At 39.5% G+C, this 1,114,563-nt stretch overlaps 4 protein-coding genes, 2 long non-coding RNA genes, 1 other non-coding gene and 2 pseudogenes across 11 annotated transcripts; 2 read left to right on the forward strand and 7 right to left on the reverse strand.

The window, feature by feature from the left end:
• Window positions 1–124,983: 124,983 nt before the first annotated feature.
• GNAQ (G protein subunit alpha q) lies at window positions 124,984–448,454 on the forward strand. The gene is made up of 7 exons (XM_007969549.3): window positions 124,984–125,124; window positions 242,665–242,849; window positions 348,333–348,487; window positions 366,082–366,210; window positions 369,147–369,276; window positions 436,030–436,183; window positions 443,206–448,454. Exons 1-7 carry the CDS (start codon window positions 124,989–124,991, stop codon window positions 443,394–443,396), a joined length of 1,080 nt encoding a protein of 359 aa, XP_007967740.1. The 5' UTR covers window positions 124,984–124,988; the 3' UTR covers window positions 443,397–448,454.
• LOC140712913 (uncharacterized) lies at window positions 422,555–493,547 on the reverse strand. 2 transcript variants are annotated; one of them, XR_012094747.1, is made up of 3 exons: window positions 493,433–493,547; window positions 489,244–489,376; window positions 422,555–422,801 (listed from the first exon to the last, which is right to left on the reverse strand). It is a non-coding gene; the product is annotated as an uncharacterized lncRNA (long non-coding RNA). The 2 variants fall into 2 exon arrangements; XR_012094748.1 differs by lacking the exon at window positions 422,555–422,801 and adding an exon at window positions 484,774–485,515.
• A 12,990-nt stretch (window positions 493,548–506,537) lies between these two features.
• On the forward strand, window positions 506,538–727,561 carry GNA14 (G protein subunit alpha 14). Its single transcript, XM_007969546.3, has 7 exons — window positions 506,538–508,271; window positions 626,845–627,029; window positions 716,440–716,594; window positions 719,508–719,636; window positions 721,887–722,016; window positions 724,915–725,068; window positions 726,479–727,561. The coding sequence occupies exons 1-7, from the start codon at window positions 508,148–508,150 to the stop codon at window positions 726,667–726,669; spliced, it is 1,068 nt and encodes a 355-aa protein (XP_007967737.2). The 5' UTR covers window positions 506,538–508,147; the 3' UTR covers window positions 726,670–727,561.
• LOC119624379 (nuclear transport factor 2 pseudogene) lies at window positions 573,671–574,356 on the reverse strand (annotated as a pseudogene).
• Window positions 629,636–703,322, reverse strand: LOC119624380 (uncharacterized). The gene is made up of 5 exons (XR_005240459.2): window positions 703,208–703,322; window positions 692,664–692,878; window positions 638,866–638,967; window positions 638,345–638,422; window positions 629,636–629,899 (listed from the first exon to the last, which is right to left on the reverse strand). It is a non-coding gene; the product is annotated as an uncharacterized lncRNA (long non-coding RNA).
• A 5,630-nt stretch (window positions 727,562–733,191) lies between the features above and the next one.
• On the reverse strand, window positions 733,192–972,120 carry VPS13A (vacuolar protein sorting 13 homolog A). 4 transcript variants are annotated; one of them, XM_073021502.1, is made up of 72 exons: window positions 971,793–972,119; window positions 946,938–946,981; window positions 945,525–945,567; window positions 941,530–941,625; window positions 940,868–940,969; window positions 937,414–937,523; window positions 936,245–936,304; window positions 934,109–934,168; window positions 933,826–933,906; window positions 932,748–932,805; window positions 927,040–927,167; window positions 926,738–926,844; window positions 925,764–925,935; window positions 920,818–920,880; window positions 920,212–920,344; window positions 919,326–919,420; window positions 918,540–918,682; window positions 905,092–905,281; window positions 904,897–905,011; window positions 895,867–896,003; window positions 893,041–893,173; window positions 890,916–891,033; window positions 883,331–883,469; window positions 870,722–870,806; window positions 868,118–868,272; window positions 867,524–867,680; window positions 863,842–863,921; window positions 862,161–862,220; window positions 861,805–861,958; window positions 860,652–860,768; window positions 860,469–860,572; window positions 850,670–850,837; window positions 848,312–848,616; window positions 840,633–840,780; window positions 837,015–837,168; window positions 832,002–832,129; window positions 831,452–831,621; window positions 830,662–830,879; window positions 829,738–829,970; window positions 828,476–828,568; window positions 827,630–827,986; window positions 826,577–826,678; window positions 824,983–825,141; window positions 824,559–824,814; window positions 823,084–823,244; window positions 814,160–814,263; window positions 809,058–809,340; window positions 806,716–807,111; window positions 806,348–806,452; window positions 806,076–806,222; window positions 801,810–801,938; window positions 800,913–801,046; window positions 794,335–794,464; window positions 792,120–792,352; window positions 788,909–789,062; window positions 787,957–788,103; window positions 787,355–787,436; window positions 786,406–786,475; window positions 785,172–785,277; window positions 780,205–780,318; window positions 778,855–779,000; window positions 777,601–777,682; window positions 776,329–776,442; window positions 775,414–775,489; window positions 775,163–775,326; window positions 774,810–774,855; window positions 774,580–774,703; window positions 766,216–766,327; window positions 746,011–746,096; window positions 743,003–743,126; window positions 741,417–741,491; window positions 733,192–734,594 (listed from the first exon to the last, which is right to left on the reverse strand). In XM_073021502.1, exons 1-72 carry the CDS (start codon window positions 971,890–971,892, stop codon window positions 734,544–734,546), a joined length of 9,525 nt encoding a protein of 3,174 aa, XP_072877603.1. In that variant the 5' UTR covers window positions 971,893–972,119; the 3' UTR covers window positions 733,192–734,543. The 4 variants fall into 4 exon arrangements, with proteins under 4 accessions (XP_072877603.1, XP_072877604.1, XP_072877605.1 ...); XM_073021503.1 differs by lacking the exon at window positions 941,530–941,625 and having other exon boundaries at window positions 971,793–972,120; XM_073021504.1 differs by lacking the exons at window positions 733,192–734,594; window positions 741,417–741,491; window positions 743,003–743,126; window positions 746,011–746,096 and adding an exon at window positions 763,125–763,705 and having other exon boundaries at window positions 971,793–972,120.
• A 72,777-nt stretch (window positions 972,121–1,044,897) lies between these two features.
• Window positions 1,044,898–1,045,003, reverse strand: LOC119622982 (U6 spliceosomal RNA). Its single transcript, XR_005239496.1, has one exon. It is a non-coding gene; the product is annotated as a U6 spliceosomal RNA (small nuclear RNA).
• Window positions 1,045,004–1,090,112: 45,109 nt separating this feature from the next.
• On the reverse strand, window positions 1,090,113–1,090,374 carry LOC103219619 (ATP synthase subunit f, mitochondrial pseudogene; annotated as a pseudogene).
• An 18,528-nt stretch (window positions 1,090,375–1,108,902) lies between these two features.
• Window positions 1,108,903–1,110,201, reverse strand: FOXB2 (forkhead box B2). The gene has a single exon (XM_037997582.2). The coding sequence runs from the start codon at window positions 1,110,199–1,110,201 to the stop codon at window positions 1,108,903–1,108,905; it is 1,299 nt and encodes a 432-aa protein (XP_037853510.1).
• Window positions 1,110,202–1,114,563: the final 4,362 nt, after the last annotated feature.

Here is a 1,114,563-nt window from a genome sequence, read left to right on the forward strand (position 1 = left end):
AATCACTTTCTTTCAGTATGTTTGACACTTAGAAACATTAACATGTTCATGCCATTTAGCATACTATTATTTAGGGCACCAGTAATGGCTAAATGCTTCTCTGGGTAACACTTACTCCCAGGGAGATTCTTGAGAAGAACGGAATTCATTATGTTCACTGATGCTGTGATATTAGGAATCAACAGAGAAACAGAGCAATCACAGGGAGATACACAAGCTGGAGAAGGACAAGGACACAGGCCACATAATACAATAGAAAATATGCTCTGCTTGCTGGGGCTGGAGACCTGTACTGTAGACCCAGCTGTGCCATTAGTTGTCTAACTCTCTATGCTGTCGTCTTCCCATTCAAGAACAAGGAGCTTGTCTTAGATTGTGTCTTTTTAGGTAACGTTTCTCTAATTCGTAGGCTCCTTGGGAGTGATTGTGGGAGATGTACGTTGGTACGTTAGAAGTACTAATGAAGATGGGGCACTAATCTCAGGCCTGGTGAAACCAGAACAGCTTTGCCTATCTTTGTTTTTTTTGTTTTGTTTTGTTTGAGATGGAGTCTCATTCTGTCACCCAGGCTGAAGTGCAGTGGCTCGATCTTGGCTCACTGCAACGTGCACCTCCTGAGTTCAAGTGATTCTTCTGCCTCAGCCTCCCAAGTAGCTGGGATTACAGGTGCCCACCACAATACCCAGCTAATTTTTGTGTTTTCAGTAGAGACGGGGTTTCACAATGTTGACCAGCCTGGTCTCGAACTCCTGACCTTAAGTGATCCGCGCCCTGCTTGGCCTCCCAAAGTGTTGGGATTACAGGCGTGAGCCACCATGTCTGGACTTTTGTTTTTTATATTAGTGTTCTATGTAACATTTGGTATGAAATAAAGTTTGAAAACCCCTACACCAGATTATTTACTTGCTCTCAAGCAGTCCTCAAAATTCTGTGGTTTTAAGTACAGATGGAAGATGTCACCGTGGACTTTCTTTAATGTACAGTCTTTACTTTGTCAACAGGAATGTTTCCCAAAGTACATTCTTTGGAACTCTGTTTGATGTTAATAGGAAAAAAGGGAGGGGCGGCTACGATGTAGACAAATATGTCTCATAAAGTTTTCATTGCAGGACTTCTCAGTCCAATGTGACGGGATCCCTTAAGCGCTTTTCCCCACATTTCTTTGTACTTTATCTTTTTGATCTGATTCCCACTGAACTCCACCTTCCCACACTTTTCCACTATGATCCCAGGAAGCTGGAAGTTAGGACTTCTACTTGTGAATTTGGATGCTGGACGGGGGACCACAATTCAGTCCATGCCAGGGGTCATTTGTTACTGGGACATAGCCTAGTGTCTCCTCATATATCATCTACCTGCTTGCAGACACCAATATTTGGAAATTACCTTTGACTTCTTTCACCCTTCACACAAATATATTAGCAAGTCTCGTAATATGTATCTTTTGAAGATCTCTATAAAATGTTCAGTATCTTCATTCTCACAGTAGTTAGCTGAAGCCATCCACAAGGAGCAGTCCTACATACTCAATGATGTTTCCCATGCCTCCAGTCGAATCAGGCTCTTTCTCCCAGAAGAGAGAGCTGGGAAACAAGGATGCTAGGTAGCCCCAAGTGGGCGTGTGCAGTTGAACATGATGTGATGAAGAGGAAGCTGTGAGCTGTGTGCAGGTGGCACAGAGAAACATGTTTAGGGAAAGAGAGAAAAAAGCAGACACAATGAGAAGGGAGAACAAACCATGTGCAGGTTGGGAGAGGGGGAATGTAGCTGTCTCTGTGCCTGGTAACTTTCCTGGTCCAGATTGCCTTTTTAATTTTCTTCTTCTTCTTTTTTTTTTTTGACGGAGTCTTACTCTGTCACACAGGCTGGAGGGCTGGAGTGCAGTGGTGCAATCTCAGCTCACTGCAACTTCCGCCTCCCGGGTTCAAGGGATTCTCCTGCCTCAGCCTCCGGAGTAGTTGGTACTACAGGCACCCACCTCCATGCCCAGCTAATTTTCATATTTTTAGTAGAGACGGGGTTTCACCGTGTTGGCCAGCCTGGTCTCAAACTCCTGACCTCAAGGGATCCCCCCGCCTTAGCCTCCCAAAGTGCTGGGATTAGAGGAGTGAGCCACTGCAGCCAGCCCAACTCCAGATGTTAATCCCTGGCTGTACTTCTTCCCTTGCCTCCATGTTTCTGTCCTAGTTTCGCTCCTGACAGCCCTCTTCCTCCTTTGTGGCATTCTCTAGTTCCACTTCTACTTTGCTAAGCAGTGTGCCAGTGCTGAGGGAAGCAAGACTCTTCCTTGCAAATCCTTCAGAGTCAGAATTCCATCCCACCATAACAGTATTTCTAGGGTCCATCACGAGTATATGTATTGTCAAGGAATTTTATGAAAATTTTCCAAAACTATATTCCGTGAAAAACAGAAATTTCCAAAACTTGAAAGCAGCATTTCTTTCTTGCTACTTAGTATAGGATGCACTGTGTCCCCACAAAAGAGATATGTCTAAGTTCGAATCCCCAGGACCTCAGAATGTGACCTTATTTGGAAGTAGGGTTGTTGCAGATGTAACTAGTTAAGATGAGGTCATATTGGAGTAGGGTGGGCCTTTATACCAACATGGCCATGTGAAAACTACTTGAGGACATGCAGGGAGATGGAGGCGAAAACTGGAGTGATTCATCTACAAGCTAAGGAAGGCCAAGGATTGATGGCAAACAGCAGAAGCCAGGAGAGGCAAGGAAGTTTTCTCCCCTAGAGACATCAGAGAGAATACAGCCTTGCCACCACCTTGAATTCAGACTTCTAACCTTCAGAACTGTGAGAGAATAAATCTGTGTAGCTTTCAGCCACCTATGTTTTGGGACTTTGTTCCAGCAGCCCTAGGACACTAATACCCCAGTGTTCTGGAGGTCCAGGGCTGGGAGATGCCATTCTCTCCTCACTTGAAGGATACGGAGTCCTCCCTGGGCCCTGCCACTCACCATGCAAAGACCAAGGCAAAAAAGATGAGAGTGCAGGCAGGTGGGGGGAGGGCAGGCAGCTCCTCCTCCCTCCTGATCCACAGCAGACGTCTTCCACTTCTAAGACGGAAATGAGGGACTTCGGTGGTCCATCCAAACCTCTAACTCCACCTTGCTTCTCTCTTCTCTTCTCCCTGACCCAAGTGTCAATACCCACTGCCACAGCCTTCTGTGTCTAAGTTTTTAAATAAAATTAATTAAAGGAGGTTTGAGAACATCACACTCATCAGTATATGATATGGAAGTACAACCACTTAAGATAATGGAGAAGTAGCTGATGGATTTGGGCCCAGTGGCTGAAAGCCATTTATTCATCCCAGGCCATGGGCCCCTTAACATCTCTCAGAGTTGTCTCCTAGGCAGCCTCCCTCTCCTTGCTCTTTCCCCGCAGTCCTGGACTGCCACCCTTCTTGGTTTACTAGCTGCACTCAGTGTGTCTTAGAAAGCCACTTTCTTTTCCCTGCAGAAACCAAACTGTGAATACACTGAGTCAATAAATGTCCTTTTCTGGCCGGGTGTGGTGGCTCACGCCTATAATCCCAGCAGTTTGGGAGGCCGAGGTGGGCAGGTCACCTGAGGTCAGGAGTTTGACACCAGCCTGGCCAACATGACAAAACCCTGTCTCTACTAAACATACAAAAAATTAGCCAGGAGTGGTGGCAGGTGCTTGTAATCCCAGTTACTCAGGAGGCTGAGGCAGGAAAATCACTTGAACCTGGAAGGCAGAGGCTGCAATGAGCCGAGATCACGCCACTGCACTCCAGCCTGGGGAATAGAGCAAGACTCTGTCTCTAAATAAATAAATAAATACATAAATGTCCTTTTCTCTGGGAACTTCCAGATCCCTGGTGAACACCTGCTCCCTTGAGTATTGAGAACAGATTTGAAAAGAGTGAGGAAAGAAAAACAAAAAAATAGTGCATCAAGTATAAGCCTGATTACTTCTCCAAAACTGGCTGGACAGATTCCAAGTCAGATCACCGGGGTAGGGTTTTCAGGTGTGCTAACAGGCTGCGGCTCCTCTGACTATGTCAATAGAAGAACTTCAGGATTCCAACAGCCACCTGGCAACACCAGTGTTTTCTCTGGAGTAATCTGATCCTGCCATAACATAAGTAAGTAGCAACAAAAACTAAAGCCAATGCAGATACAAAGACTCTGGAAGGAGACAGGGCAAAATGTTAACTATTGTTTTCTCTAAGAAGTAGAACTAAGAAGGAGTTTTGCTTCTTTTGTTTGTAAAACTTTCTGAATTGTATGACTTTTTTCTTTTTCTTTTCTTTCTTTTTTTTTTTTTTTAACAATAATAGGTTTCTATTTTAAGTCAGACAAATAAAGGGGTCTCAAATTTGTAAGGCAACCACTGTCACCCAACTCAATGTAGAGAATGGGTAATATGATGATTTAGCTTAACCAGAAAGAAAATTTCTTGATTAGCTGGTAAATAAAAACAAAATAGAAAAGTGGGCATTGATCTGCCCATTTTACTAGCGTTGATTATTAGATTGCTGTGTTCATTACAAGGCTGTACACTATAAGCTTATCATGGGTATACTGAAAAGTTTCTATGGTTCAAGGTGCAGAACATATGACTAAAATGGCTTAAATCATAGAGGTTTATTCTCACATAACCAGAATGTGCAGGTAAGGAGCACTAGCTTCAGCTTCTCTGCTATTCTTTTGGCCTTTCCTGATGGCCTCAAGCTCCCCATCTTGCTGGGGACCCTGCTGGGGCACACGTCTGCCCTCCTGCAGGGTGCCCAGTCCTCAGCACACTCCTTGTTAGGAGTCTGTGTAAACATTGGGTCCCTCCACATCACGCAGTTGTGGGAAGGAGGCTCCCTCTGCCTGGGCGTGGTCTGGACTGTTGTCCTCTGACTTTTGTAGATACCTGGATAATGTGGTCAATGTGACGAGCTGATGGGTGCAGCAAACCAACATGGCACATGTATACATATGTAACAAATCTGCACATTGTGCACTTGTACCCTAGAACAACTACTGTGGTTGTTCCAAGCCTTATGCTTTTGTCAGGGAAAAAAGCAAGAAGAAGGGGAGGGCTTCTACGTTATTGAAGAAGAAAATCGTTCCTAGAAGCTTTCCTAGCGCATTCCTCTCAGTTCTCATTGGCCAGAATTGGGTCACTTGCCCATTCTCTGACAGCAAGGGATGCTGGGAAACAATATCTGGCATCTTCCATCTGTGGTAAAAAGCAGTCTCTTCCCACTAAGGGGCATCATGAGCACGAAGAGCAGAGAACTTGGAGGAGGGAATCCAGAGATAAATATACCCACAAGTATTAAGTCCTTTATAAAATCTTTTATAAGCATCTGAAATGTCTTAGCCTGAGTAAAAGAAAACTAAAGATCAGATTAATAACATGCTTCAACAGTACGACATTTTTATATCATAGTTATCTGCCCACTATCATATGCAAAGGATGATTCTTAATGCTTTGAAAAAACATGAAAGTGTGATAAGGGAAGGAAAAATACCTACTACGTGCTTACCCTAAGTCAGGCACTGTCGCAGGTGATTTAAATATTTTATTTCAATGACTCCTTTAAAGGAGCTACTGGATTTATTTTATAGATGAGGAAATGGAAGCCTCAGGAAACTAGAGCATTTTTGCCACGTTCCCTTCCTGGGACTTTACACCTCCTACCAATTCTACAACTAGCAAGACCTCTTCTAGGAAAAAACGCAACCAGATTACACAGGTATACATAGAATATGACTAAGTAAAACTGTGAGTTTATGCATTGATAAAAGATAGTGGAGGTAAATATGAATGATCTCAAAGCTGGTTAGGCTTTGATTATTCTCCCTTTAAATTTTTTTAATCCAGGCTGGGCATGGTGACTTCAGGACTGTAATCCCAGCACTTTGGGAGGCTGAGGCAGGTGAATCACTTGGAGTCAAGAGTTCGAGACCAGCCTGGCCAACATGGTGAAACCCTGTCTCTACTAAAAATAGAAACAAACAAAAAATCAGCCAGGCATCATGGCACCTGTAATCCCAGCTACTTGGGAGGCTGAGGCAGGAGAATCACTTGAACCCAGAAAGCAGAGGTTGCAGTGAACCAAGATCACACCACTGCACTCCAGACTGGGTGACAGAGTGAGACTCCATCTCATAAATAAATAAATAAATATTCTTAATCTTAATGATGTTTTAAGAACTTGTTTGGAGGTTCTAGCAAGGGAGTACAGCTACTCCCTTGACAGAAGCTATACCCTTGACAGTAGTACCTAGACAGTACAGCTATACCCTTAACAGAAGAATGGTCCTCCTCCATAGAGGATCAAAGCCCTAATCAATCCCAGGGCTGTGGTTGGGATGCAGCTGGAGCAGTAGAAATGGGACACCCACCTAGCTAGCCAGATCAGCTGAATCAACCCTGGCAATCAATGAGGTGACGGATGTCACAACCAGATTGCCCTCACATCCCTTAATGGTGTTTTGAAAGTTGAAAGAACTTTTGGAAGTTTTTGTGTAGGTCCAAGCTAAGTTGTAAAAGCACTGGAATACTATGCAGCCATAAAAAAGATGAGTTCATGTCCTTTGCAGGGACGTGGATGAAGCTGGAAACCATCATTCTCGGCAAACTATCACAAGTACAGAAAACCAAACACTGCATGTTCTCACTCATAGGTGGGAATTGAACAATGAGAACGCAGGGCAGGGAACATCACATACCAGGGCCTGTCAGGAGGTGGGGGCTGGGGGAGGGATAGCATTAGGAGAAATACCTAATGTAAATGACGAGTTGATGGGTGCAGCAAACCAACATGGCACATGTATACCTATGTATCAAACCTGCACATTGTGCACTTATACCCTAGAACTTAAAGTATAATAATTTTTTTAAAAAAGACATAAAAGCACTGTGCTTGGCTAACTTGAATAGTTCATTTCCATATTTATGTTGTTTCAATGATTTAAAAATAGGAGTTGTTACCTTATATACATTATGTTCTTATATTCATTAGCATATAATACATCCCATTATTAATACTTTAGTTTGTTTGATGAACAGTTTAAATATATACTTTTTGCCCAGATAAGTAAAATACAGTTGTTTAAAAGGTTGAAGTATGTTATTTTTCCTCTTAAAAATGTATTCATGTAAATTATAGAAACTTTTGCAATTAGAAAGAAAAAAAACATCCATTTCTTACATGATATGAAGATACTGAATTTATCCAGAATTTTATTTTTAGTTTTTTATAAAAGACTGTTTACTTTTTTAATAAAATAAAACATCTATAATGTTTATAAAAACAGCCATCTACTCCCTACACTTCTACTTCCCAATTTTTGTTCCCCAGGTGCAATTCTTCTAAATTTAACTTTTTGTCTTCTATTTTAAAAGAAAGGTTAGATATTATCTGTTGACTTTCTCCTATGGAAGACAAAAGTTCACACTTTTGTTTCTTTCCTGCTCCTTGCCTCCCAAATATGCACTTCTCCTCCCTCAATTATCCCAACAGAATTATATCACAGCTCAATATGTATATTCCATATGTATATTATGATTGTGCAAATAATATTCACAACTAAGCCATGAAATTAACTTTGATTACATTTTCTTTATTGTACAACTTTTGTATTACACAGTGTAAATATTTTCCTTGATTTTCTGCTTGCTTCATGTTCTGTGTTATCATTAAAAATTTATTCTTAAATTATCTGAAAGAAGCATAATCTAAATTTAATTAATTACAGCAGGAAAATCTATCCACTTCTTTTCCTTTACTCTTTTCTTTTCCTTATTTTGTTGTTTTTGGAGTCACTCTTCCTGAAGCCCTTTGTCCTCCACCTCCAATCTAGACTCTCTGGTCTCCTTTCAATCGATATTTGGGACGGGTATAAAATTCTAGGTCGAAAAGTCACTTTTCCTTAGAATTTTGAAGACAGAGTTTTATTGTTTTCTGGCTGCCTTCTAATTCCCATTTGTATGTATGAACCTGATTTTTCTCTCTGAAAGCTTTTAGAATTGTAGTTCTACCCCTGATAATCTAAAACTTTGTGATGCTATCTTTTGATGTGGAACATATTTTTCATCTATTATTCTGGGCACCCCCCAGTTTGTCCTTTCACTCTGAATTTCTGTCCTTCAATTCTGGAAATTCTTATTTGGATAATTCCTTAATAATTTTCTCCTCTTTACTTTCTCTTTTCTCTCTTTCTAGAATGTCTGTTAGATGTCGAATGTCCTGTCTGATCTTCTAATTTTCTTATCTTTTCTCTTCATTTCTGTCTCATTGTCTTTCTGTCCTAATTTCTAGAAGATATCCTCACTTTTTCTGCAGCCATTCTATTGACTTTTACATATCAGCTATTATATCTTTAAATTCAGTACAGCAACCTGACCCCCTTTTGAATGTAATAACTTTTCTCCTATCTCTGAGGATGTTAATGATTTGGAGTCTTCTGGTTTTGGAATTGACTGCTTTTGGTATTTCTTTTTATTCCCATTTGAACTGGTCTCTATGCTTAATTGCAGGGGTTGTTGTCAAATGGCTGGTGATTCTTGGTTTTCCAAACATGTTAATATGCGAAGGTCTCAAAAGCTGACTGGAAGCTCTTTGTGAAAGTGGGTGATGGGCTTTCCTAGAAGACAGCATGACTATTCTGTGAGGGAATCTCCACTTGTCAATATCTTAGGCCTTTTTTCATTAGCCAGAATAGAGAGGAATTCAGCCTTCAGTCTTAAAAAAGTATATGATCTGACAAGCTGTGTTCTTAGAGATAAGTAGAAGAAAATAGAACAGGAGTGATCTTTCAGTCACTTAATAGCTCTCTTTTTCTACTATGACCCATTCGATAAATTATCTGAATACCTTGACTTCCTCTAGTTTAACTTTCTTCTCAATAAATCTTGTCTTTTACTAGGGATTGTCTCCTGACTGTGAAGGTAGCAAGGATACATAAAGGGTCTAAATGTTTTTAAAACAGACTTTTAAGCAATTCTGAACCTCTGCCATCAAAGATGATCAGCTTTATCAATTCCTCAGCCTTTATAGAGTGTGGAGGCATGAACTGGCCTCCTTATTTCTCCCTTATTTCCTCAGCTTTCTCTGGTTTTACAATTCAGTTACCCTTGTGTATCTGCTTTCCAGAATCTAAAATTTAAATGAAGTCTCTCATCTTCTAGCATCTCTAACCACATTTTCTTTGACATCTTGTTTATTGTTGGTTTGTTTTTAAACAACTATTTTATTGTTATTTGAGTCTGGTTTCAAGAGGCAGCAGGAAAATGCTCACATTCAGTTTATAATATTTAACCAGAAATCTCATCCAATATTCCATATGCTTTTGAGTTTGGTTTACACAGTTTTAATCATATTGAGGAATACAATTTAGTATCCTGCTTTTAAAATGTATCATTTATCATAAGCATTTCCCAAGATAATGTGTCAATACTTTTTGAATGCTAGGATGACATAGGATATTTATAAAATTCCTTCTTATTTCAAGTATATAGCTAGTCTAGTCTCTAATAAGCCACTGTGTTCTCTCTCTCTCTGGGAGTGTGTGTGTGTGTGTGTATGTGTGTGTGTGTGTATGTTACATATGCACAATGGTGTGAGTAATGCTACCAAATCATTTGAATATGGCCACTGAGTTACAGAATATCAAATAATAATCTCCCATCTGTCGTATAGTATCATGGAAATAATGTTCATGTTCCCTGAAGAGGGAGAAATGAATTTCAGTTCATTAAGCATTAGGGAAAAAAGTGATCGCTTATCTAAGAAAAAAACCTCACACTCAGTAATTAAAAGCAACCATGAACTTGCCCTTAATGATACGGGAGTGGTGAAACCTACTAATTTCACTACTTTGCTCAAATACATGGAGAACTTTCCATACATTGAAAATATTTCTGAGTTTGAGCAAAAAAAAAAAATCGAAAGACAGACTAAAGGTCCTGTTTGGCTTTTAAAATATCCAAATTAGCACACAGGATGTTTAAATATCAGTATCAATTATGTGTGTGTGGCAAGAGGTGTAAAGGTTTCTGGTCTTAGGCTCTTTTGTAAAAAAAACTCTGTATTTTTGTACCCACTTTAGTTTTCTGCTCTGACTGCTTTCTGTGCACCAATCTTCCAATCGGCCTGTTAGCATTTGGTCCTTTCACATTTGATATATAGGACACACACAACCAGATACTTTTTAATGCAGATGTACACATTCCTTTTCTATAAACGTTATATACATTCCCAGGAGTCAATATGTGTCTGATATAAAATTATGGTCATGGAACATCTAATGCAGCTTTCAAATCATTAAGACTCACAAAATTCTAATCAACAATAGAAGCATGGGCCCTGTTTATATTTACCAGATGCCTGAAAACAACTGCTTCCACTCCTGTTTTCCTCCATTTACATGAACAAACCATCTTTCCTAAAGCCGGAGACTTTTTCCTCCTAATCAAAGAGGTGATGGCTGTTGGCAGTGTTGCCTGTATTTTGCTGCCTTACACTTGCCACGTAATGTAATAAAGGGCAAGGGTTCTGAGGAAAATAACAGACAATCTTTATTCAACTGTGTCTTCAATGATGACACATTGCTATCTAGAAAGAGCTTTATTCCATACTAAAGCTATTTACATATGTCTGTTCCATCAGTAAACATCAGTAAAATGAATTCAGAAGTCATTTGGATGAAATTAAACAAAGACACAAATAGGGTGAATATTATAAGAGAATATATTTTACAAACTGCCTCAAAAATGCTTCCTTCATGCAGATTACAAAATTGGACTAGAGTCAAGATATAAAAAGGATGGGGAGCTTCTCGCCAAGTAGACACATGTCTGCTCAATGTCCCATTCTTCTAAAAACAGAGCACTGGCAAATTCTGCCTTGATGATCACTTTCTTTCAAAGTGGGCTGTGGAAGAAATGAGGGGAAAGACTAACTTGGACCTAATTCTTAAGAACAAGGAAAAAATTATCATGAAGTAGGATGATAGAATTCTGAGTACTATCAATGTGAAGAGTATCAGGATGAAGGACGGGAAAGCTGAGAAATAATCATGCATATCCCTTAAGACTATAAGAAAGTAGTTTAAAAAGACAGAAAAAGCCGGGCGCGGTGGCTCACGCCTGTAATCCCAGCACTTTGGGAGGCCAAGACGGGCGGATCACGAGGTCAGGAGATCGAGACCATCCTGGCTAACATGGTGAAACCCCGTCTCTACTAAAAATACAAAAAATTAGCCAGGTGCGGTGGTGGGCGCCTGTAGTACCAGCTACACAGGAGGCTGAGGCAGGAGAATGGCGTGAACCCGGGAGGCAGAGCTTGCAGTGAGCTGAGATTGCGCCACTGCACTCCAGCCTGGGCGACAGAGCGAGACTCTGTCTCAAAAAAAAAAAAAAAAAAAAAGACAGAAAAAAAGATAATCAAATGCCCAGGGAATAAGGGATTCTATAAATAATTTTTTTACTGTCGAATCTGGAATGTTTTTAATGCTAAAGAAAGTTCTTAAATATACTTGATGGTATAGAAAGCCAACTGTGAGTTTATACTTTAAAAGAATATGTAGAGAAGTTATTTCCCTTATAATGCTTGAATTCCAGGAAGGTGAGACATAGATTAGTACACAATTGCAACAGTCACACTTCTTACGTTAGGAGTTTTCACTAGTTATTAAAATATCCTCCTCATTTTTTTTTCCAGCCATGAGGCACTAAGAGTCTGCAGTTAACCTCTCACCACAAAAAACTAGAAAGATGAATGAAATTTAGGAAATACCTATATTCAGACATTCAACAAAAGTAGCAATGAATTTTGATTCCTGAAAAAAGAGAAATAAAAGAAGTGAACCCTACCACTGCCTAGATTTTTTTTGTTGTTTCTTTTTCGTTTTTGAGACAGAGCCTCACTCCGTCCCACCCCCCCGCCCCCGGCTGGAGTGGGCGACGATCTCAGCTCACTGCAAGCTCCACCTCCCGGGTTCATGCCATTCTCCCGCCTCAGCCTCCTGAGTAGCTGGGACTACAGGCAGCCGCCACCGCACCTGGCTAATTTTTTGTATTTTTAGTAGAGATGGGGTTTCACCATGTTAGCCAGGATGGTCTCGATCTCCTGACCTCGTGATCCGCCCGTCTTGGCCTCCCAAAGTGCTGGGATTAATGTATCTCTTCTTCAGAAAAGTATCTGTTCATGTCCTTTGCCCACTTTTTAATGGGGTTGTTTATTTTTTCTTGTAAATTTGTTTAAGGTCCTTACAGATGCTGGATATTAGACCTTTGTGAGATGCATAGTTTGCAAATATTTTCTCCCATTCTGTACATTGTCTGTTTGCTCTATTAATAGTCTCTTTTGCTGTGCAGAAGCTCTTAAGTCTAATTAGATCCCATTTGTCAATTTTTGCTTTAGTTGCAATTGCTTTTGGCATTTTCATCATGAAATCTTTGCCCATTCCTATGTACAGAATAGTATTGTCTAGCTTGTCTTCCAGGGTTTTTATCATTTTGGTGTTGTATTTAAGTCTTTAATCCATCTTGAGTTGATTTTTGTATATAGTTAAGGAAGGGGTCCAGTTTCAATCTTCTGCATATGGCTAGCCAGTTATCCCAGCACCATTTATTGAATAGGGAGGTGTTTTTTTCCCCACAATGCTTGTTTTTATCAGCTTTGTTGAAGATCAGATGGTCATAGGTGTGCAGCATTAGTTCTGGCCTCTAAGTTCCATTGGTCTGTATGACTGTTTTTGTACCAGTACCATGCCATTTTGCTTACTGTAGCCCTGTAGTAAGTTTGAAATCAGGTAACATGATGGGCCCAACTTTGTTCTTTTTGCTTAGGATTGCCTTGGCTATTCAGGCTCCTTGTTTGGCTCCATATGAATTTTTAAATGTTTTTGTTTTCTAGTTCTGTGAAGAATGTCACTGGTAATTTGAGAGGAATAGCATTGAATCTATAAATTGCTTTGGGCAATGTGGCCTTTTTAATGATATTGATTGTTCCTATCCGTGAGCATAGAGTGTTTTTCCATTTCTTTGTGATATCCCTGACTTCACTGAACAGTGCTTTGTAATTCTCATTGTAGAGGTCTTTCACCTTCCTGATTAGCTGTAATCCTAGGTATTTTATTCTTTTTGTGGCAATTGTGAATGGGATTGTGTTCCAGATTTGGCTCTCAGCTTGGCTGTTGTGGATGTATGGAAAGGTTATGACTTTTGTACATTGATTTTGTATCCTGAAACCTTGCTGAAGTTGTTTATCACCTGAAGAAGCTTTTGGGCTGAGACTATGGGGTTTTCTAGATATATAATCATGTTGTCCACAAACAGGGATAGTTTAAGAAAAAAATTTTAAATGAACCAAAACTTATGAGTTTCACAAGGCCAATATATGAAAATCAATATTATTTCAATATAAGATCAATGAGCAATTAGAAATTGAAATTTCTTTAAAGATAGCATTAACTATAGCACACAAAAATGAACTACTTAAAGTTAAATGTAATAAAATATGTTAAAACCTGTATAAAATTGATTCTTTGAAAAGATCAATGAAATAAATATCTAGCCAGACTGATCAAAAAGAGAGAAAGCACAATTTTTCAGTATTACAGATGAAAAAGGAGACATCACTACAGGTGCTAATTACCTTAAAATTATAATAAGGGAATATTATGAGTACCTTTATACCAATAAATTTAAAATGACAAAAAAATTACTAAATTAAGAGACCTAAGGAAAAGGAGAGATATACTATGTTCATGAATCAGAAGACTCAGTATTATTAAGATGCCAATTTTCCCTAAAGTGATCAATAGATTCTCTCCAAACACAATAAAAACAACAGTACAATTTTTGGTAGGGATATTAAGCTGGATCTAAATCTTATATGGAAACACAAGAAACAGAATAAGCAAAACGATTTTGAAAAAGAACAAAGTTGGAGATATATTACCTGGCTTAAGGCTTACTGTAAAGCTTCAGTAACCAAGATAATGTGGTATTGGCATAAGGATAGACATTTGTATATGTCTAAATATTTATATATCTATCTATATCTATACATCTTCACAGAACAAAATACATACATATCTATCAATCAATGTCTATCTACCTACCTACCTACCTATCTGTCTACCTAGTTATCTATCTATCTAACTATACATAGAACAGAATAGAAACTCCAGAAATAGACCTCAACAATTGATTTTTGGGGGGATAAATGTTCTAAGGTAATTCAATGGGAAAAGTATAGTTTTTCAACAAGTGGTAATAATAATTGGGCCCAAAAAATGAGCTTCAACCCTTATCCTCACACCATATGCCAAAAATAATTCCATATAGATCATAGAGCTAAATGTTAGAACTAAAATTATAAATATAGGCTGGGTGCAGTGGCTCATGCCTGTAATCCCAGCAATTTCGGAGCCCAAAGCAGGTGGATCACTTGAGGCCAGGAGTTTGAGACCAGCCTGGCCAACATGGTGAAACCCTGCCTCTACTAAAAAATACAAAAATTAGTGGGGTGTGGTGGTGTATGCCTGTAATCCCAGCTACTCAGGAGGCTGAGGCATGAGAATCACTTGAACCCAGGAAGCAAAGGTTACAATGAGCCACGATCATGCCACTGCACTACAGCCTGAGTGACAGAGCAAGACTCTGTGTCAAAAAAATAAATAAATAAAATAAAATTATAAATATTCTTGAATAAACTACAGAGGGAGATTTTGTGATTTGGGGCTTTTTTGGTAGGACACAAAAAGCATAAACTTTAGAAGAAAAAATGGATAAGTTGGACTTTTAAATGTTTGCTTCTCAAAAGACTCTGTTAAATACATGGAAAGACATACCACAAACAGGCATGAAATCTTTACAAAACATATATGTGATAAAGAATCTGTATCCAGAAGTATGCAGGACTCTTACTATTCAATAATAAGAAGAAACTAGTTCAATTTTTTTTAATGTGCAGAAGATTTGAACATACACCTCACAAATAGTAAATGAAAAGACACTCAGTTTCTTCAGTTATTAGAGAAATAGCAACTAAAACCATAATGAAATACCATTACCTATTCATTATAATGACTAATTTTTTTTTTTTGAGACGTAATGTGGGGAAATGAAAGCTATCAGACTATTACTGTGTCTATACAGAAAGAAGTAGACATAAGAGACTCCATTTTGTTCTGTATTTGAGATGCTGTTAATCTGCAACCCTACCCCCAACCGTGTCCTTGCAAGAGACATGTGCTGTGGTGACTCAAGGTTTAATGGATTTTGGGCTGTGCAGGATGTGCTTTGTTAAACAAGTGCTTGAAGGCAGCTTGCTGGTTAAAAGTCATCATCATTCTCTTAATCTCAAGTACCCAGGGTCACATACACTGCAGAAGTTCGCAGGGACCTCTGCCTAGGAAAGCTAGGTATTGTCCAAGGTTTCTCCTCATGTGATAGTCTGAAATATGGCCTCATGGGAAGTGAAAGACCTGATCGTCCCCCAGCCTGACACCCGTGAAGGGTCTGTGCTGAGGAGGACTAGTGTAAGAGAAAAGAAGGCCTCTTGGCAGTTGAGATAGAGAAAAGCATCTGTCTCCTGCCTGTCCCTGGGCAATGGAACATCTCAGTGTAAAAACCCGATTGTATGTTCTATTTACTGAGAAAGGAGAAAACTGCCTTAGGGCTGAAGGTGGGACGTGCTAGCGGCAATGCTGCTCTTTATGCACTAAAAGGGTTTATGGAGATGTTTGCATATGCATATCAAGACACAGCACTTTTCCTTAAACTTATTCATGTCACAGAGATCTGTATTCATGTCTTACTGCTGACCTTCTCCCTATGATGATCCTATTATCCTGCCACTTCCCTTTTTCTAAGATGGTAAAGATAATGATCAATAAATACTGAGGGAACTCAGAGATGGTGCCGGCACGGGTCCTCTGTATGCTGAGCGCTGGTCCCCTGGGCCCACTTTTTCTTTCTCTATACTTTGTCTCTGTGTCTCATTTCTTTTCTCATGTCTCTTGTTCCACCTAATGAGAAACGCCCACAGGTGTGGAGGGGCAGGTCACCCCTTCAGACAGTATGAGATTACATCATGCTACTCAGAATGGTGTGCAATTTAAAGTTGTTTCTTTCTGGAATTTTCCATTTATTTTTGAACTGCAGTTGACTATGGTTAACTGAAACCAAGAAAGTGAGACCAGGGAGAAGGGGAACTACTGCACAGAATTTTAAAAAATATTATGTACCAGTGTTACTTTGATTAAAAAGAAAAAAGTAAGCAGCTGAGGCAGCTTTAACTAGTCAATTGACATTTCATCATCTCCTCTTCCTTATCTGTAAAATAGGAATGTTATCTTATAGTATTTTTGTAATTGCCAAATAAGCCAGTATGTAAAGCACTTTATAAATGATAAAGCTAAATCCAAGAGATATAAAAATGTGAACAGAGAACCACGTTGCTGTTTTAGTTATACTAAAAACACAGACAGGCACTACTGAGTCCTAACCCAACACAAGTCATATGTAACACACACATACACACACCACATTCACAGCTGAAAACTAGGATGTTTTGGTTCATTAAAAATTGTGGGTAAATAGCAGTAACAATGTTAATCATTTATGAATTACAGATTTTGAAGGAATTAGAAGTACCCACCACTGAAGCCATCCTGAGCATGATCTTTAGCCCCTTTTTAGAGGCTTTAGCTCCCTTTTTGGGAGCCGCTGTTTTCTGCCAAAGACACGGGGGAGCCCTCACACCTGCCCTGTGCAGTGGGGCAGGACCAGGCTCCTGTGTCCTCACTCAGGTTTGCTCCCCCTGTCCCCACTGCTGTATGATCTGGGGGCCACCCTGTACCCGTGGTCTCTGGTCTGCCTCCCATGGCGTGGGGGTGGGGCTCGAGACCACAACACTTCCTCCTTGCTCCCTCTCCTGGCAGCAGGGAAGGACTTTGCCTGACAACACCCAGCTTTATGTAAATATTCTGCAGTTGTTACTTAGGAAGCCTGGGGAGGGCAGGGGCGCCCCGTGGCTTCCAGACTCTGTCTGTGCCCAGTGTATTATAAAGCCTTGGAGGAGATGCCCGGCCGTGGGATGCTGTTCGAAGATGGAATAAACGTTTTCTCATTCAAAAAAAAAAAAAAAAGAACAAACAAAAAGATGAATTTTATGTTTTGTAAGTTATACCCAATAAAGCTGATTAAAATTTCTAAAAATATTCTGTTCATTTCTACCTGTTACTCCCTCACATTCTGTAGTAGTTATTAGTGCTGTTCATCAAAGATTCCCAGCTCCCACTTTCCAAGCACATAATGGGTTTGTACTTCTTGGTTCTCTTCTGATTGGATGGGGCCATGTAACTAATTAGGGCCATTGAGTTGTGAGGGGAATAATATCACTTCCCTATGGGAAAGCTTATATGACCATACAACAAGTTCCAGGACCCTCCCTCTCCCTAGGCCAACAACCAGCAATTTTGAGATTATGGCTGCTCTATCAGCATGGGCTTTGATAGACTCCAAAGACAAAGTTTCCTTCTGAGCTAAATAGATATGGAACATGAATAGGAAATAAATTCTTATTGTTTGAAGCCACTGAGATTTTAGGATTGTTTGATGCCACTGTATAATTTTTCTTTTCCAGGATGATAAAGAAGATGGTACCCAGAATTGCTGGGGGTGCCATTTAAAGAATTATATACAAGTGTACATATGTAGATAGATACTACTTATATACATGCTTAGGAGAGGCAAGGAATTTTTTTCCAGTATGGGAGAACGCTTTCCAGATTTATGTGAGGGGGAAATATACGTTTAACTGTTACCTAAGATAACTTGGAAGGTAGATTTGTGTTCTGAATTAGTTCATAGGCCTGGGGAAGAGGTTGAGAAACAGCACTTGTTAATTATTATTATTATTATTATTATTATTATTGTTATAATTATTATTTTTATTTGAGATGGAGTTTCACTCTTGTCGCCCAGGCTAGAGTGCAATGGTGTGATCTTGGCTCACTGCAACCTCCGCTTCCCAGGTTCAAGCAATTCTCTTGCCTCAGCCTCACCAGCAGCTGGGATGACAGGTGCCTGCCATATTAATTATTATTAAATTAATTTGAGAAAACATTAAAATAAAGGCAAGAGTTAAGTTTATTAGAAGAATAAAAGAGAATAGAGAGAGTTCAGAAATTCAGGGACTCGCAGATTTTGAAAAACTAACTCTTTCTCATCTGCAATTGGTGAAAGAAGAAAGCGGGAAGACCTTTGGGTGAAAGTCCAAACAAAAATTTGACACCTCAGTTTTTTTTAACTGAACAATAAGGCTCAGGAAAAAGATAATGAAAGCATGACTTTCCCACCGGAGCCTGACAGACTCATGTACCCACAAGCAAACTGAGAGAGTTACGAGAATGAGAAAGCCTAGGAATATCGCAAAGGTAACATGCGTATCTAGAAAATAACTTGAGTGTGGCTACTGGCACGTTGGTGTTGATAGGAGTCAAAAAGATAAATAGTTTGCTACACTTTTGGAAGCATCAGGAAGCAACAATTTGGGGAGGGACTTGTTCTTCACATAGAGGGCACATGGAACAGTGATGTAGTAGACACTTTGGAGTATGTCTGTTAGGGCAGTTCTATCATATGGCCACACATTTTTTGACCCTGTTTTTATCTGTGCTTGTTACTGCTTCGACCAATAAAGCACAGCAGAAGTGACACTATGTTCCTTGTTCACCGGAATACTCATTTTTAGAGCCCCGAGCTGCCGTGTAAGAGGTCCATCTTACCTGAAGAAGCCCAAGTCAAGGGGAGGCTACTCATCTAGCTGTTAGGTCGACAGTGCCATCTAAACACATCCTGCAGCCATTTCAGCCCAAGCATAGAATATATGAGTGAAGAAGCCATCTCAGAAGTGAATCCTCCAACCCAGCTCTTTATCAGCACCCCGCCATGCCATCCATCCCAGTCCATCCCAGCTGAGACCCAGACATCATGGAGCAGAGAAAAGACTGGCACACAGTGCTCTTTCTGGACTTCCGACCTACAGAAACCATGAGCAGAGTGAAATTTTGTATTTTACACCATTTGTTGAAGTGATTTGTTAGGTAACAATAGATGTTATGGGCTGAAAAGTGTGTCCCTTAAATTTATATGTTGAAGCCCCTAGTACCTCTGACTGTAACTGTATTTGGAGATAGGGCCTCTATAGAGGTAATTAAGTTAAAATGAGGCCATTTGGGTGGGCCCTAATCCAATTTGACTGGTGTCCTTATAAGAAGGAAAGAGATTAGGGTGCGCAGAGAGGCACCAGAGATGAGTGAATACAGAAGAAAGAGCATGTGAGGACACATTGAGAAGGCTCCCATCTGCACGCCAAGGAAAGAGGCCTCAGATGAAACCAAACCTGCCAATGCTTTGATCTTGGACTTTCATATAGTTGGATATTTATCACCTCCAAATTACATTTTGAAGTTTGATGCCCAGTCAGCCAGCATACCTTGTACTTGACTTATACTTGTAATCCCAGCACTTTGGGAAGCCAAGGCGGGAGGATTGCTTGAGGCCAGGAGTTTGAGACCAGAGTGAGCAGCATGGCAAGATACCATCTTTAGAGAAAAATTTAAAAATTAGCTGGTCATGGTGCCATGCACTTGTAGTCCTAGCTACTTGGGAGGCTAAGGTGGGAGGATGCTTGATGCCAGGAGCTCAAGACTTCAGTGAGCTACGATTGCACCACCACACTCTAGCCCATGTGACAGAGCAACACCCTGTCTCAAAAAATAAAAAGAAAGAAATTCAGCCAGGTGCAGTGGCTCACGCCTGTAATCCTAACACTTTAGGAGGCTGAGGCAGGTGGATCAGTTGAAGTCAGGAGGAGTTCAAGTCTAGCCTGACGAATATGGTGAAACCCCATCTCTACTAAAAACACAGAAATTAGCCAGTCACAATGGCATGCACCTGTAATCCCAGCTACCTGGGAGGCTGAGACACCAGAATCACTTGAACCCAAGAGGCAGAGGTTGCAGTGAACTGAGATCGTGCACCACTGCACTTCAGACTGGGCAACAGAGCGAGACTCTATCTCAAAAGGAAACAAAATTTATCCTCAATATTGGAGGTCATGACGAATGGCTTGGTGCCGTTCTTGTGGGATGGAGTCCTTATTCTTAGTTCCTGTAAGAGATGGCTACTAGAAGGAGCCTGGCATCTCCTTCTCTCGTTCCCTCCCTTGCTTCCTTCCTCTTACCATGTGATGTCGGCTCCCCTTCACCTTCTGCCGTGAGTGGAAACTCCCTGAGGCCCTCACCAGAAGCAGATGCTGGCAACATGCTTCCCGTACAGCCTGCGGAACCATGAGTCAAATAAATTCATTTTCTTTGTAAATCATCCAGCCTAAGGTATTCCTTTAGAGCAACACAAAAAGACTAAGACAGACTTCTAGCTTCCAAACTGTGAAAAACAAATTTCTGATGTTTAAGTCACTCAGTCTGTGATACTTTGTTATGGCAGCCCTAGCAAACTAACATATACAGATAAATGGAACCACTGCCAAGCTCAAGAAAAATATTTTCTCCCCCATTTCCAGCCAACTCTGCCAAAAACACAGAGACTCCCGTATCCTTTCTTTTTAAAACTGTGACCTTCATCCTTAACATTTACTTAAAATCTAGGCTTGGGCTCATTACTAAAGCCTAAAGAATGGGATCCTCTCAGATGGAAATTGGTTTTAGGATTCAGAGAGAACTAGGGAATTTCCTCACTGTGGGCCCAGGAGTGGAAAAATCGGAGGTGAGCTCACGGAGCAGACGCTAAGGAATAAGCAGGTAAAACTGGGCAAGTTCTGTAAGATTTTTCCATTTTCTAATCTAGAAGAACTTTTTTGAGGGGCAGCTATATTCAGTCTCTTCTGAGAGATAGCGGAGCGTCCTTATTGTAAACTCTCAATCTTGATTAAGTTAGCTCAAGTTGGTTTCTATGACTTGCAGTAAGGAAATCCTAAATAATCCAAGTGCCAGTTTGGGCCTAATAACTGTGGACATCCTTGGGATGGAGGCCTGGACAGAAGCATGTGAGGGGACCCCTATTCCCAGCTTTCAACTCACCCCTAACATGCCCAGAAATGACTGGAGAGACCTTTGGGGAGGTCAAGAGGTCTTACATGAGCACTTGGGCAAGATGGGTCAGACAAATTTCAGTTATTACGGTAAATGTGACCTTATCCTCACAGCCTTCAGAGGCCTGAGGAAATTTGAGTTACAGAGAGATAGATGAAAAAAATTGCAGAAATCTGTGACAATAGTGCCAGGCAGACCAAAACCCAGAATGAACTGTGGTGTCCAAAAAGTGCTGAAGAAAAAAAAGTCACTTCAGGAAGAAACACAAGGCAAATTGAATCCTCTGGCAGTGTACTATGAAATGGCTGACCACAACGAAAAATCAATCAATCAATCAAAAAGTTTTTCAGGAAGAAGCTTCATGAGCCAAAAAGGAAGGCCTCTGATCCAGCTGCTAATAGGAGAGGAAAAGGAAGCAGACCACAATTATTCTTTGGCAAGCCTGACCTAAGGCTGGTCAGGCTACAGCAGGCCCAGACTCCACAATGGATTGGTTCTGTGATGGGATGAGGAGAAGGAGAAATGCTGGAAAGCCTGGCTTGCAGAGAATCCGGGAGGTCAATACACTAGTCAGCAACTCAGTCCTAGCCAATGACTCAGAAGCTTCTTGTCCCTATGCAGTGACACATTATATCCTGATAGAGAAGCAAACATGTCCTGATAGGCACATATACCCTGATAAAGAGCTACATATTTCCTGATATCAACAACACATATGGTAAATTTAATGATCATCCCTGAATACTCACATCCTAGAGAGGACAATATTTTTCTGCACCACTGATTCCAGGCCAATCCATGAGATTAGCTCTGGCCAATGAAGTGTAAGCAGAAGTGGCATGCATCATTTACAGACAGTCACTTTTAGACCTGGTGTGTGATTTGCTATTTCTCCCTTTTCTCAACCACGAGACTGGTAGTGTTCTAGATAGAGGCCTATCCATCAGCCTGTGTCCCAGGGTGAAAGGAATATGAGCAGAGCTGCAATGATTTATAATAATCACAAAATGTAATGAGAAATAAATCTTTGTTACAAGGCATTGCAATTTGGGGGATTATTTGTTACTGAAGCATAACCTTGTGTATTAGTCCACTTTCACACTGCTATAAAGATACTACCTGAGACTGGATAATGTACAAGTAAGAGAGGTTTAATTGACTCACAGTTCCTCATGGCTGGGGAGACCTCAGAAAACTTAAAATCATGGCAGAAGGCAAAGGAGAAGCAACTACCTTCTTCACAAGGCAGCAGGAGGAGAGAGAGTACAGGGGAAATGCCAGACACTTATCAAACAACCAGATCTCATGAGAACTCACTCACTATCATAAGAACAGCATGGAGGAAACTGTCCCCATGATCCAATCACCTCCCACCAGGTCCCTCCCTCAACATGTGGGGATTAAAATTCAAGATGAGATTTGGTTGGGAACACAGTCCAACCATATCACCTAGCCTCTCCTGGCTCTTACAACCTGCAAAATCAATAGCATAGCACGGTGATGAGAATAGAGCATTTCTCATTACCAAGAGGAATCTGCAGGCTTCAGGGGATGGCAGGAAAAGTGTATTACAGGAAGTACTGGGGCAGCCCATCAGAAGTTCAGGAGTAAGATACACGTGAGAATTTGTTTGTAAAAGCACAGCATCAGAAATCCCCTGAATAGCAAATATATTATTTATTTTTACTCCAACTGGAAAAATAATGGGCTGATGAAGTCGAATAAAACAGAGGTTATATTGTATTGCCGAAAAGGATTTTGTTTGTTTTGCTTTGTTTTTTAGCTAGGTTTCAGGCCAAAAGGAGATAAAGATTAACCTTACTTAATTGAGGAAGAAGATAAATGGTGACAGATTGTGAGAAACAAACTCACCCGTTTAAAACCAAAGAATGGACTCAGAGACCCAGAGAACAGTGAAAGTAAGACTTTTAATGACAGTTTTGCAAGACTGGGTGTTTGATGGGCAGGCACACCCAGCACAGTTTTTTTGTTTTTGTTTTTGTTTTTGTTTTTTTGAGGTGGAGTCACCCTGTTTGGCCAGGCTGGAGTGCAGTGGCATGATCTCCACTCACTGCAAGCTCCGCCTCCCGGGTTCACGCCATTCTCCTGCCTCAGCCTCCCGAGTAGCTGGGACTACAGGCGCCCGCCAGCACGCCCGGCTAATTTTTTTGTATTTTTAGTAGAGACGGGGTTTCACCGTGTTAGCCGGAATGGTCTCGATCTCCTGACCTCATGATCCGCCGGCCTCGGCCTCCCAAAGTGCTGAGATTACAGGCCTGAGCCACCGCGCCCGGCCCAGCACAGTTTTAACAAGCACTTTATCCCCTAGTGCGCAAGTCCCTCCCCCAGTGCCTTATAGGCTGAGTACTATGGGGTCACAATCCTCCCGGACGTTGCCTATTGATTGTTGGGTAGGGGCTTTAGGTATTTTCTTTAGGGTTGTCTTGCTGCATTTTGTTGCAGCCCACAATGCATTGTGATCCTAGTTAGCTCAGGGGCTCTTTAAGTGTTTGACTTACGACCTAAGTAGCTGGGCAGGCTGATAAGAACAGAAGAAGTGAGCTATTTTGCAGGTTAGTAAACTTTTATCTTAGACTAAACTTTTTTGGTTTGGGTGACAGCAACCAAGGTGGGGGCTGGGAGCTGACAAGCAGGCATTGGCTAGCCGAGCAGGGGCCTAGTATATCTTGTTTCTTCTATAGTTTGCTGACTTAAATTGATTTAAGGCACTTTGTCTTGGAAATGGACCACTGTATGCATTGTTTCCTTCACAGATGCACCCACAATCCCTATAACTACTCTTGGTTTTGGATATAGTCCTTTGGATGTAGGACTCAGGATATGGTACTCTGCTGATGGCCCAGGCCATAGTCCATTGGGTGTGACTCCTTTTCACATACAGTTTCTGTCTCCATTATCAAAAAGCCAGTTCTGGTTCCCTATTTATTTTTCTATTCTTCACAGCAGACTTACCTTGCTTTAGGCAGCTCCCTTTCTGGGGACAGGAAATGTGTCCCTGAACCTTTGCTTGGGGGCAAGATCCCAATTTCCCTGGGTCCAAATGTCCCTTTGCTGTCTAGCTGCCTCCTGGATTCTGATGTCCCATATCTGGCTTACTGCCCACTTGTGAAGACACCAGTACCATCTTGGAATCTTCTGTCTTCCATCTCCTTGCTGGCCCTTTGCCTGGAATGAAACAGAAATGGTTGGTATCCTAGGTCACCATTCTTTCCTTGCTAACCTGAGACTCTGTATTTGTCTCAACAGTCAATCTCCTCTGTGTTGCTCCTACCCAGTAGTAACTCTTGTTTCCAGCTCTTCTCTACCACTATGAAGCTGTGCTTGTCACAAATCAGAATGACAGCTGATCTAAATTAATGGGAGACTCAATCTTTAAAATGACCTCAACTCGTTTTCATAAGTTATCTAAACCAATAGAAAAGACAAGACTCCAACAGGAAAGTTTACCTTTTTTTTTTTTTTAAGAGATGAGGTCTCACTATGTTGCCCAGGCTGGGCTCTAACTCCTGGGTAGAAGTGGTCCTCCCACCTCAGCCTCCCCAGTAACTGAAACTACAGGCTTGAGCCACCACATCCAGCAATGAGGAAGGTTTTGTAGGCACACTCAAAAGTGGAATGCCATGACTCCACGATGGGGAAGATCCGGCCTATCTGTTGTTCATAAGAAATGGGCCTGAGGTATAATCAGATTGACCACAGGAACCAGTTGCGTAGCTGCCAAAAAGCTTTCCAAAGAAAACAGGAATTCATCTATCTTTAAAATATTTTTGCCTATGTCTGGAGAAGGCTGTAGGCTCTTACTTATGAGGTTGAGGTTGGTCAGAATGGCTCGATTAAAACATTGAGACCAGTCATGGTGGCTCATGCCTGTAATCCTAGCACCTTGGGAGGCCGAGGCACCAGATTGCCTGAGCCCAGGAGTTTGAGACCAGCCTGGGCAACATAGTGAAGCCCGGTCTCTACTAAAAATACAAAAAATTAGCTGGGCATGGTGGTGCACGCCTGTACTCCCAGCTACTCAGAAGGTATGAGAATCGCTTGAATCCAGGAGGCAGAGGTTGCAGTAAGCCGAGATTGCACCACTGAACTCCAGCCAGGGCAACAGAGTGAGACCCTGTCTCCAAAAAACAGAAATAAAAAATAAACATTAACTTGAGCAATGCCATAAAATTCACACAAAGTTGGAGGAACTATTCTAGATTAAAGAGTCATGAAAAACAAATGCAAATGTGAGATCCTTTATTTGATTCTAGATTTAAAAAATAGCAGAAAGCATTATTTGCATAATATAAAAATTGTATATGGTCTGTACCTTATATATTAGTAAGTGTATTAAATTACTGTTAATCTTCTTAAGTGAGATAATGATATTGTGGTTTTGAAGACAATGTCCTTGTTCTTAGAAGACACACACTGATGTGATTTAGCATGAAATGGCATGATGTTAGCAATTAACTTTCAAATGATTCAGCAAACATTTTATATATGTATCTTATATATGTATAAAATCTAGGTGAAGGGTATATAGGTGCTCATTGTACTAGCCTTCACATTTTTGGCAGGTTTGCAAATTTTAAAGGGAAAATTTTATCTTGAGAAACCGTTAAAAGAAGAGATAATTTTTGCTTAAAGAAATGAAGAATGAAAGAAGTTAAGATTGCTCTGTTTAATTATGTGAGGAACTGCATCAGAAAAAAAGGGATGGGATTTCAGAATGTCTCCAGAGAGCAGAGGTAGCATCTAGGCACGGGAGAAACCAGAAAGTAGATTTCGGCTTAAAAGAAAGAAAACGATGTAATAAGATTCTTGCTCCTTGGCTACAGCCAGGCACTCTAGTAGCAGAAGAGAAGACATAATTTTAAAGTGAGAATGTGTTTGTCGCTAAATATGATCTTTGCGTTTTTATTACCCAAGAATGACCAGAAAAATCATGGGAGCTGCCTGATAATTAAGGGAATGATTTCCCCACTGAATAAGTTAAAGAAGCAGTGAATATTTGATATGGTTTGGTTGTGTCCCCACCCAAATCTCATCTTGGATTGTAATCCCCATAATCCCCATGTGTCAAGGGAGGGACCTGGTAGGAGGTGATTGGATCATGGGGACTGCTTCCCCCATGCTGTTCTTGTGAAATTGAGTGAGTTCTCACAAGATCCGATGGTTTTATAAGGGGCTCTTCCCCCTTTGCTTTCTCTTCTTTCTCCTGCTGCCATGTAAGACATACCTTGCTTCCCCTTCACCATCCACCATGACTGAAAGTTTCCTGAGGCTTCCCCAGCCGTGCAAAACTGTGAGTCAGTTAAACTTCTTTGGTTTATAAATTACCCAGTCTCAGGTGAAAGTGTAAAAATGAACTAATACAATATTCTAAAAAATATTCTTGAGTAGAGCTTGTTCAAAATACTGAAAGCTTTTGTTCATAATTTAATTATTATATACTACATTAACTGATTTTCAAATGTTAAGACAACATTGCATTTATGGGATAAATGCACTTAATCATGATGTATAATCACTTTTATATGTTGCTGAGACTCATTTTCTAATATTTTGCTAAGAATTTTTCCACTATATGCGTGAGAGATATTGATCTATTGCTTTGTTTTTTTGTCTTTATATACATATCACTTTTTGAGTTGGAAACAATATTATATATATGCACCTTGAGATCAGGAATACAACAGTAAATACCATAGACCTGGTTCCTACCCTCAAGAAGTTTACAGTCTTTTGGGGAAAGTCAGAAATAACAAAAGAAAATAAGTGTATGTATTTGTACATTTGCAATTACAGTTGTGATAATACTATAAAAGAAATAAATGATGTTATATGATTTTTAAAGTAATGGAACCAAGTAGCGAGGGGTAGGGGGACTTTCTTAAAGGGATGATAAAGAAGATCTCCCCAAAGAAAACTAAAGAATGGGTCAGCTCGGGCCAGGCATGGAGGCTCACACCTATAATCCCAGCACTTTGGGAGGCTGAGGCGGTGGAACACTTGAGGTCAGGAGTTCAAGACCAGCCTGGCCAACATGGCAAAACCCCATCTCTACTAAACATACAAAAAATTAGCCAGATGAGGTAGTGGGTGCCTGTAATCTCAGCTACTTGGAAGGCTGAGGCAGGAGAATTGCTTGAACCCAGGAGGCAAAGGTTGCAGTGAGCTAAGATCACACTACTGCCCTCCAGCCTGAGCGACAGAGTGAGACGCTGTCAAAAAAAAAAAAAAAAAAAGAATGGGTCAGCTGGAAAAGGAAAAGGAAGTAGGGTGTGAAGTGTTTCCAACAGAGGTAACAAAAGGTACAAAGGCCCCAGGCAGGAAAAACCTTGCAAATTAGAGAAACTGAAAAAGATGTGTTTAGACCTTAAGACAGCTAGAGAAGGAAAGACAGACAGCTCAGGAAGGACATTCTAGGCCACAAAGGATTTTATATTTTATTCTAAGTGTTATGGGAATCCATCAGTGAGTTCAGAACAGGAACGAGGTTGGCAGAGTAGGTTTAATTACTTTGATCTTGCAGATTATGTTACTGAGTCTTAGAGAGGTTGACTCATTCAGGATCATAGAGTAAGTGGCTGAAAACAAAAATAATTCAACTCCTAATGCAACACTCCTTGGACTATTATATTTTGATTATTGTTCTTTTTTCTTTTTTTTTTTTGACAGAGTCTCGCTCTGTCGCCCAGGCTGGAGTGCAGTGGTGAGATCTCAGCATGCTGCAAGCTCCGCCTCCCGGGTTCAGGTCGTTCTCCTGCCTCAGCCTCCCGAGTAGCTGGGTCTACAGGCGCCCGCCACCACGCCCGGCTAAATTTTTTTGTATTTTTAGTAGAGACGGGGTTTCACCATGTTAGCCAGGATGGTCTCGATCTCCTGACCTCGTGATCCTCCCACCTTGGCCTCCCAAAGTGCTGGGATTACAGGCGTGAGCCACCGCGCCTGGCCTGATTATTGGTCTTAATGATGACCTCCACTTGATGCTGGGGACTCAAACTTGAATTTGTCATATCTGCCACTTGTGAGCCATTTGCTTAAAAGGCCCACATAGAGGGGAGCCTGAAAGCTGGTTACAGTGAGCCTTGGCATCGTCTGTAGATTTCACTTATCCATTCTGCCCCCAGAATACAGAACTAAGCACTTTTCAGGAAAAGATATAGATGGATGAAGGAGATGATCTTTATAAAAATTAATAATGAAATACAATTTTTCCTTTAATGGTGAAATCAACTTAAGGTTTATTTTCCAAAATGGTAATCCAGCACCAACACAGGAAGATAGAATTTTGAGTATTGTAGGTATAAGTGTATTAAGGGCTGTGTGAGTTTATGGGGACTGGCAGGGGCAAGACTTGGGAAGATGAGCTATTTTTCAGACCTAAACATTAAAAAGCTCTTTATTGAGGGCACAACAAGAGAAAACTGGATTTTACACTTCGGACATTTAAACTTTGTCAAATACCACAGGAATGCTATGAGGGACCTGGAAGGAAGGCACCATGGTGGCATTATAAGAAAAGTGGTGATTTGCTTGCTGGGAGGCTACAGCTTTCTCAGGAGACTGCAGGTGAAAAGCTACTGGACCAAAGGTCAGAAAACCAGGGGTCCGAGTAACCCTTCCACCAACCAAATGTGTCACCTCGGGCGAGTTTTCTGGTCTTGGCTTTCTCATTTGTAAAGCCAGAGTTTCAAAACAGTAGGTCTTTAAAGATTTTTTCAGGTCTAACATACTACAATTTAGAACTTAGAATTCAGTTTTCTAGCCTGTATATTCAAACCATACTGTCAAGTCTAATTTTTTTTTTTTTTTTTTTTTTTTTTTGAGACAGTGTCTTGCTCTGTCACCCAGGCTGGAGTGCCGTGGCGCGATCTTGGCTCACTGCAAGCTCCGCCTCCTGGGTTCACGCCATTCTCCTGCCTCAGCCTCCCAAGTTGCTGGTACTACAGGCATGCGCCACCACGTAATTTTTTGTATTTTTTTTTTTTTTTTTTTGAAACGGAGTCTGGCTCTGTCGCCCAGGCTGGAGGGCATTGGCCGGATCGCAGCTCACTGCAAGCTCCGCCTCCCGGGTTTACGCCATTCTCCTGCCTCAGCCTCCCGAATAGCTGGGACTACAGGCGTCCGCCACCTCGCCCGGCTAGTTTTTTGTATTTTTTTTTTTTTAGTAGAGACGGGGTTTCACCGTGTTAGCCAGGATGGTCTTGATCTCCTGACGTCGTGATCCGCCCGTCTCGGCCTCCCAAAGTGCTGGGATTACAGGCTTGAGCCACCGCACCCGGCCAATTTTTTGTATTTTTAGTAGAAACGGGGTTTCACCATGTTAGCCAAGATGGTCTTGATCTCCTGACCTCGTGATCTGCCCACCTCCGCCTCCCAAAGTGCTGGGATTACAGGCATGAGCCACCGCGCCTGACCTGTCAAGTCTAATTTTTCAAACAATAGAAGAATTTAATAATTATCTAGTGATTTTGAACATAACTAGCTAACCCAAATAAATGATGGCAAAATGATTGATTGAATGTTTCAGACTGCCACTAATGCTTGCTCAAGTCCTGGTATTACTTTGGCTAAATAGTAAGTTTCAACTCAATTCAACCCCAAATCTTCAATGTTATCCTTTTTTTCTTCTTCTTCTTGCAAGGTCATCCCAACTTCTATAACTATTTCATTTGTAGAGAATACAAATGGAATTGGAAATATCTGTGCGAATTTAAAAATAGAAGTGGCACTTTGGTTTCCTTTATTTTCACATTATTTAAGACACAAATATTTACTGCAACCCATTCCAAAACACACAAAACATACGTCTATATACACACACATTGACCAACACCTAGATCTCTTCATATTTAGTAAAACTTAACCTGTTCAGTGGTCATTAAAAGATTTCAGAGCCAGAGACATGAATGATTAATGATTGGCCAAGAGGGGATATTCGACTGAGAGGTTGAAAGGCCCTACTTTATATTCTATAAGGTATTGAATTTTGCCCTGAGCAAAATGAAAGTGCTAACTGAAGAAGTCAAATGGTTTCCTGGATGGAAAGGTAACTTCCTATCCTGTCTCCTATGTCACTGTGTAGGTTCTTAGAGGCCAAATGAGATGGCACATTGACAAACATTGAGACTGATCTGACCAAAAGTGACTTAACAGATTTTTCAAATATCATACACACTTAAGCCCAAATAAGGGAAGCCTGCCCGCTACTATTTGCTGGAAATTCTTGTATAAGTAGTTCAGTGTGGCTTTTATTCTTTGATGCTTCTAAGGGTTTTTCTGGCACTTGAGGAGTTACCTACCCATTCATCTGTCAAAACTGTAAGAGGAACATTATCCAAGAGAGTGTTCACATGTCTGAATAAATGCAGCAACATAAAACAAGTGAAAAATGGCTCAGTCCTAAATGTCCTAAGCATTCTGGGAAGTGTGTGTACATTTTAAAACTGATTGCTTTTTTAATTTTCTGTGTATCATGTTCATGGCTTTTTAAAAAATTTACTGATTTTCTTGATGAAGAGTTTAGCAAATGCAGAAATTGAATCTTACTTTCCAAATGCTTTGATTGCTTCTAATTGCCTTTAGTTTTTTTATGTGTGTTAGTTTAATACCACAGAAAGCTTTAGAATCATTAGCTCTAGAAACATAAGCCTGCCACTTAATCACACAATAAGTGAATCACTGGCATCCAGGCTGACCAGAGAGCCAGACCTGGAGCTGTCTGTTCTAAGGCTCAACTGGGAGATTCACCTGTCTTAGCCTGCTCAAATCACCTCTTGTCTTCGTGGAAATTTTCAGAATGCCCTCAGAGCTATAAATTTCCAACATGGTATAGAAATTCATTAGCCTACCACAACTGACTATTCTAGAGAGTGGAAGAAGCTTTTAGTTATATTCATTTTCTGAAACAAAAAGAACTCTTAACGGCCTCATGTCTATCTATCTCCTCTCCTTTGCTACCCTACCCAAGAGCAGCAATGGTATAATACGAAGATAGCCCCCAAAATTACATGTACCAAAGATTGTGAATTGGTCTCTTCTTAAGAGCACAAACCTCAAAATTAGACCTGCATTCAAATCCAGCCTCCCCACTTTTAGTTGTGGGCCCTAGGAAAAGTTGTTGACTCTCTATTAGCCTCAGTTTCTTCATCTACGTAATGGAGGAAATAATATCCACTTCAAGAGGTTGGTATAAGAATCAGATAAGATAATATATAAAAAACAAACAGCTCCTGGCAGGGACTAAGTGCTTATTTATTTATTTATTTTTGTCTTTCGAGACAGGATCTCGTTCTTTTGCCCAGGCTGGAGTTCAGTGGCATGATCACAGCTCACTGCAGCCTTGACTTCCTGAGCTCAAGCCATCCTCCCACTTCAGTCTCCCTAGTAGCTAGGACTACAGGCATGCATTACCATGCCCAGATAATTTTTGTATTTTTTGTAAAGACGGGGTTTCTCCACATTGCCCAGGCTTATCTTGAATTCCTGAGCTCAAGCAATCTGCCACCTCAGCCTCCCAAAGTCCTGGGATTATAGGCATGAGCCACTGCGCCCGGCCATAAATGCTTCTTTAATGGGAACTATTAATGTTGTTGATGTTGTTGCTGTGGTTGTTGCTAAGTTCTATCTGCGAATTATTCTACACTCCCAACAATCAACGGAAGTCTTTGAATCTTATCAGTGGAAAGGAGTTGAAAAATCTTATCCCCCCAATCCACTTAATTTACAGATCAAGAAACTCATGTTTCTGTAAAATATTCAAGAGGCCACACACTTGTCCAAGGTCACATAGAATGACCTGCAGGATGGCAAAGTCTCTTGATTTCCACACCACAGTTTATTCTGCATGCAGTGCTCATGTATGATACTTTGATTGTTCTTTGGTACATGCAGTATTATTTCTCCTACTTTCATATCTTTCTGATCACTTACAGTTTTAGTTCCAGCTTGCTATTATGTGGAATCTTAGACCAATATATGCATCTGAAAAAATTTGAAAACAGTGCAAAATAATTAGAAGGCAGAAAACCTAATCAGAAGAGAAACATTTTGAAAATAGTGTGTAAACAGTGCAAAATAATTTAGAATACCTATCCAAAGAACTGTTATAGGAGAATAACGACTTTGTTATGAATAATGATAAACAATTTTCTTTTAGATTTTCTAAAGAAATATTTCCAGGAAAAATGGTGTCAGATGCAAAGTCTAATATACATTCTCCATACATGTATCTTTGTATATATTACCAAAAAAACCCTATTTTTAAAGTTTCGTTTTTCTTCTAAATGTTTCAACTAAACAAGAATGAAGGTTTTGGAGAGAGGAAGGAAGAGAAAGGGATCTAGTGTTATTTTTCTCCTGCTACAGGAGGGAATTTACCAAGAGATAGAAAATAGATGACTTATTATTGGATTCTGGCTAAATAGTTCTCATTGCTGGAAGGACTTCCACTGAAGCCCAAAGCAGAAGAGGGAATTAAGTAAGTGATTCTTGCTTAAGCTGAATCTCAAGTATCTTGCTGGTAGCTAGAACATTAAAGAGGGAGTCGAGGAGAAGCTATGACTCCACGCTCCTCTCTTGTGCTAGCACTGGCTCAACTTTGTTCTCTTTGGCTGGCAGCCTCCTGCCCTCAGTGCCTCTAACCCACCCCTGCCCTGGGAGAAGGGGCATTGCCAAGGATCTCTTTTAGCCTATAGGTGCCCCCTAGGAAACCTTACTGGACACATGACAACAGTCATAATACCGCTATGGTTCCTGGATTCTATTAAGAAAGATTCCTTTTATTCTTATTCATACAGCAAAATGTGCTTGTCATAAATAATATAAATAATGTGAAACATGTTACAGAGAGTAGAAAACTAAGTACTCTTTGGCCACAGTACTTAATTTTTGCTTTTTTTCACTTGACATATGTCTTGGAACCCTGTTCCATAGTCAATAGAAACCTACCTCATTTTTAAAATAATTTTTTTCAGTACTGTATTACTTTCAATATAGTATTCCGTAATATAAATGTGCAATAATTCATTTAGTCATTTCCTGATTGAGACAAATTTCTGTTCCATTCTTATTTTTCTTTACTAAAAATAAAGCTGCAATGACCATCCATGTTTATTTACTTTACAAACATGTGTGAATATTTAAAATTCTTAGAAATGGAATTTAAGGACTTGAAGGATATGCTTATTTTAAATTTAGATAGATATTTCTAAATTATTATTTTAAAAAGCTTGTACTGATTTACACTCTTAGAAGCTGTGTGTGAAACTGCCCATTTCCACCTGATAATACTGGTAGCAATCTATTGGATTTTTAATGAACTGATTAGTTGGCAATAAAGCGTATATCACTGTTTATTTTGCATTTGAAATTAAGCATCTTTTCATATTTTATTTCTTAATTTTTTGTGAGTTGTCTCTTCGTTTCTTATGCTAATTTTATATTTTTATATCTTTTCATGATAATTTTAGGTGCCTTTAGTATATTTTGTATATTATATTTGGTTTCCTATATATTACAAAGACTTTCACGGTGACCTTTTATTTTGGTGTCTTTTTTCATGCAGATCTTTTCATTTTTTTGGCATGAAATCTGTTGGTCTTTTATCAGTGGCCCCTGGAATTTGTGTCTTTCTTAGGACAGCCTTTATCAACCCCCAACATTATAAAAACTGATGTGCAATATCTTACTCTGGTTCCTTTCTGCTGTGTTTTTTTCTTTTTAATTTGATGTTTAGAATTTAATTCATTTGGATTTTTGCATATGATATGATATATGTATCTATTTTTTTTTTTCAGTATCTACAAAGTTCTCAATATTTTGTGTGGGTTTTTTACTGCTGTTGTTTGAGACACAGTCTCACTCTGTCGCCCGGGCTAGAGTGCAGCCACATGATCATGGCTCACTTCAGCCTAGACCTCTCAGGTTTAAGCGATCCTCCCCTCTCAGCCTCTCAAGTAGCTGGGATTACAGGTGCGAGCCACCACACCCAGCTAATTTTGGATTTTTTGTAGAGATAGGGTTTCCCTGTCTCTATATTGCCCCAGGCTGGTCTGGAACTTTTGGGCTCAGGCGATCCACCCACCTCAGCTCAAAGTGCTGGGATTACAGGCATGAACCAACATGCCTGGTCTCAGTATGGTTTTTGAACCGTCTGTCCTTTCCATGCTAAGTTGAAATGCTATCTTTTTATATTCTGAGTGTTCGTTTATGCATAGCTTTGTTCCTGAATTGCTTTTTTGGTTCCATTTGTCCATGTCTTTATGCTGAGCCAATAAAATATTGTTTAATTAATAAAACTGTATATTTTGATAACTGAAAAGTCAGGTTTTCCCTTGTTTTTCTTTTCTTTTTGTAAATTTGGTTGCTTGTTCTGAGGTATTCTCCCTTTTGAACTCTAAAATCAGCTTTTCAAATTCTATAACTCTCCTGGTTAAGATTTTTATTAGGATTGCGTTGAATTTATGGATTAATTTGAAAAGGTGACATCTTAGGAATATTCAGTCTTTCATCTGGAAACATATGTAGCTTTCTGCCTTTTCAGGTCTTCTTTTATGTCTTTGATAAGATTTTATAGTTTTCTTCATGCAGACCTTGCACAGTTCTAGGAGATTGTTTTTTAAGTCTCTATTGCCATTGGGAATGAGATCTGTAGAATTTATTTTTCTGAAGAGAAAGGGATAAAAGAAGAAAAAGAAAGCAGGAGTTGAAAGAATATGATAGAGAAGAAAAGAGAAAGAAAAATCAAAAGGGGAAGATGGAATGGTACAAAAAAGGAAAGAGGAGAAAATTTTATTTTTATCGAGTATCTATTATGTGACACACACTGTGTTAGAGGTGTTCACGTGCATCATCTTGTGTGTACTTTCAACCAGCTGGCTTGTTTGACAAAACTGAAGTTTAGAAAGATCAGCAAGGGATTATGGAACAGGAAATGGAAAGAGAACAGGTTTGGAATGAGACCTGGGAACGGATCCCAGATTCTGCTCTCACCAGCTGTGTGATCTTGCTCCCTTTACCTAATTACATTCCACATTTGTAAAACTTGGATAATAGCTGCTGAGGTGACTGTGAGGACCAAGTGAAACAGTGTATCTAAAGTGCCTGCTGTGTAAGGAACTCACCATAAATGCTGGTTCCCACCCATCAATCATCTCTTCTGACCCCGTGGCCTTTCTGCCCCTTGCACCAGCCTGCCATGGAAATCCAAGTCTGCCCAGGACAACATGGAGCCTTAATATAAATGTGCTATGAGATGTTGATTCCATGAGTGCGTAACACCCAGGAACACATACCAGCAGTTCTTAAGAAACACAATAGGAAAGACAGTTGTTACGAGTTGTGATTTGATTTGAAAAAAAGTCACATAAGCCTGAAAAAAATAAATCACCCATTACAAAAGGAGGCATTGTTGAAGTGTGGATCCTTATTTGAGCCTAAATCCCCAGTGAGAAACACCCTCTATTTCTACTCAAACAATAGTTTCTTGTTTGGGAGACAATGCTGGCTGCATAGTCCTGGAAAGCATCAAATCCCCATGGCAATGGCAATGGTCTCTCCTGCAACACTGAAACAGTGTCTGGAGGAGCAACTGCACCACCTGGCCAGGACCTCAGCCATTGGACAGAGGCTCCAGTCTCAGCCTGAGCTGCAGGAAAACAGAACTGGCCCAGACATCTTGGCTGCACCTTATATTTGCTGCAGGGATCTGACCATCCAGAAGAGTTGTGCTCATGAAATGGGAGCATGAAGTAGAAAGAAAGATAAAAATAAGACATAACTGAAATGCCCCACATGAATGTTCTCTTGGAAGCATGTACATTTGTTCCCAACACCTCTTGATCATGAAGACAATTCATGAGCCAGCCTGGATTTAAATCCTCCCCCTCTGCAGCTGGAGGCTCTTGAGGAAATTTATTCACCTCTCCGAACCTCATTTACTTCATCTGAAAAATGGGGTTAATAACACAAACTGCAGAGAATTGCTGTGAGAATTAAATCATACAAATATAAAAATGCGCTCTATAAAACCAAGAATTGTTCTTGCCTCATATAGGGAATTGCATTCAGAGCCTATGAATGTCTTCAGTGCTTCTGAGTTTCACTTTTCAGGGAGAAATTTGATTTCTTTAGTAGCCAAATGTCATATGATCCTAGGACTAGTAAATGATGTATGTGATAAAATGTTTTTAATTTTTTTAAAAGAAGTGAACTCTCTTAAATACTGAGCCTGGTTTCCATACGTGACTTGTAATCTGATATTGACCCATTGGATCTATATTCAAATTGTATCCCGAACCTAATCACTTCTCACCACCCCTTCTGCTACCACCTGGTCATATCAAAACCATTATCATATTTTTCCTGGATTATTGAAAGTAGTCCCCTAACTGATTTCCTTACTTATTCTCTTGCCAGATACATATTTTGAGCAATGGCAGTATCCTTGGAATAAATGTATCATCTCCCCAGAGGAGAGCCTTGGTCATCATTGATTATTTATCTATTCAACAAATATTTATGGAGCCTTAACCAGATGCCAGCACTGTTCAGGCTCTGGAAAAAAATACAGCAGGAATCTCAACAGGCACATTGTGGAGCCTTATGGAGCATACGTTCCTGAAGGGCGCAATGACCAATACACAGACAAACAAGAAAAGCATACTCTGTGCCAGATGGTGATGGGTGATGTAGAGGAAAATAATGCGGAGTAAAGGGAGGAGAGGAGCACAGGCACAGTGGGTGGGAAGTAGGGACTGTCATTTTGAGTATAGTAGCTGGAGAAAGCCCCCTGTAACAAGCTAACATTTGAGTAGAGACCAGAAGGAGAGGAGGGAGTGAGCCCTGTGGTCAGGTGGGAGGAGGGAGAGGGGAAGATGTTGTAGACAGAGGAAACAGCAGGTGCAAAGGCCCGGAGGCAAAACAAAGGGGCCGGAATGGCTGAGGCACAGTGAGTGAAGGGAGAATAGAGAGAAAGGGGCTTACACAAATGGGAAAGGGATCACGGTGGGCCCTGCAGGCCATCACAAAGACTCAGGATCTTACTGAAATGAGTTGGTAAAGGCACTGGAAAATTTTGAGGGGAGAAATGACCATGATCTGATTGACTTTTTAAAAGAACTATTTGGCCACTCTATAGAACAGAGGTTCTCAGACTTGAGCATGCATCGGAATCATATTGGGGGTCTTATTACAACACAGATTGCTGGACCCCAGAGTTTCTGATAGACTAGGTCAGGAGTGGTCTAGGAGAATTTGCATTTCTAGCAAGTTCCCGGATGATGCTGATGCTGCTGGTCTGGTGCCACCCTGTAAAGACCACTGGTATAGATAATCATTTGTAAGGGGCAATTGTAGAAGCAGGGAAACCACTTAGGGGGCTATTTGAGATAAACCAGATGATGATGGCTTTGATCGACCAAGTGGTAGCAGAGGAGGTGGTGAGAAGTGACTGGATTCGGAATACAATTTAAATATAGAGCCAATGAGATTTGCCAAATGATCAAATGTGGGGCATTATGAGACAAAGAAATGAATCAAGAATTCTAGATTATGCAACTAGATGAATAGAATTGCCATTTAGTGAGATAGGCAAGAAAGATGGTTGGGGTGTGGAGGAAGAATTTAGGAGTTTAGTTTGGGAAATGTTAAATTTGTTATGCCTGTTAAAGATACCCAAATGGAGGTGTCAAGTAAGCCTTTGTTTAAAGGAGTCTGGAATTCAGGGGAGAGTCCTGGTCTGGAGATAGAAATCCAGAGATCGTCAGCATACAGATGGTACCAGAAAGCCTGAGCTCATCTCTGGAGGGAATGAAGGTAGAGAAAATGTTCAAGACTGAACTCTACGGCAATCCAATGGTTAGAAGTCCGGGTGATGAAAGGAACCAGTAATGAGAGAGAAGTGGCCAGAAAAGTTAGAGGAAATCCTGGACAATGTGGTGCCCTGGATGTCAAGGGAAGCAAGTATTTCAACAAGTTCAGGCTTCTTTGCTACAAAGTCATCTTGGCATAACAATTACCACCAAGAATCCACTGTGAAGGAGGCACTACTGGCTGTGATAAGCTATGCTAGATTTTGACCTTATGAAGAAACAATTCCAACCAGAAAAGACGGTCACTAAGAGATTTATTTTCTTTTTCTTATATATTTTTGAGCTGATTTTATTTTGGCAACCAAAAAATACAGCATTGACCCAATTTAATCACTGAAATAGACTGGATTCTTTTCTTTCACCTTCAAGTGTTCTGTGTAATTGACATTTTTCCTTGAAGCTAATACTCCAATTCTGAGAGATGGAGCTATAAATCTGAGTGGTTATATTTGTGGTCAGACTGCTGGGAATTTGTATGGGTAAATTTGATAAATGCTTCCAGAGGTACAGTGCAGGCACTGTTTTTCCTACCCTTCTCCTTTTATTCTCTGACAGTGGTTCTTGGAATTCTCTGTTTATTCACCAGTAAGAACAAATTAATATTTCAAATTGATCATTCATTATCTCTGTGCAATCTGGTCTTTAATTTCTTACTTTTTCTAAACAGGTTAGGAGCAGCCATGCCTGTAATGGCTGGGGAAGACTAGAGGTAGAGCCTGGATGGGATTTGGGGTTGGTGAAAATAGGTGGGAAGAACAGGATCTGGATTTCTTTTGGAAGCCTGAAGCTTTGGGAGCAATCTACTATCAGCGTTGAGACAGGTTCTGCCATCTATCCATGTTGGTTGGTCTAGCCAAGTAGAGGACATGAAGAATACATGGCCCAGAGCCCCATGCTGCTCATCCCAATGAGATACAACTATAAGCACATCAGCTTTGCTCTCCACACTGAGGCCCCAGCGTTCTCACCACAAAGAACTGTCAGGCTTGCTTCTTGTGAAAAATACAATTGCTGGAAACTCAAGATGCACAAAGCAGGACCATTTATTGCATCTCTTATCAAGGCATATCTGATGACAAGTCAGCCTTACTCAGCAAAATCTCATTACAGAAAATTCATCTCACACAATTTTACACTCCTTCATTTTGTGAGTTACAACTTCAGGGGACTCATCTTTAAATTTAAGTAGTATATAAAAACATACACCACAGACCATGTATTGCTTCTCACTGTAAGGAAAATACCACTTGTTAAGTCAGCTTTATTTCCCCCAAGTAAATTAGGTAAATAAGACAATGCCCAAGTCTGTGCATTGCAACTCTGCAGGTGATACAACTGCTGGGGACTTGACTTCAGAAGAAGTGGATGAGGACAGCACGTTGCTGTATGCTATTTCTCTGGGGAACTGTAGGTGCTGGTATTCAGCACTGCTGCATGTAGAAGCTGCGCAAGCACAGGCTTCATGGAGCTATAGTTTGCTTCTCTATAAGGAGAAAACAACTGTTTGTTATTCAGGTTTTCTTCTCAAATGAGTTATTGAAATACTTACGGCTTGACATGTAATCTCTCCATGTCTTGTTCGTTCAACAGGCAATTCTTTTATGTGTCAGACACTAATCTATGTATTTGGAATATGTTACAGAAACAAAGATACAAAAATTCTTGCTGCCTTGGAGTTCACGTTGGGGGAGAAAAAGTAATTAAAAATGTAATAAATAGTTAAATTATATAACATATTGGAAAGCCATAAAACACCATGGGGAAAGTGAAGTGTGATAAGAAGTTTGGAAGTACAGAGAGAGCAACAGGTTGCAATTTGAAGTAGAGGAGACAGAGTAGCTTCATTGAGAGGGCGACTTTCAAGAAAAGATTCGTAGGAGGTGAAGTAGTAAGCTAGGTGGATTTCTTGGGGAAAATGCTCCAGGCAGGTGAAAGAGCCAGGGCAGAAACAAGTTAGGCACGTGTTAAGAAGAGCATGGAGACCAGTAGAGCTAGAGTGGAGTGAATGAGGGAGAGAATAACAGGAGTTGAGGTCAGAGAGGTGATGGGGCCCTGCTTGTAGAGGGCCTTGCTGGCCATCTGAGGAACTTGGCATTTAGTTTGAGTGAAATGGGAAGCCTTGGAAAGATTTTAGGCAGAGAGATGATATGATCTGAGTTACATTTTAAGAAGATCATTCTGGTTTCTATGTTAGAAATAGTCTCTTGGAACACAAGTTTGGCAGCAAAAAGACCAAAAGGAGGTGGTAGCAATACTCCAGGTGAGAGAGGGTGATGACTTAACCCAGGGTGGGAGTGGAGGCTAGTGGTATGAGTGAGAGGGAGGTCAACAATGACACCAAGGATTTTTAGTATGAGCAATTCGGAGCTTCTATCATCTGAAGTGGGAAAAGCCTCTAATAGAGTAGATTTGTGGGAGAAGATGAGAACCCCACTTTTGGACATGTTAAGTTTAAGGGGTCTCGGAGAAATCTCAGTGGGCATATCAAGTAGGCAACTACATATATGAGTCAGAGATTCAGGAGAGATGTTTGTTACAATATAAAAAATTGGAGTTCACTGGCATATTGACAAAGGAGTTTATTAAGAAAGTGAGTACAGGGAAAAAAGAAAACCAAGGACTGATTCTTGGGGCAATCCCAATGAACTGATCTGGGAGAAGAGGGAACTACAATGAAGACCAAGAAGGAAGAATCAGTGAGATATGAGATAAATAAGAAAGAGTGTGATGTCTTGGGAGCCAAGTAAAAAAAAAAATGTATTAAGGAAGAGGGTAATCAGCCATGCCACTGGATTTGCAGATATATATCCTCCTCTATAAAATTTAGGTCCCATGTTATTTGGATATTGGGGTACCCTGTTTAAATAATTTCCAATTAAAAGCTTTTTATTCATTAAAAAAAAAAATGAAGGCTGGGCACAGTGCCTCACACCTGTAATCCCAGCACTTTGCGAGGCAGAGGAGGGCAGATCACCTGAGGTCAGGCGTTCTAGACCAGCCTGGTCAACATGGTGAAATCCCATCTCTACTGAAAATACAAAATTAGCCGGGCATGGTGGTGGGCACCTGTAATCCCAGCTACTCGGCAGGCTGAGTGAGGCAGGACAATCGCTTGAACCTGGAAGGTGGAGATTGCAGTGAGCCAAGATTGTGTCACAGCACTCCAGCCTGGGCAACAAGAGGGAAACCCCGTCTCAAAAATAAAAATAAAGTAAAATAAAATGCAGGTAATGATAGTGTCTGCCTGATAGGCTTAAATAAGATACTGTATGTGAATTGCCAACCACAATACCTAATGCTAGTATGGGCTAAACTATACTATTTATTATTTTTATTCCTAACATCTCTGAGAAATCACTTATCACTATAAAGCTGTTCACTTGCCAAGCTAGCCCCAAGAGGGCGCTCAAAGCCTTTCCTTCTTCCCCATTACTTTTCTTAACAAAAGAGGACTCAAATTTAGATGTAGGACAAAATGGACTCTCATTGGCAACTGAACAGTTTTGCAGCAAAGACTGGAAAACCCAATGCAGCAAGTGGCAAACTTCAGTGTGGATAAGAGTTACTCGAGGAGCTTGTTAAAATGCAAGTCCACGGCAGGCCCAACAGATCAAATAAATTGGAAGGGAACTTGTTTTCCCACCCCGGATGATTCAAATATATGTATTCTCCTGATGCTCTAGTATGGGGTGGGGGGTAGGGGTGGTAAAAATAATAACCAGCCTGGAGTAAAACTTCTCTTCCTCTTTTCTTCTTGGGATCTTGAAATGAGTTTTGCTCCTCCTTTTTTTCCTCTCTTCCATGTAGGCAGTGAGGTAAGCCATCCCTGGTGCTTCCTTGGACTGGGAGGTCCCAGCAGGACCAAGATGTTTCTACAAAAAGCATACATGGAGAGGGCGGCTTGGGCTAGCTTTTAGTTTGTCGCCATCAGAGGACACAAAGTGATGCCTGCCAGTCCACATCTGGCCCCCAGATCTGTTTTATTTGACTTGAACAGAATTGGCCCATCTTTAATAAAACTTGAATTTGTTTACAACATTTAAAACTCAGGAGATTTCACATAGAAACCCAGATTTCCTGCTTCTCTGGAACAATAAGAAGATGTGAAACCTGGCCCTGTGTTCCTACATGGCAAAGCTGCTTCCTTTAGATGGCCCTGGACTCTGGAATCTGCTGCCATCCCCTTCATTCCTTATTGTTCTCCCCAAAGTCAGGTGTCGGTTACTATTTATCATCATACGTACACTCCTATTTTCCTTAAAGTTGGAGAAAAAGAAACATTTCTTTAGCAAATGAGGATATAACAAGAGGAGCTAGTGTTTTCAGAAATAAATTTTCTTAGACCAGACTCCTTCTCTTGTTTATGTTATTGGCCTGGCTTCTCTAGGCATTTAAGTTTGCTATCTCAAGTCTAGCTCTTAATCCAGAGTTGAAAAGGTGTCCTTATATTAAAGAATGATGTGGAATACTACAAGAGTAAAAAGGAGCAGAACTAGTAATGCACACCAAAATTAATGAATTCCAAAAGTTAGGCTGAGCAAAAGAAGTCAGACACAAAAGCATAATACTATATAATTCCATTTAGATGAAAAATTCTAGAAAAGTTGAAACTAAGCTATAGGAACAGAAAGCAGAGCAATGGTTTCCTAGGACAGAGGTTGGCTGCAAAGGGCATGAGAAAAAGTTTCTGGAATGATGGAAGTGCTCTATCACCTAATGGTAGTGGGGCTTATACACAGAGATATCTATTTGTTAAATCTTATCAATGTGCATTTTATATTATATTATTTTATTTTTTTTTAGATAGTTTCTCTCCTGTTGCCCAGGCTGGAGTGCAATGGCCCGATCTCAGCTCACTGCAACCTCCGCCTCCTGGGTTCAAGCAATTCTCCTGCCTCAGCCTCCCAAGTAGCTGGGATTACAGGCATGTGCCACCATACCCAGCTAATTTTGTATTTTTAGTAGAGATGGGGTTTCTCCATGTTGGTCGGGCTGATCTTGAACTCCTGACCTCAGGTAATCCGCCCACCTTGGCCTCCCAAAGTGCTGGGATTACAGGCATGAGCCACCGCGCCCAGCCTGATGTACATTTTAAATAAATGTTTTTCTTGCATGCCCATTATACCTAATAAAGTTGATTTTTTTGTTACCTGATAGAATTGCCCAAGGAAAGAGATGAAATAAAGTGGGCCCTTGCCTAGGGCTCTTTTTTGCATATCGCTGTCCGGAATTTACTATAATAGGTGGCAGGACATGATTCAGAATTTCAAGATTCATAGGCATCGTGACCAATATTTATGTCTCCTGGGGATGTAAATAACATTTGGCAGAAGGCAGCTGACCCAGTTGAGAGTTGAGTTGGTAGAGGAGGTATGGATTGTGGCACAGGTTCCCCGGAGGCTTTAAACCGCTGGAAGACCTGCTATGCAGCCTCCTTCCGAGTGAAGAGAGCCTCCCGGTGGCCCTGGAAGAGGAGCTAGTAAGCTGGATGAGGTGCTGGCAGAAATGTGGGGGCTTTTCTTTGTTCCCTTCTTTCCTTCCTCCTACTCCTTCTTTGATAAACTCACACTCCGGAACCTCAATCCACAAAGGCATCTTTTATTCGTAGTGGGCGACATTCCTTGTTGAGAGCAAAATCCGGTCTGGGCAACCCTGGACATCCTCCTGGAGCACCAGGGCAGGCTCACCTCCAAATACACAGGGCTTTGGGGTGTAAGCTTTTGGCTTGGTTGTATCTGACATTGCAGGCAAATGCCCCATCTTTCCTCCTTTCTTAGTCAGGATTGAGAAACTGACTTGCACTGTAAAAAATGCAAAGCAATAGAATTTTTATGGTTGACTTGGCCAACTTACAAGAACCTGACAGAGCTCTCAGTAAATTCAGAACTGAAGAACTCATTACGTGGGAGTATTAACAGATGCTATGGGTACCCCACCCATATTCTCTTGCCCTTACCACTTCCTCTTAAGCTGTTTGCTTTTCTTTGCCTGCATTTCTTTGCCTGAGGGTTTTCCAATGTGGTTGTACCATTGTGCATTCCCACCAACAATATCTGAGAGTTCCAGTTGCCCCTCTTCTTCAACAGCACTTGATATTATTGTCAGGTTCTTTTTTAAAGTTATTCTAGTAAGTGTAGCATTGTCTCATCATGGTTTTAATTTGCATTTCCATAATGACTAATGATGTTGAGCACCTTCTATGTTTATTGGCTACCAATATATCTCCTCTAGTGAAGTATCTGTTCAAAACTTTGCTATTTAAAAAAAAAAAAAAAACCTTGGTCTTTTTTCTTGAGTTTCGATAGTTCTTCAAGTTTTCTGGCTTCAAGTTTGTTGTCAGATGAGTGATTTACAAGTATTTTCTCTCGTCTGTGGCTTTTCCTTTTCTTTTTCTTTTTTGCATTTTCTTTTTTTTTCTTTTTCTTTTTTTTTTTTTGAGACAGGGTCTCACTCTCCCAGGCTGAAGTGCAGTGGCTCAGTCTCGGCTCACTGCAACCTCCACCTCCCAGGTTCAAATGATTCTCCTGCCTCAGCCTCCTGAGTAGCTGGGACTACAGGCACATGCCACCACACTCAGCTAATTTTTGTATTTTTAGTAAAGATAGTGTTTTGCCATGTTGCCCAAGCTGGTATCAAGCTCCTGAGCTCAAGTAATGCACCTGCCTCAGCCTCCCAGGGTGCTGGAATTACAGGTGGGAGCTACCATGCCTGGCCCATCATTTTGTAACATCTTTCATAGAGCAAAAGTTTTGCATTTTGATGAAGTTCAACTTATTGATTGTTTTTCTTTTATGGCTGTGCTTTAGGTATCAGATCTGAAACTATTTGCCTAATCTGAGCTGACATCCAGAATCAACACCTGTTTCTGATTCATTTTGAGTTAATTTTTGTATATGGTGTGAGAAATGAATCAAAATTCATTTATTTGCCTAATTCTTCCAGTTATTTCTTGATTATATATTTCATGTAAGGTCTTTTTCCACCATTACTCCATTTGTTTCTCCTTTCTTTGCTCCCCAGGCATAACCAGTCTCAAGAATTTTATGCATATCCTTCTGATGCAGCTTTTACATATTTGGGTATAAATATGTGTCACTAAATACATATAACATAGTATTTATTTTTACGTGTTTTAAGCTCTATTCATCTTGATACACATAGATCTAGTTTATTCCTTTTAACTGCCATATAATATTGCATCATATGAGTGTACCACTTCCATCTCTTTATTGATGGACATTAAGGTAGAATCCATTTTTCACGAGTACAAACGCTGCTACAATAATCATCCTTGTGCATGTTCCTTGTGCTCATGTAAGAGTTTGTCTAGGATATATAATGGAAATTCAGTGGCTAAGTGCTAGGGTGTGGGTTTTTACTAAAACAGCTGAACCAACTGACAATCCTACAGCACAGTATGATTTATAGTTCCACAGCTTCACCAGATCACAAGACTCTGAAATCACTGCCAATACAATAGGTATGAAATAGGTTTTTTAAGAAACTGGCATTCATCTGATTACTAGTGAGATCAAGCATCCTTTTAAGTGTTTATTGTTCATTTCTGAATTGGCCTTTTCTGTAAGTTTCTTTCTCATGTAAGCTTTTAATTTTGATAGATATTTCTCAATATTTTCCATGTAGAACTTTGTATATCTTGTTTAAAAAATACTTTTCTACTCTGAGCTCATAAACATTTTCTCATTTTTTCCATATATACTTTTTCAGTTGAGTAATTGCCCCCAAAGTTGTCTACTGAGATAAATCTTCATACAGTGAAATACACAAACCTTAATTACAAAGTTTCGTCAGTTTTGACAAATATATACTTGTATAATCCATACCTCACTCAAAATATAGAACATTTCCATCACTCTAGAAATTTTCCTTGTGTCCCCTCCCAGTAACCCCATTCTCTGAAACCACAACTGTTCTGATATTTTTTTAACGTATTTGCCTATTCCAGAAATTAATGTGTAGAATCATACAATATGTACTATTTTGGGTCTGGTCCGGCTTTTTTCACTCAATGCAATAGTTTTGAGATGTATTCATATTGATGCATGTATCAGTATTTTATTCTTTATTGCTAAGTTGTTCCATTGTATAGATGTATTAGTTTGTCCTGCTGATGGACATTTGGGCTGATTCCAGTTTGAGGCTGTTATGAATAAATTTACTATGAACATTCCCATACAAGGTTTCTTGTGGACTTAGTTTTTTTCTTCCCTTAGATAAATATTTAGGAGTGAAATTGCTTGGTAGCCACTTGCATTTTAAGTTCACAGGTAACGGTCACTGGGCAAATGGCTTTGACTGATAGCACTTGGTAAATAAAAACCAAGAAGTTTTCCTCTTTTTTTCTCTTCATTTTTTTCTGCCTATTCCCATTTCAGTCTCCCTCCCCTCCAAGGCCAACAGCTATAACAGCAATGTGATTCTAGATTATAAGACATTTATTGGAGTCTGGGAACACTACTTCAACTTGGAAAACACTGTTTTATAAGGCAACAGTTTTCAAAGTTTTGCAAAGGGAGTGAAACCTGTTTTCCAAATGAAATCTTCTAAGGAGCCCCAATATTTAAAAAATGCTTTGTAAATACGGGGCTACTTTAGTTTTGGGGGGATGCCACTCTGCTTGTACCTACCATACCATCCTTGTTAAGCAACTCCTTAATTTCTATAGAACATATTTTGAAACATTTGATCTAAAGAAATTCATACTTAGGCTGTGGCTAATTTTGTGTTGTCTGAATTTTATGGGTGTGGGTTGTTGTGATATTTTATGTGTTCAGTTGATACTGTGAACGTTTAGAAAAGTGACATACGTGAGAGACTTAAAATTGGAATTCTCTAACTCTGGAGATTCTGAAAGAGCTACTTGTTTCTAATGGAAGGTTCCCTTGGCTACAGCTGCTCAAATAAGAGAATTTGGTGTTTAAGTGGGACTCCTCTGGATTTTGTAAAACTTTAAATTTTCTATGATAAAGAGAAATGGAATCGTCAATGAGATGTATGTGTGGGTGTGTTACTGAGTTATCTTAATACCGTAACATCATACTCATGAAGACAATATATTATTTTGCTGTAAAACCTAATCAAGTAATTTTTTTGTTATGCTTAGTAGATGGGAAAGAGACTGGAAGGGCTCCTTTGTTTAGTGCATAACATGACTTGAAGTCCTTAATGTGACTTGAAGTGAATCACATTCGAGAGCATATTTCAGATACATTAAAGCATCGTTCACACATGGATTTGATAGCCTGAGTTGTCCAAGTCGCCGGTCTCAGATAAACAAGAAGACTGATGGTACAGGTTAAAAAAAGCTGTTCTCTTTTGACATTCAGCTGATATTCCTTTGTGAGGTAGTAGCAACCATGTTAACTCTGGTTGGTCTACAGTGCAGCTGGGTTAGTCCAGGAAAGATCAAAATAGAAGGGAATATTAGCGCCACATGCAAACCCCTAGGGAGCACTGAAAGTTTTATATCTTCCCTCACCACCTCATTATCCCCTCTAGGGGTGGATATAGGTCAAGGACAAAATATAGGTGGATATAGGTCAAGGATAAAATGGACACCAAGGATGAATTTAAGTCACTGTACTAGGGAACAGAGTTCTAGTGGGAGGAGAACAGGGATTATAAATAAAATAGAAGTGAGGCAAACACACTCTTGGACCTCTTTGGGAGTGTTTTACCTTAGAACTCATAAAGATACATGGTCCTTAAGCTCCTTTTTATGCTTGAAAAGAAGTGCCCCACCTTTGAAACATGGTCTGCCTATGCTCCCACTTGGCTCCCATTCAGTTCAGCTTTTTGCCTAGGGTTTGTCCTTTTCTGTTTGTCTTATTCCTTGTTCCTGCTCTTTGCTCACTTACCTTGATTTCCCTGACATTCCTCTACATTCTTGACGACTCAAGTTTGGGTTCACTCTTCTGAGCCTCTCCTTTCCTTGTCAACTCAGGAAGCAGCTTCAATTCTACTTTGTTCCCCTCTCCCTGACCTCAGACACTGGCATTAATGCACCTGCATAAATGCCTCGCTTGCCTGACTCTTCTTGATTTAGACACCAATAGGGACTTCAAATTCCATGAATACTTGTAGCAAATTTTGAAAAGTAAGCACTGTCATTGCCCTTAAAGGATTACAATAAAATACCAAAATAAAAGATTGAGTGTGACATCAGCAAAATCATGTAAAGCAATTCTTTTTTTTTTTTTTTTTCCTTTTTCATAAAACCCTGCTCTAGAACATGTAAAGCAATTCTTATTCAGGGTAAATCTAACCTGGTTCACTAATCCTACAGTTATCTGAATTCATTTATTGCCTTGGACTCATAAGATAGCTAAAATTAATTAAATACTTAAGTAAACTGGCATTGTGGTAGCATTTATTAGAAAAAAAAATTTGATCTGTAATTTCAACACATAAAAAAAGTTAAATTAGAGTTATAGCTGTATAGCAGAAAGGATTCTTTGAAAACACTTTTAAGGAAAAAGTAATTCTCAAATTTAGATTTAAATCAACAGAGGATGTGTATCAGCATTCAATTATTAATTTAATGAAATGACAAATATAATATTATTTGGGTTTTGTGGGGGTTTTTTGTTTGTTTGTTTGTTTGTTTGTTATTGTTTTTGGTAGGGACAAGGTCTCACTATGTTGCCCAGGCTGATCTTGAACTCCTGGCCTCAAGTGATCTCACCTCGGCCTCCCAAAGTATTGGGATTACAGGCATGAGCCACCACATCTGGCAGATAATATTATTTGTGATTATTATTGTGGGATCAAAAAAATTTATCAAATTCATCTAGCCCTTAGATGAGTCTCTTAGCCCTTACAACAGACGTTGGTAATTACATGACACATTTTGTCAAATTGAAGCTTGAACACAGGTTCTCCTCCTAAAACCAAGAAAATTAGAGCTACTAATATGGTCTGTGATGATTATTTACACAACTAGGTGCAATGAAATGAGAGAAAACCATTTGGAACTAAATTTACCAATATTTTTCGAGATGCCATCTAGCAAGTTATACTTCTCCTCCCCTTTTAGTTTCACCTAAATTAACATGCATTCTGAATTTTCAATAAAATGTCTTCTAACGATTTTCTGTAGGCCCAACTAAATAATGATAACTAACTCCAAATATGTTATTTAAGGTGCAATATAGACTGGGTGCAATGGTTCTCACCTGTAATCCTAGCATTTTGGGAGGCCGAGGTAGGCAGATCACTTAAGGCCAGGAGTTTGAGACCAGCCTGGTTAACATGCTGAAACCCTGTCTCCACTAAAGATACAAAAATTAGCCTGGTATGGTGGTGCATGCCTGTAATCCCAGCTACATGGGTGGCTGAGGCACAAGAATCAAGTGAGGTGGGAGAATCACTTGAACCAGTAGCCGGAGGTTGCAGTGAGCTTGAGAATGTACCACTGCACTCCAGCCTGGGCAATAGAGCACAGACGCTGTCTCAAAAGAAAAAAAAAAAAAGGTGCAATATATTTGCTCCCAGGATACTACTAGAAGATCAGAGAGTTGAATCACAGCCTTGTGTCTAGTTCCTGAACTGTTTCAAGTCAAAAGAATTCTAGCAGCCTATCAACCCAGTTTCAACTGGTTTGTACCAGGTTATCTCTGAAAAATCTCTTCTTTATTCAGTTCTTGTTCAAAAAGACTCCTAAATAATGATTCAAGCTCAGTTTGAGGAGGAATACCATGACCATCTGGACTGGTTTTCCGTTCAAACCCTCATTTAATTTCATCTTCTCCCTCACATGCTGCAGGACCTTTATTAGCTAACCAAATAGACTTTAAGCTGTTGAACAAACATGAGGTTTCAAGTATCATAAAAGGTAAATCAAGTGCTTGAAACCAGAGCGTTCAATAATTTTTGCAAGCACACATTAGAAACAACAATGCGCTTGCTTGTTTTTCTTTCCCATGTATTTTTTTCATGAACTGTCTGTTTCACCATTCATAGAAATTTGCTTATCAACTTTGATTCTAGTTAGAACAATTTGTCTAAAATTTGTCTAATCTTTTTACATCTGCAGTGTTAACCACCCCTATTTTTCTTATAGTTCAAACATTATAAAAGATACTAGCATGTATTATCTAATTTCCTGATCTTTCTCATTGTGACATCCTGTAATAATTGCAAAATCATAGCTAAATACCAATATTTTGATGCCATTTATTGCTTTACAGTTTGTTAATTTGGTGGTACAAAAAACATTTCCAAAAAAATGTATCTACCTACAAAGTTAAAGAGCAGTCACAGGAGTGTAGAATTTTAAAGTAAGACAAGACTTTACAAAGAGCATTGAGTCCAACATCCGCATTTTACAGATGAGAAAAATGAACAGAAATTGTAAATGACTGGTTCAAGATCTTTCAATGGTCTTCAAAATATTCTTTATTGTATCCAAGAAAGTTGTAGCAGCATCTCAACATAGCCCAGCTCACTCCTTAGTTTCAGCATCTCCCCATGCCTAAGATTTAATCCATCGTTAGATCTTACTTATTTCACCTATTGATATCTCCCAAATCTGTCTCTTTTTTCCATTTTCAACATCACTATTATATTTTAGGTCATCATTGGCTTCAAGATAACGTCTACACTGCTTACCTTAGTAGGAGCCTTTTGTGGGCTTAACCCTGTCAATCTCTCAACTTTTATGTCTTCACCTCCCTCTTTCATTCTATACCCCCAAAAATGATTAACTACTTACAGTTATTTGAGTAGGCCATACTCTTTCTCATTTTAGTTCCTTGTACTTGTTTTTTCAACATACAGTTGCTTCATCATCTTCTTTCATCCGTTTATGGTTTTGGTCTTAGCTGAGATATATCTAACCTTCAACCTATTCTCATTTGAGGCCCTTTTTATGTATTCTCATGACACCCGTATTTTTCCCTCTTACAGTATTCAGGACAGTGTATTGTAATGATCAGGTAGCTTATCAGATCTACATTTAGACAAGGACAGATTATATCTCGTGAGTTGTTATGCCTTCAGAATCTAACCTAACCAAAAACAAGTAGATATTCAATAAAGAATAATAGCAACCACATCAATAATAATAGCTAATTTTTATTATTTATTTCCTGTGTAAGACACTGTAGGAAACTTGCTACCTGCATTATCAGTACTGCTTTCATGATGGTTAATTTTATGTGTATAGTTGGCTGAGCCATGGTGCCCATATATTTGGTCAAACACATCTGAATGTTGCTGGAAGGTATTTTTTAGATGAGATTAACATTTAAATCAGTAGACTTTGAGGAACAAATGTGAATTGGCCTCTTGGCCTCACCTACAGTTGAAGGTCTTAGGAAAAAGATTGATCTACCCCTAGGTAGAACTGCAACATCCAGTTCTTCCATGAGTCTCCAGCCAGCTGGACTACCCTGTAGAGCTTGGACTTTCCCAACCCCATGATCATGAGAGTGAATGCCCTAATATAAATCTCTCTCTGTCTCTCTCTGCCTCTCTCTATGTCCTCTCTCTCTCTTTCTCTTTTCATGTGTATATATACACACACTACATATATACATTCTTTTGATTCTCTAGAGAAATCTAATATACATTTCCATAGCCCTGTGATGAAGATAATATTATTGTTTTCATTTAGAAATGAGAAAACAGAGCCACAAATAGGTCAATAATTTAACTTTCCAAGATCATTTATCTAGTGTGTGGAGAAACCAAGACTTGAATCAAAGTCTATTTGATCATAAAATTAATGATCTTATCTACAGTATGCTAGGAATAAATGAATTATTAAATGAATGAATCAAATGCTAAATGATACTGGCTAATTACTCATGTCAACTTCATAAGTAGTTAAAAGTAATATTTCTAATTACTGTAATGATTCACAATCTTCTATCTGAAATATATCAACAAAAAATCATCTAGTCACTCAATCTGTTGTTTTACTGATGAGAAAACTGAGGCACACTGTTGCTATCCAGTTAGTGAGTTTCTTGAGAGTTATAAATTACAGGTCTCTTGAGGGTCAATACTAGAATCTTTCTATTAGATCAACACGACCTCTTGCATAACAACATTTGGTCATCAACTCCAATTTTCTATGAGAAATCGATGATGTAAGCAGATGTTTCTGGAGCAGGATCCTGGGGCCACCGTGCTGCTAGAAATCCAGGGAGCACTATTTCTTCTCTTCTCTCCAAAAATGACCAAACCAGAGATCTAATACATGAGAATTCCAACATAGCCAAGGCATCCCTCAAACCACAGTATAGTTTAACATCTGGGGCAAAACAATGGCATAAAGAGGAAGAAGCTTCACAATACAAAATTGGACTCACTGAATTCTTCACCCACAGTTGATAGCTTCCCTTGTTCATTTTCCGCAGACCTTAGAACAGAACTCTAAAAATTTATCCATCACAAAGGCTTTTCATCTTTTGTTGACCATTAGTGTAATGGTGCTTAATGGTGCCTGTGACATTCTCAGTCTTCACAAAATATACACTCAGTGAATATTTATTCAACAAATGCCTATTCGGAAATGATGATTGAGCCTATTTGGCTGATGGAGGTTTCAATATAGCAGGTAGTTTCACTTTGACTCCCCAAACATGTTTTTTCTCTCACAGCCATCAACATGAGTGCCTTAAAGCTGCCCAAATATTAAGGAGAACTCATGAAGATATGCCAGGAGGGGCATCTTCTCTGCCTTCTAGAAAAACACATTGCGATATTTTCTTCCTTGATTATTCATTACAGTGCTCTTTTCTATAGTATAATGAGATCTCTGGCCTTGTGTTTGAGAGATAATGTAAGTGTGGTGGGAACAATGAGATGCAGTTACGAGAAGGGGAAAACTGATAGCAGTTTGAACTCTGGGGAGAGAAACAGGAACTATCTCAGGGGAAATTTTATCTTTCCTTTAGAAAGATGCTTCCATGTTTCTGTTGGTGGTGAAAGAGACTAGCAGGGATGGAGATATTGCATAAAGAGGAGGCTCAATTCCTCTCCATGATAAGATAATAGTGAAATCCAGATGGGTCCCTGGTACTTTGAGAGAAATAATTGGGACAAAGGCTTACAGCAGAAATGATAGGTTCCCAGCCTGAGTAACATGGCAAAAGCCCGTCTCTATGAAAAAATACAAAAATTAGCCAGGTGTGGTGGTGCCTACCTGTAGTCCTAGCTACTCCGGAGGCTGAGGTGGGAGGAATGCTTGAGCCCAGGAGGTCAAGGTTGCAGTGAACCATGATTGTGCCACTGCACTCCAGCCTGGGCGACAGAGCAAGACCCTGTCTCCAAAAAAAAAAAGAAAAGAAAAGAAAAAAAAAGGAAAGAAAAGAAAAATAGAAAGAGAAAGAAAGAAGAAATGATAGTTCCCAACACATAGCCAACATAGCAGTTGACAGAGCTATGAAAAGTGGCAGCTTGAAAGAGATTCTCTCTGTCAGAGAAGGGCAAGGATTTTAAGACCAGTGATGTCCACTCTCCACTGTTGGTTGTTTCTTATCCTGAGGTATAATTCATCTCCATTATCCCTACCCTTAATAAAACCTGAAGCACACAGAGTATTGTGATAGTTGTGCTTCAGGGCCTGATGGAGAGGGAATGAAAGAACGTGGAAACACAGAGCTGCCCAGAAGCAAGCAGAGGGCATGAAGGGGAGGCCAGAACATCCTCTCAGAAGGCAATGTGAGTGCATCACCCTGATAATCACTCTCCAGAATTCACAGGAGGTGTGGGACATTTCACCATTACCCAGGAGAGCTCAAGTATAAATAAGGGTTACTCAAGCTGCCTAGAGACCTTGAGGACTTTCTATCTAGATAACACAAAGTATCAGTTGAGATGGCTGTATTAGTTCATTCTCACACTGCTATAAAGACATACCTGAGACTGGGTAATTTATGGAGAAAACAGGTTTAACTGACTCACAGTTCCACAGGCTGTACAGGAGGCATGGCTGGGGAGGCCTCAGGAAACTTACAATCAGGGCAGAAGGCAAAGGGGAAGTAGGCATGGCAAGAGCAAGAGAGAGAGAGAAAGTGAAGGGGGAGGTGCTGCACAACTTTCTTTTCTTTCTTTCTTTTTTTTTTTTTTTTGAGATGGAGTCACGCACTGTCACCTGAGCTGGAGTTCAATGGCAGGATCTCGGCTCACTGCAACCTCCACCTCCCAGGTTCAAGTAATTCTCCTGCCTTAGCCTCCCAGGTAGCTGGGATTACAGGTGCCCGCCACCACACCCAGCTAATTTATTGTATTTTTAGTAGAGATGGAGTTTCATTGTGTTGGCCAGGCTGGTCTCAAACTCCTGACCTCGTGATCTGCCCACCGTGGCCTCCCAAAGTGCTGGAATTACAGGCATGAGCCACCACGCCCAGCCACACCTTTCAAACCACCAGATCTCATGATAACTCTACCTTGACAACAGAAAGGGGGAACTCCACCCCCATGATTCAATCACCTCCCACCAAGCCCTTCCATCAACACAGAGAATTCTGATTCAACATGAGATTCGGGGTGGGGACACAGAGACAAATTGTATCAACGACTATTGCAATTTAAGGCAGAATTCTGGGTAATTGTTTACTTGTCTCACTCCACAGCAGTGAAAAAAAAATCCTTCCACTGAGAAATAGAGAAACAGGCGGAGACTCGCAGAGAGAGACAGCTAGGGAGAGAGAATATTCCCTCTTGGGGAGCTTGGGTGTCTCTCTTGCCATAGGAGAAACAGGGATTCCTTTCTGCCCATGGCCCTCACTTTCTACTTAATAACAAGAAAACTTCTCATCTTTCTCTCCTATAAGAGAATGATAATACCTAAGTGCAAGATTGTTGAAAGAATTAGAGCTAAAATACTTTTCATAATGTTTGGTACAAATAGATACTCAATGAGTGCTATCTAATGTATTTTCTAGTACCATTTCTAAATAAAATAAGAAAAAATAGCAGTCTGGCCTTCTGAGCATGAAGAGAGCTGAAGGAATAAGGAAAAAATCTTTCTTTGCTTGTTTCTGGAACCTCTTTTTGTCCTTTGGAACAATTAAGGAAAATAACAAAGAAAGGGACGGGGTGGAGGGGAGGCACTCTAGAGTGTTAGGTATAGTGAGTTTAGATTCTAGTTTCCAGGAGTTGCTGTGAAATACTTCTGCCCTGGGTTCACACCATCAGTCTCATATTCACTAGGCCAGATCATCTCAGTTTACATAGGCATTATTCTTTTGTATTTCTGCTCTACTTCTCTCCTTGTTGGGGTTGTAATGCTGGCCAACATTTTCAATTAGCTTGAACAGCTATTAAAACTCATCCATTAAAATTCACTTCCCCACAGAGCTAAAGAGTAATTTTCTGCATAAGCCTCTTAGGGTTGTTACAAGGATCAAATTAAAGAAAGTGTGAAGAAGCCTTGTGCAGGCTGTTCTGAGAGGGCAGAGAAGTAGAACATGACCTTTAGAATCAGAACTCCTTTATTCAAAGCCTTCTGATTGCTTCCTTTGTAGTCTATTCCTTGATTTTCTTGCTTAAAAAAATAATGATAACTACCATTTATTGGATGGCTTCCATCCCATTGATTAAATTCTGATGATGCTATGTGGGTCAGATATATCATTTGGCACTCACACTCTTCCTAAGAAGTATGGTTCTAATATTTTTTAGGTTTACAAATGAAGAACTGATGGTCAGAGAGTTTAGATAACACTTAAAATCACATAGCTATTGATACAACCATGAGTCCAACTTTGATTTAGTTGGACTTCAAAAAGTCATGCTGCTTAGTCTGCTGTTGTAAAGACCAAGTGAAATAATGTATGTGAAAGGCCATTTTAACCTGCAAAACTTTATGGCCTTGCTAGCAATTTTTATTCTAGTTGAAAAAGCTTATCCTCAAGTGAAACAAGGTATTCGGAATCAGCCCTGCATAGGCAGAAGGAAGAAAGAAAATTCAAACTAAATGGTCCTGTGCCTTAAGTTAGTTTATATAAAAAACAGAAGAACTCTGTCTTGCTGTAAGCAGGTACACTTTTTAAAAGTCATAGATTCATTATTATCCCATTGAATGAATATTCACTGTGCTGCACACTGTATGAGATAGTGTAGGAAATGAGATCTAGTTAGGAGACAGGACAAGCAAATATGAAAAAACACAGGGATCTGCAAAACAAAGCAAATTTTCATAACACAATGCTAAGGCACACACAGTGAGGCCAACTTTGGAGGATTAATAACGATGTCTTATGGAAAATTCTGGAAGGTTTTGAACAAGGAAGGCTCAGTGTGGGAAACTGTGGACATGGCATTGGGCACACAAAATGGCCCATGTCCCAACACCGGGAAGATGAAGGGATGGAAGAAGGGAGCTGATATATAAGAGCAGCTAGGATGAGTTAAACATTGTAATGTTTGCTTTATTTGTGTTGTCTCATATATTTTTCATGACCACCCAGGAGGCAAATGTGTTCATTAATTCATCCATTTTCCTAACAATTATTTATTAATGTCTATTATATGCCAGGATTTGTGTGAAGTATCAAAATATATAAGATGGATAAGAAACAACTTCAAGAAACAGCAAATCTAAACACATAAGATTTATTTTGATATCTCCATTTTGATTTTCTCCATTTCCAACGAGGAAATTGAGGCTCAGGGAAGTTATATAATTTGCCCAAGTTCACCCAATACTGTAAATTATTGCCCGAACTAGGATTAGAACTGATGCTCACATCTTCATTTTCATGAACTTAATGTGAACAAGAACTTATGCCATGGTAAAAGGTGAGGTGCCTGCCACTTGCTTAATGGAGTGAAGTGTGAGGATTCAGCAACACTTGGTGGTGGTAAAACAAGTATTCCTTCCTTATTCTCAATAATTGTGCTCTGAAAGGTTACATAATGGAGAAGATATTTTTAAAAGTCTACTTGGTAACCTCAAGTACAACCTGGAAATATTGCTTTGATATCATGGATCAAGTGAGTTAATATCACCAGACATCTGTTGTTTAAAATAAGGAAAGCATTCGGTTTCTGTTTCTGAGAGAGGATCTAGAACGATATGGCTTTAGATTGACTAGACTCAGAGTAGTTTCCTGAATGGAATGAAAAACTTGTGATCATGGGCTCTGTGGTGAAACGAATTCTACTGAATGCAAGTGACAGAAACTCATTTCAAAATACATTAAGCAAAAAATGAAAGGTTATTTGCACACATACTGGGACATTAGAGGTGAATCCAGGGACTCAAGTGATGTTCTCAGGACTATTTTTCTTCTCTTCTCTAGTTGGCCTTCATTTCTCAATCTAATTTTTATGCAGCAGGATTTCTCTAGAGTGGGGAAACTGGCTGCCAGCTTTCCCAGGTTTTCATCATCACAGCTCTATATCCACATATCAAATCTCAGGAAAGAACACTGATTGGCTATGCTAGGATCATATGCTTTCCCTTGGACCAATCACTATTATCCAAGCAATGTAGCACCATGGTTGATCAGGCCTGGACATCATGCCCACCACTGTAACCATTGGTGATTGAGAGCCTCACCAAAATTTCATGGAGATCTTGTCCCAAAGAAGGAAAAGATGGGAAGGAAAATGAACAAAACAAAACAAAAACAATCTATAATAAAATCTCTTTTCAAAATACTATGGCCTTTGAGGCCGGGCACTGTGGCTCACACCTGTAATCCCAGTGCTTTGGGAGGTCGAGGCGGGCGGACCATGAAGTCAGGAGATCTAGACCGTCCTGGCGAACACAGTGAAACCCCGTCTCTACTAAAAATACAAAAATTAACTGGACATGGTGGCGTGCGCCTGTACTCCCAGTTACTCGGGAAGCTGAGGCAGGAGACTCACTTGAACCTGGGAGGCAGAGGTTGCAGTGAGCTGAGATCGGCCACTGCACTCCAGCCTGGAGGCAGAGTGAGACTCCATCTCAAAAAAACAAACAAACAGGCCGGGCACGGGGGCTCACGCCTGTAATCCCAGCACTTTGGGAGGCCGAGACGGGCGGATCATGAGGTCAGGAGATCGAGACCATCCCGGCTAACACGGTGAAACCCCGTCTCTACTAAAAATACAAAAATTAGCCGGGCTTGGTGGCGGGCGCCTGTAGTCCCAGCTACTCGGGAGGCTGAGGCAGGAGAATGGCGTGAACCTGGGAGGTGGAGCTTACAGTGAGCCGGGATCCGGCCACTGAACTCCAGCCTGGGCGACAGAGCGAGACTCCGTCTCAAAAACAAACAAACAAAAAACGATGGCCTTTGAAAGTTTGATTTAGCTAAAAGTGAGAGAAAGACTTCGGTGACTTAAGATTTGCTGATTTTTAAAAATTTTGTAATGTTTATGAACTGTAGGAGGGAAACGGCTATACAACTCAGGAGCACTATTCACATGATCTACAATGAGTTATGTGTTGACTAACACGTGATTTGTGTCCCCTGAAGTTACGCAGTGTGATGGATCTGAACTAGAACAAAGTGATTAGAAATGGGTCCAATTGAGGTTTGAATCTTTGTTTAGCTGATTGCATATACATATAAACTAAACATGCTATTTGTAGCTTTAGTGCATTTGACTGGTTGTTGACAACAGTGTTTACATCCTGAGAGAGCAGAAGAGCAAATTGTTGCATAAATTGCTGTCAAGTCTGACTTAATCTAGCAGCCGAGTTATTTATTGACTATAAAAAATCTTGCTATTTCCATCTGGCTGTCTGCTTGATGAAACATACTTCCAAATAAAATGTACGCAGAGGAAAATCCCTTTTGTTCCACCTAAAAAACATCATTGGCTTCTAGAACATAAATACTACGCTCACGTGTAAACCTGCTCCAAGGGATACATCTGAAGATGGTTATTTAATAGCTTTAGCTTTAGAAGAACAATTAGGGTGGCCAATAGTTTTCAATATTTCAAGCACAACTCTTTTAAATAGGCATCAATCTCAAAGCAATGTAGAAACTACCCATTTTCTTGAATTTTGTCTCAATCAATGCTGTTTAAAGTATTTTTAAAAATAAATTTCATAGAATATGAATTAAGTCTTAAGTCAAATGATTTGCAGGGCATGAAGGACTTTTATGCATTTAATAATTTGCTAAGATGAGACTATGATTTACTTGGTAAAAAAAATTATAGCCCACGCATCATTGGGTTACCATTCACAAGTTATTATTGACTGTGTTAGGATAGTATTTCACAGAAGAAAAATGTCATGACTTTCACAGTAAAGTAAGCATTACAGTAAGAATGACAATTTGTTCATGAAAACTAGTAGCAGAATTGAAAGGGCCTCTGGGGCAATTGAGTTTCTCCCCAAATTTGTTGAATGAACAGCTGCCATTATTCTTCAGGGCTTTCTCAACAGGTGGCTGTCAGATCTAGGTCTGCATGCTATTTCTGACAGCATTTCTTCAACATCAGCCAGCATCAGGCCCCATTATCTTTAAATCTTTATAAACTTTCTTTCCTTCATCTTCAAAATTTCTTGTATTAGTTCATAGTCTTTCTTGCTTTTACAGGAAAATTCCAGATATCTCTTTTTCCATATCAAATTGGATCTGTTGATAACATATAGCATGTATATATTTAGAATGTCATCTTCCCCTTGCAGACTTTCAGTAAATATTTTATTGTCAAGGTTTGCCCACAGTTACACCTATCCAAATCTGATTAATCGACTTGCTGAATGGTACGTACTATGAAAACTTGGTCCTGAATGTTGAGTCTTTAGAAAAAATTGTCTAGTTATTTGCCCATTCATTGACCCCTGCATTCTCTCACACACATTCAGAAACTGGCACACAAACTGCATACACAGTTTCTAGAGGCTTGGAGGAAGCATCAGTTAGAGCCTGCTCCCCAGAGCTGCCTTATGTTGTGATGTAGATGCACATCAAGTTTAGAATCAAGAATGTTCGAGCTGAAAGTAGCCAATGGAAAACTGAGGTCCAGACCTGTTACTGTGATGTGCCTGAGCCACAGTCACGTTGAGTGAAATACGGTGCACCTCACCTTCTAGGTTAGTGCTTTGTCTTTGTGCTCCCCTTGTTTTCCTATGTGAATTTGATCTTGAAAGTGTGAAATAAGCCTAAATCAACCCTCCTCTGTAAAATAGACAAGGTGAATTCAAGATTACTGTGGCTCAGCTCTTAAATTCTGTCATTTAATGATCAACATTTCTGTGAAGTAAATAATTACTCCTTAATGCATATTCTTCTTCTTCTTCTTCTTTTTTTTTTTTTTTTGAGATGGAATCTTGCTCTGTTGCCAGGCTGGAGTAAAGTGATGTGATCTCAGCTCACTGTAACCTCCACTTTCTGGGTTCAAGCTATTCTCCTGCTTCAGCCTCCCAAGTAGCTGGGCACTACAGGCATGCTCCACCACACCTGGCTAATTTTTGTATTTTTACTAGAGAGGGGTTTTCACTATGTTGGTCAGGATGGTCTCGATCTCCTGACCTCGTGATCCGCCCGCCTTGGCCTCCCAAAGTGCTGGGATTACAGACGTGAGCCATGTATTCTTTTTTAAAAAATAGAATTGTAGTTTAGAACATCTTTCAATGTACTTAAGTTTTGCAAAGATAGTATGGAGTTCTCATACACCCCACACCCAATTTATTCTATTACTAACATCTTTTCCTGTGGTATATTTGTCACAATTAAGAAGTCAATGTTGATATATTATTATTAATTTTATCTTATTTTGTAACATTATAGTTTGGATTTACATTAAGGGAGATGTGCTATCATTTTTGAAGGGACTGCATAATCTTATCTGATATGTTAAATGAAAATTATCAGCAAGTCATTATTATTTAACATTATTCTTCATATTTCTGACCTTGTGTCCTTTTTTCCAATGTACAAAGCTTTCATCTATTTGTTAATCAAATATTTATGTTGTGTTTACTGTGCATCAGACACTGTTGTAGGTCCTCTATAAACAGTAAGCATTTAATCCTCATAACATACCTACATATTATTATCATCCTCAATTTGCAGATGGGAAACTGATGCTCAGAGAAGTAACTTGCTCAAGGTCACACAATGCAATCTAGCTCCAGAGTCATGTTCTTCATCTCATATGTGCTCCTATGCTTCTTCTCTAGGGGACAGAATCCAGCCTTACCTTGTTTATTTCTATAACCCTTTGCCAACTCCTGCACCATAACTTGCAAGTGGTATGGTAGATGTATTACTCCACTCAAGCTGCTGAAACAGAATGCCACACACTGGGTAGCTTACACAATGGAAATGTACTTTCTCACAGTCTTAGAGGCTGGAAGTCCAAAATCAAGGTGCCAGCAGGGCTTGTTTCTGGGAAGACCATTTTTCCTGGCTTGGAGATGGCTGCCTCCTCTCCATGTCGTTACAGGGCCTTTCCTCTGTGCATGATGACTCCTGATATCTCTTCCTGTTCCTGTAAAAATGCCAGTCCAAGGCTGGGTGCAGTGGCTGACGCCTGTAATCCCAGGACTTTGGGAGGCCGAGGCTGGCAAATCACAAGGTCAGGAGTTTGAGACCAGCCTGGCCAACATAGTGAAACTCCATCTCTACTAAAAATACAAAAATTAGCTGGGCATGGTGGCACATGCCTGTAGTTCCAGCTACTTGGGAGGCTGAGACAGGAGAATCGCTTGAACCCAGGAGGCAGAGGTTGTGGTGAGCCGAGGTCACGCCACTGCACTCCAGCCTGGTCAACAGAGCAAGACTCCATCTCAAAAAAAAAAAGAAAGAAAGAAAAAAGAAAAGAAAAACAAAAGACAGTCCTTTTGAAATAGGACCCTACACTTGAGCTCTCATTCAACCTTAATTACCTCTTTAAAGGCCCTATCTCCAAACAGTCACACTGAGGGTTAGGGTTTAGGGCTTTAACATGGATTTTGGAGGTGGGAGATGGGGGTTGGAACATAATTCAGTCCATAAAAATAGGCAATCACAAATGTCTGCTAAATTGAATTTACATTTTGAAGCAATGCACCCAATATCCAGTAAAGCAGGCAGTTTTTGTTGTTGTTTTAGTTTCTTTTGAGACAGCATCTCACTCTGTCACCCAGAGTGAGGCACTTATCACTATGCCCAGCTAATTGTTGTTTCTTTTTTGTAGAAACAAGGTCTCCTTATGTTGCCCAGGCTAGTCTTGAATTCCTGGGCTTAAATTGTCCTCCCACTTCAGCCTTCCAAACTGCTGTGATTACAGGCATGAGCCACTGTGCCCAGCTAGTTGTTTTTGTTTTTAATCACCTCAGATGCATATTTGCAATAATATTACAGTTATATCCCAAGTCTTTTATTCTGCACACCATCATCTTCATAGTTTATCTCTTACTCTTCCCAAGTCATTTCCAATAAACAGGACATTTGCTATTGAAATTATTGTTACAACCATGTGCATTTGTAATATTTTTCCCCATAAGCTTTTATAAAAACATCATAGTGAGATCAAGGCAGTTAATTTATCATTATATAAAAAAAAATTGCTGGGTGCAGTGACTCATGCCTGTACTCCCAGCACTTTGGGAAGCCAAGGCAAGTGGATCACCTGAGGTTGGGAGTTCAAGACCAGCCTGACCAATATGGTGAAACCCACTGTCTACTAAAAATACAAAAATTAGCTGGGCTGTGGTGGTGCCACCTGTTATCCCAGCTACTTAGGAGGCTGAGGTGGGAGAATCACTTGGACCTGGGAGGCAAAGGTTGCAGTGAGCCGAGATCACGCCACTGCACTCCAGCCTGGGCAACAAGAGCTAAACTCTGTCTCAAAAAACAACAACAACGACAACAACAACAACAACAAAAATCATTATACTGTCATTTAAAGCAATTCACTTTTGTATTTTAGATGCTAACTGATGATTTATTTACTTATTATCTTTAGGAGCCATCTTTACGTTTCAAAGGTAGTGAATTGCAAACAACTCAGATAATACAGAAAAATGTAAAATATGTCATCCTTCCTCATTGTCTCCATCCCATCCTTACCAAATTTTCTCCCCTATTTTAACCACTATTAACAATTAGGTGGCATTCTTCCAGATTTTTCTATGCATGCTAGATAGATAGATAGATACATACATACATACATACATACATATAGTTTTATTTTTAATCTTTTTTAAATGGTCATACTACACTTGTTGCTCTATCATTTATTAATCAATGATACGTCAAAGCAGTGGTCCCTGTCATCACGTAAAGATCTGTAGAGCAGGTTATCTGAACCAGCCCTAAGCACATGTCTGTGGATTCTATTGACCACACATTCTTTTCCAAACTAGAACGTCAGGATCTGTAAGGGAGGTAAAAAACTCTTAGAGATTAAGGTCCCTACAGACTTAAAATCAAATTTGTTGCTTTATCCTGCTCCCCAACACCTCTTCCAAATTTTTCATGTATTTGATTATTTGTGGCTCATGTATATATGTGTGTATTTAAGTTTCACTTGCTTCACAAATGATTGTTATGAAGCTTGTTCTCACTTATCATGGAGAGCAGACTAATTCCAGCTTCCAGAGCAATTCCACCTTCCGCACTGTGTACTGCCACAGAAGGAGGTGCAATACGGAGCAATAGGAACCAAAAAGCATTTAATTATCACAACAATATACCTCTTAATTTGACTGCTGCACAGCTGTCAAAGAAATTGCCTAGAAAAATAGGAAACAAATTTAGCGTAGATAGAAAGCTGAAAGGCATGAACAGATCAGGGCATCTCTTTTCTGCTTAACAACAAGACAATGAGTCATTAGCGGCAATAACCAGCCAGTTCTCTCTTTTTCCCCGCCTGATGCTCACAAACCCCCTTTCTTGTGGAAATGCAGATGCAAGGCAAATTCACGGAAGAGGAACTGATGAATGGAAATGAAAGTGGCAGCCTCCAAAAAGCAGAATACTGCCATCAACTTTGGAGTAGATGGTTATGGATTAGCAAATTGTATAGCTTATTAAATTCTATGAATCTACTCCAAGGTGGTGATATCAAGCCATCCACACTCTTTTGAATGATTCTTCCGCTCTGCCAGGGGTGTATTGTGCTCTTAGACCTTGTGTTTTCTTCTACTGCAGTTCCTCTTCCCCTGTAAGTTTTCACAAAGTTCAACATTCTGCTGGAGTCTGTGTGCTTCAACTCCGCTCCATCTGATGGAGGTATCTCTGTTTTCCAGATTCAGAGCAAAGTTACCTACACCAATCACTTGCCAAGTATGTAAGCATTTTTTGACATATATAGTTGTCTTGTAATGGGATTTAAATTTTACCAGTTTTACTTAATTCCCTAACTATGAAATGAACTTTCTTAAGGCTTTGCACTGTGTGTTTTAGAAACTTCTGACAGTTTCCAGCGGGCTTCCTTGAGGACCAGCTCAAAAAGTATATTTTCTGTGAAGACTTGCTCAAGCAGTATGGTGAGATTCATGGCTTCCCATTTCACCAGTGTGAGCTTGAACAGTCCTTCTGAAGTAGGAAATGAGAAATAATTGCATTTTTCTTAAATGCTTAAAGATGTCAAGGTTTTGTTTTGTTTTTTTTTTTTAGCTTTTTTTTTTTTTTTTTTTTTTTGAGACGGAGTCTCGCTCTGTCGCCCAGGCTGGAGTGCAGTGGCCGGATCTCAGCTCACTGCAAGCTCCGCTTCCCAGGTTCCCGTCATTCTCCTGCCTCAGCCTCCCGAATAGCTGGGACTACAGGCGCCCGCCACCTCACCCGGCTAGTTTTTTGTATTTTTTAGTAGAGACGGGGTTTCACCGTGTTAGCCAGGATGGTCTCGATCTCCTGACCTCGTGATCCGCCCGCCTCGGCCTCCCAAAGTGCTGGGATTACAGGCTTGAGCCACTGCGCCCGGCCCCGATGTCAAGGTTTAAAGTTGGCAAAGTAGAATGATTCTTGGCCGCCATTGAAGGCTAACACCTAGTGAAAGCATGTAGTAAATGACACATTCTGATTTAATGGACAACTAGTCAATGAAACACACAGACTTGCAGACTCGGAAGCGGGAGATAAAGATAGAACCAACGTGTTCCATTAGTGCACAGGTGGCATCCACTAAAAGAAGATCCTGCTGTTTATCTTAGGACCATGTTTCCATGAACAGCAGTCCACTTACAATTAGACACCGTAATAGTGTTGGGCCGTATCTCAGCTAATGCGATAGAATTTTCTCCAGTTTTGATCCCTTCCTATTTCTTCATGGTACATAAATATATGAGCTTAGAAATGTCCCCCCACACACATACTTGCATGCTTACACAAATACACATATATATTCTAAATGGTCATCCTGTAACTTAATCAAATTGAGATTGAGTTTCTAAAATAATACCACCTTTCTCCTTTCAAAGCATATTTGTTCAACCACTAAGTACGGTAAGTCATTTTCTCCCGTTGTTTGACAATTTACCTTGTCTGATTACATAATTTCAATGATTTTCTTTTATCTCTGAAAATATGAACAATTTTATAGCTTTTTAATATGCAGCTTTCATGTAGAGTAATTCTGTGTATATCATAGGCACACTAAGATAAAAGAAAGCATCCTAGATCATTCACCCTCTAAATCATGGTTTTGTTTTGTTTTATTTTGTTTTGAGATGGAGTCTAGCTCTGTTGCTCAATCTGGAGTGCAGTGGTGCAATCTCAGCTCACTGCAACCTCTGCCTCCTGGATTCAAGCAATTCTCCTGTCTCAGCCTCCCATGTAGCTGAGACTACAGGCACATGCCACCACGCCCGGCTAATTTTTGTATTTGTAGTAGAGACGGGGTTTCTCCATGTTAGCCAGGCTGGTCTCGAACTCCTGACCTCAGGTGATACACCTGCCTCGGCCTCCCAAAGTGCTAGGATTACAGGTGTTAGCCACGGCGCCCAGCATTACATCATGTTTTTTAATACTTCTTGTTTAAAACAAATCACAAAGAAAACCAAGTGTCCCTCCTCTGAGAGCATACTGCTGAATTACACTTACTGAATTATAGTTCACAGGATTTAGTAGACCCTCAGTATTCAAGAACATTAATATTTGTGGTTCTAAATACTTACAAGCTTTGGGAGGCCGAGGCGGGTGGGTCACCTGGGGTCAGGAGTTCAAGAGCAGCCTGGTCAACCTGGTGAAATCCCGTCTCTACCAAAAATACAAAAATTAGCTGCACATGGTGGCTCACACCTATAATCCCAGCTTCTCAGGAGCCTGAGGCAGGAGGATCACTTGAACCTGGGAGACAGAGGTTGCAGTGAGCCCAGATGGCACCATTGTACTCTAGCCTGGGTGACAGAGTGAGAATCCATCTCAAACAAACAAACAAAAACTTACAAACAACCCTGAACCCTGAAAGTCTGTGACCTGTAACTATTTATCATTTTATCTAACACACAATTTTGACTTTTGAGAGTGATGAGCCTGGCATCCAGAATCAAATTATGTAGGTAATCAGTGAGATTAACCAATGCTCGACACTGTTGTTTCCACATGACCTCATGGTTTTCTACTTACTACAATTGCCCTATGTGATTATTCCTTTCAAGTAGGTGTCTTAGTTCATTCTGGCTGCTATAAAAAAAAAATGCCATAGACTCATAGCGTATAAACAACAGAAATTTATTTCTTACAGTTCTAGAGGCTAAGAAGTCTAACATCAAGGTGGTGGCAGACTCAGTGTCTGGTGAGGGCCCTCTTCCTGGTTCATAGATGGGCCACGTTTTTGCCGTGTTCTTATATAGTGGAAGGGGCAAGGGCTCTCTCTGGTGTCTCTTTTGTAAGGGCACTAATCCCATTCATGAGGGCTCTACTTTTCATGTAATCACTTCCCAAAGACCTCATCTCCTAATACCATCCCACCGGGGATTAGGCTTTAACATGTGACTTTAGGGGAACACAAACATTCAATCTAGAGCAGTGGAGTAATAATACTTCCAAAGTCTAGGACATCTTAAATTCCAAGGCGCTCTTATTTCTCTTGTTACTGGAAGGTAAGTTCCTTTAATGTAAACGTATTAGGCTTTAGCACGATGGTAACCCCTGGTGCTTAGCACACTGCCTGGAATATACGTGTTAGAAAACTAACCTCAGCCTCCAAAGACACACAGTGGTGCTCACATGCACATTTGTGCACACATACACTCCCACATAATCCATATATAATAGAACCATGATTTCAAAGTAAACTGCTCTTTTGGAATCTATGTGCCTCTGCTTATTCCATTAGGATGGACTATTGAGAATTGATTTAACATTGCCAGGTATGATTATTTGCATTGCTCAGCATATTGTTATAAGGCAGTGGTTCTCAAACATGGCTGTATGTTGGCGCTACCTAGGAAGTTTTATAAAAATCATGTTTAGGCTATACCCCAGATCAAATAGTCAACTTCTCTGGGGACAGGACCCAGACATTAGTATTTTTAATGCTTTCCAGGTGATTCCAATATGCTGCCAACATTGATCACTGCTACAGTAGAGATTCTTTCATAACAAGTGGAAAGAAACGTAAAGGCAACATCTGGTGTGCTGGAAAGAATGCTGAAGAGAAGTTGGATCTAAGCTCCAACTCTACTTACAAGCTGCACGACATTAGGCAGTGATCCAGCTGCCTGCTCCAGTGTAAAAACTACCCCCCAAATCAGTAAAGTAAAACAACCACCATCTCATTATGCTCAGAAATCCCATGGTTGGGAATTTAAATAGTTCACTGTAGGCATGGCTTGTCTCTGCTCCAGAATATCTAAGGTCTTGGTTGGGAAAACATAAATAGCTGGGACTGGAATCATCTAGAGGCTTCTTCACTTACTTGCTGGCTACCTGGGCTGGGACTCAACTGGGGCTTTATACTGGTTCTTCAATGGCTTGGGCTTCCTTATGGCATGGCAGCCTCAGGATAACTGGACTTCGTACATGGCAGCTCAGGGTTTCAAAAATGAGTACTATTTCTTTCTTTCCTTCCTTCCTTCTTTCTTTCCTTCCTTCCTTCCTCCCTCCCTCCCTCCCTCCCTCTCTTTCTTTCCTTCTTTCTCTCTTTTTCCCTTCTCTCTCTCTCTCTTTCATTTTTTATTTTTTTGACAAGGTCTTGCTCTGTCACCCAAGCACAGTCATGGCTCACTGCAACATCAACCTCCCAGGCTCAAGTGATCCCCTCCTCTCAGCCTCCTGAGAAGCGGGGATCACAGGCGCACACCACCACACCGAGGTAATTTTTTTGTTAGTCTTATTTTTTGTAGAGATGAGGTCTCATTACATTGCCCAGGCTGGTCTCAAACTCCTGCACTCAAACAATCCTCCTGCCTTGGCCTCCCAAAGTGCTGGGATTACAGGCAAAAGCCAATATGCCCAGGCCACAAGTGAGTATTTCAATCAAGGTAGAAGCTGAATGGCCTCCTACAACTCAGCCTTGGAAGTCACATAGCATCACTTCCAGGATAACCTATTGATGAAAGTAATAAAATGCCTACCCAGATGCAAATAAAGGGGACATAGAACTCACTCCTGGATGGCAAGAGTGTCAAAGAATTTTTGGCCATGTTTTAATATTTCCACAGATAGTTTACACTCTGCCTCAGTTTATCTCTGGTATTCGTTATCTATTGCTGCAGAACAAATTGCCACAAATTTACACATTTGTTAGATGTTTATTAAACAATACACACTTATTATCGTGTAGTGTCTTTGGGTCATGAATCTAGGCAGGACTTAGATGGCTTCTGTACTTCAGGGTCTCCCACAAGCTGTAATCAAGTATTTGGCTGGGCTGTAGTCATCTCAAGGTTTCACTGGCAAAGGATCCACTTCTACGCTCACATGGTTCATGAGGACCTCCCCAACACGGTAGCTTGCTTCCTGCAAGAATGCAAGCTGAGAAGCAATGAAGAGAATCTGCTTCTAAGACAGAAAGCACAGTCTTTTCTAATCTAATCATCAAAGGGACATGCAATCACCTTTCCTATATTCTTTTCATTAGGTATAAGTCCCTAGGTCCAGCCCACACTCAAGGGGACATAATTACACAAGGACATAAATGCCAAACAGTGGGCATCCCTGGGGGGACAATCTGAGAAGCTGACATGCCAAACCCCTCTATAAAATGCAATATTAACCCTGGGCCTGCCCAACTCACGGGGTTTTTCTGGGAATCCAGTAAGCTGGTATGTTTGACAGTGCTTTTCAGCACGTGTGTCACTATAGAAAAGTGAGTATTTTTCAACAGAGAATAGATTGTGACTGTCTCACGTCAGCCTTTCATCAGAGGGGGAGGGAGTCTCTCAGTGTGAACTGGCACATTCAAAGAGTGGGAAGGGGATTTAAGTTCTGTTTTAATCAGTGATTTCTGTGTGATTTTCTTTTTACTTATAGCTACCTAACATTGTTCTATTAAAGAATATGACCTCTTATCCCCAGGAGAAATGGAATTTATTTTTTATTAAAAGCATTTACTAATGCTAAGATCCATCATATCTTGTACATTTCCAAAGCAAACTTAGCAAAAGGTCAATGTAAATGTTCCTATGAATCAAATTCTAACATGTTCACATCCTATAAAGGCCGATCTGGAGATAAAATGCTGAGAAATTCTTGTTTTAAAAAGTGCTCCTTTCTAGTTCTTAAGCTAGAGAGAATTTCTGAGGTCCAGAAAATATTGACTAGTATGTTTATGTGTGGATACCTATTTTTAAAAGGTAAATAAATGCTTCATTTTTTTTTTTACTCAATAGCTCTATTTGCAGATGTCAAATGCCATTAATAAAATGTTATGCAGTATGAAAACTGAAGCCTTAAAAGTCAATCTTTAAATTTTTTTTTTTTTTTTTTGAGATGGAGTCTTATTCTGTTGCCCAGGGTGGAATGCAGCGGCACGATCTCGGCTCACTACAACCTCCGCCTCTCAGATTCAACAGATTCTTCTGCCTCAGCCTCCCAAATAGCTGGCATTACAGGCATGCGCTACCATGCCCCACTAATTTTTGTATTTTTAGTAGAGATGGGGTTTCACCATATTGACCAGGCTGGTCTTGAACTCCTCACCTCAGGTGATCCGCCCACCTCGGCCTCCAAAAGGGCTGGGATTACAAGCGTGAGCCACCATGCCTGGCCTAAAAAAATTTTTAAGTGAAAATCAGAGATGATAAGGTATAAAAACAAAGTTCTGCATTAAGATATACCACATGATTCTAGTATTTTACAAAAAGTAGATTTAACTTCTATCTATACATAGGCAAGATAGACACCAAAATGCTAAAAGTGATTATCTCTAAATACTATAATAAGGTGTTGGAATATTTTTATTTTATTCTTTTTGTCTTTTTGTGACTTTTCTACAAGAAACACTTTTATTTTTAAAGACACAGAAAAACTGTAAAAAATTAAATGGAAAAGAATCTATATGTTTCCAATTCTAAAGTAATCATGTCTGGTCAGAGCAGTACGGTTACAGAATGATGCAGTTTCCCCCATGGTGATGGAAAGAGGAGTAGGCTTTAGGCCCAGGCCACTCCTGCCCTCCAGAAGGCCTGGGGGACCCTGGCTGTAGCCTTGGGATGCTTCTCAGCACTGGTTAGAGCCCTGTGCAGGCAAACCAGAGCTAATAAGACTGAAAAATACCACCCCCGTCCATTTTTTGATTCTGATTTGGAAGTAGACTTCTGAAAGCACTACCACGGAAAGAACTACCTCTTGAGCCACTTCTGGTTAATACTTAAAACTCTGAGTTGCATTCATTTCAAACATCTCTGAAGTTGAAAACGGGTAAGATAGGTTTACTCCGGGTGGCTGCTGTTCCTTCTCTAGTATCTATAGGGATAAGGTGATTTGTTTCACATCTACTCCCAAATCAGGCCACAGCAAAGCCTAGCCCCCTCTTAAGGTTACTCCTTGCTACTGTATGGTAACTGCCTTGCTAATTTTGTTTCCCCAAAGGACAGCTCTAGATTTGAGAGGTGAGAGAGCAGAATGTGTCTGCTTCATAGAACAGGATCAACTGTCTCTCAACACCAATGAGCTGTTCCCCGCCACAGATATCTCTCCCAGGCCATGACTCTCCACCAGGTTAGTCATTCTCCTCTTTCTTCCCAGCTGCCCTGTTCTTCCCACAACCCCCAAACGTCTATTTATTGTTTCATATAAAGCAGTGTCACCCCCAACTACCTCACTGCCCTAGCAGCACCCCCGAGTCCAAATTGGTTTTCAGGCCCACATTTGCACATTCGAAAGCATTGTAACATACCAAGAGTCACTTGCTCTCTGTCCCCATCCTTAGCCGTACAAAGAACCCGGAATAGCTTTGAAATTAGTGGGGCATCCTTTTACTTAATTCACTTTGGGTTTTTGTTGGCTTGTTTGTTTTAATTTTCTCTGAGATTTTTTTCACCCCGATAATGTATATACCTGCACACAGACCTCCCATCCCATCCTGACAAAGAATAGATCCCAGTGGTGAGTTTTCTCATCACTGTATAAGCTTTGCTTTCTTTCCATTGCATGAGGTCTTTCTGATGTGACTAATAAGTCAAAAACCTTTAAATAATAATAATTACAACAAATATTTTTTGAGCATTTACAATGTGCTAGGAATTGTGCTAATCCTGAAAATGACCCTAGAGGTTAGACATTACTACTTTGGGTTTCCAGATGAGGAAAATGAGAACAGAGAAGTCAATGGACTTTCTAAACCACAGAGATTCAGTAAGAAAACTTGAATCCTGGATTGTCTAACTTCAAAGCCATCACTCTTCTATGACATCAAATTTAATTAGAAAGCAATTATGGGATTGAGGGTCCAAATTGAATTCCTTTCTTCCTTCCAACCACATCTTACTGAGAAGATGTGAACCTTCTCCCTAAACCTCTCTACAGCTAATTAAACATGTAGAACTCCACTCTTGGTGCGTAAAAGATTATCCTATGGTTTCAGTCACCAGCATGAACCCTGTACCACATCAATTAATTACCATGAGATCCTGCTCAGCATAGCCGTGTGGAATCCTGGGTTAAACTCTAGAGCTAGTTTCAAGATGATTCCTTCAGGGATAATACCTTAGGATACTCAATTAAGCCACTTGCACCTTGAGTTCCTCATCTGTAAAGCCAGGTTTCCGGATAATGTCTAAGAACCCTAGTTGGTCTTGATTTTGTGCATTTCATTTGCGTAATAAGTAGTTATTCATTCTGTTTCCCAAGGTCATTGTTGTGAGAGAATTCTGTGTATCCCTGGGGGTACTTCGCAAGAAAGACTTCGCAAGAAAGAAATACTTTCCATTTAAAACCCAACAGGATGATATTGAGTGGTCCCCTTCCAATGGGACGGACAATAAAGAAAACAAGGAGCTTAGGCACTGTTCACAACAGTTAAAATACTAAATGTGTTAGATTGAACTATATTATATTGCTGATAGTCATTTTTTATTTACAAAAGTAGCAATTTCATACAGCTCAACCTAATAGTGAGATAATCATATCAACAATGATAATCATAATAGCTTATGTTTGCTAAGGGCTTACCATGTTCTAGACTGTGCTGGGAGGCTGAATTCCAGCAAGCCTGAAATCGCTGTGACTTGTATTACTGAAATAGGAAATACACTTGCACAATGCTAATGCCTGCCCCAGGCATGAGTTGTTTTTTTGTTTTTTGTAACTATGGGTCTGAGGAATTTGGGGGCTGGCTTGTCAGCATTGTTTATTGCCAATAATGAGATAGATTATTTGCATCTAATCTTGGTGAGATACCCACCCCACCATGCTCACCACCACTGTAATACACTGATTTGCATTTCTCTGATGACCAGTGATGATGAGCATTTTTTCATATGTCTGCTGGCTGCATAAATGTCTTCTTTTGAGAAGCGTCTGTTCATATCCTTTGCCCACTCTTTGATAGGATTGTTTGAATTTTTCTTGGAAATTTGTTTAAGTTCTTTATAGATTCTGGATACTAGCCCTTTGTCAGTCCATTTTCACACTGCTATAAAGACATACCCAGGACTGAGTAATTTATTTAATTAATTATTTATTTATTTTTATTATACTTTAAGTTCTAGGGTACATATGCACAATGTGCAAGTTTGTTGCATATGTATACACGTGTCATGTTGGTTTGCTGCGCCCATTAACTCATCATTTACATTAGGTATTTCTCCTAACACTATCCCTCCCCCAGCCTCCCACCCCATGACAGGCCAGAGTATGTGATGTTCTCTGCCCTGTGTCCAAGTGTTTTCATTGTTCAACTCACACCTATGAGTGAGAACACAAGGTGTTTGGTTTTCTGTCCTCGCGATAGTTTGCAGAGAATGATTGTTTTCAGCTTCATCCATGTTCCCACAAAGGACATGAGCTCATCCTTTTTATGGCTGCATAGTATTCCATGGTATATATGTGCCACATTTTCTTAATCCCGTCTGTCATTGATAGACATTTGGGTTGGTTCCGAGTCTTTGCTATTGTGAATAGTGCCACAGTAAACATACATGTGCATGTGTCCTTATAGTAGCATGATTTATAATCCTTTGGGTACATACCCAGTAATGGGATCGCTGGGTCAAATGGTATTTCTAGTTCTAGATCCTTGAGGAATCACCACACTGTCTTCCACAATGGTTGAACTAGTTTACAGTACCACCAAGAGTGTAAAAGCATTCCTATTTTTCCACATCCTCTCCAGCATCTGTTGTTTCCTGACTTTTTAATGATCGCCATTCTAACTGGTGTGAGATGGTACCTCATTGTGGTTTTGATTTGCATTTCTCTGATGACCAGTGATGATGAGCATTTTTTCATGCATCTGTTGGCTGCATAAATGTCTTCTTTTGAGAAGTGTCTGTTCATATCTTTTGCCCACTTTTTGATGGGGTCTTTTGATTTTTTCTGGTAAATTTGTTTAAGTTCTTTGTAGATTCTGGATATTAGCCCTTTGTCAGATGGGTAGATTGTAAAAATTTTCTCCCATTCTGTAGGCTCCCTGTTCACTCTGATGGCAGCTTCTTTTGCTGTGCAGTAGCTCTTTAGTTTAATTAGATCCCATTTGTCTATTTTGGCTTTTGTTGCCATTGCTTTTGGTGTTTTAGTCCTGAAGTCCTTGCCCATGCCTATGTCCTGAATGGTATTGCCTAGGTTTTCTTCTAGGATTTTTATGGGTTTAGGTCTAACATTTAAGTTTTTAATCCATCTTGAATTAATTTTTGTATAAAGTGTAAGGAAGGGATCCAGTTTCAGCTTTCTACATATGGCTAGCCAGTTTTCCCAGCACCATTTATTAAATAAGGAATCATTTCCCCATTTCTTGCTTTTGGCAGGTTTGTCAAAGATCAGATGGTTGTAGATGTGTGGTGTTATTTCTGAGGCCTCTGCTCTGTTCCATTGGTCTATATCTCTGTTTTGGTACTAGTACCATGCTGTTTTGGTTACTGTAGCCTTGTAGTATAGTTTGAAGTCAGTCAGGTAGTGTGATGTCTCCAGCTTTGTTCTTTTTGCTTAGGATTGTCTTGGCAATGCAGGCTCTTTTTTGATTCCATATGAAATATAAAGTAGTTTTTTCCAATTCTGTGAAGAGAGTCATTGGTAGCTTGATGGGGATGGCATTGAATCTATAAATTACCTTGAGCAGTATGGCCATTTTCATGATATTGATTCTTCCTATCCATGAGCATGGAATGTTCTTCCATTTGTTTGTGTCTTCTTTCATTTCATAGAGCAGTGGTTTGTAGTTCACCTTGAAGAGGTCCTTCGCATCCCTTGTAAGTTGAATTCCTAGGTATTTTATTCTCTTTGTAGCAATTGTGAATGGGAGTTCACTCATGATTTGGCTCTCTGTTTGTCTGTTATTGGTGTATAGGAATGCCTGTGATTTTTGCACATTGATTTTATCCTGAGACTTTGATGAAGTTGCTTATCAGCTTAAGGAGATTTTGGGCTGAAACAATGGGGTTCTCTAAGTATACAATCATGTCATCTGCAAACAGGTACAATTTGACTTCTTTTTTTCCTAATTGAATACCCTTTATTTCTTTCTCTTGCCTGATTGCCCTGGTCAGAACTTCCAACACTATGCTGAATAGGAGTGGAGAGAGAGGGCATCCCTGTCTTGTGCCAGTTTTCAAACGGAATGCTTCCAGTTTTTGCCCATTCAGTGTGATAATGGCTGTGGATTTGTCATCAATAGCTCTTAATATTTTGAGATACATTCCATCAATACCTAGTTTATTGGGAGTTTTTAGCATGAAGGGCTGTTGAATTTTGTCAAAGGCCTTTTTTGTGTCTATTGAGACAATCAGGTGGTTTTTGTCATTGGTTCTGTTTATGTGACGGATTATGTTTATTGATTTGCATATGTTGAACCAGCCTTGCATCCCAGGGTTGAAGCTGACTTGATCTTGGTGAATAAACTTTTTGATGTACTGCTGGATTCGTTTGCCAGTATTTTATTGACGATTTTTGCATCGATGTTCATCAGGGATATTGGCCTAAAATTCTCTTTTTTTGTGTGTGTCTCTGCCAGGCTTTAGTATCAGGATGATGTTGGCCTCATAAAATGAGTTAGGGAGGATTCCCTCTTTTTCTATTGATTGGAATAGTTCCAAAAGGAATGGAACCAGCTCCTTTTTGTACCTCTGGTAGAGTTTGGCTGTGAATTCGTCTGGTTCTGGACATTTTTGGTTGGTAGGCTATTAATTATTGCCTCAATTTCAGAGCCTGTTATTGGTCTACTCAGAGATTCAACTTCTTCCTTTTTTAGTCTTGGGAGGGTGTATGTGTCCAGGAATTTATCCATTTCTTCTAGACTTTCTAGGTTATTTGCATAGAGGTGTTTATAGTATTCTCTGATGGTAGTTTGTATTTCTGTGGGATCAGTGGTGATATCCTCTTTATCATATATTATTGCGTCAGTTTGATTCCTCTGTCTTTTCTTCTTTGTTAGTCTCACTATCTGTCTATCAATTTTGTTGATCTTTTCAAAAAACCAGCTCCTGGATTCACTGATTTTTTTGAACGGTTTTTTGTGTCTCTATCTCCTTCAGTTCTGCTTTGATATTAGTTATTTCTTGCCTTCTGCTGGCTTTTGAATGTGTTTGCTTTTGCTTCTCTAGTTCTTTTAATTGTGATGTTAGGGTGTCGATTTTAGATCTTTCTTGCTTTCTCTTGTGGGCATTTAGTGCTATAAATTTCCCTCTACACACTTCTATAAATGTGTCCCAGAGATTCTGATATGTTGTGTCTTGGTTCTCATTGGTTTCAAAAAACATCTTTATTTCTGCCTTCATTTCGTTATTTACCCAGTAGTCATTCAGGAGCAGGTTGTTCAGTTTCCATTTATCTGTGCAGTTTTGAGTGAGTTTCTTAATCCTGAGTTCTAATTTGATTGCACTGTGGTCTGAGAGACAGTTTGTTGTGATTTCTGTTCTTTTACATTTGCTGAGGAGTGCTTTACTTCCAACTATGTGGTCAATTTTGGAATAAGTGTGATGTGGTGCTGAGAAGAATATATATTCTGTTGATTTGGGGTGGAGAGTTCTGTAGATGTCTATTAGGTCTGCTTGATGCAGAGCTGAGTTCAAGTCCTGGAAATCCTTGTTAACCCTTTGTCCCGTTGATTTGTCTAATATTGACAGTGGGGTCTTAAAGTCTGCCATTATTGGCCGGGCGCGGTGGCTCAAGCCTGTAATCCCAGCACTTTGGGAGGCCGAGACGGGTGGATCACGAAGTCAGGAGATTGAGACCATCCTGGCTAACACGGTGAGACCCCGTCTCTACCAAAAAATACAAAAAAAACTAGCCAGGCGTGGTGGTGGGCGCCTGTAGTCCCAGCTACTCAGAAGGCTGAGGCAGGAGAATGGCGTGGACCAGGGAGGCGGAGCTTGCAGTGAGCTGAGATCTGGCCACTGCACTCCAGCCTGGGCTACAGAGCGAGACTCCGTCTCAAAAAAAAAAAAAAAAGTCTGCCATTATTATTGTGTGGGGGTCTAGGTCTCTTTGTAGGTCTCTAAGGACTTGCTTTATGAATCTCGGTGCTCCTGTACTGGGTGCATATATATTTAGGATAGTTAGCTCTTCTCGTTGAATTGATCCCTTTACCATTATGTAATGGCCTTCTTCGTCTCTTTTGATCTTTGTTGGTTTAAAGTCTGTTTTATCAGAGACCAGGATTGCAACCCCTGCTTTTTTTTGTTTTCCATTTGCTTGGTAGATCTTCCTCCATCCCTTTATTTTGAGCCTATGTGTGTCTCTGCATGTGAGATGAGTCTCCTGAATACAGCACACTGATGGGTCTTGACTCTTTATCCAACTTACCATCTGTGTCATTTAATTGGGGCATTTAGCCCATTTACATTAAAGGTTAATATTGTTATGTGTGAATTTGATCCTGTCATTATGATATTAGCTGGTTATTTTGCCCATTAATTGATGCAGTTTCTTCATAGTGTCAAAGGTCTTTAAAATTTGGCATGTTTTTGCAGTGACTGGTACCGGTTGTTCCTTTCCATGTTTAGTGCTTCCTTCAGGAGCTCTTGTAAGGCAGGCCTCATGGTGACAAAATCTCTCAGGATTTGCTTGTCTGTAAGGGATTTTATTTCTCCTTCACTTATGAAGGTTAGTTTGGCTGCATATGAGATTCTGGGTTGAAAAGTCTTTTCTTTAAGAAAGTTGAATATTGGCCCCCACTCTCTTCTGGCTTGTAGGGTTTCTGCTGAGAGATCTGCTGTTAGTCTGATGGGCTTCCCTTTGTGGGTAACCTGACCTTTCTCTCTGGCTGCTCTTAACAGTTTTTCCTTCTTTTCAACCTTCGTGAATTTGACAATTATGTGTCTTGGAGTTGCTCTTCTCGAGGAGTATCTTTGTGGTGTTCTCTGTATTTCCTGAATTTGAATGTTGGCCTGCATTGCTATGTTGGGGAAGTTCTCCTGGATAATGTCCTGAAGAGTGTTTTCCAGCTTGGTTCCGTTCTCCCCATCACTTTCAGGTACACCAGTCAGATGTAGATTTGGTCTTTCATATAGTCCCAAATTTCTTGGAGGCTTCGTTCATTTCTTTTTACTCTTTTTTCTCTCAACTTCTCACTTCATTTCATTAATTTGATCTTCAATCATTGATACCCTTTCTTCCACTTGATCGAATTGGCTACTGAAGCTTGTTCATGTGTCACGTAGTTCTCATGCCGTGGTTTTCTGCTCCATCAGGTCATTTAAGGTCTTCTCTATACTGTTTATTCTAGTTAGCCATTCATCTATCCTTTTTTCAAGGTTTTTAGCTTCCTTGCAATGGGTTTGAACATCCTCCTTTAGCTTGGAGAAGTTTGTTATTACTGATCTTCTAAAGCCTACTTCTGTCAATTCGTCAAACTCATTCTCCGTCCAGTTTTGTTCCATTGCTGGCGAGGAGGTGTGATCCTTTGGAGGAGAAGGGGCTTTCTGGATTTTAGAATTTTCAGCTTTTCTGCTCTGGTTTCTCCCCATCTTTGTGGTTTTATCTACCTTTGGTCTTCGATGATGGTGACCTACAGATGGGGTTTTGGTGTAGATATCCTTTTTGTTGATGTTGATGCTATTCCTTTTGGTGTGTTAGTTTTCCTTCTAACAGGTCCCTCAGCTGCAGATCTGTTGGAGTTTGCTGGAGGTCCACTCCAGACCCTGTTTGCCTGGGTATCACCAGCAGAGGCTGCAGAACAGCAAATATTGCAGAACAGCAAATATTGCTGACTGATCCTTCCTCTGGAAGCTTCGTCTCAGAGGGGCACCCAGTTGTATGAGGTATCGGTCGGCGCCTACTGGGAGATGTCTCCAGTTAGGCTACATGGGGGTCAGGGACCCACTTGAGAGGGCAGACTGTCCATTCTCAGAGCTCAAACACTGTGCTGGGAGAACCACTGCTCTCTTCAGACCTGTCAGACAGTGACGTTTAAGTCTGCAGAAGTTTCTGTTGCCTTTTGTTCAGCTATGCCCTGCCCACTGAGGTGGAGTCTATACAGGCAGTAGGCCTTGCTGAGCTGTGGTGGGTTCTGCCCAGTTCGAGCTTCCCAGCTGGTTTTTTTTTTTTTTTTTTTTTTTTTTTTAGTAGAGATGGTTTTGTTTTTTTGACCTACTCAAACCTTTTTTTTTTTTTTTTTTTTTTTTTTTTTTTTTTTTTTTTTTTTTTTAGTAGAGACGGGGTTTTGCCATGTTGGTCAGGCTGGTCTTGAACTCCTGACCTCGAGTGATCCACCTGCCTTGGCCTCCCAACATGCTGGGATTACAGGCGTGAGCCACTGCACCCAGCCATATATGCAATTTTTATAAGTCGTTTTTTGAAAAAGGAATTCCCCAGTGAGATTCCACATCAGTTGGCCATAGTGCAACCTGATACATAGTCTGCCTTTTTTTTTTTTTTTTTTTTGGCTTCATTCCCTTAACTGTCTCACTTTCACACTCCCTTACTGATGGATCCTGGAATCACCTCAAACAGACTACCTGAACTCACATCCCATGACAGCACTTTTTCTGGGAGAGAAAAAACCTAAAATAGAAAACTAAAGGAACAAAATGCTCCCGCCAATGGGTGTAGCAAAACGTGTCTAAGGCACCGGCCTAGAGAAGGGATGCTTAGCAAAATTTTGCTTACAAGTTTGAAAAATATACTCAGCACTAAATAGATGCTCCCACAACTGACGTGGCTGCCTGTTGCAGCCAGTAGTCCTCTATTTTGCAGCCACATCAGTTGCCTTGGATTATGTCATCTGTGGTGATAGAGGCTGCAGCCATTAGGTTACGCTGTCCATGTGGCTTAACTAATGTAAAGGGATCCAAATCCCAGGCCATTGCTGTCTGGCTAAATTTTTGTTTTTGATCAAAAATTGTTCTGAAACAAAAGACAAAGACCAGCAAAGGAAATAAGATTACAAACAGTTATGTGGTTTTTTGTGACAGGAAGAGGGCAAAAGAAAAGTGTCTTTGAAAGGAAGATTCAAAGCATGATTCATATCTCTAAGCTAAGTAGATGATGCAGCTCCTCGCAAATGCTTTCCATTTAGGACAACTCCACGAATGTTTGCTGAGTGAGTGAATGAATGGATGAGGGAATGTGTGAATTCATAAATAAGTGAATGGATGTTTGTTCTGCCAAAGAATCTCTCTTATTGCCCATTCCTGGAAGATGAAGGGAGGAGGAAAGAGCATGGTTACCTTCACAGTTAAAGTCATGTAGGAGGCTTTATGATGTACCTCAGGGCAGGGTAGAGTTGAAAGCTCTCTCTCATCTTGATAAGGCCAGGGTCGATGTTCACAGAGTATAGAACCAAACTTCTGAGAATAAAAAAAAAAATGTTGAAAATGTAAACCTGACTCGACATGGGAACAAGTTGTAAGAAAACCTTGAGTAATGAGCAGTGCATGACTTCAGATGTTCTAGAGGAAACTTTATGGACTTCTGGGCAGTGAAGAGCTGTAACTGGAGAAATAATCTTTTTGATCCTCTGATGCTACCCGTAGAGAAACCGGCCTCACAGATTACACTTAAAATAGTTTTCATCTCCCAACCTAAACTATTTCTCCCCACTTTTCCTCCCTCCCTGCTTCCCACCCAGCTTCCTTCTTTCCCTCCCTACTTCCTTCCACCTTTTGTTGCAGTTCCCCTCTTACCATCCGCCCTCCTTTCTTCCTTCCTTCCTGCAAATAGTTAAATTACAGTTAAGAAAAGTGGCTGTTGACTTAAGTGAGATGTCAAAAGAAGAAGAAACCGTGCTTTAGAGGGGAGCAGTAGAACAGGAAAGAACAATTTATAGAAAAGTCATTTGAGGGGATCATCAAATAAAAGTTCTAAAGGGAGGACCGAGGAAGGGAATTGCAGAAGGAAGTTCTGAGTGTGCAAAGGAATGGAGGAGCTGTCCAGGCACAGGCTGCTCCACGTGGTGAGAGTAAACAATGAGTGTGGGTAGGTGCAGAGGATGATGTCAGAGAGTTGACAGGAGCCAGATTTTAAAAAGGCTCACACCTAACACCATCATTAGCTGTTCCCAAATGTGAACAACTCCTGATCCACTCCCCACCAAATTCCCTTGTAAGTGTGCAAACACATGGACTGGCACACCCTTGTTTCCATATGACCGATACAAATTCATATACTATTCCTGATGTCAGGGCATCTTGGAGTTTGCCATCTATGGTGACTGAGGCTGTAGCCATTAGGTGATGCTGTCCATGTAGCTTAACTAATGTAAAGGGATCCATATCCCAGACTATGATCCAGCAATGCCCCTCGGGTCAGATGTTTATATGTCGGGGAGGAAGGGCCGTAGAATGTCTCTCCATTGGGGTGGGGTTGGCCTTTTGATCCATCTATTGTCCCTTGTAATTTCTGGTAATGACATCAAAGATCAGCAGCTCAGTCAATGGAAGGATTTTATACAGGAATTTGATGTAATCAGATTTGCATTCTAGACAGAAAATTTAAGACAGTTGAGAGAACAGCAACTTTAGTTTAATTTACGCTCAGACTTTAGAACTAAATCCCCTTGTAATATGTGACTTCTTAAATCCTTACAACCACAACAAGAAAGAAAAAAATCTCCTGGCACGTATTAAAGGTACAGAGGTTTAATATTAAGGAAACCAAATAAACACTTTGGAACGCCCCGCCCATTTGCCATCAACACACGAGAATCAATAGTCATCTTAAAGCTGGCCTGGCATGACCACTCGGACATATGGACTTTCTTTTCTTCCTGCTTTGATGTTAGCTCAGCGGTTCTCAAACTTTCATGTTTAGATTGTATATGCAAAACCATATATGCGGTGCTAGATGGGAAATGTTTGAGTCATTTTGACTCTTTGAGACCTTTGCATTATATACTCTCTAGCCTCTCCCCTAAGTTTAAGTTTCTCATCTCTAGTCTTGAGCAATGGTCCAGGAAAGAGATAAGAAGAGCAGAACTCAAAGCAATGGCTGCAGGAATGTGAAAAACATCTATTCAGGAAACTGGAGCTTTGCTTCCTAACTCTGTCTCCTGCTCTCTAGTTTCATCAGTCCCACTTCTTGCTTTTGACCTACATTCCCTGTGCCTTCACTCTGCCCCACACTTTCTAGCTGTTGGGTTAGATAATGAGCCCTGATGTGGATACACATTCATTTTTCTGTCCCTTCTCTCTGTGGAAACCCGATGCCTATGGCAAATTCCTGACCTCAGTGGGTTGACTCATCTGACACAGATTAAACTAAACTGGAATGGATCTCCCATAATAAGTATAATCTTTGAAAAATTTCTTTTCCAATTTCCTCATTGATGAGCTGGGCATAATAATAATAGAGACTTCGTGGCTGTCAAAGGATTAAACTGGATGATGAAAAGTAACATTTTTGGCATACTAACCAGATAGTAGGTTCTCAATACATCTTAGCTATTTCTTCTATCCTAATGTCTAGGAGTTTTTACAGAATAATATACTTATTATTTTTTATTTAAAATTTTTGTAGATACATACTAGTCACACTGCACTTATCTTTAAGTTTATGCAGAAGAGTAATATTTTCAGATAGTGAATATAGATACACTTATGTTGACTTCTGCCTTGATATTCTGCCAAAATTTGCTCTTTGGCTCTGGTTTCAATCTTTGTCTTTGGAAAGCTGAAAAGCTGATTGCTCTTTTCACTCTTGTTCCTCATTTTTTTAAACTTGTCAATGACCAATGATCATATATTCAGGTACTTCACCATCACACATAACCAGCATAACAACTTCAGTTATTCCAATAAGACCTGCCACTCAGATTTTTTTTTGTGACTATGTAAATATTTTCTTTCATTCAACATGTAACTTAAAGTGAAAAGGACCCTTATGTGCTTTATATATTGGAATTTTATTAGTTGAAATAAATGCATATTTATTACAGTAAGTTAACATGCTATGAGAATTAAAGACAACTGTTAAAGCTACTAAAATTATGTACCAAAGTACAAAACAATTTTTAAATACTTAGATGAACAGGAATATAGACTGATACTTAAGAATATTAAGAGAGGAAAATAGCTGGAAACATTCAAGAAGAGTATCACACTTTTTGAGCCAATATATCTTATAAAAATTTAAATAATAAAGAGTATAATATTCAAGATTAGATTAGACCATAATTCAACATGTGATTCTTGTTTGAATCTGAACCAATGCCTTTGAGATTATCATGGAATTTTAATATAAACTTAGTGTAACATAGCATTAAATATCATTGTTAATTCTGCAAAATTGTTTGATATACTTTCATTTATATCTTTACAGAAAATAACCTTAAGTTATTACATTCTTAAATTCTTAAGAATTGGATGTAATCCAATCCATTTTCATTTGGGCCATGAATATATACAGGGAGATTCTTGCTTATGAATTCATCTCATCTTACAGGGGAAACTAAAAGTAGAATACTGACTTTACACTTCAACATTTCACAGATAAGAACATTTTAAAATTATATATAATTACACCCATGATGAGCCAACTTTAATTCCAGAGGTAATAAAGAATATAAAGAAGAAGGCCGGGCATGGTGGTTCACACCTGTAATCCCAGCACACTGGGAGGCCGAGGCAGGTGGACCACCTGAGGTCATGAGTTAGAGACTAGCCTGGCCAACATGGTGAAACCCCATCTCTACTAAAAATACAAAGCCGGATGTGGTGGCAGGCGCCTATAATCCCAGCTACTCAGGAGGCTGAGGCAGGCGAATCACTTGAACCCAGGAGGTGGAGGTTGCAGAGAGCCAAGATTGTGCCATTGCACTCCAGCCTGGGCAACAAGAGTGAAACTCCATCTCAAAAAACAAAAAAGAATATTAAGAAGAGAAGAAATCAGCAGAGAAAATGTCTATTTACAGATCCCACACAGTGAATGGCACTACCTAGTATTGTGTAGTGTATAACCTGTGCAACTGTATATGGTGGTCATATATGTTCAGAGTCAAAAATGCAGACTAGTGACAGGCTGGCAGTGCTGAGAAACTTTCATGCCTACACTGTAATGTCAAACATTTTGATTACTAAGATTGTTTAAAACAAAATTTTCATAATAATGACTTTTAAGTTAATATTTTTGGATTTATTTTTAGAGGCCAGAGGTTCATCCTGAACTATGATTGCTGTCCTCAGCAGAATATCTATTTCACCCCATGGCCATTTGGCAATTAGCCAAAATGTGTATTCAGCATACCTCTAACAACATGAGGATTTATTTTCTGTATTCTTTTTCTTGTTACCATGATGATAATCATACTTCATCTTAATGCAATACTTATGTGCAAAAATGTGATTCTTTATTTTTCTCCAATCAAACTGAGCCCAGCTCATATGAGCTTTGATTACTTCTAATAGAAGAAAAGGTAAACTGACCAGTTCAAAGCAAACACAACTTCTTCTAGGTTAAAATTTCAGCTTCTTCCAAGAAAGTAATTAGTCCAGTTGCAGGCTTCTACACTCTTGCCTCTTCTTTTCTTCCTAGGAAAGATCTGAGATCTAGAGTACCATTTGGCAATGCTCAGGATTAGCCAATTGTCAACACTAGGACTCAGGGTTGCCCGGTCATCTCACATAATGAGAGAAGGTGGTGATCTAGAATTTTATATAAAAATGCTTACAGCTGGGTGTGGTGGCTCACGTCTGTAATCTCAGCACTTTGGGAGGCTGAGGCGGGTAGATCACCTGAAGTCAGGAGTTTGAGACCAGCCTGACCAATATGGTGAAACCCTGTCTCTGCTAAAAATACAAAAATTAGCCAGGCACTGTGGCGGGTGCCTGTAGTCCCAGCTATTCGAGGGGCTGAGACAGGAGAACTGCTTGAACCTGGGAGGCAGAGGTTGCAGTGAGCTGAGATCGTGCCTTTGCCCTGCAGCCTGGGCAACAGAGCGAGACTCCATCTCAAACAAAACAAAACTTGCATTTGTAATTCTGGATCAGTTTCTGCTCCAGCTCTGTGTCGGGAGGCTGGCTTTTAGGGATGGCATCAATGGACTTCTTTGCCTCCTGCTTTCCTGTTGGGCTCCTCCTGTGGGAGTCATCAGTCATGAGTCATGCAAAGGTAGAGGACACTGAAGCAGGACCCTCTCTGCAAGGCTTTGGGTTGGACTGGGCTGGCCATGACTGTCTCCTCTATCATAGTCTTCTGTCCAAAGCCCTTCTAGACATGGGGGTTGTGATTACTCTTGGCAGTTACAAGCACCAAAGCGTTTTTGCCATACTTTGCTGTCTTCTCTTAACTCTGTTCATACCTTTAGGAAGAGCTTGTTTGAGAGTGTCATCTGTTTCCTACCAAAACCCAGACTGATTCACAGACTACTTAATATTTTCTTTTTTTTTTCTCACTCTATGGGTCAAATAACACATAAAAAACTGGGTGGGCCAAGTAAAACCATGTCTATAGATCAGATTTAGCCCATGGATTATAAATGTTTTATTTAGAGCACCTCCTAAGGTGCTTTAAAAATTAATTTAAAAATTGCCTTAAAAATTAATCTGAATTCAGTCAGAATGTACATCCACCTTCCAGTTTAGGGGAAATAAGAGAGAGAGAGGAACAAGTTAAGTGACATCTGGAATATGGGACATTGCTCTACAGAGCAAACGACTCCACTTCTCCAACAAACCCAGGACATGGGAAAAGGAAAGTTGGGCAAGAATAAAATATAGAATAAAAGACATTTCAGCGACAAAACTACCAAAATCAGCATGTGATTCTTGTTTGAATCTGAACCAATGCCTTTGAGATTATCATGGAATTTTAATATAAACTTAGTATAACATAACATTAAATATTATTGCTAATTCTTCAACTTACTTACCAATTAGAAATACTTAATAAAGAACCAGCTAGAGATGTGTGATGAAGAATGTGAAATGCCTGATGTATGCTGTGACCTTTAAAATACCCCAGCAAGAATAATAGATGAAAAAGTAGGCGCAGGATAAATGAAAGAAGAATGGCAGAATTGTGACAATTGTTGAAGTGAGGTAATGATACATGAGGGGTTATCATTTTCTTCTCCCTACTGTTCTGAGTGTTTGAAAAATTTCAAAATAAAATGTTTTTGGAAATGGAAACAAAGATTTATTTGTTTGTACTCAAGCAAAATTCCGCTAGAGAACAATGTCATAATCCACACTCTGTTCCAGCTTTCACTCTTCATAAGAAAGGTCCCTGTGTGCCCCACAGCTCAGGGAAACCTATTCTCCTTCCGTGCAGCTTCCATTCAAGATTTGCTCCCTCAGTTCTGATGTCCCATATCATATTCTTTTGTTTGCTACCTTGCTTTCACTTCTCTGCCCAACTCACTGAACTGACCTTTCTCTCTGTCTGGCTTGATTCTGGGCTTATCCCTAGATATTGGGTCTTCCTACACCTTGACCTCTACTATTTGGGGCAGGAGTTGGAAAATACCATTTAACCTAAAAGGCTATCAAGTTAGCAGGAGGCCATCAAGTCTTTTCTTTCTGGGATGATGGAGACTTCCCCATCGATTTTTATGACACATTCATTTTCTTGTATTAGCGTGCAAAAATCAGTATCATCTTCATTTTATAATTGGAGAAATGAGAAATATAGCAAAAAAAAAAATAAAAAGCTTGACTGAAGACAACAAATAAATCTTTGGAAATGTTGATGTAAGTCAAGATGCTTTAACCATCAGGCATTATTTATAATCTGATTTTAAAAATCAGTAAAAGCCAAGATCTACTCCTTAAGGGCACTGCCCAGTAAAATTTAAAGCTGCACAGTTTTATACACACACATGATACACACATACACATGCATGCACACACAGATGCATGCGTGCACACACCCACCCACACACACACACACACACACACACACATGTCTTTTACCCTCCCTTCTAGTTCAAGTAGCCTTTTTAAGGATATATATTTTACTCTTTGAAATATACCATTTTAAAATTATCTATACAAAAGTCATGTTATTCATAAAATATTATTTCTACAAAGGCAACCTGATATGGTTTGGCTCTGTGTTCCCACCCAAATCTCATGTCAAATTGTAAACCTCAATGTTGGGGGAGGAACCTGGTGGGAGGTGATTGGATCATGGGAGCAAATTTCCCCCTCACTGTTCTCATGATAGTTCTCACAAGATCTATTCTTTGAAAGTGTGTAGAACTTCCCCTCCCACTCCTGACTGCTGGCCATGTGAAGATGTGCCTGCTTCCTTTTTGCCTTCTGCCATGATTGTAAGTTTCCTGGGGCCTCCCCAAAAGTGGAAGCCTGTACAGCTCTCAAAACTGTGAGTCGATTTAATCTATTTTCTTTATAGATTACTAAGTCTCAGGTAGTTCTTTATAGCAATGTAAGAATGAACTAGTACAGAAAATTGGTACCCAGAGAGTGGGGTATTGCTATAAAGATACCCGAAAATCTGGAAGCAGCTTTGGAACTGGGTAATGGACAGAGGTTGGAACAGTTTGGAGGGCTCAGAGGAAGACAGGAAGATAAGAGAAAGTTTTGAACTTCCTAGAGACTTGTTGAATGTTTGTGACCATTGACCCAAAATATCTGACATGGGTCTCAGTCAATTTAGAAGGTTTATTTTGCCAAAGTTAAGGATGCTCCTGTGACACAGCCTCAGGAGGTCCTGATGACATGTGTCCAATGTTGTCAGAGCACAGCTTGGTTTTATACATTTTAGGGAGACATGAAACATTCATCAATATATGTAAGATATGCATTAGTTTGGGCCAGAAAGGCAGGACAACTCGAAGTGGGGAGGGGGGTTTCAGGACATAGGTAGATAAGAGACAAACAGTTGCATTGTTTTGAGATTCTGATTAGCCTTTCCAAAAGAAGCAATCAGATATGCATTTATCTCAGTGATCAGAGAGATGACTTTAAATAGAATGGGAGGCAGGTTTGCCCTAAGCAGTTCCCAGCTTGACTTTTGCATTTAGCTTAGTGATTTTGGGGTCCCAAGATTTATTCGCCTTTCACATGACCAAAATGCTGATAGTGATATGGACAGTGAAGTCCAGGCTGAGGAGGTCTCAGACGGAGATGAGGAACTTAATAGGAACTGGAATGAAGGTCACTCTTTACTATGCTTTAACAAAGAGACTGACTGCATTGTGCCCCTACTCTAGAGATCTCTGGAACTTTGAACTTGAGATGATTTAGGGTATCTGGCAGAAGAAATTTCTAAGTAGCAAAGCATTCAAGATGTGGCCTGGCTCCTTCTAACATGTAAGCTCATGCGTGTTCAAAGAGATTATCCAAAACTGGAACTTATCTTTAAAAGGGAAGGAGAGCATAAAAGTTTGGAAAATTTGCAGCCTGACCATGTGGTAGAAAAGAAAAATCCATTTTCTGGGGAGGAATTCAAGCCAGCTGCAGAAATTTGCATAAGTAAAGAGGAGCTGAATGTTAATAGCCACGACAATGGGGAAAATGCCTCCAAGGCATTTCAGAGAACTTTGTGGCAGTCCCTCCCATTACAGGCCTGGAGGCTTAGGAGGGATGAATGGTTTTGTGCATCAGGTCCAGGGCCCTGCTGCTCTGTACAGCCTTGGGACATGTGGCTATAAAGGGCCAAGGTATAGCTCAAGCTATGGCTTCAGAGGGTGCAAGTCCCAGGCCTTGGTGGCTTCCATGTGGTGTTAAGCCTGTGGGCGGAGGGCAAGAGTTGAAGCTCAGTGGCCTCTGCCTAGATTTCAGAGCAAGTATGGAAATGCCCTGATGTCCAAGCAGAAGTCTGCTTCAGGGGCAGAGCCCTTTTGGAAAACCTCTGCTAGGGCAGTATCAAGGGGGCATGTAGGGGACTATGCTCTCTGGATTTAGCCATGCTTTGCCACATTACTATATTGGATGACACTCTACAAAAGTCATTTGACTTGGGTCAGAAGAATTCAAGCTTTGGTTTTGCTGATTAGCAAATATGAAATACCCATGCCTATGATATGACCTTGGGCATGTTCTTTGACCAATTTTTCTTAGTTTCTACGTCTATAAAATGCAAGTATAATATAATATGTCCAACATTTAGTTAAAACACAAAAGGTGTTTGGCACTTTGGAAATACTCTCCTGTGTAACTCTCAGCTATTATTATATATCTATGAGTTAGTCTTTTATTTGAATCTCACTTTTCATCATGGCAATGAAGACAACACCTCCTTTACTTGTTAAGAACTAAATGAAATAACACATAGGAAAGTATGCCATAAACTATATTTGCTCTGAAAATGTGGGTTATCATTTTGATCACATGCCAAGATTCATGCCCAAACCTGTCTTTGACAGTATTTTCTGCTCTGAGGAAAGAGAGATAGAGAAATTGAGAAGGAGGATTTTTTAACCAAACACTCAAAACACCTTTTGTAAACCAAGCCTAAAAAATGACCAGCCATGTTGTCTCTTAAATGATAAGTGTTTCTAAAGCAATGCCTTGCTGGAAGATACATATATATACATGCATACAAGGGAGATGTGGACTGGTTTTGGTGGGGAAGGGTTGAGTTGGTCTGTCTGAGTCAAAGAGTTTACAGAGGAAGTAAGTGAGCCCATTGATAACATCAACATGTGCTTTGAATGTGTACATTAAACATGACTCTTTCAATTGCAAGTGGCACGAGCCTACCTAGCTCAAATTGGCTTCAACAACAGAAATTTTTATTGGCTTATGTAACTGAAAAAGGCTAGGGTTAGCTTATCTGTAAGCATGACTAAATCAATAGAGAATAGTTTCCCCGAGGAAAATCAGCAATCTGGGCACCAGAAGATTGATGAACAAACACTGGGGAACCAAAGCAATATATGTCCATGACAATAAGAATTCCAGAAATGGTTTAGAATAAGAACAGTGGAACTCCTACTCTATCAGTATATTTAGTGGACACACTAATATTTAAGTCTTGAAGCCCTATCAAAGTTCTCATGAGGACATAGATTCCATGATGATATCATTGGGACAACTTTTATTTTAGAAGACACAAATATTCTCAGGATAATAAGTACAAATTGCCTAGTACAAGACTTGGTGCATCATTATATAATAGTATATTTTCTTCCTTTATCACCCTCTTCTATGCTCACTGGAAACAGATTTGCTTTAATAAAAAAAAAATGTCAAAGACAATACTTTTGGTTACAAGCATCAGAAAACCAACATGGCTAAAGATAATTGTGCCACAGCTCGCAATAATTTTCATCTCCTCAACTCAAGAGGCCAATTCAGTTCTGAAATGGAAATTTCAGCCCCAATTCCAAATGACCAGGAAAGCCTCCGACTGGCTCTGTATGTACAGAAGCTAACAACAATCCACCAAGCAGTGATGGCCAGGGAGACTGGGTCACATGCTATGAAAATGACACACATGCACACCTTTAGGCCTCTAAGTGGAAAAGAGCAGATATATTCAGAGAAGTGGAAATCATTGTGAGAGGGAAACACATGCAAAAGTGTCTGTGGGAGACTATTTTTAAATGCTAATGAGAGACTCCTCTAATGAGACCCTGTCCCTTTAATACTTCGGACATATCAATGGATTCAAAACAGGGACTGGCAAGGATACCATCAGCATTTCTCCTCCATTTAGCTACGGAAATCTTCAGGCTGTGAATTGGCCTAGGAGAGTTAGCAATCTGCCATATCCAGGAAGGCAGCCAATTCACTGGTCAAAGGCAACTGAATGCCAAAGAGTCAGAGAGACAACATGGCAAGAGAAAACATAGCGTTGTATCCAGGGGACCTGTAAATACTCCATCTGCTGTACACAGGAACTCTTTTACTGCAGTGACCAATCTTATAAACTAGAAATAGATGACAAATAACCTCTTTTTTACTGAGTAAAGGGCAAAATAATATAAAAACAAATGGAAAAGAAAAGCGAATCCCCTCCTTTCCTAAGTCCTAGCTTTTAAAAATTGAATTCTTTGTTTTAGAATAGTTTTAGATGGATGAAGCTGGAAACCACCATTCTCAGCAAACTAACACAAGAACGGAAAATTAAACACTGCATGTTCTCACTCATAAGTAGGAGTTGAACAATGAGAACACATGGACACGGGGAGAGGAACATCACATACTGGGGCCTGTTGCGGGATGCGGGACTAGGGGAGGGATAGCATTAGGAAAAATACCTAATGTAGGTGACAGGTTGATGGGTGCAGCAAACCACTATAGCACGTGTATACCTATGTAACAAAACTTCACATTCTGCACATGTACCCCAGAATTTAAAGTATAATAAAAAAAATTTTAACTTCAAAAATAAAAAAGAATCATTTAAATGTACAGAAAAATTGAAAAATAATAGATAATTTTCATGTACTCTGTATCCAGTTTCTCTTATTTTTAATGTCTTACATTAGGATGCTATGTACTGAATGAAGTCCATATTTTATTCACATTTCCTTAGTTTTTACTTCATGTTATTTGTCTTAGAATCCCACCAAGGATACCACATTACATTTACTTGTCACATTTTCTTAAGGTTTCCAAGACTGACAGTTTTTCCAACTTTCCTTATTTTTGATAACTTTGACAGTCTTGAGAAGTTCTGGTGACAGATGATGTAGGATGTCTCTTTTGTGGTTTGTCTGATGTTTTTCTCATGGTTAAGATGAGGTTAGGGTTTGGGAGAGGAACACCACAGAGGTAATGTACCATTCTTATCACATCATATCAAGAGTTCATACTATCAACATGGCTTATCACTCATGATATGAAACTTGCTTATGTGGCTGAAGTAGTGTCTGTCAGGTGTCTCTACTGTAAAGTTACTCTTTTTGCCTCTTTTTTCTTCACTTTTTGGGAGGATGTCTCTCTGTGCAGCCTGTACTAAAGGGATGGAGAATTAAGCTATCCTTTCTTGAAGGGGCAGTATCTACATAAATTATTGGGAATTCTTCTGTACAAGAGATTTAATTATTCTCCTTATTTGTTTATTCATTCATTCAAACATTTATTTTGATGAGTATGGCTTCCTGGGTATTTATTTTATAGTCTGGGTTGGATTGTGTCATAATCCAACACTACCTTATTTATTTTGTTGGACAAATTGTTCCAGCCTTGGCTATTGGGAGTTCTTTCAGTTGGCTTCTATGTTCCTTTGACATACCCCATCATTTTGGTATTGTTTTTGGCACTTTGTTACTTTCTGGCCCTGCAAGATGCTCCAGGCTTATCTTGTGTATTCTCTGCCCCAGCCCAAAATCAGTAATTTCTCCAAGGAGCCCTGATTATTGGAAAATGGTATTAGAAACCACGACCTGGGTGGTAGATGTGCTGGTTGCTATTGGGGTGTTATTTCTAGGCCCTTCAAGTGAACAGAGCTTGAAAATATGTATGTTTGTCCTAACTTGTGTATATACACATATCTGTAGTTACTTCTATATTTAGCCATCTGTATGTTATACTAAGCTAAATGTGAGTTCATGCTGATGTCTTCAACTCTAATTCAATACCATATGGTTTATGCTAGCCTCCTCTGTGTGACATGCCTAGCTACCACTATTTATTATTCATTTACTTATTGTTTAATCCCAAGTTCACATTTGCAAATTAAAAATAAATAAATATACACTCAGATGGGAGATGAATATTGGCCCAAATAGGCCTCAGAAAAGTCTGTCCTGAGGAAGGAAGTTTATTTGTTCTCATTCTTACTGCTTAATCTGAAATATTCACAGTTCTTTTTTTTTTTTTTTTTTGAGATGGAGTCTCACTCTGTCACCCAGGCTGGAGTGGCATGATCTCATCTCACTGCAACCTCCGCCTCCTGGGTTCAAGTGATTCTCCTGCCTCAGCCTCCCAAGTAGCTGGGATTACAGGCATGTGCCACCATGCCCAGCTGATTTTTGTATTTTTAGTAGAGATGGGGTTTCACCGTGTTAGTCAGGCTGGTCCTGAACTCCTGACCTCAGGTGATCTGCCTGCCTCGGCCTCCCAAAGTGCTAGGATTACAGGCATGTGTGACGGCACCTAGCCAGAAATTTTCATAATTCTTGACCTTCCAAAATGTGTTGTGGAAACAAATGCTTAATCAGAGGGCAACTGGTTATCTGATGACACTCTTAGTTTTTAACTGGAATAGAGTTGAAATTGAGCATATTTACTTCTTTTTGTTTTGTTTTGTTTGTTACTGTTGTTGTTCTGAGACAGGGTCTTGCTCTGTCACCCAGGCTGGAGTGCAGTGGTGTGATCATGGCTCAGTGCAGCCTCAATCCTGGATTCAAGCAATCCCTCCCACCTCAGCCTTCTGAATAGCTGATACTACAGACACGCACCACCACACCCAGCTAATTTTTGTATTTTGTATTTTGTATTTTTATTTTTGGTAGAGATGGAGTTTCGCCATGTTGTCCATGGTGGTCTTGAACTCCCGGGATCAAGTGATCCACCTGTCTCAGCCTCACAAATTGCTGGGATTACAGGCATGAGCCACTGTGAACAGCTCATATTTACTTCTAATTGGACCTTACAGGGCAGCCAGGAAATCAGTAAATGTGCATTCTAGAGATATCTTGGTCACTACTTACATGACTATGATAGTCACTTTACCTGCCTAGGCCTTAGTTTTTGCATCTGTAATTCATTCACTTAACAGACATTTATTAGGTGACTATTCTTAGTCATTAACTGTGTAAGAAGCTCTGCAGAGAAATGTAATGGAAGGCCCAGTAACGTGGCACTCAAAAGGTTTAAGCTAGGAAATTGCCGTTTTAATCTTGTTAGCAAAAATATTGAAAAAGTAATGTCCCGCGAACTCAGCAATTTCACTTCAAAGTATCTGCCCTAGAGAAGCTCTTCAGGGACGTCCACTGCAGAATTGGTTGTAAGAGAAAAAAAAATTAAAACAATGTAATTATTTATTTTTAAAGTACCAGATAAACAGGCGTTTAATTGTGCAGTAGAATACTATACAAGAGGTAAAATGAATGAAATATATAGATATATATGAACATGGCTATATCTTAAAAACATAAAGTTGAAAGGAAAAAGCCATTTTCAGAACAATACATACAGCATAATGCTATTTCTGTAAATGATAAAACACATAGAACACCACTATAGGTGGTTTATGAAATAATTCATTTGTCATAAAAGTATAAAACTCTGGATAGGGAGATTACAGATCAAGTCCAGCTCAGTGGTTACCTCTGGGGAGAGAGGAGAATGAATTCAGGAAAGAGAACAGAGGGATTCTCACTAGCTGTGTAAAAAGGTATATATTAAAAAGAGTAAAGTTCAGAATAATAGAGAATTAGATGTTGATAGCTGTTACTTCTGGGTTGTGCACGTACATGTATATTTAGTGCTGTTCTCTACACTTTATTCATTTGCTATGTTGAAATATTATTTTCCAAAAAGTATCATACAGTTTGCTTCAAGAAATGGGAATTCAAGTCACCATGGAGACGATTTTTTGTGAACATCTGAAGTCAGCCGTGAAGATCATCTCATTGTCCCTTCATCTCAAGAAGTGACCATTTTCTGCAACCTGTTTGGCTCCTCTCTCTGGACTCTCCTATCTGCTCCCTCTTCCTCAAGAGCTAAAAACAAATTTCCCTTCCTTTTTCTTTTTTTTTTTCTTTATCATACTTTAAGTTCTAGAGTACATGTGCACAATATGCAGGTTTGTTACGTAGGTATACATGTGCCATGTCGGTTTGCTGCACCCATCAACTTGTCATTTACATTAGGTACTTCTCCTAATACTATCCCTCCCCCAGCCCCCCACCCCTTGACAGGCCCAGGTGTGTGATGTTCCCCACCCTGTGTCCACGTGTTCTCATAGTTCAACTCCCACCTATGAGTGAGAACGTGCCGTGTTTGGTTTTCTGTCCTTGTGATAGTTTGCTGAAAATGATGGTTTCCAGCTTCATCCATGTCCCTACAAAGTACATGAACTCATCCTTTTTTATGACTGCATAGTATTCCATGGTGTATATGTGCCACATTTTCTTAATCTTGTCTATCACTGATGGACATTTGGGTTGGTTCCAAGTCTTTGCTATTGCGAATAGTGCCACAATAAACATACGTGTGCATGTGTCTTTATAGTAGCATGATTTATAATCCTTTGGGTACATACTCAGTAATGGGATTGCTGGGTCAAATTTCTAGTTCTAACTCCTTGAGGAATTGCCACACTATCTTCCACAATGGTTGAACTAATTTACACTCCCACCAACAGTGTAAAAGCGTTCCTATTTCTCCACATCCTCACCAGCATCTGTTGTTTCCTGACTTTTTAATGATCATCATTCTAACTGGCGTGAGATGGTATCTCATTGTGGTTTTGATTTGCATTTCTCTGATTACCAGGGATAATGAGCATTTTTTTCATGTGTCTGTTGGCTGCATAAATGTCTTCTTTTGAGAAGTATCTGTTCATATACTTTGCCCACTTTTTGATGGTGTTGTTTGTTTTTTTCTTATAACTTTGTTTAAGTTCTTTGTAGATTCTGGATATTAGCCCTTTGTCAGATGGATAGATTGAAAAAATTTTCTCCCATTCTGTAGGCTGCCTGTTCACTCTCATGATAGTTTCTTTTGCTGTGCAGAAGCTCTTTAGTTTAATTAGATCCCATTTGTCTATTTTGGCTTTCGTTGCCATTGCTTTTGGTGCTTTAGTCATGAAGTCTTTGACCATACCTATGTCCTGAATGGTATTGCCTAGGTTTTCTTCTAGGGTTTTTATGGGTTTAGGTTGTACATTTAAGTCTTTAATCCATCTTGAGTTAATTTTTGTATAAAGTGTAAGGAAGGGATCCAGTTTCAGCTTTCTGCATATGGCTAGCCAGCTTTCCCAGCACCATTTATTAAATAGGGAATCCTTTCCCCATTTCTTGTTTTTGTCAGATTTGTCAAAGATCAGATGGTTATGGATGTGTGGTGTTATTTCTGAGGCCTCTGTTCTGTTCCATTGTCTATATCTCTGTTTTGGCATCAGTACCATGCTGTTTTGGTTACTGTAGTCTTGTAGTATAAGTATAGTTTGAAGTTAGGTAGCGTGATGCCTTCAGCTTTGTTTTTGTACTTAGGTTTGTCTTGGCAATGCAGGTTCTTTTTTGGTTCCATATGAAATTTAAATTAGTTTTTTCCAATTTTGTGAAGAAAGTCATTGGTAGCTTGTTGAGGATGGCATTGAATCTATAAATTGCCATGGGCAGTATGGCCATTTTCATGATATTGATTCTTCCTTTCCATGAGCATGGAATATTTTTCCATTTGTTTGTGTCCTCTCTTATTTCCTTGAACAGTGGTTGGTAGTTGTCTTTGAAGAGGTCCTTCACATCCCTTGTAAGTTGAATTCCTAGGTATTTTATTCTCTTTGTAGCAATTGTGAATGGGACTTTACTCATGATTTGGCTCTCTGTGTGTTATTGGTGTATAGGAATGCTTGATTTTTACACACTGATTTTGTATCCTGAGACTTTGCTGAAGTTGCTTATCAGCTTAAGGAGATTTTGGGCTGAAACGATGGGGTTCTCTAAATATACAATCATGCCATCTGCAAACAGGGACAATTTGACTTCTCTTTTTTCTAATTTAATACCCTTTATTTCTTTCTCTTGCCTGATTGCCCTGGTCAGAACTTCCAACACTATGTTGAATAGGAGTGGGGAGAGGGTATCCTTGTCTCGTGCCAATTTTCAAAGGTAATGCTTCCAGTTTTTGCCCATTCAGTATGATATTGGCAGTATGTTTGTCATCAATAGCTCTTAATATTTTGAGATACATTCCGTCAATACCTAGTTTATTGAGAGTTTTTAGCATGAAAGCGCTGTTGAATTTTGTCATGGGCCTGTTCTGCATCTATTGTGATAATCATGTGGTTTTTGTCATTGGTTCTGTTTATGTGATGGATTATGTTTATTGATTTGTGTATGTTGAATGAACCTTGCATCCGAGGGATAAAGCTGACTTGATCTTGGTGGATAAGCTTTTTGATGTGCTGGGGGATTTGGTTTGCCAATATTTTATTGAGGATTTTTGCATCAATGTTCATCAGGGATATTGGTCTAAAATTCTCTTTTTCTGTTGTGTGTCTGCCAGGCTTTGGTGTCAGGATGATGCCAGTTTCATAAAATGAGTTAGGGAGGATTTCCTCTTTTTCAATTGATTGGAATAGTTTCAGACAGAATGGTACCAGATCCTCCTTGTACTTCTGGTAGAATTCAGCTGTGAATCTCTCTGGTCTTGGACTTTTTTGATTGGTAGGCTATTAATTATTTCCTCATTTTCAGAACCTGTTATTTTTCTATTCAGAGATTCAACTTCTTCCTGGTTTCGTCTTGAGGGGGTGTATGTGTCCAGGAATGTATCCATTTCTTTTAGATTTTCTAGTTTATTTCCGTAGAGGTGTTTATAATATTCTCTTACGGTAGTTTGTATTTCTGTGGAATTGGTGGTGATATCTCCTTTATCATTTTTTATTGCATCTATGTGATTCTTCTCTCTTTTCTTCTTTATTAGTCTTGCTAGCAGTCTATCAATTTTGCTGATCTTTTCAAAAAAACAACTCCTGGATTCATTGATTTTTTGAAGGGTTTTTTGTGTCTCTATTTCCTTCAGTTCTGCTCTGATCTTAGTTATTTCTTGCCTTCTGCTAGCTTCTGGATTTGTTTGCTCTTGATTCTCTAGTTCTTTTAATTGTGATGTTACGGTGTCGATTTTAGATCTTTCCTGCTTTTTCTTGTGGGCATTTAGTGTTATAAAATTCCCTCTACACACTGCATTAAATGTGTCCCAGAGATTCTGGTACATTGGAGCTTTGTTCTCATTGGTTTCAAAGAACATCTTTATTTCTGCCTTCATTTCATTATTTACCCAGTAGTCAGTCATTCAGGAGCAAGTTGTTCAGTTTCCATGTAGTTGTGCAGTTTTGAGTGATTTTCTTTATCCAGAGTTCTAATTTGATTGTACTGTGGTCTGAGAGACAGTTTGTTGTGATTTCTGTTATTCTACATTTGCTGATGAGTGTTTTACTTCCAATTATGTAGTCAATTTTGGAATCAGTGTGATGTGGTGCTGAGAACAATGTATATTCTGTTGATTTGGGGTGGAGAGTTCTGTAGATGTCTGTTAGGTCTGCTTGGTGCAGAGCTGAGTTCAAGTCCTGGAAATCCTTGTTAACTCTTTGTCCCGTTGATCTGTCTAATATTGACAGTGGGGTCTTAAAGTCTGCCATTATTATTGTGTGGGGGTCTAGGTCTCTTTGTAGGTCTCTAAGGACTTGCTTTATGAATCTGGGTGCTCCTGTATTGGTTGCATATATATTTAGGATAGTTAGCTCTTCTCGTTGAATTGATCCCTTTACCATTGTGTAATGGCCTTCTTTGTCTCTTTTGATCTTTGTTGGTTTAAAGTCTGTTTTATCAGACACCAGGATTGCAACCCCTGCTTTTTTTTGTTTTCCATTTGCTTGGTAGATCTTCCTCCATCCCTTTATTTTGAGCCTATGTGTGTCTCTGCATGTGAGATGAGTCTCCTGAATACAGCACACTGATGGGTCTTGACTCTTTATCCAACTTACCATCTGTATCATTTAACTGGGGCATTTAGCCCATTTACATTAAAGGTTAATATTGTTATGTGTGAATTTGATCCTGTCATTATGATATTAGCTGGTTATTTTGCCCATTAATTGATGCAGTTTCTTCATAGTGTCAAAGGTTTTTACAATTTGGCATGTTTTTGCAGTGGCTGGTAGTGGTTGTTCCTTTCCATATTTAAGTGCTTCCTTCAGGAACTCTTGTGAGACACACCTGGTGGTGACAGAATCTCTCTGCATTTGCTTGTCTGTAAGGGATTTTATTTCTCCTTCACTTATGAAGCTTAGTTTGGCTGGATATGAGATTCTGGGTAGAAAATTCTTTTCTTTAAAATGTTACATATTGTCTCCCACTCTCTTCTGGCTTGTAGGGTTTCTGCCAAGAGATCTGCTGTTAGTCTGATGGGCTTCCCTTTGTAGGTAACTCGACCTTTCTCTCTGGCTGCCCTTAACATTTTTTCCTTCATTTCAATCTTGGTGAATCTGACAATTATGTGCCTTGGGGTTGCTCCACTCAAGGAGTATCTTTGTGGTGTTCTCTGTATTTCCTGAATTTGCACATTGGCCTGCCTTGCTAGATTGGGAAGTTCTCCTAGATAATATCCTGAAGAGTGTTTTCTAACTTGGTTCCATTCTCCCCATCACTTTCAGGTACACCAATCAGACGTAGATTTGGTCTTCTCACATAGCCCCACATTTCTTGAAGACTTTGTTCATTTCTTTTCACTCTTTTTTCTCTTCCCTTGTCTGCTCACTTTATTTCATTAATTTGATCTTCAATCACTGATATTCTTTCTTCCACTTGACCAAATCAGCTACTGAAGCTTGTGCTTGTGTCATGAAGTTCTCTTGCTATGGTTTTCAGCTCCATCAGGTTAGTTAAGGTATTCTCTACACTGTTTATTCTAGTTAGCCATTTGTGTATCTTTTTTTCAAGGTTTTTAGCTTCCTTGCGATGTGTTAGAACATGCTCCTTGAGCTTGGAGAAGTTATTACTGACCTTCTGAAGCCTACTTCTGTCAACTCATCAAGCTCATTCTCCATCCTGTTTTGTTCCATTGTTGGTGAGGAGCTGCAATCCTTTGGAAGAGAAGAAGCTCTCTGGTGTTTGGAATTTTTTCACTTTTCTGCTCTGGTTTCTCCCCATCTTTGTGGTTTTTATCTACCTTTGGTCTTTGATGTTGGTGACCTACAGATGGGGTTTTGGTGTGGATGTCCTTTTTGTTGATGTTGATGCTATTCCTGTTTGTCAGCTTTCCTTCTAACAGGCCCCTCAGGTGCAAGTCTGTTGGAGTTTGCTGGAGGTCCACTCCAGACCCTGTTTTCCTGGGTGTCACCAGTGGAGGCTACAGAAGAGCAAATATTGCAGAACAGCAAATATTGCTGCTGATCCTTCCTCTGGAAGTTTTGTCCCAGAGAGGCACCCACCTTTATCCGGTGTCTGTTGACCCCTACTGGGAGATGTCTCCCAGTCAGGCTACATGGTGGTAAGGGACACACTTGAGGAGGCAGTCTGTCTGTTCTCAGAGCTCGAACGCCATGCTGGGAGAACCACTGCTCTCTTCAGAGCTGTCAGACAGGGACGTTTAAGTCTGCAGAAGTTTCTGCTGCCTTTTGTTCAGCTATGCCCTGCCCACTGAGGTGGAGTCTATAGAGGCATTAGGCCTTGCTGAGCTGTGGTGGGCTCCACCCAGTTCGAGCTTCCTGGCCACTTTGTTTACCTACTGAAGCCTCAGCAATGGCAGACCCCCTTCCCCACCAGGCTACAGCCTCGCAGGTCGATCTCAGACTGCTGCACTAGCAGTGACCAAGGTTCTGTGTGTATGGGACCTGCCAAGCCAGGTATGGGAGGGAATTCCCTGGTCTGCCAGTTGCTAAGACTATGGGAAAAGTGCTGTATTTGAGTGAAAGTGTACCATTTCTCCAGATACAGTCTGTCACGGCTTCCCTTGGCTAGGAAAGGGAAATCCCCTGACCCCTGGTGCTTCCTGGGTGAGGTGATGCCCCACCCTCCTTGGCTTACCCTCCACGGGCTGTGCCCACTGTCCAACCAGTCGGAGATGAACCAGGTACCTCAGTTGGAAATGCAGATATCACCTGTCTTCTGCGTTGATCTCGATGGGAGCTGCAGACCGGAGCTGTTCCTATCTGGCCATCTTCTCTCTCCCTTTTTCATGCCCTGCAGTTCAGCCATCTCCTGTGTACCCTTGACTCCAGCTCTCAGTGTCTCACCATTAACCCAACAGACTTCCATCAGATTTTTTCCATGACAATTTCCTCCTATGAGGAATTTTCGTCCAAATTGTGAAATAATAAAAATTTTACCAGCTTTGCATTTGCATAAGAAAATTCATCAGAAGGAGCACTTTTTAATATGTAGGTGTGCATACAGTCACTGCTCAGGGAGAAGGAAATATCCAGAACTGTTCTGCCATAGCAAGTGCCCCAGGTGGCAGCTCATAGAGGGAGCCGTGGTAGCCATGATGAGGCACTACCCAGTCCTTCTTCAAGGAAAGACTTGCTGCTCAGCTTCTGAGAGTACTGTTGCCAGTGTTCTGCTGTCAGCTTCTTCAAAGACTGCATCAGCTGCAAAAAGCCACCTCACCCAAGGTCACACCCTTTCTGAGGCAGCTCTCACCCACCAACTGATAATGGCAAGTGTATAAAGGCCTGGTCACTTGGCCGAATGTGGAACATTACTTACGACCCATTTTATCTCTAGAGCTCCCATGAAGACTGCTGAGACTGTTGTCAGGCTGGCATTTTAGTTTCACCTTTTTCCCACACCCAATCCTGCTTCCTTATCTCCTATCCACAAGTGTTGATCCCAAGGGAACTCTAATAAGCATCTTGCACACAAGACTTCATCAGGTACCTTCCTCTCTTTCCTCCATACTCACTAGTTATAGAGTGTATTGGTCAGCTATTGCTCCACTAGTGTTGAATAACAAACAACTCCAAACATCTCAGTGGCATATAACAACAGACATTTATTGACTGTCATCAGTCTGGAGATCAATTTGCCTTTGCTGGGATTGTTGATCTTGATTGGGTTTAGCTGGACTTGGTTCCAGGACACCATTCAGTTTCAAGTCTACTCCACTGATCTTTCATTCTAAAAGCTAACCTAAAGGAGTAACAGCTACTTAGGACATGTCCTTCTTGTGAATGGATGGCAGAGCTGTTGGAGGAGTCATAAGACATCAGCTCAGGCTGGGCGTGGTGACTCACACCTGTAATCCCAGCACTTTGGGAGGCCAAGCCAGGAGGATCACTTGACGTCAGGAGTCACAGACTAGCCTGGCCAACATGGCAAAATCTCATCTCAACTGAAAATACAAAAATTGGCCAGGCATGGTGGCATGTGCCTGTAGTCCCAGCTACTTGGGAGACTGAGTCAGGAGAATCACTTGAACCCGGGAGGCAGAGATTGCAGTGACCTGTGGCACTACACTCCAGCCTGGGCAACAGAGAAAGACTCTAAAAACAAAACAAAACAAAACAAAACAAAAACCTCAGCTCAGAGCTGAAACTGTCACTACTATTATTTTTGTTCCATTGGCCAAAACAAGTATGGCCAAGCTCACCATCCTTAAGGATGGGCAGGTATACTCCACACTTAGCAAAGGAAGGCAGGAACAAACGACTGTGAGCAAAGAATGCTGTCTACCACAAGGAACCTGAGAGATGGGCAGATTTTCCTAAAACCAAGGAGCTTTCTGGGAAAAGAGGGGTTGCGAGTCAGGCTTCTTTACTTGGAAGATTCAGAATTACTAAAGCACTATTGGAATGAACTGGGATGGTCCTAACGAAGGCCAGGTGAAAGAAGGGGCAAAAAGTCTCCTTATATAAAAGACCATAAGAATAGAAATAGATGAGATTAGTGGAAGCTAATTCTATGTACACATTTGGCCACTACTAGAACACTTCCTGAACATCTTGGGGGAAATGATTCTTTCTATGTGTATAAACTGTCCCTAAAGTAGCTTTCACATCGGGAGTCCCAGCCCATCTTCTGCATCCCAGCACCTGTGGAGAACCAGGCAAGGCTAGTATGATTAATGGTGATGTGGGTATCTTGTACCCTCGGTGACACCACTAGGCAATGAAAAGACCCACAGAGATCTGGCTGATTTTCCCTTTCTACTTTTTGAGGCAATAGTAAGCTAAATTGACCCCTTAGCATAGTAAGCACCACAATCCTAGAGTCTTTGGCCTTAGCATGAAGGACTTGGGGAGCAAAGACATGCTTGCAAAACAAGAGAGTTTCCTTCTCAGAGGGGTTACAGTGTAAAGAGTATAAATTATTTTGCATGACAAGTACAAAGAAGCAAGTCATATTGATTAGGTTAAAATAAATAAGACATTTTCCCTACCCTCTAGAATTTTAGAGTCTTTATAGAAAATAAGAGTGCAAGTATATACATTTAGCATCTCTTCCAGCTCTACGATTCTATAATCTTAAGATATGCTGCATATTCTCTGTATGATACTTGTTTAGCAGGCCAAATGTGCGACGGAGTGCCAAATTTAACAAGCTGTTTCATGCCAATGTCAGCACTCCCTATAGGATAAAAGATTTGAGTATCTACTGATCTAAAACATCAACTACCTGATTGCAACATCCAATAGCAAGCTGGAAGACTTGCCAACTTCTATGAGAAAGTACCTGACATTTCAAAATGTATAGCTCTGGGCAAGGCTGAATCCAAGGTCTGACATCTAATGGGATTAATTGCTCTTATGACAGTAGACGAGTCCCTGTTTTACTCTATTGACTGAATTAGTATTTTAACACCAGAAAAAGAGATGTGTGAAAACAAAGGCAATATTATTATCAGTCCTCTGCTTCTTGGCATTGTCAAGGCTCTGTCAGTCCCTCAGTCATTTGGGAGCACAGCAGTGAATTCACTACAATCTCCATCCATGTCAAAAGTGGGCCCACGAGCTACTGTGTTTGCTCTACAGAAAGGTCTGACTTTCCATTACTTTGATTACTTGATTCCTCTCTAGGTCCTCTGAGGGGACTTGGGTCTTAGGCTTAAGTCCATGCCATTTGCTTGGTCCCCAGCTCTGTCCAGCTTCCTTTCTTCAAAAGTTAGCTCCAACTGTCATAGTTCCCGGTGATGAATAATATTCTGCTGAAATTCAGAAGCTTTGTAGCCCATGTATCTTTGAGTAATAGTGCTGCCAGGATGCCCCTTCTGTAATATTCTTCTACTACCTGAGCAGATCCCTTGGAGGGAGAAAGTCTGAATCAATACTGAATTAGCCACATCACTCTTGACTCTTCTATCCAATAATAGGGGCCAATAGTATGAATAGCAGAGTCCTTCCTAGTCCCGGGGCCAATACTGAAGTCCCAACATGCTTCCAAGCAGACCCATTCAAGTTGGGAAAACCACATCTGTGTGTGTCTTCACAGAGAATAATAAATATACTCGTGTTAAATAAATACAATGCCATTGGCATCTTATTTTTTCTTTTTCCTAATGCTGTGTTAGCATCAGAAATGGCAGACCTCTTAAGATTTATGCATGTGACTGTTTTTGCCCCTGGATTCTACTGAAACATTTATTAGAATCTTGAGAAGTTAGATTCCCAAATTGCATATGGATTATTTATTAGGATGGTGAAATTAATCAAAATGTAAAAATGATGAGACTTGGGACTCTTACTGAATCAGTGATCAAATTACTGTTACATAATATGAAAATTATCTGCTTGAAAATTTCTAGAGGTTGCTGTCAGGCACTTCATGCAGCATGAAGAAACCACGGGGTAATTGTGGAAATGAACATTTCAAAAGCAGAACTGTGGCTGGGAACAATGACCTTTGTTTTGGTTAATAAATATATTTTTTCAAGATAATATTTTAATCTATTTTTTCTGTGTTTTAAAAATGAGCCAATAGCTGGGCACAGTGGCTCACACCTGTAATCCCAGCACTTCGGGAGGCCGAGGTGGGTGGATCACTTGAGGTCGGGAGTTCGAGACCGGTCTGGCCAACATGGTGAAACCCCGCTTCTACTAAAAATACAATAATTAGCTGGGCGTGGTGGTGGGCGCCTGTAGTCCTAGCTACTCGGGAGGCTGAGGCAGGAGAATCGCTTGAACCCAGGAGATGGAAGTTGCAGTGAGCCAAGATTGCAGCCACTGCACTCTAGACTGGGTGACAGAGCAAGACTCTGTCTAAAAAAAAAAAAAAGAAAGAAAAAAGCTAACATTGATATAGTATTATTAACTAAAGTCAATGGCTTACATTAGGGCTCATTCTTTGTATTGCACATTTTGTGGGTTTTGACAAATGTATAATGACATGTTTCTCCATCCTTACAGTATCATACAGAAAATTACATTAACCTAAAAATACCCTGTGCTCCACATATTCATCCCTCCCTTCCTCCCCTGAACCCCTGGCAGCCACTGATCTTTTTACTATCTCCATGGTGCTGACTTTTCTGGAACGCCATATACTTGGAATCATATAGTATGTAGCCTTTCAGGTTGGCTTCTTTCACTTAATAATATGCATTTAAATTTCCTTCATGTCTTTTCATGGCTTCATAGCTCATTTCTTCTTAGTGCTGAATAATATTCTATTGTCTGGAGGTACCAGAGTTTGTTTATCCATTCACCTGCCGAAGGACATCTTGCTCACTTCCAAGTTCTGGCAGTTATGAACAAGGCTGCTATAAACATTCATGTGCAGGTTTGTGTGTGTACGTAACTTCTCAACTCACTTGGATAAATACCAACAAGAGCAATTGCTGGATCATATAGTAAGACTATTGTTAGTTTTGTAAGAAACTGCCAAGCTGTCTTCCAAAGTGACTGGACCATTTTGCGTTCCCACCAGCAATGATTTAGTTTCTATTACTCCACATCCTCGCCAGCATTTGGCGTTGTCAGCATTCTGGATTTTGGCCATTCTAATAGGTGTGTAGCATCTCATTGTTTTATTGTGCGTTTTTCTGATGACATAGGATGTGGAGCTTCATTTCATATGCTTGTTTGCATCTATATATCTTCTTTGGTTCTGTTCAGATCTTTTGCCCAGAGTTCTCTTTTTGCTTATTCTTAAGAGTTCTTTATATATTTTTGGATACCAGTCCTTTATCAGATATGTGTTTTGTAAATGTTTTCTCTCAATTTGTGGTTTGTCTTTTCTTTCTCTCTTTTTTTTTTTGAGACGAAGTCTTGCCCTGTCTCCCAGGCTGGGGTGCAGTGGCGTGATCCCAGCTCACTCAGCCTCTGCCTCCTGGGTTCAAATGATTCTCATGTCTCAGCCTCCCAAGTAGATAGGATTACAGATGTGTGCCACCATGCCCAGCTAATTTTTTTTGTATTTTTAGTAGAGATGGGGTTTCACCATATGGGCCAGGCTGGTCTCAAACTCCCAACCTCAGTTGATTCACCTGCCTTGGCCTCCCAAATGCTGGGATTACAGGCTTAAGCCACTGTGCCTGGCCCGTGGTTTGTCTTTTCATCTCTCAACAGTGTCTTCTTCAGAGCAGAAGTTTTTAATTTTAGTGAAGTCCGACTTTTTCTTTCATGGACCACACTTTTGGTTTTGTATCTAAAAAATAATTGCCAAACCCAATGAGGTCACTTAGATTTTCTAATAAATGTCTTTTTATTGTGATAAAATATACATGAATGGTTACCATTTTAACCATTTTTAAATGTACAGTTCCATGGCATTGAGTGCGCTCACCTTACTGTGCATCTAATAAATGTTGGAGTTTTTTGTTTGTTTGTTTTTGTTTTTTGAGATGGAGTCTCGCTCTGTCACCCATGCTGGAGTGCAGTGGCACGATCTTGGCTCACTGCAACTTCTGCCTCCTGGGTTCAAGCGATTCTCTGCCTCAGCCTCCTAAGTAGCTGGGACTATAGGCATGTGCCCAGCAAATTTTTTGTATTTTTAGTAGAGACAGGTTTCACCGTGTTAGCCAGGATGGTCTCAATCTCCTGACCTCGTGATCCGCCTGCCTCGGCCTCCCAAAGTGCTGGGGTTAAAGGCGTGAGCCACCGTGCCTGGCCAAATGTATTTTTAAAAATTTATTTGGCGGAAGGGGCAGGTGTGGTGGCTCACACCTGGAATCCCAGCACTTTGGGAGGCCAAGATGGGGGGATCACCTGAGGTCAGGAGTTCGAGACCAGCCTGGCCAAAATGGCCAAATCCTGTCTCTACTAAAAATACAAAAATTAACTGGGTGTGGTGGCGTGCGCCTGTAATCCCAGCTACTTGGGAGCCTGAGGCAGAATTGTTTGAACCCATGAGGCAGAGGTTGCAGTGAGCCTAGATCGCACCACTGCACATCAGCCTGGGTGACAGAGTGGGACTCCATCTCAAAAAAAAAAAAAAAAAAATATATATATATATATATATATATGGGTATTTTTCAAATTTCAAAAGTAAAATGGTTTTATTTTGAACAAAAAATACAGATGAGCAAAAAATATAAAGTAAAAATTAGCCACAATCCCCCTCCTGAGAAATACAGCTGCTGATATTTGATGCACAGCCATCTAAGCACATGTACGTACTCCTATTATGTATATGTGTATATGCAAATTTTTAGAATATAATTAGGATCATCCTTTCACATCGTTTGATACCTACTTTTTTATTTAACAAAGAATTTTATCTGACATTACTTTTTCCACTATCATTAGGTATTTTTTATCTGGCATGATAATTCATGGTTACTTCATATTCCATCGTATGGATATGGTATAATGTATTTAGCTAATTCTTTAATATTTGACTCCTGGGTTGTTTCCATATTTTGTGTAATCTGTTTTAATTGTGATAAACACTCCACAAATAAATATTTGTTCACATCCTGTTTATATCCTTCAGATAAATTTCTAGAAATGTCATTGGTAGGTCAATGGATATGTGTATTTTTCAGGCTTTATTTTTCTGTTGCCAAATTTCTCTCCAGAAAAGGAATGCCAATTTATAAGATAAGATCATGCCCATTTCTTCATACTATCACTAATACTTGACAATTAATTTAAAAAGAAAAATAAATCTCCACCAAAGAATATGAATTAATACAGTTTGTAAGATGAGAATAGGAGGGCAGGGGGTTATATCCAGGAACCGGGAGATCAAAATTAAAATAATCATCTTCTAAAAGCACCAAAAAAAATGGAAGAAATTAAAAACCTCAGTTGAAAATATGCGAAATAAGAACTATCCCCTTTAAATAAGAAGGTATTTTTAAGGAAAGCCTTACTGCATCAGTCTTTTAAATGTACTCAATTTTAAATTTCTTGGCTATAATTAGCCCATATTTTAAAATCTCCAATGTTTTAAGCTGTATCTTTTTCGACAAAGCACTGAGCCATTAAAATACAGAGCCATGGGAAATGTTAGTGCCTTTTGAGCTTGTTGATGCTCCTAACTACAACTACATTCTCAATGAATTGGGCATAAGAGTGTGACACAAAACAAGATTTCATTGTCTCCAATTTTGCAACAATTACTATGAGATGGTTGTATCATCATTTTCAGTCCCTGCTTGAGAAGAAATGATGCCACAATTGTTTTTCTAGTATGAACAATATTTGTTACATGAAGATAGAATGTCAGCAAAGTAAATTATAAAGTATAAGACTTTCTACTTTTGGTCAAATTAACTGAATTGACCATTGATAAGTAGAAAAAGGCCTCTGAGGGCATTTTTTTCCCCCCCCTTTTAAAGACTTCCTAAGATTTGCAAGAAATTCATCACAAAGTTTTTCTGGAAATACATTTGTATTTCTTCAAATTTTTAATAAATGTCAAATATTTTATTTTTATCATACACATCTTCTTTTGAAAGAATAAAATTTATAACAGTTCTTGTAGCTGAGCAAGAAAGGGAATTAAATGTTTTAAAGAACAAAGTACATTTCTAGGGCTCTTCATTTTCTCACACTTTGTTAAAATATGCAAACACTTATTACTTGGCTCACAGTTATTTAAATGATCCCATGCAGACAGAAATTGAACCACATACTTACTCCGGTCAAGCAGTTCACCACAATCTATTCAAGAAATAAGTGAAGTGTTGACCATGAAGCCTGTTTTCATAACCCTAACCTTTTGCAAATCAGTTAAGAAGCCTGACTTGTAGACTGTATACTGTTAATTAGCCAAAATATATCCCATGTTGGAGAATGTTTCTAGCTCATACTTTCTGCTGGCACTGACATGACATTTGCATGGTGCTATAGTAAAATAAATAATTCCTGCAGAATTTACTTTCTTCTTTCCCTCCCCTCTCTTTAGATTGGATGAACTACATCTAAGTTAGAAATCTCTTCATTTAGAAAAGCTTATTATGGAGAGAAAAGCCACACACTTCTTTCCTGTTAACATGCATGTGAAACCAGCATTTTTCTGAAACTTCCTAAGATCCTCCAAATTTGAACTATGTTTAAAATAAATGTCTTGGTAAGTGAGCACTTACTTTCTCTTGTCATTTTGCTGGTATGACTGCATCATTGCTGAAGGTCAGGAGCTGCACCCTGCACAGTCCCAGGAGCACAGCAGATGCCCTACAAATACTTAGGCATTATAAAGTGCCCAAGAAGCCCCTCCAGAAACTAACACTCTGTCATTTTGTCCACCAGGAGGAGATGACAGGGTGGCTTTTTACTTACCTTACTTAAAACTAAATTTCCCAAATTCATCTGAGATAAACATGCCTTTTGATATCATTCAGCTGTTTGACATTATTACGTATTTGAATGCACGCAGATGCTTTTATCCCCCCAGGAGAGCTAAATTATAATAACTGCTTGGGGAGTGTCAGTTTGCCAACAAGTATCTAAAAGCATGAATTTGAAGAAGAGTACGAATTTGAAGAAAAGTACAAATTTGAAGAGAGGTAAGATGACCACCCTAACAGCCAGGGCATGCTTAGAATTCCTTGGATTCAGTCATGAGCTTAAGGTGCCACTGCTGTGGAGCTTATGTAACGACACCATCCCACAGAATCAGCCCTGTCACGTCCATGCTCCTCCTTCTCAAGCTCTCAGTTGGAACAGGACTGCTAGTCTGCTGAAGATTAAGCCCCATCAGAATTCCCAGAGAAATAGAAACTTGGACTCCAGGTGAAGTTATAGTTAAATGCCTTGAATTTTCTCCCCTTGACAGCATCTCCTCTTTAGAATTTAGCATTTGTCATTACCTGGTAGCCACTGCTAATGCTCATGGAAATTCTCATTTCTCCTGTTTCCAGTCACATGGTCCACTGAAGTTAAGCATGGCCATGTGACTTGCTTTGGCCAAGGAAATATGAGCAGAAGTGAATGCATCCCTTCCAACTACAGCATTTAAGTGTCGGTGCTGCACTGTCCAGTTCTCTCTTTGCCCCCTGCCTCAACTATAGATGATGTAGATCATTAACCTGGGATTCCAGGGTGAGGACAATGTGGTTTGGAACCCTCCTGTGACATGCAGTGACCAGGTGGTAGACGAAGAAGTATAATTTTGTTGTAAGCCATTTAGATTTCAGGGTTATTTATTACCGCAGCATAGCCTAACCCAATCTAACTGACATGCCTCCCCCTAACTGGGATTTGTACTCCAGATCATTTCTTCATTTACGTGAGCCCCAGGTCAGCACTTTTTCTTATTCCATAAGAGTGGGCCCAGGCCTGAACCTGTTTCTTTGCTTCCTTGTCTAACTCTAGCCACTTCCTGTTTGTACAGGCTGGCTCCCTGCTTCTGAACTCTAGTCTGAGCTAACCCTATGGACGATCTTACGTGTAATTCCTGTCTATCTATTCCCTCCAGAGTACTCATTCTGGATTCCACCCAGCCAGCTCCTTCCATATTCTAGAGCAATGCTACCTTTATTTATGCTCCTGTTCCCTCCCATAGCCCTGTATGGTCACAGCTCCTGCTATGCCTGGGGGATGCTGAATCTGATCATAGCTGTGCCTTTATGCTCAGTCATGCAGCTGGAACGGCTCCTGCAATGCACACCTAGTGTCCTTTAGTGGTTGTAGGTCTGGGCCTTGGCTTCCTCTGCTGTTTGCCCTGTGCTACCAGGTGGCATTTCTTCCAGAGTAAACACCGTAAGCGTGGCAGTGGCCAGGCGGAAGGAGAAGACCAACACAGCAGGCTGTGGCAGATGGTAAGAATCAAGGAGTTTGTTTAAGATGAAGAAACAGGACTATCTCCTCTATTTTGGTAAATTTCCAGTTTTGAAATAAGTCTATAAAAGTATTCTTTGTTATGATGAGAATCCCCTGTCCTACTCATTACAGTTCTGACTGGAATATCAATTCAGGGATGCTCACAAAGATTTAAGACAAGGGGCTGGGTGCAGTGGCTCACACCTGTAATATCAACACTTTGGAAGACTGAGCCAAAAGGTTGACTTCAGCCCAGGTGTTTGAAGCCACCTGGGCAACATAGTGAACCCCCACCTCTACAAAAACTAAAAATAAAAAATCTAGCTAGGCATGGCATATTCCTATAGTCCCAGCTACTCTGGAGGCTGAGGTGGGAGGATAGCCTGAGCCCAGGAGGCCAAGGCTACAGTGAACTGTAATTGAGCCACTGCACTCCAGCCTGTGTGAGGGAGCAAGACCCTGTTTCAAAAAAAAAAAGATTTTAGACAAAGGATATCTGTGATAGTGTGTACTACTTATAATAGTGAGAAGAGGAAGGGCATGGCGACTCACACCTGTAATCCCAGCACTTTGGGAGGCTGAGGCGGGTGGACCACCTGAGGTCGGGAGTTTGAGACCAACCTCACCAACATGATGAAACCTTGTCTCTAATAAAAATACAAAATTAGCCAGGCATGGTGGTGAATGCCTGTAATCCCGGCTACTTGGGAGGCTGAGGCAGGAGAATCGCTTGAACCTGGGAGGTGGAGGTTGCGGTGAGCCAAGATCATGCCATTGCACTCCAGCCTGGGCAACAAGCATGAAACTCCGTCTCAAAAAAAAAAAAAAAAAAAGTGAGAAGAATAAGTCAATGCGCACCAAAGGGAGAAAGGTGAATATAGATTATTAAATGCTCATACGATGAAATAACATCATGTTATAAAATATGGGTAAGAAAAAAACATGTTAGATTACTAAGTAAAAAGAGCAGAAATTCAAAATATGTATTTAATTATATTTTTAAAAATTCATGTTTACTTTGTAAGCATAAAACAAGAATAAGATAGACAAGTGATATATATAGCAAAATACTGACCATGGTGGTCTTCAGCGTATTTCATTTCCTCCTTAATATTTTTTGTATTTCCCAAATTTTGTATAATTAGCATGTGCCATTTCTAATCAGAAAATCCTGTTATGCAATATGATAGGAAACATGGTATTTACTTTGGATATGGTCTCCACTATTATGCTGAGACTTACTCCCCATCTGCCCTTCCTTTACAATCAAGTATCATCAGATATTCTAACAGGTTCCTTTCCTTTTGTGTGTGTGTGTGTGTGTGTGTGTGTGTGTGTTCCACTTTTCACAAGAAAATTTTAAAAAATTACTATATACTAACAATTACCATACAGAATAAAATATGGAGAGTTCCAGAAATGTTTTTCTGGGGTTGAATTTTGTATCCTGGAAGCAATATCAATACTTTTGAAACTTCATGTTTTGTTTTTTTTTTTTTTTTTTTAAACTCACCTATAAGTAAAGCTTTGGAACAATACATCCATTTGGGGTTTGGTACTTTTTTAGCCCAGAAATGTCTTTATTTGGAGAAAAAACAAAAGGTGAGGACCAGGCATGGTGGCTTATGACTGTAATCCCAGAACTTTGGGAGTCAGAGGCAGGTGGATCACTTGAGGTCAGGAGTTTGACACCAGCCTGGCCAACATGGTGAAGCCCTGTCTCTACTAAAAATACAAAAAGTAGCCGGGCATGGTGGCGCATACCTGTAGTCTCAGCTACTCAGGAGGCTGAGGCTGGAGAACCCCGAATCCCTTGAACCCAGGAGGTGGAGGTTGCAGTGAGCCGAGATTGCACCATTGCATACCAGCCTGGGCAACAGAGTGAGATTTCGTCTCAAAAAAAAAAAAAAAAAAAAGTATAAATGTTTAATATTGAAGAAATCTGAAGTCTTTGGAAACTTGTTTTAAGTCAATCCAGAACTGGTACTTACTAAGCTGACCGTGCTTGGAAAGGGAAGAAAAGAATCGTCAGGCACAGGTCCTTCTGCCAGCTTCCTCCAAACAGCACATGGGGCCATTTGGTGCCCAGTGCAGGTATGGCCCGTCTCCAGCTCCCAGGACCAATTCAGGACTGGCTGACTCTAGTCCTGTTTTCTGGGGATCAGCATCAGATTCATTGTGATGAATCTCAACTCTGAGGTAGTGCACCAGATTTGGCCCCTACCTGTGAGTTCTATTCTGCTAACCTGCCTTGTGGCCAACTTTTTTTTTTCTTTGAGACAGAGTCTCACTCTGTTGCCTAGGCTGGAGTGCAGTGGCGTGATCTCAGCTTAATGCAAGTTCTGCCTCCTCGGTTCATGCTATTCTCCTGCTTCAGCCTCCCAAGTAGCTGGGACAACAGGTGCCTGCCACCACGCCTGGCTAATTTTTTGTATTTTTAGTAGAGATGTGGTTTCACCATGTTAACCAGGATGGTCTCGATCTCCTGACCTCCTGATCCACCTGCCTTGGACTCTCAAAGTGCTGGGATTATAGGTGTTAGCCACCACGCCCGACCATGCTCAACTTTCTTGATACTGACTTGAGTCCTTCCGATCACAGACTTCTTCCTCTGAATAAAACGACTTCATACATGCATGAATAAAAAGAATGAATGGGGTTATTGGAGCTGTAAGCTCATATGGTTGTAATCCTTACACACTGTGTAATACTGAACTGCTATGGGCAGAATCTAGAGCAGGTTCTATCTTGTCAGGCCTCAGTGGGCAAAGTAGCATGATCCTCGACTCCTGGTGAACTCTCTCCCATTATCTTGATACTAAGTCTACTGGGTCCTAGTAATCCCATAGTTAGGTCAAGGAGTTTGAGGTTCCTTTGCAAAGAAATGTCTATTTTAGTCTAAGTTGACAGATGTGGCCTAAGAATAAATAACATTAAATCATTTGAATATGCTGCATTGGGAAGACACAAGTTATTTCCATTTTACCAATATTCAGCCTTCTATATAGTCAGGGCACCAACCTCCTGCAGATCAATCTGACATTGAGGTATTTCTCACGGAGAAGAGAAGAGAATGATCCTGGAATCCTCAGATAACCTTTCTCTTTCTACTCTTGCCTTGAAGAAGTTTAGAATCTGTAGTCCTGGAATTGCAGTTAGTGGAATTGGCAGCCTTGCACCTACCCCTGTAGAAAGATGTACACTGAAATAAATACCTTTGGCACCATGACATGGCTTAGATGGCATTTCAGAGCTAACAACAGGCATCTCAGCAATCTGCCATCTCATTGACATTCCACCACATGCCTCAAAATTCTTCAGGCAGGCCCTACTAAAAAATCTTGCAAGGCATGTACTTCAGGTAAATTCTAACCATAATTTAGGTGCATTTGAGTGATTCCAGATTTTCAGATATTCATCACTTGGCAGGACAAAGAGTCCAAAAGAAATAGTGTGTGATGACTTTTAAAAGACTTGAACAATGAATGGTCAGGAAGAGTTCTCAGGAAATTGCTTTACTCTTACTTAATCCAGCTCTTAGTTTTTAAAATTAATTCAAATGTACTATATTTGATGATTTCCCCTATAAGTACAGTAGTAGCAAATGCACAGCATGTAACCTGTGACATAACAAGATAGATATTAAAAAGGACTCTATATCTTCCTGGGGAGCAATTTTTCCCCCAAGTAATTGGTAACATCCTTTTCTTGATCTCTGCAAAATGTCACCATTGAGATCTAATCTTCATGAAGCCGAGCACTTTTCTTGAATTCCCTGTGAATGAATGAAAGGGAAGGTTTAGCCAGTAGAATTTTTATTTGCTTTGGGCAAACTACATTCCTAGATGCAAAGAGTTAGAAGGGTATATGGGGCATGTGCAGAATAAAGTTTTGGAAATGCCTATAGAACAAGATCAAGGTTTTCCTAAACTATAGAGTCTGGTGGATTTGCGTTAAAAGAAAACCTGGAATATTTTGGATTGTAGTGTCAAGCAGACTTTTCACTGAATTATGGGTTTCATTAGAACTCCCCAAAGTAAAGAGCAGCTCATTCTTTAGACTTCCAGCTTTTAAAAACTCAGCTTTAGACATATGGTTTACAATTTAGTTATAATAAAATCCTAGTTAACAATGATTTGTAGATAGACACATAGATTTATAAAAGTCTCTGAAATTATTAAAGCCTCAGAGTAGTTTATAATGATGGAAAAACCTCCCAAAATTAGTTAGAAAAAAATCACAAGAATTTTGACACAAACCTATTCATAATTTTACAATCAGTACTTGTGTTTTAGCAAAAATGGGGGAATGAGACTTTTTACATGTTGCTGATGGGTATAAATTGCTACCAACTTTCTGGAGAAAAATTGGCACTATATATCAAAAACTTTAAAAAAGTACATGTTCTTTGGCCCAATAATTCTACTCTGTGGAATTTATTTTAGGGACATGAAGATACACACACAGATTGATATACAAGTATTGTTCATTGCAGCATCATTCATAATGAAAAAGAACTGAAACAACATAAATGTCTAACAAGACAGTATTGTTTGAACAGATTATTATAAATTCAAGCAATGGAACACCAAGCAGGCACTAAAATAATCTTGGAAACATATTTAATAAATAAAAAAATCACGGGAAGAACAAAGGACTAAATGCATAAATATTTATTATAGAAGTAATACTCGAAACAAATATCTATCAATAATGGACTGGTTGGGGCCCGAAGTTTGAGGCTTGAGCCCAGGGGTTCGAGACTACAGTGAGTTACAGTTGTGCCACTGCACTCCAGCCTAGGAAAAAGAGCAAGACCTTGTCTTAATAATAATAATAATGGACTGCTTAAGAAATTGTGGGGAATCTGTAATAGAATGCTATGCAGTGTCAAAAAGAAAGAGTATATGATAGGGACCCATCTCTGATACATTGTGAGTAGAACAGTAAATTACAGAATAGGTTGTATAGTATGCAACCATTTGTGTAATGAAAATATACATTTATGTCCATCTATGCACAGGAATTTCTGGAAGTCTGCCAAAGAAACTAGTCACACTGGCTGCCTCTGGGGAAGTGAGAGGTGGGTTGGGGGTGGGAGGGAGACTTACTTCTTGTGTAAAATTGAAAAAAAAAATTGAAGAAAATGATGCAGGGGGAAAAGCACATAAAAAATGTCTCAAGGTCTAATGGGACAGCAGGTGACGAAGGAGAGCTAGCTTGGTTCTAGTGAGCACTGAGCCTAGTACTGGCCTAGTCCTAAACAGGACTGCCTTTACTTCCCTGTCTGAATGTGTAATTATGGCTACATCATCCACTTACTGGCTGAGGCTTGCACATGTAATTAGTTTTATTGCTGTAACTCAGTTGTTCTCAATCTTGCTTGCATATTGGAATACCTGGAGGCATAAAAAAATATAAAAACATACCAAGCTCCACCCCAGACCAATTAAATCCAAGTATCTGGGGTAAGAATCTGGCATCCAGTATGGTTTAAAGGTTCCCCAGGTGATACTAATGTGCAGCCAGGGGTCAGAATCATTGTTTTAATCTGGGGCCTTGATTTGATTGAAAATGCAAATACTCCTACAAGGGCACTGTAATTTACTATCAGTAAGTTATGGACTTCCTGAGAATAGGTAAAAGGTTAAGTGAACACTGATCCTTTCAAAAAGATGAACACAAATGTTGAGGTCAGGAAAGGTGGAGACCAAGGCAGGGGAATTAGGAAAAGAAAATTCAGAGTGAGATAAGCCATGTCCTAGTCCTGCGTCTGGCACTTCTTTTTATTTTTAATTTTTTCGAGACAAGGTCTCACTCTGTCACCCAGGCTGGAGTGTAGTGGTGTGATCTCAGCTCCCTGCAGCCTTGACCTCTCAAGTTCAAGCAATCCTCTCACCTCAGCCTCCCGAGGAGTTGGGACTACAGGCACACGCCACCATGCCTGGCTGATCCAAAATTTTTTTTTTTTTTTTTTTTTTTTTTTTTTTTTTTTTTTTTTTTTTTTTTTGTAGAGGAGAGGTCTCACTATGTTTCCCAGGCTGATCTCAAACTCCTGGGCTTAAGGGATCCTCCCACCTCAGCCTCCCAAAGTGCTGAGATTACAGGTGTGAGCCACCACACCCAGCCTCTGTCACTTCTTGGCTGCACGGCCTAGATCAATTTATAGACCCTCTCAGTGTGATCCTCTGTGGCAACTGTATCAGTGCAGAGGTTTTGAAAATGGCCTCAGAGGCAGGAGAATGGCGTAAACCCGGGAGGCGGAGCTTGTAGTGAGCCGAGTTCGTGCCACTGCACTCCAGCCTGGGCGACAGAGCAAAGACTCCGTCTCAAAAAAAAAAAAAAAAAAGAAAATGGCCTCAGAGAAGAGGAAAGAGGAAAGACGCGGGGATTCCATGTCACCTTTACCCTTTTATAGACTGGCTTTTCAGTACACTTTACTTTTAATAAATGATTGCCAGATTTAAAAAAATTCCTAAATCACATAGCCTCTGATGTCTCTTTAATCTAAGATCTTTGCTTCTAAATGGAAGCCAAATAGTGAGCAAAATGTAATGCTTTCTGTATTTTTCTCATCATTTTGAGTGTTGGAGAGACTATGGAAACTTCTACTGCTTTCATTTGGACAACCAATGGCTTTTCAACCAAGTTCTTTTGTTCTAGTTCCATAGGCAGCAATAATATATATTTTTAAGCGGTAAAGAATAAATAGCCCCCCCACTGCTCATTCCTTTCCTAGAGTGAGAAGTTCTCCAGTTTGTAGGCCAACTCATGCATAACTTCTATACCAGAGCTGGGACCGGGTGTGGCATTTGCCTTGGGTGCAAAATATAAGTGGCATCAAAAATCTCAGTAATCAGGATAGGTAATATTTTAATGTAATACTTTAAAAATCTATGTTAATGCAAAAACCCCATGATAAACACATAATCAATATTTTATTTATTTGTCTTTTTGAGACAGGGTCTCTACCTGCCCAGGCTGGAGGCGGGATCTCGGCTGTCTGCAACCTCTGCCTCCTAGGCTCAAGCAATCCTACTGCCTCAGGCTCCAGAGTAGCTGGGACTACAGACATGTGCCACTACGCCTGACTAATTTTTAAATTTTCTGTAGAGACAGGGTTTCACTATGTTTCCCAGGCTGGTCTTGAACTCCTAGGCTCACATGATCCACCCACCTCAGCCTCCCAACATGCGGGGATTACAGGTGTGAACCACTGTGCCCAGCCCAACATTTTAAATAGAGACAAGATCACTAACAGTTCTGTGCCGTAACAGACAAAGCCTAAGCTAACCGACCAACCAACCAACCAAACAAAAAATCTTCACTCATCTCATCTTCTTCCAGACCCGATTCCATATTGTCCAATGCACTCACCTCAAAGCTAACATTTAGGAATTTGTGTAAGAATGTATAGCTGGAAAACATTAACAAGTTTGGAAGAACTATTCGGAAATTTTGTGGCTCAAATAGATTTTGGTAGGCCGAAGAGACAGAAAAAGAGAAGAGAAAAAATAAAGCAATAGAGAACACTTTGGTATCGAAATTTGTGGTTAGGAGAAGATATTTTATATGTATCTAAAATTTAAAAGCGATTACCTTTTTTAACATCTTGATAAAATTCAGAATGGGAGGTTGAAAAATTTAGAAGGATAATAACAAACTGAAAAATTCATATTAAGACCATTTCAATCATTGAGAAGGCAGAACAGACACTTTAATTACTTATGTGTTTTCCATCAGCACGTGCTGTGTTTCTTTAATTTATCACACACTGAGCAATTAACAACTCTGACTATATATCTTGTCAAGATCTTCAATGTAAAACCTGCATGTGGTCTGAAATGAATTGGTGATAGGAATATCAACTTTCCTACAAAGATGATTTAGGTGGAATTAATATAGGCTTTCATCTGGGTTTTGAACAAAAATATTGCTTCCCAACTTTCTGAATACTCTAGCGATGGCTAATTTTCCTTGGTGAACTCATTGGAGGCAAGATTTTGAAGCACAGGGTGGAAGAACATTTTACAGAAGGAGCCAAGATTTGGTGCACACCATCTGGCTAAGGAAAAAAAAAAAAAAAAAAAAAAGAGAGACACTGTCACGTGGCCAACATGTGGCTTCTTTTACTGGACGATCTAATTTTCATTCATTTAACAAATGTTTATTAAGGCCAGGCACGGTGGCTCAAGCCTGTAATCCCAGCACTTTGGGAGGCCGAGACGGGCGGATCACGAGGTCAGGAGATCGAGACCATCCTGGCTAACACGGTGAAACCCCGTCTCTACTACAAAATACAAAAAAACTAGCCGGGCAAGGTGGCGGGTGCCTGTAGTCCCAGGTACTCGGGAGGCTGAGGCAGGAGAATGGCGTAAACCTGGGAGGCGGAGCTTGCAGTGAGCTGAGATCCGGCCACTGCACTCCAGCCTGGGCGACAGCGCGAGACTCCGTCTCAAAAAAAAAAAAAAAAAGCAAAACAAATGTTTATTAAGCATCTATTATACTCCTGGCATTGTTCTAGGTGCTGGATTCAGGAGTGAACAAAACAGACAAAAATCTTAGCCTTATTGAGCTTTACATGAGAAATCATCAAAAGGAGATGAACGTAATGGGATAAATGATTATTTGATTTAGAAACATACAACAAAAACTGAGAAATAAATCAATTGCCTTGATCAACCTGACATGAGTAATGCCCAAATCCAGTCCTCTTCCAGCTCACTGTTTTAGGTCAGAGGCCCACTTCCAATGTCCACAGGTATGGCATGTTACTAAAAGCAGAGTGTAAATTGATCTAAGTGGTGCTGAAATGGGAAGTAAATTAGGCTGGTGGGAAGCACTGTCATTGGAATACAAGCCTGGGCTTGCTAGATCATGACCAATAACTTCAGATTTTTATGTGAATCTCTTGACATTTTTGTGCTGGCAACTAATTTAAAAACATCAATAGTACCACTGAATCAAAAACAACACTTCTGCAGGCTAAAGACCATGAGTTTACACTCTTGGTCTTAGGTTTGAGTTCAGCAAAGCCAGAAAGTCTTCAAGGATGGGGGCGTCCAATTTGTAGTAAGTGCAGGGCAGTTAAGAAAACTCCTAAACTAGGCGGAGCTTGCAGTGAGCTGAGATCCGGCCACTGCACTCCAGCCCGGGCGACAGAGCGAGACTCCGTCTCAAAAAAAAAAAAAAAAAAAAAAAGAAAACTCCTAAACTAGCTAAATCATCCTTGATCTGCTGGGTCCCAAATAGATGTTTTTTAAATTTTTAAATAAAAAGAGTCCCACTGTCATCCAGCCTGGAGTGCACTGGCACGATCTTGGCTCACTATAGGCTCTGCCTCCCGGGTTCAAGCTATTCTCCCACCTCAGCCTCCTGAGTAGCTGGGATTACAGGTGTACACCACCACACCTGGCTAATTTTTGTATTTTTAGTAGAGACAGGGTTTCACCATGCTGGCCAGACTGGTCTCAAACTTCTGATCTCAAGTGATCAGCCTGCCTTGGCCTCCCAAAGTGTTGGGATTACAGGTGTGAGCCACCACACCCGGCCCCAAATAGATTTAGATCATGATTTTGGGTGACCTGACATCTTACTATCTGATTTTAGTACATATTCATTCATTTGTTTATTCATTCATCAAACATTAGCTTCTCTGGCTGAAACACTATTCTACTCAACTTAAAATGAGCTCCCATCTGACAAGCCTCTTAGAGTCTTCCAGTCTACTGGGACTTTGGTGGCCCTTCAAACTGTAAAGTACAGTGCTTCCCTTGATATTGCTAACCCTGGATAAGCACAAGATAGATATATTTGATTGGAATAAGAGTATTACCCGGGTGCATTTTCTGAGCTTGGTAAAGGAAAGATGTCACTGAGGTACTATGCTTCATTTAGATTCTAGAATATCTGCTACATGACTTGTAATGTGGATATTTTCTCTTTTAGAAGATGCTTCATCCTAGTTTTTCATCTTCAACAAGTTGGCCCTGCTTTTCTTTCCACTGGACAGTTCCACTTAAGAATCTCAGTTTTTCTGCTGTTATAAGAATGTTCCTGTAGGTGGTGCCATTTGCAGCTCTCAGCGTCTCCCTGTGTCGGCTTCTCTTTCTTTCCCAGGAGCAAATCCACTTTATTACTTGGCCAGACAGCTCTTTCCCAGCTCTTGTAGGGTCTACAATGCTCTTCAGGCTGATTTCTAAATGGTCTTCTGGGTGACCAGCGTGTGTCTCCTCATACTTTGGGTTAATTTGAATGGCAGCTTAGGGAACTGCTTCTCTTGAACTCTGCTAGCAATCCATTTTCCGTACTGTATGTTAGCAACGGGTGCTTCTCATTTTGTATTGTTTATTCTTTGAAGCGCATGGCCCGTCTCACCAAATAGATTATAAAGCCTTTAAGGGCTTTGTATGCCTCAGGCATCTGGCATAATACACTGCCTGGGACAGGCAGTCTGCAAGTGTGTGTTTGTTGACGATGTAGGTGGTAGCATTCTTTTGTTTATTCATTATTTACTGAGTAGCTGTTCTAGGCTAGGCTCTCTTTCTGGTGCCTTGCAAACAGTTATGAAAAACAAGGTCCCTGCTCTCAAGAAGCTCCTAATTCAGAGGGGGAGAGGGCAGAGAGAAAGAGAACACTAGAGAATGACAGTGATATGGCGCATAGGAAGCAGCCATGCTAAGTGACTGGGAACAAGAGAGGTACTGTATATTGCCTGTGTCTGATTACCTCTATGGGCCTTTCCTTCCCCAGGAGATCCTTTTAGAAGACCACGGCCTTTTCATTCTTTGACTGCAGAACCACTCCTTAAGACTAAACTATGCCTTTTACTGTTTTTCTTTTCCAGTCCCCAAAGGACAGGGTGATACGATCGTGGGGTTGGAGATCCATCTCAGGATACCATAGAAAAGGTGACAGTCTTCCTATTTTTCTCTGAAGTTCAATGTTCCTTGGGTATTGCAATTTGCTTTTCAGCTCATTAGTCCTTGAATTCTCAAAATGGTTTATCATCTTACTGTCTGTGTGAGGTGACTCGGAATTGCTGATTTACTTTAAGGTGATGTAGGTACCTATTTATTGAAAACCTTTTCATTCTTTAACATGCATCTCAATGCCCCTTTTCCTGCCATATCTTTTCCAGTTCTCCCCTTCCTTTTTATACCTTTATATTGTTACTTCTACCCCAAATTTTATACAAATTGATTTTAGTCTTTCATTATAGCTGCTTAGAGCCTCATTATAAGACTATAAGCCTATGGAGGGTAAGGACTGTATTTTATTCATTTTAGTATCACTCTTATCCTGCACCTTCACCTGTTATTTACACATAGTAGGCAATGAATAAATGCTTGTTGACTGAATGAACTGGGATTTTGTTACGTGATCCCTGTTTAGTTGCTTGTTTTAGAGTATGTGCTTGTAGAACATGGTCAACTATCAGTTGTTTCTGCATGGGTTCTATTTGTTTGACTTAGTCTCTAGGAATATTTGCTTGGCAAATGCTCTCCAGATAATATGAAAAGGTTTTTGGATAGATCTGGGCTCAGACTTCGGATTTCTTTTCCTGTTTCCTTCTTGACACCCATATATGGCTTTATCACTGTAGCATGCTGGTTTTTCTTACTTCCTGATTTCTCCCCAGTGTTTGAAACATTCTCCTATTGATTCATTGTATCCATTCAAGTATCTAAGTGCCAGGGAGTGTTCCTGATGTTGGAGGGAAACAGGGGGGACAAAACAGACTCTGTATCTACAGCCTGCTGAAACAGGCAAGTTCATCAAATAATAGGACAATTCAGTAAAAACAGATTACCTGATAGCCTGATGACTCATTTTAAAAGACATTTTTGAAAGTCTCAGAGGATCCTTGGGTAGGAAACCAGACACTTGAAGCTTTCTGTCACTTGGTTTTTCATTGTTTTGGGTCTCTCTAAAGCTCATATATAGACATATATTAGGAAGATGCAAACTTAAAATTTTTTCTCCTGAAGCTACTATTTTTGCACACTGAATTTCAATCTTTAATTTCTTTAGTCACTTGATTTTAAATTTTAATTTCATTGCAAGTCTAGCTGTTCTTTGTAGGCATTCACATACAAGGGTTGAGGTTTGCCCTCTCTGCTCTCCAGGCCAAGGTGAAATTTAATTATTTTCTAGGTTTTAAAGAGAGAACCTAAAAGGTACATTTTGTATCTTGACTTGCTTGATTTAAATTCTGGTTTAGAGTGTGTGTATTTGTGTGAAAGGGTGGAGTAATGGCAAATGAAAGAAAGAAGGAAGTTACACACCTGTTGTCTAAGAACCCTATATGAATTCTTGATCTGTAGCAAAAGCAAAGTCATGACCATACCTTACACTCTGGATCAGCAGGTTGCACCAGGGACACTTCAGAGAACACATGAAACGTGAAAAAGCAGTTCTCGTCATAAAAGACAATTTTCTTTGAAGATCTCAGGTTCCTTTAAGGCAGGAAGCAGTATGAGTTTCACCTCCTGGACCTGATTGAACGAGATTATTTTCGTGTGCTATTTATCAGCAGACGATCACAATGAAATATGCACACGACACTTAACTGCCTCAATCAAATATTGCAAACCAAAAAAACTAGAATGCCACTTTGCTGGGGTCACCTTAGTTTCTCTTCTATTTCATTGTTTCCTTTCCGTTTATTTCATATTATTTAACATTTTCCCATAAGTCATCCATAATTCAATCTCAGTCTAGAAGGGTAAATTCGATTACTCGGCGGTTAAACATTGTGTGCCTTGTCAGAAACAAGAGAACTTGTGAAACAAAAACAAAAACAACTTAAAAAAACAGAAACAACCAACAACCACCCAAAAAACAAAGGCATGAAAAGTTGGAACCTATCGGGAGGCTGCTGGAAACTTGGGCAGCTTCCTTTCTCTGCTCAGGATTTAGATTTCTATCTCTCGTTACTTTGCGGACAGCTTCGCCTGTGAATCTCCCCCTGTGCCTCCGGGCACCGGTGCCAATTCCTTCCCTTCCCCAGTTGCCCCCCACAGTATAGAGGATCTTATTTTCTAAGACTGCACCGGGGTCAGAGGTGACATGAGAGTTTCTAACCGAATGGCGTTTTTAGAAATAGGAACGGGAAACACAGAAGCGGCTGAGGAGCGTCCCCGCGGAGCACACAGGCACAGCGCGGGAGCCGCGGACGCCAGCGCCGGCGCCGCAGGGAGCGCGTGCGGGGCTCCGCGGGGCCGCCTCCCGCGACTTCAGCAGGGGCCGCGGCCGCGCTCCCGGGCCGGTGGGCTGAGGCAGGCAGAGACCGCCATTTTCCCGCCTCACCACGCCCGGCCGGACGGCAGCCGCAGGTCGGCGGCGGTCCTAGCACGCAGCGGCGGCCGCCGGCTCGGGCTGCACGTCGGCGGCCGGGGGCGGCTGTGACCGCGGCGTCCGCGGGCTCTGCCGAGGGTGCGGGAGCAGTGGGCGTCCGCAGAGCCCGAGAGAGCCGGCCCAGCCCGGGAGCCGCGCGGGCGAGGCGAGAGCCGCACTGGGAGGCGCGCCGCGGCGGCCGCGAGCCCAGGAAAGCCTTCCAGGAGGGGCCGGGCGGCACCGCCTCCCGGCTCCCCTCCTCCCGCGCCCGTCCCCTCCGCCTCCTCCCCTCCTCCTTTCGCCGCCGCCTCCTCCCTCCCGGATCTGTGCTCCAGTTCAGAGAAAGAAGAAAATGTGTGTGTGTGGCGAGGGGGAGGGCGCGCACTGAGCAGCCGCTCCGCGCCTGGCAATCGGGGCAGGGGGTGGGCGTCTGGCGGGGGCGGAGGCGGAGGCGGAGGCGGAGGAGCGCGCGGTTGCGGGGCGGGCCGGGAACCGGGTCTGCGCGCGAGCCGGGCGGTGGGCGCGGACAGGGCCGAAGGCGCCCGGGAGCCGTGTCAGGCGGCGGCGAGGAGCGGGCGCGCCGGGCGCGGGGAGCCGTCGGCGGCCGCTCGCTGCGGGGACACCCCGGTGGATGAGCTCTCGCCGCCAGGCGCACGGCGTAGGGGAGCCTCGCAGGCGGCGGCGGCGGCGGCTCGGGGGGCGAGGCGGGCCGCCCGTTCCCGGGGAAGGAGGCGCGGGCGTCTGAGCGAGGCCGGGCGCGGCGGCCTTCTCTCACGCGCCCCCCGAGCCAGCGCCCGCCTCCCGCGCCCGCCTCGCTTCTCCCGTCGGCCCAGGCCATCCGCTCCCACCGCGCCCCCGGCCCACCTGGTGGCTCCGGCCCTGGCCGCTGCCCCCGCGGCGGTTCCCGGAGCTCGTCCCGGCCGCGCGCCCGGGCGGCGGGGGCTCGGCGGCCACCGCTGCCTCGGGGGAGCGAGGGCGGGAGGGTGTGTGTGCGCGCTGTGAGCAGGGGGTGCCGGCGGGGCTACAGCGGAGGCACTTTGGAAGAATGACTCTGGAGTCCATCATGGCGTGCTGCCTGAGCGAGGAGGCCAAGGAAGCCCGGCGGATCAACGACGAGATCGAGCGGCAGCTCCGCAGGGACAAGCGGGACGCCCGCCGGGAGCTCAAGCTGCTGCTGCTCGGTGAGTACCGCCCGGGGCCCCACCGGGCCTCTGCGCCCCCAGCCCACCATCCTTGGCCCTGCGGGACAACTGCCCTCGGCGTCCCCCGCCCCCCGGCGCCCGCGGCTAGCCCCTACCCTCCCGGGCGCGCCCCCGGCCACTGCCTTCACCCGCGCGGGCGCGCGGGCGCGTTACACACACACACACACACACACACACACACCCAGATACACACACGCAGCAGAGGGGTCGCGGCTGCCCTGCCGGGTGTCTCGGCTTTTTTCTTTTTGGGTCCCTGAGGGCTGTGCCTTATCTACTGTGCATCTGCTAAATGGCAGATCACTCCGGCCAGAGGCGCGGGGGTGGAAAGGTGGGCAGAGGGGTTGAACTTCCAGTGTCGTGGCCGCGGCACCCCATGGGGTGGTGGCGCGGGGAGCTGTGTGTGTGGCCCAGCGGGTGGCGAGCGGAGCCGGGGCACGTTGGGGGATGGCCTGCGGTGGGGTGGCCGGTGTGCATCCATTATCAGTGCCCTCTGGGGTCAGGAGGGAATGGGGGAACGGTGGGCAGACTCGCAACTGGATTCCCGGAGCACTGATGATGAGGAAGCCAAGTGGTTGGCCCTCCAAGGAAAGGGCCTGTGTATTGGGGGCGGGGCGGGAGGGCGAGCCCAAATGTGTCACACAAGTGCTGTTCTCTAGCCACCAGACCATCGAAAGGAGGGAGCCTAGAAGAGTTTCTTGGCTAGTGGATGGTGACAGGCGTGATTCTCGTCTGCACCATTCCTTATAGATAAAGATGAGGGTAGGGGAGCGTTGTGCTGTGTGGTTGTTGACAGCGACCGGTATCTTTTGTTTAATGAGGCAACCCAGATGTAGGCCTGAATTCACAATAGTTACTGCCGAAAACCAGTGCAGGCTCTCAGTTACTCTCTTGGCAACAAATAGAAACCTTTTGTTTAAAACAGGTAGCATTTTAATATCTTTGGAATCTGGGCTAGAAGGAAAACGGGAAGCATACAGGAAAAATTTTCCTCTAGTCTTGAAAAAAAATTCTGCTTTAGCTCTAAGTTAGCAAGAAAATGCCATTTCTCAAATAGAAATTTATTGATGATTATCTCAGAGAGGATGTTCAGAATCAAGCGATCAGGATTCACATACAAGCCACAGTGACAGAACCCTGAGCTATTGTGGTAGGAAGAGCAAACAGCTTTGCAGTAACAGGCCTGAAAAATGTCTTGTGTTCTGGATATTTGCATGTATAATAAATGTGTTTCTCAAACATTTCTGTAAGAAAAGAATATTGTACTGTCAGTTGGTGTTTGAGAAGCATGCATTTTCTTTCTTATCTTGAGCATTCCATTTGCTGGCTCAAGGAACCAATTGCCTTTGGGAATGAACTGCTTATGTACTGGATCATTTACAAGCAGGAACAAAATATACTGATCACACACATAGTTAGTAATAGTTAATTCACATGACATGCTTTATGTCTTCATTTTGAAACTCAGATAAATGGGCACATGTTTGTAAAGAACTGAAGGCAAAACACTGGATGAAAGAGGTGGGCTTAGGGGAATGAAGCCAGGGAGGAGGCAACCTGCAGTTGGAAAGTAAAGATATATTTTTTTTAATTCTCATTTTGAGCTACTTCTAATGGTTGAAAACAGGCAGTTGAATGTTTTCTGAGTTCCCAAGATTGAGAAGAAAATAAAGAACAAGAGAAATATGTAGAGTGTTTAAGTGCATGATTAAGGGGAAAAGCACGTATTTTAGAGAGACTTGTTTTAAGAAATGTTTTTTTTCTTCTGTTGCCCTGTTGACAGTCTTTGTTTCTGTTTAACTGTGAACTGGGCAGTTGAGGTCTTTCCAGCCAACCCTGTTTGCCTGAAAAGTGACAGCTCCGAGTTTCCCAGCAGCTAAGAGTTGAAGCCCAGGGAACCGGTTTGTCAATGGGCCTGGGTTTGAATGTTTAAGGGAAATACACTTACATGGATGCTTAATTCCATACTGTGTGTTTAAATAACACTGTGCTTTTAAAAATGAACTTGGAGATAATTTTCTGAGAAAAAGCGCAAACCAATTTTACTGCTAAAGTGGTGGGAGTGTGGAGAACTTTTTTTCCCTCTTATTAGCGGAACATCATGCAAGTATTGTTACTGCTTCATGTTCTTGGTATGTTGCCTTTGCAACATAAATACCACAATACACAATCTATATAGTAATATACGCTAAATGTGGATTTGTGCGTGCATGTGTGTGTATGAGTGTGATTTCAGGAGTTTTTGAATCCAGGACGGTTGATTTCAACAAGGAGATATTAGGGAGGGATTTCATTTGAGGAATTCCTGATTTGCTGCTTTGATGAGTAGACTGAATGTTCTGGTTCCTTCTGTCATTTAAATAAAACCTGTCCAGAGGAGATTATAGAATGTATCCATTCACAGTTTAAAGATCTACTAATATTTTTAACCAGTTTATGGAGGAATAACTGTATTTTGAAATGAAATTCAGTATAAAATTGTTTTCAAAGTAAATTTTAGTTCAAGACTTGATGCCATTTTGATGGAAAAGGATTTGTTTGACAGGGATAAAAGTGGGTACCCTTGCATTTGCTCATATAATTATTTACTTTTGTATATTAATAATATGGAGACATTTAAAAAGGCAAGTAGTAGGTACCTGACTAGATGAAAGTATGGCAGTAAAATTTGGGCTATTTTGATTTATATTTGACAACTGTGCTAATCTTCCAAATTTATTCCATATGCTTATATATGTTTTTATTTTAACTTTAGAAACATGAACCCTGAAATCTACCACTATAAGAATATTACATTAAATTTTGAATTATTTTCTTGTTGTCTTTTAACTTACTCATTCTTTGAATTCATTTATATTAGTGTTTATTTTGACACTCAAAACTTAGTCTTTGCATTCAATGTAGACACACAAGAGCATACTTCATTTTTACTTGGTTAATGTTTTTGTGTATTTTGTAGGTGTAAAGCACATATTTCCTTTAATTGATGAATTTTCATGAATATTCACTAAATATTTCTATTGGTGGTACGTAGATAACCTCATTTAATGTAATTTGTCTGTAAGTCTGTGTAATACAAATGGCCTTGAATGCCTGCTTCATGTTACATATAGTTATCCTGAAATTTTTTTCAGTTCCTAGAAGAAACATTTTTTTCCTATTAACCTGTTCTTATTTTACATGTTTTTGAAGTCTTTTACTCTTTTACTCTTTAGATCTTAATTATCAAATAGGAAGATTTAGCAAACCCCCTTTAATTGATTGAATTATCGCTATTGAAACAGGCAAAGTTTAGGCCAGTCTTTTTTTTTTTTTAGTTTTGCTCTTCTTGCCCAGGCAGGAGTGCAATGGCGTGACCTCAGCTCACTGCAACTTCTGCCTCCCAGGTACAAGCGATTCTCCTGTCTCAGCCTCCCAAGTAGCTTGGATTACAGGCATGCGCCACCACGCCTTGCTATTTGTTTTTATATTTACTAGAGCTGGGGTTTTACCATGTTAGGCTGGTCGCGATAGGCCAGTCTTAAATGGAAGACCTTAAATGCTCTTGGAATTCTGAACTGAATTTTACATATGAGCATAGATTTTCTTCTTCTTGTACACTGCAGACATATATGAGAGTATGGGTTGTGTCTGTTTTACTCACTATTAAATCCCAGCCGCAAGCACAATATCTAACTCGTAGAATGCTCTCAATAAATATTGGCTGAGTAAATGAATTTATTTATTACCATCCTGCTGGAAATTGGAACAGACAATAATGAATACATGTATAGAAACATAGGAATATATAGTGTTTTTATCTGTGGCAGATATAATCAGGATCTTAAAGAAATTGTGCGTAACTCTTTGAGCCAATTGATTATAAATGCATTCCAGGATAGGAAGTGTTAATGTAAGATGTTGCATCACACATTAAATCAGTGTATTACAGTTCTGTACTGGATGCATTTGAGAATGGTAACAGTCATGCTTAAAGCATGAAAGTTTAAAGAAAAGAAAAGCCATTCTGTATTTTTATTACTTTTTATCGTGTAGAGGCTAGTTTAGCCCTCTCATCTTTTTACCATACAGTTTTCTCCATGGTACAGGGCTCAGTGAAGTTTTAATATTCTGTAGATCACAGGTGATGCCTAAATGAGTGTTTGTGATTGACCTATACAATAACATGAGCAAAGCCACCATAATTAAATACAGAATTTCAGGAATTGCAGTTAAAACATTTTAATATGAAGGATATGCATTTGTACTGAAAGCTGTACAGTTTTAGACCAAGAAAGGGCTTGGAAGGCTGGAAATGCTGTAGCGAATTTAAACTGTATGGGGAGTTAATTTCTAAACATATGGAAAAGAGCACGCTTTCCACTACCCCTCAGTAAAGTTCACTGGAGTGGGTGTGTTGATTGCCTGGATTAACCTAGAGGTCAGTGCCATCTGGGATGGTGACTTAGAACCGTTGAATGAAAGCCTTGGTCTAAGTAGCCTCAATAACAACAGCTCCCTAGAAATAGCAAAATAATGGTGTTTATGAGACTGCTTTAAGGACTAACAGGTTTTATTTTTTGCTACTCTTTTAGTTTCCAAGTGTTGAATATGTTTCTGAATGTCAGGATTTATTTGGATACAGTTCCCTTTTTTTGTTGTTGTTGAAATAAAGTACTTATAGTTTATATCAGAAGAGCAAAGTGGGAATATCCTCCATAAAAATCAAAACTGTGCTCTGACTGTGTAACAAAGCCTTCAGAGTAAGATTTTTGCATTGAGCTATGTAGCTTCATTGTCTGGATCTCCATATAATGTCCCATCCTGTACCCCTATATGCTATTTCTTCATATGGCAAATCTGGCACCAATTAAAACCCTGCTGAACAGTGAAAATATTGCAGGTTTATCTTTTCACATATTTTAAAGTAAGTTTAGAAAGGAGAACCAGAAGACTAATTCAGTAGCTATTTTGTTTAATACAAATACATTTGATATAATCTTTCATTAAAAAAGAAAACCAACTCAGCTCTACTTTAGGAGAAATGGCTTATGTTCAATTTTCAGAAGTGCCTATTGAAAACAGTTATGATTTTTATTACAGATGAATTTTTTAGGACCTGAAACAGCCTTTGCAGTTGTGAGGCTGCGTGCTATGCTAAACTTAGCAGAAAAAAGGAACAGATTTTTCTTTATGATCCAGGCAAACTTACACTTGAAAAGAAATTAACAAGATTTTCTAAGAAAGGTTTTTATTCCAGCATTCACATTAATTTTTCTTTAAGGGGAGTTATTCGTTCCGTTAATATTAGTGGAAATGTTGATTGGATGTTGTAGAGGGAAAATAGGGAGCTCAAAGGGTACATTTTGGAAGAGAGAGAAGCCATTTTATAAGGAGGTCAGGATTGCTTTCTCCCTGAGAAGGTGGAGGGAATCTGTTTCCTCTGTATTGGGTTGAGGAAAATACAAGTGTGTGAAGCAACAAATTTAAAAGTCGAATTTCCTGGTTGGAGCGGGAGGCAGTCACATTTTTCAAAGGAAAACTTTTATAATGCCTTTTAAGTCATGTTAAGGTCTCTGTAGACTTAATCCTAGGGAAGTGTGAAATAGCACTAGAAGGTAAAATGTGCGATTGTTGGTAATTAAATCTGTGGCAATAGCTGACTACAGTAAACCGTGAACGTTTACTCTTGTTCTGCCAAATGGAGTAACATTAAAGAAAGAGCTCCCCTCAGACCCAAACACAATTTTGTGTGAATAGCTGTTACTAATAAAATTATAGGAAGTTATTCAACAAGCACCTTTGATTTGTTACATTACCGCTATGTAAAAATCTGTCTGATTTCTCATCTAACATGTAGTAAAAAGGACCTAGGCATACTGACGAAATTAGTTAACACATCCTAGGTGGTCATCAATGTAGGCTTTACAAACAAAAATAAATGTCCATATTGTGGTGCCGAGAATCCCAAATTGGATTCACTATGCAGCTGTGTTGTTAACGTTTATACATAGCCATAATCAGTGCAGAATATTTTGTTAAAAACCTTTATGGTTAATTTTAAGGAACAAAATTAGTATTATTTAAAAATCAAATTATGAAGATGTCTCATATCCATTTATTCAACATACACTGTCAGTTATTAAAAAATATTTCTTCAAATTTTTTTTTTTTTTTTACTAGGCATAACTTGAGAAGGAACAGTTTCATGACAGAATGCTAGTCAAAGAAACAAATATGAGCACCTAGTATGTGCCAAATAATGTGCTGCATGAAATGCTCCTTATGTTTTATTTGCCAACAGGAAAGGCTAAGCACTTTGCACAGTTCTTGTTTGGTAGCTGATGTCCTCATACTGACATGCCCTTCTGCCTTTTATCCTTCCTGGCTTTGGCTTTTCTATTGGCATACACAGAAAGAGACAGAATAATCTGAAGGCCATTGTAGGAGCTTCCTGGGGATCACAGGACTGGGGAATGCGGATGATCTTGAGAATCTGAACTCTGTCCTTTGGAACGTATCATTTTTTGCCTTTATGCATGAGAAACTGCTTATGACCACTTACCTTGTGTTTCTAAGTGGATTGGAAGCTCCATGAAAGCAAAGATCCTTGTTCTTGTATCTTTATCTCAGTTGCTGATGATTCTTTTATCAGTAACTAGGGATGTGTGTGGGAAACTGGATTCCAAAACGAATGGAGGGTAATCAGAGGAAGTGAATTTAAATTCCCTGCTTTCTTCTAATAGGCATCATCCATATGTTCTCCATTTTCCACTCCTCTTTGCTGTTTTGTGGGCCACTGGGGGCACAGTAAAAGGAATTCTGTTTTAAAGATGGAATAGTTTTTGTCTTCTTGCCTGCCTCTCATTTGTTCTCTAGGGACAATGTTTCAGTTGAACATTCTCAGTGTTTCCAGTTAAAAGCCAATAGCAATTGATCCAGCTGTTCCAATGGAAAGCTGTTACACACACAAGTGCTTTGAAATCTGACAATCCGTGCACCTAATTTTATTACAGGATTAATCATGGATTGTGAACTATATGTCTGCTTTAGAAATAAAGTAGTTGTTTTCAAGGAAGTGTGTAATGGATTGTGGTGCCGTTGGGAATGAAAATGTTACTAATGCCATTATATTGTGTGTGTGTGTGTGTGTGTGTGTACACACAATAATTGACCCACAAATTAAAGAAAAAGAGATCTAGCCAGACTTCTTGACTCTGTTACCAGAAGCGAACAGTGATGTTTAGAAACATAGTTATATGTATTTCTGGGAGAGAGCCTCATGTTTTTTCCCTTTGGAAAACTAAAATCATGAATTAATTGTGCTTTCCAAGAATCTGACTTTTTTTTTTTTTAATCAGCATCGTTTCTAAAAAATAGAAATAGAATTTTTGTTTCTTTTATGTTGAAAGTTTTTTTTTCATTTTTATTGTTTCTTTTCTACATTTTCTTTTACTGTAGGGGCAACAGGGTGATTGGTGACATCTACCAGCATGTATTTACTGGTAACTGCAGGCATCTAGTTGCTTCTAAAGAGGAATGCTTCTGTGATTTACCGACTTTTCAGTCTACCAGTGATTTCTGTAGCCCCCCTACCCATCCCTTCCGTGTGAATACCATCCACCCATTTAATTCCTCATCAGATCTTTCTTAAATAAATGCTAAAGAGATTCCTCAGATTCTCTGACTTGCACATTTCCTTATGATTTAGAGAACTTCCAAGTTGGTGCTTCTGTGAGACATCATGTGGCTGTGAGCTGGTGAGAGGGGAAGTTGGGTGCTTTAATACATTTCAAAGGAAGGAATTTGTGAATGTGTGTTTAGGAGATGATTAACTTTCTTTTGCAATACTTACTCTGGTCTGCAAAGCAAAAATAAATTGTTACTGAACACAATGTAAAATTCTCCTTCCTTTTCCAGAGGGCAGGGACTTGAGATTGGTTCATGATTACCAGCAGAGAGTTAGTGAGCCCGTGCTGGATAATCTGTCACAGGCCAGGGGGTTTCAGAATTGGATGCAGTGCCTATGCTGGAAGAGGGGAGAAGGTGCCGTAGGCATGTGTAGGCATCTTTCTCATTTAATGATTTGAAAATCCTTTTCTCATATTTTTCTGATTATATTTCCATACAGGTAGTTAAGGGTGATGGCAGTAGCAGTGGCCTTTACTTTCGTTATTCCCAGTCAGCCTGAGCACATTTTTGGGATGGGTTTGTTTTGATATTTTCTTGCCATGTGAATTGATATTTAGGACCTGCGCTTTGCAGAATGCCTTCATTATAGTATGCGTTCTTTCTGCAGATGGCAAATGCAATTTTCCCCTTGTCCTAGAGAGATGACCCATTTCCTGTGACTTGTTCTAATAATACAAGATGACTTTAATTCTTGTTCAGTTTGCCTTTAAAAGATTGCCAGGTTTAACTCTCTTGTCTCCGTAACTCTTGTGATACATTTTTGAGCATTGGTAAGTCGTGCAATAATTTAAAAATGATGGCAGACTGGTTTTGTGAAAGTTTTTTATGTTTAATTTTTGGCTAAATAAGCACCTTTTATGGCTGTGCATTTTGGATTTGTTACATATATCTTTTCTAAAATCTGTGACTGAAAGTGGGGTGAAGTATTCCTACCCTGCTTACGGAATCTTTTTTTCCCACAGAACTAACCTCAGGGTATTTTGATCATTTGCTTTTTCTGTAGAAACCTGTAGAATGAAGAGATTTCACCAGATGATCTCTAAGGACCATTTGAACTTTGAAGCTTTTTCTCCTTCTGCTTTGCAGCTTTGGCGTCTCGGCCAATTTCTGCCCAAACTCACCCTTGGAGGAGGGATCTGAGCTTGCTGCCGTCTCCAGCGGTGATGGGCTCTACCAGGAGGCGTTGCCAGGTCTGGTGGCTCCTTCGGACTGGCCTGGCTCTTCTCTTTGCCCTCTGTAATAACTCCGAGTGCCCTGCAGTGGGGAGCACTTTGACAGGGGCCTGTGAATGAAGCCTTAGTGAGTCTGTCCAGAGCTCCCCTGGTGCCGCCTGGCATGCTGCTGATAGTTGCAGTGTCTTCACAAGAACTGGTATCAGAAACCTCCTGTCATATCAGCATGGGTCTCTTGCTTCCTGCAGGAAGGGCGACATCCTGGGAGGCACAGAGGTGGAGCCCGAGAGACGCAGTGTTCCATCGCTGCTCGGCTCAGGACTGGGTCTTTTCTTCCGTATCCTCAAGCAGCTTCCTTTGACTTACTACTGCTTTTTGTTTGTTTTTTTCCTTCATTGGTCATTAAGCATTGCTTCTCTTTAGTGTATGTGTGACAGAAGCCAAGCACAACATTGCTTTTCCTTTGCCTACAAATAATCTTGTTGCCCAAGCCCATCTCTGCCATTTTCAGTGACAGCTGGTTGGCCAGTGAGCCTGAGCGCTGGGAATGCCCAGTAGGGCACATCTAGAGGGCTGCTTTATATTTGGAGCTAGCAGGTCTCTTTTCTAGGGCTTTCTAGGAAAGATTTAGAATTAAACATTGGATGGATCTTGTGTGTTCATTTCTTTTTCCATCCCTGTGCCCTTATTTTCTTGGGGCTTTCATTAAAACCAGAAAAAAAGATAATGGTAGAAACATCTATAGCATGCATACAAAGAAGTAAAAGATTTTTATAATTTTTTGTTTTAAAATATATCTAATGCTATGGCCTCTGAGCCTTCCTCCGTTGACATGACTATGATCAGAGAAACTTTAAGAAATCAGCTTTGCCAGGTGTGGTGGTTCACGCGTGTAATCCCAGCACTTTGGGAAGCCAAGGCAGTGAGATCGCTTGAGCCCGAGAGTTCAAGACCAGCCTCGGCAACATGGTGAGACCTGGTCTCTACCAAAAATACAAAAATTAGCAGGGCGTGGGTGCTTATGCCTGTGTTCCTAGTTACTTAGGAGTCCGGGTGGTCAAGGCTGCGGTGAGCTATGATCGTGCCACTGCACTCCAGCTTAGGTAACAGAGTGAGACCTTGTCTAAAAAAAAAAAAAAGAGGCAGATTTCTGTGTCCCTCATTTGCATTCTGGACAAAGACTCTGTGGCCAAAGAAAGAGCAGCTGGACTCTCATGCTAGTTCTGGAGAAACTGTCAGAAAAGCTTAATTCCACTGGAGGTGCCAAGCAGGCAATTGGCATTCCTAGGCCCACTTTACTTCTGGCCGAGGGCCTTCTCCTCATCATCTTACCAGCGTTGGGCTTCCTTACCTTGATCTCACATTAGCAGTTGAATGGGGGCCAGGGAAAAGGACAGGCGTAGATAGGATATAGTAATAGGGAGTCCCATGGGGCTTGGAAGGGCAGAGGGTGTTGTTGCCATAGGGGTAGCACTGTTGTGTCTTTGCTGGGCTCTGGAGAGGAGAGAAGAGCAAAGGAGAGGTGCCTCATGCCTTGGATTGATGTTCTCAATCAGGGAGAGCCAGACCAATGCTGCCTCTTCTGGCCGCCTCCACCATCCTACCACGTGTTTTCATCCTCATGGTCAAATCCACTGTGCCCTTCCTCACCCAGATGGTGGGTTGGGAGATGAGCAAGTAAGTGTAGAAGCCTTGGTGGGATGGGAGTGGTTTGTGTTGCATTTACTCGTTCCTGTCCTTTTGTTCCCAGAGGTGGTTAAATAGGTAAGTGTAGAACTCTCAGTAAGCTGTGTCCTGAGAAAAACCGGTGACAGAGTATAAAGAAAATTTGCAACGTGTTTCCTCCATGGTTTTTTTTTTTTTTTTTTTTTTTTTTCTGTCAACTGTTTCAGGTGATAGAAATGCATCTATTACTGTTCTGAGAACTCTGCTAATCCTGTGATGGGTTATGAGATGTCTCTTGAGACATCTTTGCACAGGAAATCTGCTTTTGCTTGACTTGCATCTCCTATAGTAAAATAGCTTTCAGTTGCCCATGGCAATAAATAAATAAGCAATATCATGAGAGATTCTTGCCAGGTAGATTCATGCAAAGTGGAGGCATATAATGTAGAAATAACACCTTTTAGCTGAGAAAAGGCATTTATCAATTGAATGTATACTCTTGTGTCTTGTTCATATTCTGGGCCATTACATCAAAGCCTAAGAGTAGACTTTTTCCCTAGGATTTTTAAAGGTTCCTAAAGTCAGTCAGTCTGTCTGTCTGTCTGTCTGTCTTCCTTCCTTCCTTCCTTCCTTCCTTTCCTTTCTTTCTTTCCTTTCCTTTCTTTCCCTTCCTTCCTTCCTTCCTTCCTTCCTTCCTTCCTTCCTTCCTTCCTTCCTTCCTTTCCTTCTCTCTCTATCTCTTTCTTTCTTTCTCTTTCCTTTCTTTTCTTTCTTTTCTTTCTTTTCTTTTCTTTCTTTTCTTTCTTTTCTTTCTTTCTTGTTGGAGTCTTACTCTGTCACCCAGGCTGGAGTGCAGTGGCGTGATCTCGGCTCACTGCACCCTCCGCCTCCCAGGTTCAAGTGATTCTCCTTCCTCAGCCTCTCAAGTAGCTGGGATTACAGGCGCCCGCCACCATGCCTGGCTAGTTTTTTGTATTTTTAGTAGAGACGGGATTTCACCGTGTTGGTCAGGCTGGTCTTGAACTCCTGACCTCAGGTGATCCACCCGTCTTGGCCTCCCAAAGTGTTGGGATTACAGGCGTGAGCGCCGTGTCTAGCCTAAAGATTCCTAAAGTCTCTTTCTAATTATGGCTGATATTCAAAATGAAGCTGCATATATTTTAGACAATTTGAATAATTTTTTATAATTTGAGAGAAAAACTCGGTAATGCAGAAACAAAAGGTACTTGAAATGGAACTTTATATTTTTATTTGTCAATTACTTCCTAATGGTCCAAGAATTAATGAATTGCCAAGTACTATCTCCTTTTGGAGTCAAGTTTGGCTCTGACATGGAGTATGGAGGTGGAAGGTTCTTGCTGTCTTCAAGGGCTAATGAATGGGTATCCTCAGAACATTCTACTTTCTTCTATTTTGCCGTGGGTTACCATCTAAGATGTTATCCAAATCACGTTAGAAACAATTACAAATTTTGGGCACATACCACTTCTTGTAGTGATGAGTCCCATGCATTTTCTCATCTTATATGGGAGAAAATACCTGTATGTTGCTTTATCATTTTCAGAGAAACAGTTTGTGTTTCCTTATCCAATACATCTTGGTAAAGAGTGGCATTGTAATGGAGGAAATTATAGGACTTCATCAATATTTCGTTAGGGAAATCCTGATTCCAAGTATATTTTCATCAAAATCACTAGCTCTGTCCTTTGAGAAACGTATTTTCTGTAGGACGTTCTACTCTAGGCCATGCTTCTTAGGGGAACAGAGTCTTCTGTAGTAGGTGGGAAGATGTTTCTAAACCCCTGGAGTCTACCTGTGAATTGCTACTCAAATTATAGTGTATCCATCTCAGAATTAATTAAGGTGTTGTTCATCCCTAGTCCTTAATTGTGGGTTGACACAATGATTTCTATTAAAAATATTCTTTATGTTTTATACTACAATGTATCTTGAAGCAGTATGCTATGGCCTGAATTTACGTTGTCTTTTATTCTCTTTTTGGAATGAAATAAGAGCACCTGAGATACTGTCCTTTGGTGGTTTGGTTGTTTGTTAAAATAGTAAAAAAAAAAAAGTTTAGTAAGGAGAAAAACTATTGTGCTTAATAGACAGTCCAAGTTTGAGTCGAGAAGAAATGTTTATTTTCTTCCACTTAAGAATTTTCTGGCCGGGCGCGGTGGCTCAAGCCTGTAATCCCAGCACTTTGGGAGGCCGAGACGGGCGGATCACGAGGTCAGGAGATCGAGACCATCCTGGCTAACACGGTGAAACCCTGTCTCTACTAAAAAATACAAAAAAAATAGCCGGGCGAGATGGCGGGCGCCTGTAGTCCCAGCTACTCGGGAGGCTGAGGCAGGAGAATGGCGTAAACCCGGGAGGCGGAGCTTGCAGTGAGCTGAGATCCGGCCACTGCACTCCAGCCTGGGCGACAGAGCAAGACTCCGTCTCAAAAAAAAAAAAAAAAAAAAGAATTTTCTGACGTTCTTAAGAAATACATTATGTTGTTTTCATGCTAGTCTTTGAAAGAATGACAACCCACATTCTGTTATTTAATTACATTTTTTATAGCCTGTTTTTCAGTGATTTTGAAATTTTACAAGTAATGCAAATTTTTTGCACAAAATTTAATAAAGCATTTAAAAATGTATTCATAAATTTATCAAAAATATACCAGTCTAACCTAAGAACCGTGCTCTCTTTTTGCACATTCCTTTACAGTCTGTTTTGTTTTTCTGTTTTTTTTTACATAGATGTGATCAATTTAACATTAGGTTGTAAGCATTTTTTATGTGGCTATGTAGACTTCATATTAGCATTTGAAAGGACTGTATAAGATTCTTTTGAGAGGATATGTATTGTTTACTCTTTTTTTTTTTTGTACATTTAGGTTTCTCCCAATGATTTCGTTTTAAAAATAATGCTGGGATGAAGTTCTTGGTGGAGATAGCTTTTTAAAACATGCACACAGACAATTTTGTTAGAATAGATTCATAGAAATGTTATTTCTAGGTCTGAGGATATGAAAAATTTTACAACCTTGGTTATACATACCCAAAACATGTTCTGAAATGATTGTATGCAGTTTGCAGCATCATGAACAATATTATTAGAATACCAGTAAGTTAGTAGGCAAAAATGGTACATAGGTCTAAACTTTGCATTGATTTGATCATTTCCCTGTATGTTTGTTTCTAGTTGAATTGCTTCTTTTGTGAATTGTTTCTTCATTTCCTTTGCCTGTTTTTGAGATCCAGACCTAGAAATGAAATTAGCCTTTTGTCATTTTTATTGCCAAAAACGTAACGCCAGTCTGTTGTTTTTCCTTTTCTTTGTTTTGTATTATTTGATACAGAAGTTTTTAATTACTATAAGCCAAAACTGTTGATCTTTTGCTATTCTGTTTTAAAATAAAAATCATGATCTGCTTTAGATATTCCATGAAAGCTAGATTTACTGCCATTGTTATGGGCAAAACTAGGTTGAATGTAGTGTGTTATACATCACTGATGTATGGTTCTTTTTCTTTCAAAATGAAGATGGAATGTACATATAAGTTTCAGTGTCACAGATGACACAGCGTAAGCTGTTCTATGTGTAATAGGATTTTTTTCGTTCAGTAATACGTAGAATGTCTTGCCATGTTAATATAAATATTTTGGATCATATTTACGGCTTTTTAGTGTTTCCATGCATTTTGAATCATACAGTGGTGTGATGCAGTAGTTTATACCTGCTCACAAAAGCCAGTTTTGAACATTTTTCTGTCTCAACTCTACATTTAGTGAACGAACTTTGGTAGCTTAAAATCAGACAGGGTGCTAGGGTTTACACCACAGAAATTGGCAGATAGAGATTAGGGCTTACTCCTATCTCTGGAAGAACTCATTGTTAAATACCAGCACACTGCTGTTTATACCTGATACCTTTTAATGAATATTTACTTTGATTCTATTAAGAAAATGTTATTATCAGTGCTACAGTGAACATTGTTGGGTATTTTTGCACGCTTGTATGATTCTTTTCATGCACATTTTTTAGAGTTTGATTATCAGCTGTTTTGGTCCATAACATAACATAATGTAACATAACACAACACATAACAGTTTTAGCTGTCATTGGATTATGTCAATTTAATGGGTAAAAAAAAAAGACATCTCATGTTTATTTGCATTTTATTGAATCAATATTCATTTTACAGTTTTTATTTTCTAAACTGTGTACAAAATATACTAACAAAATTACAAAATATGCCTACAAAAATAATTAACAGATGCCTCAACTTATCATTTGAATTAGATTTTCTGTCACTTTTAGCTTTCACTTTATTTCTATATTTCTTTTTTTTTTTTTTTTTTTTTTTGAGACTGAGTCTTGCTCTGCTGCCCAGGCTGGAATGCAGTGGCACGATTTCGGCTCACCGCAACCTCCGCCTCCCAGGTTGAAGCGATTCTTCTGCCTCAGCCCTCCTGAGTAGCGGGGACTACAGGCATCCGCCACCATGCCTGGCTAATTTTTTGTATTTTTAGTAGAGAGGGGGTTTTACTGTGTTAGCCAAGATGGTCTCAATCTCCTGGCCTCATGATCCACCCACCTCGGCCTCCCAGAGTGCTGGGATTACAGGTGTGAACCACTGTGCCCGGCCTAATTTATGTATTTCTAAAAATTTGATGGTTTTCTTTATGGAAGGATGGAGTGCCCTAGGACAAATGTCCCCAAGGGGGAAAAAAACAGAACTGATAAGATTAGATGGTAGATTTGGCTATATGCAGAATTGTTCTGAAGCACAACAGTTTTAAATGGTGATGAAGTCTAGTTTATCTACTTGGTAAACCTTGCTTCTGTTTTTTGGTCTCATATGGAAGAAACCATTGGAAAAATCCAAGGTCACAAAAATTTACCTCTCTTTTCTACTAAGAGTTTTGTAGTTTTAGGTCTTACACTTTGAGTTGATTTTTGTATATGGTGTGATGTAAGGTTTCAACATAATCCTTTGCGTGTGAATATCCAGTTGTCCTAGCACCATTTGTTGAAACAAACGTATTATTTTCTCATTGAGTTGTCTTGGCATTCTTGTTGTTAATTAATTTTTCTTATCTTTATTACTTTTTTCTTGCAGTTTTTCTGGGTTTATTTTTTACTTTTTCTTGAATTAAAATTCTTAGATTTTTTTTTTTTTTTTTCGAGACGGAGTCTCGCTCTGTCACCTAGGCTGGAGTGCAGTGTTGCTATCTCAGCTTACTGCAAGCTCTGCCTCCCGGTTCACACCATTCTCCTGCCTCAGCCTCCCGAGTAGCTGGGACTACAGGAGCCTGCCACCAAGCCCGGCTAATTTTTTATATTTTTAGTAGAGACTGGGTTTCACCGTGTTAGCCAGGATGGTCTCGATCTCCTGACCTCATGATCCACCCGCCTCGGCCTCCCAAAGTGCTGGGATTATAGGCGTGAGCCACCGCAGCCGGCCAATTCTTAGATTATTTAAAAAAATACTTTCTCAATTTGAATTAGTAATGTTTAAGGCTTTGTGTTTTTTTTCTTGTCCCTGTGTAGCATTCTTATCCTTTTACAGATAATCTAAAATTACAATTTTTATTTTTATTTTTGAACTAGGATTGTTTAATATATTTTAAATTTTTCAAGTGGTTGTGTTTTTTTTTCAACCTTTGTTATTTATTCTGAGGTCATTTTGGTAGAATGTGGTCTGTACTGTTTTTACTTTTTGAAATTTATTGTAGTCTAATACATATAGTCAATTTTTGTTTCATGGGTACATAAAATGCATACGTGTGTATGTCTTAAAACCATAAATATATGTGTATTATATAATTTTATTACTTAGATTTGCTGCTAATCTCCTTTATATTGTGTGTGAATCTGCCGAGTACTGAGAATTCTGCAGAAGTCTTCCATGACTCTGGTGTTTGTGGCATTTTCTCCTATTTCCATAAATTTTGCTCTATGTAAGTACAGTTACGTGTTGCTTAACAATGGGAATAGCTTCTGAGAAATTTGTGGCCAGGTGATGTTGTTATTGTGTGAGCCCTGTAGAGTGTACTTACACAAATCTAAATTGTATAGCCTACAACACACATATAGGCTGTGTGGTAAAGCCTATTGCTCCTAGACTGCAAACCTGTAAAGCATGTTATCGTACTGAACACTGCGGGCTTTTGTAGCACAGTGGTAAGTATTTGTGTATCCAAACATATCTTAACATAGAAAAGGTTCAGTAATAAAAGATAAAATATGGTATACATAGATTGCACTTACCATGAATGGAGCTTGCCGGCTGGAAATTACTCTGGGTGTCAGTGAGTGGTGAGTGTATGTGAGGGTCTAGGACATGACTGTACACTTTTGTGCAACTGGCAGCTCGGTAGGTTTGTTGCACAAGCATTACCACAAACATGTGAGTAATGTGTTGTATGATAGCTACGATGTCACTAGGTGATAGGAATTTTTCAGCTCCATTATAATCTTGTGGGACCACAGTTATTAATGTGGTCTGTTATTGACTGAAACATTGTTATGTGGTGTATGACTGTACTCTTATGAGGAACATAAAAAATATCGATGAGAATTAAAAGTTTGTCGTGACCACATTACCTTTTATATAAGTTAATGCTATTATATCTTGCACTCAGCATCGTTGAGTATTATTATTTTTCTTTTGTTTGCATTTACTTGATGTATGTCTCTCATTTATTTTCAACTATTCTTTGTTTTTGCTACCCTCAAAAGTTTTTTTTTTTATTGAGACTGAATTTGGTTCCGTTGCCCAGGCTGGAGTGCAGTGGTGTGATCTCGGCTCACTACAATCTCCACTTCCTGGGTTCAAGCAGTTCTCCTGCCTCAGCCTCCTAAGTAGCTGGGATTATAGGCGTGCGCCACCACGCCCAACTAATTTTTGTATTTTTAGTAGAAGCAGGGTTTCACCATGTTGGCCAGACTGGTCTTGTGATCTGCCTGCCTCGGCCTCCCAAAGTGTTGGGATTACAAGAGTGAGCCACCACGCCCGGCCTGAAGTTTTTGTTTTTTTAGACCTCAGCCCGAGTGAGTCTTTTCCTAAAATAGTTGAGTTTATTCTTCTTACACTTGATGTATGATGAATATGGTTAGGGTTTATTGGCATCTGATTTCTGTTTTCTGATTCTTTCTTGATTTCTTGCAGCTACCCCTATTCCTCTTTCTCCGTTGTTTCCTTTTCTCTTTCTCCTTTGGGATTTGTATTGGGTTTGTTGTGCTTTCCACACTGATAATTTGAAAGGTATGTACTCTGCTTTTAATTTTACTCTTGGTAGCCTATATAACTTTCAGTAGTTATATTCAATTTACGTTTCTCAGTTTATCATCTTCAGAGACCAGATGGTATTATATGTCCCTCCCCTGCATGGGAGGGAAATATTTTTTACCTGTACCGGGGATCATCAGCAAACTTTAAGGGTTAGATAGTAAATATTTTTGGCTTTTGGGCTGTACGGCCTCTATTAGAACTACTCAACTCTGCCACAAACAGTTTGTTAATAAATGAATATGGCTATATTCAAATGCAATTTTTTTTACAAAAACAGACGGAAGCTGGATGTGGCATTCTGGCAGGTATTTGCCAACCTCTGATTACTCCATTTCCCATTTTTTCTGGTATTTTATTTTCATGTATTAACTTTTTTGTTTCTGTCTGTTATAGACAAATTAGCAATACCAGACTTAGAATGGTTCTCTGCATCTTCATGGTTAGTAATAGCATCAACACATTTTATTTTATATATTCCTTTAACAGTCTTCTCAGAGGCAACATTGGATATATCAGATGATAAAAGTCTTGTAAGAAAAACATAAAATTGTCAGTGGCTAAGGGTATCTTTCTGAAGTCTAGGATTTATTGATGGTTATTAAAAGGCTAAACATAAAATTGAAATTACCTTAATTTGAATATAATATGGATATTTGTGTCAGATGGAAGGAGAGGTGTTTATGGTGTTCAGATCACTTCCACATTCATTGCTCTAATTTACATTTCCTTTATTCTGTTCTTCCTCCTGATTACAGATTCCTAACTATTCACCTACATCTGCCCTCTTAATCCTGCAGTAATTTGCTCTTCTTTCCACTTACGCCCTCTTTCTTCACTCTTTGTTCATCTTTGCTAGCATCAAGTTAACATTTGATCTTGCAGCCAATGCGATCTTTAATGTTTTGAAAGTGATTCTGTAGTAGTCTCAAATTTCATACCTAGAGTTTATTTATTTTCACACTTTCTAAAACTCTTAATCCTTTGATTTCATATTGAATATCTGGGATGATCACAGGGAATCATAATTAAACCTAAGGAACCTCATTTAAGTATATTGTTATTTATCGCTTTTTTATTCTGTTTTCTTTCAGAAATTGTGTACATATATGTATATATATATATTTGTGTCTGCAATTAAGGTGCATATTTAGCATTAGTTCTGTCTTTAAATGCTTATCAGCAAATATTTCTTCTCTCAATTTAATTATATACTTTTATTTATTTTTATTCATCTATGAGTTGGCTAGATTATACCTTCAGATAGGTTTTTAAATGATGGGTCCATGGGTGATATATTTCCAGAATTCTTGGGTATTTGAAAATTCCTTTCTGAGGCCAGGTGAGGTGGCTTACACCTGTAATCCCAGCACTTTGGGAGGCCGAAGCAGGTGGATTACGAGGTCAGGAGTACCAACCTGGCCAACATGGTGAAACTCCGTCTCTACTAAAGATACAAAAAAATTAGCCAGGTTTGATGGTGTGCATCTGTAATCCCAGCTACTTGGGAGGCCGAGGCAGGAGAATCACTTGAACTCGGGAGGCGGAGGTTACAGTGAGCTGAGATCGCACCATTGCACTCCGGCCTGGGTGACAGGGTGAGACTCTGTCTCAAAAAAACAGAAAATGCCTTTCTGTGGCATGCATATATTAATAACAACTTGCATGGGTATAGAATTCTTGGATTAGATCTCTTTTTTACCTACTGTGCTTTCCCTGTAGTAGATTTTTCTCTGTTGTTTCTCAGCAGATAGATTTGATAAGTCTCTGGCCAGCCTGAATATTTTTTCTTTGTGATTTGCTTTTTAAAAAATTTGGTTGTTTCTTTGTTTCCATAACATGAAAGCTTAACAACTGCTCCACGTCATGCTTCAGTGTTTTATAGTTTTTGTTATTTATCTTGAAGCACTGAACCCACTCCATCTCTATAATATTCTTTCATTTCAAGGATCTTCCTCATTTTATCATTGAATATATTTTTTTATATTCCACAGGAATTGCTTTTCTTCTTTAGGTACACCAATCATTCATAATTGAATTTTTGTTGTTTCTCTGCCAAAGCTGTCAGCTTCCCTCTAATTGCTGTATCTCTCCATTATTTGTATGGTTTGCCCAAATCTTGTGTCTGCAATGCTGATTTGGCACTGTTTGGAATATAAATGTCAAGTGCCAGTAAGTAGGTATCAAATGAATGAAGTACCTGCTGTATCTTTGATGCTTCAGATTCATTTTTAAGTTCTGCAGTATTGTTGTTTTTTCTCCTTACTTCCTTTCTTAGCTCTGACAATTTTTGTTTCACCTTATTTTCTAGAATGCCCTATTTCAGCAATGCACATTTTGTTACATTTTGTTGATATAGTGCAAAGCAATTATAGTCCATTTTTTTCTTCTGTTTTCTAGAGTAAACCTTTCAAAGCGTTCTCTTCGTTTTTCTTTTGCATGTCCTTCACCTTGTCTTCATTTGTGCTTAGGAATGCTCCAAATTTTGTCTGGCCCTAGTATTTGTCCAAAAATAGGGTGGGTGGAATCTCATTGACTTCCTTCCCTATTTGTCTTGGGTCTGTTTGTATCTTTCCCTTAGCACTTGAGCCAGAGGACTGGAAGATGATGGTATATATTCTATTTTTAGCTGTTCAGTTGTCTGAGTAGAGTGGTAGGGAGGGCTCTCTGGCAGTGGCTACTATGAACTTTGCTTCATCTCACAACTGATTCTGTTTGTTCCTTCTCTTTTGAGTGAGCCAGCCACTTTGATGAGAAGTCATTCAGAATGGAGCCTTGGTGTTTTGGGGATTTTTTTTGCTGTGCATCTATAGGGTCTTTTTCTCTGCGTTTCTAGACAGCTTTACAAAGTAGTCTTGCTTTTGGCCCTCACCTTTTCCCGTAAATAAGTCAGGTCAGAGGGGAAAACAGATCTGTTGGCTACGTTGTTCCTCTTTAGCCCCTTCATGGCTAGAATAGGTTGGAATGTGAGTTCTAATGAGACATTACTTGTTCCTTGAAGTTGGGGGACATAGGGAGTCTTTGAGAACCTTTGCCACTTATTTCCCTCAACACTGTACTGTTTTTACAAGCAGAAGAGCTCTGTGTGGACTCCCAGCCGCTTCTGTTTGGTCCATTTGTATTACTTCTGGTTGATAGGTCCGTTGCTATTGTTAATGTAGATGAGGTTTTTCCTTCTACTTTTTTTTTTTTCTTTTTGTTCATCTTGAGGGGTAGAAAGGAAGTTTCTGTTTTTAGAGGGCTGCCATCTTTCCAGGAAGAGTGCTTTATGAGTCTTGATGACTGTAATTAACACATGTGAAGTCTTTCATAGAGAGTTATAATTATAGAATCTCAGTTAAGAATGTGCTTTAAAGTCCAAGCATGCACCCCATACTTGAGAGGCTTCTGCAACATCCCCAATTTGTCATTAAGTCTGTTCCCTTCTATATTCAATGATGAGAACATTACCCCCCAATTAATTCTATCTTCAGTTATCTGTGTTTATTAGAAATCTTTCATTGAGCTGAAATCTGTGGGTTCTGTTCCTGGGGAACACGGAGAGACTGGAACCCACTAGAACACATCTTTTTCTCCCAGTAATTGAAGTTGGTCTCATGACACCCTTGGGGATAGCTTTTTTCCTTTTATGAACCATCATGAGTTCTTGCCATCATTTCTCATAAAGCAGGAATAAAATCTTGTTCCTTAATATCCTGATTGTTCTCATCTTTTAAAAATTACCTATAATGAAACCCAACACTTGATGTGTGCCTTGATGAAGTCAGAGTAGATATTTGTCTTTCCTCCCTGAGATTCGTGTGACTCTAGAAATCTTTGTCTTTTTGTCTAAATAAATAATCCCAAGAATTACAGCAATTTTTGTGCAAAAGGCACTCAATAACTTTCTCTACCAGTACCAGTTCATGTTTGTTTCATTTTTCTTGATACAGCATTGCACTGCTAGTCCTGTTTTTGATCTGTGGTCATCTGTGATGTGTACATAGTCTTCTGCATTTTTCCTTTTCCCTTTATCATGTATTTGCATGGAATTGTTTTCAATTCTGAGAGTTCTTATTCCTATTGAATTTCGTACTAATTCTGTGGGAACATCCTTCCAAGATCAGATTCATTTAAACTTTATTCTCAATTTCTAGCATTTGTAATTCTACCCAGTTCATTCTCTAAAGGAAAGCAGAGGGAGCTATTACAATAAGATTCGTAGTTACATCGGGGAAAAACAAGTATTTTTGTTAATACTGTCAGTAAAGATACGGAAGTTTTTAGGTTTCAAGACAGATTGCCATAGTCTGTCATTCCGTATCAATCTCCAGTTGATTCCAAGGCTTTGTTTGTTACTTTGTTGTTTACTTACTTAATGGGCATGAAGCCAACAATAGGCTACCCACATTTGACTTTACCACTTAACTTGTCTTGGTATAAAAGCGAATAGAGAAATCAAGAGAGAGGGACATCTGCTCTTCCTTGACTGTGGCACAGCCTCCTGTTGTGGGAGGAAATCAGATTGGCCTTCTGGAGTGGGCTTCTTACATGTCACAGCTGTGGTGGTAGTGGTGGTGGTGGCAGGTGAAGGGGTGGCACCCTTGGCAGTGCATATTGTTGGTGAACTGTTTTGGTCTCTCCTGATAACCTGAAGTTTAGGTTGCCAGCCAGTTGATAATAGCCATTATTGTTAAGGAGGGAAGAAGTATTTTCTTTTTCCTTGTTCTCTGTGAATATTAATTTCCATGTAGAAGAAAAAGAATATGTAGGAAAAGCGAACTTCGTTTGGTGCCTATTTACTTTACAGCCAAATAGATTTAATCTCCCTTTATCCTCCTCCTAAGGCAAGTGGTTCTTAAAGAGAGAAAGCCAGCTTAGAAATCTGTGTACTTTATTTGACAGTATGCCCACATTTTTAGCAATAACATTAGCTAGTGTCAATGTTTAAATTTCTCCTTTAAGAAGTTCAATAGTTGGCTGGGCGCAGTGGCTCACACCTGTAATCCCAAAACTTTGGGAAGCCGAGGCGGGCGAGTCATGAGGTCAGGAAATCTAGACCATCTTGGCTAACACTGAAACACTGTCTTTACTAAAAATACAAAAAATTAGCCGGGTGTTGTGGCACACACCTGTAGTCCCAGCTTCTCGGGAGGCTGAGGCAGGAGAATCGCTTCAACCTGGGAGGCGGAGGTTGCGGTGAGCCGAAATCATGCCACTGCATTCCAGCCTGGGCAGCAGAGCAAGACTCAGTCTCAAAAAAAAAAAAAAAAAAAAAAAAAAAAAATTCAATAGCTAAGTGAAAGTTGTGTTATTCAGTGTATATGTATTATTATTTAACAAAATTGAGAAGGGATCTTGCCCTCCCTCCTTTTACCCCATTCCCTTGCCCCCATCTCTTAATTGAGTCTGACCTGAGCCCATGTGGCTGGCCACCACAGGTGGAAGGCCCTTCTTCACAGCAGATGTATGATGATTCCTGGACAGTGGTCAGGATATTGCTTTTTTGTGGAACTTTTAACAGAAAAGGTGCCTGGGTGAAGGTTTGACCATGTCCCCTTTACAGGGACCATCTTTCCCCCACCTGTGTAGATGTACATGAGTCTTCCGAAGGCTCAAACAACACACCTGAGTGTCGTTGAGTCTCACCTTGTTGTGAGTGTTGCTTGTAAACAGTGTTGTCACTAAATTTATTTCTTCTTTAATTTGGTAATTTACCAGAATATCTTCTTTTCTAGCCTCAATGATTATTATAGCTTATTGAAATGCCTGAAGTCATTTTTGTTTTCTTCTCTCTCGCTCATGAGAATTATTCCAAAAAAAATTTTGGCCTTCACACCAGTGTTTAAAAATTGTTCTGTACCTTGGTTTATAGTGGGGGTACACCGTCTTAAATCTAGTTATGGTTAACAAGATTTATATTCTTTTCTGGAGAGTTCAGTCTTGGAAGCCAAACCTGAGTTTTGAAAATGTGCTGACTGCATGTGGATAAATTATTGCCCTGTTCCCAGATGTCTGGGATCTCACAAGATGGGGATTGGATGGAGAAGTATCCCTGATTTGTCAAAGTGCTAGTTTAAGAGAGCTGCCTTTGTTGTAAGTGTGATGCTTGTGTAATTTCAATGATCAAGATTCCCTTTGAGAAAAAATGTGGTTGTACTGACATTTACTTTGAGCAAATGAAGCATAATTCATATCTGTTGAAATTGAAATTAATAATGCATGGCTATGGCTATGTGAGTACTTTTTTCAACCTTCTTTGTATGTTCTTGCATATAAATTTTTAGAACCCGTGGTAAATCAGATGGTGTAGAGGCTGTTTGATTTTTTTTTTCCTTCCTTGTTTTCTAGGGGGTGACTTGCTCGAGCAAGGGAATGCAGTGAATAAGTTTATCAGCATTAGAATCTGTGTTTATGAAGTTATATCACATTAAAAATTAAATATTTTAGTCAAGGTTTTTAAGTGTCCTTTGCAAAAAAAAAAAAAAAAAAAAAAAGCTTTTAGATTGCTCTTTACTTGTTCTTTCCCAGCTGAAAAGGAAAGATAAGGGACAAATATTAGTATCAACTCTTTTATTTGCATACGTTTTCTCTAATGGTTGTTCCTTGCCTTTTAGTCCTTGTGTGATGAATACGTTAGAGGCAAATGTTACCTATCTTGAAACCATAAAGACTTAGTTTCTGTACTACTGCTTTTTAGCTACAAGTGCAGTCTGACTTCTGAATGTAGAACCAGTCATCAGAATAGCCCTGGATTGCACAGCAGGAAGAATCTGCATTGGCTAAGTACTCTGGTGAAGCTGAACAATTCCAGGTTGCAAAGAGTACTTGGCTTGTCTCTCATTTTCATGAGGACTAACATCACACACAATACTAAACTTCACTAGAAAAGAAGTGAAATATACCCCTGACAGGCCAAGAAATGCATCCAGTAACCTCATGTGATCTTTTACCCCATCAAGCCAAGGCCATATCTCTGAGGTTAAGAAAATTGTGCATTACATTGCAAAATCTTGTATTTGTGAGTTAGAAGTCTCAAACCCGACTTTGTTACATTTAGACAGTTCTAAGTTAGCACACATATGTAAATGACTCAATTTTCATCATAACTTTGCAGTAAATTTCCAAAAGGCATATTTCAGGAGACCTTAAGATAAGCATTGTTTCTGAAAGTATGATCAAATAAAGGAAAGGAAGGAACAAACACTATCCTAGTTTGAATGATGCTTGGAAATGTTTTAGTCCTGGGATTTCAGATGATTTAGTAGTACCAATTAGGCATATGCTGAGAATGGGGGAAAGCAACAGTAGGTTTACTTCTTATTGCCTTGTCGAGTATTTTTCTGTAGGATTTTTTTGGTGTGTGTTTACAAAACAATGTTTTTGGTTGGTTCTGTGTCTCAGTTGAAGACAGTCCTACTGAACTGAGATCTTATGGGTCAGGGGGCAGTATATTTCCTTTTTATTGACATAATTGCAGCCAGATAGAAATAGGTAATTATATTTCTTATCACACACATAATGGATTTGTTTCATATTGTGTTATTCTCTGAAATTAACTGACAGATTAGAACAGATTGTATGTATATTTCACATACCCAACCTGTACTAACTCCCTCAGATTCCTATTTATGACAGTTTACTTCTGGGAATTAGCTATAGCATTGAAATCAATAGCATGATTAAAACTCAAGGTCCGGGAATCCATTTATGACCCTGTACAGGAAAGAGTTAACATAGTAAGCCTGCATGCAATAACTTCCCTGGAAGACATTTCATGTTTATTGTCACAACTGGTTGTTGGCAGCATTAAGTGTGACCCTACTTGGAGAGGACTCATGGAAGCTTGTGTCTGTTTTCTTCCAGACTTCACCCCATATCCTTTTCCGTTTGCTGATTTTGCTTTCTTGTAATACATTGTAGCCATGATACCAGTATATACTGAGACTGGTGAGTCTTCAAGTGGATTACTGAGCCTGGGGGAGTGGTCTTGGGGACGCCTAACACATGCCCATCAAGTGCTGAAGGCCTCCACTTGGTTAAGGTGGAGTGCTCTGGGCTAGAGTATTGGCACTGCAGCCTTGACCCATGGACTGCTGCACCAAGTTTGTTTGGAGGAGCACATGGGATGGTGTTGGTAAAAGCTCCTTGAAAACACCACATCACTATCCAGATGCACAGTGATATGATTATTATTTTGCTTCTTCCATGATATGTTTTGGTAACGGCTGTGAGTAAGACATTATTATGCACATATAGAACACTCAGTTGTTTACCCTTCGGTTAGTATTGGGCCTCCTCCTTCACATGAGGCCCAAACTCCCACTTCCCCAGACAATGGGGAGCACTCTAGACACTAATTCCCCACCCGTCCTACATTTTTCATGTTGCTCTCAGGTTACTTTTCTTAACCTACGTTAATTACAGTTGACTGGGTACAGTGGCACATGCCTGTAATCCCAGCATTTTGGGAGGCCGAGGCGGGCAGATTGCTTGAGCCCAGGAGTTCAAGACCAGCCTGGGCAACATGAAGAACCCCATCTCTACAAAAAATACAAAAATTAGCTGGGTGTGGTGGTGCACACCTGTTGTCCCAGCTATGTGGGATGTGGGAGGATCGCTTGAGCCTGTGAGGTGAAGGCTGCAGTGAGTCATGATCACTCCACTGCACTCCAGCCTGGGTGATAGAGCAAGAGCCTGTCTCAGAAAAAGAGAAAAATTGTGGTTTTGTCATCCGTCCAAACCATTAATTACTTTGCGTTCGTTGTGAAATAAAGGCCAGATATCTTTATCTGTCAGTCAAGTTTGTTTGATCCTACCCTGCCTTCTAGCCTTATTTCTTACTGCTTGCCTTCAGGTATTTGACACTTTGGCTAAACTAAGGCACTAACCCTTTTCCTTCCCCTCCTCACATATTTGTTGCTTTCCTCTCTTCTTTCCCACCCCTAGGATGCTTTTTCCTCCATCGCTCCCTGTGCAAATCCTACCATGTTTCAAAACCCATGTTAAATGGTGCCTCTTTCTCATTGTCTTTTCTGATCCCTCTAGTGGTCAAAGTTTCTGTTGACTCCTATGACGTTTTATGTTTGTTTATGTCCGAGTTTTTTTGATATGTGCAGGAGGTGTTGGTGTGCAAGTGGAGAAGTGAGATAACTAAGGGAAGGCAGCCAATAAAGGTGCATTATTAAACCGTAGACTGTTGGAGGTCAAGCCTGGGGAGAAGCTCTGGGAGATGATGTCATGCAGGACTTCTCAAACTTCCATGTTCATGAGAATCTAATGCAGGTTCAGACTCAGGTCTGGGGTGAGACCTGAGAGTCTGAATTTCTCGTGAGCACCTGGTGATAATGTTGCTGTTGGCATGGGTCCAGAGACCCCGCTTTGGGGAACGGTGATGCTATAAAGTCCCACCTGAAGGGTAAGGTAGCTGGAGCATTTAACTTAATTATTATTATTATTATTTTTTTTGAGACAGAATCTTACTCTGTCACCCAGGCTGGAGTGCAGTGGCTCAGTCATAGCCAACCGGAGTATTTGTATACCAACCTTGGATAGTCGTTAGTTGGGGGACTCTTTGGGTGCTGTCAATTCCTGCCACCTTTGGCTTCTCAGGTGGCCATCCCAACCTTGGAGAAAAGTCCTCAGGCACAGAGGTGCAGATATCTGTAGTTGGAGGTCAGCTTTGGGTGGTTTGGGCAAATTCAGCCCCATCTTGTAATTGTGATGGTTTATAGACATTTGTTCCTCCGTAGCAATCTATCAGATCCCTGAAGGCAGGATATGTAATTTGTCTTGTGTCGTAATAGCATTTAGCACATATTATGCTTTTTTTCTGTTTGCTCAGTGAGTGAGTTGATTGTTGGTGCTTTCCACTTTGGCAAAGTGTTACAAGTGCAGCTTATGGTACGGTTCAGACTCCAGCTTTTTTTTTTTTTTTTTGGAGACAGTCTTGCTCTACAGCCCAGACTGGGGTGCAGTGACGCTATCTAGGCTGACTGCAACCTCTGCGTCCCCGGTTCAAGTGATTCTCATGCCTCAGCCTCCCCAGTAGCTGGGATTACAGGCGTGCATTACCACACCCGGTTGATTTTTTGTATTTTTAGTAAAGAAGGGGTTTTGCCATATTGCCCAGGCTGGTCTTGAACTCCAGGTCTCAAGTGATCTGCCCGCCTCGGCCTCTCAAAATGCTGGGATTACAGGTGTGAGCCGCTGTGTCCGGCCGTAGCTTGTCATTGTTAGTCTCAGTGTCCAAGATAAAGATTCTACAACACAAAAGCCTTCTTCCTGGTTCGTCATCTCTAAAGGTATCAGTGGCCTTGTCCTCACTGGTCAGTGCTAACAGGTACAAGAGAGAAGAATACCATGGAAGAAAGCAAAAATTAACCCTTCAAGGACTTCTGGGTTCTGTTTATTTTTAAGGTGAAGATAGAGAATATGACTCAAGAGAAAGAATTCTGGTGAGAAACTTTGGGGATAGCTAGTGCTCTCTCTTCGAATTTTCCCTCTTGAAGGCACTTTTCATTCCTTGAGGGATTTCTGTTCTTTCTTTTTTCTTTTTGGATGTATTCCTTTATATTTGGATGGATTTCCCATACTATAGACACAAATTCGATTTTCTAATTATAAGGCTAAAACAAATCTTTTAACTTGGTTGCTGAATTTCCTCTACCTTATCAAAGCTCTTTTTATTTTGAATACCCTTCTCCAAATTTTATTTTTTCTTTGACTCATAAAATCTAGTGTTTTAAAAATTTCTTACATGGAGCTTTCCTTTGATGTTTTATATGAAATAACTACTATGTATTTATTTGAGACCTCCTGTGTATCTAGTTCTGTACTAGGTGCTTTGATAGACTGAAAGGAAATGTGACGTTTTCTACCGGCCCTCAAAGAATTAGTCATTTAGGTGGGGAGAAAAGGTAGTTGATATGATGATAGAAAACCAATTGTAAGTGTTAAGGGATATCCAATGACAGTTGGATGTCTTTGAATTTTTTTCCATTCAGTCCTAATTTCATGTATTCCTTCATGCTGTCATACTGTATAAGTTGTGGGTTCAGATCCTAGTTGAAAAGATGTAGGCCCTGTCAGATGTAGAAACTTACCTGCGGGTAAGATTGTGGGTCAGTGTGGTTAGGGAGTATCACAGAGAATGTACAGTTTTCTAGGTCATCCTTTGAAAAGTCAGCTGACTTAGAAAAGGCCACGCGGAGATCAAGGACCTTGTAGCCATTGTTCGGCTCTGTACCCAAGGGCTGGTTTGGTGTACGGAGGGGCCCTGAAGTTAGTGGGAGGGGCCACTGTCTGCTAGGAAAACCAGCAACCAGATGAGAATTCTTGATTCTTTTTCAGCGTATCTTTCTAGTGGTTGTGTGTCTCAGTGTGTGGGTGTGTTCTTCTCTTTGTGTCTGTAAATATTTTAAATATTAATTTCACAATCCTATTGACTTTGACTCCTTTCAATCTTTGACAACTGGTGTAATCTCTGTACATAGATTCTTTCTGTGAGGTGGCTTAGGGGAGTAGATGATAAGGGGGTTATTTCTCAATTAGTTCACTTGGGGAGGAAATGTGTCTTCCTCTGATTAATTCACATCACTTAACTGAATAATACGTGGAATGGTTGACTGCTAATGTCAAAGGAATGTAAAGAAAAAAGTGCACATCACAGAAAAATGGTATGAAGTTTCTTCATTAATGGCCTTATATTGGCAAATCTTTATCTTCTGGATGAATTTACAACCCTTTTACTTTATGATGCCCTTTCACAAGTGTGACTTCATTTGAAATAGAAAATTGTGATGAAATAAGCATATAGTCCTCATCTAAAGTGACCTGGAGAGGTTGTATGAGCTTGTGTAGTAGAATCCTTCTAGTTGAAATCTTAGTCCTATTACTTATCAATCTTGGAATGTTGGTTAAATTTAAGGCCTTGAAACATAGCTTCTTTATTTGTAAACTAAGGAAAAATAATATCTTCTTTTATGGGTTGTAAAAAATAAGACAGTGAGGCTGAACTCAAGAGAGGGTCTCAGTAAACATTCCTTCTCCTCCGGTCTAAGATTCCAAGTACTAGAATCTGAGGCCAGAGGAAATCGGTGTTTAACTCAGTCCATGACTTCTTTAAAAAAAAAAAAAGTACCAAGAGGTATGAAAATTAAAAGTAACATTTATTTTTATAATTCTGACTGAGAGTATCTTGTGATCATTGGTAGAATCTCTACTTATTAAATGCATTCTAGTGATCCACCATTTGGGGATATATCTTGGTGCTGTAGCCAAACTTAAGAGGCACTACTTTCTATTTCTTTTTTTTTTTTTTTTTTTTTTTTTGAGACGGAGTCTCGCTCTGTCACCCAGGCTGGAGTGTGCAGTGGCGCAATCTCAGCTTACTACAGCCTCTGCCTCCCAGGTTCAAGCAATCCTCCCACCTCAGCCTCCTGAGTAGCTAGGATTACAGGCATGCACTACCACACCTGGCCTTTTTTTTTTTTTTTTTGTATTTTTGGTAGAGATGGGGTTTCACCATGTTGGCCAGGATGGTCTCTAACTCCTGACCTCAAGTGATCTGCCTGCCTCGACCTCCCAAAGTGCTAGGATTTACAGGCATGTGCCACGGTACCCGGCCTTTCTATTTCTTACCAAAACCCAAGGCCCTTAGTTCCTTGTTTTATAGAAATTGTTGTCAAGACAGAAATGCCTTTGTTTAATTTATTTGCTGTTTTCTGTGAGATTTGTGAGTGCTGCTCTGATACCTAGCTAGTCACAAGGTTACTGCAAAGTTATGTTTTTGATTTTTAATCTTGTGTTTATTGTGATTGGTTAGTGCGTTTTTTCTGATTGGAAGGTGTGTACTGTTTGGTTATGAAATATTTTGAATCTCACTGGGTATTACATACTTTTAAATATGTTTTTTCTTTGAGGGTTTTTGGATGTGCCTTTTAAGAGAGAAGGTTATTTTAGTAAGTTCTACCAAATTAAAAGATGAGTGTAAGAGTTTGCTAGTATCCTGTTTATGGCTGAATCTGAGCAAGCGTTTACAGTTATTTTCTAAAATAATCTTGAGTTAACGTTAATGGAACTATGTATTATCAGTCCCACACTGAAAAGCTAATTATCGGTATGTAATCTTAGCAGACTTATTATGCTTGTTGGTGTAATCCATGTCAGCAAGGTGACACATTATAATTATGTATTCATTTTCCGCTTACTTTTCTCATCTTCTGCATGTATCATCAGACAAGCTTTCTTTATTACAGATGTGGTTATTTTAGGGGCAACCACTTTCACTTGAATTGACATAAAAACCATCCCTCATCTCTGGGCCACATGGTCTTTCCTGAGACATAAATGTGATGTAGTATCTGCCACATAATCTTTCTTAATGATATGTGTGTAGACCCCCGAATTCGCTCCTTTTGTTTCTGTGTCTGAACTGTTAGGTCATCAGCCTGCTTACCAGAGGACTGACGTGTTTCTTCAGGTTCTGCCGGCATAACATTTGGGGCCTATTTTTCACCGCTCTACATTTGATTTCCCTAAAGTTTTCAATTCAGGAAAAAAAATTTGAATTTTTGATGCTAATTACCCTCTTTTTAATTCTATCATTTGTAATTTAAGATGGTATATTAGATTTTGGACATTTATAGTTTATGTTCTCTAATATTTGAAACTTTATTAGATGGTTTTCTGTAACAAGTGTCTCATGCAAGTACATTTCTCTTTTAATGTGTGGTTTTAGTACTTTCTGAGCATATTAACTTTGTATTTTCTTAAGTTATGACCTAAACTGATGAGAAATTAACCTGTTTTGGCTCAGAGAAGCCTGCTCACTAAATGTTACCCTAAATTAGAGCTTTAATATTTTTTCCTGCTAGGGTACTAGCACTGTTATAGGAAGTTATTCTTTCCTCGTTTTTATTGGCCTCCAGGTTTCCAAATTTGGTGATTTTTGGCAGGGTAATATATGAAATTTGATTTTAGTGTTGGCTTAGAGCTTCAGTAAGAACAAATCATTTCTTTGTCAATCCTGTTCATCCATATATCGTCAGCTCCTAGCACAGTCCTAGGCCCAGCATAGATGGTCAGTAAATGTTTGTTGAAATAAGTAGCTTCCCAGAGGCTTGCTTGAATCTTTCCCTTGTTCAGTCACCTGGGAAGAGAATGAGATCTTTATACTGATTTTATCTTAGGAGGCCTAATTCCTTAATTCTTGTGCAGATCGGTATTATGTAATTTTTCCACTATTAGATAACATTTTCTGTGACAGCTGACTCCTTTGGGTGAATGAATTTCTCTATCAGATGTTGAAGTACTGAGTTTGGGTTTAGAAAAATGCAGAAACATTTGTCCATCAAGCCTAAAGAGATTGTTTAGCACGAGAGAGGGGAAGTATTTAAATCATAAAAATTTGCTTTCTATTTCAGATTCTTCTTAGCCCTCCAGGCTGGCCGTAACTTGCTGGATGGAGTAAATTCTTTTGTTAGATGACTAGAAGTGAATCGTATAAGCCAAAATTATTTTGCATGCTGATTCTGTTTGCATTTTATAAGAGAGGATAATTCTAAACTTTTATGGGTAATCTATAGTTGTGCCAGATTGACTCTCTATTACAAATTCAACTTTTTCTTTAAGTCTTTTTTTTGTTTGTTTGTTTTTGAGACAGAGTTTCGCTCTTGTCGCCCTGGCTGGAGTGCAGTGGCATGATCTCGGCTCACTGCAGCCTCCGCCTCCTGGGTTCAAGTGATTCTCCTGCCTCAGCCTCCTGAAGTAGCTGGGATCGTAGGTGCCCGCCACCGCACCTGGCTAATTTTTTTGTAGTTTTAATAGAGATGGGGTTTCACCATGTTGGTCAGGCTGGTCTTGAACTCCTGACCTCAGGTGATCCACCCGCCTTGGTTTCCAAAGTGCTAGGATTATAGGCATGAACCACCGTTCCCGGCCCTTTAAGTCTTATTGCAGTGGTTATTAAATACAGTTGGTAAATATGTTTGTCTTTGGTTTCACATAGTATAAAAAAAACACTAATAGTTTTATTCATCAGTAATTCTGTGAACCTCATTAATATTTTGGTTTATTTTATCTTATGTAGTGTGTACTTTCTGTTCATAGATATTGAAGCAATGGGAAATAATTTCTAAGTAACTGCATTCATTAGGTAATTTGAAGACTTATTGATAATGGAAGTGGTATATGTGTACCTTTTATAAAATCAGATTCAACTGTTTGCAGTGACAATCCAGATGTGAAGTAAAATGGAACATGGAAAACAGGGATGTTGTTACCTTTTTCTTGCATAAGAACTGGAGCATAGATTTAGGAAGAATCAAGGAGTGCTGTTCAGCATTAGGCAATGGTTTATGCAGTTCCTGTTTTGGGTATTTCGTAGAAACCAAATTCTCACTTCAAATCTGTTTGAAAAAGTAGGTATCATGTAAATTATATTTAAAAAAATACTGCAGACAAAAAAGGCAGTATGAGAGATGCTGTTGCCCTATCTCTCCTCATTTGTTGTCTGCTCTCGCCAGTGAACTGTGAGTGTATCCTGCTCAGTTAGTGGGAACGCCTGAGGCGAATTTCAACAGGAAGCCGAGAAGCTTGACCCTGCCCTTCCTGCACATGGGCATTGGAGGGCTTGGTGCTCTGGTCCTGGACCCTCGCCAGCGTGTGTGTGTGTGTGTGTGTGTGTGTGTGTGTGTGTGTGTGTGTATGTGAGAAGTGGGGAAGAAAGGAGGAGGAGAGAGAGCAGTTGATGGATTGATTCTGCTGGCTGTTGTCAGTGCCTTCAGTTAAGGAAATACAGCAGTTCGTTCTTTCCGCCAGCTTCTTGGCCCAAGGCACCTGATGTGGCTCATCCTCTTTCTGATGAAGTCACTAACCATATTTATTAGTAGTGTAATGATCATTTACATGAAACTCTGCAAACTCTCTTGAGATGCCCTTTGGGACGAGACACAGTGGTGCCTAGGGACTGCCCTTGCCCGCTGGGTGCCCGTGATTAATGGCTTGGAACGATTACACTGCGAATCTGGGTCTCCAGGGAGGATCTAGGCCAGTTCCAGCCTTGAGCTGCAGACTCCTCCTTCAGGTCCTACTTTTATTGATGTGGCAGAGCAGCCTCCTGCTTGGGGCCCTTGTACAGAGAATCAGGCTGGCGTGGCTCTTGACCACAGGAAGGGGATCCTTTTCTGAGCACCTCACCTGACTTACCTGTACCTGTACCTGACTTTACTTGCACCTGTACCTTACCTGCTAAGGTGTAGATGCCAAGCCCTGATGGGGAAAAAGCACAGCAGCATCAGGTAGAAAGCAAGAGGCAATTGGAGACAGAAAATTCGATGGCAGAGGAAGTTGGAGCTGGAGGTCACAGAGCAGCAGTTAAGCCCTGAAGAATCTCTGGAGATATGAGAGTGGGTGGGAGGGCAGGCATGCTGATTGAATGTAGGAGGGGGCCCAAGGCCTTCTAATTGACATTTTATAGAAAAGGGTGACTGTACAATATGGAGGCCTTGAGGATACTCATACAAGTTACCTCCGTGTTACTGTTAACATGCTTGCTGGGGCAGCTCATAAATTATATTTTAGGATGAAAGAAGCATGATGGCTAAAGCTATGGGCGCATGCATCACCTAACCTGGGTTTGAATCTTGACTTCAACGTTGTCGTCTCTGTAATAAAAGATAAAAGTCACTTTCCAAGCTCAGCTGCCTTATCTGTAACATGGGAGGTAAATCACAGTGATTGTTACAAAGAATAAATGAGGTAATACATATTGAATATTTTGCACAGGGCCTAGGGGTAGTAAATACTCAGTAAAAGCTAGCGGTTGTTGATCTTTAATGCTATGTATGTCTGACTAATGTCCATAGAAGGGAAGAACCAGTAACAATTGTGGCAGACACTGCTTATTTGCTAGTTTAATGAGATCAGAACAGTGTGGACTTCAGCCTGGATCTTGTGGAATATAAGGGTTGCAAAATTAAATTTTGTGTGTGTAAGCAAAGAAAAAGACATCTTAAAATCTTAATTTATCTGACCCTTGCATTGTTTTTTTTCTTTTTTTTTTGAGACGGAGTCTCGCTCTGTTGCCCGGGCTGGAATGCAGTGACATGATCTCGGCTCACTGCAAGCTCCACCTCCCGGGTGCAAATGATTCTTCTGCCTCAGCCTCCTGAGTAGCTGGGATTACAGGAATGTGCCACTATGCCCGGCTAATTTCTGTATTTTTAGTAGAGATAGGGTTTCACCATGTTGATCAGGCTGGTCTCGAACTCCTGACCTTGTGATCCACCCGCCTCGGCCTCCCAAAGTGCTGGGATTACAGGCGTAAGCCGCCGCACCTGGCCAATTGCATATTTTTGATAACTGACAATACCTGTGCTTGTCATCAAGTTTGTTGTGAAAACCAGTGCATTTTTGCTTATAGTACACTCCCATCAAGTTGTAAACTTATCAAAAAATGAAGTTAAATAAAATAAAGCTCTAAGGCACCTCTAGCCCCAGTTAGTTCAAGATAAGTAGGTAGAAAGTGGTTCTGGGAAGAGCAAAGCATTTTTAGGTGCATGTTGAGGAGCTCTCATGTCCTACCTCCCAAGTTCTGCAGCCTCCCAAGCCCTGTGTACTCTGCTCCTCTGAATGGTGCCATTTTATATGGGTTCCTGATTCTGTGGTGATAGAGGAATTGCTAGATGTGCATAAGGGGACACCCCTCCTTTATAAGTAAGTTCTTTCTATACACAGTGTTTCTATATGCAAATAGAATGTATGGCAAAGACTTGGCTTCGTATATTCCTTAGTTTTTTTACTTCCAGGGAATTTAATTTATCAAATTGTATCTTCTAAATGAAAACAAATTTTCATTCTGTGAAACCGAAGTGTCTAATGAATTCTAAAAATGAAAATTCTCTGTAGCCTGACAAGTTTAGGCATTTATATAAGAATGTTATGTTGGACCAGGCGTCGTCATGCTTGTAATCCCAGCACCTTGGGAGGCTGAGATGGGAAGATGCTTGAGCCAGGAGTTTGAGACCAGCCTGGGCAAGAAAGTGAGACCCCATCTCTACAAAAAGTTTAAAAAAATTAGCTGAGTAGGTAGCTCCCGGCTACTTGGCAGGTTAAGGTGGAAGGATCACTTGAGTCCAGGAGTTTGAGGCTGCGGTGAGCCGTGATCCCACCACTGCACTCAAGCCTGGGCAACAGGATACCCTGTCTGGAAGAAAAAAAAAAAAATGTTAATGCTTCTGCCCTCACCCTCTCACCTTAATTTTCTACCGTGAATTGCTGAAGATTTTTTTTGATGCCTTTCCTCAGCCTCTTCCCTCACCTCTATCCCCAGTTGTACCAATCGTAATTTTTGGTCATTAATACTGTTTGTATTGTAAAAATTAAGAGAAGTACTGTAAGACAGTGGTTAAGAGTGTGGACCCTAGAGTCATAGAACCAGAGTTTGAATGTGAGTTTGCCGTTTAATAGCTGTAGCATCTTTGAGGCTTCAAGGCTTCTCTTTGCCCCAATTTCTTCATCTGTAAATGGGGGTATTATTATTAATAGTGCTATCTCATATAGTCATATATGTAGAGTACGTAGAGTACTTAGAATTTGTTTGGCACATGGTAAGGATTATGTAAATGTTCTATTTTAGAGCATTGTAATAGGGTAATATGAGCTGCTATAACACACATACCCCATATATCAGTGACTTAATTCACTAGATTATTTCTCACTTTGTAAAGTGTAAAAGTGATGTTCTCGACAGGTGGGTACTTACCAACCCAAGTGACACTTTTTACTATTAAGATGTTACAATATCTACCTAGAAAGTGGAGAAATTTAAGATAATTTGAGCTAATCCTAGCATTAGTCATATGTGGCCCATATTTAGGCCAAGAACAAAAAAGCTGCTCATAAAGATTTATAATATAGGAATGTTTTGATTTTTCAAGTAGAGGTTTAGGCTTTATAGGAGGTAACTAAAAAATTATTTTTAACGGGGCAAATGAAGTAAAAGTAAGCTCAGATACAGCAGAAACATAGAAGTAACTCAGGCTAGATAGGAAGGGAAAATTGGTTCATGTTAAGCACAGGGAGAAAGAAGACCTTTGAGTGTGGAGCATTGTTAGTGATTGAGGTGGATCATAAGTGAATACAGCAGTAGGAGTTGATGAAAATTAATATGGCCGCCGGAAACCAGTAACACACCATGAAATGGATGAATCTGAGATACTAGTAACCCAGTAGGAAGGATGGATGAAGTGTTCCACAAAGTTCTGAAGGAATAGTAACAGATTCCTAAAGCAAATAGAATGATAGGGCTAATTAAAGAACATTCACATATTCCTGGTGTTAAGAAATAACTATAGATATATCTTGTTTGTTTAGAACACATGTGGCTAGATGAGGTGACTCACGCTTGTTATCCCAGCACTTTGGGAGGCCAAGGTGGGAGAATCACTTGAGCCCGGGAGTTAGAGACCAGCCTGGGCAACATAGTGACACCCCATCTCCACAAAACATTTTAAAAGAATTAGCTTGGCAAAAAAAATTAGCCAGGCATGGTGATGTGCACCTGTAGTCCCAGCTACTCTGGAGGCTGAAGATGGGAGGATCACTTGAGCCTAGGAGATTGCAGCTGCAGTGAGCTGTGATCATGCCACTACACTCCAGCCTGGGCAACAGAGTAAGACCTTGTCTCAAAAACAGACAAACAAAAAACCAAAAACCCCTCAATATATTTCGGTTTACAGAAAATTATGAAATGGTTTTTCATTTCTTAAGGATTTTACTGTAGATTTTTTTATACCTCACTAGTTAAAACATGATTTTATTACCTATTTTAGCTCTATATAAATCATTTCAAAATGATATTTTACAGTTATATGTTCATGTATCTAAAGTAGTCTTGAAATGTCATTTTTTAAATTTTTCCTTTTGTAAGGTTTCAAGCACTATTGTGAGTACCTTTATAATAAATTATAAATTATTTTCCCCCGAGATGGAGTCTTGCTCTGTTGCCCAGGCTGGAGTGCAGTGGCCTGATCTTGGCTTGTTGCAACCTCTGCCTCCTGGGTTTAAGCGTTCTCCTGCCTCAGCCTCCAGAGTAACTGGGGTTACAGGTGCGTGTCACCACACCTGGCTAATTTTTTTTGTATTTTTGGTAGAGATAGGGTTTCACCTTTGTTGGCCAGGCTGGTCTCGAACTTCTGACCTCGTGATCTGTCCGCCTTGGCCTCCCAAAGTGTTGGGATTATAGGCATGAGCCACCACGCCTGGCCTATCTGCACTTTTATATTCTTTTTTCTTCTTAAATTAATACACATAAATCAACAGTGTGTTTATATTCCATTTGTTTGCTTTGCTTTACTTATACTGAAGACAAATGCTAAAATATCTGATAGAGTCTCTATGTATTATGTATCAACTGTTAATATTTTCTGACAGCTAATTAAAAAATTGAATACCAAAGCATATTTCTCCATTAAAGAGAAGGCATACCATAAATTTTGTGGTTTAGACCTTTAGAGCCTATTTAGAGCTGAATGAAGTTGACTTGCATTGAATTTAATTAGTTTCAAATCCAAAACAAAGGCACTGTGTTTTATGTATAAGGTTGCCATTAAGATAGCCAGGTATTTTAGCTAACAATATTGGAATGTGTTTTGTAGAGGATAGGGAATGTTTTGATATTAGAATAGAAAAATAGTAAAAATGAATTCCTCCTAATATCTATATTTTTCCTTTTTTTTTGATTTTTGTTTTTTGAGATGGAGTCTCGCTCCTGTTGCACAGGCTGGAGAATAGTGGCTTGATCTCGGCTGACTGCAACCTCCACCTCCCGTATTCAAACGACTCTCCTTCCTCAGTGTCCTGAGTAGCTGGGATTACAGGCATGTGCCACCACGCCTGGCTAACTTTTGTATTTTTAGTAGAGAAGGGGTTTCGCCGTGTTGGCCAGGCTGGTCTCAAACTCTTGACTTCAGGTGATCCACCTGCCCTCAGCCTCCCAAAGTGCAAGGATTACAGGCGTGAGCCACCGTGCCCGGACATCTTTCCTCTTTTGTTTCAAATCTGCTAGCTTTTCAGAAATTATGTAGAAAAAATAAGTTATTTCATACCCTTTTTAGAGGTTACTTGGATCAAGAATGTTCTGTCTTTATTTTTGAGGAAATTTTTTTTTTTTTTTTTTTACATTTTTGGTCCTTTCGAGAGATCCTTGTCCTTCTGTCTCTCAAAAAGTCCAAGAAGCTTTAAAAATTTAAAAAAAATTTCCGTATTTTGTGTTCCTTCTTTTCAGAATAAAAATCACCATTATAACACTTGGTGACCTTAATCTTTTCAGTCCACGGTTAACTTGCAAGTGATGTAAATGTCAAAAGTTGAATCAAAACTTTTCTGTTACGGAAATTAAGGTAATTGGCTAGCCAATTTTAAATGTTTCTTGCATGGTTCCACTTACAGGGAAATTATAGAAAAATGTGAAGAGAGAGGTAAACCAAGAGGGAACACTCTGAAACACTGCCGGTGGGAAGGTAAACTAGTACAACCACTGTGGAAAACAGTATGGAGATTTCTTAGAGAACTAAAAGTAGAACTACCATTCGATCCAGCAATCCCACTACTGGGTGTCTACCCAAAGGAAAAGAAGTCACTGTATGAAAAAGATGCATGCACATGCATGCTTATAGCCACACAATTTGCAATTGCAAAAATATGGAACCAGCCTTAATGTCCATTAGCTAGCAAGTAGATAAAGAAAATGTGGCATATATACACCATGGGATACTACTCAGCCATAAAATGGAACAAAGTAACAGCCTTTGCAGTAACTTGGATGGAGCTGGAGGCCATTATTCTAAGTGAAGTAACTCAGGAATGGAAAACTATCATATGTTCTCACTTTTAAGTGAGAACTAAGCTGTGAGGATGCAGAGGTATAAAAATTATGTAATGAACTTAGGGGGCTTGGAGGGAAGCATAGGAGGGGGGTGAGGGATAAAAGACTGGGTACAGTATATACTACTTGGGTGATGGATGGACCAAAATCTCAGAAAGCACCTCTGAACAACTTAACTACATCACCAAAAACCACCTGTAGCCCCAAAACTATTGAAATTAAAAAAAGATTTTTAAGAAGGAAGGAGGGGAATACTGAAAGGAGTTGAAAAGGGAATGAGCAGGGCTGTGGAGATGTGGAGGTAGAATATTAGAAAAGACAATCTCGTAGTCTTCCTGTTTCCTGGTGTGGGTTAGCATACTGGTTCTAATTAAGGATTGTGGTATTGTTGAAATGTGACTAATGTTAGGGCTTTTCTGGTATTTGTGGCCATTCCACGGTGGTTTCTATCTCTTAAGTACATTCTGTGTGCTAAGGTGAAGAACATCACTGAAAGGACACTAATAAAGCAGAAATAGGTCAACTGATAGTGCTGGATCAGTTTAGTTTGAAGTTACCACACGAGCCATCTGAACATCTAAATTCCTTTTAAACCCACCTGCTTTGCTTTGAAGGGTTCTCTGAGTGAACAAATGATATGTCAGTTGTCAATGGCAAATATGCTCAAACTGGTGTAGAAGCAGTTTTGTCACTAAGGTTTATTGTTTCACTTTGTGCACCTTGTGTCATGGATACTTGAAACTTGAAAGCAATTGCTGTAGTTGGAATATATAAGTTGCCTTGAAATCCGAAATTAATGTGACTCTATTAAATACATTTCGAAGAAATTTTATTTGGCATTGAGATAAGTGACTCCAGTAGAGAGTCAACACAGAGTTACACAAGGAATGCATTCTTAGGTCATGTGCATCTGAGAGAGCAGGCAAATAAACATCTCCTTGTGTGCTGAGAGGGAGAAACTGCTGTTTATTGGCTTACCATAACTACACTCAACTTTTATGAAACCATTTATAGGAAAGCAGTCTAATAAAATGGTTAGGCCAAATTTTCGATTCCAACACTCTTTTTTTATACTTAAGCTATTGTCTCTGATAACATTAGATTCACATACATGTCTGCTTGTATATATACACACATACACGTACATATATTCAAATTTGCACACATATCCACCCCAAAGGGTTCTTGAGATACTAATGGAGGGTAAAGTGTGAAAAGCCTGGAGCCTTTTGACAAGAACTCTGGAAAAGGCTTAAAAGAGGTTGGATGTAGTGGCTCAGGCCTATAATCCCAGCACTTGGAGAGGTTGAGGCGTGAGGATCACTTGAGCCGAGGAGTTCAAGACTTACTCCAGCCAATATAGTGAGACCTGTCTCTACCAAAAAAAAAAAAAAAAAAAAAATTAAAAATTAACGGCCCATGATGGCATGCTCATTTCGTGGCCCAGCTACTTAGGAGGCTAAGGCAGGAAGATTGAACCCAGGAGTTCAAGGCTGCTATTGTTGTGCCACTGCACTCCAGCCTGGGTGATATGAGAGCATGTCTCTAAAAAATTAAAGAAAGAAATAAAATAAAGATCAATTTTTAACAAGAATTCTCCAATTCCATGAAGCACTGAATACTTACAGAATGAAAGCACAGCTCAGAGGTTGCAATAAATCTTTCCAGCCTTCTTATTATCAGAGTACTATGGGCTTATGTAGTCATGGAGTTTTCTTTAGCTTTTGTAAATAACTACAAAACCAGAGTAGATGTAAGTTTAATAAAAATGAAGTCATTAGTTTTTAAAAATCTCAGACTTTACTCAGTTCATTTATGAAATTTAAAAGTGATTTTTCAGAAGGGAATATGTATTACACTTATGATCAAACGAAGTAAATAAGAGGGGAAAGGTTATCTGTTTATTCATTTGTGCAAATGTGATGTCATTTATCAAAATAAATTTTCAACTGTAATACTGGATTAAAAGAAATTAATAATCATCTATGAAACAGTGTTTCAACAGGCTGCTGGTAGCAGAAACACCAGATTCTAATTGGTTTCAGCAAGAAGGAAATGTATTCCTTCATGTAAGGAGCAGTCCAGTGATAGGGAAGGCTCCAGCTCAGGGCCCTGGCCCTCTTTGGGATTCTGTTGCCTTAGGCCCTTAGCAAGCCCGCCACAGGGCTTCCAGCTTCGTAGCCGTATGCAGTCAGACTAGAGACAAAAAGGTCTCTCTCTTGCAGTGTTTCCTTCTTGGAAGCAAGGAAAACTTCCCCAAAGCCCTTCTAACAGGCTGCCAATATCACATGGCCACCTCCAATATCAGTTCTTCCCTGAGTCTCACAGTCAGAACTGCCCTAGGCTCAGCTCAGTCACTAGGGGATTTGGACTTGCAGTGATGGTTCAATTTAGGATTCAACATTCAAGTCTGAACTGAGGGCAGGGACGCCATCCTTTGATATACGTGAGGGGATGGGTGCCTAACTGATTTGGGCCTTTGCTGGCGAGTGTTTAATGGAGACAGGATGTTGGGTAGGCAGCCAGAGGTATTTGCTTTTATAAACAGAAAATGATGGATGAGAATGGATTTTTGAAAAGAATAGGAAACATGTCTATCAAATAAAATATTTGGTTTTCAAGATTTTTAAAAAACATTTGATTTCTGTAAAGACAATGTTGCTAATAAGAACTAAAGAGAATTTTACTAAAAAAATGTTTTGTTAACAGAGAATTTATTTAGAAAAATACAGTAGTTATCCAGGAATTCTTGTGTAATCTCTGGCATAGGGCTTGAATTGAACAGCGTTTTATCTTTATCACTAGGAGTATTGGAGTTCTAAGTCCACAGCTGACACTCATCTCTGATCTTCTTAGGAGTTACTGCCATCCTTACTAAATCTTATGAAGTAATAGTCTGATGAAATATGAGTATTTAGACTTGCATTAGCTTTCAAAAAAGTCCCCAGTATTTGAAGAGGGTATTTCCTGTGGTTGGTTTGGCAATTGAGATTAGTAAATGAGGAAGATGCTACTGTCTTCATTGACCTTTTATAACATGTGTTTGACAAAAGCCTTGAGTCTTCTATAATAACAACAATGGTAATAGCCATTCTTTGTCACTTGCATACTCTGCCAGGCCCTATGCTTAATGGGTAGTATGTTAATCATATTTATTTATTTTAAAGGGAAGACATAATGTGTACCATGCTTCCCATCCCATAAGTGGTGCATGATGAGATTTGGAACCAGATCTGTCTGCCCCTGAATCCTGTTTTCGATATACTTCTTCAAAAGAAGAAAGATGAGAAAGCAGCAATTATGTGCTTCATTGATGGAAGATAACAGATCAAATGCTTTGGCAGATTAATCAACCTAATCCCATATCCCTTTAGGTTGCAGTGTAGGACCCAACCTATACTATTTCCAGTGTAGCAAGTACTAGAGGAAGTTCTGTTGTTCAGCCATTTTCCTGGTATTCTTTCTGCAGCAGTCAGTTATCCTGCTAAAGCATAAAGCAACTATGTTATTCTTCTGTGGAGAACCTTGGATCTCTCTCTGAGTTGAAGCTAAAATTGTAGAGGGCCTGCTGGCCCTGTACTTTCTCTTGCTGTTTCCTTCCATTCTCTGACATCATCTCCTTCTACTCTTCTCTTTATTGACTCCACTCTTTGCTCTGTCCTTGCTGTTCCTTGAATCTACTAACCTCTTTTTTTGTCTCAGGGACTTTGACCTTGAGGTGCGACTGTCTGGATTGCTTTCCCCACCAGGAATCAGCATGGCTCATTCCGGCCTCTCTTTTCAGCCTTGACTTAAGTTGTCTCAGTGAGGACTTCCTGACCACAACAGCATCCCTCACTCATGGGATACTCTAACTTCTTACTTCTTCTTTTCTTCCTAGATGTTTTTTAGTATTTTCTTTCTTTTTTAGAGATGGGGGTCTCACTGTGCTGCCCACGCTGGACTTGAATGCCTGGGCTTAAGTGATCCTCCTGCCTCAGCCACCCAAATAGCTGGGATTGCAGGTGGATGCTACTGTGCCCAACTGGTTTCCATATTTTATATACTGTACATTTATTTTCCTAATACTAGAAGCTCCCTGAGAGATTTTGTCTATATTGTGTATTGCCAGATCCTAAGTACCTAGAACGGGACCTGGTACGACGTTGCTTAGTAAATATTGCTGACCGGATGAATGAGTGAATGACTCATGCATAGATTAGAACTCTGGCTGTGATCAAGCAGGTGGACTGCCGAGAGATATTCACAAGGACATAGTGTTACTTAATTGCAAAACTGCTTAGATGCTTCTATTAGATTAGTGGTGTCCAGTCCTTTTCTGTCATCAAAAGAGTGAATCAGAGTGTCTGGTTTTATTCAGCCTGTGTTACTCTGATATGCCTCAAAACATGGGAATTATATATAATTCTCAACTGCAAGGGTTTTTTTTTTTTGGTCTAACTGACTCCTACCATTTCAGAAGTCCTTGAAAGCAAGCACCCAGAGGCTTTCATGTGCCAACGACTCTGCAGACCCAAAGAGATACTTGAGATAATATTGACACTTTAATAGTCTGCATGGTGCTGCTTGCAGATGATAAGCCTACATGCCATAAAGCAGAACTTCATATGGAATTAGTATTGTTTTTGCTTTCCCAACAGCATGATGACAGGCAAAGAAAAGAAAACGAAGGAAGAACAAGCGGTCCTCACGTGCCAGACCAGACTGAAGGTGCATGTAGTGATGGTAGTAACCAGTTTGCACCTTTAAGATCTTGGATTAATTCCATCCCTTAGGAACCATGTCCTTCGTATGTATGATATGCAGGTGCTGTGCTAGGCATTATCAATAGAATGATAAATGAAAGAATAAAATCTTTATCATCACGGAGCTTCCAAACAAGTAGAGAACAGTTACTAATACACTCATATGTAAATATTTTAAAAACCCTTATCAAAACTCTGAAGAAAAGGTTTAAAAAGAAAAGAAAAGAAAAGAAAAAAAAAAAAAGGGCCAGGTGCCGTGGCTCACTCTTGTAATCCCAGCACTTTGGGAGGCCAAAGTGAGAAGATTGTTTGAGCCCTGGAGTTCGAGACCAGCCTGGGCAACATAGTGAGACCCTCATCTCTACAGAAATAAAAAAAGCTGGACGTGTTGATGCACACCTGTAGTCCCAGCTACTTGGGAGGCTGAGGAGGAAGGATCATTTGAGCCCAGTATGTCGAGGCTACAGTGAGCTGTGATTGCGCCACTGCACTCTAGCCTAGGTGACAGAATGAGACCTTGTCTCAAAACAAAGAAACAAACAAAAACTCAACAGGCACTGTGAGAAAGAATGATGATAGGAGGAGCCAGGGTAGACATCTCTTAGAAACTGACACTTAAGGTTTGAGCTTTGATTACATTTGAGGGTTGCTGCTTTTATAGAGATTATTTTGTTGTTTCATTAGCAGCAGTCACAGTTAACCTCAAACGTCAAATCCAAATCTCTGGACCAGGGTGCACAATAATGTGAAACTCAGTAAGATTCAAAGGTTACTTAGAAAGAGAATGGCTGTTTCTGTTAGGTTAATAGTGTTGCTTAGAGCAACATGATTCTGTTGGATGGGAAATCTGTATGTAAACAGCAGGTATGAGTCGGATATCTTGCAGCAGCTATGTGGCAAGGCAAAGGTGGTGGTGGCTATAATCTGCATGGCTGAAGAATAAGCAAATATTGATGTGGGACTTTAAACTATGGCAATGCTAGGAAATTCTAGGAAGAAGCAGCAGCAGTAGAGGTGGATTGTACTTTCTAGTTTGGGTATCTTTCTGACTGCTTCAAATATTAAGGCTGTATACAGTCAAACTGTCCAGAAAAAGGAAAAGAAAAGTCTTTGTGTCAAGAAGATCAAGGTTCATTTAAATTTGAATGACAGCTAGTTTAAAAAAATCATACTTAGGCCAGTTGCGGTGGCTCATGCCTGTAATCCCAGCACTTTGGGAGCCGAAGTGGTTGGATCACCTAGGGTCAGGAGTTGGAGATCAGCCTGACCAACACGGTGAAACCCTGTCTCTACTAAAAATCCAAAAAATTAGCTGGGCGTGGTGGTGCATGCCTGTAATCCCAGCTACTCAGGAGGCTGAGGCAGGAGAATCGCTTGAACCCGGGAGGCGGAGAGGTTGCAGTGAGCCGAGATCACGACACTGCACTCCAGCCTGAGCCACAGAGCGAGACTCTGTCTCAAAAAAAAAAAAAAAAAAAAAAAAAAAAAAAATTGTACTAATCTAAAAACACACAATCAGTTACTGTATTTTAAGCTGTGAAGCTTAACACCTTGTACTTTGTTAGGGTATGTAATATTTAAATGACATACAACTTTATCCTCTACTTGGGGAACACGAATTTCTGCAACAGTGACTGCTCACAATTAATGTCTTCAGTCTCTTCCTTTATATGATGTGATGTGGATCCCCGTAAGAGGAAAAACAAAACAAAACAAAACAAAACTCCACAAACTCTTTTGTTTGTTTGTTTGTTTTTCTGAGATGGAGTCTTTCTCTGTCACCCAGGCTGGAGTGCAGTGGTGCGATCTAGGCTCACTGCAAGCTCCGCCTCCCGAGTTCACGCCATTCTTTTGCCTCAGCCTCCCATCCTGTAGCTGGGACTACAGGCAGCCGCCACCATGCCCGGCTAATTTTTTGTATTTTTAGTAGAGATGGGGTTTCACCGTGTTAGCCAGGATGGTCTCGATCTCCTGACCTCGTGATCTGCCCGCCTCGGCCTCCCAAAGTACTGGGATTGCAGGCATGAGCTACCACCGCCCCTGGCCCACAAACTCTTTTGAAAACCACGTAGGAGGAACTTGTGTGTGGAGGAACTAGTGTGTGTCCATGCCATAGAATTGCCATTTCCTTGCCATAGTATTGGAATCCTCAAATAGTAGTCCATTTTGATTTTGTAATTCTCTGCTTTTCTCCTCTCAGCTCTTAAATACCTGAATAGATGTTGGAGGATTGCTCCATTCTTCACTCGGGAGCCTGGTCCCTTTGTCAATGATAATAAGCGAATCAGGGAGTTTCTCTCTCTGGCTCTGCTCTGTGCATTGTAAAGCAGAGTTTCTCAAAATGTGGAATGAACCCCTGCATTAGAGCACCTGCACTGAATTGCTGGGGACACTTCTCTTAAAACTGCAGGTTTCTGGTTGTATAATGTTTTATGAAGGGAATTTTTACAAAGATAATGTTTAAAAAAGATCCTTCAAGACAATAAGGAGCTATTTGTTTGTACAAGAGTTCTACAGAAACCAAAAATTATGTGAATCCATACTTTTGGGAATTTTATCTTTTCCAAGGACTTTGTTAATTATTTCATCAACTCTAAGGCAGTTAAGAATAAACACAGTTAAACAGGTACTTCAGGCTGAACGTGGTGGCTCACGCCTGTAATCCCAGCACTTTGGGACGCTGAATTGCGTGAGTCCAGGAGTTCAAGACTAGCCTGGGCAACATGGCAAGACCCCACCTCTACAAAGAATACCAAAAATTAGCCACGTGGTAGTACATGCCAGTAGTCCCAACTACTCAGGAGGCTGAGGTGGGAGGATCACTTGAGCCCAGGAGGTCGAGGTTGCAGTGAGCCGAGATCATGCTACCGCACTCCAGCCTGGGTGACAGTGAGACCCTGTCTCAAAAAGAAAAAATAGCAAAAAAATCTCGAAAAGCTATATACTTCAACTAAAATTCAAAAACTTTCTGCTTCTGCCCTACCTGCCTAGATGACCAACTTCATCTTAGGTGAAATTTTTTTTTTTGTTTTGGTCTCCAAAATTCTACTTGCATATGCAGCAGAAATCCAGGATGACTTTTGAGGAGAGAGAGAGAGTCTTTGAATAAAAGCACAGAGTGTTAGAACTTTTATTTCTATATCCCTCAGTTCTGAGCAAAATGCCCGCACGGTGGGATCTCAGTAAATCTTCCTGTCTCTTGGAGTGGACTTCCTTTAGGATACAGCAAGTTCTGACTGTAACTTCCTAGGAGAGAGTCCTCCCCACTAAAAGAGTGGAATAGAGTCAGTGGTCATTTCAGTCACTAAATTCTCTGGCTGGTCATGCCAAAGCCAACACTAGATCTGCTAGTGATGCTGATTTTAAGTGCACAGGTCGCTGTTACTTTGCTGTGTTTCCATAAAATGCCAGAAAATGAGCTGCTCAGCCAAACCCTGTGCCGCACAGTAAGGGGAACCTTGAAAGAAAGAAGCAAAAGGCACATACACCAACTATGAGGAATAAGGCAAATGGCTCTTTGAAGAGGCTCAAGGCCATACTAGTCCTCTCGGTCCCAGAGGAGTCATCTCCCAGCAGGGTGAGAACCAAAAGGTTGGTGAGATACTAAGGCTACCCATGGAGGAATTTGGGAGGGAATAAACAGCTACATCCAAACAAGTCCTTTAGAAGATTTTTAGCAGCAAGAGCTGGCTACTAGTAGGCCAGCCCTCTCTTAGCTAAAATGATGCAGTTGCTTTCTGTGAAAGTATGATTTTGATGTTCAGCACTCCACAGATACGTACTATGTAAATGTTATCGCCGTGCATGAGTTCATGCTGTTGCATAGAACGGGCTGGCAAGTGAGAAAGTGCCAGTTTCTATGTAGGCAGTCTTTCCACAGTCACTCCAGCGCTGTGTACCCCAGGACAGCAGAATTCTGGGTAGTGTAATTAATTGACGAATTCAAGTGTTGTTACATTATATAGGGGCCAGTTAGAGACCCATGTAGGTATTTTCTCTGTTATGCTTCTTCTAAAAAGATTTTTATCTTGTTAATACTTACTGGTTTTGACTTAAAAAGAAAAAAAAAAACCATAGAATCAAAAGTTGGATACAGGTAGAGGATTCATTAATGAGAATGCATCTTTCACTACTGTGCAATGAATATTTGATGGCATTTTTATTCCCCCGGAATGTTCAGGTGCTGTAAATACTTCTGAAAAAGCTTTTCAGTGAGTTCACATTACGTGTCAGAATAGGCTAATGTTTGTTTGTATCATAATTCTAAGATAGGACTGTGGTCTCCCCGTCCCCCATGTTGTATGTCTGTCTCTCTCTCATAATCTGACAACCCCGGTGGAAAGGTGTAGAGAGATTCTCTGTGTGGAAAATTCCTACGAGGTTTCAGGAGCCCATAACACTATTCCCCTAATTGACTGGTCTTTAACTTGCCATTCTTAGGTGAGAGGATTCAATTAAAAAAAAAAATTTTTTTTTTTTTTTTAATTTTGCCAACATCAGTGATCAAGTGTTTCTCTCATTTGTTTTGAACTGTGTGTCAGGAGTGGAATGTGAGCCCACACCTCCCTACAAAGACCAGAATCATTTCTTTTTTATGAAACTGAGAATAGTGATACTGCTTTGCCAAAAATGAAAGACTTTCTGTAAGCACATAGACAAACATGATGACTGGGTATGAAATGCTTACCAGTAATGGTGATCACAGGTTGTATAATCTTTCTGTGCTAAGAGTTAGCAGTAGGTTGGCTAGTCATTGGCCTGGGATGGCTTGGTGTGACCCAACTTCCAGGTAAGAACCTGAATCAGATATCAAGAGACTTTTCTACCTCAGGAACCTAAACACAGAACAGAGCGCCCTCCTCAAATCTGTCAAGTCAGTTAATTGTTAAATTCATAATTCCTCAGTTCGTAATCACTCTTATGGATGGTTAGGCAGTTAACTAGCCATATGGAAATGATAAGGAATTCCAATCAAGGTAAAATTGAGCAGCAGAGTGAAAATGCAGCAGCTTTCTGGTTTTTATTCTATACGAGAAAATGAGTTCTGGAGCTGCGAAGAACACCTGGTTATTCAGTTCTTGAGACATGCCTAATAGCTTTTCCCTGAGGCTAGGGACAGGAGAAATAATCATGGAATTTGAGAGAAAGGAGATTTGAGATAAGGTTGTCAAAAGGGATGAGTATTTTAAAGCCACCTCAGCCCACTGGACTTTTGGTTGCATACAAAACAGAATATACAGCCTGAGAGTTGACAGCCAGCTATGAACTTCCTGATTCACAGTGAATGTTATTTTTTGCCTCTGCGTGCACCTCCCTCGCTCTGATTTGCCCTGCCATGCTGTGGCCATCCACACCTTCTGCATGACTGGACTTTGCCTTCGGTGTCTTCAGATGGCCTATAGGGCACAGCCTCTTGCAAAGGAAGTGCTCAGAAGGTATACTTAGAAATGAATTTCCTAAACAGTTGAAAGTATCCTTCATAAGCAAAAGGACTGATTATATTTTTTCCTCTCTTTTTTTTGATGATTAAAAGCATTTTAAATACTATTTTTTTTTTTGGTCCCAATTGATTAAAGGAAATACTATCTATGGCAGAATATTGGCAGTGAGTAGAAATACAAAGCAGGCTTAATATTGACCTTATGGAGAGACAGGGAAAGGCCAATGAAATAATGAAAGTAAAGGCTTACATAATGTTGTATACTAATGTAATTAAATAAATGTGGAAAAATTCATGTATTTAAATGGGGGGTCTAAATCTAACACCTCACCACTCACTTTCTAATAGAAGCTATTTTTGTAAGTGTGTAGGAGTCTGGCAATATCCTTTTGGATAGAAATCGTTGTAGGTTTAAATCACTGATATAGCATGGATTAAGCAGATGAAAGCAATGAAGGAAGAGACTGTTTAGATTCCAGAGAATAAAATTCATAGAACTGTGAGAGGCGGAGCTTGAAATACTGCCACAGTTTTGAAGTTGTTTTAGTGACATCATGTGTCTATGCATGATTCTTACATATGTATCAAAGTGTGGGAGTATTCATCTTCCAGAAGTCTAGAATTCATGATTTTGCAATCTAGGCTATCAAGTGATTCATATACAAAGCCTTTCTTTTTTCCTGAACTGTTGAATTTGGATAAATTGTGAATTGTGGGTTTTTTTAAACTAGTAAAGTGCTATCTTTTGGAATTGCTTCTTAATTGTTTATGGTAAGGCATGAGGCTTGTTGCATGTTGCTTGTCAAAATAACTTGATATGATAAGGTACAGTTCAGAATTGTAATAAAAGAAGGGGCTATTTTTAATATCCCAGAGCGTTTAATTATAAAATAATTTTGTAGTAACGTGATCTTTGACCAAATTTCTGTCTATCATTGTAGATCTTCATTTTGTGTATTTTCTTTAGTTTTATGACAAGAATAATAATACTTGTCCCCCTCCCTGTATTTTCTTAGGACCTGAATAAGTATTACAGCTTGATGCTCAGTCCTCACTTATTATGGCTAATTTGAGAGACACTTGATACTGAAATGTGAAATCTGGTATTATTCAGCACTGGTTTATGAGCACCAGGGACTATGCTTTTTGCTGTATACACATCATGGTTTGCCTTCATAGTACCCCTGCAGGGGAGCTGGTATTGTGCCTGTTGTACAGGTTAAGAAACAAAGGTTCAACTTCAGTAACTCTTTCAAGGCTTGAAGTCACATCACAAAGAGAGTAGTTTATCCAGGATTTGAATTCAGCATTCTCTTACCCCACAGCCACTGCTCTTTCTGTTGAGGAGCATTTTTTCTTTTGTAACTTTGTGTATTTTCATAAATTATCTCTAGGAACAAGCAGCTTTCTCTCTTCTAGATGTTATGGCCTATTTTCTGTCTCATAACATGGCCAAGTACATAATTTGAGACTGTGTTTTTTATTGTTTGTCTTACGTTGTTTTTCAGCAAATAAACATTAACCAAAATCAGGTAGCCAAGATGCCAAATCATGTAGCAAACCTACACATAGGGGGAACAAAGAAAAACTGAACATGCTAAGTGAGCCATCTTTTCACCGAGCATCTTAATTGTAAGGCATATGTTGCATGTTGCTTGTGAAAATATCTTAGTATCATAAGATTCAGTTCAGAATTGTAATCAAAGAAGGGGCTACTTTTTAATCTTCGAGAGAGTTCAGTTTCCGCCCTTGGGCATGCACCTTGGGGCTTTGGGATCTCAGAGGTTCTTTTTATTAGCTTAACTGTTTAGCTCAATAACTGTTCCCTTGTGCTTTCCTAGTAATGGGCACTTCCCTACTAGAAAGGGATGAACTCCAGATAGTATTCAGGTCATATGAGTGTAGTTTTGATTGAAAAAAACAAGAACAACATGTTCATAAATATTGGCCATGACAGGTAGATATCAAATAGTGGTTTCATCTATTTATTTTAATTTTAATTTTTTAAATTTTTTTTTTTTTTTTTGAGACAGAGTCTCGCTCTTGTTGCCCAGGCTGGAGTGCAATGGCGTGATCTCGGCTCACTGCAACCTCTACCTCCTGTGTTCAAGCGATTCTCCTATAATCAAGTGATTACTCCCAGCCTCAGGCTCTTGAGTGGCCGGGATTACAGCCCCCTGCCACCATACCTGGTTAATTTTTGGATTTTTAGTAGAGACAGGGTTTCACCACGATGGCCAGGCTGGTCTCGAACTTCTGACCTCAGGTGATCTGCCCACCTCGGCCTCCCAAAGCTCTGGGATTACAGGCGTGAGCCACCACTCCCAGCCGAGTTTTTATTTTTAAGATAGAGTCTCACTCTGTCACTCAGGCTGTAGTGCAGTGGCACAATCTAGGCTCACTGCAACCTCTGCCTCCCAGGTTCAAGTGATTCTCATGACTCAGTCTCCTGAGTAGCTGGGATTACAGGCCTGTGCCAGGACGCCCAGCTGATTTTTGTGTTTTTAGTAGACATGTGGTTTTACCATGTTGTCCAGGCTGGTCTTGAACTCCTGACCTCAATTGATCCGCTCACCTCGCCTCCCAAAGTGCTGGGATTATAGGCATGAGCCACTGCACCTGGCCCATTTTTTTTAAAAGTAAAAAAGCAAATTAAAGTGTGGTAAAGTTTTGAACATTTAGTGGAGTGTAAGAAAAGAGAACCCATTTGACTCTTTGAGGTTCACTGATAGAGGGTTCTGTTTCCTTTTCTAGGAGCTGAGCATTGCTCTTGGTTTTGTGGGAGGTAATATTTACAGTTATACCGTTGTGGATGTAGCTAAATAGTTTATTGGTTAATCCCCACACAAGACAGGAAAGATGTAATTATAACTACAGAGAGAAAACAATCACCAAGGTTTTAAAATCTAGCAATGTGAAGGGAGTGGAAGAGCAGACAGAAGCCTGAGACTAGAAGGCAGGAAAAGTGGCAGGAGAGAGAGGGACCTTGGTACTCATATTCCTCTCTTACATGGTGGGATGTAGAGAAATACCGTGTAATGCTGCTGAAACAGGAAACAGAGCTAACCAATTGAAGAACTAAAAATAGTATAATCAAGAAAAGTAGAGACAAAATAAAAGTGAAGTAAGTGTGAATGAGTTAGATATGGGGAACGCAGTAAGTCCAGTAGATACTGTTGAGGTTGACAAATCAAGGATAGAGGCCTATCATTTAGGTAAGCTGATCACCATAGAAGGACTGTAAAAGCAATAATGGAAGGGAGTGGAAATGGGGAATATGGGCTCAGAGACACTTTCCACTTTTTACCGTGGTTCTGTTTAGGACAACTTATCTGCATGTCTATTACTTTTCATATAATTTAAGAAAAAGGAAGAATTTCAGCAAATTGTAGATGTACAGTGTCAGGAATAATTTTCCATGCATACTTGTGACATTACTGTTATTACTAGGGTACCAGGGATTGCTATTGCCACTGGTGGAGGGTTCTGGTTTCCAAAGAATCAGGACAAGGGTTAAGTTGGGGCAAGGTGAGAGTAACTACACCCATGATCCCATTCAAGTATTCAACTGGTTTCATGGTTGGATCCTGATGAAAATATGGCAGAAGTCTTTAGATACAAGAAACATAAAGGAAAGAACCCCACTAGCCTTCTTCAAACGTGCACAGTGAACCGGTTCCTCCTATCAGGGGCTGCTGGGGAAGCCCAGCACCCTGGCTAATGCTCCAGGGCTGCAGGACCCTGCTTCCTGTTCTGGGATGCCGTGGCCATTCTGGAGAGTGCATGTCTGCGTTGCCTTTGTTTTCTCTGGTCTGAGGAGTGGCTGAGCTTCAGGGCACTGACTTCCTCCCAGGAACTTCCTGAAAGAGGAAATTTCGACTTTGCTGTATGAACACTGAATGCCTGTGGGTTGAAACAATGGCAGCTGCCGTTTTTTTCAAGAGGGAGCTCAGTTTTGTTTTGACCTTGGAAAGTGTGGATAGTTGTGTTCATGGCGCCTCCAGGTGGGCGGTCAAGGAAGAGAATCTTGGGGTAGGAGCCTTTGGAGAATGAAGACTTGAGTTTTCGATTTTTGCTTTTGGCCTTAATCTGTGTTGTGGTGGAGACAGCAGTACTGAGATGGGGTTAGGGTGGGGAATGGAGTGTGAGAAGGGCCAGGGAAGGAGCTAACTAGAGAGTGAGTGCCAATAGCTGAAGGAAGCACTCTGCCTTAGGAGGCTTTATAAATAGATGCCTTTATCCAGTGTGTCTCGTTTTGCCTCTCTCAGGCCTAATTTCTAAATAATCCCATTTTTCAAGATAAAGGAGATAAAAAGGGGTACTCTGAGATTCTCCCAGCAGGTGTGAAATCCTGCCTAATAATTGTAGCTGCAGATTTCTCTATCAGGAATTGATTTGCTGTTAATGTAGTCTAGTGCTTGCAAAGTCATATGCCTTTGGGATTCAGGCAGGTGGTTTTAAACGAGTGACACTGGGTGGGACCTCTGGCCAACTAAAACCTTACGGCTCATTGAAGCTGTTGTTCAGCTTTGAATGTTGCCATGTATGGAGAGCAGGTTTTTAGGGTGGCCAGAGCTTCCAGTTTTTCCAGATAAATAATCTGCTTTTTATGTGAAATCTCTTGGATTTTAAATGTTGCCAACTAATTGAAAAGCTTAAAAACTATTGTCTAGAATTAAAAAACAAGCCTGGGCCGGCCACGGTGGCTCACACCTGTAATCCCAGCACTTTGGGAGACCGAGGTGGGTGGATCACGAGGTCAGGAGTTCGAGACCAGTCTGGCCAATATGATGACACCCCATCTCTACTAAAAATACAAAAATTAGCCAGTGTGGTGGTGTGTGCCTGTAATGGCAGCTACTTGGGAGGCTGAGGCAGGAGAATCACTTGAACCTGGAAGGCGGAGGTTGCAGTGAGCTGAGATCGTGCCACTGCACTCCAGCCTGGGCGATAGAGCGAGATTCTGTCTCAAAACAAAACAAAACAAAAAAGAAAACTCCATTTATTTTGGGTGGATAGTTTCTGGCTGCCAATTTTTACCACTGGTTAGGACTCTTTAACACCTGACCCCAACTGTTCTTCAGCCTTGATTGTTGAAAATGAGCTGAACATTTACTGGGCACTTTGTGTTCTACCTTTTTCTGAAAGCATTTAAAGATGCTTTGTTAAATATAAACTAATACATTAAAATTAGAAGCAGGTGGAAGACAAAAAGTTAAAACAACTGCAGGATAGTAAATGGAATCAGAATGAAATGATATATACACATAATGTCAGCGAACCTCAAACTGGGCATGGAGCTTGCTAGCAATTGGCATAACACAGAAGCCTCATCAGTTATACCACTTGTAGTATCTTTAAAACAAACTGTTTAACAGTGACACAGCTCTTCCTGATGCCAGGATCAGAAGGACACCTGTCAGAAGGGTCTTCAAAAGAACACACTGAATCCTATGACTCTTACTACAGTGAGAGCTTTATAGGATTGTTCTTCCTGTTGCTCTCCATTAAAAGGCTGATAGTGGGGCTGGGGGCAGTGGCTCACACCTGTAATCCCAGCACTTTGGGAGGCTGAGGCGGGCGGATCACGAGGTCAAGAGATCGACTATCCTGGCCAACATGGTGAAACCCCGTCTCTACTGAAAATACAGAAGTTAGTTGGGCGTGGTGGCGGGTGCTTGTAATCCCAACTACTCGGGAAGCTGAGACAGGAGAATTGCTTGAACCTGGGAGGCCGAGGTTGCAGTGAGCTGAGATCGCGCCACTGCCCTCCAGCCTGCTGACGGAGCGAGACCTCGTCTCAAAAAAAAAAAAAAAAAGGCTGATAACAGTAAAAGTGCAGTCTGGGAAATGAGATACTAGCAGTAGGACCTTTGGTAAGTTGCCCTATTTTTCTAAACCTGATTCCTTATCTGTGTAATGAAGATAATTATATTAATATAAAGCAACTACTCTCAAAGGACCGTTGTGAGGCTTAACTGGTACAGTTTGAATAAAGCACTTATTGCAGTTCTTGGTATCCAGTAAGCATTCTGTAAAAGTTGGCTGTGGTGAGTTAGAGAATTGCTAGCAGTGAGAGCTTATTTGTCAGAATGATTTAAATGTGACTGTCCAAGATTTATTTACGGCACTTAAATGTTTTCGTTTGCCACAATGCAATTTTTTATTCCACTTAATCTCTGGTCACCAAGAAAGTGTTGAGTTACTTATGTACAGAAGATTTTGCAAGGCTCTAGGGGATGGGCCCTGCAGGAAACTAGGTAAAGACACAATACAAGACAGGGAGCACCAAGGGCCATCTGAGCAAGACTGAGTCGATCCATTGAGGGGTTGTCACAGTGGGCTGATACCAAACTAAGACTTCACAGTGATCCACTTTATTATTTGGCAGGTAGAATTTTATAGTTTGAATCATTCCAAACACTGTACAGGAATATTTCAGGCTATGCAACAAAGTAAAATGAGGATTTACCTGAGTATTTTTTATGAATCATTATAGGAGCGAGGTGAACAGCAACAATTAGTCATGCTTTGCAATTTGTATTAATTAAACCTGAGAACGTGGGGTAGTTAGGTTGAGCCATCCTTTGCATATTTTTTCATTACAGAGAGTCTTCTCAGCTGGCCTTGGGGCATACAGAGAGATGGAGATCTGCGTAAGCAGGTACAACACTAGGCAGCCTTGCATCCTGGGTGTTGAAAATGCAGGCCATTATCCTCCACTCTGACCTCCAGGATGTTAGGTGGCCTTTCTGTGCCTCAATTTTATTATCTGTAAATTGGGTGTGATTATACTAGTGCTTAGTACATAAGGAGTGCTACAAAGATTACATGAGTGTCTTTAAAGTCCTTACAACAGTATCTCACACATAGTAAGCATGGCATATGTTAGTTACTATCATTAGTCCCTCTTGGAGCAATGTATATTAAAATTTTAAAGACAGCTCTCTGGTCAGGATTGGACATGCAGTCTGTAGTTTCAGAACAGAATGCAGCTGACTGTGTACATGGGGATAACTTGATGATGCTCTGGATCTCATTAGCTCATGGCTGTGGAATGGATGGGGGCATCTGGAGGGTCCCTGTTTCAGACCCAGAAATTGAAAGCTCAGCCCCAGCCTCAGCTCCAGCTCACTTGCTCTGTTGATATATGGCGAGTTCTTCAGTGTCTTAAAGTTTCTTTGTGCTTATAAAACAGGCTTAACCCTTCCATTCTTGGTGTGTGCTAAATTTTCATAAGAAATTCAGGAATATAATGGTTGGATGAATGAGTTATATTTTAAAGATTCTGTTAAAAATTAAAGGAGATGCAAATGTAACAACTAAATATTATTGCTTTGACTTCTAGGTTTTTGTAGGAATCTAAATATATGGTACTCACCATATGAGAAAATTAAGTTTTGCCTTATTATATAATAACACAATAAGGTCTTTAATTGTTCAATTAGAAAAAAATTTCCTGGAAATCTTTAAGATTGAGCATGAAGACCCAGAAAATGACTTCATTGCCCCCTGTGTTGAGTCTCACTCTGTTGCCCAGGCTGGAGTACAGTGGCACAGTCTCAGCTCACTGCAGCCTCTGCCTCCTATATCCAAGTGATTCTCTTGCCTCAGCCTCCCAGGTGGCTGGGATCATAGGCACACACTACCATGCCTGGCTAAATTTTGTATTTTTAGTAGAGGCAGGGTTTCATCATGTTGGCCAGGCTGGTCTTGAACTCCTGACTGCAAGTGATCTGCCTGCCTTGGCCTCCTAAAGTGCTGGGATTACAGGTGTGAGCCACCGCACCTGGCCATTGCTCCCTATTTCTATGTTTTCCTCAAAGAATTGACTTGAATCTCAGTGTGGTTGTGAACTCTTCCTAATCAGTTTCTGCTCCTTGTGCTGACAGCATTTTCCATACACGCTAGACCTGCTTTTTTGGGAGAGTTGCTCTGAAGTGAGTGGTTCACAGAGGTGAGGGCATACACCGGCTGCGTGTAAAAATATGCCCCTGCCCTTACTGCTGCACATGAAGGGACAGGGATTGGGGAGCCTTGCAGTAGAGCCAGGTGCTCAGCCTACTTGTGTCTAAAAGATGTGGGGCTGATGCCGTGAGTTCCGTTTAGGAGTAGTTCATTTCATGTTCTCCTTAAAGGATAATCCTTGGCCATTCTCACACATTTATTCTTCACGTAATGTTAAGAATCATTTGTTAACCTCCAAAAAAACCCATTGGTTTTGAATGTGATTGCAATAAACATATAGATTAATTTTGGGGAAATTTATACTTAAAGTCCAGTAATGTGGTATGTCTTGCTTTTTTTTTTTTTTTTTTCTTTTTAAATGCCTTCTTTTACCTCAGTAAAGGAATTATTATTATTATTTTTTTGAAATGGAGTCTCGCTGTTGTCTCCTGGGCTGGAGTGCAATGGTGCAATCTCTGCTCACTGCAAACTCCACCACCCAGATTCCAGCAATTGTCCTGCCTCAACCTCTTCAGTAGCTGAGATTACAGGTGCCCACCACCATGCCTGGCTAATTTTTGTATTTTTAGTAGAGATGGGGTTTCACCATGTTGGCCAGGCTGGTCTCAAACTCTTGACCTCAGGTGATCCACCTGCCTCGGCCTCCCAAAGTGCTGTGATTACAGGCGTGAACCACCGTGCCTGGCCAGTAAATGAAATATTGTCCTTTTATTTATATGGGTCCTACATTTCCTGTTAAATTTATTCCTAGACATTTTATATTTTGTTTTTGATTGCTGTAGTGAATAGACTGTTCTCAAATTGTATCTTGTAACTAGTATTTACTTATTATAGAAAAACTGTTGGTTTTCTTACATTTATTAGTGGGCTTATGAAGCCCATTTACTGAATTGCCTCAAAATGGAACTGATGTTACCTGCATGTTTTGTGAACAAAGGAAAAAAAAAACAGTATGAGAAACATATATTTTAATTTCATTCTCTGTTAGACTCTAAAGTGCATCCTGGGTCCCTCTTTTTTTTCATTTTTGTGTCCCTAGTACTTGCTTCAGGATTTGCCATGGTGCATGCACAATTAATATTTGTAGAATATTTGTTAACTTTCTTAATTCCATAATAGCTTTTTCTCTTGGCTTTTTTAGAGAAAAGCAATTATATCATTCCCCAATACTAATGATTTTGTTTTCTTTCTAGTATTTTTTTCATTTTGTTATTAGTTTGGCTAGAACTTTCCGTGTAATATTCAGTGATAGTCACTGTAGTAGACATCCTTATTCAGTCCTGAATTTAATGGGAATAACTTTAATGTTTTACTCTTTAATGTTTAGTGTTTACAACTTGTTTCTCCATATCTTCTAGTATTTTCTTCAATTGCTAGAAAAATCCCTGTTATTCTAGTAATCTGTTACTGAATTTAATTTCTGTTTTTCTTATGATTTTGTTTGTACTCACGTTTTCTTTATTATTTTTTGTTTATGCTAGCCTGATAAAGTGAATTTAAAAATTTTCCATTTTTTTTCAAAGAGTATAGATCATGTAGGAATTATCTGGATGGTCCTTGAAGGTTTGGCAGAACTTACCTATAAAACTGGCATGACTGGCAGCCTTTTATTTATTCTTCCTTCTTTCTTACTATTTAGTGCTGTATAAGTATTATAGGAAGAAAATTTAGAATGTGGCGGATGACTAGTAAGTAGACAGATTACCTGAATTTTGACTCACCTATGAAAAGCACTTACGAACATTTTGGTTTACATCCTTCTAAGCATTTTCCCCATTCATGAATACACATAAATATATATATATATAAATTACATAGGTTGTCTTAAAGAATGTTGTTCTATGTTATGTGTTATTTTATAACATTTTGAACATCTTTCTACATCAGTTAAAATAAGTCTACATCATTTTTATGGGCTGCATAGTATTTCATTACATAAATATATAATGTATTTAGGTAGTTTTCTCTTAATGAATATTTTGTTTCCAGTTTGCTTTACTACATAAAAACTTGAGTGATTGTTTTTATTTAGGCATTTTTTGCTTAATTTATCTGATTTTCTTATGGCATAGTGCTACAAATATAATTACTGGATCAAAAGGTAACGAATATTTTAAAGTACATTTGGCAAATTGCCTTCCAGAAATGTTACATTTACAGGTATCAGTTACAGGGTATCAAGGTATCATTTACCTTTAACTGTCACTGAAAGATTTCTAAAAGAAAATTATCTGATGATAATTTGACATGTGATTGCAGCGGGGCTCATTTTCCTGACTGGGATGGGTGAGGAAAACCTGGAGTATTGCAGGCACTGATATTCACCGAGTTAGTCTAAGTACATTGCACTTAGGCAGGTTTCAGAGGCTTATGGACTGGTTGCCAGTTTCCACACTCTTTTCCCTTTTGTCTGAATAAGGGCTAAGAACCCACATTTATTGTGTCTCTGTTGCCACCCTCCCTGCTCCGAGAATGCCAGAAGGAAAAGCCAAAACTTTGGAGTAACACTTTAAAAATTCTAGGTTGGGTATCCCTTATCTGAAATGCTTGGGAACAAAAGTGGTTAGGATTTTGAATTTTAGATTTTGGAAAATTTCTTTATGTACTTACCAATTGAACATGTGTAACCTGAAAATCTGAAATCCAAAAGGCTCCACTGAAGATTTCCGTTGAGCATCATGTGGGTGCCCAAAAAGTTTTGGATTTCTGAGCATTTTGGATTTTATGTTCAAACTATTTTTTTTTAATCAAAATAAAATGTGTTACATGTGAAAAAAAGTTCAAGGAGTACAAAGGCAAAACAGAGATGGAAAATTTCAACCCCAGTTTCTAGAAACAAACTACCATTTGCAATTTGTTATCTACCATTCCAGGCCTAGGTGGCTGGTTGCTTTTGTTGGCTGGCTGCTTTCTCTTCAGGAGCATCAATTGGGGAAGTGTCATTTTATCTTTGTATCTATGTTGCCATTGACAGCAGGGGAACTAACAGGGACTGAAAAAAAAGGCTTTGCTTACTTTATTGTATTTAATTTCATAACATTTCTCCTACTAACATGCTATTTTACATTTGGAGAAATGGGAAAGAGTTTAAATAGCTTATGTAAGGTGGATAGATAATAAGTGGCACAGTTGGAATTTGAACCTAGTTTGTTTTCATGATACTTGTTCCACTATCAGGAGCCTCGTTTGCCTAAACTTGTGCTAATATGGTAACCACTAGGCACATGTAGTAGTTTAAATTTAAAGCAACTAAAATTAAATAAAAATTAAAAATTCAGTTCCTCAATTGCACTGCATTTCAAATGCCCAATAGATACATGTGACTAGTTACTATTAAATAACATAGATAAAGACCAGATAGATAAAGAACATTTGCATTATTTGGAAAGTTCTATTTGACAAAGATGGATTCACTAAAATCTGAAAAACACGGATATGATAAAAATCATGGCTCTTTTTAAAAATTTAAGCTCTATGCTAGCACATTTAGGAGATCTGTATGTTCTAGATTTAGAAAGATAGTTCTGAAAAACCTACTTGTTCTAGAAATGGGCAAACCTGCTAGGTCCAAAATTTGTTTAATTTTTAAATTTTTCCACACATTTTCTTTTATTCAATATTCTTTATATTTGAAGTGGATTTCTTGTAGAGAGCATATAGTTGGCCCTTGTTTTTTGATCTATCTGATAATTTGTCTTTTAATTGGTTTATTCAGCCCATTGATGTTCAGAGTGATTTTTTATATAATTGGATTACTAGCTTCATATTTGTTACTAGTTTCTATTTGTTGTGCTTGTTTTCTTCCTTTTTTTTTTTTCCACTGTTTTTCTGGCTATTATGATTTTAATTGAACAGCTTATCTGCCATTTTCTCTATTAGCATATTATATTTCTTTTATTTTTTTTTATTATATTTTAAGGTCTGGGTTACATGCGCAGAATGTACAATTTTGTTACATAGGTATATACGTGCCATGGTGGTTTGCTGCACCCATCAACCCATTGTCTATATTAGATATTTCTCCTAATGTTATCTCTCCCCTAGCCCCCTACACCCCACAGACCCCAGTGTGTGATGTTCCCCACCCTGTGTCCATGTGTTCTCATTGTTCAACTCCCACTTAGGAGTGAGAACATGGGGTGTTTGGTTTTCTGATCTGGTGATAGTTTGCTGAGAATGATGGTTTCCAGCTTCATCCATGTCCCTGCAAAGGGCATGAATTCATCCTTTTTTATGGCTGCATAGTATTATTCCATGGTGTACATGTGCCACATTTCCTTAATCCAGCCTATCATTGATGAACATTTGGGTTGATTCTAAGTCTTTGCTATTGTGAATAGTACCACAGTAAACATATGTGTGCATGTGTCTTTATCGTAGAATGATTTATAATCCTTTGGGAATATGCCCAGTAATGGGATTGCTGGGTCAAATGGTGTTTCTACTTCTAGATCCTTGGAGGAATCACCACACTATCTTCCACAATGGTTGACCTAATTTATACTCCCACCAATGGCGTAAAAGCGTTCCTATTTTTCCACAGCCTCTCCAGCATCTGTTGTTTCCTGACTTTTTAATGATCATCATTCTAACTGGCGTGAGATGGTATCTCATCGTGGTGTTGATTTGCATTTCTCTAATGACCAGTGATGAGCATTTATTAATGTGTCTTGTTGGCTGCATAAATGTCTTCTTTTGACAAGTGTCTGTTCATATACTTTGCCCACTTTTTGTTGGGGTTGTTTGCTTTTTTCTTGTAAGTTTGTTTAAGTTCTTTGTAGATTCTAGATATTAGCCCTTTGTCAGATGGATAGATAGCAAAATTTTTCTCACATTCTTTAGGTTGCCTGTTCACTCTGATGATAGTTTCTTTTGCTGTGCAGGAGCTCTTTAGTTTAATTAGATCCCATTTGTCAATTTTGGCTTTTGATGTCATTGCTTTTGGTGTTTTAGACATGAAGTCTTTGTCCATGCCTATGTCCTGAATGGTATTTCCCAGGTTTTCGTCTAGGATTTTTATGGTCCCGGGTCTTACGTTTAAGTCTTTAATCCATCTTGAGTTGATTTTTGTATAAGGTGTAAGGAAGGGGTCCAGTTTCAGTTTTCTGCATATGGCTAGCCAGTTTTCCCAACACCATTTATTAAATAGGGAATCTTTTCCCTATTGCTTCTCTGTGTAAGGTTTGTCAAAGATCAGATGGTGGTAGATGTGTGGTGGTGTTTCTGAGGCCTCTGTTCTGTTCCATTGGTCTATATATCTGATTTGGTACCAGTACCATGCTGTTTTGGTCACTGTAACCTTGTAGTGTAGTTTGAAGTCAGGGAGTGTGATGCCTCCAGCTTTGTTCTTCTGGCCCAGGATTGTCTTGGCTATGTGAGCTCTTTTTTGGTTCCATATGAAGTTTAAAGTACTTTTTTCCTGTTCTGTGAAGAAAGTCATTGGTAGCTTGATGGGAATAGCATTGAGTCTATAAATTACTTTGGGCAGTATGGCCATTTTCATGAGATTGATTCTTCCTATCCATGAGCATGGAATGTTCTTCCATTTGTTTGTGTCCTCTCTTATTTCCTTGAGCAGTGGTTTGTAGTTTTCCTTGAAGAGGTCTTTCACATCCTTTGTAAGTTGTATTACTAGGTATTTTATTCACTTAGTAGCAGTTGTGAATGGGAGTTCACTCATGATTTGACTGTCTGTCATTGTTGTATAGGAATGCTTGTTATTTTTGCACATTGATTTTGTATCCTGAGACTTTGCTGAAGTTGCTTATCAGCTTAAGGACATTTGGGGCTGAGATGATGGGGTTTTCTAAATGTACGATCATGTCATCTGCAAACAGAGACAATTTGACTTCCTCTTTTCCCTATTTGAATACCCTTTATTTCTTTCTCTTGCCTGATTGCCCTGGTCAGAACTTCCAAGACTGTGTTGAATAGGAGTGGTGAGAGAGGGCATTCTTGTCTTGTGCCGGTTTTCAAAGGGAATGCTTCCAGTTTTTGCCCATTCAGTATGATATTGGTGGTGGGTCTGTCATAAACAGCTCTTATTATTTTGAGATACGTTCCATCGATACCTAATTTATTGACAGTTTTTAGCATGAAACGCTGTTGAATTTCGTTGAAGGCTTTTTCTGCATCTATTGAGATAATCATGTGGTTTTTGTTGTTGGTTTTGTTTATGTGATGGATTACGTTCATTGATTTGTGTATGTTGAACCAGCCTTGCATCCCAGGGATGAAGCTGGTTTAATTGTGGTGGATAAGCTTTTTGATGTGCTGTTGGATTTGGTTTGCCAGTATTTTATTGAGGATTTTTGCGTCGATGTTCATCAGGGATATTGGCCTAAAATTCTCTCTTTTGTTGTGTCTCTGCCAGGCTTTGGTATCAGGATGATGCCGGCCTCATAAAATGAGTTCAGGAGGATTTCCTCTTTTTCTATTGATTGAAACAGTTTCAGAAGGAATGGTACCAGTTCCTCTTTGTACCTCTGGTAGAATTCGGCTGTGAATCCATCTAGTCCTGGACTGTTGTTGGTTGGTATGCTGTTAATTATTGCCTCAATTTCAGAACCTGTTATTGGTCTATTCAGAGATTCAACTTCTTCCTGGTTTAGTCTTGGGAGGGTGTATGTGTCCAGGAATTTATCCATTTCTTTTCAACTTTCTAGTTTATTTGTGTAGAGGGGATTATAGTATTCTCTGATGGTAGTTTGTATTTCTGTGGGATTGGTGGCGATATCCCGTTTACCATTTTTTATTGCATCTATTTGATTCTTCTGTCTTTTCTTCATTAGTCTTGCTAATGGTCTGTCAATTTTGTTGAAAAACCAGCTCCTGGATTCATTGATTTTTTTTTTTTTGAAGGGTTTTTTGTGTCTCTATCTCCTTCAGTTCTGCTCTGATCTTAATTATTTCTTGTCTTCTGCTAGCTTCTGAATTTGCTCTTGATTCTCTAGTTCTTTTAATGGTGATGTTACAGTGTCGATTTTAGATCTTTCCTGCTTTCTCTTGTGGGCATTTAGTGCTATAAATTTCCCTCTACACACTGCATTAAATGTGTCCCAGAGATTCTGGTACATTCGGGCTTTGTTCTCATTGGTTTAAAAGAACATCTTTATTTCTGCCTTTATTTTGTTATTTACCCAGTAGTCATTCAGGATCAGGTTGTTCAGTTTCTATGTAGTTGTGCGGTTTTGAGTGAGTTTCTTCATCCTGAGTTCTAATTTGATTGTACTGTGGTCTGAGAGACAGTTTGTTGTGATTTCTGTTCTTTTACATTTGCTGAGGAGTGTTTTACTTCCAATCATGTTGTCATTTTAGAATAAGTGTGATGTGGTGCTGAGAAGAATGTATATTCTGTTGATTTGGAATGGAGAGTTCTGTAGATGTCTATTACGTCCACTTGGGCCAGAGCTGAGTTCAAGTCCTGGATATCCTTGTTAATTTTCTGTCTCGTTGATCTGTTTATTACTGGCAGTGAGGTGTTAAAGTCTCTATTATTGTGTGGGAGTCTAAGTCTCTTTGTATGTCTCTAAGAACTTGCTTTATGAATCTGGGTGCTCCTGTATTGGGTGCATATATATTTAGGATAATTAGCTCTTCTTGTTGAATTGATCCCTTTATCATTATGTGATGGCTTTCTTTTTCTCTTTTGATCTTTGTTGGCTATTTTATCAGAGACCAGGATTGCAACCCCTGCTTTTTTTTTGCTTTCCATTTGCTTGGTAGATCTTCCCCCATCCCTTTATTTTGAGCCTATATGTGTCTTTGCATGTGAGGCGGGTCTCCTGAATACAGCAAACTGATGTGTCTTGACTCTTTATCCAGTTTGCCAGTCTGTGTCTTTTAATTGGGGCATTTAGCTCATTTACATTTAAGGTTAATATTGTTTTATGTGAATTTGATTCTGTCATTATGATGCTTGCTGGTTATTTTGCCCATTAATTGATGCAGTTTCTTCATAGCGTCAATGGTCTTTACAATTTGGCATGTTTTTTGCAGTGCCTGGTACCGGTTGTTCCTTTCCATGTTTAGTGCTTCCTTCAGGAGCTCCTGTAAGGCAGTCCTGGTGGTGACAAAATCTCTCAGCATTTGCTTGTCTATAAAGGATTTTATTTCTCCTTCACTTATGAAGCTTAGTTTGGCTGGATATGAGATTCTGGGTTGAAAACTCTTTCCTTTAAGAATATTGAATATTGGCCCCCACTCTCTTGTGGCTTGTAGGGTTTCTGCTGAGAGATCTGCTGTTAGTCTCATGGGCTTCCCTTTGTGGGTAACCCAACCTTTCTCTCTCACTGCTCTTAACATTTTTTCTTTCATTTCAATCTTGGTGAATCTGACAATTATGTGTCTTTTGGTTGCTCTTCTCGAGGAGTATCTTTGTAGTGTTCTCTGTATTTCTTGAATTTGAATGTTGACCTACCTTGTTAGGTTGAAGAAGTTCTCCTGGATAATATCCTGAAGAGTGTTTTCTAACTTGGTTCCATTCTCCCCGTCACTTTCAGGTACACCAATCAAACGTAGATTTGGTCTTCTGACATAGTCTCATATTTCTTGAAAGCTTTGTCTGTTTCTTTTTACTCTGTTTTCTCGACTCTTGTCTGCTCACTTTATGTCATTAATTTATCTTCAATCACTGATACACTTTCTTCTGCTTGATCGAATCAGTTGTTGAAGCTTGTGTATGCTTCATAAAGTTCTCATACTATGGTTTTCAGCTCCATCAGGTCATTTAAGGTCTTCTCTACACTGATTATTCTAGTTAGCCATTTGTCTAACCTTTTCTTCAAGGTTTTTAGATTCCTTGCGATGGGTTTGAACACGCTCCTTTAGCTCGGAGAAGTTTGTTATTACCGACTTTCTGAATCCTGCTTCTGTCAACACGTCAAACTCGTTCTCCGTCCAATTTTATTCCCTCGCTGGCGAGTAGTTGTATTCCTTTGGAGGAGAAGAGGCGTTCTGGTTTTTGGAATTTTCAGCCTTTCTGCTCTGGTTTCTCCCTGTCTTTGTGGTTTTTGTCTCCCTTTGGTCTTTGATGTTGGTGACCTTCGGATGGGGTTTTGGTGTGGATGTGCTTTTTGTTGATGTTGATGCTGTTCCTGTCTGTTTGTTAGTTTTCCTTGTAACAGACCGGCCCCTCAGCTCTAGGTCTGTTGGAGTTTGCTGGAGGTCCACTCCAGACCCTGTTTGCCTGGGTATCAGCAGCAGAGGCTGCAGAACAGCAAATATTGCTGCCTGATCCTTCCTCTGGAAGCTTCGTCCCAGAGGGGCACCCTCCTGTATGAGGTGTCAGTCGGCCCCTACTGGGTGGTGTCTCCCAGTCAGGATACCCGGGTGTTAGGGACCCACTTGAGGAGGCAGTTTGTTTATTCTTGGAGCTTGAACGCCCTGCTGGGAGAACCACTACTCTCTTAAGAGCTGTCAGGCAGAGAGATTTAAGTCTAGAGAAACTGTCTGCTGCCTTTTGTTCATATGTCCTGCCCCCAGAGATGGAATCTAGAGAGGCAGTAGGTCTTGCTGAGCTGCGGTGGGCTCCACCCAGTTTGAGCTTCTCTGTTGCTTTGTTTATATTGTGAGCATAGAACCGCCTACTGAAGCCTCAACAATGGCGGACGCCCCTCCCCCCACCAACTTCAGAGTCCCAGGTTGATCTCAAGGCTCTATGGGCCTGGGACCTGCAGAGCCAGGCATGGGAGGGAATCTCTTGGTCTGCCAGTTGCGAAGACCATGGGAAAAGCTCAGTGTTTGAGCAAGAGTGTATCGCTCCTCCAGGTACAGTCACTCATGGCTTCCCTGGGCTAGGAAAGAGAAATCCCCTGACCCCTTTGCTTCCTGGGTGAGGCAATGCCCTGCCCTGCTTTGGCTTGCCCTCTGTGTGCTGCATCCACTGTCCAACTAGTCTCAGTGAGATGAACTAGGTACCTCAGTTGGAAATGCAGAAATCACCCATCTTCTGCGTCGATCTCACTGGGAGCTGTCAACTGGAGCTGTTCCTATTTGGCCACCTTGGAAGTGACCCCTTGGTCCAAAATTTAAAGTGAATTAATTATTGATCACCTGTTTTTATCCCAGTGGGATTGGGATACAGATGTTTTAAGGAACATGTTCACTGGAAAGTTTGGACAAATCTGTAAGTGGGACATCCAGAGCAAGAATGTCCCCTTTTATCTTTTTTTTTCCCTGAAAAAAGTGAAGGTGATATATATTAATATTCTCCCTACTGTATGTATATGGCCTCTTAACCAAGTGTTAATGTATGTTTTTAAAGGTAATGTTTTAAGGGTGAATTGACACAATGGGAAGACTGCCTCTGCCTTCAACCCCAGGTTTTGATTATAGCCCACACTACTGCCTTTGAAAAGCCCTAAGTGCCTCTCTTCCTGACGTGTGTGTGCAGTTGGACTGTTGGGTAACTTTTGATAACACTGAATCAAGTTGGGGAAGAAAACTTGTGTCCAGGGCTGATGTGATGCAGGTTTGCAACGTAGAACTGAGCATGAGCATGGGGCAGAGTAGAGAGGAGGAGTTTGTGACTCAGTCAGCTTTTTTTTTTTTTTTTTTTGTGGAGACAAAGTCTCGCTCTGTCGTCCAGGCTGGAGTGCAGTGGCATAAATCTGGGCTCACTGCAACCTCCGTCTCCCGGATTCAAGTGATTCTCCTGTCTCAGCCTCCCGAGTAGCTGGAATTACAGGCATGTGCCACCACACCTGGCTAATTTTTGTATTTTTGGTAGAGACAGGGTTTTACCATGTTGGCCAGGTTGGTCTCAAACTCCTGACCTCAGGTGATCTGCCTGCCTCGGCCTTCCAAAGTGCTGGGATTACAGGTGTGAGCCATCACCTTCATAGCAAGGTTCAGATCTTTGGCTTATGAAGTTGCTCATGAAGAATTTGGTGGTGAGTTAGAGAAATGGGTACTGGTCTCTGTGTCTACGGAATGCATGCCTGAGACTAAGAAAACACTTTGCTCCTTTTGCCTTACATTTAGTAGTCATGTATTACATGCCTGATGAATATATGAATCTGATGCCTTTACATATTTAAAGAAGGAACTGCCCCCAATTTCCTGAAAAATCCATAGTGTTGAACTGTTGATGCGGCTAGAAAGTAACCTGGGTTGTTTTCCAGTGCTCTTCAAACTACTGAAAATTTTGCTGTGCAATATTTAAAACTGTTAGTGCTATTAGTAAAATGCATAGTATGTACTAATATATATATAACATACATTAGTATAATCTATATTATATATAGATTAGTGTAATCCCTCTTCCATCATCTGCATTTTATGACTTTTTGTTTCTAAGTTGGCCTTAATTGTATTCTTCCATGTCAGGAAATGTTAAATTGGCTGTCGCATCAGGCTAATTGTATAGGGAGGCAAGATGTTGGGCAGTAAACAAGATAATTCCTGAGTTTAAATTGGAAACGTTGATGATTGCATTAACTTTCAGTCCAGCAAAAATTCTTAAATTGATGCTTTAGGGTGCTGGATGGTAATTCGGGTGTGTTAGAAAATTGCAGGGAATCACAGGAATGTGAAATCATTAAGAAAACCACAGTTGTATTTACCACCTGCCAGGTGGCAAGGCTAGAGGGAGAACTGGGGTGTTGAATAAGACTGAATGGGCTGCTTGGCTGCGTTATGAAGGAGTTACTGTATCTCCCTGGGTTAGAAATAACAGACCCAGGGGTGCATGCAGACCAAGGGCAAACCTCAAAGAGTAAATATACTTTAATTTCTTCAGGGAGAAAGTGAAGTCCTACTATGATTGGTTGAAAATATTTTTATCTGGACTAAGCTCTTGGCTCTGCCATCACACATCACTAGGGAGAGGAGCACTGTCCATTAAGGTGCCCTCACCTGGGTGCATTTGCTGGTGGCATCACTTCCCCCAGACTCTCTGGGAGCAGAATCAGCTTGCCACAGGAGGTGATTTCCCATAAAATCCCCATACTTAGGGATTACTTTGCCAGTGAACGCTGGCTTTGGTATTCTCTCTGAGTTCCTCTTTAAGAGCCCCGGCATAATTGTGTCTCTGTTTTGGCAAATGACACTATCTTGCCTTTGGTTTGGTACACTTACGAAAATTAATTTGGAATGAAATGTAATTGAAGGCCATTTACATCTGATGGCCAGATCTATTAGAACAGAGCAGTGTTGTGGATTGAGAAATGGAAAGCATTTGAGATAGTGTCTGGGAAATACTTTCAATGCATAGAATGTCACCCTTGTCTAATAGCCTAATTTAAATTACTTTTTTGCTTTGCTATTGCATTAGGTTGTTCTAGGTAAACTGTAGTTCAAGAGGAAGGAAACTGATGGTAAATAAACACTTAGGCATCCTGATACATCTATTATCATTTGTATAAGAATTGGAAAACACTTTAATGAAATTTGTAGTTTTTGATTCCTCTGATGAAAAAAGAGGACTATAATTCACCTTTTGAATTTATTGGTTCATTTAGCCTGTAGGGATTTAATTTCATCTGAAGTGGTCCTAAAATATTTTATTCTAAGCAGACAACATCCTTGGTGTTTTTATTTCTGCCTTTCTACAGTTTCAGTTCTTTATCTTTAAAAACAAATTTGAGATATAATTTACATAACATAAAATTTACCATTTTAAGTATACTCAGTGATTTAAATATACTAATCACTGAATTATAAAGTGATTGTAATATATACAGTTCAGTGGACAGTATACTCGCAGTGTTGTGCAACCATTACCACCATCTAATTGCAGAATATTCCTATCATCCCAAAGGGAAACCTAAACAGTTTATTTTCTTTGTTTATTATTATTGTTTTTTTAGATGGAGTTTCATTCTTGTTGCCCAGGCTGGAGTGCAATGGTGCGATCTTGGTTCACTGCAACCTCCGCCTCCCAAGTTCAAGCGATTCTCCTGCCTCAGCCTCCCAAGTAACTGGGATTACAGGCATGTGCCACCATGCCCAGCTAATTTTATATTTTTAGTAGAGATGGGGTTTCACCATGTTGGCCAGGCTGGTTTCAAACTCCTGACCTCAGGTGATCCACCTGCCTCGGCCTCCCAAAATGCTGGGATTACAGGTGAGAGCTACCGCGTCCAGCGGACCTGAACATTTTAACAGTCACTCCCCATTCTTCCTTCCCCCACCCCTGATAACAACTAATCTACCTAATATGCCTATAGATTTGCTAGTTTTGGACTTCTCAAATAAATGGAATCATACAATATGTGGCATTTTGTGGCTGGCTTCCTTGAGTTACCATGATATTTTTAAGGTTATCCATGTTGTAGCATGTTTCAGTACTTGAATTCCTTTTGTTGGTCTTCCAGTGGCTAAGGAGGGAAAACTGAGCATGAGAAGAGGGCACTTTGAGCACAGAGAAAGCTGGACCCAAAATCTACCAACAAGAGCAGAACCTAAATCTTGATGGAGAGTGGCTGATTCTAGGCACAGCAGGTGGCAGAAGCCTAATGGTTGTGCAGGTGATTTTATAATGTTAAAAGCATGGAGTGACCACGGTTGGATCTGACCTTGGGAACTGAATCTTTTCCTCCATGTGAGAGCTGTTGTCAGCCCACCAGGGGTATAAATGTACCTGGGACAGGGCAGCTTTCCATTCTGCAATAGTGCATGATATCCTTTTCCTGAGATGCGTTCAGGGTTAAAGAAGATAGTTCACCTACACGTTAGATTTCTCATGAAGATAAAAAGTCCAAGTTTTGAAAAGCAGAAGGAGTTCTAAAAAGAAGTGAAAAACAGAAAGCCATGGGGAGAGTGATGAAATGAGTTTCTGAGAAAGACTGTGAAGAGGGGGTCAAAGCGGCAGCTCATGGGCTGCCCGAACCTAGGCCAACAAAAGACCTGGGGCAAGAATTGATGTTGACAGTGGCAGAGGCAGTGGACCTGGTGGGCAGCACAGAGGAAAAGGAAAAGGCCTTTGGCTTGCTGAGAAAGCTTTTCCAGACACTGAACAAGAGCATGGTTTGTTGGAGAATGGAGGGGTCCACAGTCCATGTCCTGTGCCTAGGATTAGTATTTCATTTCAAGAAGCAATTTGGTAGTCATAGACTGAATATTATTATTTTACACACATTCATTACCTCTTTCCCCTCATGAGTATCTTAGCATTGAATTTCCTGACTTTATGATGAATAAACTTTGTTTTAGTGTTTATTAATGCCCTGTTTACTTTCCCCTGGGTGAAGTTTTGGCTAGTAATAAGATTCTGTGTCTCTGCTGTAGTGAGGCATTGCTGTAGTAAGCCAGATCTAAGAAAAATGAATTTTGTTCCTTTGGGGAAGCATAATTACCTTAAAAAAGTTTAAAGTGTGGTTTTCAACTTAGTAAAATCCTGTTATAAAGAAAAACGTATATAGCAAAAATTTTGCTTGTAGGTAATACGATCCTAGTAAAATAGAATTTAGATTGTCCCTTATAGTTTGTTGTAATAACATTTTGTAATAGTTTTTTTGCAATGTAATTGATGCACAGTAAGTGGCACATATTTAATATGTAGAATTTGATGTTTTGTCACTTATATGTGTCTATGAAATCATCACCACCATGAAGGTAACGAATATATTCATCAAACCTGAAGGTTGCCTGTGCTTGTTTGTTATCCTCCCTCCCACTTATCTCCCCCTCCGAACACTGATCTGATTCCTGTCACTGCAGACTAATTTGTATTTAAGTTTTACACCTAAGGGACCATACAGTATGTCCACTTTGGCCTGCCTTTTTCCACTCAGTCAAGTTATTTTTAGATTCATTTATGTTATTGCATGTCAATAGTTTGCTCCTTTTTGCTGAGACATATTTTGTTGTATGGATGTACTACATTTTCTTCATTCATCTACTGATGGTGACTTGGATTGTTTCCAGTTTTAGGCTACAACAAATAAAGCTGCTGTAAACATTCATGCATAGGTCATTGATAGATACGTGCCTTTTTTTCCTCCGAGTAAATCCAAGGACTGGAATGGCTGGAACACATGGTAGGGATATGTTTTACTTTTTAAGAAACTGCCAAGCTGTTTTCCAAAGTGATTTTTAATATTGTACAGTGTATGAGAGTTCCATATCCTTGCTAGCACTTGGTATAGTCAGTCTTTTAAAAAAAATTTGCCATTTTAAATGGGTGTGAAGTATCTAATTGTGGTTTTAATTTGCCTAATGACTGATGTTGAGTAATTTCTCATGTGCTTTGCCATCTGTATAACTTTTTTGATTAAGTGTGAAAACTTTTACTGATTTGTTTTCCTTTGGATTACTTGATTTCTTATTTTTTTCCATATTAATATTTTCTGGATACCTGTCTATATGTATGCTTTGCACGTATTTTCTCCTTGTCTGTGGTTTGTCTTTTTATTCTTCTTTCAGTGTCTTTTGACAAGCAGCTTTTAATTTTGATGAAATCCAATTTTGGTGTTAAATTGATGGATAGCAGAGTATGATGGGCTGGTGGTTGTAGCTGATTTTAATAGTATGGGAAGTTGAATGATTTTTGAGGGTGAGGAGACAGGGTTGATTCATGAAGATTCTGTGGGTGGGGGTGCTTTATATAATTATGGGTGTTGATCGGTGGTAGTTGCTGGTTGAGCATTGTTTATTGGTGTTTATGTTGTGATTGAAATTACTCAGGGTAACAGGTAAGATAATTAAGAGTAAAGTAAGGGGGCCGGGCGCGGTGACTCAAGCCTGTAATCCCAGCACTTTGGGAGGCTGAGACGGGCGGATCACGAGGTCAGGAGATCGAGACCATCCTGGCTAACACGGTGAAACCCCATCTCTACCAAAAAAGACAAAAAACTTAGCCGGGCGTGCTGGCGGGCGCTTGTAGTCCCAGCTACTCGGGAGGCTGAGGCCAGAGAATGGCGTGAACCCGGGAGGCGGAGGTTGCAGTGAGCTGAGATCTGGCCACTGTACTCCAGCCTGGGCGACAGAGTGAGACTCTGTCTCAAAAAAAAAAAAAAATAAATAAAAATAAAAAAGAGTAAAGTAAAAAAAGGGTGGAATAAAAAAAGAAGACATAAAATTTAATTAGGCCTTTTTGAGTAGTTATAGTAATGGAGGCTGTGATCTGGGTTTGTGAAATTATTAGGTCTAATAGAAGTGATACTAGGTTTTGGCTTGTGGATAGACTTGAGTGAGGGGTTGTACAGTGTATTGTAATTGAGTAAAAGCCCAGTATATTAGAGAAGTTGAATATTTGTAATGGGTATTTTATCTTAAGATTATTAGTTATAAAAATGAGTTCTGTATTTTTAAATACAGGTGTCTGGTACTTATTTCCCTCTAAGTACAATGTCAGTGGTATTTCACACTTAATATGTTGTTTTCATTGTTACTTAGTTTCTAATACTTTCTAATTTCTCTTTTGATTTTTTTCTTACGTGTTACTTAGAAGTGGTTTTTCTTGTTGTTTTTGTTTGTGTTATTTTTAGTTTGCAGATATTTGGAGATTTTTCTAGATATCTTTCTGTTACTCATTTCTAATTCCATTGTAGTCTGAGACTATATTTTATATGACTCTTCTAAAATTTATTGAGACTGGTTTTATAGCCCAGAATATAGTTTATCTTGATAAATGCTTCGTGTGCACTTGAAAATAACGTTTTTCATTCTTGTTGGGAAAGCAGCCTATGTCAGTTTGGTGAAGTGGTTAACAGGGTTGTTAAAGTGCTCTATATCTTTGATGCATTTCTCTCTACTTGGTCTATTGCTTTTCTTTCTACTTGACCTATTAAGTATTGAGAAAGGGGTATTAAAATCTCTGAGTATGATTGTAAACTTGTCTGTTTCTCTCTGCAGTTCTATCGTCGTTTGCTTGTTATATTTTGAAGCTTTGTTATTGGATACATAAACATTTAGGATTGTTACGTCCTTTTGATAAGTTAACCAGTTTATCATTATGAAATGATTGTTTTTATTTCTGGTAATATTATTTGCCTTAAAATCTACTGTGTTATTAATATGAGATGACTTCAGAAATTTTGTGGAAATGTTGGTTAAAAGATAAAAAGTATTAACTTTATTTCCCAACATAAGCCCCATCAAGTTCGAAACACTTTTGTAAGCAATGATATTAGCCATGTAGTCCATCCCTAAAGAACTGAGGGTCCTGATGATTTAACCATGTCAAGGCAGTCTTTTTTATATTATTAACTGTAGAAAAATGGGTGCCTTTTAAATATTTTTTTTAAGATTAGAAAACGGAAATAAGTCAGAAGAAGCCAAATCAGGACCATAAAGTGGATGCCTAATAATTTTCTGTAAAAATTCTCACAGAATTGTCCTTTTTTTGATGAGAGGGAACAAGTAGGAACATTGTTGTGGTGAAGCTTTCCCAGGCATTTTGCTGTTAAACTTTTGACTAACTTTCTCAAACCACTCTCATAATAAGCAGGTGTTGGTGTTCTTTGGCCCTTCAGAAAGTCAGTGAGCAAAATGCCTTCAGTGTCCCCAAAACCTTTTGTCATGACCTTTGCTCTTGACCCTTCTGCTGCATTTGCTTTGACTTCCACCTGTTGGTAGCCATTGCTTTGATTGTGCTTTTTTTTCAGGATTGTACTGGTAAAGCCATGTTTCATTTCTTGTTATTCAAAGAAATGCTTCAGGCTCTTGATTCTACTTGTTTAAAATTTCCACGGAAAGCTCCACTCTTGACTGTAGCCGACCTGGGCACCCACTGAGTGACAAGTTTGCTAAACTTTAATTTTTCAGTCAGAATTATGTAAGTTGAACCAATCGAGATTTCTGTGGTGGTGACTGTTTCTACTGTTAATTGTCAGTGCTTTTCATTTAGGGCAAGATTAATTTTTTCCCACAGATTGATGTGGATGGTCTGCTGTTGTGGGCCTTATCTTCAGCATCATTTCATCCCTTCTTAAAATGAGCTATATCCACTTATAAACTGCTGATTTCTTTGGGGCATTGTCCTCATAAACTTTTCATAAAGCATCAGTGATTTCACCATTCTTCCACGTGAGTTTCACTATAAACTTGGCCTTTGTTCTTGCTTCAATTTTAGCAGAATTCATGTTGCTCTGATAGTGGAATTTTTCAAACCAGTATCTTATTCTTCTTAGTGCCTCAAACTAGATCCTGTTCAGATATGTTATAACAAGTCTGTATGAGTTTATTTTTGGTACAAACATTTTTGAAATCCATGCATAGTTTTTTCATAATACACATTTTCCATGCACTTTTTTTTTTTTTTTTGAGATGAAGTTTTGCTATTGTTGCCCAGGCTGGAGTGCAATGGCGTGATCTTGGCTCACTGCAATCTCTGCCTCCCAGGTTCAAGTGATTCTCTTGCCTCAGCCTCCCAAGTAGCTGGGATTACAGGTACCCGCCACCACACCCGGCTAACTTTTTGTATTTTTTAGTAGAGATGGGATTTCACAATATTGACAGGGCTGACCTCACACTCCTGACCTCAAGTGATCCGCCTGCCTCGGCCTCCCAAAGTTCTGGGATTACAGGTGTGAGTTTCTGTGCCTGGCCTTCCATGCACTTTTTGAAGACCTCTTGTATATATCCACTATAATTTTCTTCTGATTAGTGTTAGCATGGTGTATCTTTTCCCATGCTTTTATTTTTAAGCCATTTTTATTTTCATATTGAAAGTTTGTTTTGTAAGCAGTAAATAGTTGTGTCTTTCCATGTAAAGTGTCTTTTTCTTTCTGGCTGCTTTTAGGATTTTCTCTCTGTTACTGGTTTTCAGCAGGATGATTATGAACTGCCTCGTGTGATTTTCTTTGTTTCTTCTGCTTGATGTTTGTTGAGGGTCTTAGATCGGTAGTGTTATAACTTTCATTTGATTTGGAAGATTTTCAGATATTGTTCCTTCAAATATTTTTCATTTTACATTCCTGCCTTTCTCTCTTCTCCTTCTAGTACTCAAATTCCAAGTGTATTAGATAACTTGATTTTGTTCCACACTGAGACTGCTCTTTTTTTTTTAATCTTTTTTTCCCGTTGTGCTTAATTTTTGATAATTTCTATTTCTGTGTCATCAGGTTCACATATGTTTTCTTTTCAGTCTCATCTGCTCTTATTTCCATCTGTTGTGTCTTTCATTTTAGATATTGTATTTTTAATTGCCAGAAGTTCATTTGGGACTTTAAAAATATGTTCCTTTCTCTTTTCATCATGTTTATGTTTTCCTCTACATTCTTGAGGTGGTGGAACTTAATTAGTACTGCTTTTTAAAAAACATCCTTGTCTTCTGGGTCTAAATTTATTGAGTTTTCTTGGAGTTACGGGTCACCTTTTCCTGTTTCTTTATTTGCCTGATAGTTTTAGATAAGATACCAGGCATTGTGAATCTTACGTTGTTGATTGCTGGATATTTTGGATTCCTTTGAAAAGTGGTGGACTTTTTTCTGTCATGCAGCTAATTTACTTGGGATCACCTCAATAATTTTTAGTCTTGCTTTTAGGCTTTGTTAGGGTAAGTTTAGAGCAGCCTCTCTTCTATAGTTACTTAAACTTCACTGTTATGTTGATACCCTTATGAAAACTCACTGCTTCCTTCTTTGTGGTACACATGAACCTGTGTGAACCTTTGGAATTGTTCAGACTGTGTGTTCCTGTGTTTCTTTCTCAAGTCCCTTGGAGATTAACCCCACTCACATGTAGATCGTTATTATTGAGTTTCATGTTCAAGGGCACCCTTCTGCACATCTCAAGAGCTTTCTCTCTGTTCAGCTCTCTCCTTTCCAGCATTCTGTCATGCACATTTTAGGCTTCTAAGCCTTTCTCAATTCTGATCTCTGTTTTTTCAACCCAGTGAGAGCACTGGGTTCTTTTTGGGGTCCTCCTTGCCATGTTGTTGTGTGGAAACTGAAGCCGCGTGGTTATGTGGAGGCAGTCCTAGGATTTACCTTGTTTGTATGCCTGTGCTCCCTGTTGTCCAGTGTGTTAAAACAATTGTGTATTTATTTGATTTCCTGGGCTTTTCCCCCCATTTTGTAAGTGAATGAGTATAAATTCAAAGTCTGATAATATTCATTAGGTTCTAGAAGCATCTACTTTTGTTATTTTAATTTTAAATATAAAAGTGTTGCCAGACATTACTTTTAAAGGGAAGAGTAAATGGTTAGAATTTGAACTGTTCTGTTTGTTGGAATCCAAACTATGTGTTTCAAATATTGAAATGTATTAAGGATATGTCATACAGGGAGTGATCTCATATATCATTTATGAAATGGTTGCTTGTACAAAGTGATTTCCAGGCCCCCTGTGCTCGTTAGTATTTTATTTAAAAGATAGCCATGAAAAATACAGGAAAGGATGTAAACTCTTAAGTGTCTGATTTTTCTGTTTATTCTAGTGCTAGTGAATAGATCATTTTTTTAAGGTTAAAGTGATATTTTAGATTATTTGTGGTCTTAATTTAGCTAGTTTTTCCCATCTTTTATAAATGATATTTTGTCTTGACCATATTTTCTTATTTTCTGTATTCTCCATGATCCGGCATTTGGGGCTTTACTAATCCTGAAGACTCTGCCCTCTCTGGGCTAGCTAATTCCTAGTTAACAAGTGACTCCCTGCAGTGCGCCTTTCCTATGCAAACCAATCAGTCCAGAGCACACACCCACTAACCACCTCCTTTAACTCTCAGAGATTGACCTGGGATCTCTATTCTGTAATATCACTCCAGGGCCAGGGGTAACAGGGCAACTAAGGACAATCCCTACATACCATAGTCCACTGATAATATTCAAATTAGCCAGTTCTAATTCTGTGTACCTCGCTTTGCCTGTTTCTTTCTGAAAAAACTACAATAAAGGCCCTGATCCATGCCTTCCTCTCACTTCCTCTGCCTCCTGACCCCTTCTGGTGTCATGACCAGCCAATATCAGTCCTTTTGTCAATTTCTTACTTTCTGAGGTGGCTGGAAGAGAAGGAAATAAAGATAGTAGAAAAAATGCAATACAAAAATAAAATACAATAAATAAAAGAAAGATGAGCAGGATGATTCCAGTGAGCATAGAATTAAAGCTTCCTTACCCCTAGTAACAAAACTAAAGCTATACTTGTTCTCTTGGTTAAAGAAAATTATATGAATAAAAAAGAAAATAAATGGTATTGAGTGAAAAGGCAAGGAATCCATTTATTATCTACTGTCATCCTGCTTTCAGAGGGTAGAGATGACATAGCAGGTCCAACTTAGCTTCCACGATTTGGATTTTACAATCCAAGGGGCTGAGGCATGGGTGGAACATGCAGGATTCCTAGAATTGTGGTGCCACCTTTTTGAGGGCCCTGAATCTTGACATCCTTAGTTTCAAAGATTTTGCTGTAGAAAAACCGATTAGCATATAGATTTGCAGCAGTTGTTTGGCAAGGAGACTCTTCTGATTTTTTTTTATACTTTACTTTGAATAATGGTAAAATATTAAATATTGTGCAAGGTAGGAAGAGAAAAACTCAATGATTTTTAGCAATTAAAGAGATAAAAATAATTGAAGGAATAAAACAGTGAGTGAACGAAATATACTGTGCTATAATGTTTTGATAAAAATATTCAAAACTGACTTGTGTTATTTCCTCAAAAACATACTTTCATGCAGATTGAAATTTGCAAATGATAGTTTAGAAAATTTATCTACAGAACTATTTCTATAAAATCCTGACTTGCAATGGCAGTCTGTTTTTATTTAAAGATTTATTTGTATTTTATGGAGATTTAGAATATCACACATTTACTACTTATAAATTTCACATTATCTCTAAGTATGAAGGATGAACTGAAACATATAAAAATGAAAGTTATATATGGAAAATAGGATAAAACAGTTGATTGCAAACTAATGATTCTTTGGATTAGAATACACCAGAAGAAAAGAAAATATTTTATCACAGACTGAAAGTTGGGATATGTAAATGAAGCAAGAGACTTCAGAATGACAGGACAATGTGAGTAGAACAGAAAAACTTTACAATTAATTATTTTAGGGAGAAATGGGTTCTCTTTAATGCGTGAAGAATCACCTGGAAGCTTACTAAATATTGAACTCTGGGGCCCTCTCCCTGCGTGATTCTGATGGAGATGTTTATACACCACACCTTTCAAATGGACCACACCTTTGAAGAACAGTGATATTGAGGCTTATATGCACAATAAAATGCTCATTTCTTTCTTTATGTCCTTTTCAATGAATTGTCTTAGTACTAAGTATTATACTAGTATCAGTTTGGAGTACCTCTGAGTTGGGAAAAGGGGAAAATCATGAAAGAATTGAGGAGTTTGCCAAGAGTTGCAAACTGCTAGTTTTGGGGTTGAAATCATTCTGCAAATGTATTTTGTTTTGCATAGCTGGTGGTCCCCCCTCCTCCATTGCATTTGCTTGGCCACAGTCCATACTACTCCCTGTTACCCTGCACTGCACCCATAGCTTCATGGATTTCCTTCACCTGCCTGGTTGTCAATGGTATTAAATTGTGGCTGACCGTAGAGGACCTCAGTGACAGACATCTTGGCAAGGAAATGATGGCCCAGTTAAAATAATATGTTCCTAACCTTAGCAAATAATTTAACCTAAACTGGTTTCTTGAAAAATATTTGTCAGTTTTATGTATAACCATTCTTACATTCTGTCAATTTTCTGACTTTCAAAGGAAGTCCTAAATTTTCCCGTTAGTGAATAGGACAGAGCAATTCACGATATCGAAGAATATGAAAGTCATTTATTGTTATTTTAGCAGTGCATTTCATGGCTGGCAGCTATAGATGTACTTTTCTTGTTACATTTTTTTTTTCCTTTTCTGGTCAGTTGTTAAAACTAATCTTTATTCTGTTTGTATTAGCAGTAGGATACAGTGGAGACACAGCCCATAACTGATCATGGAAAAAGTACAGCTATATGTAGAGTTTTAAGTTCTAGTCCTTGAAGGGATTTTGAGAAATAATGAAAAATAGAAAGCAAAGCCAGCATTTACAGATAATTTACGTCATTCCAGACACCAAACTGAACACAGTATTTGTGTTTTAACCCTCCCAACAGATTTATCAGTTAATAGCTACTCTACTATTCCTGTAGATGAGGAAACTAATGCTCAGAAATGTTAAGTAATTTGTCCACATTGCCTTTGTAAAGGCAAAATTTGTACTTTAAGAAACATTTGTAAAGGTGACCATAGACGAATAATACAGTATTTGATCTTGTAAGAAAAATGCCTGCCTGCCATTTAAAATATGGGTTATCTTTAGTTGCCACACTATGTAAGTTGCCAGGAGATGGACATATCACATAGGCCAGCAGAAATTGTAGCAGGACGAGCTGCAGACAAAACTCCTCAGACACTGAGTTAAAGATGGAAGGGGTTTATTTGGTCGGGGGCATTGGCGATTAGTAGCGAGAAGCACACGTGCCTAAACATGTCCTGCCCTCTCGCTTTCTGACTGGACTTTGCCCCTGCACTTCCACAGTTCCCTCCCTCCAGCAGGTGCAGAATGGCCTGTTCCTCCTTCATCCTATGATGCTAGTGGCCTTCGTCCTATGATGCTAAATAAGATGGGCTCCCTTTTGCCTGTAGCCTCCTCTTTCCTTCCTTCTTCAGCTTGCAGATATATCTGACCTTTCTTTCACTCAAATTACTCATGAAATCCCATTGCCTCTGTGAATCTGACCTAGTTGGAAAAAACAAGCAAATTCCCCTTGCTTTTCTCCTGCTGTCAGAGTGTTCACTTCTCATCAGTTGCTTGTCATGCAAAGGTGATTCTGTGCCTTCCTTTGTGTAGTGCAAAGTTACATGATGAATGCCTCCAGGGACTGGGCAAGCAAGGGCTGTAACTGATGTGGATATTATTATTAAGGGTTTGTTTTTGTTTTTGTTTTTTTTTGAGACTGAGTCTTGCACTGTTGCCTGGGCTGGAGTGCAATGGCGCAATCTCGGCTCACTGCAACCTTCACCTCTCGGGTTCATGCAATTCTCCTGTCTCAGCCTCCTGAGTAGCTGGGATTACAGGCACACACCACCACACCTGGCTAATTTTTTGTGTTTTTAGTAGAACTTCTGACTTTGTGACTGCCGGCCTTGGCTTCCCCAAGTGCTGGGATTACAGCCGTGAGCCACCACACCCAGCCTACTATTAAGTTTTTACATTGCCAGCATTTATTTCTATCATTCTGTTCCCAGCTGTACTCTTAAATGAGACTACTTTATTAGTTATCCTAAGTACTGCTTCAGAATATTCTTACATGGTCCCTTTGCTTGTCCATCTGGGTCACCTAGACACATTACTATTTCAAACCCCAAATAAATGATGCTTCCTTGAATTTGGCTTTTTGTATCATTCAGGTGTTACAGAACTGTCTCACCTGCTGTCTTTAAGGAAAGAGACAGTGTGTCCCTGGAGCCCCGCAGTGCACAGGAAGGGCTCTCATTCAATGTTGAGCACATATTGCATATGCAGAGGAAATGGTCCCCTCCACCTCCATGCCCCTACAGTTAGTTTACTCAAGTTCTCTTCCTTTAGCTGAGTTGGGAGCAGGTGTTTTCCCTCCTCCCGCTTCCTGGGGCTCTGAACTCACCATTGAGGAGAGGCTATATATTAGAATTTGTAATACTGAGAAGAGACTCCATGACTGAGGCAGTGCTAATCCAAGAGGGTTGCATTGTCTGCCCCGGGATTCATGTTCCTTCCCTTAGGATATATGGCTTTGAAAGTGAGGGGTTCTATACTAAAAGGGTAATACTAGTGTTCTGGATTTGGAAGCCATTTTCCCAGCTCTTCCTGCATTCCAAGGACATGAAAAAGGAAGCTGGGCATTTGTAGTGAGTAACAGGATCGTTACAGGGTCATAACAAGATAGCTAGGAATCTTAAATTTGTACAAATAATCAAGAATTGTTTTTCTAGTGGTTCCCTTCAAATTCCCCCTCTTTAGGGCCTGTACATTTTGGCTTCAATTTTGGGGTCTAATTAGTGTAAGATGAAATGATACTGGATTTCTATGTAAAATAGTAGTATTACCTAACTTGATAAGGTTCTAGGGAGGGTTATATTAATTAACATATATAAAACACTTTGGAATAAGTCCTGGTAAATAGAAAGTGCTCAGTACACATATTATTGCTATTACTATTTAATAACAGATAATATTTCTTTAAAAAACTTAATAAATCAAACATGTTTCAGATGTAGGATTTGATTTATTATGTATGTGCCCTATTCATAGACCCACTAAGATAACCAAGAAATTGCCGTGGCAGGAATTGCCATCGGAAGAGAAACATCACCTCTTGGTCTTGAATGGAAATAAGTGATTCCTGTCATCAGTGTGTCAAACAGCTTTATGTGATAATGATTTTGAACAGACCTAATGCAAGAAGTCTGCTGAATATTTAGTTAGTTACTACTAGAGAGCACTTTAAGTCCTATAAATCTAAAGGTTTAGAGTTAATGTTCCTGTAAAGCTAAAGGTTTATAATAGCTATAAAAAGAGTTTAGATTAATTCATAAAATTAATCTACTAAGTGATTTGAAGTAGGCAAATTAAATACTTATTTTGATCTTTTCATATTTATACTAGTCAAATTTTAATGAATTGATTTGAGCTTTTTGAGAATTACTGAACAAAATTCTTGGTTTACCAAATTTTGCATTAATAGAACTCTTAATGTTACTATCACTGAAATTTGTTTTGCATAGGAGTAGAAACCAAGTATAGCATTATGTATAAAAAGTGCTTAAATGCAGTTATATAACTTTCTTATTTTCTTTCATGATTTCAGTAAGGAGTAAAGATTCTTGGCCGGGCACAGTGGCTCACACCTGTAATCCCAGCACTTCGGGAGGCCAAGGCAAGTGGATCACAGGGTCAGGAGTTCAAAACCAGCCTGGCCAAGATAGTGAAACCCCTTCTCTACTAAAAATACAAAAATTAGCTGGGCATGGTGGTGTGAGCCTGTACTTCCAGCTACTAGGGAGGCTGAGGCAGGAGAATTGCTTGAACCTGGGCGGTAGAGGTTGCAGTGAGCCAAGATAGTGCTACTGCACTCCGGCCTGGGTGACAGAGTGAGACTGTATCTCAAAAAATATATAAATAAATAAAAATAAAAGAAAGAAAAAAAAAAAAGATTCTTGAAAGTCTCCCCACTCCCACTTATCTTGGAGCAACTACTGTGGAGTTCGAACATTCTTAGCTTTGCCAAAGTAAAGCATGTCATACCTGCATCTTAAACTACTTCAGGCTTATGATCTGGCCAGCTATTATTTGATGGTTATGCAGGAGAGGCCTGGTTTAACAGAAATCATGCAGTGGGCAGGAACAAATTTAATGAAAATTGAACATGTTACCCCGAGTGCTAATATGGCATTTTCTCTGGTCACCACTATTGCCTTCCTCAGAAGGTTTCTGTTATTGTATTGGTGGTTAACACAGCAATGACTGGTGACGTTTTGTCAGCTTAATAGCACCTTTGCAAGATTCAAGAGACCCTTGTGCCAGGCCATTAGCCAGCTCCGAGGATGTAGTCTGATCTCTTAATAGCTCTGTGCCTTAGCTTATGTCTTTAATAAATGAGGAATTCAGGTAGAGGAACTTGAAGGCCTTTTGCAGCTCTGGAATCTCAATTTTGTGTCATTAAACTCTAACATTCTTTGAAATATAGCATGCTTTGTTGAGTGCTGATCTGAATTAATTAGGATTTGATGTTAAACTGGCCAGGAAATTCTGAGGCATGGAGGAGGTGACACAGAGGGTGTGCCCAACAGCATGATTCTTTGTATCATTCTCCTGTTTTATCAAGCATCAAGATGCTTCTGAAACACAAATCTAAAAATTGTAGTGCTCCTAGTTCTTCTCTTCCTTAAGCCCTACTATGGTGGCGCTGTGCCTAGGTTGACAATGTACTAGCACACCTTCCTTTGCTTTGACACTTACTATGTGAAAGGAAGATGACTTTCCCTTAACAGGAATTCTCTGACACCATTTGGCACATGGTTGAGCTGAACAAATTGGGAAGGAAAAATAGTCCAAAATATTCCAGAGAGCATAGTAATCTTGTTACAGTGCCTCTTGCAGTGAAGCGCAGCTGAATGCTGTGTACGTGATGCCATTACTTACTTCCCGGTATCAAATGTGAGCAAAGGGTGAAATTGGACTTTTCAGGATCACATGATAAATGGAGATGATAAGGAAGTGAAACAGTTTTCATGGTGGAGTTTCAAAGACATCTTAAACCTTTTTCTGGAAGAAAATACAATGTTTTTATGCCGCTTGGTAAAGTGGGATACAAAATATTTGTGACTTGATTTTTTAATTTGATAGGAATAGATAATTAAATATTTGGTCAATGAAGGAAGATAACAGTGTTGGGGATGATAAATTCTAGGGGCCAAATTGTCTGTGCTGCAGCATGCTGGCAGGAGGCTGGGTCACCTGTGCAGAGTTCTTTGTAATTATTACTTGGTTCTCTTTGCCAACCAGCTGTATTTGATTTACTTCCTTAGTTTTGATAGCCACAACATTTATGATCTGTTCAAATGCTGGCAGATTAAATACCACAAGAGGATTACTTGACAAAGCAGTCACACAGATGAAGTATCTGTTCATATTTTGTTTTTGTGTTAAGAAAGAAGGCCTGCCACTAGGTTTGGGTGTGCAGGGATTCATTGCCTGGTGTGCATGTTGGGAGACCTTCGCTGGGCCCTTGAAGCCATTTCTAATTCCAGCTCATCCCTTTCACATGTGTATACGGCAGGGCTTGCCTTCATTAGATTTTGTTCTGGGAAAGGTCCAAGAGGAAAACACACCTCTCCTCCATGCAATTTTGTAATCCAGTTTACACCAATGTTTGGATATTGACTTAAAGACACTGAATGATTTTCAAAGCATACAAATCATTTTCTTTATTTCATAAACATGAAAATAACATAAACACCCAGAGATGATTTTGTTGAGAGACATGAACTAATTAGGGGTTCTTGCACTTAAATGCACTTTCATATCATCTCAAGAACTTGTGTAAATAGACCTGTTCCTACATCTCCTGGGATGGGCTGTGCTGAGGTCACCTTTCAGATAGGCTGGGTGTAACTCCCAGACCAGCAGCTTAGGAGCACTTGGCCTTACCTAACCTCTTGGGACCTCTGTTTCTCCACGTCCAAATTGTTAGCAACGATTTCCAGCTGGTAGGCTTCACAGAGATGCTGTACTTGGAACTGAACACAACATGATAATTTATTGGATTGTATTATTTTATCCATAATGCAGCTTGAAAACAAGTTTTCTGTGTTTATTAAAACCTCTGTATAGTGAATTAACAACAACAATTGCTGATGGTTTATAGGATTCTCAAAAACATACCTAATATTTGTCTACTTTCTTTTCTGGAAGTGTTTTTCATGTTTTCCCAGTTTCATTCTTGTCTTTTGATATGAGTCACTAGCATGAAACCTGATATTTTGTTTTATTGTTTATTAATGGGCTTCTTAGACATTTACCAATGAATAATTAAACAATACAAGGAGTGAAAGAGATGTTGGGTTTAGTAGTCAACTGACGCTTTCTGATTTATCATGGTAAACTGAATTTGGAAGATGGTGGATAAACACCTAATGACTATTTTGCATTGAAATTTAATAACGAGTAACTTTATGAAAGCTAAAACTTAACTTTTTTCTGCAATTCTTATTTTTTCTTCATTTCTTAACTGTTCTAAGGCAATCATTTGAAAACAAAATGTAATAAACTTAAGAATATAGTTTGGAATAACAGCATAGTTGGATACTGCTAACATATTTAATTACTTTTTTATTATTTGTGTGTCATAAATATTTTTGTTATAGAATGACCAAAAGTTGGAAGTTAGAAGTGACAACTTCTTGTAAAACAAGTATTCTTTGTACTGTTTTTATATTAATTTTGAATTTGACATACGCAGGGAAAAGTTTTGAAAGTACAATGAAAAAGGTTTCTTCCGTTTCTTCTCTTTTGTAGAACTGTTGGGTCATACTCCACTCCAGTGTGACTTTAGAACAACAACAACAAAAACGTTATTTTAAATATAAAAACTGAGTATATTTCCTGCTTTGAGTCAACCCACCTTTGAGCATATTTTCTCACTTTGTTAAGTGGGTTAGAGAAATAGAAAATACAGATACTGCCTAAACCTCAATTTCAGGCTTCCCAGGAAATGTTTTTTAACAACAGGGAATTGAATATGAGTTTTGTCTTTTTGCCCACTCATGATTATCCTACTGGTCATCAGAATGCCTTTCGGCTGAAGCTAGATGGAATGAGTGTAAGGAGCAGACATTCCCTATAGTTGAAGGCCTGAGATTCGTGGGAATGAATGCTGTGTGCCTTGTCCTAGGTCTGTAGACCTGCTTTGCGTCACATGCACTAATCCTAGGGACAGAGTGAATGTTGAATAAGCTTATTTAGGAAAATTTGAAATGTGAACTTTGAGATCATTCACATCTCTTGGATCTGATAACTCATTGAGATGACCCCCTTCACCACCTTCCCACAAATGGAACAGAGAGAATCATAAGGTTAGGTGGTAGAAAGGCCTTGGAGCTCATCTATGCAGCCTCTCCTCCTTAAAGTAACCCCTTCTCTGGTGTTCAGATTGAGGGACCTATTCCAACCATGGACTGAGAACAAATCAGACTTTACAAAAAGAAGTTGACCATATAGATGATTACATTTTTAGGTACACAGCTAAGTAAATAAACTATAAAGTTGACTAATTTGCCTTGTAAAAGCAAACCAAATAAGTAAATAAACTATAAAGCTTGACTGATTTTCACAAATACCCGTGAAGGTGTTTGTGAAAGATGAGTCCAAACATGTCTTTAGCAATGGCCAGTTTAATAAAATAAGTGAATGGGCTGGATGAAGTGGCTCATGCCTGTAATCCCAGCACTTTGGGAGGCCAAGGTGGGCAGATCCCTTGAGGCCAGGAGTTCAAGACCACCCTGGCCAATATGGAGAAACCCCGTCTCTACTGAAAATACAAAAATTAGCTGGGCATGGTAGCGTGAGCCTGTAATTCCAGCCAGCTACTAGGGAGGGTGAGGCAGGAGAATCACTTGAACCCAGGAGGCAGAGGTTGCAGTGAGCCGAGATCAAGCCACTGCACTCCAGCCTGGGTGACAGAGTAAGACTCTGTCTCAAAAACAAACAAACAAAAAAACACTTGACTGTGTTTAGTATTCATATTTTATAAATGTGCCCTAAACAAAGTATACTGGGGTGAAGATACAGGATGTACATCTTGGCCTCATAGTGTTTTTAATCTTAAGAATGTAGCTTTTTTTAAATTAAAAAGTTATTTTATAAGCTTTTAAAATATATTATAGATGTTTGCAATGACAATATAGTATTTTTAGCAGGTCCCCAGTATTATGTTTTATAGATGTATTCTTATTTATTATATCAAGGCCCTATGTATTGATTGATTTAGGTGTTTCCGGTTTCTACCTATAACTTTTTACCCCGTTTTTCCCCCAGTCATGAGAACATTGTAGTGATTATCCTTGTACCTATGTTTTTTATACTAATTAACTGGTTTCTTTCGTAAAAAGTGTTTAGTGAAAAACAAATGCTGTACATGCTCATTAAAATTCAGATGGCACAGAACTGTATGAAATGAGAAGTGAAACTTCCTTCCCTTTCCCCATTTCCTCCCTAGAGATAACTACCTGTAAACATTTTCTTGTTCATCAGTACAGATTTTTTTTTTTTTTAATCATACATGAGAAAGCAGATATTGGAACTTCAGTAGATGGGCAATAAGGTGCAGAAACGGGTGTGGGAAAGTAGCTGTATGCTGAATGGGGAAGACTTGCGGGAGCAAACGGCTGCTGGTGTGTGTGGAGTTCAAGGATGGGACAAAAATGTGTTATAACGTGTTTTCCTGCATCAGGTAGTGACAGCCATGTAGTGTGGAGGCACAGAAGCAAATCAGGGAAGAATCAGCACTGAGAAGTGAGCAAGCTTAATAACGTACTGCAGCTAGAAAATGAGTTACTTCCCCCAAATGGGAAATTCTCTTTGTAAGGAATTGAGAATTTGGTGATGAGTTTAGAGCTGACCAGCCCATGGATATGAGCTTAATGGAATCATTTCCAGTTGCCTCCAGAGAAGCAGAGTTTCAGGAAGGGAACCTGGTAAGAACATGATAGTAAGTAGTTTACCCCGGATATGGTAAGTTTTTTGATAAGAGAAGAGTCAGGGTAAAGTTCATCTGTAAGACATAAAGTACAGGAAGAGAGAATGGAGCTGGAGGAGCGGGGGCATTATGTGAGGGTTGTTTTACACCAGATGGGGCAAGACGTGGCCACGTGAATCTGGAATCTTTTTTGAAGATAGCTTCTTCCAAGAATTCAAGACAAAAACCAGATTGCAGGAAATTCGAGGGGAAATTGGAGAGTAGGATTCTGAACCAAGGTGGAGCTTTCATTGAGTTGGAATATGAGTAAAGATATGGAAAATATGGAAAAGTTTCCTGCCCACGAGGAGAATGCGCGTGTGAATCTCTCATGTTTCCCTTTAAAAATAAAATGAAGCTCCCAGCTCTGGTAGACCTGGTGTTAGCCCTACGTCTTTTCCTGCAGACAGAGCAATAGGTCTTTCCCTTCCCCTAGCTCACCTATGCCAATTTTCCAGAGCTGTTGGGGCTAGGGCTGAGATACTGGTTGTGGCTCTGCCCCAGCTGCCGCTGTTCCCTCGTGGCTGCAACCAAGGGCTTTAGGACTTGCGTGACTAGTACTGCTGCTCACTCGTGGTGGGGACCATGCTAACCAAGTTCATCTCTGCTGGGAGCCCTCTCTAAGCCCCAGGAGCATTCCTAAGCCCCTCTCTCCCAAGAGATTCAGAATTTGAATTCTTCTTTGGTTCCCATTGTGGGATACTGCTGTGACAGTCTGTCTCACCCCTCAGTGGCCTCTGAACCTTGTGTTCCCACCACACTCATTTCTGCCCCTGAGGACTGAAGTTCCATCCTTTAACTTGCCTCTGCACCAGGACTGAGCTGTCTTTGCTTCTGGCCTCATGGTGTGTGGCTGTTGCTCTATGGCCTGGTGGTGTCCTGGGTTCACATACCAGTTTTGCCAGTTAGTATTTCTTTGGGTTCAGGCCAGGTATTTAACCTCTTAGTGTCAGTTTCCTCATTTTCTATTTTAATAATAGAATTTTCTGTCATAAGAAGAAGCTGCTTCAGTAAATGCAAGGGAATTGATTGAACACAGGCCTCGAGGTGTGTGTGAGATCCTCTTGGGGGAAATCCTGGGGTCCCTGAAAGGAGTTACAGTCTTGTGAGAGAAGTGGGCTGTGTGTATCAAGACATTGTGGGCAGAGGAATCAACATCAAGTTCTAATGTGACTCCCAAATGGAAAGTATCTAGGGGCAGCTGCTTCACACGGAGCTGTTGGTTCTTGGTCAGGTGTTTGCCTGTTCATGTCCTGAGGGTCCAGGTTCAGTGGCTGTAGGAATATTCATTTTAAAAGGGTAATAAATCTCCTAAACAATGCTAGGGAGTCTTCCCAGGCTGCAGAATCAGGAAAATAAAGTTTACCTTACAGGGTTATTTATAGGACGAATGGCATGATTTGGGCCTGACAAATAATGGATGTTCGGTCAACAGTAGTGGTCGTTCTTTCTGCTGTGCTCTGCCCACTTCTTAGGACTCTGTGTTAATTCTTGCATGCACAGGCCTAGGCTGCCCTCCTGGCTGGACCCCACAGTCATCGGCCCCCACTCTGTGTCCTCCTTCATCCATGTCCTCCTCCATCCCTACCTCTAGGTCCCCCACCTTCTGAGTAGTCCTGTGTCAGGCCTCGGTCTCCCTTTCTTTGCTGGAAAAGGGTAAAAGGCCATCTCTGGCTGATGAGTGCCAGCAGTTTGTGTCCTGTGTTGGGATAATGAGCCTGCAGTCCAGTGAGGTTTCTGCAAGGAGCAAGGTTTGGATGCAATTCTTCATCGGTTTAAAATGGCTATAATTTTAAATATTATCTGTCTTTTACTACAGTTAGGTCCTCTGAGGATTTAAAATAGGTACTAGTTTGTTAATTGTTCATACTGTCTTATAAACATGTTAATTTATTCACAAATAACATTATTTTATTCAAAAACTTTATGCTGTTTTGAATTGTTCCTTTGTATGATAGGTGCAGGAGATATTCAGAAATAAATATTAGTAACAGTAGTTAACACCTGTCTAGCACTTTCTCGTGCCGCATATTCTTCTAGCTAACTTCACACATGTTCATTCATTTAATCCTCAAGAACCACCCTATGAAGTAGGTGCTCCTATTTTCTCCTTTTTATGGGTGGTGGGAAAAGAGGCCCAGAGATTTTAAGGAAGTTACTCTAAGTCACACAGCTGTTAAGTAGCTGGGCTGTGAACAGAGGCCTTATGGCTCTGACACCTGTGCTCTGAGACCCGGCTACTTCCGTGGCGCCGAAGTGTTGGCATCACCTGGCCCCTGGTTAGACATGCAGAATCTGACGCTCCATCCCAGAACTGCGGAATCAGAATGTGTGTTTTAATAATGTTCCCAGGAGATTCGAATGCACAGTCAAGCTTCAGAAGCACTGCTCTAAACCACTCTGCCTACTTACTGTCTCTCCGCCATGGGAATTTCATTGTCGTGGGGGAAATAAGGAGGCATGTATGGGTAATAGCTGCCCTTCTGACATTTTGGTGAAACAGATTGAACACCAGTTGAGTGCTTTAGACATTTCAGATTCCTTCCCAGATAGCCTCGTGTCACACACTTTGGTTTCTTGTACCCACACATGCATACACAGCCAGTCACACATGGCTTTTGTGAAGTTTAGTGAATTTAGAGACAACATGGGATGGCACTGGGCATAGGGCAGAGTCATGCTTGTGGTGTTTTGAAAACTTGTCCTCTCTTCCTTTTAGGTTGGGGCCCTCCCCACAGCCTGTGCCCCTGGGAAGTACAGCCCAGCCCAGGGCTCACTGCTTGCCTCTTCGTGGAAATAGCTTGGATAGGCTGGTCCTCGCCCTTCCCCCTCGTTCCAGTAAATAAATGTCTTTCTCATTACATAAGTAATTATAATCCAAATGTAATCACATAATAGACATAGAAGGAGCAGCCAGCCTGCCTCTGGGGAGTTGGCCAACTTAAAGGACAAGAATGAGGGAGGTTTTGCCCGGCAGAGAAGGATATTTGGGGAAAGGGAAGTAAAAAACCTGAAGGTCTGAAAGAACATAGCTTGTTACTTGGGAGAGTTGGTCGTAGCCCGGAGATGACAGATGAGGCTTTATTGTAAATGGCTTTATTTGCCATAATAAGTTACAGCATTTATTTTGCGGCAGTCACTGCTAAGGGCTCTACCTGTATTTTTTGCAAACAAACCCTGTGAGCTAGGCATCATTATCCTCATTTTGCAGATGAAGAAAAGAAAGTGACAGGTTCCTTAACTTGCTCAAAGCTACCTAGCTAGTAGTAGTACCTGAATCTGAGACCCTGGGCTTTAACTCAGGTGTTACTGTTGATCAGTATAGCAACTGCTGTAAGGCATCATAAATATACTGTTACTGTGTAAAACAAAGACTGCCATTAACAACAATGCGGAGAAGGTTTTATTTTATTTTATTTTTGTTTTATTCTGCATTGCCTATTTGAAGAGACTGGTTTTTCCAGCTGTCAGTGGTGGAGCATATGACTGCTGGGTCATCCGCCCAGGCTTTGCACATTGGTTTGCAGGCTGCAGGCACTGACTGACTAGTTCTAAGATGTAAGTGCCTTTGATGGAGTTTCCTCTGCCTAGGTGTTTTTGGGGTTTTTGGAAATGTGGAATCTTAAGAGGATGAAAACACATTATTTATAGAGCTGGAAAATGTTCTGTTTATTCTCAATCCTTTATTGACATAGTGGTTACTCTGCTGTTTTGGTTGGCGGTGTGATTCTATCTTAGTTTCAGCAAAAATTTCTTTTGTCAACAGGTAGATTACTAATAAGGATATTTTACTCACCATGAAATTCCTAGGAACCTTTTTTCTGGACACATCAGACTTCACAAAATATTTCTGTTTTCTTTAGTTCCTATTGCTTCTCTCTTCTTGCAGTATCAGCTAGCAGCATGGTTGTTGTTCTGTAGGTAGTGATGTTACCACCTCACCATTTGGTCCTCTCTCCTCTGCATCAGTTAACTTCCCATCTAATATTTGGTTCTGTGAACTATTCCAGGAATGATTATCAAGCCCTCGTCCTCCACTTAAAGTAGCAAGGCATGCTAGCATTTTCTGTTTAGGACTGAAGAAATGCCTGCAATTCAGGAAGTGTGGCAACCTTATAAGTAGTGGGAAAGTTAGAGGATGTAAACGTGGGTGATTCGCATAACTTCAGTAGACCTCAGTTTCCTCATTTATAAACAAGAAGGCAGTCAAGAGCCTTTAGATGAGGCCTTTAAGTGTGCCTTGGATGAGGTGTAAAGTTCATGTTCTTAGGGATCTTCACCACTAGTACTTGGCTGCGTTTAATAGGTCTTAACACTTCTGTAAATTTAACTGTATTATCCCTTTGCCCATTTACAATTTATTAATAGCTTTAATGAATTGTGAATGACAGTTTAATTAGATCATCCATGTATAATTAGGGCAACCGGGTTTTTTTCCCCTAAGAGGTGTATTTTTCATCCGTGAGTATGTAGCTTACCTCTAACCTAGGTAATTAAGCGTTTTAAGGCGTTTTCCAAAATAAGAAGGCTTTTTATGTTTTCCTAATAAACACTTTATTGAAAAGACACATGCATAAAATATGAAGGGCAGTTTTGGCCTAGGTTTTGCATGTAATCATAACCCAGACAGACACAACCTGAGGCAATACATTTAGTTTAGTGGTAACAAAGCAGTGTGGAATTTAAGAAATCAATCTCTCTCTCTCTCTCTCTCTCTCTCTCTCTCTCATGTGCGCGCGCTTTTTTTTTTTTTTTCTTAAACTACTTGTTTTCTTGCTTTTTGACTAAAGCAACTTTACAGATACTTCATATCTGTTTCAAGTGCTAAATTTTCGAAGCTGGCAAATAGATTTTTAAAGTGTTATCTCTTTTGTGAAGGTGCCACATTAAACACATAAAGAAGAACATCAGCCTTATCTGATGGATGATCCCCAATTAATAGCCCAAGAACCAATTTGTATTTGGCTTTGTGATGTGTTTTTCTACTTACATTTGAGTATGGGTGTGCCTGATATTCTCGGAATTTACAGTACTTCAAACAAATAAGGAAGTTGCACTGTGAAGACAGACTCAAAAGGAACTGGAAAGCTGACAGATAGACCTTTGTGCTTCCCCAGCCGACTTGCTAAGTTCTCTGGGGTGGACTGAGACCCGTGGTGTTCTGGGATGGGACAACCCACATTAGCAGAGTGGCTCTCCCTTGTTTCCTTTGCTCTCTGGATTTATACCCTTCCAGAACTAGATGTTTCATAAAGTATTTAGACTCTGAATACCTGAATTATTCAGATCTTCTTGTCACTCCAGTCACAAACAGGTAATTATGGAATCACAGCTGCTTTAAAAAGGCAGTATGTCATCTTGTGTTCATTGAGTATTTGTACTTCACACAGTTAATTTCACACTGGACAAGCTAAGTTAGTGTCAAAGTGGCAGACCAGATTTGTCTTGCGTTACAATGAGTGACAGAGGTTGGAGCAATGCCTCAGTGGAAGAGATGGCGGTTCAGAGTTATGCGAGGGGCGCCATGAACTTCCACCTGCTCCCAAACATATTTTCTAATGGGCCTGACCAGAGGGGCCTCCGAGGTTGTTGAATGCTAAGTTTGGTGGAGGAGGGAATAGGAATGGTTTGGTTTCTGGTCTAAAGAGGATATATGGGGTGAGGTGGCTTGATGGTGCGTGGATGATTGAGTGTTTTAAACGAATGGTTTAAGTGACAACCTGCATCTTGTATACACAGCTTCATGAAACAGGCTCTTGTTGGTTGGTTGATAGAGCCAGATGATCTGTTATGGCTGAAGATTTGTGAGCCCCATTGGAATAATTCTAAAATGCTTTTATTATAGTTTTTGATTATGAAAGTAATTTATTTTCAAAATGTACCAAATTTTTAAAATACAGAAAAGATTTAAGAAAAAAAGTACTAGTATTGCCATTAGCTAGATATCCTGTTGTTAACATTATATATGTATTCTGAATGAATCGGTAGATTTTGAACAGGTATCATTCATTCATACTGCCTACCTGTTTTCTCCTCTAATATATGAGGAACATATTTTCTCACTATTAAGTGTTCTTCTCAAGCAGTATTCTGGTAGTTGCCTAACACCATATGGGACAATTTTAAAGAAGTTAGTCACTGGCCATGCACTGTGGCTCAAGCCTGTAATCCCAGCACCTTGGGGCGCTGAGGTGGATGGATCACTTGAGGTAGGGAGTTGGAGACCAGCCTGGCCATCATGGCAAAACCACATCTCTACTAAAAATACAAAAATTATCCAGGTATAGTGGTGTGTGCCTGTAATACCAGCTACTCTTGGGAGGCTGAGGCAGGAGAATTGCTTGAACCTGGGAGGCAGAGGTTGCAGTGATACAAGATCATGCCACTGCACTCCAGCCTGGGCAACAGAGCAAGACTTCGTCTCAAAAAAAAAAAAAAAAAAAGTTACTTCCAGGATAAAAGTACTTTATTTTTTTTTTCAATTTGCATGGTAGAGGAAATCAAACTTTAATTAAGGGTGGTCTCACATGAATGTGCATACTAGAGATTTATATCATTATAGAAAGAGAAGACACTTTTGAGTTTTTCCAGTCTGACTCTGTTGTAAATATGGGAGAATTGTGACCCATATTATTCCTGGACTACTGAAAGTCAGAACATTTTAATTGCAGAAAAGGGACTAACATTCCCAATGTTCTTACCCGTGTCATGTTATATTTGAGAAATCTGATATAACATATTTTTCCTTTTCTCAAGACACGTTGAACATGTCAGTATATACTGTAGTTAATATCTCTTAAGTTTCTTTTGTGGTTTGTAGCTTGGCTTTAAATTGATCTTGAGGCTCAAATTTGGCTCATGAACCAAAACCCCTGAGGGGAGCCCTTCCCTTGGTTCCCTGGGTTAGAATAATCTTCAAATCTATGTTGACCTGAGAGCTTTTGAGGTCAGAAATGGGTTCTGCAATGCCCAGTATCTGCCATGTGAAGTTATTAGTCTTATGTGCTAACTGGGACTAGTGGAACTTCTAAAAATAGTATTTTTTTTTTTCACGGATTTTGTTTCTATCCATTAAGAAGTCATCACTCCCAACCCATTTGATGATAAGTGAAACCCAGAAAGGTAAATTCACTCATTTACAGTCACATAACCAGTTGGTTAGTTATTGGATCCAAGTGCAGCAGATTTGTAAGGATTGGAAAGATTGCTTAAAATTTAATTTAATAAACGCTTGTTAGAAATTTGTAAAATACAGACAAAAAGATCATATAACTTGTAGTTTTACAAGCCAGACACAGCTATTGATCACATTTTGGTAGATTTCAAGTGTCTTTATTTTTAAAAGTTTTCTACGCACAGATATTTGAAGGGGTGCAATTGAGATAATTATGTGTTACCCTTTTTTCTTTGAGCCTCTACTGTGTTTAGGGTCCTGAGGTCAAGGACTATGAGGAATATATGTAGTGGGGGTTGATTGATTTTCTACTTTTTGGTGAGTTCCCCAGTAAATCCACGGTGAGTGCCCTATTTTTTGTTTCCATTGATTAGGACAGGGGTTACTAACGTAAAGGCTGTGGTTTTCATCCGGCACGCCAGTTCTGTTTCTGCTCTGTGCAGCCAGCCATTTTGCAAGTATATCACAGTGCTTACAAAGCAGAGTGATGGATGGATCACTGCAGAATTAAGAAAAACAACTCAACCCAAAACATATTCTGTTAATGGCTCACTAGTAAAATCATTCCATTATATAATATTCAAATTCCTTTATATAATACTTGACCACTCTCTGACATTTTCTTATATATTTTATCTCAGTTTTATCGTCACAAGGTTGGTCTTAGAGGAATTCCAAGTACAGCCCCAAACCACCTCACCTTAGACATCTTCTGACTTAAAGAACATGCTCTTTTAACTCTATTACCAGTTTTGTTACATCTTTGACATAAAGTTCTTGTAAGGGGATATAATTTTTTTTTCCAGTTTCTTAGCAACTGTTTTATTTTTACAAAATATACCATTTTAATTTGTTAAATTGGGAAAATATAAGTTAGCAATAGGAAACAGAGAAGTTATTCATCCTACCATCCAGAGATAATCACTTTCAACACATATAAATTTTTCTACCCTACCTCTTTCTATATATTTTGTGTTTGTGTGTTTGTATGTGTATATGTATGTGTGTATGTAAGTGCACATTTTCGAGAACTAGTATAAGGTTTACGTATGAATCCGCAGTCCACTCTTTCCATTTGGCAATATATTATCCACAGTTTTATTTAGTTAAATGTAATAAAACACTTTTTATTTAGTTAAATGTAATAAAACGTTATTTCTCATAGTTGCATATTCTCCCATCATATGAATGGACTACATTTATGTTCCCCATTCCTTATTGTTGAATGTTTAGGTTTTGATTTTTTGATATTTTTAATCAACTATGAATACACGTCCTATAGCTAATATTTGCAACATACATGAGCATTTCCTTGGGGAAAGTTGCTAAGAGTGGAACCACTGGAGCAGAAATGTATACAGTATTTTAAGATATGGTAGCTATTGGCCGGGCACAGTGGCTCACGCCTGTAATCCCAGCATTTTGGGAGGCCGAGGCGGGTGGACGAGGTCAGGAGATGGAGACCATCCTGGCTAACACGGTGAAACCCCATCTCTACTAAAAATACAGAAAATTAGCCAGGCGTGGTGGTGGGCACCTGTAGTCCCAGCTACTCAGGAGGCTGAGGCAGGAGAGTGGCATGAACCTGGGAGGTAGAGCTTGCAGTGAGCCAAGATTGTGCCACTGCACTCCAGCCTGGGCGACAGAGCGAGACTCCGTCTCAAAAAAAAAAAAAAAAAAAAAAAAAAAAAAAAAAGATATAGTAGCTATTGTTGAGTTTTTGCAGAAAGCTTTGTGGCTGTTTGTATTTCTCACATTGGTGTATAGAATTCCAGTTTTGCCTTAGATTTCTAAATCCTGAATATGAGCATTTAAAAGCATCTTTGCCAGTTTACTACTTGAAAAATATTATGTCATCGCCATTTGAATTTGTTAATTCTTTTAATACTTGTGAGGCTAAATTATTTTTCAGTTGTTACTTTTTTTCCACTTGCCCTTTTCTTTATTGGGAGATTAAAAAAAATATGACTTGCAAATTTTAAAATACATTTCACTATTAACTCTTCGTACTATTTTACAGATATTTTCTCCCAGTGCATTAGATCCTTTTTAAAATTTAATTTAATTTTTCTGTTTTAAGAGATGGGGTCTCTGTCACTCAGGCTGGAGTGCAGTGGTGTGATCTCTGCTCACTGCATCCTTGACCTCCCAGGCTCAAGTGATCCTCTCCCCTCAGCCGTCCAAGAAGCTAGGACGCCCACCATGCCCAGCTAATTTTTGTATTTTTTTGTAGAGATGGAGCTTTGCCGTGTTGCCCAAGCTGGTCTCAAACTCCTGAGCTTAGGCAATCTGCTCGCTTTGGCCTCCCAAAAGTGCTGGCACTATAGGTGTGAGCCACTGTGCCCAACCTATGTCCTATTTTTAAAGGATTGTTTGTTATGGGAGTTCATACACTTTTTATAATCTGTAATATGCATTGTAAGGGATATTAGGACTATGTACTCCTGCTAATATTCAGATTTTTTTCCATGCCCTATATTCTTCACCTTTATAACTTCTCTTCAGCTTTTTAAATGCTCTTTTACAACCTTCTTCTATTCTAGAATACTTTTAATAGGATCATATGTATGTCCCAGTTTGCCTAGGACTATTGTGGTTTACACATATTGTCCTAGTATAATTTTTAATAGTACCCCTTTTACTCTTAGAGATTATCCTTTTAGGATGATAAATTATATGGTCACCCTAATCATTAAGTGTCAGGACATCAGCGAGTACATAACTGTGAGGTAATTCAATCAGAATCACTTTCTTGGATTTGGTTAAAAAGGGGAGGGTGCAGAAATCAGGTTTGGCACACAGTCTTGTATTCTTAATATGCAAAAGAGTTCAATGGCCATGTTTCAAAACACGCAACATTTTATGATTATAAAATATTCTCTCTATGGCATTGTCTGTTTGATTCTTACTAATTCTTGGACAGAATAATTACTTACTCTAAAATTAGGTTGAAATCAAAGTTCCAGAATGAGTTTTTTCACCCAATTGATTATCTGTTATGGCTATTGACTTGTGGTTTGTATTTTTTCTATTTTTTTCTTCGCTTTCTGTATTACTCATTTCTGGAGATGAGTTGGGAGAAAAAAGGGGGGAACTTACTTAGTATTTTAGAATTATTCATGCTTCTCAAGGTGGTGAAATTTATGAGTTTATAGTCAGCAATAGGTTGGGACATCAACTGTACTCTTCAATTTTTAATAAATTAGTTTTCAATAAGGTGACTAAAATATTCCTAGTGAGTTTTGAGTAAACATATTTAGTTCTTCATGATGCAGTATCAGAATTTTCGTATCAAACTGAAGGCACACGACTCATGCCTAGCCGTTGCATGTATTAACAGAATTTGGAAATTTACTTCTGGCCCAGTGGAGGCTCTGAGGTAGAGTTTCATGGCCATTGCCATAAAAAACTTGTAAATGTGTGTCTTTATTCAACATTTCTAGAACCTTCCTTGCCCCTTATTCCATATCCTTAGGAAGGTCATGGGGACACACCTGATATAGGAGAACAGTGGGAAAAAGGTGACACTGGAAGGTGGGATAAACTTGATTTTGTACCCATGTCTCTCCCAGGTCAGCCTGGGCAGACCCTCACCCACAGAGAACCCTCAAAGCTGCCCTCTCCTCCTTCATGCAGCCATTTGCTACATTGCAGAGGAGCAGGGGGCCCTCTCAGTCCCATCTGTCGAGTTCCACTGGTCCTCCCACCAGATCTGAAACCTTGCATCAACCAGTATCCAGATGATTTTGTTTCCTGCTTTGAATATTCAGCTGTGCATACTTAGCAGCATTTCCCTTCCAATGCCACAGGAAGAAACTTTCCAGAATTGAGATTCTAGCCTCTACGACCTGGAAATGCATTAGACAACGTAACACAGCTAAAAGTGGCCTATCAACTTCACCCTTCACCAGTTTTCCTTCTGGACCCCCCGGTGGTGCTAAAGGCGCTCCCATTTTCTTGGACTCCTGGGTTCAAGCCATGCTTCTTTCTTGGTCTCCTCTTTCTCTCACTGCGGCACAGACTACAGCCACAACCTGCCTGTTCTATCTTTTCAATATTAAGTCCTTCCTTCTTGCCAATTTTCACCACACAATTTCAGGCTCTTACCTCCTATGTGGGCCTTGCAGTAACTTTCTTTGGTCCCATTTCTTTGTTGTGTTTCTTCCCTGTAAAATTGAACTCTGTTCGTGCCATGCCACTGTCTTCTTCATGAGTCCTATGATGAAGTTCCTACCTGCTCAGAACTTTTCAATAGCATCTCATAGGCTATTGGATCAGATCCAAACTCTGTCATGTGTTACACAGAAAAAGAACAAAGCAGTTACATCAGAGCCCCCATATAAATATATATAGTTGGCCTTCTGAATCCATGGGCTGTGTGGATTCAACCAACCTCAGATGCAAAATACTTAAAAATAAGTAACAATAAAAAATAACATAAGTAACAATACAGTATAACAACTATTCACATAGCATTTACATTGCATTAGGTATTGTAAGTAATGTAGAGATCATTTAATGTATACAGGAGGATGTGTGTAGTTTGTATGCAGACGCTATACCATTTTATGTATGGGGCTTAAGCATCTGCAGATTTTGGTATCCATGGCAGGTGTGAGGTTTGTCCTGGAACCAATCCCCTTGATACCAAGGGACAACTGTACTTGAAAGCCAGAACAAGAAGGAATGCATTTAGCAGCAAGCTTTTCTATCTCTTTTTAAATTTTATGTATTTATTTATTTTTGAGACAGAGTTTCACTCTTGTTGCCCAGGCTGGAGTGCAGTGGCGTGATCTCAGCTCACCGCAACCTCCACCCCCCAGGTTTAAGGGATTCTCCTGCCTTAGCCACCCGAGTAGCTGGGATTACAGGCATACGCCACCACGCCTGGCTAATTTTGTAATTTTAGTAGAGATAGGGTTTCACCACGTTGGTCAGACTGATCTCAAACTCCCGACCTCTGGTGATCCACCTGCCTCGGCCTCCGAAAGTGCTAATTACAGGCGTGAGCCACTGCGCCCAGCCAAGCTTTTCTATCTAAGTAGTGTGATGTTTTGAGTACTTAGGTATTTGACAACTCCTTAAAAGTCTCATTACCCAAATGAAAATGTTCTAAAATGGCTTGTGGTGATGCTTGCACACATCTGTATATATACTAAAAATCATTGAACTCCACACTTTATTTTATTTTAATTTATTTTTGAGATGTAGTCTCTCTCTGTCTCCCAGGCTGGGATGCAGTGGCGCAATCTTGGCTCACAGCAACCTCCTCATCCTGGGTTCAAGCGATTCTCCTGCCTCAGCCTCCCAAGTAGCTGGGATTACAGGCATGCACCATCATGCCCAGCTAATTTTTGTATTTTTGGTAGAGACGGGATTTCAGCACATTGGCCAGGCTGGTCTGGAACTCCTGACCTCAAGTGATCTGCCCGCTTCAGCCTCCCAAAGTGCTAGGATTATAGGTGTGAGCCACCACGTCCAGCCAGAACTCTACATTTTAAATGGCTGAGTTGTAGGGTATATATGTGATATCAGTAAAGCTGTTATTTAGAAAAAAGTTAATTACCTGTACTTTATAAAATTCCTGTGGCACCTGTTATAGTACAAAACAAGCAATAAGTAATGACTTAATTGTCTCAGCAGTAATATTTATTAAGAAGAATATGTGGAAAAGAAAGAAGAATACTTCATCGTTGGAAATTTTCCCACCTCTATATTCTCAACTCTAGTTTGTGGAAGATCTAGAATATTGTAGCAGTCATTTCATTTAGTATGTAGTGTATTGACAGGCTCTAAAAAAAGAGTTGATAGTTAGTATACTTGGGAAAGCCTAAGTACACAACAGGACAAGAAAGGAATCATTCTAGGGTCAGCATTAGGCTGCAGCTTTTGGTTTTTGAAGCCCTGCCCCAACTCGTGTGTGGGTGTGAGTACGGGGGTATGGGTGTGATTTCACAAACTCCTGGAAATATCACCCAACTTAGTGATGCCTAGTGATTCAATATTTTCTTTTTTTGATTTGTTAAAGTGTTTTGCATTTAGTTGGTTTAATTTCTGTTAACTTCCTTATTGGTTCAAGTAAGCAGGTATAGTCTGTGAGCCACTGTTTTCATTAGATGCCTTAGTGACTTCTTTATCTTTTCTATGATGAAACATTTCAGGAGAAAGGTTGCATATAAGACAACTGGTTTCTGATTGTTTTTGAAAAAACAGAAACCATGTTTATTATGCTTCCTCCAATGTTATTTTTATGTATTATTGGGTCAGTGTATTAAAAATAATGTCAGAGTATATACTGCTATAATTCAGACAGCGTTTGTCGGGTCATGAGGCCTAAAACAAGAACTATTCCAAGAGCCATACATTATATTTTGGATTATGATGCCTCTTCCCCTTTAACTCCAGTTTTTGTTTCTTGGATCACTTCCATGGGTTGTGGAGCAAGAGGAGAGGCTCAGTTTAAATTAAGAGGCTAATTGGTTTCACTTCCTCATTTTTCAGGCAAATGGTAGGAAGTCATCATACATGCAGGCTTTACTAAACTTTAATAAAATGCACCATTGTACTTTCTTTAATTTTACTTCCTCAAGCAGTAATTCTGGTTGTAAGAGTGTCCTTTCTTCTTTCCTGCCTGCTTGTTATACATTTCAAGGTGTGATACTTCCGAGCAAAGAGATCCTTTCCTTTGCAGGAAGAAGGCATATTTCCATGTGCAATTTATTTAACAGTAAGGAAACCTGCATTTATTTATTTTAGGCTCAGGTTGACTATTGCTATTTCTGAAGAAATTGAAGGGGAAAGATGGGAAGAGAGACTCTTGCTCTGTTACTATTTTGTTGCGTATCTGTTCCTGTCACTGGATTGAATACTGGAGGAACATATGGCCTTCAGGTGAAATAAATTAGAGGACAAAATTTAATGAAACAGATAAAGTGTACCTTTTTTAACTGACTGGTGAGATTGTCTTGACATCAAAATTGGTGGTGCCAGATGTTGCACCTCTCTTTTGGACAGCACATGTGAACACACAAGAAGCATCATTGGAGTGCTTTGGAGTAATTACAACCTAAAAGAACAGGGACATTTCATGTACCTATCTTTGAAGCCCTCTGAGCATTCACTACCAAGGGGCAACTTCTTATCTCCAATGGCAGATGTTTCGGCTTTTTACAAAAGCTGAATCTTAAAAATTTTTTTGTTTTAGGAGAAGTGAGAACCCAAATGATTTCCTAATGCATCTCTTTATGACGTAGTTGGAGTCTGCCAAGTAGCCATTTGGAAATGATTACTTTCAAGAGTCCTTGCTGAGTGGTTTAATGCCAATAATGAGACCCCCAGCAGGTACTGTGGTTTTTGATCAACATCAACATTTCCCCCCAAGAGAGAATTTTAAACTTTAAAATGTGAACAATGCACAGGTTTGGCTTGTTTGTACATGTGTGTTTTAATCATGTTCTTTTTCTTCCTTTAAGAAAAGGGAAATATTTCTTTGAGTATAATTTTCCTTTTATTTATTTATTTATTTATTTATTTTTTTTTTGAGACAGTGTCTCACTCTGTCGTCCAGGTTGGAGTGCAGTGGTACGATCTTAGCTCACTGCAACCTCTGCCTCCCAGGTTCGAGTGATTCTCCTGCCTCAGCCTCCCGAGTAGCTGGCACGACACACCCATGCCACCATGCCTGGCTAATTTTTGTATTTTTAGTAGAGACGCGGTTTCACCATGTTGGTCAGGCTGGTCTTGAACTCCTGCCCTCATGATCCACCTGCCTTGGCCTCCCAAAGTGCTAGGATTACAGGTGTGAGCCACCGCGCCCAGCCCTCATTTTCTTTTTAACTGACTGTTAGATGCCACATGAACAGTGGACTTCTAAAAGTCCTTAAAGGTCAGTAACTGCTCTGCATGTGCAGATTCAGTAGCTTTTGTTTTGTTTTCCATGATACTTTCTGTCTTCCAGATCCTTTTGTGGTTTTATGTGTATTAGGCACACTTGGAACATATATAAGTCCTTCTTAGTATTCTCAATGTCATTATTCGAAATTACTGGGATAATATTAGCCCAGAAAGCATGCCATGTTCTGCACTCTGAAAATCTGCGTATTTTTTGAGACTTCACAGATCATTGCTTCTCTTAACTGGGGCAGTACTTGGCTGGCTCCCTCTAGCACCTTAATTCCCCTACCTCGAAAGACAATTATTTTTAGAGGCTCAGAGTGAAGAGGCACGTGAGTAAAAGAAAAAAAAATCTTGACATATTAACCTTGAAAGAAGACTACTGTAGTTTTTAGTCAACTTATTTGGATTATTATTTGAACATACACTAAATATGAGGTGATATTCTTGTGAGAGATTTAATAGTTTTTAATGCTGTATAACAATATACAGAGAGGGAAAATGATCATAAAATCCAACACTGGAGAGAACCCTTGAGGTTATCCAGGCCAATTTGCTCATCCTCAGCTCTCATTGGCCAAGTGGCTATGTGCGGATCCTTGTCTCCTGAGGGCAGGGCTGGGGGGGCCCCTGACTTCAGCTGGTGTTCTTTCTGTGCCACACCTCTGCCTGTAGCTGATCTCTTGATGAATATGCAATAAGGTGGAAAATGGCATTTCAAATCCATCTTAGGCCTTTTCCTCTGTTATAAACGAAATTCATTGATCTCTTTTGAGGAGGGCCACATGAGCCGTTCTATCCTGAGGAAGTATTTGCGGGGTTAATAAGGACTTCAGAGTGCTTTTCAAAAGTGAGTCTCATAATTTCCCAGCCACTGCATTTTTAAAGTGTGCAGTTTATCTTTATGTGTGACCTAGCAATCTGGATTGCATGTGTCATATTTATTATTATCTGCAAAAAAAATGTTAAATTCTGTCGGTGGTGTATTAAGTTTGAAGGGTTCTTGCTGCTTAAAATCTGTTATTAGTATGACTTTATATTTTTATATCTTCCTGCTTCCCAAATAATGTACAGTGAAGTCCCAGTTTTCTCTAAAAGAAGTGTGCATGTAGCAATGGTGCCACTTTTTTTTTTGAGGCAAGGTCATCCTCTGTCACGCAGGAGTGCAGTGGTGCAATCTCAGGTCACTGCAACCTCTGCCTCCTGGGCTCAGGTGATCCTCCCACCTCAGCCTCCCGAGTATCTGGGACCACAGGCGTGCACCACCCCGTCTGGCTAGTTTTTGTATTTTTAGTAGAGATGGGTTTTCATCATGGGCTGATCTCAAACAATTCACCCACCTTGGCTTCTCAAATTGCTGGGATTATAGGCATGAGCCACCGCTCCCGGCCAGATGGTGCCACTTTTTAAATATGTGTGTGTGTGTGTGTGTGTGTGTGTGTGTGTAACTTTAGAGACCAACAAGTTTCTTACCTTTTCTTTAGCTAAGGAGATTTATCTCATAGGAAGTGAAATTGCAACCCAGGTTTTGCAGCCTACTCTGACTCACACATTAGCAGATGTTCAGTCACGTCTGTGTCCTTGCCTTTGAGGCCCAGAGAATGTAGGACACAAATCGCATCCTCTGTTTCATCCTACGTGGGTAGCCTCCATGTCGATGCAGTGAATCTTCTAGGTGTGCAAGAGTGCTTTTTATTGGGATGAATACACATTTCAAACTTAACGTCCTCTCTTTGCAAACCCCTTTCCTCCTCAGGCTTCTCTAAGAAGCTAGTGGCTCCATCCATCAAGCCAGAAATCAACGAGTTCTCCCTATGCCGTCGCCTCCCTTTTTCACTTCATCCATCTCCAAACTATCCCTCCCCTTGTCAGCCCCACACACACTTTTTTTAGGATTATTTTTGTTTGTTTGGTTTGTTGGAATACCCTATTAACTTGTTCTTAACAGTCATCCATTCTTTACTTAGCATAAATCAAGGCCTGTTACTTCCCTGGTTCATACTTTCCAAAGCTGTCCAGTGCACTTAGAATAAAATCCAACTTGTTTCGTGAAATATAATGCTCCAGGTGACTTGGCTGTTGCTTCTGTAGCCTGTGCTCCCACCTTGCCTCCTACCTCTTTGCCATCCAGCTGTTACACCACAACCACACTGACCCTCTTGTTGTACCTGCAACATGCCAGCTAAATATGTTCCCACCTCAGCCTCCAGATCAGCTGGTTAACTGCTTGAAATGCTGTTTCCTTCTAATTTTCTTGTTGCTGGTTCTTGAACATTAGCTTTAATGTACCTTCTTAAGAGGGTCTCTCAAAGCAGCCGTCAGGTCACTCTGTATTTCATTGTCGTTTAATTCTTTAATGCATAGCAGCCATCTCCATTAGATACTTTATTATTCATCTATCAGTGAATCATCTGCTCACACTTGCGTATTACCTTTGTGACAGTAATGACTGTGTCTGTCCTATATCTTTGATACTGGAAGAATGTCTGATATGCAGTCTATATCCAATAAAATTAAGAATAAACAAGCTAAAAAATCTCCAAACACTGAATTAACTGAAATGCTGGTGATGGTTATCTCAGTTATTTTGAGAATGGAGAATTTGAGTCAGGGCTGAGACTAGGTAAGGTGAATAAAAGCTCTTGCCACTGGATCAAAACCAAAGGCAGCTTCTCAGGTGCCGATATGGTGCAACACAGTACTGTTAATGATCCTGTCTTTATTTTGTTCTTTGTGGATTTGGGGTATTAATTTTGACTTTTAAAAATATTGCATTAAAATATTATTTCTCTTGACTACTGAGGTTTTGTTGTCCCCCCACCCAACCCTGCCCTATAGCCTTTTATCAGACTATTCTCTCATTTTTGCACTTGACCTTGCATTGTAAATTATAGCTAACATTTATTATCTATTTCTTACCAGGCACTGCTTTACTTGGATTAACTAATTGAAAACTCAGAGCAGAGCTGTGAACTAGGTGGTGGTATTTGCAGACAAGGAAACAGGCTTAGAGAGGACAGGTAATTTACCCAAGTCCACAGGGCTATTAAGAGGAGGAACTGGAGTAGGTAGCGTATGCGTAACATGTAAGTAGGAATAGATGTATAAAGTGGAAGAGAGTATTTAACATCCTGGGATATTTTCACTACTGTTCTTGAGAGTTCTTTTTTTGTGTGTACGTGTTGGAGTCTCGCTCTGTCACCCAGGCTGGAGTGCAGTAGCGCGATCTCAGCTCACTGCACACTCTGCCTCCTGGGCTCACGCCATTCTCCTGCCTCAGCCTCCTGAGTAGCTGGGCCCACAGGTGCCTGCCACCATGCCTGGCTAACTTTTTGTATTTTTAGTAGAAACGACGGGGTTTCACTGTGTTAGCCAGGATGGTCTCGATCTCCTGACCTCATGATCTGCCTGCCCCAGTCTCCCCAAGTGCTGGGATTACAGGCGTGAGCCACCGCGCCCAGCCAGAGTTTTTTAAATAAATTGGCAGTGAGCAAAAATCTAATGCTTAGGGATGGAAATGCGAACCTGCTGGTTGTGTAAGGAAGAGAAGGAGGGAACAGAATGAATGTCATTGAGATGCTTGTAGGACAGTGGTCCCCTATCATTTTGGTACCAGAGACCAGTTTTGTGGGCAATTTTTCTAGGGATGGGGGTCGGGCTCGGGGGTTGGTTTTGGAATGAAACTGTACCACCTCAAATCATCAGGCATTAAATTCTCATAAGGAACGTGTAACCTAGATCCTTCGCACGCACAGTTCACAGTAGGGTTTGTGCTCCTATGAGAATCTAATGCACAGGAGGCATAGCTCAGGCAGTAGTGCTCACTTTCCTGCCGCTCACTTGCTCTGCGACCCGGTTCCTAACAGGCTGGTGACCGGTGCTGGTCTGTGGCTCTGGGGGTTGGGACTGCTGCTTTGGGATACTCAATATGCTTCATATATTTTTTTTGATCACCATTTAGAAGCACATTAGAGGATATGAAAAAAAATTCCTGTTGAGGCCAGACACTCCTGAGACCATGTGACCTTAAAGTATGTAATGACTTTGAGAAAAAGTTTTTTAGTAAAAAAAAAATCACTGCATACCACACATCAAAATATGTGTGTTTATTTTGTTAATTGTAAAAGGTAAAACCTTGAAAGCTAGAATAAAATATATATGTTTGAGCCCTTTTTAAGACATAAATGAAAGAAATCACTAAAGGAAAGCTTAGATGAATGACTGTAATCATTTCTTTCATAGTGCAAATTTATGCATCAGTTTTGTCAACAATGAAAATAAAATGACAAATTGGGGAAATATTTGTAAATGAGCATTAATTTTGTGTTTAAAAACTACATTGTTTTAAAAAACGAATAGGAAAAACAGCAAGTCCTGAAATGAAAAGGGCAAGTTCATAGAAGACACAAAAATGAACAAGAAAAGTATGACGCATGTTTCTTCTCAAAAGTAAAGATGTAAGTTAAATTTAGTTCTGTCTCTCAGATTTGTAGGAGTTAAAAAATACAGTATTTTCAAAAGTGGGATGGGGGATGGGTCTGTGCTTGTGTCAGCTGGTACAGTTACAGGACTGCCAGATCCTTCACAAAGATTACATCCTTGGGCTAATACATTTCTATGATACTCTCCTAAGGAAGTAGAGGTTGAGGCAGAGATTTTTGTTTAGGGATGTTTATCAGAGCATTATTCACAAAAGCAAAAAGTTAGAAACGCTCAAAATGTGTTATGACGGGGTAATTTTTAAATTATCACTCATCTTTATGATTTTTTTTTCCAGATAATTATTAACCATTTCTGAAGAATAATTAGTATCAGAGAATAATTGTCACAGTATGTTAAGTGAAAAATAACAAAGTACTGTTGCAGGTTTAAAAAAAATTGTTTTTTTGTAACAGGGTCTTGCTTTGTCACCCGGGTTGGAGTGCAGTGACTGCTTACTGCAGCTTTCGCTGCTTGGGTTCAAGCGATTCTCCCACCTCAACCTCCCAAAGAGACTACAGGCGCACATCACCACACCGGGCTAATTTTTTTTTGTATTTTTAGTAAAGACAGGGTTTCACCATGTTGCCCAGGCTGGTCTTGAACACCTGACCTCAAATGTTCCACCTGCCTCGGCGTCTCACAGTGCTGGGATTATAGGCATGAGCCACCACGCCCAGCCTGTTGCAGTTTTATTTTAGAACTAGAACAGGAATAAGTACATTTACCTAGAGAAAAAAAAAAAGACTGGAAAGAAATACATCAAAATGTTCAAATTTTAAAATAATATTCTACAACAAATATTTGTAAGTTTTATTAATAGGAAAAATGTTTAGTGTATGAGGACACAAGATCAGGAGCTCTGGACAGATAAGAGACCTTGGTAGGTTCCAGTCTTATCTTCTCCCTCATTAGCTGTCAACCAGCAGAATCTGTGAATGAGTCAGTTCCCTCTATAAAATCAGTGGGTTCAGGGCTTCTCAAACCTTTTGTCCAAGATACATCCAGAGGCAGAGCAAGTGAACGTGTACTCTTAGGGGGAAAGAATGGGAATAAGTTGAGCAGATTGGCTCAAAGTAACTTGCTGAACAAGTTTTAGCGTGAAAATTCATGTAAACTTCCTGTTCTCCAAATTATACTGATGCTAGTTTTAAAAAATTTAAAACTTGAGCTATGTATATACCATAATTTACCATTTTATTTTTATTTATTAGAGACAGAGTCTCACTCTTGCCCAGGATGAAGTGCAGTGGTGCAATCTCAGCTCACTGCAACGTCCACCTCCCTGGTTCAAGCGATTCTCCTGCCTCAACCTCCCGAGTAGCTGAGATTATAGGCGCCTCACCACGTCTGGCTAATTTTTGTATTTTTAGTAGAGACGGGGTTTCACCATGTGTGCCAGGCTGGTCTTGAACTCCTGACCTCAAGTGATCCGCCCACCTCAGCCTCCCAAAGTGCTGGGATTACAGGCGTGAGCTACTGCGCCGGGCCTAAAATTTACCATTTTAAATGTACAAATTTATGTTTTTTAGTATATTCAGGAAGTTCTGCAATCAAGTGATGTTAGTTTTTAATACACAAATGTTTACTACGGGCATTCCAAGAAAATGCTCTCGTACCTTTGAGTAACCTTGGATGATCAGGTGACTCTTCTGGGAGGATTTTACCACATTGAGAAGTCCAGGACTACATGACCTTCTAATACATTCAGTAAATGAATTTTCAATGTATTTTGCCTATCTTTTCCTTTGAAACAACTTAACTGGATTAGTTATTATTAATAGTCCTGGTTACTACTAAATTAATGTCCAGTTTCCACTTGTAGTTGGTTATAGTAAATTCAGTTCTGTTCTGTGTTACATTTTAAAAATTGTCTCGGATCTTCTGCAAGACCATGCTGGGGACAAATGGTTAACTGTATTCAACTCTTGCCCTCAACAGACAGTCTTTAAAAGATGGGAAGTTATGGCGACTTTAGTCTTAGAGCTGCTGTGTTTCAAATGCAGGTTTTTAATCTAAGTTGAGGAAAATGTGCAGAAAACAGAATACACATATTTTAAAGTAGATATAGCCTGGAATGTGGACAACACATGGATTGAGTTTTGACTCAGTGATATTGAATACTTTTTTTTTTTTAAATTTATTTATTATTATTAAACTTTAAGTTGTAGGGTACATGTGCACAACGTGCAGGTTTGCTACATATGCATACTTGTGCCATGTTGGTGTGCTGCACCCATCAACTCGTCATTTACATCAGGTATAACTCCCAATGCAATCCCTCCCCCCTCCCCCCTCCCCATGATAGGCCCCGGTGTGTGATGTTCCCCTTCCCGAGTCCAAGTGATCTCATTGTTCAGTTCCCGCCTATGAGTGAGAACATGCGGTGTTTGGTTTTCTGTTCTTGTGATAGTTTGCTAACAATGATGGTTTCCAGCTGCATCCATGTCCCTACAAAGGACACAAACTCATCCTTTTTTATGGTTGCATAGTATTCCATGGTGTATATGTGCCACATTTTCTTAATCCAATCTGTCACTGATGGACATTTGGGTTGATTCCAAGTCTTTGCTATTGTGAATAGTGCTGCAATAAACATACGTGTGCATGTGTCTTTATAGCAGCATAATTTATAATCCTTTGGGTATATACCCAGTAATGGGATGGCTGGGTCATATGGTACATCTAGTTCTAGATCCTTGAGGAATCGCCATACTGTTTTCCATAATGGTTGAACTAGTTTACAATCCCACCAACAGTGTAAAAGTGTTCCTATTTCTCCACATCCTCTCCAGCACCTGTTGTTTCCTGACTTTTGAATGATCGCCATTCTAACTGGTGTGAGATGGTATCTCATTAGAAGACATTCATACAGCCAACAGACACATGAAAAAATGCTCATCATCACTGGCCATCAGAGATATTGAATACTTTTATCTTTGCAGATGTGGATTGATGGTGTGCTTATTGGTAGAAAATTTCTCCTTGAAATTTCTAGTTCTGCTTTATCCGAGTGTATGTGAAAGTAGCCCAAGTTCAGATGAGGTGGTGCTGAGATTTCATGTTTCAAAATGTTAGCTTAAACCAGTGGACCTGAAGTACAGTTACTCTGTAATTCAGCTCTGTGAGTCTTGGGTTTTGTTCTTGGCTGTTGTTTATCTGGGTACTGGCCAGTTAAGAGAGTGGGGCGGGGGCATTTGTCCTGAGCTTCCCATTCATTAAGGTTTTCAGATTAGACTTCTGATAGTTTGACAGTATATCCAGATACAGTCATGAAAGGCCCTGGCAGTGTGAAATAAATACATTCATTGTATAACTTTAAATGCCACCATTTTGGTAACTGTTCTGGCATAACAGAGGCCCTTGGAAAAAAAAAGTAGAAGTGCTACAGGCTTCCCTCAGTCTGTGAGAGGCCCTGGTAAGGTGTGTTTTCTGCCCCCACCCCCTTTTTTTTTTCTTCAGAATAAAGATGATAAACCATGTAGACCCTTGAAGTTCCTGGTAGTATTCAGTGATTAAGTTTTCAGGGCCCTTGTATGGAAATGGGCACCAGCATCCTTCAGAGCAGTGGCAGTAATAACTGACATGTTTTAAGCATTGAGCAATGCTTCTGCATATGTGGTTTGGCCTTGGCAGCTCTTTTGTGAACATAATAGCCCAAGCTTGAAGCCAGTTCAAGTGAGAGAAAGAACCAATGAGTCCGTGCTTTCAACAATAAATGCTAATTTATTACCGTTAAGAAGGTAACATGTAATTGGATTTAAGATGGTGATTTTTGATTACATTTGCAGACTACATCATGCAAATAGGCAAAATAATCAGTGTTAATTACATATGGTTTATGTGAATCAGACACATAGAGTAAATACAGATATGTGGCAGAACTTGTATGTGGGAATCCTATTGTGCTGAAAAGATCTTGGCGGGGGGTGGGGGGGGATAAAAAAAAGGCCTAAAGTGGAAGCATCAGATTGTGTGAGAGGGTGTGTGCCTAATGTGATGTATTCTTTTTTTTTTTTTGAGACGGAGTCTTGCTCTGTCGCCCAGGCTGGAGTGCAGTGGCTCAATCTCCACTCACTGCAAGCTCTGCCTCCCGGGTTCACGCCATTCTCCTGCCTCAACCTCCCATGTAGCTGGGACTACAGGCGCCCGCCACCACACCCAGCTGGTTTTTGTATTTTTAGTAGAGACAGAGTTTCACCGTGTTAGCCAGGATGGTCTTGATCTCCTGACCTCGTGATCCGCCCATCTCGGCCTCCCAAAGTGCTGGGATTACAGGCGTGAGCCATGGTACCTGGCCCTAATGTGATGTATTCTAACAGCTTACAAAGTGATACAGTGTATCACAGTATATTGAGTTTGTGTTTGATGTTCGTTCTGATGGAAGGAGATGTGAAATGAACTGGGGATTGCTGTCTGTGCTTTATCCTGATCTGGCAAGTAGGGAAGAAAAATTAGTATTCCTTACAGCCAATTATGCACACTGGATGAAGTGGCCTTTTTCATAGCATGGTTCTTAAATAGTCTTATTTCTGGGTAATCTCATTTCTGGGTATTTAGATGAGCTGGGATAAGGAAAGGCAGAGTACTTGCCTGAAGGTACAAATAACTTTTATGGGGATATTTTCAAGTCATATTTATATAGACCATTGAAAGAAAGAGCAGGATTTTTCCTGGGACTCACACCCTTGTGTGTGTTCATTTGCTTGTTAAAGTTATTAAATAACTTGATTGGGGATATATTTAAACTAGCAAAAATGAGATCCTTATCCCTCCTCCAGACTTTTTATGTAAGGACTTGTCGCTAGATTTTATAGTACCAGTGGTCTTGGAAACAGAGTCATATTTCTTTAGATTGGTCAGAGTTATTTGTGCTTTTCATTGCTCTATTCTGTGGAAAGACATTAGTCATCACTGCATTCTTGAAATAATCTACTAGTAGAAAAGTCTGCTTTTTTTCATTCAGAGATAGAGAATTGTGAAGTCTCTTATACTTTTCCTTTTCATGTGGCCTTAGGAAACAACATAATTTTATGTAATTTGGGAACAGCTGTTTTTTTATTATACCAAAATTTTTCATACTAATCAGGACTAGATTGTTAAAATGTCCATTTCAAACTCAGAGTATTGTATAATTCTATAAAAATAGGAGAATGACACATGAAATTTGGCTTACACATTTGTTAAGAATAATTCATTTATCTGTCATAGAACTGTATAGAACAAAGAAGCTGAGATTTTTTTCTTTGTTGATGTTTTAGTCCATATGCATTTGGCCTTCCCTATTTGTGGGTTCCATATCCATGGATTCAACCAATATTGGATAGAAAATATTGTATAAAAACCATAAAAACAATACAACAGTAAAAATAATACAAATGACAATACAGTGTGACAGCTATTTACATAGCATTTACATTGTATTAGGTATTACAATTTAGAGATATTTTAAAGTATATGAGGGATGTGTATAGGTTATATGCAAATATTATACCATTTTATATCAGGGACTTGAGCACCCTTGGGTTTTGGTGTCCAAAGAGGGGAATCCTGGAACCAGTCCCTCGTGGATATCAATGTGTAACTGTGCTTTTTGCCTGAATTCTGTTCTAGTGCCAAATAATACCTTAATTTCCTACTTGTATTACTCTACCTACAATATGTGCATCATGCAGATTTTTCTTACGCGAAGGTTTGCCTTCACTTTGAATTCACAACATTTGTATAATAAAATCAAAGTGTGAACGTTAAGTTCTTGAGTGAAATTTACCTGGAACTTAGGGCTGGTCAATTGGAAGATGGCACCGAGATTCAAAATGGGTTCCTTTAATTGAAATAATATTCAGAAATTGGAAATTAGCTTAAAGGGAGAAAAAAATGGGCTTAGTCAAAGCCCGGATGAGATATTTTTAAATTGTGGGCAATAGAAGTGAATTATCCTGGATTTAGGATCGTTGTGAAAATCATGCCCAGTCCTGTTTCTTTATCGTGATTGGCTTCCAGAAGTGTGTCATAAGAATGAGTTACTGAATAGAAAACACTTTGTAAATAAAAGATTTATAGAGAACAGGACAGAGGAGAAAGAGAGGATGGCCTCCATTCCCTTGTATTCCTTGTCCTTCATCTGATTGGTATTTGTACTAGTCAGAGTTCCAGAAGGAAGCGGATGGCACACTCCAGTGTGGGGATTGAGGAGTGGAGTAGGTGTAAGTAACTTGTATGAGCTGGTGCAGTTACCTGGGGCCAAGCAATAGCTGGACAAGGCAGCAGCTGGTGGAACCCAGAGAGAGCAGCGGTATGGAGAGGGCCACCCAGCAGGAGCTGGAACCTCTTGAAGTCAACATAGCACACCTGTGCTTACTGCAGAGCGGAAGCTAGGAGAATAAATGCCCTTTCCTTTTTCTCCTGCTCTCTGGTTTCCTATTGGCTAAACCCAAGCAGAAGGCAGAGTATAACAAAGCTGTTGAAATCCCTATTGGTCAGCCTCCTGGGGGTACCCAGCAAGATGAGATGGTGGAGAAAGGATCCCTGGGTGTATTTCTGGCAACAGGAAGATATCTTAGGGTTGATTGTTTGATTGTTTTTTCTTTTCTTTTAATTTCTCCTAATTCACTTATCAGTCACATGTTTGGCCCCTACTTGGAGTCTACATTAGTGTGATATTCAGTGTGTGCACAGTGCCCAGGGACTTGGTGACTAGATCCAAAGAAGTGCCAAATGTTGACTGCTCTTGCCCAAAGTGATTTCAATTAAACACATACCAGTGTGCTTATACTTCATGTGATACTTTCTCTTTTTTTGTGGGGGTAGGGTAGTTACAAGTATATGCAGGTGACCAGGAGAAAAAGGGTCCTGTTGCCTGATATTAACCTCACAAATCAGGATTTCTTCTGTTTTTATTGTGAATTAATGGTTGTTTACACTTAGGCCCTCAGAGCAAGCCTTTGGCTGTGGGATCATGATAATAAAGAAGCAATCTATGGGAGAGTAAATATACTAGTTTCTGCAAATCATTGGTTGATAATGAGAAACAATTTTGTAGCTTCATTTCTACTAGAGAGATGGTAGGTTTCAGCCACTTTATGCTTTTGTCCACTATTCATGGTTGGAATTATAAAATACTCATTTTAAACTTTCTGAATTAATCCTGTTAAATTGGGGTGATCGCATTCACATTACAGCTGTTAATTTATATTTCTACGAGTTCCAGATCACTTTACTAAAAGTCATAGGGAAATTATTATAAAGGAATCAGCCACTGCAGGACTCTATGGCTGGAAATACCTTTCATTGTAACTGTGTGAGGGCCATGTATTTACCAAGACATCTGCAGTCATTTCAGAGGCTTCTATGAAAACTGTAATACTTAATTGAAACTTTGTGATTGTTTATAAAGATAGTAATGAAATCCAACCATCAGAAAAACAAAGTGAGTTTAGGACAGATGGGGTATTACTAGCTTTTATTTTTTTCTCCCTCCTTCCTTCCTTCCTTCTCTCTCTTCCTTCTTTCCTTCCTTTCTCTTTCTCTTCCTTTCCTTCCCTTTCTTTCTTTGTTTTTCTCAGCTTTGTAGTGAGGAAATGGCATTAAGGACCCTGGTGATAATGGCCATTCTGTGTTTCATTCTGTTATTCCGTCTTTAATATCCAAATTGGCACTTTTATTTTCTTCGTATTTTTGGGGTAAGATAAAGACAGTTACTGTTTTGGAGATCTCAAGGAAATTTGAGAGGGAGTGAGAAACAGGCCCTGAGAAAGGACACATGAAAATGACCACTTACATTTAGAAAAATGAAGTTTTTAGATTTGGATTCATTGTAGAAGAAATATGCTGTCATTTTGTGAAGTGATTCCATTTTTCTGTCTTGTCTTCTTCCCAGCGACATGCATAGCTCTGTTAGGGATTACCTTCAGGCTTATGGTAACAGAAAAGTAATATTGAAGATGTGAAAAAAGAGATAGCACAGAAGGAAAAAAAGCTAATCACAATAAATTTCTATATAATGTTACTAGTCAAGAATGGGGAGAGGGAAGAAGAACCACCGTTGCTTTCCTAAATTAGGTGATTTCTTGGAATAACTCAGTCAACCAGCCCCCTACCAGAAATAAACTCAGGGGATATGTGGTATCTAGAAAAATGATTCTTCTTCTTGCCTTACCAGGATACTGTGTTCTTATGCCTCATTTTAATATTGGAGAAAATGGGCTGGGTGTTGGGAGGCAAGGCTGGTGCACCCCTTGAGGCTAGGAGTTCACAGGCAGCCCAGTCAACGTAGTGAGAACCTGTCTCTACAGAAATTAAAAAAAAAAAAAAAAAAAAAAAATTAGCTGGGCATGGTAGTGCATGCTTGTAGTTCCATCTACTTGGGAGGCTGAGGTGGGAGGATCAAGAGACTGAGATGCAATTTCTTTATCTTAGGAGTTCAAGGCTGCAGTAAGCTATGATCACACCACTGCGTTCCAGCCTGCGTTACAGAGCAAGACCCTGTGTCTAAAAAAAATAAAACAAAATAGGGAATGTGTCTCGAAATTTTTAGACCTTTTTTTTCTTATCTCTGTCTGAATACCTTTTGTGTAAGTGCACTGTCATTTCCAGATTCAAATCCTGGCTAATCAACCCAGTGTCCTGGAAGCGTTTCACATATTCTCCAGGGAATAGAGCTTTATCAGGTTTTACCACGTTCAAAAGATGCTGTTGTCATTGTTTCTTGCAAGATACATGGTTACAAATGACTATCAAAATTCAGTGCTGAGTGGTTTCCAAAGAGATGACAGGTTTGGGTTTTTTGTTGTTGTTGTTGGAGGTGATCTGCCTTTGAAATATACTCTCTCCCTCTAATTTTGCTGAATGTTCACCATAGGTAGCGTTTCCAATTCTAGAATTGCTCCTCTCAGCAGGCCATCTGGGGATGCTAAATCCAAGGCATGGTATTTGGTTTAGTTATCTGAGAGACTGAGATGGCGCTGTGGTCTGATGAGCTGCTATTGTTCCTCTTTCAGGGACAGGAGAGAGTGGCAAGAGTACGTTTATCAAGCAGATGAGAATCATCCATGGGTCAGGATACTCTGATGAAGATAAAAGGGGCTTCACCAAGCTGGTGTATCAGAACATCTTCACGGCCATGCAGGCCATGATCAGAGCCATGGACACACTCAAGATCCCGTACAAGTATGAGCACAATAAGGTAGGTGCGACTCTTCATCGGAGCAGTCGGCTGAATGGTCCAGGTGTTCACAATAGTGTGACAACACGAGTAGCGTCTTCACATGTCTGGAGTGCATAGGGGGATTTGGAAATAACATTTTCCATCCCATCATAAATGAGACTTCTAATAGATAATAAGTTTTTGATAAATGTCTTTTTCTTAAACCTCTAGAGTTACACCTATAAAAAACAGATTTTTATTTTTAGTGATATCAATGAAAGGCATATTTGGATGTTCAGCAATAAATATTTTCAAGTTTAAAATTTGGGGAAGCACATTGTGTTAAGGAGACAGTTTGTTAAGTATCATAAATTGGCCAAAGTCAGGGATTTCAAAGAGGTGGTGGTGGCCTTGCTTTTTAACAAATTGAAAAAAGAATGAAAACAACTTAAAACCATTCAGTCTGGTTTAATTTTGAATTTTGTGATTTTCTTTCAGTAGTACCACAGGCTTCATTTGATTTCAAAATAGGCCCATCGATCACTTCCAATAACCTTTCCAACACATTTCCCTGCCATTGTGTTAAAGTAACAGAAACTTCTAAAACCACTTGAAAAAGGATTGGGGGAAAAACCCCTCAAAGTTTAGCTTTTTAGAAAATAAGCACACTTCCAGTATCCTCTAGCATTATTTCTTGGTTGAAGTAAAATACCATCCCCCTTCTCCCCAACATGAAAATAAATGCTATAATTGCTCATCCTCTAAATATTAAAGAGATGTAATACCAAACAAGATTGGTATATCTGAGGGTTGCCCATGTTTGAATTTATGCTGCAGTTGTCCTGCATAAAGCTTGTAGGCAGGACCCGGACCTGCACCCAGGGTATGACTGACTGTGCTGAGGCCCCCAGCCCGAGGGAAGGGATATCTATTTGGAATTTGTTAGAAATGTCTTTGTTGTCTTCAGAAGTCTTCGTTGCCTTCCTGTTAATCAATACATCCCCCATAGGTGCAGTCTTTGCTCCTCAGGGATTTTAGGTATGCTGATCCTGTAAGTAAGCCTTGCCTTTTGTTGATAAAACCCTGCATTTATACCTGTAATTATTTTAGAGCCTTCAATAAGAAATTTTCATTCTCTCAGTACTTCTGATAAATCTACTGTGAAGGATGTTTCCATGTACCAGATAAGTAGGCAATAGCAAGAAGTTGGGATGTCCAGTGGGACTCATAGATTTAACTCACAAAATGAACCCACAGCTAAAATAAGGCAATTCTGTATACCTTTGCCTCTGTTACCATCCAAAGGCTTCTATAATAAAATACCAAATCATCTGAAAATCAGTCATTTGTTTTTCGTAGATGGTTCCTTGAAATTAACACTGGTTTCTTACCTAACTGATACTTTCATACCTGATTTTCCAGTGGCAACAGGAATCTTTCCACAAATAGCAAAGAGACCTACCACAAATAATTCCTCCTGCTTTTATTTTCAAGAGTGAAAAAGAACTGGGCAAGTTTTTGAGCCCAGGAACATGGTAATTGAGCCAGCATGGATACATCTAAGTAGTCTGAATTTGAGAGAATCAGGGTTCTCCCTGCCCCAAGAAAATCTCAGTGGTTTTTGAAATCGTTAGCATGCTTGTTTCCTTGTAGTTGTAATTGTGTGTATTTTGTTTGTTGTTTATTTTTTTAATATCAGCGAGTTTTCCAGTTTACAGTCAGTTGGTAATACGATGATCTGATGAATTCTGCCTGACTTACCATATGTGTGCTATTGTTTTTTATATACACACACCATAGTGCCAGTTTACACACTAAAATATAATCTCCCTGAATTTTATCCCCCAAAATCTTATTTCTTAGATGTTCCAGAAGATTCCTTCAGGACCTTGCCCTGTTGGTAGATTTTCATATGAAGATCATTTATTATACAGTCATGTAGATGTTAAAGATGGGGTGGAATTTATGCCTTATTCACGTAACACATTGAAGAATATTTAACACTGTGTGTTATTTGAACTTTTCATGTCAAATTTTTTTTTTTTTTGGAGACGGAGTCTTGCTTTGTCATCAGGCTGGAGTGCAGTGGCGCGATCTCAGCTCACTGCAACCTCTGCCTCTCAGGTTCAGGTGATTCTCCTGCCTCAGCTTCCCAAGTAGCTGGGACTGCAGGCGTGCACCACCACACCCAGCTAATTTTTGTATTTTTTGTAGAAACGGGGTTTCACCATGTTGACCAGGATGGTCTTGATCTCTTGACCTCGTGATCTGCCCGCCTCGGCCTCCCAAAGTGTTGGGATTGCAGGCATGAGCCACCGCGCCTGGCCTCATGTCAGTTCTAATTGAGTAGACATTACTGTGTTGAATACTATTCAGTTATAAATTGACATCATAAAAAGTTACAATATATGAGTTTTCCTCAGATACCATAATTATCCTCATAAATCCTCCTACATATCATGACTTTAGTGTGTGATGACTTCCCAATTCCCCATGTTTAACCCCCTTTCATTCATGATACAAATGACTTCCACGTTTGTTTCTTTTTCTCTATATCATATACATGTTCTAAAGTGTCACTCTCCCCTTGCTTCACCCATTAACTTTCTGAACTCTGCCCACTCCTTGCCTTTGTTTATGCTTGTTAAGGACATCATGTCTACTCCTTCCTGTTCAGCATAGCGACCTCTTCTTCCTAGAGTTCTGTAATCACCTGCCAACCCCTCATAGTGCTAAGTAATCCTACCCTTCTTTAGCATATCCATAGTGAAGTGTTTGTAATTGCCTAGCTTGTGTTGATTATGGTGACTTGGGTGTTGATCTTATTTTCATCACTAGATTCTGAGCTCCTTGAAAGTCAGTCTTCATCAGTTCCATCTTTGCATTCTTCATTGCCCCTGGCGTTATATCTTGTACATAGTAGGTGCTCAAAAAATACTTCTTTTTGAATAGGTAAATTATTTGTGGCCAGGTATGGTGACTCACGCCTGTAATCCTAGCACTTTTGGAGGCTAAGGCGGGCGGATCACCTGAGGTCAGGAGTTTGAGACCAGCCTGGCTAATATGGTAACCCTATCTCTACTAAAAGCACAAAAATTAGCCAGGCGTTTTGGCACATGCCTGTAATCCCAGCTGCTTGGGAGGCTGAGGCAGGAGAATTGCTTGAACCCTGGAGGCAGAGGTTGCAGTGAGCTGAGATCATGCCACTACACTGCAGCCTGGGCAACAGAGCAAGACTCCATCTCAAAAAAAAAAAAAAATTATTTGTGAGCTTAACAATTGAGAGTCTCCTCGTCTGCCCCAAAGTTGTCGAAATGATTATTCAAATCAACAAATAACTCTTGACATCTGTATGCATAAGGGAGTAAATGCTGTATACTGTCAGGGATGCAGAAAAGTTCCATCAGGGCTGGACAGAAATTTACAATCCAGAAAAGAAGAAGGGCAGATCTGAGGGAGGGGCACATTGGGGAGAAGGAATGGCTATAGTAAATGATCAGAAGGGCTTTGCATGTGATGTAGATATCTGCCAATTTAGCTTGAGTGGAATTCTTATAGGGGAGGACTAGAAAATGGTTTAGGATGTTTCATGAACGATTTTGCATCTGGGCTAAATTTGGCTTTTATTTTCTGTGTTTATTATCTTAATAATAATATTTTATGTTTTGGTTAGAATTTTCTGTAGAAATTTCTGGTTACAAAGGCATATTATAATTTATAAATAGTCTAAGGAATTTGGTGTATATTTGATTAACAGTTACATGGAGGTATCACATTCTGATTTATATTATTGTGACGCTAAAGATATAAAATAAATAACTATTTTGGAAATTTGGCTTTAAAACAACCATTTGATTTTTTTAGTAAAGCTTCTCTGCACCCACCATCACGTTGGCCATAATCTATAGTAGCATAAATGAAGATACTTTCTAACATTGTCCAGCATAACTTTGTACTTGGCTTTTGAGCTCCTGTATTTTATAAAGCAAAACATGGCCTATACGTTATATGAGCTCTTCTGAACTGGGGAAGTGTTCAGTTTTGTTTGCTGTGAAATTGGTTCTGAATTCAGGAATGCCACCCCAGAGTAACTGAGGTTTCGTTTGCTGCTGCTTCCTTGTTATTGCTTGAACCGATAGTCCTGCCTGGGTAGCTGGCCGGAAGGTGCTGTGGTCAGGGGGAGTCCAATCCACAGTCTCTGGACAAAATGGTGTGACATTGCATGCCCTTTGTCAACAGATTGCAGAATTAGTAAGGAGCTTGTAATTGCACACTTTACCAAAAGAAATATGAATTCTTCCCCGAGTGTGTATTGGTTGTCCTGTTCTTGTGCTTTTTTTTTTTTTTTTTTTTTTGCCAAACAAGTACTGTTTATAGGTGAGCTGCTTGGACTCAGCCCAGGTGAGAGAAGACATACGTCTTAGGACTTCTGAGTAGTCTGTGAACTAGGGCTTTTTTATTCCTAAATATTATTTTGCATTTTCCCTGAACACAAATATTGATAACTAGTGATAAAAAGGGATTAAGTATTTGTCACTCAGTCAAATCAAAAGCCATATTTAAGGCTCCATTAGGTGCAGGGCATTTGACTGTGAGATAACTGTCATTTCTTAGTTTCCAAAAGAATTTTTATCCCTGTGATTTTATGGCTTCCTTTTTTTTTTTTTTTTTTAAAGTTTATTATTTGAAAACTTTTACTTTAGGTTCAGGGGCACATGTGCAGGTTTGTTAAATAGGTAAACTTGGGTCACGGGGGTTTGTTGTACAGAATATTTTGTTACCCAGGTACTAAGTCTAGTACCCAATAGTTATTTTTCTTCTTCCCCACAACCGCCTTCCACCCTCTTTATACCGATGTGCTTTTCTGATGAATGTTTGCTTTGGTATTGAAATCAGCTCTTAATTAAAAAGGAAGGACATAAAGTGCCTGTGTTTATATGGCTAAGGAACTGTTTTGAGTTACAGCTGAGGGAGTGGATCGCAGGGTTTGGAATCCCTGATTTTTTACTGTCTGCACCTGGCAGTTGGGATGCTTCCTGTGTTGCCTGTTATTAGTTATTTCACATTTGTTTACCTTATTTTCTCAATCAGATTGAAAATTATCTTACAGTAAGCAAGCTTCTTCCTTTATAATTCTTTATCTCCTCCATAACATGCCAGACATGTTGTAGAAGCTTTTGTTTATTGACTGAATTACTCCAGATAGCGGATCATAGTATCCTTTGATAGTTGGCTTATAATCTCTGTGAACTGTGAAATAAGGGTGGTATTGTGGCAATTTGAAAGTATTGATAGGCCATTGCTCCCTTTGCCAGTCCTGGGAAGAGAAAAGAATCTGATACAATGCTTCTTCATGTAGTGAATTTTAAGACAGTTGTCCAGGAGAACTCAGCCTCACCTTCGGTGAATGTTGAGTGAACAGTTGCACCTTTTTTTTCATAAACCAGTTTTTCCTTTTAGACTTGAAAGTCCTGATAACCAGGGCTCGTTTAGCACCTCAGCTGCAGCTGTCTCTGACTAAATAGCCAGGCGTTTTGAGGCCTGACACCTGTGTTTCCCTTTCGCCTAGCATGGAGGGGATATGAGACGATGTATTGCTACAGTGCCTTTTGTCCTCTCTTGAGCAATTCTGAGAAAGAACTTGTCACAGGAAAGTACCTCGTTAAACACATTTGGCACTTTCTGAATTTTCTGTACTTCTTGAATAATCCAATGTCCCAGAAGCCATTTTTCATTTTTCTGAAGAAAAATGTAGCCAAGATTCTGGAGAACTTGCCAACTTATTGTTGCCCTTGATCAAGTAATAAAACATTAGTACTTTGTTCAACATGAGTGAATTTTCTTAGCTTACAAAATGCCAATAGGCTGATTTCATTTTAATATTTCCCGTCTATGTAATAGATACATAATAGAGGCAGAATTAATAAATACATATTCTTATCTACCCCTCTGAAGAGCTATATCAGTTAAGGTTCTCTGCTTGCAAGCAACAGAAACCAACACTGGCTAACTTAAGTAGAAAATGAATTTATCTGAAAATGGACTCACTGGGAGAAAGGAGTAGAAGCTGAAGGATGGGCTCTTAGAAACTAGGGCAGGCTCAGGGAACTCATCTGTGAAATGGATGAATTCTGACCATTTCCAATCTTCTGTCACCCACCCAAGATTCAGATTTCTGGGAAAAAGTGCCGATTTGGAGCAGCCTGGATTCTGTGCTAACTCTTTAAACAGGGGAAGGCTCAACAATATGATTGACAGTCCCTGAGGGAAATACCGGTACAGTTGGTGGAAGAAGGGGAATGATGGTGGCACAAATTACAGATCTTCACTGCGAAAATACAGAGCTTGAAAAATCAAATGGCACATGAATTCTTCATAGAAGCAAGCCCTCTGATTTTACTTAGCATTTGCTAAGTCTTTGCTAAAATAAATACTCTGGAGTGGAAAGAAGTAAAGGGGTTAGTGACTTAGTTATATACGAAGTAGCTAGCTGAATTTGACCCTAAGGATTGAATATAATAACCTTGGGATTATTCCATTTCCCCCTCAGCCTCAGTTGTTTTAACTCTCTAAGCCTTGAATTTCTCCATCTGTAGAATGGGACAAATAATAATAGGATTATTTTAAGGGTTAAATAGATAATGTATGTGAAAATGTCTCATAAATGATTTTTGAAAGTTTGGAAGTTATAAAAGGAATTGTCATTGCGTAGAGAATGAATACTACTAACCTTCCATCTTTTTAAAGAATAAAACAAAAAAACAATGTGACCAGATTTAGGAGGTATTTAAGGAAAACCTCAGAGTCACTTCAGAGTGACAGTCATTGAAATGGGATACCAAAAGAGGTACAGAAATCTCCTTTTCTGACTGTGTTCAAAATAGAATGTATTTTTAACATGTGAATTTCTTTAAAGCACTTTTGCTAAAATAAAGCTAGGAATGTAGTAGACAACCTCTAAAATTCTTCTCAACACTGTTTTTCTTCATGTTGATTTTCTAATTCTAAATCTCTAAAAAAGAGATGAAGCTGTTATTAAAATTATTTTCTTATATTTTGAAGCTTCTGCCTTTCTTGAACTTTGTCCCTTCTGTAGCACCTATGAAAAATTTTTAAAAAGACAATAAACAACAGATTTGCTTTGACAATGGTTTCCAGCCCAATAGAGATTTTTTCTTTGTATCTAAATCCCATATGTGATTGCGTGATTGCAATGATTACATCTACGTTGATTTTTTTTTTTAAGTGTTCAAAAGTTCAATATCAGATTTTTTTTTTCAGTGTTTCAACATTCAATATCAGATGAAGGTTTTTGTGGGTGACAGTGATTTTAATTGGATTGTTGGCCACAGGGTACCAAAACAGCCTGTGCTTTTTCATAGGGAAACTTTCTACTCCTGCTTCTGTGTATCTTTGAGAGTTTTCTCATCTTTTTTTTGTTTTTGGAGACGGAATTTCGCTCTTGTTGTGCAGGCTGGAGTGCAATGGCGTGATCCTGGCTCACTGCAACCTCCACCTCCTGGGTTCAAGCGATTCTCCTGCCTCAGCCTCCCAAGTAGCTGGGATTACAGGCATGTGCCACCACGCCTGTCTAATTTTTGTATTTTTGGTAGAGACGGGGTTTCTCCATGTTGGTCAGGCTGATCTCGAGCTCCCGACTTCAGGTGATCCGCCCGCCTCAGCCTCCCAAAGTGCTGGGATTACAGGGGTGAGCCACTGCGCCCGGCCTCTTGGCTTTTTAGTAGTCTAAAGGAATCTATGGACTTTTCATGGCCAATTTGATGAGTCAGCCACCTCTTTTTCTAAGATTGGTTTACTGCTTTCTCCCTTCTCTCCAGGACTCTTGGGAGTTGAATCACCGTGGAGTCTCTGGTAACTATATCAACTTTCAAAATCCCTTTCAATAATTTCTTTTCTCTTTTAGTATCTTGCAGATACTTCCTAGCCACATTTTCTTCTCCTCCTTTATCTTTGCAGTTCTTCATTCATTTTATACCCATGATGGCCATGTAAAAATAGCAGATGAATATGAGATTTTTAAAATTATTTGTTTTCTTGGCTAAAGTTAATCCCTAATCCCAAAGCATGCCATATTGCCTATCTAGGATGTACATCTAAGTTCATTTTCATCAGAGGAGGACTCTGAAACAAAAGAAGACTTCAGCAGTAGACTGAGACTGATTTTTTAAAATTTTTTGATGATAAAAAGATTTCAGAAAAATACAGAAGAGTTGCACACATCATCAGTATTGAGTCTCGTGTGTTTTTCCATTGTCAATACATGTGTATCTAGATTTTTTGATCTGGATCAATATAACCATAACCTCAGAAGACTCTTCACGCTCCCTTCCAGTCAATACTCCCCAGTTCCGAAGGATGACCACTATCCTGACTTCTAGTAACATAGATTAGTTTTGTTAGTGTTTGATCTTGGTATGAATAGAGGCATACGAAATATATATTCCTTTGTCTCTGGTTTATTTTACTCAATATTGTGTTTGTGGAATTCACCCACTTTGTTAACTTGTAATTCCTTTATTCTCGTTGCTATGTAATAGCAATGCCTCACAGAACTTTCTATGGTGATTAAAATGCTTTCTGTCTCTTCTGTCCAATACAGTAGCCACTAGCTACATGTGACTATTGAGATGTGAAATGTGCCTAGTATAACTGAGGAACTGAATTTTTACTTTTATTTAATCTTATTAATTTACATTTAAATTTACATGTGACCAGCAGATACTGTACTGGACAGTACAGTTGTATGACATTTCATTTTATAAATATACTATAATTTATATATATATATATATGTAATTATATCCTATTATAAATTTGGGCATTTCTGGCTGATAAAAATACTGCAAATATAAACATTCCTGTAGCTGTCTTTGGTGAACATAAGTATGCATTTCTTTGGAGTATGTATCTAGCATTTGGAATTCCTGAGTCAGAAAGTATGCATATAATCAGTTTTAGTACGTAGATACTGCCAAAGAGTTTTCCAGGGTGATTGTACCAGTTTACATTCCCACAAACTGTGAGAGTTCTAGTTGCTCCACATCCTTGACAACAGCATTTGATATTATTCTTTTTGTTTTAGATATTCTCATGGCTGGTATTACTAGTTTTGGTTTGTTTTTGAGACTGGGTGTCAGCTATGTTGCCCAGGCTGGTCGAGAACTCCTGGACTCAAGCAGTCCTCCCACCACAGCTGGGATTACAGGGGTGTACCACCTCACCCAGTAGTCTTTTTAATTTAGCTATTCTGATGACTGGATAGTGGTATCACATTGTTGTTTGAATTTGCATTTCTTTGATAACTAAGTGTCCTGAGCACTATTTTTTAATATGTTGACTATTTGGTTATCTCTTATAAAATTAATTTTTTACCCTTTTTCCATTGGCTTGTCTGATTTCTCATCATTGTTTTGTAGGAGTTTCTTTTATATTAAGGACATACATCTTTGTTGAGTAAATGGATTACAAATGTCTGTTTTGTAGCTTTTTATTTTCTTAATGGTTCTTTAAGTGAAAGTTCTCAATGGTAAGATTGCCCAGTTTATAATTTTTTCCTCTTCTAATAATTACTTTTTTGTGTCCTTTTAAAGTAATCTTTGCCTACTTAAGGTCATGTAGATAATTCGCTGGATTTTCTTCTAAGTTCTTTATTGTTTTACATTCTACATTTTACATTCAGATCTAAAATCCATTTCAGGTGGATTATAGAGTATGGTATGAGGTAAAGGTCAAGTTTTTGTGTTTTTTATCTGGATATCTAACCCAATTCATTTATTGAAATGACCAACCTTTACCCACGGCAATACGGTGTCACCTTTGTCACAAATCAAGTGAATGTATATGTATGAGTTTGTTTCTGGACTCTCCATTCTGTTCCATTGGTCTATTTTGTATATCTTTGTGCCACTACTCTATTAATGTGCTCTATTAATGACTAAGCCTTGCAATGTTTTAATATTGGGCAGCAGTAGAAGTCATTCAGCATTGTTTTCCTTCTTTGTGATTGCACAAGAGCTGAATTTATTCCTGTGTACTTTTAAGGAAGAGCTTTTTTTTTTACTGGCAGGTAGATTTCCTAGGGTTAATCCAAATGTATTCATTGTTCTCTCTAATGCAAACATCTTCCTTTTTCTTGAGGCCTCAGTTTATTTCCTTATCCAGACTGTGTTAGCTGCATAGCTCAGTAAAAGGACTTTTATTTCTCCTAGTTTGATAATATGGTTTTCTTTCTTAGATCAGTGTCCTTATTTATGAAGGGTGATGGTGGCTTCATTATTATTCAGTGATGTTCTTTCTCACTTTAAATACTTCCTCTAACAAGAGTTGGATCTGGACACTGAGTGCAATGGAGTTCTACAAATTCCCCTTCCACTAATCACTTTTTGGGCCAGCGTGGCTCTACAGCACCAGATTTTGCATCAGAATCCCTTCAAGTTTCCTATCTACACCATCTGTAGCATTTAGATTGAAAAGGCTTACCTGGGTTTTCTTTTTTTGTATTTTGTGATCTCAAGCTATTGGAAGTAGACCAATTCGTGTGGCTCAGTGTGAGTGCTAAAATTACATTAGAAGGTAATGAAAACTGATTTTGCCGTTTTATTTGCTATAGTATTTTAATCCTGGTATGTAAAATTGTTATTCGTTTGTGCCTAATGCTGATAATGGGAAGCAGCTCACTGTGGTAAGAGTAGGGGCATTAAGCACAGGTGCAACTGTAAACATATGTATCCACATACACACGTGTGTACACACACTCATGAATGCCAGCAGTGACCTTTGGACACTACATTGTATATATATCTAGGAATAAAATTGATGGAAGTCCAGCGTTATCTGTAAATTGTACACATGCAATGACTGTCTTTGCATAATGTTCCCCCAGCTTATGCTTGGTGGCTTATCTGCATTGTTATTCATCTCATCTCAAAGTAACCTAGCTCAGCTTGTCTTCAGTTCATTCACAGCTTCCACATCCACAGCTCAGTTCATCTTTAGCTAATCCACATCGTTTAAAATTGGATGAAAGGAAGAGAATTAATACTTGAGGGCAGAGATTGGGCCTTAATTACTTAAACCTAGTTCAGTATTTGACATATGGTTCTACTCTGTTGGATGAATTAATGAGTGAACGTTTGTTGACTGTGATGGGTTTTGTGTACTTTGTGGTATACACACAAGAACACAACTACTGGAGTCACACACGACTTGGTTTGAAACATACTCTACAACAAAACCATTGCGTGGTATTAAGAAAATTAACGTCTCTGAATTCCAGTTTTCGTATCTGTAAAATAGTGGTGATTCTAATGCCTGTTTCATAATGTGTTTTGAGAATTACATAGTCTGGAAAAGTTGAAAGTGTTGTCCATTGTTAAATGGAGATGATGTTCTTTAGTCATTCGACAAATGTTTGCTAAGTACCTCCTATGTTGTAGTCAAGAGAAACTGATATGGCTGATTTAAAAAAAAAAAAAAAAAGCACTCTAAGGAACATTACTGATCAGTCCAAACACATGAGAGAACTCTGTGTTAGCAGTCTGCCTCTAAACTGCTCTCAGCTGCTTAGGCTAACCTGCGCAGAATGACCAGGAATTGACAGCCACCATATAAAACACACGTGGCATAGTTTAACGCATTTTAGTAGGAAGTTGTGAAGCTGGTCATTTGGCTGTTCTTGGTTAACTCCTGGCAAAGCATCAGATGAGTACTTTTCTTGTTCTTTTAAACCAAATAATGTATTGTTTTCCCTTGTTAATTTTAAAACAATGCATCTATTTTCAATTAGAGAGGCAGAATATATTTGTTGGAGCCAAGGAAAGTGAATGCCTGAATGGAGGTCGAGGGAGGGTGTGAGAAATGCTGGGGCATTTCCTTCTCATTTTTACGCCACTGGAGAAGTCATCTCAGTGGTGCACTTAGTTTTTGCTATTGTAGAAAATTAGGGTAGTGCTTACTTAATATTTAGTGAAGCAATAGTTTCCTTCATTTTAATAACATGTATCAAAACTTAAAACTCTTGTTGCTTCTCAGAAATTGTAGTCTTATTCTCTATTATATTACTTTACCCTAAATTACTTAAACCTGCTATGCAATTATGTTTTTAAATAGTATGTTGTTAACCTACTCATGATTTTCATTAGTACAAGCGTGTATATCCAAACATGAATATCAGCAATAAATGCACTTTAAAAAGTGACTTTTTATGTCATTTCGTGTTATATTATGCTTTTCCTTTCAAGAGAGGAAAAAAAAGCTCTTCATTAATAGCTGCAGTTACTCATTTTGGCTATTCCCATATAAATTTATGCTTTTACTACCTTTATTTTCCTGATTTTATGTTTCTTAAAGTGAATTTAAGAAGATACCTTTAAGTTATTGCTACCACTTTGTAAGATGTATATGCAGTTTTTTTTTGTTTTTGTTTTTTTTTACTGTCTTGTGTTATTTGTTAAAACTGAAATGTAACAGAGAGGACTGGCATATATCAAGAAATGTGATATCCCCGATGAGATGAGCAGTAGTATTAGATTGTCTGGTAGGTTATCTGCTTCTGTCAATGTGCACACTTCCTTTGTGGTTTAAAAAAAAAAAAAAAAGTATAACGGTTTTGAACTAAAAAGAAGACTGTACTGCGTGTTGTCGACATTGGCCTCTCTGTGAGGTGGTGAAAATTCCTTAAAGACAGTGCTTCTGTGGAAAGAGTTCATCTAATTAGGTGATTGTGTATGCATTCTCAAAAGCACTAGCCTAGTCTTTGGTCTCTTGACCGTCTTTAAGCCATTTTACTACCAGGCAGCTGGTGGATTGCAACAGGATGAGATTGTATAGCTGTTTGATCGTATTAATGGAACACTGCAGTCAACGTACCTCACTAAAGTTAGGGATTAAAATACTTCCAGATTCACTTGTCTTTTAGTTGACCTTGATCCTTGGCATAAAATAATCAATACCATATGCTTTGTGGGTGGCCTGCATCAGTGTTGTGCAGTTTTTTGCCAGCCATGGAGGAGAATGGTGGCCCAGAGGAAGGGGTGCCTTTTTCTCTTGACAGCACTCTCTTTTTGCTAGACTGTATATACAGAAAGTGGAGAGGTGGGTACATTATTCTAATATGCATAGAAGTGCCATATACTCCAGTGACAGCTTTGGGTCTTCCTAACTGAATGTGAGGTTGAGAACAGTGATTTTGTGTTCTAGAGTAGTTCTTATCGAACTTGAATATGTGTAAAAGTCATATGAGGCTCTCGTTAAAATGTCTCTTTATATTTCAGCGGATCTGGGTTGGGCCTGAGAGTCTGCTCTCCTCACAAGCGGCCCGAAGTAGTGGCCTCTTGGAAATAACTGACTCTCTGCCACCAGAGGCAATATGAAATCAGTAGGCTACCTTTTATAGAGAAGATACCAGAAATTATACTTCAATAGGATTTTGGCCATGAGATATTCAGCAATTTATTTAAACTCTCTATGCTATGCCTTCCTTGTAGGAAATGTGAGGAGATAATAGTATTCACTTTGTATGGTTAGTGGGAGCGTTAATGGCAATATATAGTTGCAAAACTTTTGGGACAGTAACATCAACATAGTCAGTGTCTACTAAATGGTTGTTGAATTCTTCCTGGAAAGTGCTAGGTCAAGAGAAATGTGTATCTGTTTGGGGAAAGTGCACAATATTTGAGAAGAAATTGCTTATTGTTTGAAGACATAGAAGAAGCTATGATCCAAGAATGAGACTTGGGTTCCCATGATCAGGTGCAGCAGTGGTTTCTTGGGAGCAGCAGCTGGCCTCTGGTCGGATTTAAGGCATCAGAATGTAGATGAAACTAGGGGCCCTTCTGAAGGGGTTCGTGGATTTCTGTCACTGCTGAGATAAAGGAGTCTTCACTTTTCTCTAACAGTCGAAGTGTCTTGTTCTCTTGACTTGAGGGTGTTTGTAGGGTAAGGAAGGAGGCAGACAGTCGAATAACGAAAAAGGCAAAGGGACAGAAGAAAAAGGGAGAGAAATAACTTTAGCCAACCACTTCTGGGCCTTTTTTATTTAATGTGCTTCAAAATGTGAGGTAGGTAGTAGTGTTCTAATTCTACAGATGAAAAATGTTTAAAATACATGCCCCAAATAACTCAATTTGTAAGTGTATGGGATTGGATTAAGCCCAGCCCAGAATTAGGCTTAATTCCCTAAAGGCAGCTCATATACTTGACTCCATAAACACCTTTGGCACCTAGGACACATGTATTTAATTTTCTTGTGCAAAAGAGTAAATGGAGTTACCTGTGGCTACTCCAGCTGTCTTTCCACCACTTCAGCCAGCTAAAGTTACTGCTGTGTCCCCAGGACCTAGCAAAGGGCCTGACCCACAGTTGGGCTCAGTAAATACTATGGAATTAATGAGTCCGTATTTAATCAGAGAGCTGTTCACATGATACCACTACTATTATGGATCTTTTAAACTTTTAACTCTGATAACCACCTATTTGATTTCCGCTTCTTGACTGTACACCCTTTTTACTTGTTCTTTATGTTTTTTATTAATCCACACACTTCATATCTACTTAAATAATTTTTAAAATCCCACTAAGTATTTTTTCATTTCTCTTCGAGCCAGAGGAAGTGTAAGACGTGTACTTTGCTTATGGGGACTTGCAGTCTCACTGGAGAGGCAAGATACTTAACAAAATTATTTAGTTCTTTAATGTGCAGTCAAGGCAGAGTTTCTATAGGAAAGCTCATATATTCTTTCTTTCTTTCCTTATTTCCCTTTCTTTGCCCCCCTTCCTGCTATTCTGGATTGTTGCATGTAGTGATGCATCTGGCAGCGCTGGGGGTTTGTCCATTTTCTGACCATTTCCCACAACGGTATCTTTGTCAGGAGCCAGGGAAGGCATCTTAATTACTGCTGCAGTCTTGGGATAATGAAATGCACAACTCTATGAAAAACTTGGTCACAAATCAAGAAAGTGATTGGAAAGCTTATGCAGCAGAAAAATAACTTGCCCATGAATTATTAAACACCTCTGGTATGAGAACATAGCTGTAATACTTGAAATTAAGAAGCTTGTTTCCGTAAATACTAGACCCTTTTTCTTTTTTCTCACATAGAAAAACATTTTTATAAATATAAAGATAAATGTGTTCATTGTGAAAATTCAGATAACATAGAAAAGCAAAAGAAAGTAAAAATCACTTGTAATCTCACTGTGTGAGAAAGTCACTGGATTTTATGGTATATTCACATACTGAGATTTAACTGCACGTATAAATGTAGGTTCACTATCCCTTATCTAAAACTTCTTGGGACAGTTTTCTTAGATTGTAGAAAGATAATGTGAGAAAACCCCCACTGAGGTTTGGAGTTGTACTATGTAATCAAATACATTAACATTTCAGCAGCAAAGTATGTTAATCTTTGCAATTAGTGGAACAAATGAAGATTGTAAATAGCTTTGCAGCAAGTCACATTTCCCATAAAGTAATTACAAAAAGTCTTTTCAGTTCTTGGAAATTTGGGGATTTCAGCTAATAAGTAAGGGAGTATGGACTTATATACAAAATATTGACTTTTTTGTATCAAGTATGTATCACGAGTACTTTTTTCTGACTTGTTTTCTCACTTATGCCATAATGAACATCATTGCAGGATAAACTGCTGGTAATGGAATTGCTGGGTCAGAACATACACACATTTTTGAGGCTTTTGATAAAGATTATGACATTGCCATCCAGAAAGATCATACCAAATTACAGTGTGGGATCTGAACTTGCCTGTTTTTACCACATCTTTACCAACTCAATTTTATTAGTGTTTTAGGTGTTTCCAATCTAATTGGTGAAAGTGATACTTGAATCTACATTTTTGAATACTGATGATGTACTTCATTTCATAAATGTTTGGCTGTAAAATTTCCTCTAGATTCATTCCAGAGATTAAGATACTTTCAAATCATCAAAATGGGGCTATTATCTTAGGTTGTTTTGGAGATGCTAATTACATGTCAGGTAATAGCAATTGCATTGGTTATTTTATCTAGAAATTCATTTATTTTAACTTTAAGTTCCAGGATACATGTGCAGAAAGTGCAGGTTTGTTACACAGGTATACATGTGCCATGGCGGTTTGCTGCACCAGTCAGCCTATCATCTAGGTTTTAAGCCCTGCATGCATTACGTATTTGTCCTAATGCTCTTCCTCCCCCGATAGCTCCCAGTATGTGATGTTCCCCTTCCTGTGTCCGTGTGTTCTCATTGTTCAACTCCCACTTATGAGTGAGAACATGTGGTGTTTGGTTTTCTGTTCTTGTGTTAGTTTGCTGAGAATGATGGCTTCCAGCTTAGAAAGTAAGTTTTGATGAAGAGCAAATGTTTCCGTAAGTGCCGGCAATCCTGAAAGACTCTTCCAAGAATCATTTGGACAGAATTTTTCTGAATATGAAAGCAGTGTTTAATGGCATTGACAGCTAAAGGCTTCAGCTTGAATTATCTCCAAGTGTATGATCAACTTTTAGGTGAGAATAAGCAAGTTTATACCTCATGTTCCTGTGCAGTTATCTCATGCAGTTTTCTGACAATGTAAAAATATTACAGTCCCTACTCCATGCTTTAAAAGAGAAATTTTGAAGTTTTATTCTTTCATTTTGTAGAGTCTGAAAAGTTTTCCCCTAAGCCTGAATCTGTGGTAAGCTTTGGAATCACCTGGGGTGCTTAATTATCATGCAGACACCTGAGCCCAACCACCAGAGACTCTAATCCAGTAAACCTTAGACAGTCTTTTGAGAAAGGTAGCTCAGCTCTGATTTTAATCAGATTATTAGAACAATAGTAATACTCATAGGAGTGGTTTTATAGTTGTAAAAACAGGAATTGTTACTGTAATAGCAGTACTAATAATTGTAAAAATTTCTATTAGTGGTAATATTATGAATCTTTTAAGTATATCTGATAACTCAGTGATGTTCATATTACTATCCATGTTCAATGAATGAGCAACTTTCGGATTCATCTTTCTTAACATCTAACTTAATTTCATTTCTTGGTAATAGAGAATGAGTACTTGAAATAAGGGCCATTCTTAACTTTTGAACACAGAGAAAACTTTTATCACAAAAAGGCATTTTGGGAGGGAGAAATTAATTTTCTTTAGTTGAACAATAGACTATTACAGACAAACCAGAAATTTTCTTACTGCCATTATGTCACTTTTGTATAATTTATTATATTTTGTATTTCCTTCCTCTGTGTGTGTGTGTGTGTGTGTGTGTGTGTGTTTCTTCGTGTGTCTTCTTTTAAAATGATCCTGTATAGAATCTAGCTGTTTTAAGCATTGTTCTGACCAATTTATACAAAAAATAACAGCTGCATCATTTTCAAACATGTTGATGTGGTTCAGCATTCTGGAGTCAAAGAAACTGAAAAGAATGTTAGGCTACACCAGCTTTAATTTCGATCAGCCCAGAAGACCTGCTAATGATTTTATGTAAGCACTGATTATTTTGTGAACCTTATTCTTAAAACATAAGCAGGTGTGAACTTCTGTTAACTCCACTGCCCATATCTCTTTTGTTCTAGAAATTGATTATTTACAGTCTCCACAGTCAGCTTTTTGCTAAAGTAAAAGTGTAAGTATCCCAAAATGTTGTACAAGAGAGCAGGCTTATCATCCAAGTAGAAGCAGGATAGATCATTAATCTTCCACACACTTGCTCCAGCACGTGTTCAGCCTACCAGGCCACAGGGCTGGGCTGTATCTAAGATCAGCAAGTCTGATCCAGCTTGCCAGAAAGCCAGATTATCCAAGGTGATATGGAAATTCCAAAAGGCATCCCATCACGTCCTTATAAGGGCATTTACATTTTGCCTAATTTGAGAGTGATTTCATAAGATTTTTTTGTGTGTTTTGTTTTAGAGTTCCCCTAAAATATGGAAGGTAGCCTGGCTGTCAGGCATGAGGAAACAGAGGCGTGGATTTTAGGTGACCTCCCAGAAGTCACACACAACCCTGGAGTGGCAGTTAGAAAACTGGGAGTTCACTTTTGAGCATTTTCTTTCTCTCCATTAAAAATAAGGTGTGTATATATGTGTGTTTGTGTGTGTGTGTGTATATATATATTATATATATATATAATTAATTATATATATTAATTATGATAAACACACACACACACACTTGTGCTTTAACGAAAGGTTTGGGCTAGAAATGCTAGTGTCAGAAATTATTTTGCTTTTCACCTTTTTTAATCCCAGCTTCCTACAAGAGTGTCACTTGCCTGCCTATCAACCAGATAGAGCCTGCCTGAAAGAGTCACCTTTAGCCCCTGGGGAAAGGAAGGGAATTATCATTTAGTGAGAATTTCACCCTTGCTGGGCTGTCCGTTCCCCCTGAGATGTTGTAGGATCTTCCTTTAAACACTTAAACATTTTCCATTTTCCTCCTTACAGTCCCTGCTGCTATTCTCTCCCTTCCATAAGTGAGGAAACTGAGGCTTTGTGAGGTGAAATACAATTCAGGTTGCAGAGTGAGGATGAGACATCTCTAGCGTCCAACACCCAGGCTGCCTTCCCTAGGGAATAGCTTCCATCAGGCAGCTGGGCATTCAGGTCCATCCTTGCAGCATGAGTCTGTGACCAAGTCCACTTAATGGAGTGGGACCTGGGGCTCCTCAAACTTTAATCTTGTGTATCTGGTCTACTTCTCCTCCACAAGTTCTGATCCTGCCATTCTGGGCTGACTTCTCTTCTAATGACCTGTGTTGCTCATGAGATCTTCCCACCCCTGTCCTGATTAGCTGAGATACCAGGCACTCCTTCCAGGCTTTGCTCACCTCTTCATCTAACAGACCATTGGCACCTGCTTGGAGATTGATGACAACTACAAATTTTACTTACTCCTAAGGTTATAAGTTGCCTGTGATACTAAGACCCGGCCCAAATTGCAAAATTATTAAAGCAGAAACTCCAACTTGCATGTTGAAGGAATAAGTGAAGTGAAAGAAAGCTGTGAAATAGGCTAACTCAGTTACCCTGGCTTATGGTTAAGGAAGCTGCACCAGCTGATTGGGAAGCAGTTGCACACTCTCTAGGACCATTAATGTCATACTTGGGTGAAGTTTTGCAGTCTCCATTCAAATTTATCCTGTTTTGTCCAAAAACAAATTGGCGTTCATTTTTCTAACTTGGGTTAGGTTTTGTAAACCCTGTTCTGAAGACTAAGATCAGAACTCATTATCCATAACAGTTTGTGGATTCCTGATTTTATGAAAACCATCTTGATCTTTCTTCCTTTATTATTTTTAGCATTCTTGTTTTCCTTTTTAGTATTTTAAAACTAAACATTTTAGCTGATATTCCATGTCAAACCAAGTATCTCATCTTGTGATGTTGTAATCTGTTAAGACATTCCTCTCAACTTTGTAAGCAAGGCTTTTATTATGTAAGTCAGCAACAAAGGTGGGATTTTAGATTAAGGAGGATGCTAGTGCTAATTGCCAAAGTAATCATATTGAAAAGCATTCTTGTTGAAACTTAGACATATACCACAAGTATGAGAAAATGATATTCTTCATCAGATGAAATATTTGGAAATTAATTATGATGATAACAAATGAAAAGCAAATAAAATACTCCTTACAAATATATTTTTACAAATTTATATCTTGTTTAAGGTGTAAGAACATTCTGAAAGTGTCATTTTGCATCATCCAGTGAGTTTTAATGTAATGCTAGGAGGTGGAGGTATTGGTAACCCTATTTATGATAAATATAAATTCAGAAGAGTTAGGTAACTTGTTATGGTCTGAATGTGTGTCCCATCAAAATTGGTATGTTGAGATCCTAACCCCTAAGGTGATGGTATTGGGAGGGAGGGCCTTTGGGAGGTGATTCAGTCATGAAGGTGGAGCCCTCAGGAATGGGATTAGTCGTCCTACAAAACAGGCCCAAGGAAGCTTGTTCCCTCCTACCCAGTGAGGGCACAGCAAGAAGCTGCCATCAGTTGATTAGGAAACTGGCTCTCAGCAGATGCTGAGTGTGCCTGTGCCTTGATCATGAACTTCCCAGCCTCCAGGACTGAGAGAAATAAATGTTTGTTGTTTATTAGCCACACAGTTTATGGAATTTTAAAATAGCAACCCAGAAGGACTGAGACTGTAACTAGACTGAAACTGTAGAAGTATAGGATGGTAGTGTTCACACCACGATTTCTGGGAGCTGTGTGAGGAGTGCAGAGGTGAGTGAGGTTCTATGCCCCCAAGGTATGTGCCATTTTGTGAGGGACACAGACACTTACAAGACACTTAGAAGACATTGAGGGAGCCTAAAAGGAAGAGTAGCTCCAGCTCTGCCTAAGGAGGAAGAGGCAGGATGGCTCTGCCAGGTGATGATATCTGTACTGCTCTTGAAGGTGGAAGGGTTTGGACAGATGAATGGGAGCAGAGTGAAGGCAGAGAGTAAGAAAGTACAGGAACAGTCCCAGGAAAGTTGAGTAATTTAGGGACTAAATACACCAGATGGGCCAGGTTTTGTGGTGAGAGATAAGGCTGTAAAGGTGTAGTAGGGGAACTGGATTGTAAAGAGCCTCCAGTTCCACATCCTGGAGGTTGATTCTTACCACTGTGGGGGCTGCCCAAGAGCCATTGGGCAGGAAAAGGAGGCGATGGGAGTTTGTGTTTTTGGAATACAGGTGGCATGAGAGTGTGACAGTGTGGTACTACTATCTGGTACTACCCAGGTGGTACGAGGGTGTGGTACTGTCTGGAAGCAAGATCCTGACCAGGACTGAGGAGCTGGAGTGAAAGGATGGACATGCAGGAGAAATGGCAGCTTGAGGATTCAAATAAGTGCTTTTATTTTGGTTTGCTTGTTTGGTTCTTTAACTTAAGTAGAGAACCGAGTGTGTTTTGTTGGTCAGTGGAAATTTGCTGGTAAAGAGGGAAACTATTTGACAGTATACAAACAATATAAAATATTAAGATCTGGAGAAGCAGGACGTTCATTGCTTTGAAACTGTTGGGAGCAAGCAGAGAATTGGTGAAGTTTAAAGTTTTGAGAAGAAGGCAGCTTTTAACAGTGCTAGTCAATTTTGTCTGAACTGGTAGGGTCTTCTGCCAAGAAAGAGGAGTAAGTGGAGTATGGGAGTAAGGATTGTGGGAAAACATGAAGGAAAAAACTGCCTGGAGAAGCCAGGTGTTGTGGCACACACCTGTAATCCCAATACTTTGTGAAGCTGAGGCAGGAGGATAGTTTGATCCTAGAATTTGGAGTCCAGCCTGGGCAACATAGCAAGACCCCATCTCCACTGCATGGCGTGTAGATAATTGGGAATTAGTGAAAGGGAGTGAACCTGAGATGAATAAAAGAATTGACTGTGTATCCAGTATCTAACCACAGGTAGATATTATCAGCCTGCCCTACTGGCTAGTGAGATTCTATATAGTTATCCCACAGTTTTCCATGATAATGGAGAACATGTATAACATGAATAATTAAAATCTCCAGATGAGCTCTAAATCTCGTTTTAGCAATAAGCTTCTATTGCAATAAAATATCTTAGTGTCTCCTGATGGAGTGCCAGAAGGACCTTTTTTGACTGTGTTATTCGTACATGTGGTTCTGTTAGAATGTGCAATACCTCTGGCCTCCACATTCTGAATTTCCTACTTATTGAAACTTAGACATATACCACAAGTATGAGACATACACCACAAGTGTGAGAACAGCTCAGCAGTCTTAGATATCTCAAAGACCCCAGGATTACTGATTGACTTAGTAAATAACTGTGTCGGGCCAAGGAAGCCTGATTGAGTCAAGAAATAGCTTTGAGTACTTTGTTAACTTGGTGAACAGTTGGACTCTGGAAGGACTGAGTACATTCCAGAGTGGACAGGTTGGCACCAGGTAACAAAATGTAAAGGGCATATTCTCTTTCAGGTAGCAGTTCCACCCTGAAGAATTTGCTCTGCTAGAATGCAGGCTTTGAGGCTGCAGGGATCATGTCTTTGTTCTTGCTGCATTAGCAGCACCTAGCACAGTTCTGTACGTTTGATATGTGCTTAATACATATTTGTTAAATATGTGATTGAAACACTCATAAAAGTGCAGAGATGCCATTCTCTACCCGGGTTCTCTGAGGTGCAGCCAGATGGTCTTTTGCCTCTGACCTCTGCTGTCTTTCCTCCTGCACTGCCTTTGCCCAGGCCACCGACCTCTTCATTCTTCCAGGTTCTTTTATGAGATACTTTCATATGATTATATTCCTTTTTTTTCCTAGTCATGTTGTCCATTTTTTTATTATATTTTTGTTAATGTGATTCTTTAAATAATGCCTGTCTCTCTCATTAAGTGTGGGATAGTATCCACTCACTCTTATATCCCTAGAACAGTGCCTGGTAAAAAGCAGAGTACACACACAAACACACACACACATGCACACACACATTAGTGAATGAGACCGGGCTCGGTAGCTCACACCTGTAGTCCCAGCACTTTGGGAGGCTGAGGCAGGTGGATCGCTTGAGGCCAGGAGTTTGAGACCAACCTTGCCAAGATGGTGAAACCCCATCTCTACTAAAAATAAAAAAAATTGGCCAGGTGTGGTGGTGCATGCCTGTAATCCTAGCTGCTTGGGAGGCTGAGGCGGGAGAATAGCTTGAACCTGGGAGGTGGAGGCTGCAGTGAGCCCAGATTGCACTACAACACTCCAGCCTGGGGGACAGAGCAAGATCTTGTCTCAAAATCAGAAAACAAAACAATTAAACAGGTAAGTGAGATTTGGTACAGCATTGTTTATAATAGTGAAAATTTGGAAACGAGCCAAATGTCTATCAATAAAGAAGTAAATTATAGTACAGCTACTCTTTGGAATTCTTTTCAGCTGAAATAAACAATGAAGTAGAACTATATGTCCTAATCTAGAAAGTAATGCATGATATATTAGGTCTTTTATAAAGCACGTTGCAAACTATCAGGTATAGTGTAATCCTGTTTTAATAACATATGCAAGAAAGAAACAACCTCAAAATGTATATGTTGTAAAAAATACTAGATGGATATAATAAACTCTTAATAGCAGTTTATTTCTGGGTTGTAGAATCAAGGATCAGTTTTTATTTTGTTTCCCATTTGTTTGGAAAAAAACTCACTTTTTCCTGCTATAAATTGTATTCTCTACTCTTTTCACTTGTTCTTCCATCTATCTGTCCATCCATCCATCCATCCATCCATTTATTCATTCGTTCTTCATTCATTCCAGATATTTAAGGAGCACCCATGTGCCATGCATTGTGCTAAGCAGTACATCTATAACTAACAGATAGGTTACTCTTGAATTGCCAGCCTGCTAGCTGGGGTACAAGCAAGTCCATAGCCAATTTATAATACAGTGCAGTAAGTGTTACGGTAGGAGAAACTATAGCATACTCTGAACAGGTGATAGCCTAGAGGGGAGGGACAGAGAGGCTCCTTAGGACTTATTATTATTATTATTTTAGCTAAAGATGATATTTATTGAGTGTTTACTCTGTCAAAGCTTTGGGTTGATTTAAGCCCAGTCACTTTCACCCAAGAGCCCAAAAGCTGTTGGAGAGGGATGATGGCAAGCTGATAATGTATTATGCCTTTTATTAGCATTAAGTAACAGTAATGCACAGCATGTGGGATAATGACTTCAGATTGTAGAGGAAGAGGGAGAAAAGCCTGGATTATCCAGTGACAGAACAGTTGCCCTCTTGGTAATTAAGAATGGTTCTATTGTTTCTACAGATATTACTTGTCCATAGACTAAGGGTATGTGATCATTCTGGATAAATTTTATCATCCCACTTTCTTGGCCCTTCTTACAATTCACTTTGTTTTAAATGAAGTATTTCTTGCATTGCTTTTTTTTTCCTTCAGGGAAAGTCTTTTAAAAGTTAGTGAACAAAAGTTCACTAACTTTTGTTGTTATTGATAATAGTAATTTCTAAACTAAAATAATGGGTTTGAATGACTGACGTGGGGGAACAGGGAGTGGGGCAGGGGAAGCCCCAGCGCCTTCCAGCCTCACATTGTGGCCCCTGGCCATCTTGGCACTTGCAGCAGCTGCTCAGATCCTGAGTGGCCTCCCTTCTCTCAAACATACGGTTTTTTGATGTTTCAGTTTGTAGACTATAAACCAGGGGCATAAGAAGGAGACAGTCTTAATGAGAATCTTAGGCGACACCCCCACCCGAAGTTTTGCCCAGGTCCTACTGTGGAGGCTTATCAGCCTGTGGCAGGAACCCAGTGCTGAAGGGCAAGCCGGGCGAGGGCAGGCCAGGGAGAAGCTGCATCCTATGAAAGCAGAGGCCATTCCAGCATTGTGCTGCCCCGGTGGCTTCACTGTGAGATTAAATTGAATTTGCCATTCGAAGTTGGCCAACTCTCACGTTTTTTTCTATAGCCCCGACAGTCCTTGCTGGTTACAAAAAGCCCTGGCTCCCTCACCGTGCTCTCAGCAAAGATTTAATAGCTGTGCTGTGCTGCAGCGAGGTTTCATGTTACTAAGACTTCATTATTATTACAAAACATTCAATAGAGCTTCATCATAAATCATTTTAAAACCCCTGACAAAGAAGATGAGCTGAGCACATTCTGTGATCCAGGAAACTGATTTTCCCCTGCATCATAGTCGTCTGTTAGCCTACTAATTCCCCAAACTCCATAATTAACAGTGGGCAGCTCTCTTCTGCAGAGAATTATCCTGGTTTGGCACGGGTGCCTCCTTTGTAATGGGGCAAAGGGGTGGGTTGGCAGGGTTCCTACCAGTTTCTCAAATAGGACTTACGTGTGTTTCCCATTATAATTAAGTATCATTGTAATAACAGACATGGTTAGTCCTTAGTAGTGTAGATAACTTCTGGAGGACAAAACACAGCTGCCCATACAATGTGTCATATGTTGTGATTTTCCTCTTTTATGACGAATAGTAAAGGAACAGAAATAAGTATTTGAAGCTAGAAGGTGTCAGCTTGATCCACTACGTTCTGATGTGCATAGTAAATAATTAGGGGCATGAAATGAAGAAAAATGTTTGCAAAATTGAGCTAGTGCCTTCATTGAGCTAATGGCTTGATAAAAAGGGGAAGTTGAGGAGGAGCTGTTCTGTATTAAAATCTAGAAGAGACAAAATGTTGTTAGTGCATGTCCTTTGTATCCTGATTTGAGCAAAGAAACAAGAAAAAAGAAAAGAAAGATAATTTTTAGGTAATCGGTGAAATTTGAATATGGACCAGGCTTGATACCAATAAATTATTCTTTCGTTTGTTAGGCGTGACAGTGGCATTGTGGTGGTTTAAGAAAATGTCTTTCTATTGTATTGTTCATATTAAAGCAGGTAGGGATGAGGGACAGCTTTACAACAAATAGGACTTCCTCTGAAATACTTCAGCAAAACAGTTTTAAAACGTAGAATAAGTGAAGCAAATAGTGTAGTATGGTAAAATCTTAGTGATTTTTGAAAGGTTTTTGGGAGTTTATTTTATAATTCTCCAAACTTTGATGTATGTTTGAAATTATTCCTGGTGAGTGTTTTAAAGTGACCGAGTTCTAGAAGGAAATAGCTACTGAAGTTTGTTAAGTAATTCACAAGTGTTCCAGTTTTGCTTCTTTTGTTGTAAATTTCTACTTTTAAAAATGGAAATCATGTATTAACTAGATAAGTGCTAGTAAACTGCCCCCCTCCCCACAAGATTTGAAAGAAAATCTGTGATTAGGTTTATATCCAGCATGTCTTCTACCACTTTGTAACTAAACGCAAAATTTTAGGTATTTTCTAATTTAGGAATTGTATTAGTCCATTTTCATGCTGCTGATAAAGACGACATACCCGAGACTGGGCTATTTACAAAAGAAAGAGCTTTTGTTGGACTCAGTTCCACATGGCTGGGGAGGCCTCACAATTATGGTGGAAGGCAAGGAGTAGCAAGTCCTATCTTTCGTGGATGGCGGCAGGCAAAGAGAACTTGTGCAGAGCAACTCCCGTTTTTTAAAACGGTCGGATCTCATGAGACCCATTCACTATAATGAGAACAGCACTGGAAAGATCCACCCTCATACTTCAGTCATCTCCCACCAGGTCCCTCCTGCAACACATGGGAATTATGGGAGCTACAAGATGAGATTTGGTTGGGACACCAAGCCAAACCATATCAGGAATGTTCTGTTTGCGTTTTCCAGTCTGTTTCTTGTCATCTCTCACAAGGAGGAAGAGAGGGTATCAAGAGCTGTACTCCAACTTAAAGGCCATGTTGGACTCTTCTGAGGGCCTCAAACCCTGCAGACCAAGAGGAGGTTCTCTCTAGGGTGGCTCCACCTCCCTCCTCAGCTGTAAGGCTTTCTCTAACCATCTGTGTAATTAGAGTCAGTTCCCTCAATTAGCAGCAGGATAGTACAGAGCCTAACACTGCAGTCAGAGTCCCTTCACCAAGACTGGATCTCAGCACCACCACTGACTAGCTGTGATCTTGGGCAGATCACTTCCATTCTGTGTGCTTCATATTCTCCTCTATTAAAGGGAAATGATGAAAATAAATAGGTAAGTCACAGGGTGGGTATTAAATGAACTAATACCTGTGAAGCAATGACTAGAGTGCCTTGCACAGAGTTGATGTTTGCTGCCATTCTTTTTTTTTTGAGATGGAGTCTCGCCCTGTCACCCAGGATGGAGTGCAGTGGCGTGGTCTTGGTTCACTGCAAACTCTGCCTCCCGGGTTCGTACCATTCTCCTGCCTCAGCCTCCCAAGTAGCTGGGGCTACAGGCGCCCGCCACCACGCCTGGCTAATTTCTTTTTTATTTTTATTTATTTATTTATTTATTTTTAGTAGAGACGGGGTTTCACTATGTTAGCCAGGATGGTCTCAATCTCCTGACCTCGTGATCTGCCTGCCTTGGCCTCCCAAAGTGCTGAGATTACAGGCGTGAGCGCCTGGCCGCTGCCATTCTTTTTTTAGTTGATTGTTATTTTACTTAAGAAAAAATATTCTATTGAGGTATAATTAACATTCTTCTTAAGTTTATTATATAAATAAACACTTCTGGAAAATAATGCTCTTGGTCAATGAAAACAATAATAGTTATTTATTCTCACCATCTTATCACAAGCAAATCCATTAAAAAATACTCTATTAAAGGCTGGGGGCAGTGGGTCACGCTTGTAATCCCAGCACTTTGGGAGGCTGAGGCGAATGGATCACAAGGTCAAGGGATCGAGACCACCCTGGCCAACATGGTGAAACCCTGCCTCTACTAAAAATACAAAAATTAGCTGGGCATGGTGACGCGCACCTGTAGTTCCAGCTTCTCAGGAGACTGAGGCAGGAGAATTCGTTGAACCTAGGAGGCAGATGTTGCAGTGAGCCTAGATCGCGCCACTGCACTCCAGCCTGGCGGCAGAGCAAGACCTTGTCTCCAAAAATATATGTATATATATTTTTCTATTAAATATATGTATATAATATATATTCTATTAAAACAGTGTATTATTAGCAATACTGCTTCTTTTATGACTTAAAACCTTTTAAAATTTAATTAGGAATACTGTAATACCCTTATCTGTGTAGTACAGATAACAGAGAAATAGCATGAAAGACGTGGCATTCTGGAAAGAAGAGTTTACAAACCAGACATCTCGATTGGAATGCTAGCTTTTTTGTTACTTATTTGCCATGTGAGATAATTTCTCTAGGCCACATTTTCCTCACCTCTAAAATGGGGGACACTGGAAGAGCCCTAAAGTCCTCAAGCAGTGCCTGGTATGCCGGAGCCGTTCTGAAAACATATCAGAGAAAATGTATTTCAAGAGTTCAGCATGGTGTCCACAGGTGAGAGTGGGGAGGAAAAAGGTGTCAGACAAGACTGGGGCTCCTGCGGGGAGTGCAGACTTCACCTCTGATGGATGCTGAGGCTGTGCCCTCTAATGGCTTAGTTGCAAGGACTTGATTTCCTTGAATTCTTCTTAAGGTGCCAAATAGACAAAAATCCATAAATTTACTTAAAGCTTGTACTTTAAGTACTTGTATGACCTACTGGTTCATCTGTTTTCCTTACAACTGAGCTTTTCTTCATTGTTACCAGAAAGGGGTCCCCATCCAGACCCCAAGAGAGGGTTCTTGGAGCTCGAGCAAGAAGGAATTCAGAGTGAGTCCACAGAATAAAGAGAAAGCAAATTTATTAAGAAAGTAAAGGCATAAAGAATGGCTACTCCATAGGCAGAGCAGCAGCACGGGCTGCTCATCTGAGTATGCTTATAGTTATTTCTTGATTCTATGCTAAACAAGGGGTGGATTGTTTATGAGTTTTCTGGGAAAGGGGTGGGCAATTCCCAGAACTGAGGGCTTCTCCCCTTTTCAGACCATATAAGTTAACTTCTGGACGTTGCCATGGCATCTGTAAACTGTCATGATGCTGGTGGGAATGTCTTTTAGCATGTTAATGTATGATAATTGAGCAATGAGGATGATCAGAGCTCACTTTCATGGACATCGTAGTTTTGGTGGGTTTTGGCTGGCTTCTTTACCACAACCTGCTTTATCAACAAGGTCTTTATGACCTATATCTCGTGCTGACCTACTATCTCATCCTGTGACTTAGAATGTCTAATCTGGGAATGCAGCCCAGTAGGTCTCAGCCTCATTTTACCCAGCGACTTCAAGATGGAGTCGCTCTGGTTTGAAACCCTGTGGCATCATGACCCTGCTGGAGCTTTCCAAGCCTAGTAGATTATCCATAAAGTGGGCAGTTTACCCTTAGATAATTAGGTAATGGATGGAACAATAAAACCCTTTGACATTTTGATAGAGTTATCTTATCTACTACGTTCAAATATGCATATATTCCACCTATTCTTTTTTAATTTTATTCCTATTCAAGTGGTGAAGGAAAAACTTTGAGGAGCCTCTTGTTTACAAAACATGACAAGGGACTTTCTTTCTTTTCAAAGTATGTATTATTTACTAGTTTCCAAAAAGGACCATTCAGTGTTTTTAATCTCACAGATTCTTATCTATGCCCTATAAATGAAGCTTTATTCCAGTGAGAATGAGTAGCATATGTTTGATTTCCACATCATTTATGCCACAGAATAAAGCCCAGGTCATGTTAATATTCAATAATGCTCTTCAGCTTCTATTTTTAACAAAACATTACTAATGACTATTGTTAAAGATCACTCGCAGCACCGAGGGCTTCACTTTTCTGAATGGACTGTTTTTATGAAATTCACTCTTGTAAGATAGAACTTTATTTATATATTCTGAACACTGTCCATGAAAGTGGGCATTGACCTGGAATAAACCAGTGTGCATGTGATAGAAATCAGTATTGAACCTATGAGAAATCCAAGACAGTGTCCTTCTTTGTGTTTATTTTGTGTTTGATGATCAGTTGCAGTGGTTGTGGGCGGAGCTGGGAGCCTACTTAATGCATTTACATGGCATAGGGAGTGATAGGAAGTACATGTGAAGGGGAAAGAGCTGCAGAGGAGTGAGGAGGGTGGGTTCCACATTAGGGCTGGAAAGCCTCATGAAGGCAAAAGCAGGGGAGAGAGGCCTGAGTATGACAGATAATGTTTCAGAAGAGCTCAGTGAACTCAAAATCCATATGCTAGGCTAGAGTTAAGAATCCCTAGATGCCATAGAAGGACAGCTGAAACTAGAACCTAGTATGTTTTAAAATAATAATATAATTTGCTGCTCAAGACCTATTAGCAAACAAACAAAAAACCTGGGGGTTGCTTTCTGGTTATAGAATCTTGGCTTTTGAAAAAAGGCAGGGTTTGGTGAGATTAGTATTTAAAGGCTTATTTCTCATCTTGTTTCATGCCTGGGGCGATGACCTGGCTTCAAAGCTGTAGTTCAAAGGGGTTTGTCCACAAGGATCAGTTGCTTAGAGTCTAAAATGTACTTGAAGGGGAAAAAGAAAAAGCTGAGACACTAAAGGAATACACGCTAATGAAATCACACTGGAAGAGTGAACAGCAAGCACTGCACACAGTTGTCTGGTCTGTGTTATTGGTATGGAGGCCTTGCTAATGAGAACTAGTATGCCTTTCAAAGCTCTGACGTTACATATCCAATAGGGCAAGCAAAATGGGAAGACAACCTATACTTGGGGCAGTGAGTGGGCCTCAAAGAAATGGCAGAGGCGGGGCCCTGAGGCTGGGGTGTTGATGAAGTCCTTGATGACAATCATATAATATAGTCATATAAAGACAGAGCAATAGCAACATGTCCTTAGCCTTACAAAAGGAACTTAAACTTGAAGTTTTCTTCCAAATTATGTGGTGGCAAGGTCAGTAAATTGCTTTATTTTTAAGATGCAAAATTAAAATAACCATTTCCCGATCTGCTACTTCCTCCCCTCCCCAAAAAACAACCTATTTTAGGTAAAGGAAGTAATTCAACAAAAATATACAGAAACCCTTTAAACGTGCAGAGAAAAGATAAGAACTGCTTCTACAGAAGAGAGCAAGAGATGGAGAGAGAACGTGTGATGGGGCTGGCTACTGAGAATAGGCAAGAAAAGAATAATTTAGATGAGAATATGTATGAGGATATATAAATGCCTAAATGGATACAGTAAAAAAATCAAAATAAGGAAAACTAAAGGTTCTCATTTTTGCTTAAGTGCTGACTTCAGTGCGTTTTATCTTTGAATATTATGTTAATGAATTAGAAAGTTAAGCTCTGAAACAAGGATACATAAAGTAAGAAACAGATTATGGAAATTTAAAACACTCTCGTTACACCATATCTTTTGCATTTCTTCCTTCTCCTACTCCTCCAGGGAGACAGGGTCTCACTAGCTTGCCCATGTTGGTTTAGAACTCCTGGCCTCAAGTGATTCTCCTGTCTTCGCCTCCCAAAGTACTGGGATTATAGCCATGAGCAACCGTGCCCCACCTATACCATGACTTTTGAATAAGATACTCCCATTTGACCAGTCTCTGGGCAGATGATTGAAAACTGAGTATCCCGGTCATGTCTCCTCAATGCATTTTTGATGGAATTTTTGTTACTACAGCTATGCTGTGGTTTTTTTAGACGGAGTTTCACTCTTGTTGCCCAGCCTGGAGTGCAATGGTGCGATCTCGGCTCACCGCAACCTCCGCCTACTGGGTTCAAGTGATTCTTCTGCTTCAGCCTCCCGAGTAGCTGGGATTACAGGCATGTGCCACCATGCCCGGCTAATTTTGTATTTTTAGTAGAGACGGGGTTTCTCCGTGTTGGTCAGGCTAATCTCAAACTCCCGACCTCAGTTGGTCCTCCCACCTCGGCCTCCCAAAGTGCTAGGATTACAGACATGAGCCACTGTGCCTGGCCTTGCAGTGCTGTTTTATGACATGTTTCTAATTCTGATATTTCTATGTCCCCTCTATTTTCAGGATGAAATAAGAACATTTAGAAAATGACTGCTACTAAAGCTTTCTTAGGCACAGCTTAAGTAATGCCAGATGGCTTTGATAAATTCATGAAATCTTTCAGTCAAACTCTCAAGTTCTTTAGGGGTCTGAAGGAAGTACTATGGAGGATTCTCGGAGTGTGGTATGCCTACCCAAATAACCAATACAAAGAAATGCGCAAATCGACAATTACATTGGGAACAGAGTTAAGATACATTATAACTAACATAAATGATTTCAAAATTTAAACTAATTTTTTTGATAAAGTAGAAAACCTACAAACCCATGTCTATTTGGAGGATTAGTTACTATGTGTTTTGTAAGCAAGTAGATAAAAGGAACAACTAATTTGTAGTTTTACTTGTTTTTAGTATGCATGCTTTATAATGTCTGCATGTAAAATTAATACAATTTGACTTTGACAAACATTTCTGATAACTGGAAAGATCAAGGCAAATGCTTCATTTGGGATGAAATGTCAGTTTATTAAAATTTCTACGCCATGATAATTTAAGAGTTTGGGAAAAAAACACAAAAGAACAGGTATAAAGATAGTTGTGCATTTGGTTAGAAATAAGCAGTGACGTATTTTGACAAAGAGAAGCAAACTAATTGAATGCAGTGGACAGGACTCATTAGAGACTGTGATAATAAAGGGAAGAGAAAAAGCAAGAAACATTTCTGCCTGATATCAAGGACTTAACACAGACAGCAGATTGGAAATGAACTTGCCGCAGCACTGGGGATCTGGATCAACATGTGTCCAATAAGCATTGGATAGTTGATCCTTCTTTGAGAATATTCTGAAAACCCTGCAATTTACAGACAAAAGCAAGATACTAGAAACAGATCAGAAATGAATAAACATCATAATGAGACATTAAATGAATGAAGGATTTTTTTTTTCTTTGAGACAGGGTCTGGCTTTGTCACCCAGGCTGGAATGCAGAGGCAGAATCTTGACTCACTGCACCCTGTGCCTCCCAGGCTCATGCAGTCCTCCCACCTCAACCTCCTGATGAGTAGCTGGGACTACAGGCACGTACCACCACACTGGGCTAATTTTTTTTTTTTTAAAGATGGGAGTTTGCCATGTTGCCCAGGCTGGTCAAATTCCTGAGCTCAAGCAATCCTCCTGCCTTGGCCTCCCAAAGTGCTGGTATTACAGGTGTGAGCCACCATGCCCAGCCTCAGGATTGAGGAATTATTTGAAATGTTTAATTCGGTATGTATGGCATGACTAAGTAAAGTGAAGGAATCAAAAGTTGTTTTGAGGTGTATTTAAAAGATGATATATGGTGATTCAGAGGAAACTGGGCATTCAAGATGTAGAATGACAAAGGGGAGTTCAAGCTTATGGGAAGAATGAAAAATTTTTTGATTTTCTAATTTGATTCTAAATGTCATGCTGAAAATGGAATCTCTTCCATGTTCTCTCCTCTACTCTAAGGGAGCAAGTGGCTTTAGTGCTTTGATGCGTCAGACACTCAAGGGACTTTGCTGAACTAGTTGTTAGTGAATAATCCAGAGGCTTCCATTCTGCTGCTCTGATTTACAGCAATGATTATTTTCCTCATCTTTCTCATAAACCTCACTTTTTTCCAAAAGCTGACACTCTTCTCAGCCACTGTTACACGTGAAAAATAAACAGACTCAGTATGGATTTTTCAAGACTCAGAGTACTTTTTTTAAGGCAAGCAGAACTCCAACCTTAGGATAACCCAAAATAAGGTTTAAATGGTAAAGATTCATCTTGTCCTGAGGCATTAGGGGATTGTGACAATGAATAGACATTTTAAATATTTTCACTCTTATAGCAAGCCACTTTTCTCCTGCATTTACCCCACCCTACTCAGGAAAGTTGTTTAGTGAGCTATTACTGCTATACTTTCCTATTTAGGTGTTTTCTCTTTGAACACTAATTTTGAAGGCCGAGAATTCCAGAAGTCATTCAAGAATTAGTATTCTGAAATCTGTGTGGTAGCAGGAGGAATTATTGCCAGTGATCTGGAATGCGGATTCTCAAGTGTTTCAATCTTAGCACCTCTTTACACACTTAAAAAATTATCATGGATTCCAATTATGAGCTTTTATTTGTATTTATTTTATTTTAATGTCTATTGATATTTACGTTATTGGAAATTAAAATTGGGATTCCAGCAAAACAAGTGTGTGCAAACACCCATTCCATTAGCCATCAGAAGGATGGCATCATTGCATGTCTGGAAACCCCATTGCACAGTCATGAGAGAATGTAAGCAGTAAAGGCACAAAATGTCTTAGTGTTAGTGTGAAAGTAATTAGGCCTCCCATACCCGCTTCAAGGGTCTTGGCAATCTCTAGGAGCATCCCAACTTTGAGAACTACTGATCTAGAATAATTGCTAAAAGAATTATTCATGTGCCAGTACTCGGCTCATAATGTCTTTAGTAAATATTTATTGAAAGGGTGTGGACAGAATGATAAAACTAAGAGTGCAACAGAAGCCTTGGAGAATAATAGTATGTGTATATATGTATATTAAAAACTTATATGTAGCATGTTATATATTATACATTAATATGACATCTAATATATGATTTATACTTTTAATATTTCTAAGAATATATGATAGAACAATAATATGAACATTCTACTTTAACTGGGGGGATTAGAAGCTTAATATTCTCTGAATCACAAGCAGGGACTGCTGGAAGTTCACTAATAGCGCACTCCAGCAAAATGCCCACAGTTTATGGGGCATTTTGCTTACCTATGTCCATGGACACAAAACTACATATAGAACTGCAGAACCTCTTACTGTCTTTTGAGATAGAAATGTATGGAGTAAAGCAAGCAAATAGTAAAGCAAGCCTAATAGGCTGGGGCTTGGCCCTAAAAACTGTTTCCTTATTTTCTTTGATAAATGAATGTAAAAGGAGTATTAAATCCATTTTGGGTTTAAAATTATAGACTAAAAGAATAGGTAAATTTGCTTTACTATCTTCACCCTGAAGTATATAAAACGAGTCTTCGGTTTTTAGTAACATCGAATGTATCTGCCATTGTTCAGGAATTGTGATTCATTAAATCATCAGTCAAAGCAAGCTCAGAGCTATTTCCCAAACATGGGAGACCCTGCTCAGCCTCTCTAAGCAACTGCATATGTTATGTTATGTTATGTTATGTTATGTTATGTTATGTTATGTTATGTTATATTAGAGACAGAGTCTTTCTGTGTCATCCAGGCTGAACTGCAGTGGCGCGAACTTGGCTCACTGCAACTTCCACCTCCCAGGTTCAAGCGATTCTCCTGCCTCAGACTCCGAAGTAGCTGGGAGTATAGGCACCTGCCACCATGCCCAGCTATTTTTTGTTTGTTTGTTTGTTTTAGTAGAGATGGGGCTTCACTATGTTGGCCAAGCTGGTCTTGAACTCCTGACCTTGTGATCCCCCTGCCTCAGCCTCCCAAAGTGCTGGGATTACTGGCATAAGCCACCATGCCGGGCCCCGTATTTTATTTTTTTGAATGGCTAACGTGCTAAGCGCTATCCATAGCTTGAGCCAGATAGTTAAAAGGTTCATGGGCTGGTAGCTTTTCTTTACAGTGTTTTTTTTATTTGTTTGATTGCTTTTATTGTTCTGATTGTACAGCCAAAGATGATATTTGGTTCACAATAAAGTTTATTTTACATCGTTTACTCTTTCATTTGTCTTGTAAATACTGTATTGTCAGATGATAGAAATTTGACTGTCCTGCTAACCAAAATATTTCCTGCTAACTAGCTGCCTTTGTTTTAATCCAATAGAATCCTCTTTTTAAAAAAAAAAATCAGAGCTCATTCCAGGAGTCTGTGGGGCATTCTTTTTGAACTGTAGCTCCCACTTTCTGGGGAGAAATGGTTGGAACACTAGAGATTAACCACTAAGATGCTTTTTTTTTTTCTTGAAGAGCATAGTCACTGCTCTAAACTTAAGAAATCAATTTAATAAATCAATTTAATAAAATTGTGTAAATATATTTTCTGACAGATTTCTCCAGATTTGTTTAATTTTACAAATTAAAAAATGGCTGTGACCGGGCGTGGTGGCTCACACCTGTAACCCCAGCACTTTGGGAGGCCAAGGCAGGTGGATCACCTGAGGTTAAGAGTTCAAGACCAGCCTGGCCAGCATGGTGAAACCCCATCTCTACTAAAACTACAAAAATTAGCCAGGCAGGTGCCTGTAATCCCAGCTACTCAGGAGGCTGAGGCAGGAGAATCACTTGAACCCAGGAGGTGGAGCTTGCGGTGAGCTGAGATCATGCCACTGTACTCCAGCCTGGGTAACAGAGCAAGACTCTGTCTCAAAAAAAAAAAAAAAAAGGCCCTGCCTTTCTTTTTAAATGCTGGGGAGACTGTATTAGAGCATTTTAATAGATCACTAAATTATATTAGAATTTTAAACCTTAAGGGGAAGGCTTTTATTTTAATATCAGCGTTTATTGAATTTGAATGTAGTTTCACCAAAAGACAAATTTTTCACGTTGATAATAACTCTTCCTTTTTTTTTTGGTTCTTGTCCTTGTTCTTTCTCTTCCTAGTTTTCTCTTTCTCATTAACAAAAAAGAAGTTTTAGGAAAGTGTAAGTTGTCCAAAATTATGAGTGATTTTTAGTGAATTCGGAAAGAGGCTTTTCTTTCCATCCCTACTGAGACAGTAACCTCGGATTTGGGGCCTGGTGTTTCAAAATCATAAAAGCAAGGGATTGTTTTTGTGGGCTATAAATGTAGAATGCTGTAGCTACTGGGAAAGTTAAACAGAAATCCCATTTATACTTTTTTTTTTTTGTCTTTTCTCCCTTTCTGAACTCAGTTGCTAAAGCACAGTTAACTCTCGCAGAGTTGTGCTGGACAGGGATGACCCTGTTGCTGTGTGTTTGCTTTTTTCTCCCCTTAACAAACAGAAAATAGTTCATTAAAATCTACTGGACCCTCACTTTTCAGCAGAGCTCACTTAGAATTCCAGTTTGTTCTTGGGGTTTTGCTTGCATCCTCATTTTCACCTGGCTGTGTACCTGGCTGGCCTCAGCCTTCCCTAGCTCCTTGAGCTTGCTGACTTCCTGAGCTTGAGTAGAGTTACACTTCCGTCAGGGTACTCCTGCGTGATAAGGCACTGGGAGGTTCCGAAAAAGACCACGACTTTGGGCACATTTCTTCATCGCCCTTACCTCTGGTTTTCTTAGCTATAAAATGAAGATGTGGGACAAATATCTGTAAAACCCATCCCAGGTCTGTTATTACTGTAACCGTAATAGTCCCTCACTTTGGACAGCTTGGTATAGGCCAGGAATCTGTGTAGCCTTATTTAGTCTTTAGAAACCTAGCAGGTGGGTTCCATTATTTTCTCCATTTTACAGATAAAGCTTTGAGAAATGAGTGTATTTCCCCAAGATCACAAAGCTACAAAGGAGAATAGTACTTTCTTTTCAAAATCTCCCTCTCTGAACTCTGACACCTACTACAAGTAATTGCTGATTCTCGACCAGTTTCTTAACTCTCAGTGCTCTTGGGGCATTGACCTCTCCCAGGTAAAAGGAGACATTTATAGTTAGGGGAATGCTGATTGAAATTTAGACTATGATGGGGTGGATGGGTGTACTGAGATGGAAACTATACTCCACGAGCGAACAGCCACAGCCTGTTCCGCTCAGGGAAGAAACCTTATTAGAGCAGCCACCAATGATGACAACAGGTATAGGTGTATAGGTTAGCTTCAGTTTGAGGGGGGTGGGGTGGAGAACTTATTCTCCAGGCATCTCTGGCTTTGCAGCTGGGATTCCTGGCTCAGATTCCTAACTCCTTACTCACCATTATGGGAAGTCGCACTTTTGTTGCAGCTTGCTTCGTTCATTGTTTTCTTTCAAGCTTTAAAAATTTTTCCCGCTTGAAATAAGCCTTCTTTTGGTTTCTTAATAATCATTTGCCTTTTCTCTTCCTCTGAAATGTAGCAGAACAGAGAAGTCAGGCAAAATGGCCAGCAGACCGATTAGAGACAACTGGCACATAGTGGTCCTCAAGGCAGCTGGCTCAGCAGACAGATTGGATTAGAACAAACCTTCACACCCCCACAGGGGTTTGCCAGAAGCAAGTGCTGGAGGAGAGGAGTCACCTACACAGCTTCACAGAGAATCTTTTTCCCCTCCCAGTTCCAACCCTGAAAGTGTTTCTAAAGCTACAGAAATGCTAGTAGCTCTGAGCATCTTCTTGGGCTGGCTGTCTCTTTTTGTCAGTTGTTGCATTATTTGCTTCTCACCCAGAGCAGCCACCCATCCTGAGATTTTATCTGTAGTTAGAGAATTCTCCCTCCATTTCTGTTTTGAGAGCATACTTGTCGGTCAAAGACATCCTCTTGTCTTCAGTTAAACCTGTTTTTCTGAAATACCAAAATCTTGAGAAGAATTTGAGAGCCCATGATAGTGTTAAATAAACTTGGCAGTTTCTACTGGATGAATTATCAAAACTGCTTTGGTGGGGAATGGACAGGGAGCAGGAACTAGACAGTTTGGATTTGGAGTAAGTGGAGGAAGGAAAGATAGGGTGTGACCACATGGAACAGAGCACATTTTCCTAGAGATCAAAAACTCTGATTGTACCCTGGTTCACAGACTCAGTGCAGAAGCAGGTATATTAAAACCCAAGCCTTATAGTAGACACTGGGAATGCCAAAAGCGAGGAGGGTGGGTGGGGGGCAAGGGTTGAAAAATTACCTATAGGTTCAATGTTCACTAGTTGGGGAATGGATACACTAGAAGCCCCATCCCCGCCAGTGTGCCATATACCCATGTAAAAACATGCACATGTACTCCCTGAGTCTAAAATTAAAACAACAACAACACAGAACTAAGGCTTGGAAGAAAAAAAAAATAAAACTACCCCCTTCTTTCTCTATAAGAAGCAACCACTGTTCCTCAGCCTACGTAGAAAAGCAGTCTGTTCTGATTCATGGTTTCTTTCCTCTAAATCAGGCAATGAGAATGAAGGTGCATGAGGTGTCTGGATGTTTTCGATGCTGCTGTCACCATCCGGAGACGCCCATATAGGGCCCAGTGTCACTTACCTGGCCGCTGGCGGAGGCTACGCTAGCTGGGGACACACTGTGGAGAGAGTCAGGGTAAAGACTGTTATCTACAGAGAGAAATGGAGAGATGGGACATCAGTTACATTTCAGTTCACCGCTGGAACACGTCCCTACTTAAACTTCCAGCGACTGTGTTTTTCCCAGTGACTTAAACAGTTTGTTTCACTAATCACATCTGTTCTCTTGTAAGATGGTTTCTAGGGTTAGTAAGCTGTGAACTGAAGTGTTTACATTTTGATTTTAAGAATTTGATTTTTTTCTCAGAAGGGAGCTAACTCTGTTTGACATGGCTTTGATATATGTGTATGGTAACAACAATAGACTTATTGGTATGGCAATCATGGGAATAAGTTAAGTGCTCAGATAGTTTCACTCAGAATCAGTAACATATTCCTGTGTATCTCATCTGCACAAGGGCACTTAAAAAATAGTTTATTACAAAAATAATTTAGAAAATATAGACAAGTGAAAAAGAAAAAAAAAATCCCATCAAGTGTCATTTCTTGATAGGCTTATGAATACTTCTAAAATAATATCTTTCTAGTTTTTTTTCCTGTGTTTTTTTTCTGTCTCACCAAAAATTGGATCTCAGCACATCATTTTCATGAGCCTCGTAGTGAATACCTTTCCATGTCATTTGGCCATCTTCTCTAGCCCTGTGTTAGTGACTGTGGACTTTCCCATTGTATATCTTTAAACAGCCTTCATAGTCAACCCAGGTTGTTGGACATTTGGATTACCTCTGGTTGTTCACCGGTATAAGCAGTAATGCAGTGAAATTCTTGAAAACCTTTTATCTTGCTTGTTTGCAACCTTTAATTAAATTCCTAGAAGTGTAATTTGCTGGGTCAAAGGTTTTGCCAAACTGCTGTCCAGATGGCTTATTTTTTTAAGATTCTGGGTTCAATTTGGGTTATTTAAATACAAGGTCTGGAACAGTAATTCTCATCTCCCATTTTATGTACCACTTTTCCTATGTTTGGGGAAAGAGAAAGGACCTCAGATCAACTCATATATCAGCAGGGTCTTCTGGTTTTCATAGAATTATGTATAAAGCTATGACCATAAACTCGTACTGCCGTTTTTTTTGTTTGTTTGGTTTTTGTTTGTTTGTTTGAGGGGGAGGAAGTCTCGCTCTGTCTACCAGGCTGGAGTGCAGTGGCTGGATCTCAACTCACTGCAACCTCCTCAAGCAGTTCTCCTGCTGCAGCCTCCCAAGTAACTGGGACTACAGGCACCCGCCACCATGCCCAGATAATTTTTGTATTTTTAGTAGAGACGGGGTTTCACCATGTTGACCAGGATGGTCTCGAACTCCTGACTTTAAGTGATCTGCCCGCCTCGGCCTCCCAAAGTACTGGGATTATGGGCGTGGGCCACCATGCCTGGCCCATGGTGCCATTTAAAAGAATTCTTGGCAACTGATTCAGTCAGCAGCAGTTTTCAGACTTTGATCCTCTGTACACCTTTAGTTAATACCCATAAAAACTCAATGAAGGACCAGAATTGGGCAGAACACAGGTTGACTGAAAGGGTCAACCAGCTGTTCTGTTAAAAAATAATCAACCAGCCAGGCATGGTGGCTCATGCCTGTAATCTCAGTGCTTCGGGAGGCCAAGGTTGAGGGACAGATTGAAGTCAGGAGTTTGAGGCCAGCCTGGGCAACATACTATAGCAAGCCCCTGTCTCTACAAAGAACAGCACAATTAGCTGAGCATGGTGGCATGTGCCTGTAGTCCCAGCTACTTGGGAGTCTGAGGTGGGAGGATCACTCAAGCCCAGGAGTTAAAGACTGCAGTGAGCTATGATAGCTCACTCTACTCCAGTATGGGCCACAGAGCAAGACCTTGTCTCTTAAAATAATAATGATACTATTCAACCAATGGGACACTTTTCATTCATTCACCAATGAGCTTTTGGCCCTGGCCATGTGCCAGGCAGTGTTCGGGGTGCTTGGGATACGTCAGTGAACAAACCAGACAGTGGCTGCCTGCCCTTGTGCAGCTGACATTGTAATGTGTGTCTGTGTAGATGTGAATATATTGCCCCGGGGCAGGGAGGGGCGGCATAAAATAAATGATAAACATAATTTGTGTAGTATGTTAGAAAAAGGTCTATATTATGGGAACAAAATAGATAGCAGTGTCAGGGGCTTGCGACATATACAGAATGAAGTAAGATTTCAGCCTCACTGAGATACTAGCATGTGGGCCAAGACTTCCAGTAGGTAGAGAGGGAGCATGCTAACTCATATGGTGAGCCTGGCAGGGACATGCCATGGTCCAGAACTTCAAGGTCTTCAAGCTATTTTTGCACACCCATAAGCATAAGCCCAAAATATATTCAGTCCCAGTTCCTTCATTGCTCATGGTCCTCTAAAGCACTGTCTTCAGCCTCAAACCTGTCATGCAGGGACAGACCTTGGGAAGCATGTCCTTTTCATGCAGTGAAAAGTGCAAAACACACTCCAGGCATAACCTATATCAACAGGGGCAAACTAACAGAAAATGAATTGGTTCCAGAAGGAACAAAACATACTTCGTGATGAATGAAAATTATTTTTCACACTTAGCTAAATAGAATTTGGGATGTAGGGTGCCATGTGCAATTAATGAAGTAGGCTTTCTCAAATGAAAATATGCCACCCTGGGCAATATAATGAGACCCTGTCTCAAAAAAAAAAAAAAAATCATCCTGGTGTGGGGCACATATCTGTAGTCCCAGCCATTCAGGAGGCTGAGGTGGAAGGGTCGCTTGATCTCAGGAGTTCAAGGCTAAAGTGAACTAGGATCACAACACTGCACTCCACCCTTCCAGTTTGGGTGACAGAGTGAGACTGTTTCCGAAAAAGAAAAGAAAATACGGTCCAGCAAGATACCTTGACTTACTGGCTGTCTTACCTGTGTGAGAAAAGGTATAAATAATTCCACTGGAGAGTGGAACTACAAACATTGTTACAAATTCCTAAATGCTAAAGGATCAGACAGGACACGTTTCTGAACTCAGTTCTCCTTTTTTATGGTGGGGAAACTAAGGTCCAGGCAGTTTAGTGAACAGTTCAGCTGTTTCTCACAGCAGGTCCCTCCTGGGGCCATGGTGTTGCCATCAAGCTTCCTTGTTCATTAGAAGAGCTGATTGATTAATACTTTTCTAAATACCATCAATTATGAGATAATTTCCTATCACCTTTCTTTGATGTGATAATTGACTTTCTGCTCACTAATGTGCTGTGTGGCATGCTTGGACACTAAACAAATTACTGAACTTTGTAATTTTCTTGAAGGAAAATGTAATGCACACATAATGAAAACCAGACAGGGACTGTAAAACAGAACTAACTGGGATTTTCAAGCCTTGCCACATTTCAGAACCAAAAGGGCAGAATTTACCTTTAACCTTGGTGAACTGGTTAGGTGAGATTTTTCAGAGATGGTCTGTTTTGTTTCTAGCCACAATCTAAGTCTTTCTGTTGAATCTCACTGTATCGTATCTGCCTCTGAAGGGGCTACTTTGCAATACTTTGCAAAGGCACTAAGTATAATTTTAAAAATATTTTAGGCCTTATTCACAAATATCCATTAGATATCAAGTGATTGTCAAGAAAATAATCAACAAAAGTAGAAGATATGCCCTTACAGTAAGTCTGGACAGATATTACTCATACGTCCAGTAAGAAAATCCAACATCGCCTGGGCGTGGTGGCTCATGCCTGTAATCCCAGCACTTTGGGAAGCCAAGGTAGGCAGATCACTTGAGGTCAGGAGTTCGAGGCCAACATGGTGAAACCCCGTCTCTACTAAAAATACAAAGCCAGACGTGGTGGTGGGTGCCTCTAATCCCAGCTACACTAGAGGCTGGGGCAGGAGAATCACTTGAACCTGGGAGACAGAGCTTGCTTAGATGGCACCACTGCACTCCAGCCTGGGCGACAGAGCAAAGACTCCATCTCAAACAAGAAAAAAATTAAAAAAGAAAAATCCAGCATCCAGTAAGAACAATTACAGGGTGACAGACAATTTTTAAAAAATAATCCTTTTTAAAATTATAATTAAAACTAGTATTTTCCTGTATTTTTTTCTATTTTTCAGATGCTCTTAGTTCGTTATTACATTCCATTCTCATCATTTTCCTCATCTTATTTTTTTTATTTTTTGGTTTTTAAAATTTGTTTATTTTGTTTTTTTGAGACACGGTCTTGCTCTGTCACCCAGGCTGGAGTGCAGTGGTACAATCTCGGCTCACTGCAACTTCCTCCTCCTGGGTTCAAGCGATTCTCTTGCCTCAGCCTCTTGAGTGCCACCACACTCGCTAATTTTTGTATTTTGGGTAGAGATGGGGTTTCATCATGTAGGCTAGGCTGGTCTCGAACTCCTGACCTCAAGTGATCCACCCACCTTGGCCTCCCAAAGTGCTGGGATTACAGTTGTGAGCCACCCTGCCTGGCCATTTTCTTCATCTTATCCCAAATATCTTACCTTTAAAATGTCTGTCTCAAATATTTAGTTTAAAAGCACCAAAACACATCTTAATTTTTACCCTCTTTTTTTTTCATGAACCTTATACCCGAATTTCTTTAAATCAAATAATTAGAGGTTGAAAATGCACCAACATATTAGGTGCATTTTATGGCCCAGGAAGTGCATTGGCATTTTATATACAATGCATTCAATTTCAAAAATCGTGCTTATTGGGTGTTACTAGGTGATATGATCATCTTAGAGATGAAGAATCCAGCCCAAGAAGATGAAATTGCCCAAGTCACAGATGTGTAAGGCACAGAGGTGGCATGTAAACTTTGGCTATTTTGAATTCAATCCTTTCTCCTCCCCTTTCTGCCATTACCCTGGGCCATATTCCCGAAACTGAGTTTTAAATTTTTGAGTTGGATTGTAGGTTTTTTGTGTTTGGAAGGGTTTCCCACCCCCCCCAAAAAAAGACACCAAATGCCTTTTCCACTTCTTTGCGTAACTCCTACCAGAGAGCCATCTCATATTCCTGGGAACTGGCAGTCAAGGTAGAGACTAAACAAAAACAGTAATTCATTCAACAATTATTTGTTGAACATAATGCAACTAAAAACTCTGCCGGTTGCCAGCAGTATGAGACCTATTGTGTTCTATCTTCATGGAGCACCCAGGCTAGTGGGAAAGAGGGACATGGTAATTCAAAGTGTGGTGGACAGTTCAAAGGGGAAGTAAATGGTGTTAGGGAAGAGGGCTAGACATTAAGTTTCAGTCAGTGGAGTGGACTGAAAATGGATTGGGCATTCGGGAATGGAAGTAGTTGGGGCAAACTTGTTGGAGGTACTAGAACTTGAACAGCAGGGCCATCAATAATTACAATAACAGAGAAATGAGCATTGCAGATGGGGCTGCATTGTTTGCCATGCAATTTAAACCTATTTTCTCCTGCCCTTGTCTCATAAAAGTGGGTCATTCCTGTTAGCCAAGAAGAGATTATACTATTCAATCAAAATCTTTTGAATTTGTTATTTTAAGTACAGAATGGGATCATATACTTGTATGTGAAAATCAGTAATTGTAAGTAGGTTATAGTAATTGTTTTCATACTCCTCCTCAAATAAAAAGCATAGTTTGGTGGAAGATATACATTTATTACCCACCTATATTTTTTCCCTAATTTGAAAAATAAATATAAGAGTCTCAATAAATGTGCAGAATCCATGTTTGAAAATATGTGAACTTGTCTGTCAGCAATTCAGCTTCAATTTTCAAGTGTTCTTGAAAAAAACTGATGAGTTTTTACCTATTCTCATCATTACATGGGTTGGTGAAGAAGCTATTTCTGTTTCTGAGACTATTGTACTTAGTATTTATAATGCTAATACAAAGTTCATGAAAACCAATAATACCCTTATAATGATAGTTTCTATGACATGGAATAGGGAATATAAACAAATTATATGAGTACAGAGTCTTTGAATATTCTTTGGGGAGAGTTGGTTTACAAGACAAGCATTGGAGGCATTATTAGGTGTAGAAAAATGTGACAGAGTAATTGCAGTTACCCATTCATTCGTAGGACTTTCTAATCATTCTTGGGAACATCCCTGTTGAAAATGGCTAGTCTCAAATGATTCCAAGTATGAGTTTTTTGGTTACTGTGTTGAAAATCTAGTTGAATGATTTGTTATATTACATTTAATTGATGATAATAATAGATATGGCCATCTGTTTTAACTGATTTTTCCTCAGTTACTCCGTGTGGAGAATTTTGACCTTTTAAGGTTCTATTTTGTGGCTAAGAGGTAATGAAAGTCAAATTGAGACTATCACTGTTGTAGATAGCTCACACTCCTACAGCTCTCCACAGTTTTTAAATGCTTTCTCAGAGACTGGAGTTGAAGCCAGCTCACTGATTTATTACTGAGTGACCTGGGGCAAGTACCACTTTCTTCTTTTGTAAGTAGGGATCCTAATAATACTTACCATGTAGGGTTATTGAGAGGCTCAAAGAGATAATGATCAAATGAGAATTAATGTCTGGTGCTTAGCATAATGCCTAGCACCTAGGAAGCAAATCCCTTAATAAACAGTGGCTAAAAACAGTGGGTTTAGGGCGATCCTGTGAAGGAGATATGTTTGCTTATCCTCATTTGAGGGTTAAAACAGCAGCAACAACAATTATAATAGGTCCCTTTTATCCAGCAGGTAAAGTGCTAAGTGCTCCATGTACATTACTGTATTTCATTTGCTCTCTACAACTACTGTAAAAAGGAAATTTGTTGTCATTCAGTGGAATACAGTGATTAAGCAACTTGCCTAAACTCCCCCAGACAGGGATGCGGTTGGTGCTAGAAAGTTAACCGAGGTCTGGCTGACAAGGCCTCGTTCTCCATCAGCCAGTCAAAGGAACAGGAGCTCTGCATCCTGTCCTGCTCAGCTGGGGAGGAAAGGAGACAGCTCCTCCTGGGAATCTAGAGGAATTTGCGTTCTCTGCCTGAGCTGGCTTGGGGCCAACTTTGTGGAATCCTGGTGCCAGTTCTTTTTCTGTTTCAGGGGCTTTAAAAAAAAAAAAAATCAATAGTTACATTTTATGTTTACCAATAGATTTATATAGCAAATGATATTTGTTTTTTATGTAAAGCCATAATATCAAGTGTCTTTTTAAAATATAAGGTAAATAATAATCCTCATGGTATGCAGATGTAGCAGAAAATTGTGCAGGCGGTATGTGGGCAACTGGATTTTGGGAAATGCTACTGCATGTCGTGCACCTCTCCATATGTAGGTTTTTCCTCTTTATTTTCTCCCTCTTTTCAGCAAAACTCTCCCCTCTACTTTCCCACTGAAAAATAGCAATGGTGAGTTAAACTAGTTAGTCTGATCATGGTGTGGGCAATGGGTGGGTGGGTTAAGATTCTTACTTCATTTGATTTGTCCATCAAGGCCTTCTTGTTATGTCACTGACTTTGAGTGATTCCCATTGGGTGCATGATTGAAGTATAAAGGGATGCCTTTAGCATTGTGGCTTCTGTGATTCTCCTAATTTCCAGGAAAAGGGCGACCAACTCATGAGCTCAAATTCTGAAGCTCTTTAGTGGCATTAAACCTGGCTCTGATCTATGAAAGTGGACATTCCCAAGGCGTTTTTCCCATTCCTGAGAGCTCCGTGGAGATCATATTTGCGGGAAGCAAATCCATAAAGTCATTAGCAGATAAGTAGATGGACCTGCCTGTGGTGAACACCCAGGCTTTCAACCTAATAGTTTGTTGGCCTGGCTCATGGTTCCTGCTGAAAATCTTGGGGGATAATTGGCACAGCTGACTGTTGCTGAGCCAGGTAAAAAGTTAAATTATATTTATGTTTACACTTATTCCAATGGCAAAGATATGGACTCATGTAACTTCTTGCCTTTGACTAAAGAGATTCATTTAGTTTGTGTAAAGGATTTAATTTCTTAAAAAATCTTGTTGTTTAATTTCATTCTAGTAGTTCTAAGATGCAGGGTAACCAGGCGACCATCTTTAGATTTGAGGAGTATGAGGGAAGTTAGTTATCAGAAGCAATGATGAAGTCATCTCTGACATTCTCCTTTGCATTTAGCATGCTGTTTACTCAAGCCTAACCAGAGAATTTGGTTTTCAGAATCTTAGTGGGTCAAATAAATTACACTGAACCAGATTGAGGTGGGAGGGTTCTTCACTATCTCATCACCAACCCCAACCCCTTCCACTTGGTCATGACCTTTCCTTCATCTGAGAGGATTATTTTAAACTTTAGGTAAAAATGTGTGAGGTGGCTCACATGTATAATCCTAGCACTTTAGGTGGCCAAGGCAGGAACATTGCTTGAGTGCAGGAGTTCAAGCCTAGCCTGTCCAACATGGCGAAACCTCTACTAAAAATTCAAAAAATTAGTCAGGCATGGTGGCACACACCTGTATTCCTAAGCTACTTGGGAGGCTGTGGTGGGAGAATCACTTAAGCCTGGGTGGCGGAGGTTGCGGTGAGCCAAGATCGCGCCATGACACTCCAACCTAGATGACAGAGTGAGACCGTGTCTCAGAAAAAGAAAAAAAACTTTAGTTGAGTTGCTTAGCTTAGTCATCCCGAATGTAAGCAGACATGGCAGCTTCCAGAATTCAAGGGACTTTGAGGGACATGGGGAAGGATTGTTGCCCCAAATTCTCTCTCCAGACTCCTTGAAATGACCAGTTCCTTTCTTTTGAAGCTCCTGGTATCTAATTTTATCTGCAAATTCTTAGGCTAGTGGGTTATAATAGAACAGATTGAGATGGGGTGGGAGATATAAGGAGGTGGAAGGAAGAATATCTTGGAACGTGGGCCAGTGCCCCAAGAGTTCATGCCTAGGCCGGAAATAGGTAGGAGATTCCACAGAAGACAGGTGGGACCAGGAGGAAAGACTCGTGTGCCTTTTTTATGGACTTACCCAAGGGACGCCCAAGCCTAATAAGCTGTGTGAAGTATCCATCACAGACTACCTGTGTTCTATACTTACGAAAAGGGAATGCCAAGAAGACTTTAGATATATTTTTTTCCTTTCTTCTTCTTTTTTTTTTTTTGAGATGGAGTTTCACTCTTGTTGCCCAGGTGTAGTTCTGTGGCGCAATCTCGGCTCACGGCAACCTCTACCTCCCAGTTCAAGTGATTCTCCTACCTCAGCCTCCCAAGTAGCTGGGATTACAGGCATGCACCACCACACCTGGCTAATTTTGTATTTTCAGTAGAGACGGGGTTTCTCCATGTTGGCCAGGCTGGTCTCCAACTCCCAACCTCAGGTGATCCCCCTGCCTTGGCCTCCCAAAGTGCCGTGATTACAGGCATGAGCCACTGCGAAGGCATTAGATATATTAATGAGAACTACCATGATCATGAAATCTGAATGCAAACGCAATAGATGTTTCATTTATGTCCTTAATTCACTCATTGCCTATGCACAGAGCTGCTTTTGGATATCTTGCTTCCCCTCGTTGCCTGGCCCAGAAGCAGTGTTGTGGCCAACTTTTGCTGTCTTTCTCCAGGTATCATTTATTCTTCCCTGGCTACGCACTGCCAGTCTTTCCCACCCCTTCCTCCCCCTTTCTACTTCTTCCTACCCCTTCCTTATTATTATTTCTCAGGAGATGTCACTGAAACAAGGACACCTCCCCACAAATGCCTAAATACATTATTTACAGTAAGGAGATCAGCTTAGTGATTGAGTTCCTATATATACTTTCATGCGGGGTCAAATTTTCAACTCCTGAGAGCACTGCAAGTAAATACAAAACAAATAGGCATCTTTGCTATTAGCCCTATTAGAGAATACGTAAGCATTTATTTCCCTTGGGAATAAAGCTAAGCCTAAAAAAGGATAATAAATATAATAATGTAATAAGGTTCATTTCCTTTTTGTGCCCAACCACCTAGTAGGTATTGGCTGTTCTATCTTGCATGTGCAAACAGATAAAGCTATTTCATTGTGCTAGTAAACATCTGTTTGCCACCGTTATTACAATTCTGTTTCTATTCTTCAGCTAGCTTCGGCTAAGTGGAGTGTTTGAATGTTCTAACATCTTGAAGATTAGACCCCAGGGGATGAATACAAAATCTTATTGTATTATACTTTCCAATACATTCTTCTTTCCAGCGAAACAAATTTGCTTGCTATTCCTTCCCTCTAGTGTCTTTGTGGGAACATTCTCATGACCTAGAATATCCTCTTATTTTCCTCCAAGCTAGATCTTCCTTCTGCCAGACTCCACCTTGGACTTTCTGTTTTTCCTTTCAAATTGGTCCTTACCCAGGGAGAGTGCACTGTCAGTTTGTAAAACCTTCAGGTTGTGTTGGTTTCTATGTGTACTTAAGCCCCTTTCTTGTGTCTGTGTATTGTATCCCTAAAGAGGCTGGTATGCTATTAAAAATACAGAAACAGGAGTCAGAAACCCTGAGAGTCTTGGTGTGTGAATTTGGACTTCGTCTTTGTTTCTCTGGGCTTCAGCGTTTAAATCTGTGAAATGGAAGATAATCTCTTCCATGCCAGTCACACACATTCGTAGTCAAGAACTAAGTGTGCTGAGATGTGTTAAAATGTGCTTTATGTTCTATACCCTGTTATGAAATATATGTTTGTATTGTGGGTTTGTTGAAGGCAGGAGCAGTTTTTTATACAGTAGAGCTGTATATTATAAATTTATATGTATATTAATTATAATTTAGCACATGGTAAATTCAGTTTACACATTGTGTTTCCTCTGAAGCTAAACCTTGGCTTCCATTGCCCCAGGGAAGAGAAAGCTACAGTTGAGATGATAACAGAAACAAAAGAAATGTTTATTTTTTGTCTTTTAAGCTTCCAAGAACTCAGATCCTAGTAGTTTGATGGTAATTTGACAGTGATGTTAGGAATTTTCACATGGTAATTTGACCATATGTAACTTTTAAGTGCTGCTTTACAACCAAACCACAATGCATTTGCGCTGCATATTGTGTAGTTGCAATTACTTACCTCAGTGCTGAGTGGATGTTCAAGAAATATTGAAGAGCATATAATAAAATATGGTAGGAAGTTATAAGAATTTAACAAACAAATGATAGCATTTGCCATTCAGGAAATTTTGGATGCACATGCTACCTATTATTTGATTTGGAAGAACTGCTAAAACATATATCTTATTAGCCCTGGAATAAGAGTCTGAATTCCATGTACATGAGATAATAATTTAGGGCATAGCAATGTTTTGTCCAAAGTTTCGGTCTCTTCCCTTATGCCCTTGCATATGGTCATTTATGAAACCATACCTCTCCCTCACCCCATGAAAATCCAAGTGCTGCACAATCAAAAGAATATTAAGTTGTCGTATAGGAAGATTTTTCTGTTATGCCACTTGTCCACTTAGGAAGTAAAATTCTGCAATTCTATTATAGATCAGAAAAGAGTGATGTTTTTATAGTACACTTTGAGCAACTGACACATCCTTATTGCTCCATCTGGGAGCTGCTGTTGGAAAGTAAGGATAAAAGCAAAGCAAAGTAAGGATATGGGGAGGAAGCCACCAAAAGGCAGCATTTAAATCCCTGGCCTTTGAAGAAGATATTGAAAGGGATCAGAAAAGCCCACCACTGTTGAGGATCTTTCTGAGATTTCATAAGAAATCATCCCACCTTCCTACCCCTAAAATACAAAACACAAACCATATCTGTGATTTAGAGAAGCAAGGAGTAATTTAAACCAGTCTGGGTATTTTGAAAATAACCTTTCTCAGGTTTATATTTTATCTGTCTCACCTGAGTAGACTGCTGGGCTGGCTACTCTTATCCCTGGATCCTAAGTAATGAGTACTAATTGTGATTTGGAAAGACAGTGCTGGGTAAAGGACTGTTTATCTTCCAGAGAATCCAGAGGACTGTACCTTAAGAAAATAGTCCCATAGACTACATCTTAAGAAAATTGCCAACTAGATTTTAGTTTCTTTAGCTACCATGTGTAATTGTACTATGGATTATGTTGGAGGCAGAGTCATAACTAACCTTTAAAAAATGTTTGATTGACTTTATTTGAAATATAATTTGCATTCAATAAAATATTGCCTTTTCTGGTGTACAATGTAAGGTGTTTTGACAAATGTATGAACCATGCACCCACCACCACCATTAGCATGTAGAACATTTCTATAACCCTGAAAGTTCCCGTGTACATCGCAATTAGTCTCCTCTCCCTAGACAACTAATTGCTTTCTGTGATGACAGATTCATTTTGCCTGTTCTCAAATTCCATAGGAATGGAATCTCGTAGTATCTGTCATTTGTGTTTGGCTTCTTATATTCAACACAGTGTTTTCGAGGGTTTTTTTTTTTAAAAAAAAATGTGCTTGTATCAGTGTATTATCCTTTTTTATTGGTTAGTAGATATTTTATTTGGAATGTACCACAGTTTATCCATTCACCTCTTGATGGACTTTTGAATTGTTTGTCATTTTTGACAAAACAAGTATTTATCTCAAGAGGAACGTGACTGGAGTGAGACCTAGCCATTGGTGGGTAAAAAGCTAGCACCAAAAAAGGGCATCAAGCTTTCTTGAGGTTTCAAACTGCTTCCTGTAACCTCATTTATATGTAACAAGTGTGTTTATCAATATCACATAACTAAATTATCCCCAAAAGAAATTACTCAAAGATTCTCTATTAGCTGATAAAGCTCCCATAGCCTTCTCAATGTAGAAGATCACTTTGTGTCCCAGTCTTGAAAACTGTCAGATCAGCGTACTCGTTTATTACCGTAAAGATTTATTTAAAAGAACCAGGTGATAGATGGAAGCAGTTATTTTTCCTATTATTCTGGCTGTATTTCTGATTGCAGGTGATTCAAAGACCTTAAAGAGAAAGTCCCTATTATGAAGACATTATCTAGAAGAGAATCTATGTCTATACACATGTAGATATAAACATTATAAAATTTTCACATACTTATCCATTTACCTATCAAATTAAAAATTCTAAATGTTGCCAGAGTTCAGTGTAGCTGCAGGGCAAGAAAAGGCTAGTAGCAAAGGAGACCTTGTCAGGCTTTGAGGACTGGGGAGTGGGGAGGGCATTCCCAGGAGATGGATTTGACTACAGGCAGGGCAGTGAGGACCACTTAGAGGAGAGTAAATCAGGGCAACAGATCCTAAAATTATGTAGGCAGGAAGTGGCCAAATTAAGGAGTATTTTATAGGCTGCATTTTAAAGTTTGGATTTTATCCTAGAAGCATTTGAGAGCAGCTACGAATTTTTCTAGAGAATAATTATGTCATTAGAGTGGTATTTAGGAAGGTCTCATTCCTGTCTTCATCTTTACTTTTTTATATAGCAAATATGGTTGTTTACCAATTCTGGTGACTAAATTATTCCAAGAAGGAATAATTCAAAATTCTGCATAAGCTGATTACATTTATTTAACCTTTTTAACACAAAAGATTGTTTTCTTATACACCCAGTAAGCGTAGCATAGTATGACTTATTAATTTCATCAATATTCTTCTGACATTTTCTTCTTATGCACTGGGGTTGAGGCTAGTTTTTTCCACTGAAATTAAAATGGCTCAAAATTGAAGAAGCGGAGAAAACATGGGTTTTTATTTCTTTCAATCAGTTTTGTCCTATTAATTAGACAGCTAAATTTCCCCTCTACAATGTCAATTTTTTGTTTTTTCCTATCGAAATGATGATAGAATGAATAATTACTTACTTGATTAGTTTATTTAGAAATCAAAATTTTATGTAAATATTGACAAAGACAGTGGAGAGACAATTGAAATAATGTTCATAATATGAAATATATTGACTGAGTCCCTAAATTTAACTCGTCCCCTGCTATTTAGCATTTATATTTCTTCCCCTCTTCCCGCCGCAAGACAGAGCCTTGCTATGTTGCCCAGGCTGGAGTGCAGTGGAATGATCTCAGCTCACTGCAACTTCCGCCTGCTGGGTTCAAGCAATTCTCCTGCCTCAACCTCCCGAGTAACTGGGATTACAAGCATGCACCACCATGCCTGGCTGATTTTTGTTTGTTTGTTTGTTTTTTCTTTTTTGGTTTTTTGTTTGTTTTGAGACGGAGTCTTGCTCTGTCACCAGGCTAGAGTGCAGTGGCCCGATCTCGGCTCACCACAACCTCTGCCTCCCGGGTTCAAGTAATCCTTCTGCCTCAGCCTCCTGAATAGCTGGATTACAGGCACGTGCCACCGCACCCAGTTTATTTTTGTATTTTTAGTAAAGATGGGATTTCACTACGTTGGCCAGGATGGTCTTGATCTCTTGACCTCCTGATCTGCCCTCCTCTGCCTCCCAAAGTGCTGGGATTACAGGTGTGAGCCACTGCTCCCGGCCAAGCATTCGTATTTCTCAGAGTTAAATTTTATATTTAAAGCTGATTTTGGGAAATGTCATCATTCCAGGAGAAATTTAATAAACTGCTTCCTTATTAAAGGTAAGTCCATTAATTAAACTGTGCCACAAATCGTTAAGTATCCTCTGATTCATGATTGATAATGTTTGGTCTATTTCTACAAGGGTTGGCCTTTTGCTTGAAAAGGTTTATTGCACATGTACAAAAGTGACCATTAATATTGAACACCAAGAATGTTTGGATTGGATGGAGTAGGTTATTTTGAAAAGTGTAACCATTTGCTATTATTTCTATTACTAAGTATATGTCTGTTTAGCATACACACAGGAATACTGTATTCATATGCTATATGCTGTGATATACACATGTACTTATAAAGTCTAAAGTATATGCCAGTATATACTGATGCTTCTCCTTATTGCATCTATGACAAGGGATGATCATAGATGCATATAATTGACCACCCTTAAGCAAAATTGGCTTTACTCAGGTCAGGGAGGGCTGATATTTATGCTGGCGGGCTGGTAAATTTTACATTGCAAAGCTAAATTGTTTGTCAAGTTTGATAAGTTGTTTATGCTCATAGCGTATTTGATTTCTTCGAAAGGGGCTTAATGATGATGTGGCCTTTGAAAAGCTTTATTCCTGCATGTCTTTTTATACCTGTCTCTAGTCCTCTTCCATAATACCATGGTTTGGAATAATCCATATTGGATGGGCCAGTTCTTAATGGCATGCAACCTCGCTTCTTAGAAAGGACTGCAGTTGAGAGTCCAGATTGTTTTCCTGCACATATGTACTTGCATATGATGCTTCCATACACAGTTACTGTTGCTCTTCCTGAGGGCTGCATACGGAAGGATTGGCGCCTAGGTTTAAGCCTAAGCATGCTCTCCCTCTGCGTGACTTTACTCAATTCACACACTTTGGAGTTTGTTTCAGATAAGTATATAATCTTAATAAATTATGATTTGACTGCAAAATTTTAAATCAATCACTTAATAATATTATAATAATGTTATAATAATCACTTATAATGTAAGACTCTACCATATATTTAGGGCACAGCCCTGGTCCTTTTTGGAGATCTTTAATTTTGTTTTTATACTTTGCCTTGATCTAAGAGGATTTTAAGTAGTTTATAAGGAGCAATGTAAGTTGGAAGTGTTACAGTTTAGAAAAGGAAAGCAGTAATTTGGGGATCTGGTTCAGGCTTCTATAGAATTTTTCGTTTACTTGAGGAAACACAAATTAATTTTTCAAATAATAAAAAATCCTTCTGTGTTGATTGGCTCCAGTGAGTTAGCACAGTGAGCACTCTTTGAGAGTCCAAGAGAGTTCCCAAGGCGGTGGAAAGTGGGGGCCAGGGGCATTGTAGCTGGGATGCTCAGGCAAGGAGATGGGATTTGAGCTGCGTCTTGCAGTGAAGGGTAGGGAAGATGATGCAGTCGATCTCTGAACAGTGATGAATGTAGAAAGGATGTTCAGAACACACTCTGTCTTACTAAAGGAGCTCTGTTTTCAACTGGTACATTTTTCAAGCTCAGTAACTACCTACTTTAAAATTCAGTAGGGAAACATCTTGTAATTCTCAGCTTAAGATGCAAAGCATAAATATATTTCTTTAAAGACAGTACATTAATTAACTGTAGAAAATAATAAACTCCAGATGATGATTATCTTTTAATAAAACTCATAACTTTATATACCTTCATTTTAAAAGGTGTATTTTAATTTAGACAAAATATTGTCTAAAGTTTATAACAGCTAATTTCCAAGCTTATATTCATTTTCAACTCAAGATAGTGCTGTTTAGTTTACATTTCAAGAATACTCAGTTTTTATTTTTATTTTTTTTATAACTCATTGCTGTATGCATCTAAAGTTACTGTGTGAAATTTCTAGAGAACTACTCCTGATTGGGTTATTTTGTCCATCAATATGATTAGTACATGTGACTGATAATTTGGTAATTTGCTCAGCTATAGCTTTTGTTAAAGACTGACAAGATATCACAAGTAACCCACCTAGCTGTGATGATTTGGTTTAGTTTTAATTTTTAATTTATTATTATTTATTTATTTATTGAGACAGTACTGGGCTCACTGCAACCTCTGCCTCCTGAGTTCCAGCCATTCTCTTGCCTCAGCCTCCCAAGTAGCTGAGATTACAGGCACCTGCCACCATGCCCAGCTAATTTTTGTATTTTAATAGAGACAGGGTTTCACCACGTTGGCCAGGCTGGTCTCGAACTCCTGACCTCCAATGATCCGCCCACCTTGGCCGCCGAAAGTGCTGGGATTACAGGTGTGAACCACCACACCCGGCCTAAATTTTTATTTTTTTTTAATCACTGCTCAACTTTATTTTACCAGCTAGTGATAAATATTATGAAGCAGAATTCATCAAGTATGGTTGCTTCTTTCTTTCTAGGAATATTAGAATGAAACACAATTGTCTGAGTCCTCATTGAACTTCTGTAAACATCTATTATAGCAACTTTCACAGTTTAATATATATTCCTCTTCTAAACAGTAAGCTCTTCAAGGGTAAGGATACTGTATCTTAATCATTAGGTATCTTAATCATTATATTCCTAGCACTGGAAACTGTAGCCAACATAGAGTAAATCTTTAGTAACCATTGACTCAGTGAAAGCTTTAATGAGCATTGCTACAACTAATTGTAATCAGCCTCACCCAACTCCATATTACCATTTTGCAGCACTTGCCAACTCAGTACTTCATAGACTCATGCAACACGAGAGATGGAGTGATTTTTAAGGTGACCTAATTTCCTTTTTAAGGATGGAAGAAAGCTGAGATCCAGAGAGAAGATTGACTTGCCATGGGACAGAGAGCTTGTGACTGGCAGAGCTGAGCCTGGAATTCTGGGCACCTTGTGGTCAGGCCTGTTCTTATGCCACTCCTTGCTACTGCTTACTGACCATTCAGCCACCTTTCTCCAGCAGTTAAACTTGTCACATGGTCAGTGACGCTGCTCTTTACACATAACAGCTCCACGGACTTTGCTCTTTGGTATTTACAGTGTTTAATTGGGTTGCTTTGAAATAACATTTTTCTGACAAAGGCTTATATCTAACCTAGTCAGAAATTTCCTAAAGTTTCAGGATACAGATTACATGATGCAGATAGCTTTCTTACTGCATGAGTTTAGTAATTTCATAAAAATCACATAGGTAAGGAAGAAGAATGACCCTTTATTCCCGTAATACTGTAAGTCACATGTAGTTTCTTGAAATGATATTCTGAAAAAAAGTGTGCACCAAATGCCATCATTTCGAACTGACTTTATACTGACTCTTGATTTGATGATTGGCCTTGATGGCCTTTTAGGTAGGAAAAGAAGTATGGAAGAGCAGAGTGAGCTGTTTGTTAAGTTCAAAGAAATTCATAGATTACTAACAAATGTGGAGGCATTCTAGGTTTTAATTAATTTGGCTCCATTTGCAGCTTAGGATGAAAGGGGTTAATTTTCTTTTAGTAGGTGAAAAGGTGTTAATTTTCTTTTTAATGGGGAAAAAGCCAAATGATAAGGTAGGAGGGATACGTGATTCCAAATTCCAACAAGGGCACACTCAAAGTACCCTAGAGTAGGGTTTATTTGTAAAGAGGCTGTCTACAAAGGCATGGGTACGGGAACCACCAAGGAGATTTCATGATGTGGTACAAGACAGTTTGTTTCCTCCCCAGGCCTGAAAGGAGAACAATGAACAGAACCAGAAAAGAGTGTGTTCATTTCCTATTCCTGCTGTAACACCTTACCACAAGTTTAGTAACTTAAAGCATTGGAGACTTCTGGAGGTCAGAAGTATGAACTGGTCTTACTGGCCAAAACCCAAGTGTCACTGGGGCTACATTCTTTTTTGGAGGCTCTAGGGGAGTGTCCATTTTCTTGTCTCTTCCAGGATGGTCCCACATGCATTCCTTGGCTTGTGTCCTGTTACTCCATCCTCCCAGGCAGCAGCAAGAGTCAGGTCCATCTCACTTTGCATCACTCTGACCCCCTCTGCCTCCTTCTTCCACTTTAAGGATGCTTATGATTACATTGGGCCCACTTGGATAATCCAGGTTAACCTCCTTATCATAAAGTCAGCTGATCAGCGACAGTAATTTCATCTGCAACCTTCCCTTTGCTATGTAAAGTAACTTCTATGGTTTGGATATGGTTTCTTTGCCCTTGCAAGTCTCATGTTGAAATTTGATCCCAAGTGTTGAGGTGGAGCCTCATGGGAGGTGTCTGGGTCATGGGGGCGGATCCCTTATGAATGGCTTGGTTTCCTCCTCCAGTAATGAGTGCATTCTCTGTAGGTCCCTGAGAGAACTAATTGTTTAAAAACAACAACAACAACAACAACAACAAAAACCTGCCACCTTCCTCCCCTCTTTCTGCCTTCTTCTCTTGCCATGTGGTGCCTGCTTCCCTTTGCCTTCTGCCATGAGTGGAAGCAGCCTGAGGTCCTCCCCAGATGCAGATGCTGGTGCCATGCTTCTTGTACAGTCTGCAACACTATGAGCCAAATAAACCTCTTTTCTTTATAAGTTACCCAGTGATATGGTTTGGCTGTGTCCCCACCCAAATCTCATCTTGAATTCCCACGTGTTGTGGGAGGGACCCAGTGGTAGGTAATTGAATCACAGCAGCAGGTCTTTCCCGTGCTCTTCTCATGACTATGAATAAGTCTCATGAGATCTGATGGTTTTAAACACGGGAGTTTCCTTGCATAAACTCTCTCTCTTTGCCTGCTGCCAGCCATGTAAGACATGACTTGCTCCTCCTTGCCTTCCATCATGATTATGAGGCCTCCCCAGCCACGTGGAACTGTAAGTCCATTAAACCTTTCTTTTATAAATGGCCAAGTCTCGAATATGTCTTTATCAGCAGTGTGAAATGAACTAATACAGTAAATTGGCACCAATAGAGTGGGGCACTGCTGAAAAGATACCCAAAAATGTGACAGCAACTTTGGAACTGGGTAACAGGCAGAGGTAAGAACAGTTTGGAGGGGTCAGAAGAAGACAGGAGAATGTGGGAAAGTTTGGAACTCCCTAGAGACTTGTTGAATGACGTTGACCAAAATGCAGATAATTATATGGACAGTGAAATCCAGGCTGAGGTGGTCTCAGATGGAGATGAGGAACTTGTTGGGAACTGGAGCAAAGATTACTCTTGTTATGTTTTAACAAAGAGCCTGACAGCGTTTTGCCCCTGCCCTAGAGGTTTGTGGAACTTTGAACTTGAGAGAGATGATTTAGAGTATCTGGTGGAAGAAATTTCTTTCTTCTTCTTCTTCTTCTTCTTTTTTTTTTTTTTTTTTGATATGGAGTTTCGCTCTTGCTGCCCAGGCTAGAGTACAATGGTACAATGTCAGCTCACTGCAACCTCCACCTCCTGGGTTCAAGCAGTTCTCCTGCCTCAACCTCCTGAGTAGCTGGGATTACAGGCATGCACCATCACACCCAGCTAATTTTGTGTTTTTAGTAGACGGAGTTTCTCCATGTTGGTCAGGCTCACCTCAGGCCCATCTCAGATCAGGAGTGGGCCCAATGGAATCACAAGAAATTCTAAGAAATTTCTAAGCAGCAAAGCCTTCAAGAGGTGACTTGGATCCTATTAAAGGCATTCAGTTTTATAAGGGAAGCAGAACATAAAAGTTCAGAAAATTTGTAGTCTGACAATGATAGAAAAGAAAATTCCATTTTATGAGGAGAAATTCAAGCCAGCTGCAGAAATTTGCCTAAGTAACGAGGAACCAAATGTTAATCCCCAAGACAATGGGGAAAAAGTTTCCAGAGCATGTCAGAGACCTTCTCAGTACCCCTCCTATAACAAACCTGGAGGTTTAGGAGGGAAAAATGGTTTCATGGGCCTGACCCAGGGTCCCTCTGCTGTTTGCACCCTAGGAACTTGGTGCCCTGTGGCCCAGCAACTCCACTAGTAGCTGAAAGGGGCCAAGGTACAACTTGGGATGTGGCATCAGAGGGTGGCAGCCTCAAACCTTGGCAGCTTCTGCATAGTGTTAGCCTGCGTGTGCACAGAAGTCAAGAATTGAGGTTTGGGAACTTCCACCTAGATTTCAGAGGCTGTATGGAAATGCCTGGAACCAAGGCAGAAGTTTGCTGCAGGAGTGGGGCCCTTATGGAGAACCTCTCCTAGGGCAGGGCAGAAGGGAAATGTGGGGTCTGAGCCCCCACATAGAGTCCTTCCTGGGGCATCGCCTAGTGGAGCTCTGAGAAGAGACCCTAGTGGAGTGACAAGAGATCCTCTAGATCCCAGAATGGTAGATCCATCAAGAGCTTGCACCATACACCTGGAAAAGCTACAGACACTCAACATGTGCCTGTGAAAGCAGCCAGGAGGGGGGTATACCCTGCAAAGCCACAGGGGCAGAGCTGCCCAAGACCGTGGGAGTCCATGTCTTTTTTTTTTTTCCCAGACAGAGTCTTGCTCTGTTCCCCAGGCTGGAGTATAGTGGCCTGATTGCAGCTCACTGCAACCTCTGCCTCCCAGGTTCAAGCAGTTCTCTTGCCTCAGCCTCCTGAGTAGCTGGGATTACAGGTGTGTGCCATGCCACCATGCCGGCTACTTTTTGTATTTTTAGTAGAGACAGGGTTTCACCATGTTCGCCAGGCTGTTCTTGAACTTCTGACCTTGTGACCCCCTGCCTCAGCCTCCCAAAGTGCAGGGATTATAGGCGTGAGCCACTGCGCCTGACATCATGCATCATGTGTCAGCATGACCAGGATGTGAGACATGGAGTCAAAGGAGATCATTTTGGACCTTTAAGATTTCACTGCCTTACTGGATTTTGGACTTGTATGGGGCCCGTAACCCTTTGTTTTGGCCAATTTCTCCCATTTGGAACAGCTGTATTTACCCAATGCCTGTACCCACATTGTATCTAGGAAGTAACTAACTTGCTTTTGATTTTACAGGCTCATAGGCAGAAGTGACATGCCTTGTCTCAGATGAGACTTTGGACTATGGACTTCTGAGTTAATGCCGAAATGAGTTAAGACTTTGGGGGACTGTTGGGAAGGGATGATAGGTTTTTAAATATGAGGACATGAGATTTGGGAGTGGCAAGGGGCAGAATGATGTGGTTTGGCTGTTTCCCCACCCAAATCTCACCTTGAATTCCCACGTGCTGTGGGAGGGACCCAGCCAGAGGTAGCTGAATCATGGGGGCAGTTCTTTACTGTGCTGTTCTTGTGATAGTGAATAAGACTCATGAGAACTGATGGTTTTAAACACTGGAGTTTCCCTGCTCACGCTCTCTCTCTTTGCCTGCTGCCATCCATGTAAGACATGACTTGCTCCTCCTTGCCTTCCATCATGATTGTGAGGCCTCCCCAGCCACATGGAACTGTAAGTCTGTTAAACGTCTTTCTTTTGTAAATTGCCAAGTCTTGGGTATGTCTTCATCAGCAGCATGAAAATGGACTAATATATCCAGCCTCAGGTATTCTTTTATAGCAGTGGAAATTGGCTTAAGACAGTAATATGTTCACAAATTCTGGGGAGTAGGATGGTGGATATCTTTGAGGGGCTGTTATCCTGCTTACCACAGAGAGTGAGAGATGAGGAGAGTTTGTTGCCTTAAGTGAAGTCATGAACTTCAGCTGGGAGTACATGTAGCCTGAGGCAACCTCCACAGAAAAGCCAGGGAAATAAATGCTCTGCCTTCCAGTCCTGTGGGGACTGTTCAGTGTGTTATAGAACGGGTTGCCAACACCCCAGGTCATGGACCAGTGAGCTGCGGGCGAACTAGCACTCACTACCTGAGTGTTACTGCCTGAACTTCACCTCCTGTCAGATCAGTGGTGGCACTAGATTCTCATAAAGTGCAAACCCTATTGTGAATTGTGCATGCGTGGGATCTAGGTTGCACGCTCCTTATGAGAATATAACTAATGCTTGATTATTGGAAGTATAACAGTTTCATCCCCAAACCATCTCCCCGCCCACCTCACCTACTCAGTCTCTGTAGCATTCCACAGTCTTTGTAGCAACAGAATAATACCCCCTGGGGTGGGGTGGTGCAGTCAGCCTTTTTTTGAGAACCGCTGGCGGTGAGATGGGGTCGTCTTTAGAGTCAGACCAACCTCCTCAGGGCATTGTCTGGCAGGGAAACTAGTCAGAAAGGTGGGCTGTCTGAACAGGCCTAAGAGAGCACAGAGAAACCAAACACTAGTGAGCTACCTTCACTCTCTAACTCAGCCATGAGCTCCAGCTAAGCCCCACTCAGACACCTGTAGCTGCCCAGGTGGCCATGGGCCATGCTACTAAGAAATAGCCAGTCTGCTGTAGGGAAGCTGTAATATGAAATCTCAGTCTAGGAATATTTTATGGCTTCTATTAAATGGAGACGTTAGACTCCTTTGAAAAATTTTGCATGAAACACACTGAATCATTTCTTTCCTTTCTGTTATAAATTATAGATGTCTGTGCATTTATATAGGGATTTTTTTCTTTGCCCAAGAAGAACTTAAACATTTTTGTCACTAAAATTTTTTTACTAAATCCAGTGCAAAAAGTTATAATTTTGCTAGCTTACTAGTAGCTTGCCAGGACTGATGGGAGCTTCATTTTTTTGAGACCAAGAGTAACTGTAAGGTAAGTTCAAGCAATTACTCTTCATCCTACATAGCCAGCCTCATATTTTACTGCATTCTGTATGGCTGGTGCTAGTCTAAAGGTACTTTAAAATACCATGTTAAAATCGTGGCTTCCACTGAAAAGCTGCTGTTATGCAGTCTGTCCAAATCTATAAACAAATGAACATCCTAAATGGAGCTAATTTTCTTGAGCTTCAGATCTTCTTATAACTCTGGGTCTTATGGTTACCAAGGCTTAGAGTTGGTGTGTTTAACTTGAAAGGCAACCATTGTTTCTTTAAAGCAAAAATTCCAGTTTACACTAGTGGAGATAATTCTTTTTAAATCATATTTTCAGGTTTCATACTAATGACTTATTAAGCTTGATATGCTTTTTACTATACATAGTGTATCCAAACAGATAAATGGATCTAAGTGTAGGATTGATTTAATGAAATTATTAAATTTATCATTATTTCACATCTATCTCCTTCTGTAGTAAAAGCAAAACAAATCCATTAAGGGAGTGAATAGGATAACTCTTCTAAATGTACTGTAAGAATATACTTTCATTAGCTCTTCGTTTCTGGGTTTCATTTTGTTACTCATCAGCAGTGTATGAGGTGTCACAATTACATTATAGAATAGTGCTGGAAAGAATAGAGGCCTAGCATTCAAGGAGACCAGAGAAAATTTACAGGAGTTAGCACTTAGAGCAGGTACTTGTACTCCCACAGGCCATGTGAAATTGGGGGTATCAACATGGGAAGATCATTTTAGGTAGGAACAGGCAGGACTCTACTGCTGTGTTTGATCTGTTAGGCAAAGAAGTAAAAACAGTCCAAGAAGCTGACATTTATAGCTACTGTGGTGTGGCCTAAGTATGGAGATGGAAAGACACGAATGGAAACAGGAAAATACAGAGGCGCCAAGGGAAGGAGTGAATTGAGGTGAGATGCCTGCAGACCATTACAAAACTCAAGTGTTTTGAAGAGGACCTGAGTTAGGGAAGGAAGAGACTTGGCTGTTACTTGTGTACAGGTGATAGCTGCAGCTCAGAGAATGGCCAAGATGCTCAGTGGATTAGTATGAAGAGAAAAGTAGTGGGCTGGGCATGGAATTCTGGCAGATGATTGCACATGGGATCAGTAAAAGGAAAGAAAGCAGCCAAGCAGAGAAAGGAAGCATGGCTGGAGAGGCTGGTGGATAACTAGGCAGCATTTCCAAGAAGGCGGTGACTGATGGTGTCAGACACTACAGAGTAGGGTGAAGACTGAGAATAAACCACACGTAGACATTTGGAGACCTCTGAAAGAGTTGTTTCCATGTCATTGAGAGCAGAAGATTGATTGAGAGAGAGTGATTAAGGTGATTAAGGGAATAGGGAGAAGTGAAGACAACAACTCATGATCTGGCGTGAAATGAAGGTAGATATTGGTCTCTAAATGGTTAAGGGGGGCTGATTGGGGCAACAGAAAACCCTGCCTTCTTTGATTCGCTCATTCCTATGGATTTAGAGCAATGGTCTTCAACTAGGTCAGGCTACGTATTGTATTGAAAAGATCTCCCAGGTTATGTGGTCAAAGTCCTGTCTCTGGGTTGGAATCCCAGTGCTGGAGGATGAAGCACAGAACCCACACTGCTGCTGGGTTTGGAGACTGAATCTCATGATTGCACCAGTGCTGAAAACCATCTCCTGCCCTGAAATCCTAGATACTCCTCATGCCAGGGTTGGGGTGAGCAGAGAGAGCTGCTGTGGAAAGCAGGAAGGGGAGACTGAAAAGCAGGGTTTGTAATGGAAATGCTGCAGTAACTTTCCCACTTGGTACTTGCTCTCATCCATGGGCTCTTTGTAAATCAGGGACTGGAACAAACAGAGCTGACAGCTCTGTTTAAAAAAGCTTTTGGGGAGTTTGCAAAGAAATAAAAAGAAGCCTGATGCTATGTGAAACATGTAACTTCAATTCAGAACTGGGGGAAAAAAAAACCCTTTATTGCCTTCTCAAAATGTTTTACCTATAAATTGTTTTTTCATTAAGTTAAACAGGAGAAAAGAAAATGGCCTTGAAAAAAAAAAAGAGTATAAAAGTCTTTCCTCTTATTATTAACAGGCATTAATATTCAGAGCAGAAATTTAGGTAGACTCCTTCCTCCTTTCCCTGTTTTCCTTTCTCTCCTTCCCCTCCTTCCCCTCTTTCCCTCCTTCCTTTTCTTCCCCACCGTCCTCTCCTTTCCTTCCCTACCCTCCTCTCCCTTCTACCCTTCCCTCCCTCCCTCCCTGCCTCCCTTCCTTCCTTCTTTGCTTCCTCTCTTCCTCTCTTTCCCTTCCTTCCCTTCCTGCTCCCTCCCCATCCTTTCAGATTGGAATACAGTGTGTACAAATATGATCTGGATCCCTGCAAGTTAAATGAAGATCTAGGTAAGAAGTGTAATGTTAAAAATGGTATTTCAGGGAGCTGTACACCGCTGATCTTAACAAAGCTAAGAGATGTAGGTCAAGCTCTAGATGTCTGTTGAAAGTAATTGAATTTCACAACAGAGTAACCCATGTTTGGTAAAGAAATGGGCCTGCGGTTGCAAGATGCTAATACCAACAGTGATGAGGAGAATCTGGTCAATGCCATGTTTGGGTTTTTCACCCACTTGAGACTTGACAGGTCTGAATTTCACTCCACTGCCTTGCCTAGCATGTCTTGCTGAACCTTTCAGCTTTTCTGTAGTTTTAGAGGTGATGGCGATCAGAATGCTAAGAAAGTCAGCTCACAGTTTTCCTTGAGGAAGAGGAGGGCATGGTGACAGAGGGAATTTGGAAGAGTGGGTCCAGATGGCACTAACACCTCTTGGTTTCACAGACTATTTCCACCCTCTTTACAAATTCCCTTTCAGCCAAACATATATTTAAGAGAACTGCTGGTACCAGGTCATGTTAAATATTTCTCTTATTTATTTCATGATACTGCTTTGCAAGGTTAAACAATGAAAAGTAATAAAGGCTTAATACAGCCTAACTAATTTTTCCTGGAGGAATCATTAATTTCCTGCTAAGCAGATGCATTTAGAAATTATGCACAGTATATATTATAAAAATAATTTTAAAGTAATTACTTATAAAGAAATCTCCTTAAATTTGGTAGGTAGTCTTTCTCAGTCTTTCCTCTTCTGCTATAGTCATGTTGAAAGTCTAAAGTTCGGGGCAAGGCTTAGTCTCCTTAAGAGGGTCTCCATCAGAAAAGAATCACTTAGATGTTACCTGCTGCCAATTGTAAATTATTGTGTATGAAATACTGATATTATTCACTTACTCTAGAAGAAAATCCTAGTTTCCCCAGTGTATTAAAAAGTTGAGTTACTTCACTTGTAATAGTTAAAAACACACCCACCCCATCCCTTCCTTCCTATAGAAATATATATGTATTTTGAAATTTTCCAATTCTTTCTATATACAATACATCAATCATTGGCATATAAAATGTTCATCGCCCCTGCTCTGGGTTATTGCACTTGGCTTTCCTAGGAACCGGCTAAGTCTGAAATCACAAGATTGAGAACCTGGATGCTACTTCAGTTCCTCCAGAGTTGGAGAGAATCACTTACAGGGTAAACCACACCCATAAATCACAGCCTCTGCCCCCATCAGTCAGATAATGAAAGTATTGTGTAGGCCCAAGAAGGCCTTTCATTGAAAAGCCAGCACTACCCATGCCAAAATATAAAACACATATAAATGAAGTGTACATTATTATTCATTCAGCAAATAGTTGGTAAGCAAGATCTGTAAGCAGAGCCCTATGTCAGCAATTTAGCTATCGTCTGTGTTATGTTTCTTGTTCTTTTGACTAGAAGGTTTGTTGTGTTATGTGCATATATAGATACATATACATTAACCAAAGTGTGTATAAAATATAAGAACTAAATTAAAATATTCTTAATGCAATTATAAAGTGACAATAGATGCTTCTGTTCGAGTCACTTTTTTAGTTATCATATTATAGCCAGTCATGACATTTATAGCAAATGGCAGAGGCCTTTTTTTTTTTAAGAGTTCATTATGTTGCATTTTTATTGGTAGGTAGTGAAACTTTCACTAGGAAATTAAATCTCAGCATCTTTTCCCTGAAATACTTTAATACATTAACATTGAGTGATGGCATTTGTTTTCTTACTGTGGGTAATCATATTTATTTCTGCATGTTTAATTATGGGGTTTTTATTCCATCATAGACATGGGCTATGTTTTCATATAAAACAGACCTTATTTCGAAGAGCTGAAAGAGGGTGAAAAAAACATGATATACTTGGGCTAGTTGTATAGATATACGTGCAAAATCAAACTATAAACCTGCAAAGTCATTTTTTGGGGAACTGCGATTTAAAACACAGCTTAATATCTCTAGCCAGGAAGCCATGGGTTCTTTTGTTTGCTTTTATTGATTTTTATTTTTTACAAATGGGGACTTTAAAAAAAATAACTGCTTATTGGCCTTTAACTAGGATCTCTGCATTTCTTTTAATTTATTTATATCCTCTGTAATTAGTTTTCCTTTCTTTATCCTAATTTTTCTTGATTCCACTCCATTACACCAATTTTCATGTCTCCTCTTGTTTCCCTTCTAAATTTTCATTTATGTTTTCAGATAAATTTATTCACTATGATGCCATCTGACTATTCTTGTGATACAAGGTAGTGCAATTTCTTTCAGGCTTGAAACAAGGGCACACTAGGGCACACTATTGATACTGTCATATGTTGCCACTGATGTCATTTCTGGGATAAGAGACAGTAGTAACCAGTAAAATATCTGCAGAGCTTTATTAAATATTCTCTTTTCCTACTTTTTAAGTACCCATTTCCCAGAAAAAGTGGTTATTTGTTCTGTGAAAATGTAAGCTTTTTTCAATTAAACTTTTCCATCCCACACAAAACCCTGAACTTTTAGGTGAGCAAATCTTATTGTAATTATACTCTCTTAATAGAAAAGCAGGATCGATACCATTGTCCTGCATAGCATGCCAATCTATAAATTATACCGTCTGCCCCTTGGTCTCTGTAGATTGCATTAGGTACACTGCTCCAGGAGAGTGTGAACTTCGTGGTTGCGCTGGTTATAGTATATGGAGAGAGGAAATAAGCTTGCCTTGGCCTTATCTTCTTAAAAGGCATTCACACATTTGTTTATGAATGAGTAGGGCAGGCCAGGGCAGAGAAAATAGGACATTTATACCTCTTGCTGATTTGTTTCTGGCTTCAGGGGCCATTTAAAGAGAAAGAGTAAGCATGAACAGATCAAACCTGAAGCAATTAATGAGCAGATAACTTCCCAAGCATGAGCATCACTGCCACTTAACCTGTGTTTAGTCTTTCTCCATGACAAATCTTTCCTGTTTTCCTTTCTTTTGACAATAGCACGTATTTTCAGAATTCTGATTTTGAAATTGATGTGGCCTATAATTCCTAAGCAATAAGTAGGGGTATCAATTGCATTAGGTCAAACCTCAAAGTTGATTGATTCTTACTTCTCATGAGACATTGTTCTTTAGCCATTGTATCTTTAATAGTCTTGTAAACACATTCATCTCTGGGCTACAAATGCTTTTTAAAAAAACCAAAAATTAGTGCTTTTCCAGAAGCAAACTTCATTGTCCTCTATGTTATGTTATGTACTTATGGATCTTCATGTTAGAGTTATAAAAATATACAGGATGTAAGACATGCGTGTGACCCATATGAAATAATGGATCTATATTTGGGTTGTAGGATAAAAATCAGAGATTCTTCCAACTTAGGTTCAAAAATAGTTTGAGGCCCAAACTCATTTTTTCCTATAGCAATGGCTTATCATCATATCAACAGATTTCAGAAACCTCTGTCCTCTTGCCTGGAGGCGCTTCAAAATTCATTTAGGTGGTTTATGTAATAGTGGAAAGATTCTTAGAAATGGGACAGGGTGGATATAAGGTAATTGCTTTTTTTTTTCTGATGAAATAGTGCCTGTGGGTTTTTGTTTTGTTTTTTTTTTTTGGTAGTAATTTCACAAAGATCCTAAATTGAAATTCGATGGAATAATAGGACACACAGGAGTAGCCGCTGTTCTCTATTACATACAACATGACTGTATCTGTGACCTATGGTTGTGCATATTGTAGGTTTATTTTTCTAACTGCCAGTTCATATTTCCCAGAGTTTGACACAAAATGTACAGTCACTGAGCCTCTACTGATACATTTTTATTGTCAGGAAGGCTGTTGAGTTCTTGGTCAAACGAATGGCTTCCATGATTTTCTTTCATAGTGAATGGTTTTGGAAATAAAATGGTAGGCTCATACTTACTGAGGTCAGAATCCTGAAATTTCATCCAGTAGTATAAATAATAATATTATGTCACAAGGTATATTAACCCTTTACTTTGTACTAGGCCCTGTTACTACTATTTATATACATCATTTCACGTAGCCCTGTAACATCCCGTTTGAGATAACTCCTCTTACATCCTTATTTTCAGATGAGGAACTAAGAAGTTAAAAATATGCCCAAAGAGCCACATAGTAGCATTAACTCCAGCTCAGAGCTGACTCTTGGCAGCTGCCAACAAATTCTCTTTGTTCTTCTGGGTGGAAGACCATGAAACAGGAAAGTATTAACAACATGTAGGGTACTCTTTTCTAAAATGTTCTTCCCGTTAACATAGTTTGGTTGGTAACAATTCTTACCCACTTTTATCTGTCTTACTTTTCTAAAATACCATCCATTTTTATAGAAAGAGACAAAGGAAAAATGGATGGTCTTTTCTCCGTCTGGACATTCTTGAAGGTATATGCTGAGAGAACCATTATTCTGTAGTGTGCCTTACCACTGACAGCCTGGGTATATATTCTTCAGCCTTATTTTGTTTGTTTCTCTACTGGAAAAATGAAGATGAAATCACTGTGCCTTGCTATCAAAGTAGGGATGGACTAATGTCCTTCATAATTACAGACAGTATAATTATAAATAGTAGGCCAGGGATATAATTGTAAATATGAAAATGTCAGGTTTCCTCATGAGATACTGAGTTATCCGAGCCACCTGCAAAAGGTGCTGTGTGTCAAAGGACATAGAACACTGGGAGGAGGAAGAGCAATGAGCAATCACATAGTCCCAAAGCTGAGCAGGGATGCTTTCAGGAGAAGCATACCTGGAAAGAAGATGTAAATTCACCTTGCTGTGAAGGACTGGAGGAGCCAACCTTTTAAATCCTGCGGCTAGTGGAGGGTCTTGAGTGTGCCTTTGGGGCATGAAAGCCAGGAGCCAGCACACTCTGTTTAGCAGACATGTGGCTCCAGGGCCTTGGCAGGCAGAACAGGTTGATTATGCATTGCCATGGTTATTCTGCCACTGAACAGTTATACTCCAGCCCCTTTCTTCATTGCTGTGCCAAAGCACTTATGCCTTGGAGCTCTGAGTCCAGGCATAGAAGGGACTGTCCTTAGTGGGTGAAGTGGTCAGGATGTCACTGCAGGCACTGGGAATTTATTAAAATGAGGATGAGGCAGAATGGAGGGTTTTCTTCTCTGTATTTGTGAGAGCTTTCTTCCAGTGCAAGAAGGAAACCCCATCTAGTTTCATGAAAACATGAACCTTCCCTTACCAACTTGGCTTCAGGCAAACCAACTCTGCCCCCGTGTTTTGAAATTTGGGCTCTTTCCTCTTTCATGTTCTTTTTCATGAAGTGTGAACTCCTGATTCTATGTCAGCAGTTGATCCCCATTACAAATAATCTTCAGCAGAATCTTGTTTTCCATATCCTATTGACTTTGGCACCTGCTCTGTTTACTTAAGCTCTCAATTGATAAGAACTGGAATCTTTGCTGATTTTTACCTAGAGCTAGAAGAGAAAGCCTTTCAAGCCAGCAAAAATAACCTTCCTCTGAAACAATACATCAAAGGAGTGGTGCCAGCTCAGTTGGTATTAGGTTGTGCATTGCATGGGTTGAAAACGATGGAGTGTAAAGAAAGGAGGTCTTTGCAGCAGGAAGAAGTAAAGCAACAACAATTAAAGTAAACAGAGCAAACTTTCCACAACATGCTGCCGCCAGCATTTGCAATAACCTCCAGGATAGGACCCTACTGGAAGACGGGTTGGCCAGTGGGAAACTGACAGGAGGGATCAGGAGGGAGGAAGCAGGACACGGTTACTACAGCAGAGATACATCATAAAGGCATGGAGATAGAAACAAAAGCAAAACATTTAGAATGGTTGACACTCACTTGATGTCACTTACCTGTCCCAGTGAATTTGGGTTCTTTTCAGTGCCCTCTGTGAGGACAAGAATGACATCAGAGCATACGTCCAGCTCTACTTTCTAAGGAGCCACAGATCTTGGATCTTCACACAGAAATACTCAGAATGTCCAGATAATGACACATATCAGAAACCTTATCACTGAACATTTTAAATTCCATGCTGGGTAAGGAAGCATGTCCTACACAATAGGCATCCTGTTTTGGGGGAGTTTTATCACGAAAACTTTATTGATCACTGAGGGGAAAAAAATTAGGTTTTCATCTGAAACTGTGGGTGTCTCAGTCTTTTTCTGTCAGATTTTGGGGTAGCTGTACAATTAAGTTGGATTTACTGTCTCCATTTTTGGTGGAAGAACTGACCTTGTTAGGTAAAACAAGTATGTTAAGTGTTGATTCATAAACACAGTTTTGTATGGAAAGAGAGGATATGAAATTAGACACACCTGTGAAGATCTGGGGATGGGTGACATCCTTTTTTTCCCCCAGTAAACATGTATTGATCCTTTATGAGGTACCAAGCACTTTAGTAAGAGCTGGGGAGAGGAGAAAAGAGCAATGGTGGTCCTTGTTCCCCAGGAGCTCTCAGACCCTGTGTGAGACAGACATGGGGGTAGAGATGTGCCACGGCGGTGAGCAAGCAGGAGTGATGGTGCCTGGGAAGAGGCAGGCAAGGGTCACGAGAGCCTGCAGAGAAAAGGAGGAATTTGAGTCGGTCGTGAAGGACACACAGCAGTTTTTACAGGTGGACAAAGGACATGAAGGCAAAGGAGAACCTCATAGAGAGAAAGTACGGACATCTGGATGTGTTTACCAGGTCTGGGGAACTGAAAGGAGGTCTGAGTAGCTACTAAGATAAAGACAAAGAGTGGGAGGTGAGGAGGCTAGGAAGTTCTAGAGGATTCAAATCAGAAATGCTTTGTCCTGTAAATCGTGTGGAGCTGTGGGAGAGCTTTAAGAAGGTGAGTGATGTGATTAGGTTTATGTTCACAAGAAATCATTCCATCACACTGTGGAGAATGGACTGGAAAAAGATCTTCCTGAGTGCAGAAGATGAGCATAGACACTGTTGCTGTGGCCCAAGCAGGAGAGAATGAGGCCCAGATCCAGGGCAGTAGAGGTGGAGTTGGAGAGGAGGGACACAGCGAGAGAGGGATGGAGGAGACTGAAGAACACTGAATGAGTAAACTGGAAGTGGTGGATGCAGGAGACCAGGAGGAGCCAGGGTTGTCCAGGATTTCTGGCAGAGGTGACTTGGTGAGTGAGGGCATTATTGACTTTGACAGATAAATGAGAAGAAAATCAGCTTTTGAGGGGTAGTGGAAGCAGATAGGGGCATGTGGGGCATGTTGGGACGTGTTGGGACATGCTGAGATTGAAGGGGCCTGCGGCCATCAGGTGAAGTGTGTAGCTGACCTTTGGAAGTACTGGCCTAGAGCTTAGGTGAAAGCCTGGCTGGAAAGGTAAGGTGCCACAGGTATCATAGAATGAGGAGAAAGTAGTATCAGAAAATCACAGAAGAACGTAGTTTTAGACAGAGTGGTCAGTACAGCATTATCAAATACTGCCAAGGGCTGGGCAAGGTGACTCATGCCTGTAATCCCAGCACTTTTGGGAGGCCAGGAATTTGAGACCAACCTGGGCAACATGACGAGACTCCATCTCTACAAAAAATTTAAAAATTAGCCAGGCATGGTGGCACGCCTGTAGTCCCCAGCCACTCAGGAGGCTGAGGTGAGAGGATCGCTTGAGCCTAGGAGGTCGAGGTTGTAGTGAGCCATGATCGTGCCACTGCTGTCCAGCCTGGGCATCAGAGAAGGCAAGTAAGAGAAGAGCTGAAAGGGGCCCATTGGATTTGATCATCTCCCGCCAGCTCTTGCTTTGTGGAATTGTGGTGGAGGTGGAAAATAGATTACAACAGGCTGGAGGCAGCAGGGTAGGACGCAGGTTGATAAGCCAGTACGGATGACCAGATGACCATTTTCCTTCAGTTTAGCTAGGAGAGGATTCAGAAAGCCCTGGCAGGTAAGGGACCCAGGGGGTCAGGTTTAAACAGTCATTCTAGTTGTAGACCCCATATGGCTCCACGTTGAACTCCTGACCCCGCTCCAATATCAAGGCTTTGTCTCGATATTGTCTGTGGCTGAGAAGTAGTGCACTACCAGCTCTATACAATCTCTGGTTACAAACAACTCTTATTATTTCTGTTTTTTAGATAGTTTTAGGATGCTTGAGAGTCATGTTTTAATTCCCCCATCCCTGCAGTGAGATGTTCAGTTCCTTTCTGGAAAACCTTTGGGAGTCATCAGTTATCCTCTTCCACAGTTAAATAACCGATGTCCTTTGCTGTCGGCTGGAGCAGGGGATGCTGTCCTGTGACTCATGTGTTCTCATTCACAGCGTGTTGAGCAATGCACTTGGTGCTAGTGCCTAATAAAGCATGCTGAGGATGTTGTCACTGAGCTCGAACTTTCCTCAGTGGGGCTGGATTTCTGTCACCACACATTTTTCTTCATGCTACGCTCTGAGACACTTCTCAATGAAACATTTGTCCTTTTTTCCTTTATTATGTCTAGAATGGTGTCTTCTCTAACTTAGCATTGCATTTTGCTGTCAGGTTTTTATCTCTGATTCTGAATTGTATTTTTAGTGTTTGTATTCTTTCCTTTTTCTTTTTCCCCAACAAAGAACTTCTTGGAAGGTCTTCCATCCCTGTCTCCCTCCAGACTACCTTAAGGAAGCAGAGCCATACACAGTGAGACTTATGATATGGACACTGGCTCTGATGAGAGGCCAATGCCACAGCCCTCAGAAGGGCAAAGGCTCGGCTCCCTGGATAGACCACGCCTTGTTCCCACCACACTAATTAATTGTCATCTCAGAAGGCAATGAGACCAATTGTTCCGGCATTGACCTGGCCAAGCCAACTCTGGAAGAGGCAGCGAGCTGCCAGCTTTTCTGCTGTTGGCCAGGAATCTGTATCCCAGCAATCTGTTAGGGGAAACAAGCCAATTTGGGGTTTGAAATGCTGTCTTAGAGATGCCAGCAATGGGGTTGCTTGTTAAGAGAGTTGCACCCTAAGACTCTAGTGAAATAGCTTGAAGATCTGTGAGAGTGGTTTGAATTCCGACACATGAAAGTATGTGCTTTGCTTGGGAAGTGGAAATTTCCCTATTCAAGTGGGCTAAGACCCCTTTGCCACTTAGCTTGTCACTGAACTTAAAATCTTTGTTCTTTACTTTCAACTTTACTGAGGGGGAAGAATGTGGTGTTAATAGATGTGAAAGCTGTGTAGGAGATATTACTGGGCACATCAGAGAAAGAACTGTGATTTTTAGATTCTTGGCAGTGGCTTCACAATGGCCCTAAGGAGACAGGGGCAGGTGGGACTGTTCTCGTTGATCCTGATAGAGAAAGTGAAGCAGAAAACCACTTACATGATTTGTCTAAGGTCCTGCCTAGCTGACTGAAATCCAGAGCATCCAGCACGACTACATCACCTGACACCTAAAATGGCATGACCTTGAAGGGACAGAAACTGAAATGGACAGATACTCAATTGCAGGGCTGCTGCTATCATAGAGTGCCTTTGTGCAAATGGAAAAGGAATCTCTAGGCCCCATGGGCAGGCAAGTTACACAAAGGTGCTTCTTACTGACTAACCAAGGCACATAGCTTGGTGAGCAGAATGGCTGGTTCCAGGCCCCAGGTTGATCTCCACCACGTGTCCCTTTGCACAAGGCCCAAAATGCACAACCATACAGGGAGGCCCTGCATAGACGTTTGCCTTGACAATGGACTAGTTCATAGATATTTGTAGCCAGTTGACCAAATCCTTATTTTATCTCCCCAGTTTTCATTCCCAAGGTAAAAAATAAAGTTCATCTATTAAAAAACTAATTGTAAGTGCCCCACCTTAACAGTATTCTTAAGGAACTCTATTTTTTTAACCACTTTTCTCTCCCCATAAATTATACTACCCACCCTTCCTTTTTGATATCTGCTGTAGCAAATTGTAAGGCAGCACTCTGCCCACAGGACGTGGTCTTTAAAGGAGTCATTTCCTCTTCCATCTCCTCCAGGCCATTCCCATCGTGTTTTTCGTGGCACTGGCAACAGGAAGGCACACTGAATAGCAGCGCTGAAAAAGCACTTTGTTGTTTATGTTATTACTGTGGGTTTGTCTCTGCCTAATAATTAGTGTTTCCGGCTTTCTGAGTTTATTTGCCAAAATATTTGCAGGACTTTCGTGAACAAATAAGGGATGTTTCTTGACATAACTGACCACTGCCTTGCAAGGCTGAGCAAGGGATGTTTCTAGGCATAATAGACCACTCACTGCCTTGCAAGGCTGAGCAAACTTCTGGCTGTCAGAGTGTTTTTAGATGAATTTGCTCAGGGAAAGATTATCCTAGTAAGGGAAACAGCTTCTCAATCACTAATCTGGCATTGATGCTATCTCAGCGACCACAGTTCAGGAAGGTTGAAGTATTCCAGTGTTCCTTTCAGGACAGGGTAGGTCATTACTGAGGGGTGGCAACTTCTTGGGTCCCAGGGGCAAAGGCCTAGTCCTGTCTGAATTCCCTCCCAGTGAAGTTCGTGAGCCTCAGCTTCCTCATCTGCATTGTGAGATAATCATATTTGTCTGGTCTGGCTCAGAATTGTGGTTGAGGATTAAATGAAAGAAAATGTATGTAGAAGTGCTTTGCTAACTCTAAAACATTACAAAAATGTTATTTATATTAGACTCTAAGGATACTGTTCTCTGAGGGAGGATGAACCAAGGAGAGAGCCTTATTCACTATATTTAGGTTAAAAGGGACGTGCTTCACTCTCGCTGCATTTTCTCCTCATGTAAAGGAGAAAATAAGATGATAAACAGTCCGGCCATCTCCCTGGCCCCTTCCTGACCTACCTTACCCATCTAACTGATTCCTTCTCTGCCTTGGTCTTTTGAAGAGGTCTTCTTGGCCTACTAGGATTGCCCACGTTTCTTTGGAACCATTGCACACCCATATGGACCACCCCCTTCATTCTTCTTTTATCCTATCATAATCAGCCTCTCCTAACCAGCTTGTTTTTCTAGCTGGGCAACAGTAACTCAAATCCCTACAAGTGTGCAGGTGAATGGAGCAGGCAGGGTGAGGAATTGATGGGATAGAAGCAGGCAAAAAGTGCTTGCCCCTCCCAAGGGGCAGCTGCAGCTTGGCTGCAACCAGCTCTTGCCTTGTGGAATTGAAGGCTCTAACTTGCCACGCATCTCTTGATTTTTCAAGAGAAGGCAGAAATTAGGATTTTTAAGGGAAATTTCCTCGTTTTTAATGTTGGAAGCTATTTCAGTATTTTTAAAATTATATTATGCAAATCAACAGAGTGTGGCCAAACAGCATGTTTGTGAACTGTGTTTTGCCCACAGACGGCTGGTTTGTGACCATCTTCAGGTCTTTGAGCACAAGTGTGCCTCGTTTCCTCAAAGTTAATACACATGGATGCAGTGCTCAGCTAGAGCATCGCCTCCTGGCCTACCTCTGACTCTCTCTAGTTTCACTTGGTCACATTTCTCTTTGATCTGCTGTGACATGACTCTCACTTTAAGCAACAACTCTTTCTTTAGTTGATGGTGACATTTTTTAGGACCCTCTTACATATACTAGCCTTGGCCTTTCTGCCCTTGGTCCCTGTGCTAGACCCTCCAAGATACCACCCTTTTTTCAAGCTGGGTGATGATTGCCCATGTCAGTCACTCTCCATCTGTTGCAGATTGTTTATACTGTGTAAATTTTTACAGTAAGTGTCTTTGCTTCTTTCAGTGTTTCTGGATGAGATGGTCGTCTTTCTTTTTATAAAGAGATGGTTGTGAGACTCTGAGGAAGGATAGATATAAGCCCTTATAGTGAGCTTGGAATTGTGTTCTTTATGTACATATGGAATTGTGTTCTTTAAAGTAACTTTGGGGGTTCATATGAGAATATAACCCTGCTCAGAAGAAATTACTTTTAAAATAATATCCACAAAGGAACTGGTTAGATTTTCTAATGTGTTCTGCAGATATTTACCAGTGTAACCTACATTTTTTTCTTGATGCCATATAGATTGTAAGGAATTTCCATTATTCCATCTCAAGTTTATAATGAAATAATACACTGAAGCAATTCACCACCAAGAGTTTTGTTTAAAAAAGGAAGTTCCAGCTCCAACTTAGGTTCAACAATTGATTCTGACACTTGCCAGTGCCTCACTATAAGAAACAAACAATAGACATTACCAGTGGAGAGAGAAATGCAATACCATTTTAGATTTTCTGACAAGAAATGGAGCCAAGGACTCCTTCAAAATGGATTGTTTTTAAAATCTCCAGTTCTTTGAGTTATATTTCCAATGAGTTACAGTTTTGAAATGCTTTAAAAAAAAAAGTAATTTCATGTTAGAGTAGTACTTTGCAGTTTAGAAACTTTCATATATATTATTTAACTTCATCCCCATAGTTTTGTAATAAGTAAGATGGTTTTTTAAAAGGTTTCTAATTTTGTTTTATACATTAAAAATAGGCAGATTCCCAGTACTTCGGGAGGCCGAGGCAGGCAGATCACCTGAGGTCAGGAGTTCAAGACCAGCCTGGCCAACATGGTGAAACTCTGTCTCTACGAAAAATACAAAAAATTAGCTGGGCGTAGTGGCAGGCGCCTGTAATCCCAGCTACTCAGGAGGCTGAGGTGGAATAATCACTTGAACCCAGGAGGTAGAGGTTGCAGTAAGCCGAGATCGTGCCATTGCACTCCAACCTTGGTGACAAGTGAAACTCCATCTCAAAAAATAAAATAAAATAAAATAAAATAAAATAAAATTTAAAAATAAATAAATAACTTAAAAAGCAAGGACACACAGCAGGTAGTATATTGAAATTCTGATTCACATCTTCCATTTTTAATTTCTTCCTACAATTTGTGGTTTTCAGTATCTTAGGGATCCATCTTGGCAGCTGGTTGAAGCCTGGAATCTTCTGATCAGAATTTATTCTGATGGTTTATTTTATTCCTATGCATTTGTCTCTGGTTATATAGATAAATAATATAAAGAAAAATTCTTTAAGCCAATATGGATTTTTCATTTCTAAACATAATTTTAATGGAGGAATGGCCCAGAGTGGATGGGGTTGTTGAGGAAGAGAACAGTGGGCCCCTTTGTGGCCTCTTTCAATTTGACGTAGTCTTGTCCTCTTGCCCAGGAGTAGGATCATTATTTTAGAGGTAAAACCCTTGGTAGTTTCCATTGTTTTCTGCCAGATGAAGGCTTAAAGGGACCAATTAGTGCACCACAACCCTCTGGGAAGTAGCCTGTCGTGATAACTTGAGATTAGTGTTCTGTTTCAAATCCCAGGAACTCCACACCTGGAATTTTGTAAGTTACCCCAAAAAGAAATTGAGGCCAATCCTGGGAGACGTGTCCTTTACTGTTTCCATGGCAGATTGCATTAGAGTAATTTGGCACCTATTGGATTCTGCCAGAATTGTGGGGTGTGGTCAGGATAAGAAGTTTCTGAGTTATAAGGACCTGATGTGATAATGAACCCAGACACAACCCTCTGAGTCATAGACCCTTCCAGGCCCTCAATTAAGGGCCTTGAGATGGAACTGCAAATGGAAGCTAAGGGTTTTAGGTGGCTTAGTCTGATGAGTAAGCCATGACTGACCCCATGCAGAAAACATGCCCAGGAATAGCTGTTTAAATTGTGTTACAAAGAAATTACATCCCCATGTTTGTGTGTGCATTGTATTTCCAAACAGACCTTTAGGTTCCCTGTAGACTTCCTTTTACTTCCACCTCAAAAACCAACTTCAGAATAAATGGTTCACCTGACACCAGTTTCCTCTGACTTCTAGGGCAAATGTGCCAAACTACTCTATCCAAGGGGTCAGCGTCCATCCCACCCATGCTTCTGCACAAAGCAGAAGTTAGTGGTTCTTATCTAGGAAGACTGACAGCTGGCACGTCCTCCATAAACAGCAAATCATCACTCAATTATCTGGAATCACTTCGGTGGGCTCTATGGAAGGAATAAAGAAATTATTTGGCCTTGACCAGTAAAACCAGGCCAGCTCTGAAAGGGCTGTATCTCTCACCTTAGCACTCTACCATTCACTCCCTCTGTCCCTGCCTCTGCAGCCTCCTTGCTGTCCCGCCTAATGCTCTACCCATCTGCCTGTCTTCCCCCAGATATCTACATGGCTCAAGGTGGAGGAAGCAGGCCAGCAGGAGGAGCAGGGAGATGATCACATGTTTTGTTTCTGTGCCACATTAATGTTTAAGGATGGGTTAGATTGATCTTAGATAATGATATCTAACTTTTGTAAGATCCAGTTAAGTCTTTCAAATTGTATTATTAAGAAGGCAATAATGCATTAAATAAAATATGATCAGATTACACATACCTTAGTCTGTGTGTGCTTTTATTTCTGTATATTTCTTTCTGCAGATATCCAAAATAAAAGGTTTGAGCTCGAAGACTTTATGGTCTATCATTTGAGCCCCTTCAGTAGGGATGGAAGGACTGGGATTGAGGGACTGTGGATCATGTGGTGCCTCTCTTAATGGGGATCTTTGCATTGAGATTATATGTAGAATTTTAGGAGCCTGCCAGAAGGTACATATACCCATTGGAGCCTTGTTGAAGATGCATATGCTCATCAAAGTATCCCAAGGTTCCAAAGCCATCTCTGCTTGGGTTGGGCCATGTGCCTGGAGGTCCCTGATGGATGCTGCAGAGGTGCTATTCATCCAAGACTGAGAGAATCCCAGCATGGGAAACCAGGGGAATCTCTCAGTGTCTCAGCATCCTCAGCCTTGGAAAGCATGCTGTAAGCAAGATGACCTATATTTCTCCACAATTCTGTTTCTCTAGGCAGTCTTCAACAAAGCGCCTCCAAAACATAGCAAATATAAATCAGAATTCAACAAGTATCTTTTCTCTAAAACAAGTTTGTTTTTCATTCCTAAATATTGAGGTTCCCTCTGCATTCCACCCAATAGCATGTCTGAACTGGTTTTAATGAAAACCGATTTATTTTCTCAGCCAAGGAATGTTGTTTGCCAATTCTGTGCCCTTCTGCTCACATGGTACTGTCAGGATTGATCAGACCATAAAGAGGGAGCCTGGTTGATGGTTTCAGTTCAGCTTTTCTTACTACAGTTAGAGCCTTGAAGCCCAAGTGGTAGTTCCCATCCCAGTGCAAGGCAGTAGCTACTCCCATCCTTTCCTACTAATAGCTAGGGTTAGAGGAAAGCCAGAATAGGGGATGGGAGTTGTAGCTCTGATGACAGCTCTGTGAGGGGAAGACAGTCAAGGAGTTCACCTTAATATAATTTCTTAAGGCAGACAACTCCCCCTAGAGGGATTTGATTTATTGAAAACTAAACTTCTAGGTCACATAGTTACTAACTAATTTCTAAGCTATACACTTGCGGAGGAGTGAAAAGGCTATTCTCATTTTTAATATTTTGGCATAGATCATACAAAGTTTTGTGATAACCAAAACGGAAGCCATGCTTTTGGGCAGTAGAGGGCACTCCCAACTTGAAGACACAGAATAGAAGCACTTTACCTTACCAAGAAACCACTGAGCCTTCCTACTAAGAACTTATGACTCAGTTTCTCCTTGTTTTTAAGAATAAAACTGGAGTATTAAGTATGGTGCCTAGTCAGAGCCTTCCGTGTAATGAAGGTGGTCCTGTGTCAGAGGACTTTGACCAGTGCCAAACTGTGTCTTGAATCGTTTCCATATTATTTGTTTTACTTACTCATGTATATGTTTATGTATAATAGTTGGGCACAACCCTTGATAAATATAAAATAATAATGATTCTTGTAGCTTCATTTTATATAAAAATTCTAGGATGTAGCTAATTTGGAGGAAAGGGGGAAGAAGAACCTTAGAATAAAATATAATGTGTACTCGCAGAAATACACCTGAAAGGAACATTTATACCAAATTGCAGTGATTTCGTCCAATTTATTGTGAGAAAATTGCCAAATACTGATTGTTCCATTGCCAATCATTTCTCTGTGGCTGTGCTGGTTTAAATATATACCGAGCGCTTTGGGCTTTTTTCCTCCCATTTGCCCTTGCAGGAAATGTCAATGTAAAATTTGACTCCAGTGTGAGATGCTGGATAATTTTTTATTTAAATGCTTCCAATGTCTATTTTTAATGCCAGCCTCTCACCACAAAGCAGTTAAGAAAGCTTTTCTAATATATGTGTTATACATTCAAAGTTTTCTTTTTTTTTTTTCATTTACAGGTAAGCATAAACTCCCATGGGGGCAGACAAATATTACTGAAAATTCTTTGTGTGTGTGTGTCTGTGCTTCAATACAATTTGCTTTTGCTGTTTTTTTTTTTTTTTTTTTTTTTTTTTTTAAACATGAATACACGAGGCATGATATCTGGGCTTCATGTGTAACAGCTTGAGCTCAGCAGTGACTGGTGGAGGGAGTGCTGTTTCTTCTACCACGTGTCCTCCCCGGAGTCCGGTTAATACTCCTAGTATAGTGCTCAGGAGTGGCCTATCGGTCTGCTTTCCCTACCTGTGTCCTTTTCATCTCTCTCCAGTGCTCTCCCTGAAGGGAAGAGTATGAATTGTGACCCTGGGCCCAGATAAAGGAACTGCCCCACCAACTCAAGGTCTATGCCCAAATCATCATCTTCTCACCGCTTCTTTGGTGACAAACACATTGTCATGACCTAGACTATAAAATCAACAATGGAAGACTGAAAATTCATTTATTCATTTTTTCTTTTTTGTTTTAAAGTATTTGGTTCAGATGTAAGACCAAACATGTTATGTATGTTATAAAACAATCAAATGCAGCCAGGTGCGGTGACTCACTCCTGTAATCCCAGCACTTTGGGAGGCCAAGGCGGGTGGATCACCTGAGGTCAGGAGTTCCAGACCAGCCTGGCCAACGTGATGAAACCCCGTCTCTACTCAAAATACAAAAGTTAGCTGGGCGTAGTGGCGCTGGCCTGTAATCCAGCTACTTGGGAGGTTGAGGCAGGAGAATTGCTTGAACCTGGGAGACAGACGTTGCAGTGAATTGAGATTATGCCACTGTACTCTGACTCCGTCTAAAAAAAAATAAAAAATAAACAAATGCACACATCTGCACCAATACCCATTTAAGAATGAGAACAGATATAATAAGCTCGCACATACCTACATGCTAATTCATTCATTGTTTTTTGAAGGAGGTAGTGTTCTATTTAGAAGTATACAAATTATTTCATATCACCAGACTATGTCTTTAGAAAAGCTATTATTCAATCACCATTTACTGAATATGCATCCAAAATGGCAGAGGAAGAATTGTAACATTTTCTTAAAAAATGAAACATGTACTTTGGAGCATTTGCAGAGGAAAACGTCCCGGTTCCCAGACAGGAAAAATGAATTAAAGATGAATCACTGAGTCATTTGGAAAGGTTATACTCTCCATTTGCCTGTGAAGCAAATAAAACAGTCAAAAGTTGAACTTGGCTCTCAGAAATCTCAGAAGTGTTAAGAAACAAAGCTCTCTGTCATCATAACTTGGCACAGGAATGCTAAAGTATTAGGGAAGGCATTTTTGGGTTAATGTTCTAATTAGATACATAGTTCTTGTGTATTTTTCAGCACTTGACCCACTATGGAGTAAGGTACTTATTCTTAAATAGAAAGCTTCCACCCACCTAAATTTAATCCAATGTTTCCTCCAAGTTAAAGTATAGCCACTCTAGTGATCAACCCATACCTTCTTGCCCTTCTGGTTATCTCCAGTTCTTGGAGCCTTGTTCAAGTTATGGCCCACGTGATGCTTCAGGGCAGGCAGCACATGCCGCTGCTGTATCACTGGCGGTGCCATGAGGATTTCAGTACCACAGGGAAGCACATACCGCAATGCAGAACGTTACCTTTTTTTGGGAAACTTGTATTTAAAATCAAATGAGGAATCTGAAGGCTGTAATTTGGAAGTTTGAAATCTCTTACCCTTCTCTCCCCAGTATACTTAGCCCAGGACTTTTGGTTCCTGGTACCAGTCTCTGGGTAAAGTTGAGAGATGTAATGATTTATGGATAGTGGAAATTATCATATCAACCCTACTTTAATTATCTTAGTCTCAAACAAGCTAATGAGGGATTGTCTGAAATAAAGCAGTTGTTGAATGGCCATCCCATTTTACTGTAAAAATTGAAGCTCTTGATCAGTCAAGTCTGACTTCTAGTTTTGGTTAACACATGATTCAGTAAGAACTTTGATTATTCACCAGCTGCTGTAGCGGCTAACAACATATTGCTGTTCACCACGAGGCCTGGGGGAAAAAGAGAGATGGAGTCTGAGAACTAGAAGTGAAGGTTCTACTAGAGGCATCAGGGAAGGGAAAGAGGCAGTCCCCAGCCCAGCCAGTATGGACCCCAGAGAAGATGATGAAGAGCGTACCAGATGAGTACTCTTCTCCTCATGAAGAGTCAGCTCTCAGAAATTAAAGTTTTGGGATTTTTTTTACAGTAGAATTTTTTTTTCCTCATAGGAGTCACAAAGACTACCTAGAAATCATCTTCTCTTCAGAATTGTCACTCAAAATCTCACCAGCACCCAAGTGAGAATTGTTAGGGGTCTCTTTTTAATGTATACATTTATATGTATATTAAGTTACACAAGTAATGTAGCTCTTTGTAGACAAATCAGAAAATGCTGCAGCAAGTATCAATTTAAAAATTCTTGTGGCCCTCACCCCTGTAATCCCAGCAGTTTGTGAGGCCGAGGTGGGTGGATCACCTGAGGTCAGGAGTTCGAGACCAGCCTGGCTAACATGGTGAAACCCCATTTCTACCCTGTTTCTACGTGGTGGTGCATGTCTGTAATCCCAGCTACTCGGAAGGCTGAGGCAGGAGAATCACTTGAACCAAGGAGATGGAGGTTGCAGTGACTCAAGATTGCGCCATTGCACTCCAGCTTGGGCAACAAGAGCAAAACTCCGTCTCAAAATAAATAAATAAATAAATAAATGCCTGTAATCCCAGCACTTTGGAAGGCCGAGGTTGGTGGATCACCTGAGGTCAGGAGTTCAAGACCAGCCTGGCCAACATGGTGAAACCCTGTCTCTTCTAAAAATTAGCTGGGTGTGGTGGTGCATGCCTGTAGTTCCAGCTACTCGGGAGGCTGAGGCAGGAGGATCACTTGAACTTGGGAGGCAGAGGTTGCAGTGGTTGCAGTGAGCCGAGATCGCACCATTGCACTCCAGCCTGGGCAACAGAGCAAAACTCGGTCTCAAAAAAAAAAAAAAAAAAAATTAAAATCACTTAGTATCTCGCTGGGTATAATCACTCTTAATATTTTGCTATATTTCTTTTAGGAATTTATGCACGTAGATTTAAAAATAAAAGCAGTGTTTTACTACTTTATAATCTACTTTTTAGTTCCAGTATTCATTTTAGCATCTTTTCATGCCAATATATTTAGAAGTCATTTTGATATTTTTTTAGAATAATTTTATTCCCTTTTTGGAAAATAGTACACTGTTGGTTTTTTAAAAAAATCAATCATATGATGAAACAGCATTTTTTAAATCTATTTATTTTTTGAGACGGAATCTCAATCTGTCACCCAGGCTAGAGAGCAGTGGCATAATCTTGGCTCACTGCAACTTCCACCTCCTGGGTTCAGGCAATTCTCCTGCGTCAGCCTCCTAAGTAACTGGGATTACAGGTTAGCACCACCTCACCCGGCTAATTTTTTGTATTTCTAGTAGAGACAGGGTCTCACCATGATGGCCAGCCTGGTCTTGAACTCCTGACCTTTCAAGTGATCCACCTGCCTCGACCTCCCAAATTGCTGGGATTAGAGTCATGAGCCACCACGCCTGCCAGAAACAGCTTTTACAAGTCACTCAGAATTCCACTTCTGAGAAACAACTGTGATCAGCATTAGGCTAATATCATTCCAGATGAATAGACTGATTAACTTATGTCTTTCCATGTGAATATATGTATGTTACTGAATTTTACTTGAACTAAGAAGTAATAGAAATTCAGGAGACCCTGAAGAAAAGCCACTGAATTTTGTATGTCCATTTATTCTCACAGGAAATTAATTCCTAAAAAGTTCCTCCTACAAGATTAAAATAGAGAACATACTTAATTTTGAAATTATTTCTTTAAACCATACATTTCAGCTGAAGCCTCATTTATTTACTCGCTGCCATGAAAGATAGAAAAATAGAAAACTTTTATGTCCTATCTCTCCTCCACCTGTGCTTCAGTATATGATAGTTAATATTAATGTTTTTACACTGTCACCTATTTAAACATAATTTTCACAATTTAATTTTAGTTGTATAGATACAGGATTTAATACTAATTTAAATGGATATAGTTTAATAGTAGTAATTATCTATAATATAAATATATGATAGTTTGCATACTACTAGATTCAGCAGATACAGGATTTCCTACTATTCATTTCTCCATTTTTAAACATCTTGTAGTTGTGTTTTTGTTGTTTTGAGAGTGGTTGATGCCTTCTTGCCTGTTGAGAATCTTTGCTGAATTCCCTCCTTACTTGTACTCCAGTGTCTTCCAGCATTGGTAATTAGAAGATGAGGGGCAATAAGATTTTTCTTCTGTAGAACCTGGTTTGCTTTTATGCCTAGAGGTTTGTTTTATAATTTAAAGGAAGAAATAGATTATTTCAAACAGAATAAGATTGCCTAAACAATGGTGTATTTTCTGCTCTAAAGAATCTTTTGCAAGCGCATTTCCAGACTTGAACGTTCACTTGCTAAGGAAAGAAATCCTACAACTTAACTTACGCCTGCTGGGAATTTGACCAAGTAGCACAGTTAGGGAATACCTGAAAGGATATTGGATTTCTTGGAATTGGAGGAGAGAGCTTTGACAGATCCAGGGGGGCTTTCCATCATAGGGAGTAGGAAATAAGGGTATTTTGAGGGAAAATAATTAGGAGAAGGCTTGCAGGCCTAATTTACTACACCCAATGACTTCCATCCAGTCCATGTCTTCAGTCATAGTTTCTCAAGTTTACTTGCCTAGATTGGTTATTTTGGCCATAAGTTTAGTGCATGTTCAGTGAGTAGTGAATGTTCAAATTTTAGATTTTTTTCTTTCTTCGCTTTTCTCAACACCTTAAAATCATCTTACTAGAAAACCTATTTTGCAGTCACTTTTGGAAACGTTCCCACTATACCAATAACCTAGAATTACTGTCTTCAGCTTTTTAATACAAAAAGCATACACAAATAACTTTTGCTGTATCTCCATTATTGGTGTATCGTTACGAGGTAGGCACTCTGGAGCCAGCCTTACTGGGGTAAATCTTGGCTCTGTCATTCCTAGGCAAGTTATTGATCAATCTTCCTGTGCCCCACTTCAGTTTTCTGAACTATAAATGGGTCTAATAGTAGTATCTACCTTATATGGTGACTATAGATTAAATGCGTACTCTGTGCTAACTGCTTAGAATGGTGCCTGCCTGGTACACAGTCCATGCTCAATCAAAGATAGCTATTTTTTTCTGTCTTTATATGATTTTACATATATGATTTTATGCTACATAAAATTTTTCTCTACTTGATTCAAGATGGCCCTGTGAAAGTTATATTCTTATCCAAGTATTTTTAAATCATTAGATTTAAAGTATTAGATTTCCTCTCCTCACTAGCCTTTCTAGTCTGAAGAGTTAGTAGCAGCTGCATAAATTTATAAGGTCATTATTTTTTGTCTTGGTTGAAGTTTAGCCGTTACTTAACAACTTGAAAAAGAAATACCACCACCCCAAACAGTAGATACCCCTTATCTGTGGTTTCTCTCTCCATTATTTCAGTTACTCATGGTCAAACATGGTCCAAACATATTAAATGGAAAAATCCAGAAATAAGCGGTTTATAAGTTTTAGATTGCATGCTGTTCTGTCTATTGTGATAAAATCTTGCCCTATCCCACCTCACCCTGCCCGCGGTATGAATCAGCCCTTTGCCCAGTGTGCCCATGCTGCACAGTTATGTATGTATAGGAAAAAACATATGCTAAGATTCAGTACTGTGTGTGGTTTCAGGTATCCACTTGGGGGCCTTGAAACGCATCTCCCTCAGGTAAAGGGGGAAGTACTGGAATATGTTATGCTGATCAAAAGTTGAAAACTCAGCCAGTATGATGACAGCCCTTGGCTATGTACTTCTCTTGAAACTCATTGAGTTCAGAGACCTGAAAGTAGATCTTCACTATTTTCCTTTCCATGATTTTTTTAAAAAGACACATTAGGAGTGGGGCATACGTACGGTTGTGTCTCTTCGGAGAACTGTTCTTACTGCCATGTACACATGAAGAAAGTTCTTGATAATCTTATGGAAATGTCAGAAGTCACTATCTGGTACCTACAGACAGCTCTTGCTCCCACCAGCATCCACGCTGGGAATCTGATTGCTTCAGGATATTTTAAACAACTGTGGACAAGGCTTTGTCCTCAAGTAAGGTTTGTAGTTCCTTCTAAAATCAACCAAGATTACAGAATATGATGCATCAAATTTGGCTAACTATGTAGAATTCCGAAGTATTCTGTTAAAAAAGTAAAGAATAGTATATTTGAAAGAACAGTCCCCAATGTTAAGAATTCTTTAACAAAAACCATTCAAACCATACAGTCTCAATTCAAGTTGGCCTAAAGATACAAAATCATATCTACTCAGACTCACAAACCTTCAACAAATGAGTAAAAAAGCAATATGCTACTTCATTTAGCAGTTCATGTTGTTTGTCATAATCTCTCAGTAACCAGGGTTTCTTGAAAATGGTTGTAAACTACAAGAGAACAAAGATGAGGAAGTGCAAAATATTGTAACTGAACTTCCTCCATCAAAGCCTACCGGCTGTGAATTTAGGGGCCAAGACTAAAATCTCAAACTGCTGTATTTCAGCATTCACAAATACATAGTTGTAGTGTGACACTAAATCATTATTGTGTAATTATTATTACTTATTTCCTATTTTAATACTGTGAGAAATTTAGACATTGAATTTCTAAAACTGTTACTATTTGTTGGTACACAATCAATTTCTAACTGTATGATTACATATTTAAAAATTTTTTTCTCTATGTTAGAAAAAAATTCAACACCATTTTCCATGTGGTTTTAATTTTATCAAACTGTAGGAATTTTGGAAACTGTCTTTGCCTACATGTTGGAAGAAAATATTTTTTCTGGAATAGCCAAATCTTTCATACTTTAACTATTGGATCAGCTTCTTCTTGTGTAGAGTGTGTATTTCTACAAAAGAAAGGGTGGCAACTGTAAGATTTACATAAAACATTTACAGTTTGCCTTATTGAGCAATTTGCCTGCTTAGCAATAGAATACAGGTTTAAAAATAGATGTATGTCATGGCACGTATATACCTATGTAACAAAACTTAAACGTTCTGCACATGTACCTCAGAACATAAAGTATACTAATAAACAAAAGGTGTGTATATGACCAGACTAATTTCTCAGAGAGCAAGTGGAGCATGCTTGCTTCCTTGCTCTCCAAGGCCACTCTTAATATGCAAGATGTTTTACAGGAAAACTTGTCAATTCTCACTTTATCTTCAGCACAAGCATCTGAACAAGTGGAAACTAAACTTTAAGCCTAGGATATGTTTGTCTTTTCAAGAATGGTTTAGTGTCTACACATAGCCAAAGGCAGCGATATGAACTGGACAACTCTAGAAAGTAACAAGAAGTTTTTCCAACTCACCCTGGAGACTTGTCATTAACCTAAAGTGACTGAGTGCCAACTTACCAGTTGCTTACTTTGTACTTTGGAGCCACACTGGTACCTGAAACACGGGCATTCAGAACTAGCTAAGGGAGTCCATTTAGAGAATTGGACTGCCCAAGGTAGAGAGGTGCTATTACCCTTTGGGGAAAGTCTAGCTAGTAGATATTTTAAAAAATAAAATGGGCCAGGTGCAGTGGCTCACACCTGTAATTCCAGCACTTTGGGAGGCTGAGGTGGGTGGATCACTTGAGGTCAGGAGTTCGAGATCAGCCTGGCCAACATGGTGAAACCCTGTCTCTACAAAAAATACAAAAATTGGGTGTGGTGGTGCATGCCTGTAGTCCCAACTACTTGGGAACCTGAGGCAGGAGAATCACTTGAACCCGGGAGGTGGAGGTTGCAGTGAGCCGAGATCATGCCTTTGCACTCCAGCCTGGGAGATAGAGTGAGACTCCATCTCAGTAAAAAATAAAATAAAAATAAAAAATAAAGCAAGAACAGCACAAGGCAGTATATAATGAGCTGTTCAGTTATGTAGCACATGCTGCAAATGCTGTTCAAAGTCAGGGAAGAGAAGTGTTTCTGAGCTGGTACAGTTAGTGCCTTTCCTTCAGTCCTGCACTTAGTCTGAGCAGTGTCTTGCTGTGAAATTGAAAAGGCCAACCTGTGAGTGGACACAGCTTGTGTGTGTCTGGCCAGTAGCCTGCAGCTGTAAATGTAGCTCCCCCTCTCTCTTGGATTAGGGCCTTGTGCAGTGAATAATTTGATAACCCTATGACATAACCACACTAACCCAGCTTCCTTCTCTGAGCTTCCTTCTCTGCCTCAGAGATTTAAGTGTTCAGATGGACATGTCAATAGCTCCCAGAAGGATTTGCATAGATCCCTGGTATATACATTTTGGAGGATACCTTTTAATTGAACCCATCTTTGTCCATGTCCTTCCTTTTGTTTTTGTTTTCCCATCTTTCCAACCATTTTTGGTATCTCCTAATGTGCCAGTCACAGTGCTGTGCACAAACTAGGTGCTTAGATAGGTATTAAATAAAGTACTTCACATACAATAACCCATAAATGATGAAGAGAATAATGTTAAAGGATATTTTACAACACTGGGAAATATGCATTCAGTTAACCTTAATGAGAAGGGGGACAGATGATACTTGTTGTAGATTTGAGTACTACCGAGGTCATGTTTTTAGGGATTTCTTTGGTGCTTTTCTAAACACACAATGTAATGTTAACTTTATGGATGCTGTGTTTTCTCACCCGGATAAAATACTATGCTACTATACACTTTGACTCCAAGCATCTCCTGCCTCAATCCTCTTCCAAGTGTACCACGTCGGTTTCTTCCCACCCTGTAGTGTAGCACCTCAGCATAGTACATGTAGCTTTGCAGAGCTGGGTATCTAGTTTGTATCATAACATTCAAACCAGACCACTTTGTGAATAACTGAAGCAAGAGTTTTGTTACTGGACATCGGGATTTAAGGAAAACTAAAGTGTCCTTGTAGATGAAACTTAGCCTGGATTTACTTTTTTCATTTTCCAGCTCCTCTCCATTATCAAGTAGCAAGCAGGGAGCAAGTCATTTCCAGTACAATGGGTAGAGGAGTTGTGATGGGTACAGTATGGAGAACATTAAAATCATGACACTTGGTTTTACTTTTTATTTTCTGTCTGAATTTTCATTCAGATTTTTGTGCCCCATATTGAAAAACAGAAAAGTGTTGGAAAAGCCAAAATAAATAAATAAATAAAGTGCTCTAATCTCTCCAAAGGATGTCTTTGACCTACATGTGCTATACCCTGAGAGTTACCCAGAGCAGAGGCACCTCACGTGAGAGGAGCACATGACACAGAGCCAGTGGAGGATTCTTCTGCTGGTTAACGCATTATGAGAAGGAGCTGGCCAGGGCAATTACATACAACCAGTTTAGGTCACATGAGACTCTGACAGTCTTAGAAGACTGAAGGGCAGGTATATAGATATATAAAAGTGTTCATGAATACTTATTACCTGCAGCTCATCCATTTTCCATAAAGATTTTCATTTAAGGGTAAAATTTCACAAAATCATGAACAGTATTTCTGTGATCAGATAAGATGTATTCTCTATATACCAGTGTCCATTATATCACATGGGCATTTTTACAGGCACAGTAATATTAAGGTCAAGATATTTAGTGATTCCAGCAACAAAACCAAATATTAATACATGGAGTATGAAACAGATAATTCTGTCACATTGAAAGCGTATGTCATCTGGTCCTCAGAACGCTGTCTAGTAGTTTTCCACTGTACTATATTTAACAGAGGCTTTTTATAAATACAATGATACCAATTAGTAATTTTTCCACTTCTGGTGGGTGACCATCATAGATACTAGAACACATTATCAATGATATGAGTGATGGTTTTATATTGCATGGGTGGAAATTGATCCTCCTGATTTTGGTGTGGGATACTACTGAATACCCAGGGTAGACTGCCTGTTAAACTGCATGTGGTCCTAACTTTTAAAATCATGCACCCCATCAATAAAAGTTAGTTTGGCTTTTATTAAAGTTCTATGTGGTGAAAATTTTTAATCCTTTGTGATATAAAACATTTTAATTTTTTTAATTGATTAATCATTTGTGACACTTTAATCCAGTGGTCTGGTAGTCAGTTCAGCTTAAGTCAGTACTTAACTTTGAATGCCTCATAAATAAAAGGACATCACACAAGATATGTAGTTATAATGGAAAGAGTTACTAACTCTGCTTACTACATCGTGATTCTTTTTCAGTGTTATTCACCAATTATGCAAAGGGTTTTAATTGAAATTTTGCTAGTAAATGTCCATCTTCACTGATGTCAGCTGTTCTTTCAAACTAACTGAAAGATGTTGCATTATTCATGTTTAACAAATGAGTTAAAAACCCCACTGAAACTCTTTCTTTAAAGGACTTTTTCTCAAGTTTTACAAGTTTATACATAGATGTGTGTGTGTGGGGGGGGTATAACACCTTAACAGTGGTTTTGACAGCAAAATCACACCACAATGGAAACATATTCAAATATCCATTTTCAAAATGCTTTTTTTGCAGCACAAGTTTTCTAGCAATTGCTTTCACACTCATTGTTGAAATGCTCTTTGGCCTTGAAGGGATAGATGAAATGTGTTCATACAAAAATCTCTGCCAGATAGGCTGCCACTTCAGCCCCTTGTCATGACAACAACAAAAAAGGTCAGCATATTTGGAAGACTACCATTTTGTAAAAGAAAAATGTGTTTTTAAGTTATCTTTAAGTTATTCAGGTCTTTCAAAACATAAAAAATCTCTTATGTTTTAACAAAGATACTTAGTAATGACTCCTTAGAACTCCTGGACATGACCACATGTCCCTGTGATGACCACACAGGGACATCAGACAAATCCTGGCACCATTGTTACTCTGAGCATTAAATATGACAAAACGTACGATCTTTGTCATCCTCAGATTATACACATAGGTTTTGATAGTTTCTCTCTGTGCCCCGTGGATGATGTGTGCCCCATACTTCAGATACCAAGGTCTCTACCAGTGTAGACCACTTAGGGGGGCGTTAAAAAACCTTGGCCAGGCCAACCACAGTGGCTCACACCTATAATCCCAGCACTTTGAGAGACCAAGGCAGAAGGATGACTTGAGCCTCGGAATTCAAGACCAGCCTGGGAATCTAGATCTTGTCTCCACAGAAAAATTCAGAAATTAGCCATGGTGGCGTGTGCTTGTAGTCCCAGCTACTCGGAAGGCTAAGATGGGAAGATCACCTGAACCCTGGAGATCAAGGCTGTAGTGAGCTATGATCATGCTGTGTACTCACTTCAGCGTGGGCAAAAGGGTAAGACCCTGTCTCAAAAAAAGAAGAAAAAAATTGGTCACGTCTCAGACCAATTAAATCATAATGTTCAATGGTGAGATCTAGACATCAGAGTCTTTTTTTTAAGCTCCCCAGGTTTTGCTGATGTTCAACCCAGTTTGAGAAGCACTGATCAGCACTTTCCAAACCTTAATCTGCACACAGATCACCTGGGAATATTGTTAACCTGGAGATCCCTATACAGTGGATCTGCGGAGAGGCCTAGAGGTCTGCGTTTCTTACAAACTCTAAGGTGATGCAGAAACTGCTCATGGGTGGACCACTTTGAGTCCAAGAGCTACGCCAGCCCTCCGCTCTGTTCTCTGATTCATTCTCTCGGACTCTCAAGGCTGTGGGTGGGCCACGAAGCTGTAGCTGTGTCGAGAGGAGCCTCAAGCTGCAGTCATTGCTGCTTCATGCCACAGGGAATTTTATTGTGAACACTAAATAACATTTTTCTCATCTGTAAAAGCAGGATAGCAGTCATATGTGTCCTTGGCTTTTCCACTTTATTTATTGAAGAAAGCAGGGAACATAGTATGGTTTTGGGCTCCTTATTGCGAGATGAGTTTAACCCTACTATGGAGAAGCCAGGAATTATTACTTGGCTGCCTCAAAAAATGTTGAATTATAAGGATGTGAAGAAGAACAATCAAAAAGATTATTGATAGCATTGATGGGAATTTGTTTTTATTTTCAGATCTTTAAGCATTCGTACCTTTCACATAAAAATAAAAACTTTCAAATAAAGTAACACTTATGACTCTAAGGTGTTACTTATATGTTGGGTTAGTATTCAGCCCCTACTATTGATAACACCATACCTGTGTTAAAATGTTTTAAAAAGTATAATAATATAGCTGCTTTCCCAAGTTCCATGAATGGCCCCAGCAGCTCTGGTCCCACCCCAGGACATCCTGGCCTTTTTGTGATCCAGCACCTAAAAGGCTGATGTGAGGCATGACAAGGAAAGTCCGGGGCCTTGCTCTGTTCTATTTGACCGGTACCAATACCATACCACTGGTTAAATATTTTAATTTCACTTTAACCATGTTTGAATGTGTAATCATAAACGCAAGGCATCTCAGCCATTATATAAAGGTTAAGAGACTGGTCCTAGACCATAACAGAGGCTTAACCAGGCCTTCCAACTGCTTTTTCTGTCCTGTACTGGTCATTGTATCATCTTTACCTCAGTCTTGTTAGATCACATTTCTGGACAAATATATAAGAGGGCAAGACAGCACAGTTCCATTGTAGAAATATTTATTGATCTAACATGAAAATTGTATTAGACTGCAAGAAATATTAGACAGTCTCTGACCTAATTTACTGCATTGTTGGAAATCCTTTATGTACAAAACATGATCAGTTGAAAAGCAATGACAGGCACGATATAGCTTGGTGCCCAACAATTGTGCTGTGAAGATTGTGAATAGCCCAAAAGAAAAAAATAATCAGGAAAGGCTTAATTACAGGAGGATGGATAGGATTCTGGAAAGTCTGAGGCCCTACTATACATCCATTCTTCACCAGATCTATAGGTTAGCACTTCCTGTGCAGTGTTTACTGGCAACCCACTCAGATTGTTTCTGCTTAAAATTTTGAATATATTGCTTGAAATTGCCCTTTTTTACAAAAAAAATTTATTGCTATATAATTCATCTATCTTAAATCTGCTATTAATGAATAGAAAATAGAATAATATTTTCATGAAATGATAATTAACCCAGTTTAAGGATTCAGAAATTTCTGTCTATATGTGCAGTGGTTTATCACCTCATACCACCATATCAGCTCTGTTTTCACTGCCCCTTCTTTTCTTTTCTTTTCTTTTCTTTTCTTTTCTTTTTTTTTTTTTTTTTTTTTTTTTTTTGGGGTGGGGGAGATGGAGCCTCACTCTGTCAGCCAGGCTGGAGTGCAGTAGCGCCATCTCAGCTCACTGCAAGCTCCGTCTCCCAAGTTCATGCCATTCTCCTGCCCTAGCCTCTTGAGTAGCTGGGACTACAGATGCCTGCCACCACGCCCGGCTAATTTTTTGTATTTTTAGTAGACACGGGGTTTGTTTTCTTTCTCCTGAGTCTTCTGCCTTAGGTTAAAAGAGATGAATTTCTTCCTCTAACTCATATATTTTTTAACAAGAGATTGGTTTAATAAAAAATGTTGATGCTCTGGAAAGATCGATATTTCTACCAACAAGTGAAGGGAATTTTTAAATATTTAAAATGTACGTAAGTGGTGCCCCTAGAAATGAGAGAGAAGAATGAAACAGTCATTATATACTATCCACATACACTCCTTGTTTGCAAACACAGAAGAGGTTAGTGAGAGGTTATCTTTCCTCTGAGAGGCAGTTTCTGTATAGGTTCCTCCGAGTGAAGATCAGAATGTTATCAGACACTGGCTGTAGCTCAGATGACACAGTAAAAAGGAAGTAGGGGCTAAATTTAGAAATTACATGAAAGCGTTTCAAAAATAGATATATAGCTAAGAACACATAAAAGAGGCAATATGCATTTTTATCTTCTTGAAAAAACAATGCAAGTTGCTAAGTTTTGTTTTGTTTTGTTTTTTTTCTTTGAGTTATTTAAACATGGATTTGGTTTGATTTCATGACCACTGCTGCATCACCAATTACTTTAGCTTTTCATGGGAAGCTCATCAGAAATCAACGGGAAGAGCATGCATGGATATACTATCTGGTAAAGTCTTCATGCACATATATTTCCATATCTTAAACAAGGTTTTATTCAGGTTGTGGTCTTTGCCTGTTTCAAAAACTCAACGTTGAGATGAATGCAATGTAATGAAATTCGGCCTTTTCTGTAGAGAAAAAAAACTGTTTCTATGTCACTTTAAGTCAACGTGCTTCCAGTTGCAAAACAATTACAACTGTAAAATAGTCACTGTAATTATTATATGTAACCCGTATCTTGAGAATTTAAAATGGCATTTTCTTAAACTAATAGTGCTGCAGCATGTTGGTAAAAACCATAGAAATGATTAACACTCAAGAGGGTTGTTTTACTGAATACAAAAAAAGGGTTGTGTGAGGACATTTCAGTATCATTCCTCCTGAGTCATATCTGACGTACAAACCAAGGATTGTTTCTGTTTACTGACCCATTAATGTGTGCCTATTACTATACTGTTTTGTATATATTATTACATTTAATCTTTACAACAGTGCTGTGACATAGTTATCATTACCTCATTGGAGGGATAAGGAAATTGAGGCATGGAGAGATCCCAAAGCAAGGAAATGGGAACATAGTTTGATTCCATGTGTTTGACTCCAAAGCCGTAGACCCTTATCCACGTGCATATGAACACCCTTGACAACCCAAACCACGTGGTACCATTTGGCACTTAAGGCATGCCTTAGTTCCCTTGTTCAGATTTGTGTGTGTTGGAACTCATAGCACAAGCATCTAGGGCATAAATTAAAGGGCTAGTGGGGAAAGAACATTAGAAGATCCCAGGTGCACAGTTTTTAATTGATTCTAGCCAGGAAGCTGAGAAAATGCCCACTGGTAGGAGTCAGATTCAGCATAATTCTCAGTTCTATTGAGAGTTCATAAGCTTCCTCATCTCATGACACAACAACAACACCAGACTTATGGGGAGTTAGGCATGGGGGTAGGGTGCAAACTCATTATTTCAGGGTCAGGCAGGTAATGAGAAGCTGGCCAGGTTCTATTATTTGCCACAGCATTGTTTGTTTTTGCATTATAGAACATAGAATATTTTTCACCTTCATAGAAATGTATGTACTCTCTCATTATTCTTGACAATTGTGGGAAGCTGTTGGCAGTCTTCTTAGCTACAGTCTGTTGTCCTCTTGGAATATGGTGCAGTGTTGCTGGGACTTCTAATCTGTCAAGAGAATTAGGACATCTGTTTTTTGGGTGTGTTTTTTGTTTTTGTCGTTTTTAATGCTAATGCTCTCAATTTTAGATACTGACCCCTTTACAAAATTTTGCTGTATCAGGTAGATGTGCAGACCGTTATCTCACATTTAGGCCTCTTACAGCTTGCTCAAGTCTTCCCCATGGATAGGTTGATCATAAGTCCTAGTTTGCCTGAGATACTTGTGTTTACACCTGTTGTCCCTGCCTCCCACCTGTTTAGCATTTATTCCAGTTTTTTAATTTTTTAATGAAGCATTCTTATTAATAGCTGCATTAAAATAATCCAGGATGTATTTAACAGACATCCACTTTGTATTTCTAGATTCTGCCTTTGCAATTAAACAGATTTCTCACTTTACACTTAGTTGAATCTGATATCCCTTCCCAGATGCATTGTAACTGCATCTCTCTTTCAAAGACGCTATGTGGGCATTCCTGCTAATATGGAGTAAGCTGGGACAAAAGTGACTAGGGACAGCCAAACTCTTCCAGTACTTGTATCCGTCAGTCATGCTATGGTCTGGTGTGTAAGCTGCCAGGTCCACGAAGACACCACACTTCTATGAGTAGGGTCAGTGGGCAGTTGCTAGGTATATGTGAGATGTGTGTGGAAAATGAAGGCTGAAGCAGTCTTACTGTGGAGGTGTGAAAGATTTTGCTGTATCATTTACCGTTTGATGTAAATCTGTTTTATTGTTCCATAATGCTTTTATTTTGCAACATATCTTTTTGGCCATAATTTTTTTCAAAACTTGAAAATGCGTGTTTAAGAAAAATTAAGTACTGTATTTTTGTTTCTCAAGAAAGTCGATAATGTGTAATTCATATAAAATTATCAATACTTAACATCCACCATTGTAGCCATGAATATAATCAACCACACAAAATACAAAAGACACAAGTCTTCAGAAAGAGTATCAACATCTATTTCAAGAGTTTGCTGTTATTTTCAGAACACTGTGCCCAAAGATGACATTTTAGCTTGTGCAGCAGCAGAGAATGCATTTTTATATCACTCTGAGAAGCATGACTTTTCTTTTAGATCAAATGACTTTCTTTCCAAGTTAATTTAGCTCATTGTTTTCCAGGTTTTCTTATGCATGTACAAAAATGAAGCAATAGCAATTAATCTGTTAATTCTCTTAGCAGAAGAAAAACTTTGCAGGTAATTGATGGTTTGGTTTTTTTCTTCATTAATTCATGGAATCAAGATGAAGCTTTTAGAAGTTCATGCTGATAAAGTGAAATATCCAACATGGTTTTGATTGCTATAGTAAATGCTTTTTGCTTCTTTAAAAAATTTTAAAAGTCAGTGTTCAAAGTAATGTATTTTGTGGTACTGATATGAGTGTAGTTTTTCATGGAGCATAGTGTCATGGTAAAATACTGCATATATTAAATTAATAAACCAATGGACCAGAAATATTCTTAGATTAGTTATGGCTCACGTCAGTCACAGTTGTATCCAAACAAGCTGCAATAATCTGTTTATGAGTTTCATCTCCTAAACGTATTTGTGAAATAATAGTATTCTGAACTAATACCAAAATATAGTTCTATGAAAATATTTGAATTGAAATATTTATGTCCTTCCATTTGAAAAACATAATAGAGTGAGATTACTTACCATTCAGCAGACCTTGTTCAAAGCTTACCAAGTATCTTAGCCAACAAGAGAGACTGTTTCTGAATTAAAACTATTAAGGTCTACCAACAAGAGCATGATTGAAAATGTCAACAGTTTCAAATTTATTGACCTAAAATGGTTAAGGCAATTTTTAAGAATGTTACACACAATTCTATGAAATAGTTAAATATCTAATATGTCAATATTGAAAAAATACAGTTATCTGAAGGATGTTAGGGACATGATGTTAGAAAGCGATACGGCTAAGAACATGACTAAACTACATGAAATACATAAAGTACAAGAAAAATATTTCTGCTCATTTTTTACTTTAAAGTCTATATTGATATATCAAAAATTTATATTTTGGGAAGAATTTTATATTTGAAAAAAAATTTTTAATGCACACACTTCCTTGAATAATATCAATGTAATAACATAGATTTGCCAGTCAATAAATACTTTAAAGACATACAACATTGTTATGGTTTGGCTCTGTGTCCCCACCCAAATCTCACCTTAAATTGTAATCCCCACTTGTCGGGGGAAGGGCCTCGTGGGAGGTGATTGGATTGTGGGGACAGATTTCCCCTTTGCTGTTCTCATGATAGTGTAGTGAGTGAGTTCTCACGAGATCTGATCGTTTCAGTGTGTGGCACCTCCCACTTCTCTCTCTCTGTCCTGCTCCACCATGGTAAGACGTGCTTGCTTCCCCCTCACCTTCCACCATGATTGTAAGTTTCCTGAGGCCTCCCATTCATGCTTCCTATACAGCCTGCAGAACCATGAGTCAGTTAACCTCTTTTCTTCATAAATTATCCAGTCTCAGGTAGTTCTTTATAGCAGTTCTTTATAGAACAGGCTAATACAAACATTAACTAGTTTGGTAGCTTTTTTATACTCAAAAGTGTATAGTAGACTAGAACTATTTTATTATACTCTCAATGGAAAGTTAACAGTTTCTCAACACTGGTCCAGGTAACTTTTTACACTTATCTATAGTATTTTCAAACTTTGGGTCTTTATTTAAAGTGACAAATTATATAATTTGTTACCAAAAAACCATGCCTTGTAGGATGTGAGTTATTTTCCTTCCCTTCTTCCTACTTAAATTCTAGGCCGGGCGTGGTGCCTGTAATGCCAGCACTTTGCGAGGCTGAGGCAGATGGATCACGAGGTCAGGAGATCGAGACCATCCTGGCTAACATAGTGAAACCCCATCTCTACTAAAAATATAAAAAATTAGCCTGGCATTGTGGTGGGCACCTGTAGTCCCAGCTACTCAGGAAGCTGAGGCAGGAGAATGGCATGAACCCAGGAGGCAGAGCTTGCAGTTAGCCGAGATAATGCCACTGCACTCCAGCCTGGGTGACAGAGCAAGACTCTGTCTCAAAAAAAAAAAAATTCTGACTGCTTCATTACTCTTTTTCATAGGATAAAGAGGTATTGCTTTTGTTTCTTTCTCTATTTTTATTAATAGAACAGTTTCTTGCTCATTAAAGGGGCATTTAAGCAAGGTATTTTAAAAGTTCTATTCCTTCCCCAAGATTCTGGGAAAGTGAGCCTTTCACTTTCAGTTTTTCCCAACACAGTTTCTTGAATGTCTGAAGCTTCAGTGGTCAGATTTCACATGGGATGTTCCAGAAAGATATTTCCTGTGTAAGACTTTGAAATTCTTGGAGCATTTGGGCCTTTTTTTAATCAAAGAGCTTGTTCTTTTTATTTTTTCACCTGTCTGAATTCTACCAACTGAACAGGGAAATCTTCTTTATCTGTTTTTCCTGTTGTCAAATAAAATAAAATTCCAAACCAGCAGCAACATACTCCTCTGGTTAATAAGATTGTAGGAACACAGACATTACAAAAGACTAAAATGATTAGGCTTTTTCTGAGATGTAACATCAGGAAATGAACCACATAACATTATGTGATCTCAGAAATGAAGATGATATGAATCTATAAAGCAGGCATTTACCTGTTATGCCAAAATGGGGAGAAATCAGTCAATCAGTTGTTTCGTTTGTGTAAAATCAATCTATAGTTGGTTGTTAGGAGTCTCAGTCTCTAGTCAGTGTTTTCAAAACATGGTTTAATACACCACCAGTCTCGTCAACAGATCTGGAGGCAAAAAAAGCTTCCATGGTCAAACAAGTTTGGAAAATCCAATAATATCCCCAGTGCTAGGCTCATGGATTTATAGCGCCTTTCTAGGTAAGGGCTATTGCTTTATTGTAACTCCTGTGTTCTGCAGCACAGACATCTGTTTGACTGTTTATAACCATTATTCTTCCCATTCTCTTACTTTGGCTTCAGAATCCATTTGTCAAATAAATAACTATTAACATTCCAATTGACTTAATTTTCCATTAACATAAGTAATGTTCCTCAAATACTCTTTGAAAGTAGCCATACAGACCATACCCTAATTGTTTTGAATTTTAATGAATATGCATATCTTTAAAGTAATCGCTCCTCAATTTTTAAAAATCAACTGTGACTTTGTATAAACTCTCTGAAGATAAACTAGTTTTTTTGGTGATATTAATAATGCGTGCGCACAAACACACACACAACACCCATACTAGGATACTACAGCATCATAATTATGAAGATAATAGTAGAACTTCAGAGAGTGCAAAATTTTACATTGTACCCCAAGATTTTATAGACTTGAAGGCAATATTCTTTGTAATGGGATCATGTAATTATATCAATCAACATACTCTGGAAGTGTTTGATGTAGGTTTTGTCATGCTGCATCAAGCATCTGACCTACAATGTCATTGATACTGATAATTACGACATTACAGACAAACATGAAAAAGGAAAATGTTAAAGAACCAAATAGAAGAATAATTACTCGGAAAATGGTAGTGGTAGGGCCAAGAAAGAGATTGAGTTCTCTGAAAAGAAAAAAACAGAATTTCAAACAATAAAGGAGGAGTATTTCCTCTACCCAAGAAGGAATCCCCATTCTATGTTGGAATGCGCAAATAAAGCCTATAGGCCAGCAAAACCAAAAGGAGAATCATATTCCAGCAAATATTTTTTGGGAAAGACGGTAGTCTTTGATTGCCTTGGTGACCATAATGAAGATTAAAAATAAAAATCTAATGATAGAAGAAACAAACAATAATGAGTTAATAAATCAATTTGTGAAGTCTTAAAGAAAGGATATGTGGCAGTTTAATAAACTTTCTTCTCTAACATTGTAATCTAGAACATTGTATTTAGCATACATTCTCTATTGGTGTCTTGTGCATTGCCTAACATGTGAGCGATAAATATTTGTTGAAATAGTTTATTGTTAATGGTACTTTTGAGATACCAGAAGATTTCATAGTAATTATAATATTTGTACTAGGCATTTTAGAAACATCTCTTTTACTTTTCCTAATAGCCCTACAACAAATTGTTCCATCTTATAGATGAGGAAACTGAGGTTCAGGAAGGTTGAGTGACTTGTCTAAAGATGTAGGGCTGGTACATGACAGAGTTATTATTGAAACCTGATTTGGTGTCAGGCTGTTGTTCAAGTTCTTCCTCTTTGCTGCTGTGGTTCCCAGAATTACTAATTTGAGATTCAGTAGTCTCCATCTAGTGCCAAGTTTAAGAAGGATGTGGAAGCTTAGCAAAGAGGAAACAGTGGATCCTTACCACTTAAAGACTCCACACAGAAGATCTTTCGTTTTCATGAGGAGCTTCAAAAGGCTGTGTCATGTAGTAATTTCTAATTTTGCTGAGCCACATGTTGAATCATAAATGTAGAGAGGTTGTTTTATGGGAGTGAGTCACTCACAATGAGAACCCAGCCAGCGGCAGTTCAGTATGACTTTGCTGTTCTTTGTCATTTATGCAGTAATGCTCAGAAAAAGATACAGCAACAACTGTCACTCTGCATATAATGTGCCTGAAAGAAGGTCAGCTGTTCAGGTTCTAATGAAGTCAGAAAATGTGAAACAGTCTGATAAATACAGTTCATGTCCAAGTTTTCTGCAGGAGATTTTATGCTAAGCAGTATTTGCAAATTTGAGAACTCAGAGATCTATTATCCAGTAAGGGCCTCCAGACAATTTCACATTTGAGCAAATTTAGGCTTGAATGACTTTCCCAGTGTCACAAGAATCTAGTGGGTATTTGTACCGTGGTTTATATTTTTTGTACTATTTTTCCTTTTTTTTTTTTTTTTTTTGGCATTTTAAGTGACTAGTAGCCTCAGGTGTCTGGCTCTTCCTTCAAGTATTTTATATGTGTTCTGTAATTTAACCCTCTAAAATAAGTGCTATTATTACCTTCATTTAATGAGTTATGAGAGGGAGGTAATTAGGAAGCAGAGGTTGAGGATGTTAAATAACTTGTACAAGATCACAGTCAGCTAGTACTGTTGGAAGTGGATTTACAACACAGTCAGTCTTGTCTCAGCATCCATCATTTCACTCTGTACTTCCTTTGAGCAGAAGAAAACAAAACCAAAAAGGCTGAGGCTGGTTTTTTTTTTTTTTTCACAGTTCATTTAGGAGTTTATGATTTTTTTCTTTAGAGTCAAATGCCAAAGGGAAATAAGCACTTAGAAAAAAAGTAGGAAGATGTGTGCTGCAGTTCAGAATTGAGATGAACTCTGATGCTGCCTTGTACTTTTTCTGATTTTGAGGTCCTCTGTGTGTGTTGGGCATCCCTTCAGACAGAGCAGGCCTAATAAGCTGGATATTTGTGTCTAAGAGCTTCCACACATGTGGAAGTTACCATTTGACTTTCTACTTCTGGGTAGGTGTGACATTCCAGTCTAAAGCCGCCTTCAAGCTGTTAATGAGATTTTGAAAATTCTTCCAAAGTGACTGTGAGATCTTTTTCATTTCACCTAAAGGCTTGGCCTGCTGTGGGCAGGGTAAGACCCACTGTGGTAGGACCTCAGTTCCTCCTTCCCTTTGCAGAAGCAAACATGGAAACATCAACACATCTAAGATTTACCTGAATTTTATGACGACTGAATTCTGAGAACAAGACATTACCACATTGGCACATCTTGCGGTTTCCATGTGGTCTTTCCCTAGAATTCTGCCAGAGTTTCTGAGAGTAGCTACTTAGTTCTCACAATGTTCCCTCTAAGCCTTGCCACCAGCTTGCTAAGAATTCTGAAAGCTAGCATTCATCATTAAATATTTCCACCCAGTATATTTTAACTGTAACTTAAAATGAAATAAAATTATATTTTACATTTTGTTTATGTGATTCATTAAATCATACTAGGAATTTTTTTTTTTTTTTTTTTTTTGTAGCGATGGTATTTCTCTCTGTTACCTAGGCTGGAATGCAGTGGCGTGATCATAGCTCACTGTAACCTTGAACTCCTGGGCTCAAGTGATCCTGCTGCCTTAGCCGCCCAAGTAGCTGGGACTACAGGCACATACCACCACGCTTGGCTAATTTTTGTATTTTTAATAGAGATGGGGTCTTGCCATGTTGCCCAGGCTGGTCTTGAGCTCCTGGCCTCAAGTGATCCTTCTGCCTCAGCCTCCCAAAGTGCTAGGATTACAGGCATGAGCCAGCACAGCTGGCCCTCCCTTGCTTTTCTGTGCACAATGTTCAAAATAAACAGGATAGTCTATTGTAATTGACTTGTTTGTTATTTGTAATATTTGAGTTGAGTTTTTTCCTTTTCGTCATTGTCTTTTTCATTAATAATTATTTAATTTAGCATAACTACTTACAATTTTTACTACTATTTCACATTTGACATTTGGACAAATAGAAAAAAGGGTCTAATTTATCTTCCTATTCTAACATAGCTAAAAAGATACTGTTTCCACATACAGAAGTTTTTTTTTTAAAACAAGAAATTGAGAGTATTGCCTTTCCATTGGGAACGTTTATATGCACAATTTAAAAAATCTGTATGTATTTTGTAAAATGCTGTCATACTTTTAAATAACTTAGAGAATCTGAGATGAAAGCTCTTACACAAATACAAATTATGGTTGATTATATTTGAATGTCATTTTCCAAAACAGCAAGGATGGAATGAAGTAACAAAGCTTAGGAGGCAGTAAAAGTGACTTAGAAATTCCAACCTGGGTGAAGGCAACATGGTGATTGCTCTGTTTTTGAAGGCAATATTCTCTCTTAGCTTTGATGGAAGTTGACTTCTGAGTAGTGGGTTTATAGCAGAGACAAAAGCTTACAGTGTAGAGGTTAATTTGAATTCAGAGTCAACTTGAAACTTTCTCACAAGACAATTTTTTTTGTTGTTTTGCAGTCAAAAGAAGGTAGCCTCTTTTAACTGTGAACAGTGGTCACAGTTTTTTAAAAGTGCCATGTTTATTTTGTCCATGCTGCTTTTGCTTGGAGGGGTCATTCATCTTCATCTTTACCTGCCAGCTAAATCCTATCTTCTCTCTGACACCTCGTTTGACCTCCTCAGTCCATACACAGTTGCACTTATGCCACCCCCCTGCAGCATCGCTCATGTGCATATGTAACTGCATTCTGTCCTGTATTGTGTGATACAGTTATTGTGTAATATAGTAAGTTCATGTTTTGCTCAGGGGTACTGGGTGCTCCCAGAGGGACAGTGTCTTAACATTTTGGTGCTCCATGCATTGTAGATGTATTCATTATATATTTACAATCATACAGCTTGTGGCTAGATGAGCTCTTTGGTGATTTGGTTCAATCGCCTTTTCTTATGAACACAGAAAATTAAGTTATAAAGAGGAAAAGTAGTTTCTCCTAAAGTTTATGGCCAGTGTTATGGGTAAAGCCTGAATTAGAAGTTAGAATTCCTAATTTCTAGTGTAGTTCAGTTCTTCCCTCCCTCCTTCCTTCCCTCCCTCCCTCCCTCCCTCTTTTCCTCCCTCCCTTCCTCTCTCCCCTTCCCTCCTTCCCTTCCTTCTTTCCTTCTTTCCTTCCAACCAACCAACAAATATTTGTTGAACATCTGCCACTTGCCAGGCACCTTGCTAGACCCTGATTATGCGGTGTTGAGCCTGTCTTGGAACTTGGAACTTAAACCATGATTAAAGAGAAAGACAACAAATATTACACTGCCTAAGAGGTAGAGCACAGCAGTGGGGATTCATTGAGGAGCCAGTGATGCTCTGTTTTCAAAGGGAGAGTCTCAGAGGGGAACAATAATGGAGGTGGGCCCCACCTGGCATGGGATTCAGGAACAGGACTCCAGGCTGGTAAGATCGTAGGTGGGATAACATGGAAGACTGCCTACACAGGGACTCAGGACAGAAAGCAGCTACAGGGATTCATTTTCCAAAATCAGAATACCAGCAAGCGCTAGGGCTTCTCAGTTACTAGATCCAGTTGTCACAGAACAGAACAAATAAGAAAGGTGATTTCTTCAGTCTCAGTGTGTTGAGCTTCCTAAAACCTTAAGTCAAGATTAGTCTGTTGGCATGGGGCTATTCCCACACAAGAGAAGAGAAGGAAGGTAAAGATTGGGAACCAGACACGGCCTAACTGGATTACATTTATTAACATTCTGTCTGCTTAATATTCTGTGAAATGAATAGTTTGGCCATGATGTCATCATGATAGCCATTCACTAACCTTGTTTAGAAGTTTGTATTTCTGCACAAAATCAGTACTGTTTCAGTAATTATCAACTGTCTGCCTCCAGTGTCCAACACAATTAGTTATTTGTGTTTAGTTGCATATTTATATATGTATACTTTGTGTATATATATTGCATTCCATAAACCCTAGTTTAATTTTGATTGTTAGGCAGTGGTGTATTCCGGCTAATTTGAGGGTTGATCATAAAATATTTTCATTGCAATCTTATTTAAAAAATTTTTAGTCTCTCTGTCTCCTTCCTGCTAAATGAATATAACCAAGTTCTTTTACATTGTTAAAAGAATGAATGGGGGTACTCAATCTGATAATGTAGATAAGACAGATAAAAAACAAATATTTTGAAAGTTTGGGTGCATAAGAGTGGAGAGGTAATTGTCATTGTTGTCCAGATTAAATTACTACTATTAATTGTTCTTCTAATGGTTTTACACCCTATTCTAAAAGTGAACTAGAGAAGCTAATGCTGATTAGTTCAGGATTCTGATTGAGTTTCTGCTTAGACATACAACACCCATACGCTGGCTATATTATATGTTAGATTATAATAGACTATAAACATAGAGGAATAATTACTCCTGCCTCCTTTTCTTTTAATAATATTATTTTAGGATTATGATAATATGTAAAAATAGTGGTCTGTGTAAGTATAACATTCTCATTGTTCTGATGGGAGAGCTGAATATGCCACCTTCCTCTAGTTTCCTCTAATCAAATCTAAGTAACGTCAAAGTTTACTCTAGAGGGAAAGATTTGGGACTGAGTTCTCGCTAAGAAAAACAAAAGATATGGAACATGACTTTATTTTAAACCAGTTTAAAGACCAGTATATGAAGGAAGTTGTTACCTGAATTGTATGTAATGTAATATGCAAAGCAAAGAAAATTTGGAAAGTAGTAGATTATTAAAACTGCCTTTTTTTTTTTTTATTTAAACAGGCTCATGCACAATTAGTTCGAGAAGTTGATGTGGAGAAGGTGTCTGCTTTTGAGAATCCATATGTAGATGCAATAAAGAGTTTATGGAATGATCCTGGAATCCAGGAATGCTATGATAGACGACGAGAATACCAATTATCTGACTCTACCAAATAGTGAGTATCCTTCCAGGAGGCCCTGTGGGTTTTTCTCTTTACTTCCATTTGGAGGTTTTGTGATTATCATAACTTCTTTATTCTGTCCTGTGTATGTCATACACGATTCAAACTTCAAAAGTTAGGGAGCATAGATATTGAACTTATGCCAACCTCATAAATCTAAATTAGATTATCAGGGACTAGTATCATGAGTCAGGGAAAATATTTCTTTTACTGTTTTCTGTTTGAAAAACAAACTCTGAAGACTCTAGGAATCTGATTTCACCAACCTGTCTCCTCCCCCAAATTGCAAACTAGCAATTCTCACATACACCATTGTGATTTGAAATCTTGTAATAATAATTTTTGATACAAAATTCAGTCATATTCATGTGCTAGAAAACACCTACACACATTAGCAACTGCAAACAAAAAATATGTTTGATTATGGCTTCTTAAAACATCAGACTTCCTGGTTTCCAGTTTTCAGATCCAGAACTTGACTGCTTTCTGGGAGCCACTATTATGTTGATGGATAGGTTTTCCTTTGCATGAAAATTGCATGTGAGTCTAATTTCTAATTCCAGAATTATTTTGTGAGCTGGCATTCAAACTCATGTCCTGGGAAATATTTGCATCCTAGAAATCTGTTACTTTTCTGCAATAAATCTCACCTAACAGAAAGGAAGTAAAGATTTGGCAATCATTGGATTAATGTGATCAATGTAGGCAGCAATGTAGATAACCAGGCACCTGAATAGTGAGTTTTCTTTTGGTAGTATTTAGCCAGGTTTCTGTCTACATTAGTTATATTAATACAGCATCTGTCTCTTGTTTTTTGGTTCTGGGCAGACAGAAAAATGGGTAGAAAATAATCAGCAGCCTTATGCCAGTTCATATGATAAAGTGATCCACTGGATGAGAGCGGGCCCTTGGGGAAAATAAGAGGCCCTGATAGGCTGCTTGACATCACTCAGAAGTGCATAGAAGATTCTAAGAGCTATATGACTCTGTTTTTTCAGTAAAATTGTCATGCTTTTACTCTTAATTCCAGGCATTTATATAAGATATGATTCACATCAGCCACAGAAATGTTGCCTGATCAAACTATTTCTTGTATTCTTATGGTAAATTTGAATTAGGCCATTCTGAAGTGTGGCACAATGCTCATGAGCACCATATTTGTAGTAGTTAATATTTTAACTAGCATTAACCCCCTTGCGAGCCTCTGAAATGTGTACTTTCTTCATTCTTCCTTTCATCGTCCTTCCACACCTTCATATAGTTCTTCTCATTTCTGGTCTTTCTCTTCTGCTTTCTTGCCTGCCTGCCTTCCATTCGGCTCTTCTCCCTCCCTCTGTCCTTTGTCCCTTTGTTCCTTCCTCCTGGGCTCCCACTGTATAAGTTTCTGTGAGTACAGAGATGAAAAAGATGCATTCAGCTCTTGTCTTTTCTAAATTCTGCCCCCTCAACCTTTGACCAGCTGTCTTTTTTACTCCTGCCCCCTCTGTCCTTCTGTTTCTTTTGCCATTTCAAATTCCATCTATCTCCCCATGTTGCTGCTGTGTCTCATCCATCATTCCCTGTTCCCATTCATTGTGTCTCTTCTGTCTGCTTATTTACCCTCCACCCTCAGCTCTGAATCTCTCTGGCTCTCTCTTAACTGCTCTCTGTTTCTCACTTTGCTACTGTGATGTCTTGCCCTAGCCTTTAAGACTAACTCATCCTCCATTATAAAGTTACATTTACTGATAAATTATTCACCTTGCATCATTTTTCTTCTAACCTCTATCTTTTAACTTTTAATTTCAGTCTTATCTTTTCCCCTCCTTACCTGTTGTATTCTTTACCTGTCATCTGTAACTGTTCTCCCTACAGAGAGTCCGCTACTGGGCCGTCAGAGCCCCCCAAGTTACATTTACTGATAAATTCTTCACCTTGCATCATTTTTCTTCTAAGCTCTATCTTTTTAATTTCAGTCTTATCTCCTCCCCTCCCTACCTGGTCTACTCTTTACCTGTCATCTGTAACTGTTCTCCCTACAGAGAGTCCTGCTACTGGGCAGTCAGAGGCCCCCAGTATCTAGTAATTATGTGCTTACTAGGGTTACATCTCTCCCCTTAGGGTTTGCCTCCTTCTCCTGGGTTGGACCTTCTGAGAGGGTCCTCTTTGCACCTAGGACACCTGTATTGGACTATGGATATGTTCTTGAGACAAGACTTCATCATATCTCTGATGACATACCCTCAGTTTAGATTTGTGAATTTCTAGACATGGAACCATTAGTTAGTATGAGAATTGGATGCTGCCACATCTAACTTGCTTAGGGCAGGAGCTCTCCTAGATAGTTTCTCCAGACCTGTCCATGCCGTGATCCTGGGAAAAGCTGCTGTCCTAGAGTTCTGTCAGTGCAGGCTTAGTCTACCGTAGAAACGGGCACATTCCTTATGATAAAGCAAGACTAAAACATGGGGCCATCTAGCACAGGCTGATCTAAACTCCTTCAAATGATTGTTCTTTAAATAGTTCTACATTCCCCTAGTGGGAATGAGGATAAATTGATTTTCTAAATTATATATATGTGGGCCAGGCACGGTGGCTCACACCTGTAATCCCAGCACTTTGGGAGACCGAGGCGGGTGGATCACCTGAGGTCAGGAGTTCGAGACCAGCCTGACCAATATGGTGAAACCCCGTCTCTACTAAAAATACAAAAGAAGTAGTCAGGCGTGGTGGGGTGCGCCTGTAGTCCCAGCTACTCGGGAGGCTGAAACAGGAGAACTGGTTGAACCCAGGAGGGGGAGGTTGCCGTGAGCCACGATTGAGATCGGTCACACCACTGCACTCCAACCTGGGCGACAGAGGAAGACTCCATCTCCAAAAATAAAAATAAAAAATAAAAGTAAATTATATATATATATGTAGACATACATAACCTAAATCTTTTTTAACCACACTTTATGCTGAAGTAATAAAGTGAATTCTAACAACATGTACTTATATCCTTAGATGTATCAGTATGTATCTCTTTTTTTAAAAAAGTAGGACATTTTCCTACCTAAATAATAATACATTATTATACCTAAAATTAATTAACTTCTTTTTATCATTCTGTACCCAGTTCATATTCAGATTTCCCAAATTCTTCCAAAATGTCCTCTAGAGGTGGTTGATTTCAGGACTTCACATTGCATCTGGTTGTTATGTCCCTTAAGGCTCTTTTAATCTAGTAGAGACCCATTTTGCATTTCACTGGCATATTCAAGAGATTGGCCTAGATTTGCCTGATTGCTTCTCATAGTATGATTTAGTTTGCTCCTGTATCTCATGGATTTACTATAAATTAGAAGTTACATTTAAAGTCTTTATTAGATTCAAGTTAAACATTGTGACTAGAATGTATTATAAGTGATGTTGTACCCATGGTGGATGAAGTTAAGATTTACCACAGTATCAGGGTAGTGGCACTCTCCATTATAAAGTTGTATTTTACTTGTCTCTCGTCGTGTTAGTTTGTCACTGAGCAATCTCTAGTTCTTCATCAGCTCTTCATCTGATAGTTTTACTTCCAACTGATAATTCTTGCCAGATTTAATAATTCCATTGGGATTCGTAAAATAATTATTTTCCTCTTTTATCAGTTGGTGTATCAGTTAGTCTACATTGGCATTCTTCTGCATAGAAGATTTTATCTCTTCAACTATTTGATTAATCATCTGAACCAGGACACATTGAGAAAGAGGAGGCTCTATTAATAATTATAGTGAAGTAGCAGGCATAAACTGAGATTCTCCAGGACAGGCAGGGACGTTTGGTCACCTTAGCTAAGTGAAACTGAGGGAAGGAGGTTTGTTTCTTTTGTTTTCTGTAGAATACTCTCTTTACCTCAAAGGGAGTAGAATCAATTTATTCCTGCCAGTTATGTAAGGGGTTGTCTGTCTAAACCAGAGTTAACTGGACCCACGTTTCAGGTCTCCTCCAGGGATGTTTTGGCACCACCTATACATCAGTGCCCAAGCAGCGTGTCTGACTTGCCTTAATCCCACTGTACCAGGAGGCCTGAGTGTTAGTTACTTTATTCTTCACCGTCTTAGTAGTGGGCACTTTACATTTTCCTTAGCCAGGTAAACCTCTCAACAGAAATAGGACCTGTGTGTCATAGAGTCACTCGTTTGCTGCTGTGTTCCACATGTTTCTCCAGTGTAGCCACAACAGGTGCTCCAGGAACTGCAAAGATGACAGCACTGGCAGAGATGTAGGTCCCATATATTAAACATTGCTGATTTCCCAGTACTAAAAATCATGTTCACGAATAACTCAGAATAATTTTTCTCTGTGTTTGAGATAATTGTTATCCCTTTTCCTTTCTGACTTTTTTGTGTATATTACCCTAGTACATCTTCAGTATATTATCTTGCCTCCTTTTCTTCATATAGGGTTCTATGTTGTTCCCATCTTTATAATTGAAACATACTTCATCGTTATTCTGGACCTAATTTCTTATTCAGAATATCACCACCTTACAGAAATATTTCTGAACTTAGGACCAACTTCTTTTGGTGCTGCCTGTCTCTAGTGGCAGGTCTTCAGAGTAGATTTAGGGAATACATAACATCTAAGTTTCTGGTATTAGAAGACTCCCCCTGCCACACACACCTGCTTAAAGGTTGTCGTGTAATAGCAGTTCTGTCCACAACTCTGGTGGTTGTGAGATTCAGTGCAAGCGACTTACAAAAAATACTGGGAGCAGAGGCCAAGCATGCCTGTCTTCTTTTCTCTCTAATGAACTCCTATTCATCACCCTTTCTGAAAGCCTTGCCCAACACCAGTGACAGTAAGTCACTATGTCATCTGTCTTAACACTGTGTACATATCTCTTTTATTTCCATCATCACATTTACTAAAGTGCCTCTCTCCTCTACCCTCAGTTCCTGACAGCAGTGCTCATGTTTGACTTTCACAAGTGATTATTTCATGAAATAATAGATGGGTAATTTCTACTATTTTAATGACCGTGGTATAGGCACCATCTCTCTTTGGCTGTTAAAGATTATGAAGGTTCAGAACCGAAGGCATTCAAGTCTTGTTTCCTGCTGTTGTTGAAGGTTTAGGATCTGAAAAGCCTTATCAAAGACAATAATAGCTGCTATTTACTGAATATTTACTATATGTTAGATTCTGTGCTTAGTCATTTACATGTGTTATTTCATTTAATCCTCAAAGTCACCTGCAATGGCAGATAGTTATTAGCATCCCCATCTAACAGAAGAGGAAACTAGGATTCAGACGGAATAATTTATTCAAGGCCACATACTCAGTAAGTGAATGCAGTAGGAGTTGAATTCAAATTTGCTTATTCCAGAGCCCAAGCTTTTAACCACTGAACTACAACCTCACATAGGATGGATGGATGGTTAGATGGATGGATGGATGGATGGATGGATGATTGATAGATAGATAGATAGGTGATTGACAGTTTTTAGATAAGATAGATGGACAGGTAGACAGATGAATCAGTAGATAAATACCTATGATTAGGTGTTTTATAAGTCACTTACCATGAAGAACAAATTATTAATCTTTATCAGTATTGTCTACAGAGAGTTTCATATTTATAAAGTCAAGAAGGAAAATTATATAAAATTGACTGGAAAACAAACCCAACAGGTTTTTGGTTATCATTATGAAAAGTTAGCCATGTTTAGATAAGCAGCAGTTATCTGTACTAACATGGAAGATGTTCTAAGTCACAGATATTTCAGGAATGTTATTTCTTTGTTTTAACCTACAGTCTTTATCTCTCAACCCCTCTTCCCCAAAATCCAGCCAATCACTTTTACTGGAACCAGTGAGAAGGACACAATAAAATGATTTGAGCTTCCCTTCTACTTTGATTAGCCAACTTGCCTATCATAGTAAGTAATCAGATGACTCCAAGGACAGGCGGCAATGATAGAACCAAGGAGATGGGAAATTCCAGATAATGGATAAGCAGTTGTGGATAAATTTGCAATTGGCCTTAATTTGGTGAATTCTTCCAATTCTATTTAATGGAAGAATAAAAAGCATTCAAAGATCCTAGGGAGTTTTGTAGATTACTTTATTAACTTTTTCGTTATTGATAAAAAGCCTGAAGGCTCTGAAAATGATTAAAGAGCACAAAAAACAGATGGTTGTAAGTTCACTTTTTTCCCCCTAGATTTCACCACCTACTTTAATACACTGAGACATCAGGTCAAATGAGTTCACTGCCTACACTACCAAAATCTCCCTGACATTAGCCAGAGGACGCAAGTCTCAATCACATTGGCATTTAGTGAGAAAAGGCCTCATATGCAGGCTTTGGCTAGTCTACTGTAGCTGTGTTTGCCTTAAGAGACCAAATAATTTCTAATCTTACTTCACCGAATTCCCCTCCAGGGAGTTGGGTAGATCAGACACCTTCTTGAAATTTCCACATGATCCGGAGCCCATAAAGAACATGAGTAGATTGGCTTTTTGGCATAAGTCAATATTGGAGTTTCACCTTCTAAACGCATGCTTACATTTTTTGAGTCTGATTATGAACTTGCACCAGTATATTATGTGCCATGTTGAATTTAACAAAAGGCATTTCAAGGATAGGGTAACACACATCCACCTGACTTAGGGCCAGTCCTTCTTGAAGAGGAAGTACCTTGCTAAAAAGTTGCTGACTGATGAGTCAAACAGTTGTAGTCCAGGGTATATTGGTTTGGCTGTTGCATCCATCCACACTTTCCTCTGACGTTTTTTTGAAAAAGTTTAAGCCTACTCCAGGCTTTTGAAGGCAGATAAGACCATTGTATGGTGTGAATATTAGGTCAAGGTCCAGCTGGAATTCCCTCTGCTACTCACTACCTTGGGGGCATTGACTAAGCCTCACTTTCCTCAGACATGGATTACATGTGATATGTAATCCTTAAATTCTCCTCCTAAATTCTGAAGTCCTTTGATTCTGTTGCAGTAGATTCCCTTTATCTGAGAAGTCATTATCCCATGCAGTCAAACGAAAACCTGGCACCTTAAAATTTACCTGGAAATGTAATGAACAGAGAAACTATTCTCTACATGATTAAATTACTAAAAATGCTATGTTTAGCCAGGTCAGAAGAGGGCATTGACCTTGCATATGTTTGCTCTTTTTTAGAGTGACAATAATAACAAAAGTGTCGTTCTTTTCACTTGAGTGACATATTTAATTCTCTTCATGTTTTGTTATCTAGTGGGCCATATTTTCCAATCTTTAGTAAAACAACAAACAAAAAGCCCTGCATTTGTCTTCCTCAGTGAATGCTGATGATTCTAAGATGTGGTCTTTATTATTCCCTTCTCAGAATGCTCTTAGAGGTAAAAAGATAAGGCTTAGATGTGCTTAACTCTCCTCTAACCTTTATTACAGAGAAGGAACAGGAAAAAGGGCTGGGATTAGCCCCAGTTTATCATTTGTTCACTCTGCCTAAAAGGCAGAGTGGATGTGGGCAAGTCAGTTTGCTGTTTGCTCACATTTTAGTGGGACGTTTGTTTGGACTTTGAGTAGTTTGGCCTCTTCTTTGTAGGCCTTTCTACAGTCTTTAATCAGGATGATGATGTGCCTAGTAGAACAGGGATTAGCGTGCCTATTTTTATAAATAAAGTTTGGTTGGAACATAGCCATGCTCATTTGTTTATGAATTGTGTATAGCTGCCTTGGACCCAACGGGAGAGTCAGATAGTTGTAACAGAAATCATATGGTCCAAAAGTCCTAAAATATTTATATTTACTATCTGATTTTCGTTCTCACACACACACAAATTCAAACCCCTCTTAGAGGTGAAGAATGACTATTAAAATGCAGTAGCATTCTGCTTATGCCCTTTAGATAAAACCTAGTTTAAGACTCTGGGCCAGGCGCGGTGGCTCAAGCCTGTAATCCCAGCACTTTGGGAGGCCGAGACGGGTGGATCACGAGGTCAGGAGATCGAGACCATCCTGGCTAACACGGTGAAACCCCGTCTCTACTAAAAAATACAAAAAACTAGCCGGGCGAGGTGGCGGGCGCCTGTAGTCCCAGCTACTCGGGAGGCTGAGGCAGGAGAATGGCATGAACCCGGGAGGCGGAGCTTGCAGTGAGCCGAGATCTGGCCACTGCACTCCAGCCTGGGCGACAGAGCAAGACTCCGTCTCAAAAAAAAAAAAAAGACTCTGATGCTCTGAATTACCCCAGAGATATCTTTTAGAGTACTGAGTGAAGCGATGGCCTACATTCCTTCAGCAGTCCTCTAGAAATACTGCTTTGCACAATGAGACATTTGGTAGGAAGTGAGCAACAGAAAGTTCTAGATAATATTTCCTGGAAGTACCACTAAATGCCACACAAAGCATGTCTAGCACTAAAAATGGCATGAATGACCAGAAATGTTCATTGAGTTGATTTGGCTTCTGAGTGCAAGGATTGTGTGTCATATGTGTTTGACTCGTAGTATCTGGTATGGTATGGTGGTATGTTGCAGCTGATGAGAGGGTTTCATAGGATTTAGCAATCAATTGAAGCAGAGAGAGGAGTGACAGTCTTTTGTAAGAGGGCTAATAGAACATGCACATGACGAGAAGACAACCCCATCCCACTTCCAATCACAGGGAACCAAAGAATCTTGCTGTCTTCATATAACCCATAAGGTCATTCAGCACCTTTTTTGACTCCCCACTTCCCAAGAAGCCTTGCTGACTCTGGTATTCTTGAGTTCATTACCAGGTTAAAGTCTTTTCGGTTTAAAATAATGAATTGAATTTTGATTTATAATTAGTTTACACTAACTCATATTAGCATGACCAGCTCTCCAGACCTGATCATCCTTGTCAAAATGAAAGTTCTAATCTCACAAAACCAGTATCCAAGTTAAGGTGACATAACTGACATGACCACGGGAGACCCACTTACATCAGTATGACCTATTGCTCATTGCTCTTGGCTGCAATCACTGGAACTTCTCTTTTGACCCACATTACATCTGCATTGTAGTATGGTTATTTATAACACGTTTATCTTCATTGCCAGACTATAATCTCCTTGAGGACATGATTTGTGTCTTTTTTCCTTTGTAGTTCACGCTCAGCCTAAGCATAGGGCCTAGCTTATTGTAGACCTTCCATAAAAGTTGTTGAATGAATGATAGAGGAAAAAGGAAATTCTGTACCTTTCGTAATTTCTTCTCATCTCTCCTTTTCTGCCTGTTCAAATCCCATTCTGTCTGCACAGAGTAACCCATCCCCCACCTCTACTGCGCACTATTCTCCCGTGACTACAGTTCATAATCATCTCTCCCTTCCTGTTGCATTCATCATTAGCAGCTCACAATTTGGCACTTAATTGTTTCTTAATTGATTCATCGGTGCTCTCTTTGCTTCACAGGTAGACTGAAATCCCTAAAGGCAAAGAAGGTATTTTAACATATTTTGTACCAGTTCTCTGTGCCAGTCTCCCTCCATCTAACACACTGCATTAAGAGTTTAGTGCATAACAGATTCCCAATAAATATGTGTAATTTAACTGAATTAAGCATCGCCACCCAATTTCAAGGCAGGCAGACCAGAATTAAAAAGTAATCTTCAGCTATTTCTTGATATGTTTTAGAATTGTATCAAAATTAATCAATAGCTTTGACAGTTGTCATATATAAAAGGTGAATAAAATAACAAAGCCAAATAGGCAAATTGAAAAAGACTTCCTTCTTTCTTTTCTCTCTTTCTCTCTCATTGCTATTGTTTAGTTTTCGTTTTCAATTACAAAGTTGATTTATTTTTTTGAGCACTACCCCTGAGAATCTATTGCTGTGAGCCCAGCCCTGGCCCTGGCATCTGGCAGACACTTAGATGTCTGGCCCTTTCCCTATTTGGCACTAGTGTTCTCTTTACATCAGACTTTCAGATTCATAAGATAATGAAACTATTTACCAAATGCAGTGATAGAATCTTTTTAGGAGATATTTAATTTAGTTTTAAAAATCTTATTTTTCTAGATTGGGTTCTTTGGTAGAGGGAAATTGAAATGCATAATCTCGAAGACTTCTCTTTTATCCTCCAGAATGGTCTCCCTTGAACAGCTTTCAAAAATGGTAGGATTATAACCCACCTGATACCACTGAGTGATCTTTGTTTTGAACCTGCAACTTTGTATTAAAAGCAAACTGCTTGGCCGTGTGCGGCGCGGTGGCTCATGCCTGTAATCCCAGCACTTTGGCAGGCTGAGGTGGGCGGATGACAAGGTCAGGAGTTCGAGACCAGCCTGACCAACAAGGTGAAACCCCGTCTCTACTAAAAATACAAAAATTAGCCAGGCATGGTGGTGCGTACATGTAATCCCAGCTACTTGGGAGGCTGAGGCAGGAGAAATCACTTGAACCCAGGAGGCAGAGGTTGCAGTGAGCCGAGATCGCGCCACTGCACTGCAGCCTGGGCGACAGAGGGAGACTCCGTCTCAAAAAAAAAAAGTAAACTTCTTATGAACAGAATGCCTATTAATAAATGCTGCACATCTTTGAACTCTAACATGTATGCCAGGTATCAAAAAGGAAAAAGGAAAGTTGATTCGTTCTCTGCAAAATGAGCTTTTTAGGAGATGGAAGTGTTTGTGGAGTGAGCAATCTTCTGCTGCTAACCATCCTAACGAGACTACCAGCCAGGCTCCTGTCTGCCACAGGATTTGCCATATGAGGAAGGGACTAGCGTATGTCATGCAACCAAAATCTCTCCTTGACTGTCCCCTCAGGATAGCAGTTTTGCAAAACTGTTACTTCATTTGTTTTTGCAGGTCACTTTACAATTTTTTTTTCACTTTTTTCCTTTGGACCTTTGTGGTCATATAGCAACTGCACAATAACTGTGTGTTTCTGATTTCTCTTTAGCTTCCAGTGCTTTTGACAGTGTCAGACACCATCTCATGGTATGATCTAGCTTTCAACTCCCCAAAGACTGTTCCTCTCACAATGAGGTCTTCTTAATTTTTTTAAATGAAGTCGACCTCATTTTTCTAACCTTCTTTTCAATAATTAAAAATGTGAAGACCTACCCAGAATCATTTTCTGTGCCATGACTTAATCTTAGTATTTGATGTGAACTGCAAATTTGTTATAAATGCAGCTTCTCCATGGGAGGCCCTTACATAGGGGTTAAAGAGCTCCCCAACCTCCAACACACACCCCATGTCATGCTACATTGAATACCCCAAGATGCTGTTTCATTTATCTTATTGTGTCTAGTCTGATTTGTATGAAATTTCAGAGATTTCTGTTCATACTTAACTACCCACAGGTACTTTTTGCCTTTTGGTGTAATTACTGAGGGTTGTGTGCCTCTAACTTTAATATATGTATTTAGAGTCAGGGTCTTACTGTGTTGCCCAGGCTGGAGTGCAGTGGTTACACCCTGAAACTCCTGGGTTTAAGCAATCTTTCTGCCTCACAGCCTTCCAAGTACCTGGGACTGTAGGCAAATGCCACCACACCTGGCTTATAAAATTTATTAATTCTAGCTGTAATGTGATATGTTTTACCTGCCAGCCCATATCTCTAAATTTTAAATTTTTTTTCCTTCATTTAAGAGAAAACAAAAGCACTTGAATTTTTAATTTCTGTGCTGTTCTTCGTCTAGATTTTCAGTTACTCTTCCAGTCATAGGTGGGGGGGGGGGGGGGTGGTTCTTTTTAATTTTAAAAAGGATACTTTTTAAAATCAGTTTTCATTCATGTCAAATGGGAGCATAAATTAATTTGAAGTTCAACTCAAAACTGTTATAAAATGTTGTTAAAATTAAGGAACAATTGGAATATTTTTTTAAAACATATACAAGAGAGAAAGTGTCATATATAATATTGATTTGGGCATATTATTTTAGAGAAGTTGAAGCTTCTGTCATATATTTTAATCATTTAAAGTAGTAGATTATGTCCTGTCTGTGAATTTATTTTTCTTCAGTCAGAGATTATCCTGAAGTTCAGCATGTAAAGAATTTATCTGTTACAAGGTGTAAACTAATGGGCATGATTTCTGTTAAGTCTTTCATGCAGTGCAGCCATACTACACAAAAGAATGTTTTGAGGATTATCATCAAAGACTAGAGATTGTTCGAACAGTTTCCCAGAAAGTGACTGTATCCATAATATATAAAGGTTCATTTCATCTCTGTAAATCTCACCATTCTTATTTTTATGTAACCCTTATTTCTCCACAAGTTGATAAACTTCATGCAGGTAAGGATCATATCCAATAAATCTTTCTATCTGTAGCATCTACCATAATGTCGTTGCCAAAATATGTTGTTTAATTCCAGATGACTCTGCATTTTGCTTATGGTCAGAAAGGAATCATTGAAACATTAATACACAAGTGTCTTTGTTCCCTCACTTTTCATTGAAAACCATCAAAAACCTGTTTTTTCCATCAAGAAGATTGTGTCAGAAATGTCTGGTTGATAAAGTCCCATCTCCTCAGTTTGCACTGTATTAGACAGAATGCTAAGGCCTGAAAGCTTGAAACAGATATAAAATGGACATACACATTGTGTCATTCTCTAGCCAGGACCTAAAGAATAGCAGGAAGCAAATCTACTAAATGAAGTTAAATAATGCTTTTTCTTTCTCTGTGGTCTTTGTCAAGAGACATTTTTATTCAGAACTTGGTTATGACATCATGCAGGCCAGTAATAGCCAAGAGAAGTAATTTCGTAAGGATGGATAGCTAACAACCTCTTCTCTCCTGTGTTTTTGCCTTTCTAACCGCTACAGCACTTTCCATAAAATAGTTTTAATTTGGGTCCATGCTGAGCACCTGCAGTGCTCCAGGCCCTTGGCTAAGTGTTGTTGATACAGCCGTGGACGAAGGCACTTGTGGGTCCTCACCACCGAGTGTGAAGGGCAAACGTGTGGAAGAATATTGAGTTCGGGGTTTATTTTTTTAAATAAAATTATAAATTAATTATTTATAATGTCTCAGCACAGTGAAAAGTCATTAAATCCCCATGGAGGGATTGGAGTAAGGTGGGTTTAAGAAGCTAAATCTCCCATTTTCTAACATGAATAGCTTGTCTCCTAGATACTTAACAAACCTTATGTAAAACATGGGAGCTTCCTCTCCCTGACATCAGGAGAGAGTTACTGCCAGATACTTGTTACACATACATTGCCTTGGAAATGTACCTGTGCCTGGCACCATGGCAACACCCTTGAGAATGACCTCGACAGCCACTCAGAATCATTCCTACAAAACAAATTATGGCTGTAATTAACTCTCTGAATTTACTCTACAGTATAAATTTGTTCAGACCTTGGTTGTTTTTTGTTGTTTTTTTTTTTAAGGTTGAATGAATGGAATAATTTAACAAGAACTCATCCCTCATATTCCACCAGATTTTTTTTTCAGAATAGAAAATGCTTCAATGGAAAGTACAATTCAGTTAAGAGATTATTTTATTACCTTTTCTCAGTATGTGACGAGGACCATCAAATGAGGATGTTCTACTCTTATCATGCTGGAACTCTAGTTCTAGGGGAACAAAGTGCCTTTTTTCTCTAGCACATGTGAGATACAGAGAGTGCTGAGTCCTGTGAGCCCAGAGTGAGGGGAGTTGCTTGGGATTGGGGTTATGCGGGCAGCAGCTCTTTGGTCCCTTCTTGGCAATGAAAAATGCGGGGTTTTTTTGTTTTTTTGTTTTTTTGAGACAGAGCCTCACTCTGTTGCCCAGGCTGGAGTGCAGTGGTACAATGGTGGCTCACTGCAACCTCTGCCTCCCGGCTTCAAGTGATTCTCATGCCTAAGCCTTCCATGTCGCTGGGATTTCAGGCATGCATCACCACACCTGGCTAATTTTTATATTTTTAATAGAGATGGGGTTTCGCCATGTTGGCCTCGCTGGTATCAAACTCCTGGCCTCAAGTGATCTGGGCCTCCCAAAGTGCTAGGATTACAGGTATGAGCCACTGCGCCCAGCCAAAAATGCGGTTCATGGTCTATACATTTTACCTGCTTCATAAATTGTCTGTAACATATCTTCAATCCTGGGTAGCTTCTCAACTCCCCAGATTTTACTCTAGGAGAAAATAGTTTGTATGTCTTTTGTTTAGTTGGAGGTTTTGTTGTTTTTCTTTGCCTTGTTTTGGGTTTTGGTTTGGTTTTTGGTTCTAGATGATGTGTGTTGCAACTAGCAGAGCTAGATACAGTTCCTCTTAGTCTTTTCTTTTGTTAAAATAGATTAATTTAACTCTTCTACCCCAAGCAAAGTGAGCCTTTCTCTCTGTCATTCAACTGAGGCAAAGCAAAAAGAATGGCAAGCAAAAACTGTAGCTTCCTTTTAAGTTAACCAGAAATTTATGAAGCATCTTTAATGGCTGTTTCTTTGCTGCGATCTGTGTTGATACCTGGGCAATGAACAGACAGAACAGAGCCTGGCAGGCAGCAGGTGCTCAGTGTTAGTTGTTGTTATGCTGTTGTTGTCATTCTCTGTGATCTATACTGCCATTGAAAAGATGAAGAGGAAAAAGTATTCTTGCAAGTATGAATGTCTTGGATATTCAGTTCAGTACCTTGAACTTAGGAGTGATACCACTGACAATTTTTTTAGGGTAGCCTCTAACGCCTTTAAGTGGAAAGTTTTCTAGTGGCAGGTATGTGCCTGATTCCATCTTATCCAAGCAATGTGACAGGTAATTTCCCACTTCATGTACTGGTTCCTTAAATTACCTTGTGCTAACACTCATCTGTGCTTTAGTATGGAGTGGCAATGAGTAATCTGTTGGGTTTATCTTCAGAAAACAGAAAACCACACTTTCCCTTTACCTCAGGAACAGCACAGCACCTTCCATTACAAGAATTAACAGCCGTCTGTTCTGACCTCTGTGTATGGCGTTAAGCGAGTAGAGATGGTTTATCGGGCAATATATTTCTGAGCAGCCTTGCCAGTGGAAATTTCAAATTATTTGGTTCCTCTGAAATAAATTTTTGTATACAGTAGTTAAATGGTGAACTTGTAGATTTCAAAGTGTACATTCAGGTTTTTCAAATCAAGAAGCTGATAAATTAGAAAACTCCATCCATACAGAGTAGCTATCTGATTTTTTGTTTATGATATAATGAGCTGGTTTATCAGTAGAGTGAAATACAGATCACTTCCTGGAACATGTGCTTGTTAACTCTATCAGACGACTCCATGATCATGGCAAGATATTTACTAAAATTCTGGGTCTGGTTCATTTTTACATTTCCTTTCTGTCTTTCACACCAGTATTCTCCCAGCCTCCCTCTATTTGTCTTCCAACCAGTTTTATAATAGTTGGAGATATCAGACTGGTTCTGTTACTCCATAGAGAGCTGATTGCCCGCTAGAGAATCATCAGTGTATCAGGTAAAAGGGCCCTGGAATACTAATTAATTGATTTGCAGTAGGAATTTCTGGGCTGATACTTTTTTGTCTTAAAGAATTGATAACACACCTCCAAAGAGGCAGTAATTTTATTTCTTTGTTAAAGTCAGACTTAACTCTTTGTTAAAGTCAGATTTAATCCTCCTACTTTATGATTCCATGAATCTTGTAGATTTAACTTTTTTTTTACATTCTGTTTCAAATTTAAGGGTATCATTCATACAGAAATACCACTAGTAAGAATGCTATTTAAATAATGCTAAAACTAAATCTCAGCATAGGAAATCATCAGTCCATCCAACATATATTCATTAAGTACTATTTACCTGGAATTATTTTTAGGTACTAAGGCAGAAATAAAGATGGGTAAGTCAGAGTCCCTACCCTGAGTAGGTCATGTCCACTGAGTATTTGTTATTGCTCGGTTGTGACATGCTATGCACAAGGCATTCATTGTTGTGTATCTCAGAACTCACTTCTTGTTTGTGGGTATAAAGAGTTGAAGATCTAACCCCTTCCCTTTCTATTAAGGGTCCCACCTTTTCTTTAATCTGGTTCATAAGTTAGTTACTTTGTGCATATACTCTGTAGTTGTCTGTTTTGAAACCATGTCTGTGCCCTATCCTTTCCAGGACAAAGGAGAACACAGTTACTCTTTGAAATCATGAAGATACCACTCAATTCTATCAAATTGTGTCATTCTCAACATTTCAGATTATTTTTTACACTTTGAGAAAACGAAACATGAATAGAATAAGATTCTTGACGTGGCAGAATTACACTGATGAAGAGCATATGTGTGACTGCCAGGGGTGAATGGAATAAAAGATTCTTGACATGGCAAAATTACACTGATGAAGAACATATGTATGACTGCCAGGGGTAACACAGGTAGTGATAGAACAATTCTGTGTCCTGATCGTGGTGGTATTACACAAATCTCTACATATAAAATCTCATAGAAATAGATACCCCCCATAATACGGTCAGCCCTCTGTATCTGTGGGTTCCGCGTTTGTGAACTCAACAACCTATGGATCAAAAATATTCAGAAAAATATTGTATCTTTACTGAACACGTACAGACTTTTCCCCGTCATTGTTCTCTACACACTACAATATAACAACTATTCACATAGCATTTACATTTTAAGTAACCTAGAGGTGATTTAAAGTACAGGAGAGGACTATGCATATGCATACATTAGATGCAGATACTGTTCCATTTGATATGGAGGACTTGAGCCTCCAGGGATTTTGGTATGTGCAGGAGGTCCTGGGTCCAGTCGCTCACAGATACTGAGGGATGACTGTATACACATATACAATATATAGCATGTGAGTATGTAACAACCGATGAAATTCGTAAGGGCTGTAGTTTTGTTAATAGTATTGTATCAGTGTCATTTTCCTGGTTTTGATAATGTACTATGGTTATGTAAGATGTTATTGTTTGGGGAAGCTGGGTAAAGGGTACAGGGAAATGCTCTGTAATATTTTTGTAACTTCTTGTGAGTCTAAAGTTATTTCAAAAGAAAAAAAATTTTTAAGGGAAGGGAAAAGTATCAAGTATCATAAAACCAGATAAATGTGAAGTTAAGGTGTGGTGACTCCAAACATCGGGAATATCTGACCTTAAGACACATTATTACCGCAGTAATTAGAAATGTCATGGCTTCACATTAATCATGAATGACTTAGGCTCTGGACAGAATTTAGGACACTGTAGCATGCTGTCTTCTCTTAGGGGAATAATGAAATTCATTCCAGGAAGACTCTGACGTTCTGCAAAAAAAAAAAAAAAAAAAAAAAAAAAGGCATTCTGACCTTATGTGCAACTCTGTTATCTTAAAAACCGTTTTAAACTTCTGCTTTGGCAACCAAGCCTACTAAACAAGTAGAGAATAGGAAACTAATTTGAATTTCTTTTTCTCCCACCCCTTGCCTCTGGGGAATATGAGTTCTAATTGATAATAAGAGAATAAATGAGAACTATGGTGTGTATGTAATCCATAGATGGATAACCTTCCAGTAATGGAAGGTTGACTTTATCTTTCTTTTCCACAGACTTCTCTACCACTTTCTGATATTTTTCTTTCTCTTCTTTACTTCTCTGTTAGGGCTCATTTTTGTCCTTCCCTTTCCGTAGACAGCTTTGGTGTGATGGTGTCACTGACATTCTCATTGTGTCTTCCCTCCTCTAGCTATCTTAATGACTTGGACCGCGTAGCTGACCCTGCCTACCTGCCTACGCAACAAGATGTGCTTAGAGTTCGAGTCCCCACCACAGGGATCATCGAATACCCCTTTGACTTACAAAGTGTCATTTTCAGGTAGTAATTGAGTCCATAAAACCTATTTCCCAGCTTTTTATGCCTTGAGTACATTTGGTAAACTCTATAAATACTGGAATCATGTATAGGCTTTAAAACAAGATAGCCTTTTTACCAATTATTATCATTAGATACACAAATAAAATGACATATTCCTGAAGGAGGAAACAACAGAAAGATGTACTGGAGGCCGGGCGCAGTGGCTCACGCCTGTAATCCCAGCCCTTTGGGAGGACAAGGTGGGTGGATCACCTGAGGTCAGGAGTTTGAGACCAGCCAGGCCAACATGGTGAAACTCCTTCTCTACTAAAAATATAAAAATTAGCTGGGCGTGCTGGCGGGCGCCTGTAATCCCAGCTGCTTGGGAGGCTGAGGTGAGAGAATCACTTGAACCCAGGAGGCAATGAGATGAGATTGCACCACTGCACTCCAACCTGGGTTACAAAGTGAGACTCCATATCAAAAAAAAAAAAAAAAAAAAAAAAGGAGAAAGGTGTACTGTCCTGGAACATTTGGCATTTCAATTTAAATCACTAAGAAATCAATAAAAATCTTAGTTTTGCTTGTGGTTGAGTAAAATCGGTTAATAAACCATTGGTCTTAACTGTAATTTCTTGGGCAATCATTTTAACTGTAAGGACAATGGATATGTTTTTAGAATTATGTAAGCTATGAATGATCTTATGGTGTTGTCAAGCACAAATTATATAGTGTCAGAAGTTTTCATGCTGGTGTTTTCCCCGGGTCCTCTGGTACCAATGCAAAATTTTTCAGTAGCAAGAATAATATGTGATATTTTGTGTTCATAAAATATGTTGCTTAAAAAATTTTGAAATACATGATTTTGAAAATGGGTTAATTAACCTAGTCTACATTTACCTAGCAAAATAGAATGAAATTTATTACCTCATCTCTCACTGCTGCTGTTCTGTCTGGATAATACTTCAACGGAAGCATTCTGTTGTTTTGTGTTTAGGATGAGAAAAAAATAAACAATACTGATGTACTTTCATTCGCTCTCTTATGACGCAATCACTCAGTTCTACTTTTAGTTAGAATACAAACTACATGGTGCTTTGAGAAATGAGAATGTGTCTTGGAGTGTGGAGAGTTGATTTTCTAGGAGCGCCCACCCCGTTGAAGATGGATGTGTGCAATATTGTTTATGAAGTAGAAGTTATTATCTCCTGTGTCACTCTGCCAAGTGATTCTGATTAGCGGGCCCACCTTCATTCTTTGCCGTGACACTGTGTTTTCTTCTAATCGGCCTCTGTACCTGAGGTCAAATCTGGCTGCCATACGTTGCTCTAATAGATACTGCCACAAAGCAGGTGGCAATTTGAAACTGTTTCTAAGCCTCAGTTTTTTAATCTATAAAATGGTTGTATTGCAGTAGATGATCCCCAGGGTTCCTTGTAGCTCCAGGATTTTATATTACTTACGTTTTAAGTTTATAGTATATAGATTTAGAAATCTTTAATTTGAGACACCCAGATTTCCTTCCTCCATGTTACAAAATATTTTTAGAAAGCATTGCTTTTCATGGGGATTTTCATCTACTTATTGCTTCGCAATTAGTGGATTCTGAAACCAGATTACAATTACATGTTGTTTTTTCCATGGTTTGTACACTAGCTTTTGAAGTACGTTTTTTTGCCACTACAGTAAAAGTAATGGCTTAGAAGTATAATTTTCCACCACCATCAGAAGAATCTTTTAGGGCCCAGTGTGACTTTTAGGGCCCATGGAATGAGGATTTCATGTAAATTAGTAGCATATTATTCACGCCTTGGCATTGGGGAAGAGCCAGCATTTTAATACTTCTGAAGATCTAAGAATTTTGACTTCGATGTCCATAGTACGTGGATCTCCCTGGATCCATTGTTTTGCCCCTTAGATCTGTCTCCTGTGCCTTACTAGGCTTACAAGCAGTCACTTAGAAGATCCTTGAGTTCTTAGTTTAGGTTAATGCCAGGAGGCAGGAAAACACCAGGAGCGACTGCAGTTTTAAACAAATGTTTAAAGAGCCCTACTTTCAAATTTTTGTACCTAGACCGCTCATTCTCTGAGGCTATTTTTTTCCTGTGAACATTGTGTACAGTTCATTCAAGATACAGATTCAACAATTTGGACAAACTTTGACTCAGTGCCAAGCATTGCTAGATATTTTCAGACATACATTGTCACTCAAATTAATTGATGTCAGTGTTGGTTTCTGAGCAATAATTTAGCACAGAATTGATGTGTTAAAAACAAATGATTGAAATGGTTCACATGATGGCTTCCGTCTTGTACCTTGTAGTATCTTCATTCACTCACACTTCATTTCCAGTAAGTGACCTGACATGGCTAGACCTGTGCCAAATTCTTATCAATATTGGGAAGAAAAAATTGCCCAAAATGCCTGCTCTGCTAATGAAGGCTGAGTGGGGTCGTATCTGCATTTAGTGGAAGCATCATAGCACCCATATTGAAATGTATAGCATGTCACATATTTTAAGTGTACTTGTAGTCATATCTAGCATCCATAAAAAATACATGAGGATCTGTTTTCCGATTTTATAGGAAAAGAAACTGAGGTTCAGTATTTGCCAGTAGGGCTTAACACAAAACTCATTCAGTTTTGGACTCTTCAGTTCTTCATTAAATAAAATACCATTTTGCTTGGCACAGATAAGGATGTTTTTTTACAGTGTTACAGTTTTCGTACATACTGGTAACTTTCTTAAAACCATCATGATGTCTTACCCAGAATGTCTTGACTTTGAATATTAGGTAATAGGAAATTAGTAATTATTCAATAAATATTAATTGAATTGACTTGGATGATCATTGTGATTCAAGAGAATATTTTCCCCAAGTTTGTAAGTAGTGCTATATTTATGTTGACTTTTTAGTTTTACATGTTATTAATATGAGTATTGTTAACCTTGCAGAATGGTCGATGTAGGGGGCCAAAGGTCAGAGAGAAGAAAATGGATACACTGCTTTGAAAATGTCACCTCTATCATGTTTCTAGTAGCGCTTAGTGAATATGATCAAGTTCTCGTGGAGTCAGACAATGAGGTAAGTGTTCTTTAGACAGGCAATGGATTATCATTTTATTATCTGATACAAGTAAATGATAGGAAGTAGGGTATGGGGAATGGAGTGAACTGACTTCTTTGCTTTCTTGAAATTTGATTTTAGGACTTTTAAAATAACCAAAAATAATCCTGTTACGACATGGTACACTCAAAGTGGCAAGCTCTTCTGTCAGATATATGAGCAGGTCTGTGTGTTCAAATCTAATTAGAGCCTATTTGATACTTTTTAACACTATGCAGAGGTTCTAAAAATGAAAATAACATGGAAATCCTAGGCTAATCATCAGATCATTTTATAGTCTTCCTCCTACAGGATAGAACTGGGAGTGTTGGAATGAGTCATCCTGTTTTGTTTTGTTTTCATTTTGTTTAAATCATTGTTTGTGTGATGGGTGTGTCCCAAAGAGTACTCAAAATCTCTCTTGGCAAATGTGAATGACTTTGCAGCTGGGCTCTAAATCAGTTCATTATAAGCCATGGAATGTCTTGGTGAGGCGGCCTTTCTGCTCTTATAGAGTTCTCTAGGCTGCTGCATAATTTTGTCTCTATTAAGCAGAGAGCAGTTGAAGAAGTGTCCTTAATATGCCTGTCTGGAGAACGAATTCAGTATTGCTATCTCCTCCCATTTACAGGGAAACTTAATAGGTGTAAATGTGGATTTTGAGGATGGTAAAGACCTGACTATGAATCAGTTGATTATGGAAGATAATTAAGGGATGTAGAAATCCGTGCTTCTGAGCTGTAGTTGTGTGCGTGTGTGTGTGTGTGTCTGTGTGTGTTGGGGGAACAGAGAAGACACCATTGATACCCTGTTAGAGGCAGAGTTTGCAGTGTGATAGGTTAATAATAAATAAATATTAAATATCCTAATAATAGGGTAGAAAAAAAGAATGAAGTGAGAGATCCCCATTTGCTGACTAAAACAGGATCTAGCATATTATGCTTTTAATACAGTACGTTTTTTAGGTACACAAGAATTCCTGACTTGTTCTTTTAAATATTATTTCTGCCAGTATTAATATCTCCATTAAAATACATATCCAAGCTTCTATAGTATTTCTTTTATGTATAGGATTGATAAAGTTTCCATGAACCAATGTCTCATATAGAACCGAGAGTTACCTGTTGATGCATTTCAGAATCATTCCTGAGTTGCGAGTATATCGGCTTTGGAGTCAGCCAAATAACTTCTGTTTAAGAATAAGGCTTCCTTATCAATCAGTTGCCCCAATAACTATAAAGCAAAGTGCCTAAAAGCATGCTACAATATACGACAGTAAGTTACCACGATATTAGGCAGTTACTGTCAGAATTTTAGCTATGGTATCTCTATCTGTATATCTTTATGTCTGTGCTTGTTTGTTGTTACATAATTCCTGGATGTAGTATTTTAAACATACTGCATATTTTGGGAGCAGATCTATTCTAACACTTCTGATTTTTTTTAATGTTGTATCAAGACAAAAAAATATTCTGAGGGCTTTCCTACTATATGCTGGGTACCAGAGTATCTAAAAAGACACAAAAATGGGGAAAAAAATCAACTCTCCACTAAAAGACCTTATAAACTAGATGTGCTTTTGGTCAAAATAAGCCATATGGGGAAAGGTAAGCCTTTGCTATGTAGGTTGTCATATCTCTTCTTTAATTTGCCATCCAATAAAATAAAATTTGCATTTATCAATTACACAAGAGATATAAGAAGCAAATGTGAACTTATTTCTGATGTTTACATTATAGCTAGAGGAGGATAAGTGTTTATCAACACACATTTTACACAAGATAAATGTATTATATATTTGAAGAAATAATATGTCATGATTTAATACTTAGCAATTTACCACTTTAAAATTATCAAAATGGAAAAGAAAGTAGATTCCTTTGGCAGCTCATAAACTAATTCAGTTCAACCGAATTGAATCTGGTTCTTCAGTTATCTGAACATTACAGATCATTTATTCCGTTTTTCATCAGACATAGCTAATAGTGACTAGATTTTTATATAAAAGTATATTATGTTAATTAGAATAAAATGGCATAGTTTTTATTATCATGTGTCATAATTAAAGTTCCCACAGTAACTTGACATTCAATGTACAGGTACTAAGAACGTCTAAAAATATTGTCCCAGTTCCTTTGATTCCTATGGTGATGCCTTATGGTCCTTTTAAATAGTTACAAATTAAAATAATAAAACTATCATTTTTTCATTTGGACTCCCTTATTACTTGTGAATCTTTTGAAAGTCTAGGTAATTCTATAAGATAAAAGTCAACTTATATGTTGTTCTTTTCTGAGCCCTCTAGTCAAGCCTGACGATAGTATGGGATCATGAGAAAAGTACTATTCATTAATCGCTTCATCCATGTTAGCCACAGCTGTCACCGTCTATAATTAGGAAGTACTGTCAGAAATATGTTTTAATGTTGGCATGTAGTCGCATTATCCCTTTTTTTTCCCCCAGTTGTACTAATGTATGATAATATCATTGCCTCTCAGCTTCCTTAATCATTAAGAAAATTCAGAACTACAGAATTCTAGTTTCCCCAGATTTTTTGGTTTTGGTAAGACAAAACGAAATAAGCTCCAGAAACATTTTGTTCTTGGTTTAGAAGTCTAATGTTCATAACTTTAATCCAAAACAGACTTTGTTGTGCCTCCCTCCCTTGGTATATATTTGTAAGAAAAACCTAGGGATGGATTCTGACAGCTTTTCTTTCTATCCCAGGAAACTGGAAAATGCATTGCAGACCACAGACAAAAGCAGCTAAGGGAAGCATTTTAGATTATTGCTTTTGCTTTTTAATATTTCTAAAACCTTATATATTAATCTTCATAATTTTATGTAGGTCTTTTTTCTGCCTAGATTCTCAGCCTTTCTGTTGTTTGGGGAATGAATGTCTTTTTTCCTTCAAAGAAGGAAATACATTATCAAATAGTGGCTAGAATACCCAGGGTGGTAGAACTTTGTTCATCTGTGTATTCCCTTTGCTGTCTTATTTTTCGTGTGATAACACACCAGCATGGAGTCCACTATTGTGCTGTAATCCTTTCATGGGTACATGATTTCAGTGCTCCTGAAAGCCCAAAGCACACACATGCTTGTAACATATTTTAGTTTATCAGTGTGTATCCAAACACTGCCTTTTAGTCTTTATTTTTCTGATTTTCTGTTTCATGAATAGCTGAGCACTACTGCAAAGATGTTTTCTCAGACATTGTCTCAATGACTGTCTTCCAGGCTAAGCTCTTTATAGAATCTCAGACTGAGATCTTTTTCTCCTCCATATCCTTTTTGAGTGTGAGCTTTGAATTTATTAATCATCTTGAAATGGTCATGAGGAATTGTGTTATCATTTTATTAAAACTCAAGATAGTTCTCCCTACCCTAGGCCCTCCTTTGATCAAGGTGGATTCCCTGACCTTGGTTCCCATAAACATTTATTCATCCTTCAAACCTGATTTTTGAAGTTGCTCAATTGATAAAGTAAAAAGAGAGCGTAGACGTTTATAATACCTTAGCACTTTATACCCAAAACTTGCTGAAGCTATTACTCATCGGAATCTACCAGCTGACCTCCCCATGGAGGGGACAAATCAGGTTTGCTGATGTGCGTCATAATGATGAGGTTACAGGAATGGAGAGATGGCCTGTGGCCGAGGTCACTCAAGGCCAGGTCCCCTGCCCTTCCAGACCAGGTCCCCTGCCCTTCCAGACCAGCTTTCTTTTCCCTCCCTCACAGTGTCTTCTAGATGTTAGAGACAAACTTAAAGAAAAAGCAAGAGGAGCTATAAGGCAGCAAAGAGGGTGGAAGTAGAATGAAAATCCTGCCCTTTCGTGAAGGAGTTGAAATAACTCTCCTCTACCTCCAAGTTCTTCTTACAGAGATTGGTAGTAAGACAAGCCAGCGATCCTTTACCAGTAATTTAGAGTTCCTGTATTGCTCATTTTATTTTGAACTATCTTAAAACAGTTAGTCTAAAATGTGCATTTCCTTTGGATATGTCTCTTCTAGTAGGTTTTTAAATGAAGCCATTTTGAAGTTACTCAGATGCAATCAAAATTTGAACATTTTCTTTAAAAAGTGTGAAACATGTACTTTGTTCTGCTCTAAAAATTGTTGAGTGAGCTTTTGGGAATTTTTTTCAAATGACATTCAGCTTTTGGGGGAAAACCTGACTAAAAATTGAGGAGAAAAAAACTCAAACCCCAAAGGAAAGACCTAAAGAACATTTATAAGTAGTTAAAAGTAAAAGCTTAGGTTAAGATACCTGGTCTCTGATCGTTAATTGAATTGAATCAAGCCCGCCTTTATCGAATCTTAATCAAATTAGGCCTTTGGTACACTTGGCTCAGATTCATGACCTGATTCATAAGGCTATTCCTGAAAGACACCCAGCTTTTATATTTAACCTCTTTCCTGTTTCCTCATTACTTTGTTCATTTTCAGTCACTTGTCCCTTTTTTAAACTCCTCCTCTCACCTTTCATTCTTTGGCTTTTTTCTTTCCTCATTATTGTACTCCTTCAACTCTTTGTTCTCCTTGCTTCCCTTATGCTAGAAGGAAGTTTTCTGATTACCCAATTATGAGTTTGAATCAGAGACCTGGACTTAGTGCTGCTCAGGGTATAGGAAGCAGACACACATGAACGCTGTTTGTATGCATAAAATTTGGAAAAGTTTTAAAGAATTCACATTGAATTTATACAGTATAATCTATGCAGTAGCTTTTTTTTAAAGATGAATTATGTTATGTGAAAAAGGCCGATTGTGGAATAGTATATTTAATATAATGCAAGATTTGTAATTACAACTAATTATGAATATAAAATTATTATGTGGATGATTATTCACCCCTTTGCAAAAAGGAAAGGAATTTGGAAGATTTTCTACCAAGGCTAAGGTGTAAACAGTGATTGTCATTGTCACTAGGTAATAGCATTAGCAATAATAATTTAAATGATACTTTTTTTAAAAAGGTAAAATAAAATAAGACTTCAATTTGAGAATTGTAGCTCTACCATTTACCAACTTTGTCCATTTTTCCTTTGGGTTTTTTCTTACTAATTTATAGGAGTTTCTTATTTTCTTTGGATGTGAGCCTTTTGTGCATGTATTACAAATATCTTCTTCCACTTTGTAGCTTGCCATTTATTCTCCTCATGGTATCTTTTGATGAACTGAAGTTATAAGTTTTAAGGTAATTAAATTTGTCAAAATTTATTTTTATGGTTATATGTTATTTTGTGTGTAGCCATATATTCCATGCCCAGTGGGATAAAATAAATCACATGAAAAATCTGGATGAAAGGACAGTAAGGATTGGATGGTGAGATTAAGAATTAAATGAATCACACAATTGTGTACCTTTCCTAAAGGTAGGCCACAGAGTTAATCAAGCATCTCGTAGCAACCAATGAAAGGAGATAATCAAGGCCTGTTACAAGAGTCACTGTGTCATTAACATAAAAAGCAAATAGTTACGCAAATTAACTTCTTCAGTACTGAGACGCAGGTGACTTCTCCTGCAGCTTGAGAAGGAGATGCCATGGAAGGAAGTAAATCAGATTCAGGATAATATCCCTCGAGGGAACCAAATGTTAGAATTCATAAGGGCTGTTTCTTTAGCTTCCCTCAATGACAGTGCCATAACATGAAAGTGTGTGATGGGCTAATATGTGTGGTCTAAATACACAGCTTGATACAAGCATGAAACTTAGAATAGCTCAGAAAATGGGTTTTGTTTACTTCTATTTCCATAAACTGTTTGAGTGAGAGAAAAGAGTATATAATTATAGAGAACTTAAAATTTTGACCTACCTGCTTCCAGTCTTCATTTTTCACACAAGTAAAATGATACAGATAAAATTAAAGACCATGTGTAGCCCTCCCTCATTCATTGTTCCTCTTCCCTAGAAGCCACTGGCCTTATGTTGGCATTTATCATTCCTAGGCATAGTTTTTCACTCTTTTACTACATGTGTATGTGTCACTGAGCAATACTGGATTCTAAATATTATGCATGATTATACATTTTATTAAAATGGTTTCATTTTGAAGTTTGGTATTTTTTCACTTAGAATTGTTGTTGAGTTTTTTTTCATGTTGCTACACGTGACTCTGTTTCATTTATTTAAACTACCATATCACCCTGTTGCGTGAATATTCCCTGCTGTGTTTCACATGCTCCTCAGGCAGTTGGGTTGTTTGTAATGCACATTACCTTTTCTTAGTCTTGCTTGGTCTCCCTCTCACCCCAACCCGTAATGGAGTTGTCTTTTTGTTTTTTATATATACACAATTGAAAATGTCTTCTGGAAATACTGTTACACATACAGAAATTATCTGTCACTACATGGTTTGTCTTTTTCATTTTGTTTATTTTTCCAGAAGGGTTTGGGGTTTGTTTTGTCTTGTTTTGTTTTCTGAGACGGAGTTTTACTCTTGTCGCCCAGGCTGGAATGCAGTGGTGTGATCTTGTCTCACTGCAACCTCCGCCTCCCGGGTTCAAGCAACTCTCCTGTCTCAGCCTCTCGAGTAGCTGGGATTACAGGCATGCGCCACCATTCCTTGCTAATTTTTGTGTGTTTGGTAGAGGCAGGGTTTCACCATGTTGGCCAGGCTGGTCTTGAACACCTGACCTCAGGTCATCCACCCGCCTCCGCCTACCAAAGTGCTGGGATAACAGGCATGAGCCACTGCGCATGGCCAGCAGAAGGGTTTTAATTTAATGTGATCAACTCACTCATTTCTTTATTGGTTATATTTTTGTATTTTCTTCAAGAATTCTTTTTCTTCCCTAAGAATATGAAGATATAATCTCTCATTTTCTAGTAAAATTTATAAGGTTGTGTTTTTCATAGGCTTCCTGCATACATATAATTGATTTTATGCATGGCAGTAAGTAAGGATTTAATACTTCCTTGCTATTCTTCTATCAGTTGTGCCAATACCATTTATTGAATGGGAAGTTCATCCATCTTTTCTCCACTTTTTTTACCTTTTTAATTGTGAAATACACACACATAAAGAAGAGTACACACAAAATATACAGCGGTGGTTTATCACAAAAGCAAACATCTGTTTAACACCCCTGTCAAGAAATAGAACTTTGCCAAGACCATTGATGCTTGCAGGTGCCCTCTCCTACCAGGTAGCCACTATTCACTCAGGTAATTATTTTCCTTTTCTTGTTAGTTTTTCCCCCTCCCCCTTCTTTTCAGTTTTAACACTTAAGTATGCTTCCCTAAATACCATAGTTTAGTTTTAACTTGTGTTTAACTTTTATACAAAGAGAATCAAGTAGTGTATTTTTTTAACCTTGTATAGACAGTATATTATTTTAAACTTTTATATAAAGGATAGCAAAGAGTGTATTTTCTTTTGTGTTTGGATTCTTTTGCTCAATATTATGTCTGTAAGGTATATGCATTCTATGTAATTCACTCATTTATACTGTCATCTAGTATTCTAGTGCATGAAAATTCCACAATTTATTTACCCATTTTACTATTGAGGGACTTTCTGGGTGTTTTTCCAGTTTGGGGCTATTACAAATAATGCTGATGTGAATACTCAGTTATGTGTCTCTTGTTGCACATAGGTGTACATTTCTGGTGGATATGTACCTAGTAGTAGTATTACAAGCACATAGAGTAAGCATACCTCCAGATTTAATAAATAAAACCAAAGTATTTTCCACAATAAGTGAACAAATTTACCCTCTCAGCAATGTCTGAAAGTTCCTGTCATTTCACATCTTTGTCAACCCTTGGCATTATCAGTCTGTTCCATTAGCCTTCTGGTGACTAGGTAGCTGAGCTGTAGTCCATACCTATGCCTGTTTACTCAGGCATATCTTCCTGGTGAATAGCCGTAGTGCAATGCAAAGATGCTTCACTAGAGTCCCATCCCTTCAGCCTCTCAGCTGCTGCTTCCAGAATCAGCAAATACTTCCATGGGAAAATTGACCCCAAATGCTGGGCTCACTTCTCTAGACCTATTCTTTCCCAAATCTTGGCCTGGTAATTCTTCACTACCTTTTAGTTCTCTGGGGCCTTTAAGCAGATGTATTTTTTAATTTGTTAACTCTTTTTTTTTTTTTTTTTTTGAGACGGAGTCTCGCTCTGTCCGCCTGACTGGAGTGCAGTGGTGTGATCTCAGCTCACTGCAAGCTCTGCCTCCCAGGTTCACGCCATTCTCCTGCCTCAGCCTCCCATGTAGCTGGGACTACAGGTGCCCGCCACCACATCCGCCTAATTTTTTTGTATTTTTAGTAGAGACGGGGTTTCACCGTGTTAGCCAGGATGGTCTCGATCTCCTGACCTCATGATCCGCCTGTCTCGGCCTCCCAAAGTGCTGGGATTACAGGCGTGAGCCACAGTGCCCGGCTTGTTAACTCTTCTAATTGTGCTCCTTCCCATTGATATTAATGATACATGTGACATGTATCAAGCTTTATTATGTGCATGAGTCTTTTTCTGGGCTGTTTGGTTGATCTGCTTCTCCTATACCAATATAAAAGTTATCAAATCACTAGTTATAATAATCTTAATATCTAGTAATTGAAATCTGTCCATCTTGTTCTTTGGAGTTTTCTTCATTGTCTGTCCTTTACTCTTCTATTTGAATTTTAAGATCAGCCGATCAAATAAGTACTTCACAAGTGCTTCAAATTGTGATTTCACATTTTGGGGTGCAGTTCTGTATTATGTCTTTTATAACAAACTAATTGAATTATTTAAATTTTAATTTCTTGTCTGCATGATCAGTTAACTGACATTTTTATTGTTTTTAATGTTTTTATTGGCATATACATGTATAGAAAAGTATACAGATTGTAAGTATTCAGCTTGATGAATTGTCACAAAGTGAACACATCCGTGTAGTTACCATCCACCACAAGAAATAGATATTATCAGCAGCTCCCTGCGATGGTTCACAGGGAACACATATGTTCAACTGTGGTAGATACTGCCTGTGTTAGCTTCCTAGGACTCTTGAAACAAAGCACCGCAAACTCAGTGGGTTACAACAGAAACTTATTCTCCCCAGTTCTGGAGGTTAGAAGTCTGAAATCAAGGTGTTGGCGGGGCTAAAATTCCTCCAAAGGCTCTAGAGGAGAATATCTTCTTTTTCTCTTCCAGCTTCTGGTGACTGTTGGCATTCCTTGTAGCTGCACGACTCCTATCTCTGACTCTGTCTTCACATGGCCTTCTCCTCTGTATTCACCTTCTCCTCTTCCGTGTCTTCTAAGGACTTGTCCTACAAATGTGGGTGGGATTTAAGGCCCACCCACATAATCTAAGATGATTTCATCTCAAGATCTTGACAGCAAAGACCCTCTTGACAAATAAGATTGCATTCACAAGTTCTGGGGTTAGGGCAAAGACATACCTTTCTGAGAGTCACTATTCAGCCCAACGACACTGCCAAACAGTTTAAACACTGGAAGAGTTGGCACTCCCACCAACAGTGTGTATGTGTTCTATTTGATCCATACCTTAGACAGCGTAGATCAGCTTTTAAATTTCAGACATTCAGTTGGGTGTATAATAGCATATCATTGTGGTGTGAATTTGTCTTTCCCTATTTAAAATCAGATTGAGTACTTTGCCATGGGAAATATTTTTGAAGTGCTTATTCTATGTCAGTGTTCGATTGATCTGCCCTTTTTATTATTAACATAGAGGAATTCTTTATAAATCAGTGATGCATGTCTGTTGTTAAGTTCACTTTTCAGATAACTTCTGCTCCTTCATGATTTGCCTTTTCACTACATTGAATTTATCAGTCTTTTAAAGTTTGTCTTTTATCATGTCCTTCTTAAGGAATCTTTCCCCCCAATTGTAGTGTATAACATTTATATTTTATAAGTAGATATTTTAGCATACCAATTTTTTGTTTTTCAGTTATATTATCTGCATAGTTTCACATTTTATAAATTTTGTCAATTCTGAATACACTGAAAAAATACTATTAATAAAAACGTTGTAACATCATAAACGTTTGTACCTAACCACTGACATAAAATTTTTTTGTCAATACTGAGATCATTTGGGTAGGAATTACCCATTTATGTAATTTGGGAACTCTAGGGAAAATTGAAATATATTAAACTTTTATTTTAAGATACACATTTATCTTAAATAGAATAAAATAAAAATATATGTAAAATATAAACTGTATATACACTGTGTGATATAATGTCAAATTACCTTCCCAATCTTGTGTCATGAAAGTATTTTGTACAGCTTGGTTGGCTCATAAAAGTATACCAAAATGGATCTCTGGCAGGGGAGAAAAAGAAGAACTATCCACTCACTTTTTTGTAGAAAAAAAAATAAAGCCCTCTGAAAAACAAAATGTGCATTTGTTTTCCCCTCAATGACTTATTTTTAAATCTCCCACTGTAATTGTAAACTTAGGTATCTCTTCTTTTCATTCCATACTTCTACTCTATTTTTGAGGCTTCTTTATTATGTGTGTTATTAGTTTGAAATTTTTATATGTTTCTGATAATTTATTCCTTTTGCCATCAAGAATTTTTTTTAAGAGACAGAGTCTTGCTATGTTGCCCACGTTGTCCTTAAACTCCTGGGCTCCAACGATCCTCTCACCTCAGCTTCCAAGTAGCTGGGAGCTGGGATTACAGCCATGAGCCACCATATCTGGCTCAAAAATAATGCTTTTTTAAATTCATAAGTTCTCTGTGCCAAAATAATGCAGTTATACAGGAAGCAAACTAGAAGTGCTAGTATCCTGCCTCTCAGCCCTGGGTTAGAAGACAGAACAAGATCTGTGTTTTCCTAAGTAGTGAGAACTGAGCAGTGGGAAGGTAGGCAGTGGCAGCAGCAAGGTCAGAGCAGCAGTGGGAGACCACACAGGCAGGCGGTGACTTGAAGAGGTTGGGACCAATGTGAGAAGGAAGGACGAGGTGAAAGAAACAGACTCTGTAGAGACAGAAGAGCCAGCTATAAAGGAAGTACAAAATATTAAATTGAGTTTTAAAAACATAACAGCTTATTGAGGTATATTCACATACCAAAAAATGTGCCATTTTAAAATGTACAATTCAGTGACTTTCCTATGTTCACGGAACTGTACAGTCATTACCGCTATTTAATTTTGTATACACACACTTTATGTTTTAGAGGAATTTTAGGTTCACAGCAAAATTGAACAGAAAGTACAGAGATTTTCCCCTATATCCTCTACCCCACATGCAGGAATAGCCTTCCCCACCATCAGCATCTGGAACCAGAGTGACAAATTGTTACAATCAATGAAACTACATATATACATCATTATCACCCAGTTTACATTAGGATTTACCCTTTAGGTTGTATGATTGATGGGTTTTGACAAATGTAAAATGTTATATATTTACCATTATAGTGTTGTACAAAATTGTTTCACTGCCCTAAAAATGCTCTGTGCTCTATTTATTTATTCCTCCCTTCCTCCCTTCCTCCTGCCGTTTGGCAACCACTGATCTTTCTGCTGTCTTCATAGTTTTCCCTTTTCTAGAATGCTAGTAGTTGGAATCACACAGTTTGTAGCCTTTTCAGATTGGCTTCTTCCATCTGGCTTCTCCTGATATGCTTTTGAAGTTCCTCAATGTCTTTTCATGGCTTCATCATTACTTTTTAGTACTGAATAATAGTTCATTGTCTAGATGTAACACAGTGTATCCATTCACCTGCTGAAGGACATCTTGGTTGCTTCCAAGTTTTGGCAGTTTTATGAATGGAGCTGTAAACATTTATGTGCATGTTTTTGTGTGTACATGTTTTCAGCTCCTTTGGTTAAATACCAAGGAGCACGATTGCTGGATTATATGGTAAGAGTATGTTTAGTTTTTTTTAAGGGAAACTGCCAAACTGTGTTCCAAAGTGGCTGTACCAGTTTTCATTCCCACCAGTGATGAATGAGAGTTCTCTTGCTCTACATGCCCACCAGCATCTGATGTGGTCTGTGTTTGGGATTTTGGCCATTCTAATAGGTGTGTAGTGGTATTTCATTGTGGTTTTTATTTGCATTTCCCTAATGGCATATGATACAGAACATCTTTTTATGTTTATTTGCCTTCTATATATCTACTTTAGTGAGGTGAAGAGATGTACATATCTTCAGCACATTAGAAAATTTTAGAGCATTTTTAATTGAGTTGTTCATTTTTTATTTGTTACATTTTAACATTTTAACATTATTAGTTTAACATTTAACATTATTAATGTTACATTTTAACATTTTTCATATATTTTGAATAATAATCTGGCTATAATCACTTAATATTTCCAGGAGTTTTTAAGTTAGCTTTTTTCAGATGAGAACAGAGACAGTTTTCTTCCTTCTCAATCTGTGTACCTTTTATTTCCTTTTCTTATTTTATTACATTTGCTAGGACTTCCAGTTCAGTGCTGAAAAGGAGGGTTAAGAGGAGACATCCTCACCTTGTTCCTGATCTTAGAGAGAAAGCTTCTAGTTTCTCACCATTAAATGTATTAGCTGTAGATTTTTTAATAGATGTTCTTTATGAAGTTGAGGAAGTTCCCTTCTATTCCTAATTTCCTGCAAGTTTTTATCATGAATGGGTATTGGATTTTGTCAAACATTTCTTCTACATCTGTTGATATGACCCTATGATTTTTTTCATAGCCTATTGGCCTGTGGATTACATTAATTGATTTCCAAATGTTGTCCCTAGGTATCCCATTGCATACCTAGGATAAATCCCACTTGGCTATGGTGTATAATTATTTTTATACTTTGTTATATGTGGTTTACTAATATTTTATTGGGAATTTTATATCTGTATTTATCAGAGATATTGGTCTGTAGCTCTCTCAGAATGACTTTGTCTGGTTTTGGTATTAATGCTGGCCTCACAGAATGAGTTAGGAGGTATTCCCTCTGCTTCTATCTTCTGAAAAGAATTGTAGACAATTGCTAAGATTTCTTTCTTAAATCTTTGATAGAAGTCACAGTAGCCTCCATGTCTATAGCCAACTGATTTTTGACAATGTTCCAAGAACATACATTGGGGAAAGGACAGTCTTTTCAATAAATGATGTTGTGAAAGCTAGATATCCACATCCAAAAAAGGAAACGAGACCCCCACGTCCCACACTTTACAAAAATCAACACAACATGGATCAAAGACCTAAATATAAGACACAAAACTACTAAAGGAAAACATAGGGGAAAACATCAGGACATAGGTCTGGGAAAAGCAAAAATAAATGAGATTATATCAAACTAAAGAGTTTCTGTGCAGCAATGGAAATAACAGTAGAAAGAACCTACTGGATAGGAGAAAATATCTGTATTCATACAACAGGGGGTTAATATACGTGTAGAATATACAAGGAATTCAAACATCTCAACAGCAAAAAAAAAAAAAAAAATCCAATTAATGCATGAGCAAATGATCTGAAGAGACATTTCTCAAAGGAAGACACACAGTCAACAAATACATGAAAAAATACTCAATATTACTAATCATCACGCAAATGTAAATTAAAACCACAATAAAGTATCATCTCACCCCAGTTAGGAAGGCCATTATCAAATAGACAAAAAATAGCAAATGCTGGTGAGAATGCGGAAGAAAAGGAACTCTTGTACACTGTTGGTGAGAACGTAAACTAATATAGCTGCTGTGGAGAACAGTATGAAGATTCCTCAAAAAACTACAGATAGAACCACCATATAGTCCAGCAATCTCACTATGGGGCCTTTATCCATAGGAAAGAGAAGTTATTATATCCGAGAGATCTGCACCCCCATGTTGATTGCAGCACTATTCACAGTAGCCAATGTAACAACTTAGGTGCCTATCAACAGATGAACAGATAAAGAAAACATAGTGTGTGTATATACACAGTGGAGTACTGGCCAGCCATTAAAAAAAAAAAAGAGAAAGAAATCCTATCATTTGCAGCAACATGGATAGAATTGGAGGATATTACATTAAGTAGAATAAGCCAGGAACAGAAAGCTAAACACTGCATATGCTTATATATGAAAAAAATATTGTAGATCTCATAGAAGTAAAAAGTGGAACAGAGGGTACTAAAGGCTGAGAAGGGTATGGGGAGGGAGAGATAGGGAGAGATTTGTTAAATGATACAAAATTACAGGTAGATAGGTAGAATAAGTTCTAATGTCCTATAGCACTATTTTATTGTAGTTCACCATAAAATGTTATATATTTTGAAATACCTAGGAGGATATTGAATGTTCCCAACACAAAGAAGTGATATACGTTTGAGATGATGGATATGCTGATTACTCTCATCTGATCACTATGCATTATACATACTGCTATATTACTATGTACCCATAAATAGGTGTGATTATTATGTGCCAATTTTTAAAAATTGTTTTAAAGAAAAAAAGAGATCACCAGTGACTCCATCTGGGCCTGCTGTTTACTGTTCGGGAAGGTTATTAATTGTTCCATTTCAGTTACTGAATATAGGCCTATTCAGATTGTCTGCTTTATTTTATAGGAGTTTTGGCAAATTGTGTTTCAAAGAATTGGTCTATTTTATCTAGGGTGTCAAATTTGGGCCTAGAGTTTTTCTAGTGTTCCTTGATTATCCTTTTAATGTCCATGTGATCTATAGTGATCACTCTTTCATTTCTGATACTAGTAATTTGTGCCTTCTCTCTTTTTTTTTTTTTTTTTGTTTCTTAGTTAACCTGACTAGAGTCGTATTTGTTTTGTTGCAATCTTTTCAAAGAATCAGCTTTGGTATCATTAATTTTCCTCTGTTGATTTCCTGTTTTCAATTTCATAGATTTCTGCTCTAAATTACTTATTTTCTTGTGCATGTTTGGATTTACTTTGCTCTTCTATTTCTAGTTTTCTGAGGTGGAAATTTAGATACTGATTTTAGACCTTTCTTCTTTTCTAATATTTGCATTTAATACTATAAATTTCTCTCTAAGCATGAATTTTGTTGTATTCTGCAAATTTTGATAAGTTGTATTTTAATTTTTCATTTAGTTCAAAACACTTCTTAAATTCTTTGGCTACTTATTTGTTATGTAGAAGTGTATTGTTTAATTTCCATGTATTTGGGGATGTCCAGCTATCTTTGGGTTGTTTCTGGTTTTATTACATTGTGGTATGAAAACAGACGTCGAATAATTTCCATTCTTTTAAATTTGTTAAGGTGTCTTTTATGGCCCATAATGTGGTCTGTCTTGGTGATGATTATGTGTGAGCTTGAGAAGAATGTGCATTCTGCTGTTGTTGGATAAAGTAATCAACAGCTGGCCATTATATCTAACTGATTGATGGCATCGTTGAATTCAGCTGTGTTCTTGATTTTCTGCCTGCTGGATCTGTTCATTTCTGATAGATGGATGTTGAAGTTTCTAACTAATAGTGGATTTATCTGTTTCTCCTTGATGTTCTATCAGTTTTTGCCTCATGTATTGTGATGCTCTTTTGTTAGGGACATACACATTAAGGATTGTTACAGTTTTCTGGAGAATTGATCCCATTATCATTATGTAAGGCCTAATAACTTTCCTTACTTTGAAACCTGCTCTGTCTGAAATTAATATAGCTACTTGTCTTTTCATTAGTGTTAGCATCATGTATATTCCTTCATTCATTTGTTTTTTATTCTATTTATATCTTTATGTTAAAGTGAGTTTATTATAGACAAGGTATGTGGTTGTGGTTTTTTGATCCATTCTGGCCATCTCTTTTAATTGGTGTTTGTAGACCATTGACATTTAAAGTGTTTAGTGATACGTTGCAATAATGTCTACCATGTTCATTATTGTTTTCTAGTTTGCCCTTGTTCTTTATTCCTATTTTTGTCTTCCATTCTCTTTCTACCTCTTGTGGTTTTAACTGACCATTTTATAAAATTTCATTTTCTCTCCTTTCTTAGCATATTCATTATACTTCTTTTACTTATTTTAGTTGTTGCCCTTGAGTTTGCAATATACATTTACAACTAACCCAGGTCCACACTCAAAGAATACTGTACTGCTTCATGGATAGCACAAGTACCTTGTAATAACAAAATACTTTTAATTCCTTCTTTCCATCCCTTGTATCATTGCTGTCATTCATTTCCCTTATATAGAGGAATACGTGTGTGTGTGTAAACATGTATAAAAGTATGTATATATAAAAACACACATAATTGAACATTGTTGCTATTAGAACTGTTATCTGTTAGATCAAATAAGAGTAAGAAAAATAAAAGTTTTTATTTACCTTCACTTATTGATGGATACTTGAGTTGATTATACTTTTTGGCTATTACAAATAATATTGCTGTGAACATTCATGTACAGTTTTTTCTGTGAACATACAATTCAAATTATTCAAATGATTTTCTCTTCTCTTGGATGTATTCCTAGGAATAGAATTCCTGGATCATTTGGTAATTCTATGGTTAATATTTTCAGGACCTACCAAACTGTTCTTCATGTGGCTATACCAATTTACAATCCTACCAGCAATGTGTTAGGGTTCCAGTTTCTCTTTATGCTAGCCAACACTTGTTACTGTTTTTCTTTTTTCTTTTAGTCATCCTAGTGGTTATAAGATGGTATCTCATTGTGATTTTTATTTCCTTAAAGACTAATGGGGTTTTCAGGTGTTTATTAGGCATTTGTGTATCTTCTTTGGAGAAATGTCTATTTAGATGCTCTGCCTATTTTTAATAGACTTGTGTTTTTATTGTTGAGTTGTCAGAGTTCTTTATAAGGAGACTAGACTTTTATCAGAAATACGATTTGCAAATATATTATATTCTATAGGGATTTCACTTTCTTTATAGTGTCCTTTGAAGCACAAAGGCTTTTGATTTTGGTGAAGTTAAGGTTATCTATTTTTTCTTTGGTTCTTGTGCTTTAGGTGTTATATCTAAGAAACTTGCCTAATCCAGGGTGACAAAGATTTACACCTGTGTTTTCTCCCAATAGTTTTGTAGTTTTAGCTCTTACATTTTAGTATATTGTTCATTTTGAGTTGGTTTTTATAAGATGCTCTTTGATTTACAATGGGATTACAGTTTCTAATGAATATATATTGCATTTCCACTATCATAATGTTGAAAAATCTTAAAGTGAACCATTGTAAGTCAGGACCGTCTTCATATGGTGTAAGAAAAGGCCCAACTTTATTCTTTTGCATGTGGTTTTCCAGTTGTCCCAGAACCATTTACTATAAGACTGTTCTTTCCGCATTGGATTGTCTTGGCCCCCATGTTGAAAACCAGGTGATCATGAACATAAAGGTTTATTTCTGGACTCTCAGTTCTATTACACTGATGCACATGTCTATTTTTAAGTCAATACCACACTGTCTTTTGTAGTAAGTTTTAAAATTAGAAAGTGTGGGTTCTTCACGTATATTCTTCTTTAAGATTGTTTTGACGATTTGGGTCCTTTACATTTCCACATAAATTTTAAGATCAGCTTGTCAGTTTCTGCAAAAACAAAACAAAACAAACAAACAAACAAAAACAAGGCACCTGGGATTTGATAGGGATGATGTTGACTATGTAGATCAGTTTGGGGAGTACTGCCACCTGAACATGCGAGATGATGTATATTCTGTTGTTCAGTAGCGTGTTCTGTTGTTATATGTTAGTTGTAGTTGGATTACAGTATTTTTCATCTTGTTTTGTGGATATTCTGCCTTTTTGTTCTGTACATTATTGAAAGTGAATCTTGAAGTCTCAAACTATTGTTGAATTGTCTGTTTCTTCTTTCAGTTTTGTCAATTTTTGCTTCATGTATTTTGGGGCTCTGTTCAGTGCACACATTGTTATTGCACTGTTATTGCACATAAGCATACAATTGTTATGCCTACTTGATTGACTTAACCTTTATTATATGTACGTATTTGTCTCTAGTAATAATTTTTACTCTGAAGTCTGTCTTATCTGATATTAGTCTAGCTCTCTTTTGGTTACTGTTTGCATGGTATGTCTTCTTCTGTCCTTTTTCTTTCAACCCATTTAATGTGTCTTTTAATCTAAATTGTGTCTCTTATAGCCAGCATGTAGTTTGGTCATTTTCTGATTCATTTTGCCAATCTCTGCCTATTGACTGATGCATTTAGTTCATTTACATTTAATATGTTACTTTTGGTTTTCACAGCTACTGTGGCTGAGAAGCTGTTGGTTTTCTAGGCTACTGCAGAGTTGGAAAAGGGAGATGGGAGGAACACAAGTAGCACAGAACAAGCTGTTGTCACCTAGATTCAGCTGTTTTTCTTGAATAAATGTTATGTTGTTGCAAGCCTGTGGTTAATTTCCAGATATCTGAAAAAGTTGATATTGACAATTTTTGCCACTTTTGTGGAAAGGTAGATTTTTAGAGGTCCTTCTTCCACCATTCCATAAGTTTGTCTCTAAATTAAATTTTTTTTGTTTTTCCTTTATTTTATATTTTTTTGATACAGAGTCTTGCTCTGTCAACCAGGTTGGAGTGCAGTGGCACATTCTCGGCTCACTGCCGGTTCCACCTGCTGGGTTCAAGTGATTCTCGTGCCTCAGCCCCCCAAGTATCTAAACTGAATTTTAAAGGTAAATCTCAGCATACCATAATTACGGAAACACAGTTGATGAGTGAAAGTGCCTTTTTATTTGATAGAATGGCAAAGATAAAAAGAGGGATGAAGAGATGTGAACATTCTTAGATACTGCTAATAGGAGGATAAATTGGTACAATCTGCCAATAGTATGACAATATATAAAATCTTTTGAGGTGTTTATACCCTTTGATCCAGTAATGCCACTGCTAGAAATGTTATTGCTAATTGTAGTTAGTAAGTTACATGTCCCAAAGACAACATTGCTCAAAGTTGTTAATAATGAAAATAATTAAATTATCCAATTGTAGGAAATCTATTAAAAAATTCAGAGTACATCTAAAAAATAAAATACATCACAGATGCTAAAAATGGTAATATAGATGTATAATATTGGATGGAAAGTTGCTCATGATATATTGATGTAAATAAATAATTTCAAAATAGCATGCATCTGATTTTTAAAGACATGTAATACAGATATTTATTATAGGTGCATACCTAAATGTCTGGAAGATTAATTCAGACTGTTAGGGATTTTTTCTGAATAGTTGGGGTAAAGGTCATTTTGTTTTTGTGTTTTATTTATTTTACTTACCTGCATTTTTAAATTTTTACATGAACAAATCCATTTTACATGGATTAAAGAAATAATGATTATCTTAAAAGATAAATTAAGAAACCATAAAGATTAAAATCTAATTAAATAAAAGTAAGCTGAGCTGGGCATGGTGGCTCAAACCTGTAATGCCAGCACTTTTGGAGGCCAAGGCAGAAAGATGACTTCAGGCTAGGAGTTGGAGTCCAGCCTGGACAACATAGTGAGACCCTGTCTCTACAAAAAATATAAAGAAATTTGCTGGGCATGGTGGCACACACCTGTAGTCTTAGCTACTCGGGAGGCCAAAACCAGAGGGTCCCTTGAGCCCAGGACTTTGAGGCTACAGTGAGCTATGATTGTGCCATTGCACTCCAGCCTGGGACAGAGCAAGAACCTGTCTCTCTCTTTTTTCTTTTCTTTTTTTTTAAAGGCATTTTAGGCAACTCTGTTTTTCTGATTGGTTTCAGAAAGATAAGATGCAGTTACAAGCAAATGGAGAAATTAAGTACAAATGTCTGGTCAAAGAAGCTTAGCAAATGTAACAGTATTAGAAAACATCCATTTTCTGTCAATTTACCAAAAATATCTTCAAAACTGATACATCTTTTAGAAGTAATACAAATTGAAGAGTTCATTGAAATAAAGGAGATAGTTTTATGACACCAAGATTTATCTCCACACTTGTTCCTTCATCTTAGATGGAACAAATGCAGAGAGTTTAAAGCTTAAAATAACTATATGCTCTACATCATAGATGATCAAATGAAAATGCTGTGGTCTCAGAGCCAGAGGAATGTGGACCACTTTGGTGGCCAAATTTAACCGACTGAGGTCTTTCTTGAGTACCATCTGATTCTTCCTTTTAAAAAAAAAGGAGAGAAGAATTTGTCTTTTAGCAGGGAATCTACATTTTATAAAACTTAAAATCATTAGCTGCGGCTTTGTTATTCTATAGAAAAAAAAGCACATTGGTTGGGACACCAAGCTCAATAATTAATAAAGGGTCTGGATTTCATGAAATGTTCTTCAGAGAGCCTAGATTAAGATCCAGGGGCAGGATGATATATCTGGCATTCTTCAGCTTTTATTCTGCCTCAGTTAATCTGCTACAGTAACATCTCTAACATGTTTTCACACGGGAACCTATGAAGAAAAGCAGTATATTTTTGAATTGCCAATGAATATAATGTGAATTGTCACTTTAAAATGGGAACAAGAGAAAAGGGTAATGTCTTTTGTGGAACATTAGACAACTGTGATGTACAAATGCAAGGCAGTCCCTGAAAAGACCACAGGGAAATAGAATCAGACTATCTTGGATTAAATCACAGCTTCACCCATTTCAGGCTGGTTAATCTTGCCCAAGTTAATATCACTGTGCCTCCCTTATAGTGTGAAGAATGAGGATATTATTACTTTTAAAGTGTTGTGAGGATTACTAAAATAGATAACATACAAACTTTCTGGAACACACAGATATTCAGTAAATTATAGTTCATATTATCAATTTTAAGGTGCTGTTATTACTGTTGGTGCTAAGTTACTGTTATAACTTTCATTTTGAAACATCATCTATGGCTAATTCTGTCTTAAGAGAACTCTTTGATTTGACATTTATGCCTCACAGCCGGAGTCATAAGCTTAATCATTATTTGTTAAATAAGATTAAAATATGGGGAAAAGTATTATTTGTATAAGTGCTGAAAAATAAGGAAGCTTTGGTTTAAGAAAATTTGTTTTATAATAACAGGATGAAAAGGTTTAACACGCCCCAGAAAAGGGACTGAAAACAATATTTTTAAGATACAGCTACTAATATCTATAACAAGCTTGTCCAACCCGTAGCCTGTGGGCCTCACGTGGCCCAGGATGGCTTTGAATGCAACCCAACACAAATTTGTAAACTTTCTTAAAACATGAGGGTTTTTTTGCATGTTTCTGTGGTTTTTTTGTTTTTGTTTAGCTCATCAGCTATCTTTAGTGTTAGCATATTTTACATGTGGCCCAAGACAGTTCCTTCTCTTCCATTGTGGCCCAGGGAAGTCCAGAGATTGGACACCCCTGATCTGTAACATATACTTGTTATCTGTTTACATGTTTTATTACAGTGTTTGTATTAGTCATGACTTTGTTGTTGAAAAAAGACAAAAATTCTCACAGACTAGCTGATGTAACCAGGAAGAACCAGGGTGAAGATGCTTTATTGGTACCTTGAACCAGGAGATTGGTTGGGAATCTCTTTCTCTCTTCTGATTTTTGTTTTGTTTCTCCTCAAACAGTCCTGAATTGCACCTGCTTAGCCTTGCAACCCAAGAGAAAAGGGAGTTTCTATTCCACTCCAAAATGAAAAATCCCAGGAAAGGGGGATGTAGTATTGGGTTGGCCTCAGTGTAAATTAATATTGACCCCAGTGGTCAGAGGCAGAATGTATTCCAGGAAGACTGGGGGCAGGGAGCAGAGCACGCTTGGTGGAGAAAAACAATGGCCAGGTATCAATCTTTTTCAACCTGGGAGTTTCTGCACAGCAGTGAATTCCATATGATGGGGTCATGAGCAGCATCTTTAAAAAAGTGAAATAAATACATTTAAATGAAATTGAATAGAAAATATTAAAGGATATCACAGTCAGGTGAATTATTATTTCATGAAACTTTCATTTCCATTATATTTACATGTGTGTGGGTGGGGGGACTAGGTACAATATAAAACATAGTTGTTAATATGGGTCATAATTTTTAGTTTACAGGTCCACACTGTACAATGCTCTTCAGTTGTAAACTACTGTTGTAAATGGGAAGGTAATCTGCTTGCTACTAGGATCTTATTCTTCACTCCAATCCAGGCATTGGGCGGAAGAGTGAGTGCAGAATGGCACACAGCAGCAGATGGGAAGTAGGTGGCTCCTCAACCTTCCAGGGTGGGTTTTTTGTTGTTGTTTTTGATTGGAGAGTCACGTGGGTGGTTGCTGTTTTTCCCCCTTTCTGTGACTCAATTTAAGGTAAAGTAATTTTCAGAAACAACCATAGCCATAAATGCAGCTCCATTTGTATGTTTCAGTATACAACATACTGGCCTTGTTTCTTCTACTAACAAGGCCAGCTTCGCAGATATGCAGCCTCATGCAGTTCCACAGGGCCCTGCACTTGGTTTAATACTCTGCTGTCTGTGGCTATCTTAAACAAGGACCCCACATTTTTATTTTGCACTGGGACCTGCAGATTGTGTAGCCAGTCCTGTCCCCTGAACAGTAAAATGAGAGATTGGTCGTCCAGAATCATTTTTTCCCATGCCCAGAGAGCAGCAGACATCCTTGTCTTTGCCTGTGCTCACAGAGCACATGACACTTACAGGAGGAAGGTATCTCTCATTCTCTGTTAAATTTAGTTTCACCTGATGCCTCTTAATTTTAATTCTCTTTTAGAAAATGACACTAAACGTACTCTTCCTGATTAATTTGCAGCATGTTAATACATACTCTAATTAGCAGCTGATTTCCTGCCTCACTTCCCCAGTGGTGCCAGGCTGATGTGCCCAATGAGGGCATTCACAACTAATCATTGAATCCATGGCAGCCCAAACTTATAGTTTAATATATGCCCCACTTTTCCCATCCCCATATGGCCCCCACATCCCTTAAATAGACTGTCAACTTTCTAAAAGGAAAGAGCATAGAATTTAAAAGAGCTTGCATTCAGGTTATGTTTTCATTAAACTGAGTTTCTAAAGTAGGTGTTAGTGATGCCAGTGATTCCTCCTCTTCTCATCTTAGAGTTGCCCATTGAACTGGGATAATGGATAGACCCACTTACCCTCCAAAAACTGACTTACTAAAAAATATGTAAGGACTGGGTGAAATGTTTTATTTTTCATGATCTGAAAAATAAAAATCTTAAGCAGTGTTTGCTTAAGATCTTTGCTTCATGATTAAATTTCCAAATCGCCTGGTGCTCATTAAGAATTTCTGTGGCACAGATACAGAACATATATAATCTTTTTATTTTGTTTTGTTTTAATTCAGCACTCACTAAAGTGACCAGAGGGTCCATGGTGTTCAATTTTTCTCCTGCTGAATAGCAAGGTCTTGCCTGAGTTCTTGCTCTGGGACTAGTTAAGCCAAAAGGAAAAGCTTATAAAATGTTTGAGCTAATTTAGGGCAGTCCGAGCCATCTGACTAAATGATTCACAGGTTGGAATTTCAGATGCTAGTTCACACAGAAGTAGAGCTTCTTCTGAAGGGAAAGACAGTAATGAGCAAACACTAGTGGGAGGATCTTTTCTGACAAAGGCCTGTTGTTGACACTAATAATAAGCTCCCTGTGTCTTGTTGTTGTTTTTATTCTGGCAGGCACTGGTCTCGAGTTTTCTGGTTTCAGCTGAGATTGTGTTTTTTTGGGTCTTGGGATGGGAAGTGAAGTCTTTACCTGTCTTTCCACAAATCCTGCAAGCACTGGGCACATTATAAACTAACCAGCATCTAATTGGATAAAGGTTCTCTTCATTATCAGACAATGAATAAATGTTCATCATTACATGTTATATTCTTTCACCTCTTACCCACAGAGAAAAAACCCTAAAATTGTAAACCTAACTTTGTTGAATTATATATACATACGTATACCACTTTAAACCCTGAAATTCATTTATTTAGACTTCTTAATATCCTAGAACATACGCTAAATTCCCAAACCTGAAATTTCTCAAGTTATACTAATCATTTCACTAATTATTCAGTACCATTCACCAGTGTGCATCATTCTGAGGAAAAGCTACTACTTGTTATATCATTACCCAAATACACAATCCCCATTAAGAGTTCTTGTCTTGGCCAGGCGCAGTAGCTCACGTCTGTAATCCCAGCACTTTGGGAGGCCAAGGCAGGTGGATCGTGAAGTCAGGAGATGGAAACCATCCTGGCTAACATTGTGAAACCCCGTCTCTACTAAAAATACAGAAAGAATTAGCTGGGCGTGGTGGCGGGCGCCTGTAGTCCCGGCTACTCGGGAAGCTGAAGCAGGGGAATGGCGTGAACCCGGGAGGCAGAGCTTGCAGTGAGCCGAGATGGCACCACTGCACTCCAGCCTGGGCGACAGAGCGAGTTCTTGTCTTTTCCACTAAAGAAAAGGGTCATTCTTGTTGGAATTACTACAATCTTCATTCATTTTCTTTTCAACCGAGTAGCATAGTCTCAGTAGATAAGAAACACGTGCATTCTTACCTCACCTTCTTCCTGCCTGTGATACAGAATTATGTTAATATTGAATGGAGTTTGCAGTTCCCATTTCTTTCCTCCAGCAGCTGTGCCCACCCTTTCAATAATGTTTGGCAGATTTGTTCTTCCTTTTTTTCTTTTTTTTTTTTTAAGGTAGTCTCTCACTCCTCCCACCTCAGCCTCCCAAGTAGCTGGGATTACAGGCACACGCCACCACACCTGGCTAATATTTTTATGTTTTGATAGAGATAGGGATTCACCATGTTGGCCAGGCTGGTCTCAAACTCCTGACCTCAAGTAGTCCACCCGCCTCAGCCTCCCAAAGTGCTGGGATTACAGGCACGAGTCGCCACATCAGGCCGATTTGTTTTTCTAACAGTTGCTTAGCTATTTAACGTGAGGTGCTACTTCAGTGGGGTTCAAGGATCAAAGGTTTACCTTGCCCTCTGTCTTCCCAGGCAACACAGTTCCTCCGTTTATTATTAGTGTCTGCATATCACTGGCAGAATTAAGGAATTCTCAGTGCTAGCCATCTCATTCTACTTTATTATAAGAGTGAGTTTATTCAGAATTTACTACTCAGTCAGAAACTCCACTCAGAACATTTTTGGAGTCATAATTAATCTTACAAGAGAAGTCTTTATGATGCCAACACCAAGAGTTTCCCAGTGCCCTGGAACATCTTCAGTAGCCCAGTCTAAGACTACTGCTAACTGAGAGGTCTCTCCAAGCTTCAAAATCCACCCGGTCGCTTTAGGACTCCTGAGTGGTTTAGCAGTGTTGAAGCAGAACCTGTAGAAGAACTAGTTCTTAAACAAAAGTCCCAAGACAGATTTCTTCAGAAAACACCTCTCAAAATAAAAGGATGCTTCACCTGCTTTCTGCTTGCCGTTAAAATTAACCAGTCCATTGTCTTAGAGTGAAACTGAAGATGGTAATGCATCTTGTGGCTAGAAGGGGAAAGCCTTTGAACCCATGCTTTCAAGTCCCAAGCTCAGTGTTTCTTCCACAATATCTCACTTGAACATCAAGCTTAGGTGGAGACATTCCTGTCTCTGAGTTGAACATCACATGGCAGATAATTCCAGGGCCAAATATTTAGTGAGCATTTATCATGATCTAGGCACAGAAATGGTCTTTATAAATCAAGTTCAGTCATCTTTTACAGTTGAGAGAATTGAGGCCCAAAGAGATAAGAGTATTTGGGGTTATTCAGAGTTAACGTCCCATTAGCAATTTTAGCAAAAAGTGCATAGAATTCTTCTAAAAGGCGGTTTTGTGTGGTGGTTAAGAGTTCAGACTCTACAGCCAGACTGCATGGATGCAAATCCCAGACCTGCCACTGTCTAGCTGTTTGACTTTGAGGCTCTCAGCGCCTTAGTTTTATCACCTGTCTTTGGGTTATTGTAAGGATTCAATAATTTAATATATGTGAAATATTTAGAACAGTCCCTGACACATAGTAAATGTGTGATTATTTTAATAATATAATGATTTATAATCCAAAAGTCTACATATAATTTCCTTTGATAATTTGCTACTTATTTCGGGCTCAGACCATAAATGCTACAACCTCAAAACATTAAAACTCAATAAACTCCTTGTATGCGGAGGGTATATTAGGGTACCCTTGCAGAAGAGGCAGGTTGTAGGTGGGCACATGACTTCAAGATTTACTTAAGTGTCAGGATGGGCTGAGGGAACATAAAGGTGGGGGAGGATGTGCATATAAAATCCTACGAAAACAGACCAAATTGAGATCTAAATTATTCTTTAAGTAGTTTTATCAGCTTTTAAGAGTTTTTTTTTTTTTTTTTTTTTTTTTTTACAAGAGGCTTTGCTTTAGGTATCAATAGTCTCATTCCATTTTATCAAATTGCACTAGGAGCTTCTTGTAGAAATCTAAAAAGTTACACTCATTGTTTGCACTTTCAAGTGCTTAATCTTATACCCTGGCTTATATTACTTGCTGATAATTTCAGTGTAGATCTGAGTGCCTTAGTGAGATTATAAGCTCCTTGACAAGAGTAGCTAGTGATGCATACTACCAGAGCAGCTGACTGCCCACCCACATGGTATGTTTAGAGCAGACGTTCTCAGCAGAGTTAGGGGGAGGCTAATTTGTCCCCCCATCCTGCCCCTCAATGTCTGGAGACATTTGGGTTCTCACAATACGGGGGTGCCACTGGCATCTAATAGGAGAGGTTCAGGATGCTGCTGAACATCTTGCAGCACACAGGACAGCCCCTCACAACACATCATCATCCAGCCCAAATGTCAGTAGTGTCAAGGTTGAAAAACCCTGCTTTGGGGGAACCTAGAGGGCCACCATATCTTTCTCCCAACCCTTCCCCTTGCCAACTCATCGACATCAATACTTATGAAGTTAGAGGTTCATTTATTTGGTTTATGACAGTCCCTTTTAAAGTACCAGTACACACTAAACTTTGCCTGACATTTATGTGTTAGGGTAATTTAGTTTGTCCAAAATCTCTTTCCAAAGGTAGGTTTTATAGAGATTAAGTACAGGAGGTCAGAGAGTATTTCATAAGGGAAAAAAGCACTGGAGAGGGCTTATTAAAACCTAAAGTTAATTAATTTCTGCTAAGGACAGCCACACCTTTTCTAACCCCCCAGACAGGTCCCACATAGCCACCTTGTTCAAAACAAGAGCAAAGGGCATTCACTCAGAACCAGTCTTTCCTTGTAGAGTGTTCTTCCCTTCTGGCAAAGGCAGCTCCAGTTGTCACTAGTTTAACACCCACACTTGGACTGCAGACTATGGTAGCAAAAAACAGTGCATAACAGCACCCCAGGCATCTGACATCCCCAGCCTCCCACCCTACACCCCCACCACACTCCTCCTGCCCCGGTGTTGAGCCCAGCCTGGAATGGAGCAAACATCTTCACTTAAAATAAGCTCATTTCTGTTCTGTTTGATGAGACCCAGAAGTCTCATCAAATATGCATTATTTATTAGTCAAAAATCACAAGGGACAAAGGTGTTTCTTTCTCCTGGATTCTTAAAAATACACATTCCCCTTCTGAAAGTATTTCAGAAGTTATCAAGAACAATTCACTCTTTCGGCCGGGCGCGATGGCTCAAGCCTGTAATCCCAGCACTTTGGGAGGCCGAGACGGGCGGATCACGAGGTCAGGAGATCGAGACCATCCTGGCCGGGCGAGGTGGCAGGCGCTTGTAGTCCCAGCTACTCGGGAGGCCGAGGCAGGAGAATGGCGTAAACCCGGGAGGCAGAGCTTGCAGTGAGCCGAGATCCGGCCACTGCACTCCAGCCTGGGCTACAGAGCGAGACCCTGTCTTTTAAAAAAAAAAAAAAAAAAAAAATCACTCTTTCTAATATATACTTTATAAGCTAATTATTACATGTGAACTATACATCACTGAAAAATAAGGAAACAGTGAAACAGAATTTCGATGAAACGAGCTTTCTCTAAAAACAGACTTCATTTTATACTTCACACTGATACAAGTTTTTTATTGTAAAATATACATATATAAAATTTACAATTTTTGTGTTAGGTACAGTTCAATGATACTAAAAGCATTCACATTATCGTGCAGCTATCACCACATGGATCTTCAGAACTTCCATCTTCTCAAACTGAAACTCCATACCCATTACACAGTAATTCTGTCCATCCCCGACAACCACCGTTCAATCTCTATGAATTTGACTACTCTGTGTACCTCATATAAATGGAGTCATACAGTATTTATTCTTTTTTTGACTGGCTTATTTTACTTAGCATAACATCATCAAGGTTTATTCATGTAGCATGCATGTGTCAAGATTTCATTCCTTTTCAAGGTTGAATAATATTCCATTGTATGTATAAACCACAGTTTATTTATCCAGTCATCCACCCATGGACACTTGGGTTGCTTCCACCTTTGGCTGTCGTGAACTGTGCTACTCAAATCCCTGCTTTCAGTTCTGTTGGGTATACACCCAGAAGTGGAATTGCTGGAGCATATGGTGATTGTATTTTTCACTTTTTGGTGCATTGCCATACTGTTTTGCATAGCGGCTGTATCTTTTTATGTTCCCACCAGCAATGTACAAGAGTTCCAGTTTCTCTACATCCTTGCCAACACTTATTTCCTGGTTTTCTTTTAAAAATAGCCATTCTAATGAACGTGGTGTCTCATCATGGTTTGATTTTCTCTAATGATTAGTGATGTCGAACGGCTTTTCATGTGCTCATTGGCCATTTATATAACTTCCTTGAAGAAATGTCTATTCATGTCCTTTGCCCATTTTTGATTCAGGTAGTTTTGTTGTTGTTGTTATTGAGTTGTAGGAGTTCTTTACATATTCTGGATATTAAACCCTTACGAGATATGTAATTTTCAGATATTTTCTTCCATTCCATAGGTGATACCACTTTTTAAATTGTTTTCTTTAGTTTACCAAGTAATGGCATTCAGTCTTAATAAGAAGATAGATTCTCATATGTTGAATAATAGTTATTTTTTGGCCCTTCCTCAATTCATGGAGAATGTCCATTAGATTTCCTTTGAGTTCTGATTTTTGTTTTTTAATAAGTTCTTTCCAGCACTTCTGTAAACTGAATTTTTTACTACTCTTAACTGCTCAAGTTAGCCGAATGTCCACTAGGTGGTGCTCTCACTATGGCATGAAGTACTTGCATAAAACTTAAGGCAAATTCCCAAGTTATCCCGACAGGCTTTTACTTCACAAAAATATGAGATGTATGTTAATTTGAACAAATTAATCACATTTATAGAATGTTAACACAGAAGAGTCTGTTGGTTTCAACCTTCTCCTTGTAAAATGAGAAAACTGTGATCCAATGAGGGCAAATGACTTGCCCAAGATCACACACTGGTTCCTGATGGAGCCAGGATTTGATACAGGGGTTTTATTCCTCATGTGGTTCTTGATTTGCATGTTGCCACTGCTTAACTATTAACAAATCTTTTCAGAGAATCATAGAGTATGCTAGAGCCCAGCTTAGTGTAGCTTTATCCACGATACAGGAAACTGCAGATGTAGGCAAGATATTATATTGCTCTTGTGAAAGATCTTTGGATTACAGATTAGGAAAACAAAATTTCAGTAATCTACCCATTGACCTTAGGGAAATAATTTAATATTGTGACTTGGTGCCTTTATCTTTAAATTAAGAGATTGCATTCAGAGATGATCCCTAAGTTCATAGTATCATGTAGAAATTCAGTCCTTCAACCCTGAGACTGGAAGCCTGAAATTTGCCTGACTCAATCTCACTTTCTTATTTAGGAGTATAGGTTTGTATTTCGTTTTTGATCATAAAATGAATGGAACTTCCTATTAACCTTTTGTCATGGCAAGGGATAAAATCTGTCTACCAGCTCACTGCTTTAAAACTTTTTGCAACTCTTTCACTATTGTTAGTACTAAACATTCCCCCAAATCCAAGCCTTCAATGAAAACAAAACAACTAACAAAACACAACTATTTTGTAGCCATATATTGCCGAAAGAATAAGAAAAGCTCTTTTGTGGGATATTTATAGAAGCTTCCTAGAGCAGCCTGCCATGCTAATCATTTACAGACTTTCACACACTGTTTCTCACCTGTCTTCTCCCTGAGTAAACTGCCTCTGCATTACCAATGTGCTTTGCTTCTTACTCCATGTTTGTTTACAGAATCATCCCACCAGACAGGACATTTTTGACTTTGTGTTTGTACAGCTCAGTCGTATTCACAGTAACAGTTTTTATTTACTCTTGTAATGAATGTAAATAATACCTCTTCACACTTGATCCATTGCAATACAATAATCCCTCACCAAATTCATAGTTATCTTCCTGAAAAGTACAGCAGTTAGCAAAATTGCAAATGGCAAGATCTTTGTCTCACAGAAAATGGGTGGGATGAGGACAATTGAAAAGGCTTTACACTTATACTATTAATTATTTTTGTGGAGATGGGGGTCTTGCTATGTTGCCCAGCTGGTCTTGAATTCTTGGCCTCAAGTGATCCTCCAGTCTTGATCTCCCAAAGTGCTGGGATTACAGGCATGAGCCACCACACCTGGCTTTACACAAAAAAATATTATCACAACATGTAATAGTTGTGGAAGGCAAAGTGATGATAAAATCGTGCTCCCTTTACATGGGTTACCGTAACAGTACACACATTGCAATCTTGAGATTTGTTTTACAGATCATATCCTTTAAACATTTTCCAGCCAGCTCCTGGGCCTCTGGCACTTACCTTTTCCTTTGTTTTTATTATTTCAGATATCAGCAGAATATCTCTGTTCTTGTCTGGCCTTTTCACAAGTTATCTGGGGTTTAGGGCATAGTTTCCTAGGTTATGTATTGAAGGAGGAGAGCATAAGTCAGTGCAAACTCTGAACTGTGCCATAGACCTGCCACATGGTCTGCAGTAGAGGGAGCGATAATTACAGTCACGTGCTGTAGTTGTTGATGAAGGAAACCGAATTGGTGTTTAAATGTTTGGCATATAAGTAGAAAAACATATTATCTCAGAACTCTGCTTGGCAAAGGATTATCCCGTTTTTGTTTCCAGAAAAAAAATGCCTGATGTAAAATCATTTTGATATGATTGAATGTAGCAAAAACATAAAAAAAAGATTTTGGATTTGTCACGTTCATTTAACATCCAACTGTTTTATAATTCTTAAATGAAAGACAAAAATAATAGTTTGCTAAAATGTTTAAGGATATTAGAGAACTATAACATTATTTTTGCATTGAGTAGTATTATAATGGCATTCAGTTCCGGTTAACAATATTGATAGTCACAATTTGCCAGGGTGGTTTGGAATGCCATTTTTACATTGCTTATGGTGATCTGTGAAATTAGAAATATTTCTTTTCAGATGAGTCTACAGAAATTCTGCTAAGAAACTGTGTCTTTAGAGACTCATACATATTCAAATTGTTTAATATCCTAAGGATACTCTATTGAGTTCATTTGTTTATTCTTATCGGTATGTTTAGTTTAATAGACTGCTTTTAATTTTTATAAACAGGATGATTTGTTTGTTTTTTTAATTAAGCATACAGCAGACTCTTGAGAATAAGTTTGGATTATCTTTCAAATTTTTTAATATACATGTTATTTGCCTTTGCATTTGTGCTTATTTGTGTACATTTGTACAAAAACTTATGTGCAGAGATGGAAAACACTAGAAAAAACAAAATGAACATCAAGATGACTGATTCAGAAAATTACTCAAGCTCTTTAAAAATATATAAGCTACCTTTACATGTGCTGACATAGAACAGTTTTAAAAGCATATTAAGTGAAAAAAGCAAAGTATAGTCAATACATGTGCTACCATTTATCTAAAATTGTATGTACATAAATACATATATGTTTATTTGTAAATTAAATTTTTCTGAAATGATACAGGAGAAAATAGGAAACATGGATCTGAGGCAGAAGGTATTCCTACTTTGTATATATTTTGATGTTGAAATTTTCTACTATATACATGCATTTTTCATTTTTTTAATTATTATACTTTAAATTCTAGGGTACATGTGCACAACATGCAGGTTTGTTACATATGTATACATGTGCCATGTTGGTGTGCTGCACCCATTAACTCGTCATGTACATTAGGTATTTCTCCTAATGCTATCCCTCCCCCCTCCCCCCTCCCCACAATACGCCACAGTGTGTGATGTTCCCCTTCCTGTGTCCAAGTGATTTCATTGTTCAGTTCCCACCTATGAGTGAGAACATGCGGTGTTTGGTTTTCTCCTCTTGCGATAGTTTGCTGAGAATGATGGTTTCCAGCTGCATTCATGTCCCTACAAAGGACACGAACTCATCTTTTTTTATGGCTGCATAGTATTCCATGGTGTATATGTGCCACATTTTCTTAATCCAGTCTGTCACTGATGGATATTTGGGCTGACTCCAAGTCTTTGCTATTGTGAATAGTGCCGCAATAAACATACGTGTGCATGTGTCTCTGTAGCAGCATGATTTATAATCCTTTGGGTATATACCCAGTAATGAGATGGGTGGGTCAAATGATATTTCTAGTTCTAGATCCTTGAGGAATTGCCACACTGTTTTCCACAATGGTTGAACTAGTTTACAGTCCCATCAACAGTATAAAAGTGTTCCTATTTCTCCACATCCTCTCCAGCATCTGTTGTTTCCTGATTTTTTAATGATTGCCATTCTAACTGGTGTGAGATGGTATCTCATTGTGGTTTTGATTTGCATTTCTCTGATGGCCAGTGATGATGAGTGAGCATTTTTTCATGTGTCTGTTGGCTGTATGAATGTCTTCTTTTGAGAGGTGTCTGTTCATATCCTTTGCCCACTTTTTGATGGGGTTGTTTTTTTCTTGTAAATTTGTTTGAGTTCTTTGTAGGTTCTGGATATTAGCCCTTTGTCAGATGAGTAGATTGCAAAAATTTTCTCCCATTCTGCAGGTTGCCTGTTCACTCTGATGGTAGTTTATTTTGCTGTGCAGAAGCTTTTTAGTTTAATTAGATCCCATTTGTGAATTTTGGCTTTTGTTGCCGTTGCTTTTGGTGTTTTAGACATGAAGTCCTTGCCCATGCCTATGTCCTGAATGGTATTACCTAGGTTTTCTTCTAGGGTTTTTATGGTTTTAGGTGTAACATTTAAGTCTCTAAAATCCATCTTGAGTTAATTTTTGTATAAGGAGTAAGGAAAGGATCCAGTTTCAGCTTTCTACTTATGGCTAGCCAATTTTCCCAGCACTATTTATTAAATAGGGAATCCTTTCCCCATCTCTTGTTTTTGTCAGGTTTGTCAAAGATCAGATGGCTGTAGATGTGCGGTATTATTTCTTAGAGCTCTATTCTGTTCCATTGGTCTATATCTCTGTTTTGGTACCAGTACCATGCTGTTTTGGTTACTGTAGCCTTGTAGTAGAGTTTGAAGTCAGGTAGCGTGATGCCTCCAGCTTTGTTCTTTGGCTTAGGATTGTCTTGGCAATGCGGGGTCTTTTTTGGTTCCATATGAACTTTAAAGCAGTTTTTTCCAATTCTGTGAAAAAAGTCATTGGTAGCTTAATGGGGATGGCATTGAATCTATAAATTACCTTGGGCAGTATGGCCATTTTCACAATATTGATTCTTCCTATTCATGAGCATGGTATGTTCTTCCATTTGTTTGTGCCCTCTTTTATTTCACTGAGCAGTGGTTTGTAGTTCTCCTTGAAGAGGTCCTTTACATCCCTTGTAAGTTGTATTCCTAGGTATTTTATTCTCTTTGAAGCTACTGTGAATGGAAGTCCATTCATGATTTGACTGTTTGTCTGTTACTGGTGTACAAGAATGCTTGTGATTTTTGCACATTGACTTTGTATCGTGAGACTTTGCTGAAGTTGCTTATCAGTTTAAGGAGATTTTGGGCTGAGATGATGGGGTTTTCTAAATATACAATCGTGTCATCTGCAAACAGGGACAATTTGACTTCGTCTTTTCCTAACTGAATACCCTTTATTTCTTTCTCTTGCCTTATTGCCCTAGCCAGAATTTCCAACACTATGTTGAATAGGAGTGGTGAGAGAGGGCATCCCTGTCTTGTGCCAGTTTTCAAAGGGAATGCTTCCAGTTTCTGCCCATTCAGTATGATATTGGCTGTGGGTTTGTCATAAATAGCTCTTATTTTGAGATATGTTCCATCAATACTGAATTTATTGAGAGTTTTTAGCATGAAGGGCTGTTGAACTTTGTCAAAAGCCTTTTCTGCATCTATTGAGATACTCATGTGGTTTTTGTCTTTGATTCTGTTTATATGCTGGATTACATTTATTGATTTGCATATGTTGAACCAGCCTTGCATCCCAGGGATGAAGCCCACTTGATCATGGTGAATAAGCTTTTTGATGTGCTGTTGGATTCGGTTTGCCAGTATTTTATTGAGGGTTTTTGCGTCGATGTTCATCAGGGATATTGGTCTAAAATTCTCTTTTTTTGTTGTGTCTCTGCCAGGCTTTGGTATCAGGATGATGTTGGCCTCATAAAATGAGTTAGGGAGGATTCCCTCTTTTTCTATTGATTGGAATAGTTTCAGAAGGCATGGTACCAGCTCCTCCTTGTACCTCTGGTAGAGTTCGGCTGTGAATCCGTCTGGTCCTGGACTTTTTTTGGTTGGTAAGCTATTAATTATTGCCTCAATTTCAGAGCCTGCTGTCTGGTCCTGGACTTTTTTTGGTTGGTAAGCTATTAATTATTGCCTCAATTTCAGAGCCTGCTATTGGTCTATTCAGGGATTCAGTTTCCTCTAGATTTTCTAGTTTATTTGCGTAGAGGTGTTTATAGTATTCTCTGATGGTAATTTGTATTTCTGTGGGGTCAGTGGTGATATCCCCTTTATCATTTTTTATTGCATCTATTTGATTCTTCTCTCTTTTCTTCTTTATTAGTCTTGCTAGTGGTCTATTTTGTTGATCTTTTCAAAAACCAGCTCCTGGATTCATTGATTTTTTTGGAGTGTTTTTTGTGTCTCTATCTCCTTCAGTTCTGCTCTGATCTTAGTTATTTCTTGCCTTCTGCTAGCTTTTGAATGTGTTTGTTCTTGCTTCTCTAGTTCTTTTAATTGTGATGTTAGGGTGTCAATTTTAGATCTTTCCTCCTTTCGCTTGTGGGGATTTAGTGCTATAAATTTCCCTCTATACACTGCTTTAAATGTGTCCCAGAGATTCCAGTATGTTGTATCTTTGTTCTCATTGATTTCAAAGAACATCTTTATTTTTGCCTTCATTTCATTATGTACCCAGTAGTCATTCAGGAGCAGGTTGTTCAATTTCCATGTAGTTGAGTGGTTTTGATTGAGTTTCTTAGTCCTGAGTTCTAGTTTGATTGCACTGTGGTCTGAGAGACAGTTTGTTATAATTTCTGTTCTTTTATATTTGCAGAGGAGTGCTTTGCTTCCAACTATGTGGTCAATTTTGGAATAAATGCAATGTGGTGCTGAGAAGAATGTATATTCTGTTCATTTGGGGTAGAGAGTTCTGTAGATGTCTATTAGGTCCACTTGGTGCAGAGTTGAGTTCAATTCCTGGATATCCTTGTTAACTTTCTATCTTGTTGATCTGTCTAATATTGACAGTGGGGTGTTAAAGTCTGCCATTATTATTGTATGGGAGTCTGAGTCTCTTTGTAAGTCTCTAAGGACTTGCTTTATGAATCTGGGTGCTCCTGTATTGGGTGCATATATATTTAGGATAGTTAGCTCTTCCTGATGAATTAATCCCTTTACCATTATGTAATGGCCTTCTTTGTCTCTTTTGATCTTTGATGGTTTAAAGTCTGTTTTATCAGAGACTAGGATTGCAACCTCTGCTTTTTTTTGTTTTCCATTTGCTTGGTAGATTTTCCTCTATCCCTTTATTTTGAGCCTATGTGTGTCTCTGCATGTGAGATGGGTCTCCTGAATACAGCAAACTAATGGGTCTTGACTCTTTATCCAATTTGCCAGTCTGTGTCTTTTAATTGGACCATTTAGTCTATTTACATTTAAGGTTAATATTGTTATGTGTGAACTTGATCCTGTCATCATGATATTAGCTGGTTGTTTTGCTCGTTAGTTGATGCAGTTTCTTCCTAGCATTGATGGACTTTACATTTTGACATGTCTTTGCAATGGCTGGTACCTGTTGTTCTTTTCCATGCTTAGTGCTTCCTTCAGGATCTCTTGTAGGGCAGGCCTGGTGGTGACAAAATCTCTAAGCATTTGCTTGTCTGCAAAGGATTTTATTTCTCCTTCACTTATGAAACTTAGTTTGGCTGGATATGAAATTCTGGGTTGAAAATTCTTTAAGAATGTTGAATATTGGCCCCCACTCTCTTCTGGCTTGTAGAGTTTCTTCTGAGAGATCTGCTGTTAATCTGATGGGCTTCCCTTTGTGTGTAACCCGACCTTTCTCTCTGGCTGCCCTTAACATTTTTTCCTTCATTTCAACTTCGGTGAATCTGACAATTATGTGTCTTGGAGTTGCTCTTCTCGCGGAGCATCTTTGTGGCATTCTTTGTATTTCCTGAATTTGAATGTTGGCCTGCCTCACTAGGTTGGGGAAGTTCTCCTGGATGATATCCTGCAGAGTGTTTTCCAACTTGGTTGCATTTTCCCCATCACTTTCAGGCACACCAATCAGACGTAGATTTGGTCTTTTCACATAATCCCATATTTCTTGGAGGCTTTGTTCATTTCTTTTTACTCTTTTTTCTCTACACTTCTCTTCTCACTTCATTCATTTGACCTTCAGTCACTGATACTCTTTCTTCCAGTTGATCGAGTCGGTTACTGAAGCTTGTGCATTTGTCACGTAGTTCTCGTGTCATGGTTTTCATCTCTATTAGTTCTTTTAAGGTCTTCTCTGCATTGATTATTCTAGTTATCCATTCATCCATTCTTTTTTCAAGGTTTTTAGTTTCTTTGCACTGGTTACGTAGTTCCTCCTTTAGCTCTGAGAAGTTTGATCGACTGAAGCCTTCTTTCAACTCGTCAAAGTCATTCTCCATCCAGCTTTGTTCCGTTGCTGGCGATGAACTGCATTCCTTTGGAGGGGGAGATGCACTCTGAGTTTTTGAATTTCCAGCTTTTCTGCACTGCTTTTTCCCCATCTTTGTGGTTTTATCTGCCTTTGGTCTTTGATGATGGTGACATACTGATGGGGTTTTGGTGTGGGTGTCCTTTCTGTTTGTTGGTTTTCCTTCTAACAGTCAGGACTCTCAGCTGCAGGTCTGCTGGAGTTTGTTTGAGGTCCACTCCAGACCCTGTTTGCCTGGGTATCAGCAGCAGAGGCTGCAGAAGATAGAATATTGCTGAACAGCGAGTGTTGCTGTCTGATTCTTGCTCTGAGAGCTTCGTCTCTGGGGTGTACCCAGCCGTGTGAGGTGTGAGGTGTCAGTCTGCACCTAGTTGGGGATGTCTCCCAGTTAGGCTACTCAGAGGTCAGGGACCCACTTGAGCAGGCAGTCTGTCCGTTCTCAGATCTCAACCTCCATGCTGGGAGAACTACTGCTCTCTTCAAAGCTGTCAGACAGGGACATTTACATCTGCAGAGGTTTCTGCTGCTTTTTGTTTAGCTATGTCCTGTCCCCAGAGGTGGAGTCTACAGAGGCAGGCAGGCCTCCTTGAGCTGTGGTGGGCTCCACCGAATTCGAGCTTCCCAGTGGCTTTGTTTACCTACTTAAGCCTCAGCAGTGGCGGACACCCCTCCCCCAGCCTCGTGCCACCTTGCAGTTATATCTCAGACTCCTGTGCTAGCAATGAGGGAGGCTCCGCAGGCGTGGGACCCTCCGGGCCAGGTGTGGGGTATAATCTCCTGGTGTGCCGTTTGCTAAGACCCTTGGTAAAGTGCAGTATTAGGGTGGGAGTTACCCGATTTTCCAGGTGTTGTGTGTCTCAATTTCCCTTGGCTAGGAAAAGGAATTCCCTTCCCCTTGTGCTTCCCACATGAGGCGATGCCTTGCCCTGCTTCAGCTCTCGCTAGTTGGGCTGCACCTGTGGACCAGCACTGACTGTCCAACGTGCCCCAGTGAGATGAACCTGGTACCTCAATTGAAAGTGCAGAAATCACCCATCTTCTGTGTCACTTACACTGGGAGATGGAGGCTGGAGCTGTTTCTATTCCCATTTTTCATTTTTTAAATTAGCAATTTAGTTCAGAAATTAGTAACCACTAAAACACAGGTATGTCAAATGGCATTTGTGCCATTTAAATATACATGTCGTTTTTCTTATTAATACTGTGTCAATGTATTATTTGAGGTTGTTTTAGAATATTTGTGATGTTGTACCAGGCTTTCAATTTAGTTGTTGTTTCAGCCCTTATATGTTGATGCCTGTGTTGAGTAACCTTGAGGAAAATCATGTCAAAAACTCATACAGCCTGTATTCAAAGGTTAATTTGAGGAAAAACTAATTTGAAAATGGGTAAAAATAAAACAGAAAGCAAATGTAGGACAAATGTCTTTGCATGGCACAGCACACAGAGAGTTAAAGATGGCCCCACCACTGGAGAAAGCAGTCCTTTGTACTTGAGGTTTCCAGATAAACTTTTTTCTGACTTAAACTTAGCTTAAATTCATATAATATTTTTAGACTTTAGTGTTTAATCAAGAAGCATTATATTAATAGTTGGGATGATTGATGTACCTGTTAGAATTTTCTTTTTGCTTTCAGGAGCATATCTGGATTTAGCAGGCTTTAAAATTTCAAAGCAGTTAAAATGTGCATGATATTCATATGTTGGGGAGGATCCTGTTAAGTTCTCTCAATTGGGAGAAACTAAAGAAGGACTTTCCGTGTTGCTAGAACTGGATATTGGACTGCTGAAAATTGAAAGACCAATTGATATACCAATGGGAGGTTTGTGTGCAGTCAGTGAAACTGGAGAAATTTATGTTATTAATGGACTTACATAGCTATTGGAAGCCAGAAAGTTATGGTGGATGTGGTTCTTACAGAGTTGATAGGCAAGACACACTATATTGGGAGCACTATCGTGATAGCTGATGGTTTGGTAACATTAATAATAGTAAAAACATGTTATAGTGGGTGTTTTTTATGTTAGCACGAATTGGAGACCTAAGCCAGTAAAAGCAGATACTGGGCTCTAAGAGATATCGATGTGAAAGACATATTCGTAGTTTTATTTCTAACACGAAGCATTAATAAGCTAGGGGGAAGAAGGAGGGAGAGAGAGAATGACTTAGTCAACTTGAGCATAATGGTGGAAGTATAGGTGGAGATTTTTAAGCTAGTACAAAGTTAATGATTATTTGCAGATCTGGTGAAGGTTAGATATGAGGCTAGCTGAAAGTGACATAAATGAGTATAGTCATCATAGGTTTTTAAGGATGGTTGCCTTGCTGGTTTAGAAAAAATAAAAAAGTTGGGGTCTTGTTTGTAGTGCTTATGGGGATAGATTCTTATCTATTTGGAAGACAGTTATAACAAATTTTCAGCAGTTTATGTTTGAGTACAAGCAGGACTTAACTCGAAAGTTCTAGTTCATAGGAATAATTTCATGAGACGTCTTTTCCTTTCCAGAATCTCATCAACTGAGGTAGGCACCTGAACTTTCAAATATGAACTCAATCCTTTAATTTAAGGATTTGATCCCTAGTAAATGCCAAAAGCTCCAAGTAGAGATAACAAGCTGTTATCAGTGTAAATGAAAGCTATGGAAGGCATAATGAAAGCAAACCTGAAGGAACAGAGTGCTGATTAGGGTGGGATTGGAAAGGTCTCATGGGAACAAGAATAACAATGAGTCATAGCATTTTAGAGCCAGAAAGGATTTTAGTTACCTTTCTCATTTTACAGATAAGGAAACCTGAAGTTCAGAAACATGGAGAAATGAGGCTACCATATCCTTCTAAGTAAAATGTTTGCTTAAAGAATGTATTAGTCAGGGGATAACTCAGCTGCTATAACAAAGAGTCCTGAAAATACAGTGGTTTCAAGAATGCAGATGTGCATTTCTCTGTTAAGGAAGCAATCCAGTTCAGCAGAGCAACTCTGCCCCCTGTGGCCAGTCAGGAACCCAGGTTCTCTCAAGTCATTGTGCTACCATTCCCTAGGCCATGGTTATCACCTTGCTCATATTCCATTTGTAAGAACTTACTAACCTGCCCACCTGTAACTTCAAAGAATGCTTCCACGTGGCATCTGGCTGGGAAGTCATTTATCTGGCTATAATTCTACTAGAGGACAAAGGAGAAACACATCTGGATGGACAGTGAGTAGTCTGTGCCATAGGGGCAGACCAGACTTTCAGTCAGGTTGCTGTCTGCAGTTATGGCTTTTCAGAAATTCACGACCATACCACATGATTCCCACCCAGCTTGTAATTATGTTGTATTAGGGTTCTCTAGAGGGACAGAATTAATAGGATAGATGTATACATAAAGGGGAATTTATTAAGGAGTATTAACTCACACAGTCACAAGGTGAGGCCCCACAATAGGCCGCCTGCAGGCTTAGGAGCAAGGAAGCCAGTCTGAGTCCCAAAAGCTGAAGAATTTGGAGTCTGATGTTCGAGGGCAGGAAGCATCCAGCACAGGAGAAAGATGTAGGCTCAGAGGCTAAGCCAGTCTAGTCTTCCGTGTTCTTCTGCCTGCTTTTATTCTGGCTGCACTGGCAGCTGATTAGATTGTGCCTCAGCCACCCAGACTGAGGATGGGTCTGCCGTTCCCATTCCGCTGACTCAAATGTTAATGTCCTTTGGCAACACCATCACAGACACACCCAAGAACAGTACTTTGCATCCTTCAATCCACTCAATATTAACTGTCACAAATCCACCCGTTGTCAATTTGAACCCATACACATCTGAAATCATACATAATCTTCAAATAAAGACAATACTAAGGTCATAATTATGCCTAACGTAATACAACTCTCCTTCATACAACCAGAAATGCACCAGTCCTCAACCCAAATGCTGTTACATAAAGTTAACAATACTTAAATGCTGATATGAAGTCAGTAAATCTTATGTCACATGATAAAGGAAAAAGGAAATAAAATAATTTCTTAGTACAGGTGCATACATGCGCAAACATGTTCTTACCAAAATAAGGAAGGAAATACTCATGACATTTGTCCTTGAAGTTTGTTTTTTAAAAAAAATTATGAGTACATAGTAGGTATATATATATTTATAGGGCACATGACACATTTTGATATAGGCATGCAGTGTATAATAATCACATTAGGGTAAGTGAGATATCCACCTCAAGCATTTAATGTATTTAACTAAAATACCTTTAGTTATCTTAAAATGTAAAATAAACTGTTGACTGTAATTGCCCTGATGTGCTATCAAATACTAGATCTTATTCATTTTATCTAACTATATTTTTGTACCCATTAACGACTTCCCCCAACCCCACTACCCTTTCCAGCCTCTAATAGCCATCATTTTGCTGTCTCCATTAATTTGTTTAATTTTTAGCTCTTACAGATGCATAAGAATATGCAAAGTTTATCTTTCTATGCCTGCTTATTTAATATAATGTCCTCCAGTTCCATCCATGTTGTTGCAAATGACAGGATCTCATTCTTTTTTAAGGCACAGTAGTACTCCATTGTGTATATGTACCACATTTTCTTCATCCATTTGTCTGTTAAGAGAAACTTAAGTTGCTTCCACATCTTGGCTGTTTTGAATAGTGCTGCAATAAACATGGAAGTGAAGATATCTTTTTGATATACTGATTTTCCTTCTTTTGGGTATATACCCAGGAGTTGCATTGCTGGATCATATGGTAGCTCTATTTTTAGTTGTTTGAGGAACCTCCATACTGGTTATATCTCCATAGTGGCTGTGCTAATTTACATTCCTACCAATAGTGCACGAGGGTTCTCCACAACCTCTCCAGCATTTGTTATTGCCTGTGTTTACGGGCCTCTTAAGATAATGTACTTGGCAGGTCTTGAAACCACCTTTCCTATTAATGACTCCTCTTGATCCCCAACTCCTAGTGCAGAACACTTATATAACAAAATATTACCTGGTCATGACAGGATCGCATTATAACTGCTCAGGACCACATTATATCTGTCATGAGGTTCTGTTAATACACCCAGGGCTGGGAGTGTGATTATGACAGAACAAGGGAATCTGCAGCTCATAAATGCCTTTTTGCTCTGTTTACTGGAATCATTAAAAGAAACATAGCTGTTATGATGTGGGAACTTGTTATGAGTGTTAAATGAGATAATACATATAAAACACCTACTTAGTTTGTCAAGAAGTACAGATGGAGTGCCCCAGGAGCTATGTTAGATGCTTGGGATGCTAGTGAACAGGGTATTTCCCCTGTTCTTAAGAAGCCCCTGGCCCACTCAGGGAGACACTAAAGTGGCAGCCAGAATGCAGCGTGACAGGAAGGCATTTTCATAGCAGTAAGTACAGGTGCTGTGGGGACAGAAACCTGTCTTGGGAGAGAATCAGTCTTGAGGAAGGCCTGCCTATGTGATGCCTACAGTAGCAACAAAGAGACTCCAAGGGGCCATCCACACTGAGGCTAACTCAGAGGGGCCTTGAGTGCTCCTTTTAATTTGGTTTCTTTACACTTCTCCAGCATCACTTTCAACAGTCCCGTCATCAAAGCTTACAGAGAAAAGACTCAGATTTTGCTTTCAAAAGAAGTTTCTTCCCTCAACTTTATCATCCCAACACACAAACAAGAGAAAGTGATTTTAAAGATGCTATCCTGACAGGCAAGCAAGTACACAGTGTAATTTAATATCGTTAAATATTCCACTGTCTTATGAGCTTTTTAATTAATTCAAGTATATGGGTTTTTCAAGGGAGACTAGCCAGTGCCTTTTCTGTTGTTCATATTGTGCAATAATGGGCTTAGGTAGCATGCTGGAGAATAATACTCATGATCCACAGGTAGATACCAAATTAGTATTTCGAGAACTTTCTAGGGAAAATGGAGAAATTTTTTTACATCGTGTTATTTATCATGCTATACTTCCTCTGTCACCCTCAATCATATCAACACATGCCTGAGGATTCTTAGGAATATGTTTATGGGCCTAATATCAGACATCCTTGACTCTGTGAAAGGTTAGTTGTTCACTAACTAAAAAGAAGCTCTTAGTCTTACTCTTCATCAGTCCAAAGGCAGTGGTATCCATAGAGCTATCTGGAAGGAAAGCAACCATGACTGAGTACTTCACAAAAGGACTGTTTATCATCTTAAACCTCAGAAAACATGTTAGATGCTGATAGACGTAAATGCTAAGATGTGCCTTCTGTAGCTATTTCATATCTTACCCTGAACCTTTTTCTTCAGGGTGTGTGTGTGCGTGCGTGCGCATGTGCATGTGTGTGTGTGTGTTTGTGAATGAGTATACCACCTCCCGATGATCATACTGAAGAACATTTGCTTTGGGTATGTGTCTGAGCCATGTGTCTTCAAAATTGAACTTATATCCCATTTATGAAAAAACTCAATGAAACCAACTAAATCTTTTTTTTTTTTTTTTTTTTTTTGAGACGGAGTCTTGCTCTGTCACCCAGGCTGGAGTGCCGTGGCATGATCTCAGCTCACTGCAAGCTCTGCTTCCTGGGTTCATGCCATTCTCCTGCCTCAGCCTACCGAGTAGCTGGAACTACAGGTGCCCGCCACCACGCTCGGCTACTTTTTTTGTATTTTTAGTAGAAACAGGGTTTCACCATGTTAGCCAGGATGGTCTCAATCTCCTGACCTCACGATCTGCCCGCCTCGGCCTCCCAAAGTGCTGGGATTGAAGCCAACTAAATCTTTATCAAAAAGAATGTTAATTTTGAAATTGCTCTAAATTTAAAGTCACTTGGGGAGAAATAAAATTCACAGGCATACAGAATAACGTCTGTAGAAACCCAGTGACTTTGCACAAATACTTCAGTGTTAAGAGGTGTAGTAACAGACACAGGCATTTCCATCTAAGAACACAAGGAAACAAAAGAGCCTTGGAATGAAGGTTGAGAAAACCGAGTTCTAGTCTTGGCTTCACCGGAAATACTTTGTGGGTTTGAGAACAAGTTACTTAACCTGTGCAGGTTGCAGTTAGATCAGCTGTAAAAAGAGGAGATTGGATTTGAATGAACTCCACATTCCGCTCTAGCTTCATTCCTGAGTGCTTGAGGGGGAGTGTGAAGCACGCATTCAGTACCTACTCTACCTCCCAGTGCAAGTTACTGCAGCACGTGAATGAGACACTTTTTAGTCAGTGTAGACTCAAGTAGAGTAGTCACTTCCTAATAAGGATCTAAATGAAACATTAGAACTCATCTTAACCTTTACAGATTTTCAAGTTTTCAAATTTCTGTAATACTTTGGAATACTCCTGCCATTTTTACTGAGGTACATTAACTGCAGTTTCGCCTAGAGACCTCTCTACACCATGTTTATTTTGTTTTATTATCTGTTTGACAATTCAACTACAAACAGAAATACTTGTCAGAGTGATTAACTTAAAGTGACTACAGGTTTTAAAAAATGAAGTTTTCCTTCCCACTGCGTGCTTACTGAGATAAAGTTGTTTTGTCATCCAGTTCCAAGGGAAGCATTTTGATAGATGAGTCTATCACACAGCCTGAACATGAGCACTGTGTACCTGCAACCATCATTTTTCAGGACAATGGCACCTCATTTTAGATGCATTTTTACATTTCCCTTGGCAGGGCCACAGTTCTTGTGTTCCTATTAGAAGTTAGAATTAATATAATAACTTCACTTCAGTGACCTGTTTTTTTCTATTTTTTGTTTTGTTTTGTTTTTGTTTTTTTGGAGGTCTCTCTGTTCCTTGCCTCATTTCCTAGTTGTCCTAGCAACAGCCATCAAATTGAAATTACAGGAAGTGGAGGGTCTTACTACTAAGGAGAAGGAAGAGCTGTTGACTCAGATACAGATTCTAATTTTTGGTATCCACATGGGGGCAGCATTGCTTTAAGTGAGGTTGTAGCTCTTTCCATGTCTCTGTCCGTCTCTGTCTGTCCCCAGCCCACCTGCCCACCCCATTATAAAATTTCTGTCTGCTTCTAGGCTAACCACACTTATTCATGTCTTTTCTCTACTGGGCTTCCTGAAGTACACTCAACTATCTTAAGATATTGCATACGAATTTATTACATGAAAATTACAGCATCTGCTTTTCATTTTACTGGTTACATGCCAGATGTATGTAGAGTTAGTTTCAATACAGGAGTATTTCAGGCCCATGTATTCAATTAAGGAACCCACCCAGCCCATTCTAGGATATTTTTATTCTTTTAGCAATACTTTCAGAGAAAATGTGAAATTCTTGCAGATCTTAGCAAGGCAAGACCACAAAGCAAGTTCAGCAAAATCTTCCAAAAATCAAGGCATTAGGCAGTGGTTTGAGGGAAAAGGCAGGCCATTCCTAATTTCCCATGCCTGGAATAATATTGAAAGCAGATGCCTAACAGCCCTTGTAATCACCTTTATTGCTAAAATGGGATTCACTGACTTAACATGATGGATGCTATTTACTGTACAAAGCGGGGGAGGATTTGTGAAAGAATACACCAAAAGTGAAAAACTTGAAAAGGCAAAGCAATGCTGGGTCTCCACTTAGTAGACTCATGAGTTGGTATGTATTTAAAGCACTGTACAGTAGCACTGTCTTCACAGGTTAGATAAATGCCTATTTTCACTGTTGTTCAGAATGTTCATTTCAACCACCAAAAATTTATTGATCACCTGCCACAGCAAGGTGATGTTTGGGCATTGGGAGAGAGTAGAGAAATAAGCAAGACACAGCCTTGAGCTCCAGGAAGCTCAAAGTCAGTCAGGGTTGGTATAATACTTACATGAACAATTACAAAGAAAAGCCCAGAGAGGTTAATAGAGCAAGTGTTCTTAACAAGCCATATGTGATTTCAGGGGAGGGAGGGATTCTTTTCCAGCTTGATGACTGGGAAGACTTCAAGAAAGAGTTAGAAATAAAAGTAATAAAACAAAAAATATATAAGCATATTCAGGAAGGTTGAGCTGCGCCATTTGGCTGGAGTAGGAGTTATGAGGTCAGCTTCTGTATACCATCTTGAAAATGACTTTCACTGACTCATAAATTTTCTAAATTACATAATGATGATAACATGATCATTACTAGTGAGATTATATTATCACAAAAACCTCTTACATTTAAAATGTTCTTATTAAGGCCCCATCTGTATTTGCTAATTAAGTAAAACTGTATTATGATTAAAACTGCAGGGAAGAGGCAGAATGCTTTGTTTGCTTTGTTTTCATATTTTACATTTAAGAAAGATTGAATATCAAAAACATCTGTTTCTGATAATCCTATAACAAAGTTTTTAGTCCATGCATTAGAAATCTTTTGGTATTGGTAGAAAGGAATTATAAGATTTCTTCTTTAATATTAATTTGGTATTTATAAAAGAAAATATGTTTATAGCTGATTTTCAGTGGAAATAATATTTTTTAAAGTTGTACCTTATGTGACTAATGAAATGTTCTTTGCCAATCTGCACATCTGCAACCAGATTTCAAAACTATATATTCATTGGCCACAGAGACTTTGTAGCCCAATCTTGCAAAATATTTGCTATTGTAGTATAATTGAGAATACAATAGTCTAAATTAGTGAAGAAATACAGAATGTGAACAATTACAATGTATGAAAGAATATACACTTTTTTTTTCATCACATCAAAACCCATTTACTGGGTCATAAAATCAATGTAATAGGTCTTGTTAGCATATTTTTTATACGGAGGATGGGATGGAATTGAGGAGAATAGCGTACATTGCATATTGTAAGGAAAGGTATGGTTTCACGACATTATCTGTGCTTCTGTGTGTGAATATACTGAATTGCTGTATAAACTGTATTTCTTACTGTGGATTGTTATCATTAGTTTGAAAACATTATTTTGGAGACATGTCAATTTGTGCATAGTACGTGGAGTTAACCCAGCACCTACTGGCCTGGAAGACCCATCCAAGTCCCAGTATTAGCAACTAGAGAAAAATTATATGCATTTAGTATATTATTTATGGAAATAAATGTTTCTGAAATCCTCAGTTCTCAGCAAAATCTTATTCCTGTACAAGACATTCCTGGGAAACCTAAACAAAGAGAAAAGAATGGATAGAAGGATCTCCTGACATATTCAAAGCCTTCTGCCTGTTTTCCTGAATAACGTTCTACCACCAGGTTAAGGGTGTTTATTTATAGCAAGGTGTACACGGGGGTGAAATGCCCAAGACCCCTCACTTTATAAGGTCTTAACTGGCATCAGCTCATTGCTTCTGTATAGTGGAGCCTCATTCCTTACAAGGTATTGGTTTGAGTATGATGTTTTGACTTAGACCCAAAGCAAGAATGGGGCCATGGCAGTCAGGGAGAGAGAGAAAATGCCGAAACTATGGAAAGGATAGAGAACCTGGCGACAGTGAAGAGTGAAGATCCTGCAGCCTTCCCAAATGCTGAGGTCAAGAACATGGGGCAGGGAGATAGGTCTAGAGCCAAAGCTTGAAGCCAGAAGTGCTGGATATAGTCAACCACTGGAAATCTGTCAGAAGCCAGAGTCCCGGCCAGAAATATGGCCTTCCTTCAGAACTCCCCCTTTCCCTTTCCTGCCCTGAGGAGTCATTCCATCCCTGTGTTCAACTTTTTTATACTGGTGGAATCTGGCTTATAATAACAGGACCAGTCTGATACAACATCTGGACTGGCTCCAGTACCTGGGTCATACCTCACTGGGCCCAAAATCCACTTATTAAACACTTGTCATTTATATTTACTTTGTAATTTATTAAACATTTGTCATATTCATGCTGTGCTACCTATTTTCATATTCTATCTGACAATAACAGTTGACATTTTCTCTCAAGAAGTAGGGAGAGCTGACCGGGCGTGGTGGCTCACGTCTGTAATCCCAGCACTCCCGGAGGCCAAGACGGGCAGATCATGAGGTCAGGAGATCGAGACCATCCTGGCTAACACGGTCAAACCCCGTCTCTACTAAAAATACAAAAAGTTAGCCGGCGTGGTGGCGGGCACCTGTAGTCCCAGCTACACGGGAGGCTGAGGCAGGAGAATGGTGTGAACCCGGAAAGTGGAGCTTGCAGTGAGCCGAGATCACACAACTGCACTCCAGCCTGGGTGACAGAGCGAGACTCCGTCTCAAAAAAAAAAAAAAAAGTAGGGAGAGCTGGAAAATTCAGCAAGGAAGGGTTAAATAACTTTTCCTATTAGCCAGTGCTTTCAAAGATGCCCCAACCCTAGAATTACAGATTTTACCACTTAGGCTACTAAGCTAGGCTGTTGTTTGAAACTGACCTGTCACCCAGGCTGGACAAGTGTTTAATAAGTTACATTTAAAATATAAAATAAATGTATTATTAATTTCTTATAATATATTATTTTAATAATTAAGGTAATATATGTTCATTATTTAAAATTCCACATACATAGAAGGCTACAGAAGAGAGTGAAAACTCTCCCGTATTTCCACTCTACCTCCCCCATTTTTAAATTTGGGTAACTACCACCAGCAGTTTCATATGTATCTTCCCAGAACTTTTACACCTGAAACAGTATATCTTTTTTTAAGTTTAAAAATCAGTTTGTATTTTTATCAAATAATGGTTTACGAAGCCAAATAATTAAAAAAGACATAAAAATTTTAAAACAGCACTTTCTCAGTCACCATCACCACCACCCTCTGATAACCAGGGGACTGCCCTTAACTCCTAACTCTTAGTTTCTGTTATTATCTTCATGTCTCAAAATGGTGTGCTTTTACTCTTTTTTGCTTGTTTTGTCGATTTTATTATCTTCTCTTACGGTAGATAAAAATGCTGTCTTAACATTCCCACATTTTTCTCCCATCCTTTCAACAGTTATATAACCCAATTTTTTGATAATTTACTGTTTACACTATTTGACAATGTAAATGTTGTTCATTGATGAGCTAAGTAGTAAGCTGTAATTTCATTTTTTTATTAACTTTTTTTCCCATGAGTTAATTGCCTTACATTTTAATTTTCTTTGTGTGTATCTCTAGCTGATTCTTTTCTAACTCATTGACAGATCTGTGAAATCTTTCAAAACATGGTCAACATATAAGATAATATATCAGTTTCTTTTTTTCATTTTAAATCAGAGATCTCCCTTTTGGCTTTGTCTTTTCTAATCAGGACTGGTTGTTCCCTTGCATTTTATACAGTTGTCATCCTGGGACCTTGCTTCACAGTTGCCGCAGGAGTTCATTTACATCTTTCCTGTGTTGAGTTCCCTGTTTCTGGATCCTACGTTGTTTTCTTCCTTGGCTTCTTTCCTTATTTTACTAGGACATATCCTTCTGTAGCTTTCTGAGTAAGGATCCAAGGAACCCTTGGAATAATTTTTAAATTCCATTCATGTCTAAAAATATCCCTATTCTGCCCTCTAACTTAATTGATATTTTGGCTGGGTATAGAATCTCAGATATAAATCATTCTGAAAACACTATTTCATAGTCTGTCAATGATCCCTTTCAAAAATCCACGGCTCTTCAGCTTCCTTATTCTTTATATATAGTGACCTATTTCCTATGAAAAGTTTTTAGATTCTTTTATTTATCTAAGATAAAATTCTGAAATTTAAGGAAGGATCTGGTTTAGTATAGGTATTCTTTCTTCTTCCACCCCCAGCCCTTCTGGGGCCCTTTAACCTAGAGATTTAATTACAAGAAATGTTCATTTAGTATTCATTTGAAAGTTTCTTCCTCCCCATTTTCTCTTGTGTTCTGTTACTATAACTTCTTTTAGCTGAAGAGGAAACTACTTTTACTAATTCTTTTTTAGTTTTCTGAACTTTTCTCTCCAGTTTTCTATTGCTTTTTCTGCTTCCTGAGAAATTTTCTAGAATTATCTTTCAAATTATCTTTGTTTTTGGCTTTCTTAGATTTTCTTTTTTTTTTTTTTTTTTGTTCATGACCTGCTGAATCACAGATTTTTTTTTTTTTTTGAAACCCTAAGAGATCTTTTTATTCTCCAAATGTTTTCTTTCTGAAGTATCAGTATCCTATTTTTCTTTCAGAAAGAGCTGAGGATTTTTTTTTTCCACTTTAAAGTATTTTAAGTTTTCTGCATTGCTCTCTTTACATTGATCTCTGTTTACTTCTCCCCCTTCCCTACTCACTGCCGGTGTGTTTGCTAGGTCTCAGTATTTTCTGCTGGAGATTGTCTTCATAAGTTTGGCATTCCTAGGTGTTTTACAGCAGTGAAGCACTAAACAGCTTTTCTCCCTGCCTCCTCTCCAGGCAGTTCCCTGGGTTAGGAGTCTGGGTGTTGGAGAGTGTAAAGATGGCAGAACCCAGATGTTTCTCCCATCTGTCCTGCCTCTTGTTCAGCCCAGTTACAGAAGTAGGTGCCTACTGGGCTTTTCCCTGCCTCTCGCGGAACTGAACCAGTTCGGTCCTCCACTCCTCTGTGTTAATAAGCATTATCACTTGAGTGTTTCCAGAGCCTATCGTTTACTCACACAAATCTCAGCCTGATTGAAATATGGAAAGGTGATTAATAGTATTCAGCATCCTTTCTGGGTTCACTGCAGATACCACATATTTGGCTAACATCCTTCCACATCCGTGTCTTGAATTATTTCCCAGTTTCTTCATTAGGTTTTGTTGTTGCTATTGTTATTTCATTTTATTGGGGTTTCGGGGAACAGAATGAAGTAAATAGTTTTTTCCTGGAAGTTCCTGGAGATTTTATTCAAATATAAGTTGCCCTGGGCATTTTTCAGAAGTGTTGAGTCATTTTCAGTTTTTACCTTTAGTTATTTAACAAGTTTTGAGTACCTACTAATAGGAGCATACAAGTTATTCTTACAGGTTAGTATATTACCTAATTATCCTTGATTATGTAATTTTCTTCATAATCCTCCACCCACCCTATTTTGTCCTTTTAAAAGTTTAAATCATTGGAAAGCTTCCTTTGTAGTCATAGTGATTTTGGAAATTCCCTTTCACCTTCATCAGAATGCATTGGATTAAGCAAACCAAATAATCTCTTTCAGTCTGTCTAAATCTTTTAGGACTGGTGTTACTTTTAGAGACACATGCTATGTAATTACACAGGAGAGGCGCATTGCTGATTGGTAAGAATATAGTTGTAAGTGCCCAGGAGAAAGGGGTTGGGGGAGAATTAGGAGAGAGTTAATTATCCAAAAGGCTCAGGCTGCCTTCCTGAAATGAAGGCATGCAGTCAAATAATGTGATGGAGAAATCAGATCTGTTGTTCCCACAGTTGGTCCTGGTTCCTGGATGCCTCATGTAACGTGAGAACTTCTCAGTGCAAAGTGCAAGCCTAGTTCAGTGACACTAATTCTTGTTCAACAAGGCCCCTAACTACAAACACAAGACAAAACCAAACTTCATCCTTCACTACAGTAACTATAACTTTCCTGCCACTCAGAGAATGGCAGTCTGCATTCGAAACATGGAATGGCAAGATGGTCTCATGGTCACCATGGGGTGCATTCAAAATGTACTTTTTAAGGGCAGTTTAGACTATGTATGATTCCTTCCTTGCACTCTGATCCAAATTGCTATTAAATTACATTCCTAAAGTCAGAGGAAATACATAAATCTGTGTACCTTTTATTTTATCACAGCTGTTATGAGCACATGGTCACTGCCAGAATTTCTTCTGCTTTCAGTTTCTGACTTTCTCTGAGAAACTGAGAGTTAGACCAGGAGCAGCAGTTCCTTAATCACTTATTCAAACCTTAAGGAAGATATTGGTGGAGGGTGGCAGAAACAGTTTGGGGAATAGCAGATGTTTTTGTAGTTGAATAAAACCTTACAGCTTATAAACTTACAAAACCTCAGAAATGTACTATTCAACAAATATGGCATATCTATCAGTCAGTTAAAAAAAAAAAAAAAAAAAAAGATCAGCCAATCCAAGTGGATATTAACCATAAACTGAATGTCAGCCAGCTCATAATACACATTCTTCCTCAATAGTTGAACTCTTACTGCCTCACTCTGTCTCTGTGGCAGCTTTGAGATCTTCAGTACTCATTTCCCTCATCTGGTCTATTTCAGCAGTAGAATTGGTTCTGATCCCTTCTCCCTTTATCCTTATTTAAATACTCTAGTTTTCAAGACACTTGTAAGTTCAAAAATTTCCCCACTTATTTCTATTCTCTGGATACCTGAAGAGTTACCTCACCCCAGAGGTTTTAAGTGTGCTCTACTCTTTCATGGTTCTGTGCCAGCTGTGGGCCCTCTCCTGCTTTTTTTTTTTTTTTTTTTTTTTTTTTTTTTTTTTTTTTTTGAGACAGAGTCTCACTCCGTCACCAGGCTGGAGTGCAGTGGCATGATCTTGGCTCACTGCAACCTCTGTCTCCTGGGTTCAAGCAATTCTCCTGCGTCAGCCTCCTGAGTAGCTGGGGCTACAGGCGTGCGCCACCACGCCCAGCTATTTTTTGTATTTTTAGTACAGACGGGGTTTCACCATATTGGCCAGGGTGGTCTCGATCTCTTGACCTTGTGATCCACCCGCCTCACCCTCCCAAAGTTCTGGGATTACAGGCGTGAGCCACCGTGCCCGGTCTCCTGCTGATCTTTGTAGTAGCACCTGCTATAGTCTGTGATTGTGCTGGTGACTGTGGAACAGCTCTCCCTCATCTTTTACCCAGCATTTTTTCCCAACTGAATCACTGGCATTTGTTCATGTATTCATCTCTCTAGGTTTTCCCTCAGGTCTTTCAACGTTGTCTGCTTTCTTCATGATGCTTGAATGATCTTCCATTCCACCCCACAATCCTTCACTGTAGAAGGAGCTTGACTGTCTGATTTGTATGTTTCTGTTAGTTGTATTTAAAGGTGTGTTTTTGTGTTGGATCTATCACCCATCACACTTGTTTAACAGCTTCTGGAAGAGATCTTTTAACCTCTTAACACAGTACAATTTTCTTACCTAGTGGAACATTGGGGGGTTTTTTTGTTTTTTTGTTTTTTCTTTTCTTTTTTGATTTGGGGCAAAATATTGAAACCTTAAACCTTAACACTTTACAACCATTTCTCAATTTTTCATGGGTGTAATTAATGCCTTTTGTCAAAAAATATGTAGTTCTTCCTAAATTTTATACCATTTTCACATTCTATATTAATTAGTCACATGTACATTATATGGAATGCTGGTTTTAAAAAGGAGGTACAGAGAAAAAGCTCATTTTTTTCTCAGAGCTTGTTAGTGCAAACCTAATTGAGCACTTTACAGTTTGCAGGGAAGGGGGGCCTTTTCAGTAAACCCACATGTATTTGAGTGAATTTGTTGTACCTACAAGTAAGTCAAGATGATGACACTGATTTTTCAAGCAGACAGTAAATATTGCTTTTAAAGGTGCCAGGGTCTTGCTCTAGTGTGCACTGTCAGAGGCACTGGTAATAGAACATGGATAAAATAAATCATTGAAGTCTACAGATAATATATACAATAATGTAACAAGATTTTAGCCAAGAGTTTACCCAAAAAAATCTCATAATCATACCTTTTAGTAGATATAGAAACCAAAGCTGAGTGATGTATCGTCCCTGCCCTCCTTCACTTGTCAGTCATTCTTCTGGAAGAACCAAGAGGAAAAGCAGGGATGGAGTAATTCCACATGCAGATTATTATTAGTCTCTCATTAACAAAGAATGTTTATAGAATTTTTTTAAGCTGCTTAAAGTATTATGAAAAGTTTACCTATGTCTTCAAATGAGGACTGTTTTACAGTAATTTTACGGGTTTAAAATGCCAAATATATGGCATTAAAACATCTGGAAAGCCATTTTTTACATATGTGCAACATCTGGCTAAATATAATGCCCTAACACTAAAAGTTAAGTGAATGAATTGAAACACTGATTGTCTTTCCTATGTTGCATGCTCTGTGCCATGGGAAGAAAGAAAATGGATGCTTTTTGAGGGGAGAAAAAGCAAAGAGACCTAATATCTAACCAAGAGTTACGGGGAAAAAAAGATAAGGAGAAAATTAAGGCTCAAAGATACAATGACACATTTATCAGGGGAGACCTTACTTTTGCTTTTATTTCTATATATGTGCTTTGTTGTACATAATAAATTATACAAACATAAGTAAATATGCCCAGACTTTTAAAACGTATATAAAAATTGGAATGTTGCTAATAATTCAAGTAGCTGTGATAAATATTTACCTTCCTTCTATGTGTGTTACTCAACTTCCTTTTTATCAGTCTTCTCATGCCATAAGAGTATTCAACGCTGTTATACAACAAGAGTCAGTAAACTCTATGGCCCACAAGGCCAGATCCAGCCCACTGTCTGTTTTTGTACACTTAGCAAACTAAAATTGGTTTTTACATTTTAAAATGGTTGAAAAAAATCAAAGTAAGAATTTTTATGACACATGAAAATTACTTGAAATTTAAATTTCATCATCCAAACAAAGTTTTATTGGAACCCAGCCACACTCATTTGTTGCATATTGTCCAGAGGTGCTTTCCTGCTACATGGGCAGAGTTGAGTAGTTATGACAGAGACAGTATGGCCAACCAGCTAGAATATTTACTATCTGACCCTTTACAGAAATGCTTGCCAATGCCTTTTACACACTAAAATGCTCTTAGCATTGTCTAGGGTATATGTGCACTAAACAATGCTAGTTAATATTGAGCTTCATATAAAGTAATAACATATAGCCAAAAATACATATCAGAGTCTAAAATGTTTCATCCTGTATTGTTCCTGAAAATGAAAAGACTAAAAAGAAAACCAACTATTAATTATATAACAAATTCATTATTATTTAAAAATAATGTAACATGGCCTTAAGGAATATAATACGCTAAGCTCACTTTAAAAGTACTTATATTCAGAATAGTTTATGTATTTTGTATGAAAAAATTTTTAAGCCAGCAAGTTACACCTGCTTTTTGTCATTTGATCAATGGATCTGCTTATTGCTGTTCTTCAGTTCCAAACTCACTCTGATTGCCTATGTTATTTCTCATTTTTACCTACTGTCTGATTTTCCTTAATGGGAACACTCGCCATATGCTTACAGTCTTTGGTGGGTAGACAAAGGGGAGAGAAAAAACTTAGAAACCAAAAGATAAAGAAAAGAACTTTAGTGTGGACATAGTCATGGGCACATCAGGACAGTGGCAACTCACTGAGCAGGGCTCAGGTGTCATACAAGTCCTTTAAACTTACCTCTTTGAACACAAGGCAGACCAAATTCTTATCCACTGATACCACCCTATCATGTTGGCCAAAGAATCAGGCAACCACGTGTTTCTGGGCCAGACTGACCCATCCATAAAAATATTTTGAGACAATTAAGGAAATATTTTACTGAATTGTTTTGGGTTATTTATTTCATCCTGTGTCCCCCAAATGTAGACTTTCCTGGCCTAACATGCTGAGAATTTGTTCAGATTCTGTCTGATGTACTGATATGTGCCGCCTTGGTTTATTAGCTAGAACAAATCTTCTGGTACGTTACCAAGGTATTTAGTGTTTCTTTGCTCAGTTGTGTCATCTAAGCCTGCTTTCTGTTTAGTCTCTTATTTCTGCATCCTCACAGTGTAGTTCCACTTCTCTTTATCCAAAGTCTCCTGTAATTTGGCCAAGTCACTATTTATCAACTGTAAGATCAGAAAGTGGACAAGTGCAATAAAGGAAACTGACATCCAAACACACTTTGCTCCTGCGAACAGCTCTCCTAACAATTTGCAAAATGCTATTTCAGGATGAGCAATGGCTTATATTCAGCAAGTTATGTAGTGCCATAAACTGAGCTGACTTTAAGGAAAGGACCCATTGGGAAATCGACATTTGATTTTTGTAAAAGTAGAACTGTTTTCTAAGCTGGGAAAGGTCAATCTTAGAAATATCAAAGCTGTTTTAATCTTATTTCAGACATTCTCCTAATAACTTCTTTGAAACACTCAAAATTCAAAATAACAAGTTGGTAAGAAACATTAAAATCATGGTTAATGACTTCAGTATATAAAGACTGCATTCAAAGTTATAACAAAACAGTAAGAGCAAAAAAATCTGAGCAGACTGATTTTCATGGACAAAAAGACAGGAGGAGACAATTCTCAAAAAAGAGAAAATACTACACGTTAGTAAGTAATCTCTTGGAAAATCTTCAACCTCACTGCTATTGAAAGAAATTCCAACCAAGACAGCAAGCTATCATTTTTTCACCTTGATGTGTCATTTCATGCCACATGTAATTTGATATGAAAAAGATTCTAAAAGGGTAGATCTCCCGCTTAAGAGGAAACAATCAAATGAGTAAGTTCACACATCACTACGAGATGAATAAGTTTGTTCACCTGCCTGCAGAAAGCTATTTGGTAGCCTGTAACCAAGAGCCTTAAAATTTGCAATATGCTTTGATAGGCTATTACATAGAAAATTTTAACCATGAAAATTTCTGTGTACAAAGTTATAAATTGTAGTGCTGTTTATAATAGTACCCAAAAAACTATTTTATAGTAGAAGTACAGTTAAGCCCACTATAACTTTAAGAATTTGACCAAAAAAATGTTTAGACTATAATGTTGAGAGCAAAATACAGAACATAAGATTTTACATTGAGGGGTCACAGTCCTTTAAAACTGCACTAATATAGTAGCTGCAGACCCCATGTTACTTTAAATTTTAATTTTAGTTAGTTGAAGTTAAATAAATTTAAAAATCATTTTTTCAGTTGCATTAGCCACATTTTAAGTGCTCAGTAGCCACATGTAGCTAGTGGCTTCTGAGTGAGACAACAATTGTACAAAAATGGCTTTTCATTATCTCATCAAGTTATTTTGGATATACTAATATAAAATAAGCTCCAAAATTATGCATAGCTCAAAGACTAGAAGAAAACAAAAATTAACAAAAATACAATAGTTTTATGTGGGCAATTCAACCATGGGGAATTTTCTTTTCCTACTGTTATTTTTAAAGTGTTCTATCATAACCACATATTAATTTTATAATAGAAAAAATTGAATTATTTCAAATAATTTTTAATGTAGAAATGAATACAAGTATAGCTTGGGAAAAACCAATTAAAATTTACTCTCCACAGTTGAGTACGTGTGTGTGGTTTGTAGCATGCTATTATCATTCAGGTTGTATCAGAACTTCAGAAACTCACATTCTTAGGGAATGGAGCAACTATGGAATTGGAAAGCACTCTTGCAGGTGTTAGCACACAACCATGTATACATGCAAATACATTCTACATGTTACAAATGGAATAAAAAATGACTATAGTATATCTACATTAAATTTAAAATGACCACACCACTGCATCCTCTGTTTACTGTTCTTCACAATTCCAAAGAGATAGGTTACAAATGCATTCTTTTGGCCTTCACTTGTGCCCTGGAGCCAACATTAAATGCTCACTGTGCCTCACTGGTGATACTCAAGAAAAAAAAGAGTCATTAGTGTCTACAGGAATAATCTGTGATGTCTGTTTTAAGTTCATTTGTGTCTACTTCTGGCTAAATCTGGCAAAGAGATACTAAGCGAACCTGAGCAAATGAGCTATTGCTACAAGCAAATGACTTAGGATGCAATGGGAACAGATACCTGTTCAGCCAAGTTGTGCCTTTGTGCTCTTGACACAGTGCTAATGGATCCATTGAAGTTCAAAATTAGGGTCCACCCATTCAAGTAGCCACTTACTATAGGTCTGTCTAGTTGTCTCCTTGGCTCTTTTGATGACTGGCTTGATGCAGTATCCCAAGACCACTCTGTTAGTTATTGCTGAAATATTGTTTTATATGAATGGGGACATAACCCAAGGAGTTGGAATAGGTTGGGATGCTGAATAAGTTATTGTTCTGACTAAAGTGTGAAGGTAAATCTATATCTTAATTATGCAAAAAAAAAAAAAAAAAGTTATGACTTTTCCAGTAGCTCGTGGGAAACAAATTATAGCCATCAACTTAGACAGGTTTGTAAAGTAGGAAGCATTGATCATCATGAGATTCAGGCTGGAAGGAATGCCTGTTACACCAGCTAATGACAATTACCCATCTCCTAGATACTTAGTAGAGGGAAACGTCACTTACAACATCACTTACAATGACAGTGACAACACATAGGATTTGAGTTTGCAGTGCAATAGAGCAGTTTTAAAAGGCAGTGGTGGCAGTTGCTTTGGCCATCAGACATTACATCAGAGAGCAAGGAGAAGGTGGTCTCTCTTGAGCTGTTAGTGGCACTGCCACAGGATGATAGCACAGAATAATGGGTATGGAGAGAGTACTGGAAGGAGGAGGGAAAGTTCAGTGAATTGAAAAGTCAGTGTCATGAATACACAAATTGTTAAATACCTGACTCAGCTCCGTAAGTAACCCTTATGAGAAAAGGAAAGGAAAGAGTTAAGGATAGACTGTATATAAGTCACGGATAGTCTTCGGATCCCTGACATCAAAGCATAAAGTATGGTACATGGGATAATTGCTAAATAGAAAGATCAGTGTGCTGTGCAGTAGACTCTGAAAGGATGTGGTTGGTCACTTAACTGAAATAGTAGAAAATACTAATCTGTTCATCTCTGTTAGTCCTGCCTCTGTAAGTTCTAAGACTGCAGGCTTCCACGTCGGAAAGGGTTACACATTTGTCCTGTTTTCTGTTACTCATGTTCTGGCTCTCCACTCTCCTTTGTTTCTCCTTGATCCCCAGTCTCTCATTCTGTCCTCCTTTTTTCCTCCTCCACTTGTCTCCTGCAACACACTCTGGTTTGCGGCAGTTCACTTTACAAGGGCCTCACATATGACCGCATCTCATTGCTTAGTAACGTTAGACCTGGAGGTAATAGGCAAATATGTTCTATTTCTTTTCTTCTCCAAACATCCTATGCAGGTAGAATACATTGATGCATATGCAGAAACTATAATATTAAAACCTTCAGGAAGCCTAGAGAGTATGCCAAATTTGATCTCAAATAATTGCTTGCAAAGATTTGCCTAGACTAAGAAAATTATGAAGGAAATAATATCTATTCAGCTGAGTTTGACATTCTTATCATTTCTATCCTGGCTGTATGATTTGGATGCAAAAGTGCAATGCCTAGGAACCTGTCTTTAATTATTTCTCACTCCACCTACTCCGTTTGTAGATTGTATCTGTTGTTTTCTTGGTTTGCTCTGGGGTTGAGCATATTGAGCATCTTTAGAGATTTTGAAGATCCTCCCCTTTAACAGGTGGAGAATCTTAGGAAGAAACATTCTCTACGTAAGGGAAATTGGCAGAAACCTGGATGGCTTTCCAGTTCTCTATAAATCAGATGTGCCTGGATTTGATAACATGGATGAATTAACTATGTGCGGTTCCAGGGAAAGGAAAGATTTCACTGGGTTTACAGTTTGGCCAGAGATTTGAGAGAAGCAAATTGCCTCACCAGGAGGTTCTTATGTAGCAATTTTGCCATCAGTGATACAGGCTACTGTGTGCTCAGGCCACAGCTAGGGGCTTGGCATGCATTGTCTCATCTATCCTCACAAACCCTGGGAGATACATGAAGAGACCAAGGCTCAGAGATGTTTAGCCACTTGCCCGAGGACACGGAGAGTCTTTGAAAGAGAGCCATGTTTCCACTGAGGTCCGTAGCTCACAGCCCTGGCCTGTCACCACTGGGCCACATTGCCATGTCAGTGTACTCTCCTTGCCAGATCGTCTGGAGCACATTTCCATACAGCAGATTCATGTGAATTCCTGTACTTTTTTCCTCTTCCTACCTCCCTCCCCAACAGCAGGAGTTTGGCACAGAATGTGTTTTGAATTCTCACAGCGTTGACATCAGATAGGACACATAACAATGTGATCCTGCTGGAGATACAAAGTCAAACACAGCAAGCTTTTCCCTAAACAATCAACGGAGGAAAGAAGAATGTAGAAGACTAGGCTTGCAAATTTTTTTTCATACAGCTTTGGAGTTATTTGTCTTCTGGGTTGTTGCATTTATTTACCCAGTAGACACAGACAAATGAGATAAATACCTGAAAGAGTATGTTCAGATTTTTCAAATTGTTCAATATTTGGTAAGCTACAAATTATAATATTGATTGAAATTTTACATTATGGATCATTACATAGAAAGTAAATCAACTGGTCTTGCTTTTTTAAAGTAATAATGACCTTTAATAAAGTAATCTGTAAAGGTGTTCTTTAGTGAGTTATGTCTTACAAGAAATAGTCAAGCTGTGACAGCAATTAAAAGTGAAGAGTATGGGTTTGAAATGTCTTATTTAAAAAAGACAGTGAAGATTGTTATTTAAAACAGTCTTATATGAATTCTGGAGCATAAAACTCCTATATTCTGACAGTCTTATCAATTTCATAAGCAGAAGTGGTGCCAATAAAAATGGTACCTTGTATCAGTGTGTTTTGTCATGTACAGTGTATGGAATGAGGCCCTGTGAGCTACTTGGTATAAAAATTTAGAGTGTAGATGTACCCAGCAGATGTTGTCTTAACCTGTAACTCTGAAGATCTGTGTTAAAAAATATCATAAGGTAACATAAACTGTGTGTTTTCCCCTTTTACTGAGCAGTCGACTTTATAGACATGCTCGTGTATTCGTTCTGTGTCTGTATATCTGGACTTCACTCATTGAAGTAGAGGGCATGATGGCTCTGGCCTTCTTTTTCAGCAGAAAGCTTAGGGGATACATAAGCACAGAATTGTGAACACAGAAATTATCATCACAGAATCACATTCACCTGACTGGCTCCTGGCATCAGTTAGTGAGTCTCTAGATCACTCAAGGTCACTGAACACCCTGTGTGTCTCCCTGAGACTCATCACTCAGCACCCTGTGTCTCCCTGAGACTCAAGAGCATCTGCACCCTGGAAATCTTCATCCCGTTTTCTCTGGGGTCTGTCCTACCTCAGGTCAGCTGAGAACAGCTCATAGATGACTGTCAGGCCCTCAGTGATGATTGTTATGAATGCCCTCATGACATTCTGCATGCTTATTTCTTAACAGTCTTGTTTTGCATTTAAGAATGCATTTCAGACTTTATGGGAAATGTAATTCAATGTGGTTTATCAATGTACTGATGGAAGAAAAAAATACCACCAGGGAGACAGGTGGATAACTTGTATCAGGTAAAAGAATTAAGGGTCTTAGTCTAAATTTGTCTTTGCTAAGAAAATAAGTGCGTTTTGTGAGAATATGTTCTTATTGGCAAGATAATGAGAAGTTGCAAAAGTTATTGAAACAGATACTCAAATCTCTAGTTTAATGCTGACTTTTGACAGAGGGAAGCACCAATTTGGTGGAGAGGGATAAGGAAAGACAGTGTGCTGAGCAAATGTTGACTTTGATGACAGCAGGGATGCAAAGTGTATAGACACAAAATACTGTTCCTTTAGGCCCTTTGGTAATTGTTATGCAGAGATTTGTGCCAGACTGTAGCCTGAAGAAAGCCAGCTTCCAGCTGGGGTCTTGGGCCACGTCCACTGGATCCAACCTTTTCCTTAATCAGAGGGATGTTTGCTCTCTTTTCCTCCTTGCAAGCTCCAATTCATTTATAAAGATTCAGTTTGAAACTACCTTTCCTTTTAAACCTTCCCTGATCCACTGCACAGTCAAATCTTTCCTTCCTGTGTCACCCCAGCCTCCCCTACTTCTCACTGCTTTGGGCCCACCATGTGGGCCTGTGATGATGCATTGCATGCTTGTCTTCTTTAGTCTTCCAGGACAAGGGCTGTGTCTACAGCATGCTCATGCCCTGCATCTCAGAAGCTCTCATATATGTCCACTGAACCATTGGCACACTAGGGATAGGACACCCTGTGCTGGGGATGGGAGGAAGAAGCAAGCCCAGTGGGGCTTGGGGAAGAACTGCTTGGGGAAGTTGAGTTGACCTGGATATTGAAGGATAAGAAGTGGGGACAGCATTGTGGGTCACAAGTCAGGAACATGCAGTCATGTGGCAGTGGTGACATGGAATCTGTTTATCAGGAAAAAAGACCATTTGTATAGGGGCTCAGATTAAAGACAGTGCTAAGCTGTGATTGCCAGATCGGAACTTGTAGCTTCACCCTGTAGGCAGCCTTAGTCAATTACATGTTAACAGGGAAATGCATTAAAAAGCAATGTGTTCAGGATATCAGAGATCTAGATAATTGATTTGAGATGTTAAATATTAGAGGTATAAGACCCTTTGCTGATGGCTCACACAGGGCTTTCGCCGATGACTGGTCATGGTGGAACACTCAGGGGTCACACCATCCTGCTTGCAATTACAAAGCAGGGAGCAGGTACCCTATCCTTCTCCCTCAGGGACAAGGATTGGGGTGAATGCTTCCCAGTTTAGTACTCTGCCCTTTGGCTGGTTCCAGCCCATAGGAGGAATGACTTACCTATCAGTGTGGTCTAGGCGAGTCTGACATTTCCATGGCCTCATGTACCTGAAGCAGAGACCAACCAGGACACACACCATGGTCACTCGCTTACAGCCTGTCCTCAGCCTTTATGGCCTCTTTGGTCCTCCCTTCTCTGTGGAAGTGGAGCCCAGGCAGGACCTACTTCTGGCAGCGCACCCTGTCCTTGTTCTTACTGATTCAGTTCTCTCACATGCACCAAAGCCACCCTTTATTGGGAGGGACAGTTATTTCCAGCTCAAGAGAAGTGGTGGGTGAGGACAATTGGCAGTTGGAAGGCTCCTAGAGCCTCAGACAGTCTAGGCCCAACCTGTTAACAAGGAGCCCTGTGTTTGGGATAGTAAAACCTTTACTAGTATCCTGCAGGGTGTGGTGGTTTATGCCTGTAATCCCAGCACTTTGGGAGGCCAAGGCAGGCAGATCACTTGAGGTCAGGAGTTCATGACCAGCCTGGCCAACAGGGTGAAACCCTGTCTCTACTAAAAATACAAAAATTAGCCAGGTGTGGTGGTGGGCACCCTGTAATCCCAGCTACTCCAGAGGCTGAGGCAGGAGAATCGCTTGAACCCAGGAGGCAGAGGTTGCAATAAGCTGAGATCACACCACTGAGCTCCAGCCTAGGCAACAGAGTGAAACTCCATCTCGGTGGGGTTGGGCGGGGAGGGGGACCTTTACTAGTATCCTCTTTGTACATTTCCCAACTGGTTAAAACCCCAAGATAAAGAGGGCATGATTAACACCACCCCCCAGACTGCCTTTAAACCTGTCTTCAGAGTAAACAAAACCTCCTTGTTTTATATTATGGGTCATACACGTGGCTCGCACATTGATCCCTCTTGAAACGTCATGCTCTGGCAGATTACTGCAAAGCAGGTGCCACAAAGTCTCCTGGGACGTGCTGTTCCCTCATAGATTTCAATTTTTACTGAGCAAAGTGGATTATGCCTCACACTCTGCACGTTCCACTACCTTATGAGTCATTGTGAAAATCTCATTTAGTCCATTTAGGATTTAGTCCAGGGCTTTGATACAGAGCATGTCGGTTTGTAACTGTTATTCCATAAAGGAAAAGTCAAGGCATAAGGAATTTTTACTATGCGGTGGAAAACATCATATAGCATAGCATGAAGAATCTTAATTGGGTGGGAAAAAAAAAGTCTGCCCAGAATCAGACGCTCAGCTGTGTTTGACTTGCACTTCTTATCATGAAAATGGGATACAGCATTGCCTCCCTTGTTGTCCTGGGCTCAGCAAGCTTTCTTCTGTACCTTCCAGCTCAGTGCAGTCTTGTTTGAAATGCAGACCCTCGGGCTCCACCCCAGGCTGAAGCAGAAAAGCCTTGTTTTAAGAAGACCCCATGTGATTCACAGCAACACTAACAGTGCTTCACAAACTTGAATGTGCATTCACATCACCTAGAGGGCTTGTAAGAAGCAGATTCCTGGCATCTCCCCTCGGAGATTCAATTTGGCAGGCCTGATTGAAAGCTGATCTCATCTGCCAGTCATCTGCGCATTTTAGCTTTTCCCTGAGCTAGAAGCGCGGGATTCAGTCCACCTGGCACCTGGTGAATGGAAGTATGTCCTTGAGCAGCCGCAGACTGCATGCATGGGTGAGCTGCCTCCAGAGCAGCCCCAGTGAGGCAGTACTGGGTACAGATGGCCAGCACCCTGGGCAAGTTGTCTCTGGAACACAATGCTGGGTTCAGTCACTCTCCTCTCCACTGCCCAGCAGGCTGGCACAAGGCTCTCTCTTAGCAGACTCCACTGGGGCTCCAGCCCAGTCTGGAAATTAAAGATTTCCAGCCTAGTCTGGAAGTTAAACAGAGAGACATGGTACACCTTCTTCTATATCAATGCAAAGTCAGGCTCACCTTTCCTGTCTCTGCCCATGGTCTAGTCACTTCCCCTTGAAAGTCTCCAGCCAGAAAAGGCTCAACTAGGACCCATTCACTTGGGAACCCATCATGCCCCTTCTGAGGAATGCTAAATATAATAAGGCTAATGGAGACTTGCTGGGTTGATGCCCAGGTGTACATACCTTTAGATGGGGCATCTCTGAATACCACAGCATGACTTTCTAGAATTTCTCTAGCTATAAGTAACAGGGGTTTAAAAACAAACAAAACACCACGCTCCCATCAGGGGTGTCACTAACTTTCTTTAAATTTTTTAAAAAAATTATTTCAGTTTTTATTAAAGCCTTTGTCTTCAGTCCTGAAACAGCCTATAAAATCTCAAGCTACAAGATATCATTTCTCAGTGTTATTTCCAGGGCTTAAAATCTTATCACTGGCTATGAGAACCCTTAAAAGGCCTGTAGACAGTAAAGATATGTTTAAAGTCTGTCCTATCATTTATATAAAAGAGAAATGTATGCAGTGAGATGAACACTGTCTTTTGAGCCATGAAGTTATCTTTCATTATATCAGCCCACATATTTCATTAATTTTAATTATCTATGCAATTGTTGGCACAAAATTAACAGGTTGAAGAGATTGGGGACAATGGACTTTGCCTGATTTGACAAAGATCTCCTTTGGAAAAGTGTGCCTTATCACTTAATTTGAATTGGCACACTTTACAGAAGAAAGGAAGAAGACGTATTTAGGATCCAGATTATTGTACTTGGTAAAAGCTAAGGTCCCTGGAGGTTTCCAGAACACCAGTCAAGGGCTATGCAGAGGAGCAATACATGGCCTTTGTAACTCTTCACTGAAATTCCGGGAGCATCCTACCGCAGGCAGGCAAAAGCTGAGCAGAAGGTGTTCATAGCCAGTCTATTCAGTCATTCTCGTTCACTTCCTTGTATAAGTTTGGAGGGGAGGATATATCCAGGTTTACCAACTGGAAGTATTTTGTATAATAAAAACCAGAAAAATATAGCCGCAACTAGTTGAAAAAATAAAAGGTTCTTTTGACTGATGTTCCTGACAAATATAAAGGCATGACCAAGCTTAGCCCTGGTTGGAGCAAGAGGTTAAAAACCAGGTGAGCAGGACCCAATTTGTTTTTCGCTCACTTTTCAAGAGGGCTGCTAAAAGCTCCTGAGGCTCCTTGATTCCTCTTCCAAACTCTGCACGAAAGCAAGGTTCTCTGTTCCAGAGTTCCCAGCAAAAGTCCTCAAGTTAATTGGCCTAGTTGAGATGCTTGGCTAAACTGATTACCATAAATGAGGGGAGGGAAGCTCCAAGTGATTTGGGCCTGGATCAGAGCCCAGCCCCAAGCCAGCTCACATGGCAGGAAACTAGGATGCTCTGGTGTAAATCACCAAGCCTCCCCTTAGCAGCGGAGGTGGGCACAATCCCAGGCAGCCCTTTGCATTGCCACAAACCCAGCCATAACAGGGAGAAGTAAGAAGGGAGGTTGGAAAGTGTGTGCAGGATGAAGCATGCCCATGCATCCTGGCTTTTATCTCCTCAGGGGAAGGAGAATTCCCAAATCTGCTGCTTTCATCTATAACCCAAGTACGGGAATGATTTAGAGAGGGGAGTCTATGGGAGAAAGAATGGTAAGGAGCGACGAAAGAAGCTCTGAGGCCCTCTAGCTTTTGGCTGATAAGTATGTGTTTTTCAGAGGAATGATTTGACTCAGGAACAGCCTCAAATAGCATCTTCATTTATAGTAGCAAGCTGACTAATTTTCTTGAGAATCCATTTAGAGTTTCTGTTACCAAGGTAGGCTTGAAAGTGTAGCCTCAGGTGAGAACACTTACTCACAGATGCTGAAAGTGAGAAATATTACATTTTTATCTCCACATAATTACTATGTGTATCTCCACAATTCTCTATTAATAGTATAGTGAAGCATAGGGAGAAAGCATGCACTCAGGAACAGGAAATGTATGATCTTACAACATTTTCCATGTGTTTATAAAGGGTGTGTGTGTGTGTGTGTGTGTGTGTGTGTGTGTGTGTAGAGTAGTAACTCTAGAAAACATCTAGAAATACAGATACGCTTTTGACAAAGTAACTGTTTTGATTGCTTAGAATAAATTGTGAGGCCCCAAATAAATATAGCTTAAGAAATACAAAATGAAGTCATATCTAGTCCTTAGTTCAGATCTCAAGTATTTAGTCATTAATGAATGATTTTTGGTGGGAATTTGTGACAGTGTGCCAGATTCACAACATGATTCTCTAGGCTTTCAATTATTTTCTCTTTCAACCGTAGGAGCTATTTTAGCTGATTTTTATTATTATTACTCCCTTCTGCTTGTCAACCTGAGAGTTTGCATAATGAAAACAGCCAATGTGTATCATGAATCATTTGCATATAAATCCTGACAAATCCAACACAGGGCTACAAAAACTGGTTGTTTACAAAAGATGGGTTGGACTTATAAACACAATTCACAAATTAAGTAATCATGTAATTCACTGCTTGTTTTTTCTGATTTTTTTTTTTCCCCAGAACCGAATGGAGGAAAGCAAGGCTCTCTTTAGAACAATTATCACATATCCCTGGTTCCAGAACTCCTCGGTTATTCTGTTCTTAAACAAGAAAGATCTTCTAGAGGAGAAAATCATGTATTCCCATCTAGTTGACTACTTCCCAGAATATGATGGTAAGTCAGCATTCATACAACAGCTCAGTAGCTATAAATAGGTTTTGTCTCCAAACTCCAGTGTGGGAGTTAACGCACTACAGTGCACCATTGCTGCCCTTGCCCTGTGCAGCCTGCATGTTGGAACTGATACAGTAGGAATTATTGTTTGCCCGGTCTTTTAGTGACACAAAACATTTCATTCCTTAACAATGCTAAAAGTCGTAGAAAAAGAAACTCATGGCCTGGCACAGTGGCAAGCTCCTGTAATCTCAACACTTTGGGAGGCTGAGGTAGGTGGATCACAAGGTCAAGAGATCGAGACCATCCTGGTCAACATGGTGAAACCCCATCTCTACTAAAAATACAAAAATTAGCTGGGCATGGTGGTGCGTCCCTGTAGTCCCAGCTGCTCGGGAGGCTGAGGCAGGAGAATGGCTTGAACCCGAGAGGCAGAGTTTGCAGTGAGTCAAGATCGCGCCATGGCACTCCAGCCTGGCAACAGAGTGAGACTCTGTCTCAAAAAAAAAAAAAGAAAGAAAGAAAGAAACTCATCTGCTTGAAATAGCAGATCAGAAAAAGGAACAGTCCAGTAGTTTTGACCAATTATGTATTAACCCTTATAGTCCCCTCTGTCTCTCCTTTTCATTCGGTTACAGTTCACCTCTGCCTCTCTTCTCTCTGGGGAGAGAACACAATTTTGAAGTCAAGAGCCTACCACCGAAATCAGTCTACCCAGGTTCAGATCCCAGTTCTGACACTTACTATTTGTAGAACTACCGTCAAGTCACTTGATTTTTCTGGGCCTTAGGACAAACTCATAGGATGTTTTGTACATTGTAGTGTATAACATATGTGTATATTTAGCATGATGCCTGACACGTAGGGCACTTACTGAATACTCAGGAAATACTTCCTTTTGAAACATCATAGCCCAATGAAGTCCCACCACCATTAGTAATAGTAACCCAGTTTTAAACTCTTTGTGCAGCACTTAGAATCTATAGCATCCACTTCACTACTCCTATGGCTTTGCATTATTTGCTTTGTTCTTAGAAAAGAATCTTACCCTCCCCAACTAGACTGTGAAATCCTGGACAACTAGACACCCAACCCATTCTGAGAAACACTTGAACACTTGGTGATTGGTGACAAAATGCATCCACATGTAGCCACTCTGTAAAACAAGTGAGAGTCATGACTGCTGCCCTATAAGAGCTGATGTGGCCAGATGTGGTGATTCACACCTGTAATCCCAGCACTTTGGGAGACTGAGGTGAGAGGATCGCTTGAGCACAGAAATTCAAGCCCAGCCTGAGCCATGTAACGAGACCTCTGTCTACAAAAAATGAGGCAGGAGGTGGGAGGCAAGAGGTCAAGGCTGCAATAAGCCGTGATCCTGCCACTGTACTCTGCCCGGGTGATGGGAGACCCTGTCTCAAAAAAAAAAAAAAAAAAAAAATTTATTTGGCAAGATAATCACATCTCTCCTTGATGGCCCACCACCTGGTTTTATGAATAAAGTTTTATTGAGACATTGCCACACCCATTCATTATACACTGTCTATGGCTGCTTTCACACCATAACAGTAGAATTGGGTAATTGTGACAGAGATAAAATAGTCTGCACAGCCTAAAATATTCCGTGGCCCTTTACAGAGAAAGTTTGCCAAGCCGTGGCCTAGATAGTTAAGAGCACGAGCTCTGAAAAGTTCTATTTTGCCACTCATTGGCTGTGTTGCCTCAGACAAATTTATTTAGCTACTCAATTTATCCCTGGGCAAAAAAGAATTGAATGGAGTCATATGTAGATCACACAGCAGAAACCCAAAAGTATCTACCACAGAGGTGATGTAACAACAAGAGAAGAGACTAGTTTTAAAATTACATTGTCAACATATGATGTCCAGGATGGATATTGTTCCACAGTGTTTTGGTACTTCTAAAAGCTCCCTCAGAAAAGTACTTTAAAAACCAATATTAAATTTAGCTTCATAGCTTTCTATGATGGTACAAACACATCAGGGATGGAGGTTTAGTCACCTTTTCATCCCACATGGGTGTGGTACAGTCCTGGCTTGTGAAAGGGAAATGTTACATGTTTAATGAATTTATGTTCCCTTCTCACATACATGGAAGATCCTGAAGGTTGGTGAATTGAAAATATAAACATTTGGGGATTGTTACCAGATGTTAGAAATGGTACCCTTTTTTGTTAGCAGCGTGTTTATATCCTCTCTTCAAGTACATTTTCCTTTGTGCTTTGCTGTTCTTTTAAAAACACTTTATCAGTCTAAACAATGTTTTCTCTTTCACTCCTTTTAATTTGCACTAACCTGGAAACATCATCAGTGTCTGAGACTGCACTTCTCAGTGTTGCTCAGAAAACTATGGAAGGAAGTGACTGTGTGGGCAGTTAACTTGCTTTCCCACCTCAACAGGCTTCAAAAACACATCTACCTGAATACAGTAGGCATGAAGCATCTGGCTTAGATCTAAACACGCTTGCCTGCCACACACACACAGACACACACACACACATACACACGAGATTCTTCTTAATTTTTCTTGAAACTTGGTAAGAATCAGCGTGTGAGAAATTGCCACACCATAAACAACACCCCATCTTGTGGGCTGGCACGTTCTCATGATGTGCTTGCATAAGGGAGGATGCAGATAGAGCATGGTGCCCACGGAGCTGAACCCTTCTGAGGGGTTCATTCAAACTTCTCGGATGCAGTAGACCTAGCCACACTTCACAGTTGCTGATTTTTCCGCAGTAAAAGACTTAGTCTGTGATCAGTGTTTGCAGTGCTGTTTTTTGATCTCTGCACCATCTTCCTAATCTCTTCACATACCTCCTTTCTCCAGTAATTTCCCCAGATTCCCCACTACTACAAGCATTTTCCTTCCAACATGTGTCCATTGTGAATATTCTGAAATCTGAAGTATTTTTTCTGTTTTACTGTTACCATACCCCAGTATACATATAATGCACAGAGGAAACTTGGGCACAGAAAAAGAAAAAAGGCATTGATTTTGTTACTTACAAAGCCAGTGCAGCTGTCATTACATGGAACTCCAAGCCCTTGTAAGATGAGCAAAGACTGAAGAAATTGAGGCCCACTCTGCAGTGATGTTTTTGTAATAAACATGTTTATAATATAAACTTCACACTTCTACATTTCTGTACTTACAAAGTCTTAATCATAATGAATGTCATTTCTGTATTTCTCTTCAAGAAAGGAAATTACCATTTCCACATGGACTTGAATTGCAAGATTGTTCATAGAGACTGTGGAATTCTGCTCCTGCTGTGATGGCTGTAATGATTCTTTGTAGTGTATGTTTATTCAAATAACAATTTATGCTTAAAAACATAACACCTTTCAAGTGCACTTCAGTGAACTTGAATCTAGTTCTTACATTCTGTAGGGTAAATAAAACAGAAAAAAAACAAAAAAAAGATATAGTCCCTTCTTTCCCAAATAGAGTAAGTACAAAATCATACAGAAGTTCATTCATAAGCCAGAAATATAATGTTCTTTTTATGAAATGAGAGACTTCTCCAGCTCTGGGAATCTGTCAGTTTCTGGTTTTGAATATTTTTTATTACTTCTCTTGAGTTAATAAGTTCATAGTACATTGAAAAAGATGGAACATTAATTATATATATATTTGCTTGTATATGTATTTTACATATTATTTTTAATTGTACTTTTTATTTATTAAATATGATGCCAGCCATCTTTGTCATTTAAAAAAATTGAATTCTGGGCACCTACGTCAAAAATTAAACATTACTTTTTTAAATTGTACAAATGAGGATAGTCTATATGTTTTTATAATTCTTTCCTCCCATCTTCTGGCATTATCAGATATGTTTATTGGAGTAATCTCCAATTTATAAAAAGGTTGATTTGAGAATAATTCAAGTCAGCCGTCTGAAGCTCAGGGTGCATTTTGTTAGAAATGGTGGTCAAGCCCTCAACAGAGTTCTCCAAGATCTCTTTATCCCTACTAGTAGGTAACAAGAATATTGATAGAAAAAGACCTGCTGGGTGCGGTGGCTCACACCTGTAATCCCAGCACTTTGGGAGGCCGAGGTGGGCGGATCCCTTGAGGCCAGGAGTTCAAGACCAGCCTGGTCAACATGGCAAAACCCTGTCTCTTCTAAAAATGCAAAAATTAGCTGGGCGTGGTGGTGCACGCCTGTAGTCCCAGCTACTCACGAAGCTGAGGCAGGAGATTCGCTTGAACCCAGGAGGTGGAGGTTGCAGTGAGCCAAGATCATGCCACTGCACTCCAGCCTGGGTGACACAGTCAGACTCTGTCTCAAGGAAAAAAAAAAGTTTCTTATGGCTTGGTATAGAACTAACTTGAAAAAATGGGAGGAAATGTATACATAAAGCGACACAAAGACAAATATATGATAGGTATCCAATACTTGAAATGTGATGGTGTTTTGATGTTATTAATTTACACTAAGTTTTAAATCAATGTATCTATCAGTACCTATTAAATATACTTTTAAAACAGCTTTGAGATTATTTATATACCATGTAATTCACTTAAAGTGTACAATTCAGTGGGTTTTGATACATTACATTATTAATTTTTTATTATAAAATATATATAAAATTTACCATTTTAACTGCAAAATTCACTGGCATCAATTACACTCACAATACTGTGCAGCCATCACCAGTATTTTCAAAATATTTTCACCACCCCAATTAAGCAACAACACCCCATTTCCTTCCTCCCCCTAACCCTTGGAAACCTCTAATCTACTTTCTGTCTTTATGAATTTACCAATTCTAAGTACCTCATATGTGTGCAAGCATACAATATTTGTTGTTTTATGTTGGGTTTATTATAATGTTCTCATAGTTCATGCATATTACAGCATCTATCAGAGCTTTACTCTTTTTTATGACTGAATAATATTCTGTTTCTGATATTCTAATATTCTGTTTGGTTCTATTTGTTTTGTTTCTCTATTTATCTGTTGATGGACACTTGGATTGTTTTTGCCTTTTGGCTGTTGTTAACAATGCTGCTATTAACATTGATGTACATTGCTTCTCGCCCTTTTGGCTAAGATCAAGTGTCTGTCAGAGCCCCTGCTCTCAGTTCCTTTGGATATATACATTGGAGTAGACTAGCAGGGTTGGTCATGTGGTTATTCTATGTTTAGCTTTTTGAGGAACCACCAAACTGTTTTCACAACAGCTGCACCTTTGGACATTCCCACCAACAGTGCACAGGAGTACAAATCTCTCCACATTTTCCCCAACCCTTGTTATTTCACACTTTTTTATAGCCATTCTAGATGTGGAGGGGTATCTCATTGTGGTTTTGATTTGCATTTTTCTAAATGATTACCGGTGTTGAGCATCTTTTCCTGTACTTATTGACCATTTGTATATCTTCTTTAGGGAAATGTCTGTTCAAGTCTTTTGCCTATTTTTTAATTGGGTTTTTTTGTGTGTGTGTTATTGAATTGTAGGAGCTCTTTGTATATTCTAGATACTAAACCCTTATCAGATGACATGATTTGCAAATATTTTCTCCCATTCTATAGATTGACTTTTCACTTTCTTAATAATGGCGTTGGCCAGGTGTGGTGGCTCATGCTTATAATCCCAGCACTTTGGGAGCCTGAGGTGGGAGGATTGCTTGAGGCCAGAAGTTCAAGAACAGCCTAGACAACATAGTGAGACCCCATCTTTACAAAAAAATTTAAAAATTTGCCACGCTTGGTGGCACCTGTAGTTCCAGCTATTCAGGAGGCTGAGGCAAGAGGATCACTTGAGCCCAGAAGGTTGAGGCTGCAGTGAGCCATGATCATGCCACTACACTGTAGCCTGGGTAGCAGAGCAAGACCCTGTCTCAAAAAAAAAAAAATAGTCCTTGGATACATAAGGTTTTTAATTTTGATGAAGTCCAATTTATTTTTTATTTTGTGAAAAATATGACCTGTGCTGTGGTGTCATACCTAAGAATCCATTGCAAAATTACATTTTTAGTTTATCTTGCTAGATATATCACAATTCTTTTTCAAAGCATCTAGGACAATTCTTGGTACATAAGAGACTCCTTCTTAAATCAATGTAAGAAAATATAGGCCGAGTGCAGTGGCTCACACCTGTAATCCCAGCACTTTGGGAGGCCAAGGCGGGTGTATCACCTGAGATTAGGAGTTTGAGAACAGCCTGGCCAACATGGCAAAACCTTGTCTCTACTAAAAATACAAAAATTTAGCCAAGCATGATGGCAGGCACCTGTAATCCCAGCTGCTCAGCAGACTGAGGCAAGAGAATCGCTTGAACCTGGGAGGCAGAGGTTGCAGTGAGCCGAGATCTCATCACTGCACTCTTGCCTGGGCAACATGGTGAGACTGTATCTCAAAAAAAGATAAACCAATTGTTTTATCATCACAAATGAACTGCATGCTACACAAATGTAGTGTGCTCATAAATACCAGAAATCTATGGAAGTGAGACTACCGAGGCCCACTGTAGATAGACCTGACCTTACAAACAGGTGTTCTATTCTAAGAGGGATGTCAGTCTGGAAGATGTAAAATGATCCATAATGTTGAGTCGTTTGGAGGACAGATTGACAGGAGAGCCCAAGGAGGCTGTGTCTTTGTGCACACTTATTAAATAGCTGAAACAAGCATAATTAACTCAGTTGAACAGAAGTAAGCTATCACTCCCCTGATGAAGAGCCTACAGTGGCTCCCAGTCACTCAGGGAATGAGAGTGAAGGCCAAGCTAAGAAATAGACTTAACCTTGGCCTTCAAGTCATCTGTCTGCTTTCACCTATACACAGTTTGTGAATGGGTGGGTACGTGGGTGGGTGGGTGGATGGTCAGACATAGTAGTGTTAGGGAAAATGATTATAACAGATCAAATCTGCAGTGCAGATGTAGGCTTCATGAGCAATGACACAGTAAGTATTTATTGAACGAATGATGATTGAATACATTAGCAGATTAGGTAACAAAGTGTCCCTCTTGTCTCTTGGCCAAAAGGACCCCAGAGAGATGCCCAGGCAGCCCGAGAATTCATTCTGAAGATGTTCGTGGACCTGAACCCAGACAGTGACAAAATTATCTACTCCCACTTCACATGCGCGACAGACACCGAGAACATCCGCTTTGTCTTTGCTGCCGTCAAGGACACCATCCTCCAGTTGAACCTGAAGGAGTACAATCTGGTCTAATTGTGCCTCCTAGACACCCGCCCTGCCCTTCCCTGGTGGGCTATTGAAGATACACAAGAGGGACTGTATTTCTGTGGAAAACAATTTGCATAATACTAATTTATTGCCGTCCTGGACTCTGTGTGAGCGTGTCCACAGAGTTTGTAGTAAATATTATGATTTTATTTAAACTATTCAGAGGAAAAACAGAGGATGCTGAAGTACAGTCCCAGCACATTTCCTCTCTATCTTTTTTTTAGGCAAAACCTTGTGACTCAATGTATTTTAAATTCTCAGTCATGCACTCACAAAGACAAGACTTGTTTCTTTTCTCTCTTTCTCTCTTTTTCTTTTCTATGGAGCAAAACAAAGCTGATTTCCTTTTTTTTTCTCCCCCTAATTCATACTTCCCTCCTGATTTTTTTCCCAGGATACAATGACCTTTATCCTAGTTCCATTCTTGGTCAAGTTTTTCTCTCAAATGATACAGTCAGGACACATCGTTCGATTTAAGCCATCATCAGCTTAATTTAAGTTTGTAGTTTTTGCTGAAGGATTATATGTATTAATACTATGGTTTTAAATGTGTTGCTCTCTATACATACATAGTTTCTTTTTTAATAGAATGTACTGTCTTGTCTCACTTTGGACTGGGACAATGGATGCCCGTCTAACAGTAAGTGTCATTTCTTTTAGATGTTTACCTTCAGCCATAGCTTGATTGCTCAGAGAAATGTGCAGAAGGCAGGATCAAAGACACACAGGAGTCCTTTCTTTTGAAATGCCACGTGCCATTGTCTTTCCTCCCTTCTTTGCTTCTTTTTCTCTTTTTCACCCTCTCTTTCAATTGCAGATGCCAAAAAAGATGCCAACAGACACTACATTACCCTAATGGCTGCTACCCAGAACCTTTTATAGGTTGTTCTTAATTTTTTTGTTGTTGTTTAAGCTTTTCCTTCCTTTTTTTTCTTAGTGTTTGGGGGCCACAATTTTAAAATGACTTTTATTATGGGTATGTGTTGCCAAAGCTGGCTTTTTTTCAAATAAAATGAATAAGAACTCAAAAAATAAAAGCTGGTATCTTAAAATGTAAGAGAGTAAGACTGTGAAGCCTAAAATGACTGGCTGAGAATGAACCAGAAATGCCAATTGCCAAACAGTTGGTAACTGTAAATTTGATTCTCACGGTCCATTCTTTTATTTGTCCTTAAGATGACATTGTTAGTGTTCACGTCCCATGTTCAGTGTCCAAACCGGCAATGTAAAAAGTATCCTGTGTGGTTTAACAGGAAATCTGTTTATGTCTCTTTATTTGAAACCAGTTTTACTCTCAATGGTTCTTTAAGTTCAATTAAGTCTGCCAGGAACATTGGTTGATAGTATTATTCTGACACCTTTAATTTCCAAAATCTGAAGTTCCTGCTGGTTAACCACCTTCAAGATCTTCTTGAACTGGTAACTGATTAGGTTGAACTTACAGAAGATTTGTGGACTTAACTCAAAAGTAACCTCTCAGTGTTCTATAGAACATGTATTTGTGTAACTGAACCTACTAGGAGAAATGTTTGGAATTCTATATGTGCAATTTTTCAACAAATGCAAAAAAACACAGCACATGTATTGACGAGCTTCTGTCAAGCAGCTTGAGTTGAAATTTAAGAAAATAAATCACGATTGTTTAAAGCTGCTGGGACGTTAGAATTAGGCCATGAGACTGGTCTCATTTTAACTATAGTGGTATTTGGCACTAGTCTAAACTTCCATATAAATCACTCTTTTGGAACAACAAAGGGGGAGGGAGAAAACTAACGGCCTGTTAGATGAGTACCAAAGCCACCAAACAGTAATGAAATATTCTCATTCTTGATTCTCCCAGCCTCAAACAACACAGGTTACTTTTTTTCCCTTGCTCAGAAAGCACCTGTAATGTAACAAGCAGACTGCCTGTAGGTATAGTGCAATTACAAATGCTCTAATCATTGTACATACATCTCTCTTGATATTGCAGCATCCATACTGGCTTTGTAATCATTAATTTTTTGGCAGATTGAATGTGCTGTATTGATATGTATCTATGTAATTGTATTGTATGTCTATAGCTAATTCACATTTTGAATAATGTTATTTTATTTACTTTTTTAAGAGAGGAGAATGTAAATTTGTCAGTTTATTTCTGACTAGGGATATTTTCTTTCCATTTAGAAAAGAAGAAAAAAAAAAAAACCTTACTGTCGTACAGAGCGGTACTAGCGTCGTGCTGTATAAAATCATTTGCACATTCCTGAGTAGAGGTATACTGATTATAAGACCCAAAGGTAATTTCATAGCAAAATACATAAAATCAGTCAGAGCTTTTATACAAACATGGAAACCAACTTTGTAGAACTTTTGCCATTTGATCTAGGATTGGAATATGAGCTTTTATACAATTCATATTCTTATTTGGCAAATGCACAGTTTAGTATTACCTCTCTGATGGCCTTTACTAGAAAGGCAGTTTTAGAAGCTATTGTGATCCACTAAGGAAATGTTTTAACAGCTAGAGACCACTGCTTGCCTGAAAGGGCGTTCTTAAATTTGGTGCAGCAAAAAAAAAAAAAAAAAAAAAAAAAAAAGTAAAAACAACAACATTTGAAGGCCTACAGTGTGTATAGAGAAAACCTCATCACAAGATCATAAGTGTTACAGTTTTAGGGAATCAAGATATTCTATTTAATAGAGCTATAGTAGATGTAGTCAATTAAACCTGATCTCAAAGCTTGAAGAAGCTGAGCAAAACAGGGAAAGATTGTTATATTTGTCTTTATGAAATTGGGATGGAATTTGCTATGCAGAATTGAGGTTTGTGGCTTCACTGTTCCTGTAGGGTGCATGACAAGATCCCTTCTCTTGAGAAAGGAAAAAATTGATCACCCCTCGCAGCAGTGATGCATAGAAACCTAATTTTAGCCACACTAGTCAATCGAAGCTAAAGGATTTTCTTTTTTGTTTCTTTGGGGTTTTATTGAAGGGGCTAAGGGCGGGACGGGATTCTTTTCAGTTTTGTATAAAACAAAGTTTACTCATGCTTTATATTATATTGTGATTGCAAGCGTTATAAGCGTGTGCCACTGGCCTCCTATTGTTGATGCTTAGGTAATGGAGGCCTGTGGTGAGTTTTATGGTGACTTGGGCATGTCTTATTCAAAAACAAAAACATAAAACACAGAAACCTTTCTTCAGCATACCAAGGCAAGCAGCCATTTCATGACTCACTTAACACATTGCAGTGTACCAGTTTACAGATGATTTTTCCTTTTTGCGTGACATGGCAGTTCCAACCCCCAGAGAATTCCTTATTTGTAAATTGGAAGTTTCTACTATGCCTTACAGAGCTTAAATTCAGAAGTTTGTGCCTCATATCTGAAACAAAGGGAAACAACACACGTATTCACAAGTAAATAAATCTCCTAGAAGTTTTTGTTTTTAATATTTCCACATAAAGAGCTCTGTTGAATGTCATGAATAGACTGGAAAAAAAAAAAAATCTTAGGAACCTGCATATGTTGTTTACTAGCAGATGACAACTACAAAAGGAATTTGAAGAACATGTGAAACTTTTTTTTTTTTTTTTTTTTTTTTTTTGGTAGATTAGCAGGTCTATTTTAAAAAGGTAATTCAGCTAAAGGGCAATTTACTTTTTTGTACTTCAGACTATCTTGATTGTCAAAGTGTACGAACTGTAATTTTAAAATTTATACTGCCACATGATTGTAAATTTTAGTTGTCTTAAGTTAGGAATTGGTGAAAAGCTATTTATGCTGGATTTGGGTCAAAATGACTTATTTGCAAAAAAAAAAAATAAATAATGGGAAGAAAGGGCTGTATAATGAAATACTGCAAGACTCACCTATTGGTTGGAAATTTCCCTCAAATCACCTACCGATTACCCTTGATTTCCCTTTGTTTTCAGTTTCTCAAAACGAATGAAATGAAATATAGCAGAATGTTAACCCATATAAAAATAAAGTGTACCCAAATATTGTAATGTATATTGCTGCTCTTCTTCAAATTAAATAAGGGTTTAAAACCACTTAATTGGTAATCAGCATCTCAATTGATACAAATAAGGTGTGCTTGGTATACATTAATATTTTCTTCCAAAGATACGTCTTTGGTCAGAAACACAAAAAAATAAAACTAGTAACATAGTATGTTTATCTATCTCTACATATTTCCAGCATATGTAGCGCTAATAGATCTGTCCTGGTAACTGTGTCTTTGGGATTTCATTTTGATGCCATCAAATTAGGAGAAGAAATGGCTTAGTTGTATATGATTAGCTAGAGATTTTTGGAGCCAGACACCTGCTGTTTATTAGATAACTTAGTACAGAGTCTAAACTTGTCATTTGTTTTTCTCACAGAATAGCCATTTCCTGCTGTCTTCCCAATGACCACTGCCCTTTCAATAACACTCTTGCCTCTAGAATCATATGTTGAAAGTATGAATACACACCTAGCACATAGTAGGTGCTCAAATATTAATTTCCTCCTTGCCTTCCTTATCTACCCTGTGTCCTCCTTTTCCCCGTATGATTCCAACCCAATAGCAAAGGACATTTACATGTGATGAAAACATCTATTGGGTAAAATCAGATCTTGGATAAAGAAATTCTGACTTTTATATAAGCTGTTGGTAAACAGAAAAAACAGGAAGGTATTCGTCGGTAGAACATTTTTAAGTTCAGGAAAGAAAGCTGGAATAATACTATGTAACTTTGTCCAGGTTACTTTGACTGAAACACGTTTTTGGTGGATTTCTTTTCCTCAAAGAACTCTAAATGCAACTCCTTGCTGGATTCCTCACCCATCATCCTGTTGGAAACCCTTACTAGACCTATGTATTTAGGGAGTTTTGTCAGAAAACATTTTTAACTTGCAGTATTTAAAAGAATATTTACTGTTCCTAAAATGTCATTCAAATGCATGTATTGTCTATTGTTTGGGGATGGGAACTAGTTTTGCAAAAAACACCTAATGTTGTATAATAATGCCCCAATGATCTTGCTGGTTAAAAATACAGTATTTTTGGCCATAATTTTGTACTATAGTATTCTTCATTGTTGAGTTTTGCTTCCGTTGAAGTTGCCCAAGCCCCTCTCAGAATGTTTTGTATTAGCAGGAGTATTGAAATACATCTTTCCTTCCTTAACACACCTTTTTGTGCACACTGCATTTTCCAAAATAAACAAGTTTAATGGTTTAAAAAAGAAACAAAACACCAAAAAACCTTTTTCCTTCTGTGTATAATCAGAAATATCAGTCTTCTGTAGTGGAAATATACATATTGGTAGCATTTATCAAATGTGCTCTTTTAAAAAACTTGCCTTAATTTAGGTTATAATTAATGGTTTAAAAATGTAAATAAGTGTCCAATAAAGACTTGAAAGGAGCCAGCAATCTTCAACCCGAGGCAGTCTTCTAATCCATAAGAATCATCCACACGCCTGTCCTGGTTTGCCGGGCAGCACACTGGACTCCAGCTGATGCCTGGCTTCAGAGTTTTGCCCATTTGAACACTGGCGGTGATACAGGTAGACTCCACATGGGAAAAATGGCCTGTCACAGGTGTCCTCTGTGACTTTTAGAAACACACATCTAGGGTTTCGAGGTCAGCTAAAAACCAGCTGCTTCTAGGAGTATTATTAAGTGGGGGTGATGGTGGCAAATGGCTTTCTGGAAGATAAGTACTTTTGTGGGGATTTCACAGCAAAAGCAAAACCTGTTACTGTTACTTGTGATTCCGTCATTCCAACTGGCAGCCAGCCCTTGCCTATGGATTTTTGTTTTTCAGAATATGTCCCCTCTAAATACTTAGAGATGAGAGTGTCATTTTTGCTTAAAGGCCTTCAGCTCTCCTTGCGGGATTCAGAGACCATTTCCAGTAGATGGTGTCCTCTCTGTCTTACCGTTCAAGGAATGGCGTGGCACTGACTGTCATCTAGCACAGGCCTGGAGTAATGGTTCCCACACCCTAGTTCTGCAGACACTGGAGTGTTAAGCTACACAGGAGCGCTCCCCTCTCTTTGGCCTTCTAACCTGAGTTTGACCCCTTTAGGACCAGGATCTATCTGTACCATCATTCCAAAGACCCCCACCCAGAGGAAAAAACACAAACTCACTGAACATTCATTGGGCCAAATATTGTAACTTGACTTTTTGGCTCATAGAGCAAACCCACCCCATCAGATTGTTTTCTGTCCTGTCTTTCTGGAAACGATAAAATAGTTGGCCTGAAAGCTTCTCTGCTTTATTCCCCATCTTTCCTGCCTTCTCCCATTTTTCTCTCCGGTTGTGATACCGAGTCCTGCCTCTTGAGAGACAAACCATAGCAAAAAGGTGGAACTTGATGCTAAGGAACAACCAGGTACACTGGATAATGTGTGCAGAGCAATTTCAGATGGTAAACTAGCCAGTTTCTTGCTTTTTTGTCTAATTTCCAATGATTATCATACTCATGAGTTTCTCCATATTTAAAGCCCTTATTGAAATTTGATCATGGGTGAAGAGTGAAAGGCAGTGCTTAGGAGTGACTAAAACATGGATCCAGCTATTACAAGCAGCTATACCCAGTCTGTTTTAAGGGATTCCCATAGGTTCCTGCAAAACAAGCCCCTGGTTATAAAATGTAGGTCTCTTTAAAATCTACGATGCACAGAGAGTACTGAAAAGATTATTTTCCCTTTGAATTCTTATGCCTCAAGACTATCGAAATTTAATCTCTGTTGATTTTTCTCTCTTCCTGTTTTCCTCAAGAATGCAAAGGCCAGAATATTTTTCTGTCTTATAAGCCTGTGGATAAAATAAGGCAATTTACCCTCTTTAATTAAGAGTAATCACACTGTACCATACTAACAGAGAGCTGGAAAGCAGGGCTCCCCAGGGTTCAGCCCTTTTGTAGCCCGAGAGGAGAGGTTTGTGCAGCTCAGGAGACTAGGCCTGTCCCATAGAGACAGACTGCTTACAAGGCCCTGGGGACTCTCCATCTGTTTCCAGTTTGCTCCGTATGCTTATATGTTGGGTCTTAAAAGCATCTTAAAAGGACCCGGAAGAGACAAGATCTGTAAATGGATTCCACACCATGTCCAGCTGCCAGGACGCTAATGTAGCTGCTGCTAAGACTGTGTCTGCCCTGAGGCAGACCTCACCTAGGAGGGCATATCTGTTAGGAATCCTGGCACTACCTGCCAACATACTGTCCAGTCAGGGCACCAGCCTAGACATGCCTGAGGGACAGGTGCCATGTCAGGGGTTATAGCGTCAATGATTATATTCTAGGAATCTGTACAGTCTTAGCAAAAGGGATCAGCTTGCTTTTGTCACTGAACTTGGAGTTGAGAAGAGATGCTGACACCTGGCTCTCAATGTGCCCTGCATGCCACCCTCAGGTGCTTTAAGCGATGCCTTTCTGTAAACCTGGAGAGTCAGCAGGACAGGCCACCCTGGCTTACAGCACCAGAAGCATATGCGTTCCCTCCCCTGTGACTCGGATCCAATGACCAAAAAGCAAACTGGCCCCCTGCCCGTGATGGGCTCTAACAAGTGGTGGCCCTGCTAGAAATACAAAATATTTAAACTCAAAAGGAATCAGTTTGGGCAGCAAATTTAACTAACGTGTGTGTGTGTGTGTGTGTGTGTGTGTGTGTGTAATGTCTCAGCATCTCCAACCAACTCAATCATTGCTGAATAAAGAGGAAAACCCCACACAAATGTTTATGTCAATTGGGTAAAATCAATACTAATATTTTTAAAAACACAGTCTCTACACATATGTGGGTACACAGGTAAAATCTCAAAATGGTTTTATCTTGTTGACGCTGTGTACACAGATACACATGTACAAATATCAGCACATCTATACAGTGAGGCTTCCTTATCCCTATGGTTATTATAAGCATTTTATCTCATGGAAGGTAATTCTTCATATGGACATGATTGAAACTAAAAGTATAAAATCCACAGCTCACGTTTTCTTTTTTAAAAAACTTTTATCTCCCCGCTTTTTCCAGGTGCCACCTTTTCAAAGCTCCGCCTTAATCTAGGAAAGAATACCTAATTATTGCACATTTTTTAAAAGAAATTGTTTAAGGAGAGTTGAACTTAGACTGGGGCTTCACTGCCTCTGAGCAATGAGGGGATGTAGTTCCAGCAGACAGGGAGGAAGAGTCTCAGAGCAGGTACAAAAGCTGGATGAAATGTCTGTCTCATTATGAAAGCCACACTTTAGACGCACATTCCTGTGGATGCTATCGTTTCCATTCCTGAGTTGTCTTCTCTGTGTAGATTGCTCACTTCTTACTAGAGATGATGAATTGCCAGAACACCAGCACATACCACGCAGCTTGCACAGAACTACAAACTCAAACAGAGTTTGGGGACTGTGTTCTTCTGTCACTATTCTTCAACCTGCTAAAGGTGCCTCGCTGCACTTTCCATACCCCCTGGTCCACCCAGGCGATTGCTGCAGGCAGTTCAGGGCAGGAGCCCCCTGCACCCTTCTATCATTGCCTGATCACCAGTCAAAAACCAGGAGTTGATGCCTCAGGAGTGACATGACCAGTGAGGGACAGGAGTCCATGGATACACACTTCTGCTGTTGGCCCAGGAGTCCATGGATACACACTTCTGCTGTTGGCCCTCAGTAGGTAAACCTGAGGTTCATCCTACAGGTCTCTCTAGGGCCCCCAGAGCAGGACTCAGCCCCAGCTGCAGTCAGTGAAACTTGCTCGCGAATGTACCCTTTATTGGCTTTTCTCTCCCGTTGGTCTCACTTGTTTACTCTCTTGTGTTGCTTTATGACATCACTTCTCAAACTCCTTGCACCCAAACTCCTTACACAGGACCTACTCTGGGGGAAATCTCAACTAAGACAGTGAGGATCAACGGATGGCTTTCATTGTCAAGGACAATGGAATAATCAATAGGCCGTAACTGAGACTAGTAAACACTTTGCCTTGAATGGACCACCAGCTGCAGCTGATGGTTGAGGTTCAAGATTAGCACCTGGAACCCTAGCATAACATGAATTTGCCACAAAGGCCCACAGTGGGAGATTTTGTGGAGAGAGATATATAGATCCATACACACACACACATCTGTACTAATATAATCTATGCGATATACAACAACCTATTCAATACAAATTTATACAATAATAATATATTTATGAAAAAATTTATGTTTCTTAGAAGTTATATGTAGAGACCAGGCACGGTGACTCACGCCTGTAATACCAGCACTTTGGGAGGCCAAGGTGGGTGGATCGCTTGAGGTCAGAAGTTCGAGATGAGCCTGGCCAACAGGGTGAAACCTTGTCTCTACTAAAAATACAAAATTAGCCGGGCGTGGTGGCTCACGCCTGTAATCCCAGCTACTAGGGAGGCTAAAGTAGGAGAATCGTTTGAACCCCAGAGACAGAGGTTACATTAAGCCAAGATTGCGCCACTGCACTCCACTCCAGCCTGGGCGACAGAGTGAGACTCTGTCTCAAAAAAAGGAAAAAAAGAAAGGTTACTTCTACAGCATTTTAAAAGATAAGTTAATAGTTAATAATCATTATTTTAGAGGTGGAGTTGGGGGTCTTACCACATTGCCCAGGCTGGTCTTGAACTCCTGGCCTCAAGCAATCTCTCCAGGAACTTGGTCTCCCCAGTAGCTGGGACTACAAGCATGCACCACCTCACCCAACAAATAGTAGCTTTTAATTGTTGAAGAAAAGTGACTTAGACATTTTTACTTTCATCTGTCGAGAGGGACCCTGTACTCCCTTCCTCCACCTGCCCAGCACTGGCCATTGACTCCCAGGATGAGCTCCCACACCAGCCCTGAGTAATTGATTCCAGATGCTCAGATCGGCTGCCTCCTGGGAGACACCTATGGACTTTTATTCTTGCTCCTCAGGTCAGAGGATGGTGCTGACATAGGGGCAGAAAGGAAAGAGGAAAGAATCTTCCATCAGAGAACTGGCACATATGGTGACATTTAATCATTGGGAGAAAATCAGAGAAGAGAGAACATATATTTAAAACTATCACAAAAGTGGCCGGGCACGGTGACTCACGCCTGTAATCTGAGCACTTTGGGAGGCTGAGGTGGGCAGATCATGAGGTCAGGAGATGGAGACCATCTTGGCTAACACGGTGAAACCCCATCTCTACTAAAAATACAAAAAATTAGCTGGGCGAGGTGGCGGGCGCCTGTAGTCCCAGCTACTCAGGAGGCTGAGGCAGGAGAATGGCGTGAACCCGGGAGGCGGAGCTTGCAGTGAGCCGAGATTGCGCCACTGCACTCCAGCCTGGGCGACAGAGCGAGACTCCATCTCAAAAAATAAAAAAAATAATAAAAAACTATCACAAAAGTAAAGGAGCATTATCTTGGGCCATGTTCTGAGAAAGAATATCTGCCTTCAGAGAAGGAGGTGGAGGGGGAGGAGAAGGAGGGGGAGAAGGAAGTGGAGGGGGAGAAGGAAGTGGAGGGGGAGAAGGAAGGGGAGGGGAAGAAGGGGGACGGAGGAGCCGGGGATGGGGAGGGAGAAGAAGAAAGAAGACAAACTTTCTCTAATTTTTTATGGCTGGGGAGTGGGAAGGGGAGGGGAAGGAGTGGGAAGGGGAGGGAAAAGAGGGGGAAGAGGAGGAGGGGGAAGGAGAGGAGGGGGAAGGGGAGGAGGGGGAAGGGGAGGAGGGGGAAGGGAGGAGGGGGAAGGGGAGGGGGGGAGGAGGAGGAGGGAGAATAAGGAAGAAGAAAAACTTTCTCTAATTTTTTTATGGCTGGTAAAAGATGTCCTTAGGAAAAATAAATTAAGGAGGCTATGTTGCAAAGCTTGAAACAGGACTTTAGAAACAGCTCTTTAGAATGAGAAGCTCTCTGCCAATGCAAAAGAAAAAAAACTATTAGTACACTATTTTGTTAGTACTAATGTCTGAATATATTGTTCTAAAATATGTTGTAATGTACTGAAATTGTATTTAACTGTCTAATTTATTAACTAAGTTCTTTGACTAGATGGCAAAGGAATGAGTTTTTGAGTGGGGATTGCATGTTTGTATATTTTGAGATGATCCGCAGCTAAATAAAACTGTATTCAAACCCAAATTGTATTCAAAACCAAATGCTGCCCTTGAGAGAAACTGTTTTCCTAGATCCTAACCTATTGGGATTTTATCAGAGTCTAATCAACCTATGGGAAAGGAAATACTCAACTCCAGCTCTCTCTAGCTTTCCCCAGGGGAGAAGGGAAGTACCAAATACCAGTCTCCTCCAGCCATCTTGTCCCATGTAAGGCAGGAAAAAACAGAGCCGCTTGTGAAATTCAAGGTCCAGGGACATAGGCCTATTACAAGACTGAGCCTTAATCACAGGACTGTAGAATATTTTCCCTCCCTCAGACCTTACCACTAATTATTGAAGGCCTATTTACTGGATTTCCCTTCATCCAGTACATCATATCCAGCTTTAAAAATTATAAGGCATACTAAAAGGCAAAACAAAACAAAAAAAATGCAGTTTGAAGAGACAGAGCAAGCATCAGATCCACACTCAGATATGGCAGGGATGCTGGAATTTTTACAGCAGGAATTTAAAACAGTTATTATTAACATGCTAAGAGCTCTAATGGAAAAAGTAGAACAAATGGGCAATGAAAGCATAGAGGGAGAAATTCTAAGAAAAAAGAAAAGGAATAATAGAGATCAAAAACACTGTAATAGAAATTAAATATGCCTTTGATGGCCTCGTTAGTAGACTGGACATGGCTGAGGAAAGACTCTCTGAGCCTGAAGATATGTCAGTAGAAACTTCCAAAACTGAAAAGCAGAGAGAAAAAAACGCTAAAAAAACAAAACAAAGGGTTTCATTTTGGGGTGATAAAAATCCTTAAACTCATGTAGTAGTGACTTTTGCTTTCTGGTCTGGTATATAAGGAGCTTGGCAGTTACAACTCCACCCTAAGAAGAACTAAAAAGTGGAACAAACTGAAAAACCCATAACTCTTCTTAGATCCCTCAGAGAAGTGAAGTCACAATGCAAACCACTGTCCCCAAACTGGAGAGAGATAAATACAGAGAAATCACTACTGACTGAAGCAGAAACCCAAGAGAAAAAGCCTCTACCAAAACCAGTGCCAGGATACAAAAACCTAAACAGTAACTGACACACTTTGGAGGTTCAATGTGTACAACTCTGAGAGCTGAAACTCCAGACTACCCAGTGATGGGAGACACTCATACTTTGGCAAGTTTTAATTCCAGGAGCTCAAGCAGGCTCTCACAGTGAATATCAGAGGAAAATCGCCTCATTGCCCCAGGAGGGGAAATGGAGCATTCTGAAACGCGCCAGACCATCCTGTTTGTCTTAACAAGGCCTGTCCTCAAGAGAAACTTCTTTTTTTTGAGACGGACTCTCACTCTGTCACCCAGGCTGGAGTGCAGTACCACGATCTCTGCTCACTGCAAGCTCTGCCTCCCAGATTCATGCCATTCTCCTGCCTCAGCCTCCCGAGTAGCTGAGACTACAGGTGCCCGCCACCACATCCGGCTAATTTTTTTGTGTGTTTTTAGTAGAGACAGGGTGTCACCGTGTTAGCCAGGATGGTCTCGATCTCCTGACCTCGTGTGATCCGCCCACCTTGGCCTCCCAAAGTGCTGGGATTACAGGTGTGAGCCACCGCACCCAGCCAAGAGAAACTTTTTATCAGATCCTAAACTACTGGGGCTTTACCAGAGTCTAACCAACCTAGAGGAGGGGAAATACCTAACTACAGCACACACTGGCCATCCTGTCCTGCTGAAGAGGGGGAAGACTGAGAAGCATGTGTAAAGTTCAGAGTCCAGAGGTACAGACTATAAGACTGACACTTAATCATAGGAACATAAAAAGCCTCCTTTTCCCCCATGTTACTAAAGGCCTCTATGCAGCAGTTCCTTTCATGCACTGCATCATGAACAGATATCAAGAAAAAAATTACAAGGCATACTAGAAGACAAAAAACACACAGTAGAAAGTGACAGAGCAAGCAAGATGAGACTCAAATATGTCAGGGATTTTGGATTTTTCAGAGTAGAAATTTAAAACAACTCTGACTCATATGCTAAGGGCTCTAGTGGATACAGTAGAGAGTGTGCGAGAACAGATGGGAAATGTAGGCAGAGAGACTGAAGTTCTGAGAAAGAATGAAAAGTAAATGATAGAGATAAAAAGCACTTTAACAGAAATAAAGAATGCCTTTGAGTAGTAGGCTGGACACAGATAAGGAAAAAGATGCAGAGTTTGAGAATATCTCAATAGAAACTTCCAAAACTGAAAGAAAAAAAAAAGACTAAGAAAAAAAGAACAGAATACCCTATAACTATGGGGCAACTACAAAATTATAATAGGCATAATGGGCATACCACAAGGAAATAAAGAGAAAGAAACAGAAAAAGGTTTGAAGTAATAATGACTGATATTTCCCCATTTTCTGCAAATTAATGTTAGACACCAAACCACATATCTGACAAGCTCAGAGAACACCAAGCAGGATAAATGCAAAAAAAAAAAAAAACAAAAAAAAAAAACCCCACAACTTCACATACACATATGATATTCAAATCGTGAAAAATCAAAGGTAAAGAAAAATCTTGCATCCAGTGGAAAAAAAAAATGTTACCTATAGAGTAGCAAGAATTGTCCCTTAGTTTGAATCTTCTGCAGAATGATTCGTGTTTCGTAAACAGCTCAAGATTTTCAAAAGAAGACACTTAAAATCACGAGTTCTCCAAGAAATAGATGTGTTTTGAGAAAATAAGATGATGTGGACAGCAAACTATGCGAAGCACATTCTTTAAGCATTAGTGCAGTCGAGTGATGATGAAATATCAAATGGACCAAGTGTACGCTGACTTCTACTTATTGGCTTCCTGCCCCACCATGACACAGGCCTTGCTTAAAGCTAAGACTGCAAGCTGCTCTTGTAATCCTATCCTTCCTGATATCGATTAGCCCATAAAATAATACTCAAGTGGATAGCAAAATTAATACCTTCCTTTCGTGGACATATTGTTTCCACCCTGTGTTGTCTCTCGGAATCAGTCAGCCTGAATACAAATATTAAAGATTTTGTTCCTCAGTCATTCCCTTAGCTCACAAAGCCAACAATCTAACTATTTGGCAGGGAAATCTTAGTCCAGTGAACTAAATTTTTCCAAATTTCTCTACTTTCTACTGTGCAGAAAGTTGGACTTTTATGATTGCAAATTTTGCACTGAACATGTGTTCAACACATGCGACTCAAATATCAAATTCCCAAACCAAGTTCTATCTAGGGGGAAATTGGAGGCTAGGGAAAAGGTAAAATGAGTCTGGGACATACTTATGGTGATGGCAAGGGGTCCTTCTTCATCCTAACTCCTCTCTTTTCTAAAGAAAGCCACCCAGCATAGACAGAGAACCCCTACATAGCACTGGGGATTTGGGAGTGGAAAGCAGAAAGACCACTGGGGAACCTGGAAACTAGATGTAGATATGTTTGTTTCCTGTCCAAAACAAATCTTTGCCCATATTTGTTTCACATAGATTATATCTTCAAAGGCATGATCCTCTCCTCTTGTGAATGCAAAATTTAAGATTAAATGTGTTTGTGGTTAAAATTCTTCCTTATAACCAACTCTGAGGCATTTAGAAAACTTGAGGGAACTCTGTGATCCCTTCAGTCCACAGATAGCAGAATAGACCCTCTGGGATGAACCAAGGGTTCTTGTGAGTTTGGGGAACAGATCTTATGGCATATATCACTTTTCTCTGCCAGCAAAGCTGGTACAAATCTTACATATGACTTCACATCATGATAACAGGAAGAAGTCACATTTCCAGCAAAGTCAGTTATACAGAACACAGTCTCAAATTTGGAAGAGAAATTGCTGAAGCCGTAAGAAAAATCACAAAGGAAACGCACTAAAGCTTGAGTTTTTAGGGTTCTCAATTCTATTGACTCTTACGCTACATACATCTAACATGCCTAATTGCATGGTGAAGAGCTTTGACTGCAGTCACGCAATGCAAGATTGGATTCCTGGCTCTGCTTCTAATTAATCACCAACCAGGGTAAGTATGTGCAGCCTCTCTAAACCTCTACTTAACTGTAAAATGGGGATGATCATGGTACCAACGTATTAAGATCAAACGAGATATAAGAAAAGATGTGTTTAGTACAGTGTGTGGCCCATGGTAATTGCTCAATAAATATTTCCAGTTATTATTAAAGAAATGAAGAAGAAAAATAATGAAAGAACTAAAAGGCCACAGCAGATTGAGGCATTTATTACAGCAGGAGTATCTCTCATGGTCCTGTGACCACCGATAAAATTAATGTATTGGCACAAAAGACAATAATCAGCTTCCATGAGGAGAATCGGGGTTATTAAGGAAAATGTAGATGATCTTCAAGACAATTTTTTTAAGATGACAGAAATGTTAGAAAATTTCTTCAATGTATTATTTTTCTTATCAAAAAATAAACTCAATTATAATAAAAGAAAACATCCTTGAAGTTTAATAAAAATCTACTTAATTAGATATTTGTTTATGGGAAGATGGAATATCCAACTTTTTCCCTGTTCTCAACAAGGACAATTAAAAACACTGCACCTTATATACAGAATAAACAGAAGAATCTGAGAGGTGGAGAGAAAGCAGACTGCCTAGACTTCAGGCCCTGAGAAATGATGCAGTGCTGAATTCCCTCAATTTCTTTTTGCTCCATATAACCCAAGCTTGGAGCTAAAGAAGCTGGCAACCCATAAACACCAACAAGTGCAGATTTAAAGCCCTAACAAAAGTTCATTCTCTCTAGCTAAAGGGCCAAGAAAGGGGAAGCCAGCAAACTTTCAGACGGTAACTTCTCTACTTCAGCCAAACACCCTAGACAAACTGTGGCCCAGCTCCCGCTCATACCAGCAAATGTCAAGTGGGAATCCCAGATTTCCACCCTCATGAGGCTGTGATGCGTTGCCCCAGCACCCCTGGTATGGTGGTATCAGAGAGGCCAAGTAGGGAGCTAGGACTTTTATCCTTGCTGGCTGGTAGTCAGTCCTTTCCAACCCTCACAGGTTCAGTGGAAAGCACATGGCGGGTTTAGACTGCCTCTCCACCCAGAGTAACAAAATGCCTCTCCCTCTCCCCACAAGGGCGGTATCAGAGGAGCCCTGGAGAGTCGGGACTTTCATTATTGTCCAACAGTAATGAGGATACCCCCAACAGAGTGTCAGTTATGATCATATGGGGAGTCAGAACTCCCACTTTTGTCCAGCAGTAAGGAGAAGTCTGCATCCTTGGGTGTCAACAAAGGAGCCGCGGAGAACCTGGACTTCTACCTGCACCTAGAAGGAACAAGATGGTACCTCCTCACCCTGCCAGAGTTGTGTGAGACCCAGCTAACACTGATTTAGATAATATTCCAAAGTTGCCTAGCAAAATATGAACACGTCCAGATTTCACTTAAAAATCACTCATTATAGTTCATGTCGTCTGCAGGGACATGGATGACGCTGGAAACCATCATTCTCAGCAAACTAACACAGGAACAGAAAACCAAACACGGCATGTTCTCACTCGTAAGTGGGAGCTGAACAGTAAGAACACATGGACACAGGGAGGGGAACGTCACACATCAGGGCCTGTTGCGGGCTGGGAGGCTGGGGGAGGGGTAGCATTAGGAGAAACACCTAATGTAGATGATGGGTTGATGGGTGCAGCAAACCACCATGGCACATGTATACCTATGTAACAAACCTGCATGTTCTCCACATGTATCCCAGAACTTAAAGTATAATAATAATAATAATAATAATAAATGGTCAAAGCAAGAAAAGAACTAAAACCAACCACTCATCATGGTAAGAGTTAGGAAGATGTCAAAATAATTTTAAAATAACAATCAATAGATGCTAACACTAAGATGCTAGAGATATTAGGATTATCTGACGACAATTTTATGTATATTTTAGGGGGTGCTTTCATGTTTTTTAAATTTTATTTTAAGTTCTGGGGTACATGTCCAGGTTGTGCGGGTTTGTTAGATAGGTAAATGTGCACCATGGTGGTTTGCTGCACCTGTCAATCCATCACCGAGGTATTAAGCCCGCATGCATTAACTATTTATCCTGATGCTCCCCCTCCCCCACTCCCCCAACAGGCCCCAGTGTGTGTTGTTACCCTCACTATGTCCATGTGTCTGACAAAAATTTTAAAGCAACAAAAATGAAAATGCTCAGTGAGCAATTATGAACCTGCTTGAAACGAATGAAAAGATCAAGTCTCAGGAATAAAATTAAATGTCTTAGTAAATAAATATAACATATATGGAACAAATAAAAATTTTACAACTGAAAACTATGAGAAATGCACTAAACAATGTAATGGATGAACTCAACAGCAGAATAAAAGGGGTGGAAGAAAGAATAAAGGAACTAGAAGAAAGAGCAATGGTAATAACCCATCTGAACAACAAAAAGAAGACAGACTGGAAAAAAAAGAACAGAGCCTCAAGGGCCTATGACAATATAACAAAAGACCTAACATTTATGTCATTAAAGTCCTAGAAAGAGAGGAGAAAGAGAGTGGGACTGAAAAAGTATTCAAAGAAATAATAGGTGAAAACTTCCCATGTTTGGAAAGACATAAACATACAGATTGAGGAAGTTCTGTGAACTCCAAAAATGATAAACCCAAAGAAACATATGCCAAGATACATCATAATTAAACTTCTGAAAACTAAAGACAGAGAAAATCTTGAAAACAGCCAAAGAAAAATGATACCTTACCTATAGGGGAAAAACATTTATATTGACCCTGGATTTCTCATCCAGAAACCATGGAAACCAGAGAGAATTAGCACAGTATTTTTCAATTGCCAAAGTAAATGTCAATTCAGAATCCTGTATCCAGTGAAAATATCCTTGAGGAATGAAGGCAAAATTCAGACATTCTCAGATGAGGAAACACTAAGAGAGCCCATCAGCAACAGACCTGCCCCAAAATAAAGTATAAAGGACATTCTGTAAACAGAAAGAATGTCAAAGAGAAGGTTTAAAAGGAGGACTCTTGGGACATCAGGAAGAAAGAAAGAACATGGTAAGCAAAAAATAAGATAAATAAAATAGACTTTTCTTTACCACTTCAGGTTTTTAATGTTTCTTTGATGGTAAAGCAAAAATCATAACATTGTTTCATCTTGCTTCTAAATGGATCTAGAGAAACTATTTAAGATAACTGTATTTTAAATGGGGAAGAGTAAAGGGATATAACGGAAGGTATGGTTTTTATTCTTCAAACTGTAAACTGATGACACCAATAGAATGGGATAAATTATACACATACACATCCACGCACATACACACACAAACACATACACATAAACACACACCCACACACTAAACACACACCCACACACACACATCCACACACACATCCATACACACACACATCCACGCACACACATCCACAAATAGACACACACACATCCACACACACACACACAGTGCCACCTACAGCAACCACTGAAAAAGCTATTCAGAGATATACTAAAAAAAATTATAGACAAATAAAAATGTAATTCTAAACCACGCTAAATAATCCATAAGAATGCAAAGGAAAGTCCAGGTGCAGTGACTCACACCTGCAATCCCAGCACCTTTGGAGGCTGAGGCAGGCAGATCACTTGAGGTCACGAGTTTGACACCAATCTGGCCAACATGGTGAAACCCCATTTCTACTATAAATACAAAAATTAGCCAGGCATGGTGGTGGGTGCCTGAAATTCCAGCTACTGGGGAGGCTGAGGCAGGAGAATCACTTGAACCCAGGAGGCAGATATTCCAGGGAGCTGAGATCATGCCACCGCACTCCAGCCTGGGTGACAAAGCGAGACTCAATTTAAAAAAAGCAACAGCAACAACAACAGCAACAACAACAAAAAAAGAATGCAGAGAAATAAAAACCAAAGAGAATAAACAGAAAACAAACAAAAAAAAAATGGCACACTTAAATCCTAACATATCAATAATGATATTAAATGTAAATAGTCTAAAATATACTAAGAAAAGAAAAAACAGATACTGGCAGAGTGGATTAAAAAGCATGACCCAACCATATACTCTCCACAAGAAACACATTTCAAACATAATGATGTAGACAAGTTAAAAGATGGAAAAAGATACACTATACAAACATTAATCAAAAGAAAGCAGGAGTAACTGTATTAACATTAGACTCAGTAGACTTCACAGCAAAGAAAATTACTATAGATATATAGGGACACAATATAATGATAAAGGAACAGTTCACTAAGAAGATACAGCAGTGCTAAATGTGTATGTACCAAACAAAGCTGCAAAATATGTGAGGCAAAAACAGAACTGAAAGGAGAAATGGGCAAATCCACAAGTATAATTGGAGATATCAAAAACCTTCTCTCAACAATTGGTACAAAAACTAGACAGAAAATCGTCTGAGCATGGTCGCACACACCTATCACTTGAGGTCAGGAGTTCGAGACCAGCTTGGCCAACATGGTGAAACCATCTCCACTAAAAATGCAAAAATTAGCTGGGCATGGTGGTGCGTGCCTGTAATCCCAGCTTCTCAGAAGGCTGACGCAGGAGAATTGCTTTAGGCAGGAAAATTGCTTTAACCCAGGAGGCAGAGGTTGCAGTGAGCCAAGATTGCGCCACTGCACTCTAGCCTCAAGAGTGCAGCATCAAGACTCCGTCTCAAAAACAAACAACAACAACAAAAAACAAAAACAAAAACTAGACAGAAAATCAGCAAGGATGTATAAGAAATCAACACTACCTATCAACAACAGGATCTTAACGTTTTAACATTTACAGAATATTTTCACCCAATAACAGTAGAACACATTCTTTTCCAAGTATCTACAGAACATATACCAAGAGAGACCATATCCTGGGCAATAAAGTAAATCCATGGATCAAAGAGGAAGCCACAAAGAAAATTTCAAAATACATTGCATTGAGTGAAAATAGAAATACAGCCTATCGAAATGCATGAGTGCTGAAAGTAAAATTCATAACATTAAAAACATACATTAGAAAACAGGAAAAGTCTCAAGTCAATGATTTAACCTTCCACCTTAAGTGCTGAGGAGAAAAAAAGAGCAAAAGAAACCCAAAGCTAGTAGAAGAATGGAAATAATGATGATTAAAAGCGGAAATAAATTAAATTGAAGAGAGAAAAACAAGAGAGAAAAATCAATGAAACAAAGAACTGGTTCTCTGAAAAGACTGATAAAATCAACAAACCTGCAACCAGGATAAGCTAGACAGAAATATTAAACATAAAAAAATAAGATTTTTTTAAAAAAAATCAACAAACCTCTAGCAAGACAAAAAAGACAGAGAGAGAGAATGAGAAGACAGAGATTTCCAATATCAGGGGTGTGACTGGGAATATCACTACAGACATCAAAATATAATAAGGCAGAGGAGGGGTGGAGCAAGATGGCCAAATAGAAGACTCCACTGATCATCCCTCTACACAAGAACACCACATTTAACAACTATCTGCATTTTTAAAAAGTCTTCATAAGAACAAAAAACACAGGTAAGCACTCACATCATCTGATTTTAACTTCATATCACTGAAAAAGGCACTAAATGGGGTAGGAAAGACAATCTTGAATTGCCAATGTCACCCCTCCCTCACCCCCTGGCAGCAGCCGTGTGACATGGAGAATCTGTGCACTTGGGAGAGGGAGGGCATAGCAATTGTGAGACTTGGCATTGAACTAAGTGCTGCCCTGTCACAGTAGAAAGCAAAATCAGGCTAAATTCAGCTGATGCCCACCCACAGAGGGAGCATTTACACCAGCCCTAGCCAGAGGAGAATTGCCCACTCCAACAGTTGGAACTTGAGTTTTGGCAAGCCTCACCACCACGGACTAAAGTGCTCTGGGGCCCTAAATAAACTGAAAAGGTAGTTTAGGGCTTTTGAGGGGTACTACAACTCCTAGGCAAGTGCTGGTGCTGAGCTGGGCTTGGAGACAGTGAACTTGGAGGACCATATGATTTACTGAGACATAAGCTGGGGCAGCTAAGGGAGTGCTGGTGCCACTCCTCCCACAACCCCAGGCAGCACAGCTTGTGGTTCTAAAATGGACCCCTTCCTTCTGCTTAAGAAGAGGAGAGGGACAAAGAGGTCTTTGTCTTGCATCATAGATACCAGCTCAGCCACAGTAGGATAGGGCACCAGGCAGAGTAATGAGGACCGCATTCCAGGCCCTAGCTCCCAGATGACATTTCTAGACACATCTAGGGCCAGAGGGAACCTGCCGCCTTGAAGGGAAGGACCCAGTTCTAGAAGGATCCATTACTTGCTGTCTAAAGAGCCCTTGGGCCTGGAGAAATCTACCTGGTATTCTATTCTGCTGTGGCTGAGATGGCACTCAAACCATGAGATGTGATTCCCAGGTAGTACACCGTGGGCCTTGGGTGGGACTCGGAGACATGCTGGCTTCAGGTGAGATTCAGAACATTCCCAGTTGTGGTGGCTATGATGAGAAACTCCTTCTGCTTGAGAAAAGCAGAGAGAAAGCAAAGGAGACTTTGTCTTGCACTCTAGCTACCACATCAGTCACAGGGAAGTAGAGCAGCCAGTGGGCTCTTGGAGGTTCCCAATTCCAGGCCTTGGATCTTGAACAGGATTTCTGGACCTGCGCTGGGCCAGAGGGAAGCCCACTGTCCTGAAAGTAAGTCCCAGGCCTGGCAGCATTCACCACAAGCTAACTGAAGAACCTTTGGGAGCTTAAGTGAACACTGTTGGTAGCTTGGCAGTACTCCCTGTGGGCCTACGGTGGTGGTGGCTACAGGGTGAGCCTCCTCTACTTCTAGAAAAGGGAGGAAAGAGTGGGAAAGACTGCATCTCATGGTTTGAGTGCCATCTCAGCCACAGTAGAATGGAATAGCAGGTAGATTTCTAAGGTTGTTGACTCCAGTTTCTGGATCCTGGATAACATCTCTGGACCTGACTGTTGACCTGAGGGAACTTGCTGTCCTGAAAGAAAGAACACAAGCCTGGCTGGCTTCACCACCTGCTGACTGTAGAGCCCTAGGGCCTTGAGCAAACCTAGGCAGCAGCCAGGTAGTGCTTTAGTGGGCCTTGGGAAAGACCCAGTGCTATGCTGGCTTTAAGTCTGACCCAGCACAGTCCCAGTGGTGGTGGCCATGGGGTGCTTTTCTCACCCCATCCCCAGATCCAGGCAGCTCAGCACAGAGAGACTCCATTTGTTTGGGAGAAAGTAAGGGAAGAGAACAAGAGTCTCTGCCTGGTAATCCAGAGAATTCTTCCAGATCTTATCCAAGACCACAAACGCAGTGCCTCTACAAGTCTGCAAGAACCTTGAGGTGCCCCTTCATACACATACGGCTTACATCAAAACCCAAGTCCTTTCAAATACCTGACAAGCCTTCCCAAGAAGGATGGACAAACAAGCCCAGACTGAAGATTACAATAAATACCAAGTAAAACTTGTCAATGTATAGACACCAACGAACATCCTCAAGCATCACGATCATCCAGGAAAACATGACATCACCAAATGAACTAAACAAGGCACCAGGGACCAATCCTGGAGAAACAGAGATATGTGATCTTTCTGACACAGAATTCAAAATAGTTGTTTTGAGGAAACTCAAAGAAATAAATTCAAGATCATACAGAGAAGAAATGCAGAATTCCATCGGATAAATTTAACAAAGAAATTGACATTTTAAAAAAGAATCAAGCAGAAATTCTGGATTTCAAAATGCAATAGGGATATTGAAAAATGCATCAGAATCTCTTAATAGTGGAATTGATCAAGCAGAAGAAAGAATAAGTGAGCTTCAAGACATGCTATTTGGCCGAGACGGGCGGATCACGAGGTCAGGAGATCGAGACCATCCTGGCTAACACGGTGAAACCCCGTCACTACTAAAAAAAATACAAAAAACTAGCCAGGCGAGGTGGCGGGCGCCTGTAGTCCCAGCTACTCAGGAGGCTGAGGCAGGAGAATGGCATAAACCCAGGAGGCGGAGCTTGCAGTGAGCTGAGATCTGGCCACTACGCTCCAGCCTGGGCGACAGAGCGAGACTCCGTCTCAAAAAAAAAAAAAAAAAAAAAAAAAAAAAAAAAAAAAAAAAAAAGACAGGCTATTTGAACATACATAGTGAGAGGAGACAAAAGAATAAAGAATAAAAAAGAATGGAGCATGCCTACAAGATTTAGAAAATAGCATAAAAGGGGGCAAATCTAAGAGTTATTGGCCTTCAAGTAGAGGTAGAAAAAAAGATAGGAGTACAAAGTTTATTAATAACGGAGAACTTCCAAAACCTAGAGAAAGATATCAATATTCAAGCATAAAAAGGTTATACACTAAGCAGATTTAACCCAAAGAAGACTACCTCAAGGCATTTAATAATCAGACTCCCAAAGGTCAAATATAAAGAAAGAATTCTAAAAGCACCAAGAGAAAAGAAGCACATAACATACAATGGAACTCCAATATGCCTGGCAGCAGACTTTTTAGAGAAAAATCTCACAGGTCAGGAGAGAATGGCATGACATATTTAAAGTTCTGAAAGAAGAAAACTTTTACCCTAGAATAGTATATCTGGCAAAAATATCCATCAAACATGAAGGAGAAATAAAGACTTTCCTAGACAAACAAAAGCTGAGGGATTTTATCAACACCAGTCCTACAAGAAATGCAAAAGGAGGTACTTCAATCAAAAAGGAAAGGAAATGAAGAGCAACAGGAAATCATCTGAAGGTATAAAACTCACTGGTGATAGTAAGTACACAGAAAAACAATATTATAATACTGCAACTGTGGTGTGTAAACTACTGTTATCTTAAGTACAAAGACTAAAAGATGAACCAATCAAAAATAATAACTACAAAAACTTTTCAAGACATAGACAATGCAATAAGATATAACTAAAAACAACAAAAAGTTTAAAAGTGGGGGGGGGGATGAAGTTAAAGTATAGTTTTTACCAATTTTCTTTTTGCTTGTTTGTTTATACAAGCAGTGTTAAGTTGTTATCGGCTTAAAAATAATGGGTTATAAAATAGTATTTGCACCCCTCACGGTAACCTCAAATCAAAAAACATATGACACACAAAAAATAAAAAGCAAGAAACTAAGTCATACAACCAGAGAAAATCCCCTTCACTAAAAGGAAGACAGGAAGGGAGAAAAGAAGGAAGAGAAGACCACAAAACAACCAGAAAATAAATAACAAAATGACAGAAGTAAGCCCTTACTTTTCAATAATATTGAATGTAAATGGACTAAACTCTTCAATCAAAGAGAGAGTTGCTAATGGATTTTTTTAAAAAGACTCAGTGATTTATTGCCTAAAAGAAACACACTGCACTTATAATGACACAGATAGACTGTAAATAAAGGGATGGAAAAGTTACTCAATGCCAATGGAAACCAAAAAAAAAAGCAGGAGTAGTTATGTCAGACAAAATAAATTTCAAGAAAAAAAACTATGAGAAGAGACAAAGAAGGTCATATAATGATAAAGCGGTCATTTCAGCAAGAGGATATAATAATCGTAAATATATATGTACCTAACATTGTAGCACCCAGATATAGAAAGCAAATGTTACTACAGCTAAAGACTGAAAAGTCTTTCCTCTGAGATCCAGAACACAACAAAGATGCCCACTGTCACCACTATTATTCAACATAGTATTGCAAGTTTCAGCAAAGAAAAACCCCAGACCCAATGGCTTCATAGCTGAATTTACCAAACCTTTAAATAAGACCTAACATAAATTCTACTCAAACTATTATGAAAAATATAGGAGGAGAGAATACTTCCAAACTCATTCTATGAGACCAGTATTACCCTGATACCAAAACCAGAAAAAGACACATCTAAAAAAGAAAAGTACAGGCCAATATCTCTGATGAATACTGATGAAAAAATTCTCAACAAAACATCAGCAAACTGAATTCACAACACATGAAAAAGATCATTCATCATGACCAAGTGGGATTGATTCCTGGGATGCAAAGACAATTTAACATATGCAAAGCAATGTGATGTATCATATCAACAAAATGAAGGACAAAAACTTTAGGATCATCTCAAATGATACTGAAAAAGCATTTGATAAAATTCAACATCCTTTCATAATAAAAAAAAAATTGTCAAAAAACTGAATATAGCAGAAATATACCTCAACATAATAAAAGCCATATATGACACATCCTCAGCTAGCATCATAATGAGGGGGGAACACTGAAAGCCTTACCTCTAAGATTTGGATTAAGATAAAGATGCCCATTTTCACCAGTGTTATTGGAAGTCCTAGCTAGAGCAATCAGATAAGACAAAAAAATAAAAAATAAAAAATAAAGGGCATTCAAATTGGAAAGGAAGAAGTCAAATTATCCTTGTTTGAAGATACTATATTGGAAAAAGCTAAAGACTCCACAAAACAACTATTAGAGCTGATCAAAAAATTCAGTAAAATTGTGGGACCAACATGCAAAAATCAGTAGCATTTTTATATGCCAACAGCAAACAATCTGAAAAAGAAATCAAGAAAGTAATCCCACTTACACTAGCTACAAATAAAATAAAATACCTAGGAATTAACTTAACCAAAGGAGCAAAACATCTCTACAATGAAAACTATAAAACATTGATGCAAGAAATTGAAGAGGACACAAAAAATGAAAAGATATTTCATGTTCATGGATTGGAAGAATCAATTTTGTTAAAATGTCAATACTACTCAAACAGTCTACAGATTCAATGCAATCTCTATCAAAGTACCAATGACATTTTTCACAGAAATAGAAAAAAAAACAGTAAAATTTATATAGAACCACAAAAGACCCAGAATAACCAAATCCCTCCTAAGCATAAAGAACAAAACTGTAGGAATCATATTACCTGACTTTAAATTATACTACTGAGCTGTAGTAATCAAAACAGCATGCTACTGGCATAAAAATAGACACATATACCAGTGGAACAGAAGATATAACCCAGAAATAAACCCATACATCTACAATACACTCATTTTTGACAAAGGTGCTAAGAACATAGCACCTTTTATTGAAGAAAGGGCAGTTTCTTCAACAAATGATGCTGGGAAAACTGGGTATCTATGTGCAGAAGAATGAAATTAGACCTCTATCTCTCATCATATACAAAAAGCTAATCAAAATGGATTAAAGACTTAAATCTAAGTCCTCAAACTATGAAGTTACTAAACGAAAACACTGGGGAAACTTAGGACATTGGAGTGGACAAAGATTTCTTGAGTAGTACCCCATAAGCACAGGTCACCAAAGCAAAAATGGAAAAATGGGATCACATCAAGCTAAAAAGCTTCTGCACAGCAAAGGAAACAATCAACAAAGTGAAGAGACAACCCACAGAATGGGAGAAAATATTTGCAAACTACCTATCTGCCAAGGTATTAATAACCAGAACATATAAGAAGCTCAAATAAGTCTATAGGATACAATCTAGTAATCTCATTTTTTTAATGGGCAAAAAATTTAAGTAGACATTTCTCAAAAGAAGACATGCAAATGGCAAACAGGTATACGAAAGGTGCTCAGCATCATTGATCATCAAGTCAAAACTACAATGAGATAACATCTCACCCCAGTTCAAATATCTTTTATCCAAAAGATAGGCAATAACGAATGCTGGCAAGGATGTAGAGAAAAGAGAACCTTCATACGCTGTTGGTAGGAATGTAAATTAGTATAACCACCATGGAGAAGAGTTTGGAGGTTCCTCAAAAAACTAAAAATAGAGGTATCATATGATCCAGCAATCCCACTCCTAGGTATATACCCAAAGGAAAGAAAATCAGTATATGGAAGAGATTTGCACTCCCATGTTTATTGCAGCACTATTCACAATAGCCAAGATTTGGAAGCAACCTAAGTGTCCATCAGTAGATGAATGGATAAAGAAAGTGTAGTAAATATACATAATGGGGTACTATTCTGCCATAAAAAAGAATAAGATTCTGTCATTTGCAACCTCGTGGTTGGAAATGGAAGTTACCATGTTAAGTGAAATAAGCCAGGCACAGAAAAACAAACTTTACTGATTCTCACTTACTTGTGAAAGCTAAAAATTAAAACAATTGAACTCATGGAGACAGAGAGTAGAATAATGGTTACCATAGTCTAGGAAGGGTAGCGGGGGTGGATGGGAAGGAAGTGGGGATGGTTAATGGGTAAAAATAACAATTAGAAAGAATGAATAAGTCCTAGTATTTTCTAGCACAACAGGGTGACTATAGTAAAATTTAATTGTTTATTTCAAAATAACTACAGAAACATAATTGGATTGTTTATAACACAAGGATAAATGCTTGAGGTGATGGACACCCCATTAATCCTGATGTGATTATTATGCATTGCATGCTTGTATGAAAATATTTCACATAACTCATATATAAATGATATTTGGTTTGGCTCTGTGTCCCCACCCAAATCTCATCTTGTAGCTCCCATAATTCCCATAGGTTGTAGGAGGGACCTGGTGAAAGATAATTGAATCTCAGGGGTTGGTGTTTCCCATGCTGCTCTCATGATAATGAATATGTCTCATGAGATCTGATGGTTTTAAAAACAAGAATTTCCCTGCACAAGCTTTTTGCCTCCTGCCATCCATGTAAGACATGACTTGCTCCTTCTTGCCTTCCACCATGATTGTGAGGCCTCCCCAGCCACGTGGAACTGTTAAGTCCATTAAACCTCTCTTTCTTTTGTAAACTGCCCAATCTCAGGGATGTCTTTGTCAGCAGTGTGAAAATGGACTAATACAGTAAATTGTTACCAGTAGTGTGGGACACTGCTGTGGATACCCAAAAATGTGGAAGCAACTTTGGAACTGGGTAACTGGCAGGAGTTGCAACGGTTTGGAGGGCTTGGAAGAAGAAAAGAAAATGTGGGACAGTTTGGAACTTCCTAGAGACTTGTTGAATGGCTTTGCCCAAAATGCTGATAGCAATATGGACAATAATGTCCAGGCTGAGGTGGTCTCAGATGGAACTGAGAAACTTGTTGGGAACTGGAGCAAAGGTGACTCTTATGTTTTAGCAAAGAGACTGGCAGCATTTTGCCCCTGCCCTAGAGATTTATGGAACTTTGAACTTGAGAGAGATGATTTAGGGTATCTGGCAGAAGAAATGTCTAAGCAGCAAAGCATTCAAGAGGTGGCTTGGGTATTTTTAAAGGCATTCAATTTTACAAGGAAAGCAGAGCATAAACGTTCAGAAAATTTGCAGTCTGACAATGCCATAGAAAAGAAAATCCCATTTTCTGAGGAGAAATTCAAGCTGTCTGCATAAATTTGCATAAGTAACAAGGAGTAGAATGTTAATCCCCAAGACAATGGGGAAAATGTCTCCAGGGCATGTCAGAGGTCTTCACCGTAGCCCCTCCCATCACAGGCTCAGAGGTCTAGAAGGAAAAAATTATTTCATGGGCCAGGTCCAGGGTCCTCGTGCTGTGTGCAGTGTAGGGACTTGGCGCTCTACATCCCAGCCACTCCAGCTGTGGCTGAAAGGGGCCAATGTAGAGCTTGGGCTGTGGCTTCAGAGGGTGCAAGCCCTAAACCTTGGCAGTTTCCTGTTAAGCCTGTGAGTGTGCAGAAGTCAAGAACTGAGGTTTGGGAACCTCCACCTAGATTTCAGAGGATGTATGAAAATGCCTGGATGCCCAGGGAGAGGTTTGCTGCAGGGACGGGGCCTTATGGAGAACCTCTGCTAGGGCAGTGCAGAACGGAAATGTGGAATTTGAGCCCCCCCACAGAGTCCCTACTGAGGCACCACCTAGAGGAGCTGTGAGAAAAGGACCGCTGTCCTCCAGACCCCAGAATGGTAGATCCACTGACATCCTGACGAATGTGCCCAGAAAAGCCACAGACACTCAACACCAGTCCATGAAGGCAGCCAGGAGAGGCTGTACCCTGCAAAGTCACAGGGGTGGAGCTGCCCAAGACCATGGGAGCCTACCTCTTGCATCAGCATGACCTGGATGTGAGACATGGAGTCAAAGGAGATCATTTTGGAGCTTTAAGATTTGACTGCCTTGCTGGATTTCAGACTTGCATGGGGCCTCCTAGCCCCTTTGTTTTGGCCAATTTCTCCCATTTGGAACACCTGTATTTATCCAATGCCTGTATCCCCACTGTATCTAGGAAGTAACTAACTTGCTTTTGATTTTACAGGCTCATAGGCAGAAAGGACTTGCCTTGTCTCAGATGAGACTTTGGACTGTGGACTTTTGAGTTAATGCTGAAATGAGTTAAGACTTTGGGAGACTGTGAGAAAGGCATGATTGGTTTTGAAATGTGAAGACATGAGATTTGAGAGGGGCCAAGGGTGGAATGATATGGTTTGGCCCTATGCCCTGACCCAAGTCTTATTTTGTAGCTCCCATAAAATTCCCACATGTTGTGGGAGGGACCCAGTGGGATATCATTGAATCATGGAAGCAGCTCTTTCCCATGCTGTTCTCATGATGGTGAATAAGTCCCACGAAATCTGATGGTTTTAAAAATGAGAGTTTCCCCTGCACAAGCTCTCTCTTTGTCTGCTGCCCTCCGTGTAAGACATGACTTGCTCCTCCTTGCCCTCCACTATGATTGTAAGGCCTCCCCAGCCATGTGGAATTGTAAGTCCATTAAACTTCTCTCTCTTTTCTAAATTGCCCAGTCTTAGGTATGTCTTTATCAGCAGTGTAAAAATGGACTAATACAGTACATTCATTACATACTCACAAAAATTAAAAATAAAAGTTATTTAAAAATACACACACATATAAAATAAGGCAACTTTGAGTAATGCTACACATATAAATGTAACCTCTTAGATAAAATGGGTCACTTTCTCAAGAACCACAAATTACCACCACTCATCCAATACAAAACAGAGAATTTAAATAGCTCTATAACTAGTAAGGAAATTGAAATTCATAATTTAAAAACTATCTAAAAAATATCTCACCCCACATTGTTTCACTAAACAATTCTCCATATGTTTAAGGAAGAATTAACCCAATTCTATACAACATTTTGCAGAAAACAGAAGAGCATGTCCCAGTTCAATATATGAAGGCATTATTACCTTGATACTAAAATCAAAGACAGCACAAAAAAGAAAACTACAGAACAATATCCTTCATGAATATAAATGCAAAAATTCTTAACAAAATACTGGTAAATGGAAATCAGCAATATTTTAAAAAATCATTCATTGTGACCCAGCAATGATGCCAGTTTATTCCAGGGATACAAACTAGATTCATTATTTAGACATCAATCAGTCTAATACACCATATTTATAGGTTAAAAAAGAAAAATTACAAGCTCATGTCAATCAATTCGTAAAAGCACTTGACAACATTGAGAATTCACTCATGATAATAACTCTCAGAGCCAGGCATGGTGGCTCACGCCTGTAATTCCAGCATTTTGGGAGGCCAAGGCAGGCAGATCACGAGATCAGGAGATTGAGACCATCCTGGCTAACACGGTGAAACCTGGTCTCTACTAAAAATACAAAAAACTAGCCGGGCGTGGTGGCAGGCGCCTGTAGTCCCAGCTACTTGGGAGGCTGAGGTAGGCGAATGGCATGAACCCAGGAGGTGGACCTTGCAGTGAGCCGAGATTGCGCCACTGCACTCCAGCCTGGGCAACAGAGTGAGACTCCATCTCAAAAAGAAAAAAATTCAAAAAAAAAAAAAAGATAATAGCGCTCAGAAAAACAGGAATAGAGGACAACTTCCTCAACTTGATAAAAAGTAGCTATAGGTGACTCACACGTGTAATCCCAGCACTCTGGGAGGCTGAGGCAGGTGGATCATGAAGTCAAGATATCGAAACTATCCTGGCCAACATGCTGAAACCTTGTCTCTACTAAAAATACAAAAATTAGCTGGGCATGGTGGCACATGCCTGTAGTCCCAGCTACTCGGGAGGTTGAGGCCAGAGAATCGCTTGAACCTGGGAGGTAGAGGTTGCAGTGAGCCGAGATCACACTACTGCACTCCAGCCTGGCAACAGAGTGAGAGTCCAGGTCAGAAAAAAAAAAAAAAAAAAAAAAAAAAGCAGCTATAAAAACCTACAGCTAATATTTTACCTGCCCTCTAAGATTGGAAAAAAATGCAAAGATGTCCATTGTCACCACTCTTATTCAACATCCTGGAGGCTGGGCGTGGTGGCTCATGCCTATCATCCTAGCACTTTGGGAGGCCAAGGTGGGCAGATGGCTTGAGCTCACGAGTTCAAAATAAGCCTGGGCAACATGGCAAAAATCCCTCTTTACAAAAAACGTAAAAATTAGCCAGTCATGGTGGCATGTGCCTGTAGTCCCAGCTACTTGGGAGGCTGAGGTGGGAGGTTGGTTTGAACTTGGGAGGTGGAGGTTGCGTGAACTGAGATCTCACCACTGCACTCCAGCCTGGGTGACAGAGCCAGGACCTGTCTCAAACAAAACATAGTACTAGAAATTCTAACCAACGCATCGCAAAAAGGAAATAGACAACAAAGTAAAAAAAAGGTATACAGACAATAAATTAAAAAAGAAAACTGTCCATATTTGCAGATGATATCATTTCTGTGTATCCCAAGGTATCTACCAAAAACCTCGAAGAACGAATTGGTTCATTGAATTCTCAGTATTTGAAAGTATGTATTTCTATATACTAGCAATGGACACCAACATTTAAAATACAATACCACTTGTAATTGAGAGAGAGAGAGAGAAAAAATGATTTAGGTGTAAATCTAACAAAAAATGTACAGGACTTATATGCAGGAAACTACAAAATTCTGATAAAAGGAATAAAAGAAGATCTAAATAAATGGAGAGACATATAACATTCATAACTTGGAAGACAACATAGTAAAGATGTCAATTCTTCTGAAAGTGATATGCAGATTTAACATAATTCCTATCAAAATTCCAGTAAGACTTTTTGGGTAGATATAAAGATTATTCTATATGGATTGATAAAATAGCAAAGAAAAGGCAAAGAAAATGAAATAGCTTAAATAATTTTGAAAAAGAAAAATAAAGTGGAAGGAATCAGTCTACCAGATTTCAAGACATTATACAGCTGCAGTAATCAAGATTATGTGTTATTCATGAAGGAACAGACACATAGATCAATGGAACAGAGTAGAAAATCCAGAAATAGACCCACACAAATACATACCACTAAATTTTTACAAAGAGGCCAAAGAAATTCAATGGAGGAAAGACAGCCTTTTCAACAAATGGTGCTAAAGCAATTGGCTATCTATAGGCAAAAAAATAAACTTCTATCTATAAGTCTCATACCTTATACCAAAATTAACTCAAAATGAATCACAGACTTACACGTAAAACTATGAAATGTTTCAAAAATAACACAGGACAAAATCTGCAAGATCTCAGCAAAGACTTCTTAAGCTTGACATCCAAAAGCATGACCCATAAAAGAAAAAATTGATAAATTCAACTTCATCAAGTCTTCACTTTCAGAAAGATTTTGTTAAGGGCATGAAAAGACTGGGAGAAAATATTTACAAGCAACATATCTCACAAAGTATTAGCATCTAGCATATGTTCTTAAAGTCTCAAAACTCAACAGTAAAAATGCAAACAATCCTATTAGCAAATGGCCAAAAGACATTGATATGGTTTGCTTGTATTGCCACCCAAATCTCATCTTAAATTGTGGCTCTCATAATACCCACATATCGTGGGAAGAACATGATAGGAGGTAATTGAATCATGTAGGCAGGTTTTCTTGTGCTGTTCCTGTGATAGTCAATAAGTCTCACAAGAGCTGATGATTTTATAAAGGGCAGTTTCCTTGCACACGCTCTCTTGTCTGCCACCATGTAAGACGTGACTTTGCTCCTCCTTTGCCTTCTGCCATGATTGTGAGGCCTCTCCAGCCATGTGGGATTGTGAGTTCATTAAATCTTTTTCTTTTTCTGTTTCTTTTCTTTTTCTTTTTTTTTTTTTTTTTGAGACAGAGTTTTGCTCTCGTTGCCCAGGCTGGAGTGCAATGGTGCGATCTCAGCTCACTACAACCTTTGCCTCCCAGGATCAAGCAATTCTCCTGCCTCAGCTTCCTGAGTAACTGGGATTACAGGTACCTGCACCCACACTCAGCTAACTTTTTTGTATTTTTAGTAGAGACCGGGTTTCACCATGTTGGCCAAGCTGGTCTTGAACTCCTGACCTCACGTGATGCACCTGCCTCGGTCTCCCAAAGTGCTGGGATTACAGGCATGAGCCACAGTGCCCAGCCTAAACTTCTTTTTCTTTACAAATTACCCAGTCTCAGGAATTTGTTCATAGCAGTATGAAAATGGACTAATACAGATATGAAGAGATACTTCACCAAAGAGGATTTATAGGATGCAAAATAAACACGTGAAAAGATGTTTGACATCAATAGCTATTAGGGAAACGCAAATTAAAATCACAGTGAGACAGCACTCTACAGCTATTAGAATGGCTGAAATAAAAAAATTGCCAACTCCAAAGGCTAGGGAAAATGTGGAGGAACTGGAACACTCCTACATTGCTGGTGGCAATGTAAAATGGTACAGCAGCCAATATGGAAGATAGTTTGGCAATTCCTTAGAAAACTAAACATGCAACTACCATACTACCCAGAAATTGCACTCCTGGGCATTTATCCTAGAGAAATAAAAATGTAGGTTCACACAAAAATGTGTTGATAGTAGATTTATACTATTAGAATGCTTTATAAGATGTTTATAGCAGCTTTATTTGTAAAAGCCCCAAACTGGAAACAACTCAGATGTCTCTTCTCATGAGTGAATGGTTACACAAACTGTGGTATAACCATACCATGGGATATTAATCAACAATAAGAGGGAATGAACTGTTGATACATGCAACAAACTGGATGAAACCCCTGAAAATTATGCTGAGTGAAAAAAGCCAATCTCAAAAGGTTACGTATGGTATGATTCCACTTATGCTGTTCTCTATGAGAACAGCTTTGTGATTGCCTGGGGTTACCAAGAGAGTAGGAGAGGCAGGTAGCAGATGTAACCTTAGAAAGCCAACATGAGGGAACCTTAAGGTGATGGATGTATTCTGTGTCTAGACTGTGTCAATGTCAGTATCCAGGTTGTGATATTGTACTAGAAATGTGCAAGAGGTTGCCATTGGGGAAAACTTAGTAAAGGGTACAGGGGATTTCTATGTTTTTTTTTTTTTTTTTTTTTTGGAAATGGAGTCTCACTCTGTCACCCAGGCTGGAGTGCAGTGGCACGATCTTGGCTCACTGCAACGTCTGCCTCCTGGGTTCAAGTGATTCTCCTGCCTCGGCCTCTTGAGTAGTTGGGATTACAGGCATGCACCACCACGCCCAGCTAATTTTTGTATTTTCAGTACAGACAAGGTTTCACCATGTTCGTCAGCCTGGTCTTGAACCCCTGACCTCAGGTGACCTGGCCACCTTGGCCTCCCAAAGTGCTGGGATTACAGGCGTGAGCCACTGTGCCCGGCCCCTTTGTATTATTTCTTAGAACTGTATGTGAATCTGATTATTTCAAAATAAAAATTTTATTAAAAATATTTTTTTGAAAGCCTCTTGATAATTCAAGGCAGTGCTGTCCAATAGACATAGAAAGTAAGTCACACATTGAACCTTTATATTTTCTAGCTAGCAAAGTCAAAATAAAAAGGTGAAATTATAATTATACTGTTTATGTAACCCAATATATCCAAAAAATTATCTCAACAAGAAATCAGTATAAAAATTATTAGCAAGATATTTTACATTCTGTCTTAGCTCAGGCTGGTATAACAAAAATACCATCAACTGGGTGGCTTAAACAGCAAACATTTATTTCTCACACTTCTGGAGGCTGGGAAGTCCAAGATCAAGGTGCCAGCAGATCCAGCAGATTCTGTGTCTGGTGAGGGTTCTCTGCCTGGTTTGCAGAAGGCCAGCTTCTTGCTGTGCTTTCACATGGCAAAGAGACCTCATTCTAGTCTTTTTCTCTTCTTATAAGAACACTAATCCCAGCATGGGGTCTCCGCCACCTAAACCCAATCACCGCCCAAAGGCCTCACTAACTTTGTGAGGTATTATGGGACAGTATTCAACATATGAATTTTGACAGGATACTAACACGCGGTCCAGAACAACTTTTTGTTTTCCGTACAAAATCGTCGACATCTGCTGTGTACTTTATACTTGCTGCACATCTCTATCTGGACTAGCTGAATGTCAAGTGTGGCTAGTAGTTACTATGTTGGGCAGTGCAGCTTAAAGGGATGCATTTGTGTTATGGGAAAGTTTCATCATTTCTGCAAATCAGGATGCCAAAAGAGCAAGCTGTTATAGAACCTGGAAAAATCCCCAGAAATATTTCTCCTTGCCATGGGGGCTTGAGCAGGAAGGAGGAAAAAAAAAAAAATGGATCTCAGCTGTCTCTGAGGAAGAACATGCATCCTTAGCTTAAATTTCTTTCTCAGAATTTCTACCGTGGGAGCAATGACCTGGGGGTTGCATTATTACTCAACCTATAAACTAAGTACATCTTCCAAGAACAAACATTTATTTTTTCACTCTGGTCCAAATCCAGTGGGTCTTCATTACTGGGCAAAAAGGTTTTTAAATTCCTTCACATGGTAAGAGAATTCATAAAGGGGCATCTTTACTCTCAAAGCCATCATTTTGATTTTTGATACCTAGGGAAAGATGCCATTATGTTTGCTCTCTCCAGTGGCCCCCATCTGATAGGAGAGGGCAAGGATCTCCTTTTGTTGCAGCGGCCTCCCCTGAGTGACTGTTTCAGCAACCACAGTTGTGAATTTGTTCAAATGCCTTTTCCCAGGCAGGGAAGTGCTGTTTGCCGGCATAGGGGTGAGATGAACACAGCACTTGCCCTGATTCATAGCTGTCCAGCTGCAGAGGCATGAAGTTGTCTCAGAGCCCAGGGGCAAAGGTGACTCTTGCACAAACCTGACCATTTTGAGCCAGTGGTACATCAGGTTCTATCTTCAGCAGACAAAGTGCATAAAAGAGCTGCCACCTTTGATTACGGTCTTTCTGAGTCTCAGGGATGGACTCCTGATATATCAGTCATGTATTTAATAGACTGACCCACAGGATAAAGTGCTGCTTCTAATGTTTTTTCATTATAGTCTAAGCTACTGTATGGAGTGTCAATGCATTACTTTAGAGACTGCTGAAAAAGAACTCCTTTTATAGAATTCTAGGAGATAACATGACATAGTGGATAAGATCACACAAGGACTTTAGAGCCTGACTGCCTTGGTTTGATTCCAGGTGGTGTGATCTTGGAAAGTTATTTATTTATTTATTTAGAGAATGCATTTTGTTCTTGTCTCCCGGGCTGGAATGCAATGGCATGATCTTGGCTCACAGCAACCTCTGCCTCCTGGGTTCAAACGATTCTCCTGCTTCAGCCTCCCGAGTAGCTGGGATTACAGGCACCCACCACCACACCCAGCTGATTTTTCCATTTTTAGTAGAGACAGGGTTTCACCATGTTGGCCAGGCTGGTCTTGAACTCCTGACCTCACGTGATCCGCCTGCCTCGGCCTCCCAAAGTACTGGGATTACAGGCGTGAGCTACCAGGCCCAGCCTTGGCAAGCTATTTAATGTCTGTCTGCCTCAGTAACTTCATCTGTAAAATGGGCATAATAATAGCACTACCTCATAAGGTTATTCTGAGCACTAAATGACTTGATATATTAAAGTACTTGGAATGATGCCATGGCACATAATGAAGACTATATTGGCTAAGATTTTATTATATACTCAGAGTGGGACAGAGGAAGTGACATTTTCCCATGCTTCCCAATCTCCTACCTTACGCAACAGCTATTGCGTAGTGATCGTTTCTGTCACTGTCACTAGAAAAACATCTAGTCCAGGAAATACTTGCTCTGTCTTATTGCATACAAGTCAGAGTAAGATATCTTAAGAGTCGGGGACAAGCAGAGAGAGCCATCATCTGGTGGCTGGATTTCTGGGGCTGATCCAAAAGGCACGTCTTAAGACAAAGGCAAATTCAATATTGTGACCATTTTATGTAAATATCTACTCACTGTAAAGGGTTTGCCAGAGAGGAAGATTTCAGGTAGCCATCAGTAACACAGGCACTGGCGTGATCTGCTGGGAGAAGAGGAGCGGAGCCAGAGAATCCCTGCACTCCTGAGCTGCTGCCTGCTCTACCATTCCTTTGTGTACCCTGAACCTTGGGAGGAGTGGGTGCCTTAAGGTGACCCCCAACTGGGCATACCTTTGGAGAACCCCCTCGCCTTAAATGCTGATAAAACCCATGGCTTGCTTCTAACCAATAGAATATAGCAAGAGTGATGGGATGTCACTCCCATGATGATGTTACTGTTCTGCTGGTTTTGAAGAAGTAAAATGTCATATTGTGGGCCACATGGCAAAGAATTATGAGCAGCTTCTAGATACTGAGAGCAGGCTCTCTCCAATATTAGATGAAAAGCCAGGGCCCTCAATCATATAGCTTCAGGGAAATCAACTTTTTATTATATACTCAGAGTGGGGCAGAGGAAGTGATAACCTGAATAACCTGAATGAGCTTGGAAGCAGATTTTTTTCCTAATCAAGCCTCCAGAGGAGAACCAGACCTGCTGACATCCTTGATTCTTAGCTTTATAAGACTCTGAGCAACACTTTGGGAGGCCGAGGAGGGCGGATCACCTGAGGTCAGGAGTTCGAGACCAGCCTGGCCAATGTGGTGAAATCCCGTCTCTACTAAAATACAAAAATTAGCCAGGCATGGTGGCAGGTGCCTATAATCCCAATTACTTGGGAGGCTGCAGCAGGATAATTGCTTGAGCCCAGGAGGCGGAGGTTGCAGTGAGCTGAGATCGCGCCATTGCACTCCAGCCTGGGTGACAAGAGCGAAACTCCACCTCAAAAAAAAAAAAAACAACAAAAAAAAAACTCTGAGCAAAAGACCCAGTTAAACAATGCCCTGATCCCCAGAAACTGTGAGCTAATAAATCTGTTATCTTAAAGCACTAGTATGTAGTAATTTGTTGCACAGCAATAGAAAACAAATACAGATGGGGATGGAATTAAGAGAAATCAAAACACAGAATCTACATGGGTTCCAGGGGTTGCAGCCTCACATGTTGCCAGTTTTAAGGCCAATGGAAAAGGTTAATCTTCCTCTCTCCCTAGAATCCCCCAGTAAAAGTCTCACTGCTTCTCACTGGTATTGATCCGGTCACATTCTCATCCAGAAACCAGTGGTATAGACCAACATAATGTGGTACCTGACTGGCAAAGGCTGAATCACATGCCCACTACAGAGCTGGAAGTAGAACTAACTCCACTTGAAACGCAAAGGCTGAGAGTGAGGGAGGAGGCATTCCCTGGGGGAAGTGATGGTAGACTGTTTTCAAAGATGAAGGGGAAACATTCCTCTCCAGCCCCCCTGCAATGTGACTTTGCTGCTCCTGCCATCCAAAGGTAGAGTTTATTTTCCCTCCCCTTTTATCTGGGCTGGTCTTGTAAGTTGCTGGATTAATCCAGGTTGTCTAAGAAACAGTTGCCAAGGCAAGACTAAATGTGTAAGGATTTTATTAGAGCCTGTGTGAAAGAAACTAAGAAGCAAATTTGGGAGAGCCAGGCTGAGCACGGTGGCTCATGCCTGGAATCCCAGCACTTTGGGAGGCTGAGGCAGGTGGATCACTTGAGGCCAGAAGTTTGAGACCAGCCTGGCCAACATGGCAAAAACCTGTCTCTACTAAAAATACAAAAATTACCTGGCATGCACCTGTAATCACAGCAACTGGGGAGGCTGAGGTAGGAGGATCACTTGAACCCAGGAGGTGGAGGTTGCAGTGAGCCGAGATTACGACACTGCACTCCAGCCTATGTAACAGAGTGAGGCTCTGTCTCAAAAAAAAAAAAAAAAAAAAAAAGAAAAAAAAAGAAAAGAAAAGAAAAAAAAAAAAGAAAAGAAATGGGAGAGCCATCAGGCCATGATGTAAGTTTGATCCTGTGTAAAGGTGAGAGAAAGGAAAAGAAAGTTGGGCAGAAGTGTCTAAGAAAAATTTAGCAAAACCACTGGGGAAGCCTTGAGCCAAAATTGGCTAAAAAAGGAGTCCCATTCCTCCCAGGAAAAGATCTGCCTCAGTATCCAGTCTGTGGTCTCTGCACAAACCTCAGAATGAACTTCACAACACAGTTGCTGGGGCCCTCAATCAGCTACATGTCCTGTAGCGGGAGGTCTGGTGGATGCATTCTATCGGCCACCATATTTGCTTTGATCAACAACATGCAGAAGTGAAGTTACATGATTTCCAAGGTTTGGCCTTAAGAGAATTTATGGCTCCACTTTTTTTTCTTGGAATGTTCACCCAAACTGCCTGCCATTCAAGGAAGCTGGTGTAGCTGCTAAAGATGCCACGCCATGTGACTAGGCATCGAGGCCACCCAGCCAACAGCCAACACCAACTGTAGATGTGTGACTGAGGCTATCTTGTGTCTCTAAGTCCAGCTGAATGCAACCATGTGAGAGAACCCAGGCAAAGTCAGCAGAGGAATCACCCAACCAACCCACAGAATCATGAGAAATAATAGTCACTGTGTTAAACCACTAAATTTTAGAGCAATTTCTTATGTAGCAATAGTTAATTGAGACAAAAGTAGAGGTGGCCAGTACTTAGATGTCCCAAACTCAGTCCATGGCCAATATGGCACTACCGTGTATAAACACTAACAAAGAGAATCTACAGTGCAAGAAGGGACAAGGCCTTGTTTTTAACAGCAGCACTAAGAAACTTTAGAGAGAAAAGCCCGGTCAGCCTTAAGAATTTGGGGACAGGCTACGTCTATCATTCTTTCAGTGGGCCCATACTAGGTTTATCTAGAGCCACGGTTCTCAACTTTGCATACACATTGGGACCATCTTGAAAACATTGATGAAATCAGCCTGGGCTGTGGCCTGGTCATTCAGGTGTTTTAAATCTTCCCAAAGTGATTTTAAAAGTGCTGCCAAGGTCGAGAGCCACGAACTTAAATGCTTCTTTGACCTTTTTATATTTTCTACCATCTCATCTTTTGAGACTAAGTGACAGCCAATATGTGGGATACCAGAGACCTTGTTGACATCTACCTGACTTGCTATTTACTCCTCCTGTGCCACTCTGAGGGTGCTGCCAAGCCTTCTTTCTTGGTCCCCACTTCTTACTGTGAACATTGAACACATTTCCTCCCTTTACTATCCAAGGCCCCTGCACAAATGCCTGTATTGATTGGTCTGAGTGTTGATCCACTTTAGGTGGCATTTAAAAAAAAAGACCAAGTTCACTCCATATGGGAATTTGGTCATCAGTCACACAATCAAATGAATTATGATGCCTTCTCTGTGGCCAGTCTTGATTTTTTCAACCTTAGGCAAGTCACTTCCCTTTTCTTGGTTGTAGTTTCTTCACCTCTAAAATAAAAAGCACTCTATCATTCTGTAATTCCACTAGTTTCCTATATTTATCACCTGGTATCTTTTATTGGGTACTTGTCTTAGTTTCTACGATAGAAAAGAAAACGACAATATTAAAATGCCAATTTACTTGGCTTTATGAGAATAGCAGAGAATGAAAAGCCATTCATATCGACATTCTACATGGATATTAAACACATTCCTGATTGGATTTATTGTCAACCTCAGTGAACATGTGGCAATTTAAAATATTTGTTCAGTGCCAGGACAAGATATATGGAGACACAATCATGTGGGCAGTTTGTTTGAAACACTGTTCTCAGAATCCCTCCACTGTCGATTTGCAAATGATTTCACACCCGAAAGAGCAATGGTCTATATTCTTATGCCTATTTATCTACATCAAAGGCAGTTTTCGTTTAGCTCATTGAAACATGTAATCCCAGGGGATAAACAACATGGTACATGTTAAACATCTAGTGTTTTCAAGAAGTCATGCTCACATGGAAACATACTAGAGAGTAAGTAACAAAGTATAAGTATGAATGGTCTGTCTGGAAAGATCCACTATACCAAATAATTTGATTGTCAACAAGTGACAGAGAGGGCTGTTATTCAATGATATCAAATATTTCAAACTTCTTAGCTCCCATCCTCCCCCACCCCCTGCCCACCCCGATGCCACTCTTCAAATCTTTGGCTGAGCAACTAGTGCTGCAACAAACTGTCTTTTATTTATTTATTTATTTATTTGAGACAGTTTTGCTCTTGTTGCCCAGGCTGGAGTGCAATGGTGCATCTTGGCTCACTGCAACCTCCATCTCCAAGTTCAAGCGATTCTCCTGCCTCAGCCTCCCGAGTAGCTGAAACTACAGGGGTGCACCACCACGCCTGGCTAATTTTTGTATTTTTAGTAGAGACAGGGCTTCACCATGTTGGTCAGGCTGGTCTCGAACTTCTGACCTCAAGTGATCCACCCACCTTAGCCTCCCAAAGGGCTGGGATTATAGGCGTGAGCCACCGCACCTGGCCATGAGCTTTCTTTATTCAGCAACTAGTGAGTGACTTACATCTGAGAGGCTTCCCTGTTGGTGGACACTGGCTGGGTCTCTCTGTCCTTTTCTGGGTCACTAAGATAGATACTTAATATAAAAAAAAAAAGCTCCTGAATTTCTCGGTTCAAGTCCATTTTTTCTCCTGGCTCAGCTTGCCCTCTCTCTTTCTCTCAGAGGATGCTAGATTGCTACTGCTGGCAGCAGTGAGGCAAGGAAAGACTGAAGGCATGCACAGGAAATGAGCTTGCCTTCAAAACACCGCCATGTCTGAAAATGAATGCACAGATGAATGAAAATGCTGATGCCGAAAGGGTCAAGTGGGTTTCTCCACCCTGGCAAAAATGATGTAGGGTTTAAGAGTCTCTGGTGCATGTTGGCAGCGGGTTTCACTCCGTCAATGTGTTTGGTGGTTGGAGTTCAAGAAAGAATGGTTGAAACATAGTCCAAAGAATCATCGTCAAGTTTATGTAACAGGAAAAAAGGACCAGCTGAGATCCACCTATGAAGTGTAATTGGAAATCTGCTGGGAGAGAGACAGAGAATTGTATTGACAAATGTGGGGAGAGTTAACGCAGTTTTTACTTTCCGCCAAATAGTATCTCTTATATTCTGTGAATCCATGTCTCCATTATGAAAGAAAAAAAAAGAGAGAACAAGCACATATAAATGTACACTGCAAGGGAAACTTTCTAGTGATTTCCAATTCAGCTAGTCTTTGAAGTACTGGAGAAAATTCTGAGGGTCTTCAATGTAGGCAGAGGCTGGACAAAGTGTTCAATTAAAAAATTGTCTTAGAACACAATTTTATCCAGACTGGGTGCCCAGAGCCATGAGCTCAGGTGACCCACAAGTCTGCAGTCTGGCTTCCAGATGAAAACACTAGACAAATGAACTGAGTTTTAAAAACTGGCAGGCACTGGGGTGGGGGAGGGGGTTATATCATTCCATTCCCTTAGTCTCTAGTTACCCACAAGGAAAGCCTTTGATAAAGAAGTTGTAGCAGACACAACAAATAACTGCTTCATCAAGACATACATTTCAGGGTATTTCAGAAAACAAGACGTTTCTATTTTCACTAAGCCGTCTTTACCACGCATATAATAACTACCACATTAATAATCAAATAATTCGCTACATTTTTAAGCCCCAGCTTTTGGGATCAGATAGGTCTGAATTTGATCCCCAGCTATACAACCTCCTAGGTAGCTGTGTAAAGTTGAGCAAGTGCTATAATGTCTTGGAGCCTCAGTTACTTCATCTGTAGAATGAGATAATTAATAACATTGACATAACAGTATTGTTGGGAGAATTCAATACAGTTCTCCTTCAGTATCCTTAAGAGTTTGGTTCTAGGACTGCTCCCTCACCCCACCCCATGGATACCAAGATCTATAGATGCCTGAGTCCCTGATATAAAATGGTATGGTATTTTCATACCACCTATGGGCCTTATCTTGTATACTTTCAAATCATCTCCAGATTATTTATAACACCTAATACAATATAAATGCTAAATAGTTGTTATTCTGTTATTTTTTCCTTTTATTTGTATTATTTTTACTGTTGTATTATTTATTTTTCAAATATTTTCCATCTGCAGTTGATTGAATCCATCAATGTGGAACCCGTAGATACAGAGGGCTGACTGTAACATGATGCATATATAAGATGTTAGTGTCACGACTGGCACATTGTTGATATTAAATAAGAGTTATCTGTGTTTTCTATTAACATGAGAAGGTAGAGTTATAAAATAGAGAACAGTAATGGTTCCTATGAGTTGTTTTTTAGAACAGTTTTGTTGAGATATCATTTACATAGCATAACATTTACTTGCTGAAAGTGCACAGTTCAGTTGTTTTTCGCATTTACAGAGTTGTACAACCATCACCATAATCTAATCTTAGAACATTCAATCACTCCCCAAGGAAACCCATACCTATTAAATGTCATTTCTCATTCTCTACCCCCAGCCCCTGGCAAGCATGAATCTACTTTCTGTCCCTCTGGATTTGCTGATTCTGGACTTTTCATGTAAATGGAATCATACATGTGGTCTTTTGTGACTGGTGCTACACCTACTCCTCAACTTATTTTTACATGAACAATAGAAAGTGGAAATCAAAAGGATTCTCTGTTAGATTATCTCATAGGTTGAATTTTAAAGGATTCACATAGGATTTGGGAAGGGAATGGTTAAATGCCACACGACTTTTCAGCAGCCATTAAGCAAATAAATCATGCCGTTTGATTACATTAATGCATAACAGCTTTTCCTTGTTCATTTATTTTCTCTGGATCCCATTCTCAGCATTTGGCTCCATCATGAAGAGGCTCCTTCCCACCCTGAGAATATCCTTGACTCTGGCCGAGGCCTGACAACACTTGTTTCTACAGCAAAGCCTATGGCTGCACTGCATGGGCCCCTCCATGAGGCTGTACACCTAATAGGGAGGCAGGAGATCTGGTCCAGCCCTCTGCCACTAGCCTTAGGTGTTGAGGGAATCAAAGGAGATCACAAACCTGAAGGGCTCTGGAAAATCTTCATATGTCAGTCAGGACTTTTGGGTCGAGTGTGCCGGAGCACAATTGTCTCACTCAAGGTTCCAATGGGAAACAGGTGGCACTCACATGGATTAACCAAGGAGAGTTTAATCAAGGGATTCTTTTTTAAGTGTGGGAAAATCAGAACCACCCTTAAACCATGCCTTTCCCTGAGTCCCACTCTAGCTACCCTCCTCACTGAGGAGGAGAAGTCCTGGGGTCAAGGGGATAAAGACCATACTTCAAACACCCATGCCTTCAACTTTCCTGTCCACCTTCTGGGTTCATTCCCCGGTTCCTGAGGGTGGAGGGCACCACATGTGTGTGACTCCCCTGCACCCCGACTCCAGGGCAGAGGATGGACAAGGGATGCTGTCTGTAAAGAATGTACAGACTGTGAGCCCCCATGGTGCAGGATGGAGCTGGGGTGGATAAGCAGGTGGGTAAGCCAAGGGCCTAGGAGCCTCCATTTATACTCTTGCTTTGGGCCTACCAACCTTAGGGGTTGACCTAGATGAGATAATGGTAAACTAAGAGGAGATAGTGCAGTACTCCCAGGCTAGCAGTACAGGAGCAGTTATCAACCTGAGGCCTGAAGGGCCAAAGAAAGAGGGCAGCTTCCAGAACCCAGCTATAGGAGCAGGCCACAAACAAGTGCTCCAGTCTTTGGTTCAGGACCAGAACCAACCTCAGAGAAGCAACAAGGAGGGAGCCAGAGTTATTCAGGCCTGCTTCATTCTTCTCTAGCTCATTGAAATCTTGACAGGGCTCTCCCATGGCCAATCCTAACCAGAAGCATGAGGGCAAAGGAACACACGAAAGGACTCCACAAAGGCCAGGTAACTCCCACAAAGCACAGGGGAGGAGTGGAGCCTGGATCCGGAGCATTCAATACAAAGCATCAACCACTCCACTCAAAAAAGGAAATTTATCTTATGAATGCAGGAGCTAGGTCATCATTTGTCCAGGAGCCAAATTGTACCTCAGCACTGAAAAAAACCATCGGTACCAACTCTTTCTGGATGTTTACCTTCAATCTCTCTCTCTCTCCTTCCCTCTCTCCTAAGTTTCTCTCCTTGACCAAACTCTACTCAGATTTCCCTGAATTCTCTTCTCAACTAAGCCCTGATTTTAGGCTTCTGTGTTTATGTCTGCATTGTCCCATTTTAGCAAGAATCCTGCTAGGTCATTTTAACCAAAATCCCTCACCTTCTATAACTGAGCAGGCTCCTTATCCTCCCTCCCACCCCCCACCCACTAGGTGATGTGTGAGCACCCTGACCTGTCTTCAGCAAGAATCCTGTTAAGTCAGTTCAGCAAGAATGTCTCCTTACGCTGCTGTTTCCTCTTAGTAAGTTTCCATCCACTGACCCTCTACCCTGTTCTTTGGCTACAAACCCCCACTTTTCCTTGTTGAATTCTCAGTTGAGCCCAATCTCTCTCCCCAACTGCAGAACCCCCTGCAGTGGTCCCTACACCTATGGTGATGGCTCTGAATAGGATGCCTTACCACTCTTTAGTAAGTGTCATTTTTCTTTTAACATTCCCTCCCCAGGTCAGATTTTTGCATTTCTTACGTCCAATGATGAAATGCATTTTCCTCTCAGCTCCTAAATTGACATACTGCAGTTCTAGGTCCTTCCAAGGACTGACACCGTTACCTTCGTCACAACTCCAAATTCTTGGAATAGGGAAACTGCTCACCTCAGTCTGTATCAAGTGCTGACTCCTAATGCAGTCACCTCTGCTCAGGAATGTGGGAGATCGTAGTCCAAACAGGGCTGAACGTGGATCCCGTGATATCTCAAATCTACCATGCCACTTACATCTCAGGTCACTAAAGAAACAGTATATATGACTTTAAATGTAGGGAAACAGGTACAGCTTACATATAATCAACTCACACAAATTAAAACAACTAGATACCACTTTCTACCAAATAGGTTGGTAAAGATTTAAAAGTCTGATAGTGCTCAGGGCCAGGGGCACGGGCAGGGGAGATCACATGTGGCTCAAGGAGTGTAAATTGGTTCAACCTTTCAGGAGGGTGACCTGGCAACATTTTTCAAAATTTTACATGTAAATACTACCTCACTTATCAGTTTACCAAATAGGACTATACCTAGAGGAAACAAATACATAAAAATATAGGTACAGGTTTTAACTTCCATGTTTATTTTAGAAACAATCAACATTGGATTTGATTTAAAATTATGGTGCCATGTAACAAACATCCCTCTGGACCTCCTAATCTAAAATTTTTTTAAAAATCATCCATTAACAAAGGATTATGTTAATCTATATTTAACACAGAAAGACATCTACAACATATCATTGAGAAAATCTAATTTAAAAGTTTTGTGAATAAGTCATTCTGCTTTTCTTTCCTTTTTAAAAGTGGTTTTGTTTTTGTTTTGAGATGGAGTCTTGCTCTGTTGCCCAGGCTGGAGTGCAGTGGCACAGTCTTGGCTCACTGCAACCTCCACCTCCTGGGTTCAAGCAATTCTCCCACCTCAGCCTCCCAAGTAGCTGGGATTACAGGCACTCGGCTAATTTTTGTATTTTTAGTAGAGACAGGGTGTTGCCATGTTGGCCAGGCTGGTATCAAACTCCTAGCCTCAAGTGATCTGCCCATCTCAGTCTCCCAAACTGCTGGGATTACAGGCATGAGCCACAGTGCATGGCCAGAAGTGTTTCTTATTGTAAACATATATTTTTATATATATTTATATAAATATATATATAAAACGTAAGAGTTGCCATTGTAACCACTTTCCATTGTACAATTCAATGGCATTAATTACATTCATAAGGTTGTGCAACTATCATTCTATTTCCAAAACTTTTTCATCTTAAACAGAAACTCTGTACTCATTAAACAATAACTCTGCATTTCTCTCTCTCCCCAACCTAACCCATGGTAACCTCTGATGTACTTTCTTCCTCTATGAATTTGCCTATTTTAGATATTTCATATATGTGAAATCATGCAATATTTGTCCTTCTGTGTAGTGTCTGGCTTATTTCATTTAGAATAATGTTTTCAAGGTTCATCCGTGTTGTAACATGTATTAGTCAGGGTTCTTCCAACAGACCAATAGCAGGTAGGTAGACAGATAGATATAGATGATAGATAGATATAGATGATAGATAGATATAGATGATAGATAGATGTAGATGATAGATATAGATAGATGTAGATGATAGATATAGATGATATATAGATATAGATGATAGATATAGATGATAGATAGATGTAGATGATAGATAGATAGATAGAGATGATAGATAAAGTCCATGATAGGCCTTCTGTAAGCTGGAGAACCAGTAGTAGCATGGCTCAATCCAAGTCTGAAAGTCTCAGAAGCAGGGAAGCTGCTGATACAAGTCTCAGAGTCCAAAGGCCAGAGAACTGATGTCCAAGGGCAGGAAAAGAAGGGTGTCCCAGCTTCAGAAGAGAGAGAGAGAGAGAGAACAAATTCACCCTTCCTCTGCCTTTTTGTTCTATCTGGGCCATCAGCTGATTAACGGGTGATTGCCCACACTGAGGGCAGATCTTCCTTACCTAGCCTCCTGATTCAAATGCCAGTCTCTTGGAAACATTCTCACAGACACACCCCAAAATAATACTTTACCAGCTATCTGAGTATCCCTTAATCCAAGTTGACACCTAAAGTTAACCATCATGTAACATGCATCAGGACCTCACTCCTTTTTATGGCAGAATAATATTGCACTGCATGGATAGACCACAGTTTATCCCTTCATTTGTTGATGGTCACTTGAGTTGTTTTCCTCTTTTGGCTATTGTGAGTAATGCTGCAATGAACACTGGTGTACACATAACTGAGCTCCCACTTCCAATTATTTGGGGGTAAATACCTAGGAATGGAATTGCTGCGTCATGTGGCAATTCTACGTTCAACTTTTTGAGGAATTGCTAAATTGTTTTCCATAGCAGTTGCTCTGTTTTACATCCTCACCAGCAATGTATGAGGGCTCCAATTTCTCCACATCCTCGCCAACACCGGTCATTTTCCTTTAATATTTTTATTTATTTTTTTATTATAACCATATTAGTAGATGGGAAGTGATATTTCATTGAGGTTTTTACTTACATTTCCCTAATGACTAATAATGTTGAGCACTTTTTTTGTGTGCTTATTGGCAATTTATGTATTTTCTTTGGAGAAATGCTTACTCAAGTCCTTTGTCCATTTTTAAATCTTAATTGGGTTGTGTGCCCTTTTGTTGTTGAGTTGCAGGAGTTTTTTTTTTTTTTAATATTCTGGATATTAAACTCATCATATTATTTACAAATATTTTCTCCCATTCTGTAGGTTGCTTTTCACTTTCTTAATAGTGTCCTTTGATGCACAAAAGCCTTCAGTTTTGATGGAGTCCCATTTATCTATGTTCTTTTGATATTACAGCTAAGAGATCACTGCCTAATCCAAGGCCACGAAGGTTTACCCTTATGCTTTCTTCTAGAGTTTCATAGTTTAATTCCTCCTACTTAAGTCATTAACTGATTTTGATTTAATTTTTATATGTAGCTGTGAAGTAAGCCTAGTTTTTTACCATTTTAAATGGTTTTATAAGCCCCTACATTATATACTCAGTTTTGCCTCTTGACATATGCAGTCTAAAATATTTATCATCTTGCCCTTTAGAGGAAGTTTGCCAATCTCTGTGGCCAGGTGCAATCCTTGCAAATAGAGCGCTTAATAAATGTTTAATAGATAGATTCATTCAGCAAATATTTATGAAACTTCTACTGAATACAAGGCACTTACCAAAGTATTATGGGGGAGAGGCAGGGGTTTCAAAGTTAAATGAGAACTCATTAAAGCCCTTATTGAACTTACCACATCTAAGCAGCAATTAATTATACCTAGCTGTAAAGAAGTCAAACAGGACTGAAAATTCTTCTGTACATAGGTCAGTCTTGAATAGTGACAAAAACTGAGACATAAAAGCTATCTCAATTGTTTTTAGAGTAAGATGCATAATAAATTTGGAAAGATGCATGCCGTAATGTGCATACGCATGCACACAAACACATCTCCTTTTCTTTGGTCAATTCTAAAGAAATTAATAGAGATCATGAGCCACTAACGGCAACAGCAACTGCTGTCACAGGAGAAGGAAAAGCACTTGCAACGGAGTGAGTCTTCGTTCACCCCTTTTTGCTAATAAAGGTTGGCTTGCATAGGCAAAAAGGAATGCTCACAATCTGTGGATCCAAGAATTTAAATTAAAATGCTCTTGTGGCAAGAATCTGTCTTCCTCATGACAGACCTCTGGAAGAGACCCAGTTGTCCCTGTTTACAAATGGAGAAGGAATACTTTTTACATTTCAGCCTCTCTTAGTGGAAAAAAATTATAAAACAATGCAAAATTGAGAAAGAATCTCAATTTTTCTGCCTTTATACTTTGGACTTTGTATGAGCGGTTCCCTAAAATCTCTGTCAAGAAATCCCCCCCTCTTTTTTTTTTAAGACAGAATCTGGCTCTGTGACCAAGGCTGGAGTGCAGTGGCACAGTCATAGCTCACTGCAACCTCGACCTCCTAGGCTCCAGTGATCCCCCAACCTCAGTCTCTTGAGTAGCTAGGACTACAGGTGTGTGCAACCACACCCAGTTAATTTTTTAAAAAGTTTTATTTTTGTAGAAATGGGGATCTCACTATGTTGCCCAGGCTGGTCTCAAACTGCTGCCCTCAAGCAATCCTTCCTCCCACCTCTGCCTCCCAAAGTGCTAGGTTTATAGGCATGCGCCACCACACCTAGCCAAGAAATCCTTTGGATAGTGTATCAGTTGGGGATTGAGTCTGACTACAAGGAACAGATACTCAATTCAACAATAACTTAAACTGAAGGCTTCATTTTACCTGCGTAAGTGAGGTCTGGACGTAGGCAGTTGGGAGCTGCTTTGAACTCCTGTACAGCTTTCGTCAGCGTGTGGTTTGATGCCTCAGGGTCACAAAAAGCTCTTCCATCTCCACATGTCTATGTACCAAGAAGAAGGAAGGGGAAGGGCAAAACTCTCACATGCACGTGAATCACCTGAGAATCTCATTAAAATGCAGATTTGATTCAATAAATCTGCAGCTTTGTATTTCTAAGGTCTGCTGACTACACTTTGAATAGTATGTGCCAGGTGTATCTGTGCTCTTTTCTAGAACCTCCCCCCCACCGCCCCGCCGTGACCTTTATTTCCATCTTATTAGCTAGACTCTGTCACATGGCAACTGTTAATTCAAAAAAGATTGAAAATGTAGCTTTGTAGTTAAATACAAATTGGAGACTTCTAAGTTGGGAAAAAGAGAAAATGGATATTGTATCCTAAGAGTGTTTTCTGCAAGTAACCATTTAATTTGGAAAAACCAGTGCCAGACACCCATCCTCTAGTTACTATCTTAAATTGGTACTTGGCAAACTCTCACAATCACCTGAATCACCTGAGGATCTTGTTAAAATGCATATTTTGATTCAATAAATCTGCAGTTTAGTATGTCTAAGGTCTGCTGACCACACTTTGAATAGTAAATTCTTCAATCACTGGATCTTCTAATCAATCAGTAAAGAAATCAGCTGATTTGTGTTTTTGTTTGTTTGTTTGTTTTTGTTTTTGAGACAGAGTCTTGTTCTGTTGCCCAGGCTGGAGAGCATGCTGTCAGCTCACTGCAACCTCCACCTCCCAGATTCTCCTGCCTCAGCCTCCCAAGTAGCTGGGATTACAAGCGTGTGCCACCACGCCGGCTAATTTTTGTATTTTTAGTAGAGACAGGGTTTCACCATGTTGGCCAAGCTGGTCTGGCACTCCTGACCTCAGGTGATCTGCCTCAGCCTTCCAAAGTGCTGAGATTACAGGCTTGAGCCACCACACCTGGCCTTTGATACGTCTTAATGTGTGATTTAAAATTTTAATCACACGATAAAATAAAAAGCCCAAATGACCTTTAATATTCTTATAAATATTTAAAAACTGGAAGCAATACGGAAGAAACCATCAAATAAATAGAAACTGTGGGATATTGTACAAGCAGTCTGAATGTGTCAAAAAAAACCAATGGCATGACAACGAAAGGCAGGAGGACTGTTCTAGATTAGAGACTGAGAACAACCAAATCCAGTGCACAAACCTCGATCATATCCTAGATTAAAATAATAAACAGCCATGAAAGATATTTTTGAGACAACTTGGTGTATTTGAATATGGATTGTACGTTACATTATGGGATTTTACATTTCTCAGTGTAATAATAATATCGTGTGTTTATAACAGAATGCACTTATTTTAGACAGTGTTGGTTGAATTATTTAGAGGAGAAGAGTTACGATGTTTGCAACTTACTTTCAAATAGTTTAGTGAATTCATATTTTCAGAGAGTAAAAAGATAAAGCAAACATGGGGGGAAGTTAACAGCTGGTGAATCTAGGTAAGGAGTTTACAACTGTTCATTATATCATTATTGCAAATTATCTGTATGTTTGAAAAACCTCCAGATAAAAAAAAGAGAAAACCTTAGTCGTAGAGTTACAGCACATAGAGCTGAGAAACTGATTTTTTTCTTTACTTTTTTAGAAGTATTTTGAGAAATGACTGTTAACCACAACAGAACAAGACTCTGTCTCAAAAAAGTATCAAAAACAAATCAGCTGATTTCTTTTCTGATTGATTAGAAGATCCAGTGATTGAAGAATTTACTATTCAAAGTGTGGTTACCGAGGAAGAGTGTTACACACGAGCATACTCATCAATAAAATGTCTCCAATAGAGAGAATACGCTGTATTGCAAAGAGCTCCATGATCCCTGAGCCTGTGGGGCACATCACAGCACTATTAGGCTGTGTCCTTATAAGTGTATTGATAGACCTGTCTCCCTGGCAGGACTGGAAGTTCCATCAGAAAAGAGTCCAAGTCCTACCCATCTCTCTGACCCCAGCTGTAGATTCTAATAAACATTTGTGAAAGATGGAAAGAAGGTATGGTTGATTGACAGCAGTTGTCAGGGTAGTATGGAAGACAGCCTTAAAACCAAACTCAGTATGTGAAATCAGAAATAATCCTGGATTTGGTTGCATGCCACTGGAGAAGAGATTGTGCCCGCCTGGCCGGCTCAGCTGCCTTTATGCTCGGTGGGGTCATTCAACTTGTCAGACTTGTTTGCACTGGCAAGCAGGTCATTGGAGCCAGTTCCTCACAGGGCACTTAGCGACTTCAGGGTCCCATTGCAGTACATTACACACAAAATGAACAAAGAGCCAAAGAAAATAAAGACAGTGGCCAGAGGGAAACTATGTCACTCTTTTAAATAATCATCCAAACAGAAACAAAAATCTCTGACACTGAAAAGCCCTCTTTTAGTTTGATTATGTAATCATTCACCAAGATCTCTTTGCTCTCCAAATTTTACCAAGCAAGCACCAGAATGTTCAACTTTATTAGCAGGATCCTTATTTTTCCTATTTTTTTTTTCAGATTCAACTAAATAATCTTGATACAGATACAGGTTTTTCTGACACGTTGGCCCTCAATAATCAACTGATGCCATATCAAAGAGAGACAGCTTATAAAAAGAACTGGTTCAGGAGAACTTGAACATAAAGATTCTTCTATGTCCTCACAAAATTTTGTAAGTTTGTGGCACCTAAATAGTTTATGAATACAAGCATTAAAAAAACAAACAAACAAACAAAAAACCAAAAAAACCCTATTTGACCACAGATCCTTAAATAGTAACTGAAAACACAATCAAGATCGTCTGGGAAGGAAAGACGATTTGGCAGAATGTCAGGCCAAAACAGGATCCCCACGTTGCTGAAAAGACCCATTTGCTTATTTATATTAAGTGTAATTACTGCCTGGTCCATGTTCAGCTTATTCTTGTGATAAACTAGGAAGAATCTGATGGCCATTTACCATTATCCTTCCTTGCAGAAGTTGATAAAGTAGGTATTGAAATATTAGGTCACTGTAAAATAATCATAACTAGGCCCCAGGGTATTATATTTGTCCTACCCACTAACACTAACTTCTTCATTTCTCATGGGTCAGGTTCATTAGCCATGATTTATTTATTTATTTTTTCTCTGGGTGACAGAGACAGACAGTCTCCCTCTGTCACCCAGGCTAGAGTGCAATGGCATGATCTCGGTTCACTGCAGCCTCCACCTCCCAGGTTCAATCAATTCTCCTGCCTCAGCCTCCCAAGTAGCTGGGATTACAGGCATGTGCCACCACTCTCGGCTAATTTTGTATTTTTAGTAGAGACAGGATGTCTCCATGTTGGTAAGGCTGGTCTCAAACTTCCGACCTCACGTGATCTGCCCACCTCAGTCTCCCAAAGTGCTGGGATTACAGGCGTGAGCCACTGAACCCGGCCGGAGCTGGATGTTTAATATGAATAGAAGATTCATTAGAAGTGTTAATTTTGTTGTTGTGATTTGGAGACAGGGTCTTGCTTTGTGCTTTGTCCCCAGGTTGGAGTGCAGTGGCATGATACTGGCTCACTGCAGCCTTGACTTCCGAGGTTTAAACATCCTCCCGCTTCAGCCTCCTGAGTAGCTGTGACTACAGGCACACTCCACCATGCCTAGCTAATTTTTTTTTTTTTTTTTTTTTTTTGGTGGAGACAGGGTTTCACCATGTTGCCCAGGCTGGTCTTGAACTCCTGGACTCAAGCAATCTGCCCACCTTGGCCTCCCAAAGTGATGGGATTACAGGTGTCTGCCACTGAATCTGAATGTTAATTTTGAACAAATAATAACATTTTGGATATATTGGGTTAAATAAAATAGATTTAAAATAGATTGCTAAAATTAATTTCACCCTTAAGGGGCAGAGATATCCCAGCCTGGTCAGTCAGAATATTCTGTTCACTCGGCCATAATGAATCAGTTCAGGGAGGGAGCTTTGTTAATTATGGTCAGTCTTAGAATTTTTGCTGGAATGTTGGGAAGGGGAAGTTCTCTTTCTGCAGAGGTTGCCAGCAGATACGAATAAGCGTGGAGCTTCTGGCAGCCATCTTGCCATGAGGCTGGGAGAGACCCACCTGAGATGAGAGTTCAGAGGAAAGCCCACCCCGAACACGAAGAGAGATGGCTTCCCTATTAGTCTATGAGCCAGGAAATGGAAGTTGCTAGTCTTTTACGGCTTCCCTATTAGTCCATGAGACAGGAATGGAAGTTGCTAGTCTCTTACGGCTTCCTTATTAGTCGGTGAGACAGGAAATGGAAGTTGCTAGTCTTTCATGGCTTCCTTATTAATCCTTGAGACAGGAAATGGAAGTTGCTAGTCTTTCATGGCTTCTCTATTAATCCGTGAGACAGGAAATGGAAGTTGCTAGAATTTCATGGCTTCCCTATTAATCCGTGAGACAGGAAATGGAAGTTGCTGGTCTTTTAAGGCCTGGACTTGGGAACAGACACAGCATCATTTCCACTATAGTCCATCCGCCAAAACAGCCACATAGCTTGCCCAGTTTCAAGAGGAGGAAACATATGCCTCACCTCACAAAGGAAGGAGTATCCAAGAATTTCTGGCCATCTTTAATCCACCACAATGACATTAAAAGGGGGGCAAGTGGGCTTCTGTGTGTCTAATGGGCCATCAAGGGGTGACTCAGACACTTACAAAGATAGAAGGCAACTGTGTGTGTGTACTTTTCAGCTCTACGTTTCCAAGTGGCATTTACTAAGTATATAGATTTTAAAATCATAAAAGAAAATTTTAAATGTCTATAGTGTTTAGGAGAGGAGAGCTTGGAGTATCCTCCAAAGTGTGCTTCATTCATAATGACCTTTTAAAAACTGCATATTTGACTCAGACACTTAAAACCAACAAACCAACATTTATTTCCAACAGGACTCAGTGGGCCCAGACAGGCCATGCTAGGTGTTGATGCACTTTTCTTCCCCTGCTGGGAAGCCTCAGAACATGATTTCTGGCTGTTGTTGCTCCTGGATGGTCAGAATTATTCCAACTGCACAGTGTGGACTTTTCCTTCTCCCAGGGTGCAGTGGAACCATAAATGTATTCCTTGTGTTGAAAATGAAGTTTCTGATGTGATGATAAGAGTAATACAAAAATAATACTACCTACTCCTACTCAGTGTTGACTAGCTCCGGGCAAGGAGATAGAGGCTTTAGATATATACACTCTGTCTTGTAATCTTCACAATAACCCAATGAGATAAGCATTACCCATTTATTCATTCAAAAATGTCTATTGAGCACTAGAGGGGTGCCTTCCTTTTTTTTTTTTTTTTTTTTTTTTTTGAAATAGAGTGTCACCCTGTTGCCCAGGATGGAGTCCAATGGGGCTATCTCTGCTCACTGCAACCTCCGCCTCCTGGGTTCAAGCAATTCTCCTGCCTCAGCCTCCTGAGTAGCTGGGATTACACACATGCACCACCATACCTGGCTAATTTTTTGTATCTTTAGTAGAGAAGAGGTTTCACCATGTTGGCCAGGCTGGTCTCAAACTCCTGACCTCGTGATCTGCCTGCCTTGGCCTCCCAAAGTGCTGAGATTACAGGCGTGAGCCACCGTGCCCAACTGAGGGGTGCCTTCTGAAATCTCTTGAGCACATGAATTCTGCAGAGCTTAAAACCAAGACCATCCCTGAACTTCTCATTCCCAAGAACCAATAAATTCCATTTTAAACTTAAGTCAGTTTATACTCAGTCTCTGTTACTTGCAATCAATGTATCCTGGGAAACACAGGCAGCGTCTCATCCCCACAAATCAGGGTTGTCAGGGATTTTTGTTTGTTTGTTTTCCTGGCTATGATATGATATAGCATAAAACAGGTAAATAGAAAATCACAAATTCCATATTACTAACTTTTCTGAGAGTTAACTTACTGTTGAGAATTGGTCCTGAACAGTTTGGTGGTACAATTTTAGGATCATGTGGCCTCCCCTGATCTAGGCCCTAGGGATACAGTTGTGAATAAGATAATCACAGTTCTTCCTCTAATGAAAATTACCTTATTTTTCTGGTGGAGGATGATAAAGAAGGAAGAAAACAAGAGGAATCAGATAGTGACAGACGCTACAATGAAAATACAAGAGTATTTTCTGGATAATAATATCGAGTTGATGAGGAATGGCTACTTTAGGCCAAGTGGTCAGGGGAGCCCACACCTAGGAAGTCACCAGTAAGTCACATTTATGTTGAGACCTACATGACAAGTAAAAACCAAACATTTCACCATCTGGAGAAAGCATGATTCAGGTAGCCAAGCAGGTAGTGTAAAGGTCCTGAGAGGTATTCAAAGAAAAAGGATTCAAGTATGATTGGAGTACCCTTGAATGAGAGGGAGAGTGTTGGGATATGAAGTTAGGTAGGAAACAGTCCTATCATACAGGGCCTCACAGTCTAGAATAAGGAGGGTTTTGTTTTTAATTCTCTGATGAAATCTATGGGATAATTTTGTTTTAATTTTAGTTTTTTTTTTTTTTTTTTTTTTGGAGACAGGGTCTTGCTCTGTCACCCAGGCTGGAGTGCAGTGATGTGGTCATAGCTCACTGTAGTCTTGATCTCCCCGGCTCAAGTAATCGTTCCACCTCAGCCTCCAGAGTAGCTGGAACTACAGGTGCACATTACCACACTTGGCTAATTTAAAAAATTTTTTTGGAAGAGACAAGTTCTTACATGTTGCCCAGGCTGGTCTCAAACTCCTGGGCTCAAGGGATCCTCCTGCCTCAGCTTCCTAAAGTGCTGGGATTACAAATGCTTGGCCTATAGGAGAATTTTAATCTAGGTAATTATGGGCTATGTTTGGAGATTTTCAAAGCTCATTCTGGCTGTCCTGTCCTATGATGGGTAGATTTTAGAGGGTCAAAACAAAAATATTGTTTTAGTCCAGGTCAGACATGCTGGTGGCATTTTCAGAAGTGGTGGCAGCAAAAACAGGAATGAACATACCTGAGAAGCCACATATGACATAGCAAGAGACAACCCAGGAACCCTCAAAACTGAAATGTGCATGACATGCCCAGAGTTGCTCAGTGCAAAAGCTGCATGCAGTGGTTCCAAAATAAATTCAGGATGCTGTTTAAAGGAAGAGTCCATAATTGCTAGATGAGGTGGGGAGGTGGGTCAGAGAGGCAATTGATTAGGTGTTGGTGGTGCTGAGGTGGAAAAGCCAGCTGAAAGTTTTAGAAAACAAATGCAGAGTTTTGCTTTGCACTTGTTCCATTGAGGTGCCCATTAGACATCTAAGGCAACATGTCAGAAAGGTAATTGAAGTTAGAGTTAAAGTTAAGATTTGAAATTGAGGGAAGAAGTCATTATTAAGTGATATTGTTTGTCATGGAAGAATAAATGTCTGAACACATCTAAGAGTTTGTATCACTGAGAGGTGATATGTCCTATCAGACATCAAAACATTCCACAAAACCTCTGCTTTAAGATAGTATTGATAGAAGACTAGATGATACCTCAGTGGAACCATACTCAAGGAAATGTATCTCAGTCAGTATGAAAATGTAATATATGGCAAAAATTGAAATTTAATCAGGAAAATGGATGGAATGTTCAATAAATGATGTTGGCACAAGTGGTTACCCATCTGGAAGAAAAGAAAATGTGTTTTATACATTTTATAAAAATGAACAGATTAGATAATTAAATGTGAAAAACAAAATAATAAAAGTGCTTGCGTCCGGGCATGGTGGCTCACGCCTGTAATCCCAGCACTTTGGGAGGCCAAGGTGGGCGGATCACCTGAGGTTGGGAGTTCAAGACCAGCCTGACCAACATGGAGAAACCCCATCTCTACTAAAAATACAAAAAATTAGATGGGTGTGGTGGCGTATGCCTGTAATCCCAGCTACTCGGAAGGCTGAGGCAGGAGAATCGTTTGAACCTGGGAGGCAGAGGTTATGGTGAGCTGAGATCACGCTATTACGCTCCAGCCTGGGCAATAAGAATGAAACTCCATCTCAAAAAAAAAAAAGTGCTTGCAAGAAAATCTGTGCTACTGCTTGTACAACCTAGAAATAGGGAGACCTTCTTTTAAAGACTGAAACTCCAGAAGCTATGCAAGAAAATAGAGGTATTTGGCTATGTAAAAGTAAAATCTTTTATCTGGCAAAGATTTCATTAAAAATGATAGAGGACAAACAATATATTGGAAAGTCTGTAATTCAGATGACAAACAGTGGATTTGTAATGTTGAAGAACTCTTTCAGATTGTCAAGAAAAAGACAAATGACCCAATTTTTAAAATGAGCAAGGGATGTGAATAGACAATTTCTAGGGTAGCAGATACAAATGCTGACAAGCATATGAAGAGATGAACAAATTCATAGGTAGTCAGGGAAATGCAAAGTAAAGCAACACTTTATTGTTATTTTATTCTCTTCAGGCTGCCAAAGTTAATGAGCAAAAATATTTATTACTTGTGGGGATATAGGGAGATGGGTGCTCATATTTGTAGCAGAAATGGAATTGCTTCAGTGTTTTGGAAGGGAATCTGGCCACATCTATTAAAATGAAAAATATATTTATCCTTCAACCCAGCAATCTCTTTCCTGGGAATCTATCTTACAGAAATAAAAACACTAGCATATGAGGATTTATATATAAAGATGCTTTTACAACTTTGTTTTTAGTGTCCCCAAACTGGAAGCAAAAATGAGTACCTTTCAAAGGGAAAAGTTGAATAATACATGGTCCTTTCACATCATCTAGTATTATGTAGTCATTAAAAAGAATAAATCAGAGGTAAAACAGTTTACTTAGATTTCACAAAGTATTCTTGGATGAGAAAAAATATAGAGTTCATGTAATGTAGCTTCGTTTTAAAACTAATGATGACAAACTTCCTCTGTGTATATTTATACATGTCTATGAAATTATTTACTCTTATATAGGATTATCAGAGCACAAAGAAGTGAAGAATACATCCTAGGTTATTAACATGGGATCATTCAAGAAGAGAGTGATGTAAATGGAGGGGGAAATTTAAGCAAAAAGGAAAAGAAAACAAGTCAAATAATCACCTCCAAACTTCTCACTTTAAAGAGTTTGATTTCTTCTTGAGATTCCCCAACTTCCATGAAAAGTCACATTCAAAAACAAACAATAGCAATTCCTGCCTACTCACAGTCATGTGTGCTTAAAGGCAGACTCCATTGTCTACCATCCCAGTGTTTTCAGTAACAGTTACATAATAAACAATTTCTGGTCTTCAGACAGAGAATATTGTAGAGCAACATGTTGACGTGTTGATTGTCTTAGAAAAATAGATATTGAGTACAAGCAGCCACTAGCATCAATATCACACATCCGTCTAAATATCCATCAGCTGGGAATAATAGATACAGGGGACTCCAATAGTGGGGAGTGGGGACAGGGGCAAGGGGTGAAAAGCTACCTATTGGTTACTATGTTCACTACTGGGGTGACAGGTTCAATTAAAGGCCAAACCTCAGCATCACAAAATATACCCATGTAACTAACCTGCACATGTACCCACTGAATCTAAATTAAAAAAAAAAATCAATCAATCAATCATTATCCATCGTTGCTCCATCAACTCTCACCTACCAAACTAGAGCTAAGGGGTGGAGTGGGGAATAGAAGTGACAAGTAAGAAGGACCGAAAACATTTTAGAAAATACATTGAACTCAAATTGAAAAAAAAAAAAAAAAGAACCTGTTGGATTCAGAAAAATGAATTAGAAAATTTGGAATCATTTACACCAACACATTCAGGAGATGGACAAGCAAACTCCCACTGATGATTGAGCTGCTTAAGAGTTGATACTTACACGTACAATTAAAACTAAAGTTTTTCTCACTGAACTCTGGGTATTTGGTTTAAAAATAAAGTAAAACTAAAGATGTGGTGGCTTATGTCTGTAATTGCAGTACTTCAGGAGGCTGAGGCAGGGGAGACTCTGTGAAGCCAGTAGTTCAAGACCAGTCTGGGCAATATAGTGAGACCCTGCGTTTACAAAATATAAGAATAAAAAAATAGCTGGACATGGTGGCATGAGCTTGTAGTCCTAGCTACTTGGGAGGCTGAAATGGGAGAACTGCTTGAGCCTAGGAGTTCAAGGCTGCAGTGAGCTATAATCACGCCATTGCCCTCCAACTTGAGTGACAGAGTGATACTCTGGCTCTAAAAAAAAAAAAAAAGTTAAGAAAACATTTTATTTAATAATAACACATAAAGCAACCTTGATATTGGCTCTTTATATTTTATTCTTTTTCTTAAGAAAAAATATTGGCCACACCCTAGGAATGAGTCACAACTGCAGTTTGAAAAATGCTGACATTTTTCAAACTGCAGCAAAGGTACATTAGTATTAGTGCTTTGTGAACTTCCTCAAGGTCGTATTTTTACTCTATGTTACTTGTTAAGTTCCTAGATAATACATTTGTAAAAGTGAACAGCATCTTTCCAGCCCTCTACTTGCACATTTCCTTGGCGTTCTGAATTAGAAACAGGGCAGTCATTCTCTCTAAGAGGGCCAGTGGCAGGTGGGGGCAGCTCACATATACGAGTTCTTCCTAAGTTACACATTCATTTGTTTTGGACTTGCTTATTGGTTGTCACTGTCTTCCACCACAAGCACCTTCTTTTCTTGCATCTCAGACTAATTCTTCTTGGTTTCAGTATTTATTCAGTCAGCTGAAAGTTGCTAATTTAGGAATACCAGGATAAGCAAGAAAAACTCTTTACCTGTGAGTAACTCATGGATTAGAAGAAACAGACAGGTATAACAGAGTGAGATGCTGACAGGGTTCCAGCAGTAGCGAAAGATGGGTCTAACTGACAAGGGGTGGAGATGCTTCCTTAGAAGAGATGCATTTGAAAAAGAAATGACCTAATTTTGCCTAGGGTGAGAGACGGCATTCCTGGAAGATGGAACGGCATGCACAAAGGCATGGAGGCAGGAGGTAGGGAGAACACAAAATTCCATTTGTCTGGAGTTCCAGGAGAGTGATGTGAGACGAGGCTGCTGTGCACATCTGTAGGCCTGGGGAGCCCCCCAGGTGACTCTGTGCTCTCACTCTTCTCTGTAAGGAAGCAGGAAGGGGTAGGTTCAGATTTCAGGGTCTCAGTTTTACTTCTTTCTACTAGACTACAGCTCTACCGAAAGTCTGGAACTGTCTCATTATCTGAATCCTCACTGCCTGGTACAGGAGCTGGTACGGACCCAGTGGACATTCAGAGGACTATCAGACAATTAGTTCACCCTCGTAGCCACACTTGGCAGATATCTGAAACTCAGGTCCAGTCTGCACTCTTGTCTTCAAGAAGAATAAAATAAAATTGCAGCTTTTTTGAAATAACTTAGGAAGATAAATATTCTCTTTTATTAAGAACTCTTTTCAAAACTACCCCTTCCTGGAAAGATGTTTCAAATGGATTAATATCTTAAAATTATTATTATTTTACTTCCCAGATTCTACAGATAAGAAAGATAGAGATGAATACAACATAGAAGTATAAAAACGATTAACTTGTGATATCCCAGTTTTCTATTTCTTACCAGTGGCTGATGCTCATTAACAACTTTAGGATTTTGATTATTTTAAAATAATTTTGGATAAGTGTGAATGTCATCAAAGAAATAATTGCATGTTAGAGTCGGGTGATCCTTTTGAGCTTATTCTGGCTCATCCCTCTCATCTTATAGTTAAGGAAAGTGGAGACTAAATAACTTTACGTTAAGTTGCCCCAAATTTTCTTTACTTTTTTTTTTTTTTTTTTTTTGAGACAGGGTTTGGCTCTTGTTGCCCAGGCTGGAGTGCAATGGCATGATCTTGGCTCACCACAACCTCCACCTTCCGGGTTCAAGTGATTCTCCCGCCTCAGCCTCCCAAGTAGCTGGGATTACAGGCGTGTGCCACCACACCCAGCTAATTTTATATTTTTAGTAGAGACGGGGTTTCTCCGTGTTGGTCAGGCTGCCTGGTCTCGAACTCCCGACCTCAGGTGATCTGCCCGCCTCGGCCTCCCAAATTGCTGGGATTACAGATGTGAGCCACTGGACCCGGCCCAAATTTTCTAATAGACAATGAAAATCAACCAAACAGCCATGACTCAGAGCAAGTTACCTTTTTGATGTGTGTCCCTTTAGTCTCTTAAAAATATGTATGTGTATTCTCATACTAAAACTTATCATACTCTTTATATTTTTGGATCTTGCCTTTTTCATTCAATGTACTTTGAGGATTTTCTCCAAATTTATTCACATGTTTATTACTCACATATCCACATATTTCATGGCTCCAAAATATCTCATTGTATGGATAAACCATAATTTAAGTTGACCTCTTCCATGCTGTTAGGCATTTAGGTTGTGAGTTTTTGTTGTTGTATTGGCAATAAAACCTTTGCATAAATCATGAGGCTTCTTTCTAGTTATTTCTTAAGGGAGAAATTACTGGTTTGACCAAAGAGGATGGACATGTCTAAGGCTTCAGATATATACTGCCAAGCTGACTAGCCCAGGGAAGTTGTACAAATTTGCCATAATCAATATGTTTCACAACATTCTTAAAATCTTATCAACTTTAAACCTAATAGGTCAGTGTCAGTAATTCCAGTTAACATAAGAGTTCAAATTTGCCCTAGTTTTAATCATTTTTAAAAATTTATAATTTTTAAATGATAATAATTATGATGCAACCATGACTTTGAGAAGCCAAGAGATCTTATTCTCAAATTGTAAATGAATCCGTAAGCGCTAAGAGAGAAGAAACAGGCTATTAAATGGCCAAAGATCAAATGTGAAATGTCCAGGAGTTTTCCTGTAGGGGTCACTGTTACCGTCAATTTATGCCTGCAATAAAACTAAAATAGTCACACATTAAAGAATGTATGCACATTTTTAATGTCTGATTCCTCTACATTTCTTAAACTGCAAAATAATAAGAACACGCAGCCAGATAGCATCGCGATACCAACTTCTTTATATAATGACACATACCATTCCACTCAATGTGCTCCTCAGTTTGAATTGATAAAATACTTGCTACTCAAATGAAAGGCACTTATGCCTGCTCTTAGTAGAGGAAGCATTATCTAATTGCCTAACGCCCCATTAGCATAAACCTATACTGACTTGAGAAGAAAAGAACGTTCATTGCTGTGGCCAATAGGATCCCCTCTCTCCACCTTCCCTTTTCTGCATCAAAATCTACACAGACAAAAGTCAGATGTTGTAATATGCATTTTATCGTGTCACTTAAGTACAAGAAGTGCTTTTTAATTTTAAGTTTTTATTAATGCTGCTCAAACTTGACCCTGATGTTCCAGGATCCTGGCCAAGGTGTCAGTGAGGACACAATCGCAAGGCGGCTGTTAGGTTTAGGGGCTGGGCAGGAAACTTGCCAGGTGCTACCAGGAACGTGTCAGCCCTTTCTACAAAGCAGGTGTCTTTCCCATCATAAAATGCAAAGCAATCAGCAGTTCCCTTTCTCCCCAGCCCCCTCGTCCGGAGGCCGAGAGGATATTTACCCTGGGTTCTTGCAGTTCTCTTATAATTGAACCCAGCGGCGGCTCCTTCTCCGAGCTCAGAGCCACCAGGCTCAGGCCCAGCCACACTTTACAGGCAAATTGCCGAGCTGACCAAGCTGGGCCAAGGCCAAGCTGGGCCGGGGCGTCCAGGAAGCGGAAGGAGCCCGTCTAGGAAACCCGGGTGTGCGTGGTGGTGAAGCTAGTGGGCAAGCTTCCACTTCAGGTCCGGGTAGAGACCTGGGGCTTTGCGTCTCGCAGCAGACGCTTGGCGCCGCTCCTCTTCCAGCCTGCTGCCGCCTTCTCCGAGCGAGTGAGTTGGCGAAACTCACCTGTCGGAACCCGGGGCCTGGCTGCCAGAGCGCGCAGGTTACAGCAAACTTCGGCCGGGACGCCACAGCCAGGGAGGCGAGTGTGGGGGCTGCTCCCCGAGAAGCCAGCTCCCACCCCCTGCTGGTCCCCTTTCACTTCCAGGCGCCTTCGGCTTGGGGTGCCTAGAAGGCCAAGTCCGGCAGACGCCAGGGCTGCAGGTTCGAGACGCTCCGCCTCCTCCTGCCACTTAGAGCCACAAGCGCTAGCGGGAACCTTTCCACTTGGTCTTAGTCTGCGGTCACTGCTGAGGTTTTCAGAACTTTCCAGGCAAAGGCCAGCCAGGTCCTTTGCCTGCAACCCACTCCGCGCGTACCTCCTGCCTGGGGACACCCCTAGGCCCAGGAGATCCTACTCTTCCCGGAGCACCGACGTTCCACCTGTCGTCTGCGCCCCCTGACTGCTGTCCGGCTCCTGTGCCAAGGGGCGCTCGCATCTTCCCGGGGCCAGCAACGCTCCCAACTTCTCGACTCGCCCTCCTCCTCCCCAGAGCGAGAGTGGGGCAGGCTGAGCCCCGACCCGGGGTGCACTCGAGCGTTCCCAGCACTCGGGATTCGCCCCCTCCTCAGAGCCGACTTTCGAGGGGGAATTGAGCCTCGGAGATCCAGGCCTGTTACTACAAAGCTCAAATCGGCCCCGGTCTTTCCACACCCCTGTGCCCGTCGCGTGCTGGCCGGGTGAGAGGCCGGGCCGAAGATTCGAGTGCTCGGGGCCGCGTCGCCCCGTCGGGTGCTGAGCTGAGCCCACCATGGCCGGCTGCTGCTGCCTGTCCGCGGAGGAGAAGGAGTCGCAGCGCATCAGTGCGGAGATCGAGCGGCAGCTTCGTCGGGACAAGAAGGACGCGCGCCGCGAGCTCAAGCTGCTGCTGCTGGGTGAGTGGCTGCGTCTCCGACCCCCGCGAGCCGGGCGTTCCCCTCCCGAGCCTTCCCGGCCGCTCTACTGGCCCGGACCCGCGCGGCCCTGGAGCCCAGCGGAGTGCAGGACGGCTTCCTCCTCCTCCACCTTGGAGCTCATGGATGCCAGCAACTTGGGGCCTTAGGGCGTCTGTTCTTTACATCTCTGGCTGGGCGACATGAAAAAGCACCCCCTTCCCCTGCCCCCAAACGGGACAGGGACCTGTAACACTTGACCTCTTGACCGCTGTACCCTATGTGTTTCGGCGTGCCCCTCTCCCCAAAACCCCCTCCACTCCTCCGCCCGCAGCACACCCAGCTTGGGGTCTATGGTGACCCACATCTTGGGTTCAGGGCTAGCTCCGACCCGCACGCTTTCAGTTCTAGATGAAGCATCTTGAGAATTTACCATGTGCCAGACCGTGCTAAGTTCTTACGGGCATCATCACCTGGTGATGCGCGCAGGTGATACCTCTATTCTAGAGAATTAAAACATGGAGGCCTGGAGAACTGACCAACTTGCCCTGATTGGGAAAAGGCAAAGCCGATGCGAGGTCAGCTGTGGGGGTGAAGCCCATGCTGTTGCTGCTCCTCTGACCGTGAGCTCCTACGCCTGCCCCCCATGGGTCCCTTTGGCCAGGCCTTTGTGTTCGCAGCAGACCCAAACCTCCCTTGCTCATCTTGACTCAGTGTGTCCACGCCCTAGGATTTAGGTTGGCTGCCCTGGTGCCTCTGGCAGGTCTTCATCCAGCTCCTTTGGTCTCTCTGCAAAGGTCTGGGTAGGACATCCACTTTCAAACACAAAGAAAACAGTTGAAGGTTTGCCCAAGTTATGCCATGAGGTGAGGATCCCACCTCCTCAGACTTTCTAGAACGCTGTCAACACATTTGCTGTTTGAGGAACATTTTACCTTTTCTTTCAGACCATGGTATTAGCTGTCAATTTTTCCACAAAGATTTCAGCTTTTTTTCTTTCATCCCTTTTGAACAGGAATCTTCTCTCATACCATCTGTTTATTCATCTTTATTCCTTGTATAGGTGTCACCCTCCCAGAAAGCTTCAAGGAAAGAAAAAGTTGATCTAGTTAGTGTGGTATAGAGAAGGCTCTCAGCCAGTACGGCCTTCAGACCTGGGCGGAAGAACCCCCTTACCCTTATCCCCTGGGTTTAAAGGGCCCAGTCTGGCCTTCTGGGAGTCGGGGGGAGGGGGTGGCGGTGTGCCCCTCCCCATAGACCTGGAAGTCTGTAGGTCCAAGGGGGCTGGCTACCCAGAGATCATGCTGCCCCCTCCCTCCCAAGACCTGGATGGAATATCCAGCCCAAAGGGCCCCATACCAGCTTCTAAGGCCTGAGCCCTGGAGAGCTCACAAAGGAGCAGCTGTTTGCTGGGGCTTAAAAGAGTTTGGAAATGTGGGCTGGATAGGAGAGGAGGGGAGTCCCCGTGGGTGCCCAAGAGGCCCCCCTAGGAGAGAGGGAGCTTGGGTGGGGAAGGGAAAGGGCTCTGTTCATGGGCCAGGTCTGCTATTTCTGTGTCTGGCCCATAACTCTGAAGGGTCTGAAAATTCTAAACTGTCCCTGGCCTTCTAGGCTGCTATAAAGCTACTGTTGTCAAGGGAGGAGGAATACATGACAGTTTGCTAGCTTGTTTAACACTAGAAAATAACTAGGAGGGGGGTTTTGTACTTTTGCCCTGAACCCCACAAACCAGAGGGGTTTAGTTGCATATGTACTTTTGTTTTAAGGGCAGGCTGAACCCTATTTCATTTTGCAATGCTTTGATTTGTGTCAACATGAAGTACAGTGTCCAGAATATACCAGGAGCTTGACAAACGCTGGCTCTCTTATGAAAAATTGTGCAGTCAGCTGAGCCATACTGTGTTGGTAATAAGCCTGTTTGTTGGATGTAAAATGCTTGCATTGACACACAAAATAGGGGAGAAATGTTTGTAGGTAAATTGTTTGCCTTGAAAGTCACATTAATCAGGGTGACCCAGGGTCTTCTTCATTTCCCCAGGCCCTTGCTCCAGTCCTCCTCCTACCGCCCTTGTGGCACTGTCTGACCTCTGGACACCATTTTCATCTTGCCGAGTTGTGACTAGTACATCCCCTTAGTGAAAACTTTCCTGTGAAAAATACAGTTTCCAAACTACATGGAGCTGTTCAGAACTCCAAGGATGGACTTCAAAACCTCTGATTTATTTCAATCTGTACGGTCCTGGGGCACAGCTCCATTTCTTCTCAAGGAAGAGCCAGTGACTCAGAGGAGAGAGGAATTTTAGGGGAGGGTAGGCACTGTTTTGTCTGAAGTCATGCAATTTGAGTGAAAAATTCACCCATCTCTGGTAGGTGGATTAGAGCATCCACTGTTCAGGTGTCTCAGTTAAAAACCCCACTTTGCAAATGGGAGTTTGGAATCCTTTTGTGGAGCATGGGATGACCTCCAAAGCCACCATCTCTTTCAAAATGAAGCATGCTTTTGCAACAAAATGATTTTAGGATGCATCCAAAGTGCAGTATCCTGTGTTTGCTTAATAAAAGCATGGGTTAGTGTCTACTAGGGAAAGATAAAAGCTGTTGTTTGGTTAAGGCTAGTAATTGCAAGATGTTGGCATGACGCCTTCTCATCAGAAAGAGATGGAGAAAATAAAGGAGATGGTTGAATTTAGTAGAAAGAAACTTCTTACCAGTTCCTTGCATAAAAGTAGGACAAAAAAGAGTTCTGATAAGAACATTGGTGAGTACTGATCAGCATAGGGAGAAAGTGTCAGGACAATAGCTATTAAATAAGGGAAAATGAGATCTTTTATTGATTTTCCTGTTAAACGCAGATTGGTGAAGTATGGCTTGTTAATTGGGTTGAGTTTTAATTCAGGATGCAGACCTCACCTTGGAGCTCTCTGGAAGGAAGAGGAATTGGTATTTAACACATACTGGCTGAATTAGTTTGCTAGGGCTGCCATAACAAAATACCACAGACTTGGGAGGCTTAAGCAAAGGAAATTAATTTTCTCACAGTTGTGGAGCTGGAAGTCGAAGAGCAAGGTGTTGGCTTGGCAGGTTTGGTTTTTCTGGAGGCCTCTTTCCTTGGCTTACAGACAGCTGCCTTCTCCCTGTGGCCTCACATGGCCTTTCTTCTGGGCATGCACATCCCTGTCTTTTTCTTTCCTTCTTTTTTTTTTTTTTTTTTTTTTTTTTTTTGACACTCTTTAGGTTGGAGTTCAGTAGTATAGTCATGGCTTCCTACAGCCTTGACCTCCTGGACTCAAGCAATCTTCCCACCTCAGCCTCCCTAGTAATTGGGATTACAGGTGTGAGCCACCATGCTGGGCTTATTTTTCTTTTCTTTTTCTTAGCTTTTGTTGCCTAGGCTGGTCTCAAACTCCTGGGCTCAAATGATCCCTCTGCCTCAACTTCTCAAAGTGTTGGTATTACAGGCGTGAGCCACTGTGCCAGGCCACTTCCTTTTATAAGGACACCAGTTCCTATTGTATTAGGGCTCCACTCATTTTAATCACCTCTTTAAAGACATTATCTTCAAATACGGTTACATTCTGAGGTACTAGTGGTTGGGATTTCAACATATAAGCTTTGGCGGGAGGACTAAGTTCAGCCAGAAACAATAGTGTAGAGATGAAAAATGTAGATTCTTAGGACAGTCTGCCTGGGTTTGAACCCTAGCCCTATAGTGTCTTAGCTGTGGACTAACTTCTCCAGGCTTTGGATGGCAGTGAGTGCTGTGTCAGCTATCATCACTCTGTTTTTGAGTATCTTCAGGTCCTAGAGAGGTGTCGTTTTCCATTTTTAGTTGACCAACTATGGGTTGCATAGAAGTTTGTATAAATTGTTCTGGTAGTGCTTTAACAGAAATGTTTTGCTTTGAGTTTCCCTTAGTGTTTTCTGAGCTTAAAATCTCTCTTCCTACTTATACCAAAAAGTTGAAAATCTGGTCCCAAAAAGTTTTACTGGATTGATTATAACAAGATCCCATTTTAGAATTAGCTATCATGTTCCTGGGCAGGAAGTCCATTCCAGAAAATGGTGCAAATAATGTGAGTTTCAACATAGAAAGTGACAACACTGGCTGGGTGCAGTGGCTCACCCTGTATTCCCAGCACTTTGGGAGGCTGAGGCGGGTGGATCACCTGAGGTCGGGAGTTCAAGACCAGCCTGACCAACATGGAGAAACGCCATCTCTACTAAAACTACAAAATTAGCCGGGCATGGTGGCACATGCCTGTAATCCCAGCTTCTCAGGAGGTTGAGGCAAGAGAATTGCTTGAACCTGGGAGGCAGAGGTTGCAGTGAGCCAAGTTCGTGCCATTGCACTCCAGCCTGGGCAATAAGAGCAAAACTCTGTCTCAGAAAAAAAAAGAAAATGACAACACCTTCCCACTCTGTGAATTCCTGCTCTGTGAAGGAGAAAAGGAATGAAATGGTAAATATGCCCGCGTTCCTTTATCTGAGCTTAGTTCAATGCAACATCCTTTTCCAAGGTGCCAGCCACAGTGCAGGGATTCCTTCCCAAGGGCTGAGTTGGAGAAGGACAGTTCACAAATAGCTGTTATGAGGAAGATGGACATAAAAGCTTAGATTAAGAGGTGGAACAGGCAGAGCGTAAAGGGGGAGCCTCTGGCTGAGGCATCATCTGAGTGGGCCCTGAACTATGGGGAGGGTAAGATGCAAACTATTGTCTATGCGTGGGGGCTTGGGAGAGACATGCAAAAACTCTCTTCACCATCTAGGGAAATTTCTGAGGAGAGTAAATGGTGTTATAAGGATCTGGGATCATATGAAGGATCCCTTGGGGGCCAGATTTCATTGAGTTTTTGTGTTTTGTTTTATTTTTTGTTTGTTTTTGAGACAGTCATGCTCTGTTGCCCAGGCTGGAATGCAGTGGCATGATCATGGCTCACTGGAACCTCTGCCTCCCAGGTTCAAGTGATTCTCCTGCCTCAGCCTCACAAGTAGCTAGGATTGCAGGCATCCACTACCATGCCCAGCTAATTTTTAAATTTTTTTTTTTTTTTTTTTTTAGTAGAGACAGGGTTTCACCATGTTGGCCAGGCTGGTCTCAAACTCCTGACTTCAAGTGATCTGCCTGCCTCAGCCTCCCAAAGTGCTGGGATTACAGGCATGAACCACAGTGCCTGGCCTGTGTCTTATTTTAACCAGTTATGGGAGTAATGTCTAAAATAGACATTAATACAAAAATGCTTGCTTTTTTGCCATAATATGCTTCAGAAAGGAGGATTGTGTGGTTTTGTCTGTGGCTTCTGTTCATCCTGGCTGGAGCAAACCAATCTCACCAGATAGCTTGCTTCCATCCATAACACAGCAGTTCCTGAGGCCTTTCGAGAGGCAAATGCACGTACCCCTTCTTCTGTCTACCTTTAAAGGAATATAGAACCTTTTGAAATACTGGACTTTTACCCTTTGACCTTTGCAAATCTTTATTGAATACAGTAAGTCAGCAGCCTGAAGTGTACACTTTGAGTTTTGACAAATGTATGATCACAACCTACAAACACTTCTATCATCCCAGAAAGTTCCTTGTGCCTTTGCAGTCAATCTTTTTTTTTTTTTTTTTTTTTTACTTTTTATTTGGAACTGATTTAAAATTTATAAAGAATTTGCAGGAATAAGAATAGCACAAACAACACAGGTATGCCCTTTTCCCTTGGCAATGTTTGAGGGTGAATTATATGTATTGTGGCCTTTTTTCCCCTAAACACTTCAGTGTGTTTTTCTAAAAATAGGGATAATCTCTTACATAAGCACAGTACACTTATGAAATGTCAGTACATTTCACTTTGATGCAATATTTGTGTCCAATCTATTATCCATATCCCAGTTTTGTAGGTTGACCCAGTAATGTCCTTAGTGGTGTTCCCCCACCTCCAGTACAAGGTCCAGGGGAGGCTCAGGGATTGCATTTCGTTCTCGTATCCTTTTAGTTTCTTTAATCTGAACTTTTCCACAAAGTCATTGCTTCTACGATTTGAATTTTTGAAAAATACAGTCCCCTCTCCCTTTTTTAACAGACGGTTTCTCATTTGGGATTTAACTGGTGATTTTCTTACGATTAGAGATTCCAACAGTGCTTTTCTGGCTGGAACACTGGATACGTGCTGTTGTGTCCTCGGGGGTGGCATCTGGAGGCACACCATGTCCATCTGCCCCTCTGTGGTGGTGATAACTCTGATGACCTGGTTAAGATGTTGTCTGTTTTATCCACTGTATCATAATTTTGTGGAGAGACACTTTATAAGGTCATGTAAATACCCTGCTTCTTATCAAAATTTAGGAGTCATTGATGGTTTCCACCTGATCCAATCTATAACATGGTGTCTGCAGAATGATTTTCCAACTCCAGCACTCTCCACATTTACCAGTTGGCACTTGACATTCTACTGCAACAGCCTTACCTTTGCCCTTCCTTCCTGCCTCCCCTCCCTCCCCTCCCTCCCTCCCTCCCTCCCTCCCTGCCTCCCCTGCCTCCCTCCCTCCTTCCCTCCTTCCCTCCCTCCCTGCCTCCCCTGCCTCCCTGCCTCCCTGCCTCCCTCACTGCCTCCCTGCCTCCCTCCCTCCCCTCCCTGCCTCCCTCCCCATGCAAATTCATGAATCCCTAGGTTTTTTTCCCTCAATGATTTTTACTTCATTACTGTTCTTAATCATTTTGGTGCTCTAATTGTATCCGATTCGTGCAATGAGATCCCCTTCAAGCTGACTCCTGTGTCACTGTGACATGCCTCTGTCATTTTTTTTTTTTTTTTGAGCATTTCATTGTTTTCTGGCATAACAACATGCCCCAGGCTCATCTTGTACCAATTCTTCTGCAGCTGGGGAAGAACTCAGCCATTTCTCAGAGAGGCTGTGATTCCCTTTAGTGGATCTTTTTAAAAAATGTTTAAGCCATTTGAAACAAAGCTATCAAGTCCCTAATTCAGATCAATTACTAGTACAGTATCCAAATACCAAAAGAATCAAGGTGCTAAATCATGTCATTAGAGGATGAAAGTTTTGAGGTTTTAATAAGTCTTAAGCACTGGGCAGATATAAAGTGGAAAAATCTGACAGTGGAGTTTGGCAAAAAGCAATGTAAATAAAGTCTTCATCCTCAAATGGTCTTTTTTGCTTGTTTTTCTTTTTAAAAGATGCCTTCTAGTTTATGTCATCTTTTGCTTTCTCATTTCCCATGATACTTAAACCACAAGGGGAAAATACCACCGTAACAACTCCCATCTGCAGGGCTATATGAAGGGAGGTCATGATATTGGGGAGTAGGAGAGGGATTTTCAGTGAATTATCGCTGCAAAGCTAAGATGATACTAAAGATGGTTGAAATTCAAAGAGAAGACAATAATTTATCAGAAGGATTATCACCAGGGCGTCTCATGGAATTCAAAGAGGATTTGAATAATAAAGAGCAAGTGCCAGGGCAGTTGGGTTCGGGGACTCCTCTCTAGGCATAGCCATCAACAGAACTTGACTCCATCCCCTTCCAAGCTTGAGAGCCCTCTCCGCTGACCTTTAGCCAGGTTGTGGCATCAGGGTGCACTCCTGGATCAGTCAGTTCTGGCCAGGGGACGTGCATCATAGACATGACTATCACCTGAGTGCAGATGGCCAGGGACCGGGATCCCTGTGAGCCAGGTAGCCACAGCTGCAAATACTGTTAGAGGAAGAAAATATACTAGCGTGAATCCAAGGGCTCTAAAGTTGGAAGGGACCACAAAAACCTCTGCAGGAGCCCTCACATTCATTATGAAGATTGGCTCTCTGCTGATGGGTAAATGAGCCATACTGGCCAAGATTCTTGATTGTAGACCATGTAAGCAGAGTAATAATTTATTAGAGTGGAAGCAGGAAATAGAATGAATGGAAATTGGAGAGGAGGCTCAGCAAAAGGGCAGAATTTAAAGGACTCTGGACATAGCAAACACGAGTACCAGACAAGGCTGTTAAGGACACAGTCAGTGGACTCCACCGCCCTGCCAGTCACTGCTGCTGCTCGACACTTATATTCACAGCAGAGCTGCAAATCACCTGTGACCATCTTCTGCACCCTGGTGTCACTTTTCAAAACCTCCATCTGTCTGATTGTGCTGAACTACCATGTTGGGGAGAGGCAGTGTGACATCGCAGTTAGGAGAATGTTCCACGGAGCCAGCCTTGCTGGGTTTAAAATATAGGCTCTTCCACTGATAAGCTGTGTGCATCCTTGAATGTACATTAGTTTCTTTGTCTGTTAGAGGGGAATAGCAACCCAATGAGGTAGATACTATCATGAGAATTAAATGAGTCGTCATTTTTAGAGCGTTTAGATGAGTGCCTGGCACATAGTCAGTGCTCTTTATTTTAGGTGTGTGTTAAATACAATTCTGCCAGCCTTAGCTTTCTACCGTAGGGAAAGGGGGTGGGCTGCTGCCTCCTACCTTTCTTGAAACCCTTCCCCCAGAACATAAGTGCTCAGATGCTGGGCAGCCCCAAATTACAAAGATCCACAACAAAAATGTGAGATTTTCCATAAAATAGCTTTTCCCAAATGGATTGGTAAAGGCAGACTCAAAGAAAAACTAAATGTAAGCTTTCAGACAATGGAATCATGAAAAGGAGGTAGATGTCTTTAAATATTAAAATGTATTTAATATTGCTCCAGTTAATTTCTTGAATTTGTTTTTTAAAATCATGCCTTTATTCTACAGGGCTATGAAAATTTCACACATGTATCCTATTATCCCGGGAAACTCTCACAGCCCATCTGCCAGCATTGTCTCTGGTGTTAAACATTTGCCAAATCTCACCCCTTCTTCCCCTATCCAAAGCTGCAATTCACCTGCGTTATTGCAATGTCCTCTTGATTTCCCACCCTACATTTGCCCTTCTTTGGTCCATTTAAAAACTTAGATTGTATTATTACCTTACTTAAATTCAGTGTCTTTTACTTACACTTGGAATAAATGCCAAATGCCTTCCTACTTCTCAGAATGTACACAGGGTCATTCTCCCACTGGTTCGCTGGGCTGAAGCCACACTCACCTTCTTTGTGTTCTTCAGACGCACATTTGTTACCTCTGGGTCTTTAAGCTTGCTCTTTTTTCTGCCTGGAACATTCTTTTCTGTTCCCTACTCTTGTTCCATGTACATGGCTGTTTCTTCCTTATCTTCACGTTTCAGCTCAAAAGTTCTTCTCTTGACAAGGCCTTTCCAGATCATACTACCTGAAATTGTCCTTGCACCATTTACTCTTAGTTGTCTGGTTCTATAACTTGGCTTTATTTCTTCATAGCTGTTATCTTGGAATTTACCTGATATTCTTATTTGCTTACTTGTTGGCTCATCTGCTCCCCAATAGATTGCAAGCTCCGTGAGAGTGGGGCTGTGCTGTCTTGTTCCTGTATCCTGGCACCTGAACCAGTTTTGTGCCTGGTGCAATGTTTCAATAATGACTGGACGGTACAGTGTGAGCACTGAAAGCCAGAATGATACTTGACCAATCTGAAATGAGATAGGCTAGTTGACTATCAAATATGAAATATTCTTCCATGAATACATGTTGATATACCCATGTTACAGAACAAGCAAGTGCTCTTGATCATTCAGAGTCCTGTTAATTACTTCATTATAAGACTACATTTGATATTTAATATATTGATCTTCCAGTATTTTTTCAGAATAAACTTGCACATATAAAACCAGACAGTAGCAATAAAAGCTAAAGTTTTCTAGAATATGAACGCAAAAGTATTACCTATGTGATATGCCTCCTCCTGGTACTCAGTATTAACAACAAAAATAATTTTTCTTTTCATGATTTACTAAAGCCTTGACCTCCTGGGCTCAAGCAATCCTCCTACCTCCACCTCCCAAGTAGCTGGGACTACAGGCATGCCACCACAGCCGGCTAAGTTTTAAATATTTCTTGGGAGATGGGGTCTTGCTATTGCCCAGGCCTGTTTTGAACTCCTAGTATCAAGTGACCCTCTTACCTCAGTCTCCAGCATCATTGGAATTATAGGCATGAGCCACTGCACCCAGCTCAACAATTTTAACAATAGAATAGATAAGTTAAAATATACTTAAGAAAATTACTTATGAGGTTGCTGATAGGATACAAAAATTCATTCCATATGTGGTTTGAATTGTCCAAAATTTAAATTTTCTCTGAAGTTGATGGAGAGGGCCAGGTCTCCTGTTTTTTTCCTTTCTCAGTGTGTGCTGCTTAGGTTTAAAGAGTCCATTACAGCGAGAGTCAAGGTAAAGGAGACAGTGCTATTCTTGGAATTGTGGAACAGAAAGGAAATTAATAGCAAAGAACAGTGAAAAGTGGTAAAACTTAGGAAGTTGAAAGTTCAAGCCAGCAGAAATCTGATTAGTTCATGACCCAATACCTCTTAATGGGAACTATTTTTTTTCTTCAAGAAGTTAGTACTCCAGGAGCTGTAAACACCACCAGTAAACGTGTTTTGAGTCCCTAGCTCTTCTCCCACCTCCCCTTTCCCCAGATCCAAGAAGTAGTGCCCATTGCACTGCCAAATCTGCTATCTGGGCTCAGGTCATTCATCTACCATTGTGAGGTCCTGACGGAACTACCATGTACATCCCAGAAGGGCATGTGCAGAAGACAGTCAACAGCATGAAGACCCTGCTGGCGCTCCTTCTCAGAGTGGCGACCTGATGTGTGGCCAGAACTTGGCATCATGAGATAAGCAGTATGTTTAGGCTCTGGGAACTGAGTTGCTTTTTTTTGGTGAGGGGAGACTCTGAGTTATTGGGTATATGACCAGGAGCAAGACATTTCCTCTGAACCCCAGGGTCCTTACCTGTAAAATGAAAAGGTTGGACCAGATGACCTCTGGGGTCTTTCAAATTATGTCATCAGATGTTTTCTACCGGTGGTTCTCAAAGTGTGTTCCCAGGATCTGCAGCATTGGCATCAGCACCTCCTGGGACCTTGTTAGAAATGCAGACTCTTAAGTCCTCGTCTTAGCTGTCTGAAGCAGAACTTCTGGAGTGGAGCCAGCAATCTGCAGTTTAATAAGCTCTCCAGGCGATCCTAATACACACTCAAGTTTGAGAACCTCTGTTTTATGGCATTGGCCTGGAACTCAGGAGCTGGTCAGCCTCTGATTGTCACACTGGGCTTTCAGCAGACTTCCAGGATGCACCTGAGACTAATCTGTCTAGGGAATACTTTGTTGTTTGCAGGTAAAGAAATCTCTCCCTCATCAATTTGATGAAGAGGCTTTAAGGGCTAAGCTTGGTAATTTGTAGGGGTCTTTTTGCATTTGTCCCAAGGTGCCAGGCTGGTGGACAAAGAGGAAGAGCAAGCACATATGTATGTTTTACCTTGGCAAGAATTATTTCAAAAAGTAGCAAATGTTCATGTTTGCATAGATCCTTGTACTTGCATGTACTCTTCAAAAATTTGTGCTTCTAAAAACTGCAATGATCTTATGGCTAATAATCATTAGGTAGTTATATTTCTATTAATGAACTTAGTTGTGCTGAGGAACCATATTCTAGTAAGAGCCATCATATATCAGTCTTCTCATTGAAAATCCACTCTCCGTGGAACATCGGCTGGTGCTGTGGTTTGAATGTTCATCTCCTTCAAATCTCATGTTGAAATTTGATCCCCAGTGTTGGAGGTGGGACCTCCTGTGAGGTGTTTAGGTCGTGGGATTGGATCCCTCAAAAACAGATTAGTGCCCTTTCTTGGGAGTGAGTTCTCACTCTATTAATTCTTGAGAGAGCTGGTTGTTCAAAAGAGCCTGGCACTTCCCCACCTCTCTCTTGCTTCCTCTCTTACCATGTTATCTTCCTCCCTCCCTCCCTCTCTCCCTCCTTCCCTTCCTTCCTTCTTTCCTTCCTTCCTTTGTATTTGTGAGACAGGGTCTCACTCTGTTGCCTAGGCTGGAGTCGGTGGTGTGATCAACTTCTGTCTCAAACTTTTGGGTTCAAGGGATCCTCCCACTTCAGCCTCCTGAGTAGCTGGGACTACAGGTGCATCAATATGCCCAGCTTGCTTATCTATCTATCTATCTATCTATCTATCTATCTATCTATCTATCTATTTATTGATTGATTGTGGAGACAAGGTCTCCCTGTGTTGCCCAGGCTGGTCTTGAACTGCTGGCCTCAAGCAATCCTCCTGCCTCAGCCTCGCATAGCACTGAAGATTATAGGCATGAGCCAGCCCATTGTCTTGTATTTCCAAGAAGACTTTTCCTAGTAACTATACATGGTAAGATTTTGGTATGTAACCAAAACTACAATTGAGAAATTTGTAAATTGTTCTTTACTGTTGCTTTACTCTGAAACACTTCACTCACCAGAATCCAGGGTCTTTTTTCATTCTTTTTATGTTATACCTAACACTAATAATGGAAAAGGCTCTATTAAAGTGTAACATTTATACATTCCGTCATTATTCTAGGTACTTTAATGAGTGGTTTTGTTTATTCCTCATCATGTTTGAGGTAGAGGCAGTAGTATCCTCTCCATTCTACAGATGGGAAAATTGACGCCTATCCCATGGCAAGATTCACTGGCCAGAGTGGTGCCAGGGTTTGAATCCAGGTGGTCTGACGCCAGAGTCTTGGTTCTTAATCACAGTTCTGCTTCTGTCTCCCAGAGCCAGACAGCTCACCCAAATCTACCCCATGGGGGCAAATCTCTGCTGTGCCCACTTCTTGCCATCCTCTCTGCCATTCTGTTCTCCCCCATCTCCTATCTGAATTGCTAAATGTATCTACCATTCCCTAGCCCCAAATTCACTCTTCACTCTGCTAGCCAGAGTGACCTTTTAAAAATGTAAATTGGATTGTTGTTTTTCTGCTCAGAACCTTTCTATGTCTTGGGTGCAAATTTAAATCTGTGCATGGCCTGTGAGACCCTCTCTCTGTCCCCTAATGACCCTCTGCCATTATTCTCCATGATTACTTAGTTTTGGCCACAGGACCATCTTTTAGAATCTTCAGTGAGCCAGACTCATCCTACTTAGGCCACTGCACATGCCAATCTCTGTGCCTACAACACTCGTTTCTGCTGGTCTTCTAGTGAACTGATACTCATTTTGAGATGCATCTTAAATATCTCTTCCTCCTGGAAGCCTTTGCTGACTCCCCAGTCCAAATTAAGTTCCTCAGAATATTTCTCCCATAGCACCTTCTACATTTCTTTTTTAAAATAGTGCTTATCCTAGTTTGAAATTGTACTTACCATCCTTCTTCTCTGCTAGCCTCTAAGTTGTATGAGTGTAGAGACTATTGTGACATGAGAATCCTCAGCATCTTGTATAGTGCCTGGGTGTTTCATAACATTTGCTAAATGGAGAAATACATGATTGTTACAGGATCTCTGGGGTATTGTTTTTGTGTCTGGAAACCTCTGTGGCTGGTGGTGCCTTTGCCTGAATTTTGCTAAGGCCCGCTGAGCTTGTTTTGCTCATTTGGCCTGGCAAACTGAGCTTGGCTCACGCTACCAGCCTGGGTCCCACACCTGCCAAGGAGAGTCAGGCATCGAATGGCGAGGGGTGTGTGAGCGATTGTGGGATGTGGCCACTGCACACAGTCAGACATGCCTTTTACTGTAGCAGAGTGGGCAGTTCCAGGTGCCAGCAAAGGCGCCAGCTCTCTGTGAGGCTGCAGCCAGACCAGGTACACCACAAGCAGCTTCCACGGCTGGCACTGGGGAACAAGGTGGCATCCAGAAGCTTGGAGACTCCAGGAACCGTAGGGCCCCAAAGAGGGAGTCACAGCCCTGGCTCAGGGAGCTCCCAGGTCTGGGGTCCCCAAAGGGCCACAGCTCTTCTCTCCTCCTTGTCCACAATGTGGCAAGCAAGGGGCATATTTCAGCCCTGTTTGTGTTACAGCTCTTTTAGCCCCTACATTTGATGGGTCCCAAGTTCGTGTCCTGTGGCCAGGAAGAGTGAGGCATGCAGACAAGTGGAAGGTGAGAAAGACAGAGGAGCTTTATTGAGCAACAGAACAGCTCAGTCTCCCGCAGGGGGAGGTTCCTTTCTGCAACCAGGGTGTCCCATGAGTGTTCAGCTCCTAGCAGAGAGGAGACCCTGGACAGGGAAGCTCCTCTCTGCAGGCAGGTCATCCTGTTGTCTCTGCAACGCTAGCAGAGAGGAGGCCCCGAAGTGGGTTGCTCCTCCCTGCAGCTGGTTGTCCCGACATCTGCTTGAGTATCAGCAGAGAGGAGGCCCTAGAATGGGTAGTTCCTCTCTGCAGCTGGTCATCCTGACATCTGCCACGCTCTGGTTAAGCCTGGGGCTTTTAGGGGCTGCAGAGGGGAGAAAGTGTGCACCAATTGGTCCATGGGTGACTATGGGTAGGCCTGGAAAAGGCACCACAAGTTCCCATTCTGGTCCACAGGACTGGCAGCCCAGCCCCCAGCCTTCAGGCCCTCACTAGGGACCCACCTCCTTCTGTCCAGGAACCTGTCTGCCTGCTGCTGCTGTTCATGGCACCATGGCACCCAGGATGCTCATGCCAAGGGGTGCCTGTGGGCTAACACCAAGCTTCCCTCAGTGCCCCCCTTGGCTTCCCATGGCCCCAACTTTGCTCTGAGATTGGAGCGGGTGCCAACAGCAGGGAGAAGCCAGGCAGCAGGAGCAGGCACTTCCAAGCCTGCAAGGGCGGGGGGGGCCCTCCTGGCCCAAGGCGTAGGGATGCCTGGGTCTGCAGCTGTGGTTTTGGCAGCTGCAGTGATGGCCGGCAGGGTAGGGCTCCTGCCTGCTCCTGAGCCCTGAGAGTACAGGGACGGCTGGGTCTGCAGCTGCAGTTTGGGTGGCTGCGGCAGCACCCAGGCAGCTTCCACCCCAACTCAGAAGGGGCAAGGATCCTGCTTGTCCCTGCGTCTTACCAGCTCCGTCCAGCCACGCTTCACTGCTGCAGCCAGCATGATGGCAGCAGCCGCTCCAGGTGGCCCGCCACTGCCATCATTACCATTTAGTATCAACATTATTGCACAAAGAAAGAATATTTGAACTTCAAATAATAGAAGGGCTTAATGGAAGATAACACTTTAAATTGAATAAACTTAAATGTATGATGAATTCATTATGCTCATTATGTGTTTTTTGAAAAAATTTTACTTTTTGCTAATGAAAACTTCACTGGATACTGACATTGTACTGTGGGCCAATGTTCTAGAGCCAATGATTTATTGTATGCATCTTATGTGCTTCCTAAACTTTCAGATATTCTTTATGTACAAATGTGATAGATACTCTTGATGGTTTTTACCTTTTTTTTTTTTTTTAACATAAAAAGTGGCATATTTGTGTCAGAGACTGCTAGCAGTCTCCTGAATACAGATTCTCTGTAATACAAGATGTTTTATCTGGGCACATGGACGCACAGCTAAATACTATATTTCTTACCTTCTCTGCTGCTAATTGTGGCCATGTGATGAAGTGATAGCCAATGGCATGTAAATTGAAGTGATATAGCAATTTCTGAGTTATGATCTGAAAAGGAAAGGAGGCTTTCTTGCCTTCTAGAGGAAGATGTAACCTGATGGTAGGAACTGCAGCAGGCGTATTTTACCATGAAATGGAAATAAGGTGTTAAGGATGAGAAAGCAACATGATAGCAAAGATCTATGTCTCTAAGACCACAAAGGTGTCATATTAACCTTGAACTGTAAATGATTAGACCCTTTTTAAATGGAAGTTAACCTGGTATCCTAGCTAATAAAATAATATACACTGCTTTGCTCTTAGCCTCTTGATAACAATATATCTGGAAATTCTTTCCAAATCTTATGCAATCCTAAGGCAGAAAGATTAGACTCTATTGTGGTGGAAAGGGTATAGGATGATGCTGTGGGCCAGCTGGTGAGCAGTGCTCTGTTGATGCCTCTCATCCTCCCATCTTCATCAGTATTGTAGTGGCATACAACTGTTTTCTGTGCAGCCGAGTTTTCAAATATTTGATAGGGTCTTTTGGTGTGCAAGGAGACATTTGTAGCTGCATGTTTTAGTTGATACTGACTTTAGTAGAGTGGAATATAAACTTTAAAAACTAGTTTTTCCAAGGTTTTAATGTTCATTTTAATTTTTATAAATCTAGTAATTTTTTGCGTATAAAAATTAAAGGGATGTTTCTTAATCCTTTGATTAGTTTTCAATGTACTGCTGTTTGCTTCACTTATTAATTCAGTTAGTTAAATTATACATTTTCTTTAAACATTTTTAAACCTATTTACACATTTTAAAAACCCAGGTATCCTCAAATATTTTAAACCTCCGAAAAAGCTGGCAAGCAAAATCTAAGCAGTTAAGTGATTCTGGTAGATTGATTAAATAAATCTTACTCTCTTGGCCAGGTATGGTGGCTCGTGTCTACAGTCCTAGCACTTTAGGAGGCCAGGGCGGGAAGATTGCTTGAGACCAGGAGTTTGAGACCAGCTTGGGAAGCATAGAGAAACCCCATCTCTACAAAAAGTACAAAAATTAGCTGGGCATGGTAGCACACATTTGTAGTCCCAGCTACTCGGGAGGCTGAAGTGGGAAGATCACTTGAGCTTAGGAAGTTGAAGCTGCAATAAGCCTCAACATTTTGCTAATCAAGCTACTGCACTCCAACCTGGGTGACAGAGTGAAACTTCATCTACAAAAAAAAAAAAAAAAAAAAAAAACCCACAAGACCATACTGTCTTAATTCTAAACATTCTAATATTGTTTCTAAATGTAATCAAATAATCACATTTATACTGTTAAATCATAAACTAATCACAACTCTGATAAATTATTTAATATCAGACTTAAATACCATAAATAAGGACAAGATTTTAAAAATTCGATGCTGACTCATGTTTACTATACTTTAAAGTTCAACTCGAGAGGATTTTTTTTTTTTTTTAATACTTTAGGTTCTAGGGTACATGTGCAGAACGTGCAGGTTTGTTACATAGGTATACACGTGCCATGGTGGTATGCTGCACCCATCAACCCATCATCTACATTAAGTATTTCTTCTAATGCTATCCCTTCCTTAGCCCCCTAACCACTGACAGACCCTGGTATATGATGTTCCCCTCCCTGTGTCCATGTGTTCTCATTATTCAGTTCCCACTTATGAGTGAGAACAGGTGGTGCTTGGATTTCTGTTCCTCTGTTAGTTTGCTGAGAATGATGATTTCCAGCTTCATCCATGTCCCTGCAAAAGACATGCACTCATCCTTTTTATGGCTGCATAGTATTCCATGGTGTATATGTGCTACATTTTCTTTATCCAGTCTATCATTGATGGGCATTTGGGTTGGTTCCAAGTCTTGGCTATTGTGAATAGTTGCTGCAATAAACATACATGTGCATGTGTCTTTATAGTAGAATGATTTATAATCCTTTGGGTATATACCCAGTAATGGGATGGCTGGGTCAAATGGTATTTCTGGTTCTAGACACTTGAGGAATCGCCACACTGTTTTCCACAATGGTTGAACTAATTTACACTCCCACCAACAGTGTAAAAGCGTTCCTATTTCTCCACATCCTCTCCAGTATCTGTTGTTTCCTGACTTTTTAATGATCGTCATTCTAACTGGTGTGAGATGGTATCTCATTGTGGTTTTGATTTGCATTTCTCTAATGACCAGTGATGATGAGCTTTTTTTCATATGTTTGTTGGCCACATAAATATCTTGAGAAGTGTCTGTTCATATCCTTTGGCCACTTTTTGATGGGGTTGTTTTTTTCTTGTAAATGTGTTTAAATTCCTTATAGATTCTGGATATGAGCCCTTTGTCAGATGGATAGATTGCAAAAATTCTCTCCCATTCTGTAGCTTGCCTGTTCACTCTGATGATAGTTTTTTGTTGTGCAGAAGCTGTTTAGTTTAATTTGATCCCATTTGTCAATTTTGACTTTTGTTGCCATTGCTTTTAGTGCTTTAGTCATGAAGTCTTTGCCCATGTCTGTGTCCTACATGGTATTGCCTAGGTTTTCTTCTAGGGTTTTTATGATTTTAGATCTTACGTTTAAGTCTTTTTTTTTTTTTTTTTTTTTTTTTTTTTTGAGACGGAGTCTTGCTCTGTCGCCGGGGCTGAAGTGTCTTGGCCGGATCTCAGCTCACTGCAAGCTCCGCCTCCCGGGTTTAGCCATTCTCCTGCCTCAGCCTCCCGAGTAGCTGGGACTACAGGCGCCTGCCACCTCGCCCGGCTAGTTTTTTGTATTTTTTAGTAGAGATGGGGTTTCACCATGTTAGCCAGGATGGTCTCGATCTCCTGACCTCGTGATCCGCCCATCTCGGCCTCCCAAAGTGCTGGGATTACAGGCTTGAGCCACTGTGCCTGGGCACGTTTAAGTCTTTAATCCATCTTGAGTTAATTTTTGTATAAGGTGTAAGGAAGGGGTCCAGTTTCAGTTTTCTGCATATGGCTAACCAGTTTTCCCAACACCATTTATTAAATAGAGAATTCTTACCCCATTGCTTGTTTTTGTCAGGTTGGTCAAAGATCAGATGCTTGTGGATGTGCAGTGTTATTCCTGAGGCCTCTGTTCTGTTCCATTGATCTATATATCTGTTTTGGTACCAGTACCATGCTGTTTTGGTTACTGTAGCCTTGTAGTAGAGTTTGAAGTCAGGTAGTGTGATGCCTCCAGCTTTGTTCTTTTTGCTTAGGATTGTCTTGGCTATATGGGCTCTTTTTTGCTTCCATATGAAATTTAAAGTAGTTTTTTCTAATTGCGTGAAGAAAGTCAATGGTAGCTTGATGGGGATGACATTGAATCTATAGATTACTTTGAGCAATATGGCCATTTTCACAATGTTGGCTCTTCTTTTTAAATTATACTTTAAGTTCTAGGGTACATGTGCACAATATGCAGGTTTGTTACATATGTATACATGTGCCATGTTGGTGTGCTGCACCCATTAACTCGTCATTTACATTAGGTATTTCTCCTAATGCTCTCCCTCCCCCATCCCCTCACCCCACTACAGGCCCCGCTGTGTGATGTTCCCCACCCTGTGTCCAAATGTTCATTGTTCAATTCCCACCTGTGAGTGAGAACATGTGGTGTTTGGTTTTCTGTCCTTGGGACAGTTTGCTCAGAATGATGGTTTCCAGCTTCATCCATGTCCCTACAAAGAACATGAACTCATCCTTTTTTATGGCTGCATAGTATTCCATGGTGTGTATGTGCCACATTTTCTTAATCCAGTCTATCATTGATGGACATTTGGGTTGGTTCCAAGTCTTTGGTTCTTCCTATCCATGAGCATGGAATGTCTTTCCATTTGTTTGTGTCCTCTTTTACTCCCTTGAGCAGTGGTTTGTAGTTCTCCCTGAAGAGGTCCTTCACATCCCTTGTAGGTTGTATTCCTAGGTATTTTATTCTCTTTGTAGCAATTGTGAATGGGAGTTCACTCATGATTTGGTTTTCTGTTTGTCTATTACTGGTATATAGGAATGCTTGTGATTTTTGCACATTGATTTTGTATCCTGAGACTGCCGAAGTTGCTAATCAGCTTAAGGAGATTTTGGGCTGAGGCACTGGGGTTTTCTAAATATATAATCATGTCATCTGCAAACAGGGACAATTTGACTTCCTCTCTTCCTATTTGAATACTCTTTATTTCTTTCTCTTGCCTGATTGCCGTGGCTAGAATTTCCAATAGGATGTTGAATAGGAGTGGTGAGAGAGGGCATCCTTGTCTTGTGCTGGTTTTTAAAAGGAATGCTTCCAGCTTTTGCCCATTCAGTATGATATTGGCTGTGGGTTTGTCATAAATAGCTCTTATTATTTTGAGATACGTTCCATCAATACCTAGCTTATTGAGAGTTTTTAGCATGAAGGGGTGTTGAGTTTTATTGAAGGCCTTTTCTGCATCTGTTGAGATAATCATGTGGTTTTTGTCTTTGGTTCTGTTTATGTGATGGATTACCTTTATTAATTTGCATATGTTGAACCAGCCTTGCATCCCGGAGTGAAGCCGACTTGGATCATGGTGGATAAGCTTTTTGATGTGCTGCTGGATTCAGTTTGCAAGTATTTTGTTGAGGATTTTTGCATTGATGTTCATCAGGGATATTGACCTAAAATTCTCTTTTTGTGTTGTGTCTCTGCCAGGTTTTGGTATCAGGATGATGCTGGCCTCGTAAAATGAGTTAGGGAGGAGTCCCTCTTTTTCTGTTTTTTGGAATAGTTTCAGAAGGAATGGTATCAGCTCCTTTTTGCACCTCTGGTAGAATTTGGCTGTGAATCCATCTGGTATTGGCCTTTTTTTTTTAGTTGGTAGGCTATTAATTACTGCCTCAATTTCAGAACCTGTTATTAGTCTATTCAGGGATTCAACTTTTTCTGGTTTAGTCTTGGGAGGGTGTATGTGTCCAGAAATTTATGAATTTCTTCTAGATTTTCTAGTTTATTTGTGTAAAGGTGTTTGTAGTATTCTCTGATGGTAGTTTGTATTTCTGTGGGATCAGTGGTGATATCCCCTTCATCATTTTTTATTGTGTCTATTTGATTCTTCTCTCTTTTCTTCTTTATTAGTCTGGATAGCAATCTATCTATTTTGTTAATCTTTTCAAAAAACCAGCTCCTGGATTCATTGATTTTTTTTTTTGAAGGGTTGTTCATGTCTCTATCTCCTTTAGTTCTGCTCTGATCTTAGTTGTTTCTTGTCTTCTGCTCACTTTTGAGTTTGTTTGCTCTTGCTTCTCTAGTTCTTTTCATCATGATGTTAGGGTGTCGATTTTAGATCTTTCCCACTTTCTCCTGTGGGCATTTAGTGCCATAAATTTACCTCTAAACACTGCTTTAGCTGTGCCACAGAGATTCTGGTACATTGTGTGTGTGTTCTCATTGCTTTCAAATAACTTATTTCTGCTTTAATTTCGTTATTTACCTAGTATTCAGGAGCAGATTGTTCAGTTTCCATGTAGTTGTGTGATTTTGAGTGAATTTCTTAATCCTGAGTTCTAATTTGATTGCACTGTGATCTGAGAGACTGTTTGTTATGATTTCAGTTCTTTTGCATTTGCTGAGGAGTGTTTTACTTCCAATTAAGCGGTCAATTTTAAACTAAATGCAATGTGGTGCTGAGAAGAATGTATATTCTGTTGATTTGGGGTGGAGGGTTTGGTAGACGTCTATTGGGTCTGCTTTGTCCAGAGCTGAGTTCAAGTCCTGAATATCATTGTTAATTTTCTGTCTCATTGATCTAATATTGACAGTGGGGTGTTAAAGTCTCCCACTATTATTGTGTGGGAGTCTAAGGCTCTTTGTAGGTCTCTAAGAACTTGCTTTATGAATCTGGTGCTCCTGTATTGGGTGCATATATATTTAGGATAGTTAGCTCTTCTTTTTGCAGTGATCCCTTTATCATTATGTAATGCCCTTATTTGTCTCTTTTGATCTTTGTTGGTTTAAGGTCTGTTTTATCAGAGACTAGGATTGCAACCCCTGCTATTTTTTTGCTTTCCATTTACTTGGTAAATATTCCTCCATCCCTTTATTTTGAGCCTATGTGTGTTTTCACATGTGAGATGGGTCTCCTGAATATGGCACACCAATGGGTCTTGGCTCTTTATCCAGTTGGCCAGTCTGTGTCTTTTAATTGGGACATTTAGCCAGTTTACATTTAAGGTTAATATTGTTATGTGTGAATTTGATCCTGTTATTATGATGCTATCTGGTTATTTTGCTCATTCATTAGTTGGTGCAGTTTCTTCATAGTGTCGATGGTCTTTACAATTTGGTATGTTTTTGCAGTGGTTGGTACTGGTTTTTCCTTTCTGTATTTAGTGCTTCCTTCAGGAGCTCTTCTAAGGCAGGCCTGGTGGTGACAAAATCAGCATTTGCTTGTCTGTAAAGGATTTTATTTCTCCTTCACTTATGAAGCTTAGTTTGGCTGGTTGTGAAATTCTGAGTTGAAAATTCTTTAAGAATGTTGAATATTGGTCCCCACTGTCTTCTGGCTTGTAGGCTTTCTGCAGAGAGATTCACTGTTAGTCTGATGGGCTTCCCTTTGTGGGTAACCCGACCTTTCTCTCTGGCTGCCCTTAACATTTTTTTTTCTTCATTTCAACCTTGGTGAATCTGACAATTGTGTGTCTTGGGGTTGCTCTTCTTCAGGAGTATCTTTGTGGTGTTCTCTGTATTTCCTGAATTTGAATGTTGGCCTGTCTTGCTAGGTTGGGGAAATTCTCCTGGATAATATCCTGAAGAGTGTTTTCCAATTTAGTTCCATTCTCCCTGTCACTTTTAGGTACACCAATCAAATGTAAGTTTGGTCTTTTCATGTAGTCCCATATTTCTTGGAGGCTTTGTTTGGTCCTTTTCATTCTTTTTTCTCTAATCTGGTCTTCATGCTTTATTTTGTTAAGTTGATCTTCAATCTCTGATATCCTTTCTTCCACTTGATTGATTTGGCTATTGATACTTGTGTATGCTGCACGAAGTTCTCGTGCTGTGTTTCTCAGCTCCATCAGGTCATTTATGTTCTTCTCTAAACTGTTTATTCTAGTTAGCAATTCATCTAACATTTTTTTTCAAAGTTCTTGCTTCCTTGCATTGGGTTAGAACAGGTTCTTTTAACTCAGAGGAGTTTGTTATTACCCACCTTCTGAAGCCTACTTCTGTCAATTCGTCAAACTCATCCATCCAATTTTGTTCCCTTGCTGGCAAGGAGTTGTGGTCCTTTGGAGGAGAAGAGGCATTCTGGTTTTTGGAATTTTCAGCCATTTTGTGCTGGTTTTTCCTCATCTTCATGAATTTATCTACCTTTTGTCTTTGATGTTGGTGACCTTTGGATGGGGTCTCTGAGTGGACACGCTATTCCTTTCTGTTAGTTTTCCTTCTAACACTCAGGTCCCTCTGCTGCAGGTCTGCTGGAGTTTGCTGGAGGTCCACTCCAGACCCTGTTTGCCTGGGTATCACCAGCCGAGGCTGCAGAACATCAAAGATTGCAGCTTGTTCCTTCCTCTGGAAGCTTCTTCCCAGAGGGGCACCCGCCAAATGCCAGCTGGAGCTCTCCTGTATGAGGTGTCTGTTGACCACTGCTGGGAGGTGTCTCCCAGTCAAGAGGCATGGGGGTCAGGGACCCACTTGAGGAGGCAGTCTGTTGCTTAGCAGAGCTTGAGCACTGTGCTGGGAGATCCGCTGCCCTCTTCAGAGCTGGCAGGCAGGAACGTTTAAGTTTGCTGAAGCTGCATCCACAGCCGCCCCTTCCCCCAGGTGCTCTGTCCCAGGGAGATGGGAGTTTTACCTATAAACCCCTGACTGGGGCTGCTGCCTTTCTTTCAGAGATGCCCTGTCCAGAGAGGAGGAATCTAGAGAGGCAGTCTGGCCACAGCGGCTTTGCAGCACTGTGGTGGGCTCTGCCCCATGGGAACTTCCCTGCTGCTTTGTTTACACTGTGAGGGGGAAGTCTCTACTCAAACCTCAGTAATGTTGGACGCCCCTCCCCACCTCCAAGCTTGAGTGTCCCAGGTCAACCTCAGACTGCTGTGCTGGCAGTGAGAATTTCAAGACAGTGGATCTTAGCTTGCTGGGCTCCGTGGGGGTGGGATCCTCTGAGTTAGACCACTTGGCTCCCTGGCTTCAGCCCCCTTTCCAGGGGAGTGAGTGGTTCTGTCTCGCTGGCGTTCCAGGCGCCACTGAGGTATGAAAAAAACTCCTGCATTTAACTCAGTGTCTGCCCAAACAACTGCCCAGTTTTGTGCTTCAAACCCATGGCCCTGGTGCTGTAGGCACCCGAGGGAATCTCCTGGTCTGTGGGTTCTGAAGACCTGGGAAAAGTGTAGTATGGGGCTGGAATGCACCGTTCCTCATGGCACAGTCCCTCAGGGCTTCCCTTGGCTAGAGGAGGGAGTTCCCCAACTCCTTGCACTTCTCAGGTGAGGCAATGCCCCACCCTGCTTTGGCTGACCCTCCGTGGGCTGCACCCACTCTAACCAGTCCCAGTGAGATGAGCCAGGGACCTCAGTTTGAAATGCAGAAATCACCTGCCTTCTGCATTGATCTTACTGGGAACTGCAGACTGGAGCTGTTCCTATTCGACCATCTTACCAGCCACTGCGAGAGTATTATTAATATGTGTTTGATTTACTTATTCTTATTCCTTCTCCTTTATGGGGCTTGCAAAATTCAACCCAATTAGGAAGAGATTTACAATCTCAGCCCAAGAGTTAGGATGATTCTTCAAGTTCATACATTTTCTTACAGCCCAAAGCATCACTTATTTTATTTATTCCAGTTTTTACTATTTCAATTTTTTTTCTTTTCTTTCTTTTTTTTTTTTTTTTTTTTTTGAGACAGTGTCTCACTCTTTTTCCCATGCTGGAGTGCAGTGGTGCTGTCTTGGTTCACTGCAACCTCTGCCTCCCCAGTTCAAGCGATTCTTCTGCCCTCAGCCTCCTGAGTAGCTGGAACTACAGGCGTGCACCACCACACCTGGCTAATTTTTGTATTTTTAGTAGAGTCGGAGTTTCACCATGTTGGCCAAGTTGGCCTTAAACTCCTGACCTCAGGTGATCCGCTCATCTTGGCCTTCCAAAGTGCTGGAATTACAGTCATGAGCCACCTGTGCCCCACCTGAAACTGAAACAATTTTCTTTTTTTTTTTTTGAGACAGAGTCTCACTCTGTTGCCCAGGCTGGAGTGCAGTGGCGCTATCTCGGCTCACTACAAGCTACAAGCTCTGCCTCCCGGGTTCATGCCATTCTCCTGCCTCAGCCTCTCAAGTAGCTGGGACTGCAGGCGCCGGCCACAGTGCCTGGCTAATTTTTCTTTTTTTCTCTCTTTTTTTTTTTTTTTTTTTTTTTCAGTAGAGACAGGGTTTCACCATGTTAGCCAGGATGGTCTCAATCTTCTGACCTTGTGATCCGCCTGTCTCGGCCTCCCAAAGTGCTGGGATTACGGGCGTCAGTGTTTTTGTATTTTTAGTAGAGACGGGATTTCACCGTTTTAGCCAGGATGATCTTGATCTCCTAACCCTGTGATCCGCCCGCCTTGGCCTCCCAAAGTGCTGGGATTACAGGCATGAGCCACCGCACCCGGCCGAAAAAAATGTTTTTAATCATCTAATTTAATGATTCCATTCTGTACCCACACCCATCTACAATGGCAACTAGTTTCTTTGTTGTCTAACTTGTGTTGAAGGGGTTCTACACTTTCTAAGTTCTTTTAGATGCCTCACAACCAATATTTCTTGTTCTTTCGCTGTTCCTTAAATTTGAAGAAGAGAAAAATTAGATCTCGGTTTCAAGAGGTAAGAGATATGAGGTCATTTCTTTTTGTTGTTGTTGTTACTTTCAAAGACTGTGTGCACAGGAGGTCATTTCTTAATGCTTGTCCATATTCTGATTTGCATATTCTGTATTCAAACTCATCAGTCTAATATTGTTTACACATGTTTCTTCTCTTTCTTTTAAACATTTATGCTATTTAAGAATTAATTAGGCCTGGTGTAGTGGCTCATGCCTGTAATCCCAGAACTTTGGGATGCTGAGGTGGGAGAATTGCTTGAGGCAAAGGATTCAAGGTTGCAATGAGCTATGATAACACCATTGCACTCTAGCCTGGGCGACAGAGTGAGACCCTGTCTTAATAAAAAGAAAATGAATTAACGAGCAATATGAAATAGAGCAAATGAAATATAAAGCACTAGTCATACACAATAGGCCTTATCAACTCCACAGGCTGGCAGCCTTCAAAGCAAGTATTTGTGTTTAAATGCTGCTTCTTTGTTCTAAAATGCCTAAAAGTCAACAAAATCATCCCTTTTAATATCTCTCTGCTTTTTTTGTTTGTTTGTTTGTTTATATGGAATTGCAGATGGTCTACAGGTAGCTCCTGTGTCCGAAAACTGCTTGAGCTTCCCCTAACCATCTTTAAATTGCCATTCATTTAGGGTAATGATGAAGTCTCTCTCTTGCCTAATAATTTAATTTGTGTCCATATTAGCGGGCAGGGCAGGTGGAGGAAATGAGAAAGAGGCTTTAATTTGTTTTACGTAAGCCAACCAGGATAAGATTGAACACTAAACATAGTATCTATCAATTAGGCATGGTCTGGTGAAGCCAATTTATTCTGTGTGTGTGTGTGCACGCACTTGCATGCACACTTACCCATACACACCACCAGATAATTTGAAATTAGCACTTAAAAGGCAATTTGAATTTGCCATTAGGCTAACTAAACCAGTTCTGTCTACAATGTAATTATATCTTGGTGCAAATCAGAAAATGACCAAAAATTTATCATCCAAGAAAATTAACTTCATTTGTTTAAAGTGTTCATTTTGAGCATCCAAAATTTCTGTTTAAAGTCATCTTTGCTGGGCGCAGTGGCTCACACCTGTAATCACAGCACATCGGGAGGCTGAGGCAGGCAGATTGCTTGAGTCCAGGAGTTTGAGACCAGCCTGGTCAACATGGCAAAACTCCATCTCTACAAAAAGTATAAAAATTGGCTGAACATGGTGGCATGCTCCTGTGGTCCCAGCTGCATGGGAAGCTGAGGTGGGAGGGTCACTTGAGCCTGGGAGGTGGTGATTGCAGTGAGCTGAGATCGTGCCATTGCACTCCAGCCTAGGTGATGGGAGTGAGACCCTGTCTCAAAAAAAAAAAAAAAGTCATTTTTAAAATTTGTATTTAAGGAGAATCATGTTGGCCAAACAGAATGGGATTTTTTTTTTTTTTTTTTTTTTTTTTTTTTTTTTTTTTTTGAGACAGAGTCTCCCTCTGTTGCCCAGGCTGGAGTGCAGTGAGTGGCACAATCTCGGCTCACTGCAATCTCCACCTCCCGGGTTCAAGCCAATTCTCCTGTCTCAGCTTCTGGAGTAGCTGGGACTGCAGGTGCGCACCACCATGCCCAGTTAATTTTTGTGTTTTTAGTAGAGACAGGAGTTCACCATGCTGGCCAGGCTGGTCTTGAACTCCTGACCTCATGATCCACCTGCCTCAGCCTCCCAAAGTGCTGGGATTACAAGCGTGAACCACCGTGCCCAGCAACGGATTTGTTTTTAATTATTAGGATGGTTAGGAAAACTTAAAAAATATGTTAATTATATTATGATATTTGCTAGAGCTCTAATTAGAAATATTGTTCCTAATTTGTATTTTATCTGGAATTCTAAGCATTCCTTATTATACTTGCTGCATCATCTGTTTGATGAATTGCTTTTCCCTTTAATACTTTTAAACTTTCAGTCACCTGGAAAAGCTGGATGTTGTCTAAAGCCTTGCGGATGAGTTGCCAGAAATCTTTGGTATAAATCCTAGTATGGCTTCTAATGTGCATGGTGACCTTCAATAAGTCACAAAGTCACAGAAGCTCCTCATTAGTAAAGTGAAAAGGCTGGATTTGGCAATCTCTAAATTCTTCCAGCCCTGAGTTTCTGTGGTAACTCTTCAAGTTACCTTGATCGTTCAAGGCAGACAGAGTGTGTGTGTGTGCGTGTGCGTGTGCGTGTGCACATAGTGTGCCTCCAGTGTAACTCAGGAAATAATATCTAGTTGCTGCTTGACTTGGTTACAAATGGTAGAAATAGATTTCTTTACATTTCTTTGTTCTCTAACTGTGTTTGAATCTTTATGTAACAACAGGCTTTACATGTGCAGTAATCTCAGTGTATTGAAACAGGTTTGTCAGGGACAGAAATGAATTGGTAGTCTGACTGGTACTTCTAACTGCAGAATTATCTAGTAGCATAAAAATGACTCATGGACTGCCACATTGTCACTAGTTAAAAATCTAGACTCAATGTACTCTAAAATATATGAACATTTAATAGTAATGATAGCAATCACATTATGTAGTGCTGACCATATACCAGACACCATTCTGAGGGTTTCAGTTCATTTCATCCTTACAAGTTGTGGTATGCACTATACTTTCTCCATTTTACTGATGAGGAAACTGAGCTAAAGAAAGATGCAATGAGCGACTCCATGTCACACAGTACTAAATGTGGAGCTGGGTTACAAGTATTTCTTGCTTTTACTGTTCCCCTCAGCTGCCCTTGGTAAAGAACTCTTTAGGCCAGGCATGGTGGCTCACGCCTGTAATCCCAGCACTTTGGGTGGCTGAGCAGGGTGGATCACTTGAGGTTAGGAGTTTGAGACCGGCCTGGCCAACATGGTGAAGCCTTATCTATACTAAAAATACAAAATTAGCTGGGCGTGGTGATGCACGCCTGTAATCCCAGCTACTCAGGAGACTGAGGCAGGAGAATCTGCTTGAACCCAGGAGGCGGAGGTTGCAGTGAGCCGAGATTACTCCGTTGCACTCCAGCCTGGGCAAAAAGAGCCAAACTCTGTCTCAAAACAAACAAACAAACAACAACAAAAAAGCTCGTTATAGGAATCCCTGGCTGGGTTGATGTCTGAGTGGAAGCAAGGGTCTGGTATGTGCTCTTGTGTCTTCCCTTATAGTTCATTGGAACTTTGTACAAGTCATGTCATCTCTCCAAACCAGGGCTCTCCAATGGAAATAGAATGTGAGATGCAAATGTGAGCCACACATGTAATTTTAAACTTCCCAGTAGCCATATTTGAATAAAGTAAAATGAAATAGGTAAAATTATTGTTAATATGTGTCTTATTAAGTATACTATTTACATATATCCAAATGTAATTTAGCATATAATCAACAATGAAAATTTTCAGTGAGATACCTTATATTCATTCACTATCCACATTTTAAGTGCGCAATAGCTGCACGTAACTGCTGGGTACCGTATTAGACAGCACAGCGCCAAACCCTGGAGAGCTACTTAAAATGAGACCGTAGCAATGGATCATCACTAAAACCTTAGATCTGAAATTCTAGACATCTATCATGGGAGGCACTTGTACTCCTTAAGTAGTTTACCTTTATGAGATCACTTGTTTCTTGCCTGCTTCAGTAGCATGGAGAAAGCATTTTAAGATACTAATTCAACAATGAAATGATCCTTTAAGAATCACAAAGGCAAAGTAGTGTCAAGAGAGTGTGTGCTATGAGAGAAGATTTTCAGAAAGCAACCATGCTTTAGTGGGTTTAAAAAAAAAATCAATTAGTCCTTAAATATCTGAGAGCTTTCCGTGGGCTAGGTCCTATTCTAGGCCTCAGGGACTTGGAAGAGAACAATTCAAAGCCCCTGCTCTTATGGTGCCTCTACTGTGATTTAACAGTAAATAGACATGAAGGATGCTTTTGGGTTAGGTAAGTACTATGAATAAAGCAGAATAAGAGATTAGAGCGTGGAGGCTGTGGAGACCTGGGAACTGGAGGGCCTAATTTTGCCAGGAGTACTTCTCTGAAGGGTGACAATGGAGGGGAGACTGGATTAAGAGATGGTGTAAACTATATGAAGACCCAGGGAACAATGTACCAGGAAGTGACTGGGCATTCTAGGCTGGGGAGACAGCCTGAGGTGGATATGGGCTTGGTGGGTTTGAGGAAGAACAGGAAGGCATTGTGTTTGGACTTCAGCAAGAGAGGGAGTGATAGGCAGCATGGCTGGGAAGTAGGAGTTTGGATTTTAAGTGTTAGGGGAGGCCAAAAAGAGTCATGATTGGCATGGAGAAGTGATTCGATGGTTTTTTAAAAAAGAAAGCTCTGACTGCTGGACAGATAGCATGTGGTAATGATGGAGGCAGGAAGACCAGTCGAGATGTCATGGAATGTCCAGGTGACCTGTCATGGTGACTTGGACTAGCATAAAAATGAAGGGGGTTGATGAAATTGGTTAGATTTGATATATGTTCTGAAGGTAGAGTTGATTGGATGTATTGGTAGATGGCCCAGGAGTATGCAAGGATGTCATCAGGATGACTCCTGGGTTTTTGGCTTGAGCAACTGGATCCTTGGTAGTGTCACTTACTGAGATGGGTGAGGGAGGGCGGAGAATGGATTTGGTGGGGGAGGGGGTGGAGGTAGACAGGAACAAACAGTTCTGTTTTTAGACTTTATAGGTTCCTACGTCTTTATAATTGTGAATATCACATTGAAATTGTGGCTAGCAGCCGGGCGCAGTGGTTCACGCCTGTAATCCCAGCACTTTGGGAGGCCAGGGCGGGCGGATCGTGAGGTCAGGAGATTGAGACCATCCTGGCTAACATGGTGAAACCCCGTCTCTACTAGAAGTACTAAAAAATTAACCAGGCATGATGGTGGGCACCTGTATTCCCAGCCACTCGGGAGGCTGAGGCAAGAGAATGGCGTGGACCCGGGAGGCGGAGCTTGCAGTGAGCTGAGATCGTGCCACTGCACTCCACCCTAGGTGACAGAGAGCGACTCTGTCTCAAAAAGAAAAAAAAAATCGTGGCTACAGGGATTTAGCATCTTTATCTTACATATTTGGAGAAGGGACTTTGCCCTAACACAGAGAACTGGAGGTCGAGTTATTGTTTCATCTAGGCATGGACTCAGGATAAGGATGAGGCCTTTATGATGCTTTTCTTTGGATAGTGATGTTAGTGACAGAAGCAGGAATTATGACTTAGAGTAAATAAAAACTTTACTGCTGAGAGGTCTTGTTTCTGTGCTTAGGAAAGAGCTATTTCCAAGGCTTGTAATCAGCTGCTGAGCATCAGCACGCCTGTACCTGGTGTGTAATATTCCTGTGTCTCTCGGTAAATAGCCACTGCCCTTGAGTGCCCCCATCTTCCTGCTGCCAACTTAGCCGTCAGAGCCTTGCTTCTGGGGGTACTCCTGACATCCCTCTACTCAGCACATAATAAGTAAAATACCTTGCACAGCAGTTAGCTTCCTTGGCTTTGTTCCAGCCACTAGAGTGGAACAGCATCCGTTCTGACCAGTCAGTGTCCATGCCATGCCATTTGCATTGTCAAATCTTTTGAGTGTCACCAATGGTTCTACCCATGGGTAGGGTCATGACTAAGCAATGTGAAGTTGGAAAGAGTAATCTCATGAACCAACCACTTCCAAATAGTCAAGAATGTTGATGTCCTTGATCTCTTGAATGAATTTTACGTTTCCATTCTGCTTTACCATTCTGTGAATACTGCACAATGTGTGCAACAGTAGCCAGCGTCTGGGTTGACAAGGCCTCTCATGCTTTACTTGTATCCCAACATAAATGCGATAGATCAGGCATTCCTCATCCTATCCTATTGCAAAGAACTCTGGGATTTCAGACTAACCCTACATGTATAGCATAAACTGTGGGCCAAGACCAAGATATGAAGTATTTGAGTGACCATAATGCAACAACAATAACAACAACAAAAATCTTGCTCTTTCTCTTTGACTCTATGTTATCTACTTTGGGATTTCTCCAAAAAAACAAAAAACACAAAAACAAAAAAACAAAAAAACCAAAGGAACTGATGATTCTGTTGGACTTGGAAGGTTCGCATGCAAAGTGAAGTGGTGCGTATGGTAAAATTCTTCACTGATTATTTAAACGTGTGTGTGTGTGTATTTCATTTTCAACCACCAGCAGTGGGTTGGGATGGTCTACGCACAGAAAGGCATATGATGATACTCATGCTGATGAAGAGACAAAAAGCCTCTGGTCTTGGGCGGGAGGAGTGTGGGTTTGGACCCTGCTTGGTCATTCTGCTCCGATGGAGGCTTCCATCTCCTTGATGATCTGCAACAGAAGGATGTACATGCTGAATGTTGGGTAAGGGGAGAGCAGACTGGGCTTGAACAACTTTTCCTGGAGGTGATGGGAACTCCTTAGGACCTTGAAAAATAGGTGGCACTGAGCTAACCAGAAGAAAGAAGGTGCTTCAAATGTTCCATAATGTAAATAAATATCCCGTACGATTCGTTTACCTTTAGTGGCTAAAAAAAGCATTGTCTCCTGAAACCCCAATTTGGGATAATTTCTGGGAGGTGCTGGGAGAGTTTCTTCTCTGAGAAATTAATGGCTAATTTGGAGATTGAGGGAATCAAGTGACTGGTTGGTTACATTTCTTCCTGTGTAAAAGTTCCATGCAGTGCTGCTGTTACATTTGTTTCAACAACTAAACCATGTGCCTTGATTCCACAGGCAATGGAGAACTTTCTCTCTGTGCCAAGAACTGTGGGTACAGAGAAAAGCAAGACTGACAAACATAAGTGGATTTTCAGTGAAATTAGACTTTTAAACCCCCCTGGTCTTTCCAAGTTCATAACCCTTCAGGAGGCAAGCTGGCTTCTACTGCCTTAAATATGTTTGGCATTTACAGTAAATTATGACTGTGGGAGTATTTGCAATCTACCACGCCTGACGATTTCTTTGAGGAAAAGATTCTTTCTCACTGGGTCAGCCCGTAGGCTCTTCATGGGGAGAATCTAGGCAGTGTATGATGCAGAGAAAATGCTAATAAACTGAGAGAGGCCAAGTTAATCTATTAATATAATACACAGCTGAAGTGGGGAGGAAGAAAGGCAGAACAGCCATGAGGCTGTATGGCAGGGGGTTTTTGGAGGGAGTGTTGAGACTAGGAGAGTTTTGGGGAGCATTTTCTCTCTGTGTGGAAGACACTAGGAGGGACAGGGATAAAGAGAATATTTTGAGGATGCATTGTGAAAACGAAGCATCCATCTCCCCTTTGGTATTTCATAAAGACTGAGAAAGGATTGGGGAATTAAATACATGTTCATTGCCTGACTGTGCTTATTTGAATTAATACAGTGGCAAAATTATGCTGCATGGGGCCCTAGGATTTATGGAGAAAACACTGAAAACACTAAATTGGGGGACTGTCAGATACCCCAAAAACTGAGGACTCAGGGTGGTTAGGCTGACCCTGTGTGACAAAGACAGTGAGATGGAAGGAGCATGCGTCTAGTTTTGGTCACTGGGATGTGGGTGGAAGTGATATGTATCTTTTCTGGGACTGGCCCATAATAAATCTCCTATTCACAATCCTCTTTGTCTCTGTCTAGAGCCATCTTTGAGGCCTTTGGCTAGAGAAGGCAGAGCTACAAGAGAAAAATGGCTTGTGCTCTGAGTCACTGCATGGAGGAAAGCTGGCCAGCCATGAACGTGTACATTGAACTCTATGTGCAGGAGTGAAAAATAAGTTTTAATTGTGTTAAATCATTGAGATCTTGGGAATTCTTTGTTACTGCAACAGAGCCTAGCAGATTCTGACTAATACATTCTATTTCCAAACGAGAAGTATAGTTGTAACCTCTCTGCCATTCTGACTAACTCCACTGCTAGCTGCTGTTTCTTCCCTTACATTTGGGAGAAACAGCTGCTAATCCTTAATAAACATGTTCCTCTCATTTCCAACAGGATTAAAACTTTGGCAAGGAAGAGGAAAGTATTGGGAGTCACTTAGTGGTAAATTATTAGCACATTGCACGTTATGGTAGGATTTTCCTGCGTTAGTTCATGTTCCACAAGATTAGCTCATGAATAAATGAGTCTTTTTAAAAACCACTTTATTGATTGACATGTATGATTGATGCATAGAAAGCTGTACATATTTAACAAATACAACTTGACAAGTTTGGAGAAAAGTAGACACCTGTGTAACCATCGTCACCATCAAGGCCAAAAACATTCTTCACCTCCCCAAATTTCCTTCTGCCTCTTTTGTTATTATTAGAGATAACACACCTAAGATCTACCCTTTTAGCAAATTTTAAGGGTACAATGTAGTATTGTTAGTTATAGGCACCATGCTGTATAGTCTCCAGAACTTATTTATCTTGTGTAACTGAAACTTTGTATCCTTTAACTGTCACTTCCTCATTTTCCTCTTGTCCTACCCCCAGAACTGCCATTCTACTCTTTGCTTCTATGAGTTTGAACTCTTTCAGATTCCACCTCTAAGCGAGATCTCAAATTTAGCTTTAAGTTTGTGAGTGTAGAGAAGCATATTATGGAATAAAAGTTTGTGTCTCTCTTAAAATTTATGTGTTAAAACCCTAATTCTCAATGTGGTGGTATTTGGAGGTGGGGCCTTTGGGAGGTAAATAGGTTAGATGATGCCATGAAGATGGGGCCCTGGTCCAGTGGAATGAGTGTCTTTTTCTCCCTGGCTTATTTCACTTACCATAACGTCCTCCAAGTCCATCCAGTTGTTCAAAATGGCAGGATTTCCTTCTTTTTTAAGGCTGAATAATATTTTGTGTATGTTTATGTCACATTTTCTTTATCCATTCATCTGTCAATGGACATTTATCCATAACTTGGCTATTATGAATAATGCTGCAATGGGAGCATTATGCATGGAGTGCAGGGATCTCATTCAGATCCTGCTTTCATTGCCTTTGGATAAATACCCAGAAGTTGGATTTCTGGATCGTACACTGGTTCTATTTTTAAATTTTTTAACTGCCAAGTCCAATATTTTGAGAAACCTCCATACTGCTTTTCACAAAGATTATACAAATTTACATTCCCACCAACAGTGCACCAGACTTCCCTTTCCTCCACATCCTCACCAATACTTGTAATCTTTTTTTTTTTTTTTTAAATAATAGCCATTGTAACAGATATGAGGTGATATCGCACTGTGGTTTTGATTTGCATTCTTTTGATGGTTAGTGATATTGAGCAGGCGTGAGTCTTTGTCTTTCTTTTGCTCTTGTGAGCAGCTATTGTCTGAACTCTCTGCTTTGCACCTTCATAGCTGTTGTTAGGAGGTGATTCCTCATGGGCATCTCACGTTTCTAGTGTCTTGCAAGTAAGGCTCTAAATGTTCTTCTTAGGGACTCTCCTTTCAAAGATATTGGGATAGCAAACAGTCTTGGAAGACAGAGACAATGTCTTTCTCCAGAGTAAAGGACAGACATGCTTACTGCCCACTATAAAAGATTTAGTTTCCTATGCTCAGAGTTCCTGTCCTGTAACACAACCGTTGAGCATTCAGGCATCCATCTGGGCCTGCCCATGTAGCTCCCTTGGGATGCTGGAGCAGAACTGATGCAAATATGCAGATACTCATGTTACTTTCTATGCAATGAATAATAAAGCCCTTTGTCTCATGCCTTCTACCAGAATCCATATCATGCTAACTTGGGAGCTTGCAAGTAAGGTAAAATCTCCAGCCCTTCTTAGTTCTTGATAGCCACTATCTTGGCTACCAGTCTTCTAGCTGCCTTAAAACCACTTGAGAATAAGGTAATGTAAAACAAATGTAACTAGAATGAAGCTCAGACTAGATCCAGTCTCACAGTATGTCCTTACCTACTTACTTCCTATCTTTCTACCCCTCCTCCTTTCCTACTCATTCTGCATTGTTAAAACCCCAATTTGGCAAGGGCAAAAGCATCTTTGAAGTGCAAGGGAGGAGAAAAACTTAAGGAGTGAAAGCAGAGTTCCCTTTCACACAAATGAGAGAGGGAAAGTTGCTGACATTCTTATGTTAATCCTCTCTGTCCCATTATAAGCGAGATCCAGTCTTCTTACATTTTACAAATGTTTGCAACAGGTAATTCTTGTTCTTCTCTGCTCTAGTCTATAACAGAAATATGTATCAGAAATAGCTTATTTGGTTGCTATCATTTGATCAAACTCATAGATATTGACATTAATGTATAAATGGCTTATTTAGCTTTAAGTTTGTGAGTATAGAGATGCATATTATGGAATAAAAGTTTGTGTCTCTCATAAAATGTATATGTTAAAATGCTAATTCTTGTGTGATGATATTTGAAAGTGGGGCCTTTAGGAGGTAAATAGGTTAGATGAAGTCGTGGAGATGAGGCCGTGGTCCGATGGAATTAGTGCCCTTATTAAAAGAGACAACAGAGATTTTGCTCTCTGTTTCTTCAACATTTAGGTGTAGGGGCAGAAGGAACTTTCCACCCCATGAAGATTTAATAATTTGATTTTGTAAAACAAACTGACAATAGACATATTAACAAGAGAAAAGGCAAACATGTTTGTTAGTGTGCAAGCACACAGGAGCCACACAAAATAGGAAACTCAAAGAAGGGCCAGAAGGCTAAAGTTTAAATACTCTATAGGGGAGAGGGAGGTGGGGGATGTAGGTAATTTTAGAGAAAGAGTACATGATTTTTAGGGGAAATAAATGAAATAAATGAATCCAAAGAACAGACAACAGCTTAGGACAAAGTTCCTCTGAGCAGGTGAGGGGTGGGACTAAACTGTAAACAAAGTTTGTGTTATTATTCAGATAAAGCCTCTCAGGTAATAAAAGTTGTTTTGGAGCAGCCTCCAGAAGAATAGGTGATAGCCAGTCTGGGTGTGGTGTTGACTTTTAATATCTTCTGCAGTGATTAATCTTCCCTGGTTTTTTGATGAGATTCCTAAAGAGGTGGATCAAGACAATTGTAATCCTTTTGGAAAATCTTCCCTTGGTCAGGTACATGAACCTCCCTGCATTTCAAAAAGGAAAGAAGTGTTGGCGGGCTGGATCAGGAGAAGATCAGAGAGAGACTTTGGTTGTGAGGCTTTTAAATTTCATTTGTTCAAAGCACTCAGCATGCCAAAGAGCCATAGTTTGAGGATTTTCTTTCTGAACCCCAACAGAGGATACAGCAAGAAGGCATGATGGCTGCCTGAAAAAAATCAGGATGTGTTTTCTCACCAGGAATCAAATCAACCAGCACCTTGATCTTGGACTTCTCAGCCTACAAACTGTGAGAAATAAATTTCTGTTGTCTAAGACACCTAGACTGGTATTTTGTTAGGAGTATTTTACTTTGGTACCAAGGCTATTTGCTGCTGTAAGGAAATATCTAAAAATGTGGAAGCGGCTTTGGAACTGGATAATGGGTTGAGGATGGAAGAGTTTTGAGGTGCGTGCTAGAAATCTGGATGTTAAAGGCAATTTTGGTGAGGGCTTGGAAAGAAAAGGGGAGAGCTGGAGAGAAACCACCATCTTTGTAGAGAATACGTAAGTTATCATGAATGGAATGTTGGTAGAAATATGGACATTAAAAGCGGTTCTGGTGAGTTCTCAGAAGGAAATGAGCAACAGGTTATTAGAAACTGGAGGAAACTGCTATTTTATTATAAAGTGACAAAGCACCAGATTGCACTGTGTTTGTGTTCCAGTGCAAGAAGTGAAGTTGATATTTAGCTGAGGCAATGTCTAAGCAAAGTATCGAAGGAGTACCTTGGTTCTTCCTGACTGCTTCTAGTGAAATGGAGAAGAAAGAAATGAATTTAAGAAGGAATTCCTATGCAAAAAGGAACCAGAACTTGAAGGCTTGGAAAATTCTCAGGCTATCCATATTGCAAAGAATGAGAAAGATTATTCTGAAGAAAACACTAAGGGTGTGTCTGAACACTGTTTGATAAGAAGATAGTATGGATGTGAATGAAGGATTTAATCAGCTATCTCAACCGAAGCCAGGAATAGAGATGGGATTATACCAATAGAAATGTTGCCAGCTGGGACTAAAGGGGGCAGAAATTAAACAGGAGTGACTGAAAGAAGGATGTTGGGCCAGCGCCAAGGTGCTGTGGGAAATTAAAGTAACAAAATTAGAAAAAAATAAAAAAATAAAATTATTAGAAAAGCAAAAAAATAAAAAATAAAAAGGAAGATGTTGGGCTTCTTACGTTGTCAGGACAGGATAGGATGATAGGGCCATTTGGCTGTGAACATGCTTTATTTTTCACGAAAAGGGAAGAATAATCACAAAGGCAATTTGGAGACCATCAGAGCTGCCACTGTCGTCACAGGTCCAGGGGGCAGGGTTGGTTCCTCCTCTGTTTCAAAGGGTGGGGTTGCCTTTCTAGTTTTTGCAGGCCAGGATGCCTCTGCCCATGACTTTATTCTCCCTTAAGGAATCACACAGGGTGGGCCTTTCCAGAGAGCCAGGAGACTGGGCTCTCACAGAGAAGAACTCATTCCAGATTTAACTCCAAAGTCTCATCTAAATATCATCTAAATTAGGTATGGGTGATACGCAAGGTACGATTCATCCTGAAGCAAAATTCCTCTCCATATGTGAACCTGTGAACCTGTGAAACCAGACAAATTATGTACATTCAAAATCCATTGATGATGCAGGCATAGGTTATATAGATATTCTCATTCTAAAAGGGAGAAATCAGAAAGAAAAAAAGAGATGACATGTTCCAAGCAAGTCCAAAACCTAGCAAAGAAAATTTGATTAGATGCTAAGGCTTGAGAATAATCTTCTTTGGTTCAGTACTCTGCCTTCTGACCCCATTAAGGTAGCAGTATCACGCCCTTGGCTCTGGGGCAGTCTCTCCCCCAAGGCTTTTTGTGAGAGCCCCACCACCTTTGCGTTCAAGATGGACGTGAATTTTGGGAGCCCAGGTGGGAAATATTATGGCCTGAATGTTCCCCCTACCCCAAATTCAGATGTTTTGAAGCCTAAACCCTCAATCTGATGTTAGGAGATGGGGCCTTTAGGAAGTAATTAGGGTTAAGTGAGGTCAGGAGGGTGGGGTCCTGGTCCAATGAGATTAGCATCCTTATGAGAAAACACACTAGAGTTATTTTTTTTCTCTCTCTCCACCATGTGAGGACACAGTAAGAAGGCCAGTTTCTGCAAGCCAGGAATCAGGCCCTAACCAGGAACTAAACTGGCCAAAATCTTGATCTTGGACTTACTAGCCTTCAGAACTGTGAGAAATAAATTTCTATTGTTAAGCCACCCAGCCCTAAGAAACAAATACAGAGCAGCAAGCAGGTACTGAAAAGACATTCAGCACTTTAAAAAGTCTGCAAAGTTCTTACAGTTGATTCCCTTGGAAACCTTCTTGGTATTACAACCTTTCTTTGTTTCATCAATGTTCAGGTGTGTGAAATGCAGATGAAAGTTATCTGCATAAGACACATATCATGTTAGACCTAGCATGCCCTCCTTGAGAACCTTCCTATAGCCACTCCAACTCCCATACACACTTGAATCATCTGAGTCAAACAGTAGTTCCATCAAGCCTCTCTTCCTGCGTACTGACTTATGGTAGCTTCTGCTTTTAGGATTCATCAGCAATCACCTATTCTGATTTCTTACATATGCCTTCTCAGCATGTCACTTGGCATCTCTTGTCTGTGTGAGCCAGTGATTAACTTGAAATTCTCTTACTCTAATTCTATGGTAACTGTTCTATTTATTATTACAGACTGTTGAAGCTCCCAGAAAATCTCAAATCATTCTGTGTAAATCCATTATTTTACAGATAAGAAGAGAAAAATGTCTTCATCGGCTTGGGCAACTTGTAACAGAATACCATAGACTGTGTGGCTTAAATAACAAACATTTATTTCTTATAGTTTCAGAGGCTGGGAAGTCTGAGAGCAGAGTGCCACCATATTCAGGTTCTGGTGAGGGCCCTCTCCCTGGCTTGTATTGCCTGCATTTTATTGTGTCCTCACATGGCAGAGAGAAATTCTGGTATCTCTTCCTATTCTTATAAGAAGAGAAATCCCAACATGAGGGCTGCATCCTCATGACTTCATCTAAACCTTCTTACCTCCCAAAGGCCTCACCATCTTATACCATTGCATTATGGGTTAGGGCTTCAACACATGACCTTCAGGAGGGACATAAACATTCCATTCATAACAGAAAGTTTAGGAGGTTGAAGATGTGGGGCTTTACAGCATTTTTTCCTTTCACATCTACCCATAAAACTACTTCCCCAGGAACCCCAAATAATGAAACCCTTTACAACCCATTTGGTGGCAGCATTCATGAAAGAATTCCCTTCTGAGCCTTTGATAAGTTGCGCTGAGCGTACCAGTATGCATGAGACATAGCATCTGAAAACAGAGACTTCAGTTTCAATATTCCTTTTACTTGTTTCGGTGATAATGGCCATTCACCTCCTGAAAAGACAGGGCTATGCATATTAATGAAGAAGAATCCTAGAGGGTGAGATTCTGGTTTTGTATAATCATAGGACAATATTCATTAACTAATTCCAAAAATAACAACCAACTTAATGAGTTTGTAGGGAGAAATGTTGCTTGACTTTAAGGAGATTTGGAAATACTTACATTTAAAAGATGAGAAAGGAGTAAGAATGAGGTTTATTTTCCTAGTAGCTGGAAACATAACATTCTTAGAATTTATTTTTTGGTAGGAGATGGCTTTTTTCTTTCCTTTTTGGAAAACAATAACTTTTAATTGCTGATAATTTCTCCTGGGTCAAGGCTTTAAAAGGACAGAATAGTTTTCTTCCTTCTGCTAGAGTAATAAGGCATTTAAAATGTTTCTGTTTCATTTCACAGCTGCCCACCTAAGAATCTAGTTCATCTTGCTCTGGTAAACATTTCCTGAATCACTTCATTGTTTGAATTTTTTCCCTCCATTAACAGGAAAGGGAGATATCTCTCAACAGAATGTATTAAACTTATCAGGAATTACTCTCTGCCAATGGATAGTCTCTTATCTAGTTTTGTTTTGGAGTGGAAAAATAATGCTGTTTATAATAGGATCTTAGAACTCAAAAGGAATTTAGAAATCATAGAATTCAACTTCATAATTTCAAGCTGAGGTCACTGAGACTAAGGGAAGAAACTTGCTAACTAGAGAAGGTTCAGTACTAGATCTAAGGTTCTTTGACTTTCAGCTCAGGGCAGTTTCTGGCCTGTAATACTGGTCTCCTTTCTAATTGGATAGGTCTTTGTCGGCTGTATTTCTCTTTCTGTGCCTGGCTTATTTCACTTAACATAAAGTCCTCCTGGCTCATCCATGTTGTCACAGATGACAGGATTTCCTTCTTTTTAAAGACCGAATAGTATTTCACGGCGTTAATGTACCACATTTTCTTTATCCTTTCACGTGAAGGTCTTATGACCTGGTTTAGAGGAGGGTCAGCAAATCTTTCCCAGGTTGTATGACTTGTTGAAGGGAGAAAGGTGGGAGGAAGGTGAGAGTGACCTTCCTGCCTCTGTCATTTTCTCAAATGCCAACATGCCATATTGTAGGGTAGCACATCCTGAACCCCATCACCGGGGTGGCTGGGATGTCGTCTCTGTATAGAAATCTTATTCCAAGCACTTAGGGGTTGAAGTAAAGAGCCCGTGTTTGCATCTTTCACCCAAGGATTGGTCATCTCTGATCAAGACGTGAGGTCCAGGATGAGCTGTTTCCCACAGAAACTTTGACAAATGTGTGGACAATAAAGGAGCACTGCTTCCCTTATTCACCATAGCTCAGCTGGATTTATAGATTTAAATCTTTTAATGAAAAAGTTCATGTTGAGGTATTTAGATACTTTTTAGAGGGTCAGATACCAAGTTACAGTGACATTTAAACCATGTGTCCAGAACATGAAGGCAAAGAGTTTGCTATTCGGAGGTAAATTTTATCAGGGTTTGAAAGGTGAAGCATTTGCTCATGAAATGTTGAATGAATTTCTGTGAGATGGCACGAGGGTGGTAAGAAAAAGTGGAAACTCAAAGATGTATTTTCGCCTCATCCATCAGAGGACTAGAATGTTGGGGGATGCTGAATCGGTGAGCAGAGGAGAAAGAATGATAGAATCATTGGCAGCATCTCGGGTTTTACATAGTGCTTCTGTCTATTTAGTTTGGTCCTTACAACAACCCCATAGGTGGTGAGGTATTGTTTCTGTTTTACATGTGCAGAAACGCAGACACATTGAGCCAATGGTGGAGCCATGAGTTGATCTCAGGCCTCTGGGCTCTGGATTATGTGATTTTGCTTCCATGTCATTCTGCTTCCTTGGTAAGGACTGAAAGGTGGATGGTCAGGATTACCAGGTGCTTAGCAATGAGAAGCCAGCCAGACGAGTTTATCTTACTGTGTTTTCAGACAGTATCCATGGAAATGTGCACTTGAGTGACCAACCTGTCCATTGCCCACGTGGCCAGGTTCACTCAGAGGATTAGTGACAGCATGTGTAAGGAACATGACCAACACTGAATCCCACCCTACTCTGCTGACTTCAGACTTCCACTTAGGGCTTTACCAAAGTGAGAGAGACTCAACCTGAGCCTTTGACCCTTGACATTTTTATAGGTTCTGGGAACCTCCATCTCCACCAGATAATTGATTTTCCCTAAATACAAAGCATAGGACTGTCAGTCTATGAGACCTTGTCTTATTTGGCTGTGGTTTGGGGTGTAGCAGAACAGAGCATTGAAAACTTGACTGAAGTGTTTTTAGTAGCAGAGAAGGATTAAAGAGGAACATGTGGGCAGGAGCTCAAGCAATGACATCTCAGATGAAATAGCTCTGAAGTCTTTTCTTGTTTTTTTTTGTTTGTTTGTTTGTTTGTTGTTTTTTTGAGATGAAGTCTCCCTCTGTCGCCCAGGCTGGAGTGCAGTGGTGCGATCTTGGCTCACTGCAAGCTCCACCTCCCAGGTTCATGCCATTCTCCCGCCTCAGCCTCCTGAGTAGCTGGGACTACAGGCACCCGCTACCATGCCTGGCAAATTTTTTGTATTTTGAAGTCTTATATTTACAAAAATTTGTGGGAATTTTACATTATGCTCTAAAATATTTATTACCGTATTAAAAGAAATGTTCCAGATTAATTGTAATGAGTGATAGTGACTCTCTAGATTTTTCTCAGAGGTGGTTTTTTCTTTTGAAATGGAGTCTCCCTCTGTCTCTCAGGTTGTAGTGCAGTGGTGCAATCTTGGCTCACTGCAAGCTCCACCTTCTGGGTTCACGCCATTCTCCCACCTCAGCCTCCTTAGTAGCTGGGACTATAGGCACCCGCCATTACACCTGGCTAATTATTTTTTGTATTTTTAGTAGAGACAGGGTTTCAGCATAGCCAGGATGGTTTCAATCTCCTGACCTCGTCATCTGCCCGACTTGGCCTCCCAAAGTGCTGGGATTACAGGTGTGAGTCACCATGCCTAGCCTCTCAGAGGTTTTGACTCCCCTAACACACTGCTGACTGCCCTTGGGTTCCTCTTCTCAGTTTAACCTGGAACTTGAGCTCCTCCTGACCCTTGATGCCAGATAAAACAAGTAGGTGTGGTTGGGGGGTTTGCATCAGTGGCTCTTAGGCATTTACAGCCATGAGACCAAACATTTCACACACACAAGCTGTCACAATGGCTAAGAGAAAGGGCATTGGTTTTGGAACAGGAGGAGATGATCTCTGGTTTTAATATAAACATAATTGTTCATGAAAGAAGAATACGCAACAGTCATCATTATGAGCCAGCCAACTGTGTGAAGAGCTTTGTGGGCCAAACTTTGGGAGCCACTGATTTGTTGGAAGCCTGGTACAACCAGATGTTTGTCCTACTTTAAAGAAGGCAATAAAGAGTTGGCACCAAGGAAATGTAATCTAGGGCATTTATGAGTTGGGTGGCAGATTAAATGTGTACAGCACAGGCTACATACTTTGCGGGGCCAGTGCAAAATGAAAATGTAGGGTCCTTGGGCAAAAGTTATGGAGAATTTCAAAATAGTAACAGCAGAGCGTTAAACAAAGCACAGGGCCCTTCAAAGCATGAAGTTCTGTGCAGTTGCACAGATCACATGCCCATGAGGCTGGCCCTGATAAAGTGTCTTAAATTGGAAAAGTTGTGGGTGTACTTTGAGTATGAAGAAAATAAATAAATAAGTAAATAAATAAAATATAAATACAAAGGTAATAAAGGAGAACAAAGGGAAGGCGAATCCCATGAGGAACAAGGTTACCTTGTAAGTGAAGTGTGGAAAAGCCATGGTCTATGCTGGAGAGGAGGAGAGAGGAGAATGCTACAGGCTGGAGAGAATGACCCAGAGATCTGATGTTACAAACCAGGTCTTTCCTAGGGGCGAGTCAGGAGGGCTAGCAGGTAATATTCTAGTGGACAGAATAACATCTATATAAGGCACAGAACTGATTGGTTAAATAATTGTAGGATTCTCTTTTACACCATTCATTGAAACCCATTGGTAGTTGTATTTGCTATGGGGTCAGAAAGTGGTGAACGAGTTATTACTATTTGTTTTGTTCATCTTGGGAAAAGAATTTAGTCTATAGTGTGGAGGAGTTTCAGATAATTCACCTCTGAATTCATGGATAGTGATTCCAATGTCTTTTTAAAAGATGAAAACTTGAACCTCAGTGAAGAAATATAAAGGCTATGAGCATAATTCCAGCTTTACGGCAGTCAGCAATCAAACACAGTACTCATTTATTCATTCTGGCAATATCATTCTTGGTGCAAGAGGCCAGTTTCAAATATAAACAGGACCAGGCAGGGAAGATGTATGTGTGAGGACCGTGAGGACCAGTGGTGACTAAGGCAAGCCAGAGAGCACGCGGCCTGTTGAAAAATGCTTGGAATCAAATAATTCTAAAACATGCAGGACTGAGCACAATCTGTCTGGAGATTAGGTTTAATTGGCTATCAGTTTGCATCCCCTGATAGATGAGTCACTGGGAAAAAGCAGACCCATTGGTGGCCCTGGAGAGCATTGAAGTAAAACATTGTTACCAAGAGTGGAGGGCTTAAGAGACAAACAGTATCATCCAATGAATGAAACCTTTCCAATTAGGAGCCAGGCACCAGCGGGCTTCCATCAGATGGGACTTCCCAGGACCTATGTTGTCCCAGACAACAAGGTGGCTTATGTATTCTTTCTTCAATAGGCCACCTTGGTGAGCTACTAGGGTTTAATGACTAATTAGAAAATTATTTTACTGCTCTTCCTAAACTCACTTGATTTTCATTACATTTCCTCTTTCAGGAGAGCTACCTACTCCTGTAAATGATGTCTCTTTCTATGTAGAGTAGAAATAATAGAATTTCTATTGTTACACAAATATGCATTGTTTTCCCAATATGAAAATACTGGAACTCTTCATTCCTAAAACATACAAGGTCAGAGATCTTTATTCAAAGAACGTGTGTTCGGCCAGGCGTTGAGGCTCTTACGCCTGTAATCCCAGCACTTTGGGAGGCTGAGGCGGGCAGATCACAAGGTCAGGAGATCCAGACGATCCTGGCCAACACGGTGAAACCCCATCTCTACTAAAAATACAAAAAATTAGCCGGATGTGGTGGCGGGCGCCTGTAGTCCCAACTACTTGGGAGGCTGAGGCAGGAGAATGGCGTGAACCCGGGAGGCGGGGCTTGCAGTGAGCCGAGATCGCGTCACTGCACTCCAGCCTGGGCGACAGAGCGAGACGCCGTCTCAAAAACAACAAACAAAAAACAAATAACATGTGTTCTATTAGTGTAAATGAGGCTTTTGTCTGTGAACGCTGATGTTAGTGTCTGCTTAATTTTGAGTAAAAGATTATTTCTTTCACTTCTCTTTCCTGGCCAAAGAACACTAGATCTTTTTGCTCCTTAGTTCAGCTAAATCTGGGTTTTTGTATCACGACCAGGAAAAGTTAGGCACGCAGACACATTGAAGGGTGAGGGGAATGGAATTTATTGGGCAAAAGGAAAAAAAAAAAAAACAAAAAACAAAAATCCTCTCAGCAAAGCAGGAGGGGTTCCCGCCGACGGGTTCCCACCTCACAGATTGAATACCAGGCCACCACACGCAAGCTGAAGAGTCCAGGCTCCTCCCCCTGCCCAAGGCACGAACTTCCTGTAGCTCCACCCCCTTTTTCCCAGTACGCAGGCGCGTCGGAGATTCTCCGACGACGACCCTTTCATTATCTGCGTCCTACGTCTATCATTTTCTTCACTCCTAATCTGTTTTTTGTTCAATCTGTTTTTTGTTTTCTTTTGTTTTTGAGGTGGAGTTTCGCTCTTGTTGTCCGGGCTGGAGTGCAATGGCGCGATCTTGGCTCACTGCAACCTCTGCCTCCCGGGTTCAAGCGATTCTCCTGCCTCAGGCTCCCCAGTAGCTGGGATTACAAGCGCACGCCACCATGCCCTGCTAATGTTTGTATTTTTGGTAGAGATGGTGTTTCCCCATGTTGGCCAGGCTGGTCTTGAACTCCTGACCTCAGGTGATCCACCCACCTCAGCCTCCCAAAGTGCTGGGATTACAGGCATGAGCCACTGCACCCGGTCCTAATCGTTTTTTCACACTCTCATTCCTCATCTTGCTCTCTGGACTACCATTAGTTTCTTAAAGGAAACTGACCAAGTGTGGTTTTACCAACCCTGGGGTGCCATGTGACATACATTAGAGAATTTGTATCTTTTGGGTCTGTGCAGGAAAGATTGGAGACTATAAGTTTCCCGCCTGTGCCAAGGAGAATATTCATTCATACCTGTGTACTCCAGGTAGCAGTTAAAGGAGAAATCAGTTGCTCTCACAGTTTCACAAGAAAAAATGGTTTAAAAAATGGTCTTTACTGATGAAAACTCTTTCTTGATAAGAATGCTTGAGCTCTATTGTCAAAATAGGGACGTGGCTGTCTTTAAAAATAGCTGATATGGGAAAAAAAATTACTGGTGCGAATTGCACGGAAGAAAAGGGGGGTGTACTTCGGCTTTCCTCTCTCCTTTAATTGCGCTAGGTAGATACAGAGTTCAGATATCAGAATCAAATCTGGACCTCCAAAATATTTTTAACCAGAGAGTTGTGAAAAGGCCCCCAAACAAGGACATTCATGACTGTTTATAGCTGACTTTTGTTATTATTAATTTATTTTAGTTGACAAAAATCAACATATGGTGTACAACATGATGTTATAAAGTATGTATGCATTGTGGAATGGCTAAATCAAGTTAATTATACATGCAGATAGCTGACTTTTAATCGAAAAAGGAAATATTGTTACCTTGCTTTTAAAATTGAGATACTTTATGATGTCACTGCATACTCTATAGTTACAATTTTTTGTTTTGCTAGATTTTAGAATTTAATTGTCATTATTCCTGTCACTAGCCACTTCATCCTGGGAGAGGGACACCTATAATCTTAAACCTCAATGTAACTTGGTATGATAGAGAACAGAAGGGACGTCTCACTAGGAGAAATGCCATAGATTGAAGAAGGCCTGATGGCACGTCAGTGCACTGCCCAGCACACTGACCCAGTGCATCTGTACTTGACCAAGCCATTCCTGGAAGCAGATCCTGCAGGCTCCCTGGGGCTGGCACATGCTTATCCTAAATTACGAAAGTGGCATTTGCTTCTACTCAGCTCTGTTTTCTGAATAACTATCAAATTGTTTACTGACAAAGTCACAATGAGCTTTCATACTCCCTTTGTGGGAACTGGAAAAAGGTTACTGCTCAGAAGAAATCCACTGGGCCGGGTTCAGTCCTCACTTACTACCTTCTGTGTAGCATGAACGGCCCATTGTCCCTTACAGGGATGCTCAGAATCCCAGCAGAGGTGCCTTGCCATTCTCCTTCCCCCTATTCAAAATTCTTCGTTCTGTGGCTTTTTCTTCCAGGGTCTTTATTTTACCCAATGACCTAATAACTTGATGAATAAATTCAAACAACAAAGATGTTAACAGCAGTGCTTGTTCCAGCCATGCTATTATGTTGCCAATGTTATCCTCATTGTCTAGGGTACTATTTCCTTGCTTTACATCTAGTAAAAAATCCCATTCATTTTGCAAAACTTAACTCTAATTTCAATTACTCTGAAAAATTTCCTGGCCCTTTCAAGTAAGTTATTTCCCTCTCTGAATGCTTGTAGTAGAGTGTTTATATATTTTCCTATTTCTTACATTGCTTAATAAATATTTACATGTCAGTCTTCTCCGATGTCCTGTAATCCTTTGAGATCAGAGGCAGTGGTGTTCTTGTTTGTATCTCCAGCTTATGGTTTACTATTTCGACATAATAGGTGCTCAACAAATAAATAATGACTGGATCATGGTATTGAATGAACTGGTCAATCAAACTTAGTACTTACCATGGTGCTTTTCCCTTAATTAGTGGGCTCCTAAAGATGACTCATTAAAGCAGGCGATAGGAGTGTAGACAGCTGGAAGGACTGCACCCTCCTGGCTCTTTTCCCAGAACCCAGCTGCTATTTTGCCTTCCAGTCATGGTTAGATCAGGAATTACTAAGAACTCTGTGAAGAATGGCTTGGCCCTAGTTCCCTGCTTTTTACTTGAGTTTCCAGAGCAATGGGAATCTCCAGATATATGCTAGTAAATCCTCTGCTTTTCTGGATTTGAGGGAAATTTGCATCTTATGTTTTGTCTGATGTGTTCATGAGTAGAGATCACTGTCTTTGAGGCAGAATACCAGGTGCTGTAAGAGATACAAAGGAGTACCCCAAACCAGTTCTGAGGAGGTAATTTATAACTGGAGAGAGAAATACATAATGTGATAAACTACATGAGGGGTCAGAAATCACCGCAGACTTTGGTGATTAGAGAAGTCCTCCTGGGAGTGGATTTGGAGCTGGACCTGGAATGATAAATTGGATTTCTATTTGTTCATTCAATTGACAAATATTTGTCTAGTGTACCCCATTCTTCCCTAGGTGTGGGAATACAAAGAGTGCTCAGTCAGAAGTATACCTGTGTGAGCTCCAAACTTTTTGGGTGATAGAGTCCCTAAGAGTAATAGAGTTCTTTGTCCAACCCTATAATTTATTGCCAAATTAGCACAAAAAATCTAAATGGACTAAGGAATATACCAGCCAGGTTTTAGTATAGATGAAAGGAAAGAGGTTCCATATGTTGTCAAAAACGTTTTTTGCTTTTTCTGTTGTTGTTTTTGAGATAGAGTCTTGCTCTGTTGCCCAGGCTGAGGTGCAGTGGCATAATCTCTGCTCACTGCAACCTCCACCTCCCAGGTTCAAGTGATTCTCCTGTCTCAGCCTCCCAAGTAGCTGGGATTACAGGCACACACCACCACGCCCAGCGAATTTTTGTATTTTTTTGTGGAGATGGGGTTTCACCATGTTGGCCAGGCTGGTCTTGAACTCCTGACCTCAAGTGATCTGCTCACCTCAGCCTCCCAAAGTGGTGGGATGGATTATAGGCATAAGCCACCATGCCCGGCCTAAAAGTTTTTTAATAGAAAATTTTACTGGAGAAATGTTATGGGAGAATTTTATCAAATATCTTATTTTTCTGTCTTCTTGGAAAAGATTCTATTCATTTAGTGCAAAAGTAATTGTGGGTTTTGCCATTTTTTTTAAAGTATGGCAAAAACCACAATTACTTTTGCACCAACCTAATACCAAGACGAGCACCGAGGATAGAACCATAGGCAAGACCAATATTTTAAAAACTTATTGAAGAAAATGGGTCAGAAAAAGAATCATTTGAATTGAGGCAGAAGTGTTCATCAAGTTCCTCAACATGATTGAGCATGGTGTCTGGTTTTGTTTTCAAAACTCAGTTTTGTCTTTAATGTTATACTGTGTCCACTTAAGGCTGATTAATTACAGCCCTTTTTGCTACATTTGTTCATCATTTCTCCAGAGACTCAGGCTATGAGACCAAAAGGGTTTTACATGGTACAGATGCTACATCTCTAGAAGAAACTGAAAGGGCAAGATGTATGGTTTGTCAGAGAAGTTCTGATGGGTGGAGTTGGGTCCTGAGGAATGTTGTTTGTTGGGAGTGCTGCCAATAGCTGTAACATTGTTCAACAAACTCCACCAGGCTTGACATTCAAGACTTGAAATAAGATAGTAAAATGCCCAAATTTCTGTGAACCCAGAAAATCTAAGACAGGTCTCAGTTAATTTAGAAAGTTTCTTTTGCTGAGGTTGAGGATGCGTACCATGACACAGCCTCAGGAGGTTCTGATGACATGTGCCCAAGGTGCTCAGAGCACAGTTTGGTTTTATACATTCTAGGGAGACATGAGACATCAATCAAATATGCAAGATGAACATTGGTTCCGTCTGGAAAGATGGGACAACTCGAAGCAAAGGTGGGACAATTTGAAGCGGGGAGGGGGTTTCCAGGTCATAGGTAGACAAATGGTTGCTTTCTTTAGAGTTTCTGATTAACCTCTCCAATGAGGCAATCAGATATGCATTTATCTCAGTGAGCAGAGGGGTGACTGAATGGAATGGGAGGCAGCTTGGCCCTAAGCAGTTCCCAGCTTGTCTTTTCCCTATAGCTTAGTGATTTGGGGACCCAAGATTTATTTTCTTTTCACACTTTTTTCTCCTTTCTGGATCATTTTGGGATCAGTATAATCTCTTCTTCCTATTCGTTTCCCCGCATGTTGCCACCTGCCATATGCCCCCAGCAGGCATATAGTCTATGCCATATCACACCACAGCATCAGAGGCACTCATTATGGGATGCAGGAGGGAGAAGGTGTACGAGAGGAGGGGTAGGGGAGAGCAAGAACCTTTGTTAAAAGGGAGTTTTTATGATTTCTCAGTCAGACCTCTGTTTCTAATCCTAGGTAAAACAATCAATAAAAATCAGTTGTGCAATACAATGTTATATGCAATAAGTTTCTTTCTAGAAGCAAATCAGTGTAAAACACTGTCATCCTTTGATAGTTGTTATAATCAGCTCAATGAACATGACTTAATTTCAATCACTCAAAAAATTTTATCTTTTTATTAATCTCAATATTTATGTTTCTACTTGATGCAGTCAATGACATACGTTTATTGACCTCTATAAATGATGAGCTTAGGTGTAACTGGCATTCAGAGAGAAGGCTGTCATATTGCAGAAAAATATGAAGTGGCCTTTATTTTTATGTTCTGAAACATGTGTGATGCCAGATGTTTTTCATATGCAGTGCACTTAGAAATGCATTTGTGAACTCCAGACCTGCAGGGGAGATACCAGCTCCCTCCCTGCAGGTCTGAGGGAGCCTCAGTGTGGCATCTTTATTCTCCTTATCCTGGGAGATAAATGTAGCCCTGTGCTTGGGCAGTCTTCCAAAGGACTCATATCTTGTTTTTGCTTTTAAAAAAATTAGCCCAGTCCATGAAGAGGTGCTTGTTTTTTGAAAACATCCCTAACTGCCTTGAGTGCTTCTTTTCTGTCTTTCTCTTGAGAGAATACAATGGTTGCAATTTGAATTCTGCTATGGTAAAATTCATTTCCTGCCTGTGGAGCTGCCCAGATTTACTTTATCCTATTCACGTGCCTGTCAAGTGATAGCGTGGGTTAGTTGAGAGCAGCAGGAAGGGAAAGGAAATGAGAAGCGCAATGTTTTATAATCACACAATCAGCATCTTGCTTCGAGAACAACGGTTCGGAAGGGAGTAGTATGATGAGCTGGATAAAAACGGGCTTTGAGGCCAAAACCCACTGGTGCCCCTTCCTAACTGTATGCGAAGGGTTCAGAGAAGTTAAATAACCGCTGGTTTCCTCTTCTACAGGATGAGGTGTGTGTATGTTGCACTCAGTGCAGCAGCCCTCAATAAATGGTGGTTCTCAATATTCACACAGAGCTGGAAAGAAATATTGAAGGCGTTTGTCGTGAAGAATCATCTTCTGTGCTCATGAAGCGATGATGGCCTCTTTGGTGTTGAGCAGGCACGTTCCCATTTATAATGTATCCACTTAGTCTCCTCAATTCCTTGATGAGCTAAGCCAAGGAATAAATCCAAACATTAACTTAACGAATATTCACCGAGCATCAGCTGTGTACTGCTGGACTGTGCCAAGTGATGTGGGGAACGCAAATATACAAGATGTGGCAACAGCAGCAAATAGTCTAAGGTGAGCTTGAAACATGGCAAACAGCTCCCCCCATAGCATTCTGTAAGCAGTGCCAAGCAAGGGGTGGAAAGTGGGACTGTTTGGAAGTGGTCAGAGATGGTTTCTTGTAAAAGGTGAAATGAGCTGGGCATTGAAGAGAGGTGAGACTGCTGGGAAATGGCATTTCAGGCAGAGTGAGGCAACACGAAAGGCTTCGTTTAATTCCCCACACTTTTACACGGAATACTGCTCACTTATTTCCTGCTCCCAAGGGCCCACAGTGTTCTTAGACCACATGAGTCTCTCCTTGCTTGAAACAAAAACAGGTATTTGCAGTGAGCATGGACTTATTCAGTGTGGGCTGCTCTCCCATGCACACGGAGAAGGCACTATCATTGCCCAGAAACTCGAGCAAATCTGGTAGGGCCATGGCCAGGTCTAATGTCTTCCACTCTAAGAAAGAGTTGCTAGTTATAAACTCAGGAGAGGGCTTCTCATTATGCTTGATAAGTCCTTCAAGTCCTTTCACCTTTTAGAGACAACAGTCAAACCATTACGCTTTCAAACCATGGGACCCCTTTCACAATGGAGAGAGACTAGGAAAAAGGATGTTTTTCCGACTGACAAGCTTGATAGCTTCGAGTGTCACCTCAGCTCAAGTTCTTCAGAACTCAGCAGACTACCTGACACTTTGGGTGTAAAACGCATTTTGATTTGTTTTTGGTGCTTGTTCTATTTAGGGCCAGCTGGAGACCAGAGCAGTAGATAGTTCATGGAAACTTGGCTTTTCCTTCCACGCTCGGAACTGATGTGGAGTGGCTGGAGAGTGCTGGTGGGTTTTTGAAGTGTCTGCCCTGGCAGAGAAGGCAGAGGCAGACCTGGTCTCCATCTTGGACTAGAAATGCTGACTATCTGGAAAAACAAGAGCCTAGATTCAAAGAATGGGCCTGCCCCAGCCTCTAAACTCCCAGCTCTGTACTCAAGACTTTTTGAGTCTGTTGCTCCAATGCGTTGCTGCTGACTTATTTCCTTATCCCTGTAACTGTTTTCAATTTATTCACTCTGTGCCAAGATGGAATTTCACCCCTCCCTGCCCAACCACATCACCTCCCCTATGCGACAGGGAATCCAGCAGATGAGTCCTTGCTTGTGAACTGGCTTCTTAGATTCTGATGCATTAGGCAAAAAGGAAGCAGTTCAACAAAGTACTTTCTAAATGGTGAATCATTCATTGTACAATATAAGGCAGCTCCAGCATGATCAGACTCTCGTGTGCTCACTAGGAGGGAAGAGTAAAAAGAACACTTTCAAGCAAGCTTGTAAAACTACATGCACATTTCACTTCTATTTGTTTTTCTTTCAGCCTTTCTCTGCATTGTCAGTGTGTCCTTGGACAGCATAGCTGAAAAGGAGAATGTGTTGGAAAGACAGCGATTGTGATTCTTTGCAGGATGTGTTGTGACAGGCCTGATCAGAGCTTAGATGGTGCAGATTGACAGGTTGCTATCAGACTCCTAGCTCAGAGCAGCTGGCTGCCCTGCCTCCAGGAGGCCTTGCATCTCCTTCAGCCTTCAAAAGTCAGGAACAGGCCAGGCACGGTGGCTCACGCCTGTAATTCCAACCCTTTGGGAGACTGAGGTGGGTGGATCACCTCAGTCAGGAGTATGAGACCAGCCTGGCCAACATGGTGAAACCCCATCTCTACTAAAATTTAAAATTAGCCTGGCATGGTAGTACGTGCCTGTAATCCCAGTTACTTGAACCCGGGAGGCGGAGGTTACAGTGAGCCAAGATCACACCATTGCACTCCAACCTGGGCAACAGAGTGAGACTCCATCTCAAAAAAAAAAAAAAAAAAAAAGGAATGTTAGGGAGGGTATTTTGATCATGCAGACTGCAGCTTGAGCTTTCATTTCTGTAACTGGAGGTAATAACACTGCCTTGCTACTCATGGTTTTTGTGTGATTCTAAGGGAATAATGTTTCTGACAACACACAGAACAAATTAAGTGCTAACCAAGTGTAGAGTTATAACACATCTCTTATTAGAGTATCAAATAATTGTTTTTCCTGCAAATGAATCGAGAACAAAATTTGAAATTGAGTACTGGGCTATTAAAAGTGCAACTCCTTCTCTCCTGCAAGTAGACCTTCCCCCTGCCCTCTACCCCAGCTCCCTTAATGCCTTTTCCTAGGAATAATTGATCATTGAAACAGCGCAGCCCAGGAAGAAAATCCTGCGTACTTTGTGAGCTGTGACTTTCCCATGATTAGATACCTGCTTTTTGTTCAGTTAAAAGCATTAATCAAATGCCTGCTTGTATCTGGTGCTAAACCAGGCACAGTCCAGTTATGGGTTCTGTGTCAAGTGATCTGTCCTTCAGGAAGAGCAATGAAGCAAGAAGATAAAGGATTGCACAACAAGGAGACCAGTGACATATGGAGCTAAAAAAGAGGAAGAAAATATATTTTTAACACAGAAAAATCAAGAAAGAATTTATGAAGGATTGAGAATCTGTAAGATTTAGATTGAAGATTACAAACTCGAATGTTTAGAGAGGAAGCAGGGAATAACTTCAAGCGTCATTCAGGCTGGTGTGGTACTATAGGGAGTGGTGGTGACTGGGGTAAACTGGAGAAAGCTTGTCTCTACCCAGGCAAATTTAATGTTACTACCTGGGAACATAGACCCAAAGTGGCCAGATCTTACACAGATCTTTTATACTATGAGAATCTAGAAATCTACTTTTCAGTGAAATTTCCCAATTTCTGACAACTAACAAAAGCAAGCCTTATCACTTAGAGCAAGTTAACATGGTCATTTACTGTCCTTCACTTATACCATCAGGGTTAACACATGCGCGTGTGTGCGCGCACACACACAACACACAATTATACAGTTATTAGTTTACAACCTCCTGCTTAGTTAGATGTTAGGAATGGATTCAGGCACCTCAGGCTGACGGAGCAAAATGCTGAACATGAACAAGAAAACTCAAGTGGTTCACAGAGAGCTAGGCTGTTGGGTGCATGAGAAGTATTATGGGAAATCTATCCAGAAAGCAGGTCAGAGGACCTTGAGTGCCAGACGGGATGTTTAAAATTATCCTGTCAGAATGGAGAGCTAATAAAGATTTTTGAGCAGGGAGTGGATTTACCAAACAGAACAATAATGTGGACTACTCTAAGAGACATGTTTGATCAAAGAGAGTCAGGCACTATGCTACCATGTGACATGCTACTGTACTGAATGTTTTCCATTCAGTATGCTTCTCACCCTAATAAACCAAGGTAGAGGTAGGTGTTGTTAATTATCTTCATTCGACACCTGAGGAAATTGAGGCTAATGGGAGTCCCCTAAGATCATACAGCTAGAGAGGGAGGGACCAGAATTTGAGTCCAGGGACATTTGATTCTAAGGCCTGGATAGTTGGCCCCTCTGGTGTACCCAGATTTAAAAGAGGGAGAGAGAATGAGAGATAAATCTATTCTTTTTTAAAAAATCCTAGTACTCTATCTTCCTGTAACTTCACACCAGATACTCTGAGATCTGTTGGCAAGGATGGAGCCTTCAACTCAACCAAGACAGGTTGATATTAAGAAGCAGTTTGACGTAGGCTGGGTGTGGTGGCTCATGCCTGTAATCCTGGCGCTTTGGGAGGCCAATGCAGTAGGGAAAACGCCTGCTGTAGGAAGGGTATGATCCGGATGATTCTACTCGGAAACAGTGGGTGATTGTCTTGAAAATGCAGAATTTCAGTGCAATGTCTGCCTTCCTGGAGGACAAGAGGAAATTAACGTGGTCATTCACCATCTATCACTAAAAATGAGATGACTGAGTTTACTGAGTCTTTCAAGGTTGTGACCCATGGTTCTTTACTCCTAGAGAAGAATGTGGAATCTTTTGCCCCACAAAAAGAGGTCTGGCGTATTATTTATGCTCTGGCCTGTGGTAATAGCATTTTAAAATAAAAATTTGTCTAATGAGTGCGACATGTCATCCTTACCTATTTGGATGCTTGGCCTGTGGTTTTCTAATTGGAAAAGTGAATAAGATAAAGTTTCAGATCCACTTCAATTCTAGAATTTCTTAATTCTCTGAAAATTTGCTCATATGTGGGATGCTTATATTGATTAGTAATATTATCTTCCTAATAACTTTGTCATAATCTTTTTTTTTTTAAATGTGTGACCTAAGTATTACCTTTGTTTGTCCCATGAGTGAACAGGTCTTCAAAAGGTTACTTCTCTTGTCCCATGCTACACTACATCTGCCCCTCATTCTGAAGCAGACACTGGTTCACACGGCTTGGACAAGAGTGAGCAGATGTGGGGGACAACAGGAAAGAATACAAGAAATCAGGGCTGTCCTGGAATATGTGGGACGCCTGGTAGCCATGCCATGCCATTTTCCCAGCAGATAAGCAAAGAGGAAGAAGAATTTTGTGCCACATAGGAAATGTGAAATTCTGCTCAGCACGTGTGTCTGTAGGTTGGTCGTGCTGGTTTTGTTGTGAATCTTGCCTGCGCTCCCTCAAGAATGTGAACACATCAGTTCCGTTCAGTGCAAAGCCCTAGTCTGGAAACTTCCTATTTTATAGGAAGAAATTTCTTAGGACTTGATCACAAAGGTTAGGAAAATGATGGGGAGTTTTGCTGAGCTTAAAACTGACTTGGGGCCGGGCGCAGTGGCTCATGCCTGTAATCCCAGCACTTTGGGAGGCCGAGGTGGGCGTGGATCATCTGAAGTCAGGACTTCGAGACCAGCCTGGCCAACGTGGTGAAACTCCATCTCTACTAAAAATACAAAAATTAGCCGACATGGTGGCAGGCACCTGTACTTCCAGCTACTTGGGAGGCTGAGGCAGGAGAATAGCTTGAACCTGGGAGGCTGAGGTTGCAGTGAGCCGATATTGCGCCACTGCACTCCAGTCTTGGTGACAGAGCAAGACTGTATCTCAAAACAAAACACAATACAACAAATCTGACTTTGTACTGGTTTCCTTATCTTTTTAGGGGAGAAGAGGCATTGATTTTACTCATATTTGATGTTTCCCTGATTATAAAGGACGTAGTTTGTAGCGTGTTGTTTTAGGAAGTCAAGGTCTTGGTTCTGAAGGCAGTGACTCTGGATGGTCATAATTAAAATCCAGCGTCGCCATCCAAATGACAATGTGCTTTTGCAGGCAACTCTGGCTATCATGGGTGCTTTAGGCAACCTGCGATTTACCCACTGTGTACTGACTATAGGCCATACCCCGACGGTGGAGGAAAAAGGCAATATCCAACGAGTCTCAGAGGTTTCTTCTCCACCCTGGATGAGCAAACAACCCTCTCCCCTTTCAACAAACACAGTCGCTGTAAAGACAGGGCTGACTCATGCGATGGCTTTTGAGGATGATATATAAGTGATGTCTGAACTCTAAGGTGACACATTAAACAAAGAGTGTTCTCCACTCTTCCAGGAACCCTGACTTCCTAAAATAAAAAAAATAAATAAAAAGAGCTCACTCCGTTTTTGCATGAATAAAATTTCTAGGTCAAAGTCAAATGAATTGCTAATACTCACAATTTGTTTGAGGCAGAAAGTCAAATAGCTTCCTCCTTAACAGGCTCCGGGAAATGAAGTGGCCTGGCCCATCAGAGAGCTGGAATGACCCTGCAAGTGAGCATTTATTTGCTCGTCAGGCCTGTTTGGCTTGTAAGAAATGCACCTGTGAAAACCAATGCCAGGTTTTGGTAAACTGGTCCTAAAAGTTAGTGAGCTAAAATAGATTCCTGGGGCATACAAAAGTGCTGTGATTCCAAGTTTGATTTTTAAAAATACATTGAAGGGGCTGTATGAAATGGAATAAAATAAAGATGGCTTTGAATGCCAATATCTAAAGCAAACAAACAGTTCTTTTTAGCTGTGCTGGCCCATGGCTTTTAAAGATGTGGTTAGCATGTGAACCCCCAATGTGTCCCAGGCACTTTTAGACAGTGGCAAATCCTTCTTTTGAAGAATTTTCTGCGACTGCATTTGTTCAGAGCAACACAGTAAGCACCCAGTATATATCTGTGGAACAGAGAAAGCTGTTAATTCTGTCTGGGAACATCAGAAGGACTTCCTGGGGCTGAGGTGACCTCTGACTCAGATTCAGGCTTGACAGTAGGAGGGTGTCACCTGACAAAGAAGGATGATTATCAACTTTTATGCTATGTGTGCTAACCTGCCTTCTAACTTAGATTTTTATATGAAATACATTTTCCTGCTTCCTTGCTCCTCTCTGTTCAGTCTTATCCCTGCTTCTATATCCTCTGATTAAAGGCTTTAAACTTTCCTTCTCTTCTCACCCTATGATTCATTCGGCTGTTAGACACTTCCTAAGCATCTGCTCTCCAGGCTTCCTTGCTCCTGGGGAAAGCATTGTGCTAAATGTGAAATTCCTGCAGATTTCCTTAGTCATTCTCCATTAGGATCAAGAAATCACCAAGTCCTGCTTGTTACTTTCACATTCATTCATTCATTGAAAACACAGTGCTGAAAAACAGGAAGTATTTTATCAATTAATGTTCTGTGGTTGCAAGCAACAGACACTGGCTAACTGAAGGAAGAAAAGGAGTTCATTGAAGGGATGTCAGGGTGTGGTGGATGGAGTGATAGCCCCCCAGATATGTCCACCTCCAAATTTCTGAAAACTGTGAATATGTTACCTGACATGGCAAAAGGGACTTTGCAGATGGGATTAGGATCTTGAAATCGGGAGAGTGTTTTTGACTATTCAGGTAGAACCAACGTAATACAGGGGTCCTTATAAAAGGAATGTAGGAGGGCCAGAGCCAGCGAAGATGATGTGATGACTGAAGCAGACATCACTGAGACAGGAATTTGAAGTTACTGCGGGCTTTGAAGATGGAGGAAGGGGCCAAAGCCAAGGAAGGCAGATGGCCTCTAGAAGCCGGAAAAAGGCACGGAATGAAGCCTGCCTTAGAACCTCCAGAAGGAACAGAGCCCTCCAACCCCTAGGTTGTAGGACTTTTGAAATCCACAACTATGAGAGAATAAATTCGTGTGCGAATGTGTATGCTCATGTGCGTGTGTTTCAATTGCAGTGAAATTCACTAAAGCAACCATTTTAAAGCAAACAATTCAGCGGCATTTAGCACATTCACAGTATTATGCAAACACTCTATCTAGGTCCAAAACATTTTCATCAGCCCAGAAAGAAACTCCATACATGTTAGGCAGTCGCTCCCCATCTCTCTGTCTCACCTCCCCCAGGTAACCACCAATCTGTGTTCTGTCACTACGGATATTTCATAGAAATCGAATCTTATAATATGTGACCTTTTGCGTCTGGCTTCTTTTGCTTAGCAAATATTTGAAAGTTCACCCATGTTGTAGCATGTGGTCAGTACCTCGTTCCTTTTATGGCTGAATAATATTCCATTGTATATAAATACCACAATAACTGTAGCTATTCGTCAATTGATAGATATTTGAGCTGTTTCTACATTTTGGCTATTGTGAATAGTGCTGCTATGAACCTGTGTGTATAGATACTAATTTGAGTACCTGCTTTCAGTATTGGGGGTATAGATGCTTAGAAGTGGAATTGCTGGGTCATGTGGTAATTCTATGTTTGACTTTTTGAGAAACTGCCAAACTATTTTCCATAACAGCTGACCATTTTACATTCCCACCAAATAACTGGAATGTGTAAGGTTTCCAATTCTCCATGTCCTCATCAACACTTTTTTTCTTTTTCTTTAAGTATAGCTATCCAAATGATACAGGAGCTAGAAAGAAATTATTTAGGCAGAGAGTGAGGGTAAGAGAGTCCTTAGTAAGGTTTTACTTTTAATAAAAAGCAGCCCCCAAATAATTTCTTTTGTAAAAACAAAACAAACAAAACAGCCTGTAAAATCGAGCTGCAGACACGGATAAGCCAGTTGGAAGCTTGCTTGCACGGGTGAATGTGTGCAGCTGTGCCAACAGGAAAGTGCTACCTGGGGACCAGGCATGTTCAACATGGAGGCTCCATCTTCCTTTTTCTGTCAACTACGGGTACAGTAAAGGAACAGGCAACATGGCGCTGGCCAGGTAGAGAACCCATCTGCATAATAAAAGGTTAGGGTGGGGTGGCCAGCTTCTTCACACACTATGTAAATGACACACCTGGTCCACCTAATTTTGGGGCACTATGTAAATCAGACATCACCTCCTCAAGCTCATCTATAAAACCCTGTGCACTTTGCCACCGACTAGAAGGCCCACTCGGGCGGCCCTCTCTCTCTGCAGGAGAGAGAGCTGTTCTCCTCCTTTTGCCTATTAAGCCTCTGCTTTTAAACTCACTTCTTGTGTGTCCGTGTCCTTGATTCCCTTGGTGTGGGACAATGAACCTCAGGTATTTACCCCAGACAACGATGCCACTTCATTAGTGGGAGTGATGTAGCACCTCACTCTGAATTGTATTTGCATTTCTCTGATGACTAGTGATGTCAAGCATGTTTTCATGTGCTTGTTGACTATATATCTTTTTTGAGGAAATCTCCAATTTTTAACTGTTTTTAAAAAATTGGCTGGTTATCTTTTTGTTGTTGTGAGAGATCTTTATATGTTATGGATATATATGAAAAAAAAAAAAGCTCTTTATTTGTTTTGGATGCTAGACCCCTAATTGGTGTTCTTTTAAGCCACTGAGTTTGTGGTAATTTGTTATAGCAACAATGGGAAACTGATACTGGGGAGCTTATGGAATTGAAAGAAAAGTTGAACAACCAATTTGTGGGAAAGATGCTCTGGGGTTCTGGATACCAGGAGTAAGTGATGTATCTGTTCCAGTTGCTTTCAATTCTTGTGTCCTGATTTCAGAGGGGAGCGCAGCTGTTGTAGCCTGGGGAGTATCTGGTGAACACTCAGAACACTCAGGTCGGAACAAGGCAAGCCACTTGATTGTTAGCACCACTAAGACTGCCTGTAAAATAAATAGAGATGCTGTTACAGACAGAAGGGCAAACATTTTGGGAAGGCAAAAACAAGAATACACTACAGGCATAAGAAGGTAATACTAAAGAATAATAAATGAAATCTAACGACATAAAGGTCTAAAAACCTCCCACAGCCCAAGAGGGAAATCTGGAATTATAAATGAGGACGATGTAGCAGAGGACAAGCACCATTAAAAACATTCAGGGGATGTATTGGATAGACATCACAGGCTATATTAGTAGAGGTATACTGTCTGAGAAAAGGGAGGTGATAATCCTGTGCTGTTCTGTGCTGGTCATACCACACTTTAGGTGAGGAATTCCATTTTGTGTTCTATACCTTCAGAGGCATATAGGCAAAGCGGGTCACATTCAGAGATGAGAGGGCAGGAGGCTGGAATCATGCCATTGGAGTAACGGTCAGAGAAATCGTCACAAGGGTGTTGGGGGAAGTCCAGTTATGGTACTTTTGGAAAAGCAAGGTAAAGAAGGGTAAGGTTTGTTATGCAGCTTTAAGTTATGCCTTCTTCATTGATAAGAGACTATAGTGAGTCATCCTTCTCTTCCTGGTACAGAGAGGGAGACACCCTTATGAACGGATATTTTCTTTGTAGATATAAATTTCCTTTACAAAAGGAAACTTCGACTCTATGTTCAGAACTTCTGTGTCTATAGTTTCTCAAAATAATCAGCTTAAAATAATTCTTATGCCTAAAAGGCATATTTTGGGATGGAATATTCTGGTCTCCTACGGTCATATTTTGGGGTGGCATATTCTGGTCTTGTAAGCACTTTTCCCTCTTTAAGATTCTGTGATCCCTCTGTCAGAGACGTGTGAACCAGAACAACTCCATCTTGAATAGGAGCTGGGTGAAATGAGGCTGAAACCTACTGGGCTGCATTCCCAGATGGTTTGGCATTCTAAGTCATAGGATGACAGAGGAGGTTGGCACAAGATACAGGTCATAAAGACCTTGCTGATAAAACAAGTTGCAGTAAAGAAGCCGGCTAAATCCCACCAAAATCAAGACAGCCATGAGTGACCTGTGATCCTCCTCATGGCTACACTCCCACCAGCTCCATGACAGTTTACAAATGCCATGGCAACATCAGGAAGTTACCCTGTATGGTCTGAAAAGGGGAGGTATGGATAATTCACCCCTTATTTAGTATATAATCAAGAAATAACCATAAAAATGGCCAACCAGCAGCCCTCGAGGCTGCTCTGTCTATGGAGTAGCCATTCTTTCGTTCCTTTACTTTCTTAATAAACTTGCTTTCGCTTTACTCTATGGACTCACCCTGAATTCTTTCTTGCATGAGATCCAAGAACCCTTTCTTGGGGTCTGGATCTGGACCACTTTCTTGTAACACCTCCCTGCCCCTTGCAGTCATCTGAGTTTGGGCTTGCTGGCTCTTCTTGCTACTGCTTCAGCTGAAATATTGGTTGGGGTGGTGGAGGTTGGGAGGGTAGGTCACAGGACTGGAGACAGGGTGGGTTGGGAGAGTGGAGGCTAGGGATTTTATTCTCTGGTGCAAGGAAAGGCAAGCTGGTAGTTTAGAACAGTAGTCTCCAAACTCGGATTGCACACCCCATCAGTCAAATAATGTTTGCATAGGTACTCTTCAAATTAGGGATTATTACTTTAAAATCATAAGCATATACTATTTTCAGATGCAATATACTACCAAGGTCATCATTAAACACTATAAGCCCATATTCCAAATAATCTTTATTATTTTGAACTGTTAGACCACCTTTGATTGGTGGAGGTAGATTCTTAATGTTACCTTTTCCAGTTTCTTGGCACTGTTTAAGCAGAGAGCTGAATGGGAATGAACAAGTGAGTCCACTGCTGTCTACTGCTCTGAGTTGCAGAATTTTATTTTTGCCCTTGTCTCAGTATTCCTTTTCACACAATCTGACATTGGACCAAGTGAGGTTAGTTAGCGGTGTTTGTTGAGATTTTATGTTTTTAGATAAATGTAACATGAAATTCAAATACTTTATTCCTGCACATCAATGGAGCACCGTGTTTGTCCCTTGGGTGATGTCTTTTGGGTCCACCAGTGGAGGGGTAGAACCTTGCTCCTCTAGGAGTGGTCCTCTGACCTGAGGCAATGGCTTTGGCTGGGGGCCTGTTAGAAATGCTGGCTTGCAGACCACACCCTGGATGTACCGAGGCAGACTCTGTATTTTTAACAAGATCCCCAGGTGGCATGCACAGAAAAGTTTTAGAAACATTAGTTTAGGGGCTAATCAAGGATTTTTGGGAGTGGGGGAGTCTGTTAGAGGACTGAAAGCTTGGAGAGGAGATGATGGGGATCTCATTTCAAGCTTGTAGACACAGGAGTTAGGCTGTTTAGCATCTCTCACACATACACTCAGAAGTAGGTCAGTAAAGAGTCCAACAGAAATCATCTGAAAAGAGTTTTTAAAAGTCCTAACCTCTTAATCAAGGAGAACATAAAACAAAACAAGTAAAATTCCAAACAAAGTTTTACTGGAACTTCATGAACTTGCAGAGAAGTCCTTTGTTTTGGAATCTGGAGTTAGAGGAGTCCAGATTCCTTGAATTGGGGTTTTCTGTTGCCAGAGCTTTTCCACATTTCCCAGCTGCCTGCTATTTATCTGCCTTTTTAGCTGAAGCCCTGATGACCTCGGGTGTAAATTTAATGCTTTCTTGTCTTCCTTGATTGTTTTCTTCTCTGCTCCCAGCCCCTTAAACCCGAACTCAGTCTTTAATGTCTGGCTTGCATTTCCTGATCAGATTCACAAAACAAAGACTGCGTTGTCTCATCATTTGTTTGGGAGAATTAGCCCAATTAGAGATAGGGTGAAGTTCTTGTGCATATCCCAAGACTTCTGAGCTTCACAGCAGTGAGTGCTGCTGGGAAGTCTCTGAGCACTGCCTTCTGTTATATTTGCAGTTTGACCAACGATTTCAGATGCTAGCACTGCATTCATCAGTGGGAATCTTGATTTAACATAGCTGGGTACAGATGTGAAAACCTAGCCTTGCCAGTCAGAGAGTGAGGTTTCCATCAGTCAGTCAATGGTTTTTGAGTGTCTCCTGGAGACTTCCCAGTTGACTGAGCTTAGAAAGATGAGCAAGACCAGGCCCTTGACTTTACGGAGGTCGATGTCTTGTGGCAAATACAGATATACAGACCCATGTTAGGCAACCACAGATACATGTGTAACAACAGGAGGTGTTGCACAATGTATCTGTGATTACCTGCTATCAGTCTGTATATCAGACCGATGACAGGAGGTGTCAAGTCATATGACTGTAACAAATGACTAAATATTGTGGCAGCTGGGATGAGGGAGTGAAGGGGGTTGTGTTTGAAAAGTTCAGAAATATTTATCTGGTGGACTGGAGAGAAGTGAAAACACTTATGCAAAATGGGCATGCAAATTGTCATTGAGTGATAGCAAACTATCAGTTCAAGGTAATGGACAAGATCTCAGGGGAGGCAGATGGACAGCAGTTAAGGAGATTGGACTCTATCCTGGTGGTCAGTGTCTCTGAAACAGTGTTTACATGCCTGGTGGAAAGCAGTAGGGGATGGGGAGAGGTTGGTAAAGTTGTGGAAGACAGGAATGAAGGTGGAAGGCTAGTGAGTTAGACCACAGAAAGGAAAGCACACCACTGAGAGCCCACTGAAGTTGTAAACTATAACTGAGTAGCAGCATAAACCTAAAATATTCTGCAGTTTCTTTGGGGTTTTCTTGTGCCAAGTGGGATCAATCCAGGATTGGAAGCTTTCATGCCTTGGGTGGACAAACACTGGGAGGTGAAAGTAAAGTGTTGCTGAAAGGGCATTACAATGATAAGGCACGTGATCCAGGCTGTGGAGGAAAGAAAATGAAGACGGAGAAAAAATAATTTGTGAAACAACGGAGGCTCCAAGGAGCCCAAGGTATTTATGAGCTTCAGGGAGCTGGATTGATCTGACGCTGTGATTGAAGAGAAGGATGTTACAATTTAAGAGTTCAGAAGAGGAAGGTTCCTGTTGATGTCAAGGTTCTGAGGTTCCAGATTTTTCATGCACCTCTTCCTCTGTGAATGAAGCTTGGCCCGTCCTTCCTGTATTTATTTAAGGTGGCAAAGGAGAGTCACCAACAGATGAAGTTGGATGACGAGAGATGATAAGAAGCATCCACAGGAGTGTGGAATGGATGATTGTTTCTTCTGGGCACTCAGCTACCCTGGGTCCTAAGGATTCTGTGACTTGGCCAAACTTGAGATACAACTTCAGTGACCTCCCTTGTTTATCAAACATTTACTTCCTAAAAGGATCCAATTGGGGTAATTTTGCCAATGTCTGAACCAGAGTCTTTTGCACCAAAATTCCCTTGAAAGTTGACCTCCCTTGTATCCAGCCACTGTGTAGTTGTCTTGGACTTGGATCTGAATTCAGGGCAATCATTTGTGGCAGAAAACATGTCATAGCAGTTTTGATGTGCCAGGTACATTGACTCATGTTATCTTTACAACAACCACATGAAGCAGGTACTATGATTATCTTCATTTTACATATGAGGAAACCAAGGCACGGAGTGGTTAGATGACTTGCCCACAGCTAGGAAATGGTAGAGCCAAGAGGTCTGGCTATGGAGTCTATGCTGTCAACCTCTCTGCTAGCTCCCTCTGAAAAGAACTGATTCCAAACATGATTCTTAAAAGGTGGCAGCAAGCTTCATGGTTTCCTCTTGCAGCCTGTCTCAGCCTAGCACATAACTAAGGTTTCATGTGGTCTCTGTAAATGGGACTCCTTCCACTCCCACATCCCCCCCGCCCAACCCATAAACACACCCTGCATAAAGTCTATGAGAACTGCAGATAGATCTAGTTATCTTTAGGGTGACCAAGTCATTTATAATTCAAACTGAGATAGTCTGAGTAAACGTGGGCACTATGTGTGTGTGTGGGGGGGGGGGGGGCGGGGGGCTTTACTGTATCTTTAAGCATTGAAACTTCTGGAGAAATCAATGTCTGGGCCGTGAGGCAGCTGCTTTCTCCTTCACTTCTTTGGGTTACTAGAGCAACTCGTCAGTAGATTCTTTTAAAAGACAACCTTTGATATTACTTGCATGCACGTGTATTACTGAGGAATGCACTGGTACAATACAAATTTCTCTCATCAGGTGCAACTAGTCTAGCATCCAAACATCATGCACAACACCTTGGTGGCAGCAGCACACTGTGCGCACTCCCATTGTGGCCCTGCTCATTTGTGTATGATATTTGGAGCATGTGGAGGAGTGAGAATAGTATTGGGAAGAGGAGTGAGGAGGAAACGGTGTGAGTGCCTGGGTGACAGGAGGTCAGCCAAAGTTGAGCAGGGCAAGCCTGAACATGTCATTGGTACAAACCCAAGCTTCACTGATATTCTTTAATAGGAACCTGAGTGACATCTGGTGGAACCTGGTGATGGGATCTTCATCTACCTTAAGCTCACCCACAACCAGGCTGATGATGCAGTTATCTGATGTGGGCTAATGGTCCTGTTCCTGTGATGCTGTACTGGACTTTCTGGAACAGAAGGCTAAACAACTTCTCCACAATGGCAGTTTTCCCCTGGAATTGCTGTCCTTCCCACATAAGGCATGATGCATCAATGTAAATTGTACCTACTTGGGTTCTATCTTTATCAAATAACTGGTAGTAATGTTGAATGAAGCTGGATTCAGTCTGCTCCCAAATCAGCTTATCTCCCATTCTGGAGCATCACCTGGCCTTGCAGAGACCCAGGGGGCTGGCACTATGGCGGCAGTGGCAGCGGCAACCCAGAGTGGTCTATGACCCAAGTAGGCACTATTGAGATCTATGCTTGCATAACAGGCACAAACTAGGACTGTTCCAGGCAAACTAGGACATATGGTCACCCTAGTTATGTGCTATATATTAAATGAGAATGGAAGAAAGCTACAAGTGGGCCTGGAATATTTCCAGCCCACCTAAAAATTGTCAGAAGAAGACAAAAATTCCCAAAGCCCTGGTTTGTAATAGGTTCTCAATAGATTTTGAATGAATAAATGACTAGATTCAAGTGTGCCCCCAAGAGGAATTGGAGAAGGATAGAAATGAATCACCTAGCAAGGGGATTGGTGGCAAGGAAGGGGCATCACTGGAAAGTGTAGAAACATCACTGTTATAATAGCAGTAATTTCTGTCCAAGCACTTTACAATGGAACAAGTTAGGACTTGCCATTGACTTAAATAAATGAGTCAGCAGACCTAAAGGAAACATAAAATTGAGCCTATTTTTGCATCTTGGTGAGACTGTCATTGAAATGTCTATCTGGGGGAAAATGTAGCATCTAGTTGTAGAAAGTAACCTTAAATGGCTGAAGGAAGAACAATGGGTCTTTGAAAAGCCCAAGACCAGGGACTTGCAGACATCAAGATTTCCTTTGAATTTGCAAAGTTAACATCACTTTATAAAACTGGAGAAACTAGATTTTGGGGAAATTAAAAGAATGTGCCTCAAGGTCATTGATCATGAAACCAGAACCAGTATCAGTTAGGACAAGCAGCTGGTCTCTGGTTCCAAATCTTTGTCTATTGTTGGGGAAGGGCAGGACTTGAGGCAACCCCGTCCCTATACACACCTGCCCTGCAGAGAGGTCTATTCCCAGTAGCCTGTGGGTATGGGAGAATAGTTGAGGTGTTTGTTGGCAGTGTCTTCTCATCTGAAGACAGTTGTCAACTCCACCTGCTCTGCTCCTTTGCATTCAGTTGTGCCCAGCCTTAGTGTGAAGACCTCTTATTTGTTCTCAGTGCCTGAGGGCCAGTCACATGCTCCAGTATTCCAACTTTATAGGCATGACATAGGGTGGGACTGATGCCCTAGATCTCAGAGATCCTGGGTAGAGACATCCTCATCCCATCTCGGGCAGCTCACTGCCAGCCTCCCAGGGCTAAATGACCTGGAGAATACGGCACAGGCAGTGGCCCAGCAGTTGCCCAGGCATCATAGCCAGTGTCACCCTATAGTCCTAGATAAGGGCCACAGCATTGTTTAGGTCCACATGTCTGTGTTTTGGATGCCCATCAAGTGGAAGTCCTTATTGTTAATGAAGACTGGATCTCAGTATTCTAGGTGCACTTACAGTGTCTGCCCTTCTTACCCAGCTGGTTCATTCCCTTTTCTGGTAATGAATCCTCTTTGTATTTGAAGCCTACCTCTTCATAGGGACAAAATTTGTGCAGAAATGAGGTTTCAACCAAACTACAATATGGGAAATATGAGGATAAGATTTTAAGTTGGATAAATGTTGCAAGGACAGTCTGTAAACCGAGGCTATGAAAAGATTTGCATGAAAATATTCTTTATCTTCATTCAATTTTTTAAATTTTATGAGTTTTAAGACATATGGTGCTCATCTATATCTCAAGGTTGTAGCAACCTGTGACTAAACATGTCCTTTTCTAGTTCCAGATTGATATTTTTCACTATTGTATCTATTCCAATAGTTGACTCATACTGGAAGCACAATATCAAGCAAGTTCTAAACACGTTTTCAAGCAGTATAAAACTGTCATTGGCCCTAGATGTAATAAGAGTTTTCTAGAGTTATGTGAGAGACTGAAATCACAGGGCCACTGATGCAGGGCAGGCCCAATGATCCTCAGATAAAAGGCAAGCAAGACTTAATCTTTTTGTTTGTTTTTGTTTTGTTTGAGATGGAGTCTCACTCTGTCACCAGGGTGGAGTGCAGTGGCGTGATCTCAGCTCACTGCAACCTCCGCCTCCTGGGTTCAAGCAATTCTACTGCCACTGCCTTCTGAGTAGCTGGGACTACAGGCGTGCGCCACCACACCCAGCTAATTTTGGTATTTTTTTTAGTAGAGACGGGGTTTCACCATGTTGGCTAGGATGGTCTCGATCTCTTGACCTCGTGATCTGCCTGCCTCAGCCTCCCAAGGTGCTAGGATTACAGGCATGTGCCACCACTCCTGGCCAAGACTTGTTGCCATGATCATTCAAGGTTTCACTCGACAACCCTTGACCTATTGTCTGTGGTTTCTTATGATGAGTATCTTCATACTGCAGTAATACTAACTCTTAAATGGTGAGAGAGGAGTATTTGATTTCTTTGTTCACTTCCATAAAAAAATGCATGACTACTGGGAGAACAAGTTTTGAGGTCATTTGATGGGAAGAGCAATTCCAAAGTACCTCCTATGATTCCTTCTGTCATCCTGCTTCTCCATTCTACAGAGCCCTCATTGAAAGTGGTCAGTAAACAGGAAGGTTCTCAGAGTGTTTAATCTGCAGATGGGGAATATCAGAAGTTTAAGGAGGCTAAGCTAAAATGATTCTCCATGTGTTGATGGTAAACTGGCTCTTGAAAGCCTCTTTGGTGAATAGAAGTCATGTCTCACTGATGACAGTCCTAGAGGGAGGGCTGCCCCACCCTTGTAGGATGATCAGATGTGTTTGTTTTTGAAAGCATCTTGACCTGAATCCACTAAGACTTGACTTTATGAGACCCACTTGTTAAATATTGATATAGATGGAGGATAAAGCAAGGTCTGAGAACTGAACTCTATTTTATTGTTATATTAACCAAATTGGTAAAGCTCTGAACTTTCATTTAGGGGAACATAGAATTTATCTGGAATTCTTTCTTTGGAATGTACACTATTTAAGAAAATATAGGGCAGTAACTTACTCTTCTTTCCCCCAAAGCAGTAAATTCAGGTGTCCAAGCTCATTTAGCTTGGTAATAAGTAAAATGAGTTCTTGAGTAATTTTAATGTAAAATGAGAGACTTTTTTCCCCACTAACTCTTCAAACAGCCTGTGGATCTGCATATTAGCAAGCACCTCTGGTGTCTAGCCTAAAGCCTTTAATTTTTAATTGCTTGCAGAAAACAGGAGTATAACTGTTTCAAAGGGTGTTTCCGTGTGTTTTACTAGATTTCTGTCCATGCACATACTACTACCTCATGGAAAATGCTAGAGGTTAGCAAGGAAGAGGCACAAATTTCTGAGCTATTTGCTGATAAGGCGGGGTTCAAATATTTGACATTTTCAGGTTAGCATATGAGGCTCATATTTTCATAATGTCATATGTCATTTACCCTGGAAAATATTTGTTCTGTTTCTGAGAACAGTCATAAATTGGGAAAGGTGTATAGCATTCTTTTTTTTTTTTAACCTTTTAACCCTTTGTTACCAAGTCATTGCTGGATGAATCATGGAACATAGAGCATCTCTAAAATTTGAGGAAATGAGCATAGATTTTCAGACCTAAAATAATAAATTACTGACTGGGCAACTTAATTGTGATAATGATGTATGGAATGTGGAGGGAAAGGTGGGAAACATTAACCTCCTGGCCATATCTAATGATTAGAGTTCCCTGACACCATGTTAACCCATTTTTTATGAAGCTACACAAATGCATCAACTGAAACTCTTCAGTGGTAGTATTGTTACATAGTATAAAATGAAGATGTTACTCTTGAAATAGGCTTTTCCTCAAAAAAGCCACTCTATATTCTTAGAAAAATAAAACAATAAACATTATGCTTTCGAGTTTTAGATGGGATATAAAAATTTAGATATTTTTAAAAATTAAAAATATTCAGTATTCAGTACACTATCATCAACTAAAAATAAAAAATGTGGATTTGCCAAGAGCACAAGCCATAACTATCTTTATTTTTGCCCTATCTGATCACTAGACAAACAGCAAATTACCCTCTCTTTCAACATCTTTCTCTTCTTGCCCCTCCCTCACCATATCCGTCAATCTCTCTCCCTTAACAAGCCATGATATTGAATTGAAAATCCATAGGAATGTCATTCTGTGATTAGCAGTAGATTTACATCTCTCAATTTAAAAAATGCAACTGTAGAAGATTTTATATTTTAATATTTTAAACAATAAGTGCTCACCATGGTTACTGATAAAAAAATTCATTGCAACAACATTTCAGCACCATGGATAGCACCAACGGTGCAGATTCTACCCCCTTCTCCCAAAACCCCATTTTGGTCATGCCACCTCTGGTCTGGTGAGGGGATTTAGGGATGGCTGTGTTGACACAAAATGGCAGTTCTTATAGTTGGCTTCTTGTTAAAATCACATGAAGAACTTTAAATATCCCCAAGTCCAGCCCCCCACAACTCAATCAATTAAATCAGAATATCTGAGGTGGGTCTTAGGCACTCATACTTTTTAAAGTTTTTTAGACTTAAAATCAATAGAAAGTGGTAATTTCTAGGAGATGAGATGGATTTACATCTGAAATAGAACCTCTCAACCTTAACTGCTTTTAAGAATTACCCAGCTTCTTAAAAAAAATAATTGTTTGGGCTTGTCTTTAGACATTGTAACTCAATTGGCCTGAAATAGGAGACTGATATCAAAAGTTTTAAAAAAAAATCTTCAAGCAATTTTTAATTTACAAGAGTTAATAAACATTTACTGTCAAGCAAGACCTGGAAGTAAATTTTTTTTCATGTGGAAAGTTTAGGCAAATTTAATATCTCAATAAGAGTCTTTCATTCTAGAAGGAAGTAATATGTAATGTCTAGTTTTCTTTTTCTTTCTTTCTTTCTTTCTTTTTTTTTTTTTGAGATGGAGTTTCACTCTTATTGCCCAGGCTGGAGTGCTATGGCACAATCTCAGCTCACTGCAACATCCGCCTTCCAGGTTCAAGCTATTCTCCTGCCTCAGCGTCCAAGTAACTGGGATTACAGGCATGTACCACCATGCCTGGCTAATGTCCAGTTTTCATGACATTGGAGTTGAAGTTGAGAAACTTGTATTCTAGCCATATATGAAGTCAAATGGGGCCATACCACCTACCTGCCATTCCTTGTCTGGGCCAGAGCCCCAACTCTGGACACTGAGTAAGGGTATGAAGCGTGAAACCATTATCTTGTGTCTCCAGCTATGCTTAGTGATTTCAAACTATCCTCCTCTAGAAAAATTTTCTTGGCAACCTTATTTACTTCACCCCTATAGGGTGGATATCTGGCTGATTTACTCTTCTATAGAAAGTTGGGTGTGAAGCAGCTAACAGTTAGTACTTGCCAAGTTTTCCCACCTCCCTTGCACTTATTTTAGAGTCATGTGACTCTGAAGAGAGAGTCTTATCTGGGTCAAGGCACATAAGACTCCCCTGTTTTTCTTTTGTTGTAGCAATGTTGGAGGCCACATGTCACAGATAGCATAGCTGCAGCATGGAGGAAGGTTGCCTGCCTGCAAATAAACAAGAAAAATATTATGTTAAGTATGTAGATTCCAGAGCTTGCCTGATGTGATGGCTACTGTTAATTATACCTAATGAGACTCTCAAAGATGAACAAATATTCCTGACAGTGTCAATTGATGAGAATCCTGGTTTCTACCCATTTTAAGTGAAAAAAGAAATGTATTTACATTAATCCTCATATCCCTACACATTTAAAATGCAAGGAGAAACAGTATATGTAATATATGAATTTCAAGTTGTAGAAATATTTTTTCTTCCATTGGTCATCATTAGCTGTAAACTACTGCCTGTATTTAATCACATCACCTCTCCAGACCCATGGCAGTCCGGGAAGGCAGGAAACACAAACCTTCATTGGATTTGAAATTACCAATCAAACAACTTTTTAATTTGGAAGTAAACCACTGAAAGTAATGATCTCTCTAGACTTTACTTTGCCTTTTTCTTCAAACTTTAAATACCGTCGAGGTGCAGCTTGATTGTCCTGTTGGTGAGACTGGTTTCAGTGTCATGCTCTTGCTTATGTTCAGTGGCAGCTTGCCTGACTGTATTTCCTGTAGGTCCTCTTTCTCCCTCTCTCTCTCTCCCTCTTTTTTTTTTTTTTTTTTTTTTTTTGAGACAGTCTTGCTCTGTCACCCAGGCTGGAGTGCAGTGACGCGATCTCAGCTCACTGCAAGCTCTGCCTCCCAGGTTCATGCCATCCTCCTGCCTCGGCCTCCCGAGTAGCTGGGACTACAGGCGCACACCGCCACACCCGGCTAATTTTTTGTATTTTTAGTAGAGATGGAGTTTCACTGTGTTCACCAGGATGGTCTCGATTTCTTGACCTTGTGATCCGCCCACCTCGGCCTCCCAAAGTGCTGGGATTACAGGTGTGAGCCACCGCGCCCGGCCGGTCCTCTCTCTTTTTTGCTTAATTTTAATTTTAGAGATGGGCTTTTGCTATCTTGCCCATGCTGGTCTTGAACTCATGGCACAAGTGATCCTTTCTCCTCAACCTCCCAAAGTACTGGAATTACAGGTACATGGCACGATACCCATATCTTTTTTTTAAACATAAATTTTGTTGTGGATATTTGAGGTTTACAACGTGAGGTTATGGGATGTATAGAGATACATAGATACTTGTAGATACATATGAATAGTACAATGGTTACTCTTTTTCTAAGCTCCTTATATGCTGCCTTCTCTCCTGACCCTCTTCTTCTCTAAAGTGGAGTTAGTAACATGCCAACACCAAAGTTTCCCCCAACCTCTGGTCTATTAACCACAGAGAAGCAGACAGATGTTATAAAAACAAAGGGTAGTGCTTAAGTGGTACAAAAGTCTAATTGCATTTGGCCACTGTCTTTGAACTTTGTGATGATTCTTGACCCATGTCTAGCATCCTAGCCCATGGTTAGAGATTTTGGTGCAAGATTTCCCCTCAGTGTATTGCTCATCCCTTGCCTTCCCTCCTTCCACTATCACACCATCATGGAGCCTGCAGATGCCCTGGAGAAACTGAGCCAGCTTATCCCTTGAGCACAGATCAGTTGTATCCCAGTGGAAGCTGAAACCTAGATGATTTTTTTTTTTTGAGACGGAATCTCGCTCTGTTGCCCAGGCTGGAGTGCAGTGGTGCAATCTCGGCTCACTGCAACCTCCGCCTCCCAGGTTCAAGTGATTATCCTGCCTCAGCTTCCTGAGTAGCTGGGATTACAGGTGCCTGCCACTGCGTCTGGCTAATTTTTGTATTTTTAGTAGAGACAGGGTTTCACTCTGTTGGCCAGGCTGGTCTCAAACTCCTGACCTCAGGTGATCTGGCTGCCTCAGCCTCCCAAAGTGTTAGGATTACAGGCGTGAGGCACCACACCCTGCCTGAAACCTAGATCTTTACTTTTAATGCTCCCCTCTCCTGCAACCCAACATCTATGATGCAGAAAAATTAACAGATTATTCTCTGAAAGCGTTCAAGGATTGATAAAAATAACTTTCAAGCAGTGTATTAAAGTGACCTATAATCTCATTTTAGCTGAGATAATATCACTAAGTATTTATTTAGCATTGACAGTGTATTGTCGGCTTACTATTCATAGTTTATTTCTGCAAATCCTAATCAGCTAGTTCTATAGACCTATGCTATCTACCTGTAATATTATCTCCTTGAAGCCACAATGGAACATTTAGTAAATTATTGCTGTAACTCATTAAACTATAACCCCAAAGCATTCAGAGCATCCTAATTGGATCTGGCCTGACCTCATTTAAAAATGTACAGAGTCCCCAGGAGGCATACAGACACCAAGTTTTTGCAAGATTTTCAAGGCATGGGATGATGTTTAGGCTAATTATTGCTTAATATATTTAATTTCTTTGATAGACTTGATTACTTTGGCTAATTCAAACTAATTTGTTTTATTTGTTGCTAGTTAATTTTAGTTTCTAATTGCAGATTGTGATTCTGACATAAATATTTTAAAAAACTGGATCACAGGTCACACATCAGTTTATTACACATTGAAACAAAGCCTCTCTTCTAAAATACCTTTTGGGGCCAATTTAGAATTTGTGTCTTTTTATGTATTCTATAAAACTATGATGGATATATGATATTTCCTTTCATCTTATGAAAGAAAGGAGGAAAAAGAAATGTCTAAAGGTAGGACTGACCCAAGAAAGAGGAAGAATGGAAGATTTGTCTGGATAACTTATCTGCATAGCATCATTATCCATAGTAGTCAAAGAGTGGAAACAACCCAAATGTCTATCATCTGATGAAAAAATAAACAAAATGTGGAATAGCCATAATAGAATATTATTTGGCAATTAAAAAAAATGAAGTACTGATGCATGCTACCAGATAAATAAACCTAAAAAAATTATGTGAATAAAGGAAGCCAATTATACACACACACACAAAAACACATATATTGCATGATTCCACGTATGAAATGCCCAGAATAGGCAAATCTAAAGAGACAAAGTAGATTAATGTTGCCTGGGCTGCAGTGGTGGGGGCAAGGAGTCGCTGCTAATGGGTACAAAGTTTCTTTTGGGGTTTCTTTCTTTAAAACATGATAAGATGTTCTAAAATGAGATTATGGTGATGATTGCACAACTCAGTAAATATACTAAAAATCATTGAATTGTACACATTGAATGGGTAAATTTATAGTATGTTGATTGTATTTCAATAAAACTGTTAAAATTGGGGGAAATGCTGTTAGAATTAAGTTAAATATATATATTTAGTTGTTTGCTTTAAAGATAAGCAACTTCCTCCAAGCAAACAATAATGACAAAAATCAATCCAAATACAATTCTTGGTCCTAAAATGTATGGACATTTTCCTCTGTGATTTTTGTGCGGTGGCTCATGCCTGTAATCCCAGCACTTTGGGAGGTCAAGGCAAGCAGATCACGAGGTCAGGAGTTCGAGACCAGCCTGACCAACATGGTGAAACCCCATCTCTACTAAAAATACAAAAATTGGCCGGGCATGGTGCCACGCGCCTGTAATCCCAGCTACTTGGGAGGCTGAGGCAGGAGAATTGCTTGAAACTGGAAGGCAGACGTTGCAGTGAGCCAAGATTGCGCCACAGCATTCCTGCCTGGGTGAAAGAGCGAAACTCCGTCTTAAAAAAAAGAAAAGAAAAAAGAAAAACATATATCCCCCCCCCACCCTCCTCCAAGAGGAGATGGCACTCTTTTTCATTTAAGGGGGCCAGACACAGCCCTTGAAGTACTGAACCCAGGGGAGAAACCAAAGCCCCCAGATAGCCTGGGCCCTTCATTCCTTCCACCTTAATTCCTCCCTGGAGCAGCCCCTGTCGGCAGAACTCACTATATGAGTGGCCTCCTGTGCAGCTGTCTCCTGTTGACCGTTCTGTAAGCTCCTGGGGAGCAGGAGCTGTGTCCTTGTTGTTCACAGCCATTTCACAGTTCCCAACACATAGTAGGTGCTCAGGAAACTTGTTGGGCAGGACAGTTCTGGCCCCTCCAGCACTGGAGAGGAGTAGCTGCAGCACATCCAGCAGTAGGTATTTTCCTTCTTGAGTGCCCAAGTTCAGCCAAATGCCAATGGTCTCTGCCTATGCTGCTGTGCTAATAGGACTGCATCCCCCTGGCCCCCTTGCTAGTTACCACGTCACAACCAGGATCAAGGGACGAGCATGCTTGAAACATATATTAATAGCAATAGTAAGTTCAACCCACCTTCTGTGGGGAGGGAACCTTTTTTTCCCCAACCCCATTTAAAAAAAAAAAGGCAAAAGAGATTCATGGGGCTGGAGATTCAGTTTAAAATGCATCTGAGGTGGTGGAGCCTTTTAACAGAATAAGAGAAGGCACATATGGGACTTGGGTTTCTCGTCAAGGCTGGGCTTAATAGAAGGCTCTTTCTGCCTGGACATTGAAAAACATGTCTGATTTGGAGATCCACCTGAAAGTATTGAGTAGCAGAGACTCCTGCTGATCTCAGAAGTGGCATCACAGTCTCTTTCCAAATTGCATCCCCCCAGGGGTTTCTGAAGTGCACCTTTGCTGTTTCAATTGTATCTTTGCTCCCTCCACAAGACCAGCTAAAGGGAGTTTGCTGAAGGCAGCCCCATCTCCTCTGCAGCCTGCTCCTCAGCTCTGTGGCCCATGAGCAGGACAAACCCAGGGAGCTCCCCGCCTGTAAATTCTGAGAGACTTCGCCATCCCTGCCCCACCTCTTGCACCTAGGAAAGCCCAGTCAGCCTTTCCTCCTCGGGTTAACTGTTGTGAAGGGCTCTGCCCTCCCCACCAGCAGATTCCATGCCACAGATTTGCCAGATCCGAATTTGCATTTCTGAATCAAAATTTGGATTTAACTTGTATATATTTTTACCTGGGTAACTTTTTAAATAGTTAACAACTTAACTTTCTTCCTTCTTTCCTTCCTTCCCTCCCTCCCTCCCTCCCTCCCTCCCTCCCTCCCTCCCTTCCTCCCTTCCTTCCTTCCTTCCTTCCTTCCTTCCTTCCTTCCTTCCTTCCTTCCTTCCTTCCTTTCTTTCCTTCCTTCCCTTCCTTCATTTCCTTCCTCTTCCTTCCTTCCTTTCCTTCCTCTTCCTTCTTTCCTTCCTTCCTTTACTTCCCCTCCCTCCCTCCCTCCCTTCCTTCCTCCCTTCCTTCCTTCCTTCCCTCCCTCCCTCCCTCCCTCCCTCTTTCTTTTCTTTTCTTTTCTCTTTTCTCTTTTTTTTTCTTTTCTTTCCTCTTTCTCTCTCTTTCTCTCTTTCTTTCTTTCTTTCTTTCTATGGAGTCTCGCTCTGTCACCCAGGCTGGAGTGCAGTGGCATGATCCCTGCTCACTGCAACCTCTGCCTCCTGGGTTCAAGTGATTCTCATGCCTCAGCCTCCCGAGTAGCTGGGATTACAGGCGTGTGCCACCACCCCTGGCTAATTTTGTATTTTTAGTAGAGTGAGATTCTATATTCCCACTGGAAATATCTGAGCCCCCACATTTTTAGTTTCACCATGTTGGCCAGGCTGGTCTTTGAACTCCTGACCTCAAGTGATCCACCCACCTTGGCCTGCCAAAGTGCTGGGATTACAGGTATGAGCCACTGCGCCTGGCCAGTTAACATTCTTTAAGCAGTATTTGAGCTATGCTAGATAAGCCAGGACCTGCAATGGGAGCTGCAGGTAAAGTGATAAACAAGAAAGACTACTCTGTCTCAGGGAGCTTACCGCCCAGCCCACCTCCTTCTTTCTAATCTTCCTTCCTCCTCTTCCTCCCTACCTCCATAGAACAAATTATTTAGAATCTTTTAGGCCAAAAATAGGAAAGTCAATAAATATCATTTTAGAGCAAGATATTTTGAGAGCAATAAATATCATTTTAGAGCAATAAATATCATTTAGAGCAAGAACATTATCACAAACTTTTGCTGGCCATAATAGAATACTTGTTTCTTTGTTTTTGAGATGGAGTCTCACTTTGTCACCCAGGCTGGAGTACAGTGGTGCAATCTTGGCTCACTGAAACCTCTGCCTCCCGGGTTCAAGCGATTCTCCTGCCTTAGCCTCCCAAGTAGTTGGTTCTATAGGCGCTCACCACCATGGCCGGCTAATTTTTGAATTTTTAGTAGAGACAGGGTTTTGCAATGTTGGCCAGGCTGGTCTCGAACTCCTGATCTAGGTGATCCACCGCTTGGCCTCCCTAAGTGCTGGGATTACAGGTGTGAGCCAACCATGCCCGGCCGGAATAACTTTACTCTGGAAAACTGCCCCCCAAACATGTTTTTTAAAAACTCGTAGGAGAAAATGGTGGCTAGTTACAATTAACTGTAATTATTTGTAGCTCTCATCTCATTTTGCCTGCTATAATGCATACTGAGAATGAATTCAGGATTCAGATTCACTCCAGGATGATTGTTAAAGTTAGTTCTTTATTGGAAGTTCACAGCAGAGGAGGCTGATAAGGGTTGAAATTTACCTAAAGAGCTTATGGCTGTAGAGTATCTTACATTGATATGTCATTAAAAAAGCCTGGAACGGCCAGGCGCGATGGCTCATGCCTGTAATCCCAGCATTCTGGGAGGCCGAGGTGGGCGGATCATGAGGTCAGGAGATCGAGACTATCCTGGCCAACACAGTGAAACCCTGTCTCTACTAAAAAATACAAAAAAATTAGCCGGGTGTGGTTGTGGGCACCTGTAGTCCCAGCTACTTGGGAGGCTGAGGCAGGAGAATGGCGTGAACCCAGGAAGCGGAGCTTGCAGTGAGCCGAGATCGCGCCACTGCACTCCAGCCTAAAAAAAAAACAAAACAACCCTGCAACATGAATCATGTTAGCAAAAATTTGCATATTTGTAAACATGAAAATTGAAAATTGGAGAAGGTCAATAATCTTGCTTCCTAAAGACTAGGTAAAATGTAAACAAATGGGAGCAATACATTTTACATAAAGTATACCTCCAGATTTGCATAACAGACTTAGATTTATAATGTATTTGTACTTGCTGATTTGTTTGGCAGGATCGTCTCTAATAAATATGTAGTATGTTTGAGAACAGATACTGGGCCCAGGCACATGACTTGTGTTATCAGTTACTACACATGAAGGTTATTCCAAGGGCAATATTTTTGGGAAAACAGAGCTTTAGGGCCCTGGGTATATGGCAAATACAAATAATAATTCTTAGTTTTAATTAGCGTAGCATTTGAGATTGTTGAAGTTCACTCTCCCAAGATTCAAATTTTGGCCACAGTTGAAAAGCAGAGAGATATACTAGTCAGTTAGTTATAAATTAACAATGCCAGGACCCAAAGTGAGTTATGTTTTGGGATCATGAAAGACATTTCATAAAAGGGTGAGGGTAGATTAAAACTTCCAAATATTACTTAAAACTCTAGGACTTAGAGTTGTATTGTCATTCCTGCTGGTGGTTGTAGGAACTTATAATATTTAGTGGACATTTTGAAGCCTTTCAAACTTTTCCAGCTAGATTTATTTACTTTTTCTTTAAAGATTAATTTGAATATTCTCTTGTCCTGCTGGTGGGAGGTGACACTGGCATATCCACTCTGAAGGGCAGTTTGGTGTTTTGTATGAATATTTCAAAAGCACAGACAATTCCATGACTTAAGATCTACCTTTAAGAAGCACTCCTGGCTGGGCACAGTGGCTCACGCCTATAATCCCAGCACTTTGGGAGGCTGAGGCAGGTGGATCACTTGAGGCCAGGGGTTTGAGACCAGCTTGACCAACATGGCGAGACCCTGTCTCTACCAAAAATACAAAAATTAGCCAGGCATGGTGGCACACACCTGTAATCCCAACTACTCAGGAAGCTGAGGCTTAAGAATCGCTTGAACCTGGGAGGCAGAGGTTGCAGTGAGCCGAGATTGCACCACCACACTCCAGCCTGGGCGACAGAGTGAGACCCTGTCCAAAAAAAAAAAAAAAAAGCACTCCCACACGTGGACAAGGATTTATACTTAACTGGGTTTCTCAACCTCAACCTCAGCACTGGTGATATTTGGGGCTAGCCAGTTCTTTGTTTTGGGAGACTGTCCTGTGCATTGCCAGATGTTTAGCAGCAACCCTGGCCTCTACTCAGTAAGTGCCAGTTACCCCTCTAAGTTGTGGCCAGAGTGTTTCTTTACCAGATAGCATCCCATTGGGAACAACTGATGTATCGTAATGTCCACTGTGGCACTTATTTTCTTGTGATTTCAGATGAACTGTAAGAAGCCTAAATGCCCATTATTTGGTGCAGACTCATTCAATAGAAATACAGTGTTAGCCACATCAGTAATTTCATATTTTCAAATCGTTGCATTTAAAAAGTAAAAAGTGCTGGGCATGGTGGCTCATGCCTCTAATCCCAGCACTTTGAGAGGCCAAGGCAGGAGGATCACTCGAGGCAGGGAGTTTGAGACCAGCCTGGCCAACATGGTGAAATCCTGTCTCTTATAAAAATGCAAAAATTAGCCGGGCATGCTGGTGGATGCCTGTAATCCCAGCTACTTGGGAGACTGAGGCACAAGAATCACTTGAACCCAGGAGGCAGAGGTTGTAGTGAGCCAAGATTGTGCCACTACACTGTAGCCTGGGCAACAGAGTGAGACTCTGTCTCAAAAATATAATTTAAAAAAAAGGTAAAAAGAAACAGGTGAAATTGATTTAAATATTATATTTTATTTGATCCAATATATGAAACATATTATTGCTTCAACATGTAATCAATATAAAACATTATTAATGAGGCATTTTACATTCTTTTCCTCCTAGTATTAAGTTTTCAAAATCTGGTCTGTATTTTACACTTTAGCTCATCTCAATTCATACCAGTCTCATTCAAATACTCAGTAACCACGTTTAGCTGGTGGCTAGTATACTGGACAGCAGAGATTTACAGGAATGGCATTTTAAAAGAAATACTTTCATTTACAAGAAATACTTTCAAGTACTACATGGTATGCAAATGCCATATAGTAGTTGAAAGTAATAAAACAGAGAACTATGACATGGAAAGCACTCAAAGGCATACTGTTAGGTGAAAACAGCAGCAGAACAATATGCATAGTAGGAAATGTGTTAAAATTATTTTGAAAAATGAAATGTATTTGTATTTTCATATATGTGTATATTCACCAGTATATCTATGAGTATGTATTTATGTAAATGAACAGAATGAGTCCTGGAAGAATGTCCCTGGATTGGAAGCAGGGCAGGTGGCCAAAGAAGGATTTAATTGTAATATCTTAACTTATTTTTTTTTTAAAGACAGATTCTTGCTTCGTCATCCAGGCTGGAGTGCAGTGGCACAATCTTGGCTCACTGCAATCTCCGCCTCTTAGGTTCAAGTGATTCTCGTGCCTCAGCCTTCCAAGTAGCTGGGATTACGGACACATACCGCCTTGCCCAGCTAATATTTGTATTTTTAGTAGAGACAGGGTTTTGTCATGTTGGCCAGGCTGGTCTTCAACTCCTGACCTCAAGTGATCTGCCCTCCTCCACCTCCCAAAGGGAGGACTGGGACTCCAGGCATGAGCCACCATGCCCAGCCATATTTTAACTTTTTAAATAAGAAGAAATGTATTCATATATAACTTGTATAATAAATGCTTTAAAAGAGTGAGCTCATTAGCCCTAACCATCCTGGTAGTCTCTGGGTATCGATGGTTCTCATCCTGGGCAGTGCCTCAGAACCACCAGAGAAGCTTTTTTAAAGTATGCAGCCTGACACTGCACTCCAGCCCAGGCGACAGAGAGATCCCCTGTCTCTTAAAATTTTTTTTTTCTTTAAAAAAATTGCACTGCCTGGACTTTTCTCCAGACCAATTGAATCAAAATCTCTGGAGAATTCCATCTTAAGCTCCTCAGAGGATTCAAAAGTGTGGCCAGGATTAAGAACCACACATGTGGAGAAAGGAAGAGACTATGTCCTTCAAACAATTACCAGTGGACTCACAAGGAGAATTTGATAAAGATCCGATGGAAGGTCCTTTGAGGCATTTTGTCTGGTGAGAGTTTTCTGTTATTGACTAAGGGAAGATCCATATATTAAAGTTAAAATAGATCAAATGAGCTGAGGGATGGAGTTGACATCTTTTTGCAAAAATGGTGGCACCAGACAAGACTTCCTAATCCATCGCCATCCAACTTTATAATAAGTTTAGTCAAGAGAGCTGTAAAAGTAGTGCTGGTCTTCTGGATAAACTCTAACAAACAGGTAATGCCTCAAGACCCCAAACTGCACTCCATAGAAAGTTTTCTAATAGGGAGTCCACAAAAGGATTCTAGACTTAAAAAGTTATTCACTTAGATGGTTGGGTTCATTGTTACCATTTGAAAGCATGAGATTAACTGTCCTTGGTATTTAGAAAGCAACACTTCAATTGAACTGAAAGGAAAAAAAAAACTTGTTTAAAAAAAAAAAAAAAAAGCCCAGTTTCTCCTATTGCTCTGTTCTGCTTGAATTCATGGCAATTACAGTGTTAGTGCCATCTGAGGTGAAGCCAGCGTAATTTTATTTTACACGATAAGCCCCATGAAGAATCAGGACTGTTTTATACTTGTTCTAAGGTCAGTATTGGTTCGGAATGCAGTTCTCTTACATTTCTCCATCATTGACCTCTGTACTTAAAAAGGAAACAAATCAGTGTTTGGCAAGACTTACAGCCATTATCTGTCTTTTCCTAAGCTTTGAAAAGAACCAGAAATTGCCTGATTCCGTGAATGCTTCATTCATTTGTCCTGGAGTTTAAAGACCCACTCTCTTGTCACCATGGAAACAGATTCAGATCCTAAGGCAAAAGATTCAGTACCTCCCTCCTAATGATAATATACAGCATGAGCTCTGAAGAGAAAAATGGATCTGCCTTAGGCTTCATTGTTGAGCCTATGGTGTTCCCTGGCTCGATGAATCTCTTTCTCATTTGGTTTTAGCTCCTGGGTTTACATTTGCTGTGCAGCAGTGCATGCTGAGGGGTTTTGAGCCTTTAATCCTCTGCCACTGAATTACTGCATTTGTGTGAACAATACAAATGCCAGATTGGTTTCATACAGACTCTAAAGTTGCTGTAAATTTAATAACGGGTACCTATGTTTGCTCCCACAAATTGATAAATCTGGTATTGGGATCTAATGCTGGCTGGGGCTGGAATAAACTAATGAAGACCTGTAGGAGGCCCCATGATCTGAAGACGATCTATTCAGGGAAAAGGCCACTTACAGTGAGTTGGCTTAGAATGGGACCCAGCATTTCATAGTAAATACTAGGGATTAGGGTAGAGGATGACTTAATGGGAATTTCATTTTGAAAAATAAAATTCTAAACATAAAGTTATTTGATCTTACATGTTCAAACTTTTAGGTTATAATATCAAGAAGGTTGAAAATATAGGCTAAATCTAAGTATGAAATAAGTGTTAATTTTTTGTTTTTTTTGGAGACAGAGTCTCGCTCTGTCACCCAGGCTGGAGTGCAGTGGCTGGATCTCAGCTAACTGCAAGCTCCGCCTCCTGGGTTTACGCCATTCTCTTGCCTCAGCCTCCCTAGTAGCTGGGACTACAGGCGCCCACCACCTCGCCTGGCTAGTTTTTTGTATTTTTTAGTAGAGACAGACCATGTTAGCCAGGATGGTCTTGATCTCCTGACCTCGTGTTCCGCCCGTCTCAGCCTCTCAAAGTGCTGGGATTACAGGCTTGAGCCACTGCGCCCGGCCAAGTATTAATTTTTTTGTTGTAAATTTTCCAGCAAAATTCAGTAACTAATAGGTGCTTTCCAGCCTATGGACTTTTACCACATATGAGTAGACCCTTTTTCAATCATTGAAACCATTTCAATCATTGAATCATTGAAACCACTTCCTCTTCACCACATAGATTAGTGAGTCAGCCTCCCTTTTTCGTGTTACTTCCTACTTCCTAGAATAAATCCCCTACTCTAACTTGGTGGCTCTCCTTTATGTCCCTTCCCTGCCCCATACGTGATCATATTTTTTGGGTTCTGTCCCTCTCTAAGTGTTCTCCAAATACCCTCCTTGCTCTCAGTCCTCAATTCCTCATCTACGTTAGCTGTTCCATCCCTGTTAAGATGATGCGGACTCTACTCTTTCTTTCTCCCCAGACTTTCCATAGCACTGATCTGTTCTGCTCAAATATGATCATATACTACTTCCTAACTTTATTTAGGTCACAGATCATTATATGCCTTGCTGACTCATATGATTTCCGTGAGAGAAGGGCTGGTATATCTTCAGGCCTCTAGTATAAAGGCATTCATGCTACTCATCTGAGTATCCCATTGTTGAGTTGTGTGAAAGTGATTCCTGAGTTTTCTTAATCCCTATTTTGAACCTATGATGCTCCTTTCAGGCTTTGACACTTCAAAGAAAGTCAGTGGTAGATTGTTGGGGCTTTATCCCTAAAAAGAGAGAAAGCGAAGTGAAGAAAAGAGGAGAGATTTCCTAAGACTGTTTTTAATACCTGATTTGACTGGTAGAAATTAGATGGCCAGGAAAAGAGGAAACAGAATTTTTGTATGTTGATGTAGTAATTAGTCAGCTGAAGGAAAATGTCATCAATTTCTAGCTTCCTAGGTTTTGCACTAACATAACAAAATTTACCCTCTTAGCCATTTTTAAGTGTAGAATTCAGTGGCATCAAGTGCATTTACAGTGTTGTGCAACCATCACTACTGTCCATTTCCAGAAATTTTTTGTCATTCCAAGGAGCAACTCATTAAATCCATTAAATAAGAACTCTCCATTACCCTTATATAATATTTGCTCTTTTGCATCTGACTTATTTCATTTAGCAAGTATTTTCAAGCCTCATCCGTACTGTAGCATCTGTGAGAATTTCTTTCCTTTTTAAGGCTGGATAAAATTCTATTGTATATACATACCACATTGTGCTTATCTAGTCATCTGTTAATGGATAAAAACAATGAAACTATGAACTCCTGACATTACTTGTACAGCATTTTATAGTGGCTTTTCTGATTCTCACTCTTCTTTTTAAAAATATTTCTTATCCTTTATTTGGCCTCTAGAGATGGATTTGTTCATTTGAGGGAACAAATTAGTTTGACTGGTTTGGGAAGGTATTTTGACCCACAGAATGGAATGTATAAAACCGGGCATGATAGATAAACTTAGCCATACCCCATCCTCATTGCCTGGCTCAGCCTTGTAGGGGTCTGTAGAGATCTAGAGGGGACACTGTAATGCATTTTAATAGGTACCTGGTGACACCTTAATTGTGAAGCCTGATTCAATTCCTATATAAGTCTTTTTAAAAATTCTGACCTAAGTTAGTGTTTGTAGTGAAAACACTGGGACTGTTCAAACATTTAAGAATTATGATTACGGCCAAGAGAGTTGTCTGAAGAGAGTCTTATATTGTCTACATTTCCATTTAGCTAGGAATCAGCTAGAAAAGTGAAGCTTAGGAAGTCAGGAGGAATGGGTCTATTCTTCTCAAAAAAGTTAAGGGGACTTTTGTTTGGGTGAAGGCATGAAGGACTCTCTTTTTTTCCACCATTCCCTTAACTTGGGGAAAATAGAAAATTAGTAACTCCTCATTTAAGGCATAAGGTGAGGCATTAGGCATTGTCTTTCTGCAAAGTTCTGTGCATTGGCTACTCAAGATACAAAGGAAGCTAGCTGAATCCATTGTTGGAGTAGCTGTTGGAACCAGGGTAAGGTGATACTACCCCGAATAAAATTGGTGAGGAAAGTTGAAACATCCTCCCTTTAATATGGGGAAGGAGGCTAGGCACAGTGGCTCACGTCTGTAATCCCAGCATTTTGGGAGGCCAAGGCAGGAGGACTGTCTGAGCTCAGGAGTTCAAGACCAGCCTGGGGGCAATATGGAAAAACCCCGTCTCTACAAAAAAAACAAAACAAACAAACAACAAAAAATACCATAATTAGCCAGGTCTAGTGTCGTGCACCTGTGGTCCCAGCCACTTGGGAGGCTGAGGTGGGAGGATCACCTGAACCTGGGAGGTGGAGGCTGCAGTGAGCCGAGATCGTGCCACTGCACTCCAGCCTTGGTGACTAACACCTGCACCTCAAAAAAAAAAAAAAAAAAAAAAAAAAAAAAAAAAAAAAAGACGGGGGAGGAAAAAAAATTAATTAAACTATTAAGTAATTAATTTTGTCTAAGTAGCTTATTTCTGCTTTAACTTATATATTTTCCTTAAATATAGTGTGGCTTATTCTTACTTATATTCATAGAGTTTTTAAAAAATGAAAAGTGTGAAAAAATTATAGCCCTTTCCCAGTAATTCTCAAACCTGAATAATTGAATAGCCATGGACATTTCTAGGGGCAAGCCCTGGCATCACATAGTTTTTTTAAAGCTCTCTAGGTAATTCTCATGGGTAGCCATGGGTGAGGATTACATACCTAATATTTTCAGAATCAACTTCTGGTCTAAAGCCAATGGTGTATGTTACATAAGAAGGGTAAACTCACCACCATCTGGTTGAAGTATTTTCTATCTGTACGTTTAGTTCAACAGTTTAAAAGCTGAGCCTGAAAATGTAAACCTATTAAATGATGACTGTGCCCCCAAAGAAAGGGGATGGAAGGACCATTTGTTTATGTGGCACTATTCATTAGTAATTCGCGAGAGGGGAATGCACATATATCAGGTTGTTTCTTAAGTGGTGCTTTCTTTTTGAATAAACCTGAAGGGGAGAAATGGCCAAGGAAATTGTTTTTGTTGTACTAACCTCTTCTTTCACTTTACCAAGCTCAGATCTAAAGAATATCTTCCCAGCACATGTACCCTAGAGCTTAAAGTATAATAAAAAATTTTTAAAAATCTTCCCTTAATGCCAGCTTGCACATGTTTGCACACACATGCTTGCCATCACTCTGTGACATGCACTTTCTTTTCTGCATGCCCTGTGGAAAGCTGTGCCCTTCTTCTGGAGCACACCCTTTTCATCTCCCCCATCAAAGTGTCAGGATGTAGACACCCTGGTCCTTCTTCCCTATGTCCTCTGGCCCAGAAGGGATGCCCTGTCCTTTGTCTTCAGCTCCCCCAGTCCTTTATCTCGCTTGCACCTTTATTGTCTGAGCTTCCCCATGTTTGGCAAGCACAGTGAGCTACTTCCCAGCCAGAGACCTCCCAGGAGCTGTGCTGGTTGTCACAGGTGGAGCTTGGGACCAAGTTCCAAGGAGATGCCTCTGGGAAGTTGGACTCCATTCTGAGCAGTTGGACTTTGAACAGTGAATTGATGGGAATCCAGAAGCAAGAAGCATTTCTTAATAGTAATAAGAAATTTGTGGTGTCACAGGTAAGAATCCAGAGAAAAGATAGGTCCTCTGGTTTATGTCAAAGTGGTGAAAGCAACAGCCTTTAAATCATCCTCAAAGGGAAGAGGAAAAACAAAGCCAGCCAACAATGGAGAAGACCCAAATATTTAGCCCCGTCCTGCTTAGGTTCTGAGGGGGAGGTTTTTTTTTTTTTTTTTTTTTTCCCCTTCACCTTTTTTCAGTAATGGTACTTGCTAGGGGAGATACAACTCTGAATCAGGTGTTTTGAAATTGATTCTTTAGAATACGGAAGTAAACAAAGGCAGTAGCAGTCTTTCTTGGAAAATCATTATCGTCTGTCATACTTTTTCAGAGGCTTCTTCCGACTTTATACAGAAGGCAGACCCCAGTCTCTACCCTACCCTAGCTTTTTATGGGAAGAATGGCACACAGTGACACCTGGGTCCAAGGTGTCTTCATCATACCTAATGGAGACCTCATCTGGTTTCTACCATTTCCTAGATACATTTTCTAGAAGTGATTTTGCTGTCATTGGGGTTAGATGTACAATCCGGGAGCTCCATAAATCTCCCTCCTTTGGAAGTCCGGCTTTGCTGTGTCATATGGGTTATCCGAGCAGCTGGATACACAGATCTAAGACTACTACTTAAACTTTGAAATGCTTTAAAAGAATGATTTTCAAAAATGTATCTACATTCTTTTCTTCTTATTATGAAAAATCTTAAAAATAAAGGTTTGAAGCAACAGTATAATGAACTCCCCTTCTCTGCCATCTAAACTCAGTAATTGTCAACATTTTGCCATATTTGCTTATCTGTCTATATCTATCTATCTATCTATCTATCTATCTATCTATCTATGTAATCTATCTGTTCTGTTTTGCTGGACAATGTAAAAGTATAGACTTCATGGCATGGCACCTCCAAATGCTTCTTTGTTAAGAACCCTTCTACATAAACAAAATACTTGTCACATCTAAGAATATTAATAACATTTCCATTATATATTATCCAATCTATATTTAAATATCCTCAGTTGTCTTATGAATTATTTTTTTAAATATGTTTATGTTTTCCAACTGAATCCCCAGAAAGCTGGGAGACTGAGACAGATTTCAGAGGACAGAGTCCCATTTGTAAAAACGGGGCTGGGATCCTTCCAGGGTTGTGGTTCTAAATGGCTCTGAGGCCTGAGAAAAGTCATTTAGCCATTCTGAACTCATTGGCAAAATGAGGGGGTTGGATAAGGTAATCCCTAAGGGCTGCTCCAATTCCCTCTTCAAAAATATGATCATAAATTGCTAATATAAAAACATTATGCAAATGATCCCCTGTTTTTTGAGAAAGTGTCTTTTTCCTCTTCATTCCTGATTAGGGAAATCTAGTCATGAATGCTAAATGTTACCTAATCTTCTATGGTGTCATTTGCTCCCATGAAGTAATCATTTATTAACCACAGCACTCCTTGTTCCACTGGAGCACAACAGTTTTACACTTAGCTTTCTTCCTTGTACCATTTTTCCAGACCCTCTCTTGTTTTTCTATCATATTTTTGTTAGTTATTGAAAAGATAGTTACATCCTCTGCCAGAAAGTTTCCCAAGCGTGGGCCATTCATATCCCCAGCTAACCAGTATGTTGTTCTTAATGAAATATTGTTCGAGTAATTAGAATGAGAGTGCACAGCAAAATGTCTGTACTTGCCCTAGAACATAAAAACACTGGAAAAAGCAAGGTGGTCTTCACTGATTTCACCAAGATTTTGTTGATGCACACTGCGTTCTGGTTACTTTCCCACTGGATCATAATTGCTCATGGGAATAATAAATCTGGGAGATGTGTCTGGCTCTGGCAATTCACCGTAGTCTCACGGAGTCAGCTGCTTCTCTCTCCTAATCTTTTTCTTTCCATTTCCCTCTCTTGTCCCTTTCTCTTTCTCCCATTCTCCTTTCTTTCTCATTCACTTATTCATTCATTCATTTATTCCGTATATGCATGCAGTGCGTGCCTCCTTGGTGTCAGCCCAGGGCAAGGCTGCTGTGGAGGGGCACCCCTAGACCCCTGAGTTTATTCTTAGTTTGCCCATAGCTCACTTCAAAATGAAGGGCTGCAAGAGGGTCATTGCCTGGATGAGAATGATTTCTTCTTAACCATGGCAACCCACGCTGTGTGGGGTGGAAAAATGTCTTTTCTTGTATAAATGTGTTTCCTGTTCGTACTGATTCTTGTAACTTCTAAATGTAAAGTTATTAGTATCTTTAAAGTGCTAGAGGCTCTCAAAGAAGTTGTCCCCAAAAAGAAAGTGCATCCTCCCCAAACGGCTGAAGTTGTATCTGCCGAAGATACATTCTGAACTGTACCTTAACTCTAACCCCATGCTGGGTTACCATGATTAAGAAGAAAAGGGGCTGGGGGAGGTGTGTGTGTCTGGGGGCCGGGGGGCGGTGGTAGGGCACATTAGTGAGTGGCACAAGGCAGTTTCCAAGCAAGCTTCTGATTTGGGAAACCTGGGGTTGGTTAGGAGTGAGAGAGGAGAGGGAGAGCTCTGAGCACACGGTTGTGAGTGGCCTGGGCTGTGAGGAAGAGGAAAGCTGGGTTCTGGGACTTGCTAACACACATGGAGATGTATTGTCATGTCCTGGTGGTGGCCTGGAATGATATTCCTTTCTAAAACATTTGATCCAGTAAGTTAAAACTCAGAAATAAAGCCTCTTCCAGCTGCAGTGCTCAGGAATGGATTGCTTTCATCAGTATCATCTCTCATGGCCCCTCTTTTTCCCTTACATTACCTGCCCCAACCCCGTTAGCATCTACCTCCATATATCTGCCATGATGTGTTTGAATCCACTCTCCACATCTTTCATAGATATGCAACTGTGAAACAACGCATTTTATGTGTGCTTTATTTATTTTTATTTTTATGTTTTGAGATGGAGTCTCACTCTGTTGCCCAGACTATAGTGCAATGGAGGGATCTTGGCTCACTGCAGCCTCTGCCTCCTGAGTTCAAGCGATTCTCCCGTCTCAGCCTCCTGAGTAGCTGGGACTCCAGGCACCCACCATCATGCCCGGCTATTTTTTGTATTTTTGTAGAGATGAGGTTTCACCATGTTGGCCAAGCTGGTCTTGAACTCCTGACCTCAGGTGATCTGCCCGCCTCAGCCTCCCAAACTACTGAGATTACAGGCATGAGCCACCGCGCCCAGTCTTATGTGTGCTTTAAAATGAATGTTTAAGTAAATGGTATTATGAGACTCATTAGGCAACCTACATCAGGTATTTATTTTTTCACTCAGCACTGCTTTCTAAGATCCATCTATGCTGTTATGCTATAGATTCAGTACACTCCTTTTCATTGCTGTAAAATATTTCCTCCAACAAATACACATTTTTTTCAGGCATTTGGTCAATATCCAGTAATTCACAGTTATTAATGGTGCAGTGGACATTGCTGTGCATGTTACCTTGTGGACATGAGGCCATGCCACTTTTTTCTCCAAGTCTTTAATTCTGAAATTTTTTAAACCTGCAGGAAAGTTGAAAGAACACAATAATCATCTGCTTGCCTTTTACCTAAATTATCCAAGAATTTAATCTTGCCATATACGCTTTTTCTCTAGATAGACACACACTCAGGCATACATGTGGGGATTTTTCTCTCTTTTTGAGATTGGGTCTCACTCTCACCCAGGTTGGAGGCAGTGGTGCAGTCTCAGTTCATTGCAACTTAGGCCTCCCAGGTTCAAGTGTTACTCCCACCTGAGCCTCATGAGTAGCTGGGAACGGCCCATGCCACCACTCCCAGCTAATTGTTTGTACTTTTGGTAGATACTGAGTTTTGCCGTGTTGGTCAGGCTGGTTTCAAACTCCTGAGCTCAAATGATCCACCCGCCTTAGCCTCCCTAAGTGCTGGGATTACAGGCGTGAGTCACTGTGCCCAGCCATGTGTGTTTATTTTTTACTGAACCTTTTAAAGTTTTAGACTTTACTCCCTAAGTATTCCATCACTGATTCCCTGATAATAATCATTCTCTAATGTAACCACAGTAAAATTGTCATACCTAATAAAACCACAATAATTCCGTAGTATCGTCTAATAACTGATCTAAAATGTGCATATTTTCATTTTAAAAAAAATGCTGCCAAATTCTCTTCAAAGCATCTGCACTAACTTATTGTTTCCAACAGCAATGCCTGAACATTTCTATTTCCCCACACGTCCACCAACGTTTTCTTATCTGACTTTATTTTTTGCTAGTCAGATGGAGGAAAAGTATCACTTTTACATTTGCATTTAAAAAAAGTAAAGTCAGCTACAAAAACATGCAACTCTAGTACAGGATTTTATCTTTAATTCTCGAAGTAGAAATGAGATCCCCATTTGGCTTCCAGCACAGGGTAATAAACGCCGTGTCAGTGAGCAATTTGGAACAGACAGGAGGCGTTTTTCCGAAGATTTAGAAAGGAATTACAGTGCAGCTCAGTTCTTCATTTTTATAAACACAGACCTTTGTCGGAGAATGTTTTGACACAGTTATCTTGGGGATCCAAAATTGTTTTGATGAAGTATTGTTTTTAAATTTATATAAAGTGGATGACTTTAGTATCAAAATAGCTAACAGAATATGAATTCCTCACATTGAAAATAGAGAGGAAGCAGAACAGACAGCATCCCTGCTCTTGCTAACAGTCAAACTTATACTAAAACTTTAAAGAAAATTTTAGCAAAAATGCTTAGGTTTGAACTATGACAACGAATAGACATGACAGGCTCATAACCAAGAGGGGATAGAATTCTGTTTACTTATGCATAAATAATAAAACACTGTATCCCTATCACTCAGTAATTACCACTATTAAGTTTTGGTGACTATAATTCCAACTTACAAATGTGTGTGTATGCGTGTGCAAGCATAAAAATCATCCAAATCATCTTCACCTGGAAGTAACAGAGACACTTTTAAGGGCTTGCTGTGGGCTGAGCACTGGCTGAGTGCTTGCAGTATTATAATTCCTATTTCCCAGATGAGGCCAATTGAGAGCCTGTTCACGGTGAGGCAGCAGGTAAGTGGCAGACTGGGAATTTGAGCACAGGCAGCCCCTCTTAACCTTTACTATACTCCCTCCTGGCCAGGTAGGTTTTTTTCATTCCTTTCTCATTTACTGTACGGTAGACAGCATTTCATGTCAGTAAATATTCATCTGCATTGATTTTCTTGGCCATATATTTCCATTATGGAGAGTCAACTAACTGGTCTCCTATCACTACGTATTTATTTTTTTCTCATTTTTGTTATTGTGTATCACACTGTGATTACTTTCCCATTACATAGGTAGTTGACCACTTGTCCAATGATTTCTTTAGATTGTATATCCTAGAATTGGAATTTTTGGATGATAACATCCCACCTTGAATGATGGTGATGCAAGCTATCATATTATCCTTCATCTTGCTGTGCACACAAATAAATGGGAATGGGTGTCTGTTTTCTGATATGCCCATTAACACTGGATTTTTTTTTTTGTCAATTTTGTCCCTTTTGCAAACAAAATATGGTATGGCATGATTTTCATTTGCACTCCATGATAATGAGGACAAATAGTTTTCATAGGCCTACTTGTACTCTCTTCTTGTGAATTGCGTTTATGTACTTTCCCTGTTTTTTATCTATTGATGCTGTTTTTAAAAAACTGATCATTGAAGTTTTTTGCATATAAATCATTGACTCACCTGGGATTGATTTTGATGTGCCATATAGGTCTGATCTTGTTTCCATGTGGTTAAGATCTAGTCCCAGCAGTACTTTGAGATGCCATTTATGAAGATGGTAGGTGTAGTGCCTGGCACACATGGTTTCTCCATAAACATTCCTTCCCTTACTCTCTCCCTGCATAGTCTTATGGAGAGGTACTAAGGAAGGAGCCCAGGTATATCCGAGAGCTGGGCTGGGGGAGTAGAAAAGAACATGGCTAATTATTGAGATTTCACCTTTCCATGAATGACCAATATTTATGAAGCTCCTCTGAGAGACATGTGAGAATAGTTAGCTTCCATAAGGTTAGTCTGGGACTTTGATGTGCCTTTTTTCTTGGGATATGTTTTTCCAGCAGGTCACGTCATCATTAGGTAAATAGAGTGGTCCTCATTCATATTGTCATGTCGATGCAGCAGATGCAGTTTTCAGAAAACCCTCATTGAGTTATGTTCACTTTTCTCCTGGCAGCCTGCGGTACAGTGTTCTGTTGGTTGGCACAGTTTCCGCTGCTTAACGCTGGATGGAAAATAAGTTATAATCTGATAGTTATGGGCATTTCAGTTGTGATGTTTAATAGCACTAATTGTATTTGGTTACATGAACCCAAAAATGCTTGGGCATTAAAAAGAAACTAAGGTAAAATAATAATGATATTAAAATTTATTCTTGTTTCTCTGATGTCATGAAGGCTACAACGGTAGGTCCTTCCAGGAGAGGTTGCTCTGCTCCCTTGCTGAGTGAATTGGGTCTTTTGTAACATTTGTTTCCTTTATTATGTCAGAGTAATGATTCTTGGTGAGGTGATCTTGAAATTCTCAAAAGAGCAGAATGCAATTGTTATAAATAATATATCATAACAAAAAAGAATAAAATTCACCAGTTGGTGTAACTTGGGACATATCACAGAATATAGGACCAAGAAAAGTTTCAGTTTTCAATTCTGTTAGGAAAGCTCATCAGCAAATCTATTGTTTCCAGAAACCAAAGGTATGAAAACCCAAAAAATGCTTGGAGTATCTTCTCTCTCATTATTTTCATTTCCAAATCATATTCTCAGATTTGCTCATCTCTCAGCCTCTCAAAGCCTCCACTGTCCTTCACTTTTCACCACCACTCCCCACCAAAAGAAAAAAAAAAAATAATCTCCCAGAATCTGGATATTATAGATTCAATTTTATTTTAGAACTTTTGGGAATAATTGATTACTTGTATTGAATTTCTTTCTTTCTTTCTTTCTTTCTTTCTTTCTTTCTTTCTTTCTCTCTCTCTCTCTCTCTCTTTCTTTCTCTTTCTTTCTTTCTTTTTTCTTTTTTCCTTTCCTCTTTCCTCCTTTCCTCTTTCCTCTCCTTCTTTTCTTTCCTCTTTCCTCCCCTTTCCTCCTGTTTCTTTCCTTCCTTCCTTCATTCTTCTCTCTCCTTCCTTCCTTCCTTCCTTCCTTCCTTCCTTCCTTCCTTCCTTTCCTTCCTTCCTTCTTTTCCTTCCTTTCCTTCCTTTCCTTCCTTTCCTTCCTTTCCTTCCTTTCCCTCCCTCCCTCCCTCCCTCCCTCCCTCCCTCCCTCCCTCCCTCCCTCCCTTCCTTCCTTCCTTCCTTCCTTCCTTCCTTCCTTCCTTCCTTCCTTCCTTCCTTCCTTCCTTCCTATTGTTTCTTGACAGAGTTTTGCTCCTGTTGACAATAGGTATACCTTGGCTCACTGCAACCTCCGCCTCCCAGGTTCCAGTGATTCTCCTGCCTCAGCCTCCCAAATAGCTGGGATTCCAGGTGCCCATCACCACACTTGGCTAATTTTTGTATTTTTAGTAGAGATGGGATTTCACCACATTGGCCAGGCTGGTCTCGAACTCCTGACCTCAGGTGATCCGCCTGCCTTGCCCTCCCAAAGTGCTGGGATTACAGGCATGAGCTACTGCACCCGGCCGCATTTCTTTAAAGGCTGTATTTGCAAATACTGGCCTTCTAAAATCACTGAAGATGATTTCTGCCAAATGAACCATGAAGGATGAAAAGGATGATTTTTTTTAAAAAGCCAAGAGCATGGCCCTAACTCTTTTTCTTATTGTTTCTTGTTGCCAAAAGATGCTGCTCAGATCCAGTAGGAGAATAATCCTTCCTATTTTTCACTATATTTCTTCCTGGGGGCTGGAATTGCCTAGACTTTAGGAGCAGGGAAGGGTCCCATGAAAGAGGGCTTCAGCTTCAGTCTGGAGGCAGCTTCAGAACTTGATGACCCAGTGATTTGGGGTCACTTGAAGGGTGGGTGGGTGAGTGTCTGAGCATGTATATGATGAGGTCCTGCTTTTTCTAGTCCCTTGACTAGTTTTCTGCCTGCCGCAAGATGTACTTCATGGGGGCTTAAGGTCAGGCTGGCACGGATGGAGATGCGTTTATGCCAGTGGTTGACCACATAAAGGAAGTCTAAAGACCCTGCTATCTGCAGGACAGAGTTTGAGTTGTCAGCATTAGTAGATGAGTAGAAACTGAAGATTCAAAAATTTGAAAAAGGATGAGGAGGGAGAGGAGGAAAAGAACAGCTAAAGAATGTATAATATATCAAACTGTGTCAAAGCATGCTAGCCAAAGATGCTTGATTTACATTGCTTGTTGATTTGCAGGCACATACATTGTGTATAAAGTATAATAAAAATTTTCAGCTAATCTGCCAAAAAGGTTGAAAATTTTCCCTTTGAACCTGTGATGGAAAACAACTGAGCAATGTATGTTTTGAAGACAGGGGTAGGGGAAGACCAAGCAGACTGCCTGAAGATATTCCTTATCAGGAAAATCAGAGCTGAATTTTCATTTCCATACTGAATTTAAAACAGGAGCTGGGCCCGCAATAGCATAACCAGTAAGGAAAAATCTGAAGTCTGATCTTGAGTCCTAGCATAGCTAAATTTCCAGTGTATGAGAGCGAATACGAAGGTGACCATTTTAATTTGCACACTTTACCCCGTGACTAATTTTGTTGCCCCTGTGGACAACCTGACCTTAACAAAGCCTTGTCAAGCCCATCTCATTTCCATCTCCCATTTGATTCTCTTTGAACTTCCATGTGTAAACAATGGTTGGATTATAGAATAGATAAAGTGAGATTTAACAGCTGCTTTGAAGATAGTTTAAATGTACTTTTAATTAGTATTGTTGAATTGATTTCCTGCTGTAGTGCCTAACTTGAGTATATTTTATGATAATGCTTGTGTTTTGAACCTAGATGTGCACTGCAATGGTATTTCAGGGTGGATATTGATATGTATGTGACCACATGACATTACTCCCAATTGTCCTGGATATTATGTCCGTGCCAGAAACTCTGGCTAACTCAGAGAAATCTTAGCACTCTTAGCTAATAATATGTACCAATTGTACATGCTTGCAAAGTTTCTTTCACTTCTTAAAAACCCTTAGTGAAGATGAAGGCTTTCTCTGTATTTAGTCTACCATTCTTTTAGCAAACAATTCTAAGTCAGATCTTTCTTTACCAAGTAGATCTATACCAAAATATACCGAGGCTGAAAGAGCATATCCTGGATAAAAGTTGGAAATGAGATAATATTGCCATTGATAGTTACTGTTTTAACCCCTGAGTGCATGTTGAGCCAGGGAGGCACCATACATTTGCAGGGCGCAGGCAGGATTACCAGTGGAAGCCCCTGGTTGGTGTTCCCTTCTCTGTACCCCCTCCCACCCACAGTGCAAAAGACTTTACAGACGCCCTGGCTAGTTCATCCAGGCTTTGTCAACACACCCTTGCAAACATCTGTCCCCTGGTTACCTTGAGATTTAGTGACGTGTACACCAATGGCATATTCACCCCCAAGAGGATGGACTGGGGAGGGCCCATGCAAGCCCTAGAAGTGGGTCTGGGGTCATTTGGGTGGAGAAAATTCCAGAGTCCCAAGTGCTTGGAATGAGGAAGCTGGGAAGAGGACATGGGCTACAAATAGGCACGGTCCCTTGGGCCTATGTTCTCATTGCTGCCTTGGGTGGGGAGAAAGTGAAAGAGGACCGAAATGAGGTCCTCCAAAGTTGGGGCTCCTTTTCCCAACTCTGAGGGTGATGCCAAGAGCCCCAGAATAGGAGAGCCATTGTAGGACATTGTCTCACTGGCCCTTTCATTTTCTGCCAGCAAGCATTTGAACGTTCTGTGCAGATTGTCAGGCTAGGTGTTGTGGGAGGATACAAAATACGAAGCTATTTTTAATCTAGTTGTGGGGGAGACAAAGGCTGGACTGAGAAACATTTCAAAACAACTGAATAATAAGGGAAAATGGCTGGCCCTTCAGTGACAAGTGAGGGAATTTTGGGTGAAATGGAGTCAAGTGATATTTCTAGCTTGAAAAGGAGGGCTGGTTTCAGGGCCACAAGGTGTTAGAAATCGTGGAGTTCATGGGTGGCAAACTTAAGCTTTCAGGGCTCCAACAGGTACTGTAAATGTGCCAATGGATCTGCTATCAGACCACAGGGACAAAGGATAGCACGTGGGAGGGCTTGTGTTGAACTAGAGACTACATGCCCTATTAAAGACTTTCTTAGCTGGGTGCGGTGGCTCACGCCTGCAATCCCAGCACTTTGGGAGGCCGAGGTGGGCAGATCATGAGGTCAGGAGATCGAGACCATTCTGGCCAATATGGTGAAACCCCGTCTCTACTAAACATACAAAAATTAACTGGGCTTGGTGGCATGTGCCTGTAATCCCAGCTACTCGGGAGGCTGAGGCAGGAGAATTGCTTGAACCCAGGAGACGGAGGTTGCAGTGGGTTCAGATTGTGCCACTGTACTCCAGCCTGGCAACAGAGCGAGACTCCATCTCAGGAAAAAAAAAAAAAGACTTTCTCATTAAATAGTAAAGAGTTGAGCCATGTCCTTACAATATTAAATGGGAAAGGTCCACACTTCTGGGGTGGTTGAGGATGAAGTTAAAGTGATGCTGCCACTTTGGTGCAGAAGCTTAATAATATGATTGTTTATGCACATTTACTCCTAATCAAACAACTTGAGTTAAAGAAGTTGCTGCAAGTAGAAAATAATGTGAGGGGAAAAGTTGTAAAGAAGAAACTCTTTAACATGCTGCTTAATGCTGGATGGTGGGTAAGACAAATGAGAACAATGAAGAGCCCCTTCCCCTTTCGTGTAAGAGGTTAAAAAAATTTGCTATATTTAGAAAGTGTGAATGAATCCCTATTATTCTTTTCATTTCTGTAAAAGTCCTCCTAGAGAAACTGTGTCATGTCCAATTTCAGAGTGTTGACCCTGTGGTCACTGCTCCCAAATAGGCACTGAGCTGGGTTGAATCATGTGCCCCCCACTCCAATTCGTGATGAATTTGGAACCTGTGAATGTGACCTTATTTGGAAATAGGGTCTCTGTAGATGTATTCAAGTCAAGCTGTGGTCATAGTGGATTTGAGTGGATCCCAAATTCATTGTGGCTGGTGTCTTTAAGAAGACTGAACATTGGACACAGACACACCAGAGGAAAGAGGGCCATGTGAAGGCAAAGGTACAGGTTGGAGTTACGCTGCCACAAGCAAAGAACATCAAGCATTGTCCACAACCACCAGGAGTTGGGAGAGGAGCGTGGAATACAGTCCCCCTCAGAGGCTCTGTGAGAGCATGTGTTTCCCTGGATTTAAGCCAGCCAGCGCGTGGTACTTTGTTACAGCAGCCTAAGAAACTGATGCAGGCACCGTTTTCCAACTTCCTCCTTGTTAATAGAAATGCCACTAAGTTCACCAATGTCTCAAATATTATGATTCCCATCTCCAACCTTGTCTTCCAAATGCATTGAGTTTTCCAAACCATGGCATTTGCTTCTTCCTCTCCATTTCCACAGGTATCACCCTTATCACTTATCATAATAATGTTTGAATACTGCTTTCTACAATTAATGTAATTTTCATTCTCACAACAAATGATGATGTGTTATATTCATTTATATTATACTCATTTACTAGATATATTATACTTATTTATTTTTTATACTCATTTACTTGATGAGGAAACTGAGGGTCAGAGGGTTTAAGTAATTTGTTTAATGTCATACTGTTAACTAGTATGCCAGAAATCTGGGATTCCAGCAAGGATAGGCTCTTTAGTTCCGAGAAAAAGAATAATAAATCCCAAATGGACTGCCTTGTTGTAATTATTGTGCCATCCCACCTTTTCCATCATTCCAGTGAAAAAACCACAGGACACATCTGTATCACTGGGGTAAAACGAAAGGAAACCACAGATTGTTCTCTTTTGCCTCCTTACACCTTGGAGGAATAACTTTCGTTATTATGACAGCAAAGGCATCCCACTAATTGATAGAACAAAAATAGAGCTCATTTTACCTCTTTTTTTTTCTTATAACAACAGAATTTCTTTTTATATGTTTAATTACAGCCTTTGAAGATACATCAAATAGGATTCTGGTGGAAAGATATTTTTCCCATAAGTAGGTCATTGGAGATATAATTAACACAGATAATAGCTATCTCATCTATGGATGGCATTTTAGTTGAAATGACCTTTTTCACTTACGTTTCCCCACTGTCTGTAATGAAGCAGAGAGTTGGGTTATGTTGTTCGCTGGTTTTATAGCAAGGGCAAAAAGTACATCCTCCCAATATAAGAAACATCCAACTCCCACAATTTTCTTACTGAAAATCTCAGTTATTTTTTAAGATAGAGGTTGTATGAAAAGGAAAAGCTGGTTGCTTATGGATTTTCTTCTTTTGGAATGTGTGTTTTAGAAGTGAATTAGAGTTGCAATACCAGAGGAGGTTATAAAGCCTCCCCACCCCCAATAAGACAGAGTTATACGTAGGATGACCATGTACATTATTGTTTGGAACAGGATACTTTGGATAATGCAAAGGATGCTATCAATAATTACCTCAGGACAATGGTTATAAACCCAGGTCGCCCTGGGCAACCAGAAGATATGGTCATCCTGGCTATTTTAACCCATCCTGGAGAGAGGAATCCAGCCTGTTTTTGAATACATCTCCCCACAAATAGACATCTTGATGAATGGGGCTGGAGGTGATTACTAGTCATGAATCATTGGCCTGCCCCTTGGAAATTAAATGTAGATATTTAAGGAACATTTTTTGGCTACCAGTAAGAGATACATTGAAAAATTCTTACCCAAATGTGTTGGTCTTAGTCATGGAGAGTTTGGGGCTCAAAGGGCTTTTGGCCTAGAGGAAAGAAATCTGGGGAATTGACCTTTCCAACAGGGGTGTAAACTCAAGCCTAGATAGTGCCCAGCTAGGCGATCAATGGATGCTTACTAAAGAATGATTGGAGGCTGGGCACGGTGGCTCATGCTTGTAATCCCAGCACTTTGGGAGGCCGAGGCGGGTGGATCACGAGGTCAGGAGATCGAGACCATCCTGGCTAACACGGTGAAACCCTGTCTCTACTAAAAATACAAAAAATTAGCCAGGCATGGTGGTGGGCACCTGTAGTCCCACCTACTCAGAAGGCTGAGGCAGGAGAATGGCATGAACCCAGGAGGCAGAGCTTGCAGTGAGCCGAGATTACGCCACTGCACTCCAGCCTCGCAACAGAGCAATCTCAAAAAAAAAAAAAAAAAAAAAAAGGAAAAAAGGAAAAAAAAAAAAAAAAATGATTAGAATGACTCTAAGCACCTCCTGATTCACAGCTGTACACCAGAAAAGAAATTTCTCTCTTTCACAGAGAGATGTCATAATACAGACCTCTTGATGAGAACTCAAAAAGTTGAGGAGGCACAAACTTGTTTGTTGATTTGGACAATGAGAGGAGATTTACAAGGGGAGGGTATATTTCATTTATACTGGGAGAGGCCTCTCTGAATTAAATGCTAAGAAAAAGCCCAAGGCTCTATGGTGATTAGATAAGGAGTGCGGATTAGATAATTCTTTTTTTTTTTTTTTTTTGAGACGGAGTCTCTGTCACCCAGGCTGGAGTGCAGTGGTGTGACCTCAGCTCACTACAACCTCCGCCTCCCTGGTTCAAGCAATTCTCCTGCCTCAGCCTCCCGTGTAACTGGGATTACAGGCACCTGCCACTATGCCCGGCTATGTTTTGTATTTTTAGTAGAGTCAGGGTTTCACCATGTTGGCCAGGCTGGTCTCGAACTCCTGACCTCAGGTGATCTACCAGCCTTAGCCTCCCAAAGTGTGTATTAGATAATTCTTAAATTATTCAGACATTCCTTGAGCATTTACTCTTACAGCCGGTGTTGTCAGGTGCTGGGGTTCAAAAGGGAGAAGATAGTTGCTGATTGCAGGGAACTCATAGACTAATGAGAAGACATATAAAGATCATGGCAAATGCACGGCCTCATGGGGTGCAAGCCTCAAGCCTTGGCAGCTTCCTTGTGGTGTTGAGCCTGCAGGTGCACAGAAGCCAAGAATTGGAGTTTGGGAACCTCTGCCTAGATTTCAGAAGATGTATGGAAATGTCTGGATTTCAGAAGATGTATGGAAATGTCTGTCTGCCTACACAGAAGTTTGCTGCAGGAGTGGGGCCCTCATGGAGAACCTCTGCGAGGGCAGTGCGGAAGGGAAATGCAGGGTTGAAGCCCCCACACAGAGTCCCTGTTAGGGTGCCACCTAGTGAAGCTGTGAGAAGAGGGCCACCGTCCTCCAGACCTCAGAATGTTAACGATCCACTGGCAGCCTACACTTTTCACCTAGAAAAGACACAAACACTCAATGCCAGCCCGTGAAAGCAGCCGGGAGACAGGCTGTACCCTGTGAAGCCATGGGGGTGGAGCTTCCCAGGACCATGGGAACCCATCTCTTATATCAATATAACTTGAACATGAGATATGGAGTCAAAGGAGATCATTTTGGAGCTTTAAGATTTGACTGCCCCGCTGGATTTTGGACTTGCATGGGGCCTGTAGCTTCTTTGTTCTGTCCAGTTTATCCCCTTTATATTTACCCAATGCCTGTACCCTCATTGTATCTAGGAAGTAACTAACTTGCTTTTGATTTTACAGGCTTGTAGGCAGAAGGGACTTGCCTTGTCTCAGATGAGATTTGGGACTGTGGACTTTTGAGTTAATGCTGAAATGAGTTAAGACTTGCCGGGACTGTTGGGAAGGTATGATTGGTTTTGAAATGTGAAAACATGAGATTTGGGAGGGGCCAGGGTTGGAATGTTATGGTTTGGCTGTGGCCCCACCCAAATCTCATCTTGAATTGCCACGTGCTGTGGGAGGGACCCAGAGGGAGGTAATTGAATCATGGGGGAGGTCTTTCCCATTTCTTGTGATAATGAACAAATTTCACAAGATCAGATGGTTCTATAATGGGGAGTTTCCTTGCACTAACTCTCTCTTTGCCTGCTGCCACCCATGTAAGATGTGACTTTTTCCTCCTTGCCTTCTGCCGTGATTGTGAGGCCTCCCCAGCCACATGGAACTGTAAATCCATTAAACCCTTTTTCCTGTTTAAAAAAAAAAAAAAAATCATGGCAAATGCAACAATAATGGTACGTAAAGCTATAGTAGTAACAGGAAGAAGAGAATGAGACTTTCTTCTTGGGAACTTAGGAGAATTTACAGGAAAAGTAATGCGGAACAGTTTGAGGATGAGCTGGACACCCTGGCCAGGGATTCGGCTGGCCTATAGGGATAGATAAAGGAAGGTGAAAATGGTAAGGCCTGAGTTTTAAGTGGTTGATGTTATGTTTCCAATATCCTGTTGTTACTTTGACCATGCATTCATAAACTGGACCTTTCAAGGCCAAATTTGCATATTTTCATTCACAATGGTGGGCTAAAAAATACTGTATACCTATTCGTATATATATTTCCATCTGAATAAAACTAATCTCATCTTCTGACACAATTCTGAGAAGGACTTCCAAAGAATGATTTCTTAGCTTTCCAAGGTGAATGGTAGTGCATTATATTTTTAAAGACATACAGTATTGGAATTCCCGTGTTTTCATTTTTAACTTGATTCTGTATTTAATTGTACTTGTAGCTCCTCTTCTTTAGCATTTGTTTTTAAATTTGTCTTTAGAAGTGGAGGAGAGAATAGGAAGGTGGGTTAGGTACTCTAGTTACTGGTGTTTCAGCAAAATGTTGTAGTGCTTTAAGATGGTTGCTTCATCTTTGTGCCTGCCTGATTGAGGCTTAAGGATTTTAAGTCTATTGGCTCTTTCTAGAGCTTCTTCCTTTTCCTTTAAGTAATTTTTGTCTTTACCCTTTCTTTTTCAACGTAAGCAAAACCAAACTTCTGGACAGTCATAATTGTGCAAGGAGAAGTTCAGACTTCAGGCTCATTCTTGTGTTAACTGCTGTAGTGTTAGATTACTTCTCATATTCTTTTAAAGTCTGAGAGGCTAAAGTCTTACCACGGCCCTGGTGTTATGATTTCTTGGTGAACGTTTCTGCAAGAATGAGGAAAATGTTAATTTTCAGAAGCAGCAGTGAGTTGAAGATCCATTAATGAATATGCTTACAATTTGCCTTTTTAAGGAAGTAAAACAATTATGAGTCAGTCTCTTAGAGATGACAGTGAGCTCATGAATTTTTTATTTATTTTTTTTTTTTTGAGATGCAGTAGCATGATCTTGGCTCACTACAACCTCTGCCTCCCGGTTCAAGCGATTCTCGTGCTTTAGCCTCCTGAGTAGCTGCGTCTACAGGCACATGCCGCCACACACGGCTAATTTTTGTATTTTTAGTAGATACGTGGTTTCGTCATGTTGGCCAGGCTGGTCTTGAACTCCTGACCTCAAGTGATCTGCCTGCCTCAGCCTCCCAAAGTGCTGAGATTACAGGCATGAGACACCATGCCCAACTTACTGACCCTTCTTTCAAGTGAAATGAGTTGTGCTTCTAAGAGAATCACTAATATTTTATCTACAAGTCACAGAGTTTATTTGAAGAGATTTTTTTCCCTTTATACTTTGTGTGGTTTATTTATTTTTAGGGAAAAGTAATTGATGTCAAGAGGGTTTTCTAAAACAGAGTTTTGTCCCTAATAAGCATTTGATTCTTAGGATTCTCTATTTTGTTACATTTCTGGAACCTTATACATATGAGCTATTGACATAGAATGAGGACAATTGTGTAACTCTTTGTGGAAGCATCAGTTATAATGTTTTGGCACATCAAAGATGTCTAGATTATGTGACTACATACAAAAGATTAATATAAATCAATGCCAATCATTTCCTGAAATAAGGCATTTAACACCAAGTGAAACATTTGTATTGATTTTTTTTAGGAATACCATATTTATAATAAGTTATAAAAATTTGATTGTATGAATAGGTGAAATTAACTTAGAGTAAAAATTAGCCTTGTAGCCTCATTGCATTTGAACTTTTAAATGCACTTATTGGAAGGAGGCAAGATGATCAACTAGATGCAGCTAGTACACATCTCTTCCACGGAGAGGAACCAAAACAGCAAGTAGATATTCACACTTTAAATACATCATGTAAGAGAGAACACTGGCATTCAACAGAGAAGTGATGGGAAGCACCGAAAGCAAAGGAGAGGGAAACAAGGCAGCCTGCTTGTCCAGGATTGGCTGGGAGCTGGAAGAAGCTCCCAAACATGGGGAAAAGGTAAATGGGTGACCCCCTCAGGGCTCCACATTCCTGCAAGGTATTTCTACCAGTGAGAGGTCCTTAACCCTTGCAGGCCTTGAGACTCGCATAGAGAGCTACAGAGACTGTGCAGTGACATTGCTCCAAAGGGAGCCCATGCTTAGTCCCACAGGCTCCTGAAACCCGAGGAGCTACAATATGGCACCATTCTGAGAAATCAACTGGCAAAGGACTGTGTTCCCTGGAGCTGATGCCACTGCAGCTATGGTAGACCAAAGAGGAACAGAGGAGGCCTGGCCCTTTTCACACATCTTGAGGACAAATCCCACTGCAGCTGTAGCTACTGTGGGACTAAGATGTGAGAAAGCCACAAGCCCCACAGCTGCCTGCCTATGCTGCTCCCATTGAAAATGACCCTGCCCTCCCTGGTGGCATGCCCATAGTGGGCACCAGCCTGAGAGCACAATTCTCAAAGGACTGTGTCCTGCCCTGAAGCCAACACCACTTCTGCTGCTGCCTGGTCAAGAAGGAAGAGGAGAGGCCAGGCACTTTCACATGCCCCAAAGACAAATAGCATTGCTGCTGCTGCAGGCTGCTGTGGGACTAAGGTGCCAGCAAACTGTAAGCTTCACAGTTCCCTAAGCAGCTCTCACTGAGTGGCCTCATCCTCTTTGGAGGCAGGCCTGTAGTACAGCCAAGGCTGCCCCTACCTGAACATTCTGCCAGTGGCCTGTGGACTGCTTGGCCTCTGCCTATCAGCACCATCACCTGAACTCACTACCAGGGCCCCTGAGGACATGTCCACCAACCTAGTTCCCTTCCCCCATTACTTTAGTCTGCCATCAGGGGCCTGGGATCAACCAACCCAGTCCAACACCATTGACACTTGAACATTCCTCCCAGGGGCTGAGGTTGGGCTCACCCGACCTGCTGATACCACCACAGCTAGCAACCACCTGCACAAGCCACCTGAAGGCCAGGGGACTGGCCCTCCCAGACTTTCGCAGACACCAGGAAAAACAGCATGGACCATTTGGCTTCCAGTGGGCTGCCCCATCACTGCTATTGCCATTGGCCACATCATACCTGCTGCCCAGTAGTCTGAGCACCTGCCCACATGCCTGGCCCACTGCTGCCACCACCAGCATTTGAGCAAACAACTGGAAGCCCTAGAATTGGCCAACCTAGATCCACTAACACCAGAGCCAACATATACTGTGGCTTTAAGGACAGGCATACTCAGTTTACTGCTGTCACCACTAGGGCCTGCAGACTGGCCATTGGGCGTCATAGTTCCCAGTAAAACTTCAACACAGACTCACTGATAACTGCACCCTAAGCCACTGAGGAAATCACAGACACCATTGACACTGTTTACAGCTGAAGAAATCATATAAGTACTAACTGCATGCACCCGAAATCAAAGCCAAAGTGCCGTATATATATATATATCTCTTGTCATGAAGAAGTATATGTACATATCTTGTATCTTCAGGAAAAAGTCCTCCACTATGAAAACAAATTCAAAAAGTTGGACTGTTATACCAGATGTCAACATAAAAACACAGGAAACAGGAAAAAGCAAGGTAATAGGACACCTCCAAAGGAACACAATAATTCTCCAGAAGCAGATCGCAATCCAAGAGAAATTCACAAAATCTCAAAGATTTCAAAATACTGATTTTAAAGAAGCTCAGTGAGATAAAGAGAATTCTGAAAAACAGAAGAGTAGAACAACAATTCAGGATATGAATGAGAAGTTTTCCAAAAAGAGGTATTTTTTAAAAGAATCAAACGGAGATTCTGGAAGTAAAGAATTTATTAAATGAAATATAAAATACATTTGAAGGCTTTAACAATAGACTTGCTCAAGTAGAAGAAAGAATCTCAACTTAAATACAGGTCTTTTAATGTAATCAAGTCAGACAAAAAAAAGAAAAAAAAAGAAAAAAGAATAAAAAAGAAAGAGCAAAGCCTTTGTGACATATGGGACAACATAAAGCAACCAAAATTTAAATTATCAGTGTCCTCAAGGGTAGAGAGAGAATGAAAGTGTTAGAAAACATACTAATGAAATAATAGATGAAAACTTTCCATGTTTAGAAAAGACTTAGACATCCAGATACAGGGGGCTCAAAGATGCTCAAACAGATACAATGCAAAAAGGTCTTCTCTACAGCATATTATAGTCAAACTCTCTGAAGTTAATGACAATGAGAGGATTCTAACAGCACATGAAAAGTTTATAGTCACCTATAAAGGAACCCCTATCTGACTAACAGCAGATTTCTCATTAGAAACGTTACAGGCCAGAAGAGAATGGGATGGCATGTGAAAAGTACTGAATGAAAAAAGCTTCCACTCAGGGATACTATATCCAGCAAAATCATTCTTCGCAAGAAAAAAATAATTTCCCAGACAAGCAAATGCTGAGAGAATTTATAACTACTAGACTGGCCCTACAAGAAAGGCACAAAGAAGTCCTAAACCTGGAAGTGAAAGGACAACATTTACCACCATGAAAACACATGAAAATATAAAACCCATTGGTTAACTAAACACACAAATGAAGAAGAGAAAGGACTCAAGTGGTACTACTACATAAAATTACCAAACCACAATGACAAACAAGAGAAAAAGAAATGAACAAAGGAACCAGAAAACAACTATATGAAAAACAAAAAAACTTCACCTATCAATAATAACCTTGAATGTAAATGGATTAAATTATCCACTTAAAAGATGTAGATTGGATGAATGAATAAAGGAACATGATCAAACTATATGCTGCCTACAAGAAACCCACTTTACTTGCAAAGATACACATAAATTCATAGTAAAGGGATAGAAAAAGATATTACATGCAAACAGAAACCCAAAGCAAGCAGGAATAACTATACTTATGTCAGATAAAACATACTTCAAAAGACAAAAAATGTCGATGTATAATAATAAAAAGATCAATTCAGCAAGAGAAAACAACAATTTTAAATATATATGCTTCCAAAACTGGAGCACTCAGATTCATAAGCAAATATTACTATATCTAAAGAGAGAGCTAGACTCCAGTACAATAATAGTAGGGGACTTCAACACTCTACTCTCATCAATAGACAGACCATGTAGATAGAAAATCAACAAAGAAACATTGGATTTAATCTAGACTTTAGATCAAATTGACCAAACAGACATTTAGAGAGCATTTTATCCATCAACGATAGAATATACATTCTTCTTATCAGCACATGGAACATTCTTTATAATAGACCATATTTTAGGCTATAAGACAAGTCTCAAACATTTTTAAAAATCAAAATTATATTGTTTATTTTCTCAGACCACAATGAAATAAAACTAGGAACCAATACCAAGAGGAATTTTGGAAACTATGCAAATACATGGAAATTAAACAACATATTCTTGAATCATTATTTGGTCAATGAAGAAATTAAGATGGAAATTTAAAACATTTTTGAAATAAATGATAAATGGAAACACAATCTACCAAAACCTGTGGGATACAGTGAAGGCACTGTTAAGAGGGAAGTTTATAGCAATAAATATCTATATCAAAAACAAATAGCCTAATAGTGCACCCCAAAGAAGTAAATACAAGAACAAACCAAACCTAACATTAGCAAAAGGAAAGAGATAATAAAGATCAGAGCAAAACTAAATAAAATAGAACTAAAAAATTATAAAAGATCAATGAAATGAAAAATTGGTTATTTGAAAAGATAAACAAAATTGATAAACCACTAGCTAGACTAACCAAGAAGAGAGAAAATCCAAATAAACATAATCAGAAATGAAAAAGGAGACATTACAACGAATACTACAGAATTACAAAAGATCATCAGACACTATTATGAACAAGTATACACTGATTAGCTGAAAACCTAGAGGAAATGAATAAATTCCTGTAAATATACAACCAACCAAGCTTGAATCAGGAAGAAATAGAGAACCTAAACCAATTAATTACAACTACTGAGATTGAATCAGTAATAAAAATGTCTCCCAACAAAGAAAAAGCAGGACCAAATTGATTCACAGCCAAATTCTACCAAATTTATAACAAAGAACTAATACCAATCTTCCTGAAACTATTCCAAAAGACTGAAGAGGAGGGAAGTCTCCCTAACTCATTCTACAAGGTCAGCATTACCCTGATATCAAAATCAGGCAAGGACACAATGGAAAAAGAAAACAACAGGCAAATATCCCTGATGAACATAGATGCAAAAAAATCCTCGACTAAATACTAGCAAACCAAATCCAACAGCACATCACGAACATAATGCACCATGACCGAGTAGAATTTATACCAGGGATACAAGAATGGTGCAACATATACAAATCAATAAACATGATATATCACATCAATAGAATGAAGGACAAAAACTATGTTATTACCTCAATAAATGGAGAAAGAGCATTTGACAAAATTCAACATCCATTCATGATAAAAACTCACCAAACTACAAATAGAAGGAACATACCTTGAAATAATAAAAGCCATCTATGAAGACCTCACAGCTAACATCATACTGAACGGGGACAAGGTGAAACTCTTTCTTCTGAGGTCTGTAACAAGACAAGGATATGCACGTTCACCACTCCTATTCAACATGGTACTGGGAGTCCTAGCCAGAGTAGTCAGGCAAAAGAAAAAAAGGCATCCAAATTGGAAAAGAGGAAGTCAAATTGTACCTCTTTGCTGATGATATAAACTTATTTTTTCCTGAATGTGCCTGAAGGAGACACATTTTATTAGACATTTAAAATGTTATAATATATAAACAAGATGATATGATCTCATATCTAAAAACCCTAAAGACCACCAAAATAAACTCCTAGAGTTGATAAATAAATTCCATAAAGTTACAGAACACAAAATCAACATACAAAATTAGTACCATTTCTATACACCAATTGTGAACCAGCTGAAAAAGAAATCAAGAAAGCAATGCTATTTACAATAGCTATAAAGAAAGAAAATACCTAGGGATAAATTTAATCAATGAGGTGAAAGATCTCTACAAAGAAAACTACAAAATGCTACTGAAATAAATTGAAAAGGAAACAAAGAAGTGGAATTAGAAATCCATGCTCATGGATTGGAAGAATTAATATAATTAAAATGACCATATTTCCAAAAGTAATCCACAGGTTCAATGCAATCCTTATCAGAATACCAACATCATATTTCACGGCATGAGAAAAAAAAAAATCCTAAAGTTCATGTGGAAGCAAAAAAGAGCCTGAATAGCCAAAGCAAAGCAATCCTGAGCAAAAAGAACAGGTCAGAAGCAATGCCTCACACCTGTAATCCCAACAAGTTTGGAGGCCAGGGCAGGAAGATCAGTTGAGGCCAGGATTTCAAGACCAGCCTGGACAACACAGTGAAATGCTGTCTCTATTAAAAAAAAAAAAATTTAAATTAGCTGAGTGTGGTGGCATGCACCTGTAGTCCCAGCTACTTGGGAGACTGAGGCAGAAGGATCACTTGAGCCCAGGAATTTGTGGCTGCAGTAAGCTAGGATTACTCTGCACTCTGACCTGGGCAACAGAATGAGACCCTGTCTCAAAAAAAAAAAAAAAAAAAAAAAAAGCTTCTGTACAGCAAAGGAAACAGTCAACAGAGTGAATAAAACCACTTGTTGAATGGGAGACAATATTTGCAAACTATTAATCAACAAGGGATTAATATCCAGGATATATAAGGAACTCAAATAACTCAACAATTAAATCAAATAATTCCATTAAAAAGTGGGCTAAGAATATGAATACGATTTTTTAAAAAGAAGACATACAGTATGTGAAAAAATGCTCAACATCACTGATTGTCAGGAAATGCAAATCAAAACCATAATGAGATACCACCGTTCCCTAGTTAGAATAGCTACTACTAAAAAGACAAAAAATAACATGCTGGCAAGGATGCAGAGAAAAAGGAACTCATACACTGTTGGTGGGAATGTAAACTAATACAACCACTATGGAAAACAGTATGGAGAATCTTCCAACAACTCAAAAATAGACGTACCATACAATCCAGCAATCCTACTACTAGGTATTTATCCAAAGAAACAAGAAATCTGTATATCACAGGAATAGCTGCACTCACATGTTTATCACAGCCCGATTCACAGTAGCAAAGATATGGAATCAACATAAGTGTCTATTGATGGACAGATGGATAAAGAAAGTGTGGTATATATACACAGTGGGATACTATTCAGCCATAGAAAAAGAATGAATCGTGTCATTTGCAGCAACATGGATGGAAATGGAAGTCATTATGTTAAGTGGGATAAGCCAGGCACAGCAAGACAGATACTGCACGTTCTCACTCATTGGTGGGAGATAAAACACTTGGTCTTGCAGAGCCAAGAATAGAATAATAAATACCAAAGGCCAGGAAGGGGGTGTGGGTGGGAGGGGAGGATGAAGGGAGGTTGATTAGTGGGAACAAGCATACAGTTAGATAGAAGAAATAAGCCCAATATTTGATAGCAAAGTAGAGTGACCATAGTTAGCAACAGTGTATTGTACACTCAAAGTAGCTAGAAGAGAGGACTTGAAATGTTACTGATACATAGACATAAATACTAAAGGTGATGGATACTCCAAATACGCTACACTGGCTTGATTTTATGCATGTAACAGATACTCATAGGTACCCTATAAATATGTAAAATACTTTGTATCAGTAAAGAAGATGCATGCAGATGTAAAAAAAAGTGCACATATTACAAATAGAAATATTTTTGATATCTCAAATTAGAAAAAGAATTATTCAAAAATTCTCTGTGATTAAAACTTGTTAACATGACCCATTGACTTTATCTGATATAAGAGGTACTCACAAATCAAGTTAGGACTTGAAAATTATTTCTTTATCAAAATGAGACCCAAAGATGGTAGAAAGTAGCAGGAAATATTTGAAATTGCTGCTCTTCTTGGTTAGGCAATAAAGATGGTTTTGCAGATTAAAGAATCAACAAGACTAATAAGGCTGGGCATGGTGTCTTACACCTGTAATCCAGCACTTTGGGAGGTGGAGGTGGGAGGAACGCTTGAGGCCAGGAGTTCGAGACCAGCCTGGCCAACATGGTGAAACCCCATCTCTACTAAAAATACAAAAATTAGCCGGGCGTGGTGGTGCATGCTTGTAATCCCAGCTACTCAGGAGGCTGAGGCAGAAGAATCGCTTGAACTCGGGAGGCAGAGGTTGCAGTGAACTGAGACTGTGCCACTGCACTCCAGCCCGGGTGACAGAGCGATACTCTGTCTCAAAAAACAAACAGAAACCTAACAAAAATAATACGACATATTTTGAATTCCGCTCCATTGTTTTGCCGTTGTTTTTTAATCTTAAACTGTCTGTTGAGCCTCATCACTTAGTTTCTTTCAACTTCCCTTTTTTATTTCGAAAGCCTTTTACTAACCTCTTCTGTTGAGAGAGCAGCCGTGAACCCTGTCTCCAATTGTTTCCAGTTCTGTGTTTCCTACAATTATTGCTACTTCTCATTTTATGGTGATAAATAGCACCTCCTCTATTTGCAAGTACAGAAGCTGGGAGAGTGACCTGGCTGCGAAGGTGATGTAGGGGCTGGACAGAAACTGGCAGGAATAACTTGAAGAAGTGAATCTTATTGGCACTTTAAAAATGTTTTCCCCCTGGAAATTGAAAAACAGAGCTCCGGAGGGGATATTTTATCATGCAGAAATAAAATTGGAACCTGCTTGGAAAAAAAATCAACTAAACTGAATGTAATGTAATAGCTTGAGCATTCCAGTCCCAGGCCTATTCTATTAACACAGGTTCCCCTTTGAAGGGCCCCAGAGAAGTGTTTCCCAACCAGCCTGTGGATAGGGTGCGTCCAAACCCCTGGAATGGTGGTGAAAATGCATATTTTCAAACCTGTCAAAATTATTAGACCTGACAAGGGATCCAAGAATCTGCATTTTTAATGAGCATCCTTGTCCCTCATTGGATGCTGTCCTGCACTTAGGTAGGGAGTCATTTGGAATTTCTCCCAGCATTAGCCGATGCTCTCATAAATCAGTATCTTTTTCGTGTTTTTGTTTTTGTTTTTGTTCTTTTTCCTAGAAGGAGTCTTGCATGTAGTGCAGGCTGGAGTGCAGTGGCGTGATCTCGGCTCACTGCAATCTCCCCCTCCCAAGTTCACACTATTCTCCTGCCTCAGCCTCCCGAGTAGCTGGGACTACAGGTGCCCGTCACCATGCCCAGCTAATTTTTTGTACTTTTAGTAGAGACGGGGGTTTCACATGTTAGCCAGGATGGTCTCAGTCTCCTGACCTTGTGATTGGCCCGCCTTAGCCTCCCAAAGTGCTAGGATTACAGGCGTGAGCCACTGCGCCCGGCCCATAAATCAGTATCTTTAACAAGCCCCAGGATTGCAGTACACACATGTACAGAAACTTCTGCTGCATGGGTAGCTACTGCCCAAGGTCAGCTATGAGTTCTCTGGGGCCAAGCAGAGTGCCCCCAAAGGCCTGGCACTGTCCTCTGGGCAGGCCTCTTTGCTGCTGAGAACCGCTCCTTCCTAAAGATTACAAAAGGAATTTCTTAAGTCCTTTATCCCCCCATTAAAAAGCCCTGAAATGGAACCTGAGCCTCCCAGTGTGCTGACACCTGGCCTCAACTGTCTTCATCAGAGGCCTGCTCACTGGTGAGGTTGCTTTGCGTGCACAACAGACTCACCTACTCTGAGCGGGAAATCCACTTCCTTGTTGCTTTTCAAAACAGAAGCCATCCTGGCTGTCTACAGCCAATAAACACCCATTCATGAATATTTTATTAGGCTCTTACCCTGTGCTCTTTTAGGCTCCAAAGATACCAGGAAATGAGAAAAAAAAAGGTCCCTGTCCTTAGAGAGCCAACCTGTGGGTCACATCCATTATGCGCATGTCCGTCTTCCGCCTGTTGGGCACATAGATGATTTAGACAGCGTGAGCAACATCCAGAACTGTGTCCTCATTCTTGTTCTGACTTCTTTTGTTCTATTTACGTTGTCTTATGCAAAACTGAGCTAAAAACAGTGGCTTCTCACGATGGTTTCAGAACACATCACAGACAATTGGGAGATGATGCTTCCTATCTAGGAAGGTTTATCAGCCTGCTTCGGCCCTCTGGGAGGCAGTCTCTCTGAATTTTATGTAAACATTAGAACAATTGACTTTCTGTTTTGATGTCCTTGGACTATCACTTAGGAAAGATTTATGTTGCTTTGGCCTCTGTTTTCTCCTGGCTCCTAAAGGCCTTTTGTACTGACATGAGTTTCAATCCTTGGTTATTTTGTGTTGGGATGAGGTTCAAGGGTGGAATTTCAGAAGACTCTAGAGAGAAGAGTGGGGGAATCTCCTTTAGGAATGAAAAGTAAATGGGTAAATTTCACATAAAGAAATGATAATTCATATGTATGATTTTCCCAATGTGGTTCCCGGATCACTGGTGACAGACAGGATGTTTTTATTTGAAATATTGCTGAAGTCATTTATTTTGTTATATTTAGTTTGATCGTGGCAAATAATACTGGTCTTTTACTCATGACAGGTTTCCTTTCGTTACAAGTTTATTGAAATAATAAAGCTAAATACTAAATAATCACACAGGTGACATGGATATGAGAAAGATCACAAGGTTGGTACACAAATAATTGAGGTTTGGGAAATGCTAGATGAGTGGAAGGCCAGGAGCAAGTGTCTTGTAGGAAAACTCCCAACCTGCAAGGTCAGAGGCTTACAGCTCTCACCCACAGTAAGCAGGAAGCCAGTAGAGGTGAGTTTTAACTTCAGATGGAAGAGAAATTATCTGTATGTGCCAACTAGCAAGATCTCTATGTTCAGTTTAACCAGTAATTGAGTGTCTACCCTGGAAAAGGAAATATCCCAAGTTTAGGGGGAGAAGGGAGGCAGAGGATCCACGGCAAAGCTGTATAGCAGGAGACTTGGGAGATTATGAGAGCCTTAGATCAGGAGCAGTTTTATCTCCTGTGAGAGGTCAGAGAGGATCAACACAGAGAAAGGGACATTAAGTCTTCTAGTGAATCAATTACTGGCCAGGGTACCTTCCCCAGAAGTTTGCCACTGATTTTATGACAAAGGACAGTTGCAGATGGATGATGGCGAGCAACTATCTCAAATATAGCAAGCGCCAGGCCAGGCATGGTGGCTCACGCCTGTAATCCTCGCACTTTGAGAGACCGAGGCAGGAAGATGGCCTGAGCTCAGGAGTTTGAGAGCAGCCTGGGCAACATGGCGAAACCCTGTCTCTACTAAAAATACAAAAATTAGCCAGGTGTGGTGGCACACATCTGTAATCCCAGCTACTGGCGAGACTGAGGTATGAGGATTGCTTGAACCCAGAGGTAGAGGTTGCATGCAGTGAGCTGAGATCACGTCACTGCACTCCAGCCTGAGCAACAGAGCAAGACTCTGTATCCAAAATATATATATGGCAGGCTCTAGATGATGCTGAAAGTTTAAAAGTACTTATTACCATTGTTGGATTTTATTTTCAAACATGAAAACAGAGAAAAACTAAATGGAGAAGAGCCATTTCCCCTAATTATATTTGAAACAGAGTCTAGAGATGGAATTGTAATTTTATTCCTTCTTTCACTCTGTGATTTTATGGATTGGGTCCAGGATTGCAAACCCTCTGGGCTGTGACCCCTCCACTCCTAGCCCCATTACATCTAAGTGAATCCCTTTGGAACCAGATACCAAAATTCACCTTTCGGTTAAAAGACCTCCCACTCCTTGTAAACCAAAAAGCTGCTGCCAGGGTGAGGGTTCCTGTTCTCTTCGCTGTGTGTAGCTGTTCAGGCTGCAGAGGACCCTCCACCTAGCACATGCATTTTGTGGGGGTGCAGGTGAGAAATTCCTCATAAAGAGATAAGAAACAAGGCAGAGCAGACCCATGCTACTGAAATAAACCACACATTCTAACAGGTACTTAGGTAGGATGTAGAATCTAAGTCACCTAAGTCACCCAGTCCTCTAATTATCAATACTTTTTCACTCTAAAAATCATACCCTTTGGATTTTTCTTTTGCTTTTTGTGAATAAATGAACAGTCATACACTTGATGTCTGAGTGTTGAGTTTCTGTTTAGAACAAGTGAGGAAACTCAGTTGAGATCCTTAGCTTGAGTTTAACTTGTCCCTCTGGTCCTGGTCACCGCTGTCATTATAAAAATAATGATGCCATCATCTACCTTCCCGTGCACTCACCTGCTGCTGGGACCATCTTATTTACAGCAGATCTCTGTAGGCTAAAAGGTGAAGTTTCAAGGGTTGGAATCTCTGTACCAGGTGAAGGCTGCACGTAAGCTGATAGGAGCAATGGATGAGACCATGTACTTGGGGGAAATACGCAGTGTAAAACTAGCTCATAACTAGGGGTGCTGTCCTATGAAGTGCATATACCAACACAAACCTGCATTTGGACCCAGGACACAACACTTCCAAGCTGAGTGACCTTGGACAACCAATTTAAAATCTTTCTGATTTTCAGTTTCCCTCCTGGGGGAAAAAAAAAAAAAACAAAAAAAACCTGGGTGGTGCTGAGGCTTAAATGAAAGAAGAGGACCTCCACACAGTGAGTCTCTTTGCTCCCTCAACCTTAGCCCTCAGTGCTGTGTCTTTCAGTCTCTTTTCTTTGCCTTATCCTGCCCTTTTTTGGCCCCACATTTGGTTTTTTAATTCTTTGAACAGCCACAATTTAAAACTAAAGTATATTTTAAAATATGGGTATTTATCAAATACATCTATATCTTCTCTTGTATGAACCCTTAAAATCACTTTTAACTTTTACTTTTTGAAATACTCCATGTCTGAAAGCAAAAGTCGGTGGCTTTTAAAATGGGTTTGTGTGTTTGGGGCTGGTGGTGGAGTTAGCTTTAACTATTAATAACATTGTAAGTGAATGACTCTTATTAGCAAAAAGATTCTCTTAGTTTAGATTTTGGGATGTGTCTTGAGTGATTTTTCTGGCATGAGGACCATAAACCACAGCCTGTCTTGGGGTGATTACATAATCTCTGCATTCATATCAGCTTTACAACGTGTAAATGTAGCCATATTAATGTTTGCTTGGGGTGATCTAGCACTGGATTGGACTCAGCTCTGCTGGGTGGAATAGGAGAAGGCATGGGAGTATCATAGTCACACGCAGGGACTCTAAGATGCTGCAGGAGTAGAGAGCTAATCTGACTTGGGACTTTGAACCAAGCCTGGACAGTATAAGGTCTTTCTACAGGTTCTCACTTCTCATATAGGGTTTGTGCAGCCAAGAGTCATTACGAAATGGTGGTTCCCAGGGGCGCATGGTTGCATCACAGTTTATCCTTGTTCAATTCATGTCTCGTTTTTCTGAGGTTGTCTATGATGTAAGACCTATGGAGGAACCTGCTGACTTCTCATGTTTGTTCCATTCAGTCCTTCATTGACCATTTCTTTGAGTGCTCTCTATAAAGCAGGCACATTGTTCATAGTACCCAAATATGTGAATTCCGGGCCCTGCCCTTCCTGGATGAAAGGTGTGGTGAGAGATGTATCTGCAAGCAAGCATTTAGGCTATGTGCTGCTTCTGGGTATCCAAGGCACTTTGAGGGCTTTAAGCAGGTAGGGCTAACTACTGGTGGCACACAGGAGAAGGAAATCCTTTTTAAGGTATGTGACGTCTGTGTTGAATGTTGAAGGCCAAGGCGTTGACACCTGACTTCCAGCCCTGCAAGTCTGCATCTGCACCCAACCTTGGCTCATCCCCTAATTGCCAGTTTTCTGGTGTCTGAAATGGGAGGACAGTGTCTACCTATCCTGTCTCTGGAGGCCGAAGCAAGGCCAGTGAGACTGTGTGGACACTTCCCTGTCTGGGGGTTCTCCCATGTGCCCCAGCAACCTGAGCCTGCAAGACAGTGGGTTGGCTAAGGTTTGAGGTTCAGTGTGTGACTGTGAACTTCAGGTGTGTCCCTTTTAGATCAGACCAAGACATTCTTCTCTAATCGAGTTTGTCATTGTAGTTCAATTCTGAGTAAATCCTAGTTCTTTCTCTTGCCAACTGTGAGCTTGCAGAGATTATTTAACCAATTAGAATCTCAGGTTTCTTATCTGCAAAATGAAGATGATAATTGTATTCTCCTATTTTCACATTGCTATGAATAAATCCCTGAGACTGGGTAATTTATAAAGAAAAGAGGTTGAATTGGCTCACGGTTCCACAAGCTGTACAGGAAGCATGATACTGGCATCTGCTCGGCTTCTGGGGAGGCCTCAGGAAACTTACAATCATGGTGGAAGGTAAAGGGGGAGCAGGCACTTCATGTGGCCAGAGCAGGAGCAAGAGTGAGCGGGAGAGGTGCCATACACTTTTAAACAACCAGATCTTGCTAGAACCCTCACGAGAACAGCACCAAGGTGAGGGTGCTAAACCATTCATGAGAAACCACCCCCATGATCCAATCACCTCCCACCAGGCCCCACCTCCAACACTGGGGATTACAATTCAACATGAGATTTGGGTAGGGACACAGATCTGAACTGTATCAGCAATAGCAAATTCTTCATCAAGTGGTTGTGAGGAGCCATGAGTAGGACCCATCATGTTCCAAACATGGTGAAGGGGTGTCATATGATAAATTATCAAAGAAAATATTAGCAAATATTTTAATTCTATTATCTAAATTTCTGTCACTTATACTGTAACTTTTACTACCTTTTCAAGCAAACTTTCAATCTAATATGAATATAGAGTTTTGATGTTATATTTCACATATGTTCTATCTGGACCTGTAATACACATTTAAGAACAACAGGGATGGCTTCATACTGTAACGTGTTCCTTGGCTGCTATGTGCAAGTGTTGTGAGTTTCGAGGACCTCCTGAACTGCATGTTGAGACATGAAAAGAAGCAAGCACATAGACACTTGGCACCACTGGGAAACGGTGCTTTCTTGTGCAGGAATGAAGAATATTTGTGTATCTGAAAGGAAGGAGTTGACTGATTCATGAACCTTTTTCTCTCCTCCAAGCGTTCTATGGCTCAAATCCTCCCTGCACTCTGAAGCAGCCCTATCATGGCCCCTGCCATCTTCTCAGTGACAAAGCCCTCAAATGCTCAGGTCTTTCAGACATGGTTGCCTGTTCTTTCAAGGACTTAGGGCAAGGATGTGGGGAAGCATTTCCCTGGACTGAGGGTGGCACTTGCCCGAGGCTTAGGCTGGCACTGCTCTGTAGCCTAAAACTGCATAACCATTCGGCAGTCCCTTCCAAATCCAACCCATCAACCTATTAATTGGGATGTGGATTAATACTGCCAGGAGGTGTTCTGTTTCTCTGTGTGTTCCTTTGGAAGTCTGATGACAGCGTTTTCCACTTGTTTTTTCTCATAGGAACTGGTGAAAGTGGGAAAAGCACCTTTATCAAGCAGATGAGAATTATCCATGGGTCTGGTTACAGCGATGAAGACAGAAAGGGGTTCACGAAGCTGGTTTACCAAAACATATTCACTGCCATGCAAGCCATGATCAGAGCGATGGACACGCTAAGGATACAATATGTGTGTGAGCAGAATAAGGTAACGTGCTTAGAGGGTACTTGTCCTATTTGTGAATGTGTGCCTGCCCACTCTGGTTAGCACAAAGATTCCCTGAGTGCTTTGGTCAGATGCCAGAAGAAGCTCTTGATCCCTGGGGTGGGGATCATCGAGAGGAGTTTGAGGAATTTAGTTAGCCCCCCAGTCTTCTTTCTGCAGGACTTCTCTCATGGTGCTAGCGTGAGGCTACCCAGCATGCAGGGATTCCAAAGTTTGGACTGTTATTTAGGTTGCTTATTTCCGGCGCAGAGAAAAGGAAGTCATACATTTTCTCTTTCTGCCTAGAGACCCAGTTAATTTCTTCACTGGAGCCATGGGGACATTGGGTTTACAGTGGCCAGCGTTTCAAGAATTCCCAGTCTCAGGAAATGGTTTCACTAATTGGTGCAGACTACTCAGAGAAATCAGTGGGTTTTGTTTGTTTGTGTTGGGAGTTCACCCATCTTGGGAACTAAGTGAAGGCTCATGAGTACAATGCTAATGGCCCAGCCAGCAATGTGCTTCTGTAAAGTGCTGGTGTCAAGCTGCCATTTGCTTTCCCCTCACCACCAGTTATTTAAAATACAAATCTGCTGAAAACCGGAGGAAAATAATGAGGCAGGAATGAGAGAGAAGGAAAATAAAATTTTATATGGTCCATTGGAATGCAAATCCAAAGGAGAATAATACTGTGTCTGAGTTCATTAAGCAACTATATTAGAAATCAGAGTTTATTTAAAATAATTGATACCAAATTACAACATTACATGATGATAAAGAGAAAAATTCTGTGTCAGATGAGTCTCTCGTGGGTCTGTGAAAAAGGAATTTAGCTAGTAAAATGCCAGAATTGCATGGGCTTTAATATGGACCCCTAAGGACAACTTTATTATGAACTTGTGGCACCTACACTCATATATATATGATTAAAAAGACTGGGCGTGGTGGCTCACACCTGTAATCCCAGCACTTTGGGAGGCCAAGGCAGGCCGATCAGGAGATCGAGACCATCCTGGCTAACACAGTGAAACCTCATCTCTACTAAAAAATACAAAAAATTAGCCGGGTGTGGTGGTGGGCGCCTGTAGTCCCAGCTGCTCAGGAGGCTGAGGCAGGAGAATGGTGTGAACCCAGGAGGCAGAGCTTGCAGTGAGCCAATATCACACCATTGCACTCCAGCCTGGGCCACAGAGCGAGACTCCGTCTCAAAGAAAAAAAGTTTTAAAGCAATCAATTTAAATTTTTATGGGATTACATAGTAAAACACAGTAGGCACCAAATTTTAGACTTACCTTTACCTCCTCTCTACAATCTATGTCTTTACCATCATGTCCTTGCAGCCCTGAAGAAATGAAGGAACACATCTTGCCTACAATTTCACCCTGCAACAGAGTTATGCTAAAAATTGTGTGGGGTGGACCGGGCACGGTGGCTCACGCCTGTAATCCCAGCACTTTGGGAGGCCGAGGCAGGTGGATCATCTGAGGTCAGGAGTTCGAGCCCAGCCTGGCCAACATAGTGAAACCTCGTCTCTACTAAAATTACAAAACATTAGCTGGGCATGGTGGCGGGCGCCTGTAATCCCAGCTACTAGGGAGGCTGAGGCAGGAGAATCACTTGAACCCAGGAGGTGGAGGTTGCAGTGAACCGAGATTGTGCCATCGCACTCCAGCCTGGGCAACAAGAGTGAAACTCCATCTCAAAAAAGAAAACAAAACAAAACAAAAAAATTGTGTAGGGTGAATTAGCCTACAGCAAGGGTATCCAATCTTCTGGCTTCCCTGGGCCACATTGGAAGAATTATTTTGAGCCACACATAAAACACACTAATGCTCACAATAGCTGATGAGCTTAAAAAAAAAATTGCAAAAAATCTCATTCTGTTTTAAGAAATCTCATTCTGTTTTATGAATTTGTGTTGTGCTGCATTTAAAACTGTCCTGGGCTGCATGTGGCCCGGGGACCATGGGTTGGACAAGCTTGGCCTACGGTATATCTGGTATGAAGTAAGCTGAGAGGCACACACTGAGCCACTAGGAGATTCTAGAAGTGACTGAGATGATTCCTTTATACATTGCTGTATCTTTTTGAAAAGGTATAGTTCTTTTTTTACTTACCCTTTCTAATGTACTGTCAAAATTAGGCTTTCTGTGGAGATTTAAGATTACTTCAGAGAAGTGGCATGGCAGGAATGTTCTTGGGGGTGATTTCAGTTCATCTGTTTTCCCCTGTTGTAAAATGCATTTTGTTTACCAGTCGTGCTGAGGTGACTGGGCGAAGCTTGGAATTCAAGGATGGGTTTGTAAACAGACCTACTGGGGAGAAAAGGCTCATGTGTAAGCCACTTCTGCTTACGTTGGCAGCAGCGTTTGTAAAACCTCATCAGCTTAGTTATCAAGGCCTCTAGGTTTTTGCTTTTGTTTTGTTTTACCTCTTGATCTTCTAGACGTACTTAGTTTATATTTTAAACAAAATGGTTTTATGTGGTTTGACATCTACCACTGTCTCCTTTTCTCTTGACCTTAATTCTTTTGTCTAGGCCATCTCTGTTTGCCCGCTAATCTGTATTAGTTTCCTAGGGCTGTTATAACAAAGTACTTAAGATTGGATGGCTTAAGACAGAAATTTATTGTTTTTACAGTTCTGCAAGCTAAAGGGCCAAAACCAAGGTTGATTGGTTCTGACTGGAGGCTCTGAGAGAATCTATTGCCGGCTTTTTCCCTAGCTTCTGGTGGTGGCTGGAAATCCTTGCTGTCCGTTAGCTTGTAGATACTTGCCTCCAGCCTCTGCCTCTGCCTTCGTCTGGCATTCTCCCCTGTGTCTGTGTGTCCATGGCACTGTCCTCTCTGGGTCTGTGTCCAAATTTCCCTTTTCTTATAAGAACACCAGTCGCTGGATTACGGTCCACCCTAATCCAGTATGACCTTATCTTATCTTGCTTGCATCTACAGAGACCCTCTTTCCAAATAAGGTTACACACTCTGAAGTTTTGGGTCAGCATGAGCTTCGGGGGAACACAATTCAACTCCTCTGGCTCCCCAAGATTCATGTCCATCCCATGTGCAACATACATCCACTCCATCCCAACATCCCTAAAAGTCAACCCATTCCAGCATCAAATCTAAGACCCTAATTCTAATCCAAATATCAACTCAAAAAGTCCCAAATCAGGCTGGGCACAATGGGTTTTACCTGTAATCCCAGCACTTTGGGAGGCCGAGGTGAGTGGCCATCTCTTGAGCCCAGAGTTTTGAGACCAGCCTGGGCAACATGGCTAAACCCCATCTCTAAAAAAAAAAATACAAAAATTAGCTGGGTGTGATGGTGCATGCTTGTAATCCCAGCTACTCGGGAGGCTGAGGTGGGAGGATCCACTGAGCCTGCGAAGCGGAGGTTGCAGTGAGCTGAGATGGTACCTCTGCACTCCAGCCTGGGGACAGAGTGAAACTCTGTTTAAAAACAAACAAACAAACAAACAAACAAAAAATCCCAAATCTCATTGTCTAAATTAGGTATGGGTGAGATTCTGGGTACAAACCATCCCAGGCAGGATTCCTCTCCATCCATTACTGTGAAACTAGGATACAAGTCCATTGTACCTCCCGTCTCCTCCTTACTTGCCATGTCTGGCTCAAGTATCTCAATTCCTGTTGTATAAACTTTCTCAAACAGACACCTGAGATGAACTGAATGCTAAAATGGCTTAAGGAGAGGCAGAAGGTGGAATGGAAAGAACACTGGATTGGCTGTAAAAAATCTGGGCTTTGCTCATAGTTCCACTGTGGGTCTAGGGCTGGAGTCTGCAAACTTTTCTGTAAAGGGCCAGGGAGTCAATATTTGTGGGCTATATGATCTCTGTTGGAACTACCTAGTTCTGCTGTTGTAGTGCAGAAAGCAGATATAGGGAATATCTAATAAGTAAACAAATAAGTGTGGCTCAGTTATAAACTCTACTTACAGAATTTATAGTAAGAATAGTAAGTTAAGAATACAGTTGAGAATAGTAAGAACTATTTTTGATTCATGGGCCATGCAAAAAATCCACAGTCCATGAGTGGATTTAATCAATGGGCTGTACTTTGCTGACCCTGGTCCTCGGGAAGCTGTACTGTTTCTGTTTTTCCATTTTCTTATCTGTTAAATGAGACATGCTCTGTCTACTTTATAAGCCAATATGAGCAAAAGGAAGTGATTTACAAATTAAATGACCCTCAAGAAACACAAGGTTATTATTGGAGCAGGTTCAAAAATCAGAAATAGGCTCATTTTCTTTTTATTACTTGTTTAGGTCATTTTCATCAACTTATTCTCTATCATTTTCCTCTGGCTATTATTTCTAATAATTTTTTCTCAGGGCTAGTCTTGATTCCAAACATGAAACTGTAACAAAGTACCATGCTTAGGTCATAAATGATAAAATGATTGGTGGTTCAGTCATATTCAGTGATAGTTTAGGAGGCACGCTATATTATGTTACCTTCTTTACAAAGTATTGTATAACTTGAAACAATTGATTAGTTATGGCAGGGATGAACAAAACTTTAGCTTTTATTTTCACAGTGGTGCAGTCTTCTCATTTCTTATTGCTGAGTATTTCTCTATTATCTGCTGTTTTTTCTGTTTGTTTCTGTTTTTGTTTCAGAGCTAGGAACATTTTCTTATGTATTTAGAAGAGAATTAAAAGTGGTTTTAGAGGGTTTTATTTTAATTGTTAGTGAGATTATTGCTCAGCTAGGCTGTTGAAAGTCTTTGCCTATTACTTGACAGGCCACTTATTAAAGGAAATTTATCGGAAATTCAGTTCCGCATTTGTTTTTTTAACTAACATGTTCTTTCAATTAAGATATAGCCTTGAAGATTTTTTCTTATACCTTGCCTGCTTATTTTATTAAGAAAGAAATGATTCATATGTATTTGCTCACTCTGTTGATAAACCTTAATTTTTATGAATGTCTCTCAAGAGTGTTTTATGGGCGCAATTCAAATTTATGACTTCTTGAATAAATATTACAAAGGCATTTGCTCAGTGGCAGGGTTCCTAAGTCTTGTTAGTTTATAATTCATGTTTACTTGTGATGATTTCACAGAAGCCTGAAAAGCATCATAATTTTTGCTGTTTGCAGTCTCTTGAACTTGGGAAATTCTCATTCTAGTCCTGTCCTACGGTGAAGGAAAAAAATATGAACCCCTTAAAGGTTCTGTAGAATCTGTTCACATGATGTAGATACAGAATTTCCCAAGGGCAAAGGTCAGCCCCACCTGACATCTCAAAAACGCGTTAGTTCCATATTCAGTAATCACAAGAAAAAAAGAAGGCCTACGGGCTCTTCACAGCTGACCCTAGCTCCCTTGCTGCCCTTCTGCTCTGCTTATAGGAGTGCTAAACTACACTGGGGTCATGTCATATTTGCGTGGGACTTTAATTGTAAGGGCAATCGTGACAAGAACCAAAACAAATTTTTTAAAGAAGAGGTAATAGTTGATATGGTTTGGATCTGTATCTCTGCCCAAATCTCGTGTTGAATTGTAATCCCCACTGTTGGAGGTGGGGCCTGGTGGGAGGTGATTGGATCATGAGGGTGGTTTCTCATGAATGGTTTAGCACCATCCCCTTGGTGCTGTCCTCATGACAGTGAGTGAGTTCTCACGAAATCTGGTTGTTTGAAAGTGTGTGGCACCCCCTCCCTCCCCTGCCTTGTTCCTGCTCTGGTCATGTGATGCGCCTGCTCCCCCTTCACCTTCCACCATGATTGTAAGTTTCCTGAGGCCTTCCCAGAAGTCGAGCAGATGCCAGCACCCTGCTTCCTGTACAGCTTCCAGAACCATGAGCCAATTAAACCTATTTTCTTTATAAATTGCCCAGTGTCAAGTATTTCTGTTTAGCAATGCAAGAATGGACAAATACAATAATTAAACAGTAAGGGGATTATTTTGCCTGCCATTCCACTCTAAGTATCTAATTTAGAAGGCAATGTTTCTAGAAGTGTGAGGACTGGATTTGTCTTTAGAAAGCATTTTGCTCTTCCATTAGAAGCTTTTGCTGCATTCAAAATTCAGTTGAGACTATGGACTTGAGCCATCTGGTCAACCACCACTCTTAAAAGGTTGAATGTTTTCATTTGAATTGACTCACAAGGCCTCTGCTAATTTTGTTTGAAATTTTTGCAGGTCCCACATTTGGGATGCCTTTATCACTCAGTCCCTTGGAGTTCCTCTTCTTCCTGCTGCTGGGTTTATCAGGCACTGGAACATCCCAAACAATGATTCTCAGTCTTGGCTGCACATTGGAATCACCTGTGGGGCTGTTAGGCCAAGGCCAAGAGTATCATCCCCACAGACTCAGAGTTAATGCTCTGGAAGGCAGCCTGAGCATGTGGATTGAGTTGTAGGTCCCTCACAGGTGATTCTGATTGAGCAGCCAGGGTCGAGAATCACTGATAAATATGTGTCTTGACATAATTTGAAGGGGTTCAATTTGGATTCTGCTTTCCTGTCAACCTTTCCACAGCAGGGAGGGAGACTTCTGGCAATCTTTTCCATGGAATGACCTAATTAATCTCCACCCAAAGGCAAATGCTGTTTGTTTCCTTTGAGTCTTTCAGGGACAGAGCACAGCCTCATGCCCAGAGCTCCGGCTCTGAGATGCAGATGGGGGCAGAGGAAGAAGCTGCACCTCATTCTCTCAAGATCACATCAGTGGCACCTTCTCGCCTTCCTTCTCCTACTGTTGCTACATAGAAAGCGTAATTTCCTTTTGATGGATAAGACAATCAGAGATGCAGATTGTGTTAATAACAGGTTGAAGGTGTAGGTTTAGTTTATAATAAAAATATCATATGGGCCACGCCTGTAATCCCAGCACTCTGGGGGCCGAGGCAGGCAGATTGCCTGAAGTCAGGAGTTCAAGACCAGCCTGGCCAACATGGTGAAACCGTGTCTCTACTAAAAAACATATAAAAATTAGCCAGGCACGGTGTCACATGCCTGTAGTCGCAGCTACTCTGCAGGCTGAGGCAGGAGAATCCCTTGAACCTGGGAGACAGTGGTTGCAGTGAGCTGAGATCACGCCATTGCACCCCAGCCTGGGTGACAGAGCGAGACTCCATCTCAAAAATGTATATATACCATATGATTTTGCTTGTGAGTAAATAAAGACATTATATTAGGAAATTAAATAGTTTGTATTTTTACTAATCATTAATACATATTTTGATTTACTGAGATAATTCATCAAGTAAAAAACATAAGCATCAAATATCTAACTTCACATTTAAGCAATCAAGTGTGGTATTTTGGGGGCGGGATCATGGGAGAGTATATTTCTAACACCAGAAAGCCCTTCGATAAAATCTCACATGTATGCATAAATAACTCCTCCAGATTTACTTTCCATTCTCAGAAAGTGGAAGGCTGAATTTCCAGGAGAATTTCAGGAGAATTTCTTAAAGACGCGCGTGAGGAAATCAGGCAGAGTTCAGTGAAAATGGTCAATTTCTGACACTTTTTTATTGGAGAGTTTCTCAGGGCTGGGAGTATTTTAAGAACCTTTTATGTTCTACTTTTTAAAACATCTGTTTAAATATATTTTTCTATCCCACTTCCTCATCCAATTTGAAAAATTCAGATTCTGCCTGAACCTTTGGGAACACAGAGGCCAATGTTCCAAGTTTGGCCGTAGCCCAGGGTTTGCTGGTTCTCTGGCGAATGTTAAACTCAGGCCGTGCTTCCCACGTCCTGGTGGGTGTTAAAAATCGCATGGTCCATTTTTCTTCTTACCATGTACTCTGTTGAGCTCTACCTGTTGTCACACCACCACCAACAAACAACAAATTCTCCACTAAAACTCTAGGCAGGAGCTTCTCCATTTATCCCAACAGTTTTCTGATTAATCAATGCTTACTTTAGTGTGAAAACAGCTGTAATCAGAGCTTGAAATAGAAGAGTGTGGAAAATGGGAAAGAATAAGATGGAAAGAAACTGAACTTTCTTTTTGATTGCCATCACAGTTAAACCACCCACTCCCCTTTAAGCCTGAACTGGGATAGGAGGAAGTTTGGGAGCCAGTGATGAGTAATAACATTGATTTGACCATTGAAATGTTAATAAATTCTTCCCCTACCTCAAAACTGAGTATGAACCTACCACATCCAAAGAAATGCTTTTAAAACCTAATGAAAAAGGGAGATCCTGCAAAGTTACAAACAATCCGGAAACTAGTGAGGCCATCATTCTATTGGAACACTTGTGCATCCATTCAACACATGTGAAATATTTTTCTGAGTCTTTTAAATTGCAAGCACAGGAGGCTGAGGCAGGAGAACCACTTGAACCCAGGAGGTGGAGGTTGCAGTAAGCCAAGATGGCGCCATTGCACTCCAGCCTAGGCAACAGAGCAAGACTCCATCTCAAATGAATGAATGAATGAATGAATGAATAAAAATAGCATTCAACTTTATATTGCTCTCCTAAAATATAAAGGGGAACATGTGAAACACTCTCATAATTCACACCTTTTGTGAATGTTAGAATCATTATCATTGATGCTAGGAACATGGTCATAGATCCAAAATTCTTCAGAATGTGTTTTCCCACAGCAGAGCTGTGCCCCAGTTCTTTGGCAGTAAAAAGGCGACAGAGGTGTGTCTGTGCTGTTCTCCTTTCAGAATTGCCTTTTCTGAACATCCAGTTACTTCACTGATCAATGAATGCCTCAAACATGTACCAAGAGGTAAATTCCCCTTTTGGGGTTGTTTCGGAGTCCTGCCAAGAGATTCAGGTGTTCATCTGGTATTAGTGAATTTAGGGGCAAATTTGCTTATTAACTGGTTAATAAGCTCTGCAACAGTATCCTAAGCAAAATATTCTAGAAAGCATCCCCTCTGTATTAAAAGTTTTAAAAAAATTAAATTTGAGAGGTAAAAATGCAGTTTTATTGCATGGCTATGTCGCATAGTGGTGAAGTCTGGGATTTCATTTTTTTATTTTTATTTTTTTGAGATGGAATCTCACTCTGTTGCCCAGGCTGGAGCGTAGTGGCACCATCTTAGCTCACTAGAACCTCCACCTCCGGGTTCAAGTGATTCTCCTGCCTCAGTCTCCCAAGTAGCTGGGATTACAGGCACCCACCACCACACCCGGCTAATTTTTGTATTTTTAGTAGAGATGGGGTTTCGCCATGTTGGCCAGGCTGATCTGGAACTCTTGATCTCAGGTGATTCGCCCGCCTCAGCCTCCCAAAGTGCTGGGATTACAGGCATGAGTTACCACGCCTGGTCTGGGCTTTTAGTGTGACCATCACCAAGTAGTGTACATTGTACCCATTAAGTAATTTCTCCTCCCTCACCACCTCCCCACCCTTCCTAGTCTCCAGTGTCTATTCTTTCATACTCTGTGTCCATGTGTACACATTATTTAGCTCCCACTTATAAGTGAGAACATGAATTATTTTACTTTGTTTAAAAGCTTTTTTAAAAAAAATTGGTGGTAGGGAAGGGGACATGTGTTTCAAACAGAATACATGAACTAATCTGATAGAAACAAATTGTTAAAAGGTTTTTGGCTTTGGTTTCGTTTTAATTTTTTTTTTTCTTTTTTTGAGACAGAGTCGTGCTGTGTCACCCAGGCTGGAGTGCCGTGGCACAATCTCAGCTCACTGCAACCTCCGCCTCCCAGATTCAAGTGATTCTACTGCCTCAGCCTCCCGAATAGCTGAGAATACAGGTGCCCGCCACTACACCCAGCTAATTTTTGTATTTTTAGTAGAGATAGGGTTTCACTATGTTGGCCAGGCTGCTCTCGAACTTCTGACCTCAGGTGATCCACCTGCCTTGGCCTCCCAAAGTTTTGAGATTACAGGTGTGAGCCACCTCGCCCGGCCTCTGTTTTTGTTTTATCAGTAAACCTGCCTTTAGAGTAAAAAGCATATTCGTTAGAAGCTAAGACAGTTTGCTTTTTTAACTGATGCTTCTTTTTAGCAGCTACAGTGTTTTCAGGGAGCTTTGTGACATTGTATCTTGTGTGCTTAACCTTGATTTCTGACACCAAAACTCTGTCGGGTTTAATTTAAGATGAGCTAAAACTGATGTAAAATACCTTTCACATTTAACTTTGTATTTTCCCTAAATCAAATTTTAAAATAATGGCACTTTTTTTTTTTTTAAATGACACTTTCTATCGATCTGTAATTAGAAGTAAAGATATGGACTGGCTTATGTAACTTGGCCATTTGTATGACCTGGTTAGGAAGTTATTTGCCTCTGTGTGTGGGTATACAATTCATTAAGGATAAGAAGATGACTGACGTTTCTAAATTTTCTTTTAAGAAAACACCACTAGTGTTCTAGTCATTTGCATAGTTAAGTTGTAGTTAATTGTAAAAAGGTTGAAGACGACAGGAATAACTCTACGTGTATTCTGAGTGCCTCTAAGTTACTTGCCTTTCTTTTATCCTGAAGGCAGTAGAAGTGGTTGAAAGATGGCATGTGGGAGACCATTATGATTGAGTAGTGGTGGCCCCCAGTTCTCCCCAAGGCTCTGAACTGGTGGTAGGGAAGGGGACATGTGTTTCAAACAGCATACATGAACTAATCCGATAGAAACAGATTGTTAAAAGGTTTTTGGCTTTGGTTTTGTTTTATTTATTTTTTTCTTTTTTTGAGACAGTCTTGCTGTGTCACCCAGGCTGGAGTGCAGTGGTGCAATCTCAGCTTACTGCAACCTCCGCCTCCCAGGTTCAAGTGGTTCTACTACCTCAGCCTCCTGAATAGCTGGGAATACAGGTGCCCGCCACCACGCCCAGCTAATTTTTGTATTTTTAGTAGAGATAGGGTTTCACCATGTTGGCCAGTCTGCTCTCGAACTTCTGACCTCAGGTGATCCACCCACCTTGGCCTCCCAAAGTTTTGAGATTACAGGTGTGAGCCACCTCGCTGTATCCCAGTGGGTGTGATTGCGCCCACTGTATCTCTGCTTTGTGTTGATCTAGAATGTCTTCCCAGGTAGGTTATGTAGAGATTTGCCTTTGCTTTTGGGTTTTATCATCATGATGGTCATCATTTGGAGTCCCTGATGACTGGAGCCCTCCACAATGTTAGTAATTACTCCAAATGAGGAAGTCTTCCTTCTGAAGGCCAGGTTAGCTCTTGGTGTACTAGAAGGGGACAATAGCTGGCCTGAAGTGAAATTCCTGCCCTGTCATTTTTATCCTCAACAGTTTCCGGCAGCTCCCCAAAACTCTCCGTGTTTTTATTCCCTTCCTCCGTGGAAGGCTATGTTGGCTCCTGGTGACATTACAAAATTTAAATGTGTGAGTAACCTACCTTTAGAAGCAAAAAATCACATTCTGCTGTGTCCTGAACAGGCTACCTTTTTCACCAAAGCTTCTTTGATTGGGCTTCCTAGTTAATAAGACATGGCATTAAGTACAATGTTATGTATAATATGTCAATACAAGCTGTTTTACTTCATATAATACAAGAGTTCTTTTCAGACATATTTAAAAAGTACGAGGATATGGCCAGGCATGGTGGCTCACACTTGTAATCCTAATGCTTTGGAAGGCTGAGGCAGGTGGATTGCTTGAGCCCAAGAGTTCAGGACCAGCCTGGGCAACATGGCAATACCCTGTTTCTACAAAACATACAAAAATTATCCGAGTGTGGTATGCATCTGTAGTCCCAGCTACTCAAGAGGCTGAGGTGGGAGAATCACCTGAGCCTGGGGAGGTCGCGGCTGCAGTGAACCGTGATTACACCACTGCACTCTGGCCTGGGTGACAGAGTGATACCCTGTCTCAAAAAAAAAAAAAAAGTACCAGGATAAGCACCAGAAGTACACATACACAGACTTGCAGTGAAGAACCTGTGTTGTCCAATGTGTGTGGCTTACAGGTGCATCCTCACCCTCTTCCTGTTGATGATACCTCTTTTTTGGCTCTTTATACCTATTTTTGAAACAATGAATTAATGGGTGGCCCCTCGCTCCCTATTTTTGAATGAATGAATGAATGAGTGGCCCCTGCCTGTGGACCTGGGCATCCGCGTCTCCTGCACTCCTACCCCACTCCACACCACAAGAACAAGCACCTATGGACAGGAAAGTCCTCACAGAGCTCAGGTCAGAAGGGCAGGAAGATGAAGAATTCCCATGATATTTTTCAGGTTGCTTGATTTCTGTTAAATTTGGCGATGAGAGGGTTAAAGGATTAGGGGAAAATTTTCCCTAACCAATGTGCCATTTCTGTGATTCCTCTACTCTCTCACTAGCAGAGAAAGGTCCAAACTGCACCAGGCACTTGGCTGTCTCTGGCTGTTCACACATCTGAGTCCACCCAACAGTGGACTCTGTGTTAAGGTAAATTGAGAGCCTGTTCTTTTCAACCATGATCCTCGTTTTGCCATCTTTAAGAGACAGGTTGTCATTAATGTTGTGAGAATGGTTTGTTTTTATTTTCTATATTTGGGCAGAGATTACTCTTGTCACTGTCCACAAAAGTGTAACTTGATGTCCTTCCTAACCCCCATGCCAGGTCAAGACCTTTGTTACTTCCCCCTGACTCCCTACCGCTCCCCACCCCCAATGGGGTCTCACTTTGTCGCCCAGGCTGGAGTGCAGTGGTGCCATCTCAGCTAACTGCGACTTCTGCCTCCTAGATTCAAGTGATTCTGTCACCTCAGCTTCCGGAATAGCCAGGACTACAGGCGCACACCACCACACCTGGCTAATTTTTGTATTTTTAGTAGAGACGGGTTTCACCATGTTGGCCAGGCTGGTCTCAAACTCCTGGCCTCAAGTGATCGGCTGCCTTGGCCTCCCAAAGTGCTGGGATTACAGACATGATTCACTGTACCCGGCTGACCTGTGTTACTTGGATTATGAACACCCATCCATGACAGTTTTGCTTCCCTGCCTCCTAGTGGGTGGTATCTCTGCCACTAAAGGTTGATGTGAATGGTGAATGGCTGATAATGCTAAATAATAATTTTCACCTAGGAAACTTAGACAAGGAGACCTAACCCATAGAAATAGCAGACGTTTGACAAATATATGTTATACGAATGAAATGAATAGCGCAAGATAAGAGTGCGTTCTAAAGATTGGGCCCAAGAGGAGATAAAATGGGCAACTAGTCTGGTATTACAGAGCTTCAAGGATTTAATGGTCCATTGCCTTGAAGAGGAGATCCTTGAGTAAACGTTTCCTGGAGACCTCTAAGTCTTCAGTGACTCCCTCTGCTTGCAGGTCATGTACCACGTGCCCCTGTCAGTGCCCATCTCTCCCTATAGTGTGAAACTCTGTTACATGTCTGTGTCTTATAGCTTTTTTTTTTTTTTTTTTTTTTTTTTTGCTACAAGGTCTTGCTGTGTTGCTTGGGTTGAGTGCAGTGGCATGATCATGGCTCACTGCAGCCTCAACCTCCCAGGCTTAAGTAGTCCTCCCACTGCAGCCTCCTAACGGACTACAGGTGCAAACAACCATGCCTGGCTATTTTTTTTTATTTTTTTGCAAAGATAGGGTCTTACTGTGTTGCCCAGGCTGGTCTTGAACTCCTAGACAAAAGTGATCCTTCTACCTTGGCCTTTCAAAGTGTTGGGATTACTGACGTGAACCACGGAAACTGGCACCAGCTCACTCTTGAATTCCTCAAGAGCAATGCTGTATTCATGTCTGTTTCCTCCAGCTCTCAGACAAAGGCAATGTATAAACAAACAAACAAATACCTTTTGAATTCCAGATGAACACCATTAGAAATCTCAAGTTATTACATCATAGTTTTGGCATTTTAAGGGCGAGGAACCCAATGGCAGATCAACAGGCTCTCTTTTATTATTTTTGCAAGCATTGTGGTTTTGGGCAGCAGCATCTACCTGGCTCTGCCATATGCTCATTCAGCTTCAACCACAGTGACCTCCTTTTTTTTTGGTCCCTGTATTCACAATGCTCCTTCAAGCCCAGGACTTTTTCACATGCTCCTCTCTCTGCTTCGCTTTTCTCTTTGCCCTCCCAAGTCTTTCTTGTCCTCCACTAGAATGGAAAATGCATGAAGGCCAAGGTCTATGCCTACTTTTCCCCACCTTTGTAGCACAGTGCCTGACATGGATGCAGGCCAGTTTGCCAAAAGCCTATCTACTGAAGAACCCATTCCTGGGGCAAAGGAATATGATTTTTTTATGGGCCCATGCCGGTGACCTTAAGGCCACATTCTGGCTTTTCTTGAATCTTTCGCAATGTCTAGCCTCGTTTCCTCTCCCTATTGGATTGTGGTTTCCTGCTTCTCCCAGGCCTCACTGTCATCTGATGTTCTTCATCTCCTGGAACAACCTGAAACTGATTTCCTTTGCACTCATAAATAGCTAACTTCATGTATTGGTCTTAAATAAGATATCTGATATTACAGAAGACTTTCTTTGACACCTTCTTTTTCCGCCCACCCTCTCTTGGGTTAGATACTGTTTCCAGTGTACCTGTAATGCCCAGCATCCTTCGTATTACATTATAATTCTTAATTTGTGCATCTCTTCCACTTCAGACCAAGTGGAATCATGTCGGGTTCACCTCTGCATCCCTTCGGGCTAAATAAACGTGAAGTCAATGACATTAAAACCCTGTGTGAAGACAATATTATCAACTCAAATGTATCCATAGTATCCGCAACCTCAGAGGACATGCTCAGCTGTTCTCCCATGGGATAGATTTTTGCCTTCTTGACTTTGGGTCTGTGGTATTGGGCAAAAAGCAACAGGGGTCCACAGGGCCGTATTTGTCTTTTTCCAAAGAAATATTTGGCCATTGGAAATACTGCTTCTGAGTTGCAAGATAACCAAAAAACCTTGCATGGGGCCCTAAATCTAGTTTGGGAAGCTTGGGATTGGCCATACTTATCCCTTGGGATGTGTTTGTTGAGCTGCAAATGTACCCTTCCAGGGAAAGTTAAGTTTGACGATGACTTCTCAAGCAGAGTCACCAGACAGCTGTTTTAGAATCCCTGAGAGCCAAAAAAAAAAAAAAAAAAAAGTGCTGAAGGGAACAATGGCTTGCTTATGAACTAGGAGATATATTCAACAGATAATACCGTTTTCATCAACCAAGTTTTAAAGAAATTGAGGATAAGACCAAAAAGCAAAGCATAAGGTGACCAAAATGTATTGTGGTTAACGCTGAAGTATAGAGAGCATGGCTCATAACTGGATTGAGGACTTTCCAGTCCTGAACCTAGAATGCGGTAGACTTAGCTATAAGGTTGCCATGTGTTTGGGAAGACTCAGGCCTCACCCAGCAGGGCAGTCCTCTAATGACATGGAAGAGTGGTGCGAAAGAGAGGAAGGGGCAGAGGCCAGGACTCTCGTGCAATTGGTGTGCTTCCTCATGGAATTATTGAGTGTGTCCACTGTGTCGTAGACCCATCACAGTGTCTCTTCCAGTACTTTGTGAGCTCCCTAAGGGCAGGGACTGTGTATACTTCTGGGCACTAAAATGAGTGTGAATCCATGCCAGGCACTCTATGCCAGTCTTTATTGGAAATATATCATTTTATCTTTAATGTAGATACTATCACTTGCCCCGACTTTAGAGATACAGGCACTAAGGTTTGTGGAGGTAAATAACTTTCCCAAGATCGCACAAGTAGCACATGTCAGAGTGGGAAACTGAGCCCAGGAGGCCTGATGTCCCAGGCAGAGCTGCTAACTATTATTCTTTATGCCTCTTGATGGGTGATTCAAGGCCTTGTAGAGTGTTAGGGTATCATTTAATTGATCCGATTATGAAAGTACTAAATGAGGTGATCAGGGGATTCTCTGTCTTGAATCCTCTACTCCTGGCCTTTCATAAATTCCTTTCTCCCTGGCTAGGATCCAGCTGGCCTACACAACTGTCAGTATAATCTCTATCAATATTTACACAAGGGGTCATGCCATCAAAGAAACCAGAGATATATCAGGATTGGTGCTTTCACTGGATGACGTTTGAGGATTGAAGAACTTTCTGTTGACTGGATTTGAAATAGTTGCATAGAAAATATTTTTTTATGTTCCTTGAAGAGAAGTAAACAAGCCAGAGATTATTTCAAATTTATTTTGCTAATTGAAACAATCAAAGCATGACAGTGACCTTCAAACCAGTGCCAGTAAAAATCAAATAAAACCTGGATAGTATATTCTGAGAGTGGTCTAAATGGGTATGCCTTTTAGCAGGGGTTTGTTCAAATGCTTAAATTTTTAAAAACAATGAGGTAAAGCTATGTTTGTTGATATAAAAAGATTATCAATATATAACAGGCATGAGAGAAGTGAGGTGTAGAAAGAAGTTTGTGTGTTTATGAATATCCCTTTGTGTGTGTGAGATACCTTTGACAAAGAATACATACATAGTTACAGATATGTTACTTTTTCAAGAAATAAGAAACTGTAAAAATGACTACGTTTGAATGGAGTGGGAAAATATAATTTCCCTGTTAATTTTTCTGTTATATTCAATTTACTTTTTAAAATGTGGATAGAGATTATCTCTGCAGAGATAAGTCATCTTAGGTTTCTTTTCACTTCTCTTTATTAAAAAACCCAAATGCTACATTTTAATTAAAAATAAATATTAGCAGTTTAAAATTAAGATATGAGTAGTAACTTTGAGAAGAGTGACTAAAACTCCTCTAGTCCCTTTAACACTGACTTCAAATCCACATGAAGTTAACCTGGGGCTGTGGAGTGTATAATTCATATTATTACAGATTCTTGTTAAATAAATGCTGTGTTTGTGTTCTGGAAATATTTTTGTGTACATGCCTGTGCTTCTGGGTCTGGATTTGTGTGGTTGGAAAGAAACACTGGGCAAAGTGAGGGGGGACAATGGGGGCCGAGCAGACAGTGGGGGCTCTGTCACCTTGAGCCATTTCCTTCTTGGAGAGAAAGCTTGAGGGAGGCTCCACAACAGGGCCAGGAGGCAGCCAATATGGAGCCCACGGCAGCACAGGCATGAGGTTATTCATTCATCAAACAGCTGTCGAGGGTCTACCTTGTGCCTTTGGGGAGTATCTGTAACATTCTGTGCCAAATTAGAGGCCTTCTGGTTGACCAGACCCTTAAAACACAAGTTCCAAGTTCGTTTTGATTGCTTCTCCAGGCCTCCATGTGAATTGCATCAGTCACATCAGCAGCTCACTGAGGCCGCAGGAATAGGCCGTTTTGTTGACAGAGGCAGACATGGAGATGGGGATAGATGTGGAGGAGGAGGGAGCAGGCCCAGAAGACAGGCCTCTGATGAGTGAGGACTGTGAGGGCGTATGGTCTGTGCCCACCTGGGATTCTGCCTGGATTATGTTACAGATTTCAACTCTTTTCACCTGCAAGCTGTTCAGACTCCCAGATTTGCTCATGAGTTTGGTTTCATTCAGATGGGAAAAACACAAGAGGAAGAAGGGGGATGCGTACATTGTCTCTCCCATCTCTGCAGGACACACGCGTGTGTTACACTTCCCGTTCTCCAACTCAGTGAGGAATAGGCCTCATCCCCAGAGCCTTGAAATTGCAGGAAGCTGAAGAAGGGGACCCACAGGGAGCAGAGCTGTCCTCTGTTTTCTGTGCGGCTTTAAGAACCCTTTGACGGACACTCTTGGAGTCTAAGAGCAAGGTCTGTCCCAGGGAGCAAAGTGGGAGTTGAAACTGTACCTTTGTGGCTAATTAGCTGTGTGACTCAGAGGAACTTGACCAGGTGATCTTTAGTTTCTGAACTATAGGGGGAATGGAGGAGCTGTCTTAGAATTGGAGAATAATAAAATGAGGACATTCTGGGATTTCATAAGATGATGGTCACTTTGGGAAGGTTCTCTTAACCTCTACTCCCCTCTGTATTTAAAAAAATAACTTTTTTTTTTTTTTTTTGCAATGAGAAAATGCATGGTGTCCTATAATCCAGGGGCTTGAGATCCAACTCTAACTGGGCAACTCTAATAAGGAGAGAAACTGGTGCCTCCCTCACTTAGCTAGTTCTGAGAGCATCTCTCCTCCCCCACCAAGGGCTGGGCTGCTTCATCACTTATCAAATCATCTTAGACTCATAAATGTCTCCAGGCAATCGGCCTCTTCCCTCCTCTCCCCTTTCTCTGCATGGAAACTTTCCAGCCTAACTCCCTACACATCTGCTCTGGGAGCTGCCTCCTAATTATATCCTGATATAAAATAGGGGCCTGATATAAAAAGGGCCAAAGGGAACATTCCATCACTTCTCCCAGGGGCAGGTTGGGTCAGGGGTGGAGGCTTGCTCCTTGGTGAGACAGCCAGAGGCCATTGACTGGGAACCAAACCTAACAGCCGCAGAACCCATCTGAGGGCAACGTGCTTTGGCAGGAAGGACTACGGGGTATTCCCATGATGTTCAGACTCATCTGACTCATCTGTTGAACACTTCTTCCGTAATATTGAAATAGAGTCCTCATTGCGACTCATCTCTACTAAAAAAATACAAAAATTAGCCGGGCATGGTGGCGGGTGCCTATAATCCCAGCTACTCGGGTCGCTAAGGTGGGAGAATCGCTTAAACCCAGGAGGCGGAGGTTGCAGTGAGCCAAGATTGCACCACTGCACTGCAGCCTGGGTGACACAGCGAGACTGTCTCAAAAATAATAAAGTGTGCAATGTCCATGTACTGGAACATTATTCGAAAATAAAAGACGCTGACACAAGCTAGAACATGCATGAACCTTGAAAACCTATGTTAAATGAAAGAAGCTAGTCACATAAGACCAGATATTGTATAGTGCTATTGATCTGAAATTTACAGAATAGGCAAATCAATATAGACAAAAAGAAGATTCGTGAGTGTCTAGAGCTGGGGGAGTTGGAAGGAAATGAGGGTTGACTGCTATTGGATATATGGTTTCTTCTGAGGATGATTGAAAACGCTCTAAAAATTATTTTGGTGGTTGCACAGCCCTGTGAATATACTAAAAATCATTGAATTGTACACTTTAAATTGTAAATACGGAAAGTGAATTCTATCACAAGAAAACTGTTATTAAAAAACAAAGACTACTATGTGGTGATGTGTCCTTCCCACCAGACACTTTAAGAGGCACTGTTTGCCAGTTTGTCCCACTGTTGCTGATGCTAAGTTTTGGTCACTTGGATAACGTGGTTTCCACCAGATCTTGCCATTGCATTACATTGGTGATTAAGAGTCCTGGGATAGGTGGAGGAAAGTAAACCAAAGTAATTGTGGTTTTTGTCATTACTTTGTCACCAACCTGTACAAGAATCTTTGTCTTATGATTAATAAGTAATATGAAGGGTGACATTCACCACTCTGTGTACATCCTGTTCTCCACCCATTACCATCCACTGGTAATCCTTGCCAGTAAGATCTATTAAATAAATGGGTACAATATAATAGTTTTTAAAATTATCAGATTTTTAACATTTATCTAGTAATTTTCTGGGGAGAACGTGTTCCTTCTCCCTCTTTTTAAAAAACTCACTGGGTCTCAAAAAATTAAACATAGAATTACCACTTCAGGGTGTAAACCCAAAATAATTTGGAAGCAGGCTCTCAAAGAGCTTTTTGCATACCCATGTTCATAGCAGCATTATTCACAACAGCCAAGTGGTGTAAACAACCCACATGTCTGTCAGTGGATGAATGGGTAAACAAAATGTGGTATATACTTGCAATGGAATATGATTCGGCCTCAAAAAGAAATGAAATTCTGATACATGCCACTGCATGAGTGAACCTTGAAAATATGCTCAGTGATGTAAGCCAGACAGAAAAAGACAAATATTATATGATTCCCCTTACATGAGGTACCTAGAGTAGTTAAGTTCATAGAGACAGAAAGTAGAATTGTGGTTGCCAGGGGCTGAGCGTGAGGAGGGGCCAATGGGGAGTTCTTGCCAAATGAGTAGAGTTTCAGTTTGCAATGATGAAAAAGTTCTGGAGAGGAATGGTGTTAAGCTTTATGTTAGGTATATTTTACCACAAAAATACCCTCACTAGGTTCTCAATTCTTCCTTTTCATTTTAATATGTTACCAGAAATTATACTCCTTGATGCTGGAAATTGGCCAATAGGAGCCCCTTAAAGCTACGTCTGTAGCCCTCCTTATCCTCCCAGTATATTCTTGTTTTCTGGTGCAAGATGTTTAAGGTCGACTTTTATTTCCCCTGACCCAGTCTCGGACACAGCCATTTCTCCAAGGAGGCCTGGTTCCTTCTACAGGGGAACTGTAGTCAGAAACAAGATCCAGTTGCTTGGGGAGCTCATTGCCACTTATTTGGTGGTTATATGCGTCTCACCCTTTCAGTGAACAGAGCTGGGGAAACAAACATACACTCACACACGCATATATACACGTGCTGCGGTAGTGACTAGCCCCATGTGGTTGTTCAGAAATAAGATTTCCAGCAAGACGTGTACACAAACATGCATGCATACAAATGCATGCAGACATTTTCATCAGTCGTCTCCAGTTTTAATCCAAAACCACCTTTCTCCACCCCACCTCATCACAGTCCGTATTTCTCTCTCTCCTTCCATCGTGACAGCTCTGGTTCTCAAGCATCTCAACATATTTACTCATTTGTTCTGTCCTTCACTAAATAACTCGTGTGATGTATCACACCAATGCCACAAATCATTTTTTAAAATGAAAGGAACAAAATTTACATCTTCTGATGCTTAGTAGGTCTAAATGCGTTTTCTAGATGTGTTTTCTTTCTTAGTGGGTAGAAAGGGTGGGATTGAGGCAATGGTAGAAGTAGTGACTACAATAGAGAATTAAAACAAGAAATACAAAGGGGAGGATAGAGAATGAGAGAGAGCAGGGAAGCAGGCAGAGTAGTAGAGAGTTTCTTCAACATTGAAAACTTTCACATGACTAAACCCATTAATAAGAGCGAGCTGAGGCTGGCGCGATGGCTCACGCCTGTCATCCCAGCACTTTGGGAGGCCGAGGCGGGTGGATCACCTGAGGTCAGGAGTTTGAGACCAGCCTGACCAATATGATAACACTTTCTCTACTGAAAACATAAAAATTTAGCTGGGCGAGGTGGTAGGCGTGGTGGTGAGCGCCTGTAATCCCAGCTACTCCGGAGGCTGAGGCAAGATAATCGCTTAGGAGGTGGAGATTGCGGTGAGCCAAGATTGCACCACTGCCCTCCAATGGACTCTTTCACTTGGGTAACAGAGCAAGACTGCATCTCGAAAAAAAGAGTGAGCTGAACAAGAGGTAGAAATGAGGAAAAGAGGAGCCATTAAAAACAAACATCTGTTTTTCCGATTATTGGAGTAATGCTTTGTGTGTTTACTTGAGAAATAGCACACAAGGTTAGACTCAGTGAAAATACAGGGAAAGACAGCTGTTTTTTTTTGTTTTTGTTTTTGTTTTTAAATGAATTCCAATAAGATTTGTGCCGCTCGGGGGGATTCAGTTGCTGTTCTTGGCTTTGCCGGTGACATTTTCTCAGCCATGGCATTGGATCCAGCATCCATGCTCTACATGTTTGTTCTTAAAAATGAGGATTGATTGATTGATTTTTAAAAGGTTTTCCTGCCTTTGGAAGGGAACCAACTATCTTTCAAGTTGGGGAAATAACTTCCTTTTGAGACCTGACCTCTTCCTCACCCCAATGAGCCATTTGAACTTCTATGAAGGAATTGGGTAAGCATATTGAAGCAAGAGATTCTTTCTCTTCATTACTTAACTCCCAAACAAGCTGAGTTTTTTTCCTGCTCTGAAGTGTTCTGACTTCTAGGAGAGATGGTGAGATGGAGGCAAAGGCATGTTGAAATGAGTGTCCTAAAACCTAGGCTGTAGTTATGGCCTGAAGACTTACTAGTTGTGTGACTATAGGTATCTTGTGGATCTGAACTTACTTTCCACTGGGAAATGTGGATAAAATCTGCTATGTTCTTTTTCCATTTAGAATTTTTATCCTATATACTTCCAAATAAGATTTCTAGTGACTTATAAGAAACAAAATATCTCAAACCACTCTGATAATGTGAGGATAAATGATTAAGAGTCCTGGGATAGGTGGAGGAAAGTAATGGTACCAGAAACCCAAACGAAAAGTGGTTGTTGCAAATGAACACTAATTTGTTTTCTAACTCTTTGCTGTCCAGTATGGTAGTGACTAGCCCCATATGGCTGTTCAGTCTTTGAAATGTGGATGGTTTGAATCAAGATGTGCTGTGAGTATGAAATATACACTGGATTTCAAAGACTTGGTATAAATAACATAAAATATCTCATGAATAATTTTTTTTTTTTTTTTTTTAAGACTGAGTCTCGCTCTGTTGCCAGGGTGGAGTGTAGTGGCGTGATCTCGGCTCACTGCAACCGCCTCCTGGGTTCAAGTGATTCTCCTGTTTCAGCCTCCCAAGTAGCTGGGACTACAGACATGTGCCACCACGCCCAGCTAATTTTGTATTTTTAGTAGAGATGGTGTTTCACCACATTGGCCAGGATGGTCTTGATCTCTTGACCTCGTGATCCGCCCACCTTGGTCTCCCAAAGTGCTGGGATTACAGGTGTGAGCCACCGCACCTGGCCACTCATGAATAATTTTTTTACATTGGTTGCATGTTGAAATGATAATGTTTTGGATATATTGACTTAAAATAGTTTCTTAAAATTAGTTTCTCATTTTTTTTTAAGAGACAGGGTCTCACTCTGTTGCTTAAGCTGGAGTGCAGTGGTGTGATCATAACCCACTGCAGCCTCTACCTCCTGAGCTCAAGCAATCCTCCCACCTCAGCCTCCCAAGTAGCTGGGACTACAGGCATGCACCACCATGCCTGGCTAATTTTATTTATTTATTTATCATTATTATTTTTTTGTAGAGATGGGGTCTCGCTGTGTGGTCCAGACTAATCTTGAACTCCTGGCCTCAAGTGATCCTTCCACCTCGGCCTTCCAAAGTGCTGAGCTTACAGGCATGAGCCACCACACCCAGCCTCTTTTTACGTTTTTAATAACTACTAAAAAGTTTTAAATTTCGTAAGTGGCTCTCATATTTCTATCAGACAGTGCTGGTCTAACCTATTTTCACCTAAGGCCCCCTGCCAATGAAAAAAAAAGGAAAATATATTTATCATGCATCTGTTACCTGATTAAAAGAAGGGTGCTGTCCCACACATTTATATAGAGTCACATACTTCAAAGCTCTATATAAAAATAAGGCAGAAATGACGGTGCCTTGCTCCAGCTGTAGTCCTTCCTCTCTGCTGGAAAACCACATCTCGGTTTATGTCCTTCTTTGTCATATCTGAAAATTTCTGACTTAACCAACAGCATGTGACTCAAAATCTGCTAATTTATTCCTCCTTAGTTCGTTCATTCATTCACCCATGCATTTATTCATTTCCTGAGTTTTGTTCAGACACTGCTGTGTCCTCAAGAGCAAAAATGAATTACAACTCATCCTGCCATTAAGGACTTGCAGTCTGCAGGGAAATGGACAAAAGAGTCAGCCACATAGACCAGTAATGGACAAAAGAGTCAGCCACATAGACCAGTAATTTACAATACAGCACCGTGAACACCAGTCTGCAGCACTGTGCAAAGTGTAACCGGGAAGGGAGAAAGGCAACTAACGCTGGCTTGACTTTGGGGTAATTCATAATTTGATTATTCATGCTATTATTCAAAGAGCCTTTGCAAGTTTATTTAAAGAAATTGAAAGATAACAAGTACAGACATTAAAAATAGTTTCTTATTCAGCGTATGCTCTCAAAAGTGCTGTATTATAAATATATATTATTTATTCACCAGGCTGTTTCTACTTAGGCTCTCAAATTTAGCCTGTCCCCTAAACTGTATCCTTGGCCAGACTTACTCTCAGCAAAAGCAGACATGGGTTATTTATTCATCAGTTCTCCAGTTGAAATTCATATCTCTAATTCTACATTCTCCCAGGCAAGGGGGAGTACAAATGATTAGGGACTTTTAACTTTGGAAGATGCAGTGAATTACAATTTAAAGTCAACTAGAGGCCAGACGCAGTGGCTCACATGCGTGTAATCCCAGCACTTTGGGAGGCTGAGGCAGGTGGATCATGAGATCAGGATTTTGAGACCATCCTGCCCAACATGATGAAACCCTGTCTCTACTACAAATACAAAAATTAGCCAAGTGTGGTGGCATGCACCTGTAGTCCCAGCTACTCAGGAGGCTGAGGCAGGAGAATCACTTGAACCCGGGAGGCAGAGGTTGCAGTGAACGGAGATCATGCCACTGCACTCCAGCCTGGGCGACAGAGCGAGACTCTGTCTCCAGAAAAAAAAAAAAAGTTGACCATCAGACTTCTAGAACCATATCTCAACAGAGTCCATGGCTTCCCCAACAGAGGATGCAGCCAGTTGGAATGAATGGGGACTTGTTTCTCTCTCTGTCTCTCTTTTTTTTTTTAAGAAAGGGAGATCATATTTTTTCAGGCCATTTCTTTTGGTGAGGAGCACACTGAAAACGGGGTTATGTTCATGAGTCTTCTGAGGAGCTTTTTCCTCTTCAAACATTTTTGGCTTTTGGCCTTCAGAAGAGTGTCCTGGGTGGTGTGATGAGGTTGCCCTGCAGGCTAAATCCCTGTAGACGGCACATTCCCTGTGAGAGCAGGTCTTGTGAAATGAAGAACTGGTTTGTATAGTCACAAGCAAGAGATCAAATATTTAAGGCTTAGAAAAAAAGATCGTGTTTATAACGGCCCTTGAAAAGAATTTCTGATGGAAGTTGGTGAAAAAGATTTGTTTCCATTACTCATAGGTTAAGTTGGCTGTGATGGGAGTTATTTAAATTCTCACTTCTCAGATGGAAACTTAACAAAAGTAGGTGATAAAGCCTGTTGGAATAGGTAATTTGGGGACATCTTAAGTTGAGAGGTGATAGGGTCTCACTGGAGGCCACTTTGCTTCCCTGTTTTTAAACACATTCCATCTGTTGCCTTCTTCATTAGAATCCTGAAATTTGGGGTCAGGCATGGTGGCTCACGTCAGTAATCCTAGCATTTTGGGAGGCCAAGGCGGGTGGATTACTTGAGGTCAGGGGTTCAAAACCAGCCTGGCTAACATGGTAAAACCCCGTCTCTACTGCAAATACATAGTGAAACCCCATTTCTAATAAGAATACAAAAAAATCAGCTGGGCGTGGTGGCGGGCACCTATAATCCCAGCTATTCGGGAGGACAAGGCTTGAACTCAAGAGGCAGAGGCTGCAGTGAGCCGAGATTGCACCACTGCACTCCAGCCTGGGCCACAGAGCAAGAGCAAGACTCATCTCAAAAAAAAAAAAAAAAATCCTGAAATTGGATGTAAATTTCTTTGTGTACTTAGTCAGGTATTAGTTGTATTTCCATAGAGCATTTGAGCATTTTTAGAAATCAGTACAAGCACAGGGCTCACATTCATGCAAAGGAATCGGAAGTTTGGAGAGGGAGAGAAATGAACATCACATAGTTTTTGAAGTCATTTTTCATTTAGCAAGTTCCTCCGTACTTCTATGGGAAGCTCAGTTGAAGTTTTTGAAATCACTGGCATTCGCACATCATTGGTTCATTATGAAAGCATTTATTGGGTGCCTCCCATCTAGGATCTTTACCTTTTACATCCTTATCTCTCCTTAAAACGCCTTGAGGGTCAGCCCATAAAGACTGATATTCATTACCGCTGCCCCACAGTGGGCGCAGTTGATCGTCCATGAGGACTGGTGTTCAGAACAGGTCATGTTCTATTTGAGAATTAAAACGATATGGGAACCCCTGTTTCTGGAAACATAGACATACTTTTCCTGATTCTTCCTGCTAACAACTACAACTAAAAATCCTTGACATTATATTTAAAACACACATAAGAAGACTCTGAAGGGTGGAAATAATAAGGAAGATGAACAGGGACCTCAGGACCCAAGGAAAGGACATGGTGTTGAGTTGCCTGGGTTTCCTTATTGCCTCATATATTCCAGACTTGGAGCTGAAGATGCCAGTAACTTGGAAACAGCAAAGGGTGCAGACAAAAAAGCTCCAACAAAGGCCTGCTCCCTGTGACTGAAGCACCAAGAAAGGACAAGGTAGAAGTCAGACAAGGTTTAAGCAATAGCCACCTTGCTGTAGCCGAACACCACAAAAAAACACTGTGGGCCCACCTACACCCATGCCAACAAAGACTCAGAGGGAGGTCTAGCCTCCCACTCTCACCCAACCCCCCTTCTCGGGCAGTGTCAGAGAAAGCTGGGACTCGCATTCCCACGAAGAAGGAACTAGGAGACCTCTCCCTCTCCTGCTGGGTTGCTTTCACAGGAGGCCTAGTGGAGGGGCGGGACTTTCACCACTGGCCAACATTAACAAGGCCACACCCAACCATGGCACAGGGAGAGATCACATGGGGAGCAGCAATGAGGCTCTCCTACCTCTCCTAGCAGGGAGGTCTCAGTGGAGGCCAGGGGGAACCAGATCTCCCAGCCCTCACCCCGCCCTGCAGTATAGCAAGGCGGCTCCCCTGTCTTCCCCTCCCCGACTTCCCCTGCCAGAGCAGGGTCAGAGTAAGACCACTAAAACAGAATAAGATTCAGTCTCATAATATTCAAAATATCCAAGTTAATGGAAAGTGACTATACCAAGTATCAGGAAGATCTCAAATTGAATGAAAAGGACAACCGAGATATGCCAATCACAAGGTGACAGGGATGTTAGTATTGTGTGACAAATGTTTTAAAGCTGCCATGATAAAAATGTTTCAGTGAGCAATTAACAGGTTAGAAACAGGAAAAAGTAGAAAGTCTCAACAAAGAAGCAAGACATATAAAGAGGAACAAAGTGGAAATTTTAGAATTAAAAAATATAATAACCAAAACAATATACTCAATGGATTGACTGAGCAACTGAATGGAGAAAGACAGAGAAAGAATCAGTGAGCTGGAAGACAGAACAATAGAAATTACCCAATCTGAACAACAACAACAAAAAATCAACTTTAAGATTGTATTAAAAGGATGAAAAGACAAGCTACAAACTGGGAGAAAATATTTCCAAGCCATATATCCAACAAAGAACTAGATTTAGAATATTTTAAAAATTTCAAAAAAAAAACTCTAAAAAAAATGATCCACAAATGATTCAATTAGAAAATGGCCAAAAGACATGAAGCGACATTTTGGTGAAGAAGATACACAGATGGCAAATCCGTGAAATGATGCTCAATATCATTAGCCATTAGAGAAATGCAAATTAAAATCACAATGAGGTATTATCTATACCTATCAGAATGGTTAAAATAAAAAATAATGACAACACCAAATGCTGGGGGAAATGTGGAGGAACTAAGCCATTCATGTTGCTGGCAGGAATGTAAAATAGTACAGTGACTCTGGAAGACAGTTGGCAGTTTCTTACATTAAGAGTGCAGCTGGGCACGCGGTGGCTCACACCTGTAATCCCAGTGCTTAGGGAGGCTGAGGCAGGTGGATCACTTGAGATCAGGAGTTTGAAACCAGCCCGGCCAACATGGTGAAACCCCATCTCTACTAAAAGTACAAGAATTAGCCAGGCGAGGTGGCAGGCGCCTGTAGTCCCAGCTACTTGGGAGGCTGAGGCAGGAGAATGGCATGAACCCGGGAGGCGGAGCTTGCAGTGAGCCAAGATCACGCCACTGCACTCTAGCCTGGGTGACAGAGCGAGACTCCATCTCAAAAAAACAAAAACAAATGAAAAAAAAACAGTGCAGCTGCCATCCAACCCAGCTACTCCTGGATATTTGTCCCAGAGAAGTGAAAACTATATTCACACAAAATCCTGTACACAAAGGTTTATAACCACTTTATTTGTAATAGCCAAAAACTGGGAACACTTTGAATATCTTTCTCACAGGTGAGTGGTTAACAGTGGTACCCCTATGCCTTTGTTACTACTCAGCAATAAATGGGAATAAACTATTGACACATGCAACAACCTGGATGAATCTTCACAGACTTATGCTGAGTGAATAAAGCCAGTCCCACAAGGTTACATACTATATGATTTCAATTGTATATATTAGGAACAGAAAAATTACAGAAATGGAGAGTAGATTAGTGGTTGCCAGGAGTTAAGGACTCAGTGGGGCTGGGGCTGGGAGGGAAGTGGTTATGGCTATGGAGCAACATGAAGGATTCTGTGAAGGCAGACATGTTCTATATCTTGACTGTACTCGTGTCAATATCCTGGTTGTGATGTTGTAATATAGCTTGGTAATATGTTACCATTGGATGAAATTGGGTAGATGTCATACAGGATCTCTCTGTACTATTTTTTACAACCTCATGTGAATCTATAATTATATCAGAGTTAAAATTTAAAAATAGTTATATATTCTTTGCCTAGGTAAGTTCACTCCCAAAATTTCACCCTATTGGCTGGGTGCCGTGGCTCACGGCTGTGATCCGAGCACTCTGGGAGGCCAAGGCAGGTGGATCACTTGAGGTCAGAAGTTCAAGACCAGCCTGTTCACCATGGTGAAACCCCGTATCTACTAAAACTAAAAAAAATTAGACAGGAGTGGTGGTGCATGCATGTAATCCCTGCTAACTTGGGAGGCTGAGGCATGAGAATCGCTTGAACCCAGGAGGTGGAGGTTGCAGTGACCTGAGATCGTGCCATTGCACTCCAGCCTGAGTGACAAGAGTGAAACTCCATTTCAAAAAAGAAAAGAAAAGAAATTATCAGAGATTTGCACCAAGATCCCAAATCCTAAATATTTAACAGGGGAAGGCTGTTTAAATGCTATATAGACCTCAGAAAGAATCATACTCCAGGGTGTTCATTTTACTGTTTTTATCCTTATTTATTTATTTATTTATTGAGACAGAGTCTTGCCCTGTCACCCAGACTGGAGTGCAGTGGCATGATCTCAGCCCACTGCAACCTCCGCCTTCCAGGTTCTAGTGATTCTCCTGCCTCAGCCTCCTGAGTAGCTGGGACTACAGGCGCACGCCACCATGCCTGGCTAATTTTTGTATTTTTAATAGAGAGGAAGTTTCCCATGTTGGCCAGGCTGGTCTTGAGCTCCTGGCCTCAGGTGATCCACCCACCTCGGCCTCCCAAAATGCTGTTATTACAGGCATGAGCCACTGTGCCCGGCCATTCTTACTTTTAAATGTTTACATATGCTCTGTGGCCTTTTTGTATGTATACCTAACTTTACAGTAGATTAAAAAATCAAAATGTTGAAGTATTTTTAATAATATACTAAGATGTACACAATGTAGATGGAAAAGGTACCATATTCAATTCTTTGCAATATGGTCACAAGTTTTTTTTTTTTTTTTTTTTTGAAGCAATTTGTAAATTATGAAGTACTAAAGGAGATTTACCAACAGTGATGAATCTGGTGGCAGTAAAGTTTCCATATTTCTTAATCATTGTGCTGGTATTTTCCAGAATTCTACATGAACTTTCATAATCATGAAAAATGAAATGAGCTTTTGAGATCAAGAAGAATTACAAATGTTACTTAAAAGAGCAGGGGTTTGAAGGGGGTGCTTAAAGGTGAAGGCTAAAGGGTTATGAGGAACCACCTGGCTAAATTACTTAGCCTTTCCTTAATAACATCTTATGTTTCTAATGTTTGTGGAATTCTCCACGTAGTAGCATTTTGCCCATTGTTCTCGCAAATCCGGAACATGCTTGACATTTGCTTCCCACCCCACATATCAGGCCAAGTGTCAGAAAATTCCACCCATGTAATTCCCTCACAGCTGTTACCATTTCTTAACCAGTGTGTGGATTTAGCTGGATACTTTTATGCCCAGGAACCTTTATAGAATGGAAAGGTGAAGGAATACAGGGGCAGACACCCACTGCCTGGGGTGTAGGTTTTTTCATCACATTACCCAAACACCTGTACCCTGCAAAGCCAGGAGGGCTGGAGATGCCCATCATTGGCTCCAAAACTGGTCATCACGCAGTGGGCAAAGCCAAACTCATGGCATCCTCAGTGGGGGGAGCTCTGGGGGCTGGATGATCAAAATCAAGACTGATTGATTGGATGGCATTCCCCCAAGAGCCATGAACTCCTAATGAAAATCATTATTTTAAAGATGTCTAAGTGTGTCCTGTGCCCACTGTGTGTCAGACATCATGTTGAGCACTGGAATACACGTTAAATCACACAATCCCTACTATAACCCTAGGAGATGGCTCTTAGGAGCCATCCATCCAGTCACTAACTATATAAAATATTGAGTAGCTCCTATGGGCTTGGCCCTGTTAAAAGCATGTTGTTAAATTAGTGAATAAGACCCAAATCCTTGCCCTGGTGCGGCTTATTTTCTTTCTTTCTTTCTTTCTTTTTTTTTTTTTTGAGACCGAGTTTCGCTCTTGTTGCCTAGACTGGAGTGCAATGGCACGATCTCGGCTCACCACAACCTCCACCTCCTGGGTTCAAGCGATTCTCCTGCCTCAGCCTCCCGAGTAGCTGGGATTACAGGCATGCACCACCACGCCCAGCTAATTTTGTATTTTTAGTAGAGACAGAGTTTCTCCATGTTAATCAGGCTGGTCTCAAACTCCCGACCTCAAGTGGTCCACCCGCCTCAGCCTCCCAAACTGCTGGGATTACAGGTGTGAGCCACCATGCCCAGTGCAGCTCGTTTTCATTTGGGTTAATTTACAGATGAGACACTAAGAAACAGGTCAATTAATTTGCAGTGACAAGCAAATGGCAGTGCCTGGATTTGACCCTGGATAGTTCAGTTTTAGAGGCTGAGGACTTGGTCACTATTATAGTAGCATTTCCAGAGGCAGCAATACAAGCATTAATGCTAAGATGGGGTGGTACTGGCTACTAATGTCATTTATGTTAATTTGTGTTGCCAAATGAGAATTACACTGGTAGTTGTTTGTATGTTTTGTAGGTCATGAAGTACATATGTATATAGATATGTTAGCTCATAAATATGTTTCATCAGCTTAATTCATTCAGTATTTATTGAATACCTATTACATGTCAGGAACATGTTCTCTATGCTCAGGAAGTTCAGAGGTAAGTGGAGAAGGCATCACTCAGTAATTATTACATAGTTGTGAAATGTGCCAATAGTGGTCAGCTCAAGGTGCCAAGGAGGCATAGGGAAGGCACACAGACTCAGCCCTGCTAGGTCTGAAGCTCAGGGATGTGGTGTCTTCATTTTACAGGTAAATCAAGGGTGTCCGGGAGGCTGTGTCCTGAGTGGTCACATTGCTAGGATCTGGAGGAATTATGGCTGGAAATAGGATATCTGACGATGGTCTAGTGTGGTCACCATCTCCCCAGAGATGCAATGTCTGGAGTGTCCACTTCAGGCCCAGATCAGCTTCTACACAAATGGAAGAGCCAGAAGGCAGATCACATCTAGCTGTTTTCTCCACCTCTTGGGTTCCAGCTGGAGTTAGGGCCAAGGCCAGTAGGCTTTGTTACCCATACCACCTGCACTCCAGTGGTGTCCTGGGTGGAGAATTCTTCTAAGGTATGGAAAGGACAAATAGTGTCCGAGTACCTCTGCCGTGGAGGGGAGTGAGAAGTAGAGGATACAGATTCCAAATCAGAAAAACAAGTGCCCTTCTCAAGACAGTGCTTATATTACCTCTGGAGGGAAAGAGGAATACGAAATGGAGGGTGGTGGAGGAAACTTCTACGTGATCTACAGACCTAAAGCAAATGCTGTTTAATGTTGCGATTTCACAGAGCAGGACAATGGGTACAAAAACATTTGTTATATTCTTCTGTATGCCTTTGTTTGAAATACTCCATTAAAAACACAAAGCATGTCATGAGTGAAGCATAAAATTTGATTAATCCCAACCCCCAGTAAGCACTTTACTGATTTTCAATAACCTTGACCTTTCCGGAAAAGGTACATTGTTAATCTAAGGTTGAGTTCAAATGTCACTTCCTCCATGCAGACATCTCTGATTCCCCTTCTTGGCTGAAAGAATGTACCTAGGAATTCCTGTCATACAGATTAGTGCTGCTTTTTTGGCAGATCCAGATCACAGCTCTCCTGTTTCATTGTCTCGTTTAACTCTGTGCACCCAGCGACCCACAGCCCTGGACCTTGCAGTCAGACGGGAGAGCCCTGTCCCTGCCCTCAGAGCCACTTCTATATCTGGGCTACAGAAGGTACTTGTACCATCTGAGGGGTTTATGCTGTCCTTAAAACTTTGTGGATCTTGAATCTGAATGAACAGGGCATTCTAGGGCAAAGCTCTTCTTGAAGGGACTTAGTAACAAGGAGTTAAAGAATTCCTATTTTATGTCCTGTGAAAACTTGGCTTTTGTACTTGAGGCTTTAGATGAATCAATCAAGGTGGAAGTAACCTGGGTAGTGTTAATACTTCCCCCACATGGGCAGGTTACATAAAAATTTCCTAAAAGACAATTGTTTCAGAAACAGTACTTTTCCACTATCATGATTTGAAATGTCATTATTTGCCAAAGGAAGGAAAAACAGTAAATTCCTTCCCTATTTACTCATCTTCAGAGGATACAGTAAAAGTTTCCAAGGACAATGTAGATAGACTACCTCCCCCGGTGCATTTTCCAGTGTGGAACATGTCACGGACATCACTCCTGCTTGCCTTGGGATCCATTCCTTGCAAGCAAGTCTAGGGTCTCCCTGGGATCATACACACTCCCTATTCCTCTCATGAAACATTATCCTCTCTGGGAAGAAAGCCGACCAATTAAGGAACATGATTTTACTTGTTTAATAGAGCAAGTAGCCTTTCTTTAGTGTTTGGCTAGGTTAGCTCAGAACAACTTGTTTTTAAAGAAACAGAGCATTAAAAAACAGTGGAAGCCCTTAGTATATACTTTTTCCTTCTCATTTGCTTCCTTCTTTAAACTATGTGTGTAGTGAATTTCTCTGGGTTCCTGAAGGCATGGAGCATTCTGGTTTCTTATTATAAAATATTTTAAGCATACAGTAAACTTTAAAGAATGTAATCAATGCCTTTGTACCTATCACTCAATTTTGTCAAAACCATTTATCTGTATTTGCTAGTCAAGATAATATCAGTTGCTGTAACAAAAGTCTATACATCTTAGTGCCGCAACACAAGAGAAGTTCATTTCGTATTCATAGTATGTCGATGTACCTGGTCCGGCCGCTTTCCAGCAGTCACTGAGGGATCCAGGTGACATTCCTATTGTGCATCTGCCCATTTTCAACATGTTATCTCCAACTTACCATGACTGAGAGGGCTAATTAGCCAAGAAGAAACTCCCATCACCAACTCTATACTAAGGTAGGTGAGAAAAATTCATCCTTAGCGAGTTAGCTACTAATTAGCTACATTTCAGGGTATTTTGGAAAAAGAGGTTTCCCCCCCCCACTCCTCTAAGACAGCCCATTTGCTGCGTATCAGCCTGGCATCTTACAGAGTTCTTCCTTTGGTCTAACCTACGTCTGAGCTCTATTTCCTCATGTTTACTCTTGAAATGATGCAAGAGTTTCCAATATTGATAAAACTCTTGGCTGGGAGCAGTGGCTCATGCCTGTAATCCCAGCACTTTGGGAGGCCGAGGTGGGCGGATCACCTGAGGTCAGGAGTTGAGACCTGCCTGGCCAACATGGCAAAACTCCGTCTCCACTAAAAATACAAAAATTAGCCAGGTGTGGTGGCACACACTTGTAATCTCAGTTACTTGGAAGGCTGAGGCAGGAGAATCACTTGAACCCGGAGACAGAGATTGCAGTGAGCCAGGATCACACTACTGCACTCCAGCCTGAGCAACAGAGTGAGACTCCGTCTCAAAAACAACAACAACAAAAAGCCAGGCACAGTGGCTCATACCTGTAATCCTAGCACTTTGGGAGACTGAGGCAGGCGGATCACCTGAGGTCGGGAGTTTGAGACCAGCCTAACGAACACAGAGAAACCCCGTCTTTACTAAAAATACAAAATTAGCTGGGCATGGTGGCGCATGCCTGTAATCCCAGCTACTTGGGAGGCTGAGGCGGGAGAATCGCTTGAACCTGGGAGACAGAGGTTGCGGTGAGCTGAGATTATTGTGCCACTGCACTCCAGCCTGAGCAACAAGAGCGAAATTCCATCTCAAAAAAAACAAAAACAAACAAACAAAAATGACCACAAAGTTAATACTATCAAATCATTACTGATGCCTTTTGCATTAACAGTATTTGGAGGGTAGGTGGAGAAAATATGGAACAGAATAGGGACATTTGAAACTGTATTTTGGCTGGGCACAGTGGCTTACGCCTGTGATCCTAGCACTTTGGGAGGCTGAGGCAGGCAGATAGCCTGAGCTCAGGAGTTCGAGATCAGCCTGGGCAACGTGGTGAAACCTCGTCTCTACTAAATATACCAAAAAAATTAGCCGGGCACGGTGGTGTGTGCCTGTAATCCGAGCTCCTCAGGAAGCTGAGGCATGAGAATCACTTGAACCTGGGAGGCAGAGGCTGCAGTGAGCCGAGATTGTGTCACTGCACTTCAGTCTGGATGACAGAGTGAGACTCTGTCAAACAACAACCACCATTATATTTTATCCAGACTTTATCTTTTTGCTAAATCTTGTGCACTCTAGAAGATGTATTCAAGATAGTTGTAAAGATATTCAGCTAAAGTCATACTTCAAAGATGTTAAAAAGCCTTCCACCAATGATACGGCATTGCAAATCCTTTCATCCCATCTGTTTACAAAATTAAATAATAACCCAATGAGCTTTTCTCAGAAAAAGAGTTAGTTAAAAAGGAGAACATTGGCAGAGAATTAGTAATAGTGACCAGAATAAGAAATCAGTATAACCAAGAAAGATACATAATTATTCAACATAATTTGATATGGATAGATCAGTATAACTCACCCAATACGTGGACAGCATTGTGAGGGGAGTGGGTAACATGATCCACAGTCCTGTTTGTAAATTCATATAATCTTATTTCAATCAAACTGTAAAGTAAAGCACTATTAACATTATAACATTTTACAGTAATATAAAAAGCAAATCACTATTGGTACTTTGTGATTAGAGCACACAGTATAGACAAAACAGGCACCTTCATTGTAATTTTTTTAAATAAATAAAAGCACATTAACAAAAAAGGAAGGTAAGCAGCGCCTAAAGTCTTTGACATTTGTAACTAAATGGCTATATCCAAATGGTCTAGCTGGAGAAGTTGCACTAAGGAAGCACAAAAAAGGAGCCGTTTTTGACTTAACATCTTCATTCTAGTAGAGATAAGAAGAACTTTGTGTGGGCTTACAGTCCTTCACCTGATGGTGAGTAGCATACCAGTCTTTCTGATGTCCTGTGCACCACGGTGCCCCCATACCCACACCACCACTGTTAGTGAGTGCCAGGTCTGCTGGCTCCACTGCTGCCATGTTCCTCTGAGCATCTCCCAAGTATATACATTTTTTTTTTTTTTTTTTTTTTTGAGATGGAGTCTTGCTCTGTCACCCAGGCTGGAGTGCAGTGGCGTGATCTCAGTTCACTGCAACCTCCACCTCCCAGGTTCCGGCAATTCTCCTGCCTCAGCCTCCTGAGTACCTGGGATTACAGGTGTGCACCACCATGCCTGGGTAATTTTTGTATTTTTAGCTGAGACAGGGTTTCATTATATTGGCCAGGCTGGTTCCAACTCCTGACCTCAAGTGATCCACCTGCCTCGGCCTCCCAAAGTGCTGGGATTACAGGCATGAGCCACCATGCCTGGCCCCAAATATTTTTGATAATATATTTTTCCTATAAAGAAGGATTGGTAGAGGGTTCTGGGAAATGCATTTTAAGATGCTATATATTGCGTTAGGGTTTTCTATTTCTTCATATATCATTCTTGGTAGGTTGGATGTGTCCAGGAATGTATCCTTTCTTTCTAGGTTTTCCAATTCGTTAGAGTGTAGCTGTTTGTAATAGTCTCTAATGATTATTTATATTTCTGGGATGTCAGTTGTTATGTCTCCTTTTTTGTTTCAGATTTTATTTATTTGGATCTTCTCTCTCTCTCTTTTTTTTTTTTCTTAATCTAACTAAAGGTTTGCCGATTTTATGTTTTCAAACAAATCAACTTTTCATTATGTTGACCTATATTTTTTTTAGTGTCAATTTTATTTATTTATATTCTGATCTTCATTCTTTCTACTAATTTTGGGTTTGGCTTTGCTGCTGCTTTGAGGTGCATCACTAGGTTGTTTATGCAAAGTCTTTCCAGTTTTTTAATATAGGCATTTATTGCTATAAATGTGCTTCTTAGTACTGCTTTTGCTATATGCTTTTGATGTATCACATAGATTTTGATATATTGTATTTCCATTTTCATTTGTTTTAAGAAATTTTTAAATTTCCTTCTTAATTTCCTCATTGACCCATTGGTCATTCGGGAACATATTGTTTAATATTCAAATATTTGTGGATTTAATATCCAAATATTAGTGGATAATAGAAAAATCTATTATCAAAAATATTTTCCAGTGTACAAACCCTGAGGTTCTTCCTGTTATCAATTCCTAGTTTTATTCCATCATGGTCAGAAAAGATGCTTTATATGAGTTTTAGTCTTTTAATTTGTTGAGAGTTGTTTTATAGCCTAAGACATGGTTTATTCTGGAAAATGTTCCATGTGCTGATGAAAAGAATGTGTATTCTACAGCAGTTGGGTGAAATGTTCTATAAATGTCAGTTAGGCCTATTTGGTCTAATGTGTAGTTTAACTCCAATGTTTCTTTGTTGATTTTCTGTCTGGATCATCTGTCCATTACTGAGAGTAGGATGTTGAAGTCCCCTACTATTATTGTATTGCAATCTGTCTCTCCCTTTAGATGGATTAATGTTTGCTTTAAATGCTTGAGAGTTCCAATGTTGGGTGGATAGATATTTATATAATTGTTATATCCTCTTGCCAAATTGACCCCTTTATCATTATATAATGAATTATTTGTCTCTTTTTACAGTCTTTGATTTGTAGTCGATTTTATCTGATACAAGTATAACTACTCCTGCTCTTTTTCAGTTTTCATTTGCATAGAATATCTTTTCCCACTCCTTTACTTTCCATCTATGTGTGTCTTTATAAGTAAAGCAAGTTTTTGTAGGCAGCATATAGTTGGGTCTTGTTTCTTCATCCATTAAGCCACTCTATGCCTTTTAATTGGAGAACTTAGTCAATTTACACCACAACTACAGTATTATTCTGCATTTGTCTATGTACTTAATTTTATCAGTGGATTTTATACCTTCAAATGTTTCCTTTTTGCATGTTAGCATTTTTAAATTTCTGACTGAAGAAATTCTTTAGCATTTCTTTTAAGATGAGTCTGCTGAATTCTCTCAGCTTTTGTTTGTCTGGTAAAGACTTTATCTTTCTTTCATATTTAAATGATAGCTTTGATAGATACAGTATTCTCGGATGGCAGAGTTTTCTTTTTCCAACAATTTGAAAATGTCATTCCACTTCCTCCTGGACTGTATGGTTTCCATTGAGAAGTCTGTTGCCAGAAAAAATGTGGCTCCTTTATATTTTATTTGCTGCTTTTCTCTTGCTGCTTTTAGGATTCTCTCCTTGACCTTTACTTTTGAAAGTTTGATTATTTTATGCCTTGGGGTAGTCATATTTGGGTTGAATCTATTTGGTGTTCACTGATCGTCCTGTTCTGATATTTATCTCTTTCTCAAGTTTTGGAGTTTTCTGTTATTTTTTTAAATAAGCTTTGTACCCCTTCCTCTTGCACAACTTCCTGTTGAACACCAATAATTCTTAGATTCTGTCTTTTGTGGTAATTCTGTATCTTGTAGGCAACCTTTATTCCTTTTCATTATTTTCTTTTTTTCCCCTCTGACTGTATTTTCACACCACCTGTCTTTGGGCTCGTTCATTCTTTCCTCTGCTTGATTCATTCTGTTGTTGAGAGCCTTTAATGACTCTTTCAGTTCTGCAAATGTATTGTTCAGTTCCATGATTTGTTTGATTCTTTAAATTATTATCTTAATCTCTGTGTTAAATTTATCTGATAAACTTCTGAATTGCTTCTGTATTATCTTAGAGATCCCTGAGTGTCTTTAAAAGTGCCATTTTGAATTCTTGGTCAGACAGTTTGTATATTGCCATCTCATTAGGGTCAGTTGCAGATTTCTTGCTTTGTCAGTTTCAGGAGGCCATGGTTTCCTGTTTGCTGTTGTTTCTTGTGGGTGTATGTCTGTTTCTTGGCATTGAAGGATTAGTTACTAATTCCAGTCTTCTCTGTCTGGCTTGTTCTGTTTTTTATTAGATGTGTTTGCTTAAAGAGTCTTTGTAACTTACCTTTTTATTTTCTTTTTCCTCACACTAGATCACTGCCTCCTTTCTGACACTAGAAGGTGCCTTGAGCCCAAGCTTTTCTCAATTCTAGTAAAAACCAGAGTGCTGCCCATCTGAATGGGTGAGGTCCCAAATGGGATTCTTAGTAGTGTGGGAAGGCTGTCTAGGTGTTTTGCTTAGAGGACCTGTGGAATGTACGTCCTACAGAGTGATGCTGCTGAACACTCTGATTTGGCATCAACTTTGGCTGAGTTACAGAGTTTCCAGGGTGGGGGATGGAAGTCCTGCCTCCCTACTTTGTTTCTGGCTGTCCTCAGTGATATTTATCTCTCCAGGAGCTCACGATGCTTCCCATGGATTGAGGAAAGGACAAGTCTCCTGCCAGGGAACCCAAGAAGGTGGGGAGGCTAGTTATCCACCTCGATTTTACTTTTTCCAGTGTAGAAACCCTGAGTCAGGTGGAAATTTTCCACGCACTTCGTGCCAGGCAGATTGGAGATAGCAGAATCAAGGATATGGAAGTTCAGTTATCTTACCACCTCTTCACAGTTTTTTAAATTTCTCTGTGCCCCTAGGAAATATCTCCTCCTCGTATGTGAGTTGGAAGAGACCACTGGCTCTATATTTTTTGTTCTCTGTCACATGGAGTGAAGGCAGCTTGCTTCCAAAACTGCTATTTTGGACTGTACATTGCTTTAAGTGTTTTTTTTTCTCTTCTCTCTGAATCTTCCACATTATCAATGATCCTTTTAGATGATGGTCCTGTTATCAAATGTGATATCAACTGGGTTTTTCAGCTGGGTATAAACTGGCTCCAGTGCCCAGCATGGTATGTTTAGCACACTGATGTTCCTAATAACAACTCTCTGAGACAGTGAGATCTGAGCGAGATGGTGAGACCTGGAAGTGTCTACTGAAACTCTAAAAAGGGGCTAAAGATCATGCTCAGGATGGCTTCAGTGGTGGGTACTTCTAATTCCTTCAAAATCTGTAATTCATAAATGGTTAATATTGTTACTGCTATTTACCCACAATTTTTAATGAACCAAAACATCCTAGTTTTCAGCTGTGAATGTGGTGTGTGTATGTGTGTGTTACATATGACTTGTGTTGGGTTAGGACTCGGTAGTGCCTGTCTGTGTTTTTAGTATAACTAAAACAGCAACATGGTTCTCTGTTCACATTTTTATATCTCTTGGATTTAGCTTTATCATTTATAAAGTGCTTTACATACTGGCTTATTTGGCAATTACAAAAATACTATAAGATAACATTCCTATTTTACCGATAAGGAAGAGGAGATGATGAAATGTCAATTGACTAGTTAAAGCTGCCTCAGCTGCTTACTTTTTTCTTTTTAATCAAAGTAACACTGGTACATAATATTTTTTAAAATTCTGTGCAGTAGTTCCCCTTCTCCCTGGTCTCACTTTCTTGGTTTCAGTTAACCATAGTCAACTGCAGTTCAAAAATAAATGGAAAATTCCAGAAAGAAACAACTTTAAATTGCACACCATTCTGAGTAGCATGATGTAATCTCATACTGTCTGAAGGGGTGACCTGCCCCTCCACACCTGTGGGCGTTTCTCGTTAGGTGGAACAAGAGACATGAGAAAAGAAATGAGACACAGAGACAAAGTATAGAGAAAGAAAAAGTGGGCCCAGGGGACCAGCGCTCAGCATACAGAGGACCCGTGCCGGCACCGTCTCTGAGTTCCCTCAGTATTTATTGATCATTATCTTTACCATCTTATAAAAAGGGAAGTGGCAGGATAATAGGATCATCATAGGGAGAAGGTCAGCAGTAAGACATGAATACAGATCTCTGTGACATGAATAAGTTTAAGGAAAAGTGCTGTGTCTTGATATGCATATGCAAACATCTCCATAAACCTTTTTAGTGCATAAAGAGCAGCATTGCCGCCAGCATGTCCCACCTTCAGCCCTAAGGCGGTTTTCTCCTTTCTCAGTAAATAGAACGTACAATCGGGTTTTACACCGAGATGCTCCATTGCCCAGAGACGGGCAGGAGACAGATGTTTTTCTCTGTCTCAACTGCCAAGAGGCCTTCTTTCCTCTTACACTAGTCCTCCTCAGCACAGACCCTTCACGGGTGTCGGGCTGGGGGACGATCAGGTCTTTCCCTTCCCACGAGGCTATATTTCAGACTATCACATGGGGAGAAACCTTGGACAATACCTAGCTTTCCTAGGCAGAGGTCCCCACGACCTTTGGCAGTGTATGTGTCCCTGGGTACTTGAGATTAAGAGAATGGTGATGACTTTTCACAAGCATACTGCCTTCAGGCACTTGTTTAACAAAGCACACCCTGCACAGCCCAAAATCGTTAAACCTTGAGTCACCACAGCACATGTCTCTTGCAAGGATAAGGTTGGGGGTAGGGTTACAGATTAACAGCATCTCAAATACAGAACAAAATGGAGTCTCTTATGTCTACTTCTTTCTATATAGACACAGTAACAGTCTGATCTCTCTCTCTTTTTCCCACACTGTCCAGGTCCATCCTACCTGGGCCATGAATCATCCCTTCATCCGGTGTGTTCATGCTGTATATGCTCTCTGCCTACTAATCACTTAGTAGCTGTTTCAGTTACCAGATGAAAAAACATAATGCAAGCGTACCTCATTCTATGGTGCTTCACTTTATTGCAATTTATAGATATTGCCTTTTTTAAAATAAATTGAAGGTTTGTGGTAATACTACATTGAGCAAGTCTATTGGGTTCATTTTTCCAACAGCATATGCTCACTTCATGTCTCTGTGGGACATTTTGGTAATTCTCCCAATATTTCAAACCTTGTCACTATTATTATATCCATTATGATGATCTGTGATCCAGGGATCTTTTATTTTTCTAATGTAATTATTTGGGGGCACCACAAACATGCTCATTTAAGATGACAATCAATAAACATTATGTATGTATGTATGTTCTGACTGCTCCACCCATTGGCCACTCCTCGTCTCTCTCCCTCTCCTTAAAGCCTCCCTGTTACCTGAAACACAATAGTATTGAAATTAGGCCAATTAATAACCCTACAATGGTCTCAAAGTGTTCAAGTGAAAAGAGAAGTCACACATCTCTCACTTTAAATCAAAAGCTAGAAATGATTAAGCTTAGTGAGGAAGGCATATTAAAAGCTGAGACAGCCCAAAAGCTAGGCCTTTTGCACCAAATAGCCAAGTTGTAAATGCAAAAGAAGAGTTCTTAAAAGAAATTGGCAGTGCTACTCTAGTGAATACACAAATGATAAGAAAGCGAAATAGACTTATTGCTGATATGGAGAAAGTTTTAGTGGTCTGGATGGAAGATCAAACAGCTATAACATTGCCTTGGCCAAAATCAATTCCAGAGCAAGGCCCTAACTCTCTTTGATTCTATGAAAACTGAGAGGTAAGGAAGCTGCACAATAAAAGTTGGAAGTGAGAAGAGGTTGGTTCATGAGGTTTACAGAAAGAAGCCATCTTTGTAACATAACAGTGCAAGGTGAAACAGCAGGTGCTGATGGAGAAGCTGCAGCAAGTTATCCAGAAGATCTACCTAAGATAATTGATGAAAGTGGCTACACTAAACCACAGATTTTCAATATAGATGAAACAGCCTTCTATTGGAAGATGGCATGTAGGACTTTCATAGCAAGTGAGGAGAAGTCAATGCCTGGGTTCAGGGCTTCAAAGGACAGGCTGACTCTCTTGTTAGGGGCTAATGCAGCTGGAGACGTTAAGTTGGAACTAATGCTAATTTGCCATTCCAAAACCCTAGGGCCCTTAAGAATGGTGCAAAATCTACTCTACCTGTGCTCTATAAATGGAACAACAAAGCCTGGATGACAGCCCATCAGTAGACAGAATGATTTACTGAATATTTTAAGCCCACTGTTAAGACCTACTGCTCAACAAAAAAGATTCCTTTCAAAATATTACTACTCATTGACAATGCACCTGGTCACCTAAGAGCTCTGATGTACAAGGAGATTAATGTGGTTTCTTTTGAATGGTTGCTAACACAACATTGTTCTGAAGCCCATCGATCAACGAGTTATTTTGACTTCCAAGTCTTATTATTTACGAAATGCATTTTATAAGGCTATAGCTGTCATAGATAGTGACTTCTCTGATTGATCTGGGCAAAGTAAATTGAAAGCCTTCTGGGAAGGATTCACCCTTCTAGGTGCCATGAAGAACATTTGCAATTCATGAGAGGAAGTCAAATTATTAACAGGTGTTTGGTATAAGTTGATTGCAACTCTCATGGATGACTTTGAAGGTTCAGGACTTCAGTGGAGGAAATAATTGCAGATGTGGTAGAAGTACAAGAGAACTGGAATTAGAAGTGGAGCCTGAAGATGTAACTGAATTGCTGCAATCTCATTATAAAACTTGAATAAATGAAGAGTTCCTTCTTATGGATGAGCAAAGAAAGTGGTTTCTTGAGGTGGAAACTACTCCTGTGGAGATGCTGTGAACATTTGTGAAATGACAACAAAAGATTTAGAGTATTACATAGGTTTAATTGATAAAACAGTGGCAGGATTCGAGAGGATTAACTTAAATTCTACTGTGGGTAAAATGCTATCAAACAGCATCACATGATACAAAGAAGTCTTTTATGAAAGGAAGAGTCAATCAATGTGGGAAACTTCATTGCTGTCTTAAGAAATTGCCACAATCACCCCAACCTTTAGCAACCACCATCTTGAGCAGCCATCAACATAAGGAAAGACCCTCCATGAGCAAAAAGATTATAATGTGATGTATGCTCAGATGATCATTAGCATTTTTAAAAAATATTTTGCAAGTAAGGTATGTACATTGTTTTTTAGACATAACGCTATTGCACACTTAATAGACTACAATAGAGTATAAACCTAATTTTTGTATGTGCTAGGAAACCAAAATTTGTGTGACTCACTTTATTGTAATTTTTACTTCATTATAATAGCCTGGAGCCAAATTCATAATATCTCTGAGGTAGGCCAATATATATAGCGTTTGGTACTATCCATGGTTCTGGGTGTCCACTGAAGGTCTTAGAACATACCCTCCATGGATAAAGGGGACAACTGTAGTACAAGTTATAAAATGAAAAAGAGCAGTCCCCTGCCTCATCCCTGATTCATACTACCAAAAAGTGTAGTATTCTTATTTACTTTCTAATGGAAACAATTTTATATCCCTGCCTACAGCACCCACACCCACCCACCCACATTTGTATTCCTTACATTGTTATATAACAATTTGTGATGAAATAATTTATCACTGTTATGATTATATAAATATTGTTCACAGTTGAGCCATTTCTAACCATGATCACAATTCTCTTTTTGAACACGTTTTAATTTTTTCCAAGAAGGTTGTTTTCTGTGCCCATTATTAGTTTATTCCTAAACTTTCAGGCAGAATTATAAAATTCCTCTTAAGACAAACTATATTTATAAATTCCATTTTTTCTCTTGGATATGTTTCATTTTAAGCTCTTTATCCTCCTGTTCTGAGCTAGATTGATTGTTCTTTTAATTGATTGCAAGTTCTGATTATGAGACTTCCCTTTACATCTTTGCTGGGTTCCAGTTGTTATTTCTTCTTCTTTCTGATTCTGTGTTTACTTGGAGCACATCCTTTCATGTCCTCCAAAGAAAAGGGGCATGGGAGAGAATTTCTTTTGTATTCTTGAATATCTTAAATGTCTTATTCTGCCCTTACACTTGATCAATATTTGTCTGGGTATTGAATTCTAGGTTGAAAGTCATTCTCACTCTGATTTTGAAAACATTACCATCTTTTAGTTTGTATTTGTTTTTTGAAAAATCTAATGCCATTCTAATTCTTCATTCCATATATATTATCTTTTTCTCAAAGAATTTCATATCTTCATTTTATCCCTACTGTTATTGAGGTGGGTGTTTCCCATTTATTATGCTGGGTCCTCCAGAGCTCTTTCTGTCCAAAGATTTATGTGCTTTAGTTCTGGGAATTTTCATATAAGACTCCTTTAAAAAGGTCTCTCATTCTATTTTCTCTGTTCTTGCTTTCTAAACTCCCATCAGACTGATATTATACTGCCTGGATAGTTATTTAATTTTCTTATTATTTTATTTCTGATTTCTACATCTTTCTCTCTTTATTCTGTATGTAAAGGAATGTTTTCAATTTTCCCCACCTGTCTATTGAACTTTTAAAATGTTCTCTTTGTTCTCTGATTGTTCCTTTTTTATAGGACTCTTCTTGTTTCCAAGATTTTTCTCTGATTCTTGGAGATAATAATTGTAAGTTTTATAACATTGTTCTTCTCTTTTCTACACTGTCACTGCTTCCCGCAAATAGCTTCATTTTCTTTGTTTCTTCCTTTCTGTTTTAGGTTGGAGGTTGTCTTTAACTGCCTGCTAACGTTGACTATTCCTTCTTTCTTAGAAGCGAGGCACTATAAAAGAAGATAGGAAGTTCTGTGCTATGGGTGGGTGATTAGATGGTGGCCTATTATGGGGCTTCAAATGCCTGTAATTATTAGGCTTTTTCTCCTAAGCAGGTCTGTTTTTGAGAAATGTTCTGATCTCAACTCTGGCTGTCATATTCTGAGCAGGGGAATGAGGCTGGAGGGCTCAGGATTCAACACATGGACTTTTACTTAACATACCTGTTTTCTTTTACTTTTCTTTTCTTTTTCTTTTCTTTTTCTGAAACATGGTCTTGCTCTGTCACCCAGGCTGGAGTGCAGTTGCATGATCTCAGTTCTCAGTTCACTGCAACCTCTGCCTTTTGGGCTCAAGCAATTCTCCCACCGCAGCCTCCCGAGTACTGGTGCACACCACCACACCCGGCTAATTTCTGTATTTTTAGTACAGACAGGGTTTCACCATGTTGCCCAGTCTGGTCTCTAGCTCCTGGCCTCAAGCAATCCACCTGCCTCAGCCTCCGAAAGTGCTGAGATTACACGTGAGAGCTACCGTGCCAGGACCATACCTGGTTTCAAAATGCACCTTTCTCCTTAAGCTATACTTGGTGCCTGCATGTCTTCTGGCTGAGGGAGCAAATTATAGAATCCTGACAAAGTGGAATGATTGTGGAGGGTGGAAACCCAGTTATTGCTCATGCAATCTTTCCCTGAGCCAACCCCACTGCCTTCAGGAACACCACCACCTTTCTAAATGGTGGAACTTTAGCCCAGGAGGAGCCTTGAAATGTCCCCAGGTATGAACCCACTGACTTCTTTTGGGTTTCTCCCCGAGAGATACAAGGTTTCAGCTTTCTCTCCTGTTAAGTGCTATGCACTCACTTATCTGCATCTCTTTTCCATTTTCTCAAATTTTCTTATTACTCCCCCGCAATATTTCCAATGCATTTTGTCCTTTTCAGTTTATAGGACCTGCCTTTAAACAAACAAACTACTATCCTATCATTTTATTAAGACTTCAGGAGAGAGCATATGTGTGGAAGTCACCAGGTTTAAGAGGCAATCTGGCCCTTATTCTTTTCACATTGCCTCTTTGACACAAATAATCTTCAATTATGCATCAAGTGTTTCTAGATGTGGACCCTGTACACTCTTGTGTGGGAGCTTTACGATTCTCTGTGTGAACTGGTATTCTGATTCTGTTCATTCAAAAGACAGCCATGAGCCAGCTGCTCTGCTGTGCTCTGTGGGCTCCCCAGAGATGAAGAAGATGTTATTTCCTGCTCTCAGGGCACCCCCCTTCATTAGCTAGAGATGGCGATGCTGGTTTTCAGTACTCTGATATTCTGTGTTATTTTAACGTACCAAGAGAGGCAATCTTGTTGGTGTGATTTTGTCATTTCAGTGTTTTAGAAAATCTAAAATGTGAATCATTTTCCCAGGAAGTTGGGTGCTACTTTAAGGAACACATTCTTTCATTTCTAGAGCATTCTGACCACATCCCTCCCCTTTTTAAACCCATCTAAGCTAAGTTATTATTGTTGTTAGAATTCCAATTTCCCAAATTACTTATAATGCAGAGCATCTCTTTTTGCATTTCTTAGTCATATGTATTTCTGCCAAGCCAATTTAGTCATCAGAAGTCCAAGCTCAAGGGCACACTTAGGCCTGCTCCTGCTGTGTCCTACCTACTGAGGTGATGATTTTAAGGGGTTAAGGGGATAGCCCACCATGCCTGCATCCTTCTATCTCTGGGTGCCCCAGAACCCCAGCACCCCTAACCCACAGCACCGAGCAGCTTCTAGAGCCCATATAGGTCTCCTTTCCCGATGTGTCTGGTGAGCAAGGGCAGCATGTGCACTCCTAGGCCCATGGGGTTTGTGCAGAGACCCGAGAAGGCGTGTTCTGTCCCCTGAAATTTTGTGCCCCAGATGATTGCTTATCTCAACCTGATCCTTTCTCTCGGAGGATGCTCTAGAAAGAACAAAGAGGAGTGGTGAGATTTAGAGGAGAGGGGAGCAAGGAGGGAAGGAAGGGTCCATGCTCAGTTCTCAGACCCTCCTCTGGAGCCAGACCACTTGCTGCCTTCACAGCCAGATTCCCCCAACTCTCTCTACTGTTTTACTGAAGGGCCAGAGCTATTCTCCTAGGGCCTGAGCCCCCATCTCCAGGATACATTTTAGGTAATGTACAATAAATACTCAAGGACAAGTGTTGTCATTTTGCTTTAACGTCATAAGCACTATCATCCAACTAAGCCTATTCAAGTTCTGATCCTAGTGACCAGGTTTTCTTAACCACAGCAACTATTTCTGCTTGTCATTATACACTCACAGCCTGACTGTGGGTGTAGGTGATTATCAGTTGAGCAAATTCCCTTGCATAGCCACACTGGAGAAGAGGGTTTATATCAATACTTTGTCTTCCATGTCAGACCTGTTCTCATTGTGATATTCCATTATTATAATGTGAATTTCCTTCACTGAGTGATGGAAGCAATATAGATAAGTTGTCTCTTTATTGCTTCTGGGCTTGATTCAACACAAACAGCTGCCAGCCAACTTGGGTGTGGATCACAAAATTTTATGTCCCCCATAAAAGAAACCTTGGACCCATTAAGCCATCATGCTCCTATTTCCATGACCTCCCAGTCCTAGGTGACAGCTAATCCAGTTTATGTCTGTATGAATTTGACCATTCTGGACATTTCATATAAATGGAATCATATCATATGTGGCCATTTGTGACTGGATTTTTTCACTTAGCATAATGTTCTTAAGGTTTATCTACTTTGTAACCTGTATCAGTACTTCATTTACTTTTAATTGCCAAATCATATTTCAGTGTGATTCAACAATCATGTTTTGTTTATCCATTCATCGGTATGGGTATTGTGTTGTTTCCACTTTTTGGCTGTTATGAATAATGCTGCAGTGAAAATTCATGAACAGGTTTTTGTGTAGACATTTGTCTTCAGTTCTCTTGGGCATATGCCTAGGAGTGGAACTACTGGGCCATTTAGTAATTATGATTAACTAGGTGAGGAAATGTCAAACTATTTTTCAAAGTGGCCACATGATTTTATAGTCCCACCCATGTATGAGGGTTACAGTTTCTCCACATCCTCACCAGTGCTTGTTATTGTCTATCTTTTTGGTGACAGTAACTCCAATGTGTGTAGTTGGTACCTCTTTGTGGTTTTGATTTGTGTTTCCTGGATGGGTAATGAGTCTGAGCATCATTTCAAGTGCTTGTCAGCCATTTGTGTATCTTCTTTGCAGAAATGCCTATGTGAATATTTTGTTCATTTTAAAATTGCATTCTTATTTTTTTATTACTGAGTTGTAAGCATTTTTCATTCTGAATAGAAGTTCCTTATTAAATACATGATTTACAAATGTTGTCTCCCATTCTATAGGTTGTCTTTTAACTTTTTTGACAAGTATTCCTTAAAGTACAAAAGTTTTTAATTTCGATGTAGTCCAACTTATCTGTTTTTTCTTTTGTTGCTTCCCTTTTGGTGTCATATCTCAGAATTCATTGCCTAACCAAAGGTCAAAAAGATTTATGCCTATGTTTCTTCTAAGAGTTTTATAGTTTTAGCTCTTCTGTTTAGATAAATGATCTATTTTGAGTTAATTTTTGTATATTGTGTGAAATAGGGATCCAGTTTCATTCTTTTACATGTGAATATCCAGTTGCCCCAGTACAATTCAATGGAACAATCTTTCCCCATTGAATTATCTTGGCACCTTTGTAATAAAATCAATTGACTATAAATTTGAGGGCTTATTTCTGGGCTCTCAATTCCGTTATCCTAAATGTCTATGCTTATGCTAGTACCACACTGTTTTGATTACAATAGCTTCGTAGTAAGCTTTAAAATCAGGGAGTGTGAGTCCCCTAACTTTGTCCTTCTTTTTCAAGGTTGTTTCGGCTATTCTGGTTTTCTTACATTCCCATATGGATTTTAACATTAGCTTGTCAATTTCTGTAAAAAAAATCCAGGTGAAATTTTAATAGAGATTGTATTGAATATGTAGATCAGGTTGGGGAATATTACCATCTTAAGAATATTAAGTCTCCAGATTTATCAATGTGGGATGTTTTTCCATTCATTTAGATCTTCTTTAATTTCCTTTGTTTTTGTTTATGTTTTGAGACAGGGTCAGGCTCTGTCACTCAGGCTTGAGTGCAATGGCATGATCTTGATTCACTGTAACCTTCACCTCCTGGGATTAAGCCATCCTCCCACTTTAGCCTCTGAAGTAGCTGGGACTGCAGGGGCACACTGCCACACCCAGCTAATTTTTGTATTTTTTTGTAGAGATGGGTTTTTCCATGTTGCCCAGGCTGGTCTTGAAGTTCTGAGCTCAAGCCATCTGCCTGTCTCAGCCTCCCAAAGTGCTGGGATTATGGGAATGAGCCATTATACTCAATCCTAGATCTTCTTTAATTTCTTCCAACAATTTTTTGTAGTTTTCAGTGTACAAGTCATACAAGACTTCTTTTGTTAAGTTTATCCCTAAGTATTTTATTCCTCTTTGATGCTATTCTAAATGGAATTGTTTTCTTAATTTCATTTTTGGAATGTTGATTACTAGTTGTTTTAGTCAGTTCAGGTTGCTATAGCAAAATGTCATTAACTGGGTGGCTTACACAACAGACATTTATTTTTCACAGTTCTGGAGGCTGGGAAGTCCAAGATCAAGTTACCAGAAGATTCTGTTCTTGGTGAGGGCCCTCTTCCTGGCTTGCAGATGGTTTACATGACCTCTTCTTTGTGTGTAGGCTTGGAGAAGAGAGAGAGAAAAGAGAGAGAGAGAGAGAGAGAGGTCATGTCATGTCTCTTCCTCTTATAAGGGAACTAATCCCATCATGACAGCACCACTCTCATGACCTCATCCAAACCTAGCTGCCTCTCAAAGGCTTACCTCCAAAAGCATCACATTAGGGCTTAGGGCTTCAACATTTTAATTTTAGGGTGACGCTAACAATAACAGTAGTGTATAAAACTACAATTGATTCTTACATTGATCTTGTATCCTGTGTCTTTGCTGAGCTTATTTATTAGTTCTAATATTTCAAAAATATATTTCTTAGGATTTTCTATATGCTGGACCACATATTCTGCAAATACAGATCATTTTAATTCTTCCCTTTTTCTCTGGATGTCTTTTATTTCTTTTTGTTACCTAATTGTCCTGGCTAGAACCTTCAGGACAATATTTCTTTTTAGAAGATAAGGGCTCAGAAATGCAGTTTTCCATCACATCATTGAGTCTGTGCCATGAAAGATTCAGGGAACAGAGAGGGGTTTTTTTGAAAGTGATAGTATCATAGTTCTGCTTAACACACCTTCCCCTGATGACATGTTAAAACATCTTAGCAAAGAAAGTGCTGATATGCTGTCATCCATTTTCCAAAGTAATGACACTTTATCAGTAGAAGTCCTAGTGCACGGATTTCCAAGGGTATTTTATCTATAAATCATTTTGGGGGCTGAATGACAGAGCTGGTGTAAAGCTGTATGGAGTTGGTTTTACTTGGACAAGCACTGCCAGATTCAGCACTTTGTCAAATTCCAGAAAAAGACAAATATAACTCCAAGAGAATTAGCCTATAGTAATATTATTAATGTGGTGATTCCATGGGGAAACAGACTCCAAACAACCACAATAGGCTGCTTCTTACTTACCGATGCAGTTGATACGTATTTTATCTTTTGTATATTTGTTTATTCCTGCTCATAATAATGTTCTGGGTGTGGACCTTCTGCTCCCATTATATTTGAGGACAAACAGCTTTTTATGACCTTTACAAGTCCTTAAACACCAGGTGCGGTATCATGCATAGACTGTCTGGATAGTTCATTCTGACTCCTGCACGACTGTAGCGAGTGACTTTGGTGATTGCCTTCCAGTCTCAAGCCTAGCACTTACTTTTCTCCTACGTTCTCAACTACCCTTCTGAATATCTCCCCTAAAATGTATCCCAGGCGCCCCAAGCACAATATGTAGCAAGCTCATCCCCCACTGTCCCTGCTCAAACTGCTCTTCCTCTGTGATTTTCACCTTCTCATAATGATGCTGTTATCTTTCCTATCAGTCTTTCAAGTTTATTTAATGTTGGTACCTTCCTCTCCCATACTTCCTTTATCCAGTCTTTAATGGGTCATGTTGAGTCTACTTGTTTTGCTCCTCTCAAGTGTGCTCACACTTCCCAGCCCCTGCATTCTTGGGCTGTCCACCTACATAGAGTGCCCAGATTTTAGGGTGGCCCCTATTCATCAATTTCTTTAATGTTAATTTGTTGCATGACCAACCTTCAAGCACTGTCCTGATCTCATCACTTCCCTGCCCATACAACCTCAATAGCTCCACATTACTTTTAAAATCGAGCCCAAATTCCATAGCAAGCAAAGTTCTCCTTAATTGGCCCCAGTGTTTCTTTTCCATGTAATTTCCTGCAGGGGCTGAACCTAATACCTTCAGGTATTGTCCCTTCACTTTCTTACTCCCAGATCTTTGCTTATCTATCTCTCCAGTTTTGAACAGCCCAACCCATCTTAGCATTCATCTTATTGTTCTCTTAACTCATCTCGAAGGTGACTGATATGGTTTGGCTCTGTGTCCCCACCCGAATCTCATATTGAATTGTAATTCCCAATGTTGGGGAGAGACCTGGTGGGAGGTGACTGGATCATGGCAGCAGATTTCTCCCTTGCTGTTCTCGTGATAGCAAGTCAATTCTCATGAGATCTGATGGTTTAAAAGTGTGTGGCACTTCTCCCTTGGTTCTCTCTTTCTCTCCTGCTGCCATGGTAAAACGCGTTTGCATCCCCTTCTCTTTCTGCCGTGATTGTAAGTCTCCTGAGGCCTCCCAGCCATGCTTCCTGTATGGCCTGTGGAACTCTGAGTCAATTAAACCTCCATTCTTTACAAATTACCCAGTCTCATGTAATTCTTCATAGCTATGTGAGAACAGAATAATACAGTGACCTTCTCTTTGACGCCTTTCCTGATCTTTCCAATTACAGTATTCTCATGTACTTTCTAATCCTCTAGCACTTTAGCTATAGCTTTCACAGGCATTCACCACTTTCTGTCTTATAAATTAGTCGTGTTTGTGGATGTGTGAATACCCCAATCTCCTGTAAGCTCTTTGCAAGGAAACAGATGTTGACTGAATCCATGACAGAGTATTGCACAGCCACCATGGTTCACATTGCTGCTGGATTGGATCAGACCCTGATCATTTCTCACCTGTGCTATTATAGTCACCTTTATTTATCTCCCAGCCTCCTATTCTTCTCTTCCTGTTGTTTGCTAATTGAAGATACTCTCTAGAGTCACCTGATGAGGTGCTTCTTTTCCTGGTGTGACCTGGTGTCAGCCCATGTCCTCAGGACTCCATCCAGATTCCTTAGCTCCATAGGCCACTTTCTCTCCACCCTAGTCCTCCCCACCCAGAGGTTCAGTGAACTTCCTGAACATACCATGACTGTTCTGTACCAGTGAGCATTCTCCACCTCCAGAGTATGGGGAGGTTACTGGATGCCCTGATAACTCCTTGCTGTCCAAAACATAAGTATTTCATCTTTAAGCATATTCTGTACTCTTCCATTTCCCTGATGTCACTATGAGTCCATGCAGACCTGCTTCCTCAACATCACTCATACGACCTCCTAAACATACCAAAGCACAGTTTTGCTTTCTTACAAAATTATGTATGCACATGTTCATCATTCCCAAAGGTTGTGACCTTCCTGAAGAGCAGAGGCTTTCTTTTTATCTTTATAACATTAGCATCTAGTCATCTGGTAGGTGTTCAATACATGTTTGAATGAATGAAAACAAAACCCAGGAATGCTGAAAACTGGTGAGTGAACCAGAACCAACCATGCCAAGACTGTCTCTTTACAGCCTTCTGTGAAAGAAAAATTGTTCAAACCTGGTGTGCAGTAGAGCTTTCTGCATGATGTAATGCACAGTCTCTTTCTGGGAAGTAATTTACATTTCTGATTAAATGCTTGAGTGATTTTTTGATACTCCTAAATGATTAAGAACTTCTGGGAAGTTAGGGTTGTCCACCCAACAGACTGATGAATCTAATAATCTTTAACCAGACTTTTTTTCTTTTTTGGTTGTCAGTCTTTTCTTGCAGAGAGTATAAAACTTTGATACATTCTTGTAAGTAATTTGTCTGGAAACTTCTTTTGTTTTTTAACAACACAGTTTATCCTAGGACTATTTCTGGGCCCTCCCTCTTGCAAAACAATTTATATATGAATGCAATATTTCATTTATTCTCCGTCTTCACCCCACCCTCTTCTCCCAGCTTTCCTTGTCCCTAAGAATAGGGCATATGCTAGGTCTGGATGGATGAATGGTAGGTCTCATAAGAAGGAAGAGAGGGAACTGTTAGTACTTATGGGGTGGGAGCCTCATGCAGCTCCGTATAACAAAAGAGGAAATGGGGAGGTAAAGCATCCTACAGGGTCCTGAGACTAACAGGTTGGGAGGGCTCAAATAATGCAGCACCTTGTGGACTTGCTAAGGAAGGTAGATCTTATACACACGTCAAAAGATGAAACTGACTTTAGCTAAGGGCCACTGAAATTCACAAAAATGTGCTGCATGTGTTGAGAGTTTTAAGAACAGCATTCTTACTGGTTGAGATGGGCTAGGATATGCCAGAGACGCCAATACTCAAGTCTCAGTGACCTAGAACAACTAAGATTTATTTCTTGCTCATGCAACATGTCCAGCCAGAGGGGTGAGGGCTGTGCTTCACACAGTTACCATGCAGGACCTGGGATAACAAAGATGTTCCCATTTTATGATCATCACAAGGCTCCAGGATTTGTTGCAACAGAGAAGAGAACATAGAGAAGGATGCAGCAGCAATTAAATGATTCTGCTTGGAAGTGACAAACTTCTCACATTACGTTGACCAAATCAGATCACATAGTCACACCAACTTCAAGAAGCACAGGGGAAGATAATCTTCCCACATTCCTGGAAAGAGAGAAACTCTTGAAATATTAATAAATATTAGAAATGCCTACTTTGTGTAGCAAACACAACACAAGGACAGAAAGGCCACTTCAGATCTTGAAGGATGTTTTAGACAGTGACCGAAAAGAGAATTAGATTGACCATCTGTATGTCTGATTAAAAGGAAAGATTTCAGATCTTCAGAATGGCAGTGTGAGGGTTTTGGTAGACCCTCTCCAGTGAAACAGCCATTTAACTGGCAAAAATTATAATCAAACAACAATTTAAAGCCTCTGGAAATTGTCTTAAAAGCATACAGCAAATGGAAAAACATTTATGCAAGAAAATCTATATGCCAGTAAGAGCATTAAGAGTTGGTAGCATTTGAGCCGTGACTCATTCTCATGCCCCTGCCCCCATGTCCATGTGATAGAAGCTCTATCCAGGAAGATGTAGCCAAGAAGATGGGGGCTGCTTCTGTCCACTCCCCAGCTCCTGGTCTAGGACCCCTCTGAGAGGGGCAGGCTGCCAGTGTATCTCATACCCTCTAGCCCTGAGTTGTGGAAGTGCTATTTTAGGCAAGTGTGGCTGAGAAGATCTTTTCCCCACTTAGAGCTTACTTGTGGATCAAGGGCTTTGATTCAGACATGATAGGGCAAGACGTCTGGGGCCCCTCAGTATGCCTAATGGATGAAGACTTTATGCCAAGAGGGGCAAGAAAAGAAAACCAAGGACTATCAACTTTTTCCCTCCACCACCCTAACACACAGTGCCCACTTGTAGAGCAGAAGTTTCACTGCAGAAATTGGCCATTGTCCCCACTCCCAGCTCTGGCATAGTGACATGGGTGTTCTATCTAAAGGGAGATGCAGGTTGTCATAAGAATGGGAATGGAGAGCTCCATTGCACTTGACTAGTCTTTAAAAAAAAATGGAGAGCTCCGCAGTTCTGCCAGAGGAGTAACTTTATTGGAAAGCAACACGAAGCAGTTCTTGCCTAAGTTCATCCACAAAGCAGTAGACCTGTTGGTGGTGAGCAATTAAGGGGTGGGGACTAGTAGCTCCATGAATCTAGTAGCCACATGCAACATGGCAGATTGGAAAGAGACAGCCCAGAATACCCTTCCTAAGGTGATGTTCCCCCCAAGGGCTCCAGAAGCGTGGTGTGCACAAGGCTATATTCACTCAGGAACAATCAGAGAGGGTCATGGGTTAGACTGGAAAGCATTCTCCAAGCCACATAGATCCATCAGTAACATGCAGATTTATTGGAAGACTTGCGGGAAGACTCAAAGGGCATAAGCACGACCTCAGAGCAAACCCCGGCTCAGCAAGCTACTCTGACCCAGAGGTGACTCCTAGGATTCCAGACTTTAAAAAATTACACTCATCCTGGTGATCTGAACAGCTGGGCACCTGCCCAACTCTGCACCCCCTCAGGAGTGCCCACTAAAGAGACCCTCTGAACTACTAGTCCCTGGCTGAACGTGGAGCAAAACTGTAAACTCCCTGAAATTTGAAAGCAGTCTCCAAGATACACACACACACACACACACACACACAGAGTGGTAAAAGGCAAAAAAGAGTCTCTAACTGGCTGAGAGGGTTTAAGCACAATCTTTGACCAAAAAGTGGTTTATGTTGACTCAGGGGCCAGCCTCTAGGAAGCCAAGGGGAGAAACACCTGAGCAGAGACTTCAGAGGCTCCATGTGGTAGGAAAAATAGACATCACAGAGTTAGTCACGCATAGTCCCTAAATGAACAAACAAATGACCAAACAACAAACCCAGAGGGGAGGGAGAAGAGGGGAGGGAAGGATCAGTACACAGAGTTGCTACCATGTATTATCTAAAGTGTCCAGTTCTCAACAAAAAGCTGTAAGTCGTGCAAACAAATAACAAAGTGTGACCTACGCCCAGCAAAGGGAAACAAACCAACCAACAAACAAAAAACAGGCTTGGAAGGCCCCAGAGGTTGAATTCTGCAAACAAAAACTTCAAAGCAGCTATTATGAATATGTTCAAGCACTAAAGAAAACCATATTTAAAGAATTAAGCAACAGAATGACAGCAATGACTGAACATGTAGAAATTATAAAAATGAGCCAAATGGAAATTTGGAAGTTGAAATGTACAATCACTGAAATGAAAAACTTGCTAGAGAGGATCAGTAGTAGATTTAACAGAAGAAAAGATCAGTGTGAACTTTAAAGAGAGATCCCAAGAGATTATGCATTCTAAAGATTAGAAAGAAGAAAGAAAAGGAAGCAGGGCCTCAGATCAATGTGGGGCACCATTTAGCACCCCAATATTTGCATATGGAATGCAGGACAAGACCAGAGAAAGGAATAGAAAAAAATATTCTGTCATAGTGGCTGAAAACTTGCCAGATTTGATGAAAAACACTAACTGAAGCATCCAAGGACCTCCATGAACTCTAAGTGGGAGCAATGCAAAGAGAGCCATATGCAGTCACCCAGACACGTTATAATCGAACTGCTGAAAGTCCAAGTGAAAGAGAAATCTTGAAAGAAGCAAGAGATAAACTCATTATGCACAAGGGAACCCTAATCAAATTAATAGCAGAATTCCCATAAGAAAAATAGAAGCCAGAGGCAATGAAAAAAGTCAATCAACAATCCTATATTACCCAGCCTAGTGGCACATGCCTGTAATCGCAGCATTTTGGGAGGCCAAGGTAGGAGAATTGCTTGAACCCAGGAGTTCAAGACCAGCCTGGGTAACATGGCAAAACCCTGTCTGTATAAAACATTTTAACAATTGGCCTGGTGTGGTGGCATGCACCTGTGTTCCCAGCTACTTGGGAGGCTGAGGTGGGAGGATTGCTTGAGCTTAGAAAGCTGAGGCCTCAAAAAAAAAAAAGAAAAAAAATCCTATATCAAGCAAAGGTAGAAAGCTATGTTTCAAAAATGAAGGCAACCCTCATACATTGGTGGTGGGAATAAAAAATGGGGCAACTGCTTTAGAATACAGTTTGTCAGTCCTTTCAAAAACTTCAACATAGAATTACCCAGCTATTCTACTCCTAGGCTTATACCCAAGAGAAATGAAAACACACATCTGCACAAAAACTTGTATATGAATGCTCATAGCCAAAAAGTGTAAAAAATGTCCAAATGGCCTCAACAAAGGAGGAGATAAATAAGTGTGGTATTTTCCTACAATGGAATATTATTTGGCAATAAAAAGAGATGAAGTACGTGACCTACAGCAGGGAGGAACCTGGAAAACCTTAAGCTTAGGGCAAGAAGCCAATCCCAGTGGATTACATATTGTGTGGTTTCCGACATAGAAAATATCCACAATAGGCGAATTCATAGAGACAGAGGTTGTCTTATTGGCTGCCCAGGGCTAGGAAAAGGGGGAGGAAATGGGGAGTATCTGGCTGTTATCACAAAGGACCACAAGTTAGGTGGCTTAAAACAACAGAAATGTAATCTTTCATAGTTCTGGAAGCTAGAAGTCCAAAATCAAGGTGTTGACAGAGCCATCCGCCCTCTAAAGCCTCTAGGAGAGGATCTTCCCTCCTTCTTTCCACTTCTGGCATCCCAGGAGTTTCCTGGCTTTTAACTCCAATCTCTGCCTCCGTCTTCCCTCTGTGTCTGTGTCTGACTTCACATGGCATTCACCTCTCTGTGTGTCCGTGTCCAAGTTTCTCCCTTCTTATAAAGACACTGCTTATATGAGAATAAGGGCTACCCAAGTGACCTCTTCTGAACTTGATTACATCTGAAAAGATCCTATTTCCAAATAAGGTCACATTCACCAGTACTGGGGATTCAGATTTCAACATACAGAATCCTAATAGATATGGGGGTTTTCTGGAGGGGTGATCACAATATTCTAACATTGATCATAATGATGGTGGCATGACTCGTTGGATATTCTAAAATCCAATGACTTGTGTGTTTTGAATGGATGAGTTGTGTGGTATGGAAATTGTATCTCAAAAATATTGTTTTTAAAAATGAAAGAGAAATAAGAATATCCCTAGAATAAGAAAGAAAAAAAAAACCAGACTTTGTGGCTAGAAGCCCATCTTAAAAAGAAATACTTAAAGGTGGTCTTCAGGTTAAAAGTTAGTGATGCTAAAAGGTAATTCAAATCCACATTTAAACACACACACACACACACACACACACACACACACACAGCCGGGCATGGTGGCTCATACCTATAATCCCAGGACTTTGGGAGCCTGAGGTAGGTGAATTGCCTGAGGCCGGGAGTTTGAGACCAGCTTGGACAACATGGCAAGACCCCATCTCCACAAAACATACAAAAATTAGCCAGACTTGGTGGCAAGGACCTATAGTCCCAGCTGTTCTGGAGGCTGAGGTAGGGCAATGACATGAGCCCAGGAGGCTGAAGTTGCAGTGACCTGAGATTACACCACTCCACTCCAACCTGGGCAACAAAGCGAGACCCTGCCTCAAAAAAACAAAAACAACAGCAACAAACCAGTTCCAGCAAAGGTAATTATGTAAGTAATGATAAAAGGCAGTATAACTATATATTTCTCTTTCTTTTCTTTGCTGATGTAAAAAGCAATTATATAAAAGAGGGGAAGCCATACATTTACTTTCACCCACATAAAGCCAGACAGCCCCAGGATTCCTTCTAAATTTCAGCCATCAGACTGGTTCTGTCCAACTTCCAAGCTGCTCTCCTATCCCAATATTTCCTGTCCTTGGTGGGGGTTCCTGGGGTATTGACCTATTGAAGTTGGCATGATTCTACCAGCACCCACTCCTGAAATGGAAGCCAAACAATTATTTTTTGGGGCATTTCTCGTTGCTACTGATATTGGTTGAGAAACTACATGTGTTCTTTGCTGAAGGAACAAAAACAGTTATCTGAAAGTTAATCACACTTTCTAAATGACAGAAATGTTTGGCTGGAGTTAAAAACTAAAGGTTAAGGATAAAGGTCCATTTTCTTAGATTTAATCCCCTTGGCCTTGGTCCTACCCCAGGCCAGGAGATTTTTAAAAGCAAAGGTTAGCATCTGTCTGAGAACTGACTGGTCCACATATTATACAACATTTGTTTTTTTTCTTTTTTTAAGTGACATCCACTGATTCCAAGCTTTTTATGAGCAGCTCTGATTCTTGGCTGTCTTGAGTAGAGAATTATTATTGGCATTGCCTAAAGTGTGTCAGTTGTTTGAGATGCACTGTTGCCGTATCTGATTACAATGGGGACTCCTAGTATCCTCATCCAGAGAGCAAAGGAGGTTACTTACTGGTATGGGAGTTTTAAGATTCCCACGTTCTGCTATCACTTTTGCTCTGAAATCCCGTGGGGATCCAGTAGGACTCTGTATTCGGAAGTGGTGCACTTCGCATTCACAACAGAGGATCAAGATCAGAGCTTAGTGATCCAACAACCCCTCTCCTAATCTGTGCTGCCAACTCAAGTTGTTTATTACCCTTGGGTTGGAGACACCTTAGAAGAGAGAGCTCCTGTGGGTTACTCCTCTGCTGGAGAGGCACGGAGCCCCCGGGGGAAGACCAAGTGCAGCAGCTCTGGTGGAGGAACTTGGTGACTGCGCATCTGAGGACCGTGGGGGGTTTAAAGCTGCCAGTTCTCCCTGAACCTGAAAAGGTGAGGCAGGGGTGGTGGTGAGAGGGGATGACAGAGTCAGGGGTCGAGGGGCAGAAAGGATGAGCTAAGTCTTTCCTTTTTTTTTACCCCCTCCGTGAGATGGAGTCTCGCTGTGTTGCCCAGGCTGGAGTGCAGTGGCTCCGTCTCGACTCACTGCAACCTCCATCTCCCGGGTTGAAGTGATTCTTCTGCCTCAGCCTCCTGGGTTGCTGGGATTACAGGCACCCACCACAATGCCCAGCTAATTTTTGTATTTTTAGTAGAGATGGGATTTCACCAGGTTGGCCAGGCTGGTCTTGGTCTCCTGACCTCGTGATCCACCCGCCTTAGCCTCCCAAAGTGCTGGGATTACAGGCATGAGCCACTGTGCCCGGCCTGAGCTTGAGTCATTTCTAACCAAAGCTGGGAGAATGGAAAAAGGACCACGAATGGGGGAGCGTCCAGTCAGCCTCCCAGGCAAGAGCCACTGCGCCTGTGACCACAGCAGGATTCCCCCCTCACTGGTATTCCAGCAACGCGCCCTGAGCCCCCGGGAGCTCCCAGAGGAAAATTACTGCCTGTCTGAGAGTCACAGCTGCCGAGTCTGTCTGAACACATGCCCAGGGACAAAGAGCTGCAGGGCAAAGACTGGTGAACATCTGATTAAAATGTCATGTTTCTAGATAAAATTTACTTCTCGGTAGTGATTTAAGAGAAGTCTTACTCATGCTGCTAAGCTCATGTTCATACTCAGAAAATCCTGTCTATGCAGGCTGGACAAGTGGTCTCAGCCTAAAAGCCCTCGGTAGCAACCATGTGATTTAATACACCCACCTCTTGCCTTGACCCCCAATAGAAGTTTCTCAACAACAACAAAAAAGCATGTAGAAAGCAATCATATAAGAGAGGAATCCGTACATTCTTAAAGCACACAATAAGGTATGTGCTTATTATACATTGTATGCCAAGAATTCAAAAGCACACAATATATACTTTCTTTGGCTTTTACGCTTGCTCAGGAGAATATCAGAAAGCGCGGGGCCTTTCTTAGGGAAAGATGGTTTGCTGGGATGCTATTATTTGTTCAAGGAATTCTAACATGGAAATGCATACTGATTTGAAAGAAGCATGTTTAGGGGGTATGTATTGTCAATACCTTAAAATAAACGTGAGTATAAAGCTACAAGGACTGTATCCCTCATGATTTACTTCCTAACTGATCCTTATGACAGAATCATGATATAGGATCCCCATGTTGTCAACTACCCCTTCTGATAAAGATGGTGAGCGAGGCTAAGAAGATGAGTTTGGAATCAAACATGGAATCCCACCCAATTGCTTATAAGCTGTGTGACATCAGGCAAGTTGCCCAAGCTTTCTGAGTCCCGTTTTTTACTTTTTAGAATATAATAATTTTGTTCCAGAGGGATGTTGTGAGAATCACCTTCGAGGCCAAGCCCATGTTTTATTCCAGAGCTTCTCGATGTTACCATGCAAATGAACTACCTGGGATCTTGCTAAGACGCAGCTTTGGAGTCATTATCTGGTGGGGGCTGAGATTCTGCATTGTTAGCAAACTCCCTTGCTCCCGTGCTGGTGCGCTGTGGCTGGTGAGGGGTTCACTTTGGACAGCCAAGTTTTGCAGCACTCACAGTGCGGATGCCACCCCCTGCAGCCCTCCGTGGGGGCCTGGTGAGAGCCTGCTGGGGACCCACCTGGGACTCATAAAGGCCCATCGTTCAGTGACTGATTGGCACAAGTGAAGGCTGGATATCTGCCACTTATCACAGCTAATGGAACTGTCTCCCTTAGATAAATTGAGTTAGAGAATAGCTTTAGGGTTCACAAATTAACTTTATACCTTATTTTCTGAGCCCTTGATGTCTGTGATCCCACTGGGTTGATTTGGTGTGGTTTTGTGGTGAGACCTGTAAGGGAGAGGTGCTATAAATCCAATTTACAAAAAAACAAAGCGACACTGGACCTGGCCCCTGCTCTTCCGTCCATGCCCCACAGTCTGTGCTGGTGATAATGCACTTCGTTCTTTTCATTCTTGGGCATACCCTTTCCATCCCCCATAGCCTAGGCGTAGTCAGGGGGCAGGTCTGGCTAAAGATGGTTTTTGGTCCCTTCATTTCTTTCCCTTTCCTTCCTGTGTCCTCGTCCCCAGACCCCTTTCTCTCCTAGGAGCTCCCGTGAGGACCTGTAGGGACTCCAGTCCATCACAGTCGCTTGCAGACACCCTCCCAGCCAAGGCTGGGTCATTGGTCCCCGTCTGTCGAGAGTTTTGCCAATTGGTTTGTGTACTAATTTCCTGGAGCTGTCTTAACAAACTGGGTGGCTCGGAGGTCAGGAGGCCAGCAGTCAGAAATCAAGGTGTCGGAAGGGCTGATTCCCTCTGGAGCCTCCGAGGAAGAATCTTTCCCGTGCCTCTCTCCCAGCCCTGCTGGTCGCCAGCAACCCTTGGCATTCCTCGACTCGCAGACACAATACTGCAGTCTCTGCTTCCATCCTCATATCGGCCTCTGCCCTGTGTCTTCCTCTGTCCTCTTCTGTGTCTTATAGACACTCTCATCAGATTTAGGGTCCACCCTAATCCAGTGTGACCTTATCTCGATCCTTACTTCAATGACATCAGTGAAGACCATCTTTCCAACAATTCTGAGGTTCCAGGAGGACATAATTTGACGGAGACACGATTCGGCTCACTAGAGTTTGGAAGAATTTTTCTGATGGGAGGTTTGGAGGATGGGAGAAAAAGAACAGGAAAACCAAATCAGAGAAGGAAATGAACTTGTCCCTGAGAAGTGCATGGAGCTATAGGGGATCCACGAGACCCATTGGTGCCCGCACCAGGACACAAACTGGTCTCCTCTGTCTGGCTACTGTGGGGTAGCAGGATGGGCAGGGCACAGAATGCCTGGCAGATGATGGGCGAGAGATGCCAGGAGGATAAAAGGCACTTTTTAGGTCCCATGGGCTGTGAGAAAGCTTTGTACCTGGAAGTCAGGGGAGTTTGGGGTCAAATAAGGACACATTATTATGCTTGGCTACTGAGAAGCTCATTTGACATTTGGAAAATAAAAAATGAAATTGTCGAGAGATCAGGCATTGCTAATATAAATAGCAGAAATTAGGGGCCCAGCCTCCCCTGCAAGTGGGACTGACAGACGAGAGCTCAGGAAAGAGCTTGCGGGTAGGACCTTGGAGATGAGGGCCTCAGAGCAGTGGGGTCTCCTGAGGCGAGAGGCAGTGCCTGGGGACGGATGTGGGGGAGGAAGTTGCAAAGAGAGACATCCTGGGTCTGCACACAGCTCACGAAGGAACACATGGAAGCAGACAGGAGGCGAGGCCAGGCGTCATTTTGCCTGGATTCCTCAGGCAGGAGGACATTGCAGAAGACTTTGAGATGAGGGCAGGCCGGGCTTGGGCTGAGCTGCAGGCGGTCTTACAGTAAGACAATCCCCCTGCTCCGTATGTTTCATTGTGGTAAAATATACCTAACATAAAATTTGCCATTTTAGCCTTTTTTCTTTTTTCCTTTTTTCTTTTTTTTTTTTTCCTGAGACTGGATCTCACTCTGTCACCAAGGCTGGAGGGCAGTGGCATGATCACAGCTCACTGCTGCCTCCACCTCCCGGGTTCAAGTGATTCTTGTGCCTCAGTCTCCTGAGTAACTGGGGTTACAGGTGCGTGCCACCACGCCCGGCCACTTTAGCCATTTTAAAGTGTACAATTCAGTGGCATGAAGTACATTCACATTGTCGTGTACGTCCCTTATTTTTTTTATCATGAGTGAGGGACCGAGGGTGATGACAGTGGGGAGGACCTGTTGTTGGTGACAGAGTGCCATGAGGAGGTGGGGCTAGAGTCTTGGGTTAAGGGGGAGAAGAGGGCAACTCCTCCCCTCCAGCTTGTGATAAAAGGAGCTTAGGTTCTGCAGAGAGGTGGACTTTGTGGAAGTCTGGAAAGCACAGTGGAGATACTGTTCAGGAATAAAAGGACACCGATTGCTGCTGTGTCCCCTCAGGATGTGGCCCTGCTAATGCCAAATTTGCTTTGAAAGCCAGAGAAAAGCCCTCGATATTGATAAACAATCTCTGATACAAAAGTGCACAGATACTTTTAGTATCTTTACTCTAGGAAAACAGTACAGTAAATTGAGAAGAGACTTCAGTGTAAGTTCTCTTCAAATACGTGGGGCATCCTTACACTAAAAAAGCGTTTGCTATTTATCCAAAATCCAAATTTAACTGGTATCCTGTATTTTTATTTTTTGGCAACCATATTCTGATGGGACTTTGATATCTGGGCTAACTAAATCCAGAACTTTTACTAACTGTGCCCCACTGTGATGGGGTCTTCTCACCAGTCGCTAATCCATCAGAAGCACACCGCAGGTTCAGGCGTACATGGCCAGCCCATTCCTAGCCCGCCACACTGCTACCCAGACAGAACATCCACTGCGTCCACATTCCCCCCAGGCTGCAAGGAGTTCCCAGGAGACTTTGTTTTCCTCTTCAAATCTGTGCACTTGGGTCTGGTTTCACCTGCAGAGAAGTGGGTAATGGCTGATAGAGGAAGATGCAGGTCCCTGAGACAGTCGCTTCTGCTCCACAGTGCCATCTAGAGGAAAGCCAGGACATATGCTCTGAGGATCGCAAGGCTGGGGTGTTAATAAGGAGGCCCTTAGGAATTCTGGGGTGCCCTGTTCTCCTCATTATGATCCCGATCCCAGGCAGAAATGCCTGTGGGTTATCACTGCAAAAGGAAAACAACAACAAAAATTTCATCCAGGATTAAAACCACCATTTCGAAAGCACATCATTAAAGCAAGCTGTGACCCAAATATTGGTTGCGGTGTGCTTAAGAGTTTTTCAAGCAATTGAAAAGAGTGGAAAAGTGAAACACCAAGAAAAAAGAAAAAGTAAAAAAAAAAAAAAGCAGAGTAAGGAATGTTGTTGGATGATTCTCTGCGAGCCAAGGGGGACTTTTTTTATTTAAAAATATGTAAGCTTTGGTGTTGAGGGAGAACTACTGCAAAACTAGACTTGAATTACCATCGCAGCAGGATTTTGAAAATTTATGAAGAGTGGCAGTCTGGGCGTGAGGGTGTCTATAGCCTGGATGAAGGTGCTTATGAAATAAAAGGCATGTCAATGGGAAATGTGGCCTCTGGAAACATGAAGTTAAATTCAGTGCAAAGAGTAGGACAACCTCACATATGTCCTTGTGTGCAAGGGAAATCAGCTGCCCTCTTGGCTGCTTTCTCACATTCTGATAGGGCATTGCCACTCCATCACACAGAGCTGTCTATAAGACATTGATGGAGTACTATGGAAAGCTCAGGGGCATGCACAATGGGTCTTAGTCCCTTTACCACTCATTTGCTTTATAATTAGTGGAAGCAACTTAAGTTCTCCTGTCAGTTTTTATGCACTTCAAAGGACTACTAATAAAATTTGAATTTATAGAACATAGTCCCCCAAGGGGCATTTTGTGTTGGTGATAATATTCTACTAACTTGAAAAGTTGCAGCAAAGATGCTCCTTCCACTAAACTCTAAGTCTCTTTTTCTCTCTCCTTCTCTCTCTCTCTCTCCCCTTCTCTCTCTTTCTCTCTCTCTCTCTCTTTCTCTCTCTTTCGCGCTCTCTCTCTCTCTCTCTCTCTCTCTCTCTCACTCTCGCTCTCACTCTCTCAAAGGGTCAGAATGCCTGGGTTCTTACCTTCATATTAGCTCTGAAATAGACTTCAAGATAAAACCTAGCTACATCGTTCTGGCTGAAACTTTATAGGTGTTAGGTATAAAGTAAGCACCCTGGGTCTTGCTTCTGTTAATGGACTTGCAATTGTCGAAGCTGCCACTACGTGGCGTCGTGAGTCACAGTGAATCCTAGTGAGTCGTAGGCATGAAACCTAAGTCCTGGCTGTCCCCAGTCAAGGCTATTAATGGTCCCAGGTAAGTATGTAAACTAGTCAGCAGTGTTTATGTTTTCATAAACATCACATTGATATTGATATGGATGCAAACCTCTGGCAATAATTATTAGCTGATTTATTTTTTAAATATTGTATTTATTTTTACTATAATAAACATTTATTTTCCAATAACTATATTATATGTATTGTATAAATAATATCCTTTGGAGTAAGGGTTAAAGAATGTGGGCTGGCATCAGCGATGTGCCTTCAGAATGTGTCTTATCAACTCTAGTTTTTCATACTCTGTTTTAGAAAGAACATACTTTACTCCTCAGTTCCACGGTGAATATTCAAGAGTCTTCTATATGGAAACTGTCACATCGTGCTTGTGTCTTGGTGTCAGATATTCTCTAATACCTGTTTATAACTCACCAAGGAAAATGCTTACTTACTTGTTTCCAAGCCCTTCTTCTATTTCTGAAAGCCCCTTTTCTACTTTCAAGCAGGGCTTAGCTCTTATCAAATTCTACACTTTGTTTTAGGTTGTAGAAGAGTACTTACCCTAGGCAAGGTGTGCAGAAAACAATTCCTCTGGTCTTTACAATATGTGTAATGGTCTCTTTCAATCTGGAGAGTTTCATAGGCAGCCAACTATCCTCTTTCCTCCCTTTAAAATGTAAATGTATTTAAATCAATAGAGTGTGATGGTTAACAGCCTAGGCTCTGTGGTCAGGCATGCTTGGACTTGAATGGTTGTTCTGATACTATCTCTTCTCTTCTCTAGGCCTCATCTGTTTCCTCATCTGTTAAATAAGGATATTAAAGTATCTTATTTCCTAGAGTGGTTGTAAAGATCAAATGTGGTAATGCTTATACTAGGTGGTCATAATAATGGCTCTGTTGAGATTAGCTATTATTATTATTTTATTTCATTTTTATGTATACTCTATTTCCTTATACAACACATTAGAGGCTACTTATAAGACTATCTACCTTAAAATAGTAGTCAGTGCCAGAAGACTTTTGAATTAAAATGAAAGAGTGAGGCTGGGCAGGGGCTTGTGGGGTATGAAACACAGGTATTGTAAGATACAAGTACTCATAAACTTCACTCAGTTACTTAGAATTAGCCACATATTTGTTTCTAAGCTTCCCACTAGCTACAGTGAAAAGAGAATCAGGTTCACTCATGTGATTCCTATGGACCACAGGGCAAAACCTACCAGTCTCTCAGCGAAGTTTAATGGGTCGTGGTTCTTAATTTCAAGAATATATATTCTTTATGTGGGGCATCGTGTGAACAGAGACAGTAACCCTAACAATAGCCCTATATGAGGTATCATATACACTTTAAAAATATAAGCCAAGGGACTAGTTAAGAGGTAGTTCTGCTCCCCGGAGGACTGGGAACAAGATCATGTGCTGGGCAGAATTCTGAGATTCACACCCCCTGGTGTACACCTCCTGCACAATCTCTTCCCCTTTGGGTGTGGGCAGGACAGTGTTGGCTGTCACTCCAATTAGATTATGGGATATACAAAGTGAAGTCCTGACGTAATGAAGTCCCTCATCAGTGGCTTTAAGTAATCAAAAGGAGATGATCCTGGGTGTTCTGACCTAATCAGCCCATTAAAGAAGATCTAGAGTTCAAGGAGAGTCTCTGCTAGCCTTGAAGAAGGATGCTGCCATGCTGTGAGAGAGCCACATGGCCAGGAACTGAGGGCAGCCTCTAGGAGCTGAGAGAGACCTTCAGGTGACAGCTGATGAGGCAACAGGGACCTCAGTCCTACAATCCTGAGGACTTGGATCCTGCCATCAGCCTGAATGAGCTTGGAGCAAGATCCTGAGCTCTGGATGAGAGCACAGCCAGCAAACATCTTGATTTCAGCCTTGTGAGACCTTGCACAGAGAACCCAGTTATACCATTGCCTGGACTTCGGACCTACAGAAACTTTGAGATCATCAAAAAGGTATTGTTTCAAGCTGCTGAGTTTGAGGCAATTTGTTGCACAGCAATAGAAAACTAATGCAAACCATATGGCTGGAATCCACAGACTTTGAGTAGATTCAGAAATCCAGAACATCTAGGGCATTTCCCAAACTAAACTTAACATTCATGGGAGATGCTAATAGATATGTCACATTAAAAACAAAACAACTTTTTTGGTAGACCCTGACTCTTCTCATTAGAAAGGCCTTTGCTCTACTGGTGGGGCAGAGAGTCAGGTTCCTGGGTTTTAAGCAACAGAAATAAACTGACTCACATTTGCAGAAGAGAGTTTTTGGAAAGGCTATAGTGAGGTCATGGAATCAAGAAGCAGGCTGAAGAAACAGTCTCAGAATGAACAGGAACCTGAAAACTCCTGGGGTCTCACTACCAAAAAAAAAAAAAAAATCCTGATGACCCCATAGCCACCAAAATAAAAGAATTTCATCTGTTCCTTTTCCCTGTCCCCACTGTTATCAGATAAATCCCCTCAAGGTTCAACAGCTCAGCAAAGTCTGAGTGGCCTGGCACTTAGCCACAGGAGAGCAGGAAACTTGAATTAACAGGTGTGCCAAGATGCACATATTGAGCGAAAGGTCATTCTCCCAAGCTCAGCTATAACCCAACGGAGAGAGAATGAATGATGGGCCACCCAAAAACAAAGGGGGTTCACAAAAGTAGATCGGGCTTGCAAGTTTAGGGGTAGAATCTGAGACTTCCTCCTTTATGTCTGAGTGAAAGGGGAAGTCACTCTTGTAAGAAACGGTGAAGATTTTGGAGCCACCAAATCCAAAGCTTCAGGAGAAGTAGAGAGAGGGAGCAGGGGACGTGGGTGGGACTATGGAGGCAGTGGAAGGCTGGGCAATGTGGCTCTTCCTTGTGAAATCCAAGATTTTGAACAGATCGAATGCTGCACGGAGTGGGTGAGGAGCCTGAGCTCTGTGCCTGTGCAAATGAGAAGAGATACTGAACCATGAAGCTTTCACTTCTGAGCATTAGCAGAAACTGCAGGAAGATTTCTGACTTTCACAAGCTATGGAATCTGCTGGAGTCGGAGCAGTTTTACCCCGTAAGAAAATGGATCCCCGGCTACCGCTGAAACTATATGTATTTGGCAAGTAGTGTATCCTAAAGCCGCTCTTTGGAAACTCATCATAAAACTAGCATATCCAAAGCTCTGTGCTATGTTTGGGCCTCCCCACTCCATGTTGCTGTATTTGTCGTGGTGGCTGCAGGCTTATGATTGCTCAGGTTTGCTCAGTTCCATAAATTCTCACTAAATGCTGCATTTGTTGAAGGAGTCCTGTTGTAGCTTCATGGCTGTTTTTGCTGTTGTTTTTCAACATGTGCATTATCTTTCTAAGTGACTGAATGGTTAAGAGTTTGGTGTGCATAGTTGCACATTTTCATGAACTGTTGCATTTTGTTAATGCATATTACTCCTTGACTTCAATGTATTTTATCAGTATTGATTGAATGTAAAGATTTTCAGTAAGATTCATTTATTCATTCAAAGAGTATTGATGTGCCAGCCACCATTCTAGGAACGTGGGAGTACATTAATGAAGAAAAGAGACTAAGATTTGTCTTAGTCTACTCAGGCTGCTATAACAGAACACCTTAGGCTGGGTAATTTATAAACAGTCGTGTTTACTGCTCACAGTTCTGGGGATCAGGAAGTCTGCAGACGTCTAAAATGAAGGCACTAGCAGATCCGCTGTCTGGTGAGAGTCTGCTCCTTAGAGATGGCTGCTTCTTGGTGTCTTCACATGACAGAGGGGGCACACAAGCTCCCTCGGGCCTCTTTATTTTTATTTTTTATTTTTTCAGGAATAGGGTCTTGCTCTGTTGCCCAGGCTAGAGTGCAGTGGTGCAATCATAGCTCACTGTAACCTCAAACCCTTGGACTGGCGCCATCCTCCTGCCTCAGCCTCTCAAGTAGCTGGGACTGCAGGTGCACACACCACCCGGCTGGTTATTTGTTTATTTGTTTTTATGGATGAGGGAGTGTCGCTATGTTGTCCAGGCTGGTCTTGAACTCCTGGCCTCAAGCAGTCCTACCTCAGCCTCCTGTGTCCTTGGGCTTACAGGCATGAACCAATGTGCCCAGCTCAGACCTCTTTTATAAGGGCACGAATTCTATTCGTGAGGACTTCATGACCTAGTCACCACTCACAAGCCCTGCTTCTTAATACCTCCACGTTGGGGATTAGAGTTCAATGTATGAATTTTGGAGAGACACAAACTTTCAGACCGTAGCAGATCCCTGCCCTGAGGGGTACATGTACCCCCGCCACACACACAACACACACACGGCACACACCGTACACACACACATATACATACACACACCACACATATATACCCCACACACATATACATAAACACACCACACACACATACATACACACCACACAACACACATACACAGATACCACACACACACCTCACACAACACACATACATACCGCACGTACACACACACCACACACACACCACACACATACACATACACACCACACATACACACACACACCACACATACACATACACACACCACAAATGCACATATGCACACCACACACACATACACACACCACACACAGACACACCACACACATGCACCACACACGTACACACACACCGCACATACCACACATACACACACCACATACACCACACACACATTCACACATCACACACAGACACACCACACACATACACCACATACACAAACATACACACCACACACCACACATAATACACGCACCACACACACACCACACACATACACACCTCCACACACATACACACACACCACACACATACACATATACACACACCACACACATACACACCACACACATACACACCACACACATGCACATATACACACACCACACACATACACACCACACACATACACATATACACACACCACACACATACACACCACACACATACACATATACACACACCACACACACACCACACACATGTACACACCACACACATACACACACACCACACACATACACATATACACACACCACACACACACACACACACTTGTGTGCCGTTCTGCAGTTAAGTAAAAATCTTGGGTAACTTTTTCAGACTTTGTCCTAAACTAATTTGATCAAGGAACTTTTTTAAAGGATACGTACCACGTTTTGTAGAGTAGTGTTGTGTTTAATATGCCACTCTGGAAATGCTTATAAAGGCATCGCTGGGCTGTGTGTACTTCAGGAAAGTCATCCATAGACACCATTTGTTTCCAAATTTGATAAGAGTTAGGCAGCAGAGAGACTAAATTCTCCACCAAGATCTGGAGTGCAGATATCCTTGTTGCCACTTAAAGGCAAATCTGTATGCCTCGCACATCACATGAGTAGGGGTGACTTTGGTGAATCCTAAGGCCATACTGGAGCTTGTCACTTGGCTAAACATCTATCTCAGACCTGCTGACAGGACCAATGTATTTCTATGGGGTTCTGGATCAAGCAGTCCAGCCTCTTACTGGATCATGTCTCTCAAGTCAGCCTCTGTGGAGTTACATCCGCTTCCCCCGGGACGCGGTGCGAGACCAGCACATAGTGAGCATGGAGCTCACTAGATTGAGTGGAATGTTCCTGGGCTGTGGGGACTTCACGAGACCACATCTAATTTTTGCACAAATATCTGTCACTCACCACCTACCTGTGCTCGGCTGGTTACTTGGTTGGGATGTTTTGACAGGAAGTAGGAGACTTGGTTAAATGTCTGTATAACTTCGAGCTGCTTAAAGAGAGAGACACTTTGTACTAACCCCAACAGGTTTCCTTACGCACCTGATTACGACAAAGAATCTCGGGTTCTTGCTTCGGAGAATCTCGGGTTCTTGCTTCGGAGAGTGTCTGAGCAGCTTTGCTGCACGCTGGCTTGTTCATCTGAGCTGGAACAGCCTGCGGTCCAGAGCCCCAGGGTGACTCATGAACATGTGTGTGACGAGAGAAAAAACGGTTTGGGGCAATATTATTTTTTGGAAATAACTGCCTTTGAGGCTGTCTTCCTGGTTATTTTGAGGATGTGTGATTCACAGAAGAGAGAGGGACCTACACATTGGTCATCCTCAAGGTTTTCAGGGCCATCCTAGAATAGTGTTCACCCTGGATCCCAGGAACAGACCTCTTTATCAATGGTGGCATTCCTTTACATCCTCAGCTAAGTATAGTTGTGATTGCTTTAGAGCACTCCAAAAAGAGTGACTACAGTGGCTGCTTTTGCCTTTATACTTTGAAAGAATGTCCACAACAATAAATATTTATGAAGCTTTATAATTAAAAAATACATTCTTTAGAGAATACTAATGATGAAAAGACCACCCCCACCTCCCCTGTTCATTTTACCAATGAGGAAATTGAGGCCCTGCGGTCAGATAAATTCATTGAAAGCTCCCTAGTAGGGGATGACCTGAGATTATATCTTGAGTCCTCTTGAAGGAAGCCAATCTGACACATGTATGTCCCCCATAGGGCCATCACATTCTTAGGGTCACACTATACTCTAGTGCCATATTAGTCCATTCTCATGCTGCTATAAGGACAAACCCAAGACTGGGTAATTTATAGAGGAGAGAGGTTCCATATGACTGGGGAGGCCTCACAATCATGGCAGAAGGTGAAGGAGGAGCAAAGGCACATCTTACATGGCAGCAGGAAAGACTGTGTGTGCAGGGGAAATGCCCTTTATAAAGCCATCAGATCTTTTTTTTTTTTTTTTTTTTAAATATAATACATCACTTTATTTATTTATTTTTTTTAAATTTATTTATTATTATTAAACTTCAAGTTGTAGGGTACATGTGCACAACGTGCAGGTTTGCTACATATGTATACTTGGGCCATGTTGGTGTGCTGCACCCATCAACTCGTCATTTACATCAGGTATAACTCCCAGTGCAATCCCTCCCCCCTCCCCCCTCCCCATGATAGGCCCCGGTGTGTGATGTTCCCCTTCCCGAGTCCAAGTGATCTCATTGTTCAGTTCCCGCCTACGAGTGAGAACATGCGGTGTTTGGTTTTCTGTTCCTGTGATAGTTTGCTAAGAATGATGGTTTCCAGCTGCATCCATGTCCCTACAAAGGACACAAACTCATCCTTTTTTATGGCTGCATAGTATTCCATGGTGTATATGTGCCACATTTTCTTAATCCAATCTGTCACTGATGGACATTTGGGTTGATTCCAAGTCTTTGCTATTGTGAATAGTGCCGCAATAAACATACGTGTGCATGTGTCCTTATAGCAGCATAATTTATAATCCTTTGGGTATGTACCCAGTAATGGGATGGCTGGGTCATATGGTACATCTAGTTCTAGATCCTTGAGGAATCGCCATACTGTTTTCCATAATGGTTGAACTAGTTTACAATCCCACCAACAGCGTAAAAGTGTTCCTATTTCTCCACATCCTCTCCAGCACCTGTTGTTTCCTGACTTTTTAATGATCGCCATTCTAACTGGTGTGAGATGGTATCTCATTGTGGTTTTGATTTGCATTTCTCTGATGGCCAGTGATGATGAGCATTTTTTCATGTGTCTGTTGGCTGTATGAATGTCTTCTTTTGAGAAATGTCTGTTCATATCCTTTGCCCACTTTTGGATGGGGTTGTTTGTTTTTTTCTTGTAAATTTGTTTGAGTTCTTTGTAGGTTCTGGATATTAGCCCTTTGTCAGATGAGTAGATTGCAAAAATTTTCTCCCATTCTGTAGGTTGCCTGCTCACTCTGATGGTAGTTTCTTTTGCTGTGCAGAAGCTCTTTAGTTTGATGAGATCCCATTTGTCAATTTTGGAAAGCCATCAGATCTTGTGAGACTTACTCACTATCAAGCGAACAGCACGGGAAAAACCCACCCCCATGATTCAATCACTTCCCATCAGTTCCCTCCCATGACATACGGGGATTAAGGGAACTACAATTCAAGATGTGATTAGGCTGAGCGCACAGCCAAACCATATCAAGTGCTATCTTAGCAAAATCGCCACCAAAACAAGCATGAAAATTCCAAACACAGGCCACTAGATAGACCATAGGAAGAACAATTTTTACAGCACCAGAACTAATTCGATCTCAGATGGAAACATTTGCATCAGGTGACGTAGATTTTTTTGCTGCTCTGTACACATTGGAGAATGACTGTGAACGTGCCATCAGTTTGAGTCGGAGGTGACAAGTAGGTTTTAGCAAGTAGGTGAATTTGCAAATATGGAATCATGAACAATGAGAATCGGCAAGGTTTCTTCATTCCTTTGAGGTGGGATGTAAGCCCCCAGGCACTTAGGAAGGTGGGAGGGAGATGGATGAAGATGAGGATTACGGTCTCTGCCCTTTATTAAGAGCCTCCTGTGCATCGGTAAGGCTGATCACTTGATGTTTTACTGAGGCTGACCACAAGCCCCAGGGAGCAGAAGTGTATAGACACAGGCAGAGCCCCCTCTTCTTGCTTTGGTGTATCCCATTTTGTAAATCAAGAGTCAAGACCATGACCATGAAGAATTCAGGGTGGAGACAGAAAAGGGCAATTTATTTAGTCCCACCAGCCGAGAACCAGAATGCCAAAGCTCCAGAATCCTGCAGCCCTGGGACAAATGCCCTAAGGATGCAGAAGCCCATGGAATCCCAGAATTCCAATTGTCCTTCGGCCCAGCTCCAGCTTCCAGGCTATCTGGTACCATGAACTACTGCCAATGCCTCATGTTCTCTTTGTTTCTAAAGTTCTTGTCTGAGCAGGGAAGTGGTAGGGGTCTGAAGGAGGCCTGGGCCTAAGAGGGGTTCTCAAGAGGGAGATTATGCTCTGGCGTGTTGCCATCAAAGAACTTTGTTTCCTAACATTTATTCTTCAGCTCAGCCTCAGGTGTACCTGCCTAGCTGGCGTTAAACTAATGAATCTAACATTCCCTTCCCTTTGCATTGGGGTTTGAGTATGAAACCTGTTTGACAGTGAATTGGGGGGAAATTTGTTTGGATTTGCCTTGATGAGGCCTTTTTCAAAGATTGGGGAGGCCACTGGTTTCTCTTAAAAGTCAGCAGCGCCCCAGGGAGGATGTAGGGACTGTCCTTCCACGCTTGTCTTAGATTTCCGCCTCTCTGGAAACATCTGGCCACTGGTTGATTGACACGGCGTATACTTTGTAAAAACAAACAATGTGATATTGTACCTCAGGGGAACTAGCACATGATAACATGGCTTGCTTAAGGAAGTTATAAAGAAGAAAAAAGAAACTGGGAAAATTCGGTTACTTCTGTTAATTCTGTTAATGGGAATCAGAACAATTCTAAGATTTTCCATTGGGTGGCATTTTATTTAATGTTACTACGTACAGTCACACATCGCTTAACAACAGGGATACCCTCTGAGAAATGTGAAGTTAGGCGATTTCATTATTGTGTGAACATCATGGAGTGCACTTACACAAGCCCATATGGTCTAGCCTACTACGCACCTGGGCTACCGGGTCTAGGTACCTGGGTTACCTTTTGCTCCTAAGGTACAAACCTGTACTGCATGTTGCTGTACTGAACACTGTAGGCAGTTGTAACACAATGGTATTTGTGTATCTAACTGTATTTTAACATAGAAAAGATACAGTGAAAATGCTGCATTATAATCTTACATCCTATCATACCATTATCATATACGCAGTCTGTTGTTGGCTGAAATATCATTATGCGGTGGATGACTATACATGCTTCCAGTCAGGGCAGGTCCACAATCTAAATTATTTCTGGGAATTGCCCTTTAAAACTTCTGAAGAGTGGGGAAATTTGCTTAGGTGGGATTCTCTTGCTTTTTGCACTAATTAAATACATTTTTAAAAGGTTGCTTCTCCACGCTCTGCACACCTCTTACCATCATTCTTATAAAGACTAGAAGTTTGAGCATAAAGACAATTTTTTTTCATAGTTGCATACTTCTACCTTGAATAAGCCTGGCAAAAAGTTTATGGGTGCTGCATACACGCATGCTTGATGAATGAATGCATTAGGAATTACGGCTACAGCAGTGTGCTACTTGGATGCATTTAATTAGAATTATCAGTCTATACAGATGCTCCTTGACTTATGATGGGATCATGCCCTGATAAACCCATCATAAATGGAAAATATCAAAAGTCAAAAATGCATCTAATTTACCTAAACTGCCAAACAGCATAGCTTAGCCTGGCCTGCTAAATGCACTCAGAACACATTAGCCTACAGTTGGGCAACATCATCTAACACAAAACCTGTTTTATAATGAAGAATTGAATATGTCATGCAACTTATTGAACACTGACCTGAAAATGAAAACCAGAATGGTTGTATGGATACTCAAAGTATGGTTTCTACTGAATGGTTACTGCTTTCACACCATTGTAAGTCAGAGAATTGTTCAGTCAAACCATCATAAGCTGGGGACTGTTTGTAGAAGGTGTCAGCAAACATTTTCTGTAAATGGCTAGATAATAAGTGATTTAGCCTTGGTGGACCATACTGGCTTTGTCTCAACAGCTTGACGCTGCTGTTGCAGGTTTGAAAGCAGGCAGACAATATCATAATATCACAAGGCATAGCTGTCTTCCCATAGAACTTTATTAGCAAAAACAGGCAGTCTGCTGGATGTGGCCCATCAGCTGCAGTTTACCCTGATCTACGTGAAAGCATACACTGGTATCATACAGATGTTAGAAACCAATGTGGTAAAAGAGAAAGAGATTTCAAGACTGTGAGTGGTAGAGAGTATGCTCTGCGTTCACCAAATCCCATTCCACCTTCCATCTGAACACATGGGAAGAACACATTTTCCAGCCTCCCTTGCACTTAGCAGGAGCCTTGTGACTAATTGGCCCATAAGGTGTGTCCAGAGGTTAAGTCCACCAAGTCCCATAAGACTTCCTGAACACTGCTCCATGTTCTCTTCCCTCCCCTGCAGACTGGGTCAAATAATCTAGTGAAGGACTCCAGGGCCCTTCAAGTTGGTGTACTCACTTGCTGGAGCAAGCCTGGGTCCTGAGTAACTTTGTGGAGGAGAGTCCTCCCCACCCCTACCATGATCTCATAATGGACTGTGAAGGGTTGTAAAATACACCTGTGCTGTTAAGGCACTGAAATTCCAGGGTCATTAGCCTGTCCTCTCTAATCATACCATGTCTGGGCTCAGATCTGGATAAAGGAAAGAAACTGAAAAATAAATAGAGTTCTCTCCACGGCTAACAGCCTCCTGTCTGGCGTACCTGCAGTTTTTGATTGGGGAAGAGAGGAACGAGGAGGTTTTGGTGCTCGCAGTCTTAGAAAGTTTATGCATAAGAAGTAGTACTGTAGTTTGGGTCTGAGAAATGGGACCTTGAAGAGAGAGTCATTGTGAGGTAGGGTGGCAGAAAGGAGCAGATAACGGATAAGTAGCTTTTACAAAAATTGTACATTGAGGCTGGGCATGGTGGCTCACACCTGTAATCCCAGCACTTTGAGAGGATGAGGTCAGCAGATCACTTGAGGTCAGGAGTTGGAGACCAGCCTGCCCAACATGGTGAAACCCAGGATCTACTAAAAATACAAAGATTAACTGGGCGTGGTGGTGTGTGCCTGTAATCCCAGCTACTTGGGAGGCTGAGGCAGGAGAATTGCTTGAACCTGGGAGGCAGAGGTTGCAGTGAGTCAAGATCACACCCTTGCACTCCAGCCTGGGCAACAGAGCAAAACTCTGTCTCTCAAAAAAAAAAAAAAAAAAAGTACATGTACTGCACCAAAACTTGTAGTGAGGATTTATACTTGGTGTGATAGTTCATCTCTGCACTGGTTAAAATGGATTTCTTTAAGCTAGCCTAGAACCTCCCATGCTAACATCATGTCTCTGTCTCTTTGGCTTTATGCAGTAAAATTTACTAAAGTTAAAATAATAAACCAGTACCACAAACTCAGTGGCTTAGCAAAATGAAATTGATTTTGTAGTCACATCCGTGTCAATTCAATATAAGTTGGTGGGGGTGTGGCGCTTGGGCTCTGCTCCCCACAGTCATTCACAATCCAGATCCCCATCACCTTGAGTGTCTCCTCCCACCTGTTCTCCCTCACTCTCCCTCAGCTAAGAAATGGGAAAAGAAAGATGGAGGGGGATTGCATGGGAGGTTTTGGAGGTCAGGCCTGGTCATGGCATGCATTGCTTCAGCCTGAATTCCCTCACTCAGAACTCAGTAACATGGGCCCACCTGACTGCCAGGAAGGCCGGGAGACACAGCATGACCCGCAAGCCCAGGAAGAAAGGAAAATAGGATGTGCTGGACCCATAGCCATCCTGGCTTAGGGGGAAAATACTTTCAGCTCCCAATAACCAAGTGTACAAGTAAGTTTCTGAAACCAACCTGTTCTTAAATGGAAGGCTTGCTGGTGTTTTGTTGAATTACTGTGAGCCTTTAGTACTGCCTCCTTGTCTGGAAGGGCTGTGAACATAATCCAACACCAGAAAGAGAATGAGATTTCTCACAGCTGGTTGTGCCGCTGCAGGAAGCCCACAGGTGGGGCAAAGCATTTGTTACTTTCTCTGTGGCGGGGCCTTTTGGTCTGAGAGCTCCCTGAGCCCTGCTGCTCTGGTCACTCACCTTTTCTGCCCTCTGCCTTTCCCTGCAGAGTCCCAGCCTTTTCCCCAGCAGGGCCCTGGTCACTGGAAAATTGGGAGCAAACCCTGCCGTCCTCCCAGCAGCAGGCTCCGCAGATTCTGAAGATAGGCACAGACAAAAGAGATCTTCCTCTTGATAAACTGGACTGTCGGTGATAAAACAATTTTTATGTGCTAAAGAACTAAAAGAACTCTCTCAACTAGAGGAGGAAGGGAAGGAACAAGATAGTGGACAAGATGGTGACAGGGACAGAAAACTCTTATCTTCCCACAGAACATGACCATATCTAATGGCCCCTGGGCACATACAATTAACTGGCCCAAAACAAATATGTATTTTTTAAAGATGGGGTCTCGCTGTTGCCCAGGCTGGAGTGCAGTGGCGTGATCATAGCTCACTCCAGCCTCCAACTCCTAGGCTCAAGCGATCCTTCTGCCTCAGCCACTGAGTAGCTGGGACTACAGGCGCCTACCACCACGCCTGGCTACTTTTTTTTTTTCTCTTTGTTTTTCTTTTTAGAGACAGGTCTCACTTTGCTGCCCAGGGTGGTTTTGGATTTCTGGCTTCAAGTGATCCTTCCGCCTTGACCTCCTAACATGTTGGGATTACAGGCATGAGCCACCTTGCTGGGCCCCAAAGCCATTTTCTGAGAAGAAGCCCCACTGACCAAATACACACATTCCTTGTTTGGAGGGTGTTGAGGGAGTTGGGCTACCAGATGCTGTTTGGAAAATTTCACTTGATTTTGTTGCACTGAGGGTTTAGGCGCTTTCCAGAGCATCTTAGGGAAAGGCATGTTATGTGAAATGCAATGTAGCAAAGGCTGGTCTGGTCACCCTCCCACACCCCTGCTCCATTCACAGAACCACCTTTGGCAAGCACAGGCAGGAAGCCATGCTCTTGGCAGCAAGAAGGGAAGATGTAGCACCTTCTCCTCCCCTGCCATCAGGCCACCTCTAATGGGAAGTAGTCGTTAGCTCATCTCTTCACTCATCCCCAGTTGAAAGGTCTCCTTTCCTTTGAGCTCAGCATTTGTGTGGGGTCTGTTGTCATTCCTACTCAGAAGGACAGCTGGAATTCTGCAATCCTCAAGGTTAGGGCCTATTTCTATTCCCAGCAGCTAGCCCTGGATCTGGCGTGGAGCAGGGGCGTGACACTGTGCACTGAGTGGTGAACGAGTCTGCCTGCTGGTGCCCAGCTGAGTGTGGGATGTTGACGGCACCCCAACTGAACCCTAACTACCTTCTCCTGGACCTAAGGTGATCAGGGATTTTTGCCCCTACATAGAATTGAGCGGACCATAACGGAAGCTCTTGTGTGTCAGGGAGTCGGAGCTGCACAGAGTCCTGGGAAACAATGGGCTCATGATGGGGACTGAACTGCGTTTGCTGGTGGAGCTGTGAAGAAGACACTGGAAGGCTATTGCTGCTGTGTGTCTCGGGGAGGGGCTGAGGCCGCTATAGGTCAGCAGGGCTGGCAGTCAGGGAGAAAATGGGGATGCGAAGCAGGGAAGAGCAAGGGTAGGCTGGAACCTGCAAAGACAAAGCAGAAACCACAAAAGCCAAGTGGATTCTGGGGGGATGAACTGGAAGCTGCACAGGTGTCACCATCCTGATGGTGCAGGTAAGTTGTGGAAGAAGCTGGCACCCTTGGCCATGGATCTGCACATGTGCCTGCCCCAGGATGTGGAGAAGCTGAAGGAGAAGATCCAGGCAGGACTTAAATGTGCTGAGAGCACCTGCGAGGTTGACCAGAAGATCAGTGGGCTGTTTTTAAGCAGAAGCAGGCCTCTGAACTCCAGACCCATACGGTGGCTGCGTCCTTCTGCCTTGCAAGTCTCTTTCTGTTTCTTCTGTGGCCAGCCATAACCCAGAACCAAACATGGCGGGGCATTCTGGGAAACGTCAGTAGGTTCAGCTAAACTGGCACAGTGCAAGGCCACGCATACCATCTCTCAACTGCATTATTCACACTCACGTAGCTACAGGTGTTTAAGTATTTATGTATTTATCACAGGAGCCTTGGGAAAGAGCCTTTTTAGTGAAACACACTGAAGTTGCTGTTTTTTCAGAGACAGAGTCTTGTTCTCTTGCTCAGGCTGGATGGCAGTAGCACAATCATAGCTTACTCTAGCCTCTAACACCTGGGGTCAAATGATCTTCCTGCCACAGCCTCCAGAGTAGCTGGGACTACAGGCATGCATCACCAAGCTCAGCTAATTTATTTTTTATTATTTTATTTTTCGAGATGTGGGTCTTGTTTTGTTGGCTATGCTGGTCTCAAACTTCTGGCTTTAAGTGATCCTCCCACTTTGGTTTCCCAAATTGCTGGGATTAATTACGGTGCCCAGCCCCGACTGAAGTTTTGACTGTTAAGAGAAGATAAAGTAACTAACTTGGCCCCTCATGCCAACACTTTGTGGCCAGTAAATTCTGGTATTTATTTTTGTTGTTGGAGAAAAGAGGAAGCGAAAGAGAAGGATGAAGATTGTAGTAGAAATAAAGATTTCTGTTGAATCTTGAATTGGGTTTACAAAGCTTGCTTCCATTCTGAGTGCACGGGAGATTGGAGAAGTCTAGCTGCCTTTAGCTCCGTGTTTAATATTGAAGTGTTTGCAGAGTGGATGGAGTAAGCTTGCAGGGACAGGAGGGAGGGGAGCGAGTCCCTGCTGAGCTTAGAGTTTCCAGAGAAGATGAAAATTGATCAAAAGAAGCTGGAAACCCAATTTTTTTTACATGAAGTCTTAGTAATTAAATATTCTACATATGCTTTTAAAAGTATATTTGTAGATATTCTAGGTGTGCTTTAAAAAAGTATATATTCTACAGTTATTTTGAATGCATCAAAATGTATCCATAAGTTGAAATTTGCTGATCATAATGTTTGTCTATGTTTTTCCTGAGATTTTTGTCTGTTTACACTGTCAGTCAGTTAGTGAGAGAGGTATGTTCAAATCTCTATATGATGAAGATTTGTCCATTTCTCCGTTTCCACCTGTGACATTTTGCTCCACAGATTTTGATCCTATGTTAATAGCTACATAAAACTTTAGAGCTGCTATGTTTTTCCAAATCTTTTTGTTATTTGAAATATCCCTCTCTTCTAGCTCTAGCTCTGCTTTTCGCCTTGAAGTCTGCTTTTATCTTAGTAGAGAGACTCCAGTTTCCTCTGGGTTAGTGTTTGCACGGCAGATCTTTTGCCATCTTTTTATTTGTCATCTGTCTTTGCGGTTGTCCCATCTTCTTATGCTTGATTATTTTGGGTGGAGCCCTGGATACATATTTGAAAACATAATTTGAGGATGAGGAAGATCTCTCAAACTCCAAAAGAGAGTTTCCTTGTCTTCTGCCAGTTGTCTGGAGATACTTGATATCTGAGATTGTCATGATTCCAAGCTGAGTTGCAAACCCCTCAGGGCTGCCCTGTGGAATCCTAGCGGAGAGCCAGAGGCTGTGTGAGGGCCTTTTGCTCTTGCAGAACCTTAGACCTCAATCCTTGTCACTCTAGCCCTGTGATGTTGGAAAAAGAGCTGCTTAACCATCAGCTGTCCCTTCCAGAGTTGATAGAAGCCCCAGGAGTAAAACATCCTCATTGTAGGGCTCATCTGCTTGGGCACTGTCTTCCTGTATGTTGTGGCTTAGCAGTTATTAACTATTGCATCATTGCATTAGCTTTCTTTCTTTTTTTGAGACATAGTCTCACTCTCTTGCCCTGTTTGGAGTGCAATTGTGTGATCTCAGCTCACTGCAACCTCCACCTCCCAGGTTCAAGTGATGCCCCTGCCTCAGCCTCCTGAGTATCTGGGATTATAGGCATGCACCACACGCCCAGCTGATTTTTTGTATTTTTAGTAGAGATGGGGTTTCACAGTGTTGGCCAGTCTGGTCTCGAACTGCTGGCCTCAAGTGATCCATCTGCCTCGGCTACCCAGACTTCTGGGATTATAGGCATGAGCTACTGCGCTGGGCCTGCGTTAGCGTTCTAATACTTTCAAGCATATTTGCAAAATATTTTGTCTGCCATTTCTAGCTGCCCTTAGTGGGACAGTTGATTCAAATTTCCTAGTCATCCTCCTTTACCAGAATCAGAAGTTCCTTGTTTATTTTCTATAGGAAAAACTCCTTTCTTTGCCATGGTTAACTGGCATTTTCTTTATGATGTAATATTTTGCTTGAAAAGCTGATGGTTATGGAATATCAAAATTTTACTTCATAATTTTTGTTTAATAGAACACATAGTGTAATTCTGGACATGGAAAACACAGAGTATAATTCTGTAGTTGTTAAAGAGGGGTGATTTTACAAAAGTTGGAAATATTATGCTACAAAGAGTTCTCATATTTAATAATATTTTTTATCTTAATCTCACTTGTGTTGACAAAGCTTATAGCTATTGTACATCACAGTAGACACTTGAAATAGTAAGTTTTTATTATCTATGATGCATGTATTAGTCCCTTCTCACATTGGTATAAAGACATACTGGAGACTGGGTAATTTATAAAGGAAAGAGGTTTAATTGACTCACAGGTCCACATGGCTGAGGAGGCCTCAGGAAACTTACAACCATGGCAGGGGGGAAGCAGGCACCTTCTTCACAGGCAGCAGGAGAGAGTGTGAGCTTGTGAAGAGGGAACTGTCAAACACGAAACCATCACATCTCATGAGAACTCAATCACTATCACGAGAACAGCATGGGAGAGACCGCCCCATCCAATCACCTCCCACCAGGTCCCTCCCTTGACACGTGGGGATTGTGGGAATTACAATTCAGGATGACATTTGGGTGGGGACACAGAGCCAAACCATATCAATACATTAACAATGATTAATTTTAACAAAAAGGTTAGACAGGAGCAATTTGCTCAAGAGATCTATTGTATATCATGGTGACTAAGTTAATAATAATATATAGTATATTTGAAAACTGCAGGCTGGGCACGGTGGCTCATGCCTGTAGTCCCAGCACTTTGGGCAGCCAAGGTGGGCAGATCACTTGAGGTCAGGAGTTCAGGACCAGCCTGGCCAACATAGTGAAACCCCATCTCTACTAAAAATACAAAAATTAGTCGGGCATGGTGGTGGGCACCTGTAATCCCACTACTCAGGAGGATGAGGCAGGAGAATTGCTTGAACCCGGTGGGGCGGAGGTTGCATTGAGCTGAGATCATGCCACTGCACTCCAGCCTGGGGACAGAACAAGATGGTGTCTCAAAAAAAGAAAAAAAAAGAAAAGTGCTAAGGGAGTAGATTTTAAGTGTTCTCACCACAGAACAATAAGCGTGTGAGGTAATACAAATGTTAAACAACTTGTTTTAGCCACTCCACAATGTATACATGTATCAGAACACCAGCTTTTAAGTCATACATATATACAATTTTGTCAATTAAAATGTAAGTAAATAGAAATTAAAAATATAAAATTTAACCAAAATGCTTAATGATCTGACAAAGGAACAAGGACTCTAGCTTAACTGGGAAAGTCGATCTTGAACAGAGAGCTCGGAGCCCTGCTGTCCTGGGGCATTTATAGGGCAGGAAGCCCCCCGTGGGGAGGATCTGGTGGAGATGGGGCAGCCTGCTGGGCTCTGGGTCCCAGCCAGAGGGCCTCACCGCACTGGACAAGGACTGTCGCCGGCAGGCAGCCGCGGATCCCTGCGTGAAACCGGCAGGGCGCCACTTCATCAGCAGCTCCTGTTACTGTTAGCCTGGGAATTTCTGAATGAAACACACATGGAGGACATCTGCTTTCCAGGTTCCCCTGTCAGAGCAGTGAATATGGTGATTTTGTTTGAGAAAGGAAAAAGAGAAAGCCAGATATGAACTCAATTTTGAGAGCCTGGTCATGTTTCTGTATCACTGAGTTTGCTCCTATAATATTTACTCCTTTGAGAGTGATTTTTTTTTTTCAATTAAATATATGTGTTAGGCAATTTCAACTCATGATGTTTCTCTAGCCTCGGACTCTCTGTGAACTACAGACAGACCCATTTTATCCATCTGCCTTTTAGACATCTCCACTTAGATGCTGGCCACCTCAGACTCAGCATGTGCCCCACCCAAGTCACATCTCCCCTAACCCTCATCCTCTTCCGACTCTTGTCCTCTCTTTCCCTGAGATGAAGCCAGCCTTTAATGCTTTCCCCACAGTGCAGGAGAGTCCCTTGTGCTCAGAGTGCAGGTGCCGTGGAGGCTGTTTGAACAGGCCCATCCGAGTACCCACACACCTGTGGATGAGCTGCTTGCCAAACCAGAGTTATGCACAAAACTCCACTCTTTTGGGTCATTATCATTGTGCTTTTGCAATAGTATCTCACTCTTTCACTCAGGCTGAAGTGCAGTGGCACGATCTTGGCTCATTGCAGCCTTGACCTCCCAGGCTCAAGCAATCGTCCCACCTCAGCCTCCTGAGTAGCTGGAACTACAGGCACAACTACCATGCCCAGATAATTTTTGTATTTTTTGTAGAGATGGGGCCTCACTATGTTGCCCAGCTGGACTTGAATTCCTAGGCTCAAGCAATCCTCCCACCTTGGCCTCCCAAAGTAGTGGGATTACAGGCGTGAGCCACCGCACCCAGCCAACTCCACTCTTCAATACACAGACATTGTTAAGGGTCTACAGAAAGTCATTCATTTCATATTCCATATTACAATTAAAAATTGTATTTAAATAAAGGTTACAAGGTACTCCCTTCCTCATTCCTCCCTGCCCTTCCTCATACTTATCCCTGGAACATTCTCCGGGGCCTCAGCTGCCACTCTCTCCCCAGCCATCCTCATAATGACTTGTGACAAAAGAACAGACTCTTGCTAGGCCATTCTCATTCAGAGGGACAAAAATGACTTCTCTGACCAAGAACTTTTCCAGATAAATGGAGACTAACGGAACACAACCACTAAATGCAACATATGATCCTACACTGGGCTCCAGACCAGATAAAGGACATTCCTGGAACAACCGGCAAACTTTGGACAAGGCCTGAAGATTAATAATCTTTAATAATAATAATAATGGTGTGTCCATGCTCATTTCCTGATGCTGATCATTATACTGTGATTATGCAACATGATGTCCTTGTTTTTAGGAAATCACACTAAGTCTCTAGAGATAAGGCGGCATTGTGCCTGCAACTTACTCTCAAATGTTTCAGGAAAAAAGTAAATGTGTGTGTTGGCCCACATGGGTGTGAAGTGTGTGTGTGTTTGCACACACATGGAGGGAGAAAGGATGAATGATAAGCAAGGTAGTTAATTGTTCACATTTGGCCAATCTTGAATGGCATAGAACTCTTTGTACCATTTTCCCCACATTTTTGCAAGTCTTATATTATTTCAAAATAAGAGTTTAAAAATTCGGCTAAGTGCAGTGGCTCATGCCTGTAATTCCAGCACTTTGGGAAGCTGAGGTGGGTGGATCACCTAAGGTCAGGAGTTTGAGACCAGCCTGTCCAACATGGTGAAACTCTGTCTCTACTGAAAATACAAAAATTAGCCAGTGGTGGTGGCGGGTGCCTGTAATCCCAGCTACTTGGGAGGCTGAGGCAGGAGAATTGCTTGAACCCAGTGGGGCGGAGGTTGCATTGAGCTGAGATCATGCCATTGTGCTCCAGCCTGGGAGACAGAGTGAGCCTCTATCTTTAAAAAAATAAAAATAAATAAAAAATAAATCTCCGCACTTGGAGTACTTCTGGGCCTCTTGGGTGCAGTCTGCTCCAAATTCAAGTTCTACTGTTGGGTTTCCAAAGAGGTTGAGCTCTCTGCTTCTTTCAAGTCAGATTCTCCAAATTCCCCTCACCTGGCTAAACAGACAATATGTCTTCCTCTCCTGGTGAGGTCTCCCGGTGACCTGACAGGTCATATCTATATCTACTCCCTATTTTTCATGTAGAAGTTTGCTTTCCTCTTTGATATCTCACTGGGTTCCACTTTTTCTCTCTACTACAAGAGCCAAAGGCTGGGTTTATCCATTGCAACGTGTATCAGTCAGGATCTGTGCAGTAGGTCATGCCGTACTAACAAACTGCCCCTGAAGTTCAGCTTACTTAACTTTGTTGATAACTTGTGAGTTGATTTCTCACTCATGCCACATATCCAGCATGGCAAGTGAGGGCATATCTATGTTCACTGTAGTCACTTAGGAGCCCTGGGCGATGGAGGCTCCATCTTGTCTTATGCTTCCAAAATCACCACAGCGGATGAAAATGAGTGTGGTGCATTACTCACTGACTCTGAAAAGTTTTTCCTTTCCTTTTTCCTGTCCTTTCCTGTCCTCTCCTCCTTCCTTCCTCTCTCTCTCTCTCTCTCTCTCTCTTTCTTTCTTTCTCTTTCTTATGCAGGGTCTCATTCTGTTGCCTATGCTGGAGTGCAGTAGCTCCGTCTCACTGCAACCTCTGCCCCCCGGGTTCAAGTGATTCTCCTGCCTCAGCCTCCCGAGTAACTGGGATCACAGGCATGCACCACCAAACCCGGCTAATTTTTGTATTTTTAGTAGAGACAGTGTTTCACCATGTTGGACAGGCTGGTCTTGAACTCCTGGCCGCAGTTGATCCGTCTCCCTCAGCCTCCCAAAGTGCTGGGATTACAGGTGTGAGCCACTGCGCTCGGGCATAGCGTTTATTTTCAAAAGAGACAAGAGTGATTTCCACTCACATTTCATTCACCCTAAAGTTCAGTCCTACATTGTGTTTGTGAGAAGGAGAGATAGAAATGCATTTGTCACAGCCCTGATGATTGTCGCAGTACTAACGCTCAGCAGTTAACCTGATTTTGATAGTGAAACTTAGCAGTGCAGAAAAAGAGGCATGCCTATAAGAAGCAAGGACGCTGAGGGCCACCAGAGCCCAAGGTAGAATTACAGATTGGCCAAGTGTCACCTGAGCGTCTCCTCCTCTGAGTGGCTGCCCTGACCTGCTCTGTGCTCCCACCATGACCTGCACGGACTTCTGTCTTCCCACCCTAGCATGCTTTCACTCTTTATTTTCTCATGATTTTCTGCCTTGTTAGGTAGATGAATTTTACATGCACCACAGATGTTTACTGCACGCACCTATCAATAGAAGGCACCTATTATTTGCAATAGAAGGCACTGCACTAGGTTCTGGGATATAAGAACAAATAAGACATTGGTTCTGCCCTCGTGGCATTTCCTGGCCTGCCATGAAGGCAGAGAGGAAAACAGACATTTTACATTGAGAGGGTAGACCTCAGCACAGCTGACCTATTTGGGAAGCAAGAGGGTGGCGAGAGGAGGGGAGGACGTGGGAGACAGCTGTTCTGCACCACACTGGACAATCACCGTCCAGGTTCTCCGTCCATCATTCTTGGTGGTCAGGAAGAGGCCCCATGATGTGCAGCATGCCAGTGGTGAGATTAGAAGTCAGGGTTTAGAGGCTACGGATGTATCCTGTTTTGCAAACAAGAAATACTTATTAGACATCTGCTACAATAGTAAAGGCTAATTCTACTTACATTTAAGTAACACTTTATAATTCAGGTGCCCGTGGAAATCATGGCTCATTTTACAAATGAGGACACTAAGGCAGGTAACTTGTTGGGGTCCTTAAAAGTCCCGACTACACCATTTAGAACTCAGGGTCCTGATTCCCAGTCCAGCACACTTTCCAGTAATCCATCCTGCCTGGACCTTGTTTGAGACCCTACCTGCCTCTGAAGGTCCTACAGTCTCCAGAAGAGTTTCCATTCACTTTCATGATAGGTGTGGGGAAGAGTCACATCGATTTAATCACAGTCCTTGGTTAGGATGAGCCAAGTGGATGTGTAAGATCCTCCTTTTCTCTGGCTTGCTGTTGGATAATTATAAGGATGAACAACGCACGATAAAAGTGACTTTTCAGGGGGTACCATCTACACTTGACATCCCAGCTACTAAGCAGATGCTTGCTGACTCACAGCTGCCGGTGTAGCCAGCCCTGCATGGTGATGTAATTGCTGTGGGATACAGGAAGATGGGAGGGGGAAGAAGAGCCTGGGGTCCTGCTTCTGTTGCCAGGATTCATTTGTCTGCTACAACTTGCAGCCAAGGAAAGGATGCTGAGTCTCTGGGGCCAACACGTGGAAATGCTGTGGCTGCAGGCCAACCTTATCTTTTCCATTTTCTGAGGTTTGGAAAGATTTCTGGCTCATGCTAGCCTCCCATTGATTAAATGAGATAATGTATGTAGAGGCCTTGGCACATAGTACATGGCCAATAAATGGTAATCTGTGGTAATAGTAATAATTACAGTAATAATGGCCTTAATTCCCATGGTAATAGAGAAATAATTATTTAATAATCATAGTAATAATAAATATGATAATATTATAATCAGTGGTGTGGGGAGAGTAGTGCATTGGGAGAGAGGCTCCCAGTGGGAAAGAGCTGTATCAGTGATGCAAGAAAATGAAAAGCAAACTGTGTGGGAATGCGTTGTACTCTCCCCACAGTTTTGCTGGCAAGCTAAAACTGCTCTAAAAAGTAAAGTCAATTATTATATATACATATATTTTATTTTATTTTATTTTTTGAGACGGAGTTTCACTCTGTCGCCCAGGCTGGAGTGCGATAGAGTGATCTCAGCTCACCGCAAGCTCCGCCTCCCATGTTCACACCGTTCTCCTGCTTCAGCCTCCTGAGTAGCTGGGACTACAGGCGTCCGCCGCCACACCTGACTAATTTTTTGTATTTTTAGTAGAGACGGGGTTTCACCGTGTTAGCCAGGATGGTCTCGATCTCCTGACCTCGTGATCCGCCCATCTCAGCCTCCCAAAGTGTAATTGTTTTTTTTGTTTGTTTGTTTTTTTGAGACAGAGTCTCGCCCTGTCGCCAGGCTGGAGTGCAGTGGTGCCATTTCGGCTCACTGCAACCTCTGCCTCCCAGGTTCAAGCGATTCTCCTGCCTCAGCCTCCTGAGTAGCTGGGATTACAGGTGCCCGCCACCACACCTGGCTAATTTTTGTATTTTTAGTAGAGACGGGGTTTCACCATGTTGGCCACGCTGGTCTTGAACTTTTGACCTTGTGATCTGCCCACCTCAGCCTTCCAAAGTGCTGGGATTACAGGTGTGAGCCACTGCACCTGGCCAGCTTTTTTTTTTTTTTTTAAATGAAAGAACAAAATCCCAGACTGATGATTAGTTGGTATTATTGTATTTCAGTTCTCTAAAGACAATGCACCTCCTTTTTGCGTGTACCAGGTGGACCAGCTTCCAACATTTTTAAATGGCCTCATTGGCTGTGCAGAGACTCAGATGAGTCACATGTTAATGAAGAAGTAAAGTTTTCTGGTAGGATGATAGCTCCAGTGTCTCTCTATTTACCACTGGGTGTTGAATGCTGGTGAAACTGACCCAGGACATGGCTGGGCACAGAAGCTGTAGGTCTTGGGCTGTCTGTGGTCTCTCCACAGAGCTAAGCAGCCGCATCATCTCCACTCAGCATGGCTGCAGTGGGTATGTTGGCTGCGAGCAGCTCCTGGGAGGGTGCCCACCATGCCTCATGCCTAGTGAGAGCTCTCCAAATCTACAGACCAGGGCAAGTCTTGTCCAGACATTGCCAATGGGTTGACTTCCTTTCCTTTGCCTGATGCAAGGTTCTCTTTTCTTTGAGTAGGAAAATGCCCAGATAATCAGAGAAGTGGAAGTGGACAAGGTCTCCATGCTCTCCAGGGAGCAGGTGGAGGCCATCAAGCAGCTCTGGCAAGATCCAGGCATCCAGGAGTGTTATGACAGGAGGAGGGAGTACCAGCTGTCGGACTCTGCCAAATAGTGAGTACAGAGCCCAGCCTGGCTGCCCGCGGTGCTTTCAGGCAAGCTCGGCCACACTTCAAAGAAGTTTCTCGCTGAACGCTGCTGAAATGCGGTGCACAGCGGCAGCGCTACCTGCCTCCGCTTTTCCGTATCCCACCTGACCTCTTGGTGCCATCTCTCACCACCTCCTAAAGCCGTCAGTCACTCTGTGGATCGCAGACCTCTTTTCCTGCCGACACCCACCTGCTCTCGCTGTGTTCTAAGCCTGTCATTTCCAGTGAGAGACTCAATCAAATCTGAGGTCCCTTAAGTGGGATTGATCTCCTTTGGAGTGCTGAAATTACCTGATTTAAACAAGAAATACCCTTGCTTTTGGCTTCTATTTTCCTCCTCTCTATATTCCTCTGCCTTTCGGGTTTCCCCATCAGAAGACAGCCAGTCCAATTGCCCTAAAATCCTAAGTCAAGTTTAGAGCAGCGGGGCCATTGACCCATCAGCTGCTGATCTGGTGCTGCCCTCTAGTGGCACAGGCAGGCTGTGCTCCCAGCACACACAGGAAGCTCAATCCTTTGTTTATGGGCCGCCTGTGATGGCCTACACACTGTGTTTTGGACCCATACAGCTCAACTTTTAATTCATTAATCCTTGAAGGTAAGAAGATTTCTATTTAGATGTCCCAGCATGCAAGCTGTCCCATAGAGATGACAGATTTTCACTTTCTTAGGCATTTCCTGTTCACATCTGTAATCCCAGGGACTTGGAAGGCAGAGGTGGGAGGATCGCTTGAAACCAGGAATTCGAGACTAGCCTGGGCAGCAGAGCAGACCCCGTCTCTGCAAAAAATACAAAAATTAGCTGGGCGTGGTGGCCTGTGCCTGTAATCCCAGCTACTCGGGAGGCTGAGGCGGGAGGATGTCTTGAGCCTAGGAGGTTGAGGTTACAGTGAGCCTTGATTGCACCACTGCAATATAGCCTGAGTGACAGAGTGAGACTCTGTCTCAATAAAAGGAAAATTTAAATAAATAAATAAATAATATCCCAGGGCAATGCCTCCTCAGTCTGGCCACTGGGCAATAGTTTGATATGGGTCCTTCTTAAAGTGGCAATAACTTCTGCTTCTGCAGCTCAGCTTTCTCACATGTCCCATATCATCTTCCATCCCCTGAGGCTCAGGAATCCCTTCCCCAGATCTGCCTCCTTCCCTTTGGGTACCACTGTCACCCTCGGAGCAGGCATTGAGCTGGACAAGGCATTGGGCAGGAGAGGAAGCCAGAAGTGTCACGTCCTGTGGTTTCAATGACCTTTCTTTGGTGTTTATCCCGGGCTGAGAGTTTAATGTCATTAATCCAGGTTGGCACAACTAATCTAAGTGCAGGAATGTTTAGGTGCAAAAAAGCCTCAAGGCAGGAAAATAAACCCCAATAAGGTGTTAGATCAGCATAGAGAGGTGGAAGAAGGAAAGAGTGCCACGGAGGAGGGTTTGCCTTTGACACCTCAAGGAGCCAGGAATAGGCACGACGTTCCTGAGCCATACCTGAGGTGGCCTGAGTTACCTGCCTCTGTGAAGTCCTGGGGATTAGCTAGGGCTCTTGATGTAGATCCATTTGGAGAAGACCCACCAGACCTGCTACAGAATTCAATGTAACCCTGAAAACCACGGGGGCAAGGCCACTGACATGGACGAGGGGCATGGCTAGGGTGGTGCTCAGAGCTGTCACAGAGAAAACAGCCTGTCCTAAACCCAGTTGCCCGACCTTCCAAACCGGCAGGACTCAAGGCACTTGCTCATTTTCTCCATCTGAGCCAGCGGTTTTCAATCCCTCGGCTAGAGAGGTCTGCTTGCGATGCGCCAGGCACTGTGGTAAGGGCTGCAGGTATTAAACAACCAATGCTCTCTGCTCTCAGAGAATGTACAGTCTGGTGAAGCAAGCCAGGTATAAATCAAATAATTACACATCAAAGTACAGCAAAAACAGTGATAAGCCCTGGGACTGTATCTGGGCAGGGAGGTGGGTTGTGGAAGGCTGCCCCAGTGCTTTGCTTCTGGAGCTGAAGGCATGTGGTGAACAGGGTTTGCCTGTGACCTCTTGGTTAGCCTCCATGTGAACCTGCTCAGCCCCTGATCCCGTGCTGGGACAAGGCAGGGCTGATCTCAGTTTGCAGGGGGCTCTGCATCTCCAACTCTTTTGTTAGCTAGGGCCTGAGTTACAGTTATTTTACCTAAAAATGTCTTTTAGAAAGGCCTTAAAGTTGTTGTGGTTTTTTTTTTTAAAAAAAGGATTCTCTTATTTTACTACAGAAAAAAAAATATGTTTTAAGATCAGGGCTTCAATATATGGCCAAAAATAAGTGAAGGCAAGTTTTGGGTTATTTTAGGAGATGTATAGTTTCCCAGTGTCTTCAACAGGAAAACTTTTTCTTGTTGCTGTTGTTTTGAATTTCTCCTCGGCCTGTGTCTGTGTATTTTCTTAGAAACTCTATTTAGTTCATTGAGCAAAGCTTTGGAGAACAGCATCTCCATTATATAATGCTCTTGGACAAGGGTGAGTGGGAGGGAGAAGGGCCTCTGGAGGGAGGATGACAGATGGGGCGTTGGAGAGAGCCATTTCCAACATCCTGGTCCTTCCAGCCCCACTGTCTCCCTCGCTGGTCAAATAGAAGCGATGGAGCTTAGAACCCAGGAGCCAGAGACGGAGTGCTCTGCAGATGTTCCAGAAGGCTCATGGAAGTCCTTCTGACCCATATTGTTGTCAAAACAGTCATAGGAAGGATGGAGAAGCCTGGCCTGGCGCTGGCTCTCAGGAAAGTCATTGATGGAATTCATGTGTCTCTGTGGGGCTCACTGTGAGTGGGGGGTGACTTCCTTTGAATAGGATGGACATTTCTCCCTTCTCTAAGAGGAGACTCAGTTCCTTGTTCTCTGATATACAGTTACCTGACTGACATCGACCGCATTGCCACACCATCATTTGTGCCGACACAACAAGACGTGCTTCGCGTCCGAGTGCCCACCACCGGCATCACTGAGTATCCATTTGACTTGGAAAACATCATCTTTCGGTGAGTCTGTCCCCCTGATGTACCATGAAGAATCCGCCCAGGCTTGGAAGTCCCCAGATGGATTCTTAAACGTGTTATTGCTAAGCAGGGATTATATCTCTTAGGACAGAGTGACCCTCTCTGCTCAGGGTATTTAGAACTGTGGTAGATCTCAACCCTAGAATGAAGAGGAAGTCACCTTCCTATTACCCTTGGAGAAGAAGGGTTTCCTTACTGGAACCTGGAATGATTCTTATGTGTAACACACACACACACACACACACACACACACACACAAATGTATATACTTCTGTATCCCACAAATTGAATATAGTGATTATCGATGTCTTTTCCTTAAAGGTGAATAATACTTCCTTTCTCCTCTATTTTCTCCTCCAAGATTTATCCTTAGAAAATTAAGAATTTATACAAAAATGTGTATTAAAACTATGAGGAATAATATATACAAACTAACAGCCGTGTAAAAATGTATGCATTCCTACTTACAAATATAGGAAATACTTTTAGGATGACTTCAGTGAATCTTCACTGCATTTAGTTATGGTAAAAAGTGAATAATACAGGGCATATATGTAGCACTGCACATTTCAAAGCACTTTTATATCCACTATTTCCCTTGTTCTTCCTAAAAATTATCGCACATGATTTTCTAGTTGAGACAACACACCAGTCCTCCCACATCCGGGTCCTGTCTGATCCCCAGTTATAGCTCAGTGCTTCTCTATCCAGAATTGCTGTGTTTGGGGAGCCCTCGGGTCCAGCCCCTCAAAAATGTCCCCCATCTATATTAGCGTATCCCTGATTTTAATAGTAGCCCCCGTGCGCCCATGAATTTCTCCTGGCCTTTTCACAATTAACTGCTTTTTGCCACGTCCAAAACCTCTCAGAGAGAGGCTCCCAAGGATTTTATTTGTTTTGTTTTAGAAAAGACTTTTATTTCTTCTAAGTTTATCCTTCTTGGACTGTGAAGAATGGGTTTTGCATTACTTTCTAGAGTCTGCTGAATGGGTTTAACATCATCCACCAGTGAAATCTATTACTTTACAACTCAGAGCACCTCTCCCAGTGGGATATTTCTGGCTGAAAAATTCTGATCTTTGAAATTGAGGCCTTTATAGAATGGCTTCTTCAAGCTCAGCCTTTTAACAGTTGCAATGTCCTGTTTCCAGATGGTTCCCTGCTGTGATAGCCAGCCACGAACACGTCATTGTGGGAGTGGTCGCACCTCCAGGACATGGTTCAAGGACAGGATTGAATTTTTCGTTTTCCTTCCTGCACTTTTCTGGACAACAGTTCTGGGTGGTTGGCCTGTGGGCCACCTAAGCACATCGACCTCAGGGACTGGTGTGTGTGGTGGGGCGGTGAGGTAGGGGTGGGTGAGGGTCACTTGGCAGCTGTATCTGGTCCATTATGTATTTTCTTTGGCTCACTTGGTGTTATTAAGAATCGTTTGAGCTAACACATTGGATACGTTGTTTCTCCTGTAAAGGCAGAGGCTGTGGTCATGGTGAGCCTGCGTTTTGTTCTGCAGAGCTTGGCTGCAGGTACGCGGCAGGCTTCCCTGCAGACAGGGCCCCCGGCTGTTGTGCCGTGTATGTTTTTATACTTTGGGGAGCCCACTTGCCTCATTCCCATGAACTGCCTGATTCCTGGAGCATTTGAGCTCGTGATCCCTGGGCTGCGAGTTGCTGACATTTTTCCCAAAGACACAGATAGCGGCTTTGGATTTCTGTGCTGGACAGAGGACACTTGCAGGTTTTTATAGGGAACAAGAGGTGGCATCCAGAGAATGCAGAAAGGATTTACGGTAAAATAGAGGACCCACGAAAACAGAATAGGCTCAGGTCCTGAGTCCAGCGTGGGGGACCCGGAAGACAGCTGGCCACTCTGTCCCTCTTGTGTCTGGTATCCAGGGACTCTGCAGTGGTCGCCACAGAACCCAAGTGGATGTTTGCGTTTTCTGCCTGGACACTGGTTAGCTTCCTAACCAGCAGGCTCCCCAGGTCACCTCTGCATGTCTTCAGAAATGTCATTTACATTCTCTGCCTTCTTTGCCAGGAAACATCCAGTGGTCCCTCATTGCTTAAAGCAGCAGCATCAAACATTTTAAAACTTAGGACCTCTTTTCTGTCTTAGAGATTATTGAGGACCCCAAAGAGCGCTGGTTTCCATGCTATAATAATTCATGTCCTTTTCCCCCAAAGTGTCATGTATTCCAACCTTTGAAGGATCTGTGTTTCTACACAACAGGATGGTGGATGTTGGTGGCCAACGATCGGAAAGACGGAAATGGATTCACTGCTTTGAGAGTGTCACCTCCATTATTTTCTTGGTTGCTCTGAGTGAATATGACCAGGTCCTGGCCGAGTGTGACAATGAGGTACGCTAGGCGGGAAGTTTGGGTAGCTGTGGAAGCCAGAGCCCTATTCTGTGTTTTCTAAGAAGGCAACCAGGTCAGGAAATAGACCCTCGTCATTAGGTTCAATAGTCTTGCTACTCAAAGTGTGACCTGTGGATCAGTGGCACAGGCATCACTGGGATGGCTTGTTAGAAATGCAATCTTACTGAATCAACCCCAACCAACTACATCAGAATCTACATTTTAACAAGACCCCAGGTAATTCAAATACGTATGAAAGGCTGAGAATCATGGGCCTGGAACCTGGGTTCTAAACTTGAATGCACACTGGAGTTCGCTGAGGGACTTAACGAAAACCTGGTGCCTGAGTCCAACCCCAGAGATTCTGATTGAATTGGTGGTGAAGGGGGCCTGAGTGGGGGGAATTTTAAAAAGCACCCCAGGTGAATCCACTGTGCTGTGAAGGTTGGAACCTATTCAAAAGCCTAGGTTCTCATCCTTGGTGGCATAGTGGAATCTCTTGGCAAGCGTTTTACAAATGCCATCTCTTCGACCGAACACTAAAAATTCATATTTACTGAGTTTAGGTTGAGGCTTCTCTTGAGAGTCCACTAGGAATTCTACTGCATCGCCAACGCTGAGCAGCGCTATCTCTAAAACACTTTACCTGGGCGCACAGGCTTCCTAACCTCCATAGGCCCATGGTGCTCCCAAATTAGATCCCTAGTGGACCTGGGGTGGGCAGTGGTGCTGGATGCTTGGAGCTGTTCTGGGGCTGCCTGGGATTGCATCTGCCTTCACGTCTCCTGGGAGGGCCTCCCTCAGGGCAGCTGGGATGGATCCAGCCTGGTCAGGCACGCATTGTCCCCTCAGAGCGGCCATAGCACTGGCTGTGTCCAATTCCATCAGTGGGAGCTGCCCTGAGAGTGAAGAGGACCCTCAGACCCTCACAACCACCTCTCTGTCAGGTTGGGGACAGTTGCAGGGGAACACTCATGTCCTCCTTATCATCTTTTCCCCTGAACTTGCATTAAGACCTCTTGACCTTTTAGAAAAATGTCTTTTGTTTCCAAGGCATGAAAGTAAATCAATAAAGGACTCAGTCCAGGATTAGGCAATAACTGAACAAATTGTATCTTGTATTTCTTGAGAGCAGACTTTTCTCTGAGGAGCGTAGCTTATATTACCTAATTAGTGGAGGATTAACTCATTTAATTGTGTCATTGTGCAAAGAACAGAACTCTTGGCTGCCGCCCAGCTCTCTCAATTGGAGATTTTTTGTTGTTGTTGTTAAGACAAGACATTCAGTTATCAATATAAATAAAATGGCTCCAAATTTGTTTCAGGAATTATTTGTGATGTTCCTCAGGAAACTCAAAAGATTAGTAAGGTGCACAAGGGACCAGTCTCTCAGCCCAAAGTGCTTAGAAATTAACACTTTCTCCTCTCCTAAAAATCACAAAATATTTGGGGAAAAATTAAGTGGTTGCCACTCCAGACTTTCCCCTCCTGGTTGTGGATCTGTATTATATACACTCTGTATACTGTCTGGGAAGTTTTCATATACTTGATTTCCTTGGAGATCATTATCGATAAGATCGTAATAAATTTTAAAGCTTTAATACATTCCAGATTGTCATTCCCCCAAAGTGTACTGAGTGGCAGAAGGAGCCTGGGTGTCTGGAAGTTGTGGGGAAAGAGTGATTTATGGCATGTCCCTGTTGAGTGTGTGTGCTGAGCTTGGATGTTTTTCACTCTGATCCCTTCCTTCCCTACAGGGAAGTTCTTATTTCTTTCCTCTTAGAAATACTTGAGAAAGAACGGAATGCTATCTAGAACAATTATTGTCACAGATAAGATTTGTTTGTGCCCTGTCTGCTCTCAGTAAATTAGGAGCATTTAGTATCTTCTTGCCAATGTCTGACATTTAGAAATTATCACTGTCTTTCTATGTAACCTTCCCCAGGTCCCACTATTACAGGGGCTCGGGAAAGTTATTTAAATATTCCAGATAAGGCCAGGCATGGTGGCTCACGCCTGTAATCTCAGCACTTTGGGAGGTCGAGGCAGGCAGATCACGAGGTCAGGAGATTGAGACCATCCTGGCTAACACAGTGAAACGCTGTCACTACTAAAAAATACAAAAAATTAGCCGGGCATGGTGGTACACACCTGTGGTCCCACCTACTCGGGAGGCTGAGGCAGGAGAATCGCTTGAACCCAGGAGCTGGAGGTTGCAGTGAGCCGAGATCGTGCCACTGCATTCTAGCCTGGGCAACAGAGTGAGACTCCATCTCAAAAAAACCAAAAAAACAAAAAAACAAAAAAAGACGTTCTGAACAACAGTATGCTCACCCATCAAACGGGCCACTGCTCTGCTTAAAAAGTGTGGCACAGGGTGGGTTCACAGTAGCACTGCCTCCCGTCTCTGCCAATGTCTAGCATTCCTAGGGGCAGTGGCCTTGCTGGAAGAGCCTTGTCATTTGACTGCTGAGGCCCAGTCTGGAAGCCCATAACCAACTGAGGTGGCCGTGTCAGGTCTGAAGTTGGCACTTCCCTACTTGGTAATCCCAATGATCACATGACACAGGAAATTTGTCAAATGTGGGTAGGAACCTTCCTTCTCCAAGTTGCACCAAAGCCTTTCTTATTTCCTCCCTGTGAGTTTTGGGCTGGAGAAGAGCTGCGATGCAACAGGAGAGGCGACCCAGAAGGGGAAGGTTGGTAAGAGGCTTGGGGAGGGGCAAACAGAAGTAGGAGGCCTGTTGCCTTGGGCTCCACATGCTCACCAGCTTCAGCAGACAGTGGTCCAGAAACTGCGACAGGGCAAGGGAAGAGATGGATGGACTGGCAATGTGCCATGTTGTTTCCAAAATATTTCCTTTCTATTTCATCCCAAGTCCCTTGTTTTTCACTTAGAACCGCATGGAAGAGAGCAAAGCCTTATTTAAAACCATCATCACCTACCCCTGGTTTCTGAATTCGTCTGTGATTTTATTCTTGAACAAGAAGGATCTTTTGGAAGAGAAAATCATGTACTCTCATCTAATCAGCTATTTCCCAGAATACACAGGTAAGTGTCTATCTTGTGGACGGTATTTCTGTGTTGATCTCGTCTACCTCCTGGGCATCAGTCTAGAGTTACCACAGCAAAAAGGGTCTCCCTGGTCTGCCTAGAACACCCTCTCTCCCTATTCCCACCTTCAAACAGAAGCTTTAGTTGCACCATTGTGTGTTTTCACCGAAGCACCTCCACACACGCTTCCCTCGGTGCTGGGAATATCCCTGTCAACTCCTTTCACTGCCTCCACGTTGTTCTCCAAAACCCAGCAAAGGCCTCCCCTTCTCTGGGAGCATTTCTGGCCTCCCCTGCCCATCCGGTCTGCAGTAGGGGTGCCTCCTCCTTTCTGCTCCCTTGGCAGCCTGATCCCCGCTTGCTCTCTTGGCCACATCACGCTATGTCATATCCTCTGCTCACTCAGCTCTCTTCCCAGTTGGCTCCGTGAGGGCAGAGATCTGCTTGATTTATCTGTGCATTCCTCGTGCCAGTTGGAGTACCTGGTGCTTCTTATGTGTATGTTAGACTGTGGCATCCCTTTTCCCAGACACATGGCGGACTCTGAAGCTCTTTATACATAACATGTCCAAGGTAGGAGAGTCTCATGCCCTGTTGCTAATTGTTTCTGGTACAGGAGATCTCATTCAGTTTGACACTGATATTTAGTGGATTCATGTTTCAGCTCTCTTCTTTCCCCTTTTACTAACCATACTGGCTGTGCAGTATAGCACCCTCGAGCTTTAAAATCAGCCTGATAATGTTAGTTCCCACATTCTTCCTTTTATCTCTCCTAGACCAGAGCTGTCTGTCCATATGTGTTAGCAAGGATTCCTTCTCTTCAAAAGTGGTCCAAATCAGACAAATTGGGTCACTATGTTTAAACAAATCGCCATAAAGTGCAATTTTTAGATACCAGAGGACATTTTAAAATATGACTATTTTATGGGTTCATGATGAGATACCATAAAAATAATGCTGCAGGTAAACTGTTCCCTAGAAATAAAGATCAAAGCAGGATCTCAAATAAGAACAAGAGTACATTAAAAAATGGTTCTTGGGGCCATTACAGTGGCTTACGCTTGTAATCCCAGCACTTTGGGAGGCCAAGGTGGGTGGATCACCTGAGGTCAGGAGTTCAAGACCAGTGTGGCCAACATGGTAAAACCCCGTCTCTACTAAAAATACAAAATCACTGCACGTAGTGGCACGCATCTGTAATCCCAGCTACTTGGGAGGCTGAGGAAGGAGAATTGCTTGAACCCCAAAAGTGGAGGTTGCAGTGAGCTGAGATTGCGCCACTGTACTCCAACCTGGGCTACAGAGCAAGACTCTGTCTCAAAAAACAAACAAACAAACAAAAATGGTTCTTGGGAGGACATGGTGTTAAGTCTGTGTCTTTATTCCCCTAATTGCACTTGTGACTAGGACCAAAGCAGGATGTCAAAGCTGCCAGAGACTTTATCCTGAAGCTTTACCAAGATCAGAATCCTGACAAAGAGAAAGTCATCTACTCTCACTTCACATGTGCTACAGATACAGACAATATTCGCTTTGTGTTTGCTGCTGTCAAAGACACAATTCTACAGCTAAACCTAAGGGAATTCAACCTTGTTTAAAAGCTGCTGCCCACTCCTCCCCCATAACAGAAGATGTGATTTGCAAACTCCTTGTTTTATTTGCAAGTGCTTCTGACATCTCCAGAGCCAGCCCCATGCCAGGCACTAAGGACGCCACGCAGATTGTGGAGACAGAGATGGGTGATGGAACTTGGAAGACATTTGAGTTTACCAAAATACTTTAAAAGTCCTTGCATCTCAAATTGTTTTAATAATTATTTTCTTGACTTTTGGCTGTGAGATTTTGTGTAATTTTTGAATTTGGTGTTTTCTAGAATTTTTAAAGGCCACTTTGATTTAGTTTTAAATTTCAAATATGTTTAAAATAGCAATTAAAATTATGTAAGCAAGGAGCTTGTTAGTTTATAGATCATGCCTTGAAACCTCTAGAACTAATTTGGGTGACTTTTAAAAAAATGCTAATGAGTCTGAAGCTTTTTATTAAATCTTGTAATTTAGAGACAGTTTTAATTGTGTTTCTCACCTCATGCTGAAGGCTGACTCCTTTAACTTGCCACCAAAGATTTTTTTTTGAACACTTAGTTCTTTTTGTGTGTTAATTTTCTAAGCCAAATTAATAGATATACAAGTATATCTAACTTAGCTTTGCCACAATTTGATCACCATGAAGCCAAAGCTGGCATAGAGTAATGGGCTCTAGATAGCACGTATGTTGTATTGGTGAAAAGTGTGTGTGTGTGTGTATATATACATTTTTATCCCCAATGTATATGACTAGGTCTTGTAAACGTATGAAATGGCTAAAAGCCCACACTGTTTGACAAATGTTATGTAACCCTGCCAAAGTTCTGATGGCCACCACCGATTTGCTGTTTGAATTATGTACGCTGTGCCTTTCTGAGGAGGCTAAGAATATACCATTCTGCTATTATCACTGGGTTATATTGTGCTTCTTAGAGCTCATGGTTGACTGATGGTTCTGCTCCTAAACAGGAAAATGCTGTGGCCTTAATAGTAACTTGGAAACTTTCTTAAGATTCCTCCTTTCAAGGCAAGCCTGTACGCATCGTCGTGGCATGCTGCAGTTCCCTCAGTAGCTGGCTGGGTCAAGCAGAAGGAGAATCCTCTGGGAAGTAAGAGTGCTCCACACTAAAGGCCCAAGATGGTTTTGTGCATGTGTGCACACACACCTGCGCGCGCACACACACCATTTGGGGATGTAAGGTATGAAGTGTCTATCTCAAATCAGTCTATAAAATGCACCTCGGTAGGCTAACATACGTTATGGAACCATGCGTCCCCATTCTGTGGGAACAATTCCAAGTGCTGAAAAAGACAAATTATTCTGATATGTAGCGATTCTACAATAGCAACATCTAACTTTAAAAAAATGAATCCTTAAGAGATCAATGCAATAACAACTTTTGTGGAAGTTCACAGATTGATGTTAAAATTTATCTAGAACAGTAAAGGTCCAGAAATAGCCGAGACAATTTTGCACGAGAACAGAGAGAGGGGAGTGGAGTTCTTTAGGATATCTAGAAGCACAAACAAAATACAAGACAATCCCCCTCCCCACCCATGATGGGCTAGAGGCTATGGACTGCGTTTCACTAGCCAATTAACATCAAAAGGGTTCAACAGAATCCAGTAATCGGGGAAATTAAACAATGAAGAATTCCATTTCTTATTTCAAGCACTTTCTAGCATTGAGTTTTTGTTAATTTATAGTTGGCTGACCACTTAAAGCATACAAGAAAATGATGGCTTTCCATATTCTAGTTGTAGGAGGGCTGTTAAATAAGTCATTCAAAGGGTGGTAACAGTATTTTCTTAAGGCGTGGAAAGGCTAGACTCTCAATATCAGAGGTGAATTACCTCTGCCAATGTTGATTCTGCCAGTAGAAAATTCCCTCCTGGCTCTTCATTCAATATACTCATTACTTACTGGGGAAATGAATCATGCGGAGTTTTCTAAGGTTAAGAGGCAGAATGTCGGTGGTTAAGAATTCACTAGGTTGAGACCATCCTGGCCAACACGGTGAAACCCCATCTCTACTAAAACTAAAAAATACAAAAATTAGCTGGGTGTGGTGGTGTGCACCTGTAGTCCCAGCGACTCAGGAGGCTCAGCAGGAAAATCGCTTGAACCTGGGAGGTGGAGGTTGCAGTGAGCCAAGATTGTGCCACTGCACTCCAGCCTGTTGACAGAGCAAGACTCTGTCTCAAAAAAAAAAAAAAAAGATTTCACTAGGTACTGTACCATACCACCCCCAAGCTTTTAGTCAGCAATGATCATGCCGGGCTGGAATGTCGCCTGCTTTGACTGAAAAATCAGGACCTTGGACAATCTGTTATTCACATTTATTTAAACCCCAAAGAGGGTGGAATTTATATAGGCAAGGGTAAGCTATTGATAATGTTTCCAGTTCTATCAAAAAACTAAGAACAGAAGCAGACCAAAGATCAGAAATCTTTATTTGACAAAGGTATACATGGTGAAAATGGACAGTCATCTTACCATGCAATCCAAATCTACCAATACCAAGAAATAATTATTGTCAAGAAAGTCATTAGTGAGCGTGGCCAACCAATTTTTAGAGAGAGGAATAAAAGAATAAGATTAGTTTCAAAAGGAAGAACTTCACTGTAAACATCTGTGTTTATAAATTATCTTAGAATACACAAAACCAAGGCAGAGACTGTGTAACAGGCAACTGAGCCAAGCACACATAAAAGAGGAATGAGGAACAGAAAAGTGTAGGAAATCCTGCAGCGATGCAGAAATAGATATTTTTAAAACTATCATAATCAATGACCATATTTTCATCAAAGAATAAACACTCCAAAGCAGCAAAGGCTATTTGATCAATTAATAAAACTAGCAAGAGAATATTTTTAAAGTGCACCTTTCCTGAAAAATTCATTTTTATATGTAATACACAGTCATATACAGAGATAATTATTTTTAAAAGTCTATAACAATCTATCTGACCTTGTAACAAGTCCCAGATACCATTCCTAATAGTTTGTGAGTGTGGCTATTAAATCATCGATATTGAAAATATTTCGGTATAATCTATGCTACATTTTTACTTGAATGTTTTTCAGCCCGAGAATTGGGAACTTTTGAGTAATGGACTGAACACCGGAGGTACAATGGCATAACAGGAAATGTTGGGATTTTCCAACATGTTCTACTTTAATTATACTTCTAATTATTAGATATCTCATTATACCAATCTCACAGGGTTTCTTGTTACAAGGACTTCATTAGAAGGAGCACATTATTGAGGTATCAGAGTAACACTAAATGAATAGTTCAATGACTGACAGGGATTTTCTATCATAACAGTGTGATATCTATCATCATAGCAGGTGTTAAACTATAATTTGTATTTGTATAAAGTAATAAAAACTTTAAAAATATACCCATATCAGCCTAAAAAAATTGAAGTTATATTTCTTGTAGAGCTTTTTGGGTAACCAAAATTTTTTTTTTTAAATGCCATAATGCTTTAAAAAAAGAACTCATCTGTAATTCTAAAGTAAAAAATTTTTTAAACGACATGGAAAAATTTACTTTACAAAAGAGGAAATATAAAGTAGAAAAAGGTTTCAATCAAAGAAACACGAATAAGGTGTGTAATAGAGTAGGATTCTGTATCTTCTCAATGTGCCGGCTTTGCTTTTTGGATAGTCCTGAAACAAATACTACTTTAGACCAATTGTGACAGTGGAGAAAAGTTTGCTCTAACAGTCGGAGTGGCCAAAAATGGACAGTACAGATTACAAGAATCGCAATTTTAACCGACGAATCCTAGCTTCATTAGATTGCCATTAATGATAAGGGATAACTTCAAAAGTATATTTCAAAGGACTAAGCAGGAGAGTGAATGGGGTTCCTTTTAGAGTTGCGCTATACTGAATAGCACCAAAGAAAATCAGATTGACTAAGTCTGTATTGAGTCCTGCATATGGAATGTGAGTTATTTACCTTTTCTCCTTGGATCTTAAAGCAATGAGGAAATCCACTGTTTTTAGTAAAAAGGCATTGATATTTGCATAGTGAATATTTTGGGCCTACCAGAATGTGCCCTACATATTAGCTCCCCATTTTTAAAGGCCTTTGCCACCTGTATGGTCAATCAGCCAAAAGGAAGATGGTGCAAATTCAACGGACTCCGAAGGACAATGTCTGTCCCCAATTCTATGATAGTAAAATGCTTAGTGGTAAAGAGGTTAAAGTACATCTAGGTAAACAAAAGACTGCTGTGGCCTTTTGTGGGTGCTGTTTGTGGATCTGATTTTTCTATGCTTTTTCTGGTTCCACTGGATCATATGAGGTGCCTGATACACAGCAGAGAAGAAAAATGTTTCAGAAACCAAACAAGAGTGATTCCATCTTCTCACTCAAAAGAGAAAGTGCTGAGCCTCTCTAGACTTCCTGAACTGTGGATCTGCTGCTCCTTATCTAAGGTCAGGCTCCACACAATCCAGACTCTTCCAACAGTCACTGGATGGCCCATGCCTCCTGCAGAGTCTGTCAAGCTTTCTTTTTTTCAATTGCATTTCATAATAGGAAACACTTTATCTTGTGACCCCGTATACACAGTAGATAGAAGATTTCGCTGAAACAGGAACCAATACTTAACCATTTTACATGCTCTATTGTTCCTCTATTTTTTATTTCACTTTTAAAATATACTGGTCTTGAGCTGTTGAGTTGATTTCATGACCCACTAATGAGTTAGGACTTAGTGTGGAAAAACAGCATCCCTGAGGATTTGGGTTGATCCTGACAAAAGGTAACAAGCAATAGCCCTGGAACCCGAAAAGATTTCTCTGATCTGTGTTGGCTGAGCCACCAAAGCATCCACTGTCAATGTATTTGGTACATACTTTCAGCTTCTACAGGCAAACTAATCAAGTATATTGTCCCAATCTTTTTAATACAGGGGCCTACGTGAAGGGGTACTTGACATAGCCTGAGGGATCAAAGAATACTGGCAAGTGATAACTGGATAATTTAGGTGCAGGAAATTCAGCACTGTGTAGAGTCCTTTTAATTTAATCTTACTTTTTACTCGACAGTAATACGATGCTACTATGTGGGATGTTTCTATGAGATGAGCTAGGTGCATAGATATTCACTGGAACAATATTACTGCTATTACCATCAGAAGAAATGAGAGAAAGAATTATTATAGAAAAGATCATGTAAGTCTAAGAAAGACTGATTCATTTGGAGGCCACAGGATAGTTGCCTCCAAATGGATTAGGATTGTGGAGGAGAGGGGTAGGTAAGAACTGCCTACAGGTGTTAATGATTATTTAGAGTCCAGATAACAACTCAGCCACACTAAACTGACCTTGGGGATTTTTGCAAACAGTAGAGGAAAAGCAGCAAATATATACACTCTAAAAGGGAAGACACTGGAGAAGTGTATGTGCCTTTTGGCTCAGAGAGTATTTTCTAAATGTGAAGAAATCAAAGTCGCTCTTTCCAATGACTTATGATTTTCTGGTGGAGAGTTGGCAGGGAACTCTGTCTTGGTCCTCGCATAATTATCATAGACCAGAAGACATGCTATGCTGGAATTAAGGGCCTAGTAATAGAGTTAGCAAAAAATACATGGAAGGGGCACAAGACTGAACACCTCATTCCATAGCCACCACCAAACAACTTAGACAAGCTTAAATTTCTCCAGCAGAGAGCCATTTATTGTAGTTAAATGTAATTTAGGGCAGATGGTTTTCAAATACAAGACGATTGTATATTCTAACCTTCAAGAAAAATGGGCTATAGAGTCAATCAAACAAAAACTAAACTGTAAAATGTGATGCTAAAAACACTGACTCGTTATCTAGTGATCTACTGATGTTCTTAGTGTTTTTGTTTAGATGAAAACAATCTTCTAAAACAAATGATATGATGTAGCTCTTGAAAGTGTGGGTCCCTCTAGAGACAAGGAAGCCACGGGAGGAGGTGATGTGTAAACCAGTGGCAGGGAAAGAAGAGATATTTCATGATTCTTATGGCAAGGGAACAAGAAAGACAGGCACTATCCTTTCTATGTGGACTAGTTACAAGACCCACTCCTGCTGGCTGCCAGAGGACACCAGAAGAATTTCTGGAATTTCTACGTTTACTATTTATGTAAGGCTTTTCTGCTTCACGACACTACACCCAGGGAGGCAGGGGGCTGTAATTTTTCTGAGACTGGTGAAATCATAACATTGGAATGGGTAATGAAGTATTTTGTTTTGGATGAGGACAATCTGATGCAAGCTCTCTGACTATCTCCACTCTTAGGTTTAATTCTGACAAAAGCAAAACTGGAGGAGCTTAGCAACAGAGAAAATATGCACTTTTTTTTCTTTTTTTTATAAAAAGGTCAACATGGAAACACACTTTCATGTGGTTTGAAACGTGTGGTTTGATTCAATTTAAGTTCAGCAGAGCAAAAAGCATTTTGGGAGAAACTACTGAGAATAAACAATGTGTTTTAGTCATCAGAGAGAAATCAGAAGCATTAAGTAGATTTGGTCAGCAAGAAATAACAATTACAATATAGCATGCTGTTTATTTTAGCTTTTACAACAAAGCAAGGGTTTTAGGAGCCTGAGAAGAATTTCACAACCATTGACTATACAGAGTCTTCAATTCCAAAAACAGTTTATAATAACTTGGTGGCACATACAACATGCATTGAATACTCTGTATTATTCAGTATCTAAATAGGATCCTGCATCATTCTCTTCATAGTTCACAATCATACATTCATTCCCTTTTACCTGAAACAGTCCATTAATATTAAGGTGCAAAGATCTTGGACAAAAACCAAGAAAGAAAACCTCATGTCCTTATTTTTACTAATGTATAGCTGATGATTTCTGTGATGAGCTCTAAATTTAGAAGAGTGACTCTCATTTGAATAACTGTAGAGAAAGCAAACCAGAAATTCTCAATCTGTTGGCAACAGGACAGCTTATTGGGCTAGATTTCAGGGTACATACACTTACTTATGAGAAGGACTGTCTGTTGGAAGCATAATTCACTGTATCTAAGATGTTGGGAATTTTGTATATTCCATGTTAACAGTGAATGGAAAGTAGGCATTGTTAAGGCTTTAGATATTCTCCTTTGATATTAGCAGTCTATTAAAAACATGATTTGGATAAACCAAGTAGATCTCATGAAATATGCTTGAGGAAATATTTCAAAGTCCCTAAAGTTCTCAGAGACTTCCTTTTTTGAGTAGCATACTCATTTAAGTTTTCTTAAGGGGAGGCTTCAATCTATGTTATAAATTGTATTTTGAAAGATTGTTTTTAATAATCATGCTATGCATTTTAAGTATAATTCAAACCTATCCTTTATATTAAAAATAAGGAAAATAATATCAAAATATTTGTCTATAAAAAGAACTTCATGATTCTGAAGAAACCACCACCAAAGTTCTCTTGATACCACTGAGGCAATGTTTGATTTGATTGTTTACCCATCACTCAGGGAGTTTGAAATAAGTATGATGGAAGTTCAAAATGTGAACTAGAAACATTAAACTTGGCTCCACGTGGAGATGAATTACAGGCAGCCTCTCCACCATTACAGAGAAAAACTTGGAGCAAATATTTAAGATTCATAATTGTTTCTTCTTTTACAAAATAATTATAATTATAAATAGATGCATGATTCAAGTTAGAAAACCAGGTAATTGCTGAAGAATTGAAATATTTTAATCACATAGCTGTTTTACTTGATTCTGTTTTTTGTTTTTTTTTTTTAGCATCCAGAATACAGGGTACTTGAAATTATTTCTGTAATATGCTTCCCAAACAGGTTTTGAAAGGTACAGTCTAGGGGCTGTAATTCCTTATTGCTGTGTGTCTTCAGGCAGTGTTCTCTGTCAGAGGCTCGGAGAAGGTTCTCTTGCTTCTTCGAGCTTTGTAAGGATCCACTGCGGTGGGAAAATAAAGGAACATTTGCTTACTTCAGTGAACTTGCAATGAAACAAAATGTAATGAGGTTTAGAAGTTAGCTTTATAGTTTAGTTAGGTATATACTGACAGCCAATACATAAAATTCATCCTGCAAAAGAGATCATTCACTTCAATGGCCCAGATGACTCAGGGACAATGGTACTTGGTTTAACAGTAGGAATGCGGTTTTTCTAAGGTCTTTGGATATTCATCTTCAGAATAAGTGAAATGAGCCAGCCTGAGAGAAAAACATTACTTCCAATCTGTGCTGACTTTATATCATGAACTTCCATGAATCCAGATATAGGATTCTACTAATGGAGAAGAAATAAGTACAACTCCAGAGAGGGTAGTAGAAGTGACATTCTTGAGCATTTTAGGTGCCCTTACAATATATTTTCTATTCTAAAATAATTTGAAATAACAAAAATAAAATGTAAATGTAATACACAAACTTTCTACCAGTAATGTCTATTATTATTGTGTATGTATGACAGATCAAGGCCATGGAGGTGATACAGGGCTTATTCTAATATACAAATATTTCACAGAGATGTATGTGCCTCTTTAACTTAAGAAGAGCCTAGGTTCCTGAGCAAGATGGCCAAATAGGAACAGCTCCAGCCTCCAGCTTCCAGTGCGAGCGACACAGAAGACGGGTGATTTCTGCATTTTCAACTGAGGTACTGGGTTTATCTCACTGGGGAGTGCCGGACAATCAGTGCTGGTCAGCTGCTGCAGCCCGACAAGTGAGAGCTGAAGCAGGGCGAGGCATTGCCTCACCTGGGAAGCACAAGGGGGAAGGGAATCCCTTTTCCTAGCCAAGGGAAACTGAGACACACAACACCTGGAAAATCGGGTAACTCCCAACCTAATAGTGCACTTTACCAAGGGTCTTAGCAAATGGCACACCAGGAGATTATATCCCACACCTGGCCCAGAGGGTACCACGCCCACAGAGCCTCCCTCATTGCTAGCACAGCAGTCTGAGATCTAACTGCAAGGTGGCGGTGAGGCTGGGGGAGGGGCACCCGCCACTGCTAAGGCTTAAGTAGATAAAGCTGTGGGAAGCTTGAGCTGGGTGGAGCCTACTGCAGCTCAAGGAGGCCTGCCTGCCTCTGAAGACTCCTCCTCTGGGGACGGCATAGCTAAACAAAAAACAGCAGAAACCTCTGCAGATGTAAATGACCCTGTCTGACAGCTTTGAAGAGAGCACTGGGTCTCCCAGCACAGAGGTTGAGATCTGAGAATGGACAGACTGCCTGCTCAAGTGGGTCCCTGACCCCTGAGTAGCCTAACTGGGAGACATCCCCCACTAGGTGCATACTGACACCTCACACCTTACATGGCTGGGCACATCTCTGAAACGAAGTTTCCAGAGCAAGAATCCGACAGCAACACTTGCTATTCAGCAATATTCTATCTTCTGCAGCCTCCACTGCTGATACCCAGGCAAACAGGGTCTGGAGTGGTCCTCAAGCAAACTCCAACAGACCTGCAGCTGAGGGTCCTGACTGTTAGAAGGAAAACTAACAAACAGAAAGGACACCCACACCAAAACCCCATCAGTACGTCACCAGCATCAAAGACCAAAGGCAGATAAAACCACAAAGATGGGGAAAACGCAGGACAGAAAAGCTGGAAATTCAAAAAATCAGAGCGCATCTCCCCCTTCAAAGGAACGCAGCTCATCACCAGCAACGGAACAAAGCTGGATGGAGAATGATTTTGACAAGTTGAGAGAAGAAGGCTTCAGTCGATCAAACTTCTCAGAGCTAAAGGAGGAACTACGTAACCAGCACAAAGAAGGAAAAAATGTAAGGGCAGCCAGAGAGAACGGTTGGGTTACACACAAAGGGAAGCCCATCAGACTAACAGCAGATCTCTCGGCAGAACTCTATAAGCCAGAAGAGAGTGGGGGCTGATATTCAACATTCTTAAAGAAAAGAATTTTCAACCCAGAATTTCATATCCAGCCAAACCAAGTTGCATAAGTGAAGGAGAAATAAAATCCTTTACAGACAAGCAAATGCTTAGAGATTTTGTCACCGCCAGGCCTGCCCTTCAAGAGACCGTGAAGGAAGCACTAACCATGGAAAGGAACAACCAGTACCAGCCATTGCAAAAACATGCCAAAATGTAAAGACCATTGATGCTAGGAAAAAACGACATCAACTAACAAGCAAAATAACCAGCTAATATCACAGTGACAGAATCAAGTTCACACATAACAATATTAACCTTAAATGTAAATGGACTAAATGGTCCAATTAAAAGATACAGACTGGCAAATTGGATAGAGTCAAGACCCATCAGTTTGCTGGATTCAGGAGACCCATCTCACATGCAGAGACACACATAGGCTCAAAATAAAGTGATGGAGGAAGATCTACCAAGCAAATGGAAAACAAAAAAAAGCAGGGGTTGCAATCCTAGTCTTTGATAAAACAGACTTTAAACCATCAAAGATCAAAAGAGACAAAGAAGGCCATTACATAATGGTAAAGGGATCAATTCAACAGGAAGAGCTAACTATCCTAAATATATATGCACCCAGTACAGGAGCACCCAGATTCATAAAGCAAGTCCTTAGAGACTTACAAAGAGACTTAGACTCCCATACAATAATAATGGGAGACTTTAACACCCCACTGTCAACATTAGATAGATCAACGAGACAGAAAGTTAACAAGGATATCCAGGAATTGAACTCAACTCTGCACCAAGTGGACCTAATAGACATCTACAGAACTCTCCACCCCAAATCAACAGAATGTACATTCTTCTCAGCACCACATCACACTTATTCCAAAATTGACCACATAGTTGGAAGTAAAGCACTCCTCAGCAAATGTAAAAGAACAGAAATTATAACAAACTCTCTCAGACCACAGTGCAATCAAACTAGAACTCAGGACTAAGAAACTCAATCAAAACTGCTCAACTACATGGAAACTGAACAACCAGCTCCTGAATGACTACTGGGTACATAATGAAATGAAGGCAGAAATAAAGATGTTCTTTGAAATCAATGAGAACAAAGATACAACCTACCAGAATCTCTAGGACACATTTAAAGCAGTGTGTAGAAGGAAACTTATAGCACTAAATGCCCACAAGAGAAAGCTGGAAAGATCTAAAATTGACACCCTAACATCACAATTAAAAGAACTAGAGAAGCAAGAACAAACACATTCAAAAGCTAGCAGAAGGTAAGAAACAACTAAGATCAGAGCAGAACTGAAGGAGATAGAGACACAAAAAACCCTCCAAAAAAATCAATGAATCTAGGAGCTGGTTTTTTGAAAAGATCAACAAAATTGATAGACCACTAGCAAGACTAATAAAAAAGAAAAGAGAGAAGAATCAAATAGATGCAATAAAAAATGATAAAGGGAATATCACCACCGACCCCACAGAAATACAAGCTACCATCAGAGAATACTATAAACACCTCTAGGCAAATAAACTAGAAAACCTAGAAGAAATGGATAATTTCCTGGACACTTACACTCTCCCAAGACTAAACCAGGAAGAAGTTGAATCCCTGAATAGACCAATAGCAGGTTCTGAAATTGAGGCAATAATTAATAGCCTACCAACCAAAAAAAGTCCAGGACCAGACGGATTCACAGCCGAATTCTACCAAAGATACAAGGAGGAGCTGGTGCCATTCCTTCTGAAACTATTCCAATCAACAGAAGAAGAGGGAATCCTCCCTAACTAATTTTATGAGGCCAACATCATCCTGATACCAAAGCCTGGCAGAGACACAACAACAAAAAAAGAGAATTTTAGACCATATCCCTGATGAACATCGATGCAAAAATCCTCAATAAAATACTGGCAAACCGAATCTAGCAGCACATCAAAAAGCTTATCCACTATGATCAAGTGGGCTTCATCCCGGGATGCAAGGCTGGTTCAACATACGCAAATCAATAAACAGAACCAAAGACAAAAACCACATGATTATCTCAATAGATGCAGAAAAGACCTTTGACAAAATTCAACGGCCCTTCATGCTAAAAACTCTCAATAAATTCGGTATTGATGGAACGTATCTCAAAATAGTAAGAGCTATTTATGACAAACCTACAGCCAATATTATACTGAATGGGCAAAAACTGGAAGCATTTCCTTTGAAAACTGGTACAAGACAGGAATGCCCTCTCTCACCACTCCTATTCAACATAGTGTTGGAAGTTCTGGCTAGGGCAATCAGGCAAGAGAAAGAAAGGGCATTCAGTTAGGAAAAGAAGTCAAATTGTCCCTGTTTGCAGATGACATGATTGTATATTTAGAAAACCCCATTGTCTCAGCCCAAAATCTCCTTAAGCTGATAAGCAACTTCAGCAAAGTTTCAGGATACAAAATTAATGTGCAAAAATCACAAGCATTCTTATACACCAGTAACAGACAAACAGAGAGCCAAATCATGAATGAACTCCCATTCACAATAGCTTCAAAGAATAAAATACCTAGGACTCCAACTTACAAGGGATATAAAGGACCTCTTCAAGGAGAACTACAAACCACTGCTCAGTGAAATAAAAAAGGACACAAACAAATGGAAGAACATACCATGCTCATGGATAGGAAGAATCAATATTGTGAAAATGGCCATACTGCCCAAGGTAATTTATAGATTCAATGCCATCCCCATTAACCTACCAATGACTTTCTTCACAGAATTGGAAAAAAACTGCTTTAAAGTTCATATGGAACCAAAAAAGAGCCTGCATTGCCAAGACAATCCTAAGCCAAAAGAGCAAAGCTGGAGGCATCACGCTACCTGACTTCAAACTATACTACAAGGCTACAGTAGCCAAAACAGCATGCTACTGGTACTAAAACAGAGATACAGACCAATGGAACAGAACACAGCCCTCAGAAATAATACCACACATCTATAGCCATCTGATCTTTGACAAACCTGACAAAAACAAGAAATGGGGAAAGGATCCCCTATTTAATAAATGGTGCTGGGAAAATTGGCTAGCCATAAGTAGAAAGCTGAAACTGGATCTTTTCCTTACTCCTTATACGAAAATTAATTCAAGATGGATTAGAGACTTAAATGTTAGACCTAATACCATAAAAACCCTAGAAGAAAACCTAGGTAATACCATTCAGGACATAAGCATGGGCAAGGACTTCATGTCTAAAACACCAAAAGCACCGGCAACAAAAGCCAAAATGACAAATGGGATCTAATTAAACTAAAGAGCTTCTGCACAGCAAAATAAGCTACCATCAGAGTGAACAGGCAACCTACAGAATGGGAGAAAATTTTTGCAATCTACTCATCTGACAAAGGGCTAATATCCAGAACCTACAAAGATCTCAAACAAATTTACAAGAAAAAAACAAATGACCCCATTAAAAAGTAGGCAAAGGATATGAACAGACATTTCTCAAAAGAAGACATTCATACAGTCAACAGACACACGAAGAAATGCTCATCATCACTGGCCATCAGAGAAATGCAAATCAAAACCACAATGAGATACCATCTCACACCAGTTAGAATGGCAATCATTAAAAAGTCAGAAATAACAGATGCTGGAGAGGATGTGAAGAAACAGGAACATTTTTACACTGTTGGTGGGATTGTAAACTAGTTCAACCATTGTGGAAAACAGTATGGCGATTCCTCCAGGATCTAGAACTAGAAATACCATATGACCCAGCCATCCCATTACTGGGTATATACCCAAAGGATTATAAATCATGCTGCTATAAAGACACATGCACACGTATGTTTACTGCAGCACTATTCACAATAGCAAAGACTTGGAATCAACCCAAATGTCCATCAGTGACAGACTGGATTAAGAAAATGTGGCACATATACACCATGGAATACTATGCAGCCATCAAAAAGGATGAGTTCATGTCCTTTGTAGGGACATGGATGCAGCTGGAAACCATCATTCTCAGCAAACTATCACAAGAACAGAAAACCAAACACCGCATGTTCTCACTCATAGGTGGGAAGTGAACAATGAGATCACTTGGACTTGGGAAGGGGAACATCACACACCGGGGCCTATCATGGGGAGGGGGGAGGGGGGAGGGATTGCATTGGGAGTTATACCTGATGTAAATGACGAGTTGATGGGTGCAGCACACCCACATGGCACATGCATACATATGTAACAAACCTGCACGTTGTGCACATGTGCCCTAGAACCGAAAGTATAATTAAAAAAAAAAAAAACTGATTTAAGCCCCCCCGCTCACCAAAACAAAAGAAGAGCCTACTAAGATAGCCCTAAGATAGGGAAAGATAACTGAATCCAGTAGCCTTCTCTGGATGTCCAAGATTCTATAGTCAAGAAGGACAGAATCAGTATTCAAACTTGGATTTTCTGTCGGGCTTGGCTCCCTTTGGTCTGTGTCATGCTATGGCAACTTTTTAAAAAATCATGGTAGCTATGCAGTAGAAAAATCAACAATGTGGGGTTATACTTTCCTGCTGGAGCTGATGGATTAACACTAAAAATAATTTTTGTTTGTTGACTTTTTTAATTAAAAAATTATAGTTAGCATTTAAAGTAAACCAGTATTCTGGTTTGAAAAGCAAGCGGGTATGCTGAATTGAATCCAGTAAAAAAAAAAAAAAAAAAACTAGGGAAAATATTACCTGGTTACATATACTAAAACCTGTCAAAACACAAAAGCAAAACAAACAAAAATTCTGAAACAAAATGTATCTACCTTAAAAAATAGTGCACTTACATGGTTTTGGAGTGAGCAGCTCCTATCTTTTAAAATAAAAGATTTATTATATTTACCCTGGCATCCTCTGGGGTCTTGAAGTTAATTATTTTTCCAAACTCTCTGGCATGAAATACAGACTTCACTCGTTCCTATAAACAGAATATATAAATTCATTAAAAAGAAAATCTGGTTGTAAAAATCCATAAAGAAATGCCACAGGCCAGGCATGGTGGCTCACGCCTGTAATCCCAGCACTTTGGGAGGTTGAGGTGGGCAGATCATGAAGTCAGGAGATTGAGACTATCCTGGCTAACACGGTGAAACCCTGCCTCTACTAAAGATACAAAAAAATTAGCCGGGCGTGGTGGCAGGCGCTGTAGTCCCAGCTACTCGGGAGGCTGAGGCAGGAGAAAGGCATGAACCCAGGAGGCAGAGCGTGCAGTGAGCTGATATCGCGCCACTGCACTCCAGCCTGGGCGACAGACTGAGACTCTACCTCAAAAAAAAGAAAGAAATGCCACAAAGCTTTATTACTGCAGGCCTAAAGTATTCATCTATACAAATCATGCACTTTAAAAAAGACAAGAATGAAGAACCAAGAAGAATCAAAACCAATAGAAAAAAAGACTACATTCTATTAATAACACAACCATTATCACTAAACCTAAGTTAAAAAGCTTAAGGTGTTATTTCAATTGCTAAAGCCATAAAGAGTTGACATAAAGGATGGGAAGGAGGTAAGTCGGGGAGTAGTGCCACTGTTTTTCCTCTCCAAACACAGTTTTTTCTTACACAGTTGTTATCTGGCCATAGAATCATGAGTGAATCCAGCTTAAAAATATACACACATGCTAGTCTAACATGTTCTATAAGTAATTCAACTATCCATGCAAATATGGACACTAGAAGAAATTAGCTGCTTCTAATTTAAAAAAAAAGGATAAGGCTGGGTGCAGTGGCTCATGTCTATAATCACAGCACTTTGGGAGGCTGAGGCAGGCAGATCGCTTGGACCCAGGAATTCAAGACCAGACTGGCCAACCTGGTGAAACACTATCTGTACTAAAAATACAAAAATTAGTCTGGCATGGTGGCATATGCCTGTAGTCCCAGCTACTCAGGAGGCTGAGGCAGGAGAATCGCTTGAATCTGGGAGGCGGAGGTTGCAGTGAGCCAAGAGCACCACTGCGCTCCAGCCTGGGCAACAGGGCGAGGGACTGTCTCAAAAAACAGAATGATTGCAGAATTGTAGATATGAGGTCTCATGAAGAGGTGGAAAGGGAAGAAATCAAAGAGATAAGAGAAAGTATTAATGTTAGAAAGGGAAAAATAAAAAGCCAGGAAAGCAATATGGACTGGAGTACAAGCTAATAGCCACTACCCATTATTTCATATGTGGGAAGGTGGGGTTCTGTTACTGAACATACAACGAGGGCCCAGGAATGTTATTGTCAGTGCAATAGCACAGAAAGCACAGTTTTTCTTGGCCTATTTTTTTTTTCTTCTTTAAGCCTGGGTAAGATAGCAGGTATTAAACGAAAACCATACCAAGAGAAGGTGACATCTATAAAAGAGGTAGAGCACTGTACAAATAAAAAGGACGATTTCAAAGCATTATTTTCAGTTCCAAGTTTTCAACAAATAAATCTATTCAACATACCTTTGCTTCAATGCGCAGTCTTCTCCCGTGAACAATGAATGGCTCTTTGGTGAACTCATCAAAGCTATACTGCCACTCACACGTGAGCTGTCCAAATGTTCCCTTTGTTACAAACAATACACCACTGCAAAAACAAAAACAAAAACACAGAATTCGCTTTAAAATTGAGGCACTTATAGCTGCTAACAACAGGGTACGAATGAATCTCAAGTGCAAATGCAATATTCATCAACACAGACTATATTTTATATTCTTAATGAATTTAAAAGAACTGAGGGGTCGGGCGCACAGGCTCATGCCTGTAATACCAGCACTTTGGGAGGCTGAGGCGGACAAATCACGAGGTCAGGAGATCGAGACCAGCCTGGCTAACATGGTGAAACCCTGTCTCTACCAAAAATACAAAAAAATTAGCCGGGCATGGTGGTGGGAGCCTGTATAGTCCTAGCTGCTCGGGAGGCTGAGGCAAGAGAATGGAGAACGGCGTGAATCCAGGAGGCAGAGCTTGCAGTGAGCTGAGATCGCACCACTGCACTCGAGCCTGGGCGACAGAGAAAGACTCTGCCTCAAAAAAAAAAAAAAATAAAATAAAATAAAATTTAAAAAAAGTAAAAAAAAAAAATAAAAAGAACTGAAACCATAAAGTGTGTTCTCAGATCATAACAGAACTAAACTAGAAACCAAAACAAAAAGATAACAATAATATTTATAAATGCTTAAAAGTAACACTTCCAAATAATCCAGGGGTCAAAGAATCTCAAAGGAAATTAGAAAATATTTTGAACAGAATGAGAATGAAAATACAACATAAAATTTGTGGGATGCAGCTAACATAATGCTCAATGGGAAATTTATAGCACAACATATTTAGAAAAACTGAAGCACTTATAAAATCAAATATGTAAGGCACGTCATAAGAAACAGGATACATTTACAGAACCAATTATCAGCCAGTATTTGGAGAAACTTTCATATAATTAATGCATTAGAATAAATACTTTCATTTCTAAGGCTCCATGTAATGTGTTTCCCAACTACATCAGAAAGAAGCTTTTCTAACCATGTTGAACAGAATCATCATACTGAGGGCCTTGGGATGTTCACAAGTAAAATCAAGTCCCATTACTGCCAATTTTAGAGTAAGACTTCAAAAAGCATCATTCTAATTTTTAAATAAATTCTTGTCTTCCCATTTTGAAGAAAGAAACCAAGAAATGAAAATACCTTCTGTCTGTAAGAAGTCTATTTAATCCTTCCTTCATATGTTTTTCTTCTTACTTTTTCTTTCTGATTGAAACATCAATAGTAGGTGCAACTAGAGGTTTCTATTAGATTGAGTTAAAGAAACATCTGGCTCCTGGCTAGGATGGAAAAGGAGAAAGCTAGCCAGGATTTATATCTCTCACTTCCATCTTCTGTCCCTGTTCCCCTCCTTTACCAATCCTGGATTACAGGAGCTGATGGAGCAAACCCAGTGGTGCTCCAGGACATCTCCAACCATGTGAAAAATCACAGACAACTGGCCAATGCAGTAGCTATTCCCAGTCCTCATTCAAAGATCCTTTTATCCTCAAACCCAAAACTTGGAAAGGGAATCCCAAGTATAACCATCATGTTTTATTCAACTACAACTAATTCACTTCCCTTACTCTGTCAAGGCACTGTGGCCTCATCTAAAGGAGGTCCATGGCATTGAGGAAAAAAAAGCTTTTAAAATGTTGCAAGATTTGGAACCAAACTTTGCAATTGATTTTGCTTAATGCTGATTAGTTACCTTTCCTTTAGTCAATGGGAAAGTGAGTTACTAAAAACATGATGGAAAATTTTTATGAGCAAAAATGATTGCCGAAGCAATGTCTGCAATTACAAAAGTCTAGAAACAAGTTACAGGTAAATTAGTACATACTCCTAAATAAATATTAGGCAGGAATTTACAAATTAAGAAAGATCTCCATATGTTGACATGTAATAACCTTCAAAATATAGATCTCAAGTGAAAAATTAAAACTAAGTACATAATGCTATGTATAAGAGACTTTCATCTGCATTAAAATATGTGTGTATGTCTACCTGTAGAGGCATAGACTATTTCAAGAAGGATACAAAGGAAACAAGTAAAAAATGGGCTGCCTCTTGGAAGGGAACAGAGGGACTAATATCTGGGGTGGAATGAAGACTTACTTTTTACAGGTATAATTTCTAATATTGTGGAAGTTTTCCACTTAGTGTTACTTTTTAAATAAGAAAATTAACATAGGGCTATACATTTTAGATTCAGAAATTGAGATTACAACATTAGAAGTGACTGCTTCGTAGTCACCTTGAACCAACACAATGTTCATATAACTTTACCTTTCAATAGTGAACAAAACCATAGATTGACAATTCATTTCTATTTAGCTCTAACTTCTCCCCACTGGCCGTATTTTCACTCTCCACCACCCAGAGACTGCCATCTTACTAATGCACTTGCTCATTCCTTCCCTAGTTTAATAATGACTCCTGTACACTTGCCCCTCTGAGGCTATGCCACTGTGTATTTTTGCATGTACCCCTCCACTGTCTATTTGAAGAAGTCGCTGTAGTATCCACCTAAAATTTTATCTGCTTCTACCAGTATATCCACTTACGTTAATCTATATGTATTCTAACAAACAGATACTATCAGAGGACTGCTGACTTCTGGGATAACCTAAAATTGTACACTTTTTCAGCGTGAAGAAAGCTTACTTTTAAGAGGACAGTTTTATGGAATTTCTGCATCCATTTGAATTGGTTGAAAGAAATACGAAAATATTTGTGTCTGTGCATGACTGTGTTTATCTGTATGCATGCACAAAGCTATGCAGGACATTTATGTAATGTTTAGGGAGTTAGGCTTGTGGAGCAAGAGGACCCAAGAATCACTGTGGCTATATGGAACAAAAGATGAATAAAAGATCTTCACCGCATGAGTGGCTGCCAGTTAACCCCTTATCGAATTACATAAGAGAAAGAAAGGAAGTTACCGTCTGGTTATCATTAGCATATCTGTCTTATTGATCATGACGTGGGTAAAATATTTGTATTTTGCAAATCTTCCATTTTCCATGACCTAAAAGAAAAAAGTGAGAGACAATGAGAAAATTGGTAATATTCCTACTGTAATGCAAACAATGCCTTATAGTCCTCTAAGAACCATTTCTCAATGGGGCAAACCGTGAACATACAGAAAACGGATTTCATTATTTGTAAAATCACTGCTGTTTCCTTTTTAAAAGCATCTACTTGCACTACTTCATTTAAGATTACTCGGTTGCAGCAATGCCAACCTTTACTGCTAGACTTTTAGAAGCTGATGTTATCTTACAAAGTTTAAATTCAATCTAATGAGGTATTTAACTATTACAGTGACTTTATATTGGAAAATATATTAGTATTTAATAATATTTGTACAAAAACACATGTAAATACTAACACATATATAAACATATGCATCACATAAATTACTTATTAGCTTCTGCCTTGCCCTAGACATTCCGTATACATCTTACAAACATGCTTTTCTTTGTCCATCTCACAACTCATTAAAAAATAAAGAGCAGAGAGTTTCTAGACAAACAGGGACCCAAGGCTTACTCAGCCTTTGAAACAATCTTTATTTTCAAGACTGTTGAAACACTGTCTATCCATGATACTGTTTATTAACAATTGTTTGCTTCAAAAATGTAAATATAACCATAAAGAAAATAGAGTTATCATTTTAAATTCTATTTTCAGTAATATTTGCTCTAAGGATGGAGTTACTTCAGCTATTTAAAGCATATAGCAGGCTAGCCTACTATTTTTACAGGCAAGGCAAGCAATGTAATTATGACTAAGATCCCTCAAGAAGAGGCATGTTATGAATTTAGCCAAAATGTGAAAAACCATGAAGAAATCCAAGAGAGGATATAAAGGTTTTAGAAAATTGTGTTCCATGGAGCTGTATCAAAAAACTAAAGTGATTTAGCTTAGAAGAAAGCTAAGAAGTAACTTCATGATGATCTTGGTGTAAAAAGTTGATAGTTTTCATTTTTATCTGAGAAAGAAGTAAAAAAAAACCCTAAAATAGCAGGATGAGTCATACAGATTAATTGCATGGAAGAAGTTTCTAAATTCAATGATTATAAAATATTGAGGAAAAGAATATCTTTACTATTTACTGTAGTAGGTAGGGCAAATAACACAAATACTTTGTATTACAAATGAAAAAGGGACATAAATACAGATTCAGAAAATAATTAACATGAATTACAGTCGTTCCCCCTTATCTGCAGGGGGATATGTTCCTAGACCTCCAGTGGGTACCTGAAACCACAGACAGCACTGAGCACTACATATATTCTATGGTTTCTCCTATATATACATACCTATGATAAAGTTTAATTTATAAATTAGGCACAGTAAGAGATTAATAACCAATAATAAAACAGAACAATTATACTGTAATAAAAGGTATGTGAAGGTTTATTTCTGAAATTTTCCATTTAATATTTTCAAACCATGGTTGGCCAAGGGTAACTGAAACTGCAGAAAGCAATTGTGGATATGATAGGACTACTGTATTAGATAATTTATAAATTATGCAAGTAATTTTGAAAACTTAGATGAAATGAACTATGTTTTAAGAAATATAAATTATTAAGAGGAAGAAGCATCATGAGTAGAAATTATTTGTGAATGACAGGACATTTGGAAAAGCCAAGCACACAAAACCCAGTAATCAATTTGGAAATGGAAGAGAAAGAAATCCTGTTTACAAGGGTAATAAAAAAGATAAATATTTACACATAAGTTTAATAAATAATGTGCAGAATATAGGTGATAAAAGCCATACCACTGTATTCAGGGGAGTAAAAGAAATTTTGAAAATGGAAATCCATATCTTATTCTTGGACATAAAAAATTATCATAATAAAGATGTTATTGACTCCTAATTTTCACACACACACACACACGTGATCCCAAGATGGTGGTTTTTGGAGCACGTGGTAGGAGGTAAGAAGTGATTTGTCAAAATTATACTAAAACTTATCTAGGAAAAATATGTGGTAATATCCAGTAAATTATGAAAGAAGAACGAGAAGAGCTACTCTAGCAGACATTAATGCAATTTATAAAGCTGCAGTAGTGAAACAGTTTGGTGCTGGTAAAGTATATGCAGACGTATCAAAGGAAAGAATACAGATTGCAGAAACTGATCATATGCATATAGGACATTATAAAATCCTATCCAATTACAGAAATTTATTAAATCAAGACAGCACTTCAAATCAGTGGGTAAATACATGCATTATCAAATAAATGGTGTTTTAAGTAACTCACTGGCTAAAGCTGTATCCTCTCTATATATCCAATCAATTCTACATGGATCAACGATTTAAGTATACAAAATGACTATAAAAGTACTAGAAAAAGTAACATTTTAGTAATCTTGAAGTAGGAAAGACCAAAATATAACAAAGTCCATAAACACAACATAAAAAATTGTTAAGTACATAGAACTTAACCACTACTGAATGGCAAAACGATAATCAAATAAACAGTAATTAAGTAAAATAACACAAAACTCAAAGGACAATTTGGGAAAATATTTGTCGATACAGAGAGAGAGAGTCAATTTCAAAACAGACAATTCTAGCAATTTGAAGAAACCGACAGAAAATAATGAGTAAAGCAGTAGAAAAATGTGTGAAGAATATGAACAGGTAGTTCAGCAAAAAACAATATCTGACTGATAAACATGAGAAAATATTCACTATAACTCAAAATCAGGAAAATGCAAATCAATTAAACATACCATCTGAGTTAGCAATTCCACTGCTAGAATTTACCTTAGGCAAAAGTATGCCAAAATAGACATATAAGAATATTCACAGCAATATTGTATTAAAAGAACAAAATCTAAATATTCATTAATAGGGTATTAGTTAAATTCATGTACAGCCATACAATGGGGCATTATGAAGTCATAAAAAAGAAAAATGAAGACCTGTGTATACTGACATAGATGTATAAGATATATAGTAAATAAAATTATATTACAAAAGAGAATGTATAGAATGAAAAGTAGAAATGCATACATGTACATATACTTGTACATACATAAGAAACTTCTAGAAAGTATACATCAATCTATTAACACCACTGATCTCTGGGATTTTGAAGCATAATGGTGGAGGTAGAAGTTAAGATTTTTAAAAAAAATTTTTACATTCTTTTATTGTTTGTTTTTTGATATCTGAAAAGAAACTGGGTTACAAAGATTCATTTTCTTTTGTGCCATGTGGCCAAGTTTAAAAATCAAGAATACAAATGTTGACCTCCTCAAGAACACCACAGCTAATAGAATTCAAGAGCCTACATGCACCATTAATAGATCCTAACCTTCAAATAATTTAAAAGCTATGGTTTATTCCAAGTACCTAACTTTTATTTCCATATTATGCTAAGTTTGGGCATTGTAATTAAGCCTACCTCTCATCACTTTCTACTTTTCAGACCCAACTTAAATCTAATCTGTGCATATAAGCAGTTAAACCAGTTTCGATAGTCACAACAGCATCTGGTATAAATAAGAAATAAAAAAAATCCAAAGAAAGTAATTCATATAATGCTTTCCATCCAAAACCTTAAATGTAACACTTGAAAGATGAATGAGCTTTATGGTCATAGTAGTCTGCTTTGAAATATAATCAACTGTATCCTTTGTTATTAGAGTGACTGTATTTGAATAAATGTCTAAGATAACTCATCACACAGCAAAATCTTGCTGCTCAGTGTTCATTATAAACATGAGAATACGGAATACGAACATTATAAACAGGATCCAAAACTTTGAAACTGAATCCACAGAAGTTATGGGAGAGAACATCACACTGTAAAAAGTCTACAAATGTCACGTTGTTGTCACAAATTCCTGCCTGACTTTATAAATGCATTATATATTAAGCTTTAGACTTCTCAAAACATCATGTTTTTTAGGGGAAAAAACCCAGAATTTTAGACCTGAAAAACTCCTATTGTTCATCCAAACCAATCTCTTCCTTTTACACACAAAGAAACTGAGGATCAGGAAGTGTCTAATGAATCTTCTAAATCTAAATTTTCACCATCTTGTGTAATTAGGTAAGAGGACATCTAAGTGACTTGCTTGGCAAAGTTGCAAAACTGGGCTCAGAAAACTGGATTCTTCACTTCTAATTCCAGTGCATTTCACTATACCAAACATATCATGATGTTTCCTCCTTATGGTATCGTACTTTCCTCATGGTACCTCAAAAAATGTCTTTGATATCCTGGATACTGATAGTTGCCAAGGTAGGCTGCTAATTTTTTCCAGGTCAACAGTATTCAAATAACTTAGTATCAAAAATCCTATCTTCCTCCATCCCAAACAGATGCTAGGTATACATGGTTCTACTAAAATAATTTGATAGCCTTTAAAATAAAGGAAGAATTAGCAAAATCAGGGTTTAGGAATTATCATGTAGGGCCTTTATGTAAAGACAAAGATTTGGCTGAAATATGAAGGAATTAACAATGCCAATACTTTAGACATGTTAGCCTCATTTATACGCTTAAATGTGAAAGGAAAAACTTTTTTTGCCTTATTCATTAGGAAGTATATATATAAATTACCTATCATCGTTCAAGAATTACTGAAAGAAATAAAAACACAATGGAAACTGCATTCATTATATACAATTGTCAGAATCTATAGGTAATAATTAAAAGATATGTTTACTGGTAAACATGTCCTTTTGCATTTAGAAAAAATGAGTACATAAACCATACTTTATTAGACATAAATAAGTTCAAACCAAATTAATGATACATTTGGAAACATAAAAAAAGTGGAACTTGAAGGACAGAGCCATGGTAACAGAGACATTTCTAACACTCTCAAATCATCCAAATGTTATGAAGAAATAGAATCCCTTAACAAAATACTTCTGAAAAATGCAAAATATGAAAAGATTAAAAATAGGAATAAATCACTAAAATAAAAGGCCTTAAGTCCCAAAGAATGTGTTAATCATTAATGGGAAATATATTTAAGAAAATTTGTTAAAGGACATGTTGTTCAGCAAAATAAAAAACCCAAATCGAATCAATATCTGACTCATTTGGAAGACAAGTGTTGCAAAGAGGTATGAATGAGAGTTTTAAAAATACATAGCAAAAATGGGGGGATTAAAAACATGAAATTCGGCCGGCCATGGTGGCTCACGCCTGTAATCCCAGCACTTTGGGAGGCTGAGGCAGGCAGATCCCCTGAGGCCAGGAGTTTGAGACCAGCCTGGCCAACATGGCGAGACCCCGTCTCCACTAAAAATACAAAAAATTAGCTGGGTGTGGTGGCAGGTGCCTGTAATCCCAGCTACTTGGGAGGCTGAGGCAGGGAGAATCATTTGAACCCAGGAGGCAGAGGTTGTAGTGAGCTGAGATCGCACCATTGCACTCCAGCCTGGGCAACAGAGCAAGACTCTATCACAAAAACAAAAAATAAAAAACAAAAAGCATGAAATTCATTCAGATGAAAGATAAAAATGAATACTACCTAGCAAGAAAATATACTAGATAACAAATAAATGGCTTTATAGACTGGTTAATTTGAGGGTTCAGGAGAGGAGTGGGAAAGAGGAAGCATTTATGAATAGATTCTACTTAAAATTTAAGCTTATTTCTAAAACCAACAAAATTCAGGAAGTTAATTGTAAAATGGTAAATACTGCCATTTTAAAACTAAGAAATAGACAAATTGTTCAAAACAATCTTATCTTTAGAGAAAACTCAGTCAATAAGTATAACTTCCTTAGAGTTATATGATGAATGTTTAGGGATAAAGAAAGTTTTACTAATTCACTTCAAACCTCAGACTTAAGTGCCATGGCCAGGAAAAAGAAGGTATTCAAGCGAGCTTCATAATCAAATATGGTAGAAATTTATGACATCAAAACTTAATGATTTCATATCCTTGAATGAGAATAAATATAAACAAGAATAAAGAACTGACACGTAGCTTACCTTGTGAGGTAAGTTGGTTTTCAGAAAATAAAATCTTACTGATTATATTGTCAAATCTGAAGAGCAACCAGTACTTATTTTATCCCTCATACCTTCATTTTCTCTCATGCTAATATGCTATCTTGACTGTTAGCAAAACCATATGTATAGACTATACTGAAAGCTTAGACAGCGCAGGAAAGCTGAGCATAACCTTTGACATAAAATCAACTGAAAGAAGCTACTGTATCTTAAGAGATATGAATTGTTGTCATCAACTAGTACAACCAAAAGCCTGGAGAAGGAAAACAACTATGCTCACGAAATAGTTATGTGTACTAACAACAGCAGACCATCAATTAACATACTTAATATATTCTAGGAGAAGGGCCAGAGTGGGTGCATCAAGGGTAGTGTAGATGCACAGTAACAAAAGTCTCACTAAAGCAGTTCAGCAGAACCTCTACTGGATCAACATTTATGGGTCCACCATATTATATATCTCTGGAAGCAGCAGTAACATATCTTTTAAAATACTGTGTAATTCAGAGCAGTTCAAATCACTGAGGTTTTACTGTTTCAACTGCTTGCCAATTAGTATGTGGAAAACTGTCATGGTATTTTAACTACTCTATTAACCTTGAAAGGAAAAAAATACTCTTTTTAAAATTCTTAAAATCTCTTCTTTTAAATTCTTAAAATCTCTTCTTTTAAATTCTTAAAATCTACTCTTAAATAGAACAGATTCTTTTATCTTGGCAAAGAGGAGAAAAATGAGAAATTTATATAATGATGACTAAGAACTTGCATAAACTGGTATTCATCTGGAATAATAAAAATATAATGAGTTATTATTAGGCACCATGCTAATAATTACTGGCATATCTAATTTTATTATACTCCACTTTATTGTATTTCCCAGATATTGTGTTTTTTACAAATTGAAGGTTTATGGAAGCTCTGCATCAAGCAAGTCTACAGGCACCATTTGTCCAGCAGCATGTACTCATTTCTTGTCTCTATGTCACATTTTGGTAATTCTTACAATATTTCAAACTTTTTTATCATGATTGTATCTGTTATGGTGATCTGTGATCACTGATCTTTGATACTCCTATTTTATAGTCCTTTTTGAGGTGCCATAAACTACACCCATAGTGAACTTAATCTATAAATGTGTGTGTTCTGACTGCTCCACCGATTGGACGTTTCCTAAATCCTCTCCCTCTCCTTGAGTCTATTACCTGAGCAACAATATTGAAATTAGGCCAATTAACAGCCCTACAATGACCCTTAGGTGTTCAAGTGAAATGAAGAGTTATATGTCCATCACTTTAAATCAAAAGCTAGAAACGACTAAGCTTAGTGAGAAAGGCATGTCAAAAGCTGAGTTAGGCTGAAAGGTAGTACCTCTTGTACCAAACAGCCAATTTTGAATGCAAAGGGAAAGTTCTTGAAGGGAAGTATTATGAAAGCGTTACTCCAGTGAACACAAGAATTATAAGAAAGCAAAACAGCCTGACTGCTGATATGGAGAAAGTTTTAGTGGTCTGGACAGAAGATAAACCAGCCACAACATTTCTTCAAGCCAAAGCCTAATCTAGAGCAAGGCCCTAACTCTCTTCAATTATATGAAGGCTGAGAGAGGTGAGGAAACTGCAGAAGAAAAGTTGAAGCTAGCAGAGGTTGGTTCATGAGGTTTAAGGAAAGAATTCATCTATGTAACACAAAAAGCACAAGGTGAAGCAGCAAGTGCTGATGGAGTAGCTACAGCAGGTTATCCAGAAGATCTAGTTAAGATTACTGACGACAGTGGCTTCACTAAACTACAGATTTTCAACATAGATGAAACAGACTTCTATTGAAAGATGCTATCCAGGACTTTCATAGCTAGAGAGGTCAATGCCTGGCATTAAAGCTTCAAAGGACAGTTGGATTCTCTTTTTAGGGGCTAGTGAAGCTGGTGACTTCATTTTCTTTAGAGACATGGTCTTGCTATGTTGCCCAACCTGGACTCGAACTTCTGGGCTCAAGGGATCCTCTTGCCTCAGCATCCCAAATAGCTGGGACAACAGGTGGGTGCTACCATGCCTGGTGCAGTTGGTGACTTTAAGTTGAAGCCAATGTTCCATTCCAAAAATCCTAGGGCCCTGGCCAGGTGAGGTGGCTCACGTGTGTAATTCCAGCACTTTGGGAGGCCATGGCGGGTGGATCACTTGAGCATAAGAGTTCAGGACTAGCTAGGGCAACATGGTGAAACCCCATCTCTACAAAAAATTTAAAAAAAATTAGCCAGTTGTGGTGGCACATGCCTGTAGTCTCAGCTACTCAAGAGGCTGAGGTGTGAGGATCAACTAAGCCTGGGAGTTTGAGGCTGCAGTGAGCCAAGACCGTATCACTGCACTCCTGCCTGGGAGACAGACCAAGACTCTATCAAATAAATAAATAAATAAATAAAGTGCCAGGTGTGGTGGCTCCTGCCTGTAATCCCAACACTTTGGGAGGCCGAGGTGGGTGGATCACCTGAGGTCTGGAGATTGTCACCAGGCTGGCCAACATGGTGATACCCCATCTCTACTAAAGCCCGTGTGGTGGCAGGTGCCTGTAATCCCAGCTACTCAGGAGGCCCAGACAGGAGAACTGCTTGAACCCAGGAGGTGGAGGTTGCAGTGAGCTGAGATTGCATTATTGCACTCCACCTGGGCGACAAAGCAAGACTCTATCTCAAAAGAAAAAGAAAAAAAGAAAAAAAATAAAAAAATCCTAGGGTCCTTAAGAATTACACTAGAGCTATTCTCCCTATGCTGTATAAATGCAACAACAAAGCCCAGATGACAGCACATTTGTTTACAGCATGGTTTACTGAATATTTTAAGCCCACTGTTGAGAGCTATCACTCAAAAAAGTATTACAGCTCATTGACTGTGCACCTAGTCACTCAAGAGCTCTGATGAAGATATACAAGATTAATGTCATTTTCATGCCTGCTAACACAACCATCCATTCCACAGCCCCCATGGATCAAACAGTAATTTCAACTTCCAAGCCTTAGTATTTAAGAAATACATTTTGTAAGGCTATAGCTGCCACGGGGAGTGATTCTTCTGATGGATCTGGTCAAAGTATATTGAAAACTTATGGAAAGGATTCACTATTCTAGGTGCCATTAAAAACATCTGTGATTCACAAAACAAGGTCAAAATATCAATAGTAACAGGAGTTTGAAAAAAGTGGATTCCAGCCATCATGGATGACTTTGAGGGTTCAAGACTTCAGTGGAGGAAGTAATTGCAGATATGGTGCAAATAGCAAGGGGATTAGAAGTGCAGCATGAAGAGGTAACTGAATTGTTACAATCTCATGATAAAACTTGAACAAATGAGAAACTGCTTCTTATGGATGAGCAAAGAAAATGGTTTCTTGAGATGGAATCTATTCTCGGGGAATATTCTATGATTGTTTAAATGACAACAAAGGATTTAGATTATTCCATAAAAATAACTGATAAAGCAGCAGTAGGGTTTGAGAGGACTGACTCCAATTTTGAAAGAAGTTCTATTGTGGGTAAAATGCTATCAAACAGCATCAAATACTACAGATAAATCTTTCATGAAAGGAAGAGTCAATCAATGTGGCAAACTTCATCTTAAGGTATTACCACAGCTACCCCGACCTTCAGGAATCCCTATCCTAATCAGTCAGCAACCATCAACATCAGGCATGCAAAAAGATGGACTCACTGAATGCTTCAGATGATCATCAGGACTTTTTTTTTAAAGCAATTATGTATTTTTAAATTAAGGTATATATATATATATATTTTTTTTTTTAACCACATAATGTTATTGCATACATAATAGCCTACATTGTAAACAATTTTTATATGCACTGGAGAACAAATATATTCAAGTGACTTGCTTTGTTGCTGTATTTGCTTTATTCTGGTGGTCTGGAACTGAACTTGCAATATCTCTGAGCTATGACTGTATATACATTACCTCATTTGTTCTAACCCCAGCACCACCACCAAGATAGGCACTACAATTATCTCTATTTTACAACCTGGAAACTGAGGTCAGATAAGCATAATAAAAAATAATAACTCTAGTAAAAGAAAAAGGCTACAATTGAACTCAGGTTTACTTGGCTCCAGAATCCAGGCCCTCAGCCACAGGGTATTGCTATATCTCAAAAAAATTTTTATTAACAAAATGAATTAGCACAGAAGAACTATATATATTCCAGTAGACTCAGTGGGATCTCATTTTAACAGTTCATTGGTATATGGATTTAGATATCTCACAAACTGTATCATGTCTCTTGCAATGCTTCTAGCTCATGTAATACCTAGGGATCATTATCTCTGTGGAAGATGGGTCATATCTTAGGTGTCTTTGATTCCTAATGTTCTTCAGAGCCTTGCATATAGCAGCTGCACAACAAACAGGAACGAGACTGTGAAGATCTGACATTACAGGGTTGGCCTCTAACGTGGCATGTGTTTTATGCCCCATAAAGCTCACTACAATTATAAGCTCATGAGAGATGAGCAAGAACCTTCAATACTCTCTTCAGGGCTGTAACTCTACTATCTACAAGAGTGTCTGAATACATAATAAACAGAAGTATAACAAAGACTTGTAGAACAAATGAATACATGGCATTAAATCTTTTCTTTGTATTCATATAAACTATGCTACCAAATAAAGCCAGCAAAAATTCAAATACATATATATCTATATGAATATAGATATATATATATATATGACCATACATTTTATTCTTTTGGCAACTTATTCCAGAAAGATTAACTTTACATGAAATGTTCAGTCTCCCACATTTGTATTCCAACACTGCATCTTCATAAGATCTCTAACTCAAACTACTTTAGACTTGAAGTATCACAGAAATGTCTAAATGTGTATTTCTTTACAGTGCTTCCGTAGGGTTCTTTACAGTGATAAATTTTCACCGAAAAACTACCATTACAATTCATTAGAGTCATCATTAGAAGTGACTAGGATATCAATTTCATTTGAATTTAAAACGAAATATTCTTAACCGACAAAAACAAACAGAACACCAAAAAACACGGTGCTTCCTTTAATAGATGACATTAAATTTTGTTTTCAGATGAGCGAAGAGGCCTCTAATTTGATTTTGCGTCAACTGTTTCATTTGGCAAGTGAATGTATCCTTTCACAGAACATTTGGCCAATAAAAAATAGACTTTTCATAAGTATACTAGTTTTCTAACAATGTTATTGTTACACACCCATGTACACACACACAAATATTTCTGAATGAGCTTTACTAAACTCACCTTATGCTGAGAATCTTTGTGTCTATCCAAGGTAACTAGGGGAAGCTACTAGGTAGAGCTCTATCACATCAGTAGAGAAATCATGAGTTGAGTCCTGTATCAGAATTTAGCAACTTTAGCTTAATTAAGGCTGCAGACCTTCTGGCTAATACTTACTGCACTTTTAGCTGTATTGACAGATCTTTGGTTAAAAAGATGTAAGAATCAAATTGAACCTACCTGGGCTTAACATCTGAGGATTTCTTTTAATGTTATAATGTATTGAATTTTCTATTACAGTAGCATTTATCCTTTCTTAATATATTTACAAATTTAAGGGATGCAATGATGACAAACTGAAAGATCTAGAAATCAAACTCATCTCACTTAAGTTCCTGAATTAAAAAAACAGAATTAGGCCAGGTGCAGTGGCTCATGTCTATAAACCCAGCTACTTGGGAGGCTGAGGTGAGAGGATCACTTGAGCCTAGGAGTTTAAGGCTGCAGTAAGCTATGATTGCACTACTGCACTCCAGCTTGGGAAAGAGTGAGACCTTGTTTCAACAACAAATAACAACAACAAAAAGAGAGGGACAGGCCGGGGGTGGGGTGCTGGGGGCGGTAGGAAATGAATAAATTTTACACTTGAGATGAAAGAAAAAACCTGAACCTCCACGCAGTGGAATCATCGCCACCAGAGGAAGACATAATTTATTTCAAAATCTTATTCAAAAATTATTTTTATATAACACTGGAAGGTTCTAAGTGGGGTTCGTTACTCTATTTTGGACTCTATTGATCCAAAATATAGTGGTACACACTATTAAATGTTCAATATTTAGGCCTTTGAAAATAATGTGACAAAGTCTCTCCAAGAGATTCCTGCTAAACTAGTAAGGTATGATTATTGTATCCAAAAATCCACGGAAATCTTTTCCATGGAATCTGCTTTATTTGAGATGCTAAGAATTCTAATTTGCCTGAATAACACAATTTGGCTCTCTTCAGTGTTCTCATCCCATTCAGAAGTATCCTTCTGGAGAGGAAGAGCTATAAAATGAAGAGTGAAGTCCAATAGCCTTTGTCTCCTAGTTCTTGTCCACTTACTCAAATTTTCAGATGAAGCCAGGAAGTGTTCGGCACTACTCTGGTGATCTGCCTGCTACAGTAAGCCCTTCCTTCCAGATTAGTAGTCATTCTCCTCCTGAAGTAAAGGGAAAGACCACGTCGGCTGAAGGCAGTTATCTTCCAATTGCTATTAAGGCAGTGTTTGAAGCTAATTATAAACATCTGTAATTTCTGAAAGAAAAGAAATAAACAAGACACAAAAACAGCCTCCCTTCTGTAACAACTTCCATGACGGCAGTTATAGTATTTCTGTAAAGGATTCAAAGACAACATAGATAAATTCAAAAATACCTGAAATGTTTAAGAACACACTATACTACACCCACAGGACAACTCAGCTGTCAACATTCAGACACAATGAAGGACACAGGAATTATACACACACATACCCAGGCATACACATTTTAAAAGATTTATTTAAAGGGAAGAAACATTTTTTAAAAAGTATAGAGTCAAAAGGTAGAAATGTTTAACGAAAAAGAAAAAAGCTTCTACATCAGGTATACAAACAAAAAACCCAGAGCAATGGATCACGTCTGAAATCCCAATGCTTTGGGAGGCTGAAGTGGTAGGATCGCTTGAGCTCAGGAGTTCAAGGCCAGCCAGGGCCACATAGCAAGACTCTGTCTCTACAAAACATTTTTAAAAATTAGCCTGGCATCGTGGTACATGCCTGTAGTCCCAGCTACTTGGGAGGGTGAAGCAGGAGGACTACTTGGGTCCAGAGTTTGAGGATACAGTGAACTTATTCAAGCCACTGCACTCCAGCATGGGGAACAGAGTGAAACTCTGTCTCCAAAAAAAAAAAAAAAAAAAAAAAAAAGAGTTCTGCTAGGTCTTTACATGCTCCATAAATAAAGACTAGGTTTCCAACTGGGGATATTTCTAGGAGCGGTATACTTTTTTTAATCTTTAGAAGTTAATGCTGCTGCTTATAAAAATATGTAGTAAAACATAAAATAGCAATGTATACTTTTGGGTCATAACCAGGTGAATAAAAAAATTTAAAAAGGAAATATACCATAAACGGTGGGGAGAAAGGATAATTTTTTTCTTTTCTATAGTTTCCTGCTTTTCTCTATGAGCATACTTTAATGAAGAAAATAATCTACTTAATGTAGAAAATAACTAATGTTGAAAAATTTCCTATCTTTATAAAATACTAAAGTCAACTGAGAATCAATGTCAGCAAATGGATTCACAGGAAGTTTTTAGCTTTTTCCATGGAAATGCAGGTCTGTAAAATTTTTAATTCATAGAAATGCCAAGTTTTATTGAATATACTCAGAAAACCTTTGTAGACATAATGTAGTTAACAGATTACTGATAAATGATAATTTATAGTAGAAAAATATAATATGCTCAATTAAGATAAATTGAATATACTTAGCTAAATCTCTGACTATCCTGGTTATGTTTTTAAAAAACAAAAATAATGCCTATAATATTTTCAGTGGTCACATATTTGAGGATCTCTAAGATCCAGAAGAATGGCATAATGCAATTCAGTAGAAATCTTTACAATTTCATTGCTTAAAACATGTGTAAGCAATGAAGAAGATTCATCAAAAGCCAGTTTTATAACATTGTTAAACGTGTGTTTTAAAATTGATATTTGGAGGTAGATTGTTGCTATACATTGGTTGCTATGGAATAACTGCTAAATACTACTACTTATGGAGAATGATAAATAATCTGCCATGTTAAAACAAACCAGACAATAAATCCCTATGAAAATCATAAATTATTCTAATTAGTTCTCTTAACACAGACCTATTTGAAATTGTTTTACTTTCCTTTGATGCAGGACTTTCTGTTTTGTATAATGCTGGCTGTACTGACTGTACTTTATGAATTCACAAATTCATTCACTAATATTAATGATTAACAGCATAAGCATTTTTAATTGAGCTCCCTTTATTCCAAAGGTGCTGGAATAAATAAAATTGACATTTTCACATATCCATCATAGTTATTATTTGAGCTAAATAATGTGTGTACACTTAATGTCACCTGATTTAGATCCATAAGTCTCTTTACTATTTTGCAAGGAAATCTTGGAAACAAAAAGCTGAAGTTTGAAGATGCAGTAGAAAATACTCAGTAACAGTTGGGATGGCTATTTCTGGTCCTTCTCCCACCACCATAAAAAAGCTGATTGCAAAATTTCATCAGACAAACTAGTAGCTCCTATAGCAGTCATTTATCACCTTGAGACACAGAAACAACAGAGTATTTTTCATCTTGAATACTGATGTCTTCGTCGTAAGTATGCAATGGCTCCAGCTGTACATTTAAATAACCTGAACTTAAAATCAGCATCCAACACCGCATCGGTGATATGTGTTTTGAATAGGTTCAAAAACTAAAATTTATAAAATATTGATTATTTTAAATAAATTATAATTTGACTTCCTTTTCTATAATACTGAAAACTGGCAATATTATTCTGAATTTACATTTGTTTTATCTATATCCAACGTGAGTACTAATTAATTTCATTTACAGGCTTAGATTATTTATCCATGGTTATGAGTGTCCACAATGACAGATTTTTTACAAATTTTTCTTCCTGCCAGTTTTCAATATGTTACTCAAGTGTCAGGCAGACACAAAGGAAAATAAGGAACCTCTAGGGTAATCACTCCCTTAGGGAAGAGAACCTTCCTTCCCATTTTCTATACATAAGCAATTATCGTGCAGAAATCTGGAACATAAATGAAGTTAAAGCATATGGAAAGGTGTGGCATTACATAATCAATTTTCAAACATAGCTTTCTCACTAGACTTTCCTATTAGATACCACCATTTTAAAAGTTCTAGCTAATTACACAGCCACTGATAAACAAAAGAAGAGTTCATCTTATTAAAATCCAAATATAATTTCATTTTCTACATATTTGATAAGAATTAAGTATATTTTTGTTTAGATCCTCTATCTCCATCAAGAGAACAATGGTGTAAAACAAAAGAGCAATTCTGTCTTGAATTTTTCTCTAGTAAAAGCAAAAAAAAAAAAAAAAAAAGTTTTTTTTCAAAACTGGACCACAATTAATACCTTCCCTCAAAGAGGCTTGAAAAGACAATTTCACGGTGGCAGAAAAAAAAGGGCAATTACACTGTTAAAGAGCACATTTCATCTCTAAGGGCTAAAAACTGAAGAATGATGAAACTCTAATATCACATGAGCAATGTTTACCAGTTACTAGAATAATATCTAAAATATTTTTACTGTTGAAGATATCTTAAATAAACGTAATCCTACCTCCGATTTTCTTTTCATGAAAACGGTAAATCACTGCTAACCACAACTTTTTTTTCCGATAAATTCTTAAGGAATGAAAGGTTAAGATCATCTTTATGAATCCCATTCCATGAAATTGTCACAGGCCAAACACAGTAAATTTGGGAAATGTCTTGCAAACAAGTAGTTCCACAGTCTCTTTTACAAAGGCCTTGTGCCTAGCAAAGTTGGAATGTAAGAAGACAATGAAGAAACTTCCAGACTCTTCCTTCCTTAGGTATACACAAAATACAAAACTAGGCAGTATTCCTTCTAGATTTTAGAAGGAGCAGTAAGTTTTGTTTGATTCTGGCCCAGGGTGAGAGGGGAGTGGGTGCGCAACAAATACAAAGTTGGTATCCGATACTAGTAGTGACTATTTTAATGGTCACTATTTTTATTTACTTATTCTAAAAAGATAAAAATACTACAGCGATTAAAACAATAATTGAATTTTTGATGTTTACATAATAGTTTTCAAAAAGAACTTTTTGATGTTTACATATTAGTAAGTTTGTTTTCAAACAAATTTTACATACGTAACCTTGATTTCTATTTAATTTGAATGAATTCTGCATAGGAAGAAATTTCAAAACAGCTGATTTTTTTTGCAGTTTTTTTTGCAGTAATCTCAATATTTTCAAATTTAGTCACTTTCAAAAAACACAGCGAATGATTTATAGAAATAAAACTTGATAAACCTAAGTATTAGAGGAGACTAAGAAATCATGTGCTGAATCAGTTAAATTAAATTACCAGTTGCTTATACTGAGCTTCCGCTGTAGTAGGCCAGAGCGGAAGCTCAGTATAAGCAACACGATTAGCAGAAGTCTAGATAAATGTTCCTTTGTTGATCCAAAAGCACAGCAGTCATAGGGATTAAACATTCTAACTACCAATGATCATTTACATATAATTTTTTTAATGTACATCTGATATATTAGAGAAATAGGACAGTTTCATCTATGTTGAAATTTTTTTAAAAACCTTTATTACACAAAACATAAAATAGATTTACTAATGGATCTTTCAGAGATATATGTAACATTTTCCCTAATATTACACAGAAAAAATATATATAGTTTACGATAGAAGTTTCCAAATATTCTGAATTCATAATAGAAATACAGTAGATGCATATACAAATTAATAAGTGACTATAAGGACTATTAAAACCAACTTTGTTTATTGTTTCACAAAAAATACGTGAAACAAAACAATAAAGAGTAAAGCAAAGACATGAAAGAACGGCTTTTTTTTATTCTCAGACTATAAATTATTTTACTATCTAACCTTCCATGAGAGGCCATGACTGTTTTTTTATAATAGTAGTTCAATCTATATGATTTGGGGATAGAACAACAAATTCACACTGCTTTAGATTGCATATGTTTATTATTATTAAAAGAAATTTGACAAAAATATCTTTAAAATAATAAATATAAAACATTAAATGCTATTACTATTTTCTTCCTTTTTTTTTCACACAGTGGCATTACATTAAAACCCAGAAAATTTACAGAGACCATTAAAAAAAGGCATTTTGCTAACAAATAAGGTAATTTAAAATAAAACCAGTGAACATCAAAATTATATTTAAGTCTAACTTGAAATCTTAAAGACAAACTATGTAATACAAAGCTATAAGCAAATCTATAATATGTTGGATGCCCTACTTTGGATGTAAGATACATTTTTTTTCTGTGCTTAAAGAATACAATTATTTTGCTTTATGAAGATGTGTAGGAAAACATTTGAAAAGAAAACGTGTTTTACCTCCCTCTAAATGGACATATGGGCATTATGGTGTAAGTCATACAAAACATGGTAATGAAACATTCCAAGTAAAATAAAGAACATATGAATTTTAACGGTTTAGATCTGACTCATCATCATCACCATCATCATCATCACTACTGCTACTGTGAGTCATAATCCACTCCCTGCAGAACTGAATTTTCTGTAAGCATGGCAAAGGAAAGAAGAAGCACAAAGGTTAGTAAAGTATGGCAAACTGCTTGAAAACATGTAAGATTATGAAATGTTCAAAGAGTGAGAAGAATTTTAAAGCAGATTTTTTTAGCTATGACTCAGGCTGTAATTACGGATATAATATTCCATAACTTAATAGACCTAAGACAATTCCACTAGTTGGTACAAACTCAATGTATAAATTGGTTTGATGATATCAATAAGGTATTCTGTGACTATATTAAAATTACCATTCTATTTCTCTAATAGGCAACTTTGACCAGCAGGAAACACTGTAATAATGTACTACCTTCTAGATAGAAAGGTGCACAATAAAAGAATGTATTTTATATTTAATCATTATATGAGTGTATATAATTTAATGAATACACCTTTTTTTGGAAAATAAGAAAATAACATGAGAAACATTTGAAAGTATCAAATATTTTAAGGCACCTTCATTATATCACTTACATAGAATCTAGGCAGATGAGATGGATTTTAAATCCAGTTTATGTGTCAGCTAATTATTTTCCATAGTACTGGTATTTACATATTTTTAAAGTGTTTGCTAATAATATACTAGAGCTTTGATTTAAAAAAAAAAAAAAAAAAACCCACTACCACCAAAACAACAATCCACTTTTTATACCTGTAAGAAAAAAATGCTAACTGCAACATCCCAAGGTACTTGGTGAATCCAAATATTTCAGCTAATACTGTGTAAATGCTTGCTGAAAAACAAGTAATGGCTAACAAGCGCTGTGGTTTTTAGTCATTTAAATAGCTCTTTTAGCGATTAATGATGAGACTGACCTATTAAAAATAAATATGTATCTTTAAAAGTACATAGTCAAAAGTCATGTTTTTACATCTCAAAGTTTAAACCTTCAGAAAACAATGGGAAGGTATGTACTTGTCACTGAAATCAAATTATCAGCCATGAGAAATTATTGGTATCTCATGGCTTCCTTGTGGGTTATTATAACGTGCTCACTTATAATGAGGATATATTCCTAAACTCTCCTCAATACTCATCCTTACTTCATACTACATCTGATTTTTAGTCTAGTAAAATGTTAGTAAGTTGTTAACTGTGTTCTAACAAGGGAAGGCAGGTATTGGGTAGAAATACACGTGTTGACTGTATTAGTCAGAAGTGACTTCTGCAAATTGACTACCTTCCAAAGAACGATACACTGTCATTGTGGAGACTGTACAATCTGTCCATTAGAGCACAACCTCTTAATAGATTACCAGTTCTATCCCAATACATAATTATTTTGATGCTTTAAAACATTTTAAATACAGTATAAAATCACTTTACTAAATATTGCATATTAACTCTACGGTTACATTTTAACATATTAGATAGAAGCCTCAGAGAAAGAGTTAGAAGTATATTTCATGCAATACTATATGTCCTACAATAGGTAAAATACTGAAGTTTAAATCTTTACTCTGATCACATTAAATATCACAGTATTTAAAATATTAAAACTATAAAGGAAACTTCGTATTCCAATAGTTTATTGCTACCATGAGTATCCGCAACCCTACATAACATAATGATTCCTTGTTTTTTTTTCAAACAAATGATTTAATTTAGTATTCCACCTCTAAACCACAGAAACAACATGACACTGGTATAGCCTATATATGATTACTAGTTATCTACAGCATAATCCAGGTTTTAAAAAGTCAAATTTACCAAGTAAGAAAGTTGTCTAAACAGATTCTACCTTCAAAATATTTATTGTTCCAGAAGCTACTTTTTATTATTAAAAGATACTGGTTTGCATGTGAACTGCTTATTAAATCCCACAAGTTTTATACAGACTACACTAGAATAAAGCAGGAAGAGGGTCATGGCCATTTAAGCATTTTCAAAGGCAAAGCACAAGAATCCAAGAGTAATTCACAATAGCAGTGTTCCTGAGTTTTGTTTTTCCTTCTGCTTGTGTAATTGATATAAGGATTATATATCTAGTATAAAAGCTACCAGTGGTTTAATAACCCCACAACAGAAATGGTTTCATTGGTTAAGTAAGTACCACCAATGATGAGGATATATAAGGTACAAAGGCTTTCGACAAATCTAGCAAATCCAGTGCAGAACTAAGAATACCCTACAAAAAAACCAGATTCATTAAAATTCCTATTAAAAGTTACCAATACAAAACGTTTTTCTTTGTATTCAAAATACTGAAACAGCTGTACGTAGTTTGTAAATTTTAAGACTAAAATCTACTGTTGGCTTTCACTTGCAAAGTCATGCATTAACTTTTCATATCAAACTTTTTGATGCCTGTAAAAAAGAAAAAAAAATCTTATAGTAAATAAATGTACTTTAAAATCTAAGTAAATATAAGAAACTTATAAGTGGAATTAAGCAAAATAGATAAAAGCCCAAATAATTTAATATATATTAAATGGCTACTTAAAAAAAATCTAACTTGACTAAATTAATCTTAATTTATAAGACAGTTCTTAATTTACCTGTAACATCTGATTTCCAGTACCATCCCTCAACCTGTACGGTCTGATAACTCCATCTTCATTGAAGAACCGAGGAGGTCGCAGACTCTCCACTTCAGAAGTCTCTGTAGCTCTAGGGGGAAAAAAAAAATGACTTGATTTTAAAAATTATTCAAAAACTTATAAATAAACTTTAAATGCAATTACTAAAAACAATCTTATTTCAGATTAAATAAAAATATTACAACATTTTCTAATTTTAAATTGTTTTTGTAACATAAATAGTATAAGTTCTCTAGAAAAATACAGAACTATAGAGAAGTTTAAGTCTCTTGAACTTTCTTTGTGATAATAATCACAGTATTAGCAATTGTTGCTTTTTCTTTTCCTATTATGTTGTCTAGTTTCTTTAGTTCAATGCTAGAAACAAAAAGGGATTGCAAGCATCCTTGTCTCATTCCTGACTATAGGGAAAGCTTCTAAGAGTTTTCTGTCAAGTATAGTTATCAGCAACTTTTTTTTTAAAGCACCCCTTATCGAGTCAAGAAAGTTCATTGCTACTTTTAGTTTACCAACAGTTCTTTTTTGTTATTTGTTTTTGGAAATCTTAAATAGGCAATGAATTTTAAATAAGAATTTCTTTTCTGGCATTGTTTTGATCCCATGGTATATTTTCCTTAATCTATTACTGTTATAAATCACATTATATAGTTTTCTAATATTCAAATACTCTCACAGTTCTCACATTCCTACTGGGCTTGATGTGTATTACTGTAAACGCATACCCCAATCCTGGGCAACATACCCCGCTCTACAAAAAATAAAAAACTAGTCAGACATGGTGGTGTGCACTAGAAGTGCCAGACACTCAGGAGGCTGAGGTGGGAGGATAGTTTGAGACCCAAGCTACTGCACTCCAATCAGGATGCCAGAGTGAGACCCTGCCTAAAAACAAAAAAACAAAAAAACAAAAAACACATACTATATACTGCTTATGGTAGTATTAGATTTAACATTTTTGCTTATTTGGTCATAAGTGACCACTCAATTTGTTCACTCAACAAGTATCACATATTCAACAAATATTTATTAAGAGGTCCCCAACCCCTGGGACTTGAACCAGTACTAGTCCGTGGCCTGTTAGGAACTGAGTAGCGCAGCAGAAGGTGAGTAGTGGCGAGCAAGCTTCACTGCCTGAGCTCCATCTCCTGTCAGATCAGCAGCAGCATCAAATACTCATAAGAAGGTGAACCCTCTTGTCAACTGCCCATGTGAGGGATATAGGTACACACTCCTTATGAGAATCTAACTAAAGCCTGATGATCTGAGGTGGAATAGTTCCATCCTGAAACTATCCCTCCTCTCTGGTCTGTGGAAAAATTGTCTTCCACGAAACCACACCTTGATGCCCAAAAGGCTGGGGACCGTTAACATAATGTATACACATGCATGAGCATATACATATGAATAAAGTCTCCACCTGAAAACAGAATAGGGCCAGGCGTGGTGGCTCCTGTCTGTCATCCCAGCACTTTGGGAGGCCGAGGTGGGTGGATCATGAGGTCAGGAGTTCGAGACCAGCCTGGCCAATATGGTGAAACCCCGTATCTACTAAAAATACAAAAATTAGCGGGGCGTGGCGGCATGTGCCTGTAATCTCAGCTACTTGGGAGGCTGAGGCAGAAGAATCACTTGAACCTGGGAGGCGGAGGATGCAGTGAGCCAAGATCACACCACTGCACTCCAGCCTGGGCGACAGAGCAAGACTCCATCTCAAAAAATAAATAAGTAAAAAAATAAAAACAGAATAGATTTAAAAATATGACCTAACAATACACTATCCACAGGAGACTTGGTTTAGAGTCAGACACAAACTGGTTGCAACTAAAAAGGAAAAAACATATGCAAAGTGAACAGTAACTAAAAGAAAGCTGGAGTGGCTCTGCTAATGTCAGAAAAAAACAGCCTTTAAAAAAATTATTGTTAGACACAAAGAAGGGCATTTTATAATGAAAAAGGGTCAATCCATCAAAAAGATAAAAAATTATAAACATATAAGCAGTTAACAAAAGAGGCCCCAAATACATGAAACAAAAACTAAGAATTTAAAAGACAAAAAGGCAATACCACCATAATAGTTGAAGATTTCAGCACCCTATTTTCAAACATGGATACCAACTAGATAAAAGATCAGCAAGGAAAAAAGAGAACTTGAACACTATAATCCACTAGACCTAACAGACGTCTATAGAACGTTCAAACCAATAACAGCAGAATATATATTCTTCTCAAGTGGAATGGAACATTATTCAGTATTAGCTACAGATTAGGTCATAAAACATGTCTCAATAACACAAAACTAGCACTTGCTTCTTGGCCTTTTGGCTAACATTGAATGTAAATATAAAACTACTGAAAACAGGCCAGGCATAGCGGCTCACGCCTGTAATCCCAGCACTCTGGGAGGCCCAGGTGGACAGATCACTTGAGGTCAGGAGTTCAAGACCAGCCTGGCTAACATGGTGAAACCTCATCTCTACTAAAAATTCAAAAATGGCCGGGCGCGGTGGCTCACGCCTGTAATCCCAACATTTTGGGAGGCTGAGGCGGGTGGATCACCTGAGGTCAGGAGTTCGAGACCAGTCTGACCAACATGGAGAAACCCCGTCTCTATTAAAAATATAAAATTAGCCAGGTGTGGTGGCACATGCCTGAAATCCCAGCTACTAGGGAGGCTAAGGCAGGAGAATTGCTTGAACCTGGGAGGCAGAAGTTGCGGTGAGCTGAGATCGCACCATTGCACTCCAGCCTGGGCAACAAGAGTGAAACTCTGTCTCAAAAAAAAAAAACCAAAAAAACTAGCTGGGTATGGTGTGTGCCTTTTGCTACTCAGGAGGCTCAGGCAGGAGAATCCCTTGAACCTGGGAGGCGGAAGTTGTACTGAGCCAAAATCACGCCACTGCACTCCAGCCTGGGCAACAGAGTGAGACTCCATCTCAAAAAAAAAAAGGAAAAAAAAAAGTACTGAAAATATACAAGTATGATATCTGACCACACATAAGAAAACCAGAAATGCGTAAATAAAAGAAATTTATGAAGTCCAAAAATGTGTTGAAATTAAAACATAGAAGCATAAATAACAAAATGTCAAAGAAAAAAATCACAAGAGAAATTCACTACTTTGAAACAAATAAAAGCAAAAATACAATATACCAAACTTATAAGATGCAGCAAAGACAGTGTTCAGAGGGAAATTTATAAATGTGAATGTCTACATTAAAAAAGAAGGTCTGAAATCAATAATATAACTTCTTCACAAGTTGAGAAAGTAGAAACAGCAAACTAAACCTAAAGCTAGCAGAAGGAAGAAAATAATAAAAATTAGAGCAGAGATAAAAGAAACAGAGAATAGAAAAAATATAATCAATGAAACTAAAAACTGGTTCTTTGAAAAGGACAACAAAAATGACAAGCCATCAACTAAACTGATAAAGAAAAAAAAAGAAGACCCAAATTATTAATAATAGGAATTAAAGAGGGAATACTACTACCAATCTTACAGAAACAAAAAATAATTACAAGGGAATACTAGGAATAAATACTACATAAGGGAAAAATAATTATATGAGAATACTAGTAAATATTTACTATGATCAATAAATATATATCAACAAATTAGATCATCTAGATGAACTGAACAAATTCTATAAAAACTACTGACAATGACTCAAGAAACAGCCTAACTAGGCCTTTACCAAGTAAAGAGAGTGAATCTGTAATTTTAAAACTCACCAGAAATAAAAATAAGAGTCAGATGGTTTCACTGATCAATTCTCCTAATTTTTTTTTTAATTAACATCAATGCTCCACAAAGTCTTCCAAAAATTTGAAGAGGAGGGAACACTTCCTGAATCATTTTGTGAGGACAATATTACCCTGATACCCCAATCAGGCAAAGACATCACAAGAAAACCACAGACCAATATCCCTTATAAATATGCACACAAAAATCTTCGACAAAATATTATCAAACCAAGTCCAGTAAAATACAAAAATGATTAGACATTATGTCCAAATGGGACTTACCCCAGGTGTGCAATATTGGTTTAAGATCAGACTCAACTAATGTATTATACTGCATTAATAAAACAAAGGAAAACACAATTATCAACTTAATGATACAGAAAAAGCATTTGATAAAATCTAACATCTTTCCATGATAAAGACACAAAAACCTATAGCTAACATCCACTTAATGGCAAATATCTGAAAGCCTTCCCCCTAAGATTAGAGGCAATATAGGCATGTCTATTCTCTCAGCATTTTAGCCAGGACAACTAGGCAAGAAAAAAAGCATCCAGATCAGAAAGGAAGAAGTAAAGTTACCTTAGTTCTCAGATGATACACTCTTTCATATAGAAACCCCAAAAGAACCCACAAAACCATTAGAGCTAATAAACAAGTTTAGTAAGATTGCAGAAACTCAGATAAATATTAAAAAAAAAAAAGTTGGATTCAACACACCAGCAATAAACAATCCAAATATAAAATTAAGAAAACAATTCCATTTAAAACAGCATCAAAAATAAAATACTTAGGAATAAGTTTTTAAAAAGAAGTATAAGACTTGCATATTACAAACTGTAAAACATTATTGAAAGCAATTCAAGAAGACCTAAATAAATGGAAAGATGTTGCATTTTCATGGATTAAAAGATAATACTGTTAAGATAGCTACACTCCCCAAATGGAACTACAGATTCAATGCCATCTGCATCAAAAACCCAGCTACCTTTTTTGTAGAAATTGACAACATTTTTTAGGTAACTTAATGACCATTTCTTTTTAGTCTCCTTTTCTGGGTCTTCCTCATTTCCCCAACTTCTAAGAGATGGTGTGCCTAAAAGCCAAGTTCTTGGACCTTATTTTTCTCTTTTCAGCTCATTCCCTTGGTGATCCAATCTCATGGTTTCAAACACCTTATTATAGGCTCACAAATCTTGAATTTTCACCTCTAGCTTGGATCTTTCTCTTATACTTCAAACTCCTCTACTCAACAATGACGTGATGTCTCCATTTGGATGTCTAAGAGATATTGTAAGCTTAATATATTAAAAAGGAAATGTCTAATACCCTCTCTTTCCCTAAAAAGAATGACAACCTCACCCTTCCAGTGCTACACATAAAAACTTCAGAATTATTCTTCACGATTCTCTTTCCTTCATATCCTGCATCCAATTTATCAACCAATCCTATTAACACTACCTTTAAAATACATGCAGAACATAACCTCTAGTACTGTAATAGTCGAATCACCATTATCACTCGACTCACCATTATCACTCAGGTGGATTACTGCAAAAGCCTTTTAAGTGTTGTTTCCACCCTAGTCCCCTGTGGTTAGGCCTCAAGGCAGCAGCCAGCTCACATTTCTCTGGCTCAAAACCTTTCAATGGCCTCTCATCTTAAGCACAAGCCTAAGTCCTTACAGAGGCTTGCCAAGTTCTACGTGATGTGATCCCCTGCATGTTCCCTGGTAATGTCTTTGTCAACTTTCGCCGTTCCTCACTCTACTCCAGGCACACTAGTTTTGCTGTTTCTCAAATAGGCCAAGCACGTTCCTGCATCAGGGCTTTTTAACTGCTGTTACTTCTGCCTGGGACATTCTTCTCACATGGCTCACCCTTTACTTCTTTCAGGTCACTCCTCAAATATAATCTTACGAGTTAAGCATCCCTGATCACTGAACATGTAAAACAGCAACCCTCCTCCCTACCATTTTTCATCTCCCTACTTCCTTTAATCTGCTTTATTTTTCACCATTTAGCATATCATATATTTATCAGTTGCTTATTTTTGTCTACTCCTCTCCCACTAGAATGTAAGCTGTACGAACACAGGACCATTGCCAATTGTGTTCATTGCTGGCCCCTCAAATGATCAGAAGTGTCTAGATCATAGACAACGCTCCCTAAAATGTGCTGAATCATTATTTACTTTTGTATTAGGTAGCTTGCTAACTGTATTCAGATAAAATTTACTTACTTTCATTTTGTCTTCCTGATCTATCAATTATTGAGAAAAATATTAAGTTCTTCCACGATTATTGTACATTTGAAAAGTTCTTACAGTTTTGTCAAGTTGTGCTTTTAAAAATTAAGGCAATTTTATGAACTGAGTAGAAGTTTGAAATTGTTACTATCTTCCTACTTAGTAGTTCTTTTTATCATTACCTAATTACATTATTTATCTCAAATAGTGCTTTTATTGCCTTAATGTCTATTTCATCTAATATTAGTAAGTACATCCTCTTTACAAATGACAATATTTAATGCCAATCATTCTCTCCCCAAACTGCATTTTATTATTTTTTAATAATTTGTTTCCAATGTTGCTTTCATGTAGCTCAATTAGATTTTCCAATTTATATTTTTACATTTCAATATTGTAACCCATTCCTCCTTTTATTTTCAGTGTCTTTTTTCACAAGTACATCCTTTAATAGTTCTTAGTCTTTATTATTTTTTCTAAAAATGTGTCATTATGCCCTCAATCCCTAAAGGTAATACAGCTGGGTATAGAATTATAAGGTTTTAGATAAATGGAAGGTAATTCTAGTAGCTTTTGGCGGAAGCCTTTACATGTTTCAAATTCCTTATGTTTCATTGACTTTTGAGCTTCTCTGACGACTACGACTCAACACATTATATTTATGAAACTAAAGTTACAGGTACAGGAGAATGATTCCTTTTTTCCCCATCTTAATTCTAAATGCCAAAACCAGAAACACCCAATTATGGTAACCAGTATGAAATACTGGCTTAAGAGGAATAGCTCATATGATGACAATACATATCCCTATAGAGCAGAAAGCAAGAGAAAACACAAAGGAAAAAGATTAGGAAGATAGCCACCCACCTAACTTTCTGAGATAGGTCTCATTAACATTAATTTTATCATCCGTTATATGTGTTACAAATTTCTAGGACAGAGGTAACAATAATGAAACTACTAAATTTCAGCCTTACACTAAATTTAATTTGGAGGAAAAAAGAATATGTATTAAAATTACCTGCATAAAGGAAGAGAAAGGGAATGCATATACACTAGTACCCACTTATCCACAGTTCTGCTTTCTGCAGTGTCAGTTATCCATGGTCAACTGTGGTCCAAAAATATTAAATGGAAAATTCCAGAAATAAACAATCCCTAAGTTTTAAATTGCATGCCATTCTGAGTAGTGTGATGAAATTTCTTGCCACCCTGCTCTGTCCTTCCTGGGATATGAATCATCCCTCTGTCCAGCATATGCATGCTTTATACACGACCAGTTCATTAGTGACACAGTAGCCATCTCAGTTAGTTATCAGAATGACTGTTGCAGTATCACAGTGCTTGTGTTCAAGTAACGTTTATTTTATTTTATTACAGTGTATTATTATAATTGTCTGATTTTATTATTATTGTTAATCTCTTACTGAGCCTAATTTTAAATTAAATTTCATCATGATGTGTATGTATAGGAGAAAGCACAGTATATATAGGGCTCGGTACTATCCAAGGTTTCAGGCATCCACTGCAGATCCCTGCAGATCAAGAGGGACTACTATAACAACTTATAACAAAATAAGATAATAAAGGAAGGATGAAGACAAACTTAGTTTGAACCAAGAAATACAAAATGCCATTCTTCATTTCATAAAAAGGATATAGATTATATTTGCTAATTTTATAATTGATATGTATAGCATTAATGTATTTAAACTAAGATAACTGAGTCTGCTTAACTTGCCAAACTGCTCCTGTAAGCCTGCTAGGAATGAATGAAAAATAAAGGGGAACTCCATAAGGTTGAAACAATGCAATGGCAGCAACTTAAAAAATATCAAAAAGAATTAGGAAGACCATATGCAACCTGCCATATTGTAGTGCTGATGACTGCTATGGATTGAATGTGTCTCCCCAAGGATTAAGTTGGAAACTTAATCCCCAGTCAGGAGGTGGGGACTAATTAGAAGAAATTAGGCCATGAGGATCTGCCCCCATGAATGGATTAATACTGTTGCTGTGGGAGTGGGTTCCTTATAAAAGGGTGACTTTGGTTCCCTTTTTTTTTCTTGCCCTCTCTTTGTCCTTCTGCCATGGGATGACACAGTAAAAGGCCATGGCCAGATGCGGCCTCTCAACCTTGGACTTTTAACTTCCAGAACCGTCAGCCAATAAATTTCTGTTCATTATAAATTACCCAGTCTGCGATATTATGTGGTATGTTATAGCAGCACAAAACAAAGACAATAACTAAATGCCTGAAGCAAAAGAGCAGATAAGTTTCATTTCTCATGGCTTAAGCATTTTAATGTATATCTTACACCAAAGAGGATTTACCTTTTTATTCCCTGAAATGTACTGCTAGCCATGTCTATGATGCCTCCAGTTGGCCTTGCTACCGCTCCCACTAAACCTTTCCCAACACCTTTAAAGAAACCAGCTGCTCCTTCTTTTTGAGCTCCTGGAAAGAAAAAAAGAGTTTCTGACAATCGCATCCAAGAATGAAAACAGAATAAACTTAGAAAGACTTGGTAATATACATCACGCAAAGGAACTACTATACTTACCTTTGATTGGTTTTGTAACAATTCCTGTTATGCCACTAACAAATCCCTAGAAGGAAAACATAATTGAAAATTTATAATACTTTTTTATGATGCCTAGAAGAACCAAGTTTGGCTTACACAAAAAATAGAGTTCTGCTTTTTATATATCAAAAGAATTAACAGGTCTCCTAAGTATTTTATTTAAACAGAATGTTTTTGGAGGCTACTGACATGTTTTATATGCTACCACCCACTGCTCTTAAAATATCCAAATAATAATTTAAGGAGTGAGAATCATGTCTATTTCCTTATTCACAAAATGTAGGTTTAAAAGGTATTTCCCCAACTCTTCACAACCCTGTGAAATTTCTTACAGAAACTAAGCCTTTTCCTCCACGAGTGATGCCTTCTCTAAAACCAGCTGGTTGCTTATTCATGGCTTCTCTTCTCTTCTGTTGGTAGTCTTCATCCATGGTCATAGCTGCTACCCCTTTAGCCATAGCACCGGTGATTTTGGAGGCAGCACCCGCTAATCCACCTAACAGAAATTATTTTATCTTTAGTAAAAGTAATGATGCCATTACTTTCTAGCACAAAAATATTTGGTAGATATTCTGTTTCTTACCAACAGCTCCACCAACTAGTGCCTTAAGTCCTAGTGCCATTCCCTCCACAAACTCTTCAGGACCCTGGATGGCTCCCTAAAGGGCCAAATAATAAATAAATGAGTGAGTGAGTTATATACACTTTTAAAGATGAGCTTACAGATATATACGAGGAAAGAGGTAGTAACAAAAATGGATAATTTTGTCCCAGAGGAAGTGATATCAGCAAAAAGTTTCACATTAAAAGGATTCCTAGGGATATATCTGGATACTGAAAGTGTGAAGGATATAATGTTAGAAGCTGACCCTTAGAAAGGAGTATGACAACTCAACAAAGTACAGAAAGATGCTTGATCCATATTGCAAGTTTATAAGGAAAATGCAAGCACAGTTCAAACTACTCTTGATAAAAATTTCAAATAAATAAAGCACTTTAAAATTCTTAATGCTTTTAATGTTTTTAATTACAGTATACAAAATCATTATTAATTTTACTTTATCTTTTATTCTCCTATACATTTAAAAGTGAAAGTAGGAGGCTTTTTGAGAGAAAGTTTTAAGGGACATAGAACAATCATACTTTTTCCCATTGATTTTTAAGATTGCTTGGCCTGGTGTCAGTCTGCATGATTATTTTTACAGTTCCACACTACTGTGCAAAGCAAGACATGGTGTTCTTCTTTCTACTTTATCCACCTTTTATATTCCAAGAGAACACTTACAATTCAGCATAGCTTAACAAAACCTTAAGTTTAAATTTTGAGGAAAAAGGTAAAAATGTCCCCCAAAACCTCTTACCATTGTTTGCTGCAAAATATTGTCCTTTTGTATGTGTGTTCCAAAATGTTTGCACTTATTAACTCTACAATAGAAATGTATTATCTATTCAAAAGTATCAGTGACATATTGCACAACCACAAAAATAACTATTTTACCTGGTAAGGTTCATAAAAGAATGCTTCTACACCTTCAGAAAATTCTCTAATTAAGCCAAATGGATTTCCCAAAACATCAAGTCCAAGAATGAGTACATACATCTGCTTAATGGCCTAAAAATAAAACATGAATCAATTCAGATGATTAGATCTATTTTTTTTCTTATAGGTTATTTAAAACACACACCCAGTTTTCTCAGGCTGACACCTTTAATGCCAACATCAACTCCTAAATCATGTCATTTTATTAATCACTACTCTTTTTTTTTCCCTTTTTGAGATAGTCTTGCTCTTTTGCCCAGGGCTGGAGCGCAGCGGCGCCATCTCAGCTCACTGCAATCTCTGTCTCACGGGTTCAAGCAATTCTTGTGCCTCCCCCTCTCAAGCTGGGACTACAGGCATACAACACCAGGCCTGGCTAATTTTTGTGATTTTAGTAGAGATGGGGTTTCATCATGTTGGCCAGGGTGGTCTCGAACTCCTGGCCTCAAGTGATCCGCCAGCCTCAGCCTCCCAAAGTGTTGGGATTACAGGCGTGAGTCACCATGCCAGGCCTATTGATTGCTATTCTTAGGTTTTAAAAAGTAATTTGGTATTATAGTATTAAAAATAATATGACATTATACTCACGTAAAGCTCTAGAATATTTAAAATACTTTCACTTTTATAATTATCTGTGATCATTGTCATTACTACCACCATTTTATAGATTGGAGAAACATACAAGTCAGATGATACCCAGGGGTCACATAGTGGGTACATGGCAAAAGTGGGATAAATCCAAATCTCCTGAGTCATGCTCAGTGATCTGTCATACCACAGCTCTATCAGATACTCCGTAAGTTATATCCTAAAACACAGGAGTCTCTCTAGAAGTGGAAAAACATCTGTTAAAAAAATATATCTGGCTGACTTAACTAGTTACGCTACAAATATCCCATGTTCATCAGTTAGTTACTAATAGTTTCCTTGAACCCATTTTTTACTTAAGTGTGATAAATTAGTTAATATTTTATTTAAAGATTTATTTATTTCCAGTCCATGCTGATTCAGAAAAAATTTCTGTCAGTGGCTAAAAAACATAAGGACAAAAAATTCAAATAGTGGTTGAGTTCAATTTCATTTTACAATTCTGAGGAAAATACCCATGCTTTAATAATTTGAAAATGGCTATTTAGTTCCTCGACAATTCTACATTATATATGTATAGACACAAAAGGTTTTACTAGTCTGTGTCACTCTGTCGCTTCTGTAAAACAATCTTAGACAAACCTGTTTTGAATAGTGTCTTATGACCTCAGACTGTAGGTCGGATGTTGTATGGAACTGATAGTTGAGTTCAAAAAATGCAAGCCTGAAAAAAGCATAAATATATATTGTCTGTACATATGTATGGAGAAAGTATTTTTAATATTAATGAGTGGCTTTATTTTCTTTAGAATCCTTCTAGTACATTTTCCCATGCCAATCAGGAAATCTACTTTTTATATACATCTCTGCATATTCTAACCAAAGAACCCTCTAAGAATCTAATAAAAGGCATGGATCTTATCTTCAGAAAAGTCACCAGTACACATAAATTTTCATGTAATTTAGAAAATTCTGAGATCCTGTGAATCTCACTTATGTACTAGAATGGGATTTCACTAGAACTTTATTTCACCATTCTGTCCTATCATGGCCCACACAGAAAATGTCTGACACACTGATAAAGAGGTTGCTCAAGAATGGCCAGGTTCAGTTACAGCAGGTTTTGCCTGCTTACTTATAACCCCATTCACAGAATATATATTCTAAGATTAGCTTACTTATAACCCATCCATAGTATATACCTGATACAGTAACTGAAAAGCTCTGTGCTTCTTGTTGCTAAGTGAAATCCTATTTCTGCTAATGTCATACCTGTGTACTTTTATTTGACACTAACCTAACTTTATCTAGGTTCAGTGTTACCTTGTGTTGGACTTATTAATTCTTACAACTGTTCTTAATAATCAATTCTAGATGCTACTAGAAAGGGTTATTCTCTTCTAAAGTCTCAACTCAGACACTCTGAATCTCTTTGGTCAGACACTCTATGAGCTTCATTATGACTCACATTAAAATATAAATTCCTGGTTACAACATTTAAAATTGATCCTTTCATTTCCTCTATTATTGCATTCATTCTGTTCTAGTTGCATATGCTTTGAAGAGGCTTATTCCTATTAGCTTCAAAGCCATACATTTCAGACACCGTATCATCGGGCATACACATCCTATCCTTCCCTAATTTTAAAATGTACAACTTGCATGGCCTATGTCTCTTTTTCTTAAGGAAATTATTTAATAATTCTGTAATTTAGTAATTAGGGGTTAGCAATCATACGTTCTGTGTTATTCAGATTGTACTTCACTTAAATGCAAAAACCTCATTTTGCCTATGATCTGTAATGTACTTTACACACTTTTTCATTTACAAAATTTTTAGGCACATATAAAATACAAATATTTTCATCAATTTACAGATTTGAATATTAAACATACTTAAAAACTACATCTTGTACATCTGTCAGTGTGGCACCAATACTCTTCAGCAAAAGATTTAAAGAATGAACTGGAGTCAGTCCTCCATTTTGTTTCGAATCTTTAGCTTCTTCTCCGCCCGAACTCAGTGAAACACTTAAATGTAACTAAAAAGATAAAGAAATACATATTTAAAAGTATTTTCTTCATATTGACAATTTTCACTCTTAAAAAACAGTTTAATTTTAAATTTACTACACCATAAATAAGATTTCAAAGTTATCTGGATTATGTTAAAATTACTAAGTAGAAATACGAAGAAATTTAAAATCTAACATAGCTCTATTTAAATCTTCAATTCAACAATTTAAGATTGCATAATATTTAATCCTATCCCATTCTTTTGGCAAACCTAAGAAAATACTAATTTTTATATATTTGTTAATAACATTAAAAATCTAAAAGTTGAAGCTGTTGAAAATGATGCAAATACATATGGTCCCAACTTATGATGGGGATCATATGTATATGAATTATGTCTGACTTATGATTTTTCAAGTTTACAATGCTGTAAAAGCAATACACCTTCGGTGGAAACTGTACTTTGAATTTTGATTCAAAATTCTTTATAATAACTTTATTAGAAAATAGGCTTTGTGTTAGATGACTTTGCCCAGTTGTTTTGAGCATGTGTAAGATAGGCTAGGCTAAGCTTTAATGTTCAGTAGGTTAGGTGTATTAAATGCATTTCTGACTTAAAAGATTTTCAACTTATGATGGTTTTACTGAGACGTAACTCTGTCATAAGTTGAAAGGCATATGTATTTCCAAAAGTGTATGTTTCAATTATTTCAGAAGTTAATAGCCAGTTAAAAAACACTTTTGTATTGTATTGCACATACATATATTAACCGTATATGTCGAGTATATGCAATACAATAGTATACTCTATACATATACGGTTAATAATTTTCTTCCATTATTGTATAATTAGCTTATAGGAATTTTGCATTAAAAACTAACAGATTTGATACCATTCCATCTTCAGTTCTTAAGGTTGCTTTATAAATTACTTTAAAACTAATACACAAATCATCATATGCAAAATTTTGAAAACTGTCACCTAACAGCTTAACAGAAAATCAAGGTAAAATAATGTTAGGTCAAATTATAAACATAAATACATGCTGTAGGTGACTCCACATGCTAAAAAATTATTTTAAAATAAATAAAAATGTAAAAGGGTAATTCCTTTGTTAATTAAATTGTAGATTTACCGATTTTATGTATTACTGAAGAACACAATGTAAATGCTACATCAATTTGCTATTACCTAGATTATCAAGGACAATAAAAATGACTTTCTCCTACCTTAAGAGGAGATATATGAAAATATTCATAGAGGCTGACTTGTGATTGATCTACTAATGAGGCTGTTTTATATTCTTCTTTGAAAGCTTCTATATCTTTATGAAAAAGCTCAACCTATAAAAGGAACACAAAATATTAAAACTAAAGGGAACGACCTGCATGAGATACTTAAGCAAACAGCAGACACACTGCCAAAACTCTTCTATAAGATCTAGACTCACTTAACATTGCTTATGGGGTTGCCTCAGAAGGGAAAGTAACATCTCTATCATTAGGACAGTTCTGTCTGCCACTGACAAACTGACAAGCATTATCTTCTATATTTCTACCCAAACCATTAAGACACTAAGCTTTTCTCCATGTGACTATACATCTTATCCCAAAATGACACTAATCCATACCATCAACACTCTCTTGGGTATATTTGTTTTTTTAAACATAATCATACAGTCGACTTGTATTTTGTCATTTTGTCGTCTACTTGTAATTGCTTTAATGCAACCTACACAGACCAGTGATATAATAAAATAAAGAAGGTGTTGAAAATAATTTTGTATTAATTGATTAGTGGTTTCATTCTTGATATTCATCAGTACTTCTCTACATGCTCAGACTGAAGTAACTTCAATGTGTTGAAAAACGGGCTCCCAGATTAACATATTCATAAAAACATAAAAATGATAGCCTTATAAAAAGTATATTTGGAAATCAATTTCTGAGATGACAGTATGGGAAGTTCTCCAAACCAGCACCCCAGCTAAACTGATAAAATTTAAACAACAACAACAACAGCAACAACAAATTTGAGGCCTCTAGGAATGGTTGTAAGGTCATAAGCAAATGAAGAAACATCTATTTAAGAAAACCTAAAAAATTTGGTAAGAAAAATGAACCTGTGGTATTTTAACAAAGGCCATTCCCTCTGTCCCCTCTCCCAGACTAATGAGCCAGAATTCTACTCTAGACTACTATACCCAAGAACACAGAGCTCCTTATTGGCCCAGTTGTCAATTGGAGGACTTTCTTCCTGGGAAGAACAGGACGTCAGCATTTCTCATCCTGTTCCCAGCTACCTGCTGCTGAGGTTAAGTTATGGTTGAGTGCAGTTGTGAGGTGGGGGCTTCCTTTATGGTTTTTGTTTGTTTGTTTTGTTTTGTTTTGTTTTGTTTTGTTTTGAGACAGAGTCTCGTTCTGTCACCCAGGCTGGAAATGCAGTGGCACAATCTCAGCTCACTGTAACTTGAGCCTCCTGGGTTCAAGCAATTCTCCTGCCTCAGACTCCTGAGTAGCTGGGATTACAGGCAACTGCCACCATGCCTGGCTAATTTTTGTATTTTTAGTAGAGATGGGGTTTCACTATGTTGCCGGGGTGGTCTCGAACTCCTGACCTCAAGCGATCTGCCCACCTTGGCCTCCCAAAGTGCTGGGATTACAGGCGTGAGCCACGGCACCTGGCGGGGCTTCCTTTCTCTGTCCAGCCTCTGTGCATGGTAAAAAAGCTCTGCCTTGGGTACAGACCACTGAGAATACTACAGTTCTGATCACCCTTGCCCAGGCCTGTAACGTGCTGGTTCCATGCTAGCCGAGGTAGGCTGAGATCATCTCAGTCCGCTGCTCCTCTTACCCCACCACACATAGTGCTCAGCTCCTACACTGGGGTGTTACTCAAATAGAAGGGTGTCACAACTGTCCCCACCGCCAGCTTCAGAGGCCTGGGTTAGAGGTTTTTGCTGATGGGGAAAGTAGGTTTTAAAACAGATCACTATTAATCTCTTCCCAAAGGAACTAATTTCATTTATAACACAGAGTGCAGTTCGAGCCTAAGGGTGCTCTCAGAAACAGCAGATGTGGTGAAAGACAACTAAAAGGAAAGTCATTGATTTATAGAAGATACTGGCTAATCTGTAGACCTACTAGTTTGCAGGAGAAAATCAGAGAAAGTGACAAATAGAAGGGGTTTTCCTGGAGTCAGAATGAAAAACACAGAAACATGGTGAAACCCTGTCTCTATTAAAATTACAAAAATTAGCTGGGCATGGTGGCACATGCCTGTAATCCCAGCTACTTGGGAGGCTGAAAAACGAGAATTGCATGAACCCAGGAGGCGGAGGTTGTAGTGAGCTGAGATTGCTTTTGCAGCACTGCACTCCAGCCTGGGCAACAGAGTGAGACTAGGTCTCAAAAAAAAAAAAAAAAAAAAAAGAAAAGAAAAAAAAATCAATTAATGTAATAAAACATATCAATAGAAAACCCAAAAATCGTACAATCATCTCCATAGATGCAGAAAAAAGAACAACAAAATATATAATCATGATTTAAAAAACACTCAACCAACTAAAAAAAGAACTTCCTGAACCTGAAAAAGGATGTCTAAGAAAAACCCAGGGTCAACATCATACTGAAAGACTGAAAATTTACCCTCTAAGATCAGAGGCAAAACAAGAATGTCTGCTCTTGGCATTTCTGTTCAACGTGTCACCAGTTTCTAGCCACAACTACCGAAGAAGAAGAAACAAAGGCATTCAGATCAGAAAGAATGAAGTAAAACTACCTCTCCTGTCAGATGACATGATCTTACGTATAGAAATCCCAAAAGAATATACGGAACAACAATTAGAGCTAACAATTCAGTATGGTTGCAAAATACAAGATCAATATAAAAAAACAACTGTATTTTTATACAGTAGCAATGAACAATCCAAAAATGGAATTAAAAAATCAATTTTATTCATAATACTATAAGAAGAATATAATACATAGGAATAAATTTAATGAAAAAAGTGTAAAACTTATACTCTGGAAAAAAATTTAAAATCTACATAAATGGATAAACATGTCCTGTTCAAGGACTGAAAGACCTAATACTGTTAGGATGGCAGTACTTCCCAAATTGATTTACAGATTCAATGCAGTCTCTATCAGATGTCCAGTTGACTTCTTTGAAGAACCCGACAAGTTGATTCTAAAATTCATATGAAATTCCAAAGGACTCAGAACAGCCAAACCTATCTTGAAAAAGAAGGACAAAGTAGGAAGATTCATATGTCCCAATTTCAAAACTTAATACAAAACGATAACTAAGACAGTGTGCAATGCACAAGGACAGATGCATAGATCGATGGAATAAAATCATGTGTGTATTCTTAACTGATTTTCAACTAGGGTGTCAAGACCATTCAAAGAACAAATAGTCTTTTAAAGAAATGGTAATAGGACAACTGGATAGCGACATGCCAAAGAATAATTCGGATCCTTATACATCATATACAAAAATGAACTCAAAATTGATCAAAGACCTAATCATAAGAGCTAGATCTTTAAAACGTTAAGACTAAATATTCCTGACCTTGGATTTAGCTAAGCATTCTTAGAAATAACACGAAAAGCATGAGCAACAAAAGAAAAAACAATTTGAACTCCATTAACTTTAACTTTTGGTCCTCAATAGACAACATCAAGAAAGTGAAAAAGCAACACATAGAATGAGAAAAAATATTTGAAAATTATATATCTGATAAGAGATCTGTATCGAGAATATACAAAGAACTTTTATAATAAAAAAGACAACCCATTAAATAATAAGCAAAGGATCTGAATGGACATTTCTCCACAGAAGATATGCAAATTAACTAATCAACATATTAAAGATAATCAACATATCAAAGATGCTCAACTTCATTAGTCATCAGGTAATTACATGTCAAAACCACAGTGAAAAACTATTTCACATTCACCCATTATGATTGTTAGAATCAAAGACAGATAATAACAAGTGTTGGGGATAATATGGAAAAATCAGACCCCTTATACGCTCTGGTAAGAATGTAAAATGGAAGAGGCACTTTACACAACTGTCTAACAGTCCCAAATGATTAAATATAAGGTTACTATGTGATTGAGCAATTCCACTCCTAATACATTTTATTTCTTTTGGCTATATACCTAGGAGTGGAATTGCTTAATCACATGGTGATTAAGTTTAAATAAAGTTTCATTTAAGACTTTAAACAGAGTTTTTGTCCAATAAAAACTTGTACACAAGTATTAATTACATTATCCATAATAGCCAAAATGTGTAAACAAACAACCCAAATGTCCATTAACAGATAAATGGATAAACAAAAAGTGGCCCATCCATATAACGGAGTATCACTTGACCATAAAAAGGAATGAAGTACTGATATATGCTACAACATAGATGAACCTTGAAAGTATTATGCTAAGTCAAAGAAGCCCTTCACAAAAGACTACACAGTATATGACTCTATTTGTATGAAATATTCAGAACAGGCAAACCTACAGACACAAAGTGTATCAGTGGCTGCATAGGCAGTTACTTTTGGGGATGATGAAAATGTTCCGTAATTAGAGAGTGATGATGATTGTACAACCTTGTGAATATATTAAAAGTCATTGAACTCTATCCTTTAAATGGGTGAAATGTATGGTATGTGATCTACACCTCAATAAACTCTTATTATTTTGCTCTTTCTCCACCCATGAATCTATGAGGGCAAGTAAAAAAGAGACTATATCTGACCTACTTTATAACTATGATTTTATGGTCTTCCAATCACCAAGATGATACCACCTTTTAATTTTCCTATCCTTTCGCTCATTAAATATCCTGGACATACCCTAAATTTCTAAATTATTAATGAAAGTGAAAGCAAAGCCAAAGTAATCCAGGAAAATAAAAGAGGAAAAAAGTGATGTGAACATAACAAATTATCCTTTTCTACCTGGTATTCACCCCAAGCCTTTCCTCCTGTTTGCTAATTTTCTGTCATCAGAAAATAAGATTTCTAAAAAGGTATGTACCACAAGAGAGTAATAAAATTTGTTTAACTGTATTTTTTAAATGGGACAAAATCATTTTAATGTCTTTAAAAATTTATAATAATCTTTTTTTTTAAAGTTCTCCTTCCCTAATCCTTTCCATCAAATGTTATTATTTTAAGTCTTACCTCTGTATTTTCAGTTACCTCAGCTTCTGTCATAAGGTCTGTTAAAGCATAGATAAACCCAAGATCTAACCTGAGATCCATTTCTTGAATCAATACTTTGAAATACCTATATTACAAAGAAGAAAAGATGTTTTAAAAATCATCAGTTAACAACTGTATTACAAAAATTAGATGAGAAAAAAGTATGAGATCAATATTACAACTCTGAAACTTAGGACTACTTAGTTGACTAAATTTTAAAAAATCATGGAACACTGTTAATAACAGCAACAAAGTCAAAATATGAAAATGGCCATAAAGAGGAAATGGATAAGTAAACTGTCATACAGAGTCATAAAACAGAATATTACACATTAGTGATAATGAATAAACTATGGCTACATACAACAAAATGAATAAATTTTAATAAAAACGTTGAATGAACAAAAGCAAGTCCCAACATTTATTTCCAGTCTGAAACATTTTTCTAAAAATTAAAAAATTAAAACTAAAAGGCATAATGTTTAGGTACACATGCACAATAAAACTATATTTTAAACAGCAAGGAAATAAAGAGAGTTTATCTTGATAAGGAAGGGGAAACTAGATGGACATTATTACATAGACAGATGTTTCAGTCCATCCTCCATTTCTTGGAATGGGTAGTGAGTGAAGATGAAAATATTATTGTTTTCCTTTTTCAAAACAATATATGATTATAGACAACCGCAAACAAAAAACAAATACATATACAAGAGAATAAATATTCAAAATCCAGAAACAACTACTGGAAATACCTAGATGTATTTCATCCAGAGCCCCCCCCCACATTTTTTTTTTTTGAGACAGTCTCGTTCTGTCACCCAGGCTGGAGTGCAGTGGTATGATCTCAGCTCACTGCAAGATCTGCCTCCTGGGTTCAAGCGATTCTTGTGCCTCAGCCTCCTGAGTAGTTGGGACTCCAGGCACGTGCCACCACACCTGGCTAATTTTTGTATTTCTAGTAGAGATGGGGTTTCACCGTGTTGGCCAGGCTGGTCTTGAACTCCTGACCTCAAGTGATCCGCCCGTCTAGGTCTCCCAAAGTGCTGGGATTACAGACGTGAGCCACAACATTATAACAGATTTTTTAATTTGACCTTTACAATTAATATGCTTAAATCTTTGACTTGTCTAACATTTAAAGAGTATAAACAATTCATATATTTAAATCAAACATTAAATAAATATACAAGAAATGTATTAAGACACTTACTTAATACGTGATATCTGGGAATGTCCTGCAGATCTCATGACAATACTGACATCTGTAAAGGGCTTTGGTGCTGTAAAGGTTATAAACATAATTACTCCCATGATGCTTTAAGTAAAAAGTAGGCATTTTCTTCCAATATACACCACAATGGAAAATCATTTACTAAATATCAGTTAAAATTACTGATATTGGCAAGATCTATTACAATCTTAATTTCAGACTCCAGCATTGTTTTTAAAACTATCTAGAGTCACTCTGAAGATAATTAATTCTACAATTAGCGGTTTAGAAGTATGCATTAGAATCACCAGGGAAACACTCTGAAAACAGATTCTGGGGACTTGCTCCGGACCTCTAGGTGGAAGGGCTTAGGCGTTATACTGGCCAAAAAGCTTTTGAGTGAGTTATAAAGAGTATTCCCCGCAAGATAGTTTAGAGGTAGTAGTGTGGGGTGGAGGTAGGAAAGCAAGGGGAGAAGAAAGTTAAGTAGGGTCGTGAGGAGGGAAGAGAAAGTAGGGGGAAGAGGGATATGCAGGAAAGAAGAAAGGCAAAGGGAAAGAAAAGGGTAGAAAGGACTTGTCAGTTATTCTTATTTGGAGAACATAGGACAGTTTCTGCTGTTAGAAAACACTCTAGATTTGAACTTCCTTATTGTTCATTCAAAGGCTTTAAAGGTTTTTACATCACAGGTTTACAGATTATCTGCTTTTTAAATTAACGTTTCTAAAAATTTCAATATATGTTTCTAATGAATCTTTTCTTCAAGATTCACTCAAAATCTTATCAAAGTTAGTTGTGTACAGTACTTGCTGGTCCTTTTTCAAGCAGTTTAATTTTCCAATGATCCTATAAAAATTAAACCCAAGAATGGTTTTTCATATTTTTATAGTAAAGTAAATCAAACAGCTAATACAACTGCTTTTATGGAAATCTAAAAATAAAAACAAACCTGAATCCATGGTGACGGACTTTGGAGGTTTAACAGGATAAAACACAAAGGGAAACACAGCACCATGTATCTGATTTTGGATCTAAGAAAATAAAAACATGTCAGTATATTAATATGTCAATTATACAACCTGACCAGAATAACAGGATTTAAAAAATAAAAAGAATCAAAAAGTCTACCTAGCGCTGGCCAAGCGCGGTGGCTCATGCCTGTAAAATTCCAGCACTTCGGAAGGCCGAAGTGGGTGGATCATCTGGGGTCAGGAGTTTGAGACCAGCCTGGCCCATATGGTGAAACCCCATCTCTACTAAAAATACAAAAATTAGGGAGCCGTGGTGGCGCACACCTGTAATCTCAGCTACTCAGGAGGCTGAGGCAGGATAACTGCTTGAACCTGGCAGGCAGAGTTTGCAGTGAGCTGAGATTCTGCCACTGCACTCTAGCCTGGGCGACAGAGGGAGACTGTCTCAAAAAAAAAAAAAAAAGAAGTCTAGCACAACACTGAAACTGAATACTAGATAAAGCAGACTGTGGGAATAGATCTGGTTTCTCACTGTGTTCCTTTAGAATACAATTTTGCCTATATTTCCAGAAAGACTTGCCTGTATTCTGTAGATTTGAATTCTAAATGATGATTGATGTGCAGATGTGTTATATTCCACTTTTAATGCTGGAAGATAATTTCTTCGTAGAGCTATTACACGCGGCTGCAGAATTTTCATGTTATGACCAGTAGGTGTTAAGCGAACCTGAAAAATATGTCCCCCCAAGTGAAAACATTAATTTATCTATAAATGACTAGAATTAGAAATTCATACCAAAAACTTTTTAAAACAGTAAGCTAAATCTTTGTATTGGTTTAGATTTAGATCTTAATAACCCATGTCCATAAAATTCACATTTTCATATAATTCTTACGATGCTTCACTGTATCACTTTTTACATAAATGTACTAAAATTACCACAATAATAATGAATAAAGGAAAAATAAAATACTTAAAGTACATTGAAAAAACAAGACATTTTTAAGTTTCCTGCTAACCCAAAGAGCAGACGATTAGCATCTAGCATCCTAAAAGAAAGTTTTCTTTTCTTTTTTTTTGAGACAGAGTCTTGCTCTGTCACCCAGGCTGGAGCGCAGTGGGGCCATCTCGGTTCACTGCAACCTCCGCCTCCTGGGTTCAAGGGATTCTCATGCCTCAGCCTCCTGAGTAGCTGGGATTACAAGGTGCCTGCCACCATGCCTGGCTAATTTTTATATTTTTAGTAGAGACAGGGTTTGCCATGTTGGCAAGGCTGGTCTTGAACTCCTGACCTCAAGTAATCTGCCTTCCTTGGTCTCCCAAAATGCTGGAATTACAGGTGTGAGCCACTGCACCCAGTCTGATTTCTTAATATAGATAACCACCTCTTTAAAATATTTTATACAAGGTATGTATGACACGATTATTTTGTTTTATAAGGAAGCCAAACTTTCCTTACATTTCACTAGTGATTCACCGAACTACAACGGATACAAAATTAAAACTTCACATCAGTACTTAAAAATATTACCGGAATGTTAGTGTCCAACTCAATAACCTTATCTTCTGAAGGTGAAGATTCAGTATATTCCTTAAATTCTCTCTCTAACTTCTCAGTGTGCTTTACACTCATTGGCTTCCATCTTGCCTTCTTCTTGGGCTTTGTCTCCCAAACCACATCAGAACTTACATAAGAAAGCAAAGATCATAGTATTTAATACTAACTTATTAACATGTTTATTTTAACTGGTGTATTACATGAATTACAACACCTTCAGTAAAATTTTACAATAGCCTCAGTTACAAGTGAGCACGTTACAAATTTAAAAACATGAATTCATTCAACTACTACCTATTAAGCTACTACTCAGGCACTATTCTAGGGGTTAGGGCTGTCCGTATCAGTGAACATCTCTGTCATTCTGGAGCTTCATTTTAGTTGGGGAATGAAAATGAATAGTAAACAAAATAAATTAGTAAAATTTAATATGTAGGAGGTGAAAATGCTTTTGAAAGAAGAAAATGTAGACAGGGCAAGGGGGATCTGGAGAACTGGAATATGTAAAGTGGTGGGGTCTGCAATATTACAACAGAGTGGCCAACGGGGGACTCACTGAGAAAGTGAGATTTTGGCAACCTTAAAAGAGCTGAGAGAATTATCCAGCAGACAAAAGGAGGAAAACATTTCAGGTAGAGAGGCCTGCTAAAGCAAAAAACCTTAAGCAGGAGGCACACTTGCAGTATATGAAGAAGAGCAAGGAGGCTGGCATGTCAGAAATGCATTAGGAATAGAAAATAAAGTAAGACAGTGGGGGAGCAAATAATGTAAGGCCTTGTAGATCACTGTAAAGACTCTTGAGTTTTATTCTGAGTGATATGAGATACCACTGATCGGTTATAAGACAACTAGCAACATAATCTGACTTACATTTTGCTAAGAATATACTCTGTGTTGAAGTGGATGGAAAAAAAAGAGTGGAGTCAAGACTAGAAGCGAGAAAACTTGTTAGTTTACTACAGTAAACCAGATGAAAAATGGTGATGGCCCTGATGAGGCTATTGACAGTGAGATATTAGAAAAGTGGTCAGATCTGTGTGCCCTTTGAAGGTAGAACTAGCACAGAACTTCTTGATGAACTAGGTCTGGGGTGCAAGATAAAGAGAGGAATCAGACAATTTCAATATTTTTGGGCTGCATAACTAGAAGGAACTATTTTTGATTAACTCTGATTGGAAAGCAGGTTTTGGTAGAAGGAGAAAATAAAAAGTTTGGTATATACATATGAAGTTTAAGAAGCCTCTTAAATATCTGAACAGAGATTTTGCATGCACAGTTGGATATACGAAGTCTCAAGGTCAGATGACAGGTGACAGAAGACATACATAAGAGAGATATTCTGGGCAGTATTTGAAATCATAAAACTGAAATCCACAAGAGAAAAAGACCAGGTTTAAGAGCCTCAAGGCATTTGGCCAATGTAAGCAGTTGAGGGAAGACAAGGAACCAATGAATGAAAAACCAAGACAGTGAGGTATTCTGGAAGTCAAGTGAAAGACACTACATCAAGGAGGGATCTGTGTTAAATGTTATGAAGTAAAGACCGATAATTCTACACTGGATATGGCATTATGGAGGTCACTGATAATGCTGACCAAACCAGTTTCATGGTGTTTTGAAAGCAAAATCCTGTTTGGAGTGGTTAAAGAGAAAATGGATGAAAAAGAATTGGAGAACACAGGATATGTTAAGTTCCTTTGAAACAGACAGTACATTTGAGGAGTTTGGTTATAAATGCAAACAAAGAAATAAGCAACAGGTAGCAAGGAAAGTAGGTTCAAGAGAATTTTTTATGTTGAGAGAAGTAACACTGAAACAATTCAGTAGAGAGCCAAAAGCTGTTGACTTAGGAGAAATGAAGAAAAGGCCTGCTGGAACAATGTCCTCAGGTAGGTAGGAGGAAATGAAGTACAGTGCAAAAGTAGAGAAAAATCTGTTTAAACGGGAGCACATATATCTACTGCAAACTGTTGGGAGTATGTCAGTACAGCAAGTAGTATGCAAATACCAGTAGATAGGAAGCTGTGATACTAGGGGGTGAGATGGGTCTCTGGAAGTTTGCTTTTGACTGCTTCAATTTTTTCAGTGAAGTGGGATGCAAGGTAGTAAGCTGAGAGAATGGGGGTTTGAGAGGGGACAAAGTATAAAATAGTTATTTAGGATACAGAGTGTGAATGGAAGAAATCTAGTTGTACTGAAATTAAAATGCTGAAAGGCCTATAGACTTTATTCTGTTTAAATATTTAATTTTATTTAAGCATTCTATTTGTTTATTCCTTATAGAACTTATATTCATTTAATAAATAGAAAGGTAGAGACCACATATTATTCATCTTTGCATTAACATCACTTAGCTTAGAAGATAACACATAATAGGTCTAAAGGTCTTAAAAATCTATGGTGTATTTTATCTATTAAAATAGTAAAAACATTTTTTGAGAAAAAAAATCCTTAAGAAAATAGATTTTAATATTCCTTTTAAGATGGCACTGATTCGATTCAATAAGAGGTCAGGGGCACATATAGATTAATGTACACAGAAAACTAAATTTACATCTGTATCATATACGTTTATATATATTCAAGAATTTAACTCAAGTAAAGGATTAAAATTACATTATCCTGGTTATATAGAAGAAATATTCTCACATTAAGCACTAATATATGTAAATTAATTTAAACTTAACTGTTTATGAATAGGAATAATAAGGACATAAGGGAGAGACAAAATATTTAATGGTGATATCTTATATGAGAAATGATAAATACAGTGATTATTAGATCTTATTAGATCGTAAAGTGCCAAGGTCAAATGAGAAAGTGATTGTCTTTATGTTAATCCTCCAAAAGCTACAGCATATGTACCCTGAACTGTGCTAGATGGTAACAGAAAATGAACTAAGCATTTTGTGTGATATGCAAAACATACTTTTGGTAAGTTGAATAAATATAACTTTTTAGATAAGTGGAAGGATTAACATAAGGAGTTTATAAATTTGATTTCTGCCATATCTTTATTTCAAAAGGCAAAACATTCCCTCAAGCACAGTTAAAATTAGCATTACCACAGTGTCAATGAATAGTCAAAGCACAAAATTGAAACTAAATCATTTTAGATTTTACAACAATTTCTTAACAATTAGAAACTGATCATTTAAATGTATCCAAATTTTATGCATCTAACCTTGTGATGCCTATATAGGCTACTTCTTGCTTCGTGTAATTGTTGACAAGAGAAATTCCAACATCTTGTAATGCCACTGCAATTTCTTGCTCTGCTAACTCTGCTTTCTCACTTTCATATGTTACTTTAAATACCTTTGGATCTTCAGTGAATAAAATAATGCGTTGTAAACCTTCAAAGAATGAAACTAAATAAATAGTCTTTTTCCCCAAATCTATAGGCATCATCATATCCTAGAACAAAACCACCAAAAAACAAAAACAAAAACAAAAAATTAGAATTTGGTCCCAAAGAACATGAAATTTAGATTTTACATTTATAAAATGAGACTATTAATGGCACCTACTTCATGGGGTTAGTGGCAACTATGTGAATTAATATTTGTCGAATACTTGCAAATTTACATTACTGAAATCATTTGATGTTATCTTATATAAAGTTATTACTCATAAAGACAGGCCAGTTGTTTATTTTTTAAATTTAAACATTTTAATAAAATTGAATCTTCCTGTGTAGGCTAATCAGTAACACAAAGTATTTTTTTCTGCTGTATTCTAAGACTACAGCAATTCTAAGACTAAGAATACAGATATGTATTAAAAGTTGTTTCAGTCTGAAATTCACATTTCCTTTCATAGCTGAATCAAACAGGATAAAAAATATCTTATTTCTCAATTGCATGTTCTACAAAGCATGTATATTCATCATGAGGCTATTTCTGCAGGAATCTCACATAAATGTGCTGATATCAGGGTTTTGAGGGTCAATGACACGATAAACATAGCAAATTGTCATAATTAATATTCAGCCATTAATTTCTAGTTAATATTCTGATTTTCAGAAAATTTTACTGTATAGCATACATTCACGTTACAATATACAGAAATTAAAAACTGTGAGTTGTTACCATAAAATAATTATCTGGGATACTTACGTTACTTATAATACTTTCTAAGTATATATATGTATATCACTAAAACCACACTAAGAATCAAGAAAACTAACTTATTTCACTAGTCTTTCTATTATTTTACAGTGAATGTCTGATTTATCTTTATAAGCTTCAAACTATCACTATGATATAAATATGCAAAGTACTAATCAATAGATGAAATGAATAAGACTATTTTTGTATCAAAGTACAATTTTTTTCCCTGAATAAATCTAATAGTCATGAATTTTTAAAACTTAAAGTTAGGCCACTTATAGGCAATCCTCTTAAATACAATGTAAACAACACCCACACCAGACTCCTCAACAGCAGCACTGAAAGACAATGAGAAAATACCACCTACTGATAGGCAGGAAGAAAAAATCACTAGTGGTGAGAAAAAAAAAAAATAAGGAGTCAAATTAAGATGAATTTTGAAGGACAAAAAACTTTAAAAAATGTTCTGGAAGTATTTAAAATGTTACTGGAAAATAGATGCGCATAACTTGATCATCATAGTTTGCCACTCAGAAATAAATTTGTTTTAGTTCACTCAGTGGATCCTAAAATGTTCCTTCTAGAAGCTAAATCTACCTAGTATGATTGTCAAGGCAGAGAACATATTTGCTTTTCAGGTGAATGCTGAAAGCACTTCTCTAAACACAACTTTACTCTTTATAACACAGTAGAAGCAAATGATGTAAACAAAATAAGACTATTTCTGTTTTGAAATATTTTTGGTTAAGTCAATACTTAAATACTATTTTGAAGATTTTTGGCAGCTTTTTAGAAGCGTGGCCACAAACAGTCCTTAAAACTAGGAAGGCTGAAAATCAAATACCATTTTTTTTTTTTTTTTTTTTGAGATGGAGTCTCGCTCTGTCACCAGGCTGGAGTGCAGTGGCACAACCTTGGCTCACTGCAACCTCCGCCTCCAGGGTTCAACTGATTCTTCTGCCTCAGCCTCCTTAGTAGTTGGGACTATAGGCACCTGCCACCATGCCCGGTTAATTTTTGTATTTTTAGTAGAGACGGGGTTTTACCATGTTGGCCAGGCTGGTCACAAACTCCTGCCCTGGTGATCTGCTTGCCTTGGCCTCCCAAAGTTAATTTTTGTATTTTTAGGAGAGACAGGGTTTCACCATATTGGCCAGGCTGATCTCGAACTCATGGTTCACCTCGGCCTCCCCAAAGTGCTGGGATTACAGGCCTGAGCCACCACGCCCGGCCCACATACCTTTTTTAAAAAAGGCTGATGGGAACCCATAATAACCCAATACTTACATCCTTTTGTGTTACTTCACCATGGCTTTTTCTACATCTCCACTTCAGCCTTCTAGAGCCCACTGGATCAGCCCATGTATAAAACACTGCTTTTCCAGGAGGGAGGGAATCTTCTATTTCACTGAGAGAACTGACATAAGTAGCAAAAATATGCATTAAATTAAATGCAAGTACATTAATAGATTTTTAAAAACCTAAAATAATACTTCATTAATTCTTAGTTCACTAATTGAGATCTGTGATAGTTTTGATTAAAACAAGGCTGAAATTTTTACCTTATAGAATTAAAAAAGGGTTCACTAATGAATATTTCTCATTATTTTCCCACTTAGAAAATACATGTTCTACTTAGGAAATAAAGGTCTTCAAGTCTTTAAAACTGTTTTGTCAATTTTTAAATAACAATTAATTATGGAAAATTATTTCCAACTACTTTACTCTATTTATACAAATTCTAAGAGAATTTAATTGGTAACTCTTTCCTAAGTATTGGTCTTACTAGAGCAAAAACAAAGTAACTAAATTAGTCTTTAAAATCACAAAACGTGAAATACACATCTAAGAAATTCAACTGACTCACAAAAAGATGCTCAGAAAGAAAAAAAACATTACAAAAGTTATACACCAAACAAGTAATAAAATATAGCTCTTCTGAGCAGAAGAAGGAATTAAATCTGCAGATTAAAAGACTTCACTGGGCCAGGCGCAGTGGCTCACGCCTGTAATCCCACCATTTTGGGAGGCTGAGGCGGGCAGATCACAAGGTCAGGAGATCAAGACCATCCTGGCTAATACGGTGAAACCCTGTCTCTACTAAAAATAGAAAAAATTAGCCGGGTGTGGTGGCGGGCACCTGTAGTCCCAGATAACTCGGGAGACTGAGGCAGGAGTATGGTGTGAAACCAGAAGGCAGAGCTTGCAGTGAGCCGAGATGGCGCCACTGCACTCCAGCCTGGGCAGCAGAGCGAGACTCCGTCTCAGAAAAAAAAAAAAAAAAAAGACTTCACTGGGTATCAGACATTAATGAAAACAGTATCATTCTAGACATATATTTGTAAGAAAATGGGGGGAAAAAAACCCTAACACATATCTAAGAAAATCACAGTCACTCGCAAGAAAATAAAAATGCTCCTCTCACAGTTCAATGACGTTTAAAGTCAAAAAACAATGGCACACTATCTACACAATTTTGAGAAAAATGTTATCACTTAAAATTTTATGTCAAATTGTCATAAATTTGTAAGAATAAGACATTTCAAACAAGCAATAGCATAACACTACCCACAGATCTTTACTAAAAAAAAAAACTCAAGACTTTTTCCAGCCAAGCTAGAGACAAACTCAAAATAACATTTTAACAACTAGGATATAGAAATATTGAAGAACCCATAGTGAACAACTAAACCAGTTTAAGAAAGTCTTTTTTTGTTAAAACATTAAAATCAACGCAAATACCAAAAGGGCCTTGAATCAAATAATACATATTTTGAAAAGCTAACCATTTTATATTAATCTGGTTGAAAAAATCCCAAATTACATTCACAAGAAAGTAAGAATTTGGAAAGAGGTGGAAGAAAAGGTAAAAAAGCATTACAATTTTTTATGGCTAAGCTAGCAGATACTGTTTCAATCTTAAAATTGATTTTAAATGTATCAAAACCTTCAATAACAAAAAAGGAATTATCCATAACTGAAACATAATACGTATTTTCAAAAAAATCATTAGAAGAAAATATTTACAAAAAATATGGTAAGGAATTATAAATTAGTTTTTACAATGATTACAAATGGGTTGAAGATCATTATCAGAAGATAAACTGAGCTGGGCACGGTGGCTCATGCCTGCAATCCCAGCACTTTGGGAGGTTGCGGCAGGCAGATCACCTGAGGTCAGGTGTTCGAGACCAGCCAGCCAACACGGCGAAACCTTGTCTCTACTATAAATACGAAAATTAGCCGGGCACAGTGGCGCACACCTGTAATCCCAGCTACTTAGGAGGCTGAGGCAGTAGAATTGTTCAAACCTGGGAGGCAGAGGTTTCAGTGAGCTGAGATCGCACCTCTGCACTCCAGACTGGGCGAAAGGGCAAAATTCCATCTCAGAAAACAAACAAACAAAAAAAGAAGATAAACGGATTCTAAAATTATACCAGTTGAAATAAAAATTCTGAACAATTAAGTATTATTTAACTGTAGAGCATCTAAATGATGGAATATCATTCATTCAGTAAAAATCATGCTTTGCAGGGACACAAAGAAGGGAACAGCAGACATGGGGAGCCTACTTGAGGGTGGAGAGTAAAAGGAGGCTGAGAATCGAAAAACTACCTATTGGGTACCATGCTTATTACCTGGGTAACGAAACAATCTGTATACCAAAACCCCGTGACATGCAATTTACCCACGTAACAAACCTGCACATATATCCCCTGAACCTATAATAAAAGTTAGAAAGAAAAAAAAATTGTGCTTTGAAACAAATTTATATGCTCACAATAGCTGTCAAATATGAGAGATACATAAGGAAGGAAGAAAGTGAGGGAGGGAGAGAACAAAGGAGGAAGGAAAGGAGAGGAAAAGGAATGAACCAAAATGTTGACAGTATTAGGATTTCAGGGATTATGGTCCTCTTTCACATTTTTTTTCTATAGTATTTTTTTAATAGTAATTTAACAACTATTACTTTTATATGCAGGAAATAATATCTATATTTTTTAAAAAGCCAAGAGACAGAAATGTGGAGGAGAAAACAAAATCATAGTCTTCATTTCTCCATGAAAAAAAAAAATCAAATGTAAATGTGATTAGCAAATAAATTTGGTTTAAAAATACTTAAAACTGCTTCTAATTCACACAAATTTTAATCTGTTTAATTCACTGCAGAGTATTCCTTATGCAAAAATGTACTGGGCTATCTGGGACAGGCAATGAAAATTCCAAGAAAAGGGAAACTAACCATAGTTTAGTAGACTATTAACTATCTGTGTGTACACATCTCAAACTCACAAGAAAATAACACAATGTGATGAATGCTGTAATCTACATATGTAAAGGTGCTATCAAAAACTGGGGTACTTAGATTAAGGTGGCAAGGGAAGGGATCACATAGAATGGCATTTTTCTTTTTTTTTTTTTTTTTTAAGTTCCAGAATACGTGTACAGAACGTGCAGGCTTGTTACACAGGTAAATGTACTCCATGGTGGTTTGCTGTACCTACCAACCCATCACCTAGGTATTAAGCCCCACACGCATTAGCTATTTATCCTGATGCTCTCCCTCCTGCCGTGACCCCAACAGGCCCCAGTGTGTGTTGTTCCTCTCCCTGTGTCCATGTGTTCTCATTGTTTAGCTCCCACTTATAAGTGGGAACGGTTTTCTGTTCTTGTTGCTGAGGATAATGGCTTCTAGCTCCATCCATATCCCTGCAAAGGAATAATCTCGTTCCTTTTTATGGCTGCATAGTATCCATGGTGTATATGTACAACATTTTCCTCATCCAGTCTATCAGTGATGGGCATTTGGGTTGATTCTATGTCTTTGCTATTGTGAATAGTGCTGCAAGGAACAAGTGCGTGCATCTATCTTTATAAGAGAATGATTTCTATTCCTTTGAGTACATACCCAGTAATGGGACTGACTGCTGGGTCAAATGGTATTTCGGATTCTAGGTCTTTGAGGAATCACCACACTGTCGTCCACAATGGTTGAACTAATTTACATTTCCAGCAACAGTGTAAAAGCGTTCCTATTTCTCCACAGCCTTGCCATCATCTGTTGTTTCTTGACTTTTAAATAATTACAGAATGGCATTTTTCTAGCTGAAAGAAACACCTATTCAGGTAAAAACCCACGGAAAGACCTAGAGCACTGAGGAAACAAAAACTTCACTTTGTATAGGGTAAGATTTAGGCCACAGAAAGACAAATTTTTAGAAAGGCAGCCTAGAAGTATATTTTTAAAGAAATGGGTAAAAAAAGAAAAACTTGAAAGAGAGATACGATTATATTTCTTATTTTAGAAAATTCATTCTAGTAGAAAGTGGGAGATTTACTAGAGATAAGACTAGATATATAGAGACAGATTAAAAATCTACTCAAATATAGCTGGGTATGGTGGCACATGCCTGTAAACCCAGCTACTTGGGAGGCTGAGGCACGAAAATCAGTTGAGCCGGAAGGTGGAGGTTCCAGTGAGCCTGGATCACACCACTGCACTCCAGCCTGGGCAACTGACTGAGACAGTGTCTCAAAACAAAACAAAACAAAAAACTCTACTCAAATAAAACAAAACAAAATAATACACAAAAAATCTACTCAAATAGTTAAGAAATGGAGGGTTACTGAACTAGGATAATGACAGCGGAGATTACATAAGAAGGGAATATTTATTTAAAAGTTAAAGTTTAACAAACAAATGGGAACACATCTCATGCTCATGGAGGGGTAGACTCAATATTGTGAAAATGACCATACTGCCATAAGCAATCTACAGATTCAATGCAATTCCCATCAAAATACCATCATCATTCTTCACAGAACTAGAAAAAAAATCCTAAAATTCATATGGAACCATAAAAGGAGCCTTCATAACCAAAGCAGTACTAAGCAAAAAGGACAAACCTGGGGGCATCACATTATATGACTTCAAAGTATACTACAATGCCTATAGTCACCAAAACAGCATGGTACTGCTATAAAAACAGGAATGTAGACCAACGGAACAGAATAGAGAAACCAGAAATAAAGTTAAATACTTAGAGCCAATTATCTTCAACAAAACAAACAAAAACACCAAGTAGGGAAAGGACACCCTATTATAGTGAAGGGACTAGATGTGAAGGGACCAGTCTGGTCAGGGCCTAAGATAGAGTTGACTTAATAGTTTACAGACAAGGCTCATTTTTCATTCTTGTTCTTTTAGTTCTTTTGTTTCCAGATTCTTTTGTCCAGTCTTCTTTCTGGTACCTTGACTATCTCCTACTCTGGGAGATCATCAAGTGCTAGGATCGTGGGCAAGCCACATGTAGAAGAATAAAATTGGATTCTCATCTCTCACCTTATACAAAAATCAACTCAAGATGGATCAAAGACTTAAATGTAGGACCTGGAACCATAAAAATTCCAGAAGATAATTTTGGAAAAACTCTTCTAGACATTGGCTTTGGCAAAGAGTTCATGACCAAGAACCCAAAAGCAAATGCAACAAAATAAAAATAGATGGGACCTAATTAAACTAAAAACCTTCTGCACAGCAAATAATCAGCAAAGAGACAACCACAGAATGGGAGAATATCTGCAAACTATACATCTGACAAAGGACTAATATCCAGAATCTGTAAGGATCTCAAACAAATCAGCAAGGAAAAAAAAAACACACAATAATCCCATCAAAAAGTGGGCTAAGGTCATGAATAGACAATTCTCTAAGAAGATACACAAATGGCCAACAAACATATATAAAAAAGCTCAGCATCACTAATTATGAGGGAAATGCAAATTAAAACCACAATGAGATGCCACCTTACTCCTGCAAGAATGATCATAATTTAAAAAAAAAAAATAGATGTTGACATGGATGTGGTGAAAAGGGAACACTTTCACACTGCTGGTGGGAAGGTAAACTAGCACAACCACTATGAAAAACAGTATGGAGATTCCTTAAAAAACTAAAACTAAAAGTAGAACTACCATTTGATCCAGCAATCCCAGTACTGGGTATCCACTCAAAGGAAAAGAAGTTATTATACTAAAAAGACACTTGCACACACATGGTTAGAAACAATTTATCATTTTTATAATGTGGATGATTAAGAAAACAGGCATTCCTCTTTCTTAACATCTTAAATAGATGAGAGAATGCTACCCAAAACGACTTTTAGGTACTTGCTAGTCCAGCCCTGTGGTCTTTACGCAATGTCTGTTTGATTTTAATCAATGATAAGAAGTTGTACAGTTAGCAGTGGAAAGTGTAAGTGCAATGATAAATATGTGCTTGTTGAAAAGTAACAGGTGAAAATAAAGAAAGCAAACAAACTAAATTCAAGACAACCTGGAACTACTAAGTACAAGATCAGAAACTTGCATAAGCTGTAGTAGCATTAAGAAGATATGGTATCACAGCAAATTAAAATGAATGATGTTTAAGAGTAGTCCTAAACCATGAAGATTCAATTATAGCCTTTAAGGAGGCAGTCCTTTCCCCCAGACACCTCAACAAGAAGGTACCTACTGTTTGAAAAAAGAAAATCTGAAATTTTACATATTTACACTATATTGAATAGACAAAATTCAGACTCACAACAAACTCTGACAGTCCTCATCAGAGTCAACAATGAACAAGCTTTTGCCACACTTGCTTCACCTCTTCCATTTTTCTTTCTTTGAAGCATTTCAAAATAAACTGTAGACATCGTCAGTTTTACCCCTACATACTTCAAATACATTTTTTAATGGAACATCGTTTTATATAGCTACAATGCTATTATCAGTGTTTATATTCTTAAGAAATTATCATAAAAACCATGCCTCATCATCTAGACTTACACCATCAAGAGTTACTGTATTTGTGATAATCTTACCTTTGATTGTATTGAACAAGTTCATTCTTTGTGTGATTTATTAAGAGGAATGTAGCTGCTCCATCATGATAATCTAAAAATGTAATAACTGTAGAATGCTCAGCCAAATTCACTTCTGCTATAATACCTCCAAGCTAGAAGAAAGAAAAAGAAAACATTTTTAATATAATCATTTTCCCAAGAATATTAACTAATAACATTTAAGAACAGACTACTCATAACTTGATAATTTAATTTTTGGGATGATTGAGAAAACAATTCAGAATTTTGTATTGCATTTCTGGAAATCTATAATCTCAATCACTGTATTACAGACAGATGACATTCCAGATGTGGTATATTCTAGTATTCCAGGCATTCCAACTAACTTTTTTTTTTTTTTTTTTTTTTTTTTTTGAGACGGAGTCTCGTTCTGTCACCCAGGCTGGAGTGCAGTGGCCGGATCTCAGCTCACTGCAAGCTCCGCCTCCCGGGTTTACGCCATTCTCCTGCCTCAGCCTCCCGAGTAGCTGGGACTACAGGCACCCGCCACCTCGCCCGGCTAGTTTTTTGTATTTTTTAGTAGAGACGGGGTTTCACTGTGTTAGCCAGGATGGTCTCGATCTCCTGACCTCGTGATCCGCCCGTCTCGGCCTCCCAAAGTGCTGGGATTACAGGCTTGAACCACCGCGCCCGGCCCCAACTAACTTTTTATATAACAATTAAATTATCTTAGATCTCTGTTTCCTTTTACAAAAAGAAATGTTTGTTCATTTTTGGGGAAAGAGGAAAAATCAACAGAAGTAATTATTTGATACAAAAAATAAATAAAATACCAGTCAGTATATTTTAGCTTTTCTAATGATATATGCCAAAAACACATACCACACACACACACACACAAACAAAACCACTTACCTCGTTATCCAGACGCAATAGAATACAATTTTCTTGCTTGTTAAAATATATCCTTTTGGGAGGATCTTCACTCCCTTCAACTTGAATAAGAAGTTTACTAGAAGCATCCTCAGGCCAAAAGGGGATACACTAAAATATACATTATATATGTTTATAAAAATAAACAGATTTCACCATAAATACACAAATCATCTTAATATTCCCATCAGAGTACACTTAAACTTTAAAAAATCTCTTTTAACACTGCTCTAGTTATTGCGTTGCTTAAACAGCTGTAAACTTTCAACTTGAAGATGGGTTGTCACTTGTCAGCACTATGCACTCAAGAAGCAGTGGATAGCAAATTGAAGAACTATGGTAAGTGAACTGCTGGCGAGAAAAGAGACTTTAATGTGGTCATGATCTTACAGAGAAGGGTTGAAAAATCAGCAAGAAACCTGAGCTGAGAACTGGGACACAGATCAGGTTTAAAACAAGTGTACCTTCAGTTACTAAAAATCAAAATCAGGTATGAACGTTGGAAATTAGGCAGAAGTCAAAGTACACAAAAATGGTAAGTCAGAACATATATTTACATATGTAACAAACCTGCACGTTATGCACATGTACCCTACAACTTAAAGTATAATAATAATAAATAAATTTTAAAAAAATTAAAAAAATAAAAAAAAAAGAACATATATTAAATCTAGCATCTGGTTATCAAATAAGGGTAAAAAAGTAAAAGTAGTATTCAAAGTTCAGAGTAGGAAGGAAGTTCGGAATTTTACGAAATAACTTCAACATGAGTGATCTGGAAACCAAACTAAAAGAACAGGAGATAATCAAGGTAACAGAAAGAAGACTGGACAAAAGAATCTAGAAATTGAGCTAAAAGAACAAGAATGAAGAACAGCCTTGTCTGTAAGCTATTAAGTCAACTCCTGACCAGACTGATCCTTTCATATATTTCAGTGAGACTGCTCATGTGTGATACCTGATCATCATTACATGACTTGAGGACAATGTAGCAGAACCTGGTTGTTATAGCTAAGTATCTTAGCTTGTTAAAGACAGTTTTATTCAACCATAAAATGGAATTAATGGAACGAGATATGAGACATGCTTAGGAATATAACCTGACTGTGCACAGCCAGGGCACTGCAGTCTTAAGGTTTCAAGCAACCCTGTCCCAAAGCTTTTACCCATGTCTGCATGCCTAGCCCAGGCACTTCATTTGGAGGCTCTTTATGAGAGCTTTGCGGCAGAGGCCTTCCTTGGGAGCTCCTGCAGGACCTCTTTATCAGGGAGACAGGTAGAGCCTGAGCTGAGAACTGGGACACAGATGATCAGTTTAAAACAAGGGTATGGTCACTTCACAAAAAGTGAAGACACTTTTTGTCTACTCTCAGTGCTCATTGCTAGCTCCTCCCCTTTGTCCTACTCCATCCCCCAGGTCCATAAAACTGCTGGACACTGTTCAAGGTTTCATAGATAGTGAGACAAGCCCCATGTCTTGTGCTGATCCACTTGACCCTTGTCCAATGCCATTCCAGAATAGGTGGTAACTGTGCTTTCTCTGATTTGGCCTCCTGCTTACACAGGTTGAGTATCCCCTGTTCGAGATGCTTGGTACCAGAAGTGTTTCAGATTCTGGACTTCTTTTGGATTTTGGAATATTTGCATATATATAATGAGATATCTTGGGGATGGTACCTAAGTCTAAACATAAAATTCATTTATGTTTCACATTCACCTTATACACATAGCCCAAAAGTAATTTTATACTATATTTAAATAATTGTGTGCATGAAACAAAGTTTGTACATATTGTACCATCAGAAAGAGAATATGTCACTATCTTAACCACCCATGTTGACAATCTATGGCTGTGTGGCATCACCATCATTCCTGACTCTCAATTTGTGTTACCAATAAACAATCATTTTCTTACACTTACTCACACATAAGTACTTAACAGTTAAAAAAAAAAATGACAGTTAAGAAAGTGAAAAAAATAAAGTGTTAGGTGTAGAATTTTTCACTTGTGGCATCATGTTGGCACTTGAAAAGTTCTGGATTTTGGAATATTTCGAACTTTGGAGCATTTTTGATTTCATATTTTCAGATTAAGGATGCTCAATCTTTACTATCACAGTAAGTGATTAAAGGTTTGACTGTTACTTTCATTGTGGCTTGTCTTAATCAGCTACTCCAACACCTGGCAGCTCAGCTCTCTCCTCCTAAGCTGAGCTCTTGACAATTGCTAACTTTCTCATTTCCTCGAAGTCATTGTTCAAATGTGACTCCAATGAGTCCCATCCTAACCACTTTACATAAAATTAGAGACCACCCCTGGCTCTCGAACTCTTAATATCCCTTATCCTACATTAGACTTGTCACTTTGAAACATACTATATACTAATTGATTATGGTATTATTAATGTTTCCCCCTTATACCCACTGAAATGTAAACTACATAAAGATGGGAACTTGTGCCTTTAAATAGTATATTGCGAGTCACATAAAAATAAACAATATTTGTTGAAATAATGAATAGACTTGAAAAAAGGTGAAATTTCTGGGAATAAGAACTATAATTATTCAAATACTCAGTTGAAGACTTACATAGTAGTTCAGACACAGCAAAAGTAAAAAAAATTGAAAGATGTATATGTAGAACTTACCCAGAATGAAGCAAAGAGAGTTGGAAAATATAAAAGAGCTATTAAGAGACATGGAGGATAGAGTATGAAAGTCCAACATGTCTGATTAAAAGGCTTAGATGGAAAAAATGGAAGAACGGAGGAGAGGCAATATTTAAAGAGACAGTAGTAGCAAATTTTACAGAAAGCATGAAATACTTTAATCCACAGATCTAGGAGTAAAGCACCTCAAGCAGGGTAAATAAAAGGAAACCACATATAGACATATAGCAGCGTGACCACAGAACATCAAAGACAAAGAGAAGAAAGACTGTGAAGGCAGCCAGAGAGATCGATCGATCTATCTATCTATCTATCTATCTATCTATCTATCTATCTATCTATCTATCTATCTTTCTCCTCTTCTCTTCTCTTCATCTATCTATCTATCTATCTATCTATCTATCTATCTATCTATCTATCTATCTTTCTCCTCTTCTCTTCTCTTCTTCTCTCACTCTCTCTCTTTCACAATTGCAAGATTTAATAGAATGAAAACAGAGCTCCCATAAAATGGGAGGGGACCCAAAGGGGGTTGCCATTGCCCCATGGAACGCCTGGGTTTATATCCTGATCACTGTCCCTCTCGCTGTGCTCCAGCCAGAGAGATTTTTCTAGAGACACTGATGGTATTTACCTTCAAAACCAGCCCTGGCCAGGCGCGGTGGCTCACGCCTGTAATCCCAACACTTTGGGAGGCCGAGACGGGCGGATCACGAGGTCAGGAGATCGAGACCATCCTGGCTAACACAGTGAAACCCCGTCTCTACTAAAAAATACAAAAAACTAGCCGGGCGAGGTGGCGGGTGCCTGTAGTCCCAGCTACTCGGGAGGCTGAGGCAGGAGAATGGCGTAAATCCGGGAGGCGGAGCTTGCAGTGAGCTGAGATCTGGCCACTGCACTCCAGCCTGGGCCACAGAGCGAGACTCTGCCTCAAAAAAAAAAAAAAAATTAAATTAAAAAACCAGCCCTAAAGGAAATGCTAAAGAATATACTTCAAGAATAATCCCAAAAAGGATGGTTTTATATGCAAAAAGGAATAATGAATAGAAACAGCAACACTTCTCTAATCCTAACTTTTAGAATAAAAGTTCTTCAAAAATAAAATATTCCATCAACCTCTGTCAGTCATTCAGAAAACTCTAATTCAAAGGTTTAATGATGGCACAGAATCAACATTTCTTCTAAGTTACTACTCTCCTCAAATAACTAGAGAAGAGTCTGGCTTAACCTACTCTCTGAAGGCATTCCTAATAGCTTCCTAGAGAGAATAAATAATTTCCGTCTCTTTGATGCATTTATACCTTATCTAGTCTTTGACTGCTGTATTTAATCAAAGTGGTTAGTAATTGTTAAACGTCTACCTCCCTTAACAAGCTGGGCATTCCTAGTTATCCAATTATTAAAAATTGAACCTTGCCATCTATCTAGAGTTGGGCACAAATATTCAATAAAGATTTATGAAACTAAAACAACACTGGAGTAACGGGAGAGTTAAAACATTACATGGTGACTTTAGGTATCTAACATTAAGGAGAAAATAGAATCCAAAGAGGTATATTTCTGAAATTCATCTACCCACCTGCTCCAAATCAAGAGAGAGCCATTTATCAGTTCCTTCTTCAGCCACTGATATACGGTATTTGCTTTTGTTTTTAATCATATAAAAAGGGGTAAATGTCACAATTCTAGTAATGTTAAAACTGCTCAGGTCTATAGTGACACCAACCTAAGAAAAATAAAATTAACAGCTCAAAAACTGTTATGTATCATAACATCCTTATAAAATTTAATTAAGTAGTTAATAAAACATTTAAAATAAACAGTTTCTTGATAAGCACAGAATGAACTCACTTGATAGTCCATTTTCAGGCCTTTACATTTAACAGCTCCATGACTACCAACAGTATCAATTGAAAATTGATCGGATAATTCACTATCAGTTACCATAAGTTGAACCTAGGAAAAAATATTCCAAATACATCACAATTTAGGTACCCTTAAAAATTCCTGCTTAAACTGATAAAAATTAGTTTTTAGCATAAACAAAATATTACATTGTTAATGCACTAAACCTTTATAATATTAAATTCCAATCTTTTTGGCCTCAAATATTTAACAAGTTATTTCTATCCAAGTTTCATATTTATTCCTCAGAACTTTAAAACTAAAAATCGACAAGCAGATAAAGACAAGGGAAAAACAGAATAAACAATGCATACCTTATTGTTATTAAAAAAGTGATTTGGCTGAAAAGAAAAGAGAACTGGCTTTTTATAATTAGGTGGATGCTTTCGATGAATTCCGTCTGCTTTGTACTGTAACATGCGACCAGTTTTGTTGACCATCCAATAAGGACTATGAAATGCCACAACTGTCTGACCAGTATTATAAGTCATATGGACAGCAATATCTAAATCAGTCTTTTCCATTTCTGTAATACAGGTAAAATTGACAAAACTAATGTCTTGCTGATTAGGCTTTATGTGATATTCACTTTTCCAATCGTGATTGAGATAGTCAAGTAATTTTAAACGTAGCCTGGCTTTATCCAACTGTACAGTACAAATCTGGGCTGAATGTCCTTCACTTAGAGTAAAAACTGAATTTTCAATTCCCTGTAATAAAAAAAAAAATTTAAATGTTGCAGAATAATATGCCTCAAAATTCTATTTATTTATTCCAAATGCTGCACAAAATGTTTCTGAAGCACCTATCAGAACAAGTCAGAAGACTTACATTCAAGTTCTAACTTTGTCAACTGTGTAAATCTCTACACAGGATTTAATCTGAGATTTGAGCTACTGTAGTTATAAAATGTTCTAAATGACTTACTTCAAAGGACAAACTGTGAAGATTAGATTAAATAACATAATGGGAAACTCCCCTGGAAATTATAAACATAAAACACTACAATTGGTAAAACAACAACAAAAAGACAATCTTAACCACTAGTGATTTTTGTTTTGAAAACAACAAAACAATGTAAAATGTGGGCAAAAACTGATGGTAATCCAAAATAAGCAATCCCTACTACCTCCACAATCCCTCATCACCCATTTCCAATCACTGTTTATATTATTACATCATATGTATCTCTCCAAGCTGCTGATTTCCCTCGACTCACCCTTCTATTATCTTAGTTCATGTCACTATATGACCTCTCAGTTTGAGTCTCCTAACCGCTCTTGTCCCCTCTTACCATGGCTCAATTGTCTTTCTAAAGACTGATCATATCATTTGGAAACTGCCAGACAGAATGTGATCACTAAAAGCATCCAATTAAAAGTTCTATGAGAATAGAAACATAAATTGACAGTACATCTGAATATCTCACCAGTTTTTCCAGCATCTCTATCTTGTTCTCTTCCTATTATTATAATATAGGAATCTCTTCAGCTCATGATTTTAAATTAATTAAAGCAAAAGTAAGGAGTTCTTGATTTTTTACAAGTTAAATAATATTCCACAAAATAACAATGGTGGTGGTAGTGCTAGAGTGATAAATAAATGGCAACCCTTGTCTGTCAGGCACTGTACCAAATCTTTTACATATACAATCTAATTTTATTTCCCCCATGTCTTAACCAAGCAAATTTTATTATTCTCATTTTATAGACTACAACAAAAGATTTACAAAAGCAATAAAGCCCGCTTAAGAACATACAGCAAGCGACAGAGCTAGGATGCAATTTCAAATCTGACAGCAATGTACAAATTCTTAATTATTATGATAATTTGTTACTCAATATGGAAATACACATTTAAAACCATAAATATGTTAACTTTTTCCTCCAAAAGAGACATGTATCAGAAAAGTGTAAACTGCTGGGTGTACTGGCTTGCGCCTGTAATTCCAGCACTTTGGGAGGCCAAAGCGGGAGGATCACTTGAGCCCAAGAGCTCACGACAAGCCACAGTGAGTCCCTGTCCCTACAAAATTAAAAATTAAAAAAAGTTATCCAGGCATGGCATGCATCTGCAGTCCCAGCTACTCCGGGGGCTGAGGAGGAAGGATCACGTGAGCCTAGAAGTTTGAGGCTACAGTGAGCTATGCACTCCAGTCTGAGCAACAGAGAGAAACCTGTTTTTTTAAAAAACAAACAAATGGTAATTCTAAAGGTAAAATAAACCTATAATAGATGACAATGAAGAACTACTTTCTTCCATTTGATAAGCCTCGCAAATGAAATATTCACATAAAATCTTAAGATGTACGGATTCCTATGTTATAACAACAGGGAGAAACCACACCATCTGTTAAAAAGTATGTAAGAAAAAAAGCAACTGTACCAAGTATACAATCTTTTAAGAAAATCAGCGCTAAAAGAATACAATATAATGTAGCAGGCTTTTTTTGTCACTGAAGTCCAGTTCTTAAATGTTATTTCAATAATAATTCTCATACTTGTTGCAAAAGAATATCTGCATTACCTATTCTTTACTAGTATTCTAGTATTCTAATTTTTATTAGATCTTTAAAATAGTTTTTATTATTCTTAATCTTAAAAAACTGAAACTACAAAATCAAAAACAGGAAAGCACTAAAACAATTTGCCGATACCTCTATATAATAAGCAATTTTGTAAGGAAGAAGATTTCGGAGCAGGATAGGTGGCCACAAATGCATTATGTATGGTAAATCCCAACCATCTTCTGAATACACTGATAGAGACGTTAAATTATCTTTTTCTGGAACAATATTAATGAGAAATGATTTCTTGGAAGGGTTTTGAGATCTACATTTCTTCTTTAGAAGAGCACCATCATTTTTCACAATCTCTTCAAAGTCAATTCCTTCACACATTTGATAGTCCTCATCTTCTGGCTTCAGAAAAAGGAATGATCTGCATGAGATTAAATGATACAGTTTAAAATGCTTTAAAGGAAAACATATTAAAGTATATAATTACAGCTTTAGAATAACAAACTTACCTCCTTTCACAATATTGTAATAAATTTTTATATTTTCATATACCTTTTAGATATAAGTAAGATAGATAAATAGATATCACCTTAACTTTCTGGAAGCTCATCAAGTTGTTTGACTTTTAAGAAGAGAATATTTTTCTTACAAACTTACTATCTTAAAAGTACACTTATAAGATAAATGGTTTCATATAAAAATACATAAATCGTATCAGTTATATATGCAAAGCAAACCACATAGAATCATCTGTGACTTGTACATATAACTGCAAGAATTTGGCTTTTCTGAATATGTGGGCCTAAAAGGAAATAAATGCCATGACTGAATTCATAAACTAAAAAAATTACTATTGAAAAAATAATCACAAGCTTTCCAACATTAATCAAATTAAAGTTTTCAATCGATATTTAACTTTATTAAAATGTGGGCCATAGATGCAGAAGAGTGTTTTTCTTTTTTGTTTTTGTTTTTTTTTTTACAGCAGTATGATATTGTACTTTATTTTTTTTTTTTTCTGCTTTAGCGGTTTTTTTTTTTTTTTTAATTATACTTTAGGTTCTGGGATACATATGCAGAACGTGCAGGTTTGTTACAGAGGCATACACATGCCACAGTGGTTTGCTGCACCCATCAACTGATCATCTACATTAAGTATTTCTCCTAATGCTCTCCCTCCCCTTGCTCCCCAACTCCCAACAGGCCTCAGTGAGTGATGCTCTCCTCCCTGTGTCCATGAGTTCTCATTGTTCAACTCCCACTTATGATTGAGGACATGCGGTGTTTGGTTTTTTTGTTCCTGTGTTAGTTTGCTGAGAATGATGGTTTCCAGCTTCACTCATGTCCCTGCAAAGGACATGAACTCACTCTATTTTATGGCTGCATAGTATTTCATGCTGTATACGTGCCACATTTTCTTTATCCAGTCTATCATTGATGGGCATTTGGGTTGGTTCCAAGTCTTTGCTACTGGGAACAGTACTGCAATAAACATATATGTGTATCTGTCTTTATAGTTGAATGATTTATTGTAGTTCTTTGGTATATAGCCAGTAATGGGATTGCTGGGTCAAATGGTATTTCTGGTTCTAGATCCTTGAGGAATCACCACACCGTCTTCCATAATGGTTGAACTAATTTATACTCCCACCAACAGTGTAAAAGCATTCCTATTTCTCCACATCCTCTTCAGCATCTGTTGTGTCCTGACTTTTTAATGATTACCATTCTAATTGGCATGAGATGGTATCTCATTGTTGTTTTGATTTGCATTTCTCTAATCACCAGTAATGATGAGCTTTTTTTCACGTTTGTTGGCCGCATAAATGTCTTCTTCTGAGAAGTGTCTGTTCATATCCTTCACCCACTTTTTGATGGGGTTGTTTTTTTCTTATAAATTTTTTTCAGTTCTTTGTAGATTCTGGATATTAGTCCTTTGTCAGATGGACAGACTGCAAAAATTTTCCCCCTTTCTGTAGGTTGCCCATTCACTCTGATGGTAGTTTCTTTTGCTGAGCAGAAGCTCTTTAGTTTAATTAGATACCATTTGTCAATTTTGGCTTTTGTTGTCATTGCAGAAGAGTGGTTTAAGAAAATGATGACAAAATTATTGGTTGTCACATAATCTTTATATTTGAATATTACATTATTTACATTTCAGCAATATTTTATACTTAATAATTTTTGAACCGACACTATAGCCAAGAATAAACATTTCAGAAATATTTTTATATTTGTAAAAATTATTAGCTATAATTATGACACTGTCTTTTATAGATGAACAACAGTCAACACTATCTCCAACCCTGATTATTTTCCTAAGTTCTACTCCTAAAATGTTAAATATCTATGATGTATTTCTGTAATAATTTCTGATGGCACCTTAAATTTGCTAGACTGAACACTGAACCACTCTACCCACTTTTCTGCATGTCCTTTTTCAGTGACTTCCAGCTACTGGCACCCTGGACTTTGACACAATATTAGACTTCCTTCTTCCCTGACTGAAGCATATAAATTATTTGTCAAAAGAGTTAACAGATATAGCCTATTCTACTTCTACTTCCTTCTATAATTTTCATTCTATTTTCCACTCTTTCTTCTAACACTTAAAGGTAAAACCTTATTTTTTTCCAAATTAAACTAATGGTAACACACTTACCCAGTTTATCAAAACATTTATTGGGCCTATTATGTACCAACAAGGCAAAATTGAAAACAAACAAATGAGTAAGATCATAATCAGGTGGGAAATGTAATGTTAAAAGATAACTACTGCATTGTGATAGGTACCAAAACACATGTATAGAGTAGACTGAGGGCAGAGTGGTTGGCTCTTTCTAGACAGACTGCAAGGTGTTTGCAGAAGTGACAATTTTCCCAAAAAGGGTGTTCTGAAGAGAAGATCCGAGTAAGGGAAATATAAAAGGTCAAAGGAAAGTTCAAGGAATGAATGAAGAAAACAGGAAAGAAAGATAATCAATGACAGGAGGTTTTAAATGAGAAGATAGAGTGAATGGTCTTGAAACAGAACATCAAATGATCTGAGACAAGAAGAAAAAAACAGATCAAACTAATAGACGGAGATAAAATTTATAAAAATGGAGCAAGAAAATGAGAGAGCAACCATCTAACTGTGAACTTAAATTATCTTTCAAATTTTGTCTTCCAACATGTACTCTACATTCCAATGAATTCCCAACTATTCCTTATAACACTATGCTTTCATGCTTCCTTATCTTTGTTCATGCACACCTTCCTCTTAGCCTTTTCCATCTAATCTCCGTATTACTATATTACATGTTACTGTACTTCATGTATCTTGTCCAGGAGTCAGTCATTAATCCCTTTTATGTTTTCCATAGTTTTTGGCAACTGTAACACTTTCTATAACTCTCCAAAACCCACTGTTTCCTACTTCATACATTTATGTAATATATCCATCTTTTGATGGCAAAAGTCACATGCAATTCTTCTTGGTATTGAGTGTCTCATCCACAGAAAACCTTGATAAATATTTGTTAAATTAATAAAAGAATCAGTATATTTAAATTCTATTTAAATATTTTAATAAAATATAAATTGTTTTCCTATATTTATCTGCATCTATACTTATCTGTACCATTAATCTAAGAATAGAAACAGAATAGAGAAAGATAACTGTTTGTTAAGACCTCACATCTTAAATATACGTGCACCTACAATGAAGTACTAGATTAAAAGAATACCTAGATCGTGAGTTCGAGACCAGCCTGACCAAAATGGAGAAATCCCGTCTCTGCTAAAAATACAAAATTAGCTGCGCATAGTGGTGCATGCCTGTAATCCCAGCTACTTAGGAGGCTGAGGCAGGAGAATCGCTTGAATCTGGGAGCTGAGATCCCGCCATTGCACTCCAGCCTGGGCAACAAGAGCGAAACTCTATCTCAAAAAAAAAAAAAAAAAAAAATTGCCTAATGAAAAATCCAAGCTGGTTAGTCACTAATAGTTCTAGTTAAGATGAAGTACTTAATCAGTAACAATTCTCATTAAGATGAATTAATCACTACTAATTCTCATTAAGATAGATCAACTATCAAGTAACAAATTAACATTCAGCCTTGGAAAAAAGTATAAAGGTACTGTTTCCTCTACTACGGAGAGAGACACAAAATATATACCAGAAATGTATTAAAAAGTAGAGTATCATTAACTTTTATTATCCAAGAAGAAAATGAAAGTTCTTCACAGAAATTTTTAAATATATCTTACATGCCATATTTAATCTAGTCTTGTAACCCACCCCAAATCATCTCTAGAGCAAGATCAGATACTGTAAATGACTATTTTGTTGTTCTCTCAACAATACAATTCTTTCCCTCAGCAAGTATGAACTAAGCAATAAAACACTCATTAGATTTAGCAGGTTGATCTATGTGAAAATACGTGCCTAAAACTGCTAGACTGTCTTCAGAGCATTGAGGATCCCATTCTGAACTTCTGGACAAGGGAACAGGTAAGCACTGTTTGCAGTTCTGCCTCTATCCTTCTGTAGCATTGAGGTAAGTATCTATTACCTATTCTAAAATGGTATTTAAACAAACTACAATGCTTAATTCTGAGGAAAGTTTTATTCTCCAATAGGGTTAAATTTCCATATAAGAGATTATTTTCAATTCCAGATTACATATCTTGACTAATATTTACTTGTTATGATATAAATCTATAAGACTAGCTCATATTTTGTTATAATTTTAATATTTTCTTAAAACATATCTTGTATCAAATTTAATTACTTTAAAAATTTTAAATTAATGTAGTATATACTGCTATTTACAACTCCATCCCTGAACAATGAACAAATATGAAAAGGATAAAATATTCTGTTTACTAAAAGAATGTCAAAAAATTGTATTATAAAACCTTTGAGAAGTAAAATTTACTTCATAATACTATAAATTCAGAAACCATCAGGCATCATCTATTAGACATTTTAAAAACTCTTAATCATATGACTATGCTTATGATGCTTATATTGCAACAAAAATATATTTAAGAGAAAAGTATATATAATGTGCTTGCTATAAGTTATTACAATAAATTAAATAATACTTCTTTTTTAAGATCTAAGTGCACTGAAACCTACATGAGTTAGATGAGTTATTAGCAGGATGGATTTGATCAAAGTTACCCATGTGAAATCAGAAACTAAAAAGTCTACAAGAGATCTCAGAGTAAACAAAATGATAAAGAAAAAATACCGGTAAGATCCTAATGGTATGTTGAATTCATTTTCAGGTGAGGCAGTTCCCAATAAGGTATCCCCTTCGTAAACAGACAGTGGGACTGAAAAATGATTTCTTATCTGGGAAAGAAAAACAAATAATATTTAGTACCATTAATCTAAGAATCTACAGATGTGTAAAAAAAAAGTCCATGTAAATATCTTAACAAAGGAACTATCAGGCAATATTCATCTTGCTTATGTAAATTAGAAAAGAAACAAACATATTATTTATCCTAAAACACACAAGAAAAATTTCTACAGTTTTATATAAAAGGAATCTCAAAAACAGACTTTAAGCATCCTACAGGGGAATAAGATAATATCTCCTTCACTTGAGGATAGAGACTAATTTGTTTAGAGATATGTTTTTGTTTAGACAAAAATAGTAGGAAAAAACACAGAAAAAAATAAAAATTTTAAATATTTGTATGGTAAAAGTGACAATCTACAGGCTGGCAAATATCTGTAATATACTTGACAAAGGGTTTATAACCACTACATACTCAAAAATCCTAAAAATCATTAAGAAAGTTGCAATCAAGAGGAAAACAGGAACAGAATGTAAACAGATGATTCACAGAATGGAAAAACTGACCAATAAAGAGGAAAAGATACTTGACATTACTAGTAATCAAGAAAATACAAATTACATTCATAGAATATCTTTTAATACCAACAAACTGCAAAAATATCAGAAATAAGGTAATATCAACAGTTGGAAATGATGCGAACAGGAACTCATATACACTAGTGGTAGAATGTAAATTGATAAAATAACTCTGAAGAATAATTTGACAAAAACTTAGTAAAAATGAAAATGTACTTTCTTCTTAGCAATTCTGCTCCTAGTGCCATACCTAGAGAAATGTTTACACATGTGTATTCATTTATTGTTTACTACACTCACTCAAGACACCGATGTTCACTACACCACTGATTTTATTATAAAAAAATGAAAATGAAAACAATCTCAACAATGGAAAAATAAGAAAATTTTCTTCAAATTGATATAATCATGTAACATCATTAAAATAATGACCTATGTATCAGTATATGGTTACACTTCAAATATTTGAATGAAAACAGAACATAGCATAACAAGGTGAACAGTGTAACATTTCTGTAAGACACTAAAAACACAAGTATGTACTTTCTGGACAGGAAGTAGTTTTTAAAATACGGTACTAGAAATATACACAACATATCACCAAATTGATATTGCCTCAAGGAAGAAGGAAGGAGGGAATGTGGACTAAGGAGGGAAACCAAACAGTTGGCTTCAACTTCATGCATTTTTTTAAAATTTAAGGGAACCACTTTTAAACGTCAATATTTTTAAAACTCCATGGTGTGGATGGAGACATCTGTATTATAATAAACTTCAAAGTCCACTATCAAACCAATAACCAACATCCAGAGCATTCCACAACAGACATTAACTGTAAGTTTTCCAACATATTTTCTGATTATAAATATAATTCCAAATAAATTTCACATTCAACTTATCACTGATGTAAATGGAGCCTATTAAGAAACACATGCTTCTAAATGGTGCCTGTTTGGAATGTGAAGTTACTTACCAAAGTCTGATATTGCTTCCTTTGTTTTCCCTTTCAGATTTAGTGTGGAAAAAGTTGGTTGGAAGCTGAGAATAAACTAGCAGTTGAAATTTCAAGGAAAGATCAAAGGTCTGGAAAACGGAATGAGCATAAGCTTGAAAAGTCTAAGGGAGCAGAGGAAAAGGGAACATCCGTCTGTATAAAAGTGGGTGGGCACAGTGGCTCACATCTATTATAATTCCAGCACTTTGGGTGGCTAAGGTAGGAGGATCACTTGACCTCAGGAGTTCGAGACCAGTCTAGGCAATATGGTGAGACTCTGTCTCTACAAAATATTGAAAAATTAGCCAGGTATGGTGGTATACACATGTAGTCCGAGCTACTGGAGAGGCTGAGGTGAGAGGATTATTGAGCCTGGGAAGTCAAGGTTGCAGTGAGCATTGATCATGCCACTGCACTGCTGGGCGATTAAGACCCTGTCTCTCAAAAATTACAAAGATAAGAAAGAAACAAAAGCATGCTGCAGGTAAGCTATCTTGCTGGAACAATTCCTAAAGTTTATGATTACGCAACAGCAATATGATAGCAGAATGAACATAGATGTTAAAGTGAAACAAACCTGAGATAAATACTGGCAGTGCTAATTACTAGCTGTGTAACTGTGGGCAAATTTTATTTTGAATAATACCATTTCTCCTGACTATCAAAAGTAGTAAATTCATATATACGCATACCTTGTTTTATATGTTTTGCTTTATTGTGCATTGCAGATATTTCATTTTTTACAAATTAAAGGTTTATGGCAATCCTGTATCAAGCAAGTCTATTGGTGCCATTTTTCTAACAACATGTGCTCACGTAGTGCCTCAGTGTCATATTCTGGTAACTCTCATGATATTTCAATCTTTTTGTTATAATTATATGTGCTATAATTAATAAATGTGTGTGTTCTGACTGCTCCACAAATTTGGACATTCTCCCTACTTTCTCCCTCTTCTTCAGACTTCTCTATTCTCTGAGACACAATACTATTGAAAATAGGACAATTAATAACCCTCCAATGACCTCTTTCAAATGAAAAGAAGAGGCACATGTCTCTCACTTTTAAATCAAAAGCAAAAGCTAGAAATGATTAATGTTAAAGAGAAGTGCATGTCAAAACCAGAGATGGGCTAAAAGGTAAGCCTCTTGCATCAAACAGCCAAGCTGTGAATGCAAAGGAAAAGTTTTTGAAGAAAATTAAAAGTCCTAACCCAGTGAACACGCAAATGACAAGAAAGTGAAATAGCCTTATTGCTAACAGGAAGAATATTCTAGTGGTCTGGATATGACATGATTTGACTACATCTCCCACCCAAATCTCATCTTGAATTGTAATCCCCATAATCCCCATGTGTCAAGGGAGGAATCAGGTGGAGGTAACTGGATCATGGGGACAGTTTCCCCATGCTGTTCTCATGATGGTGAATGAGTTCTCACGAGATCTGATGGTCTTATAAGTGTGTGGTAGTTCTTCCTGCATTCACTTCTCTTTCCTGCTGCCTTGTGAAGAAGGTGCCTTGCTTTCCATTTGCTTTCTGCCATGATTATAAGTTTCCTGAGGTCTCCCCAGCCATGCTGCACTATGAGTCAATTAAACCTCTTTCCTTTATAAATTACTACGTCCTGGGCAGTTCTTTACAGCAGTATGAAAACAGCCTAATACAGGATAGAAGATCAAACCAGCTACAATATTCCCCTAAGAAAGGCCCTAACTCTCTTCAATTGTATGAAGGCTGAGAGATGCGAGGAAATAGCAGAAAAAAAGTTGGAAGCAGAGGTTTGTTCATGAGGTTTAAGGGAAGAAACCACCTGCATAACATACAAGTGCAAAGTGAAGCGGCAAGTGGTTGCAGCAAGTTATCCAGAAGGTCTGGCTAAGATCACTGATGAAGATGGCTACACTAAACAACAGATTTCCAAACTAGACAAAACAGCCTTCTCTTGGAAGAAGATGACATTTAGGACTCTCATAGCTAGAGAAGAGAAGTAAATGCTTAGCTTCAAAGCTTCGAAGGACAGTCTGAATCTCTTGTTAAAGGAATAATGAAGCTAGTGACCTGAAGTTACGCCAATGTTCATTTACCATTATGAAAATCCTAGGGCCTTTAAGAATATGCTAACTCTACACTGTGCTCTATACCTGGAAAAACAAAGCCTGAATTTGAAAGCACATCTGTTTACAGCATGGTTTATCGAATTTTTAAAGCCCACTACTGAGACCTATTCTCAGGAAAAAAAATCCTTTCAAAATGCTATTGCTCATTGGCCATGCACATTGTCACTCGAGTTCTGATGGAGATGTACAGGAGATTAATGCTGCTTTCATGCCTGCTAACACAACATCTATTCTGTAGCAAATGGATCAATGAGTAATTTCAACTTCTTAATATTATATATAATATTGTATATTTGACTTAAATAATATTAGTCTCATTATTTAAGAAATACATTTTTTAAGGCAACAGCTCCCATAGACAATGATTCCTCTGATGGATCCGGGCAAAGTAAATTGAAAACCTTCTGGAAAGGATTCATTATCCAGATGTCATTAATAACATTTGTGATTCATGAGAGGAGGTCAAAATAACAACATTACCAGCTGGTTCCAACCCTCATGGACGACTTTGAGGAATTCAGGACTTCAATGGAGCAAGTCACTGCAGATATGGTAGATATACAAGACAACTAGAATTAGAATTGGGGCCTGAAGAGGTGACTGAATTGTTGCAACTTTCTTTAGAGAGAAAAGTATGAAGAGTATCCCATCCAGTGAGTAGCAAAAAATGGTCAGGCAAAAATGTATTATTCTGATTAATATATACATAATAATCAGAAAACCTCCAACTACTCATATTTATCTTTGGAATAGACAACAACAAATTGTTTAGTAAAACAATTTTCTTATAATCTTTCTATATCTTACCAAATTCTACTTTAAAAACATCATAGCAGCATATGAAACATGAGAATTAGGAATTTGATAAATGAATAATCTTAACTGTACTCTACTTTTAATTCTAGAAAAACTATTTGCTCTATACATTTGAAGCAATAGAAATATGTCTATACAAAGTACCTGTAAGAAATTCAAAATCCACATTCAACTATTTAACTAAATGGCAAAATAATCAACGGTAATGAGTGCGGCTGTTAGTCACCTTTTAAAATAGTTACCTAAATAAAAAGTGAAAGAGAAGGGATATCTGTTTTCAGCCATCCTAGAATAACAGGGACCAGATATAGCTTCCCACCCTATCAACTAAAAAGCAGGAAAACAAACAACAAACATCAAACCACAGTTTCAGATAAGGCACAATAGGCAGCACAAGTGAAAAACAAAAACGAAAACGAAAAAGCTACAGAAGCTATGACTACCCAGCTTGCTGTCTGGAGAGTGAGTTTCTAGTCTGCTGTGTGAGAAGCAGGCAGCCAAGTTGAAGAGACAAGATCTGAAAATCTAGGGAAGCCAATGTGACTGAAATTCACAGCATATTGTACTGGAGGGGAGAGACCTGCATGGAGAGGCAAGAGCTGTACAGACAGAATTCTGGAAAACTGAGTGTCTCTTCCATGTCAAAACTTCAGCTGAGTCATGACCAGGACATGTGTAGATTATCTAAGGCTCAGTAAAGATCCGCCTAAAAGAAACAGGAAGAACAAAGTCCGGTTCTGATATATACAGTAGTTTTAGGTAACCAATAAAAAATTACCAGGTACATTAAAGGAATGAAAAAATTACCATAATGAAAAGAAACATCAATAAAATGAAACAAACCTGAAATGACACGTAATAGAATTGGTAGATGAGGACATTAAAACATTTATTAAAATTATATCCAATATCACTAAAAATTTAGAAGACTAAGTATGCTTAAAAGAGACACTGGAAAATAAAAAACCAAAAAAATTCATACTATTGAGAAAAATGTATCAGATGGGGTCAAGAGCAGATTGGCCACTGAAAAAGAAAACGGAAACTGAAGACTTAACAAGAGAAACTATCAAAAAAGAAATGAGTAAAAAGCTGAAAGGAAAAACAAACAGAGCATTACTGAGCTGTGGGGCAAGTTCAAACACCCTAATATGCACCTAACTGGAACCTAAAGGAGAGAAGAGAGGGCAAAAACAGAAAAAATTTTAGAAACAATGGCAAAAAGTTTTCTAAAGTTGATCAAAACTATAAATCCATGATTTTAAGGTCAGTAAACCCCAAATACAAGGAACATGAAGAAAACTACACTAAGATTCATCATAACCAAATTGCTTAAAACCAATGATAAAAAAAGAAATCTCAAAAGCAGCTAAAGAAAAGGCTGACACATTTTGTAGAAGAGCAAATACAGGAAAAAAAGCAGACTTCTGATCAGAAACAATGCAATACAGTAGACAGCAGAACAACATTTTTAAAGTATGGGGGAAAAACTCTACCAATCTAGATCTCAAGGCCCAGTGAAAATATCTGTAACACATATATGTGAAATAAAAACTGAAAGAATTCATCATCAGCAGATCCACGCTGTGAGATTACTGAAAGAAAAAAGTGATAATAAATATCAAATACAGTTTGTATTTTAAACCAATTTAAAACATAATTCATTAAATAAAAATAGTAACTTGTATTATGGGGTTTTGGCTAACATACATAGACACAAAAATGTATGAAAATAATTATGCAAATGTGGGAGATGAGAAGTGGAAGTATACTGGTCTAAAGTTTTGATTCTGTATGTGAAGCGGCAAAGTACTACTTGAAGGTAGACTAATACAATATGTGCGTAATAAAGCCCTAAAGTAACAACAACAACAACAAAAAAGGCAAGGAAGTATAAAGAGATACAGCCAATAACCAACAAGTAAATAAAATGAATTCATAACAAAAATGCTCAATTAATAAAAAAAAAAAAAAGAGAAAGAGAAAACAAAAGGAAGATGGACGCAAAGAACAAATGAGACAAATAGAAAAAAAAATGGTAAGTTTAAGCCCAACGACATCAATAACAACTTTTAAATATAAGTGGTTTAATTTTCCTTGTTAAAAGGCACAGATTTTCAGATTAGGTTAAATTAAAACAAAAACAAAAATAAAAACACAAGGTCCAACTACATGATGCCTACAGAAACCCCACGTTAAATACACTTTAATACACAGGTCCCCAGCCCTTCACCCATGGGCTAGTACCAGTCTGTGGCCTGTTAGGAAGTGGGCTGCAAGGCAGGAAGTGAGCAGCAGGCTCGAGAGCATTACCGCCTGAGCTCTGCCTCCTGTCAGATCAGCCACAGCATTAGATTCTCACAGGAGCGTGAACCCTATTGTGAACTGTGCGTGCACGGGATCTAGGTTACATGCTCCTTATGAGAATTTAACTAATGCCTGATGATCTGAGGTTAAATCCAGTACTGTGAGTGCTTGCCTGATTTTTGTTTCTTATGGTGTTTTTTTCTGTGTAGACAGTTGTTAACTTGGTGTCCCTGCAGGGGGCAGGGACACACATGGGTGGAGGTTTCTATTCTTGAGAAAGGAATCCTGAGACCATATGCCCCAGCCCCCAACCTGTGGAAAAATTGTTTTCCATGAAACAGGCCCCTGGTGTCAAAAAGGTTGGGGACTGCTGCTTTAATGAGTTAAAAAGTTAAACAATGAGAGGCGGAGCAAGATGGGGGAATAGGTGTGGTGGTGTGCACCTGCAGTCCTAGCTGCTCGGGAGGCTGAGATAGGAGGATTGCTTAAACCCAGGACAATGTGGCTCCAGTGAGCCATGATGGCACCACTGCACTCCAACCTTGGGCATAGAGCAAGACTCAAGAAAACAAAGGAAGACAGAAAGACAGACATTAAAACTGTAGACCAATATCCCTCATGAATATAAATGCAAAATCTAACAATATACTAAAAGGTTAGTAAGACATCATGATTACGTGAGATTAATCCTAGGAATGCAAGTTGATCTAACATTTAAAAAAATCAATGAATGTAATTCATCATACTAACAATTGAAAAAAATGTATCCTCCTCTCGCACAGAAAAGGCATCTGACAAAAAACAAAAATCGACTCTGATAAAAACTCTCAGCACACTAGGAATAGACAGGAATGTTTTCAATGTAAGAAAAGGCATCTACAAAACTACAACACAAATCATGTTTAATGGTGAAAGAATGGACAAGGCAAAAACATAAGACGTCACCACTTCTACTCGAATTGTATTCTAGCCAGTGTGATAGGCAATATAGACAAGATAAAATAAAACACATCCAGATTGGAAAGGAAAAAGTAAAAATGCCTTCATTTGCAACTATCGTAACTATCTAAATCTACACAAATCTACTAGAATACCTGAGTCTAGTTAAGACTGCAAATAGAGGTTAATATAATCTGTATTTCTAAACACTACCAATGAGTAATCAGAATTTAAAACATTAAAAGACAAGCCAATTTTATCCAGATTTTTGATAAAATTGATAACCTGATTCTCAAGTTTAAAGAAAAATGAGAAGGAACTAGAATCCTCTGGAAAAAAATCCATATGGTGAAAAAAAACCCAAAACCTCAATTCTTAACCTCACACTGTATACCAAGGTTCACTCAAAATGGATATGTGGCATATCCATATAAAGATGACTACTAAGAAACAACATGTAACTGCATGTAACAACATGGATACACATAAGTTGACACACACATAAAAAATTTTTCTGAATGAAAGTCAAATTCCATCTGTACTGTATTCAACTTATGTAAAGTCCTAGGCCATATAACTAATGTACAATGAGGACAGATCAGTGGACGCCTGGGAATGGGAAAGTGGAGAAATAGAAAATTTTTCTAAGAAATAAATGTGTTCATTACCTTGACTGTGATGAAGGTTTCAAAGGTGGATTTTTGTGTCAAAAGTCATCAACTTTAAATATATGTAGTTTATTGTACATACCTCAACAAAGCTGTAAAATTTTTTTATTTCTCTATGAATTATCTAATCAAATAGAAAGGATATAAATACATTACAAAGACCTAAAGCAAAACACTGATGAGTATTTTATTTATAAAAAATATCCTAAGAAGATTTTACAAAATATTCCTATTAAAAAATTATAAGAAGTATATCAAACAAATTCCTACCACTGGTCATATCTGAGTAGTGCAACTGCTGGTAGTGACTCTTCTTTTGATATCAGCTGTATTTCTGCTACGGTTTATATTCTTTCAGTAATAATTTGCTTTGGTGTTTTTCTCTTTTTTAAATTTTATTAGCACACAGATATGCATAACAGGACATCCCCCAAAATTGATCATTTCATACCTGCACTGGGGAGCGAATTGTGACCTTCTTACTTCCTTCCACTGTATCAATTTGACAAACAATAGATCTTTCAACTCCAGACTCTCTGTGTCTTACAGTGTACAGACGTCGTCCCACTTTTGTTAAAGGAATCTTATCAGCAGTAGAATGGTTAACAGGTGCTAAATTAAATAAGTATGTTTAAAAGTTTTTATTATAATTCATTAAATATTAATTTTACATATGTTATATATTAGAAATTTCAGATGATTCTTAAACTTATAAATAATAGTCACTAAAGTCTTCGGATATAGTCCGTAAAAGGGATATTTTAAGAAGCCACCATATATTTCCACAGCATTCATTAAAAAATCCCATTCAGGAGTTTAACCCAAGACAACAAGAGCAAACCTTTCCAAAATGAGTAACGAGAGCAAGTACTATAAAATACAAGAATATTGATCTCTGGCTTGCTGTAAGAATAACCAGAGCATAATAGCTTTTGGTAGACACTGGTAAATATCAAGGTGACTACAATTTTTGTTTTTAATTTTTCCAACAACTTGTGTCACTTTTCCTTTATATCTTGGACTTGATTACACAAAATTTTATATATATTTACCTAAAACACATGTTGTATTGGGGATGAAATTACTTGCATAAATTTCATTTACCATCCCATTCATAAAAATGTAAAAAAAAAGAGGTAAAATTTATGAGAACATTAAGTACATTATGACAATACCTGAAACACCTGTTACATGTTATTTTCTAACTAGAAACACAAGCTATTTTAGTAGCCTACCCTCCCATGTCTAATTAATCTTCTAAATGATGCCCTCCTCAATAACTACTTAAATGCCAGAGTATCAAAAAGTGATGTAGGTGAGGCTTTGGGACTATTTAACTTCACAATGACTACATATTATGATAATTTAAGAATGTATATATTTCACCTCCAATAAAAATGAAAAACTTCTAGGAAGCAGAAAAGACAAAGGAAAAAACCTACATCTCAATAGGCAGAACATTTAAAAAAAAACTATTTACAAATCCTAAAACCATTAAAAATTGCCATTTGCATGAATTCAAACTTTGAATTCATTCAGTTGCAAAACTAGTGGAATACCATCAAGTGATACCAAATGTGAATAAAAGAATCCCCACAAACATCTAAACATCTATGGTCTATAAAAGCTGAACGAGGGTGAGATCTAATACTTTTCCTCCCAACAACAAAGCAGTAAATTGCCATTCTCTGAATAATGCAGTGGATAAAGAAAAAGTTTGGAATACAAAGTTTTAGTAATGACACACTGCAACCAAGACACTGCAAAGACAAAAAACAGCTCTTGACCTATTAGAAAGGAGAGTTTAAAACAAAAAAAAAAAACAAAAAAAAAAATCTTGCTAAGATTCTACAAAAGAGTAAAATAACATGTAAATTGTAATTTAAAACAAAAGAGCCCCAGGAAGGTAATACAGCAACTACTTACTAAGAAGAATGAAGAAGAGTTTGCTGCTTAGGCTGGTCATTGCATTGAAATGATCATTGTCCTTGGTTCGGACATAATCCATACTTAAACTTTCTTCATTTTTCAATACATATGATTTTGCCATAGGAACGTTGAGTACACTAAAAGAATCACTTGGCGAAACAGAGATAGTAAGTCCAAGGGAATTTAAAATTATAAATGGTGCTAGATCCTTTACGAAGTCAGCTGAAGATCCAGTGGCAGCTTCTGTAAATGCCTAACAAGAAAGAGTTATCTTAAATAAAATGAAATGTGTAAAATTAAATGACAAGGAGAACAGTAGAGGACAAATGACAAATAACTAAGTCATTAAACTTCTTATTCAACAGATAGATCAACTCAGACAAGTATCTCAATATTTAAAGTTTCAAATTTCTTTACTTACCTTGACTAAGTTATTTAACATTACAAGACCACATTTGGATAATGTGATGTTTAATTGGTCTTTTGAATGGAAACTAATGACAGTTTTATATTCTGGCACTTTGTAGTTTTCTTCTTCAGGATCTGACTCAACAATGGCCTTTTTGGCTTTCTTTTTCATCTAAAATGATAAATCACAGAAATACAAGAAAAAATTATTTCTAGAAACACAACATAACTAGACAAATCTCAATAACAACATTAGAGAGATCAGTACATTTTATCTTTTCTAATTTCAGTAAGTTCTACTGCCTTACTGAAATTACTTGGACATCAGCCAACTAAGGTCACACAGGACAGAAATATTAGAGAAAATAAATCATGTCATCCTCAGTGATAGTAAACTGGCAGATATAATTCAGAAGGAAAAACAAAGACCTAGAATTACTATGTGTACCTGGCATCTGAATATAAAAGCACATACTTCAAAGCAACATAAAAACTCAGAAAACAGTAACTTAATGTATTGGTCATGCTAATAAAAAAGAACAGAAACATGGAGACTTACAAAGGCAGGTAATAGTAGCAGAACAGTGTTATAAACCTAGAGCTCATAAGAATCAATACCCTTTACCATTTTTTAGGAGTCACAGATCCACTGACCACGTGTATTCTAACCTAAAAACCATCAAGGAATTCCTTTTAAAATCCTTCATCTAAAATATCTGGAAAATAAAATTAAATGATCTAATACGAAAAGAGTTCAACATGCTAAGCTAGCCACCTCTGCTGTTACTTTAACTGGCTTTAAGCCACTGAAAATCTGTCTGCAGGTTGACCAAGTCATTATTAGGTAGGAAATACGTCAGTAATTCTGCAGTCTCTTACTTCAGAAGCAAAATTTCATCCATCTAAATGCCCCGATTCTCATAATTATATAAATACACAATATATTTCAAACAAATAATACACATTCTTCCACACACACGCACACATACACACCTCCCCAGAGGATGAAGGAAACTCAGGATAGACAACAACTTACAAGAAGATGACAGAGGCATTATAGCATAGTGGTTTAGAGTGGATTTAACCCCTCTGCAGCTGGATTTGCATCCTATCTCTTCCACTCTGTAGCTTATTACTTCAAGAAGTCTCTTAACCTCCCTGGTCTCAGTCCCTTCACAAGTCAAACTAGGGATAAAAACTCTATCTTCCTCCAAGAGTTGCTGTATCTGGCACATAATACTTGTTACATAATTGTATTAGAAGCATAGGAAACATTGGCCTGAGATTTGAAAATTACATTAAGAGGGCAAAAAGGAAGCATGTGGGCAAGGCCCATGATGAGATAACCTGAACTTTGTTGTGATTAAAATAAAGTGTCTAATATGGCATAAACATTCTCAATTTTAGAAAATTTTTTCAGACTTCAAATATACACTGATGGGGGAATGTTAATAAAGGAGGAAGCTATACATGTGCAGAAATGGGGGTATATGGGAAATCTCTGTTCCTTCTTCCCAATTTTGCTGTGAACCTAAATCTGTTCTTAAAAAAAGTAGTCTTTTAAAATACATACATACATGTATATACACACACACATATATATATACCTTGATACCAAGATTCCACGGTCTAAAATCCTCAGTCTGATCAATTTCTAAGGGTTCAAGCAAAGGCTCCCACACACCAAACATTTCATTATAATAATGCACCTATAGAGAGAATTTTTTAAATTAAAAATGATTTACTATCCTGCTTCCCACCATGTTTTTTAGCCCTGTTATTTCTTCTATACGAAAACCAGTTTACATGCCATTCAGTAGCTTCCTATAAACACTCCCTCAGCATTTTCCTCACCTGGCTAACTTCATAGTACATATTCGCTCTTCACAATTTACTCCAGATAAAACCCCCTTTAAAGCATCTTTGCTTGATTCTACATTATATAAAAGTATAAGGCATATCTTTCTAACTCTTTATATTTCTATCAGAAGAGATTATTATCCACATATTCAGAAATTCTGTCTATATCCTCAAAAAAAAAAAAAAAAAAGATAATACTTTAACTCTTTTTTTTTTGAGGCTGGGTCTCACTATGTCCCCCAGCCTGCAGTGCAGTGGCACGATCTCGGCTCACCGCAGCCTTGATTTCCCAGCTATTCTCAAGTGATCCTCCCACCTCAGTCTCTTGAATAGCTGAGACTACAGGTGTGAGCCACCACCATTGGCTAATTTTTTGTATTTTTAGTAGAGACAAGGTTTCACCATGTTGCCCAGGCTGATCTTGAACTCCTGGGCTCAAGCGATCCTTCTGCTTTGGCCTCCCGAAGTGCTAGGATTACAGGTGTGAGTCACTGGGCCTGGCCTCAACTTTAACTCTTAAAAAAAAGAATTCTCAATCTAATCAACAACTGTTGAATAATATATTACCTTTAAGTTGATAAAATCAGTTGAAATACAAACTTAATGTGGAGATGTACTTTAAAAGTGAAAGGACTGTATACATAAAAGCAATTATTCAAGGGCAAAATTTGAAAACTTTTTTCTAAAAGTTTTTGACCCAACATCATATTTACAATAAGCTTAATTTAAATAGCTACATAAGATTCCATAATATTCCATATGTATCATTATCTGTTATAAAACTGGAAAAATATGCTTACTTCTAGCTCAAGCTGACAGTGCAGATTTATTAGGGAACTCCAGTTTTTGCCTTCCCCTGAAAAACGTGACTTTGCCAGAAGCATAGGCACTGTTCTATGACCAATTCCAGCCTCAAGAACTATAAAAATAGAATCAATGTTCATTTTTATCATCTCGCCTTTGGGTACCAATTCAGTTGTGGGAGCTATTTTTTCAGTTTCATTTGATTCTTCAAGAAACCACATTTTTAAAGTCTTTGTATCCTTCTTTTCCCATAAATGTGCAGTAGAAGAAGCTGTTTCTTCTGGGATGGTTTCCTTAGTTGTATACAGTGCTGAAGTTATGGTAATCATAGTATTTATAATAACTGGTGAAACCTAAATGGAAAAAAACCTAATGATAAATCTATACAAAATACTTTGAAACATACTACTTCAAGAAATATTAAATACACTTGCTGAAGGAATTTGAGAAATTAAATATTGAATTAACATTACTACCACAAAATAGTATAATGTTTATACAATTTTTAAATTACCATAACTAATTGTGACTTGTTAAAATATTTACACGAATCTTGTAGATATTATTAAACTGATGAAGTATAAAATAATTTCAATAATATTTATTAGGGATATTAGATGTTAACCACACAAACGTATTTAATAAAATACAGAATAACATTCATCATAAAATGTGTATTAAATAATGTTACTTTGTAAATATCTCATAAAAATATATTTTCAAAAACACAAATACATCTATTTTGTTTGCCTAACAATGAAAAGACTTGCTATAATAACTTTCTAGGCTTTTCTACTTTTTTTAAATGCACTGAATATTCAAATGATTATATTTTAATTTACCTTTAGTGTCAGGGATTTTACTGACATATCGATCACTTGTGGATCTGTACCTGCCTGAGTAGTTTGATAAAACAAGTCACAGGGCTGCAAAACCTATGAGAGAAAAATCAATACCACTAAATTAATGTTTAAATATAAAAATATTTCTATTTAAAGACTTTCCTAGTAATAGGTATGTCAAATAAACGAGTTAATAAAAACAACTATTTAAAAAGTTACTTAATAATACACTCCTTAACTGTCCCATAGGAAGGACCTCTAGAACTTAATATCTGTTGTATTCTTCCACAGTAATATAAGTTTTATCTGAGCACAAGGTAGCTCGGAAAAAAATACCACATTCTCCAACCTTTATTGCAGCAAAGTGTGGTCATATAGTTATGTTGAAGCTAAAAAAGATGTGAACAGAAGAAATATATATGTAAAACTTCTAAGTCAAAACCTAAGAGAGACTTGGTATACCCTCCATTTTCTATTCTCTCTCTTTGCTTAGTGGAGGGCCAACCGTCTTGCAAATTTGGGCAACAGTTTATCTTACATCCTAACTAATATACATGTATTCATTGTGTCAAAATTACATCTTATATTTATATGGTGACAATGTTTAGAACATTTATGTTTCTGTAGACGCATACCAAGCATCAGGAAAAAAATACAAAGAAACAAACAAAAACATATGTTTCCATTACTCCTTTAGAAGTTCACATATTTTTGTAAGTATTTGCTGGGAGTCAGCCAGTTCACTTGAAAAGATGTCTATAAAGGAATGAATTTTAAGTAGAGTTATAAAGAGGAGGAAGGCCAAGAGGTTACTAGAGAGTAAAGTATCAACGTGAACTATGTCAAAGCAAATGGCCAAAAGTTCAAAAGACATTACATGGAGACAAGGAAAAACGCATTATTTGAGCAAAAACACCCAGTTAAAACAATAAAACTGAAACAACACAGCAAACAACTGGCAGAAAGTCTTAAAAGTCCAAAGAGCTATTTGGAATTGACATGATTAGAAAGTCAAAGTAAGATCTTAACTGAAAAGTGTCAAGATGAACCCAACTTTTTACTGAGAATATTCCCACAAATACTAACAATAATGAGCAACATCTGGAAGAATGAAAGAGTTTCAAAGCTGGTCAATAACATTCTAAGCTAAGCTCTCTAAGCAGAGAGAAAGACATTTTACAGAGCAAGGTTGGAAAACATGTAGGTAGTTTTTGTTTCCTAAATAGTTCACAATTAAGCAGATGATCAGATAGTTAACTCACAGTAGTGACTCTGCCTTTTCTCTTGATTGGAAGAAACGGGCAGGCTCTCACTTGGAGATCTTTAATAGCAGCAGTCATTGTGCTATTTTCAAGGTTACCTTTATAGCAAATTTCACATTGTGTTGTAATGACTAAGGCAGGAGCATCATTTTTTGTCATGTCAGCCACGAACACAATTTCAGGATTTTTAATAATAACATTAATTTCCCACTTCTCTAATTCCTGTGTAGGTACTAAAACAAATAAAAATAAATTAATAAATTAAAATATTTGCTATATATTATGAATAATTATTTATAAGAAAATAATAAAATGAAATAATAGTAAAAAGTAAAATAAAAGAATCTTAGATTCCAAAGGAATCAACTACAACCCTTAGTGAAGATTTGAAGAAGCTATAGGCATAAGAACATTTTTAAATGATGGGGAAATCTCCACTATTTAATTGGAAAGCCTAGACACTAATCTAGTTTCCAACTCTCAACTTGATACTCTTTCTACTGTACCACAGTAAATGACATATTACAAAAAGATAATAGAGAAACCATATGTTAAAAGCTAGGAATAAATACAAGAAAAATAAATGAGTGCTTTAAATTGAAATACTATCTTAATTGTGAAAAGGTATGGTTGGTTCATTATTCGCTCGCTTGTTTTTCTCCACTAGACAAATTCCTTCATGTTACTGCCTGAAGTACAATTACTTATTCTAACATAGATTTCGTAATTTTTAAATTCACACCTTTAAAAAAATGCAAACTATACAACCTCCCAGAAAACACATTAAGGTTTTCCTTCTACTCTGAAAAATAAAATTTTAATTTCTTAAAGCATTTACCTTGATGATCTAAAAGGCTAATCAAGGTAAGTCCTGTTGTAGCACTTCAATAAAACAAATATTAAATATTTTAGCCAATAACTAACCTTCTTCCTTAGCAGTCCATGTTTGCACACTGGTTTCTACAGCAGTGCCTGTGGTGTAGGCCTCAAGAAAGACATTTGCAACAGTCTGCAGAAATTCTACACTTGCACAAATATACATTTCTTGAAAGACTGCATCAGTCACACAGCCATCTCTGACTTTCCTGTACTTTATATCCATCATATCTTTTTTGTCAAAACCAACAGTCAGTCCTATCATTCTGGAAAACACAATAATAATTCCTTACATGAGTAACTTAGAAGTAATCAAACATACGAGTAAAACTTAAAGACCTCTTATCTCTTTCACTGACAAAAAAAAAGCATTCTGAAGTCATGTCTCTTGGGAAGATCCATAAAGTGTTCCAAATAACGAACTTACAAATTTCTGAAACACAAATGTATCATAAACTAGGAAGTGTATGTTCAATAAATTATGAGTTTTAATCTCAGGATATTTTTTCTTTTCAATTTTTCATATACTTCCCATTGCAATTAGCATGGATTAATAATAATTTATATTAGAGAATGTAATTTAAATAATGTAAAAACCAATTTAATTGCACTGATTATTTCTATTTACTCAACCAATCTATCAATTATTCAGTAAGAATAGCACATAACAGAATCAGGACATTTTAAATGTTAACTGAGTACTACGAGTTGATTGAACTGAAGCATTAAGGAACCTAGGATGCACTCAGAAAATGAACGTGCAACTCTGGAAATGAATTCTGTAAAATATATCAACAATCTCTCAAGTAAAACCTTAGAACATCATTACAATACATACCGAGGAGTTGCTTTCTTGACATGAGGCCTTTTATCATCTAAAATACAGTTTTTTAATGAGAAGGAAGAAAATGTTGAGTCATCTGTATACATTTTTAAAGTACTTATTATATTCTCCAATTTAAATTCAGCAAGTTTCAGAGAAGGATCCCGAACATCTGTAAAGGAAGCCTATGAAAGGAGAAATCAATACAAAATTACACAGAAACACAAGTCTAAAGTGTATTTTATGATATGAACTACTACAAATTATTGCCTCTGCTTATAACAAACCTCAAAATTCTCTGTCTCCAAAGGGCTCTAATGAAAGGCCAAAAATATATACATATCACTTTAATTTTACAATTTATTTTTCACATTATTAGCTACATGATAGATAACTCATTTAAAAGGGAAATGGTTACAATTATTATTAAAGTAAAAAGATCATTTTTCTCAGAGGGACAGATACTACAAAATACATGTTAAATATTAACATTTTTTACTTTAAAAACATCTACCTATGCAAATTTCACAAGTGAAAATACATTTTCTTTTCTTCCTGGACTTACTTGTTTAGGACCTGGACTATACAGCACCATGGTGAGATAATCAGTTTTGAAGCTCACGTTTAGTGTTGTCTTAACTAGGGAGGCACGTGAATGTACTTCTACCACGGCAGCTGTCACCACAGTTGCTCCTTGAAAAAATTAAAGTTATTTAATAAAAGAAAATATATTAAAAATTAGCTTATTAAAATACCCCTGAAATAGATTTAATAGAACTATTAATTAAACAGGTATAGTAAAATGACATTCAAGAAAATAAAATACTAGGAAATTCACACGTAAAACTCAGTTAACTTCTGGCTTAGGACTCTTTCCATAATAATTTGGGAATATTAATTGAACACTTGGTGTTTCTCTTTCCTTTTGATGCTTCTGTTTCCACTACGGTTCTGTTCCAAGGAAAAATAGACCTAATCACTGAATATGTTTTGGGGATTAAGTAAAATAGCACATGTAAAATGCATACTACAGTACCTGGCACATAATTCAGTATTCAAATTTTACTTTAAAAAACTAAAACCAAGAGACATTTAAAAAACTTTTCTACTTATGAGAAGAATCCAAAATTTGTTTTCTATATTTAAATTTTGAATCAAGACATTATATGCACATATTAAATGAGCTTAAAATTAAAACACACCACTTTCTAATTCTCGTTATATCTAACTTCAGAGAAAAGTACCATCATGCCAGGTAATGTATTTTCAATTGTGATAGAAATTTACATACAATGAAATATATGTATCTTATATGAACTATTTGATGAAATTTGGTAAGTGTATATATCCACATAACCACCACTTCAATTAAGATACTGAACACTTATATCCCTCTGGAAAGGTCCCTCTTAACACTTGTTAGCCAATCCTCAACCTCTCTACCATTCTAATTTCAATCATCATAGATGAGTTTTGTATATTTTTAAATTCCATATAAATGGAGTCATACAGATTGTAAAATTTTCTGTGTGGCTTCTTTCAGTCAACATAATGTTTTCGAGATTCAACCATGTTGTTCCATGTACAAGTGGTTCACTCTTACAGCTACTCATGCACTCTATGAAAAGAGTTTATCCTCCTATTGATGAAGATTTGAGTTGTTTCCAGATTTGGGCTACTATAAGTAAATCTGCTATACGTATTCCTAAATGAGTCATTTTGTGTATATATGTACTTATTTTGGGGTGCAGTGGGAGTAAATACCTAGGTCTGGAACTGCTCTGTTAAAGGTAGGTATATGTTAACTGCCAAACTCTTTGCCGAAGTGGTTATACTATTTCACATTCTCATCAGTAGTCCATGAGAATTGCAACTGTTCCACATTATCATCAACCTTTGGTGTTGTCAGTCTTCTACAACTTAACTCATCTGGTGAAATGTGAAATTTTCCTGATAAATAATGGTATGAACAACCGGGCACGGTGGCTCACGCCTGTAATCCCAGCATTTTGGAAGGCCGAGGCGGACGGATCACGAGGTCAGGAGATCGAGACTATCCTGGCTAACACGGTAAAACCCCATCTCTACTAAAAATACAAAAAATTAGCCAGGCATGGTGGCAGGCGCCTGTAGTCCCAGCTACTCGGGAGGCTGAGGCAGGATGTCAACCCAGAAGGTGGAGCTTGCAGTAAGCCGAGATCGCACCACTGCAGCCTGGGTGACAGAATGAGAGAATGTAAACATTCCAGGAACGACTTAAAGACAAAAATGTATTCTGCAAGTGAGTGTAACATTATATTACATTAATTATGTCAAGTTTGTTGCCATATCTTATCATTTACCAAGAGTGGCGTGTTCAAATTGCCCTATGATTCTGTATATGTGTATTTTCTTCTTTCGTTCTGTCATTTTGCTGCAGATATTTTATAGTTCTGTTATTAGGTATATACACATTTAGGATTGTTGCATCTTCTTTGTGAATTGACACTTTTATCATTATTTGAAAAAAAAACAAACCTTGTAATGAGTCATTCAAGAGAAAGATGAACCCTAAGTGGATATTTTCATGGTCTCAAGGAATCACGGCTAATTTTTAGGGTGATGACGTTACTATATTTAAAAAGTAACGTCCTTATTGCTTATGGAAAAATAGCAATCAATGGTATAATATCTGGGATTTGCTTTAAAATAGTCTTATAGGCTGGAGGAAGAAGGGGGAAGAGCAGAGTGAGGGCAGTAACAAAGCAGCCACATGATATTAATGAGTGAAAGTGGGTGATGAATACATGTGGGTTCATTACCTCATTCCTTCTACTTTGGTATATGTGTAAAAATTTCCAGAAGAAAATGATTAAAATAACATATTCAAACATCTATTTCTTGTTACATCAACTGCAGACATTATCTCTCAACTCTTTAAGCCTTTACTATTTGTTTCCCCTGAATCATCTTCCTCTTTACAGCATTGCTTAGTATTGTCTTTACTTCTAAGTTATCACGGTTCATAACATTTACTTTTTTATTTACATAAGAAGTCTTCGATGTGTTGTTTAACTGTGACCATGTAGTATTTTTCAATGAGACTTACACTAATACTGCCTCTGCTGCTATACTGTCACAATGAGTGCACCTCTGAAAAATAAGAGGTTCTCTTCTCACATTCTAACAATGGCTCAAAATTATGCAAAATTTAGTCCACTTCTGCACCAGGGTATAGAAATTTCTTTCTTAAGAACAGAAAACACTTTCTTCTCTGTATCAGTTATATAATATAGCTAACTCTGTATCCTACATACTATGTGGAATTCATGCTATTTTTCTTCTATAAGACATTCTTCCACATGGCTTTTTTTTTTTCTTTCCTTAAAGCATTCTCATTTACTTTTTAATGAAAGCTAATTACTTTCTAGCCTATTCACACAGATAATTTGGAGATTCCTTTTCAATGCACTCCTGGGTAGGCCTAGGTTTTTTTAACCCCATATTTTCCTCTTTCCTAGATTCCCTGACTTGCTGAAATACATTTTCAGACTAATTTCTTTTACGAATGGGTATGAAGAACTCTAAGAATCTAAGAGTCACAGGAAATCTGAGAATTATTTTCACATTTTGGGTATTGGCTTGGCTGTGTATAGAATCTGAGCTTCAAAAACCACTTTCCTTAGAATTTTGAATACATTTCTCCATTGTCTTCCACCATCCAGGGATTCTATTCCATCATGTTTTATTGATAAATAAAAACAACAAAAATCAATCATGCAATCATTTTTTTCTAAGTCCCTGACAGGCAGCCTGTTTTTTTCTGAAACTTCAAAAAAATCTTAGCTTTACCATTCTGACATCTCATGAAAATGTGTTTGCATGTGGAATCTTAGTTTATCCAATCTGCTGGAAACTCAGTAGATTCATTATAGCCAAGAGCTTCCTTCAATATTTACTTAGGTCTGGACAGTTTACAGCAGTTCTCCCTTACCCACACTTTCAATTACCTGCAGTCAGGTCAACTGGGGTCTGAAAATATTAAGATACTTTGAGAGACAGATCACATTCACATAACTTTTATTACAGTATATTGTTAAAATTTCTATTAGTTGTTGTTCAACTCTTAGTGTGCCTAATTTATAAATTAAACTTTATCACACATATGTATGTATAGGAAAAAATATAGTTTGGGTACTATCCAAACATAGGTAATACCCGAAGTTTCAGGCATCAACTGGGGTCTTGGAACATATTCCCTGCAGATAAAAGGAGAGTACTATCTTCTTTAAAGAATTACCTTCCATTTCCTCAATTATTTCTTCTCTAACACTTACTCTGGAATTGGACTTTCTGAACTAAAACATCACTCTTAAGTTTGATCACATTTTCCATCCCTGTGCTCTTTTCTTCTCTGTCATGGGAGATTGCCTCGACCAAATATTCCAACTCAATACTTCTAATTCCATGTTTAGTGTTTTTGTTTTAAATTTTCAGCAATAATATTTAGATTTCCAGCAACTCTCCTATGCTTGGGTGAGCTGGTGGTGCTAGTGGGATCCATTTCTTATACTATCTTCTCAAAATCCTCTTAGAATGTCAGAGTTTGTTTTTTGTTTGTCTGCTTCCTTTACTGTCACCTCAACTATCTGTTTCCTTCAGAAAACACTATTCTGTTTATCTTAGTTTTATTCATGCTTGGGTTTTTTACAAGATTCTTCATATCTGACCATTCATATTTAACAATAAAGGACTGGTTTCATTATTCCAGCTAGTAAGGGTGGGGTTTCCTACAATGCTGTAAATGTAAAGCTGTTTTTCTGTTAGGATTCTCTGAGTGAAAATGCTGTGTAATACCTCAGGGCTTTGCAAAGGTGAGCCCTGTGAACTAGCAGGTTTCATTTTGAGGTAGGTAAGTCTGAGGATCCCCTATAATGCCAGAATGAAAACTTTATGCTTATGCAGCAAAGTCATCCCAGCACTAACTAACCCAATGTATGTGCTGGTGCTGAACTCAGAAACCAGCCACCTTCCATGGAGCACACTGGATCCAACATTAGATGAAGCCTCTTTCTGAGTTCTGCTTCCTTCTACTCCATTCCATCCATCTCCCAAATATTTGTTAAACTCCACTATCTACTAATGATGAGCCAGCCTCTCTTTGCACCTCTAATACTCTGATATTCCTAATATCAATATAAAAGATTTGTTTGGGATATATACCACACTAGGAATAGGGAGAAGATGGGGGAAGGAGAGAAAAATGGAAAATGAGGAGCTACAAGGAAGTCAGGAAAACATGAATATAGATTGAGGAATTTTGTTACAATAGGACTAGGAACTTTCATTCAAAGAAAAAAAAAACAACACAGTGACTAATGGACAATTTAGAGATGTCTGAATGGAATTAGCTGATTAGAAAGAGTCTTACAAATCTTATTTTGCCCAAACTAAAGAAAAAGAAGGAAAGGAGGAAGAAAGAGGGGAAGAAGGAGGGGAAGAAGGAGGGAAAAGATAGAGGGAAGGAGAGGGAAGAAGATAGAAGAAAAAGAGAGAAAGAGAGGAAAGCAGGAAGCAATTTGAAGTTTTAAAAACATACCTCCTGAATGGTGTGAAGCATTAGTAGTAACTCCACTAGTGGCACCATATTGGTCTTTTGTTACAGCAGGTGAGGCACTACCATCTTTTTCATACCATATATTGCCATGCAATGTTTTAAAAATAGTTGTTATATCTTCTTGACTAAGAATGAACTGTTAAACAAAAAAATTTGCTCTTTTTAGCACTGCTACTTCACTGAAGAATTTAACTACAGTTAAAATTCTCAGAAGAGAAAAATGAAAGACTGTTTCAATCCTCTACTACATCAATTAAACATTTTTACAAACTGAATTTTCAGTTTTCTAAATGACCATGTGCTCTTTAGTAGCTTGTGAAATATAGAACTAAATTAGGTGCTAACGCCAATGAAGTTATGAATAAAGAACTATTCGTTATTAATGTACCAAATAATCTAGTAATTTTAAACCTTTAAAATGAACTTTAGCTATCTATCTACTTTGGATTTTTTTGGTTAGTAAGTACCTCATTTTACAAATGTAGAATAATGAAAAATGATACATTTGGTTAATCAAAAATTTTAGAGTTCACAATGTGTTCTACATGAACTATTTTATTTGAACCTCGAAAACGTCCTAGGTATATGGAATATAATCCTGAAATTTATTTATTTTTAGTTAGGTAGTTAGTGACTGAGTCTCATTCTGTCACCCAGGCTGGCATGCAGTCATGCAATCCTAGCTCACTGCAGCCTCAAACTCCTGGGCTCAACCTCCGACATCAGCCTCCCAAGAAGCTGGGATTACAACCATGCACCAATGATGCAATCCTGATATTTATATTTATAAGACACTGAACCTAAATGGTTAATATGCTTAGGTCCACACATAAACTAGGAACTAACTCAAAGAGCTAGTAATTTCAGGCCAGATGCGGTGGGTCACGCCTGTAAGCCCAGCACTCTGGGAGGCCCAGGCAGGCAGATCACTTGAGGCCAGGAGTTAGAGAACAGCTGGGCCAACATGGTGAAACTCTGACTCTACCAAAAATACAAAAATTAGCCGGGTATAGTGCACACCTGTAATCCCAGCTACTCAAGTGGCTGACGCAGAATTGTTTGAACCTTGGAGGCAGAGGTTGCAGTGAGCCTAGATCGTGCCACTGCCCTCCAGCCTGGGCAACAGAGACTCTGTCTCAAAAATAAATAAATAAATAAATAAATAAAGATCCAATTTCAAATCCTAGCTGTTACAAACTTAGTCCCAAATCAACAGCATAAAACCTGACTTAATAGCTGTGATGGTTAATTTTGTATGTCACTTTGGCTCAGTCACAGTACCTAGGTATGTGGTCAAACATTAAATGTTTCTGTGAAAATATTTTTTAGAAGAAATTAATATTTAAATCACTAGACTCTAGGTAAATGAGATTACACTCCATAATGCAGGTGGACCTCATCCAATCACTTTGTATTGAAGTTGGAGACCTTTAATAGAAAAAGACCTCCTCCAAACAAGAATTCTGCCAGCAGACTGCCTTCAGACTTGAGCTCTAACACTACCTCTTCCCTGGGTATCCTTCCTGCTGGCCTACCCCGCAGATTTCGAACTTGGTGGCATCCTCAATCATGTACACCAACTCCTTAAAATAAGTCTCTCCCTTTTCCCTCTCTCTTTACATACACACACACTCTCTGTCTCTCTCCGGAGAACCCTAACACAACAGCAATCATGTAAAAAAGATCTTTGAGTTTGGCTCACTTCTAAGTTTGTCAAAACAACAAAAAGGATTAGTTATATTTTTAGCCGTTATGACCCCAAGGAGATAATTTGAATCACACAATATTTAACAAGTTTTACTTGTACCAAGCTTTCTCTGACTGCATTTCAAAGATGATACACTAATTTAGTGTTTTAAAATTAAGTCCATGTGTACCTTATACATACTACTGTTTTGGGTTTTTTTAAGCTTTCATTCCTTCATTCATTTATTCATGACGCTTATTTTGTAACTATGTAGGAGGCACTGCAAAAATAGTTCATATAAGCAGAAATTAAATATTACAATTTATAAACCATGTCTTCCAATTAATATCTGTCCATCGCATGCACCTCAAATACTGATTATTAATCGGCACTCTTCCTTCACTTTTGCCAGGAGCTCAGTGGAGGAAGTTCAAAGAACTGTAAGATCCCAGGGCTGCTGATCTGCAGTATCTACATGTCAGGACAGGCTGTGTATGCAACCACCGAAAATGTGACAAGTCAGAAATCACAAGCTGCTCCACTTGGTCTGGATGCGTTAGACTAATTGATTTCACAACCGATTCTAGCCTCTCCCTGACATAGAAGATGAGGCCCAGGAGGGAACAAATATCTGGGCTCTGGGGTGAGCTGCAACAGCAGCTAACCAACTACTCAGGTGAATTAGAGTAAGGGAAGCACCAACTTTATCCTAGAGGGTTGGCCTCAAAAGGCAGCTGGGCACTTGCAGATCGTCTGCAGCATCACCTGGACGTTCTGTATGGATTCCACCTGGGAGGAGCACGGGACAGCAGTGTCTTTGCTGCCCCACACAAATACACCTAATAACTGGGCCCAGTGGGGTGGCAATGGCCCCAGCATGCTGGGTGGAACATACTATTTATATTTTACAAGTTTCTATCTGTTATCTCACCAATATAAATAGACTTCAAATACTTATCTTAAGAAGATAACTTCCATCTCCTACCCTATAAGTTAAAGCAGCCATTATTATCTTACACACTAAGATTTTCACAATGCCATCATGTTTTATGCTCTGAATATACATTTGACTTAAAAGTCTGAAATCTCTGAAATGATGTTTTTCTCTTAATAAATAAAATTTTTACAGAAAGAAATAGGGAAACTGGGAGGTGGGGAGTAGGATTTGTTAAGTAGGTTTCTTAAAGAAATCTCCCAGAGTGTACGTTGCTATCACTTCAGCAAAGCATGTGACACACTTTTGACCTTCATCCAGTCAAGGGAAAAAACTATGAACCTGTGGACAGTTCCATGAGAGATCTCTGAAGCAATGTGAACCAATAAGAAGGTAAAACTAAGGTGGTGACACATCTGTCATTTTCATTTTCAGCTTATGAATTCTTCTAATACTTTCTCTTCCTTTGTATAGATTATTTCATATATTTCCATGGCTTTAAATGCCATCTATATGCTGATGACTCCAAAATTAGTATTTCTAACCTAGATCTTTCCAATAAATTCTCTATTAATATATCTAATTGACTACAGCACCATGCCTATTATTTGTGTCCTTCATTAAATTTACCACAATTTATAACTATTTTAATTATGTGTCTGATTACTTTTTTACTAACTACTACTATACCTTCCAGATCACCATCACCACCAACTCCTGCAATAAACTGGCAAGTTCCATGAAGTCAGAGACAATGTCATCGCTTCCTTGCCATTTTATCTCCAGTAATATTTGTTAAAAGAATAAATGGTCTCTGAGACCATTTTTAAATGAATTCTAGTTTAATATAATCACTACTTCAATTCTGACCAAGGTGACTATATATATACAAATTCCACTCATATGATGCCTTACGTCCCCAAGCAACATTTTTCAACAAGCAAAACAAAAATTGATTAAGTATCCCAAAAAAAGTTACCTCCATTGGTTTCAGCTGAGCATTTACATTAAAACAAGGAACTTCCTGGTACCACTCCCAGCATAAATTTCGTTCAACCACCACCTCCAGATTTAACGGCAGTAGTAGATCCAGTACTTCCTGGTATGCATCATTAATAAATTGAGACCTATAAGTAAAGATAACGTTCTTTTAAATTGGTTCATATACATCCGGGTAGTTAAAAAAAAGATTAACTTAAATGTACCCGTTTATATGCAAATAGCAGAAATCAATAATTTGTTGGGTATACAGGGAAAAAAATCTATTAGGCTTTTTTTTTTTAAATCTGTCAAAATGAGTTGAGTGATGTTCTATCCCACTAAAAACCTAGGTGACTTACACTAAGCTGAGTGTTCCATATTATACAGAAATAGAGCCAGGCACAGTAGCTTACACTTGTAATCCCAGAACTCTGGGAGGCTGAGGTGGGCAGATCACTTGAGGTCAGGAGTTTGAGACCAGCCTGGCCAACATGGTGAAACCCCATCTCTACTAAAAACACAAAAATTAGCTGGGCGTGGTGGCACGTGCCTGTAGTCACAGCTTCTCAGGAGGCTGAGGTGGGAGAATTCCTAGAACCTGGGAGGTGGAGGTTGCAGTGAGCCGAGAGAGCACCACTGCACTCCAGCCTGGTCAACAGAGCGAGACTCTGTCTCCAAAAAACAAAAGGCTGGGGGGAGAAATACGTATTTTTAAATACAATTTTCTAATATGGTAAAAACTGCAAAAGTATAAAAGTTGTATAGCAAACCATTAAAATAAGAATTATCTCTATGTAGGCCAGGTGTGGTAGCTCATGCTTGTAATCCCAGCACTTTGGGAGGCCGAAGCAGGTGGATCACCTAAGATCAGGAGTTCGAGACCAGCCTGGTTAACATGGTGAAATCCCGTCTCTACTAAAAATACAAAAATTAGCCAGGTGTGGTGTCGTGCATCTGTAATCCCAGCTACTTGGGAGGTTGAGGCAGGAGAATCGCTTGAACCCAGGAGGTGGAGGCTGCATTGAAACGAGATTGCACCATTGCTCTCCAGCCTGGGCAACAAGAGTGAAACTCTGTCTCAAAAAAAAAAAAAAAAAAAAACACCAAAAAACAAAACAAAAAAACTCCATGTAATTTGTAAACAAACATAAGACATCATTATAAAAACATTTTAATTCACTGATTTAGATAAGTAACAAAATATCACATATTCCCTTACTTTATAAAAAATAAGTAGTACCATATGAAATTTCTATTTCTATGAGTTAAAATAGCTGAATACATACAATTTCATATTAAGTTGAACTATATTTGTCTTTCCAAGCACTTACAAAGGTAAGACTGATACTCAGGAATGAAGAAAAATGTAATAGGTCAATTGAACCCCTTCAAGTAACAATGTGACCATAGAAGCCTCCCATTGTACCTCAAAGTGACAATCTCAAAGTGTTACTCCTCAATAATGTACTTACATTTTAATTAGTAGCAAATCCTTAAACTAAGGTATAACACCATGACTGTAGAATTTTGGCAACCATTTAATTAACAGGAGAGAAATATGAGAGTTCATCAGGGATCTCCCAAAAAGCCTGGTACTAAGCCATTTAATTAATGAATGACAGAGTGACACCAAACTTACATATGCCCGCATGCTTGCAGTCTCCACTTAACAGTAATAGGTTAAGGAATCTAAAAGCCCCACAGGGAATGCTGCAGACATAGGTTTTCTTTTCTTTTTCTCAGTTATCCTCTGATATGCATATGCAATTATATATGCATCCTATCATAGGCTAGGATGCATATATAATTTTAATGGCCTTATTAGAATAAATGGCTATACTAATAAGTATTTTAATTACCCTTCTATTATTAAAATTATTAAATATTATTTAAAATTATTAAAATTATTAATTATTATTAAAATTTCATAGTTTCCAATTCTTCACCATAATAAATACTTGGATTATTCTCTCTCTCTCTCTCTCCATATATATATGTGTGTGTGTGTGTGTATATATGTATATATATGTACACACACACACACATACATATAAGTATATATAGCTTTGAGTAAATTTCTGTCCTTTGGACAAACTGTGAGAAAGAAAACTGCTATGTGAAAAGATTACTTTCTCAGGAAAAACTTTTCTTATCAGTACTACCCAATATATGGATTAAATAAACCTTTCCTATGTGCTCCCACATGTAACCTTACACTTTTTCCATCACTGCATTTAACATATTGCATTTCAATAGTTTATTATGTCCTCTGTATTTTCAGTTAGAATGAAAGCTTCATGAGGGCGGGAACTATGTTTATCTTATTCTCTGCTTTTTGTCAGTACTTAGATGATCGGCATGTGCCATATAGTGAATAAATATTTGCTAAATTGCAGTCAAAATGGATTAATGTATAAAGAACCTAGTCACAAACATGAATTCCCATTTTTTTTTTAATGTGCTTTCTAATACATTGTAACTAAACTGCAATTTCTGGGGTTTTGTTTGTTTTTTTGAGGCAGTCTCACTTCGTCATCCAGGCCGGAGTGCAGAGGCATTAACACACATCATCACAGCCTCAACCTTCTAGGCTCAAGCAATCCTCCTGCCTCAGTCCCATAAGTATCTGGGAGTACAGGCACGTCACCACACCCAGATAATTTTCATATTTTCTGTAGAAATGGGGTTTCACTGTGTTGCCCAGGCTGGTCTCAAACTCCTGAGCTCAAGCAATCTGCCATCCTTAGCCTCCCAAAGTGCTGGGTTTACAGGCGTGAGCCAACATGCCCAGCAACTGCATTTCCAATTACCAATTATTTTACAATTATTTCAGGAAAAATTGGTTATACTTTATAACTGAGTAATTCTATTTCTAGGAACTCATCCTAAGGAAATGAATTACCCCAAAGAAATGAGTAGACAATTACATAAGTACTGATGTAATAAAGAGATCAATCATCAATATAGTGTTACTTATAACAGCAAAAATGTATATATATTAGAATCAAATTTATAACAAAAGGCAGATTTAGATTTTCTAAAAACTGAGGAATAAAATATTGGGAAAAATTTATGCACTCAAAATAATGACATGGAAAATTTATATCATATTTTTAAGAAAAAAAGCTATTTATAACACAAAACACAATTCTAATTTTTTTTTTATACTTTAAGTTCTGGGATACATGTGCAGAATGTGCAGGTTTATTACATAGGTATATATGTGCCATGGTGGTTTGCTGCACCTATCAAGCTGTCATCTAGATTTTAAGCCCCACATGCATTAGTTATTTGTCCTAATGCCATCCTTTCCCTTGTCCCCCACCCCCAACATGCCCCCGTGTGTGATGCTCCCCTCCCTGTGCCCATATGTTTTCACTGTTCACCTCCCACTTATAAGTGAGAACATGTGGTGTTTGGTTTCCTGTTCCTGTGTTAGTTTGCTGAGAACGATGGTTTCCAGCTTCATCCACGTCCCTGCAAAGGACACAAACTCATTCTTTTTCATGGCTGCATAGTATTCCATGGTGTATATGTGCAACATTTTCTTTATCCAGTCTATCACTGATGGGCATTTGGGTTGGTTCCAAGTCTTTGCTATTGTGAACAGTGTAGCAATAAACATTCATGTGCATGTGTCTTTATAGAAGAATGATTTCTAATCCTTTGGGTATATATCCAGTAATGGGATTACTGGGTCAAATGGTATTTCTGGTTCTAGATCCTTGAGGAATTGTCACACTGTTTTCCACAATGGTTGAAATAATTTACACTCCCATCAACAGTGTAAAAGCGTTCCTGTTTCTCCACATTCTCTCCAGCATCTGTTGTTTCCTGACTTTTTAATGATCGCCATTCTAACTGGTGTGAGATGCTATCTCATTGAGGTAAATGGCCATACTGCCCAAAGTAATTTATAGATTCAGTGCTATTCACATCAAGCTACCATTGACTTTCTTCACAGAATTAGAAAAAACTACTTCAAATTTTATATGGAACCAAAAAAGAGCCCATATAGCCAAGATAATCCTAAGCAAAAAGAACAAAGCTGGAGGCATCACACTACCTGACTTCAAACTATACTACAAGGCTATAGCAACCAAAACAGCAAGGTGCGGGTACCAAACAGATATATAGACCAATGGAAAAGAACAGAAGCCTCAGAAATAACACCACACATCTACAACCATCTGATCTTTGACAAAACTGACAAAAATAAGCAATGGGGAAAGGATTTCCTATTTAATAAATGGTGTTGGGAAAACTGGCTAGCCATTTGCAGAAAACTGAAACTGGATCCCTTCCTCACAAGCATGGCAGAAAGTAAAGGAGACACGGAGGCATGTCTTACATGGTGGCAGGCAAAAAGAGGATGAGAGCCAAGCGAAAAGAGTATCCCCTTATAAACCCATCAGATCTCGTGAGACTTATTAACTACCACAAGAACAGTATGGGGGAACCACCCCCATGATTCAATTATCTCCCACTGGGTCCCTCCCACAACATGAGGGAATTATGCGAGCTACAATTCAAGATAAGATTTGGGTGTGGACACGGCCAAATCATATCACCTCTCCATTATCCATCAACATGATTCTCAATCATTAAAATCCTGTTCCACTACCTTTGGTCACACCTGCTTGGCAAAAATTCAGTTTTGTCTCAATCCAACTGACTGTTGGATTCCAAATACAAAATACCAAGTACTGCATGGAAAAAAAAAAAAAAAGATGCAGTATTAATTCATGGTTAACAATATCAGCAGGACCCTCAATGCTGTCTCAATACATTTTCCTGGTTTCTCATCTCTCTGTCTGCTCCTTCTTAGTCTCTTTTGAGGGTTCCTTTTTCTGCCAATTCTTTAAATACTGGTATTCCTCAGCATTCTTCCTCATATGTCCCACTCTACAAGCTTTCTTTGTGACCGTGTTCATTCCAATGGCTTCAGTGACTAGCACAAATTATTGCTAAGAACTCCTAAACCTAGAAGTCTAAACAACATCACCTATATGCATCACCCAGACACAAATATTCCACTGCCTTCTGGATTTCTTTCAAGATCTCTCCATGTAGAAATCATGCAATCCCTTTCAGGCTACTTTGCCCATTACAGAAATAATTACTCTCTGTATTCTACTGGGTTTTTCTGCATTATTCTGTCTTATCTCAGTGAAGTGCATCATCATCAAATACCGATTTCCAGCTTGCAACCTAAAGTGAATTTTAATTTCTCTTCTCCTTTAACTCCCACACCCATTCAATCATCAGTTACTATAAATTCTGGTTAGCTCTCCACTACTTCACTCCCCTACCTTAGACTAAGTCACCTATAATTCTTATGTGAGTTACTGCAATAGTTACCAAACTATCCTTCCAACCTCTAGTTTTGTCTCCTTTGGACCTAATTTCTAGAACCTTTTCAAAATATGATCCCATTTTTATGCACCAGCCCACTATATTTATTAAACAGTACCTACCACAACAACCCAATGAGGTAGGGTTTATTAATCCCTTATAAATATTGCTTACTATTATTTCTTATTCTTAGCACAATGCCTGGGATATACTTGGTGCTTAACAAATGCTCAAGTGACAGAAATTTCTCCTTCCATCTAAGATGATGTAACATGAATGGGTTTACACTCCTGCTTGAAATAACCCTGTTCTCCAAAAAAAAAAAAAAAAAAAAAAAAAGACAGAATTTATTTAAAATAGTTTTCAAGATACAAAACATCAAAAATGGATAATGATTCCAAAGAGTTGGGAAAAAAATGAGGTGAGCCCTACGACTGTCTCAGTTTACTATTGTTTTGCAATAATTAACAGGCCATGGTACAGGGAGGGGGAACCCAGGAGAAGGCCAGGAAAGCCCCAGAGTAGAGAAGGTAAGAGATGAGAATCCAAGAGAAACCAAGGTAGCTAGAGTTATATAATAAAATACCAGAGAGAAGAGAGCTACACAGGATTGTAGAGTTAACTTAAAATTTATAGCACAATATAAGTACTTCAATTTATAGCACTATATCATATATTAGAAATGTTTCAAATCAATAATCTTAGCTACCACCTAAAAAAACTTATAAAAAGAGCAAAATTGAACCCAAAGCAGAAAGAAATAATAAATATTGAATTAGAAATCAATGAACGAGAAAACACAAAAACAATAGAAAAAACAGTAAAACCAAAACCTGCTTCTTAAGATCAATAAAACGTATAAATCCCTAATCAGATTCATCAGTACAAAGGCAGAAATTATAAATATCAGGAATGAGGGAGGAGACACCATTACAGATATCAATAAATAAGGGAGCATTATGAAAAACTTTATGCCATTAAATTTTACAACTTGAAATGCAAAAATTCTTTTAAAAACTAGGGAGGATCGCTCGAGAAAAAATAACTTGAATAGCCAGCCCCAAATTTAAACCTCCCACAAGCCAACTCTAGGACCAGATGGCTTCACTGGTAAATTCTACCTAATATTTAAGGAAGAAATAATACAACCGTACAAAAACTGTCAGAAACGTACGCATATCAAAACTTATCAAATGGTATAACACTAAAGATATGCAACTTGTTCTGTGTCAATTATGTCTCAATAAAGCTGCTTTAAAAATATTCAATTGGTCAAAGAAAGTGCAGGAGGGAAAGACAGATTCATCGGAAGCTAAAGAGAAGTAGAGAATGGGAGTTAACTAAAAAATGAAACAAAAATAAGATGAAGAGACAAGCGAGAGAATGATATCAAAGAAAAATGACAGAAAGAAGGAAGAGGGGAGTTGAGAAGTATAAACAGAGAAGGATCCAAGTTGGAAAATAGGACATAAATTCAGAATGGGGATTAGAAACAGCATAGAAACACAGAGGACACAGTATAAAAGCTCTGGAACTATTTGAACATTTGTTTATCCCCCTACTTCCCAACCCCATGGTTAACGAATACATAAGGTTGCATGCTACTGTTTGTTTGTTTAAATTACAGCATCAGAGCCATAGCACACAACTGACAGAGAAGATAAGGTGATACTGTATTTGCAAAGTGAATAAACATATTACGTTAGAAATTCCTCACTTCTTCCATAGCCCTGTAACTTATAATGAACTACAAAGAAGTACAAATATATTTCCTCAGATAATAAATTTTGTAGTTTTCCTAATTACCTAAGGAGAAATTTTCTTTTCTTTTTCTTTTTTTTTTTTTTTTGAGACGGAGTCTCGCTCTGTCGCCCAGGCTAGAGTGCAGTGGCCGGATCTCAGCTCACTGCAAGCTCCGCCTCCCGGGTTTACGCCATTCTCCTGCCTCAGCCTCCCGAGTAGCTGGGACTACAGGCGCCCGCCACCTCGCCCGGCTAGTTTTTTGTATTTTTTAGTAGAGACGTGTTAGCCAGGATGGTCTCGATCTCCTGACCTCGTGATCCACCCGACTCGGCCTCCCAAAGCTAAGGAGAAATTTTCAAACACTTTGGAGAAATTTTCAAACACTTTCTAGGTTTTTTAAAATGCAAAGACTATAATTGATTTTGCCAAAATATACTTAAGGAAGAGAGAATCACTAAATTACGTATAATTAATAAAATAAAACTCACTGTAAACAGACTACTCAAGACATTAAAGTCTTTAACGTAAAAAGTTAGAAAAATATTGCATTCCACACAAATACACTCGTGAAAAGCTTACCTGTATAGTCGCATTTCACTCAGCTTTATTGTTATCAAATCAATAACAGGTGGGGGAGAGCTCTGGCTCTCTGTTATCATATGAAAGGTATTTGTCATTGTAATTAGCCCAAAATCAGCAACAAAAACATTTTCAGAAACTGGAGACTGCGGGATGACCACAACTGGGGCTTTGATGTTAATATCCAGTGCCATTCTGGAACTCCTTCGTGCCAGTTCTTTTACACCAGTAGCAGCCATTCCAGCTGCCTGAACAGTTGCCTCAGCCAAGGCTTGTTTAGCTGCCTGAAAATTATCTATAAAAGCCTGTAACATAACAGAATTATATTCTTAAGGTTATTAATAAATAAGACATTAAATATATATTGATATTTCTGGTTTCACCTCCATTAAAAAAAAAAAAAACTTTTACTTGATACAACCAAACATTATTTATTCAAAGTCTTACTGTCTATATTAAATCTTAATTTTCTGCCACAAAAACTGAGAAACACAAAGACAACAGATAAAATAAAAATCTAGTCCTCAGAACAAAGCTAAATGGGATCGCTGGAATGTCTTACAAATATCTATTTCCCTTATCTCACTTTCCCTAAAGGGAACAACCCTATTTCTCTATACAACCTCAGTGGACAGAGAGCTCATTTATGTTTGTAAGGTAAAAATAAATAAATAAAATATGTTTAAGAAGTTTCAAAATAATTTTCCAATTTCCAAATTCCAAAAATATACTTCAATGACATAAAATATAATTACCTAGATTTATACTCTTATACTTAATTTTCATGTTCAAAGAAAACCTAACATTTTAGTAATTTCTAAGTATAAGTACAAGAGGGTTCAAGTGACATGATTTTTTTGGTTATAAAAATAAATTAGCTACTCAAGAGGCGGAGGTAGGAGGATAACATGACGCCAGCAGTTCTAGACCAGTTTACGCAATATAGCGAGACCCTGTCTCTAAAAAAAAATTAAAAATAAAAAAATAGCAGGGACCTCTTGTCCCTGCTAATTTAATCTATTTGGGAGGCTGAGGTGGGATTTGCACGAGTTTGAGGCTGCAGTGAGCTAGGAGCACGCCCCTGTATTCCAGCCTGGGGTGCAGAGCAAGACCCCAACTCTAATTTCTTTTTTTTAAAGAGAAGAAATTCAACAAGGAATACTTGTTTATCTTTACATTTTTGTATGCGAAAGGATTTTATGGCTATAGAAAAACTGCATGATAACCTAAATTTAAAAGATCACAAAACAGCAACATTATATGGAATTAACTTAGAATTATGAAATAACAAAAGAGGGCTCCACGTTCCCAAATACATTCAAATGAATACACAAATACTTTTCTTGCTTATAAGAATTGCCACACTTGGCCTATTTATTCCACTACAACCTTAGATTTGATTACCTAGTTCACACACTAAAACACAGAGACAGCATTTTAAAAGAATGAATAGTGATGTCACGGAGACAGGTATGACACCCACAGGAAAAAATATCAGCTGACAGCAAGGGAAAAACAAAAACCGAAACAAGAAAAGCAGAAATAAGAATCGAAATGCCTTAGGATGGAGTCATATAGGGGTTAAATCTAACTCCTTAAAGTCCCTGATATTCACAGAATGACAATGCAATCGAAAATATGATTTTCTTGGGTCGGACATAATGCCTGTAATCTCAGTGCTTTGGGAGGCCATAGCAGGAGGATCACTTGAGGCCAGGAGTTCAAGATCAGACTGGGCAACAGAGCAAGACTCCATCTCTATAAACACTTGAAGAAAAAAAAAAAAGGCTTGGTGGTATGTGCATGGTGGTATGTGCCTGTAGTCTCAGCTACTCAGGAGGTTGGGGCGGGAGGATCACTTGAATCCAGGAGTTCAAGGTTACAAAGAGCTACAATCATGCCACTGCACTCCAGCCTGGGTGACAGAGCAACACCTTGTCTCTAGAAAATTAAAAGAACCTTTTCTTAATGATGACTTGAGACCAAAACAAACTTCAATTATATATTCAGTATTTTAAAATTATAGTTGCAAGTCAGGCAAAACGAAGACTTAGGCCAATGACATATAAAATGAAGGTTCTAATTAATATATAAAATATGTATGATATATAATGTACATATACTTAATGTTAATATATAAAATATGTATTTCAATTAATTGGAATATTCCCATGTCAAAATGATGTTATATAAAGAAGGAACTACACATTTCAGTCATTATGTATAATAAATGGTACCCAGAAAATTATTTTAAAAATCAGAAAAAATTTCAAGCAGGGAATTCTTATTAGTCTTCATCCATATTTGACATACAGCAATTTCCAACTAGTGTAAAATAAAAAATAATTTAATACTTACCAATATAGAACATAGAAATTTTGTGACAAAAACTACTTCAATGCAACCAACTACTAAATTAACCTGAATGTCAACCACATTCATATCTGTGTATGCAGAACCAGCAGTTGCATCCATGTAAGAAACCATTTTGAAGCTGAAAACTTCTTTTCCAGTGATATAAACAGCCTTAATAAGAGAAAATTTAATTATCACAATCGATTTTTGAAATGAAGTGTTTTCAGTACAAAATAAAACAGTAAAAAATAACAAAACATAGTCAGAAAATCTCTCAAGTATTCACAAGCCAAGCACAAATGAGGCAACAATTCAATTACAACAGCTTTATTGGAACCTACACTACAAAGTTTTACAAATTGGTGGTGGCTATTCCCTTTGTGGGTCATAAAATCAAGGTAGTAGTTCTGGCTCCAGCTTTTTTCCTTTTTTCTTTTTTTTAATGGAGAAGAGAAGAGGAAGTATCTGAATATGTATTTTCATTCTGCAAGTATACTTTTGTAATGAGAGCAACTATGTATTTCTTGATTCACTGACAAAAATTTGAAAAACACTGTACATCTACACCTTACTGAAATCTATTCTTGATTTGAGGTATGTGAATAGATTTTTCTGGATTCTCCAAAGGAGTCTCCTCCTATTGCTATACTTCTGTTCCTTATCAGGTTGTAAAGGGCCATCTTAATTGCCAACCAGAAATCACCTCAGTGGTTAAAAATCTCAAGCTCTGCAACAACAGTTAAAAATGGTGGAGACAACAGGAGATGTAAAATGTTAAAAAAAAATTTGGAAGAGGGACAGAGCACTAAGCTCACAGCTTTCTCAATTCTCCTAAATACTAGAAGCAAGCAAGAACAGGGAGCTGAAGAGCCATCAACAGGCACATCAGTTACAACTACAGAACAAAGAATCCTCCAGAACCAGATGTATAAGTGACCTCTGAAGGCTGAGGTACGAGACAGGGCTGAAAAGAAGTCTACAATCCTGCTTCTGCCTAGGGTGCACAAAGCTGGAATGAGGGCCCCTCCAAACCTAAAAAAAAGGAAAAAAAAAAACCAAAACAGATAAACTATGGTATCACAACTTTCTTAAAACTATTAGCAATCTGAGGTCACAGGACAACAAAGGTCCCTAAAAATCTAAGGACAAACAGGTACCTTCAGGGAGAGACAGAAAATAAGCACCAGTTCACTTGTGGTAGAGAGGAGAAAGAGATGTCAGATACTATACAATATAGGTAAGAATAATTCAGTTAAAATGATAAAGGATAAGTGTGGACTAATGTGAGATGCAGAATCCCTGGGAGCCACACACATGAGGAGCTCTTGAGAAAGATGGGGGCGGGGTGCAAGTGGGAAACAAGAGAAAGCTTTCCTTGGTACAACCCTGGAAAAGTTGAGAAGCCTCCACTGCAGAAAAGGCCCAAAGCACCACCAAAATTATCATCTTCTCAAAACAATAGCCATAAGAAACTACTAAACCTTGTTGCCCTCAGGGCACAGGTGAAAAAACAGTATCCTAGGGACAACAGTAAAATAAAACTCTGTATCTAGGGGAAGAACAAGAACTCTCCTGGGGCCAGATGATTAGCGGTCTCCCTCTGCTAGGGGAAGGGAAGGACAGTCAATCCCACATAGGAAATATGAGAGATATCAATCAGATACTATGAGGAGGAGGGACAGGATGGCCAAGAATACTCCATTTCTGAGACTCATAGAAACAGCCCTGGCTAGGACTGAAAATGGACCAGGACACTAACAAGCCTATCCAAACCACTTTGCCTTCTCCCCAAATAGCACCACCAAGCTCACAAGCACTAAGAAACAAGCAGCAGGAGCCTCTAACATCTAGGACAGAGCTAAGAATGTGGAAAGCGAATTTTCTGAGGTACAAGAGCAGAAGAAAGGTCAAAGACTCAGCACAGAGCAAAATCTGAGCAACACAGCCTCCACCCACCCTAAGCACAAGCTACAACTAAAGGAAACTGAAGCAGTAATGTAGTGAAGGAAATCATATTAATCTAAAATTCAAACCAAGCTAAGCTCAACCCCCAACCCCAAGCTAATAGCTTAGCAGAAAAGAGGCATCCCCATTTCCAGACATAAATACTATATTTACATCAGTCTCTATTATCCTATACATCAGTGGTCCCCAGCCTTTTGGTAACAGGGAGCTGTTTTGTGGAAGACAATTTTTCCACAAGAGTGGGGCTCGGGGGTTGGAGGGTGGGGAGATGGCTTGGGGATGAAACTGTTCCACCTCAGAGCATCAGGCGTTAGATTCTCATAAGGAGCATGCAACCCAGATCCCGCGTATGCATAATTCACAATAGGGTTCACCCTTCTATGAGAATCTAATGCCCCCGCTGATCTGACAGGAGGCGGAGTTCAGGCAATAATGCTCCCTCGCCCACCACTCAACTCCTGCTGTCCGGCCCAGTTCCCAACAGGCCACAGACCAGTACCATTCCACAGCCCAGGGGCTGGGGACCCCTGCTATACATGATACGATGTCTGACATTCAATCAGTAATTATGAGATGCCCAATAAAAGCAAGGGAAAAAAATCAAACAAATAATAAAGGAATCAACAGAATCAGATTCATCTATAACAACCATGTTAAAACCAAAATTTTTAATTTTAATTAGTACGATTAATATGGTAAAGGCTTCTAGTGGAAAAGGAAAATATGCATGAATAGATGGTGAATATTACTATGGCAGAGAAAATGGAAAAAAGAAGAGCCAAAAGGATATATTAAAGGTTAAAAAAACATGGCAACATAAGTGAAAAATACCTTCAGTGGGTTTGTCAGTACTTTCATCAGAGCCAAGGACAAAATCAGTAGATTTGAAAATAGGTCAAGATAAATTATTCGAATTAAAATGCACTAAGAAAACAATGGGAAAAAAACTTGAACAGAACATCCAAAGGCTGTGAGACTAAAAACAGAAATCTAGTAAGAATGTTAGGAATTCAAGAACAGGAACAGGGAACAAGTGGAGGAGGACAAAACAGGGGAGCCGGGGGGTGGGGGAGACAGAGGGAGACAGAGGCAGAGAAACTATTTGAAGAAAACATGAAAAATAATGAAAGCCATCCAAGTAGCTCAGAAAAGTCCAAACAGGACAAATATCAAAACACAATTAAACTCATCTAGACACACTATATATAAATCCTGAAAGCAGTCAAAAAAGATGACAAGTTATGTACAAAGGAACAAAAATAAGAAATGTCATAGACTTCTCATCAAAACTATGTGTAACAAAGAACAATGAAATCACATCTTTTAATAGTTGGAAAGGGGGAAAATACTATCAACCCAGCAAAAATGTCACTCAGAAAAATTAGGGTAAAATAAAGGTTTTTCCTACCTCCCTTCTCATCTATACCCCAAAAGCTGAGAGAATTCGTTACCAGCAGACCTGCATTATAAGAAATGGGAAAGTGCCAGATGCGGTAGCTCATGCCTATAATCCCAGTACTTTGGGGGGCCGAGGCGGGTGGATCACCTGAGGTCAAAGAGTTCAAGACCAGCCTGGCCAACATGGTAAAACCCCATCTCTACTAAAAATGCAAAAATTAGCCAGGTGCAGTGGCGCGCATCTGTAATCCCAGCTACTTGGGAGGTTGAGGCAGGAGAATTGCTTGAACCCAGGAGGCAGAGGTTGCAGTGAGCTGAGATTATACCACTGCACTCCACTATCTCAAAAAAAAAAAAAAAAAAAAAGAGAGAAAGTATTTCAGAGAGAAATACAAACAATAGACAGAAACTACATGAAGTAGTTACAGAAAGAGTTGCAATGAAGAAAAATGTAAAACATCTTTAGAAAACTAATTGCTCCAAAGAAAACTGACTAAACCAAATCCAGTAGGTACACATTGTGAGTTTTCAACATGTACCAAAATAAAGCAAATTATGATGATACCAAGAAAGACAGGAAACAGGAATTGGAAGTATGGTATTGTAAGATTCTTACACTATACGTACAACAATAAAATATTATTGGAAGATAGACTATGATTAAATATATATACATTGTAAAACCCAAGAGAAACCATAAAATAAGTGATAATCAAAAATCAGGCCAAAAGAAGGAATACAAAGAATAGGATAAGCAAAATTGGAACAATCAGAGATATCAGATTACAATCCAATCATATCAATAGTTTTATAAAATAGTCTAAACACAAATTAGAAGCCAAGAGGTTGTCAGATTAGATAAAAAAGATCTAAATATACACTATCTATAAGAAACCCATTTTAAGCCAGATGTGGTGGGATGCACATATAATCCCAGTTACAGGGCTGAGGTGAGCTTAAACACAGGAGTTCAAGAATACCCTGGGCAACACAGTGAGACTCTGCCTCAAAAAAACGCAAGCTCACTTTAAACAAGAAGGCATCCATTAAAAGCTAAAGGATAGAAAAAGATAGACCATGCAAATCTAACCAAAGAAACCCGGAATGGCTATATTACTACCAAAGTAGACTTCAGAACAAGCACAGTTACCACAGATAAAGAGACACATTACATATTCACAAAGGGGGCATAAAACTCATATATATTTATATGTACCTAACAAGAGATCGCCAAAACATATAAAGCAAAAAATTGAAAGAACTGAAAGGAGAAATAGGCAAATCAATGGTTGTAATCAGAAGCTTCAACACAACCAGTAAACAGAAAATCAGTAGCCTGAATAATTATATCCACCAAGCTACTTGCCCAAATGGAACATTCAACCCAGCAATTGCTAAAAACACGTATTAATTGCAAATACATTTGAAACGTTCACCAAGATTAATCATATATGTTCTGGGCCATAAAACAAACATCAACAAATTTAAAGGAACTGAAACGGTTTCTCCTCTGACCATAATGAATTTAAACTAGAAATCAGTAACAGAAAGGGATCTGAAAATCTCAAAATATTTAGAAGTTAAATAACATACTTCTAAATAAACAATGGGTAAAAGAAAGTCAGAAGAGAAATTAGAAAATACTTTGAATTGAATGAAAATAAAAAACAAATATATCAAAACTTACAGGATGCAGCTAAAGCAGTGCTTAAAGGAATACTTACAGCAGCAAATGCTTATAATAGAAAATAAAGACGTTCTCAAATCAATAATTTAAACTTCCACCTTAAGAAGAGCATATTAAATCCAAAGCAGGCAGAAGGAAGGAATTTTAAAAGAGCAGAAATAAAATTAAAAACAGAGAACATTCAATTGAAACAAATGCTAGTTCTTTCAAAGTATCAATAAAATTGATAAATCTCTAACCAGACTGATCAAGACATAAAGAGAAAAGACAAAAATTACAATCTCACACGCTAAGGAAAAAAAAAAACACACAAGTGAAAGACTACGTAACTGCATGATTCCATTTATATGATACTTTGGAAACTGCAAAACTATAGGAACAAAAACCAGTGTAGTGATTCCAAGGTGCTGGGATGGGGAGAAGGGCTAACCTCAAAGGGCAGTAGTGAATTTTTAGGGGTAGCAGACCCATTATATATGCTGAAAGTAAGTTACACAACAGTATTTGTCAAAACTCACAGAATTACAACTAAAAAAGGTAAGTTTTACTGTAGGTAAATTGTTTCAATAAATCTGACTTTAAAAAGTAAAAGCTAAACCAAAACAGAAACTAATAAATAATTCTACCCAAAGGTTACTGAGGCCCCTACAACCTCCCAAAATATATCAAGCATCTTCCTGCTACAAGGCTTCTATAATTGCTCTTTCCTCCACCTGGAATGCTCTTTTGACAGAGCTCAAATCCACAGTTCAGATTTTTTGTCGAATGTTTCTACTGTAAAAAAGTATTTCTTGATAATTGTAATACACCACGTGAATTACCCTGTCACATTACCCTGCTTTCTTGGTTTTCAAAGCACATATCACTCTCTAATATTGTTTTATATTACTGATTAACTACTATTTATTCCACGTGGAGAAGGGTTTTTTATCTTCTGCTGACTATAATATCTCAAATAGGCCAGGCGCAGTGGCTCATGTCTGTAATCACAGCACTTTGGAAGATTGAGGCAGGTGGATCACCTGAGCTCAGGAGGTTTCAGGGCAGCCTAAGCAAAATGATGAAACCCCATCTCTACAAAAATCAGCTGGGTGTGGTGGCGTGCACCTGTAGTCCTAGCTACTTGGGGGACTTGAGATGGGAGGATCACCTGGGCCAGGGAAGGTTGAGGCTGCAGTAAGCCGTGATTGTGTAATTGGAGAGCGAAAGAGAGAGAAAATTTTATCTATATATATTATGATTATATAATATATAAATTAGTTGTTTCTTAATTTACTTACCAGTATTTATACATATATAATTTACATATAAATGTATAAATTCTATATATATATAAATACTGATAAATTAGTTAACAAAAAATTGAATATCCTCTGCAAGTTACATGAGTAGGGCTATATGACTGTTCCTCTCTGAGTGCAACAGAACAGATTTGCTCAAGACAGAGTCTAGAGCAGAAAGGCTGCGGTCTAGGAGACTTCAGGTACAGAAAAACAGTTAATAAAACACCATATCAAAAAATCGGTATTTTAAGTAAAAATCTATAAATGATGCGGCCTCCACTTCTTTCAACCAATTGGCTCCTGGAATCTAGGCTGTCAGGCTTATACTTACACTATTTTTCTCAAAGGAAACTGACTAGCCTCAGAGCAAGAGATGCTCTCAATTTGAGAAGCCATAAAATTGCTAGACCAGTTCCTGACCATCTACTGTGATGTCTGCCTGTCCAAAGTCCCTACATAAAGCTTCAAATTAGCTTTGAATATCTGGGGGAAAATGGCAAAGTTCTTAGAAGCAAAAGAAAGTCAAACTGTCATCAGAACTGTCAACACCAATAGGAGGCCGTAAGACATGGAGTAACATTTGTTAAGATCATCTAGAAAAGAAAATTCAAGTTAAGGATTTAAAATCCACTCAAACTACCCTGCAAATATAAATGTCAAGGATTATTGTTCCTAAGAGCTCTGCCTAAGAAATCTACTGGAGAATAAACTTTTGAAAAGTCAAAATGATTGGTGATGCTGGCATAAAGACTAGTGAATTCTCCCATTTAATAAATGAAGAAATGTCCCTACTGCGTCCAGACTTCCCGTCAGCCTCCCTGGTGGGCACCCCTCGAAGGTGTTTTGTTGTGTTGTCTCCCCAGTGCTCCATCTGACCAACATGCCTGCAGCAAGAAAGTGGCTATTTTGGCTTAAGGCCACTCTCTCCTCAAGACCAAATTACAGGAAATAACGACAAATAGCTTCTAACATCAAAAAAAGAAAGATACCCCAAGACAGTGCAAAACAGAAAAGAAAAAAAAAGACAGCTACACACTATGTGCCTCCTTTGCAAATACACACCACTAACTATGAAGTATCTTGCCAACCCCTACTCCCAAACCCTGAATCTCACTGTGCCCTGAGATTTAAATATTGATTTAAGGAAACACAGGAGACAGTAACATGTTAAATAGCATGAAAACATAATCAGCAAGATAGAGGCTATGGAAAATTGTTCAGAATAAGTAAGATAGCAAAAAATGGCACACACAAGGGCAGAGAAGAAACTAAAGGAAATTCATAAACTATAACAGACTTAAGTGGTATATCGATTAAATGCAGTGAGTGGATCTCCTTTGGATACTGAGTGCCATATGGAAAACAAAGTGAATCCCAGTCTCAACTATACACGAAAAATATTCTCACTGATAATTCCATCAAACATTTAAGGAAATAATAATGCAAATTCTATTCAAATTTTTCAGAAAACAGAGGAGGAGAGCATTTCCCAACTCAACTTATGAAGCAAGTATTGGCCTAATAACAAGGCCAGAAAAGTTGAGAATTAGAAAGACTTGTATACCCATTACCAAGAATTAAGCATTAAAACTGGATTTTTTTAAACCTTTACTTTTAAAATATTTTTTATGAAGAAGATATCAGAAACTAATTTACTATGATATGTTTTCATGAGACTATCAGGTCAGCCAGTATCCTTTTTACCTCATGGCATATATAAAAAGAGTATTTGTCCAGTGGTGCTATGGCAAATGGAGGATGCTGCTCCAAGACAAATGGGCTGGGGGTGCCAACCTTTAAAGTTGAGGGGCTCAATGCTTCAGTATGCTTAAAACTGACACAATAGTATATATCACTGTACAAGGCTTATGAAACTGATTCATAATCAGGTCTGATTTCATAAGGTCAAAAACCTTATGCCTCTCTGGTTCTTTGACACGTGGAAAGTTACTAAACAAGGCAGTTTGTTTAAATATCATGTACAATGGAATCAAAGTCAAGAAATAGGGAAACGGAAATGAAAATCGGGCAAGAAGACAAGAGAGAAAGATTTTTTTAATTTTGTAACTTTTTGTAAACTGAATTTTTAACCATGTAGATATATTAAAAATAAAATTACAGGCCAGGCACAGTGGTTCACGCCTGTAATACCAGCTTTTGGGAGGCCGGGGCAGGCAGATCACTTGAGGCCAGGAGTTTGAGACAAGCCTGGCCAAACACAGTTAAACTCTGTCTCTACTAAAACTATAAAAATTAGCTGGGTGTGGTAGTGTGCACTCGTAATCCCAGCTACTCAGGAGGCTGAGGCACGAGAATCACTTGAACCCAGGAGGTGGAGGTTTCAGTGAGCCAAGATTGCACCACTGCACTCCAGCCTGGGTGACAGAGCAAGACTGTCTCAAAAAAATAAAATAATATAAAATAAAAAATAAATATAAAATTACAGAGACAAAAACCAATGGGTTGGATCATGCTCTCAGTTCTGCATAACTTTTCATAGATACTTTATTTCTGTGAGCTTTACTTTCTAGATAGGGAAAATGAAATGGATAATCTATTTCTTAAATACTCTGATACTGTGAGTTTTAAAATAAAATCATGGCTTCTGGAAAATTTCTTGCTCCTTATTGCTATGAGTCATTTCTCGTTGATGTTGGAACTGTTTTGCTATCCCATGAAACAAGCCGTAACAAGAAGATATCAGAAATAAGAATGTTTTAAACATAAAAATCAGGTCATCACTATATCATTAGTATTACTGGCAAAATCTACTTATCTATTTCCTTTCTTCTTGACATATTCCAAATACTGACTTCCCGACTCAACAAGTACTTCAGCTTTTCCTGATCCTACTATTTGATATTCCTTTAACCTCCTTAAATACATAATCCTACCTGCTTCAGGTAGGATGTTGCCTGTTCAACTCTGTAACAGGAACCTTACTGTTTTATAACCAGTAACAAATTACCTAACCTTCAACAACTCATCATCCAGTTCAAAGGACTCTCTTAACATTATTAAAACAACTATACTAGTGATCATTGATAAGAATAAGTTTTATTAAAAAAGCTCACTTCCTCAGACTTCAGACCCTCAAATGTATCTAAAATGCATTATGAGATTCAGAGTACATGAAGAGAACAACAACAAAAAAAGTGAAAAAGGTATTTACTAGATTCTCTCCCAAAACTTTGTTCCTGCAGCATTATTTATACTTATCTCATTTATGAGATACTGCAATCCTCATTTGACAAATAAAGAAACAGAATCCAAGATTAGGTAACCTGCTAATGGTCACACAGCTACTAAGGAGTAGAGGTAAGAACCCAATCATGCCTGACTCCAAAACCCACACGCATAATAAGCCACATTACTCAATTCTGACAACTCTCTAAATGATACCTATGACCACTCCTAAAGGACAATCCTATTTAATGATGTACTATTACTTAATTTAAAAAATTCTTACCTTTTTGTATACAGCTGTTATATCAGAATCTAAAACAATTATATTCCTTAGCTTTGCATTTATTTCAGTTTCTGAAGGCCTCATAATCATCTCAGAATCAAGCCCTAAGGGAACAAAAGAATTACTAACTGCCTTTTCTTTCATTTAATGTCTTTTAATTTGCTTTTTGTGAAATTTTGTTACCTTCAATCTTAATTTCAGAAATGTTACGTTTCTGATCTTGAATAAAGATCTGTAAACATGATAATTCTGCTAAAATCTGCAAAGTAATGATATCTTCATTCGTGGATAGTTTCAAAGCTGCAAAAAAAAATTCATATGGTAAAACATGAGGAAATATCACCACAAATAGTGATATTAGAGAAAACCTGATCTGCAAGTCAGCTGAAAGCAAGGTATGATATTCCCCATTGAATTGAAAATTCTAAAACACAATCAAATCTAATGAAAACAAAAGCAAATAGACAAAACATTGTTTCTAGAAGACACTAAACATTTGAAACTAAAACACTGTAGCTATAAATTTCAAAATTTTTTGAGAGCCAGTAATTACTAGGTGGTACTTGTCATTATCAAAATTGCAACTTTTCACTGCTTCGAAAGTATTATACTCTGATTTTAAAATATGCTCTGATACTCTTTTTGTTTTTTGGGTTTTTTTCGAAACAGAGTCTCACTGTTACCCTGCAGTGGTGCAATCGTAGCTCATAGCTTGCTGCAACCTTGAATTCCTGGGCTCCAGTGATTCTCCCGTGTCAGTCTCCCAAGTAAACTGGGTCTATAGACATACACTACCATGTCCAACTAATTTTTAAAATTTTGTTGGAGACAGGGTCTTGCTATGTTGCCCAGGCTAGTTCGAACTCCTGGCTTCAAGCAATCCTCCAGCCTCAACCCTCACAGCGCTCGCCTCCCTGCACTGGGATCACAAGTATAAGCCACTGCACCCAGCTGACATTACTCAAATTTTGTTAGTCATATTTGTCTAATCTAAAATAATGTTATGAAATGCATTAAATTTTAATTTAAATCTAATCCTCCTACTGGGATCGAGGTGGGAGAAAAAAAAATTTTTTAATCTAATACTCCTACAGTATAATCTTAAACTAAAACCAATTATTATATATGATAAACGAAAGCAACATTTTCTTCAGCAGTAGTTTCCTTTATTTTCTAAAATTATCCTAGCATATAATGAATCCTTCTAGATATTAACCTAGGCAACAGAATTCTGAAGCCAATATTTGAAGTTAATGATAAAGTCAGAGTCTAGATTTATTGACCTACATGATTAAAAAAGAAAAAAAAGTTGATGCTAAATTTTTAAAAAACATACCTAATTTTTTAATGACATCTCCTTTGTCTTCAGTCTCTGTAGTGGACACTGGGGCTGATTTTTCCTCTGATTGCGGAAGGATATTATGAAGATAATTTATTGTATTCAGAAGTGCTTCAGTGTGTAAATGAATATCCAAAGAGGAAAAATTTACCTAAAGAACAAAGCTGATTTTAGTGATAGGTCAATAAATATTTGCTTGCCAGCTGTCTACAAGGCACTATGCTTTGTGGCATAAAGGATACAATTTATAGTATTTTCTTATCTTTAAAGATCTTACAATTCCAGTTAGAAAATAATTTCCATAAGAAATAGAAATACAGTATATAATTAAAAAATAAATTATCTACTCATACCTTAATCAATTGTAAAACATTGTTATAGGTACTTTTCAAGTTGGGTACATTCTTTTCAGCCTATCCAAAGAGAAAACATATCTGTTAGAACATGGTAGGAAGACATACAAATACAATTACATTATAGTCCTAATACACATTTATATGATTTTCCAGCTGTTCATATACATATATATACATATACACACACATATAATTACCTAAATAAGCAACTGCTTCACCAGAACAAAAGAAAATGTAAGTATGGGACTCTTTGGCACATAGCAAGTATTCAATAAATGTTACGTACTATCATTCTTATTATCAAGAGAGGAAATGTTGGATATTATCAAGTGTGGAGAATAATCATTCGGTCATCAACAACTCTGTACGGTTCTTCCTAATTCTTCCTGTATTTAAAAACAAAATTTGTGACAGAATTGTCCACCAAGTATCCAAATACTCTGTGTTTTCTTTTTCTTTTTAAAAAATTTAATATTTTTGATTGACAAATCATAATTATATACACTTATGGAGTACAATGTGATGTTCTGACATATGTACACAATGTTAAATGATGAAATTAAGCTAACTAACATATCTATCACCTCACTTTCCTATCTTTTTTTGTGGTGAGACATTTGAAATTCACTTTCTTGGTCGTTTTGAAATAAACAACACATTATTATTGACTACAGTCCCCCTGCTGTATAACAGATCTCAAAAATTATTCCTCCTGTCTATCTGGAACTTTGTGCCATTTGATTGACAACTCTCTATTCCCTCTCCTTCCCTCCCTCCCATCCCTGCTACCCTCTGGTAACCATCACTCTGCTCTCTACTTCTATGAGTTCATTTTTATTAGATTCCACACATAAAGAAGATCATGAGGTATTTGTCTTTCTGTGCTTGGCTTATTTTGCTTAGCATAATGTCCTCCACATTTATCTATGTTGACGCAAATGACAGGATTCCCCCCCTTTTAAAGGCTGAATAGTGTTGTGTTTTGTATATGTACCATATTTTATTTATCCATTTTCTTTAGGTCTAGAACATTTTTGTTATATAAAAGCTATATAATGCATATACTACAACAAAAATCCTAAAATATCTAGTCAATAATGGATAGCAAAAGTGGTTTTAAAAGTAATGAAATGCTTTCTGCATTATTATTATAAAGTAATTATTAAAATAGTCTGACACATATAAAAATAAGTCAGCAGAAACATAGAAAAATTAGAAATATACCATAGTACATAGAAAAGCTTAACAGATGATAAAATGAATATCATAAATCAATAAAAAAGGAATGGAGTTATTGACCCTAGGAATATCAGGTAACTTCACAAAACAGTGGAAAATAATGGGAAAGCATCATCTTGTATCACATATAACAATATACTCTATCAAGACTAAAAAGTGTGTTTCTTTCTCAGTACCCCTGTTGAGAGAAAAAAAAAATCAAACTCCAGGTCATTTCTACTTAGAATATAATCTTCTTATTTTGCTATACAAAGTATTTATAAATCATAGCTATTTAATACAAGATGACAAAATCAAAAAAACCTTAGTATTAGGAGTTACAGAGATTATGTTAGAGTGAATATTAAGCAAACTGAATAATACCAAACTTACAAAACTTGATTATAACATTTCAGCTGCATACTTACCATATTAAGCAGATATAAATGAAACTGCTTACCTTTACATATTCCAGCGTTAACAGGTCTTCCATTGTGTTATCCAGGGTTGTAACCAAATAAACTGGTTTCCTGTTTTCATCTAAAAATAATTTTTTTAAAATTATCTTTTCATAGGAAAGGTAACTGAAAATAAATGCAAGCAATCTTACTAATTATGTAATTGCAAAAGAAGGCTTTCCTGTATGAGTTCTGGACCTTGGATTCTACCTTACTCAAGTCAAGTAAATTCTTTGTTCTTTAAACTCTAAAAATGTAATTTCTCTTCACAATTCCCTTACCTCCTCATGTGCCACAACACTGAAGTCTCATACCCTTCTAAACCTAGATAGGAGGTAAGGTAAGAAAAATAGGAATCAATTAAAGAGAAACCAGAATGGTTTTTACGAAGAATGAAAGGGCAGGAAGAGAATTCTGGCCCTGGATCACTGAAATAACTAAAAAGGAAATCATCAGAGTCCTTGAAAACCCACCTGTTCAGAAGACAGAACAGGAATGAGATGAAACAAAGTTTTCTGTATATTAGTTTAGATTAAAATAAACCCTATTACCATGTAATCAGTCTTTATTAGTTATATTGATATGGACAGGAGACAGGGAAATACTGGGTAGAAAAGGGCAGTTCCCCAGCAAAGGCCCCACCCTCAAGCCTAAAGACCAGAGGCCCTAAGGGAGAACAAGCATTTCTGTGTTTGCACCTGAAAAGCTGCCTTTTGGCCCACCATACCCACCATCCTGTGCCCATGTAAGCCCAAGGCCTTAGTGGGCACAGATACATGCATCTGAGCATTGAGAAGAGCAGAGGAACAGAGTGGTGGAACATGGCAGAGAGTGGCAGGGTAGCATGGCAGAGAAAGAGAGAAGAGGAAGGACATCTGGATGCCGAGGGGAGTTCAGCTAGGGGCAGTCAGAGAAGAGTCCATCTGCTGGACGGCCCAACCTTAGCGGGAAGACCACCTTCCCACTCCATCCCCCACTTCCGGCTCCTCATCCATCTTGCTGAGAGCCACCTCCACCACTCAATAAAACCTTGCACTCATCCTTCCAGCCCATATGTCATACGATTCTTCTGGTACACTGGGCAAGAACTCAGGCCATCACACTGGCCCCCTGCCCTTGTGATAAGGAAGACAATCTATTGAACTGATTAACAAAAGCCGTCTGCAGATGGCAAAGTTGAAAGAGCATACTGTTAACACAGCCCCCTGGGCTTTGGGAGTTGTAGACACCTACCCCTAGATGCTGCCCTGGGGCCGGAGCCCAAAAGCACTCCCCACAGCCTCTGCACCTGCCCATGTGCATGCTCCCCCTAGAGATGTGCACACCCCTGTGGCACGTCCTGCAAGGCGGATTAAAGGAACTCTCCCATTTTAATATTACTGTTTCTGCTCAAAATGTGCTATACTAAGAAAACCACTGTAGAAGAGAATTCATAAAAAGCCTTTAAAACTCTCATCACCAAATGACTTACGGTTGCTAGAAAATTAGTTTCTAAAGACTGGAAGAAAGGACTACAAACTAATACAATTCCTGAGGAAAAAAATGCCACAAATTGCACAGACTCCTCCAAACCCAATGCTTAGCACATAAATCTGTTTTCTACTGCAAGTGCTAGCCACACTTGAAGCCTTAAAAAAGTTCCCACTTTGTTTACACATTTATTCATTCATTGAACAAGCATTTACTGATCATTTACTTTGTGCAAGAAACTGCTATTCACTCCCTCTGAGAAAACAGAAACAAAAATATTACAGAAATAAGCACAATAATAACTGTATACTCTTTTTTCTGTTTGCAAGGGTTTTTTAATCCTTTGTTCTTGGGAAAACAAACATAAGAATAAACATAAAAATCAGTAACTGCTATAAAGTTTCTGGGTTATTAGGGAACACTGTCCCACTGGTTTACTTTTCTTTCCAATTACTAGAGCAAACTGTTTCTTGATGATTTAGCAGTCATGTTCCTTGGTATTTACCCAGTGAAACTGAAAATTTATGTCTACACAAAAACTTGCATTCAAATGTTCACAGCAGCTTTATTAACAATTGGCAAACCTTGGAAGCAACCAAGATATCCTTCAGTACATGAATGGATAAATAAACTGTGGTACATCCAGACAAGAGAATATCATTCATTGCTAAAAAAGAAATGGGCTACCCAGTTATGCAAAGACATGGAGGTAACTTCAGTATATATTACTAAGTAAAATAAGTCAATCTGAAAAGGATATATGTGATTCCAATTATGTGACATGCTGGAAAAACTATGGAGACACTAAAAGGATCAGCAGTTGCCAGGGGTTACAGTGGGAGGGAGGGACAAATAGGTGGAGCACAGAGGATTTCTTAGGGCAGTGAAACTACTCCACATGAGAAGGTAATGGTAGATGCATGTCATTATACATGTCCAAACAGAAAGTATAACAGCAACAGTGAACTTTAAATTGTGGACTCCTGGTAACAATGATGTGTCAGTGTAGGTTTATCAATTGTAACAAATGTACCACTCTGGTGGAGAATGTTGATAATGAAAAAGCCTATGCAGATATGGGTACAACGAGTATATGGAAAACTTCTGTACCTTCTGCTCAATTGTCCCATGAATCTAAAACTGCTCTAAAAAATAAAGTCTATTTAAAAAATTTTAATTCCACCTCTGCTCATACATAATATTACTATGCTACAAAGGAGTTCAATGAAATGAAACTGGTGTCCTAAGAATTCCCTCTACTGTTCACAAATATCTTTCAAGAAAAAATCCAAAAAATAGAAATGAAGAAATATAAATACAATCCTCCTAATTACCTAACAGGAAACAGAACACTTCCTTAGGGATCATATATCCATTATGATTCTGGAACACAAAAGGTTTGCAGTAAACAGAACACTGCCCTCTGCCCCCAACAAAGATACCTACACTCTAATCCCCCAGAATCTGAGAATATGTTAACTCATACGGCAAAAGGGACTTGGAAGACGTGATTAAGGTTAAGGTTTAAGGTATATTATCCTGGATTATCGAGGTGTGTCCAATCTAATCACTGGAGTTTGAAGAGTGGAAGCAAAAGGCAGAAGAGGAGGTTAGAGATATGGCAACATGAGGAATATCTGATGCCTTGTAGTGGTTAGCGGCTACGTGCAAAAAGCAACAGAGGCCTAAGGGCAGCTATCTGCTAACAGGCAACAAGAAAACATAGACTTAAAGCATGTGTAAATGAATTTTGCCAACACCTGACTGAACAATGAAATGGACCCTCCTCTAGCACCTCCTAAAAGGAAGTCCTACTGACACCTTGAGTTTTGCCCAGTGAGACGTGTGTCAGACTTCTGCCATACAGAACTTTAAGATAATAAATTTGTGTTGCTTTTAAGCACGCTAAGTTTGTGGTAAATTGTTAGAGCAACAATAGGAAACTAATTCAGTGTTCCAATACTCAGTTAAGTAGATTTAAAATTCAACCATTACCATCTGATTTTCCATAATGAATAAAATTATCTTCATTTTATCTTCGGTGTACCCACCAGATTACCAACAATAAAAGTTAAAGATTAACTAAAAAAGGAATGGTTCTCTGAGAATATTTTGGCAAATGTACTGATTCAGAGCCTAAAGAATTGAAAACTCTCTAGCAGGTAGTCAAACAATGAAATTAATTTATTTATTTTAAAAAATAGAGATTCTCACCCAAGTATTCTGGGCATTTTAAGCAGAACTCTTTCAAAAAGGCACTTGCTTTCAAATCGTATGTTCTAATCTCAATTTCTGTGCCCAATCCTAAAACATGAATTTCTACCACAGATAGTTCACAATCTCCAACAAGGTGATAAAACTCGATCAAAACCTGGAGAAGAAAGAAAAAAGAAACTACCAATACATAAAACAAAAACATGTTTAGTGCATAGTGGTTACATGTGAATATATGAGGTATACATACAATTGATATATTATTATCTAAAATTTAGGAGAGATTTTATACTGACACAGACATACAATACACACACAACATAAATAACTGTTTTCACAAAAACATGTATTGAATACCCACAATATATCATTTAAACCCTTCACTCTTGATTAAGGAAGTTAATCTTATTTTAAAAAAAAAAAAAAAGGAGTGAGGAAGAATCACACAGCCAAGTCAAGATTTAGTTTAATTAGGGTGAAAAAGATAGTGGGATGAAAAAGATAGTGCTTATTAACAATGAGACTGTATCGTAATCTGTAAATAGTAGAAACAGCAAACAAATTAAGCCATGTCAATTTCACCATAGTACCTACCTTTGGTACTTCAAATCGTATTTTAAACGTAGTCATATTCACTGAACAATCCTGCTTTTGTAACTTTCTGGTTCGAATACTTTTAACTCCAGTTGGGAACTGAAGAGGTTCTTCCAAGGGACTACATGGTGCATCAAAAAATTCCTCCTCTGAATCTAAATTTCACAGAACATTATTTAAGTCAATAATTAAAATGATCAATTTAACAGTATTTCAGTATTTTTCTGAAATAAATATGAACACAAAAACACTAAGGCTCTCTTTTAAATATAAAATATAAACATCAGAACAAAAATAAATTGAAAATAATATAGACATTACTGTACTTTTTTATTGTCAATTTTGAACAAAGGGATACTGTACTTTTAAATAACATTCTTGGCGACTAAGCAGCATGGAACATTATAAGATGTAATCTTTAGCTTAAGAAGCCCATCTTTTGAAATCATTAGTCTATTTTAAAATCGCTTAAATTTTACAGGAAATGCCAATGCCAATGATATACACACCATGAATACTCAAAGTAATGTGTTAATATGCTCACTCTACCTGGATAGTGTAACAGGACTTAGGTATAAACTCTGCAATGTTAGCAGCAGAGTTTGTATGAAGTAAACTGAGATCAAGCACTGCTTTGTATACGTATATACATACAAATATAGTATATGTATATACACGTTGATGTACATACACACACATATTGATATTAAAAAGGACTAAAAAGCATTAGATAACTTAGTAAAACCAATAAAACAAGGTTTAAATGAAACAATCAGAAGTATATCCCTAATAAACTAAGATTGAAATTAAAGTAGATGATCTCACAAACAACTTCTCTCTGGTGACTATAAAAAAAAAAAAAAAAAAAAAAAAATTGTTCTCTAAGAAACCAAGAATCGGCCAGGCATGGTGGCTCATGCCTGTAATCCCAGCTCTTAGGGAGGCTGAGGTGGGCGGATCACGAGGTCAGGAGATCGAGACCATCCTGGCTAATACGTTGATACCCCGTCTCTACCAAAAATACAAAAAATTAGTCAGGCGAGGTGGTGGGCGTCCGTAGTCCCAGCTACTCGGGAGGCTGAGGTAGGAGTATGGCGTGAACCCAGGAGACAGAGCTTGCAGTGAGTCAAGACAGTGCCACTGCACTCCAGCCTGGGCGACAGAGCAAGACTCCGTCTCAAAAAAAAAAAAAAGAAACCAAGAATCGACATGGCAATTTCTGTTATTTAACATTTATCAATTTTTAAAATCTTAAAAATATAGACATACACCTTTTCTTTCTAATATGGTCATTAAAAAGCAGATATTTGGTATCAGAATAGTTATAAGTTTTTATATGTAAATGTAGATAATTAAGATGATTCTCCTTTAATAATATTTTTAAAAATGTTTTAAATATACTATAGCAAAATTTTCCAAATAACTAAAAAACACATTAGAAATTAAGACATCTATGAAGTTTTGTGGCATTTTTTAACTCACTGCCAAATAAAGATAATTAACTTATTAGTGGTCCCTCTCACTTTTTTTTTTTTTTTTTTTTTTGATTCCGACTCTCCCTCTGTCGCCAGGCTGGAGGGCAGCAGCACGATCTCTGCTCACCGCAACCTCCGCCTCCTGGGTTCAAGTGATTCTCCTGCCTCAGCTTCCCGAGTTGCTGGGACTACAGGTGTGCGTCACCACGTCAGCTAATTTTTGTACTTTTAGTAGATACGGGGTTTCACCATGTTGACTAGAATCGTCTCAATCTCTTGACTTTGTGATCCACCGGCCTTGGCCTACCAAAGTGCTGGGATTACAGGCATGAGCCACTGCGCCCGGCTGGTCCTTGTCATTTTGAGTTCAACTTTATACCAAAACAATCCCATTGCAAAAACAACTTTAAGGAATTGTGCTATTTCAAGTAAATTTTAGTTAAAATTTCCTGAAAATATACAAATATTTGCTATTGCCTGAAATTTCTTCTATGACTATTGAAGACCAAAATATGCCACTCGAAAACATGACTTTTTGGCATAAGGATTATTATACTGAGTCAATTATTTTGAGAAACAGTAGACAGGAAAAGCTCTAAAGACAGAACCTAAGTTTCCCTTTTGTAAGGGAAATTAACATTTATAAGAGAAATCTACCCTGTAAAGGTATCTTCCTTTCTGTTCCAGGGAAGATGACTCTTACTCACAAGACATTCTTATCAAAAGAGAAAATACTGACAAATCTGCGTAAGAAACTTTACCCTTGTGCACCATACGTTTTCTGGTCGCCTTCCCATATACCTTGCCTCCCCAGCAACCCCTATCCCTGAAGCTCAAAACCTCTTTTCCTTTGTTTAAGCCCAAACTGATATATAAACCCAAATTTTAATCACCACCTTGAGTTACTCATCCCTGAGTTTCTTGCATGTACCCGTGAAATACAAATGCCAGTAAATCTGCTTGTTTTCTCATGTTAATCTGTCTTTCGTTCATAGAACCTCAACCAATAACCTAGATTTTAAAAGGAAAAGGTATTTCCCTTCCTCTATGTGGTCCTTTGAGAAAAATACGCCTCAAAACAGAAATTTTAATACAGTAAGAAAAATATCCTTAAGCAGTTTCATTTTACCATCTTCAGAAACAGACGGAAGTTCCAAGAGAGGAATTATTTTCTGTGAAATCTGTGATGTTCCCAAAGAAGTAGATGTTTGAATCTGAAAGAAAAGTAATTCACTGTTGATTAGCGCAAAAATGTTTATTCACCGCTTATTCCAAAGATGTTTATTCAAAGTTCTACAACAGTTTTGACAAAGAGCTATCCAATTTGAATTAACTGAGAACATATCAGGTCTAAATTAGAAAAATAAATTATAAAACGCAGATTTTAAAGAAGTAGTTTTACAATTTTGAGGCTAAATAAAAATTGTGGAACTGTTGTAATAATGTCCTTGATGAGGCTTTGAGTAGAAAGAGATCTTATATTTTAACTCAACATAATATTAAATCAGGACATCTGTGAGGAACACACAAGTCACAATACTTAAAGCCCCTAGAATTGGGGAATTTAGTTTTATTTTTAATCTCTGAAAGGTATTTCAGGAAATTTACTTTTTTACAGTTTGGGGAAATAGAGCATATATAAAAACAAATCTTACAGTTTAAAAAATAATAATAAAAGACCCATCTGAATTTTCCAACCCAGCCAAGTAATAAAACATTACCATATCCTGACCTAGAAGCACCTTCTTATGTGTTCCTCCTGGATCTCATTCCTCCTCGTCACGTTCCCTACCTCTCATCATGATCTTGCTTTTATTTAGTTGTTTGTACTACAGCACCTATGAATGATTATCTAAATAATACATCATTTACTCCTGCCTCTTTCCAAACTGTAGCATATATGACATACATTTTCCCGTGACTTCCTTCTTTTACAAAACAATGTTTAAATTTTAGCCACACTCATAGTTTACTGAACTTTACTGTGACACTGCATTGCACTGATGAATAAACCACTACTTATTTGTCTACCATACTGTTGGTGAGCATCTGTGTTGCTTACAGAGTTTTGCTTTTGCTTGTATGCTTCTCATATATTCTAGATACAAGACTGGACTTGTAAAAATATTTTTGCAAGTATTTTTCCCAAGTGGATGGTTAGATGGTTTGCCTTTTCACCTTTTTTTTTACAAGTCTTTCAAAGAGCAGAAAAATTTAATTTTTATAAAGTCCAATTTATTTTTTTTCCTCCTGATATAGATGCTTGTGGCTAAAACTTCCCCAAAGCGTAAAATTACATATGTTCACCTTATTGAGCACTATCAGACCATTTTCATAAGTGGTGATAAGACATTACACTAATACCAGCAGCACAGTTTCAGTATCTCCATATCCTCACCATGCTTAGGGTGCTCAAAGATTTTAAATTATATCAGTCTCACTGGCCATGTCATCCTAGTTTTAAATATAATTTCACAAATACATAATGGTTACATATCATATCAAACACAAACAGCTTCCTTGGTTATTTATATTTCCACTTCTGCGAAATTCAGCTCATTTTGGAAAGCAGCAGCAGCATTTTTTTTTTTTTGAAGTACATTATAATCTACTGCACAAAGTACATGAACTCTAAAGTTCAATACATTTTCAGAAAGTAAACACACTCAAGCGACCAACTACCCATGTCCAGTACGAAACATTACAAGCAACTCATAAGCCTCCCTTAAGCTCCTTGCAATCATTAGGCATCCCCCGAAAAGTAACAACTATGTTACCTTAATTTCAACTTTTAATGTTTTGAAATTTTTGCATCTTACATTTATTAGTGAAACTGGGCTATTATTTTCCTCTTCTGTAATGTAGTTGTTAGGTTTTAGAATGCAAGTTTTGTTAAGCTCTTAAAGGAATTTGCAAGTAATCCTGCATTCTATTCCCTAAAATACCCTGGAGTCTTGAGGGAAGCTCCCCCCATTCTCGATCACTGCCCATCACTGCTACATGTACTAGTATTTTTTTTGCTGAGTAGTATTCTACGTATAAATATACTATTTTTTCTTATCCATTCACTTCTGGATAGACAATTGGGTTTTATGCAACTTTTTACTATTATGAATAACCCTACTATGAGTATTCTAGTTCAAGTCTTTTGGTGGGCATATGACTTCATTTCTCTTGGGTAAAAACCTAGGAGTAGAATTCCCAAGTTATATGGTAAGTATATACTTAACCTTATTTTTAAAATCTACCAAACTATTACAAAGGGTTATGCTATTTTCAAGTTTCACAAGTAACGTGTGAGAGTTTTAAATCCTTGTCATGGCAATACCTTGACACGGTATTATCTTTCTTCTTATTTTTAGCCATTCTAACCATTGTGCAGTAGTATTTCTATGTGGCTTTGATTTGCATTTTTCTGGTGAGTAACAAAGTCGAACATCTTTTCATGTTATCTGTTTAGTCATTTATTATTGAGCTGTTAGTCTTCTCATATATTCTAGATACAAGACTGGACTTGTAAAAATACTTTTGCAAATATTTTTCCCAAGCGGATGGTTAGATGGTTTGCCTTTTCACCTTTTTTTTACAACGTCTTTCAAAGAGCAGAAAAATTTAATTTTCATAAAGTTCGATTTATTTTTTTTCCTCCTGTTATATTTGCACTTTTTATATCCTAAGATCTCTTTACCTACTGCAAGGATTCAAACATTTTCTCCAACATTTTTTGTTCCAGAAACTATACTTGTGGACTTTATACTTAGGTCTATGTTTCATTTCAAGTTAAATTCCACATATGATATAAGATAAGGGTTGAAATTAATTTACTTTCCACATGGAAATCCAGTTGTTTCAGCACCATATGTTGAAAAGTTGATCCTTCCCCCACTTAGCTAGGCTGGCATCTTTGTAATAAATCAAATACATATTAACCATATATTGTACAATTATTATTATTATTTTTTTTTTTTGAGACAGATTCTCCTTCTGTCACCCAGGCTGGAGTGTAGTGGCACAATCTTGGCTCACTGCAACCTCCACCTCCCAGGTTCAAGTGATTCTCGTGCACAGCCTTCTGAGTAGCTGGGACTATCGGTGTACACCACCACGCTAATTTTTATATTTTTAGTAGAGACGAGATTTCATCATGTTGTCCAGGCTGGTCTTGAACTCCTGGCCTCAAGTGATTTAACCAGCTGCAAGGAGAAACAAGACTGTGCCTTCAACATTTTACTTAAAAATCTCCACAGCTAAATATCCAAGTTCATCACTAGAACATAATTTAACCAAGATCTTTGCCACTTTATAACAAGGACCACATTCCTTTCAATGTCAAATAACATGTTCCTCATTTCCACTTGAGGTCTCACCAGAAACAGCTTTAACGTCCATATTTTATATCAACAATTTATTCAGCGATAGAATCTAGGTTTTTTTCTAACAAATACCTCAAAATTCTTCCAGTCTCTACCCATTACCCAGTTCTAAAGCCACTTCCACATTTCTAAGTGCTTGTTAAGCAACAACTCACTGCTTGGTACCAAAATCTATATGAGATAGGTAGAGCTGCCATAACAAAATACCACAGACTGGGTAACTTAAACAACAGAAACCTATGTTCTCACAGTTCTGGAGGCCACCTCTATCGTTAGCTTACAGATGACCTCCTTTCTGTGTCCTCACATGGGCTTTCCTCAGTGTGCATGCATCTCTGGTGTCTCTTTGTGAGATCAAATTTCCTTTTCTTATAAAGACACCAGTCAAACCACTCTAGTGGTCTCATTTTAACTTAATCACTGCTGTAAAGAATCTATCTGTAAATACAGTCACAATGTGAAATAGCAGAGTTAGGGTTCAGTATATAAATTTTGAGGGATACAATTCAGCCCATACACTATGTACAAATTTAACAACATATATTAACGAACAGATGCTTAAGCTACAAATCACCAATTTTTAAAAACTTAAAAAGACCTAAGCAAATGGAAAGATACACTATGTTAATGAATTGAAAGACTCAATACTGCTAAAATGTTAATTCTCCCGAATTCATGACACAATTTCTATCCAAATCTCAGCAGGAATTTTTGTGGAAATTGATAAGTTGATTCTAAGAGGCAAAAGAATCAGTCGAAAACATTTTGAAGATACAAAAAGTTGGAGGACTAACCTTTCTGGATTTCAAGACATTAAGCTATAGTATAATTAAGACAGTATGATATCAACAAAAGGACAGAAACAGATGGAAATGGTAGACACAGAAATCACTGGAAAAGAACAGTCTGAAATAGACTTACACAGTCTATTTATAGTCTGTGTCATATATAGTCAACTCAACAGTAAAAGAATGGTCTTTTTAACAAATAAAACGGAACTAACTATAAATGCAGATGTAAAACTAGAAAGAGGATCCCATCACATGCACCACATAGAAAAATTAAATGGATGAGAGACCTAAGTATAAAACCTAACTCTAAGAAATTTCCAGAAAAAAGACATAGGGAAAAATCTTCTAGACCTTAAATTAGGCAAAAACTGCAGGGATGTGATACAAAAAGTTCAATATCTGGAGAAAATATTGCTAAATTCAATAGTATTAAAATTAAACTTTTGCTCTCCAAAAAACAGTTAAAGAAACAAAAAAACTCACCAACAGACTAGGAAAAGAATATTGCAAAACACTAAAGTGAACACTAAAGTGTTCAGGAGTAATGGGACATTAACTCACTTTTTTCTTTTTTTCTTTTTTGAGACGGAGTCTCGCTCTGTCGCCCAGGTTGGAGTACAGTGACTCAATCTTGGCTCACTGCAACCTCTGCCTCCAGAGTTCAAGCGATTCTCCTCTCTCAGCCTCCTGAGCAGTTGGGATTACAGGTGCCCACCACCATGCCTGGCTAATTTTTGTATTTTTAGTAGAGACGGGGTTCCACCATGTTGGCCAGCCTGGTCTCGATCTCCTAACCTCAAATGATCTGCCTGCCTCTGGCTCCCTAAGTGCTGGGATTACAGATGTGAGCCACCACACCCAGCTAGTAAGGTACTCTCTAATAGACTGAGGATAAAACTTGTTTACACTGGTGGCTGGCAAGATGGCTGAATATGAACAGCTCCAACCTGCAGCTCCAGGCAACATCAATACAGAAGGCTGGTGATTTCTGCATTTCAAACTGAGGTACCCAGCTCATCTCATTGGGACTGGTTAGACAGTGGATGCAACCAACGGAGGGTGAGCTGAAGCAGAGTGGGGCTTTGACTCACCCAGGAAGTGCAAGGAGTCAGGAACTCCCTCCCACAGCCAAGGGAAGCCCTGAGGGACTGTGCCATGAGGAATGGTGCACTCTAGCCCAGATACTACACTTTCCCAGCGTTCTTTGCAACCCACAGACCAAGAGATTCCCTCAGGTGCCTACACCAACAGGGCCCAGGGTTTCAAGCACAAAACTGGGCAACCATTTGGGCAAACACCAAGCTAGCTGAAGGAGCTTGTTTTCATACCCCAGTGGCACCTGGAATGCCAGCGAGACAACCATTCACTCCCCTGGGAAGGGGGCTGAAGCCAGTCTTGCTCAGAGGATCTCACTCCCATGAAGCCCAGCAAGCCAAGATCCACTGGCTTGAAATTCTCACTGCCAGCACAGCAGTCTGAAGTCAACCTGGGATGCTTGAGCTTGGTGGGGGACGGGGCATCCCCACTGCCAAGGCTTGAATAGGCGGCTTTTCTCTCACAGTGTAAAAAAAGCCATCTGGAAGTTCAAATTGGGCGGAGCCCACCACAGCTCAGCAAAGCCGCTGTAGACAGACTGCCTCTCTACACTCCTCCTCTTTGGACAGGGTATCTCTGAAAGAAAGGTAGCAGCCCCAGTCAGGGGCTTATAGATAAAGCTCCCATCTCCCTGGGACAGAGCACCTGGGGGAAGGGGCAGCTGTGGGCACAGCTTCAGCAGACTTAAACATTCCTGCCTGCCAGCTCTGAAGAGAGCAGCGGATCTCCCAGCACAGGGCTCGAGCTCTGCTAAGAGACAGACTGCCTTCTCAAGTGGGTCCCTGACCCCCATGCCTCCTGACTGGGAGACACCTCCCAGCAGGGGTCGACAGATACCTCTCACAGGACAGCTCTGGCTGGCATCTGGCGGGTGCCCCTCTGGGGCGAAGCTTCTGGAGGAAGGAACAGGCAGCAATCTTTGCTGTTCTGCAGCCTCCAATGGTGACACGCAGGGAAAGAGGGTCTGGAGTGGACCTCCAGCAAACTCCAGCAGACCTGCAGCAAAGTGGCCTGACTGTTAGAAGGAAAGCTAACAAACAGAAAGGAACAGCATGAACATCAACAAAAAGGACATCCACACAGAAACGCCATCCAAAGGTCACCAACATCAAAGACTCAAGGCAGATAAATCCACAAAGATTAGGGAAAACCAGCACAGAAAGATTGAAAATTCCAAAAACCAGAATGCTTCTTCTCCTTCAAAGGATCACAACTCCTTCCAGCAAGGGAACAAAACTGCACAGGGAATGAGTTTGCAGAATTGACAGAAATAGGCTTCAGAAGGTGGGTAATAACAAATTCCTCTGAGCTAAAGGAGCATGTTCTAACCCAGTGCAAGGAACCTAAGAACCTTGAAAAAAGGTTAGAGGAATTGCTAACATAAATGACCTGATGGAGTGGAAAAACACAGCATGAGGACTTTGTGAAGCATATACAAATATCAACAGCCAAATCGATCAAGCAGAAGAAAGGATATCAGAGACTGAAGATTGACTTAATGAAATAAAGCATGAAGACAAGATTAGAGAAAAAAGAATGAAAACGAACAAAGCCTCCAAGAAATATGGGACTATGTGCAAAGACCAAACCTACATTTGATTGGTATACCTGAAAGTGGTGGGGAGAATGGAACCAAGTTGGAAAACATTCTTCAGGATATTATCCAGGAGAACTTCCCCAACCTAGCAAGACAGGCCAATATTCAAATTCAGGAAATACAGAGAACACCACTAAGATATTCCTCAAGAAGAGTAACCCCAAGACACATAATCGTCAGATTCACCAACGTTGCAATGAAGGAAAAAATGTTAAGGGCACCCACAGAGAAAGGTTGGTTTACCCAAAAAGGGAAGCCCATCAGACTAACAGCGGATCTCTCTGCAGAAACCCTACAAGCCAGAAGACAGTGGGGGCCAATATTCAACATTCTTAAAGAATAAAGCAAGTTCTTAGAGACCTACAAAGAGTCTTAGACTCCCACACAATAATAGCAGGAGACTTTACACCCCACTGTTAATATAAGACAGATCAACAAGACAGAAAACTAACAAGGATATTCAGGACTTGAACTCAGCTCTGGACCAAGCGGACCTAATAGATATCTACAGAACTCTCCACCCCAAATCAACAGAATATACATTCTTCTCAGCACCACTTCGCACTTATTCTAAAATTAACCACGTAATTGCAGGTAAAACAAGCCTCAGCAAATGCAAAAGAATGGCAATTATAACAGTCCCTCAGGCCACAGTGCAATCAAATTAGAACTCAGGATTAAGAAATTCACTCAAAACCGCACAACTACATGGAAACTGAACAACCTGCTCCTGAATGACTACTGGGTAAATACTGAAATTAAGGCAGAAATAAGTAAGTTCTTTGAAACAATGAGAACAAAGACACAACATACCAGAATCTTTGGGACACAGCTAAAGCAGTGTTTAGATGAAAATTTATAGCACTAAATGCCCACAGGAGAAAGCGGGAAAGATCTAAAATTGACACCCTAACATCACAATTAAAGAACAAGAGAAGCAAGAACAAATTCAAAAGCTAGCAGAAGACAAGAAATAACTAAGATCGGAGCAGAACTGAAGGAGACAGAGACACGAAAAACCCTTCAAAAATATCAATGAATCCAGGAGCTGGTTTTTTAAAAAGATTAACAAAATACATAGACCACTAGCCAGACTAATAAAGAAGAAAAGAGAGAAGAATCAAACAGACACAATAAAAAATGCTAAAGGGGATATCACCACTGATTCCACAGAACTACGGACTACTATCAGAGAATACTATAAACACCTCTAGACAAATAAACTAGAAAAATCTAGAAGAAATAGATAAATTCCTGGACACATACACTCGCTCAAGACTAAACCAGGAAGAAGTCGAATCCCTGAATAGGCCAATAAGAAGTTCCAAAATTGAGGCAGTAATTAATAGCCTACCAATGAAAAAAAGCCCATGAGCAGATAGATTCACAGCAAATTCTACCAGAGGCACAAAGAGAAGCTGGTACCATTCCTTCTGAAACTACTCCAAACAATGGAAAAAGAGGGAGGGATTCCTCCTTAACTCATTTTATGAGGCCAGCCTCATCCTGCTACCAAAACCTGGCAGAGACACACACAAAAAAGAAAATTTCAGGCTAATATCCCTGATGAACATCAATGTGAAAATCCTCAATAAAATACTGGCAAACCAAATCCAGCAGCACATCAAAAAGCTTAATCCACCACAATTAAGGTTGGCTTCATCCCTGAGATGCAAGGCTGGTTCAACATATGCAAATAAATAAACGTAATCCATCACATAAACTGAACCAATGACAAAAACCACACGATTACCTCAATAGATTCAGAAAAGGCCTTTGATAAAATTCAACACTCCTTCAAGCTAAAAATTCTCAATAAACTAGGTATTCATGGAATGTATCTCAAAATACTAAGAGCTATTTATGACAAAGCAACAGACAATATCATACTGAATGGGCAAAACCTGGAAGCATTCCCTCTGAAAACTGGTACAAGACAAGAATGCCCTCTCTCACCACACCTATTCAACATAGTATTAGAAGTTTTGGCCAGGGAATCAGGCAAGAGAAAGAAAGGGTATTCAAAAAGGAAGAAAGGAAATCGAATCGTCTCTGTTTGCAGATGACATGACTGTATATTTAGAAAACCCCAATGCCTCAGCCCAAAATTTCCTTAAGCTGATAAGCAACTTCAGCAAAGTCTCACAATACAAAATCAATGTGAAAAATCACAAGCATTTCTATACACCAATAACAGACAAACAGAGAGCCAAATAATCAGTGAACTCCCATTCACAATTGCTACAAAGAGAATAAAATACCTAGGAATCCAACTTACAAGGGATGTGAAGGACCTCTTCAAGGAGAACTACAAACCACTGCTCAAGGAAATAAGAGACGACACAAACAAATGGAAAAACATTCCATGCTCATGAATAGGAAGAATCAATATTGTGAAAATGGCCATACTGCCCTAAGTAATTTATAGATTCAATGCTATCCCCATCAAATTATCATTGACTTTCTTCGCAGAATTTGAAAGAACTACTTTAAATTTCATATGGTACCAAAAAAGAGCCCGTATAGCCAAGACAATCCTAAGCAAAAGAACAAAGCTGGAGGCATCACGCTACCTAACTTCAAACCATACTACAAGGCCACAGTAACCAAAACAGCATGGCACTGGTACCAAAACAGATATAGACCAATGGAACAGAACAGGGGCCTCAGAAATAATCCCACACATCTACAACCATCCGATCTTTGACAAACCTGACAAAAACAAGCAATGGGGGAAGGATTCCCTATTTAATAAATGGTGTTGGGAAAACTGGCTAGCCATATGCAGAAAACTGAAACTGGACCACTTCCTTAGACCTTATACAAAAATTAATTCAAGATGGATTAAAGATGTAAATGCAAGACCTAAAACTATAAAAACTCTAGAAGAAAACCTAGACAATACCATTCAGGACACAGGAATAGGCAAAGACTTCATGACTAAAACACCAAAAGCAATGGCAACAAAAGCCAAAATTGACAAATGGGATCTAATTAAACTAAAGAGCTTCTGCATAGCGAAAGAAACTATCATCAGAGTGAACAGGCAACCTACAGAATGGGAGAAAATTTTTGCAATCTATCCATCTGACAAAGGGCTAATATCCAGAATCTACAAAGAACCGAAAAAAATTTACAAGTAAGAAACCAACAACCCCATCAAAAACTGGGTGAAAGATACAAACAGACACTTATCAACAGAAGATATTTATGCGGCCAACAAACATATGAAAAAAAGGTCATCATCACTGGTCATTAGAGAAATGCAAATCAAAACAACAATGAGATGCCATCTCATGCCAGTTAGAATGTCAGTCATTAAAAAGTCGGGGAACAACAGATGCTGGAGAGGATGTGGCGAAACAGTAATGCTTTTACACTGTTGGTGGGAGTGTAAATTAGTTCAACCATTGTGGAAGATAGTATGGCGATTCCTCAAGGATCTAGAACCAGAAATACCATTTGACCCAGTAATCCCATTACTGGGTATATACCCAAAGGATTATAAATCATTCTACTATAAAGACACATGCACATGTACATTTAATGCAGCACTGTTCACAACAGCAAAGACTTGGAACCAACCCAAATGCCCATCAATGACAGACTGCATTAAGAAAATGTGACACATATACAACATGGAATACTATGCAACCATAAAAAAGGATGAGTTCATGTCCTTTGCAGGGACATGGATGAAGCTGGAAACCATCATTCTCAGCAAAGTAACACAGGAACAGAAAACCAAACACTGCAAGTTCTCACTCGTAAGTGGGAGCTGAACAATGAGAACACATGAAAACAGGGAAGGGAATATCACACACCGGGGCCTGTTGAGCGGTTGGGGGCTAGGGGAGAGATAGCATTAGAAGAAATACCTAACGTAGATGCTGGGTTGATGGGTGCAGTAAACCACCATGGCACATGTATACCTATGTAACAAACCTGCATGTTATGCACATGTATACCATAACTTAAAGTATAATTAAAAAAAAAAAGTTATTAACACTATTTTTGGAATGTTCCAAGTTTGAAACCACTTCAAAATAAAAGCATTTAAACATGAGTAAAGAACCCTCTGTACCCCCCAAAAATGGAGGGAAATGTGAATATATTTTTTTCTTTCTGAAATTCTCTCAGAAAGGGAAAAGTCACATGATACAAATCTAGAAATCATGAAGGAAAAAAAAAGTGACTATGTAAAAAATAAAATGCTTTTGCCTGGCAAAAATAAATTTATATATGAGATAAAAATCAAACAACAAAATGAGGAAAAAACAGGAATTTTAAATGACAAACAGGTTATTTCCTTAATTAGACAACCATAACCCAATAGAAAAAAGACATGAACAGCAGTTTCCAAAAACAGAAATTAAATTAGTAAATTTAGGAAAGTATGTTCCACTCATTTAAAAAAGCATATCAAAACCAGAAGATAACATTTTTCACTTCAAATAAAATTTTAACATTTGCTAATACTCAGTAATGAAACCAGAGAAAGATATTCATTTACTGTTAGCAAACTGTAAGTTAAGCAAATTTGGACTGGGCACAGTAGCTCACACCTGTAATCTCTGTACTTTGGGAGCCCAAAGCAGGCAGATCACTTGAGGTCAGGCTTTTAAGACCTGCCTGGCCAACATGGGGAAACCCTATCTCTGCTAAAAATACAAAAATCAGCTAAGTATAGCGGCACGCACTTGTAGTCCCAGCTACTTGGGAGGCTGAGATGGCACAACTGCTGGAACCTGGGAGATGGAGGTTGCAGTGAGCCAAGATTGCGCCACTGTACTCCAGCCTGAGCAAATGAGGGAGACCTCGTCCCAAAAAAAAAAAATGTTTTTGGCAAAATAATCAAAATTCAAAAATCACACACTCTTTTATTCAACAATTCCATTTCTAGAAATTTATTCTATGAATAAAAGTATAAGCAAATATATATATATATATAAGTATATATATATGAGGAAGTTCAAAGCAGTATTTTTCATAACTATAAACGGTCATAATGTGACTATCCATCAAAAGGAGATATATTAAGCAAAAGATGGTATATGCAGAAAATGAAATACTATATCACCATAAACAAATGAGGTAGATCTGTATGTGCTAACGTAAACATTTACCTAAGGCATATATGATAATAATGGTAAAAATAATACAGATTCAGAATAGTGAGTATAATGATTTCATTTAATTTAAAAAATATAAGAATACAGGCCAGGCACGGTGGCTCACACCTGTAATCCCAGCACTTTGGGAAGCTGAGGCGGGTGGATCACAAGGTCAGGAGTTCAAGACCAGCCTGGCCAAAATGGTGAAACCCCATCTCTACTAAAAATGCAAAAAAAAATTAGCCGGGCGTGGTGGCAGGCACCTGTAATCCCAGCTACTCAGGAGGCCGAGGCAGAGAATTGCTTGAACCCAGGAGGCAGAGGTTGCAGTGAGCCAAGATTGCACCACTGCACTCCAGCCTGGGCGACAGAGGGAGGCTCTGTTTCAGGAAAAAAAAAAGAATATATACATGTATGTGTACATACACATGCTGCATACACACACACATGCATATGCATGTTCTTGTGCATGTCTGTACTAGTATATGCCATAAATATTTTTTGAAAAACTAGAGAAGCAGTAGTTAACAGTGTTATCGCTCAGGAAAGGGATTGGAGGCAGCAAAAATTAGGAAAGTCGATTTATTATTTTATATCTTTCTTAACTATAATTTTTACCATTTCAGTTTCTCTCTTAAAATGTAATTTTCTTAATGTCTATTCAAAACAAATTGCAAACTGTCTTACATAAAATTCCTGTGATTGTTTCAAATACTATTAGTGGACTTCCTTAATTCATGTTTATATTAATTTTGAAAATCACATTACCTGGAATGATTTGACAGGGGCAGATACTTCAGTTACTGGTTCAGGTTTTGGAATGCTTTCAACCAATTCCATAATTCCTTGTAGTTTTTTATCTGAGATTCGTAAAGAAATAAGAGGTAACTTCCCAAAAATCTTGAATCTGTTTTGAAAAGATAAAAATAAGTAATTATAAAGGAATTATTCTGATTTAAGTGCACTAATTAAAAAGACTGTTCTCAAATTATCTGAATCAAATGTGATTTTAAACACTAAAAATCTCTACTCCAATTTCTGTCTTACCTTATTAACCAGTCTCATTAGATGGGCTAACCTCATTATTTTTCAGAAGTTTATGTTTTTATTTCATGTAATGTTCTTCTACTGTTTACTGTATACAATTGACAATTACTACCAATCAAGTGTTTCCCATGTGACAGGCATTGAGGAAAGCACTTTACATGCATCATTGGAAACAGTCCTCACAATCTATGAGGCAGACAACCTATTTTTGCTCTCTATTTATTTTAAGTTCCTATATGTATATGGTTCCTATAAGAAAACTAAGGTTTGGCAGTGCAAATAGCCTGCTCACGAGACTATATAGCAAAGATCATGGGACAAAATCACATCAGAGTGCTTTATTATTCTTTTAATTGCCTTGACAGTCTCCTTTGAGAAAGAGAGAAAGAGAAAGTTTTCACTATCAGAGAGAGAGAAAGTTTTCACTCCCCATTTTTATCCCTGCATTTTCCCTAAAAATTATTTTTCCATGTATGCATACTGATTACTTACATTATCTTTCTAAAACTGTACTGGAGTCCTACAGAAAATTACAAGCTTTCTTTTATTTCCAATACCCTAAATATTTGTAATTAATCACAAGCAGAGTAGTTTAACTTCATTAAACATTATGAATCGATCATCTTAATGCACTTAAACTTATTTTCACTTTCTTGAAAAATCTGCAAGTTGTGCAATCTAAAGATGCTGGGTACCAAAACAGTACCTACCAAACAGCAAGTATCCTTTTATTTGCCTTCAAATTAATGCAGCTCAATTTTCAAGGGAATGTTCCTGACACTCGTGAAGTTCCAGGATTTAACATATCATATCCACTTTATATTGCTCACAATATTATAAAATAGAAACCAAATAAATTCTAAGATTTCATCTTTCTAAGTTAAGTCATTATCATTTCTGGCCTGTATTTTAATTATACTAACCTATAAGCTGGTCCGAATCTATAACCATTATCAATCTTTATTACATTATTATAGATATATTATTATAATCGGCTATTTTAATTCCTGCTATGCTATACATATTCCCTGCATCACAAGACTTAAATTCTTCCTAATCATATACTGATAGAGCAAGTCCAAATGAAGATAAAAGTTGCACTTTTCTCCCCTCAGAGAAAGATCACCTACTTTTTCCAGTACCCTGTAACTTACCAAGAAGGAAAGTATTTAAACTATGCTTAAAAATGTCAATTCATAGTCATATGTTTACAACAAGAAATCACACAGATCTTTAATCTTTATCATCACAGAATGAAAAACTTCACAAGAATAGTAGAAAAGAGTAAACAAGCAGGGAACATAAGGAGGGAGGAATGAAAAGACTTAAGCCTTTTCTCTAAAATTGAACCATATCTAAAGCTGGATTTGAAAAAAAACAAGGGAATACACAGCATGGTTTTCTTTCCTTCTGTCTCTTAAACCAAATTCCAGGCATTCCTCTTCCGCAAGACTCTCAGTGCATGCTTTGATTTTCTAAGAAAAGAAAATCTAGGAGAGTAAGATTTAGGGCCCTGGACAATGCTTGTTACAGAGTCACTATGAGGTAAAGGTCAACAAAAAAGGGTGTAGGTCTCTCCCTTTTACATGTTAAGTATAGTAAATATTAAAAACAATGTTCATACCATGTACCATACAGGAAAAGGCCAGGGTCTCTCTAATTCCCTCTATTCTTCCTGGTACACTTTAACTAGGCATGAAGCCTTCTCATGTAGCCTTGCTAGTAGCAACTCTCCTGGAAGTGTTTGGATGTTAGATGAGAAAAGCCTTTGGTTAAATTTTAAAATACATCTGTGCCTGAGGTTTGAATATTTGTAAGAGAGAAAAAAAGGTGCTGTTATAAGGAAGAAGTTAAATGGCTACCTACAGTCTAAACTATTTAGAAATAAATCATCTAAATGGCCCAGTCTTAGTTCAAGAGACTTCTCTACTTAGGATCTCAGGCACATACCTTCAGCTAACAATGAAACATAATAATCCCAGTAAACATAAATACATGGACAAATATAAAGCAAACGTTACTGGAATTTTGGTTTATAACTCTACTATTTATTTTCTACATAAATTAAAAGACAAATGCATAAGAAATAATTATAATTCTTTGTTAATGGGTATAGAATATATAAAAATATAATCTGGGACATCAATAAGATAAACTGGAGGGGGCAAAACAGGAAACAAGTAGAGTTTTTGCATGCAATTGAACCTAACTTGGTATCAACTTTCTTTTTCACTTTTTAAACTTTGTGTCACCCAGGCTGGAGTGCAGTGGCATAATCACAACCCACTATAGCCTCAACCATCTGGGCTCAAACTATCCTCCCACCTTAACTTCCCAAGTAGCTAGGACTAAAGGCATGCACCACTACGCCCAGCTAATTTTATTTAATTATTTATTTACTTATTGTAGAGACAGGGTCTTCCTATGTTGCCCAGGCTGGTCTCAAACTCCTGGCCTCAAGCAATCCTACCAGCTCGGCCTCTCAAAGTGCTGGGATTACAGGCATAAGACTATGCAACCTGCCTCAAAAGTCTTAAATAGACTGTTATAGCCTGGGCAACACAGCAAGACCCACCTCTACAAAAAAATTTAAAAATTAGCTGAGTGCAGTGGTGTGTGCCTGTAGCCCCAGCCACTCAGGAGGACAAGGCAGGAGGATCACTTGAGCACAGGAGTTCCAGGCTGTAGTGAGCTACAATCACAACACTAGCCTAGGCGACAGAGCAAGACCCTGTCTAAAAAAACAAAGAAATAATAAATAGATTGTTATAACTTGAGGATATGATACATAATCTCCATGGTAATCACAAAGAAAACATTTGTAAAATGTACAAAACTGGAAATGACAGAGGAATCAAAGCATGTCACACACAAAAATCCACTGAACACAAAGGGCAGCATTAAAGGAGGAAACGAGGAATTAAAAAAGCTATAAGACATACAGAAAGTAAATAACAATATGACAAAAGTAAGTCCTCCCCTTCTGTATTTACTTTAAATGTAAATATATTTTTTCTTAATTAAAAACTTAAAGTGACAAAATGGATTAAAAAACAGGATGCAAGTACATACTGTCTACAAGAGATCATGTTAAATCACAGAAAACACACAGGTTAAAAGTAAAAAAAAAAAATGAAGAAAGATATTCCATGCAAATAATCACCAAAAGAGAGCAGGAATGCCTATAACAAAAACAGCCAAAGTAGACTGCAAGTCAAAAACTGTTACAAGCAATAAAGAAGGACATTATATAATGATAATGAAAGTATAACTTCACCAAGAAGATATAACAATTATAAACATGTATGTGCCAAACATCAGAGTTCGAAAATATATAAAGCAAGCACTGACAGAATTAAGAGGAAGAAACAGACAGTTCCATGATAATAATGGGAGACTTCAATATCTCACTGTCAATACTGAATAGAACCACCAGGAAGTAGATTAATAAGAAAACAGGGGACTGGACCAATAAAATTGACTAACTGGACCAAAATGATGTATATAGAACACTCCATCCAGCAAAATAGACATTTTTCTCAAGTGCATATGAAACATTTTCCAGGACAGATTATATGTCAGGTAAAAAAACGAGTGTCAAAAAATGTCTAAACAGTGAAATCATAAGAAGTATCTTTTCTAATAATGATGAAATGAGTCTAGAATGCAAGAGTAGAAGGAAAAGACGTAGAAGTCACACGTGTGTAGAAATTTAAAAACGGATAAACAAGCAATGAGATCAAAGAAATCACACGGGAAGTTAGAAAATAACTCAAGACAAATGAAAATGAAAATACAACATACCAAAATTCATAGGATGCAGCAAAAGTCTGCCAAAAGGGGACTTTATAGCTGTAAACACCTACATTAATAAAGAAGAAAGACCTAAAATCAATAGCCTAACTTTACACCTTAAGGAACTAGAAAAAGAACAGCAAACTAAACCTAAAGCTAGCAAAAATTAAAAAAAAAAAAAAACAGATGAAAGCAGAGATAAATAAAATAAAGTACAGAAAAACAATAGAGGAAAAAATCAACAAAAATGTGAGTTGGTTCTTCAAAATGATCAAGATTGAAAACCTTTAGTTAGATTGAGAAAAAAAGAGAAAAGACAATTTAAATCAGAAATGAAAGTGGTTAACATTATTACTCATTTTACAAAACAAAAAGGGTTGTAAGAGAGAGACGATTATGAACAATTTTACACCAACAAATTGGATAATCTAAATGAAACAAATTCCAAGAAACACAAATCTACCAACACTGAATTATGAAGAAACAAAATCTGGATAAACTACTATGGAGATTGAATCAGTAATCAAAAACCTCCCAACAAAGAAAATCTCCCATGATCTTCAATAGTGAATTCTACCAAACAATCAAAAACCGAAGAGGCAGGAATCCTTTCTAATTCATTTTATAAAGACAGTGTTACCCTGATATCAAAGCCAGACAAAGATACTAGAAGAAAATAAATCTGCAGTCTAATATATCCGAAAAATATTAATGCAAAACTCAACAAAAGCACAAGCAAACCTAAATCAATAGCTCATTAAATGGTTTATATATCTTTTACTCTTGGAATTTATTTATTCCTGGAACAAGAAGATTTATTCCTAGAATAAAAGGATTTTTTGCTGGACACAAGAAATATGATTTAATATATAGAGAGCAATCAAGGTAATATACCCCATTAAGAGAATGAAGGAAAAAAAAATCATCTTAATCATTTTTCACATGATCACATGGTCATCTCAAAGCAGAGAAAGGATTTGAAAAAATTCAACACATTTTCATAACAAAAAGTTAGCAAACTAGGAACAGAAGGAAACTACCTCAACATAATAAAGGCCATCCATAAAAACCCCACCGCTGACATCATACTCAATGGTGAAATACCAAAAGCTTTTCCTCTGGGCTCAGGATTAAGGTGAGGATGCCAACCTAAACCACTTCTACTCAAGAGAGTGTTAAAACATTCTAGACAGACCAATTAGGCAAGAAAGAGAAAAAAAGGCACCCGTATCAGAAAGGGAAAAAAACTACCTCTGTACACAGATGATAGGATCTTATATGTAGAAAATCTTAAATCTGTTAGAACTTTAGAATCCTAAAACTTAGAACTGTAAACAAATTCACAAAGTTGCAGGACATAAAAATCAGTTAAGTTCCCATACACTAACAATAAACAATCCAAAAAAAATTTTTTTAATTCATTTACAATAGCATCAGAAAGAATAAATTTAAGAAATGAGGCAAAAGACTTTAGTACTGAGACCCAGAAAACGCTGTTGAAATCAAAGAAGACACAAATAAACAGAAAGATAGTCCATGTTCATGGACTGTAACAGTCAACATTATTAAGATGTCAATACTATTCAAAGGGATCTACAGATTTGATACACTCTTTATCAGAATCTCTATAACATTTTTTGCAAGAAAAGAAAACTCCATCCTAAGATTCATATGGAATATCGAAGAATCCTGAATAGCCAAGACAATCCTGAAAAAGATTAAAGTTAAATAACTCACATGTCCTGATTTCAAAACTTCCTACAAAGCTACAGTAATCTAAATAGTGTGGTACAGGAAAATAAAGACATAGAGACCAATGAAATAAAACAGAAAGCCCAAAAATAAGCTCTTGCTATATGGACAAATGATTATCAACTAGGGCACCATGGCCACTCAATGAGAAAAGGACAGTCTTTTCAACAAATTATATTGAGAAAATGAGATATTTGCATGCAAAAGAATAAAGGTGGGTCCTTATTCTACATACCACATACAAAAATTAACTCAAATGGATCAAAGATCTAAATAAAAGAAGCTAAAACTATAAAACTCTTTAAGGTAAACAAAGAAGAAAAGCTTTATGACATTGGATTTCGTAATAATTTCTTGGATAGGACACCAACGCATAGACAACTAAGATAAACTAGACAATAAAAATTTTAAACTTTTAGACATCAAAGGCCACAGTCAACAGAGTAATAAGGAAACCCAGAGTGAGAAAAAATATTTGCAAATCATATATCTGACAAAGAATTAATATCCAAAATATACTTTAAAACTCTCACAACTCAGGCGGGCGCAGCAGCTCATGCCTGTAATCTCAGTACTTTGGGAGGCTGAGGTGGGTGGATCACAAGGTCAGGAGATCGAGCCCACCCTAGCTAACACGGTGAAACTCCGTCCCTACCAAAAATACAAAAAATTAGCCGGGTGTGGTGGCACACGCTTGTAGTCCCAGCTACTCAGGAGGCTGAGGCAGGAGAATCACTTGAACCCATGAGATGGAGGTAGCAGTGAGCCAAGATCACACCACTGCACTCCAGCCTGGGCAACAGAGTGAGACTCCATCTCAAAAAAAAAAGAAAAACATAAATATCCACATTAAAAGATGGGCAAAGATCTTGAATACATATTTCTCCAAATAAATACATGAACGGTCAACAAACACAAGAACAGATGTTCAACATCACTAAGCATTAGGAAAATGACATCACTTCACACCTATTAGGATGACTATTAAAATAAAAAAATAAAAATAAAAAAAAAAAAACAGAAAATACCAAGTGTTGTAGAGGCAGTGAAGAAATTGAAACCCTTGTGCTGGTAGGAAAGTAAAATGGTGTAACTGCTATAAAAAACAGAACAGCACTCCTCTGAAACTTAAACACCAAACTACAATATAATCCAGCAATTCTACTTCTGAGCATATACCCGAAAATACTGAAATCGGGGACTTAAGCAGATATTTTGTACCTCAGCATTATTACAACAGCCAAACATCATTAACAACACAAATGTCCACTGAAGGATGAATAAATAAAACAGAGTGTATACATATAAGGAATATTAATCAGCCTTAAAAATACATGAAATTCTGACATATGCTCCAACATGGTGAATCTTGAAGACATTATACTAAGTGAAGAAACCCAGGCACACAAAATCTAATTTTCTATGATTCCACTTATGTGACGTACCTAAAATAGTCAAATTCATAAAGACAGAAGATATAATGGTTGTTGTCAGGGGCTGGGTGCAGGGCGAATGGGGTGTTACTGCTTAATTGGGTATAGAGTTTCAGTTTGGAAGAGAAACAGTTCTGGAAATGAACAGTGGTGATGGTTGCATAACAGCAGCATGTGTGAACCTACTGACAATGAAGTATACTCTTAAAAATTGTCAAAATGGTAAATTTTATATACATTTTACCACACACACATTAAGTATGGTATTTCCCTAGCTACAGAATTACCCAGAAAATCCACAGTCACACGCAACAAACAATACATACTTGGGCATCCTTACATCCATGAAAACCATGGCCTTAGACAGTTCCAAATTGAAGTGCATGGGTACCAAAATATGCTGGGTAGATACATTGAGTTTTCGTGCTTCTCTCCAATTATCACCTAAGTACAGAAAATGGTTCATATTTAATAACATATTTAATGTAACTATAATATGAAAAACACACAAAACCTAAAATTACTATTAATACTTTATAGTCACACATTCCATTATATGAGAAAATTTCCCCACATCTAGGTAATCTTAATGTCACATTCTCAGGTACACACAATCAGTAGGTTATCAAATCTACTGTACACCCACTGACAATCACTACACCAACCACATACCTTACCCAAAAAAGTAACATGGCAGGAAGGCAATAATGCAAAAGGTAGTAAAAAGTGAGGTTCTTTAACAGTAACTAATAAAAGCTATCATTTATTAATTTATAATTTCTACTCTTCTAGGCAATATTGAAATGTTAATTCTCAAAATGATATATAATAATCCCACTTTAGAAAACTGAGACTCAAAAGAATTTATAACTTGCCTGTGATCAATCTGCTAGTGATAAAATTGAGGTCTACTAACATATGACCCCCCCTGGCAACAATCACTGCAGAGTTACAAGCCTAAATGTTCCATAAGGGAATGGTTAAATAACTGAGATCATAGCCATATAGCGTCATATAGACAATAAAAACCATGAGTTCAAGTGACCAAAATATTACTGGTAAAAGAAAAAAAATCTGGATATAAAACTATATAAATCGTGTAAAAAAAATACATTCACAAATGCTTCCAATATAACACCAAACAAGCACATCCCACATATTCACAGGCACATACATTGAAAAGCATACTAAAAGAATATGCAACAAAATATCAATGGTGTTCTTGCCTAAGCAGGAACATAAAGGTTTATCTTTTTGGTTTCTGAATTGTTCAGATTTTCTAAAATAGGTATAATCAGAAAGAAATAACTTTAAAAATTCATAACAAGATTAATGTGATCTCAGTCATATAACGCATTTTCACATATACTATCTCATTTGAACCCAATAATTCTATGAGTCATAAAATTCCAGTCAAGGAAAACCAAACCCTGTAATTTATTCCCTGAAAAGAATTTATGGACTTTAAAAATAATGTACTTTTGCCACCCACTATACCTTTGGGTTTCCTCCACCACAATTAGAATATGATAAAAATACAAACTACGTTCAGTATCCTGAAGCAAATATAATTAAAGAAATAAAATGTTTCAGTCAAATTAACAATTTTGAAAACAACTACTTTGGATTCTCATTGTTTCTCCTTTTATTGGTTAGCTCAGGTAATTAAAATCTGACCGCATACACACACATAGATCTCTACATATGGATCTCTTCAACAGATCAAACTTTATTGAATTATCTGCATGTTCACTAACACTCTAGGGATTCAAAAGCAGTATAACAGAATGAAAAGAAAGCTGAATGAGTCTGGGGTCTCTTCCTAACTACTTAAAAGGCTCTTGTCATGTGAATTTCTGGCTTTGACTTCATCTTAAAAACTAGCTCTAAATCAGAGACTCCTGACTGGTACACCACAGTGAATGAGACACAAGTATGCCAAGGAGAGTGACCCTCGTCAGTCTTTGTATGGCTGTCCATAACTGTCAGAGTCCCCAGGCTGCTTACTTCTGGCCCTGAGCAATATCTTCTGGTTATCCAGCTGTGTAGTAATACCAATATCATTTTCAATATGGGCCAACTTTGGTCAAAGGCTGAAAAACACTGATATAGATCAGGATTTCTCGACCTCAGCACTACTGATATTTGTCATGAGGGACTGGCTTGTACATTGTAGGATGCTTAGTAGTATCCCTCACCTTCACCCACTAGATGCTAGGAGTGCCACACACGCTCTACCTGTGACAACCAAAGATGTCTCCAGATACCAACAAATGTCTCTTGAGGGGCAAGACTGCTCCTGGTAAGAACAGCTAACCAATATTTACTATCATTTCTAATTCAAAAATATAGAAGTTCTAACACATTTAGGAGGAAGGTCTTCAAAGTGCCTGAAAACCTAATTAATCACTTCAACAAAATCAATCAACAAATAATGCATTTTATACTCACCAACTCTACTGTAAAGCAGCTGTATGCTTGTAAGTTGAATATCAAAGGAATCATAAGCTATATCCATTATCTCTTTAAGATTGGCCTCACCTTGTTTCACATCTGGTAATTCAGAACGACTTTTACTTGTCACCTTCAAGTTAATTTTAATAGTTTAGACTATGCAAAATACTTCAAAATGTAAGTATAAAGTTTTAATTTTTAGACCTATAATACAAAATGTTAATATGAGAGGATAAATTCACAAGTAAGCATACACAATAAGGCTATTAGAAAGGTCCTCATCCATGAGATATATAATGAGAGAGAGAAAGTAAATTTTTACATATTAGGATATATTTCCCATTTACTTACATTAAAAGAAAGAAACCAAGATGGTCCTAAAGAATAACACATGTACAAATTTTTTTAATGTGATAAGAGGCCTTCTCATTAAGAGCAAGATCAAGAGACAAATTTAGCTTATAAAATGTTCCTGCAGCATGATGACAAATACTGAAATAGCTTTACAATAAGAAGTAAAAGAGTCCAGAATTAAATAGGATAACTGAATTTTAGTTCCAACTCTGCCATTTATGCAACTCCAGGCAAGTTATATTTGCATCTCTCCTTTCTTGGCATACTGTGCACATTACTTTTCTCACTTAAACATCTTGGAGATGACTCCACAATAGTACATAAAGCTCTTACTCATAAAAATACATGTGTGTACACATATATTTTTTAACTTTTTTTCCCTCTATATAGCTCATGTGAAGTAAACCCTCAAAAAAAGATTATCTCTGTTTGAAAAGTAATCAATTTTAGGTAACAGGTTAAGCAAATTGCCTAAAATCATAAAATTAGATATCCTTACTCCTAACCTTATGCTTTATTATACCACACTGTCCTTGAAACAACTGAAAATTCAAATATGAATAACAAGTTGTATAAATTTTATTATAAATATATACCCAGTGGGTGTTTACACAATTAACAAATGCAGAATTTTAAAAAATAGGATAAGGGAAGATGTCAGTACCAACGACAGGCACGTATTTTTGTTAGGTGGCCAGAAACAGCATTCTAATATTATCCACCTCTCTTGATTCTTTAAATTGTGATAGATATTCCTCTATATTTAATGATTTACAGCAATGCTGTCTAATAGAACTTCTACAATAATGGAAATGTTCTCTATCAATGCTTTCAAATACAGGCTGGGCACAGTGGCTCACGCCTGTAATCCCAACATTTTGGGAGATCAATGCCAGTGGATAACTTGAGGTCAGGGGTTCGAGACCAGCCTGACCAACATGGTGAAACCCCATCTCTACTAAAAATACAAAAACTGGCTGGGCATGGTGGCACACACCTGAAATCACAGCTACTTGGGAGGCTGAGGCAGAAGAATCACTTGAACTTGGGAGGCAGAGGTTTCAGTGAGCTGAAATCACGCCACTGCACCCCAGCTTGGACAACAGAGTGAGACTATGTCTCAAAAACAAAAACAAAAAATACAGTAGCCACTAGCCACTTCTGACTATTAAACTCTTAAATGTGGCTAATATGACTAAGACACTGATTTTATTTAATTCTAATTAATTTAAATAACCACATGTGGCTGGCCAGTGGGTACTATAGTGAAGAGTACAGATCTAGAATACCACAAAAAAATGTATTCTCTTCTGGAAATTTGGAAAGGAAAAAGTATATAATTAGGAAAAAAGGGCCAGGCGTGGTGGCTCATGCCTGCAATCCCAGCACTTTGGGAGGCCAAGGTAGGCAGATCACAAGGTCAGGAAATCAAGACCATCCTGGCTAACAAACCCTGTCTCTACTAAAAAATACAAAAAAATTAGCCAGGCATGGTGGAGGGGGCCTGTAGTCCCAGCTACTCGGGAGGCTGGGGCAGGAGAATAGCATGAACCCGGGAGACGGAGCTTGCAGTGAGCTGAGGTCGCGCCACTGCACCCCAGCCTGGGCCACAGAGCCAGACTCCGTCTCAAAAAAAAAAAAAAAAGAAAAAAAGGGAGATGACTTAGGTAAACAGAGGAAGACCATTTCTCAATTTAGAATTATTTAATACAAATATTAAAATGTCTATGTATATATAATTTTACATACAAAAAATTTCAGAAAGATGAAGATGTATTTGATTGTTTCCAGAATTCTCTCTCATTCTATATACTTTAAGTAATCAAGTAATAGATCTAAATTGAGAAAGAAATAAGCTTCTCAAGCATGACTCTCAAATACTAAAATATAAATCTTAGATTTGGGCCAGGTGTGGGGGCTCACGCCAGTAATCCCAGCACTTAGGGAGGCCAATGCAAGTGGATCACTTTAGTACAGGAGCTCGAGACCAGTCTGGGCAATATAGTGAAATTCTGTCTCTACTAAAAATACAAAAATTAGGCGGGTGTGGTGGCGGGCACATGTAGTCCCAGATACTCAGGAGGCTGAGGCCTGAGAATCACCTGAACCTAGGAGGCAGAGGTTACAGTAAGCCAAGGTCACAGTACTGTATTCCAGCCTGGGCGACAGAGTGAGACTGTGTCTCAAATGAATCAATCAATCAATCAGTCAATCAATCAGTCAGTCAATCTTAGATTCTAACCTGACCCTGCAGAGTTTAATTAGTCATTTTGTCTTCATAAGTGTAGGAAAACTACCTAATTGAGACTTTACTTTATTTATCAGAAAGGAAGATTTCTCAAATCTTACTTATCTACCACAAATACAGGAAAAAACCCAACAAATCAAACTGTCTAAAAAACAAAATACATTTTAAACAACGAAACACCCTAAATGCTATATCATAAATCAAATATTATTAGTAGATACCTTAAGATGACCAAGGTCCAAAAGAAGCAGATTTGATGTAGGACTAAAAATTCCATCTTGTGGGACAATAATATATGAAGCCTTCAAATTAATTCTGAGATCAAGAACTTTCTGTGTTTCAATAATATACAGTAGTCCTGGAAAAAATGTAAATATTTTCTATGAATACTTTTCACAAATTACTCGAGAAATACAGAATCACTAAATATATGAACTGATAAAACAATCTTAATGTAAAATTAGTATTAATTCTAAAATGACCTCAGCAAAATACTTCCAATATAAAATTTAAAATATCTACCAATGCATGCACTCTTATTTAAATATAGTTGAATACAAAATTGGAGTGATTCCTCAAAATAAATTTTTTAACCTATAAACTCAATTTGGGTAAAATTGGGAAGAAAGATATAGACCAAAAAAAAAAAGTTTCAGTGGCATAAAACATTTATTCACAACAACTCTTAGAATCTACATAGATACTTCTCAAATCATAAACTTCATAGAGCTACACTTATCATACTGAACAATAATACTTGATCTTACTATTATTCTGAGAATATAAAAAATCCTGGATTATCATATCACCTTCAATAAAATCATATGTAAACCAGAAAAGGCAACAAACCAGAGTTTCCCATTCTCTAGGTCCTTCATTCACTTGGAGTTTTTTAGTTTAATAAATTTAATTCATTCACTTGCCTGTGATTAGTATACCAAAGTCATCTATTTTATGTCCCTAAGTCCAGCGTCAGCTTTTAAATCTAAACAAATTATTTTCTATGAGATGAGAACCCTTTCTTAAAGAAAAAATTATATGAGCAGCCATCAAATCAGTTTCAGTAAATAAAAGATATTTGACTTACAAAGTTTAAAAAGATCTGACACTCAAACAAAAAGGCACATTTTTTCACACACACACACACACACAAAATGTAGGCAGGTCGGTACCTTTTAATATAACCTTTAAAGTTAAGAATTTATCATTAAAGAATACATGTTCAAATTAAAGAATATGTCAACAATTTTAATGTACTTAAAATTACAAATAAATATATATACACAATTATAAAGCTTAAAAGCAGACACCGAACAAGTGTCAAGTACCAACACATAATCATCTTGATATACAAGCCAACAGAAAGAAAATGAATAAATTAAAAGAAATTAAAATACCTTCTGTTTTAAATATCTATTTAAATTAAAATAGAAAATAAATAATCTAAGTCTGTGCTACAGTTTGGTATTTCACCCCTCCAAAACTCATGCTGACACCTGATTTTTAATGTTGAAGGTGGGACCCTAATAAGAGCTGTCTGGGTCACGGGGGCAGAGTCCTCACAAGCGGCTGGGTGCTGTCCTCATGGTAATGAGTGAGTCCTTGCTCTGTGAGTTAGAGCTTGTTGTTTAAAAGAGCCTGGCACCTCCTTCCTTTCCCTTGCCATGTGATCTCTGCACATGTGGGCTCCCCAACCCTTTCTGCCATGAGTGGAAGCATTCTGAAACCCTCACCAAAAGGAGATGCTGCAGTCATGCTTCTTGTACAGCCTGTAGAACCATGAAACAAATAAACCTCTTCACAAATTACGCTGCCTCCAGTATTCTTTATAAAAATAACACAAATTATATCTGGGACGGCTCTTCCCTGAAATATGAGAAACTGTTATCAAAACTGTGTCATCTTTAAGGGATTCCAGTGGCCTTGCCCAGGCAGCCCAAGCAAGACTCTAGTAGAGAGAGGAAGAAAAAACCTTGGCATTTCCCATAGCCTATAAGAAGCAAATTCAAGTGAACTGTCTAAATGAGGATGGGAGGTGAGGTGAGATAGAGGTTTGAAAACAGACTGACAGATCATCAAAAATTCTGAAGATCATCCAATTAGCCTGAAACTTAAGAGCAGAATTGACTCAAATAGTTATTCATTCTTTTTCTCCAAATGATTTTGATTCAAACACAGATGGCATGATTTTACTAAAGTATTAAGAAGCATCCAGAAGGGTCAATCTGACATTCAAGATTCTCCAGAGTCTGTCTGTTAAGCATTTCTCTATCTTCATTTCCATCTCTAGTCTAAGGATTCCTCGTGTATTCTGGCCTCTACAAATCAAAGTTCTGGTACTCCTTGGAAGTTCTACCATAAGCCTTAGTTTCAACAAAGCCTTTCTTGATGCCAGGACACAATGATTTCTCTAAGTTATTTTCAATGGAAGAGAGTGGAGAGTATTTTATTTTGAGCTTAAGTGTATTGGGTCTCTCCCCTATTTTCCATTGCACTTACAACAAAATCCTAACTGCTTAATATGATTTTCATGTTTGCATAATCAAGAATACGCATCTTTAACATCCCTCCGCTCTCCCCTCACTCATTACATTAGAACCAATTCAGCTGTCTACAACTTCCAAATTCACCCAATTGTTTGCTAAGTTAAGCTCTTCACAGTTGACCATCACCTTGAAGGCTCTTTCTTATACCCTTTAGCAGTGTGGATCCTACAAATATATCTGGTCTTAATGTTGAATTTTCAGAGATCTTCTCTGACACTACCACCAAAACTAAATTGGGGCATCTATCATTCTCATTTCCTTAACAGCATTTGGGCTGATTATAGAATTGTTTCCTCACTCAGCTCCAAATTCACCCACTTGTCTGCTCTGTGAAAGTAGATCTGAGTTGCTTAAATGATTTTTCTTTGCCAACTAGCACTGAAATAGATAACGAACACAGGAGAGGCACTGCAGGACAAAAGAGTTTGCTTCCTGGTTCCAGTACACTCATTGAGCAATATCCTGCAACACTGCGCCTTCCACCAACACAACGCATGCCATGCACAAGGGTCAACAGCACTCAAAAGCCAGTATTCTGCCCCTAGAAGCCTCCTCAGGTGGTTTCACAGCAGAACGAGGGCAGTGAGACGTTGCCCCATGAATATTTTTCCCTTTTCACCTCAGAGGATGGATTTCCAGAAAGTTTTAGAGAGCAGGTACCAGAAAGATACCAGCATGGCTTTTCTGCCATTCAGTGACTCACAGAGGTTCCTTCTCCAACAAGGTGTGGATTTCAATTCTCAGGAAGAGAGAGACCTCTTTCTAGGGAACACTGTCTCAATTCTATATTCCTTGTAACTACTCTTCTTAAATACATGTATTTTTGGAGACAGCATCTCACTCTGTCACTTAGGCTGCAATGTAGGAGTTGCTATCATAGCTCACTGCAGTCCTGACCTCCTGGGCTCAAGCAATCCTCCAGTCTCTGGCCTGCCAAGTAGCTGGGACAATAGGTACACGCCACCAAACCTGACAAATTTTGTAATTTTTTGTAGAGACAGGGTCTTACTATGTTTTCCCAGCTGGTCTCCAACTCCTGACCTCAAGTGTTCCTCCCAGCTCGGACACCAAAAGCTCTGGAATTACAAGTATGAGCCACAGCACTTGGCCCCTTGCTATATTCTTTAAATTTACTCTTTGGAGTAACAAAACAATCCCTCATTACAGTTAATAATTCATTACATTAAATATACCTATCAAAATTACTGTGTGGTTTTACTCTCCTGATTGGATTCATACGGCATTAATCAAAATTTTCCAGTAGATTGCTCTTAGTTTTATATTTGTCCTATCCATAAAAGTTTAACATCCATCAATAGGCAAGAACTACATCCATTCTGATCATTGCTATGTTCCCTAAAACCTAGCACAGTGTCTGACATATAGATTAGACTCTTGATATATATTTAAATGAGTAAATAAATGAAGTAACTGAAAGAAAATGATTTGCTATGATCCTATCAAAGAACCTTGTACTCTGAAAGAAGAGTTTTAGCAAATGATCACATCTGTTTTCCTGCCAGAGATAAAGGATAACTAGTCGAGCAGGTTCTGTAAGCTCATGCCATACTTGACAACAAAAAGACCTGAAAGACCTTGAGTTCCTAGAAAGGAAGGGGAAAATAACAAGCTGAGCATCCCTAATCTGAAAATCCAAAATCAAAATGCTTAAGGATCTAAAACTTTTTCAGCACCACAATAACATGATGCTCAAAGATCATATTCACAGAAAACGCTTCTTAGAACACTCTAAATTTCATATTTCCCAATTAAGGATGTTCAACAAGTAAGTAAAATGCAAATATTCCAATATCCAAAGAAATCTGAAATATTTCTGATCCCAAACATTTCTGCTAAGGGATACTCAACCTACAATACAAGAAAGAAACCAGGATATTAATAGAGGAGAATGTAACAAAATAAAAGGAAGAAAGGAGGAAAATGAGGGAAGGAAAGAACCTAAGTAACCTGAGTCATTATAACATATATGAGTCTCTTCACAAATAGGTAAATTTTAACTTTCTAGAAAAAATCCAAAATACGTTAAATTTTAAAAATTAAGCACAAAAACCTATCATAGAAGCTTTCCATTTTTTTCATAGAATTAGCATTTTTATACTATTGGTGTAGAAAAGAAAACAAAGTTGGAAGAACAGACTTCAAATTTTAGAGGTTATTATGTACAGAAGGTAAAATACTGAAGACTTCCACTTTCTAAAACATGTTTCTGTAACATGTGAACTTTATATTGTGGATATTTACTGTTTGATAATTTTTTTAAGTAATAAAGTTTAGGAAAACAAATCTTGAGATAAAAATATCTCGAAATCTGGATGTCTGTAGTGTGTTTCCAATATGATTAATTTGTATTTAACTATGAGTTTCTATCAATCAAGAACAACTGACTAGAAGTAGCCTGATCTTATGCTTTGGTTTCTACTCAGTATATAATATACCAATATACACAAGGTGAACTAGAAATGGAATTCCCAGATTTTAACAAAGAATACAGGAATAAATGCAAACCCTACAGTTTCTAGAGGTAAGGTATTCACGTACGATCTAATTTAAAACCATTCGGATATAAAAATAGTAGAGAAAAATGAGCAAAAGCCAGAGAAGAAAGACACATGTATTTTGAAGAATCACACTTTTCCGTGAAAAAAAAGAAAAATTAATAATGAATCAAGATGCATATTACAATATAGCCTAACAAAAGACAACTAGTTAGACATTTCCTGAAGGTCTTATCAAAATGTGAAGTGATTTCTTCACTCACTTATCTAAATTATTTTATCTTAGGAGAGAGAACAAAGGAAAATGACAGATACTGCATCTCATATCTACCAACAAGGATAAAGTGAATATAATAAAAATGGCAAGAGAAAAACTATAATTTCATGCCAGATTTTATAGCCACCAAAACGGGACAAATTCTGAGTTCAATTAGAAGTGTACTCCAGACTTAACAAAACCAGAATTTTAAAACTTTGACAATGAAATTGGATCTTACTCCAATGAGAATTTCAGCCTTTCAGAACAGAGGAAACAGAAGATAAAGATGGAGAGTCTAGCAAGAGTTCTCCTCACAAATCTGAAATACTAAAGGACACTCACTCAAAGAAAGAAAAATCCTGAAGTTAAACCTTCCTCTCCCTAAAACACACTCACAGGGGGATGCAAACAAAGGCCCTGAGAAAAATTAGAAGAAAAAGGTAATACCTCTGTGAATTGTAACTATGATATATTCCTCAAGGAGGTATGTAGCCCAACAATTCTTTGGCAGTCCGGAATATTTTAAGCAATGAATTTAGTTATGCCACCAACATACCCAAGGTACCTGGCAGAAGAAATATAAATCTTCCCTGAATGAAGGCTCAATTATCTCAGGCTTCAGAGAATTCTCCCAAATAACATTCTAAGGAAAATGAGCAGATTACAATGAAAAATTACCAAGCATAAAAAGACACACATTACCATGAGTAAGAATCAAAAGAAACAAAAGACAGAAGATAGGAAAAAGAGAACCACAAGAGCCTTCACATAACGGACTATCTGGAGAGAGAGAATTAACTGGTGAGACAGAATATAAAATACTGTACTTATGATCTCTAAAAAAAAAAAAAAAAAGACGACAAGTGTAAAGATACCCATGGGAAATACAAAACCAAAAAAGAATGACAACACAGATTTTAAATTTAACCAAACAGAATTCCTAAAGGGAAAAATATAATCACTGATACTAAACTTAATGAAGAGATCTGATACCACATTGGACATGGCTAAAGAAGGACTCAGTAAACTAGAAGATAAATTAGAAGAAATGACCCAGCATGTAACACAGAGAAGAACAGATGGAATGAAAGCAGGATACAGAAGTTAAGGAGAATGGAAGATGGAGTAAAAAAGGCTAAAATTCATTTAGCCAGAATTCCAGAAGAGAATATATGTAAAGAGTTAGTGGCTAAGAATTTTCCAGATAGATTTTCTGGAAATCATTAAAATTCATTAAAAATCCCAGTACTCAGATTCATGAAATCTAATGAATCCCAAAAAGGATATATAAAGCAAATCTATAGCTGGATACACCAAATTGCAACAACAGAATACAAAAGATAACGAGTTCTTGAATGTAAAAGGGTAGGTAACGTACAAAAAAAAGCAGACACACTGACACCTGAATTCTCAACATCAGTAATGAAAACCTAAAGACAGAATGGCCTCTTCAATGTGTTAAGGAGAAAATGAACATCAACCTTTAATTCTATATGCAGTAGTATCATGCCAAACTAATATGCAATGGGGCATGGTGGCTCATGCCTGTAATCCCAGCACTTTGGGAGGCTGAGGGAGATGGATCACCTGAGGATAGGAGGTCCAGACCAGCCTGACCAACATGGTGAAACCCCATCTCTAGCAAAAATACAAAAATTAACTGGGCATGGAGGCATACCCCGGTAATCCCAGCTACTCAGAAGGCTGGGGCAAAAGAAGTGCTTGAACCCAGGAGTCAGAGGTTGCAGTGAGCCGAGATTATGTCACCGCACCCCAGCCTGGCTGACAGAGCAAGACTCTGTATCAAAAAAAAAAAAAGCACAGATTTGCCACCAGCAGATTCTTACAAGATAAAATATTTACAAGGGAAGTTTACAAATGAACTTCCAGGCCAGGAACGGTGCCTCACTCCTGTAATCCCAGCACTTTGGGAGGTCGAGGCAGATGGATCACCTGAGGTCAGGAGTTTGAGAGCAGCCTGGCCAACATGGTAAAATCCCATCTCTATTAAAATTTTTTTTTAAAAATAGCCAGACATTTTGGTGGGTGCCTGTAATCCCAGCTAGTCAGGAGGCTGAGGCAGGAGAATCGCTTGAACCCAGGAGACGGAGGTTGGAAAAAAAAAAAAAAAAGATGAACTTCCAACAGAGAGAAAATAAAATCAGATAACAAGTGTAGGTATAAGAGAAATGAAGAGCAAAGAAGGTAGTAAATGCAAAAGTAATTCTAAACTACCATGAACTATACACATATAGTCCAATAAAGTTTTTTTTAAGTAAAAAAATTAGTATATGGGGATGGTATATAAAGTTCAACAGTACTAAAGTCCATATAATGACTAGGAGAATATAAAATTTTTCCTTAAATTTATATTTTTATAAAAATGTATACTGTAATTTCTAAAATAAAGAGAGACAGAGAATATTTAACTTCCCGATAGAATGTAGGGAAGGGGGAAGAAAGGCATCCTAGAATTTATCCAAAGGAAGGCAAGAAAAATAAAACAAGGAAAACCAAATTCAAAAGCACAAAATAGGATGTTAGACATAAGCCTAAATACATTAATTAAATGCAAACAGTAGATATAAATAAAAAATAAGGATCATAAATCTAGATTGGAAAAAATCCTATTACCTGTTGTTGACAAGACACATCTGGGGAAAAAGTAACATATAGGGAAAAAGTAAAAATATAAGAAAAAATATACACCAGGTAAATTCTAACAAAAAGAAACTTTGTACTTCATGCTGATATCAAATCAAAAATAAAATAAAGTAAAAAAGTGCAAAGGGAAAAAAATTGAAGCATTAAAAATATAGGTGGTCAACTTTACACAGATGAAATATTTGGTTTATAGGAGGAAAAATAATTTACTCCTGCATGTACTTAATGACAGCCTTAACATTTATTTTTTTTAAATTTTTGTTATTATTTTGTGTGTGTGTGGCAGAGTGTCGCTCTGTCGCCCAGGCTGGTGAAACCCGGTCTCTATTAAAACCCCATCTCTATTATGGTTTTGCCATGTTGGCCAGGCTGGTCTCAAACTCTGACCTCAGGTGATCCAACCGCCTCAGCTTCCCAAAGTGCTGGGATTACAGGCGTGAGCCACCATGCCCAGCCAAATTTATTTTTTTAAACAAACTGACAGATCTATTAGAAATAGAAAAATCTACAATTGATAACGAGGCATTTTTCATGTATTTCTCTTAATAACTGTTAGAACAAGGTAACAAAAGGAGAAAAAAAATTCAGTAAGGATACAAAAAATTTGAAGTGCATGATTAACAATCCATACCTAATGAATAGGTACGGATATGAAAAGACAGGCTTTTCAGCATATGAGGAACATTTTTTTTTTAGCATCATATATAGAGTTAGAAAACAAGTCCCAACCAATTACAAAGCATTAAAATCATACAGATAATCTCTATGGTCAACTATTTAATTAAAAAGTTCAATCTGTAATCTTAAATTTTCCTACAAAGAAATCTCCAAAACCAAGTGGTTTTACTGTTAAGCTCTGCCAAATATTTAAGGAAGAAATAATACCTGATCTTATTCAAACTCTCCTAGAGAATAAAAAAGGATAGAACTTTTTTCCCTGAGGCTGATATATCAAAATCTGGAACGCATTCTAAGAAAGGAAAACAAGAGGCCAGTTTTTGTCATAAATAGTGGTCCAAGTATCCTCAGCAAAATTCTGCAACTAACTTAAATGTGGTTACTAGGTATCAACTTTCTGAGTGTAAAAAAATGATTATGGTTTTATCTGCCTTTAAACATAAAAGTACTAAATTAGTTTCTGTTAACTAAAACCAGTCTAGAAAGATCACAAATTTAAAATAAACTTTACTAAAAATATTCTACCATAAATAAAAGTTTAATATAGGATACAGTATTTAATTCACCAACATTAATATTGGCATTTACCTGTTGCTGTCTTATTGCGAAATTCTTCCAGTTTTGTCAATGTTGCTGAAGTGAGCTGTGCTAGATGTACCTCTTTTGGAGGTCTGAAGAATTCCACTATACTATTCACTGTCCTCTGTTAAAACAAACATCATTATCACAAACTCAAAGCAAACTAAATTATATTAAAACTTAGTAATTTTTAAAAATGCTTACTGCATCATATATGATTTCTAAAGGTTCAGCTTCTATGATACACCTCTGAGTAACAGTTTCATCTAATGGATTTATCTCAAATGTAATTTGGAAGAGTGACATTGCATCATCCAATGAAGACAGGAGGCGGGGTTTTTCTGAATTATCTGGTAAGCCAGTAATATGAAATGAATCTATTTTAGTTTCAAATCTGCATTTAAAAAAAAAAGAACAAAAGTTAGTAATCAGTAAAACTGTAAAGGATTTTTACAATTGAAAATGATTTAAAATATTAATGAAGACAACTTCACTTTGCATTTCTGACTCCAGTCCATTCCCATCAAAGAAGATAAACAATGTTTCCTCTAAATTGACATAGATTAATTCACAAAGAATCCTATTTGTGTTGATTTCTATGTAAAAAAGTTATAAGCTAAAATTAAAATGACAGTAAATCTATAATGCTTAATGTAAAACTGAAAAGTTTTGCACATATAACACAACTCCACACACGTTTTATTCTAAAAATAAAAATAAACATTTAAAGGCCAGACATGTGGCTCACAGCCATAATCCCAGCATTTTGGGAGGTTGAAACAGGCGGATAACTTGAGGTCAAGAGTTCGAGACCAAACTGGCCAACATGGTGAAACCCCCGCCTCTACTAAAAATACAAAAGTTAGCCAGGCGTGGGGGCATTCGCCTGTAGTCCCAGCTACTCAGGAGGCTGAGGCAGGAAAATCGCTTGAACCAGGGAGGTGGAGGTTGCAGTGAGCCAAGGTCATGCCACTGCCCTCCAGCCTGGGCAACAGAGTAAGACTCTGTCTCAAAAAAATAAAACAATAAAATAAACATTTAAAAACCAAGGACGAGGCAGGACTTCGAGAATGACTATGTGAGGAGCTCAGCAACTCTTCTCCCCAGCAAACCAAACAGGGAAAGAACAAGTGAAAATTATAAAATCTCTGGAAATTGATCTAAGGGCATACAGCAAACAGAAAAACTTTTATTCAAGAAAATCTAGGCTGGGCACGGTGGCTCACGCCTGTAATCTCAGCACTTTGGGAGGCCAAGGCAAGGGGATCACGAGGTCAAGAGATTGAGACCATCCTGGCCAACATGGTGTAACTCCGTCTCTACTAAAAATACAAAAATTAGCTGGGAGAGGTGGTACATGCCTGTAATCCCAGCTACTCAGGAACCTGAGGCAGGAGAATCTCTTGAACTCAGGAGGCGGAGTGAGCTGAGATTGTGCCACTGCACTCCAGCCTGGCGACAGTGTGCACTCCATCTCAAAACAAACAAACAAAAATCTGCTGAAACTTGATAAGAACAGGGAGAGCCTGTGGCATCTGAGCTATGATCATCTTCCATCTCTAATCCCCATACCACGTTACAGAAAATCTACATTAATATGGGTGCAGCTAAGAAGATATCATCACACAGCATTCTCCTCTTTATGTCTGTCTTCAAATTGTCTTCCCTAGTCTGTCTTATTTTCTGAGTCTGTGTCCAAATTTCTCTTTTCTTTGAAGAGCACACATCATTCAGTTAGAGCAAACACTAATACAGCATGAACTAATTTTAACTTGATTACATCTGCAAAGACTATTTCCAAATAAGGCTGTATTTGCAGGTACTGGGAATTAGAAATTGACATAATGTTTTGGATGACACAATTCTACCCACTACAGTAGGTAGACAAATGGAAAACTACATCTTCAACAATCAACAACAAACCACGGAGGGAGGGAAATCTAGTTTCCACAGCTACCACATTATACCACTCAAAACATCAAGTTTTAAACAGAAAATGTACAAAGCATACACAGAAAAGAGAAGACTAGACATTATGTTCACTAAGCCAACATGTTAAATAAGCTGTCTTACACTCAAAAACTAAAGAAAACCAGGAAAACAACATTTGAGCACAGAATATAAATCAACAGAAATTATTACAAAGAACCAAATAGAAATTTTGAAGGTGGAAAGTACAACAGCCAATATGAAAAATTCACTACAGATGTTCCTTGATTTATAATGGGGTAATGTCTCAATAAAATCATTGTAAGTTGAATATGTCATAAGTTTAAAATCCATTTGATACACCTAGCCTACCAAGCATCATAGCCTAGCCTACCCTACCTTAAATGTACTCAGAATAGTTATATTAGCCTACAGTTAGGAAAAATCATCTCACACAAGGCCTATTTTACAATAAAATGTTAAATAGTTTACGTAATTTATTCAGTACTGTACTGAAAAGTGAAAAACAAAGGTTGTATGGATACTCAAAGTAAGATTTCTACTAAATATGGATCACTTTTGCACCATTCTAAAATCAAAAAATCGTAAGCTGAACAATCATGATTTGGGAACCATCTGCAGAGAGGTTTAACAGAGGATATAAGCAGCCCAAAGAAAGAACCATCAAACTTGAATATAGGACAACTGAAATGATTGAGTCTGAGGAGCATAAAGAATAATGAAGAACAATGAATAGTGCCTAAAGTGGGAGACCATCAAGTGGAACAACATATACACTACGGGACTCTCCGAGGGACATGAGAAAAAGAAAAGACATTAAAAATACTGCGAGAAGTAATGGCCAGAAACTTCTCAAATTTGACAAAGAACACAAATCTATACATCCAAGAAGCTCAAAGACCTCCAATTAGGATAAACTCAGAGACTCACACAGAGACATATTATAACCCAACTGTCAAAAGCCAAAAAAGGAAAACCTTGAAAGCAGCAAGAGAGAAGCAACTCATCACATACATGAGATACTTAATAGATTAACAGCTAATTTCTCCTCAGAAACTATGCAGTCCAAAAGGCAGCAAGATCATGTACTTCAAAGTGGTAAATGAAAAAAAAAGTCAACCAAGAAATCTATATATCACAAAATTATCCTTCTAAAATGAAGGAAAAATGAACACATTTCCAGATGAACAAAAACTGAGTCTGTCATTAGTAGACTTGCCCTACAAGAAAGGCTAAAGGGAGTCCTAAAGGCTGCAATGAGAGGATATTCGATAGTAATTTGAAGCCATACAAATAAATAAAAAACTCTTGTAATGGTAACTACATAAGCAAAGAAAAAAGCCAGTAATTGCATTTTTGGTTTCTAACTCCTTTTTTTAATTCCTCTACGATTTAAAGACAAACACATAAAAATAAATATAAACCTAGGCTAATGAATACATGTATATAAAACAGTAATTTGTGAAAATGATAACATAAAGATGAAGAATGGAGCTGCATAACAGTAGAGTTTTTATACACTATTAAAGTTAAGTTAGTGTCAATTCAAATTTGACTGTCTTAAATTCGGAATGTTAATTGTAATCCCTATGGCAGCCCCGAACAAAATGACTAAAATATGTTTTGAAAAAGAAATGAGGAAGAAATAGAAATATATACTCAAAAAAATTAACAAACACTAAGAAGACAGTACTGAGGAACTGAGGGGACAGAAGGTATAAGACATACAATAAACAAATAGCAAAATGGCAGAACTTCTTACCTACCAGTAAACACATTAAATGTAAATGAAATTAAACTCATCAAAGGAAAGATAGAGACTGGCAGAATGGATGAAAAAAACATGATACAACAATACAGATGCTCCTCAACTTATGACTAATTATTTCCCAATAAACCCATCGAAAATATTCCAAGTCAAAAATGTATTTAATATACCCAGCCTAAGTCAGGGACCATAGGCATACTGCCTAAAAGAGACACATTTTACATCCAAAGACACATACGGGTTGAAAGTGAAAGGATGAAAAAAGATATTGCATGTAACTCGTAACCAAAAGAGAGCTGGGTGGTTATACTAACATATAAAATAATCTTTAGCCAGGTATGGTGTCTCACACCTTTAATTCCAGCTACTCGAGAGGCTGTGGTGGGAAGATCACTTGAGCCCGAGAGTTCAAGGCTGCAGTAAGGCTATGACTACACGATTGCACTCAAGCCTGGGTGGCAAAGCAAGACCCTGTATCTAAATTAATTAATTAACTTAAATATCTTTCAATAGAAAACTGTGACAAGAAAAAAAAGGTCATTATATTTTTATTAAAAGGCTCAATTCATCAAAGATACAATAATTACAAACATGTATGCACCAAACAAAGTCCCCAAAATATATGAATCACACCTTGACAGAATTAAAGGGAGAAAGAGCTCACAATGACACTTAGAAATTTCAATCTCCCACTTCCATTAAATGAGGAACATTTTAGGCAGAGGAACAATCAAGTAATAGAGAACCTGAATAACGTTATAAAACAACCACATGTAACAGACAAATATGGACTACTCTACCCAACAACAACAAGATACATTCTTCTCAAGTGCAAACACATGGAACATTCTCCAGGACAGACCAAATGTTAGGTCACAAAACAAATATCAATAACTTGAATAAGAAAATACACCAAGCATCTTCTCCAACCATAATGGAATCAAATTAGAACTCAATAGAAGAAAAACGGAAACATTCACAATGATGTGGAAATTAAACACTCTTAAAGAAGGAACAAGTTTAAAAAAAAAAAAAAACCACAAGAGAAATCAGAAAATATGTTGAAATGGATGCAAATCAAACACAATATTACAAAACATACAAGATGTATCCAAAGCAGTTTTCATAGGGAAATTTTTGTCTGCAAATGCCTACATTAAAAAAGAAAGACTATCAAACCAATAACCTCACTTTACACTTTGAAGGACTACAAAGAGCAGGGGGACGTGCCCAAGATGGCCGAATAGGAACAGCTCCAGCCTACAGTTCCCAGCATGAGTGACACAGAAGACAGGTGATTTCTGCATTTTCAACTGAGGTACCAGGTTCATCTCACTGGGACGTGTCATGTCGGACAGTTGGCGCTGGTTCGAGGGTGCAGCCCGACCAGTGAGAGCTGAAGCAGGGCAAGGCACTGCCTCACCTGGGAAGCGCAGGGGGAAGGGAATCGGGAATCCCTTTTCTAGCCAAAGGAAATTGAGACACACAACACCTGGAAAATCCCACCCTAATACCAACCTAGTTTGCGCTTCACCAAGGGTCTTAGCAAACGGCACACTAGGAGATTATATCTCACACCTGGCCCAGAGGGTCCCATGCCCATGGAGCCTCCCTCATTGCCAGAACATCAGTCTGCGATCTAACGGCAAGGCAGCAGCGAGGCTGGGGGAGGGGCACCCACCATTGCTGAGGCTTAAGTAGGTAAACAAAGCCCCTGGGAAGCTCGAATTGGGTGGAGCCCACCACAGTTCAAGGAGGATGGCCTGCCTCTATAGACTCCTCCTCTGGGGACAGGTCATAGCTAAACGAAAACAGTAGAAACCTCGGCAGAGGTAAATGCCCCCATCTGACAGCTTTGAAGAGAGCAGTGGATCTCCCAGCATGGAGGTTGAGATATGAGAACGGACAGACTGCCTGCTCAAGTGGGTCCCTCCCTGAGTAGCCTAACTGGGAGACATCCCCAACTAGGTGCAGACAGACACCTCACACCTCATATGGGGGGTACACCCTGAGACAAAGCTTCCAGAGCAAGAATCAGATAGCAACACTCACTGTTCAGCAATATTCTATCTTCTGCAGCCTCTGCTGCTGATACCCAGGCAAACAGGGTCTGGAGTGGACCTCAAGCAAACTCCAACAGACCTACAGCTGAGAGTCCTGATTTTTAGAAGGAAAATTAACAAACAGAAAGGACACCCACACCAAAACCCCATCAGTACGTCAACATCATCAAAGACCAAAGGCAGATAAAACCACAAAGATGGGGAAAAAGCAGTGCAGAAAAGCTGGAAATTCAAAAAATCAGAGCGCATCTCCCCCCCAAAGGAACACAGCTCATCGCCAGCAACGGAACAAAGCTAGAAGGAGAATGACTTTGACGGGTCGAGAGAGAAGAAGGCTTCAGTCGATCAAACTTCTCAGAGCTAAAGGAGGAACTACATAACCAGCGCAAAGAAACTAAAAACCATGAAAAAAGATTTGACGCATGGCTAACTAGAATAACCAATGTAGAGAAGTCCTTAAAAAAACTGAGAGATGAAAACCGTAACACGAGAACTACGTGACAAATGCACAAGCTTCAGTAACTAACTTGATCATCTGGAAGAAAGAGTATCAGTGACTGAAGATCAAATGAATGAAATGAAGCTAGAAGTGTAGAGAAAAAGGAGTAAAAAGAAATGAACAAAGCTTCCAAGAAATATGGGATTATGTGAAAAGACCAAATCTACGTCTGATTGGTGTGCCTGAAAGTGACGGGGAAAATGGAAACAAGTTGGAAAACACTACAGGATATCATCCAGGAGAACATCCCCAACCTAGCAAGGCAGGCCAACATTCAAATTCAGGAAATACAGAGAACGCCACAAAGATACTCCTCAAGAAGAGCAACTCCAAGACACATAATTGTCAGATTCAACAAAGTTGAAATGAAGGAAAAAATGTTAAGGGCAGCCAGAGGGAAAGGTGGGGTTACACACAAAGGGAAGCCCATCAGACTAAACAGCAGATCTCTCGGCAGAAACTCTCCAAGCCAGAAGAGAGTGGGGGCCAATATTCAACATTCTTAAAGAATTTTCAACCCAGAATTTCACATCCAGCCAAACTAAGTTTCATAAGTGAAGGAGAAATAAAATCCTATACAGACAAGCAAATGCTTAGAGATTTTGACACCACCAGGCCTGCCCTACAAGAGACCCTGAAGGAAGCACTAAACATGGAAAGGAACAACAGGTACCAGCCACTGCAAAAACATGTCAAAATGTAAAGTCCATCGATGCTAGGAAGAAACTGCATCAACTAGCGAGCAAAACAACCAGCTAACATCATGATGACAGATCAAGTTCACACATAACAATATTAACCTTAAATGTAAATGGACTAAACAGTCCAATTAAAAGACACAGACTGGCAAATTGGATAAAGAGTCAAGACACATCAGTTTGCTGTATTCAGGAGACCCATCTCACATGCAGAGACACACATAGGCTCAAAATAAAGGGATGGAGGAAGATCTACCAAGCAAATGGAAAACAAAAAAAAAGCAGGGGTTGCAATCCTAGTCTCTGATAAAACAGACTTTAAACCATTAAAGATCAAAAGAGACAAGGCCATTACATAATGGTAAAGGGACATAGGCATGGGCAAGGACTTCATGTCTAAAACACCAAAAGCAATGGCAACAAAAGCCAAAATTCACAAATGGGATCTAACTAAACTAAAGAGCTTCTGCACAGCAAAAGAAACTACCATCAGAGTGAACAGGCAACCTACAGAATGGGAGAAAATGTTTGCAATCTACTCATCTGACAAAGGGCTAATATCCAGAATCTACAAAGAACTCAATCAAATTTACAAGAAAAAAACAAACAACCCCATCAAAAAGTGGGCAAAGAATATGAACAGACAATTCTCAAAAGAAGACATTCATACAGCCAATAGACACATGAAAAAATGCTCATCATCACTGGCCATCAGAGAAATGCAAATCAAAACCACAATGAGATACCATCTCACACCAGTTAGAATGGTAATCATTAAAAACTCAGGAAACAACAGGTGCTGGAGAGGATGTGGAGAAACAGGAATACTTTTACACTGTTGGTGGGACTGTAAACTAGTTCAACCATTGTGGAAAACAGTGTGGCAATTCCTCAAGGATCTAGAACTAGAAATACCATTTGACCCGGCCATCCCATTACTGGGGATATGCCCAAAGGATTATAAGTCATGCTGCTATAAAGACATATGAACACATGTGTTTATTGCAGCACTATTCACAATATCAAAGACTTGGAATCAACCCAAATGTCCATCAGTGACAGACTGGATTAAGAAAATGTGGCACATATACACCATGGAATACTATGCAGCCATAAAAAAAGATGAGTTCGTGTCCTTTGTAGGGACATGGATGCAGCTGGAAACCATCATTCTCAGCAAACTATCTCAAGAACAGAAAACCGAATACCGCATGTTCTCACTCATAGGTGGGAACTGAACAATGAGATCACTTGGACACAGGAAGGGGAACATCACACACCGGGTCCTATTGTGGGGAGGGGGGAGAGAGGAGGGATAGCATTAGTAGATATACCTAATGTAAATGATGAGTTAATGGGTGCAGCACACCAACATGGCTCATGTATACATATGTAACAAACTTGCACATTGTGCACATGTACCCTAGAACTTAAAGTATAAAAAAAAAAAAAAAAAAGAACTACAAAGAGAAGAGCAAATTAAACCCAAAGCACACAGTATGAATAAAATAATATATATCAGAGTGGAGACAAATGAAATACATAAAACAAAAACACCAGAGAGAATGAAAAAAATCAAGGCTGCCACCTTGAAAAGGATAACATACTTAACAAATATTTACCTAAAATAAGAAAAAAAAAAAACACTAAAGATGCAAATATCTATAACTAGAAACGAAAGTGGAGGCATTATGACACACCATAGAAGAATAAAAAGTACTACAAAAGAGTACTGCAAAAAAATAGTACCAGCAAAACAAAGAAATGAACAAATTCCTAGAAATATACAAATTACAAAAACTGCCTTAAGAAGAAATAGAAAATCAGATAACTAATAGGAAGTAAAACCTTTCTATAACCTTAAAAACCTACAGTAAAATTACTGTAACTTACAGATCCTACTTATAAACTATCAGTAAAACTTTATGATAAACTTTAGTATAGTAAAACTTACTATAACCTTTTAAATTTACTTATAGTAAAACCTATAACTAGTAAGGAGTAAATCAGTAATCAAAAACTCTCAACAAAGAAGAATTCAGCTGACATGGTTTGGCTGTGTCCCCACCCAAATCTCATCTTGAATTGTAGCTCCCATAATTCCCCCATGTCGTGGGAGAGATCTGATGGGAGGCAACTGAATCAAGAGGGTAGGTCTTTCCGGTGCTGTTCTCATGATAGTGAATAAGTCTCACGAGGTGTGATGGTTTTATAAAGGAAGCTCCCCTGCACAAGCTCTCTCTTGCCTGCCTCCACGTGAGACATGACTTTGCTCCTCATTTGCCTTCTGCCATGACTGTGAGGCTGCCCCAGCCATACCGAACTATGAGTCAATTAAACCTCTCTCCTCTATAAATTACCCAGTCTCAGGTATCTCTTTATTAGGGGCATGAGAACAGACTAACACAAGGACAAAATGGCTTCATTTTGTGAAGTGAATTCTACAAAATATTTAAAGATTAATAACAATCCTTCTGAAACTCTTCATAAAAACAGAAAAAGCATCTATTTAGCATTTATTTAAATGGAAAGATATCCCATGTTCACAGAAGACTTAATATTGTATTATAGCAAGACTACCAAAAGCAATCTACATACTGAATGCAATCGCCATCAAATTTCAAAGAGATACTTTCCAGAAATGGAAAAGTGAATCCTCAAATTCATAAGCTCTTGCAAGCAACTCTTAAACAGCTAAAACATTCTTGAAAGAGTAGAACAAAATAGGGAAGACACTTCCCAATTTCAAAACTTACTAAAAATCTGCAGTAATCAAAACAGTACAATATTGGTATAGTGATAATCACAGTGAAAGTCTAGAATAAAAATGAGATAGAATTGAAGTCCAAAAATAAAGTCACACATCTATGGCTAATTGATTTTCAACAATGGTACCAGGAGTGTTCACTGAGGAAAGAACAGTGTCTTCAACAAGTGTGAGGGGACACCAGGATATCCACATGCAAATGAAATGAGTTGTACCGATGCCTTATGCCATTTACAAAAATTAACTCAACACAGGTCATAAACTTATATGTAAGAGACAGAAGTATAAAACTCTTAGAAGAAAATATTGGAGTAGACTTTCACAACCTTGGCTTAGGTGAACCTTCTGAGATAAGACATCAAAAGTGTGAACAACAAAATATAAAACCAGATAAAGTGAGCTTCAAAAGCAAAAACTTTTGTACATCAAAGGACAGTGTCAATGAAGTGAAACAACAAAATAAAGAATAGAAGGAAATATTTGCAATCATGTACCTGGTGAAGGTTTAGTATCCAGAATACAAAAGAATTCTTAAACTCAACAACAAATGAAAAATATTTAAAAATAGACCCAATGAACTTATACAAAGGGCCAATATCCACATGAAAAGATGCTCAACATCATTAAACAAATTCAAATCAAAACCACAATATGATACTATACTTAACACCCATAAGGATGGTTATACTTTAAAATAAAAAATAAATAAATAAATAAATAAAAACAGAAAATAACAAGTGTTGGGAATGCGTTGGAAAACTATGAATCCATGTACATTGCTGGTGGGATTGTAAAATGATGCAGACCACACCTAACTCACATCTAACATCATAATGGTAAAAGGATGAACACTTCCTTCTAAGAACAGAAACAAGAAGAGAAGCCCACTCTCATCATTTCTATTTAAAATACTACTGGAGGTTCTAGCCAGGGCAATTAGGCAAGAAAACAAAAGAAAGGGCATCCACATTGGAATGGAAGAAGTAAAACTATATTTGCAGATTATATGATCATGTATATAAAAAATCCTAAGGAATCAACTAAAAAAAACTCGTGGAACTAATGAAACAAGTTCATCAAGGTTGCAGGGTACAAGTGGAGTATACAAAACTCAATCGTATGTCTATACACATATAATAATCCAAAATGAAATTAAGAAAACAATTCTTTTATAATACTATCAAAAACAATAAAATACTTGCAAATAAATTTAACATAAGAGGTGTACTGTATCTGAAAACTACAAAACATTGTTCAAATTTTTAAAATATCTAAATAAATGAAAAGACATCCAATGTGCATGTATTGAAAGACTTAATATTGTTTAGATGAGTAGTTGAATAATTTGTGCTGAATAATTTGTTCAGTACACCCAAAATTGATCCACAAAATTCAACGCAATCTTTATCAAATCTAAGCTTATATTTTTGCAGAAATGGACAACAATCAAAATTAATACAGAAGTTTAAGGAAATCAGGACAGCTAAAACAAAAAAAACTGGAAGAGTCATACTTCTTGATTACAAGTTCTACTATAAAGCCACCATAATTAAGACAGCAGGGTACTGGCATAAGCCTAGACATATAGATCAATTGGATTAGAATTCAGAGTCTAGAAATAAATCTTTACATTTATGATCAACTCATAGATTTTGACAAGGCTGCCAAGATCATTCAGTGGGGGAAAAAACATTTTTTTCAACAAATGGTGCTAGGACAACTGAATAATCTCATGAAAAAGAATGAACCTGAACCCCCCTACCTCACACCATCCAATAACATTAACTCAAAATGGATCATAACCCTACATTTGAGAGGAAATAGTATAAAAATTCTTACAAGAATATATAGGAGTATATATTTGTACCACTGGAGTAGGCAAAGATTTCTGAGGTATAATGAAAAGCATGTGTAAAAAAAGAAAATATAAATTTGACTTCACCATTAAGAAAAATAAAAAGAAAACAGTGGGAGAAAATAACTGAAAATTGTTTATCTAATAAGAGATTTGTATCAAGAATATATAAAGAACTCTTGCAACTCAATAATAAAAAAGACAACCCAATATAAAATAAGAAAATAAATTCAACAGACATTTCTCCAAAGACGACATGCACATGAAGTGGCCAATAAGCACACACACACAAAAAAGCTCAAAATCCTTAGGCATCAGGAAAAAGGAAATCAAAACCACAGTGAGATACCATTTCATACTCACTAGAATGGCTGTAATCAAAAGAACAGATAACAAATACTGATGAAGATATGAAGAAATTGGAAACATCATACACTGTTCATGGAAATGTAAAATGGTGAGGCTGCTTTGGGAAACAGTCTGGAAGTTTCTCAAAAGGTTAAATAGAATTAGCATATGAGACAGCAATTCCACCCCAGGTATACACCCAAGAAATTTAAAACCCACCTCCAAAGAAAATATTACTCATGAGTATCCGTAGCTGCAATACTCAGAATAGCCAAAAAGAAGAAACAATCTAAATATCCTCAACAGTTAAATCGATAAACACAATGTGACGTATCCATAATAGAGATTAGTAGGCAACAAAAACAATGTATTAATTCATGCTACAACAGGATGAACCTTGAGAACATCATGCTAAGTGAAAAAAGCCAAACGGAAAAGACCACATATGTATGACTACATTCATATGAATTGTCCAAAATGGACAAATCCTTTCAAATAGAAAATAAATTAGTTGCTGCCAGGGGCTGGGTAAGGGGGCACTTGGGAGTGACTGCTAATGTTTACAGGGTTTCTTTGGGAGTTGTTAAAATATTCTGGAATGAGCCAGGCTCGCACCTGTAATTCCAGCACTTCAGGAGGCTGAGGCTGGTGAACCGCTTTGAGCCAACAAGCTCTAGACCAGCCTGGACAACATGGTGAAACCCCATTTCTACAAAAATTCCAAAAATTAGCAAGGTGTTGGTGGCTCACGCCTGTAGTCACGGCTACTCAGGAGGCTGAAGCTGGAGATTAGTCTGAGCCCAGGAAGCAGAGATTGCAGTGAGCCAAGATCCTGCCACCATACTCCAGCCTGGGCAACAGAGTGAAACCCTGTCTCAAAAAAATAAATAAATAAAAGTTCTGGAATTAGACAGTAGTTGATATGGCTTGGCTCTGTGTCCCCACCCAAATCTCACCTTGAATTATAGTCCTACAATTCCCATGTGTTGCGGGAGGGACCTGGTGGGAGGTAATCTGAATCATGGGGGTGGCTTCCCCATACTGTTCTCATGGTAGTGAATAAGTCTCATGAGATCTGATGGTTTTAGCAGGGATTTCCGCTTTTACATCTTCCTCATTTTCTCTTACCGCCACCATGGAAGAGGTGCCTTTCGCCTCCCGCCATGATTCTGAGGCCTCCCCAGCCATATGGAGCTGTTGGCCCAATTAAACCTCTTTTTCTTCCCAGTCTTGGGTAAGTCTTCATTAGCAGCATGAAAATGGACTAATACAGTGGTGGTGGCTGTGCAACTTTGTAAATATACCAATGTGAAATTACTATATAATACAGTTGTGAAAAAATGAATCATACGCTTCAAATGAATTGTAGGGTATGTGAATTACATCTCAAAGCCATTTAAAAAAAAATAAAACTAAACACTCTCAGATAAAAACCACATTGTTAATACTGTTTCTTTTTGTGTAGTGTAGCTGCTGATCATTTTCGTATTATTTTTTAATGCCCTGTGTTTCACTGCAATGTGGTTTTCTACTGAACATGTATTATTTTAACAATTTTAAAAAAAAACAACTAAGTTTCCTGAAACCACAAAAGGATATATTAAACTATAGTGCTCTTTACAAAAGACTAGGATTTTGACCTAATGTCTAAGAACACAGTGAAGTTTTTTCATATATGATAAAAGAAAATAAATTCATACTTACTTTACTGCTTGCGCTCCTGGTCTTTGCACAATTAAGGTGCTAAATTCTTCTATTACAATATCTATCAGCTCAGCTTTTTGATGATTTTCTCTTAGAACAACAGACATACTTTTCAAGTGGACAAAAAACTTCAAGGCTTCAAACTAAGGTATATTCAGAAGAATAAAATGAAAACATATATACATATATATACACACACACACACACAACACAAATAATCTTATTCTTATAGTACATTCATTTCAAAAACAACCAAATATTTTAAGAACATTTTATCTCTTCAAGAATCATCACAACACCAAAAAAAGAGATAATATTTATCCCTCCCTTAGAAATTAAAATAAATGCAATTATAGACCCAGAAAAAAGATCACAGAACAAGTCAGTAACATATATTTTTGAAAGGATTAAAAATAGACATATGTAACATTAAATTCCAAAGCATAAGGTCAGGTACAGTGGTTCATGCCTATAATCCCAGCATTTTGGGAAGTCGAGGCAGGCAGATTGCTTGAGCTCAGAAGCTGAAAACCAGCCTGAGCAACATGGCAAAACCCTATCTCTATTTAAAAAAAAAAAAAAAAAAAAAAACATTAGCCAGCATGATGGTGCGTGCCTGTGACTCCAGCTATTCAAGAGGCTGAGGTGGGAGGATTGCTTGAGGCCAGGTTAAGGCTGGCAGCAGAGATCACACCACTGTAGTCCAGCCTGGGCAACAGAGTGACACCCTGTCTCTAAATAAATAAATAAATAAATTCTAATGTATAAGGCAAGAAAACATCTTACTGTTTTTGGCAACGTTGGATCAACTGCTGTTTCACTATAGCCAATTGCTTCATAGAGTAAAGATTTTTCTTCAGGTGTCAACATTTCTTCAAGAACTACAAATTATAAAGAAGTGCGTTATGTTCTTAAATAAAAACAATAAAATTAACACAATTTATCTGCCTTTAATAAACAGCATGTGAAATTTACTTTCTTGAATGCTCTTAAGAAATTATAAACACTGAATGTCTGAATGGGGCTGGCCATTGTACAAGTAATTATCCAAAATATAAACTGCTAAATATGTAAGTTCAGCAACATTAATTTATGATATTTCTATTAAGCAAGAGCTCAAAAATGGCTAACTATATTAGACAATTAATAGCACTGTGCTAATCAACACATTTAGTATAAAAAGTAGGTAGTATTAATATTGTAATTTCCTCCCATGTTATAGATGATAAAACTGAGGTTTAGTGCACTTAAATAACGTGCCAGAGACACACTGCTAATAAGTGATAGATCTAAAACATATACCTAAGTCTCTAAACCTCCAAAGCTATACTCTCAAGCTGTTGGTTAAAAATCAAAAATCTTTCCAAGAAACAACTTCAATAAAAATTTACAATGGAGACCACTTTGGAATTTTTATTTATTTATTACTGTGCTATATGCATTCACTAAATCTCTGGGCATAAAGCTCTTTTGTAAGCACTGGTAAGATTTTTTAAATTATTTTTTATTTTTAAACTAATAGACACTTTCAATGTTTTAATAGTTTTATTTGTAATAACTTTATATATAATTACATAAATATACTTCAATGTCTATTTACTTTAGTTAGGCAAAAATGGCAAAACTTTATTTTGACACCCAGTGATTATGCTGTAAAATGAAATGGACATACTTCCAGGTTTAACATCTGGTTGCTGTTCATTAGTATTTTGTTCTGACCAAGACCATAGCCAGCTAAACCACCCTTTATTATCCTCTGGATCTTTTACTCCTTCTTTGTAAATTTTGTATCCAGCTTTCTTTACCTAAAATGAACAAATTTTCAAATAAATGACATATTATCCTTTAGCAACTGAAACAAATATAAGCAAGACATTCTGACAACTTACCTTCTTGAGCAAAATGAATGTAAACAATATACACATTAACAACAGAACACAGTAACTGCAACATTAGTCAAACGTAAGAATTTAGGAGTACCACAGTTTTTCCACCATCCTATAAGAAATGATGATTGAAAAAAAAATAAATTGGCTTTTTACCTTCATAACTGAATATTTGAAAAGCCCAATTATTTAGAAAGACTTTTTCCCATAGAAATCTGTCTGATTTAAATGGATGTACCAAAAAATATTAAATAATTTTCTTATAATACTAAAAATCAAATTGAACCATTTTTTGGAAACAATATGTTACAGTACAAGATTAATAATATCACATCTGTCATATCTATATGGAATTCAAAATTATTTTTACTAATTGAAAAGCCAAGAATTACCTCAACTTCTGCCTGCTGTCTAGCTATAGTTATATTAAGGACATCCAAGGTTTTTTCCAACTCCTGAAAAATATAAACAAAAATGTGTTAACTTTACAAAAATAACTTTACATAAATAACTTAATAAGCACATAATCTATCAAACTGCTGCACTAAAGAAAAGATATAATAGGAAGCAAACAACAGAACACTCATCAATATAATACATATGTTAAATTCTTGGAAGTAATGCTTGAACACATATCAGCATGGAAATTAGTAAATTAGAGAGTAATATTTTGAAAACTGAAATCATACATATTATGCATAAAAGAGTTCCAAACTCTTCAAGTGATAAACACACATTAAAATATGTACATGCATTGTTTAAAATGATTTTATTTGGGTTTAAACTACAGATAAGGGTAAACATATTAGTGACATTTTCAACTAAAATTATAATTACAAGGCCAAGCACAGTGGCTCATGCCTGTATTCCCAACACTCTCGGAGGCTGAGGCAGGCGAATCACTTGAACCCAGGAGTTCCAGACCGGCCTGGGCAACATGGCAAAACCTCTACAAAACATATAAAAATTAGCTAAGCATGGTGGCACATGCTGTAGTCCCAGCTACGTAGGAGGCTGAGATGAGAGGACAGCTTAAGTCTGAGGGGTCATGGTGCCACTGCACTCCAACCTGGGTGACAAAGTGAGACCCTGTCTCAAAAAAAACTACACATAGATATATAATCATAAATCCTTCATATTACATGTACAGCCTGTATGTTACCATTAAGATACACGCATACCTCAGAGATATTGCAGATTCAGTTCCAGACCACCACAGTAAGGCAAGAGTCAGACAAATGTTTCGGTTTTCCAGTGCATATAAAAGTTATGTTCATACTACATTGTAATCTATTAAGGGTACAATGGCATTGTCTTAAGAAAAACTAAATACCTTAATTTTAAAATACTTTAAAAATTTATTGCTAAATTTTTTTTTTTTTTTTTTGAGACGGAGTCTCGCTCTGTCGCCCAGGCTGGAGTACAGTGGCCAGATCTCAGCTCACTGCAAGCTCCGCCTCCCGGGTTTACGCCATTCTCCTGCCTCAGCCTCCCAAGTAGCTGGGACTACAGGCGCCCGCCACCTCGCCCGGCTAGTTTTTTTGTATTTTTTTAGTAGAGACGGGGTTTCACCGTGTTAGCCAGGATGGTCTTGATCTCCTGACCTCGTGATCCGCCCGTCTTGGCCTCCCAAAGTGCTGGGATTACAGGCTTGAATTGCTAAATTTTTTATTGCTAAAAAATGCTAACAATCATCTGAGCCATCAATAAGTTGTAATCTTTGGCTGGTAGAGGATCTTGCCTCAATGTTGATAGCTGCTGACTCATCAGGGTGGTGACTGCTGAAGGTTGGGGTGGCTATTGCAATTTCTTAACCGAAGTTTGCCCCATCAATTGACTCTTCACAAATGATTTCTCCGTAGCGTACAATGCTGTTTGATAGCATTTTACTGACAGAATTTCCTTCAAAATTGAAGTCAATCCTCTCAAACCGCACTGCTGATCAACTAATTTTCTGTAAATTTCTAATTGTCATTTCAACAATGTTCTCATCTTCACCAGGAGTATATTTCATCTCAAGAAACCACTTTATTTGTTCTTCTATAAGAAGCAACTCCTCATTGGTTAAAGTTTTATCATGAGTTTGTAGCCAATTTAGTCATATCTTCAGGCTCCACTTCTAGTTCTCTTGGTATTTCCACCACATCTGCGTGACTTTCTCCACTGAAATCTTGAGCCTCTCAAGGTCTTCCATGAGGTTTGGAATCAACTTCCAAACACCTGTCAATGTTCATATTTTGACCTCCATCCATGATTCACAAATATTCTTAATGGCATATAGAATGGCAAATCCTTTCCAGAAGGTTTTCAATTTACTTTGCCCAGATCCATCAGAGGAATAACTACCTATTTCATAAGGCAGCTATCACCTTACAAAATGAACTTCTTAAATAATAAGACTTGAAAATTAAAATTACTCTTCAATCCATTGGTGGCAGAACAGATGTAGTGTTAGCAGGCATGAAAACAACATTCATCTTCTTGTATTTCTCTATCAGAGGTTTGGTGACTAGGTGCATTGTCTATTAGCAATAACACTTTGAAAAAAATATTTTTTACTGAGCAGTAGGCCTAAGCTTAGGTTTAAAATGTTGTAAACAGATATGGTGTCATCCAGGCTTTGCTGTTCCTTGTATAGAGCATAGGCAGAACAGAGTTAGCATATTCTTAAGGGCCCTAGGATTTTCAGAATGGCAAAGAAGCACTGGCTTCAACCTGAAGTCACTAGCTACATCAGCACCTAGCAAGGGAGTCAGCCTGTCCTTTGAAGCTTCAAGGCCAGGCATTAACTTATTCACTCATGGTATGAGAGTTCAGATGGCATCCTCTCCCAGTAAAAGGCTGTTTCATCTATACTGAAAATCTGTTTAATACAGCCACCTTCATCAACGATCTTAGCTGGATCTTCAGGATCACTTGCTGCAGCTTCTCCATCAGCACTTTCTTCTTCACTTTACACTTTTATGTTATAGAGACAGCTTCTTCCCTTAAACTTCAGGAACCAATCTCTGCTATCTTCAAACTTTTCTTCTGCAGCTTCCTCACCTCTCTGTCTTTATGGTATTGAAGAGAATATGTTTAGGGCCTTGCACTGGATAAGGCTTAGAGGAATGCTGTTAGCTGATTTCATCTAGACCACTAAAATATTCTCCACGTCAGTAAACAGGCTGTTTCACTTTCTTATCATTCATGTGTTCCCTGGAACAGCACTTTCAATTTTCTTCAGGACTCAGCTAACCACTGGGCACAAGCAGCCTAGCTTTTGGCCTGTCTCTGCTTTCAACATGCCTTCCTCACTAAGCTTAATAATTTCCAGCTTTCAATTTAAAGTGAGAGATGTATGATTCTTCCTTATATTTGAACACTTAGAGTCCTTTGTAGGGTTATTAATTGGCCTAATTTCACTATTTTATCTCAGGGAATAAGGAGGCCCAAGGAGAGGGAGTCAGGAAAACAGCCAGTCAGTAGAACAGTCAGAACACGCACAACATTTATTAAGTTTGCTGTGTTAGAATAAAAACTTCAGCAGAATTAAATTTAAGAGTTTAATTGAACAATGAACAATTCACAAAGTGGGCAGCCTCCAGAGCCAGAAGAGGCTCAGAGACTCTGGTGTAGCCACGCGACGGAAGAAGATTTACGGACAGAAAAAGGAAAGTGACATAGAGAAAATGGAAGCGACGTACAGAAACAGCTGGTTTGGTTATAGCTTAGTGTTCACCTTATTTGAACACGGTTTGAACAACTGGCCACATGTGATTGGCCAAAACTTGGTGATTGGCACAAGAGTAGACTAGAGTCTGTTTACACTTCCATTTAAGCTACGTACAGAGAAACCTTTTGGCTGAACTTAAAATATGTAGGGATGCAGCTTTAGTCTAAACTTAACTTAACGGCTGTCTTATATGAATGCAGTTTGTGGCACCTGAAAACAGTTACAACAGTAACAGCAAAGATCACTGATCACAGATCATCGTAACAGATATAATAATGATGAAAGAGTTTGAAATATTTTGGGAATTACCAAAATGTGACACACAGACATGAATAAATGCTATTGGAAAAATGGCGCTGACAGATTTGCTAGACATGGGGTTGCCACAAACCTTCAATTTGTAAAAAACACAATTTGTACAAAAGCAAAGCACAATAAAGCAAAGTATGCCTATATTTCAAGTAGACCCCGACACACTTAAAACTTGTTTTTAATACTTAACACTTTTCATAGTTGTCATAGCTGTTGAAATAAACTGAGATTAGCTAAATCTTTCATCATAGCTATCTTTACATACCCATAATTACTTTTGAGAATTTCATGCTCAAACTATTTTTCCCCCAAGAGAAGTAACTACAACCTATTATTATTTCAGAATAATTTATTCAGGGTTCTCCTATCCAGACTTGGAGGATTCAGGTTACGATTCAAGACTAAGAAAACCTGAACCCATCCCCCAAAAGACTCTAAGCCTAGGCATTCCTAATAGCCCTAGGTCTTCAGAAAGTCTCCCGCATTGAAAATAAAAGTAAAACTCAATCTAATCTATGATTTAGAAATTCATTCTGGATTCAGAATGTTTATATTAACTTCAAGAGACTAACTTCCCTTAATCTCTGTAAGCTATAGTTCACCAATTTGTAAAAGAGTCCCTCTTGAAACATGTCATAATGCTAAGACAAGATTAATACAAAAATAATATCTCAAGATAGATAATTAAATGTAAAATTACTGGTAGAGACTAGAAATACCACAAAAATTAAGAGAAAAAGGGCTCTGTATAAGCAGAAAATTCAGAGATGTTCATGCAAGCACTAAGACTTAAGTAGAACTTCAGGGATGAGCAGAATTGAGTGGGTAGAGAGACAAAGGCAGGTAGCATTTATGAGCACAGATGTGGCTATAAGAATGAGCATTAAATAAACAGAGGACAGGAAACATTAAACTAGTGCATAGTCAGATGGTAACACAGGGGAAAAATGCAGTGGTGACACATAAAAGGCTTTGAAATCAACACAGAGAAGTTGGAATCAATGTAGCAAACACTATTTAGACTTTTGAGGTTAAAAATGACATAATCAATAGAGGTTTCAAGTTACTATTTGCATGAACCCAAATTCCTTCAGTTTGAGAATAATCTCAAATTTCAAAAGCTCACAGGAGAATTTCAACAAATCTTGTATTATCCAGCTGAAGTTCAGAACAGAAGTACAAAAAAGTCTAAGTAAAAGAGAAGAAAAGGTCAATAAAAATTGGAGTGAAAGGTAGGGAGTATTAGTCACTGAAGACCAATAAGGAGTTATGTAGTATAAAACATTCAATAATTTATTTTTAAATGCTAACCTCCAAAGACACGAGAAGTTCACCAGGTGGCTTCTTACTTGTTAACTTTTTTTTATACAGTTCTTTATATTGCTTCATTTTTCCCCTATGTTTTCTAATATGCTTCCACGACCACATCCGTAACCTGGGGCAAACATTTACTTCAAGAACACCATGTATAGCATAAGCCCACCTAGTTAAAAAAACAAAAACATTTAACACCCTCAAGTCAACAGTATGAAACGTAATTGACATTGCTTCCACTCTAACAACATACATAACTATACTACAAAGATTAGGAAAATGATATATTATCTGAGTACTTCCTTTTTACCCAACCCTGTTTGCATCAATAATCCATTTAATATTAATCTTTCCTCTTTCTTAAGTGAAAATAAGCAAAATCATTCCATTTTGTTAAATATGGTTCTACACAAGAACTATTAAGGCATTAACTGGCAAATAACATTTAGTCATCTGAATAATAACTGAAATAGTCAACTGAAAGAGTAATTGTAACTTCTAGAAACTAGGGAATAGCTTAAAAACTGGAATAACAAGACTTTTGAGTTTTAAAATGGGATTATCTTGCATAGACTCCGTAACATTTTTAGGTTTTAAAATACAGGTTTAATAATATTGGTTCAGTGTATCTGATAGGGAAGTTGAGGTCGGGGTTGGGGAGAGAAAATGCAAGAAAACAAACCAGGGTTTGTTTTTGTAATAGTTCTAAATATACTGACCCATCTATAGTAAATGAAAACTATGGTATTTGAGTATCTCAAGTTGTAAACTGTGTTAGGAAGAATCCCTTAAATCAGTTTCATTAACTCAATAAGCTAAAGCGGCTACATACATTTCTAGCTATAAATCAATTATGGTTTGTATCAGACCTTAAAAATAGTATATTTTAAAGATTACTCTTGAAGTCGAGAAATTTATCTGTATGTCGTATTTTTAAAATCTAAAAAAAAAAAAAACTCAAGGCATTTTACCATTCTCTGGCATGGTGGTGAAGAGGCACGTCAGGTCTGAACTTCCTATATGGCATATTTTGTGTCATCATATCAACTGATTCAAGAAGCTCCATAATACTGAAATACTAAAGAATGGAAAATCAAAGCTCTTAAATGTATCACATTTTTTTGTTCAATTGCTGAAGATAAAAGTTACATTACTGACTTTTTAGGGAAATGTTACCATATAACATCATGAATTTTAGTGAAACATTTAAAATCTTAGTTTTGCTTTCATCAAACAATAATTCACAGCTGAAAATTGTATTAAAGAAAATCACCTGTGGTTTATTAAATTCAATTGCTATGTTATGTAACTCAACATCCAAGTTTATTTTGGGGGCAGAAAAGTCAAAATCAGATCGGCGATTCATCACAAGTTTGGCATTAGCAGATATGGGACGAAACACTGAAAAACAATACAAATGGAAAAAAATAAATAAAACTGAGTTATATTTCCAAAGTCTCAAGGCAGTAAAGTGATGAAGTTGAAAACACGGATTTCCATTTATTTTATACCCTTTCTACAATTCCCAGATGTTCACACTGCCATGGTTCAGTCAGATGAACCGTTCCTTAATTAGTGGAGAAGATTCTTTATCTTTTTCCTACTTATAATTCACTGTCTTCCATAAATACAATAAAGGCAAATTGAACTCCCCTTCAAAACACCAATATGATACTTAAAAGCAGAAACATTTTAAGAAAAAAAAATTCAATAAAATAGTTTTAATACAAGTACACAGTTTTATAGAATGAATGAACATTAGAAATGCTAAGAGGATTAACACTGGTTTCCATTATATAATTTCTGAATTTCTGATCAGCTTCTCTAGATCCATCTGTGTTCTTCCTTTTAATTGGTAAAAGGAGAGAAATGAAAGGGAAAGTTTGCCCAGGATTACCTGCTTGGCTCAACCCATAATCTAAGATAAATTCCTCTCAATTCTTTGTGTTTGGTGCCAAAAAGAATAAGAACCACTCAGAAGAAAACCAGTAATAGCAGAATCTAGACAAAGACCCATCATTAAATTATAAGCTAATTTATATATAAAGATGATATATTCCTTTTATTTTAATCATCGATACAGACTAACATTTAATTTCTTAAACATTAAACATTCAAGAATATGTTTGAATATAAACAAATGCTTAAAGATACTGTTCTTTCTTCTGTATTCCTTCTTACACTGGAAAAAAAAACAAAAAAACAAAAGCAATAAATAAATCTAGTGGCTGGTGATGGTGATAGATGCTACCCTGGACCTACAATTCATTGATCCTCCAACCTTTTTCTCTGCCCTACACCTCTGCTTCACATCCTCAGTCCATCCCCAGCCTACTGAAGTTCCATCATCAGTTATTTTAATCATTCCTTTGCATAGATTCCTTAACCTCTCACTTCGTCAGTGTGGAGTAACCTGCTTAACTCCACAGTGCCCCTAAGGAGCTGAACACGGTCTGGGGTAAAAACATACTGCTGGGTCTCACTTTAATGTCATAAATCTCAAGTGCATCCTTAATGCTGCTGAGCAATCACACAGCAGACCTTGAGTTCAAGAATCATCCAAATCCATGCTACAGCCTATTTTTGTAGAGCCAGTGAGCCAAAAATGCTTCACACACTTCTACAGTTGTTTAAAAGAAACAAAGAGGAATGTGTCAGGAACTGTATATGGACGGCAAAATGTAAAATATTTAACTTACTACATGTCCCTTTCCCCCGCCCCCCAAAAAAAGGCAATGTTCTCAAAGTATGGTTTGAACCCTATTCTACCTGAGTGGGTCTCAAACTTCAGTATTCATTAGAATCACCTGGAGAGATTATTAAAACATCAAACTGTACAATGGGAGAAAATAGCTGCAAACTATCCATCAATTATACAGGGGACTAATATCCAGAGTTTACAAGAAACTCAAACAGCAACAACAAAAAACTCAACTCCATTAAAAAGTGGGCAAGGGGCTGGGCGCGGTGGCTCATGCATGTAATCCCAGCACTTTGGGAGGCCAAGGTAGGCAGATCATGAGGTCAGGAGATCGAGACCATCCTGGCTAACATGGTGAAATCCCATCTCTATTAAAAGTACAAAAAAGTAGCTGGGCTTGGTGGTGGGTGCCTGTAGTCCCAGCTACTCGGGAGGCTGAGGCAGGAGAATGGCATGAACCCGGGAGGCGGAGCTTGCAGTGAACCAAGATTGCACCACTGCACTCCAGCCTGGGAGACAGAGCGAGACTCCATCTCAAAAACAAACAAACAAAAAAAGTCGGCAAAGAACATAAATAGACATTTTTCAAAAGAAGATATACAAATGGCCAACATGCATATGAAAAATTGCTCAACATCACTCATCATCCAAGAAATGAAAATTAAAACCACAATGTCTTTTTTATTAAAAAGACAAAAAAATGACAGATTTTGGTGAGGATGTGGAGAAAAGGGATTACTGTTGGTGGGAATGTAAATCAGTACAATCTCTGTGGAAAACAGTATGGATATTTCTCAAAGAACTAAAAACAGAACTACTATTCTATCCAGCAATTCCACTACTGGGTATCTATCCGAAAGAAAAGAAATCATTATCTCCAAAAAAAAAAAAAAAGCGCTTATATGTTTACCACAGCACTATTCACAATAGCAAAGATATGGTAGCAACCAAAGTGTCCATCAACAGGTAACCAGACAAAGAAAATGTGGTACATAAACATCACAGAATACTTTTCAGCCAAAAAAAGAAGAAAATCACATTTTTTGCAGCAACATGGATGGAACTAGAGGTCATTATCTTAAGTGAAACAATGCAGAAACAGAACAACAAATACTGCATGTTCTCACTTGTAAGTGGGAGCTAAATAATGTGTATATACGGACATAGAGCATGGAATGACAGTCACTGGAGACTCAGAAAGGTAGAGAAATGGGAGAGGGGTGGATGATAAGAAATTACTTAATGGGTACAATGTACATTATTCAGGTGATGGATACACTGAAAGCCTAGACTTCACTACTATGCAACAGATCCATGTAAAGATTGTACTCCACAATTTTATATAAATAAAAAATTAAATACAAAAACATTAAATGCTGAGCTTCACCTCCAGAGGTTCTGATTCAGGAGGTCTGGGAAAGGCTCTAGAAATCTGCATGTCTAAATGATGCTGCTAGTTTGAACCACACTTTGAGAATATTGCCCTAGTCAATTCACTCTCTCACTCCCCTAGCATTCCTATTTCATCCTCTCTTTTCCCTCCAAAAACCTCCAACACCCCATGTAATGGTTAATATTGACTGTCAACTCAATTGTATTGAAAGATGCAAGTATCGTTCCTGGGTGTGTCTGTGATGGTGTTGTCAAAGGAGATTCACATTTGAGTCAGTGGACTGGGAAGGGCAGACTCACCCTCAAACTGGGTGGGTGCAATCTAATCAGCTGGCCAGCGTGGCCAGAATAAAAGCAGGCAGAAGAATATGGAAAGACTAGACTGGCTTAGCCTCTGAACCTACATCTTTCTCCTGTGCTGGATGCTTCCCGCCCTCAAACATACAAATTCTTCTTCTCAAACTCCAAATTCTTCAGCTTTGGGACTCGGACTGGCTTCCTTGCTCCTCAGCTTGCAGATGGCCTATTAAGGGATCTCACCTTGTGATCATGTGAGTCAATACTAATAATAAACTCATCTTTATATATACATCTGTCCTATTAGTTCTGTCCCTCGAGAGAACCCTAACATACCTCAGATACTTATTTTTTAATTGAAGAGCTCAGAGGAGAATTTCCATCAACTCTTATCACCATATCTAATCATCTACTCAGTATGAGGACTTCTCTCACAACTAAACTCTATCATATAAATAAACTAACTACGCTCCTATCTGCAGCAAATCTCTCCACTTGCGTACTAGACACCATTCTCTTTCACCTATATCAAACCAGAAACTGTCCCCCGTTTCTCCTGCATCATCAATTTGTCATGTTCTACTGGATCATTCCCATCTCAGCCTATAAACAAGCTGTCATCTTCCCGATTAAATATAAAAATAAACAAAAAGAAAACCTTCATTCCCCCTTCCCTCTCCAACAGGTATGCCAGTTATCAATTTATTACTTCTGAGCTCCAAACATCTCCTTCATAGCCTGCTCTGAAAAATGATTTGGGGATCTCTAAATATGTTTCTTTTGAAGGCAGAGAATGTAGAGAAAAAAAATTTTTTTTTTCTTTTTCCAGCTGGCATAATGTTAAGCTTTATCAGCAGAGGACACTGGAGAGACACTGAAGGAGGAAAGAGTTATGCTGCCTGTTCCAGTATGTTCACTCAATAGGCTCCTGCACGAACATGGCTTCTCTCACACTCAGCTCCTACAGAACCGGCAGCTTCTGCAGTGTCTGGTTCCTCCAGCATGGAGTTCTTCAGCACTGGCCTTTTGTAGTACATGGCAGCTAGAAGCAGCCAGATGCCAGCAACTTCCCCCAGCACCTTGCTAAGGCAGTTTTGTACTGGAGTGCATTCAGAGAGATACCCCTCCATGAGGCTCCCTAGAGGTAGATTTCCAGAAAGTTCCAGAGAGCGAAGTACCAACAGGTTTTGCTGGCACAGCACCACAGAGAATTTCCTGCCATTCAATAAGCCACACTATGTCCTCCAACAAGGTCTACAACTCAGTCCTGAGGTAGGGGGACATTCTCTTTTGGGCACCCCATCCTAGCCCTAGGGTAGGGGATGTTTCTTCTGTCTATATTCTTTAGCATTTTTATGAGACAGTCCCTTGTTACTCCAGTCTCCTCTTATACTTAGTAATTCTTTATATTACATTTGTTCTCTTCAAATTACTCAGTACTTTCTCTCCCCTCATTGAACTCTGATACAGCAGGAAATGACTTCAGGGCAAAGAAGAAATCAGTCGACTTTACCATAATGGATTTGAAAATCATAAACACAGATAACTCATCTGTTCTGAATATGTCCTATAAGAAGAGAATCAAGAACATGAAACCAAATTCAAACCAATAAAAATAATTATTTTAAGAGTGGGCACAAAAAAAGTCACTTGAGTAATCATGAAGGTATATAATACACACAGAAAAGTATCACTGAGCCAAGAAAGGAAATACTTTCAGGAAGGATATTCTATAGTTAATGACATCAGACATGCAGATTCAAGAATTAAGTTATCCATCACCAACTTTTATTAAGTGCCCTCATGGTAGAAGAAACAGCACTTTTTTTGTTGTTTTTGTAGAGACGGAGTCTCGCTCTGTCACCCAGGCTGGAGCTCAGGGGCACGATCTCGGCTCACTGCAACCTCTACCTCCCGGGTTCCCACGTGGCTCACACCTGTAATCCTAGCATTTTGGGAGGCCGAGGCAGGCAGATTGCCTGAACTCAGGAGTTTGAGACCAGCCTGGGCAACATGGTGAAACCCCATCTCTACTAATACAAAAGAAATTAGTTAGGCGTGGCGGTGTTTGCCTGTAGTCCCAGCTACTTGGGAAGCTGAGAAACAGCACTGATTTTTTCTTTCTGTTTTAGTAATTCATTTCTGATTGGAAAAGTAATGCATGCTCATTTTAGAAAATTTGGAAAATACAGAAAAGTATAAATCAAAAAAATTTTAAATGTAGCATGATCTTACTATTTTTAGAAAGGCTGTACTAGCTAGCCTTATTAAATTACATTTGCAATTTTGAAATGTCTTTATAAATATTACCCTAATGCTTATTGAATAATCCTTAGAGGTTTATCATAATTTGTTAACGTCTTTTGTTGGACATTTTTCCCTACAGTTTTGAAATATAATCAAAAGCTTCATAACAATAAAATATGTTAATAAAAAATATAATATTATTTGGTTTTGTATATACATTATAAATACATTTAACTATATAGAAGGAAATTTAATATGAACTAGCACAGTGATAGCAACAATGTTAATTTAAAATTTATACCAATTACTTTAACTACTTTTTTTATCTTATAAAATGTACTTACCAAAATCATAACCTTCTGGAACAATATTTTCATTGACAATGCCATTTCTCAAGTCGTCCTATTAAGAGACAAATTGCTTTTATTTATATTCATGCCAATATGTCTTTTTTTGAGATGGAATCTCCCTCTGTTGCCTAGGCTGGAGTGCAGTGGCACAATCTCAGCTCACTACAACCCCTGTCTCATGGGCTCATGTGATTCTCCTTCCTCAGCCTCCTAAGTGGCTGGGATTACAGGCATGCAGCACTGTGTCTGGCTAATTTTTGTATTTTTTGTATTTTAACACTTTGGCTATGCTGGTCTTGAACTCCTAACCTCAAATGATTCACCCGCCTCGGCCTCCCAAAGTGCTGGGATTACAGGCGTGCGCTACCACGCCTAGCCATATTCATGCTAATATGTCTTTATCCTAAAAAATCCTATTATCTGCAAAAGAAAAATGTTTATAAAAACAATTCTAAAAAACAATTCAAACTTAGGAGGACTTAGCTATGGCAAACTATTAAGGTAGTAGTTAAACAATATCTCACCAAACTACTCTTATAAAAGGATATTCTAAGAACTACTTAGATTTGCAGGTATCACTGGGCGCAGTGGCTCACACCTGTAATCTCAACACTTTGGAAGGCTGAGCTGGGAGGATTGCTTGAGGCCAGGAGTTTGAGACAAACTTGGGCAACAAAAAGTGAGACCTTGTCTCTACCAAAAAATTAAAATATTAGCTGGGCATTGTGGCATGTGCCTATAGTTCTCGCTACTCAAGAGGCTGAGGCAGGAAGGAGGATCGCTAGAGCCCAAGAGTTAGAAGCTGCAGTGAGCTATAATCGTGCCACTGCACTTCAGCCTGGGCAACAGAGCAGACCCTGTCTCCAAAAAAAAAAAAAAAAAGAGATGGGGGTATGTATTCATGCTTGTGCATAGTTACATACATCTTCACCTGTATCTGTAAATTCTGCTAATAGATTGTGCCTAGAAAAAATACTGACTACAGTATGTTAGATAAATGACAATGAATTAAACCTCATTCAAAATATGATACCAACAAATATATACATGCATATCAAAAAAATTTACTTACCAAGGAGTCATCATAATCATTAAGATAAAACATCTGAGACTTCACATTCCAATAGGCAAAAAGGTTATCCAATCGGATTAACTGAAAATAAAATTTATTAGATGTCTCATTTTCTTAGAATTTTTAACATATACTATTTTTAGAAGTCTCAAATAAGTAAGTGAGCCATATCACAGAGTTAAACAAATAAGCACAATTTACATACATCCTTATCTATATATTATCATTTGGCTTTCCAAAATTCTCTTAAGTCCATGAGTTGACAAATACAGTATTTATTTACCTTACGAACTAGTTTCTCAGTTTCATCATGTAAACATGGAACCCAGTATTGATCAGTTGTCTGAAAAGGAAAAAAAAAGAATGGCAGTAAAAAGGTCATTCCATTTGAAATAGCAGAGTGATAAATCACTATCTATCATACCCTAGACCAATGTCCCATGAAAATGCCTTTAAAGACGTATCACTCCATCAAAAAATACTAACTGACCACAGTAAAGTATCTGCTTTCAAGGAAGGAGCTCATTGCAGGTCAGAAAAGCAAACAAAGAAACAGGCAATTTCCAACAGGTAAGTGCCACAGTAGAAGTTAAACACACAGTTCATTGAGAGGACATGGCAGGAGCATCCAATTCAGGGATGTGATGGATAAAGAGATGTTATATATAACCTAATATAGAACATGTAACTAAAAATTATTGATTCTAAGGTCGACAAGGAATATGATTCACATCAGGCAGAGCCCAAAGGTACACAAATATAGGACACATTCCAGCAACTGAAGTAGCTCAGTATGCGAGAGAATATAATGCAAAACAGAGAAAAAAGGTAAAACCAGGTATATTGCCTGAGGTCGGTTTAAAAAGAGTTTATAAGTTGTTTAAGGACAAAACTAAGAGCAATGAAAAACCACTGAGAGGAACAAAGTGATCAGATCTGTATTTTAGAAAGATGGTTTTCATTTCTATGTGGAGAACTGAATGGATAATTAGAATAGTAGTTCTCAAAGTTTAGCATGCATTAGGATCCCCATCCTTTTTGGTACCAAGAGCAGTGGTCCTCAACCTTTTTGGCACCAAGGACCAGTTTCATGGAAGATAACTTTTCCATCAGGGGCACAACCTAGATCCCTGGCATGCGCAGTTCACAATAAGATTTGCAAGGATCCTGTGAGAATCGAATGCCACCACTGATCTGACAGAGCTCAGGCAGTAATGCTCACTCCCAGCCCTTACCTCTGGTTCTGCGGCCCAGGAACCCTGACCTAGAGGGCTTTGTAAAACACAGATTGCTGCATCCAAATCCTAGAGTTTCTAACTGAATAGGTCTAGGCTGGCAGACAAGTTTCTAAAGGTGACGATAAGTAACCACTGTTATCATGGTTACCAATGACCTTCCCACTGCCCAATCCAATGGCTAATTCTCCATTCTTATTTTTCAACTTAATGATAGTATTTGAATAACTTTTTGGAGGCCATTTTTTCTTTTTTCCTTGCAGTGGAGCCACATTTTAAAAAGAAATTGTGGAGTCTCTCTGAGCCTGCTCTGGCTTGGGAGGCTGCTCAATTTTAAAATAATAATAAAAAAGAAATCATACACAAAACCCAATAGATGTAACAAATAAAATAATGTAATGAAATATGATACAGCAGTTAAACTGAATTTTGTTACGTGTGGCAACACAGATAAACGTCAAAAACACTGGAAAGTGCAAAAAAGAACTTATAGAAGAGTCATATAAAACGTGTGTAAACTTTTAAAATCCTACATTTTTAATAGATATATTATATAAAAGTTTTAAAACTTAGGATATTTATCTCTGGGGAATGAGGGGTGGGTGGAAGTAGAGAACAAAAGGGATTTAAACTTTATCCAAAACAGCTTATTCCTATAAAAATATTTAAGACTTTAAGCAAATAGGTTATGTTAACAGGCTCTTAATTTAACAGCCATCCATTCTGGAGGCAAGCAAGCTTCAAAATTCTCTATGTGCTCTTATATTTTTAAAATTCCTTGATTTCAAAAATTAAACAGGAAAACACTATGCTACAATATTAATAATGATATTGAGAAAAACTGATAATTTATGTTTTTCAAGGCTTATAGAAGTTTCAGATATGAATATTTATTACTTGTATTTGGTACTTACTCATTACGAACTTGGAAATGGATTTTTTAAAGTAAGCAAAATTACATCATAATTACCAATAATAATAGGACCTCATATTTCTGAATTTGATTTTCAACCATTTTTTGAAATATGAATCTACATACCCTCCATTCCAATCCAATCAAGGTCCTTTCTGCACCCATTCTACATAGACACCTATTTCTGATGCTGGCATATACAAAGAGCAGTAGTTTAATTAACTATGTTGCACATTTAAATATGGCTAGGATTCTTGTATAAACAAAATACCTGCATGCTGAGATTTTGAAGGGAAATACCAAATGACAGCGGTTTGTCCCGATTTGTGATCTAAAGAGGAAAGAAAGTAAAATTTACTCAGATTTTTAGTAGTTGGACAAAATTCACTTTATAGAAAAAATTGTCCATGTGCAGTGCCTCCTGCCTGTAATCCCAGCACTCTGGAAGGCCAAGGCAGGAGGATTGCTTGAGCCCTGGAGACCAGCCTGGATAACATAGTGAGACCCTGCCTCTACAAAAAAATGTAAGAAAATTAGCCAGGCCTGGTGGGGTGCAACTGTAGTGCCAGCTACTGCAGGGTGGGTGGGTGGCGGTAAGGTGGGAGGATCACTTGAGCAAGGAAGGTCAAGCTTGCAGTGAGTCATGGTCGGGCAACTGCACTCCAGCCTGGCAACAGAGTGAGGCCGGAAAAGGAAAAGGAAAAGGAAAGGAAAGGAAGAAAAAAAAGAAAAAAGAGAAAGAGAGAGGGAAGGAAGAAAAGAAAAGACAAGACAAGAAAAGAGAAAGAGAGAGAGAGGGAAGGAGAGAGGGAAGGAGAGAGGGAGGGAGGGAGTGAGGGAGGGGTAACTTTTTGGGAAGTAACTTATTTCAAACATCCAAAAACATTTTATTATTTCCAGAAAAACTATTATTCCTATATTTTTCCTAAAACAAATAAAATATTAATTATTAACATATTTGTGTTACACGGGAATATTAAACTGCATGTTTTCCAGTTTACAAAAAAATTATTAAAAAAGACTAACAAAATAGGATTATAAAGCAAATAATTATGTGGTTAAGAGAAAACAAATGACTTACTCAGTATCAAGGAATTATTTAAGGCTAGCTCCACTAATTGCTAGACCAGTACTCTATCCAGGAGGTAAACACAGCATACTTTAAATTATTTTAAAAATACATAACTGCTAAATTCATAACTCCCAAGGCATTTCCTTCATGATCTAATGTCTGAACATTTTGGGAAAGTGTAAAATCAAGCACCCAATACTAAGGACTGCAAATTACAACCGTAACTATAGAAAAGAAGGATTACATCATCTTTAGCTCTGTATCCTGTTGGTATTTAATAGGTTGGCCATTAAAAAGCAGGTGTCAATAAACAGTAAAATAACTTACATATAAATATAAAAACAAATATCACACATTAAAATACTTACATCATCTTCATAACGAATATGGATACTGGAAATTTTCACTTGAAGATTTTTTATGATCTGTGTAACTAATTTTTCTGCAAAAGTGTCCTGTTTTTCCGGCAGATGTTGTTCTACAATTGCAAATATTCTTTTTTTTTAACTTGAATGAAAAATATACTCTATAAAAATCCACATATTGAAGTAACATACTTATGCTGCCTTGCTGAAACATACATATATATACATGTAAACAGAACACTAATAGCTTGCTTTCCGGAAGTCTTTCAAAAGCAATTAAACATTTTTCAAAAGCTAGTTTATTGTGCCATGAGACTAAAGCAGACCATGTAGAATTTACTGACATTAAATTTTATAATTTGCTAACCTATGCCTGAGTACAAAAACATATTTAAAAAATGAGATAAAAAATGAAGATTAGTAGGTAAGAATTATAATAGATTTAAATGAGAAAATCCACTAACAACAGCAAAACAGAAATCTCTCTCAAAATTAGTGATACCACCATTAAGCTGTCTGTGTACAGATGTGTAAAACAGCTGAATATCCTCCTCCCCCAGTAAATACAAAATAGGAAATAAGATCTTCTTCCTCTCTCCATTTGAACAAGGATGAAAGAAGTTCATCATCTATTTCATGTTCAGAAAACAGTATTAAGTATCTCAAGTTCCATTACTTTCCAGAGAAATAGAAAGAATCAAGAATTGGAGGAACAAGGTGGCTCACACCTGTAATACCAGCATGCTGGGAGGCCAAGGTGGGCAGATCATCTGAGGTTAGGAGTTTGAAACCAACCTGGCCAATATGGCGAAACCCCGTCTCTACTAAAAATATAAAAATTAGCCAGGCATGGTGGTCCATGCCAGCTACTTGGGAGGCTGAGGCAGGAGAATCATTTGAACCAGGGAGGTGGAGGCTGCAGTGAGCCAAGATCACACCACTGCATTCCAGCCTGGGAGACGAAGTGAGACTTTGTCTCAAAAAAAGAAAAGAAAGAATAAAGAAGAATAAAGAATTGAGGTTCCTAATTTTTTTGAAATATGCCTTTGATAACCATAGTTATTATCCTTTTTCTCCCTTTAAAAATGCCAATGAAAGCTATATTCTTTTTTATTTGTAGTTCTGTCCCTCTTTTCATATTTCTAGTACTATATAGAAATAATATATATAAATCTATCTTTTCCTCTAACTGCCTACTACTCTCTAATTCAGCTGGCCCAGGAGGCCTTAGATAAAGGGAAGTTGAAGATATTAATCATATGTACCTCAAATATACCAGAGTTAAATGAATATATACACATATAAATAGATTATAGAATTAAGTAGACAATAGAATACAAGCTCTTTAAAGACAGAGGATCATATTTTAATCTTTGACTCTCACCACTACCTAATAAAATCTTTTCTTTCATAAATTCATTTAGTCATTCAATTAAATGTTAAGTCTTTCTTTCTCTACCCACTACTTCCTCCTGACTTCCTTATGCAGCTCAGATTCCATGATGCATTATTTTACCAACACCTTAAATTCCTTTGCTCTTTTTTCTCATATTACTCTGTCAATAAAGCACCAATCCTGAACAAAACCAACTATCCATTTTACCTGAAAAGCATGCCAATGCCTATGTCTTGCAGGGTAACAAAACAAAACACAAGATGAGCTTAAAACAAACACCACCACCAAAAAACCAAGTCACAGAACCCTGGAAAGATACAGGAACTGGAAACCCACCAAACAAAAAATAGCAAACAGGGAACATAGTGGAGAGAGAGGAAGATAACACAAGAACTGATTTAAATCTGCATAATGAGCAGTTAAGTTAGGTCTCCTCCCTCTCCTAGCCCAATATCCAGGCAACATCCCTTTCCCACCCTAGTAAGAACACAAGGGTTTATTTTAGAGAAAATGGCCCTAATAGGATCCAAATTTTGTACATGGGAGAACAGGGAGAGCCCAATAACAAAACAGGGAGGTTAAGTAAAAGCCTACAAAATAAACAGTCATACTCAAAGCCACTTTTATTTATTCACATATAAATAAAACATTTATATATAGTCATGATACTATAAACAATGAATTCTGATTTAACCAAAAAGGTGATAAAACTATACAGAGAAGATGAAAAAATAGGGTCAATCTTCATAGTATATCATAAAAGGATGTGTGTGTGTATATATATATTACACGTGTTATATATTATATGTCATATATATGCCAATGAAACACAAGATGAGTTTAAAATATGTAACGTCATTAATTATATGTTATAAAATATATTATAGAAAATATGCATGTTATGTTATATATAACATGTTTTTTATATATAAATAATATCTAAATAAATCAAGAAACAGAGGTGTAAGCACCATATTTAGCAATATAGGTGCGGACCTGGGCCAGGAACAGTTGGTTTTTTTTTAATATGGATACTATAATACTGCTTAGCTTTTAAAGCTATGCATATATATTATCTTGATAAAATAAAAATAATTTTTAAAAAGAAAAGGCCTAGGAGACTTAGGAAAGAGGACTGGAGGTAAGGATAAATGACTACACATAATATAAAGTAACTGTTACAAAGAAAAAACAGAATTACAAGAGATGTTGTAAAGAATTACATGTTAACTCTATTAATGTTTGCCAACAAGTAAAACATTTATTATTGAAGCTTATTTTTTATTAAAAGAAAATCAATGCATTTCAGAGACAGTGAGGTCAGTAAACTTTTTTTTTAATTTTAAGATGTTTAACCATTAAATGAATGACAGAGGAGAAGAAGATAAACAGATGACTAGGTTAAGAAAATGACTTCATGTTTCAAGATAAACAACAGAATATTTACATGCCAAGGCAAAAAACCCACTAGGTGAAAGTATAAAAAGTAGCTGGCAATAAGGATCAGAGAACAGGTGAAAAGGAGTTAGATTTCTGCAGGACACTGCTTCCAATAATGAAAAAGAGGTTGCAGTAATGGAACATATGGTCTAAGTTTAATTGGAAAATATGTGAAGCCAGAGGGTAAATAAACAGATAGAGGCAAATAGAAATATATCAAGAAACTAAGTATCTCCAAAAGGGTGAAGAATTGATATAAGGAGAATACGAAAGCAAAGGCTAGAAAATTAATATGCTCGATAAAATTAATCGCTATCATTAAAAACTGAACGTACCTAGTATGTATGTGTGTGTGTGTGTATATATATATTTAAAATATGTAAACCTAATAATAATAATAAGCTAGACATATTATTTGCCTTAAGATAAATTTCCATAAGGTAAAATTTCTGTACACATAACAAAGCATACAAACTACATTAAAATTCCCCATGCAATGAGACTCTCTCATATTTGTTAAATAATCTCAGCATCTCCAGAGAAAAATAATATTCAATTATGATAAATATTTAGGTCTTTTCCACTTCTCTTATTAGCATTGTTATTTACTGTTTTCTTTACCTTGATCAACTACTTTTTGTTTTGCTTCTTCTATTCTTTTCAGTTCCTGTTGCTTTGCTTCCATGAGTTGTTTCTCTTCTTTTATAGGATCATATTTTATTCCTACAGGAAGATTAAAAAGGAAGAATCATAATTACCTTAAAAATACAGTTATTCCAAAAAATCCTTACAAATAATCATTAATTGGCCAGGCACAGCGGCTCATGCCTGTAATCCCAGCACTTTGGGAGGCTGAGGTAGGCGAATCATGAGGTCAGGAGTTCAAAACCAGCCTGGACAACATGGTGAAACCCCGTCTCTACTAAAGATACAAAAAATTAGCTGGGCATGGTGGCAGGCCCCTATAATCCCAGCTACTCAGGAGGCTGAGGCAGGAGAATTACTTGAACCCAGGAGGCAGAGTGTGAGCTGAGATGGTGCCACTGTACTCCAGCCCAGGTGACAGTGAGAGACTCTATCTTTAAAAATAATAATAAATAAAAAATAATCATTAATTCAAAATCTCCAAAAATGTAGAGTAAAAACCAATTTAATTTGAATTAACAAATATCAAATTTAAATATTAAAATCTCAACAAATTCCCAAAAGTATTTTGAATATAAAGATTTTTCTATCCATAAAAAAGAAAAACTTAAATTATAATTTTTTTAAATTTAACTTACTAGAAGAAGGCACTATGAGTAAATAAATTTCTTCCAATACAGCTTCAACAGGTTGAGTATAAAGGTTTTTCCATGGAATTATAAGTTTAAGATTACCTACATTTTTTTGAAAAGAAAAAAAAAAAAGGGACAAAAAATATTACTCATTCAACCTACATTTAGGGTTAGTCTATTTTCTGTCAGATATTAGAAGAGATCCGCTTAATCACTTTATTGAAAGCTATTTTACAACCAAAAACAACAAGTGTTCGTTGTAATGATGTGAAATTATTGTATTTATACCAGTATTGTTGGAAAACCTAGATTATATTCGAAATATTTATACAAGCTTCTATTTACAGTTCTCTGTACCATAAACAAACCAATATTCTTCCCTTAATCAACAATCGTTAATATCATAACTTTGAATTTCCCCAATCCTTACTCTAAACCTCCATATATATATATTTTTAATGCTTTAAGATGGTAGATTAGGCCAGGCGCGGTGGCTAACACCTGGAATCCTAGCACTTTGGGAGCCTAAGGCAGATGGATCACTTGAACCCAGGAGTTCTAAGACCAGCCTAGGCAACATGGCGAAACCCTGTCTCTATGAATAAAAACTAAAAAAATTGGCCAAGCATGACGGTGTGTGCCTGTAGTCCCAGCTACCTGGGAGGCTGAGGTGAGAGGATCTTGAGCCCAGGTCGGGGCTACAGTGAGGCGTGATCATGCCACCACACTCCAGCCTGGGTGATATAGTGAGACCTTTACCTCCCCCCAATAAAAGGTAGATTATATACTTTAAATAAGTGTGTGTATATATATTTTTCATTATGTGTATGTGTGTTACATACATATATATGTACGTATGTACAGGAATTTTTATATACACATATGGTAATAATCATACATATAAACATATATGTGAAAAACTACACATATAGTAACAATAAAACATTCTGGGTAATATCTGAAAATTATGCAAACTAATGAAAACAGCCTAAGACAATCAAATAGCAACGAATTTTTTTTTTAAGCATAAGGGTTACAAAAGCATAAGGAACTACAAAAATACTATGTATGGGGTTTCTTAAACTACTCACTCTAGTTTTGTATCTTGAGAATATTTTCGTAATAGAGAGTTTTAAAATATTTTAAAATTGTTTAAATGGTATGAGTGTCTAGATTTATAAACAGTTGCCATAATTGTGTAAGGAATAGATTATTAAATATACAATGTTGCTAAAACTGGTTAGTGATTGCGAAATTTTTTTAAATCCACTTAGATCCATCTCATGATACTTTATAAACTCCGTGTTTAGAAAACTTCAAACTGAGAAAAAGATTTGAGATTTCATCATACAATATCACTTCAGAGAAAAACGAACTATCTAATTTCTTTTTTATATTTTTTGTAGAGTCAGAGTCTCACTATTTTGCCCAGACTGGTCTCAAACTCCTGGCCTCAAGCAATCCTCTTGCCTCTGCCTCATAAAGTACTGGGATTATGGGTATCAGCTACCCTGCCCAGCCTCTAATAACTTTCTAAGTTTTTAAATCAGAGAACATGGTGATCGTTTAAAATTTCTGTACAGGCCAAAAATATAACCAAAATGAAATCAGACTGGGAAAAAAACTGTAACAAATTTGACATGGTTAGTTTATTTATAAATGTACCAACAGACTGCTTAAAATATATACAGTAATACTTCAAAAACAGTAAATGAACAAAAGGACAAAGAGCAATGACAAAACCGTATAAATAATAAACGCATATTAACAGTATGCCATTTTCACCACCAAATCTTTTTTTTAAAAAGTCAAACTTGATCAGGTGCAGTGGCTCACATCGGTAACTCCAGCCCTTTGGTGGGCTGTGGTAGGAGGATCACTCGAGTCCAGGAGTTCAAGATGAGCCTGGGCAACATGGCAAAACCCTGTCTCTAAAAAAATACAAAACTCAGCCAGGCATGGTGGCGTACACCTGCAGTCCCAGCTACTCGGGGGCTGAGGTGGGAGGGTTACTTGAGCCAGGAAGGCATAGGTTGCAATGAGCCAAGATCGCACCACCGCACTCCAGCCTGGGTAACAGAGCGAGACGCTGTCTCAAAAAACAAACCAACCAACTTTTTCTTCCTTCTCTTATGAAATGTAGACTCCTTGTAGAAAATTTAGCAAATTTCAAAAAATATACAGATGTAATTCCAAAAACTTTCCACAGAAGACAACCTCTTTTATAATATGTACATGTGTATTTATAGCTGATATACCTGTAATTCTGCATTCTAAATGAGGAAAACTTTGAAAGATCAATACCTAATAATAGCAAGGGGACAATACATTCCTATAAAACTGATTGTGCTACTGTATCATTCATTTGGAAACATGTACTACTTTCATACAACAAATTGTGCCCCTAATATATATGCCAGGTAATATGCTAAGTGGTGAGGATACACTAAAAATTAAACCCACTTCTCAAGAAACTCGATGTCTACTAGAAGGGGGGAAAAATAGTGATAGTTTTAAAAAACAGGTGCTATGATAGAGGTACATAACACTTTAAATGATTCTCAAAATTATCTTGGGTTTAGTTCAGTGTACTTTCTACTATCTTATATTATCATTGAAAATTACCTTATCATTTTTAAACAAAATTAGGCAAGAAAAGAGAAGGCAGGCAGATTCTAAGGAAAACAGGTCTATCTACTTTACTGATTTTTTTTTGACTGTTCTTGAATTGAGGTTAAATTTACATACACTGAAATATAATAATCATCACTGTAAAATTCAATGACCTTTGGTAAAAGTTTAAAAGTTACATAAAAATACGTATTGTACCAATACATATTTTGTATCAATGGAAAAATAAAATCATTCTACAATATCCAAATATGCATGCACTGGATTATTATGGTACAGAATACATGAGATCAAATCAACTCAGATTATGAGAAATCCTTTTTACATGCTAATAAAAAAAATTATAAAATTGTAAAAATTGCATAATTACAAGTATTTCAATACATACAAACTTGTAAGTATTTAAAATGTACACACATAAATAATCAGAAATATGAAAAAATTAAAATGTTAGGTAGATAAAAATGGGTGACATTCTCCCCCTCTTACTCATGCTAAATAGTCTTTAAAAGGTAGGGGCAGAGAGGATAGAATTCTACTGTCAGTAACATATGATGATGAAAGCTTTCTATGGTATGTAGTCTAATACCAACCATAAGTACACATAATTATGAAGACCTTTATCATGTAATTTAGGTAAGCTTTCAAAATACTTCGTTCCCTAAGCGACAACAGTATAGATTCAATAACAATGTATACATCCTACTACAAAAACTATCTATATAACAAAAATATCTCAAAGTCCCAATTAAAGACACTATTATCTTGCACAATATTTAAACCAGTAAAACTGTAACACAAGAAACATGACAGGCAAGTTTTTATTAAACATGTTAAAACCTCAAATTCTAATCATTTACTGCTCAACCAGTATATTTACGATATAAACAGTAAACACTGGTAAAAATAATACCAAACAAGAAAAAGCAGAGTATTTTCTGAAAACACACAAAAACTTGCAGAGCAGAAATTAGTTTTCAAATTGGCCCCTAGTCACAGAGCCTGGATGACCCAGAACCTATTCTTTACACAACATATCCAACATTAATCAAAACATAGCAGTGGTAACTAGTCAGACACCTAGGAAACTGAAACAGCTAAGCTCTCCATTAGAGGTAATCCTTTGAATTAACTCAATTTACCACCTAAAGAGATATGTAATGTATTAGGTTATCAAATACTAGGCAAGAGGTATATGAATCGAATAATATTTTTAAGTTGCACAACAAAGCTCGACTGAGACAAAAACACATAATTATTTTTAATTGATGCTCAGAAACATGAAAAATATCACATAACAGAGATATCAGGCAAATTATTCTGGCTGCATGTCCAGGAAGGAAGATATCCCAGTAATAAATATGGCTTACCTATGTGACCAACTTTAACTTTAAATGGTACATCCAGTTGACTCTACAGAAAAAATTTATATATATACAAAACATTAGTAGATACAGAGTTTAACAACACAAATGAATATTGTTTACTTCCAAAAATTATTTCAAGGGATTTTTTTAAATAAACTTATGCATTTCCTTATCATCAACATTTATTTACATCTATAAACATATAATTGCGATATTATTATCAAATTCATAAAATTCAGGGAAGCTGCTCTTTTTATAATAATTGGGGATAAAGGTCTACAGTAAAAATGACCACAAAATCTACTCATATCAAATCATTACCAATTTTATATTATTTTAAGAAAAAGAAGTGGCAATTACAATGCCCTTTTATGCTTTTAGGGAAATTAAAACTCTATTTTGCAAAATACACATTTTGTAAAAAATACATTCTCCCCATTCAAAGGACAGTCTTTTAAATAAATGGTGCTAGGAAAACTAGATATCCGCTCGCAAAAACATGAAACTGAACCCTTATCCTATACCACAGACAAAAATTAACTCAAAATGGATGAAAGATCCAAACCTAAGAGCTAAAACTATAAAACTCTTAGAAGAAAACCTAAGGGAAAATCTTCATGACATTAGATTCGGTAATGACTTCTTGGATATGACAATAAGAGCACAAGCAATTAAAAGAATAAATGAACTAGTCTTTACCGAGTTAAAAACTTTTCAGCTACTCAGGAGGCTGAAGGGGGAAGACAGCTTGAGCCTGGGGCTGAAGGCTATAGTAAGCTATGATCACACCACTGCACTGCAGCCTGGGGTGACAGAGCAGGAGCCTGTCTTAAAAAAAAAAAATCAGAAAACAAGTTAAAAATTCAAAATAAAAACATCTGTATTTTTTGTATGTTTGTTTTTGTTTGGTTTGGTTTTGAGACAGAGTCTCACTCTGTCGCCCAGGCTGGAGTACAGTAGCACGATCTCTACTCGCTACAACCTCCACCTCCCAGGTTCAAGCGATTCTCCTGCCTCATCCTCCTTAGCAGCTGGGATTACTGTCATCCGCCACCATGACTGGCAAAGGTTTTTTCATTTTCAGTAGAGACAGGGTTTCACCATGTTGGTCAGGCTAGTCTCGAACTATTGACCTCAAATAATCACCTGTCTTGGCCTCCCAAAGTGCTGGGATTACAGGTGTGAGCCACCATGCCCAGTCTAAAACAATATTTATTTTTAAATAGGAAAAAATCACACTGTCCATTTGTGCTTTGAAGGAGATTAAAACTCCATATCGCAAAATTTGCATTTTGCAAAAATTATTTACAAAAAACTTTCTCAAATTTAAATAACTGAAGGTGGCAAACTGAATCAGGAAGAAGTATACATAATTAAATGCAATAACTTTACAAATTTTTCATAGTTAAAACCTACCAAGGCATTTTCTTTAATTTGAAGATTCTTGAGGGCCACAGCTCCTAAAAGAGATTAAAAAAAAGATTCAAACAATCAAATATTTTTCATTTAAAAAAGTTAATAAGTATGCTTCATTCCTGTCATACTCAGGAAAAATACATAATGTGCATAACAGATAATAAAATCTACCTATAATCTTATTATCTCACCTTCATTCTCCTACATAGTCTAAGAGAGTATGCTTAACCAAATCTTCACTTACTGTAACTTTTGACCTCTGCAATTGTAGCTCAATGTTAACATATACAACATTTTAATTAGAATTACACAAATAACATGAGTCTAACAAAGTAGCATGATACAAGATCAATATGCAAAAAGTAAACTACACTTAAATATACTTGCAATAAACCATTGGGAAAAAATTATTTAATGCAAAATCAGTGAGCCCCAAGATACAGAAATAAAGACTTCCCAATTCAAAGCCAATAAAAAAAGAAAATGAGAAAAACAATAGAACAGAATGTCCAAGAACTATAGGACAAGTGCAAAATGGGATTAGCCAAAGTTTAAAATACACTGCTATAACATTAGGATGTTACATGTAATCCCATCGTAACCACAAAGAAAATATCTTTAGAACAAACACAAAAGTCACCCAGGCATGGTGGCAGGCACCTGCAGTCCCAGCTACTTGAGGAAGCTGAGGTAGGAGGATCACATAAGCCTAGAAGTCCAGCTTGGGCAACATAGCGAGACCTCATTGCTATGATGATAACATTAATTATGTTATTAGTTAAACACAAATGGAATCAAATTTGCAACAAAAAATTAAACCAAAGGAAAGGCAATAAGGGGTAAAACAGAAAGAAGAAATGCTGTAAGACATATAGAAAGTAATTAGCAAAATGGCAATACTAAGTCCTTCCCTATCTGTAACCACTTGAAATATAAATGGCTTAACTCCCCCCTAAAAAGACAGATTGGCAGAATGGATTAAAACAAACAGGATCCTGGCCGGGAGCAGTGGTTCACATCTGTAATCCTAGCACTTTGGGAGGCTGAGGCAGGTGGATCACATGAAGTCAGGAGTTCGAGGCCAGCCTGACCAAAATGGTGAAATCCCATCTCTACTAAAAGTACAAAATTAGCCAGGCGTGGTGGTGCATATCTGTAATCCCAGCTACTTGGGAGGCTGAGGCAGGAGAATCACTTGAACCAAGGAGGTGGAGGTTGCGGTGAGCCGACATTGCGCCATTGCACTCCAGCCTGGGCAACAGTGAGATGCCATCTCAAAATAAATAGAGAGAGAGCAAGAGAGAGCGAGAGAGAGAGAGAGAGAGGGAGAGGGAGAGAGAGAGAGAGAAAATAAAAGTACATGGTCTACAGGAAACTCTCTTTGGCTCTAAGAACACTCATAGGTTAAAAGCAAAGAAACAAAAAAAGGGGCATCACTAATCCAAAACTCCAAAATCGGAAACTTTCTGAGTGCTGACACGATACCACAAGTGGATGATGAAGATGAAGATGATGATGTTACCAATGCAAAAAGGTATCTATAGACCACGTGGTGAAAATGTGTGATGGGCTTATTAAAGGGCTGGAGCAGTATGCCTTCATAACAGAACAAGAAATTATGACAGTTTATAAAATCAGAGACTTCTCAGACAAAAAAAACAGTTAGTGAGGCAGATGGTTCTGGAGGAAACATTTTAAAAAGCCATCTAGCAAAATGCCTCCTCATCCCTTGAGGATCCAATTCCTGGCCCCTCAACTGCTTCTAATGTTTCTTCTCACTTAAAAAAAAAAAAAAAAAAAAAAAAAAAAAGTACATTCTAGAGTTACCTTCTAATCAAAACACAGCATTGTAGGTGGAGACTGAAAGCCTGCCTGCCACTGTTTGTTGTTGCTGCTGTTTAACAGTGGATACAGATATTCCCTACTGTGCTGCTTACTCACCCTAAACACATTATATTTTCACTGAATTAATGGTACCTCATATTTCTTACTGTTAAGAACTTATGTGTGAACAATGTAAGAAAATGATTGCTTATCAGCATATAAATTCAGTCAGGAATAATGATGATGCCAAACAACCACAGACTGTCTAGACGGGTGGCTGAGACAGTGACACCTTTCCTTTCTGATGGCTGAAGGTACATAAGCTTTGTTTCATGCAGAAAATTATTCAAAATATGGTATAAAATTATCTTTGGGCTATGTGTACAATGTATATTTGAAACATAAATGAATTTTGTGTTAGACTTGGGTCTCATCCCCAAGATACCTCATTATGTATATGTACATATTCTAAAATCTGAAGGAAAAAAAATTCAAAATCCAAATCACTTCAAGCATTTCAGATAAGGTATATTCAACCTATATACTAATATTAGACATATAAACTTTAAGTCAAAATCTGTTACAAAAAACAAAAAAAGGCATTATATAATGATAAAACCAACACTTCACTAAAAAGATGTAACAATTATAAACATGTATGCACCAAACATCAGACCAGCAAAACATATGAAGCAAATACTGACAGAATTGAAGAGAGAAATAGATAGAACTATATTTATACTAGAAGGCTTCAATACCCCACTTTCAGTAATGGATGGAACAAACACACAGAAGATTAATAAGGAAAAATAGGACTTAACACTATTGACCAACTGGACCAAAAGACATAGACAGAACACTTTACCCAACAACAGCAGAATACACATTTTTCTCAAGTGCACATGGGACATTCTTCAGGATATATGTGAGGTCACAAAACAAGTGTCAAAATTTTTGTAAAGAGAAAACATACAAATGGTCAACAGGTATATATATGAGAAAAGGCTCAACATCACCAATCATCAGATAATAAAAATCAAAACCACAAGAAGATATTACCTCAATCTATTAGAATGGCTATCATCAAAAAGACAAAAAAATAACAAATGCTGGTGTGACTGTGGAGAAAGGGAAACTCTTACACACTGTTTTTGGGAATATAAATTAGTACAGCCATTATAAAACACGGTACAGAAGTTCTTCAAAAAATTTAAAAATAAAATTACCATATGATCCATCAATCCCACTAATGTATAAATATCCCAAAGAAATGAAATCAGTTTGTTGAAAAGAAACCTGAACTTCGTTTATTGCAGCACTTTTCACAAAAGCCAAGATATTAAATCAATCAAGTGTCTACCAACAATGCACTGGTAAAGAAAATGTGATACACACACACACACACACACATAATGAAATACTATTCCCCATTAAAAAGAAAAAGAATAAAATCTTGTCCTTTGCGGGAACACAGATGCACCTGGAGGACATAATGCTAAGGGAAATAAGCCAGGCACAGAAAGACAAATACTGCATGATCTCACTCACGAATGTGAAATCTAAAAAAGTTGACATCATAGAAGTAGTGTAGAGAATAGCGGTTGCCAGAGGCTGGGGAATATTGGCGAGAGGGGAAATAGGTAAAGATGGGTCAATGAGAACAAAGTTACAGTAAAAAGGGAAGAATAAGCTCTGGTGTTCTATTGCACAGCAGAGTGACTACAATTAACAACACTGTATTGCATGTTTTAACATACCTAGAAGGAGGATTTTGAATGTCCTCACAAGGAAATGATAAATGTATAAGGTGATGGATATTCCAAATACCAATTTGATTTTTATACAATGTATACATGTATTGAAATATCATCCTGTACCCAATAAATATGCACAATTAATACATGTCAATTAAAAACAAAATTGTAAAATTATAGAAGACTGACATCATGCAGGGTATCTTTTCTAATAATAATAAATAAAATAAGGAAATAAATAACAGATGAAAACAGAACAATGCACAAATGTATGGAAATTAAGCATTCTTAAACAAGAAATGGGTCAAAAAGGTAATCCCAAGAAAAATTAGAAAATATCTTGAGATGAAAATAAAAACAGACTGTACCATCATAATTAGTATGATACAGCAAAAGCAGTGCTAGAAGGGAACATAAAGCTGTAAATGCTTATGTTTAAAAAGAAAAAACATCCCAAATCAATAACCTAAATCTATTCCTTAATAGGGAAAAAAATACAAAATCCAAACCTAGCAAAAGGGAGAATATAATACACATTAGAGCAAAGATAAGTGAAAGAGAATGGAAAAAAAAAATTAAAAAACAAAACAAAACAAAACAAAAACGAGCATTAGTTTTTTTTTTGGTTTTTTTTTTTTTTTTTTTTTTTTTTTTGAGACGGAGTCTTGCGGTGCTACCCAGGCTGGAGTGCAGTGGCACGATCTTGGCTCACTGCAACCTCCGTCTCCTGGAATCAGCGATTCTCCTGCCTCAGCCTCCTGAGTAGCTGGGATTACAGGGGCCTGCCACCATGCCCAGCTAATTTTTGTATTTTTAGTACAGACGGGGTTTTGTCATGTTGGCCAAGCTGGTCTCAAACTGCTGACCTCAGGTGATCCACCCGCCTCAGCCTTCCAAAACGCTGGGATTACAGGCGTGAGCCACTGCACCTGGCCACCGACCATTAGTTTTCTAAAAAGATCAATAGGCTGGGCACGGTGGCTCATGTCTATGTAATGCCAGCACTCTGTGAGGCCAACGCGGGTGGATCATGAGGTCAGGAGATTGAGATCATCCTAACTAACACGGTGAAACTCCATCTCTACTAAAAATTCAAAAAATTAGCCGGGCGTGGTGGCAGGCGCCTGTAGTCCCAGCTACTCGGGAGGCTGAGGCAGGAGAATGGCATGACCCTGGGAGATGGAGCTTCCAGTGAGCTGAGATCACACCACTGCACTCCAGCCTGGGTGACCGAGAGAGACTCCGTCTCAAAAAAAAAAAAAAGAATCAATAAAATTGATAAGGCTTTTACTAGTTTGACTAAGGAAAAAAAGAAAGTCAAATAACTAAAATCAGAAATGAAAGGGATATTACTATCTATTTTACAGAAATAAGGATTATGAAAGTACCATGAACAAAAAATTAGATAAACTACAGAAATGAATGAATTCCTAGAAATACACAACATACTAAGACTGAATCTTGATAAAACAGATTCTCTGAACATACCTATAACCATTATGGAAACTGAATCAGTAATCAAAAAATCCTAAAAATAACAACAAAAAAAGCCTAGGACCAAATGGTTTTACTGGCGAATTCTACCAAACATTTAAAACAAGAATTAACACCAATCCGCCTCAAACTCTTCCAAAAAATTGAAGAGAAGGGAACACTTCCAAACTCATCCTGTCAGGCAGACATTACTCTGATACCAAAGCCGGACGAAGAGACTACAAGGAAACTACAGACCAATATCCTTGATGAATATTGATGCAAAAATCCTCAACAAAATACTAGCAAACAAAATTCAATAGCATCTTAAAAGGAATACATAATATAACCCAATAGTATTTATTTCCAGAATACAACAATGATTCAACATACAAAAAAAATCAACATAATATACCACATTAACAAAATGAAGGAAAAAAACACAATCATCTCAATGCAGAAAAGGATTTGAAAAAATTCAGAACATTTTCATGATTAAAAAAACACTCAAAAAAAAAAAAAAAGCAAATAAAAGGAAACTACCTCAACACAATAAAGGTCATGTATAAACAGCCCACAGCTAACATTCTCAATACTGAAAGACTGAAATATTTTCTCTAAGATCAGGAACAAGATAAAGATGTCCACGTTTGTCACTCACTGGAAGACCTATCCATAGCAATTTGGCATTAAAAAGAAATAAAAGGTAACCAAAATGGGAAGGAAAAAGTAAAAGTATCTCTGCTCGTAGATGGCATGAATTTATATGTAGAAAAACCTAAATATTCCACCAAACTGTTAGAATTAAGGAATGTTTCTTGATATAAAAATCAACACCAAAAAATCAGTATCTATAAACTAACATAGAACAATACAAAAAAGAAATAAGAAAACAATTCTATTTACAACAGCAACACAAAAAATAAAAGTGTTGAGTAAACTTAACCAAGGAAACTAATGATGCATACAGTGAAGACCATAAAATGTTGCTGAAAGATAGTAAAGAAAGAAAGAAATGTTAAGACATCCCATGTTCATGGATTGGGACACTTAATACTGTTAAAATGTCAATACTACCAGTACCCTAAACAATCTATAAATTATTTGCAATCCATATCAGAATCCTGGAAAAATCCAACACTTATACCCACATCAAATCTCAAGGAATCCTAAATATCCAAAACAATCTTGAAAAAGGGGAAGAAGCTTACAAGTCTCACACTTTCTGATTTTAAAACTCACTAAAAGCCACATTAATCAAAACAGTGTGGTACAGACACATAGAGCTGTGGTACAGAACAGAAAGCTCAAAAATAAGACCTCACATATATAGTCAAATAATTGTCTTCAAGGATGCCAAGGATATTCAATTTGAAAAGGACAGTATTTTCAACAACTTTTCAACAAAAGTTGAAATCCACAACATCCACAAGCAAAAGAATGAAACTAGAACCTTATACCATGTTCAAAAATTAACTCAAAAGGGATCTAAGAGCTAAATGTAAAACCTAAAACTATAAAACTTAGAATAAAGCATAGGGGAAAGTTCTACGACACCGCATTTTGCAATGATTTCTTGGATGTGACACCAAAAGCATAGGCAACAAAAGAAAAAAAAATAGGTGAACTGGACTTCATCAAATGTTAAAACTTTTATTCCTCACATGACACGATATACAATGAACAGAAAACACAGAAGAGTCAGGGTGGCCAAGCAGACACAGAGTCAGCAAAAAGACCAGCACACTCTGAGCAGATCTTTGGAAGGAAGGCACCGAGAGGGGACAGAAGGAGGATGCAGATCCTGGGCTGAAGGAGAAGAAAGTTGGGAACCCTACAGGGACTTCCCTGAGCACCATGACTCATTCTGACCCCAAATGTTCCTGGGGAAAGGATGAGTTAAACAGGCATGGAGTAGCCTATTCTTGCCATGGACCTCTAGAATCCTAGCTGAAGGAGGCTCCATGACTCCCACAGACATTTGAGGTTGCAAAGACAGCTGCTTGGGAACTTGGCAGAAACAGGACTCCAGTCTGCATGGAGCCCAGAGGCCCTGGTGTGAGAATGGCTGCAGTGGAGCATGGCCAGGAATGTCCACCTCCCACAGCTCACCACACACCTCTAGGTAGCTTTGGTCTTTGTTGACTATTGGACTTAGACAGAACAGGACTATCTTGCCCATGGGACAGGGCTTATCTGATTTGAGCGCCCCCTGCCCCCCATCCCTGGCTGCTGGCCTGTTCCACAGTCCCTGCCTGGCCACATCTAATTGGAACATATGCTGATGCCCAACCACAGCACTTCCCGGCAGCCACCACTATAGCTCCTTTGCTGGCAAGCCCCAGCTAACCATCAGAGAGTACTTGCACATGGGCCTCCATCAGCATGCGCCCACCCACAGTTTCCCCCCACTGTTTTGCCAGGACACAGTCACCCACAGCCTCCCCCCACAGCTTTTCCAGAGCATGTGCAGGCCTCACACCCCACTGCCACTGCCCCAACCAAGCACTTTGGCCGGCCCCACCATCAGAGTGTTGCTGCCCAGCAGACCAGGAACACCTTGGCCCCACAAGTGCAAGAGATGCTTAACCTCGAGGGGACAGAGAACAAAGCCATGTGCCTAGTCCTAACACACCAGGGTTATAGCATGCAAGCCAGGAGTACTGAGCTGACCCTTGGCACCCAGAAATCATCAAGAAACTATGCCAGTCAACTAAACTCAATTTACATTACAGTCAAACCCTCAGGGCATCCAAGAACATAAAAGCAAAAAGCCTCATCCAAAGGATAGCAACTGGAGAGATTAAAGGAACATCAGCCCACAGAGATGGAAAAGAACTAGGGCAAGAACTCTAGTAACTCTATAAGCTTGAGTGTCTTCTTACCTTAAAATGACTGCAGTAGCTCCCCAGCAATGGTTCTTATTTTATTTATTTACTTTTTTAAAGACAGAGTTTTGCTCTGTCGCCTAGGCTGGAGTACAGTGGCACAATTGCGGCTCACTGCAACCTCCACCTTCCAGGTTCAAGTGATTTTCCTGCCTCAGCTTCCTGGGTAACTGGGATTACAGGTGCCCACCACCACACCCAGTTAATTTCTATATTTTAATTAGAGATGGGGTTTCACCATGTTGGCCAGGCTGGTCTTGAACGCCTGACCTCAAGTGATCCACCCGCCTCAGCCTACCAAACTGCTTGGATTACAGGTGTGAGCCACTGCACCCAGCCTAGCGATGGTTCTTAACCAGACTGAAATATGGGCATAAAATTCAGAAGATACTGAAATTCAGGAGAAACCCAATCCAAGGAATTTAAGGAATCCAGTAAAATGAGTCAAGAGCTGAAAAACGAAAGTCATTTTAAGAAACAACCAAACTGATCTGACAGCGCTAAAAAGCCCACTACAAGAACTTCACAATATCATTGGAAGTGTTAACAGCAGAACAGATTAAGCTGAGGAAGGAATCTCAAGAACTTGAAGACTGGTTCTCCAAGTAAGACAAAAATAAGGGAAAAATAACTTTTTAATGGAAAAAATCTCCCAAAAACATGAGATTATGTGACAGATCAAATCTATAACTCATTGTTGTCCCTGAAAGAGAGGAAGAGAAAACAAGCAACTTGGAAAACATATTTGAGGATACTGTCCACAAAAATTTCCCCATCCTAGCTAGAGAGGTTGACATGAAAATTCAGGAAATTCATAGAAACCCTGCAAGATACTATGCAAGATGACCATCCCCAAGACACATAATCATCAGATTCTCCAAGGTCAATGTGAAAGAAAAAATATTAAAAGGAGCTAGAGATAAGAGGCAGGTCTACTACAAAGGGAACCCCATCAGGCTAACATCAGACCCTTCAGCAGAAATCCTACAAGCCAGAAGAGATTGGGGACCTAATTCAGCATCCTTAAAGCAAAGAAATTCCAACCAAGAATATCATATCCAACCAAACTAAGCTTCATAAGTGAAGGAGAAATAAAGTCCTTTTCAGACAAGTAAATGCTAAGTGAACTCATTGCCACCAGACTTGCCTTTTAAGAGGTCCTTAAGGGAGTGCTAACCATGGAAATGAAAGACCGTTACTGGCCACCACAGAAACACACCTAAATACAGAGACCACTAACTCTATAAAGCAACTATACAATCAAGTCTACATAATGACCAGCTAACAACACGATGACAGGATGAAATCTGCACATGCCAATATTCATCTTGAATGTAAACAGGCTAAACATCCCACTTCAAAGGCACAGAACGACAATTCATATAAAGAACCAAGAACCAACTGCATGTTGTCTTTATGAAACACATTTCATATGCAATGCCACCCACAGGCTCAAAGTAAAGGAATGAGAAAGATTTATCAAGCTAATGGAAAACAAAAAAGAGCAGGTATGGGTAACTTATTTCAGACAAAACAGACTTGAAACCAACAACAATCATAAAGGACAAAGAAGGGCGTTACAAAATGATAAAAGGTTCAATTCAACAAGAAGACTTAACTATCCTAAATATGTATATACCCAACACTAGAGCATCTAGATTCATAAAACAAGCTCTCAGAGACCTACGGAGACTTACACAACCACAAAATAAAAGTGGGAGACTGCAATAATCCACTGACAGTATTAAACAGACTTCAAGTCAACACTTCACCAAATGGACTTGTGTGCTACAGAACACCTCACCCAACAAAAATAAAATATACATCATTCTCATATGCACATGGCACATATCTAAAATCAACCACATGCTCAACCATAAAGCAATTCTCAACAAATCAAAAATCCCACAATCATACCAACCATGTTCTCAAGATGACAGTGCAATAAAAATAGATATCAATACCAAGAAGATCTCTCAAAACCACACAATTCCATGGAAATTAAACTGCTCCTGAATGACTTTTGGGTAAACAACGGAATCCTAATTTCGCTGAAATCAAGAAATTCTTTGGGCCAGGCACGGTGGCTCATGCCTGTAATCCCAGTACTTTGCAAGGCTTAGGTGCGGGGATCGCTTGAGCCCAGGAGTTCAGACCAGCCTGGCCAACATGGTGAAACATTGGCTCTGCAAAACACACACAAAAAAATTAGCCAGGTGTGGGAGTGCACACCTGTAGTCCCAGCTACTCAGGAGGCTGAGAGGTGGGAGGACTGCTTGAGCCCGGAAGGTTGAGGCTGCAGTGAGCCGTGTTCATGCCACTCCACTCCAGCCTTGGCAACAGGGCAAGACCCTGACTCAAAAAAAAAAAAAAAGGAATTATTTGAAACTAATGAAAACAAAGATACAATATACCAGAATCTCTGGGACACAGCTAACATAGTCTTAAGAGGAAAGTTTATAGTGCTAAATGCCCACATCAAAATGTTAGAAAGATTTAAAGTTAACAACTAACATCATGCCTAAAGGAACTAAAAAATGAGCAAACCCCAAAAAAACCCCAAAGCTAGCCACAGAAAAGAAATAACCAAAATTAGAGTTGAACTGAACAAAAAAAATACAAAAGTTCCTTGAAAGAATACATAAGATAGATTGCCAGCCTGACAAAGAAAAAACAGAGAGAGAGGAGATCCAAATAAACACAATTAGAAATGGCAAAGGGGACATTACCACTGACCCAAATAAAAAAAAAAAATCCTTAAAGGCTTTTATGAACATCTCTATGCACACAAACTAGAAAATCTACAAGAAATGGATGAATTCCTGGAAACATACAACTTCCCAAGAATGAACCAGGAAGAAACTGAATAGCTGAACAGACCAAGAATGAGTTCTGAAATTATATAAAATGTCTACCAACCAGAAAAAGCCCTGGACCAGACGGATTCATAACCAAATTCTATCGGACATATAAAGAAGAGCTGGTACCAATCCTATTGAAACTATTCCAAAAAATCGAGAAGGCCCTCCCTAATTAATTTTATTTTACGAGGCCAGCATCATTCTGATAACAAAACCTGGCGGAGACATAACAAAAACAGGACACTTCAGGCCAATATCCCTGATTAACACAAATGCACAAATGCAAAAATCTTCAACAAAACAGTAAACCAAATCCAGCATCTACCATGATCAAGTAGACTTTATTCCTGGTATGCAAAGTTGGTTCAATATACACAAATCAATAAGTGTGATTCATTATAAACAGAACTAACAACAAAAACCACATGATCATCTTGATAGATTCAGGAAAGACTTTTGATAAAATTCAACATCCCTTCATGTTAAAAACCCTCAAAAGACTAAGCATCAAAGGAATATATCTGGAAATAATAAGAGCCATCTATGAAAAACCCACAGCTAACATCACACTGAATGGGCAAAAGCTGGAAGCATTCCCCTTGAGAACCAGGACAACACAATGATCCCTACTTACTCCTATTCAACATAGTTCTGGAAGTCCTAGCCAGAGCAATCAGGAAAGAGAAAGAAATAAAAGGCATCCAAATAGGAAAAGAGGAAGTCAAATCATCCCTGTTTGCAGACGATATGATTCTATACCTAGAAAACTCCACAGTCTCTGCCCATAGGTTCCTAGAACTAATAACTTCAGCCAAGTTTCAGGATACAAAATCAACGTACAAAAATCAGTAGTATTTCTACATATCAATAACATCCAAGCTGAGAGCCAAATCAAGAATTCAATCCCATTCACAATAGCCACAAAAAGAATAAAATGCCTAGGAATTGAGCTAACCAGAGAGGTAAAAGATCTCTACAATGAGAATTACAAAACACTGCTCAAAGAAATCAGAGAAAACACAAACAAATGGAAAAACATTCCATTCACATAGACAGGAAGAATCAAAATTGTTAAAATGTCCATACTGCCCAAAGCAATTTACAGATTCAGTGCTATTCCTATCAAACTGCCAATGTTATTTCTCACAGAATTAGAAAAAACTATTTTAAAAATCATACGGGCCCAAAAAAAGAGCTTGAATAGCCAAAGCAACCCTAAACAAAAAGAACAAAGCCTGAGGCATCACACTACCTGACTTCAAACTATACTACAAGGCTACAATAACCAAAACAACATGGCACTGATAAAAAACAGAAATGTAGACCAATGGAACATGTTAGAGAACCCAGAAATAAAGTCAGACACCTACAACCATCTGATTTTAACAAAACTGACAAGCAATGAGAAAAGGACTCCCTATTCAATAAATGGTGTAGGGATAATGGCCAGCCATATGCAGAAGACTGAAACTGGATCCTACCTTTCACCATATACAAAAATCAACTCAAGACAGGTTAAAGACTTAAATGTAAAACCTAAAACTATAAAAACCCTAGAAGAAAACTTAGGGAATACCATGCTGGACATAAGCCCTGGCAAAGATTTCAGGATGAAAATTCCAGAACTGCAAAAAACACAAAAATTGGCAAGTGGGACCCAATTAAAACTAAAGAGCTCTTGCACAGAAAATGAAACTATTCACAGAGTAAACACACGACCTACAAAATGGGAGGAAATATTTGCAAGCTATACTTCCAACAAAGGTCTAATTATCCAGAATCGATTAGGAACTTAAATGAACAGGCAAAAAACAACCCCATTTAAAAAATTGGCAATGGACATGAACAGACACCTCTCAAGAGACACACGTGGCCAAGAAACACGGGGAAAAAAAAAAAAACTCAACATCACTAATCATTAGAGGAAAGCAAATGAAAAGCAATGAGATACCATCCTACACCAGTCAGAATGGCTATTACTAAAAAGTCAAAAATAACAGATGCTGATGAGGTTGCAGAGAAAAGGGAACACTTACACACTGCTGGTGGGAATGTAAATTAGTTCAGCCACTTTGGAACGTAGTTTGGAGATTTAAGAACTAAGAACTACCAAAGAATTAAGAACTACCATTAGAACCAGCAATCCCATTACTGGGTATATACCCAAAGGACTGTAAACTGTCCTACCATAAGGACACATGCATGCATATGTTCATCACAGCACTACTTCACAATAGCAAAGACATGGAATCAAAATAAATGTCTGTCAACAATGGACTGGATAAAGAAAATGCAGTATATATTCACGATGGACTACCACACAGCCATAAAAAGGAACAAAATTATGTCCTTTGCAGTAACATGGATGCCACTGGAGACCATTATCCTAAGCGAGTTATCACAGGAAAAGAAAACCAAATACCGCATATTCTCACTTACAAGAGGGTGTTAATCCTTGAAGTACTGTGTCAGTCCACTGTTGTGTTGCTATAAAGAAATACCTGAGCCTGGGTAATTTACAAAGAAAAGAGGTTTAACTGGCTCATGGTTCTGCAAGCTGTACAGGAAGCATGGCACCAGCATCTATCTGCCCAGATGCTGGGGAGGACGCGGGAAGCTTTCAATCATGACAGAAGGCAAAAGGGGGGCCAGAATGTCACATGGCCACAGCAGGAACAAGAGGGGGAGGGCACAGGGAGGTGTCACACACTTAACCAGATCTTGCAAGAACTACTGCAAGGACAGCACCAAGCCGTGAAAGATCCACTCCCATGACCCAACTGTCTCCCACCAGTCCCCACCTCCAACAATGGGGATTACAATTAAATATGAGACTTGGTGCGGACAGGTATTCAAACTCTATCCAGCTCCCACCAGTCCCCACCTCCAACAATGGGGATTACAATTAAATATGAGACTTGGTGGGGACATGTATTCAAACTCTATCCAGTACACATGGACACAAAGAAGGAAACAACAAACACCGAGGCCTACTTGAGGGTGGAGGGTGTGGGGAGGATGAGGATCAAAAAACTATCTATCGGGTACTATACTCTCTATCTGGGTGACAAAATAATTTATACATCAAACCCCAGTGACACACAATTTACCCACACAACAAACCTGCACATGTACCCCATGAACCTGAAACAAAAGTTAGCAGGGGAAAAAAAAGGAAGAAAAGGTAACACACAAAATGGGAAATATTTGCAAATCATATATCTGATAAGGAGCTAATATCTAATATGTGTGTGTATATATATACAGTATATATGTATGTATGTTACATATATGTATATATTACACTGTCTACATATATACATATATACTGCATATATACATATATACATATATACTGTATATATACATACATATATATGTATATATACACACTATATAGATACACTATATATATACACACTACACACACACACACACACACACACAGGATATTAGCTCCAGTGTACAGCTACACAGCTTGCACAACCATGAGCCAATTAAACTTCTTTTCTTTGTAAATTATATACACACATATGTATACATACATATACTATATATGTATACAGTATATATATAAACATATAAACTCTTACAACTCAAAAAACAACCTGATTAAAAGATGAACAAAGGACTTAAATAGATATTTCTCCAATTAAGATATACAAACGGTCAATAAGCCCATGAAAAGATGCTCAACATTAATAACTAGAGAAATGTAAACGAAAACAACAAGATACCACCTCATATCCATTCGGATAACTACTATCAAAAAAAGAGAAAATACATGTTGGTAAGGATGTGGAGAAATCGCGACCCTTGTACACTGTTGGTAGGAATGTAAAATGGTACAGCCACTATGGAAAGTAGTATGATGGTTCCTCAAAAAAATTGATAACAGAATTACCGTGTGATCCAGTAAATCTCCTTCTGGGTATGTAACCCAAAAATCTGACAGCTGAGTTAAGCTCAAAGAAAAATGTCCATGTTCATAACACCATTATTCACAACCACCAAAAGATGGAAGCTGCCCAACTTTTCATCAATAGATGAATGGAGAAACAAAATGCAGTATATACATACAATGGGATACTATTTAGCCTGAAAATTTATGAAATTCTGACATTTACTACAACATGGATGCACCTTGAGGATATCATGCTAAGTAAAAGAAACCAGTAACAAATAGCAAACACTGTATAATTCCACTTATACTTCAAGTATTCGAATTCAGAGAGATCAAAAGTAGAATGAAGGTTACTGGGGTGTAGGAAGAGGGTGGAATGGGTAGTCACTGCTTAATGGGTACGGTGGTTCACTTTTGCAAGATGAAGAATTCAGGAGATGAATGGTGGTGATGGTTGCACAACAATGTAAGTGTACTTATGACATGACGTGTACACTTAAAATAGTTAAGACAGGCCGGGAGTGGTGGCTCACACCTGTAATCCCAGCACTTTGGGAGGCCCAGGTGGGCAGATTATGAGGTTAAGAGATCGAGACCATCCTGGCCAACATAGTGAAACACCATCTCTACTAAAAATACAAAAATTAGCTGGGCAGGGTGGCATGCGTCTGTAGTCCCAGCTACTCAGGAGGCTGAGGCAGGAGAATTGCTTGAACCTGGGAGGCGGAGGTTGCAGTAACCGGAGTTCGCGCCACTGCACTCCAGGCTGGGCAACAGAGCGGGACTCCATCTCAAAAATAAAAATAAAAATAAAGGAGTTCTTCAGAAAGAAAGAAAATGATTTACACCAAAAACTCAGATTTACAGGAGCATTAGAGAATTAAGAGATGAAGGTAAATTAAGTCTTTTCTTCCTTATTCTTAAATTAACAGAAAAATGATGTCCAAAATACTAACAGCAGCAATTCACTGGATTATTATAGCTTATGGATAAATGAAAATAATGACAACAATATTATAATGGGCAGAAGGGAGGAATCAGTATACTCTATTATAAGACAGAGTATTATGTATGCTACCTCCATTTTCCATGAAGTAGTACAGTGGGATTTTTTTGGTTTTGTTTTTTTTGAGACGGAGTTTCACACTGCCGCCCAGGCTGGAGTGCAGTGGTACAATCTCTGCTCACTGCCTCCCAGTTCAAGCGATTCTCATACCGCAGCCTCCTGAGTAGCTGAGACTACAGGCGCACATTACCATGTCCAGCTACTTTTTTGTATTTCTAGCAGAGACAGGGTTTCACCACGTTGATCAGGCAGGTCTCGAACTTTTAATCTTAAGTGATCCGCTGGCCTCAGTCCCCCAAAGTGCTGGAATTACAGACGTGAGCCACTGTGCCTGACCTATAATGTTATTTGGATGTGGACTTGGAGTAGTTTTAGGTGAACAGCGCAAACTGTAAGACAACCATTTAAATAAATTAAGAAGTATAATTGGTATGCTATGACAGGAGAAAAAAATTAAATCATATCAAAAGATCAATTAAAACCAGAGACGGCAAAAGACGAGGGGAAGACTGTTTAAAAACGAACCAAGTGAAACAAACAGAAAACAGCTATACATATGATACTGTCAAAGGAAAACAAAGTTTTTTCTCTCTACTCTCATATTCAACACAGAACCCTTCTGTAACCAGATGTATGAAGTTTTTCCCTCCCATCCCTAAACAGTTCTCGAACAGACACCAACTATAATTCAATTAAATAATGACACTATCTACCTAGAGATAGTGTTATATCCGGCCGGGCGCGGTGGCTCACGCCTGTAATTCCAGCACTTTGGGAGGCCGAGGCGGGTGGATCACAAGGTCAAGAGATCGAGGCCATCCTGGTCAACGTGGTGAAACTCCATCTCTACTAAAAATACAAAAATTAGCCTGGTGTGGTGGCGGGCGCCTGTAGTCCCAGCTACTCGGCTGAGACAGGAGAATCACTTGAACCTCCAAGGCGGAGGTTGCAGTGAGCCGAAATTGCACCACTGCACTCCAGCCTGGCAACAGAGCAAGACTCTGTCTCACAAAAAAAAAAAAGAAAAAAGAAAAAGAAAAAGAAAGGGATAGTGTCATATCCCACACGGTAAGGGCTCAGTTCCATAAGACTGCCCCTCACTTCAGATGCCAGTCACAAGCCCCAGGCTGTGATCTGTGCTTCTGACTGACCAGCTATAACTCAGCGTTCGCACAACTTTTTAATTTGGTTTGATAATTTGCTGGGATAACTCACAAAACTCAGGGAAACACTTATATTTTAACAGTTTATCATAAAGGATATTACAAAGGATACAGATAAAGAGATGGACAGGGCAAAGTAAGGTGGTGGGGAGCTTCCATGCCCTCTGTGTTGTGGACTTTGGTATCTGCATAGGTCTTGGAACCAACCCCCTGAAGATACTGAGGGCTAAATATATACATCATGACCAAATGGGATTTATTCTAGGTATGCAAGGCTAGGTCAACATTCAAAGATCAATCACTGTAATCTATCACACCAACAGGTTAAAGAAGAAAAAAATCCTATAATAGTAATAGATGCAGAAAAAAACATTTGACAAAATCCAGTATTCTTTTGTTTTTGTTGTTTTGAGATGGAGTCTTGCTCTGTCACCTAGGCCGGAGTGCAGTGGCACAATCTCGGCTCACTGCAACCTCCACCTACTGTGTTCAAGCGATTCTCATGCCTCATCCTCCCAAGTAGCTGGGACTACAGGTGCCCGCTACCATACCCAGCTAATGTTTGTACTTTTAGTAGAGACAGGGTCTCACCATGTTGGCAAGGCTGGTCTCGAACTCCTGGCCTCAACTGATCTGGCCACTTCAGCTTCCCAAAGTGCCGAAATTACAGGCATGAGCCACCATGTCCGGCCCCAACATTCTTGAAGGAAAAGAAAACACTCTCAGCAAAGCAGGAATAGATGTGTATGTATGACAGAAAAAAAAAAATCAGAGTATTTGTTGCCTCTGAAGATAAGGGTAGGAATAGATTAAGAAAGATCAGGAAAAAGACTTTCTGGGGTGATGGTCTTGTTCTATATCTTGACTGGGTTTGAGTTACACATGTGTATGTATTTGTCAAAACTCTGGGAATGTACACTTAAGATTTGCATATTTTCTTCTATATAAATTTTACCTGAAAAGGAAAAAATAAGCAAATATTAAACTCTAATTAATGATACACATGCTAAAGTATTTAGGAAGAAATGAACTCATCTCTATAACTTACTCTGAAATACATTTAATAATATGAATTGATGCAGGGATAGAGAAATGGATCGATGGATAGGTATGTGACAAAACGTGTAGTTAAGTATTAATGGTATTCCATTATATGGATATACCAGTTTGTTTATCCATTCACCTGTTGGTGGATACTTGGATTGTTTCCCATTTGGGGCTATTAAAAATAAAGCTGCTATGAACATTTGTGTGCAAATCTTTATATGAACATATGCTTTCATTTCTCTTGGGTAAACATGCAGAAGTGCAATGGCTTGATAATATGGTAGATGTATGTTTAAAGAAATTGCCAAATTCTTTTCCCAAGTTGTAACATTTTACATCCCCAGGAGAGATATAATAGAGAGTTCCAGTTTTTCCACATCCTTACCACCACTTGCTACGGTCAGCAATAAAAAGAAATAAATTATTGATTGTATGACTACATGGACGAATCTCAAAATAATTATGCTGAAATAAGCCAGACTGAAAGAATACAAACTGTACAATCCCATTTATACAAGTCTAGAAATCTCAATATGCAGTAACAGAAAGCAAATCAGCAAAAACCTGAGGACAAGAAGGGTAAAAGGGACAAGGAGGGTTAGAAGATGTGGTTTACAAAAAGGCACAAGAAAACTTTAAGGTATGATATATATGTTCATTATCATGTTATGATTGTTACCTGCATGCATATATACGCTAAAACTTATCAAAGTGTAGACTTTAACATACATTTTACCTGATGTCAATTATACCTCAATAAACCTGTTCATACATAATACTAATGACAGAATCTAGATAATGGGTATATGCAGAGGTACTATAAAATCTCGTAACACTTTTTATAATAAAATGTTTCACAGTCTTTAAAGTTCTATTAAAATATCTTAGAACATAAATATAAAAATAATATGTAAGGAATTAGAATTGGTCATTAACACCAGACTGTAAGAATCATTTGTTTGGCTCCCTAGTGTATTCTGGGCACAGAAGAATGACTCCTTAAAATAAAAAACTGTATCATAACTGAATCTTCATTTTCCTGTACTGCTTCTGGTATAATAGGGGTATGCAGTTAAGTGGCCACTAAACACATGATTCTATTATAAAGGGAAAACTGGGAGATTAACATTTCAAAAACAGAATATGTATGTTAGTTAATAGACAAGAAATCTGAACTTCTAATGTTACATAAAGATGTTAGGCATTATAAAAAAAAATTGCAAATTTGTCCAAGTATCATGATTTTGGAGCAAACAAAATAGAGACAAGGCAGGCTAACTTAAGAAAGGCCAAGAAGTAAAGGTACTTCCTGTGTTAGAAATGATAATTCCATCACACAAGCCACCTTTACTACTGCTTTTGTCTATTTAAAATTCTAATACTTTTCTCCTTAATGTTTTCTTAAAATGTACCCAACTGTGCATCACAGTCCCCAGTGTCATTTGTTTAAAAAAAGATTTTGATGTCCTATTCCAGATAAACAATTTATAATCTCTGGGGGCAGGTTCAAAAATTTGTATTCACAACAAGCACCTATGGCTGATTCGGATGCAGCCTAGCTCTTAAAGAAAATATGTGAAATGGCCAGACGCTGTGGCTCACACCTGTGATCCCAGCACTCTGGGAGGTCAAGGCGGGCAGAACACTTGAGGTCAGGTGTTCGAGACCAGCCTAGTTGAGGTGGTGAAACCCTGTCCCTCCTAAAAATACAAAAATTAGCCATGCATGGTGGTGGGCACCTTTAATCCCAGCTACTTGGGAGGCTGAGGCAGGAGAATCACTTGAGGCTATGAGACAGAGGTTGCAGTGAGCCGAGATCACGTCACTGCACTCCCGCCTGGGTGACAGAACGAGACTCCGTCTCAAATTAAAAAAAAAAGAAAAAGAAAAAGAAAACATGTGAAATGCTACGTTGCTTGAGAAAGGTGGGAGGATAAATTTCAGATGAGTCTATGAAATATTACCACCTATCTAACTAGATGATATATGGGAAGGGAGAATTATAAATAGAAATGTATAAAAAGTATACCTTATCCACATCAAAATTTGCCAAGTCAGTCCTGGAATGAACCTCAATTCTTTTTTCCTTCCCTGTCAGACAGATTCTTCTAGCAGTGAGTCTACTTACTGTATTGAACCCAGTACTGCAGCACTCTTCTGCTGCATTATAATTAAACAGGTTTTTGGAAAACTCCTCATTCATATATAAAAATGCTTCCACAGGAAAATGCATTCTGATTTCCAAAGAATCCATCTCAGCAACAAATTTTCAGCTGACCATCGCATTATTAGTAATGACTGAATACTAATTGATACTATTATATTAACATGCTAATATTGAAATTTGCTGGATTATTACACAGAAGCCTAGCAAAAGCACACATTTACAACTACCAATAGGTCCTTTGTGTTAGACCATAAAATATTATCTTAAAATTTTCCTATGCAGCATCTAGTTTCTGTCTTTTTATTTTTATTTTATTTTATTTTATTTTATTTTAATTTTTTGAGGCAGGGTCTCGCTCTGTCACGCAGGCTAGAAGGTAGTGGCGCTATCTTAGCTCACTGCAACCTATGTCTCCCAGCTTCAAGCAATTCTCCTTCCTCAGTCTCCTGAGTAGCTGGGATTACAGGTGAGCGCCACAGTACCCAGCTAATTTTTGGATCTTATTTTTTCAGTAGAGATGAGGTTTCACCACATTGGCTAGGCTGGTCTGAAGTGATCCACCCTCCTCAGTCTCCCAAAGTGCTGGGATTACAGGCATGAGCCACTACGTCTGGTCATCTAGCTTCTATTACAGAAATTTTCAAACAATGTTTTTTAAAAATCCTCCAAATTTGTCAAATTACTACTTTTGAAATTCTCAAAGAATATTTTTTAAAAAATACTCCAGCTATTAAAGTTTCATCTATCAAAACATAACCAATTTCTATAAATAAAACACTGACATTTTATTTTATTTTGAGAGAGTCTCTCTGTCTGTTGCCTCGGTTGGAATGCAGTGGCATGATCAGAGCTCACTGTAATCTCAAACTTCTATGCTCAAGCCATCTTCCTGCCTCAGCCTCCCAAAGTGCTGGGATTACAGGAATGAGCACCACACCTGGACAATGACTTGTTTTTAATTATTTGATAAAGACTAAAGTTAGAGGGATCATACTACCTGATTTCTAGACTAACTACAAAGACACAGTTATCAAGACAGTGTAGTATTGGTGAAATGACAGACACATAGATTGTTGAGACAGACTAAATCCACACAGTATTAAGTCTACTGATTTTTTTTTTTTTTTTTTACAAAATGCAAAGATAATGCAACAGAGAAAGGATCGTCTTTTTTAGCAAGTGGTGCTGAACAATTGGATATTTGCATCCACATCCAAACAAATGAACCTCAACCTTTAACACATATCTTATACCTTGCACAAAAAGAGATCCAAAACCTAAAACTACGACACTTCCATAAGACAACGTAGGAGAACATCTTTGACTTTGGGTTGGGAAAAGATTTCTTAGATATGAATACCAAAAGCTATGATTCATAAAAGAAATGTTTTATAAACTGGGTTTTATCTAAAATTTAAAATGTATGCTCTACAAAAGACAAAATGGGAAAAGACTGAGAAAATATTTTCAAATTACATAGCTGATGAAGAACTGGTATGCTTAATATTTAAAGAACTCTCAAAACTCAACAATAAGAAAACAAACACTTTGGAAAAAGAGTTTGCCTGTTCCTCAAAAGGTTACACAAAGAGTCAGCATATGACCAAGCAATTCCACTTCTAGGTATATACCCAAGAGAATTTAAAACATACATCCACAAAAAACTTGAACATGAATGTTCAGTGGCATTATTCATAATATCCAAAAGGTGGATGTTTAGGAATAATCTAAATATCCAACAACTGGTGAATATACATAGATTGTGGTCTATGAATACAATGGAATATTATTTAACCAAAGAGCAAATGAAATAGTCATACATCCTTCAGCATGGAGGAACCTTGAAAATACATTAGGTTAAAGAAGCCAGAAACAAAAGGCCATATATTATATAATTCCACTTAAATGAAACGTCCAGAATTACCAAATCCATAAAGACCGAAAGTAGGTTAGTGGTTGCCAGAGGTGCAGTAGTGAGAAGTGGGAGGAAATTGGGGAGCACTCCTAATGGGCATGAGGTTTAATTTTGGGGTGCCAAAATGTTCTGGAACGAGAGAATAGTGATGGTTGTACACTTCTGTGACTATACTAAAAAACACTGAATTGTACATATTAAAAGGGTGAAATTTGTGGTATATGAATTACATCTCAATCAAAAACAAAAACAAAAAAAACCGTACAACCCAATTTAAAATGAACCTGCAATCCCACTCTTAGGTATTTATCCAAGAGAAATAACAATTATGTCCACACAAACACCTGTACACGAATGTTTACGACAGCTTTATTCATAACCTCCAAAAACTGAAATATCCTTCAACCATCAAACAGATACTTACAGTCAGGCGGGCACAGTGGCTCATGCCTGTAATCCCAGCCCTTTAGGAAGCAGCGGCAGGCGGATCGCTTGAGATCAGGAGTTTGAGACCAGCCTGGCCAACATGGCAAAACCCCGTCTCTACTGAAAATACAAAAATTAGCGGGGCGTGGTGGCGCGCCCGTAGTCCCAGCTATCCATGAGGCTGAGGCACGAGAATCACTTGAACCTGAGAGGCGGAGGTTGCAGTGAGCAAAGATGGTGCCACTGCACTCCAGCCTGAGCGACAGAGTGAGACTCTCTCTCAAAACCAAACAAACATACAGTCCATCCACAGAATGAAACACTACTCAAAAATACAGAAATGAAATTCACTAATGTATGCGATACATGGACGAATTAAACCCAGACCCAAAAGGCTACATACCATATAATTCCATTTGTATGCACTCTGGAAAAGATAAAACTAGAGGGATGAGGCTGGGTGCGGTGGCTCACGCCTGTAATCCCAGCACTTTGGGAGGCCCAGGCGGGCGCATCACGAGGTCAGGAGATGGAGACTATCCTGGCTAACACAGTAAAACCCAGTCTCTACTAAAAATACAAAAAATCAGCCGGGCATGGTGGCACGCGCCTGTAGTCCCAGCTACTCGGGAGGCTGAGACACGAGAATTGCTTGAACCCGAGAGGCGGAGGTTGCAGTGAGCTCAAATCGCGCCACTGCAGCCCGGGCAACAGGGCAAGACTCGCCTCAAAAAAACAAACAAACAAACAAACAAAAAAACAGAGGGACAGAAACGGATGACTGGTTGCCAGGAGGCGGCGTGAGGTCCACTACAAAGGAGCAGCTGAGAGAATTCGGGAGGCTTGATGAAACTTTTATGTGTCATTATTGTGGTGGTAGTTACATGCCTCTTAGCATTTGTCAAGAACTGTATCACAAGAGTGAATTTTACTGCATGTAAATTTTAAATAAATAAGTTGATCAGTCACACTCTAAACAAACCTCCACCCTGAATGCAGAAGCAAGGTTCCACTACAGATCAAAGCTCACTTCAAGTATTCTTAAGGCTTCCTTCTGAGGTAGATGGGAGACAAATTTCATTTTCACTTTGCAACTAAGAAGCTGCATAAACAGTCTGCAAGTTTCTCGTACTAATCAAACAGGCTGAGCAGCTATCGCTATGACCCTAGTTTTTGTAGTCCACTCACTCTCCATCATGACACTAGGTCCCCACCGTAGTAACATTCTTTAAAATCAAACTAAATTACCTGTTTACATCATCTCATAAACGACAAGAGTCAAGATAAGCATTTTAGAAGAAGGCTGGAAGTGTGTGCATAGACAAGAATAGTTAAATTACTTTAAATATATATTTAAACACACTATTCACACACAAAATTAACCCTCACTTTGGCCTGGGAAATTCATTTCATAAAGGAGTCTAATGTCTAGCGGGTGTTTAAAATGAACAAGAGAATAATACAAAAACCGATGGAAACATTAAAAATGAGGCTCTCAGTAAGGCAGAACCCCAAACTAAACGGACACAGGGAAAGCTCGGTCCTTCACCACCTAGGCAGCGTAGGGCCCTGCTCAGTCCGGTCTTTTGCAGGTCTGAGACGTTGCACCGCACGCCTTGGTTTTTCTTTAAAATTCGGCAATTCACTCTGACCCACATATCCTGAAGCCTTGAAAATGTGACACATTCCTGGGTCAGGCTGTTAACTGTAACCACACAAACAACTTTCTGAGTTACTCTACACGTGAGTTTCCCTTTTGTTATCGGCCGAACCCAGGCGAGAGAGCCGGCGTCCGGGTCCTACGGCCGGAAGCGGGAGAGGAGAAAGCACCACGGGTCTAGCCGGGAACGGAGGCTGGGGAAGCAAGGAAGCGGGCGTCCCAGGTCACAGCGCCCTGCCTTCACTTGCGAGGCAGCATGCAACACGCGGGGGCTTTCTGGGGCCTCCGTCATAACCCCAGGGGGCCAAAGGACAGGGATGGGACCCAGCCCAGGAGGGCGTCTTCTCGATTCCTCGCCCCGCGCGGCTAAAGCTGGACCGCGCGGGGCCAAGGGTAGAGAAGGGCCCCTCGCCGGGACTTGAACGCCAGACCCACGGAGCCCACTGCAGGTTCGCTCCGCCCAGAAAATTCAAACCTTTTCATTCCGCACTCATGACACTCTCCTTCCCCACAAAATATAAACAACTCGAGGGCGGAGGCCCGGGAACTGCCGCCCGGCTTTACGTAACTTGACCCGGAGGCTGGCGGCGGCAGGTGGCTGCACCCGGCGAGCAAGGTGCTCGAAGCCCCGAGAACGCCGGAGCCCGCTCGGGCAGAGAAACGGCCCGGAGGCAGGAGAGGCCGGGGAGCGGCGGCGGCCTCTTTACCTTTCCAGATGCCCAGAGAGAGCTGGGACGTGTCCAGGTCCACCACATAGTCCCCCAAGAACCGGTTCAATACGTCCACGACTACCGACTCGAAAACCATGCTCCTCAGCAGTGGTGGGCACGGCGGCCGGCCCGTGCGCTCCTCCTCCCGCCGCCTTCCCCACGCCCCTCCCTTGAGGCCGTTCGGTTCACCGGCTCCGGGGCGGCTCCGGCTGCGGCGCCCCCACTGGCCCGACGCGCAGCCCCAGCGCCAGCTCCGCGAGGGACGGAGGCGGCAGCTCTCACGACGCGTGCGCAGGTCTGTGCTCCAGTGGAGGCGGAGCGCGGCGCAGACCTGGGCGCGCAGCCCGGAGAGAGAGGAAAGGCGGCTGCGCGGCCGCGGCTCTGGAGGGTGCCCTTTTCGCGCCGAGCACGGCTCCTCTTTCCTGTCGGCCCCACCTCCTCCCCATTGCCTGGCAACCGGACACCGGCCTAGGGCTACCGGATTTTTTCCGACCCCGCCCCCTCCTGCAGATCAGAGTTCCCAACGGCCCCCCGGAACGGGGCGGGTGCGGGGCGGTTACGCCCGACGGGAACGCCCCTCCCCCAGAAGGTGGTGGCCGCCTCCAAGCGTACGAGAGGGCTCGCCCCTGAGTAAGAGTGGGCAGATCCCACCCAGCCCAGTTGCCGGAGGCTTCCAGGGGGCTGTCCCAGGGAGCATCTCCCCCCATCATTACAGGCTGGGAGGGTCCAGTAAGCCTGGATGTCTCGGCGCCTGTAACCTCCCGCCTGGCCTTTAGGAGGACTTAACTTCCTGCTGCGAGTCGAGGATGGAATTCCATAGTCCCTGCGCTGCCTCTGAGATGAGCACCCATTTTTGGTCAAGTCGTTTATGCGGAGCCGTCTTTCATTCCAAAGAGTGACACGCTTCCCTGCAGATAAGAGTTAGAGTCAGCCGGTCTGGAAACTGCTGAACACCCTCCAAGAAATACTGGGAGTGCTGGACCCCTGACCCCTAAGCCTCCACCGAACCACTGACCTAAAATAAATTACAATTACAGCTCTTTCGACCCGTTTGGTCTTATTTAGAAGTAATCCCAAAGGCCTGAGGTCACAGAGATGCTAAATGTGAGGTTTAGAGAACTGTAATTAATCATTTTCAGTACCGAAAAAGTGTACATTGAGCGTTTTCTCTTTGCACATTAAATGAATAATGATTGATTTGTATTAATTCCTGTGTCATTTTACTCCTTTTTGTGCACAGTCACCAGATTTTTCAAAATTAAATGTTTAAGGTGTGCCTTTGCAAGTAGAATGCCTGACAAAAACTATAAATTTTGACATGAGTTTATGAATGATTTTCATATAATTTTATATTTGAAGGACCTTTATGAGGTCTCCAACCTCTTAGTCTTAAATATAATGAAACTGAAATGTTAGGGATGTGTGCAAGGTCATACAACCAATGTTCTGTGGAAGAACTGGAACCTGGCCCTTCTGATTGGCCGCCACCCCTCCTGCTTCTCTTGCATTCAGCTAACAATCTACTTCAGAACACCTGCACGGAGAAACTAATAGAGGCTAAAATACCTAGGAAAGGGAAGAGCTGTACATAATGAGGCATTTTGCCATCGCGCTATTAATAAGAAGCCAGATACACAGAAGCTGCAAAATTCCACTGTTATATCTAGCACTACAAATTCAAAGTTAAAAGAATTTCCAGAACTCCAAAAATACATCTTAAGTATCTTGCAAACGCTTTCATATTAGTTTTCTACAATCTAGGAAAATTTTATGGAAGTGGGGAAGGGGAAGGGATGTTGCTGAAAAGTTAGAGGTATAAGCATAAAGCAATGAAAAAATTCTACTGAGGAAGTGTTAGAAATAAGTGGATGCATACTGTAACCAAATTCTTATCTAGTGTTAGATGTACATGAACTTGCTTCGTAAATACTGAAAGACAATATTTTGCATTCGGTCTTTGTATTGCTTAATCCATCTAAGGAAGTTTGTAAGCAAAAATACATTAACATCACCATGTAAAAGGTATGCTCATTAAACCAACGAACCAAATTTCTGTTGTACTTTGAAAAATAAGCCCAAGGACTACTATAAAGCTCGAGTTTCAAATTAGGATGTATGTCAGTGTAAGTTATTCTTTCTCTAGATCACAATTAAAATGCTATACTGCATTCTTTGATCCAATGGGAAACAGAAAAGAGGGGGAGAGCATCTGAATGACCCCAAATTACAATTATCATCTAACTTTATAATAAATCTCTAACTTTGCAAGTAGGATTTGCAGTTTTATGTATAGTTTCCATGCCACCGCTCTTCGTCTTTAAAATTTCGGCATGCTGGTAGTAATCTTGGAATTTTTTTTTTCTCCTGATCTTAATTCTTTTGTCCACAAGTAAATGTCATTTGTGTGCTGTTTGTCTTTATCATTCCGCATGGGCATTGCAGGAGCAGGCTAGATGGCCAGATAACAAAGCTGTTGAAGCAGACCACAAAGCTGTTGCAGCAGGTGTCCTGGAGGAACAGGTGTAGAAGATAGCCGTTTTATAGGTATGGGACTTTTACTAATCTAACTTCAAAGAGCCCTGTGCTCCATCTGTTTATGCTTTAAAATTTTTAAACAATAAAAAGTTATTTGGAGCCTGGCATGATGGCACATGCCTGTAGTCCCAGCTACTCAAAGGGTGACAGAGAGGATCTCTTGAGCCCAGGAGTTCAGGGCTGCAGTAAACTATGATGCTGCCACTGCAAACTGGGTGACACAGTGAAAAAATAAATAGTAAATAAATAAATAAATGTATTTGGACTATGTGTTCCAATCCTTAATAAAAAGAGAAAAAAATCACTGGAAGGGGAATACAAGCAAAAAGGTAAAAACCTTATAAGAATCTTAAGGCTGGGCACAGTGGCTCACGCCTGTAATCCCAGTACTTTGGGAGACCGGGGCAGGTGGATCACCTGAAGTCAGGAGTTTGAGATCAGCCTGGTAAACATGGTGAAACCTCATCTCTACTAAAAATAAAAAAATAAAAATAAAAAAATTAACCAGGCATGGTGGCAGGCACCTGTAATCCCAGCTAGTCAGGAGGCTGAGGCAGGAGAATCGCTTGAACCCAGGAGGCAGAGGTGGCAGTGAGCCAAGATCACACCATTGCACTCCAGCCTGGACAACAAGAGCAAAATTCCATCTCAGAAAAACAAACAAACAAAAGAAAATCTTAAGCAGGTCAGAGGAATATGTAAATTGACACAATCTTTCTAAAAGGCAGTTCCTAAACATTTACAAACTGACACAGTACATATGTGTATGTATATCAGTGTACATACGTACATGTATATATGACCAATTCCGATTCAGCAATCCCACTTCTACAGATTTACCCTAAGAAAATAATTATAAAAATTCAAAAAGTTATTCCCATAAGAACTTTTTTTTTTTTTTTGAGACAGAGTCTCGCTCTTGTCACCCAGGCTGGAGTGCAATGGTGCAATCTTGACTCACTGCACCCTCCACTCCCAGGAGGGTTTCAGTGATTCTCCTGCCTCAGCCTCCAAGTAGCTGGAATTACAGTCGAGCGCCACCACGCCCAGCTAATTTTTGTATTTTTAGTAGAGACGGGGTTTCCCCATGTTGGCCAGGCTGATCTCCAGCGCCTGACCTCAAGTGATCCACCCACCTTGGCCTCCCAAAGTGCTGGGATTACAGGCGTAAGCCACCACACCCAGCCAAGAACATTATTTAAAGCATTGTTTATAATAGCAAAAAGAAATGGAAACGACCTAAATATCTGTTAATAGGGAAACTAGTTAAGTAAACATACACACATAGTGGGTTACTATACAGGCATTAAGATGATAATGAAAGTCTATACTAGTGTGGAAGGATGTCAATAATATATGCTTATGAGAAACAAGGTGCAGAATAGTATCCCACTAATTATATAAACTGATGAGTTTTTAAGTGTGTAGAGCATTTACATACAGAAAGAAATCTAGAAGTATGCTCACCAAATATTAACAGTGGTTATCTCTATATGGTGAGACTTTTGGCAATGTATATTTTTTTCTGTTCTTTCAAGTTTAATTTTTTATAGTGAGCATGTATTATTTTGCCCTTCTAAACTGGTGAAGAATGATGTATCAGAAATGCTATTATATTGTGTGTTATGTTATAACTCTCTGGGAAAACTATGTATGCACATTGATGAATTGCTGTGAGCAGGATCTGACCTAATTGGATAATTGATAGACATGGATGTGAACTCTCAAAAGCCTACCAAAAGACATGAGCAGACATTTCCTGAAGAGTGTATACAGATGGAAATAAACACATGAAAACATGTGCAACATCATTACCATTGGGGAAATGAAAAGTAAAACCACAATGAGATGTCAGAATATCTTATCATATTATACCTATCAGAATGGTTGTAAAAAAATAGTGACAAAACCAAGGCTGGTTAGGATACTGAGAAACTGGATCATTTATTCACTGGAGGTGGGATTGTGAAATAGTTAAGCACTCTGGAGAACAATTTGGCAGTTGCCACAAAAACTAAACATGCTTTTACTATATGACCCAGCAATTGCACTCCCAGACATTTATCCCAGAGAAATGAAATCTTATAGGTCTCACGAAAACCTGTACATGAATAGCCAAAACTTGGAAACAGCCCAAATTGTTCTCAACTGGTGAATGGTTAAACTGTGGTATGTCCACACTGTGGAATACTCAGTAATAAAAAAGGTGAACTATGGATACATGAAATAACTTGGATGGATCTCAGGGGAATCACGCTGAGTGAAAACCTGTATGATTGTATTTGTGAAACATTCTTGAAGTAACAAATGTATAGAGATGGAGAACAAATTAGTTGTCGCCAGTGGTTAGGTATAAGTAGGATGGATAGGTGTGGCTACATATGGAGAGCAGGAAGGAGCCTTATCTTTATGATACACTTCTGTATCTTGATTGTGTCAGTGGTTATATAAAATTGCATTAAACTACACACACACACATAAGTGCATATAAAAGTGGAGAAATCTGAACAAGCTCCATGGATAGTACCAATATCTTTATTTTTTCTCATTGTGATATTGCACTATAGTTATATAAGATGTTACCACTCAGGAAAACTGGAGTGAAGGGTATATGGGACCTCCCTATAGATTTTTTTCCAACTTTCTATCAAACTATAATTATTTTTAAAATAATTTTTAAAGGGTTTGCTGAGACGAAGTCAACTAGGGGGTGCCCCAGAGGATGAGATAAGCCTGAGAGTTAAGAGCTTCTACATGATAATTTAATATCCCTGCACAGGGTGCTTGGTAAAAATATTCAAGAAAGAAAAGTATCTGAATGTGGTGCCTTACCAGCATGTACTAAAATATCGATTATGCTGTGATCCCAGTAAAATACTAGAAAGAGGAATGTACAATAAGGGACTCTCAAGCACCTTCCTCTGACTCTAAGTACTTAAAACAGCTGCGCTCTTCCCAGAAAAAGAGGGTACCAAATACTGATGTCCATCAGTGCTTTTGATCTCAGATTTTAACATGACTGATATTAAAAGCTGATTCCTTGTTATTCAGTTTTGTGCCCAGATATCACCTCATCATAGAGGTGAGGTCTTCCCTGACCTCTCAGTCTCAGGTAGCCAGCAGTTATGCTCTGCCATATCACTTTAATAGCACCTTAATCTGGCTTGCATTCTTTCCAACACTTCAGAATCAGCATTACCTCACCATCTTAAAACAGTCAGAACCAACCTCATTGTCCTCCATTCTTAGAAGTTTGCTTCTCAGAACTCAGAGTCACAGGGGCCAGTCAAGCATCCCCTCGCCTCAGAAGTCTGAGTTTCAGTTTGAGGGCCTCTCTTCTAAATTTCCGAGTCTGTCCCCTTGCTCACTCAAACCTTGGGGTTGTATCTGCTTTTTGCAGTAACTGCCTCCTCAGTACCTTAGAATTCTCTCTCTACCTTTTCACTACTTAATTACTTATCTAGTGAATGGTTCTGTACGTACCTATATCTATAAAAGGGGAGTTGGGGCCTGCAGCTGAGTCTGTAGCAAGGGAGATTTTTGGCTGAGAGAGGGAAGCCATGTCATCAAAGGGAGTAAATTCAAATTATGACTGAGGAGGGAAGCCAGGCTCAGGGCCAGAGAGCTGCTTAAGTGTCAGGAGAGGCAACAACTGCCAGTCTATAAATAGGTAATGAGTCCAAGGGTCAAAGGTTCGGATAATCAAGAACAGGTCAAGCAGTGAAGTGTGAAGTAGGTCCAGGTGAAGGATGGAGAAGTTGGGCTGTGCATGTGACGTGCTGAGAGTCTGTTCTTAATTGTCCTGTGGCACGGGGCAGTGGGGTTAGGTAGCTCACTCTGAACTGAATCCATTGATACCACTGCCCCTCCTTGTTTGTTCAGCCCAACCTCTCCATTTGTGAGCCAATATTGATTTAGACAGGATGTGAAAGACCTTCCAGAAATGAACTCTATTCCTCTCTGGACTTTCAAATATTGACCATGATCTTGATTTCCTGCCTCTGATTTCTTTCCCTCCTTTGTGAACCATTGACTCAACTGGAAGCTGTGTGACCATGTGTGTGTTGCTATTTCTGTTAAGCCCTTCCCCAGAGCCTGGACCACACGTCAATGTGCAGTTCTAAGGCCAGCCACTGTCACTGCCTCACCTACCCTCCCCCACTTATCTGTTAATGCAAGTAAAATAAAACATACAGGTGGGAAGCACTGACCAGGATGGGGTGGGGTGAGAAAGTCCCAGAGTTAAAGAGCAGCGAAAAGTCCATTATGGAGATTTAGGCAGGAGGTAATTAGAGATCTCAACTAGGCCAACGCAATTCAAATGAATAGAAAGACGTTGATGCGATGGAGGTCATAAACGCAGAAATTACAGCCTTCAAAATTGATTAACTGTGGTAGATGAGGTAAATATAATAAGGTTGTGTCATATAGAGCAACTGAAACATGAAAACAAGACATTGGTTTTATAGAAGATGATAAAGAGTTTTAGTTTTAGGTTCCATGAGATTTGAAATCTAGGGGAAAATATTCGGGACGGAGAGTAAATAGTCACTCAGGAGGAAATGTCTAGTGTTAGTTAGAAATTAAGGAATGGAGTTCCAATGAGAGTCTAGAATAAGAGATGACTGCTTGAGGCTCCCTACACAGAAGCAACCATTGATACTCAATGTATGGATGACACTTTGGAGTAAAGAATTGTAAAGAAAAGCAGAAGAATAAGGACTAAACTGTGAGGAAACCATCCATTTAGGGAGGAACAAAATGAACTTGAGAAAAGAGACCTACAACAAAAGCCAGTATACCTGGAGTGGGCTGACATAGAAATCCAAGAGGACTTACAGGAAGAAAGGGAGGTCAGCAATAACAAAAGTGTAGGGATGTCAAGAAAGATAAAAACCCAGATTACGGTGGCTCACACCTGTAATCCCAGCACTTTGGGAGACCGAGGCAGGCAGATCACCTGAGGTCGGGAGTTTGAGACCAGCCTGACCAACATGGAGAAACCCTGTCTCTGCTAAAAACACAAAATTAGCTGGGCGTGGTGGCACAAGCCTATAATCCCAGCTACTTGGGAGGCTGAGGCAGGAGAATCGCTTGAACCTGGGAGGCGGAGGGTGCAGTGAGCCAAGATCGTGCCATTGCACTCCAGTCTGGGCAGTAAGAGTGAAACTCCATCTCAAAAAAAAAAAAAGTGAATTTAGCTATTACTAAGTGTAAGCAAGTTCTTTTGATTCACCTAAGAGATATCTACCCAGGGTCGTTTCAAAAGTCACAGATAGAGAATGTATTTCAATAACAAAAATGGTTACTAGCAAATTTGAACCTCATGTTTATACTTCTGTTTAGAAAATTAAGTTGACATCAACACTTACCAAGTACTTAAATGCACACTGTTCCTTCAATATTAATATAGAGATTCACTGTCAAAGGAGATGCATTAGCTTGATAAATGTACACAGTATTTTTTGTATTTCTATAATATCTAAACTCTTCTTGTTCTAGTATATGCTTTTATCATCACAGTATAACATCATTCCCAGTAAGAATCTTAACTAATGCATAAGTAAACCAAGTACTCACTTTCAAACATCCTATTTCCTGTTTTAATCACAGTTTATATCTCAGCATTCTTTTTTTTTTGAGACCGAGTCTCGCCCTGTCGCCCAGGCTGGAGTGCAGTGACACGATCTAAGCTCACTGCAGCCTCCACCTCCCAGGTTCCAGCAATTCTTCTGCCTTAGCCTCCTGAGTAGGTGGGATTACAGGCACGTGCCACCATGCCCAGCTAATTTTTGTATTTTTAGTAGAGACGGGGTTTCACCATGTTAGCCATGCCGGTCTTGAACTCCTGACCTCAGGTGATCTGCCCGCCTCAGCCACTGTACCCGGCCAGCATTTTTGTTGTTGTTTTTTTTTTTTTTCAGATGGAGTCTTGCTCTGTTGCCCAGGCTGGAGTGCAGTGGCGTGATCTCGGCTCACTGCAACCTCCGCCTCCTGGGTTCAAGCGATTCTCCTGCCTCGGTCTCCTGAGTAGCTGGGATTACAGGTGTGCACCACCAGGCCTAGCTACTTTTTGTATTTTTAGTAGAGACGGGGTTTCACCCTGTTGGTCCGGGTGGTCTCGAATTCCTGATGTCGTGATCCTCCTGCCTCGGCCTCCCAAAGTGCTGGGATTACAGGCGTGAGCCACCGTGCCTGGCCAACATTCTTTATTTAGTAACTATTTGCCTGGAAATATGCTAGTCTACAAAGAACTGTTTTATGAACTATATATAAGACTGTTTTCTAAGTTTATGCACTTCTATAAATCCTGATAAGACATACCATTACTGACATAATAAACATGTATGTGAGGTTATAAGAAAACAACAAATCCCTTGTTCCCTGGTATGTACCCACATGCACACACAGACATGTGTAGAAGTTGTAATATGATCCAGCACTTATTAATAAATAATATTTTCTACATCATGGAGAGCTAGCTTAAGTACTTTACATAGAGAATTTACATACAGTATCACAGACAGAAACAGATTTGTAATTACAGAAAATGCTATTGGTACATTTAAGCCTCATGTATAACAGTAGTATGCTTCTTTTTTTTTTTTTTTTTTTTGAGATAGAGTCTTGCTCTGTTGCCCAGGCTGAAGTGCAGTGGCATGATCTAGGCTTACTGCAAGCTCCGCCTCCTGGGTTCATGCCATTCTCCTGCCTCAGCCTCCTGAGTAGCTGGGACTACAGTAGGCACCCGCCACCATGCCTGGCTAATTTTTTGTATTTTTTAGTAGAGACGGGATTTCACTGTGTTAGCCAAGATGGTCTCGATCTCCTGACCTCATGATCCGCCCACCTTGGCCTCCCAAAGTGCTGGGTTTACAGGCATGAGCCACCACGCCCAACCCTAACAGAAGTATGTTTCTAATTAAATTATTTCATTCAATTCAACAATTACTAAGTTGAACCTGATAATGTCTAAAGTTTTCCAATGTTCATATTTTATAAAACCTTACTTCCCAAAGAACATGGACATAAATGTTCCCATAATCTCTTCTTTGAAAGAAATCATGGTGTTTTTCCACTGCTAAGAAGACTAGGCCAGGCGTGGTGACTCACATCTGTATCCTAGCACTCTGGGAGGCCGAGGCAGGCAGATCAGCTGGAGGTCAGGAGTTTGAGACCAACCTTGGCCAACATGGTGAAACCCCTGTCTCTACTAAAAATACAAAGATTAACCATGCGTGGTGGCGGGCACCTGTAATCTCAGCTACCAGGGAGGCTGAGGCAAGAGAATCGCTTGAACCCAGGAGGCAGAGGTTGCAGTGAGCCGACATCGCGCCATTATACTCCAGCCTGGGCAACAGGAGCAAAATTCCATCTAAAAAAAAAAAAAGAAGAGTAATCTCTGTCAATTATCACATTTATACTGTTCTTAGATTATACACTCTGCTTTTTATATCCAAGGAAATTCTGAGTGAGATGCACCAGTTTGCTTTCATTAATGTTAAAGTAGCTGATTCCAGCATCAGTTAGAGATTCAAATGGCCTCAACTTTCCCTTCCAGAAAGCTAAAAGAGCACCATCTAGTGGGATTTTTGATACAAAATCCTTCCAAATTGGTATTCAAATTGAACTACTGTAATAATCGGTTTTAAAAGAAAACTTTCATTTTAAATGACAGTGATTATAAATCAATTATATATTTTATAAAATGAATCCTAAGCATCCTTTCAACTAAACTTCAGATTTGAAAATCAAACTTAGTAATGTTAGCTTATGACATTTTTAATCGCATATTTTTACTACTGAATTGATTTCTCTTCCATTTGAATGTTAATTATGGCATACTAAAGATTTTTTTGCTTTTCATATCCTTTTAAGAAAGACTCAGTTGATTGCAGCTTTGTGGTATTGAATACAAGTTTGGCTTTGTTTTTTTCTCAACATTATACGGTTAATGGACGAATTCCTAAACAAAGAAGGTTTAATTCTACTCACTGGCTATGTCAGACATTTGAGCTGGTCTCTGAGGAAGTATAGAATTTGAATTTGTCCTTTAGTGGCTGTGGTCAGTACAAACTGTTTGACTTTTTCTCTAATTGCATAAAATTCATCAAAGCATTTGGAATGAAAAGAACAACATGAGGACTGCCTCAGCCTTAACTACTGATACCTCATCATCAGACTAGCGGGTCTGTAGACAATGTGAGCAGAAAAATTAAGTCAGTGTCTCTCTGTATTCCTGCAAATGCATTTAACAAATGGATAGCAGTGGTCAGGCAACCATATGGGCTGATGGGAATACAAGTTCATAGCTTCCAGCTAGGTTGTCTTTTCACTCGTGTTTATTCTCTTCATTATTTTTCTATTTTGTTCCTTTTAGCTTGTATTCCAAAAATTCCCCCAAATGATCCCTCCTCACATTGAGATCTCTCTTCAAATACCTCCTAATTGAAGCAGCTTCCCTTAACCATATTATGAAAAATAACATTATCCCTCTATCCCTCCTCTACTCCTTATTTTTCTTTTTCTACTCTGCTTATTTCTTACAGTACTTATCACTACTTATTTGCTTGTTTTCTGTCTCCCTCTGTAATAATTTCACCATTGATTCCATTAATTTACCTCTCTCTGTATCTGGACATTTAACTTTGCAGCATTCCCCTATTGTGAGGGGGGGCATTCCGCCTCACTCTTTGACTCTGCGTTCATTCATGTGACTTGCTTAGGCCAATAACACATTAGCTGCTGTGATGCAAGCAGAGCTTGGAAAGCACTCGCACGGTTAGGCATACTGTCTTGCTCTGGGCCATTGCAATGGAAACATGCCTGGCCTAGGCTGCTAGGCAATGAACGATACATGGAGAAGTGCTAAATCACCAAGGTTGCCCCAGTCTCTTTGATTGGCCTAACCTGCCCCTCATGTTTTAAGAATTCTAATAATGAGTGTTTTTTTTTTTTTTAAGGACCCTGCATTTGGGAGTGGTTTGTTATATAGCAATAACTAGTTAGTACACCCTCTCATAGAATACAAACTCCCTGAGTGCTGGGAATTTGTATTTTCTTTATTGCTACATCCCTAGCACCAAGCACCGTGCCTGAAGTAGATATATGTTGAATAAATGAATCGGGTGAGGCAGGTAAGCCATATATTAGAGCTTAAGTAATAATGTTTCTGACCGTCTGTCTTTTTATAGGGATAGATACATTAACATGGACAGAAATGGGTAGGCCACTTATCCAACAGGCAATTCTCCAAAAATAATTTTTTTTTATCTCAATCAAGCTTTTGATAAGTATTAAGGGGTAGTGAGTTCAAGGTTACATATTTTACCAAGTGTTTTAAGTGTAACTATTTCAAGCACACAGCAAATTGCTGTAATGATCAACTCTAATGAGATGGCATTACAACTGGCTTCCTTTTCATGATCACTGAATAGTCCAACAATGAAATATAAGAAAGCCAGTTCACCTCCATATAGAGGTGGGTTCAGGTGTACCTTCTGACCAAGAGGTCATTTTGAGGTAGTTCTGAATTCAAGATGAGTAAGTTAGACATCAAAGTTCTATGTCAAAGAGCATGGCAACAATATTTTTTAGATTGAAATTAACAGAAAAAAATGTTGCCTTAGTCAATTTTCTGCAGCTATAACAGAATACCACAGACTGGGTAATTTATAAAGAACAGAAGATCATTTGACTCACAGTTCTAGAGGCGGAGAAGTTCAAGAGCAAGGCACCAACATCTGATGAAGGTCAACCCATGGCAGAAGGCATCACGTAGCAAGTGAGTGCACCAGACAGAAAGATAAAACAAAGATAAATAAAATAAAAAATAAAACAAACTAATAGGGTCAACACTTAATCCTTTTGTCCGGAGCCCTTTCTCAAGATAACCTACCCACTCTCTCAATAACAGCATTAATCCATTCGTGAGAGCTCTGCCCTCATGACCCAATCACCACTCAAAGGTCTCACCTTTCAATCTGTCACAAATGGCAATTAAATTTCCACATGAGTTTCAAACGGGATATTCAAGTCATAGCAGAGGTATTACCAAATTGTCACACAAGTTGGTTTTTTAAAATGTAGTAAAAAGTACTGACTAGGCACAGTAGCTCACAGATGTAATCCCAGCACTTTGGGAGGCCAAGGCAGGTGGATGGCTTGAGGCCAGGAGTTCGAGGCCAGCCTGGCCAACCTGGTAAGACCCTGTCTTTACTACTAAAAATACAAAAATTAGCCAGGTGTGTAGGTGCATCCTGTAATCTCAGCCACTTGGGAGTATGAGGCACAAGAATCACTCAAATCTGGAAGGTGAAGGTTGCAGTGAGCTGAGGTCATGCCACTGCATTCCATCCTGGGCGATTGACTGAGACTTTGTCTAAACAAAACAACAAAAAAATAAATGGAAAGAAAAGAAATTTAATTGCCATTGTAAAAGCATTAGGAGGTGGGGCTGCCTTTAAGAGGCCATGAGGGCTCCACCTTCATGAGTAGGTTTAATGCTTTAATAAAAAGTCTTTCAATTGGGTTGTCTATCTCTCATATGCCCTCTGACCTTCCACCATAAGTTGACACAAGAAGCAGACCCTCACCAGATGACCCTCACCTCACTAGTATCTTGATATTGGACTTTCCAGCCTTCAAAACTGTGAGCCAATAAATTTGTGTTCATTATAAATTACCCAGGCTGTGGCATTCTGTTATGGCAGCACAAAATGAACCAAGGCACCACCCAATGATTATTAGCTTAGAGAAGTGTTTCTCAACTAGGAGTGATTTGCTTCTCATGAGACATTTGCCAATGTCTTCAGACATCTGGTAGAGGCCAGACATGCTGTTAAACATTCCACAACACACAGGAAATCCTCCTACAGCAAAGAATTAACTGGCCCCAAATGTCAATAGATTTATGTTGAGAAGCCCTGACTTAAGACCTAATAATTATGTAGTACAAGGGAATACATTTTACTTAACTTGAATTAGGGGACAACAATTCTTAAAATTGGATATTTAGTCTCTCTCAGTAGCTGGGATTACAGGTGCACACTACCCTGCCTGGCTAATTTTTGTATTTTTAGTAAAGACAGCGTTTTGCCATGTTGGCCAGGCTGGTCTCAAACTCCTGGTCTCAAGTGATCTGCCTACCTCAGCTTCCCAAAGTGCTGGGATTACTGGCATGAGCCATGGCTCTTGGCCTGAAAGCAAGATCTTCAAAGTTATGATGTTATTAAAATACAAGATACTCTTAAATTTTTAAAAGAACTCAGTAGAAAGATGTGCAATTTGAATAGCCAATTCATGAGAGAAATAAATACCTAATAGATGTATAAGAATATGTCAAGTTTCCAGCTAATAAAATATATCCAAATAAAAAACAAGAAAGCAGTTCTCACCTATAAAATCGACAAAGGTTTAAAAAATTGATAGTACCCAGAATTCTGAAGGAAATGGTAAATGGGCAATCTCCAACCCTACTGATAGCAGTAGAAATTGATATAATTTTTCTGAATGTCCATTTGACAGTATTTGTAAATAGCTTTTAGATTGTGCTTAACCTTCAGCCAATAAGTCTATTTTTAGTAAATTATTTTAAAGAAAAATAATCATTTATTGAATTCTACCTCTGAGCTAGGCTCTGTAGTGCCACTTTATACACATAAGTATTTAATCCTTACAACAACTTTGTAAGCAGATATTATTACCAACTGTTACAATTGAGGAAACTAATGCACAGGAAGTTTTAGCAATAAGCCAGATATCAAACTGCTGGAATAGTTTATACACAAGTCTGTCTTCTTTTTAGGAAAAATGGACATATGTGCATATCTGTAGGAATGAGGATGTTTACTGCATAGTTTATAATAAAGAAAAGTAGAAAATAAAGCTTATTATCCATTAATAGAGGAATTATTATGTAAATTGCATTCATTCAAATGATCATATACATTTTGAAAGAAAATGTATTTAGAATATCTTAAGTCCAAAAGATTGGTTAAAAATGAAAGAGTGTTAATAGCCAACTTTTTGTTTGTTTGTTTGTTTTGATACGGAATTTCGCTGTGTCACCCAGGCTGGAGTGCAGTGGTGTGATCTTGGCTCACTGCAACCTCTGCCTCCTGGGTTCAAGATTCTCGTGCCTCAGCCTCCCAAGTAGCTGGGCTATAGGCGTGTGCCACCATGCACAGCTATCTTTTGTATTTTTAGTAGAGATAGGGTTTCACCATGTCAGCCACGCTGGTCTCAAACTCCTGACCTCAAGTGATCTGCCTGCCTTGGCCTCCCAAAGTGCTGGGATTCCAGGCATAAGCCAATACATCCGTCCAAGAGCTGACTTTTTTTGAGTCCTTGCTATGTGCTAAGAGTTCCAGATATTGGTTCAGCTTGGTGGGCATTTGCATAGAAAATAGTCTGGAAGAACTTATACTAGGATGTAATAGTGATTGTCTTCAGGTGGTGAAATCAGGGTAAGTTCTGAGTTTCTTTTATGTTTTGATGATCACTGAATTTATTTCACTGGGTATGTATTCCTTTTGTAATCAGAAAAAAACACCCTTTAAAACTAAGAGGGAGGGAGGGAGGGAGACGGAAGGAGAGAGAAAAAAGTGGAGAAATCTTGCAAGTTGTACGTGAAGAAACAAGTGAGTGGAGCTTATTCATATTGTTTTGATACACACACGAGCCAGGAGAGTGTGCTATGCTTCCATCTTCCTAAATCTTCTACTTTTAAAGTAGTGTACTTCAATTTCAAACGTGATAATCATATCTTTATTGTAGATTATTTGTACATAAAATAAAATATTTATAGTCAAGATTTAGTTTTCAAAATGTTTAAAATTTTTCAGAAAACCATAAAATGAAATAAAAGCAGTCAAACAGGAGGTTTCTGATTTCTCTAATAGATTTCCACATATAATCCATGAATCTTCATTTTTCTCCTTCCTGGAGTATGAATATAACTCAAAGGATAATGACAATGACAGTAGTGTCTCTCTCTCTCTCCTTTTTTTTTTTTTTTTTTTTTTTTTGAGACAGAGTCTCACTCTGTTGACCAGGCTGGAGTGCAGTGGCATGATCTCGGCTCACTGCAACCTCTGCCTCCCAGGCAGATACTCCTGCCTCAACCTCCCGAGTAGCTGGAGTTACAGGCTGGCACCACCACATCCAGTCAATTTTTGTATTTATAGTAGAGACGGGGTGTCACAGTGTTGGCCAGGCTGGTCTCAAACTCCTGGCCTCAAGTGATCTGCCTGCCTTGGTCTCCCAAAGTGCTGGAATTACAGGTGTGAACCACCATGTCCGGCTGACAGTCGTCTCTTTTGGACCTGCTCTTGTTAAATCTCTATATCCCAACACTTCTGTACCTCTGTAACCCAACATAATCCTGGATGGTCAAGCTCGCTCCTCAACAATGCTGACGTCTCTGCGCTGAGCCTATCTCCTGCCCCTTGCTTTGCCTGCCACTGTCTGCAGGATGTAGATTCTGGTGACAGAAATGTCTGAGATTCATGAGTGAGCCATGCTTGACTTTGCCACTATGATGTGGTCACTTCAAGGAGATCAGTGGAATTCTTGACAATTTTCTTTCAAGGGATCACAGCAGCTGCTTTGCTCCATTACACAAGTGGAGGATTAATTCTTTTTAAATAAGGAGATCTTGCTTCTTTTTTCTTCTTTTCCTCCTTCTCACCCCCCTTTTTCTTCCTCTTCCTAGTTTTCTTCCTTTTTTCTTCTTTCCTTTTCTTTGCTAGTAAAGTTTGTTGTAAAACAAATCATAATTGCCAAAACTAGTAAAATAGAAAATTGAAATATATATACACACCTACATATGCACATGTTTTGTATTTTTTTTACAATGTCCTTAATGTCACAACATTAATTCTTATTTTTTTCTCACCTTTGTTCTTTAGAATGGAAACAGGAGGCAGCCCTCTGACATCATCTAGTTCCCTAGCAAAACACATCCACCAAATGATAATCTGCATTTCTCTTTGTTTTAGGATATTTTACCTTTACCTTTGTAATCATGGTAATTTACTGCTAGTTTGCATGTTGGACGAAACCCAAGTGATATTTTTGTTGCAAAGATGACAACAAAAACTGAGTTATGTGGAAACTTCTCAGTTCTAAGAAGAAGGTGTCAAAAGCTTACGAGAAGATTAGATGATACCCCTGGAGGTGTTAGATGCATTGACAAGTTCACATCTCCCATCTTCCACGACATTTTTAGGTTGAGCCATATGATATTGCTGGGTGTCCTCGTCTAAAATAGTTGATTATCGTCAGTTTCACATCGTTCAACTTAAAGTAATGAACTGTGGATTGATATGGCAAAATGAGGAAAGATGACCTGGAACAGGATAGCTGAAGTGTTGCAATTTTTTTAAAAAAGTTTTATTGACTTCTATCAGTCTTAGTTAACATATATCCCCTTAACCCATTTCCCATTTGCCCTGAGAATACCGCACTGGCAGTGAGCTGCACATTTTTTTTCTAAACGGGGAATGGGTTAAGGATGGGTTGGACATAGCCAACCTTCTCTCAAAATACTGACAGGCATATTGAGGTTCATATATCCTCCTTGTAGCTAGTAAGTCAGATCAATTTCTACCTTAATGAATATTTACTAAGCACCAATTGTGTCAGGTTATAATAGATATGGAAACACACTCTTTCTTCAAGGAACATTGCATCTATGGGAAGGAAAGCACAGGACCAGTTGTGATGGTTAATATTCAGTGTCGACTTGATTGGATTGAAGGATGCAAGGTATTGTTTCTGGCTGTATCTGGTGTTTCTGGGTGTTGCCAGAAGAGATTAACATTTGAATCAGTGGACTGGGAGAGGAAGACCCACTCTCAGAAAGACCCACCCACAATGTGGGTGGGCATCATCCAATCAGATGCCAGCACAGCTAGAAAAAGCAGGTAGAAGGTGGAGGGTGCTGACTTACTGCGTCTTCCAGACTACATCTTTCTTCTGTGCTGATGCTTTCTGTCCTTGAACATCAGACTCCAAGTTCTTCAACTTTTTGACTCTTGGACTTACCAGTGGGTTTGCCAAGGGCTTTTGGGCCTTTGGCCACAAACTGAAGGCTGCACTGTCAGCTTCCCTACTTTTTTTTTTTTTTGAAATGGAGTCTCGCTCTTGTTGCCCAGGCTGGAGTGCAGAGCAGCCATCTCCGCTCACTGTAACCTCCGCTTCCTGAGTTCAAGCAATTCTCCTGCCTCAGCCTCCCTAGTAGCTGGGATTACAGGCGCATGCCACCACCCCCAGCTAATTTCCGTAGAAATGGGGTTTTGCCACGTTGGCCAGGCTGGTCTTGAACTCCTGACCTCAGGTGATCAGCGCACCTCAGCCTCCCAAAACGCTGGGATTACAGGTGTGAGCCACTGCGCCTGGCCATTTCCTACTTTTGAGGTTTTGAGACTCGTACTGGCTTCCTGGCTCCTCAGCTTGCATACAGCCTATCGTGGGATTTCACCTTGTGATTATGTGAGTCAATACTCCTTAATAAATTCCCTTTCATATACACATCTGTCCTGCTAATTCTTTTCCTCTAGAGAATCATGACTAATACACCAATTATGCTATAATATACTAATTTTCATGAAGGATGCATGTTCAATATACAACAGAAATCTGGAAGAAGTACCCACGACTGCTCGGGGGAAACAGGAAGCCTTCACAAAAGTGGATCAAAGTCGATTCAGATTATGGAAACACAAATAAATAAGGATCATTTCTATAGCGTTTTCTCACAAGATACTTGGCCAGAATTCGGTATTTTTCAAGATGACAGGAATCATAAATAGCTGATGTTGCTGGAAGTTGTATCATGAGTAGGTAGAATGGCAAGAAGGAACTTGATTCCTGCCAAAGGAAACACTAAAGGACATTGCTGGGATTCCAGTCACGAGATTGCAGCAGTGAGATATCCTGCCTAGACAGGGGAGAAACCTGCCCTCAACCTTAAGAAATCGCGTTGGATGTAAAAGACAGGGCTTTAAAAAAATAATAATAAAGCAAGTTCTATCTACTGGATTAAATTAACCGAGGTGACTCAAGCATCTCTTGAGGAAAGGACTTCTTTTGCCCCTGCTTGAATATATCTTTCTTTCAGAAATATTTAAGGAACATTCCTTTGGGGGTAAGGCTTTTAGTCTTAAAACAGAAAGTCTTCCGGATGCTCATTTCAGTTCCTTGTACTCTGTATGTTCCTCAGCTATCTCATTAGCCATCCTTGCGTTAGGCTTCCACAGCCTCTCCCACCACGATCTCCTATGAGACATTTCAAAGTATAGCTGATTTCACTATCCATCCGTTTATTAGTTCAATAAATAATTCTTTCTTTCTTTTTTTTTTTTTTTTTTTTTTTTGAGGTGGAGTCTCATTCAGCCACCCAGGTTGAAGTGCAGTGGCGTGATCTCGGCTCATCATAACCACCATTTCCCGGGTTCAAGTGATTCTCCCTTCTCAGCCTCCCGAGTAGCTGGGATTACAGGCAACCGCCATCATGACTGGCTAATTTTTGTATTTTAGTAGAGACAAGGTTTCACCATGTTGGTCAGGCTGGTCTTGAACTCCTGACCTCAGGTGATCCGCCTGCCTCGGCCTCCCAAAGGGCTGGGATTACAGGTGTGAGCCACTGTGTCTGGCCATAAATAATTATTTCTGTTTACTGCTATGTGCCAGAAACTGTTCTAGGTGCTGAGGACACAATCAAAGTGCCTGCTTCTCAGGGAGCATTTTCATTCAATTCTATGAGGTGCACTATCCTGACTTTGCCTAGTCAGGTGAGATATGCAATTGACTTATTATAAAATCAATAATCCTTGCACACTTCACTTTCATCCATTTCTATATGTTTGCTAACACATAAAGGAACCAATAAGGATAAAACATGCAGTCGGAATTATGATGATTTTAATACATCTCCACCAATCTTGACATTTTTTTCCACAAGAATTTCAGTCAACACCATGCAAATCTGAGGAAGTGTTTATACCCAGTTGACATAAAGAAAAGATTTAGCTGGGTTTATTTTGGTCTTACTAGAGCCCAATCCTTTTAAAGAATTAAATAGTATGTGTTTAGTTTGGATACATATGGTTTAATATACAGATAATTTTGAAATTTCCCTTTTCAATATTATTTAAGAAACTGGGTAATCACCTCAGTGCAATCATAATTTCCTATCAACCGCTACATTTCTATTTTTCCAAGTGAGCTACTTTAAAGGTTTATTTTCAGCATTACAGAAGACATTAAACAAGTCCACTCAGGCACAGAAAGAGCATTAGGTGGGACCAGCAGAAAATATAGATATAGTCACATGCCATGATTTTAAGTCAATGAACTAACATGGATCTGTAATTAACACCTATATAGGGAACAAGCTTACCTTGGTTAAGAAAACAAGCTACTTCAGTTAACTCTGGCCTCAAAACTAATGAAAGTCCATCGCAATTTTTATCTTGAAACCAGAATCATGAGGACAGCTGGATGACAGAGCAGCTGAGAGCCACTGCAACGAATGCCAGGGCAGCTCTGTGCCAGTCATCACTGATAGGAGGTGAGGGACATGTTAAGGAACAGGAGGGTCTTACGGGAACTGCAGGAGGCAATAGGGAGGCACCTGCCTTGAAAAAGAAGACCTGCTTCCTTTTCCCTGATTACTGAATATTACTGGCATCTGTCTGCCTGTAACACCTGCCCGTCCAAATACAATACTTGGAATGATCTTTGCTTACTCACTCCTATAGTCATTACTCCTTTCACCTAAAGGGACAGAACACATTGAACTTATTACTTAATTTGATTGTTCACAGACACTAATCCTGGTAATGGTGTAAATCTGTTCTGTCTTTGATCCAAGAATACAAAACAAAGAGCCAGGAATATTTTTAGTTCTGACTCATTGAGATATGAAAGTAGCTATAATAAGAGCAATATATAAAAGTTTAAATACATTAATTATACCTTGATATGTATATAGTTAGGGTATAAGCAGGAGCAGGAGGAGGAGGCCGTAGGGCCCTATCCAGCTTCCTTTCAGGACCAAAACTCACCGACTTCCCCCCACCCCCCAGCTTCTGAAAGTTGCCAGTGGTTTACAGCTGTGTTCCTCTCCGTTGCCCTGGGAAGAAGACAGCTGACTCCCCCAAGCCCAATTCCCCTCCCCAGGAGCAGCCCACATCTAATGACTAGTTAATGAAGGGGTAGAAGGACTTGGCTCCTTTGTCTAGATATAGGACAACTTTCGAAAGCTGTCCCAACTCCAGAAATTTTCTTTTTTTTTTCTTTTTATTATACTTAAAGTTCTAGGGTACATGTGCACAACGTGCAGGTTTGTTATATACGTGCCGTGTTGGTTTGCTGCACCTATCGACTCATCGTTTACATTAGGTTTTTATCCTAATGCTATCCCTCCCCCAGTCCCCCACTCCCTGACAGGTCCCAGTGTGTGATGTTCCCCACCCTATGTCCAAGTGTTCTCATTGTTCAATTCCCACCTATGAGTGAGAACATGCAGTGTTTGGTTTTTTGTCCTCGCGATAGTTTGCTCAGAATGATGGTTTCCAGCTTCATCCATGTCGCTACAGAGGACACGAACGCACCCTTTTTTATGGCTGCATAGTATTCCATGGTGTATATGTACCACATTTTCTTAATCCAGTCTGTCATTGATGGGCATTTGGGTTGGTTCCAAGTCTTTGCTATTGTGAATAGTGCTTCATTAAACATATGTGTAAATGTGTCTTTATAGTGGCATGATTTATAATCCTTTGGGCATATACCCAGTAATGGGCTCACTGGGTCAAATGGTATTTCTAGTTCTAGATCCTTGAGGAATCGCCACACTGTCTTCCACAATGGTTGAACTGGTTTACACTCCCACAACAGTGTAAAATCGTTCCTATTTCTTCACATCCTCTCCAGTACCTGTTGTGTCCTGATTTTTTAAAAGTCAGAAATTTTCATAGGCTCAGCTGAGGCCTCTGTTGCAACTCCTCTGCCACTTGAATTCTCCCTCTCCCTAGCCCTGCTTCCCTCATTCTCCTACAGGGGTTATTCCCAAGAGCACTCCCTGTAAACCACAGAGAATCTGTGATTGTAAAGATATTTACTCTGAAAAAGTAATTAGAAACAGCAGCCGGCCGGGCACGGTGGCTCAAGCCTGTAATCCCAGCACTTTGGGAGGCCGAGACAGGCTGATCACGAGGTCAGGAGATCGAGACCATCCTGGCTAACACGGTGAAACCCCGTCTCTACTAAAAAGTACAAAAAACTAGCCGGGCGAGGTGGCGGGCGCCTGTAGTCCCAGCTACTCCAGAGGCTGAGGCAGGAGAATGGCGTAAACCCGGGAGGAGGAGCTTGCGGTGAGCAGACATCCGGCCACTGCACTCCAGCCTGGGTGACAGAGCAAGACTCCGTCTCAAAAAAAAAAAAAAAAAAAGAAACAGCAGCCAACGACCCCTCCAAAGCACTGCTGCCCAAGGAATCCCCACCTACCCTCCAAAGCATTTCCACCCACAGCAGCCCCTCTGGAGTGCTTCTCTTTGTGGCCTTCCATTGCTTCACCAGAGCCCTATCATCCCCAGCACCCAATGGAGTTCTCTTGCCAGTGGTCTGGGAGCACCTTGGTTTCCCCAGGCCATCCAGTAGTCAACCACAAGAGACCAGAGAACAAAGCCACAGGCCCAGTTGCAACCACCTGGGGTTAGAGCACTCAGCCTAGGAGTGTGGAGCTGAGCCTTGGCCCTCTGAAAGCATCCAGAAATGAAACCATTCATCTATACCTACATTGCACCACAGTCAAACCCTCAAACATGAAATTATAAAGCCAAAGGACAGCAGCTTAAAAGGAAAGGAAGGACATCAGCCTTCGCACGTGAGAAAGAACCAGCACGAGAACTCTGACAGCTCTAAAAGCCGGTGTCTTCTTACCCCCAAATGATCACACTAGCTCCCTGGCAGTGCTGCTTAACCAGATGGAGATAGCTGAAATCTTCGAAACAGGATTCAGTGTTTGTGTGACAAGGAAACTCATCAGGAAACAAGAGAAGGTTGAAACCCAATCCAAGTAAAGCTGTAAAACAATCCAAGTTGAAAGATGAAATAACTATTTCAAGAAAGAACCCAACTCCACTTCTGCAAGTACAAAATTTCCTACAGGAATTTCAAAATGCAATCGGAAGCATTAACGGTAGAAGAGGCCAAGCTAAGGAAAGAATCTCTGACATTGAAGACTGCTCCATCAAGGAAAATCAAGCAGACAAAAATAGAAAAAAAATGTTTAATGATCAAACCTCTAAGAAAGATGGGATTGTGTAAAGAGAACAAAACAACGACTCAGTAGCAATCCTGAAAGATGAGAAGACAGAACATCCAATTTGGAGAACATATTTTAAGATATTGCCCACAAAAACTCCCCCAGTCTGCCTAGAGAGGTGAGCATGCAAATTCAAGAAATTCACAGAACCCCTATCAGTTGCTATACCCGATGACCATCCCCAAGATACATAGTCATTTGGTTCTCCAAGGTCGACACAGAAGAAAAAATCTTACAGGCAGCTAGAGAACAGGGGCCAGTTACTGTGAAAGGAACCCCAACAGGCTAAAAGCAGACCTTTCAGCAGAAACTTTACAAGCCAGAAGGGACTGGGGGCCTATTTTGAACATTCTTAAAGAAAAGAAATTCCAACCAAGAATTTCATGTCCCACCAAAGTAAGTTTTGTAAGCAAGGGAGAAATTAAATCCTTTTCATTTGAAATACAAACCTTGCATGTAAATGGTCTAAACGCTCTGCTGAAAAAACATAGGGTGGCAAATTGGATAAAGAAGCAAGTCCCAACTGTCTGCAAGAGACTTGTCTCATAATATTAACACCCATTGGCCCAAAGGAAAAGGATGGAGAAAGATCTATCGGGTGAACAGAAAACAAAACAAAGAGCTGGGGTTCCTATTCTTACATAAGATAAAACAGACTTTAAACCATCAACAATCAGAAATGACAAAGAAGGGAATTACATAATGATAAAGGACTCAATCCAACAAGAAGAGTTAACTATCCTAAGTATATACTCTCACCCAACCTGAAGCACGAAGATGTATAAGTTCTTAGAGATGTACAAAGAGATTTAGACAACCACACAATTACAGTGGGAGAAGTCAACCCTGCACTTACAGTGTTAGACAGATCAAACTCGACATGTGACCAATTGTACCTAATAGCTACAGAAAACTTCAACCAACAAAAATATAATATATTAATACATCCTTCTCATTTGTACATAGCACATACTCTAAGATCAACCACATGCATGACCATAAAGTGAGTCTCAGCAGATTCAAAAAAGCAAAATCATACCAATGACACTCTCAGGTGACTGCTCAATGAAAACAGAAATCAATGCCAAGAAGATATATCAAAACCATACAATTACATGGAAGTTAAATAACCTGCTTCTGAATGACTTTCGCATAAAGAGTGAAATTAAGACAGAAATAAAAAATTCTATGAAAATAATGGAAATAGAGACAGAACACAGCAGACTCTCTGGGACACAGCTAAAGCAATGTAAAGAGGAAAGTTTATAGTGCTTACTGCCTACCTATGTAGTTAGAAAATTTTCAAATTAAGAACCAATATCGCACCTGAGGAATTAGAAAAACAAGAGCAAACCAACCACAAAGCTACCTGAATAAAAGAAATATCCCAAATCAGAGCTGAAGTGAATGAATTTGAGATGCAAAAATCCATATAAAAGATTAACAAAACTGGTAATTGGTTTTTTGCAAGAATAAACAAGATTGACAGAAGAAAATTCTAGGCATGGTATCTTATCATGCCTGGGGTCCCTAAGTAATTAGACTTAAATTCTAGAAAAATCACCCAGAATAGGCCGGGCGCGGTGGCTCAAGCCTGTAATCCCAGCACTTTGGGAGGCCGAGATGGGCGGATCACGAGGTCAGGAGATCGAGACCATCCTGGCTAACACGGTGAAACCCCATCTCTACTAAAAAATACCAAAAAAACTAGCCAGGCGAGGTGGCGGGCGCCTGTAGTCCCAGCTACTCGGGAGGCTGAGGCAGGAGAATGGCGTAAACCTGGGAGAAGGAGCTTGTAGTGAGCCGAGATCCGGCCACTGCACTCCAGCCTGGGCGACAGAGCGAGACTCCGTCTCAAAACAAAAAACAAAAAACAAAAAAGAAACATCACCCAGAATAAAGGAATGATAACAGGTTGTGTGGGGATGAGGCTGGAGACAGGGAGACTAATAAGAAAGTTGATTCAGAAACTATTTTTTAAGGCCGGGCATGGTGGCTCACGCCTGTAATCTCAGCACTTTGGGAGGCTGAGGGAGGCAGACGAGGAGGTCAAGAGATCAAGACCATCCTGACCAATATGGTAAAACCCCATCTCTGCTAAAAATACAAAAATTAGCCGGGTGTGGTGGCATGTGCCTGTAATCCCAGCTACTCAGGAGGCTGAGGCAGGAGAATAGCATGAACCCAGGAGGCAGAGGTTGCAGTGAGCTGAGATCATGCCATTGCACTCCAGCCTGGGTGAGAAGTGAGACTTCATCTCAAAAAAAAAAAAAAAAAAAAAAAAAAGAAAGAAAGAAAGAAAGAAAGAAATACAAAGAAATAGACTTCATCCGTGTACAAAGTTATACATTTTTGTAAGAATGTATAACTATTTTTTCTTGAAATACACGGGCTTCCCAGTCTGCCTCTCTTTGTCCCAGTTTTGTTAAAGTTGTGATTTATCAGCTAAGATTGAATTTAGCTGTTTTTAACAGAAAACCCAAATATATGGCTTAAATAAGATAAGGATTGATTTTTTTTTTCTCTCAAGGAGGAAGAAGGAGGAGGAGGAGGAAGAGAAGAAGAAGGAGGTCCATTGGAGATAGTACAAAGCTGGCATATTAGCTCCGTGGTTATCAGAGATTTGGGTTTGTTCTATCTTCTTCACCATGTTGACCCCTTGACCTCCATCCTCAGGTCAGTGTAGGATCCAAAATAGCTACTGAAGCCCCTGCTATCATGTCTGCTCTTTATTTAGGAGGTAATGGAAGGAAGGGGAAAAAAAACAATGCTTGTGGCTTAGTCAGCCATTTTAAAAGAAACTTCCCTGACGTCCTGCCCATAAACTTTCACTTATATATCGTTGGTCGTTACTATCTACAAGGGATAAAGGAAAATAAAAATTTTAACTGGGTCCACGCCATCCCCTGATAAAAGAGATGTCAGTCACTAACAAGAAAAGAGGAGAGTGCAAGAGCAGGCATCTAGTAGGCTCTGTCTCACATAGGTTAAAAGAGAAGTCTCTCTCTCTGTATGTGTATATATATGTGGATATATATATGTGTATACACACACGCATGCACACACACACACACATATATATATGGCAAAGATGGTTAATGACAACTGACCCTCTGGCTTTGTGTAGGGAGATAACAGGAAGTGATGGGAACTGTGCTGAGCAGGGAAGCCCATATCTCACCTAATAGGCTCAGCCATATTCTGCCCCAGCAATGTGGGAATAGAGCCCACTGTGTTCTGAAGTTCCCATTTTCCAAGAGAAGCAATGAGCTGCTCTACATCGGCTCCTCACTCTGCTTCAGCCACACTCTCCTACTGCTGTCCTTTGAACATGCGCCTGTCCTTCCACTACAGGGCTTTCATACTGTCTGTTCCATCTGCTGAGAATGCTCCTCTTCCATATATCAGCATGAACCCTTCAAGTCTTTGGTCAAACTACAAGAAGCATAATCTGAGGCAAATTCAGATTTTTGTGCCAACTCTTGTATTATTTTATATTTTTATTTTTATTTTGAAACAGAGTCTCTCTCTGTCGCCCAGGCTGGAGTGCAGTGGTGCAATCTCAGTTCACTGCAACCCCCTCCTCCTGGGTTCAAGCAATTCTCCTGCCTCAGCCTCCCAAGTAGCTGGGATCACAGGCATGCATCACCAAACCCTGCTAATTTTTGTATTTTTAGTAGAGACAAGGTTTCTCCATGTTGGCCAGGCTGGTCTTGAACTCCTGGTCTCAAGCGATCCACCTGCCTTGGCCTCCAAAAGTGCCGGGATTACAGGTGTGAGCCACCATGCCCAGCCTTTCCTTATTTTAAAATCAGTGCCCACATATTTCAAAATTCTGTGTCTGAATGTTGCAATTCATACCTAACCTCCAACCACTGACCAAGGAGAGACAGTTTTCCTTGAGGCAATATTTTAGGAAATGTTATGCCACACAATAAGAAATGAAGTCTTTTGCTTTGCAATCCAGGGTAAAGAAGGGGGAGCTTGAAATGAAGGTGCCCGTCACCAGACTCTTAGACCATGGCAAATACTTATTACCCTGGGGACAGATACCCATTAACCATCTACCCTCTTCTTCCCTTTGCTTCCCTTCTACCCCTTGCTTCCCTTTGCTTCCCTAGCTGGCTCTGATTCTGGGGTGGACAGTATTTCTAAAAGGACGATTCTGGATAAATTAACTCCTCCCTGCCCTATATAAATAGTCTGGCACTAACCTGATCCAACTCCCTCCACACAGCGGTCCATTCCTTGCAGCTTTCTGTTTAGGCCAGCAGATGGCAGCAAGTATTGGTTGAATCAGGAAACCAACTTACACCTTCGGCGTTGATGATGTTCTTTTTGATGAATTTTCTTTGACTTGTGCCAATAAAAACAATAAAAGTAATTTACATTTGCCTCATTCATTACTTCTCACACTGAGAAACAGGAAGGTTAATCCATTTTACACCTGACTTACCGTTTTGAAAGGGTGATCATGAAAGTCTGAATATGTGAAATGGGGCAAAAGTCTTAATTTGTTCCTTAGTAACAAGACATAAAATTAGATATATAATACCAAACAGAAATTATTTATTTAATCTTGACTCCAATGGCTGTTCTTAGTAAAAAACTACAAATATTTGCTATGTTTCTAAGTAAAGGTACAATAACTTCAGGACATGCGCAAAATGGTAAACAGTTGTATTATTATTTTCTGAATGACTTCCACATTTGTCCAAATCTATCCTTTAAAATGTACTACATCCTTTTAATCACTTGGAGATGAAAATAATGAAATATATGTGGGGAAAAGTTACTAGGAAAAACTTCTACATATCATGAAAGTGAACTCTTGTTTTATTACTATCCTTTGCAGAGTAGCAATATAAAAATTTTTGAAAGTTTTGTTATGTCAACAGCAATTATGGAATAACTAAATGTCTTTGAGGGGAAAAGGAAAATGAACCCAATAAAGAGTCAATTTATTAGAGAAAATTAAGTCTACAGAACAATTATTTCTGTACTTCATGCTTCAAAGTTTTGTTCAATGTAAACTAAAATCTAGATAACCTAGGAAGCAAGATAAGTAATAAATGAACAGTCAGGCTCCACAACAGGTAAGAAGGAAAGCTGATGTGGAAGCAGGAATTACCAGTGCCTGTGGATGTCAACAGAATTTACATGTGAGTTGTTTGCTAAGAAATGCAGAGAAACCTACAGATGATTGTTAGTGGTTAGTACCTGGAAAGGTAAAGGAAACAGGCTGAGAAAGATGCCCTGACACTTCTGAAAGGATCAAACTCTTTGTAAAGATTTAAAAAAAAAAAAAAAAAAAAAGGCCAAGCGTGGTGGCTCACGCCTGTAATCCCAGCGCTTTGGGAGGCTGAGGTCAAGAGATTGAGACCACCCTGGCTAACATGGTGAAACCCCATCTCTACTAAAAATACAAAAATTAGCTGGGCCTGGTGGCAGACGCCTGTAGTCTCAGCTACTCGGGAGGCTGAGGCAGCAGAATCGCTTGAACCCGGGAGGCGGAGGTTGGAGTGAGCCAAGATGGTGCCACTGCACTCCAGCCTAGTGACAGAACAAATCTCCATCTCAAAGAAAAAAAAGAAAAGAAAAGAAAAGACAAATTTGTTATGAATTGCACCTTAGAATTTTAGAATGACAGAGATTAAAGGAACATGTATATTATTTTAGTCTAGTCTTCAGCTCTTCTAAGTTCTATGGAAATTCCTTCCTTTGTATCTCTGGATATAGTTCTCTGGCCTCTGCTTGATTGCATCCACCAGTTCAGAGCTTTTGAAATTTTATTGTAAAGATTTTATTTTATTATTGTATTTTTTTGAGACAGGGTCTTGCGCTGTTGCCCAGGCTGGAGTGCAATGATGTAATCATGGCTCACTGCTGTCTCAATCTCGTGGGCTCAAGTGATCCTCTCACCTCAGCCTCTAGAGTAGCTGGGGGTACAGGTGTACACCACCATGCCCAGCTAATTTTTAAGTTTTTTGTTATTTGTTTGTTTGTTTGTTTTTGGAAAGACAGGGTCTCCCTGTGTCGCCCAGCCTGGTCTCAAACTCCTGGGCCCAAGTAGTCCTCTCACCTTGACTTCCAAAAGTGCTGGCATTCCAGGCATGAGTGACCACAACCAGCCAAGGTTTCTAAACATTTTTATTTTGGATCACAGACAGCTTTGTGAGACTTGTGAAAGTATGTACCCTCATCCTAGAGAGATGCGTTCCCTAAACTCATTCATGGAGTTCAGGTGAAGCTTCCCTACTCTAAGGAAAATAAAGCCTTTCTACACAACAATTCTTCAAGTATTTTTTAAAAGCATCATGTTCTTAAAACAACCTCACTCATTTCACTGACTTATTTCCTTTCTCTGTTCCTTCATCCACTTTTTGAAAACAAGCATATACTAAGCACCCTTTCTGTTTCACACACTCTAGACACTTGAGACACTCAGATGAATAAGACGCCATTCCTGTCGTTCACAGCTTATCTGGAGAGAAAAATCTGTAAACACCTACATTAGGTCAGGGAAGCGATATTTGAATTGAGTATGGTCTTCATTTGGATTCAGTCTAGGTTCAAATCCCAGCTTTACCACGTAAGTGTCACCTTTGGAAAGGCACTTAACCTCTTGAGTCCTCAGTTTGCTCATATGTGAAATAGGCATTTGTGTGCTATTGCTGTTATTATCGTCGTTTGCCAAATAAGAAATCTGGACTTTATTATGTAGGCTTTCATAATCCACCAGCCCTTTAAGAAGGGGGAGTGGTAGGCATGATTTGATTTTTTTCTTTTTAACAAATTTTATTTTAAGGCAAATCATTCTACATTGGAAGATTGTGAATAAACTGGACCAAGGAGAGATGGAAAGGAGGGAGACCAGATTGGAGACCTGCAACTGTAGAGGGAGGAATGGTGAGAACTTGAGCTAAGGCAGGGGTAACAGGGATGGAGAGTTGTTAAGAGATATTTTTGAGGTATAAATTATAGGACTTGGTGGTCCGTTGACATGGAGAAGACCAAGTTAAGTTAGTCTTACATGTTTCTACCTTGGAAAACTGGTTGGATAGTGATTTCATTAACTTGGATTGTAATTACAGTAGAAAAAACATTGAGAGAAGATAATAAATGTAAGATGCCTTTCAGATACCTTCAGCTTTGGAAATATGAATCCAGAATTTGGGACAAAATCCTCCACTAGAAAGAATAGACTTAGGGTTTCTTTTTGTCTTTGGTGGTCAGTCATGAGAATGGATAAGATCACCCAGGAGAGCAGGTAGAGTGTGAAGAAAATGGAAGACAACCAAGAAAAGAATCAAGGCAGGCCAGACGAGGTGGCTCACGACTGTAATCCCAGCACTTTGGGAGGCCGAGGTGGGCAGATCACGAGGTCAAGAGATCGAGACCATCCTGGCCAACATGGTGGAATCCCATCTCTACTAAATATACAAAATTAGCTGGGCATGGTGGCAAGTGCTTGTAGTCTCAGCCACTTGGGAGGCTGAGGTAGGAGAATTGCTTGAACCCAGGAGGCAGAGGTTGCAGTGAGCCAAGATCATGCCACTGCACTCCAGCCTGGCAACAGAGCAAGACTCTGTCTCAAAAAATAAAATAAAATAATATAAAATAAAATAAAAATAAAAGAAAGAAAGAAAGAAAGAAAGAAAGAAAGAAAGAAAGAAAGAAGAAGAAAGAAAGAAAGAAAGAGAAAGAAAGAAAGAATTGAGGCAAACACAAACATTTAACAAAAGATGGGGGAGGAAGAAGAGGAAGAGAAGGCCCAGCTAATGAAGGCAGCTGACAGTAGAAAGTTAGAAAAGTAGAACTCAAGGGACTGTTTTTTCTAAGCAGTCGCTCTCTTAAACCAAAAATCTGAATGCCCAATAAGTATCAGACACTCTGCTAACTGTTCATCTTAATTCCCCTTCATATAGGTAGCCCATTGCACAATGCCATCCTGCCCATCGATCTATGGCCAACCCTAGCATAAACCAAAGTTTCACCTATGCTTGGATCTGTTTCTGTGCTCTTTACTATGCTGCGTCACTCTAGATATCCATCTCTGCACCAATGCCAAAACGTTTTAATTACTCAATTATACAACTTTACAAACACCCTTCCTCCCTCCATTCCAAGGTAAATATAAATTATTGCCGTGTTTCATATGAACAAAGTTGTAGGCATGTTTTCAGTAATATTACATATACTGATGATGTAGAAACTCTTTCTGTGACACTACCTTCAAAATGAAATTATAGAGTTAACGTACTATAAGGTGCAAACTCTCTCTTTCTTCATTTGATCCACATAAATCACATTCCCTTACACAGTGATTCCCAAACCTGACTGAGTATCAGAATCACCTGGGAAGCTTTTTAAAAATGTAAATTTTTTCTTTTTTTTTTTTTTTTTTTTGAGACGGAGTCTCGCTCTGTTGCCCAGGCTGGAGTGCAGTGGCACAATCTTGGCTCACTGCAACCTCCACCTCCCAGGTTCAAGCAATTCTCTTGCCTCAGCCTCCCAAGTACCTGGGATTACAGGTGCCTGCCACCACACCCGACTAATTTTTTGTATTTTTGTAGAGACAGGGTTCCACCATGGTGGCCAGGCTGGTCTCGAACTCTTGACTTCAGGTGATCCACCCACCTCTGCCTCCCAAAGTGCTGGGATTACAGGCATGAGCCACCATGCTGGGCCAATATCAGTCACATTAGAATGCTACTTTGCCATCAACTTTCAGAAATTAAGCACTTTATTGGGAGGCAGAGGCGGGCGGATCACAAGGTCAAGAGATTAAGACCATCCTGGCCAATGTGGTGAAACCTCGTCTCTACTAAAAATACAAAAATTAGCTGGGCGTGATGGCATGTGCCTGTAGTCCCAGTTACTCGGAAGGCTGAGGCAGGAGAATTGCCTGAACCCGGGAGGCGGAGGTTGCTGTGAGCCGAGATGGCACCACTGCACTCCAGCCTGGGGACAGGGCGAGACTCTGTCTCAAAAAAAGAAAAAAAAGAAAAAAGAAATTACACATTTTATTAACTTATTGGTTTTTGTTCTTTTGAGAAGTAAGTGTTGTTATAAAAAATTACAAACCTTGCAGAAATGAACAGAATGTAATACAATCCAACAGTTTCTCCTTTAATAAAGGATGTTAACAGTTTGGGCAACACACTATATTTTTCTTATGCACTTAGTAAGATAATTCTTCTAAAATTGGATTGTTTAAACTTTGGGAATCTGGACTTTGAGAATCTACATAAGACTTGGCCTTGGGAGCACAGTAAGTCCCATGCACCATGTGGAAAGCCTGGACATGTAAGCCAGGAGCATCTGCTTTTCAGACACAGCTCTGTCTTTTACGAGCAATTTTGGGCTATTTATTTAACCTCCCTAAGTCTCAGATTTCCTTATCTGCAGATAAAAATACTACCTATGTAATAAAATTCTTGTGAGAATTAAATGAGATAATGCTTATAAAGGGATCAGCATGACATGAAAAATAAGTTCTTGGCAGGATGTGATGGCTTACACCTGGAATCCCAGCACTTTGGGAGGCTGAGGTGAGTGGATCTCTGAGTACAGGATTTTGAGAGCAGTCTGGACAACATAGAGAGATCCTGTCTCCAAAAAAATAAAATAAAAAATTAGCTGGGTGTGATGGTGTACACCTGTAGTCCCAGCTACTCTGGAGGCTAAGGTGGGAGGATCGCTTGAGCCAGAGAAGTTGAGGCTGCAGTGAGCCGTGATCATACTACTGGATAAATGTTAATTTTAAAAAATTGTCAGTAAGCCTTATTTTTTAAGATCAGTTTTTAGGTTCACAGCAAAATTGAGTGGAAAGTACAGAGAGTTCCCATGTTCCTTCCCCTACAACCTTCCCCACTATCAAGATCCCCTACCAGAGTGGTACATCGTTACAGTCCATGATTCTACATTGCTATATCCTTCTCACCCCAAATCCATATATACATTAGGGTTCACTCTTGATGTCATAGGTTCTATGGGTTTTAACAAGTATATAATGACAAGTATCCACCATTGCAGATCCAGATCTGTACACTGAGATACAAGATAGAATGCAGATACAAGATACATTGTATCTTATATCTTATACATATATCAAGATATAATGTAGATGTACTTGTATCCAAGTATCCATAATGGATTGTTTCACTGCCCTAAAAATCCTCTGTTCTCTGCCTATTCACCTCTCCCTTTCCCCTAACCTCTGGCAACAACTGATTTATTTTTTTACTGTCTTCATAGTTTTGCCATTTCCAGAATGTCATGTAGTTGGAATCATACCATGTTAACTTTTTATTATGCTCATTATTATTACTACTACTACTACTACTATAGGCACTTTTATTTAATATATAGGACATTCTATTAATGTATGATTTTATTATTTCTAGCTTATGTATAGCATTTCACTGTATGGATGAACTTAAATGTCTTATGCATATTTTGGTTGTTTTTCAATTTTTCTTGATCTAAACCATTCTGCAGAGAATATCCTTGTATATATATTTTTTCATACTTATATGTGTCTCTCCTATAAGGATAATTTTTTTAAATTGTGTTTTGTTTGTTTCTTTGTTTTTTAGACGGAGTCTCACTCTGTTGCAGTCCTCTCACCTCACCCTCCCAAGTAGCTAGGGCCACAAGCATGTGCCACTGCCACCATCTATTTTTTTATTTTTTGTTTTTTTGTAGAGGCAGATCTCCCTATGTTGCCCAGGCTGGTCTCAAACTCCTGGGCTCAAACAATCCTCCTCCCTCAGCCTCCCAAAGTACTGGGATTACAGGCGTGAGCTGTCATGGGCAGCCAAGGGGAATTGTTGAGGCAATGTGTATGAATATTTTAATAAAGTTTTACCCATTAGTTCCACACACAATTTATTTATGTATATTTCCACTAGCAGTATACGAGACTGTTTTCCACATACTTGCCCAAACTGGATATTCAATTTCTTTTTAATCTTTGCTAATGGGAGAGTCCAAAATTTTGTATCTTTGTTATATTATTTAACATTTAATTACTAAAGAAAACAAGCATTTAAAGTAATCTATTGACGCCACAGTTTTTTATTTAGGTTTCTATTTTCCCAGATTCTCCTGGTCTGTTTTCTTTTTACAAGGATTACTTCCTCTCTTACTTTATTTCTTTCTTTCCTTTTTCCAGTTTTTTTCCTCTCTCCTTTATTTACCAACGGAATGACATTTTTTAAGTCAATGCCATTTTTTCTTAATATTAAGTGGTCTCTGGGTCCTTTTAATTAATACTCTCTTTATCTTGTTTGCCTTCTCTAAACAGAAGACACCAAATGATTTCATCCTTTATTTCCCAAGTCAATATTTTCTCCTTTCTTCACTTCTCACACTTTACAGAAGAAAGTAGAATGACAGGTACTGTGGTTTCCTCACTACCTCCTTGAAATGGAAAAGAGCTGGTTTCTTTAATACTGCATTTCCTCTTTTTCCACTTCAGGTTGTCTTCTGCAGCATGTAATTGTTTCTTTGGCGTTCCAAATACTACCCTGTTGCTGATGGAAAATGTCACAGCTTGTGTGAGTGCCAGTTGCAGCCAATTATGTACTAAATGACCTGCATTGGCATGAACAAGCTTGGCAGAATGCATTATGCTTTCGTGAGGTGAAATTTTGCTTCAATAAATCGTGCTTGCATGGGATTTGACCTCAGGATGAAATCACACTCTTGTCTGAGCTGAAACAGCGCAGCAGTGAAAGTATCAAACAGCCACGATAGCATGAATATCCAAATGGTATTTTTTGACATGTGAAAATTATATCATATATGATAACAAAATGGCCATGAATAGGGCTTTTTTTTATTCCAAACTCATTGTATTCTAGTTTTCCAAAGTTAGTATCTTTTCCTTGTTGTCCACAGAAATAACGTATAGACATATTCCCTAAACAAGCATGTAGCATACTGATATAAATTTTATGTTAAGCAAATCAAAATCATTTGGTATTTATTGTGAAAGTAATTTGTACCTTCAAGGTACATTTTCATTTTCCAAGATAAATTAAGTTAGTTCAGACTTAGAATTACAAGAGTTTCAAGAGCCTAAATCATCAAGATAATAAGTCATTGAAAAAAAGAAGTAATATTTTAATGGCTTGTATCATATAAATTCAAATATGTGAGTTTACCAAAAGTATTATTACCATTACATTTAATCTTAAAGTGGTAATGTTGTAGTTAAAATCAAACCTATATCCATTAGCATAGTATGCAGCCACTGAAATCTGATTAGACAAACTGTGTAGAGACAAGGAAAGATATTTATAGCTACCTAAATTGAATAAAGCACACTATTAAAATATAATTGCAGGCTTACATATGCCATCAGATTAAAATAGCTATCTTTTATTTTGGGGATTAAGTTGTCTACATCCTGCTATTATATTGTCTTTTCGATAAAAAATTACTGTGTACTAAGTCCAAACAATGGCTAATATCCAATGTTTATTCAGTTTATTCAGTTATTCAATAGTTATATCTTTCATTAAGCACATGTCAGTAAGTCACTTGACTAATATTCACATTATGCAATTCAATGAATCTTCAGAATGGATTTAATCCCCATGACTACCTTCAGCAGTCTTCAAAACTTGGTACTGAATAGGTTTGGATTGATCAAGAGTGATATTCAAATTATTAAGAATCAGGGCCGGGCGCAGTGGCTCACACCTGTAATCCCAGCACTTTGGGAGGCCGAAGCAGGTGGATCACCTGAGGTCAGGAGTTTGAGACCAGCCTTGCCAACATGGTGAAACCCTGTCTCTACCAAAAACTCAAAAAATTAGCTGGGCATGGTGGCGAGTGCCTGTAATCCCAGCTACTTGGAAGGCTGAGGCAGGAGAATAGCTTGAACCCGGGAAGTGGAGGTTGCAGTGAGCCGAGATCACGCCATTGCACTCAGGCCTGGGTGACAGGGTGAGACTCCGTCTCAAATGAAAACAAGAAAAAAGAATCAATCAGAACAGACACTTTAGCAAGCACCAGACACAGCCATCGTGAATGTAGGGACTGAAGATCCATTCTGGATAGAAGTGGAAGGGTGCTTCTAGAAACAGGCAGGATGGAGTCCTGATTTTCAGGATATTGGCATAGTTTGATGAATAACACACTACTTGGTTTACAAAGAGAAGGCATGGGTACTAGTTCCAACTTTGCCAATTTTCCTTTAAGTCTGAGATTCTATATCTGTAAAATAAAGTATTCAAAGAATGAGATAATCAATTTTGGAAAACACTATAAATTTTATAGTGAGCATAAGAGAACTCATGAGAACTTGGCAGTCATTAATGAAATATTAATATTTTATTTATTTACTTGTATATTGTAGACACAATTGACAATCTTGTTCTCAGTTATATCCCTTAATGAGTCCCATGACTGAACTTTGACTAGGTAATGCAGATTTTAGATGACACAAACTGATTCGATCCCTGTGAATTATTCGTACATGCTACCAATAAAAGATTGATTGCATAATATAAATATGATTCACTTGACTTACTGACATGTGCTTAATGATCTGTCCCTGTGAATTATAAATAATGTTTGGAAATGCCAAATGTATAGGAAGTGACCTTCTTCTGATTATAAAAGCCATATTTGTGTCCAGTGAAAAGAGAAGTACATACCACATGTGAACATAGGGTTCAGAGTTAAGACACATTTTCTACAACAAACTCTTCCAGGGTTGATTGTAATTTACTGAACACTTATAATATAAACAATGTTGGTCATTTATTAATCCTATGGAGTTTTCCTTTTTTTTTTCTCATTTCCAATTCATTGTCTTCCTTCAACGTTCTCTTGCCCTACCTAGCGAAGTTTCAGGTGGTCTCTTAGTTTATTTGATCTCAGCTGTGACATTTCACTGGCATCAACTACAGGTTATTTTTCATCCACAGACAAAGCAGTTTTATAAGTACAACTTTAAAACTTTAAAGACTTTGCAAATGTTTTGAAGGTTTTGTTGTTCACTAAGTAAGTGGTCAGAAGTTCAGGCAGTCTTCGTAAAGGCTTTTTGCACTCTATTAAGCTTTATATGTTACAAAACTTCTGAGCTTAATTTTAGAACGCTTACTCAAACAAATGCTCAGAACTCATACAATCCTGACCTCACTATATATGCCACCTATCAGTGTCAACATTTAAGAAATGCAACTTGATAGTCATCTGTGGCTGGAGTGACAAAGTGCCATATATATATATATGTATATATATCTTTTTTTTGAGAGAGAGTGTCTTGCTCTGTTGCCCAGGCTGGAGTGCAATGGTGTGATCTCAGCTCACTGCAACTCCTGCCTCCCAGATTCAAGCGATTCTCAGCCTCCTGAGTAGCTGGGATTACAGGCGCGTGCCACCATGCCTGGCTAATTTTTGTGTTTTTAGTAGAGATGGGGCTTCCGTATGTTGGCCAGGCTGGTCTTGGACTCCTCACCTCAGGTGATCCACCTGTCTTGGCATCCCAAAACGCTGGGATTACAGGTGTGAGCCAACAGACCCATAATATATATATTTCTAGTAATAGATAATGGGGACAGAAATAGCAGTTGTAGTAGTGAAAACAATCTTGAATACCCTGTAGAAACTAAGGACCAAGACATTGTTTATTTGTCCCAAATGGTTACATCAAATCTCACCCTAGGCATTTTATCACCAAAAAACAATATTCTCCTAAAAAATCTGCAACTGAAGAATTATCTATGTCAATTACAAGCCACATTTATTACTTAGGGCAAATACATGTTTTATATCCTCAAGGGACTCTTCTCATAAAAATTTATTTTATTTTTTAGCATTTAAACAATATGACATTGACAGACCACCCGTCTTAATACCAGTGGATGTACAGCTCATATTTTTATGTGTTATTTAAAAAGTACTAATTTTACACACATACACCAACACAGACACACCATAATCAAATAACATAATGTTAAGTGATTTCTTTTCAAGGAAATGACTGAAATCCCTACATGAACAACATGAGGCGATTCTCTACCCTTTCTACCTTCTCTCCTCGGGGGTTCATCTCTGTTAGAGACTATTAGCAGCACTGCCTATATCACAAATAATTGACAAATAATTGTGTGTGTATGTGTGTGTGTGTATACATATGTGTGTGTGTGTGTGTATATATATATGTATTTTTTTAGACAGAGTCTCGCTCTGTCACCCAGGCTAGAGTGCAGTGGCATGACCTCAGCTCAATAAATCTCCACCTCTCAGGCTCAAGTGACCCTCCCACCTCTGCCTCCTGAGTAGCTGGAATTACAGGTGCGTGCCACCGTGCCCGGATAATATGTATATTTTTTGTAAAGATTGGGTTTCACCATGTTGCTTAAACTGGTCTCAAACTCCTGAGCTCAAGTGACCCACCTGCCTTGGCCTCCCAATGTGCTGGGATTACAGGCATAAGCCACTGCGCCCAACCAATTACATATAAAATTTTTTTTTTTTTTTAAGATGGAGTCTCACTCTGTCGCCAGGCTGGAGTGCAATGGCGTGATCTAAGCTCACTGCAACCTCTGCCTCCCAGGTTCAAGTGATTTTCCGGCCTCAGCCTCCCGAGTAGCTGGGACTACAGACATGCATCACCACACCCAGCTAATTTTTGTATTTTTAGTAGAGACGGGGTTTCAGCATGTTGGCCAGAATGGTCTGGATCTCTTGACCTTGTGATCCGCCTGCGTTGGCCTCCCAAAGTGCTGGGATTACAGACGTGAGCCATCACGCCCATCCCAATTATACATAAATTGAAAAAACACACATAAGCATACATCTACAATGCAGCATGACGCCAGTATCTTCCTCTTTGTTCTTATGCACATTTTTATCTTCTGGGCTTGAAGTAATTCATGTTTTCTTAAAACACCATATCTATGCTCTCTACCATCTTTCATGATTCCCATATCAGGAACCATTCTACTTCCATTTTCCTATACGTACTCTTAGTTGTAATTAAACTAATTTTCTTAATGTTAAACAAACAAATCCCAAAGAACAAAAACCCAATCATTTTATCTTCATTTTTACTTTGTATACTTACCAGCTATGAGTTGCATGATATTGGGCAAGCCAGTGTATCTGGACATCAGCTTCTCATCTGTAAAACAATTGAACGTTGCTGAAACACCTCATCTGATTGGGAAATGTTATGTTTTCCCCCATATATCCCCTAAACCTTGGGAGTCTATCTTGGAACACTTCATAAAATAGGGTTACTACCCCCTCAGATTTTCATGGTTTCTATTTGAACTTTTTATCTTAAACTGACTTCCATTCCAATTCTCAACCTCTTACTGCTAATGCTTTTGCTGTCTGACAATTAGGTTTGTTTTATTGATGGCTTTATTCTGCTCCCCTAGCTCTAACTCTGATTTCCCTTGAAGTGATCATCACCCCTGTGTTACTTTGTTGTAGCCTCTATGAGGAAGAGCTTTATCCTGGCCACCAGTTGGCATTTGAACCTTGTATCTTTGGCAGAGGCATTTGAGGCTGATGTTCTTCCCTGGTTCCTCCTGCCGTGAGTGGGACCTTGGCACTACAATTCTATGTTTCTCATAAGCTATGGTTCAAGAAACCACAGCACAAAACTCATGTTAAGACTTGTCCTCAGTATAAGTGTGTTGGCAAGTGGTGCCTTTAAGAAGTGATTGGGGCTGGGCGTGGTGGCTCAGGCTTGTAATCCCTGCACTTTGGGAGGCGCAGGTGGGCAGATCATGAGGTCAGGAGTTGGAGACCAGCCTAGCCAACACGGTGAAACCCCATCTCTACCAAACATACAAAAATTAACAGAGCATGGTGGTGCGTGCCTGCAATTCCAGTTACTCAAGAGGCTGAGGCAGGAGATTGAACCTGGGAGGCGGAAGTTGCAGTGAGGCGAGATCGCACCACTGCACTCCAGTCTGGGTGAGAGAGAGAGACTCCGTCTCAAAAAAAAAAGGAAGTGACTAGGTCATTAAGATCATTAAGATGGGTTAGTGTCTTCCTCAAAAGACTGCGTAGTTCTTGTGGAAATGGATAGTTCCTGCAGGAGCAGGTTGTTACAAAGCAAGGTTGCCTCTCCTATTTTCCTTTTGTGTTCATGCCCAGTTCCCATTCCATTTCTCCACGTGTGTGTGTGTATGTGTGTGTGGTTTTTTTGTTGTTGTTGTTTGCTTGTTTTCTTTTCTTTTTTTTTTTTCTGTCACCCAGGCTGGAGTACAGTGGCACAGCCTCGGCTTACTGCAACCTCTGCCTCCCAGGTTTAAGCAATTCTACTGCTTCAGCTTCTTGAGTAGCTGGGACTGCAGGTGCACACCACCATGCCCAACTAATTTTCGTATTTTTAGTAGAGATAGGGTTTTACTGTGTTGGCCAGGCTCGTCTTGAACTCCTGACCTCAGGTGATCAGCCCACCTCAGCCTCCCAAAGTGCTAGGATTACAGTCATGAGCCATAGTGCCCGGCCTTTCTACCATGTTTTGATGCAGCACAAGACTCTTACCAGAAGCTGTCAGGTAAGGTTGCCCAATCTTGAATTTCCCAGCCTGCAGAACTGTGAGCTAAATAAACCTCTTTTCTTTATAAATCATCCCTTCTCAGGTATTCTGTTATAACAACAGAAAATGGACTAAGACATCTTGCCTACAATTTTTTTGCTTCTTATATAAGTGCTGTCCATTCCTCAAGGCTCAGCTCAAGTCCTAATGATTCTATGAAAATTCCATCCTAGACTAGGTGTGGTGGCCCACACCTGTAATCCCAGCACTTTGTGAGGTTATGGTGGGCAGATTGCTTGAGGCCAGGAGTTAATACCAGCCTGGCCAATGTGGTAAAACTGTGTCTCTACTAAAAATACAAAAATTAGCTGGGTGTAGTGGCATACACTTGAAATCCCAGCTACTCAAGGGGCTGAGGCACAAGAATCTCATGAACCCGGGAGGCAGAGGTTACAGTGAGCCAAGATCACGCACTGCGCTCCAGCCTGAGTGAGACTCCATCTCAAAAAGAAAGAGAAAAAGAGAAAAGAAAATTCCATTCTTAATCAGCTATTACTGAGCTTTCTCATTTTGGACTTTTACAGCACCCACCTGCATTGCATCTGGCACTAGATTACAAGATAAAATATTTCGAGTAATCTGGCCAGGTGCAATGGCTCACACCTGTAATCCCAGCACTTTGGGAGGCTGAGACAGGCAGATCACAAGGTCAGGAGTTTGAGACCAGCCTGGCCAATACGGTAAAACCCTGTCTCTACTAAAAATACAAAAATTAGCCAGGCATGGTGGCACGTGCCTGTAATTCCAGCTACTCTGGATGCTGAGGCAGAAGAATCGCTTGGGAACCTGGGAGGTGGAGGTTGTTGTGAGCTGAGAGCATGTCACTGCACTCCAGCCTGGGTGACAGAGCAAGACTCCGTCTCAAAAAAAGAAAAAAATATTAAGAGTAATGTTAGAGGTCACTTAATAAAATTATACCATGTAAGATTCCACTCTCTCCTATTCCTCACAAAACTTTAGTGTAGATAATTCTGCTACTTAGAAAAGTAGACATTCTGGACCGAGTGCAGTGGCTCATGCCTGTAATCCCAGCACTGTAGGAGGCCGAGGTGGGTGGATCACCTTAGGTTAAGATTTCGAGATCAGCCTGGCCAACACGGTGAAACCCCGTCTCTACTAAAAATACAAAAATTAGCCAGATGTGGTGGCGTATGCCTGTAATCCAAGCTACTCTGGAGGCTGAGACTGGAGAATCACTTGAATCCGGGAAGCAGAGGTTACAGTGAGCTGAGATCATGCCACTGCACTCCAGACCAGGTGACAGAGCGAGACTCTGTCTCAAAAAAAAAAAGAAAGAAAAACAGACATTCTATTTGTGGATCAACCAATATATCTCAGATATTTTCTTCTCAGGACCTATTGACTCTGGGATATTACCAAGGAATGTATATTAACACTTTTGAGAAAATGTAAAATGAGTTCCCAGGAGAGATAAAAAAAAAAAAAATTCCTGATATTCAGTACACACAAGCTTGTCAGCCTTAGGTAAAGGCCATGGTGTAGAGGATTCAGAGGAAGGGGTAGGGGTGGTCTGTGGTCTCCCTGTGCAGGAGAGTAGAAGTGAAAATGCCTGATACCTTATTTTTCAGAGTGAAACTTCTACCTGGACAGATCTCTGTTTTTCTATTAAATAGTTGATGATGATGACAAAAGTGAGAATAATGATCTTGATAATGATAATGATGCTGTTATATAAATGGGTTAAAAATGGCTCCTTATATTGACCCCTATGTTGTTTATTTCTTCACAGCAGAGTAGGACTGTTAGCTCAAAGGCCACTGATGCCAAAGTCAAATTTTTATACATCTATTTGCTTTAGATATAGGCCAAATAAGCATATTTCTATCCATTCAGTCTACTTGCTTTGCATACCCCCTCACAACTGCACTTAACCTCTGCTAGCCATACAGAAGACAAACCCCATAGTTTAAATGACCCTGAACTGCTGCTGCACTTCAGAGCTCTCTGACCCAATTCCCCGCCTTGCTGCTGAGTGACATTGCTTAGATGCATGAACCCCTTCTATAATTCCTCTCTCCCTTGACAGTCCCCTTGCCCTCTTCTCCTTCTAGGTGGCGGTCCCATACCATTGTCTCTGGAAGGTCTACTCCATGCGGGACTTCCTCTCTTATGCAACCCTGTTCCAGCAGTGCCCAGTAAAGCTTGTTGTGCCATACTATAGTCTCATGGTCCTGAGTTTTACTTGACCAGCCCAGACATCCTCAAACCCACCATAGATGTAGAGGGTAAAAGTTAAACACAGGGTGTGGTGGCTCATGCCCGTAATCCCAGTACTTTAGGACGCTGAGGTTTGTGGATTGCTTGAGCTTGGGAGTTCAAGACCAGCCTGGGCAACACGGCAAAACCCTGTTTCTATGAAAAGTACAAAAAAATTAGCCAGATGTGGTAGTCCCAGCTACTCAGGAGGCTGAGATGGAGTATGGCTTGAGCCTGTGAGGCAGAGGTTGCAGTAAGCCGAGATCACATCACTGCACTCCATCCTGTATGACACAGCCAGCCCTTATCTCATAAATAAATAAATAAAGGAGTGCAAAATAGACTGTGTGACTGAGGTTTCACCTCAGACCCCTAGTCGCACTGTCTTCAGATAAATATCATCAGCTGTTTCTTGAGTATACACCCAAAAATATTCTACATACATATATGCATATACATGTTGTATTAGGTTGCTGTTACTGCCATAACAGCATACCATAGTCTAGGGGGGTGTAAACAAAACAATATGTATATATTTTTCACAGTTCTGGAAGGTACAAGTCCAAGATCAAGGTTTGGCAGGTTTGGCTTCTCCTGCATCATCTCTCCTTGGCTTGCAGATGGCCACTTTCTTGCTGTGCCCTCACACGGCCTTTCCTCCGTATGTGTGTGTCCCTGATGTCTCTCCATGTGTCCTAGTCTCTTCTTAGAAGGACACGAGTTAGATTAGATAGGTCCTACCCTAATGGCCTCATTCTAACTGAATCACCTCTTTAAAGATCCTATTTCCAAATACAATCTATTCTGAGTTACTGGGGGTTAGAAACTCAACACACAGCTTTTGAGAGACACAGTTCAGCCAATAACACATGTGCTATATATTTGCTTTAGAAAATGACTAATGAATCTTACTAGGCACACTGTCCTTTGCTTTTTTCATTCACTGTATCTTGATGGTTGCTGTGGTTTGAATGCTTGTTCCCTCCAAAGCTCAAATTGAAACTTAATCCTCAATGTGGCAATACTGACAGGTTGGGGTGGGGGGGGCGGGGCGGGAATGGTGGCTCATGCCTATAATACCAGCACTATGGGAGACTGAGGCAGGAAGATCATTTGAGCTCAGGAGTTGGAGACTAGCCTGGGAAACATGGCGAAACACTGTCTTTACAAAAAGTACAAAAATTAGCCAGGCATGGTGGCATGCAACTGTAGTCCTCATCTACTGGGGAGGCTGAGGTGGGAGGATCATCTGAGCCCAGTAGGTCAAGGCTGCAGTGAACCGAGATCATGCTGCTCCACTCCAGCCTGGGTGACAGAATGAGATCCTGTCTTAAAAAAAAAAAAAAAAAAAAAAAAGAGAGAGAGAGAGATATGCAGTTTTGGAGGTTATTTGATCATGAGGGTCTGGTCCTCATGAATGGACTAGTCCATTCACGGATTAATGGATTATCATGGGAGGGGAACTGGTGGCTATAAAAAGTGTAAAAGAGACTAAGATATCACACTAGCATGCCCAACCCCTCACCATGAGATACCCGATGCCATTATGGGACTCTTCAGAGGGTCCCCACCAGCATAAAGGCTCTCACTAGATGTAGCCCCTCACCTTTGGGCTTGTCAGTTTCTATAACTATAAGAAATGAATTAGTTTTTAAAATAAATTACCCATTTTCAGGTATTCTTCTATAAGCAATAGAAAACAGACTAAGGCAATGGCTTTTCACATCAATAAATGGCTTTTCATGTATCTACCCCATTCTTTTAATGACTGTGTAGTATTTTGTTATCTGGATATTTTGAATTTTATTTGTCAATAATCGAACAATTTGGCTACTTCCACTTTTTATTTATTTTATAAACAATGCTACTATAAATATCTTCATAATTATACTTTCTTACATAGGTGGAGAGGTAGCTGTAAAATACATTTTTAGAATGGAGACTGCTCAGTCACGAGGTATGTTAGTATTTCTTCTGATTTGCCTGTTCAAGTTATTTGTCCACATTTTCCCCATTGGATCATTGTTATTCCCTTAGTGATATATTTGTCAGAGATTTACATGGAAGAAAGGAATGAGTCTCTTGTCATGTGTGCTTTTATAGGATAAAAGGTTGTAACATTGGCCTGGAACTCTTAGGTCTTCTTGAGGCTTTTACTAAGCAAACGGTTTCTAGGACCAAGTCATCTTAGTCATGGTAATGCAGCCACAGATAGGAGGCAGGTTTCCATCCCTATACTTTATAATCTCTTACAATGATCATGATAATACCAAAAAGTTGAGAAAATTCAGATATTGAACACATTTGGTTGATTCCATGTCAGATTATATCAGTCTGTCTTCACACTGTTGTAAAGAAATACCTGAGACTGGGTAATTTATAAAGAAAAGATGTTTAATTGACTCACAGTTCCACATGGCTGGGAAAGCCGTGGGAAACTTACAATCATGGTGGAAGGTGAAAGGGAAGCAGACACCTCTTCCCAAGGTGGCAGGAGAGAGAGAGAGAGAGAGGGAGGAAGTGCTACACTTTTAAACTGTCAGATCTCATGAAAACCCACTCACTAGCACGAGAACAGCATGGGGAAAACTGCCCCATGATCCAATCACTTCCCACCAGGTCCCTCTTCAACATGTGGGGATTATTACAATTCAAGATGAGATTTGGGTGGGGACACAGAGCCAAACCATATCACAGACATTTTCCAGAACTTTAATTTTCCTACTAACCGTATGATTTAGTAAACAATGCGTGTTACAAATTAAGAAATTGAGCTTATAACACATTTCTTTCCACCAAAGAAAAATCTCAATTTCAATCAGGAAACCTGCTAGGCAGGTGGAATCGTCTTGTTATTCATATTGTTGGGATCATATCTCCAAACCTCAGTGGCCTATTCACTCACTTGAAAGGACCACACACCACTGGCCATTGGTCATAGAACATTTTTCCTCCCTGGCATATATTCTTCCTTTCACAACTCAGCTTAAATGTCCTTCCCTCAGAAAAACCTTGCCTGATGTTTACCTATTCCCAAGCCTAACATACATCGTTCCTGCTAGACTCTCTCAAAGTACTTTGCTCTTTCCTTAATAGCATTGAACATAACTGGTAATCATACATGTATCTGTTTAGCACAATGTCTGAAACATGTTAGACACACAGTAAAGATGTGAATGTATAAAACATAAATTCCTTTGGGTTCTAACATTGCACCGTTTTATGAAATGTGAAATTCCAAGGAAGTCATAGATATTTTCGTGTCTTATAATTCATGATGTTTCTGTAAACGCTACAACAAAAACATACATGTCTGGACAAAACTCAGCTTTCCTTATTCATTTCCACCTATGTTCTTGGGAAAACAAAGTATCTTCTACATCCCTGACTCCTATCCTACTGACTCCATAGCAACTCTTCTCCATTTTGAACTGTTCATAAGTCTTACCTTATTACTTAGATTGAAGAAAGTGTAAGAGAAACCAGTTAATATATCCAGAGCTCTGCTCCAGTGTGTAGGTACAGGTTAGATGTCTTTTTTATTTTTATCATTACAACAGAGTTTATGACTGCAATAAAAATGTGAGTAGTTTCTTCAAAGATAAACATCTGAAAGAGAGAGGCGGGTTACATTCTAATAGCCTGTGGCTGCTGTCAGAAATAATTTAATGCTTAGTGCTTCGTTGGCTGACCCAAGTCCTTTGAAGAAGTGAAGCATGCTACTTACACCATCATGGCTGCCCAGAATCCACTCATTTATGTGAGGTGCTCTGTAGTGCTGCTCAATGAAGGCAAGAAGCCTGAACTTGGTAATTGAGAATGAATGTCAAGTAGTGTCAAGACGCCTCAATTCATAAGGCTGATAACTCCTTCTGTGATTGCATTTCCATTTTTACAGCTGCTTCAGTGGCCAAGTTTGCCAGTCTTGTTTGGGAAAGTATATATATATTACAAGACTCTTGGTACTGCCTGAGAAGAAAGTAGCATTTTTGATTCATTTCTAAGGGTTGTGGAATTTTCCAAGTATTATAGAGGTCAATTTTATACAATTTATGAAGAGACAGAAAGAAAGGAAGTTACATCTTTTAAGAGACAAGAAATAAGAGGAAGACAGCACTTATCTTTGCACTATTATTCTAGTAATGACAAATTTTAAGTTATTTACATTGGCGATATGTTTCTTGAGGAGGAAGAAACTTTTTTAAATGACATGAAAATATACAAATGACTAAACAATGATAAGGAAGAAATTAAATTACTAAAATGTTTTACAACTATAGCTGCTTAAATTTAATAATATATACATTGTTCTTAGCACAGAGTCTAGCCCAGGGATCAGTAACTTTTTCTGTAAAGAGCCAGATAGTAAATTATTTAAGGCTTTACAGCCCAGATGGTGTCTGTTAAAACTACTCTACCTTACTCTACTCTGGCATTATGCAAAAGCAGCCATACACGATGTATAATTGAATGGGTGTGGCTGTGTCTCAGCAAAACTTTATATATGGATACTGAAATTTGAATTTTTAAATATTTTATGTGTCATGAGCATTACTTTTCTTTTGATTCGTTTAACTATTTAGAAATTGAAAAACCTGACACAGTTTGGATATTTGTCCCCACCCAAATCTCACGTTGAAATGTAATCCCCAATGTTGGAGGTGGGGCCTGGTGAGAAGTGATTGAATCATGGTGGCAGAACCTTCATGAATGGCTTAGCACCATTTCCCTGGTGCTGTTCTCATGATAGTTAATTCTTGAGAGATCTGGTTGTTTAAAAGTGTGTGACCTCTCTTCCTCTACTATCTCTCTCTTGCTCCTTCTTCTGCCACGTGACATGCCTGCTCCCCTTTGCCTTCTGCCATTTTTATAAGCTTCTTGAGGCCTTCCCAGAAGCCGAACAGATGTCAGCCTCATGCTTCCTGTAAAGCTTGCAAACCATGAGCCAATTAAACCTCTTTTTAAAAATAAACTACCTGGTCTCAGGTATTTCTTTATAGCAATGCAGGAAGAGCCTAATACAGAAAATTGATACTGAGAGTGGGATATTGCTAGAAAGATACCTGAAACTTTGGAAGCAGCTTTGGAACTGGGTAACAGGTAGAGGTCGGAAGTGTTTGAGGGCTCAGAAGAAGATAAGAAGATGAAGGAAAGTTTGGAACTCCCTAGAGACTGGTTAAATTATTGTGACCAAAATGCTGATAGTAATATGGACAGTGAAGTCCAGGCTGAGGAGGTCTCAGATGAAAATGAGAAACTTGCCAGGCATGGTGGCTCACACCTATAATCCCAGCACTTTGGGAGACCGAGGTGGGTGGATCACCTGAGGTCAGGAGTTCGCAACCAGCCTAACCAACATAGGGAAACCCCATCTCTACTGAAAATACAAAATTATCTGAGTGTCATGGCTTGTGCCTGTAATCCCAGCCACTCGGCAGGCTAAGACAGGAGATTCACTGGAATCCTGGAGGCGGAGGCTGCAGTGAACTGAGATTGCACCACTGCAGTCCAGCCTAGGTGAGACAGAGTGAGACTCCGTCTCAAAAAAAAGAAAATGAGAAACTTCCTGGGAACTGCAATGAAGGTCACATGTGTTATACCTTAGCGAAGAACTTGGCTGCAGTGTGCCCCTGTCCTAGGGATCTGTGGAAATTTCAACTTGAGAGTGATGACCTAGGGTATCTGGCAAAAGAAATTTCTAAGCAGCAAAGTGTTCAATAAGTGACCTAGCTGCTTCTAACAGCATATACTCAGATGCAGCAGCAAAGAATTGACTTAAAGCTAGAACTTATATTTAAAAGGAAAGCAGGCCAGGTGTGGTGGCTCACACCTGTAATCCCAGCAATTTGGGAGACCGAGGCAGGCAGATCCCCTGAGGTCAGGAGTTCAGGACCAGCCTAACCAACATGGAGAAACTCTGTCTCTACTAAAACTACAAAATTAGCCAGGCATGGTGGCACATGCCTGTAATCACAGCTACTTGGGAGGCTGAGGCAGGAGAATCGCTTGAACCTGGGAGATGGAGGTTGTGGTGAACCGAGATTGTGCCATTACACTCCAGCCTGGGCAACAAGAGTAAAACTCTGTCTCAAAAGGAAAAAAAAAAGGAAGCAGAGGAGGCCAGATGCAGTGGCTCATGCCTGTAATCCCAGGACTTTGGGAGGCAGAGGCAGGCAGATCACCTGAGGTCAGGAGTTTGAGACTAGCCTGACCAACATGGTGAAACCCCATCTCTACTGAAAATACAAAAAATTAGCCGGGCGTGGTAGTGCATGCCTGTAATCCCAGCTACTTGGGAGGCTGAGGCAGCAGAATTGCTTGAACCCAGGAAGTGGAGGTTGCAGTGAGCTGAGATTGTGCCATTGCACTCCAGCCTGGGCAACAAGAGCAAAACTCTGTATCGAAAATAAATAAATAAATAAATAAACAAACAAACAATGAAAGGGAAGCAAAGCATAAATGTTTAGAAAATTTGCAGCTTGGCCATATGGTAAAAAAGAAAACCTCGTGTTCAGAAGAATTCAAGCAGGCTGTGGAGCAACTGCTTGCTAGAGAGATTTGCATAACTAAAAAACAGCCAAGTGCTAACAGCAAAGCCAATGGGAAAAAGGGCTTGAAAGCATTTCAGAGACCTTCACAGCAGGCCCTCCCAACATGGGCCCAGATGCCAAGGAGGGAAGAACAGTTTCGTGGGCCAAACCCAGGGCCCTGCTGCCTTGCGCAGCCTTGGGACGCCGCTGCCCACATCCCAGCTGCTCTAGCTCCAGCATCTGCTGTGGCTCAAAGGGGCCCAGATACAGCTCAGGCTTCTGCCCCAGCTCCAAAATGTCTAAGCCATAAGCCTTGGCAGCTTCCATGTGGTATTAAGCCTGCAGGCACACAGAGTCCAAGAATGAAGAAAGCTGAGGAGCCTCTGCATAAATTTCAGAAGATGTATGAGAAAGCCTGGGTGCCCAGGCAGAAGCCTCCTGCAGAGGCAGAGCCCTCACAGAGAAGCTCTACCTGGCCGTGTCAAGGGGAAATGTGAGGTTGAAGCAGACAGAGGGCACTGCCTAGTGGAGCTGTGGAAAGGGGGCCACCATTCTCCAGACCCCAGACCCCAAAATAGCCCTAGTTTTGTCTTATTGTTATACAAATTGTCATGAGTAGACAATATGAAAATCAGCCCCCAAAATATAGTAAAATATATCGAATAATTATCTTTTCCTCCCTGAGACTTTATACTAGTGGTAAAATTAAAAATATAAAAAAGGTGGGGTTTAGTGGCACACCTGTGGTCCCAGCTACTCAGGACTGTTTGAACCCAGGAGTTCAAGGCCAGCCTAGACAATACAGTAGGACCTCATCTCAAAAAAAAAAAAAAAAAAAAAAAAAATTGGAGTCATGTTCACAAAGTCAGTTCGAGTACCTACTTTGTGAGACTGAAGCTGCTTTAAACATGCACCATTTTAAACCTTTTGTTTTGTGCTGATTGCATACAAAATAAATGGTAACGATGAAAATCAAATTTACTGCATTGTGAGATAGACTGTGTAAGAAAGGGGATTAATGTATAAAGCATGTACAAAATTGGATCTGATATTCAAGGGCAAATGCCACATTTACAAACTGAATTTTAATAGTTTAAGGAAGCAGCTTCAGATTTGATATGGGTAATAATTCAGAAAATAATTCTGAGAGGCAGTATATAACTGTTATAATTTTCTTAGACATTTGTCTTACATCTTGGAAAGCAAGTGACAAAGGCCATATTTGTCTTCACAGCGTTTAATGTGCTTTGGGAGGTCCAGCTGAAACTATATTAAGGATTTAGACAAAAGTTTCAGGCACTTATTTACATATTTCCAATCACCGATTCAGTTAATTAACTAGATTTTTCCTAGTAACAAATATCCTGATAATTGAGGAGGTCTTTGGTTTTTACTTGGATGTCAAGCATTGTCCAGGTGCCTGAGACTACTTAGCATTTCTATGACACTTTAGAGATGCTTTCAGACGTTGGGTGGCTAACAAGCTGTGTTTTGTACAAGACTAAGGATCTTAATCTGATCAAATGGTGGTGCTGAAAAGCTCCCTTGGTTTTTAATATGATGATCTAATGCTAGGAAATTGCAGTCCCTTGTCATTATACATAGATCAAGACATTCCATTCTGGCCGTGGACTGTAACCTCTGTAGACCTTATTTTCTTACCAAAGATCAGAGGATCTTGGGGCCACCGGAGCAAATTTAAAATGACTTAATTTTGTCCACAAGTACTCCTTCTTTCCAATTCTCTCGCTCTACACATTTTAGTCCAAAGCACAGTGTTCCTAGAAAAACGAATGGCTCAAGTGGTATGTAGTTACAAATCATATTATCACTGGATAACCAAGCCGTTTCTTATGAACAACATGAGCTAGATCTATCTTTAAATGCTGTTTTATTTATAAGTTTTCCATTTACCTCAGCTTTTTAAATATTCTTTACCTTAAGATGTTGAGATCAGAACTCATCATAGTGGATCTCCATAGTCTAGATTAGAAAAATTTCATTAGTCCTCTGAATGTCACGTAATTTAGATGAAACAGTCAGCATTTGGTAAGCCCCTGAAGTGCTTCCATGAGCTTCTTTGTAGGTTTAATGCTTCTTTGCCCATTCCTTCCAGTCACTGTTAGCGGTTCTTGTCATCATGTACTTTTATTTTCAAATAAGTTCCTGCTTCTGGTTATTGGAAAAACTATTTTACAGTATCCATCATCTGGTTGGTAAATACAATACCATACTTTATTTTACCTCAATGGCATTAGGTTAGTTAGATTCAGGGGAGTACTATTAAGTCTCATCATAGTCGTGAATATTGTCAACCTTTCTGAAAAACAACATATCTGAGGGAACAGCTAAGTATGTCCTAATTTCAACAAATGAAATGCAAAGGTTTTGATCTGGGTGGAGCTAACAAACTAGCTCCTCCCTTTCTTCAAAGCTTATTTTCTTTTTCAATCACATAGTAGATTCTTTGGCGATTTTTTAAAAACTTTCTTGGTTTGCCAGATACAAAAGGAAATTTTTCCTTAAAAAGAGCTTACACTTAGTATCTCCAAGAAATTAAATGTGTTTTGCCTTTTCATTGTATCTTTTAGATGGTTTGGAATATTTTTTTAAAATCCTCATATGCTTGTTATTTAAATGTAAACTTTCTCTTTTGGGTCCCCAAATACGACAGTTAATGCAGAAGAAATACACAAGCTCAGTTTTAATATGGGCTCAATTACTCAGGTAGCTCTTGGGTGTTAAAGATAAGTCTTCTTTCTCTTCCCTTTTTCTTTTCTGTCGTGTGTGTGTGTGTGTGTCTGTGTGTGTGTGTGTGTCTGTGTGAGTGTAACAAAGAGAAAGAGAACTTAAGTAAAAATTGGAGGATGCTGCAGCTGTTAAAAGCTCTCTGAAGCCCATTGAGTAAGAACAGGGCTGTTGAATAATGCAGACAAGATAATGAACAGCAGACAAATGATCCCAGGAGGCTCCCTGCTGGGTAAAGGGAGTGTGTACTTAGAGGGTAGATTTATTATCCTAACATCTTTTGTGGTGACCTCCAATTTATTGGAAATATCTGAGACATTTATAAACTCCGAGTTTGTCTCCTTCAACCAAAGCCTAACTTGCTTATCATCTCTACGTCAGCTTCTTGAAGCCACATGGCAAAGTTGCAAAACCCAAAATTTCCTCTTCGAAAGAAGATGCTGAGAATTAACTAACCATGTAAAGAGAAAAGAACCAAGAAAGCAACCTTGTGGTCGTTTTATTAGTTGAAGTACAAATGTTGTTCCCTAGGCTACAGGAAAGCATTCTAGATACAAAGCTTTCTTGTTTACTAGCCAGGAAAGTTTAAACCTGAAGTGACTAGATTTAATCATGCAGCGCTTGATTTAGAGGTACAATCTATTCTCAGACAAAACTGGGCCATTTCGTAACAAATGCAAAATGGCAGGATCCACAGTATTATGGAATTGTAAATTGCCTTTGTTTTAAAATGAGCATTCTTATAAGACAGCTTTTGATGCAAGACTTACTGTTTGAATGTAATTAGTCAGACATTATCTTACACAACCTCGCAGTCAAATTCAGTGAGAACTTCAAGTTGGGGCTAAAGAAATTACTCCATAAAGGAAGAGAAACTTTCAAAGCCATGAGTGAAACAGTTTTGGAAAACTTTGAAATATCTCATGCACTTCTAAGATACCTGGTCTATTTTTTCTTTAATTCCACAAAGCTGGTTTCTCAATTGCTTAGGAAAAACAAAACCAAGGAAACTCTACCTGTATAGCTCAGTTATTCTGACCTACCTGGCAATTTACCTTATTGAGGTTTTAGAGATTAACAAATGTTAATTATGTCACTATGTTAAGATAAAATCCTGAAGATCTTTGTTGCTTGAGAAGTATTGAATTCTAAGTGTTTGTTCATCTTATATTTGTCATTTCAGTCACGTTAAGAAAAAAGAGTTTGGAAATATTTAACTTAGTGAAATGGCAATTCTGAAATCATCAAAAATCTTTTTTGTGCTTGCATATGTGAGTACATGAAATGGAAGGGCTTTAATTTACAAAAGCGATTAAAATGAGTGAGATTGAATATAAACTCAGAATAATTGGAAGCATTTTTTCCCCATTTTCCTAAGAAAGTCTAAAAAGAAGAAAGTCATAATAGAGCTTTGCAGAAGGCTAGTGGAGGGAGTGGGATTCTTAACAATTAGATGAATTAAACAGTATATTTGACATACTATGTGCTCCATTATACTGTGGTAGGTGCTGAAATATTAATAGTACCTAAATGGCTCAAGTAAGTAAGCATATGAGTTTAAATGCCCAACAATTCTATAAAGTAACTAAGTCTGTGTATATATGATGAGTCTATTTGTTCTTTCTTCTTTTTTCTTTTATTGATTCCTGTAGTAATTAAATTCTGAGTTCTTGGCCAGTTGCTGTCTAACTATTTGAATCATGTGAATGAACTGCTTGCATTGACTAGGGTCACTGAGGATATCTCCAATAATTTCTAAATAATCAGACTGACAATATGCATAAATTGAATCGTAGACACTGAATAACAAATTTCACGAGTGAATATAAGTCTCTAGAAGTCTGTTATGTATAATGTGTATATTCTGCTAATTAAATAGTAAAATATAACAAAAATGTGAAATATATGTGGCCAAGCTTACAAACTTATAAAAATTCATCTATTCATTCATTCTTCACCTATTTGTTTGCACCTACTATGAACAGATATTGTTCTAGGCAACAGGAATCTGTAGTCAACAATATCTGCAAGATCCCTGATCTCATGGAACTTATGATTTAGAAGGAAAGATCAATGTATATGTACCTATTAAATGGACATTTATTCATTAAATCAACAAGCATTTATTATATAACCACTCTGTGCTGTGCACTGGAGATAGAAGGGAGAATCAAATAACATTACTGCTCTTGAGGAGTTCAAATTATAGATTCCGGCTATAATCCCAGCCAAGAGGGGAGGATCACTTGAGGTCAGGAGTTTGAGACCAGCCTGCCCAACATGGTGAAACCCTGTCTCTACTGAAAATACAAAAATTAGCTAGGCATGATGGCACACACCTGTAATACCAGCTACTAGGGAGGCTGAGGCAAGAGAATTGCTTGAACCCAGGAGACGGAGGTTGCAGTGAGCCGAGGCTGTACCACCGCGCTCCACCCTGGGTGACAGAGTGAGACACTGTCTCAAAAAACAAACAATTCCCCACCAACAAACAAACAAACAAACAAACAAACAAACAAAAACCAGGCTTATATATAATTTGATATATAATTTGTTTGATAGGTGATAAAGTATATGCGTGTGAATATGACACTGGAATAAAACAGAGTCAAAATTTTATCTTTCATTATAGGATGTCAATGGATATCTAAAGGCTGAACTCTTAGAAGAAAGAGCTAAAGAAATGTACAACTGGGTAATCACTGGGAAAGGCCACCCATTGCTGTGATCCATACAAGTCTATTCCTGGGACCCAGGTAGCAGAGCAGAGAAGGACAGGGAGTGAGTCTGAAAGGGCAAAGAGAAGAAGATATTCAGTTTAGGAAGTTCCAGAGAAAATGAGAATGCTCATAAAGAAGTGGATCATAAAGAAAAAAATGTTAAAATAATTATAATTCTTTTTTGTTTATTTTTATAATCATAATTCTTAATCCTAGATGACAAAATGATTGCAATAACTGAACAAAATAATTCCAGAACACAAAACTTATAGGCTAGAAAATAGCTATTTGATGTGAGTTTTAAAAAATATCCTGGAATATAATGAAACAGACTCTAACTGTAGATTAGATAGCATGACAGCCTACATGCCAGCAGGACATGTTAAACACTTGAGTAATTCCTAGGAAAGGTTTTGGGCCTTTTCTCATGATATTGATAGATTTCTCTGCATTATAGAAATCTTTCCCTTTTTAAAGGCAAGAGGGATGAACCTTTTGCCTTTGAGTCATTTGTAATATTATTAGAAGTTGTATTAGTGTTCTATTGTTGTGTAATAAATAACTGCAAACTTAGTGGCTTCAGACAACACATATTTATTAAGAGACAGTTTCCATTGGTCAGGAGTCTGGACATAGCATAGTTGGGTTTCAGTGAAGGGCCTCGTAAGCCTGCAGTCAAGGTGTCAGATGGGCTGTGTTCTCATCTAGAAGCTCAACTGGGGAAGAATGTGCTTCCAAGCTCATTCAGGTGTTACTAGAATTTATTTACTTGTGGCTATCTGGCTGAGGGCCCCAGCATTTTGTTTGCTTTTTACTTGAAGTTTGCTCGCAAACCCTAGGAGCTGACTGAAGTTTCCTGCCATGGGAACTTCCTCAGAATGCCTGCTTAATTTCATCAAGCCAGCAAGGAAACTTACTTACTTTAGCCTGCTGGGACAGAGTCAAGTATATAACACCAAATAATCACATGGGTGATAGTTTATCATGTTTGGCATAACCCACTTGTTAGAAGCAAGTCAGAGATCCTGCCTGCACTCAAGGGGAGGAGATCACGCAAAGGCATGGAAACAAAGGTGGGAAAACACTGGGGTCACCCTAGGTCTATCTGCCACATGAGTGAATGAAAAATATAGAAATAGCTAAGATTTGCTAAAGCTGGTGTACAAACATGGTGTTTAACATAATAGTTTCTCTACTCATACATACTTCAAATATTTTTAAATTTTTAAAGTTTAAAAGCAGTTTTTTTAAAAAAACAACTTGTAACTCCACTTTGCTATCTTCATCATCTATTTGAGTTACAGTGCAAAGAAACTCAATTCAGTGGTTGTGCGTGGTATTCGTCTTATTTCCCATGCCTAGCACAGTGCCTGACTCATAGAAGCTGATTCATGAATGATGGATGATCAAATGAATTGCCCAAAATGATTCAAAATTTCAAAAATCAGTTATACATCCAAAAATTGTACCCCAGCTTTACTGGAATCAGGACCTGCCAGATAGTTCATGATTGTTACTGTCACTCAGCTACAGAATAACAATGAAAACTAAAATGTATTGAGTGTTTACCCTGTCCCAGACATTGGTCAAAGTGCTGTACATGTTTTAAGTATTTAATTCTCCCAGCACCTCTGAGAAGGTAATTCTATATTTTAAGAACAGTGAACTCTTCTAAAAATCCTGTGGTGATGAGGTTTTTTTGCTTTGTTTTTATTTCTTTTCTTTTTTCTTTATTTTAAAGATGGGATTTCACTTTGTCACCCAGGCTGGAGTGCAATGGCATGATCATAGCTCATTGCAGCCTCAAACTCCTGGGCTAGAGCGATCCTCCCACCTCAGACTCTCAAGATGCTGGGATTACAGGTGTGAGCCACAGTGCCTGGCCAGTGACAAATTTCATAGTCAGTAGCGATGAGATTTAAACCTAACATTTATTCTCTTACAAATTCATTACCGTAGACACTTTTTTTTCTTTGTTAAGACAATGGTTGCCTAAGCAAATTCTAACATTAGCATTAAAATGTCTTTTTTCTTTGACCTCAAGGTGTTCAACAGGTCTTTGCTCTTTGCACAAAAGTAGGCTTTCATATTTAAACCAGGAATGATTCTTTATGCAGCTCTTAAAATGTATTTATAAATAATCATGCATTCAAACATAATAAGTCATTTAGGACTGTAATTAGTCATTGTCAAGTCCTGGCAAACAGCAGGATTCTAATTGGAAAGCAGTGTTTGCCCTACTTGTGCCTCAATGAAACTTTCAGAGAAGGGCATCATGTGCTTCTTAATCTGTTTTTCTAACAGCTAGTAGCAAATCAATGAAGATGAGGCTGGTGGCTATGATAAATTAATATGCACACTGACAACTTATAACCATGCAATTGCTTAGGGAATTACTATGTGACTATATCCAAGTAATTATATGTTTTAAATGATTTATCTCAATTTGTTAACAATACACTACTAAAATGGAAATAAAAAGAGAGAAAATGCAAATAGCATGTTATACCAACTTTATGTTGAACTTATTAAGAGGTTGCCCTTTTAATGAAGAATTTAATGAATTAAGAGGTTTGTTATGAATAAGCATTCTTACTACTTGTTAAGTATTTGTCACCACAGACCTGTCATAGTCATTCTAATTATGATTAATACCTTATCTTGAATTCCATCTTCATTCACATTCCAGTAACAAATATAACTTCTATTATATGATCAAGGTTCATGAAAACAGGATGATTTGCCTATGACCTTATATTTTATTCATTTTTACATTCATATTTAACAGATTTCTCTGAAATGAAAGTTAACCTTATGAATCTTTTAATTTTTAAAGTGCATTTTATCCTTGACATGCCTTGCAACCCTTTATACTGTTTCAAATCATGGTTGTGTATTCAAGATAAATGAAAATCCTAACATTTTGATTACCCTCATATATAACTAGAAACTGCTACTTTGAGACATTCTTTAAAAATATGTTTTGTCTACTATGGAAAGAGCTAGTTTGATTCTCTCAAGCACTACTAATACTCTCAATATGGAAGACACAGGTTTATGAAGTTCAAAAAATTATGCAAGAGTACAGGGTCAGATTTTTCAGTGCAGTCTGTATATAAATTGTGGTAAATATGGAGGTTTTTGTTGTTTTTTTTTTAAATGATATAATACACACTCCATATAACAGTATCTTATGTTATATATCCCTTCCTTTGTAGTTCTATCTTTTCTAAGGAAGAATCCATTTACCTCTTCAACTTACTTTTTCTCTCTTTTCTTCTGCTTTATCTTCCTGTTCCCACTTTACTCCCCCCTCTGCTAATCTTTGCTCCATCTTTATTTTACTGCCTTCTCCTCTGCAATTCTCCTTTTTCCCCATTCTCTATGGATATACTTTACATTCTGACCATTTCCATGCACCTCTATCCTGTTTCTCTCTCACACTTTCTCCTCTACCTCATTCATCTCCCCCAAGGGAATTTGTATTCTTCACCTGCATAAAAAGCAGGCTGTAAGCATTTGATTTTGTGGTTTTAAGAGTCCTTGATTATTTATATTACCAAGTGTTAAAAGCTCTGAAAGGAAATAAAAATAATATTACTTCTTTTTTTCTGCCCTTTTTATTAGACTGTCTAAGAGAGGCTCTCTATGAGAGCTGAAAGGGCTATATTAACTAATAAGCTCACCAAGAAAATTAAGCCAATTAATTTTCGGCAATAATAATAATAGTGATAGTAACAAGAAAACCAGATCATTTATCAAACATGAAGTCTGCTCTCTGAAGGGCTGGATATCAATGAAGGGCAGCTTCTTTAAGGGAAGAAGCTCTCTGGTCCCCAGAGCCACTGGATCCTTCTCAATCTCTGGTGTTGATGAGGAACACTCCACACACAACATCATCAAGGCGTTTGTGGTAAGCCAGGTAGCATGAGCGAAGTGTATGCAAATCAGAGAAATGAACCCTCTCCTGAGGTCTTCCAAATCACTCAATTCTTAAAGCAATTAGCAGGTAGTCTATTTCCCCTTAAACTAGATGCATTTACATTTTCTTCATCATTTGAAGCATGTCTTCACACATTTCAGGTTCTCCATTATATGCAGAGATAAGTACTATGCACTTATTTTCAAATCCAGTGGAATAAAGTCAAACACTTGTGGTATGCAATATTCTAATGTCGTAAAGATTTGATGAGTTTTTCCTTAAAAAAAAAAAAAAACACAAAACAGACTACATTTTAATTACATTTTCTCAGAGGTATCTGGGGGGAAGACGGGCCATGTGTTTAAGAGTGTTTAATGTACTTAAAAATTATATCTTCTAGCAGTCTCCAGTACTGATTTAATAGGTCTGATCTTTTGAAATGAATCCTATATCATATTTATGATGATGTTTTATTCGAGAATGAAACTATATCTAATGAGAGGCAATTCCTTTGATGAGAGTGACAATTACATCACTGGAACCAACACATGCACAGATCTCTCTCCTATTGACAATAAACTAGTAGCTTTGGAAATAAATTTAATGTTTAATCTCAGGCTTTCGGTTGTTATTTGTGAAGAAGCCAGAACTAACTTAGGTGTCCCCCAAATCACGCATAGCAAAGAGGAAACAGAAAATCAAGAGCCAGAGATAAACTAGACTTTTTCAATAATCATCATTTTCAACTTCTCTAACACCAAATCTTTCCTCTAAATTCAAGTAAGTGAACAGAAGTAGTAAATGTGGAGCCTGTGGTCCATGGCAGACTATCTTACAACTTACTTCCTTTTTTTCCACCTGCAGTCCCATGCACCATCTCCACTTTTAAAATCATCTTGATACTTCCATAAATCCTTTGTAGCAAGAGCTAGTAAGTACTGAAACGGCTAATGTTCCAAAGGCAAGAAGACATGGCAAAGCCCTAAATACATTAACATGCATAACTGGGAATAGATTATGTATGATATGAATAAATGTGAATATATAATAAGTAAAAAGCCTACATTGGAATAAATCAATTCCAACTTCAGTTACAAGAATGACTCAGGTAAACACAAGCATTATTTTTTTTAAAAAATTGCTCATTATACAGCACAACTTTCTTTCTTAGTTGGTTTCTTCTTTTTTCCTATTAGAATAAAAATTAGAATTTCATTAATTTTCATTCTTCTTTCAGGATAAAACCGGATTTAATGCTGTGTAGTCTAGATCTTTGAATGCTTAATAATTTAAAAACTTAAAAGAGATACTCTTTTTTTGAGCAAAAGGTAATAGGAAACATAATTGGCAGCTCCAGCTTTGCTAAGCTGACACGGCACACCACCATCAGAGTTGGTAAAATACGTATTGGCCAATAAATAATGTTAAGACCACTGGCCTAGCAAATGTTAAGACAAATCTAAATCCTTACCTAATTTCTAATATTACTATAAATTCTAGATGAATATGTTGACTTATGATAACAAAAATATGTTCCCCTAGCTCTTACGTACTTTTATTTGGAGATGGAGTTTCAAACCATCTGTTAAAAAAAATTCTATAAGGATTTTAATAAAAATGCAGAAAACATTAAGATAAAAGATGGCTTATATCTTATCCAAATACAAACTAGACTTTGCTCATTCATCTACATAAACAATAGACAGTGCAGATGTATATTTTGGCAAATTTTATTCAGCCTATAAACTTTTTAGCAGAGGAAACAAAAGGCTCTTACCTATTAAATGACCTGCATATCCTCTCATGACTCTGCTAAAAGGGAGTGTGATTTACTTACTTCTGGTATTGAGGCCTTAATCATGAAAGCTTTTGGTTCTTTGCCATTTTTCTCAAAACCCATGGAAGCCCTTAATAAGATTTGGACTTTATAGAATGGGAGGGGCCAGCCTCCTGAGACTAGAACATACAAGATGGTTACCATTGTTGCTGACTATTTAAAAGATGCCCAAATGTTGGCCTGCCAAAAAATCAGATTTTCAAAGTGTGGGACAAAAAGAATGTCCTTCTCTAGTTTGAAAATATGTTGAAGATGTACATTGAATATAGGATTACAGTATAGTAAAAATTTATTTTCTATTTCTCCAAAACTGGTTGAATTATCTTTGAAGAGGTCATAGGGAACCTAGAAAAGAATGAACTGATCATTTGATCACCTGATTGTTTGATATTATGTGTAGGTTGTGACAAAAACTCATATAGTAAGAAAAAGCTCAGTTTTTGGGACAAGACTGTTTTAGAACTCAAAAAATTGCCACCAGAAAAAACAGAATCTTTTACATTTCTTTACTAAAACTTTAACTTGCTTGGCATCTACTTTCTTTTTTTACTTTAAAATATTTAATTGAAAAATATTATATATATATTTAAGGTTTACAACATGATAACTTGATATATGTATACATTTTTGTAATTATCACAATCAAATTAATTTACACACCCTCACCACCCATGCTGTACATTAGATTCCCAGAACCTGTTCATCTTATAACTGAAAGTTTGTACCCTTTGATCAACATCTTCCCATTTCCCCCACCACCTACTGCCTGGCAACCACTGTTGTACCCTCTGTTTCTGTGTTTGACTTTTTTAGATTCAACATGTAAGTGAGATCACACAGTATTTATCTTTCTGTGTCTGGTTTATTTCACTTAGCATAATGTCCTCTAGTTTATCCCTGTTGTCACAAATGGCAAGGCTTTCTTCTTTTTTATGGTTAAATAATATTCCATTGTGTGTATATGCCACGTTTTTTTCATCCATTCATCCACTGATGGATGCTTATGTTGTCTCTGTATGTTGGCTACTATGAGTAACATTGCAATGAACATGAGGATGCACATGTCTCCTTGAGGTACTGACTTCCTTTCCTTGGGATATATACTCAGAAGTGAGGTTGCTGGATCATAAGGTATTTTAATTTTTTGAGAAACTGCCATGCCATTTTCTATAATGGTTGTACCAATTTACATTCCTGCCAATAGTGTATAAGGGCTCTTTTTCTCTCCAGACCCTCTCCAACACTTATCTCTTTTTGATACTAGCCATCCTAACAGGTGTGAGGTGATAACCCATTATGGTTTTGATTTGCATTTCCCTGATGATTAGTGATGTCGAGTACCTTTCTATACACCTGTTGGCTGTTTGTATATCTTCTGTGGAAAAATGTCTATTTAAGTCCTTTGACCATTTTTAAATTGGGTTATTTGGGATTTTTGTTGTTGAATTATGTGCTATACTGATATATTTATTTTATTTTATTTTATTTTATTTTATTTTATTTTATTTTATTTTATTTTATTTTATTTTACTTTATTGAGATGGAGTTTTGCTCTTGTTGCCCAGGCTGGAATGCAAAGGCACGATTTTGGCTCGTTGCATCCTCCGCCTCCCGGGTTCAAGCGATTCTCCTGCCTCAGCCTCCCAAGTAGCTGGACTTACAGGTGCCTGCCACTACGCCCGGTTAATTTTTGCACTTTTAGTAGAGATGGGGTTTCACCATGTTGGTCGGGCTGGTCTTGAACTCCTGAACTCAGGTGATCTGCCTGCCTTGGCCTGCCAAAGTGCTGGGATTACAGGCATGAGCCACCATGTCCGGCCTCCTGATATATTTTTGGCATTAACCCCTTGTGAGATATACAGTTTTCAAATATTTTCTCCCATTTGGCAGGTTGTCTTTTTGTTTCGTTGATTGTTTCCTTTGCCGTGTAAAAGCTTTTTAGATTGATGTCAAATCTACTTTCAATTTTACAAGTTCAAAAATTTTCCCTGAGACTTAACTAATCATGACATTTAATGTGAGTGTTTGAAAATCATGGACATTTTAGACATGGATAGCCTATAATGATGAAGTTACAGATGCAAAGCACCTGCCTGATGATGAGCTGCTGTACCAGAACAAGCCTGTGGATGCAGAACAGATGGGCATTTTTAGAGCACCACAGGTCCAAATTCTGCTGTTGCTAGTAAGTAATATCCTGAGTATTTCATGTGCAAATGAATACAGGCATTTTTGTTGAGAGGATAGCTAGCTTAATTGACATCACATTGGACTGACACCAGGAATCAGTGTAATATGGGTTTAATAAAAGCAGAACTGCAAGTCAAACTGAATCTTACTTTTGCCTGTATTCAGCTTTACTACTCCATAAAAGAAAATAAAGGGCCAGGTGCGGTGGCCCACTCCTGTAACCCCAGCACTTTGGGAGGCCAAGGCAGGCAGACCACCTGAGGTCAGGAGTTCGAGACCAGCCTGACTAGCACGGGGGAACCCCATTTCTACCAAAATTACAAAAATTAGCCAGGCATGGTGGCTCAAGCCTGTAACCCCAGGTACTGGGGAGGCTGAGGCAGGAAACTCGCTTGAACCCAGGAGGTGGAGGTTGCAGTGAGCAGAGGCCATGCCACTGCACTCCAGCCTGGGTGACAGAGCAAGATTCCATCTCAAAAAAAAATAATAATAATAAAAAGAATTTATAAAAATATAACCTGAAATATTGAAAAGTCCAATAACGCATTTAAAAAGAGTTCAAATAAATTGCTGTATCAGAAGACAGAAACATCATAAAATATAGCTATATTTTCTCACACATACTGTTTATTTAATTAATCCTACTATTAATCACTTCTAACTGCCCCTGCTATCTAGGCTTACTGTTGTCTTGTTTAAATAATAGCATCTATTTAACATAAAAGTAAGTAGTACAGAACATACAGTTTCAGATAAATACCATTTTTCATATTTTATGTTAAAGTAATAACACATTTGAGTATACTTATTCATTACATATTAGATTATTATGTTTGGGTTTATTTTTTTTTTAATTCAGTACAGTTGTGCCCACGTTGGCTCTCAGAAAAGTTGGCCACTCTTAGTAGCCAGGGTTCTTAGCTGTCAGTTCAGGGCTCCCAAAGTGCACGTCCCAACAGACAAAGATTCAGGGGGAAGCTGGATCTCCTTTTAAGATCTCAGCTTGGAAATTACATATCATCGCTCCCACCATATCCTATTCATTAGAAGCTACTCACTAAGTGTGGCCCACACTGAATGGCAGAAGAATTCGACTCCACTTTTTGATGAGGGAAAACTACTTCGAATAATGAAGGTCATAGTGACTCCCATGCACTTTTGCTAGGCAAACTGGTATACACTTTTTGGAGGGCAACTTGGAACTATCAAAATAACAAACGACTAGGAGTTTAGGGTATAGACATACTTGCAAAAAAAAATGCCGAACACACTATTTAAAGCTTCCCCCACCCCACATTCTGAAAATGTTCAAAACTGTAGAAACCTACAGTGGTGGAGTAGAGATGGTCATAAGTTATTTTACGCTCTTCTCTTTGAGATGTGGGGTCCCTTATTTTCTTGGATCTGAACTACTGTGACTTCTTGAGCAATCTAAAATGGCAGAAGATTTTAGATTGCTCTAAAATCTAACTCAGAACTCTGTGACAGTTCTGGACCTAGCTTTTAAGAAGACTGGCTTTTCTGGGGGGTCTCCTGAATCCCTGAGCCACCACGTAAGCTCCAGTACCCTGGTGAAGTGGCTGATGAGAGGCCCCAAGACTACACAGAGATGGAAAACTAAATTCAACCATCTCCACCAAAGCACCAGGCATGCTTTGGATTCTCTGAACCAGTTGTCCATTAGCTATGTGAATATCCAGTCACCAAGTGACTCTAGGTAATGCCACCTAGAGCAGAACTGTCATCCAGTGAAAGTCCTCCCAAATTCCTGATCCATAAAATGGTAAAATATAATGAAAGAATGATTTTTTAAGCCACTAAGCTTTGGGGTAGTTTGGTATGCAGCAACATACAACCACAATGCCTCCATACCCTTCACCCATATCCATCAGCTGTTAACATTGTGCCACATTTGTGCCCCTGCCCTCTCTCTCTGTTGTGCTGAATCATTTGAAAGTAACTTGCCGATACCATGATGCTTCACCTTTAAATTCTTCAGTATGTATTCTTCACAGTCGCAATGCCATTGTTACTCCCAAGATACTTAAGATTGACACAATAATGTTCTCTCTTTTCTTTTTTTTATGAGACAGGGTCTTGCTGTGTCACCCAGGCTGGAATGCAGTGCTGCAATTATGGCCTACTGCAGCCTCAACTGCCCGGGTTCAAGCAATCCTCCCATCTCCCATTCCAGCCTCTGGAGTAGCTGGGACCACAGGTGCATGCCACCATTCCCAGATAATTTTTTTTATTATTATTTGTAGAAGTGAGGTCTCACTATGTTGCCCAGGCTGGTCTCAAACTCCTGGGCTCAAGTAATCCACCTCAGCTTCTCAAAGTGCTGAGACTATAGGTGTGAGTCACTGTGCCCAGCAGACACAATAATATTATCCAAAATGTAATTCATATTCAAATTCCACCAATTACTCCAATCATGTATTTGTATAGTTTTTGTTTTAAAATCCAGAGTCCAATGAAGGATTATGCAGAGGATTATTTAGTTGTCATGTTTCCTCAAACTTGTTGAAATCTAGTACAATAAGCCCCTGCTTTTTTTGACTTTCATGTTATCGATATTTTTGAGGAGTTCTGAGCAATTGTCTTGTAGAATGTCACGTCATTTGGATTTGTTAAATTATATCCTCAAAAATTATATTAGGGTTAAGTATTTTTAATGTATTTTTAAATTTTTAATTAGTATGGACACATAATAGTTTGTATCTATTTACAGGGTACATATGATATTTTGATACAAGCATACAATGTGTAATGTTAAAATACAGGTAATTGAGATATCCATTACCTCAAACATTTATCATTTCTTTCGGTTGGGAACGTTCCAAATCTTCTCTTCTAGTTATTTTGAAGTATACAATAAATTATTGTAACTATAATCACCCTACTGTGCTGCTGAACACTAGATCTTATTCCTTCTACCTAACTATTTTTGTATAGCGTTAAGCATTTTTGGTAAGAGAATACTACATGACTGACAACGTAGGTACTTTCCATTGCTTCGCAGAAGAGGCACATAACGTCAGGTTGTCTCATTATTGATAATGTCAAGTTTGATCATTTGATTAAGGTAGTGTGCACACGTTTCGATGTTGTGAAGATATACCTTTTTCTCTAAAACTAGTGAGGACTCTGTAGTCTTTCAGACTGTGTGGATATCCTGTTTGGAGATTACCTTTCACCACATTGCTTTTAGAATTCATGGTTGATCCTTGCCTGACTCAATCATTATGTAGTGGTGGTACGTTGGTGATTTTGGTTTGCTAATTCTGTGTTTCTTTCTACATTTGTTAGCTGGCATTTTCTCTAAAGAATTTTTTCACTGCCTATCTCTTCTTTTCACTTATTATAATAAACTAAAAGATTCATTTTTAAATGGTTGGCTTTGATGCTCAAATTGTCCCATATTTGGTCAATTGGTTCCTGTGTTCCCTTGAGTTTTAGTGCACTTCCTTCCTTTCAGGCTTAAGATATTCCAGGTTCCCTCTGTAATTCTCCCACCTCACACCTGAAACTAACCATTTCCATAAAGAACCCTGGTTCTTTTTGTGAGAAAGGTATGTAGAAGCCACATTCTGGGCTCTAGGTATGCTAATTGCTCCTGGGACTCAATTTATACTGATACTGCAATTCAAATCCAACATCACAGGATACCTCACATTCCTCTATTCCACAAGTGTATCTCCCCTTCCCCACAGCAAGGGACTTGGTTCACCAAAGAACAAATTCATTTGCTCATTTGCCCTATCTTACATATACCCAGAAAGTTCCAGAATTATTCCACTAAGACACCTAACAACCGAGTCAAACTTCTTTTTTTTCTGCCTTTAAAATATTTGAAGGATTTTCAACCAGACTTCCATGTATAAAAGTTACTTGAATTAATTCTTTCTTCTCTTTAGCTATGTTATCAACTCTATGCACAGTCAAGTTCTGTTTGTTTTCAATGTTAGTAATCTTTTTCCCATTTTTAAAATTTCATTTGATTTTAAAATAATATGTAAACCACTTACATGGATCAAATGTCAAAATTATATAAAAAGGTAATATTGACAAACTCTCTCCTATCTCTATTCATTCCATTTATTCCCAATTAGCACCTATAAACATTTTCATCAGTTTTTGTCTTATCTTTTCTTTATTTCTTTTTATAAAACCAAGAAAATATATTGCCCCTTTATTTTTACACAAAATGTAGTAAAATAAACTTCTTTTTTATTCATTGCTTTTTTTTTCTTTTACTTAATGTATCTGGGAAATCACTCTACCTTAATTGACAAATATCTTGTTCATTCTTTTTTTATGGCTAGTTGCTAAGCATTTTATAGTAACTAAAACCAAAACCAGTAAAAACAAAATGTTTTTTTGAGACAGGGTCTTGCTCTGTTACCCAGGCTGGAGCACAGTGGCAGCGTCGACCTCCTGGGCTCAATTGATCCTCCCACCTCAGCCTCCCAAGTAGCTGGGAACACCTGCATGCCCCACCACACCCAGCTATTTTTTTTATATATATAGAGAGATGAGGTCTCACTGTGATACCCAGGCTGGTATCGAATTCCTGAGCTCAAGCAATCCACCACCTTGTCCTCCCAAAATGCTAGGATTACAGGTGTGAGCCACTGCACCCAGCAGAGCTAAGGATTTTTAAAAGTGAGAATGAAAGAAGGGAATAAAATATAAAATATATCATAAAGTTAAAATGATTTAATCTTTGTGAACTGATATCCAAGAAAAGACAGATCATTGGTAAAGAAAAACTAGTTGATAAATATATCCTGATATATTGTAGGAGTGAAGAGAATATTTCCCTCCCCCTCTGAAGGTTTGAGTCTGTTGAAATGAACTGACGATTGACAGATTAATGAGAGAAAAGACATACAAATGTATTATTGTGTGTAAGCATGGGAGCCATACAAAATATGAGAATCAAAGAGGGTCAGATAGCTGAAGCCTAAATAACACCCTCCTCAGGGGAAAGAGGAAAATGGAGGATGTGGGCAATCAGGAGGGGTAGTAAATAATTTTCAAGGGAAAGAAATGGGCCCAAAGAGCAGACAACAGTTTGTAAATGATTCTCTTGGGAAACTAAATGAGCCCAGCAAATTATAGGAAGGTAAGGGGCAGAACTACATTGTAAACAAAGGTTGTTTTGTTATACTGTTGTTTCTCTCCAGCTGCTTTCAAGATTTTTGTTTGTTAGTTTTTAGTTTCCAGAAGTTTAATTATGATGTGTGTTGACTTGAATTTCTTTGGGTTTATCCTGTTTAATATTCACTTAAATTGTTGAATCTGTAAGTTTATATCTCTGGTCAAATTTGTGAAGTTTTCAGCTATTATCTTTTCAGGTATTTTTCCAGCCCTTCCCTCTTCCTTCACTTCTTCCAGAACTCTGATGAAATGATGGTAGATTTTTAGTTTTGTTACTTAACCTCTGTTCATTTTTTTTCAGTCTATTTTTTCTCTCAGTTCTTCAGAGCAATTTCTATTATTCTATTTTTCCATTCACTGACTTTTTCCCTGTGTTCCCACCATTCTGGTGTTGATCCTATTCACTGAGCTTTTAAATTCAGCTACAGTATTTTTTATTTCTAAAATTTCCATTTGGTTCTTCTATTTATCTTATATTTCTCTGCTGAAGCTGCCTATTACTTAATTTGTTTCAAGCATGTATAATTCCATCTCTGTTGGCATCTGTTGATTGTCTTTTTTTCTTTAACTTTTATATTAAGTTCAGGGGTGCATGTACAAGTTTGTTACATAGGTAAACATAGGGTCATGTGGGTTTGTTGTACAGATTATTTCATCTTAATACCCAGATATTAACCCTAGTATGCATTGGTTATTTTTTCTGATCCACTTCCTCCTCCCACCTTCCCTCATCTGATAGGCCCCAGTGTGTGTTGTTCCTTTCTATGTGTCCATGTATTTGCCTCATTTAGCTCCTACTTATAAGTCAGAGCATGTGATATTTCATTTTCTATACCTGTATTAGTTTGCTAAGGATAATGGCCTCTAGCTCCGTTCATGTCCCTGCAAACAACATTATCTCATTCTTTTTTATGGCTGCATAGTATTCCATGGTGTATATGTACTACATTCTCTTTATCCTGTCTATAATTGATGGGCATTTAGGTTTATTTCATGTCTTTGCTATTGTCAATAGTGCTGCAATGAACATATGTGTGCATGTGTCTTTATAATAGCATGATTTATATTCCTTTGGGTATCTAACCAGTAATGGAGTTGCTGGGTTGAATGGTATTTCTGTCATTAGGTCTTTGAGGAATTGCTACACTGTCTTCCACAGCAGTTGAACGAATTTACACTCCCACCAATGGTGGGATTCCTTTTTCTCATTCCTTTTTCTCCACAACCTCACCAGCATCTGTTATTTTTCAGCTTTTTAATAACAGCTATTTTGACTGGTGTGAGATGATATCTCATTGTGGTTTTGATTTGCATTTCTCTAATGACCAGTGATATTGAGATTTTTATTTTCATATGCTTGTTGGCCACATGTATATCTTCTTTTGAAAAATGTCTGTTCATGTGCTTTTCCAACTTTTTAATGTTTTTTTCTTGTAAATTTATTTAAGTTTTTATAGATGCTGAATATTAGACAGATGAATATTTGTCAGACGCATAGTTTGCAAATATTTTCTCCTATTCTGTAGGTTGTCTGTTTACTCTGATGATAGTTTCTTTTGCAGTGCAGAAGCTCTTTAGTTTAATTAGATCCCATTTGTCAATGTTTGCTTATGTTGCAATTGCTTTTGGCATGTTCATCATGAAATCTTTGCCTGTGCCTGTGTCCTAAATGCTATTGCCTAGATTGTCTTCCAGGATTTTTATAGTTTTGGGTTGCACATTTAAGTCTTTAACCCATCTCGAGTTCGTGCTTGTATATAGTGTAAGGAAGAGATCCAGTTTCAATCTTCTGCATATGGCTAGCCAGTTATCCCAGCACCATTTATTGAATAGGGAATCCTTTCCCTATTGCTCGTTTATGTCAGGTTTGTCAAAGTTCAGATGGTTGTAGATGTGTAGTCATATTTCTGGGTTCTCTATTCTGTTCCATTGGTCTATGTGTTTGTTTTTGTACCAGTAGCATGCTGTTTTGCTTACTGTAGCCTGTAGTATAGTTGAGATGGAGTAGCATGATGCCTCCAGCATTGTTCTTTTTGCTTAGGATTGCCTTGGCTATTCAAGCTCTTTTTTGGCTCCATATGAATTTTAAAATAGTTTTTTCTAATTCTGTGAAGAATGTCAGTGGTAGCTTGATAGGCATAGCATTGAACCTATAAATTGCTTTGGGCAGTATGACCATTTTAACAATATTGATTTTTCCTATCCATGAGCATGGAATGTTTTTCCATTTGTTTGTGTCATCTCTGGTTTCTTTGAGCAGTGGTTTGTAGTTCTCCTTCTTGAGACCTTTCACATCCCTAGTTAGCTGTATGCCTGGGTATTTCATTCTTTTTGTGCCAAATGAGAATGGGAGTTTGTTTCTGATTTGGCTCTCAGCTTGACTGTTTTTGGAGTACAGGATTGCAATGATTTTTGCACATTGATTTTGTATCTCGAGACTCTGCTGAAGTTGCTTATCAGCTTAAGCTTTTGGGCTGAGACTAAGGAGTTTTCTAGATATAGGATCATGTCATCTGCAAACAGGGATAGAAATTCCTATTTGGATGCCCTTTATTTCTTTCTGTTGCCTGACTGCCCTGGCCAGGACTTCCAACAGTATGTTGAAAAGGAGTGGTGAAAGAAGGCATCCTTATCTTGTGCCAGTTTTCAAGAGGAATGCTTCCAGTTTTTGCCCATTCAGTATGTTGAGTGTGGGTTTCTCATATATGGCTCTTATTATTTTGAGGTGTGTTCCTTCAATACTTATTTTACTGAGAGTTTTTAACATGAACAGAGTTAAATTTTATCAAAAGCCTTTTCTGCATCTATTGAGATAATCGTATGGGTTTTGTCTTTAGTTCTGTTTATGTGATGAGTCACATTTATTGATTTGCATATGTTGAACCTGGCATCCTAGGGATAAAGCCTACTTGATCGTGGTGGATAAACTTTTTGATGTGCTGCTGGATTCAGTTTGCCAGTATTTTTTGAGGATTTTTGCACTGATGTTTATCAAGGATATTGGCCTAAAGTTTTCTTTTATTTTATCTCTGCCAGGTTTTGGTATCAGGATGATACTGGCCTCTTAGAGTGGGTTAGGGAGGACTCTCTCCTCCTTAATTTTCTGGAACAGTTTCAGTAGAAATGATACCAGCTCTTCGTACATGTGGTAGAATTCAACTGTAAATCCATCTGGTCCTGGCCTTTTTTTTGGTTGGAAGGCTATTTATTACTCCCTAAATTTCAGAGTTCATTATTGTTCTGTTCAGGGATTCATTTCCTTCCTGGTTCACTCTAGGGAGAGTGTATATGTCCAAGAATTTATCTAATTCTTCCAGATTTTCTAGTTTACATGCATAGAGTAGAGTTGTTCATAGTATTATCTGATGGTTGTTTGTATTTTTGTGGGGTCAGTGGTAATATTTCCCTTATTGTTTCTGATTGCGTTTATTTGAATCTTCTCTTTTTTCTTCTTTGTTAGTCTAGCTAGCAGTCTATTTTACTAATTTTTTCAAAAAACCAGCTCCTGGGTTTATTGATCTTGTGAAAGATTTTTTATGTCTCAATCTCCTTCAGTTCAGTATTGCTTTTGGTTATTTCTTGTCCTGATAGCTTTGGGGTTGGTTTTCCCTTGGTTTTCTAGTACTTTCAGTTGTGATGTTAGGTTGTTGAGATCTTTCTAACTTTTCGATGTGAGCATTCAGGACTATAAAATTCACTCTTCACACTCCCTTAACTGTGTCCCAGAGATTCTGGTATGTTGTATCTTTGTTCTCATTAGTTTCAAAGAACTTGATTTCTGCCTTAATTTTACTATTTACACAAAAGTCATTCAAGAGTAGTTATTCAATTTCCATGTAATTGTATGGTTTTAAGTGAATTTCTTAGTCTTAATTTATAATTTGACTGCACCATAGCCCTAGAGACTGTTCTAATTTCAGTTAGTTTGCATTTGCTGAGGAGTGTTTTACTTACAATTATGTGATTGATTTTAGAGTATATGCCATGTGGCAATGGGAAGAATGTATATTCTGTTGTTTTGGGGTGAAGAGTTCTGTAGTTGTCTATCAAGTCCATTTGATCTAGAGCTGAGTTCAGGTCCCAAATATCTTTGTTAATTTTCTATCTCAGTGACCTGCCAATGTTGTCAATGGGGTGTTAAAGTCTCCCACTATTATTGTGTGGGAGTCTGAGTCTCTTTGCAGGTCTCTAAGAACTTGCTTTATGAATCTGTATGCTCCAGTGTTGGGTGTGTATGTATTTAGGATAGTTAGATCTTCTTGTTGAATTGAACCTTTTACCATTATATAATGCCTTTCTCTGTCTTTTTTGAATCTTTGGTGGTTTAAAGTCTGCTTTGTCAGAAACTAGGATTGCAACCATGGCTTTTTTCTGTTTTCCATCTTCTTGGTAGGTTTTTCTTCATCCCTTTATTTTGAGCCTATGTGTGTCGCTGCATGTGAGATGGGTCTTTTGAAGACAGTATACCAATGAGTCTTGGTTCCTTATCCAGCTTGCCACTCCATGTCTTTTAATTGGGGCACGTAGCCCCTTTACATTTATTTATTTTTTTAGATGGAGCCTCGCTGTGTCACCCGTGCTAGAGTGTCATGGCACCATCTCAGCTCACTGCAACCTCTGCCTTTTAGGTTCAAGTTATTCTCCTGCCTCAGCCTCCTGAGTAGCTGGGATTACAGGCACCTGCCACAATGCCCAGCTAATTTTTGTATGTCTAGTAGAGACGGGTTTTCACCATGTTGGCCAGGCTGCTCTCAAACTCCTGGCCTCAAGTGAGCCAGGCCTCCCTTGGCCTCCCAAAGTGTTGGGATTACCAGCATGAGCTACCACGCCTGGTCCCATTTACATTTAAGGTTAGTATTGATATGTGTGGATTTGATCCTGTCATTATGATGTTAGCTGGTTATTATGCAGACTTGTTTATGTGGTTGCTTTATATTGTCACTGGTCTGTGTACTTCAGTGTGTTTTTGCAGTTGCTGGTAATGGTCTTTCTTTTCTATATTTAGTGCTTCCTTCAGGAGCTCTTGTAAGGCACTTGTTTGTCTGAAAAGGATCTTATTTCTCCTTTGCTTATGAAGCTTGGTTTGTCCAGATATAAAATTCTGGGTTGGAATTTCTTTTCTTTAAGAATGTTGAATATTCGCCCCCAATCTCTTCTGGCTTTTATGGTTTCAGCTGAGAAGTCTGCTATTAGTCTGATGGGCTTCCCTTTGTAGGTGACCTGACCTTTCTCTCTACCTGTTTTCAACATTTTTTCTTTCATTTTGACTGTGGAGAATCTGATGATTATGTGTCTTGGGGATGATTTTCTTGGGCAGCATTACAAAAGATGAAATGCTTTAAATTTGCATGTCATCCTTGTGCAGGAGCCATGCTAATCATCTCTGTATTTTTCCAATTTTAGTGTATGTGCTGCCGAAGAGAGCATTGTCTTTTTTCAAACAGGTTGAGCTCTTCCTGGTTCTTGGTATTATGAATGATTTTCAGTTGAAACCTAGACATTTTCATACTATGATATGAGACTCTGGGTCTTATTTAAACTATTTTATCTGGCTTTCTTTGACATTACCCTGGTATACTGGAGGGGCATATTGCCTCATTATTGACAAGTGGAGGTAGAAGTCCAGTTCTCCCAGTCAGCCTTTGTTGATACCTGAGTTGTAACAGGTTCTTGTTACCACTGGGAGTGGGAATTCTAGAAGAATTCCACGGACACAACTGTGGAAAGCCCTGACTCTTCACTACTGCCTTCTGACACCACCACACTGGGAAGGAAAGGGCTTCTTATTGTTGCCATGCGGAGGTGCAAGTCCAGGTTCCCCATTTGGTTTTCACTGACATGGTAGAGGTGTGGGGAAGGTCTTGTTACCAGCAATGGGCATGAAAGTCCCAGTTCCCTATTTGCCTTCTCTGATACCATCATGGTGTGGCGTGGTGTTGAGCTTCCTTGGTACAGCCTCTGATGGCTGGAAATCTAGGCTTCCCACACAGTCTTCGCTGGTGGGGACAAGAATAGGTCACAGTCTTTTCTTTGGTGCTTGGTCAGAGTAGAGCAAGTAGGTTATTGGCTAAAAGTTTTTTGTTTTGCTATGCTGTCCCTTTCTTGTTCCTTTGGTTACAGAGAGCAAAATTTCATGGTTTTTTTTTTTTTTTTTTTTTTTTTTTTTTTTTCTTGTCTGTGCCTATTGGTGTTTCGAGGTTGCTGTTTCCTTCAACTCTAAGTCTGGGATGTTGAAGTAAAAAGAAAACCCAGGAAACTTACCACCACATCATTCCTTGGGTCCCAAGATCCTTAGCCAGTCTGGATTCTTCTCTCCACCTTTCAGAGTCTTTTTATGTTCATTTAATACATAATGTCCCAGGCCAGGTGTGGTGGCTCACACCTGTTATCCCAACACTTTGGGAGGCCAAGGTGGGTGGATCCCCTGAGGTTAGGAGTTTGAGACCAGCCTGGCCAACATGGTAAAACCCTGTCTCTACTAAAAATACAAAAATTAGCCTGGCATGGTGGAAGGCGCCTGTAATCCCAGCTACTTGGGAGGCTGAGGCAGGAGAATTGCTTGAACCTGGGAGGCAGAGTTTGCAGTGAGCTGAGATCGCGCCATTGAACTCCAGCCTGGGTGACAGAGAGAGACTCGGTCTCAAAAAAAAATTATATATATACATATAAAAATATATATTCCAAAGTTTTTAATTCTATTTGTGAGAGAAATATGTTTATTGCATGTTGCTGAAAGCAGAAGTTCTCTGGTGTTGAATTTTTATCAGAAGATTTTTTGAAATCTCTTAAGATGATCTTTCTTTTTTGACTTTTTAATATGTTGATTTAAGCTGTTGTGTTATTGCTTATTGTGTTAATCCATTCTCACACTACTATAAAGAACTCCCTGAGACTGGGTAATTTATAAAGAAAAGAGGCTTAATTGACTCACAGTTCTGCAGGCTGTACAGGAGACATGGCCGGGAGGCCTCAGGAAGCTTACAATCGTGACAGAAGGTGAAGGGGAAGCCAGCACATCTTACATGGTTGGAGCAGGAAGAAGAGAGAGCAAAAAGGGGAAGGGTTACACACTTTTAAAACAACCAGATCTCATGAGAACTCATTCACTGTCATGAGAACAGCAAGGGGGAAATCTGCCCCCATGATTCAGTCACCTCTTACCAGGACTCTTCTCCAATGTGTGGGGATTACAGTTCGACATGAAATTTAGGTGGGGACACAGAATCAAACCATATTACTCATTAACAGATGTTCTAAAATAAATACATAGTATTACCGTTTTTTTTTTTAAAGATGTATGTAATAGATTATTGGAACATTTGTATGCAAATTAGGTAAACATTTTTTAAAAAGAAAACTTGTATATTTAAACGTGTAATTGTACTGGGCATGTAATCCTAGCACTTTAGGAGGCTTCAGTGGGAGGATTGCTTGAGCCCAGGAATTCAAGACCAGCTTGGGCAACATAGCAAGATTCCATCTTGACAAAACAAAAATTAAAGATTAAAAAAAGGGTAAGCAGGGTGCAGCGGCTCACACTTGTAATCCCAGCACTTTGGGAGGCCAAGGCGGGCGGATCACCTGAGGTCAGGAGTTCAACACTAGCCTGGTCAACATGGTGAAACCCCGTCTCTACTAAAAATACAAAAAAAAAAAAAAAAAAAAATTAGCTGGGCATAGTGGCAGGCTCCTATAGTCCCAGATACTTGGAAGGCTGAGCCAGGAGAATTGTTTGAATCTGAGAGGCAGAGGTTGCAGTGAGCCGAGGTCATGCCACTGCACTCCAGCCTAGGTGACAAAGAAGCCATCTCAAAAAAAAAAAATTATCAGTAATTATCAGTTGTGTACAAAATAACTTATATAAAACCTTATTCTCCAGTTTTAAAAAATCTTTCACATTTATTTTAAAGAGGATTGCCTATTATTGAATTTTCATGTCCAATGATGTCCATTTTCTCTTTCTCTTTTTTTCCCTCTCAGTATAAAATTGAATTTAAAATTAAATTGAGAAAAATAGTGCCCAGAATATATTAACACTTGGTTCATTTTTGCTTACATAAGGTCCTTATTAAAATGGCAACCTGATTCTTAAAGTTGCTTAGAGAAAAAGTTTTGGGGTTCTCGATTCTTCTTTTTCTCTGCCTGGTTATCTCTTTAACTGTATATCCATATATCCTCTTTAAAAAAAAAAAAAAAAAAAAAGACAGGGTCTTTTTCTGTTGCCCAGGCTGGAGTGAAGTGGCACAATCATGGCTCATTGCAGCCTCAACCTCCTGGGCTCAAGTGATCCTCCCACCTCTTACTCCTGAGTAGCTGGGATTACAGTTGCACACCATCATATCTAGCTACTTAAAAAAAAAATTTGTAGAGATGGTGTCTCATTATGTTCCTCAGATTGGTCTCAAACTCCTGGCCTCAAGCAGTCTCCAGACTTGGCCTCCCAAAGTGCTAGGATTACAGGCCTGAGCTAGCATGCCTGGCCCATCCATGTATCTTGATCTCACTTTCTTTAAGTCTTCTCTGACCCCTTTTCACTACCATCTTCTCCCTATATAAAACAAAACTCCCATATCTGCTTTTCCTTTCTTCCTTACTTTGCTTTATCTTTTTTTTCTTTATTTATCCCTACCTGGTATGTCCTGTATTTGCTTATTTATGTACACTATAAGCTCTGTCAGAGCAGAGAAGCTGTTTCTTTCAGTCCTTTATCCTAGATCCCAGAATGATACCTGGCATGCTGTAGAGATTCAATAAATATTTCTTGGATGAATGGCTTGATTTTAAAAAGTGGAGATTATGGTGTCTACGTGGCTTTTAGTGAAGATGGCTTGCCTCTGTACTATTTATTGTAATTTGTCATTTGTATTTCTTATTATTGCTTCATCTTGATGTTATGAAGCCAAAACTTCTGCTTTAAGGTATAAAATTAAATTCCCTAATAAGAGAGATAGATGCTTATATGTGTAACAATCTACCAAAATGAAGGTTTATCTCCACCCTGGTATGATATATATTATGGACCATAATTATGATACATATTATGGGCAGTATGCTAATGAAAGACATGGCGAAGAATGCGTGGGGAGTTTAATTGCAAGTCACCACTGCGGTTGAGTCCAACCTTTCTGCATAGAGCCATTCATCATGAGTGACAGGCAAGAGAGGAGGAGAAGCAGCAGATTCTTCCACGGATCACTCTCTCCCCTACTTGCCTCACCCTGTCATTCCGTTTACAGTCCTCTCTGTTGGCTGCAATCATTCCCAGAGGACGTATTTATCACCATGAAAAAAACTCGAATGACATCAGCAGCAGCACTTACAACTCTGCGCTGTGATCCAGTAAATAATGTGTGCTCAGCATGTGGAAGTGGGGAAGCAGCCCTTAATATTATCAAAAACCAGGCAGGGTTCTCAAGCCTTGGCCTTGCCCAGGAGCTGGTTAGGCATGCAGAATCTCAAGCTCCACCCCAGACCTGCATTTTAATGAGACTGCCGGTGATCTGTGTGGACACTGAAGTTTAAAAAGCACTAGTCTGTAGACTTGACTAATACCCAAAGCCATCATCTCTTTAAGACGTGATTTTAAACCATTGTGTCACAAATAGAATCCAACTACAGTGAGAAAATAAAGCTTTTCCTGTCTCACCCCAGGGATGAAGTAGATACAGAAGTTGAATTAACACGTTGAATTAACCCATGTGAGTTCATGGTTTCCAAAGCTCTTATGTGTAAATATCTTCCTATTCCCTGTAAGATGAGCATGATCATTCCCGTTTTCTGTGGAGTAAACTGATGTTCAGAAACATGAACTGATTCTCCCAAGGTGACCCGGTCAGTAAATGGAAATAAGATGACCAGAACCAATCCTCCCCCAACCCCACAACCCCCTAATCCCACTCTCTTCTACCTCATCACAACATGTTGAAGTTTTTAAAAAATCTCTTCTTTCTGTCTTTCGCTCCTTCCTTTTCTCTCTTTCTCTTTTAAAAGGTGAAACATAGCTAGTCAAGGCATATTGTTTTTCTTTTTATGACTGAATCCCACATTTATTTAATGAAGTGCAGCTCTGAACAGAAGATCGATTTTTGATGATTCTTTGCAAATCATTTGTTTGAATCTACCTGAAATGCCTCTGCTTCTGGAGAATGTTCATCACCGCAAGCTGGTTTATGTTGTGTAGCTATAAATTTGATATAAATTACATATAGACAGATGTAGATAGAAAGGTATTATAATATAGATAAATTATATCTATATAAATTATATATAATCAGTATAAATCATATTGGCGTATAGTTTATATAGACAGAAATTAAGTGCATATTTGGATCAGCCGAATGAGTCCGCAGCATTGTAGCAATCAGTAAAGCCATCCCCAGTGAAGCGATACCACTCAGCTCTGGCTTATTTCTTACATACGTATTAATGTTTAGGAACATTTTTGTCCCTAGAAAGAAAATAAAATTTTTATAATTTTGGGAGAAGAAATAAATTGTGAGGATTTGAGATGAGTGGGGGGACACATGCAGGGGTTCCCAAAACCCGTTTTAAAAAGATACACAAAAAAGTAGAAAGTGTCTCTATTTTGACTTAATACATGTGTGGGGGGTGGGAGGAGCCCACTCTGTGGTTATGCACATGCACACACGTAATTTGATCCTAGTACCTACTTTAAAATCTTTCCTTAGAGCCTTCTAGGACAGATCCTATGCACTTTAGCTAATATCTTTGCAGAATCTGTAGAAGACTGACAATAACAGCACTGAGTGGATTATACTCCTATAAATAAAATTGTCAGTGATTAATATAGAGTATACTTATGGCCGGGCGCAGTGGCTCACACCTGTAATCCTAACACTTTGGGAGGCTGAGGCGAGCAGATCATGAGGTCAAGAGGTCAAGATCATCCTGGCCAACATGCTGAAACCCCATCTCCACTAAAAATACAAAAATTAGCTGGGCATGGTGGCGTGCGCCCGTAGTCCCAGCTACTCAGGAGGCTGAGGCAGGAGAATTGATTGAACACAGGAGGCGGAGGTTGTAGTGAGCCCAGATTGTGGCACTGCACTCCAGCCTGGCAACAGAGTGAGACTCCGTTTCAAAAAAAAAAAAAAAAAAAAAAAGAGTATACTTAGATGAGATCCAGAATGTCATCAAAGCTTGCATTTTAAAACTCTTCCAGCTCTTTTCTGTAGATTCTTTGGTAAAAGTAATGAAAGGAAGAGCTGAAAGTTTTAACTTTTTACTTCTCTACAAACCTCACATTAAATAGCCCATTGGCGGGGGGTGGGGTTGCGGGGGGGAATAAAATATTAAATGTAACAGACTTACAGAGTTTGTTTATTTTAAGTGTCAAAAAACAGTTCTGTTTGGGAATCAGAAATCTAGTTTTGAGAGAACACAACTTGGGTAGCCCCTGTTCTCTCATCAACATACCAGAGGGCTGTAAGTTATAAAAATATGGCTCAAGAAATAATAGTTGATATTCTGTACATGCACTAGGAGGTCTCGAGGGCCCGAGAAATGTGTACGGTCTACACTAATAAGGTAAATCATGTGAGTTGTCTATACAGCCAGCTATTTTCACCAGCAATCGTTTAATTAAACATTGGAGCACTTAGAAGTTTCATAGCTTATTGCCATTATTTAATATTTGTTTTATGACCCGCAAGGAAGGACTTGTGGGGACCAGCAATTTTTCTCTTGGGAAATAGATACAATCAGAACCATCAACCCCAAGCATACATAAAACAGGATCTAAATCACATTTATCTCCCGCCAGAGAACCAGAAAGGCAATGACTGTGTCTCCAGAATTAAAAATTAATAGCCGTAAAAGGAATATAAAAGGGGTGAAAAGGATGTAGGTTTTGTAACAATACGTAGGGAGCACCTAGAGGACCATTTATTTGCATTTTGAAACTGGAGAGTTACAAAGATGGTCAATTCTGTTGAACAGCTTTTAAACCTAAAAGGCTTGTTTGCAAAAACCGACTTGAATGCAGTTAAAGTGTTTTTAGCCTGAATTTGTAGAGCAGCTGACAGAAAAATGCAAACAGCAGTTGCAAAATCGTAATGCTTGAATACAACTTTATTGTAATAATATTACTTTTTGTTCCAATTTTATGGTTATTTGTGAAATCAAATATTGACTCTGAGGGCAAAGAACCACTTGGATGTTAAGATGAAAGTAATGCAATCATAATATTTTCTAATTTATTTCATTATATGTTAGCACAAAGTAATTTATTTACTCATCCAGAGGTATTGTCAGCATGTTCTTTTTTTTGTTGTTGTTTCTTTTTTTTTTTGAGATGGAATAGTCTCTCTCTGTTGCCCACGCTGCCCTGCAGTGGCGTGATCTCGGCTCACTGGAACCTCCACCTCCCAGATTCAAGCAATTCTCCTGCCTCAGCCTCCTGAGTAGCTGGGATTACAGGCATGCACCACCAGGCTCGGCTAATTTTTGTATTTTTTAGTAGAGACGGGGTTTCACCATATTGGCCTGGCTGGTCTTGAACTCCTGATGTTGTGGTCCACCTGCCTTGGCCTTCCAAAGTGCTGGGATTACAGGTGTGAGCCACTGCGCCCGGCCAGTATGTTACATTTTTAAAGAAAAAGGCTAGGAATTACGTCCACTATATTCAACAGGACAATTGATATTCTGTGCTAGTCACAGTACAATTAATGGTATTTCACTAAATAAAATTTCTTCTTAAGCCGTATGTGAAAGGATTATACTTTATATTTATACATAATTATATTTTATTTTTATTTATTTATTTATTTTGAGACAGTCTCACTCTGTTGCCCAGGCTGGAGTGCAGTGGTACGATCTTGGCTCACTGCAACCTCCCCCTTCCGGGTTCAAGCAATTCTCATGCCTCAGTCTTCCAAGGAGCTGGATTATAGGCACATGTCACCACGTCTGGCTAATTTTTCTATTTTTTCATAGAAGTTTTCACCATGTTGGCCAGGCTGGTCTGGAACTGCTGACCTCAAGTGATCCGCCCACCCCGGCCTCCCAAAGTGCTGGAATTACAGGCATGAACCACCACGCCTGGCCTATACATACTTATATTGATATCATACATTTTCTAAGAATTCCTATACTGTGGGATTTTAGGACATTTGTTGAATGAATAGTCTTCGTATATTGCTCTCCTAGGCAACTGAAGGCAATAGGGTTAATATACTAGTCATCCCAATTAGCAGATGAAGAGCATGAGGAAAGACAGGCTGGGTGCTTGCTGACATACTACGTTTAAACCATGTGACCTATCTTCTGGCTCCTGGGAAGAAACATGAAGTGGAGAGGTCTAGAAGATTCCCTAGAACCTGACTGTGGCTCAGCCTAGAAGAGTGGGGAAGCCTCTTCTTACCCTAGTCAGCAAGGAACTGATTATTTCTGCAGAGTGACTGTTGAGTCTATTAGAAATTGCCTTTAGTTTTACACTTTTCTCTCACAGGTCAAAGTTATTTTTTAAAACAAACAAACAAATTATGGCTGAATCTTTCTTGCTCCAGAAAGGATTATTGTTTCTGAAAGAACTTTCACCAGATATGATGGCTCACACCTATAATCCCAGCACTTTGGGAGGCCGAGGTGCGCAGATCACGAGGTCAAGAGATTGAGACCATCCTGGCCAACATGGTGAAACCCCGTCTTTACTAAAAATACAAAAATTATCTGGGTGCGGTGGCATGTGCCTGCAGTCCCAGCTACTCTGGAGGCTGAGGCAGGAGAATTGCTTGAACCCGGGAGGAGGAGGTTGCAGTGAGCCGAGATCACGCCACTGCACTCCAGCCTGAATACAGAGCGAGACTCCGTCTTAATAAATCAATAAATAAAGACAGAAAGAACTTTGCAAAAACTATTTTATGAAGATTCAAGAATTTACAGAGTTCAAGAGTCAGGTCTGAAACCTAACTATGTGGTTTACCAGCCGTATACCCTTAGAAAAATTACAAACCTCTATGTGCCTCAGTGTTTTCATCTGCAAAATGGCAATAAGAAAAGCTCCTCAACCATACGTTGTGGGAATTAACTGGGCTAATTCTTATAAAGAACATAGAATGGTGCTTTTCACATGTAACACATAACAAATGTTAACTATTTTTCATATTTCTCCTGACTTTGCTTGGTTACCCTTACTTTTTTTCTTTTGAAATAGGGTCTTGCTCTGTTGCCCAGGCTGGAGTGCAGTGGTGCAATTATGGCTCACTACAGCCTTGATCTCCTGGGCTCCAGTAGTCCTCCCAACTTAGCCTTCCAAATAACTAGGACTACAAGTATGAGCCACCAAGCAGGCTAATTTTAAAATTTTGTTATGGGGATGAGGTCTTGCTATGTTACCCAATCTGGTCTCAAACTCCTGGGCTCAAGTAATCCTCCTGTCTTGGCCTCCCAAAGTGCTGGGATTACAAGTCTGAGCCACTGTGCCTGACTCCTGTTCTTACTTTTGTTGTACTTTTTTTTTAAATTTGAAAATAAATAGGCCGGGTGCGGTGGCTCAAGCCTGTAATCCCAGCACTTTGGGAGGCCGAGACGGGCGGATCACGAGGTCAGGAGATCGAGACCATCCTGGCTAACACAGTGAAACCCCGTCTCTACTAAAAAATACAAAAAAATAGCTGGGGGAGGTGGCGGGCGCCTGTAGTCCCAGCTATAGGGAGGCGGAGGCAGGAGAATGGCGCAAACCCGGGAGACGGAGCTTGCAGTGAGCTGAGATCCGGCCACTGCACTCCAGCCTGGGTGACAGCGCGAGACTCCTTCTCAAAAAATAAATAAATAAATAAATAAACAAATAAATATAATTAGACAAGTTAAAATGTTTTGTTACGTTTTATTTTTCATAGGCTACAATATTCAGAATTTTTTTTAAATTTCCTCTAAAACTAGCATTATAAAGCCAGGATTTTGTTTGTATTTATTTCATTCCTGTTTTTGTTATATGCATCCATGTTCCTACACAGTTGAAACAACAAATCCACATAAAAAACAACTATCATATTTGTATTCTGCTTTTGTCCCCACTTATCATTTTCTATACACATTTTATACATTTCTACAGGCTTAGTAATAATCTTGCTTAATGGATACAAAATATTTCATTTTTTCTACTTTTCTTTTCTTTTTTTTGAGATGGAGTCTCACTCTGTTGCCCAGGCTGGAATGTGATGGCAGGATCTTGGCTCACTGCAACCTCCACCTCCTGGGTTCAAGTGATTCTCCTGCCTCAGCCTCCCCAGTAGCTGGGACTACAGGCACACGCCACCATACCCAGCTAATTTTTGTATTTTTAGTAGAGATGGGGTTTCACCATGTTGGCCAGAATGGTCTCAATCTCTAGACCTCGTGATCTGCCTGCCTCGGCCTCCTAAAGTGCTGGGATTACAGGTGTAAGCCACTGCACCCAGTCTTCATTTTTTCTACTTTCACAGATAATATTGTAATAGACAGTTTTGCTCTGTTAAAATATTTTCACAGAATAAATCCTCAGGCCGGGCACAGTGGCTCAACGCCTATAATGCCAGCACTTTGGGAGGCCTAGGTGGGTGGATCTCCTGAGGTCAGGAGTTTGAGACCAGCCTGGCCAAGATGGTGAAACCCCATCTCTACTAAAAATACAAAAATCAGCCGGGTGTGGTGGTGCACACTTGTAGTCCCAGCTACTAGGGAGGCTGAAGCAGAAGACTTGCTTGAATCCAGGAGGCTTAGGTTTCAGTAAGCCGAGATCCTGCCATTGCATTCTAGCCTGGATGACAGAGTGAGACTCCATCTCAAACATAAATAAATAAATAAATAAATAAATAAATAAAACAAAAATTAAAAAAATTTTAAAAAAAGAATAAATTCTCAAGAATGAAACAACTTATAACAACAACAACAACAACAACAACAATTACCTGTGTCTGTATTTCTTCCTTGATTTCTACTCAGAGATTCTTGTGTTCTTACCCTATGTAGCACCCCCTACTTCTACCAATATCTCAAAAGACCGAAGGATCTTCATAGTCTTCTGGGTGCGTGCCTGATGGGACAGAGTAGTATTCGGGGTTGGAAGCAACAAGGATGCATATACTGGTCAACCATCTCTCTGGAAAACATGAACTCTGACTTGTAGAATTTGCTGACTTGTGTGGTGTAAGTACTCCCACCATGGCTGATTCCAAGCTAACAACTGACTTGTCAAATTCCTGAAAATTTAACTGGCTCTTGGGAGCCAGTATAATAAGCTGGCTCTGGCACAGCAGTGGAAATGGAGTTGAAGCCTTTTGGAATGTTGTACAACAAAGACATTCAATGAACCCGTAACCCAAGGAACCACACTGTTAATTCTATGACCTATGCTTTTGTGATTCAAAGCGTGGTCTGAGGATCAGTGAGCCAGATAGAAAAGAAGAATCATGGGCCCTACCCCAGATCTACTGAACCAGAATCTGTATTTTTACAAGATGCTTCCTTGATTTGTGAGCACATTAAAGTTTGAGAGGCACTGCTCGAGCTAGAACAGTGGCATTCCACCTACACCTGAAAGGACTCAGTGCTTCCGAGAGCTCATCAATCCAGGAATACACAGTGTAGTGATCTATACTTGTGTTTTATTGCAAGAAAGATAAACACTTACTTCAATGAAAGAAAATAGTAAGAATTAATCTATTTGCTAACACTCTGAAATGTGAAGGCTGGTGTCCTACTTCCTTTCTAGTAAGAAAATTACACGTATGAACACTTCTCTAGAAACACATATTTATCAAATGCCTTATGTAAAATTAGGACAGTTTATAGCCCCTAACCTCAAATAGTCTACACTCCAATAACCGTAATTTAAGACATAGGTGTTGCATTTGCTGTGCACGTCCTACGTGCATCTCCTCACAGATACCTCCAACTGCCAGCACTTGCATTTCTTTGCCAGAGAGTACACTGAACACTTTGGCAAGCCAACATTTTGGGGAATTACATTGCTCTCACCTCTAATAAATCCTCTGGTAGCATAACACTGAAGATTTATACTGGTTTCTTAAGTTACTCAACCTGATCAAGCTCCCAATGCCCACAGTGGTAACTTAGTAAACAATGAACATTTTGTTGGCTGCTTTCCCTTCCTTTTTTTTCACACCACTTCTTCCCTACTCTTCTACCAGTATTGCCTGAGATCATCTCTCACATATACTCTTTGCCTTTGCATCCCTGTCTCAGAGTCTGCTTTTGGGGAAGCCTAAACTAAGACCCTGTGTTGTATAGTATGGAAGACACAAAGTGCTACTGTAGCCTGAGGAAGAGAAATTACTCTCAGCTGAGTTATCCATTGAGTTGGCTCTAAAATGCCTGCCAGCATTTCCAGAAGTGAAGATTAAGGAGAAGGAGCCTCACGTTTGAAGGAGAAGGAGGAATGGCCCAATATATGTTTAGAAAATAAGGAGAAACCTGAGCATTATTTTTCAAAAAGAAGTTTAAAATTCAACCAAATATGGATTTTGGGGCAAGCTACTCAAAGACTTGTGGTGGTCCTCCAACTGTCTGGTAGAAATCTAAGAAAGATATATATAGAAATTAAATTTAAAAAGTTTCATCGGGAGCGGTGGCTCACACCTGTAATCCCAGCACTTTGGGGGGCCAAGACAGGTGGATAATGAGGTCAGGTGATGGAGACTATCCTGGCTAACACAGTGAAACCCCATCTCTACTAAAAATACAAAAAATTAGCCTGACGTGGTGGCGTGTGACTGTAGTCCCAGCTACTTGGGAGGTTGAGGCAGGAGAATTGCTTGAACCCAGGAGGTAGAGGTTGCAGTGAGCCGAGAATGCACCACTGCTCTCCAGCCTGGGTGACACAGTGGGACTGTCTCAAAAAAAAAAAAAAAAAGAAAAGAAAAGAAAAAGAAATTTTCATAGCAGATTAATATATTTGTGACATTTTTATTGTATTTAAAAAAATATCAGTCCACAATGGATTGGGATATTCAACAAGCATGTCAAGAATATACAATAAGAACAGGATAGTCTCTTCAATACATGGTGGTGAAAAACTGGATATCCCCATGTGGAAGAATGAAATTAGACCCTTACCTCACACCATGTACAAAAAACCCAAAATGGATTAAAGACTTAAGCATAAGACCAGAAAATGTAAAATGACTAGAAGAAAACATAGGGGAAAACTCTATGATATTGGTCTGGGCAATGATTTTTTTGGATTGGATCCCAAAGCTCAGACAACAAAAGCAAAAATAGACAGATGAATTACATCAAACTAAGACACGGCAGCATTGGAGACTATTATTCTAAAGTAACTCAGGAATGGAAAACCAAACATCGTATGTTCTCACTCATAAGTGGGAGCTAAGCTATGAGAACACAAAGGCATAAGAATGATACAATGGGCCGGGTGCGGTGGCTCACGCCTCTAATCCCAGCACTTTGGGAGGCCGAGGCAGGTGGATCATGAGGTCAGGAGATGGAAACGACCCTGGTCAACATGGTGAAACCCTGTCTCTACTAAAAATACAAAAATTAGCTGGGCATGGTGGTACATGCCTGTAATCCCAGCTATTCGGAAGGCTGAGGCAGGAGAATCACTTGAACCAGGGAGTCAGAAGTTGTAGTGAGCCGAGATTACGCCACTGCACTCCAACCTGGCGACACAGCAAGACTCCTCAAAAAAAAAAAAAAAAAAAAAAAACCTACACATTGAGTACAGTGTACACTGTTTGGGTGATGAGTGCACCAAAATCTCAGAAATCGCCACTAAAGAACTTATTCGTGTGACCAAACACCATCTTTTCCCAAGACTTAGGATCCAAGACTCTTCATGATTGAGATCCTATTCACCTGTACAAATGTCAGATGAATGTGCTCAGTATAGAGGACTACACCAAGGGGAGGACAGCCAGTCATCTGACATGAGACTGTATAGCTAGCCTTCTTTGGCAAATTTACCAAGACCCAGACCCAGAAACTTAGTTAATATTTTGTTGGGGGACTTCAACACCACTTTCACTTAATAGAGCTCTGAAGCCTAATGTAGAAAACCAAACCATGGGAAATACCAGTGTGATGTGGAAAGGTGACTCGCTCTGTTTTGTTTCCTGTTGAAACGAAAGAAAGGAAAAAAGGAACATAAGCAAACAAAAGAGAAGTGGCAGCACAGCAAAGGAAGCAATTAACAGTGTGCAGAGACAACCTACAGATTGGGAGAAAATATTTGCAAGCCATGTACCCAATAAGGGGTTGATATTCAAGATAAGTAAGGAGCTCATACAATTCAATAGCAAGAAAACAAAAAATTGAATTAAAAATGGACAAAGAACTTAAATAGACACATTTCTCAAAAGAAGACATACAAACGGCCATCAGATATGTGGAAAAAAATGCTCAACATTATCAATCATTAAGGAAATGCAAATTAAAACCACAATGAGATATCACCTCATGCCTGTCAGAACGGCTATTAACAAAAAGACCAAAGATAATAAGTGTTGGCAAGGATTTGGAGAAAAAGTAACCCTTGTACACTCTTGGTGGGAATGTAAGTCAGTACTGCCATTACAGAAAATTGTTTGGAGGTTCGTCAAAGAAACTAAAAATAACTGAGTGTGGTGGCTCACACCTGTAATGCCAGCACTTTGGGAGGCCAAGGCGGGCAGATTACCTGAGGTCAGGAGTTCAAGACCAGCCTGGCTAACATGGTGAAACCCCTTCTCTACTAAAAATACAAAAAAATTAGCCAAGTGTGGTAGCACATGCCTGTAGTCTCAGCTACTCGAGAGACTGAGGCAGGAGAATCGCTTGAACCCAGAAGGCAGAGGTTGCAATGAGCCGATATCATACCACTGCACTCCAGCCTGGGCGAGAGAGCGAGACTCTGTCTCAAAAAAACAAAACAAAACCAAAACCTAAAAATGGAATTATCGTATGATCCAGCAATCCTACTTCTGGATATTTACAGAAAAGATTTGAAATCAGTTTGTCGAAGTTCATTACAACACTATTCACAATAGCCAAATTACGAAATCATCCTCAATGCCCATCAACAGATGAATGGATAAAGAAAATGTGGTATGTATCTACAATGAAATAGTGCCCGGCCTTAAAAAGGAAAGAAATTCTGTCATTTGTGACAACATGAATGGAATTGGAGAACACTATGCTATGTGAAATAAGCCAGGCACAGAAAGGCAAATACAGTACCAAATATTCTTACTTATTTATGAAATCTAAATTAATTGAGCTCACAGAAGTAGAGTAGAATGGTGGCCACCAGAGGCTAGAGAAATAGGTGGTAATGGGGAGATGATAATCAAGGGGCACACAAAATCTCAGTTAGACAAGAGGAGTATGGGTTTCTCTTTGTTCCATCGCCCGGCTTGGTGAATATAGCTAATAATAGAGTGTTGGAAATTTCAAAAATGCTGAGAGTAAATCTCACATGTTCTTACCACAAAAATAATTACATATTTGAGGTGATAGATATGTTAATTAGCTTGGTTGACTTATTTTACATTGTATTCATAAATTGTAACATCACTTTGTACTCCGTAAATATATACAATTAAAAATGATCTGCTGGGCGCAGTGGTTCACACCTGTAATCCCAGCACTCTGGGAGGCCCAGGCGGGCGGATCACAGGGTCAGGAGATTGAGACCATCCTGGTTAACACGGTGAAACCCCATCTCTACTAAAAATACAAACCAATTAGCCGGGCGCGGTGGCGGGCGCCTTTAGTCCCAGTTACTCGGGAGGCTGAGGCAGGAGAATGGCGTGAACCTGGGAGGCAGAACTTGCAGTGAGCAGAGATGGCGCCACTGCACTCCAGCCTGGGCGACAGAGCGAGATTCCGTCTCTAAATAAATAAATAAATAAAAATGATTAATTTACAAGTAAAAAAACAACAACAAGAAAGCATGGACCTTCACTACAGATTATTTGAGAAACGCAGCTCTACAGATTTAATGTGAAAAAAATATAGATTATTCTCTGATAATTAAACTATAAAATGGTTTTATGGTGAGTATTCAGAGTAAGGCAAAGTCCCCCTAGAAAGACGATGCTTACCCAGGCTTTACTGATAGCATAGTATTAACATAACTAAGGAAAGAATGTGTCTAAGCTCCATCCTAGAAGGAATCTCAGCTCAGTCGTTATAGCATGGAGGAATATCTGGAAGAGTTTCTTAAAAATGCACAAGATCTGACTCCCCCAGCTCTGGGTCCACGTTCACCAAACAATCTTTGGGCTCTAACTGGGCTTCCTGCGTAGATCACACACATGGAACCCAGGCTAGTCACTCAGCGAGTCACCTTGTCTATATCACACTGGTATTTTCCCTGCTTTGGTTTTATACCTCAGGCTTCAGAGCTTGGTTAAGTAGAAATGGACTTGAAGTCTCCCAAGGAAATATTGTCTTGGTAAATTTGCCAGAGAATGCCAGCTATACAGTCTCACGTCAGATGACTGTCCCAGATGACTGTCCGTCCTCCCCTGAGGGTAGTCCTATGTACTGAGCACATTCATCTATCGTCTAACATTTCTTACATTTCTTTCTTTCTTCTTCTTCTTCTTCTTCTTCTTCTTTTTTTTTTTTTTTTTGAGACAGAGTCTCACTCTGTTGCCCAGGCTGGAGTGCAGTGGCGTGATCTTGGCTCACTGCAATCTCTACCTCCTGGGTTCAAGCAATTTTCCTGCCTCAGCCTCCTTACTAGCTGGGATTACAGGTGCACGCCACCATGCCCGGCTAATTTTGTATTTTTAGTACAGATGGGGGGGCTTTCACCATGTTGGCCAGGCTGGTCTTGAACTCCTGACCTCAGAAGATCCCAAAGTGCTGGGATTACAGGCATGAGCCACCACACCCAGCCTCGTCTTAAATTTCTACAGGTGAACAGGATGTCAATCACGAAGGGTCTTGGATCCTAAGTCAACTTGTTTAATGAACACATTCAGTATCTACAGAAAACCAAAATGTAAAATATAGATGTTACCACGGTTCCATAGCTACTTAGTACAAAGACACGGACTACAACCCAAGTCCCTGAACGTCTTGTCTAACTGCTCAGAGGATTGAATCAGATTCTGTGACAGCATCACTCCTAGCAAAATCTTTAATAATAGTAATTATTGAATGCTTACTGGTGCAAGCACAGGACTAATCATTTTATGTAGTATTGTTTAATGCTTTGAAATGGTAACTTTATTACTTCCATCATACAGAAGATGACAGAAGAAACAGAATAATTTGTCCAAGGCCACAAAGTAAGTAAGTTTTGAGGGCAAAATTCAAACCTAGGCTCTCTGACATACCCCAGCTTTTAACCGCTGTTCTGTTCTGCTCTGCTTTTTTGTTTTTCAATACTAGTTATTTCCGTTTAACCAGAAAAAATGAGGATCATAAGTTTTTGCCTCTTAGAACCCAAATCCAGATGGCATTAAAAATGGAAACCCCATCCTTTAAGTGTGTTGCAAGATATTTTTGGACTCTAAGAAAATCTAGAGAAAAGCTATTTTGATTTCAAAATCAAATTTTGGTTTGATTTTGAGTTTTGTGGTTTAAATTTATTTTAAATTGGCATTACATATTAGGGGAGTACCATTATGTTTTCAATGTTTGGGGCACTGAAGTCCTTAAGTCATCTCTGAATCTAACTCATTCTTTTCAATGGCCACATCCGTTTCACAGAAGTTAACCAGTCCCTAATAAGGGGCATTTACATTATTTCCCACTTATAATTACAAATAATGTCATAATAAACATCTGCTCTGTTTCTGTTTATCTTTGTTTACCTGTAGGCATGTATCTGTATATATGGGTATCAATTCCTACTAATCCAATCTCCAGTTTTTAATTCTGACATTTCCTTGTCAATTCAAGCACTTTCTGGTAGAAAGAAGAGAAAATAGAATTTCTGAGATCACAACATTAATTAAGGTTCTAGAGAGAGGAGATAGTTCCTTCTTCCATTGCCCTACAATTTAACTCCAGGAAATCTTATTGGGAGAACACATCTCCTTGTACTTAGAGAATAAGTGTGGGAGTCTTTCACACAGGTATAGTTGGAGAAGTTTGGAGTCCTCCAGGGCATCTGACATTACACACTTTCCATTCTGCCTGTTTTTTTCTTTTCTCTCCACACAAGTAGTGCACAGATGCTAGCAAATAAGGGGGAAGGGCAAGATTCCCCATCAGGTATTTTTATTCTAATAGACCTGGTGAGATACATTGGCTTTTCACTAGGATGTGGAAGGGACCATTAATTTCGAGCCCTAAGTCACAGGACAGCCTTAGAGGTGAGAGTCCCTTTACATTATTATGAGATTCTTTTAAACGCTCACGGAACAGGGCCCATTCAAGACTGCTGCTTAGGCATTGAATTCTACTTTAGAGCAAATATTCATGCTAATACAAGAGCCTATTGTGCTCTATAAGCAAGAATAAATCTTTTCCTTAGAGAACACACCACTATATTAACCAATTTGGATATACACAGCAGAGGGCAGAACTTGGCTTGGAGTAATTAATTTGTAATTAGTCAGCTAAGGGTGTGTGAGTATGAATGCACATGTGCAAATATACTGGCCTTCAAACATTCACCCCGAGCCTCCCGCGTAGATGACACTACCCCGGTTGTGTAGAAAAGATGAACTCTTCGAATTCTGGAACGCAGAATTTCCATGTCACTGTCTTTTCTTAACCTCAAAAGAATGTTTTTTCTCCAGAAATTAAATCTGCTTTATATCCACTCCTATTTTCAAAACTGGATAGCCATGTTGGAACCGCATGTTTCTTGGAGAATTTGCTGTTTCAACAGAGCTCTGTTTCAACAGAGCTCTGATCTCTGATGGCTTTGTAAAGAGCGACGACTCGACGACTCGGGTCTTCAGCACATGCAGCTTACCTGATTAGTTGCCATTAAAACTAATGTAAGACAAATACTCATCCGGTAAGGAGAGTGCCTGTAACTTTAATAATGCCTGAGGGAGTATGTATGATCTCACACCTCCAACCCAGACATTGTTTAACCATACCCCACAACTTGTGAATTTCAATTATTTGTTCAGAGGAGCCATTCATAATTGCCTGGTGTAAGCCTGCCTTTAGGATGCAAAGCAGAAGACAATGAAAATGCTACCCGAGCGAATTAGGGCAGCAGCACTTAAACATATAAATTAACTAGGCCTCTTTTCACAGCTCCCCCTTTCTATTCTGAGAGGTTTCAGTCTGGTGACATCAAAGACAGGATTATGGGAGAAGATAAAAACTTGATCTAATGTCCATGTTTGAAGTCATGAAAGTCCTCCTCTCTCCATGGCAAAATAACCCTCTTCATAACACACACACACACACACAAAAACCGGGGTCCAGGTGCAAAGGGGTTGGGGGTAGGATGAGGATGGGGAAGGCCACAAGAAGGCCCTGGCTTCCTGAGGCTGTAGGAATAACTAAGTGTTAAAGCCCCGTATTGCCAAATGTGCTAATAGATTGTTTGTAGGCTTGAGCTGGCTTTGTTCTGCAAATTCATATGTTAAGTCTTTCTTTTAAGCTTGTGTGATGTTGGCATGGTTCTTTAATGAGATTTTAACTACATTTCCTTTACTATCTGCAAAGACTAGAACAGATTTTTTTTTAATGTGAAAGAAGAGTGATCTCTAACTTCAATGCCATTAACCAGTATTTCCTTTCATGGTATTTGTCAGTCAAATTTCTCGTCCTGTAGCAAACTATAGTATTTGTGTCCGCTCTGAACCAATGGGATATAAAGCATATGTATTTACATTAAAGCAATAGGCTTAAAAGTTGTATAATAAATAGTTTTTGGGGGGGGACAAAAGCTTGCAGGAGGAAAGTACACATAATTTGAAGGTATTGCCTTACTTTGTAATTCATAGAAATTGTTTGAGATGAATACAAACCTTGGTCCTCAAAAACTATGTGCAGCTACATTGCCTGGCCGCACGGCAGGAAGGTTTATTTTCAAAACTCTGTAAGCTACAGGCCCATGATTTTTAAAGTCTTTAGTCCTTTAAGCACTAAATCAGCATTCAAGTGGCTGGTTAATCTCCCAAGGGCCGAAATGAAGTGCTCTGACCTAGATTATAACAGACTGACTGTTAGAAAACTCTTTCTGTAACACCCAACCTAGGAAGCATGAAGTGCAAACAGAGCCTGCAGACAAAAATCGCTATATTGGAGTCCTTCGTCACCTTCTCCTTGTCTCCTTTGAAGACTCCTGTGGACTTCAATCAAAAAAATAAAACAAAATGAAATCTTTTATGATGGGAAGTTGGTACCAAGTATTACAATGCTGTCTGACAAACTCAGTTTTTTAGGTTCAACAACCATGAAAAGCCCTTAGCTCCTGTGTGAATTCTCAGCCTTTTCTGCTTAGAGATCTCATGGATTCTGTATTACTGCTCTCTGTACTTTTGCTCGTCTATATCATCAGCACACATTCAAAGGGAGAAGGCCACACATCAGTGCAATCCATCACACCAAGGGATACGCTCCATTGTGAACAATGGCTCTGCCTAACAGTTGCAGAGGCCTTTAATCTCCTTGTATTTATTTAAGTTTACGGAAAAATTAAACCTCCTAGTTGACCCAAAAGGTGGGCCCTGGCTATGTGTGGATCTTACTGTTTTCTAGAAAAGTCAGATTCTAAGAAGTATAGATGTGACAGAATCTTTTCTTTTCTCTCTGGAGGTTCAATATTTGAGTCTTAAAAATAACTCGACAGCCAGGCACGGTGGCTCACACCTGTAATCCCAGCACTTTGGGATGCTGAGGCAGGCAGATTACCTGAGGTCAGGAGTTCGAGACCAGCCTTACCAACATGTGAAACCCCATCTCTACTAAAAATACAAAAAAATTAGCCATACGTGGTGGCGGACACCTATAATCCCAGCTACCCAGGAGGCTGAGGCAGGAGAATCACTTGAACCTGGGAGGCAGAGGTTGCAGTGAGCCAAGATCATGCCACTGCACTCCAGCCTGGGCAACAGAGCAAGACTCTGTTTCAGAGAGAAAAAAAAAAGAAATAAATATTAACTCAATAGTAGAAATATTAACAGGACAAAGGCATTATTTATTATGTGCATACACACAGGGGGCCCGCAAAGTTTGAGACTCAAAGGCGGCCAGATGGGTTGAAGCTTAAATAGTATTTTGAGCTACAGAAAGAAAAAGGAGCTGGGGGCTCCTGGAGGGTGATGACAACAAGCTACAGGAGGGTGAGGAGAGGAACTGCACTGCCAACAACGGTTGTCTTAATGTGCAGATAAACTCTCTCAGGTAGCAGCCCTCAGAAGAACAAGTGAAAAGTCTGTCTGGATGTGGTGTCCTGGGTATAGACTGTTAGTCTCTTTTCCCGAGATATGAGTTACTCTTTCCTGGTTAATGTGGATTCTAGGGAGGGGGTTCATAACAATCTCATTCCTTCTGGAGATGCTTCCCTTAGTCAGGTAAGGGAACTTCAAAGAAAGCCCCTCCCTGCATTTCAGAAGAGGCAGAGGTCAAGAAACGGGGACAGGAGGTCAGGGAGACCTTGATTCTGAGCCTGCTTCTTTAGTTCAAAGCACACAGCATACTTTGCGGTGTCATTTTTTGAGTTCCAATAGAAGGAAACCTAAGAAGCCCAATGCTCAGAAGTCTGAACAACCACAGATAACTTACACCAACATCAGTTTTGTTGTTGTTGTTTTGTTTTGTTGTTGTTGTTGTTGTTTTGTTTTGTTTGTGAGACGGAGTCTCACTCTGTCACCCAGGCTGGAGTGCAGTGGTGCCATCTTGGCTCACTGCAACCTCCACCTCCCAGGTTCAAGTGATTCTCCTACCTCAGCCTCCCGAGTAGCTGGGACTACAGGCATGTGCCACCATGCCTGGCTAATTTTTGTAGTTTTAGTAGAGACGGGGTTTCACCATGTTGGCCGGGCTGGTCTCGAATTCCTGACCTTAGGTGATCCGCCCACCTCGGCCTCCCAAAGTGCTAGGATTACAGGTGTGAGTCACCGCGTCCAGCCTACCAACACCAGTTTTATCTCTCCACACATTCCCTCTATTTTATGTTTATGTATTTACCTTACAAGTTATTTGGTTAAATATGATAAAGGTCATTTATTTATTTATCCTGTTGAAAAAAAAGTGTCAGCCTTCTGATTTCTACTTTCAAAGACATTTAAGAAAGTTAGGACGTTCAATGCTTGAAAACTCATGCAAATAAGTTATAAAAATGGTCTGCAGTGAGTTTTCAGAGTGTAAGTCACATACTAGAAACCAGTAAAACACTCTTCTGTCTAAGAAATAGTCAAAAAACTTGCCCTTTTACACTTATCTTCACAGTTTTCCAACTTTCATCTTCAAAATCTTTACAGTTTTGGACTGGTCAGTCAAAGTGCAACCAGACCTATATAATGTTTATTCCTTTTCCTCAGAAATTCTCCGTGGCTGGTATACCATATGAATTACCGTGCCTTGAGCGTTGCCTATCTGGTGGCCTCAGGTAAATCTTTGTAATAAATTCTTGTGGGGTCCCACGGAGCTGTGGCGTTTGCCCGCATGCCCCATTGTCAAATGACAACGGTGGGTCAGGCATTCTTTCCCGGGTGACTCATAAACCAACACACACGTGGCTGGGTGCAGTGGCTCATGCTTGTAATCCCAGCACTTTGGGAGGCCGAGGTGGGTGGATCACCTGAGGTTGGGAGTTCGAGACCACACTGACCAACATGGTGAAACCCCATCTCTACTAAAAATATAAAATTAACCGGGCATGGTGGCGCATGCCTGTAATCCCAGCTACTCAGGAGGCTGAGGCGGGAGAATCGCTTGAACCTTGGAGGTGGAGGTTCTGGTGAGCCGAGGTCGTACCACTGCACTCCAGCCTGGGCAACAGAGCGAAACTCTGACTCAAAACAAAACAAAACAAAAAACCAAAACCAAAACAAAACAAAACAACCCAACATCCACACTCTGACAATATTTCTTCCAGGCCTGGTGCTTGGTTGTTGCTCATCAGTGGGAACACAAAAAAGAAAGTGGGTCATGACTTCTTTATATTTCCTAATTGATTGCTACCACTCCAAGACATAAGAACTTGAACCAGAGTGAATTAGAGAGCAAATTTGGTCTTCCTTCAGAAGATAGAAGCAGAAGGAACACTTCCTAACTTATTCTATGAGACAAGCATTATCCTAATACCAAGCAAAAAACAATTACAAGAAAAAACTACAGACCAATCTCTCTCATGAACATAGATGAAAAAATCCTCAAAAAATTGAGCAAATCAAATTCAATAACGACTAAAAAAAAATTATACATCACGATGAAATGGGTTTTATTTCAGGTATGCAAGGCTGATTCAACATTAGAAAATCAATTAATATAATCCATTACATCAACAGGCTAAAAAGGAAAAATCACATGATTATATCAATAGATGCTGAAAAAGCATTCGACAAAATTCATTTGTAATAAGAACTCTCAGCAAACTGGGAATAGAGGACTTTAAAAATCTGATAATAAACTTCTACAAAAAAAAAAATACAGCTAATGCAAAAGGCAAGAAAAGGAAATAAAATATATATAAATTAGAAGGAAGAAATGAAACTATCTTTGTTATTGGATGACATGATTGTCTAAGCAGATCATCCGAAAGAATTAGCAAAAATACTCCTAGAACTAATACATGTTACAGCAAGGGTGCAGGATACAAGTTTAATATACAAAAGTCAATTACTTTCCTATATACCAGCAATGAACAAGTAGAATTTGAAATTAAAAACACAATACTATTTACATCAACATCCCCCAAAATGAAATACAGTGTACCCTAAAACAGCATAGGTTTGAACTTCTCAGGTCTACCTGTTTGGGGATTTTCTTCTGCTTCTGCTACCCCTGAGATAGACCAAACCCTCCTCTTCCTCTGTCTCTTCAGCCTACTTGACATAAAGAACATGATGATGACTTTCATGATGATCCACTTCCACTTTATAAATAGTAAATATATTTTTGTCTTCCTTATGATTGTTTTAATAACATTTTCTTTTATGTGGCTTATTTTGTGGGAGGAGTACAGTACAGTTGACCCTTGAATAATGCAGGGACATTGACCCTCCACACACTTGAAAATCCAAGTATAACTTTTGGCTCCTCAAAAGCTTACCTACAAATAGCCTTCTGTTGATTAGAAGCCATACTGATAATATAAAGTCAATTAACACCTAAAGGTGTGCTGAAAAATCACTGACATGAGATAGATTGATTAATAGGAGAAAACACATACACTTTTTTTTTTTTTTTTTTGAGACAGAGTCTCGCTCTGACGCCCAGGCTGGAGTGCAGTGGTGCGATCTCAGCTCGCTGCAACCTCCACCTCCCAGACTCAACCGATTCTCGTGCCTCAGCCTCCCCAGTAGCTAGGATTACAGGCATGTGCCACCGCACCCAGCTGATTTTTATATTTTTAGTAGAGACGGGGTTTCGCCATGTTGGCCAGGCTGGTCTGGAACTCCTTACCTCAAGTGATCTGCCTGCCTCGGCCTCCCAAACTGCTGGGATTACAGGCACGAGCCACCATGCCTGGCCCAGAAAAATCTTAATGAAGAGAAAATACATTTACAGTTCTGTACAGCAACTGTAAGTAGATGGAAGGCTGTAAGTAGGCTGGAAGGCAGTGGCACAATCTTAGCTCACTGCAACCTCCACCACCCAGGTTCAAGTGATTCTCCTGCCTCAGCCTCCTGAGTAGCTGGGACTGCAACTGTAGCCCATTACTCCTGGCTAATTTTTGTATTTTTAGTAGAGACAGCGTTTTGCCACGTTGGCCAGGCTGGTCTCGAATTCCTGACCTCAAGTGATCCACCCGCCTCAGCCTCCTGAAGTGCTGAGATTACAGGCATGAGGCACAGCACCCAGGCTACATGGTCTATTTACAAGACAAATCATCTGTCTGAAATGGCGGGCAACCACAGCTGCAGACCTCAGTCTGAAGTACGTATCAAGCAATGAACGTTTTCTTGCAATGTCATGACTTTTCTTTGCTTCTTGGGAGTACTTCCAACATCACTAGTGGCACTATGTGTGGCTCCCATAGTGTTATTCGAGGTTTATAGTATTGCACTAAACATGATGAATAACTATGTGAGATCTGCAAGAAATCACTTTTACTGTGATGCAAAATGTACTAGAGAGATGAACTGCTCATGTGGAGACGATTAGTTAGCATCACATGGTGTTTTAAGCAGATACTTGAAATACTTGACCTCATCACAATAGCTTGAGGAGGTGGTTACAAAATTATTACGGTGCAGTATGTACTACAGTATATTTTATGCAGTTATGATTTAACACCTCATCTTTATATTTGTTTACATTCTGTTGACTGTGAATGGTGCCATGTGTGGTCTGTAAATGCTGGTAGGCATAAACTTTGATAAATTTTACCTTTTTATGATAGGCTTTTTTTATTTTATGGTAGTAAATGATAACATAGACTAGTATCTACATATATTTTATGCATTCAAGACAAATCTGTTTCCTATTTTTTTCATTATTTCTAGGCTACACGGTTCATCCGTGAATTTTTTCAAATCTCAAAAAATTTTTCCAATATATTTATGAAAAAAATCTTCGTAGGCCAGGGGCGGTGGCTCATGCCTGTAATCCCTGCACTTTGGGAAGCTAAGGTGGGCGGATCTCCTGAGGTCAGGAGTTCGAGACCAGCCTGGCCAACGTGGTGAAACCCCGTCTCTACTAAAAATACAAAAAAAAAAAAAAAAAAAAAATGAACCAGGTATGGTGGTGGGCACCTGTAATCCCCATTACTCGGGAGGCTGAGGCAGGAGAATGACTCGAGCCTGGGAAGCAGAGGTTGCAGTGAGCCGAGATCATGCCATTGCACTCTAGCCTGTACTACAAGAGCAAGACTCCATCTCAGAAAACAAAAAGAAAAGAAAAGAAAAGAAAAAAATCTTTGTGTAAGTGGACCCACACTCTTCAAAGCCATGTTGCTCAAATGTCAACTATACATAACACATACATAGTTTGATATATATACAAAATGTGTGCTAATTTACTGCTTATGTTATCAGTACAGCTTCTGGTCAATTGTAGGCTATTAGTGGTTAAGTTTTTGGGGAGTCAAAAGTTATACTTGGATCTTCAACTGCATGGGGGTTCAGCACCCCTAATCCCCTCATTGTTCAAGAGTTAACATAGCAATAACTTTAACAAACTATGTACAAGTTCTATATACAAAACACTGATAGTAAAAGAAACAAAGAACTAAATTAATGAAGACATATTTCACATTCATGGAGAGGAAGACTCAATATTGTTAAAATGTCAATTCTTCCCCATGTGATCAATAGATTCAACACAATCCTAATCAAAATTCTAGCAAGTTATTTTGTGAATGTCAACAAACTGATTCTAAAGATTATACGAAGATGCAGAAGATCCAGAATAGGCAACAAAATGTTGACTGAAAAGAACAAAGTCACAAGACTAAAAAGAAGCCAGAGGGCCAATTCTTTCCAACTTCAAAGTTTACTATAGACAGGGTGCGGTGGTGCATGCCTGTAATCCCAGCACTTTGGGAGGCCGAGACATGCAGATCACGAGGCCAAGAGGTCAAAACCATCCCGGCCAACATGGTGAAACCCTGTCTTTACTAAAAATACAAAAATTAGCTGGGCATGGTGGCATGTGCCTGTAGTCCCAGCTACTTGGGAGGCTGAGGCAGGAGGAATTGCTTGAACGTGAGAGGTGGAGGTTACAGTGAACTGAGATCACGCCACTGCACTCTAGCCTGGCGACAAAGCGAGACTCGGTCTCAAGAAAGAAAAACAAAACAAAACAAAAAAAAACGTTGACTGTAAAGCTTCAGTCATCAAACAGTGTGGCACTAGTTAAAAGAACAGATAAATAGAGCAATGGAAAAGAATAGAGAGACCAAGGCCGGGCGCGGTGGCTCAAGCCTGTAATCCCAGCACTTTGGGAGGCCAAGACGGGCGGATCACGAGGTCAGAAGATCGAGACCATCCTGGCGAACACGGTGAAACCCCGTCTCTACTAAAACTACAAAAAAACTAGCCGGGCGAGGTGGCGGGCGCCTGTAGTCCCAGCTACTCGGGAGGCTGAGGCAGGAGAATGGCATGAACCCGGGAGGCGGAGCTTGCAGTGAGCTGAGATCCGGCCACTGCACTCCAGCCTGGGCGACAGAGCGAGACTCCGTCTCAAAAAAAAAAAAAAAAAAAAAAAAAAAGAATAGAGAGACCAGATACAGACTTACACAAATATGGTCAACTGATCTTTCACAAAGGAGCAAAGGCAAAGCAATGGAGAAAAGATAATCTTCTCAACAAAATGATATTGGAACAACTGGGCCTTTTTTAATTTTAAAAAAATTAATCCAGACACAGACTTTATACCTTTCTCAAAAATGAACTCAAAATGAATCATACACATAAATGCACAATGAAAAACCATAAAACTTTTAGAATATAACATAAGAGAAAATCTAAGTGAGTTTTTAGATACAATATTAAAGGCACCATCCATAACAGAAGTAACTTGTAAGTTGAACTTCATTAAAATTAAAAACTTTTGCTCTGCAAAAGACTCTGTCAAAAGAATGTAAAATAAAACACAAAATGGGAGGGAATATTTACAAAATACATAACTGATAAAGGATTGTTTTCCAAAATATACAAAGGACTCTTAAAACTCAACAACAAGAAAATGAACAGTCCAATTTTAAAAGGGGTCAAAAATCTTAATATACCTCATCAAAGAAGATATACAAATGGCAATGTCAAGTAAGCACAGAAAAAGATGCTCAACATCATGTCAATAGGGAATTGCAAATTAAAACAGCAATGAAATACCACCATATACATATTAGAATGGCCAAAATCCAAAAATCTGACAATACCAAATTCTGGGGAAAATATGAAACAACAGGGACTCTCATTCACTGCTGATAAAAATGCAAACTGACACAACCACTTTGAAAGACAGTTTGGCAGTTTCTTATAAAACTAAACATACTTTTAGTTTATGATCCAGCAATCGCACTCTCTAGTATTTACCCAAATAAGTTGAAAACGTATTGTCCACATAATAACCTGCACATGCGTGTTTATGGTAGCTTTATTCATAATTGCCCAAACCTGCAAGCAACCAAGATTTTCTTCAGCAGGTGAACGGATAAAGAAACTGTGGTGTGTCCAATTAAATAGTTAGTACTCAAAGAAATGAGCTATAAAGATATAAAAACACATGGAGGACACTTAAATGCATATCAGTAAGTAAAAGAAGCCATTCTGAAGAGGCTACATATTCCAACTATATGACATTTTGGAAAAGGCAAAACTATGGAGACAGCAAAAAGATCAATGTTTGTCAGGGGTTAGGGAGAAGGAAAGGATGAAGAGGTGGAGCATAGAGAATTTTCAGGCGCGGAAACTACTCTGTATGATGTTACAATGCTGGATACATGTCACGTACATTTTTAAAGCCATAGAATGCATAGCGTAGGTGGTATGTATGTGGTTGGGGGAATTTGGGTATACAAGAATTCTCTACACTTTCTGCTTAATTTGGCTATGAACCTAAAAGTGCTTAAAAATAAAGCCATTTCTTTCTTTCTTTTTCTTTCTTTCTTTCCCTTCCTTCCTTCCTTCCTTCCTTCCTTCCTTCCTTCCTTCCTTCCTTCCTTCCTTCCTTCCTTCCTTCCTTCCTGTCTCTCTCTTCCCCCCCGCCCACCGCCTCTCTCTCTTTCTTTCTTTCTTTTTTTTTTTTTTCCTGAGACAGAGTCTTGCTCTATTACCCAGGCTAGAGTGCAGTGGCACAATCTCAGCTCACTGCACCTCCGCCTCCCAGGTTCAAGCAATTTTCATGCCTCAGCTTCCCAAGTGGCTGGGATTACAGGTGCTGGCCACCACACTGGCTAATTTTTATGTTTTGGCAGAATTGGGGTTTCACCACGTAGGCCAGGCTGGTCTTGAACTCCTGGCCTCAAGTGATCCACCCACCTCGGCCTCCCAAAGTGCTGGGATTATAGGCATGAGCCACTGTGCCCGGCCCCTACTAAACTTTTATATGTTGAAAAGCACAAAATTTCTGGTATTTACTAGTGCAAGAATTTGAGATCAGCCTGGTCAAAGACGTGGTGAAACCCATCTCTACTAAAAATACAAAAAATTAGTGGTGGTGGAAGCCTGTTATCCCAGCTACTCGGGAGGCAGGAGAATCACTTAAACCCAGGAGGCAGAGGTTGCAGTGAGCCAAGATCGCGCCACTGCACTGCAGCCTGGGCAACAGAGCCAGACTCCATCTCAAAACACATACAAACAAACAAACAAAAGTACATGGTATTTAGGGTCTAGCGCAGATGGCTCATGCTTGTAATCTCACCACTTTGGGGGGCCAAGGCAGGTGGATTACCTGAGGTCAGTAGTTCGAGACCAGCCTGGCCAACATGGTGTAACCCCTTCTCTACTAAAAATACAAAAAATTAGCCAGGTGTGGTGGTGGGCGCCTGTAATCCCGGCTACTTGGGAGGCTGAAGCAGGAGAATTGCTTGAACCTGGGAGGCGGAGGTTGCAGCGAGCCGAGATCACGCCACTGCACTTCAGCCAGGACAACAAGAAGGAAACTATCTCAAAAAAAAAAAAAAAAAAAGGTATATTGTGTTTAAACCCTTACTTCACCACTTCCTAGTTTTGAGACATTGATAACCTCTCTAGACCTCCTTTTCTTCGTCTGTAAAATAGGGTAAGTGCACCTGTCTCAAAGGGTTGATGTGATAAAAATATTTCATTATCCAGATGAAATATTTAGTACAGTGTTATTGTGTCGTAAATGCTTAAGAAATGTTAACAGCTGTTATTATATTTTATTTTATCTTCCAGATTTGGAGATCTCGTTGTTTTTGATAGTATGCTGCTTTTGCTAACTAGGGAAGCAGCTGTGTGATGTTTACAATTTACCTAATACCTTTCTGTCCAGTGGAACTCAGAAGACCCACACTGGAGGTAAACGTGAGCTATCTCACTTGTTTAGAGAACTTGAAAAATTCTTTCTATATGAAATATTAATGTGGTTTTTTTGTTCTTCAGAAAGCTACTATGCCTCAAGGCTTCAGGTATTTCTTCTGTTTAGATCAACAGGTTTTGAGTATTCAAGCTTCAGTGGGGTTAAAACTGAGATCAATGTTTTGAAAGTATAGTGCATTTTATTCAGTGAGTGGGTGAAGCTGGATTATTTACATTGCCTTAATACTTGTTGCTGTGTTCTCTGCCATGAGTTCTACAATCCGTGGGAAAGACAACAAGCACTTGTACCACTTAAAATCTTCACAGTGAGCCCAGGCACGGTGGCTCACGCCTGTGAGCACTTTGGGAGGCCGAAGCAGGTGGATCACCTGAGGTCGGGAGTTCGAGACCAGCCTGACCAAATGGAGAAACCCTGTCTCTACTAAAAATACAAAAGTAGCAGGGCATGGTGGCGCATGCCTGCAGTCCCAGCTACTCTGGAGGCTGAGGCAGGAGAATCGCTTCAACCCGGGAGGCGGAGATTGCAGTCGTGCAATGTTGCAAGATCACGCCATTGCACTCCAGCCTGGGCAACGAGAACAAAACTCCATCTCAAAACAAAACAAAAAAAGGCTTTACAGTGTACCAGGACACTTTGAATTCCAAATGATCCTCATTGCCTTTTGACATCTAGATTACTTTGTTTTTTGCGATGCAAAATTTGAATGAAAACAAAGAACAAGAGGAAGTGAATACAAAATAACAAGGAACTGCAGGAACCCAAATGAAAACATCAGTTGCCCAGGTGCCTCCAGTCGTCTAGTGTAATTTGTTCCGTATGTCACACAAAAATGTGGACTTCATTTCCAAATGTCAAGTGTAATGCAGTGCTTTGTGAAAAACAACTACATTATTGATGGCACTCTCTGATGATTCATGTTTATCGAATTTGTGATACTTTATACCGGGAGAAAAATTAGCAGAGCTTTGAAAAACATACATTTGGGAGAGGAGGCAGCTCTAAATTTGATGGAATTTCTGACACTATTTCTGACACAGTTTTTATTTTAGCCCAGCTCTGCGATTTGAGCTGATTAGAACTCGAGAAGATTTGCAAGATGAGGCAAAGAGATCAATTAAAAGACTATTAAAGAGATAATGGAGGGATTTATAACATGGTCTTGTTCTTGAAGATTTTGCCAAGCCATGGATAGTCAAGAAACCCTCCCTAGAGGGCAAGTAGAATTTCAACACTAAATTATTTCAGGAGGGTTTCCCATGCACAATTCTTAGCACACAGTAGGAGTTTAACAAACATTAACTGACTTGGAATCTAAACTTGTAATGATCACCTTCCTGACAGAAATATAGCACCTAGACTCATTATTATGGCTTAATTTTTAGTGTCATAAATACAGCCTACCTTGCCAAGTAACTGTGAATATAAATTCCTAATGACCTTCTGCTACTTCTCACTAAACAGAGTTCAATACTGTTTTCTCCCCTCCTTCCCTGTTCCCCCGTTGTTCTCTCCTTTCATCTATCTATTTCTCTTCCTTTCATTTAGGGTGGTAAGTTACACACACGGGAACTTCGTCCTTGTGGATAAGACTCAGCATCAGAGAGTTTACTGATCCGTTGGTCATTGGATAATGGAATTGGGGGATGACGCCTATGATGGGGTGATTTCAGAAGCTGTGGAAGCCTTAAGCTGCTACCTCATCCACTGACTAGGCAGTGTCACATACAATTAAAAGTCAATTATGTTTAACAATTTAGGTACCACTAGAAGATAAACTTTATAATTTACCAACGATCAATATTCTGGAATACTTGCTATCAACAAGATCATGTACTAAGCCCTCTGAAGACTACAAAAATGAATAAGACAAGAGGAATGACTGGTCATTTTTGTAGTGTAATAAGATCATTTTAGTTGGATTGCAGAAGATGGATTCTGATTGAGAAAAAGAAGGAATTAGTACTTAGGATATTGGCTTAGTTATTTTAACAGAAGCCAAATAACAGGAATTCCAAAAAGAAAAAAAGTTCATTTCTCTTTCATATAAAAGATTGAGATGACAAGCAGTTGGAGAGGACAAGATTCCTTTTACCTTGTAGCTCTTCAGTCCCCTATTGTGCTCCCTTTACCTGTAAAGTTGAATCTGATTCACCACCATCTCGTCTACATAACCAAACTGCAGCAAAGTTGCAGAAGGAGGAAAGAGGAGGAGCATCAAAGGTGCTCGTATCACGCCCACTCTCAGACTGTTGACCAGAACAATGTCGGGCAATGGGTGATGTTGTAACTTGGTCACATAGGGCTGCCAGGGAGACTGGGAAATGTGGCCTCTACCTGGGAGGCATGGAGCTCAGTTCTAGTAACAAAAGAAGGGAGAATGGGCCTTGGGTGTAACTATCAGTCTCTGCGATAGGGGGCAAGGTGAGATCAACTAAAAGACTATTAAAGAGATAATGGTGGCCTGAACTAGGTTAGTGACCATAATAATGAGAAGAATTGAAGGAATATTTAGAAAGAAGAATGGACAGGACTTGGTGATTTGCTGAATGCAAGGAATAAGAGAGAGTAAGGAGTAATTAATTTATCCCTTAAATATGTATCACGTTCCTACAATGTGCCAAGTGTTGCCCCATGGTGCTGGATATACAGTGGTGAATAAACAGATACTATACTTGCCTTAAGGTACTTGGAGACTAGTGTGTGATGCCCAGGGTTCTCTTGAGGCAAATTGTATTGCTAGACATTGAAATGTCAAATGCAGAAGAAGGAGCAGTCTGGGAGAAAGTGGTGAGTGCAAGGTAAATAATAAACTTGAAGTGCTTGTGGAACAACCAATTGGTTATACCCAGGAGGCGGCAGAATGTGTAGGTCTGACTCTCAAGGGGGAGATTTGAGTTTGAGATACTTATACACTGAGGACCATCAACACAGATGGTAATTTGCAGCTCTGAGAGTAGATAGGATTGCACAGAAAGTGTATTATTTTATGTAGGAAAAAAATGTTCAGTGACAGTGTCTCATTCTGTCACCCAGACTGGAGTGCAGTGGTGTGCACTCCAGTTCCTTGCAGCCTCAAATTCCTGGGCTCGAGCGATCCTCTTTCCTCAGCCTCCCAAGTAGCTGGGACCACAGGTGTGTGCCACCATGCCCAGCTAATGCTCAGAGTGCAGAGAGGAAGAAGAGATGAGGATCTCAGACCAAACACAACACCATCATTTAAGGAGAAGCCCACGTTTAAGGAGAAGGAGTAATTGGAGAGGTTAAAAAAAAAGCCAGGTGAACACAGTATCATGACAACAAAGGGAAGAGAATGCTTTAAGAAGGATTAAATACTTTCATTATATTAAAAAACAGAGCCAGGTAGAGATGGAGAGGGAGTAGGGCAGAGAAGATACGGGACTGTAAAGGATGTTTGTGTGACTGCAAGGGAGTATCCTTGTTTTGCCCTTACGGTGGGAGAGATTTGGGCATGTTTAAATGCTAACAGGGAGGAACCAGTACAGAGGAAGACACTGATGATAAAGGAGAGAAGGTCCAATTCCCGAAGGTGGTGGTTGGAGTGGAAATGGAAATGGAGTTTATTTAACAAATAGCCCTATAGTAAGGGGACAATTTCTCCCATTATGATTTGAGAACATCAAGAGAGAGTAAGTATAGATTCAGCTGTGCTCATGAATTCACACCGGGAATTACATTAGGCCTCTTCTGGAGCCTTCTTTTCTTGTCTGTAAAAGCAAGGTCATCTGCTGACAGCAAGGGTGTGGGCAGGTTGCAGGTTGGAAATCTAGGGAAACTTAGAAGAATTGCTTGATACTAGGAAGGAAATGAATTGTTCATAGGAGCCTTAATACAAATTTATGGTTGTACTGACAGAGGCATTTGAACCAGAGTGACTCCATCTTGAATAGGGGCTGGGTAAAATAAGGCTGAGAGCTACTGGGCTGTGTTCCCAAGAGGTTAGGCATTCTAAGTCACAGGATGAGACTGGAGTTCAGCACCAGATACAGGTCACAAAGACCTTGCTGATAAAATGGCACATGGGAAAAAAGCTGGCCAAAACCCACCAAAACCAAGATGGCGACAAAAGTGACCTCTGCTCATTTTCACTGCTCATTATATGCTAATTATAATGCATTATCATGCTAAAAGACACTCCCACCAGCACCATGACAGCTTACAGATGTCATGGCAATGTCTGGAAATTACCTTATATGGTCTAAAATGGGGAGGAACTCTCAGTTCCAGGAATTGCCTACCCCTTTCCCAGTAAACTCATGAATAATCCACCCGTTGTTTAGCACATAATCATGAAATAACCATAAAAATAGCCATCCAGCAGCCCATGCCAGCCTATGGAGTAGCCATTCTTTTATTCCTTTACTTTCTTAAACTTACTTTCACTTTACTCTATGGACTGGTCCCGAATCCTTTCTTGCATGAGGTCCAAGAACCCTCTTTTGGGGTCTGGATCAGGACCCCTTTCCAATAACAGTACCACACAGTTGTTCTCATCATAGTGTGAATTTCTCCAGCAGTGTTTACAAGCCTAGATAAAATCTTAGAGGTGGTAGATGATTGGCTTAATCTAGGGTTAGATTTTGCTAGACAATTGTTTTTTTGTGGGGGTGTGGGGAATAGGGTCTCACTGTGTCACCCAGGCTGGAGTGCAATGGTGCAATCTTGGCTCACCACAGCCTCCGCCTCCCTGGTCCAAGCCATTCTCCTGCCTCAGCCTCCCAAGTAGCTGGGATTATAGACATGCACTACCACACCCAGCTAATTTTTGTATTTTAAGTAGAGATGGGGATTTTTCCATGTTGTCCAGTCTAGTGTCATACTCCTGGGCTCAATCGATCTGCCCACCTCAACCTCCCAAAGTGCTGGGATTACAGGCGTAAGCCAAAGTGCCCGATCTTGCTAGACAATTGTAATAGAAGGACTGAAAAACAAAGAGGTTGAAAATATTGACAAGAATGTTGTTGAAATGATGGGTAAGGAAGAAAGGGAAGATGGGAGGGATGCTGATAGGGAAAACAGAGGAAACGTAGAAACTGGAGACCCAAAATTTGTTTAGGAGGGGATAAGAGAGTGTGATAACTAGGACAAGAGGTTCCAATCAGGATAGCTCAATTTGGAATAATGCCAAAAGCTAGTATTTGAAATTCACAAAATTTTACAGGATTTCAGAGTCTGAAGTTTTTTTGAGAATAAGCAAAGCCTTTACACATGGAGAAAGTGACATCTAAACTGGGCCATAAATAACTGGTAAATTGAAATAGAATAGATGAAAATAGAATGACAAATTATGACTGAAAGCAAATAATACTATTTTAGTCTAAGCAGGTAAATTGGACACCAGTTATGAAAGTCCCTGAAAGTCATAATAGAAATAATAATAATGGAAATAATAATGGTCACTGATTTTTGTGTACTGTGCACCAGGAAAACCAGGCATTTTACACATTAGATCGATTTCTTCCTGTCATCTCCACTTGAATTACTCAAAGGAACAAAATTTCAACATAGCCAAAAGTGAACTTTTTTTTTAAATTGTCAGACTTGGTTTAAAAAAGACAAGAAAATCCAATAACATTCTGCTTATAGGGGATACATCTAAAAATATACAGAAAAATGGCAAGTAAAGGAGTGCAAAAATACATCATTTTAAAGCATTTTTTTATTATACTTTAAGTTCTGGGATACATGAGCAGAACGTGCAGGTTTGTTACATAGGTATACACATGCCATGGTGGTTTGCTGTCCCCATCAACCCGTCATCTACATTAGGTATTTCTCCTAATGCTATCCTTCTCCTACCCCCGGACCCCCTGACAAGCCTCAGTGTGTGATGTTCCCCTCCCTGTGTCCATGTGTTCTCATTGTTCAACTCCTACTTATGAGTGAGAACATACGGTGTTTGGTTTTCTGTCTTTGTGCTAGTTTGCTCAGAATGATGGTTTCCAGCTTCATCCATTTCCCTGCAAAGGACATGAACTCATCCTTTTTATGGCTGCATAGTATTCCATGGTGTATATGTGCTATATTTTCTTTATCTGGTCTATCGTTGATGGGCATTTGGGATGGTTCCAAGTCTTTGCTATTGTGAACAGTACCACAATAAACATACATGTGCATGGGTCCAAAAGTAAATTCTTGATCTTCCTCCCATATCCCAAGCCTGGTTTTCTTACAGAGTTAATTTTAGGGAATAATGTACTGTTCATCCACTTAGGCAAGCCAAAAACGTAGCAGCAATTCTTGACACCTCCTTTTCCTAACACCCTATATCCCATTTCCCATTAAGTACTATTAATTTTACCTTTTAAGTACCTTTCTTCATCTTATCTTTCTGTACACCTACTTCAACCAAACTCATCAGTTGATCTACTCCAATGGCCTCTTGATTGGTATATTTGACATTACTCTTCCCTACTAATGGATTCTCTTCACTGCAACCTGGGAGATCTTTTTAAAACACAGGTCAGATCATATCATTCTCTTTATTTAGAACCTAAGAGATCTCCATTAAGATCTTCCTTTCGTTGTTAGGATGAAGACCAAAATTCTGAACACGGTCTGCAAGGTTGATGTTTAATCTCCCTCTTACACACCACTACTGTGACTTTCTTTGAGTCCTTCTACTTGAAGATGTCCTTCCCAGCACAGAGTCTGTTTCTTTTTTCTTTTCTTTTTCTTTCTTTTTTTTTTTTTTTTTAACAGAGTCTTGCTCTGTGGTCCAGGCTGTAGTGCAGTGGTATAATTTTGGCTCACAGAAACCTCCGTCTCCTGGGTTCAAGCAATTATCCTGTCCCAGCCTTCCAAGTAGCTGGGATTACAGGTGCCTGCCACCACACCCGGCTAATTTTTTTGTATTTTTCATAGAGACAAGGTTTCACCATGTTGGCCAGGCTGGTCTCGAACTCCTGACCTCAGGTGATCTACCTACCTCGGCCTCCCAAAGTGCTGGGATTACAGGCGTGAGCCACCGCGCCAGGCCTGCTTCTTTTCTGAAATCATTTCCCTCAGCCCCCTTCATGTGTAAATTCCTCCTCTACCTTCACGTCTCTGATGAATTGTTTTGCCTTAGGAACACCTTCTCTAGCTCTCATGACTAAGGCAACACCCTCCTTGCAAGAACCCTCAAGGGGAGACATTTTGTCCCCATTTCACAGATAAGAAAACTGCTGTTTGCTTGAGGCCAGGCATTCGAGGCTGCAGTGAGCTGTGATTGTGCCACTGAACTCCAGCCTGGGTGACAGAGTGTGATCCTGACTCTAAAAAAAGAAAAAGAAAGCATGCTCAGAGAAGATCAGTAATAGCCCCATGGTTACATGATAGAGTTGAGGCTATAGTATCTGATCCTAAATCCTGTGCTCTTGCCATTACCTCGTATTTGCTTCAGCTACATCCCTAAAAAGTATTCAATAATAATGTTACATTAATGAACACGTCCAGTTTAACCTTCTTTTGTAAGAAAGTTCAGATCCCTGGGAAGGTAGAGAGAACAAGACTCCATTACTAAAAAGTAACCTTTTCTTTTCTTTCTTTCTTTTTTTTTTTTTTTTGAGATGGAGTCTCACTCTATCGCCCAGACTGGAGTGAAGTGGTGCTATCTCAGCTCACTGCAATCTCCATCTCCTGAGTTCAAGCAATTCTCCTGCCTCAGCCTCCTGAGTAGCTGGGACTGCAGGCGTGTGCTACCATGCTTGGCTCATTTTTTGTATTTTTAGTAGAGACGGAGTTTCACCATGTCAGCCAGGATGGTCTCGATCTCCTGACCTCGTGATCCGCCCGCCTCGGCCTCCCAAATTGCTGGGATTACAGGCGTGAGCCACTGCACCTGGCCTTAAAAGTAACCTTTTCTTATGTACCTAAGGGGTCTCCTTCATCCACTCCAGCAACCCCTATCCTGCCTACATAAGTAATTAAAGACAGGACTGTAGCAGAGATATTTATCTGTCACCAAATATTCATGTGGTCTGACACTTTCCAGCTCCCATGGGTGAGCAGGGCCATGTAACTAGTTCTAACCAATGGCTATTAAGCGGAAGTGATGTATGTCACTTCTGGGCTCAAGCATTTAAGTGCAGCCTTCCAGTTCTCCCTTCCTCTGCTGTGGCAACTTGGAAGTCACATGTTCCAGATGACATAATTAAAAAATGATAAATGCTTAGATCCCTGACTCACCACTTGGATGGGAGCTGCCCTGGAAAGAGGCCACACTCCAGCAGATTTTGTTGGGGAGAAAAAAATGGCTCTATGTGTGTTACCCACTCTGAGTTCAGAATCTGCTTGTTAGAGCAGTATAGCTTAGCCTATTTTCACTACTACAGGCTCTGTAACTAGAGAGCTCTCTGGCCATACAAAATCCACACTCGGTTTGTTTTCTGAATCAGTAGAAACTGTATTCCATTAGCCATAGTCCTGACTTTGGTGTCAGAAACTGCCATTTGAGGTATTATTATTTAATATTAATTATATTCCCAGATTTCTTCTCTTACCTTTGTTCTGTTACATGACTTTAGGCAGTCACCTAATGGGTTTTCCCAGGCTGGAATGCAATGGCACAATCTCGGCCCATTGCAACCTCCGCCTCTTGATTTCAAGGGATTCTTCTGCCTCAGCCTCCCAAGTAGCTGGGATTACAGGCATGCGCCACCACCCCCAGTTAATTTTTTGTATTTGACAGAGATGGGGTCTTACCATGTCAGTCAGGCTGGTCTCAAACTACTGACCTCAAGTGACTCACCTGCCTTGGCCTCTGAAATTGCTGAGATTACAGGTGTGAGCCACCACACCCGGTGGCTTCGACATTTATTTCTGGGTAAGTCTCACCCTCCCTGTCCTTACTGCAGCTCTTTCTGGTGAACACTAGAGTAGGTCAGCCAGGTTCTTTGCTCCTCACTGTACATTCTCCATCCTTTTCCACCCTGCTTCCTTCTACAAGAGGTGAACCTGTGTGGATTTCACAAACCGATTCTCTTGCCTTATGGTGTTCTGTTGGGTTTGGCCAGTAGGAACCTTACCAGGAGACAAGAGGGAAGGAGAAAAGCAAGGTGAGAATATTTCATTCATTTCTCCTCTTCCTTCAGGGAAAGGAAAAGTATGGAGGCCGGGCACGGTGGCTTACACCTGGAATCCCAGCACTTTGCGAGGCAGAGGCAGGAGGATCACTTGACACCAGGAGTTCAAGACCAGCCTGCGCAACATGGCGAAATGCTGTCTCCACAAGAAATATAAAAAGCTGGCCATGTGTGGTGGCATGTACCTACAGTCCCAGCTATCTAGGAGCCTGAGGTGGGAGAATCACTTGAGCCCAGGAGGTTGAGGCTTCAGTGAGGTGTGACTGCGCCACTGTACTTTAGCCTTGGTGACAGGGCAAGACCTTGTCTCAAAAAATAAAAAATAAAAAAATAAAAAAAATAGAACCAGGATGAATTTTAGACTACCTTATGAGATAAAGAAATAAAGGAATAGAGATCAAATCACTTGGCTAAGGTCACATACCTAATTACAAGAGAAGCAAAAATTAATCTATGGTTTGTTCACTAATTTTTTTTCATATAACAAATATTTATTTCACCAGCATAACTGAGATAACAAAAGGTCAATTAATTTGGCCAAGTTTATACTAATGGTTAGAGCCACAGTGAGAGCTGAACAAACAAACAGCAATGACAACCAAAACAACCACAAAACAAAGCAATGACAACAAAAACAACCACAAAACAAAGCCCTTCATCCCACCTGTTCAGCTGTCTTGCCCCTCATCCCGCTACCCACGGTGCAGCATAGCCCTCAGAATCCCCAGCTTGGATTTTAATCAGCTCCTTGTCTAGTCTCCTTTGGAAAACCCACCCACATCATCTGTGGGGTTTGTGATATTACATTTGGTGCTTAGATCTCAGTTTTTGGCTGATATGCAAAAATGAAAAAGAGCAAGGAATTCCCCCAGACACTCCACAGCTGTGCATCTGGAAATAACACAAATCTCTTTCAACCAAGATCTAGCAAACAAAAAAAAACCCAAAACAAACAAACAAAAAAATACAAGCCTGCAAAGTAATTTATACTCCAAGATTTCCCTTAGGATCCCCATTTTCTGAAAGTCTCAGATGATGTGTTTGTGTTTGTGTGTGCTAGCTTCATTCTCCTTGGTCAAACTATCCATGCCTGGGAGTGCAGAAGTCCTGCTGTTTGGGGAATTGTCTCTGCCAGAGAGCGCAACATCTCAGTATATCCTCATTTAACTGTGAAGGCAGCTGTAAGCCCTTTAAATTCATAAGTGAAATTAAATCACAGAATTCTGTAGGTGGGTTTGATGCCGTCCAAAGATTCCCCAAGTGAAGAGCTAATCCATGAGTTAAAAAGTAGCAAATCTAAATACTCCATCCAGGATGCAGACTTAACCAAATAATTAAATAAAACAAAACCTGTTGATAATCAAGCCTGGATCAACATGGGACACAACATAGTGCACAGTTGAAATAATTTTCCAGTAATTCATGTTTGAAACAATGCCTTAGAGGATAAAAAGACAATTTTTTTAAGGTTTTAAATCTATAGTCAATAATAAAAATGTGCTCTTCTTTAGGAAGGGAAGTTGGTAATGGTTCTGGCTGGAAGTCAAAAATCCTGTGTCTGTTCCCAGTGCTGTCATTGCCTGTTGGTGTTTTGGGGTCACTTATTGTCTTGTGCCTCAGTTTCTCTATTATTCTCTATCATTGAAACAATGTATAATCTATGTATGCTCTGCTTTTAGCATACACATACCAATTTCTTTACATAATGGGGAGTCTGGGAATATTATTATTCAATTTGAGTTATAAAAAATGTAATTTGTATTTCAGGAACACAATTATGGAGGCAAATGAAGTATACCATCCCATTATTGGCAGAGATATTTAAAATTGTTTGGGGGAAAAATTATTTGGAATTCAAAACACTTTCTCCGTATGAAAACAATGGAAAATGGAGCTTTATGTTAATTTTCATATGAGCAGATCTATATTACTCGAGCACATGTCATAAATCCTTTGAAAATACAGTGACATCCTGCACAATTTTTAAAAAGTTAAAGTTTGCCTTATTTCTGACAGATGCCTGCTCCTGTCCTATGGTTTGTAAAGGAGTCACCAGATATTATCATTGGAACTTCTGAAATTTACATTTAGTATCAATGACTGAGAATCAACTCTTCCAAATAAATACACACACACACACACACACACACACAGACGCAGACACAATTCTACTGTTTTCCTTTTCTTTAAAAGAGGAAACGTGAAGCTCCTCATATATTACAAGCCATATAAACCTCTGCCTTTTCACTGAGGTCCAGAAACCCTTAAATGTTTTTCCCTTTTCATGCTGTTTCTTTGCATGTCAATACTTAGCGGGTGAATCCAAGGTTCTCAAACCCACATCAGTTGTTGAAGTCAGATTCCTCCCCATCCCTACATCCCCTCTTTCCCAACCCCAACCTTGTTTCTTAAGGAATGAGATCCTAAATATTGGAAGGATCCGCCAGGCACGGTGGCTCACGCCTGTAATCCCAGCACTTTGGGAGGCTGAGGCGGGCTGATCACCTGAGATCAGGAATTCGAGACCAGTCTGACCAACATGAAGAAACCCTGTCTCTACTAAAAATACAAAATTAGCTGGGCATGGTGCCAGGTGCCTGTAATCCCAGCTACTTGGGAGGCTGAGGCAGGAGAATCGCTTGAACTTGGGAGATGGCGGCTGCAGTGAGCCGAGATCACGCATTGCACTCCAGCCTGGGCAACAAGAGCGAAACTCTGTCTCAAAATAAAATTGTGTATATATATGAAGGATCCTTATCTTGTAATCCTCACTTCAAAGTGAAAAATGAAGGTTTCTCTGGTGGTACAATTTGCATTTTCTTAACCAGATTAAGTATTTCCAGCCGGGTGCAGTGGCTCAAGCCTTTAATCGGAGCTACTCCAGAGGCAGAGGCGGGTGGATCGCTTGAGGCCAGGAGTTCAAGACCAGCCTGAGCAACATAGCAAGACCTCCACAAACATCTCCCTATTCCGCTACTTACTACCCCCAGCTCCATCTCTGAAAAAATTAAAAACTTAGCTGGGAGTAGTGGGGTGGTCCTGTGGCCCCAGTTACTCAGGAGGCTGAGTGGGGAAGATTGCTTGAGCTCAGGAGTTTGAGGCTGCAGTGAGCTATGATCGCACCACTGCACTCCAGCCTGGGTGACAGACCCTATCTCTAAAATTTATTTTTTCAATAAGAAATTAAATCACAGAATTCTGTAGGTGGGTTTGATGTTATCCAAAGATTCCCCAAGTGCAGAATTAATCCATGAGTTAAAAAGTAGCAAATCTAAATACTCCATCTAGGATGGAGACTTAACCAAGTAATAAAACAAAACAAAACCTGTTGATAATCAGGCCTGGGTCAATATCGGACACAACAAAGCTCACAGTTGAAATAATTTTAACTCATTCTTTTTTAACTGCAAAATATTTGACCAAACACCTTAATTAAAAAGACATAAACATGGCCAGTAAGCATATGAAAAGATGCTAAACATCATCAGTTACTAGGGAAATTTTACAAAAAAAAAAAAAAAAAGAAAATTTTTTCGAGATGGAGTCTTGCTCTGTTGCCCAGGCTGGAGTGCAGTGGTGTGATCTTGGCTCACTGCAACCTCTGCCTCCCGGATTCAAGCAATTCTCCTGCCTCAACCTCCCAAGTAGCTGGGATTACAGGCACCCCCCACCCCCACCATGCCCAGCTAATTTTTTTGGTATTTTTAGTAGACACAGGGTTTCACTATGTTGGCCAGGCTGATCTGAAACACCTGACCACAGGTGATGCATCCGCCTCAGCCTCCCAAAGCGCTGGGATTACGGGCGTGAGCCACTGCACCCAGCCTACTTCAGTTTTTCAACACAGGCTGACTCCTGTTAGCTTTGCGTGTGTCTTTGATTAAAGAGATGGAGATAGAAGGCAAGCAACAGATTTCTTTGGATGTAAAATCATCTTGCCTTCAATTAATCTGTGAGATTTATTGTGGGACTTCTTTATTTATTACTTTTCTTTGATTCAATTCTTTCCTGCCCCATAATCTTGAATGTCAGGTGCTCTAGTTGGAGTTCTCCATAGAGTTTACTGTGATGAACATCTTGATTAGATGTGAAATCAAATGTTATTTTACCTTTTTCATGTAGTAGAACATCCAGATAAGGTCTACAAAAGTCCCATGTTAATGAGTGACTCATCTGGTGTGGTAGACATAATAATGTCCCTTCCCACCCAAGATACCCACTTCCTAATTCTCTGAACTTGAAAACGTTAATTTGTATAACAAAAAAAGGCTTTGTAAATGTGATTAAAGTAACTATCTTATAATACGGAGGTTATCTTGCAGGCCCTAAGCGTTATGGTAAGTGTCTTTACAAGAGGAAGGCAAAGGCAAATATGGGGGACAGGAAATCTCTTCCTTACCCATCACTAGGATCATGGCTGAGGCCCCATCAAAAGATAGATTGACAGAGGAAAGCATACATATTTACTCAATAAGTTTTATATGACATGGGAGCCCTCATAAGGAAATGAAGGCCCTGGCCGGGCGCGGTGACTCACGCCTGTAATCCCAGCACTTTCGGAGGCCAAGGCAGGCGGATCACCTAGGCCAGGAGTTCAAGACCAGCCTGGCCAACATGGAGAAACCCCGTCACTACTAAAAATTCAAACTTAGCCAGGCATGGTGGCGCATGCCTGTAATCCCAGCTACTCTGAAGGCTGAGGCAGGAGAGTCACTTGAACTCAGGAGGTGGAGGTTGTGGTGAGCCAAGATCGTGCCATTACACTGCAGCCTGAGCAACAAGAGCGAAACTCTGTCTCAAAAACAACAACAACAATAACAAAGGAAATAAAGGCCCAATGGAAGAGGGAAACCCATGTATTTTTGTGCTTAGGTTTAATAAAGAGTGGACAGTCATGCAGAAGTATGATTGGATAAAAGGGGTCTGATCTGATCTGATGGTAATAAATGGAGGGGAACTCAGCGAGGCCTGTTTGTTCAGTTTCTTCTTGGCATCTCTGTCTTAGCTTTTTCCTCCAGGTATAGGGAGGGCATCTCTTTAGTAAGAATCTTATGACATGCTTCAGGGGAAGATCAGAAAATTCTTCCTAGGTTTTATGATTTGCATTATGGAGGAAGGGTGGTGAAAGGTGAAGTGACCTTCCTGGTTCTGCTATTTTCTCAAATGCCAAGGTGCTATATTTTGGGGTGGTGTGCCCTGAACCCCATCAAAGATTTGACTACAGAAGATGAGAAAGTGGGTCGGGCACGGTGGCTCACGCCTGTAATCCTAGCACTTTGGGAGGTCAAAGTAGACAGATCACAAGGTCAGGAGTTTAAGACCAGCCTGGCCAATATGACAACACCCCGTGTCTACTAATAAAAACACAAAAATTAGCTGGGCGTGGTGGTGCATGCCTGTAGTCCCAGCTACTTGGGAGGCTGAGGCAGGAGAATCGCTTAAACCTGGGAGGCAGAGGTTGCAGTGAGCTGAGATGGCACCACTGCACTCCAGCCTGGGCAACAGAGTAAGACTCTGTCTCAAAAAAAAAAAAAAAAAAAAAATAGAAGAAGAAGAAGATTGAGAAAGTGATGTGATGAAGGAAGCATACCTTGAAGATGAAGGAGGAGGTCACAAACCAAGGAATACAGAGGACCACTAGAAACTAGAAAAAGCAAGGAAATGAATTATCCCTTCACAGCCTCCAGAAGGAGCCAGTCCTGCCAACACTTTGACTTTAGCCTGGGCAACTGATTTTTGGACTTCTGACCTCCAAAACTGTAAGAATAAATCACGTTGTTTTAAGCCACTAGGTTGATGGTAATTTATTACAGCAGCAACGGAAAATGCACACATCTAACAAAGCATTTGAATTGGCATCTATCCAAATAATTTTTAACTTTTAATTAATTAATTAATTTTGAGACAGAATTTCGCTCTGTTGCCCAGGCTGGAATGCAGTGGCACAACCTCGGCTCACTGCAGCCTCCGCCTCCTGGGTTCAAATGATTCTCCTGCCTCTCAACCTCTGGAGTAGCGGAGACTACAGGCACATGCCACCACACCTGGCTAATTTTTGTACTTTTTGATATAGACGGGATTTCGCCATGTTGGCCCAGCAGGTCTCAAACTCCTGTCCTCAAGTGATCCGCCCATCTCGGCCTCCCAAAGTGCTGGGATTACAGGCGTGAGCCACCATGCCTGGCCTTAACTCATATATATACACATATATACACACACAAACACACACACATATATATATAAAAATATATGTATTTTACCTGTCATCTTTTATTTGGAGGTTAATTCCCATTAGGATATGAAAGGATTCAGCAATGATCGAGACTGTGTTCCTCATGGAGGGGCTTGGGCCAAGAAGGTCATGGTGGGGAGTGCAGAGCTTGTCCTCTTCTTCAGTGGTACTTGCGTAGCCGCTCGTGCTTGAGTTCCTTGTAGGAAAGGCAGTAAAGAGCATGTAGCCTGCCAGCACCACGGTCAGCCCCAAGATGCTCCCCTTCTTCACATTGATGTACTTCTTGTAGTACCAGTAGTAACCTCTTTGAATCGCTCCGGCAATGCCCTAGGGGTAAAGTCCCGCATCAAGGTCCAACTTGGCAGCTCCCCTAGTTTGACCTCCAGACGTTTCTTGTCCTTCGCTGGTATGATTGACGCCATCTTGGAGTCCTGGTGTCAGCTTTGCCTAATTTAGATTCTTACCAGACTTTATCCACAATGACCAATCATTTAAAAAGTGACGAGTTGATGGGTGCTGACGAGTTGATGGGTGCAGCACACCAACATGGCACAAGTATACATTTGTAACAAACCTGCACATTATGCACATGTACCCTAGAACTTAAAGTATAATAATAATTAAAAAAAAAAAAAGTGAAGCAGACATTGGGCTATACAGTCTTTTAAGTCTTGGCTTTAGTATGAATATGAGATATATACAAAATTTAGAAATTCAGAAATCTCAAGTATGTTTATTTTAGAATGATAGTTCAATGACTTTGAGATTGTTTTAGAAGCTGTATCAACATCATGTGTAAAAAAGAGAGGACAATAATATTTTCTAAATCCTAGATTTTAGTATTATTTGACTCAAGGAGCAAACTAGTAGCGAGTGTCAAGTGTCTCGTTTTTATCTTTTACACCAGAGAGTGCTCAGGTAACTAAAAATAATGCCTGCTGTGTGGAGGGGCATGTAGTCAGTTCTGGGATTCTTTTTTTAAATTTATTTTTATTTTTATTTATTTATTTTTGAGATGGAGTCTTGCTCTGTCCCCAGGCCGGAGTACAGTGCTGCGATCTCAGCTCACCGCAAGCTCCAGCTCCCAGGTTCAAGTGATTCTCTTGCCTCAGCCTCCAGAGTAACTGAGATTACAGGCACACACCAACACGCCCGGCTAATTTTTGTATTTTTGGTAGAGACGAGGTTTCACCATGTTGGCCAGGATGGTCTCGATCTCTCGACCTCGTGATCCACCCGCCTCAGCCTCCCAAAGTGCTGAGATTACAGGTGTAAGCCACCACACCTGGCCTTGGGATTGTTAGTTTTAGTGAGATGCTCCAAAAAAATTACAACCTATAAATTTCATTTGGCAGCTTCGAGGATTATAAATAATTCAGTAGGCTCTTAGATATCTGAGTTTCTGTCTAACTCTGGCTAGCACATTACAAAATGTGTCAAGAAGAATGTTAATGTTGCATGTGGAAGGGATAGCCCAGGAATCTGATCTTGAGAACTTGAACATAACGTTGATGTACGTGCTATAGGCTTATAGGCTCCATGCAGCAACCTTCTATTAGATCAAGGCAAAAAAAAAAAAAAAAAAGGTCTATCATTTCCTACTCCATTTCCATGCCCATAAAAGTTGTATTTGCCCCTTTGAAATCTGCAATGAATCTAGAGCAGTAGCATCAATACTTTCCTGACACTGGATAGATACTATTCACAGCATCCCCTCTCCTCATCGTCACCGGCATCACTATCCTCATTACCACCATCCCCATCACTAGCATCTGTAGCACACTTAGTCTACAAAGAGCTTTCATTTGCCTGACCTTCTTAGAATAAGATAATTACAACTTTTGGTGATGGACAGAGTGTTTGGACACTTCATCTTGCAATGATTTTGTGGGGGTAAATAGGGCAGCATTATTATACTCCTTTGCACAACTCCCAACAACACAGTGTTTGCTGCATAAGGAATGCTTGATAAATGTAAAATTGATTAATGTAAATAGGAAACTAAAACTCAAGAGAAGTTCTGTTGTTTTCTCAGTATCAGGAAAAAAGGGAATTGCAGACACTAGTACTCAGGTCTTCCAATTTATAGCATGGGAAACAAACAAACAAAAAAGCTTGTGTAAACCCTTGGAAATGGCTCTATGTTGTCTTAGTTGAATAATAAGGGGAAGATCAAAAGATCAAAAAGGCCATTGTGATTCATCAAAAGTATGCATTCATTGGCTTTATCTCACCTGATAGGAAAAGAGAAAACAAGAAATGAAAATTGATGATACACCACTTTAAAACAAAATCAACATCATAGTATTGTCATTGAATGTTGATCGTTTGTTGTGGAAGGGAGAAAGGGATTTAGCAATGTGGCTATAGGTCATTTGTACTTTCTTCGTCCATTCTTCCTCTCTGTGGGGAGTAGGAGTACATTTCCTCTCCTTTGTATAAACTAAAGACAATTTCCCTTTCTAGACTTAAGTTTTCCTTGCCCCAAGTTAATATACAGCTAACCCTGCTCAGATTGATACATATGTAAATTTACACAATTGTTTCTATTTGTAAAGGGAAAAGCTATAGTCAACAAAATGTGAGAAGTGCTCTTTTAAAAGTCCTCAATCACTCACAGCAAAGGTGTTTAAATTGCTAAGGACCAACGAAGGCATTTCTGAAGCCTGCTCTCTGTAGGAGACTCAAATCTGCAACCAGGAAGCACCTGGGTCATTGGGAGGCCTATAATTACTTGGAAAAACAGAGGATGAAATTCAGAGCATTACCTATAATGTTCACTTATTTCTACCAAAGGTCTTGATTCAAATTGATTTAACGATTCCACAGTTCCAGGTGAAAGGAAGCTAATATTTATTGTGTTGCTACTCCAACCACCCACCCGGTGAGGCAGAAATTATTTGTTCAATTTTTAAGATAAGAAAACTGAGAAATAAGTTATGGAACTTATTAAGCTATGTAAAATTGAGGTTAAGAGCTGGGGCTTGAGTTTCATTGCCTTGAGTTCCAATCCTGACACAATCATTAACTAGCTGATCTTGGGAGGAAAACGGACTCTCTAAGCCTCAGTTTCCTTACCTATGAAATGCGAGTGGGAATGGGTAATAGAAGCTACTGCAAACAGTTGTTTTGAGGATTCATGTCAGACTAGAAATACTCAATTATTTTCATCAAAGTGAATAAGGTATAAATTTCAGAGATGGAATTCAAACCTCAAGCTCATCTCATTTCACCGTATTGCCCTTTAGATGATGTTCACAAAGGCTGGCATTTTTCTTGGTCAGATGTCTAGAATTAGAACTTTAAAATGATCCTTCTGATCAATTTAAATCTGCTGTGGAGCAAGTTGCCCACCTACGGGTAAAGCGCCTGTTATGTCTTAAATTGAAAGATGACAATGGCTGCAAGAATTTGGGAGGGAGGCCCTCAGTCCCATATAATTTCATGTTGCAGGACATGGAATGGGTACAAGAAGATACAAATAGAGTTGGACAAGAAAGACTTTATCTATCTCTGGAGGAATCAGCTTTGAGGAGACCTGCAAAGGGTGAATCTGTTACACACACATACACACACACACACACACACACACACACACACAGTGGAAAACACCATGCAGTAAGGAACAGGAAGATTTCCATGAAAGTGAAGGTCATACTATTCCCCAGTTCCATTTTGTCAGGAGAGCCAGTGACATGTCCAGTCCAAATCAAAGCATGCTGTGCCATGGTTTTCACCACATGCTTTAAGAATGAGGAGGTGGGTGCGATGGCTCACACCTGTAATCCCAGCACTTTGGGAGGCCAAGGCAGGCGGATCACGAATTCAAAACATCAAGACCATCCTGGCCAACATAGTGAAACCCCGTCTCTACGGGGCTGAACCTGGGAGGCAGAGTTTGCAGTGAGCTGAGATCATGCCACTGCACTCCAGCCTGGACAACAAGAGTGAAACTTCGTCTCAAGAAAGAAAAAGAAAATGTGTATTCAACCAAGATGATGAGTACCTACTTGCCATATAAATCACAACTGCTCTCAACACCCCAGGTACACCTCTCTCTCTCTCTCTCTCTCTCTCTCTCTCTCTCTCTCTCTCTCTCTCTCTCTTTCTCTCTCTCTCTCCCCCTGACACACACCCCAAGGAAGTTGATTCTTTCTGTATCCAACTACTGAATTTAGCCTTCCTTCAAAGCCCAACTTAAAAGCAAATTCCTACCTGATATATTGTAGGATGTATGAGCACGAATGTTTCCTTTCTTTCTTCCAAAAAGTCATCTCAGTTTTCCTCCATTGTCCTCTACTCTCTGTTCATAATCTCCCCTTTCTCTCTTTTTTTTTTTTTTTTTTTTTTTTTTCTGATGGAGTCTCACTCTGTCCCCAGGCTGGAGTGCAGTGGCGTGATCTTGACTCACTGCATCCTCTGCCTCCCGGGTTCAAGCTATTCTCCCGCCTCAGCCTCCTGAGTAGCTGGGATTACAGGCGTGAGCCACCGTGCCCAGCCCAATGTTTCTTTTAATACGCTTTTAATGTTTTTTAAACAAAGAAAATTGACTTTAAAGTAAATACCATATAATGCCAAAATTAATTTTAAAGCCAGGAAATTGTTTCTATAACTCTGATTTTAAAGTCTTCATTACAGCTCTGAAAAGTTGTAAGAAATACTGTATGGATCTAGTTTTTAAAATGTTGTCCAAAACAATCTCCTTGTTTCATCTGGCATCCTTTACTAAATCATATTAATTTTAAGACAGTTTTTTCAATCTGTCTTCAATTACTAAGAAATGTTGAAAATATGAATTTCAGTTTTAATTGTCAACATGCTTGACTTTATTTATTGAGTAAATCAAATCTATTTAGGTAGGCATTATTTTTTCAGTTTTACAGATGTGAAAACTAAGAAACAGAGAGAAGAGACTATTTAAAGCGGTTGAACACTGGATAAGAGCTGGATTTGAGTTTGACAGCCCTGAGTTCCAATCCTGGTTCCATCACACACTCGCTAAATGACCTTGGCAAAGTAGTTGACTCTGTGAATCTCTCGTAAGGCCATTCAGGCTAACTAGGATTTAGTTACCTAAGTTTTAAAAATTAACCATGTAGGCAGAGAGCCCATTCATTTGAATATTCATTAAATCATGATGGAGACATGAATTGACCAAATTCTTCTTTTCTTCAACAAATCTTTATTTAAAATGCATCATGGGTCAGGTATTATCCTAGGTAATGAAGAGACAAAGATGAAAAAGATATCTCAAGAAACGTTGAAAAAGTTTCCATAAATATTAACATCAAACCAGTGAAATAATACATAGTGTGTCAGCTTGTTGTCATTTAAATTAAATCTTGCGTGGACCTCATAATTCTCGAATTTCTCTTAAGTTCCTTCATTTGGTGTTTGGTTTGGAAAGCACTTGAATACTATTTCAAAATCACTATTCTAAACATGGCTTTGCTGATCTAATAGGAAACTATGTAAACGTCCTCGAAGTATGTTTATTCCAACTTGCTATTATTTTATGTAACACTCTTAAAGAGCTTAAGGTAAATCAGTATCCCTCCTGGTGAAGAGCTCTGGCTTTATATCAGACAAGCCTGGGTTCTTATTCTCACCCACTTACTGGTTGGATGGTCTTGGAAAAGCTCCTTGAACTGTTTATGCCTCAGTTCTCTCATCTGTAAATAAAGGATAATGAAAACACCTAAATTAAAGAGTTGTTATGAGTTTACATGGTACAGTGTTTGCATATAACCTATGCACATCCTTCTGTATGCTTTAATTTATCTCTAGGTTACTTATAATACCTAATACCCTGTAAATGCTATGTAAATAGTTGTTACACCACATTGTTTAGGAAATAGTGACAAGAGAAGTCTGTATATATTCAGTGCAGACATAATGTTTTTTAATATTTTTGATCTGCAGTTGGTTGAATCCATGAATGCAGAATCCACAAATATGGAGGGCTGACTGTACTTATGTTTTGTCAAAGTCAGAAACATTCTATTTATCTTTAACCCATTTGATTTGTTTTGCTTTGTTCTCAATGTTGAAGTTTTCACCACTTTGCTCTCTAGTCTCCTGCCTTCTCAGGGAGAATTGAGTTTTTTGTTCATTTATTATTGAAGGACAGAAGCTAAATAGTATAGTCTGGAGTAGCATCACCCTGGCAAACTGTTCCTGGACTGGGTCTGTCACACTGAGATTGCAGAATCTATCTGTACAGAGATTCAATTTTTATTTCTCTCTTTTTCTTTTCTTTTCTTTTCTTTTTTTTTTTTTGAGATGGAGTTTTGCTCTGTCATCTGGGCTGGAGTGCAGTGGTGTGATCTCGGCCCACGGCAACCTCCGCCTCCCAAATTCAAGCGATTCTTCTGCCTCAGCCTCCCGAGTAGCTGAGACTATAGGCGCACTCCACCACGCCCAGCTAATTTTTATATTTTTAGTAGAGACAGGGCTTCACCATATTGGCCAGGCTGGTCTTGAACTCCTGACCTCATGATCTGCCTGCCTTGGCCTCCCGAAGTGCTGGGATTACAGGCATGAACCATCGCACCTTGCCCAAGATTCAATTTTTCAAAGCCAAGTTGCAAGAAAGTCACACAGAAAAGACACAAGGTCATATCAGTCTTTAACAGTTATTTTTAAAGAGTACACTTTATTATTCACAAAAGTGAAGAAATTCTACAATATTTTCCTTGATTGGTATGTATGATCATATCTATCTCTACACCTATTGTTTCCCAGGATAAATTTGAACTTTAACTTTCTCATCCGTGTTCTCCTGTACTTCCTTCGACATACACCTTTCTCGGAAGAGACAGTCTTCTGCTTCAGACTAGCAGGTCCTTGATGATAGATGTATCAAATTCTGGCCAGGAGACGCAAACCTCTCCAGTTATTTTTACTGACAGAATTTAATATAATGGATTAACTAGGTGTAAAGGTGTAAACAACTGAAAGGGTAAAAAGAGAAGTCTAATGTATCACAGATGTAGCAACTGTAAAAAGCAGCAACTATCCATCCCTAGGGCAGAGAGTACAAAAAGAAGAAGTTGGAGTTATTAACATTTAGAAAGTTAAAGGAGGCCCCATTGGAGCTGAGCCTCAAAACCTCAGGGGCACCTGCTGACTGGTGCTGTTTTCTCTGAGATGGGGGCATGATAAATCTAGTTCTCCAAGTATTGGCAGACTTCCAGCTGAGTTCACCTGCTGCTATGGGAAGGAGCTGCTATTGCCAGGGTGAAGAAACATTGCCAGTGTGATGCTTCCAGGAATTGCAAGCAGAAGGAAGCTCCAGAGGAAACAAATAGAAAGGAGCAAGTTTCTTCCTTCTTTGCACTCGTTGGCTCCCACTTGAGCCCCGTATTACCAGAATCTAATACACAGCAAGCTGGCAAAGCAGAAATGTAGTTTGCAGAGTCCTAGTCACAGCATCTTAGGGTAGGAAAGAGCGGGGAGGAGTTGCAGGTGAGAGGCAATAGCTTAGTAATTGGCACAATAGAAAACATGTTTTATTGTCAGCCTCTGGCATGGTTCCAGAACTACAGTCGTGACTTTGGGCTAAGTGTGGTGGCTCAAGCCTGTAACTTCAGCACCTTGGGAGGCTGAGGCGGGCAGATCACCTGAGGTCGGGAGTTCGAGACCTGCCTGGCCAACATGGTGAAACCCCATCTCTACCAAAAATACAAAAATTAGCCGGGTGTGTTGCCTGTAGTCCCAGCTACTTGGGAGGCTGAGGCATGAGAATCACTTAAATCCAGGAGGTGGAGGTTGCAGTGAGCCGAGATCGCACCATTGCACTCCGGCCTGGGCAACAGAGTGAGACTCTGCCTCCGGATAAATAAATAAATAAATAAATAAATAAATAAATAAATGCGTTGGAATGGATATGCGTCTACACTTATATTTTTCAATTGTGATTTCAATGGTGAAACCTTCAGTTTCTCTTATAAAAAGAGCTATCTTTTTTAGGAAAATGGAGTGCTTTATTATAGAGGTGAAGTCCCAATGTTAAGGTCTTGAGGAATTAGAGGAAAAGAGATAGAATTAAACTGCCCTTATAATAATAATAAAAAAAGAATTAAACTGCCCTTAATCAGGAGTTAGCAGAAGTTGAAGGGGAATAGGGTAATGGACAAAGTTAGTGGCTGAAAAGGAAAGGGAAGATCAAACAGCCAAACAAGAGCACCAGGGCCACACAACCTGTGAGATTAGGGTGGATGATGAAAAAGAACCAGTCAGAAATTCTTGGTAGAAGGATGACACAGGATTTTTAAAATAGAAAGGATAAATATTTGACTGTGGCTCACGCCTAATAATCCCAGCACTTTGGGAGGCTGAGGTGTGCAGATCACTTGAGGCCAGGAGTTCAAGACCAGCCTGGCCAACATGGTGAAACCCCATTTCCACTAAAAATACAAAAATTAGTCAGGCATGGTGGTGCACACCTGTAATCTCAGCTACTCGGGAGGCTGAGGCAGGAAAATAATTCGAACCCGGGAGGCAGAGGTTGCTGTGAGCTGAGATTGTGCCACTGCACTCCAGCCTGGGAGACAGAGGGAGACTCTGTCTCAAAAGAAGGAACAAAGGAAGGAAGGAAGGAAGGAAGGAAGGAAGGAAGGAAGGAAGGAAGGAAGGAAGGAAGGAAGGAAGGAGAGAGACTTGACTTTATGACTATGGCTTTAAAGGTAAACTCAAATCTTCAAGGCACTGACATTTGCTACTTGCACTGGTTTATTTAGGGGTAAAGGACAGTACACTTTAGACACTGAGATGATCCATATGTTGAACCAACTCTGTGAGAGCTAGAGCTATAAGACATAGGTAAGTAGCAGAAACAAGACCTCTACACCTTCTTTGCCCCTGGCGAAGAAGAGTTCGGGATGACCCAAACTCTGCTCCACACGGTCACTTATCCTTATGTCCTCCTGGCAGTGGCAGGGGCCTAAGGGAGGAAACGAAACCATGCAAGATTCTTGAAACATAACCTAAGAACTGGCACACTGTAACCTCTTCCTCATTCTATTGGCTGAGCTGCAAGTAATAAGACTGGCACAGGTCAAGGGTGGGGAGAAAATAATCACTTCTGGATGTGAAGATCTACAAAGTGACATTGTAGGGGGCAAGAATGCAGGGAAGACTGAAAATCTGAGGCTGTAGTTGTCATTGACCTACCGTAGATAGATCTGTTTTTGTTCTGTCTGGATCCCCAGTCAATAGGATGGTGCCCGCCCACATCGAGGGTGGGTCTTCCCCACTTAGTCCACTCAGACTCACATGCCAATCTCCTCTGGAGACAACTTCATAGACACACCCCAAAATAATGCTTTACCAGGCCTGTCAGTATTTATTTCCTAATCCAGTCAAGTGGACACCTGAAATTAGCCATCACAGCACAGAACTTCTCAAAGTGTGGTCTGGGTTCCAGCAACATCAGCCTCACCTGAGCGCTTGCTAGAAGGGCACAGTCTCAGGCACCACTCCACATCTGCTGAGTCAGAGTCTTGGAAAGTGGGGCCCAGAACACTGTTTTAAATCCTCTCCAGATGATTCATATGCACTTAAAATTTGAGAGGCAATTAACAGACCTAATAGACCTCAATTTTTCTTTAAAAGGTGGGCATAACTAGGCCTGAGTCAGCCTCTGGAGTTCTCTGACAAGGAAGACATTCCTAGGAGTAACTGGAAAGAAAAAGCAACTTTTTTGTATATTAAAGAAATACAATCAGGCCGGGCTCTGTGGCTTACACCCGTAATCCCAGTACTTAGGGAGGCTGAGGCGGGCAGATCACCTGAGGTTGAGGGTCTGAGACAAACCCCATCTCTACTAGAAATACAAAATTGGAAGGGCAAGGTGGCACAGGCCTGTAATGCCAGCTACTCAGGAGGCTGAGGCAGGAGAATTGCTTGAACCCAGGAGGCAGGGGTTGCAGTGAGCCGAGATCACATCATTGCACTCCAGCCTGGGCAACAAGACTGAAACTCTGTCTCACAAAAAAAAAGGAAGGAGGGAAGGAGGGAAGGAAGGAAGGAAGGAAGGAAGGAAGGAAGGAAGGAAGGAAGGAAGGAAGGAAGGAAGGAAGGAAGGAAGGAAGGAAGGAGAAAGAAAGAAAGAAAGAAAGAAAGAAAGAAAGAAAGAAAGAAGAAAGAAAGAAAGAAAGAAAGAAAGAAAGAAAGAAAGAAAGAAAGAAAGAAAGAAAGATAGATTTACTTTATATTTCAAGCTAGTGAAACAGGATTTTATAGCTTATTTTTTTTTTTTGAGATGGAGTTTCGTTCTTGTTTCCCAGGCTGGAGTACAATGGCGCAGTCTCAGCTCACTGCAACCTCTGCCTCATGGATTGAAGTGATTCTCCTGCCTCAGCCTCCCAAGTAGTGGAGATTACAGGTGCCCACCACCACACCCAACTAATTTTTGTATTTTTACTAGAGATGGGGTTTCACCATGTTGGCCAGGCTGGTCTCGAACTCCTGACCTCAGGTAATCTCCCCACCTTGGCCTCCCAAAGTGCTGGGATTACAGGTGTGAGCCACTCTACCTGGTCAAAGCGGATATATTTTGTTTTACTTTGATTCTCTTTTTCCTTTGGGTTAGAAATTCGGTCTTATAATTTCAACAGTTTTAGTTTTCCAGTGAAACTTATTTGAAAATCCATGTCTCAATTATCTGTGACCCTTTTTAATAAGTTATCAGGCTTCTGGCATAAAAGTTGGGAGATGTTCACCCTTCTGAAATATGCAATACTCTGAGTAGCTATAGGTTTTTTGAATTTTTTTTTCAAAAACAAACAATTTTGGCATAGATAGGGAAGACACAATACAGGTTTAATCAAAGTAATAGAAATAGTATCTAAAACTTTTCCCCTTGAAAACCTTGCCATTCCACAGAAAGAGTTGCCAGCTAGAATTAACAAAAATTAATAAAAATTACATTACTATTTTGGAAGACTGTATATTATTTTTCATTTAGAAGGAAATGCCTAACCTGGTAGAACGTAGGACTTTGTGTCAATTGTCTTCTTAATTTCAAAAAGGGTTTAAGGCTACTAAAAATTCATGAAACACAAAAGGTGAAAAGAGAGGAAGCCAGTAGAAGTAATACGATAACATGACTTTTACTCTTCAGCAAGCCCCAAGCCCTTTTGAGGCCTCACCAGCAAAGACTCTGACTCAGCAGATGCCTCACCGGCAAAGACTCTGACTCAGCAGATGTGAATGGTGCCTGAGACTGTGCCCTTCTAGCAAGTGCTCAGGTGAGGCTGATGTGCTGGAACCCAGACCATACTCTGAGACTTTCTGTGCTGTGATAGTTAATTTTAGGTGTCTACTTGTGTGGATTAGGGGATAAATACTGAGAGACTTGCTGAAGCATTACTTTAGGGTGTGTCTGTGAGGGTGTCTCCAGAGGAGATTGGCATATGAATCTGAGTGGATTAAGTGGGGAAGACCCACTCTCAGTGTGGGTGGGCACCATCCAGTTGGCTGGGGGCCTGGATATTACAAAAAAAAAAAAAAGGGACAGGCAAAATTGGTCTTTCTCTCTTGGAGCTCGATTTTAACCCCTTAACATTTCTTAATTCCAGCTCTATGTGACAGTGACTCTCAGAAAATTCCTGAAGTAAAGTGGTAGCCTCATTTTCTTCCTGAAGGGCCTGCTGCAACGGGGGCGGTGGTCCAAGGCATGGCGGGAAGAGAGCAAGCTGTGCAGGGTTCCACGTGTCTTTGCTGCTGTTTGCATCTCTGCACCCATCCCCCTAGACTTAAACTACTACATTTAAAAATGAGTGAAGTGGCTCATGCCTGTAATCCCAGCACTTTGGGAGGCCGAGTTGGATGGATCACCTGAGGTCATGATTTCAAGACCAGCCTCGCCAACACGGTGAAACCTCGTCTCTACTAAAATACAAAAATTAGCCGGGAATGGCGGCAGGCACCTATAATCCCAGCTACTCGGGAGGCTGAGGAAGGAGAATTGCTTGAACCCCAGAGGCAGAGGTTGCGGTAAGCCGAGATCATGCCACTGCACTCTAGACTGGGCAACAGAGTGAAACTCTGTCTAAAATAATAATAATAATAATAATAATAATAATAATGATATAAGATTAAAATTAAAAACTTAAAAAAAGATCTACATTTTGTTAAAATACCAGTTATATTGGCTGAATAGATTTTTGAGTAATTATTTTCCTAATTACTAAAGTAAAACCTAATTGGTGCAGATAATCTAAAACAATCTAGAACATATGGAAAGCACACACAAAAATGTCATTTCACTAACTTAAAGCTATTACTGTTCTGTTAGTATTTGGTGTAGTGCTGTTTAGTATCTTTTCAATATATGTTAAGGGGTTCTAGTTTTTCTTCAACGGGATTTCTTAATCTTTTTTTTTTTTTTGAGACTGAGTCTTGCTCTGTCACCAGGCTGGAGGCTGCAGTGCAGTGGTGCGATCTCGGCTCACTGCAACCTAGGCCTCCTGGGTTCAAGTGATTCCCCTGCCTCAGCCTCCCTAGTAGCTGAGACTACAGGCGTGTGACACCATGCCCGGCTAATTTTTTGTATTTTGGTAGAGACAAGGTTTCACGATGTTGTTCAGGACAGTCTCGATCTCCTGACCTGGTGATCCGCCTGCTTTGGCCTCCCAAAGTGCTGGGATTACAGGTGTGAGCCACTGCGCCCGGCCTTTTTTTTTTTTTTTTTTTTTAATAATCATTTTCTACTAGGAGTAAATTTTCATAAACATTACTTATAATGGCTGTGTGATATTCCATAGTATGCAAATAGCATAATGTATTTAAACATTTCCCTAGGGGGATTTAGGTTAATTCCTGTAAAATAAATTACAACAAAGTTAATGTCACAAAATCCTCATCCTGATGAATTCTTAGGCAGACTAAAGCCTCATCTTTTTATGCAATAAATGAGCCTGAGAGTTACATAGTTTACTCTCCTTAGTGTCATAGATATAGTCATATACATTGACATAACTGATCTATAGCTTCCTGAGAGAAAACCAAAACAATGGCATTAGGTTAGAACATTGTAATTAAATTTTGTTTTTGCTTTGTTAGTATTGGATGCACACTTCTGCCTCTTCCTCCTTCCCTCTTTCCTTCCTTTTTTTTTTAATCTGTGTGTTTCAGCTTTGTGAAATCTTTCTGGAATAAATCTAGTTTGGCTGGTCCTGGACCTCAGCTCCCTAGCTCCTTTCTTCCCAGGTATCCTTCTGCAGTAACAGTAGAAACATGCTGTCCAGGAAGGTGTTGACAGGACTGGCAGTGTCTCAGATCAGATAGCAAATCTTAACTCCTTTTAAAAATGATGCTGCAGTTATGAGGTCCGTGACTTATGAGCAAAACTTGGACGTCTCAGGTATGCAAAAGACACAGTTCCTCGTGGTTGGAAAGAACTGTTTGGATTAAATTAAATACAAAAAGAACCTCCTTCCAATATTCTTTTAAAATGTTTTCATGAATCACTATGTTAGCTTTTAAAAAGTTTTTGATAATTTTATAACATCCTTTTTAATGTGGCATCCAGTGTGGCTCTTCAGTCTAAAGAAATGTTACTATAATCATATAACTGTAGGTCTTAGATGCTTTATTTTCTGCTTAACGATATATGTGCATATCATGTGACTGAATATAGATCATCTGAATATATTATGGCTTAAAACTCAGAATTTGAATGTCATGGACCGTGCTAAAATTCAATAAAACTACATTTGGATGCAAGGGGGAAAGGGAAACATGTGGCTTGAATTTTCCTCAAAACACACGGGGAATAGTTAAAGGGGAAAAGTACTTGGGACAGAGTATAGCTGGAGTTTTGCCAGACTCATACCATTTAAACAATGGTTTAAGACTGAATTAAAATCCCAAGCGGATCTCTTTAATCTCCCCCAAAGGGTATAAGGTAGCTTTTCAACTTTGAAAGATAAAGTTAATGTAAATACTTAGAGTGAGCAAAATGGGGAACCCTGGACTTGAAGAAGCTGTTTTTGTCCTCTGAAATTCAAGGTCTTTCCACCTACACTTGGATCCCCACTCTGCCTTTAAACCCCAAAAGAGGTTAGGTTATGCCTGGCTTTTGCAACCATTTGTTTAGTTTTCCATTTTCAACGCCAACTCCACCCTGCTCTTGCACCCCCACGCAGAATCACAGACACATAATCTGGTTAACACAAATACCACTTCAAGCCCTTGCCACATCATCCAAGCCTGAACATGCCCCCAGGCTATCCTTTCTTCCCATTTCATAGTTAGGTACAATGAAAAATGAAATGGCATTGGAATGAAATGGAATGAAAATGCCAATTTTGTCAGATGAATGGAATTTAAGGGGAATCAGTGACTTTAATGACCAGTGTTGCTTCTCCTAAGGCACTCTATTTCCACACTCAGCTGGAGTCTTCCTGTACTAGTGCCAAGCAGGCAAATGTCACCTGTGAATCCCAGGAGGAGATGTGTTGATCAGCCTTCCAAACTGCTCAATGCAAAGATGCTTGGAATTCAGCAGTGCCACTTCCAGCTAACTGGCTCTGATTCCTATGGATGCAACTAGTCCTCCTCCCTGGCTGGACTAATGCCAGTCTACTTAAGGAGATAATTGACCACAAGCCAGCCTGACTGACAGGCTTCCTAAGTGCCAGATGCCAACTGTGCCAGTCCCAGCCTTTGTGGGAGGGCCTGTTCTCCTTGGGATGATAGCTAAGGTAGCTTCATCCTAACCTTGGCCTGTAACTCTGTTCTCAACTTCCCTCCAAAATATAATCAAGTGGTTCATTCCAAGTTGTTTTCTTTCTACTTTTATTTTAAGAATATCGGCCGGGCGCGGTGGCTCAAGCCTGTAATCCCAGCACTTTGGGAGGCCGAGATGGGCGGATCACGAGGTCAGGAGATGGAGACCATCCTGGCTAACCCGGTGAAACCCCATCTCTACTAAAAAATACAAAAAACTAGCCGGGCGAGGTAGCGGGCACCTGTTGTCCCAGCTACTGGGGAGGCTGAGGCAGGAGAATGGCGTGAACCCGGGAGGCAGAGCTTGCAGTGAGCTGAGATCCGGCCACTGCACTCCAGCCTGGGCGACAGAGCCAGACTCCGTCTCAAAAAAAACAAAAAAAACAAAAAAGAATATCAACACCTCCCTCCTTCTTCATTACTTCTCTTCATCTTTCTCAGGGTTCACTTAAGTGGGATACAGGCTAAACAACTACAGCCTTTTCTATCATCCTGGAAACTAGGAGCATGATTTCATGTTGAGAGGGTTACCAAAATATCACCATTAATTTATTATTCCTCTTATACAGGTTTTAGTGGTTCTCTATAAACTTCCATTATTGCCAAACCAATACTTTGTCAATGGCTGGATCCCCATTAGCATGTTTAAAATAAGCACTAAACCTGGCTCCAATGTCTTTGAGCGGATGTGTTTTGGCACTTGGGTGTATAGATCTGATTCTGGTGACAGCAGTGAGCCTGGGCCTGGGGGGGTTCTCCCAGTCCTGGTGTCCCAAAGGTCTGTCAAAACTATTCCTTGCTAGGTTCCTGGCTTGGCAACGCGGTAGTAGGTGCTACTGGGGATGAAGCCTTCACAATACAGTTAGGGTTCAACGACAGGCGCCATCTTAGTGAAGAAGGGTCTTCAGGGCGGTGTCCAGGGCTTTAACCGGGGTCTCCTCTGGGATCAGGGCCTTGACAGAAAAGCCCCGCCCCCCCCAACCCGCCTTGTTTATTTACACGAATCCCCTTGTTCTCCAGTCTCCGCTTCGTGCACAGCTTCCTTTAGGAACCAAGGTTCCCTTATGGATGAAAACTGTGCCTTCTCATCTCTGCTCTTTCTCTCCTTACTGTAAAAAACAAAACAAACCACTGTGTTTATCTCACTGATGCAGGAGGAGGTTCCACGGCAGGAGCTGGGTGCCGGGAGGCTTCATAGTCCATAGCTTCCTCTCTTTCTGGAGAGGCTGACCCTTGAGCCAGCCCACCTGGCACCGCAGGTCGGTTTGGGCCTTACCTCTCTCCTGAAAGCAGGACCGAGGGCGCCCCTAAAAAGCACACTGGGCCTTTCAGGCAGGTGAGAAAGAAAGAGGAGGTGTTTTGAAGAAACCCCTGAGATCCCAGGACCTTCTGACCGGGTAACTCGCTGCTGCTAAACTAGGTTCGGGGCCAGGGCTTCACACTCACCTGGAGATGGACAGAGAAGCCAGACCCCAAACTTCCCCAGATTTATAACTCCCGTGTCATGGTTCCCTCTGCCTTCTTTCTTTTTTTCTCTTTCAATAGTCCCAGAATAACGGAGAGGAAAACCTCACAGGAAACCTGGCAGTCTCAAGCTGGAAGAATGGAATATACTCCCGAATTGTTTGAGCCCCCAAAACAAAACTGGCCTGAGAAGTGTCTCCCAGGCGAAGTCAAAACTTTGAGGCACCCCGCAATGGGATTTGTAAATAAGGGATTCGTGGAAACACCTATTTTTAAGATGTAACCTAACTTCCTCCCCATTCCTGCCCCTGCCATTGTCATTCTGTGCATGGGTCGTCTTTTGGCTTTTTATTCTGATGAAAGATCAGAGGTGACTTTTGTTGGGCCTGGCTGGGCAGACGGAAGCTGATTCAAAGTCGACCCCTGCTAAAGGGTGGAGGGCGGAGGCCGGGTCGCGGCTTCCCAGGCCCCAGCGGAGGCGCCGCACCCGGCCGGTGACTCCTGGCCTACTCCGGTAGCCGCTCTGCCTCCGCTCTGCAGCCGCCGCTGCCCACGGGTTCCCTTCCTGCAGCTCTCGCAGCGTGGCTGCTGGCCTTCACCCACCAAGAGATCTGCGGGCCCAAGCCCCATGCTGCCACCTCCCGCTAGGCGCGGTGCCCGCGCGCAACAGGTCTTCTAGGCGGCGGTGGCTGGGCGCGCTTGCCTAGTTAATGCGGCAACGCCGGTGTCCCGGCGCCAACCCCGCTGCCTCCGTCCAGCACCGCAGACTTAAGGGGGCGCCGTCGGGCACCCATCCCGCTGACACCGAGTTCCTGGCCTTAGACGGTAGTCGAGGACCTCAAAATGGGAGAGAGGTGACGGATAGTGGTGACAGGAAAAACGCACTGTTGCGGGTTTTTGCTAATTCAGTCTCTACCATGGTGGTGGACTTAAGTTCAATTAGGAAACTGGCATATTAAAAATAGGTGGTGGCCGGGCGCGATGGTTCACGCCTGTAATCCTAGCACTTTGGGAGGCCCAGATGGGAGGACTGTTTGAGCTCAGGAGTTCGAGACCAGCATGGTAAACATAGTGAGATCTCGTCTCTAAAATACTACCACTAATAATAAATAGATAGTAAAAGAGATGATGGTGTCAAAGGCTGAAAGGAGCAATGGAGGAAATCGGTGCCTACTGGTGGCTCGCCAGTGAATTCACCACTTTGAAGTTCTGAAGTTAAGAAATAAGAGGGAGGGGAAGGATTTGCAAAGCAACCTAACCTAACTGTGGGCACTCACCACGGCCTCATCCCTGGAGAATTGAAACACCTTCACACGGAGCCAGCATAGATATCCAGAGAGAAGCTTTAATAGAGAACACCGCGTACAACAACAGGAGACATAAACAAAGTCACAACCCGAACGCGGCGCGGACACGAGGCGGAGGTGACTTAGAGCCAAAGGGCAAAGCGGTTTCTCCCCATTCTACCCCCCTCCATTCCCAAAAGTGTGTCGCGAGTAAAGTGCTATTCCTGGGGCTCAAGAAGAGGGAAGGGCAACAGCGACAAGGCAAGTTTCTTTCCCATTCACGAATTGAAACTGAAGAATTAATTCGCCTGAAAGACGTAAGCGCCCAAACAGCACACGGAATACCAAAACAGCCGCAGGGTGCAAAGGTGACGGGGTGGTCCCCTCGCTTGCGTCCGAGGAGACTGGAAGGGAACAGCCATGAAACGCTCCTGCAAGCGTTAAGAGCAATATTGTTGAGTGATGTGCCGAGTTTTTCCTGCATTCATAAGTTAGGGAAACAAAATCCCGCGATACAAGTGATTTGTTTCCTTAAAATTCCAAATAGAACAGATCGTGGGAATTGACATTATTCTTGGGCTCTCATCCGATTGATACACAAACGAGTTGCAGGTGGAAAGTCGCCTGTATTGTCTCTCTTTGGTTGTGTTTCCCAACTTTTGGAATTTGGGGTTTTACCCTTTAAGCTGCTGCCATTCTCTTTTGTGCAAACTAATTGCTCTAGCGGTTCCTCCTATCCTTTTTGACCCCTGGGTCAGAGCCAAGAAACTTAGCTGTTTCCCAAAGATATTTCGTGGGTTTCCCGCTGCCTCCTCTCCTCCCCTTCCCCCTCCAAAGCGACTTTATTCGTGACACCGTTTCCTTGCCCATTTAGCTGACCAGGAAAATAACGGTATCAAACGCTTCCTCTTTTCCTTCTCAAATGAAACGAGATTTCCTTAGTGGACAGCAGTTTTGTCTTGAATGTTCACGAGAGGCGACCGCCGAGGATGCGACCAGCAGAGAGAAACGTGGTGGCTGAGATCCGTTTCAGCGTCACTCTCTGTTGGATTCTTCCCGGGAGGTTTAGCTCTGCCAGCTTCTGCTCCCAGGAATAAGGGTCGGAATCCACTTGCAATTTACCAGCGAATGAGGTTTTCCTAACCTCCTTCGTTCCCTCCCCCCCATAACTTATCGATTTATATTAATTACAATAGAAACTCTTACCTGAAAATTGGCTTCCATTAATCTGATTGTACAACATAGTATAAACACAGACACCTGGAGGGTTATATTTATTTAGACCACCGGAGAATCCACTTTTTGGGGTTGTTCGTCTATATAAATACCTTCCTTTCCAGCAAAGGCTCAGACTCGCCAGCTCTGCCCAACCTGGCCAGGGCGCCCTCTCCCCGTCGGGTGGTTTGTGCGGTTCCGGGCCGGGCGTCTCTCACCGCGCTGGTCTCCCCTCGCCGGCCGGGTCCCCTAGGAGTGCACTAGCACCGAGTGCAAGGAGCCGCCCTTGCTCTCCGCCGCAGGAGGGGCTGTGGGCTCCAGCAGAGAGGCAACCGGCGAGGCCGCGGCCGCGGAGCACACGGTGGATGGCGCCGGAGGCTGCTGCGAAGCCGCGGGGACAGTGAGCCCCGGCTGCAGCGCAGACACGGGTGGCAGCGCAGGCGTGGGCTTGATGGGCACCGGCACGGCAGGCAGGCTCTGGCTTGCCGAGTGGCACAGGGCCTTGACCGGGACCCCGAAGGCCCCATACTCCGGGCCTACTGGGACTCCGGCTGCGGCTGCGGCGGCCGCGGCGGCGGCCACTGAATCCATGACGCCAACGTGCGGCCACACTGAGCTGACGACGTTGCCGAGCTGGCCGGGCACGGGGTAGCCCAGGTGATGCATGACGGACGCCAAGGGCAGCCCTCCAGCCTGCAGCACGCCCTTGTAGTCCCGGCCAATAATGTTCTCAATGGCAAAGGGGTGCTTGAAGCCTGATGTGGACGCCGCGGCCGCGGCGGCAGCGGCGGCGGCCGAGCCCAGCCCGTAAGGTGGGAACTGAGACAGGCGTCCCACGCTGCCCACCGCGGCTGCCGCTGCCGCCGCCGCCGCCGCTGCCACGGCCGCCGCCTCCTGCATCTTGCCGGGATGAGACGGCTGCTGAGGCTGCGACTGCTGGGGCGGTTGCTGCGGGGGCTGCGACGGGAGATGCGGAGGCGGCTGCGGAGCAGTAGGCGGTTGCTGGTGGAAATAGTGCACCATGTGGGGCGGCGGCGGGGGCGGCGGCGGCGGCGGCTGGGGTGGGTGGTGGTGATGGTGGTGGTGCGCGGCAGCGTGGTGATGATGGTGGTGATGGGGGTGGTGGTGGTGATGGGGGTGAAGGTGCCCTCCCGGCCCGGCGCCTGGCGCGCCCTTGGTGCTTCCCGCGTGCAGGTGAGTATGGTCCGCGCGCAGCACCTTGAAGCGCTTGCGACGCCGCAGGAAGCTGCCGTTCTCGAACATGTCCCCGCAGTCGGGGTGCAGTGCCCAGAAGCTACCCTTGCCAGGCTGGTCGGGGCGCCGCGGAATCTTGATGAAGCAGTCGTTGAAGGAGAGGTTGTGGCGCAGGCTGTTCTGCCAGCGCTGTGTGTGCTCGCGGTAGTAGGGGAAGCGCTCCATGATAAACTTGTAGATGTCGCTCAGAGGCAGCATCTTCTCGGCCGAGTGCTGAATTGCCATGGCGGTCAGCGAGATGTAAGAGTAGGGCGGCTTTTGGTCGCTGTACGAGTTCTTCCCCGGCCGCGGCATCGCCCCCGGCTCCTCCACCGCCCTCCGGCCCGCACTGGGCCACAGAGTCTCTCCGCACTCCGCTCCTGGGGCCTGGCTGACCCCACTAATTCCCACTCTGCCCCTCCAGTCCTGCCACTTTGCCCTCTCGCCCTCCAGGCCCTCTCTGCTTCTCTCCCCGGCCTTCTCCGAATTGCCTGGTGTCTCCGACCTTGGCCTTTCGGGCCTACTCAGCTCTCAGAAGCTGTCAACTTCTGGCCCCGACGGTTGTCGACTGGCGCGCACAGTCGCAGGCGGGGCGCGCCAGGTTTACCGTCGCCTTCTCTGCGTCTTCCCCCGGGTGTCCAAAGACTGAGTGCTGGAGCTGGCTGCAGAGGAGAGTGGCGAGGGGCCGTGTTTCCTCCCGGCCTCTTTGCTTTTTCTAGGTGGGAGGGAAACGCAGACCAAGCTGGCTGGGAGGAAGGTCTGGGCAGTAGAGACTCTGGCCCTTTAAATCTGAGTTTGCGCCTGCTGTCCTGGAGGCCAGTGACAGCAGGACTTCCAGTACCCTGGACGCAGTCCCCTGGCCAGGCACTTAGCCAGACCGCGCTGGAGTTCTCCTTTTCCTGGAGGGAAAAATCAGGGTAAGGAGAGAGAATATTGGCTTCTAGCAGCCTGCGCGTGTCTTCCCCGAAGCTCGCAGCGGCGCCGGGGTTAGAAGAGACGCCGATCCCTAGGCTGTCGCTGAGGGGGAAAAAAAGTTTGGTGGTTTCTGAAGCGGCGGCGCCCGCAGGCTCTGCTGAGGAGCGGGGGGCGCAGGATGCTGGGCGCGAGCGGCGGGCTGGAGAGGGTGTCTGCGAATGACGGGTAAGTGCTGGCAGGGGAAACCCAGCCGTCTGCGCCGCAGCTGCCGCCTTTCTCCCGGGCTTGTCTTGAGGAGGAGAGGCGGCAGCAGTGGCAGCGACGCGCTCTCCTGGCTGCGTTTTGTAATGGTCCCCGAGACGCCGAGACCCCCGCAGCTAGCGCTTCGAGACTATCACATGACCGAGGCTGAGGGACTCAGCCGCCGCCGCCGCGTCTACAGCTGAAGAAGGGGCAAAAAGGCGCCGTGCCTCGCCCCCGCCCCCTTTTCCACCTCGTTTCGGGCGCTCTCCACCCATCGGGTTCACCACTCGCTCGGCAGCCCCCAGCCACGGCCGCGTGCGGCGGGTGGCGCAGGTTGTTCGCTGGGAGGGGGCCCAGCTCTATGTGCGGTTCCCTCTGCTGCGCCACACCCGGGCCACCACGCACGGTAGAGGGGGACAGGACACTGCTTTCTTGCTTGTCTTCTCTCTGGCATCTCCCTCTTCCGACCCCTTCCTTTTACCCTTCCCTGTTTTCATCTACTCACTCTGAGCTTCTCTATCCTTAAAAACCCTTTTTCCTAGCCTAGCCACTCCGGGTCAAGTTCAGAGTATCGTGTCCTCAAGGTCTCTTCTTGAGCCCCCAGTGACCAGAGGGCTGGAGGGAAAAACTCATGGGGAGGAAAGCATGGGGTGTTTTCGCCAAATGTCAAATTCATCTCAATTTTATTGCGCGCCAACTGCATGTGAGGCTCCAGGTGCAGAGAGACAGGAGACAGTATCCGAGCTCCACTATCGCGGTATAGAGGGCGAGAAGGACAGTAACTAGGAAATCACTAATAGAATATACACTAAGGGCTTGGCAGATGGAGGCTCCACACTTTCCTGGAGCGAGTGAGTTGGACAAGTTGAGGTTTCTCTGAGACGGCAATGTCTGAGCTGGGGCCAGAAGTAAGATTTGGGGGTTCAGGGGTCCCATCACCTGTGTGTGCTAGAAGGAAGTCTTTGCTATTCTTAGCATAGGGGTGTGGGGCCGGGGCTAGGCAGGAGGTGGAATGGAGATAATTAAATAGGAAGCAAAAATTATCAGTCCACAAAATCCTGGTGTGACCTGCCAGGGAGAGGTGGATGAACCCAGGCGTAAGGTCCTTCTGCTTGGAGGTTCCTGCTCTGCACTCATCCAAACACCCAGCAGGAAACCCCAGTTTACTGCAGGGAGAACCTGAAGTTGTATACTCGTTTTGGCTACCTTTGCCCTTTGGCTGGGAGGAAAAGCAGAGTTTAGAAACAAGTATGCTCTCCGTTTCTGGGCCTGTTTCATTATTTGTAAAACAGGGTGGCTGAAGTTGGCAATTTCATGGATCCTTTCCCGTTAGGCGATCTGAGGAGAAAAGAGCATATGGACACTATGCCTTACTCGATTTTCCCACGCCTAAACTCGAAGAAAGCCATCGGCCCAGCTGCTTGGGGGGGCTGCCCCCTCACTAGCAACCTTGGTGACACCAGATCGGGTGTTTCCAGCTTCTGGCTTTTGGTGAGCTGCACGGTGGGAGCACGTCTGTCCGCGGGGTGGCTTAGCCAGGTCGCAGGAGTGCTGTGAGCGGGTCAGGCTCATAATTTCCATCTTTAGCCAGGAGCTAAATCTCTGGCTAGCTCTATGTGGCTAGTTTGTCCTAGGCCAGGAGACGTCTGAGAATAGATGTTACAATTGAAGCTTGCAAGAAGGCCTGGGGGAAAGAGCAACTTCTTGGTCCTAAGCCCTTTTCAGAGGAGGATGTTTCCTCTTTCACCGTATGCCAGAAGCGCTCCTCCTGCCATAGGAGTTTCTGCGGGATTTTTGTCCGCTGAGACACTTTAGAGAGCCCAGCAGCGGACAGCCTCTTGGCCTCAGGAAGCCACAGAATTCCACGGACGCTCACAGTTTGACAAGAGCCCGCTGGAGTCAGGTGGCTCCTTTTCCTTGGAACAAGACGGGGCGACAACAGCCCTGTCCCAGCCCAGGAAGCTGGGGTCTCCTGCACCGCTGTCAGGCCTCTGCTGAGGAGCTCTGCGTGTCGCGCGCGTAAGGGCTCTCCAGACTTCGACCCCACACGCAGCTCGAGCAAAGGAATCTTTTGTTGGCACCTCGGATAACATCTCTTCCGCGGGTTGCTGGAACAGCAGAGTCTTCTTTTGGGGAGCAGCTCTGGGGCCGTGCCCGTTGGTCACTTGCGGCTCCCGGGAACAAATCGAGGGGAGGGGCCCTTTAAAGACTCCCGGGACAAATCTTGGGCGCGTAACACGAACCCTGAACACAAAAAATGAGCCAGGCGCTCACGGGGTGAGCTTGCTACAGGCTGCAGACCCGCCGCCACAACCTTGGGTTCAGCGCCAGGGGACGCCAGGGGCTTGGCCAGGGTCTTCGGCCTCGGCAAGCCGAGTTCAGCTGGCCGGGTTCCACGCAACCTGGGACAACACAGTCGCGGAGGCTGAGCAAAGCGCCCCGAGCCTCACGCTTCCACATTCAGGTTGTGCTTGGTAAGGGCAGAAGTGCTCCCCACCACCGAGGCCACAGTCGTACGCGGCGGCCCAGGACACAATGCGGCCTAGAGCGCAGACAGGGAGCTCAGGTCGCGTGTCTGTTTTGGAGAGTAGCGGGCCGCGGCCGCCGCGGAGGATCCTGGGGGATTCCAAGCGAGGCTCGGGGCCGGGCTGCAGAGCTGGGGCCGCGGTGGGGGAGCGCGCTCTCCTCTTTCCCTACTTCCCGGGAGGTTAATTCCGACAAGTTTTGCAGGCGCGCAGTGGCACCGGCGGGGGCAGGAACGCGCGCGCTCCAGCTGCCTGCAGACCCCCGCTCAAGAAAAACAGATCGTGTAACCACCCTGGCACCAACCAGTCGGTTTCAAGTTTCCGCGAGTAATTTTTTTCTTTGTTTTTAAACAACTACTGCACTATCCAAATATTGGCTGGCGCTCTGGACGCTGGCAGGCAAATCATTGCCCCGGGCTTAGTGTAATTATCTCAGGCGTATTTGGTTTACCCCTTAGGCAATTGTTGGCGACGCTATGCTAGGAAGAGGGGTTCCATGCAAGCTTTTATTGCGTTTAATTGGCTCTATGGAGGGGAGTAAAAAACGATGTGGAACTTTAGGAGAGGTTATTTATTCATTCTCCTCCATGCCCCCAGTCCCTGGAGGGTCTCACGCGCTCCTTGGGCTGGATCGAGGCCAGGCCTTCCCATGGCTTCTGCGGACAGCTGTGCCCAGGGCGAGGAGGAACACAAGTTACCGATAGGGCTAGGACGACGTGCAGGGCTAGAAAGAAGGCAAAGGTTTACGCGCACATCTCAATTTCCATGGGTTCTCCCTTTACCCACTTACTTCTGACGTGCGGAAGGTGGCCTGGGTTAGTTACGTTTGGGGTCATCCCAGGAGCCTTTCGTGTCACGCTAGCCTGGCACTTGCCTGACCTTCGGCTGACTTCTCGGCGCATACTTTTCCCAGACGAAACTCCTAACGTGGATTTGAAGAGGGTGGGAAAAAGCCAGCCCCGGAGCTCGGAAACGTGGCTTCCATCTCGAGTCC

Source organism: Chlorocebus sabaeus, chromosome 12 (genome assembly GCF_047675955.1).
Source record: "Chlorocebus sabaeus isolate Y175 chromosome 12, mChlSab1.0.hap1, whole genome shotgun sequence".
NCBI classification, from domain to species: domain Eukaryota; kingdom Metazoa; phylum Chordata; class Mammalia; order Primates; family Cercopithecidae; genus Chlorocebus; species Chlorocebus sabaeus.

Coding starts and splice junctions, on each gene's coding strand:
- VPS13A (XM_073021502.1), bottom strand. CDS start 971,892: ATGGTTTTCGAGTCGGTAGTCGTGGACGTATTGAACCGGTTCTTGGGG. Junction 837,169..840,632: donor CTCAGCTGAAACCAATGGAG/GTAACTTTTTTT, acceptor TTTGTTTAACAG/TTCATTCTTAGTCAAGAAGA. Junction 806,223..806,347: donor GCCTGAAAATGGACTATCAA/GTGAGTTCATTC, acceptor TATTTTTCTTAG/GTTGGTGTCACTATAGACCT.
- GNAQ (XM_007969549.3), top strand. CDS start 124,989: ATGACTCTGGAGTCCATCATGGCGTGCTGCCTGAGCGAGGAGGCCAAG. Junction 242,850..348,332: donor ACAAGTATGAGCACAATAAG/GTAGGTGCGACT, acceptor TTATTTAAACAG/GCTCATGCACAATTAGTTCG. Junction 348,488..366,081: donor TTATCTGACTCTACCAAATA/GTGAGTATCCTT, acceptor TCCCTCCTCTAG/CTATCTTAATGACTTGGACC.
- FOXB2 (XM_037997582.2), bottom strand. CDS start 1,110,201: ATGCCGCGGCCGGGGAAGAACTCGTACAGCGACCAAAAGCCGCCCTAC.
- GNA14 (XM_007969546.3), top strand. CDS start 508,148: ATGGCCGGCTGCTGCTGCCTGTCCGCGGAGGAGAAGGAGTCGCAGCGC. Junction 627,030..716,439: donor ATGTGTGTGAGCAGAATAAG/GTAACGTGCTTA, acceptor TTCTTTGAGTAG/GAAAATGCCCAGATAATCAG. Junction 716,595..719,507: donor CTGTCGGACTCTGCCAAATA/GTGAGTACAGAG, acceptor TCTGATATACAG/TTACCTGACTGACATCGACC.